We start from the raw sequence: 1,153,433 nt of genomic DNA, 5'->3' as shown, positions 1-1,153,433 counted from the left end.
ATCAAACCACTTCCACGCTTGCAACTTTGACACCTGGCAGCACAAGTGTGACACAAGTAAAATCATCTTCAACACCACTGGTGACAACTTCAGAGTCACTCAAGACATCTTCATCACCAGTCACTTCATCTCCAATTACTCAAACTTCAGCCCCATTTTCTTCAAGTCAGGTGACCCAAAGTGAAAGTTTGCCAACAGTCAGCACCACTTCATTCCCACTTTCAGAAACTTCCTCAGCAGTGGGGTCAAGCTCATTACCAGCCACTTCAACTTTGCCAACAATCACAAGTTCACCACAAAGCACTGCAACTTCAGCACCTGTCACTGAGACCTTGGCAACAACAGAGACAACTTCAGTGCAACCGACTACATCAGCGTTAGTCAGTGAGACTTCGTCTCCGCATCAAACCACTTCCACGCTTGCAACTTTGACACCTGGCAGCACAAGTGTGACACAAGTAAAATCATCTTCAACACCACTGGTGACAACTTCAGAGTCACTCAAGACATCTTCATCACCAGTCACTTCATCTCCAATTACTCAAACTTCAGCCCCATTTTCTTCAAGTCAGGTGACCCAAAGTGAAAGTTTGCCAACAGTCAGCACCACTTCATTCCCACTTTCAGAAACTTCCTCAGCAGTGGGGTCAAGCTCATTACCAGCCACTTCAACTTTGCCAACAATCACAAGTTCACCACAAAGCACTGCAACTTCAGCACCTGTCACTGAGACCTTGGCAACAACAGAGACAACTTCAGTGCAACCGACTACATCAGCGTTAGTCAGTGAGACTTCGTCTCCGCATCAAACCACTTCCACGCTTGCAACTTTGACACCTGGCAGCACAAGTGTGACACAAGTAAAATCATCTTCAACACCACTGGTAGCAACTTCAGAGTCACTCAAGACATCTTCATCACCAGTCACTTCATCTCCAATAACTCAAACTTCAGCCCCACTTTCTTCAAGTCAGGTAACCCTTACTGAAAGTTTGCCAACAGTCAGCACCACTTCATTCCCACTTTCAGAAACTTCCTCAGCAGTGGGGTCAAGCTCATTACCAGCCACTTCAACTTTGCCAACAATCACAAGTTCACCACAAAGCACTGCAACTTCAGCACCTGTCACTGAGACCTTGGCAACAACAGAGACAACTTCAGTGCAACCGACTACATCAGCGTTAGTCAGTGAGACTTCGTCTCCGCATCAAACCACTTCCACGCTTGCAACTTTGACACCTGGCAGCACAAGTGTGACACAAGTAAAATCATCTTCAACACCACTGGTGACAACTTCAGAGTCACTCAAGACATCTTCATCACCAGTCACTTCATCTCCAATAACTCAAACTTCAGCCCCACTTTCTTCAAGTCAGGTAACCCAAAGTGAAAGTTTGCCAACAGTCAGCACCACTTCATTCCCACTTTCAGAAACTTCCTCAGCAGTGGGGTCAAGCTCATTACCAGCCACTTCAACTTTGCCAACAATCACAAGTTCACCACAAAGCACTGCAACTTCAGCACCTGTCACTGAGACCTTGGCAACAACAGAGACAACTTCAGTGCAACCGACTACATCAGCGTTAGTCAGTGAGACTTCGTCTCCGCATCAAACCACTTCCACGCTTGCAACTTTGACACCTGGCAGCACAAGTGTGACACAAGTAAAATCATCTTCAACACCACTGGTGACAACTTCAGAGTCACTCAAGACATCTTCATCACCAGTCACTTCATCTCCAATAACTCAAACTTCAGCCCCATTTTCTTCAAGTCAGGTGACCCAAAGTGAAAGTTTGCCAACAGTCAGCACCACTTCATTCCCACTTTCAGAAACTTCCTCAGCAGTGGGGTCAAGCTCATTACCAGCCACTTCAACTGTGCCAACAATCACAAGTTCACCACAAAGCACTGCAACTTCAGCACCTGTCACTGAGACCTTGGCAACAACAGAGACAACTTCAGTGCAACCGACTACATCAGCGTTAGTCAGTGAGACTTCGTCTCCGCATCAAACCACTTCCACGCTTGCAACTTTGACACCTGGCAGCACAAGTGTGACACAAGTAAAATCATCTTCAACACCACTGGTGACAACTTCAAAGTCACTCAAGACATCTTCATCACCAGTCACTTCATCTCCAATAACTCAAACTTCAGCCCCACTTTCTTCAAGTCAGGTAACCCTTACTGAAAGTTTGCCAACAGTCAGCACCACTTCATTCCCACTTTCAGAAACTTCCTCAGCAGTGGGGTCAAGCTCATTACCAGCCACTTCAACTTTGCCAACAATCACAAGTTCACCACAAAGCACTGCAACTTCAGCACCTGTCACTGAGACCTTGGCAACAACAGAGACAACTTCAGTGCAACCGACTACATCAGCGTTAGTCAGTGAGACTTCGTCTCCGCATCAAACCACTTCCACGCTTGCAACTTTGACACCTGGCAGCACAAGTGTGACACAAGTAAAATCATCTTCAACACCACTGGTGACAACTTCAAAGTCACTCAAGACATCTTCATCACCAGTCACTTCATCTCCAATAACTCAAACTTCAGCCCCACTTTCTTCAAGTCAGGTAACCCTTACTGAAAGTTTGCCAACAGTCAGCACCACTTCATTCCCACTTTCAGAAACTTCCTCAGCAGTGGGGTCAAGCTCATTACCAGCCACTTCAACTTTGCCAACAATCACAAGTTCACCACAAAGCACTGCAACTTCAGCACCTGTCACTGAGACCTTGGCAACAACAGAGACAACTTCAGTGCAACCGACTACATCAGCGTTAGTCAGTGAGACTTCGTCTCCGCATCAAACCACTTCCACGCTTGCAACTTTGACACCTGACAGCACAAGTGTGACACAAGTAAAATCATCTTCAACACCACTGGTGACAACTTCAGAGTCACTCAAGACATCTTCGTCACCAGTCACTTCATCTCCAATAACTCAAACTTCAGCCCCACTTTCTTCAAGTCAGGTGACCCAAAGTGAAAGTTTGCCAACAGTCAGCACCACTTCATTCCCACTTTCAGAAACTTCCTCAGCAGTGGGGTCAAGCTCATTACCAGCCACTTCAACTGTGCCAACAATCACAAGTTCACCACAAAGCACTGCAACTTCAGCACCTGTCACTGAGACCTTGGCAACAACAGAGACAACTTCAGTGCAACCGACTACATCAGCGTTAGTCAGTGAGACTTCGTCTCCGCATCAAACCACTTCCACGCTTGCAACTTTGACACCTGGCAGCACAAGTGTGACACAAGTAAAGTCATCTTCAACACCACTGGTGACAACTTCAGAGTCACTCAAGACATCTTCATCACCAGTCACTTCATCTCCAATAACTCAAACTTCAGCCCCACTTTCTTCAAGTCAGGTAACCCAAAGTGAAAGTTTGCCAACAGTCAGCACCACTTCATTCCCACTTTCAGAAACTTCCTCAGCAGTGGGGTCAAGCTCATTACCAGCCACTTCAACTGTGCCAACAATCACAAGTTCACCACAAAGCACTGCAACTTCAGCACCTGTCACTGAGACCTTGGCAACAACAGAGACAACTTCAGTGCAACCGACTACATCAGCGTTAGTCAGTGAGACTTCGTCTCCGCATCAAACCACTTCCACGCTTGCAACTTTGACACCTGGCAGCACAAGTGTGACACAAGTAAAATCATCTTCAACACCACTGGTAGCAACTTCAGAGTCACTCAAGACATCTTCATCACCAGTCACTTCATCTCCAATAACTCAAACTTCAACCCCACTTTCTTCAAGTCAGGTAACCCTTACTGAAAGTTTGCCAACAGTCAGCACCACTTCATTCCCACTTTCAGAAACTTCCTCAGCAGTGGGGTCAAGCTCATTACCAGCCACTTCAACTTTGCCAACAATCACAAGTTCACCACAAAGCACTGCAACTTCAGCACCTGTCACTGAGACCTTGGCAACAACAGAGACAACTTCAGTGCAACCGACTACATCAGCGTTAGTCAGTGAGACTTCGTCTCCGCATCAAACCACTTCCACGCTTGCAACTTTGACATCTGACAGCACAAGTGTGACACAAGTAAAATCATCTTCAACACCACTGGTGACAACTTCAGAGTCACTCAAGACATCTTCGTCACCAGTCACTTCATCTCCAATAACTCAAACTTCAGCCCCACTTTCTTCAAGTCAGGTGACCCAAAGTGAAAGTTTGCCAACAGTCAGCACCACTTCATTCCCACTTTCAGAAACTTCCTCAGCAGTGGGGTCAAGCTCATTACCAGCCACTTCAACTTTGCCAACAATCACAAGTTCACCACAAAGCACTGCAACTTCAGCACCTGTCACTGAGACCTTGGCAACAACAGAGACAACTTCAGTGCAACCGACTACATCAGCGTTAGTCAGTGAGACTTCGTCTCCGCATCAAACCACTTCCACGCTTGCAACTTTGACACCTGGCAGCACAAGTGTGACACAAGTAAAGTCATCTTCAACACCACTGGTGACAACTTCAGAGTCACTCAAGACATCTTCATCACCAGTCACTTCATCTCCAATAACTCAAACTTCAGCCCCACTTTCTTCAAGTCAGGTAACCCAAAGTGAAAGTTTGCCAACAGTCAGCACCACTTCATTCCCACTTTCAGAAACTTCCTCAGCAGTGGGGTCAAGCTCATTACCAGCCACTTCAACTGTGCCAACAATCACAAGTTCACCACAAAGCACTGCAACTTCAGCACCTGTCACTGAGACCTTGGCAACAACAGAGACAACTTCAGTGCAACCGACTACATCAGCGTTAGTCAGTGAGACTTCGTCTCCGCATCAAACCACTTCCACGCTTGCAACTTTGACACCTGGCAGCACAAGTGTGACACAAGTAAAATCATCTTCAACACCACTGGTAGCAACTTCAGAGTCACTCAAGACATCTTCATCACCAGTCACTTCATCTCCAATAACTCAAACTTCAACCCCACTTTCTTCAAGTCAGGTAACCCTTACTGAAAGTTTGCCAACAGTCAGCACCACTTCATTCCCACTTTCAGAAACTTCCTCAGCAGTGGGGTCAAGCTCATTACCAGCCACTTCAACTTTGCCAACAATCACAAGTTCACCACAAAGCACTGCAACTTCAGCACCTGTCACTGAGACCTTGGCAACAACAGAGACAACTTCAGTGCAACCGACTACATCAGCGTTAGTCAGTGAGACTTCGTCTCCGCATCAAACCACTTCCACGCTTGCAACTTTGACACCTGGCAGCACAAGTGTGACACAAGTAAAGTCATCTTCAACACCACTGGTGACAACTTCAGAGTCACTCAAGACATCTTCATCACCAGTCACTTCATCTCCAATAACTCAAACTTCAGCCCCACTTTCTTCAAGTCAGGTAACCCAAAGTGAAAGTTTGCCAACAGTCAGCACCACTTCATTCCCACTTTCAGAAACTTCCTCAGCAGTGGGGTCAAGCTCATTACCAGCCACTTCAACTGTGCCAACAATCACAAGTTCACCACAAAGCACTGCAACTTCAGCACCTGTCACTGAGACCTTGGCAACAACAGAGACAACTTCAGTGCAACCGACTACATCAGCGTTAGTCAGTGAGACTTCGTCTCCGCATCAAACCACTTCCACGCTTGCAACTTTGACACCTGGCAGCACAAGTGTGACACAAGTAAAATCATCTTCAACACCACTGGTAGCAACTTCAGAGTCACTCAAGACATCTTCATCACCAGTCACTTCATCTCCAATAACTCAAACTTCAACCCCACTTTCTTCAAGTCAGGTAACCCTTACTGAAAGTTTGCCAACAGTCAGCACCACTTCATTCCCACTTTCAGAAACTTCCTCAGCAGTGGGGTCAAGCTCATTACCAGCCACTTCAACTTTGCCAACAATCACAAGTTCACCACAAAGCACTGCAACTTCAGCACCTGTCACTGAGACCTTGGCAACAACAGAGACAACTTCAGTGCAACCGACTACATCAGCGTTAGTCAGTGAGACTTCGTCTCCGCATCAAACCACTTCCACGCTTGCAACTTTGACACCTGACAGCACAAGTGTGACACAAGTAAAATCATCTTCAACACCACTGGTGACAACTTCAGAGTCACTCAAGACATCTTCGTCACCAGTCACTTCATCTCCAATAACTCAAACTTCAGCCCCACTTTCTTCAAGTCAGGTAACCCAAAGTGAAAGTTTGCCAACAGTCAGCACCACTTCATTCCCACTTTCAGAAACTTCCTCAGCAGTGGGGTCAAGCTCATTACCAGCCACTTCAACTTTGCCAACAATCACAAGTTCACCACAAAGCACTGCAACTTCAGCACCTGTCACTGAGACCTTGGCAACAACAGAGACAACTTCAGTGCAACCGACTACATCAGCGTTAGTCAGTGAGACTTCGTCTCCGCATCAAACCACTTCCACGCTTGCAACTTTGACACCTGGCAGCACAAGTGTGACACAAGTAAAATCATCTTCAACACCACTGGTGACAACTTCAGAGTCACTCAAGACATCTTCATCACCAGTCACTTCATCTCCAATAACTCAAACTTCAGCCCCACTTTCTTCAAGTCAGGTAACCCAAAGTGAACGTTTGCCAACAGTCAGCACCACTTCATTCCCACTTTCAGAAACTTCCTCAGCAGTGGGGTCAAGCTCATTACCAGCCACTTCAACTGTGCCAACAATCACAAGTTCACCACAAAGCACTGCAACTTCAGCACCTGTCACTGAGACCTTGGCAACAACAGAGACAACTTCAGTGCAACCGACTACATCAGCGTTAGTCAGTGAGACTTCGTCTCCGCATCAAACCACTTCCACGCTTGCAACTTTGACACCTGGCAGCACAAGTGTGACACAAGTAAAATCATCTTCAACACCACTGGTAGCAACTTCAGAGTCACTCAAGACATCTTCATCACCAGTCACTTCATCTCCAATTACTCAAACTTCAGCCCCATTTTCTTCAAGTCAGGTGACCCAAAGTGAAAGTTTGCCAACAGTCAGCACCACTTCATTCCCACTTTCAGAAACTTCCTCAGCAGTGGGGTCAAGCTCATTACCAGCCACTTCAACTTTGCCAACAATCACAAGTTCACCACAAAGCACTGCAACTTCAGCACCTGTCACTGAGACCTTGGCAACAACAGAGACAACTTCAGTGCAACCGACTACATCAGCGTTAGTCAGTGAGACTTCGTCTCCGCATCAAACCACTTCCACGCTTGCAACTTTGACACCTGGCAGCACAAGTGTGACACAAGTAAAATCATCTTCAACACCACTGGTAGCAACTTCAGAGTCACTCAAGACATCTTCATCACCAGTCACTTCATCTCCAATAACTCAAACTTCAGCCCCACTTTCTTCAAGTCAGGTAACCCTTACTGAAAGTTTGCCAACAGTCAGCACCACTTCATTCCCACTTTCAGAAACTTCCTCAGCAGTGGGGTCAAGCTCATTACCAGCCACTTCAACTTTGCCAACAATCACAAGTTCACCACAAAGCACTGCAACTTCAGCACCTGTCACTGAGACCTTGGCAACAACAGAGACAACTTCAGTGCAACCGACTACATCAGCGTTAGTCAGTGAGACTTCGTCTCCGCATCAAACCACTTCCACGCTTGCAACTTTGACACCTGGCAGCACAAGTGTGACACAAGTAAAATCATCTTCAACACCACTGGTGGCAACTTCAGAGTCACTCAAGACATCTTCATCACCAGTCACTTCATCTCCAATAACTCAAACTTCAACCCCACTTTCTTCAAGTCAGGTAACCCTTACTGAAAGTTTGCCAACAGTCAGCACCACTTCATTCCCACTTTCAGAAACTTCCTCAGCAGTGGGGTCAAGCTCATTACCAGCCACTTCAACTTTGCCAACAATCACAAGTTCACCACAAAGCACTGCAACTTCAGCACCTGTCACTGAGACCTTGGCAACAACAGAGACAACTTCAGTGCAACCGACTACATCAGCGTTAGTCAGTGAGACTTCGTCTCCGCATCAAACCACTTCCACGCTTGCAACTTTGACACCTGGCAGCACAAGTGTGACACAAGTAAAGTCATCTTCAACACCACTGGTGACAACTTCAGAGTCACTCAAGACATCTTCATCACCAGTCACTTCATCTCCAATAACTCAAACTTCAGCCCCACTTTCTTCAAGTCAGGTAACTCAAAGTGAAAGTTTGCCAACAGTCAGCACCACTTCATTCCCACTTTCAGAAACTTCCTCAGCAGTGGGGTCAAGCTCATTACCAGCCACTTCAACTGTGCCAACAATCACAAGTTCACCACAAAGCACTGCAACTTCAGCACCTGTCACTGAGACCTTGGCAACAACAGAGACAACTTCAGTGCAACCGACTACATCAGCGTTAGTCAGTGAGACTTCGTCTCCGCATCAAACCACTTCCACGCTTGCAACTTTGACACCTGGCAGCACAAGTGTGACACAAGTAAAATCATCTTCAACACCACTGGTGACAACTTCAGAGTCACTCAAGACATCTTCATCACCAGTCACTTCATCTCCAATAACTCAAACTTCAGCCCCACTTTCTTCAAGTCAGGTAACCCAAAGTGAAAGTTTGCCAACAGTCAGCACCACTTCATTCCCACTTTCAGAAACTTCCTCAGCAGTGGGGTCAAGCTCATTACCAGCCACTTCAACTTTGCCAACAATCACAAGTTCACCACAAAGCACTGCAACTTCAGCACCTGTCACTGAGACCTTGGCAACAACAGAGACAACTTCAGTGCAACCGACTACATCAGCGTTAGTCAGTGAGACTTCGTCTCCGCATCAAACCACTTCCACGCTTGCAACTTTGACACCTGGCAGCACAAGTGTGACACAAGTAAAATCATCTTCAACACCACTGGTGACAACTTCAGAGTCACTCAAGACATCTTCATCACCAGTCACTTCATCTCCAATAACTCAAACTTCAGCCCCATTTTCTTCAAGTCAGGTGACCCAAAGTGAAAGTTTGCCAACAGTCAGCACCACTTCATTCCCACTTTCAGAAACTTCCTCAGCAGTGGGGTCAAGCTCATTACCAGCCACTTCAACTTTGCCAACAATCACAAGTTCACCACAAAGCACTGCAACTTCAGCACCTGTCACTGAGACCTTGGCAACAACAGAGACAACTTCAGTGCAACCGACTACATCAGCGTTAGTCAGTGAGACTTCGTCTCCGCATCAAACCACTTCCACGCTTGCAACTTTGACACCTGGCAGCACAAGTGTGACACAAGTAAAATCATCTTCAACACCACTGATGACAACTTCAAAGTCACTCAAGACATCTTCATCACCAGTCACTTCATCTCCAATAACTCAAACTTCAGCCCCACTTTCTTCAAGTCAGGTAACCCTTACTGAAAGTTTGCCAACAGTCAGCACCACTTCATTCCCACTTTCAGAAACTTCCTCAGCAGTGGGGTCAAGCTCATTACCAGCCACTTCAACTGTGCCAACAATCACAAGTTCACCACAAAGCACTGCAACTTCAGCACCTGTCACTGAGACCTTGGCAACAACAGAGACAACTTCAGTGCAACCGACTACATCAGCGTTAGTCAGTGAGACTTTGTCTCCGCATCAAACCACTTCCACGCTTGCAACTTTGACACCTGGCAGCACAAGTGTGACACAAGTAAAATCATCTTCAACACCACTGGTAGCAACTTCAGAGTCACTCAAGACATCTTCATCACCAGTCACTTCATCTCCAATAACTCAAACTTCAGCCCCACTTTCTTCAAGTCAGGTAACCCTTACTGAAAGTTTGCCAACAGTCAGCACCACTTCATTCCCACTTTCAGAAACTTCCTCAGCAGTGGGGTCAAGCTCATTACCAGCCACTTCAACTTTGCCAACAATCACAAGTTCACCACAAAGCACTGCAACTTCAGCACCTGTCACTGAGACCTTGGCAACAACAGAGACAACTTCAGTGCAACCGACTACATCAGCGTTAGTCAGTGAGACTTCGTCTCCGCATCAAACCACATCCACGCTTGCAACTTTGACACCTGGCAGCACAAGTGTGACACAAGTAAAATCATCTTCAACACCACTGGTGACAACTTCAGAGTCACTCAAGACATCTTCATCACCAGTCACTTCATCTCCAATAACTCAAACTTCAGCCCCACTTTCTTCAAGTCAGGTAACCCAAAGTGAAAGTTTGCCAACAGTCAGCACCACTTCATTCCCACTTTCAGAAACTTCCTCAGCAGTGGGGTCAAGCTCATTACCAGCCACTTCAACTTTGCCAACAATCACAAGTTCACCACAAAGCACTGCAACTTCAGCACCTGTCACTGAGACCTTGGCAACAACAGAGACAACTTCAGTGCAACCGACTACATCAGCGTTAGTCAGTGAGACTTCGTCTCCGCATCAAACCACTTCCACGCTTGCAACTTTGACACCTGGCAGCACAAGTGTGACACAAGTAAAATCATCTTCAACACCACTGGTAGCAACTTCAGAGTCACTCAAGACATCTTCATCACCAGTCACTTCATCTCCAATAACTCAAACTTCAGCCCCACTTTCTTCAAGTCAGGTAACCCTTACTGAAAGTTTGCCAACAGTCAGCACCACTTCATTCCCACTTTCAGAAACTTCCTCAGCAGTGGGGTCAAGCTCATTACCAGCCACTTCAACTTTGCCAACAATCACAAGTTCACCACAAAGCACTGCAACTTCAGCACCTGTCACTGAGACCTTGGCAACAACAGAGACAACTTCAGTGCAACCGACTACATCAGCGTTAGTCAGTGAGACTTCGTCTCCGCATCAAACCACTTCCACGCTTGCAACTTTGACACCTGGCAGCACAAGTGTGACACAAGTAAAATCATCTTCAACACCACTGGTGACAACTTCAGAGTCACTCAAGACATCTTCATCACCAGTCACTTCATCTCCAATAACTCAAACTTCAACCCCACTTTCTTCAAGTCAGGTAACCCTTACTGAAAGTTTGCCAACAGTCAGCACCACTTCATTCCCACTTTCAGAAACTTCCTCAGCAGTGGGGTCAAGCTCATTACCAGCCACTTCAACTTTGCCAACAATCACAAGTTCACCACAAAGCACTGCAACTTCAGCACCTGTCACTGAGACCTTGGCAACAACAGAGACAACTTCAGTGCAACCGACTACATCAGCGTTAGTCAGTGAGACTTCGTCTCCGCATCAAACCACTTCCACGCTTGCAACTTTGACACCTGGCAGCACAAGTGTGACACAAGTAAAATCATCTTCAACACCACTGGTGACAACTTCAAAGTCACTCAAGACATCTTCATCACCAGTCACTTCATCTCCAATAACTCAAACTTCAGCCCCACTTTCTTCAAGTCAGGTAACCCTTACTGAAAGTTTGCCAACAGTCAGCACCACTTCATTCCCACTTTCAGAAACTTCCTCAGCAGTGGGGTCAAGCTCATTACCAGCCACTTCAACTGTGCCAACAATCACAAGTTCACCACAAAGCACTGCAACTTCAGCACCTGTCACTGAGACCTTGGCAACAACAGAGACAACTTCAGTGCAACCGACTACATCAGCGTTAGTCAGTGAGACTTCGTCTCCGCATCAAACCACTTCCACGCTTACAACTTTGACACCTGGCAGCACAAGTGTGACACAAGTAAAATCATCTTCAACACCACTGGTAGCAACTTCAGAGTCACTCAAGACATCTTCATCACCAGTCACTTCATCTCCAATAACTCAAACTTCAGCCCCACTTTCTTCAAGTCAGGTAACCCTTACTGAAAGTTTGCCAACAGTCAGCACCACTTCATTCCCACTTTCAGAAACTTCCTCAGCAGTGGGGTCAAGCTCATTACCAGCCACTTCAACTTTGCCAACAATCACAAGTTCACCACAAAGCACTGCAACTTCAGCACCTGTCACTGAGACCTTGGCAACAACAGAGACAACTTCAGTGCAACCGACTACATCAGCGTTAGTCAGTGAGACTTCGTCTCCGCATCAAACCACATCCACGCTTGCAACTTTGACACCTGGCAGCACAAGTGTGACACAAGTAAAATCATCTTCAACACCACTGGTGACAACTTCAGAGTCACTCAAGACATCTTCATCACCAGTCACTTCATCTCCAATAACTCAAACTTCAGCCCCACTTTCTTCAAGTCAGGTAACCCAAAGTGAAAGTTTGCCAACAGTCAGCACCACTTCATTCCCACTTTCAGAAACTTCCTCAGCAGTGGGGTCAAGCTCATTACCAGCCACTTCAACTTTGCCAACAATCACAAGTTCACCACAAAGCACTGCAACTTCAGCACCTGTCACTGAGACCTTGGCAACAACAGAGACAACTTCAGTGCAACCGACTACATCAGCGTTAGTCAGTGAGACTTCGTCTCCGCATCAAACCACTTCCACGCTTGCAACTTTGACACCTGGCAGCACAAGTGTGACACAAGTAAAATCATCTTCAACACCACTGGTGACAACTTCAGAGTCACTCAAGACATCTTCATCACCAGTCACTTCATCTCCAATAACTCAAACTTCAGCCCCACTTTCTTCAAGTCAGGTAACCCAAAGTGAAAGTTTGCCAACAGTCAGCACCACTTCATTCCCACTTTCAGAAACTTCCTCAGCAGTGGGGTCAAGCTCATTACCAGCCACTTCAACTTTGCCAACAATCACAAGTTCACCACAAAGCACTGCAACTTCAGCACCTGTCACTGAGACCTTGGCAACAACAGAGACAACTTCAGTGCAACCGACTACATCAGCGTTAGTCAGTGAGACTTCGTCTCCGCATCAAACCACTTCCACGCTTGCAACTTTGACACCTGGCAGCACAAGTGTGACACAAGTAAAATCATCTTCAACACCACTGGTAGCAACTTCAGAGTCACTCAAGACATCTTCATCACCAGTCACTTCATCTCCAATAACTCAAACTTCAGCCCCACTTTCTTCAAGTCAGGTAACCCTTACTGAAAGTTTGCCAACAGTCAGCACCACTTCATTCCCACTTTCAGAAACTTCCTCAGCAGTGGGGTCAAGCTCATTACCAGCCACTTCAACTTTGCCAGCAATCACAAGTTCACCACAAAGCACTGCAACTTCAGCACCTGTCACTGAGACCTTGGCAACAACAGAGACAACTTCAGTGCAACCGACTACATCAGCGTTAGTCAGTGAGACTTCGTCTCCGCATCAAACCACTTCCACGCTTGCAACTTTGACACCTGGCAGCACAAGTGTGACACAAGTAAAATCATCTTCAACACCACTGGTAGCAACTTCAGAGTCACTCAAGACATCTTCATCACCAGTCACTTCATCTCCAATAACTCAAACTTCAGCCCCACTTTCTTCAAGTCAGGTAACCCTTACTGAAAGTTTGCCAACAGTCAGCACCACTTCATTCCCACTTTCAGAAACTTCCTCAGCAGTGGGGTCAAGCTCATTACCAGCCACTTCAACTTTGCCAGCAATCACAAGTTCACCACAAAGCACTGCAACTTCAGCACCTGTCACTGAGACCTTGGCAACAACAGAGACAACTTCAGTGCAACCAACTACATCAGCGTTAGTCAGTGAGACTTCGTCTCCGCATCAAACCACTTCCACGCTTGCAACTTTGACACCTGGCAGCACAAGTGTGACACAAGTAAAATCATCTTCAACACCACTGGTGACAACTTCAGAGTCACTCAAGACATCTTCGTCACCAGTCACTTCATCTCCAATAACTCAAACTTCAGCCCCACTTTCTTCAAGTCAGGTAACCCAAAGTGAAAGTTTGCCAACAGTCAGCACCACTTCATTCCCACTTTCAGAAACTTCCTCAGCAGTGGGGTCAAGCTCATTACCAGCCACTTCAACTTTGCCAACAATCACAAGTTCACCACAAAGCACTGCAACTTCAGCACCTGTCACTGAGACCTTGGCAACAACAGAGACAACTTCAGTGCAACCGACTACATCAGCGTTAGTCAGTGAGACTTCGTCTCCGCATCAAACCACTTCCACGCTTGCAACTTTGACACCTGGCAGCACAAGTGTGACACAAGTAAAATCATCTTCAACACCACTGGTGACAACTTCAGAGTCACTCAAGACATCTTCATCACCAGTCACTTCATCTCCAATAACTCAAACTTCAGCCCCACTTTCTTCAAGTCAGGTAACCCAAAGTGAAAGTTTGCCAACAGTCAGCACCACTTCATTCCCACTTTCAGAAACTTCCTCAGCAGTGGGGTCAAGCTCATTACCAGCCACTTCAACTTTGCCAACAATCACAAGTTCACCACAAAGCACTGCAACTTCAGCACCTGTCACTGAGACCTTGGCAACAACAGAGACAACTTCAGTGCAACTGACTACATCAGCGTTAGTCAGTGAGACTTCGTCTCCGCATCAAACCACTTCCACGCTTGCAACTTTGACACCTGGCAGCACAAGTGTGACACAAGTAAAATCATCTTCAACGCCACTGGTGACAAATTCAAAGTCACTCAAGACATCTTCATCACCAGTCACTTCATCTCCAATAACTCAAACTTCAGCCCCACTTTCTTCAAGTCAGGTAACCCTTACTGAAAGTTTGCCAACAGTCAGCACCACTTCATTCCCACTTTCAGAAACTTCCTCAGCAGTGGGGTCAAGCTCATTACCAGCCACTTCAACTTTGCCAACAATCACAAGTTCACCACAAAGCACTGCAACTTCAGCACCTGTCACTGAGACCTTGGCAACAACAGAGACAACTTCAGTGCAACCGACTACATCAGCGTTAGTCAGTGAGACTTCGTCTCCGCATCAAATCACTTCCACGCTTGCAACTTTGACACCTGGCAGCACAAGTGTGACACAAGTAAAATCATCTTCAACACCACTGGTGACAACTTCAGAGTCACTCAAGACATCTTCATCACCAGTCACTTCATCTCCAATAACTCAAACTTCAGCCCCACTTTCTTCAAGTCAGGTAACCCTTACTGAAAGTTTGCCAACAGTCAGCACCACTTCATTCCCACTTTCAGAAACTTCCTCAGCAGTGGGGTCAAGCTCATTACCAGCCACTTCAACTTTGCCAACAATCACAAGTTCACCACAAAGCACTGCAACTTCAGCACCTGTCACTGAGACCTTGGCAACAACAGAGACAACTTCAGTGCAACCGACTACATCAGCGTTAGTCAGTGAGACTTCGTCTCCGCATCAAACCACTTCCACGCTTGCAACTTTGACACCTGGCAGCACAAGTGTGACACAAGTAAAATCATCTTCAACACCACTGGTGACAACTTCAAAGTCACTCAAGACATCTTCATCACCAGTCACTTCATCTCCAATAACTCAAACTTCAGCCCCACTTTCTTCAAGTCAGGTAACCCTTACTGAAAGTTTGCCAACAGTCAGCACCACTTCATTCCCACTTTCAGAAACTTCCTCAGCAGTGGGGTCAAGCTCATTACCAGCCACTTCAACTTTGCCAACAATCACAAGTTCACCACAAAGCACTGCAACTTCAGAACCTGTCACTGAGACCTTGGCAACAACAGAGACAACTTCAGTGCAACCGACTACATCAGCGTTAGTCAGTGAGACTTCGTCTCCGCATCAAACCACTTCCACGCTTGCAACTTTGACACCTGGCAGCACAAGTGTGACACAAGTAAAATCATCTTCAACACCACTGGTGACAACTTCAGAGTCACTCAAGACATCTTCATCACCAGTCACTTCATCTCCAATTGCTCAAACTTCAGGCCCATTTTCTTCAAGTCAGGTAACCCTTACTGAAAGTTTGCCAACAGTCAGCACCACTTCATTCCCACTTTCAGAAACTTCCTCAGCAGTGGGGTCAAGCTCATTACCAGCCACTTCAACTTTGCCAACAATCACAAGTTCACCACAAAGCACTGCAACTTCAGAACCTGTCACTGAGACCTTGGCAACAACAGAGACAACTTCAGTGCAACCGACTACATCAGCGTTAGTCAGTGAGACTTCGTCTCCGCATCAAACCACTTCCACGCTTGCAACTTTGACACCTGGCAGCACAAGTGTGACACAAGTAAAATCATCTTCAACACCACTGGTGACAACTTCAAAGTCACTCAAGACATCTTCATCACCAGTCACTTCATCTCCAATAACTCAAACTTCAGCCCCACTTTCTTCAAGTCAGGTAACCCTTACTGAAAGTTTGCCAACAGTCAGCACCACTTCATTCCCACTTTCAGAAACTTCCTCAGCAGTGGGGTCAAGCTCATTACCAGCCACTTCAACTTTGCCAACAATCACAAGTTCACCACAAAGCACTGCAACTTCAGCACCTGTCACTGAGACCTTGGCAACAACAGAGACAACTTCAGTGCAACCGACTACATCAGCGTTAGTCAGTGAGACTTCGTCTCCGCATCAAACCACTTCCACGCTTGCAACTTTGACACCTGGCAGCACAAGTGTGACACAAGTAAAATCATCTTCAACACCACTGGTGACAACTTCAGAGTCACTCAAGACATCTTCATCACCAGTCACTTCATCTCCAATAACTCAAACTTCAGCCCCATTTTCTTCAAGTCAGGTGACCCAAAGTGAAAGTTTGCCAACAGTCAGCACCACTTCATTCCCACTTTCAGAAACTTCCTCAGCAGTGGGGTCAAGCTCATTACCAGCCACTTCAACTTTGCCAACAATCACAAGTTCACCACAAAGCACTGCAACTTCAGCACCTGTCACTGAGACCTTGGCAACAACAGAGACAACTTCAGTGCAACCGACTACATCAGCGTTAGTCAGTGAGACTTCGTCTCTGCATCAAACCACTTCCACGCTTGCAACTTTGACACCTGGCAGCACAAGTGTGACACAAGTAAAATCATCTTCAACACCACTGGTGACAACTTCAGAGTCACTCAAGACATCTTCATCACCAGTCACTTCATCTCCAATAACTCAAACTTCAACCCCACTTTCTTCAAGTCAGGTAACCCAAAGTGAAAGTTTGCCAACAGTCAGCACCACTTCATTCCCACTTTCAGAAACTTCCTCAGCAGTGGGGTCAAGCTCATTACCAGCCACTTCAACTTTGCCAACAATCACAAGTTCACCACAAAGCACTGCAACTTCAGCACCTGTCACTGAGACCTTGGCAACAACAGAGACAACTTCAGTGCAACCGACTACATCAGCGTTAGTCAGTGAGACTTCGTCTCCGCATCAAACCACTTCCACGCTTGCAACTTTGACACCTGGCAGCACAAGTGTGACACAAGTAAAATCATCTTCAACACCACTGGTGGCAACTTCAGAGTCACTCAAGACATCTTCATCACCAGTCACTTCATCTCCAATAACTCAAACTTCAACCCCACTTTCTTCAAGTCAGGTAACCCTTACTGAAAGTTTGCCAACAGTCAGCACCACTTCATTCCCACTTTCAGAAACTTCCTCAGCAGTGGGGTCAAGCTCATTACCAGCCACTTCAACTTTGCCAACAATCACAAGTTCACCACAAAGCACTGCAACTTCAGCACCTGTCACTGAGACCTTGGCAACAACAGAGACAACTTCAGTGCAACCGACTACATCAGCGTTAGTCAGTGAGACTTCGTCTCCGCATCAAACCACTTCCACGCTTGCAACTTTGACACCTGGCAGCACAAGTGTGACACAAGTAAAGTCATCTTCAACACCACTGGTGACAACTTCAGAGTCACTCAAGACATCTTCATCACCAGTCACTTCATCTCCAATAACTCAAACTTCAGCCCCACTTTCTTCAAGTCAGGTAACTCAAAGTGAAAGTTTGCCAACAGTCAGCACCACTTCATTCCCACTTTCAGAAACTTCCTCAGCAGTGGGGTCAAGCTCATTACCAGCCACTTCAACTGTGCCAACAATCACAAGTTCACCACAAAGCACTGCAACTTCAGCACCTGTCACTGAGACCTTGGCAACAACAGAGACAACTTCAGTGCAACCGACTACATCAGCGTTAGTCAGTGAGACTTCGTCTCCGCATCAAACCACTTCCACGCTTGCAACTTTGACACCTGGCAGCACAAGTGTGAGACAAGTAAAATCATCTTCAACACCACTGGTGACAACTTCAGAGTCACTCAAGACATCTTCATCACCAGTCACTTCATCTCCAATAACTCAAACTTCAGCCCCACTTTCTTCAAGTCAGGTAACCCAAAGTGAAAGTTTGCCAACAGTCAGCACCACTTCATTCCCACTTTCAGAAACTTCCTCAGCAGTGGGGTCAAGCTCATTACCAGCCACTTCAACTTTGCCAACAATCACAAGTTCACCACAAAGCACTGCAACTTCAGCACCTGTCACTGAGACCTTGGCAACAACAGAGACAACTTCAGTGCAACCGACTACATCAGCGTTAGTCAGTGAGACTTCGTCTCCGCATCAAACCACTTCCACGCTTGCAACTTTGACACCTGGCAGCACAAGTGTGACACAAGTAAAATCATCTTCAACACCACTGGTGACAACTTCAGAGTCACTCAAGACATCTTCATCACCAGTCACTTCATCTCCAATAACTCAAACTTCAGCCCCATTTTCTTCAAGTCAGGTGACCCAAAGTGAAAGTTTGCCAACAGTCAGCACCACTTCATTCCCACTTTCAGAAACTTCCTCAGCAGTGGGGTCAAGCTCATTACCAGCCACTTCAACTTTGCCAACAATCACAAGTTCACCACAAAGCACTGCAACTTCAGCACCTGTCACTGAGACCTTGGCAACAACAGAGACAACTTCAGTGCAACCGACTACATCAGCGTTAGTCAGTGAGACTTCGTCTCCGCATCAAACCACTTCCACGCTTGCAACTTTGACACCTGGCAGCACAAGTGTGACACAAGTAAAATCATCTTCAACACCACTGATGACAACTTCAAAGTCACTCAAGACATCTTCATCACCAGTCACTTCATCTCCAATAACTCAAACTTCAGCCCCACTTTCTTCAAGTCAGGTAACCCTTACTGAAAGTTTGCCAACAGTCAGCACCACTTCATTCCCACTTTCAGAAACTTCCTCAGCAGTGGGGTCAAGCTCATTACCAGCCACTTCAACTGTGCCAACAATCACAAGTTCACCACAAAGCACTGCAACTTCAGCACCTGTCACTGAGACCTTGGCAACAACAGAGACAACTTCAGTGCAACCGACTACATCAGCGTTAGTCAGTGAGACTTTGTCTCCGCATCAAACCACTTCCACGCTTGCAACTTTGACACCTGGCAGCACAAGTGTGACACAAGTAAAATCATCTTCAACACCACTGGTAGCAACTTCAGAGTCACTCAAGACATCTTCATCACCAGTCACTTCATCTCCAATAACTCAAACTTCAGCCCCACTTTCTTCAAGTCAGGTAACCCTTACTGAAAGTTTGCCAACAGTCAGCACCACTTCATTCCCACTTTCAGAAACTTCCTCAGCAGTGGGGTCAAGCTCATTACCAGCCACTTCAACTTTGCCAACAATCACAAGTTCACCACAAAGCACTGCAACTTCAGCACCTGTCACTGAGACCTTGGCAACAACAGAGACAACTTCAGTGCAACCGACTACATCAGCGTTAGTCAGTGAGACTTCGTCTCCGCATCAAACCACATCCACGCTTGCAACTTTGACACCTGGCAGCACAAGTGTGACACAAGTAAAATCATCTTCAACACCACTGGTAGCAACTTCAGAGTCACTCAAGACATCTTCATCACCAGTCACTTCATCTCCAATAACTCAAACTTCAGCCCCACTTTCTTCAAGTCAGGTAACCCTTACTGAAAGTTTGCCAACAGTCAGCACCACTTCATTCCCACTTTCAGAAACTTCCTCAGCAGTGGGGTCAAGCTCATTACCAGCCACTTCAACTTTGCCAACAATCACAAGTTCACCACAAAGCACTGCAACTTCAGCACCTGTCACTGAGACCTTGGCAACAACAGAGACAACTTCAGTGCAACCGACTACATCAGCGTTAGTCAGTGAGACTTCGTCTCCGCATCAAACCACTTCCACGCTTGCAACTTTGACACCTGGCAGCACAAGTGTGACACAAGTAAAATCATCTTCAACACCACTGGTGACAACTTCAGAGTCACTCAAGACATCTTCATCACCAGTCACTTCATCTCCAATAACTCAAACTTCAACCCCACTTTCTTCAAGTCAGGTAACCCTTACTGAAAGTTTGCCAACAGTCAGCACCACTTCATTCCCACTTTCAGAAACTTCCTCAGCAGTGGGGTCAAGCTCATTACCAGCCACTTCAACTTTGCCAACAATCACAAGTTCACCACAAAGCACTGCAACTTCAGCACCTGTCACTGAGACCTTGGCAACAACAGAGACAACTTCAGTGCAACCGACTACATCAGCGTTAGTCAGTGAGACTTCGTCTCCGCATCAAACCACTTCCACGCTTGCAACTTTGACACCTGGCAGCACAAGTGTGACACAAGTAAAATCATCTTCAACACCACTGGTGACAACTTCAAAGTCACTCAAGACATCTTCATCACCAGTCACTTCATCTCCAATAACTCAAACTTCAGCCCCACTTTCTTCAAGTCAGGTAACCCTTACTGAAAGTTTGCCAACAGTCAGCACCACTTCATTCCCACTTTCAGAAACTTCCTCAGCAGTGGGGTCAAGCTCATTACCAGCCACTTCAACTGTGCCAACAATCACAAGTTCACCACAAAGCACTGCAACTTCAGCACCTGTCACTGAGACCTTGGCAACAACAGAGACAACTTCAGTGCAACCGACTACATCAGCGTTAGTCAGTGAGACTTCGTCTCCGCATCAAACCACTTCCACGCTTACAACTTTGACACCTGGCAGCACAAGTGTGACACAAGTAAAATCATCTTCAACACCACTGGTAGCAACTTCAGAGTCACTCAAGACATCTTCATCACCAGTCACTTCATCTCCAATAACTCAAACTTCAGCCCCACTTTCTTCAAGTCAGGTAACCCTTACTGAAAGTTTGCCAACAGTCAGCACCACTTCATTCCCACTTTCAGAAACTTCCTCAGCAGTGGGGTCAAGCTCATTACCAGCCACTTCAACTTTGCCAACAATCACAAGTTCACCACAAAGCACTGCAACTTCAGCACCTGTCACTGAGACCTTGGCAACAACAGAGACAACTTCAGTGCAACCGACTACATCAGCGTTAGTCAGTGAGACTTCGTCTCCGCATCAAACCACATCCACGCTTGCAACTTTGACACCTGGCAGCACAAGTGTGACACAAGTAAAATCATCTTCAACACCACTGGTGACAACTTCAGAGTCACTCAAGACATCTTCATCACCAGTCACTTCATCTCCAATAACTCAAACTTCAGCCCCACTTTCTTCAAGTCAGGTAACCCAAAGTGAAAGTTTGCCAACAGTCAGCACCACTTCATTCCCACTTTCAGAAACTTCCTCAGCAGTGGGGTCAAGCTCATTACCAGCCACTTCAACTTTGCCAACAATCACAAGTTCACCACAAAGCACTGCAACTTCAGCACCTGTCACTGAGACCTTGGCAACAACAGAGACAACTTCAGTGCAACCGACTACATCAGCGTTAGTCAGTGAGACTTCGTCTCCGCATCAAACCACTTCCACGCTTGCAACTTTGACACCTGGCAGCACAAGTGTGACACAAGTAAAATCATCTTCAACACCACTGGTGACAACTTCAGAGTCACTCAAGACATCTTCATCACCAGTCACTTCATCTCCAATAACTCAAACTTCAGCCCCACTTTCTTCAAGTCAGGTAACCCAAAGTGAAAGTTTGCCAACAGTCAGCACCACTTCATTCCCACTTTCAGAAACTTCCTCAGCAGTGGGGTCAAGCTCATTACCAGCCACTTCAACTTTGCCAACAATCACAAGTTCACCACAAAGCACTGCAACTTCAGCACCTGTCACTGAGACCTTGGCAACAACAGAGACAACTTCAGTGCAACCGACTACATCAGCGTTAGTCAGTGAGACTTCGTCTCCGCATCAAACCACTTCCACGCTTGCAACTTTGACACCTGGCAGCACAAGTGTGACACAAGTAAAATCATCTTCAACACCACTGGTAGCAACTTCAGAGTCACTCAAGACATCTTCATCACCAGTCACTTCATCTCCAATAACTCAAACTTCAGCCCCACTTTCTTCAAGTCAGGTAACCCTTACTGAAAGTTTGCCAACAGTCAGCACCACTTCATTCCCACTTTCAGAAACTTCCTCAGCAGTGGGGTCAAGCTCATTACCAGCCACTTCAACTTTGCCAGCAATCACAAGTTCACCACAAAGCACTGCAACTTCAGCACCTGTCACTGAGACCTTGGCAACAACAGAGACAACTTCAGTGCAACCGACTACATCAGCGTTAGTCAGTGAGACTTCGTCTCCGCATCAAACCACTTCCACGCTTGCAACTTTGACACCTGGCAGCACAAGTGTGACACAAGTAAAATCATCTTCAACACCACTGGTAGCAACTTCAGAGTCACTCAAGACATCTTCATCACCAGTCACTTCATCTCCAATAACTCAAACTTCAGCCCCACTTTCTTCAAGTCAGGTAACCCTTACTGAAAGTTTGCCAACAGTCAGCACCACTTCATTCCCACTTTCAGAAACTTCCTCAGCAGTGGGGTCAAGCTCATTACCAGCCACTTCAACTTTGCCAGCAATCACAAGTTCACCACAAAGCACTGCAACTTCAGCACCTGTCACTGAGACCTTGGCAACAACAGAGACAACTTCAGTGCAACCAACTACATCAGCGTTAGTCAGTGAGACTTCGTCTCCGCATCAAACCACTTCCACGCTTGCAACTTTGACACCTGGCAGCACAAGTGTGACACAAGTAAAATCATCTTCAACACCACTGGTGACAACTTCAGAGTCACTCAAGACATCTTCGTCACCAGTCACTTCATCTCCAATAACTCAAACTTCAGCCCCACTTTCTTCAAGTCAGGTAACCCAAAGTGAAAGTTTGCCAACAGTCAGCACCACTTCATTCCCACTTTCAGAAACTTCCTCAGCAGTGGGGTCAAGCTCATTACCAGCCACTTCAACTTTGCCAACAATCACAAGTTCACCACAAAGCACTGCAACTTCAGCACCTGTCACTGAGACCTTGGCAACAACAGAGACAACTTCAGTGCAACCGACTACATCAGCGTTAGTCAGTGAGACTTCGTCTCCGCATCAAACCACTTCCACGCTTGCAACTTTGACACCTGGCAGCACAAGTGTGACACAAGTAAAATCATCTTCAACACCACTGGTGACAACTTCAGAGTCACTCAAGACATCTTCATCACCAGTCACTTCATCTCCAATAACTCAAACTTCAGCCCCACTTTCTTCAAGTCAGGTAACCCAAAGTGAAAGTTTGCCAACAGTCAGCACCACTTCATTCCCACTTTCAGAAACTTCCTCAGCAGTGGGGTCAAGCTCATTACCAGCCACTTCAACTTTGCCAACAATCACAAGTTCACCACAAAGCACTGCAACTTCAGCACCTGTCACTGAGACCTTGGCAACAACAGAGACAACTTCAGTGCAACTGACTACATCAGCGTTAGTCAGTGAGACTTCGTCTCCGCATCAAACCACTTCCACGCTTGCAACTTTGACACCTGGCAGCACAAGTGTGACACAAGTAAAATCATCTTCAACGCCACTGGTGACAAATTCAAAGTCACTCAAGACATCTTCATCACCAGTCACTTCATCTCCAATAACTCAAACTTCAGCCCCACTTTCTTCAAGTCAGGTAACCCTTACTGAAAGTTTGCCAACAGTCAGCACCACTTCATTCCCACTTTCAGAAACTTCCTCAGCAGTGGGGTCAAGCTCATTACCAGCCACTTCAACTTTGCCAACAATCACAAGTTCACCACAAAGCACTGCAACTTCAGCACCTGTCACTGAGACCTTGGCAACAACAGAGACAACTTCAGTGCAACCGACTACATCAGCGTTAGTCAGTGAGACTTCGTCTCCGCATCAAATCACTTCCACGCTTGCAACTTTGACACCTGGCAGCACAAGTGTGACACAAGTAAAATCATCTTCAACACCACTGGTGACAACTTCAGAGTCACTCAAGACATCTTCATCACCAGTCACTTCATCTCCAATAACTCAAACTTCAGCCCCACTTTCTTCAAGTCAGGTAACCCTTACTGAAAGTTTGCCAACAGTCAGCACCACTTCATTCCCACTTTCAGAAACTTCCTCAGCAGTGGGGTCAAGCTCATTACCAGCCACTTCAACTTTGCCAACAATCACAAGTTCACCACAAAGCACTGCAACTTCAGCACCTGTCACTGAGACCTTGGCAACAACAGAGACAACTTCAGTGCAACCGACTACATCAGCGTTAGTCAGTGAGACTTCGTCTCCGCATCAAACCACTTCCACGCTTGCAACTTTGACACCTGGCAGCACAAGTGTGACACAAGTAAAATCATCTTCAACACCACTGGTGACAACTTCAAAGTCACTCAAGACATCTTCATCACCAGTCACTTCATCTCCAATAACTCAAACTTCAGCCCCACTTTCTTCAAGTCAGGTAACCCTTACTGAAAGTTTGCCAACAGTCAGCACCACTTCATTCCCACTTTCAGAAACTTCCTCAGCAGTGGGGTCAAGCTCATTACCAGCCACTTCAACTTTGCCAACAATCACAAGTTCACCACAAAGCACTGCAACTTCAGCACCTGTCACTGAGACCTTGGCAACAACAGAGACAACTTCAGTGCAACCGACTACATCAGCGTTAGTCAGTGAGACTTCGTCTCCGCATCAAACCACTTCCACGCTTGCAACTTTGACACCTGGCAGCACAAGTGTGACACAAGTAAAATCATCTTCAACACCACTGGTGACAACTTCAGAGTCACTCAAGACATCTTCATCACCAGTCACTTCATCTCCAATTGCTCAAACTTCAGGCCCATTTTCTTCAAGTCAGGTAACCCTTACTGAAAGTTTGCCAACAGTCAGCACCACTTCATTCCCACTTTCAGAAACTTCCTCAGCAGTGGGGTCAAGCTCATTACCAGCCACTTCAACTTTGCCAACAATCACAAGTTCACCACAAAGCACTGCAACTTCAGAACCTGTCACTGAGACCTTGGCAACAACAGAGACAACTTCAGTGCAACCGACTACATCAGCGTTAGTCAGTGAGACTTCGTCTCCGCATCAAACCACTTCCACGCTTGCAACTTTGACACCTGGCAGCACAAGTGTGACACAAGTAAAATCATCTTCAACACCACTGGTGACAACTTCAAAGTCACTCAAGACATCTTCATCACCAGTCACTTCATCTCCAATAACTCAAACTTCAGCCCCACTTTCTTCAAGTCAGGTAACCCTTACTGAAAGTTTGCCAACAGTCAGCACCACTTCATTCCCACTTTCAGAAACTTCCTCAGCAGTGGGGTCAAGCTCATTACCAGCCACTTCAACTTTGCCAACAATCACAAGTTCACCACAAAGCACTGCAACTTCAGCACCTGTCACTGAGACCTTGGCAACAACAGAGACAACTTCAGTGCAACCGACTACATCAGCGTTAGTCAGTGAGACTTCGTCTCCGCATCAAACCACTTCCACGCTTGCAACTTTGACACCTGGCAGCACAAGTGTGACACAAGTGAAATCATCTTCAACACCACTGGTGACAACTTCAGAGTCACTCAAGACATCTTCATCACCAGTCACTTCATCTCCAATAACTCAAACTTCAGCCCCATTTTCTTCAAGTCAGGTGACCCAAAGTGAAAGTTTGCCAACAGTCAGCACCACTTCATTCCCACTTTCAGAAACTTCCTCAGCAGTGGGGTCAAGCTCATTACCAGCCACTTCAACTTTGCCAACAATCACAAGTTCACCACAAAGCACTGCAACTTCAGCACCTGTCACTGAGACCTTGGCAACAACAGAGACAACTTCAGTGCAACCGACTACATCAGCGTTAGTCAGTGAGACTTCGTCTCTGCATCAAACCACTTCCACGCTTGCAACTTTGACACCTGGCAGCACAAGTGTGACACAAGTAAAATCATCTTCAACACCACTGGTGACAACTTCAGAGTCACTCAAGACATCTTCATCACCAGTCACTTCATCTCCAATAACTCAAACTTCAACCCCACTTTCTTCAAGTCAGGTAACCCAAAGTGAAAGTTTGCCAACAGTCAGCACCACTTCATTCCCACTTTCAGAAACTTCCTCAGCAGTGGGGTCAAGCTCATTACCAGCCACTTCAACTTTGCCAACAATCACAAGTTCACCACAAAGCACTGCAACTTCAGCACCTGTCACTGAGACCTTGGCAACAACAGAGACAACTTCAGTGCAACCGACTACATCAGCGTTAGTCAGTGAGACTTCGTCTCCGCATCAAACCACTTCCACGCTTGCAACTTTGACACCTGGCAGCACAAGTGTGACACAAGTAAAATCATCTTCAACACCACTGGTGGCAACTTCAGAGTCACTCAAGACATCTTCATCACCAGTCACTTCATCTCCAATAACTCAAACTTCAACCCCACTTTCTTCAAGTCAGGTAACCCTTACTGAAAGTTTGCCAACAGTCAGCACCACTTCATTCCCACTTTCAGAAACTTCCTCAGCAGTGGGGTCAAGCTCATTACCAGCCACTTCAACTTTGCCAACAATCACAAGTTCACCACAAAGCACTGCAACTTCAGCACCTGTCACTGAGACCTTGGCAACAACAGAGACAACTTCAGTGCAACCGACTACATCAGCGTTAGTCAGTGAGACTTCGTCTCCGCATCAAACCACTTCCACGCTTGCAACTTTGACACCTGGCAGCACAAGTGTGACACAAGTAAAGTCATCTTCAACACCACTGGTGACAACTTCAGAGTCACTCAAGACATCTTCATCACCAGTCACTTCATCTCCAATAACTCAAACTTCAGCCCCACTTTCTTCAAGTCAGGTAACTCAAAGTGAAAGTTTGCCAACAGTCAGCACCACTTCATTCCCACTTTCAGAAACTTCCTCAGCAGTGGGGTCAAGCTCATTACCAGCCACTTCAACTGTGCCAACAATCACAAGTTCACCACAAAGCACTGCAACTTCAGCACCTGTCACTGAGACCTTGGCAACAACAGAGACAACTTCAGTGCAACCGACTACATCAGCGTTAGTCAGTGAGACTTCGTCTCCGCATCAAACCACTTCCACGCTTGCAACTTTGACACCTGGCAGCACAAGTGTGAGACAAGTAAAATCATCTTCAACACCACTGGTGACAACTTCAGAGTCACTCAAGACATCTTCATCACCAGTCACTTCATCTCCAATAACTCAAACTTCAGCCCCACTTTCTTCAAGTCAGGTAACCCAAAGTGAAAGTTTGCCAACAGTCAGCACCACTTCATTCCCACTTTCAGAAACTTCCTCAGCAGTGGGGTCAAGCTCATTACCAGCCACTTCAACTTTGCCAACAATCACAAGTTCACCACAAAGCACTGCAACTTCAGCACCTGTCACTGAGACCTTGGCAACAACAGAGACAACTTCAGTGCAACCGACTACATCAGCGTTAGTCAGTGAGACTTCGTCTCCGCATCAAACCACTTCCACGCTTGCAACTTTGACACCTGGCAGCACAAGTGTGACACAAGTAAAATCATCTTCAACACCACTGGTGACAACTTCAGAGTCACTCAAGACATCTTCATCACCAGTCACTTCATCTCCAATAACTCAAACTTCAGCCCCATTTTCTTCAAGTCAGGTGACCCAAAGTGAAAGTTTGCCAACAGTCAGCACCACTTCATTCCCACTTTCAGAAACTTCCTCAGCAGTGGGGTCAAGCTCATTACCAGCCACTTCAACTTTGCCAACAATCACAAGTTCACCACAAAGCACTGCAACTTCAGCACCTGTCACTGAGACCTTGGCAACAACAGAGACAACTTCAGTGCAACCGACTACATCAGCGTTAGTCAGTGAGACTTCGTCTCCGCATCAAACCACTTCCACGCTTGCAACTTTGACACCTGGCAGCACAAGTGTGACACAAGTAAAATCATCTTCAACACCACTGATGACAACTTCAAAGTCACTCAAGACATCTTCATCACCAGTCACTTCATCTCCAATAACTCAAACTTCAGCCCCACTTTCTTCAAGTCAGGTAACCCTTACTGAAAGTTTGCCAACAGTCAGCACCACTTCATTCCCACTTTCAGAAACTTCCTCAGCAGTGGGGTCAAGCTCATTACCAGCCACTTCAACTGTGCCAACAATCACAAGTTCACCACAAAGCACTGCAACTTCAGCACCTGTCACTGAGACCTTGGCAACAACAGAGACAACTTCAGTGCAACCGACTACATCAGCGTTAGTCAGTGAGACTTTGTCTCCGCATCAAACCACTTCCACGCTTGCAACTTTGACACCTGGCAGCACAAGTGTGACACAAGTAAAATCATCTTCAACACCACTGGTAGCAACTTCAGAGTCACTCAAGACATCTTCATCACCAGTCACTTCATCTCCAATAACTCAAACTTCAGCCCCACTTTCTTCAAGTCAGGTAACCCTTACTGAAAGTTTGCCAACAGTCAGCACCACTTCATTCCCACTTTCAGAAACTTCCTCAGCAGTGGGGTCAAGCTCATTACCAGCCACTTCAACTTTGCCAACAATCACAAGTTCACCACAAAGCACTGCAACTTCAGCACCTGTCACTGAGACCTTGGCAACAACAGAGACAACTTCAGTGCAACCGACTACATCAGCGTTAGTCAGTGAGACTTCGTCTCCGCATCAAACCACATCCACGCTTGCAACTTTGACACCTGGCAGCACAAGTGTGACACAAGTAAAATCATCTTCAACACCACTGGTGACAACTTCAGAGTCACTCAAGACATCTTCATCACCAGTCACTTCATCTCCAATAACTCAAACTTCAGCCCCACTTTCTTCAAGTCAGGTAACCCAAAGTGAAAGTTTGCCAACAGTCAGCACCACTTCATTCCCACTTTCAGAAACTTCCTCAGCAGTGGGGTCAAGCTCATTACCAGCCACTTCAACTTTGCCAACAATCACAAGTTCACCACAAAGCACTGCAACTTCAGCACCTGTCACTGAGACCTTGGCAACAACAGAGACAACTTCAGTGCAACCGACTACATCAGCGTTAGTCAGTGAGACTTCGTCTCCGCATCAAACCACTTCCACGCTTGCAACTTTGACACCTGGCAGCACAAGTGTGACACAAGTAAAATCATCTTCAACACCACTGGTAGCAACTTCAGAGTCACTCAAGACATCTTCATCACCAGTCACTTCATCTCCAATAACTCAAACTTCAGCCCCACTTTCTTCAAGTCAGGTAACCCTTACTGAAAGTTTGCCAACAGTCAGCACCACTTCATTCCCACTTTCAGAAACTTCCTCAGCAGTGGGGTCAAGCTCATTACCAGCCACTTCAACTTTGCCAACAATCACAAGTTCACCACAAAGCACTGCAACTTCAGCACCTGTCACTGAGACCTTGGCAACAACAGAGACAACTTCAGTGCAACCGACTACATCAGCGTTAGTCAGTGAGACTTCGTCTCCGCATCAAACCACTTCCACGCTTGCAACTTTGACACCTGGCAGCACAAGTGTGACACAAGTAAAATCATCTTCAACACCACTGGTGACAACTTCAGAGTCACTCAAGACATCTTCATCACCAGTCACTTCATCTCCAATAACTCAAACTTCAACCCCACTTTCTTCAAGTCAGGTAACCCTTACTGAAAGTTTGCCAACAGTCAGCACCACTTCATTCCCACTTTCAGAAACTTCCTCAGCAGTGGGGTCAAGCTCATTACCAGCCACTTCAACTTTGCCAACAATCACAAGTTCACCACAAAGCACTGCAACTTCAGCACCTGTCACTGAGACCTTGGCAACAACAGAGACAACTTCAGTGCAACCGACTACATCAGCGTTAGTCAGTGAGACTTCGTCTCCGCATCAAACCACTTCCACGCTTGCAACTTTGACACCTGGCAGCACAAGTGTGACACAAGTAAAATCATCTTCAACACCACTGGTGACAACTTCAAAGTCACTCAAGACATCTTCATCACCAGTCACTTCATCTCCAATAACTCAAACTTCAGCCCCACTTTCTTCAAGTCAGGTAACTCAAAGTGAAAGTTTGCCAACAGTCAGCACCACTTCATTCCCACTTTCAGAAACTTCCTCAGCAGTGGGGTCAAGCTCATTACCAGCCACTTCAACTGTGCCAACAATCACAAGTTCACCACAAAGCACTGCAACTTCAGCACCTGTCACTGAGACCTTGGCAACAACAGAGACAACTTCAGTGCAACCGACTACATCAGCGTTAGTCAGTGAGACTTCGTCTCCGCATCAAACCACTTCCACGCTTACAACTTTGACACCTGGCAGCACAAGTGTGACACAAGTAAAATCATCTTCAACACCACTGGTAGCAACTTCAGAGTCACTCAAGACATCTTCATCACCAGTCACTTCATCTCCAATAACTCAAACTTCAGCCCCACTTTCTTCAAGTCAGGTAACCCTTACTGAAAGTTTGCCAACAGTCAGCACCACTTCATTCCCACTTTCAGAAACTTCCTCAGCAGTGGGGTCAAGCTCATTACCAGCCACTTCAACTTTGCCAACAATCACAAGTTCACCACAAAGCACTGCAACTTCAGCACCTGTCACTGAGACCTTGGCAACAACAGAGACAACTTCAGTGCAACCGACTACATCAGCGTTAGTCAGTGAGACTTCGTCTCCGCATCAAACCACATCCACGCTTGCAACTTTGACACCTGGCAGCACAAGTGTGACACAAGTAAAATCATCTTCAACACCACTGGTGACAACTTCAGAGTCACTCAAGACATCTTCATCACCAGTCACTTCATCTCCAATAACTCAAACTTCAGCCCCACTTTCTTCAAGTCAGGTAACCCAAAGTGAAAGTTTGCCAACAGTCAGCACCACTTCATTCCCACTTTCAGAAACTTCCTCAGCAGTGGGGTCAAGCTCATTACCAGCCACTTCAACTTTGCCAACAATCACAAGTTCACCACAAAGCACTGCAACTTCAGCACCTGTCACTGAGACCTTGGCAACAACAGAGACAACTTCAGTGCAACCGACTACATCAGCGTTAGTCAGTGAGACTTCGTCTCCGCATCAAACCACTTCCACGCTTGCAACTTTGACACCTGGCAGCACAAGTGTGACACAAGTAAAATCATCTTCAACACCACTGGTGACAACTTCAGAGTCACTCAAGACATCTTCATCACCAGTCACTTCATCTCCAATAACTCAAACTTCAGCCCCACTTTCTTCAAGTCAGGTAACCCAAAGTGAAAGTTTGCCAACAGTCAGCACCACTTCATTCCCACTTTCAGAAACTTCCTCAGCAGTGGGGTCAAGCTCATTACCAGCCACTTCAACTTTGCCAACAATCACAAGTTCACCACAAAGCACTGCAACTTCAGCACCTGTCACTGAGACCTTGGCAACAACAGAGACAACTTCAGTGCAACCGACTACATCAGCGTTAGTCAGTGAGACTTCGTCTCCGCATCAAACCACTTCCACGCTTGCAACTTTGACACCTGGCAGCACAAGTGTGACACAAGTAAAATCATCTTCAACACCACTGGTAGCAACTTCAGAGTCACTCAAGACATCTTCATCACCAGTCACTTCATCTCCAATAACTCAAACTTCAGCCCCACTTTCTTCAAGTCAGGTAACCCTTACTGAAAGTTTGCCAACAGTCAGCACCACTTCATTCCCACTTTCAGAAACTTCCTCAGCAGTGGGGTCAAGCTCATTACCAGCCACTTCAACTTTGCCAGCAATCACAAGTTCACCACAAAGCACTGCAACTTCAGCACCTGTCACTGAGACCTTGGCAACAACAGAGACAACTTCAGTGCAACCGACTACATCAGCGTTAGTCAGTGAGACTTCGTCTCCGCATCAAACCACTTCCACGCTTGCAACTTTGACACCTGGCAGCACAAGTGTGACACAAGTAAAATCATCTTCAACACCACTGGTAGCAACTTCAGAGTCACTCAAGACATCTTCATCACCAGTCACTTCATCTCCAATAACTCAAACTTCAGCCCCACTTTCTTCAAGTCAGGTAACCCTTACTGAAAGTTTGCCAACAGTCAGCACCACTTCATTCCCACTTTCAGAAACTTCCTCAGCAGTGGGGTCAAGCTCATTACCAGCCACTTCAACTTTGCCAGCAATCACAAGTTCACCACAAAGCACTGCAACTTCAGCACCTGTCACTGAGACCTTGGCAACAACAGAGACAACTTCAGTGCAACCAACTACATCAGCGTTAGTCAGTGAGACTTCGTCTCCGCATCAAACCACTTCCACGCTTGCAACTTTGACACCTGGCAGCACAAGTGTGACACAAGTAAAATCATCTTCAACACCACTGGTGACAACTTCAGAGTCACTCAAGACATCTTCGTCACCAGTCACTTCATCTCCAATAACTCAAACTTCAGCCCCACTTTCTTCAAGTCAGGTAACCCAAAGTGAAAGTTTGCCAACAGTCAGCACCACTTCATTCCCACTTTCAGAAACTTCCTCAGCAGTGGGGTCAAGCTCATTACCAGCCACTTCAACTTTGCCAACAATCACAAGTTCACCACAAAGCACTGCAACTTCAGCACCTGTCACTGAGACCTTGGCAACAACAGAGACAACTTCAGTGCAACCGACTACATCAGCGTTAGTCAGTGAGACTTCGTCTCCGCATCAAACCACTTCCACGCTTGCAACTTTGACACCTGGCAGCACAAGTGTGACACAAGTAAAATCATCTTCAACACCACTGGTGACAACTTCAGAGTCACTCAAGACATCTTCATCACCAGTCACTTCATCTCCAATAACTCAAACTTCAGCCCCACTTTCTTCAAGTCAGGTAACCCAAAGTGAAAGTTTGCCAACAGTCAGCACCACTTCATTCCCACTTTCAGAAACTTCCTCAGCAGTGGGGTCAAGCTCATTACCAGCCACTTCAACTTTGCCAACAATCACAAGTTCACCACAAAGCACTGCAACTTCAGCACCTGTCACTGAGACCTTGGCAACAACAGAGACAACTTCAGTGCAACTGACTACATCAGCGTTAGTCAGTGAGACTTCGTCTCCGCATCAAACCACTTCCACGCTTGCAACTTTGACACCTGGCAGCACAAGTGTGACACAAGTAAAATCATCTTCAACGCCACTGGTGACAAATTCAAAGTCACTCAAGACATCTTCATCACCAGTCACTTCATCTCCAATAACTCAAACTTCAGCCCCACTTTCTTCAAGTCAGGTAACCCTTACTGAAAGTTTGCCAACAGTCAGCACCACTTCATTCCCACTTTCAGAAACTTCCTCAGCAGTGGGGTCAAGCTCATTACCAGCCACTTCAACTTTGCCAACAATCACAAGTTCACCACAAAGCACTGCAACTTCAGCACCTGTCACTGAGACCTTGGCAACAACAGAGACAACTTCAGTGCAACCGACTACATCAGCGTTAGTCAGTGAGACTTCGTCTCCGCATCAAATCACTTCCACGCTTGCAACTTTGACACCTGGCAGCACAAGTGTGACACAAGTAAAATCATCTTCAACACCACTGGTGACAACTTCAGAGTCACTCAAGACATCTTCATCACCAGTCACTTCATCTCCAATAACTCAAACTTCAGCCCCACTTTCTTCAAGTCAGGTAACCCTTACTGAAAGTTTGCCAACAGTCAGCACCACTTCATTCCCACTTTCAGAAACTTCCTCAGCAGTGGGGTCAAGCTCATTACCAGCCACTTCAACTTTGCCAACAATCACAAGTTCACCACAAAGCACTGCAACTTCAGCACCTGTCACTGAGACCTTGGCAACAACAGAGACAACTTCAGTGCAACCGACTACATCAGCGTTAGTCAGTGAGACTTCGTCTCCGCATCAAACCACTTCCACGCTTGCAACTTTGACACCTGGCAGCACAAGTGTGACACAAGTAAAATCATCTTCAACACCACTGGTGACAACTTCAGAGTCACTCAAGACATCTTCATCACCAGTCACTTCATCTCCAATAACTCAAACTTCAGCCCCACTTTCTTCAAGTCAGGTAACCCAAAGTGAAAGTTTGCCAACAGTCAGCACCACTTCATTCCCACTTTCAGAAACTTCCTCAGCAGTGGGGTCAAGCTCATTACCAGCCACTTCAACTTTGCCAACAATCACAAGTTCACCACAAAGCACTGCAACTTCAGCACCTGTCACTGAGACCTTGGCAACAACAGAGACAACTTCAGTGCAACCGACTACATCAGCGTTAGTCAGTGAGACTTCGTCTCCGCATCAAACCACTTCCACGCTTGCAACTTTGACACCTGGCAGCACAAGTGTGACACAAGTAAAATCATCTTCAACACCACTGGTAGCAACTTCAGAGTCACTCAAGACATCTTCATCACCAGTCACTTCATCTCCAATAACTCAAACTTCAGCCCCACTTTCTTCAAGTCAGGTAACCCTTACTGAAAGTTTGCCAACAGTCAGCACCACTTCATTCCCACTTTCAGAAACTTCCTCAGCAGTGGGGTCAAGCTCATTACCAGCCACTTCAACTTTGCCAGCAATCACAAGTTCACCACAAAGCACTGCAACTTCAGCACCTGTCACTGAGACCTTGGCAACAACAGAGACAACTTCAGTGCAACCGACTACATCAGCGTTAGTCAGTGAGACTTCGTCTCCGCATCAAACCACTTCCACGCTTGCAACTTTGACACCTGGCAGCACAAGTGTGACACAAGTAAAATCATCTTCAACACCACTGGTAGCAACTTCAGAGTCACTCAAGACATCTTCATCACCAGTCACTTCATCTCCAATAACTCAAACTTCAGCCCCACTTTCTTCAAGTCAGGTAACCCTTACTGAAAGTTTGCCAACAGTCAGCACCACTTCATTCCCACTTTCAGAAACTTCCTCAGCAGTGGGGTCAAGCTCATTACCAGCCACTTCAACTTTGCCAGCAATCACAAGTTCACCACAAAGCACTGCAACTTCAGCACCTGTCACTGAGACCTTGGCAACAACAGAGACAACTTCAGTGCAACCAACTACATCAGCGTTAGTCAGTGAGACTTCGTCTCCGCATCAAACCACTTCCACGCTTGCAACTTTGACACCTGGCAGCACAAGTGTGACACAAGTAAAATCATCTTCAACACCACTGGTGACAACTTCAGAGTCACTCAAGACATCTTCGTCACCAGTCACTTCATCTCCAATAACTCAAACTTCAGCCCCACTTTCTTCAAGTCAGGTAACCCAAAGTGAAAGTTTGCCAACAGTCAGCACCACTTCATTCCCACTTTCAGAAACTTCCTCAGCAGTGGGGTCAAGCTCATTACCAGCCACTTCAACTTTGCCAACAATCACAAGTTCACCACAAAGCACTGCAACTTCAGCACCTGTCACTGAGACCTTGGCAACAACAGAGACAACTTCAGTGCAACCGACTACATCAGCGTTAGTCAGTGAGACTTCGTCTCCGCATCAAACCACTTCCACGCTTGCAACTTTGACACCTGGCAGCACAAGTGTGACACAAGTAAAATCATCTTCAACACCACTGGTGACAACTTCAGAGTCACTCAAGACATCTTCATCACCAGTCACTTCATCTCCAATAACTCAAACTTCAGCCCCACTTTCTTCAAGTCAGGTAACCCAAAGTGAAAGTTTGCCAACAGTCAGCACCACTTCATTCCCACTTTCAGAAACTTCCTCAGCAGTGGGGTCAAGCTCATTACCAGCCACTTCAACTTTGCCAACAATCACAAGTTCACCACAAAGCACTGCAACTTCAGCACCTGTCACTGAGACCTTGGCAACAACAGAGACAACTTCAGTGCAACCGACTACATCAGCGTTAGTCAGTGAGACTTCGTCTCCGCATCAAACCACTTCCACGCTTGCAACTTTGACACCTGGCAGCACAAGTGTGACACAAGTAAAATCATCTTCAACGCCACTGGTGACAAATTCAAAGTCACTCAAGACATCTTCATCACCAGTCACTTCATCTCCAATAACTCAAACTTCAGCCCCACTTTCTTCAAGTCAGGTAACCCTTACTGAAAGTTTGCCAACAGTCAGCACCACTTCATTCCCACTTTCAGAAACTTCCTCAGCAGTGGGGTCAAGCTCATTACCAGCCACTTCAACTTTGCCAACAATCACAAGTTCACCACAAAGCACTGCAACTTCAGCACCTGTCACTGAGACCTTGGCAACAACAGAGACAACTTCAGTGCAACCGACTACATCAGCGTTAGTCAGTGAGACTTCGTCTCCGCATCAAATCACTTCCACGCTTGCAACTTTGACACCTGGCAGCACAAGTGTGACACAAGTAAAATCATCTTCAACACCACTGGTGACAACTTCAGAGTCACTCAAGACATCTTCATCACCAGTCACTTCATCTCCAATAACTCAAACTTCAGCCCCACTTTCTTCAAGTCAGGTAACCCAAAGTGAAAGTTTGCCAACAGTCAGCACCACTTCATTCCCACTTTCAGAAACTTCCTCAGCAGTGGGGTCAAGCTCATTACCAGCCACTTCAACTTTGCCAACAATCACAAGTTCACCACAAAGCACTGCAACTTCAGCACCTGTCACTGAGACCTTGGCAACAACAGAGACAACTTCAGTGCAACCGACTACATCAGCGTTAGTCAGTGAGACTTCGTCTCCGCATCAAACCACTTCCACGCTTGCAACTTTGACACCTGGCAGCACAAGTGTGACACAAGTAAAATCATCTTCAACACCACTGGTGACAACTTCAGAGTCACTCAAGACATCTTCATCACCAGTCACTTCATCTCCAATAACTCAAACTTCAGCCCCACTTTCTTCAAGTCAGGTAACCCAAAGTGAAAGTTTGCCAACAGTCAGCACCACTTCATTCCCACTTTCAGAAACTTCCTCAGCAGTGGGGTCAAGCTCATTACCAGCCACTTCAACTTTGCCAACAATCACAAGTTCACCACAAAGCACTGCAACTTCAGCACCTGTCACTGAGACCTTGGCAACAACAGAGACAACTTCAGTGCAACCGACTACATCAGCGTTAGTCAGTGAGACTTCGTCTCCGCATCAAACCACTTCCACGCTTGCAACTTTGACACCTGGCAGCACAAGTGTGACACAAGTAAAATCATCTTCAACACCACTGGTGACAACTTCAGAGTCACTCAAGACATCTTCATCACCAGTCACTTCATCTCCAATAACTCAAACTTCAGCCCCACTTTCTTCAAGTCAGGTAACCCTTACTGAAAGTTTGCCAACAGTCAGCACCACCTCATTCCCACTTTCAGAAACTTCCTCAGCAGTGGGGTCAAGCTCATTACCAGCCACTTCAACCTTGCCAACAATCACAAGTTCACCACAAAGCACTGCAACTTCAGCACCTGTCACTGAGACCTTGGCAACAACAGAGACAACTTCAGTGCAACCGACTACATCAGCGTTAGTCAGTGAGACTTCGTCTCCGCATCAAACCACATCCACGCTTGCAACTTTGACACCTGGCAGCACAAGTGTGACACAAGTAAAATCATCTTCAACACCACTGGTGACAACTTCAGAGTCACTCAAGACATCTTCATCACCAGTCACTTCATCTCCAATAACTCAAACTTCAGCCCCACTTTCTTCAAGTCAGGTAACCCAAAGTGAAAGTTTGCCAACAGTCAGCACCACTTCATTCCCACTTTCAGAAACTTCCTCAGCAGTGGGGTCAAGCTCATTACCAGCCACTTCAACTTTGCCAACAATCACAAGTTCACCACAAAGCACTGCAACTTCAGCACCTGTCACTGAGACCTTGGCAACAACAGAGACAACTTCAGTGCAACCGACTACATCAGCGTTAGTCAGTGAGACTTCGTCTCCGCATCAAACCACTTCCACGCTTGCAACTTTGACACCTGGCAGCACAAGTGTGACACAAGTAAAATCATCTTCAACACCACTGGTGACAACTTCAGAGTCACTCAAGACATCTTCATCACCAGTCACTTCATCTCCAATAACTCAAACTTCAGCCCCATTTTCTTCAAGTCAGGTGACCCAAAGTGAAAGTTTGCCAACAGTCAGCACCACTTCATTCCCACTTTCAGAAACTTCCTCAGCAGTGGGGTCAAGCTCATTACCAGCCACTTCAACTTTGCCAACAATCACAAGTTCACCACAAAGCACTGCAACTTCAGCACCTGTCACTGAGACCTTGGCAACAACAGAAACAACTTCAGTGCAACCGACTACATCAGTGTTAGTCAGTGAGACTTCGTCTCCGCATCAAACCACTTCCACGCTTGCAACTTTGACACCTGGCAGCACAAGTGTGACACAAGTAAAATCATCTTCAACACCACTGGTGACAACTTCAGAGTCACTCAAGACATCTTCGTCACCAGTCACTTCATCTCCAATAACTCAAACTTCAGCCCCACTTTCTTCAAGTCAGGTAACCCTTACTGAAAGTTTGCCAACAGTCAGCACCACTTCATTCCCACTTTCAGAAACTTCCTCAGCAGTGGGGTCAAGCTCATTACCAGCCACTTCAACTGTGCCAACAATCACAAGTTCACCACAAAGCACTGCAACTTCAGCACCTTTCACTGAGACCTTGGCAACAACAGAGACAACTTCAGTGCAACCGACTACATCAGCGTTAGTCAGTGAGACTTCGTCTCCGCATCAAACCACTTCCACGCTTGCAACTTTGACACCTGGCAGCACAAGTGTGACACAAGTAAAATCATCTTCAACACCACTGGTGACAACTTCAGAGTCACTCAAGACATCTTCATCACCAGTCACTTCATCTCCAATAACTCAAACTTCAGCCCCACTTTCTTCAAGTCAGGTAATCCAAAGTGAAAGTTTGCCAACAGTCAGCACCACTTCATTCCCACTTTCAGAAACTTCCTCAGCAGTGGGGTCAAGCTCATTACCAGCCACTTCAACTTTGCCAACAATCACAAGTTCACCACAAAGCACTGCAACTTCAGCACCTGTCACTGAGACCTTGGCAACAACAGAGACAACTTCAGTGCAACCGACTACATCAGCGTTAGTCAGTGAGACTTCGTCTCCGCATCAAACCACTTCCACGCTTGCAACTTTGACACCTGGCAGCACAAGTGTGACACAAGTAAAATCATCTTCAACACCACTGGTGACAACTTCAGAGTCACTCAAGACATCTTCATCACCAGTCACTTCATCTCCAATAACTCAAACTTCAGCCCCATTTTCTTCAAGTCAGGTGACCCAAAGTGAAAGTTTGCCAACAGTCAGCACCACTTCATTCCCACTTTCAGAAACTTCCTCAGCAGTGGGGTCAAGCTCATTACCAGCCACTTCAACTTTGCCAACAATCACAAGTTCACCACAAAGCACTGCAACTTCAGCACCTGTCACTGAGACCTTGGCAACAACAGAGACAACTTCAGTGCAACCGACTACATCAGCATTAGTCAGTGAGACTTCGTCTCCGCATCAAACCACTTCCACGCTTGCAACTTTGACACCTGGCAGCACAAGTGTGACACAAGTAAAGTCATCTTCAACACCACTGGTGACAACTTCAGAGTCACTCAAGACATCTTCATCACCAGTCACTTCATCTCCAATAACTCAAACTTCAGCCCCACTTTCTTCAAGTCAGGTAACCCTTACTGAAAGTTTGCCAACAGTCAGCACCACTTCATTCCCACTTTCAGAAACTTCCTCAGCAGTGGGGTCAAGCTCATTACCAGCCACTTCAACTTTGCCAACAATCACAAGTTCACCACAAAGCACTGCAACTTCAGCACCTGTCACTGAGACCTTGGCAACAACAGAAACGACTTCAGTGCAACCGACTACATCAGTGTTAGTCAGTGAGACTTCGTCTCCGCATCAAACCACTTCCACGCTTGCAACTTTGACACCTGGCAGCACAAGTGTGACACAAGTAAAATCATCTTCAACACCACTGGTGACAACTTCAGAGTCACTCAAGACATCTTCATCACCAGTCACTTCATCTCCAATAACTCAAACTTCAGCCCCACTTTCTTCAAGTCAGGTAATCCAAAGTGAAAGTTTGCCAACAGTCAGCACCACTTCATTCCCACTTTCAGAAACTTCCTCAGCAGTGGGGTCAAGCTCATTACCAGCCACTTCAACTGTGCCAACAATCACAAGTTCACCACAAAGCACTGCAACTTCAGCACCTTTCACTGAGACCTTGGCAACAACAGAGACAACTTCAGTGCAACCGACTACATCAGCGTTAGTCAGTGAGACTTCGTCTCCGCATCAAACCACTTCCACGCTTGCAACTTTGACACCTGGCAGCACAAGTGTGACACAAGTAAAATCATCTTCAACACCACTGGTGACAACTTCAAAGTCACTCAAGACATCTTCATCACCAGTCACTTCATTTCCAATAACTCAAACTTCAGCCCCACTTTCTTCAAGTCAGGTAACCCAAAGTGAAAGTTTGCCAACAGTCAGCACCACTTCATTCCCACTTTCAGAAACTTCCTCAGCAGTGGGGTCAAGCTCATTACCAGCCACTTCAACTTTGCCAACAATCACAAGTTCACCACAAAGCACTGCAACTTCAGCACCTGTCACTGAGACCTTGGCAACAACAGAGACAACTTCAGTGCAACCGACTACATCAGCGTTAGTAAGTGAGACTTCGTCTCCGCATCAAACCACTTCCACGCTTGCAACTTTGACACCTGGCAGCACAAGTGTGACACAGGGAAAATCATCTTCAACACCACTGGTAACAACTTCAGAGTCACTCAAGACATCTTCATCACCAGTCACTTCATCTCCAATAACTCAAACTTCAGCCCCACTTTCTTCAAGTCAGGTAACCCAAAGTGAAAGTTTGCCAACAGTCAGCACCACTTCATTCCCACTTTCAGAAACTTCCTCAGCAGTGGGGTCAAGCTCATTACCAGCCACTTCAACTGTGCCAACAATCACAAGTTCACCACAAAGCACTGCAACTTCAGCACCTGTCACTGAGACCTTGGCAACAACAGAGACAACTTCAGTGCAACCGACTACATCAGCGTTAGTCAGTGAGACTTCGTCTCAGCATCAAACCACTTCCACGCTTGCAACTTTGACACCTGGCAGCACAAGTGTGACACAAGTAAAATCATCTTCAACACCACTGGTGACAACTTCAAAGTCACTCAAGACATCTTCATCACCAGTCACTTCATCTCCAATAACTCAAACTTCAACCCCACTTTCTTCAAGTCAGGTAACCCTTACTGAAAGTTTGCCAACAGTCAGCACCACTTCATTCCCACTTTCAGAAACTTCCTCAGCAGTGGGGTCAAGCTCATTACCAGCCACTTCAACTTTGCCAACAATCACAAGTTCACCACAAAGCACTGCAACTTCAGCACCTGTCACTGAGACCTTGGCAACAACAGAGACAACTTCAGTGCAACCGACTACATCAGCGTTAGTCAGTGAGACTTCGTCTCCGCATCAAACCACTTCCACGCTTGCAACTTTGACACCTGGCAGCACAAGCGTGACACAAGTAAAATCATCTTCAACACCACTGGTGACAACTTCAGAGTCACTCAAGACATCTTCATCACCAGTCACTTCATCTCCAATAACTCAAACTTCAGCCCCACTTTCTTCAAGTCAGGTAACCCAAAGTGAAAGTTTGCCAACAGTCAGCACCACTTCATTCCCACTTTCAGAAACTTCCTCAGCAGTGGGGTCAAGCTCATTACCAGCCACTTCAACTGTGCCAACAATCACAAGTTCACCACAAAGCACTGCAACTTCAGCACCTGTCACTGAGACCTTGGCAACAACAGAGACAACTTCAGTGCAACCGATTACATCAGCGTTAGTCAGTGAGACTTCGTCTCCGCATCAAACCACTTCCACACTTGCAACTTTGACACCTGGCAGCACAAGTGTGACACAAGTAAAATCATCTTCAACACCACTGGTGACAACTTCAGAGTCACTCAAGACATCTTCATCACCAGTCACTTCATCTCCAATAACTCAAACTTCAGCCCCACTTTCTTCAAGTCAGGTAATCCAAAGTGAAAGTTTGCCAACAGTCAGCACCACTTCATTCCCACTTTCAGAAACTTCCTCAGCAGTGGGGTCAAGCTCATTACCAGCCACTTCAACTGTGCCAACAATCACAAGTTCACCACAAAGCACTGCAACTTCAGCACCTGTCACTGAGAACTTGGAAACAACAGAGACAACTTCAGTGCAACCGACTACATCAGCGTTAGTCAGTGAGACTTCGTCTCCGCATCAAACCACTTCCACGCTTGCAACTCTGACACCTGGCAGCACAAGTGTGACACAAGTAAAATCATCTTCAACACCACTGGTGACAACTTCAGAGTCACTCAAGACATCTTCATCACCAGTCACTTCATCTCCAATAACTCAAACTTCAGCCCCACTTTCTTCAAGTCAGGTAACCCTTACTGAAAGTTTGCCAACAGTCAGCACCACTTCATTCCCACTTTCAGAAACTTCCTCAGCAGTGGGGTCAAGCTCATTACCAGCCACTTCAACTGTGCCAACAATCACAAGTTCACCACAACACAGTGCAACTTCAGCACCTGTCACCGAGACCTTGGCAACAACAGAGACAACTTCAGTGCAACCGACTACATCAGTGTTAGTCAGTGAGACTTCGTCTCCGCATCAAACCACTTCCACGCTTGCAACTTTGACACCTGGCAGCACAAGTGTGACACAAGTAAAATCATCTTCAACACCACTGGTGACAACTTCAGAGTCACTCAAGACATCTTCATCACCAGTCACTTCATCTCCAATAACTCAAACTTCAGCCCCACTTTCTTCAAGTCAGGTAACCCAAAGTGAAAGTTTGCCAACAGTCAGCACCACTTCATTCCCACTTTCAGAAACTTCCTCAGCAGTGGGGTCAAGCTCATTACCAGCCACTTCAACTGTGCCAACAATCACAAGTTCACCACAAAGCACTGCAACTTCAGCACCTGTCACTGAGACCTTGGCAACAACAGAGACAACTTCAGTGCAACTGACTACATCAGCGTTAGTCAGTGAGACTTCGTCTCCGCATCAAACCACTTCCACGCTTGCAACTTTGACACCTGGCAGCACAAGTGTGACACAAGTGAAATCATCTTCAACACCACTGGTAGCAACTTCAGAGTCACTCAAGACATCTTCATCACCAGTCACTTCATCTCCAATAACTCAAACTTCAGCCCCACTTTCTTCAAGTCAGGTAACCCTTACTGAAAGTTTGCCAACAGTCAGCACCACTTCATTCCCACTTTCAGAAACTTCCTCAGCAGTGGGGTCAAGCTCATTACCAGCCACTTCAACTGTGCCAACAATCACAAGTTCACCACAACACAATGCAACTTCAGCACCTGTCACCGAGACCTTGGCAACAACAGAGACAACTTCAGTGCAACCGACTACATCAGCGTTAGTCAGTGAGACTTCGTCTCCGCATCAAATCACTTCCACGCTTGCAACTTTGACACCTGGCAGCACAAGTGTGACACAAGTAAAATCATCTTCAACACCACTGGTAGCAACTTCAGAATCACTCAAGACATCTTCATCACCAGTCACTTCATCTCCAATAACTCAAACTTCAACCCCACTTTCTTCAAGTCAGGTAACCCTTACTAAAATGTTGCCAACAGTCAGCACCACTTCATTCCCACTTTCAGAAACTTCCTCAGCAGTGGGGTCAAGCTCATTACCAGCCACTTCAACTGTGACAGTAATCACAAGTTCACCACAAAGCACTGCAACTTCAGCACCTGTCACTGAGACCTTGGCAACAACAGAGACAACTTCAGTGCAACCGACTACATCAGCGTTAGTCAGTGAGACTTCGTCTCCGCATCAAACCACTTCCACGCTTGCAACTTTGACACCTGGCAGCACAAGTGTGACACAAGTAAAATCATCTTCAACACCACTGGTAGCAACTTCAGAGTCACTCAAGACATCTTCATCACCAGTCACTTCATCTCCAATAACTCAAACTTCAGCCCCACTTTCTTCAAGTCAGGTAACCCAAAGTGAAAGTTTGCCAACAGTCAGCACCACTTCATTCCCACTTTCAGAAACTTCCTCAGCAGTGGGGTCAAGCTCATTACCAGCCACTTCAACTTTGCCAACAATCACAAGTTCACCACAACACAGTGCAACTTCAGTACCTGTCACTGAGACCTTGGCAACAACAGAGACAACTTCAGTGCAACCGACTACATCAGCGTTAGTCAGTGAGACTTCGTCTCCGCATCAAACCACTTCCACGCTAGCTACTTTGACACCTGTCAGCACAAGTGTGACACAAGTAAAATCATCTTCAACACCACTGGTAGCAACTTCAGAGTCACTCAAGACATCTTCATCACCAGTCACTTCATCTCCAATAACTCAAACTTCAGCCCCACTTTCTTCAAGTCAGGTAACCCAAAGTGAAAGTTTGCCAACAGTCAGCACCACTTCATTCCCACTTTCAGAAACTTCCTCAGCACTGGGGTCAAGCTCATTACCAGCCACTTCAACTGTGCCAACAATCACAAGTTCACCACAAAGCACTGCAACTTCAGCACCTGTCACTGAGACCTTGGCAACAACAGAGACAACTTCAGTGCAACCGACTACATCAGCGTTAGTCAGTGAGACTTCGTCTCCGCATCAAACCACTTCCACGCTTGCAACTTTGACACCTGGCAGCACAAGTGTGACACAAGTGAAATCATCTTCAACACCACTGGTAGCAACTTCAGAGTCACTCAAGACATCTTCATCACCAGTCACTTCATCTCCAATAACTCAAACTTCAGCCCCACTTTCTTCAAGTCAGGTAACCCTTACTGAAAGTTTGCCAACAGTCAGCACCACTTCATTCCCACTTTCAGAAACTTCCTCAGCAGTGGGGTCAAGCTCATTACCAGCCACTTCAACTGTGACAGTAATCACAAGTTCACCACAAAGCACTGCAACTTCAGCACCTGTCACTGAGACCTTGGCAACAACAGAGACAACTTCAGTTCAACCGTCCACATTAGTGTTAGTCAGTGAGACTTTGTCTCCGCATCAAACCACTTCCACGCTTGCAACTTTGACACCTGGCAGCACAAGTGTGACACAAGTAAAATCATCTTCAACATCACTGGTAGCAACTTCAGAGTCACTCAAGACATCTTCATCACCAGTCACTTCATCTCCAATAACTCAAACTTCAGCCCCACTTTCTTCAAGTCAGGTGACCCAAAGTGAAAGTTTGCCAACAGTCAGCACCATTTCATTCCCACTTTCAGAAACTTCCTCAGCAGTGGGGTCAAGCTCATTACCAGCCACTTCAACTGTGACAGTAATCACAAGTTCACCACAAAGCACTGCAACTTCAGCACCTGTCACTGAGACCTTGGCAACAACAGAGACAACTTCAGTGCAACCGACTACATCAGCTTTAGTCAGTGAGACTTCGTCTCCGCATCAAACCACTTCCACGCTTACAACTTTGACACCTGGCAGCACAAGTGTGACACAAGTAAAATCATCTTCAACACCACTGGTAGCAACTTCAGAGTCACTCAAGACATCTTCATCACCAGTCACTTCATCTCCAATAACTCAAACTTCAGCCCCACTTTCTTCAAGTCAGGTAACCCAAAGTGAAAGTTTGTCAACAGTCAGCACCACTTCATTCCCACTTTCAGAAACTTCCTCAGCAGTGGGGTCAAGCTCACTACCAGCCACTTCAATTTTGCCAATCGTTAACAGTTTACTACAAAGCACTGCAACTTCAGCACCTGTCACTGAGACCTTGGCAACAACAGAGACAACTTCAGTGCAACCGACTACATCAGCGTTAGTCAGTGAGACTTCGTCTCTGCATCAAACCACTTCCACGCTTACAACTTTGACACCTGTCAGCAAAAGTGTGACACAAGTAAAATCATCTTCAACACCACTGGTAGCAACTTCAGAATCACTCAAGACATCTCCAATGGCAATAATGACAACTTTACTCCCAATGAATGCAACACTATCTGTCAGTGAGACTTTATCATCCATTGCTTCCACTGATGTTCCATCATCTCCTCCTGTGCCTGGAACATCTGCTGCACGAACAACTAAAAGTTCTGCTTTGGAAATTATTACAACAGGTGCGACACTACAGAAACCAAAGTTGAAGTTGGGATTCAAAGTTTTTGAAAATTTTACAGAAGAACTTCTAAACAAATCCTCACCACAATTCAAGAGTTTCTCCAACAGAGTAACTACAGCTGTAAGTATACTGAGTGTTGTGTCATTTAAGAAATTTGACTTAAGATCACAGTTTAATTTCTTACCTAGGGTGACCACACCAGGAATTAATTCATACGTTTAACATTGTCCTGAACATATTAAGTTTCCTATTTTCCAGGATCACTTTGAAACTATCATTTTTGTGGTAACTTTTTTTTTTTCATTCACAGCTGGATGAACTCTATACAAAGGAATATGGTGCACTCTTCAATCGATCTGTTGTGAAATCTTTGAGGTACACAGTGTTGCTCTTTTTTTTTACACTTTCAAAAGCATATTTCAGAAGTACTCTGAGATACTATTCTGAAAAGCTCCGCGAAAGCCTGTTATCATGGCGTGCCTCTGTTTGTTTTTACGTTTTAATCTTTGCTTTCTACTGCAGTTATAGAGTACGTTAAAATTTTATTTCAGTACAATGTTCACATGCCCATGTGCATATTCAAAGTATTTTATTTCACTCCTTTGCATACTAGTTTTGAAGTGATCCCTTCTTACCCCCTCACTGATTCAGAGATGCCAGCCAAAATCCAATTTTCTTACTGGCCAAGTTCAGCCAAGGCTTCAGCATTGTTCATTAGTCATTTGAAGGGTTACTCACAGTTGTTGTGTCCAGTACCAAAATTGACCAATAACCCGTGGTTTACAGTGATTCTAGATCAGCGAAGTGGCAGAGTAATAAAATGGTTAAAACATATACCTGGCAATCTTTTATAAAATAAACACACAGCAACAAAAATGCAATAAGTTATTGATAAAAAAAAACATTCTTCCACCAAGCAGTTTTCTTTTGTGACATTTTTCAGAATTCTTGCCAAGCAACACACAGACGCAGTTCAAAGTGCTGGCTGCTTTACAAAGCTGTGGCATCATGGGGCCAGAGAACTTTACCCCCATGGGCTGTAGTATACCTAAAGTACAGAGAAAGAAAGAAAAAGTTTTCACTATTTTGCAGTCTGTTGGAACCACATATTTATCTACCACTGGCAATTTTTATTCTCACTTATCCTGTTGTCACTGAATTTGTGATGCGGTCACAACTGTGTGTTTAAAGAGAAATTTAAAATTGCTCTGAATGTGGCTCAGTCAACCATAATTGAGAACGGGAAATATTTGTTTTATAATGTACTCTGTATTGTGAGGAGGAGGAGGAATACTTATAGCAAACAATGACTTTTTCACTGTACATATGGGCACATGAGTAATGTACTAAAATAGTTTGGAAAATTTAGACTATCCTTGAAATGACCCTCGGTTTTAAAGCAAATTGCATTCCATTTGTTTGATATAATTTTGGTTACATATTATCAAAATTAACAATTAAAAAAAAATATAGAAATGACAACAATTACTAAAACAATATTTCCTCTTGCAGTCGAGGCTCCATTGTGGTAGATGCTGAACTGATATTCAATAATGTCAGCTCAGTGCCAACAACAAGTTCTGTGGAAGCAGCTCTGATACAGGAGTATAACAACAATACCAACTTCTCTCTTCCACTGAATACATCAACCATTGTTGCAACAAGTAAGAGTTGTTTTCCTAGTTACATGGAATCCATTGTGACCCAACTGCTGCAACAGTCTTATTGTATTTTATCACTGTCTTTTATCATTACAGGTGTTAGCACCCTGACAACATCAACCACAACCCTTCCTACTACAGCTGTTCCGACCACTGCTCCCCGTTCTGCAGCTGCCTCTACTGCAGTTGCTCCCACTGCTGCACCTGCTCCCAGTATAGCAGCTGTCTCCACTGATGTTACAGTCACTTCAGCTGCAGAGACTACAACCACTGCATCAACAAACCCACCTTCATCCAGTGAGGGAACCCTGTGTCTTCAGTTTAGTCTCAACCAAACATTTACAGCAGATCTCTCCAACTCCTCCTCCACAGCATATAAGAATTTGTCTGCGACAGCTGTCTCAGAGGTAAGAAGGCAATGTTTTGTATATAGCAGACATTTTAAAGCAAAAAGAAGCATACTCATCTCAGATATTAAAAGTGAAACCAAATTTTTATTTTTCAGAGAAGTAGTCTGTGGAAATGTTTAGACCAAAAAGCACCTTCCACAATAAATATTTTATCAATTCATGTCACCCATCATGTCAATACAACAAAACAAACAGATGCAGCAATGTCTTTACCTATCCACAAGCACTAAAAAATTAAAAATTAAATTCATTAAACTCAAAGGTGTCCATGCTTGAACCTAACATGAACAGATGGATAAGTCTCTGGGCTTTGCCATTCAGCCAAGTTGCCTCATTGCTGCTTATAACAATAATGACATTTAACTAACAGCTAAATTCTCTTTTAGGTCAACAGAGTTTGTCAGAAGGTCTATCCATCAACCTTCAATCGCTCAATTTTCAACACGTTCACGTAAGACAAACCTTCTAACACTTTACTATTTTTTGTTTGGGTATTGGCTACTATTGATCAAGTTCTTATTTCAGAGTGCTGCTTTTTCTCCCTGTCATTGTAGGAGGGGATCAGTGGTTGTTGACATGACTCTTGTCTTCAAAGATAAGTCCTCACTCCCAACAGTCATCAGCGCGACGTCACAACTCAGTGCTGGACTTACCTGCAGCTCCACATCTCTTAATATTGTACCAGGCAGCGTCATTGTCTGTAAGTGGTTCATATCATTCTATTCTAGATGTAGTATGAACTATGCAACTGCCTTAAGTAATGTTAATGAATCTGTTCAAATTAAATGACATGTTAATATGTGGTGTTATGTCGTTAACGGTAAAGATTGGACTACATGGAACGCCATATAATTGCTTGTGTTGATGAGACAGTGTGATCTGACTCATAAACCCAGAATCATTAAGACCTATCACAAATTAAATTTGGTTAAAAGTTGCTGATAAGGTCATAATAAATAGACATTGTAAGATTTGTGTGATCTCACTGGCTGCCTGTAGTGATTCTGTTTCAATATCTATGCCTGAGGGAGAAAACATCACAGAACACTTGCAGTTAGTAAGTGTCATATCTTAGAGTCAGTGTAGTGTGTTCCATTTGTAAAAATGAAAGTATGTCTGCTCTGCAAGATGAGCAAGTGATGGACATCAGTAAGTACTATTTTAAAGATTATATCAGGATTGATTAAAAAAAAAAAAAAACGTGATTGTTGCAGTAGCCCAGGATACTTTTTCTCTTTTCACCTGCTAATGCAATTGTTTTACTAATATTTCAGGTACATCAACATCAAGTAGTCCTCCTCATCCTACAGTGCTCTCACTGGCAGTCTTGTCACTTACACTGCTGATTATGGCACAGATGCTGACGGATTCATAGCGGGATCCAAACATTGTCGATAACTGGATAAATAGCTTTTGCAGTGTGATTAAGTGGAGCAAGACAAGACGCACACTTGCAAAAGCAATTGACAGATACTGTGCCATTAGATAAAAACATATGCACTTGAGAACTTTTATTGCATTTACTTTTATTTCGACATTTAATGTCGAGATACCTTTTCAAATAATTTTGTCTTGCCGTTTTATTTAACTGTGAATTGAATTGTACTTAAAATGTACTTAATTTTTACCCTGTATTTTTAAAAGTATTTTGTGATACAATGTGACGACGACATGTTTTAACACAGTTAATGTAATGACAGTTACAGCATTGTTTTGTCTTACATTCTGTATGGAATTTGTTATTATGTAAATGTTAATGTAAAATAATTATTGTCTTACCTGCAACACATCCATTTACTATTGTAAAGGACATATTGTCATTTATTTTTTTATTGTTGTTTTTTGGGTTTGGTTTTTTTTTTGGGGGGGGGGGGGTGTTTCTTTTGTATTTGTTTTTCTAAATGACTTCATGGATTACGGCTGCACTGTACAATTTTGATCACAATAATCTATTGATCATTGAAATGAACGATCAACTGATGGTATTGTAAAGTGCACAGTTACTCAATGATTCTTATTTAGCTATCAGCTTTTAAATTTAGCTGGAGGTTGTTTTATGCATGTGCTAACTAACAATACAAACAATAAAGATAAATATTTAATTCAAAAATGTGTCTTTTAATGAAGTTTTCTGCTGATACAACACAATGTTTAACAGAAATCGGGTCCTGTCATGGACAACATAAGTTGCTAGAGCAACAATAAATCAGTCAATGAGTTTGCAGCATGAAACTATAGAAGATACAGTTGCGTGACGGGGCATGTGTTGTCGTATGTTTATGTGACAGAATGGAATCGTTGCCCTTCTCTCTCCCTCCTCAGTACCTGCAGGCCAGGTGAGGCTCAGGAATGGCCTGCGCCCTGATTGCTGGGCGGGGCTGGCAGAACTATTATCGGGGCAGATGCCTGCTGCTCAGCACTCTCGTCTCTTCCTGGATCCTGCCCTGCGTTCCAATACCCATACTACCATACTATTTAGTATGCCAGAAAAAGAATTAGTGTGTCCCAATACATAGTATGTCAGATGCAGTATGCCAAAAGTACCAGGATGTTCTACTACATCCGGTCACATTTCGCAGTATGCATGTCAGCATGCTTCTTTGGCCATTCTGACCCACAATCCTTTGCGCAGCGGAAGTTACGTCACACTGAGCTGCGTGTACAACCAACTCCCACACTTCCTTTCATACATGGTTTATTTAATTTGAGATACTAAGACACTACATATTAGGACTGCAATGATCTGATTATATACTGTCACATATCATACAGTTTTGCAAGAACACGGTTACAACATTCAACTTTACTGTGATTACAGTATAATCAATGTTAGGGTTCAACTATGACTACAATATAGAAGATTCTACCAGTACAGGCAGTGGTGTAAGTGTGGTATAAATAATGAATGAATATGACTAAATATGAATACACTATGGGCCAGGTATGAGCAGTATAGACTAGTAAATATATGAATAGTAAAAGTCAAACACATATTAAGTAATGTAGTAAGAATGTGCAAGTCACACTACAAATAAAAGTAATGTGAATGTAAGGCTGCCTCACGTGCAGACAGAATATAGTACCAGCAGCTGCATAGCTGTAAATATATTTAACAACAAACATCTGCCAGCAACAGAGAGTTGTGTGTGAAGGGGTTAATATGCCTACTGGTGACTAGTTCAATAGACAGGTCACTAATAATAGGCTTGGGACTGTTTATTAGAAACAACAACATACATGACGACATAACAGCAACAGAGCTCTCCGGCACCTCCGACAGTATGCACGACTCTGGCGAGCTCGACGAGAGGAGATTTGCTGCATCTCCGAAGTACAACAACATAAAATATTCAAATGTGGCGCTACGGACGGCGGCGGAAGTGAGCAAGAGGGTCGGAATTCAGGGAGCGATGTGATGGCGGATGTAGTGTGTCCCAATAGTATGCATACTGCATGCACACTGCATACTACACTACATACTTTTTAAGGGCAGCTGCAGTACATACTAAAAGTATATAGCAGAAGTATGCGATTTGGAACGCAGGGCTGGTGTTTTTGTTTGGCGTGGTCCGCAGTTTGGCCTATGCGACGTGGCTTTGCTTGTCTTTGTGTGTGGCCATTATAACCGTTCTGCCCCTCTGCCTTGTGGCGTGGCGTGTGGGCTGAAGTTGTCCTCATCATGCAGATTCACTTCTGGAGGTAGGCCGGCTTATCTTCAAATTTTCCGGCAGCTTTCATCTCATCCACAGCTTAATGTAACTCCTTATGGTCTCTTAACCGTGAACCGTGGCTCACTCTCTGTCATCCTCCTCACTTTTGAGGAAGCTGTGCCTCTGAGCTCCGGTATGTATATGCTCGTTTTAATTATTTTAATGCATGTTTCACTGCGGGCATATTCATAAGTTTGATTTGGGGTCTGTGTGTGTGTGCTTTGCAGGTGCGCCTTTGCCCGAGTGCGCACCGCAGAGCGGCGCGTCCGACACTGCAGCTCTCTTAGCCCTGAGGGCTTTGTTTCGGGCCTCCGCCTGCAACCTCACAGCCTCCGGCGGTTTGTCTCCGGACCCGCCTCCACAGGCTTTCACTGCGCCTTTCAATGAATGTTAACCTGCAACTAAGTTCCTGCTGTGTGGGTCCACACTATCATGTGTTAAGCCCCGCGGCCCGGTCCGCGTGCGCCACACTGATGCATCCAATTACATAATGTACTGGCATGTGTTTTCTTTTCCTTAAAATTATTTGTTTCTAATTATGATGCTTTTTTGCTTGCTTTGGTTTGTTCATTTCTAAAGATTTGTTTTGCCTGAGTATTTCCATTCTTGTTTCTTTTGATTCTATTTCCTTAGACATTTTGTTTCTTTGGATCAACTGTGGGTTGTGTTGGACAATACTATTGCTGTATTAAGTTGGGTTTTTGCATCGTTAAGGTGGATGGGATGTTTTCCTGTAGCAAACTAGTGAGTGTATTGGTGTGTATTTAATCCAAAAATGTTTATTGTTGGACTTATCCCTTTAAAAAAAAGATGTTAAATAAAATTCTGTTGTATTTGTATAAAATTTCATGTCTGCGTCAGGGTGTTTGTTCGAACCTGTGCCCCTTATAAATAATTTCCTGGGTTTGAAATTTTGCCTAGCTGTGGTAAAACAGAGGAAATTACACTTCCTAATATCCTGTTAGACACTGATGCATATTGTAGTCAGTGTTTAATCCTCCAAATCATGGCTTTTACCATTAAGCAAACTAGCAAGAGACAAGTCTTCTTCATCCAGAGAGCTAACCAGCCTCCTCTTCAGATGCTCCAGCATAACTGATGCCAGGCAGTAAGATTTATGAAAGTATTGCCACTGCAGGCACTGCATCATTGGGCAGTGACTCACATCGTTGATGTCACCAACTAATAATTAAATTTGTTGCCATCTTATTTAGAGATAGATTTTTGTCAACTTTCTAGATTTTCTGTTGCACTATTTAGCTCACAGCTGAACTGCTGCTCCCCGTAACTTTGAGTCAAGTTTGTCATCTCTGGGATGGCTCTTCTGCCAATTGTTGCTGTCTGGGCAAACTAAGGGACCTTTTATAATGAGAAGGAGGAAGTGCTGAAAGAGACATGGAATAAACTTAAAGACACATGAAATCACAGAGAGATGCGCAGCTACTACAAACAGATGCAGAATAACAAAAATAGGCCTAACTAAAATTAGGTTTGTGTGTCTTGTGCCTATGTAGGAGAGGTGGTGGGGCCTCCTTCATGTCTGTGCCCAGGGGCACATTGTCTCATAATCCGCCCATGGTTGTGACAACAAAGTTAAAACTTTGCCATTTTTTTTTAAGCTCGTCGCCATCATTGTTGTGTAGCGGTCACTTGGGTAATCTGTGTTTCTCATGTTTCATGAGATGAGGGAAATGGGTCCATCTAGCATATCGGACTGTAGAATACACACTGTCCACATTTCACTCAGCTGCTCTGCTGAGGAGCAACCATAAATTGTCTTTCATACACCTGACTTAAATACATACCACCTTTTATTGAACATCATTCACAGGAAACTTTCAACCCTTTGCTTTGGAGAAGGATTGAGTTGTTGAGATTTTATGTTAACGTGTTAGAACAAGACCTGAACAAATGTTTATTAGAAGTTAAACACAGTGACTAAATCAGATTAACGGGGACGAAGAAAGTCTGAGTACAGTAATGCAACAAATACTAATTACATTTAAAACCCAGTTATAACTGAATTGATGTAAAAAGAAACACATAGTTAAATGAGAGTAAAGATAATTAAAAAACAAATTAATTTGATTCCCACTGTACAAATCTTGTTCTTTCTATACTGTTTTTTTTTTTGTTTTTTTTTTGTTTTTTGCACTGTGACCATATTGAGCTATGTAATTAACTCTCATCATTAATGATAACGACATAATTGGAGGGAGGCTATCACTGTTTTAACCCTAAGCCACAGTTTCATATCTTGGTCTAATTAAACATTTGTCAGTGATCCTGTCACTGGCTCCTCTAAAGCACACCCCTTTACACAGAATCATTTTGAATACCAAGAAAATTTACATTTGTGGTTCCTCTTTCCATCATCCTTTATTGTCACTGTAGCATAGTTATGCCATTTAAACAAATAGGTGTCTGCTGTTTATTACGACAGGTCAGTATTTCATAAAATCCAAATATTTGAAATAGACCCAAGGGCATTTCCATTACTCAATAGTGTTTAAAGCATCTCTTCGAGTGTCCCTCATGTACAGTCAGCCTCAGGGATGGGTGCATTTCAATTAGTGACATTTTGATCTCCTGATATGTTTGGACACTGTAATGAAGCAAAACAAGTCCTGCCAGTTAACAAAAATCCAAACTTTGGCTCTCTCACAGCGATCTTTTCACTTGTTGCTTGTTACTGAAGAAGGATAGTTGTCTGTGTTGGTTGTGTCAACTTGTTAATAATTCTGGGAACATCAGATGAGTTACGGAGGCTAAATGTTGCACAGCAGCGTCTTCTGGCGTGTGGTTTTATAACGGCAAAAAAACTGATCTTACTTTACTGGAAAAAGAAAGAGGTGCCCTCCTTCAAGCACTGGTTGACTGACTTGACAGACACCTTACATTTGGAAAGAATTAGATTTATTCTGAAAGATAAATTGAAGGACTTTCATAAAATTTGGCGACCTTTGGTCTCTCATCTCAAAAGAGAATCTAACTGAGACTCTAGTTTAAATGCACTCCTAGGGAGGGTTGGGTGGGTGGGGGCCTGGGGGGGGGTATGCTCTATTGTTGTTTATTTTTGTTGTTGTTGGTTTTTGCTTGGATGATGGTTTTGTTTGCTTATAATTTGCTACTTGTCTCACTTGTCATGTTTGTCAGGGATTGTGTTTGTGGAATTATTATTATTTTTTTTTTATTTTATTTTATTCTGTTTCTGTAAAAAAAACAAAAACAGGAAACGTAACTGTCGATTGTCAATTTCACTGTTTATTGATTGGTTTCCCAATAAACATATTTGAAAGAGGTTGTGTCAACTTCTAACATCCATTAACGTGGGTGTTTTTCAATTTTGCAGCAGAGTTAAATTTTTACTCCACTAAGGTAAAATGTAAATGTTCAGCACATACTGGCATTGCTCTTTAATGCTGTGTTTACTTTATTTCTCAAGTTGCTGCATTATGCCATGTGTTGGTAAATAATTTAACATGCCACCTTGTGCAAGAATCCCTGAATCCCTGGTTCACATGTTCGTAGTTCATGTTCTTCATGTGTTGTTGTAAATGCTTTCTCGAGGTAGTAAAATAATGGGACCATAATCCCGTCAGCTGGGATTTTACAAAAGAGATAATGAGTAGGAGATATGATTGGAGAAATGACTAAGTGGAAGGTGAGTGTTAACACTGACAAATATGTTCAGGTTTCTGAGTGTCTGAATGAGAGTGATTCGTATATTAGCCATATTTCATGCAGAGTCCAGTTCTCCCAGTCACCCTTTCACTTGTTGATTTTTACTGAAGACAGCCAGCTTTGAGTTCAGCTTTTGTCAACTTGTGACATCCATTAAATAACACACAACTGATGGTATTTTTTTCAACTTTGCTGCAGAGTTAAATTTTTACTTTACTGAGGTAAGAGAATGAAAATATTCAGCCCATCTGGCACTGGTCTTCAGTGCTTTGTTTAATTTACCTTATTATACGTCATCAACTTTCAACCAGTATCACTTCAGTTTGTATTTCTCATTCAGAGCATAATCAATCTAAGTGACCAGAAAAAATAGGAAAATGCACAGCAACACAATGGCTTTCTAATATGTTACTGATATGTCATATTTTGTTAACACTTGGGTTTGTGTGTTGACTCAGTTATTTGGTCCATTTTAACACTGTACTTTGTGATGGTACTGTTCTGCGCTGTGTTGAACTGAAGGTGTTTCTCTTATCCACTTCATTTATTTAAGTTCATAGAGTATTATTTCTCCTACCTCTTTTTCTTTCTGCCATTTTTCCTCTGCATAAGAAACTCTTAAACCTTTTGGGAGCCATTCACCCTAAAAATCCCTCTCTACCCTGCTTTTCTGTTTACCTTAGGACCACCTTAGAGCTTTATGAACAATTTTTATCATTACCAGTACAGTGTTATACTGGTAATGTCAGGGGAACTTCTTAGAAAAAGTCATAATTCTGAAAATGTTTCTTAGAAGTTTGTAACTCGGAGCAACTCTTTGTACTAGGAAACTTTGTGAATATGCCCCCCCTGTTTTACTAGTGATTGAGTTCAAATAAACACAAGCAATTTGTGCTCTAGAGAAAGGATCAGCACTCAGTGAATAACCTCCTAAGCCCTATGATAAGCTATTATGGCAAGGCTTAACTATACAGACCAGTGAGCAATGATAACTAACCTGCTTTGGGGTCATCAGGTGGGAACCTCCTTTCACCAGTGTTTCGTCTAGTTGGTCCCACGACACCTCCAGGAGACTAGACACTGATCTCTGGCGTCCCAGAGACACTCCCCTAATGCCAGCTCTCACTGCTCCCTGCACCAACCCAATAACCTCCTTTCCCTCACATTACACATGGCTTTCTCAGCCAAAACAGCACCGCCACCTTCAACAAACCCAGGCTCCATTTATACGAGCTCCAGGCAGTGACCGTGCCGATACTACCTTTCCTAGCACATTCACCATACCCTATTTCACACACTACCTACATATCAGAAAAGTATCAGGGTGAGGGTTAAAACTCTCCCAAAGTTTGAACCACATGGTCTGCTCAGCAGCTTCAGGATGCATTCATTGGTCAGTTGAAAATGTCGTGATGCTTCATGAAAGGTCCTTTATTTCCTAAGCTGTGCCACTTGTAAAGTACTCAGTAATACTGTTTTATCAAAGGACATTTCTAATGTGATTTTTAATATCAAGTTGGTCATATCATTAGAGAACCAAATCTGTACTGGCCTGTATTATTTTGCATTATAGGCCTATGTGCCACTTGAGCAACACCCATGTATATAATTTTGGGATGGTTTTGAATTCATGTTTGTACTTATTGTATCATTAGTGAATGGCATTTCCATTAAATGACTGAACTGCAAAATGTGTAAAACTGGTGAAATGGGGACAGCAGGTCCAATTCATTCCTGTTGAGATATTACCTTGGAGCTGCTATGAGGTAACACTGTAGCGTGTGATTGTTTCCAGTAGATTGATCTTGAGATGAAATCAGTTTTTTTCCAAGGTAAAACTAATTTATAATGACTTCCCTATGTATTGTCCTTTTACAGGGAAAAGACACGGAGGACATGGAACCTCTGATATTCATTCTCCTGTTTGCAGGTATTTGTTGAAGTGTATGCTTTTGAGGGTGTTGAGGAGAGAGGAGAAGGAGGGAGAAGGTGTAGAATTGTAATATTCAGTACTTACAAAAATAACCTTTCTGTTTTTTTGCAGGACTGTTGGAGTCAACATCAGTTACAGCACAAAACACGACTAACACAACAACAGGTAATAAATACTGAAGCCCTAACAGGCAAGATCTAAAATTATTTGAATAGTTTTTTTTGTTTGTTTGTTTTTTGTTTTTAGTTTCTGTACATATCATAGCATTGCTTAATTTCACAGGTAACTGATATTTAGTCAATAAATACATTTGATAAATATGTATTCACAAACATATACCATGTACAGTTACAGCAAAGGGAAATATCACAATATTTAATGTAATTTAATGTTGCAGCCTCGATATCTGTCAGCACAAGTGTGACACAACTAACATCATCTTCGACATGACTCGTAGCAACTTCACAGTCAGTCAAGACATCTTCATCTTTAGTCAGATCATCTTTATCTCCAATAACTCAAACTTCACTCCCACTTTCTTCAAGTCAAGTACCCTGAACTGAAAGTTTGCCAACAGTCAGCACCACTTCATTCCCACTTTCAGAAACCTCCCCAGCAGTGGGGTCAAGCATTGCAACTTCAGCACCTGTCACTGAGACCTTGCCAACAGTCAACACGGCTTCAGTTCAACAGACTACATCAGCGTTAGTCAGTGAGACTTCATCTCTGGATCAGTCAGCTACAACACTTGCAGCTTCAAAACCTCAAACTTCACCCAGACTTGCTTCAAGTCAGGTACCCTTGACTGAAGGTTTGCCATCAGTCAGCACCACTTCATTCCCACTTTCAGAAACGTCCCCACCAGTGGGGTCAAGCTCATTACCGGCTGCTTCAGCTTTGCCAATAATCACAGGTTCACCACAAAGCGTTGCAACTTCAGCACCTGTCACTGAGACCTTGGCAACAGTCAACACGGCTTCAGGGCAACAGATGACATCAGTGCAAGTCAGTAAGACGTCATTGCCAGATCAATCCACTTCAACAGCTGCAGCTTCAATGCTTGTGAGCACAACTGTGACACAAGAAATATCATTTTCAACACAACTGGGAACAACTGATCATGATATTCCTTCAACTTCACATGTGCAAGGATCGTCTGCAGCACCAACAACTAAATCTGCTGTGGAAGTAATTACAGCAGCTGCCACATCATCAGCACCAAAAGTCACCCTAGGATTCAAATTACTGGAAAATTTCACACAAGAACTTCTGAATCAATCTTCACCAGGCTTCAAGAGTGTCTCCAACAGAGTAACTACAGCTGTAAATATATATGTTTTCTTATATAAGACATTTATGTTAATATCAAAATTACTTCTAGTTTGTTTTCTAAGTTTGAAATAGAAACTACAACTACAATGTCTCACTTTGACATGCCATATACCTAGTATGATCATACTAGGACTAGACTTATTTTATACCTTTATTTAGTCATAAAGATTTTAAGGTACATCATTTCTTCCTTTTATTAGAATTATTTCAATAGTATCTGGATTTTTATTTCAACTTTTTCTTTTCTTTTCTTTTTTTCTTACAGTTGGATGAGGTCTATACAAAGGAATTTGGTGCACTCTTTAATCGATCCGTTGTCAAATCTTTCAGGTATACAATGATGCACTCTAATTTACACTTTTAAAAGCATTTTAATCATTTGTCATATCAGCTGGTTGGACATATTTTATTGATATTCTGAGGTTGTTTTGCTGAAAAGCCACACCAAAGCCTGATATAGACGTGTGACACTGTTTTGGTTTATTTGTTTGTTTTTTTCTGTACCGCACTTAAAGGGTAGGTTCAAATTTTTAAGTTGATTTCATTACAATATTCACATTCTCATATGCCAGTTTAGAATATCATTGGTCCTCTGCATACTATCTTTGAAGTTATCCACTCTTATCCCCACTCTGATCTTAGAGATGCCCACCAAAATCCACAGTTTTCATTCTGCAACACACAGACGCAGTTGAAAGTGTTGGCTGCTTTACAAAGCTGTGGCATGGGGCCAGATAACTTTACCCCCATGGGCTCTAGTATACCTAAAATTAGGAGAAAGGAAGAAAAGTTTCTTTATTTTGTAGCCACATAATTATCTACCACTGGTAACGAGCTGTTGTCACTTGACATCAGTATAATTTTTGTTACAGTGCAGCCAATTTGCTTGCTAGGCTATACAGTAACCAAATTGGTAACCCTTTACATGAATAGTCCACCTACAGATAGTTTATAGAATGTTTGTAACATTTAAACGTACTACTAGCTGGGATTCAACAATTCATCTGTCTCCCTTTATTCTGCAGATGTTTAACAGATTATCTCCTGAGTATATCTGACAATGAATGAACATACCTACATATTCTCAGAATACTTTAGTTAAACTATTCTCAACCTATGTGGCGTACGTTAAGTGAGTACTTCAAATTCAACTTGATTATTATGAGAATTTGTAGCTAATTGTCCCATATAGGCTACTCTATAGATAAACATCTATAGACAAAATCAAACAGCTTAGTTGTTGAATCATATTAAGTCATTGAAATATTACTATAAACCATCTGTAGATACTCTATCCAAATGAAGTGTTACCCAGAAACAATATCGCCAGCAAGCTGGAGAAACGTGAACATGATAGACTTCAATTAAAAACATGCAAGCCAGATAAAGTTACACCATTAACTTACCACAGATCATTGGTGTACTTTGTCAGTTTTGGATGGAGATAAAAGGCCGGTGGATTGGGTGGCAGCAATGCCAAGTATTTTTAAACAGCAGGCCACAGTGGGTTCCCTTGCTGCTGGAACATACATCTTTGGGGTTTTTTTCTTTTTGCATTCATTGAATGACAGTGTTTCACTTCTGATTTTTTTTGTCCTGGCAGATGATAAATCATTTGGGCTCCAGCTGGCAAATGACCTCTGTATCCCATACGGCAATAGGCGACTTACTGGCACAGTAATACTGACACTGTAATGCAGTCACAGCTGTGTATTTATAGTTATTTAAAACTGCTTCTGACATTGCCAAGCCAATCATAATGAGGACAGGAACCATCCATTTTATAATGTGGAGTTTTCTAATATAGAGTTTTCTGGCAGAGCTGTAATGGAGGAATAGAATCATAACGAGCAAGCTTTGTTCTGAAAAGACTAGATTTGGAAAGTACCACATTGACTTGGATAACTCATATTGTTGACACGTCTTTAATTATCTAGCTAACTTTAAAATGTAGTTTTGGGCTGAGGAAGGACTCTGCATTAGTGTGACCCCATCTGCATTGAGTCACACCAGAAAGAGATAAGAAATGCAGACTGGAAGCAGTATTTTTTTCACTGCACATATGAGCATACGAGTAATGTACCATATAGATATAACGCAATTCTAATCTATACTTGAAATGATCTTTGATTATACGGAAAATTGCTTTTCATCTCTTTGATATTGTGGTCACATATTATCACAATTAACAATGAAAACAAAAACAACAGTAACCAAACAATGTTTAATCTTGCAGTCGAGGCTCCATTGTGGTAGATGCTGAACTGATATTCAATAACGCCAGCTCAGTGCCAACAACAAGTTCTGTGGAAGCAGCTCTGGTGCAGGCAGTGTCCAACACTTCCAACTTCTCTCTTCCACTGAATACGTCAACCATTGTTGCAACAAGTAAGAGTTGTTTTCCTAGTTACATGGAATCCATTGTGACCCAACTGCTGCAACAGTCTTATTGTATTTCATCACTGTCTTTTATCATTACAGGTGTTAGCACCCCGACATCTTCACCCACAATTTTTCCTACTACAGCTGTTCCGACCACTGCTCCCCGTTCTGCAGCTGCCTCTACTGCAGTTGCTCCCACTGCTACACCTGATCCCAATACAGCAGCTGCCTCTACTGCAGTTGCTCCCACTGCTACACCTGATCCCAATACAGTTGCTCCCACTGCTACACCTGCTCCCAATACAGCAGCTGCCTCTACTGCAGTTGCTCCCACTGCTACACCTGATCCCAATACAGTTGCTCCCACTGCTACACCTGCTCCCAATACAGCAGCTGCCTCTACTGCAGTTGCTCCCACTGCTACACCTGATCCCAATACAGTTGCTCCCACTGCTACACCTGCTCCCAATACAGCAGCTGCCTCTACTGCAGTTGCTCCCACTGCTACATCTGCTCCCAATACAGCAGCTGCCTCCACTGATGTTGCAGTCACTTCAGCTGCAGAAACCACCACCACCACTCTATCAACAAACCCACCTTCATCTAGTGAGGGAACCCTGGGTCTTCAGTTTATTCTCAACCAAACATTTACATCAGATCTCTCCAACTCCTCCTCCACAGCATTTAAGAATTTGTCTGCAACAGTGGTCTCAGAGGTAAGAAGGCAATGTTCTGTATTTAGGAGACATTTTTCAGCAAAAATAAGCAAACTTATTTCTTTTTATGAGATCATCATACTTACATCTTATTTATTTATTATTAAAAGTGAGAAAAAATTTACTTTTAAAATGGGTAGTCCCTGGAAATGTGTAGACCAAAAAGTACTATCCAGAATAAATGCATTATCAACTCAGGTCACTTGTCATGACAGTGCAACAAAAAGCAGTTGCAGCAGTTACTCATAAGATGCTACTGTAACAGCCCAAGTATAACACCAGTAGTTTTGCTACAGTATGTATGCATGCACAGAAAAACTATCCACAACCACTATAAAAGTTAGGTTTCCCTTAAATTCAAAGGTGTCCATGCTTGAACATAACATGAACAGATGGATACATCCCTGGGCTTTGCTTTATTGCCAAGTTACCCCATTGCTGCTTCTAACTAATGACATTTAACTAACAGCTAAATTCTTTTTTAGGTCAACAAAGTTTGTCAGAACGTCTTTCCGTCGAGCTTCAGTCGCTCTATTGTCAACAATTTCACATAAGACAAACCTTCTAACACTTATTATTTTTTGTTGGGGTACTGTCTGCTATTGATCAAGTTCCTATTTCAGAGTGCTTCTCTTTCTCCCTGTCATTGTAGGAGGGGATCAGTGGTTACTGACATGACTTTTGTCTTCAAAGATAAGTCCTCAGTTCCAGCAGCAAGCAACGCGAAGTCACAACTCAGTGCTGGACTTAGCAGCTCTGCATCGTTTAATATTGTACCAGGCAGCATTACTGCCCATAAGTTTTTCATATCATTCAATTCTCACTGTAGTACACAATATAAAGATTACAAAGAGGGTGCCTTAAATCAACATAATAGATATCACTAATAAGGTCATAGCATATACAAAAGATTTGTGTGATCTTATTGGCTGCCTTTAGTGACTATGTTTCACCAAGTATGCCAGAGAGAAAAACAACACTAATACACTTCAATTTATTTTTCAATTTATTTTTATAAAGCCCAATATCACAAATCACAATTTGCCTCACAGGGCTTTACAGCATCCCTCTCTCCTTAGGACCCTCACAGCGGATAAGGAAAAACTCCCCCCAGAAAAACCCTTTAAAGCCCAACTTGCAGGTTGGAGACCATGGTGAATAAATGTGCAGGGAAATGATGTAGAAACTCAATTAAAACAAAAACAAAAACATATACACACTACAGTGATTTCTGGGGTCGTTTTTGTGAGTGAATTTTGCTTCCACATCTAAAAACCCACTAATCGGAAGTGACATAGCATAAGGTAGTCCGGCCGAGGTTGATTGAGTGTAACATTAATAAACATGGATCCCAGTATTAGTTTTGAGACTGAAGAGGTTGAAAATGTACATTCATGTGCATACGACAGCCCACAGGCTTATAATTATGAGCCTGCTAGGTGTCCAAGAGACCAGGAACAGATCAGGGTTAGGAGAAATAACAGCCACAGGAGAGAAATAGAGCTGTGGTGTAAGGAGAACCAGTGGAGAACTGGGTAGGTGTCTTGGTGAGTGACCAGCGTTAGCTAACGACAGCTAACGATGTCTAACGCTGTGTTCACATCACAACATTAAGTTTGCCATCACATATTAGGTTATAACAAAGCTACCAATAGTTCTGCCAGTATTAGATAACTAATGCTACTTACCCATAACAGAAACTAATGCGCAAATATCAGCTTGTATCAGACGTATCTTGCTATGCGTGTTATAACTCCACATTACGGTGTATTGACGTCCGCAGGGGAGAGAGGGAAAGAGAGAGAGATACGAAGATTTCCTGATAATGTTTTGTATGATAGGTGCTTGTGTGGGAACTGCCAGCTCATGTCCTCAGCTGTGGAGAGTATGTGCTGCAGGGAGGTAGATGCCTTCTGGGCTCTGGTGGAGAATCTGACCAGACATAACATGCCTCACACTGCCCATCAACCCTCACGCCGCCCGCACCTGTCTCAAACACGGAGGCCTCCCTCTCCGCGGAGAGGGAGACCAGAGCCTCGGGGGTATGTGCGAGGGTGGGCGGGCTCCGCCAGGAACATAATCCTCCTCATATGTGTATAATAACAGTAGAAGTATGACTAATGATAACAGCAGCAGCAGGAGGCACCTGGCAGGACCACGGCAGCAGCACAACCACATGTCACACTATGCAGGCACCGCTGTGATAGAAGTTAACCTGCGAGACAGTGGAGCACAAAGGCTCCGGAGAAGAGGCCAAGTTAGTGATATGCAGTACGACCGAGTTATCAAGATGCAGTAACAGGACATGAGAGAGAGAAAGAGAGAAGGAGAGAAGATGCCCGGTGTATTATACTCGTGGCTAGAAAGTGTCTAGCCACATCATAAAAAAAGTGTCAAGCCACATCATGGACGTTAATGATCCTCCAGAAAACAAAGCCAGTGGGAACTGCCATTAAAAATACTGTGTGTAACTTTGTAATTGTTTATGATTGCCAACAGGTGAACGAATTGTAAGGTAATAAAAATACAGACCTTCCCCAACTTTCTTGGTTGCCTATAACAGCCAATAGAGGGACCTCTATGTAAAGAACTTGGGAAAAAGGTTTCTAGGAAAATCCAAAGCATATGATAAACCTGAACTAAGAAAACCTTTTCTGTCAGAAAGCCCACTAGGCAAACTTCTCTCCACCACACTGCTATAGTGTGCAATACTAACTAACGTTACCCAAGAAAGTGACATCATTAAATGACTGGCACCCACCACAGAGTCCACACTTGTTTTGGCAACTGGGAGACTGACCTTCATTTACCTCTTAGGTTTGCGCTTGTTTAATTTAAGCTGTTATAGCTGCTGACTGAAGATTTGTCTCCAGAGCTGCCGTCCATGCTTTCCAAGGTGGTAAAGCTAAGCTAGTTAGTATCATGGAGCCAACAGTCCATATGAAAAAGAAGAACACACAGATAGTAACGTTATTCTAAATGACTGTAATTTATTTTCCAGTATGCTATCAATATGATGCAGGTCAATGATGGTCAGTCACTTGTTGTCATAGCTATGGAGGATACTGAATGAGAGAGGTCTCCCTAAAATCATGGACTTTCTGAAAGTTACATACAGAACTTTTATGATGTGTCATAGAAAACAAATAGATGTTTTCGTCTTAAAGATTTTTTTAGCATTAATAAGAAAGTGTTGAAAATTATTTATTTCTCTTGACGAGACGTAGTTTGACAACATAAATTAATTCAAATGAATTATATAGATATGGCTTTTGTTTGTTGAGTTTACTTGTGGCAGCCTTTGAACCCATTATGCTACTTTTTAAGAAAGTTTTATGTTAATATAATAAGTGTCAATCTGTTTGCCGATTTGAAGGATTGCATCAACTAATCCAACTGCTTTACTAATTATTTTCAGAGTCATCAACATCGAGTAGTCCTCCTCATCGTACAGTGCTCTCACTGGCAGTCTTGTCCCTCACACTGCTGGCTATGGCAAACATGCTGACAGATTTCTAGTGGGGATCCAAAGACTGTCACTGACTGGATAAGTAGCTTTTGCTGTGTTATCAATAGTGTCTATTTAGAGAACGGTTTCTTACAATTTTATTCAACAGTGATTTGAAATGTATTTAAAATGTAATACATTTTTATAATTCATATTTATAACTAATTTTTTGTTTAACACAGTTAATGTAATGACAGCTAAAGCATGGTTTTATGTTACATTTTCTATGGAATTTGTTAATGTCATGCAAAAATATTTATGGTCTTGAATTCAACAAAAGCATCTTTTTTTTTTAATTGTTGTATTTTTCTTTCACCACATGTTTTTTTGACCACATGGTTTAGCTCTATGTATGCAACTAATGACTATTTTGATGATTGAACAGTCTTGATTTTTGAAACAAATAATCTACCATTTTGATTGTGAACTGCACAGTTACTCAATGACATTTATGTAGCTATCAGCTTTTAAATTTAGCCTGAGGTTGTTTTATGCTTGTGCTTATCAGCATTAAAGATGAATTCTTCATTTATATTTACGTCTTTTAATTAACTTTACTGCGGATTCAGAGGAATGTTCAACTGAAACCAACAATCAAGCAAGCAAATCAGTTTGTGACATGAAATTATATAAGGTACAATTTCCTGACCCGAGGTACATTGGTATTGAAAGAGTGGAATATCCACGAAGGGGGGGGATCGGACCAGACTACTACAACAAAGGGAAGCATTCTGGATCCATAAATTAAAGACACTCCAACCCCATGGGATGAATTTGGACTTTGATATTAGACCATTTTTGTAAATAATACATATGTATATATTTTTTCTTTTTATAAATGTTTTTTATAAATGTTTTTTCATAAATGTATTAATTGAATCTGTGAAAAACATGTTAAAATGCATCTTTGATTGATTGAGAAATAATATTATTCCTATATGTATTTTGTAGGTCTCCAGATAGCCTCACTCTTATTGGAGGACATGCTATAAAAAGAGGGACTGCCCTTTACTCTGTAACCTGATGAAGCCTCCTACGTGAGGCGAAACATTGCTTATTTGTTTGGTGTGGGAATAAAGCACGGGAGCAGCAATACATCATGTGTGACAAATCTTGATTTCTTAAGTTTTCCCTTTGATGTCAGCACCGATTGAAGTAAGTTCATTCAGAGGATGTGCATTCTTTATATTTGTTTCACTGTCGCCTCACAGCAAGAGGGTTGCCAGTTCGATCCCGGGTGTGGGAGCCCTTCTGTGCGGAGTTTGCATGTTCTCCCCGTGTCAGCGTGGGTTCTCTTCGGGCACTCCGGCTTCCTCCCACAGTCCAAAGACATGCAGATTGGGGACTAGGTTAATTGATAACCCTAAATTGTCCGTAGGTGTGAATGTGAGCGTGAGTGGTTGTCTGTCTCTATGTGTCAGCCCTGCAATAGTCTGGCGACCTATCCAGGGTGTACCCTGCCTCTCGCCCGATGTCAGCTGGGATAGGCTCCAGCCCCCCTGCGACCCTCAAGAGGATGAAGTGGTTAGAAGATGAATGAATTTCCTGACCTCTCACGTCACTGGTTTTGTTTGTTTATTTGGATCTCTTTTAGCCCACTTGGGCTATTCTTCCAAGAGTCCATAGCATAAAAACATTACAAAATAAACACAATACAGTATAACTGAAACACAATACAATATAGAACAGACACAAACCAAAAAACATACATACAACACATGGATGGTATTATACACACACAACAAAGCCTATACAGATAATATTACATAGAAGCTATACCCTCAATCACAGTCATACAGTTACAATAAAACTTCAAATACTCCTTAAAAAATACCCCTAATGTTTTGTTTAAAATATTTTTCTGGTAAATTCCTAATGAGATCAGGTAAACCATTCCATAACTTCACAACACGAAAACAAAACATCCTTTTACCAGTTATAAGCCTAGTCCTGGGTAAAACATAATCACTTGTGCTAGCTGCTCTTGTGCTGACTAAATGTCTGTCTTTCACCTGCTGGAACCTGCTTATCAACAGTCTTGGCTTCTTTTTAACATGTAAGTTATGAAATAATTGAAGAACATTTCTAGCTATTATGTCCCTGATATACGACCACTCTAGTATTTTGTATCGCTCTTCAATAGGAGTATCATTTGGAAATCTAAGAATAATTCTTGCAGCCTTATTTTGTGCAGCTTGGAGTCTACTTATTTCTCCCACTCCAGCATTACCCCAAACCACAGCACAATAATTCACCTGACTCGCAATTAAAGCGTGGGTCACTTGTCTTAATATTTTTGTGGATAAATATTTGGCTATTCTACCAACCATAACAGCAGTCTGAACCAGTTTCTTACATAGATTACACAGATGACTATCAAGTTGAACACCTAACAGTCTAGTCTCATCTATTTGTTCGATCATTGTACCATTTGTCATGAGCTGTAAACAGGGCAGTGTTTGCTTGTTCCTCACAGAACCTATAAGCATTACTTTTGTTTTCTTTATATTCAGTACGAGTTTGTTCATATCAACCCAGTCCTTAATCGTCTCTAGATCTTGCTGCAGTGATGTCTGTATGTCTGCACATGAATACCCCAGTACATACACAGTAGTATCATCCGCAAAAATTGTCATTTTTGATCGGACTAGAGCATATGAAATATCATTTGTATACAGCAGATAAAGGAGAGGCCCAAGACAACTGCCTTGAGGCACGCCACACTGTATATTCAGAGGAAAAGAATAAGATCCATTTATAAAAAACGATTGTGTTCTCTCAAATAAATAAGCATGAATCCAGTCAAGAGCGGTTTGTTGGAACACATAATGAAGGAGCTTTTTCAATAATATTCTATGATCTACCAAATCAAATGCTGCACTAAAATCCAAAAATAGTACACCAACATATTTTCGTCTCGTCTCGTCTCGTCTCGTCTCATCGTCCTCCGCTTATCAGGGTCCAGGTCGCAGGGGCAGCAGCCTCAGCAAAGAAGCCCAGACAGTCCTCTCCCCAGCCACCTCTGTCAGCTCTTCCGAGGGAACCCCGAGGCGTTCCCAGGCCAGCCGGGCGATGTAATCCCTCCAGCGTGTCCTGGGGCGGCCCCGAGGTCTCCTCCCGGTTGGACATGCCTGAAATGCCTCCCAAGAGAGGCGTCCGGGAGGCATCCTTACCAGATGCCCAAACCACCTCAACTGGCTCCTCTCGCTGTGGAGGAGCAGCGGCTCTACTCCGAGTCCCTCCCGGATGTCCGAGCTCCTCACCCTATCTCTAAGGCTGAGCCCAGCCACCCTGCGGAGGAAACTCATTTCGGCCGCTTGTACTCGCGACCAACATATTTTCCCAAATCAATTTGTTCTAGCCATTGATCAGTCATCTCAATGAGAGCAGTCGCCGTGGAATGGTCCTTACGGTATACATTGATTGGCAGAGAATAAATCATTAGTTTCCATATATGACCAAATCTGAGCACTGATTATGCTTTCCAGTATTTTACTCAGTGCAGGTAAAAGACTAATGGGCCGACTGTTCTCAGGTGAGAGAGGTTCTTTACTATTCTTTGGAATTGGACATAGCTTAGCTTCCTTCCACACTCTACGTTAGTGACCAGTGTCAATTGACCAATTATACAAATACCTCAAGGGGGCAGCAATCTGAGGTGCAGCATACCTCAATAACCTGTTGTCCATTAAATCATAACCTGCAGCTTTCCCATCAGGAAGTGACTCTAGCAATTTCATAACCTCCTCAGTTGTTACAGAGGATAGGGAAAATGAGCACATTTTATTTAACATGATATTGTTATCAATCAGATCATTGAGAGTTTCTTTAGAACTGGAAGAATCAATCATTTTTCTTAGTCTGTTAATTTTGTTTTCAAAATAAGCAGCATAATGATTGGCAATATCAACAGGCTTTGTAATCACTCTTCCATTCTCCTCAACAAATGATGGATACTGTGCAACATTTGTTCCCAACAATCCTCTGACTGTATTCCATGTTTTTTTAGTCATTTCCACACCCCATGAACGCTTTTTTATAAAAAGAGGCCTTCTTACTGCGATTTAATTTCAATGCATAGTTGCGTAATTTTCTATAGATCTGCTGCTCAGATTCTAAATTTGATTTTAAAAATGTAGCTTTTGCCTCATTTCTTTCCATAAATGCTTTGTTAAGTTCATCATCTATCCATGGAGCAGAACAAGCCTTAACAGTCTGTTTCCTAACTGGAGTATGCCGGTTCATCACTTCAGTTAAAAGTTCAGTAAAACATTCAGGCATGATCTAAATTATCATCTAAATATATTAATTCCCAGGGACATGCAGCTAAATCCCTCTTAAATTCCTCACAATTAAATCTTTTAAAACTTCTCTTTACTATTATTCTAGGTGGTCTCTTTGGAATCTTAAATATAGAAAAATTACATTTAAATTTAAATTTATAAAAAAAACACTTCCTTATTGTCATTAGTTGCATTATCTAGACTAGTAGATAAGTCATCTAAATAGTTCACATTTGAGCAAGGGGGTCGATATGCACATCCAATTATTAGAGGTTTTTGATAAGGTAGATGTATCTGTACCCATACAGCCTCAAGGTGATTCATTGTTAGATCATCTCTCTTTTTAAAAGGCTGATGAGTTTGAATATACATTGCCACACCTCCACCATTCTGATTCCTATCCTTTCTTATAAAATTATACCCATCCACATGGACTTGTCCATCAGTGATAGAACTGTCTAGATGTGACTCAGTAATAACTAGAACATGAATATCATTGATTTTCAACATGTCACAAATCTCATTCATTTTATTTGGTAAACTACAAACATTTATGTGTGCAATATGTAATCCCTTCTTAGATAGTTTTAAATTCACAGAACCAATTTGAATCATTGAATGTGCCATAGTTTAAAGACCTGCATCAGATATCCATTCACATCAGAATAACCAGGGAGTTGTTTTGGAGTCACGATACAGTTGATTATTTATGTACAATTTGTCTTTCACTAAAGTGACATGATCATTTCGAAGTCTGTGTTCTTTCATTATGGGATAGAGTACCTTCCTCCTGTTGATGACTTCATGGGGAAATTGGTCATTTACTCCAAACTTTGTGCCTTTAAGTTGTTTTCCTCGACTTTTCACAAGCTCCTTATGTTTAAAATGTTCAAAATTGGCAACAATGGCTCTTGGTCTGTCTTTCAATACTTTACCCATTCTGTGGACTCGGGAGAAGGTCACATCATCAGTCATGAAGGTCTTCACAACAGTTTCACAATCAACACTGTCCTCCTCAGCAATTCCTGAGAAAACCAAGTTGTTCCTCATAGAACTATACTGTTGATCAAGCAGGGTTTCTGACAGGCGCTTGTTCTCCTTTTCAAGCACGTTCACCCTACTCTCCATATCCTGCACAGATTTCTTGAGGTTCCTATTGTCACTCAGCAGTTCATCAATTTGCCACTGACTGTATTCAAGGCTAGCTTTAAGTTGATTCAAGTCTTTCATCATGACCTCCAACACATTCAGTTTAGCAAGTCTATCATTAATTGATTTCAGGAGCCCGATCTCAACCTCCTTGACCCCATCAGCTTCATCCTCATCACTTAATTCTTCTTCAGAGCGTGGTCTTTTAGGAGTTGATTTGGTGGCATCAACTGCAACAGCTTGCCACTTTTTCTTAGCCTTCTTCTTCTTCTCTCCATTAAGATTACTTGGTGAGCTTGCTTGTGGCATTTCCATCTGGGCAAGTTGATATTTCTCCTCAGTAAATTGCTCAAGGGATTCAATTGTTTTAGTTGAATCCAGCCTGTCACAGCAAGGAGTATTCACAGGTCTTGCTCAGGACTAGGCCTGACTAGGCCTCACCACACACCATCAGCCCAGGCTTCATGCAATCGATCAAAAATCTCCAAGTGCAAAACTCATCCACGGCAACTGGTCTTCTGAGCGAACTGTACAACTTCTAAAAAATGGTTTGACTTAATATTAACAAAAAAAATCCTTAAAATATTCACCAAAATACAAAACAATGCAGAGAGCTCACAAGCCTGGTGGCGGGCATTATAGTTTATTTACATATCTTGACCTCAACAAGATGTTAAATTTACGATAATTATGTCCCCAAAAATATATATAGAACTTTAACTTAAGTGTTGACTAAACTAGAAATCAGCTTAAAATATCAGTGCTAAAAGTGTTTTGACCATGGGTCCCCATCAGAACATGAAAAGAGTTTCAACAGCCAGTCACTTACATCACTTTCAAGGTTATGACATAACTCAGCACAGGTGTACAGGAGACCCCACCCTAAAGGAGTGTCAATTGTCATAGCCACTAAGGGGAAGTAGAGAGACAGAAGACGGAGTCCCAGGCTTAGTAACTTGAGCAATACGCAGTCTAGTATACAGCAGATATTTTGAGTTTTGCACCACAAAATAGTGAGATTGCATCATTGGCTGGTTGATCCCTTTTGTCCACAGTGGATTAGAAATGCTTAGGTTTAAAGTGTATATAACAATATTGCTGAGGAGTCAGAACATATCAGCATATATTAAAACCACTATGATTTTCAAAAAGTGATTTTTGAAATGCCTACCAGGCATTTTTGTTTGCTAAAATCTAAAAATACAGAAACATGCACCAGTATTTCATGGATTTTCAACTGGCTGTTAATATTTGCTCCGACTCACCTTTGATTCTATTGTACTTTTACACCACAACTTTGAAATGACAAAAGGTCACAAATGAGGAATTTGAACAGTGTATGTGGACACACATTGCTCGTCAGGGTGTGGTTGCTCTATAGGCACTTAAATGCATTTGTCATGTGAAGAATAAGATTGTCAGCAAAGGTTTTCTGACATGTACAGTACAGGCCAAAAGTTTGGACACACCTTCTCATTCAATGCGTTTTCTTTATTTTCATGACTATTTACATTGTAGATTCTCACTGAAGGCATCAAAACTATGAATGAACACATGTGGAGTTATGTACTTAACAAAAAAAGGTGAAATAACTGAAAACATGTTTTATATTCTAGTTTCTTCAAAATAGCCACCCTTTACTCTGATTACTGCTTTGCACACTCTTGGCATTCTCTCCATGAGCTTCAAGAGGTAGTCACCTGAAATGGTTTCCACTTCACAGGTGTGTCTTATCAGGGTTAATTAGTGGAATTTCTTGCTTTATCAATGGGGTTGGGACCATCAGTTGTGTTGTGCAGAAGTCAGGTTAATACACAGCCGACAGCCCTATTGGACAACTGTTAAAATTCATATTATGGCAAGAACCAATCAGCTAACTAAAGAAAAACGAGTGGCCATCATTACTTTAAGAAATGAAGGTCAGTCAGTCCAGAAAATTGTAAAACCTTTAAATGTGTCCCCAAGTGGAGTCGCAAAAACCATCAAGCGCTACAACGAAACTGGCACACATGAGGACCGACCCAGGAAAGGAAGACCAAGAGTCACCTCTGCTTCTGAGGATAAGTTCATCCGAGTCACCAGCCTCAGAAATGGCAAGTTAACAGCAGCTCAGATCAGAGACCAGATGAATGCCACACAGAGTTCTAGCAGCAGACCCATCTCTAGAACAACTGTTAAGAGGAGACTGCGCCAATCAGGCCTTCATGGTCAAATAGCTGCTAGCAAACCACTGCTAAGGAGAGGCAACAAGCAGAAGAGATTTGTTTGGGCCAAGAAACACAAGGAATGGACATTAGACCAGTGGAAATCTGTGCTTTGGTCTGATGAGTCCAAATTTGAGATCTTTGGTTCCAACCGCCGTGTCTTTGTGAGACGCAGAAAAGGTGAACGGATGGATTCCACATGCCTGGTTCCCACTGTGAAGCATGGAGGAGGAGGTGTGATGGTGTGGGGGTGTTTTGCTGGTGACACTGTTGGGGATTTATTCAAAATTGAAGGCACACTGAACCAGCATGGCTACCACAGCATCCTGCAGCGACATGCCATCCCATCCGGTTTGCGTTTAGTTGGACGATCATTTATTTTTCAACAGGACAATGACCCCAAACACACCTCCAGGCTGTGTAAGGGCTATTTGACCAAGAAGGAGAGTGATGGAGTGCTGCGGCAGATGACCTGGCCTCCACAGTCACCGGACCTGAACCCAATCGAGATGGTTTGGGGTGAGCTGGACCGCAGAGTGAAGGCAAAGGGGCCAACAAGTGCTAAACACCTCTGGGAACTCCTTCAAGACTGTTGGAAAACCATTTCAGGTGACTACCTCTTGAAGCTCATGGAGAGAATGCCAAGAGTGTGCAAAGCAGTAATCAGAGCAAAGGGTGGCTATTTTGAAGAAACTAGAATATAAAACATGTTTTCAGTTATTTCACCTTTTTTTGTTAAGTACATAACTCCACATGTGTTCATTCATAGTTTTGATGCCTTCAGTGAGAATCTACAATGTAAATAGTTATGAAAATAAAGAAAACGCATTGAATGAGAAGGTGTGTCCAAACTTTTGGCCTGTACTGTAATTAAATGAATATATCCCCTGTAGAGGCAATAGCTTCATTTAATAAATACATATTAATATTTAATACAAGAAAACAAAAATTTAATAAAATAAAAAGTGCAGTATAACATTTTATTAACATTTCATAAGTTATCAGTTTTGGAGAGGCTTGTACTATATATGTCTGATGTAAATTAACATAAAACCTTGCTCACACAGTATGCCTGCCACTATTTTATTTTCCTTGTCTAGACACCCAAAGAATCGTTATCTAAGTCTAATTTGACCAGTTCCTCATTATGTTACAGATGGGCTGCTGCTGGGTTTGTAATTACTGAGCTTACAGAAGAAAAAGAGAGAAAAATTCATGAGGAAAAATTCCCGTAGGTGTATTATATACCCAGAATGTTGAAAAGCCCCTGAGGCCATTAAGCTGTTCTCGCAACCCAAACTCGTCTCTCCAGAATGTTGGTAAACCTGATTCAGTGAAGGGGTGTCATTAATTCTTGTACTTTTTTAAAGCTGCCAAACTGTGAGCAAGGGTTTATGTAAGGTGTCACAGCCATACGGGCATAAAACGTTTGGAAAAATGGGGCAACCTATGGCAAGCCGTTTTAACATTTAATAGCTAGACTGGATATTCATTACTGATATCTGCAACATAATTTTGCCTAGTAAAAACTCTTATTCAAGATATCTGTAATTAGATTTTGACTGGTCAAAACTCTAATTTAAGATATCTGTAATTCAGTTTTGACTAGTAAGATTCAAACTACTTTTGCCATTCATGTGTATGGGGTTTGTCATTATAGATATCTCCAATGTAGTTGCGGATATCTGCAATTCTTATTGCGGATATCTGCAACTGAATTGGAGATATCTCTAATTCCAGTTTGAGATATCTACAATTTAATTTTGATTAGTCATAATTCAAGTTCAAGATATCTTTAATTATCATCAGTTGAAGATATCTACATGGTCCTTTCTAGATATCTTGAATGAAGTTTCAGATAGTCAGAATGAAGCTGTAGATATTATGACTATTCAAAATTAAATTGTAGATATCTCAAACTGGAATTAGAGAGATCTCCAATTCAGTTGCAGATATCCGCAATAAGAATTGCAGATATCCGCAACTACATTGGAGATATCTATAATGAGACACCCCATACACATGAATGGCAAAAGTAGTTTGAATCTTACTAGTCAAAACTGAATTACAGATATCTGTAACTGTAGTTTTGACTAGTCAGAATGACGTTATAGATATCTTCAATTAAAATTCATACTAGTCACGATGACATTACGACTAGTCAAAATGGTGTTGTTGATATCTATAATGTTAATTCCGGATAGTCAAACTGAGCGATTAAATGGTAAAATGGCTTGCCATAGGCAACCAGGGTCTTCCCTTGTGTTCTCATCCTGTTGTTATTCAGTTACCTCTACGTTGTAATGAGGTGGCATTAAGAACATCTCCATTTACCTGTCGCTTTCAGAACAGAGGCTTCTCTGTTTGTGCTACACATCAATTTTGCAATCTGGGAAAAGATAGTGTCACTGGTTGTAACTGCTTGTTTGACCACATTTTAACTGTGTTACAACTGACACTAAAGCAGACCAACCTTGTCTGGGTTGTCATAGGCTTGATGAGCTTGAGCAGAGTCCAGATAGATCACATTACATTTACCCTTGCATTTGTGCACATCCCTTTAGAGTTAAATCTATTGATGGTCGTTCGGTCTGTAGTTCCTTAATAATGAGTTATTAAGGAACTACAGACTATTTTCATGCTGTCTATTTTTTTGGCACACTATCTTCCCAGCAACGTAAAGAAGAGGTATATTTTAATCATAATAAAACATAACAATGCTACACTTTATAACCGAAAAGCCTACTTGGTTAGTTTTTATATCACGCATTATGTTGGCCCAGGTTACATTAAGTAATATTGTTAATATTTTATATCAGTACTAACATTTTATTCCAGAGCAATATCCCTAATTAATCAAATAGGAAGAATAAATGGAATGAATAGCAAAAAGCAGCAATTAAACTTTCAATTTCAATAACTGTCAACAATATCTGTCACTAAATATTGGATTTAAACAGATTTTATCACCCTTTGTCTTCTTTTTGTTTAACACATCTATTACACCTTTATTAACATGTGTTTCATTGTAATCATTTATTGCCGGTTTTTATGGGTTCATCCTATACCTGTGTGATGCATGTGTCTGTCATCCTATACAATGGCTCTTCACAAAGAGAAAAAAGCTAAAGATTTGTTCGCTATTGGCTGTCAGAGGTTTAACAATGTCGCTGAACCTGCTCGCTGTCAGTGGCACGTACATAACACCCTTCTAACAGGAACAACACATCCCACATGCTGGAATTATGCTCGGAAGTCCTCATGTTAACGTGACATTTTGGTATTCCAGAAAAAATACTGCCAACATCCTCCTTCAAACTAAAGTGGCTATACCATCTGTGTGATGAAATCATACCCAACTACCGTCTACCCCAGCTGCCTCTTTTATACGGCAGTACTTGTGAATTAATTAAATCATATATTTTGCACATATGGTTTCTTTTCTGACGTGGCACAAGAAAACAAAGGCAGCCTATATTTATTTTTTAGACACAGGCAAAATCAATCCTCTGGACATTACGCACTCTCTGGTCTATAGTGTGTCTGTGATAAAGCAGGGACAGGAACGTGGTACTACACTGTGCCAAGGTGAATTGGTCTATTTGTCCTTCAAGAACTGTCTTCAGAAGTCTGCCTTCTACTTCACCTCCTCCACTAGGAACAAAGGAAAAAGGCCAAATGCAGTAAGTTGGTCTCATTGTGTTTTAATACAACCTACCTTTCAATGTGAACACACATCACCATATCACATCACCATGAGTCAGCAGCAGTCTGAATTCTGCAGCTACTGTTCTGCTGAATAAACATGTGAAGTGTCTTTCTATCAAAGCATTTTTCAGCTTCATTACACCCATGTCTCCTGATCTGTTCCCCTTTCATTTTCAGTGCATCGAATTCAAACAGAGGTGTCCAGAAAGACATTTTCAGCTGGGAAGGAGGGCCCAGAACATCATTGGTATCCATCCACCAAGCAGCAGTGAGACGGGTTCCCTGCAAGGAGCCCAAAGGATACTGAAAGACTATACTCACTACAGCAACAGCCTGTTCACCCTGCTGCTGTCTGCTGAGTGATACAGAAGTCTGTTGCCATACCACCAGACTACAGTGGTCATATTGGTCCACTGAAAATTTCTATGGGTGACGCATCAAAACTAAAAGCCAAAACTGAATTGACGAGTTCATGGTGAGTTAAGGCATTGCATATTGATATTAGCTTTGTTTCTTGTATTACAGTTAGTGTATGCACATCAGATAATTATTAACACTGAGGGTGCTTTCACACCTGCCCTGTTTGGTTCGGTTCAATCAAACTCAAGTTCATTTGCCCCATTAGTGTGGTTCGTTTGAGCAGGTGTCACACTCGAGTGCTCACCCAAACAACCAGACTGAGACCAAGGTGGTGTCGGTCCGGTTGCAAATGAACTCTGGTGCTATTCGTTTATGATGAGAGCATGTTCTGACCTCGATCAGATTGTATGGTTTGACTAAAATGAACAATGCAAGCAATATAGTACACAATGACCAGCGCTAAAATCAACCCATAAGTTGTCTCACCATTCTGACATTAGAAAGTGTACTTTTCTTCAACGTTTTGTTCACTTCCTGGATTTTTCCTGCATCGATATTCGACCAGTCAAGAGCAGCTTTCCCACACAAGGCATTTGATCTGGTCTGCTTGTAAATGCTGCTGTGAGAACACAAACCAGCTCTAGGTAATTATGTAATTAGTCCCTGATTCGGACCAAAGCAAGTGAACTCTAGGTCGGAAAGCACCCCAATACCAATGAAGTTAACATTTTGAGCTCCAAAATAATCATTTTTTAATATGTTATGTATTTGTATACATGTGTTAAGCAACGGACGACACTGATTGAAAGAAACAAAACATTTATTGGGAGTAAGCCTTTTCAACTTTAGGAGAGACTCCTAGGTACCCATAAAACCCTTTTCCATTCAGATATCTTGAGTGAAAGTTCAAGGGACCCCTTTCAAAATGGCCATGCAAGTTGTTCCCTCACCAAAATTACAGACAAGCTATGCCAAGATGTACAAGATACCACTACCACCTAGCTTAAAAAATGTACGAGCCACAGCCTCTTGCATGGAATGTGGAGAGTGGGATGGAGGCCAGCAATTGTATCAGGCGTGGCCATTTCCCTCTCCGGGCCCCCCCTTGGGGCTGCCTGTGCCAGAATATGCAGGAGCTTCTTTTCTCTGGCTGGGGGACTATTCAACTCCACCCCATCCTCCACACTCCACCATAAAAATAGTTTATTTGGTTTTGTGTTTTTGGTCTTTCTTGTGTAGCATAAAAGGACTAGAGCTGCATTTTGTTGCGTGACCATGTTGACAGTAAATTAACCTTTTATCTGAATCTCTGCATTGAATATGTGAATATATGTATGTATATTAATAAGTGCCCTGGTGGTCATTTAGAACTTATTGGTCCTTTAATACGGCAGTACAATTTCTCCAGATCGAGCTGCATTTAATGTTTTCAGTTCAAGACCTCCGGTAGGTGTTTGGTTTGCTGTCAGGTTGTATTGACACCTTAGGCTGTGGCTCATGCAGGTTAAACAGGATTCAGTTATCACTTCGTCATCTTTGCAGAAATGTGTCACGAGGGAAAGTAAAACCAGATAATTTTGCAAAACGGAGAAGGACCTTGAGTGAAGCTTATTTTGTAAAACTACTTTTCCAATAATTATCTTCAAGCTAAAAACACAATACAATTGTTTACTGTTTTTAGTCAGATTATTAAACTTTGTACCTTTACAGTCATAAGCACTTAAATTGATAGGCTGTCAACAAGGTATCTTTGGCCCTGTTTCCACCAAACACTTTCAGTATGGTACCTTTGGAACCAAAAGTAACCCTTCAGACATGGTACCTAGACCCTAGGTCTGCTTAGCGTTTCCACTGCAAACTCTTAAATGTGGGCGGTGTTGTTGTCACTCACTGCTCTGTCCAGCACAAAGAGGGAAGTCTGTACCTCATTTATCATCCACAGAACAGGGCTCATGCCGACATTTTCAGAACAAAATAGAACAGGCTGCAGTGAGAATCTCTCTCCATGGGATATTTAAAAATAGCGGGTTTGTGCATTTAGTCCTTCTCAGGCAAGCTCTGGGGTTTAGTGTTGCTGGAGCCCACAGGAACAACACTCTGCAATGTTTTTTTTCCCTCAGAGTGAGTTCCACTCATTACTAAAAGTGCATGTCATCTGAGATAATAAAAACTTCAGTAATGGTCAAAGTTGTCACATGAAATTTAAGGTGTGCTGATGGATTCACGTCGTCAACTCATGCATCGAGTAACATTACAAGTAAACGTTCCACAGCTGCTGCAAGAGGCAGCAAAACATCCTTTCATTCTATAGTTACAGTTTACTAATAAAACTCTCCACAGTATGAACAGTGGTTACATGAGCCTCAAAACCAGTCGCAACGCAGCCCTGAGCAGAGTGACTGTCTACTATTGACCAATCAACAGACTGCAGTGTTCACAGCTCTACCTTTTAACCCAGATCTGTGTGCTAGGTACCCCAACAGAGGGGAGACCAAAAATGGGGACAGTATGGAACGGTTCCATTGGTACCATCCACAACTTTTCACAGTATAAATGGAAAAAAGCGTACTGAACTGAACTGAACTGAACTGTATTCTAATGCTTGGTGGAAATGGGGCTTTTGTTGACTGATCGAGAGTCAGGTACCCTAACCAGAGGTTCCCAAACTGGGAAGAGGGACCCCTAATTAACAACACCAAACCATCGTTGATTAACTATTATTATTAAGTTACAAGTTCTGAAAAAAAAAGCCTTCATATAAAAAGATGTGTAACGGTGAACTGTTGGGGGCTACTAGCTAAATGCAGATTATCTTGGGCACAGAATTAATTGGGCTGATAGTGTTTTTTTACATGATGAGAATGGTGTGTTTTTAAAACAAACTATACACAATGCCCACTGGTATCCAAAGCAAGAACCCTAAACATAGCAAGCCACTAAAGGATAAGCAGTGTGGGCAGTGCATGCTCAATTTGCCGTAGATGGTGAGGGTTGTGTACAGAGGCTGTTTCGCCTTCTCCTAAAATAAATGGATGTTTGGATTTTTTGTTGAGATTGTTTAGAAAGAGTGTTTATTTGTCACATTTAGATGACCAATCAAGAACAGGGATGGATACTGAACAGGCGGGTCACGTACCTCTTCAGCCTGACCTTCGGCTGCAAAGTGTCACTCAAAGTAACAAGTACCTTTCAGGAAGAGACTCAAAATAACCACAAAGAGATTCAAAGAACCCTAAAAGAGACACAAAATAAAGACGAAAATGGAAAAAACAACCACAAAGAGAGTCAAAACAACAAAAGAGGCAAAATCACCACAAAGTAGACACACAAAGTCTGTGCGTTTTGCTCCTATGTGGGAGAGGTGGTTAGGCCTTTTGCATATATTCGCCCAGGGGCCCATTGTCTCATTGTCTTCACATGCCTAAGAGGAGAAAAGGAGGAAATTATCTTCTATTAACTCAAAGTTCTTGTCTTATTTGCTTGTTGTGTCATCTTTGCTGGTTAGCTGGCCAAAACTAAGTCTAAAATCAGGAATCTCCTTGACCATACACCTGTTTGCATCCCTGAGAATAATGCCCAACAACATTGCTCAAAAAGTTGCTCTGTGTATCATCAGTCTAACAGTTGTATTCGTGAGTCAAAATGAATGAAGGCTGTGCAATATTAGACAAAACTGACAATGCGACGACGATTTTGTATACTATGATATGTATTGCAATATACAGTGTATTGCAATAACTTGAATAGCTCTATTTGGAAAGAAGTCATCATTTGGGATTTGGAAAGGCTGTATTTGCATGACTTCATAACCTAAAGTATGAACCAGCAAAATAAGTCTGGCATATTGCCTTTGACTAATATTATACTGATATGATGAACTTATACTGCAAGTCTCACAGTGTGACTATTGCACAAGAACACATTGCGATGGCGATGCTCTAATGATATTGTGCAGCCCTAAACTGAATTGAATTCTATGGTTCATTGTAGAAAAATAACCAGTTTTTGGATTGGATTTGCAGTATGACCCATTTTTGCACTGGAGTGACCCCCATCAAGTTGTTGGAAGTAACTAAGTAACTTCTACTTTAAGTACATTTTAAACTAAGTACTTTTTACTTTTACTTGAGTAGATTTTTAGATGGGTAACTTTACTTGTACTTAAGCAGAATTTCATCAAAGTAAAGGTACTTTTACTTGAGTAGAATTTTTCAGTACTGTCAGTCAGAGCCAAGTGCTGCAGCAGACACTGCCTTGTATTTACTTTAGCCATTCAAAAGTGTAATCTTAACAATGTTTCAAAATCTCTCCGTAAACTCTCGTCCTTTTGTCATCGTTTACGTCATGGCATGTGTGACAGTGTGTCGAAACCATTTCAGACACCTTTGCAATTAGCATAGTCTGGGGACCCGTGTCTAAAATTAGTTGTGTTTACGTAGGTCTGCTTTTGTGATGAGTTAAAAATTGTATATGTGGACGGTATGTTTGCGTCAAATGGATAAAAGACTTGGGCATACATAGTAATGACAGAATGTGTTTTATAACTGACAATTAGACAAGTAGCCTTCCTGACTGAGCTTTACGACTGTTGATGTGCTCTGCTGATCATTTATGGTAATGATGCAGATTGGTTTTGGAGGTTTATCAAAAGTAATTGTTTTCACACAGTAATGTTTGCATTATTACAAACAAGTCACCATTGTAAGACTTAATGACACAGTTGAGTTCTGGCACCAGAGGCTGAGACCACATTGTGACACCTTATAGATGCTTGACATTGCAAGAATGCCTTCTTTACTCAGTGTATTGGTATTTACATCTCTCAATCCTCCGACCTTACCCACTAGCCCCCCCCCCCCACACACACACCTTTACACTGTGTCTGAGTGGAAATGGAAATAACAGAGCAGAACAAGTCCTGCAAGTCATGTCACTGGTTTGGAAAACTGTCCGTCTCACAAAACCCCCACTCACTGACAAGTCTTCATTTTCATCCTCACATCTTCAGGGAGACTGGTGCCTTCTTAGCGGCAGCTTGTACCATTCCTTGAACAGTTGCTGTGAATACAATATACAATATATTGTTGCACAGTTGCACTTGGGACTCCACCGCGGTAAGAAAGTAAATATTTATATTGACGTTGCTGTGTAAAACTGAACGTATTTAATTTCAACCACAGGAAATTAGTTTTCTGCACCTCTTTTTGTGACTAAATTGATTTCTCAGATTTTCAATGAATAATTTCCATCTGGGCTCAGAGAGGAATTCTGATTCACAGTCTATGCTTTTCCTTTAATATTTGTGTTGCTTTTAAATCACACATTTTATATCAACTCCTACTGTTCGGACACGCCTTTGACTTCCATTGTATCTTGATAAGAAAACATGCTGTTGAACAAAGCGTTAATAAAAGTAATGCATATGCGTATTATACTGAAGGCTGTAACAGTTATATTCTTAACACTGATGGATTGTAATGCTTGGCTTGTCATGGTGTGGCTGCTCAGTGGGCACCTTAGTGCTCTGTTGGCTCGATACAATGAATATGATGGGCAGAAGTTCTTGTGCTGTTGCAGCTACATAATCTAATCACAATTTCAATTAAATTAACCCTTGTAAAGACACCTGCTTTATTTAACAAATATGTATTTACAACTAATTGGAGAAAACTGATTAAGTATAGATATTTATTCTGATACAAATTACTTCAAATATACACATTCAGTTTACAACAGACACTCAAATCTCAAACTGAAAGGATGATACAGTCATAATTTTAGCATTATCAGATGACAGTAAAAGGTTGAAATCTTGACATTGCAGAGTCAGAGTCTAGATCACAATCCAGCTGAGACAAGATCATTTTCCTGATGAATGAATCTTGGCCATTATTTGTAATGTCAATCTCACAAATCAGGTGTTTGACAAACACCTGACGGGCTCTTCTCTCTGATTTCAAGCTGATTTTTATATAAAAAGTAGTAATTTTCTGTTTATATGGGTAAGCTGCTGACAGAGCTTATATACTGAACCGTTAACAGTTCATGCAGACTGTAGAACATAAATCTTCATCTTTGGATATTACCTGTGGAGTCCCACATGGGTCAGTTTTAGGCCAACATTGTTTGTTTGTTTTGCACATTAATGACACATGTAAAGCATCAGACATTAAAATTCATGTTATTTGTGGATGGTTTGATATTTTCTGCTCTGGGGACAATTTGCAGCAGCTTCTAGAGGTGGTCACATCAGAGTTAAATAAATTAAATAAGTGGTTTGACTCAAACAAATTATGATTAAATCTGAGCAAAACCAAATTAATGCTGTTTGGAAGTCAAAAAATGAACACACAAGCATTTCATAAGATTGAAAATGTCATCATTGAAAGTATGTAGTAGTATATGAAAAAAAATGTCTTGGTGTGATAACAGACCACAGAATCTGCTGGAAACCACATATGGCATATGTAGGAACAAAGTTGACAAGGGGTGTTGCCGTTATGGGCAAAGCCAGACACATACTGGATTGCAAAGCATTGTATACTCTGTACTGTTCTCTTATATTGCTGTGTTTAACTTATTGTATTGAGGTATGAGGAAACACCTACAAAACCAGCCTACAGCCATACTGAAACAAAAGAGCCATGAGAATTTTACACAATGTTGGACATCAGGAACACACTGATCATCTGTTTTTGCGTTCACAAGAACTGGATTTCAAAACGGTTCAAGTCATGTACAAAGCAAGAAATAACTTGCATCGTACAAAAAATGCTCTTGGACAGAGAGGGAGGATATAACTTAGGAGGTAGATTAAATTTGAAACGTTGTTTTTGCACCACTCTGAAAAGTGTGTGTATATCGATTTGTGGGGTGACTGTGGAACACACTGGGTGAAGAAGTAAAGATATCGGTTTAAAGAGAGGTACAAAGACAGCATTAGAGGGAATGTAAAGCACACTCAGGAAGTTGCTGTTGTCAGTATTCTCAATTCATATTTTCCTATTTGTTTTATACACTGGGTAATATTGGATATCAGATATTAAGAAGTACAGTGGTGTAAATGTGTAGTTGAACGATGGTGAGAGTGTATTTCTGTGATAGTTTGATTAGTGATGGATTAGTAAAGTTTGGGTCTGGAGGTAGGGCTAGACAAGCATGTTGCTTCTTTCTACTACTTTTCGGACATGAAATGTTAATTTATGTTTGTCATTGTAAGTCTGTGCATGATTTATTGATTGTCTCTGTTGTGTAGGGTTTTTTTCCACAATATTCTTTTTTTTAAATGTTTGAAATAAATAAATAAATCAAATCAAGCTAATAAGTGCCTGTGAGAGCAACACTAACCGCTCTTAGCATAGTCTAGCTTTGACAAGCCAATTTGAGAATTGTCATCAGAATATTATTTTTAATTTCTAAATTCTTCAGTAGTCTGAGGTCTAACAATGTCTGGAATCTTGAACAGCCCCCAGGGCGTAACTCTGTCTGGCAAAGTGAGATATAACAACGTCACTCAAACTTGTCTCTCCAGAATGTTGACATATCCGATTTTGCATGTTTCACACTCAGTATGTGTTGAGAGTGCATCTAATCTCTTTTAAGCATCTGCTAAATCATGGGGATGAGTTTGTCAAAGAGTCATTGTCATGCAAAGGAGGAGGATGGAAAACCAGAGTGATTTCGTCAAAAGCGCTCTTGCTCTGCTTTTACATTTGAGTTGCTATATCGTAGGCATAGGCCACTCCTTGCTAAACCTAATGCAGCCTCCTAAAACAGCCCTGCAATAAATTCCACGTTCATAATGGTTATAACATTCAGTTCTTCTTGAACCTGTTTTATAGTGCGGTTGATTCAACTCTGTAATCATTTTTGGAGGCTGTACTTTGTGGTGCTGTTGAACTGTATTATTCTTACACTAAGAAATGTTTCAGATATTTAGTACCCTCAATGATACATATGTGGTGGAAAAAATATAACAAATACCCGTTATTGCTGCAATGCAGTACAACAGCACCACAAACTACAACTCGCCTCTGGGTTGAAATATTTCTCTCTAATTCAGTTACTATTAAAACTAATCATCATAACCGTCATAGAGGTAAGACTTATTGCAGAGTTGTTTTAATAGACTGCATCAGTTAAAAGCTAGGTGTACCTAATATACTGGCGACAGGGTGTATATTAGAATCACATCAGTGTGCATTTGTTCTGCATGATAAAATGTATTTAAAATGTATTTATAGTGACTTCTTGATGTTTCACAGACACCTGAAAACAGGAGGATGGATCCTCTTATATTCCTTCTCCTATTAGCAGGTATTGTTTGGGATTGGGGAGATCAAGAGAGACCACAATACTTAAAGATATTATTGAGAATTGAAATGAATTTAAGTCTGCCCATTGTGACATTTTTCTTTCTACAGGACTAGTAGGAACAACATCAGCAACGACCACAAATGCAACAACAGGTAAAATTTTGATACTACTGTACTTTCTTTCAACACAATACTGACAAGTGGGAAAACGTTATTGTGGAGAATACACTAAAATCAGTGTATTCATATGGTGCCATGTAACCTGCAACGTCTGAGTTATCTATAGTGGCATGTCATCAATTATAGCAGGGGGAGTTACCAATTTTGTCAGAACCAAACCAACTACTTTAATTATTGAATATTTCATACTAATTTTGATTATCAGGATGTGGAGATTGAGGGGGCAAAATTGTTTAGGCTGATGAGTAACAGCTACTGAAAATAATTCATAATTCATACATTATGTCAATATTACATTGTAGTACATATATTTAAAACAATTTTTGCCTATTAGTACAGAATATTATATTGTTTGCAGTGCTTCAATATTAAGGTAGTAAGTATAACATTTTATAGTAAATGCTACTATAGTCATATATATATATATATATATATATATATATATATATATAAAATTGTCAAATCACAGAAAATGAAACTCAACTTTTCTGGGTAAATTCCATTCTACATCTCCACCAGCCAGCACAACTTCATCACCATTCCATGCAACATCATTGCAAATGAACATCTCAACACAAAATACAGTCTCATCACAAGTAAATTCAACATCACCAACAATCAGCGCAACATCAGCAGTTATCACAACCTCACCACCACTCAACATGACCTCAGGATCAGTCAATGCAACTTCACAAGCAAAGACCACAACCACTCCTGAGGGAAATGCAACATCACCACCTCTCAACATGACCTCATCACCAGTTCATGCAACCTCAACACCGGTCAATGCAACCTCACCACCACTCAACATGACCTCACCAGTCAGCATGACATCACCACAAGTTAATGTGACAACATCACCAGCATTCAACGTGACCTCATCACCATTCCATGCAACCTCAACACAAGTCCACACCTCACCAGCAGTTAACATGACCTCACCACTGGTCAATATGACCTCACTGACAGTCAGTGCAACCTCACCATCAGTAAACATGACCTCAGCACTAGTCAATGCAACCTCACAATCAGTCTATGCAACCTCAACACTGATCAATGTAACCTCACTGTCAGTCAACATGACTACACAAATCGTTCATACGACCTCAACACTTGTCATGACAACCTCACCATCAGTAAACATCACCTCACCACTCATCAATGCAACCTCGCCTTCCACCTATATGACATCACCGACAGTTAGTGCAACCTCACCAACAGTCTCAGTGACCTCACCATCAGTCAATGCAACCTCACCAACAGTCCCAGTGACCTCACCATCAGTCTATGCAACCTCACAGCCAGTAAATTTAACATCACCAGTCAACATGACCTCATCACCAGTCCATGCAACCTCAACACCAGTCAATGCAACCTCACCACCACTCCACATGACCTCACCAGTCAGCATGACATCACCACAAGTTAATATGACAACATCACCAGCACTCAACGTGACCTCATCACCAGTCCATGCAACCTCAGCACAAGTCCACACCTCACCAGCAGTCAATATGGCCTCACTGACAGTCAGTGCAGCCTCACCATCAGTAAACATGACCTCAGCACTAGTCAATGCAACCTCACAATCAGTCTATGCAACCTCAACACCGGTCAATGTAACCTCACTGTCAGTCAACATGACTACACAAATCGTTCATACGACCTCAACATTTGTCATGACAACCTCACCATCAGTAAACATCACCTCACCACTCATCAATGCAACCTCGCCCTCCACCTATATGACATCACGGACAGTTAGTGCAACCTCACCAACAGTCCCAGTGACCTCACCATCAGTAAATGCAACCTCACCACTGGTCAATATGACCTCACCGACAGTCAGTGCAACCTCACCATCAGTCTATGCAACCTCACAGCCAGTAAATTTAACATCACCAGTCAACATGACCTCATCACCAGTCCATGCAACCTCAACACCAGTCAATGCAACCTCACCACCACTCCACATGACCTCACCAGTCAGCATGACATCACCACAAGTTAATATGACAACATCACCAGCACTCAACGTGACCTCATCACCAGTCCATGCAACCTCAACACAAGTCCACACCTTACCAGCAGTCAATATGGCCTCACTGACAGTCAGTGCAGCCTCACCATCAGTAAACATGACCTCAGCACTAGTCAATGCAACCTCACAATCAGTCTATGCAACCTCAACACCGGTCAATGTAACCTCACTGTCAGTCAAAATGACTACACAAATAGTTCATACGACCTCAACATTTGTCATGACAACCTCACCATCAGTAAACATCACCTCACCACTCATCAATGCAACCTCGCCTTCCACCTATATGACATCACGGACAGTTAGTGCAACCTCACCAACAGTCCCAGTGACCTCACCATCAGTAAATGCAACCTCACCACTGGTCAATATGACCTCACCGACAGTCAGTGCAACCTCACCATCAGTCTATGCAACCTCACAGCCAGTAAATTTAACATCACCAGTCAACATGACCTCATCATCAGTCCATGCAACCTCAACACCAGTCAATGCAACCTCACCACCACTCCACATGACCTCACCAGTCAGCATGACATCACCACAAGTTAATATGACAACATCACCAGCACTCAACGTGACCTCATCACCAGTCCATGCAACCTCAACACAAGTCCACACCTCACCAGCAGTCAATATGGCCTCACTGACAGTCAGTGCAGCCTCACCATCAGTAAACATGACCTCAGCACTAGTCAATGCAACCTCACAATCAGTCTATGCACCCTCAACACCGGTCAATGTAACCTCACTGTCAGTCAACATGACTACACAAATCGTTCATACGACCTCAACATTTGTCATGACAACCTCACCATCAGTAAACATCACCTCACCACTCATCAATGCAACCTCGCCCTCCACCTATATGACATCACGGACAGTTAGTGCAACCTCACCAACAGTCCCAGTGACCTCACCATCAGTAAATGCAACCTCACCACTGGTCAATATGACCTCACCGACAGTCAGTGCAACCTCACCATCAGTCTATGCAACCTCACAGCCAGTAAATTTAACATCACCAGTCAACATAACCTCAACACCAGTCGGTGTAACCTCACCATCAATAAATGTGACCTCACCACTCGTAAATGCAACCTCACCATCAGTCCCAGTGACCTCACCAACAGTCACTGCAACCTCACCATCAAACCATACAACATCACCGACAGTCAGTACAACGTCACCACTGGTCAATATGACCTCACCGACAGTCAGTGCAACGTCACCACTGGTTAATATGACCTCACCATCAGTCAATATGACCTCACCGACAGCCAGTGCAACCTCTCTATCAGTAAACTTGACCTCAGCACTAGTCAATGCAACCTCACCATCAGTCAACATGACCACACAAATCGTTTATAGGACCTCAACACTCTTCATTACAACCTCACCAACAGTAAACATGACCTCACTATCAGTCAATGCTACCTCACCATCAACCCATACGACATCACTGACAGTCAATGCAACCTCACCGACAGTCAGTGCAACCTCTCTATCAGTAAACATGACATCAGCACTTGTCAATGTACCTTCACCATCAGTCTATACAACCTCACAACCAGTCAATTTAACATCACCACCAGTCAACATGACTTCACCACCAGTCAATGCAACCTCACCATCAACCTATATGACATCACGGACAGTCAGTGCAATCTCTCTATCAGTAAACATGACATCAGCACTAGTCAATGCAACCTCACCATCACTCTATGCAACCTCACAACCAGTCAATTTAACATCACCACCAGTCAACATGACCTCACCACCAGTCACTGCAACCTCACCATCAACCCATATGACATCACCGACAGTCAGTGCAACCTCATCACTGGTCGATATGACCTTACCAACAGTCATTGCAACCTCACCATCAGTACACATGACCTCACAATCAGTCTACACAACCTCAACACCAGTCAATGTAACCTCACCATCAGTCAACATGACCACACAAATTGTTTATACAACCTCAGCACTCGTCATTACAACCTCACCATCAGTAAACATCACCTCACCACTCATCAGTGTAACCTCACCATCAATAAGCATGACCTCACCCCTCATCAGTGCTACCTCACCATCAGTACATATGACCTCACCATCAGTCAATGCAACTACAACAGTCAATGACGCCTCACCAATAGTCAATATAACATCACGGCTAGTCCATACGACCTCACCACCGGTCAGTGTGACCTCGCAATCAGCTAATGGAACTTCAGCAGGAGTCAGTACGACATCATCAGTTGTTTTCATGACCTCAACACCAGTCAATATAACCTCACAACCAGTCCACATGACCTCACAACTAGTCAACATGACCTCAGAATCAGTCAGTGCAACCTCACCACTCATCCACATGACTTCACCAGTCAACATGACATCACCATCAGGTAATTTAACCTCACCACCAGTCCACTATCAGTCATTTTGACCATACCATCAGTTAAGGCAACCTCAGCAGCCATCAATATGACAGCTGCACCAGTCCACATTACCTTATCAGCAGGTGACATGACCTCAACGCCTGTCAGTTCAACCTAAACCTTCAAGGATTGGACTGCAGAAGGCATAGATCGAAGATATATTGAAAATATTAAAAAATTGTGTCGACACTACCAAATACAAGTTCTGTGGCTGAAACTATGGTGGCTGCTGTTTCAAGCTTAAACTTTACCCTCAGTGTTAACACGACATCTATTACTGCAATGAGTCAGACGTCATGACATTTCCAGATACTGAATTATGTAAATGATAACTGCAGTCAGATTCTGAATATATAATGACAAGAATATATTTAAAAGATAAAACAATAACTTTTTTTATATATTGTTACCAGCCAACATGACCTCACCACCAATCAATGCAACCTCACCACCAGCCAACGTGACCTCGCCACCAATCAATGCAACCTCACCACCAGCCAACATGACCTCGCCACCAATCAATGCAACCTCACCACCAGCCAACATGACCTCGCCACCAATCAATGCAACCTCACCACCAGCCAACATGACCTCGCCACCAATCAATGCAACCTCACCACCAGCCAACATGACCTCACCACCAATCAATGCAACCTCACCACCAGCCAACATGACCTCACCACCAATCAATGCAACCTCACCACCAGCCAATATGACCTCACCACCAATCAATGCAACCTCACCACCAATCAACATGACCTCAGCACCACTAACCTCAATGCCTTTCACAGGTAATGTACCCTATTTACAATCAGTACATCATTTTATTTTTATTGAAATCATGCCAACATCACCACCAGTCAATTAAAGGTAATTTGATGGCTTAAATGACAAGTGCACAAAAAACCACAGCAACAATTTTGTCTTTATGGCACTACTAGAATGTTATTCTATATTTATTGTAATACAGCTCATCTTGCTCTCATCTCATAAGTTTTACAAATGAATATATATACTTCATTTCTAGGTAATGCAAGCTCTACACCTGTAACTGTAACATCAGGACCACCAGCAAACACAACTACTGGCACTCCACCTGCGACCCCAACAGCTGTAACAACCACAGAGCCAAAAATTCAGTTGGAATTTAAGTTGCAGCAAAATTTTACGCAACAACTTACAAACAAATCCTCACCAGAATACCAAGCATTAGCAAACACAGTGACAGCAGCGGTGAGTTCATATGTATTATTTTAGCTTTTTCATCTTTTCATGATCAAATTCCAAATAGTGCATGATACGTTTAGATGGCAATATATCTCAGTATATTCACTCATGTGTATTTTGAAATGTTATATTTTATCAATATATAACTCATTCACAGCTGGACAATGTCTACTCAGCACAGTATGGAACAAGCTTCAATCGAACTGTCATCAAAAACTTTAGGTATAAATAATTGCTCATTTTCACGTTTTATATTTTTGTTTAAATTGGTTCAAGGTACTGATTTTTTTCCATTTTCTAATGATGGGAGCAGAAAGGAATGTTGTACTTTCTTTATGTTTGCTTGTTATCATATGACTTATCAGTCATACTTGTCATGGAGCCTTTGTGAAATAACTGTGGTCATGGTAGTCAAATAAGTCTACAACATTAATTTATGACTTTACAAAAATGTTTGTGTTCCAGTCCAGGATCTGTTGTGGCAGATGTTGAGCTGATATTCAATGATGTGTCAACACTACCAAATGCAAGTTCTGTGGCTGAGACCATGGTGACTGCTGCTTCAAGCTCAAACTTTTCCCTCTCGGTTGACACAACATCTATTACTGCAACTGGTAAGACATCATGTCATTTCCAGATATTGAAATTTCTAAATTACTATTGCAAGCACAAACTCAATATGTGAGAGTTGAAAGATAAAAAATAAACTGATTGATAATTGTTGTTTTCAGCTGTTGTGGCACCAACTGAAGCCCCAGCCACTTCAACACCACCAATCAACATGACCTCATCACCAATCAACATGACCTCACCACCAATCAATGCAACCTCACCACCAGCCAACATGACCTCACCACCAATCAATGCAACCTCACCACCAATCAACATGACCTCACCACCACTCAATGTAACCTCACCACCAGCCAACATGACCTCGCCACCACTCAATGCAACCTCACCACCAGCCAACATGACCTCGCCACCAATCAACATGACCTCACCACCAATTAATGCAACCTCACCACCAGCCAACATGACCTCGCCACCAATCAATGCAACCTCACCACCAATCAACATGACCTCACCACCAGTCAATGTAACCTCACCACCAGCCAACATGACCTCGCCACCACTCAATGCAACCTCACCACCAGCCAACATGACCTCGCCACCACTCAATGCAACCTCACCACCAGCCAACATGACCTCGCCACCAATCAATGCAACCTCACCACCTGCCAACATGACCTCACCACCACTCAATGCAACGTCACCACCAGCCAACATGACCTCACCACCAATAAATGCAACCTCACCACCAGCCAACATGACCTCATCACCAATCAATGCAACCTCACCACCAATCAACATGACCTCACCACCACTCAACATGACCTCACCACCAGTCACCTCAATGCCTGTGTCAGGTAATACAGCCTGTTTTACAATCAATTCATCATTTTGTTTTATCTCAATCATGCCATCACCACTAGTTAATTAAAGATCATTTTCTGGCCAAAATAACAAGTGCACAAATCGTAGCAACAACTTTGTCTTTATGGCACTACTAGCACTGAATGCATTTTCTATATATGTTATAACGCAGCTTATCTTGCTCTAATCTCTTACTTATTACAACCAAACATTCACCTCATTTCTAGGAAATGCAAGCTCTCCATCTGTAACTGTAACCTCGGCACCACCAGGAGTCACAACTACTGGTGTTCCAGCTACGACCCCAACAGCTGTCACAACCACAGAGCCAAAAGTTCAGCTGGAATTTAAGTTGCAGCAAAATTTTACGCAACAACTTACAAACAAATCCTCACCAGAATACCAAGCATTAGCAAACACAGTGACAGCAGCGGTGAGTTCATATGTATTATTTTTGCTTTTTCATCTTTTCATAAACAAATTCCAAATAGTGCATGATACGTTTAGATGACAATATATCTCAGTATATTCACTCATGTGTATTTTGAAATGTTATAATTTATTAAAATATAACTCATTCACAGCTGGACAATGTCTACTCAGCACAGTATGGAACAAGCTTCAATCGAACTGTCATCAAAAACTTTAGGTATAAATAATTGCTCACTTTTACATTTTCAAATTTTGTTTAAATTGGTTCAAGGTACTGATTTTTTTATTTGCTAATGATGGGAGCAGAAAGGAATGTTGTACTTTCTTTATGTTTGTTTGTTATCATATGACTTATCAGTCATACTTGTCATGGAGCCTTCATTAAATAACTGTGGTCATGGTAGCCAAATAAGACTACAGCATTAATATATGACTTTACAAAAATGTTTGTGTTCCAGTCCAGGATCTGTTGTGGCAGATGTTGAGCTGATATTCAATGATGTGTCAACACTACCAAATGCCAGTTCTGTGGCTGAGACCATGGTGACTGCTGCTTCAAGCTCAAACTTTTCCCTCTCTGTTGACACAACATCTATTACTGCAACTGGTAAGACATCATGTCATTTCCAGATATTGAAATTTCTAAAGTACTATCGCAAGCACAAACCCAATATGTGAGAGTTGAAAGATAAAAAATAACTCGATTGATAATTGTTGTTTTCAGCTGTTGTGGCACCAACTGAAGCCCCAGCCACTTCAACACCACCAATCAACATGACCTCACCACCACTCAATGCAACCTCACCACCAGCCAATATGACCTCGCCACCAATCAATGCAACCTCACCACCAGCCAACATGACCTCGCCACCAATCAATGCAACCTCACCACCTGCCAACATGACCTCACCACCAGTCAATGCAACCTCACCACCAGCCAACATGACCTCACCACCAATAAATGCAACCTCACCACCAGCCAACATGACCTTGCCACCAATCAATGCAACTTCACCACCAATCAACATGACCTCACCACCACTCAACATGACCTCACGACCAGTCACCTCAATGCCTGTGTCAGGTAATACAACCTGTTTTACAATCAATACATCATTTTGTTTTATCTCAATCATGCCAACATTACCACGAGTTAATTAAAGATCATTTTCTTGCCAAAATAACAAGTGCACAAATCATAGCAACAACTTTGTCTTTATGGCACTACTAGCATTGAATACATTTTCTATATATGTTATAACGCAGCTTATCTTGCTCTAATCTCTTACTTATTACAACCAAACATTCACCTCATTTCTAGGAAATGCAAGCTCTCCACCTGTAACTGTAACCTCGGCACCACCAGGCGTCACAACTATTGGTGTTCCAGCTACGACCCCAACAGCTGTCACAACCACAGAGCCAAAAGTTCAGCTGGAATTTAAGTTGCAGCAAAATTTTACGCAACAACTTACAAACAAATCCTCACCAGAATACCAAGCATTAGCAAACACAGTGACAGCAGCGGTGAGTTCATATGTATTATTTTTGCTTTTTCATCTTTTCATGATCAAATTCCAAATAGTGCATGATACGTTTAGATGACAATATATCTCAGTATATTCACTCATGTGTATTTTGAAATGTTATATTTTATTAAAATATAACTCATTCACAGCTGGACAATGTCTACTCAGCACAGTATGGAACAAGCTTCAATCGAACTGTCATCAAAAACTTTAGGTATAAATAATTGCTCATTTTTACATTTTCAAATTTTGTTTAAATTGGTTCAAGGTACTGATTTTTTTTATTTGCTAATGATGGGAGCAGAAAGGAATGTTGTACTTTCTTTATGTTTGTTTGTTATCATATGACTTATCAGTCATACTTATCATGGAGCCTTCATTAAATAACTGTGGTCATGGTAGCCAAATAAGACTACAGCATTAATTTATGACTTTACAAAAATGTTTGTGTTCCAGTCCAGGATCTGTTGTGGCAGATGTTGAGCTGATATTCAATGATGTGTCAACACTACCAAATGCCAGTTCTGTGGCTGAGACCATGGTGACTGCTGCTTCAAGCTCAAACTTTTCCCTCTCTGTTGACACAACATCTATTACTGCAACTGGTAAGACATCATGTCATTTCCAGATATTGAAATTTCTAAAGTACTATTGCAAGCACAAACCCAATATGTGAGAGTTGAAAGATAAAAAATAACTCGATTGATAATTGTTGTTTTCAGCTGTTGTGGCACCAACTGAAGCCCCAGCCACTTCAACACCACCAATCAACATGACCTCACCACCACTCAATGCAACCTCACCACCAGCCAATATGACCTCGCCACCAATCAATGCAACCTCACCACCAGCCAACATGACCTCGCCACCAATCAATGCAACCTCACCACCTGCCAACATGACCTCACCACCAGTCAATGCAACCTCACCACCAGCCAACATGACCTCACCACCAATAAATGCAACCTCACCACCAGCCAACATGACCTTGCCACCAATCAATGCAACCTCACCACCAATCAACATGACCTCACCACCACTCAACATGACCTCACGACCAGTCACCTCAATGCCTGTGTCAGGTAATACAACCTGTTTTACAATCAATACATCATTTTGTTTTATCTCAATCATGCCAACATTACCACGAGTTAATTAAAGATCATTTTCTTGCCAAAATAACAAGTGCACAAATCATAGCAACAACTTTGTCTTTATGGCACTACTAGCATTGAATACATTTTCTATATATGTTATAACGCAGCTTATCTTGCTCTAATCTCTTACTTATTACAACCAAACATTCACCTCATTTCTAGGAAATGCAAGCTCTCCACCTGTAACTGTAACCTCGGCACCACCAGGCGTCACAACTATTGGTGTTCCAGCTACGACCCCAACAGCTGTCACAACCACAGAGCCAAAAGTTCAGCTGGAATTTAAGTTGCAGCAAAATTTTACGCAACAACTTACAAACAAATCCTCACCAGAATACCAAGCATTAGCAAACACAGTGACAGCAGCGGTGAGTTCATATGTATTATTTTTGCTTTTTCATCTTTTCATGATCAAATTCCAAATAGTGCATGATACGTTTAGATGACAATATATCTCAGTATATTCACTCATGTGTATTTTGAAATGTTATATTTTATTAAAATATAACTCATTCACAGCTGGACAATGTCTACTCAGCACAGTATGGAACAAGCTTCAATCGAACTGTCATCAAAAACTTTAGGTATAAATAATTGCTCATTTTTACATTTTCAAATTTTGTTTAAATTGGTTCAAGGTACTGATTTTTTTTATTTGCTAATGATGGGAGCAGAAAGGAATGTTGTACTTTCTTTATGTTTGTTTGTTATCATATGACTTATCAGTCATACTTATCATGGAGCCTTCATTAAATAACTGTGGTCATGGTAGCCAAATAAGACTACAGCATTAATTTATGACTTTACAAAAATGTTTGTGTTCCAGTCCAGGATCTGTTGTGGCAGATGTTGAGCTGATATTCAATGATGTGTCAACACTACCAAATGCCAGTTCTGTGGCTGAGACCATGGTGACTGCTGCTTCAAGCTCAAACTTTTCCCTCTCTGTTGACACAACATCTATTACTGCAACTGGTAAGACATCATGTCATTTCCAGATATTGAAATTTCTAAATTACTATTGCAAGCACAAACTCAATATGTGAGAGTTGAAAGATAAAAAATAACTTGATTGATAATTGTTGTTTTCAGCTGTTGTGGCACCAACTGAAGCCCCAGCCACTTCAACACCACCAATCAACATGACCTCATCACCAATCAACATGACCTCATCACCAGTCAACATGACCTCACCACCAATCAACATGACCTCACCACCAGCCAACATGACCTCACCACCAATCAATGCAACCTCACCACCAGGTAATATGACCTCACCACCAATCAATGCAACCTCACCACCAGCCAACATGACCTCACCACCAATCAATGCAACCTCACCACCAGCCAACATGACCTCACCACCACTCAATGCAACCTCACCACCAGCCAACATGACCTCGCCATCACTCAGTGCAACCTCACCACCAGCCAACATGACCTCACCACCACTCAATGCAACCTCACCACCACCGAATATGACCTCACCACCAATCAATGCAACTTCACCACCAGCCAACATGACCTCACCATTAGTTACCATTACACCTTTGCCAGGTAATACCACCTGTTCTACAATCAATACATCATTTATTTTCAATACAATCATGACGACTAGCATTGAATGCAATTTCTGTATTTGTTGTGATGCAGCTTATCTTGCTCTAATCTCATAAACATTCACTTCATTTCTAGGTAATGCAAGCTCTCCACCTGTAACTGTCACATCAGCACCACCTGGACTCACAACAATTGGTGCTCCAGCTACGACCCCAACAGTCACAACCACAGAGCCAAAAGTCAAGTTGGGATTTAAGCTGCAGCAAAATTTTACGCAACAACTTACAAACACATCCTCACCAGAATACCAAGCATTAGCAAACACAGTGACAGCAGCGGTAAGTTGATATATATTCAGATTTTATATTTTTCAAATCTTTTCACAATCATATTCTGGATAGTGCATGAAAAGTTTAGACGACAATATATCTTGATATATCGACTTTCTTGCCTCATATGTGTTTTGAATTTTTTTTATTTTTTTAAAATATAACTTTCACAGCTGGACAATATCTATTCAGCACAGTATGGAACAAGCTTCAATCGAACTGTCATCAAAAGCTTCAGGTATAAAACATTGCTCAGTTGTAAGTTTAAAAAGTTTTTTCTATTGTTTTTTTTTGGTAAATAAAGTTCTAGTGGTTAGGATTTAGGGGATATATTGGCAGACATGGAAAAAACTGTATGTTTTCTGTAGTGTAAAACCACCTAAAAATAACAATCATGTTTTTGTTGCCTTAGAATGAGCCATTTTATCTACATAATTAGTCCAGAGTGCATGAAATTGCAACACCATGTTTCTACAGTAGCATAGGAAGGACAGGTCAAACACTGTTTCTATATATGGCCATTAGTGGCCATATCTAAGGATATTTTGGTTCCCAGTAAAAACCTCCTGAACAATGAACACTGAAGGAATTTCAACCAGGAGAAGTTTCAGCTGGTTGCAATCTAAATCCCCCTAAATATTACACACTGGACCTTTAATGGAAACAGAAAGGGATGTTGTACTTCATTTTTACATATCTGTTATCATACAGCTCATCAGTCATACTCGTCATGGGGCCGTAGTTAAACAATAATGGGTATGACAAGCAAATAAGTCTACAGTATCAAAATATGACTGCAATTTTTTTTCTGTTACAGTCCAGGATCTGTTGTGGTAGATGCTGAGCTGATATTCAATAATGTGACTACACTACCAAATGCCAGTTCTGTGACTGAGACCATGGTGACTGCTGCTTCAAGCTCAAACTTTTCCCTCAGTGTCAACACATCATCTATTACTGCAACTGGTAAGACATCATGTCATTTCCAAATATTGAATTCTTCAAAAGGTTTCTGCAAGAGCATATATGATGGCAAGAAAATGTTCAACAGACAAAACAATTTAATAATAATAATTTAATAATTGTTGTTTTCAGTTGTTTTAGCACCAACTCAAGCCCCAGCCACAGTTGCACCTTCAACGCCGCTAGCCAACATGACCTCAGTCCAACCAGTCTCTACAATGTCACCACCAGGTAGTGCCAAGTCTCCTATACTCAATATATAAACAATGTTTTCAGAGGTAATATAATGTCGGCACCAAGCCATGTATTATTCCTAAACTTTTCCAATTTGTGACTAGTAATATTTGATATATTTCTAGGCAATGCAACCTCCCCACCCATAAATGGAACATCAGCACAGCCAGTTATCACAACTGGTACTTTGCTTATAACAACAGCTGCCCCAGCAGCAGACTCAAAGATCATGTTGGGATTTAAGTTGCAGCAAGCCTTTACAGCAGAGCTTGCAAACAAATCCTCTCCAGAGTTCAAGGATTTAGAAAACAAAGTAAAAACAACAGTAAGTATTTGATGTTTGTTAATTTCCTTCAAAACATCATGCTAATTAAAACATAGAATGAATGTGAATCAACATATCAACATATGTGCATACACAGAAGGCAGAAACGATGGGCTCTGCAGCCATACTTTGGCAAACGTTTGCCTGTCTCTCTCATCCGTCATCCTTATTTCTTCTATTTTACTTTAACAATTTGTCTTTTTTTTTTTCTTCAGCTTGATCATGTCTACAGCAACAGATATGGAAGCGATTTCCTTCGATCTATTATCAACTCTTTCAGGTATTTGACATGACTATTTAACATTTGAACAAGAAAATAATTTGTCTTATTAAAGCTGTGTGCATGGAAAGTTCACAGATTTAAGTTTTTCTTCAAACCTTTGCTCATATATAATTCTGACAGTATAAAATGTCTGCGGTGCATATTAACAATCGTTTCTCTAACAGTCAAGGTTCAGTCGTGGTAGACTCTGAGCTGATATTTAAAAACGCCAGCTCAGTGCCAGAACCAAGTGCTGTGGCAAATGTTCTGGTGGAGGCAGTATCCAACAGTTCCAACTTCTCCCTGCCAGTGAATACATCAAGCATTGCTGCGACAAGTAAGAGTTGTTTTACATGTTTTGTTTTGTCCTTATTAGCCAGTCCTTTCTCCTAAAAATTGTGTGTGTAAATTACTACATTGTTTTCTGTTTCTGTTGTGGTTTATAGTCTTTAAATGGCTATCAGAAATAATTCATGATTATCAAAAATTAGTATTAATCACATTACATATATGTAATTTATTCGATTATATATAATATATGATAAGTAAAACCATAATTACCATATCAATAGTGAAGACTGAGAATTTTGGCACAGTAGAGGTTGGCATGATTCGCTTTTGTATTTACTACTGCACACAAAGCTCCTGCAAATGCTACAACAATTTGAATTTTGTCTTTACAGGAATTAGCACATCAACCGCTGAACCTACATCTGTTTCGGCTATGCCTATTACCTCAGCTGCTGCCAATGTCACAGCTTCTCCAACCCAAGCTCCTAATGCTACGGCCGGACCCTCTGCAGCTCCCAATGCTACGGCCGGACCCTCTGCAGCTCCTAATGGTACAGCCGGACCCTCTGCAGCTCCCAATGTTACAGCCGGACCCTCTGCAGCTCCCAATGCTACAGCCGGACCTTCCACAGCTGCAACAGCTCCAACTGCTGCTCCCAATGCAACAGCCGCTACCGATGCCGCACCAACTACTTCATCAACAGATCCTCCTTCATCCACTGAGGGAACTCTAGGCCTTATTTTTAGTCTCAGCCAAAATTTTACATCAGATCTTGCAAATTCATCCTCAACAGCATTTCAGACTTTAGCTGCAAAAGTTGTCCAAGAGGTAAGATGACATAAAAGTAGCTTTTTTTTCCTCCAAAAAATTCAACTGTTAAACATCAACACAATTACCTTTGCAAAGCAGCAATAGCTAATGTTTCTGTTTGAATAACTCCTTTTATTCCTTAATTTTCCCACTGTTTCGATAGTAGAGTCTGGCAGGTCTTCTTTAATCTCGCCAACATATTATGTATGCAGAATATAATGTAAAAGATGGATACAGCCTCAAAACCAAACCGAGAAGTTGTACAATTGTTGTAAGCCATTCATTTGCAAATCTCAGTACTGTTGTCTTTCAGCTAAACAAAGTCGGTAAAAGTCTGTATGGATCATCTTTCAGTCGCTCCTTGGTTAACGCATTCAGGTATGGGTAAATTTTAATCACAGGCTTGTATTTTTCTGAACATTTTCCAGTCACTTCCTTTTAAAAAGTGTTGCTTTCTCTCTTTGTCATTGTAGAAGTGGATCAGTGGTTGCCGACACGACCCTTGTGTTCAAGGATAAGAGCTCAGTTCCTTCAGCAAGCAATGCAACTTCACAATTAAGCAGTGCACTTAGAAGCAACTCCAGCTCTCTGAATGTCATAGCAGGCAGTGTTAATGCGAGTAAGTAATTGGAGTTTTAAAAATCCAACATAATCAGTTCATCAGTCTATGTAGGTTAAGTTATTGTTAAGGTGTCATATTAACTGATAATTCATTGGTATTGGTACAGCTTCCTCTTCCTCTGCTGCTGCTTCCACCGCTGCACCTACTGTTACATCTGCCCCGACTGCAGCTCCTAACGCAACAGCTGCCCCCACTGCAGCCCCGACAGCAGCTCCCAATGTTACAGCAGCTCCAACTGCAGCTCCTAATGCTACAGCTGCCCCCACTGCAGCCCCGACAGCAGCTCCCAATGTTACAGCAGCTCCAACTGCAGCTCCTAATGCTACAGCTGCCCCGACTGTAGCTCCAACTGCAGCTCCTAATGTTACAGCAGCTCCAACTGCAGCTCCTAATGCTACAGCTGCCCCTACCGCAGCTCCAACTGCAGCTCCTAATGCTACAGCCGCCCCGACAGCAGCTCCAACTGCAGCTCCTAATGCTACAGCCGCCCCGACAGCAGCTCCAACTGCAGCTCCTAATGCTACAGCCGCCCCGACTGCAGCTCCAACTGCAGCTCCAACTGCTACAGAGGCTCCAGCTGCTGCTACTAATGCTACAGCTGCTACCACAACTGCATCGACAGATTCTCCATCATCCAGCGAGGGAACCCTTGGCCTTAAATTTAGTCTCAACCAAACTTTTACATCAGATCTCTCCAACTCATCCTCAACAGCATTCAAGACTTTGGCTGCAAAGGTGGTCAAAGAGGTAAGATGTGTATGCAGTACTGTAATATTATTGTGTTGCAAATAAATTGAGATTGCGCTTTGTAACAATACGGGAACTTGTGCATTTGTGGTGAGTATTTTGTTGTGTTTTTTTATTTAAACTGACGGTAATGTCTTTCAGATTAACAACATATCCTCAGGTCTCTATGGATCATCTTTCAGTCGCTCCATTGTTAACGCATTTACGTAAGGCTAAATTTCCCTCATAATAATCTAAAAATTATGTCACTGGCTTGCTTTTGCTACATTAAATTTAACGTTCACTTCCTTTTAAAAAATATGTTGCTTTCTGACCTTGTCGCTGTAGGAGTGGATCCGTGAACGTCGACATGACCCTTGTGTTCAAAGATAAGAACTCAGTTCCTTCAGCAAGCAACGCAACCTCACAATACAGCAGTGCGCTCACGAGCAGCTCCTCCCTGAACGTCATATCGGGCAGCATCTCTGCAGGTAAGGTGGAGACTTAAAAGTCAGACTTCATGAATTTAAAGTGTGATGAGGGTTGACAGTTGGGGTGTCGCTTCCCTTTTAGCCTGTATTTTGAACTGGGAAGTTATTGTCAGTCTACAGAATTTTACTGACTACAATCTCTGCTTTTTTCCGATATTTCAGAGTCAACGTCAACGTCAAGCAGTCCTCCTCACCCCACAGTGGTTTCATTGGCAGTTTTTTCATTAACACTGCTGGCACTGGCACAGATACTGACAGACTTATAACCGGCACCCAAGGCAGATGCGCTGACTCGGCCAGTAGCTCTTACTTTGCTATCAGTGGTGGTAAAAAGCAGTGTACCAACTGACCAAAAACAAAAGACATAAGTGTGCATAATGAAATTTACTGTGTCATGTGGTAAAAAGACGTGTACTGTGTGTCAAAGATTAGGACAGTTTTTCAGTATTTTCCACATTTGATGTTAAAGTACAGTCACTTGTGTTTCACTTCCATTTTATTTAAAGAACTAATCATTAACTTTGTAATTTAAAAATACCATACTTGATTTTTTTCTTTTTTTTCTCCTTTTTTTGACAGACGGCATTCAATTTTTTTGTTTTGTAAATTCTTCTTTATATGCTACTTTTCATTGTTAACATTTAAAAATGCAAATAAATAGAGAATATTGCAAATATTTATTTCCAATTAAAAGCACTGTACAATTTAACAGGACTTTTGAATGAATGAATGAATGGAGTGCAGTCAACGCAACGTGGTGCAAAACGCCACAGGTGTGGAGGTGACATGAACTACATCTGAGACCAACCATTAGTTCATTTTGAACATATTAAGTCACACAGTAAAGACAATCTTTTCCTTTACTTGACCACATAGTGTAGGAAAAAATGCTGGCATTGAACATTCAAATAAGTTGCCACTGCGCATAACTTTGGGTTTAGCAGAATCATCCAGAATCAAGTGAATACAGTGGCAAGTTGATTGCTGATTGAAAGTTTGAAAATGTCCAGGTACCATCAAAAAATTTGGAAAGATTATTGTTTATAATTGAACTCTGGTTCTTCCTGTACTTTTTTGAGAAGGGGAATAAAATGTGTATCTTTGTTAACTGAAGTATTTTATTCTTCTTTTTTTTCATTTTGCCTCTCTCTGTATTTTTAAAATATGATATTAAGTCAAGTCAAGTCAAATTTATTAATAAAGCACATTTAAAATCAACACAAGTTGACCAAAGTGCTGTGCAGTTAAAAAATGAATAAAAGAGATACAAGAGGAGTAAAATAATAAACAGCAACCAACATAGATCAAGGCACAAAAAACACAAATGCAACATCAGGAGGATTCAAAAGCTTTTGTAAAAAGGAATGTTTTTAGCCTTGATTTAAAAGAGTCGATGGAGGGGGCAGGTCTGACAGAGGGGGGAATGCTGTTCCAGAGTCTGGGGGCTGCGACCGCAAAGGCACGGTCACCCCTGAGTTTAAAATAAGTGCGTGGAACAGTTAAAAGCCCTAGGTCAGCTGACCTGAGGAGTCTGAAGGTGGAGTAAGGGGTTAAACGTTCTGTCATGTAGGAGGGGGCCACTCCATTCAGGGCTTTGTATATGAATAAAAGAAGCTTAAAATCAATACAGTACTGCACTGGCAGCCAGTGGAGAGAGGCTAGGACAGGGGTGATGTGGTCTCTCTTTCAGGTACCTGTCAAAAGTCTGGCTGCAGCGTTTTGTACTAGTTGTAAACGGGAGAGAGATGACTGATATGGATGGCTTTTTCTAGGTCCTTGAAAGTGAGGAATGGTTTGATTTTTGCGATGGTGCGAAGTTGGAAAAAACTGGCTTTGACTACAGAGTTGACCTGTTTATCAAACTTGAGTGCAAAATCGAAAATGATACCGAGGTTTTTGACATGACGTTTGATAAGAGTGGACAAGTTGCCAAGACTGTTGCATATCAGGTTGATGTTGTCAGAGGGGCCAAAGAGAATGATTTCGGATTTAGCTTCGTTTAGTTGAAGAAGTTTACTGCCATCCAGGACTTTATTTCATTGGTTCATTGGTTAGCAAAATTGTAAATTTGATCACTTAAAATTAATGGTGGCAAGGATATGCTATCTCACCTATGATGACTGATCTGAACAATTCCAAACATTTTGTTAACTTCTGTTTTTTGATTCATGACATTGGCAGTTCTACCTGATCCTGAGCATCACATCATCAGACAACGATAGTAAATCAATGCCCACATTAGAGAAGAGTAACTGTCAACAATTTTCTATACCAATAACACACTCAGCTTTACAAAAAAAGTCCTTACAATCATTTACTTAGGACTTGTGTTTTAAAGGTCTTTGCTATTATTTGTTATTAGACTCTTGCACTACTTTCTAACCTTGCATCTATGCATTGCTCGTGCTATAATGTGTCTTTATGAACGATGACATCACATAGCAAAGCTCTCACCATTCTTGCACATTCTTGCACAGTAAACTTTTGATTACAGTCTCTTGACCTGAAAACATAAAACTGTCTTGCTGATGTTTGGCCTGTAACTGCATTATCAGATGTCTTAGCAATAGTGACCACAGGCTGTGTGTGAGATACAGAGAACAATAACAAGTTTAATACCATCCATGGACATGTCAAAACAAACAAGCTCAGAGATACAGGGTTGAAAATTTGAAGTGGGTTTTTATGTGTTTTTTTTTTTTTTTTTAAAGTTGAGAAAAAGAAAAACAGCAAACGTGAACTGTATTATCTCAGAATTGTTTCAAAATGCTCCGATAAAAAATACAAATGATTAATAGCAATGTATTATCCAGTTGTTGCTATTGACAGCATCTTGTCATAAATGTACATGCAATGACCCACCAGAAGAGGGCTGCATTGCCTCGAGGATCATCCAAACCTGCGCCTGTGTGCACAGCGTTCATCCCTAAAATGTTTTATTTACAGCCTTGTGTGCTCGTCAAGATTACACAGTCCTCACATCACCCCTGGCCATGGCCGTGACTTGACATGACATGAATTTATTTATTTATTTTTTTTTTAATAGCCAGAGAGAACAATTCTAAATAGAAAAAAAACATGAATCAGTGACAAGAACATTAAAAAGAAAGGCAAAATAAATTATTTTAATTTATTTGGCTCGCAGAAACACTACTGTGTTGGGTTTCTTTGTGTTCCCTGTCATGCGAAGACACATTCCTATTATTTTCTTGTCCTTTCAGTGGATAAAGACACATAGACTCCATAGACCATCTTAATGGCTTTTAAAAAATACACAGTAGTTTACTGATTGATGTTAATCACCCGGAAACACAGAGTGTAATACAAAGAAGCTTTTTCTCTTGATGAAATGCTGAAACAATCATCTGCTCGTACTACAGAATGAAGATGAAAACATTTTGTGTTTTGAGTCTTGATATTTTTAATACTTCTAACTTCTACTTAAGACTGGGCTTACAAAAGACACTGCATATGGGAACTAAGCACAATTAAGTCGAGAGAGGGAAACAAATCTAATTTAATCCGCATTAAATTAAAAACAAAGAAACAAAAAAACAAAAGATTTTTCTTTTCAATCAGTCAGAAATTAACCAACGACAACTCCTAAATTCCCACTATGTCTGCCAGAAATGTATAGAGGTATAGTACTTTAATCAGTATTAAACTGTTTATAATGAAATGTGTGATCAGATTGGTCACTTTATTTGCCCTTTAATGCAACAAAGCCCGGGAATCAACCCCTGCCCACTCTTCTTTCTGAGACAAAAGAACAGATGTGCAGCCAGTCTACCCTGTCTGTAAGGCACACTTGCATTACACATATGAATGACTGGTCTGAAAAACACTAGCTATTGAGCCAATGTGCCTTTTATTGCACCCTTCATTAAAAATCCCCCCATGTTTAATTAGAACACATCCGCCACACTTGAGATACGTCTGTCACTGGCTGAGGCCCAAAGTATTCAAGCTTGGCAGGATTGACTGTGCTCTGCTGCACACTGAAACGCATGAAAGAGATGATGAGAGCTGTTTTAGGGGTATTATGAAAGTGAAGTTGCACTCATTCAAAACTCATTTAAAGTGAGAAATCCGATGAGCATCCATGCTGTCTTATAGAAAGAGAAAATGTTGCTGTAAGTCTTCTTTTCTTCCCTCAGTATTATCAGCATCATTACTTTTTTGTTTGTTTGTTTTTGTTTTGTTTCTTCCCAACCTTTTTCTTATAAGTTTCATCATGCAAAATATCAAACCAAAACAAATGATACGCAACAGTTTTGCATGTAATTTCTGTCTTGGATAGAAATCACAGCATTTATGTGACTCACAACTCATTTTCTATTACTACTTTCTGTCTGTGTCAACTGCTGCTTCATGCCACCTTATTGTCTTCCAAAAATACATCCACCATATTTCACATATCGAAACACCTCCTTTTTAAAATGTGTCCAACACAGTGATGCAGACAACAATTCCAGTACAGAAAAATTTCATGTGTGCAATGCAGATAGTGTATCCCCTGTGGATAGCTTTAGGCACAGGCCCAGGGGCCCACAGTGTCAGGGCCTGGCCTGGCCTTGACCTGCAAAATGTCATTTAAATTTGCATGTACTAACCAGGAAGAAACTCAAAACGACCACAAGAGACACAAAGGCGCTGCAAAGAGACCAAAACAACAACTACAAAAATGGCCAAAACAACCACAAAGAGACACACATGAGTACAAAGAGACAAAAATAACCACAAGGCGACACAGAATGACAACACAGCTACACAAGAAGACAAAAAAGACACAAGTACACAACAAGAAAAATTACCTCAGTAAGGGACAAAGTTATCTCAAATGGAGATGAGTGGCACAACAAAGACAAAAAACAGCCACAAAACAACTACAAAGAGACACCGAACAACCAAAAACATCACAAAATTACCTTAAAGAGACACAAACAACCACAAGGAGACACAGAATGAATACAAAGCAACACAAGACAACCAAAATAGACACAAAGTTACATCAGAGACACAAAATGACCAAAAAAAGGCAGAAATTAACTCAAAAAGACAAAAAAAAATACCTCAGTAAAAGACAAGGTTACCTCAAACAGAGCGAGATGGCAACATAAATACAAAATCTAACCACAAAACAACTACAAAGAGACATGGAACAACCAAAAACGTCACAAAATTACCTTAAAGAGACACAAACAACCACAACGCGATACAAAACAATTCCAAAGAGACACAGAATAAATACACAGCAACACAAGACAACCAAAAATGACACAAAATTACATCAAAGAGACAAAAAACGACCAAAAAAGATACAAATTAAAGGACAACTTCGGTATTTTTCAACCTGGGCTCTATTTCCCCATGTGTATGTGTGCGTATGATTCATGGGTACCACTCGTTCTAAAATTGGTTCAGTATTGAGGCGCAAAACGAGCTAAAACGGTAACGGGGGCAAATGCGTCCCGTATAAAAGTGCTTTTTTTCGCCACTGACCGGTTCAGATCGCCAGTGCTATCTCTGTAAATAGCATATGGTAGCAGCCCTGGGGCAGTGGTGAGTGTGAATGAGTGGAGTCAGCTGTTAGTCAGTGTTGGAGCAGAAAGGCGGAAGTTGTCCCCGCTTGGTAATGTAAATGAGTATGTGTGTGTGAAGTGTGTGTTACGCTAGAAGAGTCAGAGGACGGAGTCTTTTATGTGCTACCCCCTGGAGTGTTACCGGAGTTTTTGGAGTGCTCAAATAAATGGGCCTTTTTCCCAAACGCAAGAACAGGATGTCGCGCTACACCCCGTACAGCTTTCATAGGCTGCCTTTGTCGGACGGCGAGATGCTGAAGTTGTGGCTAGTTGTGCTACAAATGGATGCTAACACTCCTGTCCAGACACTGCGCCTTGCAGACCATCGGGTCTGCAGTGCTCACTTCTCCCAAGATGACTACTGCCAGCCGAAGAAGAGAAGTGTCCAATCCTGAAACACCTCTTCCTCAAGAAAACGGCTGTCCCACGAGTAGAGAGAGCTACAGACACAGTGGAGCAAAGCTCGTGACATCACACAGCCCAGAGGTAAGGGAAAGGCTAAGTTAGTGTGCTATTTACAGAGATAGCACTGGCGATCTGAACCGGTCAGTGGCGAAAAAACACACACTTCATACACACATACTCATTTACAATACCGAGCGGGGACAACTTCCGCCTTTCTGCTCCAACACTGACTGACAGCTGACTCCACTCATTCACACTCACCACTGCCCCAGGGCCGCTACAATATGCTATTTACAGAGATAGCACTGGTGATCTGAACCGGTCAGTGGCGAAAAAAAGCACTTTTATACGGGACGCATTTGCCCCCATTACCGTTTTTTGCTCGTTTCACGGCTCAATACTGAACCAATTTTAGAACGAGTGGTACCCATGAATCATACGCACACATACACATGGGGAAATAGAGCCCAGGTGGAAAAATACCGAAGTTGTCCTTTAACTCACAGAGACAAAGAAATACCTCAGTAGGAGACAAAGTTACCATAAAGGGAGCCAAATGGCAACACAAAGACAAAAACTAACAACAAAACAACTACAAATAGACATAAAACTACCAAAAACATCACAAAGTTACCTTAAAGAGACACAAACAATCACAACGCCACACAGAACAATTACAAGGAGACAGAATGAATACATAGCAACACAAGACAACCAAAAAAGACACAAAATTACACCAAAGAGACACAAAACGACCAGAAAAGACACAAATTAACTAAAAGAGCCAAAAACATTACTGAAGTAAGAGACAAGGTTACCTCAAATGGAGCCGAATGGCAACACAAAGACAAAAACTAACCACAAAACAACTACAAAGAGACAAAAAAAACAACCAAAAAGGACACACATTAACTCAAAGACACTAAGAAATACCTCAGTAGGAGACAAAGTTACCTCGAAGGGAGATGGATGGCACAATAAAGACCAAAAACTACCACAAAATAACTACAAAGAGACATGGAACAACAGAAAACATATCAAAAGTACCTTAAAGAGATACAAACTACCACAAGGAGACACAGAATGAATACACAGCAACACAAGACAACCAAAAAAGACACAAATTAACTCAAAGAGACAAAAAAATTACCTCATTAAGAGACAAGGTTACCTCAAACAGACATCACAAAATTATGTTAGAGAGATACAAGCAACTACAAAAAGACACAAAATGAATACAGAGGAACACAAGACAACCAAAAAGACACAAAATCCCCCCCAGAGAGACACAAAACAACCAATTAGGCAAAAGATGAACAGAAAGAGACAAAAGCATGAAAAGATGCATAACATCTACAAAGAGGTGCAACACCAACACAAAGTCTGTGTGTCTTCCTCCAATTTAGGAGAGATGGTGGGGCACTTTGCATATCTGTGCCCAGCAGGGACCCATTGTCTTCTAATCTGCTCATGCTTCCAAGGTGCATGCAGATGGTAGGGAGATGCTCTAAAGGATGATGTGATGCAGCTCTGGGCAAGAGTCTTTTTAAAGAGCTGGTCCTCACTGTGTGTGAAGGATCAGAGTTTCCTGACTTTCTGAGTTAGACTGATTATAAACATGCTTGGTATAGTTATTATAATTAATCCTAAAATGTCTAAATCAGATGTAATCCATCTCCATCTCGTCAACGATTGACATTGCCATCCATCAAGCCGCACTGAAAGTATGCCGAGAAAATCCAAAGTGCACTGGCACATCCGGAAACATTTAGGGTTTGCACTTATTTTTATGGAGAAAAGGAATTGTGTGTTTTAGTGATTAGTTCATAATGATCAAGTTTATGAATTTATAGATAGTCTTAATTACTGTCTTTATAGTATTGGGAATGATTTCTCACAGATCACTGTACAAATACACACATTTATGTGTACAGATAGAAATCTGCCCCTACTCAGCGTACCACAATAAGAATTCAAATGTCAGTGGTTTGAATTGAGTTGGCAGGGGAGTTGGCAGCAGACTGTATTTTGTTACTGTGATTATTGTTGCATGTGTTCATTACAGCCCACTTCCCAGCACTCCCATCCCTCTCGTCTCTGTGTAAAAGGTTCAGTATGATACAGACATGAGGACAGACGATCATCTCTCTTCTTCACAGGTGAGTGTCACTGTTTGCAAGGTTTTCTGGCAGTGCTTGATGTGAAGTAGTACATTAAACAAGTATTTGCTTTTAAACTGAGTTCAGTAGACCTTGTTAGAGATGTTAACATCTGACTGAGCTGCTCTTCAGAGGATCAGATGGAAAGATGCAGGATCCTGCTGAGTGTGTGAGACTTTAAATGTTGCTTTTTCAGTGTTGTAGTTACTGTATCTTCTCAATATATGACATATCAGTGTGTACATCAGCATCATTAGTGTCGTTTTCTGCAGTATTTCTGCACAGCAAATGATTTAACCAAAACTAATAGATTGTCATTATCTTTAAACAGTATATGATAAGATAGTTATATTATTACCAGGCACATAGGCAACATTTTGTATCCTCTAAATCACAGTTTTTTAAGCTTGACAGTAAGACATTATGCAACGTTTTAGCACTAATATTGCTCTAATCGTTGTCTAATGACAGAGTAAATCACCCCACTGACATTAAGTACAGGATTTTGTGGATAATGGCAGAGGGGAGGTGCTGCGCAACATTATACAACTGAAAGATGGATGTTTCTGACTTAAACAGAAAGATTAGAAGGATGAAAGAGAACACTGTGGTGTGCAGTAGATGGGCTGTGGAGATGACTGCCGAAGTGTTCTCTACACCCCTGAAGATGGAAACAGCAGAGTCAAGGGCTTTTTCGCCCATATATATATGTATATGATTGACTGAATGATTTTTATGTTTGTGTCATGCACACTTACATGTGCCCAAGACACTGTTACAACGATGTTGCAGTAACAATCCAAAGTACACGAGTACTCTGCCTTCTATCCCAGGCCTGGCAAAGAAATTCAGCCACAAAAAAGGGTTCCCTTTCTTCAACAAAACTCAATTTTTTCAATGATCCTTAACTAAAAGAAATCAACATAGGTAGAGGTAATTTTACAAGAAAGTAGATTCCTTATGGCTTCATGTACAGGACAGTAAAACAAGAAGAAAGCTAAATTACACAACAAACAATTCTGTCCTCTGTGGTGGTGTTAAACCTTCTAGTCTTTAACACTAATGGTAACATTCCTGAGCGCAACTGTGCACACAGGGATCTTTTTCTTTTGTTTAGATTATACTTCACATAAGGTTCCCCAATGTAGCAATTCTATATGAGACAATATCAATTCACTATAGACCCTGTCACACCCATCAAACCTGGATGGGGGTGCTATAGGGCCTATGGTGAATTCATATCATTACAATTATTTATTTATTACTCATAATGATGTGTTGGTTCAACTCAACAAGTCTACAAGCCAAACAAAGAACCTACATTTTCACTTGGCATCATTTCCCCATCACCAGCGCATGGTCCCTGTGGTGTTCATTAAAATCCATTCCAAGTCAGCTGGAACATCTGCTCCCTGTTCACACCACTGGCACTGGAAATTTAATATTATTACATTACAGTCATGTGTGTTCTGCTGTGTGATATACTGTAAATTGCAATGAGTGAATCCAGAGATGTAAAGGAAAGCACACTTGTGAAAGTAAACAAATTACTAATATTCTTACAGAACTAGTCCATAGGCCTACCCATTGAGTGCACAGTTGCCCACATACAGTTTCACATGGAGTGTTTGGGATACAGGTCATAGGAAATTGCAGATTAAATAGTCAACTGAACCCATTAAGAAGAGCAATGTATTCAGACAGAGTTTTTGTGAATTTGACAGTACGATTACAGCCACAGCGATCTGTTGCAATTTAGCCATTTTTCTGTTGTTATAGCGCCACCCAGTTGCCAATTAGAGTTAAATTTCTCCAGTCACCTTGAGGCGTCCTGTTCTACATATCTACCAAGTTTAGTAAAAATCAATATGGCGGTTAGGCCTAGATAAGAAATTAGCTCTCTAGCGCCCCCATTTTGTTTGATGGGGTCAATAATGGAGGGGTCCCCTCAGATTATGTGTGGTCATATGCCTACAAAGTTGCGTGGTGATCGGTGAAACCCTTGAGATGTTATACACATTTATGTGATGAGCCCGCCCTCCGCAATATTCATTGCCTTATAGAAGCTCAGTTTTAGTAAGTTTTCCAACTTTTGCCAAGAGGGAACTTTAGATATTGGTCCCTAGATTATGTTCACCGAGTTTCATGCAGATCGGTCAAACTTCCTAGGAAGAGATCGATTTTAAGTGTTTTTCAAAAAATTCAAAATGGCGGAAAATCTATATAACCGGAAGTTATGGGTTCTTGAGGCAAATTTGTTCCTCATGAGGAGAGGCATCCCTGTGCAAGGTTTCATGTCTCTACGACATAGGGGGCATGAGATATGCCCATTCAAAGTTTGCAATTCCAATCGGTTGCTATAGCGCCCCACTTTGGCCAATTGATGTAATATTGCTTCATTTGCATCCTCCCATGACCCTCTACCACTGTGCCAAATTTCACATGGATTGACCAAGTCAGTGAGGAGAAAAACGTGGAACACACACACAGACAGAGTTTTCATCATTATATAGTAAGATATAGTAAGATACCAAAGATGTTTGTGATAAGTGTAACATGCAGGGTCCAAATTCCTAAATATCTCTACAGGAAGATGTGATTGTGTGTGTAAGCATTTAAAACATCTGACACTTCAGAGTATTTCTTGGTTTAGAAGTGATAATATATCATTCCCCTCATTATATCAACATACGTGTTAATGAAAAGAACATCTGGTTCTGCTCTCCACTCCAAGCAAAGAGATGGCATTCTAGATAAGGCATCTACAACCAGAACAAGGGCTTTTCACCTACAGTCTCGTGTGTTTCCTATGTTGAACTTAAGTTTACAGCTTAGAGATTAAATGAGAAGTTGCCATGGAGCAGTAACTGGGTCAAAACAAACAGAATTCTGGGTGGTTTGTCAATTTTTTCACTGTTAATGTACCATAGAGGAGTGGAGGCAAACTGCCCCGAAACGCCTCACTTACTGCAAAGTCAGACCACTCATTACTTACAACTGTATCTGTGTGTTTTGACAGGCTTGATTAGACCATGGATAACATCAGCGTGGGATTGCTCGGAGATGCGAACACATCTCTTCAGATTGAGCTCCAGTCCTGTGATACACTGAGGAGCCAGGCCTCTCGTGTTTTCCTGTATGCCTTCCTCTCCGTTGGCATCATCTGCACAGTAGTTGGCAACTTCCTTGTGGTCTTATCCATCGCCTACTTTAAGCAGTTGCAGTCACCCACGAATTCCTTCGTCATGTCCCTGGCAGTGGCTGACTGTCTCGTTGGCCTGGTGGTGATGCCGTATAGTATGATTCGGACCATAGAGGGATGCTGGTATTTTGGTGTCCTTTTTTGCAAGCTGCACTCTAGCCTAGATGTTATGCTCTGCACCGCCTCCATATTCCACCTCAGCTGCATCGCCTTTGATCGCTACTACGCTGTCTGCAACCCGCTAGTTTATTCTTTAAAGATGTCCCGAAATCGAGTAGCTCTTCTTATTGTTGTATGTTGGGCTGTTCCCATGCTCATTTCCTTTGGCCCCATAATGCTAGATCTCCATATTGCCGGTGTGGACATCCTGCTCCCGGACGATGTATGCGTGTTCTTGGTCAATCGAATATACGCTGTCATGGCTTCCTTGGTTGCCTTTTATTTGCCGATGGCTATCATGCTAATAGCCTACTGGAAGATCTTCAAAGCTGCCAAACGGCAGGCCAGGCAGATCAGCGCCATGGAAAGCCAGATGGCTGCTGGAGTGGGCAAAGACTCAAGCAAGAAAAAGAGACACCGAAACACTATGAGGAGGGAGAGGAAGGCAGCGAAAATTCTAGGTATCATCATGGGAGTTTTCCTAATTTTCTGGATGCCCTTCTTTACTGTCAACATTGTGGACCCGTTCATTGAGTACAGCACAGAGGTGGTTGTCTGGGATATATTTCTGTGGCTGGGATATATCAACTCATCTCTAAATCCCTTCTTGTATGGTTTCTTTAACCGTTCCTTCCGTAGGGCATTCCTCATGTTCATGGGCTGCAGGGTATGCCTGCCTGGATCCTCCCCCGGGATGGAGCTATCGCACACTCGAAAAGAAGCAAATTAACGTGCAGATCAACCAAGAAATAAAGATAGTATCTGTATATTGTAATTTTTTTAGGGATACAAAGATCAGTGAACAGTAAGGGCTGCATTTTTTGTGAATCAGTGGCACTATTCAGAGTGCCAACCACACTTTTCTTTTGTCAAAATCATGGAAAAAGAGGAAATTTTAGTGATATAGGACTGTCACCTCTTACCTCTCTTCCTTCAGTGTAAAGGTAGCATGCTCTGTCGCACAAATTTTTGATTTTGTGACAGAAAAAGATTCTGGTTTGACTCTGTCACTAATGCTTTTTCCAGTTCTACTTTTAAGTAAATTAGCTTTTGATTATGTCCATGTGTTGCTCTCGCCTTTGAAGAACAGTCACCCAATGTAGGAAATGTGTCAGTGATATTTGATGAAAATTCAGCCAGAAACTTTCTGTGCACATCAGGAATAATTTACCAAGATGGCCATCTACCCGTCAGTCACAGTGTATCCTATGTCTACGTCTTGCATATGGATGGCTCCATCTTGAAGTAGAATCACTCAAATGATGGCCACGTGTTTAAAGCTACAATCAAGATTGTGGTATGTTCATTTTGAAAATATTTTCCTTGAGAAACCTCTTTTCAGTAATGAGGGAAGCTTAAAATGGATTCAAGAGGATGTCAGAACAGATAGGACTCAGAAATTGCTACAGCTGAAAATGATTTGTTTCTTTCGATCTACATACCACTGAAGAGGAGGATCAAAGTAGCCTGCATCTAAATGACAGATAACAACTTTTTATGGGAGAGAAAACAATTCTCAAGACTTGAAAAGGGCAAAGGAAGATGTGCAAAGCGAGACTTGAAGAGGCCACGTTAAAGGGGGGGATGAAGTGTCGGGATGACACAACAGAGACTTCATCTCAGGTGAAAACTTTATTGACATTTGTAATTCTGCTGTTCTGTAGGACTTGGACTCATTCCAATCCAAAGTCGATCTAATAAATTGACAGAATTTTAGTATTTATAACTTAACCTGGCTGTGTCACAGATATTTATGATGATACATGTAATCAGACATTTAATAACCAATCAAAGGGATGATTAATAATGTGTGTCATTGACCGTTCTTTCCATGCCTTAATGCTATTACTAAAAAATGTATCACATGATTTGAAATTCTTTCAGATGGATCAAAAACCACAGAGCGGGAACTCTTCGGGGTTACTGCTGCAGGACACTACAAACACCCTGATGAAACCTGCAGAATAAAGTGAAGGTGCACAAGTTTGGAGGTAAGTGTTTAAGACATCAAATAAAATGAGAGGCAAAGCACTAATTCAACTGTGCCTGCCATATTTACATTTGCAATCTGTGTAATTTTACTGTCAGGTCTGCTGGTTTCACAAGTTACATAACCACCGCCTGAGACTGTCCTCTGTGTCTTTTGCAAGTGAAGGCGGAGCAGTAATGGGTGCAGTTGTTGAACAGGCTGCGTACAGCAGGGCCAATGGAAAAATGTAAATTCTGCTTATAAGCGTGACAGCTTACTTCATTAAAAATCAAAGGCTAGCCACTTTTTATACCAAATCAAATATGCATAAAATCAACTCGATCCACCGAGAAAATTACAAGGTATCATCAAAGTGTGTCAGTTATTGTATACAGTGGTAAATCAGAGCTAATACAAACAGTACTGTGCCCCTGTAAATTACATTTCCATGGATGTTTCAAGCAACTTGTACTTCTGGCAAAACCTCAGTGATTAATATCACGTCTGGTATTATGACAGCTGTTGGCCAGTTGCTGATATGAGCCGAAATGTTGCATACTCGAAAAAATGAGCAGTGCAGCCGCAGTTCTCTGCCTTCTGTGATTTGGTGTTGAAATAGCCTTTTGCACTCTCAAAAAACAACTCATGCGTTCATAAACTAATTAATAACTCAAATTTAAATATAAATACTTGGCCACCTTCAATGTGCTCATGTCAGATTTAGCTCGAATTATAATAATTTAAGTGGCAACCATCCAAATGTGGTCATTGAGGTGGAAATAAGGTGAAATTACAAAACTAATAAGCAGAGCTTAGTGGCAAAGCTTCCCTCGTGAAATACCTCTCAGGGCTGAAAATGAGACTGATTATTAGGAGTGGAATTAATACTTATAAAGCCCAAAACATTCTGCAGATCTGAGATGGTGAAAATGAAATTACTATTAAAATCAATCGTATTTTACTCTAATTTCAAAATTCAATGCAAGTTAATAGTTTGTGGCATGACAATGACTAGACCATTTAGTATGAACTATCTTTTTTAGCTTTTCAGTACAATCTCTGTGTTGTTGAATCGAAGATGAGGTAGGTATAATCAGCAGAAGACAAATAATTAGTACTTTATAGCAAGACTAGAATATTATTGTGATTGTTGTAATAAACAGGGGTCAATATGTAATCAAAAGGTTGGATTACTTTTCTGAGTCTGTGGGTATAAAACAGAATATGAAATTAGGTTGTGTTTTGATTGTTCTTATAAAATGATTGCTGTCTGAGACGGGACAGACTGATTTCAGGAGTCTCAGCACACTTTAGCCACACTAAAAATAACAGAAAGCAATATTAGACCTCAAGCTGTTCTGACAAAATAAGCAGGTGGTGGATAATTGAAAGCATGTGTGTGTATATATGTGTGTGAGAGCTCCAGGGCTGCTTTGATTATATCACAACAATTTAGAATAAAATAAAATAAAATGCACTATTCCTTCATTTTTATAGACAGCATAATAACCGATTGTTTATTCTGAATAAATATATAATTTTTGGTTGGGATTTCAAAATCTTGTTGTTAAATAACTACAAATTACATCTGCAATATTTAATCACTAATGTGTTTACACTGTATTAGACTTAAAAGAATACAAAATGACCATTTGTAAATCAACTAGTCATGCTGTGTTACCTTGAATTTGTTAAGAATACTTTGTTTTTCTTGTCTGCCTCCATGGAAAACCACAAACATATTGATTTACTGATCGATTGGGGACCACATTTAATATCAAATCTATATCAAAAAACATACATCCTTTTACAAATTCTCACACAACTAATGCAGTATAATCCAAGTCTCATTTATCCAACTGTACACTCAGCACTTCCCAAATACATGCAATTTTTCTCAAAGGAATAATATTGGAGTCTGGCTTTGAACACAGCATAGATAAGTTTCACTTTTAGTTCAGTTTTAAATAGTATGGTTTTAGCAAAATGCATGTGTCCCCAGTCAGTCGATCTGTTAGTCAATATGTTTGTTGTTTTTATCTGAAGCATGCAAGAAAAGCATAGTTTTCTCCTTGAATTCAAGGTCGCATGACTAACTGATATACAAATGGTCATTTCGTGGGTGGAGGGTTCCTTTAAATGCTCATCACACTGTGAATTGATTTTACAAACTTGAACAAATGTTCTGAATCTTTTACTTTCAAAATGTCGCTCCTCTAATCTTATCTCCAAAGTGTTGATTATGTTGTGGCATAATGATACACAATGCTTCCTGTATGATGGCACAAAAGGCCTTAAATTAATGCAACATTTAATAGGTCAAAATATCCAACACATTCTCACTCTGACCTCATCACATATTGATGTTTGGTCATGGACTTTCCATGTCAACATATGAAAGTAACCCGGGTGTGTTGGTTGTTGATGTTCTGGGACACTGTATCAACGTTTGCCTTGTACATGCACTGTGTCTTTTCAAAATAAACACACTACGTCACTAATTTTTTCCCTTCAACAACAAACACACGTAGTTAGCTTTAGGCAACAAAAGCACGTGGTTGGGTTCAGGAAAAAGTTGTTGGACCCATCCTCCACCCCTCCCACTCACCCTATTCGAACATTTCACCCTATTAATCTTCATTGTTGTCCTGCTGCATTGCCCCCTGATGCAAGCAGGGCACCGTTAAAGGGATAGTGCACCCAAAAATGAAAATTCAGCCATTATCTACTCACCCATATGCTGATGGAGGCTCAGGTGAAGTTTTAGAGTCCTGACATCACTTGCGGAGATCCCAGGAGAGAGGAGGTAGCAACACAACTCCACCTAATGGAGGCTTACGGAACCCCAGAATCAAACGTTCAAAAACACATAATTGAAACCACAAAATATCTCCATACTGCTCGTCCGTAGTGATCCAAGTGTCCTGAAGCTCCGACATCAAGGTTGTTTGGAAAAACGTCACATGTGTGCGCTTGCACGAGACCATGAGACATGGGCACCGTGTTCATGTGTGTTCATGTGCTTTCGCTGGTCTTGCACGAAAACACGTGAACACACATGAACGCGGTGTACACAGAAGCAGTTAGAGCTGCAGGCTACAATGAGGCTAAAAACAGAGTTCAAATGACGTTTTTCCAAACAACTTTTTATGTCGGGGCTTCAGGACACGTGGATCACTACGGACGAGCAGTATGGAGATATTTTGTGGTTTCAATTATGTGTTTTTGGACGTTTGAATCTGGGGCACCGTAAGCCTCCATTAGGTGGAGTTGTGTTGCTACCCCCTCTCCCCTTGGATCTCTGCAAGTGTTGTGAGGACTCTAAAACTTCACCTGAGCCTCCCTCGGCATATGGGTGAGTAGATAATGGCTGAATTTTCATTTTTTGGGTGCACTATCCCTTTAAAAATAATCAGCCGCTTATCATGCTGATGTTTGCTGACTTTGTTTGTCGGTGTCTGATGTTAGGAGCCCTTGACCAAGAACTGGTTTTCGACAACTTTGGAGTGAGACCAGGTTGAAATATCCCACACAAACTATGAATTCATTAATTAGAGCACCTGGTGTGGAAATCTAAAATATAAATGTATTTAAAAAATAAAGGTAGCACATTTAGCATTTTTCAGGACATTTTAGAAACAGTTTGGTGGAGGGCTAATACATATCTGTCTGTGTTTTGATTCACATCGTGGCACATAAGATTAAATAATTGGGGACACGGCAGCATTAATAATGATGAATGCACAGGAGATGCAATGTTGTGCAGTGCTTGTAAATCATCAGTATGCAGTGACATTTTGGAGTGAAAAATGTTCATCCCCTTTCAAGTTTTACTCAGTTCTTCTGCTCACTTTGTAGTATTGTTCAGTAACATATTCACACATTCCAGTGCTGAGTTTTCAATGTTGAAATGAGGCCAATAACAGGAAGTAACCTGTTTATTGGTGTTGATAGAGCTGGGATCTCTTGGGATCTTTCTCTCTTACTATCTATCTATCTATCTATCTATCTATCTATCTTTTAGTATTATTATTATTTGTTTAAGTTTAAGTTTATTTACTTTTATTAATCCCCCTGAGGAGAAATTCAATGTGAATGAGCTCTGTGGACATCTGTTTGGTCCTTTAGGCAACACTGGAGTTGCACAAACATAAAGGCAGACCAATTGTGGCTAAAATGCCTAAAAGGTTTAGCTTAAAGGCTAAAACAGCAGCCAACCTAACCCCAGGCTATTTTAGATAGAACTAATGGCTGTGTTTCCATGGTGACGTGCCTTCACATCTGCTTTGAACTGATGAAAAAGAAGGAAACGTGACTCATTTTAGGGTTTCACATTGCTGCGAGGTGAGGAAAGTTTTTGGAAGTCCTAGCAACTCCTTGAAAGTATATATCATGTTCTGCTATTGCCTCACTTTTCCTTGTAATTTGTCATCTAATCTTGCGAGGCACAGATACCCAGGGCCCAGAATGCACAGTCATACTCAAGATAGTCAAGGACCAGACAGCTCAGTGGTGCAAATGATGAATTTAGATGTTTATCTGCAGTCTGTTTATTAGCTCTAAGCCATAGTCACAGTCTATCTTTGTTAAACTAGCACCAGTGCCATCAGTGCACAATTAGGAGTCAAGGATGTGGCTGCCTCTTTGGCGAGCTCTATTGTTTTGTGAAAACTGTTCAAACTGTGAAAGTGTAACAACACATTGCAATGGGAACCGAATAATTTTATCACTCGCGTTAGAAAATAGCTTTGATGGAGTTTTGTTGCTGCTTGAAGTCTGTTTTCTTTGTGAGGGACAGAAGGGTGAGTGAGGACAAATGGAAAAGTGTTTCAAAAGCCATACCCATAACAAAAAGCTGTGTCATTTTATTTTGTTTTGTATATTTCCATACATATATTTCTAGTATTTGTGTCTGGATTTTGAGACTATATCAAATATAATTGCAATAATTGGTGCTCTTAGCTTACACTGTCAGCAGTATGTTTTTGCCTTCTGTTTTCTGTTTATTTTCATCATTGTCTTTCTCTTCATGCACATTGTTCGTATATTAGTTTCTGGTCATGATTGCAAATGAAAAAACTACAAATTCAGCTGCTTGACTTTCCCCTTGGTCATGAAAACATTTAAACATGGCACAACGAGGCTAATAACAGGAAGCAATTGAGATGTATTAGTCTTGATAGAGTCTCCCTCTTTTTCTGTTTCTCTACATCTGCCTGCAGCTCCAGCCTCATGTAAGGGTGTCCTTTTGTCACCTTCTTTGCATTCCTAAAATCTGTCAGCAGATGCTCACTAACCTTTTGACTTTGGTTGACACGTGCAGATATTGATTTATTTCCATCAATTTCATTGACTATTAACTGAAAAAGTACATGTCAAATACATATTTCCCAAAGATCGTTTATGTCATTTTGGGGTGGTTCTCATCACACTGATGCATGTTGTATTCACTTCATCTGACAAGTTTTAATCAGTTACTTGATGCTATTAAAAGTGGGTGTGATGTCATGACTGATATCTGTGTTTGCCTCGCGAGCGTTTGACTTGAGTTGGGCAGGTGTATGGGCAGGACCAACAGACTGCGTATAAGAAGTGGACGTACCCTCTGCTCTGAAAAGTGAAGCAAATGTGGTGGTACCTTAAACCTACATTCTTTCTAATGGCCAGCAGGAGCGACTCCACTTGTTTCAAGTCATCTCATATACAGCATGATGTTCATTTTGTAAATTCAGTCAGGAACACTTTAGTCAAAGAAAACTCTATTTCCATTTGCAGTTTTATTATTTGGCAGTATGGCTCTGTTCTGGGGCCTCTCTGCCTTTCAACGAGCCTACGGCAAAAGGCGGAGAGAGCTCACCTCTCCGCCCTTCTGCGTGCCTATGTGGAAATCCTTAAGGCAGAGAGAGCACACTTCTCTGCCCTTCCATATGCATACGGGGAAAGTCTGAGGCAGAGAGCGCAAACCTCCCTGCCCTTCCATGCGCCTACATGGAAAGCCTAAGGCAGGGGAAGCAGCACCAAAGACCCCCCGGGAACAGAACAGAAAGAACAGAAATGACATTGCTAAGTCAGACACAGCATGAAAAGGAGGAGCTGGGTTGGAGGCAGGTTGCAAAATGGCTTGCAGAGGAAGCAGCGACAGTAGGCAAGCCAAAGCAGCTTAAATAGGGCGCCCTGAATGAGATTCACCAATTAGTTTGCATAAAAAGGAATCATGTGATCTATCAGTTGATTGGGCTGCTTGAGAACTAACACCATGCTCAACATATGGTCCCATTTAGAGTGAAATAGACCATAAAGCAGGGAATGCCTTTGGATGTGGCTACCTTGTGATTGACACATCACTCCCATGGCGGTGTCCTCAGGTTCTTAGTTAGATCATCCCCTAGCTCCTCTACAACTCCAAGCTCTCATACAAATATGGGCGTTTCTGGCTCCAAAAAACACAAGGCCGTGATGACCAAAATGCCAAACTTAAGGTCTCCAGATGCAATGGGTGATGTCAAGTTGTTCTGCTACGCAGGACCTCAATACCACTTCTACCACAATGACTGTTCACCCCCTGGCTTAATTCCTGGTACAGTAGGAGGTAGTGGATGTGTTGTCTATTTTCTAACATACAGTCTATGGTTCATCTGTCCATCCACCTATCCATCCCAGTCTCATGAGCGTGATATCTCAGGAACGCCTCAATGTTTCAAAGTTGGCACGAACGTCCACTTGGACTTAAAGATCAAGTGATTAGAATTTGGTGTTCAAAAGTCAAAGGTCACCGTTACCTCACAAAACACCTTTTGGGCAATAACTCAAGAATTAATATGCTAATTATGACAAGATTCCTCACAAATGTCTAATAGGATAAAATGTTATATCCAAAAGTTCAAATGTCAAATTCACTGTGACATCACGTGTTCGGCAAAAGGACTTTTCTGGCCATTATTCAACACCATATCTCAGAACCACAAGGGCAGACGTTTGATCAGATACTGAAGACACTAATGCCCATCTTGAAAAAAAAAATACACCTATTATTTTTTATTAAATTCCTTCAATGTCTTGACTGGCAGTGTCTGCAACTTGATTATTTGGCAGAGGCATACTGTACTATCACGAGGTGGTAATTGTATTTATTATAAATAATTAATATAACAAGGGGAACTTTAACTGAAAAAAAAGTTATTGGCTGAACTTGTTTTCTCTCATTTTTATTTCTCTTTTCATCTTACATCTTTCTTTCAACATAACATCAGAAAATACAAAAAACAACAGCGTGTTCATTTCACATTAGCACTCACTTGTCAACGCAAATTACAGTTAGGCAGGCCAAGTAGCCACGTGGGTTTTATTCAAACAAATGTACATATCAATGTCAAGTTAAGTTATAAATCCGACAGTTAGAATAAATACTGTGCAGCATCTTTATTCTTAACCGGCCTCTTATCTTTACAATGCCTTGTCAAAACAGAAGAACTGCAAATACCATTATTAATTCTGACAGATGACATCTGATTAAATCCAGACATTCTGACAATGATAAAAATTGCACTTTTTCTGTTAGAGTTTTTAAAAATATCTGTTTGGATCCTTTACATTTGTATGTAATGTCATGTTTAATATCAAAGAAAGCAATCACCAGTCATCACAAAGTGTCAGCTGATTTGTTGAGGAAAGATTGTCCGATGTACAATTTAAAGAAACAAGCAGTAACAACAAGGCTTGTGTTAAATGTCTTGCAGAGAGTGTGGGCGCCTGTCTGTGGGCTATGTTGATGCCGAATGCTTCCAAGAGACAGCAGTCAAAGTAAGTCCAAGAATTTGGCTACTTCTGTGTCCACTTCCAAAAAGTGGCTCTGAGCAGCTCACAAGACGTTTCATCTAAATAAACACGATGGGAAAGAGGGATTGAGATAAAGTGTTAGTCCTGTTTGTGCTGGGATCAAGCCATCATTCTCAGTCCACAGCTTTAATCAAGCTTTGATTCTCAGATGTATCTTGAACACAAAATTATGTCCTATCACAGTCGTTCTTGCATGTTGGTCCAACGTGGCCCTTTGAAAATAAATAAAACATTCTCTGGTGGCCATCTAAATGTCAGTCTCTTTCAGGCCGTAACAGTCTGCCAGATCGTAGAACTGATAACTGCTCTGCTCACAGGAGTTGTAAATCCCCATAGAGACTGTGTCCACTATATCAATCCGGCCTACTGAAGGTGTGGTTCCTTTTCCCGGCCCTCCCTTGATTTTATTTGACAGATTGTTCACTTTCTCTTTGAGCTGGAAGGAAGATTTTTGCAGCGGTGGAAACAGACTCCATCTCTTGAAACTCAGTGAGCGCCCTTTCCTCTTGTGTAACAAAGAGCTGCCACAGGATTCGTGCACGGAATAGCCGGGCTTACAGTCTCCCCTCTGATCCCTTGTCATTCCCTTGACAGCTGTCCGCCACCTCTGGTCATAGAAGCGACGCAGGACTCTCTTTCTTTGGTGGCACTGGCACCTGAAGAGCCGAGTGAACGCCCTCTGGAACTCTTTGCTGGAGCAGGGGTAGATCATGGGGTTGATGCAGCTGTTGAAGTAGCCCAGCCAGAAGATCACCTTAAACACAGTTTCGGATGGCTTCAGTGCTGGGAAGAAGGCACCTAGAAGGAGATGGAGCCATATGGAAGATATGTGAGTAAACATAAAGTACATACAAGTATAGTAGATTGCTTTCATTGTTCTATTAAAAAAAATCAAGAACATTTTCACAAAATATATTTTTTAATAGAATTTCTACAATCTTGTACATACTAAATGCTAAATATCAGATCATGATTGTTATGAACACGATGCTTCAGATCATTTTGTCAAGCCGGACTTTAATCAGGTCCAAATATTGGAATAATTGAATTTTTCTATCAATGAGCCTTTTTTTTATGAAAAATTCAAGAAAGCATTGTCAAAATGAACCTGAATCCGAAACAAACAATGCATTAGGGCATATCTACAGCTGCTTATGCCACACATAAGCATTTTTCATCCCTGTGACAGGACATAATTCACAGCATTATTGTTGCGGTGATTTATTGTGCAGCAGTCGCTGTTTGGTTGTGTTTATTAATGGAAACAGAGGAGGTTCTGACATTTTGTTGACTTTTATTAATGGGGACAGATAGTTGCAGAGCATGCTTCAACCACAAGCCTCAGTGCACCCAACTCTTTTCATTATGCTTTTGCTTAATATATGTGGTAATCAGACACAAGTATTTGATTTTTCTTCTAAAATGACTTCAATTGATGCACACTCTGAGGGGAGAAGATAGAAAATACACCTTGTCTTATGAGGTATTTGTATGAGTCAGCACAGAGGCAGTATAGCTGTAACTGATTCAACACGAAATGCACGTTCACTGCCTTGGCTTGTGCAAAGGTCTAATCAAACCATGTCTTTGTCATTAGTGTGAGTATGATTGAAAATCCTGCATGGACAACTTTAGCTTCCCATTATCAGCTATTTTTTTGAGTCGATGGAGCATTAAAATTGAACAGCTAAGACTTTTTTCTGGGACATTTGTTGCCTAAAGGCATTTTAAAACATTTGGTTTGAGGCCTTTTAATGTTGTTACATATTACAGTACAGAAGAGTAATTCACCATTAATTAGAGCATAAGTTTTGAGTTGAACGGTCAGTTTGCTTACTGCTTATTATCAACCCCAAGCCCAAGCTGCTCAGTGGCGCCCCCAGAAACTTTTCATAGGGGTGCCCACATGGGGCCACTGAAAAACTTGGGGTCGCACACCAAAACCGAAAGCTATAACTGAATTTCAGGAATTTTGTTATGCTGTTTTAGTAGTCTTTGGCTAGTCTTTGGCTAGTTGAAAACTATGTCAATACAGATAGTTCAGGAATCACATACTGATATACTTTAGCCTCTTATTTTGCAGTTAATATTGATAAGTATCTGGTGTACAATTAACATTTGAGTTCCACAACAATCCTGTTTTAATATGCAATGTATCTGTACTTTGGGCAATTCATTGTTCTTCAAATAGGCTGGTTGTTCTTTTCTTTAAAAAAACAAAAACAAAAACAAAAACAAATATACAGCTTTAATTTGAGTACACTGATTTTGGGAACAAAACATTTATTGGGAACAAGCCTTCTCATGTTTTGAGGAGACCTGTGGGTATCCATGGAACCCAAGGGACCCCTCTGAAGATGTCTATGCCAGATTTTCTCTCGCCAAAATGTAGCCTAAATTTAAAGGGTTACTTAGCCCTCTTCCCAACAAGCTATGCTAACATGGGTGATACCAATGGATGCCTTAGATCATCTAGATTCACAAGATACCACCATAGTTGTGCTAGCTTAAAAACTAAGGACACCACAACCTCTTAAAGACAGTAATGTTGGCCTCCAATTATTTTTTTGTGAGGGGAGGAGGGCAGCAGTTGCACCACGGGGGCCATGACACCCCCGGCCCCGACTTGGGTGCACCACTGAAGCAGCTTTGCTCATTTTTATTATACTCGCTGTGGTAATTTGGTACGACATGCAATGACATGCTGTTTTTCATGGAATGCTCTCTTTTCCTATTGCTTTCTAGTTGTGCTGTCTCCCTGGGCTTGGATTTAACACAGCTGTTGACCCTGGACACAGACGCAACATGTCTCAGCGCTAATGTCAAGTCTGCCCTGCCTGGGCCCACAAGTCCATTTTCATTTCACTTCTACTGTGGAACTCTACAAAATGGCTCGCATGTGATTTTCAAAGTAATGGTTTCTTGCTGTTTTGACATCAGCTACCAACGGCATACTGTGCGCTTGATTGTACTATTTACTCAGAGACAACAGCTGCATAATAAAACAGAGTTCTCACTCTTATTTGTTCCTTTTGTCTGCAGTATGAACAGTATTCTGATTGCAGCAGCTGCGACACGGCTCTTACTCTGCTTTCATTTCTTTTAAAAGCCTGGCTTGAGATGAACAAAGTGAACCTAGGAGGTGAATTTCTTCATTGACTCTTCTCACTGAGATGACATCACATTCAAGGCAGACAGCACGTAATTCACTATGACCCACAATATCAGTATCTTTTAGTTTTTTGTTTTGTTTTGTTTTGTTTTAGATAAAATTATCTTTCTGTCTGATGTCTGAAAGATGATTGCTATTCTAAATCTTTTTTTGAGGATGGTTCACATTGACTCATAACCTAGTACATGAATGAATGCTTTGAATACATATTGAAGCCCTTCAAGGAGTCCGGGGACCTGTCCAATATCTCACAGAAAATTTTGTGATGTCTCTTTTTTTGTGATCAGACAGAATCCTGATCAGTCCTCAGTCAGTCTTTTGACATATTTATACTTCAAGTGAAGGTAACCTTTGATGGCTTTTTAAAACTCAACCTCAACATATGGCCACTAAGGACAAAGCTACAGTTCAGAGAATACTTGTATCGCTATGGATTTAAAGTAGGTAGGTTGTCAAAGTTAATAATGTTAACACAAATTCCTTTTTATGCCACTAGTTCCTTGATGCATGATTCACGCACGTATCTTCTGTAATTATTACCCTTGGCCCATCCCATAGTTTGGGAAATCAGGAAGTGATGCAGCAGGATCATTGTGGATAGCAAGCAGAAACAATCCTCCATGAGCAGAAATGGATAAAGAAAGGGGTCTTTTGGATGGCAAGTTCAGCATCACAGCTCTGCCACATGATTCTCTTGGCAAGACCAAAGTTATTGCATTTAGTGTTGATATGAATTACCACCAGAGTACACCGAACTCCTTAAAAAAACAGGGGATGTTTAGTTAACCTTGTAAAGTTGGACACTACACTGTGTTGATAGGCCTATCACTAAGTAATGTTACATTCAGGTCAGTATCTGTTGTTGCTTGTTGGGCTTGAGTTTGCCATGATCTGCTTTCAGCATGTTTTTTGAGTATGCAGTACCTTCGAGGTTATTCTGGAGAATATTGTGGACAGTGTTTCTTATTGTTTTAGAATGATGCAATAATAATAAACATAAAGCTAGCATATTGTCCACTCACGTGTTAATAAGAGTGTCAAAAACTTGTAAAACATCCCTTTAAGGTACATTTAGAACAGATTTAAAAAATGACTAATTTGCGATTAAACACGAGTTAACTATGGACAACCATGCAATTAATCGCAATTAAATATTTTAATCAATTGACAGCCCTAATTTATAGTAATCAATATGGGTCAAATGACATATTGTAGTGGTTATAGTAGCCATATTGACATTTGTATTAGCAGAAACTATAAATATATTAGACTATTCTTGAATTACAAGGCTGATAATATTCTATTATTTTGTTCTTGTCAACAAATTCTATGAAAAGACCAAAACCGACTATAAATAAGTGTCTCAATGTTCTCCACCCTAAGCCCAAAATGTTCCTGCTGGAGACACAAATATTTACAAACTGATCATGATATACTTTGATTATTTTTAAAGGCAGAACTGTTTCCTATAACAGCTGGTTTCTTGAGAGTTTCTTGCCAAAATTACTCCAACAGGAGTAAACAGCGTATTTGTTGGGGACTAATTCAGAACGGTGTGCTCAAAATAAACCACAGTGCTCACGTGCATCATAATAAAGGGACATGTCACCCAGTGCAACATGTGGTCTAGCAGGCTTTGGCTACACAGGCTAAAACACGTTAGTGAGATCAATTATTAGCCTTTTCGGATTTTCTTTACACATTAAGTTCTTCATAGACAAATATAATGCACCCACAAATGTAAACTGTGTGGGCACATAAAAATCAAGGTAATAATTTCAATCAATGTAAGCATAACCACTGTAACAATATTAATGGCGATTTTAGTCTTAGTACACACATTTTTCTTGTAGACACTAATTCTCTACTCATACATTCACTGTAAATCAGTGTCCCCTTCATCAGACTAAGTGTATTACTTTAATATTTCTGAAAATAGTGCACAATATACCCCTAAAACAAACAGAAACTGTAATAATTAGAGGCTTGAAACATGCATGAATGTGTGGTTTTATAGTGGTTGGGTTAATGTCAGCAGCAAATAAAGAAAAACCAGACATTTTTAACACTGTAGGGTAACTGATACAATAAAGTTACCTCTATATTATCTGTGTGATATGGTTTCAATTGATATTTTTCTCTGACAGACAGCATTCGAAGTCATTCTGAAAGTCTGTTTCTCCTTATTCCATCAGTTTCTTGTATTCATAAGCCTGGTGCACTAATGTAGGCAAATCGTGTTAGAGCACTCTCTGGAGCTTCAGATGAGTCAGACTACTCCGTCTAGATTTGCATCATCACAGAGAAAGGACCTGATTGGCACAAGAGGTGCTAAAAGTACATGTCTGCCTCTCAGCAAAAGGTTACTCATTAACGATGTGTCTCAACAACATCAATCTGTCTGACTGACCAAGTATGGGTATGCAGGGTTTGCAATCGTATGTTGTGGCTATTCCACTCTCATCAGTCAGTCAGTCATTTAGAAAACAAACAACAAACCCCCTCGAGGGATGAATCCATAAAACGCGGCAACACTTTATTGATCCCTATGGGGACTATGTGCTTTAAACTACTTCCTCTAGGGTGGTCAATGTTCGGCTCAGATTGCAGAGCAGCAGGTCTGTGGGGATTCTGCAGGACAGATGGTTTCCAGTAAAGACCTTAAATTCCTAGTTCCGAGATTTAGGCTTTAACAATCACATTAAGAAACTATGGTTCAGTTTGGACTATGAAGTTGTTCTTGGTGGATTGACTCTTATTATGATGCAAATTAGAAACCTCTACCATCTACCAGGAATTATGAATTTAAAACAACCTATGGTATTACCAAACCTACTTCTCTAAGGTAATTACTCCTTTTGGCAGAGCCCCTTTTGATTTCTCTTTTGAATACTGATTTTTCGGAGTGCCACTCTGAGTCATGGGCTTTTTCAGATTTAAGATCCTGGGTGATGTTTCCGAAGAGCTGGCTGTATAACACAATCACAAAGCCATCATGCGATAATGGTAATGAAAATGATATGTGAGAGACTGTTTATCAAAATCAGCTCCGAAGACATTTTTTGGGTGAAGATTGGCCTCAATAAATGTTGCAGTAATATGGTAATGTGTGTAAAGTGATGATGTATTTGCACCAACATTTAAAACTCATTCGTGCCTTTATTAATTTTCAATTATAAGAGGAATATCTATCCACCTTGGACGTCTGGATACAAATAATCCAACATGAATAATCTTGCCCTTTTCACTCCCATTGAGTGAATCAAGTGATTACCAGCTCCCATTTCATTTCTCGCAACCTCTCTCTCCCTGCAGGCTTTGCTATAATAATTTGACTCAATAAATCTGGAGGTGCAGCAAAACTGGGAGTGCGGTAAGTGCTGTACTTGGTAAGATACTGGCCATTTGTTCATTATGTCTCTCACAATCAATTATGTGAAATGTATGCTAAATTAAAATTCATGAGGCCACCATACAGTGTGTGTGCGTGTGTTGACGTAAATACTATTACTTTCTGTAAGTGCAGCTTTGTATGCATATTGCATGCTTCAGTTTGACTTATGTATAATTCATAATGACTTACACTGGTCATCGCCACTGAAGGGCCTTTTCAAACCATTTCCATCCTAACTTCCATGTCTAATCCTTTCGATGCTGTTGTCAGTTTAAAAGCTGTTATTAACGTCAGACCTACATTTTAAGTGTTCAGTGTGAATAATTTCAGATTCTCAAGACTTCCAGGCAGAATTTAAAGTCCTACTATTGTTGTGAACTTACCCTGCTGCAAATACAGACTATGAAACAAAACCCTTAACACACAAATCTCTTTACATCATTTATGTGAGACTCATACCAAAACAGGTAGTCTACTGGAAATGGTACTTGGAACGAGCTGTGATGGTGACAAGATGCTGGGAGCATTTACTGTAGTTTTAGAGTGCTCATTAGTGAAGAATGTCAGTCTATTATGAGTGTTTTTTCAACAGGTGAAAAAAAAATAGGCTCCCAGAAATATTACAGGCATGAAAACGAGCCACATTAACAGGTCACGTTGCAGATTTGACCTCTTCTGACTAAGATATTGGTTTTTATAATCTAAGAATCTTAGTTTTGATGACTTTCTGGCATCGTTCTTTGGATAAATAAACAGAGGAATGGAATCCAGTGTATGCAATGTTCTGTTTTCTGTTATGTGAGAAGGGGGTGGGTTTCATTTTGACATTTAGGGGGACACATATGGGGTTTGGGGGTCATCTGTATGGACATTTGGAGCATTAAGCACTTAATTTCCTGCATTCTGGTGACTTATTAAGCACAAATTTCTGCCTTTTATGCATCAATTTGTAGTGTAAATGTTTCAAACTTTGCCAATGCCACTGTCTTGTTTTTATTAGAGGGGACAAATGCACATTTTCTAAATAATAAGGTCTGCATCCCCCCTGTGCCCCCCCTGGAATCCACACCTGTGGTTATACCTGAATATTGCTCTGCATGTTTTGCAGTTTGATGGTGTGAGTTTTCTCACACTGTTTGGTTTAATATTGTTAGCCAGTGTGTTGCACTGAAATCTACTCGGCTCTCAGGAGGAGCTGCAGGCTGAAAAGTTGAATCACTCAAGTGACGCAAATGCATTTATTACCCATATTAAACTTAATTAGCTGTAAAACATATCAGTGCAAGCGATTCAATCAGTCGAGGTGATGAATCATACATTCAAGTAGGTCATTTGAGGCGCTATAACGTGCTAGAAATTGAAACAAGGGAGCATATATGAAACTATAACATCCCTTTTCTGTGCGTCTGTTGTGAAAAAGTGTAATAAGCGCACTGGGGCGCGTTTACGCTGTGCCACGGGAGACAGAAATATAAAGTTTTAAGACATACCCATTGGCAGAAAGAAGAAAAAAGGCAGCCAACACAAGATGAACATTCCCACGACGATGGCGAGGGTTTTAGCAGCCTTTTTCTCCCTGGAGAACTTCATCAGCCGCACAGAGAGCGAACTTCGAAACGGGTGGTTTTTGTTGTTTTTCGAGCTGCTCGGACGCGCGTCCTCCAGCACGCTGCGACAGTGTATCCGGAGGACCACCTCCATCGACTTGTTCCTCTCTCTTTTAACACCCGCTTCTAAGCTTTTAGTAGTCCTGCGGGCCACCACGTAGACCCGAAAATACATGATGAGAATGACGAGGAGCGGGAGGTAGAAAGAGAAGAGAGAGGAGAAGAGCGCGTAGCCCGGCTCCTCTGTGATGCTGCAGATTCTGTCGTCCACCGGCGGCGGTTCCTTCCATCCGAGCAGCGGTCCGACAGAGATCACCGTGGATGACACCCAAACCAGCACTAGAATAGCCACCGCTTTCCTCTCTGTCATAATAGTTGGGTATTTCAGACAGTGTTTTACACCTATGTACCTGTCGATGGAGATGATGCAGAGGCTGAGGATGGATGCGGTGCAGCAGAGCACATCCACCGCTGCCCAGATGTTACAGAAAACCCGGCCAAACACCCAGCATCCCAGAACCTCCAGAGATGCAGAGAAAGGCAGCACTATAATGCTCAGCAGCAGGTCTGCCATGGCCAGGTTGACGATGAAGAAGTTTGTGACGGTCTGCAAATGTTTATTGCACACCACAGACAGGATAACCAAAATGTTGCCAACGATTGCCACCAGAATGAAAACGGAGAGAAAGATCCCGACCCCGACAACCTGTGAGTCCAGTGTGAAGTTCGGGCATGTGGTGATGCTGTCGTTTGATAATATTTGGTCCAGGACTGATCCGTTGAATGCCTCAGCAAAATAGATCCCATAGTTGCTTTCGTTCCTCAAGTTAGAGTCTGTCATTTTTGAAACGCCATAAAGCTTAGCAAGTTTAGAGTAAGTTTACCAAAGAAAGCAATGTATCTGGCATCGTTTCATCTCAGTCTCTCCTCGTCTGGTCGAGCAGATAATATTTAGAAAACCTAAAGAAGAAAGAAAAGTCCATATTACAACCAGCAAATGCATGCATAATCATGAAGCTGCTGAATGAGGAAAAAAAGATAGAAAGAAACACTCCAAAAACAGTTTTGATTCTGGAGAATGTAAAAGCATCATTAAGACAATTTTAAAATAACAAAAAATCAAATACATTTAGAGGCATTTCCATGCATGTCTTCCTTGCCATGGTTTTCCACTGGTGGCATCCTTTGTAACAACTCCCCGATCAGAGTCAGAGCTGGTACAGCAGGTCTGAACCTACAGCTCCACCCACACGTCACACATTTACTGTTGCGTTCACAGACTCCACAACACAGCGTCACTTTAAATCCGGTCACGAATTCTACACGACACACTGACTGGAACTGAACAGCCTCATTGTGGCTCTTAATCTCACTTGTTTATAGGCTAGATGTCTAAGATTTTTGCATCTACGCACCTAATAGTCTAATAATGGCCTCATGGAAAACTACATGAGTCAACCTCTCATCCATCTCTACAGAGATAAGAGGGAGCAGCAGCATTAGTCAGATCATCTAAACAGCCACTGGGCACCAGCAAGCCAGCTCGGACCACTGGAATGAAAAACTAGGTGCCTCCAGGCGAAGCTGTGAAGTTCTCCAGTGACACAGCAGCTGCCCTCCTCAGGCCGTGTGTGCATAGCTTCGGACAGGCCTGCACAAACCACCGATGAGCCTGGAGGAGAGGAAAGGTCAAGAGGCAGGGTCACAGAGCGGACAAACAATCCCTGCATGGGAAAGCATCAGCCCAGTGTGAATAACGTACAGCCCCATCTTGTAATATACAGGCTTTGATGGACCTAAACATGTATTGGCAACTGAAGTCTTAACTTAATAGCCATTTACAAAAGCTGGCTTTGAACAAAAAGCATGAAGTAAAGAACCTTGGTGTTATCTTTGATCATGACCTGTGTTTTGAAGTCCAAATAAGAAAACATCACCTAAAATGTATTTTTTCATGTTAGAAACACTGCCCGTGTGCAACCTCTTTTATCTGAAGAAGACACAGACAAACCTGTTTGTGCTTTTATCTCCAGCAGACTTGACTACTGTAATGTCTTGTTCTCAGGCCTCTCAAAGAAATCTTTAAAAGAAAAAAAAACACATGATCCAAAATGCAGCAGCACGTCTCACCAAGACAGAACATCAAGAACATATCACACATTCTCACTCCGACCTCCTCCCAAATTGAGGCTTGGTTATGTCCACATACCACACGCAAGGGACCCTGGTTGCATTGGTTGTTGACGTTCTGGGACACTGTGTAAAGTTCTGCCTGTTAAATGCATTGTCTTCTTTCAAAATACACTTCTGTTTTCACAGGAAATTTAATGTTTACATACAGTCTCTTTCAAAATAAAGGCATTATGTTGGTACAACAAATCGAATTGATGTTTTTTTCCTTCAACAACAAACACACATGGTTAGGTTTAGGCAACATAAACATAGTTGGGTTTAGGCAACACAAACATTTGGTTAGGTTTAGGCAACACAAACATGTGGTTAGGTTTAGGCAACAAAAACTTGGTTGGGTTTAGGCAACAAAAATGTGACTGGGTTTAGGCAACAAAACTGTGGTTAGGTTTAGGCAACATAAACATAGTTGGGTTTAGGCAACACAAACATTTGGTTAGGTTTAGGCAACAAAAACACATAGTTAGGTTTAGGCAACGCAAACATGTGGTTGGGTTTAGGCAACAAAAACATTTGGTTAAGTTTAGGCAACAAAAACATGGTTGGGTTTTGGCAATAAAACCGTGGCTGGGTTTAGGCAACAAAAACATTTGGTTAGGTTTAGGCAACAAAAACGTGGTTGGCTTTAGGCAACAAAAACATGTGGCTGGGTTTAGGCAACACAAACATTTGGTTAGGTTTAGGCAACAAAAACATTTGGTTAGGTTTAGGCAACAAAAACACGTGGTTGGGTTTAGGCAACACAAACATTTGGTTAGGTTTAGGCAACAAAAACGTGGCTAGGTTTAGGCAACAAAAACATTTGGTTAGGTTCAGGCAACAAAAACACGTGGTTGGGTTTAGGCAACACAAACATTTGGTTAGGTTTAGGCAACAAAAACACATGGTTGGGTTTCGGCAACAAAAACAGGACTTGACTTTATAATCTTACGGGATGCGATCACCACTCTCTCGGGGGGAAATCAGTGTTTATTGAGTTCTCACCCGCTCCAGTCAGACATTCACCACCTTAACTTTCATCCTTGTCCTGCCACTTTTCACCCTGATGCCGCCAGGCACCTTTAAACTATAACAGCAACTGGCTGCGTATCATGCCGATGTTTAAGAGAACCTTTTTTCATTGGTTTCTGACACTGCAAGTCGCTGCGCAAGCACCAGATTTCAGAATGAGACCGGGCTCTCCTGTTCATTTCAGAATTCATTCTAAAATTGTGCCTTTAGATTTTAAGTCTCTCAACGGACTGGCTCCTGACTATTTATCTGATATGTTGGTCAAATACAATCCCTCCAGATTCCTAAGATCATCCACCCCTGGTCTACTAATTGTCCCCAGAGTATAATTGTAAAGTATGGTGATGCTGTTTTCTGTGTCATTGGACCTCATCTCTGGAACAGCCTTCCAGAGGACGTCAGACTCTCTGAATCAGAAGACAGCTTCAAACGAAATCTTAAAATCTATCTTTTTAGACTTGCATTTTGGTAGCTTTTATCTAATTAATTGGTATCAAACCTAATTTGTGTTTTTATTGTGTATGTGTGTGTGTGCCATCTTTTATGTGTATTTTCTCATTTAATTATGTAAATCACTTTGAGTTGCACTTGCTGTATGAACTGTGCTGTACAAATAAGGTTATTTTTTACTATTATTAAAAGAAGTGAATTTAGATTTTAAATTTGCAGAAGACTTGATTTTATTTTCTGCAGAGACTGGAAGACCGTTGCAAACATTATGTCGATTGCTCCCTGCTGATTGTGGTTTGCACGTTGTCTCTTCTTATTTGATTTGGAAGGAACTGATGTAATTACCTGAGGCTGAGTGTACAAATTGCAGTTTATTGCAAATTCATTTGCAAACTATTCAACCTGTAAAATGAGCTACAGTAGTAATGAGCAGCATTGACAGATAGCCAAATAGGGTTTATTTAAAGGCGTGGCAAGTAACTGATTTCAGCAGTAAAGCAATTCAAACTACTCTACATAAAACATCAAAAATATTGAGACAAAGGGCAAAAGAAACACGTTATAAAAGGACATTTAAATACAATTAAAAACAGTCATGAAACAGCAAGAAAATAGAAAATAATAAGCTAAAATAGAAAAAAATACATGAATAAAAGTTACAGTGCAGTGTAAGAAATGAATAAATATTTGATTATTACAAGGCAGCAGCAAACAGAAAAGTTTTCAGCTTTGATTAAAAAAGAAAAAGCAAGACTGCTGGGAGTTTTCTGGGAGTTTGTTCCAGATATACAGCACGTAAAAACTGAATGCTGCTTCTCCATGTTTAGTTTCGACACTTCGACACAAAGCAGACATGTCCCAGATGAACTGAGAGGTCAGGTCGGTTCATAATATGGCAGAAAATCCAAAATATATTTTGGCCCTAAATCATTTAATTCTTAATAAACCAACAGTTGTACTTATTTCAGAATCAACCCTCTGACAGACAGGCCGCTAGTATAAAGACCTCAAAAGTGGAGTGATATGATTCACGCTCAAGCAGCAGCATTCTGAATCTGCAGCTGTCTGACTGATCTTTTAGACAGACCCTAAAGACACCGTTACAGCAGTTGAATCTACTAAAGATAAATGCAGTTTTTCCAAATCCTGCTGAGACAGAGGCCAGGATTTGAAGACATATACGTACTTCAGTGAAACTACAGTGGTTTTTAATATCAATGCACAAAACAGCAGAGCACCACAGAGCCGGCCAACTAAGGTCCATGTTTACACCAGAGGGTGTCTCACAAAAGTTCTGTTACCTCTTTTGCATTTGTTGCTCTCCATCTGAATCTTCTTATTAAATTTGGTGCTGAAAATTAGGCTAAAAGTTTAGATCCATATTAGAGATATATTCAGCAGGATGTGTGTCAGAGCAGTTCATTAGGCTCTAATGCTGATTATACCAGAAAAGGAAATTACTGGAGGGATGAAGAATGGAGGCAGTGTTGCTATTCTTGGATCAAATAAGTGCAGCAAAAAATGTAAAATTTGGCCTGAGAATGTCAATATTGGATCATATCCCAAAACTCTGGATGATGTTCAGTGCCAGTTTTTTTTTATCTTGCTTACCGCAATATGTGTGAATGGCATACTGACCGCCCATGAAGCTAGCCACCCTGTTTGGCTGCAAAGCACACAAGATATTAGATATTAGCAAACCTGGTGTAATATACAGTACAGTCAGAGCTCTGGCTGTGGGTAGCAGCACTTCTGCTTCAAGTCACGCCGAGTCTGCTCAGCTGTCAGAGCACATCCTCATTATTGGATTTATAAAAAAAAGCTATAACCTCATCCAGCACACCTGCTCCTCTGTGTGAGAGGGCTAAATCTGCAGTCATGGGCCACAACATACAGGAGAGGGTCTTTGATAGCAAAGAGCATGAGCCTGTGAAAAACAAGTATGCCTCAGATGATGTATGGGTTGGATTGTAGTTAAAGGTCACTAATGGTAGGTTACAGTATGGCAGTGGTAATGTTCTTCATTAGAGTGTTTAATCATTTAACTGATCCTTCTACTGACTGATTATTTTCTGAATTTATAACGTCAGCCAAGCAGCAGCCTCCAGGGCTGCAAAGTAAAGCCGGGGCGGAGGTGCCAAAAACTGTAGCTCCTTAAATGGCACTTGAGACTGGCTCCAGAAACAAGTCAATCCCAGTGGACCCCCATGTTAAAATGCCCAGCTTTACGGCAGAAGTAAACATATTTACAGCCTGGTACAAAACAAGGTTTTGGTTTCTATAGCTAACTTTTCTGTTCATAACAACTGTGCGTGGGGTGATTTTTTTTCTAACTCCCCCGTTTTAATGTTAATTAAGACTTTAAATTAGGCATAATTAGGAACATGGCAGCTTTGAGTCCGTCTGCGAGGCATCACCAGTGTATATGAGTCAGATCGACCCATCACTCCTCCACAGCTCCACCCTCTCATCCAAATGTGCTCACTTCTGACTCCAAAAAAACAAGATTGCAATGGCCAGAAAAACAAACATCCATTGCAGTCTATGACTTAAACTTCCATTAACTGATTTTTGTGGCCACCTGGGGGCAGCAGAAACAAGCTGTTAACACAATACTTATATACCCATCATGTACATATTACCTGCAGATTCAGCTGATGATTGACCCTTCGCTAAGTCCCGCCCCTGGACGCAGACTGGCCAATCACAACGTAGCATCAGCCGGCTCAGACCAGATTCCTACAACAACACAGCTGTGCTCCATTGACTCTAATGCAATCGTTTCAGATTTCCTTCATTTTCAGGCTGGTTTTGTGGATTTGGAGCTAAATGTTGTGCCTGGGGCACGTCGTGTATTAATGATACTCGTTACCTGGAGAGGTTGGAAAAAGATATATGTTTCTTCCCTGTTCCAAAACCAAAATCAAACCCTGAAAAGTGTAGGGTTAGCTAGCTAGCTAAAAAGACCGACCCTGCTGTACAGGAACCAGTGAAGGGAAGCAGGGAAACTTTGCTCATATTCAACCAGCTCTGTGTCATCACATTGTGCGCAGTTTAAAGTTGTTTGACTTCCCCTCGGAGATCCCTGCCCCTCCGGCGGTGGAAGTCTGGGTGCTGGCAGCAGCATGGGGGTGAAGCCAAACACCATTCATCCTTCAAACACAGACTGTAGACCCCTCTGTCTGCTTCTCTCTGGAATCACTGTTTCATTTTCCCAAAATATGATAATATTTCTTCAGGGAGTGCAGTTAGTTACTGTGTGGGCTCCATGCTTACTCCAACAGCTTGTCGGACCATCACAAAGGGGCGGGGCTTAGCGAAAGGTCTGTTCTTTGTACGGTCATCAAGTGGAGCTTTTCACATTGTGATTTCATATATTCAGTTACAGCCACTTGAATTCTGACTCTCTGCTTTAAGGTGTTTTAATGGTGTTCAAGTCCATGTTGGACTAACTGTGTTGCCCTTTCTACATATTCACCAACTTGATGGTTTGTGTTTCACTTGCTGAAGACCAGACTAAAGGCAAAAAGCTTCCAAAACAAGCAATATCTTACCCATTACACAGAAAAGTGCACATTACACAGAAAAGTGCTCCACTGTTAATCTGATGTTGACCTGTAGCCTACAAATTAAAGATTAAAGTCAGCACTTTAACCTCAGAGCCATTGTTCAGTTTCATATCGACTGTGCTGAGGACCAAAATAACAAACCACTTAGTGCACCCTTGAGGTCCTTTTCCCTTTTTTTGTGTGGCTGCTCAGCCTAGCAGAATGCATGAGACTGACTGACTTACACAGACTGTTGAAATGCTCATATTGAGCTCTCGTGGTTACTCAGCGTATCTTACAAATGGGCTCATTTTGGCAACATAAAGCTTCCTCCCACAGTCCAAAGACATGCAGGTTAGGTTAATTGGTGACCCTAAATTGCCCCTGGGTGTCAATGTGAGCATGAATGGCTGTCTGTCTTTACGTGTCAGCCCTGTGATAGTCTGGCTACCTGTCTAGTTTGTACCCCGCCTCTCGCCCAATGTCAGCTGGGATAGGCTCCAGCCCCTCCTACAACCCCTAACAGGATAAACGGTTATGGGAAATGAATGAAATGAATGTGCAGTGCTGCTGCAGTAATGATGAGAGCAGTCTCGCCACTCCATGCAGTTAAACTTCTCTGTGATCTTCACTTGTGTGCTATCACAAAAGAAAAAAAGCCTGTATCTCAACAACCTGCTCTTCAGCTGTACTCAACTCACCCCAGAGGTTTTTGACCTCCATCAAAATGTCTGGTATTTCCTGTGATAATGTACTCTGGTGATGTACGTTCTCAGCCTTTATCCCTACATTTTCCTGAATAAGCTATTTCATCTGAAGTCATCTGTCATAGAGTCTGTCGTCAATGTGTTAAGAGTAAAAATATTTTTGAGGGATTTAGCTGATTCTGCGTGTGGCTTCAAATGTTTGAAATGATGTTGCAGGCTGACAAAGAGGAGAGGGAGGGGCATTCTGTTGCCTACGCATATTTCAGGTTCCATTTGTTATGGTGCTAACCCAGATATTTGCACATTTACACATCACACACACACACACACACAACTCAAACACACACTCTCTCTGTCTCTCCCTCTCTCCCCTCAGACTCTCAGTATGGTAATCTGCCCTAGACTTTGACTGTGTGCCATCTTATCAGTCCTCCGCAGAGCGCTGGGATTTAGTCGGCCACGAGTCATGTCGTGTTTAGATATCACTTCATACATGACTGTTCAAAAGCTCAAAAGAAAAAGGTCAAAGGGTCAGGAGTTTCTCATACTGCTTCTCGGTTTGCCACATTTTCTACTCAGGAAGACATTTGGCCAGCATGGGCTGCACTGCATTTTGGTTTTATTTGTGAAAATTCTGTGGGTGTCCTTGTATAACATGGCAAGCACCTTTTTGCTGCAAATTGAAGCCTCTTTGCTTCATGGTCAAACTCAAGTCTCACGGCAAAGCAGCAGCGCATCACATACCTCTCATCCTCTCTGCATTCAAAAGTGTTGATTTACACCTTGTAACTGTGCTCCAAAGAGCTCTCTTATCAGACGGCGGAAATTAGTTGCATTCACTGCTTTGTTTTAACAGTGTGGAGATGGATGCGTTTATCACACTTTACCAACGCTTAATTAATGCCATTACAGAGAGGCACCTATCTCCAGGTGAAGGACCTGTGTCGTTATAACATTACCAGTTTTTATCATAAGAATGTTTTCCTCTGTGGCTTTGACGGCGCAGCGATTTCCATTTTTGCTTTCATCATTGCAAGCGAGGTCTCGCATATTTATTTAAAGATGAGAGCACCAAAAGTTGTACATCTGATTCAAAATCTGATTCATACAGTTTTTATTTTAATCTTTAGGACAATTACGTGTTTCTGAAATCTTTCCATCATGCACAATTCTGGATACTTTCAGTGATTTCATGAATTTTGACTTGTGGGCCAGATTAGTAAAGGATATGTGAATTTTTGTGACTTAAAACTCTGGAGTTAAAGGGCAACTTCAGTATTTTTCAACCTGGACCCTAATTTCCCATGTTTTTTTTTTTTTTTTTTGTTTAAGTGACTCATGGGGACAACAAGTTTTTAAATTGGTCCAGTTTTGAGTGGGACTGCTGCAGACGGCAGTGGCGAAACAGGCTGCAATGTAGTCAATTGGGGCAATTTACATTTAAATTTACATCCATTAAAAGTGCTCATATTGGCTCAAAATATTATATTAATAGTCTGACAACATTATGGAAATGATCAGTACAGAGGCAGACCTTTTTGTGAAAGAGTAAGATCATTTTTGTTTAACCAGAAACAGCCCCAAAATTTCTACCATCAAACCAACCACACTCCATTTAAAAAAAAAAAATTGTAGTTTTATCATTGTAAAACATGCTTCATTCAGAGTCGATAGAAGCAAAATAAAACTCACAAAAGCCATCTTGGTGTGTCTACTTCACAGTTACAAAAATCACCAACTCTTGTTTGGTTGATATAAACCCTTCATTTACCTAGTTAGATGTGAAAATACACTGGCTCTGCACATGCTTAAACTGCTGTTTAGTTAAATGGAGTTTGGTGGGTTTGGTGATAGCGATTTTGGAGCTGTTTCTGTTCAAACAAAGAGGATCTTACTCTTTTATAAATAGGTCTATCTCTGGAGGGATCTTTTCCATAGTGTTGTCAGACACTTAGAATAACAATCTGAGCCTGTCAGTGGCAAAAACAAGTTTTATTGGCTGTAAATAGACAGTGCTTAATTGCCCCAGTTGGTGGCACTGTAGCCTGTTTTGAGGCTGTGTGTTGCAGCTGTCTTGGTCAATACTGAAACAGTTTCTAAAATTGTTCACACTAGTCACTTAGATAAAAAAAAAAAGGGAAAATAGGATCTAGGTTAAAAAATACTCAAGTTACCCTTTAAGATGTTTAAAAACGAACTAATCGCCATAGGTGAATGTTACCATTGAATGTTTTTGCACACCATGGGTATGTAACATTTGTAGGTTGTGCAGCAGATATGTTGACACTTAACGTTTCTTTACCTTTGATTAGAAAAAGATCATGTCTTTGGCTTAAAATACTCAGTTTTGGTGCCACAATCACGTCTGGAAAAGCTGCCAATACCTTGCTAAAAAAAAAAACATTTGCTTTTGTTGTTTGCTGGTCTCAAACAGTGGTCTGCAGAGGTCTGCAGGTTGGCAGCCGTCCCACCGGTGTCACGCCATCTAACATCCCCTCCACCTGCCGATGACAAAGTCAGCTCATATACATGTAGTATTCACAACTACATTGCTTTAGAAACATCGATATAAGTAAAAAACATACAAATATAACATATCTGTGTTTTGCAGAAACATACAATGCCAACATTTTCTTCTGTTGACTGGACTCTTGAAAACAACAGTGTCAAATAAGGACACAGTTATTGGGGCAGCAGTGGAATGCAAATGGTATTATGATTGTCAGTTTGTATTGGCATATTATGAGATTATTCTGTTTGTTTAAGAGTGCTAGAAGCCACGGCACTGGACCTGAGAGAGACCAGAGTACCAGCACGCACACAGGGGAGAATCTGAAGCACTTGGAATGATAAGCTTTGAAAAATTAGCAGTGAGCTACACTGATACACAGATATTCTCTCATTCTCAGGCCAAACTGGGGAGGACTGTTATGAACATGTGGAAGTACAAATAGTCAGAATTATTTTTACAAATTAACATCAAGGCACATGCCAATTGCTCTGCTTGGTTGGTAGGTTTGGAGTCATTCTGATGATTCCTGTTCAGACATTTTAGTATATAAAAGACGCTGACAGGGACTTAGCACAATAAGGGATTAGACCCAAGTTATTTCATTATAAAAAAAAGCGAGAGAGATTGGGAATATATTGTATATAGCATCTGAAACGTGTATTTCAGTACACATCTACAAAAAGCATCAATACTAAACATACAGTACAGGCCAAAAGTTTGGACACACCTTCTCATTCAATGCGTTTTCTTTATTTTCATGACTATTTACATTGTAGATTCTCACTGAAGGCATCAAAACTATGAATGAACACATGTGGAGTTATGTACTTAACAAAAAAAGGTGAAATAACTGAAAACATGTTTTATATTCTAGTTTCTTCAAAATAGCCACCCTTTGCTCTGATTACTGCTTTGCACACTCTTGGCATTCTCTCCATGAGCTTCAAGAGGTAGTCACCTGAAATGGTTTTCACTTCACAGGTGTGCCTTATCAGGGTTAATTAGTGGAATTTCTTGCTTTATCAATGGGGTTGGGACCATCAGTTGTGTTGTGCAGAAGTCAGGTTAATACACAGCCGACAGCCCTATTGGACAACTGTTAAAATTCATATTATGGCAAGAACCAATCAGCTAACTAAAGAAAAACCAGTGGCCATCATTACTTTAAGAAATGAAGGTCAGTCAGTCCGGAAAATTGCAAAAACTTTAAATGTGTCCCCAAGTGGAGTCGCAAAAACCATCAAGCGCTACAACGAAACTGGCACACATGAGGACCGACCCAGGAAAGGAAGACCAAGAGTCACCTCTGCTTCTGAGGATAAGTTCATCCCAGTCACCAGCCTCAGAAATGGCAAGTTAACAGCAGCTCAGATCAGAGACCAGATGAATGCCACACAGAGTTCTAGCAGCAGACCCATCTCTAGAACAACTGTTAAGAGGAGACTGCGCGAATCAGGCCTTCATGGTCAAATAGCTGCTAGGAAACCACTGCTAAGGAGAGGCAACAAGCAGAAGAGATTTGTTTGGGCCAAGAAACACAAGGAATGGACATTAGACCAGTGGAAATCTGTGCTTTGGTCTGATGAGTCCAAATTTGAGATCTTTGGTTCCAACCGCCGTGTCTTTGTGAGACGCAGAAAAGGTGAACGGATGGATTCCACATGCCTGGTTCCCACTGTGAAGCATGGAGGAGGAGGTGTGATGGTGTGGGGGTGTTTTGCTGGTGACACTGTTGGGGATTTATTCAAAATTGAAGGCACACTGAACCAGCATGGCTACCACAGCATCCTGCAGCGACATGCCATCCCATCCGGTTTGCGTTTAGTTGAACGATCATTTATTTTTCAACAGGACAATGACCCCAAACACACCTCCAGGCTGTGTAAGGGCTATTTGACCAAGAAGGAGAGTGATGGAGTGCTGCGGCAGATGACCTGGCCTCCACAGTGACCGGACTTGAACCCAGTCGAGATGGTTTGGGGTGAGCTGGACCGCAGAGTGAAGGCAAAGGGGCCAACAAGTGCTAAACACCTCTGGGAACTCCTTCAAGACTGTTGGAAACCATTTCAGGTGACTACCTCTTGAAGCTCATTGAGAGAATGCCAAGAGTGTGCAAAGCAGTAATCAGAGCAAAGGGTGGCTATTTTGAAGAAACTAGAATATAAAACATGTTTTCAGTTATTTCACCTTTTTTTTGTTAAGTACATAACTCCACATGTGTTCATTCATAGTTTTGATGCCTTCAGTGAGAATCTACAATGTAAATAGTCATGAAAATAAAGAAAACGCATTGAATGAGAAGGTGTGTCCAAACTTTTGGCCTGTACTGTATGTAACACTGCAGGCCTGAGGGAGCAGAGTAGCACCTTCTCCAAATGTGTTCACTGTATGTGGCCGCAAAGACAGAGCAGTACTAGTGCAATACAGAGCTTTAGATGAATGAGCCACATCCAAAAGAAACATAGCATTTTTCCTGAAGGCCTCTGGTGTTTAGAACAAATCTCCACATCACCTATTGTTGCTCAGACAAGGGTTGTGTGGAACCCCAGGAAGTCAGTACCTGCTGGCAGTCTGTCTCTCATAGATGGTCCAGGTTTGGATTGTAAGCATGCCAGGATGCTTCTTCTGCGCATCGCTGGCCTGAAAGCAAGCTCAATGATGGGAAAAAAATGACCTGTGGCTCAGGTGTGCGAAGGAATCCCCGAATTGCTCCCAACTGGCAGTCCAGAACTTTAAATGGCAACCATCAGTGTGTATGTGGGACATTAGAGGCAGTACTATTTACATGACTGATACAATGCAACAGGTGTATGTGTGTGTGTGGTAGATCATAGATCATCACCATCTGCTCTACACACATACGCTACTGTCAGCGGTATCTCTCTCCTGAAGAGCAGACTGGACAGTCAGAGATGCACAGGTGGGACACCATCTGTTTGCTGGAAACCGTCCATGTAATTATATAAATCTATCTGCTCAAACAATACAGGAAGAGGTAGTGAGGCAAAATGGCAAGGGAACAACAGGAAATTTGCAGCACCAGCTTAGCAACTAACTGCCATGAGCGGTGAACACGAGTCCCGTGAGTGTTTTGTTGTGTTGGTTTTAAGACAGAATAACTTGCGGGCGTGAGGGAAACAGTGCTGTCAGGCACTGCTCAGCAAAGAGTCATTTGAAATGTTGATTTATGTTTTCTTGTTAAAGTTTGCTTTGGTGTCTTGTTGACAGCCTGATACACCGACGGCAATGTGAGCTCTCTTTGCATTGTAATATGTTTCTGGAAAATCTCAGATTGCACTGCAGTTTGTAAAAAATGATTCTGATTTTTCCTAAAAGAATATTTTGCACAGTTACATGCCCATATTTTTGAAGGCCAGGTAAGTTTGTATTTTCCCTTTGGGCGTTTAAAGGCCTGATGTGTAGGTTTTAGTGGCATCTAGTGGTGAGATTGCAGAGCTGAAATTTCAAGCAAATGCAATGCAAAAACGTGAATGGGCCTATCAAGAGCCAGTGTTAGATTTGTTCGTTCTGGGCTACTGTAGAAACATCACGGTGGACTCCATGGGGGAGGACCCACTGAATATGTAGATATACACGGCTCATTCTTAGGTAACAAAAACACAAAGATTCCTACATGGTCCAGTCATATAGGTTTTGATTCATTTTGACAAGGCGTAGCTCCTAATGAAGTTTCACGTTTTTTTTGTTTTTTTTTTGTTAGTTTGTTTGTTTTTCTGCGACTAAGCGACCATTGAAATCTTGCAGACTAATGACCTTTCTGGTCGACTAACATTCGGTCTACTATTAGGGGGTAGCCCTATTATAGCCTACACTTATAAAAATGTAGTTGTTTAAAACTAGATGCAATTTCCGCCAATAGATGCCCCTAAATTCTACACACTGGGCCTTTAATATGCGCCCCGGGGGTATTGCTAATTGAGTGAGACTATGCAAATAATCTAATGTCAAGGTCAGGTTAACAGTCTAGTTGTCTTGAAACTCATTCTGGTTTGAAGTTTTCCCGGGATACGGTGACTCACAAGAGTCTGACGGAATAAAAACTTGCCAAGAATTGCAAATGTCATATTTTCAAAAATGGCTATCCACTTGGAAATCATGACATATAGGAACACAGTTAAAGGTATAACGAAAGGACACTCCCATGCCCTTTGACCAGCAGTCTTATTACTGGGTCCAAAAGAAACAGTTGAATTACATGCTGTGCTCTCTCTGGCTGAGTGGATAAATATGGAGAATGTTTTTAATCGGTCAAGAGATATAGATGAAAGTTGAACATTCCTCTTTGCCCGTTTTTAATTTAGGTTCTGCAAATAATGAAAAGGCGGAGGAGCATAAGAGGCTCAAATCCAGTGAGAAGAAAACACCAACATAAAGTTACATATGCAGTGATCACACATGAGGGTTTAGAGGAAAGAAAGTCTTCTGGTGTAACATCAGAAACATGACGTAGCCCTCTCTTTTACATTCAGCATGATTTTTCTTCCTGCTCACAGAACTCTGCAATAAAAAAAAAAAAAACTGAAACAGCACTATGGAGTTCCCTCAAACACCAAGATACCAAGGTATGAGATTTGCTATCTAGATTAAATCAGTGCTCGCTGCCTCACAGGTGATGTAGTCCTCGAATTTTGGTATTTGGAGACATGCAGTGAATCTGTACACTCTGTAAATTACAGTTCAGGGAATGTGTTGGTGATTCACAGCAGCCTGAAACTTTTATCAAATCAGGGAGCACAGGTTATAAATAACTCTAACTGCCCCTGTGAGGCGTTTACTGCCCGACCAGCACATCCATTGTAATGTAGTATAATGTGGTTGTAAGCACAAAACAAGAAGTTTATTGAAGTAATAAATTTAAAACGAAGATGATAATAGTCATTTGTTGACATGCTTCTGTGCATGCATTAACAAAGCATGAATACTAAAAGTCTACTTTATATGTAAATGGGCTATTTTTCCAATTAGGGGGTGTTTAGTATGATAATAAATTAACTCTTATAAGAGAACATCATGATGTCAGGCAACAAAAAGATCGGTACTTAGACATCATAATCAATCCTGGGAATTTTTCTGTAGCTGTCATTTATAATAACATTTTATAGAATAAACCATCAGAAGATTTATCCACTTGTCTTTTTTTTCAATTGAATAACTGCAACAGCAGCAGGATGAGCATATATCATTCCAAAAGGTTCCCATCAGGTATTTCTTATGTGGGACCACACATTATGGGGTCACCATGAGTGCAACATGCTTTACAGTTAAGAGAGATCGTTGTGATTCAAAGTAAATCAGCATTAGACTCCTCGTTTTAATTCATCTGTGCAGTTAAAACGGCTATAAATCAGTATTCTGCACATCTTCTCACAGCAGGCTGCATGTGTCCTCTCCTATAAGGGGATCCTGTTTCATAACTGCAGCAGAGATCAAGCCTGTCTGGGTGTGTAACATGAAGAGGTTACAGCACTGATGCTGTAAGGAACAGCTTAAATAAGAAGAAAATTACACTGAGAAAAAAATGTTCCCCTCAAGTGGGGGTTTAAGCCCTTTTAACACTGCATTTGAGCTGTTTGGGATCTCATATGGTTTTTAAATTTACCCTAGATATTTTGTATGTGATAACAGCTGTGAGGACTCAGAGGCAGGACACAGAGACAAGGCAGGTAAGATTCTGCAACAGGCAAAACAGGTTTCCAACAGATAAGCTGGATCAAACTGGTCTAAAAGAGGAGAAGACCGAAACTGAGAGCAGGCAGGGGTCATGACAAGCAGGCGCAGACAAAGGCTGGAATGCTCAGGCTGAATCATAACGGATGATCTGTCAAAGCGGGTGAGCTGGTAGGCTAAATATACCAATGAGTGATTAGGAAGGGGTGGAGGTGACAGATACATTTACTCCCATTATTAAAATAAAGTCTTTTTTTGAGTGTGTGCTCAGCACATTATACTTAAAAGAAGAAGAAACGAAGTGGGCTGCCTATGCAGAAGCAAGATGCAAAACCTTTTGAAATTGATGCAACATGACCAGAGATGACAGAGGAAAACTACAACTACCACAATGCAATCTGCCACACCTGACCAATAAACAGCAACAGAATGAGTGGTGTTGTCATTGTGTTTAGGTGTTCTTATATTTCCACATGTTACTGTGTATCTTTTATGTGGTTTATTGTGTGGTTGTTTGGCTGTGACTTTTTGTGTGCTGCTGTCTTGGCCAGCTCTTCCTTGTAAAAGAGACTGTTGATCTCAATGGAACTAACCTTGTTAAATGTGGGTTAAATAAATAAAATATGTTTCTCAATACATATTAGGCAACAAATAGACAACGCAGTAACAGAATCTGCCTCATTTTACAATTTGATCTCAGTATTTTCAGCCTCTGTTTTTACAATACAGGACAAAGTATGACACTTTATGGCTAGAAACTCTCGTATTACAGCCAAACAGTGCACTAAAATATGTTTCTGAAGACATTTTAGGCAAGAAATAGGCAATGCAGTGGCAGAATATTGGTTTATATTTGATCAGCACTGCCTAGTTTTACTGTTCAATCTGAGTTTCAATCTGAGAAAGAAGAGGCAGGTTTCTCTCCCCCAGTCTGATTCAGTAGTACAATATATAGTTCAAGGAAGTGAATTTGCAAATCCTATGATAGCAAAGGAATGGTCTGCCCTACTCTGCCACTGATTGGCTTACCCTGACATTCTCATCTTAGGGGCTGTCCACACCAACACGGGTATTTAAAAAACTCTTTGGTCACGGTTTGGCCTTTCATCCACACATAACCGCAGTTTTGGGCCCCTGTGACTGGAGTTATTTGTAACCGGAGTCCAGGGTGAAGAGATTGTTGTTTTTCCGGTAATGACGTTTTACTGCCTTCTGATTGGCTACAATGGCCTTACAGTTAGGAGTTATATCGCCACCTACTGCTTTGGCATGTGTATTACATTACTTGATAGTGGAATTTGCGGTGTCATGTGGACGGAGGTATTTTTATTACACCGCTCATATGGATGCAGATTTTTTAAAAACTGGAGGCCAAAAAAGTTCGGTTTTAAAAAATACCCGTGCTCGTGTGGACTAGGCCCTAGAGATCCCAGATCTACTGTGCGTTCCAACATCCATACTACCATACTATATAGTATGCCAGAAAAAGATTTAGTATGTCCCGATACTTAGTATGTCAAATGCAGTATGCCAAAAATACCACAATGTTCTACTACATCTAGTTGGATTTTGCATTATGCAAGCCAGCATGCTATTCTGACACTGGAAGATATGTCACATCGACTGAGCCGCAGACAGATGACAACTCATTGACTCATTGACTCATAGCTGATTGACAGCTGTCAGAAGTCACAATGACGAATGACAGCGCATTCAAGTAACTGATGACCAGTCGAACAGTAATAAAAATATTAACTGTTTAAGTGAATAATCAACAAAAGGACATAACAATTTAAAAATAACAATGACAGATAACTGCAGATGTACTTTCACTGTCGCAAATATAATATGTTCGAATCTAGAAGTTAAAGTTAAACTGCACACAGTGCAAAGTAACAACAGCAGAGCAGAATTGATCTCCGTTTCTGGCAAGCTCAGTAAGTGGCGTTTGTTTTATTTCCATGGTAACGAATATGACAGCAAAAGGGTCAAAGTTCAGAGCGTAATGTTATGAGACAATAGTATGTCCTGATAGTGTTCTTACTGCATGCGAAAGTACATAACCCTCGGTTCTGGTCAGATGGAGGGAAGTTTACCACAGCTCATTTGCACACTACTGTGCTACAAAGCTAGTTGAAAATCCGCAAAGTATCCCTTTAAGTATTTTTTATCATGCATCAAGCATGCTTAGCCACATTGTGAGTGTGTGAGAGACAGGTGAGACAGGAGCCATATCACCACCCGCCAAGGACGATAAGTGGCCCAAATCAAACACACCCACGATTTGCCAACAGTCAGGTGCGTGCTGGGTGAAGCTAAAATACTACATTTGCTAAATCTGTGGCAGCTGGGGCTCCGGAGGTAAAGCTGCCATCTACCTGGTCCTTGCAGTCCTCATGTCAAAATGTGTGACAAGATACTAAAAACCAAAATTGTTCCTGATATGTGCCATCAGTGTGTGAGAGCATGTGAATGCTTAACTGATGAGCAGGTGGAAGCTTGTATGGTAGTCTCAGCTGCGATATGTGTGTGAATGGTGCCTGTAGGGAAAGTGCTTTGAGTGGTCATTAATACTAGCAAAGGTCTGTATAAATGTGGTCCAATAATCATCTATTTAATATGCTCATGTTGTTTCAGGGCCTTATAAATGTGCTTTGGATCTTCTAGCCCCAGGAATAAGGAGGAGGACTTTCTGCTGTTTTGGATAAGAATCCCTGTGGTAACTGTGACTGCAGAGCCTCGTCCAGCTCAAAATGTTTGAAAACTTAAGGAGTGCAGTGTGATGCTTTGAGAATAAATGAGCAGAGAAGCTGAACCTGGAGCAGTCTGTTGAGGACTTTGCGGTGCATGAGACTCACAGAATGATGGTAAGAAGGGTGAGTGCAACAACACACTTACTTTGAGTCGCTGTACAGAGGAGAGAGTTTACAATCACTGTACTGCCTAGAAACTCAGCATTGTATATGTTGCACTAACATCCATAAACTGCTCTCTTTTTGCCTGAAAGGAATATTTTGGTCTTTTTTAACTGGGGCAGTATGAGGTACTTATCTAAAAGACAGGACCAGCATCCTAGAATCTCAGCTATGCATCACTATGGATTAAGGTTAACAGCCAAATGTATTTTAGACACTTAAAAAAGGCCTACCAAAAAAAAATCAATCATCGCTTCACCTTACCCTCAAGCACCCCTGTCCTCTGGCATTTCATTTTCTCAACCAAATAACTTCTATAGTCCTACTCAAAAACGGCCAACTGTGCCGTGCACTGTAGTACGCCACAGGTCAGCTGTACAGATCAGAAACTGCTGTTGCACAGTCTGACTGAAACAAAACTTCTCTTTTCTAAAGATTTTTAAGATGGTGCGTGCTTGCTGTTCAAACCAAGAAATGAAAACAACTGTGGCTGGCTACACTGATTATAGACATCAACACCCCACCTGCAAGACTGAGGCAGTTTGGCGTTTGCAGTGAACCAAAGAGCATCACTGTACCCAACCATCAGGTAAAATTACACTAAATACCTACAAATAAATGAACTGACTTGCCAAACAACCATTGAAATGTGGAGCACCTGCATCCACTGATTCAGAAAGATCCTGTGGTTGTGTTGTAACCACGTCTAGGCAGCAGTAGCTCTCTTGGTCCATGAGCATGCATTTAGAGTTCACAGTTAGATTCTGCTCTGTTTCCCCTCTTCCTCTTTTTCAGCCCATTTAGTCCCCCCCCCACATACACACACACACAAAAGTTCTTCTCTATACTCTGGTTCTCTTTTTATCTTCTTGTATATGTTATCTCTTCCATTAACCACTGAAAGTCTGACCCGTACAGCTACAGGTGGGCATTCTTGTGTAGGAATGCACAAGTCATGTGGTACTGCCAAAGGGAAGGGCTTCCTGACAGCAAGGTAAAGCGGTGAAAATATTGTAAATATAGCATCCACTCAGACTGATTTTCTTTCTTTCTTTTTTTCTGATAGGCTAAAATATGTTATGCCGTCAATCCTAATCCACAGCAATGCTGAGCTTCAGGGATGCTAGTTCCATCTGTCTCTGCAAACAGGGAGCATGCTGACCGCCATCTACTGAATGTAATACACAAACTATTGATAAGTATCTCATACAGCCCACTTCTGAAAAACCCAAACCATCCCTTTAATGCGTACGTTTGCTGCTATTGAGTTTATATTGTTTATAAATCTCCATGTTGTGTGCCTTGTCAATGTTTTATTTAGCTTTTGCACCCGCCGTGGTGTCCATAGCTTTTTTGTGTTGTATTGTTAATCATTTTTGTGTAAATGTCTGAATTTTACCTTTCTTTTTGGTTTATACTAGTAAGGCTATAAAGAGGGAGGCTTTTTTATGTATAATAACCTCCGCCAAGGAGGTTATGTTTTCGCCGGCGTTGGTCTGTTTGTCTGTTTGTTTGTCTGCAAAAAAACTCAAAAAGTTCTGAACGGATTTTGATGAAATTTTCAGGAAAGGTTGATAATGGGACAAGGAACAGATGATAAAATAAAAAATAAATTTTGGTGGTGATCGGTTGAAGCGAAGTGGATAAAATAATAAAATGGCGGGAAACCCAAGCTACTTGGCGGAGGTCTGCACTCTCCGAGTGCTTTTCTAGTTGAGGAAAAGTTATATTTGGGGTGGCTATGGCTCAGAGGTAGAGCGGGTCATTGGATCCACGGCTCCTCCAGTTGGCATGTCGGAGTATCCTCGGGCAAGATACTGAACCCCAAATTGCTCCCGGTGGCTGTTCCATCAGTGTGTGAGAAAGGTTACTGAGTAGCAGGTGGCACCATGTGTGGTAGCCTCGGCCAGCAGTGAGTGAATGTGTGTGTGAATAGGTGAATGTGACATGGTGTAAAAGCATTTTGAGTGGTTGGAAGACTAGAAAGGTGCTATACAGGTGCCATGAATTTACCATTTGTATGCAAAGGCTGCAAAGTGCTGTCAATAGGAAAGGAATTTAGCCTTCTGTTAGTTTGGTTTGTGTTTATGTTGACACATTAATGCACTTTATTTTGTAGCCTGAAGTTGGTCTTTACCATTATCATCGTCATGTAGTCTGACACACTCTTGGCCACCCTAAGAAAAAAAATCAATTCCAAATGACCGAAACATTCTCACTCAGACCTCGTCACATATTGACGTTTGGTCACGTCCAAATAAGACACACAAGGTACCCTGGGTGTGTTGGTTGTTGATGTTCTGGGACACGGTGTAAAGTTCTGCCTGTTACACGCATTGTCTTCTTTCAAAATACACTTCTGTTTTCACAAGAAATTTACCGTTTACATACAGTCTCTTTCAAAACAAACCCACTACACTGGAACAACACCATGAATTGACTTTATTTGTCCTTCAACAACAAACACACGTGATTGGGTTTAGGAAAAAAGAACAGGATTTGGTTTTATAATCTTACAGGACGTGAACACCAAAGTCGGTGTTTGTTGGGCCCATCCAACACCCCTCCCGCCTGCCTCACTTGGACTTTCGCCACCTTGATTTCCATTCTTGTCCCGCAACATTCCCTCTGATGCTGCCAAGCACTTTTAAACTGTAACAGCGTGTATCCTGCCAACATTAAAGGATGGATCTCTCATTGGTGTCTGACGCCACAAGTCACTGCCCTCACTTCGATTTTGGAGTGAGACCGGGTTGAAATGGCACTCTCAACAGGAAGACCCTAAAAACAAAACAGTGTGTCTATCAGATGTTATTTTCATGTAACATCACATCACTACAAAACTCTCATTACAAAAAATGGTAATCTCCCAGGAAAGGGCCCCACAGACAGGAATCTCCCATGTAAACATGCGGACGCAAACACAGAGACAGAGGGGCGGGGGGAGTACTTAACTCCTCACCGCCTGAATGTCTTCAATGTATGGACAAAATACAATGTCAACAACAACATGCATGTTTTCTCATGCATGACTCATCATTGGTTTCGTGGGATTAAAAAAGGATCATTATCAGCGTTCAAACCAACCAATGAGAAGGATGGGGTCGTAAACATCAGTGTGAGCTTTTCAAAATGTTCATTTTTTGAAACCTGAAGCTGCAGGACGAGAATGAAGATCAATCCATACAAAAGTCAGCAAAAGTGTTTTCAGGCGATTCATCAAAGACAGAATAGAGTCTGATAATTAGACGGTCCTATTGTCTCGGTGTCGCTGTCGAAAAAGAAGCCTTCATACTGCACATTTTTACAGCTAAGACCTTGGGATGACGATCAGTGTTTGTTTGATGGATCTCAGGGGCTTAACAACGCTGAGGTGGGTCCGAGGTTTGAAAATATAGCCAGGAGGAAGGACGTGCAATGATTTGAAAACAAACCAAAGAGAATGCTGAAATTAATTTGTGGACCGACAACTGTAGTTTCGAAAGAGGATGAGTCATTACCAGTCGCACTCAGAATGAGGTGCTTAATATTCATGCTTTGTTATTGCTGCTTTGTCTTCACATTAAAGCAAACTACCATTAAGTAAGGTTAAGAGGATAATCCAAATACAGCTAAAACAAAAATGACACAGCATTTCCTTTAAATGAAACACACAGGCATGAATTTACTGTAAGTAAAACAAAGCACTCAACACTTTTATCTGCCTGTTTGTTCTGCTGGCCTCTGTCCGACACTGTGTAAATCCCACTTAATTACGAGCCACAGACTGAGTTTACTGAAGCGTCTCTCCTGAGATCTGCTCTGTGTACTCTGAGTGTCCTCCAAAACACAGGGACCCCAGCGCCTTTCTCACGCTACATGCACTTTGTTGAGTGTGTGTTTGTGTGTGTGTATGTGGACAGATGAAATCAACACTATCCCCTCTAGAATACTGTTAAACATAACACACACTCATATCCTCTTGGCCTGTATTTAGTGTGGTGTAAATATCATTTGATTGCTCACCATGGACCCATTTACCATGACAACTCTTCATCGTTTGTGTGGTGTGGTGTGTGTGTGTGTGTGTGTGTGTCTGTGTGTGTGTGTGTGTTTGAGAGAAACAGAGAGAGTCTGTTGAAGACAGTACAGTATGGGGAATCTTTGCAGAATTTTTTCTAACACCGTCTCCTACTTACATCCACTCTGCATGATGATCTAATCACCACCTCCATAATTAGAATTCATGCTTCCTACCTACAGTAAGTACACACACACACAGTCATGTTGCCCGGGGTTGCACCTTCTCCTCAACGCAGCAAGGAATTCCTTTAAGACTATTTGATTTGGAAAGTTTTCAATCAAGTGACACAGCTCACTTAATATGAACCCAGATTTATCCGTCTTCTGGGAAACTGTGTTTTTCATTCTTCCAGTCATCATTCTAGATTGAAAATTGCTCCATCTTGCTTCGTCTACCGTAAATGGTGGACATGGATTTCCCCATTTCGAGTGCACCAGTATGAAAACAAATAAACGTTTGGTTCACCAGTGCTGATATGTGCATCAGATATTTCCTGAACTGTTTTGTTGCAAAGCTCACACTGCTTGAACTACGTCTGGCATCTTTGTTGTCAGTGATGACGGTGCCTTTGCGTCATAGGTGGCAGCAGCGTTGGTTTGATAATGAATTATATTACAGAAAAGGGCATAGATGTAATTTCTGCCTCAGCGCTGACCTCGTGTTATTCCTGTCTCAGCACTGACCTCTGTCATTACGATCAACAAATTATAACAGACCATTTTCCTCTGTGTCCCTCTATTCCAGTAACAAGCAAGACTTGCAAATTCAAACAGAAATAGTGGCAATTTTTATGATGTTATAGCTAGTGTTACCTCTTTGGCATATTTTAAAGATACAAATAAACGTTTTATTCATTATTGATTAGTTTGCTGATTATTTTCATGATCTTGATGAATAGTTTAGTCTATGAAATGTCAAAAGCAGTGATAAAATTCCTATCGTACTTTACCAGAATCAAGGTGACATCTTGAAGTGTACTTCGATGTCCAACCAACAGTCCAAAATCCAAAAATATACATTTCACAGTGACATAGATGAGCAGGGGGCATTCACATTTGAGGAGCTGAAACTATTTATTTATTTATGCTTAAAAATTATTTGTCCAGTGAAGGGATTATCAAATAGTTGCTGCTATAAGCCAACATAACTATAATAAGCCATAGACTATGTAAAAGAGTTGGCCATAGCCTCTGAGGCCAATGTGGAGGTGCCTTAAACCTGCGTTCTTTCTAATGGCCTGCAGGGGGTGACTCACCTGTTACAAAAATGAGTCCGACCATATACAAGCCTATAAGAAAATGACTACTTCTCTCTTGTTTTATTAACTCAGTGAATACTTTTCAAATGAGTTTATGGTCTCAGTCGCTAGTTTCAAGTCCTCTTCAATACAGCATGATATCCATTTTGTAAATGATGTTTCCATTTAAAATAAAATACACAAGAAAACAGGGTATGCTTTGAGGTATGGCTACCTTTTGATTAAAAATTTGCAACCACGGCAACCTGTCAATCAGGATAGAGGTGTAGCAGGCGCATATCCATGGCACTGTGTATATTTGAATGGCAGTGAACGTGTTTTTGGGTGTTGTGCATGCTTTTGTCTTGGACCTTTGAAAATGACCCTTTCAAAATGTGTTTTAAGTTCATGAAGGTTACAGTAACAGTTTGCTTGCCTGAAAATGTCTCGTTTAGCATTTGGTTGGAGGATTTAAAAGACTCCAAGGAGTTGGCTGTTCTGTTTCAAGCTAGGTGGTGCAGTGGTTAGCATTGTCTCCTCACAGCAAGAGGTTTCCTAGTTCGAACCAGGGGTTGGGGGTTCAATTCCCGGGGTGGAGGAGCCCTTCTGTGCGGAGTTTGCATGTTCTCCCTGTGTCAGCGTGGGTTTTCTCCGGGTACTCCAGCTTCCTCCCACAGTCCAAAGACATGCAGGTTAATTGGTGACTCTAAATTGCCCGTAGGTGTGAATGTGAGTGTGAATGTTTGTCTGTCTCTATGTGTCAGCCCTGTGATATCTTGCTCAATATCAGCTGGGATAGACTCCAGCCTCCTGCGAACCCCACCAGGATAAGCGGTTACGAAAATTAATGAGTAAATGAATGTTTTACGCTAGCCAAAATTAGCATCCCAATAAATATCACATGCTAGCATTAGCTGAAAAAAGATCCATCCCTCGCTCCTCCCCAGCTCCACCCTGTCATCCAAATATGGACAGCCAAAACTATATATATTCTGTTTCAGAGTGCAAAAGCAAGCCACGTCTTCTGGAGGCTGATGGTATGTTCAGGATGAGTGGATACTCAACAAACAACAAAAATAATGCTTCAGCAATTTTTGCACTTCATATATTATTTATAAAACACCAAAATCTGCAGGGCAGGTGTGCTGTGAGCTGCTTACTGTCTTGCACTCATTGATTCAACATCTACCCCATATTGTGTCTCGGGAAAGCAGAAATACCATACGGAATTTAAAGCAGAGAGCTCAGAAAGGAGGGTGTTTGGTGATGCAAGACACACAAGAGAGAAAATACAGAACCAAATAAACGTGCAAAGTTGATGGTTGACTGTGTCAGCAGTAAAGACTACAAGAAGTGTGTACAGTATATTCATATCAAAGCTGCCAAATAACACTGAAAATACCAAAGAACTTAGTCTTCTATCTCATGCTCTACAAATAATAAAAAGAAAGTCTCCTAAAAGAAACATTTTGTAATGCTTTGACAGAGACCTTTGCACACTGTTAGAATAATTTCTGATCACCTGCAAAGCACCCAAGCACAAAACCCAACAGATGAGTTAAGCTGCATGGGAAATGATTTACCTTTGTGCCACTCAGGTGCCACGTCTGACACTTATTTACATATAACATTTAGAACTTGCCCATTGTCCTGTCATCGTGGTCGTACCGCTAGCAGGGCTGGTTGCTATGGCAACAGCAGCTTGACATTTCTCATCTAGTTTAGGACATTTATGTTATTATGGTTAACATGATAATATTTATCACATAGTTCCCCATGGACAGTTTAAGAACCTTAAGGAGCTCTGTGACACATTTGCTACAACAGGTGGCTTTTTATCATGGACTGTGCACAATAATTTGCATAGCTACTGTGACGTCACCCATTGGTTTGTGGACTGCTGTTTTGGAGCCTTGAGTTTTGCATTTCGCCCATTGCCATCTCAGTTTTTTGAAGCCAGAGGTGACCATATTTGGATGAGAGGTTGGGGAGGTTAGGGACATTGGGCGACGAGTCCCTTCCACTTGCTCCGGTCCCTGGCAACCCTCCTTGCACCATGCCAGCTGACACCCATCTTGCTTAGGTCTTCCTTAAACGTCTGTCTCCACGTCTTCTTTGGCCTCCCCCTCTTCCTCTTGCTGCCCTCAGGCACCCAGTCCATTGCCACACTCGCTGGTCTCTCACTTGGCAGTCGGAGTACGTGTCCAGCCATTCTTCTTCTCCTGTCAGAGACCATGTCAGACAGTAGAGCCACCCCTGCCCCTCTCATCACCTCATCATTGGTGAAATGGTCTCGCCATGAGATCCCCAAGATGGTTCTGAGGCATCGTTGGTGGAAGACATCCAACATGTTGGTAATGCTGGCAGTCCTCATCAACGTCTTGCCGGCGTAGGTCACCGTTGGAATGACCACTGACATATACAGGCGTAGCTTGATGGCCGTAGTGATAGCTTTGGACGAGCACACATTGCAAAGCCGTTGGAACACTCCTGCAGCTTTGCCGATTGTGGTGGAGTAAGGGGTGAATCTGACTCATAGGCTGTAGTGACACCTCACAGACCGTCTGTCACTCAAGCTGCCTCATCCTTAAATATGTATAACTTCAAGCCTTAGAACAATGTAAATGGGTGAGTTATATAGAAATTCATCCCTCGTAGAGTTGTCACGAGATGCTGAATCTCAAATTGCTCCCAATGGCTGTTCTATCAGTGTGTGAGAGCATGTGAATGGTTACTGAGTAGGAGGTGGCACCATGTATGGTTGCCTCGGCCACCAGTGTGTGACTGTGTGTGTGTGAATGGGTGAATGTAGAGTAAAAGCGCTTTGAGTGGTCAGGAGACTAGAAAAGTGATATACAAGTGCAGTCTACTTACTGTAGCTTTTGACACTTTCATGTCATTTTTCAGCTTGTTTTTTAGCTTGAATGGCAAAAGCACTGGCATTTACAAGTCAACCAACTTTCTGCTGCCCTGAATTTTAAAACATGATTCTTTTTATTATTATGTTTATGCGTACAGTGACATTTCATTCTATGGCATACTGTTACTACACCACTGTTGCCAGCACAGTCAGGGGAGGAATGTATTGTTTTGACAGATCTGGTGGCAAAATAAGTAACATAACTGCAGCTAGTTGGTTATTTTGTATTGTGTATTTCATATTTACTCCCAGCCAGTAGCATTAACAGGAGCTATGCAGCTCAGCTGGGTGTGTGTAGTTGGTCATGCCGTAAGGGGGGAAGAACAAATTTCAAAAACTTGACAAATGACACTGAAGCATTACAAAAACAGAGAGGACCCAGGGAAAGACAGGGCAAAAAATCAATACAGTGTGGAAAAGGCTGAGGGAAGGCATCTGGGCGGAAACCAACTGCGATTGATGTCCAAAAGTTGAGAAGAACATTGAGGTGATAAAGAAAGCATTTTGTACTGTCACAAAACAGAAACACCTCCTGAATAATGTTCAGTTGGTTTATAGAAATGTATACGCATCATAATAATACCAGCAATTCTGTTAGACATTTGAATACACAAAGAGGTGGGAGTTGCTCGTCAAAGCTTGTTGTCTACAAACCCAGATTGACCTAAAACCCAAAGTAATATTTTTAAAAGAAGTAGCAGAGAATTATTTAAACCCAATCAGTTTGTAAAGACTTTACAATAAAAGTAATCTGTGGCAACATGTCAGTCTAGTGGTCTTAGGTGCATTGGGTAAGCGTGTGCATGCATATTTCTTCCCAGTTTAAATTGGTCAGTTTGTCCTGTGGAATCAAGAAAACGTTAAGCCTCAAGCCATATAGAACGACATGAACATGAATTCCATCATGCCAACATGTCTCTGAAGCTTATGGAAATGTCGATGGGTAAATCTGCACAGAGTCAGAGTTCATACCAAGCAAATCTTACGCTCCTCAGCTGCAACTCCTCAACTCCTCCTGATAATTTTTGTGTAAATAACAATTGCCAGAACAGCTGAAGAGCCACCTCTTTCATATGCCATTCAAACTCAGTCAGCAGTTTGGATGAAATAGGTTGTATTCTCTCATGCAGAAAACTTGCAAACTGAAATAGTCTCACAGCAGGGCATATTTCTTCACTCTGAACCCTTGCTTTTTAAAAACAAATAACTGGTCAGTGTGTTCACACAGACACAGCTAACAAAGGAGAAAGAAGGAGGACTATCTAATTCATTACATATGCAGCTAATTGTTATCACACAAGCGAGATCAGCAAGGGCAGGAAGGTAACACTTAGCTTACTGTATATCACTCTAGTTTGACTGACACACAGATGAGCCTCAGAGGAATTACCACATCTCTCATGCTTTGGATTTGGATAATCCTCTGCAACGCACAAGAAAAATGATGCAGCTGCTCTCCTCTGTTTGCCTCCAGCTTATGTTTATGAATGCATGCTGTAATCAGGGTGCAAACTACAGGGGAGCCAGGGGGAGCCTTGCTCCACTTAGATATGACCTCCCCTAAAAACATCATTTGTGAAATTTTAGGGGCCTCTAAAATATTGACAATATGCTATTTTTGCCATGCATTTCTATTTTTGTGTATCTTCGTCATCGCAGATGATGAGTTAAAGTAGGCTATTATTTATGTATGATTCATCCATGACGGTGATTCACCACTAATTCACTCTAATCAAGGTTACCGACATGTATGCCTGCCGTCACCATCGAATGTGGCAGCACAATATCATAAACTTCACTCACTTTGACTGGAAATTCAGACAACCTTTATTTAGTCCCACTCAGTCTGTGTGCCAAATTGCCATTATTCATTTCTCTGTTTTGTTGGCAGAATACTGATAAGGAACAAGACAACATAAATAATTCATGCTCATATATTTTGTGTTTAAAGGCTGGTTTACTTTTTGGCCTGCCTATCTGTGTCTTATTTGTGTCAATTAACTATGACATAGTCAATCACTCTGCAGAGTGTGATGCCCCACTCATAGATCAAATATTGACTATAGAGTGATGCTACTTCCAAAGGAGCTGATTCTTGGGAGGCACTTTTTAACCAGTTTCAATCCAAAACTCTGAACAAAAACAAACATTCTCTGACCTCGGCACATATTGAAGTTTGGTCATGGACCCTCCACGTCAAGCTACAACGTGCAAGGTACGAAGGTGGATGCGTTGGTTGTTGACATTATGGGACACCGTCAAACTATGCAGCTTCCATCTCAAAAACCGAGATGCAGGAAAAGAACTGTGTGTCTCATGGGATGGTCACAAACTTTCCAATCACTCCCACCCTGTGTACCTCGGAGTCACACTCAACAAGACACTCTCCTTCAAGCTCCACCTCCAGAACACCAAAGCCAAGGTCAACACCCGCAACAACATTCTGCGCAAACTGGTGAACTCAAAGTGGGGTGCTGACCCATCTACTGTCCGCACAACCGCCTTAGCCTTCTGCTTTTCCACAGCAGAACATGCCTGCTCAAGCTGGAGTCGATTCCACCACACCAGACTGGTCGACACAGCCCTTAATGACACTTGCCGGATCATCACAGGATGCATAAAGTCAACCCCTGTCCCATGCCTCTATGCCCTAGCTGGCATTGCACATCAGGCGATCCATCATCGCTCAAGATGAGCGGAGAGCACAGGAGGAAGACACAAGGCACCCCCTGCACGGACACACAGCACCCCCACCCAGACTGAAATCCAGATCCAGCTTCCTGCAAACAGTCACACCTCTCCAGACATCCAAGGAATCCGCAAGGACCAACATCTGGTAAGATGAATGGTTCAGACTCAACACCCGAGCCCAAGAATGGACGGAGAGAGGAATCACACCGACTGAATGCCTCGCCAGTGGGCACAACCTCCCATGGCCAACCTGGAAGACCCTCAACAGACTACGTGTGGAGCAGGGGAGGTGCAAACCACTGATGAAAGAATGGAAATATCACACAGAGGACAAATGCAGCTGTGGAGCAGTACAGACCATGTTCCACCAACTGGAATGTGACGATGCCTCCCAGTGCAGCCCCCAAGACCTGGCTAAACCGACCCCATTAGCTGTGACCTGCGCTACATACTGGCAAAATGACAAGGACCCGAAGAAGAAGAAGGGACACCGTGTCAAGTTCTGCCTGTCACGTAGTCTCTTTCAACGCAACAATGCAAATTAACTTTTGTTTTCCTCCAACAACTATGGTATGTGATTGGGTTTAGGCAACAAAAACACGTGGTTAGGTTTAGAAAAAAAGAACAGGCTTTGGCTTTATAATCTTATGGGACACCACTCTCCCGAGTTAAAGTTGGTGCCAGCATTCGTAGCAGCATTCTCGTGAGAGCCCAATTTGAATTTGCTCAGCGAGTCACTCTGGCAGTCAGTAATGCTGCTCATTACCTATGCCCATGAAACCAAGCTGCACCAGTCACATCGGTGTATCTGATATAGGTGGGCCAGAGGCGAGCTAAACAGATGATGACAGCGCTGCGACGACGAAGTCCGGAATCAGTCAGTAAACATTGCAAGATGGCTACGGATGAACACCAGTGGTTTGAAACAGCTTTGGCCGCTACAATGAACGAGTTAGACTTGGCTTTTTCTCTAAAAGAGGAACAGAAGATGGCACCCGAGTCTTTCCTTTGCAAGGACGTTTTTGCTGTTTTGCCGACCGGATATGGCAAGAGTCTAATCTACCAGTTAGCTCCGCTGGTAGCTAAGCGTATACGTCACCCTGTGTATTGTTCTGATTGGTCGTAGTGTTATCCAATTGTGTGATATTTGCAAATGCATGCTTGGTGCCGCCCCTCGAGTTGGGCCATTTTCATTACTCATGGCCAGACCCTAAATCTTTCTAGATTTGGGTCTGGATTTCCAGGCTAGGGGGATAGGGGGACGTAGCTAAAATCATCATACTTGCTGTCACGTATTGCAGATGTCAGTAGAGCTAAGGGTGGCATGGGTTACCATGGCTACAGTTCTCTAATCATCAAGGAGGCTCCCAGGGAGTGACATGGTAACAGCAGCTCAGTGCCTCAGAAATACATACTAATGTTTGTTCACACAGAAGCATGTTGAACGATAGCACACTTTTTGGGGATGCGGTGCAGAGTTTGCAATTTTGGATGCAGCGTGAATGAAACTGCTGTGTGTCAGTAGAGGTTGCTACTGGCAACAGCATTGTTGAGTAGGCAGCCTGGAGAGCTATTTTTCTCGACCTGGCCCAAACTCAAATGACCTTGTTTTGTTATGATTTTTCTTTCATCTACAAAGCAGGGCATTATGTTATTAATCTTGGCTTTCAATCAGGTTGAAAGACAGGAGAGAGCATCCTACAAGCATAAAGCCATTAACCTGAATTTACTCAGGATGTCGCTGTAATTATAGGAAGAACAATTTCTAATTGGTCTTTAATTAGTGGCGAGGAGACAGGGAGTTAGACAGATGTCGCTCAGCCTTCTAGTGTTTAGAAGCTTTAATCATGACTGACAGGCTTGTCTGATTATTTCACAAGTCCATCGTCAAGCCATAAACTATAGATGTGCTGTGGAGAGTGGAATGATTTATTTACAGTAATACTCTAAATTTGAGCATAGAAATATATCTGTGCTTTTTGAACCTGTGGGTGGACAGGTGTATGTTGTCATTACATGATTAAATCTCTGCTCAGTCACCGCAGACTGCCTGTTTGGTTCTGGTGATTTGTGGTAATTACTGAAAATAATTTCTCTCTCCAAACTCCATAGCTGACTGGGGAAGACTGACAGGTGTGGGAACCCAGGGCAGTTGTGTGATTCGAAGTGTATCCACTAAGCTTTTATATCTGCCCATTTTCTGTAAGGTTAGACCTCAGACACTGTTCCAAACTGAGGTGCATGCTCAGAAAACCAATGTAAAAACAGACTGATGGGCACATTGCTTAAGGATAATATTGTTTGTAAAAACTTTAAACAGATACTGTTATTACAAATTACAAATTATTACAATCTTTTTAATTAGGTGTTTAAAGATAAGGTTGCAGTCATTACAGGGTGGAGTGGGCATTGTAAAAAAGGAATGTTTTTAGCTTTGACTTAAAAGTGGTCAGAGTCATCATCTGGGGGGTTATTCCAGGTTTGTGCTGCATGATAACAAAATGTTACTTCACCATGTTTTGTTCTGACTCTTGGGATGGTCAAGAGGCCTGGCCCAGATGTCCTCGGGGTCCTAGGAGGTTCATATGTCACAAGCATCTCAGAGATATATTTGTGCACTGAGCTACAGAGTGATTTTGTTGCCGAACAGCTTGTTTTGAAAGTCCTACTGACAGACCACTGCAGTAATCCAATCTACTGGAAATAGAGGCGGAAGGAAGGAAATAAGGTCTTGCTTTGACATTATTCCTCTGACTCTAGCGATGTTTTTTAAATGGTATTAGGCAGATGACGTTATGGTTTTGATGTGGCTGTGAAAAACTCCTTGGATAACACCAAGCTTTCTTGTGTGACTCTTAGTTGTAAGAGACAGGGATCCGAGGTGAGAGTGGACACTCTGGCTTTCTTTATGTGACCCAAAGAGAACTATGTTGGTCTTATTACTGTTGAGGTGGAGAAGTTTTTGACACATCCAGTCATTTATTGGCTCACCTGATGAAAGTGATATGTATATTTGAGTGTCATCTGCATAATTATGGTAGGCTACGTCATTATTTTGTATGATTTGGCCCAATGGAGGCATATAGAGATTAAGCAAGAGGGGTCCCAAAATGTATCCCTGTGGGACCCCACATGTCACAACCATCTGCTCTGACGTAGGGCCCTTAAACATGCTGCATCTTTAACCATGTGGAAAATTTGAGGTCAGCTACTGGGCTCTACTTTTGTGCCTTTTCTGTGCCAGCTTTCAAGAGTGTGGTGGCAGGTTGTGTCTGAGGTTGCCAAGCAACCTTAACAAGCATCATATAGCCTATTTACCTGAAATCCTGAGTGCAAAGCTGATCTTCTTCCAGGGGCTGTTTATAAGTTTGTATGCCCATCATCCGTGGGACAGATGAAAACATCTGGCAGCCCTGCACTGGAATGATCAACTTTTCCATACTTACCACAGACTGATATTTACGTAAGAAGGGAAAGATATCTTTCGGCTGTGATTGGTCGTTCCTCATCACATGATATGTGGTGCGCATTGCTGCAGTCCAAAAGTTGAACTTAGTTTTCTTGGGGCGCAGCAGTCGCACCCTGAAAAATAGGTACTTAGGAATGCGTTCGTGCCACAATGGTGTTGCTCTGGCTTTTGAGTACACACCTCGTGTGTCTACATTGAAAACAATGAATTTGTTACCAATCAAGACAAAGTACTTCCTTTCACAAAGATATGACTTGAACCATTTAAGGACAGTTCCAGAGAGTCATGCTAGCATGCTTATCCACACAGATTCTGATCACCTTTATCAGGTTTATAAATGTTATCTTAATTAATTGCCTAGCATTAATTTGTGACAAATAAAAAGTCCTTGATTAAAAACGAATGACAATGGAAAGTTATGTTAGTATGAGGGACCATATGCAACTGTGACAGTAAATCCAGCAAAGCAATAATATAAGTTTAGATATGTTTAGCCACATTTTACAGGAAAGGACTTTTTTTAATAGTAAACACATAAATTTATAGTAAAACGATTAATCTCATCTCAACGCTTTCCAACTTCCCTACTGTCTTGTGTCTCTCGGCTTCAATTGTTTCATTTGTTTCTCCAAAAATAATAAAGCTTTAAAAACACTTCACAAATATATTTGATTTATGAAAGATTAAATAATTTACTAAAACATCTGGGCACTGTAGTTTTCTAGCAAACATTACAAAAGGAGTAAAAAGTGCATCTGTTGGGGACTTTTTTCAGCTGCAGATTGATACACATTTGGTGCTCCAGTGAGTGTTTACAGCAGCAAGTCACTGTATGAGGTGTTGCACTACAGCTCCCATGTTCATCATAATGTCACCCAGTGCAATGTTGCGGCTCATTAATGATCATCAGCCTTATCCTTTACCAAATATTATACCTCCCGGTATACACATAATGTGCGAATGATGGGATTCTGTTTGTGTTTCGTTCATCAAAACTTCCATCTTTGCGTTTTTAGAATTTGATCTTGAACAGTTTAATATTGTGACATGTTTATTTGAGCAAAACTTGTTTGATATCTTCTCATTACCACAAGCATGTGCTGTGGATTGGTCCACAGGGAAGCATTTCTCATCAAATCAGTTAATTCTTTTTGTTTAGCTGTGATTCCCCGCTTCCCACTTGCAGTATGGGAAATCACGGCTCCACTCTTTTTGTTCTCTCCGGCCATTTGCTTTTATCTGCTGTGTAACATTTACAATAACAAACACACTAATTAGCCACTGTAACCTCAGCCCACAGAGGAAGAAGAAAGCCTCTGTGGTCGCTGTATCTTGGCCTCAAGTGTTCACACAGCTCGGTTCACATAACCTCAGTTTCGTCTAGAGGAACTTGTGTTTTTCTTTCATCTATAGCCGCGTGTGGCTGCTGCTCTGAGCAGTTATCTATGTTTTTGTATGTTTTTGGCGTTGAGCATTTTGTCATGAGATATCTCAGCAAAGTGGGGAGAGTAATTTTTTTCCCTGAGTTGGCAGGTCTATTAACCATCAGCTGGTGCACTGTTAATGTCTGTAGCAAATTGCACCTTTCCATTACAATATCCATACATCTTTAGATGAGGCGAGTTGCACAGAGGATGAAGGAACATCTGTCTCATTGGTTCAGGGACTCTCTTGACTTAAATCCTTTTCAATTTACTGCAGACCTGTAGTCCACAGCAGAATAAAATTACAGGATTGCATATGCTGCAAGGCAGACCGACTCCATCTGCTGCTAAATCGTGACAGGTAATTGACGATTGTAGCATCATGCCTCCTGTCCGCAAGCAATTCTGTGTGCGAGTGTGTGTGTGCAAGCTGTCAAGATTTTTCAGCGTTATACTTAAGTGGTAAAGACAAATCAGTCAAAGTGTACCTAAAAATAGCACAGGTCATTCATTGAAATTCCACATGGCTCTGCTCCAACTTTAATGGACATGTAGCAGAGAATATATCTACTGAGACATTTCATTTCTGCATCAGAGACAATAATGAATGAAACAGCACTTTGTATAATAAGGTGTCCTCAGTCAGTCAAGTACAGAGATATGGCTAAAATATACACGCACTGAAAACAATAAACTTTCAATTTCCTCAGTGCTCCTGTTGAATAATGAGATGCTTGTTAAAAAGAAAAGAAAACATTTGGCTGACTTGTAATTGCTTTGATTGAGGCTGAACTGTGATTGAATCTGTTGTTGAGGAGCCAGCTGAGACTGTGTTGGGCTATATGAGATGGAAGGGACAGGAGTTTGCACAGAGTGGTGGTTTGTGGAGGTAATAAACACACAAATCTATGAAATTGTTTTGTTTTTTTTTCTCTTTTTTAGAAAACAGGAACCAGTTCAGACTCAAGCACTCTGTGACAAGATGAACATGGCCACTCTGAAAAGGTGGAAAATAAATTTTGGGTGAGAGTGCAGAGAGACAGAGTGAAAGAGATATGGAGGTGGCATTGTTTGACAGTGACATATTTGTTTGTTGTTCCAATTTATTCGTCTTCTCTTTACTTTTGTCCTTCATGCCATGGAGCTTGAGGCAGGATAAAACACAAATGTTGTAATATTCAGTTATAAGTTGTAAGTTATCTTCAGGTCAGACCCCCGAGGAAGGTAACATATTGTATTGCTACCTTTATGGGCACAGGCAGAGCCCTCTGACAGATTTTGTAAGCTGGTCCACTCATATATGTGTTAACCAGGAAAGACCCACCAATCCCTCATTATAGACTGATTAAATGGCTGTTATATTTCTAAGGCCCTGTGTCCACCAAAGTCCTTTTTCCCAGCTGAAAATACCAGGTCCTCCTCAGGAAACGCCCAGCTTGAAGCACTTGTGACTCTTTGGTTGCGTCTGGTTGCTATAATATGGAATATCCGTGGAAGTAAAAATGACAAGGTTAGGTAAGGAGCATATTTCTTGCCATTGTTGTTTTTCAGAACTTGTGCATCCCAGCCAACATTTGTATGTCAGCCCCATGTGGGTAGTAAATGAGCTGAAAAATGGGCCTTATGTGGGATTGTCCATGGGTTCCATAATGGCCCCATGCCAATTGCCCATATGGGTGATCTACTCAAGTGGGCCCAAGATAAGGTGCCCATTTTGGGCCCATACCTACTTGGTGCCTAGGTAGACCTAGCATAACCCATGTGGGGCCCACTTGGGTAAACTCACCCATGTGGGCAATTGGCATGGGACCATTATTGAACCCATGGACAATCCAATATAGGGCCCATTTTTAAAGCTCATTTACTAACCACATGGGTCCCACATACAAATGTTGACTGGGATGTAAGATGCAACAGTTGGTCTCTGTGGTATTTGTCCCATCTCAGCTGTGATTGGACAGCTGGTTAGAAAAGTGACAGTGAGTAGCACTGCATTTTACACAATGTTGAACATTTTTGACATATTTTGTCATATGGATTACTGCAAATATATTATGTTGATCTGTTCTGTACAACATCTATTGCATGTCTGTCCGTCCTAGAAGAGGGATCCCTCCTTAGTTGCTCTTCCTGAGGTTTCTACCATTTTTCCCGTTAACGTTTTTTTGGGGGGGAGTTTTTCCTTATCCACTGTGAGGGTCCTAAGGACAGAGGGATGTCGTATGCTGTAAAGCCCTCTGAGGCTAATTGTGATTTGTGATATTGGGCTTTATAAACAAAATTTATTTATTGATTGCTTTGGTGGACATGGCATTTAACACTGTTTTATGGTGAATTTGTCACATATTCATGTGATTCTAAAAGCTTGGCAACATAGTTACTATACCCGCAGGGCCATTTGGCCGATAAGCTAATTTTGCATTCGTAGTATATGGGATGGACGATAGAGATGGAGAAACAGTGGGGAATGGAAGATTGCATACATCTTCCACTGTGAGCCTTGTGAACCTTCACGTCAATGGACAACTAATGACAGTTGGGTAATTAGTTGGCCGTGTGAGGGTCAAAAAATACTGTGCACTGATGATATTGCATTTTTCCATTATGTTTGGGTTTAACTAGCTTGAACAACAAACTTTGGCAAAGCTAGAATTTATGTTTGTATGTTACTAAACTGCTTTCTTCCTTATGTTGCTGACTGGATTATGCTTAGGTAAGTGGTGGGGAACTTGACACCAGAACCTCTGGTTCACGTCCAGACTCCTGTCTTAAGTTTTGGGCAACAAAAGCACTTTGGCTAAGGTTAGGAAAATATTGTGCTTTTAGCTAAATTGTAATAAAATACATACTTTAAAAAAAATGCCATAGTCACTACCAGTGAAACTGTATTGCAAGATTGCCATTTTGGCAGAAAACAACACAAATACCTTGTCGGTGAACATTTTGCTGATAGCTACAGTATCAACAGGGTTTCCTGCATGTTCATTTATTTGTAGGAGTCGGTCACGATAATATCTGCTGCCTGCTGGGCCATGAATTAGGAGCACTGTTGGAATATATATGCACTCTGGGCGCAGACGGAGCAGCAGAATGGCAGGCGCAGTACAACTGAAACTTAACTGTTCATTATGCTTGATCTAAAAGTTTCCTTTCACTCACTCTGCAGCAGCTGCTCCTCTTATTTATCGATCTGATCAGCTGTGATTGGACTGATCAATTACCCATACCTGCAAGTCTAAACTCCTCCCAACTCAACTGCTGCTGAGGGAAAAAATGCACTTGTGAAAAGTTCTGCTGCCTGTGCCCTGTGCACGGACCTCTAAATTTAGAGTTGGGACACGGTATGATACAAGGGGACAAACACACATACACTCACAAACCCCAAAATCCTGTGGGAAACACTGATTAACAATTTTGCAAATTGCCAGTTACATTAATTAGCAACATTTCCTCATTAGGTTAAAAGAAAACATAATTTGCTTGGCATTACTTTTCCCTCAAGACGTATTTGCTGTTTCAAATTAGTTATATAAAAACATCATTTATATTAGCTGGATTAGCACAGCCAGAGCTATCGGAAAAACCTGATTTCCCAGTTGACATTACAGCTTTGATTTTGATGTTAATATATTCACAAGTTGGGTAACTGTAGTAACTTTAACATTAAGCAGCCAGAAACATGCTGGTGCTCGTCGATAGTTTGTGGAAAATAAGTTAATAGAGGTGTGGAAAATAAGTTAATAGAGGTGTATCTAAGAGATGTTTGTACGATTGACTCATGTCTCTTACCTCTCTGCAAACAGCTTCTCTGACAGACTGGAGTTATATATAGGTGGCTGGTGCAACACAATTAATAAACTATGATGGCCTCTTCTGTTTTAACTCTCTGGCTTTTTGTTAAAGGTCAGCACTTTTCAGGAGGTTTGCTATAATTGGTCAGTGGTGCAAAGTTACTTGTCAGAGTTCACCAAAATTGAACTCAGTTTGAAAAGATTCAGAAAGGTTTAGTTCTCCCCAGCAAGCAAATCTGCTGGTGGTACAAAATTTAGCAGTATTTCAGATGCTGGTGTGACTGTGTAGGACTGGGTGTTCTTTTTTTTTTTTTTTTTTTAAAGATATGTTTTTGGGCATTTTTGCCTTTAATGTATAGGACAGCCAAGTGTGAAAGGGGGACAGAGAGAGAGGGGATGACATGAAGCAAAGGGCTAGAGGCTGGACTCGAACCCGGGCCGCTGCGGCAGCAGCCTTGTACATGGGGCGCCTGCTCTACCACTAAGCCAGCGACGCCCCAGGACTGGGTGTTCTGACTTTGACTTTGAGAGTGTAGTTCGTTCTTGTTTCATTCTTAATTTAAAGCTTCTTAACAGTCTGCACCCGTTGCATCTCTTACATTTTTTTTCCTGTGTGAATTATTTTCTTTTTCCCATTGCCAGCTTAACATATTAACTTATTGTTTTTTAATGTGGAGCCCTCTGATATTGTTGCTGTGACACCACAGTGGATATCACGTACCGCTGCTGCTGCTGCAGGTGAAGTTTAAATAAATGATGTGAAAATATCGATTGATATTCCATGAACTTCTTTGCTTCGGGGACACTTCAGTACACTTCAGCCTTACATCTATGCCAATGAAGAATAAAGAACACAATGAAACTCTGCCTTTTTTTCCTCTCTTGCACTCGAAATGCAGGTGAAATACAGCCTTGGGTTTTAAAGTCTATATATTTTTTAAACAATCATAAAGTTGTAACAACTGTTTTTAAATTGGTCTGTTGGCATCTGACAAGTTACGCTTTATCAGAATCTTGAAATAAGCTGTTTTTGTCTCCCTGCTGATGTTGCCATATTTATGCAGTTATTAATGCAGAAGGTGTGTCAATGTGCCCTTCAGTGTGTCCTCTTTTGCTGAGGTAAGCACCTGCAGAGGAAACAAAATTAACACAGTGTCATTGACTCAAAACTGCCAGATTTGCTCAAATACCGTTGAGAGTTCAGCAATATAACGAGGAGAAGGTGAACAAATTTTGCTGGCTTAGTGTGTCCTCTTTATGCAAGCCTTCTAATGGCCACAAAGAAACTTCTTTATTGCTGAATTACGAAAGTTGTAATGTCAAAGAACTCATCTCTCAAATACAGACAGAACTTGTTTAAACCCATTGTTTTGTCTTCTTGAGTTTAGTAGGTGCACTTTGCTCATGGACCCCCTTTTGCCTTCAGAGCTGCCGTAAGTCTTCGTGGCATAGATTCAACAAGTTGCTGGAAACATTCCTCTGATATTTTGGTCCATATTGACATGGTAGCATCACACAGTTGCTGCAGATTTGTCGGCTGCACGTCCATGATGTGAATCTCCCGTTCCACCACGTCCCAAAGGTGCTCTATTGGACTGAGATCTGGTGACTGTGGAGGCCATTGGAGTACAGTGAACTCATTGTCATGCTCAAGAAACCAGTTTGAGATGATTTGAGCTTTGTGACATGGTGCGTTATCCTGCTGGAAGTAGCCATCAGAAGATGTGTACACTGTGGTCATAAAGGGATGGACACGGTCAGCAACAATACTCAGGTAGGCTGTGGTGTTTAAACCATGCTCAGTTGGTACTAAGGGGCCCAAAGTGTGCCAAGAAAATATCCCCCACACCATTACACCACCACCACCAGCCTGAACCGTTGATACAACAGTTCAGGCTGGTGGTTTACACCAAATTCTAACTCTACCATCTGAATGTTGCAGCAGAAATACATCCTTCCAATCTTCTATTGTCCAGTTTTGGTGAGCCTGTGTGAACTGTAGCCTCAGTTTCCTGTTGTTAGCTGACAGGAGTGGCACCCGGTGTGGTCTTCTGCTGCTGTAGCCCATCTGCTTCAAGGTTCAGAGATGGTCTTCTGTAGACCTTGGTTAGAACAAGTGGTTATTTGAGTTACTGTTTTGTTTCTATCATCTTGAACCAGTCTGGCCATTCTCCTCTGACCTCTGGCATCAACAAGGAATTTTCACCCAGAGAACTGCCACTCACTGGGTATTTTTAATCCCAGTAGATCAGCGGTTTCTGAAATAGTCAGACCAGCCCGTCTGGCACCAACAACCATGCCACGTTCAAAGTCTCTAAAATCACCTTTCTTCTCCATTCTGATGCTCAGTTTGAACTTCAGCAGGTCGTCTTCACCATCTCTACATGCTTAAATGCATGGAGTTGCTGCCACGTGTTTAGCTGAGTAGCTTTTTGCATTAACGAGCAGTTGAACAGGTTCTTGTTAAGCACTTTTTAAACTTGTCTAATTTGAAAATTGCTTTATGAAACGTTTATTTGCTCATTGTATCTTTTTATATTTTCCCCTTCAGACATTACAATCATGAACTTCTGCATCTAAAGAATATGAGTGACCTTAAGCAAACTTTTGGGGGGTTTAGCTTGTAGAACTGAAAAGACTGCACACTCTTTGCCACACACTGCTATGTTTTCTCACTGAAAAAGACATTGCAAAGTGAACGTATGTGTCTTTTGAACAGGCTTGACTACACATTTCCCTGTTTTCGCTGCTTTTCACTGACTTCCTGTAATTGTATTTCATTCCCCCGGATGACCTCCATTTCCGAGAGGTCAGCACAAACAAGGGTCTGTTGTATCATGCCTTGATTAGTACATTCGTCTTATTGGCAGACTACGTGCTCTTTGTTATACCAGTTCACTTTGACTGGTGTGTGTGAGCCACATGTGTGGGTATTATGATGCGCTGCCAGCAGTGATTAGTGCTGTGCAAGAAGAGGATACGGTTCAGATAAGGTCCACAGCAGCAGCGAGTGAGCCGCAGGGTCAGGCAGCTCTGTGGAGAGTCAGGAACTCACCAAAGAGAATAGTTTCATGTTGATTTTCATCATCTCAGATAAATGCAGTCTGAATTTGCAGAAGAGCCAAGGAGAACATTAGTCTGAAATGCTGAATATATTAACTGTCACGTCAACAGTCGTAGTTGTCAGTAAATCCAGGAAGCATTTGTTTGCAAATAAGAGCAAAGTTCCTCAGATTCAGGTGACTGAGGCGATGGATGCCTCCCACTGGAAACAGGAGAGCGAGGTTTCCAGGGCCTGAGCCTCTGTGAAATCAATGTGTTTCCTCACAGATGCTGTGCATTTAAGAATGTTCCAGTGGATCTTACAGAGTTGCAAATTGTTTCAGCTACTAGTACCATCTTTATAGTTTCGGTTAAAAAAAAAATCACAGCTCATTTTCTTAATAATTTGCCATTAAATAAATCTCTATCTCTGTTCACATGAATAAATTGTAACCTGCAGCAGGATCAGTGTCACACGTACTCCTCGATGTTATAAACTGTAGGCTATACAGCAAGAGCACAATAAAGTATAATGGTAGAGTACATGCAGAACCTGTGGCGATTTGATTTGTTTGTTTGTAAGAATCGCCTTTACTCCAGTTCAACATCTGGCACATGGCTAAACACACTGAAGGAAACCACTGAGGCAGTTTGTCCGATCCATCTGTAGTTAGAGTGATACGTGAAGCATGAAACAACCTCCCTATGTGCTTCATTTAGCCACCCCACATGTTCTGTTTCTCCTCTCCGTCATGCAGACATGGATTACAAGAGAAACATAAAGCCTTGAGCTTTTCTCTATCCCTCTACACAACTAAAGGAATCTTACACAAAGCTCCCACCAAGTCCTGGATACACTAGCAGGCAGACCTGCAGGCAGGCACACACTAAGAGAAACAAGAGAGCAGCATGACACCCGTTAGCTCTCCTGTGCTGTCCAGCAGCCAAATGTGAGTTTAAGCATTAGCTTTTAACCGTTATCATTAGGACTTTGTTCATACTGTGCAGAGCAGTTATGCAGATGATGGCGATAAAATTGTTACGAACAAGAATATCAACTGCAAAAAGTATGATGCACTCTTAAATCTAACTTAGTTTAATAGAATATAGTGCAAATTAAGTCTGAAATCATTTACCTCAAGAAACTATCAAGTTTAAAAATTATCATATTTGCTTTAACAGTCCAGCACCCAATCTGAATGCTTCATGTAAATGTTTGGAAAAGACAGTTGACTTCTACTTAGTACAAATAATAGTACTGTACTTTTTTTTTTCAACCCAGTCGCACACAAAGTCGTCGAAAAGCGGCGTTAGGTCAGTGACTTCGTGCATCAGAAAAAAGCTGTTTTTTAAAGCCAAACGAGAGAGACTATATGCAACCTGAACATTTCCTGTAAAAGTGCAAATGTATTTTAACACCAGACAATGCATGTAAAAGGCAGAAGTTGAGACGTCAGTTTGTCAGTAAAGGGTAGGTGTGCTCTTCCATGTATGTAATCTGAGACTATATTATGGAATTAAACTGCAGCCAGGGAAGGAAATTAGCACCCGACACCAGCCAAGTGGGGCTGAAATTGGCCTGTAACACATGAATATGATGAATCTACCAGCCACATTGGCAAGTAAGGAAAGGGGGGCGCGCAACTGAATTGTTCTGTCTAAAGACTGCTTGACAGTTGTGGAGATAAGGAGATTGGCTTTTGTTTCTTTGTTCCATGTCCCAGGTGATCAGCACATGTGGTGATGAATATGAGTTAGCTTGTTGGATGTGTTTCCCTAAAACAGCAGAGCAATGCTGGCATACCGTCCTCAATCTCTTCTACCAACTCCTTCTGGTGTTGTTGGGATCCCACAGGCCGGACTTCCAGCTACACTGTTTCATTTGTGTTCACCACAGTGTGTCTGACTTGCATGCCAAACTGCTTGTAGTGCTAACCTCAGCATATGTTGCTAATGACGTACTGCTGAAAGTTTCCAGGCAGAACTTGAGCTTATGGTTCCACATCACGTGCATCAATCTACATGCCAACCCTGCCATCCAGCACCTGGACAACATCCGACCCAGGCAGACGGATTTCGTGGAGGGGAGGAGGGGTCAGGCATTAACACTGTCGGAATCTGATTCAGATTTTCAGATATGGGAAAAATAGGTATTAGTTTTTTATTCAAACTTTACACAAAAGTTAGTAACCAACCCTGGTAAAAAAAAAAAAAAAAAGAAAGAAAAATGAGTGGCTGGTAGAATTTACAATCCACCAGCCGAAGTAAAAGTTAATTTCCAACACTGACTGCACCATTTGTTCCTTGTTTCCCTGCAATGATCCTACAGGTGAAGAGCAGAGAATTGCTGATGAATATCTTTTTTTTCGGCACTTGCAACACCATATAGATCAATACCTTCATAAACAAAACAAACAATATAAAGAAGGGAGAAAATTACAGTGGGAGGTGATAGGAGCACCAGGGTTCAGAATCATCCTGTTCCACTCGAAGCATGTTAAACACATTAATCTCTTGGCTGCCCTCTCCTTCAGTTGTGGGAAAATTCCTTGGATGTCATTAGGGGAAGCTTCCTCCTTCCGGCCGCACACAGAAAGTGTCAGGACACTTGACTGAAATCCCCTAAAGTTTCAACCACCATGTTTAGACAGGCGTCTTAGGAAAGTGTTGCCCAACAAGAGATGAACCTACAGTAAAGACTGTTTCTCAGTCCAGTTATACCAGTCTGAACAACTTTTTATCAGTGTTTCTACAGCTGTCAATCTTTCCATTATTTGCATCTGCTGTTCAAGGAGGGCAGACTAATGAAGGACCCAGTGTGACAATAAATTTACAAGTGCTTTTTATTTTATCTAAAGCTCCTCTCAACAGGATGCCAGTGCTTTCCAAAAATACACATGACGAAGTTTAATTGCAAAAACTGGTTTGTTAAGGTTAGGGAAAGATGGCAGACAACATTAAATGGGAATAAATGAGTGACGAGAATATGCTCTAGAGTCAAAACATTTTCATGCTCTGTCTTTGTCTGATTTGTCAACACCTCCAGTGGACTTGCCAAGCTTGTGGTGGGACACCATATTGACTGGCCACACACAAAAATCCATATCCTGCTGTTGTGGCCTTGTTAGTAGCAGTGAGTGACGAAATGAAATGTGAAGATTCATCGATGTCACCATGGACTATGATTTTCCATCTGCAGTGTGTGGAAGATATAAAACAATAGTAATGGAATTCAGCAATAGTTTCCACAAACAAACATTAATTGGCTTTTGCTTTGTATTGACACGTCTGTATACCACACTGTGTCATCACAACAAACTTATACTCATTGAACCACTCACTAAAGTCAAGCGACAATCTAGGGCTGAAAAACAAAGCCAACGCTGAGGTGCCAAAACCTGCAGTTCCTCGAATGGCCACTTGAGGCTGGCTCTCATAGAGAGTCAACCCCCATAGACACCTCTGTAGAAATGGCCAACTTCACAGCAGAAATTAACATGTTTACAGCCTGGTACAAAAAAAGTGGGGGGTTTTGGTCTCTATGACAACATTATAACTCACCTGTTTACGTTTTATCGAGGCTTAAGTTACGTAAGGACTTGACCGCATTGAGTGACAGGCTGTCTGTAGATAGTGTCCCCCGCAACATTCAAGACTGCTTTATTTTCTCCTATCAGAAAATTAGTCTTGGACATTAAAGCTACCGTAAAACTGGATGACATGGCAAATAATATTATCAGGCTGATGTTTTTGTATATTGATACTTACCACAATATATAATTTGATAGGGTTTATTAGTTAAACTATAGAATTTAGTTTGTTTAACATAGAAACTCAACTAAACTCAAAACCAAATGGATGCTGTTCACCAAGGCTACTCATACTGGATCTTTCAATATTCATTCTGCAAATGGCTCATCCATAGAGAGAACCGAACAGTGTAAATACCTTGGTATCTGGCTGGATGACAATTTTAATTTTAAGCACCATATTGAAATTCTGACTGCCAAATTGAGGACAATGCTTGGCTCTCTGGACAGAAATAACAACAATTTTCCTTTTATACAGTAGAATTATAGAAACTGTATTTTTGTCTGTTTTGGATTATGGGGATGTTATATACGGACAAGCTGCTACCTCTACACTGAAATCACTGGATGTTTTCTACCACTAAGCCCTAAGGTTCATTACAGGTGATTCTTACAGCACCCATCACTGCTGCCTTTGCCAAAAGGTTGGCTCGTCACATTTGGCTGTGAGGCGGAAACAACATTGGTATTTGTTCATTTATATATCATCCCTTTTACACTTTAGCATATGATCCAACACATTCTCACTCAATCACTCCGACCTCGTCACGTATTGGCGTTTGGTCAAAGACTTTCTACGTCCATATACAATTCACAAGGTACCCTGGGTGCGTTGGTTGGTAACATTCTGGGACACCATGTCAAGTTTTGCCTGTTCCATGCATTGTCTTCTTTCAAGATACACTTTGTTTTTACAGAAAATTTAACATTTACATACAGTCTCTTTCAAAATAAATACACTACATCAGTACAACAGTGCAAATTAATGTTTTTTTCCCTTTAACTACAAACACTCGGTTGGATTTAGGCAACACAAACGTGGTTAGGTTTGGGAAAAAAGAACAGGGTTTGCCTTTAGAATCTTACGGGATGCAAACAAATCTATAAGGGTAACCGGCCGTGTATCATACCGACGTTAAAGGATGCCTTTTTTCGTTGGTTTCTGACACTGCAAGTCACTGTCCAAGCACCAGATTTTGACGACTTCAGAGTGAGACTTTTAGTGATCATTTATTGCTATTAGGGATGTCCCGATCCAGCTTTTTCACTTCCATTTTTCCATGCAGTCCAATCCGATGCCGATGTACGTTTTTTGCTAATATCAGCGTCCGATACCGATCTGAATATCGGATCGGGACATCCCTAATTGCTATTGCTGTTTGTTGTTTTGTATGATTTCATTTCTGCTTTAATTGATATGCATGATGGTTCTTTGTTAGCTTAGTGATTGTTTTTAATGTCTTTGTTCGTGCTTGACATCACTGAAACTGAGAGTCCCTCAGTTGATTTCCCAAGTCTTAAATAAAGGTGAATGAATATTAAATAGAATAACACAAACAGTAAGTGTGCAAACATGGCTCCGTTTACATTATGTTTTGTAAGAAAGGAATATATTGAACAACAATTAAATGTAAACATTTAACTTTGCAAACATGTTTTATCTGCCTTAATAAAACAAAACAAGTTAGCTTGCCTTGCAACATAAAGAAATAATGGTGAGGTCACTGGGATGGTACCTGTTTAAGATGTTCATACTAGCAGTCATCAGACTTTATAGAACCTTAGTTGCATCCATAACCTTCAATTTGTTGTGTTTCCTGTCAGATGGCACTTACTGATGCCATATTGGCAAACATCTGAATCTGCACTTTTTTGCTTTTGTTTTCCAGGTAATTGATGAGGTTTTAGCTGTTTTTAAGGGCTTCCTCAGCTTTGGAGGATAACGCCAGCTCAGCACTTTCAGCACTTTAGCATAATGAGCTTCTTGAATGTGTAAAATAAACTGGGTGTTTATTAAGAGGAGGCAGCAACTGCGGGCAGAGTGACCAAAGATGTCACATCTGAATTTGTGTTTTGCTCTTTCAACACGTGTTTGATAAATTGGTCATACTGTCGCCATTTTGTTGCACTGATGCTGTCTGTGACCCCAGTAAAATAAATCCTCAACTCAGTTTCCATAAATATAGACTCAGATAATGTCTGAATCACTCTGACCTGCTGGGTCCTGCTTTTCTGGAATGGCTGATACCACCTGATGATGAATGGGTTAACAGACATCTGTCTGAGCTTCCTGAGAGGGATGTGTGGCTGCAGAGTATTACGAGCAGAGCCAAAGTATACAAACAACAGTCTGTCACAGGCCTCTGGGTTTTCAAGGTGTTGCGCAATAAAGTGTATTATGGTTGGCACTGCATCATCAGCGCCATGGTTGTCTTTGTAGGAAGACTGATAAGAATCTAGCCCTCCATTTATGTTTGACTTCAGCTTCCACAGCATTATTTTTTCCAGACACTTCATTACAATCGATGTCAGGGCTTCAGGTCTATAGTCATTTTCCTGAGGAACAGGCTTTTTGGAAGAGGAGTGATAATTGCGTTTTTCCAGAGAGATGGAGCTCTATGTGAATTAACAGACCTTTGAGAGACAGAGACCGAGGTTGGTGTAACCTCCTCTGCACATGTCCTTAAAAGAGGAGCTGAGATATCATCAAGCCCTGTTACCTTGTTGGTGTTTATTAGTTTAAAAAGTCAAACATTTTTATGATTTTAAAGACACTGTCATGTTATAAATTGAAATCATGTGATCAAACCCAGTGTAGAAGTTGTTCAAATCGTTTGCTGTAGTAATGTCATCTGCTGTGAACAGTGGTTTTCTGGTGGGAGTCATATTTGTAATAGATTTCATAGTTTCTCAGTCAGATCCATGCGTCTCTCCTCCACAGCTCCGTCCTCTTGTTACAGTCACTTCTGGCTCCAAAAATCCAAGATGGCGACAGCCGAAATTCAGATTCGGACAAGATTATTAATCCCACCAGGGACAATTTTTTTTAAACAGCTTGCCTTGCACACATACTAACATACGGTAACATGTAGACAATAAATAAAAATAGGAAATAAAAAATATGCCAAGGACTTCAGTGGAAAACAGGAATCTGTAAATAAATTAAAAAGTAAATAAACTTATTGAACCAAAAAATATATATATTTACAAAGAATTTAAAAGACGAGTGCAGAGGGAATAAAAGATTTTGAATAACAGTTAGTTTTACAAGCAGGTAAGTTGTAACAACGCCTCGATGCCATGTCCAGAAGAAGCTAAAATAGTTATGGCTTTCTGAAAGATTTGTTGAATGCAAAAACTGATCAACAATGCCAAACTCAAGGCTTCAAAACAGGACTCCGCAAACCAACTGGTGACGCCACATAATGGTGGCTATGCCCATTATTTTTGCACTGTGGGACTAAAATAGGAAAAATGGCATCCAGAGGAATACTATCACAACTGTTCCACATGCATTTCAGTCAGGAGAGACAGAAGAGTGAAGTAAAGATAATATTTAATACAGAATATGAGTGAACAGATTAACAGATGATTTGTGCTAATTAAGATTTTACAGAAGTCTTTGGCACCTGGACACCAGAGGGAGATATTTTGTGATCGAGGGACTTTGATAAATCCCCATAGAGTCCTGACACTCGTGGTGGTGGCTGATGACTCTGAGGCTGATGGATGGTGAGGCATATGAGGCTGATGAATCCAGAACGACTAGGTGGTGGTGGGGAGGCGGAGGGTGCACATGACAGCAGCAAGAAAGAACCATATTTAAAATGAGGAGCAGTAAGATGCTAGGCTGACAGAGAAGGAGCTAGTGAATCAGCTGATGACTCAACTGACCTACCCAGACAATGACAAATGAGAAAGTGAGTGAGCATACGTGCAAGGAATGAATAGCAGGGTGAGAAAGAAACTTACAACCTGAGTACGAAAAGTACTGTCTTACTGACTGAACTTTTGCTAGTGCTTTATTTAAACAATTAAGTGACAGGAAGTTTCATCGGTTACAGCTTACATTTGAGAGGTAAAACTGGATTTAATTGTTGGTTCTACATCACTGGTTCCCAATCTGGGGGTCATGACCCCACTAGGGGTTGCATTTCATTATTTGCTGTGAAGAAACCTCAGTTAAGTTGTTATTTTTTTTAATTTAGATTATTATTATAGATATTATTTACTTCTTACAAGATAAGGGCAGACTTAACTTGTAATGAGATAAGATCTGATTACAAGCTATATTCACAGAGCCTTCAGTCTCTGCTAAACAGCCTCGCCGAATTCTTGTAAAAACAACATTACAGAGACTTGTATAAACAGTTCCTAGAAATATCAGTAAAAACTTATCTCTGATGATATCCACAAGAAATATCCCGCTTAAAACTCATCCAAATCGCTTGTTTTGAATAAACTTCCTGCTGTTATTGCATTCACAGTTTGCTTTAATTGAACAGTTTATCAGCTGTTCTGTACTCTTACTGTTAGGCAATGAACATAATATGAAATTTCCATAAAAATGTCAGGGGTTATTTGTTCACTCAATGATACAAAATGGGTCCCTGAAGGAAAAAGGTTAGAAAGCATGGGTCTAAATCAAAAATGCATAATCCTAGCAAATCTTCAGCAAAGCCCTGATGTCAAGAGATTAGGTCTAATTAGCAAATGAAGAAAAAGAGCAATTAAATTACAAAGAAAAAACACACCGAAAATGCCAATTGAATTAAGCAGGGGTGAGCAGGACCTTAAAAAGCTAATTACAGTTCCACTCCATATACGGCAGTTTCAATCCCCTGTTTTTGCACCTGGAGCACTGCTGTGATTGGACCACCTAACCTGCTTTTGCTAATATTAGAAAGAACATTTTTTGAGATTACATAACGTACATCACACAGGCCCAAAAACGTTTACCCTGCCGATCTTGCCGTTAATGTGCTCGGTGCTGCCAATTCTCATAGCAGCAGTGTTAAATTCTCCTTATGGTGGGAATTCACACCCCATTCATTTCAATAACAAAGGTGACATGAAGCATTTGTCTCCTGTTGTTGTAAGTGTGTCCTGCCTCATTTGTGTCCCATAAAGTTCCATGTGGTTGAACTCTGACTCGTGGAAAGGTGAGACTCACCATTTCTCAGCCAATTTGAGAGAGAGAATGGGATTGACTTCTTGTTTAGGAGGTAATGATGGTTTCTGTTCACTGGTGTTTTTATACCGTCGCTGCAGGATCAGAGAACAAAAGCAGCAGAATCAGAGGGATGCTTCACGGCTGGCAGTGAGTGCAAAGACAGTAATGAAGATAATAAAGTAGTAAAAAAAGATGCATTTATTTTCATCTTGAGGAAATAAAATGAAAGCTGCCTGTTTACTGTGCCCAAGTACATTTTGTCCAGCCAGTGTTGGTGTGCCGTACCAAGATTCCTGTACAGAAAAACAGCTATTACAAACAGCTATTATAAACAGAGTGAAAAAGGAGATAATTTACACTCAGGTTTGACATGAAGTGGGGAAGAAAGACTTTGTAAAACTAGTTTTACCCTAACATACTGATACCGAACAGAGGGTGAGGAAAGATAGTGCTCTTAAGGTTAGAAAATATGGGAGCAAATAAGTTTAATCCAAAGGAGACAAACACCTTCTCTTTTTCCAATCAGCCTTTTTAAGACAATGTTAAGGGTGCAGACGGGTTGATGCAGGCTACATCCTTGCTTTGCTCTCTTTTTAAAAAGTTTTGCTTTTGCTCATAGTTATCATAGTGATCATACTACTGCTACCAGACAGCAGTAAGTGATTAAGAAGCACCAGTGAAACAATTTTGCTCCATTACAATCATTTTTTGATGCCAAATAAGGCTTTAAGTTCTGTCTTGTTTTCACTGTCTCATTTCTCTGCTGCATGACTCAGAAATGTCTCGCCATAAAATGTACTGAAGTATAGGTTTTCGCCTCTTGCCATGATATTCCATACATCTGCGGTTCACGATTTCCATCCTACACAAATGTTGAGACAAGGCTACTCTTTGCAAAGCTGGCTTTAGAGCCTGATATTAATTAATAATGAGTTAATCACACAGTCAACATGGTCTTTGTTGAAAGAGCTGCCACAGGAGTTAACACAGAGCGGACCATTAGGCCCCTATCTGATTACAGCAAATCACCAAGGCAACCAAGCGCTGTTGTGGTCTGATCCCGCCAAGACCCTCTGTGCCGCTGAACAGCACAAACACAGGGCACTTGAATTGGCCGATCATGAGAGGTTTCAGATGGTTCAAATTTTCTTTTAAACGAGAGAAAAATAGCAGAATACGCTACAACACGAGCCAGGATACACAAGAAAGAAACTAAACCGTAATGTGACAGCAAATCCTCTGCTTGAGGGATTTTTTAATTGCTACACAGAGATCTGGAGGTTATTCCTGGAACCAGTCCCCCTGAAGAAAAGTAGTGCTCCAAATAAAGAGCCAGAATGCCTCTGCTGGTGTAGGGTAAAAAAAAAAAAAGCCACGGGCAAATTAGAGCGAGCGAGAATTATCATTTCATGTAAGTTTTTCATGAATTTTATCAAACTGTTTGTGTCCTAAATCAAGATAATTACCTGCCACAGCTTCACTTGCTAATCATCAAGCATCCTGTTAGGAAAGTAAATCATCATTTCTTCTACTTAGAGTAGGTTTTAATTTCACAAATTGTATTGTTAGGGCAGCAAATCACCTCAAACAAGGTGCAAAACAAAAACAAAAGGCGTCATATGCTGTATTGTCATGGGCATGTAAATGTAACCTTCAATGACCGTTTTACTCTGACATCAATGTCCAAGCAAACAGGGGCATGCAAAACAAGTTATACCCATGTATAAACTACATTTCTATAATTTAATATAGACGTCCATGACCCTTCTCGGGCTCATGACGCTGACCACATCCACAACATTTGTGTTTTGTCCTGCAGGACTCATGGTAATGCTCCATCTCTGCAGCGGTCTGCTCTGAGAAAATGCAATAACCGTGAAATTAAACTATTCTTTATTTGCTAGGAACCCCCCCGAGACCCTGTCTGAGACTTGCACTTGACAATCTGCAATATGAGAATCCTGATGGGCAGTCAGCTTCTCAGGCAGATCATGAGTGGACTGTACGGGCTGCATCGAGTTTTGAAAGCTATTCATTAAGGCGCAGAGTTTAGCCGGTTTAAAGTTAGATTAAGAGGTGCCGTGTGTCTGTGTATGTTCAGCCAACTTTGTCTAACATTTGTAAAACTTTTCATCTTTTTCCATCTGACATAATTATTGGTTTTGAACAGGGCCAAAATAACTATATCGTATCATGTCACTGGTCATCACTTAAATTTCATTATCTTACTGCAATATTACACAGCCTACGGTACTTAAGGCAACATCATCAAATCACCACAAGTGATGCTCTGTTATATAACAAAGTGTCTTTGCCAAGCACAGCATTCTTTTAGATTGCTTGGGCAGCATGAAATATTTACTGTTATTTTAAGAAATTCAATCTCAGAAATGTCTGAGAAAAAAGCAGCAAGGCATTCAGAATGTCTTCTAGTTATGTGGAGCCATTGATGGCTATACTGATATGAGAAGCAAATAACGATTTTGACTGGCATTAAACATGAGAGGCAGTTTAAAAAAAAAAACAGAGATATTGTGTTTTTTTATTCCATGCATTATTCCACTAATTTGTCCCAGTGGTCAGTTGCAAAAAAAATATCCTGAAGCCACAGCCTGCAGCAGCAACAGGAGGAGCAGTTTGGAAATAACTGTCAAATCCGCCTGTGTAGTATCCGCGGTTTGCAAACCACAAACCACATTAGATCCCATGATTAAGATAAAGTATCATGTTAGCTTGACTGTTAGGATTCTTAGTCTTCCAGGTCATGATCTTAAGTGCTATATCGTAGGCAACTAGACTTGCTTGAGTTTCTTGAAGACGTTTCGCCTCTCATCCAAGAAGCCTCTTCAGTTCTAACAGACTGGTGCAGAGTCGCAGGGTTTAAACGCTGTGTGGATATGAACCCTTACAGAGTGGTTAAGGTCACATGTGAGTCGTTGACCCACCCAGTCATCATGTGTGTCGTCAGGGTAAGATAGGTCCAGGTGTGAATGGCTGTTGAGTCGTCTGGGGAGGGATCTCAGGGCTGCATTGCAGGTGGCTGATAAGTGGTGTCATAGGCCTCCTCCTCTGTTTAACGATGGTCGCCCCAGTTTGACATAAATGGCTTCTTTCACGTCTCTTTCAAACCATCTGTGTTCTCTGGCCAAGATGTGCACATTACTGTCCTCGAAGGAATAATATAAATGGACAGCCACGTCTTGACCTGACGAGCTGGCTCTTCTGCTGTGCCGTGCGCTCGTGGAGTGGTTGTTATTTCACCAGTGTATAAATCTGTGCATTCCTGCCTGCACTGAACTGCAGCTGCAGTTCAAAGCATTAGAACTGAAGAGGCCTCTTGGATGAGAAGCACAATGTCCTCAAGACACTCAAGCAATTTCAGTTGCCTACAATACAGCACTTAAGATTGTGTTAGCTTTCTCCAAGAAAATTCAAGGGTTGCCAACATTGTTTAACTTGTGTGAATTTTTAAAAGATTCTAATGCAAGTCAACACACCAGCATTTATTTATTGTGTTAAATGGTAATGATTCCTGGGAAAATTATGATAATGGGGATGACCGTTTCTTCAAAGTCAATTTCTTAATGAGCAAAACACTCTCTGTGATGGAAGGGGCATTGTGATAAAACATGTAGTAAGATACACAACAAGAAATTTGAATGAACTTTAGTTTGTAGATACTGCACTTTGCCTTTTCAGTAGCATTTTATTTGTTTAATTCTGGGTTCACACTACATGATATCAGCCTGATTCTAGCCCAACCTAGCGTCATACGGTGTCGGCATGGATCGTGAACGACAGTGATTGTCATATGCGATAATCCATCATTTCATCTCTTGTAGTGTGTCATAGTAGACAACAACCGACGCCACTTCTGGGATGCCTCACAATGTCCCAAGAGAAAGTCTAGCATGTTTGATTTTCTCCCATCACAGCCGTCACTTTGACCAATAGGAACACAGAGCGATCTGCTGCCGTGGACAACTGTATGTCAACAAACCCCAGCCTTTTTGATATTTCCTCTGGGGACGTTGACACACAGACTAAAAAATGATGGCATGAAACAGCAGAGGCACTTCAGCAACCCATTGAATTCTGACATTAGCATCAGGCTTAGCAAACAATGTTATTTCCAAATAATGGAGGAAATAAGGTATAATTAAACTGAAAAGTAGTGGCGGGGCTTTTACTCGCCACAACTGCAGAGGGTACCAGCTTCATTTGAAACAGACCTCTGTATTGTTCTATTTTCACCGCTCCCATTTGCCTTGATAAAGTTAATGCATCACGCTGTCATTTCAAACCCAACACTTCCTGTAGCTGTTTAAAATTAAAAGCCCCTCTCATAGTTTCGGGTAATAGAATCCCTTAATTTTCTAAACACGCTTTTATTGTGACACATTTGCAGGAACTTCTTGTGGAGGATTCAGTGACTCACATAATTTGCATGTGGTACTTCAAATGTAGCTTCTGCCATCTGGTGGCGCTTTTCACGTTACTACAGTAACATTTCGGCTGGCACATGAACAGACACAGTGACTGAAATAATAGTAATAATAATAAAAATCAGACAAGAATAACCTGATGACATCACGCACCTTGGTGCAAGGTCATCCAATGGCAAAGTGTAGTGTCTGCATTTTTGGGGTCAAAGGTCACATCAATGGTCATGGTTTCTATCCATGAAAAATCCTTCCTAAGACAGTATTACATGAATATATTACCACTAATCTACCCACAACATGTTTGGCTTGCTGGTGTAAAAACTTTAAAGGCATTTTTCTTCATTTCAGTGTTTGCGTAGTTACTGCACTTTGCCTTTGTAAAGCAGTAAGGGCTGAGCTACCGCTGCCCTGGAGCCTTGGACAACTTTTTTTTCAAACATGTAGCAGTCCCTAATGAGACCTGTAATACATAACAAAATGTGTTTACAGCCTGTTAACAAAAATCGATGGAGTTTCCATTTAAATTATGCCAGCACAGAGTGGGTTTGAATTTGACTTTCTGCTGAAGCAGAAGAAGACAGAGTGAAAACTCTACACTGCAGGGCTGGGAGTGTAGTGAAACAAAAGATTATATTAGATGCTTAAACTTGATTCTGCTCATGGTAGGTCATTTAACTTGATGCCCACTGGGGCTTCATTTATGAGCAGCTGAAAATAATTCATGAGCAGAAGAAAAATGAACTGTGAATGATCCAAATACTCTGAGAATGAACATTTGAGAACCTGTTATCAGCTTGAATTGATAAAGAGGTGAATTGTAATTTCAGGTTGACTTAGTGTGTTGATTTCTGTAATAAATCCCTCGTTTGGCACCGGGGACAGAACTGTGTGGAGCAACTGTGGGGCAGATTGATCAGTGCAACCTTTAGCAAATCCCTTCGTCACTATTTAGGAGTGCTCTGCAGTGCAAGGTGGTTATTAAGCTGTGAATTATTAAATGTACTGTCTGCTGATATAGAGGAACCAGCAAAGCTCTTCCTAGAAGCATTTTCTTTTCAAGTTCCCGTCTGTGCAATATTATTCTGAGATAAACGGTTTTCAAAGCAAAACTTGCTTCTGTTTTTATCTTATGGTAATAAATATACCAACATATATCTGCTCACAGCTGTTCACTTTTAATTGTTCACTGGGGCTCTTTTATTTGTACCTGTTTTCAAACTCATTAATCCTAACAGATAAGGAACAATGACTAGCCAGCTCACTCAGTGTTGAAGTCCATACTATAGGCAGGCAGTCCAAAATGCATCCAAGACACTCTGACTGTAGTTAAAAAACCTTTATTAATACATGGATAAACTAACATATTTTGGCTAGAGAGTCTTCATCAGGGTGTAAAATGCACTTGAAACAGGTTTGCAATTTAAAAGCTCATGTGAGGGTCATGTGACACAGGTTACATGATATATTGATGTAGCCCTACTAGACAAAAAATCACATTGATAGAAATGAAAATAAATGTGTACATTAAATAATTAACATATTTACAACAACGACAACAACAACAACAGTGAAGTAAAATAAAATTGTTATATATTGTGAGAGCCCTGTCACTGCCCAATCTGTCACTTGGGCAGTGACTTGCGGTGGCAGAAACCAATGAAAATAGGCGTCCGTTAACATCAGCATGATAAGTGGTCGGTTGCCGTTATAGTTTCACAGCGCACAGCGGCGTCGGGGGAAACATAGTGGGACAATGACAAAATTTAAGGCGGCAAAAGTCCAAGTAGGGCGGGTGGGAGGTGTGATGGATGGGTCCAACAAACACAGACTTTTACCCGGTAGAGCAGTGTCCCATGAGGTTATAAAACCAAACCCTGTTCTTTTGTCCTAAACCTAACCGCCTGTTTTTGTTACCTAAATTCAACCATGTGCGTTAGTTGTTGAAAGAAAAAAAAAAGTCAATTCACAGTGTTGTACCGATGTAGTGCATTTATTTTGAAAGAGACTTGTGTGATGTATCATATCCACATTGAGTTTGTGCTTGTCGTATGAAATGTGCTATATAAATAAAGCTGACTTCACTTGACTCAATGATACATGTAAAAAAAAAAGAAAAAAAAGACAAATAGGCAATAATATGAGAAATCAGACATACATAATAATGATGGTACACCTGAAAAAGAAAAAACTGCACAGGATTTTTAATGACAGTCAGAGTGCCTTGGATTCATTTTTGACTTCCTCCCTGTACAATAGACTTTTACACTGAGTGAGCTGTCCAGTTGTTTTTTATCTTTAAGTGACTCTATGGCCTCTAGTTTCCTGGCACGGTGCAGGGTAGCGAACCCCGCGCAGAGCTAGTTTCGAGCAGCGCAACCCGAGGCGCGCTCAGTTTGGTAGTTTGGCAGACCGAGGTGTGCTGAGATGGGTGCGGCGGCGCAGCAGGGGGGATGTCGACAGATCCAGCTTGGCGCAGTGACAGTTTCGTGTCAAAAGGCTTTGCCGAAGATGCGCTAAAAGCTCGTCAGCTGAAACCAGGTCTACTGTCAGCGCAGGCGGAGCGCAGCCGGTGTAAGTGGAAGTTTGGCTGACCGGCGGACAGTGCGCACACGTCACCAAAACCTCACAGGCAGGTTTCCAGGATATCAGGCACATTAACGATGCAATAAATACCCAAAAAAACACTATTCAATGCAACTATCTGCAGTCAGCACATAAATGTATCTCTATATCGACTGTCCCGTCACATCTGATGTCAGATCAAAGGGGATTGGCACCGTTTGGCACGTTTGGCACGCGTAATGGAAACCCAACCTGATTTGATTAACACAGCTGCAAACTAATGAGTTCACATCCCTCTCAGCCAACCACAAACAGCCACAGCATCAGATAGGGAGTATATATTCAGCATCTGTCATCTTAGAAAAGTCAAAAGAAAAGAAACAGAGTGAGACTGCGAGAGAGAAAGAGAGCACGTGCACGAGAGAAACACAACATTGATTTACAATTGTGGTGACCTCCTCCCAGGCTACCTTTGCATCAGGCTCGCAGTTCCGTATATTCGGACACTGCGAGCTTGGACCTCCCGGACCAAAACATCAGTTTCCTCCTGGGAGAAGTTTGGCCGTCTGACGCTGCTGCTCTCTTCTGCCATGGTGAATTGAGTAAACTCTCATTACACCTTCACGCGGCGCATTTAAGGGCGAGGAGAGGGGCTCATTTGATTGGTGTGATGTGTGTAAAACTCACTCCACGCCTTCTCTCCTCCCTCTTTCCGACTTGTGCAGGTATGAGGGACGGAGGTGGGAAAGAGGAGTAGCTGCGCCAGGCGCACGGTATGCCAAACTTGTAAAATCCGCCTGGCCACACCCAGTTGCGCCTCCGCCTCGCCCAGTCTGCGAAACTAGAGGCCAGAGCCCAGTGCAGCACTCCCTGTTTTTCCTCATTAATCCAAACACTTTGGGAAGGACAAACACAAAAAGACTAAAACTCTCTTCTTTCCAAAACCCGCTGATGCATTTTCTACATTGCATGGATCTTCAGCAAATTCTCAGCTGGTTTTCTGGTTATTCTCCCGGATACCTTGATTTAAGTCCAGGCTGGTAACCGTTTTAAGGGTCCCATGAAAGCAGAAACCCTCCATCACACTAATCAGTTTCACAAACACACAGTGAAAAAATGTTCTTGTCCATATGATGCTTGTTAACACAAATACACAGAGCTAATTTTCAACATCTGGATGATATCAGATGGGATCATTCCAAAACATTTTCCGCTCCGCTTTTGACGGGTGGCTCTGTTCCCCGTGCATGAAATCAAATCAGTGATTAGTGTGACACTGAAGACAAAGTGTGTGCTTTTAGCTATTGCACCTGGCTGTAAATCAACAATTATTCTCCAAACACTAAAATCAAACACAAAGATGTTTTGCTATCGCTATAAATTAGACGTTGCTAAAGCTTGGAAAATATTGTGATGCACAGTGATGGCTGGATTGTTTCGTCCAGAAATAGAGTCGAATTTAGCTTTGGTAGCATGTCCTCATGTTCCTTATTCATGTTCTAATCGTATTAGTGTTGGCTTTACTTTGTTGATGGATCATAATGTCTGGCATTTATGCTTTTATGTTGGTTAAAAAGAATCTCCCTATTTCCACAGGCACATTACAGTAATTGCTGTCTAATGCACTTCGTTTGTTTGTTTGTTTTTGGAGTTTTTTTTGGCCTTTTTAAAATATGGATAACTATACCTAAAATATACATATATCTTCAACTTTCCAGACAGCACACACTCCTCCATGCTGGAAAAAAAAATCTCTCTAAGAACTCAGTTCAGGCCCTATTCAGAGCAAACCAAGCGCTGCCAAGCCATCTCGATCATTACTGCCATTATTCCCATCACAGTCCGCTGCCCAGTTGCTTCGCCGAGCAGCATTTCAATCAGGATTCCTTTACTGTGTTCAGTTGCTTCAGCGGGCTCTATTGGAAAGTCTGCAGCCAGACAGTGGCAGATAGAGAGTGGCATTTTCACAGACGTGAGTTATGCAAGACTTAGTGTGACCCTACTGTGAAAGCAGGGCCATAAGTCACTGTGTATGTCAGGTTGGAGGTTGAGGCGTCTACACCTGACTGATGATGGGGTCTGGGCGGCAGGGAGATGAAAGAGATGGATTCAAGGAAGATGGAGGTTTCTTGGAGAAGAGATGAGCGAGATGTAATAACGCTGTCGGATGGGTAGAATCATAAACAGGGAATGAGGAGAGGTCACCGTGCGGCTTCTCATCTGAAGTGAAACAGGAGCCTTCCTCTGTAACTCCTCTCAGCGTGCTGAGTTGGATTTTGTAGTTACTCTATTTGGTACTTCCATATTTTGTGTTTTTCAAAAACCTCATTTTCAACAGCAAGTACATTTTGATGGAAACATAATAATAACCTGATCATATTTTCCACAGTAGTAATATAATCTCAAAACAGTGTGCAGCATTTTGCTACATTTAAAGTGGTGTGATATGGTTTGGAACCACCTTTAAGTAGTTTTGTGGGTGTGTCAGATGTGTTACCCAATCAGCAGCAACCTGTAAGTGGACCAAAATCTAGTAGATCTTTAGTATTTGACACTTGCTGACTCCCACCCCAACACAGACTGGCCAATCATAACGTAGCATCGGGCCAGTTCAGACCAGGGTCCGACAACAACACAGCTGTGCTCCATTGACTCTAATGCAATTGTTTCAGATTTCCTTCATTTTCAGGCTGGTTTTGTGGATTTGGAGCTAAATGTTGTGCCTGGGGCACGTTGTGTATTAATGATACTCGTTACCTGGAGAGGTTGGAAAAAGATATACGCTTCTTCCCTGTTCCAAAACCAAAATCAAACCCTGGAAAGTGTAGGGTTAGCTAGCTAGCTACTGAAGATATAGCCTACTGAATGTATACACATGCTGCTTTTGCTTTTTAATGATTATAACAGTGAAACAAAGACCAACCCTGCTGTACAGGAACCAGTGAAGGGAAGCAGGGAAACTTTGCTCATATTCAACCGACTCTGTGTCATCACAGTGTGTGCAGAAGAATGTTGAATCTGCACACACTGTGATGCCACACAGCTGGTTCAATATCAGCAAAGTTTCCCTTTATATTCATTGTCTTGTGTGGCGATCAGCAGTGATGTGGTGGTTCACTTTTACACTGTGATCTGTAGCCTATAGTTCGGCTTTAGCTTCTAACTATCTTTGTCTTTTTAACCTGTTGTTTTTAACCTGCTGCTGAGTCAGTTTGACATCCTGGATATATCCTTCAAACACAGACTGTAGACCCCTCTGTCTGCTTCTCTCTGCAATCAGTAGTTCATTCTTCCAAAAATATGATAATATTTCTTCACGGAGTGCAGTTAGTTACTGTGTGGGCTCCATGCTTGACTAGCTTGACAAAGGGAGTTAGTGGGGCTTAGCGAGAGGTCAGTTGTAAATACAATATTTGTTTTATTTGTTGTTTCCTGTGCCAATAAAGCCATTTTAAATTGAAATGAATTAAACCTTGTATTAAAAGGCAGTGGGCTTGCATAACACAACAGGGTGTTCAACGTGTTGTTGTTTCTGGTTAAATAAATGTTTTGCTACATTTTGTCAGCCCAGACCTCCCGAAATATTGGCCATCGGACCCAGAGGCTAATCATCATCAGACGGATTCCAAGACTGATAAACATTTAAGTGAAACTGCAGTCTCTCTCTAACCTTGCCTGGATCTAAACCCTGGACTCCGATGTCATAGTCCTGCACTTTGTAAGCCTGCCTCCACCCCGACCACCTCCCCACTGCTCTGGTGCTGTTCATAAACATAGCATTTCATTCACTCAGAAAACGTTGCCTCTGAACATAATCCAGCCAGCAAATATGTTTTTCACCCCAAGGTAATTGGGAAAACAATTTAGTCCAACATAAATGGAAACTCTGGGAGACAGAGTTGTGTTGTGACAGGCTGGGGAGGCTGGGTGGTTTAACACTCCACAAGCTTGTATGCAGACCTTTGAATTCAGATTATTTTGTTTCAGCAGCAGGCTGGTTTTAAAATGTGTCTCAAAAGGGACCTGGATTTAGAATAACTGAGAAAGTGTTGCTTCCTCTACGGGCGCTGTGTCTCAGTGGGTGTTCCATATGGTACCTATTATTTTACTGTATATAATTCACTGATTTTTCTATTTGGCAAGTACTGATACAATCAATACAAGTGTACAGTATACACAATGCATGCTCACCCAAACACCTCCTCCTCAATAACTTTTATGTGAAGACAGTGAAAATTTCTCACATCACAGTCTATAGATTGTCCTAATTTAACATGACATAATTTCTGAAGAGACTTCATCAAAGGCTGCTGTAGCACACTGATTTTTCCGTAGCACTCTTTTATTGATGTCAGCTCTTTTGAGGTGGCAGCAAAATGTCGGTGACAGCTGTCACCAAGCCGCTGCCATGAAAATACATTTTCTGGACAGAGGCTATTTTTTATAGTGTGTTGATGAGGCCTGCCGAGTTGCACTCTCTTAATCCAGCTGGGATCTTTTACAAAGAAGTGTCAAAAAAGATAAAAGCTTGTGTCTCCTGTATCACCACGTAGGCCCCCAACACACAGAAGGTGCACCGCACAACAACAACAACAACAACAAAAAAAGCTTGCTGTGCCTTTTTATTGTTGCCAGGCAACCATGGACTCACCTCCTTAATCTAACTTCCTTGTGTAATCAGTCTACCCTTTATTTATTTATTTTAGTTAGTAGTTTAGACAGTAATCAGTATCTAGTTCCTAAAATGTTCAGGCAGAAGGTACTTGCTGTAGCTCTGGTTGAGGGTGAGAGGCTGTCAGCAAATATTTTATTGGGCACAGAGAAACGGAGATCTGTGTGGGTACATTGGACCCTAAAAAAGAGGGTGGATCATGGGGAGTACCACCAGCTGGTCCAGGAGCTTCGCGTTGTCGATGGCCGTTTCCAGGCATATTTTAGGATGACTCAGGGGAAGTTTGACAATCTGCTGTCTCTAGCTCTGGGTATGCAGCAACTGCTACCACCAGTTTCTCCTCCATTGTTTACCAACTGTAAACTTGTTGTTGTGACCACCACAGAAGGCCCGCCTCTCAAATAATCCGATTGGACAATTGAAAAAAATATGACTAAAAAAGAGATGGTGTGGAGCGTTTTTCTGTTTTTTCAAACAGCAAAAACACCAGGTGCCTAGAGGACAGAAACGTGAGGTGCATCGAAACACAAAAAACCATGAGCAAAAAGCTTTAATCTCATTAAAAACAATTGCAAAAGGCACCTCCAGCTGCTGAAACACTTTCTGTGTGATCAGGGCCTTACACTCCTCAGGCCTATATCCTTAAGAGCACCATTCTAAAACACTAGGCTAATTTGGCCAGCATTTTAAGGATCCTTCCCTCATTGTCTTTATGGCCATGTTTACACGAAAACGATCCACTGAAAACAGAATCGTTTCTCATTTTCGTTTTGAAAAAAGTTCCACGTTTAGATGACGACATTTTGATTACAGTCGCCGTGCACACAGATCCGCAAAAATGACCACAAACGCTGCAGTATACATGCCAGGCCAGTAGTTGGCGGTGTGATGCTTACACTTCCTTCTACAGAGCGGCAATGTATAAACAAACAAAATGGCAACCGAATGAACGTTTGTCATTGTTGCTACAGTAAATCTACACTATGATGGGGAAGCGTTGATAAATTCAACAGGGTGAGCAGCACAAGCAGAGCTCTGGAGTCCGCCATTGTTGTTGTGATGGTCGACTTTCTCACGCATGCCTAGTGACTGGAACCGTAATGCGCATGTGCGAAAAGTCTCCGTTTCCAGAGGAACTGCATATTGCAAGTTTACATGACAACGGAGAAGGTGCCATTTCCAAAAAATTGCACTCTGGAACCTGTTTTCAAAACGTTGCATTTTAAGATAAGATAAGATAAGATAAGATACACCTTAATTGATCCCACAGTTGAGAAATTCCAGTGTTACAGCAGTTAAGGGGAAAGAGTCAGATTCAAGATTTCAAAATTTAAAAACGTAAAACAAACAAAGTGAATATTGTATGTGCAAAGAAACAACAACAACATGGGGGACAGTTATGCTTATTATGGTGTCCATAAGGTGTTCACAGTGTCCCTAAAGTGTCCATGGTGCAGTTTACTGTGAGCAGTGCTGGTTATGTAGCCTGACAGCAGCAGGCAGGAAGGACCTGCGATAGCGTTCCTTCACACACTTTGGGTGAATCAGTCTATCGCTGAAGGAGCTCTCCAGAGCTTTTATCTCCTCCTGCAGAGGATGGGAGTCATTAGTCCTCAGAGATGACAGCTTGGCTGTCATCCTCCTTTCTCCCACCACCTGCACAGAGTCCAGAGAGCATCCCAGGACAGAGCTGGCCTTCTTGATCAGCTTGTCCAGTCTCTTCCTATCTGCAGCCGAGACGCTGCTGCCCCAGCAGACCACTCCGTAAAAGATGGCTGATGCCACCACAGTGTCAAAGAAGGTCTTCAGGAGCGCCCCCTGCACTCCAAAAGACCTGAGCTGCCTCAGCAGGTAGAGTCTGCTTTGGCCTTTCTTGTTCAGGCACCCAAAACGCTGCAGTCATGTAAATGATCGGCCGAAACGCAACTAAAGTTTACCGTTTTTAGTTGAAATCCTTGTCATATAAACGGGGCCTTAAAAGAGGTCCTAATTTACACAATAAGCTGGTGAGGACCAACTTTAAGGTAGACCCAAAACCTTTTAGCTCCTTTAAAAGATGGGAATTATCCATCTGGCAATTGTGCCCAGTGTCACAACACATGGAAAACTCCTGTTTTCAGACATCTATGATCAGGCAAAAGCTTTCCTGTTGAGGGTTTATCACAAGCAGCAGATAGAATGTCATTTATGTACTAAAATGCCCATGTGATAAGATTTATAAAACTGCACGTGTTAAAACAAAGGATTTGTGGGCACAAGAGCTCGATCAGATGCAACGATGCAAACTATCCTGTTCCCCGTCATCTCCCCTCTACGATTCCAGGGCATTAAACTGCCAAGAGGGGGAGGTATAGAGAGAGAGATATGCCAAAGAGAGCTTTTCTGGATTGACACTTCAGATGCACTTCAGCCTACAGACCTTAATGAGGATTTTGATATGAGTGTTTTGCTGTAATCCAAGATGTTTCTCTTTTTTCTGTTAGAATTTGGGTTCTATGATTTTTGATGGCTCTCACCTGATACCCTCTCATAACCCTGTGTTCTTTTTGTGTTTTGAGATGGTGTTTTATAGATTTGGAGATCTCTGGTTAATGATGGATCATGATAGTCCTCTCAAAGCCCCATTTACTGTGTGATGAAAATGTGTTTTGATACTGCTATAAGGTGCTCTGTGATTTTATACATGGTCTTCTGTATTCAATGTGTTCCCTTGTTTTGTATTCTGACAAAGACAAGACAAGTACGGCTTCTACTTGTATGCCTCTCGGTTTGCCACTACAACTCCCAGGAGGTGGAGCTCCTACCACCAGGGTTGTGCACAGGTGTGTTGCATACAGCCAAGATTAGACTGAGAGTGGTTACTATTTCCAGCCTGTCCATTGTTGCGTAATGTATGCTCTGATGAAGGTTTAATAGACTGAAGGCTCAACAATGAAGCCAAACACTGCGTAGATGTAAATGTGCAGAAATCCATCTCTATCAGTCGGTGTCAGATGTCACAGATTCTTCAGAAATAAGGACAAAACAACTTGGGTATGTGTGTCACCAGTGGTAAGTGTGACAGAATATGTGATGTTTGTTTCTAATTTGGATGATTTAAGGCTTTAGTTTTCTCTCCTTAGAGTTAGAGAGAGTTGTGCCCTCGGACTCGATGGTATTTGTTTTGCCAGTTATCTTTGCAATGAAAAACCCTTTTTTAAATATAATATAGCATTTTTCTAATCTCGCTCCCCAGAGTGCACCTTACCAGATGAATCTCCTGCATTATTACAGCCCTTATTATATGTTTAGATAATTTCATTCCTCGCCAGCAGCTTTGTGTGATCAGTTGAATGTATGCTTACCTGAATGTAGATAAAAGGTGCCCTTGCCCTTATCTCCTGGCCCTCTTCTCTCGATATTACCCTGAGTTTCCACCTACCATTACGGCGTAATGTGTGCGATTGTGTAATGCATTGCTAAATGTTTGCAGAAAATGGCTGCAATTTTCACCGTCAAATTACCTGTTCTTTCTGTGGAAGATGTGACTTGCCAAGATGTGCGATTTAAACGGTTGATAAAACTGTCTTTTCACACATTCCCACAAATGGAGACCCACGGCGAGTTGTTAATTTCTTCAAACTCTTGGACGTCTTGTGTTTCAGAAACACAGCTGGCTATTAAGAAAAGCTCATAGAAAGTATTATGCCGCTGATCATTTTTGTATAAAAGTGTGCTTTAAGATATTAGAGCATTTAGACTGCAATTAAGTACAGTGGAGTGGAACAGTCTCATAACATTTCTGTGTTTACCCTCAGGATCCTGACAATCATTAATGCAAATTAATGCATCAAATAATAATTCTTCAAGCGGCATGAGTCCATCTTTGTGAAATGCGTGTCTCGAAGGTCTGCCTAAGTGAGAACAGACTCCTGACAATGTGTTATTCGGAAGATTGGGGATATTCAAGCCTACGCATAAGTCTATCAAATAAAATCAATCATGTGTAACCAGCAGGCTGGTAAAGTTTGAGTTTGTTAAGCCCTCTCCAGTTTAGTATTACACATAGCCGATCAGATATTTTCAGTCCCACCATAAATAAATTCCTTGTGTAACTTCTGATCTTCCAATGTGCTTTCTGTCTGCTCGTGGAGATACCGCATAAATGTCTTATCTCAAAAGAAGCTTCAAACAGCTAAGATTGCCACTGCTGCATTGCCTGGGTTTAAATTTTTTAATGCCAGGTCTCGCTCAACATTTATTGATTTAGTATTAAATCTCATTTTATCTGATTTTTGCTTGGTTTCTTATTTCACGGCCTTTTGAGTGTTTTATTTGGTGCTTTATTGTGTTTTATTATTGAATGTTGTTCTCAAGTTGCTTCGAGTTTTTTGTTTGTTATATTTGTAAAAGACTATTTTGAGAATCTTTGAACATGTTCTTAAAGCCACAGTGTGTAAGAATTTCTCCCATCTAGTGTTGAGATCGTATATTGCATTCAAACGGATAGCACACTCTAGCGCCTCACTGTTTCAAATGCGTATTGCAACAACAGTAGCCGCTGTGTACCAAAAAGCTATGATAACATTGATGAAACCATGTCATCCGATACTTCATGGAGTATTCATTCAGGCTCCTACACAGATACACGCGATGAGAATTGACAAACCCCCTCCTCACTGTGCTGGCTGTGTTTACAACGTAGGACTGTTGGGGCGGGTGTAAATCGAAACAAACCAATCAGGTCTTGTCTTTTGACAACTGACAAGTGGCTCAACCTCACACACCTCATCCCTCTCCTCACAACAATGGAGCGCCACTGTTAGCTGTTAGCGGCGCTTAGCTGTGATTGAATTACCTTTCTCCTTCAGCAGCTCTGTCCACCTGGGAAAGGCTACCGTGATGTTGACCTTCATTTTTTGAATTCGCCGGTCACATTGCCTTTTTGATTCCCTTTTGCGCTTTCTTGGCGATGCGGATTCTGTCTCCAGTGATGCTGCATATGCATGATCCTGCATTATCCTGAAAGAGTGAGACTTTGTTATGCTGCAGTAGTGCCGGGGTAGCGAAGCGCCTCTTGCTCCTTCTTCTTCTTTCATGTATCATCAGATGGCCAACTCCATGTCGTGCAACCACGCCCTTGTCTCCGGTCCTAAGTTGAAGAGGCCAGATTCTGAGGGTGGGCTGTATAGGGGCCAGCTGGTGATTATGTGCTCGGCAGTCTGTTCAGACTCGCCACACTCGCATGCCGCACTGTCTAATAGGCCACACTTCTTCAGAGATGACTTGAAGCGGCCGACCCCAGCTGGCCTCTTGCTGCTATCCTTCTGCTTCTCAGTCACGCAGCGCTGGCCTGGCTCTCATCGAAAACGCCGCCGGTGGTGCTGTATGTCCCTCGCTGGCGGATGTATTCTCAAGAAGGCAAAACGTTATGGAACCCCCCAGATGTCTTATCCGCACAATGTACAAACAAATCCGAAATTCTCCTTTTGACGAGAATAAGTCAGATTATTGGTGGAGGTAATAATACACCAATGATGACATATTTATGAATGCAGACATCAATTTTTGCCGATAAACAACTGAAAATGTTACACAATGTCGCTTTAAAATAGTGGCAACAGCTGTTTTATTGCAGGGGTTGAAGAAGCAAGTTTGTCTTTTATTTTGCATGCTTTTACTTTAAGTGGGTCTTTTATGCCACTTGCCTGAGGTCTCTCCTTAGTTTGTAGTTGGCTGTAGTCCATCTCTGAGGTTGATCTTAATAGTTCCTCCATTTTTAAAGATCAATTTTAATGTATTACTTTTTGTACAGGAATCTGTATTGGGGTAATTTCCTACATCTTGGAGTCACAACCTTTTGTTTGATGGGGGGAAGATTCCTGTATTGGTAAATCTGTTTTTATGAGGGGCAATCTCCTTTATGAGTGCAGCTGCTGGGTGCAAACTGGGATCACAGCTTCAGTGGTGTCAAAGTCTGTACATTCTGAAGGCTGGCAGGGAACACTTGGGTCTTCTCTCCATGCTGCATGCATTAAAGAGATTTGATTCCTCACACCGAGTTCGTCACTTCTTCAGAGAGGAGAATTTCCTGCACAGTTTGTAGTTATATATGGTTGCTCTATGTTCCAGACATTAATGTTTTAAAACATTTTTAATCCTGTTAACCTTTACATACCTTTATTGGTTTCACATAAATTATATTGTAACTCCTTAATCCACATCTCTGGTTTTAATTGTTGACTTGCTTTCTATTGAGGAAACGCCGGGTTTTGAGACTGAGAAATAATAAAAGGGAGTTAGAACCAAAATTTCGGGTCATACTGTTTAGATGAAAGCTTAAAGGCTTTGTCGATATGTGATTTGTAATGACTTTAGCCTATAGGCTTTTTCTGGCCCCGATACACCAATGCATTCTCATCCCAACTCATACGTATACCGGCGCTTTGTCAGTGGACCTAAACATCAAAATATGACGCACTGGTCGCTTCCTCTGTCAGTTTTAGATCGTCTGGGACGGGGTGTCAATTTATGGTCCTCAAATGCATTGTCTTTTAAAACAGTCTTCACAGGAATTGTACAGTTTCTGCTGGTTACATGCGTGTGGTCTTTTTTAAGATAAATTTACAGCATGGGGAAAACACCTCATTTTTATGTTTATGGCAACAAAAGCAGATGGTTAGTTTATAAAAAAAACTGGCTTAGCTGAAAATAAGTATGCTTGTTAGGTCATATAACATCACGTGACGTACGTCATGTGACATGTCACTGCTGTAGCATGCTACACATTCTAAGACACTACTTTCTTATTGAAATAACATTGATTTTTGGTTTCACACTGAACAGCAAGCTCCCAGGTCAAAGTCTGGAGTGTGTCTGACCCATCCACCACCACCACCACCCCTTCCTCTTACCCTATACGGATTTTGTTGCTCTTTATGGTAGTTCTGAGAGTAGTTTTCACAATGCAGCGAAAGGTGCTTTTGTGCATTGTTGCCTAACACAGATGCTGACCCAAGTGCTGGTATTTGACAAGTTCAGTTGTTACCAGCTGCGTCAACAACTGCCAGCACCCGGTGTGTAACATACAGTCATGAAAGGTGCCTTTGTGTGTCAGCATCTGATGCAGAGTTCAGTGAGTTGGATGTTACAATGGGCTGGTTACACATATCATTACAACAATACAGGATACTTTTAAACATACAGGCACACTGACCTTGCATGACACTTGACTGGAAAAGAAGTAGCTACTTTTACCATAAATAAAATTAGTCCTGGCACAGCGAATTTAAGGCCTACAAGTGAAAGCAAACACGACAGAATCTTCTTAATAAAAAGTGCCTCTTGTAGAAAAAGTGCACACAGCCTCTTTTTTCCTTATCATTGCATGGTTTTATACTATTTCCCTCCTAGAGAAGGAAATGGGCCTATTACTCTCCTTCCAGTACTTTGAATCTTGACTTGAATGGAGTTAGTGCCGTTCTCGTGCACATGTGCAGGTGCCTGGAACAGTACAGATTACCTGAAATCTGTCTTTGAATCAGTGTTTTTTTCAAACATCTGTGGTTTCAAAACCAGCTTTTCATGGAGATCTGAAAACACATTCTTGAAGCCGAGCTAAATCCAGCAACCTTTTACAGCGATATGTCTTAATTGAATAAAGATTATTGCTTGAAACGTCTGACTCATTTTGAAAAGGAGATTATAGAGTGAGTCTTGGTGGAGCCTTCCCGTCATACCTTTCAATAATCCGTCTTTATTCAGCCTGAAAAGGGAGTCAAGTCATATTCATCAGGTCACTATGAACCTGAACATGTTACAGAAGCGGGAGTATATTAGTGCACATTATATCTAAGTAATATAATTTCAAACTTTAAAATACAAGACATTTCCGTAAGGAGCTGCACAATTGAAACCCTTGATGAAAGGAGAATCCTCTTGGCCCACTGTCCTACAGCTAATCAGAAATACACTTTCCTTTTCTGTGGGTGTTTGCATTAATTAAAAGGCAAAGTGTTACCCCTGTGGACTCTCCTCAGCTTTAATCACAATATGCCTTCAATGACATATACAGTGTAGGTGTTTGCAGCTTATCTGCCATATTATTTGCATGTACCCTCTATATTCCTCCCACACGTCAACATGTCTTATGTTTTCGGAGGTCGAGTACAAGAGATTTTCGCAGGCTTACCACATCCTGCACTGTTATGGTCTGACAGTGACGATTTCTAAATGAGCAACAGACATACACAGAGTGCACTCAGTGTAGTTGGCTGTGACATTGCTATTCAGCAGGGGACCATGTCTAAAATAGACTCTTATGCCATTCTGCATGGCATTTAAATATTTTTGCATGGTGGTATAATAACGTGGACCTCTTGAATCCCTACCTATTTCAGTCGATGTCAAGTTCACTTGTTTGCTCCTGTAGCAGCATCTGACAGCATCAGCGAGCGGGATCCGTGCCTGCTAACTGACAGGTGAAGGGTGTTTTACATTAGCCCGCGGGGCGTGTGTGTATATGCATGACCACATGTTGTGTATGTCTTTGCCACATGCTATTTCTAATACTCCTCTGTTCTCCTCCTCCTCACTGTTGACAATAAAAGTAAACTGTCTCATTAGAGCAAATCTGCATTTTAAATTAACAGTAATTTACAGGCTTTATGTTCATCTGAAGAGCAGTCAGCCCGCACGCAGATATGTTTCAATAGAAACGTTGTCTAATGATATATAATTAACATATTCACCACCTGACCCAACTGGTTTATATTAACCGCAAAAAATGCAGACCACATCTGTTTAAAATACATGTATAGAACAGAGGAGCGCTGTTCATTTGCTTTGTGCTTTGATATCTTGGCTCGTATGTATCCATACATTTATATTTGATCCATGGAGCTTAAAGCCGCTGGTGCTAATCGTCATGATAACACTCTACACTGTGTCACAAGGTCTTGTGACAACCCAGTCACCAGAATAAATGTTGGTATGGTATGTTTCTGCCAGGGCTGCCCCCGCATGATTGACCAAACGGTAAAGGTCATTAGTCAGCAAGATTTAATCGGTCGCTTAGTCGCAGGAAAAAAACAAAAAAAAAATAAAACTTGAAACTCTATTAGGAGCTGTACCTTGTTAAAATAAATCAAAACCTGTATGAGTGGACCATGTGGGAATTGAATCTGAAAGGACAGACACAGAAAGAGGCCACACTCAGTAGTCAGACAGGAGTCAGGTTAATTTCCAGGGCTGGTACCTGCGGTTATTCCACAGGCTAGTTAATAACATGTCGGGCAGGAAATCCAAAGCGTGGGATCTTTTTGAGAAGGTGAAGGACGAACCCAAGGTAAAATGTAAACTCATCTTCATTGGTCGACTACAAACATGACGTATCATCTGAAACATGGAAGAAGCTACATGCCCATTAGCCACTTAGCACAATCATTACCGCTTTGCCGACAGCGTCATTAACAGGCGGCTCGCTCACTGTGTGACGTGCACTTGTAGATAAAATATAGGTCTATATTAATGAAGGTTCATTAGTACGGTTTTGTATTTCTCTGTAATGTAGCACAGTGTTAACAATGTTACTGATACTATTCTTTCTCACACCTTCAACTCAAACCATTGTGTTGCCCCGCCGAAAATATATCATTTAATAATTGAATTAACATCGTAAACATGCAGGCGACTTAACATGTGGTTAGTGTAGGCGCAAAAACGTGGTTATGGTCAGGAAACAATCATGTTTTGGCTTAAAATACCCAGTTTTGGGGCACTATCTCACCTGGAAACATGGTGAGGTCTCTGTAAAAAACAGTCGCTTTTTGTGGAACAATCCCAAAGTGATGTCCTGGGGAGGGGAATTCTCTTTAATGGCACTGTCCCAGCAGAAGATGCAGCAATACCAACAACCATTTTGTCGCTTGTTGGTCTCACACAGTATCCTGCAGCTTGGCATGCATCTCACCTATAGGTGCCCTAGAGAGACTGACATACAGACTGGTCCAATACTTAAGAAACACACCTATATTCACAGCTAACACACACTTAACTAGTGAGTGACATAATTGTGGTGCCTGACATGCCTCATGGGACACTTCATGTTAGCTTTACCTCAACCAGTGTTTTAATCTACAGTAGCAGTAGGATCAGGTTTAAGAAAAAACATTAAGGGTAGCAATCATTAAGAAACACACACACACACACACACACACACACACACACAAAGGTCCACTGTGGAGATTATGCTGCTTAATTTTGGCAAAGCCTCCACCTTCTTCCAACGTGACGCATTTTCTTTTTGACCACCAACAGTGTGGGACAGACCATCATGGACATACAGTATCAGTTTCATGGACAACTGTTTGTAAACTACATAACGTTACATTAAACCAACACTAACTTTTGGTTTCACACAGGACACCAGCTGCAGTCTCTTGGGTGAAAGTCCTGTTTTGTTTGACCCATCCACCTCCCCTCCCTTCCACCCTACACAGACTTGTACGTTCTTTATACTACCTCAGTTGCTCTTTGCGTCAAGTACTGCTGCAGAAATCAGTTCTGGCAACTTATGATGTTCTGACTGGGAAGGTTAATTGCGTTTGTGGCGCTCAGCTGGGTGAAGCCTCACTGCACAGTGGTGTGCAGTCACATATACTTCTGTGTGTCTATTTTCTGTTGGTTTGCTTTGATCATCTTCGTTTGAGGTGACACTGTGAATGTGAGATAACTGCTGCTGTCTCTTGTTTTGTTGATGTTGTGGATTATTCATGATGTGACAAGTTAATTTCTTGTCTTGTTTTGCATTTTGTGTGGACCCCAGGAAGGGTGTTGTTACAGCAGCGGCAACTAACAGAATAATAAATGAATAAAAATTAAATAAAGATTCTGTGCCATCAACTATCCCAGTGACAACATCAGTTCATATACTTTGTTACTTCACAATTGTTGATGACATGTATGAAATGCACAAATGTAACATGGTTTGCAGAAATGTGAAATTCTTCAGTAGCTCGTGAAAGGGAGATGGCAGAAAAATGAAATCATGAGAGGTTTAGGATTTACTGTTTTAATGCAGCTTGAGGGTAAGACGTTGTGTTGTGCACAATGTTGTCATCTATTTTGATTATAGCTGAAAGTCCAATTTCGCTGGGTAATTAAATTGCTCTTCATGTTCTGCTGTAAAACCACGGCTTTTTAATTTGTTTGCTTTACTGTACTGCAACATGATTACACAGTGTCAAAGATAAAAAACAAACAAAAAAACATGCTGCATTTTGGATTTTGTTAACTTCATTGACTCCCATCACAACACAACAAACCCAGTGGAAATACATATCTACATTTCTCCCACCTCAACCCGTCCTTATTTGTTATATGCCTGAAGTATTTGGGCTATTCATTGGTATTTATAATCAAATTGCACTCAATGACTCTTCAACTTTTATATTATAACAGGGAAATATGAGCGTGAGGCCCTTGTTCCGTAATATGCGCAATAAATGTGTGTGTTTTGCATTCATGCTGAAAATTTCACAGTCCCCTGCCAGTACGAGCCTCCAACGCGCTCCTCTCCAGCTCATAAGAGCTTCCTCCATTACCAGCTCACAGTCCACTCGTGTGAATGATGCTGATCAGCAATTAGCAGCGATACAGAGGGAAGCGACTATCTTCATCACTGCTGACCTTCTCATACTCACAAACACACACATGCAAACTATAAACAGGCTGAGAGGGGAAGGCGCGAGGAGGCAAAGGCAGCTTAAGAGACAAAGTGGAAAGGAAATGAAATCACTGATGAGACAGATGACGAGAAACACATGCAAAGCAGAGGATATGAAGGGGCACGGACATGTGAATTCAAGACATTTATTAAGAAAGTCAAATTATAAATGTTTCTAAAATCTGGCATTGCACAGAGCTCAGGGTAGAAACGTAGAGAGACTTGTGTGCTCTTGATCCTGCTGAATGAAGTTCTTTGTGCATTTTACACAAGTGCAGGGCGATATATGAAGCACTGACTGTGTTTTTCTAAATTGTAACACTAATTCTGTGCAGAGCGAGATTAGCATCTATAATGTTACGACAGGAGGTGTTTTTTTCCGCCTTTTGTTCCTGTGTTTTTGACCTTTGGCATTCTTATTAAGTCATTATTTAAGGCAAATGTTTCTGGTTGCTTGCTTTGGCGAGTGTTTAATTTCACTCCATTTCTCCTACCTGTCTTTCTGCGTGGATATCAGACTGGAGGTGAAAACTCTGGGAAAAAAATACCATTAGGTTGAAATGTGTCACTGCGCAGCCAGGCAGGGATTGTGAGTCGAGCGTTAGTGAGAAGGGGGGGGTGTATCTGAGGTTTATGACTCATACCAATGATTACATGGCGTTGCTATGTAATGATGGAATGTGTTGAGGTATGTGTGTGTGTGTGTGTGTGTGTGTGTGTGTGTGTGTGTGAAGGGGTCCAGAGGAGCCACTTGATACCAACAGAAAACACAAAAGGACCACAGCTTATCTCTCCTGTCTGCTACTTGAATTACGAGTGTTTCTCTAACGTCCTTTTCAGAACAGTCACGTGCGTGATCAGTGATGGGACAAAGAAGCCCAAACAAGTCCCTTGTCTTAATTGTCATAACAATGGGGAATTGTCACGCTGTTGTGTAATCGAAAACAGACGTATTTAAACGTGAGATAAACATGATTGGCTGCATTAAGGCCCTGTCACACCAAGCCGTTGGTGAATGTTTTGCCATTGGTGAGCGTCTGTCGTCCTCGTCTTTGCAGTGCGTCCCACACAGGCAAAGACACCCTCGCCAGCCCTTGTTAGCTTTTTTTTTTTCAGCAGATTTAGCATGTTGAATTGGCGTCGGAGACAAGGGACCCCATCAGTGAATGAAATCACTCTGAATGGCAGTTCAGTTCAGTGCACAAGAGAAATGTAAGTGAGGAAAGTAAACAAAGGTCTACAGTCAAGAGGGAGTGAGATCCAAACCAACTTGTTATCTAGTGTTAGATTATTTTTCTTTAGCTATTGAGCTCATTAGCAGAAATGTTTCGTGATGGTTTGTGTTGGATGGATTGTTCACTGGCACATGGTAAATCTGCTCTTTTAGCATTGGATTGTATTGTTAGTCCAACAGCTGACTTGTACCCTTTATCCATTGTCATTCTTGGCCGTGCCGAGTAAGGCCATAGGGCACCAATTTGCATTTCCTTTGTCGGTTTAGATGCGCCCTGCCACACTGAGCCACACCAGAGATGGACCTTCACAGGATAAGGTCCAAAAGCTGGGCCACCCGCCCTCAAGTGAATAGCAATGACGTCTCACCGACCGCAGCCAACCCCCAACGACCCCCCTTCTCCTCCTCAAATAAGCTTGAGTGCTGCGAGACTCTACTCACCTCTGTCTGCAAAAGCACATGCAACAAAAATAACAGGGGACTTTAGCCGTTGATCAACTTTCTGCTTTCAAATGCCATCACACAAGACAAGCCATCATCAGTTTAAGGACGCATTCACACTGGCACAATTTAGTCTGCTTTAAACGAACCCTGGTCAGCTTCCATGGATGGTCTGGTTTGTTCATTCAAACTCTGGTGTGGACCAAACGAGCGAACCTTGGTCCGCTTGAAAACTGGGGGTCTCAGTTCACTTGCAAGTGAACCCTGGTGCAATTCGATTACAGTGAGTAATGCAAACGGACGATCCAGCGAACCAAAGAGAGGAAGTGACTTAGAGCACAGTGCATTTTGGGTAGAAGAAATAAAAAAGCCAACAGCGCAAATTGGGAGAAGCAGAGGTAAAAAAAAGAAAAAAGATGGAAAGTGTCGTGGGCAGACGTGGAGTAGTGAGGAGGTGCAGGTGCTTATGTATATATGGTCAGAGGACTATTGCTCCACTGTTTTTGTGGTGACCAAGCTGGCTGAAGGGGATGGATTTCCGTTTTCGTTCCTGGCCAATCGATGAGCCGGGTTTTCTTCTTCCTCATGCTTTTCTGCTTCCTGGTCAGTGGTCGTTTCGGGTAATACCGTCCCCAGACGAGCAGCTGTGTGACCTTGTTCAGGAGGTCTGCTCCGCTTTAAAAAAGCGCAGTGTGAAGTGACCTGAACCAAATGAAGGTGTGAAATATTTCGGCAGTCCCCCACGCCAGCCCATGACTGTCGAAAAGGGGTGTTGGTTTATTAAGGCCTCTATACTATATAGTAGTCACCAAACAGGATCTTAAACTTGATTAAACAGATTAATAAAACTGTAATCTTCAGCATCTCTGAACTGGTGAATGCAGTCTCGACATTGCATCTACTGTAGGTTTTTTGTCTTACTTGTAACACTAAAAATTGTGCCCCAGAGTCACACAAGTCACTGATCAGAACATAATGGGCCTAACCCTGGTCTTGCTAAAAATCATCCCCCTGATTTCAGCTTTGTCCAGGAAGAAAAGAACTTCTCCAATAATTACACATTTTTGGTATTTTCAGTCTTTTTGCTTTATCCATTGAGTGCTCCATGCTTTCTTCTCCTTCTGCCTCTATTCATCCCCCTGCAGCTCAGTTGTTTTGCTGCCCTCAGCTCTGGAGTCAGAGCAAGGTCAGTCCAAAAGAAAAAAAAACAAAACTCTGTGGTCCTGTCTACACCTATACAGATCGTTTTAAAAATGTATATATTCCCGCCACCATTTAAGAAAAAAAATCTGTCAACACAAATTTTATTTTACAATATATCTCTGTACACACTATAATGTAAAAACTACTCCAAATGTTACCCAACATTAGCTGTTTAAGGGCCTGTGACCACCTGTCAACATTAATGTTAGCTTTGTTGCTAACACAATGCTACATTAACAGAGGGCTGATGATAAAGTTAACAACAAGCTATAAAGGTACAGTACAGTGATAAAAGTACATCACTCACCAACAATGTCCAGTGCCCACCATGTAATCTGCTCCCACAAATGGGCTTTTCTGTCATTTCTGTGACAGTAGCCTTGCTAAAATAGCGGCAGTGACATCACCAGCAGCTCTCTGAAAAGTTCAAAGACTTTCAACCAGATGTGCGCCCAGAGCAGCCGCACAAAAAAAAGCTGGAGCGCTCTGAAAAAAGACGCTGGGCACAGTGCTTTTTCTCTAGATAGCCACATGTGGGTGCAAATTCTCTGTCCACACTGGGAACAATTGAAAAAAGACACCAGTGCTGAGAAAAAAACACACACAGGCCCTAACGCAGTCTCCCCTCATTACAGAGGTGGTAAAGTGTACAGGCTACCTTTTTCAAAACATCTACTGCGAATGTCATCACTGTTGATTCCCCTTTAGTATAAGGACAGAGGAGCTTACTCAAATTGAGGCAAAGACCTTCCTTCCATATCTCATTGAGAACAATCCCACTCTCAAAACTGTCCCGCCAGTTGCTGGTTCAACCGGGCCTGATCCAAAAGTGCTGTTTCCGGTGGCAACAATGCCTCCATTCATCTGTGGTGCAGCAATACAAAGTTTAAGAGTGCTTCCAGACCTAGAGTTTTCTTGCTTTGGTCTGAATCAGGGACTAATTTTGTTACAAAGTTGCGTAATTTCCTAGAGTTGGTTCGTGTTCTCACGGCAGCATTTACAAGCAGCCAGATCAAATGCCCTGCACAAGAAAGCTGCTCTTGATTGGTCAGAATTTTCATGCGGAGAAGATCCAGAAAGTAAACAAAACGTTGAAGAAGAGTACACTTGCAAGATAAATGTGACACTTTCTAATGTCACAATGGAGGGACAACTACGCAGGTTGATTTTAGCGCTGGTCATCGTGGACTATATTGCTGTCATGGTTCATTTTAGTCAAACCATACAGTTTGAAAACGAGGCGCGGCTCCAACTAGAAAACAATGTTTTGATGCATTGGATGTGCTGAATGTGCATATTAAGGCAGTACAGGAGGAGGTGCACATTAATAATCCTCCAGGACTGTAACATGCTCATGTTTAACCCAAACAATGTGTCATGTGACTGCAGTTGGTTCAAATCAAGGTTGGAACACGTTCTCACCACAAACGAACCGCACCAGAGTTCGTTTGTAACCAGACCGAGACCACCTCTTCAAGACTGTCTTGGTCTGGTTGTTCTGGTGCTCACCCGAGTGTGATTGCTGTGTTCACACCTGCCCAAACGAACCGCACTTAGGGGGCAAACAAACTTGAGTTCAATTGAAGCGAACCAAACAGGGCAGGTGTGAAAGCACCCTAATTGTAAAGTAGTCATTAGTGCAAGCATTTGGGATGAAACGTAAACAAAGCGGTAACTTGCCAGCAAGTGACAGCAGTGACATGTGCAAGTTCAAGAGATGATGTCATTGTTTCCTAAACGCTGCATTTTACACTTTCACACTGATAAACACTAGATAAAAATCTCCTTGGAAGGCGTTTAGTGACCTAAAACTCTGTTTGCATGTGGACGAGAGGCCAAAACATGGCAGAAAATATCTGTTTTCAAAACTACTAAATATGTGTAGATAAGGCCTGTCATACTAGAAAACATTGTCAGGAGCAGGCGGTGAAAGAGACACTGTAAATGGAGAAACATATTGCCATTGTGTTCTCCTCACATGTATACTAATTAATCAGTGAGTGAGACTAATTACAGTAAACAGTTAGTGCTAATTGATCTTTATGGTTGTTTAATGGTGTGCTTTATCAGTGCGTTTTGACATTTCTGTGGATACCGCTGTTTAAAGGCCCTTTTACTGTTAGTCAACAGTATGATATTGGATGTGGATCCATGGATGGATGATTTGAGAGGATTGCTGAAGCTTTGTGGTTGATTACTATGCCAGTCTTACTAAGGAAGACAACACTTTAAGGGTTTCCTCCAGTTTGTTTAGCTATTGAAGCTAACGTTAGCTAATGTGCCACAAACTCCGAGTTACGGAGAAAACCAATATTCCTATATTAATACCTCCACAATTTCTGATTAGGTGGACATGATAACCCTTAATACACATAATGTTATTCATCCCTACGACAGGAAATACTTTTTCCCTAACCTGATATGAAGTGTGCGCATTTTTGATGATCGCCTCCTTCCAGTCCTTTCGTCTTACCTCATTTAACCATAGTTGTCGCCGCTGTTGCTGACGGGCAGTGGCAGCTAGTATGAGATAAAATTTAAGTTTTGATCCATGACTCCTTCTATTCTGGCTCCCAAAAACACAAGATGACATTTTAAGACCCTACAGCCCTGATGTGGCGAGTCATGTTTTGCCTCCAGCACATAAAATGATGTCATTGTGACGTCGGCCCCTCAAAGGGTCTGTTTGAGTCACTTGTTGCATAAAAACGGAGTGAAATGAAAAATGCATGTTCCTAGTTCTGTCCTGTGTTTGATAACTCAACTTGGATTCAGAGTGTATACTTAAATGCATTGTGTGTGTGTGTGTCATAGCCTCTGCTACAACAAAACTTTGTTAACATATCCAAAATATAAAGTTGAGATATAATTTATTCATCATTCCCTTATCTTCCTCCTGATATAGACAGGTGAGTGGTGGTTGGACCGTCCTCTTCAGCTCCATATCTCTCTCTTATCTGATTATCACTCTGTATTCACAGAGCCACGTCCACGTTTGAGCAGTCCAAACAAATCTGAAGGATCTGATTTAAATTCCTCTGGAAACAAAGCCTTGCCCACATATTCGGTTTCATTGGGAAACACGTCACACAACGAGTACAAAGAGCTCTAACTTCTGTCTCGCTGTGATGTTAATGCTTCACGATGGACAAGTTGATAACTTTATAGCAACAAAGTAGGCCAGGACTGCAAACAGTGTGTACGTGCACAAGTGTAATTAATAACTTCGCAGGACCTGTGAGCCTGCATGCAAGCAGCCATCGATGTCTTGAGTTCCCCAAGTAAAACAGTCAAACCTGCCCATGTTACTTGTAAAAGTTGTGAGACATAGATCAAACCCATCATGACAGGGGCTCTCCACGAAGACACATGTGCCTATGTCCATTTGAAAGGTTAATGTATAATTTATATTCCTATAACACTGATGAGATGAGTAGCATGTCATCAGCTTGGATGAATTGTTAAGTGAAGGGGAACGACCCTGAAAGTAGTCTCTGCCGAGGAACCTACAAGAAAAGACGAAGGAGAGGAAAACTTGATTTAATCAGCACCTGAGAGGAAACCACCCTATGCATCCTGTTCTTTTAATATCTCACCTCTGATGTGAGCTCCCTGTGTTTCTGTCCTCCCACTTTTCAGTTAATCAGATGTGAATTATTAAATGTGCAGAACACAAGCTGTGTTTTATACACCAAAAATAGCACTGCGTCGCGTTCAAATCAGAGACAGGATGTGTCAGGGCGGTAACATTAAGCAGCAAATGTAGTTGCAGAATCTAATAAATGGAAAAAGCCTTTCTTGTTGTGAATTTACGGCGATGTGATTCACTCCGGTCTTTGAAGCATGAAGACTGCCAAAGCTTCGCCATGTCCTTCCCCTACATTGACCTTCATCAATGCATTGTCTGCAGGCTGTAATGTACTGCTCTCAGACATGGCTTAAAAGCTGTGTTGTTGTTATTGAAGTTCTAGTTGGTCAGAAACTGTTTTTAAAATGACCTCACTGAATCTGCTGCTGTCATGTGAGTCAATATGAGAGTCAAACCTCTACCAGAAACAGATTGTTGTTGCACTGATTACGTTTACACGTGCAAAATATTCCAATTTTTGCCCTTATTACCAAAAAGTAATATTTTTCCTGTTTCCATGCAGCCATGCATACTCATATTAATGTGCCCTAACATGTCATTTATCACATCAAAATATGGGAAGGTCAAACTGTCTGACCTGTACGACTGTGCAAACACAGGCCCCCCTTTCCATTCCTTCCTCCACCTTATTGAAAAGGTCAGCGTTGTGACTGGGCTGGGCAATATAACCACTGTGTACAATATATCGATATAATTTCAAACAAGACATAAACTTAGACAACACCATTTATATCGACATCGGGTCAAGTTGCGTTACATGAAGCATACCAGTGTTCCTCTCTCCTCTCTCACACTCTCCGCACGGCTCCGCCCCACTCACTCACTCACAAGTTCTCCATCAACACTCAGAGACACAGAGCTGCTCCTCTGTTTAATCTGTCTGTTAATTTGTCTACAGTGCAACATTAGTCTATATGTTGCACATGCTTCGCTAGATCAGTCTGTGAGATGAATGAAATTACCGCAGCAGCACATGTGCAGTACAATGCTGTGCTACATGTGCGGGAGACAGAGCTGCTTGATTGTGTGTGAGGTGGATCAGAGCAACATCTTCTTGGTAGTTGTAGTCAGTTTTGAGACATGGAGACAGCGCCTGGATGCCAGTGACAGACACAGATATTTCATATACAAGACGTGTATAACGCCGACAAAGTGTTTCTCGCTCCCTCCCTCCCTCCCTCCCTCGGCCTCTCTGTTGATGCTCTGTGCATAAATAAGATTAATAGCCTAAATAAACAAAAATATTTAAATCATTTCCCAGCACTCGACTCATTTGAAAGGCCAACAGATGGAAAACGACTTAATAACTCCCCCACAAAGATTTTTAATTGTTTTAAACTACAATGGATTTAGACCTACTTGAGACTTCTATACTCATGTTATAGTTCTGTGTCCTGTGATGCAAACCTTTAAACCTCTGGAGCTCCAGTGCTGTGTGCTAAGACATCAATGTACAGCCCTGCTATTTATTTTATATCATTTTTCATCTCCATGTTGTGCAGCAGTATATTTTCAAACAGGAGAAAAATTTGATTTTGATCACAGTCTGTTTTATTAAGGAGAAGTCTGGTATTTTGCATTTTGAGCCCCATTTCTGGGTTGTTTATGATGACGAACACCACTGACCACTAGGTGAGTTTCATGAGTTGAAAACAAATGTTTATGGTGGTGTTAGGGCAGGTTCACACATGGCCATAGACAGCAGTGTTAAGCCAGGCAGGGTAAAGCCACATTCTCTGAAAATGAGCAATTGTCACTATTTTGGTCTTAGTCACTCTATTTCATCACAAACAACCCAGAAATGGGGCTCAAAGTGCAAAATACCAGACTTCTCCTTTAAAGTGCGTCACCTCAAATGTGGATTTGACTTGCAACTGAACATGTAGCCCCTTTCATAGAAAATCCCGAGATATATATCATGTATCTACATTTGTCTGCATCCAAAAACCTGTCGATATCCAAGTCTGTCATAATGTTTAAAAGTAGGTGTGTTTCTTCTTCCAGCCAGAAATGAGCTTTTCTTTTGGACATGCATCTCTTCCACAGCCTTGCAAACTGTTGACTAGTTGGTTTGTGTACAATGTATCCATGACAACGCAAAGGGCTGACTGTAAACAGGCAGGAGGCCATGTGTTGCAAACTGAATGTGCTGTATACTTGTGCAAAGGATGCTTCTGAATCCCAAACAATGTCATTTTCATCGGAAAATGCTACATTTAGAAAAAGGGTCAAGTTTGGAATATGTAAACAGAATAAACTGTTTACATGACCCATATCAGAGTCAGAGCATTGCATAGAAGTGGAATATTACTGTGCATATAAACATATTCAGTGGTGTTTCTCTCTGAAAATACATCTTTCTCTTTTAACTCCTCAGGTTTTTTTAATGCCTCATGTTTGCTTACTGCCTGTGCCTCAGATACAGTCTCAGCGTGCTGGTGGGTTTTTTGTCTGCCCACTAATTTACGTGTCTTCCCCTCTCAGTGGCTTGTGTACTGTCTCAGCCACTCATACAGAAAGCCCCAAGGGACCCAGTAAGTTCGGAGGCTAAGTCAAAGCTTATGGGAACTAATCTTTACCAATGCATTCTCTTCCTCTCAGATCACCACGCATCTCAGTGCGGGGTCATCTCCAGTGTCCTGTGCTGAGATCTGATGTTTATGAGAAATGCAGTCAGTAGCTCTGCTAAATGATGATACTGATGTTTGACAGGAAAGGAAAACAAAATGCAATTAGTTTATTTTTTTCTTTTTAAAAACAAATGAGGATAATATGATATACAGAAGTGAAACAAAAACAAAATATAAAAATTCACTTATTAAATAAAAATGACATAAAATGATTTCCCAATACATTGAATCTAAAATCAAACTACTTTTATTTGTGTTTTGCGTGACTGGACACACTCACTTTTTTTCAACAATCTGTTTAAGTTTTCAACATTATACAAAAAGAAAAGAACATAAAGAATACAAAATGTATGTCTTTAAAATAAATACAAAAAATAAATAAATAAATAGGAACACAAACAGCCAAAAAAACAGTATTAATAATAATCATATTAAATGAAAAAGAAAAAGGCAAAGAAATATAATAATTTACACTGGAGATGACACTGATACAAGTCCCTCATTGCATACTGTGTATTACATTTACTTTGTATACAGCAAGCTTAAGTAAGTTTTAATGCAGAGGTCGTGATTATGCTTCCTCCGTTATGTCCAACATACAACATAAATCTTTGCCCCTAAGATTTCTTATAAATGGGCCCCAGATACATTGAAACCATTCTGTTTATCTTTGATTGTGTATGTAATTTTTTTCCAAAGAAAAACACACAGACGTTTCCTTAAGTCAGCGCCCCACACTTGGTCTCTGGGTGCTTTTCCATGTTAATGCTTATACATCTTTTTGCTTGCAGAAGGCACGCGTCTGTAAATATGTGTTCACTGCGTTTTATTTTATGTCCCTTTGGATAAATGCCAAGAACAACAAAATTTAGGATTTCCAGTTAATTGAACTGATAACATCTCCTGCACTAACTGTCGAACATCTATCCAAAATTCCATAATCTTTGGGCAACGCCATACACAATGGAAAAATGTTCCTTTCCCTTTACCACAACTGTTACACCTGTACGGGATTTGGAGGTTGAAAGTGTTGAGTTTTTCTGGAGTAATATACACCCTCATTATTATTGCAGGAGTTTCAATCATGCGTTGACACACTGACCTTTCGTCACAAAGCTTTATAAATATCTAAATTTATCAATATTTGGGTCAGAATCTGTATTGAAAAACAATTTCCATTTTCAGTGAAACATTTAAGTCTCAGATGTTTTTTGTTTCACTGTTATTGAACTTTATTTAATCAGATAGCCATGTTTGGATTGATATATCTTTTTCAAGAAGATATCATCATCATCATCAGGCCACCACACAACCAGCATACAAAAACAACATACAGTATGTAAGGCCAATTAACCACAGTTGACAAAATTAAATTAAAATTAAATTAAAAAAAAATAAATAGATAAATTAATTAAATTAAATAAGATTAAATTAAATTAATCTTATTCTTGAGTACGAGTAAATTAAATTAAATTAAATTTTAAAAAAAGCATTAGATAACAGGGCTTTAAAGTCTCCAAGAGTGGAAAAATAAGAGTGTAGCTTGAGGGCAGTTTGCAGTTTTAAAGGTGTAAACACTTTAAAGTAGTTCTGAGTATTTTATCATATAGTGTACTATAGCTACATGATTTAAATAATGGATGATTGAGGCATATATGTCTTACATAGAATGGATTAATATGATTGGTTTTGGAACCTAAACGTATCCAATATGAGCCCCTTAGAGTTGTATTTGCAGTAACAAGTCCACTGTAACTACTTTATACTTCACGACTCAAATTTACAACATCTGCCTATTGATAAAAGCTGTCCCAACCACCCCAACAGAAGCTTTAAATCAACCTCGTCACAGGACTGAGAGTTTCAAATCATCTTTATTTGCAGGGTCATTTATCTCCTAAATTGGCTCATCAAGCAGCTGTGCAGCCAGCGCACTTAATTTTTCCTGCACCTCTCTTGCTCTTTCCTCTGATTTATATTTGATGATCTCATATTGATGCACTGTTTGTTCTGTGAGCTGTGAATGAAATTGTGTCTAATGTCTAATGTTTTATGGCCCCGAAAAACACCTGATGTCCAACACACTTCAACCAAATATGGTTTAGAGAGAGACTGAGCAGAATTAAACAAGCAAGGAGTGACTTTATGTGAGCACTCGAGTGTCAACTGATGTTTTCAGCCTGGCTGTAACTGGATTATTCCTGTGCTTAATTTCAACCACTAGGGGGCAGAAAAGCAACAACGCACACTGAAAGACATGCAGATATCTTTCAACAAATGTTGGTTAGCAGCTAACAAGTTTTTGCCATCTGATAAATGTTGGTACATTATTCACTCTTTAGCTCTGTTTTGGTCTCCACCAACTGTTCATGAAACTTCATCAGTAACAGTCTCCACTAGCTACTGGGAGGGCAGTGTAGAATGGGTTGATCAGAGGTTTTTACGGGTTTTAGCTACTTGCTGAGCTTCACAATGGCAGGTGAAAATCATAAATGCAACTTTTGTAAAGCCTAAACAATGAACCAAAAGTCCATTAATGTGGTACATGGTACTGTGTTGATATGAAAAAGTGATTTCCCAGCTGGCACACAACCGACCCTCATCAATGAAATGTGGCTGAAATTATGTCAGTTGTTATTTAAACATTGAAACGACATTGAAACAACACCGAAACAACGTTTAATTCTGATGGTTGTAAAAAGGTTAACAAAATTCTCATAAATCAACCTTGAAACAATTTTAAACAAGGTCTAAAATTTATGAAACAACATTGTGAAATCAAAGTTGATTAATCTTTCAAAATCAAAACATAATTCAACAGTGATTCAGCCATGGTGTATGACATTCAACAGTGAACAAACATTAGGTTACCAGCTGATTTCATTTGTCACAAATTAATACTCTTAAAGTCTTTATATGATAAAAAAAAGTAAAAGTAAATTGGCAATTTCATGGTCTAAATTAATCAGAATCAGAATCAGAATCAGAAATACTTTATTGATCCCCGAGGGGAAATTATTTATGTTACAGGTGCTCCTTGCAAGACAGGAAAGATACATGAAAATATAAGAAATTTAAACAATAGTATTAACAAATATATAGTTAAATAAACAGGAATTATTAACAAACATAAACGTAAATTATATATGTATATATATATATATATATATATATATATATATATATATACATACATATATATATATTGTAAACAAAATTTACACAAACAGAATATATACAGTCAGGGTGAACGGGGTTATTGCACAAGTTAAATTAAGTTATTGCAGTGTGTTTGAATTCTGCCATAAGGTGAAAAAGATTATACATTCATGAGTAACAATCAATTTAAAAATGAATTTAAAAATCCATTAAATGTTGACAAGGGGCTTAAAGACTAAAAATCAATTATAAAACATTGTCAATTTAATTACTGTTGGCTTTGTTAAGCTAAGAAAAGTATTATCAGTGATCAGCCAAGTAGTCTTGATCTGCCACCCTGAGATTGTTTGCTTCTGTCTCCACCCTCTCTCCTGTGGGGAAATGTGGTATTTTCCCCATTTAACTCTGAGAAAATCTCCGTGGTGAGTATTTCTCACAGTTTTTCAGTTATGTGTGGAGAATTTTACACTGGGACCGTGGTTGCAATAATTTGCTGACATGCTTGAATGTTAAAAGAGTGACAGTGTAACATTTTTAGGAAGGTACAGTTCAGTTTGTCAGGTGCCACCCACAACTGTGGTGCATGCAGCGGCCATTTTTGTGTTCCCCATGTGAGTAAATGTTCTCATTCAGAAAACACTACTCCATCACTATTATGAAGAAGTATTGATCACAGTTTCCCAGGTATGCTGTCAGTCACTTTGACAGGGTTGCAGTAATTTGTTAAGTGACAACAAAGTGACAATGTAACATTTTTAGTCCGTTACATTTAAGTAACAATTGCAATTGTGGTCAATTGTAGCTGTCATTTTGTGTCAATTTACACGTACACATATGCTAAAATATTTTGCATAGTTATCGTATATCGTCAATGAATGAAATTTGAATGAAAAATATGAATGTACAGCTCACAACAACTAAACAAGAGACAGTCCTTCACTTTTTTGTTTGATAGTATCAACAATTTGATTTACAATCCATCAGCAGCACAATTAGCATGTTTACTATATTTTGTGATTGTCTCTGCCACCCTGTAAGTCCCACTGAACCTCATTTAAACTTTTAAACTCTATATGGAAAAAAAGACACAGCTCTAAATGCCCTTTTAATTCTGCTCATCAAATATAAACCAAGATTCTGTTACTGTATTGCCTATCTCTTGACTAAGTTGTGTTTAGAAACATATTTTAGTGCACTGTATGACTGTAATATGAGAGTTTGTAAACAGGAAGTAAGCGCCATACTGTTTCCTGTATTGTAAGAAACTGGGATCAAATGGTAAAATTACGTAGTGCTGATAAAATATGAAGCAAGATTCTGTCACTGCTTTGCATATTTTTGTCTCGGATGTTTTCAGAAACATATTTTAGCGCACTGTTTGGCTGTGATAAGAGATCGATTTTTTGCCTCTTGAACAAAATCGAATTTCTCAGCACTTTCCCTCTGGTCGTGCATGGTTTTCTGTGGTCATGCAGCACCAATGTCAAAAGAATTTGCATCTTTCTACTGTGTAGACAGACCCGTTTTATGAAAAGACCATCTTTCCAGCACGAAAATACTTATTTTAATACTGCACATTTTCCTGTAGCTATGTTTATTTTGTACTGTTTTTGTAATTACAAATATATTTGGGTAAACGTGTCCTGTGAGGAAACAGAACACTGGTTGTTGTGATTGTTTCTCCCCCTTTTTTTAAGGGCGTAAAAAAACTTGTATTGACCTTCCTTGTGAACTATTTTGGAAAATCAGTGGCATTTGTGCTGTTTCATGCTTTAGGCTTTGATTCAGTCTTCCAAAATTTCAACACATTGTAAAACCACAACAATTTACTGCTGAGGTTGGCAATAATTATGTCAGCAAAGACTTCAGAGGCAGAGTTTATTACAGCAGTCTGACAGATTCAACCTTTAAGTCTAGATAAGTCTGTGTATATTCTTCTATCGACTGACACAGAATAAAAAGCTTGCTCTGTCAAAGCAGCATGTAACACCTGCACCCAAAGGAACCTCTCTTGCTCAAAACACCTCAAACAAGAGCTCAGTATCACAGCAACTTTATCAAAGTTGCATTCCTTGTTTCTCCCTTCCACTCTTCTCATAATAGTCCTGCACTGCAGCAACTTCTGTCATAACTTTTAAAGCTCTTCTCTGATAGTAAATCATAATGTTTCTCCTGAACATTAATACTGAGTTTCACGGTACACAAGACAAAAAAGGTCATTTAAATTATTGTCTTTAACGTTGAACAAATTGCTGTATTTATTACGGCAAACCGTCACAATGAGCGCCAACAGATTTGTTGTAAGAAGATTAAAGTCCCACCTGTGCTGTACGTGTACACAGCCTTTGTCTCCGCAGAGGTTGACACAAATTAAAATGCATGACTGACTGCAATCAGCCTGTAATTTACAACAGGGTTTGTTGATATCCGGTAATGATCAATTGTGAATGCAAAGCGTGGTGTTTCAGATTGCAGCAGCGATTATTAATTCATGTCAACAGGTGGAAAGCAAAACTGTAGCTTGAAACGGTTTAGAAAAATCTAGTTTAGTGCCTTTAGATAACAGCCGGATAGTGGTTCTAATAACCAATCAAAGCTGATTTGTCCTTAAAGAATATGTCAATCAGTGAATCACAGCGAACACAGCAGACAGAAAAGGCTGTTTTTAGACGTCACCCGTCTGGAATTGGTTGGACGGCTCGGTGTGGTGAGCAGAAAATCTATTTTGAGCTCAAATCCCCTCACAAAAAAAAAAAACCCCAACAACAACACACACCCACAAAGAAAAGGGACTAATAAGGCTGCCAAAAGGCCATAAGCCAAGAAAAGTCATTACTGCACCAGTACCTGTTGATAACAAGCTCTCCCTTGAGCTCCCGATTTCTCATCCATCCTGACTCTGACTGTCACGGCTTGTGTAAACACTTTTCTCCAGAGGCTGATCCATGAAAGTGGCATGGCATTGATTAAGAAGCACAAAGAATGTCTAATGCACATTTACGTTTGAAAAATGTGCTTTTGTCTGCGAATATTCAAGTGCCTTTTTTCCTAAGTCAAAACCAAATATACTCTGCTGTAATTCTAAAGTAACCCAACATCTGCTGGCTCACATTAAAGGAGGTGATGCCATATTGAATGAATCCTTCCAGTCTTTTTGCTGCTGTGTGTTTACTAATGTTCTAATACAACAGCCAAGTCACCTGAGGAAAACGTTTGCATTGTACATTTCTTCAAACTACGAATACATTGCATTTCCACATTTCATATGTATCGTATCAGTGTTTGTAAAGTATATAACCCATAATGTAATAATAAATATATAATCTGACTATGTGATTGGCAGGTGGAGTGGATGATGGATGGTGTGTCACCTAGGTGAGATGCCTGCCAAGTTGCAGAGCACTGTTGACACCAACAAACAAACAAACATTTTTTTTAGGGACCTGTTGCTGTTTTTCAAGCCGCTTGTTAGGCATGAAAAGTGGTTGTTTTTTGCAGAGTCAACATTGCTTTCCCTGCTGGGATTGTGCACCCCGAAGCAGTTATTTCAAGTCAAAACATGATCTTTTCTCAACCAGAACTAAGTGGTTTCCATACCTAAACTGAACCACGTGTAAACCACATCCATCCATCCATTTTCAACCGCTTATCTGAAGCCGGGTTGCAGGGCAGCTGGCTAAGCAAAGTATTGCAGATATCCTTCTCCCCAGCAGCACTTTCCAGCTCCTCCTGGAGGACCCCGAGGCGTTCCCAGGCAAGACAAGACATGTAATCCCTCCATCATGTTCTGGATCTGCCCCAGGGCCCTACTACCAGTTGGACATATCTGGAACACCTCTAACGTCGCCCAGGAGGCATCCTGATCAGATGCCCGAACCACCGCAACTGACTCTTTCTTTGACGCAAAGGAGCAGCGGCTCTACTCTGAGCTCCCTGCGGACATCTGAGCTCCTTACCCTATCTCTAAGGCTGAGCCCAGCCACGCCAATGAGGAAACTCATTGTATCTGCGACCTCATTCTTTCGGTCTCTACCCAGAGCTCATGACCATAGGTGAGGGTTGGGATGTAGATGGATCAGTAAATCCAAAGCTCTGCCTTCTGACTGAGTTTTCTCTTCACCATGCTGGTCTGGCACAGCGGCTGCATCACTGCCGATCCATCTCACACATTCTGCCCGCACTTATCAATGAAACCCCAAGGTACTTACTCCCTCGCTTGGGGCAGTAACGCAATCCCAAACCAGAAGGGGCGATCCACTGTTTTCCGGCCAATAACCATGGCCTCAGACTTGGAGGTGCTGACTCTCATCTGGGTATGAGTTATGGGGTGTTAACCACAGCATTATTGAAAAATAAGAGTGTCAGTGTGTTCTCCACATAATAATGTCCAAACATATCGTGTCTTTGGTTTGCAAAAACTTGCAATACCAACATTTTTTCTGGCGACTGTGTTAAAGACAATCCTCCCACAGCGTCTCTTTTACCTTCTCTCTCAATTTCTCCTCTTCTCTAAGCATTGCAGATTTTTTTTTTGTATCAAGAGTCTTGACAGCATTTTTGGTCTTGATTGAGTGTTGTTTGTGAGATTATGGCACCTGTCTGGGTGGATGGATGGTTCATTAGAGGGATATTTAGTCATCAACATGATGCCACAGATGGCAGTGTTCAACACTTAGGGGCATACTGATAATTCTGAGGCTGCATTAAAACATGAAACTCAATTAAACTATCATTATGCAGCTGACCCAGCTAAAAATATCATAGCAGGCTAAAGTGAATTAATTATAATCAGATTTATAGCCACGCTTTGCCTGGGATCTTTACACTGGCGGAGGAAAATAAAGCCACAATCAAAGCCCCTTTTCAGCTCACCCTGTGCTCCACTGGCTCCGATGTATTTTCTCTGAGTCTGATTTATAAAAAGCTGAAAAGGTGGTTTTTTATTGACTCATCTCAGAAGTACAGAAATAAGTCAGTTTTTTGTGTTTAGATGGAAAAATAACACTGCCAGAAGCTGCTGCGCTGCACAGAAATACCGTGAAGAGGTCAGTCATCTCCAGACTCTGTTGGTCAGCACAAGTATTCATAGCGTCAGATTTATTTGTTGCAACCTGGATGTTCTCCACAAGTATGTTGATTTTGCATATTTTCATCTTATTCCACTTTTATCTTGCTTGTTTGCACAATCCTCACGTGATTACTGTATATACCCGTACCATTTTGCCTGACTCTTCCTCATAATGCTGCAAGATTGTTTAGGAAATGTTCATGAAAAGTGAAAACACAAGGAGAGGGAGAGGTTCACATAATCTCCTTATCTGCTCTGCGTTCAGCCAGCCTAATGATATATCTCATACATCATCTTACTACTGTCTGTTCTGCTTCAGGTTTTCAAATGTTATCTTTTCAATCAAAGTCATTGTCTGCCCGGAGGCTTTACAACTGCAGAATCCATTCAGCTCAGAATCAAACACCTCAGAAAAGAGATCCATGATAAATGGAACTAAGTAAAGGTTAGTCAGGATATTATGTTCATCGTGAAAAATGTCAAGAGGAAACGCTGACATTTTCAATCTGCTAAAATGTGCCCGTGCTTTGATCAAACTGTTGGTGGTTGTGACACTGTTTGTGTTGCCTTCATATGCTGTATGTAGGCAAATCTGCTGTTCCAGTATTTAACAGTAAATGGTACAGTCTCATAACCCTAAGTGATGCACTTCAATAAGGCAAAGCCAAGAACTATGACATTCCTACACACACACTCACGGACTGGTGTTTTCAAAACTCTGCCTCATTAGACCTCTAGTCAGGTTGAAGCTAGGCTGATCTATGCTGCAAAGTACGTGGTGTCACCAAAGCTCCATTAAATAATGTTGTTCATACTGATTTTCATGATTGAAATAAAATAAAATGTAAGAAAATTGTAACATGTACTCACTCCCAACTTGTCAGATACTGCAGCTTGGGCAGTGGCCCTACGCTTCAAACTATGATGCTCTAGGCCAGTGGTTATCAACCAGATGTCTAAGGACCCCTAGGGCAATGAACGTTTTGTCTTGGACTTTCCACATAGACATATGACGTGCAAGGTACCTTGGGTGGGTTGGTTGTTGACGTTCGGGGACATCATGTCAACTTCAGCCTGTTACGTGCATTGTCTGTTATCAAAATACACTTCCATTTTCACAGGAAATGTACAGTTTGCGTACAGTCTCTTTCAAAATAAACGCACTACGCTGGTACAACACCGTGAACTGATGTTTTTTTTTTTTTCCTTCAACCACACACATACGTAGTTGGGTTTTGGCAACGAAAGCAAGTGATTGGGTTTGGGAAAAAACATTCTTAGAACCCATCGGCTGTATTCGGCGTCTGACTTCCGGCAGATGGCGATACAGCCTCTGGGGGCAGACCCCTGATTTTTTGGCATTCTGGTTTGATTTGTGCAGAGGAGGCGAATTTCCGTTTCCGACTTCTGTTTATATATAAGTAAATATGCTGATCCATTGCGATGGATTCAGAGTTTGCAGTGACGCCAATTATGTTCTGCCTCGTTAGTTCACCGCACGGAGCGTTTAACCTGGCAACAACTGCAGCCGGCTCAAACGTGATTGGTCAATATCACGCGGACTACAAACAGCCTACAACTGGAAACCAGGGCTCTTCCGCTCTTCTTCCGGAGGCAAGATCTCCGGGGTTTGCCTACAGACTCTACATTCACTGAATGTAGAGTCTGTATATAGAGACTAGGTAAAGAAGAACAGGGTTTGGCACTACAGTCTTAGGGTAAGCAAACACCGGCCTCCTGGGTGAAAGTCAGTGGTTGTTGGGCCCATCGACCACCCCTCCCACCCATCTTACTCGGACTTCCGCCCTCTTAACTTACGTTATCCTCCATCCGCCATCCTCCATTAAACAATTACAGAGACCAACTACATGCCATGACGACGTGAAAGGACACCTTTTTTGTTGGTGTCTGACGCCAGAAGTCACTGACCAAGTGCTGGTTTTCCACAACTTCAGAGTGAGACTGAGTTGCCTTGAGGGAGTTCCAGGGGGTCCCCAGCATATGGAAAATGTTTATTTTCACTATTTAATTCACTAGAGTAGTGAGTCTAATGTGAGTAAGAGTAATACAGGGGTAACTGCTCATATGTTTCACTTTCTTCATGGTTCTCTCCTCAACTATAGGAGACAACTGCACTGCAAACTTATATTGTCATGTACCATATACCCCAGTATAATTTCAGGAGGGAATGAAGGTACGAAAAATTTGATATAGCCCAATCAAGTCTGGTCTTAAACATATCTAATGACCAAATCTTTTCAGGTGGAGGGCCTTGAAGTGAAATTTTGTCAAATGTGTGTCTCTGACCCAATATGTATAAATTTAGGGGTCTCAAACACGAACTAGCTCTAGGCAATATGCAACTTTGTAACAAAATTAGTCCATGATTGGACCAAAGCAAGTGGTCTGAAAGCATCCTGGTCTGTACTGTCTCGCTCTTTCTACTATGTTGCTGCTGCGAACAGGTCTACATTGGAAATATTTGAAAGCCTGGTGCCTCTCATACGGATGTTGCAAGGTGTCTTGTGCACCTTCTGGGGCAAAAACTGTGGCTGCCTAAGGATGGGAAAAATTTTTGGCCTGATCGACCAACCATTCAGCTGACAGAGCGAGCAATAGAGCTGCTGGTTGGAGCTAATAATAAAAATGTCCAATCCCATTTTCCCAGAGCCCAAGGCGATACCTTCAAATGTCTCATTTTGTCTGATATACAGTCAAAAAACCCAAAGACATTCAGTTCACTCTCTAAGAAAAACTGAACATTTTCACAGGCGAGAAGCTGCAACAAGATTATTTTGACATATTTCTTAAAAATGACTCAGTCTATTATTTTTATTAGATCTAAAAAGTAATAAATTCTGTTCTGAGACCTGTATGATACCCTCACTCCCATTCAGTGCATCAGATGTTCATCTTTGGGTTATTATCTGGAAAACAGAATGTAGATTTAAATACGTCTGTAGCAGACAATACCTTTTAACAACTCTTTCTCAAGGGAACAAAAAATATTAATTTCCAAACTGACGAAAAAATGTCATTATAAATCACGTACGGCTCTGAATTCAAACAGAGAGGTTATAAATTATTAATATGGTTCTGTGTTGTTTACTAAAGGTCATTTGAATGTGTCTGTATTCTGTTGCTCAGGGAAGTTCAGGGATAATGGCGTCATTCATTCATATTCTGTCTGTGTTTTTGTTATTTCAGGTTCACTAAAAGGCTCATTTTCACTGGAGATTTTTCTGTCGTCTCACTCAAGTGGTTATTCTCCTGCTGAGCTCCGTTCTGCTCGTCCATGAAGAGTCATTCTTCATTCAGTGTACTTCACTTGTCCTTATTCTCCTTTCCTGACTCTTTATAACCTTCTCGAGGTTATATCTGCAGTGTCCAGTCTCATTGTCTCATTCTCATTGAATGAAACTATCACGTATCATTCCAGTTTAAGTAGTAAAAATATTATATTTGTTTTGTATTTACATCTTCTGCACTTCTGTATGACTGGTAGTGACCCAGCTATTTTATTTATTGAACTATCGAGTCAAAGGCCATATTTTAACAGTCAATGGGGCACGGTTTAAATTTAGGGCGTGTCTAGCTCTACTTTTCTCAGTTAAATGGTGCATAATCTAGGTGCAAAATAAGGTGCAAGGGGCAAAGGAGTCTTATTTTGTCCCTTGATTTAGGTGTGTTTTTGGTGTAACATGAATTCAACCCCTAAGAGTGTTATCTTCCATTCCCGTCAAAAGCCACGTGCACCTGCACTTTTTGCTTTTGATATTTACATGACCAGCTTGACAAACTGGAGAAGGTTGTCTGCTGAGAGTATTGCAGTAAGAGCAGTCATGTCACGATGTCAAGCTCAGCTCACATCCCAGCTACATCAGCTGATCTCAAATAGCCCAGTCAACTGATGGATCAGCTGCTTGATGGGAGGGGGTCAGCTGATAGATCACATGATTCCTTTCTATGCATCCAATTGGCGTATCTCATTCAGAGTGCCCTATTTAAACTGCTCTGGCCTGCCTACTGTTGCTGCTTCCTCTGCAAGCTGCTTTGCAACCTGCCTCCACCCCAGCTCCTCCTTTTCATGCTGTCTGACTCATCAATGTCATTTCTGTTTGTCATTGATGCTGCTCTGTTCTGTTCCCGGGCGTCTTTGCTGCTGCTCTCCCTGGCTTAGGCTTTCCATGTAGGCGCATGGAAGGGCAGGGAAGTTTGCTCTCTCTACCCAAGGCTTTCCACATGGGCACACAGAAGGACAGAGTGGTGTGCTCTCTCTGCCTTAGGCTTTCCATATAGGCATGTGAAAGAGGCTTTCTGTGTAGGCACAAGGAAAGCTAGAGAGGCCCCAGAACAGAGCCATACTGCCAAATATAATACTGCAAATGGAAATGAAGTTTTCTTTGACTGAAGTGGTCCTGACACTCACTTTTAGCTTCTGAAATAATCAATGACGCTACGCTGCTACTCCTCCAGCAGTCTATCCAAGAATCCCAGTGTGTGTAACAAGCAAACTGTTGTGAACCCACCTATGTAGGCCCATCTTACCATCTAAATAAGGTGCCCTTCATTTCGCAGGAAAATACTGCGTCATTTAGACCAGTTTTGTTGGTCAGTAGTGCTCCCTGCTGCCTCAAAATAGCAATGCACCAAAAATGCACCTAACCACACTTCATTTTAAGACATACATGCCCATAGGTGCACAGATGGGCACAACTCACACATTGGTGGTGCTGGCTGTGAAAATGATAACTGGATGGTCTTAAAACTAGCATGACAGTTGTGCCGCACTGTATGCAGTATGTTAATGACCAAAAGTTCTCTTGTTTTAATCTCCAGCTGCAAGGCTGTGTTGAGACAGGACGAGGTCATTATGTAATATGTAATAACCCCCTTTAATTAATTAGGACCAGGGACAAACTGCAGATGAATAATAGCCCTGGACTTTTGACTCTGACTGTTTAACCTCCATCCTCCCCTAATTAGTCATGAGACTGAAGACTGAAAACACATTTCCATATATGTTGTGCAAAAAAATAAGGTATGTTGGTCCAAATGTGCATTTTTCTATGGTACACTTACTCACAATTTACAGTTATTGATGTAGAGGATAAGGGAGTTGCATACAGAACATACGGTATGAGGACAGGCTTTGATTATACATTAGATTCCTAACGTCACCCATCAAACCTAAACTGAACGATGTCTTTCATTAATGTTACAATGAGTGTACAAAGTTGTAAGTTTTAATAATATCCTCCTGAGACCCAAACTTTTGTTTGGTATGCATTTTTAATTTCTCCTAGCTATTTGGGATCAGTAGGACCCAGATGATAATAAAGTCCCAATGTCCTCAAACGAGACAACAATAAAGTCCCAATGTCCTTGAACAGAGACAACAATAAAGTCCCAGTGTCCTCAAACGAGACAATAAAGTCCCAATGTCCTCGAAAAGACACAACAATAAAGTCCCAATGTCCTCGAAAAAGAGACAACAATAAAGTCCAAATGTCCTCAAATGAAACGACAATAAAGTCCCAATGTCCTTGAAAAGAGACAACGATAAAGTCCCAATGTCCTCGAAAAGAAACAACAATGAAGTCCCAATGTCCTTGAAAAGAAACAACAATAAAGTCCCAATGTCCTCGAAAAAGAGACAACAATAAAGTCCCAATGTCCTCAAACGAGACGATAATAAAGTCCCAATGTCCTCGAAAAGAGACAACAATAAAGTCCCAATGTCCTCGAAATGAGACAACGATAAAGTCCCAATGTCTTCAAACGAGACAACAATAAAGTTCCAATGTCCTCAAAAAGAGACAACAATAAAGTCCCAATGTCCTCAAATGAGGATGTCGGGATTGGCTGCAGACTGACTTGGCAGAGATGGCCACCATCTTGTTTTTACATGAATTAGTGTATTGTGATCTTATTACCACTAGATGACAAAAAAAGTGTCCACAAATAAGGACAACAGGTCAGTTAAGTTAGTAATTAAGTATAAGGGCAAGTAAACCCAAAATGTGATGTCCTCATATGAGGACACAGGGTCTCAGGAGGGTAATACCAACAAGTCATCACACCTTAAAACAACAAAATGTGTTATTTATCTATGACTTCCAAAATTACTGACACAACTCTGGCCCTAATTATGTGTGCAGTTCTGCAGTAAGACACTTTGACTACTGGAAGCAAAAACACTATTGGATAAAACATAACAAAATCAAGGATAGTAAATGCAACTTAGAAAAAGAAGATACCATAAACAAGAATAAAGGCATGGAAACTAAAGATGAGTTTGTACAATAACCAGGAAACTGTATTCATGATGCTACGACTGTTACAAAAATGAATTAAAAAATTAAGAACAGCTAAATATGTATAGTCTCATGTGCTAAATAGAAAAATAGACAGATTCTACCTTGAATTTAAGCAACAAACATTTAATTTTACCGACCACTTTTTCACCTTTGTTCTCAAAAAAAAGGAGTTATTTCTTACTGCCAGCAGCTCTGTTTCTGCAATCAACTGCAACAGGTGAAAACACTGCTAACTCCACCAGACCATCATATAAAAGGGCACTAAACACACTCCAACTTTCTTCTCGGCTTTCCAACCACCTGAGCGGTTCTCTCCTACTCCTCACCTTTCCTTTCCTCTTTTCTCTTCTGTCCCCTTGAAGGCCCTCCATTAGTTTTACTTAATGCATCTGTGTCAAATGGCAAATCAATACTAAAACGGCCCGGGATCACAGGATACTCTTCGTCTTTGTGCTGCTCACCTCCCTCCTTTTTAGGGCCATCTGTATTAATTAGTGTAAGCTACGGCTGCAGCTTGTATTGCAAAATGAAGAGTGGTGCAGACATGTAATGATTTATAATGGAAAAACAATGTCTGGTTTGTGTTGTCAATGAGCAAAAAGTATTTGTACTCATTTTCAGTCAAGTGTATGATTGCTGTGTTTATGTAGGGAGGCATTCATTTAATCTTTTTCACTGTGAAAATTAGCTCTTTGCTATGGAGTCAATTCAACAAATCTTTCTAAAACCTAAAAGCCTAAAGGGATGAAGTAGTTGTTGTTTCACTTTGAATTAGACAGATGAGTTTTTATTAATTTACTTTTTCAATGAATTGCACTGGGGGGGCAGCGGAAGTTTGAAATCACAAACCCTTATTTGGGTGAACTGACCCTTTAATCTCCCATTTTTAGCTTTGATTTGTGTCCGTATGCCCTAATGTTTCTCTAGCTCTTACATCTTTTATCATCACTCTCTTTAAAAGGTGTCTCCACTGCAAATCTTGCTTTTGACCCAAAGTGAATCTCAAACTGTAGGTGAAGAATGAATCATGCAGGAAGAGAGATGAGATGCAGAAAGAGAAGCAAAAGGGTAAATGCACCGGAAATGAGATGCACAAGGGTTTTCGAGGTTGTCTGGCGCACTGAAGAGTGTGTGATGTCAGAGGTGATGTAAGCTCATGATTTCCTTTTGCAGGACAAAGTTACACACATCATTGACTATGTCTACATGCACAAAATATTGCATTTCTTTGCCCTTATTCTGAAAGACAATACTCCTAAACTATTTACATGGATAATGAAATTGAATAGCCACTGATATTTGCTCTAATGTGACTGACACTGGACGAGAGGCAGAGTACACCCTGGACAGGTCACCAGACTATCACAGGGCTGACACATAGAAACAGACACACCTACAGGTGTTATAGGCACCAATTAACCTGCATGTCTTTGGACTGTGGGAGGAAGCTGGAGTACCCTGAGAAAACCCACACTGACACGGGGAGAACATGCAAATTCCACACAGACAGGCTCCCCCACCCTGGGTTCAAACCCTCCACCCTGGATTCGAACAGTGAACCCTCTTGCTATGAGGTGACAATACTAATCACTGCACCACCGTGCCTTATATGCATCATGCTTCTTTTCATCAAACTTTTTATTTTTTTTTTCAAAGTTCTCTACTTGTAGTGGACTTGTTTGACCGTGCAAACACAGCCTCCCTCTTTCATTCCTTTTGCCACCCTCTTGAAAAGGTATGAGCTTTTCTTTCGGGCCTGTATCTCGGCACCAGCACTGCAATCTACTGGATAGACATTTGGGTACAACGCATCCATGACAACACATAGAGCCAACCGTAAACGGGAACTGCCCATTGGTTCGACAGCCCATTGGTTCGACATCCTATTGTTCCAACCATATTAAACCCATTGTTCCGAAGTCCGTTCCAAAATCATCATGACGCCCTGTGGTTAAGGTCTGGTTAGGTTTAGGCTCAAAAACCACTTGGTTAGGGTCAGGAAAAGATCATGGTGTGGGTTAAAATGAAAAAGAAAGTGACAAACACATAAGCCGTGAGTCTTCTCCGCCTCAAGCCGGTCGCGGCGCACCATACGCCCGCCGCGAGCCGTTCAGCACCGTGGACAGTTGGACTAATGGGATGTCGAACCAATGGGCTGTCGAACCAATGACATGGATCCCCGTAAACAGGCAAGAGACCGTGTGTCACAAACTACGGTAAAAACCCTGATTGAGACACATATTCTGAATGCATTACATGTCCAAAGAACACTCCTGAAACCCAAATAACAGCAGCACGTCCCACATGTCTTAACTGGAAAATGCTACTTTTGGAAAAAGGCCTAATTCAGAATATCCAAACATACTTTGCTGTTCCCATGAATATTATCATATTCAGAATAATAGTGGGATATTGCTCTACATGTAAATGTCGCATTCCTCGACCAACATTGCAATCAACCAATCACAGCCCTCTGACATCATCAGCGTGCTGCTCTTGTGCTTCTTTCAAAATTGTTTTGTGCTTCTTCAGAGCTAAGCTAGTTTTCCAAAATGAAGTTAGTAAAGTTGAACAAAATTAGGACCATTAGACAAAAACCTTATACGCTACTGCAGGGTTAGTGAATTAGCTTGCTAAGTAGGTTGGCTATGCTAACAAGTAAGCTGGCCAATTCACCTTATTTTTCATGGAAACACGGACACAAAACAGAACGCAGCCAGCTTCCGTTTTTTTGTGCGATACTTCCGGTCCAGCACTCTTGACCACTGTGTAAATGGGAATCGCCTTGTTGTTTACCTGGTTGAGTTTATATATATATATCTATATACATATATATATATATATATATATATATATATATATATACAGTACAGGCCAAAAGTTTGGACACACCTTCTCATTCAATGCGTTTTCTTTATTTTCATGACTATTTACATTGTAGATTCTCACTGAAGGCATCAAAACTATGAATGAACACATGTGGAGTTATGTACTTAACAGAAAAAGGTGAAATAACTGAAAACATGTTTTATATTCTAGTTTCTTCAAAACAGCCACCCTTTGCTCTGATTACTGCTTTGCACACTCTTAGCATTCTCTCGATGAGCTTCAAGAGGTAGTCACCTGAAATGGTTTTCCAACAGTCTTGAAGGAGTTCCCAGAGGTGTTTAGCACTTGTTGGCCCCTTTGCCTTCACTCTGCGGTCCAGCTCACCCCAAACCATCTCGATTGGGTTCAGGTCCGGTGACTGTGGAGGCCAGGTCATCTGCCGCAGCACTCCATCACTCTCCTTCTTGGTCAAATAGCCCTTACACAGCCTGGAGGTGTGTTTGGGGTCATTGTCCTGTTGAAAAATAAATGATGGTCCAACTAAACGCAAACCGGATGGGATGGCATGTCGCTGCAGGATGCTGTGGTAGCCATGCTGGTTCAGTGTGCCTTCAATTTTGAATAAATCCCCAACAGTGTCACCAGCAAAACACCCCCACACCATCACACCTCCTCCTCCATGCTTCACAGTGGGAACCAGGCATGTGGAATCCATCCGTTCACCTTTTCTGCGTCTCACAAAGACACGGCGGTTGGAACCAAAGATCTCAAATTTGGACTCATCAGACCAAAGCACAGATTTCCACTGGTCTAATGTCCATTCCTTGTGTTTCTTGGCCCAAACAAATCTCTTCTGCTTGTTGCCTCTCCTTAGCAGTGGTTTCCTAGCAGCTATTTGACCATGAAGGCCTGATTCGCGCAGTCTCCTCTTAACAGTTGTTCTAGAGATGGGTCTGCTGCTAGAACTCTGTGTGGCATTCATCTGGTCTCTGATCTGAGCTGCTGTTAACTTGCCATTTCTGAGGCTGGTGACTCGGATGAACTTATCCTCAGAAGCAGAGGTGACTCTTGGTCTTCCTTTCCTGGGTCGGTCCTCGTGTGCCAGTTTCGTTGTAGCGCTTGATGGTTTTTGCGACTCCACTTGGGGACGCATTTAAAGTTTTTGCAATTTTCTGGACTGACTGACCTTCATTTCTTAAAGTAATGATGGCCACTCGTTTTTCTTTAGTTAGTTGATTGGTTCTTGCCATAATATGAATTTTAACAGTTGTTAACGGCTGTGTATTAACCTGACTTCTGCACAACACAACTGATGGTCCCAACCCCATTGATAAAGCAGGAAATTCCACTAATTAACCCTGATAAGGCACACCTGTGAAGTGGAAACCATTTCAGGTGACTACCTCTTGAAGCTCATCGAGAGAATGCCAAGAGTGTGCAAAGCAGTAATCAAAGCAAAGGGTGGCTATTTTGAAGAAACTAGAATATAAAACATGTTTTCAGTTATTTCACCTTGTTTTGTTAAGTACATAACTCCACATGTGTTCATTCATAGTTTTGATGCCTTCAGTGAGAATCTACAATGTAAATAGTCATGAAAATAAAGAAAACGCATTGAATGAGAAGGTGTGTCCAAACTTTTGGCCTGTACTGTATATCACATTTTTCACATCACTATATCACCCTTTAGACTAATCTGATGTTTGTAAAGTCTATAAACACAATGATTGAACAAACATTACTATTTCTGTGTGCACGTTTAGTAATTAACATGGTTATCGTAGATTAGCCGGGCTAACCATTAGCTGTTAGCAGATGTCTTAGTTACAACATGATTGAGCTAACTGGAGTAGTTTCATGTCATATCTGACAACGGGAGGCTTTTAACAGATGACGTCCTGATGTTAGCTTTGCTGCTAGTGTTAGCTGTCCCTGTCAGCTGATGCTTTCTAGATGTTGTGATTTCCCAAAACTTAATAAATACCACACATAGCAACACAAAACTGCTTTGCTAGCTCAATCAGGTTGTAACGGCTGGATGGTTGATGCGTACATGCTGATTCGGGTGCTATCAGAGCCAATCCGCGCATCACTATGGCTTAATAATCAACTCAGTCAATAAAAACAACCCGTCCTGTGTTAGGAATGTATGTTGCTGACAGACAGAAAGAAAGAAAGAAAGAAAGAAAGAAAAGAAAAAAAAGATAGAAAAGCAGCGGGATATATTAATCATTTTACTGTTGAGAAGGTCGATGAAAAGCTTAAATTACAAGCCAAAATTTACAGGTAAACAGTGTACGCTTATGAACTGCATCTCGTTGCCGTCACCATCAGAGACAACAAGTTAAAGTGCCACTAAAGTTCAGATTTTTGGCTCAGAATATGAGAAAAGGATAACGGCCTTTTTACCATCTTTATCTCTGCAATTACAGATAAATTAATAAAGCTAAGCTCGAGAAGTTAACGTTAGCTTAACTAGAGCCCTTTGGTCAACAGTTAACAATGATGTATGATCACCAAAGTACAAAACTAGAACAAAATAGGCTAATGAACTCCCAGCAAATAAAGTGACATGATGAACAACGCAGCTAGGAGCTAACGTTAGGCTAACTTTAGCTAATGTTAGCTAGAGATGTTAAAGATAACTTTATATTTCCTTCCAGCAAAGTGACAATATGTTGCCTCAAACACAATGTTGACTTCCCTTAGAACAGATGTAGACATCATTGTTAATCTTATTCACGTTGAGTTGATGTTGTGGTCTAAGTTACCACATAACTTTATCCAAAGGAGACACTTTTCACGGTTGAGATGTGGTTTAGGAAAGGATAAAAAATACACCCCATAGCCCAGCCTCTCAGGATACCTTGTGTCGGAGTTGCATGTATCCCATGCATACCGTTTGACCATTTTTAAACTTCAAATCTCCGAAAAAGCTCATAAAATCGAACAAAACTGACTTTCTGTAATGCATTTCAATGAACGTGTATTGGAATGGCTATACGCACTGTGATTGGCTTGTCGCGTTTGAGGGCGGGACTTAGCCATGGGTCAGTTGTAGACCCCACCATGTAAATGTCATGTAAATCATCAAATAATTGTCTGACAAAACGTACTTTCTGTTGCCAGTAGATGGCACAATCACCATGACACCTAATGTGCATGTAGATGGCTTTGGGCCTGGAGCCTCATAAAAGATGTGAAGTTTGGGGCAGATTGGACCATATATGCTAGAGTTACAAACCCTGTCCTGTTTGGTGGCAAAACATGGAATTTTAACATCACGCCACGGTCACACGGTTTGACGAAAACTCAACAACTCAAGCAACTTTTGATGTCAAAGGTCTTAAGATGGTACAGACAAAATTTGAAGTCAATCGGATCAAGTCTGTAGGAGGAGTTTGTTAAAGTACCACCCCTGGAAATGGCCAAAAAAAATGCATTAAAACATTAAATTAAAAATGGCTTACTTCCTGTTGAGGTTGGGACATGGCTCCAAGAGGCTTTTCTTTTGTACATCTTGGGATGTTACATATGCCTACCAATTATCATACTTCTAGGCAAAACGTACTGCGGGGGCTGCTTCATTGAAATTTTATAGGGAGCTCTACTGAACCTCCTTGGCGCATCAAAGAGAAAAAATATATAAGATAACACGTTTTAGGAATTGTGATGTGTGTACCAAGTTTTGTTAGTTTTCAAGCATCCCTTGCCCCTTTCAAACAACTTCCTGTTTCATGGCGAATAATGCGATGTCACAGCAATGGTATTTGATGAAAACTCTAAAGCCTAATTTCTGAGTATCATGAAGGTCTTAGGACTTTTCTGAACAAATTTGAGGTGGCTCTGATAAACCTGCTAGAAGGAGGACAGTGAAATATAAAAATTGTCATTTCCTTTTGCCAGTAGGTGGCGCTATGATAGTGATTCAAAATTCCTCTGTAGATACGTTTAGGCTGTGACTGTCATCATATGTGGGGAAATTTTGAAAAGATATGACCATGTGGAATCGAGTTAGAACAACTTTTGGTGTCATGTCAAAACATTGAAATTTGCTGCGCTGCCACGGTGACACCTTTTGACAAAAACTCGACATGTGTTTTCTGGAGTTGGAGAGGGCTTACGACCGCGTCCCTCGGAGGGTCTTGTGGGGGGCACTGCAGGACCACAGGGTACTGGGTTTGCTGCTAGGAGCCATCCGATCCCTGTATGACCAAAGTGAGAGCTGTGTCCGCATACTTGGCGTAAAGTCAAACATGTTCTTGGTGGGCATTGGCCTCCACCAGGGTTGTCCCTTGTTACCAATTATGCTTGTGGTATTCATGGACTGCTTTTTGCAGATGGATGATGTGGTTCTGTTGGCTTCATCACACCATCTTCTGACAGGTGTGATGGACTCTTCAGTGCACATATCACATCATCACAGCAAGTAAAAAAAAAATCCTGCATGTTCTCTTTAATATTCCAGCCAACTGGGAAAACATCAGCATGGAGTAGAGGGAGGGAGAGAAATGTGGCAAGGCTGCGTTGAGAGACATGTGAAAGCAAGATAGTAAGACAAAGACACATGATGGGGTATAACAGTAGAAAAGCAGTATGTGCTCATGCCGACGTATTACGTCCCTCGCCGCATGTGTGTTCTGTTGTGGGTGTGTAAATTGGGGTTCAGTACAGGTGGGCACTAAATAAATTACTGATCAGGTGCACATGCAGGTGATCCATAAAATGTCCTGTATTTACCCACAGTACCCAGAGAAATGAAGACTTGTCATTGCAACAACCAAACTTATAACAAATGCCTTTCATGAGGGCCAGGGTCCGACGTTAAGGTTTTTTCCTACTTGCCCTGCCGAGCAAGTACTTCTCAAATCTACTTGCCCCATCTAAATTCTTACTTGCCCTGCCTAAGAGGTTCTTTTTCTGGCTGTGTGGTGCATATTTTCGCTCATGACTTATATCTTACGTCAGCAGAGACGCTCAGCTAATGGAGGCAGCAGCACATAAAAAAGCAGCACACTGCAGCTGGCCCCTCCGAGGACAGAAACAGGAGAGGAAATACACGATTACAGGCCTGGAGTTAAGATATTTTTAGGGCAAGGCCACTTTGGCCTTTGATAAATACAAATTTATTGGGGCATCACGGCCGAAATGTGGGGCACCAAGGCCAAAACCAATGGTGCAATAACAATATGTGTTAACTACATTGAATGAAGACAAAACAATATATGTGTTGAAAAACAGTACTGAGTTTATTAAAACTGGGTGTGCATGACTGGGGATATATCTCGTTTCTTGTTTTGATTCATGACCCTTATTTTTTAAGTCTTTGAAATCTCTTTATTATTTTGTTATCTCCTAGTTATTAAGAAATTATTATAAGAAGATTCTTTATTATCCTTTCTCACCACATTACATACATTGAAATGAAATTTGACCTCTGCATTTGACCCATCTTACTGTATACACTGGGAGCAGTGGGCAGCTGCAGTGCAGCGTCCGGGGACCAACTCCAGTTCTTTTGCCAATGCCAGTGGTCAGGGTCACTGACAGGAGTATTCACCTAACATAGCCTACATATCTTTAATTATATAATTATTTATATGTCTCTCTGTATATTTTTACATAAATCCCCAATATTTAATTTGCCTTTAAAAAAATCCTCTTTGACAATGTTTATTGTATTGTATTATATGTATTAATTCTCTACAGGATCTTGTATGTTCTTTAATGTGTGTTCAATTTATTAAAAGAAAAAAACAAAAAAAAAAACGTTTTGGTGAGCCCTCTTCCTCAGAGAGGATCTTTGCCTCCCAATTTGTTCCTGGCGACAGAGCAGAGTGAACCATCTTTCTTCTCAGAGGATCTTTGTCCCATGAGAGCAGGCAGCATGCTCTCCGTGTCTGCGTTTAAAACAACTTTCGCTGGTGATTTGACAGTCACTAGAACCACATTATGACCCTTTGTAAAAGTTTCTGTGTGGTACCCGTGTTGTACATGAGCTAACGTTAGCGGGTAAGGACTGAGAGGCTGTCCGGTATGTGTGTGTGCCCGAGTCAGTGCTGTTTGCCCGATCGGGCATGTCTGCGCAGGGTCTGCTGGCCCGCCGTCTGTTTTTACTTGCCCCGGGCATTCGGGCAACCGTTAATGTCGGACCCTGAGGGCATTGCACTCTCAGTTCATTCTGCTACAGGAAACAAATCCAGGTATCTGTTTGCATTTGAATGTAACCCAGTAGAAAACAGTTACTATTGTTGTTCCCCTTAAAATATTATTTTTTATTTAATTAACCCTCTTTAGTTATTATTCTGTCAGTAATATTAATTTCGCACACTCTCAATTCTCATTTGTTGTATTATATAGATGGTTCGTGAGAGAAAGTAGCCCCACCCTCTTCTCGCGAGAGTTACAGTGCGGAGGGAGAATGCAGAGTAGTGCGGCACGGAGTCAGAGCTACAGAGTCAGAGCAGCGATACGATCAGAGGGAAATCACGGAAGAGAAAGTCAATAAGAAGTCACGAAAACAGCGGTTGTTAACTCACTTATCAACACAGGATAACCCGTGAAAGTGTACCTACCTGCAGCAGAGAGGTGGTCGAGGATCTGTGGGTTATTATTTTCGGCAGAGACTTGGTGAGTCGCTCGAGCTAACTAGCGCTAGCACATGTTAACTGTAGTAGCCACATCGTGATTCAGCTCGTGAGATGGCAGAAGACTTGTTGATACATGAACGTGACCTGCCGCTACTGTTTACTGTGTGTTTTAAGAGTTAAAACTGCATATTTTGCTCTGATAATCTGATGAAACAAATGAGGTGTGCTATTTATTTTCCTGTGTATTCGCTTTGAGATGCACTGTTAGGGTGTGTGTCTTGTTAAATGCTGCTAAACATGTTCATATATCACAGAGGCAGAAACTCTGAAGCCCTGAATTGATATTCTGATGTGTGTTAAAGGTGCATTTTGCTAAATTTCAGTTCATAATTCAATGTTGTGAATTTAATGTGTGAAATGGTTAAAAAGGGATTAAAATGAACCATATTTCATGTGGGAAAATGAGCTAAAATGATCATAATTCATGGTTAAATAGCTAAAATAATTCATGTTGATCAAAAATGATTAAAAATGTGTGAAAATACTCACCTTAAGAAAAAAAGAAAGAACTGTACAACATAAAAAAAAAAATCATTTAATCACTATTGTGTTCCAGTAGTGTGTTGAGATTTATGTATTGAATATGGCCATAAGAGAAGTTTGATGATTCTGTGTAGTGATAGCCCTGTCTTTATACAGGCTAGGTTTTGAGACCCTATAGAAACCTTAAGAGGTGGATCTGGATTCTCCTGGTTGAGGGAGATGGCGAGCCAGTGAAGATTTTCCTTGCCAACGGAGTAGGGAACCAGCACCTGAGCCGGAAGAGGACATCCAACCCCTTCTTCACCTTAACTGATAGTGTCTGTGGTAGGACCACCACACACACTCTTGATGTGTGACCCCTGACTCTTTGAACTTTCCCTTGACTTGACATACACACAAAGCGCGCTGACTAACAACGACAAAACCTTAAAGGGACATTCAAGGAACAATTAAAGGAACATTCAAGGAACAATTAAAGGAACATTCAAGGAACCATTAAAGGAGCGTTACTGTTCCAATGGGACACTTTTATTTGGTTTTGTACTGAAAAAGAAAAACTGTGAACCACTGAGTGATCAGATGCCATTGCACTGAATTTTGTTTATTCTATTTTATTTTATTTTCCATACTGTTAATATAGTTGACTGCTTCCAACATACCGTGTGGCTCCATTTAGTTATTGTGTCTGTCAATTCCTCTTTAAACCCTCCTCCACGAACCTAGTCTCTGGTCCAAACTCTGAAGTAACTGGTGGGTTACATGAAGAAAATAATCACTAAAATAAAACAAGGCTCTTGCCTCAGGGCACCATCAGCCACAGCACAAAGGAAACAATGGTACTCTCTTTGAAGTAACACCACCTTCAGCTTCACTGACATGTCACATCAGCACAATAAAAACCTTGGTGACTCTGTTAGACACAATTATACTGTGGGATACAGACTTCTGCACCTCTCCTTGTATATACTATACATACAAGTTGCCTCAGAGAAGTGTCTCTGTACAATCTCTTAATACGTACAGATGGAGTCATTGTAGAGATTTTGCAGCTGCACATAATTTCTAAACCACTGCAGTGTTTCTGCTTCACCTCAGTTAGATATCATCAGGAAAATATCAGGTTTTGTTCTCTTTTCAGTCACAAGATGGTTCACTGCAGCAAACTGAGTTCTGAGTTGAAATCTGATCACCAGTCCTTCTAGGATTTATGGGCTGTTTTTGTGATTGCTGTGGCCTGAAATCCCTGATTTCATGGCAGATTTTCAAAAAATTGTAATGCATATAGCAATGTTTATAGGTGTTTTTTTTCCTGACATACAAGTGAAAAAGTACTTATTAAAAACATAATAACTGCTGGGAAACATTAGCCAAGTTAGCCCTCTCACTGTGTGTGTGAGTCCCAGGCACAGAGATCCTTTCTGCTCATTGCATAGTCTCCTTTTAAAATAAACTGGGTTTGGTCTGGGTTAAAATAAGTACATTTGTTACATGACTTAACTAAATTACATATTAGATGTATGTTTATATGACATATGTCACTTGACACGTACGTCATGTGACTATAACTAGTTTCCATCCATAAATCCATTTTCATCCACTTATCCAGGGCCGGGTCGCAGGGGCAGCAGGCCGAGCAAAGCACCCCAGACATCCCTCTCCCCGGCAATGCTTCCCAGCTCATGTTCTGGGTCTGCCCCGGGGCCTCCTACCAGTGGGATGTGCCCGGGACACCTCCAGCAGAAGGCGCCCAGGAGGCATCCTAGTCAGATGCCCGAACCACCTCAACTGACCCCTTTCGACGCGAAGGAGCAGCGGCTCTACTCCGAGCTCCCTCAGGATGTCTGAGCTCCTCACCCTATCTCTAAGGTTGAGCCCAGCCACCCCACGGAGGAATGTCATTTCCACCACTTGTATCTGTGATCTCATTCTTTCGGTCACTACCCAGAGCTCATGACCATAGGTGAGGGTTGGGATGTAGCTGGACCAGTAAATTGAAAGCTTTGCTTTCCGGCTCAGCTCCGTCTTCACCATGACGGACTGGCGCAGCGCCCGCATCACTGCAGAAGCCGCACCAACCCGCCGATCCATCTCACGCTCCATTCTACCCTCACTCGTGAACAAGACCCCAAGATACTTGAACTCCCTTGCTTGGTAAGACCTCGGCATAATCTCTTGGGGGTACCTCATTTTGATCATGTTTTACATTGTAAAGTAAATATTAAGTGGCTGTTTGACTGTGTTTTATCCCCAACATAATGCTGCTTTCACACACATAAATGTCTTCTCATCTATATCATGTTCTGTTAAATAATTAAGCCTATTTAAACTAGCACAGACTTCTACTCAGCCAACAGAAAGAAGGCAAATGCCCGTAAAATGGGTGATGGCCCAGCACCGCCACCGCCAGGGCGAGGCACACTTTTCTGACTGCCCTGCATACAGTTGCCTTACTCAAGTGCTCAGCATCTTCGACATTGTACAAAAAACGTCCATTTGCAAAGAAACACAGCACAACACACAATATCTGCTGGGATGTGAGAGCATGACTACGATTGGTAATGTTGCAAATGTAAGGACGGATTAGGTTGTGTATGTAGACGATGGACTGTGATGTGAAACAGTACAGCTCAAAAAGATAATTGTGTGGAAATGCTAGAACATCTATGCGCGGTCTGATAACCATCTCCCGATGAATATTTAATTCTCTGTGCAGTAATGCTGCACCTTCATCCACAGGATCGTTATCAAAAGGACATGCCATGTTAGTGAAAAAAGTCGCCACCTACTGTGCCTAATAGACTTCTAATATACTGACTCTGATTTTTTTAAATGATTTTTTTTAAACTCGAGGTTCATTGAGAGAAACCTGGTCCCGATCAGGTTAGGTTCATAGAGTCTGTTACTAAGGTAACTGACCGAGAGCTTAAGTTACCTCTCTCTCTGAAACAGGCTAGAGTTACCCCTCTTTCTCTGGGTTGAGTTACCTCCCTTTTTGAAACGGAAAACTTTCCGTTTCCCTCATTTCAGGGTTAACAGACTCTGAGTTTTCACTAAACCTGCTTTGTGAAACAGACCCCAGGTCATCACCTCCATGAGTCAATACAATTTGAGTCAGTAGCACAATCACATCATCACAGTGTAGCAGGGAAAAAAAACAGTGCATGCCCTGAATGGTAAAGCATCATATATTTAATTATTTATGTGTTCATTTATAATAAATAATGAATTTATTTATTTATTTATTTATTATGAATGGTAATAAATAATATAAATAATGAAGGGTAATGTTCATGTCAATAAAGAACACTGAAATTTAAGAAATATGAATGGAATCCTGGAATTCTAAACATCAAAGCGAAGTGGAATGTGACATCATGTGACACGGAATGGAACACATGTAATTTTGCTTTGTGACATCACAGTACAATGGCCTGAAAGTTTGTAAATAGGAGCCCTGAACATAGATGTTTAGCTCCTGACAGTTGTGGGTCCCATCTTTGTGAGGACACAATCGTCATTATGCAGGCCACTGTCTTAAGTAAGGCAAGAGACCTGAAACCAAGTCCACCACCTCCCAGACCTACGAAGGAGGCTTTGACTTCAAGAGGACAGACACGTGTAAGGCGACTCCGACTCCCCACTGGGGCTGTGGGGACCACAGATACAGAGGGATCTTTACTCAAATGTAGCAATATGCGAGTGTTGGCCCTCAAACAGGGAGATGAATGTCACCTACTGCAGATTAGTGACGAAGACGACAGTGAGGTTGATCCTCAGTTAATCCGTCCCCCCCCTATTTCCACAGACAGGGAACCTGCAGGACGACGTTGTTTCCCTGTTGAGACGGATGTATCATTGCCTATATATGGCAATGCACAAGCTAGGGCCCTTAAACGGCACATAGAATGCAACCCACTGCAGCTCGGTGACGAAAACGTTAGTGAGGTTGATTTTCAGCGAATCCCTCTCCCCCCTATTTCCACTGAGAGGGAACCTGCAGGACGACGTTGTTTCCCTGTTGAGACAGATGTGTCATTGCCTGAATATGGCATTACTCAAGCTAGGGCCCTCAGACGTTACATTGAACGCAACCCACTTCAGCTAGGTGACGAAGACAACAGTGAGGTTGATTTTCAGCGAATCCCTCTCCCCCCTATTTCCACTGAGAGGGAACCTGCAGGACGACGTTGTTTCCCTGTTGAGACAGATGTGTCATTGCCTACACATGGCATTACTCAAGCTAGGGCCCTCAGATGTTACATTGAACGCAACCCACTGCAGCTAGGTGACGAAGATGACAGTAAGGTTGGTCCTCAGTTAACCCCCCCCCCTCCAATTTCCATAAAGAGGGAACCTGCAGGACGACGTTGTTTCCCTGTTGCGACGGATATAGTGTTGCCTAAATATGGCAATGCCAAGGCCAGGGCCCTCAGACGTTACATTGAACGCAACCCACTGCAGCTAGGTGACAAAGACGACAGTGAGGTTGGTCCTCAGTTAATCCGTCTCCCCCCGATTTCCACAGAGAGGGAACCTGCAGGAGGACGTAGTTTCCCTGTTGAGATGGATGTATCATTGTCTATATATGCCAATGCTCAAGCTAGGGCCCTAAACCAGCACATAGAATGCAACCCACTGCAGCTAGGTGACGAAGATGACAGTGAGGTTGATCCTCAGTCAACCCCCCCCCCTCCAATTTCCACAGAGAGGAAACCTGCAGGAATACGTTGTTTCCCTATTGACACAGATGTATTGTTGCCTAAATATGGCAATACCAAGGCCAGGGCCCTCAGACGTTACATTGAACAGAACCCACTACAGCTCAGTTGGACTTGAAGGGGAACAAGCAAATTCTGATTTGTTATTTCCATGGCCGTGGAAAATCTTATCAGTATTTGTGAACATGAGCTACTCTCTCAAAACCAGCAACCAGAGAATTTTCAGTGGTGAGCACTGATGTCTCTGGGACCCACTGAGCAAGCAACGTCTGTGGACGTCCAAGTCTAGTTGACGTGATATCAACTAGACTTGGACGTCCACAGACGTTGCTTGCTCAGTGGGGAGGTTCTGGTTCTGTGAGGACTTCATGTTTTCCCATGTGTGGTTTTCTCCGGGTGCTCCGGTTTCTCCCACAGATCATAATATAAGATTCGGCTAATTTGGAAAAAATAAAATAAAAACAATCAAAACTATATAATGTATGTTTTAAGAGTTTTATTTAGCACTGCATGAACTAGCCCATATTAAATCACACACATATTGCCATGTTTAAATATGAGGTGTGCTCGTCAATCTACCGCAATGCCTAAAAGTGGACAGACTCTCTTCTGAACTTTTGGGTTACTTGAATGATGGAGACATTAACGCACCATATCATTTTCAAGTAGAGGCCAGCATTAATACTGCAGTTAAATCACTTTTTTTGAAGTAGAAAAACTACATTCGTTTGAAATGTAGAGCTACACTAGGTGGTGGATATGGTCGTACATTTCTCATCAGATTTCTGCCTTCAAGGTTGCTGTATATGATTGCGTGCTGCATTTAGGAACTGTAGCACAATGTAGCAATTTCAGTATACAAAGGAGACCACAGTTCACATCGCACATGCAAACTAATCCGAAAGTTACGAAACCACAGTGTTTCTTATTTTCAGGTCATTATACAACAATATAAACATAGTTATGAATATTTCATACCATTTCTGCCAATAGATGACCCTAAATCCTACAGAATGGGCCATTTATATCTATATAACCAGCAAGTTAGTTTCTTTTTTTTGTGCTAGTGTCACAAGCAGCACAACCATTACAACCACTTTACTTCCCATTACTTTAAACAAAAACATTAATCTAACCTTAAACATTACTCTAGAGCGTGTGCAAGCACCTAGGCACTGGCACCCTGTTGTGCCAATAGTCATGGTAAAGTTCCCCCTCAAGCGAAGCATACGATTATAGTTACAAACAAAAATTAAAAGCTGCAAGCAGCGATGGACGGGCCCTTGCACCTTTGCGCAACGTGGAGGTGCTGGCAGGATGCTGATTGGTGCGACAGTTCATGTCTGTGAAAGTCAGACTGCACGCAAGAGTGAGATAGCATATCCTCCATGGAGTGTGGGTGCTGGAATCACCTATTTCACATTTTTTACTACTCCCTGTTTCCACTATGTGACTTCAATTGACCTATGGCTAAGCCACGCCCCTCTTCACTCACTCGGACAAACTATCAACATTCAGTGACCGACGCTATGGCGGTTGTCACAGTACACGGCATTTTGCAGGAGGCACTTGATGATTTTGGGGGACATAATGGGGGGACATTTCATTCAGAAGTAACCAAAAGGGCCTAAACTACGCATTGACATACCACCGCCATACCGCGGTGATATGTCACTCTGTCACCGCTGTGAGCAAAAATACATACCATCACAGCCCTAGTGACAAATGCATGCGTCTGCATACACATGCATTAATATCTCTACATCCACTGGATTAAAATGGAGGTGTTGTCTTTTATTTACCTGTTGCCATGGTGAATCGTGGAATCAGAGCTCCATTGATGATGGCTTTTAATTGTCGGCTTAACTTAGAGTGAACCTACTCAGAGTCGACTGAACTAACTCAAATCAGCTGTTCTGAAACTGGTAACCCAGAGTTTCCCATCTTGTGGTAACTCAACTCAGAGTTCAGGGTTAGACTCAGAGTTTGTTGAACCTCCTTTCTGAAACGGGCCCCAGGTGAGATGAAAATAAAGCTCTTGAATCTTTTTAAGCCATCATTACTCACCCATGAGAAGCAAAATTTGTCCCTTAAAAAAATCATCCTGCCAGCACACCCAGTATATTTTTAACCTTGTAATGTTTGAAAGCTGGACTTATGAACTAACTAGCAGAGTAGGTTAGACCACCCAAATGTGTTTTTTATTTCACAATACCTCCATTACTTCACATGACCACCACTATTACCTCCTCGATAAGATGTACTCATGTAGGAATCGATTATTGGCCTGACCGATTATACCGATATCCGGCATTATCAGTTATCAGTATCGGTGTTTCATTTTACCGATCACTAATAAAAATTAATTAATTAACAAGTGTAATTTTCTGAAGCTGTTTCTTGTAACATTAGAGATGAGGGAAATGTCTGTAATAGATTTAAAACAAAAGAACTGTATCCAAGGACTTATTTTTTGAATATTAAAGTATTCTGAAGTTTTTTTTGTCTGCTTGAATTGTATTTTAAAATCAACAGATTTTCATCTTTTGTGTTGATGATTCAAGCAAGGGAGTTTCATGCGCCATCTGCCAAGTCACCGAGCAATACATGTGCAGAAAATGAAAGCAATTTTTACTTTTAAAACAAGATATATTCAAAATAAACACTCACAGTGCTATACCTAAACTTCACATCCAATGTAACGGGGCCTGTCAATGGGAACTGTCAATGATGAATTGTTTTACAAAGTTACAGGAATGATGATTGTAGCAACACTGTTAATGTAATTTGTTACAGTTTTACAATGATTGAAGACTGACCGACAGGAAAGGCTTTAGGCAGCATGGATTTATCTCACATGTTGGGTAGTAAGATGTATGACACATAATTGTAATAATCTGAATATTGAATGTAGTTCATATTGTCATGATGGAGATGCTATCAAATACTTCCTGTGATTGTTGAGTGGGCTATACTATAAAACTAATTCAGATATTAATGTTTAAGAGTAAGAAAATGGAGGCAGTAGTATGTGTTGTCAAGTAATTAAAATAAATGTATTTACTTCCCTTGAATAAGTCGTTGACATTGCTAGCCTAATTTCTGTTTCACTTCTCTTGTATTTCAGTTATTTTGGATTTAGAAAAAAAAAAGTAATAACTACAAGGACCATGAGTACTGGCTGCATAAATATCTACAAAGTAATTGGCAAAAATGGTAATCCAGCAACACCATGCTGGTTCACCAGCATCACACCAGCATCAGACCAGCATAGACCAGCATAATTTCTATGCTGGTCCATGCTGGGTTTTTCAGCAGGGTATTTATTTCTCACAGTTGAGCACACGTTTGGCTGGCATGCAGAGGCACCGTCTGTGTGTCTGTGTGTCGAGGGTGCGAGCAGCAGCTTCACCTGCTCAGGTAGAGAGGCTGTGTAGCCCGGCAAGGCCGGTTCTACGCAGGGGCAAGAGGGGGCAATGCCCCCTTAAACTAATGTCTTGCCCCCTCAAATCAAATCCGCCGAAAAAGGCACAAAACTGAAAAGTTTTCTCATCTGTCTCCACTCCACTCCGTGCTGTGTGCCGGCTGTGCGTGATCTACTGTCTGCAGTCAGCAGAGACCCTCCCCCCAGTACACACCCAATCACTATTTAGTATGCAAATGAGCCAAGATGTATCGGCGTCAGGTTTCTCAGTCTCAGTGAGGCAGAATACAGCAGTGAAGTGAAGCTCCGTTAAACTCGTCGTAGCATCTCGTGTCGTGAGATACTTAATATGTAGTTAACAACAAAGAGTGAGCCTGTCAGTGCGAACGTTTCTTCAATCACACAAGCACAGCGAGAGATGAGTGCCTGCTGCATCATGTCACATACTGAGGACAAATGCCCTGTGTGTGCCAGACCCCTACATAAAGCCCCGCCCAGCCTCTAGTTCTGCACGCTGTTTTTTGATAATCACAGCTTTTTTTTTTTTTTTTACAAAGCTTTTATTAACTTTTCACTCCTGCAGCTTTCAGCAGCTCAAAGGAGAGTAGAGTGAAGAGATATCTGTTAAATTGCTCACAAAAAAATACAAAAAACAACAGAAAATGACAAAAAACAAAACAAAACAAAACGAAAAAATATAAAATGTTCTGCTATAGTCTATATCTGTTGTGTTTGTTAGTTCTGTTAGTTGGAGAAGTATTTTTTTTATAAGACTAGCTTTGGTAAATACTGGCTATAGTGAGGTTATTGTAATTATTAGGTTAAAATTTATTTCATATGCCTAGATGCCTAATGGCCCTCCAATAAGATAAATGTTAAGATGTTGGTTGTGCCTGGATGAAGGATATTTTTATTTTATTTTTTCTTAATTTTTATTTTATTTTTTGTTTATTTTATTTTTCAGTTTTCCTTCCTGAGGGATTGTCACCTTATTGTGGTCAGGGGGTTTGTGTGCCTCAGTGACCCTAAGAGCTATACCAGCAGGAGCTTAGTCTTCAGGTGGGACACCCAAGTTGGACAGGTCTTAGGGTAGAGGCCTGACAAAGTGCAATCCATTTCTTTAGGTTGGGGGTTGGACACACAGCTAACAACAACCCAATTCCATGTAGAAAACACTGTTATCAACAACAAAAGAAGCGGTGAGCACATTTGAGACCACAGTGCTTTGACACCCTCTATAGGGCACTCACACAGCGTCCCCACATCCTGCGAGTGAGTGAGTGAGTGAGTGAGTGAGTGACCTTTTTTGTCAGCTCTACCTATGGCGAAAATGTGCTGGAGCATGATGCCCCCTTCACATTTATGACTGCCCCCTCATATGTGCCTGCCTAGAACCGGGCTTGTAGCCCGGTGTGTTTTTTTGCTGATTCGGTTCTGCAGGTTCTCTGCTGTTACACTGGAGACGGGGATCAAGCAGTTTGTCTCACTCGGGATAGATTGTGCTTTTTTGGTTCATAGTTTTTGATTAATGTGCAATTTATTCGCGTTTAGAGGGAATTATTTCAGTTACCGGATAACGGAAACATGGGCACAGTTATCTATATAAAATATACAGACAAACTAACTAACTAACTAACTGATTGACTAACATAAACAATTAAAAACTGAAAACAAATAGCTTGCACCATTAACTCTGGTAAGGGAAAGCATGAGAAGTTGATCACTATTTACTTCTGTGTTTGAAAATAAGGTGGATAGACTAGGATATTAGCAAGTTAGCTTGCTAACTAGGTAGGCTAAGCTAACTAGTAAGCTTGCCAATAGGCTAAAGTGTCGTTCACTAACATTAAGAGTGAGGATAATGTCATTTTGAAATTGCCTGGACACATTTTCCCTCCTTTTTCATTGGCTATTTAAAACTATTTTTATTTGACAGTGTGGTCCTGGATCGACAAAAGCACTGCTATCTCGCACAAAACACAAACAAAAAATAGGATGGAAAATGTGTTAATCACAGATGTTTGCAACTGAAAAATGATATTATCCATACTAGTGAACAGTATTCTCGCCTATTGGCAAGCTTACTTGTTAGTCACTACACCTAATGTTACATCTGTGGCAGGCACTTCATCACAGGTTAGTTGGCTAACGTTAGCTAGCTAGCTAAAGTCAGTTAATCTCAACAATAACATGATATTCAAAGCCAAGATGTTAATTCTAATGAATGTTTAAGTAATGAATCAACAGGACATGAATTGAATGAATGAATTGACAGGGTCATTCGTCCACACAGAGGCTGGCAGCTGAAAAGGGCGCACACCTCCTATCATTTTCACTTTCTCGTCGTACCGAAGGCGATCAGGACCTCTTAATCTCTCTCTGTAGCATGTAGCCTGACTGGCCATTTCATCCAAAGGGGAAAAACTCATCTGATTTGTTTTTATTTACATTTTATGTGTGAGGAGCTCTGCTGTCATTCAAAATCCCATGTTTCTATCGCCTGTGACATCAACGGTGCACAACCTGTTGTATTTTGTTGTAGTCCCGCTGAAGTCATGTATATTCTAGCCTATTTGCAAGCTTACTCATTAGCATAGCCAACCTAGTTAGCAAGCTAACTCACTAAGGTTTTTGTTTAATGTTAGTGACAATTTTGTTCCATTTTACTAACTTCATTTTGGAAAACTAGCTTAGCTCTGAAGGAGCACAAAACAATGTTAAAAGAAGCACAGATGCAGCACACTGATGATGTCAGAGGGCTGTGATTGGTTGATTGCAATGCTGGTCCAAGAATGGGATGTAGGTACGTGTCCTACTTGGCAGAATCACGTTGTGCATGTATTATTAGAGAGATCCTGGTAATCTGATTTAATTCTCACTACATGTCACTTTCTTATTGTAAGAGTCTGAATGATATTCCAATCCTTTGTATTTTCTTTCCTTGTAAACCTCATCTGAATCTTATTACAGCATATTGGTAACATGAATTAAAATCACCTCAATAACACATACAAACCCAGTGGTTCAATATGTGTTTTATCCAACAAATTAACAATGTAAAATATGAATCTGTAGCATGTTCCACATAGATGTTCTTAATGTGTTCTTAACACGTGGCCAAAAGTAAATGGATACCTTTGTCTTGTACTTTTGGTCCGGGGCTGTTTTTCATGGTTAGACTGGACCGGGAAATTGTTTTCTTTGGTGTGAAAGAACTCAACTGGCCCGCACATTGAACACTGACTTGGAGCCAGGCCTTATCGCTTCCACATCAATGCCCAGCCTCACTAATGCTCTTGTGGCTGAATGGGAACAGATCCCTGCAGCCAGGTTCCATCAATTTGTGGAAAGTCTCTCCATAAGAGTGGAGGCTGTTAAAGCAGTATATTAATAGCCCTGGTTTTGGAATGAGATGTTCAGCACTCACATTTGGGTGTAATGTTTGGATGTCCACACACCACGTAGGTACTTTATGTGCAAGTCATCTAAAAGTGAGTGTATAAACGAGTGTGATCAGGAGTGTAGTTGATTTTTTTGCTTCGGTTTTGGGCCTAAAACAAAACTTTTAAACCTTGACTAATGGCACATGTGCATGTCAGAATCTGACCTGAAAGCAAATGAATGCAAAATGGATTTGACATACACCACAGTGGGCATAAAATTTCAAGCCTGCTATGCATAATCAAGCTGAGATGAGTTTTAGTGAACAGCTGAGCTCTCACGACGTGAGATGCAAATCATCCAGGCACACTGATCAGTCTCTGAATCCTTGCTGATGGCACCCAAAATAAATATTAAACTGCCAATCCTGAACTCAATCTATATGCTCTTGGAAAAATGGGACATTGATAGCAGCATTAATGGATCAAAAATAATGTGTCTCTTTTATTACTGTTGTCACGAGAGTTTAAAATCTTGCAAGAATTTGACAGCTGTGATTGAGAAGTTTTCTGCTACAAAACAAAGACAGCAGCCTGAGCAAAAGGGGGGACTGTCAGACTGACGTGAGCTCTGCTGCAAAAGCTGTCGGTTCTGACATTTCTTTTTGCTTGTTTTACCTTTCAAGTTAACTTCAGTACTTCGGTAGTGTTGTATTACCATGTAATTAGCTCCCTGTTTCCTCACAGACATCGAGATGGAGGAGAAAATCATTTCTTCCATGATTAACTTTTCAAAGTTGCACTTTGAAACCAGGCCCAAAGGAGAACGCATCACTTGTGTGTTGGCATTTTGTAAGTAAGCTGGATTTTCTGGTTAATATCTCATGTTTAAGGGCTTTTAACCGTGTAGCAACACTCCCACACTAACAATGTTGTTTTTCCAGAGTGATATTGATCGTAGAAAACCCCCTCTGGACATTTGCATCAGTTTCCTCTTCTTTTAATCATGTGCCCATGTTGTGTTTGGCTGTAAAGCAACAACTGACATGCACGAACGCAAGCAATGACACAGTCGGTCAAAAAGAAGCTCTCACTCAAAAGCTGCAGTCTACACCGAGACAAATTGCTCCTATGGTGACACACTGCCAATAACTGTAATGGAAGTATTTTACACTTGCTTCAGTGAAGCCAGACTCAGTCTATAAATCTACTGTTGGAAACAGTGTGACAAACTTTAACGTGTAGCCAAATTTTAGAGGTGTTTTGACTGCTTCCTTCTGGGCTTCTTGTGCAGGCGCAGTGTGAAACTGATGACTCAGTAAGCGCTCAGCTCTGGTGAGTGACCTGTGCTCAAGTCTCATCCAGGATTCAATACTGCCTGTCTAGGTGCGTGATGCTCTTCAATGATTCATCATCAGGTGTCCAATACCTCCATACTCAATACATGGCTCAGAACGAGCTGCACATAGGAAAAAGATGTGTTGCATTATTCACACATGGGGAAATTAAAGGAACACTTCGCCTGCAAAATAACAATTTGTATATCAATTATTCACAATGTGTTACCTTGAATCTGTGAAATAAACTTTGTTTTTCTCACATGCCTCCACGGTGAATAGAAAATTCAAAAAAGAAGTAAACAAAAAGTAAACAGGGACTGTCTTTAAAAACAGCAAAACTGCATCAGAAAAATCTCACACAACTCGTACAGTTTAATCCAAGTCACATTTTTCCAGTCGTATTCTGTTTTTCCCCAAACATCCATTTCCGTTAAAACATTACAATAAGGTTGTCAGACAATTAATTTTTAAAATTACAATTAATCATTGAAGCTATTATTAATATATAATATATTATTAAATTTTTATTCTCTGTTCTCAGAACATGCTTTTATTGTTTGTATCGAGGGTACGTACAGAGTTTGGCAAGTGAGCATTGATGTATGCAGCTTCTTATACTGTGGAATCTTCTGCAGAAGGACTTAAAGTTGCACTCTTTGGTTCCTCTCGGCCGTTTCAAAGAACTGCTGCAGGATTTTTGTTTGCAGTCTTCTATATGCCAGTGTCACGGTGTGTCTTAGATGGTCCTTGTAATCATGTGTAGTTGCCCTTTTTTGCATTTTTTTGGTTCCCTTTTAGTATTTATTAACATACTTTTTGGCTTTTCTTTGTGGTAATCTTATTTTTATTCTATATTTTTGTTCAGTGTTGTGTGTAATTTATGTTGCTGCCTGTCTTGGCCAGGACACTTGAAAAAGAGTTTTTTTTTTTCTGGTTAAATAAAATAGAAAATAAAAAAACTTTTAAATTGCAGGTTTTAAATTCCGTAATTTTGCATTTCAAAACAGTTTTAAAGTCCATATTAACAAACTAAAGCGATTCGTACCAGAGTGTTTTGATTGGGAATCAGATGTATGCAAAGAAATTTACTTTGTGATCTTGATTTTTAGATTTCTTTCTTTCAGATCAGTGCTGCACTGCTGCAACAGTGTGGTCCAAGAGACAGAATAGTAGCACGCCTCTGAGACCCACATACTATGGACCCAGTTTTGTCTTTTTTGGGACGGCAGGACAGGGGAACTTTTGGGGGAGATAGCAGGTCAACAGTATATGCTACATAGAAATGGTATATCACCTGAAAGCTGGAAACCTTAAGATTAATTTTATTAGATTCTGTGTTTCAAATTTTTCTAGTCATAAATCTGCATACAAAAAAAGGTGCATAGTATGTGCCCAAAACTGTGTTGGACTAACATAGAGCGGACATGTCTGTAAAGGGGAGACTTGTGAGGACCCACAGAACCTATTTTCATTCAGGTATCTTGAGGTGAGAGGTCACGAAAAAGGCGATGCTGTTTGGTTTTTGATCCCTTTCTGAAATTTAGTCTAACTTTGGCGTTATTTAGCCCCCTACCTGAGAAGCTGGCATAAAGTGGTGGGCACCTCTGGATGCCTTAGGTTTCTAGTTTCATATGATACCAGTATCATCACTCAACCTTTAAAGCTCAGCCATGTATAGCCTCTGAAAGACAGGCAGTGGTGAAAATAGCAGCATGCAGTTTTTAAAAAAAAAACTGGTTAATGCTAACAGCCCTACGTTACATTTTAAAACACATCAGTACAAAAGGTCTCATGCTCAGCCGAGTAGATGCGTGGGCACAAACGTGTTTGAACTCTGCTCAAGTGGGGCTCATACGCATGTTCAGGCTCAGGCATGCTATTTCTAGACAGAAGTGTTTAGTATTGGAAGCACTGAGCATATGACTGGATAATGAGGCGTAGGTTATACTGAGTTGCATCAGAGTTTGTAGACAGGATGTAGTTTGCTGTTATTAGGTGTGGTCCCCTTTGACTTCAATTAATGAAGAATGTTCACCTGTTTGGATCCTCTGTTTCCAATTTCCTTTCCAGTTATCTTCACAATTTAAAGATAACACAAGATGAGTCATTGATATACTAGACTCACAAGTCAGTCTTTAGACGCTTTGCTTAACTAAAGACTGATGACTTTCTCCCTGATTTTGTGTTTAGATGGGCAGATACAATTTCAGAGTTTAAAAAAAACTCCCTACGTTGCAGAACCAATAGTAAATCTGCAGGGCGGTCCTTCGGTGGCTCGCTGAACTCTTGTGCTCGTAAACATAGTCCCACTAGAAACACGTGTAGCGGTACAAAATGGCTCAGCCGTGCTCGCAGAAAACGCCATCAAAGTTAGTGGGTGTTTGTCGCGTTTGCGGCGACACATTCTCGCCAACTAAAAGAAACAAACATAATCTTTTACAAGGCCATGACTCATCCGTCCGGCCGGACTATAGAGGGAGTCGCCTTGTTGTTTACAAATACTTCCGGGTAGAAAACCAGCAGAGCTTTTAGCTAAATATATAGCCTATATATCACATTTTTTCACATCACTGTATCACCGTTTGGACTAATCTGATGTTTGTAAAGTCTATAAACACAATGATTGAACAAACATTACTATTTCTGTGTGCACGTTTAGCTGGGCTAACCATTAGCTGTTAGCCCTGTTAGCCGTTAGCAGTGTCTGTAATAGGTAATAACTCATTAAACGGTCCGTGAAAAAAATATCTTTTCCAGCGGATATCTTAGTTACAACATGATTGAGCTAGCAAAGCAGTTTTGTGTTGCTATGTGTGGTATTTATTCAGTTTTGGGAAATCACAATGTCTAGAAAGCATCAGTGGCTGCAGCTGACAGGGACAGCTAACACTAGCAGCAAAGCTAACATCAGGACGTCATCTGTTAAAAGCCTCCCGTTGTTGGATACGACATGAAACTACTCCAGTTAGCTCAATCATGTTGTAACTAAGACATCCGCTGGAAAAAAAATATTTTCTTCATGGATGAGCATGCGTTTGATAAAACGGAGTTAAATCTCTCGGCATCCATTTTCAAGCTCTCTGTGTGTTTGTTTCCTTGCGGACGAGAAAAGGAGGAGCGCACATTTCCGAGAAGGTGTGTCCTTTTCAAAAATGCAAGAGGCGTTGCTTTGTTGGCAGCCATTTTCGCCGGTTCTTGTTGTAGGTATCACAAAAAGAACATTTCTGATACCTTAGAGGTAGCTAGCCAAGCATAGTTTCAAGTCCTTTAAAATATCTGTTGCTAAAACTTCCTATCTTCCCCATACAATTGATGTTAATTGGAGCAGTCCCACAATGAGTTCGTGGTTAATCATGATTGCACTAATTTTTGATGTATGATATCATATTCCGTGAGCTCATTTTAACAATCTACCAGAGCATATTTTTTTTGTTATGTGAAGGAAGTTTTGTGTTAGTCATACAAAATGCAGTTCTTTTGGCAATTAAAATCTGCTCAGTGCTCGCTGATGACTGCCCTGCGGGATATGAAGATAGCTCCTCTGCAGTTCACATGGAATATTAATTCTGACAATAACGTCTGGAATGAGACCAAAATGACTATTGTGAATTGATTGTGAATTTAATCATATCCAGCATCATCTCAGATCTGATGCTTTTGAGGGAGCTTATTCTTGAATGAGATTCTGTTTTTGAGGCATTTGGCATGAGGAGAGGAGAAGTATGAAAATCAACTCTCATAATTTTTCATTTTTCCAGCGAGTATCAAGCACATAAGCTCCTGGATAGCATCCATGTTGTAATTCAAGTGTAACATGTTTGGACTACATAGTGTGTGTGTGTGTGTGTGTGTGTGTGTGTGTGTGTGCAGACACCAGTTAAGTATGAGAGGAATAATGGTTAGGGTGCTGCTACTGGGAGCCACAACAATAACAATGGTACAATGGTGCTATATTTCCACCAGCCTCAAGCAAAGCAGAGACGTAAGTGTGCCCACAGGAGGCACTTTTATTCAAGTGATAGTCATAATCTACATTCCTTTTTGTTTTAACAGCAAGACGCCAACAGTTTGCTTTACACAGTGTTTCACTTTATGCTAGAAGCGCAACGTATGCTCATACAATGGTTCGTGTTTTGTCTAACAAATTGGTGCCCCATGAATGATGTCACATTCTTAAAGTTACATAGGTTAGGTTGAGGCGAGTAAAGTTATAGGTTTGGTTTAGGAAAAGAAACATAGTGATAACGTATCTTAAAACAACTCATGGTTTACAAAGTTTCACACAGCTCAGAACGCCGGTCTCCTGGGGGAAAGGCCCGTGTTGTTTGACCCATTCATCAACCCAGCGAGCCTCCTTACATGGACTTTCGGTCTGTGTTACTACTTAATTATGTACTGCTGTCGGTGCAATGGTCATGTGATTGTAGCCTTTTCTGATGAGGTGGGTTATACAGAAATTACTGGCTCATGATTACGTGGGTTATACACTAATTGTGGCGCATTACTTTTTGCAGGTATGAACTGTGCACGAGAGCGGGCTTAAAAATGTTCTCGCTGACGGAACTTGATCTCATTTGGTTCCAGAGAGCACTGTGATACAGGATACACAGGCTCAATCAATGGCTGATGTAATGTTTTAGATTGTCCTTGTGATTTACTGTCATGTTTTACTTTGATTAATGAGAGGCCGTCCTGACCGTTTCTGGCTGGAGATTGCTGTTAATGTAGCTCATTTCTTCTGTTGTTTTTTTGTAGCCTTAGGGCAAAACCATCCTTAGTTAAATTTGAAGAGGAAACACAGACTTGTTTTTTTTACCTGCTTCTTCTATTTGGTGATGATTTGATGCTTCTATTATCCCCGATGCTTTTCAGTCACAGAATTGACAGAACGAACTTGTTTGCCCTCAGTTGAGTTTACTTTCAATTATCTGTGAAAGACTAGTTCCCAAAATCACTTCTGCGCTGTCCTATTTTGAACACTGGTTGGTTATAACAAACATCAGGGGCTCACTTTTGTGTTCCCCCGTTGTCTGATGGGAGCTGCTGCTGGGTCTGAGGAGATCATAAGGATTCGACATTCTTGGCATATGATGTCTGTCTAGCCTTGGCAGGGTGAGGGCTGTTTTGAAAAATGTCAACAGTGTGTGCCTTCCCTAGGGAGCTGGATTATGTTATCACAACATAAAGTAACATCTGTGTATATCTAACCCTGTATCTAACCATCGGGGTATGCTAGGAACACGCATATACAAGCGACTTGCAATCATGATTTACACTGACTGGGAGCATTTATTGTCGGCGCAGGATGGTGATGGATGTCTTAAATGCTCCAATTAAACATCAAACGTGCATGTTTGCCTAATACTTCAAGTCAGTGCTGATAATATTTCACTATGAACACAGTTTTTGTGCTCTTAACCAAGAGGTTTCAGGTGCCAGATGTAACCATTAATCATGCTTTAGTTGCTACGAGATGTTGTTGTAAAGTGGAAAATTGAACATTTTGTTCAGAATGAACTCACGTGCAAAACAAGACAGTGGGTCTACAGCATACACTGTAAAAAATAATGGACATCCATCACCCATCAGTTTGTAGAGTCCCGTTTTGAGGCCTCAAGTATAACACATTCTCAGTGCAACCTCGTTACATATCAGCGTTTGGTTATGGACCTTCCACGTCCCCCCCCCCAAGTAACGCATGTGGTTGGGTTTAGGCAACAAAAACACGTAGTTGGGTTTAGGAAAAAAGAAAAGGGTTTGGCTTTATAATCTTACGAAATGTGAACACCGCTCTCCAGGTTGAAAGTCGGTGTTTGTTGGACCCATCTGCCACCCCTCCCACTCGCCCTACATGGACTTTCACCACCTTAACTTTTGTTCTTGTCCCACCATGTGTCCCCCAGATGCCACCAAGCGTGGTTAAACTATCACGGCGACCAGCCTTGTATTGTACCGACGTTAGAGGACAGCTTTTTTCATCAGTGTCTGACGCCACAAGTCACTGCCCAAGCACTGGATTTTGACCACTTTGGAGCGAGACTGGGCTCTCAATTTTAGCATTTTGGGCTGAATATCCGACTCCTTATAGGAACTGCACAACCAAATGAACAAGACCAAGGGCGACAAAAATGTTACAGTTAACTGTTAGGAACTGGAAACATACTAAGAAGAGCAACAGCTACCGCATGCCTGTACTAGTGGTTCCCAAGTGATCCAGCCACAGGGTCCAGATTTCTCCTTAGTCATCAGTTTAAGGTCCACAAAGTCTAATATATTAGACATCAAGCCAGTTTGCTGTCTCTGTTAAGTTGCTGTCTTCTATTCACTCACTCTGCAACAGGAAACAGCACTTCAAAATAGAAGCTTGTGCTGGAAGTTAATGCAACTTTAAAAATAAAGTGTGTTTTTTCAGCTATAGAAACCAAAAAATGTTTTGTACCAGGTTGTAACAATGTTTATTTCTGCTGTAATGTTTGGCATGTTACCATGGTGTCTGTGGGGATTGACTCGCTCTTGGAGCTAGCCTCAAGTGGCAAAGTAGGGGAACTGTAGCTTTTGGCACTTCCACGATGGTTTTATTTTTCAGCCCAGAGGTTGTGTCTGGGTGTCTAGTCACGCTCACAGCTCTGTGTAGCTTTACTTTGCAACGGTGGTTAAGCTTAATGCTAAGGTAAACAATGTTACATGCTCACAGAGGCAGTGTTAACATGCAGAAGTTTAGCCAGTATAAGGTTTATCATGTTCACTACCCAAGTTTTGTGTTTCACACTAAACTGCCAATGTCAAACTTAGGGTAGCATTAAAAAAGAGGCCAGGAGATCATCAGAGTCATTGGGATTCATCCTGTGTGAATGTGTGAAAATGTCTGTATCAGATTCTGTGTCTATCCATTGTGTAGATATTGAGATATTACACCAGATAAGTGAAAGATTTGAAATGCTGGTAGTGTTAGATAAAAAGTCAGGATCATTAGAGTGAGTCAGATTCCTCCACTGGGGCCATGAGTGTCTGTACAAAATTTCAAAGCAATCCATCTAAAGTTGTTGAGATATTTCAGGCTGGACAAAAGTGCTGGACTGACAGTGAACATAGTGCAGCCATGTACGTGCTGATTGAATCTGCCAAATCTTCACCGTGGTGTGAAAGTTTTCATTTTCGTTTCCTTTCAGCACCTTATCATACTGCGTTGATAAAAATGGTTCCCACACATGATTACATTTCCTCAAAAACATTTTTGCTTTTCTGATGCAAAATAGTTTGAATTTAAGAATTATTAATCAAGCTACAAACAGTGTTTATTTGCTGATTTCTCTTTATGTCATGAATCATACAGGGTAACTGAGATACCGTACATACGAGGAATGTGCGGGAACATTAGTGGGAAAAAAACATTTGCTAATGAAAGGTGGCACTTAAAGTCCAGAGCAAAAATCTCAGAGGGCCACTTATTAACACTCTGTCAGTTCCAGCAATTAAGATGGAGTCTGACTGCCAGTGATAAGGACACAGGCTGCAAAGCATCTGTCCAGTTTTCTTTTTGTCAAGTGGGTGAATACATAGCAAGAGAAAATGAAAATAAAAGAAAAATGAAGATAGAACGGAGGAAACTTATTACAAAACGTGAAAAAATACTTTAAGAACAGGTACAATATCCTCCTGAGACCCGAACTTTTGTTTGGTATGCATTTTTAATTTCTCCTAGCTATTTGGGATCGATAGGACCTGATAAGTGTACAAAAGTAAACACTGTCAATTTTTATTTACTTGTATTGTATATTTTATATATACTTACTTACTTATTATATACTAATTCAATTTTTTCACTCCGTTGTCATTAACACACAGGTCCGAAATACACACATGCACAAACAGGACCTATACATGCACAAAATGGAGAGATGTCAGAGTGAGGGGGCTGCCTTGGTCAGGCGCCCCGAGCAGTTGGGGGTTCAGTGCCTTGCTCAAGGGCACCCCGGCAGTGCCCAGGAGGTGAACTGGCACCTATGGACTGAGCTACTGCAGCCCCACAACAAAAATTGAAGTTTTTCTGCACTTCAAGTCTTCAATGATAATTAAGTTCCAGTGTCCTCAAACAAGACAGTAATAAAGTAGTAAAGGTTTTGGACCTTGTTCACTTTGGTGTTGGGATCGGCTGCAGACTGACTTGGTAGAGATGGCTGCCATCTTGTTTTTACATGATTGAGTGAATTGTGCGCATACTACCACTAGATGACACAAAAAAGTGTCCACAAACAAGGACAACAGGTCTAAGGGTGCTTTCAGAGCTAGAGTTGTCTTGCTTTGGTCCTAATCAGGGACTAATTTTGTTAGAAAGTTGCATAATGGCCTAGAGTTGGTTCGTGTTCTCACGGCAGCATTTACAAGTGGACCAGATCAGATGCCTGCTCTTGATTGGTCAGAATTTCCATGTGGGTAAAATCCAGGAAGTAAACAAAATGTTGAAGAAGAGTACACTTGCAAGATAAATGTGACACTTTCTAATATCACAATGGAAGGACAACTACGCAGGTTGATTTTAGCGCTGGTCATTGTGGACTATATTGCTGTCATTGTTCATTTTAGTCAAACCATACAGTTTGAAAACGAGGCGCGGCTCCAACTAGAAAACAATGTTTTGATGCATTGGATGTGCTGAATGTGCATATTAAGGCAGTACAGGAAGAGGTGCACATTAATAATCCTCCAGGACTGTAACATGCTCACGTTTAACCCAAACAATGTGTCATGTGACTGCAGTTGGTTCAGATCCAGGTTGGAACACGTTCTCACCACAAATGAACCGCACCAGAGTTTGTTTGTAACTGGACCGAGACCACCTCTACAATAAGGTCTCGGCCCGGTTGATTTGGTGTGCACCAGAGTGTGATTGCTGTGTTCACACCTGCCCAAACAAACCATACTTAGGGGGCAAACAAACTTAACTTTGATTGAACCGAACCACTAGGGCAGGTGTGAAAGCACCCTAAGTTAAGTCTTAAGCCTGATTTATGGTCCTGCGGCGTACCTACGACGTACCTACGTCGTTGGCGTGACGCCGTCATGAACCCTTCGAAATTCTCCGTCACTCCATTTCGTCGTGGTGCAATTCACCGCCAGAGCAATAGGAGGCTGCGTTCCTTTCCTGAATGGTTATCATCGTCTCTAGTTGATTCTTTGTTCAGCTTCCGGCTTTTCCGGTCACAGAGAAATGAACGCGGAGCACGGACAGACGGCTCCGTCTGTATCCGTATCCGTATTGAACGTTGAGCATAAATGGGCCTTAAAACTGCAACATCTACATCACAACAGAAGATGTTTAAAGATAGCGGGGATGGCGCAATCTGGAAATACGAAACCGGAAATGCGTTGCTACCAAGCAAACCAGTCACAGCCGTCTCGGTCTGCGCTGGGTCTGCGTCGCCTCGACGTGTAGTTACATTTTTGGGGAGGTGCACGTCAGGGTACACCGGGGGCTACGGCGAGCCTTCTGCGTAGCCACGTACCCTACGACGTAGCAACGTCGTTGATTTAACGCAGGACCATAAATCAGGCTTTAGGAGGATATATTTGAATAGAAATTAAAAGAGTAGTGCAGTTTTTTTTAGAAGTAGTAGTTTGTTAAAAATGCACAAAACTGTTCAATGAATGAGCAGAGGTTCCCTGTGCAAAGTATAAAAGTATAAAAAGAATGCAGTGTACATTGTACAGAGATTTAGTCCCAGAGATGTGCGTTGACGAACAAGGCGAACCAAGAACTTTAAATAGCTGTTACAAATATGTGTATTTCAATCAAGAAAGACTGAAATTGACAAGATCAAACTGCACAGCTGTATGGCTCCATCTGGTTTTTACACCCTTTTTGCTGCTTTCAAGAGAATAACTGATAATTTGATCAAATAAGCAAGTACAATTTCAGCTGTGTTACAGAGTGCAAAAGAAGTTATCCGGAGGCAGTTCTGTTCCCCCTACTTTACCTTCTTCTCTCACTTGATTACTACATTTATATCAAATTTGAATTTATTTTTCCTCAGGAGTCATGTATGTGTTCAGAGGATAGATGTAACGTCAGAATCTCCAGGAGTCTTGATCTTCCAAAGTGCACTTGTTTGTCTGCTGTGACACAAAAATGAAACACTGGGTCACAAAGAATGTCACAGCAGCTGTCTTCATCTGTCATTGTTTTGTTTATGTTGTATGACAACATAATACGACAGAGGGAAAAGTCGACTGACATGAGATAACACATTGCCAAATCCAAAGATCGATGCACGTTTCATAATTGTTTCCCTTCCCATATCCACTCATTTGTCATCACCTACTGGTGTTTGGTAAAGCTCTCCTGCCCCCTGGTGTAATATGTAATGATACAATCATTTATAGTCTGTCACGCTCAGCTTCAACAAAGTCACCACTCAGGTGATTAATTACTGATTATAAATTACTCTCTAAGTCCAAGGCAACACCAAATCAATTTGAGACTAAGTCAAGAGCAAAACCATTGATGTTTGCAATAGAGACCAATTTGAGATCAATAACTTACTGGAACGCTACAGCCCCTTCATGTAACACCTGCACACTGTTGAAATCAGCAAAATGTTTTATGCCATCAGCAACATTTTGCATGTAATAAACATAGATTAAACAGGAGAGTTAGACAGTAGGATATGGGTTTGCCTTTAAGGCACTGGTTATGAGATAAATGAATCAGAATTAATTTCACAATCACTGCACATCACTCACTGTTTTCAGGGAATGAAGAGGCCGGTAAATGTCCTGTCAGGTAACACTCAACAATGAAGAAGTTTGTGATTATAGCCTACCACCTAGTGGCCATGTTGTATAACTACACACCAGTCTGCAGAGTGTATTGGAATGAGTGTCATTATGGGGCTCATGATAAAAGAGTACACATCTTGTTACAGTTACAGTGCAATGCTCTGCTGGGAAACCTTGGGTCCTGGCATTCATGCGGATGCTACTTGACGCACTCCACCCACCTGAACACTGTTGCAGATCAAGTAAACAATGTCCTCAAATGAAGTTTCTTTTAGCAGTTACACATCATTTGAGCATCATGCCTTTGTTTTTAGCAGTTACACGTCATTTGAGGATCATGCCTTTATTTTTAGCAGCCCTCCTATCCTTTGCATAACGGTTTACAGACCACCCCAGTACCCCACTTCTTTTATCAGTGATTTCTCTGAATTATTATCAATCATTCACTCCACCTACAACAGGATTTTAATAACTGGTGATTTTAATCTACACATTGACAACACCTCGGACCCAGTATCCAGAGAATTTTTAAACCTCTTAAACTGTTTAGATTTTAAACAACATATCACGCAGCCGACCCACAGCAGAGGGCACACCCTGGACCTGGTCATAACCTATGGCCTGTCCGTGGGTGTGTCCTCTGTTGTGGATCTGGCTGTGTCCGACCACTTTTGTGTGTTTTTTAACATCACTAGTTTTAACCAACAGGAGGCCCCGGTGAGAACAGTGAGGAAAAGCTACCTAACTTCTGAAGTGGCTGCAAATTTTATCCAGATTTTACAGAGCACTCCTGCTGAAATTTTACCTGCACCCTGTGATTTTATTGTGGACAATTTTAACAACAAACTCAAGTCAACGCTGGACTCAGTGGCTCCACTTTTAATCAAAACAATTAGAACAAAACCTACACCCCCATGGAGAAATCAGGAAATCAAACAACTGAAAAGATACTGCAGGAGTGCTGAGAGAAGGTGGAGAAAATCAAACCTAACAGTCCACTACGAAATATTACGTCAACATCTACAATAACGCAGTCAAACAGGCAAGAATTTCCCACTTCAACAAACTAATCTCTGACAATAAAAACAATCCCAAATTCCTCTTCTCCACAATTGATATTTTAACAAACAGTAATTTTAACAGATCACCTAAGACAACAACCAATGCCCTTTGTGAGGACTTTGCAGACCACTTCAGAAGTAAAATCAGTGACATCAGATCCAGTCTCTTATCACAACAGATTTTAACTGTCGACACACCTGGATCATTACTTTTACCTGAGGAAACACTGGAGAGTTTTGCCCTGGTTGATGCGAGGACACTTGGTCGAGTTTTCTCCCAAGTAAAGCCCATAACCTGCCTTTTAGACCCAATTCCCACCCCATTTTTTAAAACATTTTATGGATTCTTTGAGGAACAGCTACTGTACATGGTGAATTGCTCTCTTCAGACAGGTGTCTTCCTGGCCTCCTTTAAAACGGCGGTGGTGGGGCCTCTTCTGAAGAAGAACAATTTAGACCCCAACATTCTTAATAATTATCGACCTGTATCCAACTTATCATTTTTAAGCAAAATTTTAGAAAAACTGGTTTTTAACCAAGTAAATGATTTTTTAAATACAAATAACACTTTAGAGAAGTATCAGTCTGGTTTTAGGATGAACCACAGTACCGAGACAGCCCTTTTAAAGATTTTAAACGACATCAGGTGCAATTTTGATAACCATAAACTCACAGTCTTGGTACTACTGGATCTAACCGCCGCCTTCGATACAGTAGACCATCACATTTTATTAAATAGACTGAGGCACCTGGTCGGCCTCTCTGGTACTGTTTTTAACTGGTTCGTCTCTTACCTTACTGATCGACACTTCTTTTTAAGTATGGATACATGTTCCTCAGGAACCCATGAGTTAAAGTGTGGGGTCCCCCAGGGGTCAATTTTAGGCCCAACTCTTTTTAATCTCTACATGCTTCCTCTGGGGGACGTCATCAGGAGGCACGGCATCGGCTTTCATAGTTATGCTGATGATACGCAACTGTACATCGCTATGTCTCCTGATGACACAGGGCCAACTGATGCCTTTTTTAACTGCATTTTAGATATAAAGTCATGGATGGCAGCGAATTTCCTGCAGCTCAACCAGGACAAAACAGAGGTTTTAGTCATTGGTCCTGAAGGCCAGAGAGAGAAACTTTTACCAAAACTACAGGATTTTAAACCAACACAATCTGTAAAAAATCTGGGTGTGATTTTTGACTCTGAGCTCTGTTTTATTCCACATATTAAAAACATAACAAAGGCAGGTTTCTACCACCTTAAGAATATAGCCAGAGTCCGCCTGTTTCTTTCTCAGGCCAGCACAGAGGTGCTGATGCATGCTTTTATCTCCTGTAGGTTAGATTATTGTAATGCCCTGCTCTCTGGTCTTCCCAAAAAGAGTATCTCAAATCTACAATTATTACAGAATTCAGCTGCACGAGTGCTGACGAGGACCAGAGGGCAGGAGCACATTACACCAGTTTTAAAATTGCTGCATTGGCCCCCTCGATTTTAAGGTTCTTTTATTAGTTTTTAAATGTCTTAACGGTCTTGGGCCTTCTTATTTATCTGACCTGCTTTTACCATATCAACCCTCGCGGACCCTGAGGTCCTCCGGCACCGGCCTTTTAACCATACCACAAGTTAGGACTAAAACACACGGGGAGGCGGCATTTAATTATTATGGCCCCCGATTGTGGAACAGCCTGCCGGTGAACCTCAGAGCTGCAGAGACTGTTGATGTTTTTAAAAAGAGGCTCAAGACTCATCTTTTTAATCAGGCTTTTAACTGATCTCTTTATTTATCTATTTTAAATTCCTCTTATAACCGATTTATCCATCTATTATCTATTTTTTATTTATTTTTTATATTCTTACCCTTTTTACATTCTTATCTCATTTAACCTTTATCTTTTGTTATTTTAGTTAGCCTATAGGTTTTAGTTTTGATGCATTTTATGTCTCTGTTTTAGATCATTCTTACCTAGCTACTAACTCAATTTTACGAGCTAAATAGCTTTTTGTTGGGTGGGAGGGTTGGGTTTCTCTTTTCTTTTTGTTTTCTGTTTGCATCTTTGTTGTTTTTAACCTCTGTGAGGCACTTTGTGTTACTGTTGTATGAAAAGTGCCATATAAATAAAGTTGATTTGATTTGATTTGATTTAAACCCCCTCATGGCAATGACACTGGCCGATGGCAGTGGCCCCCAAGCAGGACAATGCACCATGCCACACCACAAAAACTGCTCAGGGATGACCCAAGGAACAGGACAAAGAGCTCAAGGCATTAACTTGGCCTTCAAATACCCCAGATCCTAATCTGATCGAACATTTGAGTGACTTGCTGGTACCCCAGAGGTACCCCGGATCCACGGTTGGTGCTCCTTGGACCAGATTTGACTCTGACCTTTCAAGGCACAGACACAGGATCTCTGGAGGGTTTCCTTTTGGTGTCTGGCATCAGGGCGTTACTTTCAGATCTTTTGAGTCCCGTGGGTTGTGATGTGAAGTACCAGAACATCTTACAGATGTTTGATCAGATCTGGATCCAATGAATTTGGAGGCCAGGTCGATGCCTTGATCTCTTTGTCTCGTTCCTTGGACCATTCCTGAGCCATTTTTGTGGCGTATTGTCCTGCTGGGGGGCCGCTGTTACTGATAAGGGGTGTACCTGGTCTGCACTGGTGCAAAGGTGGGGGGAGCGTATCAGGTGGCATCCACATAAATGTCAGAGCCTAAGGTTTCCCAATAGAACAAGCTGATCAATGTTGTTCACGTCACCTGTCAGTGGTTTTAATGTTTTGGCTGATCGGTGTATATTCCTCCTCATATACAGTCCTGTGCACATAAACATCTTGTTCATCTGTATTGCAGTGAGTTTAAACATATCAATTAAATACATACTTGGAACAGTTAACTTCACACAACTTGTTGGTGTCAAAAAGAAAAATTCAAGGATGTTGTCAGCTCTTGTATAAAGAACATTTTGAATTAACTGCTTTCCAGCTATTTTTGCATATCACTGTTACCTCTGTGAGGTGTCTAGACTCCACTGATACAATTAAAGGACCATAATTGAAATTGGTTTATAATGTCCCATCTTCCTTTCATTAAAATTTACGCAGGAAATGGAAGAAATTAATTGACATCAGGAAAGGAGAAGTGTGCCTTTGTGAGGTGACCTTGTTTTAGGACACAGAGTGCGTAAGCCTCCTGATGTTGACCAGGGATAAACTTTTTTACAGTAACTCACACTGACAGCTGTCAAATACTTGTATTCATTAAAATCATTACGTAAAGATAGTTGTCTTTTCGTATTGTACGATACAAATGCAAAATAGAGGGACAGTTTCCTCTTGTCTGTGGTGCTGATTATCAGTCAAGATTATTTTGGTGTGAGTTGCCGAGTGTTGAAGATATCAGCTGTAGAGATGTCTGCCTTCTCTCAAATATAACGGAGCTCCATGGCATTCAGCTTGTGTTGCTCAAAATGCCAAAAAAAAAATACATTTGAAAAACTGTCTCTTGCCAGAAATCATGACCTGATTATTCAAGATAATCCACAGACTTTGTTGTCAGCCTTTCTATGTAGGTGTTGTCTTCTTTCTACCAAACTACACCCACCAACTGTATCAGTGGGCAGAGTGAAGTGTGTAGCTACTGCTAGGTCACCTCACCGAGGAGGATGCCATAAATTTTTCTGTCTTGCGCTTTCATGAACAAGAGCATCTTGTCCATGAGTAGATGCCACTTCCAACACAAAACCTGTGGACTATATTGAGTAGCTGGGTCATGATTTCAGGAAAGAGTTTTTCAAATTTTCAAATCTATTTTAATAAAGGTAAAAGGACAAATATGCGTTTTTGATTTTGGGGTGTACTGTCCCTTTAAGCAGACTGAGCCTGTAAGATATTTTATGTATGTATAGTTTGGTATTAATCTGCTCCTCAGCTTTATTCTGCGGCTTGCTGTCACTCTCTTCAAACACATGCCTACACTACACTGCTTCAGGTACTCAAACAACAATCGTGAAACCAAATTAAAGTGAAGCCCCCAGCACCAAGTTTATAGACTCTTACACAGACACGTTTTTCCCATCTTTATCTCTCAAACACTCATTATTAATGAGGCTCTTGTAAAGTAAGTGATTTGGCTGTTAATCTCAGGGCAGTCAGGAGGTTTGTAACATTCAGTCTAGTTGTAAAACCCAACGTCCTGCTTTACAGAGGAGGAGCTTTATCAGTTAGAACAAGTTGAGATCAATTTTGAGATCGTTCACAGTGGTGTTAAAATTGTCTTTTGACTTCACAAAACATGTTTAAGTATGCTCACATAAAACCCCAAATATATATTAGAATATTGCCGAAAATGTTGCCTCTTCTCACACACATATAATGCTCCTCTACTCTGTCCGATCTGGGTTTAGGTTTGACTATCATAGAGTGCTACCTGAGAAAAACAATCAAAAACAAACGATTTGTCGCTGATGTGTTTGTATTTCCTGTCTTCCTGTTTGATAGATATTACAAACTCTCGTCATTATTGCATGTATTTTGTAAAACATGAAATAAAATTAACTTTATTGCATCTCTAAATCTCTCTAAATTCAGATTTTACAGTCATATTTTGCCATCATCACATGAAAAAAAGGATTTTCTGACCATAACAATATGGCTTGTCATGTAAATTCTTTCTCTTAAGAATTGTTTTTCTCATCATAATTGTTTCATTACTTCTTCTAAGACACATGCCATGTAATTACTATGACACATTACTAAAGAACGTGTTTATTTCCTGGATGCTGCTGCAGACCACTTCACTTTCAATCAATGACGCTACTTGAAAATCCCACATTTGGTTTTCCACTGCACCACATGAGCCTCTGAGAGTTGACACGCTGTTGTGTCACTAGGCTGGTTGTGGCTCAGAGGTAGAGAGGATCATCCACTAATTTGAAGATCAGCGATTCGATCCCCGGCTGCTCCAGTCTGCATGTCGAAGTATCCTTAGGCAAGATACTGAACCCCAAATTGCCTCCGATGGCTGTTCCATTGCTGTGTGAGTGCATGTGAATGCTTACTGAGTAGCAGGTGGCACCATGTGGTAGCCTTGGTCACCAGTGTGTGACTGGGACATAGTTTATAAGCACTGTGAGTGGTCAGAAGACTAGAAAGGTGCTACACAAGGGCAGTTCATTTACCATGCAGTCTAATTACTGCAACATATGTCATGGTTTCTGCTGCTGTTTCAGCATTAGGGGAACAGACAATAGCAACATTCTCGCACTATAATTAATTAATAATAGTTTCACTGGGTCAACTGTTTGTAGTTATTTTCTCAAGGATCACAAAGCTGAGGTTAGTCAAAGGTAAAGGTGAATTTTAAATGTATTTCTAAGTCTGTTTTTTTCAGGTCCGCTGTGTAACATTGTCACATCTTTCAGTGGCTCTGTGTCATAAAGTGATTCATACAGCACAGACTGAATCACAGTGTTTGTTTACAGCCACCTGTGTGTCACTTACATAATATGAAACGGTGCTAAATAAACACTGCCCCATTTAGTCAGTTACGTGTTAGTTAGTTAGTTAGTTAGTTAGTTGTCTTCCACCCAATATCAGCTTAAGTGTATGCTATATTTAGAATATTTGCACCACTTTACCTTAATGTCAGACAGCCCTTTCTGACAGGGAACTGAAGCTGTTGTCTCTAAACCACCAGACTCCACTGACAAAAACAGTAACAGGGAGCTGCTGGTCAAACGCCGCCTCTGTTGGTTAGCGCATAAGGTAGAATGGAGAAAATATTCCAAATGTAGCATATACTTAAACTGACACTGATTTTTTTAGGTGGATTTTTTTAGGTGGTGACAATACAGTGTTCTCTGGCCCCTCTCTTAATATTTAAGTTCCATCTAAAACATTCAGATCCCAAATCTGTATACAAATAATTATACTAAAAAGGGGACTTTCATAGTCAAAATTTTCCCCCTTTGGCATTGACCACTACTTTGTTTCTAATAAGTACCCTGTCTTCAGATCTCCTCTTGTAGAAGTTTGTCTGTATCTCCATGTTTTATAAAGTCATTCAGTGGTTTCCATATTCCCTCGTACATACTTAATTTATTTTCAAGGTATATGTTATTTTCTCCAATGCCATACATTGTGCCATGTTCTTGATCCAAGTACTGTTGCTACAGTTATTTTCTTCCAGCTAAGAGCTATAGTTCGTTTTGCCTGCGGTATAGCAAAGTCAATAAATTTGTATTCTTTAGTTCTTAAAGAGATTGTTGTTGGATATATATGTGCAGCAATATCATTTTTGAGTCTAATGGGATATTCATGGGCAGAATAATCATAATTTTATTAAACACCTTTTTTCCAGGACTTTTTAATATTTTCACATTGCCGGATAAAGTGTATGAATGTTCCCTGAGCATTTAAAATGTGTCAGGTATACTGCTGTTATATTTATTCAATGCTACAGGTGGTTCCATATCATCCAGTTATATTGAAGTAACCTTAGAGTTGTGTTAGCGGTTTGTGTTTGAGCGTCCTGACAGGCTACGTTCCACTCATTTTGAAATGTCCACTCTCCTTGGATGCAGTTTAGATGTTTAAGTCTCTTTAGAACCAGATGTAAGCCAGCTGTATATTAACCAAATTAGACTACTGCTGCGACAGTCTTTAATTATGATTTCCTCCAAAGATGAAAGTGATTTATATTCTACCAGTATTTAGAGTCCAGACATTAATAGTTTCTGTGACTGTGGACACTGATAGAAGACATAATCAGGCCCAAACTTTTGCCAAACTACAAAACATTTCCATCAATGCCATTTCTGAAGGCAGTATACTTTGTTTAAATAATGTCTTCACCCACAGGTTGCTGAGGAGAGGGTTAAATTCTACCACCAGCATGAAAGTTATTGTGATTTTTCGACAGGATTGGTGCCAGCCTGTTGAGGCTTTCTTTCTCTGCCGGCACTCTGTATGTTTAAGAAGTAAAATCTCTATTAAAACATAATAATAGCAAGCATTAAATAAACAAACACCATCCGTCCACTCTTTGATTGCAGAGCTTTTTTTTCTTAACTTTTCACACATCAAACTTCACATAAATAACAGTGAATCAGCAGGTTTCCAACAGCCAGATATAGTTTAGAAATGAATTACACTGGATCCTTATTATCAGGACAACACTATGATGACAAAGAGGCCAGTCAGGGACAAACTGTGGGAACTGTGGACAACAGAAGGGAGCTTTTCTCCTGGGCTGTGAGAATATGTATGCAGCTTCCCTACGGGCCCAAACAGATGCTTGGAGGCAAATGACAGCCATTTTCAAAGGTTACCTCTTCATGTGCCAGACAAACTACACCCTTCTGGAGTCAAAGTGATGTTGTTACTAAAAAAAAAACCACACAGACACATCAGTCAGGACTGAAACAAATTACAGGCTGTTTCAGACAGCTCCCATCACTGCTGTCACACTTCTGTTATATTGAGTTGTTTGTAATGGCAGGTTGCTGCTGTAATAGCCTGATACACCATTATTTACATTTATTCTAACATAACTGGAAAATTTAATTGGATTTTTGATATAGTGGAATTTTAATAAATACATCTGTACAGACACTGGATTGTTAGATTGTTTCATTGCACTCAATGACTTATGGAGAAGAGATGTGACTGAATTAAAGTTGATATTTCCTCCCACTCCTTTTAATGAGTAAATCTAATGATAAACTGACAATTGCTCTTCATTATTCTACTGCTTTCTTTCTGTCTGCTGACATTTTTGGGTTTTTATTGGCAGTTGGGTTGCGTTAAAACAAAGGCCAGCATGGACCCTTTTACTATTAGTAAACTTTATGACATTTTTTGGTGGGCGGGGCTTAGCTGGAGACAAAACAATTCTCCACAGACGTTAGCTAACGCTAGCTAGCAAGTTCTGTTGGCTTGTTTTAGACAATGAAGGAAGATGATACAAGTGGTGTTTTCGGAAATACTCATTCTGAGTGTCGGAGTGCACTTTGGCACAAACTGGATTGTTTGTAAATTCCAAGTGCTGACAGAATGTACCGTGTGGTTATCCACAGCTCCGCATTCTCAGAGTGATAGAGAACACTCTGGACACTCTGTCTGGGGAGACTGAGCAGCAGAGCACCAAGCGGAGTGAATATGTGATTAACTTAACCGTTCGTTAATTCATGTAGAAGTATAACGCTCCGTTTCTTCGACCAACAGGGTAGAGCTTAGATCAGGCCCAAAAAAAAATCCAGCCCGACCCCACCCTAGCCTGTGCATGTTCTGTCCGAGCCCGGCCGGCCCGGCCCTTTAACTGTAATTATGAGCCCAAGCCCGGTTTAAACCCAACATTTTTGAAAGGATACGAACGTGGACATTGAAGGCTGACTCTTGTCTTTCTTTCCATGGCAAGAAAGACTCTTACTGAGAGTGTCAAGGTCCCTGTCTTTTTGCTGTCATATTCCAGCATCGTGGTATGTGACAGCCCCACCCCCCAGCCCATGGGTTGGGTCGGGTCCGGGTCGGGTTAGGGCAGAGAATCTAAGCTCTACAACAGGGCTCTCATTTTAGTGTAGCGCGTCAGACTGAATTTACGAACGCACCATGTCAGGTCACTCACTCTCTGAGGCCGCGAGTGTTACTTGAATAAGCAAACACTGACCAACAGGACCATACTGGCCGACCTGTATGCTCTCACTCAGTGGATGGATGATATAACAGGACAGCTGAAAGTGGGGTGACCGGCTTTGTGGTTGATCACTATGCCAATCTTACACGTTAGCTAATGCGCTAAAAAAGTTACTTTTAATGTAAAAATCCAATATTCCTCTTAATACCTCCCCAATTTCTGATTATGTGGACATAATAACCCTTAATACACATAACGTTATTCACCCTACCACAGTAAATACTTTTTCCCTAATCTGATATGATCGCCTCCTTCCAGTTCTTTTATCTTATCACATTTAACCATAGTTGTCTTCTTTGCTTTTGTTGATGGGCAGTGGCAGCTGGTATGTGATCAAATTTAGGCTTTGAGCTATGATTTCTTCTATTCTAGCAACCAATAACACAACAAGACAACATTTTAAGACTCCTATGTAGCCTACTGTCCTGTGGTGGAGAGTTGTATTTTGCCTCCAGCTCACAAACAGACGTCGCTGTGACGTCGGCCCTAAAAGAGTCTATTACCTTTGTAGAAAAGGTGACATGCGCCACCACTGATACCAAAAATATCCAAAAAACAGGACAGTCTCCTCCTTCATTTGACCTGGGGCCACTGCTTAAAGCAATCTAAATGATAACCAGTAATACCATAAGAGATTTTAACTCCACTGTAAAAGAAACGTGTCACATCAGTTGCATCACTTCTCCTTTTTAGATCTCCAAAGAGGAAAACATGCCTAAGTGCTTGCAGGCAGCGATAACAAATAACACCAGAGAGTCTCTTGATATTTTAAACAACGCGAACTCTCTCTCTGTGCGTGTGTAAAAGACAGCGAGCGTGTGTGTGTGTGTGTGTGGAGAGCAGATAGGATTGGCTCGTTCCTCCCACAAGGCTGTGCATGGCCACTGCTGCTCTTTACTGATACACTTCAGTTTCTCTGATCACATTCCATGTCCCTATCCGTACACACATCCCAGGCCAACATCAGCATTTTCAAATGCGCTTTTCCTATGGACTTGGGTTATTTGCAGCATTGCAGCACATCTCTCGAATTCAAACCACAGAGATTTTGCATTTTTCCTGCATTATCTGGAGGATGTGCGCGTCGATGAGCTGCAGTGACAAATGAAGGACAGAAAGCGCTGATGGAGGGAAACTACTGAAGACCCAAAGTTGTTGCACTCTTACTATTGTCTGACTAACAAGATACAGGGGATCTGATCCTGCAGTTAACTTTTTTTTCTGGGTTAATACTTCACTGAGAGGATGTCTACAATTATAACTCCACCACTGGACCTAATTCAAATAGCTAATGAGCTAGAGGATTAGCAGCGAGGTTCATGCTAATGGAGAAGTCATTTCACTCTGAGACAGTTAGAAACCTCTCCAGGTGGAATTAGCCTATCTTCCCAGGCTCTTTTGAAATCCGCTTACGTGTATTAAGCTAACGATCCAAATACAGAAATAATTTTCAATCACTTCAAAACAACACACCGTGAAACAGTTTTCCCTCTCACAGATTCATCCCTCGTAGCTTGTAGCACATTAAACTCTTTAAATTCTGCACTTCTTACACTTGTGATGTAAAGTGGATGGACAACACAGCATCTAAGTGCTACATGTGAGACCAAAATCAAATCAAGGGAGCTGAAATTCAGACATCAGTGCAGGAAGGGGAGTGCTCAGGGGCCTGCAGCTCCCCCTGCTGGCCAGAAAGAAACACTATTAACAGCACATCTATTTAGCAATCAACAACACAACAAACCAAAACAGGCAAACAAGACAAAACAAGAACAAAACAAAATACAACACACACAAAAAACAACTTACAAAAAGCAGCTTGCACACTTTAAGTTCCTGTACCCTGTTCTTCTATGTCACTATTACAGTCTGATCATCCATTTTCATATTTGATCAATGCCTTATTTTTAAACTTTTGTTTAAACCTACTTGATGTTCTACATGTTTTCAGTTCCTCACCAAAACTGTTCCATAAACTCACTCCTTTAACTGAGATACAGTGCAGCGTTTCATGAAACAAGTGTCTGCCTGTAAAGTTCAGAATTGACTTTAAGGTTCTCCTGTTTGTTTACAAAGCCCTTAATGGTCTGGCCCCATCCTCCATCACAGAAATGTGCCCAAGTGCTGTGTCTGCACCCAAACTGTGGAACGCATCCCCCTCCCAATCACAAGTCCAGGCTCAAAACCTACTGTTATTCATTAGCGTTTGAGTCACCCTGCTGTGGTTTTCCCTAACACGTGCCGGAGTGTGTTGTGTCTCTAAATGTGTGAGCTGTGTACCTGACAGTCATGTCGCCTCTTATGTATGCATTTTCAGCATTTATTCCTTTTGTACAGCACTTTGGTCAGTGTGAGTTGTTCTTAAATGTGCTTCATAGATAAAGTTGAGTTGAGTTGAGCTGTCTATGCAGTAGAAAGCTACTTTTACAGTTCAATTTGAGTTTGGTCTGTATTAAAGAGTGAGAGCACGAGAGAGACAGAAAGGTGCCTCTTTCCCAATCCATTTCTCTAGTCTTCATGTTAGTGGAGGTGGAGGGTGTACAACAATGAGGAAGTACAATCTGTAGTTCGAGCAGCAGACGTAGACGTAGACGTAGAGTTTCACACCATCCTGAAGATTTTAGCTGGCAAATGAGTCAGGAGATCTTGGTGCTCGCAAGATGGAGGGAATTTTCTTATAGTTCATTTACACATTTTGCACATACTGCTATGATACAAAGCTGATAGAAAGTGGGCAAAGTATCCCTTTCAATTCATCCATTAATTCATTTTCGGCATTTTTCCTGTGGGAGGGTCACGGGGGGGTTTGACCCTATCCCAGCTGACACAGGGCAAAAGGCGGGGTACACCCTAGACAGGCTGCTGGATGATCACAGGACTGACACATAGAGACAGACAACCATTCACACTCACATTCACACCTACGGCCAATTTAGAGTCACCAATTAACCTGCATGTCTTTGGACTGTGGGAGGAAGCTGGAGTAAATGCAAACTTCACACAGAAGGGCTCCCCCACCCCAGAATTCGAACCCCCCCACCCTGGGCTCAAACCAGGAACCCTCTTGCTGTGAGGCGACAATGCTAACTACCTTTCAGTAATCTCAGATAAAAGGTAATTTTAATAATTTTATTTTAAATGCTTGAGAATACATTATAGTGCAGTCAAGAATGTGAAAAATGTAAATTTGAAGGATATATGTGGTATTCCACCTAAGTATCCTGATGTGGCAGTTTACTTCCACATGGACTTGATGAAGAACGAAATATTACCCCTTTTCCCACCAAAATTAGCACATGTACAGGGGGCTTTTTAAACACAGGAAAACCGGAAACTGCCCATTGGTTCGACAGTCCATTGGTTCGACATCCCATTGTTCCGACCATATTAAACTCATTGTTCCGAAGTCCGTTCCGAAATCATCATGATGCCCTGTGGTTAAGGTCTGGTTAGGTTTAGGCACAAAAACCACTTGGTTAGGGTCAGGAAAAGACCATGGTGTGGGTTAAAATGAAAAAGAAAGTGACAAACACATAAGCCGTGAGCCTGCTCCGCCTCAAGCCGGTCGCGGCGCACCATACGCCCGCCACAAGCCGTTCAGCACCGTGGACAGTCAGACTAATGGGATGTCGAACCAATGACATGGACCCGGAAAACCCGCTGAAAATAGGCGATTGTAACCTTTCACGTTGCCTTAAAAAGCCAGATGTTAGTGGGGTTTTTTGCGCAGGGGGAATGTTATTGTAAGAGATTCATACATTTTATTTTGGCTTAATAAACTTCAGATTTTGATGAGCAATATAGCTATGAATTGGACCCCAAGATGGTGCCGATATGAAACAGTGAAGAACGACAGGGATACAGATGATAGTATGATTACTGAATGATGTAATTATTCTGTAGGATTCTTTGTACACATACTTAAAACCTGTATAACTGTTAAGTGTCTTCTCACTCACCACTCGAATTTGCCTCGAATGAAGGCCCAAACACTTGTCTTTGATGCAGCATAATGTTTGAAAAAAAGATTCTTTCAATAGTCCTACATTTCCATTATTATCAAACATCGAAGGCCACCAGCTCCAGCATAGATCTGCTGGGGTTGAGAAGTTTGTTGTTTTTTCATCAGAATCAGAGATCTCATTGAAAACTCAAGGAGCTGACAGCTGCTGGTATTGTTGCAAACCAAACTCTTTCACTCTTTTTTTAAAATGCATTTATTCAAGACACTTTGTTCATGATTATGAAGAAGCCATGGCACAGCTGCCATGATCCCAGACTTGTGTCTTTGTCGTCTTGTTCCTACCATCAATTCAACCTCCTCCACCAACTAAAAACCAGTAAGCCAGTCCATTAGCTGCGATTAATGAACAGCTCCACACTTATTAACTCCTGTTGAGCTAATTGGTGACAAGCCCACACCAAACCACACTGCAACAACAAAAGAAGAATACAATAGCACACACCACAGGCTCTGCCTCTCTGTGTCTGCTTTTGCTAATCAGATGTGGTTCTTGTGTTTTTTCCTCATTTGCTGAGACAGTATGGGATATAGAAGTGTAGCAATTTGTGTGAGAAGGTGCGTTTATGCAATAATTAATGTAACATTGAAGTTACAGGAATTCCACCATCCAGTTGCTCTCCCTTACTTGATGTCTCTATTGTTATTTGAGGCTAAAACCTATCCCAGCACAGTTTGTTCTCATGCACTGCTCATATGTATTCCTATGAAATGTAATCCACCACAATTTGTGTATAACCCTTATAATTTTGAGCCAGTAATGGACAAGGATTCGATCTTGTAACAAATGTGCTGATGATAGTAAAAAAGTAAGTAGTAGTATCGGTTGTGGTGGTGGATGGGTCAAACAAACACAGGACTTTCCCCCAGGAGAGAGTGCTTTCACACCTGCCTTGTTTGGTTTGGTTCAGTCAAACTCAAGTTTGTTAGCCCCCTAAGTGTGGTTCATTTCAGCAAGTGTGAACATAGCAATCGCACTCGGGTGCACACCAAAACAACTGGACCAAGACCTTCTTGAAGAAGTTATCTTGGTCTAGTTACAAACGAACTCTGCTGCGGTTTGTTTGTGGTGAGAACGTGTTCCAACCTCAATCTGAACCAACTGCAGTCACATTAAATGTTGTTTGGGTCAAACAAGCATGAGCAAGTTAAAATCCCAGAGGATTATTAATGTGCACCTCCTCCTGCACTGCCTTATTATGTAAATTCGGAGCATCCAATGCATCAAAACATTGTTTTCTAGTTGGAGCCGCGCCTCGTTTTCAAACTGTATGGTTTGCCTAAAATGAACAATGACAGCAATATAGTCCACGATGAGCAGCGCTAAAACCAACCTGCGTAGTTGTCCCTCCATTGTGACATTAGAAAGTGTCACATTTATCTTCCAACTGTACTCTTCCTTCCATTTTGTTTACTTCCTGGATTTCCCGCATGGAAATTTTGACCAATCAAGAGCAGCATTTGATCTGGTCCACTTGTAAATGCTCCTGTGAGAACACGAACCAACTCTAGGCAATTATACAACTTTGTGACAAAATTAGTCCCTGATTCGGACCAAAGCAAGACAACTCAAGGTCTGAAAGCATCCTTAGTTATTTTGAGGTACATCATCACCATGTTTCTTTTCCTAAACCTAACCTACATAACTTTATGTTAAATACATAAGGTTGCCTTCAATACATAGCGTTATCATATCATCATACGTTGCCCCAACCAGGTCTCACTCCCAACTCGCCAAATATTGATCCTTGGTCAGTGGCCCTCAGCATCAGATACCAAGGCCCCCTTTAGCGGCAGTGTGAGTCACATCGGACGCTCTAATCAATTACTGTAGTATAGAGATGACAAAGTCTGCATAGGGTGGGCAGGTGGGATGGCACATGGATGGGTCAAACAAGCTGCAGACTTTCATCCGGGAGACCACTGTTCATTTTTACATTACATTAGCAAGAAACATACTGATTTTAAGCCAAACTATTAGTTTCCTAAACATGAGAGTAAACATGAAAACAAAATTCTTTACTTATGTTTTAAGTTTATTTTGAAAACCCGACTGCATTTTGAAAAAGACAATGCATATAATTAAAATTGACACCCTCTCCCTGAGCGTCCGAAAACAATGCAGGAGCGGTACCTAGTGCTTCAAATGTAGTTTAATGTTTAGGGTCACTGACTAGGCATCGTTATTTGACGAGTTGGGAGTGAGCATGTGTTGGTTGCCCAACATGCAATGGGTGAAAAGCAGGGACACACCCAAGGCGCAGATGTCTTTAATTGTTGTCATTATCTTCTCACCCCCATTGTCAAAACCTGTTTGTAATTTACCTAAAGTTAGTCACCTGCTGCTGCTTTATTCCCATTCTTATCAAAAACAACAACTTTGTGGTCAGGAACATAACTCTATAGCATACAAACACACCAAATAGCTCTCGCAGCGTTATTACACCATGCAATTTCCTTTTAATATTGACATTCAAACTCCGACTTGTGAGGTTTGCTTGTAGTGTAGCCTATAGTTGATATCCTTCAATTTATATGCAAATCCATGAAAAGCACATACCAAAACAATCCACAATAGACCACCTTATTGGTGACATTTTGGTTTCCACAGTGACCCGTCTTCAAGCAATAATTAGACAAAACATCCCTGTGTCTGTGCATATCTCCCTCCAACATACAGGGTGACAACATCACCATGACAACAGGACAAGGTGGCATTCAACAAGCTCAGAAAATTGCCCTGGACACGCATAGGTTTTCCCCTCAGCTGCTCAGGTATTTCTTCTGCAAATGGTTTTGCGTGAGGGTGGCTTCATTATGGGAATACTAATGACATGCATGTGTTCAGACAGTAGTTCACTGTCACTGCAGACCCAAGACTTGTGAAGTGATAATTATAAAGGGTTTCACATCTTTTCTCACCTTGTGTTGATGCTGAGCGATGTGATGGTGCTATAGAGGGGGCAGCTGCTGTGTCTTGTCTCCACTGTGCCTCACACATAGGGAGGTAGACAGAAACCACCCGAGGGCACAGATGACAAGTCCACATTTTCAGGATGTAAACTGAGGTAAATTGAATGATATGGCAATAACAACCAGCAAAAGATGATATTGGATAGTTTATGAATAACAGTATTCCAGCTTATGGAAACACATTTGAGCAAGTGCTTATTTGTTTTTGCTTGTAAAATCTCTTGTCCGCTTTCATGCCAGTGTTTTTGATCTGTTACCATTATTTTAAATTTTCTTCAGGCTATTTGGTTGTCTTCCTTAAGAGGCAACAAAGACAGTTTTTGCAGGCACTTTAGTCAGGAGAGCCAAAATCAGTGCTTTTCAGAAACACTGGTTTTTGACAAACTGAGGACATCATTTGGCAGCAATCACAAACATCTCTGGGTTTCTAATTCTCTTCTCAGTTTCTAACCCCAGACACGCATACGCACAGACACACAATTGTTAATTCCCCCTCACCTGTCTCTCTTTCCATGGTTTATTTATTTTATATGCTCACAGGAATTTCCTGGCCAGACCGGGGAAATATGTAAATAATTGAGGATTAGTGGAGTGGATTGTCTTGCTGAGGCGTGGAAAGGTCTCTCAAAGTGGAGCATTATGTCATGCATACTGTTTTTTTACGTGCTCCTTTGAGAGCACAGCCATTTTTGGACCAGAAGAACTTATTTCATAGTTCTGAGTAGACCCATTTTTGTTGTGTCAGCACTGTAAGAACTCGGAATGATTGAGTTTTAAGATTGCCATTTTTAAGGGATTTTTTTTTAGCTCCTTTTTCATAGTAGGTGATCTCTGAGCACAAGAGGAACAATGAGTAATGTAAGTGTGCGGTGACTAGTCCAGATTGAAATGTAAGTTGATTGGTCAAACAAAACCAATGCAGCACTCGCAATAATAATTTTTTTTCTCGTTACGAAAAAACAGAAGAAGACACTGAGAAAAAGACTGACAGTGAAGTCGAGGCTATACTGCAAATATACGCGACAGTAGAACTACAATGCAATTTTGACTTGTTCAAGCAAAAGTGATGTTGCCTTATGAAATGCTGGCTAGCTTACTGTATGTCACTTTACATTATGTCCTATTGGCGGTGCTAATGAAAACAGAAAAAAAGCCCTTGAAGGTATGTAGTTCTCAGGGAGGCCCCCAGTGGGCGGTTCCTTTCGTGGAGTTTCCAGAAATGCAAAAGCAGCTATGCGTCCACACCGCAGGAACTAGGAATAAGCAGGGTACTTAGAATGCAGTTTGAGAGAATTTTTTTAGCTCCTATTGTAGAGTAGGTCTCCCAGGATAGGAGGAACCATGAGAAACCTGTTAGCTGTGTAAACAGCAGGGAACAGACACCACATATAAAACAGCTCATAACGAAATAAATGGAAGAAAACATGGACAAATGGACCATCTGTGAAGTCCAGGCTTCACTGAGCATATATATGCAAGGGAGGAAATCCGATGCAATTTTGACTCATCAAAGCAAAATATGAGAATCTTGGATCCCTGGCTCCTTCAGTCCACATGTCAAGTATCCTAGGCAAGATACTGAACCCCAAATTGCTCCTGATAGCTGTTTTATCTGTGTGTGAGTGCATGTGAATGGTTACTGAGTAGCGGGTGGCACCATGTATGGTAGCCTTAGCAATCAGTGTGTGTGAATTAGGGCTGTCCCCAAATATTTGGATATTCAAATATTCGTTTCTATGGGTAGGTATTCGTTATGAAAATTTGGTATTCGATATTCGTTTTTTTATTTACTTTTTTTTTAACATATTTTTTGGTGCTAAATGTTGTCTTTCTGTTGTTGGTAAATGTAGGTCATCAATAAAAATCAAAACGTTTAAATTGTATTGTTAAAAATGTGAAAACATAGTATAGCCTACCAATGGAGCTTGTGCGCACAGCACGCTTGAGCGCATCCGTCTGAGGCTGTGGATCAATGCCAAGTTTTACCACTTTATCACTATTCCCTCTAACTTGTAGCTGTTTTTTCGTTATCTTTTGAATTTAATATGAATTATGGAACCGTTTTTGTCGACGTTTGTTTCCCCTGTTTTGTACAATAAATTATTGTTTAAAGTTTCAACAAGTTTCTTTTGGAGTGCGTGACACAAGTGTGTTTTGAAAACGACTACGGACTGTCACCTGCTCAACACATCAGTACCTTCGGACGCCATGACAGTAATAGCCAATAATGTCAAAATATCATTTACAGACCGATTTAACAGACGATTACTGCTGCCTGACCTGCAGGTCCATTTGCGGGTCCAGCGGGTTATGGGTCGGCCTGTGCATCACTACTCAGCTGAGTCTATAATGTGACATGTAATGTAAAGGTGCTTTGAGTGGTCAGAAGACTAGAAAAGTGCGATGCACGTACAGTCCATTTACCAAACATACTTGCATATCTTTCAGATATGTTGTTTTGTTATTTACCTCATGTTTTGAACATGTTCTCTTTGTCCATTAATTAATCATTAATTAGTGCGTCTTAGGTCTCATTCTGCACCACTTACATCACTACTCACTCTACATTTACTGTAAGATCATGCAAACGTGCTAAGTAGCACATCTTAATAGGTAGCACAAATCGACAGAACACCAGCTTACACAACTTCAGTGTATCTATTTGTGGTGCAAATGCAAAGAGAATAAAAGCCATTGAGGGTTTATAGTTGCCAGTTCCTTTAAGGGAGCCCCCCAGAACTGATTGCTTTGTTTTTTCACACAAGGCTACTGTGCTCTAAACATGGCCTGGTAAACCATGAAATCTCTAACTACCCCCCACATCCAGTATTTTGTGTGGCCAGACCCCATCCTTTGTTTCCTGCTTATTAATGACAGGTGCAGAAGCTGTAATGGACACAACAGATGGCACATTAAATCCACTTCACTCTGAGCCAGCATGATGTGTAGCAGGTAGCCACAAGGACGAGGAGAAGCAAATTAAGAGGGAACAAGTGAATAGGAAGACATGCCACAGGGAGGACAGATGTGATGTGGCAAGACAAAGTTCTTACAGTACTTCATCACTACACAGAGTTGTACACTGGCAATAATTGCAGCTCTGTCAGTGTTTTATGTACTCAGTACTGTAGAGAAGTCTTGAACAGTGCATCCCGGCTAATTGCTTGTAAGTCTCCGGGATACTTAAATTGTACAGAGCAGCAGCAGCCAGCTGTCTTGACACAGTCACTTTCAGCCAACATCTATGTATTACATTATCATCCATTTGGACAACAGTTTCTTTTTGCTCTCAACAAACTGTTTGTCAGGCACCCAGACAAAATGCTGTGTGTCAGTTAGCTGTAATGCGGCAATTTTAGCTGCCAACATTTTAATGGTAAAACTGATTCTTACTAATGCTTTCTCTGTTGGACTAAATAAGCCCTTGAGTTGTATAAGCAGTACCGGATAGGTCAAGAAGCTGTGTACTCTTCAGCTTTCTTTTATTTCTTTCAGCAGGTCTGGTTGATTTTATAGCTCATTTTTCTTGTCTCCAATAAACAAATGATTCATGCATGTGGGTGGAAGAGCTGTCGAAACTCATTCATTTTTATATTCTTTATTCTCAGGCTCATTTTTTTGTTATTTTCACAAAGATGAATCAAATTAGCTGGTCTTCAATCAATTCAGTGCTGTTGCATCACCCAATAGAATCAAGATCATAATCATCCAAATGCCCACGCTACAAATATGCAGTTTATTCAGGACAAGAGAATAAACAAGATGTACTGCAGTTATGGATTAAAGTTTTATATATTATTTATGGTGAATATCGTGACATGATGCTATTCTTGTATTGAGGTGTACTTTTGGGTCCCAAAATAACACACCATTTCTTTCTTAAAGGGAAATTTCGGTTTATTTCAATCCGTCTCCTATCGACGGGTTGAAATAAACCGAAATTTCCCTTTAAGTTAATATTGTTATTGAGAGCAATACCTGAATAAACAGTTTGGTTTCTATTCAAAAGTAGAGCAAGTTATCCAAATTTTCATAAAACTGGCAAATGCAAATCCATGTACTCTTCCATCCACCATGTCATGTGATTACTGGGAGTTGGTTCATGAGATTGAACAGTAGACAGCACTAATTCTCAAGTCAGGTGCCATTAGAGGAGATCGCAATGAGATGACGTTACTCTAACGAGCGCCAGTCAATCCTCGAACAAAGTAAAACAATGGATGTATGATAACGGAGAGCACAATTGGCAATGGAAATAGCTGGTTTTGAATAACTAATATTACAGCTATGTGTCGTTGGAAGAGTTCTGGTAGCAGCCCTGTGTGCACACAATAAGAGAAGAAAGTTCACAGTGACCTAAGCAATGACAGGTCATCATGACTTTATGCCATCAAAAATGTGTATAAAGGGGTGGATGGAAATACATCTGATACATCTTTAGGCCAAAGATTCGGAATGAGACTAAACCATTTAAGAATGTTGCAGAGAAAAGTTCCAACAGTGTGAACTGGCCAGTCTGAGCTCAACTCAAGCCAGCTGATGGTGTCACCTGCAACTCCACTGGTCAAATCAACCATGGCTGGTTTTAGAACGTAAAACATGTCACCTGTTTCAACAGCCAATTAGCTTGTAGTCAAGTCCGCTGGTGAAGTCAAAATGACCGCAGATGGCGTGTTTGCTTACTGTGGCAGGTGCTCCATTCCAGCTGAGCCCAATTTCCGTCGTCACCGTGTGCCAGTGTGGAACGAAAGGTCACTGCTGCTGCTTGTTGTGTGTGCATTTTTTATATTATTATGGCATATTTATTATGAATACAGTCCATCTGATGCTCATTTTGTTTATGTTTTTTGTTTTTTCATCACTACTACAAATGCAGTTGTAGCCAGTATCTCACTATCACTATCCTCATTCATACTTTAAGAAGCTACAAATTATATTCAGCCACAAAATAAGCCTGAAAAGCTGGAAATCAGAACGGAAGTACAGAGAGTTGTTGCATAGCAATGATACACCATCTCAGCCTTTTGCATTGGCGTGAACCAGCAGGTTTTTAGAACGTTGCAGAATGGCGCATAACAAGTAGCTGCTTGTTTCAACTCATATTATTGTGAATCTTTGGTCTGAACTGGGCTTTACATCTTTCTTAAGCTCTTTTTTTCACCCACACAAAGAGTGGACATACAGTACAAAAAACTATACGACAGTATTTCTTAAAGAACCTTAAAACATCTAGATGTTGTACCTGGGCGTCAAGTGTATTGACTTGTATTGGTATAGTCTAAATTAGTTGCTTTAACAAAAATGTCTTAAAATTTTGCTTATTGTTTTCTAAAAACACATCTAAAGAAACTACATATTTTCACTTTATTCCCATACACATATACAAGGGGAAGTTTTTTTTAAGGCTATACTGGATCATATGTGTGTTTGGTTAGCTATTGAACTAACAACAAATTGCTAAGGCACATCAAGATGACACACTTCATCTCTACATCAAACCAATAGTCCAGAAAACATACCTAATGGTTGAAGGGAGACACACTGCAGCACTTCGAGGTCCTTTGAGGGACACATCAGCTGATCAGGAACATATTCATCACTTTATGCTCTGCTACATCCAACCAATCTTTTCCCATACTGGGAGTTGAACTCTGGCCACCTGGATGAAAACATTTTGACCAGTGGACCATGTGGGACGACAGAGATGAGGTACTGAGTTCCCCTTGTCCTAATCAACAAAACAGGTCATTTGTCATTGCTTTCTAAAATCACCCATGCGAGCATTTTCTGAATTGGAGTCAGTTCCTTTCAGACAGCATAATCATTACAAAAATAATTCATATGAGTGTTTTCTCATCTGCCACGTCTATAATTAGGGGTTCAATTAAGTAAGGGTAACTAACAATAAACACATTCGGTGTAAGAAATAAATGCTTTAGCTTCAAATAGATAGATTCAGACTACCTCCAGAGGAAAAGTTTTGATATGTGCTTTTGGACTGCTCTTAAATATCTGTAATCTTCCTCTCTCTCTGCAACACTGAGTCATGGCGGGTTGCCTCCACTGTTCTGTTTCAGTGGGGAATAATAGTTCATTCTTGATTTACAGCTTCGGGTATCCTGCCAGCAATCGCATACAACAGCTTTCTCTGGGAGATAACGGAGGCCATTGTTTTACCAACACTAAGTTGACCACTCAACTCTTACCCACGCGGCCAAAATGGCTGAAAAAAATGGAAGCATGTTCATCCTCTGAAACCCTGTTGTAAGACAAATACATGGGAGTATTATGCTGTTTTCACATGGATTCAGGCAGCTGGTAGACAGCAAACCAGATGTCATTTTAGTGCACGAGAGCAGGATGGTAAAATTGGATGAAACTGGCATGGATATGGGCAACAGTCACAGTAGACAGCATTGCCATCCAAAGTTAAAAAAACTATATGGACTTTTTGCAGTTCTCCATGTTGGATTTTACAACCAGATGTTATGCAGCTCCTTCACACAAGGAGAAAACATCGGCAATATGAACAATGAGAAGAAATAATAGACACAAAATATATTTTATTCCATTCATTGTCAGCAATAGAACATCTCCATAGCAACATATCGTCATATGTGTCTCGTTTTGCCCATAGACTGTATAAAGTAATGGATGTAGCTACCATGAGGTCACCCGATGGTTTGTGGACTCCCATTTTGAAGTCTTGAGTTCAGCATTTGGGACATCGCCATTAGGGATAAGCAAGTACACCATTATCTGTATCTGTGTCTGAATCTGTTCAACCAACTAAATTATCTGTATCTGTAATCAGAATGGGCAGGGTTTAGATCAGAAGTGGGTAGTGTTGGGCCTAATCAGAAGTTGTTATTTTAAGCTTGAACTTTATATAGATCAATCAGAAGTTGTAATATTTATTACCTAAGAGAAAAGTAATGACAGAATAACCTTTAAATTGAGCTTCAGATCATTTTTTAATTCAAATGAGGATTTTCCTTTCCACATTCGACTTGTTTGATGCTCATACTTACCCTGGAAATCCAGAGTTCTCGCGAGAGCACAATTTGAATTTGCTCAGCGAGTCACTCTGGCAATCAGTAATGATACTCATTACCTATACCCATGAAACCAAGCTGCACCAGTCACATCGGTGTATCTGATATAGGCGGGCCAGAGGCGAGCTAAACAGATGACGACAGCGCTGCGACGATGAAGTCCGGAATCAGTCAGTAAACATTGCAAGATGGCTACAGATGAACACCAGTTGTTTGAAACAGCTTTGGCTGCTACAATGAACGAGTTAGACTTGGCTTTTTCTCTAAAAGAGGAACAGAAGACGGCGCCCGAGTCTTTCCTTTGCAAGAAGGACGTTTTGCTGTTTTGCCGACCAGATACGGCAAGAGTCTAATCTACCAGTTAGCTCTGCTGGTAGCTAAGTGTATTGTTCTGATTGGTCGTAGTGTTGCGTGCAGTGATATTTACAAATGCATGCTTGGTGCCGCCCCTCAAGTTGGGCCATTTTCATTACTCATGGCCAGACCCTAAATGTTTCTAGATTTGGGTCTGGATTTCCAGGCTAGCTCATACTTGCAACAAGTACATTACCTGTATCGAGTATTTGTTTCATCCAAGGATCAACCCTAATTGCCATTGTTTTGGAGCCAGGAGTGATTGCATTTGGACGAGAGGGTGGAGCTATGGGGGAGCAAGATGTAGATGTGACTTATTGACTCAAGAGGCCATTAGGGAAACTGCAGTTTTTGGCACTTCCACCTTGGCTTCATTTTTCAGCCCATGAGGTTGCCTCTCAGTGTTGCCATGCTGCCATTATGTCGCACTATTTGTTTTCCCGTGCGGTCCAGAAGGTGTTGTCTATCTGCCATCTGCCGTCTGCCTAATTCCATGTGAATGCTAACTGTTAAACTGACTGAGTGATGCTTGTTCTGCTTTTCAGTAACTTCTTACTCAAACTTTTGCATTGAGGTAAACGGTATTCTGTATTTTATTGTTACCCTGTAGCCTGTATCGCAGTGGGATAAGGAGTGATGTTTGGTTGCACAGGGTAAATGGTTTTGCCTTTGTGTAATCCAACTTTTTATAGCACATGCAACATGTCTTCCTGCCATTGCTCTAAAATCATCTTCTACTTTCACGATATTCAACATGGTAACGCATCCACTCTTTCCTTTTACTTTTCCTCCATCAGCTTTTCAATTTGTTTTTTATTTTCGCTGCACATCATCATCCTGGAATTTTATTCTCGATTTACTTTGCATTTTGATTGTTTTCAGAATCGTCCAATCATGCAAACGTTCTTCTCTGAAGTCACGGTTGTTTGTTCACCTCCACAGGCTAGATATGGCTGTAGCTAGAGGCTAAAGTACTAAGGATCTTTTGCTTTCTGATTGTCTTTAAAATGGATACCTGTCAGAACTAAGATTTGCAGATGATACGGTTATATAAAGATGTGGTCCGCTCCTTCACAGCTCTTCTCCCAAGAGCTCTCTTTAAAACTTGTTAGAAAGATAGATAGACAAACTTACCACCTACCATCGTTTCTTCCATCATTCCTTCCTTCCTTACCTCCTTACTTGTCTGGAAGATAGAGGGAATCATAAACAGGTTTTGTCTGCAGTTTTTGTGCAATTGGAAAGAAAATGCATCTATCACAGGGCGCGTTAGTTCCCCAGTAATATTTCAAACTCTTCAGCCCTGGCTGTTTCTCCGAGACAGTGATCAAGAGTTCTGCCATTCAGCGTTGCTGCAGAGTAATCCGTCTGCATTTGTGTAGAACTGTATTGTTGCGAGAGAAAAAGACATTAAGGTGGGAAATTTATCTTTCTGAGAAATCTCTTCCTCCGTTTACACTGATGAAAGCAAGAAAAACATAAAACTTTACCTTGTTCCCATCTGTGTTATCAAGCGGAGGTACTGTTTTTCATTTCTGAGACTTTCCACATAAAAATATAAAGAATGACGGATTCAAGGAGTTTTTTTTTTTTACTTCTGTTCTGTGCTCATTAACAAATACATTTTACAATCTCAGGGAGCAAATGCATCTTCCTGCAAAGGAATTTATTCTTCTTATATAGTAACAGCACTGCAGTATTCTTTTGCAATGGAAGCACAGTGGCCCTCTGGTTAGCAGTTAAACTGTCTGGAGGTTCAATATAAACCAGCGATGCTGCACTCTGGGCAAAGCATTCACTTTGAGACCTCCCTGGAGATCTGTTTATAAATGGATGAGAGTCATTGAACAGGACTTTGTAACAGTGTATATTTCAGATCAAGTGACAGTACACACACCATAAAACAGCCAGTACTCAAGGCTGCGTGGCCTCTAATCTAGAGTGACTGTCTGCTGGCGTAGTCTTTGTCCCTCAGCTTTTATTTGCCTCTGGCTTTATTAGCTAGTGCAGCAAACACTTAAGCAATACAAGCACAGTATGAGATGCTTGACATTTAATCAGTTTAAGGAGTGAAGGTGATCTAGTTTCCATGGCAAACATAATGGAAATATGCAAGACTGAGACTCAGTTTCAGTTAATTGATTGGTTATGTTGCATCTTATCTCTTATCACATCTTATCTTATTATCTAGCTTGTGCTCAAGGATTAATATCTATCATTCCATTAAATGCAGACTTTAACTCTTCATTATCAAAAGCATACCTTGAAACTCTGATAGCATTGTGTGTTCCTATTCAAAAGCTGAACTAAATAAAAATATAGAAGTTATACAAGAATAAAAATACTAGAATCATACAAGTACTGCAGAGTGATGGTGGAATGCAAACATGTTTTAAGGGGCAAGGGGTGATTTTGGTTTTTGTTACCCTGAACTCTGCATAAACCAGCCAAAAAAAATGAATAATAAAATAAAGTAAAGTAAAATAAAAGGCACCTTTTAACGTCTTTATGAGATGCAACTGGCTTTAAACTAACTCCAGTGCAAAACCTATATATGGCAACAATTGAGAGAAACTGAGAGGAACTGACATAGTATAGAGATTCAGAAAGTCCACCTTGGTTGGGAGGAAGGGAAAGTGTATGGAACAAAACTGGACTTTCATCTAGGAGATCACTGTTGAACCCAGTTCCCACCAAGCAGAACAGTTCAGTTCAGTGCGCTCTTTTTCCGTTTCCACTGTGAAACGTTGTGGATGTTACCAATCGAACCGTTCCATACTGTCCCCACTTTTGGTCCCCCCTCTGTTGGGGTACCTAGCACACAGATCTGGTACTAAAAGGTGGAGCTGTGAACACTGCAATCCGTTGATTGGTCAGTAGTCAACGGTCACTCTGCTCAGGGCAAGGTGGAACATTGCTTGTGATGTTACTCAATACATGAGTTGACGACATGAATCAATCAACACACCTTAAATTTCACTGTCTCAACTTTGACCATTACTTTAGTTTTTATATGACATACACTTTTAGTAATGAGTGGATCTTCAAGGGTTTATATATATTAGCTTCGACCAGATTATGTGGAAAGCATGTATTCTAATCCTTGGAGAAAAAAAAGCATTGCAGAACATCTTTCCTGTGGGCTTCGGCAACACTAAACCCCTGCGCTTGCCTGAGAAGGACTAAATGCACAAACCCGCTACTTTTAAATATCCCATCAAGAGAGACTCTCACTGCAGCCTGATCTATTTTGTTCTGAAAATGCTGGCAACCCTGTTCAGTGGACGACACAATTGACGTAACATAATCGTTGGGCGCTGACATCACTCACGTGACATATTTACATCACGGTAACTAACGTAACAAAACATGCTCATTTTAACCCAAAACATCTTTTTTTTGTTCTAAAACTAACTAAGTAGTTTTGTTCTCTAAATCTAACCACAACCATTTCAAAATATTAACCCACATGGTATATTGTGTTTCAGCTGTGAGTTACATATACCCCTTTTCCACTATATTAGCTCAGGTTTTTAAACTGGTTCCATTCAGGACTCTCAGAACATTGGTGCTATCTAGAAAACCAGATCTCGTTTCCACCGGTTTTGATCTGTTGATGTGTCAACAACAGGGGGCGTTGCACAAAGCACAATGGAAGTAAACAGCTGTAGCGAGATGGTGGATTGTTTTGATAACCTGTGAGCTTTTTGTGTTGTAACAGCATGGACCAAATATTAATAAGACCGCTGCATGCTCTTTTGTTCCTATGATTTCTCACTTAAATTCTCCATTGTTGCCTTCTCCATCCTCTCTTCCCAACCTGTGGGATATGACGTACCCACTGTTGTTGGCACTTCAAGTCAGGTTGCAAACCCAGCTGGAAAGCAGCTTTATGGGTTTTGAACCAATTTATTTTTGCCCTAAACCTGTTCCATGTTGTTGGAGAAGGGGTAATAGATGTGCTAAACGCTGTCCAGTGTGTTGCTCTTCGATGCTGGGAAGTGTGGCAAAGTGTCCGTACTTGATGACCTGGAAATGAGAATCAACAATCAGCTCTCTTTCTCCAGAATTACACACTGCTCCTTTAACTGTTTTTCTAGGTAGCTTTATGAGCCCAAGATTCACTTTGCAAGCCAAATGACTTCTATAAATCAAGATTATGAAGTCAGGAAGCAAATCTTCTTGCCATATTGTTGCAAATGCAGCGGCAAAGACAAATGATGACCAGCGCAGCATCATCAATTGAGGTTAGCTGTCTCCCGGAGGGTGCTTGTTGTCTTGAACTACTGTCACAGCGGCAAGTTGTCAACGCCAAGTGAATGCATCTGCCACTCATTTCAGCCATCCAGGAGCCCTGGGTGAAGTCAGTTGTGACTGATGCTTACAGTGAATACCACTGGAAGCTTTTATTGTGACTTCAAGTATAGTGTAATCTACTTAAGCGAAAGTGAAAGGAAGGTGGAGAACACAATGTCAAGCTGATAATGAATCCTGCTTTTATTTATAGTACCCATGTTCTAAGTGTTGGTCTTTATATTGTTGAACTATTGTCAAGTTTCAGATATATGTGTAATATGTATATATGTAACATACTTACATTTTATTTATTTCCCTTTACTCTATTTACTCTATTTTTATTCCATCATTTAGACCTTAATTTGAGAGACAAAGTAATTTTATAACAATCTACTCATGTTACAGCTGTCTATCCTCCAATGGAAAGCTCACTGTAAGCTTTTTAATGACAACAGCTGTCACAGAAAAACGAAGTATAAATAAAACATTAAAATTAGATTGTGTTATTTTCATGGGAGCTCATATTTCACAATATTTCCTGAAGTTGTTGCACATTATTTTTCTTCCTATCAAGTGCAATTCTCAGTTTCATTTTTAAAGTAAACATAATTTTGTCTTGCATTATCTTTTTCAATGGCCCTCCTGCTGTGTGGAGAACAGTACATATAGACTGCAATCATGTAATACAATCATCCTCTCAGCGGGGGTGCTTTCACCCTCTGTAGAGCCACATTATTGCCGCACACACTCCATTAGTGTATCTAAGTCCTTTGTATTGTGGTGGAATAACTCTCTTTTTATGCAGTGTGTGTTGGGTTAACAAAAGTGTTTCAAAAGCTTTTTTTTTAATCTGTGCTGATCATTTTGTAATCAGACTTAAATACACTTTGCACAGTCTTTATCAGTTAAGAATATCAAAATGATCAGTTCATCAACGAATGTAAGAATGAATATTTTTCAAAGCCTGCGTAGAAGATGGTTTGTTTCATTGCAGTCGTCTTGGTGGTTTATTGAACAGGAACTTCCAAAGAGCAGATGATTACAGACATAAGTGAACATGTACTTTTAGTGAATACACATCGGACAGTGGCGCTGGCAGGATTATATTTCATAGTACGCACAAGAACCTCCCGCCCACTTGTAGGGTACCTTTAACACATAGGTTCCCACACATGCACATATGTAGTCTACTCAGTGAGTGAGCAAGAGATTAACATTAGGTCCTTTCGAGATGAGCCAGGCTTGCACAGATTCGATCACTGCCGATCGCCGCACAATGCATGCTGTATAGTTTTGTGTCTGACTTCATCCGAACTTACTCCACATGACAGTTCATGTAAAGCATTTTAATAAATCACTCTATCATAATTAAAACCATTGGAGACTAAGAACAAACTGATACAGTCAGATGATATTTTAATAAATCAACATCTTACCTAACAGGATGTGAGTGTGTCTGTGACTTCCTGTACGGACTGAAGGCTGCTGGAGACTGTCCGGAAAGTGTCCAACTTCAACGCAGCTTTTTGTCACCGCCCTCTGCTGCAGCCGCCTGCTCTCATCGGCTTTCCAGGCGAGGCGCAGTTCATCTCGAACGAGCCTATTAACATTACCGACACAACACCACCATAAAACTTTGAGTAGTCTACCACATGCATTGCAAAGACGAGCCAACAGACCTGACGACAACAGCCAGCAAAATAATAGCATACAATATAATACTGAATATAACCCAGAGAGATGTGCAGGCATTTTGCAGCAGCACACAGCATAGCACGAAGCCCAAACCAAGCTGCTACAATAAACAATAAATAGGCCAGATGAGAAAATTTATCAGTATACCTGCCTATTTAAAGTTTATTCTGCGTCTCCCTGTTGCATCAAACTCCTACAGAACAGCCTCCGCATCAATTCCAATATCATGATGGATCATGTAACGCAGAGTCGGGTAAAGGTTCGCATCAAAAAATTCCTCTGGAATTTGTGTTGCTTCCCACATATTTCATTAGATGGGGCTACCCACCCTCTGGGAGGCTTGAATGGACTGTAATGCTTTTAATTTTACAGAGTTAGGTGCCCATTTGAGTTCATCAGCCTTCACATGGCCGATGAGATGCTGAGATACCACATACTGAGGATATTAGCTCCTGAGACAAAACATTGAAGCATTCTGAGCTTGCACAGCAGTCACTGATGAGGGTAGCTGCAGCGGTAGATTCCTCCCAGGGCTCATCGCTTTGCAAAGCGAGTTGATCCTGGACATGTAGCTGGCTGCTAGCCTCTGTCGTTGTTACGTTAATGCTAGCAGCAGTAACGTTAGCAGACTCGGTGCTCTTACTGCTGCTCTCTGCATGTTCTTTGCTGCTGAGGCTTGTTCACTTTCTTATTTTAAAAGCCTCAAAAATGCTCTGTAGTTTTCGTTTGCTCATTTCTAACTACTTTTGCTCACGAACACACAAGATAAGTAACGCAATGCTAGCATCATAATTGAGCGCCAGAAATGTTAATCATACGCTGACCTCTGGCCCGTGGCATGTGCACTAATCATTGGCATCCAGTGGATGTACACAGCCAAAAAATGCATTTCAGGCACGTTCATCTGTAAAAAAAAAGGACCCATAACAAGATCTACTGCTTTTGTCACAATTTTATTTTCAAGATAGGTTCATAAATCATTGAAAAAAATGTACACACCACACATCATGCCACTGATATCATAGATAATGCCAACACATAGTATACACACTGAAAATCAAAACAATTTAACATCATATTTAAATGAATTCATCTTGTAGTTTTGGCAGAGTAGCGTATAGTGGAGCAATATTGAACTGGAAAACGCACAGTGTATGTGGGCGGGCTATGTCAGTATGATGGAGGGATTGTAGTCGATATATAAGCGAGGCACATTTGTACCCTTTGATATCTTGATGTAAATGAATTGGACAGTGCTTGTGTACTGCTGTGTATTGATGGAATGGCCATCAATTCTGGCTTTCCTCCTATTTCAGGGCTTCCACAAGGAAAATTAGCTGCATTTCCTGGAATAAAGCCAGAGAAGTAATTACAACACCCCCCTAAGGCCTTGTTGGTACATTTACTCAAAGTACTGTAGAGTGAATTTTATGTGTGAGAAGTAAAAACCTCTCTGGAAATAAACCTGCCCCCCCTAGAAAATCAACATTTGCAATGGCTTGTTTCTAGTTTGAATGTACAGTTGCATCCTCCCAACACATACGCAGGAAGTATGAATAATTGATGCCTCTTTGTCTGTTACTGTTCCCTTTTCCTTTTTTCCCCCTCATTCAATGCACTCTGCAATCTCCTCTTGTTTCTGACAGCTGTGAGGAACGGAGGTGGTCTGTGCTGTGGTTGTTCTTGTCTTCCTTATGAAAGGTCACAACGTTTTCGAGCACAAAGTGCAGCTCATCTTCTTCAGCGGATGCTGGGGCTTTTTTTCTCCACTTCTTTGGAGGGATTTTCTGTCTGTGAAAGATCCAGATGACATCATCATGCAGCTTTTCAAGGAGCTGGAGCGATGACAAACATGAGTCATTCATGCAATAAAAGCTGTGCATGTGTGTGTGTGTGTGTGTGTGTATCTGCAAATGGGATCATGAGGCGGGGAGGACTTTTACTGAAGGTGATGATTAGTCCTCAGTTTCCAGCTTTCACTGACCTTTTGCACCATGGTGTTTCTTACACTGTTCTTCAAATCTGTTCCTCATGCGTAAAGGAGTGATAGCTGTGAAGAAAGTGATCAGTTTGGTGGTGAGAGAGAACAACAGACTGATGCAGTGACTTCAGTTCAGTCAGCATAAAAATAACTGTGAAATACAATAAAACAGAATAAGACAACTGCCAACAGGATTTTTTATCAACCATTTCTCACCTCAGCCCAGCTGCCATTAGACAACGTTAACATTGTACATGTATGCCAGCAACAGAAACAGCTGTACATTTATGTAACATATCAGCTTTTTTACAGTAACGTAGTACATGAGCTGACTTTGTCATGGCGAGGTAGAGGGGATGGTGGACGGCATGACTCAGCTGCCAAGCTACAGACCACTGTTGGAGACCAGCAAATAACAAAACTGTTGGGTTTTTTTTAGCTAGTCATTGCTGTGTTTTCAGCAGCTTTTTAAGCATTGAACATGGGTGTTTTTTCCACCGGGGATGTTGCCTGGAAAAGGGGTTGGTGTTTTTACCAAGACCTTGTGGCGTTTCCAGCCTGGTTTGTGCCACCAAAAGGGTGACCATATTTTGATTTCCAAAAAAGAGGACACTCGGCCGGCCACGACATAGCCTTCTTAAATGATACTCGCAGTTTAGTCAAAGATGCCTTATCATTTTAATATATTTAAAATTTATATGTATGGAAAATTCAGTTATATTACAAAATAATATCTCTCAAAGACAGAAATTCAGATAGGCCCCAATAGGGGACACATACACACACTAGAGTGTGGCGATCCGAGCCCGATGGTACCCGACGGGTCGGGCCGGGTTTGGTCAAAAATGTAGTTATAAATTGTATTCGGGCTCGGGTCGGATTCGGTCAGCTTTCAGTGAAAATGTAGTGTAAAAATAAATAAAATCCTATTGTCTGCCCTGTTTATTGCTTGGGCACTGTTATTTACGTGACAACACCTGAACATAACACACACAGACACACATTGGCTGTTTGTTTCTACCTCTCTCCTCTCTGGAAGTCTCGGACCTCCAGCCGCCCGCCTCCGCCTTGATTAAACGCTGAAAATAAAATAAAAGAGGGAGACAGGTTTTTCCTATTTTATCTTATTTTGTTTTATTTCTCCCTCTCCTCTCGTTGGAAGCGTGGGACCTCCCGTCTCCCGCTCCCGTCTCAAACACGGAGGTCTCCCTCTCCGCTGAGCACGCCCGACCCGTTAAATAGCCTGTAACCGTAACAACTGTGTGACACAAACTCAGTGCTTTGGTCATTAAATAATGTCGGGCTCGGTTCAGGTTCGGACAGAAATATGTGGCCCGTGCCGCACTCTAACACACACACACACACACACACGAAAAACTGGACATTATCATCAGTTTATAAAACCCCCCGGACGCCCCGGACGGGACATGAAAAGTGGACATGTCCGGGCAAAAGAGGACGTTTGGTCAGCCTAGCCTAAACCATTATTTTAAGCCCAAACATGATTTTTTTCCAACCATTTCAAAGTGTTTTAACTTCCATTTAGAAAAGGGGTGTCAAACATACAGCCCATGGGTCAGAACTGGCCCACCACAGGATCTTAAGTGGCCCTTCGGATGACAGTATGGAAAAAATGATCCCACGATTTTCTTGACCCCCAGTTCTATCAGTTTTCTATATCCCATCATAATATTTTCACAGACCTTTCTTTGATACTTGATGTTATAGCTTGTCCAAGTATAAACATCACATATGTCCTGAAAATAAAAATACAGCGGATCTGAAAAAAATGTAACAGCCACCTAACTAATGGTTGAAACTATAAACCAGCACAAAAATGATAGTTACCAATGTAAGCCATCATGTTCTGAGCAGACACATTATAAACACTGTGACTTTGTATCAGTACAAAGTCACATTTGCATTCTGGAGCATATAGGCCCAACAGAAAACTTTAAACTACTAAATAAACAGACGACGACGGAGCAGTCAAGTGGTGTGCTCGCAGTTATAGTTGCAAACTATAAAATGCATTGCTGGAAAGTTAATAAGAAATAATTTCATTTAATTAGAGGTCTAATATAATGCTGCTGCTGACAGCTGTCATGTCACTCATGCTTATCATATCTGTTTGCAGTGCTGTATGTGGCCCCGAACTAAAATTAGTTCGACACCCCTAATTAAGATTACTTGAAAAGGTGTTCAGAATATTGCGCACAGCAGTGAGTGTATTTTGTATTAACAGGCACTTTTCGTTCACAAGAGTTTACAGATGTGCTAACGCTGGAAACAAAAAAAGCTAAAATAAGCTGGAAATTTCCCCTGGTGTTCAGAGACACTATTTCTTCAGATAGGATGTGCAAAGTACCCTGGGTGTGTTGGTTGCTGACGTTCTGGGACGCCATGTCAAGTTCTGCCTGTTACATGCATTGTCTTCTTTCAAGATACACTCGCACTACATCAGTACAGCAACGCAAACTGCCTTTTGTTTTTCCTCCAACAACTAACAGACATGGCTTGGTTTAGGCAACAAAAACACATGGTTAGGTTTCAGGAAAAAGAACAGGGTTTCAAAGTCAGTGTTTACTTTCACCGCCTTAACTTTTGTACTTGTCCCGCTGCACTTCTGCCTGACACCGCCAAACTCCATTAAATTATAGCAGCGACCGACCACGTATCATCACGACGTTAAAGGATAGCTTTCTTTGTCAGTGTCTGACGCCCAAAGCAACTGAAATACCTTGTCAGTGACTATTTTTCTGATGCATTCAGTATTAACATTTTTGCGACTAGGTATGTTAATGAGCAACATTTTCTCTTTATGTCAATCGAAAATGTAATTTGTTCGGAATTATGTTTCCCTCAAAATTTATTGCAGTTTCAAATTAGTTGTATATAAACTTAATTTCTAGGACACTGAAGAGATTACAGATGTGCCACAGCTGGAAACAGAAATGGTAAAATGAGCTGGGACTGTCCCCTGAAGGCTGCATGCCAGTGTGGAACGACCATTGTGGTGCCACAAATTGACCTCCCGTCAGCTTGTTTGGCCTGAAGATAAGACATGCTTGAATCCAGTGTATGAAGGTTGCTTTCATATTTAAAAGTTAAACCATGTTCATGTCATGAAATGCTTTGATTTGCACATTATATCTCCAAAATAATGTCTTTGAGAAGCCACAAGAACATTTTATCTTAAAATTCAGAGTATATTCTCGTATAAATCCTAGCAGATGGCATTACTAGGTTCTCGGAGGGCTGTGTTTGGGATGCAAGCCTCAGATTCACAAACGCGCAGACAGAATGACAGGCAGATGCTGCCTCATTCTCATATTAAATCCCATTGTAATGTGTGCATCTCTGGGAGATGCCACACAAGCTTATCTGGTCAGCACACTCCTAACAACCTGGGTTGCTAACAAAGCAAGCCGCCGGGTGATGCAGAAAGGGCAACATGATCACAAATATGCCATCTCTTCCCTGAGTGCATAATAATCCACAGTACGTTTCACAAACATAACTGCATTTTTTTACTGGAGTGGAAACTGGCCCTTCAAGCATTTTATTAGATTGGTGGAGACGGATTGTAAAGTTAAAAAAAAAAAAAAAAAAAAAAAAAATCCGACATTATTATACTTTCAGCCCTAGAAGAGACGAATAAATGCACGTTCACAGGCAACCATCTTGTCCTTGAGTGTGCTGACCTTCCACAGCGGCAGCAACACAAGAGAGAAAAATCTATCACAGATACATTGCTTTCTAGTGCGGCTATAGCATCATTGTCAGCAGCCGAGCGGTAACATCAGCAGTGAGGAAAGGTAATGTGTTGTTGCAGTAAGGATTCCACTTACTCATGATCCACAGACCTGAGAACATTTACTGTGAATTCACACACACTCCAAGGGATAAAAGGAAGCCATTAAACTGTATCCAACAATATATCATGTCTGACAGTTGTCTAAATGATTAATCTCATCTCATGTATTAAATCATGAACAATCTTTAATTCATGACTCAGGATGCTACAGAGGCCGTCAGCAAAAAATAGAGTACATTATGTTGAACTGCTAAGGAACACTTTCTCATGTAATCTGTCAGTGGGGTGGGGGAAAAAAGAACCAATGTACAATTAAATGACCGAACTAGCAGATCAGGCCGTGCCTCAGGTTAACAAGGCAACAAGGTGAGACAAAACACATTCAACTCCCGAAGAATCCCCCTGTTTTAATGCCCCTGATTGAAAGCACGGAGGCAATTGTGAGCATAGTCTCACTAAAATCATCATGTAAAGTGGGGTGCTCATTTAAATGTAATCACTCTCGCTCTTGTGCTCTGCATTTGAAACGCAACCTGACACACAACTGTGCGGAGAAACTTTTAGATGTCTTATCAGATTGTCACATTGAACGAGATTTTTTATTTATTTTTTTCCCCACGTTTAAGATCTATTTGGAGAGAGGGCGAACAGTTTCAATAATAACCCAGACCTAACGATACATTTGTGTTGATGTGAGCATAATGATAACGCGCAGGATGAAGAGAATGGATTCAGAGGAAACGATGTGATGATTGCTACTGTGATTACATCTTACTGGATGAGAAGATGTGACCGAGACCCTCCCTGGATTAAAATCGGCAGTAGGAAAACTTGTCTCCACTGATAATAATGTCAAAAGGCACGTCCTGGCCCTGATTCACTGATTACAAACTGCCCTAAGGATACGGATAATGAGTAAGAGTTCAAATGGAATAAAATCACCCTAATGTGGACATACATTCTACGAAGAGCTGCGGTGGCTGTGACTGGTCTTGACAACACATTTTGCAAGCATTTTTCTTTTTACATTTTTTACTGCAGTTTAACTCAATCTCAAATTAAATGACTCTGGCCTTATCATTGAGAGATTCATTGTGTGTTTGCAGCAATATTGAAAAGTTTGATGGGTCATGTCCATCTTTTCAAAGGCAGTATGCAGGATCACATCTCTTCTCTCATCACCATCTTTCCCTTCCTATCACAGACCTATTTTTTGTCTTTATTAGGAAGGACAGGGTATATGTAGGGGGCAAATAGCAGGTCAAAACTAAATGCCACATGAAAGTGGTATACATCATCTGAAAGAGGGAAACCAGAAGATAAATTTGGGATGCAGCTCAGCACGGTGTGTCAAAGCATTCTACTCATAAATCTGTAGTGAACGCTGTGTTTTGGTTAGACACCTTTTCAAACTTTTAAAGTGTGGTGTTTGAAGGGGCTTAAAGCATTATAATGGGAGTATATGATGGCCATTCCCATGCTCAATCGTATCACAAGTAGTTGCAGTAATTTTAGGGCCGATACAGTTTGGTACACAAATTTGTTGCCAAATTTAAGCATTGTTTTTACCAATCCAGAATCCAGAAAGAAAGGTCAAATATCCCTCCAAAATATGACATGAAGGGTGCTTTCACACCTGTCCTGTTTGGTTCGGTTCAATCAAACTCAAGTTAAACCACGTAATCGGCAAGGATAAACTCTTGTGACCAATGTGCTTACGAGAGTTAAGAAGTAAGTAGCAGTATGAAGACAGAAAGTCCACATGAGATAGGATGGGGGATGGATGGGTCAACCAAACACAGGACTTGGTGCTTGAAATTATATGAAGAAAAGTAAACTTTCAGGGTGCTTTCACACCTGCCCTGTTAGGTTTGGTTCAATTGACCTCAAGTTTGTTTGCCCCCTAAGTGCGGTTCGTTTGGGCAGGTGTGAACACAGCAATTGCACTCGGGTTCACAACCAAACAACCGGACCGAGACCTTCTTGAAGAGGTGGTCTCAGTCTGGTTACATAGAACTCTGTGGTGAATTTGTGGTGAGAACGTGTTCGGACCTCGATCCAAACCAACTGCAGTCACATGACACATTGTTTGGGTTAAACATGAGCATGTTACAGTCCTGGAGGATTATTAATGTGCACCTCCTCCTGTACTGCCTTAATATGCACATTCAGCACATCCAATGCATCAAAACATTGTTTTCGAGTTGGAGCCGCGCCTCGTTTTCAAACTGTATGCTTTGACTAAAATGAACAATGACAGCAATATAGTCCACGATGAGCAGCGCTAAAATCAACCTGCGTAGTTGTCCCTCCATTGTGACATTAGAAAGTGTCACATTTATCTTGCAAGTGTACTCTTCTTCCCTTTTTCCCCGGAAATTCCGACCAATCAAGAGCAGCTTTCTTGCACAAGGCATCTGGTCCACTTGTAAATGCTGGCGTGAGAACACGAACAAACTCTAGGCAATTGTGCAACTTTTTACCAAAATTTGTCTCTTATTCAGACCAAAGGAAGTGAACTCTAGGTCTGAAAGCACCCGAAGACACCAGGACATTGACGAACACTGTGGAAAAATCCATGGTGTGATTTGGTATCAAAAATGTTGACATTTAGAGATTTCTGTAAGAGTTGCATTTTTTTCTAGCGATTAGATGTTGAACACTTCTGTTCTGGAAACTGCTGAGCAACCTCCTTATTGTCACTATACTTATGAAAGCCATCCATCCTCTGAATGCCCAATGTCTCTAGTTTGTGACTTTAAGGTTTCACAAGGGTGTGATTATCCCAGAGGTCACAATAGGCCATTTTATACAGTGATGTCTAATTCAAAAACTGGTCTTTCTGCAAGAAAGAGCCACTATAAAAGCTAATATCATCACACATGAATAAAACTGGGCTCATTGAATCCACAAGAGTCTCAGTTTTCCTTTCATACCCAATTTTTGCAATTCCAAGACTGTTAAGGGACCCCAATATGCAGAAATATTCAAATGTAATAGGCGAAAATAACACATTGGACTGCATGTGAAAAATGGCATGGCTGTTGCCCACAACTGCATGGGATTATCATAAAGTGGGCATATCTGTTAGAGGAGGGTGGGGGTGTTATTGACTAGATTTAAAAGAGCCAAATCAGCCCGCTACTGCATTTGAAAGACAGTAATGTTGGCCAAGGACACTGCCATCCTGGCGGGGCGAAAGAGAGTAAGCTGCCTTCATAAGACAAGTTTTGCTTAAGAAACTGGTTGTGTTGAATAGTTTTCTCGTAGCTTGGACATTCTTCTGATTTATCGTACCAAGTAGCATTTATGATCTTCAGGGTGAAACCTTAAACTCTTTCCCTAAGTGTTAATAGTTTTAGTTGCAAGGCCATTCATATTGACTCAGCCCATGACCATTCTGGCATTTGAAAATAAAATGGCTCTTGACTGCTGTTTTCAACAGATGTGAATGACTCTTATGTCACAATGGAAGGATTAAACGAAACAGAGCTATTCCTCTCGAGATATTAACCCACAATGACAGTTTTCAAAATCTGCAGCCCCAGCCCTTCTGTGCTGTCCTCTGCATTCTCATCTCTTTGAATCACAGGATAAAGTGTGAGGCTTTAGAAGCCAAGAGCCTGCAAAACTTTATTATTCATCCCCAAAGTACAGCGGGCCTGGGTGTAGTGATGACCTCATTATGTTAAGAGAGCAGTAGAAGCCAGTCCAGGGACATTTTCTGATTGCAGTCCCTGGAGTGCTTCTCCTCTGGGTGGAGGGGAGGGCCCAGCTGGACACTGTGGAGGAATGTGACTCTGTGTTCGACACAGATGAGGTTTTATGTAAGCCATGTGTTTGGACTGCACTTGTTACTTGGGTATGTGGGTGCATACATAGATGCACACATATACGGCACCCTTGTGTTGTACATGCACAATGGACGAATAGCGGTACGCTGAAATCTCAGAGGAAATCTGCGACTTTGGGCAGTGCGGCTTTACAAGCAAAAAGGAGCTTATCGTCTCGTACTGCATTATGCTGCCTGCCTTGTTCTAAATATAATAAAGTAGTTGACAACTCCTCAAACTCAAAGATAGGTTTATTCCCAGTGTAACTTTGCTCCAGATGCATCAGGGCAGTGAACCAGATAGTGAAAGGCTGGGATACACTGTGTGACAACTCACTACAGTAACCCCATAGTCACGGTCCCCTAACTGACAAATGAATAATGGCTTGCTAACATGTTGTGCTGGATTGCTGCCATGCACAAAAACACAAGCAGATGGGAGACAATGGGCTGCTGTTCCTGCGCTTTACCGCGCCCAAGACAAAGAAGTCGGGACAGAAAGAGAAAATATGGGACTAAAAACAACGCTCACAACTGGCCATAACGATGTTCACTCACCAATGAATAATTCACCATCACCATAACTGATCATCAAGCTGTGGTTCTCCACCTTAAAACCTCCCCACTTCTCTCATGCCTTTGCCTTGAACTGTAGATAGTGTTTTAATATTGTTAATGTGACCGTTTTCCTAAAAGCTTGCTAATGTTCAGCAAGAGTTCATCTGCCACAGCTGCATAGCATCAAAGGTCCATCTAATTCAGCAGTATCTTACTGACCTAATATGTTGGCTGGAAGTCTGTGTAATCCAATTTCCTTGGAAGACATAACTTCTCCGAGGCTTTCAGTGATTACCTGCTCATTTCAGACTCTGTAATTGTCCTCAAGTTCAGCAGAGCATGCTTGAAAATAACTTGGTGCGTCTCCCCTTCTAAGCCTGTCCTGTGAGCTGACATGTTGATTAATGAGTAATTAATATGGCTCTCTACCCAAATTAAATGCTTTGAGAAAAATATAAATAGGTGGTTAGCTCTATATGGTTTGATTGGGTAGTTATAATAAGGATAGAGCTGATGATTATGCACAGAAAGAGAGACATTCATCATGTCATCATGAGTCGTGGAATAATTACAAAACTGCCTCATATTTGTACAAAATAATTTCAACCATTTTTAGAAGCAGCCCTCTTTATCATGCTAAATGGCAATAATTGAATGTAATTCAGTTTAATCCAGTAGGGCTTGCAAAATGCTTCAAGGTCCCATGTTACGCTCATTTTCAGGTTCATGTTTTATATCCATATCTTCCTCATTCTGTCAGCCTGAATACGCCTGTATTCAACCTCCGTCTGAGACTGTAGACTGTACTGTATGAATAATGGACGTAGCTACCGTGACATCACCCAATGATTTGTGGACGGCACTTTGAAGCCCTGATTGTGGGATTTTAGCTATTTGGACGAAAGGCTGGAGCTGTGGAGTAGTGAGGGGTAGATCTGACCCAAAGACTGGAGCGAGGCCTCACAGACAGCCTGTCAAACAAAAGGCCCCGCCCTTTAATATGCATAGCTTTGGGGCTTGATAAAATATAAATGGGTGAGTTATAAAAAACATATACACCCTCCTCACAGTTGTCATGAATGTTCAACCCGATCTCGTTCCGAAGTCGTCGAATACAAGCACTTGGACAGTAATGTCCGGTGTCAGACACTGATGAAAAAAGCTGTCTTGTCAAGTTGGCATGGTACACGACCGGCCACTGGTATTGTGTAACAGCGCCCAACCAATGCTTTTGTTGCCTAAACCCAGTGCTTAATTTGAGCCGGAATGTACTGGAGCGCATACCAGGATCTTTTCAGAAAGGGCCCTGGTGCGTTCCGGAACTAATTTGCATGGGTCTAGAATTTTTCACATCTAATAACTACATACAGTATTGGCTGATGTCACTAGTGTTGCAGGGTGGAGGACCGTAGTACTACAGTGCCTCACGTACCACTACTGTGGGATAAGTTCAAAGTCCAATCCCCAGAGGGTGAGTGTCCATGCGCCGTCCAATAACGGCGCACGCTGGCCACCTGGCACTCAGTATGCTGCTGTAGTGGTTTGTTTTCCAGACATGTGAGTATCTTTGAGCAGTGAAAGTTATTATTTATTTCTTTTTACTTGTCAGCAGTGATTTGTTTTCCACAGAGCTCTACGTGCGAGCATTTTACTTGCATTTGTGACTAGCCTACGGCGGCTCTGCGGCGCAAGATAACGGCTTACCGGTGACAGAGAAGTCCGACTCCAGGTCCAGTAGCCTAATTTCCTCTTTCGTTGGCGTCATGACTGCCCAGTAGCACCTGGACAACCGAGCCATGGCGGCACACAGGTATGTAGCGTGTCAGAGGAGAAACAAGCCATTCACATTTCTCTCTTTGTGGCAGGTAACAGCCCACAAACCTCACCGCACTTTAGGGACTGTTCTCTACTCAGGGGAGGAGGGTGGCTGGTTGATTTGTATTTTATTTTGATCCCCCCTATGTTAATCACTTATTGATGCTGTTTTTGAAGTATGAATAAGTCAATAAGTAATTTATTCCATTGAAATATCATTGATGTGTTATAGGAAAGTGATTTATCTTTTTATAAATGACAAAAAGCACATCTGCCTCATTTTTGCTGTGGTATCGTGATACTACTCAGAACCGTGATACGTTCACTGGTATCGTACCGTGGGTCCCAATTTTGGTACCGTGACAACACTAGATGTCACAATCATTCCTTTCGGAGTTGCGCAGTGAGGTGGCTCGGGTGCCGCTTAAAAAAGTGTTCCCCCACTCCCAAAAGTGGGGGAACACTTTTTTAAGCGGCAGCTGCTCTCTCAGAGGCCCAAAGTGTTCCCCTACTTCTAATTTTACAAATTAAGCACTGCCTAAACCTAACCAAGTGTGTGTGTTGTTGAATGAAAAAAATGTCAATTCGCAGTGTTCTACTGATGTAGTGTGCCCAAGCATCGATATGTGACGAGGCCGGAGTGAGAGTGTGTTGGAATCTTGAAATTAGCTATCGTGACCAAAACAATTTTTGTACCGGGCTGTGAACATGTTTATTTCTGCTCTAAAGTTGGACATTTTCACATGGAATTTCCAGCTTCCAAGGTTGCCACTTGTCTGAGATGCTCCATTTTTGTCTCTTCAAGACTCTGAATCATGGATATGCACTGAATGTTGTATGCAGCTCCTTTAAGGTGGAGCAGGAGATCAACAGGTGGATTGCCATCTGTGGTCACACACTGCACTTAAGTTGTAGTTGAGCCTAAAGGCAAAGTTCAGGATTAAACCGAGCAATCTATGTGCCAAACATTGCTTGTGGCCATTAGCTCTAGGCAGTGGGGCAGCCGAGATGAGTTACCTTGAATCTGGGCTCACCCTGAGGGACAGAGTGAAGTGCTCAGATAAAGAGCTCAGCATTGAGCTGCCCCTCCTTTCCATTACATCTAAAAAAGGACCCAGTTGAGGATGTTCAGGCATCTGATTAGGATGCCTCCTGACAGCCTCCCTGTGGACAAAAATCGGAGCACATCCAACTGGAAGAAGTCCCCAGGGAAAAGCGAGGGCAAGCAGGTTGGACTACATGAAATCTGGGCTGGGAAAGCCTTGAGGTCCCCCAGGCTGGAGGACTATGAGAAGGATACCTGTTTGCATAGCCTCTTGATGCAACCCAGACCCAGATGAACGGTAGAGAACTGAGGGATGGATGGGCATATTCAACAAACATAATCTGTGATGTTACTGAGGAAGTTTCGGACTGTGATTGTATCAAGCACTTCTGCTGAGATGAACTTTCTCACAGATCCAAAAAGTGTATCAACAGCCAGATGGGGGGGAGGAAAGTTGTGCTCGGGTGCTAGTGAAAGCTGCAGCTACATATGATCGCATTCATGTCACAGCCTGTTTGGCTGAGAGAGAAAAGCCCCATATTGATGTGCTAAATGATGCCAAAAAACCCAGACCAGCTGAAGGCTACAAAACAAATATATATTCTGTCCTTAATCTAACACCACTCTAATGTTTTTTAAGGGTAATTAGCAAGTCTGTGGTCAGCAGCGAAAGGGGCACTAATGACTAATTTTTCTTCCTCACACTGAGTTTTAGTCATGTACACTTGTTTTCAGCTTTATTAGCTATGATGTGTTTTACAAGAGTAGCCAGGAAAAAGCAGACATGTTTATGTTCATATGTGCAAGACCCTGCTGTACTCTGCAGCTGTTTGAGGAGGAATTGTTTAATATTGGTCTGGTTGGTCATACATTGTCTCACATAACAGCAGCTGTGTGTTTCTTTAGCATAACTTTATTAGTTGGTTGTGTTAAAGCAGTTATAGTATAAATATCTTGGTCTAAGTGATATACAGAATTTAAAAACTGGGCTTTATGGTAGCCATTAAAGTGCATAATGAGGCATCTCGATGTGTTTTATGTTTTCATGGAGAGTAAGAGTTATTCCCTTTAGTATCCTTGTTTTTGTATTCAAAATGATGTCCAAAAATACATTTTTATACTTTTATTGTGTTTCTCACTGAGCAGAAGAAGGAGGAACTTCAATAACCTTCATGCTCACCTCAGATTTTTAGTTTTGCCCCTTTGTAGCTATAGATTCATTTCAAAATACTTGTTCATGCGTATAGAGCCCTCCACGGTCAGGCACCTGAATGCATCAGTGATCTCCTCCATCCCTTTATCCTCAGTAGGCCTCTTAGGACACCTGACCTGGACCTACTCGCTGTCCCCCACTCCAGACTCAAAACCAAAGGTGATGTGTCTGTGAAGTAATGGCTCAAACACTATTAGGGCGGGTCCAGCCCTCCTGATGTTTTCTGCTACCTTTTTTTCCCTTATTATTTCCTGCTAGCCTGTACCTTGGGCCGTCACAAGCTCATAACGAGCACCTGAGCAACCCCAACTCAGGGCTGTTTGGTCTCAGGGGGCCCAAAGCTCCTTATCTGGGACATATTTCTGGCAAAATGATGTAAATGCAAATATCATAGCACTACGGTGGCATAAATAGTCATACAAGTATGAAATTTGGCAAGCTGTATCCTGACACAAAGGGGAAAGTAGCAAAATAAGATGCTGGGGCTTGCTGCCATTTCAACATTTCAAACACAAAATCCTCCCACAAAAAAAAAAAAAAAAAAAAAAATGACTGTCCGTTAGACAAAGTTTCATCAAAAATGATTATTTTTCATCAATTTATGTTTAATATCACTGTATCACGTGTACACAGAAAACTTACCGAGCTGATAAGCTTCAGTTTGAGCCCAAGTCGACCTTTCTATCTTGAAAATTACCCTTGCTTTGCTCCAAATTTGTCACTATACCTCAAATCAGAGAAAACAGAATTTTCAGTCACCAGCAATGTTTTCTTTCCAGCAATGGAATGAAGTATTGAGTTCTCCAGCGTTTTATGATAGAAATGTACAGAATGGGTGCCCAATATTTGAAATGAATTTGAAAATTAGCATAATTAGCATTGACTAGCATAATCACCTCTATAGATTATATAGCTTTCTCAACAACTGCTTGTCAGATTTGGACAGTATTGGAGTGGTTTTGGGGGTTACTGAGGATGCTGAATCCATTTCTTACATTTTCAGAAATTCAAAATAGGGTTTAAACCAGATGTAGCCATATTTCACCTCCAGGGGGGCTGATTTTGATTATTTTAAATGGATTTAGAAGTTTAAGAGGACGCTAAGTTGACTGGATTGGACAGATAAATATGGACTAAAGAAAAAAGGGAACTCTCTTCTTTCAGGTTTATGGTCTGCACTCTCCTTAGAAACTTTTAAAATAAAACTGAGAACCCATTATTTCAAAATGGCCTTTGTCCCACTTGATACTGCCTAGTGCTTGTTCCTTGGTGTGTTTCTTTTTGGGTCCTCAGTAGCCTGTATTTGCTCTATGTGTTACAGTATGGTCTTTTACTTTCTTTTTATTGCTTTGTTTTTATTGTTATGTTGCCTTTGTTTTTATTGACTGCATATTTTATTGATTGTTTCATTGTATTTTGTGAGGCACCTTGTGAATTGTATTTCTGTGAAAGGTGCTATATCAAATAAATGCATTATTAATGTTATCATACAGCCTTATTTCACAGAAGACATTGTCTTAAAAGGTCAAAAGTCAAAATGTCTACTGTGACAAAAAGGCCTGTGGAAGAAACTTTCTCTTGCTGACACTGTCTTTTTCATAGCCTACAGTATATTGACCCTCAAGATTTTATGTATGTTTCTTGTTCAGGAACATTTTTGAAATAATGAAATGCAATCCAGTTGGAGACGTCATCATGCTACTATTATTCAAACTCTGCGGCACACTGACACATGGTGCTTGCTATGTTTCACTATAATGGAGCTATTATTGGGTGTTGGTCCTGTGCAGACAAAGCCACTGTCAGTTAGATATGTAGACACAATGTAAACACTTCTATTGCATTAAGTGACAAATATTTGGTTTGGTTATCTAAATTATTTAATGTCTTTGTGAAATATTTTGTGTGAAATAGGAAATACATAAAATTTGGAAGAGATTAAAAAACCTTGCTGCATGCATTTGTAACAAAAAGAATTCAGTGATTTACTGGTTAGATAGGCTATTTTGTGATTTGTTAAACTAATCAGTCTGTTGCAATATCAGTGATTGACTGAATGAATTCATTAAAGGTCCAGTGTGTAGGATTTCAGGTGATATTTTGGCAGAAATAGAATATAAAAAGCATTTTTATTTAGTGTTTATTCACCTGAAAATAAGAATCATTGTGTTTTCATTCCAGAGCTAGTCTGCAACACCAAGGGTCAACACACCTGGGTCGCCACCCCTGCCTGCTGCCTGCAACATTGAACAAAAATACAGAATAAAAAATGTCAAACTCTAAAACAAGCGATATAAAACACAAAATAAGAGTACTACAAAGAAAAGCCCAAAAGTATGTTAATACGTACTAGAAATGAACCATAAAAATGCAGAAAATGGCGGCAACACATGATTACAAAGACCATCTAAGACACACTGACATTGGCATATAGAGGATTGTGTACGAAAGTCCTGCAGCAGTGCTTTGAAACAGCTGAGAGGCACCAGTGAGTGCAACTTTAAGTCCTTGATTTGTATTTTTCAGATTCATATTTCCAAGAATGTTAGCAATTGGCTCCTAAATTATAATATATACAACACAGTTAAAAACAAGATAATACAAATACAAAATAACACCACGCACACAGCACTTTTAACGCACAAAACTGCTCCATCTCAGCCTGGCACATCAAATTATTTTTCTCTGTCCTCCTCACATTTAAAGACCACACTCTTTTCAGTTATGTACAGCACTCCTACAGTGCTTCTGTAAAATTCATATGCGTGCTTCTAAATGCATAAACACAGCAAAGCCATTCGTTATATGAGTATTACTACAGCTGGGATCAACACGCACCCTCCCCAGAATATGTCAAAGCTCAGAAATCCTCCCCACAATGTGCTCACTGGCAGGGCGCATCCTCACACAGGGAACCACGCATGCGTCAACCGCGGCGGCTCTCCTGATTTGACAACCCTGGAACCTACCACACAGCCCACTATATCGCAAGGCTCTCCGCTCCTAGCGCACCATCATCTGCACCTGCCTCCCCCGTTGTTGTGGTCGGAGCGCTGGGAGGGGTCATTATTTCGCAGGCAGCCGTAGGAGGAGGAGGCATTTCCGAGACACCGACAGAAGCGTGTAGCCTCAGATTCAGCACCACTAGATTGAGGAAAGCGTCCGGATTGAGTCGATTCTCACTCCTCACCGTGGGTTATCTGAACAGGAGGACACCATTTTTTTGGGAATACTCAGTGAAACCAGGCGCTTTTACACACTTTGTGGACGTGCAAGAGGTGTCATCTCCAACGGTGAAAGGTGCGTAGCGTCAGTTAATTGGATGCTGTGGTTTGTCAACTGGGTGATGATTTTTCCCCCCTTTGCTAGCAGCTTGGTAGCATTACACTTGCTGCACTGACTGACCCGCTGTGTTGCTAACATTAGCTTAGGCGAGGTCCAGCTTTTCATTCAGCATTGTGGAGGCTGGCGGTGTAAATAAATCCCCGCACAGGGATGCTTTACTCCTCACATGCTCCCGTGGCGTGTAGGTGCTGAGCTGGGCTAGCCTTGGTTAGCTTAAATCACAGTATCGCCCACTCTGCTAATGTGTCTTTCCCGCACCCCGAGCACTGCTATCCAGTGAGCCCAGTGCTGAAAGCCTGCTCCGACTCATCTGTGCGAGCCTGTCGGGGAGACACAAGCTAGGCTATGCTAGTGGAGAGGCTAAGCTAACTGACACCGGCCACTTTTATGCTAGTAAAACAGCGGTCCCACATCTGCATTCACGGCTGTTTAATTGCTCTGAGGCTGGATAGTAATTCTTTAATATCTCCCCCCCAACAAAACCCGCTTATCTTCATCCTCTTCGTCTTCTCTTCACTGTCTTTGTGTGATAATTTTGCCTCTTTGTTTAACTGACATTCGCACGCGCGCTCCATATAATAAACTCATCACCCGTTAGCTGCCGCGTGAATGACAAGTTGTAGGCTCATGATATTATGGAAATGATTTTAAATTCTTTGTCGCGCCTCCGTGCTTGACTCAAGGGGTTTGAAGTAGCGGAGCACACAGCCTTGCCCTCACTCACTCTGCGAGTAACGGTACTTTACAGTCAAGTCTCTGTTTCCTTTAACAATGGCAACAATTAGTTGAAGAGACCCGGCAGGGCGTTGCAATGTTCAGGGTCAGCTGTGCCTCAGTGTAATGCTATATATAGCCTATATGATAATGCACATGCAGAGCTGATGAAGTATATGTTCAGTCAGTGGTAAATACCTCCTCTCTGCCTTGTATGTTGCACACTGCAGTGAACTGCTGCCTTCTGATTGTGGTGTTTGTGTGATCACCAGTAGAGTTGGTAGGTGTGTTGTGTAGGGCTTGTTTGCATGCACCCTCTCTGCATTCAGCAGCACAGTGCAGCAGCAGTGACACCAAAGCTTTTGTGACCCACTGTGGTGTGCCACATTCTCTTCCTGTAACTGGAGATATGGGGTCTCAGATGCCTCCAGGGGTCACATAGTGGCTGGATTTAGCATGTGAACTTTTGATTGGCATGGAGGCGTGCTCCGACTCACTGTCAGGGCGGTGTGGGTCCCTATCTTTGGCTGCTCCCCATGAAGTATGTTTACCATGTCATTTAATCAGCTGGGAGAAGGGACAGACCGCAAAGGCTGAGGCAAAACGAATCTAATAATTCAGTATGTTTTAGTGAAAATGTCTTTGAGAAGAAGGAAAGAAATATAATACTGGTGAGAAAAACTTCGGTCATGGACATTGGGTTAAGGGTGTTATGAGACATTTACAATTGGAGCAAATCTGTTGTTTTATTAAAGGATCAACTGAACACTTCTTTACCACCTGGCAACCATTTTTAACTTTAGCGGCAAGTATGGAAGCTGAAAAATCGTAATGAAACATGCTATACTCCCTTACTTATGTCACACAAGTTAATTAATTTGTCATCATTTTTCCATTTTTTAAATTTTTTTAGAAAAAAAAAAAAACCCTCCTGTATTTGCTTTCCTTTGACTGGTCTGGCTTTCTCTGTTTGTCCCTGGGTTGATGGGTGGGTGGGGTTGTGTTTTTGTCCTTACTGGTTCTGTGTTTGTTTATTAACACTCATTGTATCTTTATTGAATTACCAATGAAAATACCTTCTTTAAAAAAGAAAAAAAAGTTCAGTCAAGGGCTGTAACTAATTAATATTTTCATGTTCTTATTAATTTGTCAGTGTTGTGCATCGGTGGCTTAGTGGATAGAGCAGGCGTCCCATGTACAAGGCTGTTGCCGCAGCGGCCCGGGTTCGACTCCAACCTGTGGCCCTTTGCTGCATGTCACTCCGTCTCTCTCTCTCTCTCCCCCTTTCATGCTTGACTGTCCTACCAATTAAAGGCTGAAATGCCCCCAAAAACATATCTTAAAAAAAAGGTCAGTTTTGCTGATGATTAATTGATTTATCGACTAGTTGTCAACTTTTAAATTAATCAGCAACTAGTCTGATAATGAATTAATCGATTTAAGTTAATTTTTAAAGAAAAAAAGTCAAAACATCTATGATTTTGTGACAAAATAAGATATTTCAGGATGAACTCTTGGGCTCTGGAAACACTGATTGATCATTTTTCACCATTTTCTGACATTTCGTAGACCAAACAACTAATCGATTAATCAAGGAAATAACTGACAGATTCATCCACAATGAAAATAACTGTTAGTCGCAGCCCTTGTCCTGGCTAAAATTGTCAAAAAACAGTGACTCATGCCCGACACTGTTTACCAGAGCCCAAGAGACATCTTTAAATTAAAAAAAAGGTATATTAATGTCACGATAATTTTTAAAAAGTAGAAGCAGAAAATCCTCACATTTGAGAAGGTGGGACAAGCTTTTGTTCGGCATTTCTGCTTGTAAAATGACACTGAACAATTCATTCATTATCAAAACAGTTGTCAATTAACTTTCTGATGATCAGTTTCAGCCCCAGTTCAATCTGCCCCTTAATTAGTTACTCACATTGCATTTTGAGATTTCTCACCCTATGAGTGGCAGAGCAGTATAATGACTTATAAAACTTGTAGTTGCAGTAATTGTGTTTAACAAGAACTAAACTCCTGAATGTATCTTTAAATGAATATTGACTCGAGGCAGAGGAGGCGAGAGTTGTGATTCTGGGCTGCCAAGCATGGACAGACTCTTCTCTGCCCTTTGGGAAATAACTGCATATGTGTATCACTTACTAACCATCTGCTTAAGACCATTTTCTTATGCGAGGCTTATTTGTTTAACCTTTGGGATATTTTTTTCTGTCATTTTACAGTACACTACATCCATATTCTGGAATTATGCTGCTACACCGGATTGTTAACCATTGTTAAGCATGCTTTAATAATCAAGATGACATTTTATAATTGCTGCTTTCTTATTGCTTTTGTCCTCTGGGCCAACTTAAGAGCTTGTGTTGATTTTGGAGAGAAAAACACGTATCGAGAGGTAACATATTTGACAAAGCTGGTGTCAAAATGTCGAAAAACCTCATTGAGCAGAATCAGTGTAGTTTTTCCTGAAAGATTATATGTGATTAACTGAATGCTTTGGCTTAGTTACTTTATGCCATTCGCAGTATAAAGCCTGGTCCTGTTACTGGGGATAAGGAAAAGCCATAATTTATGGGTGAGACTTTGCAATCAATGGGAGTCCGGAGTGCATTGTGTTCTCGGTCTCCCGGGAGAGGAAGCGATATTGGCTGAACACCATGGAACCCCCTGTTGTTGTACTGAAGCAGAGCTTTAAGGTAGCCATGGTACCCCCGTGTACTGGAACAGCATTGCCTCCCCTCTCAGGCCTTCTCTCACTTCAGCTGCTGCACAAATGTTTGATGCTGTTTAAGAGATGAGAGATGAGGCAATAGAAAAAACACAGGACAATCAATAGTTGTAGCGCTCTTGTCTTCCACATCAATTTTAACTCTCCTAACCCCAGGGTTTGTGTTGCCCGATGTTGCAGTGTGGATCTGCATTCAACTGACAGCAAACACTCTCATCAGGTTTTTGGCTTAGTGTGAATTTCCTCATCTTAAAGGCAACACATTGTTGGTTGTTGGGGACAGTTGATGAATTTGCCTATTCAACAGCATGTGATGTGGGCTTATGTTAGACGCTAGATTCATCTGCTGTTTCCTTAACTTTTTATATGACGTTATCCCACACTGGACTATAAAAGAGGAAAAAAAGGAAAGAGCACTTTACTGTTTCAGGGGGGACAATAAAGTAGATGATCCAGCAGTGCCTGAAAGTATCGTGTCAGCAGCAGCTTGGTGCAGCAAGAAAGAACGAGGTTATTCTCTTAAGTTCCTTTTCATGTCTATTAGTCTGCCGAAGACCACACCCACAACGCCCGGGAAAAGAGCTGTTGCAGTGAAAGTTTATATTGTTACAGCCTCGCTTTATTCTCTATAGGACTATCATTAAAAAAAAAAATCAACCCGTCCTTCTACTACACTGTGGGTGAATAACATTTAATCAAGAAACTGCTCACAAAGCATTGCAATTCATCAGAAGTTAGACTGATATTTTGTCAGTGTCTTGAAGCCAATAGAATTTAAATAAATGAAAAGTGCAAAAGTATCTGCACCCTTTGTGTCATCACAACAGTGTGTGGAAATATTTAATCAAAATTTAATATCTCATGCAGCTCAGATCTTATATTCAGGTTGGAGCTAAATTTTTAAAAGCACTTCAAGATTGTAGGAGTCTTGCCCTACAAATGAATCTGGCTAACAGATGCGCACAGATTTAAATGTTTGAGGTTGATTCAAAACAGTGTGACTTCAAGTGGTTTTTCAGGTCTTAAAGTTTCAAAGAAGATGCTCCTCTTATATATGCTGCACTGATTTGACATGTGTGTTGTATTTTTTCATGCAGCTAGTCATCTACATTGCAGTTTCTTGTGGTCAGTTAATATGATATGACTTTGCCTGCAGCAATGTAGCTTCTATGGGCTGATTTGCAGCATTGACCTTTTAGGGTTTGAGCGTCAGCAAATACCTCTTAACGAGGTAGTTAATTTCATGTGATGATTATAGATAAATTGAGTGACACTCTTTGTGACCAGCTGGTAAACCAAACCATAGATTTGCACTGTGCTACACAGTTATTCAATTTTATTTCTACCAGGCATAAGCCTGGAGGGGAGGTCGCATTTGGTTGTGTGTGCATGTGTGAGTATGTTTATCTGTCTTTCAGCAGCTAATCTCATAATCTACTGGACCAATTAGTGTAATATTTTGTGTGCACATTTATAACTGCATACTCAAGGACTACTCGTAGTTGTGGTGATTTGCAGTTGTTGAAAAACCTATTTTATTGACTGTTTTATTTCGTCACTGACTCCTCATTTCTCTTAACCAGCCACAAGGTAGGGGCCACAAGTTTTCCTGACATTGGCTAGGCTAAAAACAACAAGCCTAACCGTCTGTTGAAGGCCACATTTTTGCCTTTGTTGTGTTTCAAAATCTGACATTTAAAGAAAAGTTTTGTCCTGTTTTAACCCAGAGCATCTACAGATGATGTGGCATTAGCTTAGGTTAGCATTGTTGCCTCACAGCAAGAGGGTTCCTGGTTTGAACCCAGAGCGGAGTTTGCATGTTCTACCCGTGTCAGTGTGGGTTTTCTGTGGGTACTTCGGCTTCCTCCCACAGTCCAAAGACATGCAGGTTAATTGATGACTAAATTTTCCGTAGGTGTGAATGGTTGTCTGTCTCTATGTGTCAGCCCTGTGATAGTCTGACCTGTCCAGGATGTACCCTGCCTCTCGCCCAATGTCAGCTGGGATAGGCTCCAGCCCCACCGTGACCTCTAACAGGATAAGCGGTTAAGGAAAATGAATGAATGAATCTGCAGATTAATACCTGACCTGATATGTTACGATACAGTAAAGCTGGGCACAATGTAAGTTGAATAAATGGATTGTTTTTCGTATCTTTCCTGCCATCTTGACTGTAAGGGAGCCGGGAGGGACAATACCACTGGGCGCAGCTGCACCACGTTCCAGCTGCCATGGCTGTGACCCGGTTTTGTTCCATCTGCTGCACATTTGATCTGCTCTGTGCAACGTGCTGTGGCTCCGTCAAAAATATACAGGGTGCATATTTTTCATAGCTTCTGGAATGCTTATGAAATGCACTGTGAGACATTTGCTGAATAGTTTGAGTGGCCATGATCAGTCCGGGCGGCTGCTTGGCCCCCTAGTGGAGATCTGCACTCTACTGAGTGCACTTTTCTATTAAAGACTGTTTAACTGATGTGAATTCATTTAGAAAATCTACAGCAAGGGTTGTAGTCAATGTTTCTGCACAACAAGCCCTTAATTGCTTGTCAAATCCATCCAGTTTCTTTAACCAGCCTCTTCTTTAAGCTAACAAGTGTCTCATCCATTGTATAATAGAAATCATTTTTTTTACGCAGTATCATTAAGTGGCTTTGTTAGGTTGAATTTGTTGTTGGTGACAACACGTTTTTGTAAAATTGTGTTTTTGTGGCGTGAAAATTGTATTCTTTGCATTTCTATGCATATCTGATATTTAGTTTCGTCATTAAATATTTTCCTGCAGGGAGTGTTTCAGAAGCTAGCTGTTCAAATGTTTCTATTCCTAATTTAAAAAGTGACATTTTAATGATAGATAAGGCAGTCTGTTTCACTGCAGAGTGCAACTCAGGTCTGTTTAGGTGCTGGTGAAGTTCTCCCCCGTCAGGCATGTCCCCCCTATATCCCAGGTTCTTTGTTACCACGGTTAAAGCAGATACTAGTTATACAGATACAGATACTAGTAAAAGGTTTCGAAGGTCTATGGTATGGTCAGGTTAGGCAACTCAATCTACTTGGTTAAAGCTTTGGCTAACTGAAGGTATAGGGTTTTAGGTCAACAAGATGGTATTGTACTATCAGATTGTACACTTTGGTTGATATGTTAAAGGTTTGGACATTATTGGAGCTTTTTTTAAGGAGACATACAGTCGGATCTTGAGAGCATAGACTCCTTGGAACATGCAGTAGATATGCCCACTTATTGACAATTGGTGTCTATTTGACCAATTGTTGGATTTGGACTAGCAATGCATGGAAAACAAGCAGCTCTCTTTACACAATTAAAGCTGTTGTTTGATAACAGCTTTAATTAAGATGTGAAATTACCTGTGATAAGGTTCTGGTCGTATCAGTGGAAACGGAGCAAAAGGAGCTCACATCTCCTACGAATGGAGAGAGGAAAAGATTCTCAGTGAGCAGACAGCACCTTTTCTCATTGAGATGTTGTAACTGGAGTGTGATGCCAAGCTGCTGCCAAGATTTTTCACTACTGTTTTAATGATTCTCCCACTGCCTCCCACAGATGTCACAATCTCTGGGGGGAAATTATTGATTTTGACAAGACTGAATTGTTAATAGTATTTTTCCTTTGTTGGTCGGTGGCCCCATTGGTTCAGAGGGTATGAAGTGACAATAAAGCCTTTGTTCAGGCAGAACCACCTCAGCTAATTCTCTGAATCTATCCATCTGGGGTGGATCATTTCATCACCTTTATAGCTGGCTACGTTTTGCTTTAAGAATTCATGTTATACATGAGGACTAGCATGCCTTGAACTCTGAGCATCAAAGAGTGTCTTTTTAAGGTTGGAGCTGCATGTCCAAGTCACTTTGAACCTGGTAGCTATGCTAAGACATGGATACACTTCAGGGCATGTTGACTTGACTGTCCAGTATAACTTAACTTTGTCATTTGAAACTGTGATTATGCTGACTACAGTTATTTTTTTTGATGAACACCAAATTACCCCTAATATAAGAGTTATTAAGTAGTCTCTTAAAGCTGTACATACTATTGTATTTTCAGTGACACAGCTTGTTCCTGCAGTATGTTTATATTTATATTTGTGTGTCACATGATCTACACCGCTGTAAGCGTTTCTACTTATGCAGTGGTGTGTCTGTGTCACTCTGCAGTTACACCTCCAAAACACTAGTCGACGGCAGGGTTTCTGTAAAAGTGCTGTAATGTTTACTTCAATAATTAAATCACACATTAAAGATGGCTTAATAGCAACAACTTCAAACACAAGTACACAAATCAGCTTCACTATAACTCGCAGCATTCACAGACAAAACACTTGTTGTTTGTTGGACACATTTTCCCCACAAATACAACATGCTAATATTTTTAGCACAAGCCTATGGCATTTTACATTGTATAAATTAGCCTAGTGGCTAGCGGGATTTTCCTCTACTTATATGAAGCCAGGGACAACAGCAACATTTAACAAACGTAACATTGCAAAATGTGGTTTCATTACAACTCACAAGGTTCACCGACAAAACAACTGTCTCACACTAAATGCACTTTCCAAACAAATTTAACATGCTAACATTATTAGCACAAGCCTATGGCATTTTACATTGTGTAAATTAGCCTGGCAACTAGCCAAGATTTCCTCTACTCACATGAAGCTCAGATAAATCACACACAAGACTTAAAATGCTATTTTGTGGAGGTTTTATTGTCTTCACAATTTGTTGTTTCTTATGTGTGATATGAAAGTGAATAGAAGCTTTGTTTCCACTGAAGGAAATGGTTTCAGCTTAGAAAAATAGACAGGAGGTCTGCGTCACCGCAAAGTGGAGTTACATGTCTAGAGAGGTGCAAGTCAGGCTTGGGCATAGGGTATGGTATCGATTCGATGTAGCAGTATAAATCCCGCTTTAGAGTGCCTGTCACATCTGTAGTTTGGTTCATATGGTGCAGACCAAGGGGAAAAAAACATACATTATTGCATTTTAGTTTTGGTCCAGTTTCTGTTTATACTGAGTTTTTACAAACGAACCAAGAGGAGAAAAATGAAGTTATACTGCCTGACAGGTAATTAGTTGATTGGACAGTTTTGGCGATTGTCTTCCTGCTTCATCAGGACCCGTGTGGGGAAATCATTTTCTGGTGACTGACAGAAGTTTACAGTACTGAAGTGCTTCTGATGTGCACATATATTCTTTAGCGTCACAAAGAGCTCATGTAGGAATAACTGATTAGAAGCATTCTTGATATTATTAGTCTGCAAACCAGCCACATCCTCTAAATAATAACTAACAGGTAGAGACAGGAAAAAAAGGAGGCGCCTCGCAGAGTAATGACTGGGGGCTTATTACTGTGGGATGGCTGTCACACACTTTTTAATGCACTCAATGAACTGACAGAGTACACAGAGTCAAATAGAAGCACAGCAGTTTTAGCAGCTTTTGACCCATTAATTAGCGAAATTACCTGTGCCGCTGAGCATACGTGTTACCCTGGTTACCGAGAGATTTGCTGAAATAGGTTATAGAGATGGCCTTATACTGAAAGATTTCACTAGTAGTTTAGCTTTTGAGATCATGCTAAAAATCGATCCTCTATCATATAATTCTGTGGTTGGTCAGTTTGCTTTCACACTACAAACGGACAGCACCAGCAGTCCAACACCCACCTTTTATGGTGCTCCCTGTTTGGTTATTCAGTCCACACCAGGGTTTGATTAACTTTCACACCAGCGTAAATGAACCGTAGTAACCAGGCAAACTGACCTGAGTTCGTTTTAACCAGATCAGACAGGTTAGGTGTGACAGCATCCCTGAGCAACACATCCTGCTTCCTGTTCAGTTATTGCAATTTACATTAACTTGTTTTCCTTTATAAAAGCAGCCGTATTTCTCTCCATTGATTGTGATATAATATTTGTCCCTGTCTTCATCTCAGCTCACTGCGAAACGCAATTATTTTTTTTACCTGTTAAGACATTAATGAAGTTACAAGGAGAAACAAGCGTGGGTGCAGCCAGCAATGGATTTAAACTCGTCAAGGCCGTATTGCACATAAACTAGTTTCTGTCAGTGTCAACAGCGAGGAGATAAGTCTCACTTCCATGGAAACAGGCATCCGGTGACTTTTGTAGATGTAGCACGTCGGCATCAATGAACAGGCACTAACAATGCCGTTTGGTGAACTGTGCCTAATATGTGTGCAAACATCCAGTGTTGTTCACACTTGCAGGATCTATGAGAGGTCAGGTTAACACACTGCTGCTACTAGAACATTCTGTGTGTGCTGCTGCTGCTGCATCTCTGTCCTTTTGTTGTGTCACCCTATTGTTTTGATTCTATCAGAAACAAATCTGGGCAGAGAGCCTTGCTAGAGGCCATTCAAGTGTCTCATCCTCTCAGTTTTTCTGTCCTTCTGAGGCCTCACTTGTCTCTCACATACTCCCTATCCACCCCCACCACGGGCTACATCTGGGACCAGTGTGGGCCCCAAGTGTTAGGCCAGCTCCTCCCCCACACTGTGTGTGCTCTGTCTTGGTGCATTAACTTTTCTATTGTTAGGTGACTGCTTTTCTTCACTCCTCTTACAGGAAATCTATATGCTGACCAGGGGCGATTCTAGGATTTGACGTCTAGGGCTTAGCCTGTAAGCTTGAAGTAGGAGGCTAGGGACATTTTCTTTTTTTCAAAAGTTAAATACATACGTTTAATGCAATTTGAAATGAACCTCTTAACTCCAGATGAGATAGATCTTTTCTATAAATAAACCAAAAACTGGGGTGTTAAAGGCTTAGAATGTGCTAGCTGCTTACAGATTTCTCCCAGAAATGCCTGACGGTGCAATGAGCGCATACATTTTTCAGTGTCTTCCCCACTTTCTCAGAAATTATCCACATATGTTTATGTGCTTTGCTTCCTCTCTGTCTTTACATCTCCTCCATGGTAGCATTAACCCCCTATTAACCCTAGTTTTGTTCTGGTTCCAGCACCTAATTTTGAATGATTCAGAGCATTTAGACCAAAATTAATTGGTTTGAAACCCTGAAAAGTTGATTCTCTGCTGGAAACAAAATATAGCAGGTTGTCCTTGACCTGAAATGCGAACCGTGATGACATCAGTGGGCTTGTCGTAATGTACAGGTTGGAAAGAGAGAATAGAGAAGGCATGAGAGAATTCGGTTTCATATAAATAAGATTGTAAATAAGATATTAAATTCCATCGATATGCTGTTTTCTCTGTGGGAGGGGTGTTGTCTTATTTTAACCACTCTTAGTGACTGACAAATTTGCAGTTCCAGTTTCATAGTCAAGCTGTGGTATCTGATGCGAGGAGATAAAAATTTCCATGTCAACTGAGGAAATGAGCCAATATGAGAGGTGTTATTTCTGTAAGTCAGCTTTGATCTCATCCATGCTTGTTGCCATTTTTGTGGAAATAATTAGTTTTTTCTAACCTGAGAAGCAGCTGTCCATGTCATACATGTTGGTCTGTATTTTTATATCTGTCGTAGAACAAATATATGTAAGAAGATGGATTAGTTTTGTTCAGTCTTGAGCTGAAATTGCTGTTATTGGTTTTGACTTGTGTGTTGTGTGTGTCATAGCTTGACCAACCCCCACACACTGCCAACACACACAGCCTGTATAATGTCCACTACTACAAGGGCAGTGCTAGATATATTCAGGGCATGAGGACAGAAAAAATGACCCTAGCAAGGCCAGTCATGCATGTTGAACATCAATTTAGACATTTAAGGAATGCAGTTTCTCATTTTTGCTTCCTTACTTGGTAAATATTGCTTCTGTAGCTGCAGCAGTGTAAAATCAGAAGTGCAAGATTGCATATATGTACATTCTTTATAATTAATTAAAAATACTCATGTCTTGTGTGGGATTACAAATCAGTATTTAGCCTTCAGTCACTTATTTTCAAATATCTGTGTTAAAACCTTTAATAGATTAATCACTGATTAATAATATCCCAAAATGTGAATACTTAAGTCAACACTACAGCGTTCTATTAAAAAGTGTATTCCATTAGAAAAACTGAACTTTGACACCCACAAATCTGAAAACATACACTCTAACCACAGCTTTTTTAAATATAATTATACTAAATGTGTTACACACAATTAAATGAAACCACCAACGTCCATTGTAAGACTTCTGCAATGAAATGGATCAGCAACCTTCACAAAAAAAAGGTGATATTTCCTGTAATGATGCATAGAAAAACTCAAGGAAGCTCTTCCATTGTATAATAAATAATAAGGCCATTTAAAAAACTGAACAGATTATATCACACCCCGTCACAGCTATATAAAATGTGGTGCTGCTAAAGGAACACTGCCCCATCTGTTGTGCACTGAAAATCTTTGGTCACACCAGGTGTGTAGTGCTATTTGTTTAGGGGCCAGTTAGGCTTGGGAGGTATGTAGTTTTATCATAGCTTCCTGAAATTTCACCAGAGGTTACGGTACTTGACGGTATGAGTGTGCAATGCTACATACATATAACATACTACATACAAAGAATGGCCTGTATTTAAAATGCTATTGAAATTACTGACTACCCTGGTATAGCGTAATACTGTGATACCACCCAAGCCTAGTGCTGGCGGGCACCGATGATGCGCATGTGGCTTGTTTCAAAGACTATGTAACCACTGTTCCTATGGTGGCAAGTTTACATACATTAGTCAACAGTAACTGACTACACCTTCAAATGTTAGACAGACTTTCATTATGTTGAGAATATTATGCAGCAGTCAGCCAAACATCTAGCTAAGTAGTATAAGGCAATACCATAGATGTAGTAGGTTGTTATTAGTGTGGCATTAAACAATATAGGCAAACGTAAACAAAGTAGTTTGTGTTTTGAATGAGTTACTTACTTGTGCTGAGCAAATGGAGCTTCATTTGAAACATCCATTCTGAGTAAAAATCAAGCTCATTTAACACTAGGGGTGTGAGGATTCACCAAATCCACGGTTCGGCTAGACCTCATTTTTTAACCATGGTTTGGTTCATATCTTGTTGTTTTTTTGTGGGAGGGCAGCCTGGCCTGAACCTGGTGGCTGGGCTTAATCGGCCTCGGGCAGAGAATCAGAGCTTAAACCTGAATGTTCGTGGGGAGTCTGCAGTCTCATGGTTATTAGCAGCCATTCTGAAAGTAGGATTGTAACTAACAATTATTTTCACTGTCGACTAATCTGTCAATTATTTCTTCAACTATTCGACTAAAAACTTTATTGAAAAATGCGTTAAAATGTTGAAAATTTCGGTCTGTTTCACCCAAACCCCCAAAATTATGTCATCTAATGTCTTGTTTCCTACTCACGCCAAAGGGTTTTAGTTCACCGTCATGGGAGAGTGTGTAAAGCTGCCAATATTTGAACGTAAGAAACTGCAAGAGTATTTTGGGGGACTTTTATAGTACTGTTCTATGAAAAATGACTCAAACTGATTAGTCGACTACTAAAATAGTCACCGATTATTTTAATAGTCATCGTGGCAGCCCAATCTGAAAACTCCATCTTATGACTTTGTGAAATCTAAACAGGCAGAGATCGTGGACATTTGTATCATGGATTTGGTCTCAGTTTGGGAACCGCTTCACCCCTATCTAACAGGCTAGAGTATGAAAATGTAGCTTAGCAAGCTTTCATTTCCTGCAGCTGTTGCGGATGCAGCACGAGCTTTAGCAGGCTGGCTTTGTAATGTTTCTTTACAAAGGTATCACATATAAAGAAACTGCCAGGGAAGTGATACATATTTCATATACAGCTAGCTAGCTATAGACTGAAAAAAAAAAATTTAATTCTCCGTGCCGCCTTCAGGCTACCCTCAGCTACCAGCTTTTAAGTTTGGATGTGTACTTGCATGTCACTTGATGCATGAAAAGATGTCATGAATCAGTCAACACACCTTAAAAGTCAATACGACAACTTCAGCAATTTGTTTTTATTGGCTCTCTTGCATGACATTGGCTTTAGTAATAATTGACTCTTAGAGTGCTTAAAAATATATATGAATTTCAACTGGAATATGCGAACTGTGAATCTTCTATTTCCTCACTGGGAGAAAAAAAGTGGTGAAGCATGGTTCCAGTATAATCTGGCAGCACTACACCTATGATTCCTGCTAATACAGCCAATCCACTCACACCACAATCATGTATGCTGGGGGACTTGCATAACTATCCTCAAGTATCCTCAACGACAGTAGGCTAATCATGAAAAAATGGAACTCGGAAAGAATGGATCAGTGAAGCAATAGAAATGATTAAGTTGGTTAAAGGTAGCTCTCACACTGCAAAATAATGAGACAGAATATGCTAAAACATGGGAACCAGTGGCAAAGTACTTATAGTCACTATAAAAGGAGAGAAAGGGGAAAAAAGTACAGAAAAAGCAAATACTATCTTTTAACAATTGTATTTATTTGTTTTATTTTTCTTAATTTTCAGATTTAAACACATGATTATTGTCTTCTTTTTCTGTCAGTGTTGGTCTGCAGTATTAACACTGCATGATACCGGTGCTGTAAGATGAACGTACAATGAAAATTGAAGGAAAGTAACAACGTTTATGACTGATACTGTTTGAGGTGCATTGTTAAAGGGTTAGTTTAGGTTTATATGATGATTTTGTGGGGACTTGAAGAGGCAGGACTCACTTGTATTTGGATTAATTGTCAGAATTGTATATCTTTCTATTTGTCTGTATTTTGTGAGTCAATGATAAAGGAGAAAAAAGGAGTGCTATAAGTCACTGACAATACAATAAGGATTTATCAATAATGTAATCATCCCAGTGTAACAAATGGTAATCCTTTAGCTATTAAAAAAAGACTTGTGTTCCCTCTTTCAAATCAAAGCCGAGCATTGTCTGCTGTATTGGCAGCAGGGCTGCAGAGCTACGTCAGATGACTCATTGTCCCATTCAGACCGATGGCAAGCGCATTATCATCTTGTCACAACATTTGTGTGAAATGGCTCTTAAAGAGCTCCGACAAAGTGCAAGACTACAACAACAGTAAACAAAACAAAACAAACAAACATAAACAAAACAGTTGAGGCTGCCAGAGGTCAGAACGGATAGTTTTCAAATTTAAGCTGACGAACACATGCTGAATTGGTGTTTGGAAAGGAGCGCTTTGAGTGATGGGAAAAACAAAGTCTTGCCTGCAAGGCGGAATAACAAATTGATTCATTAGTGAAACTCAGTTAGATGCGGTTGTTTTCACAGTATGGATGGACATCACTGTATGTGGTGGATTTTGTTCAGATAACAAAAATGTAGATTTCACATGATTGAAGGTGTCCTGCTGAGTTTTCCTTTAAACACAGTCATGTTTGTTTTTAGTATTTCTCACCAAAACCCACAGTGTGTATCCTTGAACGCCATCTTTATATATTTGCAAAGCTTATTTCTGAAATACTTTGAAATCCTGCATTGTTTACATCCTTGTGTACTTGCTAGCAGTCTTCATCTTTGCCTCTTTTGGTGCATTGCTACATTTGTCTGGATGTTTCTGCCATTAAGTGTTGATCAGCAAAACCAACAATGATTACCTTTTCTGAAAATGCTGTTTTTATGATTTCATGGAACAAATAAATTGATTGATTGAGCACTGCTGTTGTACGTAATTTAACTTTAAGGTTATGACTGCATACATTGTAGATTCCAACATATTTTTGACAGGGGTTACATCTGCATTTCTCTGTCATTGTTATTTTCATAGCTATGTCCCTTTGTTGTGGGTAATCGCTCTGATTATTTTGTTCATCAACAATTAATATTCCTATTATTACTATTCGACTGTTCATCAGTTACTTGAATGCATTGTCATCTGTCATTGCGGCTTCTGAGAGCTGTCAATCAGCTGTCAATCAGTTGTCAACAAGTTGTCAAGATGTCATCTGTTTGTAACTCAGTGAATGTGACAAATTGTCCACTGTGGAGAGAATTGTGGGCCTGAACAGCCAAAAAAGGATGCTGGCTTGCATACTGCAAAATACGAACGGATGTAGTTGAACAGTGGTTCTCATCTGGTAGGGTGTGGTCCAAAAGTGGGTCACGGTTTCATTCTAATCGGACTGTGACTTGCGAACGTATCGAGTTTGCAAAGACACTTTATTTTGAAGTACAGTGAAGTTTTGGCACAGAGCTTTTATTTTTAAGTGCAGTTTCCTGCTGGAATGAGTGACTAATGGACAGCTACTGAACAGATGCAGCAAACTAGGTAGACGACATGGCCAAACACAAGTATGACACTGGGTATATTAAACTGTGTGGACCTTGAACTAATGACTAAAGAGAAATCTGGACCCTGTGGCTGGATCAGTTGGGAACCACTGTAGTAGAACATACTGGTATTTTGGTGTACTGCATTTGATATACTATGTAGTGGGACATTCAAAATCTTTTTCTGGCATGCTATATAGTATGGTGCTATTGGTACTGAAACGCACAGAGAGTGGATGAGTTGTCGAGAGGTGGTTCTCAACATGGAGATGGCCAGGCTAGCAGCTAATGGTGCTAACTCCTCAATAGCACTGAACAGCGGCAACAGTGCTGACTGAGCTAACAGTGCTAACCAGGGGGAACCAGAGGGTGGTCGCTACACTTCCATGACAATGCCATCCCACTTTAGAAGTATGGCTAGATAAGTGCAGCACGCCATATTGGTAGCGATGAGCTAGCCAGTAGGATTCCCATGTGTGCACGGCAAGACCAACTTACCACAACAAACCACAGTGAAGTTCGGATTATAACAGACACATAAGAAGTGTGACCTCATTCTCTGCTCGGGATGCCATTACTCGAATATATCTTTACGTAGCAAATAATGGTTTGCTGCTATATTAATGCTCTGAATGGTGCATTCAAAGCCTTTAACAACCAGCTCCTGCTCCTAATCACTGAAAAATAAATAAGTAAGAGAACATTTGTCGAGATTCCTGTGAGGTTGTGAAGCCGGTCATGCTCAAGTAATTAACACAATTGTTTTAATTCTGATCGGTGTGGCACAAACGCACAGGAAATCAGTCGTCTCCTCTGCTTTAGCCATTTTAATTGACACAGATACGTTGCTGTATAGATGCAGTAAAAGAGGGATTTGCCTTTAACAGCCCCCCAAAGGGAAGTTTGTACGATATTTGCTCTAACAGTGCATAGTAATGCATTTAAGAACTCATCCTGGGAATTAGTTGGGATGTACCCAAGTGTCCACCATATGCTTCGACTGCAACATCTAACCAGATCGGTCCACCAGGTATACGCTCATCTTCTGCTTTGAGACTGTCATTTTTTGGCATTCACATAGTTTATGTCTGAACTTTATTTAGTTTATGTAGCCTTTCACACCCACAGCTGTGTTTGTTCGTATACTGTGGGAACTCAGAACTTCGACTGATGAACATAAACCTTTATAATGACAAAAGTTTGATATTTCCTTTTAAAGGTGATGATGTTTAATCATTATTGAGTCTTTTTGTGTTTGATTTCAAAATGGTTTTATATTTAATTATTTTAGATATTGTCCCCATTTATTTTTTTTTTAACATTTGAAGCTTCTATTTAAGTTTTCGAATGAAGCTTTGAATGTCTGTTGTTATTTTTTTTTTAGATGTCATCACCCTCAAAATACAATAGTTGTTTGTTTGGCCACAGTCAAAATGTTGCTTTTGGAAAGCTAACCTTCAACAAATATGGACTGCAGGAGAATATTTTGTTAGATAAAGACATGTTGTGAATTTTACAATTACGATTACATTCATTTATTTATATGTTGTTTTTTTTGAGAAATGTTGATCTTCGCACTGCATACTCTGGGGTTATTGGAAATATTTGGACCATACAAGTTGGAAGCAATCCTACACAGCCACTGCTGGAATTTAATTCTACAAAAAGCATCATATTATTTAATATAAGTGCCGCCTCATCTTTATCTGCAACTCTGCAGAAACACTGGGTTCAAACAGAATGAATAGACATGCCAAAAAAGAAAGAAAGAAAGCCGTGCAGCATTTGAAATTCAATGTAGAATTCAAATGTCAACGTTATGAATGAAGCTTCAGCTATTCGGGCCAGCCCTATTCCAGACACAAAGCCTGATAGCTGTATGTCATACTCAACTCAGGCCTAGTGTTTACATTAAGAATGAACGATAAGTTTTGTTGGGCTTTATCTGTAGGATGAAGGAGAGTAGGACCAGTTTATAAAAGTAAAGCACGTACTTTGACAGACACTGGCTTGCAGGAACAGCACTGTATTCCAAACTTGTACAAGGTGTCCCAATATAGCATTTTTATGGACGCATTCCAGCCAGTCAGGGCAGGTGTTTTAAAAAGACGTGGTTTTAGAGTGTTTATTCAACTCTGCAGTGTGTGCATTATGTTTTTTAAAGAAGGTTTTTTGAATTCCTAAGAGAACACGACTGCTTTGAGAATTTCACAGGTTGTGCTCCACTTTGATCAGCCTATTTTGGCCGCCCTGAGAACATGGCTCTGGAGAACAGCGATATGACAGGTTGAGCCTTGACTTCTGCTTTTAGAGACTTCCCCCTCTGCTCCACGCAAGTGTGTGTATGCGCTTAACTCCGCTCTGAATCTGGGTCATTGCAGTGTCGGCATATTAACTTTCCATAATGACAAATGACAGGGATTGTAGTCACGAAGTTAGTGTCATATGGTAAAGAAGCTCTGATGCCCATTTTATGCTTTGCAAGCAGAGTTTAAACTTTTGAATATTTTTATCTGTGACAAATATGCGTGTATTTGCAAAACTCCAGGGCTAAGAATATTCCGGGAGGAAGAGGTCTGTCTTTGAAAAGCCACAGTGTATACCACATGAAAGACAGCGTCATGTCATATTGTACTCAGACAAAACATCGGCTTAACGTACTCTAACTTCAGTCCATCTGCTGCCATATTTTGTGGCAAAATTCTGCTCACATCTTTGTCTATAAAGTGATTTAACATTGAATTAAAATATTTGATTTTCCATTTGAGTGTTAAAATGTTAGCAATGTCTCACCCTCAAGGACTGTCTCTTTGTGCTCCGAATGTCTGGGATTTCTATAAACATCCTGTCCATGTTTTTGTGAAGAACTATTCAGTCTATGCATAACCTGGGGCCTGAGCGCCACAAGATTTTCTATACTTTAGACCTTAAAATTATGTGATTCTACTGAGTTTGATTACAGAAAATTCTATATTCTAACCTTAATGTTACTGTCTTCTGTTATGCATTGTTGCATAAATGTTGCATTATTGCTACATGTAAATAAACAATATAGTATAATACTAATCCCTCCCGGTTTAGCACTTGATTTGACCTTATTTCTCTGCTCCCTGAGTGCTTATCATGTATTAACCTCATTTGTTAATACATTCATGGCAGTGAAGTTAATCCATGTCAACACTGACTCAAAGAGAGGAGTCGTGATTTTGATTTTGCTTTCAAGACCACCAGATGAGGTATCAGTAAAAAGACAGCCACCCCAAAGGAGCAAATTGAAATAATACTCTACCGCTTAATGAACTCTGAAAATGCAGTTGATCTACGTGAGATATATGTGTGAATAAATCATGAGAGTATAAACCTGGAATGAGAGCGATTAGTTGGATTGTAAACACAACATTAAAAGTTTGCCCCTCCTTCCCGGCTCAGCGGCTCCTCTCGGATGCGTGCTTATGATCTGGCACCTGGCCGCTATGTTTTTGCACATCCACCTGCATGCTGTTATTGGCTGGGGGCTACACATCACTGCCCAGAGGTTGATGCCCAGAAACTTCTCGAACACAGCAAGATAGGAAAGTACAAGCACAGGGCAGAACCTCTGCAGATATAGACACTGCCACACACTTCTAGTGGGGCATAAGTGATGATTGAGAGGAATTGTTTTTGTATCAGTCTATCAGGACTGCCCCTGACTAAGAATTTTCCTAGTCGACCAATAGTCGTCATTTAGGGCCATTAGTTGACTAGTTGCCGCATGTTAATGATATTGATTTAAATATTAAACTATATATTTTGGGCGGGGCAACACAATGGATTGAGTTGAAGGTGTGAGAAAGAATAGTATCAGTAACATTGTTAACACTGTGCTACATTACAGAGAAATACAAACCGTACTAATGAACCCTCATTAATATAGGCCTATATTTTATCTACAAGTGCACGTCACACACTGAGCGAGCCGCCTGTTAATGACGCTGTCGGCAAAGCAGTAATGATTGTGCTAAGTGGCTAATGGGCATGTAGCTACTTCCATGTTTCAGATGATACGTCATGTTTGTAGTCGACCAATGAAGATGAGTTTACATATCACCTTGGGTTCGTCCTTCACCTTCTCAAAATGATCCCACACTTTGGATTTCCTGCCCGACATGTTATTAACTAGCCTGTGGAATAACTGCAGGTACCAGTAAATGAACGTGACTCAACTTCCTGTGTCTGTCCTTTCAAATTAAATTGCCCCATGGTCTAGTCATATGGGTTTTGATTTATTTTGACAAGGCACTGCTCCTAATAGAGATTGACGTTTGTTTTTTTGTTTTGTTTTTTTGCAACTAAGCAGCCAACAAAATGTTGACGGCTAATGAACTCTCTGGTCAACTAATGTTTGGTAGACCATCAAGGGGCAACCCTAGAATCTGTTCACTGTTTTTAGGACAATCCGTCTGACTTTGCCTTTAACTCATATGACTAAATGTGAATGTCTTAGCTATGCATGAGTGACATTTTCCTCTGTTGATTCACTGATTTTACATATTGAGAGGCTGCATATAATTCAACAGACAGATATGGATCTAGAGCTCCATCAAAACACACAGACAATCGTGCTGATTGGAGGATGTGAGGGCTGTCACTATTCAAAAAGTCAAGTTCGAACAAATCTGATCTAATGACCAGTCTCCACAGAGAGGGTTATTAGTAGTGCTTTTGATGTGAACCAACACACTTCCATTTTTTTAAATGTATCAATCCACACAACCGCCTACGTTATTTTACACTTCAAGTCTATTTTTGTCCCATTTCATGTAATGCAGTCTGCACCGACAGCTGTTTAAATCATACCTTGCTGTATATGTGTTTTGAACTTTATTAATCGTATCTACACTGACAAATCAAGGCTCACAGTCTGTCTGTGAGGTTGCCTGTTTCACTACAGGCAGACTCTCCTCACTTACTACTTTGGTCTGGAAAAAAAAATCAATGAATCAATACATAAAAACACTGTTTATTTCTTCCCATGGAGTCGACACAAAAACCATTTTAGTTCAGTAAATTTCTGCCTTGAGCTGGGTGAAGGCAGGTTAGCCAGACGCTGTCCACTCGGCTCTGCAGAAGCTGCTGCTGACAGACGGCTCATGTGATGGTGTCGTACATTGTGTCTGAAGTAGGCATTCAGATGAGGTTGTAAAATTAAATTTACTTATCTGATCCACACAGTTTTGCTTGCTACTACATGGTGGTGCTGTTACTTTAGATCTACAGCAAAAACAAATGACCCGTCCGCCATGAAATTTCTACCAAATATCATTACAACAGGATTTTTTGTATATATCTAGCAACTAACAACCTGCGGGACTACAAAGATAACTTCCTTGTCAGACACATTAATGGCTCTATACTTGGTGGCATTTGAATCCTGAGGTGTAAAAATCCATCCTTTCATTTCTATTGACTTGTCCTTTTCTCGGCTGTGGGGGAGCTGGAGCCTATCCCAGCATGCAGTGGGTGAGAGGCAAGCAACAGCCTGAACAGGTCACCAATCTGCCAGGGTTAAAATGCGCAGAAAGCCACATGCACTACAGTATATAGTAAAGCTCGGAAAGTTCAGAGTTTCTGGTTCACCTCACCTGCATGTGGGAGGACGCAAAAGTTGAAGTGGTTTTCACTGTTGTGTACATTAATGAAAGCTTGTTGCACAGGAGCTTGTCTGCTGACCTTTAAGGGTGTGTGTGTATGTGACTTCCTCTCAGAGACTGTAAGTATAGTAATGCAGCAGATGGAGTAGGGGCAGAGGGCAGTCTGCATGATGCTTCTCCACTGGAAGAGCATTTGATTGGGTGCTTTGGCATAGATGGAGGGAAGGCTGCGGGGATTTGGACAACCCTGTCTCATTTCGAAGTTGTCGAAAAGCGTCAGTGACTTCTGGCGTCAGACATTAACAAACATCCTTTCATGTCGGCATGATATGGGCTGGCCGCCTGTAAACATTTAAAGGCGCCCATCAACGTCAGGGGGAAACACAGCAGGACAAAAACGAAAGTTAAGGCGGCGGGTAACCATGGACTTTCACTTCCAATAGATTGTAAAGCCAAACCCTGTAGTTTTTTTCTAAAACCACGTACTTTTGTTGCCGAAATCAACCATGTGTGTGTTGGCTAAACATAACTGTGTGTTTATTGTTGAAGGAAAATAACATCAATTCACAGTGTTGTGCCGACGTATTGAGTTTATTTTGAAAGAGAGAAGAAAGAAACTGTACATTTCCTTTGAATTCCTGTGTATTTTGAAAGAAGACAACGCACATAACAGGCTGAAGTTAACACAGCATTCCAGAACATCAATAACCAACGCACCCAGGGTACCTTGCACGTCATATTTTGACGTGGAAAGTCCATGACCAAACGTCGAAATGTGACGAGGTTGGAGTGAGAATGTGTTGTTGGATGTGAAATTACACCAAGGGTGTTTTCTTCAGTCTTTACATAATTGAATGTACATATTTTATTTGTACATACAGTACAGGCCAAAAGTTTGGACACACCTTCTCATTCAATGCGTTTTCTTTATTTTCATGACTATTTACATTGTAGATTCTCACTGAAGGCATCAAAACTTTGAATGAACACATGTGGAGTTATGTACTTAACAAAAAAAGGTGAAATAACTGAAAACATGTTTTATATTCTAGTTTCTTCAAAATAGCCACCCTTTGCTCTGATTACTGCTTTGCACACTCTTGGCATTCTCTCCATGAGCTTCAAGAGGTAGTCACCTGAAATGGTTTTCCAACAGTCTTGAAGGAGTTCCCAGAGGTGTTTAGCACTTGTTGGCCCCTTTGCCTTCACTCTGCGGTCCAGCTCACCCCAAACCATCTGGATTGGGTTCAGGTCCGGTGACTGTGGAGGCCAGGTCATCTGCCGCAGCACTCCATCACTCTCCTTCTTGGTCAAATAGCCCTTACACAGCCTGGAGGTGTGTTTGGGGTCATTGTCCTGTTGAAAAATAAATGATCGTCCAACTAAACGCAAACCGGATGGGATGGCATGTCGCTGCAGGATGCTGTGGTAGCCATGCTGGTTCAGTGTGCCTTCAATTTTGAATAAATCCCCAACAGTGTCACCAGCAAAACACCCCCACACCATCACACCTCCTCCTCCATGCTTCACAGTGGGAACCAGGCATGTGGAATCCATCCGTTCACCTTTTCTGCGTCTCACAAAGACACGGCGGTTGGAACCAAAGATCTCAAATTTGGACTCATCAGACCAAAGCACAGATTTCCACTGGTCTAATGTCCATTCCTTGTGTTTCTTGGCCCAAACAAATCTCTTCTGCTTGTTGCCTCTCCTTAGCAGTGGTTTCCTAGCAGCTATTTGACCATGAAGGCCTGATTCGCGCAGTCTCCTCTTAACAGTTGTTCTAGAGATGGGTCTGCTGCTAGAACTCTGTGTGGCATTCATCTGGTCTCTGATCTGAGCTGCTGTTAACTTGTGATTTCTGAGGCTGGTGACTCGGATGAACTTATCTTCAGAAGCAGAGGTGACTCTTGGTCTTCCTTTCCTGGGTCGGTCCTCATGTGTGCCAGTTTCGCTGTAGCGCTTGATGGTTTTTGCGACTCCACTTGGGGACACATTTAAAGTTTTTGCAATTTTCTGGACTGACTGACCTTCATTTCTTAAAGTAATGATGGCCACTGGTTTTTCTTTAGTTAGCTGATTGGTTCTTGCCATAATATGAATTTTAACAGTTGTCCAATAGGGCTGTCGGCTGTGTATTAACCTGACTTCTGCACAACACAACTGATGGTCCCAACCCCATTGATAAAGCAAGAAATTCCACTAATTAACCCTGATAAGGCACACCTGTGAAGTGGAAACCATTTCAGGTGACTACCTCTTGAAGCTCATGGAGAGAATGCCAAGAGTGTGCAAAGCAGTAATCAGAGCAAAGGGTGGCTATTTTGAAGAAACTAGAATATAAAACATGTTTTCAGTTATTTCACCTTTTTTTGTTAAGTACATAACTCCACATGTGTTCATTCATAGTTTTGATGCCTTCAGTGAGAATCTACAATGTAAATAGTCATGAAAATAAAGAAAACGCATTGAATGAGAAGGTGTGTCCAAACTTTTGGCCTGTACTGTATATACTGTCCCAGTTAATTTAAACACAATTGAAGACACCGCAGTGTGAAATGTTTGAAATGAATACAACATACTCATGGCAAAAATCAGTTAAAGGCAGGTAGTATGACTAATGATATTTTTCTAACAATCAGGCAGTCAGTAATCATGTGTAATGTATAACTGAGAGCAGTAGTTCAGCAACAACATCAAAACCAGAGGCACCGCACGTGGCGATAACAGCAGGGGCTTTCTGTTTGTGTTAGTCGGGCCAACAGTGTTGAATAGTACTCGTCATTGCCATCTGTTTTCTTTGGTACTGCCAATAGACCGCAGGCTTTATGACAGGTGCTCAATCAATACAGACACACAAACACAGCTCTGAGTCAGCAGATTCTGTCTTGAATGCCAGCACTGTGTTTACCTGATTTGTTGAGATGCACTGATCATTCTGCCGTAGCTTTTTTTAGTGAGGTATCTTAAACACTGAGGAAGAACAACAGAGGGCTGTGAGATTGTTTTATTTACCTCCATTCAGACCATCAGTCACAATCATTCTCACATTCAATGAATGATAAGAGCTGAAATACAATCAGAAATTTTGTTATATTGTTATCATCTGAATCACTATGTGGGGAATAAATGTTTAGATTGTAGATTTAGACTTCTTAGATGTCTTTTATTTTTCAATATTCATGGCAGGCAGACTCTAATCCAGCTTCTGGATCACTGGTTCCAGGCAGAAAGGTTCCTTGTGGTCTTAAAAAGCCCTTCTCCTTCTTTCACTAGGAGATTTTGGATTTGCACTCAGCAGAGTTCACACAAGGGTGCAGCGTGTGCCAAGAAGTTAACCCTGCTGTACCACTCAACCATAGCCATAACTTTTCTCTAGCTGCAGTGTAGAAACAGCCCTTCCTAGGAAGTCGTCTGTTCTTCATTTCCTACTGTCAGAGTATTCGTGTGGTTTAATGGTGCTTTATTTTTTGTCCCTCAGGTGTGCAGGGTGTATCATTTGATTTTACATTAATTAAAGTGTCACTAAGTAAATTAATCTGTACCTGACAAGATTAAATCCATGAGTGGGTGGTGTTCACTGTAGTCTGAATGGACATCTTAATAGACTGTCAGAGGCCTTATCTACAGCTTGTCGTTGGTGCAGTTGAATTTGGCTCGGCCAGTTTTTAAACAAGATCCTCAGTTTAAGATATCAGCATCAAAATCTAGTGTTCAGTTTCAGGATGTTCATATTGGATGTTGCTAATGGGAGAGGCTTTTTTTGGCTAATGCCTTTTATGTCTTACTTCTCTGGTAACTTAGAAGGATACAGTTCAGAAGTCCAGTGGTGTGATTAGTCTTAAAGGGTAACATCACCTAAGTTAAGAATTCCAATAAGCTATTTCTATGGTGTAGCAAAGTTCAATCAATGTTTGTGGACATGAGCTATTCTCTCTCAAAGCCAGAAACCGCACAAAAAAAATCCAGTAACACTTGCCAATATCCACCTTTTGTATTTAATGGGAAAGGTTACAATCGGCATTCACTCTTGGGACACATGACTCTGCAGTAGTCACGGATCTTTATCAGCTCCAGCTCCAATTGGCTTCGTTCGGCAGTGATGGGAATACAGCAACTGGGTCGATGCACTAATTTTAGCCCCTTTGCCGGCACGGCAAGTAGTGCTTGAATGTCGTTCAGAGTTAGCTGGCACCAAGTTTGAAAGAGAGACTGAATAAGTTATTAGATATTAAGAAGTAATAATGAAAACATTTTCACTGGCCTCCATGCTGCTTTGTACTCTTTACTACCCTGTTTTCGGCCCTGTCCGTAAAGTTGGACATAACCATCTTATACTCATAGAACTGTTTGTATGATATCTTACGAATTAGCGCCCCATGAATGACGTTGCATCCTTAAGGTACAATTATAAAATTAACGTTTACAAACTTAGTAGGTTGGGTTTAAGCAAGTAAAGTTACTGGGGTTAGGTTTTAGAAAAAAAACATGGTGAGGATGTACCTTCAAATAACTACTACTAATATATAATATAAATACTTCACTCAAAGTTGAAATGGTTCGGAACACGCAACTCCCGAGGGAAGTCCCGGGGGAAAGTCCAGGTTTTTGTGACACATCCACCACCCCAACCTGCCTCCTTATGGGACCGATCGTGACTCTTCCCTTGTTTACTCCTGTCAGCGCATTGGTCACGTGATTGCAACTTTTCAAAAGTAGGTGGGATAAGTATAAATTAGAGTGCATTACTTGCACGCAGTATTTGAGAACAGCCTGGAACTAGGACAGCAGTCTTATCACCTAAATTTAACCAGGTTTTCTGGCGTCTAAAAACCTGCATACACACACCAATTTTGGTTTGAAAAGGGTATAAATCTCCAATTTTTGATGACATAGGGTATGTATTCTGGAGCTGCTCCATAGACAATGAATGGGAGCTTGATTTTGTGGACCCATAGAATGTGTTTTTTCTTTTTAATGTCCAATGGATCTTCATTGTATTGTAGTGTTCTCAGTTCTAAAATAGAAAATGTACTCATACACTCAAAACATTCCCCGGGTGCTCTCAATTACAAGGTCTCAAAAGCCTTTTCTAATATGCTTTGTTTGCTCTCTTGTTTACCGCAGTGAAGTATTACAATTGATTAAGTAAAAATATTATAAAGCAATCATGACATTTTTAAATTTCACCTTAAAACCATTGCTTGTCTTGGTGGATTAGAAAAACATGTAAATCCCACCCTGGTCGCCCCGTCCACACAAACACACAACATGCATTCTGAACCCACACACACACACACACACGCACACACACACACACACACACACACAGAGCTTGGTTAACACCTGGTCGACTGAGGTAATTACTTTACATCTGTTAGCAGTTGTCTCTCTGCCATGTCATCAGCATTATTTCAGAGAAGAGCTGACACAAGCAGAACCTGAGGTAATAATATTGTTTAATGGGCAATAAAAAACAAACAGTATCAAGAAGACCCTACATTAGGTGACAAATGAGCTGACTTACAGGAAATGGCAGCATGTGGCGAGCTCGCTACAGATGCCATTGTTACCACCCCTACATTGTTGCCACCCCCGCATTCTGATAATAAAACATGTCATTCAGTCAGCAGTGACAGGATGTTAAATGCTTGTCCTGGTGCTTTCAGCTTCTGTGCACACAAACCCTCGTCTTTTCAGCTCTGACTCACTTTCTCTTGCCCACATTCACAGTTTAATTCTTGTAATGGATATTTGGCTAAAATTAGATGAAAAGAGAGTTTTGAAGAAGCAGAATCAAAGTTAGCGAAAGCAATCACAGCAATAAGAATTATGCATCAAAAAGTTTGTTAATATATTTCCCTTCTCAACTCTAGCAATGACTTGCTTACACTCCATCACAGCTGTGCAAAATTCAACACCAGTATTAGGTTAGAGGGCGCAGATCAGCAATGCAGCTTTAAAGTTGCTAATTCAGGAAAAGGTGTGTGAAGCCAGAAATGTGATACACTGAGAGAATTGTGTGTTTCTACACAGAAGGTTCTGTGGTTTGTCAGCACTTAGGTTATTGTTTTGCTAATTTATGTCTACTTTTGTATTTTGCTTCAGTGTTCAGTTTGTTTGTTTGCTAATCCAAATTCAAGGTAAATGTGCCAAAGTTTGTTGGAGAGCTACGATGGACTCACATATTCATGACTATTAAGGGTGATGGTTGATAGTCTTGGAAGATTAGCCAATGGCTAAAAGAGATCCAAATCAAATCAATCAAATCAAATTAAGGGTGTATTAAGGGTGCTTTCACAACTAACCAAATAAACTTAGGTTCATTTGGACCCTGGTGTAGACCAAACAACCAAATCAAGAATGCCTGAAGGTTGGTCTCGGTCTGCTTCCAAGCAAACTCTGGTGCGGTTTGTTTATGCTGTGAAGGCAAATTAACCCACCACCAGGATTTTATGATAGCAGATATGTGATTTTAGCATGATTTCAAAAACTACTCATAAATCCATTCATGGTAAGGATGCACAATATTAGATTTTTTTTTTTGCTGATATCCGATATGCCGATATATAACAACTTATTTGGCTGATAACTGATGCTGATATAGTCACTTTTTCACCAGCTAATTTTAGTGACCATCAAGTCTCTTCTGTAGACTCCACGGCGCTGGACCGTTATGGTGAAGAGGGAGCTGAGCCAAAGGCAAACTTTTGATTTACTGGTCCAACCCTCACCTATGATCATGAGCTCAGGGTAGTGACTGGGGTGGCTTGGCTCAACCCTAGAGCTAGAGTAAGTAGCATCCGAAGGGAGCTCAGAGTAGAGCAGCTGCTCCTTTGCATTGGAAGAGGTCAGTTGAGGTGGTCCGAGCATCTGATCAGGATGCCTCCTGGGCACCTCCCGTTGGAGGTGTTCCTGGCATGTCCAACTGGTAGGAGGCACCGGGGCATACCCAGAACATGCTGGAGGGATTACATATCTCGTCTGGCCTGGGAACACCTCGGGGTCCCCCAGGAAGAGCTGAAAAGGTTGCTGGGGAGAGGGATGTCTGGGGTGGTTGGCCTGCTGCCCCGCGACCCGGCCCTGGATAAGCGGATGAAAATGGATGGATGGATGTTAGCGGATTCTGAATTTTATTTTAGAGCCAATATCAGCAAATATGGATGGTGTGCTGATATTATCGTGCATCCCTAATTGTGGAATCTTGTGAAATCATGAAATCTGAGATCTTATACTTGATATTTACAAAGGCTTTATATAATTTATGCTAATGCTTTGGCAACCGTGGTAACATCCACATCAGTACAGCCATTTTCCTTGACTTAAAAGCTGTTAAAACTGCCACGTACTTGACTCTGTGTACTTTCTACTTGAAGGCCTGAATCATTACTGTACAAGATGCCTCCTTTTCATCCTGTGTCCACCTATGATTCATTTAATATAGCGTGTGTTTGATTTGTAGTCCAATAATACTAGTAATGCTTATAATTTGTCATTTCTTCGTGAGCTCTTTGTGACACCAAAGAACATCAATAAACACATCAGAAGCATTAAAGTGCTCCAGAAAGTCACCAGAATTCAATTTCCCCACGTGGGTCCTGATGATGCACACATTAGCCCAGTCAAAATACTTAAGTTATTGACTTATTAAGGTTAGGAAAAACGATCATGTCCACATGTCCAATTGTGCCCTGTGTTTATATGTGTGTTTGTTAACATAATAATGTCACCAGCAGGGTTTTCTCTACCCTTATATGACTTGGACCAGTGCCTAAGTGTTTTTTTCACAGCACCTCAGCCAAATGAACAGGAAAAAATATGCTGAGACACGATTTACTGTCATTGAATTAAAAAAGGATGGAATAAAAATTCATTACCCTTTGAAAGGATGTATTATTATGCTATTATATCATCATTATACCAGTGTCCAGTCAACCAGTTACCTGTCAGTCTGTCTCCTCTTGGTTCATTTAATAAGTCAGTGTGAACAGGAACCGGACAAAAACTTAAGTGCATCAATGTGTCATTTCCCCCCCCTTGGTCAGGACTAAATGAATCAAACTACAGGTGTGAGAGAAAGCGCCATAAGATTGCCAATTTAGAGTCTCTAATTAACCTAACCAACAGTATATGGCTGTAGGCTGTGGGGCAAAACTGAAGCAAGTGAAGTGAAGCCACTAAAATGAGGGCGGGATGTGGACGTTTCACAAAAACCTGCAGTGCTAACCACTCAGCATCTGGGCTGCCCATCTGTGTGGTTATCCCATTACAATACTTTTGCAAGCAAGAATTCACATACGCATTAAAATCATGGCCTTCATCAAGCTGTTTTTATTTTATATGCATATTTTAGTTGCTCTTGTCTTATGATGGTTACGCTTTACTGGATAAGGTCTGATATCATACTATCATAGTGTCGTCATCATGCCAGATTGTCCTTACCTTTTTTTGAATTGTATGTACAGACTCAGAGCCTATAAATCAATTTGCAGTTGATTAATTGATCATTTATTTGTCACATGGAATTACACAAGATACAACTCCAGTGAATGCAATCCTGTCAGCTTCTTCAGCTTGTTCTTTTTTTGCCTCTTCTTACATCATAGGCTGCCTCTTTATAATTGTCCATGTTTTCAGACTGGCTGCAGTGTGTGTGTTTATGGCAGCCCATATGGTTCTGGTAATCCGTTTCAAATCTGTTTTTGGTTGTGGGGTAATTTAACTGTAATTTTGGTACAGTTGCTTCTGTTGTTTTACAAATTTAATCCACCACAGACTTGGTGAATTCATTGATGTCGTTGGTGACGTCGGTGGTGGTGGGGGTGGTTTAGGGGTTTGCGAGTATTGTCCTTGATGAAGTTTTATGGGATTTTTTTGTCAGCTACATGACATAACAGTTTTTGCAAGTATTGAGGACGTAAAGCAGTGAGATATGATTATTTATTCGTCACCAGTGGTTCTCAAATGTTGCAAATCTAGGTGTGCTGTTGGATTTTTTGATAACCACACATTATTATTGCAATATTCAACTGGGCCTATGCCAAAGGTTATGAATGGATTTTTAATTTAATTTTACTTCAGTATGTTGTGTGTACCCATTTCCTAATGAAGAGGCAAACTCTCCCTAAAAATTTAATTTAATTTAATTTAAAAAAGCAATCACAGGAAACCTATTTGTTGCTGTTTGCACAAGGGAATTATAACACATCACATTATCTTACATTATTTCCCGTTTAAATGGATGTGTTATTGGTGCTTTCATGGTATTTTAAAAAGTTTAGAATTAATTCTTGAATCTTTGTGGTAATAAATATTTCACGAGTAAAAGCTGGTTGTCAATTGTTATTTGATATTAGCAAATAAAAACAAACATGTCATGATAAGAGTGATAACATACGTTATAGTCTATTGTGCACAGATACAGGTGTACCTTGAGATTTTGTTTGAAAACCACTGTTCTACACAATTATACTATTTTTTGTCTTGCAGTTTTTATTGTTTAACATGGCATTGATCCCACTTTTTTTTCATTTATTCTATTAACAGTAAATAGAGAAAAGTTCACCAACACATCTCGAATGAGCAGAAATGATTAATGAACAGACAACAGAAGTATTATTTACACCAACACACAAAACAAAAACCTAATGAACAACAAAGCTTCAATTTGGCGAGCGTTCCTTGCCAAACTCAGCAGGAGCAGTATCTGTGGGCTAGAGATGAATTGAGCAGTGACAACACTGCCTTCCAGCATGCACTGAAACAAATAGCACAACAGCAGCAATTGGTGATTTAAGTCGCAGAATTTAAGTCCAAGGTAACTTTTGAGGCCGCAGGTAACTATGTTGTCGAATAAGGTCTGAATCAGATGACATAATGTAGTGATGCACATTGTTACAGTAACCACAGTGTAAAATGATTCCACACTGTGTTAGGTTTGCACTGCGTTCATTATGAGCACTGATTGTGTGTAATTAGTTTGGTAATATGCAGAAGCCATGAGCGCAACCAGCCAGAAAGAGTTATTGCTGGACTCAAGTTTTCCTTTTTCTCACTTTATTTCAAAACTGCTTGAATGTTTGTCTATATATCAGTGTCTAGTGGAGAGGACTAGAATATTTATGCGAGTGCTTGTGCCGTGCTTCAGAATAAATCTTAAAAACTAGCAGATGGCCCATTTTCCTCCCTGCATATTGTGTTATTCTTAACCGTCTGAAACTTCACCATCTTTTCCCAAAAGCCTGTCCTGGGGCAGAAGGGAATGTTAGATTAATTCAGAATATAAGAGTTGCTTGCTTGTATCTGTACACTGTAAAAATAGGCATAGATACATTTATGAACTCACAGTACATGTACATGTATAAAACATATATTTTCTCAAGAAAACACACCGTCGCTTTTTAAAAAATGCTCTGAACTTGCCTTATCTGTGTTTGAATTTTTATTTTTCTCACAGTAAATGAATCATTTTCTATTCCTCTCCGTCTTGTTTTGCTCTGATCGTTCGTCAGTCACACACATACACACATTTCTACGCAGCAGATGGCGGGACATCTCACAAATTACAACAACTGAAATCTGACTCATGCTCTTCACCAAAAACATGTTTGTTGAACAAAACAGATCTGAGAGGGAGAGATTTTATCCCTCCTCGGAAACAGGCTCACGCTGTGGTGTGGGAATACCTTGGAATTTGTATAAAGGACAGATTTCAGATCACTGAGATTGTGGGGGGAATGTGGAGGAAGGAAGATAACCGAACTCACAAGTAATCTGAACACCTTGCCAGTATGCATCGCTGTATAGGATGGTGATAATGGATTTGTGTCAGATTACTGGGAAGTCTTTCCTTCTCTTAGTCTTGTGGATGTGCTTTTACTTCTTCCAGTATTGTCTGTTAAGAACGCGAGGCCAACTCATCAGAGCTGTTCACAGCAGCTCACAGTCTGGTTGTGTTGATTTGTCACCTTTGGACAAAAGTGAATGAAAGATATGGTGCCCTCAGCAGAACAGTTTAACAGTTAAAGTGAACTTTAACTACACCCTCAAATTGTGCTTGAATGACTGCAGAAGGTGTCTCATGGCTAAGTAGGGGGTTAGAGGACATGGGAAAGACTGACTGCCCACGCTCAGTGTAGCACGGACATTGATGTAGAGCTGGTGGTCAGAGGTAATGGCCATGAGAAGCTACTGTCACTCTCCGTTTCTCTGCTGGAAAGACAGGAAGTCTGGTGGAGCTTTACAGCTACTAGAAGCAAATTTAGGGTCCTTTGAGAACGTTACTGTGTGGGTACCTTTGGTGTCGTTGGGCTTACAGCTCGACTACAACAGGGCTTTCCTTTGTGTGTTTTTTAAAGATATTTTTTGCCTTTATTGGAAAGGACAGATACAGGTTTGGATTCCAGGGTTGGAATTGAACCTGCAGCAGCTGCGACAAGGACATTGCCTTTTGTACATGGGGCACCTGCTGTACCAGGTGCGCTCTTGGATGCTCCCAAAGTATGTTTTTTAACTCTAAATACAGCACCGATTATTGGTAGGCCCATGTGTTCTGTTCACTGCCACTGATAAACAAATTTTGTTCATGTACGCCATCATTTTTCAACACATTCTCACTCCCATCTCATAAAATTCGTGCAACTCTGCTCTAGGTACCTCGCCAGCGTCAGTTTTCGATGCTCAGGAACAGCATGTAGATTTACGCTCCTTCAATGCATTGCGTCTTTTCAAATTAATCTTCCGTTTTCACAGGAAAGGTACAGTTTCAGCTTGTTAAATAGGTATGTCTCTTTCAAAGTACACTTCAAACACTGGTAAAAAAAAAAACAAAAAAACTTTGTTTTTAAGTTTACTTTCCTGTGACATAAGTCTTGTATGAAATGCGACATATGTCACTAGTGTAGTATGCCACACATACAGGCACAATATGTTGTTATTGAAACGTATTGATTGACTTTGAATTGATTGGTTTTACATGAGACATGAACACTGTTCTCCCAGGGGAAAGTCCAGAGTTTGTTTGACCTATTCATCTCCCATTCAACCATTGCGGAATTTCTCACTCTCTATACCACAGCAGTTACTCTGAGCATCAAAAAATGCTGCCGCCTGGTGCATCTCATACTGCTTCTAAAGAGTTCCTTGGTGTGTTGATACCTGATTTCGAAGGCCACTGACCAAGTTTTACATTTTTTCACCTGTGTTTATCAGTCTTGCGATAACAGCATACATATTAGACCTCAGAGACTTCCATAGTTTGTCAGGGAGGAGTCAGAGAGTTCTGTAGAGCCAAACGTTCAAATACAAGCAGCATTTGAAAAATTTGACCAAAAAGGCATTTTTTTTCTAAATACAACATAAATTTGTTTGGAAAAATATCTGTACTAACATCATATGCCATATAGAATCTATGTGTGTATGCGTTCAAAAACAACAAAAAGTTTTGTATGCAGTTTCTCTTTCGTTCTCTTTAACCATAACACACTTAAGGCCAAAACACACCGGTGCCGTAAGACGCACGTCAAAACAGCCGCCCCCATCATTTTCTATTTACAAACCCACACCAGCGGCGGCTCGACGCGCGTCGACGTGCTGTGCCGTGGCACTTTACGCTATTGTCCTGTTTTTCCAGCATCGCTGCCCTTGAAAAAGCGCTATTTTGTACTTCCCAGCTCCCAAAGTAGCAGTAACAACGTACCGTCATTGTCTAGTTGTCGTGGTCGTCCTGCGTTGTGTGTTTTCTTCTTGCGCCCTGTCTTCTTCCTCGTCTTTTGTTCTAATTGGCGGTTGGCAACCAGTACCGCCACCTCGCGGACTGAAGTGTGCAATAGAAATCTGGTTGACGCCCCGCAGCGCGACCCTTTTTGTGTGTGTTGGGGGCGGCACATTGACTCACGTCAATGACGCCGCCGTCATATGACGCCACTGGTGTGTTTTGGCCTTTAAAGTCTAATATTCTATACACATAACAGTCTACAACACAGTGTGTCAGTGTTTAATACACTTGTGTTGCACTTGTAACTCATTTGTTTGTTTAATAGTAACTTAAACTATTCCATTGAACCACTAGGGGAGTTATTTACAAGGTGGACGTGCTGTACCATTCAATGATACATGGAAGACATTCTTTTCAAATGTATCCCAGAAATGTTTCCCCATCTATCGTTCTGTATCACCACATTTGTTGTTAAACAGTGCAGCTGAATGCGCTGAATAATGACATTATAAATGACAGTCTCTTTGACAGATGACAGTCTCTCAGCTGTTCTCGCTCTGGCCTCCTGAGAGACTCCCTCATGTAGAAACATCTTTGACTGAGTCTTTCTTTGCTTCCCTGCTTTTATTCTGCTTTATCAGAAACCCTGTTGTTGCAGGGTTTTGAAGATTTAGGGTTTTTTTTTTTTGTAGTGTGGCCTCATTACAAATGCAGTGCACATGGCATTGAAGTTATGCAGAGTAACCAAATATCTTGCATTTTTACAATTATGATACGCAAGTGTGAAGAGCATTCATTGACAGGGTTGTGACATTTACAGAGATCTCCACCAACAATAAACTACATCACCAGTCACCAGAACATTCACCGCCACTGGCAGTGATATAATAGTATTGTGCACTGTGAAATGCATGCTCTGCTTTCAGTCTGCTATCTTTCAGTTGAGCCTTCTTTGTAATGATGATAGCATTTGTATTTGAATCAGATCAAAATTCTACTCCAGTAGCTGTAACACTAGGTCATCAGAAAAAAAAAAAAATCTCCTCATGGTCCCAGCTACCTGAACAGAACTGGGTATATCTGGCTTTTCCTTTTATGCTCTGCAAGTTTGGAATGAGCTGTAAGGCACACTAAACTTTCAAACTTTACCCTCTCCTGACATGATTTGAAAGTATTTTGAAATCAGTTTTTACAGAACAATGATATTGCCTTTTGCCAATGCCATTTTTAACTTTATTTTTTCCAAGATGTGAGATACTATTGTGACATGTAACCAAGGTTAATAACTAACAACACACAAAGCAAAATGAATAAAGAAAGCACAAGTAAAGGAAAAACAAAACAAACACATTCAGTCGCAAACCCTCAACAAGGTAGCAAATATTATATTAGAAATGATAAAAGGTGACCAAATACAAACATATACTATCCAAACCCCTCACCCCCAAGTCCATACAATTCAATCCATCTATACTTCTAAGTTCATATTATTCACAGTATTTACTTGTATTCTGGTCAGGGTGGAGAAGCCTCTGAAGCTGCATCTTACATGAAGGCTACCCAGTGTTTGACTTGCTCCTGAAACCTTGCACCTCTTAGCCTTCACAAGTGCATCAATATTAGATGTACAAAGTCATCCAGTGGGTTGGATTTGACCCTTTGGTGGGCCAGTTCTAGCCACAGGCTGCATGTTGGACACTCCTATGCCAGACCATCATTATAGAGAAGCATTATTAGCATAATGGTGCCAAAAGAATTGTTTTGTTCGACCAACAGTAAATACATTTAGTTTACAATAATATTAAACTGGGAAAAGAGGCAAATCCTTAATTTTAGGCACCCAAAAGCATTTAGAATTTTTACCATGAAAGTGGCATAAAGATCAGTTATCAAAATAATTGAGGATTAATTTTTTTTCTGATCAACTAGATAAATACACTCGCTGGCCACTTTGTAAGGTACACCTTGCTGGTACTGTGTTGGACCCCTTTAGCCTTCAGAATTGCCTTAACTCTTCATGGCATAGATTCAACAAGTTGCTGGAAACAGTCCTCAGAGATTTTGGTCCATATTGACATGATAGCATCACACAGTTGCTGCAGATTTGTCGGCTGCTCATCCATGATGTGAATCTCGCGTTCCACCACATCCCAAAGGTGCTCTATTGGACTGAGATCTGGTGACTGTGGAGGCCATTGGAGTACAGTGAACTCATTGTCATGCTCAAGAAACCAGTTTGAGATGATTTGAGCTTTGTGACATGGTGCGTTATCCTGCTGGAAGTAGCCATCAGAAGATGTGTAGACTGTGGTCATAAAGGGATGGACATGGTCAGGAACAATACTCAGGTAGGCTGTGGTGTTTAAACCATGCTCAGTTGGTACTAAGGGGCCCAAAGTGTGCCAAGAAAATCTCCCCCACACCATTACACCACCACCACCAGCCTGAACCGTTGATACAAGGCAGGATGGATCCATGCTTTCATGTTGTTTACACCAAATTCTGACCCTACCATCTGAATGTGGCAGCAGAAATCCAGACTCATCAGACCAGGCAACATTTCTCCAATATTTTATTGTCCAGTTTTGGTGAGCCTGTGTGAATTGTAGCCTCAGATTCATGTGCTTAGCTGAAAGAGGTGGCAACTGATGTGGTCTTCTGCTGCTGTAGCCCATCTGCTTCAAAGTTTGACGTGTTGTTGGCCCAGAGATGGTCTGTAACAAGTGGTTATTTAATAATTTCTCTTTTTTGGACCTTCCTCTGTAAACCTTAGAGATGGTTGTGCGTGAAAATCCCACTAGATCAGCAGTTTCTGAAATACTCAGACCAGCCTACCTGGCACCAACAACCATGCCGTGTTCAAAGTCACTTAAATCACCTTTCTTCCTCATTCTGATGCTCAGTTTGAACTTCAGCAGGTGGTATTGACCATGTCTACATGCCTAAATGCATTGAGTTGTTGCCACGTGATTGGCTGATTGGCTGATTAGCTATTTGCACTAACGAGCTTGACCAGGTGTACCTAATAAAGTGGCTGGTGAGAATAAATCGACTAACTGCAGCATAGCATTTTCAGGTCTTTTAATGACATTTTTAATCAATGACAAGAGGCATTATTTGCATGATACAGTTATGTTTTTCCCAACCACAATGTCCTTTAAATTAGTGCAGGCAGTAACAGTTTGTTTCAAGCTTCAAACATTTACGGTTTAGTCATAACTGACACACACCCACTGCAGCTTATCACTTGCTTCAAATATCTTCACAAACCGCCTTACGGTGCTGCCGTTTTTTCATCAGTGGCATGTTCCTCTGCCCGGAGAATTTGTATCCCTTCTGCCTATTTTCACTCTGTGTACCATCTCTTCAGGGAAACCTTTAGTATCATAAAGGAAAGCTGCCAAACTGAACTTCAAAAAGAGCTGCTGTCTTAGGCACCATTTATTCCCAGTTACTACCTAACCAGCTGGCTGCTAAAGTAAGGTACCTGAAATTGACTTCACCAAGACTGCTACTGTAGAGGAAGACTCACAACTTTTCTGGTCTTTCTGAGCAGCAAAATGATGCAGTCTATTGTGAAATTGCAACAATAAGTTCCAAAATGACAAAAAAATGTCATTTTCTCTGAGAAACTCGACATAAATTGTACACACACTGGCTCTCAGAGTGCATCTTGTTTTTTTGGAAAGAGGCCACAACTTTCACATTTCATCAGCAAATGTGAAATCAGCTGTAAGGAAGAGAATTTTTTTGCATACTTTTCTTTGTAAATATGTTTTGCCCCACATTCAGCGGTTGTAGCACTAATATAAGCTTGTTGATTCACAACTTGCAATGGGTGAATGTTTTCTAGCTCCATTGTGCAAGTTTTCAGTTTTCACCACAAGTAAATTAAGACTGTAATGCTGTATTCAACACTCCTCTCCACCCTAGTATGTGTAATTTTGAAAATGTCAGAACAGAGAAATTATATGCATCATTCCCTCAGGTTCTGTCAAACGGCCGCGCATGATAGATTGATAAATTGACGGACGCACAAAGCCTGATTCATTGTCCCTGTCCAGATTTCCTTGCGGGGACAAAAATGTAATGGCACCAGCATAAGTGAAAGCATGACATGTTTTTGAATCTAAAGGTCCGTGCTTTTCTGAGAGAACTATAATGTCTGGTTTGTGGTTTCATCAGTAGTGCCAGGTTGCCAGATTTCCTCCTGTTCATCCATCTTTAACCCACTGTGTGTCGTATTAGAGGCCTCTGGCCCAGATCTGTCATTCTTATTCACATTCTTTATTCCCTTCTGCCTCATTGACATTGGCAGTAGACTGAGCCAGTCCCAGCTGGCTCATTCTGAAATTGCTTACTGTAGAAACACATCCCCACAGTAAAACAGATTGCTACCCCCATGCCAGCTGTTCAACCATCACACTCACCTAATATAACCCCATTGAGCTTAAGGGTTTTAAAAAGTGTAATGAGAAAATATTCCAAGTTAAAGAGCAGATTGTCAAAAGGACTGTACAATTGAGACACATATTGCGGAGCTGAGTGGCATCTCAGGAGTGCATCATTTCACTTATGTGACTTGTGGTTTCGCTGTTTTCTACAGCACAGAGATGTGGCCCTTAAGACGATTGTCAGATTAGCTGAATGAGTTGAACTTCAGGTTAATTTTATCTCCAACTTTTCTTCTGTTAAACTTTGCTTTTGCCTCCTTTACTGTTCCCCTAATTTGGACACTCCCATAGTAAAACACTACAGCACAATGCAATGTTTGCACCTGAATGACTTAAAGTAAATCAGCAATGTGGCTAAGTCTATGCCAAAAGCCCACTGAATGACATCAGGCTGAATTTACTGTAGCTGCACCCAATAAGTTTCAGCTTTGGAGAGATACATTGCAATGGTGGAGTTAATTAAGAAAGTTAATTACAGAAAATTAAAGGTTAGAGACCGGTTGTTAATTTGTGGTTTTCAGGAATTGTTGACTGTGCTTTGTTTTATTTGATGTGCAGAGCCGAGATTTGCTGCTGACTGTCCACAAAAAACCTTGTTGTCGAGCCAGTAGTTTCTGTCTGGGCTTCATTGTATTTTGTGGAATTGCTGACAAGTCTGTGAGGGTTGAGCATTGGCACAAACCTCATAATAAAATAATGATTGGTTAAATGTGATTTTTGACGTCAGGTAGTCCATTTCAATACAGGTTATGTGGTTATTGAAAAAAAACTTATGACACAAAGGCTATTTACCTTCTGAGACAGATGGGATTGCCAGAGTGCACTATTTTTACAGCCACAGAGTGGTTTATCGTGTTTATCCCATGGCCAAATTTGGGACAACACAGTTTTAAAATGGATATTTCATGTTGACACTTTGCCTCATATGCTGGGCCTCGATATAGCCTGAAATTTATGATGAGTCATTTGTAGGCTGTTAGGCCCAAGCACTGGCACCCCATAAGGGTGCGTACTCCTTAATGTCATCGCACCCAGTAAGTGTGTACCTGCACATGCCTATAAAACCGTCAATACTATTGCATAGTGACTGCTGATAACATTGTGTCTAAAGACCTTTACATATCAGGGGTGCGACAAAAAAACTACATCATAATATGAAATACTTCCATCCATCCATTTTCATCCGCTTATCCGGGGCCGGGCATCACTGTTGCGATGTTATGACGTGACGTCCGTTCAGTCAGACAACTCACGTTTAAATGTTTATTTCAACAGCAGAACATAGTCAGAGTTTGGCGTCTAGACTCTGGCCTCATCGCTCCCTGCGGATATATTTTTACATGAGATACTGGGGAGTGATGATTAAATATTTCCCACCTTTAGCCGGAGCCTGCAGGTGGATGCTGGGGTGGATGTGGGGCTGAAAGAGCGAGCAGCAGCACTGATGCAGGGCAGCAGCGGCACTGACAAGGCAAAGAGAGAGCTGGGAAGATTTTGCAGCTTAAATACACCGCCAGATTGGGAGGGTGTGTTTCGTGGATGACATATGGGGAGTGATGTATGACATGTGTGTATGAATCAGTGCAGCTCGAGTTGACTGCCTGAACTATCTTGCAGGCGTCGCTCCATTTATGCACAATGTGATTGGTTGATTCCTTTATTCCCAGTGCAAAGCTCAGAAAAATGGACTTTGTTCTGAAAACGGAAAAAAACAATCTGTCACTTTTTCACTGAGTAATATTTGGGTTCTGTGTAAAGAACATAGAGTTGACATACGGAAGACCAGAGGCATTAAAAGGTGAACATCCTAAATGATCTTTCCTGGTCATCTTACAGCTCCTCTTTACAGAAGTGCCTGTAGTGATACAGTAGGAAACTCAGGAGAGCTGACCTGGACAAATTCCTGCTGGTGAATCAGTGCATTTGAGAAAACATACAGTACAGTTGGTTAGCGAGACTGCACATTTGGGACACAACTACCACCTATGGAAGAGTTCTACAATACAGTGCTGCCCTAGAAGGCTTCGGCCATCTATAAAAACCCAACCCATTCTAAACCACTTGTTATCTGCAGTATGTGCTGTCTTATCAACTTGTCAGCTTTCGAGGAACACCTATTCCTGCAGACTTACATTCAATAACAGCTTTTGTTGTCAAGAGCCATTACACAGCTGAACAAACTTTGTGAACACCTCCAGCCACACTGTTCTCTTGGGCATATGTAATGTGCAATGTGAACTGTCACAGAGCTTATATGTTTTATCGAGCCAGAAGCTTTTCGCAATGAAACATTTTTCTAACCATTGATCTGCTTTCCTCCCAACAGAGACCATGACGACCGCCACCTCCCCCATCCTGTTGAAATGGGACCCCAAGAGTCTTGAAATCCGCACCCTGACTGTGGAGAGGCTCCTGGAGCCCCTGGTCACACAGGTACTTGTTAGCTCATGTGATGCATTGAAGTTTGAAAGATAACTGGAGCCGAGTTCTTCTCAAATGGGTTGACATCTTTTGATATACAAAGTAACACTAGACGAGACATCCAAGTATATTTTCTGATACTCTTAAAGGTTTGTTCATAAGCAGTAAGTCCTCTCAAGTCTGATGATGTCAGTTGTGACAGACCTCTGAACACAAGACACTTGTTATAGTTCACAGTGACAGTAAAATGGATTATGTTCTGGTCGCACTTTTGCTGGATCACTTGTTACAAAGATGTTAAACTCTACTGGGTCCCTGCCAAAGACTTTGGCTCATCGCCACTGACTTTGTTTGGCTTCTTTAGCTGAACAGATTGCTGCACATGACTTTGGTCACCTTGGCTTATGTGACTAAGTCTGTCTAGGGTTGGATGTTGTTTAGATTTTGCAGGTTCAAATTCAGGGCAGCGTGGCGCGGCGATGCAGTGGTTAGCACACAGCAGGAGGGTTCTGGGATCGAACTCTCCAGCCGGCTGGGGCCCTTGCAGTTTGGTTATTCTTCCCATGTCAGTATGGGGTTTTTTGGGACTCTGTGGCTTCCTCCCAAAGTCCAAAGACATGCAGGTTAGGTTAAATTGTGACTTGAAAGTACCTATAGGTGCTGAATGTGAGCGTGAATTGTTGTCTGTCTCTGTAGCTTGAACATCTGGCTTTTGAATTTGATGGTAAAGGTCACAACTGTCATCCACTCCTTGGCTGACAGTGACTGAAATACGACCCCTAGGAGGATGTGCTATTTTTAGCGCCTTTGCCAGTTTGATACAGTGACCACCAGTCACAAAATTCCGTCCTTCCCAGCCCAAGATTCGTCCCAAATTTAGTCTGCACTGAGTTTGGGAGTGAAACTGAATGAATAAGATATTAAAAAAACAAATTAACCACTATTAAATTTTCACTGGCTTCCTTGCTGCTTTGTACTGTTTACTAACCTGTTGCCACCAGCCTGCCCGTAACATCGAACTTGGTTCCCCAAAAAGGCATACTTGTCTACTGCAGAGCTGTGTACACATCTTTGGTACACAACAGGAAATCAGTCTGTCGCTTTATTTTAACGGGTTTCCCTGTGTTTAAAACACCCGCATGACACATGCTAATGTTGGTGGACTGAGGTTATATGTGTCGGCCTTGTAATAGTCTGGCAACGTGGCCAGGATGTACCTTGCCTCTTGACCCTGCCGTGACTTTGAGTAGGATAAGTTGAAGATAGCAGATACAGATAATGTATGGTTTGAGGTTCAGATTCAGATGTGTATCTGGTACCTGGCCTGAATCTTTCTGAATCCTAGTGCAGAATATTATTAGAGTAAAAACAAAAAAAGAAAACATTGTAAGTAGCTTCTTCAGGGTTCGGCTTTTATGAAAGAGTCTTCACCTGACTCAGAGCATGTAAAATGTTTATGAGGTCTGGGATTATGGTCAGTCATGGAGTAGCTTACAAAGCAGTATGTACATCTTCCAAAGCACAGCTTTGGTTTTTAAATTGATTAATGTTCTCACCAGCACCTGAATGTACCATCAGCTGCACTACACTGCGGCAGTTACTGAATATAAAGCCCAACTTTGTCAAAAATTAAATACGATATGCTCTTTACGGTGATAATTAAACCTATCCCAAGCAATGTTAAATCTTTACCAGCCACAACAATGCGTCACGGCTGGTATTCTTTCAGTTTTTGAGTCTGTGTGTGTCATCATGGCAAAATGTGGTCCTGTTGACACCTATTGTGGTGGGAACTATCACAGATCACAGTTTACTCTCACAGTATTTTGGTCAGGTGTTAATGTGTCTGTGTGTCTGTGGACAGATTTTGTCGATATGATAGCATTGCAACTGTTCAAGATGCAGTCATGGAACTTCACAGGTTGGGAGTTGAGATTGGGGAGTTGAGTTGGGACCAGAAGTAGGAAGGAAGGAATTAGGGAAGGGGCAGTTTCCCCCCTTCTCACTTGACCCCGTGTCTCACGAAACTCAACAGGTGTGTTAGTTAAGATCACAATGAAAGCCCAGGTTGAAGATGGGTGTGGTAGAGGCAAAGGCACTGGAACTAGGGGGGTAGAAAGTAGGGAAGGGAGCATTTTCCCTCCACTTTGCATCCCTGTCCCACATTAGTCACGCAGCACTGTATTGTGGCTGCAGTGATCCCATCACAAGATGGCCTCTAGTTTCAACTTCATTATAATACTGTGTTGAAATGAAAAGAAAAGAAGGTCCACCTGAATGACACTGCAGGAAAACAGGCACATTCAGAAATCTAAAAACCTTTGGTACGCTTTGGGAAATAAATAAACTATTTGCATGGTAATATATGAACAGACAGACAACACTGCAATTTCCTGAGGTTTTCAGAAATCCCACTACAAAATCAAGCAGACTTATTCACAGTAGTCACAAAATGAGCGCAGATTCCAGGTGGGACTGTACCTATTTATTCGAGGAAGACATCCCTGGCAACTCTCCCGTTTCTTTAGGATGTCTTCATAAAGCTGCTTCATTGCAGGTAATGGCTGACCCACTGACAGTGGTGGTTATTAGATTTGGAAAGGCTAGATTTACACCCAGCCTGGGACTCAGAACACAGCCTGTTTACTCCTCGGTCCCCTAGAGAATGTATTGTGAGTATTGATTGTAGACTTTTCGCCAGCTTTACCTGTTACAGCAGCAATACACAGCCGTTTTATCTCCCATTGTCAACTTTTTATGTTTGTTTTCTTTTGGAGACAATGGATTATTATAGTGCCTCCGTTTATCTGATCTTACACACAAAACTCCTCATATACCCACTTGTTTCGTAACCACTCTATTTGACGCGGAAGTGAGACTAAGTAATCGTTTTTTAACTCACAGGGAAAGCCCACAGTCCTAAACAAGTAACACCAAATGAAATTTAAAGACCAACAGAACAGAATAGTTGGTAGAAGTTTATCAAATAGAGTAACACGTCGGGGCACCCACTAGCTCACCTAGGAGAGCGGACTCCCTATTTACAAAGGCTTTCTCCTTGTCACAGCAGCCATGGATTCCAACCTGAGGCCCTTTGCTGCATGTCGTCCCTCCTCTCTTTCTTTCTTTCACTCTGGATCTGTCCTGTCTAATACAGGCAAAAACACAGAAATAGAGCAACACATGAATGCTGCATAATTTGTTTTTTTCAAACATATCCCACTGTAATACGTGGATAGCTGAGACACCTCAGTAAACAACAAAATACAAAAAGCTGTTGTGCAGTTATACATGAAATGAGATGTATGCTGTTTTCGAAATAAGAGGTGAAAATGCTGAACTCAACAATGCAAATTCTTGCAGTGCAAACATAAACAGGAATTGATCTCATTCTTGTGAAATATAATGTGTTTGCAGGCTTTCCGCAGCATAGCCCATGCTTCTTTTTAAACAGATGTGTAAAGATACCTCCACTTAGAGGTCGAGCAGAGTGATAAGGCAAGTCTTTTGAGTCATACAGCTCTAAGTAAAAGTACTAATTGTTTGTGTGAAGTCCAAGATGAGTTGCAGCTCTTTTTGATATCGTCAAGTCATGTTGAAATTGACCCTTCACTAAGTCACGCCCCTGGATGCAGACTCGCCAATCGTAACTTAGCATCAGGCTGGCTCAGACCAGGGTCTGACAATAACACAGCTGTGCTCCATTGACTCTAATGCAGTCATTTCAGATTTCCTTCATTTTTAGGCTGGTTTTGTGGATTTGGAGCTTAATGTTGTGCCTGGGGCACGTCGTGTATTAATGATACTCGTTACCTGGAGAGGTTGGAAAAAGATATACGTTTCAAAATCAGACCCTAAAAAGTGTAGGGTTAGCTAGCTAGCTACTGAAGATATAGCCTACTGAATGTATACACATGCTGCTTTTGCTTTTTAATGATTATAACCTGCCTGTCCAGCGGTGGAGGTCCATGTCCTGGCAGCGGCACGGGGGCGAAGCCAAACGCCGTTCATCTGCACACACTGTGATGCCACACAGCTGGTTCAATATCAGTGAAGTTTCCCTTTCTATTCACTGTCTTCTGTGGCGATCAGCAGTGATGTGGTGGTTCACTTTTACACTGTGATCTGTAGCCTATAGTTCGGCTTTAGCTTCTAACTATCTTTGTCTTTTTAACCTGTTGTTGCTGCTGAGTCAGTTTGACATCCTGGATATATCCTTCAAACACAGACTGTAGACCCCTCTGTCTGCTTCTCTCTGGAGTCACTGTTTCATTTTTCCAAAAGTTTCTTCAGGGAGTGTAGTTAGTTACAGTGTGGGCTCCATGCTTACTCCGACAGCTTGTGGGGCCATGACATAGGGGCGGGGCTTAGGGAAAGGTCAGTTGTGAATCCTGTGACTTACTAAGGTTTGGATCATATGACTGAAGTCCAAGCCTCTCACTGAATTTTCTTTTTGCTTTTGTTGGTGACACTGACAAATCTGTTATACCACAGAGATGCAGGCTTTGGGGATGATGATGATCATTATATCAAACATAGTTTGAGTGAAAGAGCTGTTCACCCTTCGAATAGGATCTGTACAGACATGCATCACTTGTCGTATCCACTAAAAAAAGCACAGAACATGGCAGCGTTTGGTGATGACATGTAACATCCTTTGCAAATCCTGACCATCAAGGAGCAACCTTATCCCCTAGAAATTACATTTGTATAGTTTTAAATTGTTTTTATAATAACATTGTGGTGAGAGCGTAATCGCTGCCTTTATTTTGTTCAGAGACAACATTTCTTTGAGTTATAAAACGCTATGTTCGTGTACCACGCTGGCTTTGCAGGCAGGTGGTCAGAGTGGATGGTGGATATAAATTGCAGGACTGTGATACTTGAATACCAGGTTTGTGTCCAGACTCCTGTCTTAGGTTTAGCCAACAAAAGTACTTTGATTAAGGTACAGATATTGATTTCGGTTACATGTTAACAGAAAAGGTAACAATAAAAAAGAATATGCTGCTGTCTCTTTGAGTGGATGATGTATCGCAAAGATTGCCTATTTAAGCAGACAACAAATTAAATACATTGTCAGTGAACATTTTAGTGAAACATTCAGTATCAGCATTTGTGCAGTGGACTAGGTTTGTTAATTATCAACATTTCCTTGTCATGGTAATAGCAAACTTAATTTGCGCAGGAAAAAAAAGTATTTGCTGTTTCAGATGAGTTGTTTTAAAGTTTCTTTTCTCGGAGACAGTGCTGCCTCGAAGCCATAATTGCACCAGACTTGCTTGCTTGATTTTTTTTGATTGCTCGATATTTCCTGAAACAGCTCATTTTGTGCCCAGACAAAGTTGAGTTCATGGCAAATCACCAAAATACCAATAAGAGCACATCAAGAGATGGCTGAATCAGAGCAGACGTCGAGAATGTGTTTCCCTCCTTATTCATTTTATAGGATTTCTGAGCTTGAGTTATTGCCGGCCATCCGTCTCCTCATCCCTGCCTGTATAACTTTATGGGTTTTGGGCTTATTTGCTGTAATTGGATTACATAAAAACTTCCAGTGAACCACCATTACTGTTTGCTTGGAAGAAAACCCAGACGTGCATCTTTTCAATTAGCATCATCATCCTAGTTTGAATAGCACTGGCATCGAATATATGAATAAACTCTTATAAAATATATACTCTAATTTTAGGCAGTATATAAAATCAAACCCAGTTAGTTTCCATTCAGATGCGCATTGTGCACAGTCTGTCAGCCACATCCTGTGTTTGCTCTCATGAGTGGTCATTAAAGTGACAGGTAGGTAATTGCTTAATGGTAGAAAGGCTGATGAGCTTCCTCTCTTGACACATAGTGATCATTATTAATTCCTTTCTATAGCGATGCCCAACTGCCCTTACAGCAAATTATGTGTCTGACTACCAAACTGTTTTCATTTCCAAAATGACGCGTCTTCCTTTTGACATCTTAATTTCTGTTTATTGGAACCCATTTCGCTGTTTTTGCAGCAGTGATCCCTGGATCTTTTCAGACAGCTTCATTCGGAGTGTGTGAACTCCCAACACAATGCTTATTGATTTAGCCAAAAGAGAAAGAATTCAGATGCAGGTCTTTTGTCAGACAGGTCTAGAAATAATATACATCTTATCCTTTCAGCTCCATGATCTAGTGGAGTTTTGCAGGCAGTTTGCCGACTGAGATTTCAACCGAGAAATGTTGTGGTATTCGTCTTATATAACTACTTTTAAATAAATGATCTGTAACTTTATTCTCTCCCTCCATCTGACTGTTACCTCTCTGAATTGATGGATATCAGGATTAAAAATGATTCATCATCTACTCCGCCGCACAGTAACCGTAAAATTCTGCAACAAAGATGATATTGCGGCAAAATGCATTCGCTGCACACCTATGGGAATAAGCACAACAGCCAGCTATAGTAGTTCATCTTTACTGCGATTGCATTGGAAGTGTGGAGCATTTTCGGATATGAACGAGACACTGTGATTGTTTTTCCTGTCAATTTGGATGATTCAGTGTTTTTGGATGGAATAAAAGGTTGCCTCAGGAGGATAGACAAACAGGCTCGCCCTGACATTGCTTGAGATAGCAGGCTCATTTATCATGACCAAACCTCTCTCACCCCTGCCGGAGTACTGGCCAAGTCCATAGCTAATAACACTGAGGGGCTTACTTTATCACAGCATATGAAGGCAGCATGCCTCTGATATAGTAAACATTTTTATACTGCAGGCGGTAGCAATATATTTTGAAAGAATTATAGCGAGGTAGCCTTGAGAGGCAGGTGGGGAAAAAAACAGGTACTAGAAGTTGGGCTGTTTTCATTTACTACAGTGGAGACTTTATGTATGTTGGTATGGAAATGTGGAGGCACTGAACAGGAACCAGTTGGTCATAATGGTAAACATGGTTATAAAAGTGGAAATGCTTTGACGTAACCACAAAAATGATGACAGAACTTTGGCGCTGGGGAAACTTTTGCTTTAACTAGCTTCACTCACAGGCAGGCAGTGGATGCTCTCATGCAGTGTCGGCTCTTGAGGTCTTCCTGTATGTTTATATTATTATGAGACTTTGAAATGAACTTTGGACATTAACATTCAGGATTTAACTTTGCAAGACACTGTTGTGTCGAGTAGAGTTGGGCTGGTGTGAAGATTTTCAGACTGGTTTAATATTAAACCAAACAGCAGACCAGTACACTGAATTTTACCAGTTTTCCCATTTGACTCAGCAGCCGCTCCTGAGTGAAACAAAATGACACTGTGTCCTAAGAGAAAACTAGCGTCTGACTATCTTGTAGCATTTGCCTATCATTGGTCGACTACAAACATGACGTATCATCTGAAACATGGAAGTAGCTACATGCCCATTAGCCACTTAGCACAATCATTACTGCTTTGCCGACAGCGTCATTAACAGGCGGCTCGCTCAGTGTGTGACGTGCACTTGTAGATAAAATATAGGCCTATATTAATGAAGGTTCATTAGTACGGTTTGTATTTCTCTGTAATGTAGCACAGTGTTAACAATGTTACTGATACTATTCTTTCTCACACCTTCAACTCAAACCATTGTGTTGCCCCGCCCAAAATATATTATTTAATAATTACATTAATATCCTAAACATGTGGGCGACTAGTCAACTAATGGCCCTAAATGATGACTGTTGTTGGACTAGGAAAATTCTTAGTTGGGGGCAGCCCTAGTAATTGCTTCAAGGATGGGTGAGTGGCCTACTTGCTATCTTCCTACTTTTGCAATGCTACTTTTTTTAATAGAAAACACATTTTTTTCTTTTTAAATTGTGATATTTATTGGAAATTACACACACTATAGCCAACAACAAGTAGCCAGTCAGCTGCCAGCGCGTTTTGGTGTTTGTAGTGAAATAAGCAGGTTTCATATTGATAAATCCTCATTTCAACTTAACAAATCAACCATTTTCCATTGCGGCACTTTCAAAGCAAGCAAAAGATATAAACAGAAACACAACGTCCCTCTAAAATTCAGTTAAAAGTGGTGCTTACAGCTAGTTAGGACACCTCTTTTGTTGGCTCGAAATCCAGTTCTCAAAAATGTTTCATTTCAATGCTTGAAAAACATTAACATTTAACATTTAACATTTAACATTAACATTTAAGTAAACAAACACAGCATGCTCAGCCTCTCCCACCTCTTGCCTAAACTGGCCTTCGCTTGTCAGTAAATTGCACATGGCCTGTCAGACACTAGAGGTTCCATTAGTTCGCCTACAAACATAATATTATGTTTATCAGGTTGTCATATTGCTTATTACAAATGCAATATGAGTGGGGTTTAGGACTGGGACACCGTTAGCACAGGTTGCTAATGTAGGTTATTTTTTGACAAATGCAGGTTCAGCCAGTTTGCATAAAATCAAACCGTTTTAACCTCTTGCACCAGACGCGATTGGCAAAAGCAGAAACCAACTCAACCTTAGACAATGGTCAGGTATTAATGTTTACCCATGGTGTTGATTTTTAAAAATTGAACATTTCAGGATATACTATTCTTTGTGAAAGGAGAAAACAGTTGGTCTTTGATCTTTTGTTTCAACATTTCTGACAGATTAATTTCTGCCGATCCAGTGAAATGTAATACCAACATTTGGGTGATAATTGATATATATTTCTGGAATAAACAGAAAAAAACTGTATATATGCACTTGTGTAGAGAACAGGGCAAGGAGTCTTGTTTAGTGAACAAAAACTCTAAGCTATCAAATAAATAAGTTCATTGTATCAAATTAGTTACTTTGCACAGATATTTTTTTGGGGGGGCTGCAGTGCAGGCTTATATTGGCTGTATGTCAGTGTATTGTACTGACAGATACTATTTAAAAAAAAAAGAAAAAAAAAAGGGCCCTGCCATTCGATGTGTCTTGTCCTGCTGAAACGGTAGATTTTCATTTCTGGTAAATACAAGTTTGCTGATCCCGGAATTCACATCAGGCTCACATCATGTAGTCTGTCTCCTGTAATCGTTTCACAGCAGGATCTACTAATGAGGTAAAAACTCTCCGACCCAAATATACGGGTGAGAGGTGTAGAGAGGTTCCTCAAAGCATACATTTCTTCTGTCAAACACTATTTCATCAGAGAAAAGACTGTTTCTCTTCACCTCTGCCTCTTTTTCTCACTCTCTTTCACATACACACATTGAATCTATTTTAATATCCTCATTGGTTTTCATGTTTATTTAGTCTTTGCTTCCACTTCTTGCTCACCCATTTCATTTCATCTTAGCTTGCTTTATGCACAGAAATAATGTTTTGTTTATCTGTGCTTGCTTTGCGCTATTTTTTTGTGTGTATGCTTATTGTGCTTCCCTTTCGAGGAACAACCGATGAGGACGACTCTAAATATTCCATTTACAAAAAATGGAGGCAGTCAGCAGAATTTTTTAACAAACTACTTTTGTATATTCTATTAAACTCTGTCCATCGGTTTTTTGTTAACTAAGAAGCAGCTACGGCTGTTTGGTGCTTTCGATGAATACACTACAGTAATACACACATTTGCTGTTAAATTAATACACTTTAACAAACAAATTCTACTTTAAAACTGTGGGAAAATATGACTGTGACTTGCTGTGATTAAAAGATGATTAAAAATGGTAATCCTGTAGACAGTTATAGTTGAAATTGAACATTCAGTTGTTACATTTCCCCCGACTGTTCAACCCAGAAGAGATAAAATTAGCCAGTATTACTTTTAAGAAAAGCAAAGATTAGAGAAAGAAAACTGAATACAGATTTGTGTAGCAGAACGTTTTTCTTCCTTCTTCCTACCCTATTTATCATTTCACAAACCCTCAGATTAGGGATGACAATATATATCTGGCCAATACATTATTGGCTGATAATGGGACATTTTTGTAAACATGCGTATTCCGATAATTTAAATTATAGCCGATAAATAGCGCCGATAATACGAAGCCAGACTGCTTTCATTAACTTAAAAATGGCAGCTTCAACACAACCGACACAGTGGGAGGCAATATAAGTACCATTAAACTTGGTTTGGTAGCCACCAATAAACACAAACAAAAAGAACAAGTGCAGCACGCCGTCCAGAAGGCAAAACATGTCGCGGTGTGGAGGTCTTTCACAGTTCCAGGGGATGACAGCAGGATTGCTTCAAGGGTCTGATCTCTGACCGCCCGACACAGCACTGAATGACCATATCCAGAGTGTTAGCACGAGCTAATTAGCAGCAGTGGCTCCTATCCAACACCAAGCTTTTAAAAGGCTCAACTCTGTTGTTAAACTTATTAATAACCGCTAGACATGTGATGCTACAGTTAGTGGTTATTTGTATCTTTACCTCTCCGGCTCTGTGTGTGAGACACAGCTCCATGTTTGTCTGAGTTGAGTGTTAATGTGTGAGGTTAATCAATAGCGCATCGCTATTCTACTTGGTAGTTGTAGGCTAGTCTATGGTGGGACGGTGAGACGGCGCCTGGGTGTGTTTATGAAAATGCAGCATGTCGATAGAAACATTTCAAACACCAGATGTAATGCAGACCTGCCGATGAGTCCGCTCTGCAGTGTAATTTATACACTTTACTGATACACCAGAGAATTACACAGTAACACTAGGCTCCATCATTTCCCTCTCTTACCATTAACTATAAATTTAATACTGCTTAAAAGTAATTTTACTTTCACGTCCTTGTATTATGTTCATCCTTTGAGTAGTGTTATCTGGGGGCAGGGGTGTTGAGGATAGTCCTAATGTCGGCAGGTATGAAGAGTCACAACTGCTCTTTGTTCTTGTTGTGTTAGCAGTTTGATTTGGTTCAGTCAGAGCTATGGAATATTAAATCATCCATTTTTTCTCACTTCATCTTAGGCTTTTCTTACCCTCAGATGTACATAAACTACAGGTTATACACTTCTTTTTAAAATACAAAAATGGGAGATTATTGGTTATTGTATTGGTTATTGGCCATGAGAAGCAGGTAATTATCGGTTATGTGTATCGGTTGAAAAGATCGGTTCATCCCTACCTCAGATTTATATTGTGACCCTTTGGAGGGACCCGACGGCTATACTGGAAACCATCACTGTATATTAAGTACTTAAAACTAGCTCCACCCTTATAATAATATATCAGTCACAGTGGCATTTCTACTGCAGAATTAGTACTTTCACTTTTGCCACTATACATAAATTTTAATCATATTTAGTAGTATAATTATATAATATTAAACTTAGTAATATGATATTAATAGTACTTTTACTTATATGGGATTTAAATGCAGGGCTTTTACTTGTTATGCAGTATTTTTACATTGTTGTTTTAATTTCTGTAAGTAAACACTACCTCTTTCACCACTCATCTGCCTTAAATGTATCTCCTATTGGCCCCTAATGCAAGTAAGCCACAGTACAAGATTCAGTACAAGACTATTTTGCTTTCCTGTTCTCTGAGCCAGTCTTGGCTGGAGGTAATGGCTGCAAACACTGTCATTTTCTGTCATAAAACACTCGTCACTCTTAACAATTATTGTCTGCCACTCTGCTTTTAAATTGTAGATGTCTTTTATTCAGCGTAAGTCTGCAGTCTGAATTTGTAGTATATCGTCTAATTACTGTCAAAGGTCCTTTTGCTTGGAGGCTGTTGTTTAATTATTATGCGGTTGGATGCAGTAGCTAAGGTGGTCTTTTGCAAAGTTAGTCTTTGAAGTGAGTTCTTGTTATTGTGATGTGCATACCAATTTGATTGGTGCGAGAGATTATAATTGATGCTTGAAAAAAAAAAAAGTCTTCCCTAGTTTTGAATTAAGCTGAAGAGATGAAGACTCTAGCCACACTTTGTTTTACATCTTATGTGTTCCAAGTGCACTGTCTATAACAATCATCAAATTTAGCTGCACTGAAGTTGGTAGATTCACAATTTGTTTTCTTACTGCATTTATGTCATGATTAATCAGCATGACATACCTGGTAGACCCAACAGAAAGCTCTGTCAGCTCTGACAGGGTTAAAACATGACATGAGTACCACAACAAAGTGGATTTACCCCCTGATCCCTCCGCCCTAATTCCGCCTCTTGGATGGGATTTCCACCACTGGGATGTTTGGTTGTTGACATTTCATTCTGCCTCCATGTGCTGCAGGGAAGAGCCTCTCTGCTGCACTGTTTGTCCAGTTTGCTGGACCAAAGAGAGCCATCAAATCATTTCCTAGTTATGGTTTCTATGTTCACAGGCCTCTGTTTCCCATGGTTGATTTTGATATTCTAACATGGATTCATTCATGGTGAGTACTCATGCCAACCTCATTAGTGCAGCTTTTTTCTCTTAATGAATGTTCAGTGTCAGAGGTCATTCCTTCATGTATTAGCTCTGTATATTAACAGAGCTGGAAGATGGTCTGTGTGACATGCACAGCTGATTCTGGTCCAGTGCTGTATGAATAGGAGCTGTATTACTGTATGTATAATTAGGTTGGGTCAGTGTAAAAATTTTCAAACCGGTTTGATATCAAGAGCCAGACTGAACCGGTATACCGAATTTTACAAGGTGTTGCACTTGACTCAAACACTCCCACGTCGAACATAATGACACTGTGTTCCAACAACAAAGTGCGTCTGACTATGGCGTTGCATCACATAACATTGAAGCTCTCTGCTCACATTGAATCCTTCAAATATGCACTTCTGTTGCTTCATGTAAAGAAAGCAGGAAGTATCAGCTGTGCGCAGGAGATCATACTAAACATGTAACTACCGTAAAACTTCAATTAAAAGCCTAGTCCCAATTAAACGCCCAGTCCCTTTTAATAGCCTGGTGTAGCTACACATTTTGACAAGTATCGGCCCGTCTCAATTAGATGCCTGGAGTCACATTTATTAAATTTATTAAACAGTGTGTAGGATCCATACTGAAAATGTATGTACAGACAAAAGCCAAAATTGGCATGCACCAAAAAATATTTGACAACTTCTACAATCAGGCTTCCACCTCACCATCTGCATCACCAATTTTCCATCTCCAAAATGTTCATAGGCATGGGTCAGAGTTTTTTGTAGATCACAACTTATGCGTGGGAAGTGGTGTACGCCTCTTTCAGGCCTTGTTTTGTGCGTATGCAGTGTTTAGAAATTAGATGCCTGGTCTGGTTGCCAAGCTTAATTTTTACAGAAGTTCTTTGGATAAATAAAACCAGACTGTTGACTGCCCACTTGAGCTAACATTAGTCAGCTGTTTAGATTGCACATATAAATGTTTAAACTTTTGTAAATATGGAGATGCTACACATTGTTAGTTAGGTTGATTTCATTTTACTAAAAAACCATGAGCACCAGACAAGACCTTAATTCATTCAGATTTATCTGTGTGGCCCTTGAAGTCAGATAATGTGTCTATTACAATTACCCAGAAATTTATTTATGTTCCATTAGTCCGTCAGAGTCCACCAATCAAAAGAATCAAAAGTGTTTTTCAGAAAAATGAATCCAAGTTGCATGTATTGTTTTAACAGGGTAAAGTGGTGATGTGTCGGTATGCTGGGTGCTGTAATCCTCGGGTGCAGACAAACAAGTGTCGTAACATCAGCAGTTTTGTGTAAAGGAATTAAAGGCCTGTCACATATAGAAGCCTGTTGAGCTTAGTGATTTAAGCAAATAATAGCCTAGGCTACTAATTAAAGTTTTACAGTACTTAAAAGATGTATGAGTACCCTACTTGTTTTCTTCCTATGTTTGTAATGTTACTTTGTAAACAGAGAATACCTTTTATATTGTGATATTTATTGCAAAATACATACAATAGCTTGTTATTAACAATGGTCATTTACCGTATCAGGAACTTTAAGCTCCCTTATGATCTTCCTTAAGCCAGTTACAACGTGAAATTGGGAGGTTTCATTCAGAAAACACCTTTCATCATCCATTGTGGTGCTTTCAAGGGGAGCAACAGATTTAGGAACATGGCGTCCAATGAAAGTTCAGAATTAGCTCAAAATGACATCACCCGCAGCCAGTTAGGACACCTCTTTTATTGGCTTCAATTCCAAAATGTTGCCATACTGGTGCAGTTTTGGTTTTAATAGAGAATAACTCCCATGTCTCATCTCGTCACCCCAAAAAAAACACATGAACTTCCGAGTAAACCAACACGTGTGCTGCTCATTCTCCCTCCCACCTCTACTAAATCATGATCTCCTTTATGTTGCCATGCTCGGCTCACAGACTGTCAGACACTAGTGGCTCCCCTAGTCCGTCTATAAACAAACATAATATTATGTTAATCACGTTGTCATATTGCTTATTACTAATGCAGTAAAAGTTGGATTTAGCACTGTGACGCTGTTGGCACAGGTTGATGATGCAGACTACTTTTTAATTTGCCACAAGTGTCTAAATGACAAATGCAAGTTCAGGCCGGTTTGCATTAAATCAAACTGGTTTAGGCTGGTATACTGGACCAGACAAGACCGGCCAAAACCTGAAATGAACTTAAATGTATATGCTGATAATTGTGCAGCTGCTTTGGCGTTTGGTTCCCTTTTATTTTTACATGAGTAAAAGCAAACGCCGTCTTGTTAATAAAGGCCTTTTGGAGCAAGTTGTGCTCTGAGGGCAGACAAGAACTCAGAATGAAAGAGTAACACTGGCGAATAGAGTGAATTAAGAAACAACATGAGTGAGGCGCTGTCTGTGTTACTGCTTGTCTATATTCACATGAATCATTGATTAGCTGTGTTTGAGAGACACAGCAAAACGGTATTGTTGTGGATATATCCTTATTTTTGGGGGTTTTCTTGGTTATTACGCTGGAATCTTTTTCCTTGGCATATCGGCGTATTGACTTCAAAGCCTGGTAATGGGCTAGCAGGGCACCTGAAGGGCAGAGTTGGCTGTCAGCAGTGGATGCTTTAACCCCCTTTGTTTTTGTATATCATCCAAGCCCAATGTTTGGCTCCCAGTGCTGGTTGGCACCTGACACACATACACACACACATGCTCTAGTCAAGGGGCTTAACATAAAGGGAGGGGAGACGATGGCGGCAAGGGGATTAAGGCTTCATGCTGCATCACTGTCATAATCCATTAAGCTAGCGGAAAAGGAGGAAGCCTGGACCTCAAACAGACACTTTTTGGAGGCAAGAAGGGATGCTATACTTCTCCTCATAGTTTTTATTGAAACCTTGGAACAGACACTCTAAAAGGTTGGAGAGTAGTCATAATTTTTTAGGAATAGGACGATTTAGGGAAAAACAAGATAACTTGTGATTTTGTTTAATTACTTTGGCTCATTTCAGAAACAACCTTTATAGCATGCATGCATATTCTGATGTTAAAAAGTCTTGCCTGCACTGAAGAAAGGTCTAGTTCGTCTTCATTTTTGAAAGCTAAGTACTGAAAAAGAAGGGGAAAAGCTCACTGGATTTGAAGATGTGAAGTCCTCCACTCTTTGTACTCTTTTCTATCCCTTGTTTGAATTTGGATGACAGTATTTCTAAGAGGCTTTGAACCCTGTAAGAGGCGGTGATGTTCAAAGGCAGTCTGGAACCCCTGCTTCTTGGCATGCAACTCATCGGACACTTGCCATGTTACAGGAAGCAGTCTTTAATTTAAGATGGAAAAGGGAAACAGGGGGATGAATTGGACAGCTGGAAAAACAGTGACATCTTGACCAGGCCAAAATGTGGCGTAATGATAATTTTAAGTGGGTTATTAATATGTTATTAAAACTTTCCAAGAATTTTCTGTGATAATGTTTTGGTTTGATTTGATGTTCAAAGGGTTGGATTTTTTATCTCAAGTTTTTAACCAAGATTGCAATCATGAAAATCCACCCTAAAACAGTATAGGATTAATCTAATTATTGGTGATAAACTTAAATCTAAGTTAATTTAACATGCAGGCCCCATGAATAAAACTAGATGTTGCTCTCTTCTATCTTTGGTATCATTATGTCACACACCGGACGCATTTGGTCCCCTGTTTATTTGCCTCAGTTGATCCTCCTGCCTTGTGTGATATCGTGACATTACTGTAGCTCAGTTCTTAGTTGTCTCACACTCCTGCTCCCCTGGAAATGTTTAGCCCATATCTTTTTAGGCCTCCACAATGAAACATTTAAGATATTTTTGCTTTGTGGTGAATTCTCATAATCATGAATGCATGCAACACTGGCTTTTTGATATGCACCTCATGGGCATGAAATCCAAATAAGGACTCCTGTAGCTTCTTGCCAGTTTTCATGCTTATTTTTTCTCAACTTTGGCTAGAAGGATCTTAACATTTAAATATATATTTATATTATGACTTCAAGAAAAGGAAATCCATATATTTCATCCTCTCGTGGTTATATGGAATGAGCAAATGGTGTACGCATGGGTATTGTCTAGACCTCAAAGCAAACTTGCACTTTGGACAACCCGGTCTTACTTCGAAGTCGTCGAAATCCGGCACTTGGACAGTGATACTGACTAAAAAAAGCCGTCCTTTAAGGTCGGCATGATACGCGGTCAGTCACTGTTATAGTTTAACGGTGCTCAGTGGTGTCAGGGGGAAATGCAGCAGGACAAGAACGAAAGTTAAGGCGTCGAAAGTCCGAGTAGGGCGGGCGGGAGTGGTGGTGGATGGGTCCAATAAACACCAACCTGAAAGAGCTGTGTTTGTGTTTTTTAACCATGTGTTTTTGTTACCTTAACCCAACCAAGTGCATTTGTTGTTGGAGGGAAAAAAAATGTCAATTTGCGTTGTTGTACTGACATATTGGGCTCTAGTTTCCCGGCACAGCGCAGGGTGGCGAACCCCGCGCAGAGCTAGTTTCGAGCAGGGCAACCCAAGGCGCGCTCAGTTTGGTAGTTTGGCAGGCCGAGGTGTGCTGAGATGGGTGTGGCGGCGCAGCAGGGGGAGGTGTCGACAGATCCAGCTTGGCGCAGTGACAGTTTCGTGCCAAAAGGCTTCGCCGAAGGTGCGCTAAAAGCTCACCAGCTGAAACCAGGTCTACTGTCAGCGCAGGCGGAGCACAGCCGGTGTAAGCCGAAGTTTGGCTGACTGGCGGACAGTGCGCACACGTCACCAAAACCTCACAGGCAGGTTTCCAGAATATCAGGCACACAATGCAATAAATAGCCACAAAACCACTATTCAATGCAACTATCTGCAATCAGCACATAAATGTATCTCTATATCGACTGTCCCGTCACATCTGATGTCAGATCAAAGGGGATTGGCACCGTTTGGCACGCGTAATGGAAACCCAACCTGATTTGATTAACACAGCTGCAAACTACTGAGTTCACATCCCTCTCAGCCAACCACAAACAGCCACAGCATCAGATAGGGAGTATATATTCAGCATCTGTCATCTTAGAAAAGTCAAAAGAAAAGAAACAGAGTGAGGCTGCGAGAGAGAAAGAGAGAGAGTGCGCGCATGCACGAGAGAAACGCAACATTGATTTACAATTGTGGTGACCTCCTCCCAGGCTACCTTTGCATCATCAGCCAATGGAGGTCTGCTCACAGTTCCGTATATTTGGACACTGCGAGCTTGCACCTCCCGGACCAAAACATCAGTTTCCTGTTTGGCTGTCTGAAGGCCTATTTCCACCAGATGCGTGTTGGTTGCGTCTACGCTCCGGCACGGCAGCGGAGCCGATAGGATTCAATTCTAGTCAATGTGTGTGTTTCCATCGGCTGCGGCTGTGCTGCGTTCCGGCTCCGTCTCAGCTCCGGCACTCCGGAGCCCTCCGCAACAGATACGCAGGACTTCTATTTTTGCCGGACGCCGGAGCACAACGCAGCAATTCAGCACAGAGCAGATCGTGCGGGGCAGGAAGTCGTGCACAGAAACACAATAAAACATCCGGTTAATTTTCAAAATAAAATACACAGTGTTCACGCGGATCATATTTCCCTGCACTACACCTTGAAAACTACATAATGGGCAGAGGCAGGCCTGAAGTCAACAGGTCAGAGGTTTTCAGACGTCATTTCACCCCGCGAACACCATAGACGAGGAGATATTCATCATGGCAGTGCACCAAGATGTCTTCCGGCGGAGCTGCACCGCTCCGCACAGCAAACGCAGCCGGTGGGTATTGACGGACGGCGGAGCACGCAGCGGATAACCAGTGCTGCCGTTCCGCAACGGACACGCATCCAGTGGAAATCCGGCGTGACGCTGCTGTTCTCTTCTGCCATGGCAAATTGAGTAAACTCTCATTACACCTTCACGCCGCACATTTAAGGGCGAGGAGAGGGGCTCATTTGATTGGTGTGATGTGTGTAAAACCCACTCCACGCCTTCTCTCCTCCCTCTTTCCGACTTGCGCAGGTAGGAAGGACGGAGGTGAGAAAGAGGAGTAGCTGCACCAGGCGCACGATGTGCCAAACTTGCAAAGTCCGCCTGGCCACACCCAGTTGGCGAAGCGCAGGTGAGCTGCGCCTCCGCTGCGCCCGGTCTGCGAAACTAGAGGCCATTTATTGTTGTTGTTTTATGGTTGTTTTTTATTGTGGTTGTTTATTTTGGAAGAGACTGTATGTAACAGGTAGAACTTGACATGGTGTCCCAGAACGTAAACAACCAGTGGACTTAGAGTACCTTTCACGTCGTATCTGGACGTGACGAGGTCGGAGTGAGAATGTGTTACTTTGGAGGTCTCAACTGTTCTCAGGCTCCTGTTAGCATGTTACTGAAAATCAATACTGTGTTGTTTCTATTCAAATCAATACTTGAGCTCTTGAAGTCACAAGCAGACAAATACAATGCAGCCACTTTATTGCACATACCTTTCTCTCTGTCTTTATCCGTTATTCTCTCATCCTGTTTCTCTTCATTGCACATCATATTGGGGCAGTGTCGTCCTTCTTACTCTTCACTCTATCAACCAGCAGTCTCAATCACACGGTGCATTTTAACTGATGTCCCGAGAAAGGTGATGATAGCAGGTAATATTTTATTTTTTACACAGTAGTATGATAAGGATGACAGCTGTGTCATTATGCAGAGTGCCCCATGTTAGCTTCTGTCTTCTCATTACCTCTGCCAGTGCCTTGGGGTCAGCAGTGGATGTTGTGAAACACACTTTCATCTGTCTTCGGGCTGTATCTTCTGACACCTTGCTAAGTCAGCATATGGCTTGCCCCAGGGTTCTGAACAGCAGCCATGCACAGATGCTGGTTGTCCGCTCTCTTTCTCTCTCCTTCTCTCTCTGCTTCTCATCCATAGTAAATACACGATCAGATTGCTTTAGAAACACAAGCCTTCTGATTTTAGCACTATTTCCACAAGCAAAAGCTCAACTAGCCGTTCTGCTGCCTGGTAAAAAACAATCCTAACCTCATGTTATTTTTGTTGTTATTGTTAATAATGGCAACTGAAGGACCTGTACTGGAAATATATTTTGATGGTGGACTAAGCTGCTAATTGTCTCTGGTGTCAGACCAGCAATAAGACACTTTTTAAGTTTTTCCATGACTAATTGATTTCATATAAATTCCAATGTAAATGTTGATAAAATTTTACATTTAACACAAGCTTACTAATAAGACTAGCAGCAGACATTTTGACTCGTTACATTACAAAAAAGCTCATGTGTTAACATGAACAATGACTTTTCAAGTGGGGTCTCATTCATAAAACACTGCGTGGGATCCATACTAAAAATGTACGTAAGCCAGAAATTGTGTGCGCCAAAAAAATATTCAACAGATTCTACAATCAGTTGGCAATATCTCGTCCCCAAAATGTTCATGAGCATGGGTCAACGTGTCTCCTATCAGTCTCCTATCCCCTCCAGTTGCCTTATAAATGAACATTTCCCTTAATAATATAATTAAATTAACAGTATAGGTCTTTGTTTCTGTAACATCCCTCAACATCGCGGAGCAGAGATCTAGCTCCAGGTCAAGTCTGTTTTTATTGAAAACAGCATTTGCATGGGGAGTGGCGTACACCTCTTTAGGCCTTGTAATGTGTGTACACACTGTTTATACTAAACACTTTGAAAAAGTGAATAAAAAGCAGAAAATAATTGGTGGGTAAGCGAGTAAAAAGAGCTTTTTTAAAAAGTGATTATCCTTTTTGACACTCTTGTCTTTGTAAAATGTTGCTTTTTATTCACTGCATCACTTTTTGCTTTATTTAATTAATGTGTTTGATGAAAGAGAAGCAACAATTAAGCAATGATTTATTACAAACAGAAATTATTATACAGTTAATGGTTTTTATAAATGTCAAAGAGGTCCAAGGAAGGTATGATCTACAATGACTGCCCTGTGCAGTGAATGCAATGGCTCAGAGCAATGACCATTTTATGGAAATGGTGTGACCACGATAAAGTGGCAACTTTAAACTTAGGTTATTGCCAACTTTTGGGACAAAGGGAAAGTATACATATGTACTTGTGCTTAGTCAGCTGAGTGAATTTGATTGTGGTCTTAAAACCAACTGCATCTTTTATGAGAGCAGCCGTGGGAAGTTGAAGAAAACCATGTTGCTATCACGTCATGTCATTTTTTAAAATGAAATTTTGCTGCACAATGAATTGCCTTGGTTTGTACAGTCCTCACATCTGAAGCTGCATGATTACAGTACTTTCCAAGATTGGGGAACACTAGAGTTAGAACAGCTCTCCATATATGATGTGATTGGGACATCAAGGCTGAAGAACAAAAACCATTTTGCTTCTTTTGTTTTAAAGACAAAGCAAAATCCCGCACACTGCCACATTTTAAAACCCTCACAGACTAAACTTTAAGAAACAAAAGCGTTCTTTTGTCTTTTTACTTTGACAAGAGTTTTCAGCTGCTTGAAGTACAAACGTGCACATTATTCGAGGAAGATTAAAATGTATAGATTAATTACCCGTATCCTCATAAACCGTTTTTGTTGTTTTAAAATTTGCTAAATTTAATTCAATTACAGCGATCAAGAAAAGTTTATACATCCTCTTACTCATTATTTTGTTCACTTCATCTCTCTGCAGCTGGCCGCTCTCAAGGCTGCAGTTTTCATTGTATTTCTTCTGATATAGTTTACCATGTCACAAGCACTTCCTCCACAGGAAGAAAAACTGTATTTAAAATTTTTATTTATGAGGGAAACAGAGAGAGAAAAAAGGGGAAAAGACAGGGACAGAGAGTCAGTGTGTCTATATTCATTATTGAATAGCGTCTGTCTGTGCCTGAGAGCTGTGGGAGCAGCAGAGGAGAATCCAAGGTCAGCACCGTATGCCGTAATATCTGGTAATCTGTTAACCAGGACACAAGGATAGATTTGCTCACTGCCAACCCCCATAAAGTTTTGCCTTATCAGATATTTTGTAAACCAACACAAACATACACTTACTGTATAGTGCCATGCACGGATAAGACAGCCTCTGCTGTGAAGATGCTGAGAAGATCTACGGGTGAAATATAACTAGATCCATTTGGGCTCTTCAAAGGACTCTGACAGCGAGCCAGCAGGAGGTCTTGCCTCCCCTGTTCTGTCGTGTGTGTGTAAGAGCGAGACAGAGAGGAGGGAGATGAAAGAGAAAGACGCGGACAGATAATCTGAGATTCTGATTCTCTGCATATTTGGCTGCGAGCGAGATCAGCACAGATGTAATCAAAATGAGGCTGAATAGTCAGAAATGAGTTTGTTGTGTCTTAATTCATTCTGTTATAAGTATGTACGCTTTTAAAATATTCTCTGTGTTACTGTCTTCCATGCAGCCGTCTTCTTCCCCTGTGACCTATAAACTGGGGTTAATTTGACGAACGCTGTCTTAATATTTTAAGGCACAGAAAATGCCACAAAACAAGCCCGTTGCCATGAATAATTCACTTGCCAAGCTCAGCTGCTAAACTACTTTAGTCTACGGCGCTCCTTCCATTTTTGCCTCCCTTTGCTGAGTTTTGTATTTATTTAGAGGCAGATTTAGTGTTCACTAGGAAACTTTCTCCATGGCTCCCTGTTGTGCATCGTTTGGTAATTCTGTAGGAAGTTGCATCACTTTGGTTGCATAAGACTGAACCCCACTAATTACTTGAGGTTTTTTTTTGTGGTAAATATTTCATCCTTTCACTGTGTGAACTAAATTATTAAGAATAACCCTGAAAATCTAATTATATTAATTTGAGCTGATATAGTGTGTACACAAGTCAGTCATGGTGCTTGGGCTCTTGAACTTGTACGGACGGATTATTCTACAAACATTCCTCCATGAGGGATTGTCAACCCTGAAGCAACATTTAACTTGTGCTTTTCTAATGACTTTATGGAGTCAAAGTTTTGACAACAATTAACTGGCTGTCTTATACCACATGTGCTCTCCTCTGGTCATTTTTTAAATCTTCCATCTTTACCTCAGACCCTGCACAAGAAAATCAATTATTTTCCAACCGTTTGCTGCTGAACACAATCTGAATATTCTGCTTCCAGCAGTTTGTTTGAGCTGAACTTTCTGTTGCTAGTAGAAACCTACTGCTTTCACACTTTCAGAGCAGGTGCAGTTCAACTGACTTTGGTAGATCGAGGCTGTGTACAAAATCACTCCCTTTTTATCACACAGTGCGCCATATTCACTGTCCGCCATTTTATGTGAGTGCCCTCAAAAATTCCAGAATGGAGTAGTAGTGTCCAGGGCATGTACACTACTTTCTGCTAAAAATCTTACAATGCAATGCTTCACATTTTACAGATGCAAAAATTACTTTTGAGCAGCTCCACCCCTGTCAGAGATGACACAAAATGATCATGAATAATAAGCAGGGGTGGGAGATATGGCCCTAAAATAATATGACAATATTTCAGGGTATTTTTGCAATAAGGATATTCTTGGTGATATGACAAAATAATTATGAAAATGTTATTATTAATTCAAGAACATAGATGTGCAACAAAATAAGTGATACAGTTTTACATGGTCATGGTTTGCCTTTAAATATTCAGTAAAAACTAAACAAAGATTATTTCTCATTTCTTTAGTTTGTGAATAACAACAGTAACTCAGAGTGAGATTCAGATTCTGTATACAATATTAATAGTTCATAAAAATAAAATCTACCACAGATTACACTTTTAAACAGCTCCCAAATACAAAAAATGTCCCCTGGGATTTATATCTGTATAAATCAACAGGTGATTTCCTTCTTTTAGTAAAATCCTAAATGATTGAGTTGTTTTTTTTCCCACCTGGACCTTTATGCTCTGCCATTTCTCCTCTAATCATCACGCTGTAACCTGTGACAGGCTGTTACAATACCACAACTATAGCCATGAGTGCCATGTAGGTTTACATTACCAAAGGTTTATGACAAAATCACCTGACAAAACAGACTCCCGCGTGCGAACGGTGAGATAGGAGTGAGAGTCGCTGTGCTGCTGCCAGAGGAGCCGCTGAATGAGTTCCCTCTGAGCGGTAACTCACTAAAAGAGTCTGAGAAGTCTGGGGCTGTTCATAAAACATTCAGGACGCCACAGTTTATTCCACACTACTGAAGCTGCTGCTCTTTCTAGAACCATCGCAGAGTCTGTAATAATTTTGCTTTCAGCCATGCTTGCTGTTGCTATGACATCAGTATGTCAACAGGTTGAAATATCTCGAGTATCAAGATATGAATTTTTCACATCATATTAAAAATTAAACTGGTATTATCATGAATGAGATGATAAAGCCCACTCCGAATATTAAGTTTGCAAAATCTTAATTTACTGCTCATTATCGAGTTAAACAGTGAGTGTCTGTAATACAGGAAGTAGTGGATGAGTAAACAAGGGAATGATTTTGAACACAGTTCCAGTCATTTGCCACAACTGTGACCAAGCAAATATTGACAAGTAACTTTTGTCTATCAGTTATTTAAGAATTTGTGCTATCGAAGGTCAAGTTCACTGCAGCATTACTTTAGACCAGTGTTGTAGCAAGACCACCTAAATTGAGCCCAAGACATGACCAAGACCAGAGTGTATTGAGGCAGAGACAAGACCAAGACTTTGAGTGGTCCAAGACTAAGACCAAGGCATAGTACGACTGAGTCAAGACCAAGACCAGACCAGTGCAATTCCCACACTGCATTACACACTTGAAATAAAATGTGAAACATATAAACCATAGGCAATCTTAAAATTGATCTCAAGAATGAATCAACCCCATAAAAACTCCCACAGAAAGCTAATGAAGATTCCTCTTCATGCACCTGTTTTACTGCCACATTTATATGATATATGTGTGTATTTATAAATGTACCATGAGAAATGTCTTGAAAATAAATAAAATAATCACAAGGTATTACAGAGATTGATTTTAAGTGAGGGGATTATCCTTTGTTTTTATGAGCAAACAGATACAAACAAACACTGAGAAGCTGATATCAACTTAACCATCTATATTCAGCACCCATTTTGCAGAGGTAATTTAGTGACATCACTATCATTGTGATGGTGGCAGTTGAGTCCTCTTTGTCTGAGACCGAGACAAGACTGAGTAAAAATGCAGTCGATTCCAAGACAAAGCTGAGACTCTCAAAAAGTGGTTGTGAGACCAATACCAATCTCGAGTAGTGCAACTCTGCTTCAGACAGTCAGAAGTGTGTTGGTCAGCAGGGGCCTGCTGTCCTCTCAGCTTCACAGGAGCTGCTGCTGACAGAGCTCTGTGGACAGAGATGCTGAATGCAGGTTGGAGTCAGTGTGGATTGAAAACTGTTATCTCCATGCCAATGATAAGCCCTGTTTCCATCAAGCAGTACGGTATGGTTCAGGTCAGTTCAGTCTGTTTCCACTGTGAAAAGTTGTGGATGGTACCAATCAGTCTGTTGATTGGTCAATAGTAAACGGTCACTCTGCTCAGGGCTGAGTTGTGGCTGGTTTTGAGGATTATGTAACCACTGTTCATACCCTGGAGAATTTTACATGTATTAGTAAACTGTAACTATGAAATAAAAGAATGTTTTGCTGGCCCTTGCAGCAGCTAGTGTCTGATAAAAGAGACTCACTTAAGCCTGTTCTGTTTTGTTCTGAAAATGTTGGCATGCAACCTTGTTTTGTGGACAATAAATGAGGTGCAGATTGATAAAGGAGGAAATACAGTGAGTGCTGGACAAAGCAGTGAGTGACAACAACCCCACCCACATGAAAGAGTACTGTTTGTGGTGGAAACGCTAGGGTCTAGGTACCATGTCTGAAGGGTTACTTTTAGTTCCAAAGGTACCATACCGGAAGTGTTTGGTGGAGACAAGGCTATAGTAACACTCCCAATCAGATTGCACAACAACATGACGTTGTCCCTGACATAGCAACATTGTATAGGTGTGCAACATTTCTCAAGGTCAGATAAAGGCACAGGTTTGTTTTGGGAGGTTGTAATTGTCGGACAAATATGGATGAATTCCTAAATGTGAAAGGCTTGTGGAGCTGTGGAGTGGGAATGAAGGTTACAGTGAGAGTGTGTGTTGCAGTGATCCCATGCCGAGGATGCCAGCAGAGCTGTAACTCCCTTGATTAGTTTACAGGAGGTGGCCTGCTGCACTGGAAGCAGAGAGGTTATGCGTACTGTACTGTAGGTAGACATGTCCTCTGTTGCCACTCCCGTATCATCTCATCCAGACCTTATTGTTATATTCTCACACTTTCCTTGAAGTCCTATTTTCTGTGGATTGCTGCACTGATTTCCCTGCCACTCAGACTGGCGACCATATCTCACACTTGAAGCCATTTCAGAATGAGATTTGAGAAAGCTTTTATGTGGTCTGTCTTTGAAGTAAACAGCGCTTCAGATGCCATGTATTCTGCCATTTGTTGTGAAGATTATGTGTGAAACCTCAAGGCACGTCATGCAAAAATTAAGCCCAAGTCAAATGAGGACTCATGTGGCAATGGCACTTTTAAACACAAACATTCAGTAATTTCTTCTAATTATATTTCAAGTGAAGGTAGGAAATTTCAGAGTTAAAAAGGATGTGTTGTTGGTGAAACGTCTTAATTGGCCAGTGTTGCACATTGATTTCAAAACACACTCTCTTGTGCTGCTGTTTTCCTTAGATTAGTTCCCCAAGGACTAATCGTTGACTCTTTTTTTTCCACACACACTAGATGGATGGTATTTTTAGGTATTTCCAGGCAACCAAACAAGTTGTTTTCTGCACAGAGAACAATGTGCTTCAGCCGATATGTGGATCCAGAGTTGGGCTCCCCGCATCCGTTTGTGGAAGCTGTGTGATAATTTCAAAATGGGTGCAAAATCGCTCTCACGTCAGGTGGTTTACAGCACGTCCACCTGAAATAACTAATTGACACACTCTGCGTAGATCAAGTGTGTATCAAAAAGTGTCCTGTCATGCCTCAAAAATGAATTTAGTAAGCTCCGTGATAGCGAAAAGATATCTGTGGTGAGAATGATAATGAAGGAGTGGGAGGATCAAACAGAGTATAGGAACATGGGCTAAGAGGGTTACTAATGAGGAAATATTATGGGTAGACTGAAAGTCTATTGCACTCTCAAAGCAGAATGAATGAATGCTGCTCTCAGAAGTTCACCTTGTAAAATGTGTTAATCATTAATGCGGATAACGCCATTGATTCCACTTCCTCTGCTTTTTAACTGATCCATGTTTTCTCGCCGCTATTTGTTGCACTGCACAAGTGTTCATAACATAAAACGAGCAACGTGAGACCTTTTTGTGATGTGAAAAATTGGTGGAAATGCAGTCAGGATATCGATATAAAATGCTCAACAAAAGTTCAACAAAGCTGCAGGAAGTTAGATCAACCTGACAATTGAATAAAAATCTATTCAAGTAGGACAGGTAAACAAAAAAAAAAAAAAAAAAAAAAAAAGCCGTGTTTTATTATTCATCAGGTTCCCTTCTTATTCATCACTGAATGGCACAGTTCCTCTCTCAGCTTTAAAACTAAGCATGTTTCCGGGAGGTTTTATGAGGATATGGATGCCAGCGAGCATGCCGCATGGTTAAGAATATCAGAGCTTGACACCCCTGCAATGTGACACTTCCTGCTAAAACCCGTCCTCTTTGCCACCCAAAAACCCATTCTGCTACCAACCTTAATGCTTGCTAATCCTCACTGCTTTGCACTTCAGTACTTGTTAACTTCCAAGATATTTGAAATAATAGAAAAGTGAGCACGACCTTCGGAGTAAAAAAAATTTAAGATGGGTTTTTATAGGCAGGGCTGTGGTGTTGTGGAAGGCAAAAATATGTGTGCATAGACAGTATGTTTGCATATTTTCCCTTCCATGAAAATTTGCAATGCATGTTTGTGTGTATTCTCTTCATTTGAATGTTTATCTGCCTGTTATATAGAGTGGTGTGTTTTGTTTCCACTGTGTGAGCACCCGTGGTGTAACATGGCCTGGAGCCATCACAGCAGCCACCTTGTGCAAACTATATATATTCTATATTGTCCCCCTCACAGCTTGCTGATTGATTTGCCCACTTGGAGAAACGAAGAGGTCCCCTCTTGCTTTTGTCCCCTGAGCTTTTGCACACATTATGCACTTTACACATGGGTATAAACGGCCTCATCAATTATTTAACAGGGAAGGTTATGTATATCGCTAACTGTAAGGATTGTGCCAAAGGTTAACAGAATCTCTCAGGAGCTGTGTATGGGTGTGCATGATGATGCCTGTGTGCAGTTGGCTACACGTGCACACACATGCACATGCCCTTCCCCTAATGTTCAGCAGTTAAAGTGCATCACTCATCCGTTGGATGCTAGTTTCAGAGGCTGAAGGCGGAAAATTGAATGGCTACGCAGAGCCACAGGGATTTACTACTGAGTGGACAGTCCACTGGCCGGTGCTCTGGAGAGGAAAGGCCGCATGGCATTTAATACTATTGATCAGCAATAAAATGGGAGGGCAAGGCACAACAACTCCTTAGGCCTGGAGGAAAGGTTAGCCTCACCACTGCCGCAGAATAATCCTTTACAGTATGAATTACCTGTTAACTGTTTCCTATCTGAGACATGTGATGATAGGAATGCTTTGATATCTCATTGCGTCCAAGAAAAAAAAGTCATTCACTCAGTCAACATCATCTTATTCTGTCAAGGGCTGATCTTTATTTATCAGAGGAGGGAGATGGTTTGGGTGTGACTTAGTTTTTTTTTAATTTTTCATTTTTTATCTTGACCCTCCTTGCAGCTACAAATACATATTCACATGTAGGTATTGGAGCAAATGCAACGGGTAAACAACATGGGAGTGAGAGTTAAATGGTATATGGTAATGGACTGTACTTATATAGCACCTTCATAGTCTTACAGTCACTTAAAGTGCTTTTACATGTCACATTCACCCATTCACACACACATTCACACCCTGGTGGCTGAGGCTATCATATATGGTGCCACTTGCTACTCAGTAACGGTTCACACGCTCTCACACACCCATAGAACAGCCACTGGGAGCAATTTGGGGTTCAGTATCTTGCCCAAGGATGCCTCGACATGCGGACTGGAGAAGCCAGGGATCAAGCTGCCGATCATCCGATTAGTGGACGACCCGCTCTACCTCTGGCCCAATATTACCAGTTAATATTATTACGATTTTTATCCCATTTATTACCAAAACAAACAGTATTTATTCAGCAAGATGCAAATCCTCCTTACAAATCGCATCACACAATATGTGTGCTTCAGTAGAATATGAGTGCATGACAGCCACCCGTCCTACCACACATAACTAACAAAATTTAATAAGCCTACACATCACACACACTCCCACATGCACACACACGCATGCATCACAGCGTGCACACAGCCAGCATTAGCAACATGTGCATAATTACTGTTTTCCCAAATAAACTGTACACAACAGTGGCAGCAGCAGTCAGAGTAAGAGCCGTAACATGGCACAGCGGACGCTGAAGATGAAATCCTGGAGTTGAAAAAAGTCTTGGTTTTTCACTGTCATGCATGCAGAAGCGTTAGCTTAAATGTTTTTGACAGGTTGGTGCAAAGGGTTTATTTATGGTAATATTTTAAATAAGTCATGCAGAATAAAGTGATTTTGATTCAAAAAAAAAAATCAGTATTTTAAGTTTAGCTTTGGTCATGTTTCCTGGCAGGTGTGTTCATCGCCCATGCTGCGTTCAGGACTGTCAGAAATGTTACAATTGGACAATTTCTGATTTTACAGTTTCTGATTGTGATTTAGGTGATTTTGTTAAAGAAAACATGCCTTTCAAACCTGCCAGCGGGATTTAGGGTTCCGATTATATTTAAAATAAATACAACTGTTTAAAGTTTTATGTTTCTCCCATAAGCCAAAAATAAAAAACACAAGTCCCTCCCTAGTGCTTAAAAAATTCATCTCTATTCAGTCGGCCATTGAAATCCGGTGATGACTACCACATTTTTACGCTGAGTTCTTTGATGGCTGAACAGCCAAAAAATTATTGGACATGCCTTCCTCTTTTATATCACCGGCCCCGCCCCCCACCCCTCATAAATAACGAACAGTCCCTAAATTAAGAGGGGCTTAGAGTGGTCCAACTCTACACTGGTTTTCCAGCACATGTCCATTTAGATAAATACACTGAAATCTGTATGCAAAGGCTGCCGTAACAACTTGATGTGTGTTTTTGTTTGAGATTAGCTTTGTTCATTATCATTCCAGCACAACATTCTAGTGCTCAATGATGTGCAAATATTTGTCATCCAATCAGCAGTGAGCTTCCATATCTGAGTTGCGGCGCAGCATCCTGCATACTTGAGCAGGATTTAAAAGCTGGGGCTAAATCAATGAATTCTGGCAGAGGCAGGGCTGTTGATGACGAAGGTGTGAGAAATAAATGGAGTTGGACATGGTTGGGTTGAGGATGGGAAGCTGCTAAAAACATGGTGCCACAGACCAGATGAATCCCGCTAAGCTTTTTTCTCCGCTGTGTGTGTTTGAAGAATTTACAGTAGGGAGTGTTAGTTCAGAATGAGTCAAATGTCTGATGACAGACGGCATAAACAGGGCACAAGCTAGCTGTAATTTCTCTAATGAGCTCAACAAACAAAGTGTTGCTAATGGAAATACAAGCCAAACTATGTAGATGTGATTTTTGCCTCTTCCTTTGCTAGATTATCTGCCTCCTCCCACCCAAATCGCCTTGAGAATCCTGTGCAAATGTGCTCCCGTGTCTGCTTGGGTATGGCTCAGCAGTTTTTCGTGAATTTGTTCTCATTGCGCATCTGTGGTCCTGCGTCTTTCTTGCCCAGTGACCGTGTCTTGATGTGTCTCTGTGGTCATTGCAGTGTGTGTGTGTGTATATCTCCTTTCTTGCACAATCAATCTTTGGGAACATTTGGAAATGTTCCTAGGGGAGAGAACTGACCCAGCAATCCCTCCTGTGATCCACATTCACAGTAATCAGCTGTCCACATGTGTTAAGTGCAATATTTGCCATGTCAGTATGAGCCCAGACACATTTATTTATAGTTGGAAGCATGACAAGTGCCAGTTGTTATAGATTTTTTGTTTGTAATGATTAAAACCGTATTTGGTACTGTCGGCTTAATCTCTACGAATCCCTGCACTCAAGCCCTGAGTACAATTTACTGTATGTAACTTGAATGTTATTAAATATTGCCAATATTCAGGTTAGTTGCAGCGCTGCCCATACTGTCATCTTTCAACATTATTCCACATCAAGAGCAGCAGTGCAACTGTAACCCAGCGTGTGCAGATGCATATGACTGTCGATTTGCCCGAATGCAGAAATATGCGTGCACGCTCTTTTCATCAGGTTTGAAAAGCTGTGCATGCTCATCATTCGGTTTTGTACATCCCACTCATCGTATGATTGTGTGCACATGCATGAGGCTGACTTCCACTTCCACAGTTCGTCACAGATGAATGCAGAAACATCCTTAATCAACTGTTTGCATATGAATGCCTATGTCTGCTCCACCAGTGTCTCAGTGAAAAGCCCTCCAACGGCGCCGGTGTGGCCGTCCTTACCCAAGGCCATTACACACGAGTGCACTATTGTGGCATAAGAAGCGTTGGAAATTAATTGATCACACAAACTGCATCTCATTCATCATCATCAAAGAGGTAATCAACAAGTATTTTGATTGTAGCATTAATATCAGAGAAGAGTTGTAACTGTTGAAGTTTTAAAGTGCATTACTATGATAATTTAATACGGACGCCAAAAGTATCATCATCGTTTGACTTTGATTTGGTCTCTTATCTTGTACTGTGTTTTAGGGCTGGGCGATACAACGACTAAGTACAATATATCAATATATTTTCAAGCAAGATAGAGATTTAGACAGTACCGTTTATGTCAGTATAGGTTCAAGTTGAGTTACGTAACGCATACCAGTGTTCATCTCTCCTTACTCACACTTTTCGCACAGCTCTGCCCCACTCACTCACTCACTCACTCACTCACTCACTCACTCACTCACTCACTCACAAGTTCTCCAGCAACACTCAGAGAGACACAGAGCTGCTCCGCTGTTTAATCTGTCTGTTAATTAGTCTGCAGTGAGACATCGGGGTATATGTTGCACGTGCTATGTTAAATCAGTCTGTGAGATGAATGAAATGACCGCAGTAGCACTCGTACAATACTATGGGCCTTCTCCACTCTCACTTTTTGCCATGCCGAGTAAAGGCATGTCAGTCCATGGGCCGGGTGGGTAGAGTCCCCCATGATGCGGGCCACACTGCTCCTGAGCCTGCTGGTGTAAATGTCCTCAATGGAAGGAAGGCTGCTGCGGGTGATTTTCTGGGCAGTTTTCACCACCCCCTGCAGCACCTTCCTGTCAGCAGCAGAGCAGTTCCCGTACCAGGTGGTGATGGAGAAGGTGAGTGTACTCTCCACCACACACCTGTAGAAAGCTGCCAGCACTGAGGAATTGAGGCCAGCCAGCCTCAGCCTGCTGAGAAAATAAAGGCGTTAGTTGGTCTTCTTTAAGATGTTGGAGGTGTTAATGGTCCACTTCAAGTCCCTGGAAATGTGGACTCCAAGGTTCTTGAAGCTGTGAATCATTTCCACCGCAGTGGGGAGTGGGTGTGGCTTCCCCTCCTAAAATCCACGACCAGCTCCTTTGTCTTCCCCACATTGAGGCAGAGGTTATTCTTTCCACACCAGGCAACCAGATCTTCCACCTCCTGCCGGTATGACGACTCGTCATTGTGGGATATCAGTCCCCCTGCTGCTGTGTCGTCTGCAAATTTCACAATATAGTTGCCTGGGTGTGTGGCTGAGCAGTCATATGTGAATAGCACGTACAGCAAGGTTCTCAGGATGCATCCTTGGGGGGAGCCGGTGTTGAGAATGATGCGGGAGGACAAGATGCCGTGGATCTTTTCTGTCTGTGGCCGGTGTGTCAAAAAGTCCAGGACCCAGTTGCAAAGGGAATGTGTTTGTCCGAGCAGCAGTAGTTTGCTGGCAAGAGTCTCCTGAGCGATCTATTGAACGCAGAGCTGAAGTCCAGAAAAAGCAACCTGACATAGGAATCCCCACTCTCCAGCACTCTTACCTGCCCTGCTGTTTGATAGAAAAAACACATGCAACAAAAATAACGGGGGACTTTAGCCACAAGGTCCAGCTGAACATGTAGCCCATTCTGTAGAAAATACTGAGATATATATCGTGCATCACCATTCAGCCTGAAAATACCACGATATGAATTTTTGCCCAGTCCTACTGTGTTTGCCTTGTACTTTCACATTGAACTCTTGCTCTAGAAAACCTTGTGTACGCCTGGAATGCAATACGTGTGCAATTTATTTTTAAGTACCAATTACGATGTTGGAAATGGAGATAACATAAGCATGTTTTTTATGCATACTCATTGTGTTTACATCGGCCCCCCTTGGAGAGCCACGGTATGTAATATAGCATGTTAGGGAGGCTCCATTTACTGATAATGCTGTGTAGGACCCCATGTGGTCCAGCACATAATAACTTAATGAGCCAAACTGTTTAGTGTGTCTCTTTTTACCCTCAAGTATTCACAGAGACATTTCAATTCTCCCCTCATCAGTCAGCACACATCCAGGCGAGAGACTCCCTCTTTAGTTGGCTAAGAATTAAATATTTTATAGTGTTGCATCATATGGGAAGACATTTCCTAATCCCTCTGCTTCAACTGCCTTTTTCCATCCCATCATGTATGTGCAGTCATGTCATTATAAATCTGCTGATCACACTGCTATGTTTCAGTCCTCATGCTATCATAAAGGTTCTGCCTGCCAGCTGATATTTTTATATGCTTAGTGAAAGCCAATTGTATAATTGGCTTAAGTAATAGAAACAAGTCAGTCTGCTCATTCCCACGAGTCACTGCCTTCAGTCACATTAGCACATACCATTTCACATGTGACCAGATAGCGCTGATGTACACTCTCATAAAAGGTGTGACACTCGTTTAAAGCTGCTGTCCTTTCCTTTTTGCCTTTAAACATCGCCAGGTGGTGATAATGGAACTCAGAGAATTTAATACTCCACCTAATATCAAAGAGCTCTCATTAGTGCTCAGCCTCAGATGTGTAATATAGCTCTATATGGGTTTTACTATATATGACCGTGGACTACATATTAAAGCTTGGGGTGTGTGAGCGGTCGTGCTAAGCCTTGGAGATGACATAACTCGTGGCTGTATAGAAGTAACCCCGGTGTGGTCTTGCATAAAACCAGAGCAGTGCTGCTAATACACACGATAAATGGGCTTGCCCAGGGCCAATTACCAGCTGGCAGAAAAGGGCAAGGCTGCCTTTCCTAGACACAGAATTTATTTTGTTTCGTATTAGGCCACATTTGGATGCACTAGGCAAACATTACTGTGGCCCACTTCATTTCTTTTCGCAAACTACTTTTGTTTTCACCTCTTTCCCCAAGGGATCCATTTGATTAGTCCGTGTTTTTTGCTTGCAATAGGTATTGAAGGATTCAGACTTTTTTATATGTTAAAGTCATGACATGCACACCATAGCTTTATGACACCATTTTTCATGTGGCGACATGGTGCTATATTAGGCCCTGTGGCTATATAAGAGAACAGGTTGGATCCTATACTGCCCTCCCCTTTATAAGCTACATGTGCAGGCGGGAATGAGTAATGGACATATGTTAAGGGTCACGCTGATGATTTAGGTAACATTGTAAATATGTCACATAATCTTGATTAAATCTTGCAACCTGTTTAAAAAAGTGCAATAGTAAGTCTACTCCAATAGAGATGTCCTAAAATTGGTTTTCTTTAAATCCCTTCCAGGCCCTTTTATTACTAAGCCCATCCCATTTGTATGTTATTTATTTATTCATCTATTCAAATTCTCTTTTTCAAACTGATCAGGAAACAGCATTTATCTATATAAAACAATTTTAAAAAGACTGAAAAATGAAACTCACATGTAGTAGTAGTTTCCCTGATATGCGCTAAACGATTGGCGCTGCTGCCGCCATATATAATTCTCCCCATAACCAATTAAATCACTATCTTTACTTTGAGCAGCCAGCAGTGTGGATGAGCAAGGATTATAAATTGAACACCCCCAGATAAGGGTGCTCCTAACAACTGGCCACTGATTGTAAACGGCGGATATTTGTTCTGAGTAGTTTTAAGGCCTGTTAAGGACCAAGCAGTGATGCAACAGTAACACAGGAGTTGCTGACATAATTGTAGGTTTTTATTTACTCAAAAAATGCATGAAAAATTACAAACCAAGAACTGAACAACTAGGCCTATAGAAGAGGTCGACATAACATAACTATACTCAATATAATCACTAAACAAGGTGTGAGTTGAACAAACTGACTCGTCAAAACGACACATGAAGGAGCATATACTGTATAGTGGCTTGGCCAAACAAAATAATACACAAGGGGCAACTACAACTAAATAGCTACAAATCAAAACTATCTAAACCCAAATCCCCCCCATGACATGACAACACATGGTTTGGTCCAATGTGTTGACTCCAGGATTTAAGATCCTCAGCCCTCAGCCATGCCTTTTGCTCCACCAGGAAGGGACCTCCTCAAACGATCAAGGTAACTCAAAGACAAACAAACCGATGATTAATATAAAGCAATCTGCCTATGTAACCCTACAGTTCCAGAATGTGTACACTAAAATAAAGCAATGTAAGGCTGACAGCCAAAACCATCTGTGTGGTGTAAATTGTACAGGTATGGTTGACCATAAATGAAAGTAACCTGTGTGTGTAACAAACTAATCAGTTTAAAGAGTATGAATTGGGAAAACATTACCATGTGTGGCTATGACCATCACAAGACCAATCAGATGATGCCAACCACACAAGACAATTTCACTAGATGCCACTAGAGCTTCACAAGTCTGGCGGTTCTGACAAACTGTAGCTCACACTGAATATTCACTGTTACATTCGTGGTTTACTGCTAACCTGACGTCCAGCTCTTCTGTCGGTCCCGACAGCCCCACATACACACACAAACACACACACACACACACACACACACAACACACACACAACACTTCTGTAGAGGATAGGGGATAGAGGATACACTACAATGACACCTGGGGAAGTTGTAACCATTTTTGGCTTTGTGTCATTACTTAAAAACCTCTTAAACTAGTTGGATACAATTTTTATGTAGGTAACTTGTATCTGTGTTCTACGTGTTAACAATCATCAGTAGGGATGCACGATAATATCAGCACTTCATTGGTATATAATGGCTTTAAAATGAAATATGGGTAAAGGCCATTATGCTGATAGTATCAGTAAGTCATTAGTTTGGCCAATATTGGCTTCAAAATGAACCGTCAAAATCGGTCAACAGGCTTTCTCTTTTCTTGCACAATGAATGAATATTACATACCTTGAAAAGTATTGTATTTCATGGCTCCATCTGCTGGTGGGCCATCATGATAAGAGTTTGCATGCATAATATGATGTTAATGCCATTACAGAAGAAACTTGATGATCACTAAAATTAGGTAGGGAAACAAAGTGGATATATGCAAATTTGTATCGGTTATCTGTCAGATGAGTTACATATCGGCATATCCGATAGCGGATAAAATCCAATATCATGCATCCCTAATCATCAGTTTTTTTTTAAAGCAGTGTTAGAGTCACAATATTGATTGAGATACTAGATTTCAAATATTACATCTACCCCCACCCAGGAGCGATTCTAACAGCATATAAGGTATGGGAAGCATTGTATTACCTGAATTCGAAATGTACAGCTGTGTACAGATGTGTGATTAAAGCCCTTATTGTGTCAGCTGTGTGCTTTATACCAAATAAAACAGAGGCACTCCAGCATCGCTGCTGGAAAAAAAAGATCTTTGGGGAAACACTGCATGTAGTAAGACGTTACAAACTCATACACCTGACACATGATTGTGTTTCTAAGTTTGTGAATGTGTGTGTCTGTGTGTGTCTGTATGTTGGGGGTATTGCTATGATCTTAAAAAACATACTCATTACTTATATTGTTGCAGGCTTACATCATGTTGCAGCATTCTTTCCCTGTTTTCCTGATAGGCTGAGTACCTACTTGATGGCTGTCAGTGCTGAGCATGCTCCAAAAGTTAAACAGCCAGGCTATTTGTCATATGCTGTGTCTCTGTGAAAGTGACAGTGATTAAACTTGGATGCCTCAGCAACCACAGTAAAAAGCTGTAGCGTCTAAGGACCTCGAAATGTAACGTCACTCAGCCTGAAACAAAAGCACTGTCTCTCCTCCTCGCAATGTTTGTCCCTCCCAGGGATGTTTGTTAAATCTGATTTCCACGCTTCATCTAATCAGTGTAAACTCTGTTGCCCATTTGTGTAGGTCCTTCAAAATTAGTTCTCTATGCTTCAGGAAGTACACAGCAGTCTGTTCACTCAGCTCGCTTGTATTTCCTTTCAACTCATCCGACTTCAAAAAGTAATTTAAGCTGAAGTATTACCATACAGTATGCCAGGGCTGACAAGATCATATAAAGGCTCAAGAAAAATATAGTTAAATTGGAAGATACAAAGGTAACACTACTGCAGAGGTGTGTGATGTTATGTTCACTGTTGGCTGACAGCACCTTTCAGCTAAAAAAAAAGCTAAATCATCAGAGCCCACATTTTAGGAGCATTGCTATTATTCTTCAATATGTCAAAGGGACCAGCCTCAAAAATGATGACTGCACAGATTTACACAAAATGCACTGACAAAGAGGAACAATGGTCAGTAGTTGAAACCATATAGTTAGGTGATGATGTGCTAATGTGTGTTCTGCTACACATTTAAACAGTTCTGCTCAAAGCACTTATAGCTATTTCTGTCCTAGCGATCTGGTCTCACTCCCAACTCATCAAATACTCATGCTTGGTCAATGGCTCAGACACCAACAAACAAAGGTACTCTCGAGCAGTGGTATAAGATGCCCTCGGCGGTGACATTTGTTGACTTTTGGGTTAACTACTGACGTAAAAAGAGGGAAGCCTGCATAGGGCAGCTGGGAGGGGAGTTGGATGGGTCAAACAAACTCAGGACTTTCAGCCAGGAGCCCTCTGTTCATTTCCAAAAGTCAATTAAGTTTCTTTAATGACAGCAAACTGTGCTAGTACCTGTAACATACTATGCTTGTGATGTTTGTCACTTTATTAGGTACACCTTGCTAGTACCGGGTTGGACCCCCTTTTGCCTTCAGAGCTGCTTTAATTCATCGTGGCATAGATTCTGGAAACATTCCTCAGAGATGTTGGTCCATATTGACATGATAGCATCACACAGTTGCTGCAGATTTGTCGGCTGCACATCCATGATGTGAATCTCCTGTTCCACCACGTCCCAAAGGTGCTCTACTGGATTGAGATCTGGGGACTGTGGAGGCCATTGGAGTACAGTGAACTCATTGTCATGTTCAAGAAACCAGTTTGAGATGATTTGAGCTTTGTGACACGATGCGTTATCCTGCTGGAATCACGCCTTTCTATCATCTTTAACCAGTCTGGCCATTCTCCTCTGACCTCTGGCATCAATAAGGCATTTTTGCCCAGAGAACTGCCACTCACTGGATATTTTCTCTTTTGCAGACCATCCTCTGTAAACCCTAGAGATGGTTGAGCATTAAAATCCCAGTAGATCAGAAGTTTCTGAAAAACTCAGACCATCCTGTCTGGCACCAACAACCATATAACGTTCAAATCACCTTTCTTTCCCATTCTGATGCTCGGTTTGAACTTCAGCAGGTTGTCTTGACCATGTCTACATGCCTAAATGCATTGGGTTGCTGCCACATAATTGGCTGATTAGCTATTCGTGTTAACAAGCAGATGTTACATACTGCATTAGTTATTTTTAGCCATACCGTGATGTTTCTTTTTTCCTAAACCTAACCATGTTCTTTTGTTGCCTAAACCTAAGAAAATGTACATTTCCTTGGAAAATGAAAAGATACGATTCATGTAATAAGTGTTAATGGACACACTGTCCTCCAGCGCCCAAAACTGACACAGGAGGGGTACCTAGTACATCAGATTTTGACCTGACATTGACTAAGAGCCAGTATCTGTTGAGTTGACAGTGAGAATGTGTTGCTCTTAGCGGCTTCTTCGCTAATGCCACTGTTGCTCACACACTAGTCAGTTCTGCTAGCAACCCTAGCTCAGCAGTTAGCTTAGCAGTTAGCAATGGCTTCTGTCTCTCGCTCTTGGTCTTCTTCTCTCTGGTGCTCAGTGTATTAAATGTTTATCTGTTCCTCTGCCACCTTTAATGGTACTGGTACATGTGTTCAATGTAGTTCATTTGTCGTGTTGGAGGTGAGGCTTAGAGAACTGGAAGCACAGCTTTGCACCATGGGAACTCTATTCCAGCTCTGTGTCACAGCGGGACAAGCACAGGTATAAGTGCTAAAATTAAATGGTAGCTTCAGCCTCAGGGTCCTGGCATTGTGCATGCTGGCTCACTGTCACACACAGAACATAGCCATACTTAATGTTATTAGTAACACCTGTGCTTTTCCAGCCATGACAAACCAAAATATCTGCTGTGTCAAAGGCTTCTATCAGTTTGAAACTGCTTTAAAACTTTATTTATCATGAAGTGTTCATGCTATATTCTCCATCCGCTGTGGGTCCTTTAAGCTCATTCTGAGGATATGCAAGCAGGCATCTGTGTGCAGACACAGCAAGATACATTCATAAAAATAGCACAGTTAAATCTGTATGAAGGTAAATAAATTGAATCAGCCTGAGTGCCCCGCTGTGATGTTATTGTGGGCATAATTAAATATACATCAAGCCTTTTTTAAGTCACTGTTGCAGAACAAAATGTCAACAAGCTTTGACTTGACTGAGTCAGTCCCCGTGGAAAGCTACATGGCACATGCAGTAGCCTTATCTCTGTGTATTCCACAGCCCAGCCCTGTGTTAATAAATAAATGAGCATTTGAAGTACAGATGAATCATGCAAGCACATAACTCAGTATATTCTCATCTTCTGTTCCATGGAAGAGGCATAGTGTGGATATAGAAAATTAAAGGTCTCATTAACTTTGAGGCTCAAACAAGATGAAAGAGAAATCTTTACACTTGACCACTAATCTCTAAGCTAACATATCTGAAGACGATAGAGGCTGCATCAGACAGTACCCTGCAGTTTGCAGTGTTTGCCCACAATTCCTCTTTTTGACATTGTTTAATGTAATTACTCTATCTGCCACAAAAGTACAGCCAGATAAACTCTGGGGCTGTAGAGAATTGAATTAACCCCTGAACTCTCTCAAAGGACATAAAATTGATCCCTTTTTATTTTAAAAATCATCCACTATCTAATCTTATAATTCAAGAACAGTCACATGTTCGGTAATACGGTTACACATCTAGTGAGCTGATGGACACAGAGCCCATAACGTCAAGCAACTGAAAACAGTAACGTGGTCGAATGACTTATCTCTCATCCCTATTCCTACAGACATATTTACTGTGTCGCCTCTAATCCACAGTGTCTGTTGCCAGCTGTTGGCAGTGGATCTACAGTGTAACGGTATGGGTAGCCAACTAATGGATGTCATTAGACCCAATTATTGCTCTGCTTGATTGAAAAAAAGGCTAAAGGATATAATGCCATTTTAAAGGACCCGGTGCACTGCAAACACTGTTTCCACATGATGTTACTGCCACCATGCACAGTGCCAAACAAATTAAATTATGTTTTCATTAACACCGCGATGAAGTCGGATGCCTTCCACGGCCTCCCCAGTCTCCTCTTTTAAACAATGAACCTTAATGGGACTTTATGAAGCACAACGTGATCATCGATGAAAACATATCAAACACCCAAACACACGCAGATCATTTAAACGCATTTAAGATCCGCAGTGCATTTAAGCTCTTCTGCAGACATGCTGTGTAATCTACTCCTTGTGAGGCTGCTTTGTGTAAAACTGTGTTTAATTTTCTGTGCCTTTCTTCTCTTTGACTGGCTACCCAGTGCTTGTTGAAAACAGTGTTATGACTTTATAGCAAGAGTAAAGCAAGTGTTCTGATTAATGAAAATAATGCACCATGTTAAGCTGGAGAAGGCCATTAATGTAGCTTCTCTGCTGCTTTGTATTTAAGGGCACTTTGTTGTGTGTTAGTTTGCCTAACATGAAAACATAAGAAAGATTGTTTTTTTTAGCATTGGGCCGGCTCAGACCAGGGTCCGACAACAACACAGCTGTGCTCCATTGACTCTAATGCAGCACGTCATGTATTAATGATACCTTTTCCCCGGAGAGGTTGGAAAAAGATATACATTTCTTCCCTGTTCCAAAACCAAAATCAGACACTGAAAAGTGTAGGGTTAGCTAGCTAGCTACTGAAGATATAGCCTACTGAATGTATACACATGCTGCTTTTGCTTTTTAATGATTATAACAGTGAAACAAAGACTGACCCTGCTGTACAGGAACCAGTGAAGGGAAGCAGGGAAACTTTGCTGATATTCAACCAGCTGTGTGTCATTGCAGTGTGCGCAGATGAACGTTGTTTGACTTCCCCTGGAGATCCCCACCATCTGGGGCCGGAGGTCTGGGTGCTGGCAGCGGCAGGGGGCCGAAGCCAAACACGGTTCATCTGCACACACTGTGATGCCACACAGCTGGTTCATTATCAGTGAAATTTCCCTTTCTATTCATTGTCTTCTGTGGCGATCAGCAGTGATGTGGTGGTTCACTTTTACACTGTGATCTGTAGCCTATAGTTCGTCTTTAGCTTCTAACTATCTTTGTCTTTCTAACCTGTTGCTGCTGATTCAGTCTGGCATCCTGGATATATTCCAAAATATGATAATATTTCGTCAGGGAGTGCAGTTAGTTACAGTGTGGGCTCCATGTTTACTTCAACAGCTTGTCAGACCATTGCAAAGGGGCGGGGCTTAACAAAAGGTCAGTTAGCCATTCACATATCGTAAAACCATACTAAAACTTGCCCACTGACTTAGGTAAGTGGCTTTAAAATCCTTCACTGCAGAAGGATGTTCTTTTCATAAAACTGGATTGTCTATGCAATAGAAAGATGCTTTTGACATTGGTGCTACATCACCAGAGAAAACAGAGGTCAAGGGCTTTTGCTTAAGATGTAGAAAATCCACAACTACTACAGTGCACTGCGCCATACGGGACCAATAAACGCTCCTGGGTAGGGTGAGCTTGTCTGTTTTGAATCAGGAATCAATATGGCTGCCGGCTGGTAACAAACAATGTCGAATTACAGTTAAAGAGTAAGCTAAAATACGTTTCTGACAGCATTTAATACTTATCTCAATATTTCCAGTCTCCAGTTTTGCAATACAGCAAACAGTATAGTGCTGCTTTCTTTTGATAAATTCTTGTATTACAGCCAAGCAGTGCATTAAAATATGTTTGTGAAGGCATTTTAGGCGAGAAATGGGCAATGCAGTGACAGACAGAATCTTGGTTTATATTTGATCAGCAGTGCAGAGTTTTTCATTTTGATCCGAGTTTGGTCAGGTCAGAGCGAGACAGAGGGACAGCTCTCTCCTTTGATCCACTTCTATACTCTTTGTATCCATAGTGGTGGGCATAGGACAATGTGGAAGTAAATTTGTACTGTAGTTCAAGCAGCAGCCCGAGAGCCAGTGAAAATCCGCCTTGTGCTGGAAGAGGAGCAGGGAGATCTCGGCGCTGGTAAGATGGAGGGAAGTTTACCATAGTTCATTAACACATACTACCCACTTTGTTATGATACAGAGCTGGTTGAATATCAGCAGAGTATCCGTTAAACTGTTGACCAGTTGCCTTTATCTGTGTTGTCCTGATGTATGATTTCAAAAGACACCTGACAGCCAATCAGAAATGAATATTTCCTTTCCTCATCACTGGGTTTATCGCAAATCCAAGACCCTGCTACAAGCTAGAAAAGACTGTTCTGGGACTTAGCATAATGATATGTTAATCAGGCGTATGGAACTGGCTATTGTAATGCAGTAATGCAGAGCCTACAAAGACGCAAATCATATTTCTGCATCACTGCCTGCTACAGTATTGCATCTAGCCGGACACAATAGAGTGCTGTTGATTTACCTGCCGAACAACAATCAGAGAAATTCTCAGCGCGGTCCGTGAGGTGGAACTTGAAAGAATAGGGAGTCTGTTTGTCTCAGTGCATCTACGCTTTCATGTGGGCAGCCAGCGTCTGAGTGCTTGTGTGTCTGCTTGTGGGGTGGAGGGAGTGTGTGTGTGTGTGTGTGTGTGTGTGTGCAGGTTTCGTGTGTGCTTTCATGTGTAAATATAATGATGAGTTATTGATTCCACAAAGTTAGATTGAAATAAACACACCGCTGCACTTCATAATGAGCAGTCGTTCAGCCGTGTGAGGTGATGTTGAGCGGATGAGCTGATGGTAAACAGATGTATCAAAGTTAGTCGTTGGGGCGGCTTTGAATACAGATTCTTAAAATAATAATGTCATTAAATTATGAATTGCTTTTTAGGCAAAAAAAAAATGCTTTAAAATGACTGGAAAGGTTAACTTGGACTTATATCAGCCTTACTATTTCTGGATCCATCCTAAGCGGGGGCATACATCATTAAAGTTTTTATTCCAGTCTCGAAGCCCTTAAGTAATGCAGCCTAGACAGGACATAACTTTGCTCTTAGCAGCTTTTTCAGAGAGAAAGCCTCTGATATATTCCACAAACTAATCATATCACCCCATTGTGAAGGTTCGGCTGCTGTCAGACTGATACTCCTACAGCAAAATCTGACTGGAGTGTGTAATGAGCAGTTCTGTCCATGTGCTTCCTCGCCAGCTCCAGACAGACATGTGCCGTCGTGTTCAGCAAAGGTGTCACCAGTGTACAGGGGGTGGAAATAATTCCACCCTTTAATGAATTATTGACAGGCAGCAACGATTGCTGCTTTTCCGTCGCCTGTCCTGTAGGCTGAGTGAGTTTAGTGTATTGCTTGTTTCATAGCTTCCTGTTAATTACTTTCAAAGTACCCTTTCAGATGAGGTGATCACTTTTGGTTTGATGATAATGACACTTTCATTATAGCTCAGTATAACTGATATGGGTAGTTTGAAAGCTTCTTCTTCTCACATTATTTTTGTTGAAGAAGCCAAAACTAAACACTTTATCAGTGCGTGTCCTGATTATCTTCAAGTACTGAGCAGATATTTCACAACCCCGAGGCTTGCATGTTCTTGAGAGTACTTTGTGATTGCTGATTAGGTAAAAGCTTTCAGTGACATTGTCTATTCCATGTAATTCTGTGACTTCTTTCAGCAGGAAGATTGCTTGTATGAAATGTTTTCTTGTGAGGCTTACAACATCAATATCATGAAGTAACACATTGTGTTTGTATGTCTCTGTACTGTATGTCATCTTCTTGACTGAATGTCTGCCGTGTTAAGAAATCAATAGTTCTGCATTCCAACAGTGAAAAGCTTCTTGACTGTACTAGAAGCTGTCTTAATGGAAAGTATCTTATTACATTTCTCCTACAAAACATACTCCTCCAAAAGGCTGACTGTACCAATACAATTAGATCAAGGGCTCATTTTGTAGGATTCAGTAACACATCATCTTATTGATTCTGTGCAGTGTAGCCTATCCAAAAGAGCTGAGATCAAAGGAATTGTTGCCTGAGGCTCATTTCGGTTACATTTTTCTTACGCTGAGAAGGATGGCTTGATGGACTGGCTGTACTGTACAGCACTCCTACTTAGGCAGAGGGATAAGTATTTTGTCTTAGTGAGCCCTGTCTAAGATGAGGCGATGTACCTGATTGATGCTATGTAAAACTGAACATGTTTCTGTTGCTGTAATAGCATTTGTAATGGATTGCCTCATTATAGTTGTGGAAGCCCATATTATGGATTTAGACATGACTATTTGTCATTGTAGTTTGAAGCTTTTTTCCAAAGTTGTTTCATTATATAGTCACACAACCAGGACAAAATATACTCCTATTATTATTATGGGTGTAAATCACCAGCTTCATCATGTTACTACATTATATTGATTCTTTGATACGATATTTGCCAATATTACAAAGTCTTCCACAATGCGATTTCAAGTTGATTCGATTTAGGGGCCTGCAATCACTATGAAACGGTATTATCTGCCCATTTAACACAATCTGTTACAGAAGAAGGTGCCGCCCCTTTCCTGTTTGCTTTTGGCCATTAAGAATAAAAACAGCACAAGTAATGTAAGTAACTGTAATGGCTTAAGTGCAGTGAATTCAACTCTAAACGGACTCCACTTAAGGTCTACCTGGCTTAAAACCCTGAAGGCAAACTTCTCCCAACAGTCATGAAAGATGAACTAATGATAATATCATTTATAAGTATCAAAATCAGCTCAATAATAACTTTCACGGTTCAGGGACAAAACAACTCTTTTTCTGCTAGTGACCCATTTTTAAGCGTGTTTACGTTACATAAATTAGCCTAGCGGCTAGCAGACTTTTCCCTCTACTTATAGCTCAACAGCTTACATGTAACCTCATTATTTTTCTCACTCACCAGTGGTTTAAGTCACTGCATCACCTGACAGAACAGTACGGTTGAGTTGCTGTTGTTGCTGTAGTGAGAAGTTAGCAGGATGAGATGCCCGTCCAAGGAGGTAACGTTACGTTGTGTTTTATCTCATAACAGCATTGTTTACATACGCCATGTGCTCTGTCTGTTGACCTTTATTTTCTCCGAAATCCAAAATATTTCAAAGCTGCTGATTTATTCCCTTATTCTATTTTTTTTTTTGCTTCTAGTATCAGTGGTTGATCTTCACAATTGCAATGTGGCATAACCTCCAAAGCCAGGACCTCAGTGACGCCATTAGAAATGCATAAAAGCTGCATGTTGTTACCATTGTCGATATGGTTTACATACTGTTAATGTTACTATACTAACAGTAATGACCTCTTGTCTTTCCCAGGTGACTACCTTGGTGAACACCAGCAACAAAGGGCCATCCAGTAAGAAGAAGGGGCGCTCCAAGAAGGCCCATGTCTTGGCAGTGTCTGTTGAGCAAGCTACCCAGAACTTTCTGGAGAAGGGTGAGCAGATTGCCAAAGACAGCCAGGACCTCAAGGAGGAGCTCATTGCTGCTGTGGAGGATGTTCGTAAGCAAGGTGAGCCAGTTGAATGTTCTCATGCAGACTTATGCTTGTGTTTTTACAGCTGTTGTGTCATATCCTTGCTATAATGTTGGTCAGATAACTGTCAGTGCAAAGTTAACTTGTACATTCAGACATCTAGTGATTCCTCCTTGCCCTCAGCAATATTATATTATTACATTTTCCTTCATAGACCAATATTTGACTCATATACTCGAGCTATAGTACAGTGGTGATGTGTGACTCTGGGTTGTTTCTAAACTTTCGAGAGCATCATCCATCATCAGTTCAGGGTTGACCACTTGCAGTCAGTCCCCTCGGGTTGGAGTCACAGCGGTCCTTCTGGAACCATGTCCGTTGGCCTTGTTTTCTGTCTAACTTTTTTTTCTTTTTGCTTGTTTTATAAATAACTTATAAAAGGACACAATTCTAAAACTTTTCTATGTAACATGAAATCAAAAATGCAAGTGTATGTCTTAAAGGCAAAATGAATAGAATTTGTCTGTTGCCGTTGGTTAACGTAACATTCAAAGCTGGCCCCTCTTTCCCAGCTCAGCGGCTCCTCTTGCTTATGATCTGGCACCTGGTCACTACATTGTGATAGAGTCCCGCCCTCACACCCTGCGTGCTGTTATTGGCTGGGAACTACACACCACTGCCAAAACGTTGACGCCCAGAAACTTCCCAAACACGGCAAGATAAGAGAATACAAACTAAAGCTGCCCCCTAATTGTCAACCAAATGTTAATCAACCAGAGAGGTCATTCGTCGGCAAGATTTCATTAGTTGCTTAGTCACAGAAAAAAAAAACAAATCCAAAGTGTGGGATCATTTTGAGAAGGTGAAGGACGAACCCAAGGTGATATGTAAACTCATCTTCATTGGTCGACTACAAACATGACGTATCATCTGAAACATGGAAGTAGCTACATGCCCATTAGCCACTTAGCACAATCATTACTGCTTTGCCGACAGCGTCATTAACAGGCGGCTCGCTCAGTGTGTGACGTGCACTTGTAGATAAAATATAGGCCTATATTAATGAAGGTTCATTAGTACGGTTTTGTATTTCTCTGTAATGTAGCACAGTGTTAACAATGTTACTGACGCTATTCTTTCTCACACCTTCAACTCAAACCACTCGACTAATGGCCCGAAATGACGACTATTCTATACTATCAACTTGGGAAATTTTAGTCAGGAGCAGCCCTTATACAAACAGAGGGCCTCTGCAGTTCAGACATGGGCCAAGGACGAACCCATTAAATTTTGAAGCAGATCTGAATCATGGGACAGATACATAAATCATTTTTAATTTTCCAGTATATAACATTCATAGTCTGGGCCTCACCTCAGACGTTGCAGGCAAACATGTGCAGTACAGGCCAAAAGTTTGGACACACCTTCTCATTCAATGCGTTTTCTTTATTTTCATGACTATTTACATTGTAGATTCTCACTGAAGGCATCAAAACTATGAATGAACACATGTGGAGTTATGTACTTAACAAAAAAAGGTGAAATAACTGAAAACATGTTTTATATTCTAGTTTCTTCAAAATAGCCACCCTTTGCTCTGATTACTGCTTTGCACACTCTTGGCATTCTCTCCATGAGCTTCAAGAGGTAGTCACCTGAAATGGTTTCCAACAGTCTTGAAGGAGTTCCCAGAGGTGTTTAGCACTTGTTGGCCCCTTTGCCTTCACTTTGCGGTCTAGCTCACCCCAAACCATCTCGACTGGGTTCAGGTCCGGTGACTGTGGAGGCCAGGTCATCTGCCGCAGCACTCCATCACTCTCCTTCTTGGTCAAACAGCCCTTACACAGCCTGGAAGTGTGTTTGGGGTCATTGTCCTGTTGAAAAATAAATGATGGTCCAACTAAACGCAAACCGGATGGGATGGCATGTCGCTGCAGGATGCTGTGGTAGCCATGCTGGTTCAGTGTGCCTTCAATTTTGAATAAATCCCCAACAGTGTCACCAGCAAAACACCCCCACACCATCACACCTCCTCCTCCATGCTTCACAGTGGGAACCAGGCATGTGGAATCCATCCGTTCACCTTTTCTGCGTCTCACAAAGACACGGCGGTTGGAACCAAAGATCTCAAATTTGGACTCATCAGACCAAAGCACAGATTTCCACTGGTCTAATGTCCATTCCTTGTGTTTCTTGGCCCAAACAAATCTCTTCTGCTTGTTGCCTCTCCTTAGCAGTGGTTTCCTAGCAGCTATTTGACCATGAAGGCCTGATTGGCGCAGTCTCCTCTTAACAGTTGTTCTAGAGATGGGTCTGCTGCTAGAACTCTGTGTGGCATTCATCTGGTCTCTGATCTGAGCTGCTGTTAACTTGCGATTTCTGAGGCTGGTGACTCGGATGAACTTATCCTCAGAAGCAGAGGTGACTCTTGGTCTTCCTTTCCTGGGTCGGTCCTCATGTGTGCCAGTTTCGTTGTAGCGCTTGATGGTTTTTGCGACTCCACTTGGGGACACATTTAAAGTTTTTGCAATTTTCCGGACTGACTGACCTTCATTTCTTAAAGTAATGATGGCCACTGGTTTTTCTTTAGTTAGCTGATTGGTTCTTGCCATAATATGAATTTTAACAGTTGTCCAATAGGGCTGTCGGCTGTGTATTAACCTGACTTCTGCACAGCACAACTGATGGTCCCAACCCCATTGATAAAGCAAGAAATTCCACTAATTAACCCTGATAAGGCACACCTGTGAAGTGGAAACCATTTCAGGTGACTACCTCTTGAAGCTCATGGAGAGAATGCCAAGAGTGTGCAAAGCAGTAATCAGAGTAAAGGGTGGCTATTTTGAAGAAACTAGAATATAAAACATGTTTTCAGTTATTTCACCTTTTTTTGTTAAGTACATAACTCCACATGTGTTCATTCATAGTTTTGATGCCTTCAGTGAGAATCTACAATGTAAATAGTCATGAAAATAAAGAAAACGCATTGAATGAGAAGGTGTGTCCAAACTTTTGGCCTGTACTGTAGGTGGCTGAACACAAAACGTGATGGCTAGCAATGCAGTGCTAACAACAGTAACAGAGGCAGAGTTCACGGACGCCCGGACCAGATAGTGCACAGTGCAAAGCACAGTGATGGCAATTAGCGAGCCAATGGGGACATGAACATGATTTCTTTATGTTATTAATGTTCTGAGTGCCATATATTGCTCCTTTAATATTGTGAGATAGAGCATTTGGCCTTGGCGAAGGTCTGCGCTCTCCAAGTGCCTCTCGTTTTTTTACGAGTCTTGGAAAATCCTACTCATTCTGCCTTTAAATTACTTTTATGCACTTAAATGGCAGCACAGAAAAGTCTAGTCTAAATGGGTAACTTGATGTAGAGACATATGCAAACAACTGACACCTCTCTCTGATTTTTAAAAGGACTACATTTTCGAAATTTTAATGCTTGCAGTTGTGAGATCAAGTTGTCAGTGCAATGTGCAGTCACTTTTATTGCTGAACAAAAGTCACACAGAGAGGAAGGGACTGCGAGATATGTATGAGGTTAACAGGGTAGACACAAAAGCATCAACACCTTTATGTAACTCACTAAAACAACCCAGTAAGAGAAAGAGCTTTTGTGTTTTGCACTGGATTGCAATAATAATGCTCTTCACTGTCCTCACTGCCCATTCAGTATGTGTACAGGGAAGGCAAAACATCATTTAAACAAGAAACAAAGTACCACGCTGAAGTGGTAATGTAAACTCAGGCTTCACCTGTAACTATAAAATCCTTGCCCATTGAAAAAACAAAGACTTTCATGTACGAAAGACAAAAGAATCTTGGTCGTGATGATGTTAATAGATGCTTCATGTTGAGGTATTCAGTTACTACAGCTTCAGAGTACCTTCCTGACTACTACATTTGGCAATGTGGAACATACTGAACATGGAATTATGCAGATTCTACAGATATTATTGAGCGGATCTCAACTCAGCATCATTTCCAGCTGAAATGATTAGCACTGCTGGCACTGTTTTCTGTGAAAGAGCTGTGGTGCCAATGTTTTTTTTTTTTTGAAGCTTTGAAGGCTATACATAGGAAGAGTGATTGCTATAAGTGTAATGCTTGGAGAACGTATCACGTCAAATGTCTGAAGCTGTGTACTTTAGACAGATGTAGAGTTAAGAGTGGCAAGGCAAGTCCATTAAATATAACAGATTAGTAGCCATTAGTTTGGGGTTTACTTTATACGCGCAGCTTCATGAATGTAATGAGCCTATTTCTGGAGTTGTTTACCCTAAAGTCATGCATCGTTAAAGCTTCGACTGTCTGTGATGGCGGGGGAGCCTCGCTGAGTTTTTATAGAAACCCATTCTCATTAGCGACAATTTGGGGATTTCAGTAACACCAAAACTCCTGCGTCGACAGAACTCTTTACTTCAACAAATCACGCTCAATCTTTCAGGGAGCTCTCGCTCAGACGGGGCAATGTCACAGTTTCCAAAGTTTCTTTTCTGTGCTGAGAACAAGTCAGTGAGCCTTTCTGTGAATCAGATGTTTGTCCCCAGAATGGAATTGGATTCCCTGTTCAATAACTATATCAGCAGAAAGAGCAAATGGAGCTCGGCGTACAGTATGTTGTGTTGGGAGCCGTACTCCTCATCCTGCACTGTCAGCTCCACTTGGCCACTGCTGCTGTTGAACACTGACTTGAATGCGTTGGCACTCAGCTCTTTTGAGGCGTGAAATAGACTGTTGCCATACAGGTCATCACCACAGCTGACATCAAATAGGACAAGATCAATCTTCCTACCTGTTTGACATGCGATCCAAAACCAAAGGACGGCTGTGTTAAAAAGTTTATGAAAGACATTCGGTATCTTTAAGGGCATGTTTTGAACTAATGTAGCACATTTATTGTGTTTGTGTTGTTTGTGCTCATGAATAAAAGCACTGCCCTTTCTGATTCTTTTGATGGCATAGCTCTGCCCTTTAAAAAAAGGCAATGAATCAAACTCAGTACCTGCCTTTCCCAGGAAAAAACTTTGGCTGACCAACACTAGAATAGAAGATAAAAGTTAATGCTCCACATCTCTTAACCTTTTACCGCCATTATGAAAAGACGGGCATGCTCAAAAGCCCTTTAGCACAGAATCTGGCTGCTGATGGGACACTCTCTTTATTCTCCCTTCACACACTTTTATGCTAGGTTGGATATAATTACATGTCAGGGGGAACTCTTTTATGTTAATAACATTGGAAATATGGTGTCTGAAATCCGCAATGTTGACTGTACTCAGCAAATTTTAGCAGAATATTTCATTTTTACAAGACCTTTAGCAGCAGCTAGAGGTGTCATCGGCCTCGTTGAGGTCACTGCAAATTGTAAAACACCCTTAAATCTGTCATTGCCTCATCTGACCCGAGTCACAGTGACCTCATCATCTCACACCCCTTTATCTTGTCATGATTAAATTATAGATGCTGATTTCAGACCACAGAGTGGTTCATTAATCAGGCCCTTTGTACTGTCACTCTTCACTAGCTCATCACTGGGCCAGACAGACTTGTGGCACTCGCAACAGTCTGTGTTTGAGTGCAACCTGTGCATTTTCTCTGATTAGTTTTTTTTGTCTGGCTGCTTACACTGTAGACGTAACATCACCACAGGACAAACAGTTTTATTTGCTCACTATTTTTAATTTATGCCAAGAGCTGGCACTCGTACCCCAATGAAGCCAAGATAGCTGAAAATGTTTGGTGAATAAAGCATGGTGTGCTGGAGAAGAGTTGTTTTAATTTTGAGACTTGGCACTGCAAGTGTTGACCTGCTGCCACTTTGCTACTGATCCTGCAGGAAGTCTTAAGCAACATTAATTAAAAAATAGCCCATTTTCTTTCCAGTGGGTACTTGGGCAAGCATAAAAATTATATTTTAATGGTAAATAAACACTGAAGAACCTCATTGTTGCTGCTTTAAACAAAGAAACTGTATTAAAACATTAACTCAGCATTATTATGCAGTTTGTCTTCATTGTTAGAGCTCTGAGAGACGAGTTTTGCCCAGATACACGGATGAGATGATTCTCCCTGGAATGTTACTTGATCTATGTTGAAAAGGGTGAAGGGAGGTCATAAATAAACCACTTTGCAGCACATTATGTAGAGGAACAGCTCACCAGTTGTGATGATTTAAGGCTTCTAGGTTACGAGCTCATTGATTCTCTGCATGTGTGGGTTTGGGCAAACTTGGGCTTCTTTGAAGTGAAATTCGGATCTATTTCCCAACAAACAACACAGATTTATAAGCTCTGAATTGGATGAAGGAAGTTAGTGGTGGGTCTTAAATGGGTTATGTACAGTGCAGACACAGATTCAAGGAACAATCAGTCATCTTGGTGTATTTATACCACAGCAGTAGCTCACTTTATCTTCAACTGCTGTTAAACAATGTATACATAAGAAAGGGGTGTACGGAATGCACACACAAATACACACACTCACACAGATGATAATATATTGTCCACTTTCATTGTAAACTAAAACCACTCTCTTCCACTTACTGTTTTCTCCCTTCCCTGTTGCAGGCGAGACAATGCGCATTGCCTCGTCAGAGTTTGCCGATGACCCGTGTTCCTCCGTGAAACGTGGCACCATGGTGAGGGCCGCCCGCGCCCTGCTCTCTGCTGTCACCCGCCTGCTCATCCTCGCCGACATGGCTGATGTCATGAGGCTGCTGGCTCACCTTAAAATTGTAAGTGCAGTCATCACCTTGTTTTAACCCTCTGAGACACACAACACACCCATGTTTGTCTTAACTTTAGGGGTGATAGCATGTCAACAGTCAGCATCATCTGAAAGCTGAGAGCCTGAAGGGTAATTTGAGATGCAGTTCAGCACAGTTTGTCAAGTTTTCTGCCTATGAATATGTAATATACGTTGTGTTTTGGTCAGGCACCTATTCAGACTTTAAGAGTTTGGAGTGTATAGGGGCTTAGAACATTATTATGGAAATATATGCTAGCCATTCTCATGTTCATTTATGTCTTATAAGTTGCTGAAGCAGTTTTTGGGCTAATACCATTTGTTACACACAATATACCCTTTGCTAAGTCCAGCCCCAAAGCGCAGAGTTGCCAGTCATTACGAAACACTGGGACGGTTCAGACCAGGGTCTGGCAAAAACACAGCTATGCTCCATTGACTCTAATGCAGTCGTTTCAGATTTCCTTCATTTTCAGGCTGGTTTTGTGGATTTGGAGCTAAATGTTGTGCCTGGGGCACGTCGTGTATTAATGATACTCGTTACCTGGAGAGGTTGGAAAAAGATATACGTTTCTTCCCTGTTCCAAAACCAAAATCAGACCCTGAAAAGTGTAGGGTTAGCTAGCTAGCTACTGAAGATATAGCCTACTGAATGTATACACATGCTCTTGCTTTTATAATGATTATAACAGTGGAAAAAAAAGACCGACCCTGCTGTACAGGAACCAGTGAAGGGAAGCAGGGAAACTTTGCTGATTTTCAACCAGCTGTGTGTCATCGCAATGTGTGCAGATGAACGTTGTTTGACTTCCTTAGGAGCTCCTTGCCCATCTGCCAGTGGAGGTCTGGCGGTTGGCGGCACGGGGGCAAAGCCAAACCCCATTCATCTGCACACACTGCGATGCCACACAGCTGGTTCAATATCAGCAAAGTTTCCCTTTATATTCATTGTGTTCTGTGGCGATCAGCAGTGATGTGGTGGTTCACTTTTACACTGTGATCTGTAGCCTATAGTTCAGCTTTAGCTTCTAACTATCTTTGTCTTTTTAACCTGTTGTTGCTGCTGAGTCAGTTTGACATCCTGGATATATCCTTCAAACACTGTAGACTGTAGACCCCTCTGTCTGCTTCTCTCTGGAATCACTGTTTCATTATTCCAAAAATTTGATTATGTTTCTTCAGGGAGTGCAGTTAGTTACAGTGTAGGCTCCATGTTTACTCCGACAGCTTGTTGGACCACACAAAGGGATGGGGAATGGATTAGTGAAAGGTCAATTGGTGCTAAATTTAAGTGTTTTTTAACCTCTCAAGAACTGATAAAAAAATGTCAAAATACCTCCCAAATATCACATTAATACAACAAGACCTTGAGGAACACCAGAGAAAAACCATGCTGTGTTTTGGTATCCAAAACATTTGACATTTAGAGATTTCTGTACGAACTGGATTTTTTTAGCAATTGGAAAGCAAGCACTTCTGCTGAGAATCTCCCCTACTGTCAATACACTTATGAAAGCCATCCATCCTCTGAATGCCTGAGGTTTCTAGTTTGTGACTGTAAAGTTTCATGAGGCTATGATAACCTCAGAGGTCACAATAGGTCATTATATAAAGTTATGGTCTCACTACGATAATGAGTAGCATAAAGTGGGTATGTTTGAAAGCAGAGATTCGTGGGTATCCATAAAACCCATTTTCATTCTGACATGTTGAGGTGAGAGGTCAAGGTAGCACTGTGAAAATGGCCATGCCAGTTTTTCCTCAGCCACCTACAACCTCAGAAAGACAGTAATGTCAGCTGGGATCGTCCCGCGGGTCTCTTAAGCAGATATGATGTTTTCCGCCAAAGAACAAAGCGTACTTCCTGAGCAGTAGTTCAACAATGTGACTCTGTGACCTCATGGTGTTGTGCATATTGCTTATGTGTGTTAGATTTAACATAAGTCAAGTTACAAAGTCAAGGACTCATATCAGTATCGCTAACATTCCTTGAAAAGACAGATTCCCCAAATCTTTTTGTAAGTGATAGCATCAAGTGAACAGTAAGTCAGATGTTAAAGTAAAGACATCCCGGTGTTGTACAGTCCACTGAAGCAATGTATGCTTTTATCGCAACCTCTGAACATATTAGCATATAGATGAGGCGTGGAGGAGTATCCTGAGAACACACATCTGATTGTACTATATTAATATCATACCATAGTGCCCTGGTGTGATTAACTGCACATACCCGTCCCACTCACTGACTGCAGAGTGATTTCTAGAACGAAGGTTTCTTAGTCCTGTTTTGTGAAAATGGCTCGGGGCTTTTGAAAAGAGAAGTTAATACAGAGTGCTAGAAATAATGATATGCAATTGGTATAATCTGAAACCAACTCAGGCCTTCATGCGCCTTCATTCACTCACTTTGTCCCTCTCTCACAAACACACACACTCACACTCAGAGCCTTTTTTTCCAAGCCTCAGTCTTGAGGCCCACAGAGGGGCTTAACTCTAGCCAGTATAAGCCCTGCCATCAAAGGCCACTTAAAAGTTATCTCTCTCTCTTCTCTCTTTTCCATTACATCTTGTGCGTCACTTTCATTAGGGATAGAAAAGAGTTTAGAATCAGAATGTACCAGCAAAAAGGATGGAGATTGCTGGAGTGAGACCCATTAAAATTGCACAACTAAATGGTTATTGTCTTTTTAAACCCGGTTGCAATTACACAGTGTTCCATTAATGTTTTAATGTATGTTGTAACATTTATGGCTTAAAGTTGATTCCTGAATTAAACTACATAGATCAATGTATGCTAGTTTTCATTTGCATCTACAGAGTGTTTGAAAGATCCTATATATACTGTATATGTGTGTGTCACAGGTGGAGGAGGCCCTGGAGGGAGTAAAGAATGCAACCAATGAGCAGGACCTGGCCAACCGCTTCAAGGAGTTTGGGAAAGAGATGGTGAAGCTTAACTATGTTGCAGCTCGCAGACAGCAGGTAACTGGAAGCCCCCCTGTCTCCCACTCTGTCTTTCTCAGAGAAAATAAACCACTTCAGACGTGTGTGTGTCACATTCAGGTACAGGGGGTCCCCATAGGAGGAAGCTCCGACAAGTGTCTGCACTCTGGCTCTCTGTGCCTCGGCAAGTCCTCGACTTCATATGTAGGTTGTAAGTGCAGAGGAGAATACTGGTAAACACCTACAGATAATTGGTGTGATAATGTATGGGAACACTAGTGGCTCAAACTCAGACCAAAACCTGATTCCATTTATAATCTGGCCCCTTCCCCTTTGTTTTCGAGGACCGCTTTGCTTCTCAAAGCAGCGTTCTATGGGTAGTCGTCGAACTCTTCCCCTATGGAATGGGATAATCCCTCAAGACCCTGATACATCATCAACAGCCGCCAATGGCAATAACGGTATCATCACAATGACATTTGCCATTTATGTGTTGGACACAGAAAAGCATGGATGCCTGCAATTTGGCTGGAGCCTATGCCACCTGACATTAGGCGAGAGGCAGGGTTCACCCTGGACAGGTCGTCAAACTATCACAGGGCTGACACATAGAGACAGACAACCATTCATGCTCACATTCACGCCTATGGTCAATTTAGAGTCACCAATTAACCTGCATGTCTTTGGACTGTGGGAGGAAGCCGGAGTACCCAGAGAAAACCCACGCTGACACAGGGGGAACATGCAAACTCTGCAACGAAGGGCTCCCCCACTCCAGGGTTCAAACTTTCCACCAGACACCCTCATGTTGTGAGGCAATATTGCTAACCAGTGCACCACCATGCCATGGTTATTGTCATTTTTAAATCTTTATTAACAAAGAAAATACATTTGTGGGTTCTTTTTGTCACTTGTGCAGCTATCTTACTGATGATTTCTCATAACACTCAGTTATGTGTGCCTTTGGAAAGCCTCCCTTTATATGGCCATAAAGCCCTAACACTTGACCTTTTCCCTCTACCCCAACAAAAATCGGACACCTTACCCCTAAGTGTGAATGTGCAAAGCAGAGGGGTTAAAGGCTAACTGGTAGGGACAAGGGGTGTATTGGGATTAGATCCAAGTTTTAACAGATCTAACGAAGAAGCATCTGATCAGGATGCCCCCTGGGTGCCTTCTGTTAGAGGTGTTCCGGGCACGTCCCACTGGTAGGAGGCCCTGGGGTTGACCCATGACACGCTGAAGGGATTACATATCTCATCTGGCCTGGGAGCGCCTTGGGGTCCCCTCAGGAGGAGCTGGAAAGCATCACTGGAGAGAGGGTTTTCTGGGATGCTTTGCTTGCCCTGCTGCCCCCATGACCCGGCCCCGGATACCCGCATGAAAATGGATGGATGGATAATTGAGAAGCACGTGTGTTAAAAAAATTAATGTAGTCACAGTCTTACTTGTGCAGAGAGAATCCTTACTGACATATAACAGGAGCTATTTGGTGGCTCATTCTGACAAAATATTGGCCCGCATCATAATGATATGCAGTGTTATCTGCTTTGCATTGTCTCTTTAAGGCTAGCTTCCATAGAAACACAAACACACTGCCACTATGATGTGATTAAACAAGATGAAACATTTTCCTGTAGGGGAAATTTGGTTACTGTAGCAGAAAAGGAGCCTATTTTCAATCAATTATTGTACTAATAGTTGTGGGATTATGTAAACGGCACTGACAGTTCCAACACATTCAAAGCAGACATTATGACGTGATCAGACATTACGAGTGGTTTCTTTAATATACTGTATATTGGTATTTTATAGCTTTACTTACAGCTGATAGGCAGTAAAAGTGAACTTTATGGCATTTTTTCAAATCGTAAATGGTATTGCCTGTTACTGTATATGTTCAGTGTGAGCTGAAATGCACAGTAAGTAATGTATGCTAGGAATTCCTTTCTTCCTTTTTTTCTTTTTTTTTTTTTAGCAGCGTTTAAAAAGACCTGCTCATATTACTGCAAATCAGCAAATTATCCACAGGAGTACTTATTTTTCCCAGGAGGACAACACATGAAAGTGTTAGAATATCTAACATGGCCCCCAGTGTGACAAAAAGCTTTTAGACGATTTTTCCTACAAGTGTCATGTTGGCAAGCATCCACCCCGTTGAACTGTCCCAAAGCAAAACACTGAGCTGAATACCATCCAGCTCCAGGGTTGCTGATCTGCTGACGCTGCCCTAACTTTGTGTTCTTGGAACAATACCAATTCGTCAGATGGGATGTGAACTTATGTTTTGACTGGAAGATTCTTGAACTGGTATCAGTTTGTGCTCTGTTGTGAAGGAATAATGCCATCGATATTTCTTGTCTTTTCTTTTCAGCCCCTGACAAAATATGGAAAAACATTTTGTGAAATACACTCTTTTGCTGTTACATGTACACTCACCGGCCACTTTATTAGGTACACCTGGTCAACTGCTTATTAACGCAAATAGCTAATCAGCCAATCACGTGACAGCAACTCAATGCATTTAGGCATGTAGACATGGTCAAGACAATCTGCTGAAGATCAAACCGAGCTTTAAAATGAGGAAGAAAGGTGATTTAATTGACTTTGAATGTGGCATGGTTGTTGGTGCCAGACAGGCTGGTCTGAGTATTTCAGAACCTGCTGATCTACTGGGATTTTCATGCACAACCATCTCTATGGTTTACAGAGGATGATCAGATGTTGATGCCAGAAGTCAGAGGAGAATGGCCAGACTGGTTCAAGATGATAGAAAGGCAACAGTAACTCAAATAACCACTCGTTACAACCAAGGTATGCAGAAGACCATCTCTGGACGAACAACATGTCGAACCTTGAAGCAGATGGGCTACAGCAGCAGAAGACCACACCAGGTGCCACTCCTGTCAGCTCACAGAAATTTGACAATAGAAGATTGGAGAAATGTTGCCTGGTCTGATGAGTCTGGATTTCTGCTGCCACATTCAGATGGTAGGGTCAGAATTTGGTGTAAACAACATGAAAGCATGGATCCATCCTGCCTTGTATCAACGGTTCAGGCTGGTGGTGGTGGTGTAATGGTGTGGGGGAGATTTTCTTGGCACACTTTGGGCCCCTTAGTACCAACTGAGCATGGTTTAAACACCACAGCCTACCTGAGTATTGTTGCTGACCGTGTCCATCCCTTTATGACCACAGTGTACCCATCTTCTGATGGCTACTTCCAGCAGGATAACGCACCATGTCACAAAGCTCAAATCATCTCAAACTGGTTTCTTGAACATGACAATGAGTTCACTGTACTCCAATGGCCTCCACAGTCACCAGATCTCAATCCAGTAGAGCACCTTTGGGATGCGGTGGAACGGGAGATTCACATCATGGACGTGTAGCTGACAAATCTGCAGCAACTGTGTGATGCTACCATGTCAATATGGACCAACATCTCTGAGGAATGCTTCCAGCACCTTGTTGAATCTATACCACAAAGAATTAAGTCAGCGCTGAAGGCAAAAGGGGTCCAACCTTGTGCTTGCCAGGTGTACCTAATAAAGTGGCCACTAAGTGTATTTTATAGGATATTTCTAATTCTTAAACATGCATTGGCAGTTCATAAAGGAATGAGGGGTTATTAGTGCTAACTTGAGAACCTTTGTCACTTCCTCAGGAACTGAAAGACCCCCAGTGTCGAGATGAGATGGCAGCTGCCCGCGGGGCCCTGAAGAAAAACGCCACCATGCTGTACACGGCCTCACAGGCCTTCCTGCGCCACCCAGATGTGGCGGCCACACGTGCCAACCGAGACTACGTGTTCAAGCAGGTCCAGGAGGCCATAGGAGGCATTTCCAGTGCTGCACAGGCCACCTCGCCCACTGATGAGAAGCACGGCCATGCCGGCATTGGAGAACTGGCTGCTGCCCTCAATGAATTCGATGTAAGTCAACAAGCATTCTTTCTTCTTCTAAATACGACACTTAGCACATACATACTCAGACTCTGCTATATCCCAACTTGAGTGCACATTTGAGGCAATTCTCTGTTGAACACAGCTAGATTGCTGCTTTGTCTTGAAGCTCACAGAAACCTATGAATACAGACGCTGCTTGTTTTTCGCGACTTTATTAAGACACGCTGCTGCATGTGCACATTATAGCACCCTGTAGTTAAACACAACAGTGAGAGAACTATAGCTTTGTGTACACTAGATGCATAAATATGATCTGACATTTCCAGGTCTGATATATAAGATGGCTAAATCACCTGTCATTTTATTTTCCGCCTATAAAGTCACACACATAATTCAGGTTATATGGAACCCTGCCTTCATGACTTTATTCCAACTGTCACTCTAATGTGATTTGTCGTGTGTGCAAGTTAGTATTTCCACAATCTACTAAGACGCATTCATTAAACATTATTAGAAATACTGCACGGTGCATTAGGAGGAGTTCTTACCTGCACCACTTTGTGAAGGGTGCCAGTGTTGCTGTATGTACATGAGCTTCCTCACTGACACGTTTAATATCTGGATTAACATTCGTTTTCATTGTCACAAAAACATATTCACGTATCACTTATTAATCTCCGTCTCTGTATCTCTGAAACACACACACTCATCTGTGCTCAAAACTGAGTGTTCTACTTCAACATGATTTGCTGCTACCATCTAGTGGTTGTGCACTGATGGTGAACTATTGGTGTGTTCAAAGCTGGGAGCTTTTTGTCAGTGAGGTGATCATGTCTCTACAGGTCAGGACACAGAGGTGGTTTGGGTATTGGAGAGTGATCTGGAGTACTTTGATTTTCATTACAAACATGCTGATTAAAAGGTGTTGTGAATGCAAAAATGTCTCGTAGGATAAAAAAACCCAGAGGCCACTTAGGAACAGGCCTAAGAGCTGAACTTTCAGGTTGAAAAGTAGTACTTTCATTTATGTATTAAATTTTACCATTGATAATTTACGCTTCCGCCGTTGTCATGCTTGATGAGACCCTGACTTCATTTGCATATATATCTAGATGTAAGACATTTACCTGGCATATAGGGAGCAACTTTAAATGAATGCTGCACATTTCCCTTTCGAGAGTCTCATCAGCATACAACGATCTACTTCACCCTGATAATGTTTTAAGTCATACACACACAGTATGGGAGTTCTTATACCTTGATATTATCTTGATACTAGTGTCTCAACAAAAGAAATCCCAGAGGGTGATTTTACTTCGGCCCCATCACAGATACTATGGATCCTAAGGTTGTCTCTTCTGGCTCAACCCTCCTGTTCCATTAACCTGTCTGCCGCTATAGTAACTCCAACAGTGTGTCTTCAAGGACTTGTGTTCCCTCCTCCACCTCCGTAACTCTTTTTTTGTCTTCATCAATCCTCTTCTTTGTTGTGGTTATTTGGTCTTTAATTTCCCTTAGCATCTTGCCGTTTTCTTGGCAAAAATCTCCCAGTTTCCGAAGAATCACATCCAGGGTTGCCATGCTTTTCTCAGCACTTTGCTTCTCTGTGGCTAGCTGGCTAGGGCTAGCACTACTCTCATCCACAGGTGGTTCATCCACTGAATGTTGTCCGGTTTCTTTTCCCAAGGACTGGCTTCTTCTGCTCACTCCTCGGCCTATCCTATGTCCCTACTATAACTTTGTTTGACTAAAAGTTCATTAAAGTCAAATTATAGTAGATGATACTAGTTTTTAATGTCCTTTAAATTTGTAATGCTGGGACGTATTGTTTTGGACAACACATTTACCCTTGGTTACTGATAAAGAAACCTTGAACCTTGATTGTAGATAGTTTCAGAGATACAACACATACTATAGCATTTTCAGGACATTTCCCTTTCTGGCTACAAAATAAGGCTTCTAACCAACATGAGCAGCTAGTTTGTTCACTGTATCATTAATTTAAGCAACTTAACACTTTATATTGGACAGTGTGATTTGTTTAGTGTACTTCATGCTTTACCAGTCACCTCAGCCCTGATGAATATAACTTTCTGAATGTTAAATCTTTTTACAGCCCCAGAGTCCTATATTGTATCATTATAAAGGCTTCCCACTGCACCTCAGTGATATTTAGGTTCATAGCACTTTCAGTACTGTGCACTGTCCCCACTAGCCTTGGCAGCAGAATCAGTCGTACTAGCAAGACTTTTTCCACTAAATCTTATGACTTGCTACACACTGCATCTGCCTCTTTTCCTCACCAGGATCAATAGTTATATCTTTCTCTAAATCATCTAACCTGGATTTGTCTGCAGAATCAGATTGGCTGTTTGTTACAAACTCAGCACAAGCTGCTTACTTGAGCACAGCTGTACCTCACCCAAATGCATGACAGTAGTAGAATATAAAAGGTTTTGCAGTTTTGCTCCTTTATATTGCTGCTTGATGCCGATATTACTGAACTGCCACGGAGTCTTCAGGAAGATACTTATAAGATGTGTATTTTTAGAGGAACAAACCTATTACAAGACCTAGGGTGTTTACCTGATAAGTGGACATAGGTATATAATGTTACGCACATTCTTAGTTTCAAAACAGTCTTGATTTTCAGGACCAGAATTGGATTTGATGAATTAACACATACTGTAAAGATGTTCTGTTTAATTACAGGAGTGTTCTAGTAGCCTGAATTTGGATGACAGAGCGCACACAACAATAGATAAGTTGTGTAAAGTCCAACAAAATGTGAAAACTCTTAAGTACACTGAAGTACAAATTTAAAGAAGTTATTCTCTAAATCAGTGGTTCCCAACTGGTCCAGTCCCAGGGTCCAGATTTCTCCTTAGTCATTAGTTCAAGGTCCACTTTAATACTTAAGCGTCATACTTGCGTTTGGAAATAACGTGGAGCTAATTTGCTTTCTCTTTGTCACTCAGTCTATAGCAGAAAATGGCACTACGAAATAAAAGCTCCATGTCGGAAATTCGCTGTACTTAAAAATAGAGTATGTTTTTTACCAATTTGACACGTTTGCGAGTCACTTGCGGTCCATTCAGAACGCACCCACTGCCCACTTTTGGATCGCGACCCACTAGTTTGGAACCACCATTCTAAATGATATGAGATTAACTGCACTAAATGTTTAGATTGCATCTGTAATTAGAGATGGAAGAGGAGTTTGTCATTGAAGTCATTTGGTTTTGGATCGGACTAACCAGTTTTGCATAGCCAGCCCTATCTCCACAGCGCTGTATCAGCACTAACTAACCATTGATTGTGTTAATTTTGGGGTGATTATGCACTCCAGTAATCAATCAATAAATCGATCAGTTTTATGTATAAAGCTCAATATCACGAACCACAATTTGCCTCACAGGGCTTTACAGCATACGACATCACTCTGTCCTTAGGACCCTCGCAGCGGATAAGGAAAAACTCCCCAAAAAACCCTGTAACAAGGAAAAAATGGTAGAAACCTCAGGAAGAGCAACTGAGGAGGGATCCCTCTTCCAGGACGGACAGACGTGCAATAGATGTCCTACAGAAAAGATCACCATGATAAACAATAATCCGTATGACACAATAAGACAGAAAGAGAGACAGAGATCAATCAATAATCAATCAATAAGACATGTATCAAACAGTCAAAATACATAACCTACTTTTACACACGTTTTTAAAGATATTTGTACCCATATATTTTATTAACATACAGTAAGCTTGATGATTTAGTTTTATAGTTAAAGCATTTTATTTAGAGGGGTGTCAGTTTGCACAGATTATGAGTAAATACAGGCTATACAAATAAATAAATTATTAGTAAATATACAAATGCAACATAGATAATTAGTGCACTGAGAAAACTGATAGACTGTTCTCTTTTAGAATATATGAAAATGAAAATAAAAAACACAATAGAAAAAAAAGAGTTGGAAAAAAAAAAGAAAATGACAAAGTCATCCTTGAGCTGATGTGAGGTTGTCAAATGTCGCTGGAATATTAAAAACAATAGTTTGTGGTTCAGGTTCAATTCTTGAATCAAGACCGCCTGAAATTGTCTGAAAAATGTTGCACCAGTGCTTCTAAATCTTAGGAAAGGTTATATAACAATGTGTTGGAGTCACTTTGTTAGATTGACACTTGTCGCACAGAGAAGAAACAGATGATTTAGTTTTAACCATGATCAGAGTACTTATTCACTTTGACATAAACCTCGGCAGTTTCTTCTTCTTTGGCCATCCATTTGTGTCTTTCCCCTTTCTCATTGTGTTCATCATGCTCTTAAAAACTATAATGCTCTGTTTTTTTTATACCAGGATGAACAGTCTGTAAAAAATGTGATATATTTCACAGTGGTGTTGATGTTTTCTGTCTACAAGGTTTCCTAGTTTACAGTATGTGGGTGACCCCTTGTGGTGATGTTTGGAAAGAGCAGGTAGTTTCTATTTTTGACCTAATGCTGCTGCTGTGAGGAGAAATATCAAACCAGTTGAGTGCAACAGACTCTGGTATATTAGATTAACAACTAAAAGCCATCTAGCAATGTGGGCTCAGACGCTTTGAGAACAACTCAGTGCTAGTTTCTTCTGAACCTGTTCTTCTGAGCGAGGCCGTGGCCTGTAGTAATCACATCGACTCTGTTTTTATGTAAAACAGTACAGCTTTTTAGAAAAGCAAAAGACCTGCATAATTTGATTCTATTCGGCAGACAGGCAGCAGTTAAATGAGACAAATTGCCCTTTGCTTAGCCCTCTGTGCTTGCCTGAAGCTGGTGCATGTTTAATTCCTAACTTACCACAGAGACAGGGTATGGTCAGATCCTCTCTGAATAGTAATGACCTGATATACTGAGCTGTGAGGCATGGTACTTGCAGGAGTTTGTGCGTCTGCACGGCTGTGTATGGGCTACACATGCACTTTTGCAAGATGCTGTATCTGGTGCATATAATTTGGGATGTGTATGTTATTGTATTGCAACAATTCCATGGGAGCAGCTACACACTGCTTCCAGATAATCTCAGACTTTCACTTTCTTTTTTTGTTTCCATAAAGACAAACCAACAAGAACTCACATGTACGGTGGCTTTGTTCTAGTAATTGAGTTTCTGTGGATGCTGCAGAGTTGGATGATTGCGTTTATCTGTTTTGGGGTGCTGCTCCTTGTCCTTAGTCAGCTTTGATCTGTTACTCATTCTTTGACTGCGCTGCAGTGGTTAGATTCATGGATGGCAGACCTAAATACAGACTCAGACTCGCACAGCCTCTCCAGGCAAGAAAAGCTCTGAATATTGAAGCTGGATTCAGTTTTTGGTTGATATTTTTTGCCTAACAAGCTGTTGTATGACGGTGCTCGTTTCATTAATAGGCATGAGTGAGTGAATATAGACAAGTTGTTCTCTCTGCCAAACAGATGTCATCGTTTTAAATATTGGTTTTGACTCCTTTATTTTCTATTCTGTCACCAGTCTTCCTTGCAGTCTCTTTCACTGAGACATCACAGGACATTTAGTCACACAAAAATACAGGAGCGTCTCTCTCAGCGATCACAATAATTTATATCTGTCTCACACTCACCGAGGAATGAATAATCCTGATCACACTGTAAACAAGTATTCCTTTTTGGTAGACTGAAAAAAAGAACACAGAGTACCTTTCATCTCCTCTATCTCACTGCCAAGAATGTGCAATCATCTGTAAAAGCACAACACCACGCCCAAATCTGCGAGAATATAGATCGCCTGCTATGTGGATTCTTTTCCATCTTTAATTAGGGAGGAAAAAACATCCTGAGGACTGTGTGTATGTTGTTGAAGGGAGATTCTGGCCACGGAAATGAAAATGGCAAGGATGCTGAGCACATTGCCTCAACTGCTCCTGAACATGTACAGTCCGTGACACTAAAGGTTAGACAAGATGTTTAAATGCAGGGCACAGACACGGGTCTATAGCTGGAGCAAAAGGGCAGCTTATGAATAAGACAAGAAAGGGGGGATGACCTCATCTGTACTTTTTTTTTCACTGACATCCAAAATTAGTTTGAAATGAGTCAATTTAGGACACTGAGGTACAAGATCTATTAAGAGAGAAAAGGGAGGTCAGCATCAGTTCAAATCCACTCAATTTCATTGTCGTTTGGCATATAACTAAGAGGCGACATCAACCGCCCCCCCTCCACCTTTTACCTTTGAGAGTTCCTCATCAAATATATTGCAAGGGTTTCAGAATGCTGTGTACATGCTTGGAAAGTTTAGCCTCTGAAAATGTAAAAATATAATATGATTTAGTATTTCAATTTTTTCCAGTATTTGTAAAAAAAAAAATATGGGAACACAGCCTAAATTAAGAGTCCCAATAGGTTATTTCCATGGCCTAGGAAACTTCCATTAAATCAAACTTGTGATGTCATCAAGTATAAAGTCTGGGGCTATATAGACAGTTGCTGCATCCGAATTTCTATACTAACATGTTCTGCTAAAACAGATGTGATATTTTTTATTGTGTCCAAAACCTTAGTACTAAACCAACAGTGTGTGAAATGCATACTATTGTCAGTGACATATTACAGTATCCAATCAGTAGACACTACGCTGACATAAATATCCCACATTACAATGCAGTAAGACAATGTTCATAACAGTTGATGGCGGACACCTAACGCTGTGACATCAACAGACATTTATTCATTCATTCATTTTCCGTTATTGCTTATCCTGTTAGGGGTCGCAGGGGCTGGAGCCTATCCCAGCTGACATTAGGCGAGAGGCAGGGTACACCCTGGACAGGTCGCCAGACTATCACAGGGCTGACACATAGAGACAGACAACCATTCACACTCACATTCACACCTACGGACAATTTAGAGTCACCAATTAACCTGCATGTCTTTGGACTGTGGGAGGAAGCTGGAGTACCTGGAGAAAACCCACGCTGACACGGGGAGAACATGCAAACTCTGCACAGAAGGGCTCCCCCACCCTGGAGCCCTCTTGCTGTGAGGCGGCAATGCTAACCACGTCATCACCGTTCCGCTGGACAACAGACAGATAGATCATATTATGTGACAAGACTTAAAACATACGTGACAAGCTGATGATAACAACAGACTCCTAAAAAAACCTTGAAATTTGTCAAGGATTAAAATCATGTGGCAAACTCTGAGGCTGAAAAAGGAAGCCAATGCTAAAGTTCCAAAACCTGCAGTTCATCAATTGGCCACTAGAGGCTGGCTTTGAAAGAGAGTCAGTACTCCTAGACCCCCAGGTTAAAATGCCCAACTTTACAGCAGAAACAAATATGTTTTAAGCCTGGTACAAAAACAGTTGTGGTCTTTTTAGCTAATTTCAACATTTATGTCACTATTCAGGGGGACATTTTTTAATAACTCATCTATTTACATTTTATTAAGGCCCAAAGTTACACATATTTAAGGGCAGGGCTGCTTATGAGTGACAGGCTGTCTGTGAGGTTTTGCTACAGTCTTTGAGTCAGTGCCACCCTTCACTTATTAACAGCTCCACCCTCTCCTCCAAATATGGTCACTTCTGGCTCTTAAAAACCAAACTGGCAACAGCCGAAATATCAAACTCAAGGCTTTGAGTGGAACACGCTACATACAGAATCAGGGAAGCTAGCTCGCTAAATATTTTTCAAAGAAAGCTAAAAACATGGCTGTTCACTTTAGCCTTTAACTAGCTCTGACTTTCTTCATACAGGTCTGAAATTCTTTCTATTTACGCTTCACGATGCTGCAATTCTTTTAGAATCTTTTATGATTTATAGTTTTACAACTCTATAATTAATAATAATCTTTATGAATCAGGTAATCCATGTTTTTAACAGTTTAAAATGTGCTTTTATATTGAATTGCCTTGTCTGTTTTATGTCCATTATGTCCATTTCCATGTGAAGCTCTCAGTGCTTATACTGCCCTTATTATGAAACACTTTGTGCTGTATGAAAGGTGCCACATAAATTAAGTTTATTATTATTATTTAAAACGGCAGTCCACAAACCAATGGGTGATATCACAGTAGCTACATCCATTCATTTATGCAGCCTATGATTAAAATACACAAAAAAGCATAAGGGCTCATTTCCATTGTTGCACAACAAGATGGCCGATTGGATACCAAAGTGTCGAGCAAGAATGAAACATTCAGCATTTATATACATTTGAATTGATGGTAGAGCTGAGGTTGGCAGTAGTTACCATGGTTATACATCTCCAACTGGCAAGGAGGCTCTCAGGATGTGACGAGGTAATTATAGCTCAGGGTGTCTAAAAAGATACATACTACTGTTTATTCACACAGAAATACGTTCATGTTCGCACACATAATGAGCATGTAGTGCATAGCATGCAATTTGGACTCTTAAAATGAATAGGAGGCTGATTTTGTGGGGCCACAATGGGTTTGTTTTCTTTTTTGATACCAAAATGAGCTTCATTGTATTGTAGTGTTCTCAGATCTGAAACAGAAAATGTAACCACATGCTCAGAACATTCCCCCAGGTGCTCTTAGTGTCACCTATAATATCTTTCCCAATTTATTGTCTATGGAGCAGCTGCAGACTTTATACTCTGACAACAAAAATTTGAGTTTCACCGCTCTTGATTTTAGATTTGGGAGAGAGTTGTTCATGTTTACCCATATTTTTGGACTGTCTAAGACCATAACATGTATGAATTTTGAGAATGGGTGTAGTTCCCATCACATAGTCACTAATATTTGACTTTAATATCAACAGTTAATTTGCTGTGGAAGCGTCAGTCGTCTCAAGGGGTGAAATATGACAAAATGAGGCACCCATTCCTCTAAACACTGATTCACCTATGAAATATAATTAAATATTATTAAGTTAAGTATTATTTTTCATTGAAATAATAAAGTGGTGCTGTTATGAAAAGATCTTCAAACAATAAATATTGCAAACAATATTTAAAGACAGCTTCATCTGTTAAAAAAAAAAACACTCAGTGTGAAGTGACTCATCACAGTGAGTCACCTAAGGACAGCGAGGTTGACATTTGGTTCACTTGTTACTTGAGCACTTTGTTGACTAATAAAATCTTCCTGCACTAATGTACCTCTCTTTGTTGATAACATGAATTATGCCTATAATGGCCGGGGTGTATTAGCATGCCATCCGACTCTAGTGCCTTTTCACCCCAGCACCATGCTGGATTGGATTGATTCAGTCATTGCGGTAACAGTTGACAGCGAGGGATTTAACACAACAGTCCTGAAACAGTTTTATTATTGAGGTCACGGTCAGGTTTTTGGTAAAAGCGGTGCAGAATTTGAGGATGGCCACCTTTAAATTCGCTATGCAGGAAAAGCCCTGTCATGTTGGAATGAAAGTCTTTATTTGGGGATCTGAGCTCAGTGGGAGGACAGATGGAGTCAGGGCCCTACGGGTATGTGGGTAAAGACACACTATAGCACACACAGGCGTAGATTTTTAGGTCACAGCACACATACTCAGTGTGGCAATTCCATTAGATTTTAAAGGACACAAAAATATGCCAGAGCAGTGAATTCATTTTGGGAAATTTTGGAATGCATAAGATGTTTTATAATGCAGGGGATGTGCGTGCCTCGTGTGAGTTGTTCAGACTGCATGTACATGTAGAAAGATCTGTTTCCAAAGAGGCTGGTCGCTATCTGTGAGCATTTACATGCAGGCCGGAAACAGACGGACTATAACTCTCTCTACCTCACCTCGTAACAGCTATGCACATTTTAATATGCAAAAAAACACTCTTGTTCTCCCCGTCATACTCCCGCTTTGACTCTTGTATAGTCAAAAGCACGAAGCACCTGATACAGCCTTTAAAAATTGACTGTTGGTCTCTCCTGCTCACTCACACTTACTTGAAGTGCCGCACATAAAGACGTCAGCTTGTCAGCTGCAGCAAAGTAAGTACTTCTCATAGACATTTTTTTTTCCACTATGAAGAAATACAAGATACACTATGACTCAGGTAATGTAACAGAGCTAGGAAAATCCTGCCAGTACAAGTATGAGTTATCGAAGGTCTTTCCCTTTATTCCTCCACCGCTGCTGCCTTCGATTAGATGAGCCAAGAAAAGTGGGGAGAAGATGGTGTCTTTTAACATAATTGTGATTGCATCAAAATGATTACCCAGTCCTCAGCGCTCCTTCTCCTCGCTCAACCAGCAAATTAGATTTGCCTCTTTCTGAGCAGGGATGGACGTTTTTTCGAATTATTATGTCAAATTTGGCCCGGCGCGGTGTCCTTTGTGTGTCACATCTGCTTTGGTTGGATCAATGCAAACAGGTGGTCAAAGGTGCACCTGTACAAATGCATAATCCTCAGACTCAGAAGCACACGGTGATGTTCACGCCGTGACCAGCAGATGGCAGTGTTTAATTACTTTCATCACTTGTCCATCCTCGCCCTCTCTTTATCCCCCCCACCCTCTCTCTAGCTTTTCCATTTTTATCCTTTTTCCTGCAAGTCCTTAGAAACAGAGATTTTCAGTCTGGCTCATTCTCTGTTCAGAGCAGGAGCCTGCTTCACCTTGTATAGTTGTGTGCCATTAATGAGATGGAAGCTATCCTCTAATGCCGTGATGGTCTGATGCATGATCCTTGAATCGAGCTTTGTCAAAGAGAATTCGGTATCACCCCGTACAGCCTTACCAGTTTGACCCCTCGGCCCACATCCGCTGGATATTAACGCTTTCCTGTCCCCCACGCAGCGGCAGAGAGAGAGGACGGCACAGTTAGCAGACCTGTGCTGCACATTTCCCCAGCCTTGTTGTGTCATCACAGCTCTTGTACACCTACGACTATCTGACATAAAAACACAGTGAATGGTGCTCGGTTGATGTTCGTGTACTGTACACACACACACACACACACACACACACGTTTCATTCACACACAGTGCAGACATGCATACACCGGCAGAGCATAGCTTTGAGCCTGCGGCAGAGATCCAAGTCGCACTGGATCATTTTTACCACGGTTTTTGTTTCCATCTGCTTGTCCTCTACCTCTTTCTTCTTTTTCAGGGGGTTATTTACACAGCATCTTTCTCACTCCCCCTCACCTCTCTGCCTTCTTTCTCCCTCTCTGTCTCCCTCTCCCTCCCTTTCTCACTTTGTTCTCATTGTCTGATGTGTCTTGAACCAACAGAGGTGTTTGAAATACTAGCGTGCTTACATGCATACTCTGAGCCCGTTTGGTAGCAGCGTCGCATTTTCATGCAAAACTCCCCTCTATATATTGCAGGGCCTGTAGTCACTGCACAAGCATATGCCGGTCCTCTCTCTGCATACATTATAGGCTAACTATAACCGGATTTACTTGCTAGCTCAGGGAAAGTGTGCATGACAGCCAGTCCTTTGAATCTCACTGTGGCGAGCGTCGCTTCCAAGTGTAAGTCGCTTTCCCGAATGCTGCATGCGTTCATCTGTGCAGTGACAGGTAATTGACCACGTTCATGTTTATGGGATGACGCACTGAGACGCGCCTTGAATTACAGCCCACTTGGGAATTCCAGTAAACATCATAGACATCAGACCAGTGCGGAGAAGCTGATCATTCTGTTTTTTTTTCTTGTGCAATATGTCTGTATATGAAGATAGACTTCAGCTTCTCTTTTTGGGAGTTTGTTTTCATTCTTCCCCTGCCAACCAGATGGATTTCTTTCTCTGGTGGTATGAGCAACAAGCACGATAGATGGGCTCTTCATTGTTAGTGTGTGCGCAGTGGCTGTCCAGCGATGACCTTTTCCCGTGCTCCGTTTGTGTATGAGACGCCGCCGAGCCGACCTCAGAGAAACAGTGGCTGGAGAGCAACCCCTGCTCTAATGTATGTAGATGTATTCCTAACTGAGGGATAGCTTTCTTGGTAATTGCTATATCAATCTGTGCACTCCTATCCTTGCTGTCTCATTTCAGACTCCCTCTTATTTCTCTCCCGCTTTCCCTCTCCCTCAGACACACACGCAGAGTCTGCCGCTTTTCTCCCCCCCGCATTGTCCCTCCTTCCCCCCCGATTTCTCTCTCTCCTTGACTCACATTGATTTGGCGCTTGAGCATGTGGGTGTTCAACACCTTCCTGTGTTGCCTGTGAGAAACTGGCAGAGAGGAAAGAGTCTATCCTGATCATCGCACCTACCAATACTTGCCGGGGAAGGTCAGACACAAACATGCACAGATGCACAGTCATGTGCAGATGCGCGCGGACCCCAAGCATTAATAACGGCATCGAACACAATGCCAAGTGGCAGCGTTATTGACAAGAACCCCGTTGTGTTCAATAAAACTCCACTCCCTCCGTCATTTTCACCTTGGCCGAGCCATGTGTTAGCCCAGAGGTACACCTCTAAATTACGACATCCTCTGCCTGCCGATTGAAACACTGCCTCATTCTCCATGGACAGATGCACCTGTCAAGAGAAATATGAATAGAGGAACTAAGCTGAAGTAATGGGACATGACCAGGGAGATAGAGAGGTATTGGTTTGTTTGTTGCTGTACAGTAATTAGCCACTGCCTGTCTTGTCTTGATGGCAATAAGGCATGAAAGAGAAGCAGGAGAGTGGGATGGGTCATTGGTAAACAGAGATCCATACTAGTTACAGTCAGAGCTTATAGCCTTGGGTCCGTTGTGACCAGCCTTCTCCACTTTCCTGTTTTCCCCATAAAACTCTGCAGCTTTCTGGAATTACTCAGCTCTTCTTGTTTATCTCCAGTTATAGATTAAGTCTTGTTAGATTAGACTGACTGATGTTCTGCCAAGGCACTCTGGCAGTTTACATTTACATGTCTTGATGATGCACACAACACAGTGAGAGTACTTTAGGACATTTATCATAATACATCAGATGGCTTATCGTAACAATACATCCTCAAGTATCCCCAGACTTTCAGCGCTGGCTTTAATTTATCTCTGTTAGTATTGCTTATTATAAGCAAAATTCACACTGTTTTTCTTGGCCCACATTCTCAGTTCGAAGGAAAGAAATGATTAACGGGGTGTTAGTATATTCTTCCGCTCTCTCCATATATAGACAGCCACCCTAAATTAAATGGTAACAACAACCAGCGTGAATCGCCTCGCTGCATCTTCCGACCTCTCTCAGCATAAAACTCTTGGTGGTTGATTTCTGAGTAGGTGCAGCAAATTACTTTTTTTTTTTCCTTTTTTTTTTTTTTTTAAAGGTATCTTGCCTTCCATTCAAGGTCTTCTCTGTAGGAGCCCCACCTGCCAGCTTGCCCACTCAGCTCTGTTCAATCTCATTGATGCGGGGGCATGCTGGCTTTTGCACATACAGGACATGTGCTGTATGCAACCACACACAGACACACAGGGCCATTTGTACTGTCCAGTTTTGCCCACAAGAAAGGCGAAGGTGTAGAATGAATTGTCCTCTGGTCAAATTTGTCTCATATCATACCGGTAAATGCGCAAACAGAGAAGCAAGGCTCCGAGGCAGTATCTTTGCTTAAGGCCACCCCAACTGTCCTTGCCAGCGACACAATGCTACAGTACTTTGCAAAAGGTTCTGATGACTTTCTGAAATGCACTATTTCCTCCCACACATTTTCTCTTGCACTATCTCTGAACAATAATACGGGCATGTGCACACATACACACAAGCGCAGAGTCCTGTTATGGAGGCTAGCTTTTCTGCAAAGGGATATATCTGGCAGGGAACTCCTAGTGGATTTGAGACAAACCCTAACCAAAAGATTATAAATGAGCCGCTTGTCTGATTTTCAGTCTCCATGTTGCTATGCTAAGCTCCCTACCTCAAAGTCTGACTGTATAGAAATGCAAAGTAGTTTCTTTTCTCTAGACACAATTCTACAGACACTCAGTGGTGTAAACATTTTAGAGAACCTAAAAAAGATATCCTCTACAGACTTTAGCTACCAGTTTTTCCCTGTGATTTACATATCCATATGTACTGCATTGAGCATTGGACGATGAAACTCTACAGCATACATGTAGCAACCTTTTTAATTATGCTTAGTGGTATCCAGCAAGCATTAATTTACACAAGGCATTTTTTTTTTTTTTTTAATAGACCGATAAGCCTGAGGCGTAGAGTGGGTGTACAGTCTGTTAGGGGACGGATGAGTCCTCAACAGCCCGGACTGGAGATAGTGGCGTTGCTTTAGGGATTTACCAGACACACATTCAGGCAATTTAATTCACAGGAGTTTAGAGCAGTAATGCTGCAATTCAGAGTTGGCTGACTTAAGTTACCTGCTTAAGTTCTGCAGATATGTCAGGAGATATACAGGAAAGCTAATCATAGTCAGCTAAGAGCCACAAAGGGGATACTGATTTGGGGTGACAGATCCAGGCAAAAATATTAAAATTTGTACTGTGTTATGTTAAAGGGGCTCTGTGTGATATTCCGAGTGTTGAGCCCTGTTTCCACTGAGCAGTATGGTACAGTACAGCTCAGTTCGGTACGCTTTTTTTCCATTTCCTCTGTGAAAAGTTGTGGATGGTACCAATAGAACCGTTCCACACTGTCACCATTTTTGGTCCCCCCTCTGTTGGGGTACCTAGCACACAGATCTGGTACTAAAAGGTGGAGCTTTGAACACTGCAGTCTGTTGATTGGTCAATAGCAGACGGTCACTCTGCTCAGGGCTGAGTTGTGGCTAGTTTTGATGCTTATATAACCACTGTACATACTGTGGAGAGTTTTCCATATGTATGTAGACTGTAACTATACAATGAGAGGATGTTTTGCCTCTTGCAGCAGCTGTAGTCTAAGAATTTGCTGGGCCTACTGCCGACAACTTTTAAGGTGGAACGTTTACTTGTTATGTTGCTCAGTATATGAGTTAATGACGTGAATCCATCAGCACACCTTAAATTTCAATGTGACAACTTTGACCATTACTTTAGATTTTATCATCTCTCTTGGATGACTCGCACTTTTAGTAATGAGTGGATTTTCAAACATTTAAAAAGCTAAAAAAAATTGTTTATGTGAACTGCATATATACCAATCCTCACTCGGAGAAAAGAAAGCGTCGCCGAGCGTTTTTCCTGTGGGCTCCGGCAACACTAAACCCCTGCGCTTGCCTGAGAAGGACTAAATGCGCAAACCCGCAATTTTCAAACATCCCTTTAAGATAGACTCTCACTCCTGTTCTGTTTTGTTCTGGACATGTTGGCGTGCAGCCCTGTTCTGTGGACAATAAACAAGGTGCAGACTAATAAAGGAGGAAATACAGCGAGTGCTAGATGGAGCAGTGAGTGACAATAACCCCGCCCACATTTAAGGGTGCTGTTAGCGGTGGAAACGTTAGGGTCTAGGTATCATGTCTGAAGGGTTACTTTTGGTTCCAAATGTAACGTGGCTTTTGAGTTGTCTGGACACAGTTCTCACCTTAGAAGTGACTGAGCCAGCGGCTAGCAGCTAACAGTGCTAACTTCTGCTAACTGCATGCCTGGCTGGACTGGCTTACCACAAGAACCCCCAAAGAATCTTAGATTACAACACACAAAGAGGTTGCATGACATCATTCTCTATTTAATATGCCATTTTCCCACAATATCTTTATAGAGCAAATTGTGGTTTGCGTCAGTAATAATGCTCTGAATGTTGCATTCAGACTGTTTAAAAGAGTCAGTTTTTGCTAAACTAAAGAATAGATAAATAGATATTTAGAGTAGCTGCTTTTATTAAAAGACAGTAAAGTTCAGTTCTCTTCACTGGAGTTCAAGCTGAAGCAGCCAAAGGGAATACTATCTTTGAATTAATAACACACCATCAATTGAATGCTACTGTTCTTCAGCAGCATTTTGTTCCCCTGATTCATTGGGCTGATATTTCTTTTTTTTTTCTTTTCACCTCAACTTTAAGCAATCATGAACAAAATACTCAAGCAGCTCATCTTGGATTCTGATAGGCAAGGGAAACCAACCAACAGCCAAGCCTGCATGTTTGAATAGTGCAGCACTTAGAAACTCTCTAATTTCCCCCTGTGGCTTCCAGAACGGAAGAGATGCCCCATATCCCTGATCTATGTTTGGAAGAAGCACTAATGCACCAGTGAAGTTGCTTAGATGAGTGTAGCTTTGTTGACAGGCCAATTTAGCTGTCATTTTGAGATAATGGAGTGTTCTGTGGCAGTAAGTACATCCGCACAGAGCGATGATCCAGAACCAGCTCTCCCAGCTCTTCACCGAAGCCAGTTCCTCTCCACTCTGGTTCTTTTTAAGTTTTCCAACTCTGAAAAAAAAAGACAGAGAAATTTTGAGACTGAAAGTTGGTCCTAGTTATATGAATGTGAGAGCATTTTTTAAAGCAGTCTGCTTCATCAGATATAAACAAAAGTAAAAACACGAACTTCCCTGAAGGACAAGGAGGTGCTCCCATTAACAGCACGTCAAGTTAAGTTCTCATTAAACGGGTGTTTTGATAATCTCAAGGTTTAACACGGTGGGTTCAGGAGGTATTTTTCTTTTCAGCTTGTGAGTTGAAAAGAAAATGCTCCATGAGTGATAACTAGCATAGACTCAGATGATGCTCGTCTCTCATCAGCATAGCTTTCATTGTCAAGTCTTCCTTTTGCTGCAATGAAATTGACTGCTCTCTTTTATGCTCTTGCTTTGCCGGCATTACGCCTTCATCTTGTTAGTTCCACATCTTTTGCCTTTATCCCTTTTCCGGTCTTTTAAATCTTATAATGGTGCCTACTAAAGCATCTGCAGTATGTACATCGCCATTGTGTGCAGTTGTTCTTTCGCTTTCAGCCTCAATGGCACCCAGTAGCAAATGCGTCTTGGCTGAAGGTTGTGAGCTTCTTCTGTATCTTGCAAAAGCTGCGGCAGTTAAATGAGAAACTTTTGAAAATGATTCTGTCTCCCTTGCCAAGACCACTGGCTGCCTGTTCCTCATCCCCATTGCCTCTCCACACAGAGGTAAATACCCAGTTGCCTATTCGCTAGTGGATGCTCTGCTGATACATCCCTTCTTGTTTAGCAAATCATGTGAAACCCAAACAAATGATTGAACATCAAACAAATGACTGTACACCCTGAGTTAAAGACCATGATGTAATCTGCCTGTGTGAGAACAGTGTGCTGTTTCGCTTATCTAAAGTGTTTCATGCTTTGCAAATAAGGAAGTGAGTGATGAAGAAAATATTACTTGCAATTCTTCTGCCAGCCTTGTTCTTTTCAGCCTCCTTTGCATCAACCTCTCAACTCTTTTAAATGCCAGTTCAGTGGGATGTCTTGGTCTTTCAGTCTGGTAGTACAAATGACGTGGCCGTGTTTCGTGCTGTGCTGCTGCCTGTCTACTGTTTTAACATTTGTTCCTCACTGTTCCATCAAAGTTCATTTAATCTGCAAAGGCAGCTGACAGTTCTTCTAAAATTAACATTTGGGAATCGCATAAAGAGCCATGAAAACAAAGTTTTAAGACTGAGCCAGAGTTAGAAGATTGATTTTAATTCTTTGCCTGTGGGCAGATGTGAAAGGTGCCCCGTGGAGTTTTTTTTATAACAAACAAGTTATGTTTACTCCCATTGTTCCTTGCTAAAATGCATTTTGTGTGAGGTCTAACAAATATGTTGAATGCATTCCTCATAAAATATTTGCAAACCTGATGTTTCATTTTAAATCTTGCATTGCTTATATCCATGTTTACTGTGTAGCATTCTTCTTCTTCCCTGCCTTTCCCGGTGCCTTGCTGTGTTGCTCGGTGCATTAAAGCAACCTCTAAATCAGCCAAGTGTCTCATGTCAACCATGAAACATCCTCATGTGTATGCACGGGAAAACTAAATAGGTACCCACTCATAAAGACGCTGCTGCATACTGCTACTACAGGTCAGAACTCCACAGGACACCTTGAAAGGCCGACTGAACATGGCATTTGTCATGGAATTCACATGGTTAATTCAGTATCACAGAAAAAGGAACAACAACAACACCAAGCACTGGACATAACTTATACAGTGCAAAACACATAAAGAGGAAAAACAGAGTAAGAGTAAAGTTGGATACACTGTTGGTATGGTAAAGTTCAATTCAGCAAAGGAGTGTAGGAGATGCAGTGAAGAAAGAGAGGCAGAGGGGTAACACAATCATGCATTTTTGATCTGTTGTCTTCAGTCTGATCTGTCAGTCATCGCTCTCGACTGTATCAAGCAGGAGTTCTTTGATGTGAAGAATGCGGGCCGTGTAAAGGCAGATGAACAAATACTTGTATATTAATATTATTTTTATCATTTCTTTGCATCCCACATAGCATTACAAGATACATTATCTTCTGGCAGTTGACTTTTATCCACCAAAGAAAGAAATGGCACTATATATGTAAGTACGCTTTAGTTATCTTTACAGAGGTGGGAAAATATTATATGACAAGGTTTGCCACTGAGTCAGGAGCCCAAATCATCAACAAAATGACATCAGTAGTTATAACCTAAACCCAGTTGTGAATGAGTTACTTATGAGAATAGGCTGAGTACAAAGGGTAGGTATTACAAGCTTGAGCTTTCGCCTACACATTTTGGCTGCATAGTTTTTGATTTCCTTTTATTCTTTCCTTTTAACTTAATGCCTTGTTATTTGTTTTTTTATGATGTGCAATCCTTTTGAAAAATTGTTGACTAGGACCAAAATAAATAACTGCTACTGATGGAAAATGGGCTAATGAGTCCACATCATTCGCAAACAGTTGGGTCTTTTTTATATCCGTTGCTTTCGTTACCAACAGAAAGGGACACCATACCTACAGCATGATTGATTTTTATTTGTGTCATGCACACTTACATGTGCCCAACCCTCATGGGTTTACACGACACAGTTACGATGATGTTGCAGCATTCTCTGAACCCATCGGCTGTATTCAGCGTCTGACTTCCAGCAGACGGCGATACAGCCTGTGGGGGTAGACCCCCGATTTTTTGGCATTCCAGTTTGATTTGGGCGGAGGAGGCAAATTTCCGTTTCTGACTTCCTTTTATATATAAGTAAATATGCTGAACCATTGCGATGGATTCAGAGTTTGCAGGGACGCCAATTATGTTCCGCCTCGTTAGTTCACCGCACGGACCGTTTAACCTGGCAACAACTGCTGCCGGCGCAAACGTGATTGGTCAATATCACGCAGACTACAAACAGCCTACAACCAGAAACCAGGGCTCTTCTGCTCTTCTTCTGGAGGCAAGATCTCCGGGGTTTGCCTACAGACTCTACATTCACTGAATGTAGAGTCTGTATATAGAGACTAATGTTGCAGTAACAATCCAAAGTACATATAATTTAACTACTCAGTCCAGAAACTGAATTCTGCCTTCTATCCAAGGTCTGGCAAATAAATTCAGCCACAAAAAAGGTTCCCTTTCTGAAACAAAACTCAATTCTTTAATGATCATCTAACCAAAAGAAATCAATATAAACAGGACCTGAACCTCATCCTCATTCACCTAAATTACACAACAAACAAATTATGTCCTCCTCCTATGTGGTGTTAAACCGTCCAGTCTCTGAGGCTGATGGTAACGTTCCTGGGCGCAACTGTGCACACAGAGATCTTTGTCTTTTGTTTAGATTATACTTCACATATGGATTCTACACTCTAGAAATTCCCTGTTCTGAAAAATAAATGATGAATTGTTCAAGTAAAATGGGGATTTCAACTTGTTACCCCAGGGATGACAGCAGGAGGTGTCCCAATTGCAAATCTTTTTAGTGAGTCTCTGATCCGACATTGTCACAAGTCTATTCCAAAGCTGAAGCATTTGACATTTATGCCTGATGTTTGGAGGTTCCCATCCCATATCTCCACTAATGGCTACAACTGAAGTAAATTTATGGACACCCAGGAAAGATCCAGTTGCTCTATAATGCACTGTGTTACAACTAGCTTATTTCTTAAAGGAACACCTCACCCACAAAATGACCATTTGTATATCAGTTAGTCATGCCGAGGTACCTTGAACTTGTGAAGAAAACATTGTTATTCTTGCATGCCTCCACAGAAAAACACACACATTGGTTTATTGATTGATTAGGGACCACGTTTAACAACAGCAAAGCTATATCAAACTTTTTCATAAACTCCCACACAACTCCTACAGTATAATTCAAGTCTCATTTATCCAGTCGTATGCTCATTACTTTCCAGACATATGCATTTCTGCCCAAACTTTACAATTTAAACTGAACAGAAAGTGAAACTTATTAAGGTCTGTTCAAAGACAGCAAAATTTCATGTGGGTTTGGGAAGTACTGAGTATACGACTGGATAAATGAGACTTGGATTATACTGCACAAGTTGTGTAAACAGATGTTTGTATAGTTTTTGCTGTTGTTGTGGTCCTCAGTCAATCAGTCAATTAATATGTTTGCCGTTGTCCATTGAGGTGTGCAAGAAAACCAGCTTTCCTTATGAATTTAAGGTAACAAGGCATGACTAATTGATAAACAAATGGTCATTTTGTGGGTGAAGTATTCTTTTATCATCACTTGAGTAAAGAGCAAACAAACCTTAAGTACAAACAACACTCAAAGTTTATGCAGCATGCCCCATATAGTATTATTTTAATAGTATTTCATTAATGTTGTGGCCATTAAAGCTAGAGTTCAGCGTCATATTGTACTCATCACCACAAACACTCCTCTGCAAACAGTTTCCAAAGGTGCAGAGGGAATTCAGGCCTTAAAAACAACCTTCCTGCTGTTCCTTTTTGGACTGTCTGCATGACTTCTCCTTGTGCTAGACCTCTCAGTTGGACTGACTATGGGTCACATCCCACAGTTTATAATAAACACAACAGAGCCAGACATTCAGGTCAGCCTGCAGGAAGACACAAAGGACAGCTTGAATAGATTTTAGAGGTAAAGACACCTTTTTATAATCCCTAACCCTTTTAATACGGCTACGGATAGCTCGGTTAAGGTTGGACTCGATTACAATCTGTCTGAGGATTGCACTTCTTCTTTTTTTTTATTTAGCTGGACTCTGTTAGTGTGTTTTTTCCCAGCAAAGTAATTGGGTGTTCTACAATGACAAGGATGAGTACAATGTTACACTGACCTATAGCTACATGGACCAACACTACAACAATAAAACCCAAGTTGGGAAAATATCGAATCTTCCTTTTGCCTTTTATTCGGCATATACAGTAGAGCCACGTCCTCGAGATTTTTTTTTCTTTGTAGAGGGAATGCTTTTGTGAAGTCCCAGAAGCCATTGTATGGAGTGCTGATTTTGAGAACAGCTGATTTGGAAAAAAAAGAGAAAGAGTGAAGGGGGCTGGGTCACTGGGAGGGACAGAGGCACTGTCTAGCAGAATGATTTCTATTGAAGAGGTGGCAGTGAGTGAGGTTTGGGGTTATCGTTATGCCAGACTAGAATTTTAAAAAGCAGAAAATGAAATGAGAACTGTATTCATATTCAAATTGAGACAAGTCCCCATGTGCCTGCACAGTTTTCAATTATGGGGGATATGTATATTTATGTCTGCTCCAAAGGAAACCGGACAGGGCCGCTCGATGCTTTTGTAAGGCTGAGCATCTCAAGTATGTGGCGTGTTATTCTGCTGACAGTCTGAGGGCTGTATTTGTATTGTTGGGCAGTCAGATGCAGATTACTTACATAAAAAATATATATGATACATACATATAGCGATGCATCGGCACCAATACAGGCTAGTACATACAATATATTAAATAAATTGCTCATTATCCTATCCAATAATTTGATTTATTTCACACCATGAGCAGAAAAAATGAGATATTTTGCCCATGCACAGGAGCAGAATGTGATGAATAAACCACGGAGCAAGACACTCATAGATACAAACCTGTCTGCCCAAGAATCAGGCAGCATTTGAAAATGATTTTGTCTGTTCTCAACTGTGTTCTTTCTCTCGCTGCCAGCCCACCAGGAAAAGTTCTAGTACTCCAGATAGTCTTCCGCCCCGAGGCGTGCTAGTAAAAACCTTCAGCCCTGACCCTCTAACATGACTGTGTCAAAGCTTGCTCTCCCACTTCTGTTCTTTCCTGTGTTACTCAGCTTCTCATCAGTGTGAATAACTGCATGTTTATCTCTTTCAGAAGCAAAACAAATGCAAAACAAATCAAAAACACATCAGAATAAATCTGATTTACTATTTAACATATTCTATAATAAGAAAGCCATTCAAGTGGTCGTCACTGGAACAGATTTCTAACACTTCAATAGATGGTTTCAATATTTATATTCACAAATACAAATACATATAATATGGCAAAGCATTTTGTAGTACATATTTAGGGTTTGTATTGTTAAAGATCATTCGTAAGCCCAGCTCAGACCAAAGATATGCAACAAAACAATTTTACCTTGCAACAACGCACAGTGTGCCAGTCTGTAACATCCTGAAAACCTGCCACTTTTACACCAATGTGACTCAGCAAGATTATGTGTCACCTCCATAACACTGACTCTATACACTACCGTTCTAGCTTCCAGCTTTTCAACCTTATATGGTAGCTGAATTTTATTTTTAGCTTCTTAAAGTAGGGGTCATAGTGAGATATTTGCCCTAGGTTATTTCTAGTAGTGGTGAAACAGCGAACACATCAACAAAACAACCTGAGCTTCAGATGGATCATACTTATACAATGATTTAGATAACCTGCAACGATTATTTAGTCAATGAGTATTTGTGTCAGTGACATGCTCACATACAGCAGGCACCAGTGGCAACCCGCCGTCCGATATTGACAGACCCTGAGGACAGTGACTGACATATGCATCAACAGCTGCAGGGATGAGACGGACTTGGTGGGAACGGAGGGCTGTTGTCAGAGAATGCAAACATGCAGCAAGCAAACACAGTTTATAACTACCTAGGCCTGCTGACTATGCTACAAGACGATTAGCTTTTAAAACAGGTGACCTTCTTTACGCTCTTAAACCAGCTGCTGGCGACACCATTTACCAGCTTGAGTCGAGCTGAGATGGGCCAGTTCACACCACTGCACCATTTTTCTGGGACATTTTAAACCAGTTTAATCTCATTCCAAATCTTTGGTCTGAGCTGTGCTTAGATATGGAGTCAGTTGAGAATCTGGAGACTGTCTCCACTGAGCCCTCTGCGTCTGTCCTCACGGTGTATCGCTGCTGCTTCTCGCTGTATGTGCTTACAGTATGCCTCCTTGCACATACACATTCTATCGATTAATAAGTTGGCACTGCTTATTTATATTATTATGGTGTATTTATTACAAATTCAGTCCATCTAGTGTTTGTTTTGTTTACGTTTTTCGCCGTTTCATCACTACTACAAATGCAGCTGTAGCCAGTATCTCACTATCACCATCCTCATTCATACCTTAAGAAGCTACAAATTATATTTAGCCACAAAATAAGCCTGAAAAGCTGGAAATCAGAACGTGAGTACAGACAGTTGTTGCATAGCGATGATACACCATCTCACCTAGTTGCATTGGTGTGAACCGGCAGGTTTTTAGAACGTTGCAGAACGACGCATTGCAAGTCGTTGCTTGTTTCACCTCGTCGCGAATCTTTGGTCTTAACTGGGCTTTAGCGAGTAATGACGAGTAATGTGTAAATGGGTTGCTAGGAAACATTGGTGGCACAGTCAAATCAAAAGCATTTCAGTTAAAAGTCTTCCCAGTTTTATCACTGAGGAGAAACTTAACACTCCCTGCAAATTTTGTTTTTGCTGACCTGTGGTTTCACGTCTCATCTTGCTGCGTTGAAGCACAGGTGTACTCCAGGACCCTGTGAAAATACTGTGTCGTGTTGTAACAGGTGCAACGCAGCACATTTCTTACCACACTCAACATTGCTTTTTAGCCTGGTGTGAAGGTAATCATCACACATCGATTCAAATGCGTCACTTTAGGTATGACAAACATAATAACACCGTTCTAAATGGGTTTATTAGGTGACTGGTTTTGTCCCATGGTTCAGTCACCTGGCAGTTATTTCTGTGTCAATATTTAACTAGTTTGTGTGATGTGCTTTTGATTCAGCGATGCCTCAACCTCCACTCAGTAAGACTTACTTAATAACCAGCACCTGACCTCGAGGGACCTCTATTGCCAGTGATCTGACAAACATTTCTCTCTCATGCCCTCAGTGTCTAAGATATATACACAGAAATAAATCAATCTTTGATGTCTCATCCCATAAATGTCCATCAGTATTATACAGCTGTGCTGCAGCAGCTGCACAGAATGCATAAGCCCTTGTTACTGTGCGTCTGCAATGTGTGATAGCACAACAGGAGATATACGGTGTCATGGCAACACCTCTTGTGTGTGCCTGCTGTGTGCAACGTAATTTCCCCTGGTCACCATAGACATTCAGACACCTTGCAGTATTGTGAGCAGTCTTAATCTTCATTTAGACACAGGGGCATCAGTCTGACTCACTGAAACAGAGCGAATGAGAGGGTCGACTCGAGCTCCTGCTGAGTAATTAGTGAAGTCCTTTCCTCTCCAACCCTTTTCTCCTCCGTTAGCCCCATAGAGCAAAGGGAAGGACAAAGAAACATAAATTTAAATGTTAATTGCATCTTTATATCCCTGTAATTTCTAATTACCCTAACGTTTTCATACCTGCAGTAAACAGTGGTTAATAAATGGGGATTAGCATGTGAGCCACGATGGCAATAATTACCAACCAAACCTCTGTGGCATATGTCTCTTTTAAGTTCTTTTTTTTTTAATACCACAGAGATAATTTGGCATGTTGCTATTACTGTAGAAGTGAAGAGGTAGTTAGTTTGTAGTCCTTGATAAATGGGGTCTCCTTGAGTTTTCTTGACGTGTTCCTATAATTTTGCTATTACTTTCTGCAGTCGCAACAGCTCCACTGGCTCTTATGGCCGCAGCCAGGAATAAACTGCCATGTCATCCACTATCTGTAAGCACCTATATAAGTGCATCACCAGAGTGCAAGGCTTCAGCATCTGCCTGTTACGAGCGTTGTGTTCAGCTGGAGGCGGGGGAGACATTACACCCCACATCCCCCTATTCTCCGAGATCATGCAATCCCCTCTAATGCTCCCCTCATTATGGTGTAGACAGTCACAGCCTGGAGTTAAAACCAGCACAGAGAAGCCCGCCGGCTGATGGGGTAATGTCACGTTAGTGGACAACGGCATGTGTGTAATATAAAGATATATGGAAGGATCGTTGTGGGGACACGCCACTTTATATGTAGTCTTAATGTGCCACCCAGGTGCTCTTTTGCGTGTGGGTTTGAGCTGGTGGAGAAAAAGATCTGTCACACCTGAAGAGGAGATAACAGAAAATGAAATATTACATTATCTTTTTTTTCTTTTTCCCGCCCGTCTCACTGTGAAGGTAGTAGGTGGCTGGCAGGTATGGCATTATCAGTACTTTCACTTACTGACATTTTGGCCCCGGTTAAAGTGTGAAGGCCAATGTCACAGGTATTTAGAGATTGGTTCTGAGAGCGAGGAGGAGATTTCAGTCTGTAACAAGATCTTATGGGTAACACAGACTTCACTAAACCTGGGCTAGAGGTCAGTTAATCGCCTCTTCTCCTCGAGCGCTGTTGCAGAATCTCAGAGGACTGATTGATGTGCACTTGTTGTCCTTGTGCTTCATTGCTTTTGGTTTTGTTCACTGTTGTTAGAAGGCAAACATAATCACTGCTACTTCCAACAATGAGGGGGATTGGGATTGGTACAGATGTCTCAGTGAATTGCCGTTGTGCCTTTTGTCTTCTTTGAGTCATCTATTAATTACCTGCTTTGGTAAATTTCTGAAGTCTTTCTCTGCCTTTACAACTTGATCAACTTTAAACAAAACAAAAGCAAAACTTCAGTATCTACATCAGAATGAAAAACAGTGAGATCTAAATGTTTCTGTCCTTTGAAAAATCTAAAATAAGCTTACATAATGAGTATAACAAAATATTTGTGTTCACAGAGAAACTCAGGTAAACGCCTGTAAGGCATTTTTGCTCTAATAAAATGCAAATAAACTTTTATACAGCATTTAAACATAATAAAAATTATGTTTAATTCCCATTGTTTCCTTTTATAGGAGTGCACTGCCAATTAAACCCAGTGAATTTCAAATGTTGGTAAATGGTCAACAAATAGAAAGTACTCCTGCTGTATTGGTTATTGAACAGGGGAACTTTGGCTTAATTAGTCGAGCATTTATGAGTTATGTAATCAGCCCTTAAAGGGATAGTTTTCTGATTTTCAGCCAACTCTGTATCAAAACAAGATTGGTTGTATGTGGAAATTAACGGTTTTGAACTTTCCTCCATCTTACCAGTGCCCAGATCGTCCTTTTTACGTCTCAGCCGGCTCTTGGGCTGTTGTTCAAACTACAGATTGTACTTCCACATTTTAGTATGCCTGCCACTATGGAAATAGTGAGTATAGAAGTGGATCAAGAGAGAGACCCGTACCTGTCTTTCAAACTCATATCAAAAAGTAGGCCTGTTTAAACAATACTAACAATTTGAATTAATTTTTATGAAAAACGCTTTTGATTCCTATGATCCGAGGACCCTTATGGACTAAAGAAGAAAATGAATAACTTACAGGGTAATTGAGGAATGGACACATAACAACAACCCGGTTTTATACATCCGAAGACCCTCTATTAAAAAATGAACTGCTTGGCACAAGACCAGGCCTTTAATTGAGACAGGCCTTTATTTGTCAAAATGCGTGGACACACCAGGGACAAGGCTTTTAATTGATGTTTTAAGGTATAAACCAAGATTACTGTGTTGCCTGTTTCTCGCATAAATGTTTTCAGAAACATATTTTAGCTAACCATTTTACTGTAATTCATGATGGTTTGTCACTTGCCAGCTGTCGTATTGTTTCCTGTGGGAAAACAGACAAGTCCACGTTACGTTCCTCACCAGCGGGAGAGTTTATTGGTCCAGTGTGGCGCAATGCATGCTGAGAGTTGTAGGTTTTCTACCTCTTGAGCAATAGCAAATCACAGCCCTTTTCCCCATGTTCTCTAGTCATGTGACACTAAGTATTTGTGTCTGTCTATTGCACAGACAGCCTAGTTTCACTTAAAGACAGTCTTTCCAGCAGGGTCCATGTCATTGGTCCGACAGCCATTGGTTCGTCATCCCATTAGTCCAACTGTCCGCGGTGCTGAACAGCTCGCGGCGGGCGTATGGTGCGCCGCAACCGGCTTGAGGCGGAGCAGGCTCAGGGCTTATGTGTTTGTCACTTTCTTTTTCATTTTAACCCACACCATGATCTTTTCCTGACCCTAACCAAGTGGTTTTTGTACCTGAACCTAACCAGACCTTAACCACAGGGCATCATGATGATTTCGGAACGGACTTCGGAACAATGAGTTTAATATGGTTGGAACAATGGGATGTCAGACCAATGGGCAGTTCCCTTTCCAGCATTGCCATCAATAATCATGTATTTAAATGTGTCCCCCACATCGCCAGACATCGATGTTGTTCCTATTTTTGTGATGTTTTTTTTCGAGAAATGTGTTGTTGTTTCCTGTAACTTCCCAAGACGTCATTATTTCCTTATTAACCGCACTCCCAGGTATAGTGGAACAGACTGACTTCCAGCAACATCGATTCCACCTATCTCCCGAACACATCAAATGAGATTTGTGAGGGAGATGGCAGGTGTGCCTTTGCTGATGACCCCCAGTACGTGTCCTCTTTTAAACAACTGGACACATGCTGTCAAATGACCATCTGTAGGACTTGCTCCTGCTTGTTTGGTACCTGCAGGATCATAACAACACTGCTGATTGCCATTAGATGGGCTCATTAAGTAAAGCACACTGAAACCTGCATACCGCTAAGTGAACTCAGTGACCTTGTGACCGTTTGCAGTTTGACTGTCAACGCTGTTTCTGGCTGTTTTGACATTATACCGTGATCCTTAATTAATTAAGTAGTTTGTAAATGACATTTTAATAAGTTAAGTATTTTAAAGATCTTTGGCATTGACCCGGTGTTTAATCAGTGTGAATGGGGGTAAGGTCCTATAAATTTCAGCCATTTCAGAGATCCCCCTAGGGAGCCATATATAAGTCTTTGACAAAGGTGGCGGTGATGATGGAGGGTGAAAATGACATACATTTAAATGTCAGCAAAGATATTCAACAGGTGATGTAGTTAAATGCCCCTCGGCAGGATGATATCGCAGGTTGACAGACAGCCTCATGAACATAAACCTGCGAGTTCATTGGATAATAACCAAAAAGCTCAGACCGGGTGTGAGTAGGAAATTAGAATAATTGTCTTGCTGCTTGAACTTGCACTAAAAGCTTCATATAACATGCAGTTTGCTCGCTGGTCTTAATGGCTTCAACTCTGGAGTGGGGGTGGGAGGGCTTAAGAGCAATTTGTCATGTTGAAGTAGAGGTGAGTGTTGTTTCTCAAAATGTAATGCTTAATTTAATAAAACAAAAAAAGTTTTTTCGAGTAAATATGCGTGGCAGGAAACCAAAGACCATCCTGTTATAAATCTTCAATATATCACAGCTGACATTTTAAACGAAATGCTTATTTTTTTGTGGAGTGTTATTGAGATCAAAGGGTCAAAGGAAAACTTCCAATATCCCCGTGCCATCACCTGATACAGTGAAATATTGGAGGCTGTCTAGTGTGTCGTGCCAGGCCCTGTTTCCTACCCAAAACCACCCCCACCCAACGCTCCCCTGCAGCTTACTGTGTGTCCACGCTGACAATCTAATGCCAGAGAGACTGGGCACTGCTCCAACTACCATTACCTGGGCAGGCAAGGAGCCTTGTTGGCCTTATTATGCTACTGTACCGTATGATTTATGACTCTGTCTATGTGCATCTGCTACATTAATAAACATCCGGGCACACACTCATAATTTAACCTGCACAGTTTTGAATACAAGTAATATGATACCTTCAGTATCATGAGCATTGCTGCCGAGGATCACATTAGTTTAGAGTACATCGTCTCGCTGATTGCCTTTTCAGGTCCCATGTGCTACTCATCATAAAGTACAACCATTTATTTGTTCAAAGACGGCTGACCTTCAGTCGGTACTTAAGTGTGCCGGGGAAGAGAAAAAAACAAAAGAACAAAACAGCAGCTTTTGTCTGACTCTTTCATGATACAGAGGTTGTCATGGTTACAAAGCGTTGATACAGACAACGGATGGAGTCACTTTCTTAGCCCTGTTTCCAGACATGACATGGCAGATATGTCTGAGCCAGGCGAGAGGGAACAACAACAACAACAACAAAAAGTCATGCTCTCCTGCTGCGAGTTGGGTCGTCATTTTGTCTCTCATCAATGTCTCACTTCTTGAGCAAACGTATCAAAAAACAGAAAAGCAATGAGATGTCAAGCAGCGCAAACCTAGGGGGACGAGGGGGATGAGACAGGCATAGTGTTACCGACAAGGGAGTGTTGACGTCTCGAATGATATAAACATTCAAACAACGTGCATTTGATTATGAGTTTGAGGCATATTTTGAGGGAGCAATGCCCACAGAGAACTAAATTTGTTGATGTTATGTAAAATGTTGATTATACTGAAAGTTGTTATTTCTTTTCCCCCTAATCAAGTTGATTATATGCAGAACCTTGATGTCTCCCCTTAGGTGTAACCTACACGAGACAGGTCACAGGCAAGCTTGACATAATCAAACCAGCAGGATATATGTTCAATCATTAATCAAGATGTCCTGACCACTGGGATTTGTCTCACTTCTGGCTGTGTGCGTCAAGGCGCTTCATTTGCAATGGAAAACTATTCAGTATGTTTTGCGCGGCTGCTCCTTTTTTCTGTAGATCTGTTCAGCTTTTTTCTACTTTTCCCCTCTCTTTCACCTCATTTCCAAATAAACAACACCCCTCCAAAATATTCATATACTGTATAATTCCTCAAACACAGCGAAGACATCTGGAGAATAGAGTCGGATTGTTGACTGAATATGTCCCTGTTTGCAGTTGGGATGGCTTTTGTATTTGTTCAAAGTGCAGTTCTAATTAACATGTGTACAGTAATTCCAGTCTTGTTTATGTTTCAACTAAGCTTCAGCAAGCATGTGTCTACGCACATGTTTTATGGGAGATAGTTGTAGGCCTTTATTATGAAAATGTATTCAAACCCAACCAAGTGAGCTCAATGGGGCATGCACTCACTATTTTAGGAATGGTACGCCTTTAGCTCGATATCCTGCTGGTTACACAATTTTACCAATTCATGTGTCTTTTTACTTTCTCTGCTCCAATTCTCCCTCTTTTTCTTTTCTTGATCAATTATTTAAGAATGCTTTAATGTGATATTTGAGTGATATTTTTACCCTTCAGAGGACATGCTATATTTCATAGCATCGTATGCTTACTACACAACATGCAGCTGCAACAAAAAGGACAATACCACTTAACTTAATAATTCATACGGTCCTCTAGTGGCTGGAAGACAATTACAGTCATGAGCATCTTTTTCAAGAGGAAAGCTTCATATTTTCTAGGAGCTGCTGCACTGTCTACCAACGAACAGCTAGGAAGAGAATACTTTTGTGGTATCTGGGCTCATATTTTTACACCCCAATGAACTTTTGCTCATGTTAGTTCTCTTAAATTATCTAGAATTAAATAATTTAAACAACAAACTTAAGTCAATGTGACATCATTGCCAGATCTGTAATTTGAGTTACTTTAGTCTGTTGTCATTCCCAGATCATCAAATACAGACACAGTGTCATGCCCCTCGATGTGTGACATTGAAGCCAAAGGCATCTTTTGGCATCTCTCTAAAATGCACCAGGCTTTCAGCTAAGTCCACTGTGAACCGATACTTGACGCTGGCATCAACTGACCCAGTTCGGACCAAAGATTCGCAATGAGACGAGCTGAAACAGGCAACTACCGTAAAACTTGGTGTATAAGTTGCACTTTTTTCCTCTTTTTTTTCTTCTAAAAAGTTTGGTGCGGGTTATAGACCGGTGCGACCTATAGACCAAGGTAAATGCTGACATATGTAATTTGACCCACAAGATGCCGCTACGTTAGGCTGACCAAACGTCCTCTTTTGCCCGGACATGTCCACTTTTCATGTCCCGTCCGGGGCATCCGGGGGGTTTTTATAAACTGATGATAATGTCCGGTTTTCCGTGTGTTTGTGTGTGTGTGTGTGTGTGTGTGTGTGTGTGTGTTAGAGTGCGGCAGGGGCAGCATATTTCTGTCTGAACCCGAACCGAGCCCGACATTATTTAATGACCAAAGCACTGAGTTTGTGTCACACAGTGGTTACAGGCCATTTAACAGGCCGGGCGTGCGCCGTGGGTGCTCAGCTGCGGAGAGGGAGACCTCCGTGTTTGAGACAGGAGGTCCGATGCTTCTAGCCAGAGGAGAGGGAGAAATAAAACAAAATAAGATAAAATAGGAAAAACCTGTCTCCCTCTTTTATTTTATTTTCAGCGTTTAATCAAGGCGGAGGCGGGCGGCTGGAGGTCTGAGACTTCCAGCGAGGAAAGAGGTAGAAACAAACAGCCAATGTGTGTCTGTGTGTGTTATGTTCAGGTGTTGTCACGTAAATAACAGTGCCCAAGCAATAAACAGGACAGATAATAGGATTTTATTTATTTTTACACTACATTTTCACTGAAAGCTGACCGATGTTGTTATACTGTAATTTTATTTCCTGAAGAGGTTGTTTGGAAATTGCAATCTGAAAAGTAACCAAAGCTGCTTAAGAGGTTATTGTGTTTTGAATGTGTTTCAAATTAAAAATAAAGGGAAACAGTGTAGGAATAACTTGTATAACGTTTTTATTAACAAATAGTAATATAAAACCTTGTTTTCCCTGTTTGAAACCTTAAAAAATAGACTGCGACTTATATGCCAGTGCAATTTATATTCCGAGTTTTACGGTACTTGCAATACGCTGTTCTGCAATGTTTTAAAAACCTGCTGGTTCGCACCAATGCAACTGGATGAGCTGGTGTATCATCTCTGTGCAACAACTCTCTGTACGTCCGTTCTGATTTCCAGCTTTTCAGGTTGATTTTGTGGCTGAGTATAATTTGTAGCTTCTTAAAAAATGGATGAGGATACTGATAGTGAGATACTGGCTACAGCTTTTGCTGCATTTGCAGCAGTAGTGATGAAACAATGAAAAACATAAACAAAACTAGCACCAGATGGACTGTATTCATAATATAAATAATCAGTGTCAATTAGTCAGTCAATGGAAAATGTGTGTGTGTGTGTGTGTGTGTGTGTGTGTGTGTGTGTGTGTGAGGGGGCATAAGCACAAACAGCGAGCATCAACAGTGACCCAACGTCCGACACTGGCACACCGTAAGGACAGAAACAGAGGGCTCGGCGGGGACGGAGCACCTGTTGCAGCATGTGAACACACCATTTGAGGTCACTGTGACTTGACCAGTGGGCTTCAGTACAAGCTGGATCGGCTGTCGCAACAGTTGACATGCTTTGTGTTGTAAAACCAGCCGCCGGCGATTTGACCAGCTGAGTTGCAGATGACACCATCAGCCGGCTGGAGTCGAGCTCAGACCGGCTAGTTCACATCGCTGCAGCCTTACTCTTCAACGTTCTAAAAAGGTTTCGACTCATTGCAAATCTATGGTCTGAACTGGGCGTGAGGAGCAAGAAAATCCACAGGACGGGAGGTGGATGGGTAAAACATAACTGAACTTTTACCCAGGAGACTGTTTGTGTCACATGTAAAACCAAAATTCATTGTTGTTTTGATGTAACGTTACGTCAACGCAAGGTCCTAATGTGACATGTTTAGGTCAGGTTATTTAACAAACATACTTATTTTAACCCAGTACGTGATCTTTTTTTCTTAACCTCGCAAAGTAGTTTTGTTGGCTAAACTTAATTGTGCTTGTTTTACAACATTAACCATGTACATCACATCACAAAGATACGCTAAAGGGTGACCTCTGCATTGCCGTGAGACACTAAGGGGCGTGACAGAGCGTCAGTATTTGACGACCTGGGAATGAGAACATTGTGACTTCTTGCGATACAATTTTTAAATATTGTTTTACAAGATCAATAAAATCCCAACAATTTGTTATGTTACTGTTACAAATCAGCGTCAGACTACTGCTGCTGTCAAACATTTACCACATCAGATAGTAGTTTATGTTTAGTTGTAATATTCTCTTTGGAAGCAGTATTGTCATGAGTTTGCTATATTCGATGGGCATGGCTAAACTATCTAATAGTTGTACTTTGGTACTCTTTCTGTATTTTTTGTTTCGATCTTTGAACTGCACAGTTTAACAAAGGAAAAAGCTAAGTAAGGGTAATGCATTGTGACCAATACAGTGGACTCCAGCACAAGACGCTGTTGGTAGCTAATCTGGGGTTGAGTTGCCTCCAATTTTTGCACCACTATGTCTGATTACACTTATTATGGCTTTTTTTTTTTTTTTTTTTTGATTGAACAAAATTACACACGGCTTGGCGGCCAAACAATTTGTGGTCTTATTATACTAATTAACCAAACATTTATTTTTCCACATTGCGAGTCAAAAAAGCAATTTGAGACGGACAATGCTCTCCTTGAGGAAATGTGAAAGTGCTGAAACATGAATTTGTGGTTTTGTTGTTTTCTCACTGTAACTGTTGATCCATTAGGCTTACTGAAAGTACTTTTCACCATCCACGTGCTAAAATGTACCTTTTACTTACCCCCCTCTATAGTATTTTATGAAACATTCAGCACGGTTTCAGGATCAGATGTATTGACGTCTATTTACTCAGATGTCCTACTGTTTTTACGTATAAAAGATTCAGCGCTACCCAGTTTAGCTTACTTTACAGTATAAAGACATGGTAAAAGCTCAAGCTTGAAATATTTAGTATGCTCCAGGAGGTCTACCTGGTGAATTAAGAAATGGATGGATGGATTGCCATAGGTTAGGATACATGTGCATATATTACTTTTTTTCATCTTTCGAGGTTATGGTACCTTACTAAGACTAAAGGCCGATAAGCCAAGTTCCATATGACTGTCCCAAAGGAAATTTGGTTTGCAGGGAGTTGTATTATACTCAGGTCACAGGAACACACTTATAATATCAAGATAAGTTTATGTTATTGACCGGCCCAGATCCTGATTGTCATGGCGATGTTTTTTTTTAAAGTGGCAAAGTATTTGTTGGTAGAAGACATCCATAAACAAGCCACACCATAGTCATCGCTGCAAACTTGGCTTTTGGCAAAATTGGCTTCTTTGAATGAAAGTTTGGCACCTTCTTGATTTGTATACATAGTAAATAGACTGCATTTCTTGCACTCTCCTAGTCTTGGCGACGACTCAAAGTGCTTGACACTACAGGCACCATTCACCCCATTCACTCACGCATAGTGGTGACCATGGCTACCATACAAGCTGCCAAAGATGCAAAGGGTTTTTTATTCACAGTCCACTCTCTGCCCGGCCAGACACATTGCACTTAAGGCAGGACCCTGCTTGACCTCATGTTTGTATAAAAAACATTTTTATTTGCTGTAACTTGAAATGTTGCTGGGGTCAACGTACCGTAATAGGTGTTAAAGTCTTGCCTATTTTGTAATAGTTAAAAGCACTAAGGAATTTGGCTGAATCAAGCTTTCAAATCAAAGCAGACTGATGCGAGCGAATTTTGAGAAAAATCTGTTGTTTTTTTTTACTTGCAGTGTAAATTTTGTTCGAAAAATATCACCTGTATTAACATCATACGCCCAAGTATGTAGTTTCTTTACAGCTACTTTGTTTGTTCCAGTGGCAGTTGTGACTCAATGAAAGCAGTACATTCAGTCCTTTTCTTATAATTGTCACCTTTTTTCCTCTCAGTTTGCAGGCCTGGTATTAAAGCACACATGTACACTCATTTCCTGGTGTGTACTGCAGCTCTGCAGCTCTGATTTCAAAATGTGGAGCAGAGATTTGTGGAAAAATCCACACACAATGTATCACTGCTTGGAGCTTCGCCTACATTCTCACTGATGCACAGCTGGCCAATTGCTGCGAGGGTAACTTTTGGATTGTTGGTTTTGAAGGTTAGAAAAATTGGGCAACAGATGCCCACCCCTCCATTTGAGGACAAAGCTGTCGAGGTGCAGGGAGCTGAATTGCTGCAGGCGAACAGTGGTGTAGCAGTGAGGATGCAGGGCTCGGCATTGGTGTATGCAAATAGAGTGAATGCCAAATGCCTGTTTGGACCTACTCGTGTTAGAGATAGAACATGATTGGACAAGTGTGAAACTTAGACGACTTCTGGGCCTGCCTTAACTTCTGGAAGGCTCCATCCAGCAGAAACACTGATGGGATAGCGTGAGGATGTTACTGTGTGTGCCAAGATTTAATGTCATCAGTCACACCATCACAAACGTTAGTAAACTCACATGCATACATTCATTGGTAGAGTTAGCTTTTTTTCTCATCTCTAATTGATGAGTAGTTTTAAAGTGACTAAACTAATTCGCTGTTATTTACCACAGCCACACAAACTGGCCTTTTCAAAGCTGTTTAAGTCGCCTTCCGCTGTGTGACAATAGAAGGCCAAAGCCTAACCCTGAGTCAGGCACTCTTCATTAAGGTTAATCAATCAGAGAGCGGGTTATGACTAATGCCCCTTCTGGGCCAGTGTGGGCAGAGCTTTGTCAAACAGCGTATTAGTCACAACCAAAAAGCCCTTGAACCCTGGATCGGGGCCACCAGAGGCGATACAGTGGTTCGTTCAAGACTTTGTTGAACTACCCTCTTAGACAAAATAGTTGTCATCAAATATTGGGAGGTCCTGGAAGGCGTGTTTGACATAGGATGATGTGACATGTGCCCTGTCTCACTGGTTGATGCCCTAAAGTGGGGTCAAACTAATAACCTCACCCTTTGTGGGGCAAACATAAGGTTGCCTGTGGCTCTGATACACTGTCAAAATCAACATTCACATTGAATTACAGGCTTGAAGCGTGACCTAGAAATGAGGAAGGGAAAAAAAGTTAACTCTTTCATGAGCCTGCAGGTAAGATCTGTTAACTGCTCTGTGCATACAACCTAGCTTAAAACTACAGTACATCTTTTCCCGAACCCTCCACACTCCAATATAAAGATAAGTTAGCAGGTGAAACGTGCCAACAAATGGCCGTTTTTTGTTTTTTTTTTGTACCATAATCATTTTGTTGGAGTACATTTCAGGTGGCTGCACAGGGCATTAATAAAAAGCAAAGAGTACATTTGACCTGGCACTATGCTAATATAAATTTACTCTTTTCTTCAAGGAATTGAATGGAACGTTTTAAGATTTTGACATGCCGCATTGAAAGGCTTCAAAATTCAGTGTCAGCAAGTATGCTCTGCTGAATTATCCTGGAACACTACAGCAAATCCCCATTCACCAGCCACAGCGCTCAGAAGCTGACTCTGCTCTGTGAACTTCCAGAGAAGGGGAAGAAGTGGAAATAAAAATTCATGATATAAATTTGTCAAATATCATTTTAGTCTTGCAGCACGGAATATCCTGTTTGTAAAGAGCATTTATGAATGAATGATGTACGGAGGAAGAATTCGCTGTAAAGGGCCACAGTATATTGAAACAGAAGGTTGTCGTCGAGTGTATTCGTTGTATAGGAGAGCTTTTGAATTTGATTGTGGCATCATTCACTGTGTGCACTTGTCAGGGGTACTTCTCACTAACGCAGGCTAATTTAGGCCTTTAAAGCAAACAACAAAATAATCAATCAAAAATGAGGTTCAAACATAACAAAAGTCCCCAAAAAATGTGAAGCACTTTGACGAAACCGACACTATGAGTCACATTAGTGAGCTTCTTGGAGGATGACTTGAGCCTTTGCCAATTACTCTGAAAACCTCTCAGCCTTTGTCAACCCGACATTTGCTACTCTTTCAACTCTGCCTATTCCCAGCTCCCAGTGATAATTGCAACCTGACATCCTGTGTGGAATAACAATTGGGTAAAGGATGTTCTCAGTTTCCCTTCATGTTCTTTTCTTCTTCGCATCTTTCCACGTTGAGGCTCCGCAGTGTATTGAGCTTTGTTGTTTTCCTTTTTCGCCTTCTTATAGCTCTAATTTCTCATATAGAAGTCATAAGGATAGCCATTTCACAACAAGGGAAGATGAGGAACAGGATCTTTTTTTGTCTGTTTCAAAGCGGATCAGCTTAATGGAAACTACCCAGTGGGGTTTTTTTTGTGCAGCCGTTCTGTGCATTTTCACATAATTCAGGTATTTTTGTGTCTTATATGGAGATGTTTTGCCTTCCCCGAAAGGTTCTTGTGTTTATGACATCCATATATTATAGTTAGAATTTAGCATTTAAGAAGGAAGAAGGCAATTAGCAACGAAAGAAGAAATGACCCAGAAATTAAGCAAGAAATTACTAAAAATAGAAAATTAAAAACAAGAAAATTTTTTTTTAAAAGAAACTTTAAGACAAACAAAGAAAGAAATGGCCTGGAAAAAGTGCTTAAGAGTTATAATAATTATATCACATGATTTTAAAATGTATACTAATTTTTAATTCTAAATATAGTTTTTCCTTTGCTTTTTTCTTTTTTCCCTATTTTCTTTTAAACATATTTTTTGCAATTTGTGGGACATTTCTTACTAAGTTTTTTCATCACCATATTTTTGAAGAAAAGTGGTGTCGCTCTAGGTTTCAAAGGGTTAATTATGACACACTATTTCATTATTTGATCTATTGGATTATAAGAAAACTATCCTGTTACACTGAAAAACAATGGCATTTATGAGAAAAGGAACATGATGATAAGCAGTTGTTGCCATTTAAAAAGAAAACTTGACCACAGTCTAATTAAATTGTCTTTTCTTATTTCTTATTTTCTTTTCTTATTTCTTATTTGCTCTGTTGAAGACACTTGAACATGCAGATTGCATTGAGTGATGTAAATGGAACTGATGTCTCACTGTTAGTAAGTTGTTTATTTGATAATGGAAATGGACCGGATGCTCTATATCAGAGTGTGATACTAGTGAGAGCGAATGTCAAAGCTGTTTTTCCTACAAAAATACATTACTTAGAACTAAGATTTCTTTGGTCTCCGTATCAAAGTCAGTTGATAAGATCGCTATGGATTTCACCTCTTCCGGTACAGAGATAATCTGAGCCACTAAGCATTAAAGTGGAAGCAGCTAGTCTTGTCTCATCTATAGGGGTGGGAATCACAGAGTAACTTGCAACACAATACAATGACGATACGATGCCCATGATGATGATGATGATGATGATGATGATATCACAAAAACAGTTGACCAGGATATAAGACGACGTCTGTGTAACTGAAGAAGACAAAAATACCGCTAAAAAGACAAAAATCAGGAATTATGTACAATGAATTGTTGTGTCATTTTCACAGAATTTGACGACTGAGATGAAACAATGTACAAAAAGTGTGGTCCGACAGAAAGGGGAGTCTTAGTTTGGTTCCTCTTTAGCACACACGCAGGGTGATGACGAATCTGGTTATGCGTGTTTGCTGTGTAACCTGTGTACTTTACTGTCATGAGACAGTTCTTGCATTTTGCCTAGTCTTTATAGATTTTGTTTGCCCAATCTGTGTTGTATAAACCAAAGTGGGCCCAGACTCTTAAACTGAAAGATGATTGTACCTTTCTGATTTGTTTTCCCCTTATCCTGTCCACCCAACCCGATCTCACTCCGAAGCTGTCGAAATATGGTGCTTGGGCAGTAACTTGAGGCATCAGACACCGACAAAAAAGCAGTCCTTTAATGTCAGCATGATACGTGGGCAGTTGCTGTTAGTTTAACGGCACCTGGTGAGGTTGGGGGGAATGTGGCGGCACGAGATCAAAAATATAGGGGCAAAAGTCTGAGTAGGGTGGGAAGGAGGGGTGGCGGATGGGTCTAACAAACACCAGCCTTCACCCGGTAAAAAGGCGTTCGCGTCCCGGGAGATTCTAAAGCCAAACCCTGTTCTTTTTTCCTAAACCCAACCACCAGAGGGGGTGGCTTACGACACTACTTATCCCCCACCTACAATGCAGTCCTGGGATCCCTCCCCAGATGACTTCACACCCATTCACCCCTGGTCCCACCTGACCCTAACGACTCACATGGTGGCCAGGTGGGTCAATGACTCACATTGTTACCTTAAAGACTCTGAAACTAAGAGCTCACATGACCCCCCTCTGCAAGGGTTCCCACCCACACAGGGTTTATAGCCTGCAACTTTGTACCAGTCATTTAGAAGAAGCTTCTTGGATGAGAGGCGAAACGTCTTCAAGAAACACAAGCAAGTCCAGTTGCCTACGATATAGCACTTAGGATTACCATGACCTGGATGACTGAGAATCTTCACCAATAAATCCAACCATGTATGTTTGTTGTTGAAGGGAAAAAACGTGTTGTACCAACATAGTGTCTTAAAGAGACAGTATGTAAATGGTAAATTTCACGTCAAAACGGAAGTACATTTTGTCAATACATGTAACAGGCAGAACTTGCCATGACGTCCAAGAAGGTCAACAACCCACGCACCCAGGGTACCTTTCACGTCATATCAGGACATGGAAAGTCCATGACCAAATGTCAATATGTGACAAGGTTGGAGTGAGAATTTGTTGGTCCACCATCCCCCCATCTCCTGCATTAGTTAATATCCCTTCACTTTACCCTCATTCATTTGATAAGCGCCACCATGAGGAGTCATGAAGTAGTGATGTTTAGTCAGATTGGCAGGGGAAGCTCATTTAGAGCACCTGCATGTTTTAAAAAAACAAAATAATCTTAAGTGCCATCGTATCTAACATACCGCTATAGGATAGAAAACCTTAATGTCATTGTACAAAGAATATGCAAAGAGATTAGGAGTGCTGCATCTGATCAGGTGCCAACTAGTCAATAAAACAAGCAAGTAAAAAAATAAAATAAACAGACAACATAATCATTTATAAAATCGGAAATAGATAGTGTGAAAATTTGCTTGTTTTAAGCTGTTGTACATGTAAAATAAATAGTGGCTTGCACTTAATAAATGGCGTATTGAAGTGAGAAGTAGTGGATTGCAACAGGAAGTAATACAACATATTTTCATATCAATATTTTGCTGCTTGCTTTACCTTTATTCAACACCTGTAGAAGTATAATGTAAAAACATTAAAGATGTTGTTTTAGGAGCAGGTGGGAAGAAAGACACATAAATCAACCACTCACTGATGTATTGATCATTGCAACACTGAATTTAAAATATATGGTTGTGTTCGCTAATGTTGGCGTAGGTGGGCTTTAAGACAAAAATTGAATCAATAATCACTTTGTCTAAATGACTCCATTCCTGCTGTACCATGACGCAGAAATTACTGTAAAGGTTTCTATAAAATATAAACTAGAGGTGATGAATGGATTTTAATGTGAGTACACACACTAGAAATGTATCACCATTTATAGCCGACATTAAAGCTACACGTGGCGTATTGTTTTAAGCTTCTGAGATGATATCCTCGAGGAAATTAACAGGTACAAGAACTTTGTTAAAACTCGGTGTAAATAATGTCATGAGTTTATAAGGTTATTGGGGATCTCGCTCGTTAGAGGCCAGCTCATCAGATTCCTTTTCTTTTATGCTGAACCACTATTGACTGTCTTTATCTCAGACTTTTTTCCTGTTCTATATTTATCTCTTCCTTCCTTTTTGCATTTCTTTTCTGCGTTTTCTCGGATATCTCTCCCTCCGATCTTGCTGTTTTTATTTAATTTCTGTAGCCCCAAACTCTCTCTTCCTTTTTCTTTTTTCTCCTCTTTTTTCTAACTGCAAAATCTTGTATCTACTGCTCTTTCCTGCCAGCTGTGGATGAAAAGTAGGTTATGCTTGGTGCTTGCTCTCTCTTACCTTACATGTTATTATGCATCATTTGACAGTCTGTCATCCTGCCTCAGGACTAGACTGGCTGAGGAGAGACCAAACACTGCACCTTTGCTCCGTACTATTACCCAACGCTCGCAGAACTCGTCATGTATGCCGCTGAGCCACGTCTCCTCTGTTATCTCTGAATGTTTAGTTTATTTACAGCGTAGATGACACTAAAATGCAACTTTGGTCGAGCCGGGTGCTGGAGCTAAAGAAGCTTTTTATTTAATTGGTTGTGTTGAACCCTAAGAAAGAAAGACTAAGCTGGAATTGCTATTAGGTAAATGTTCCCCTGTGAATAGGTGGGATGGGGATATGATAAAACACTGCTGTAAATTGCAAAGCACATGTTGTTGTTCTGCTTCATGAATTTGTGTCTCTATTCACTGATCCGTGGGTATTCCTATCTCTCCGAACTGTGCAAAACAAGATGAGTCAACATTAAAATTAATGGCTTTATTACCACATTATTGACATTACTGAGAGGTGTAGGAATATAAATACATATGTGTTGAGTTAAGTCCTATTGTTCTCTATGCAGTACTACATCGGTTAGAATCATATAATCATATGTACAAAGACATTTGCCTCGAGGTGAGGTGAGAATCTGAGTGAAAAGAGACAATAGGAGCTACTGTAACAAATTATTCATACAAAGAAATGCTGCTACCTTCCACCACCTCCTGCCTTTTATTCCCTGTGTCTAGGGTTGCAGGGGTATACCGTTTTCAAGGTATACCATGGCATGAAAGTCAATCGTTATCATACCATATACATTTGCCTGTCAGCCAAAAAGTACCCCTTCGTTTTCACTCCTTTGAGGAACATTGTACCTGATATTGGTAATGGTAATTGTGTAATACTGTACACCCTGATGATATTTTCTGATACAGTTATCATACTATAAAAAGTCTCATTCCATTGCTACCCTACTTGTGTTTTGTCCCCGTGGGTAATGTTACTTGATTAACATTTTGCACAGAATGCAAGGTCACCATACCTTGCTAGGGCTGTGAATCTCTAGTTTCATCATGAAATCAATTATTTGGAAAACTATACCATATATGCCGATATAAAGTCTGCCATGATAGGACTTTGATTCAATTCAAGATCAAGATCAAGAATAATTTGTCATGGGCCCTACACCCATACAATAAACAACATAGTACTTTGATAAATCAACATTATACCCAACATAGCAATAAGAAACACAAAAAGATAAATAACACCATATGCTAAAAATACCTCTACAAAAATGCAAATCAACAAATGATAATCCAGTGCCAGGTCTGGCTTTATCTGATATTATTTAATTCAGTTTATGAGCCTGCAATCAATATGAAACAATATCATATGCCCATGACATTAACACACGTCGGTAATGGAGGAAGCTGCCACCTCTTTCCTTTTTTTTTGCTTTTGGTGGATAAAAACAACACATAAATAATTGTATAGAATTGTAACTGTGTAAGTTCAGTACAGTTTACTTTGACTACCGTAACACACACAAACAGCAAGCAATGTTTCATTTCAACCCAAACAATTATGTTTTTCCTCAAACTTGTCCTAAAATGTCTCCCAGTAGCCATAAAACATGGATTAACAACAATATCATTTGAAAGGAGTATGAAATTTGGCTCAATAAATTTAAATCTGCTCTGCTACAGATGAGTATGCCTTTCTGTTTTTTTTTTTTTGTTTTGTTTTTTTTAACTAGTGCGTCCTATTCACTGTCAAGGACAGGCCGGAAAGCAGGTTAGTAAACAGCAGAAAGCAGCATGGAGACCAGTGAAAATGGTGCAGTGGTTTCTTCTTTTTCATATCCTTTACTTATTCAGTCTCTCTTTCAAACTCACTGCCATCTACATTTTTTAAACGATGTGCGAGCACTGCTTGGATGGAGTCGGAAGGTATTTTGTGGTAGCATGTCATTCCGTCACACCAGCAAAGGGTTTAAATTAGCATGTCCACCGGGTCATTGTATTTCCATCACTATCGATTTGTCTCAGGAGTCAGTGCCAATTATAACCTTTCCCATTTAATACAATAGCCAGAGCCTCTGGAACCCAAGTCCTTGAGAGGGGTTGGACTCTCTCCTTTGCTGGAGTTGCTCCGGGTGAGAGGCGGAGGGCCGGGGTGGGCTTTCTGATAGCCCCCAGACTCTCTGCCTGTACGTTGGGGTTTACCCCAGTGGACGAAAGGGTTGCGTCCCTGCGCCTTCGGGTCGGGGAACGGGTCCTGACTGTTGTCTGCGCTTATGCGCCGCACAGCAGTTCAGAGTACCCGCCCTTTTTGGAGTCCCTGGGACGGGTGCTGGACAGGGCCTGACCGGGGACTCCATTGTTCTGCTGGGGGACTTCAACGCTCACGTGGGCAATGACAGAAGAAGGAGGCCTACAGGGCATGGTTGGTCTGTGGGTCTCCAGAAGCAGCTGACAGGTACCGGCGGGCCAAGCGGAGCGCAGCAGCGGCAGTTGCGGAGGCAAAAACTCGGGCGTGGGAGGAGTTCGGTGAGGCCATGGAGAAAGACTTTCGATCGGCTCCAAAGAGGTTCTGGCAAACCGTCCGGCGCCTCAGGGGGGGCAAGGCGGCAACTTGCTCACACTGTTTACAGTGGGGGCGGGGAGCTGCTGATGTCAACTGGGGACATTGTCGGGTGGTGGAAGGAATACTTTGAGGAGCTCCTCAATCCCACCAGCACGTATTCCAGTGAGGAAACAGAGCCGGGGGTCTTGGGGGCGGGTCGTCCAATTTCGGGGGCAGAAGTCGCCGAGGTAGTGAAGGAACTGCGCGGCGGCGGGGCCCCGGGGGTGGACGAGATTCGCCCTGGATATCTCAAGGCTCTGGATGTTGTAGGGCTGTCCTGGCTGACACGCCTCTGCAACATTGCGTGGACATCGGGGGCAGTGCCTCTGGAGTGGCAGACCGGGGTGGTGGTCCCCATCTTCAAGAAAGGGGACCAGAGGGTGTGTTCCAACTATAGGGGGATCACACTCCTCAGCCTACCCGGTAAGGTCTATGCCAGGGTGCTGGAGAAGAGGGTCCGGTCGATAGTTGAACCTCGGATTGAGGAGGAGCAATGTGGTTTTCGTCCTGGACGCGGAACCGTGGACCAGCTCTTTACCTTCGCCAGGGTGCTGGAGGGGGCATGGGAGTTCGCCCAACCAGTCCAGTGTTTTGTGGATTTGGAGAAGGCTTACGACCGTGTCCCCAGGGGCATCCTGTGGGGGGTGCTCCAGGAGTATGGGGTTGGTGGCCCTTTGCTAAGGGCCATCCAGTCCCTTTACCGAAGGAGCACGAGTCTGGTTCGCGTGGCTGGCAGTAAGTCGGACCTGTTCCCGGTGAGGGTTGGACTCCGCCAGGGCTGCCCTTTGTCACCGGTTCTGTTCATAACTTTCATGGACAGAATTTCTAGGCGCAGCCGAGGGGTGGAGGGTGTCAGGTTTGGTGACAGGAGGATCTCGTCCCTGCTATTTGCGGATGACGTGGTCCTCCTAGCTCCATCGAACAGTGACCTCCAGCTCTCGCTGGGACGGTTCGCAGCCGAGTGTGAAGCGGCTGGGATGAGAATCAGCACCTCCAAGTCTGAGGCCATGGTCCTCAGCCGGAAAAGGGTGGATTGCCCACTCCTGGTTGGGGGGGGGGGGGGGGGGGATTTACCAGTCGATCTACGTTCCAACCCTCACCTAGGGTGAGGAGCTCGGACATCTGGGAGGGACTCGGAGTAGAGCCGCTGCTCCTCCACATTGAGAGGAGCCAGTTGAGGTGGTTCGGGCATCTGGTAAGGATGCCTCCCGGACGCCTCCGGCTGGCCTGGGAGCGCCTCGGGGTTCCCTCGGAAGAGCTGACGGAGGTGGCTGGGGAGAGGAGTGTCTGGGCTTCTTTGCTGAGGCTGCTGCCCCTGCGACCCGGACCCGGATAAGCGGAGGACGATGAGACGAGACGAGACGAGACGAGACAATAGCCAGATGTCAGCGGGTGTCTGTGGGATTTTTTGTGCAGTGGGATTGCATAAATTAGACTAGTGACTTTTCCTCTACCCTTAGTTTAATAGGTTACATGTATTATTTATACTTTTTCTTACTCACCTTTGGTTTACATCACTGCATCTTCCGACAGAACAGCACGGTTGAATTTCAGGCTAATTTTAGCTTAACATTGTTGATACAAAGCAGCTAATGGTACCACAGCGAGAAGTTCGAAGAGTTAGATGTCCAAACAGGCACATATGTTTTAATGGTGTTTTTTACTCATTGAAAGTGAATGTTATGTATTTTCTCTGAAATCCACTGCTGATTTATTCCTGAATAAAAGTTATGCCTTTCGTCTTTTTTTGTCTGCTTACTATTATCTGCCTGAGACACAGAACTTCAAAATGAAGGTGCTTCCTAAAGAAGATGATATGAATCAATGTTTTCACTTTGCATCGACGATACCTGTACCTATGTTACAAAGAAAAATCATTAGCACTGCGCTTCCACCCTGTCAATGTCAGCTGTTGCTCATTTGCAGAACACATCCTAAAAGGCACCGACTGCATTTATCCTCACAGCTGAAAACCAATGGCCGTATGTTTTTCTAAAAGCTATATGCACAATGCTTTCTGAATTCTGAAACATCTCCCATCTCCTCCACAGCGTGAGGCAGAGTGTTGATTTGAGCTAAAAAGTGCAGCATGGCCTTGCCTCCTAACACCGTCATGTCACAGACTGTTGTGAGGGCCACATTTGAATAGGTCCTGCAGAGATCATATAAAACCATCTAACAGTATAGGGTGTGTGTATTAACTTAGTGCTCTGGAGTGTGGAGTACAATTTTAAATATATTATCCCCAATTCAAGCTACACAATGTTCAACCTTTTTTATGCACCCCTGGTTTTGCCTGTCCTCATTGCAGCTGATTGTTGTTGTGGTGTTTCAGCCTCATTCAGCTCAACAATTAGCATACATCTTAATAAATTTGTAAACAAACCTTAGTGAATATTCAACTCCTGTTTTCGAAGTTATTAAAACCCTGTGGAAGCATTTTATGTTCTTTAAGCGAGTGTAACTCTGTTATAGAATAATGTGCACGTCTGAGATGGATGTTTGTATTTTTAATTAGAATTTGAAGATTGGGGGGAAAAGTGATTTAGTTGTGTGTTTTTAACAAGGAGGTGCTTTTTAGTTTGACTTCCATTTTCTCCTTGAAGGGATTTATTATTACAAAACACATCCCTTTAGAGGGAGAGGGATGCAGCTTGAAATGTCTCACTCAATCTTTCAAAGCTCTCTTTTTTAAAGCAAAAGTCTGAGATGGTTCCAAACCTCAATAATAACCGATACCGTGTTTGTTTTTATCACTCGTGTAATCACTGGGTTTCATTCTGTATCAAAATCTTGTCTATTTTTCTCCTTATGCTTCATACCTGCCTTTGAATTAAAACTTAATTATTTATGCACAAAGAGGAACATTGCCCTACTTTTCTGGTACGCTCGTTAAAGCCTTTAACTAGTTCACCAGCTGGTTAGCAGCCTCCTGGCGTGTTTTTTTATGTGGTCAGCTGATAGTGCTGTTGATCTGTTATCAGAAATACCCCCTCCAGACAAATGCTGCTGTCTTGTGTCATTGGGATACTGTAACTCTTGTTTAAAGTCTATGATGAAGTCTGAATTGCAGCCCATCACAGTGTCCCATTAACGTCCTCTCTGCTTTATCCCAGATGGGCCTGTATCACTGTCCTGACCTTCTACTCATCTTTTTGCCCTACAGAACAAGATCATCCTGGACCCTCTGACATTCAGCGAGGCTCGTTTCCGGCCCTCTCTGGAGGAGCGCTTGGAGAGCATCATCAGTGGTGCCGCACTAATGGCCGACTCCTCGTGCACACGCGACGACCGCCGCGAACGCATCGTGGCCGAGTGCAACGCCGTTCGACAGGCCCTTCAAGACCTGTTGAGCGAGTACATGAACAATGTAAGTCTCTTTCTGGTGATTTGATACTCATTAGCTAACTGCGACTACACACATGCTCATGTGTGCATTTCATTTTAACACACATTCATAGTTAGACAGATTCACATGCTGCTGATCTCCTTTGATTTTTCAATTCTGACACTTCTCTCTCTGCCAACACATCCACTGGTCAGATCTTTTCTTTCTTTTTTTTTTTTTTTTTGTGCGTGTGGAAATGTAGAGCCTTTTGCCACTTTATCTCATGTGATATTTTTTCTCTCTTGATACTTTCACCTGCCATCAACCAGCAAGTGTTAGACCTAAAGCAAGCCTTCTAATTGAGCTAAATCAGCCTCACTCAACCAAAGTTCTGCCATTTGTTTGACATATGGGGCTGTATTTTTATAGGTAGTGCAGACACCATGTTCCATTGGTAATTTTCTAACCTGGAATTGTTCTTTGCCGATGCTTTGGGTATTTTTGCTCTTGGAGTAATGTGACAGGTGCAAAGGTGGGAGGAGATGTGACAGTGGAAGCAAAAGTGTTCGTGAAACACAGCTTTTTAAAGTGCTGAGAATAGATGTCGGAGGACAAGGGCTAGTTTTATGAATTTTCATGACATTACTTACACTTTTGGTGTGGTACCTTTGGAACCCCAAGTAACCTTAAGACATGGTACCTAGACCCTCGATCTGCTTAGCGTTTCCACCACAAACAGTACTCTTTAATGTGGGCGGGGTTGTTGTCACTCACTGCTCCGTCCAGCACTCACTGTATTTCCTCCTTTATCACATCTGCACCTCGTTTATTGTCCACAGAACGAGGTTGCACGCCGATATTTTCGGAACAAAACAGAACAGGCTGCAGTGAGAGTCATGTACAGGTCGGATGCGGTTAGGATTGAGGCAAAGCGGTCATCATTAGGGCTCGTACTAGCCAATCTCTGATATTCTTGGAGACAAGTGGTAATGGTGGATGAATTGGTCAAGTACAGGACTTTCACACAGTAGACTGGGGTTTGAGTGCGATGTATGCCGAAGTTGGCTTATTATTTTTAGACTTAGTTGACTTATTATTTTCAGTTTTGGTAAATGGTAAATGGACCTGCACTTGTATAGGGCCTTCCTAGTCATCTGACCACTCAAAGCGCTTTTTACACTACAAGTCACATTCACCCATTCACACACACATTCACACACTGGTGGCCGAGGCTAGCATACAAGGTGCCACCTGCTACTCAGTTTTTAACACACTCACACACTGATGGAACAGCCATCGGAAGCAATTTGGGGTTCAGTATCTTGCTCAAGGATACTTCAACATGCGGACTGGAGGAGCCGGGGATGGAACCGCCAATCTTGCAATTAGTGGACAACCTGCTCTATCTGTATAGGATGTATAAAACTCCCAAATGTCCACTGTGTAGTGACACTTCAGCAAAATAGCTAAACAGACCCGTTTGCATTAACGCCATATTTTGATGTTGCTAGGATGCCCAGGATTATTCACTTGGGTGTAAATAGCCACATTGGCTACAGACACCTGGTTGCTAATAGCATCTGCCAAAGAATAATGCTTAATAACATATAACAATCACTATTTTGATGATTTGTGTGTTATTATAGCCATTTTTACACAATTCAACATCATTTATCATTTTAGCATAACTAAAGGCAGTGAGGAAAAACAAAAATGTGCCACATAACACTTGGAAAACATGACACAAGAGGACTTTCAATACCTTCACAAATGTAAATTCAGGTTAAAAGGGCATATATTGGTGCAATATTTGTAATGTCATATGTTTGCATGTTACGACTCTAAACCTCCTGGGCAGTGCTAGTATTTTCCTCCTGCACCACTGTGATTGGCACAGCTGTTTAAAGGTTATGTGACTCGCCAAGACAATGATTAATCATCACACACATCCAATTTATATTCTTCTTCAACAGAGCCTTTTTGTGCATACTGAGCTGTGAGCTGTGTCTACATAAGCGAAAATAGGAAATGCACTTGGGTACACTGTCACTGACCTTGCACACATGACTTTGTTCTTTGTGCCGGACTTTGCGATTGTGCCATTTAACGGGAGCTCTAAGATTTCTGGAACGTTCAATGTCAAATCTATTAAATGTCTGATCTCCTTTTATCATCTTAAAACAGCTCAGTCCTGCATTTTGGTTGCAGAGAAAACAGTTGGCAGGATACCTAAAGTATATCCTCTAAAACACATCCACGTTCATCTATCACGTGTCTGCACGTACACATCATGGCACACATGCATTTTAGCTGTACCTGGACAAAACATGTGATTGTAATATAAATGTTACAGGATATAGATTAGCATATTCAAAGGTTCACAGCTAGCAAACTCATTAAAATGAACTAAGTGGATTACATTATGCCAATTAACTGATTAATGACAATGAATCGAAAAAATGGTCATACAGCGTAACCTTAGCTTCAGACATGCATGCAAACTAATCATAGCTGCTGAGTAAATGACATACATGACAAGAAAGAGCTCACTCTGGTTTCATTAAGACACAAAGAAAGAAAAGGGTAGATGGAAACGTGGAGAACTCCCTCTTAAATCTCTTTACTTGAAGAAATGGCACTGGAGGGATTATATTGCACTGATATTGTACCTTATATGATTGCAAATGGGACAAATAAAATTGATTGATTGATAAAGATGAAGCTATTATTTTCTTGCTGAATGGGAGCTTGGCAGGCGTCTCCCATTAATACTATATTTGTGAGAGTAACAGCAGCAGTGGGGACGAAAGCAACTACATATTTGTATTTATCTGGTACATAACAGTTTAGCCAACATGAGATTGGATGGAATTAAAACTTAGACATCCATTTCTCTTTTGCCAGCTTCTCAAGGAAACTGGTAATGTAAAGTTAACACCGAGATACAATCAACATGGCAGCCTTTCAGGTGCCCTAAACAGAGCCATACATCACTGAAAAGGCAGCGCCTATATCTTCCACCGTGGGGGAACTTACTAGGCCAGCCTGAATTCTTAGATAACCCCTAATGGGCCTCGACTGTTGGTGAGTTATTGCAGTGTTCAAAATGACTGTAATGTCCGCATGTGTTCGACTAAACTGAAACTCTGAGTCCACATTGGTTTTTGTAGCCTGAGGTGGTGTATCCAGCTGTGGAGGAAGTCACAGAGGAGATGTTAATACCTTAGTGTTGCTGCTGGTGGTAAATGAAGGATTAACAGTCTTCTAATATGTTTTCTTCAAAAACATGTTATCCCGTCCTCTTTTTTTGGCTCTTTTGTGTTAGTTTTCTCAACCATTGCATGGGCCTAAAATGACAATCGCAGGATTTTTAAAGTGAACTGGTGATCTGAGGTGGGCAACAGGGCTGCTGCTGTGTCAAAGAGGGAAGCAGAGTGTTTGTGAGGGATTGGATTTCTCCTTATGAAGGAAGGAGCACTCCAGCACCTCACTCAACACTGTAAAAATCTAGGCCAGCCTGAAAGCAGCTCTCAAAGAAGCTGTTTTTAATACAAAGTCAATATTCCAAACAGCCTAACATATACCATGATATTTAACCCCACATTATTTTATGTACTTTGAGTTTTGTTCAATGACTAAAATGAAATCTTAACGATAATCCATTGGAGTTCCTGCATGTGCGACCTGCTGTAGCTGTGCACTGACGGTCGATTCAAACGTGTATTATGTGTCATTTGTGGCCATTGAGAAATTGGCAAGCCGGCTGTCTATTGATCCTTACAGTATCAGTTCTCCTGCTGGCAAAAGGCCCTATGTAATACTCTATAATCCTCGACCTGATTGTATATATATGTTGTGGCATCTGGGCTCATGAAGTAGCCTAGAAACAATGGGGGGCTATTAGATAAAGGTCCTTATTAGATAAAAGATCCTCTCTGGTTGTAATAGAATATTAACAGTGCAACAGCTACAGTAGTTCTACACTCTGCATGCATGTGTGTGTCAATGCTGGTGGTGTGGCCTCCATTTGTTGTCAAAGCTGTGCTTGTTGGGTGTTTTTTTTGTTTGTATTTTTTGTTTTCGGGGTTTACCCTCCTGCTGTGTTACACGCTTGATCTCAGATTTTACAGCTTAGTGTCAAAGGGTGTCAGGATGCTCTGCTTTTAGAATCATTTTAATATTTAGGAAATAATCATTAATGTCTTTTCTTTTTCTTTCCTTGTTTAACTTGGAAAACTGGCACAAAACACTTTAAGTTAAGATTGTCCTTAAAGTCCTAGTTAAGATTTCCTCATAATAAAATCGGTCGCACGAAACACCCTTAAGTCTTCTCCTTACGGTGGAATTCCACTGGATGCGTGTCCATTGCGGAACGGCTGTGCTGGTTATCCACTGCGTGCTCCGCTATCTGTCAACACCCACCGGCTGCATTTGCTGTGCGGAGAGGTGCAGCTCCGCCGGACAGTGGGAGTCATGAGGACCCACGAGATCTTGCTAACTAATCGATATAAAAAGGTGTAGTTTCTATAAACAGAACCACAAAACCAGAGCAGTAGGAAGACATCTCGGTGCACCTCCATGATTAACATCTCCTTGTCCATGGTGTCAACAGGGTGAAATGACATCTGAAAACCTCTGACCTGTTGACTTTAGGCCTGCCTCTGCCCATTATGTCGTTTTCAAGGTGTAGTGCAGGGAAATATGATCTGCAGTGAACACTGTGTATTTTATTTTGAAAATTAAGTGGATGTTTTATTTTGTTTCTGTGCACAACTTCCTGCCCCGCACGATCCGCTCTGTGCTGAATTGCTGTGTTGTGCTCCGGCATCCGGCAAAAATAGAAGTCCTGCGTATCTGTTGCGGAGGGCTCCGGAGCCAGAACGCAGCACAACCACAGCCGGTGGAAGCACACACATTGACTAGAACTGAAATGTATCGGCTCCGCTGCCGTGCCGGAAGGCAGACGCAACCAACACGCATCTGGTGGAATTTGGGGGTTAAGGTTTCTGGAAGATATTCACTTAAAAGTATTTAGGGTTTTCTCCTTGTCTTGGTCTTGTACTTAAAGGCGCTGTATGTAAGAATGTGGCCAAAACGGTTACTGCACTCAAATTCAAAATACTGCCGCAAGTCGTGTCCGCTCCCCCTCTCCTACAGATTCGAGGTTGCTGGACAGCGGCACGCTGGAGACTGATTTGTTTGCCCACGGGCAGCTGCCGTGGCAGGGCCGTGATCTTCGGTTTTCCAGCGGACCGTTCGAGCAAGTCAATCAATCAATCAATTCAATCAATCAATCAATCAATCAATTTTATTTATAAAGCCCAATATCACAAATCACAATTTGCCTCACAGGGCTTTACAGCATACGACATCCCTCTGTCCTTAAGACCCTCACAGCGGATAAGGAAAAACTCCCCAAAAAAAACCCCTTTAACGGGGAAAAAAAAAAACGGTAGAAACCTCAGGAAGAGCAACTGAGGAGGGATCCCTCTTCCAGGACGGACAGACGTGCAATAGATGTCGTACAGAACAGATCAGCATAATAAATTAACAGTAATCCATATGACACAATGAGACAGAGAGAGAGAGAGAGAGAGAGAGAGAGAGAGAGATGCAGGTAATGACAGTAGCTTACAACAACATTAATGAAAGTAATAATATTATAGTTATAGTTCTGGCTACTGTGGTACAATATGTTGAAAGTATGTATTAGTATCAGACAGTATACTTGTGTGACAATAGTCATATGTGTATAATAACAGTAGAAGTATGACTAATGACTAATGATGGCAGCAGCAGCAGGAGGCATCTGGCAGGACCACGGCAGCAGCACAACCACACACGTCACACTGTCCAGGCACCGCTGCGGTATGAGTTATTCTGAGAGACAGTGGAGCACAAAGGCTCCGGAGAAGAAGCCGAGTTAGTGACATCCAGAATGGCCGAGTTAGCAAGATGCAGTAATAGGATGAGAGTGAGAGAGAGAGAGAGAGAGAGAGAGAGAGAGAGAGAGAGAGAGAGAGAGAGAGAGAGAGGAGAGAGAGGGAGCCCGGTGTATTATAGGGGGTCCTCCGGCAGACTAGGCCTAAGTCAGCCTAACTAGGGGCTGGTACAGGGCAAGCCTGAGCCAGCCCTAACTATAAGCTTTATCAAAGAGGAAAGTCTTAAGTCTAGTCTTAAATGTGGAGACGGTGTCTGCCTCCCGGACCGTAACAGGAAGATGATTCCACAGGAGAGGAGCCTGATAGCTGAAGGCTCTGGCTCCTGATCTGCTTTTGGAGACTTTAGGGACCACGAGTAACCCTGCGTTCTCAGAGCGCAGTGTTCTGGTGGGATAATATGGCACTATGAGCTCTCTAAGATATGACGGAGCTTGACCATTTAGAGCTTTATAAGTTAACAGTAGGATTTTAAATTCAATTCTGGATTTTACAGGGAGCCAGTGCAGAGAAGCTAAAACAGGAGAAATATGATCTCGTTTCTTAGTTCCTGTTAGTACACGTGCTGCTGCATTCTGAATTAGCTGGAGAGTTTTTAAGGACTTACTAGAGCTACCTGATAATAGAGAGTTACAGTAATCCAGCCTTGAGGTAACAAAAGCGTGGACCAATTTTTCTGCATCTTTTCGGGTCAGGATAGGCCTAATTTTCGCAATATTACGCAGATGAAAAAATGCAGTCCGTGAGGTTTGCTTTAAATGAGAATTAAAAGACAAATCTTGATCAAATATTACTCCGAGGTTTCTTACGGTAGTGCTAGAGGCCAGAGCAATGCCATCTAGAGAAACTATGTCATCAGATAAAGAGTCTCTGAGTTGTTTGGGGCCAAGAACAATAACTTCAGTTTTGTCTGAATTTAACATCAGGAAATTGGTGCTCATCCAATTTTTTATGTCTTTAAGGCAGTTATGGAGTTTAGTTAATTGATTACTTTCTTCTGGCTTCATCGATAAATACAACTGTGTATCATCCGCATAACAATGGAAGTTTATAGAGTGATTTCTAATGATGTTACCTAAAGGAAGCATATATAGAGTAAATAGGATTGGTCCGAGCACAGAACCTTGCGGAACTCCAAAACAAACTTTGGTACGTAAGGATGATTCATTACGAACGTCAACAAATTGAAAACGATCAGATAAATAAGATTTAAACCAGCTTAGTGCTGAACCTTTTAGGCCAATTAAGTGATCCAGTCTCTGCAGTAGAATTTGATGGTCAATTGTGTCAAACGCCGCACTAAGATCTAATAAAACAAGAACAGAGACGAGTCCTTTGTCTGAAGCAATCAGAAGGTCATTTGTAATTTTAACTAGAGCTGTCTCAGTGCTATGATGCACTCTAAATCCTGACTGAAATTCCTCAAATAAATTATTATCCTGGAGAAAATCACACAGCTGGTCTGCGACTACTTTCTCAAGGATCTTTGACATAAAGGGAAGATTAGATATTGGTCTATAGTTGGCTAACACCTCTGGATCCAGGGTGGGCTTTTTTAGGAGAGGTTTAATTACAGCTACCTTAAAAGACTGTGGTACATAGCCTGTTAATAGGGATATATTGATCATATCTAATATATGAGTGTTAACTAAAGGAAAGACCTCCTTAAGTAGCCTAGTTGGGATGGGGTCTAAGAGACACGTTGATGATTTAGATGAAGAAATCACTGCGGTCAATTCTTGAAGAGAAATTGGGGAGAAGCAATCTAAATATATATTAGATTCTACAGCTGTGTTTGAGGTTAGATAGGTAGGCCTACCATCCGAGGGCAGGAGGTCATGAATTTTGCCTCTAATAGTTAGAATTTTGTCATTAAAAAAGCTCATAAAATCATTACTGCTAAGGGCTAAAGGAATACAAGGCTCAATAGAGCTTTGACTCTCAGTCAGCCTGGCTACAGTGCTGAAAAGAAACCTGGGGTTGTTCTTGTTTTCTTCTATTAATGCTGAGTAATAGTTTGCTCTGGCATTGCGGAGGCCCCTCTTATAAGTTTTGAGACTGTCTGTCCAGATTAAACGAGATTCTTCCAGTTTGGTTAATCGCCAATTCCTTTCAAATTTTCGCGATATTTGTTTTAACCTACGGGTTTGAGAGTTATACCAAGGAGCAAACTTTCTTTGCTTTGTTAACTTCTTTTTAAGAGGAGCTACAGAGTCGAGCGTTGTTCGCAGCGAGCCTACGGCGCTATCAACAAAATGATCAATTTGGGAGAGGTTAAAGTCGGCACGGGAAACCTCTGTTACTGAAGGTATTGGTATTGAATTTAACGACGAAGTAATCTTTTCCTTAAATTTTGTGACAGCACTATCTGATAAACATCTAGTATAGTAACTGTTGCTAAGTGGCGTGTAATCGAGTAAAAAGAAATCAAAAGTAATCAGATAATGATCTGATAGCAAGGGATTCTGTGGAAAGACTTTTAGGTTATCAATTTCAATTCCATACGTCAGAACTAGATCGAGGGTATGGTTAAAACAGTGAGTGGGTTCATGTACACCCTGACTGAAGCCAATGGAGTCTATTAATGAGATAAACGCGGTAGCCAGGGAGTCATTATCAACGTCGACATGAATGTTAAAATCGCCTACAATAATAACTTTATCTGATTTAAGAACTAAACTGGATAAAAACTCTGAGAATTCAGATACAAATTCAGAATACGGGCCAGGAGCACGGTACACTATAACAAATAAAAGTGGCTGCGAGGTTTTCCAGGTCGGATGTAAAACACTAAGAACGAGGCTTTCAAATGAATTATAATCTAGTTTAGGTTTAGGGCTGATTAACAGACTAGAGTTAAAAATGGCTGCAACTCCCCCTCCTCGGCCGCTGCCTCGAGGAATGTGGGTATTATTATGACTGGGAGGAGTGGACTCATTTAGACTAACATATTCATCTTGACACAGCCAGGTTTCAGTGAGACTGAGTAAATCAATATGATTATCTGATATTAATTCGTTTACTAACACTGCAAGTCCGGCTTCTCTGCTGCTAACGCTGCTGCCGGGATACAGCTGAGGAGGAGCCGGCTGCTAATGCTATGTACCGGGACACTGCTAATGCTGCTTGCCGTGCTGCTGTAGCTCAGTCGTAACTGTAACTGATGCTGAGACTCCACTGACTGCTTGACTGGTAGACGGTGGTGGGTGGCGCAACAGGCCAAAACACAAATTCAAAACATAAACATGATTTGCAGACTGTAAAAATTTTTTTTAAATGCAAATATTCTGGCTGTACTATTGTTGTCAGTGAGATCAGTATGTTATATGAACATTATTCCTTAGTCTCTGTGACATATTAGGAGGATTTTACGACTATTTGCTTTAGATTTCTTACATAAAGCTCCTTTAAGGAATTCCTAGACCGTTGCACAAAAGACCTTTGCAACCAAAGCAAGGTAAAATCTTAACTCAAACATGACTGAGCCAAGCTCATTGTTCAGAATATGATGTGCTCACTCCTGTGAGATGCCTGTCTGCTACTTGAGGTGTTAACAGTTGGCGATCTTGCATAGTCCAGGGCAAGGTCAAGGTTTTCTTTGGTGGTGGCAGTTGATGGTCTCCCCGACCTCGGCTCATCTTCAACACTCTCCCTGCCACCCTTGAATTCTTGCACCCAGCGTTTGACTGTGGCATATGAAGGAGCATTTTCATGTAAAGTATTGAGCATATCTTGGTGGATTTCGGATGGGGACTTTTCTGGGTTAGGCCCAGAATTTTTCAGTCACCCCCCGTATGTTGATAAATGAAAAAAACTAACACACCTTGAGAAGAGTGTTCTGCAACCAGGAGAACCCAATAGATACGATTGATTGTACAATTTAGATTTGACTGAACTGATTTTTGTGCAATTGCTTTCTACAATTCTGTTTTCTGGTATTTGGGGATCAAATTAACTTTGTAGGATGTGCTTTCTGTGATTGCATTCCTCCAGAAGTATAATCTTTTCCTCTTCTGACCAATATGGTTTTCTTGTCCTCTTTTCATAAGCAATTTTTTTTCACTATCTAATTATGAGACAACTTCTTGAGACGATAAGCAAACAAACAATCTCCGTGGAAACTTTCACGGCTGTAAAATCTCTCAACGCAGTACATCAGTTAACGTTTTTCCTTACCAAAGGAAACCTTTTAAGGGATTCTGTGCAACTGTGCATGTCATACTTAAGGAGAAAACTTGAGGTGTTTTGTGCAACCTGTCCCTGACTTTTTAGTTACGATTATAGTTATTGTATTGTCAGTGGCAGCCCAGTAGGTGAAATATCTAGTTTTATGGTTGATTGATGGGATCAGTCTGCAGAATCATTGAAGACATATAAAAACGATTTTTTTATTAAATGTTAAGAGAAGAGGTTGCCGCAGCTCAGTGATGTGCATCAACTATAGGTATGCTCTTTCATTCAGAAAAAGAGCACAGCCATCGTTTGGTTAGAGTACGACGTCAAAGCCACAGAGATCTTCTCCTTTTAAGTACTCTTGAAAAAACTAAAGTCATGTGTGTGTTTATGAACACTCAGATGCCCTTTCCCCCTCTTAAGGCACGGCAGCTTTTTGCTAAAGTAATTGTGCTTTGCTTCATTAGGCCCATGAGTTGTGTTTTAGAGGCTACAGCTGGGAGATTGCTGACAGCCCCTGGCTGTCCTAGCAAAGAACAGAGAGTAAATCACGGAGACACAAAGAACAAAATGCTTCCACTTCTCAGCTCAGCATCCCCAATGAGGGTAAATCAACAACCAAGAGTGAATTTGGAGGATATCGTTATCAAGCCCGCTCATAAAGTGTATTATTCAATAAATAATATAGATGCTTAAAATAGCTGTAAATCTCTTGTTAAGGCTAACCCAGTCTGAAAAACAGGAGAAGCTACTGTATATGACCTCGACTCAGATGTTAGATAGCAGTGCCTTTGATCACTGCCCCAGCACAACAGAACAACACACTATTTCTTTTCTTTCTGAGAAACTTAGATTTATTCCTTCAACAGAGGCATTTTAGATCTTCTCAAACAGTCTGTTTGAGGGATGAGTCAGAGGCACATGTAAGCCATGGTATGCATTTCTGTGACCCAGGCTGACATTTTGCTTTATGTGGTTTTACTGCAGTCCAAAATATATTTAAAGAAAAGACAAAGAAAAAGTAAAAACAAAACATCTTAAGTGCAGTGGCTCTGTGGTTCAGGCACTATGGGATCTGTGAATCATCTCATTACTGCAGTGCCATGTAACAGACTTTGCGCTCACACTTTATAGTTCAATTCAAATATTAGACTTTGCTGACAGCTAAATGGTGGAAGGAAATCAACCACTTTAAAAGTTCACTGTTAAAAAAAATTAAGGGAACTCTTAATGGTCACACAAGCACAAGTGATTGTGAATCAGTTTCACCTGCTTTGGTGCAAATGAAAGTGGCAACAGGTGCAATGGAGAGGCAAAACCAAGATGACCTCCAAAAAGGGAATGGTTTTGCATGTGGTAGCCACAGACAGTTGCTCTCTCCTTATCCTTCCTGACTTATTCTTCTCTAGTTTTGTGTTCTGCTAGTGTCGTTGTCACTACTGGCAGCATGAGGTGGTAACTGCAGCCCAGTCAGGTTGCACAGGTAGTCCAGTTCCTCCAGGATGGCACATTTATATATGTGGTCGCAAGAAGGTTTGCCGTGTCTCCTACCACAGTCTCAAGAGCATGGAGGAGATACCAGGAGACTGGCTGTTAAACAAGAAGAGCTGGACAGGGCCAAAGAAGGGCATCAGCCCGACAGCAGGACCTGTATCTACTTCTTTGTGCTAGGAGGAACAGGAGGAGCACTGCCAGAGCTCTACAAAATGACCTCCAGCAGGCTACTGGTTTGCATGTTTCTGACCAAACTGTCGGAAATAGACTCCATAAGGGTGGCATGAGAGCCTGACGTCTTCTAGTGGGGCCTGTGCTCACAGCCCAAGCAGCTCAATTGGCATTCCCCAACCAACACTAGAATTGGCAGGTCCACCATTGGCGCCCCGTCCTCTTCACAGATGAGAGCAGGTTCACACTGACCACATGTGACAGGCGTGACAGAGTCTGGAGACACTGTGGTGAATGTGATGCCGTCTGTGACATCAACCAGCATGGCCAGTTTGGCGGTGGGTCAGCGATCGTCTGCGGAGGCATATCCTTGAAGGTTCGCACAGACCTCCATGTCATAGCCAATGGTACCCTGACTGCTGTTAGGTACCAGGATGAAATCATTAGAGCGATTTTCAGACCTTATGCTTGTACAGTCAGCCCTGGGTTCCTCCTAGTGAAGAACAATGCCCGGCCTCATGTGGCCAGAGTGTGTAGGCAGTTCCTGGATGATGAAGGCACTGATGCCATTGACTGGCCCTCTCGTTACCCTGACCTAAATCCAATTGAGCACCTATGGGACGTTATGTATCAGTGGATCTGATGTGGAAAGTACCACCAGAGAATGTCCAGGAGATCACTAATGATCCATGTGTGGGAGGAGATCCCCCAGGACACCATCCACTGACTCATCAAGAGCATTTTTACTTTAATTTTCGGTGAGATTTTGAATCCAATCCTCAATGGGTTGATGATTTTATTTCCATTGACCATTGTTATGTCGTTTTGTTCTCAACAAATATACATCAGTAGAGAATTTCAACTTGAATAATTCGTTCAAGATATCTAAGCATTACATTTGCATAGTGTTTGATTGTAGGTAACCATAGTTATATTAAGGATGCTAATGCTAATTGTAACCTTGATAATAATATGCACACTGCCCATTACACACTGGTTACAGGAAGTAGTAACAAGAATAAGGGTCAGGTCTGAACTCAATTAGACATCCTTGCAAAAGTACAAATATAGCCACCGAGGAGCCACCATAGATTATGGATAATGAACAAGACTTGGTCAATGATTCCCACTGCAGAGGACAGAAATAGTCACCCACTCAATGTGAAATGTATTATTCAAAAATATTGTCTATCACTGAAACATCCAGAGACATATTTCCCCCTAGCTAAATGTTGCCAGCCGCCACTCTGACAAAGTTGCTCCTGGCTGTACAGCAAAAGTCCTTTTGTTCAAAGTTTACTGAAGTAATGTAAACATCCACTTGCCTTTATGTTTCCTCCTCCTTCATTCAGCCACACTCACCCCCTCCTCCTTCCCCCCGCCCTGCACACAAATTTTTATAGGAAGCTTGAACCACAGCACAAGGTTAATCAATGTGGTAGCTGGCAATAAATTAGGTTCAAGTGACAGGAGAATGTCCATACCTGTCTCAGCTGCTGGTGATCTGTGATTGGTGACAGCAGGCCCGGCTCCCTGGCTGGTGCTGAATCATCAGGAGCAGCTGATTTAGTTACGGCAGCTCCGACAGGGCCAATCTATCAATTGATCTGGGGAGTAATGCATTACCAGCTTGGGTCAAGGGAGCCTGGGCAGAATATAGCCATAGCCAGAAACCACAGCAGGTGAAAGGGGGCAACTCGGCGGGACTGCGAGCAGCAGAGAGAAGGATTTAGGGAATGTGATAGTGAGCGCACTAATCTCACTGTTAGCTTGATGTGGCACATAAAACTAAACAGGGGTTGCGAAGTAAGATGATCATTAGGGAGAGACTGATGGCCTTCTTGCTCACACAGCTCCCATGGGAGTTGTCTCTCAGAATGCTCAATCAACAATCGGTGTGACTGATCACATACTGTAAAATGCTTGTGCCGTCCACATTGGAGCATATCTTCTTAACCTGCCATTGTCCTAAGAGTGGAAGTGAGGACAGAGAATAAAATGGAGACATACTGTAGTGAGGGCAGACAGAGCTGCTGAGCATTGAGCATTGACAGGTGCAGGGAAGGGAAGGTGCTGGCAGTGATCAATAGTGAGCCCTTGGGCTAAAGGCCATTATATACTTATATATAAAAGAACTGCTGCTTGGACAGTCTGAGAGCAGTGAAATTCCCTCTCCTGGTAGTTGAATAGGTAGGTAGGGGGTAACCTAGGGATGGGAATTGATAGGATTTTATCGATATCAATGCCATTATCGATTCTGCTTATCGATCCGATTCTTTATCGATTCCCTTATCGATTCCTCCTGTGAATTAATGATATTACCTCCTGTTGTTTGTAACCCAATACATCTGCTTTCAGAACGTTTTATTATGAACCTTAAAGCCATGGTCTAGTTTAGAAAGATGATGAGAAAGATTTGAAAAAAAGCATCCCCAGCCTGAGTGTGTCAACATCACGCAGCTAGTGCAGCTAACTTAGGTGAGGCAGCTAACGCAGCTAGCCCAGCATATTATAACAACAAATAGCGTGCAAATCAACTCAACTGCCCTCATCTTACCACCCTTGGTGTTCCCATGAAACAACAACAGCGCCCCGCCCGCCGTCCACCTGGAGCGGGGATGCGCCGAAGCTCCACAGTGGGCTAGCAGCTCCAGGGAGGCTAACAACAGCGTGAAGTGAAGCTACGGCTTTGACCGCTTCTGTCTCTCCACCATTACGTCTTCTTTGTTGTTGAACGGGCTGCTGACTGACGAGCATAGATTCGGAGTAATGAAAAGAATCGATAAGGGAATCGTTAAGCATAAAGGCTAATGATGTCGATGAATTGGACCAGTTGGAACCGGTTCTTAACAGGAACCGGTTCTCGATTCCCATCCCTAGGGTAACCCACTGTATTTTTATGCCTCTATACCGACGACAGCCAAAGCCAGAGGGATTATGTTTTCAGGTTGTCTGTCCATCTCATTTTACCAAACGCAGTATCTCAGAAATGCCTTGAGGAAATTTCCTCAAATTCGGCATCAACATCTACTTGGACTCAGTGATGAACTGATTAGAGTTTGTTGGTAAAAATTTAAAGGTCACTGTGACTTCTCAAAACATGTTTTTGGCCATAATTAATTTAACGTAGAAGTGAATCCCCAGGACCCATAGGTGTTCATTTGAGCAGGTCCCTCACAAAAAAATTGTGTTTTTTGAATTATTGTAGTGTTAAACTTGTGTTTGATGTGATTCTTGTAGGAGCCATGAATTAATTTTAAAAGGAATGAATGTTGAAAGATTAATAAGTTTTGTGATGGTTTATATATATTATATATATATATTAGTTTATAGTTTTTGTTTAGTGTTTTGGGATATTATTATTCTTTTTTTTGTGATTGGGGTTATTGGGAGAGTCAGGTCACATGGGTATGAGCAGTGACACTTATGATTTGTATTAGCATCTCATCCTTACCTGTGTGCTTTGTTTTGGTTGGAGAGAGGTTGAGTGGGTTGCTGAATTTTTTGTTGACTGCACTTTTCTTTGTTGGCTGCGATCATTTTAATTATAAGTTTGTGCACGTTATACTAAGTTGTTTGAGGAATAAGTTGTCTCTTAATGAATGTAACTATTGTACTACTGTAATTTAACGGATCTCAGTGAATCTTTTTATGGCGTGTCACACAAGTTACCCAGGCCCAGCCTCAGCCTCTCAGCAACTTTTAGTTTGTTTCCTGCAGTCGCTACAATTCTAATCATGGTAACATTCATGTAAGCTGAAAATGTATCTGAAAATTAAACAAATAAAATCCAAAATTTGAAAACTTTATTTATAAAAACATCGACTGTATCTTTATACAGTCTGTGTGCAAAACATTTTATAAGTGTCACACCTTTAGTTGAGTTTAGGGGGCACCAAAGTTGTCTACTCAGTATCAAGTTAATTAAATGTGATATATGATTGTAATATTTGATAATCCCACAAAATAGAAAATTCTATGTATAATCCATAAAATTTCAAAAAGGTATTTAATGATTCAACATTGGAGAAATATGTTTATTTATGTTCTCCTTTTACTTATTGAAACTAAGAACAAAACAGGATCTGGTCCTGCACGAGCTATATGACATATAGGTTAAAAAAAAGCAGCTGTTGGCATCCCCTGGGCAGTATAACATCATTGGATCATCATTGACATGAGTCAGTATAGTATGGATCAGTAGCATAATCGCATTATCAAAATGTAGCATTATCAGGGGAAAGAAAAACATGGTGCATGTCCTGGACAGTAAAGCAGCATCATTTACATGAGTGAATACAGCATCAGCTGTCACAGCAGATGTTACGATGGAAGATTACAGGATAGGTGAATTCGGATACATTTTATGAACTAAAAAATATAAGGTTATTGTCTACCGGTAGTTTCTTGGGACCTCCGTGCTGCAGCCGCCCTGCCACCTTTGCCAGGAAATGGCAAGAAAGTGCCAGATTTGTGCAGAGCAAAAACACCAGCACATCACAGTGATACGAACGACGAAAACACAAGTTTCTCTAAAACTAGAAGCGTCACACAACACTGCTGTTTCAACACAGATTTATTGTTTATAATGTAGCCTTGGAGAAAATAATGTGCTGTATCCCCTGGACGCGATGATAGTGAGTTTGCTGTGCCCTTTCAGATTTTAATGTGTCAGGGACGCAGGACGTGTACCTAGCAACATTACTGAACAAATGTCTAATAGGATGATGAAGTGATGGCATTTTATATCCAAAAGGTCAAAGATCAGCTTCACTGTGATGTTGTATGTTCAGCAGAAACACTTTTCAGACCATCATTCAACGTCATAACTCAGGAACAGAGGGGAAGACATTTGGTTGGACACTGACCTGGTGACACTAATCTTGGGTGACCATCCTGAAACTGTGCTGATTGTACAGATCCTTTGTGCTGTCGGGTTGGAGATGTGTGTGATGCATCCGTGTTTTAGAATTTGTAGCTTCTTTGCAGCAACATCCATATCCCAAGCAGTGTTTTTTTGTCATGGCTACATATTAGTCTAGAAAGTCATGAATGTAAACTGCAACTTGAACAGGGCACAGAGGCATACAACCACAAGGTGGTGATTCTAGTTTTTAATGCAACCCATGATCCAGCTGCTGTGACCACTTTCCGTCTGTGTTCACTAATGAATTGCAGCAATGGAGTGGTGGTTTGCTTTGCTGCACTTTCAAGATACTATCTACTGTTGACACAAAGGAAAGTTTTGAAGAAGAGAAAATATTAATGAACCCCTAAAAAGCTATTTTGATTTTTTTGTTTAGCACAAGTCAAGATATTATCTGCATGTATGAACACTTAATGAATGCGGCCCTGTGGCTGTATAAAACTCCTCTTCCCTGAGACAATCTCGTCTCAGATTGGAAGCGTCAGTCTGGCAAAGTAAACCGTATAGAGTCAGCAGTTGCCCACACCGTCTCTCCTCATTGCCTAAACCCCCACACGATGAGTTTGTATCTAACAAAACCCGACACTGCCGAGGAGGTACCACCACAAAACACAGAGTGAGCCTGCTACAGGTTTGAGTCATTGCTGTGTTTACAGTGCGACATGATCTCAGTGTCACTAAAGCCTGAATTTGAAGAAGCTGAACAAAACAGAGCTGATCGATACTTCTCATGTCCCCTAGCTCCTCTGTTGTGCTCTACTGTCCATCACCCTGAGCTGGCTGAAGGGCACAGCTGTAACAGATGCAAGGAAGCTGAATTTACCATGACAGGGTTTTCTAACGCTAATTGGCTGTGTGGGGGGCATCAGAAATGACGGCACTGATAGGTTCTGTCACAGGAGACTAGGTATTTACCGCAGGTCACAATTTCAGTCCATGGCTTTCATGTTTGGGTCTCGTCTGTTGCCTGTGTCTTTGTCAAGTGATAGGTATGATAAAAATATTCTTAATCTAAAGTAACTGTGCTAAAATACAACACAATACAATAACACAGCAGTAGTTTGGTGTAACTGTAGCCTAGAGACAGTGCAGTGTTTGAATAATACAACCCAATTGCCAGATGAAATGTTGGCACTGCATGTTTCTGCAAACTACAGATCACGCAACTTGACCCTACATCGACATAATAGGTGTTGTCTGAATTTATATCTTGCTTGAAAATATATCAGTATATCGTACATGGTCGTTATATCCCTCAGCCCTACGTTAAAACTTTGTCGATGCCAAGCAGCACTGTGGTTAATGTGTGATTCGGTTTAGGCACAAAAATCACTTGGTTATTACAGAGAAAAGATCATGTTTTGGCTTAAAGTACCCATTTTTTGTGGCACCATCCCAGCAGGAAATGCAGTAAAAAACACATGGTTGTTGTGGCTTAAAAGCTGCTGGAAACACAGCCATGACCTGCTAAAAAACATCTGGTTTTGTTGTCTGTTGGTATCAAACAGTAGTCTGCAATTTGGCACGTGTCTCGCCTTGGCGTCATGCCATCCCCGGCTCCTCCAGTCCGCATGTCAGCGTATCCTTGGGTAAGATACTGAACCCCAAATTGCTCCCAATGGCCGTTCCATGTGAGAGTGCCTGTGAATGGTTACTGAGTAGCAGGTGGCACCATGTATGGTAGCCTTGGCCACCAGTGTGTGGCTGTGTGTGTGAATGGGTGAATGTGACATGTGTAAAAAAGCACTTTGAGTGGTTTTACAAATGCAGTCCATTTATATGATACATATGAAACCTAGTAGTTTTAATTTACCAACGTGCTGATAAAGCTTATTAACAGTATTAAAGATAGTCATTTGCTTCTTTTTTCCATCATTTGGCCAGTCTAACAAAATGGTAGATGTCAACAGTGTCTGGGTGAAGACTGCAGGGAACTGGGCCACTTTTCCATCTGTTTTTTCTTCTTCTTCTTTTTTTTTCATTACCAACCCTAGCCAGCTGACGACATGGCCGTTCTGCCCTATTTTGTCATGTTGTTCTCAGTGGTTTCCTAGAATTCAGACACTGCGATGTCTAAGTCTCTGATAAGGCTCTTGTCGCTCCAAAAAAAAAAAAAAAAAAAAAGAACACCTCACCTCAGCACTTAAAGGTCTGGCAGTCACAAGCTAACACACAAGGTAGAAGAAGGAGAAGGATGGGTTTTTGGTTTTGGTTCCTTTTTCAGTCACATTCCTCTAGTTTATTTTCCTGAGCATGTACTGAGTCTGTACTGAGTTTAAGTTTCTCCTAGTGCTCATTTCTCAGCGTTCATATCACTTTTTATGGTGCTGCAAACACACTGTAACTGAATGACTTAGCAGACTCTAAATTAGAGGTGAAGTTATAGCAGAAATATAATGTTTATTAATGCTCCATAATCAAACAGCAGGGCTTCCGCATAAATAAGAGTGTTATGTCTATCTTTTAAGTTAATGGTAGTCTGCAGGACGTATGATTGGTCTTTTTGTTATCCTGTTTATTACCTTTGCAAGCCAATTCACACGTGTGCATTTGAGCGTCTGAACCCTACGCAGCAGCCGACATTCCGCAATTTGGTTTTGACGTTTACACACATTAATGCTTCATGTTTTATACATATGAAAGGGCATTCAGATATGATAACAAATTAGGCTTAATGTGTGTGTGTGAAAGAATACAATTTAGTTTCATCACAAAGCAAACAGTCTGCATGATAAATCCTATTGTTTAACCAACATATTGTTTTCTCTGAGATGTTCCTGTCACACACACTTTCCTCAGCCCCAAATTATTCCTTTTAGTTGATCACACTGTAACAGAAAAATTAAAATACATTTCCATCATCTGAAGTTTAAAGACATGGCACACGCTTCAAACTTTTGACATTAATTAACAGCACATCAATGCTCAGTGATAGCTGGAGATAAATTAAGTTTATCAAATCGTATTAAAAATGTTATTATTAAAGACAGCACCGCAGGGTTTGGGGTATCACCAATGCACAGTACACCGCACACCAGTTGAGATGTGTGCAGTGAGGATTCACTCATGCCATGAGACAAGGAAACCCACCAGTACCCACAGCTATAGAGCTGACCTGCCATTACCCGTGCGTGCCCACTACTTTGTTGCCTGCTGCATCTTGCTGCTCTCACTCTCCCTTTCTATTCCTCGCTTGTTGCTTTCTCTTTCTCTCTCCCCCTCTTTTATTTTCAGTCAGGTAGTTGGTTACATGAGTGTTGTTTAAATGCAAATAGCATTGAACGAAATTCTCATCAATAATTTGTGTGTTGCCTCCATTTGAGGTCCTCGCTAGTACACCCTAGAGGTTTGTTTATTATTCTAAGAGAGGCACAAGACTTCCTTGTTACAGCCATGCAAATGTTGCCACATGATAGTAATTTGGGTATAAGGCTGGAGTTAATCAAAATCTTCCTCTAATGATTTGTGAGCAAATTTGCAGCACCTCCCCTCTCTTTGTAGTTATTCCCTTTGTTTATTCCTCTCTTCTTTTTTTTCCAATTGTCCTCACATCATGGTCCCTCCAGACTCAGCACTTACACCCCGTTAAGTGTCCCAGGCCCAGCAATAAATCATTGGTTCCCCACAGCGTCCCATGCCCTCCCTCCCATCTGTCAACACCTAATGCGCCACACGACAAGCTGCAATCCACTGTGCACCAACAAACCACTCACTTTGAACAACGTACCTTTCTCAGCCATTGAAGGCTGGCTCAAAGACACAGCCCCTGAAGGGGATTGACCAGAAGGCCCAGGTAAAAACTGTAAGTCTATTTAAGGCCCTCTGGAGACTCAAAGGACTCCTTTATTCCCACCACTTCAGTCTGAGAGCGAGTTGGAGACAACTGAAGCAGCTGACCCACAGTGAATGTCCTCTACTGCGATAGCAAGGCCACCTGCCTGCTAGTAGACTGGGGCTCAAAGAGGCTCCCTGCTGTGGAACATTCGCCAAAAAAAACCTTAAGGTTTGAGAAAGATCTTCTTTCTTATTCTGTAACTTTGCTAAGCTCCAGCCCCTTTCATGTGTGAGGCCATGTATGTATGCAGATGTATTTTCAAAGCCTTTGAACAAGACAATTGTCGCATCTTACCCATAATGCAACAACCTAACTCCCAACCTACCCCTCACACCTACCACTCTACTCATATCTAGCGCACTTTAAACAAAAAACTGAGCTTGAGCTTCACAGATAGCAGCTATTGAACATTGGTTATGTTAAATTGCATTGCACTTTATCTGCCAAAGACAAATAATTGTGTCAGGGCCATGAGCAGCCTCTGTGTAATCCTGTACAAACACAAATCAAGTTTGGTTCCAGTCCACTAAAATAAATAATTCAAGGATATTCATGACAATAAACATCCATGTTGCTGACATGCAGTCATACACTTTTGTGACACTATTGCAATAGAAACTTTTGTTTCTATTTGATGATTCATGATGATACTAAATCACGTCAGGGGAAGTTTATAACTACATAAAGTTGTCATTAAAGAAGTATTTTACCATTGGAAAGATGGTCTTTTGCTAAAGATGGTCTATGCAGCACATTAATACTTTTGAATTGGTGCTATATGACCAGAAAAAAACAAGAAGAAGGACTGTGGCATTCGCTTTTGCCCAAGAGGTAGAAAACCTTGACATGGTGGCTGGTAAGAAAAGATCTTGTAATACAGTTAAATGGTAAGCTAAAATATGTTTCTGAAAACATTTGAGGTGACTCAGTAACAGAATCTTGGTTTATATTTCATCAGCACTGCAAAGTTTTACTCTTTGATCTCAGTTTTTTCAGCCTGATGTCCACTTCCTGTTCACAAACTCTGGATATTACAGCTAAACAAGGCACTAAAATATATTTCTAAAGATTATTTTAGGCAAGAAATAAGCAGTGCAGTCACATAATCTTGGTATATGTTTGATCATCACTGCCTAGTTGTACCATTTGATCTGTTTGGTGAAAGTTTGAGAGAGCAAGAGTGGTGGGTCTGTCTATTGAGCCATTTTTATACTCTTTGTGTCCATGGCAGCAGTGTACACTCTGAAAGAATGATTCATGGGGTTTAATGCTTAAAATAAGGAAGTTTTCAGTATAAAAAAAACTTATTTAAAGAATTCTGTCAAAATCAAAAACAGTTTTTGACAATTTTGGGTAGCATGGAATGAAAATAAGTAGGTTAGAATATCTTAAATAAAAGAATTTGACCACTAAATATCACCACAACTGTTGCATAACTATTAAGTTGGTTCAACTTAATTAAGCTTTTCAAAGTCAGAGCATATCATGTTGGTTGTACTAACTGAATGGAGTTCGCCAGTTTATAAAAGACTCATAGGACTGACTCAATAATGGCAGAGTTGGAACAACCTAAAAGGATGCATCAAATTGTTACCTTAATTTTTGGAGTTGAACCAATGGATTCTTTTTTAGAGTGATAAGTGGCAGGCAATACAGAAATGCAAAAGTACAGCCTGCAGTTCAAGCAACAGCCCAAGAGCCAGTGAAGCTCCACCAGATGATGCGTTTTGTGTTTTGCTTTGAGGGAAACAAAAAGATTGAGACCATGTTTAGCAGGACGGAAGTTCACCACAGTTCATTCATACACATACGACCCACAATGTTATGATACAAAGCTGGTTGAAAATTGGCGAAGTACCCTTGGAAGTAAAAGGATGTGTCTCTCAAAGACAAAGTAGTGTAAGCAGCTCTTGATTTTTTTTGGCCATGCATTTGTGTTGCAAACCTCCCACTCCACTCGATCCCACAGGGCGCTATTTTGTTGAGCTTCAGAGACAGTGCTGGCCATCGGAATAAACTTAAGTTAAGAATGAACTGTCATATTTCCAAAACACTCTTACAATGATTTTTTGATGTAGGGCAATTATCCTGTTTAAATATTTATGTTAGAAATGCTATTGCCCAAGAACGTATCTGCAGTAATGCTCAGATACACTGTTCACTGCGTTTTGTATACAGAGTCTAATGTCTGCCAAAAAGTATTTATTCTGCTATTCACTGTGCTCTTTCTAAAAAGGCCACATTAAGAATGGAGGGTGAGAGACACAATGTCCATGGTCTTTAAATAATTTGGAGATCAATTCTGCAAAGGTCACTTTTAAAGTATTATTTTTTAAAAATCAAATCAAAAACACAATTTCAGTTGTATTATAACTACAACGTCTGTAAAAAGTGGTTCAACATTTACCTCAATTTAATCAGGACATCTACTGTAGTTACCCTTCAATGCTTATCATCAGTTTCGATAATGATGTTTTCCACAGTGGCCTCAGCTTCCTGTTTGGAGCTGACAGGAGCAGGAACTGACATGGTCTTCTGCTGCTACAGCCCATCAGCTCTGACAGGCTGTGTACAAAGAAACTACACACCACTGTTGCACTATGTTGCTCTCAGTGTGACACGTGTGGCATTTCTTCTAGCTTGAATGAGCCTTGTTAATACGCCTCTGACCTCTGTCGTTTACTTATTTTGGCACACAGACCTGCCAAAGGAGCTAATTTATTTTCAATTAGTTTGCATAACATATAGCGCTCTCATGTCTAATTTACATCAGGATACGTGCGCGGTGCAGTACCATGAACAACCATGATCAAAGCTTGTGATGCAGGAAAGGTGGGGCTGGTTTTACATATAACAGGAATGGGAGGGTGAAACATGTTACTTGATGATTGATGAGGTTTGAACTTGCCCAAACTGCAGCAAGCACTTGTCGCCTGCCGCTCGTAATTTAATCAAGTCACTGTGGCTGCTTATACATGCAACATTCTTCCTTAAGAATATTGTAATTTCGTTCTCTGACATTTTTTAGACTATTATCACACAACAAGTCACAAACTCTGACTAAAGGCCTTTGCACACAAAAAAAAAGACCCAATACGAGACAAAATGAAAAGACACATTTGTTTCCTTGCTTCTCTGCACTGACCCACTGGACCTCCCTCTCCATTATCACTCTCTCCCTCTGTCTGCGTGCTGTCTCCAACCTCTATTACATCTTCTTCCTCATCATCATTACCAACCACCAGTATTACTATCTGACCTGTTGAAAGAAGGCTGCCCAAGTCATGAAATGATACTCGGCACCCCGTTCCTCTCTCTTGTTGTATGTGTCATGCAGGTTAAGCCACATTTCTTTATTGCTTCTTGGTCAAACTCCCCTCTCCAGGCTTTAGAAAACTTTTAGTTTAGAAAACTTTAACAACGGATTAAACTTTCAGTCGGTGTGCTAACGTGATTGACACAAAGGGAGGTGGTATTTATTTTTTAATGTGCTACAATTTCAGACGAAAAATATGGACTTGATGTGCCGTGGCCCTAAGACTGGACCTACCTTTGATGGCCTCACAATAAAACCCTTCCAGTAGTTCACCAATGAAAGGCTTTTAATGACAAGCAGCTGCAGAAATTGTTCACTTTGCATAAGTGGCACCCTAACAGCCGCAGCCATCATCCATGCTACTGCAAGCTGTTTCCTGATTGTTGATGGGGTTTAGTGGGTACTTGGTCGTTATTACCGGGTGGTCCACCAACTAATCTCTGTGGTAGGCAAAACATTGAACAGAATGCTAATGATACCAGAAATCAGTGTTTTTGAATATAACTGGCACATTTGCAGTTAACACCGCTCTCTCTGAGTTCTGTTAGGACCTATGCTGAGACAGAAACAGTGGCGTGCACCTGAATAGAAAAAGAGAGGCACCTTGAGCATGCACAGGTTTTGGGATAGTGCAAAGTTTAGAGCTCATGTTTCCCCTGAAGTTATCATTAACTTACCAGAGCGGCACTTGGCTAACCGGAAAGGTCTAAGGGCTTACCAGAGGTACACTTACGGTGCACCTGGGCCGTCTAGATGGACATTTGAGTGACAGTTAGGCTGACCACAGAGGCACTTGGGCTGACCACAGAGGTACTTGGGCTGACCACAGAGGTACTTAAGAAGTACCTGGGCCAACCAGACAAGCTACTAAAGGATGCCCAGGTTGAATACAGGGGCTGTTGGGCCAACCAGCGGGACACTCAGGAGATCCTGTGCCTGACCAGAGAGGCAACTGGGGCAAATGTAAAATCACTTGGGGAGTGCTCCAGCCAACCAGATTGACATTGAAGGCACTGGGGCCAACCGGACTGGCACTTGGGCTGTCCCAGTTCCATTTAAATTAGTCAGCTCACATGTTTCTTTGGTGTTTTTGTTTCACCAAAAACTAAGAATTCAAGGTTTTTATAGGGCACAGACATACATTTTTAATATGCTGAGCAAAAATCGGCCTGCCTATCCCTCTCCACATCATTGGCTAGAAATACTGGTGAGCACTTTTTAGGAGCAAAGGGTCTGCCCTTTAACTCCCTCACCATCTGTACTGGATAAAGTTTTTCTCGGACTGATCAGAGCAATCGAATCTGGCATGGTTTTGCAGCGTTTGTCAAAATCTTGCCAAATGGAATCCCAAAGCTGTGATAATCACAATCTGCAAGAAAAACCTCACTGACCAAAAGGTCACATGGACTTAATCATTAAGTCTATAACGTCCAGCTTACATCAATTATTGTTTGGATCCTCACACCCTATAACATAGTCTATTATATCCCCTAAGTCTGTGAAGTGATCTGTGTAACACCTCCTCATGCATTTGATAACAACAACCCCCAAGATGCAGCTCTTGTTTAGTCTGTGTTCTTACCAATTGTTCAGGCGGTAGCTATAATATCAGCTCAAGAATGCAGCCTGCCATACTCTCGATTCCAATTATGCTTTGCCGCGGCTGGAGAAGAAACAGAATCCTCTGTAGGCGGATGCAAGCAACTATCACATTGCTGTCTGAACGCCCTCATGTCACCATCTCCGATTGAGGTGATCGGATAAATGAGACTTTAATTGGGTTCTTAGGCTAAGTCATATTAGGAGATGAGATAGAATTATCCAGGAACATATTAATGTAATAAAAAGCTCTCAGATCTGGAAGCTCTATTGCATTAGAAAACTGCCAGCCCTTCTCCTCTCTTCAACCTCCCTCCAATGCCAATACCCCTCAAGGGCTTGCTGCTTTGAGCAGCGCTAACATGATTGACATTGATAGCTGGATCAAACTATAGAATCAACCCTAATATCATTAAGTGGGCAGACATGGAAGCAAAGACCTGGGCTCTAACTGTATTAGCCGCTACATATGTTAGGGTTATGGATGCAGGAGGCTAAATGCATTGGGAAATCAAGCATGCAAGCCACAATTTGCCCGTGTGTGTATGACCTTTGTGCCTTTGGATGTGCGCTGGGGAGTATGTATGCAAATGCAAGTTTGTGCAAATGTGGGCCTATGTAAAGTGACTCTTGTTGGTGTTTGCTTACTTTCTACATCGATGGGACATTATTTCCAGCCCCAGTGTCCTGTTGCAGAGGAGACACTTTCTCATTTTACGTAAATAAACTGAGACCAGCACATGTCCCTCCATCTGCCAACAGCTGTTTCTGAGGAAAACGGGATTAGTTATACAAGTTATCCACATGTAGCAGTGAGCAGTAATGCAGTCTATTCTAATAAGTGGATGCTATTCCACTAACTAGGATACTACACTGCCAAATGCTTTGGTATTACTGAGCACAACAGATTAAATAGCTTCTAGTCATCCTCTGCTTGCCAGGTCACACATTGTCCTGTTTGTTCCAGGAAACTGTTCCACCTCTGTGCAGTGGTGGGTAGACTATTGAAAATCTATACTGAAGTAAAAGCACAATTACTCACATAAAAAAAAATGCCTCTAGTAAAAGGGAAAATTAGCATTTGAGAAACCTGTTTAGGTAAAAGTACAAAAAGTTTCCGGTGAATAACTTTTTCAACGAACAAGTAACTTTCTGGTTTAATATTTTTTAAGAGTGTGGGCCAGTGCAGTGCATTTGCTACTTTGTGTAGGTCTACACGTTATTGGAGGCCAGCTGTTAAGTATCATGTACAATTATTTGTTTGTTTCCATTTATTTTGCAACCAGTGAAATAAGCTGACAGCTGCATCTGTGGCATTGTGATTGCAAAAAGCTTGATCAGACAGTAAATGTAGCAACACCTGATGTCATATGAGCACAACTGAAGATTTGCAGTGAAGTGTCCAGGCTGCTTTCATTCACTTTTTAAACATTAGTGGTGGAAATTATGTTCATCTGTGCAAATTTGCTGCGATGACTGGTAACATAATGGGCGCACTCGCAATTCGGAGCGCTGTTGGAATACGGCAGCCTGCTGTTCATTTATTCAGGTCACCACACTCTTGGAGCTGCAGAGCGCCAAGAGCAGTGAATGCGTTTAATTTCACTGTTCGTTAATTCATAAAGAAATTGAATGTTGTCTTTCTAAGAACAGCAGAGCTCTCATTTTAGTGTAGGGCATCAGATTGGATTGACGAACGCATGGATTGATTGATCTACCAGTTGTAATGAAGCCATAAATGGCAAATTTAGCAAAGTAAAAAGTAGATTACTGGCTCAAAAAAGAGACTTGAGTAAAGAGTAGGAGTACAGTTTTTTTTTTTTTTAAAAAATACTGTTTTACTCATGTGCATTACTTGTAATTTGCTACCACATACCCCTGCCTCTGTGTTCGTGGTTCGGCTTGTAAGGCCAAGCTGTCAACCAAGGAGCATTTTTTTTGATACTTCTGATTTTATCATCCTCAAGATGGAAAAACAAGAAAATACTAATAGTCTGCATCAATCTAAACACAGAATGTAGAATGTGTAATATTTATACATCAACTTTTAACAAGCTTGTGGAGGAGTGACTTCATAAACCACAGTCTCTGCCCATCACTCACAATATTCTAGTTTGCAAGGGATACTGTCTCAACAGCGAGTCGTCTATTTCACTTTTAAACAATGTTTTTAAAACCGAATTAATTTAAACTATGTTTGTGATTGAGCTGAACATATTGTTCTATGTAGCTAACAGCTTTATTTCCCTGTGAAGGTGTCCCACAGCTCACCACTTTGCTTCTGCTTTGCGGTATGCTGATCAAATAAGTTTTATTTTTTTAACTGCTCTGTCAGGGCTGACATCCCACAACACTCACCACATTTAGAGCACATCATTGATTTGGAAAAACAATGCCTTGTTTGATGAAACCACTGTAAAATAATAGTCAATTTAAATTGTTCTCTTAATGTTATTTTTCCGTCCTCGCGCTATGAAGTAGGTGGAAATTACAGGAAAATTGTAACATTAAAAGCAAATGATTGGTTTGTTTACATATCAGGTAGGCTGTGATTATGGAGCTCTGCTGTGCCCTGTTTAGATGCACAATTATCATTAGAAAGGTTAGGATTTTAAGGACGGCAAATTATAGGATGACCTATAAAAAAGGGCAGGGTTTCATCTTCACTCTTCAGTTATTTGTTTCCTGTTTTTTCATACCCTAACCCTATGTTCTGTAAACTAAATTTGTTAACTATTGTGAAATTTAATCAACATAACAATTTCTGACCCAGAGGCCAATGCACAGGGAAGCACAGAAATCAGCATGTGGCCTGGCTCATTTAAGGTTTTCTTGCATGGCTTCCGTTTTCTCTCTCTTTCTTTCCTATCTTCCTTTGGACTTATCTTTCTTTCTGTCTTCACAGTCACATCCCTTTACCCTCGCTCTCGGCCCTCCTCTCTGTGATTGAGCAGTTGTGTGAAATGTAGCGGTGCCCCGATACAAAGCTTTGCCCCTTCTCATGCGAAACAGCCGACTGCCCTCTGCGGCGTTTATATTTCAGACGTTTATATTGAGTTTCTGTTCTACTGTCTGCTTTTGATGATGTGTACAAGTCTTGAGATGCCTCCAAATTCCAGAATAATTTTGCCTCTATCTTTCTATCTTTTAAGCTTTTCTTTTTGTCCAGATCAAAGCAACAGATACTCTGAAACAATGAAAATGGGTAGAAGTGATCCTTGCAACATAAATGTCTTTCTTTCTCTCTTATTGTTTGCTGTCATAAGGAGCAGGGCACAAGTGGTGTTAGCTGCTCGCATTTCGTCATTACTGTTTCGACAGCGCTGATCAATTATACTGGTCTGAACTGGGTTCTGTGTAGCCCACTGAAGGAGCCGTGGAAGAGTAACGATGAATGAGTGGGAGAGGAGCAAGACGAGAGAAAGCATGGGTGCAATAGATTATAGGTAGAGGAGGATGACACGCAGGCTTGGAAGTGAGATGAAATGTATGGTAAAATAAATGACTTGTGAGTAAGGTCAAAATACAAAGGCAGAGAAAGGAATGTTTGCTCTGAGTGGAAATGAGCAGAGGATGAGGCTCTATACTTCAGCTTTAATCGTAAGAAAAACTTGCTGAAAAATTGCTGATAGTATTTGCAGTTATTAGGAGGGTGTAACGGTGCTTTCACACCACCCTGTTTGGTTCGGTTCAGTCAAACTCAAATTGGTTTGCCCCCTAAGTGAAGGTGTGAGTACAGCAATCGCACCAAAACAGCCGGACCGAAACCTTCTTGAAGAGGTGGTCTCGGTCTGGTTACAAACAAATTATGGTGCGTTTGTGGTGAGAAAGTGTTCCAACCTCGATCTGAACCAACTGCAGTCACATGACATATTGTTTGGGTTAAACATGAGCATGTTACAGTCCTGGAGGATTATTAATGTGCACCTCCTCCTGTACTGCCTTAATATGCACATTCAGCACATCCAATGCATCAAAACATTGTTTTCTACTTGGAGCCGCGCCTTGTTTTCAAACTGTATGGTTTGACTAAAATGAACAATGACAGCAATATAGTCCACGATGAGCAGCGCTAAAATCAACCTGCGTAGTTGTCCCTCCATTGTGACATTAGAAAGTGTCACATTTATCTTGCAAGTGTACTCTTCTTCAACGTTTTGTTTACTTCCTGGATTTTTCCTGCATGGAAATTCTGACCAATCAAGAGCAACTTTCTCATGCAAGGCATTTGATCTGGTCCGCTTGTAAATGCTGCCGTGAGAACACGAACCAACTCTAGGCAATTAAACAACTTTGAACAGAATTAGTCCCTGATTTGGACCAAAGCAAGACAACTCTAGGTCTGAAAGCACCCTAAGAAGAAAATAAACCAAAATTTTGGTGCAGGCTGAAGAGTTCTCAATGGCTCTTTCACAATCTAATCAAACCTTAATCTCAATCCATCTGCATTGACTAGTGGAGCAGTGGCTCCCAACTGGTTGGTCTTGGGTCCATTCTTGATGGACTGCAAGTGACTCGCCAACATACAAGTCTGTAAAAGATACACTTTATTTTTGAGTACAGCGAAATTCTGGCACAGGGCGATTGTTTTAAAGTGTAGTGTCCTGCTATAGATTTAGTGACTAACTGACAGCTACTCAGCAGAGGCAGCAAACTAGCTTGACAATATGGCCAAGCACATGTATAACGCGGACTATATGAAACCATGTGGACCTTGAACTAATGACTAAGGAGAAATCTGGACCCCGTGGCTAAACCGGTTGGGAACCACTAATCTACAGCACTGCATCACTAATGTACGTTAGTATCGAAAGGCTTTTAAAATGTTTTCCAAATGATTTGGCCTATTAAGACCTAATGAAATGTTCTCTTTAATTATTTTTATTAAGTGATTACTAATGAGTTTAAAGTTACCCCATGACTTCATAACGTTTACGGAGAAGCAGACAAACAGACGGAGCATGTATCATATTGATTCTTTGCCTCCCTCTCCTTTTTATTATATTGTTACTCTGCAGCAGAGTCAAATTTCATTACACCCTCTGGATCCATATAACAGCACAAACTCATCTTGGTGTCACTAATAAAGTGATTACTTAGACAGAGAAAGGGTCTGAAATGCTTTTTCATGGCTTCTGGGTGATAATTCCCTGAAGTATTGGGAAAATATGAGTGACTATAGTGTCAGGGAAGAATGAGAGGGGTGGGGGGGGTTGCTGTTTGAGCAGGCTTTATAGCTCACTGACCTTTTAAAGAAATAGATTGTTGTTCTGTTAAAGCATATACTCTATACACCCAGTTCTTGCCTGTTCTTTTATAATGCATTATTGATTTTTGTTAGCTTTATTACTCCATTTAAAGGCCAGAAAAAGCACTTGCATTTATATCTCTAGGAAAAGATGGGCATGGAAAATGAGTTATTTTCTGTTGTATCAACTGTCTATGATTTACTATGCATTCTGAAGTTCATTAAGAACAGAACTCGGCATGAATCAACGCTGACTGGTAACAAATTGACTTTGATTTTTTGCTGCCACTGAGTTAGGATGCTTTGAAATGTGCCTTTGGTAGATTTCGAACAACACAAGTTTCCTCTGGCTTATTAACTTGTCATTGCTTATTTATGCGTATTTATGTCTTTTCCTTAAACAGGTTTATCATGTTATAGTTTATTTTTCTTTAACATTTACCACAGTCCCTTGTTTTGAACAGATCTTAGAGGCATAGTGTGCACTAGTTTACCCGCTCTGCTGTAGTCTTCTCGTTTGATTGTTGCTGCAAATGGATTCTCCAGAGTGCCCTCCCACACACACACACACACACACACACACACACACACAGTCTCATACTCATACACAGAACTGATTGATTCCTGTGCTTTATGTTGCTTTTAAGAAGTTATTTATAAATTAAAATCATTCCTACAGTAATGTTGCCTGCTTAAAGCCTCTCACCAATCAAAAGCTCCCCACCCACCATCATTTGAAAATCTCCACAGAGACCCATTATTTTGTTTAAGTGTATGCAGCAACAGATAGTCTGAAAATGCAGGAATGTGCCTCTTTTCAAAAGGAGAAACCTGAACTTAACATATTAATAGAAATGGCACGTAAACAGAAATTAAATAATGTTTAAATTTCAAGGAAAGCGCGAGTTCAACATGAATAAAACATGATTGCAATTTTATATTCTTTCTTCTATATACTTTTCATTTTCAGGTAGAATGTGTAATACATTACAGACAAGAAAACCCTATTTGGGAAACTGGATTTTCATAGTGGTTTGTAATCAGTGTTTTGTCCTAATTTGTCAAAACAAAGAAAATCATTAGCTTTCTAGCTCGTTTGATATATAGCATATAGGTATATAGGAATCTCAGTTGACCTCTCGCTAAGCCCCGCCCCTTTGAGATGTTCCAACAAGCTGTCGGAGTAAGCATGGAGCCCACACTGTAACTAACTGCATTCCATGGAGAAATGTTATCATATTTTTGGAAAAATGAAACAGTGACTCCAGAGAGAAGCAGACAGAGGGGTCTACAGTCTGTGTTTGAAGGATATATCCAGGATGTCAAACTGACTCAGCAGCAACAACAGGTTAAAAAGACAAAGATAGTTAGAAGCTAAAGCCGAACTATAGGCTACAGATCACAGTGTAAAAGTGAACCACCACATCACTGCTGATCGCCACAGAAGACAATGAATATAAAGGGAAACTTTGCTGATATTGAACCAGCTGTGTGGCATCACAGTGTGTGCAGATGAACAGTGTTTGGGCTCCAGCGGCGCGGGGGTGTCAGGTGACGTCCATCTGCGCACACAGCTGGTTGAATATCAGCAAAGTTTCCCTGCTTCCCTTCACTGGTTCCTGTACAGCAGGGTCGGTCTTTGTTTCACTGTTATAATCATTAAAAAGCAAAAGTAGCATGTGTATACATTCAGTAGGCTATATCTTCAGTAGCTAGCTAGCTAACCCTACACTTTTCAGGGTCTGATTTTGGTTCAGGAACAGGGAAGAAACATATATCTTTTTCCAACCTCTCCAGGTAACGAGTATTATTAATACACGAAACGACTGCATTAGAGTCAGTGGAGCACAGCTGTGTTGTTGTTGGACACTGGTCTGAGCTGGCCTGATGCAACGTTAGCATTGGCCAGTCTGTGTCCGGGGGCGTGACTTACTGTAGCGAAGGGTCAGTGAATATATTAGTACTCCAATTTATCATCAAAGTTTTCCAGTGAAGCTGAGGCTACTTGATGATAACAACAAGATAGTGTCTACCCACAGTGACCCACATTAACCCACATTAAAATTGTATCCTTCTTAATTTTCAAACTCTCTTATATTTAAGATAATTTGATTTCAGGCTACCATCAGGCCCTCTAGAGCTTTGGTTCAGTAGATGCAGTGATCTATTGCATGCAGTATCTCACATTTGAAGCACATTAAGCATAATTTTTTATCCAGTACAATATTAGCACAAGCCTCACACCATGCAGGTATATTGCTGACCTTGCATGTTTTGTTGCATGTTTGTTTGGGAGTTACATGTCAGTGAGCTTGGTGCTATGAGGTGTTGGTATTTTGGTAAAAAATTGGGTCTTTGAAAAATGAGGCCCCTGTTACGTGGATGTCTATTCTCAGCACAACACCAAAGCATGCAAGTTCTAGATCCGTGTGTAGGACCCGCCTGTATGCACAGGAAAGTTGGTATTAATCAAACATATATAACGTATGCACACCTGTATGCAATGAACAATGATAAATTCTACTTCTTCTACAACCATCTGCTTGTGCAAAAACAAGTCTCATTTGCATAAGGAAACGCCCTCAATTTGCCATACATGGTAAACAACAGCCTTTAAAAAAAAAAGAAAAAAAGACCTAGTAGACTGAATGTAGGACAACCTCTGAAAAAAAATGAGCAACTGAGAAAGAAAAGGAAGACAGTCTTGAAAAAATAATAAGGTTGAGGCACTGCTAAATCTGGTTCACATGAAATAAAATGGATTTATATACTGTAAAAATAAACAAACAAAAAAGACAAGACAGGGGAGCAGGTGAGAAACACCGTCAGCACAGTGGTTCTAAAAATATGCACGTGGACAAACGAGGAAATTGATGAGTCTGGTTTTACATGTTGCATGCACTCAGCTGAAGTGAGTAAACAGCTTGACTATATGTTGTCCAACCAGTGGAGACATTCAGTATGACAAACAATCCAAGTTTTAACCTTGGGATCTTTTTATAGTCCAGTCAGTCTAAGTCAAAAATGGGCCCAAATAGCAATAGTAATGTTTCATAGTTGGTGTTAATACCCTCCTGCATCATATATCAAAGGTATACCTTCATGGATTTAGTCCAACCTTGTTTTTTCAAGGTCAAAAGCAAAGTTTCAACATTTTACAGTTACATGATCTGGCTGAACTTATGTTAATATCGGAGGGTCTATGTACACCTATCTAATATATTTGGTATCTTCTAAGTTTTCGGGGTCAGTCTTTTCAATAAAACAATTTTTAAGAGGATTTTTAAGAGGATGATTTGAGGTACTGCTACCCAAAACCCCATTTTTTTTGCCAAATCTTCCACTTACAGTTTGTGCCACATGGGTGTATCCGCATGTTATCTGGATATAAGCTGTATATATATTTCACATCTTTAACATCATCATTCGTTTTAAGTTTTAGAGTTATGTAGATGATTGTAGTGCAGGGGAGGTGAAGCGTTCAGTTGATGTGGGGATACAGAGTGTGTGTTCAGTTAGCAACTATTCTACCCTTTTCGGTAACACTTTACTTGAAGGTATCTACATAAGGGTGACATGACACTGTCATAACTATGACATGACACTGTCATGAACCTGTCATGAACATTATGTACATGTCATAAATGTTTATGACTGCTGTCATTAAGTGTCATTTGTTTTTTGTAATGACAAGTTGACATTGTTTGGGTTATCTTGATTATGACAACTTGACATTAATCAAGTTGACATTACGAGAAGTTGTCTTTGTCATGACAAGTTGACATTAAAAAAATTTGGGATGTCCTTATAATGACAACTTGACATTAACATAAATACAACTTCTGGTAATGTCATCCTGGTTAATGTCAAGTTGTCATTATAAGGACATCCCAAACAAATTTAATGTCAACTTGTCATGACAAAGACAACTTCTGGTAATGTCACTTTGATTAATGTCAAGTTGTTATAATCAAGATAACCCAAACAATGTCAACTTGTCATTACAAAAACTGAATGTCACTTAATGACAGCAGTCATAAACGTTTATGACATGTACATAATGTTCATGACAGGTACATGACTGTGTCATGTCATAGTTATGACAATGTCATGTCACTCTTATGTAGATACCTTCAAGTAAAGTGTTACCCTCTATTCTATTTAACTATTCTATTAGCATCTTTACTCTTATTGTCGGGGACATTGTAGATGGAATGGGATAGGAAACACATACTGTGTAATAGTGTAAACTTCTATTTGTTATGGTCAAAAACATTATGAGAAATGGGTGGCGATTGTGTTTTATGGGCCCAGGTCAGACTTTTCACAAACTGGTACCACCCAAGGTGGCAAATTCTAGTTTATTATTATGAAAAACTCGTTATCTCTAGATGATATTTCAACAACATAACCCTCCCCAAGTGGCAGCTTAGTCACAGAGATCAACCTTCAATGGCACCAACAGTTAAACCAAAAAATTAAAAAGCCAAGGCCTGTTTCAAGTTTGGTCTTATTAAAGGTCTAATGTGCTGATATGCTTCATGGTTTTCATAGACGAACAAATTTGCATGTGCAGATAATCGAATGATAATATACTCCATGACCTAATTTTACTGACTTTGTCTGGATTCAAAAAAAGGTCATTTTGGGGTAAGTTTACCACCTAACTGCACATATGCATTCAAAACAGGTCATATCTAATGGCTATATGTGAAAGAACATGCTAAAATGCTAATGTTTAGACATAAATTATATGAAAGTATCATGTTCAGAAGCAGGGATATACACTTCTTTGTGTGGTGCTGTGACATAATGGCCCCAAATTTCAAGCCCTGAATTTACCTTGATCCACTAAGTATGTAATGGTGTACTTTTGATATGTTTTTGGGGTGTCCCAAGAGATCACAAAAAACTTTGAATGATTACAAGCGCAGTTTTCCCTGGGTCAAACCACAGACTGACTAGACAACTAGGCCACTTCAGAAACTTGCACCATACATGGCGCTAACATGACGTTTTCATCATACACATTTCAGTTGCAGTTCTCAGGGATACATGATGTATTTTATCACGAGGCACTGGCTTTGACTGTAGTCTGGCTTAATGGGAGGCCTTATAAATCGTTCAAAGAGGTAATGTCCTATCTCTCTCCATCTGTCGCTGCTTTTAAGTAGAGGAATACTGCAGCGACTAAGTCCATTCTGGACAATTACACAGGCCAGGACTTGGACTGAAGCTTCAATGGCAGGAAATCAAAAGTGAACCAAGCACTTTTTATTGATTCATTTTATTCTCAAATTAATAGAAAAATATAAACAAACCACCAAAACACAGCCATGTGCCTCTGTAGCACGTATAAAACTGTGCTGGCCCCCAAGTGAACCGTGCTGGCGCGTGGCCGAAGCAAGTTGCCGGCCCCTGCCCTACAGCCAGGATACAATTTGGCACCGTGTTCTGGCATTAAAAAAACGCACTTATTGGCCTGATTGGGTCTGATAGGCACACTTTGTAAAGCCATAACTGCTTCACCTTGGGTCTACTTTTAATTAAATTTAATGTCTGTGTGCAAATCGTGGGGGGATGTGTGTTATTCGTTTTTCCAAAACTGTGCAAGACCCACAGTAGCTTTTACGTGTTCTTTTTTTCCTCCCCGCAGTTTGCCTTATCTCATGTTAAGCATAGTAACAAGTCCTTCTTTTTCTCTTTCCCTCCACCTGATGCTGTTTTTCAAGTGCATTCCTATCCTCAGAGAATACTGAAATGGTGATGACCTAATTTGCATGAGAGGATTTGTAAAATGGGGCCAGAACTGGAGTCTTCTGCCTGTGTTAATCTTTTAGTGTGTGGTAATGCTGCCCTTAGTCGATTCTGACCTGTGACTGCACCTTCTTATTTTTCCTCTTTCCCCATCCTTTGAGCCATAAATCTATACAAACACAAGCATGACATAGAGAGAAAACAATACACTAAAATAAACTCACAGAGAATGACTCAAGCCTTGTGGTGTTAGAGGGGGTTGCTCTTACAATTATTAACTGCAACTAGGACAACAAAATGCCCTATTTTGAATATGATCCTGTGCTAATATAAAATAAAAAGACATAGACACTAATAATTTAAAACTTAGCCCGAACACTAAGACACAGCTGCAGCTCCAGCTTGGAATGAGACAGCTGAGAGAGTAGGGAAAAATAGCCAAAAAGTTTTCATTATGCAGCTGTATCACATCTTCCTCTGCTGAACATTTATGAGACCGTTTGCAGTTATTCAGCTCAGCATAATCATTCGGGTAGAATCTCATTTTTTGGGACCATGAAGCTCTTAGAGATGGATAGACAGACAGAAAAAACAGACACAACTTTGATTTTGGGTTTGGAGGTTTCCCTTGCAGTTGGATGAACTTGTGTGTAGCACAGATTATAAAATATGTTTTTATTTTACTGTATTATTTAAATATCTTTAACCCACTGGAAACATTTTTAAAGCTATTAATATATGACTGTTTGGACTTGCAAAGTTGGGTGGTTCTTAAACTACCTTGGTTTTTGTGTCCCTGTCAGACATAAGAAAAACATAATTACATTGCTTATTCTTTTGTTTTCTCACGTTCACTTGACACCAAAAGGAACATACAAATATTAAATGATAGATAAGTTGTTTTTCATGATATAAAAAGTGTCCTTTTATGTGTGGTTTGTGCTATATCTCCTTTGTCCCCGAGCCAGTTTTTAGACGTTTAAACCTGCTTGATTTTCAGTTTAAAAGAAATCTAATATTAACTTCAAATACAAATGGCAGATAAATACCCATTTTAATGGAATGTATCATGTGTTGTTAGATATATTAGCACTGTGTTCCTTTTTTCATAAAAAGAAAACCTGTCCCTTGGGGTTTCAATCATTTCCACCACACTGTACAAAATATAAAATCAATCAGTTTTCTTTCTTTCGTTTTTCTTTCATTTTTCTTTCCTTTTTTAAAAGTGTGTTTACTTGGTGACCACAGCAATCGTCAGGTCACAGGAGAGCATGTAGAAATTGAGGTCAACTTTTGTGATTTCAAAAAGCAAAAAGCATGTGCACATGAAAATGAAAAAATGTGAAAAGTCTTTGGCGATTAGACCCCATTGAGATGGTATGATTTAAGGAGAGTGATAAATATGTTGTCGAATAGGGAACCTCCCCGGGGTCTAGACGTTGGTTGTGGTAGAGGTGGTGAAGATGAGATGAGATGTGGAGAAGATGGAGAAGTGCCGATGATCTGGATGAGCAGAGGAATGGGTCTTTGTTGTGCTCGTCCTGGACTCTGGATACGATGGGTGGGGGTGAACAGGGCGGAGGAGGGTGCTACAGTTCTGCCTAAAATGACAGCTGACAGCAGCAGAGGAGAGAGCAGATTGAAAATTTTGCAGTAGAATCCTGATAGGCTGATAAAGATCATGGTTAAGTTTGAATGGATAACTAGAAGAGTGAACACCCATAGTCAGCTGATTAGAGGAAGCAGTGTGAATGGATGAGCACAAAGAAAGTCTTCTTGATTGAACTTGCGCTGAGCTTCATGTTTATTGGCTGTCATTTCCAGAAAGCTCATATCTCCGTTGAATGTGCAAATAATGAGAAAAACAACATTTTATATTGTGTATTTTGTGTATATTTAATGCCAACGCTAAAAAAGACATGGCATGGCATTGGCATTTCCATCTCTTTTATTGTGATGGGAAAGACACATGGTCATGGAAATGACAGTGCTAATGTTTAAAATATTGTGTAATTTCTCTTAAACATGTGTTAGATTTTCTAAAACTTTCCAGACCAAAATGGACCACAGTTGAGAAATGACGCAGTTATACATGACCTATAACATCTCTAAAATGATGACATTTGCCTACACATGTGGAGGATGTCTGGCACTGTGTTATTCTTCAGGTTGAACATTCGCATGAGCTCACCCCCCCCACTTCCTCTGCCCACACAGATACATACATACACTCACACACAAAGACTAAGGCAAAGCGCATGCAGAGACCATTAAGACACATATATAAAGATATTCACTCTCTGCCCACCTACATCATACTTTTCATTTCTCCCACTCCCCTGAACAACCTTTAACCACTCCCCTTTACGCTTCGCCATGAATGCGCCGCATAACCAAGTGTAATCATGTGTGATCAACATAAATGGAGCATGTGAAAATTCACACCAGTGGAAATCAGCCCGAGGACGTGTGTTGTTTGCAGTGAAACCAGAGCTGTCAGATAGTTTAACCTTACAAGTGCCTTGGCTCGCAGCACAGTGAAACTCAAGAAACAGTCTGAGGCACAGCTCCGAATGGCAGCGAGCTTGGCCCTAAGTAGGACAAGAGAACTCTCCAGGCTGGTGTTGAAATTGAAACAGTCCCTCCAGGAATTTTCAAATTTGCAACCATGGGATTTTTTTTTCCCTCAATTCACACTTAATCACAAATATTGCAGGGTTTTGCAGTTTTTTAATAAATCAACACAGTTTCTGCTTAAGTTTGTTGCATTATTTAGTAAACAGTTTTCACAAACCGTTGCAATTGCAGCACAATCAATAGTGTATCTAGAGATCCATCATTGAATGTGGAATCATATCCAACGTTCTCATATTTATCATGTTTATCCCCCTATATGTGCCTTGGAGAATTTTCTCTTCCACAAGATACTGTGTGACCAGTTAGGATACATTGACGGTTACAGTTAAAACATCATGCTTTGATGTGTCAGGCAGAATGGGTCAGCTGTTACTAACAGACCTTGTTAAATGACTGAGTTTGCACAGCACACGGTACAGCTGTTGAAATTAAAGGTTATTCATTTTTTATTGGTGGGGCACACGCTCAAAATTATAAGCTAATTTCTTGGAGATTTTCACCACAGTGACAATTATAAAACCACACGTATCCCATTAACTGCTCGTCCACAAACACCTAGGTCAGGAGTCAGCAACCTTTACTATCAAAAGAGCCATTTTTGGACAAACATCAACAACAAAATCTGTCTGAAGCTGCAAAAATGAAGGTAGCACAGTCTATAAAGTCTTTATTACTCAAAGGTCTAAATGGGCATTTGTTAGCATGTTTTACCTCAAGGTAACTACTCTGCAGTGAGCTACTTATGATTATTTGATAATTATATTTTGCAGCTTTGTCGGAGAAGGCCAACAAATCTGTCCATGCAATGTTAAATTATTTATTTTCCTATAAGACTTTTCCGCCTTTGGATTTGGACTTCATAACTAGGCGAGCTAGAGAGACCCAAGACGAGCCACTGCTACAGAGGTTCTGCAAAATGTAGTGAAAAAGGCGCCCAGCCATAGATGAGTGATGCACATTTTAGTTGACGAAATTTTAAAACATTGTTTTTACCTGGCATATAAGTTACACATTTATACAGCTGAAGAATGTAAGAATCACTTTAGGCCTATGACACTGAAAAATGAAAATTAAAATGTTGAAAAGTAATAACTATTTACTTTTATATATTTTTTTGTCAAAGCCACATGGAGCCCATAGAGAGCGGCTGAAGAGCCACATGTGGCTCTGGAGCCACAGGTTGCCTACTTCTGACCTAGGTACATGATTGGTTGATGTCAATTCCAAAATAATTACATGAAACACATGTCAGTTAAAGCTGAGTGCAGGGTTCATTTTTCATCCATATTCAACGCGATTATGGTTAATTTTACAATACCATCTTCAGCCCAGTCGCTAACAACAAATGTTGGCATTATACATGTCTGCAAACCATGGATACATTATGTTTGTTCATTTCCTACACATTATATCAGCATTTCTAAAGCCATGAATATTAGCTGACTTTGTCATCTGGAGGCAGTGGTGATGGTGGATGGTGCGACTCAGCTGCCAAACAGGCCACTGTTGGAGACCGACAAACAACTAAACATGGTGTTGTTTGGTGAGCCATCATTGCGTTTCTGGCTGTGATTGTGCCACCAAAACAGGATATTTTAAGCCAATAAATGATCTTCTCCTAACCATAATGAACATAAGCACAGCACTGTTCATTATGTAACCGCGTATCCTGTTGGGGGTCGTGGGGATGCTGGAGCCTATCCCAGCTGGCACTGGGCAAGAGGCGGGGCACACCCTGGACAGGTTGCCAGACTATCACAGGGCTGACACATAGAGACAGACAACCATTCATTCTCACAGTCACATCTACGATCTACGGGTGATTTAGAGTCACCAATTAACCTAACGTGCATGTCTTTGGACTGTGGGAGGAAGCTGGAGTGCCATGAGAAAACCCACACAGAAGGGCTCCCCTTCCTGGTTTGAACCCTCTTTCTGTGGGGCGATGATGCTAACCACTGCACCATTTTGCTGCCGTCACATAAATTTCAGTGTATCTGCAGCATAATAATGTAGAAATGTTACATATCTGTGGTTTGCAGAAACATACAGTGCCAACATCTGCTTTCAAAAACCTGACTGTGCAGCGTGTAATTTTTCAAAAGCATGTTCATGCCTCCCCATCCCCTCTGCATGTCTTGGCGCAAAGATGTGGTAAAAGTAGCATAACTCATATTGGAAGAGAGGCCTTTCTAGGATATATTTTTGGTCAATTTATCTCTGTCACGATGATGTATTCCTCTCACACAGTGAGCTGTAACTGTTCTCGCACTTCTTGCAATGGTTGCTCTCATACCCTCACAGAGCAAAGCCCCACAACTACAACTGCTGCTGGCAGCACTCGAGCTTCTGTGTTTTAGCCTTTTCTTCCCTCGTCTGCTGCAAACTTGACTGACGTGTATCAGTGAAACATTAGGTCTGTGCTGTATACATTCAAGTTTCAATGCAGTATGCAGCTCTACTTCCTAGTATTGCTGAAAATTTGATGTTTTGGGTTTTAGTGTAGTTTTTAAGTTTAGTTTAGAAGACATGTCAGAAGCACCCACCCTTGTTTCAATCACCCCTGGAACTGGTCCATGCCTCTAGCCAAGAAATAGAAACCCGACAGTCATATCTACTTATTCCATCATAATATGTACTCTTTAATTTGCTTTTTACTGCTGCTGCACATTTTCAACTCAACCAGCATGTTTGGGAAGTTCATGAAGTATTTGCCAGTGGAAGAAACTTTGCTTCTCAGGTGATGGTGTCTGTTCACAGTGCAACAGCGATGCTGCAGTGACACACTGCAAAAGAAAGAGACCACAAAAGATAAGAGAACAGAAAGAAGGTCATCAATAAGATATTTTACCGTGATTTACCAAAAAAACCTTGACATATTTCTTGATATTTTCTACAAGAGATGATTCCAATAAAGAACAAGGTCAGCTGTCCTTTCTTTACATCGACGCTTCAAGTGTGTGAATGCGCTATTTTGCACCTCCAGGAAATTGAAAATTTCTCTGTGTATTGTGCTCATAATCGCTTTGTACATTTTTCCCTCGTGTAGCGGAGATAGATCGGTGCAGGATGTAGAGCAGGCGTTGTTTCCCCCAGGAGAGTGCTAGTGCCTCTTGTTTCACACAGCATAAGCATAAAACTTATGTTTTGTTACATCTTTCTACATGGCTCCAAGTGCGTGGAGGAAGAATTTACATAGCTAGCAATGTATATGTTGTCTTTGTTGTATGGCTGCAGTGGTTCGACCTTTTGTACAGTGTGTGATTTGACTTCTAAATCAGCTTTATGAAGGTAATTTTGCGAAGTAAATATAGTATACATGTCACCAGGTGAATGTGGCTCAACAGACTTAATCACACACAACACACAGAGCAGTTTTTCAGTCGTGATACAAATAATAATGAAAGCTGTGCTGTTTCTTTGTAGTGTATTTACAGTAGAAACAGCAGGGTATATTCAGCGAGCAGATCGAGAAGGGTGATTTCAGTCTGACAAAAATTACAAACCAGGTGTTTGATTTGCCAGCAGTCTTAAGAATTTGTAATCCAAATGGGCACATTGAAGCACCAGGAGATTGTTTACCCCACAAGGCGTGACTGAAAAGTCCTGACAAGTGTCGTCTCAGAGTTTTGCATTTGGATAGTTTGTCTTGTGAGCTATGAGAAAAAAAACCCTCTGAATCCAAGCTCAGCGTTTTATGCAGTTTTACACCGTTGTTCACTCCAGCTTTTATGATAATTACTCCAAAAGAATCTTCATGATGCAGCAATGCTTTGTCAAGCTCTTTTCTTTCAGCAAGTCTCAGTGAGATCAAGATATCTCTTGCAAGAGAGACCTGAGAACAAATTACTTACAATATATACAAGATCACAACTGAGACAGTGCAGTCACAAAAAAACAGTAGCCACACACACAATAATTACAGTGTATTAAAAAAAAACATGAGAAACAATGAAGTCTCTCAGAAGAATGTGTCTAAAACTTTAAATTGCAGTGCCATTTATTTCAGTTGGAAGGTACACAGTATGTGTGACCACTCTTTTCAATTCAAGGATGGAACAAGGACCTATTAAAGTAAGCCTACGCTGTGATGTGGTGTCATTTTTATGGCGCTGAATTCAACTAAGGATGATAAATATCTTGGCAGCTTGGAGAGAAAAGCCTTGTAAATGAAAACACTGTTGTGTAGGTGCCTTCTAGACAATAATGACTGCAACATCCAACTTGAGTGATGAATGGAATAGCACTTAAAGGAATACTTCACCCACAAAATGATCATTTGTGTATAAGGAGAACCCAAAAAAGGCAAACATGCTTCATGAAGTGAGTGTCAGGGTCTGCTTTTAACAGCAGCAAAACTATATTAAGGCAGCCGTTCATAAACTGTTACACAACTGGTGCAGTATAATCCAGCTCTTATTTATCCTATGACTAGTGCAGCCTATGCTCAAGCAGAGCTTAAACATATGTGTTTGTGCAGGCACGCTACTTGTGTGTGTTTAAGCTGTTTGTACTGATGTGTTTTAAATTGTAACATCTTAGGGTGAACAAGCAGGGTGGAGGGTACATACATCTAGAAACCTTTTACAGGTACTGGACAAAAAAATCAATCTAAGGGTGCTTTCAGACCTAGAGTTGTCTTGCCTTAGTCGCATCAAGGACTAATATTGTAATAAAGCTGCGTAATTGCCTAGAACTGGTTCATGTTCTCACGGCAGCATTTACAAGATCATTTACCAGGTCAAATGCCTTGTGCAAGAAAGCTGCGCGTGATTGGTCAGATTGGTCAGGAAGTAAACAAAACGTTGAAGAAGAGTACACTTGCAAGATAAATGTGACACTTTCTAATGTCACATTGGAGGGACAACTATGCAGGTTGATTTTAGCGCTGCTCATCGTGGACTATATTGCTGTCATTGTTCATTTTAGTCAAACCATACAGTTTGAAAACGAGGCGCGGCTCCAACTAGAAAACAATGTTTTGATGCACTGGATGTGCTGAATGTGCATATTAAGGCAGTACAGGAGGAGGTGCACATTAATAATCCTCCAGGACTGTAACATGCTCATGTTTAACCCAAACAATGTGTCATGTGACTGCAGATGGTTCAGATTGAGGTAGGAACATGTTTTCACCACAAACAAACCGCACCAGAGTTCTTTTGTAACCGGACTGAGACCACCTCTTCAAGAAGGTCTTGGTCCGGTTGCTGTGTTCACACCTGCCCAAATGAACTGCACTTAGAGGGCAAGCGAACTTGAGTTCCATTGAACCGAACCAAACAGGGTAGGTGTGAAAGCACCCTAAGGCAACAATCAGACAAGAGATCTGCACATTAAAAGCAGCAATTTTAATTATGCAATGCTCTGATCAAACAAATGATCTTTGTCTGGCATTATCAAATCCAAAAGCACTGAGCATGCAACTGGATAAATGAGTTGTGTGAGAGTTTACAAATGGATGTTTTGACATAGTTTTGCTGCTGTTAATCCCAGACCCTGATTACTTTAATTCATATTTGCCTTTTTTGGAATCTCTGTTCGCCATGGAGACATGCAAGCAAGTTTTCTTCAAGAATTCATGAGTAATTGATACACAAATGGTCATTTTGCTGGTGAAATATGGAAAAGTGGAAAAAACATTCAAATTAAGTCTGAAAAATGAGCAGGACCCTGGACAACAGGCGTTTCTATGCATATGTATCGTCAGTGTAGTGTTTGATATCATCTTTGAAAGTTCAAGCTCAAGAATTTAAATTAAGCTTACTGCACAGGATGTTTTCAGCCAGCGTACGGTGCTTATCTTTCAACAAAATATGAGACACAGTAGACTAAATGCCTCCAACCTTTTGCGGAGCTTGTTCACAAGCCTTAGTTAACAGTTTAATGTGAGCCTTGCAAATGGAGGGCAAATTATCAGCGCATTTTATTCAGGATACACCTACAGAGGAGTCACACTTACATTACAATAATTACAAAAATCCAAAAAGAGCTCTCTTGGTTTACATTGCACATAAATCCAGTTTCCTCACTTAATGCTGTTATCATGCTTTTTTTTCTCTCTTCTCTCTCTTTCTGTACCCATGCAGTGATACCAACATGCCACCGCTAAGGCAGATACAGTGGGACATAAATTATTCTGCCCTGTAGGCATGCAGCTCCGGAGTTACAGTGCATATGGAGTAGATAGGATTAAGTGAACCCTGTAAGGGGACAAGTTTGCTTTGTGTGTATTTACATATGATAGTGCTGTATTTTACATATGAACCTTTTTACCTTGAAAAACAGATTAGTGAAATATAAAGGATAGCTCACCAAAGATGATGTTTTTGTTTGCATGGTTTTTATTTCTCTCCCAGTTTCACATTGACATGGCATATGTAAAATTAATCTGCATTTCAGATACGCTTGCATATTACAAGGGAGCCATGGTGGCTCAATGGTGAGCACTCAGTGGTTAGCACTGGTTCTGGGTTTGTCATTTGTTATTCAGGAAGCAGTGCGGCAGTCACATAGTACAGCAAAATGAAACGGTGTGTCAGATTTAAAGGTGTTGGATGAGTGTACAGACTCAACACTGATGGCCGTGGTTTGCATATCTGTATCAAGCTGACTGTATAGTATTTTTTTTATCTAACCATTATTAAAATTGCTTTTACAAATTGGGTTTTGTTAGCCGATGAGCATAGCTAAAATTAACAAACAGAAAAACATCAACATTCTTATATTTTTTCTTTCTGAAAAAGCCCATAAAATGGTTTCTGATGACTCATCGTGCACTCAGGGACATTTCTAATAGGGAATGAGTTGTTGGGTAACTAGGTAGCCACACTAGTCATATAAAGCTGCACTGCTATTTTTGGATGGTCGTAGCTAAAGTAGGATTTATTCTTGTTGATGGTGGAGTTTTTGTGAAGTGCTGTAAAGTTTAGTTTACTCAAAACACATCCCAAACACACATTTAATCATGGTTTAAATGTGACCATGGCAAACACAAGTACACAAATCAGCTTCACAATAACTCACAGTTGTCTTTGCTGGACACATTTTCCCCACAAATACAACATGCTAATGTTTTTAGCACAATCCTATGGCATTTTACATTGTAGAAATTAGCCGAGTGGCTAGTGGACTTTTCTTATGCTCATATGAAGCCAGGGACAACAGCAACATTTAACAAAGGTAACGTTACAAAATTAGGTTCCATTACAACTCACAAGGTTCACCACCAAAACACCTGTCTTATACTAAACACATTTTCCAAACAAATACAACATGCTAACGTTACTAGCACATACCTATGGCATTTTACATTGTATAAATTAGCCTAGCAATGACTTCAGATTTCCTCTGCTTATATGAAGCCAGGATAAATCACACAGAAGACTGAAATGCTATTTTATGGAGGCTTTATTGTCTTTGCAATTAATTGTTTCTTATCAGTGAAATTGAAGTAAATAAAAGCTTTGTTTCCACTGAGGGGAAATGGTTTCAGCTTACAAAAATAGACAGGAAGTCTGCGTCATTGCGACGTGGAGTTTCTTTTCTGGGGAGGTGCACGTCAGAATACAGCGTAGAATTACAGTGTTAATTTGACAAAGAAGTAGAAATCCTGCATAAGAGAGCAATTTGAAGAGAGATAGGAACAGATGTGTTTGGATATCAGTGGGCAAAAACCTCCTCCTGATTTAAGTGTAAGGGAGGTGTGTGTGGAGCCAACAGTCTGCTCAGCAGCGGACATTATTGTAGTTCCATATCTGGCTAAACTTTAAGCCCGCCCAGTTTTTAGCGGTCTAATCCAATGCGAACGATGCAATTTAAATCCTTCTTGTAACTGCACACCACTAAAATATTCTGTTTCATTGGAAAATACAGTACAAAAACAACGCTCCAACTTACCTTTCATTGAGACTTCAAGTTGCCATCAACAGATACTGTAGGAACAAACTTTACGTAAACACTGGCAGGGTTTTTGTTGTAGATTTATACAATGTGCACTTTATGTCTGACAAGGTGCATAAAAGTTGCATATGAATATAATTCATTGCAGATGCAGTTACTAACACAGTTAAACTAGAAATTCAATTGCTCAGCTTCACACAAACACACACACACACACACACACACACACGCACACACACACACACATCATTTATAGTTGGAATATTGTAGTTTATTTGCAATATATTTTATTCTATCCACCCCTGTGCATTGTTCTAACAGCACATCAAGCTTATTTAACATTTGCATGTGACAGCTATTGCCATGATAATAATACTTATGCCAATTTCAGACTGTGGGTTTATTGTCCCATTGGTATATTTGTCCAGTCTGTCTTGAATGTTCCTAATTGTGCCTTGAGTGTCATTCATAGGATGTTGACATCATCAGACTTGAGTGCATTATTTTTATCCTAAACAGCTCTTATTGTTTTCCCCATTTGATGCGTGAGCCTGGAGCTCACTGCTCTGTTTCGCTGTAGGACTTGTCACTGAGAATAGACCAGAGTCTTGGGCAACCCAAAGAGCCTTCAGCCAAACAAGGGCCACGGGTAAACAGGCAGAGCGAGGAGTGAGTGAGGGAGCGGGAGAGGAGCAAAGACATGAAACAAGGGGCAGCAGGAGAGGGACAGACAGAGGGGTCAGGGAGAAGCTGCAATTCTCGTGACCTACCTTGGGGTTAGTGCAGCGAGAGAAGAGATCTAATTAATGGCTTTAAGAGGGCCGTTCTCATAGAAACTCCCTGTGGGTTATTACTCACCTCAAGGCTGTAGCCTTCTCAGAGATAGCCTGTGCCCACACGTGGCCCTCAGACACAGTCACACATGCAAGCCTCATCAAAAGTCTCTTTTGCTTATCTCATTAATTACAGCGCTAGCTTCATTAGCAATATGAGGCATCAAATGCAAGCAATTGTGAAGTGAAGCATTGTTGTTATTTCTTAAATTAAAATTGTGCTTATTCGCTGTGGGGTGGAATGAATAAGTCTCACACTCTTAATTGTGGAAAGCACGCACAGTTAAACAATATTCTATCAATAAGCATGACACTAGCTACAGCAGGATGTGGAGGCTTCCCCTGGGCATTCAGAAAAATACTTTTTCATCTATTAATGGAGATGCGTGATGCTATGTAGCAGCTTAAAAATAACCATCTAAACAATGCGGGGAAAGTTGGATATCTTTAGCTCCCTTGCTTTTTTTTTGCCAATCAGCTGGTTATTGAGAGCTTCTCTCATAGAGATTAGTCAACACAAATGACAAGTGAACATCTCCCCTCCTGGCTGCTTGTACAGCCAAGGGAATTTGCTAGGCAATGCTTTGTTTTTTACCGACAAGTCTCATTTCCGGTTTGCAGCGCATCTATGAAAATTTCAGCACTCATTATAAACTCTGAAAAGTCAACAAGAAGGAAGAAGCAAGCAGAGACGTCGAGGTTTGTTAAAGTTCCACGTTGACAAAAGTAGTGATAGGGAAAATAACGAATCAGTCATGTTGTGATTACTGGTGCATGCATGTAAACAAATAGAATTGTGGGCTCTTTCACATCAACTGGCAGGAGATAAAGCTTTCACAGGCGCTGTCTGTCTGTCAACTGCTCAATAGGTTTACACAATGGAAAATTAACCTCCCTCCAAAATTTTTAGTCTTGCAGTATCAGTTGGCTGAATGTTCCTCACTATTGTGTTTAATTACCTCATAATGTCAAAAAAAGATCAGTGATTCTTACCAGTTCAGTTGTTTGGTCAAAGCACTCTGGCCTCTAGTTTAAAGGAGGTAAATTGGCAAAGCATTCTGGCGAGTGGTTTCACTCAAGTGCAGGGCTTGACAGATCTTAAAACAACCGGAAAAATACAGGTAAAACATTATTAGAGCAGGTAATGCCATCCAGGTACAAGCCAGCTTGGCTAAATCGAACTTTCATTGTACTATAAAGGCACGTATGAAGTGCTAGATCGTGTATGCAAGGATAATGACATTGTGTCCAAAGCCCCGTTTCCACCAAACACTTTCAGTATGGTACCTTTGGAACCAAAAGTAACCCTTCAGATATGGCACCTAGACCATAGTGTTTCAACTGGGAACAGTACTCTTTCATATGGGCGGGGTTGTTGTCACTCACTGCTACGTTCAGCACTCACTGCATTTCCTCCTTTATCAGTCTGCACCTTGTTTATTGTCCACAGAATGAGGTTGCACATGAGGTTGTTACATGAGCCTCAAAACCAGCCACAACTCAGCCCTGAGCAGATCGACCGTCCTCTATTGACCAATCAACGGACTGCAGTGTTCACAGCTCCACCTTTTAGTACCAGATCTGTGTGCTAGGTACCCCAACAGAGGGGAGACCAAAAATGGGGACAGTGTGGAACGGTCCCATTGGTACCATCCACAACTTTTCACAGTGGAAACGGAAAAAAAAACATACCGAACTGAACTGCCATTTCAATACACATGTACAGTTCATACACATGTGCAACATTGTGTGACGTGACATATGCTCATATCTGACCTTTTTACAGCTGTGCCAGTCACCGTGAAGCGTGACAAAAATGGCTCATTAAAGGAAGAAGACCGAACAGGCTTTTCTTGGAAAATAATCTTTAGCGCCGAAGGTTCAGAAAGGCACAGGGCAAGATTCAGCACCCGAGCCAAATGCAGCCACTCTAATGTGCTTGTATGTCAAATTTATGTTTGAGAGTGTTTTCAGAAAAAAAGATCCATCCCGTGCAGTCTCCATAACAGAAGAAAATCAAACCATTAAAAGTGCAAAGAAAAAACATATTAGTGTGTTTTACTCAACTCAGTGCAGAGCTAATGTGATGTAATGATGAGGCATGCATGATTCAATGCTTCAGAAACACGCAGCACATCCCGCAAGTCCAGACTTCTGGATAATATTATTGGGGGCAATGACCCATCCTGCCCAGTACAGACTTCCCTAATCACAAGATAAAATTGTATTTTGATGTGTACTAATTGAAGAATTCAATCAAAGTAAGAGAGGCAAACTCACCACGAATTAAAGGGGGTTACTTATATCGGCTCTGTGTTTGTGTGCTTCTACGAACTAAAGCCATTACAGTTGTGTAACTGCTTTTGAACCAGTGTGTGGTCTTATAGTAGATAAGCACTTGCAAGTTCAATTGCATGTCAAAACAAACACAAAAACTCCTAAATTGCTCTGCGCCATCAGGTCTGCATAAACATACACCCAGCTGTGCCACTTAACATCACTCTGCCAACTGAGAACAAGGAAACGGTGATAGCGTCGGCGATAAAATAGACTGTGTGGTTGATATTAAGAGCTCAAGATTAAACTCAACACTGTTTTGAATTAAATCTTTAGTACGAAATTCTCATTACAATAAGAAAGATGGTATATTTATTGATTTAAATATACTGAAATGTATACTGGAGGTTTTATGAAAGTACGTACATGCATAATTGTAAAATGACTGCAATGGAGTGTGGTCGGAAACTTATGTTGGAGATTAGTGCGGCCAAAAGAGTGTCAGGAAGAGGGTGAGTTTGTTCCTTTTTTGTACTGAACAGAAAAACAGAAACAGCTGGATAAGTATCTGTCTGCAGGTCAGACTTAATCCCCTCCAGCAAGTAAGACATTTGGACACACTTGGTATGTGTGTGTGTGTGTGTGTGTGTGTGTGTGGGTGTGTGTGTGTGTGTGTGTGTGGGTGTGTGTGTCTGTGGGTGTGTTCGTGTGTGTGCGGCACACTGTGTATATGACATACAAGGCGAAATAATGTAATGGATTAGTGCTCTAATGGAGTGATGACACGGGAAAAACAGAACTGTTTGTTGTTTTGACATCACTAGCATTTTAAGATGCAGCCAGTATCTTGCAATACAATCAGCAGGAAGATGATTACCAGAATACAATGTCATTCACACCGTGACCTCTGGCCTCGAAGTAAATCTGCATTAATGAGTGGATTTACCTGCTTGATGACTTCAGAGCTGTCAGCTGAGTGACGAGTCCTGTAATAAACATTCCTTCATTCGGTTTTTCAGACACATACTCATATACTCTGCTAAGTGTTGGAAGCACTTGGTTTTGCGACCACAGGGAGATTTTCTTAAGACTCTGATTGGGTCTCTGACCCTGTACCTCATCCGGAACAAGACACCAGATGATGTTTTCCAGTAATTAAGATTGCAAGTGCATTGTGGGTGGAGCGTTCTCAGGCATCCCTGGCTCTGGGAGTAATTCTTTCCAAATTTTTCTCATAGTATTATTTGATTCGCAGTTGAATTACTTTTATGACTCATCAGTAAAACAACTGCATCAGAAAAAATCTGGTTCTTTGATCAAAACTCGACGGTACAAGCCTGTGTACATAGAAACTTTTAGTTAACATGACCTCCAAGGTGCATTTCGCCAAGAAATATCTCATCCACAGAGCTTTAAATTATGTTATGTGCGGAAGCAAAATATTGAGCTCTTGAGAAAACTGATTTAAAATCCTCAGTTTACTTTTGATTTCTTGGTCAGTTTTGAATTATGTCAGCAACCACTGCACCGTCTGTTATTCCCAGCTGGAACACCAAAGCATTTTCAATTGACCCTTGGCTAACTCCTGCCCCTGGAAGCAGACTGGCCAATCATAGTATAGCATCAGGCCGACTCAGACCAGGGTCAGACAACAACACAGCTGTGCTTCATTGACTCTGATGTTATCATCTTAGATTTCCTTCATTTTCAGGCTGGTTTTGTGGATTTGGAGCTAAATGTGCCTGGGGCACGTCGTGTATTAATGATACTCGTTACCTGGAGAGGTTGGAAAAAGATATACGTTTCTTCCCTGTTCCAAAACCAAAATCAAACCCTGGAAAGTGTAGGGTTAGCTAGCTAGCTACTGAAGATATAGCCTACTGAATGTATACACATGCTGCTTTTGCTTTTTAATGATTATAACAGTGAAACAAAGACCGACCCTGCTGTACAGGAACCAGTGAAGGGAAGCAGGGAAACTTTGCTGATTTTCAACCAGCTCTGTGTCATCACAGTGTGTGCAAAAAACACCATTCATCTGTACACGCTGTGATGTCACACAGCTGGTTCAATATCAGCAAAGTTTCCCTTTATATTCATTGTCTTGTGTGGTGATCAGCAGTGATGTGGTGGTTCACTTTTACACTGTGATCTGTAGCCTATAGTTCGGCTTTAGCTTCTAACTTTCTTTGTCTTTTTAACCTGTTGTTGCTGTATGTGAAAGACAAAGTTGAGATAATTGAATGATTGCTGAAACCTGTAGTCATAATATCGAGGGCTGTGCATTATCTAGGAGAGTCCCACGTTTCTAAAAACAACAACAAACTAAAAGTACTAAGGCTTTAAGCCTATAATAAAATTCTCTCTTTAGTTGCCAAGCTCTCTCTGCAACACAAGGGCTGGTACTCAACGCTCTTGTTTCTAAATGCAATTTACATTACAAGTGTCTATCGTTTAACCTAGACACAACTTTCTGTAGAGTCAGAGCCACTGCTCTCCTTTCAATTTAGGATATATTTAATGTCTGCAGTACCTCAAATTATCCATATGCTGCTTCCATCTTCATCTGCAAAAACAGTTTGATCATAAAACATGAATTAATGAAAATTATAGCTTTCATTTTTATGTAAGCAGTTATATAATAATAACATATGTACGTGAAGAAGCAGTTGAATGTCCAAGTCATGATCCAATCACTGTTTTTACCTTTTTGAGAAGACAGTTTAGTGTAGAGCAGTGAAGTAAGAGGGACTGAGAGTGGTCTGTCAGTGTTGATCTGAGGTCACGCCAAGTTATTAACCCCTCCGCTTGAATCACTCTGTCACAGGTAAACAGCCAGGAGTAAATAATCGCACTCTGCTTGCCCTCTCCTCACCTCTGACCAATTGACATCTCCTTGGACAAACATCCAGCTGATTTTTTTTTCTCCTAACATCACACATAGGTATTGTTCCAAAATAATACACAGCCACGAGGTTGTGCCATGGAAGTCCCGTGGGCTGTTTGTCTACAGGGCGCGCATCCATAAATCGCATCCTTTCTATTACAGTTCCTGTCCGTACAGCATCTGACATCCTAACCAAGGGCTCTCTGGAGACACCTTCAAACAGTGATTTATCATGAAATATGGATACAGCTGAAACAATAAATCAGAGTTATGATGTGCGTTGTTTAATAGATCTTGAAGGGAATGGGGAGACTGATGTCATTCTTCCATTTAAAACCACTAACCTTGTAAAAAATTAATGAATATCAACGTTGTCAGTTTCTTTAAAAAATACTGTAATGTTCAAGTTGCTGTTTTTTTTTTTTTTTTCATGCATTGACTTTACTCATCATCTTAAGTTAATGGTATTAGCAAGGACACGTAACATTTAAGTGGAAATAGACAAGATTTTTGCTTTAACTTTTCATTTTGAAGTTAATGTTGATTGCTCATTGTAGTGGCTTTAAAATAATGACACCATCGTCATTTCGATTGATTCCCTATAAGCCTCGCTTCCACTATGCAATTCTGTCTGCCACTGGGTACGATGGGAAGCTCAATTTACAGCACAAAGGACGTGCATGAATCATTGTGCATCAGAAACAGGATGAGGATAGCACTGTCTTTCCTGGTAGCTATCGGTAGCTATCCCAGGCCAAGCATTCCAAAATGCAGGTGCTACGGCTGCAAAAGCTCAAACGACATATGTCTTGAGAAGAGTGCGAGGTATAGACAGCATCAAACACTTAAATTCCTCCATTCTGGTGAATTTTTGACTATAGAACAGGTCTACACACACAAAGACACGTGCGCACAAAGACACAGGTGAGCACACTAGCGCATAGCTTTGGCCGCATTTTCCTGACCGAGCCCGGTCCGAGCCTGACGCAGCCTGTTACCTGACATAGTTACTGTTATGGACAGTGTGTAAATGACCATCAAAAGACTGAAGTTACGCACAGTCAAACACGGCGTTACACACACTCAATTGGAGCGGAGCCTGTGCTGCCTTCAGGTGTTGTCAAGTAAATAACAAATTCCAGCACTTGAATAGGCCATAGCACATGCCGCCCCCCCAAAGCTGTAAACCTAGGGGAAACACTGAGTTACCAAAGAGAATCAGTATAAGCCCTTCGCAGTCACTATCCCAAGTAGTGGAAAAGGCGGACAACCAAAGCAACTAGAAAACCAAATGCATTGTGTCCTGTGTTGCTGGTCGTTCCTAGGCTCTGAGGAAAATGGAAAGTGGCGTGGTTGTGTTTGTGACAGGACCCCAACAATAACTCCCAGGTTGTCAGATACCAATGCTGCAGGTTGCTGATTCAGTCCAATCACCAACCCAAAGCATCGGTATTTGATGACCTATGACCTTGAGACTCAGCAATAAACTTTCTCTCTCCAGAGTTACATACAGCACCTTTGAATGTGTTAGTTAGAGGTCATTCTTATCCAAAGCCCCTGAGAATATCGTCCATTTTTTACCAGAGTAGTTGATCTGTAATGACCTTTCTAACAGAGTGGACAAACATATTGAAAGAAAAAATAATGATTTGAATGTTTAAGTATTCTAGCAGTGCACTAATATAGATTCAAAGCTCTGTAGACAGTCAAGTTTCAGTGTAATCAGAGGACGTTTGGCTGCTTTTCTTTTCTCTATAGCTGTTGCTTTTGTCTCGTGATTTCCTTTAGATGGTGCTGTTGTTCATCTCACACCTACCTGCTGAATGTTACATGCCGTTGTGTGACATCTGAGCCAAAAGCTTAAACGTCAGGAGCAGCTGTGGGTAAAGTGGGAGTGGAATTACCATAGCCTTCATAAAGTCTGTGTTCTGGCTGTCATGTCCCCTTTTTTCTGGCAGAACTGTCATCGCAAACAGGCAGAGGAGCTTTAACTCTGCTAAGGCTCTGCTGGCTCTAAGCACTGAAGTTGCTATTGCTTTACGAAGCTGAATTCAGAATCTGTTTTTGTGTGTATGCGTGTGCTTGTTTGTGTGGAGGAGCGGGGTCTCAGGCCTCCACTGTATTGTAAAGCAATCAGTGATTCAGATGCAAGCATACATAATAGATGTATTGACTCCCTGGCAGTAAAGAAGCTATGAAATGAAAGACAGTGATTGAAGAAAGGAAACACCTGAAATGAAGCCATGAAAACGGATGTCTCATGTTTGAATCATGACAAACTGAGAGAGCCTGCACACTTTTATTGTTTGTGGTAAAAACAGTCAGGAATAAACAAAACTCCACACAAAACTCTGTATTAAAAGCAAGCGAGCGAGAAGTAGCTGTAATATGAGACTTATTGATTCTCCATATTGACTTTAAAGCAAAGCCTGAAGTGATGAATGCTTGACAAGAAAATGTGAATATAGAAAAAAGGAGTGGCGGAGAGAGGATCTCATTCCACCCAGATCTAGAGCCATATTCCCTTTGATTTCACTGCGCTGTCTGCTAAATGGAACACTGACAGCAGAGAGTGAGGAGAGAAGCGAGAGGGGAGGGTGGTGCCGTGACTGCGCAGTGCAAATGCAGTGCAGTTGCTATATAACTGATAAACAGCGCCATCCCAATTGTGCTCACTGAAGCAGGGCGAGGATAACTGGATCATAACCAGATGATCTGGCTCCGTTACAAATGATCCACCCTCATTTGGAGCCACAGAGGCCCGGCCAAAATGGCTCCTTAGCTTTTGAGCGGTGTCTCACATCTTCCCTCTTTCCTTCCAATTATTATGTTAATTGATGCATGGGCTGCTTAATACTTCAGACATGCTGTGAAAACACTGATGCCCAGTGTTCTAGGGTAGGAATAACAATTTAAATAGAAATCAGTGGAGACAATTTTTGCTCTGCCTGAGCAGGATCATGATAAGTTCTTGTTAACACCTGTGTGGCCCCATAAACGGCACATAATTTCCCCCATGGGATCTCCTGATCTTATAGGTCATAGTAGGAGTAAAGCCTGTGAATTCACTTACATTAAAGCGGTCACTGGGTTCATATATGATGTCAAAACTTACATTAACTGTATGTTTATTCATGATCAAGTACTATCGACTTACAACAAGGGGTGGGAAAATGAATATTTATGAATATATACACATAAATTAGCGCTATTGGACATTCAGACAGACGTTATAGTAGGACATAAAAGCTTACTTCAATACTGTGAGGAGTTATTACAGGTCTGTGTTTCTGACAGCTAAGAAGTTACAGCTTTTTCACACCATATTGAGTTTATATCATTTGTTTTGGTTTGATTCTTGTTTGTTTCATAGTTATACGTGTCTGATAATTACTGGATACAGAAAGAAATGGCTTTTTTATTATGACAATGTTTCTTTGTTAGAGGTTTATTGCTCCTTTATTTGCCCAGACAGATATGAACCTGCTTAAAGCTGACACAATTATTCTATAATGGATAAATAAATTGACAGGAAATTGATCTGCTATTAATATCGTTTGTTTGTATCAGTTACTTTGAAAGCTAAAAATACCATGTTTTTGCTGGTTCCAACAAACATGATGATTTGATTATTTTCTTTTTCATTTATAATAATAAACTCAATACATCTTTGGGGTTTGGACTACTGTAAAACTTCAATTACTTGCCAGAGCTGTTATTGGCTTAAATCACTGAAATCAATGGGCCTATATTTGGGACAGGCCTTTAATTCTTTTCAAACAAAACTGTTGCTCAGCAAAGATCGGGAAATCAAACCGGTATGAATGTTACTTCTTTAAAAATGAGGCTTCAGATAATATATCAATTATGAGTCATTTAATTGATCTAGCTCCACAGATAGCACATCAGAGAGAGCATGAGTTGCGGTACTGAAGGATTACGACACCTGGCATACCGACACAACACTTTATCCTGTTAAAACACATTGGATTATTTTTATGAAAAATGCTTTTGATTCTTTTGATCTGAGGACCCTTACGGACTAAAGGAATATGAATAACTCACAGGGTAACCGAGGAATGGACACATAATTTGAGGTAGCCAACAACCTGCTTTTATACATCCGAAGAACTTCTATTAAAAAAATTAACTGCTTTGCGACCAGGGGTTTAAATGAGACAGGCGTTTATTTGTCAGAATGTTTAGCTACACTGGGCTAGTGAAAGGGACTGGGCCTTTAATGGGGACTAGACTTTTAATTTAGGTTTTATGATATTATACCTGTTTTCCATGAACATTTTGCATAGAAAATAACAAAATAGGTGATAGACTACTTTCCTGTTTCCTAGTTTGTTTGTTTCTTTTTAAATGGTCTCTCATGCCAACAGGCTCCATTGTTCTAAAACTGGGCCAAGTCAGTGACCCTGACCTGGGGAACCCACTGGTTGTCTGATTGGTACTGGTTGGGAATAGTTAAAATTGTGTATTATTCTCTGGCACAAGAATTTCCTTCGGGATAAATAAAGTTTTATTGAATTGAATTGCAGTTACTTATTCAGTCTCTCTTTCAAACTCATTGCCGACTATTTTTGAACGATGTTCGATCGCTGCTTGGATGAAGGCAGGTGGTGTTTTGTGGTGGCCTCTCATTACATGACGCCAGAAAGGGGGTAAAAATTAGGGCGTTCACGCAGGTACTGCAGAGTCATTTGTCCCAGGACTGATTGTCAATTGTAACCTTTCCCATTAAATGTAATAGCCAGATGTTAGCCGGTGCTAGTAGTTGGATAAAACAGAGTTTAAAGATGTCACCTTGGGCTCTTGGAAACTGTACTGGGCATTTTTCTTCCACTATTTTGTGAGATTTGTAAAAGAAATTATTCATCGGTTAATCAAGAAAGTAACTGGCAGATTAATAGGTGATGAAAATATCTAATTGCAGCCATAGATGCACTTACACTCATGTCCTCTGTTTTGCACACACACACACACACACACAAACACAAACACACACACACACACAGATGCATTTATACCGAGGATGTGGCTCTTTTCTTGAGCCCACTTTAATTTCTTCCCTTTCACTTCTGTCATTATTGCTGCATTTTTTCATGTGTCTTTTTGTCATTTTGATTACACTCTCATTTTCTTATTCCAGGTCAGGTCACCGCTACTAAAATCAGTTGTCTTTATTAGACCATCATAAACAGCGAGATTGTCACGGAGGGCTTGTCACTGTCTGCTTGAGAAATCATGGCTTTATTTCTTAATCAGCACCCTGCTGCTGAAAAAGTTTCACATTTTGCCATTTTTCAAATCAGTCTCCAGGGGCTAACAATGGACGCGGTAATGAATAGATGCATTGTACGGTTGATTATTTGGACAGTTTTATCGAGTTAAATAAGACAAGTTATACAACTAGGCAGTGTTGAAATCTATTAGATATTCCACAGGACAGAGAACGGTACTCCTGATAGGCTTTGCACTAAAAAAAAAAAAGGCCACAGCTGCTGCCCCACCTGTCTCTTGTTAGCACTCAAAAGGTTAGGCATATTGAAAGTGTGACCCTCTTCTCTAAACATGTCTCTGCATTTTGACCTTTTTGCTATAAAACAGCAATCATACATCACAGACCCAGAGAGGCTCCCAGCGTTACAGTTAGAATCCATTGTGTGTTACAATGAGAGCTGTGAGAAATGTAATTGTGTGGGATTGCAGTGGTGGGAGTTGTCTGCAACCACCCAGTGTTACTCCTCTGTGTCGCACACAGTGGGGGACATTTTTAATCCCTCCTGGTCACTTTATGAAAGATGTGATTACCTGTCATCAGCAATCATGAATGACTCCGGAATAAAGGAAACAGATGGGTGGACTGTTCATTCATCCCCAGACATGAGCCGGGGAGGCAGAGATACTACGAAACAAAGGCAGATGATATTTTGCTTTGTTGGTGTCGTTAATGCAGCACTGTGCCCCCCTCTCCCCCCTCCTCCTCTGTTTCTTCCTCTAGGACATATCACATATATTGCAAAATCTGAGAGTAAAGCCACAGTAATGCTGTAGGAAGATGTACCCAGCTTTCACAGCGGGGCTCATACCTTTGAGCACTGCTCTTTAAATGTATTCTCATTTATAGTCAATGAATTTTGAGTCATAATATGAAGCTGTTGGAGACATTTTGATCTGGCATTTGTAGGCATATCAGGCTTTGAACTTTGAAAGACTGTAAATGGTACGTCTTTTTTAATCTTCTGCCGTATAATTTAGAGGAGATATCCAGTAATTTAAGAGAAGGATTAAATTAAACTGTAAATAAAGCAGCACACGTACAGGTACCAAATCAGTAAATATGTACATTTGCCAAATGTTGCAAAATATGCCTAAACTGTGATGGATAATGGTAATCATTACAAATTTGTAAGCTAAAAGTTGCTCATTAGAGCTTGGTTGATGAGCCATGGAGCCTTCTTGTGTGTGATAAGGCCCTCATGTGATCATGTGATCTCTCTAAACATAGTGATTCCTTGATGTTTATATGAATAATAACATTAATGATAATAATATTGACTTTATTAAGGACACAGAGAGAGGTCTGTAGCGTACCACATAAAAACAAGAGACAAGACAAAGACAAGAAATACCCAACACTACGCTATGTAAGTTCATATAAAAAGGCATAATTCAATAATATGTAAGGCCCCACAGTATATTATGCATGCACAGTAATGGAATTAGGTTTAATACTGTATATTTATATTTATTTTTATTTAATGCAGATCCTATTAACAAACATATATGATCTGCACTGATATTGATCTTGGATATCAGTTTGTAACATCTGTTGGAGTAATTAAAGCAACTTTAGGTAGGAAGTTACTGTTAAAGTTTGGCAACCCAAACTTTGGTACAGGTTTTTTGCCTCCGAGGGCTTTACGGCATCCAACATCCATTTGTCCTTTGGACCCTCACAGTGGATAAGGAAGAACATATTTATTCATATAATAAATATGAATAAAAATACATGGATATGCTGTAATAAAAAAAAAATAAATAAATGAGTGTCTGTTTACACCCAGGTGAAAATAGTCACACTGCAGCATTTCAGCTATTTACACCCATCCTTGCGACACGTTATTATGGATCCCACTGTGATTGACTAGAACTCGTCACATCAATGTGTGGAGGTCAAAGGTGGTTAGGGTTAGGGCAAAGAGGTCATGGTCTGAGCTATTACTAGCCAATCTCAGATATTTGCTGAGGATTTGCAAAGGATAATTTGGTTAGTTTATGAGAAAACACTTGCACATGTACTGCCAAAAAGTCAGGTGACGTAGTATAACGAGTGACACAGTCTACAGAGGGAGTATGATGTGGTGTATGAATGGGTCTAGCACAGGACTTTCACACAGAAGACCAGGGGTACCACGTGGGTCAAAGTTTGCTTGTTAATTAAGACTTAGTTGACTTTTTATTTCATTATTTTTAAGATGTATAAGATAAGAGGTAAGGTAAGATAATCCTTTATTTGTCCCACAGCAGGGAAATGTGCAACATCACAGCAGCAAAGGGATAGTGAAAAATAGATGGAGGTATAGATATTGCACAGTTTAACAATACTGATATTGCAGCTGAGTGATTGATTGTAAGCAGTAAAAAAAAAAAGCAAGATATAAAGCTGATGAGTGTACACTGTGTACTTAAACTTTAGCAGAATAGCCAATTAGACCTGTTCGTATTAACGTCATATTTCGACATTGTTAGGACACCCTGGAAAATGCACTCCAGTAATAGCATGGTTGGCTATGGACACCTGGGTGTTATCTGCCTAAATAGACATCACCCATCAAAAGAAAACAGATTGCAGTCACGACTTTGGCGGCTTACCTTGAGTTGTATGTGACTGTTTGTGCTGAGAACATTGACATAATTTGCAAAGTTGCTAATTTTTTTTTTTTTTTTTTGCTTTTTTCTGTCTCCTCTCTTCCACATGTGCTGTTTGACATGGACTCTGTACTCACCTTAACAGGTAAGTGTCTTTTTCAGTTATCTATCTGCTTCTCCATCCATTCACCTCTTTCTGTCTGTAGAGGCAGTGTGCCAATATATATTGACTTTGGTTTTGTGTAATGCACGACTAAGTAGTAAGTAAGTGCACATAAAACTCAGCTAGTGGGTGTTAATTCCTCTTCCCTAAAGTCTTTATCAGAAATTTTAATTCCTGAATGTTTTCTTTTAACAAGCATGTGCATTTACCGTGTGATGTTTGTGAACCAGCATTATAACCAGACGCTCAGTATTAAACAAAAATGTCTGCCAAGTTGATTACACAGCTTCTTCAATCTAAATTCTTCTCTCAGAGATGTTGATTCCACGGGCTGGAAGCAACTCATACACGGCACCAATTTCCACTGGGAATGCCTCGTTTTCTACAAAAAAACGTCTGCCTTCAGAATCATTTGAAAGATGCTGTAATAACACAACATTTTTAAACACATGGGGGCCTTAACCAATATGACCCAAATGCTGTTGAATCCTGCAGCAAGGCAGCATCTTGGGTTATTTTCTTGAGAAGTTTTGTTTCGTTTTTTGAAGAATTATTTAGGGGGAATGGAGAAATGTAGTAGCCTCTAAATTTAAAAGCCACTGTATCTTCAAGTGCCGAAGCTCCATTTTTTTTTTTTTTTTTTTTTTGTTTTCAATAGAGCTTGAGGGCTCAGCCTCACAGCTGAGCTCATCATCTTTCTGCAGCCCTAGGAGATGCAAAGGGGTTTCTTTTGATTCTCTTTATTTAGCTGCATACAAGATGCAAAATAAAGAGGGACAAAAAGTAGGAAGGGATTTTACAAAAGAAAATAATTTTACAAAAAAACAGCATTCCTGCTTCTTGTGCGGTTCTTTTCCTCACAAACATCCCCAGTCTTTTCACCCTTTATTTACTTATTTATTTTTAATTATACAACATTCATGACACGAGCGCGTGTCCCATCAATAACCCTGACAACAGCGGGAAAATCTAAATGATGTTTTGTTGGCAAAGTGAACATGCATTACAACAATGATGGCATGATTGCAGCACTTCATTGTGAGAAATCTCAACACATCTCTCATGATAATGCCTTTACTCAGTTACTCAGTCCAGTGCTGCTTAGCATTTGGAAAACGTTTCTTCGGCTACTGCTCCTCGCAGTCATTTCCTCCTCCGCTTAGGATACTTTTAAACTACATAAAAAGCTCCTCCCTAATTCCAGCAGTCCTTCACTTTAAGCTGTAAACGGAGGACTTGTTTAACATTAAAGACAAGACACCACACACAGGCAAATGTTTAAGTGTTGCAGTCAGACAGGATTACAAAGTACTTAAGGAACTGTCTTAAAAGAATGCACTGCTGTTATTTTAAATGTTGCTGAATCTTGAATATTGCCTTTGTTTTGAAAGCTAAATCTAAACAACTGCACCCATTGGCCCAGACAAACCCATTTGTCCTCATAAAGTGAGGCTCTCCTGTCATCATCATCTTATGAGCACCCAGTTTCTGCCACCTCGGCTGCATTCAAGCCACAAGCTAATATTTTAGCATGTTAACACTAACAGTGGGAATGTTACTTTGTAGCTGTTTCACTAATTTGCAAACACTTCACAATTACAACAACCAGAAGCGGCAATTTCTGTCATTAAAATGTGTTCACTGAAACACTAACCATCACTGTATTAATGATACTAACTATCTGTTGTTAGCAGCTTTATTGGACACATTTGGGCAGCCGTGAAAAGTGGGACAGCAGACTGCACACTGAGTCTTTTCTCCTTTACACAAGGGTTTTGGCTACACCGTCAAAACCCATTCCCAAGTGGAGCTGTAGCCCCGAGTTGAACTTGCACTAGAGAGTTACAGACTTTGGGTAAGAAGTCATATAAAGACTGAACCAAGGACTGAGGTTAGTCAGAGTTTTGTAAGGAAAAAAAAAAGATGTATTCAGAGCCCTGGATTTTAATAACATGGTAGATGCTAATGTAGAGAGATAGGGAGAAAAAAAACCTGGTTTTAGGTAAGACAGCTCTCTCTGGTACAGCCTAATGTTTATGGCTTGTTTAATGAGAGGTGCAGCAGTCAGGCTTCATGATCAATGCTTTGCTGTGCATCAGGCCATGTAGAGTTTGAATGTCATGCTTGGTGCTTGGTCGCAGCTGCCAGTTGTAAATGAGATTTGACAAAGGAGGCACACTAATGGTTTTAGATGGAAAATACAGCTTTTCGTGATTATTTTCAGGGGAAACATGCGTGAGTATGGTAGAAAGAGGTCCTGTGATGTGCGTAGAGTATGTTGTTTGGTCCCCTTTGATATTTCACTGTGGCTGATCAAATGTTACTTATCATGACGACACATAAAAGAAAATGCATACTGGTATTTAGAAGAAGTGCTTTGCAGTAATATAATACTACCTTGTTTTTGCAGTAGGAACATACTCATATAGCCACATGTCCAAGGCACACCAATGGGAAAGTCAAAATCTCAAGGCACACCTGTATTTATATCTGTGCACAATAGCTTCTATAACATGTGTTATCACTCTTATCACAACATAAGACAATAGAAATTAGAAAAAATAAAATGGGTAGCTTTTTTCTCTCTTTTCTTTCGGTGGTAGGGCGTCTTCGCTGGTGCTTTGTTTTAACTTGCTCCGTACAATAAATAGATCCATTGGCCCACTCAAGGTTTTCCCCTTTCAAAAGTTATCATCCCTCACACCGGCTGCCAATCAGGGCTTTTGATGTGTCACACACTTGAATTTCCCACGTGTGAATGGCGACGAATAGGTTACCCATGAAGGTTTTTTAAATTAAACAAAATTAAATTAATTTTTTTAGCTAGAGTTTGCATCTTTATTAGGAATTCGGTACGCACAAAATTAATTCATAACTTTTGTGTATAGGCCCAGCTGAATACTGCAACAATAATGTGCAGTTATCACAAAATCCCATGGCACACCTGGATTGGCATCATGGCACACCATTTGAGAACCAATGACACAGACCACTAGTCCTGAGGCTGAGTTATTACTTTCTGGATGGATTTTTAAATTCTCCTTGGTATTTGGGATCAGTAGGGCCGGATAAGTATAAAAAACTAATAATTGTCCCAATGTCATCAAATGAGACAATAATAAAGTCCCAGTGTCCTCAAATGAGACAACAATAAGATAAACAAGTTTCAACCATTAAATGTGATCAGGTTCTGGACCTTGTCCACTTTTGTGTCAGGATTGGCTGCAGACTGACTTGTCAGAGATGGCTGCCATCTTGTTTTTACATGGATTAGTGTATTGTGCTCCTACTACCACTGGAAGGCACAAAAAAGCGTCCACAAATGAGGATAACAGGTCCTAGTTAAGTTGAATGAAGTGTAAGATCAAGTAAACCCAAAATGTGACAGGGTCCCAGGTTGAGTTCAGTGATTTAAGCAAATAATAGCCTGGGCTATTAATTGAAGTTTTACGGTAATTCATACGTTTTGTTACAGTGCACTGCAGTAACATTTTGCATATATAATTGATATAAAAGTTTCCTTCTCCAGGGTTCGGATTAGGTCAAAATTTGGCTGACACAGTCTGAAATTATGCACCATATATTCAGTGTTGTTGAATTACTCTTCTGTTAAATACAAACATTAGAAGACGGGCAGTTTGGACCAGTTAAAACAGATGAATTACAGTCAGTGCGTTGACAGTTAATGTCTCCTCTCAAACATCTAATATACACTGGGAGTCATCTGATATTCTCCTCATGAAAGATCATTTCAGAGTCAATGCTGTGAATTGGTGAGTCAAAGTTGTGAGACTATCATGAATCCCATTTGGTTACTTATTGTTTAGACACTCCATCACAATCCTTACAGGGATTTTGAATAGCTTATCCTGCCTCTATTATATTCAGTGGATATCAGTCTCCCATGCTGGGGCCAAGTCTAAAGTAAAGAAATATACAGCCTGCCAGAGCCTATCAGACTATAGATTCAATCGAAAGAGGGGCCCTGAATGGTATCCCTGTAGATTTTAGGTAGCTATTTCTTTTTTCTACGGAGGGGGTCCCAGAGGGGTGGTGTATATTGAGTTTGTTTTGAAAGCGATGCTTCCATTAGATGGGAGTCAGTCATCTGGCTCAGTGCTAACACTGGCAGAATGCCTGATTCAGCATGGCTCTCTGGGCAAGTGTGATGGAACACTGCACCATTCAAAAAGGACTTGAGCATCAAATCATCCAAAACTGAGAATGAATGAATGAATATGGATACATGCATTTAACTCAGCAGAAATGAATCTTACACGCAGGCAAGATAATTATTATAAATCATCACTTTATCTTGAATGTGGCGCATTAAGGTTATTAGTTAGCGTTTCCCTTTTGTGCTTTTAGTTACACAGTAGATTATGTAGTTATATGTGCTCTGTATCTGCATTGATCTCTGTGGGCATAACTAGCACCTCCTCTCCACTAGTCTGTGCTGTAGAAGAGGAATGAGGTCTGAGGTGTGTTCCAGCTGTCTGTCTCTGTTTGATATAACAATCAGTGTGCATGATGTGCTGTTCGAGCCAGGGAATAAACACATTAATAAACATTATGCCATAATAACACATTCAAAGGTGCTTATTGCTTTGAGCCAGGTTCTAATTAAAATCACTTTTTGTCAGTGTTTTGCATCCATTATTGAGAATTTCTGACCTTGTTTGTCAACTGACAGCCAGTCACTCTGCTGATGAATTTATGCGTCATAAAAACAGATTAAACCGTGCTCTTTGTGTTGTTGATTTTGTATTGCATATATAATGGATTAGTTAAACTGAATGGAGTCCTCATGATCTCTTATGGCCCATCTGAGCGGGCTGGCCATTCAGCCAGAGCCCTCTCTTTGCAAAGTCGGTTCAGACCAAATTGGTTTATTATGCCAAATGCAAGCGTATTCAATGCAGTCCTTGTAACTTCAATAGATTATATGTGACCCAGAATAGTTGGCTTATGCAAAATGTGGCTCCACATTCACAAAAGATATGAAAACAAATTACGGGACTGAAGTGCTGTTATTGAAGCAAACAAGTGAATGGATGAATGAATTATTAATGAATGCAGATCTGGACCTTGATGACCACCCAGAGTGAAAGCACTGAGGGTGCACAGCTCCGTGACCACGTCGGCTATGAGTCGTGGTCAAGGTCTGCACCGTAATTCACAAGAGCTACCTCTACAACCTTCTCCCTTAATTCCTCTCTTCACAAAAAAAGGCCCCACTGTAAATTTGGCACTTTCTGAGTCAGCACAAAAGCAAAGCCATGAAACAAAAATGGGAACACTCCTCTTCACACCACAACCTTTCCCACCAGCTCTACGATGCCCAGAGATTTGTCTTCTATCAGATGTCTGTAATAGGTGCAATAACATAAAAAGATGAACAATATAAATTTCAATTATGAGCCTTTCAGAGATCACAAGCTGCACAGTGAAGCAGACACCATTGTGCCATACAGCACACTGTGTTTTGTCTGATAAACAATGGACAAATCATCTCTCTATCTATTGCATCTTATCTTTCTACTATATCTATCTGCCTGGCTGCCTATTTCTCTGCAGTCAATGCCATAGTGTTGTCTCTTGTTGTGGGGACAAAGAGAGCATGGGCACAATCTCCGGGCAATTGACAGTTACTCACCAGTGTACATTTATAATCATTTCAGATAGTTGCCTCTCAGTTCATTATTAATATTACTCCATTCACTTTAATTGAAGGGGTGGAGAAGACTTTAATTGATTGCTAACCCCAGGAGGTCCACCTGTTACTGTAGTGAGTTATAAATAGAGGAAAAGAGAAATATTAGAGAATACTGGAAGCTGCAGTAAAAGCCATATTTTTATTTACTACTTTCTTTATTTTCTACTTTTATTTCATATTAAATATTGCAATATTTCAGCTGTTTCTCCTCTAATCGTCGCGCTGTAACCTGTGACAAGCTGTTATGATACCATAGTTATCACACATTCACATATAAGTAGCTCTTCGTCGAGGTTTTATCACTTGATGACGCCAACTCCCGTGTCCTAACAGCGAGAGTGGAGAGGTAGAGACACTGTGCTGCTGACAGAGGAGCCGCTTAATGAGTTCCCTCTGAGTGGTAACTTGCTTAAAGAGTCTGAGAAGTCCGGGCTGTTCATGAAACATTCAGGACGCCACAGTTTATTCTACACTACTGAAGCTGCTCCTCTTTTTGGAACCACCGCGGAGTCTGTAATAATATCGCTTTCAGCCATGCTTGTTGTTGTCATGGGTAACAGTATGACATCAGTATGTCAACAAGCTGAAATATCGCGAGTATTAGGATATGAATGTTTCACATGATATCAAAAATTATACCGGTATTGTCATGAACAAGATGATATGACACACCCCTAGTGTAAAGTTAAATAGAAAGGTTTGTTCAGACAGAAAGTAAAGTGGTTGATCTCCTTGCGTCATTTGCACGTGTTTGACCACTGAACTGTTTGCAACTTGTGTTGATCAACCCATTTTCATTCCGAGATTTTTAAACACAGACGATTTGTCATGGCCCTCAGCGTCATCTAGTGGGGGCAAAGTTGCAAGTTTGGCACACCGTGCGCGCTGGTGCAGCTACTCCTCCTTCCCACCTCCGTCCCTCCTACCTGCGCAAGTTGGAAAGAGGGAGGAGAGAAGGCTGGAGTGGGTTTTACACACATCACACCAATCAAATGAGCCCCTCTCCTCGCCCTTAAATGTGCCGCGCGAAGGCGTAATGAGAGTTTACTCAATTCGCCATGGCAGAAGAGAGCAACAGTGTCAGACGGCCAAACTCCTCCCAGGAGGAAACTGATGTTTTGGTCCGGGAGGTCCAAGCTCGCAGTGTCCGAATATACAGAACTGTGAGCAGACCTCCACGGGCTGATGATGCAAAGGTAGCCTGGGAGGAGGTCACCACAATTGTAAATCAATGTTGCGTTTCTCTCGTGCGCACGTGCTCTCTCTTTCTCTCTCGCAGTCTCACTCTGTTTCTTTTCTTTTGGCTTTTCTAAGATGACAGATGCTGAATATATACTCCCCATATATGTATACCTCGGTCTGCCAAACTACCAAACTGAGCGTGCCTCGGGTTGCGCTGCTCGAAACTAGCTCTGCGCGGGGTTCGCCACCCTGCGCCACCCTGCGCTGCGCCGGGGAACTAGAGCCCTTGGTTTCGCATGGGACATAAACTGCAGTCTCTTGGGTGAAAGTCCAGTTTTGTTTAACCCATCCACCTCCCCTCCTCCATTCTACTTGGACTTTCTCGCATTTGATATGACGCCAGTTGCTCTTGGCTTCCAGTATAGCTGCGGATGGTTTTACAGTGAAGTTACTTGAAAGCCTGGCGCATCTCATAAAGATGCTTAAGGGTTCTTTGGTGTGGATATCACACACTGAGGAGCGTGACAGTATTTGACACCCTGGGAATAAGAAGGGGCTGTGTTAATTCACGCCAGAAAGCCAATGTACCAACTTTTCTCACGTTAGCTGTAAGCTATAGCTAGCAACGGGCACACTCTGTGTGTGTGAGAGTATTTCTCTGGCAGCTCAGCCTCAGACTGAACTCAGAAATCTTTGTTATTTTTCCCCCAGTCTGTCTCCTTTTCCCTCTCATCTCTATACGTTGAAACAGATTCACAAAGACTCGGGATACACAGAAATGTTTCACTCAAGTTGAAACTTCACACTTAACCATGCCTTTCCATTGACATGTTTTAATCTTCGCCTTGCATTGAGAGCAAAAATGAAAATGTATGAAATGGTATAAGAATATTTTATGTTATGTATATTTTTGTAATGCCAGGGCAAAATGGTAATTCTGACTTTACAAACATCTCCCATAAAAGGTCATATTTTTGTGTCAAATCTACGTTTTATGAATTAGATCAATTTTCACTCTACATAACTGGGTTCAGTATTCATGTTGTTCATCCGTCTCTTCTTATTAATCTTAATACTGTAAAGTAGGACACAGTTTTGTATCTCTGTCTTTCATTGCGGTGACTCATAAGCAGAGTTACAGAACATTTGTAATGCTAGTTATGCTTTAAAGCCATGATATTATATGCATAAATTAACCTTTTTTCTTCAATGAACTGTAATGCAAAAGAGAAAGTGTAGGTGGGCTGCCTGAGTCGACACTATGATACATACTGTCTCTTCTATGAGAATATCAGTGTTTTCCAATTCTTGCCGTGACCACCTTTTTTGCCCAATCTATAATTAAACTTAAACTTAAAAGCCAAGTGCTTTGCAAATGACCCGAGGGTGATGCTGACTTTTTGTTGCACTTTAAGTAGGCATTTATTAATACATAGCCATGTTTTCACAGTTTTCAAAACACATTTTTATAAAAGACTTTTAACTTCAAGGCACACTTTCCCCCTAAAAGGCTTAGGGATAAAGAAAGGCATCATGCTTATTGCATGAGAGCCACTTCTTGTTTAATTAGGGAACTTGCCTTTATTTATTTACAAGGCTTTCAAGGGAGCATTTTCTGCAGTACATGATTTCCTCTGGAAGTGATCTGTAATTAAAAAAATGTATCACACCTTTTAGTGTAAAATTATAAAGAGCAGCTGAGGTCCCCCCCACTAACTAGAAGTGCGGTTAAAACACTCTAAATTCACGCCAGCTTCAGGGATCTGTGACGGAAAGGATAGGTTTAGAGCTTACAAATCTGTATTCCTCCTCATCTACCTGGGTCTTCAGGACATTTCAGTTGTTAAATTCTCTCCATCTAATTGCAGGTCCCTGTGGGGGATTCCTTTTAGTTCACCTAAAATTAGATGAGCTTAAAAAAAAGGAAGACTCTTACAAGTTATTTGGGCGCTTTCTCACCTTGTTAGAAGACAGACAAAGGGAGCGGAGCAAATTGTAAGGTAGGTGAGTCAGAGGCTCACACACAGAGATTGATGAATGTTAAAAGTCGGGCACCTCTTACTGCTTTTTCCTGAAATGGTTTTGAGAAAATTTTGTTTAAAAAAACTTGAAGCTGCTGTCGAAGAAAAGCCTTAAAATCCTCCTTTATGTCTTCCCTTCGGCTGCCTGAGAGATTCTGTCCGTGTCGCCATTTCAGACAGCTAGACATGTTAATAGATTGATACTGTACTGATACTTTCCAAATATCAATTACAACTACTGAAAAAAGGACTCCAAACCCAAAGACTTGCAGAATACGGTGAAAATCTCTGTGCCTTAGCGAACGATATCCAACAGAGAAAAAGAACAAGTGTTTGGATATAGAAGTAAAATAGAGAGATAGACTGACATTTACCAAAATAAATATGGTCTCAAACTAGTTTGTTTCTAACTACTGCTGATTACTGTATTCTATGATCGTGATGCACTTTGAAACCTTTAAAAAATCATTTTTGTTCATGCATAGGGCACACACATGCAGCAGGACAAGAACAAGACAGGCATCATATTGCAGCCTCTCTCTTATTTATATCCTCCTGAGAGCCGGACTTTTGTTTGGTATGCATTTTTTATTTCTCCAAGCTATTTGGGATCAGTAGAACCTGAGAAGTATAAAAAAACTAAACACTGTCAATGATAATAAAGTCCCACTGTCCTCAAATGAGAAAACAATAAAGTACAGATGTCCTCAAATGAGTACTTCCTAATTAACAGTGTATCTGCAGCTAATCTAGCAAACTAGTGGACCAGTCAGCCTCATATGATCTGTGCACATGTATGACTGTATGCTTGAGAGTATCTCGTGGTTGCGGTGATTCACAGTTGTTGAAAAACCTGGTTTATTGATTGTTTAATACAGTCTTTGTCAGAGTTCGAAAGGTTCGAGTTAGGCACGTTACAAGATGAATTAGTCCCTGTTTTTGTTAGCCTCTCTGCCATCTTGACTGTAAAGGCCAAAAACACACAGGAGGCAAAAACAGTGCATCAAAAAATATGGCCCTAATATACAACCCCACACCGGCAGCAGCTAGATGCGCGTCCCATGGCACTTTATGCCACTGTCTTACTTCCTGCCTTGCCGCCCTGGAATTAAATGCATTTCCCCCCCACTCATCCTCTACTCATCAGCTCCCGTAGCAGCTCTTTTTCTCTGCTCCTATGGCAGCTCTACTCCTCTCCTGACTATTAAAGTAAAGAGAACTCTTGACTTCTCAGCTGAGAAGTAAAGTTTAATTGGCTCCTTGTCATTGGCCGGACAGCCCATTGGTCCGACGTCCCATTAGTCTGACGGCCCATTGTTCCGATATGTGATTATACTAGGCTATACTGTATTTGTGTACCAAGGAGGATCAGCAAACGCAACAAAAGTAGGCTACTGGTCGAGATACAAGTGTCATAGAGACAAGAGAATGAAACACCATAACCTCCTGTTATTAACTCTAGGGTCGGGGTTGTGTGGGGAGCTCTCTGCGGTGCTGAACGGCTCCCGGCGGCTCTGCAACCGGCTCTGGGTCAGCTGGGAAAGGCTTGAGACGAAGCAGAGGATGGGAACTTCGGAACAATGGCTTTAATATGGTCGGAACAATGGGATGTCGGAATAACGGGCTGTCGGACCAATGGGCAGACCCCAGTTTAATTTTTGGTTCTCCACACATGATTTTCAGCTAACGCAGTGGTGGAGTGAAATACAAATCTTTCAGTAAAAGTAGTAATAACTTTAGTTGACTGTTAACCAGCAGCAGGGCAACGCGTCAGGTGTGTGCTAGGGGCGCTGTTGTACTGCTGTGTTTTCAGCTTAAGAGAGCTTGGGTGTACAGTTCCACCAGGTGCATCTCTACCTCCGCACTAGTGCAACTTGCTTTTGTTTCAACCACCACATGGCATCAAACCACACTGGGAAGCATATCGTTTTGACTGCCAAATGTTGATTTGTTTATCTTTAGTTGGTCATTTTTCCTTAGTGTTTGTGCTTCTACCATAAGTAAGTTAGTGGGCAGTTAAGTAGTTTATTTTGTTGTCTGTTTTAGTTGTGTTTATTGTTGTTATTTGCTACTTTGTTGTGATGTAGCCTACAGGCAATGTTACTAACGTTCAAAGTCCAGTTATGAATATATGGATCAAAGATTTCTGACTGCATTTTAGTTATTAAAAATACATTAAATCCTCAGAATTGTATCTGTATTTCACATACAGAGCCTGTTAGCAGGAAAACTTGACCTGCTCTATGCAACTTGCTGTGGCTCCGTCAAAAATACATGAGGCGTGTACTTTTATACTCTTACAAAAAAATATCTGGAGTGGCAGTGATCAGCTCGAGCAGCCGCCTGGTGGAAATCTGCACTCCAGCGAGTGCACTTTTCTAGTTTGTAAGTTAGTCCAGTATTCATTTGACTTTGAAGGCATTGACCATTCAGCAGAAGCTGTTTTGTTTTAAACATGAACAAGGAATAAATACAGTGAATATGTGGACGACTTCTGACAAATTAAGTCATTTAAGGTGAGACAGTTGGTACCCCTCTGTGTGGCCCTGAGGTAAACATTATGTACATCACGTCAAGTTCGGTGCTTAGGTACATAAATCTTTGCATCCATTTGCATAACTGTGCAGCAGTTATCTTTGCACCGCAATATGATGGCTTGTTTCTTTAGGTGACAGTGGAAAATAACCACCCGCAACAATTTGATCAGCCTGTAAAAGCCTTTTCATATAAATTGATCTTCCTATGAATGGATCATTTTTGTCAGTTTGCAACTCACTGAATTCATACACCATATGCAGTCCTTTTATTCTCGTGTTTTCACTGTGCTTTGCAAAACCACGGCTGGAAATGCAGCTGATGTTTGTTGTTCTCAAACAGTGGTCTGCCCAAAGTTTCCATCTGAAACATGTTGTATTTAAACTTATTTTAAGACCTTATCCTAAAACTGTCCCTTAGAAAGTGTTAGAGTGTGACTTTTGTTTTTGGTTGCATTCCCAAAGGGGAAAAACATCACAACACAGGAGGAAGCAAAAAAAGATTGTATTATTTTTATCATATGAATGGTCAAGCTTGAGTAATGACTGTTACACTAACCTTAAAGATGTGTTTTTCAAACAACACTCCGGTTAAGTCAAAAAACACTCAGGTTCTGTAAAGTATCTGAAAACAATGCGCTTTGAAAGTTAATCTGGATTTAACACTCTTAGCTTGTATGTGTTTTTTCCTTCTTCTTTGAGATCAAGCTGTTCTTTTATACTTGTTTATTTATCTTTTGAGTCTCTACTCCCTTCAGCACCTCTATCATCTTACCTGCACCTGTGTATGTGACAATCACGCAGGCAGTGTATGACACTTTTTGCCTTATCAATCAGAAACATTAATGTTGTTCAGTCAAAGGAGTGTCGCGAGAATTATTTATTCTTGGTCCAGAAGTTATTGTTTCATATTCCAAGGCAAACTGTCCAAACGTGTCCGCATGGTGAAGTATGATTCTGACACCTAATAGGATTTTATGATAATTTCTTCTTATTTTTCAATCTGTGATTGAAATTACTTTCAGACTGTTGGTTGGCGTCCAGCTAGAATCACAGGTATTCATATTTGATACCAGTGTCGCCTCTACCTAATAACAGCATTTGCCGCAAACGCCACGAGTGACATTTCATTAACAAATACATGTTTACAGCAGGTGACAAGAGACAACAGGAGCATATTGTAAATGTGCAGAATATTATATATCAACATGCCCTGCCATCGAGGAAAGGCTCCACTTTAGAGGTTTGTGATGCATAACACACTCAGTGGCAGATCCTCAGTGGGAGTGTGGGTTCAACAAACTGATGTAGGAATAACACACCGATCATAAGTGGCTAATAAGAGAGTTTCACACAGAGGCGATGTCCAAACAGAATCTGCAGTGATGGTCCAAAAGCACGTCTCAGGAGATCTTATTTTAAGATATGAGAGCACGACCCTATTCCCAGAATAAATGTTGACATAGTACATTTCTGCAAACCATGGACATGTAACCTTTGTACATTGTTATGTAGGAAATATGTTGAAACTTGATATTTCTACAGGACTGTGGTTAATGTGGTTATGTTTAGGCATGAAAATCACTTGGTTAGGGTTTGGAAAAGATCCGGTTTTGGCTTTAAATACCTGGATTGGTGCCAAAACCACAGCTGAAAATGCAGCTGATGTCTTGTTTGTTGTTCTCAAACAGTGGTCTGCAGCTTGGCAGCCTTCTCGCCTAGGTGTCATTGCCTTTGACCATCCCCTCCGCCTCCCACTGACAAAGTCAGTTCATCTGCATGTAATCAGAACTACTTCACTATTGAAACTTTGAAATGACCTCTCTAGCTTACCAGCTCTGAACCGTAGTTGGGAACACACTGGCTTATTATTAAATTAGCTTGCCTTGTTATAAGCTGGGAACTAGCTTCTAATGGTCCATACCACTCCGCAGAAAGAAAGGACCTCAAGGTGTTCGGACGCCGTTCACTAACAATGGCTTTGTTGCAGTCTTCACCACAAAGCAATAAACATGGCCTTCACATGAGGTTGAACAGTAGCCCTGAGCTTATCCAGACACTGAATTCTACCGCTATCATCACACTTTGCCGCCTGCCGTCTTCACCATTACACCCAGAGAGAGAGCTGCTTCCCTCCACATACACAAAGCACATGTCACAACCTCACACAGGTTATTCACAAGGCCACCACCCTTAAAGGCGAAATACGGTGAGCCGGTAACAAACTGTAACATGTGCGTTCATGGTTTGCAGAAATATGCAATGCCAACATTTTGTTCTTGTGAATGGGTTGGAAAGCAGAGCAAGAATACCAAGGTAAAACACCAAAGGGAGGTCAAAATGTTGAAGCACCGCTATGAAAGAACATCTTTAAAATCAATCTCCAAACAGGTTTGAGAGGATGTTCTTATACAAATAGTAATATTTCACATGACTTTCACACAAAAAAATACCTTACACAGGGCTTAGAAGCGGACTCTTTCTCCCTCACAGAGAAATTTGTTTGTAAGTTTCGCTTTTGCCTTCCACTTTCTCCAGTGCTGCTCGCACTGTTCTGACTGATAGAAGAAGATATACTTTGTTAATCCCTTGATTTTTTTTTCAATCTGTTGTCATATACACACAGGCACGAGATACACTCACATGCACAAATCGGACCTATACATGCATTAAATGAAGAGATGTCAGAGTGAGGGGGCTGCCCATGGACAGGCACCCTGAGCAGTTGGGCCAAGAGGGTGAACTGGCACCTCTCCAGCCACCAGTCCACGCTCCATATCTGGTCCAGATGGAGACTTGGGCCGGTGACCCTCTGGTTCCCAACCCAAGTCCCTATGGACTGAGCTACTGCCGCCCCAGAGCAGTGCGCATCAAGATGAGTAATGTTAATGTTAGTGGAAACACCAAAGAGATTTCGCCATATGTGTTTCAACCACAGTTAGACCCAGACTAATCTGAGGAGTCTGTTTTGCACCAAATTGGCAACCAGCAGAGGTATCAGAATGCTAAGTGTTGTTAGCATCTTTTGTTTATGTTGTTTCTTGGTTTGTTAGCTTGTAGGCTAAGTAGCAGTAGCTGGCACCAAGTTAGAGTTTGTGAACCACAGAATAATATCTACAACAATGGGGTTTTTGGTAGATAGTGGAAGAAAGCTCCAGGGTCCAGTTTACACCCCAGAACTGCACACTCTACCGTGTTTGCTGCCAAAACGTACACAGTGTCAGTGTAAACTCTCAATCTGCGCTTGAGATTTCAGGCTACTCTACAGGTGTTGTGTCAAAACACTGCTCCTCGTCAATATGTTTTTCTTGTATCAGACAGCGATTGGCTTTCATATTAGTGACGTACCTAAGCTAGGTTGCCTGGCGTGTGTTTGAAGTGCACAAATATCGGTCCCCTTAGTAGAGGAATGTGAAAACACCTCTTTCATGACAAACCTTGCACAGGTACAACTCACTATAGTCAGTACCTTAAATTTTAGCAGACATAAACATGAGAATATGCAATTTTGAGTTTAAAATTTGTTTTTTTAAGAAGTAACATGTATGCATGTTGACAGGAAAGCTCTTCTTTGATTTGTAATTCTAAACTTCAGCCATGTCGATAGGAGATATTTGGTCTTATTGCATGTAGCCAATAAGGACCTTCCCTGGCTAATACATGCAAATAAGTTCATCTTAAAATGTACTGTGTTTAACATCTTTTCAATTATGGTAACATTTGGGTACTTTTCATGTCAGTTAATGCAGTCTGGCAGCTCTATGGAAGAAAGCGTTTTTGGTATTCAAGATACACAAGTTGAATTAATGATCAGAGCTTGCATATTAAAACCTTGTTTCACCCTACTTTTGCTGCATCCATCAAAGCCATCTGTATAAATGAAGCCTCTATACATAGCCCTTGATGGTTCGTACATTATCGATTCAAAGATTCCTTGATTCCAGAAATTCCTCTTTCCTATCATTCACAGAACAAAGTAAAACTCCATGTTTCATTCTTAATGAAACACACTGGGCTCAGTTACTGGCCCTTGCCTCGGTAATACATCATGTTAACTGGAGAATGAAGGAAGAATAATGGTTATGCCTGTTGCTGCCACAAATCTGGGGATTCATCAGTGAAAGCCAAGATGAATGGGTTGCTCCACCTGACTTCAAATTTCGCTGTGACGGAGACACTTTTATCCACTGGCCTTCTGTTAAAATGAGAGCTGCTTTGTATTTTTAACTCATCCCTGCAAGCCATGTGCAACCTAACAAAAACTGGTTAAAGCCAATGTGATGCACCGATGGTTTACTTACATAAAGTTCTTAAAGTGTGTCAGGAAATATGCAGAAAATCTATTTTTTTAATTTCAATTTAATTTTATTTATAAAGCCCAATATCACAAATCACAATTTGCCTCACAGGGCTTTACAGCATACGACATCCCTCTGTCCTTAAGACCCTCACAGCGGATAAGGAAAAACTCCCCAAAAAAAACCCCTTTAACGGGGAAAAAAAAAAACGGTAGAAACCTCAGGAAGAGCAACTGAGGAGGGATCCCTCTTCCAGGACGGACAGACGTGCAATAGATGTCGTACAGAACATTACTATTCACATCCACACTCGAGTTAAGCAGGTGCTTAACTCAAGTATCAGTTGTTCATGTCCTTTGGTAATCTTTTTGTTTATTTGGCTAGGCAAGGGTATGTTTATAGACACCTTTAATCTTCATGATGTTTTTCACGTACCTAACATGAATAATGACGTCTGCATGAAACAACATGTGCTTTACATATGTCCTTGTCCAAATAGCAGGGTTCTCTCAGGTCCTTGAATTCCCTTGAACGTTTGTATATTTGAGAAAAATAACTGTCCTCAAAAATATACGTGTCATTGAAAATGCTTGAAGTACGTGTTTTTTGCAAGAATAGAAACTTTCTGTCTCTGTCACACGACTTACAATATATTGTTCTGTTGCTGTGTTTGAGAAGGCGAGAGTCTGACATCACTGTATTACAGCACATTTGACAAGCCTTCACAAATCCGAGCCTCTCTCCCTTTTTAATTGTTGTCTGTGAGCTTCTGTAAAGTCTGCTACTTCTCATTATAAACATTCTCAGTGTTGTAACAGTAATTAACCTGGATCCGTGTCTCAAACTGTGCCGTGTTTGAAAGCACTTGAAAAGTCCTTGAATTTGATGTTTAAAAAGGTGTGGGCACCGTGAGATATTAGCTGCAGTTGTCAAATTAGATTCAATAAATGCCGGTGGCATCTTTTTAATGCACAAATTCCACTATTTTGTAATTTATGTGGGGGGTATATTGTTTAGTCTTCATGTAGGTAAGCATCAACTACCAAGCCACTGGTGGTGTTAGACTAACATAGTATATGAGCAATAGATCTGTATTAAAATAATTGACGTAGCTACTGTAACGTCACCCAATGGTCTGTGAACTCTCATTTTGAAGCCTCGAGTTTGGCACTTTGGCCGTCACCATCTTGGTTTTTTGGAGCCAGAAGGGACCAAATTTGGATGAGAGGGCGAGGGGTGGATTTGACTCAAAGATAGTTGTGACGCCTTGCTGTCACTCAAAGCGGACCCTCTATTATCATGCTTAACTTTAAGCCTTAATAAAATGCTTATAGCGCTTTATAATGATATCAATATGCATAAATATTTATTGTGCTTCATTACCGTAATTATAACACTGGGTAGGGAGCCCTTCTGTGCAAAGTTTGCATGTTCCCCCTGTGTCAGCATGGGTTTTCTCCAGGTTCTTCAGGCGACTCAAAATTGTCCGTAAGTGTGAATGTGAGTGTGAATGGTTGTCTGTCTCTATGTGTCAGCCCTGTGATAGTCTGGTGACCTGTCAAGGGTGTACCCCACCTCTCACCCAGTGTCAGCTGGGATTAGTCTGGGGCAGTTAGTGGCTGTTTTGGTAAGGAAACGGAACCAGGGCGAGTAAGACAGGATCCGGAATTCGATGGATGCGCCTTTCCGTCAAAATAAAAGCACCAAGCTAATAAAAATGCGGTGAAACTTTTAATTAAAAGAATATAATTTACAAGAAAATTGCCCAAGAAATGCCCCAAGCCATTAAGTTAATCGATTTTCTTACACCCCTCATCACCCCAAATCGATGGTGCGCCAGAATTTAAAGTTTTACTTTGCTGAACACTTTTACTCTGGTGAATTTGGTGAATTCTGCATCCGCTCTCTAGACCGGAACCAGAATCCAGACAAAATTCAGAGTGAATAAAAACCAGGCTCTGACGCGAGGCTAGCTGGGATAGGCTCCAGCCTCCACGTGACCCTTAACAGGATAAGCGGTTACAGAAAATGAATAAATGTAAAAATAATGGGTGTAGCTATTGGGTCATCACCCTTTGGTTCTGTGGACCTCTGTTTTGAATCCTCAAGTTCTGCATTACAACCGTTGCCATCTAGTTTTCTTGGAGCCAGAAGTGACCATATTTTGTGAGATGTTAGAGCTGTGGAGGAATGAAGGGTGGGTCTGACTAAGAAGCTGAGGACACTCAAAGCAGTCCGCCCTTGATTATGTGTGACTTTAAGCGCTCATAAATTTTAAATGGATGAGTTCTATGAAAATATATAAGCTGTGAAGTTGGTCATTTTATCATGAGGATCTATGAGGACTGACTGGGTTTTGGTGCCTGCCTCAAGTGGCCATTGGAGGCACTGCAGTCTTCCGTACTTCCACGTTGGCTTAATTTTTTCGCCCCAGAGGTTGCACTTGAGTTGAGCCTATTAAGTACATTTCAGCTTTATAACTGATGTCATCAGAGGCCCTAACAGAAGACAGGTCTGGGCCTTATTAACATTGAAGTGGTTATAAATATGTTGTTTTAAATTTAAACCCTGATGAAACAGAGGGTGTTTTTATCAGCTGTCAAACACCTTGCTGTCACAAGATGTGGTGCGGCACTGTCGCACGTTGTGTGTTAAAATGTCTATAAGAAGCAGTGCTGTCACACCGATCTGCCCGACATGATTTACTGTTGAAACTATGGCCTTCACAATATTAGTCTCGGTGAACACCTCACTGTCACACTCTTTGAATAAATGAATATCGCTTTAACATTGGTATTAAATAGTTATATTTTGCAGGTTTGGTGATTATTAAGTCTTTCAGTACGGTAGGAGACACACTGTAGTTATTTTGTGTGTACAGAGTCTGTATTCTTCAGTCCATGTGTCAGATTCTTTCACTTCCTCTGATGTTTTAAGCCATGACTAAGCTTTTACTCTGCTTTTACAGTGTTTTGCATATTATGAGAAAGAAAGAGACAGAGAGGTCTTGATGTGGCTTTAATCTTGCCTTTGCAACCAATTTCACAAAGATCACTTTTACATGCTTATTCTCTGAAAATCAAAACGACTGTCACACTCCTTTCTTTTCCTCTCCTTGACTTCACGCTCGTGTTCATTGCAATTAAGACGAGAGCACTCAGGCGTATAGATGAGGGGCCTAAATATTTAATTAATAGGATGGTACATATACACACTTTGGGTGCATGCTGATGAGTTTGTTTATTAAATACCGCAGTTTAATTTGGAGAGTTGAAAGGCCTCGTTTGGATTTGAATTAACGGTGCAAGACATGGCAAAAAAAAAAAAGAACTGTAAGAATGATTTCTTTTTTTCTTCCTTTTAGTATTTAGATGACATTTTAGAAAGGACAGTTTTGTTTTAAGGAGCGCACTGTCATTTGCTTGCTGTAAAATATGAATGCATAGGATTTCAGGAGTCTAAGAATAATTGATGTTATCTCCTGACATGCAATGAAGTCACCGCACGTCTCCTTAATGTCATCAAATCTTGTATTCAACAACAAGCAGCCCAGTTGAGCCTGCACCACAGGAGTTAGCCTGACTGAAGGCACTAACAGCACACAAAGAAATATTAAAAATCATAATCACGTGCATTTTTATTAGGCTATTGTAAGTCTACACAGCAAAACCATCAACCTCAAGGTATCTTTTTGCCTGAGGGGGAACATAAATGAAAGTACAAGAAAGCAATTGATGAAAATGATGCCCACAAAGAGGCAGCAATAGTTTTGAAGTGCAAAAAAAAAACAGACAAAAAGTTGTGACATTATTGATAGTTTGGGGTTTCTTCTTGTTTTTTTATTCCCCAACAATAAAGGTGATATTACACTGTGTTACTTGCTGTGACACCAGGATTTGCTCATAGACAGCAATCAATGTGGAGTGTTCCAGAGCTGAAAACCCTGCAAATAAACACAATAAGACAGGCTGATGCACACTGATGGGATTACTCTGTCGCCATGGTGAACATGGCCTTGTTAGATCTGACCTTCTCTTTGACCAGAACAAAGGCCTTTACACAGATAGATTATAATACATGGCTGTGTGCTACTTAGTTTTGAGCATGTCATTGTATTTTCAGCAATTTCCCAGAAAGTTATAATGCTTTAGAGTTTGAGACATGTTATTCACTAGTTTCATAATAATCTTATATCGATTCTTTGGACAACAATATGATATTTGCTGATATGACAAAGTATGCTCTGATACAATATCTATTTGATTCAATTTAGTGGCCTGTGTTCATCCATTTAATACAATTAGTAGATGCTGCCACACTTTTCTTTTTTGCTTATGGCTGTAAAAGAAAAACACATGAGTAACTGTAACCAGTTGAGTGCAGTAAAATGTACTTTAATTGACTCCAGTAACCAGGGGTGTGGATTCACGCAACATGATGGGACTCGGGTCACAAATTTGATGATTTTAGGCTTGGAAAAATCAAAAAGAGACTTGCAACTTAACATAGACTTTAATGCCAATGACTCGTGACTTCACTTGGACTTTAGCCTTTTAAAAAACCCTTGGTATCTTCCCCTAAGCCCAAAGATTAAAATGTAGCCTATGTTATTTAAAAATTCTGCCACAGATCAAATAATTTCCTAAATCAGCTAACATTAACGCTTTTTTCCCCAGCAAGTTGACACTTTGAAGGAATCCGACAGCATCCAGTTGAAGTCGCAGTAGTGAACCATCATGAATTAACATTATGTTACTGAGCACCAGTTGGGAAAAAAAGTGATACTAAAGATTATTTTGTTCACCGACAAAAACAGTGCATTGGCCAACTGAGAACCAACTGTAGTATGCAAAACTTGTGGGTCAAAAATTGCATCAATTTAACTTAAAAAAATATATTGTTTTAGTATTTTAATAAAATGATGAAATCCCAAAGATTTTAACAAATAACTCCACATTTTTTCTATATTATTACTCTGCTATTAAAATGGCATTACATTTGTTAAAGAGCACATTATGACTCAAAATTCAAAGTTTAGGACATGGGACTTGAAATGGGACTTGTTGGCCTTGGCTTGGGACTTGCAAATCGATGACTTGGTCCCACCTCTGCCACTAACACGCATAAAAAACGATAACATTTAACAAAAGTATAAAATTTGATTCAGTAATAACTTTCAAGGTTCATAGACAAAAAATTGTTTATTTGTTAGTCGCCATTATTAGCTTAAGTCTATTTACATTGCATAAATTAGCCTCGCAGCTAATGGACAAATGACAAGTATTATTTATACTTTTTCTAAGTGACCGTGGGTTCATGTCAGTCCTGACAGAACAGTACAGTTGAATTTCAGCCATGAACATGCACATTTTTTTCAGCTTAACATTGTTGAAACAGAGCAGCTAATGTTGCCGTAGCGAAAGCCACAGGTTAGTGGAGTGAGTATTCTTTTCTGAAATATTATTGGTTGCATATGGCTTGTGCTTAGTCTGTTGACCCATCTTTCTCCCCCAAATTAAAAAGATATTGCTGCTGATTTATTCCCAAGAGGGGTAGAGGGGAGTACATTTTTTGGGCTGCTTTCCATTATGTGCCTCGCGTTGTTTGACGGCGACACAGATGTGCGATGGGAATTTCGTGATTTAGATCAATGTTTTTACTTTGCATCAATGATATTGGATTGTTGAGCAATGAATCAGGACATCAACCCTGATCAATGGATTGTAACACCCCTATTTGACACTGGAGATGGTGGAGGTCCTTGTGGTCAAATTAAATGCAGCCTGATTTTTTCCTGGAAGCCCAAACAGCCCCAAGATGAAATTATTTATTTTGTGAGGTAACCAAAGATTAAGTTTTTGAAACAATAGCAATGTGTGATCAGATGGCAGGAATTGTGCTCCTGTGGTAAAGACAGTAAAGTAAGTAAATATGGCCACTGTCTATCCACAGTGAGACTGTGTGGATAGTTAGATGCTCTATTTATGTCTACTGCAATCACGTCTCCCTCTTCTCTTACATTAAAAGTATGGAAAGCTTCAAGTAGAGGTCAGCTCAGAAACCTGTACTTTAGACAGCCTACGGTCTTGCTCATGTGTGGGTTTCTTTGTTCAGTATGCATATTTGTTCAAGAGTTCTCAGGAAGCTACTGCTGTCTTTTTTTTCCTAATTTTAACAAATCTGGTGGATTTGACTCCCTGAATTTGCCATAGAGGTGAACAAGAGTGTGAGTTGTTATTTCTGCCCTTCATGAGTTTGACTGGTCACCTATCCAGATAGTTTTGCTGCCTCCAGTACAATGTACCTAATGCCCAAGACTAACAGTACACACATTTGTGATTTGCACATAAACGTTGAGATTTAAACCCACGCTCAGTTCACCCTGAGTGTATCTTGATCAATTTTCAGTTACAGGCAATGAAGAAAAAAAAAAGACAGTGCACCGCTCTGCAGCAGAGGCATTATCTCTACAGCCTCACAGTAAAATGACATGGATGGAGATCATGAAGCAGGTGAATCCTGCAGAGAACTGTGTTCTCACGAAGTTGAAAGAAAGCAGTTTGATTTAGAACTTTTCACTTAAAAGCAAGGTTGCAGCCAAGAAAAAGACCGCCAAGGCCCCAGGAGGAGGCTGCCAGTATGCTCTCCCACACCAAGCACATCGGTGCTCTCATTAAAGATGTGTCGTCTCTGGCATCATTCTAGATGGGAGCACGAACATCATGCCCAGCAATTTATTGGCAGATAATTGGTAGGCAGTGTCTCTGGAGTCCATATTATTTTGGACTGCAGGATTTTGGTCTCGTGAAAATTCTGCAATTACAGAATACACAGAACATTCACAAGTCATTAATTGAAATGTCATTTATATATATACGTGTGTCTCTTTTTGTATCAGTGAAGCCGATTCTAAATGTTCAAGGGTTTTCTCTCTGTTCAGTCTGAAATTGCCTGGGTGAAGATGTTATGATGACATTATAGGAGGCCGACAGTAGATGAGGTTATATTATTAATAATCTTTCCCGCTAATGGAATATCACACTTTGTCTGAGCATAGCCTGTAATGCTTAATGACTGGGACTAAGGTTTACTGAGAGGAAAAGTAAACATAGCCACTGATGCTGTGTGGTTCATGTTTGGGTTAAGAGTGTAATTATGTCTGAGATTAAAGTTTAAAGAAGTAGAGATGAAACTTCAGTAAGCTCGCTAAGTAAAGGCCCCTATGGTCCATTAAGACATCAATGGCTGCCACTCCTGATTTTTGAGTTTTTAAAAGCTCCATTACATTAAGGGATACTTTTTGATATGATCATTAAAACAAATGAGTCCATAAGATGAAAGGGTGGGTAATACTACTGATCCCAATGAAATTCGACAACGAACTCCGCAGTTCTACATAACTCTGATTTTAAAACATTAACGAGGACCTATTATTGTCATTTTGTATTTAAGGCTTCTACTAGAACATGTTTACATGCTTTAATGGCCAATAAACAATATTTTCATGAGACTGTGCTCACCCTCTGTCTGAGAAGGCTCCATGTAGCGACTGGTCAGCTTTTTCGGGTCTTCCATATCTCAGCATTTTTGTACCGTCATTGCAGCTGAGGAAATGACTGTAATGGAGAACTGTGGCAATTTCCACTGTAAAAAAAATCAACAATAAAAGCTATTAAACACAACCAGACATGCTCCAGCAGGAATAAAATCTGTAGTTGAGGAGAAATTAACAACATTTGCAACCAAGAATACATGTTTCCCTGACTTAACCATGTAGCTACAGTACAGGCCAAAAGTTTGGACACACCTTCTCATTCAATGCGTTTATTATATTTATTTTCATGACTATTTACAATGTAGATTCTCACTGAAGGCATCAAAACTATGAATGAACACATGTGGAGTTATGTACTTAACAAAAAAAGGTGAAATAACTGAAAACATGTTTTATATTCTAGTTTCTTCAAAATAGCCACCCTTTGCTCTGATTACTGCTTTGCACACTCTTGGCATTCTCTCCATGAGCTTCAAGAGGTAGTCACCTGAAATGGTTTCCACTTCACAGGTGTGCCTTATCAGGGTTAATTAGTGGAATTTCTTGCTTTATCAATGGGGTTGGGACCATCAGTTGTGTTGTGCAGAAGTCAGGTTAATACACAGCCGACAGCCCTATTGGACAACTGTTAAAATTCATATTATGGCAAGAACCAATCAGCTAACTAAAGAAAAACCAGTGGCCATCATTACTTTAAGAAATGAAGGTCAGTCAGTCCGGAAAATTGCAAAAACTTTAAATGTGTCCCCAAGTGGAGTCGCAAAAACCATCAAGCGCTACAACGAAACTGGCACACATGAGGACCGACCCAGGAAAGGAAGACCAAGAGTCACCTCTGCTTCTGAGGATAAGTTCATCCGAGTCACCAGCCTCAGAAATCGCAAGTTAACAGCAGCTCAGATCAGAGACCAGATGAATGCCACACAGAGTTCTAGCAGCAGACCCATCTCTAGAACAACTGTTAAGAGGAGACTGCGCCAATCAGGCCTTCATGGTCAAATAGCTGCTAGGAAACCACTGCTAAGGAGAGGCAACAAGCAGAAGAGATTTGTTTGGGCCAAGAAACACAAGGAATGGACATTAGACCAGTGGAAATCTGTGCTTTGGTCTGATGAGTCCAAATTTGAGATCTTTGGTTCCAACCGCCGTGTCTTTGTGAGACGCAGAAAAGGTGAACGGATGGATTCCACATGCCTGGTTCCCACTGTGAAGCATGGAGGAGGAGGTGTGATGGTGTGGGGGTGTTTTGCTGGTGACACTGTTGGGGATTTATTCAAAATTGAAGGCACACTGAACCAACATGGCTACCACAGCATCCTGCAGCGACATGCCATCCCATCCGGTTTGCGTTTAGTTGGACCATCATTTATTTTTCAACAGGACAATGACCCCAAACACACCTCCAGGCTGTGTAAGGGCTATTTGACCAAGAAGGAGAGTGATGGAGTGCTGCGGCAGATGACCTGGCCTCCACAGTCACCGGACCTGAACCCAATCGAGATAGTTTGGGGTGAGCTGGACCGCAGAGTGAAGGCAAAGGGGCCAACAAGTGCTAAACACCTCTGGGAACTCCTTCAAGACTGTTGGAAAACCATTTCAGGTGACTACCTCTTGAAGCTCATCGAGAGAATGCCAAGAGTGTGCAAAACAGTAATCAGAGCAAAGGGTGGCTATTTTGAAGAAACTAGAATATAAAACATGTTTTCAGTTATTTCACCTTTTTTTGTTAAGTACATAACTCCACATGTGTTCATTCATAGTTTTGATGCCTTCAGTGAGAATCTACAATGTAAATAGTCATGAAAATAAAGAAAACGCATTGAATGAGAAGGTGTGTCCAAATTTTTGGCCTGTACTGTACATGTATGTTAGCGGTGTACCTGAAGCTGGGGAATGACTGTAACAGAAAATAGCAGCACGTCTTATCATGAAAGATCATTAATAAAAGCTTAGAAACACAACCAGACATGTTCCAGCGGGAATATGTTCCAAAATGGGGAGAATTTAACAACATCGGCAACCAAGATTACATGTTTCGCTGATGTTAGCATGTAGCTACATGCACATGTAGTGTACTTGCAGCTGGGAATGACTGTAACAGAGAATAGTTGCACTTTTTATCATTAAAAATCACCAATAAAATCTTCTTAACACAATCAGACACATTCCAGCAGGAGTAAAATCTGTAGTTGGGGAGAAATGAACAATATTTGCAACCAAGAATACATGTTTTGCTGACTCTAACATGTAGCTACATGCATGTTAGTGGTATACTTGCAGCTGGGGAATGACTGTATCAGAGAATATTGGCAGTTTTTACCATGAAAAATCACCAATAAGAACTCCTAAAGACAACCAGACGTGTTCCAGCAGAAATATGATCCGAAATCAGGAAGAATTTAACAACGTCTACATCCAAGATAACATGTTTAGCTGATGTTAGCATGTAGCTACATGCACGATTAGTGTACTTGCAGCTGGGGAATGACTGTAACAGAGAACGGGGGCTATTTTTACCATGAAAGGTCATTAACCCTATGGGCCCGAACGACGCATATTGCGTCCAAATTCACACCTGTTATTCTCTATTGATTTTCTCCGCGACCGTGCGTCACAGCGAGAAGCCATATCACGTGAAACAGCGGAATTGTAGTCCAATGTTTTCATAGCGAAAAAAAAAAGAGAAAATTAGACTAAAATTATGTATAACAGAGCTTTCATATAGCTTTGCGCACACATTACTCTTAGATGGATTACCCGCGAATGCAGCATCGCACAGAAATACCACGCATATCACATGAAAGCACAGGAGCAGAGCTTTCCAGGGATACCACACACATCACTGTGCTGTCATCCCATCACGCTGTAAATCCAGATTAATTGTCTACAAAACAAAAACCTGACGAATTTCTTTACAGTCCATTATACAGATCTTGTTATCAGTCACTTCATATAGTGAGGAATATCGTATCTTACCACGTCTTAGGCTTGCGTGTGTTTCTCCCTGTCTATCCACATTTGTAGTCCAGCTTTCAAGATGCAAATATCTCCATATTGTCCAGTTGACACTCCATCAAACTTTGTATGACAAGACCAGCCACTTCACCTTTGCGCACCCAGACAGCTGCAGCCTAATTATGCATGCATGACAGGGCCGTAGTCACCATATACATTGAGGGGGACATGTGTCCCCCCCCAATGCCCAAAATGCCCCCCCAATATATAACTGAAACTGAAAAACAACAACAAACTTTGTTTACTGCAAACAAAGTGGCAAATATTATCTTGGAGGACATCATTGCACTTGGTTGGCTATTTTTCTATGATCTTAGATGTAAATATTGCATGTTTCTTTCAGATAAAACAGATTTTTGACTTGTGAATGAGTCAATGGAATTTCTTGCAATAATGAAAAAAATACTGGCAATCATGTCCGCCTGGCACAAACCACATGTTTTGGACAACTGTGAAGTGACAGAATGTCCCAGCATCATGGTTCTCATATTGCCAGATTCCAGAGAGTCTCCCCTCTTCATATATGGCAGAATATGTCATTTTCTATCTTGCTATGGTGAGATACATGTCAAAATGTAAGAATTTAATCACACAGATTTGTTTTTTTTATTGATAGAAAAATTAATATAAAATACAGGCACATAGAAGGACATGAAATGATGGCAAATCTAGTTAGCCCAGATTGTCCTAAAAAAACAAGATAGAGCATGTGTATGTAGCCTTTATAATGAATGTGATATGAGCTTAAAATTAAAGGCAGTAAAAATACCCCAAAAATGCCTAGGGCATAGGGTTAATGAAGTGTTCCTAAACACAACAAGATATCTTCCAGTAGGAATCCGATCTGAAATCTGGAAGAATTTAACAACATTGGCAACCAAGATCAAATGTTTTGCTGATGTTAGCATGTAGCTACATGCATGTCTAGTGTGCTTGCAGCTGGGAACTACTGTAACAGAGAATAGCGGCACTTTTTGCCATAAAAAAAAAAAAAAAAAAATCACCAATAAAAACTCCTAAACAGGACCGAACATCTTCCAGCAGGAATATAATCCAAAATCGGGTAGAATTTAACAACATCGACATCCAAGATTACATGTTTCACTGATGTTATGATGTAGCTACATGTACATCTATTGTACTTGCAGCCAGGTAATGACTCACAGAGAATAGCGGCACTTGTTACAACTGGGCATGATCTAGAATCGGAATTTACATCTGCAATCAAGATTACATGCATCCCTAATATTAGCACGTGGCTTACTTTAGCAGTGTAGGCAACGTAATGTAAATGCTTGCAGTAACATGCCTGGAGCAGATAACCATATAAAGAAATCTGGCACACTATGATGTCATACTGTAGCCAGAGTAGAATTTAAAAACATTGGAAATGCAGTCTCAGAACATTAGGAAAGCAAGCAGATTTAACATGGATAGCATTTGCTTGAACACAATATATAGAACACAAAATACAGAAAAGCCTACTAGGTCCCCTTCAAAAGAAACCACATCATTTTCACTTGGACTGGTCATTTTTCAGGAGGGTGCCTTTTTCAGAGTACGTCTGTTCACATCAACTTTAAAAACACACATTTCATTGATATGTTTTTTAAATCAATATTTGTTTTAACCTTTTTTATTTCAAAAGCCCTGAGCTCAAAATGCCTCCTCCCTGCTCAATCAACTGGGTGTTTTTCCTCAACACCCAACCCTTAGCATAAATTGCTTTGCAGCAGTGATTGATTCAATGTAGACCATCAGATATGCTCTGTTTCCACACAGTGCTGATCTGCTGAACAGTCACTTGTGTTAAGCAGGATACAGCAAATTGGGAGATTGAAACAAGCAGTCTGCCTTCATGCACGTTTGTTATTTTCTTCCTCCTCCACCGTTTCTGATTTGTCAGTTTATGCCTTTTGTGGCCTTTTGGTCCGATTGACAACCAAGCATGTTGTAAGCTTTTGTCTTTTCTTGTCCTAAGTAGAGTAATAAGGACTCACAATCTTGTAGTAATTATGCAAGATTAAATTAATTTTGGTAATTTGACACCTCTAAATTATTTAGCATTTTAGGTTCATTTTCTCCTTTTTTGAAATTGTGACCTGGAGGTTCATTTTCTGATTCTGTGGGTCAGCGAAGTGATATGTGATGGCTGCAGGTTATTTCAGTACAACATTCATGTCATTTCTACTAAGCAGCTGCACCACCTGACTTGTCACTTCTTCACAGAATTAGCAAGAGATGCTTGGTTTCTTGTTGCTGAGGCAACCGGTCTAAGACAATACAGCAAGCTATAGTCTTTTCTTTCTTTCTTATTTTCTTTCTTTTCTTTTACCGTTTCACTTTGCACTGGGGTCAAACAGAAGATTGTATCAGCATGCTGCATGGCACAGAGGATTTGGACACTATTTGATTCGGGAGACCGCTAGGATCAATTTCAACCTGGCCGGCTCACTGCTTGGGTAGCCTCTGTGGCTGCCAGTTCAGGGCTCTGACCTGGATTACAATGCTCAATCAATGAGACTCAGGAATTTTACCCAAAGCAAGCAAGAGATAGAAACTCAGTCCTTCGGCATACACGCCCATGCTTTCTCATGCTCTCATCTGACTCATTTTTCATCCTCACTTTCTAATTTCAAATATATATTCCTCCAAGGGTGTTTGTCTAATTCCCCCTGTGATATGTGACGGCGGAAGTGCACATACATCAGTGTGCACATATTGCGGAGGAACGGATGTGGATTTCCATATTGTCTTTATGGCGGTTTGGGATTTGTCCAGAGTTGATAACAAGTCTCAGTAGGGCTGCATTAACAGTAGCAACAGGGAGCAGTTGAAATCCTCAGACTATATGTCAGTATGACAGACTTTGTTGTTTTGCCCATCAAGTGGTCCATTACCAGAGATAATAGTGTTTTTAAGCTTAATTTTGCAAAACACAGTAATGTTGCATTTGTCTTCCTCTCTCCTTATGTTCTGCTGTGCATCCTGATTACCTCCATTGGTTCATCCTAGGTAAGTCAATGTATACTTTCTATCTATCTATGTCTGTCTGTCTATTGATCTATCATCTGGGCAGTAATACGAGGTTGATACAAGTGGATTTGATAACATCTCTTGTTATCTTGGACCATGGGGTTATTGATTTCAGTTTATATCAATTTGATTACAGATACATGTTTCAGTAATTTTGCTTGGATATGAATGAGGTTTTCAGGGAGCTGATGCTGCAAATTGTACAAGGATCCCTTTACACAGATACATTATTAGAAATATTACTGATTACATTAATAGTGTACTTTGCAGGTTTGTCCTCATGTACACCTGTACAAAGGTATTTTCTCTCAATCATCACTTATTACCCAGGAGAAGTGAGTGGCAGCGTATTTATCTGCAAAGACGTTCCTTGGCACAGCACATAGGTGGTGTTAGGACTTTATAAAGCAGGTAGTGACTAGGTGCCAGACCATTAGCAACACCTATCTAATTGGAAGTTTCGAAAATCGTGGAGACAGCCCAGTAAAAGAAAGCAAATATATCAAACGAGACTGAATCTTGGATTGGCTTTTGCTGGAGATTCTGTTTAGAAAGAGTACCCAACAACTCCTGCATGGTATACCTTTAAGAATTGACCCCAAAGCAGTTTTAATCAACATGAGCACACTACAGCAGTCAACACAATAGTTCAGCTCTATACAGATTCTACAGTCAGTGAGTATTGAGTGGCCAGAAAAAAAGCCCAAGTACTTTCTTTAGTCCAGAGTTATGGTATGCATCATGCGGACTCATGTATGTCATGTATGTTACTTTTAGTTGGTGTGTCCGACTTAAAGGTGCATTACTTTCTCCAGTGGAGTTTGTTTTGGATGGGATGTGTCTGCAGATTGTGTACCTGGCTGTTGTCCCATTGATAGTTTCAGAGATTTGAGGTAGTTCAACAATATTTTACCTCAATATTGCACATCTTACACATGGCTTTGCTTTTGTCCAGCTTTTCAGTGTCTTTGTAGTTTTTAAATCCGAACTGCAACTAGACATCTGCCTCTCGGCTTAGTAAAGGAGTTCCTGGCATATTTTGATTCAGCTGAGGTTTGCTGGTCTGTCACGTGGCCAGAGTGTCTCATTGCACGAAAAAACCAAAGGCTGGCCATCAGAGACTAACTGGGTGAATGCTTCACGCATCCAAAAACGAAAAGGCATTTATTAAAAGATCAGCTTTGGGATTTTATGAATTCATATCAGATCATTCAGATGAAGATTGATTTAAATTGGAAAATTTATTTTTTTTAGGCCGAATCTTTGTATTTTATCTTTGTTAACTTCTTCTTCAAGTGTGGAATAGGATAGATTCCCTGCAGCATAAGGAAAGGATATATAGAAGTGACTAATGTGGTAGTAACATCACTAAAATGGCTTTGATAGTTAATTGATTTGATGGTAGTGTAGCAATTCATTCATTAGTTCTGTACTTTTAATCTGCAGTTTGGCAAATACAATTACCTTGTAAAAGTTGGCACAGTGGAAGTTTCCCCCCAAAGAAATCCAGATTATATTCATTATACTGCAGACCATTACAGACAGAAACATTCCTAGTCTAATTTGCTATTATGGCAAACACAGTTGCCCTTGGCATAATAGCTCCATTCAAATCAGCTGTCCTGCCCAATCAGGAAGTTATAATTGGTAAGGCAAAGGCAAACCCCAGCAGTGTGATTACAGTAAAAGGACCCCGGTGAAACTGTTATTCAGGGTTATCTGCATGCAAATGTGACAACATACTGGACGACTGGAGTATGTCCAAATGCTAGGTGTAGCAGAAATAGCGACAAGCTTAACTAGCAGTTCAGGCTGCAATGTGGAAGCCAGTGAACAGTGGTTAGCAACAGCAGTAACATCTCTTACAGAGTGAGTACGGTGGTGTGAGTGTATGCTGATTGATTAGCAGTGGTAGATCGTATTGTTCCCTATAGAGCTAAACCCCTTTACGACAGTCATAGGCTGGCTTGGCTTGGCTTGGGCCGTCAGCCCAGCACAGAATGGAAAAAATTCAGGAAATGCTGAGTTTTCAAGCAGCAACTTCTAATGCAGCTGATAGCGAACATGAAATACTAAAATAAAGCAGATATCTAATGTCAAAACAGGACGCAGGAGAGAAACTGAACTCCAAACCACAGAGATTCAGTTAGAAGCTACAAAAGTACTGAGAGATGAACATGCAGAGACTTTTAAAAATGCCTTTCACTCTGGTCTCCTGCAGACAGAGGTGAGTAGAGTCTTGTAACACATGCTTGTTCAGGGGGCAGGGTTGTCGGGGTTCGGCTGCGGTCAACGAGACATAAACACTACCCGCTTAAGGGTGGACGGCCCAGCTTTTGGACATACTCCTTGGAAGGTCCATCGTCTAAATTGACAATGGAAACACAAATTGGCGTGGCATGGCTTTACTCGCCATGGCCAACATTGACAATGGAAAAAAGGTAGTAGTGTGCACCAATATTGTAGTCTAAATTCTAACTTTGGGTGACATTATTAAAATTAAGTGACTCATATTTAGAGTTAGATAGACCAGTTTAACATATCAGACATGATATTGTGACTTTCCTATTTATGGCAACATTGTAGACAGCTACTCTTTATAAAACTGCTGTCAAAAATATCTTTATAGGTGATGATTTCTGTTCAACAAAAGTGTTGTTTATTTTGGTTACAAGGACTGAAGTTCTTCTGCAGAAGGTACTCTTCAAATGTAACCTGCCAAAATAAAACAAACATTTGGTTATATAAATGATACTAAATTCAGACCCTGAGTAAAAACCTCCCCTCTAACAGACATTGCAGTTGTTATATGCTACACTGAACATACACACTACATCATGCATTCTCATGTTAACATACTAAGGAGTGTCAACAGTGTCAGTGTAAGACTGCACTGTAGTGTGCCACATTATATTCCACTGCTGCCACACTATCATGAGCATTGTAAGCCCTGCCACTCACACATTGGGTCTGTGTAAAAGATCAGAGGGTTCAGGTAGTGTCGAGTGCCTGTGGATGGATGGGTGCTTTGAGGCAGACAGCCATGCTTTATGGCTTCTTGGTTTTGGAGTGGCAGTGCCAGAGTCGAGTGTGTCGACACAACAATGATCGCTCAAAGCTGCTGATGCAACCCTTGACAGCAAGACACGGTTGCTTTTGTGGACATGTGCACATGTATACGCACAACACAAGGACTAAAAAAAACCCCACCTTGTCAATAGCCGACTAATATCAACCATGTGAAGTCAGGGGAAATTAATGAATGAATAAAATGAAAGGAAAAAGGGAACTATAGTCAGTGCCAAAGAATGATGAATGTATAATACGCACACAAACACAGACAAGCACGCATAAAGCCAGACGAAGACAGAGTCAGAGAGATTTTGTCATTTTCCAATCCCATCCAGGAACCGACTAAAAAAAGCACTTCGAAGGCAGCCGACGCTCAGAGTGTAGCAGGTGCTTTCTTATACTCTTAAACTTTCCCATCACATATCTCTTCTCTTTAAATAGGACGAGGAGAAAGAAAGCAACAGAAGGAGAGGGAGGTTCAAGGACAGAAAGGGGAAATGTGATTGATCTAAAGGGAGATGTGTCTGGCCAGGCTCTCAACTATACCCTCCCCACCAACCCTGTTACAGCCCATAGATCCAGCCGTCCTACCTAAGTCAGGGTGATGGAGGACCTTGTCTGCCTCTGTGCTGCAATGAGAAAAGAGAGGGGGAGAGTGCAATTGTACAGGCAGTTCTGGACAAGTCTGGGAGTGGGCCGATGCAGACAGTAACCTAACACAGTTGAGGTTTCAGGGCCAGGTTTAATAATATCAGGGTTTTACTTATTAGAACACATTACACAGATTGGTGCTGTAAGTGCAAATATAGTTAAAGTAAGAAATAGTTTCCCAAGTTATTAAAATATGTCTGCCATGAAGGGCAGTATATGTAACTGAAAATGTTGCCCATAATTAAGGCTGTAGCCAACAGGTACTTTCATTGTTGATTAATCTGGTGGTTATTTTCTTGACTGATTGATTAATTGTTCCCTACAAAAAGAAATTTGTGAAAAATGGTGTTCCCCAAAGCTCAAGACGATGTCCTCAAATTTCTGGTTTTGTCCACAATCCAAAGATATTCAGTTTACTGTCATAGACCCTTGAACGCTTCAACGGTTTCCTCCAGTTTGTTTTGCTATCAAAGCTAACGTTAGCTAATGCGCTAAAAAGTTAGCTTTACAGAGAAATCCAATATTCCTTTAAATACTTCTCCAATTTCTGATTCGGTGGACATGATAACCCTTAATACACATAACGTTATTCATCCCTACAACAGTAAATACTTTTCCCCTAACCTGATATGAAGTGTGCGCCGCGCATGCAGTATTTCTGATGATTGCGTCCGTCCAGTCCTTTCATCTTATCACATTTAACCATAGTTGTCTTTGTTTCTGTTGACGGGCAGTGGCGGCTGCTATGTGATAAAATTTAAGGTTTGAGCCATGACTCCTTCTATTCTGGCTCCCAGTAACACAACAAGATGACATTTTAAGACTCCTATGTAGCCTACAGCCCTGTGGTGGCGAGTCTTGCCTCCAGCAAATAAAAATATGTGGTTGTGACTTCGGTCCTAAAAGGGTCTATAAAAGAATAAAGAAACCAGAAAATATTTAGATTTAAGAAGCTGTAATCAAAGAAATTTGACTTTCCTTTCTTAAAATAATTCACAAAACAATTTTCAAATGAGTTGGCAATTAATTTGATAGTCGACAACTAATCACCTAGTAAAGGTCTAATAAGTAACTTTTTTCAAACAAGCTTTAATAACACAAATATCTCTGAAACTCAGTTGAAAAACTGAATTTATTTGTGTGTTGTTTTAGCAGTTGAAGTCATTATTTTAAGTTGGTCAACAACTTTTTTCATGAATACTCTTTATACATGTCACTTTTTTAATATCCAATATCTCAATGTATGTGTGTATTACATATATTTATATACACATTAATCTTCAAAGCAGTAAGACTAATAATCATGTTGTCATTGCATCGTTTAATGAACCAGTACAAAGTTCATTTTCAATTTGTAGCCCAGTGACACCAATCACAAATTGCCTCAGAGGCCTTTGAAACACAAAACCTCCTGTCCTTTGACCATCCCCAGTAGAAGCCCTGTTACAGGGAAGCAAATGGAGGAAACCTCAGGAAGAGCAGGTGATTCTTTCCCAGGACAGACAGATGTTTAATAGACATCATGTATTAAGATTCCTGAAATCTGCCTTGAAATTCGCAACCCTGCTCCATCGACACTGAGGTAGTCAACTAAGCTCGCCAATCCATTTTTTATTTTTCTGGCAGCTGAAATACACAAAATATGGCCTAAATGGTCTGCCCTCCCACCACAAGCCATACATCCTGGGGATTCAAGCAGAATCATTTACTGCCAGAGCAAGGGCGGATGTAGCTATGAGTGGGGGTGGATGAGCAGGGTTGCGAGAATGTGCTCCTGGGCTGCAATGGGGGATGTGACTTAACTCATTTAGCTCCTCTCTCAGAATGAATTTGGCCATTTTGCTCTTCATGGGGTTAAGACTCCATTGTGGTGTCGAAGACGCCCCTGAGTGACTTTGTAAGTGGAGTGCTTTACTCTCCGAGTGATTAGCAGGAGAAGGTGCTCAGAGGTTTCAAGGCTGCCAGCTGACACAAAGGGACAGAGGAGGTGACCAAAAGAGATGGCATGCTGGCAGAGAGGTAATAATTAGGCAAGTACAAAAAGTGAATGGATGAATGACATTCTTGAAAGTGAAGAAGGTCGGGGGAGGAGTAGTTTTTGAGAGGAGGTTCCTTGCTGGTGGATGATGGAGGAGAAGGGCACCTCCTTGTTGGGGCGGGAGGGTTTGATCTAGCCCTGGAACCACTCCAGTGTGCCTTCTGGCCGTCCCTGAGGGAAGCAGGTACTCTGAAAGCTCCTGGCCAACCTGTGGACAACCTTGGCATCAGTAATGAGCCTGGTGGGCCTGAACTTCTGCAGCAGACTGTAACCCAGGCAACAGGCTAGCCACCACATGCTCTCTGAGATTGTTTACAAAATGACAAGTGGCTTAGGTGGGAGCCTGCAGCTAAATCAGATGTGTTGGCCTCAGCTCAACTGACAGGGGCTTTATAACATAAAGGTGCCTTTATTTTTCACCCATTTGTATTTTTTTATGCTGGATTCTTTGGTGCGTTTAAAGCAAAACATTCAGAAATCATAAATCACATCAAGGGGAGTCTAAGCTCCTTGTGTTTCTTGCTCCCCCTTGGCCTTTTTGTCTTTGCTTATTGCTGTTTTGTTCTTTTCTGTAGCCCTAAAAGGAGCCATTATTGCATGCCTATAACTCCTCCAGTAATCAGATTTGATGGACAGTTTTAATCACCAACTGCTGAGCAGACAAAGTCAAACATACTATTGGCCGTGGATTCCAAAGTGCGGTAGATTAGATTTGGCTGTGCTGTGCAATACCAACACTGGAAGTAACTAAGAGCTATTTACTAAAGCAGTGGTTACCAACTGGTGGATCGCAGTCCAAAAGTGGATCCTGGGTCCATTCTGAATGGACCGTAAGTGACTCGCAAATGTGTCAAATTTGGGGAAAAAAAAAAAAAAAAACTACACAAACACACTTCATTTTAAAGTACAGTTAATTTTCCTGCAGTGGAGTGACTAACAAACATCTACTTGACAGAGACAGCAAACTAGCTTGACAACATGGCCAAATGCAATTATGATGTTGTATTAAACTGTGTGGACCTTGAACTAATCCATGGCTGGACCAGTTGGACACCACTCTGCTAAAGGAATGTGCTTAAAAGTCCAGTGTCTAAGATTTAGGGGGATTTACTGGCATCTAGCAGTGAAGATTGCAGATTGCAACCAGTTTAAACACTCTTGGGTTAGATTTCCCTAAGTGTTAATTTTTTAGGAGGTTTTTACCTGGAGCTGAATCCACAGAGGTATCTTCCTCTCCAAAACAAACAGACACTGTGATTTAAACCAGTGAAACAATGAATAAAGCAGTTTCAAGATACAAATCATTATTTTTCCATCACTGTTTGCTCATGGCAGAAGTACATGCAGGCCGCTAACCTAGTCTCTGTTAATCTGTGCTCACATTTTGTCTCTGATCATTTAAGATCCAGACGTTCAGAGGGTTTTTACCAGGCGCCGAATTCTCAGCCAAGGTCTCTTCCTTTCCAAAATAAATGGAATTGAATATTTAAACCAGTAAAAACACTGAATAAAGCAGGATTACTGATGCTCTGATCATGAAGGGGCTGCTAACTATGGTGGCTGATGCGAATTAGCAGTTGTAGAATCACAGCAATGCAACTTCGCTTCTCTGTAGCTGAGGACCTGCTCGCTATGTAGATATAAACATTTTTATAAGGTAATGAAAGCACAGTGATTCCTATTTTCAGGTGATTATTCACTAAAGAAACATACTCATTATATTGTAATACATTCCTGCAAATATATCCCCCGAAATCCAGCACACTGGACCTTTAAGCTCAGTAATACTTTACAGCAGTGAGCTTTGCTGTCTGCAACTGCAAGATAACTAGCTTGCATCTCCTGACGTGCAAAAACACCTCAAGGATCGCTCCTTAAACCGCTGCACCAATTAACTATAGCAGGATTATTAAGTTACACAACCATGCAGGCCCATCTAGGTAAGTAATGTTACCTGGATACGTTAGGTTCATTATTATGCCAGTGTTACCTTTAACCATGTCACTCACTGAGCTGGCTGAGGTTGGGAGCTCTTAAATTTATGCCACACACATTTCAAACACGTCATTCATCTTGATGTGTTGCTGGTCTTTAAAGCAACTGCCTTTGCGCATGTTGAGTCACCGTTCACAATGTCTGAGCTTCCTTCTGGAGGAGAGGGCTTGTTGTTTTTCATGTCATGCCCACCACATGTTGGCTAGACAGCTAATTACCAGTCAGGATCACACTGACACATACAAAAACACACACATGCACTCTAATTCTCTCCCTCCTTCCTGAGGAACAACAGAGGAACTTATAACACGATGAGTCAAGAGAAGAAAAAAGTAAATAAAATGAGGAGTGCATTTGCAAAGAGCACCGGTGCCCCTGTTAATAAATGTCAGTCCCAGTCTCTCGAAGAACAGTTGTATTGCTGAGTCATGTGTACTTGTGTGTACAGCGGAATCAGGTGCTTATCAAACAATGTTATATTTTGTAACCTGACCAAATACAGTCTAATTTTCTATAGAAGAAATATAACAAGCGGAATTCACTCATTCATAATAGATGACAAACTCTGGGTTCTCTCACACCAGCCCATGTGGTGAAACACATCCTGTGACACAAAATATCACAAATTGATGTGTTTTGTATACTTGAAATTGTGCCACAATTATGCCACAAGCTGGTGGACATTTTGTACTGTAGTAGGTGTAGTGGCAAGTGCAGGCTTGCAAGAATTAGCTCCACTGCGTCCAGCTGTCCAGAAAAAAGACAGATATTTTCAAAAGTCTGCACATAAAAACATAGAGTCATGGGCATATATGTCAGGAGTAAAGTCTTACTCAATGGAAAGATGTGAAGGAGTGGCTGGCTGTTCGAATTAATAGTTTGAGATAGCTTCGTTGTTAATGGAGAAGTAAAACATCTGGTGCTGCCAAATTAGCAGTTTCAACCGAAATAATACTTGCTGTCAATCAGTAGTCTGAATATGCTGTAGCTGTGCATTGTTTCACTATGTTTATCAGGTCGTAATTGTTTCTGTTGACTGTTTAACAAGACTGAAGTGAAGAGGCAGGTATGACAAGAGAGTAATGTCAGATAGGTCACAGCTGGCGTCTGCTTCCATGCGGTTTGCTAACTTCAATTTTATAGCTGCTTTTTCATTATTTAGCTGTACTGCAGTGTTAGGCCAGACATGTCCAGGCTTACCAAGGAAGTCGTACCACTCGATTATACACCCTGGTGGCAGAACACATCAGCACCTTGGTCATGTTGTGAACCAAAATGTGCTGGTAGGGTGTAGAATTGGTGTGCAGTGATGATCAGCACTCACTGGTCTGTCTGAGGACGGGGAGGGAGAGCTGTGTTTCCACTGGAAGGTAGCTGGGGGAAAGTGAGGAATAGCTTCACTCTGACTCTTAACTCAGAGTACTTTCCAGTCTTACACAGCCTCGGTGATCGGGTGATGAAGCTTTCTAAAAATATACACCTTCCCGGTGCTAACGAGCTATGAGTGATGTTTCTGGCATCGACACAGAAAGAGGTATTTAACAGCAGACATGTTGCTAATTTGCACAGGTCCCTGCTGGTTCCAATAGCTGCAGGGCATCCTATCTTGTAGTATACACATCTCATCTGCCCATGCATAATGACGACTGCAGAGTTGCCAAAGAAAACAATGATATCTGTGAAGTTAAGTGACATGGGCAGGGATATTCACCAAAATTTCCATTGTCTGTTGCTTTACATTTTAATTTACTTAAACAAGTATTTTACTGCTAGTAGATGGTCATAGGCAGCACTGGGCTATCTGTGCAGTGGACCGATGCAAATACTTCTGAAACTGGTGAGACGTGACCAGAGAAAACAGAGGACTGTGGCATTCAGTTTTGCTCAAGAGGTAGAAAACCTACAACTGCCAGAATGCACTGCACCGCAGTGGACCAATAAACGCTCTGGCTGGTGGGTGACTTAATGCAAGTTGGTTTTGGCCAGCTCGTCCAAAAACAAGAGGGAGGCTGGCTGGTACAATCTCATATTAAGTGAGATTTATAGTTGTGCATCGACTCTGCAGAGCCTACGCTGTGGCCAACACCATTGTGAGCATTTATACTTGTGTGGTGGTGTGTCTGTATTACTCTCCAGTTACGCCTCCAAAACACTAATCGGCGACAGGGTTTCTGTGAAGTGCTGTAAAGTTTAGTTGATTCAAAACACAAAACCAACAAAACAACTGTCTTATGCTAAACACGCTTTCCAAACAAATATAACATGCTAACGTTATTAGCACAAGTCTGTGGCATTTTACATTGTATAAATTAGCCTAGCGACTAGTGGAATTTTCCTCTTCTCATATGAAGCCAGGGAAAACAGCAACATTTAACAAAGGTAACATTACAAAATTCAACTCTATCACAACTCACAAGGTTCACGGACAAAACAACTGTCTCATACTAAACATGTTTTCCAAACAAATATAACATGCTAACGTTATTAGCACAAGCCTATGGCATTTTACATTGTATAAATTAGCCTAGCATTGAGCAGAGGTTTCCTCTACTCATATTAAGTCAGGATAAATCACACACAGGACTTAAAACGCTATTTTTCGGAGGCTTCATTGCCTTCAAAATATATTGTTTCTTATCCGTGAAATCAAAGTAAATGCAAACTTTGTTTCCACTGAGGAAAATGACATGAATATAGACAGGTCTGTGTCACTGCAGCACGTAGTTACATTTCTGGGGAGGTGCACATCAGGCTACATTGTAAAGTACAGCGTAGACTTTATGTTGACACAGAGCCTACGCCAAAGGTACGGCGTCAATATGACACAGAAGTATAAATCCTGCTTAACAGTTAAACAGTAAGCTGAAATATGTAATGATGCGACTCTCTGACTTTGTGTCCTTGGTGGCAGTGGGTGCACACAAATGAGGAAGTACAATCTGTAGTTCGAGCAACGGCCCTGGAGCCAGCCAGACATCTGGTGGCTGGTAAGCCATAGGGAAGTTTACCATAGTTCATTTGCATATTGTACCCATTTTGTTATGATACAAAGCTGGTGGAAAATGGTGGAAAATCTTCAAGTATCCCTTGAAGAGATTAAAATGCTGCCTTTGGTTGGAAATGTTTTTTGAGTGAATGAGGTGCTACAGTTTTGTACTGATTAGAGCTGCGGGGAGGTGGTTTGGACGGATGGTGGGCGTACAAAGCACAGGAACGTGACATCGGTCCATCCTGAGTCCCATCTGTGGTTTGATGGAACAAATGGTTCAGGTTAGAAAAAGATTGTGGTTTTGGTTGACTGTTAATAAACACATCTCGTCTTGTGCCTCGAGTCACTGTGGACTTTTTCTGTTATGAAATCGCGACAGTTATCTTTCCCTGACCTTCACCAAAAAGCTATGGGTGCCTAAACACCCATAAAAAAAGTTTGATAATGCTGTAGTGGTTATTGTATCGCAAGGCGGGATATTTTGGCAGAAAACGAATGAATGTTTTCAAAGAACATTTTACTGCAACAACATTTTTGTAACTTGCCAGATATGGTAATGAACAACATTTAATTCGGCCGGGCATTATGTTTTTCAAAACACTGGTCTGTACATAAACATAATTTTTAAGAGACAGGGTTGTTACTGTACATGAGCCACTAAAACTGAAATTCAGAGCCGCTGCCCACTGCCAAGGAAAAAGCAGCTCCTTTTTCTTTTTGTTTTAACAACTTGTAAAGTCTGCAGGGGGTGAGTGTTACTCATTCTGAGAAGTATGGGTGGAGTGGTGGCTTAAGCCACAGGACATCACAAAAAACTCTGTGGGTGTTTTATTCATTAAGTTATTTATTCAAACTGCAGTGTGACAGATACATGTACGTTTTTGATTATTTGAAGTAGTGTTAAAAACATTTCTAAGGTTCACACAGGCACTATATTTGGTTTGTACTGTCACAGTTTCTACATGTTCTTGTCTAGATAGAGTCTAGAACAGGACAAGCTTGTCCAGCTTTTTACACTATTGTTAAAGGGATGGTTCGGATTTTTTGAAGTGGGATTGCATGAAGTTCCTATCTATAGTCTGTGTATTACTTATAAATGTCAGTTGGCAAGGACTACCAACACAGAAGCTAAGCATTGCACTGCTGTTAATGGGGGTTAGCAGCAAAATGTATTTCAGCCACTTAAAAAAGACCCACCCAAAACCATCAATATCAGTTCAAGTGGGTGATATCTTGAAAATATTTTCACTACTTTAGCTTGACGTCAGACAGCCCTCTCCTTCGGCCCATTCAGTCTTCCTCTGCAAAAGTTCTTCTGTAGACTCTGGTTCATAACGGCATCTGGTCATTGCTGTCTAAGTTGCTAGTTTTTTTATTTCCATGTATTTTTTGTCACCTCTATAAATCGTTGAAAATCTGACCCAAATAGCTGTCCTGCGGTATAATACAGTGTGCGGCACAGTTGTGCTTATAGGAATGCAGAAGTAGGAAGAAGGAGGTTCGGTTTTGAAATCATAGTTCCAAAGGACAGGGTTGTCTGACGGCAAGGTGAAGCGCTCAAATATTGTCAGTTTAGCATCCAATAAGGCTGATATTGATTTCTTTTCTTTTTTTGTTGGCTGTTTAATAGATGGTTAAAATACATTTTGCTGCTAACCCCCATCCACAGCGGTACATTGGTTAACTTCTGTGTTGGAACTCCTGCCTGCTTCTCCAAACTGGGCAAGCGGAGAACGCCACGTACTGAAGTAGATACACTGACTGTCAATGAGTATCTCATACAGCCCCACTCAACTCGGTCTCACTTGGAAGTTGTCGAAATCCAGCGGTTGGGCAGTGACTTCCGGCGTCAGATACTGTTGAAAAAAGCCATCCTTTCACATCGGTATGATTCACAGCTGGTCGCAACAACCATAGACCTTCACCTGGGAGGGTAGTGTTCACTTCCCGTACTATTGTAGAGCCAAAGCCTGTTCATTCTTCCGAAACCCAACCACGTGTGTGTTGGCAAATCATAACCATGTGTGTTTGTTGTTTAAGGAAAAAAGCGTTAATTTGCGGTATTGTACTATTTCCTTAGTACCATTGAATTCAAGAGCAAATGACATTCATTGTCAGGCCCACTTGGAATAAGAACCAAAACAAGTTCTTGTGCATGTCTCATGCATCCAAGGTTATTTCTCCATTAACCCTGCTGTAATGAAAGAAAGAAATGGTTTTGTCTCGTCTTTCAACTCTGTAGATATAAACTTCATTGTCTCTGAATTCAAATCAACTCAGTTACTTTATCTGACCTCATCTCATTTTATTTCACCATCATATATGTTGTATAATCTTAGGACACAGTAACCCACAATCTTCCACTGCCACCTGATATATTATTTCCCTTTTGAGAGGGAAGTGGGTCCAAAGAGCAATCTGGATGGGCAGATTGTGGAGCTCGGGTGGTTCAAATTGGCATAGCACCCCTCTTCACCTCCCCCACCCCTCCCATCCAACCATCCCCCGCAACACTGCCAGATTCTCCCTTCGAGCTTTCTCAAGCTCACTGAATTGTTAGCCTGAGGCTTCAGAGCAAACCCCGATTCAGGAGGCTTTTGTCAACGCAACACACCCATGAATATGAATATCATTATCTGCTGACATCAGGACACAAGGCAGATTAAAACACGATTATCCGGCTTGTTGTTATTGTTTCAGGCAAGAGATTTAAACTAAAAATTTGAAGATGTGAGAGCTGAAATAATTTACATCCAGCTGTGCTGTTTGTTTACATGTCTCGGGGTATCATGGGCCTAGTTAGAATTTGTGTACATGAGTTGTTTTTGAATCTCAGTAATTGCCACCCTCCTCCTCTGTGTTTATGACTGCAGTGTTAAAATAATGACAAGAGGGCATATCTGAATTTTTGGACAAAACTAGGATTTATATGCTTGTGATGAAAAACCTTAATGCAAAACCGATGGCACAGACTTTTAAGAAATGTTTATGTTATGTAACCCGCATAACCATGGCTCTCTGATACTGCATAGCACGATGCTATAATCTGAAAATTATACCCAAAGGTTTAGATGTGGATCATTTGGATGCAGGTCCCACTTTTTTTGTTTACGAACTGGTCGGACTATCAGTTTTCCCTCTCGCTTTGCCTCTTTGTTACTGTTTTCTTTCTCAACTTTGTCATGCCCGCCATCAGGTCCGTCACAGACAGGCAGGTGACAAAGATAATCTCGGAGCCTTTGACAGGGTGTCACATCGTAGGCAAAGCCCTTTAAACACGGCCCGTCCAAGTTAATGGCACACTCTGAAGGGAGAAAATGGATAGCCTGAGAGACAGAGGGGCTGTGTTGACAGCCCCAAAGCACGAGGACACACATGAGCCGTCATGTGTTTCTAACTCGGGTTGTTCTGACATGGGGCACAGCAGGTATCTCAGATATCGCTCTCCTGACAGCTGCAAAGACACAAAGGCTTTCATGCTCATTTCCTAAAAACCCCCGCCTTGCAAAAAAAAAAAAAAAAAAAAAGAGTGATGATTACTGTTACTTCTGCCGTAAGACAAGACAAGTGCAGCCAAGACGCAGTGTGAAGCCTTTGTGGTGTTTCCGCCAATCAATTGTAGGTATCGAACTGGAGTAACTGTTAAATACATACCGAGTATTTTGTCAAAACATCATATTTTGTCTTTTATGTGACACTGTAACATTTTCAGATGAAACCTACAATGTGCATGTGTATGCATGCATGCGTATGCGCGTGCATATTCTCACAAACAGCTGTGATACCCCCCACAGCCCCGCCAATTTCCATACCTCTATACAGTGGAACAAGTGGGTGCAAAGTGCTGTGACTCTACCCCTCAGGCATTCTATTTATTTGTTTATTTGTCTACATTCATTCTCCTGTTCCTGGCAGGGGCTGGGGAGGGTAATTACTGGTGTGGAACAGCAGGAGAAGAAGCCAATTTAAGTGTGGGCACCACTGAGGTGTGAGGCCAGCCCCGTGAGGCTCCGGCTCCTCACCTGTTCCATTTAGGCTTGGAAGAGAAGAGAGGCCACTGGGGCTAGCCACAGTATGGGATTAGACACAGCATTTGGACACACACGCACTCTCTATCTCGCCGTCTCTCCCTCTCCAAATCAATAAATAATAACATGGGGACAAAAATGTTCCATCTAACAATATATTTGAGTGAGAAGATATTTTTTATTGTCCCATAAAGAAAGCTGAGAGTTATTAGCCCACCATGCAACCAGAAAATCCAGATCATTACATTTGTTAGGGTAAAAAAAAATATCTGAGACTGAATAGTATTTGAAATCTATCTCAGCTTGTTACCTGTTTTTTTTTTCTGCAATGCCGAGCATCATAACAGCTTAAAAGCTTAACACACCAAACCACACATCACAAGTGACAATAATAGCTTCACTCTTTTAAATAGACAGGGATATGGAGAATAGGTATTGTGCGAGAGAAAGAAAAGACAGAGATTAATACAAACTTAGAGTATGATAACGGGATTTAGAAGAGAAAAAAGTTGTACACACCTGTGACGACCTTCCTCAGAGGCTCAGGGCAAGGTCATGGAAATTGTGAGTTTCTCTAAGTCCCTCCAGAGGGACAGGTGCGAAACTGGAAAAACTGATTCTCCTACCATGATCGCTCCATTCCAACACCCACTGTGAAACCCAATCACCTTCCTTCCACTTTTTTTTTTTCCATACCACCCGAAAACTCTTAGGCTGCTGTAAGACATTTTCAGAGCCCACTGCAAGAAACAACTGAAGTAAAAGGATCTCTATAAAAAAAAGAAATAGATAACATCTTGTTCTAAATGTTCAATTTTCAAACATTAACCCTCTAGACACAAATAGCATCTTTTTTTTTTTTTTGACACACTACACATATTAAAAATGTATTTCAAATAAAAGAATCGCCCCCTCATTCGCAGAGCCCAGGAGAGGCAATCCAACAGGCATGTCAGCACCTAGCCTGTAGCCAAGAAACATTTTGCAGGGGCATCATGCAACATCTTTAAAGGCTACAGATAGGCCCAGTGTTAAGTAACTGCAGCTACCTACATTCCCAACTGTATACTGCCATGTTCACATATCCTAAAGCATCATCCCCCAAAATGACTGATGCATAAAAAAAGAGTTTAATCATTTATTTATGTGTACTGTCACACTGTAAGTCGTGCTCACAGAAGATACACTCAGAGACACGACCACAAAGGAAACACTATATTTAATGAGGTTAGCATAAGACAGGCATAACACTTTCATAACGATTTCAGTCTCTTTGAGTTCAAAGCCGACACTGCTCTCAGTCGACATTGGCCAAAGGCACATTATCCCGTCACAAACATCACAAACAACGACCATACGCTCACCAGTGCATTTTACTTTTCTTTTATCAACAGTTTCACAAATTCCCCTAATCTGCCAAATCCAGCAAACGCCCTGTTCCACAGAGGATTAGTTTGATGAGTATTTACAAGTACATAGCCTATAGCTAAGTTCATATTCAAGGGAGTGACACTTCATGAGGACAGCATGCATGAACAACTAAAATGCATTTATATAAAATAGACTTGTAGGACTCAGTACAGTATGTTTGCCACAGGGCAACACAAGGCATCACCTAGGGTCCCTAGAATGGATGTAGTCATATGTTATACATGAGAGTTCTGTCTTTATGCAACAGTGTCTCCTAGACATTATGTTTAGATTGTACCAAGTTGTTATCATAAAGATGTTGCTGAGATAACATAATGGCTGCATGGATTATATTCAGAGAAAATGATTTTAGTTTAATGAAACACCAGATTTTTGTTTTGCATGATATTCACACGGTGATAGTGTGAGTGGATGGTAGGCGTTCAGACAAGTGCAGGACTGTGACACCAGAATCCCGTGTTTGTGTCCAAACTTTTGTCGTAGGTCAACTAAAGCATTTTGGTCAACGTGAGGGAAAGATCATGATTTTGGTTCAATTCTAATGCCAAATAAGTTAATTAGCAATGTTTGTTTATGACGTAATGCAGAGTGAATTATGTTTGCTATTAACGTTTCCCCTCTAACATGTGTTCTGTTTCAAAGTTGTCGTACATGATTATTAGAGATTTTATGTCTAGGAGATGTATCCCATTTTCTGTAGTATTTATGTTTACATATTTTATTTTAGTTTGATTTGATAAATAGAAACAATAGAATAAAAACTTTGATTTGCTTTGGAAAATAATGTAAGTATGTCATTTATAGTACATAATGGTGACACATTAAGTCTTTCATCTCAGTGGTTCTGAAGCCTCCATGCAACAAGTAAATATTTTAAACAAGTTTGGCTACAACAATCATTACAGCAGTAATCAAATTTCTTTCAAACGGGAGAAAGAATTACATGATTTTTTTATGCCTCTACGCTGGCGATAGTCATGGTAAGAGGCATTATGTTTTCGAGTTGTCCTAACGTACAGTACAGGCCAAAAGTTTGGACACACCTTCTCATTCAATGCGTTTTCTTTATTTTCATGACTATTTACATTGTAGATTCTCACTGAAGGCATCAAAACTATGAATGAACACATGTGGAGTTATGTACTTAACAAAAAAAGGTGAAATAACTGAAAACATGTTTTATATTCTAGTTTCTTCAAAATAGCCACCCTTTGCTCTGATTACTGCTTTGCACACTCTTGGCATTCTCTCCATGAGCTTCAAGAGGTAGTCACCTGAAATGGTTTTCCAACAGTCTTGAAGGAGTTCCCAGAGGTGTTTAGCACTTGTTGGCCCCTTTGCCTTCACTCTGCGGTCCAGCTCACCCCAAACCATCTCGATTGGGTTCAGGTCCGGTGACTGTGGAGGCCAGGTCATCTGTCGCAGCACTCCATCACTCTCCTTCTTGGTCAAATAGCCCTTACACAGCCTGGAGGTGTGTTTGGGGTCATTGTCCTGTTGAAAAATAAATGATGGTCCAACTAAACGCAAACCGGATGGGATGGCATGTCGCTGCAGGATGCTGTGGTAGCCATGCTGGTTCAGTGTGCCTTCAATTTTGAATAAATCCCCAACAGTGTCACCAGCAAAACACCCCCACACCATCACACCTCCTCCTCCATGCTTCACAGTGGGAACCAGGCATGTGGAATCCATCCGTTCACCTTTTCTGCGTCTCACAAAGACACGGCGGTTGGAACCAAAGATCTCAAATTTGGACTCATCAGACCAAAGCACAGATTTCCACTGGTCTAATGTCCATTCCTTGTGTTTCTTGGCCCAAACAAATCTCTTCTGCTTGTTGCCTCTCCTTAGCAGTGGTTTCCTAGCAGCTATTTGACCATGAAGGCCTGATTGGCGCAGTCTCCTCTTAATAGTTGTTCTAGAGATGGGTCTGCTGCTAGAACTCTGTGTGGCATTCATCTGGTCTCTGATCTGAGCTGCTGTTAACTTGCGATTTCTGAGGCTGGTGACTCGGATGAACTTATCCTCAGAAGCAGAGGTGACTCTTGGTCTTCCTTTCCTGGGTCGGTCCTCATGTATGCCAGTTTCGTTGTAGCGCTTGATGGTTTTTGCGACTCCACTTGGGGACACATTTAAAGTTTTTGCAATTTTCCGGACTGACTGACCTTCATTTCTTAAAGTAATGATGGCCATGTTGGCTGTGTATTAACCTGACTTCTGCACAACACAACTGATGGTCCCAACCCCATTGATAAAGCAAGAAATTCCACTAATTAACCCTGATAAGGCACACCTGTGAAGTGGAAACCATTTCAGGTGACTACCTCTTGAAGCTCATGGAGAGAATGCCAAGAGTGTGCAAAGCAGTAATCAGAGCAAAGGGTGGCTATTTTGAAGAAACTAGAATATAAAACATGTTTTCAGTTATTTCACCTTTTTTTGTTAAGTACATAACTCCACATGTGTTCATTCATAGTTTTGATGCCTTCAGTGAGAATCTACAATGTAAATAGTCATGAAAATAAAGAAAACGCATTGAATGAGAAGGTGTGTCCAAACTTTTGGCCTGTACTGTACGTCCTTCTGTCCCATTCTTGTGAATGAGATATCTCAAGAATGCTTCAGGGAATTTCTTCAAATTTGGCACAAACTGCCATTTGGACTCAACAATGGACTGATTAGTTTTTGGTGGTCACAGGTCAAAGATCTCGGCCTTTGTGACCATGTCTGTTTCATTCTCGTAAACGTGATATCTTAAGAAAACCTTGAGGGGATTTTTTCAAATGTGGAAAAACGTTCGCTTGGGCTCAGCAAAAAACTGATTAGATTTTGGTGGTCCCAGGTCAGGGTCATTGTTACCTTGCATCCATCTTATTCTTGTCCACGCAGTATTTCAAGACAGCCCCGAGAGAGTCTGTCTCAAAGTTGACACAAATGTCCGCTTGGACTCAAGAATGAACTAATTAGAATTTGGTGGTCAAAGGTCAAGGTCATTGTGACCTCACAAAGCATGTTTGTGGCGGTAACTCAAGATTTCATATGCTCATTATGACAAAATGAGAAAAATGAAGTGATGACATTTTATATAATAACAATAATAATAGTAACTTTATTTGTAGAGCATTTTTCGAGCTGAAAGCACAAAGTGTTTTCCAAGGTGAAGAAAATACAAAAGCGATACTAAAAAAACACAAGCATATACATACTTATGGAGTATGCGTGTATGTGTGTGCGTATTGATATATGCATGTATGTATTTTTATATATGTATATTTTTTTTACTCCTGCACTGTAAAGCACTTTGGCTGACCGTGACAGGTATTTAAATGTGCTATATAAATAAAAGTGAACTTGAAGTGATACACCTCCACCACCATATACACTTATAAAGTCTATCCACTGTCAGGACAGGCCTTTCTGTAAAAGTAAGTTTTCAGACGGGATTTAAAGACGTGATCAGAGTCAGCTGATCTGATGCTCAGTGGGAGGCTGTTCCAAAGCCGAGGAGCAAGAACTGAAAAGGCTCGATCACTCTTTGATTTTAACTTGGGCTCTGGAACAGTGAGAAGACCCAGACTGGCAGACCTGAGGGGCCTGTTTGGACAGTAAGGTGTGAGACGCTCTGTTATATACTCCGGTGACAGAACGTTGAGAGCCTTTTATGTGATGAAAAGTACTTTGTAGTACTTGGATTCTAAAAGAGACTGGAAGCCAACATAGGGAAGCCAAAAAGGTGTGATGTGTGAGGAATGGTTCTGGTTTTGAACGACTGATCGTCGCTTCACTCTGACATCATAACGTTCTACAAAAACACTTTTCTAACCATGATTCAGCATCATATCTCAGGAACACAGGGGGATACATTTGGTCAGATATTGACTTGGTGACTATTCTTGGGTGCCCACCTTGAAACGGTGTTCATTGTATAGATCGTCTATGCTGCCGGTGGGAAGATGTGTGTGAAGCATCCATGCTTCCACGGACATGGTTGTAAACTGTAAGTGAAGCTTCATTAGTTCACAGAGGCATACAACAGCAAAGCGGTAATTCTATTTTTTTGTACCAATGTAACCACAATGCTATTTATGATGGGATCTCCAAGGCAGCTTTATTTGTGTAGCACATTTCATTCTCTAGGGCGATTCAAAGTGCTTTACAGAACAATAAAACATAAAACTTAATAAAGGTTACTGATTTACAATGAAAGGGGAAAGAGAAAAGATATAAAAGATAAAATTAATTACTATTATTATATACATGCATACAGTACATATGGTATAATACTGTTCATTCATTTCAATGTACTGGGAAAAATAACTTAGTAAGCGTTTTTTTTTTAGGTTTGCAACATTCTTGTAAGCATTTACATAAAGCTTCAGTTCACTGATTTTGTAACGACTCAGACGTTAGATATCCATTGGAAATCATTATGTTTGCAGTTTACGGACACAGCCAGGCCCCATCTCTGTCTCTCCCTGTCTCTGTTTCACTCACACATGCGCACACACACACACACACACACACACACACACACACACACAGGCATGCAAACAACCATATGGCCATCGGGCCATATGTAAGCTGTTCCATACAGCCTCCTCCATGCTCCAGTGGTCCTGAATTGGACGATCTTTCTCTGTTTTTCCTTTCCTTCCACCTCAGTGTGGATGACACTCCAACTAGTACTGTCCAAGGTCTGCTGAGTGCTGACTTAGCTAACTGCTGTTGTTGTTTATACCTTATCTTCACAGCACTCATCTAAGGTCAGCTTTATCTTCTGTATTTAAGAGTTGCCTGAGGCCATGTGCAAGTGTGCACGTGCAGTAAAGGCTCCTTCGGTAATTCCAGCCTGTCATACGTCGTGTTTTGAGGCTGAAGAAATTACCAGCTTTGACGATGGCATCTATAGAACACAGTCTGACTAAATCAAAAGTCAGTCCTCATTAACAGCTCGTAAATGAACTGTTTTCAGGTTTTTACACTCGTGTCTGCGAAAAATGTCGCACAATTTGTCAAAGTTACACGTGCTAGACAGGCCGGCATAGTTTAGACTCCTGTCTTGATTGAAATTGACTCTCCTCCTTTCCCTGCCTACACCAATAGTTCTGCTTAAACTGCAGTAATATATTGGTGTGTCATGATAATCGCATTACATTTGACTACCAAATGGCCTCAGAGCCTGCACTCATCCATATTCTCTGATACCCTAAAAGTGACATTAATCAATCAGCTGATCCATACTCAACCATTCTCTGTAAAGCTTTGCCTCATTCATCTCTGTCTCCTATCTGTGTCTGTCTCAAATCTTTCCCTCTCCCTTTCTCACTCAAATCCTCTCCTTTGCCTCGTCTTTTGTTTTCTCCCCTTATTCTCTGTTATATCCACCTTACCATCGGTGTTCATGTGGGGTCCTGTGTTTAGGCTTTATGCCTCCTTTTCAGATTTTTCTGATGCCATACAATGTTAGATCCACCCGGGACTACTCCTCAAACCTTTTCCTGCTTTTTGTTTTTATCTCTTGATGTGCATGTTTGTTCCTTTCCCCAAATCTGAAATGCCAACTTGCACCACTGTCATGGAGGTTTTCCTCCTTTTTTCCCCCTGCCTTTCATCTTCGCTTGCTGCAGCGATAATAGGAGCAACCAGGGGACATCTCTTACCATATGTATATGCTCACGCTGATATGGATTGTTGTTTTTGAATAGCAAGATCCACCATCTCACTGTCCCCAGACACTGTGCCTATAGATCTATTTTATTTGAAACTTTTCTGCAACCCTTGGCTATCTCCAGTCATCACCCACAGCAGTGTTTGTGGTTTTTATAGCCACTCTGTGTTGATAAGTAAATTCTGTTGGATGTAATTAGATTCCCATCACTGTCTCCTTCCCTCTGGCTAATTTTAGAAAACATGCCAGGAAACTAGCAACAAGATTTCATGTAAAGCCTCCAACAAATGTGCAAAATTAAGTGTTACTCATTGTACCTTGTGTTAAGGAGAATGTTATGTTTGCCCCTGAATAATCTGAACTATTGGAGAGCTAAAAAAAATGCATCCTACTTTTAAAGACTTGTAGTTTCTCAAGATGTTTGCATTGAATCTTGGATTTTGGCAGCAAACTAGTGACATTTGTGCCATAGAAAGCACAAACCCACACATACAGAGATGTCAAGATAGAGAAAATATCTTTGGATGTGATCATATCCACTGACAGCTTTCAACTCAGACTTCTTCAGCCAAATGATCTCATTTTACACTTTGCCTGATATGTTATTTCAACTTATTGCAACATCTACTTAAGACATCACTCTATATCATCTCTATAATTGAAGCTACCTCTCTTTATCCTTCTTGGGCAGGGTACTGAAACTTTAAGGAGCGCAGATGGCCCCGGTTCAATGACTAACACAGCAAAATTGAAGTAGAACTTATTCAGTGAAACATATGTACAAAAAATAGCAGCAGACTTTAGTAACACATTAAAGGACACCATCTCTTTTATAAAAAGATAAAAGGCCTCTGCATTGGTTCAAAACACACCTTGTCATCCAGCACTGTACCCAGTTGTTAGAGGTTGTCTTTGTACTACTATTTCTTTAGTGAAACTCCTCCAAAAGGCAACCATCAGCACAATATGACTCATGTGATATGCACTGCAACAGGCATTAGTGAAGAAAATATTGAAAATCAATGTTTAGTCAAGGGTGGTATGGTGTGATGCGACACAGCAAACTATTGGCCTTCCTTGTAATAATGTGAAGCTCAGAAGCCCCAGACTAACCTATGCAAATCCCTATGCACTACTATATTATACTGTAACAGCTGTTTTTTCTTTGCACTATGTTTATATTAATATTTCTATTGCCCTTTTGAGCCATGACACATAGACCTAAGTAATTCTTGTTGCTGCTTGCAGATATACTGCTCCTAGCTACTTTGTGTAGTCTGTTGAACCAAGAGACTTGGATTTATTTGTCTTTATTGAAGTGTTGAGCGTATGCACTATTGTTAATACCTCAGTATACATATAGAATATTTCAAGGGGTGACATTTTGGGCAAAAAAAAAAAAAAAAAAAGGAAATGAAAGCTCTTTAGGGTACTTATGAATTTTAAACCAATCCAGAGTTATAAATCAACTACCAAAAGACTCAACACTGAAAGCACCAAACTATTTAGGGCCAAAAAGTGCACTTACTCACTACCAAGTTTTTTTTTTTTTTCAATAACTGTCAAAGTAGCAAGAAATTTGTGCTCTAGAGAAAGGATCAGTGCTCAGTGAATAACCTCCTAAGCCCTATGATAAGCTATTATGGCAAGGCTTAACTATACAGACCAAAGGTCCCATGACACCTCCAGGAGGCTAGACAGTGATCTCTGGCATCCCAGAGACACTCCCCTAATGCCAGGTCTCACTGATCCCTGCACCAACCCAACAACCTTCTTTCCCTCACATTACGCATGGCTTTCTAAGCCCAACCAGCATGGCCACCTTCAACAAACCCAGCCTCCGTTTATGCGAGCTCCAGGTAGCGACCGTGCCGATACTACCTTTCCTAGCACATTCACCATACTGTTTCACACACTACATAGCATAACTCCAATATAAGCTAAAGTTAAAGGAGATAGAGAAGACAAACTCACAGGATCAGGATCAGCAAACACACTCACCTTGCAGCATGGTCTCAAAACAAAAGGGATTCAAATAGGCCACTCCCACACTTAAATAACCTTCCTCTTCCTAGATTTTCTCCTGAGAGGACTGATTGGTGGATCTCTCCACCTGATCTCAAGGAGTTATGTACCGTGCTTAGTAGGTCCCCCTGCTGGCCCCCAACTGACATTATTCCTCCTCATCCAAATCCACTGACTAGATCTAGCTGCTTCATCTGAGACTGAATCACAAAGTTTACACTAACTTCCAAGTAGCAAAAAAATCACATTGTGTACATGAAATAAAATGTCTCTGATCCAAAGCTGCCTCAATAGGTTAGTTTTTTAGCCACATAAAAAAGTCCCACCTAAAAAGCCAATATCATTTAACTGTACATTATATTTTTTTAAGTGGGTCTTTTTAAGTGGCTGAAATACATGTTGCTGCGGCCCCCATCTACAACAGTTTTAATTTTAAAGATTAAAATCAAGTCAGGAACAAAAATATGGTAGTTTATAGTTTTGTCCTGTAAAGTTGGTCAAACACCACTTATGCCCCGCTGGTTCTCCCCGCTCGATTTGCTCTATAGGTATATATAATACATAATATGGAGATATACATATTGCATTGGAACACTCTGCTAAGGCCAAATCTAAAAAAACATTCTCCACATTTTCTGACATTCAGCTTAAAGAAGGCGAGATTCACACTTAAATAAACTTGATAATCTCTAAAGAAAACCATCTGTGCTTCTATCTGAGCAAAGGAGGGAGAATACAGGATGAGGGTGGAAGGGTTGAGTCAGAGGAGGTGCAGAAATGATGAAGAAAGGGATTCTGTAGATCTAACCAGCGGATAGAAAGATGCTGAGAGAGGTATTAGGAAGAAGGTGTGAACTAGTGACTAAAAGGTGGAGACAGAGAGAAAGAAACTGAGGAGTGATGCTGCAGACTGCTTGCTGGTGAATCTCTCTTCCTCCCGACCTCTTTAATCATTTCTTCTCTAGTGGAACTGGCCTTGGGCCCTACGTGATGCTACTCACCTTTACTCAAACAGGTCAGTCAGACAGACGGCCCAGCGTTGATGAAAGCTAAGCTCAAGGAATCGCTGAAAGACACCAAAATCAGCATTCACAGCACATAGAAGTAAGGGGGGGAAGGAGGGGGAAAAAACAATTTCTTGTGACCTGTCATCTTGCTATCATCGAAAGACATGCTAATGAAGTTGTGTTCCGTCAGCAGATGTTGTCACTTCCAATATTTTCCTAGTCAACCGAAAGTTCCTTTCATGGTGTTTGTTACATTTATTTGGTGAGAATAGCATCCAGCATGTGTTTTGATTTCTTTTTTATGCTCCATTTCACGGTTACAAACACATGTTTGAAGCTGCCACAATGATTTTAGGCAGTGTCACCCTGCTGTTTTTTTTTTTTTTTCTGCGTGACACTTCACTTGACACATAGAGCCTCTCTGTTTCAAATCTTTCTTTATGAAATTGCAACAAGGCAAGGAAGAGCAAGAATTGCACAGACGCACTGTCAGCTAGAATTCAGGGAAAAAAGACTGAATTATGTGTGTGAAAGGGTGTAGGGTAGGGATGTAAAAGCCCTACTTAAAAGGATGGTAGACAGCAGGTCTTGGAGTTGTGAAGTTGAGAGGAAAAAGAAAGCATCTTTCTGTTGATTCCATTCTCTTTGTTTATCTTTTCAAGCCGTCAAAAGATTTTTACACTCTCCACATGTCATCTTGAGGGAGCAAAATAACAAGGAATTCTTGCCACAAAGAGTCAGCAGTTCCCAGGCTCACAGTAGGTCACACACTAATCAAAGCAAGCCAGCAGAAAGTCCTGTTAGGACCAAACCCATAAATGAAGCAATAGTACTGTCGGTCTCCGTGGGCTTACAAACCAGCTGTTTCGGATCCCACTGTGGATGCATGCTCTTCACAGAGATCCCCTTTACTTTCCCAAATGATTTATTTGATCATTAGTAGCATTACTGAGTCATTTGTCCTCTTTGGGACATATTTTCTGGAGCAGCATGCCAAACATACAATACACTTAAACTTCAGGACCATGCCTGCCACCAGTTGAGTGACCGATATGCTAAGAACGTGCATTTCGATCAAATCAAAAGCATTTATCTAATTAGAAGAGATAGGCATTGATACGACACCACACTTAAAGTTACATAATTTGTCATTGAACTAGAAACTGAAATACCAGAGAAATGAATACATATATAAATGAATTAAGTAATTAAACATTTACCTAATTATAAATTATACAGGATTGCAGTCTGTCTTTGATTATGCTTCCTTTTACCTCACCTACACTTGTGTTTGCCTTTATTCCTACATCACTGTTGATGATATACTGTTAGTATGAGTATTGCATTAGTTAAATGATAAATAGTGTGCAGGGAATAAGCCATTAAGGAGTAAATGAGCTGAGAAAGGAGTAAATACAGGAATGTATTCTTGAAGCAAGATGCTGTCTTTCCACAAGGAACGTGTCTGCTTTCTTTCTCAATTCCACCTTTCAACAAGTGGCCAATGTGCCCACTCTAATTCTCCCTTTTACACTGGATAAATTATGCAGGACCACCACTGCTCCATCCAGCTTAGTCTTGGCAAGGTGCTGGAAACATCAAGAAGTCCAAACTGGTCGAAAAGATTTCCACACACTTACATCTGTGCAGTGTTTCATTTTATTCTTGAGCTCTGATTTATTAAACCTTAATCGAAGCCACTCTTGTCTCACTCTGAAGTTGTCAAAATCCAGCGATTGGTCAGTGACTTCTGGCGTCAGACACCAACAAAAAAAGCCGTCCTTTCACATCATATGCGCCAGTTGCCATTATTGTTTAACGGTATTTGGCAGCATCAGGGGGCAACGCGGCAGGACATCAATCAAAGTTTAGATGGTGGAAGTTCAAGTAGGGTGGGTTGGAACAGTGTTGGATGGGTCTAACAACCACCAACTTCTACCTGAGAGGCCAATGTTAGCTTCCTGCAAGATTTTAAAGCCAAACCCTGTTCTTTTTTCCCAAACCCAACCACGTGCGTTTGTTGGCTTGTTGCACCAACGTAGTGCGTTTATTTTAAGAGACTGTAAGCAAACTGTACATTTCCTGTAAAAATGGAAGTGTAATTTGAAAACAGACAATGTGTGTAACAGGCAGAAGTTCACATGGTGTCCCAGAACGTCAACAACCAACGCACCCAGGGTACCTTGCATGTTGTATCTCCACATGGAGAGTCCATGACCAAACGTTGATATGTGGTGAGGTCAGAGTGAGAATGTGTTGTCAGACCATACACGTAAAGAGCTAAATCCATTTTGCATTATTGCTGCAATGATACTTTTGTGTTGTTCTTACGTTATTTTTAGTACATCTGTTTGTTCGTCAGAAATGAAACCCTTTATTTGAAGACATTTTTTGGCCATTTATTCCTTTATTTAGAAAGAGCAGCTCAGGATAGACAGGAAAGGGGTGAAAGAGAGGGGATAGCATGCACCTCAACTTGGACTGCTGCTAACAGCTCAGCCTACATGGGACGCACGCTCAACCAGGCTGGCACCCTAAAGAAACCTTTTACAGCAGTTAACTATTTGCCTAATGTCTTAGTTTGATTGTTTCATTAGTGGAAATTAGTAGCAAATAGATGGGCTGTCGGCCTCTTTGTTCATTCGTCTGTTTGGTCACTTACTCTAGAACAATTGCAAACAAAGTATTTGGTAGTGTTTTTAGATTTACACTGATATGAACTATCCCGACTGACAGACTTATGTCTTCTGTCCCAGTATTATCAAGATGTCTGCATTGTCCTTAAACCAGGGGACTTATCTCTGGTTCTATATGTATCAGAGATTAATCCCAAGACACTACAAACAGACAGTGCAGACAATGGCATTGCTGTGCTGTGAGGTGGAAATGAACAAGACAGTTTAAGTCAAATCATTCTGCCTCCATTGATGTTTTCGTTGTAATGTTACATTATAAAAGTTCCAAAAATCTTGTGTTTTATTCCTGTCTGAAAATTGTCCTGTATCCCATTATTAATGACAACAAAATGGTAACACAAGAAGGCCATGTCTATAATGCATTATAGGAATGCTTATAATGCATTATGACCTGCTTATAGCTCTTTATAATGATAGTTATATGCATAAATATTTAAAGTGCTCAATGACAATAATCATAAAGCTATACATGTCATAGTTGTAAAACATTATAATAATTTTATAAGCATTATAATGTGATTATAAGTAACTAAGGCAGGGGTAGACAGCTCTTTAGCCCCTCTCCAGTGGCTCCCTGTAGCTTTGACAGAAAATCATACGGAGATGAATAATTGTTTTTGTTTTTTTTTTAAATTTTCATTTTCATATTCAAACTAAAATGTACGTCATACGCCTGGCCTGGTGCCTTTTCCACTAAAAACATCTATAGCAATGGCTACAGTACTCTTGAGTCTGCCTAGGTGTGGATTCCAAATCCAAAAAGCATAACGTCTCAGGGGAAAAAGAGAATTTAATTGTGTGTGTGTGTGTGTGTAATAGTTTGCTTTCATTGGCAACACTGCAAAGTTAAGATACCAGATAATCAAAAAGAGCCCACTGCAGAATAGCCACCTTGTGTTTAAACATATTAATGAATGCTCATTTAGATCTATTAGTAATGCTTAAGTGTAAAAAGTTTCTTTTTACCAGACAATGAGTTTTTAAGGAGATGTAGTTTACCTTGACATGTTTCGACTGTTACTTCAGTCTTCTTCCGAGTAATGCTGATTCTAAATTCTAAATTCGACTGAAAAGACTGTGTTGCTTTTAAGACTGTGTTGCTTTTATTATGTTCAAATATGTTTTGCAGTTCCAGACAGATATTTTTTATTCTTTTTTGGCCAAAAATTGCTCTTTTGTTCGTAAAGGTTGTCGACCCTGCTTCAAGGGTCATTGGGGCTTTCAGGGAAGTAATGAAATTCCTGAAGTGTAGACAGATACATTATAAGCTGGTTATAAGCATAGACTGGAAAAATAATGGATGCAGCTATGGTGACATCACCCTTTGGTTTTGTGGACCTCTCTTTTGAAGCCTCACGGTCCGCATTACGACCATTGCCATCTTTTTTTTTGTTTTTTTTTTTTTGTTTTTTTTTTTTTGTTTTTTTGGAGCCAGAAGTGACCATATTTTGTGAGAGGTTGGAACTGCAGAGGAGCGAGGGGTGGGTCTGACTGAGATGCTGAGGACACTATCAGCAGACAGCCTGTCACTTAAAGCGGCCCGTCCTTAATTATGTGTGACTTTAAGCAACAAGAAAACGTAAACGGGTGAGTTCTATAAAAATTCAGGCCACATACAGTTGTCACGAAGCGGGGACTTAGCTATCGAGACCAAAACTGTTTCATGTACCAGGCTGTTAACATGTTAATTTCTGCTGTAAAGTTGGGCATTTTAACATGGGAGTCTGTGACGATTGACTCGCTTCTGGAGCTAGCCTCAAGTGGCCGTTCAAAGAACTGCAGTTTTTCGCACTTCTGTGTTGGCTTCATTTTTCATCTGCAAAGGTTGCCACTTGGTTATGAGTGACTCTAAGCGGTCATTGTTTGTTTGAAATAAAATGAAATAGTTATCAGTAAATCTCTGCAAGAACAACACACAAAACGGTACAAAATTAATTTGTTTAATTAATCGTAGAATTTGCATACTCCAATTTTTACCTTATCAGAACTATTTTCTGTTAAGACCTGTTAAATACAGCAACAAGTAAAGTAGAAATTGTTTCGGGTTGTTATCTATAATTTGACCTGATTGAGTTTTGGGGGAAACATTACGTTGCATTAGTGAAATGTAAATGTTTTTCGTACAACAGTCTTGCACAAAATGCTGGTGAGTGACCGGCAATTATGATACCTGACATCATAAGTCATTATAAAATGCCTTATAATGTGGTATGACTATTGTCCTAATAATTGTAACACATAAGAGAGTGTTAATGATGCACTGTAGATGTGGGCGTCATGGAAAGTGTTACCAACTACCATAGCATCTAAATGTGATCAGTAATGGGGACAGTGTGGGTGTATATGTACCTGCTTCACAGTGGATCTTACAGAACAGTTCATGTCAATCTGATTCTGTCCTCAAATTGCAACAAACATATTTTTGTATCAAATAACATGGTAAGCTCCACATATAGCAGGCATGCTTGGGACAGCTCCTATTAATAATTGCATAGTTACCCTATGTGATTCAGAGATAAAGGGTGTCTAATCATTTTTCGCATTATGCTAATACCATGCAGCACATTATGGGAGAGTGATAAAATTCCTGGTAAGCCTTGCTAATCCGCCCTAGTGCTAAAATAATGATTGCTTTTTGTCTGCTGTTGAGAAAGTGGTCCACACCATGTGGGTCATGCGCCGCCTGAAAATGCTTCATTATAATACCTCTCTCTCTCTCTCTCTCTCTCTCTCTCTCTCTCTCTCTCTCTCTCTCTCTCTCTCTCTCTCTCTCTCTCTCTCTGCATCTTGCAACAGAGCCTATTTGCCACTATATGTGAGCCCTGGGCATTTCTATTAACAAACGGTGTACGGACAGATGTGTGCATGTGCACATGCGAATGTGCACACACAAACACAATTGCTGCTTGTCTTCTCTCTCGCAGATGCATCCTCCCCCTTCGCCTGTGACACCGTTGTTGTTAACTTTTCACAGAGAGATCTGCAGGAGCATAAAAAGAGCATGAGAAGTACATGCAGGAGAGCAGATTTAACAGTTCTCATATGGTTATTTGCTTGTCTGCCAGTAGACAGAATACTGCAGCAAGTAATAATACTTGACAGGGACCCAGGGGCTTGTGTCCTGCTGCAACCCACCACCACCACCGCCACCATGGCTGCTGTTTTTGTTGGCTTGATTGTGTTACTCAAAGAATTGCTGCTGCACTATTGCTCATTTAATGCATACATTTACCAGATATTTATACTCACATGCTTTTGGCCCTTCTGTATGCAAAGACAATGTAGAAAGGAGAGATGTCTCTCTGTGTTGCTGTAGCTTTAAATGCGGTTAAAGCACCCTCATAAAGCCCCTAGAACCTCTCAAGCTCGATAAGACTCGGTTTGGAGGCTACTGTGTGAGTAAGCAGGCTAGCAGAATACAAAGTTCCAGTTGTAGCACTTGAAAATCCATGTGTGCTTTTGCCACAGTGGCTCATGTCCATAGACGCTGGATCATGGCTGACAGAGCTTAGAGAGTGAGGCGGTTTGTTCTGCGCAGTACTACCAGATATTTCTGCTTTTTATTTAAATTTTGAGATCATTAATTGATGATATGGTGATATTTGTTAGGATTATATTTAGTAATGCTGCCAAAATGGTTTAAGTTAAGATGTGGTTGTTGGTGAGTAACAATGATCGACAAATAGTGACACGAGAGTCTGCAGCTTCAAGTGAGATAAAAGACTGGCATAAACGCCGATCTTTACTGATAAATAACATCAAAGGATTGTTGTTCTGAAAGAAACGCGAGGATATAATCTTAATGTAAATTGCCCCCTACATGAGATCAAAGCACTGCAGTTTCAAAAGAAATGAGGGGGGTATAATGTGAATTAGTCCCTGTGTACAAATCTGTTCTTCTGTGTGGGGGCAGTAAATACATTTTGACTTGTCATTATACTTTCCCTTCATGAACGCAGCCCACATTATGCATTCCCTGCTCCAACTAAATGCATAATTAAAAATAAGCATCTCTCTGCATTTCAAACAATCTCTCTCCCTCTCATTTCCACAACCAGGCAAAAAAAAAAAAGGAGCAGCCTCGGTGTACGTTAACCACTGCAGTGTTGTGCAGCAGCGTCGTGCACAGATGGATGTGTGTTGCTTTGATAAACATTAGACCGCACGCCATCGATTGCTCTTTACTCTGATTTGATGTGTGTGATGGCTGAGCTGCAGCTAGCTGTGAGGGGGCTGCGCCACGGGCCGAAACCACAGACATCAGCAGGAATGGAGGCCCAGCAGAGAAACAGGAAGGAACGAGGAAATGGAGGACACTTGCCAACTGAGAGGGCTAAGGGGGCAGACTGTTTAACAGGAGAATGGATGGGCTGGCGGTGTGAGGAGCGTGGGGGTGCAGCAGTTGGAACAAATCCTTTGATGCAGCAGCACATCGTTAAATGTTTGTTAAATCCTTGAATGAGGTTGGATCCATAAGAATGGACGGATATAAAATATTCGATCAGAGGCAGAAACATTTACAGTACAGCGCCGAGCGGTGACTAAGTAGAAATAGGGAAACAACCGAGCCAGACTTTGTGGATTGAAGAAAGAAGAGCAGAATTGCCTCAGCTGCTGGTCGTCTGCCATTCATCAGCTCCCTGCCAGCTGCTAGGTTGGCATGCTCCAGGGGCAAGAGGCAGAGATATGTGTTTGTCGGGTGGAGGAGGGGGGTTGTCATCACTGGTCATTGCAGCCTTTCTAACCACAGACATCAACAAACCTCCTGACGATGTGTTCTTAAAATGAAAGCCCGTAAGTAGGGAGGCTATAGCTTGAAATTGGCCATGTGTCCACAGTCCTTCTGTAATTAAGCAGGCTTTTGTGATAGTCTTCACTCTACCCTGACGAAAGATTACTTTTCTTTTAATCATAGTTGCTCCAGCAGGACCCCTCGGAGGGCTCTGGAGATGGAGATGTAGAGTGCCATTAAACTGAGGAGCTAAATTAGAGGTTTCAGTGGGCCTGAAAATTCAAGCATTCGCTTAACTGTCCCATGTGTGATGAAGCCTGAGCCCAGCTAGACCTTAATTATCCTTCACATACTCGTGGTGGTGCACTAAAAATCTGATTGACAAAAATTAACATGTATTTTGTTTCATCTCTCCCACACCTGACTCTAGAGGACTGGGGGAAAAAGGTTTAGAACAAATCCACAAAGTGAAAACTGTAGCTCGTCTCCCATTTTCAGTTCAGTGTTAATTGTTGTTCAATTTTAGGAAATAAAAACATATTCAGTCGAGCCTCATGTTTTTCCAACTTTAATCACATTTGGCTGCCTTAAAAACTGTGTACGATACAGAGCTTGGATTATTTTTCATTGAAGCTTGCCAGTTTCTCAGTTCCTGTTTGCTGCCCAATGAATAGCTGAATTTGCTGCTCAAAGGCACCATTTTAAGACATTTAAAGGACACAACAGTGATGGTAACAATCTCTGTTCAAGAACAGTAGTCCTGGAGTGTGGCTGTTTTTGTCCATCATAAAGCATTATGTATAGAATTTAGCTTGCCAGCTATTTCCTGCAATTACAGGCTCAGCTAGCTGCAGCATTAGCCATGTACATACCAAATAAGTCTTCGTCATGGGGTAAATTAAAGTACGAACTTTGTGATTTTAAGTGAATGTAACATGTTATACAATCTGAAAGCGGCCTCACTTAGAGCTTCCCATCAGGTCACAGTGGCCTTTGACTTGATATAAAAGACTTTTTCCTCTTTTCATAATGGAGGTATCTGAGGACGTATGGGTCTGCCTTAGAAGAAGTCAGTTACAGTACTTTGACTTTGAAGTGATTTTTCTTTTTATGTATATTGCATGGCGTTGCTGTTGAAGTCGTCACTGGAAACTTTCCCAGGACTTTCAGATGGGTCAAATGGGTTTCTGAGCAAGACATCACAATATTTCACAGCTTGTATTGATGCAGAAAAAAAACACAAGGTTCATTTGAAGACTCTGAAAGAGTGAACGGCTGATTAAAGGTTTTAATATTTGCCAGAAGACCATTAGAAAGGCCTTAGATTTGAACCAAGGGGTTGAGATAGACATGTACTGTACATTATACATGGAGGGACATCCTGTTCATTAATAATAATCAACCAATCAATCATTTATTTGACAACTTAAGTGTGATCCTGTCAGCTCCTTTAACTTGTGTACTGTCTTCTTACGTTGTTGGCTGCTGCTATATAATTGTCCGTGTTCCCGGATGGTTGTGGTAATCCATGGTTTCTGGTTGTGGAATGATTTAACTGTCCACACATCCTGACCCAAACAAGATGGCCCTCTCTGAGTGGCACATAGCAGTGATCCAAAGCAGGAACATGACAGTCCTTATTCACCGTGAAGCATATCCTTCCTCTTTTTCTCTCACCAGAGTCCTCTGCTCAGTCAGATCGGCATATAAAAAAACAGCCTTCTTGTTGAATGGGCTGCCCAGGATTTAGCCAAATTTCAGTGAATCAAATGACTAAACTGATGCAGCATGGAGGTGGTCTAGTTAAGTGGTTCCCAACTGGTCCAGCCACTGGTCCAGGTCTACACAGTTAAGTACATTCGTTCAGCATCATACATGCCGTCAAGCTAGTTTGCTGTCTCTGTTAGGTAGCTGCCCATTAGTCACTCTCTCTAAAACAGGAAAGGGCACTTCAAATTAAAAGCTCTGTACCGGAAAATTCACTGTACTTCAAAATAAAGTCACTTGCACTCCAATCAGAATGGATCCCTGACCCACTTTTGGACCGCAATTCTCTAGTTGGGAGTAACTGGTCTAGTTTATTTTCCAACGCCTAGCAGGTGGTGCCATCTTCTCCATCTGTCTTTGATGTTTACTGATGTTTACATTTGAAACCCTTGTCCTGGCTAGCTAGCAGCTAGCTAGCCGAAATCAGCAGAAGGAAGAAGGAGAGTTTAGTTACTGGTAAGTTGATGTTCTCATCCCGAAAGCACCACCAAGACTTGAGAAACACAAGAACCCAAATTTAGCCCAAATTTTAGGTAGATAGATAGATAGATAGATAAATAGAAACTTTTATTTAGAGATAACAGACATACTCATTCACGTGCCCATACAAATACTTGGAGAGGGGGAACAGACCAGACCAGCTGAACATCTTTAGGACAGGGACAACGTGGCCACAGTGCATGGGATAAGGTCCTAGTGCAAAACCTGTTTTAAAACTTAATGGCTTGTGCAACAGATAAAAACTTTTTAGTGAACAGAGGAGGACAATATCGTCGTCCAGATGGCAATTGTTTAAATAAGGAGGCAAGGGGGTGCCCTGGTCACCCAATGTTTGCCTTTGTCATCACTTTGTCTCTGTATATGGTTCTGATACTTAGTGGACTAATTCTAATAGTTTACTGGTGGATGTAACAGTCTTTTTCTGACAGTCTGTAGCATTACCAAACCAGCAGACAATGCAGAAGGATAAAACCCTTTCAATGAAAGCACATAAAATATCTGAGCATTTTGTTGTGGGCATGAAAAGATACATTTTTTGAAAGTACATCCTTTGTTGTGTCTTAGTGCTTATGACGTCAGTCCACAGGTCCCACTTAAGTTTATGGTCAAGCACAATGCCAAAATACTTGTAAACGGTAACAGTCTGTATTGGCTCCCCATTGATAAAACAAGTACAATAATGACTCTATTTAGGGCGCAAAGAAAGGTACAGAGTGTGCTGAATAAAAACAGACAATACTAAATAACAGTAAGTACACTGCAATACATATGCATCTTCATATCAAAGAGACAGAAATCAGCAAACTGCACCCACTCACAAACCAGAGCGCCAGTGGCTCCACCATCTAACAGACAGCCTGCACATATATCGGTACATAAGATTTCATATTATGACAGAGCAGAAGGACCCATGGATGAATTAAGCACAGCTGGATGCCAAGTTTAAAGGTGACACCTCATTCATTTCCGTGAATTTGCTTACTGGGTGCATAGGCTGAAAAAGTCTCTGCTGGCTTCCTCATGCTTCCACATTTTTTGGTCCCAAAGAGCATGTGCACAGAGTCCGTCTCCTGCCAAGCCGGTTGAGAGCATGCTCGCCTGAGACTTCCGCTGGCCAAGCCGGCTGCTTCCTGTTGGCTCCTCTGACACGTGAATGAGATAAAATAAATGAATCATATGAATTACATATTCAGATAATAAAAAGAGCCATTTTGAAGGGTTTGTGACACTCAGAAAAATGGATTCGCCGTTTTACTGCCCCCTCCTTTTCCAATGATGAAAAAAAAAGCTTTTTGGGCCAGTGATGAATGTGAAGTTGCAATATCCCATGCGGCAGCACGCCAAAATCGCTTCACAGCCCAGCTCCGTTCCTGCGGGCTTGGAAGCACCCACACTCCTCGTCAGTAAACATGCTTTCTTTCCTCTGACTGTCTGTCTGCCCTGGTGGCGAGGAGAACAGTTGGGGCAAGGGTAATCAGAGTTTAATGAACTCTCACCAGGGAGCAGCATGGCTGCCATCAGCATATATATGCCCTCACCTCGCAGCCAGAAGATGCAAGATAGTGGATGTAATTTATTGTAAAGAGACAGCAGTCACTGGTGGATATTCACTTTGAATTATTTCTGTTTTAGCTGCGCTTGCGTTTGTCATTGTTAGCATTTTAAGATAGATACATATAGAGTGAGGGAGATAGCGATTCTGTGTGAGTCCCTGCACATGTGAATGTGTGTGTAAGCATAGGCAGGTGCAGGATTCCTGCCTACCTTATTTACATCGGGGACTTGTAGTATTTTAGTTCCCGTCAGTGTGTCTGAGCTGAGTTGACAGTCCAGTTTATCTTCCTTTTGGCATTATTTATCTGTGATTCAGTGGTGACTTTGTGCAAAACAATACAGCAGTTGATATGATGAGACACTTATCCCTCCACTCGTGCCCCTCCCCTGCTACGGACAAATACTCACAGAGAATGAAATCTCAAACAGGGCCGCAACGGAACAGGAAAGGCAAAAAAACATAATTAGAAAAACAATTTGTCTCTTCCTATTTTCCTCTCTGTCTCTCTTAGTCTATCTGTCTGTCTTCCTGTCTCTTTCTCCTTCTCTCTCTCTCATCATCTAATAACTCTAAAATCAAATTGCATTACGCTCCACTTTACTGGTCATTTGGTACCTTCAGGACTGCTCTTCCGCTGGCCAAAGGAGAAAATGGCTAATGACCCATGATGTATTAATTGAATCATTCCTCTCTGGCCAAATCATTCTGACAATGTGACCACTAAATTCCGTAATTGCTCAGAATGGCACCCTTAATTCTTCTGAGTGTTACTGGTGCTTCTAGGTGGCTGGGTGAGGGCAGGGGGTGCAGCTCTGTGCTGACTTTTTTGGACTGCAGGCTCTTGTTTTTACATTGACAAAGAACTAATGTACTCTATGTGTATATACATGATAAATGTCAGCACATATGTTTTAACATAGTATAATGTAGTACTGTTGAGTGAAATATTCCATTATGTCATTTGTCACCATCTATGTGTGCCTCATTGCAAGGACATGAATCACTTATGCATGCAATGTGCAAATAATGTATGTGTTGAGCATATGTGCACATGTATCATAAAATAAGTATATCAAAGTCGTGTTAACAGCTTTGGTGTCACTTTTTTTACTTTGGTGGCACTGCTGCCTCTGAGTTTCAGCTACAGGCTCCAGCACAAAAATATATTTTCATGGATTTAAGTGAGTGGATAACAATTCAGATTAATTTTTACTGCCCCACAAGGGAAATTTAATTTGGAGACGGTATTTCATGTAAGCACACAACAGTCATTAAAGCCCCTGAAACCTGGTTTTAAATCGTTTTTTTAATTGATAACATTAAATATGACTAAATATGAAAAAAGTTGAAGTACTGAAACAATCTGTGTTTTGGTTTCAGTGCTTTCTCTTCTTGCTGCAGTGACGTACATGTGTAACCCTCGACACTGTGACATGTGTTGGGTGTGGTTCCAGTGTCAATCACACCCAGCCGCACCCATTGGCGATGCCACCAGTGGTCAGAGGCAACACAGACTTTGAACCAGAGAGGGCAGTGAAACACTGCTCACTCTCTAAGGGCTGTCTAGCTTTGATCAGATTTGATTGACAGCAGCCTGGAAGCATGAGTAAAAAAACACAAAAACACAACTGTCATCAGATTTTGACTCAAATATTGCTCAGTTATTGGCACACTGACGTATGTGAGAGCACCTTTTCTCCAGCGGACACCTGTCCACTTCAAAGCAGCAAGAAGAGCGAAGGCAAAACCGCAATTTTGTGCAAAATAACCATAACTGTTGTTACTCAAACAGAGGATGTTTATGTAGCATCCATGACTCAGAGTAGGCAGTTAGTTTAGATAATGATCTGAGAGCCTTAAAACACAAATGTTGATGTGAAGGCTACTCACTTCAAAAACAGCTTCTGATCAACTTTATAAAGTTATTTTGATTCTGATTTTGAAACTGCAATGGTAAATGTGTTGAAGGAACTGGAATGTATATTTGCTTTAAAAGCAGAACAAACAGCTGCACTGAAAGCTTTTATTGAAAAAAAGGATGTGTTTGCCTTCCTTCCTAGTTTAATCCACCAACTGGCTCCAGGATCAGGAAAAAGATGGGACTCAGTGAAAACCCAGTGGCTATTGTTGTTTCTCCACTAGTTGCTCTTATGGAGGAGCAGCTCAGGGAAGCGACCAAGCTGGGAATCACAGCCATGCAATTCGGAGTCCCTAGTGAGGAGTAAATCTGCAAAGACAGCAGCACTCTTTCCCAGACATCATCACAGCTCATCTCTGCTGCACTTGCTGGTCTGTTAACAGTGGCGTTGTGCTAGCCTACGTCACACGTTTCTTTACTCTGATTGGTTTTCCGTCTTTCCAATTCCGTGAAGGGGCACTTTGAGTGACAGCCGTTGATACCGCCCCTCGGGAATAGAGGAAATGTACACTCCGCGTCCAGACCTAGTTGCGTTTTGCGAATTGGGTCTGGCAACGCCAGGCTAGGAGACACCAGCAATATGCTGAAACATTATACACTACATGAGCTTAAATTCTAGGAATGCAATGTATCTGACACTCTACCTCACAGCTGTCCATGTGAGCAGCACGTCCATTACAAGGGTTCATATCCTATGTTAAAATAACATTTGCACCTCCCCACCTTTTTTTTTGACTGTACAAAGACAAATCTGCTGTACAAATATTCTCTCATTTCACCTACACTCTGTTCAGAATCACAGAAAATAAAGCGCTGATGCTTTAACTTGTGTAGACCTGTTTCCACACAAGAAATTGATCTGTAATCGACAAGGGAATCCATAACCAAACCAATGAGCAGAACTGATCATGACAATGATATCAATTCCCATCCCTAACAATAAATAACTGATCTGTCTTGTATTTATGTTAAGTAAATTCACCAGAGATATTTAGGATGAAGTGAAGTCAGTCACGTTTAGATGAAGAACTACTTCAGTTACAAAGTTTGTCCGTTCTACATGTGCCTATATGTTTAACATATACTTTATATCGCAGTAACTGGCTGCTATATTTTTACAGTTTCTGTATCTCAGCCTGCTGTGTTGTGTAGTTTCCATAGTTTCTCAGAGTTTGAGAGTGTTTACCTGTATACGGGTGTGAGTGGGTGTCTGATAGCCCTGTGGTGAACTGGTGACAAAACTATTTATGCCTCCCATATATAAGCACAAACAGTATGTGCTAAAGTAGCATGTGAACTCCTATGGAGCCAGGCAAGTGTCATGGAGAAAAGTAATAATATGTGCTCTGAAATTAAACATTTCTGCTCTCAGTTTATCTTTGATTTTAACCGTAAAGCCACACCTTAATGGAAAATATACCTCAGCTGTATAGGTTAACATCAACGGGCCTTTTTTTTTTCCAAATTCCATCTCCGAGATTGTTCCATAAAGATTGCAGAGAGTGTGAAAGCCGCAGTGTTTGAGGCTCTGGTTTGAGGAGACACACACACACACACACACACACACACACACACACAGACAGATGTCTCCAAAATCACCAAACATCTCTTTCGCTCTGCTGAGTCGATGTTAACATGTCACTGAATAATATGTTTGTTATTAATTATTAAATACCTGTAGCCATCACACAGCAGCAGGAACAACAAGTGCCTTTTGCAAATTAAGAATGGGCATTTTTAAGCGCATGGCACAGCAACTGTAACTTCATTAATTATTCATAAGGAGCAGTACGAAACTGTTGCGATGGGGAGGGGGGCTCAATCTAATATTTCATCATTCTATAAATTAAAAAAAAGCAAGAATGCCAGACCCTCCTGAGCCTTATGAATATTTTTAGGACCCTCACCTTGATGGAATTCCCTCCACTCTCCATCTCCATATAATACATAATAATACGTAATAATAATATGTAATAATAAAGACCCTCTAAATAAACAGTTATCACCAAATGACGGAGCCACACTCAGGCTCCATCTCTGTGGCTGCTGAAGGGCTTTAGCACTGCAACATTTTTCACAGTGCACCCAAATTACAAATAATAGCCTAAAACTAGCCATATATTAGATCACATAATGTCGCCTGATATGCGTGAAATCAGATATCTGGCTGTCCTTCATAAATTAAAGCCAATTGCATGATACATATTTGGAAGCCCGGCCCTGCTGGAGACGTTTCATCCAGACAGCTGCTCCAAAAGAGCATACAGTTAAATGTCAAAACACACATTAATACTGTCAGTGCATTGAAGTTCGGTGCTTGCTGATGTGCAGGAGAGAGGGAGAGAAAGCTGTGTGTGGCATCAGTTTTTTACTTTGTTGACGCACAGCCGAGTTGGCTTTTATGCTCAGTGACATGACCAGTTGTTACACTGTAACCCAATGAGCAAAATAGGTGCTGTTTTTTTGTCACTCTCTGGATTCAAAACAATATAGATAATAAATTAGATCAGATGATATTATAGCCTAATACAGCATGACATCAGATGCCTAAATTCCCATCATACTTGTATTTCATTGACATAATGCCTGAATTGTATGGCCATGCTTGTTGGAGACTTGAAGTTAAGTAGGGTGCAGGTACTGAGTGTAATGCTTGTCAAATTCAAAGACATCAGGACTAAGGTGACCAAGGTCAAGTGGAGTCCCAGCGCAGCACAATAATTAGGGAACATAAAAACTTCCTTAAACCATGCTGTTTTGAAGGACAAATATTGTCAGCCATTGCAACCAGAGAAGAAAAGTTGACAGCACCCAGTGGTCCAATGACATTATTCTGCTAATAAGTAATTTAATTTAATTTTAATTTTATATACTTTATTAATCCCCGAGAAGAAATTCAATTTTTCACTGTTTGTCAATTACACACAGAGTAGCTATGTGTTTCTGTTTGTTTTAGACCGTGACCAACATATAACGTTCTATGACCAACATATAATGTTAGCAAGTGCGTATTAGCTACATTAGCATCTTCAGCGTATCCCACATGAAGAAGAAAGCAAAAACATTCGCCATTTTGGCAGCAAGCAAGCTATGACCTGGAGGTATGAAATCAGGAGGAACAGAGGATTTCATTAGTCAAATATATATATTTCCGCAGGCGAAAATCAGCTGAAATCAAGAGCCAAATTTTTTTGCCCTACATAAACGTATGCAAGCATTCATAAGAACCCACAAAATCAGTTTTCACAAATTTCTGTGCAAATTTGTGATTTTTATTGAACCGTTTAAACCCTAGGTGGCACCAGTCTGCGCTGAGTTTGCATGTTCTCCCTGCGTCAGCGTGGGTTCTCTCTGGGTACTCCGGCTTCCTCCCACAAAGACATGCAGGTTAATTGGTGACTCTAAATTGGCCGTAGGTGTGAATATGATTGTGCATGGCTGTCTGTCTCTGTCAGATAGTCTGGGTGAAAGGTGCTCTCACATACATCAGTGTGCCTGGATGTGTCCAGGGTGTACCCCGCCTCTCACCCAATGTCAGCTGGGATAGGCTCCAGCCCCCCCGCAACCCCTAACAGGATAAGTGGTGAAAGAACGAATGAATGTTAAAACTTTAAGTATCACATGTTGCCAACTTGTTTATCCAATCAGTGAAATAAAACATGTTGACCGTGGGTATTCGTTTGGAAGTAGACATAATGAGCCCTGCATGCTTGTTTACTTGAGTCCATGGGCAGCTCCCTCTGAGCCTCCAGCACCTGCCCCAACACACCTGGTTAACAAGCCTGTACAACCAGGTTATGCACTAATTATATCAGACAACTCATCTGATGCAAAATCATCAGATCTAATTTACATCAAGTTTTACTATTTGAAATGAGGGGATGGGGCAAAGTATTTTAGTGCCCAAGGCCCTCAGAAGCCTCAGCAGGTGGCTGAGTCCTGGCTGAGATTAACACAAAGGAAAGCTGCATGTTAAATATATTTTTAGATTAATTTATCCCAAAATGTGTGTGTGTGTGCTCCATCAAACACCTTTCCCATCAGCAGCAACACTCACAGGATATTGGACTGTGACTGTAAATGATATAGTCATCATTCACACCTGCAGGCATCACATGCCTGGCACTTTCCCACCACAACGATATAAAAGGATTTTTCCTGTTTACAAATAGTGAAATTAAATTTGTTTAAGACTTGCATGTGAAAAGGGAAAAAATAGAGCTGATTTTAAATTGCTGGAAAGCTGTGAGCTATTTTCGAGACGATATTGACCCACTTATCTCCATTATCTTTTTATTTTCCACCTCAGGTTAATGTGGCTTTATCTGCCTGCGGGCTCCTGGATAACAATCCTACAATGAGCTAAAAACTTAACTGATGTTATATCATGTTCAGTTGTAATAAAGGTTAAAGACTGTCAGTAGATCACCAGTCTGTTGTGGCGTCCTGCTTTGCAGGAGGATCATTTATTAACGGTGCTTCATCACTGCCTAAGGTGCTGTTCCTGGGACCCTATGTATAGGTCATGATTCTTGCAGTCTTTATGGTCAGCCCAGTCACCAGAAGAAAATTGTCAGCATTGTACAATTCTGCAAACTACAGATTTGTGACAGTTGCACATTTCATATGTATCATATCAGCATTTCTAAAGTGGTGTAAATCTGATGACATTATGAGCTGACTTTGTCATCAGAACATGGAGGGGATGGTGGATTGCATAACATACAGGTGAGACGGCTGCCACTCTGCAGACCACGACAAACTACTGACTGACACCAACAACAAAACTACATGTTTTAAAGAGAGACATCGGCAGCGTTTCCAGTGGTGAATATGCCACCAAAACTGGCTGCCAAGCTGCAGACCACTGTTTGAGACCAATAAACACAACACCAGTTGTTTTATAGCAAGACATTGGCAGCATTTCCAGTGGTGAGTGTGCCACCAAAGATGGGTGTTTTAAGTCAAAACATGTTATTTTCCCTAACCATAAGTGTTTTATGTGGCTAAACCTCACCTATAGACACTACCTTTAGACGCTTTGCTTAACTAAAGACTGATGACTTTCTCCCTGATTTTGTGTTTAGATGGGCGGATACAATTTCAGAGTTTAAAAAAACTCCCTACGTTGCAGAACCAATAGTAAATCTGCAGGGCGGTCCTTTGGTGGCTCGCTGAACTCTTGTGCTTGTAAACATGGTCCCACTAGAAACACATGTAGCGGTACAAAATGGCTCAGCCATGCTCGCAGAAAACGGCGTCAAAGTTAGTGGATGTTTGTCGCGTTTGCGGCGACACATTCTTACCAACTAAAAGAAACAAACATAATCTTTTACAAGGCCATGATTCATCCATCCGGCCGGACTATAGAGGGAATCGCCTTGTTGTTTACAAGGCGATTCCCTCTATAGTCTATAGTCCGGGTAGAAAACCAGCAGAGCTATATATATATAACTTATATATATATATATATATATATATATATATATATATATCACATTTTTCACATCACTGTATCACCGTTTAGACTAATCCGATGTTTGTAAAGTCTATCAACACAATGATTGAACAAACATTACTATTTCTGTGTGCACGTTTAGCTGGGCTAACCGTTAGCTGTTAGCCCTGTTAGCCGTTAGTGGTGTCTGTAATAGGTAATAACTCGTTAAACGGTCCGTGAAAAAAATATCTTTTCCAGCGGATATCTTAGTTACAACATGATTGAGCTAGCAAAGCAGTTTTGTGTTGCTATGTGTGGTATTTATTCAGTTTTGGGAAATCACAATGTCTAGAAAGCATCAGTGGCTGCAGCTGACAGGGACAGCTAACAGCAGCAGCAAAGCTAACATCAGGACGTCATCTGTTAAAAGCCTCCCGTTGTCGGATACGACATGAAACTACTCCAGTTAGCTCAATCATATTGTAACTAAGACATCCGCTGGAAAAAAAATATTTTTTTTACGGATGAGCACACGTTTCATAAAATGGAGTTAAATCTCTCGGCATCCATTTTCAAGCTCTCTGTGTGTTTGTTTCCTTGCAGACGAGAAAAGAAGGAGCACACATTTCCGAGTAGGCATGTCCTTTTCAAAAATGCAAGAGGCGTTGCTTTGTTGCCGGCCGTTTTCGCCGGTGTGTTAAACACACTTTAGAAAGGAGTGTCCCCAGACTATCAGAAGGCGGAGATCTCTGATTGTCTGGTGGCGAGACTAATCCCACCATACGTTAACCACAGTGTTGTTGACATGTGAAGATGCTTAAAGGTTCAACATATTTGTGACAAAATAACATACACATTTACATATCCATGTTTTGCAGAAACATACAATGCCAGCATTTACTCTGGCATTTGAGTTGCGATGGCTGACAATATTTACAGTATTTAATACAGTCTCTGTCTGGATGCGTTTTTGTTGTGGATTGACAAAAATGGAACACGGCAACACGGACAATTCGCACCCAGCCCGGTCCAGAAAATTCACATGTGGATGTTCCGTATGTCTGTACCCTATTTTTTGCATTGCACTGGTTAGAAACGGCTTTCATTCAGTGACATGTGGACATAAAGGATAAGATTTATTCATCTAACAGACTCAGACTCTGTGAAATTGTCGAGCTTCAAAAAGAGGCTGAACTCAACATACATGAAAGGTGAAGTGATTTAGTGAGAGGTCTGTGTGAGCGCTCCTGCCAGCTGAGGAAAGAAATAGCAGCTTTTGTCTGTCAGCTGGAATGTGGATTAAAACTTTAGGACATTGACCTGTGTGATGGGGTAGCAGTTAACCTATACAGCTGTTGTATATTTTTCATTAAGGAGTGGCTTTGTTACTTTGTTTGGGTGGTGAGAGACTGAAAGACAGAGCTTGAAAGAGGCAAATTAGTTTTGTTTTTTTTTGTTGTTTCCCAATGACACCTCCTGGGCTCTGTAGACTCCTGTTAGGTATCAGTGCATATATAACGCAGGACAGTTTGTCCTTTCTTATTGCTGGCACTGCAATTCGCATTTGATGGGGTTTTAAAAGCTTAACATGGAAGCCTGGCACCCTTAGTGTTTATTTACATGTTAAGTTAAAAGTTTTCGAGGCAACGGTATCTGTTGTGTGTTGTGTTAGAGATGTGTATTGGGAGGTTGGTGGGGAGGGTGAGGGGGCATGTTGGGAGCAGGCCAGTGAGCTGTCTATCTTTTGTCAGCCACAAAGGCTGTGGGCCATAAATCACTATCAGAGACAGAAGTGAATGATGTATTCATTCCACACACACAAGTCATTCCCGTGCTTCAGGGCTAAAATGTTAACAAGTATGATTCTGTATTCAAGTCAGTGGATGCAAATGACAGGCTGCAAAAGAAGGACAAAGATATGGTACTTGGAATAAATATTCCAATGCGGCACAAACTCCAAAAACAAACCTCAAATAACTGTAGTGAAGCTAGGAGGCCCTCAGAGTGCATATCTCCACCAAGGCCACACAATCATCTTAATTGGTTATTTTAATACTGGAAAACGGTTTGAATTTCTGAAGCCTCTTTCACACATAGTTCCCTGTAAATTACTGGGATGACTTCTCAGGCACTGCTAGTGATTGTCACTATTCACACATGCACTACATTCACACGTCATTCACACGTCATGGCAATGCCTGAATATAATGGGCAAGAGATAGTCCACCAGATGGCAATAATGCAACACTTACGCATGCCAACTGCCATAAAACCCAACAGAAGAAGAAGATTGGGCAAGGCTGGATTTACACATAAATGACCGAAGACGCCTCGTGTTTTTTTTTGAAACAATGCAAGTGAGGAATGAGGAAAAGTTTGTTCTTGTAATGTATTTAATCGTTAAGCATATTATTGCGAGGCAGGTAATGTGTTTGTGATCTATTGAATCAGAAACACACATTCAGATGTGTCAGTGGAGTGTTTTGATCAGTTCACTTACTCGACATGAATGTGTTTTTCATCAGATGGACATAACCCTCTACTTTTGCTTGACCCTGCAATGTTACTGCCTTCATTCACACCATAGCCATACCAGCATTTTCCATAGGTCTTAAGATAAGAACTGACGGTATAGATTTCCCTGAATATCAATCCCTGCACCCATTCACACATGACTGCATGCACATGGGTGTAGATTTTAGGGAGGACACGGGATACGTCCTCAATAGAACGTGCATTTGTCCCCCCCAATGAAAACATGAAAGCAGCAGAGGACTTTTATTTTGATGAAATTAAAGACATTGCCATCTTTAATTGATGCAAAAAAATTGATGCATAAGAATTCACCAGAATGCAAAATTTCCTGGGAGTGGACCCCCAACCCCAGTTTCATATGTGCCTGTGATACCTGTGATGACATCATTTGAGTTATTTTCTCAGGAAGACGTTACACAACTATCTCCACAGGCTGAAATTCCTCGTGACAAGTTTGCAGATCCTTGGTTGTAAAGTATGTAGAAAGCACCTTCAAAGGATTAGCATGGGTTTGTATGAGGTACTTATCCATAGTCAGTCTATTACCTACGGTAAATGGCATTCAGCACGCCCCTAGTTTGGAGAAGCAGGCAAGAGTATCGTCACAGTAGCTAAGCAATGTACTGCTGTGGATGGCAGCAGCAGAAAAACGCATTTTAGCCAATATCAATATTAATAGTGCACACTATATGAAGACTGGTAGGGGGCCCTGGGGTAGACCCAGAACACACTAGGGGGATTATATATCTCATCTGACCTGGGAATGCCTGGGAAGCTGGAAAGTATCACTACGGAGAGGGACATTCAGAGTACTCTGCTCATCCTGTTGCGTCCACGACCTGGACCCAGATAAGCAAATGAAAACAGATGGATGGTCATATTAAGAATATTCTAAGAATACTCTACCTTGCTGCAGTCAGCCCTTTTTGACGTAGAAATCATATATGCCGTCAGGTCTCCATCGATGCTGTCATCATGGTCACAATCAGCTCCTGTGTTCAGCTGTGGTAAATAATTGTTTTTCTCACTGGAGTCTGGCTTTGAAGAGATATAATGGCTTCAGTTCCTTGTCTGAAAGAGCCGTCTGAAGGCAAGATCATGTATTAAAACATTATAAATAAAGCCTACACCTTAAAGGGCCAGTGTGTAATATTTGGCATTTATTGTCAATCTAAATCTGAATCTGAATATTTTACCCATTAATATGTTTATACAAGTGTATAATCGCTATAAAATAAAATTTGTTTGGTTTTCGTAGCCTTATAATTATGCTTTTATATATATATATATATTGCAAGGGCCTTGCTTTAGAGAGGTCGCCATCTTGCGCCGCCATGTATGTACGGCAGACCGAGTGGACAATCCAGCCAGCCAGAGAACGTGTTTCACGTGTATAAATGAACCAACAAAGACAGCAGAAGGAAGAAAGAAGGAGGAGGAAACAGCAGAGAGTGCTAGTAGTTCGTCGATAGAGAGTAGTGAAAAGTGTTTTTAGTTATAAAGTTTGCGAATGGACCACACTTACCATGCAACAGGAGAGAATGAACCCGAACCGTCATCTGCGAGGAAAAGAAGACGCAACTTCACTCCTTGTGATGCACTCTCTGCGGCGCTTTTCCTCCTGATGATATATCTCCCCAACGATGATAGCACCGAATCCCATTCTGTGCAGCAAAATGGAAGCGGAGGAGTCAGCCTCTCTTCTCGCCCGCTCAGCATCAAACACATGGAGTTCCTCATCTGTATGCTCCGGCTCAAACAGGTATGGCTCTGGGTCTGTGTCCGCTACAAGAAACTCTTCAAAATCGCGTTCAAAGTCGTCCATTGCAGCTACTATAGTCCGGAGATATTGCTAGGCTAAATAAACAGCTGAGCTCTGTTTACAGGCTACGCTGTCAGTCAGTGTGCGGGCTGGAGATTGGTGGAGCAGAGAGGGGAGGGGGTACCCGCTTGGGATGGTAAACAAGAATGTGTGTATGGAGTGTGTGTGTTACGCTAGAAGAGTCAGAGTTTGGGACGGAGTCTTTTACCCCCTGGAGTGTTACTGGAGTTTCTGGAGTGCTTAAATAAACTGGCCTTTTTCCCGAACGCTACTCTGGTCTCCTGCTCGTGAGTGATTCATTACAATATCGTAACATGGTTTAGATTTCTAAATAGACATTCACCTCATAGCTAGATAGACCTACTCCTGAAAAACTTGTGTCTGCGCAAGGCTTTTTGTCCCTACGGGGCCACCGTCATTTACCAGACGGGAGGGGTGAGCGAGTGAGCCCTGCAATCTAGAATTTGACCACTGATGTCACTGTTTCCAACGGTTTTCAACCCATTTTACACACTGGCCCTTTAATTGATATTGACTTCTTTAGATGCTGCTGCCTCCGTTCACAGCAGCACATGCTTAGCTTCCATGGCGGTATGTTTGCATGCTTCTCCAAACTGGCAGCATACCAACCGCTATGTTCTTAAGTTAATAGACTGACTATGAATAAGTACCTCATACAGCTATACCTAGACCATCCCCTAAGAACAATGGTTGGACTAATTATAAGAGTAAAATTAAAAAGACAAATCACTGGAGCTTTCCATATGAGTTGGTCTTAAAGTGGTTTTCCTATTAACATATGGTATGCAATGTCGTTACTGCAACATGACTGATAGCTGAGGTGTGTGAGTGCTCATACTGTAAATGAGTGCCCTCAAGGATCTAAACAATCAAACGTTGTGCAACATGTACAAGGTGTTCACGGACATTGATCAAAGAGCACTCAACACTAGATGCTGTAGACCCTAAACAATAGCATTGATTTTTTTTTTCCTTCCAGCATGACCTCTTTGTTCTGTCCATACATTCCAGTACGTTCACAGCATAAAAACAAAATGTGCTGTGGTTAACTCAACAATGAAAACTTAATTGATTGTGTTAATTCATCAAAGGCGGCGAGTAAACTAAAGTGAAGCCAGCATGTATAGGGTATTAAATGTAATAAAATAGGTGTGTGAGATATGAGGAATTAAATTGTATTGTATTTTTAAGTTATAACTGCGTGCACTTCAATATCCTCTGTTCTAAATTATGCTCTCACTTAGCTTGTGTTGTGAGTCATCAGACCTCTTTTATATTCTTGGTCTATTTATTTTTGAACAAGGTTAGATTGCACTTAGTAATGAAACACACCACCCACCCTGACAATTAATGGCTGGGGATTCAATGGGTGGGAACCAATAAAAGTTTATGGACTTGTACATGTTGCAGAGGCTGGTTAGTGGCTCTTGTTGGAAACAAGGCCCCATATAGTTTAACGAGCTCATTATAACACAAGCATCAGGTATTAGCTTGTGTCATATCTTGTCTCTCATAGACATGGGCCTTAGAAGATATAGACACTTCAGTCGGGCAGGTTGCACTCACGCAGAGATGGGCAGCTGTTTTATTAATAAAGAGCTTTAGACTGAAATTGTGTCTGTGCAGTGGGTTATAGTAATAGGATATCCAAATTATGCTTATTGTGGCTTATTGGATCATAATTGTGTGAACATCTGTTGCATCATGTTCAATAGCCTCACATATAACTGCCGACAACAGTTAAAGCTCGTGTTTTCCTTTGGTTTGTCATTTTTGGACTATGTCTGTTTGATATAGCTTTAAGAAAAAAAGGTAGAACAAATAATGTTAAAAGAGTTTAAAGCGTAGTTTGACAATATGGAGAATATTTGCTTTCTTGCTATGAGTGAAATTAAAAGACCAAAACCACTCTGCAACCAAAAATATGACGCTACCACAAGCAGACAGCTCCATTATAAGGTAACAAAATCTGCCTACCAGCCACTCTAAGGATCACAATCTAACATGTGTTGGCTTGGCTTGACTTGGTTTGACTTGGTGTGTCATCTCAGCACAGCAGGGATTTGCATCTCAATGACAATAGGGCCGAGGGTTTGAAGGTGTGTCTTTAACTTCTGGCGTTTACCTTAAGTTGATGACATCTAAAAACAGAGGGCTGATCCGTGGCTAGAAGTCCTCCTTTACTTTGCTGCAAGTGCCAAAATGCCAAAATCGAAAAGTCCGACAGGAAGTTACCGTGCCCAGACATGAAGTAGTGGAATATAACCTCCTGTAAAACCACAACTTTGTGTTTTTATATGGGCTACATACACACAAAAATTATGTTAACTAGAAAAGTGCACTTAGTAGAGTGCAGATCTCTGCCTGATGACCTCATTCTGGTTTCTACGCAGCTGCCCAAGGTGTCTCAGAAGCCTATTAAAATACACACCGGAGCTGTGGCATGTTGTAAAGAGCAGGTTGAGTTGTCCTGCTAATCAGCACTGTATGTGAAATACAGATACAAAATAATTGTGAGCATGAATGTATCTTCAATAACTGAAACACAGCCTCAAATTTTTGATCGATGTTGTTCATAACTGGACTTTGAACGGTGTTAACTTTGTCTTTAGGCTACAGCACAACAAAGTGGGAAATAACAGCAACAAGCACAATTGAAATAGACAAAAAACAAACCATTTAACTGCCTACTTATGGTAGGAGCATAAATATTATGAATAAATGACCAGATCAACAAAATCTGTAAGTCTACAATTGACTTATCTATTTCCTATATTGGTGGATCATAACATATCAGGTATGGATCTTATCTGCAGATGCTCTGATCCAAAATGGGACCAATCTATGGATGTCAGTTTTTCAGCCATGATGAAGGCCAAAAAGTGGCCTGCAGGAGACAGTAAGGCGTGTTGTTTTTAGCTGAGCCAATATCCGGAAAACTTGGAGTCAATGCTGGTATAAAAAAGTCAATAAAACATTTTTTTTGACAATTGAGAATCACTGCAACCATGAGAGGTCCTTGAGCATACAGTCATACATTTGCACAAAAAATGTTAGGCTGATGGGTCCAGCAGTTTGTGAGATTAGCAGGAAACAGATTGATACACACACACACACACACACACACACAACCAAACACATGATCCCCTCCAGGCTTAAGGAAGAGGTAATTAGAGAACATCAGAGGTGTTGGTACTGTAGGTGGATTTTGCTACCTTTAGAAAGAGCCAGGGTTGCTCTGTCTGTCTGTTCTTGGTCTTAAAGCTAAGCTAATCATATACCGGCTGTAGCTTCATATTTACCATAGAGACATGAGGGTAGTTTCTTCTTATCTAAGTCTCTGCAAGAAAATGAATCAAGGTATTTCTGAAAATGTGAAACTATTTCTTTGTGTGCACCGCTTAGCCTCTAATGGCACCATCATCATTTTGTCCATATCCGTGCAGGCAGATTTTGTTTAGAGTCAGAAATACTTTTGATGCAGATGTAAATGGCTTGTTGTTGTTCCTTGATTATACAGGAGCACGGACCTCACAGAGGCCTTAATAAATGAAAACAACAGATAACATTTGCTAAGGTACATTATGTTTGCAGGATGTTTTACAGCTTTCTCAGAGGGTACCATGGTTTATTGCCTCAGACTTGAGATACCATGCAGCTTGGGCTAAATATGGCTGTGCAAATCATTGCTATGCATCGTGGGATGCTAGTTTTTCATCCTCTCCCTCACTTCTGTCTCTCTTTTCCTCTCCCTCTCATGTATTCTTTCCTTTTTTTCTGTTTCTTCCTCTCACAGACACACACATACACACATTCTCTCAGTCTCTCATGTGACTGGATGAGTCTGACTGGTCTGACTCTACTGTAAGTCCAGCCGTCCATTTAGAGCCAAAGCTGCCCATGAATTGCAGTCCCCATCTGTATTTATTTATGCACTTGTTTAGACTTTAATTAGTCAACTGGAGAGCACTGCCAAACCCCCAACCCCCCAGGCAACGAGGCACAAAACTTGAACAACTCTCTACAATTCCCCAAGGATGCTGACATGTTAAATTGCAAAAGCTGGTGGGTGCCTAATGGTGGGGTCCTTTCAAGATGTAAAAGCCGCTATGCAATGGATGAGAGACTTGGGATATTTTTTTAAGACACGGGTGAGTGTGCAGCTTAAACGTGCCCCGAGAGGTTACGGGGTCGATTTGGTCTTCCACTCTCCAGTCGTCCAACATTCTCTTAAACGCGATGGTTGCTCTGACAGCGCCTGTGTTTGTGAGTGTGTTTTGTGGGTTTGTGAAATTGTTTTCCTGATGACAGACAGGGAGATGCTAACACTAACATCACAGCCCATCCCCATAAAATCTCACAGACTTTGATTGATGGCCCTTTTGGTTTGTGGGTTTGCTCAGATGGGCCTCCATCTGTCTCAGGATCCTTGTTGCCTGCACAGTGATCCTCAAAGGATGGTGATACAACAATTATCATTTGTTAATGTCAGATTTTTTTTTTTCAACTTTCTTTTCTAGCTTCACACTCTCAATCACTCTTTTTGCTAAAAAAAAATCCACTTCAGTATTTATGTATTGGTGTTATGTTGGCTAAGGTCATTGGCATTCATTCATTCACTTAGTTTTTTTTTCTCTCATCTTCATTAGTAACACTGATCTGGTACCATGACTCACAGCCCCTCTCGAGCTCATTTCATTGTAGCACATAAATACCATCAGCGAGCTTTGTTCATTTGTCCAAAGAGCCCAAGCTTTACTCCTTGAACAGGGTCTAGACAGACAGAACTCCCTGTGCCATAGCAGGTCATGTTATCAGACTAATAGCCATGGATCTATGGGGATTTGGTTAGAGGCTCTTCTGTCCTTTCCATCAATCACTCATAAGTAAGCTGTGAGATATTACCCCTTCACAGTAGAAGCATTTTCCTACATGTTAAATACTGGATGTCATTGACTGTAAGGTCAGGCACAGGGCACAGTGTTCTATTCAAGGTCCAGTCTGTAGGATTTAGGGGCATCTATTGGCAGGAATGGTATATAATATCCATAACTATTTTTTCATTAGGTTATAATCAGCTGACAGTAAGAATTGTTGTGTTTTCATTACCTTAAAATTAGTCTTTTATATCTACAGATGGAGTGGGTCCTTTCCCACAGAGTCCGCCTAGTTGTTTCCACAGTAGCCCGTATCAGACAAACCAAACACTGGCTCTAGATAGGGCCATTCGGGTTTTCGCGTGAGTCCACTGAAGACGGATTTATACTTGTGTGTCAGCTCTATGCAGAGCCTACGCCATAGCCTTTGCCGTTGTGTCATTTATATTTGTGCAGTGGTGTGTTCTTGTCACTCTGCAGTTACACCCCTGGTTACACTGGTCAGGTTTCTGTGAAGTGCTGTAAAGATTAGTTGATTCAAAACACACCTAAAACGCACATTTAACATGGCTTAATAGTGACAGTTTCAAACACAAGTACACAAATCAGCTTTACTATAACTTGCAGCATTCACAGACAAGGCACTTGTCTTTTGTATGACACATTTTCCTCACAAATACAACATGCTAATGTTTTTAGCACAAGCCTATGGCATTTCACATTGTATGAATTAGCCTAGCTGCTAGCAGACTTTTCCTCTTCTCATATGAAGCCCGGGACAAAAGAAACATTTAACAAAGGTAATGTTACAAAATTTAGCTCATCATAACTCACAAGGTTCATCGACAAAACAACTGTCTAATACTAAACACGTTTTTCAAACACATATAACATGCTAATGTTATTAGCACAAGCCTATGGCATTTCACATTGTATAGATTAGCCCAGCAAATAGCTGAGATTTCCTCTGCTCCTAGGAAGCCAGAATAAATCACACACAAGACTTTAAATGCTATTTTGTGGAGGCTTTATTGTCTTCACAATTAATTGTTTCATAATTTTGAAATAAAAGTAAGTAATATCTTTGTTTCCACTGAGGGAAATTGTTTCAACATACAAAATTAGACAGGAAGTCTGTGTCGCCGCAACGCGTAGTTACATATTTGAGGAGGTGCATGTCAAGCTATGGCGTCGGTTCAACACAGAAGTATTAATTTCATTTTAGTTCTTCTACACGCTTGGCGCACGGGAGAAAATGCAGTTCTGTAACCTCATTGCTAGATGTCGCTAAATACACCGGACCTTTAACACAGAAATACCAGCAAATACGTGTTTCCAAACGCAAAGCCAGAATTCCCCCTTGAAGATGGTTAAGATCGACTGTATAAGCTTCATTAAAAACATTCTTGTTTTATTGAAGATATAAGCTGTTAGGATATGGATAACCAGTTGTCTCCTGTTATCAAATATTTTTGTGGACAGCTCTTTGATAAGAGGCCAAAGCCACTGCTAACTAGTGTAAAAACCAACACTCCAAAATATTAAAATATGGAACTATAGTGATTCATGACTTGTTAAACTCCATCACATTCACCAACTGTCTGCTTAAAGTCTGGATAAGTCTCCCTCCACTGAATGCCTCTCTCACAGAACAGCTTTAATGATCAGATGATCAAACAACCATATTTACATTTCTTTCACACAGCCAGTAAAAGTGCCAAGCAGAATGACATCACAGTTGCTGTTAATAATCCTCCCTCCCTCCCTCCCTCCCTCCCTCCCTCACGACAGTAGCCCAGTAGCACTTGTTGCATATCCAAATCCAATGGTGTTATTTTTGCCATTGCTTACACTGCGGACATACGGAAGTGTGATGCATCCAAAAATTAATCCTCTGAAAGCTTTTCACTGAGAGCTGAGAGAACTGATGTTGTCAATTTTCCGTGTTTGCTCTGTGAGCTCATTGCATGGTGCTAACACAGGCACCAGTGCTCGGTATATGCCGTTGTCTAGACACTCCTTGAGTCCCACTCAGGCCAGCAACACAGGCACAGAGCTGTGGGCTGTGTCTGACTGACATTTAAGTGGTTACTTTAAGTATCTTATTATCTTTTTTTCATTGTCTGATTAGCATTGCTAAAGACAGCCAGTCAAGTCATTTGTAAATGAATATCTTTTTCCTCCTCCCTCTATGGCCACACACAGGGTTTTAGAAATACTGTGAAATACTGAATCACACTGCAATCTGTAAATACATATGTGGCTAGAATCATCGACCGCAAAACATAAAAATGAGTGCTAACAATGTTAATGAAGTGTTCAAGTTAAGGGAAATTCACACCACAAACACCACTGAAATATAATGAACACCCCTCTCACCCTCTGTATTCACTGCCTGTCCCTTTCTCTGTGACTTATTTAATTGGAAGTACCCTCTTTATTTTCTTTCTGTTTGCATAATTTTGGTCTCGAATTATAGAAATGTGTCTCAAACAGTAGTGTGCACAAACATTAAATAAATTTATACCATTACACATTATTATTATTATTATACTAAAATTATTCTAGGTGTTTGGGTTGTTGTTAAACTGAGGCTATAGAGCGGTGAGTTAGCATTTTAGCACTCTGGTTAACTCTGGTTAAGTCAATGGGATTTTGGTTAGATGCCTGAAATAAGCTTGGTTAACACAAGCTTAAGAAACTTTCACATTTTGTTCTATGACATAAAACACATACATAAAACTCCACCCTGATCATAAAAGAGGTGCTCATTTGTGAAGATTATCCTGCTGAACAAAATGTGTTACTAACATAAACTTTTGTTTGCCACTATATTAATCCAAAATGCAGTGGAAAAATCCCATTGGCTTTTTGTCGAGGGAACCTGGGCGACGCTAACTTCTGGGCTGGCCTATAAATAAACCTCATCCCTGCAGCACTCTGTAGGTTCCAATGTAGCTAATAAAGAACATACTTAATACCAGTGACCCAGTTTGAATTGGATCAGGTCAGTTTTTGTTTGTGTTGAACAACACAGGGACGTAATGCTGTTCCTAACCTTGGCACAGTGGGCAGTACCTATTCTTCTACTCTCGTCTCCATATCTTGTCTGCACATCTGCCCTTTCTCTTTCATCTTCCCTTTCCCTTTTGATTTGATTGACAGTCTTGCCATCGTTTGTCCGTCTCAACAAAGAAAGTACACCAAGGGTCAGTTGACATCAATATGTAGATGATACGAGGACACTCTTTAGTTAAAGGAGCTATATGTAAGAAATCTAAAGCAAATAGTCATAAAATCCTCCTAATATGTCACAGAGACTAAGGAATAATGTTCATATAACATACTGATCTCACCGACAACAATAGTACAGCCAGAATATTTGCATTTAAAAAAAAATTTTACAGTCCACAAATCATGTTTATGTTTTGAATTTGTGTTGTGGCCTGTTGCGCCACCCACCGCCGTCTACCAGTCACGCAGTCAGTAGAGTCTCAGCATCAGTTACAGTTACGACTGAGCTACAGCAGCACGGCAAGCAGCATTAGCAGTGTCCCGGTACATAGCATTAGCAGCCGGCTCCTCCTCAGCTGTATCCCGGCAGCAGCGTTAGCAGCAGAGAAGCCGGACTTGCTCGAACGGTCCGCTGGAAAACCGAAGATCACGGACGCGGCGATGCGGCCCTGCCATGGCAGCCGCCCGTGGGCAAACAAATCAGTCTCCAGCGTGCCACTGTCCAGCAACCTCGAATCTGTAGGGGAGGGGGGGCGGACACGACTCACGGCAGTATTTTGAATTTGAGTGCAGTAACCGTTTTGACCACATTCTTACATACAACAGTATATAGGGGTGAAAGTGAAACTAACAAGCTGGTCACCATGATGGATGGCCACTGTTCACTGTGGTGCAACTGCACAGGAACTGTTAGTCAGATGATGTCTGACTAGTTAAGTTCTCTAGTTACCTGTATCACACTTCACATGGATTCAGCTGCACGTTGACGCCACAGTCAAAGAACAACAGCTCTGAGTTAAGATCATCTACTTCACCACACACCCACCCACTGAATGATCAGATGACTCATTCAGTGATCTTGGCATTATTCATTATTTACTTTATTATTTCACGACTTTGTTATGTACTGTGCACCACAAAGAAAATACAGAGGCTGGACCTAAGTGACCACAGTGGTGGGCACAGCCATGCTTTCCTCCCCTCCTCTCCTCACCTGTCAATACTGATCTCAGTTACACATTTTATTCTAGGTTGTTAGTGGACCATAGATGTTTTAACAGGAACAATGCAGAGCTACTTAGCTGCACCAGAGTTAGCTATAACCTCATTTTCTTCTGTAGTCCCTAGGCAGGAAACAGAGAATAATGTCTCTGCTTAAAGACAAAGAAAGGTATTATATAAAAAACACAATTACAAAATAGAACATCTTCATGACACGGCGGCTTCAGCAGTAACAACAGCAACAATAAGACTACAACATTAAGATATAACAAGATTTCATAATATGAGATCAAGTTTTTGAGTTCATGTGGGTACATGCTTGGGTTGATTTTAGCCACGATTTCATTTTACATTTAAAACCAACCAAGCTGTTGCACCGTCTTATCTCACTTGGTACTGAGTTCCAATAGTTTGTAGCTCTAACAGAGAAGACCTAGATCAGCACAGATCTAAGTCTAGGTACTGCACAGTGGCCTCTGTTGGTTGTCCTAGATGTCCTCCCATTGTCTGAGCACAGGGATGTGCTGTATACCGTTCAATGTCCAATATCAGGTCAGCATCATCCTCGAAAGCATTGTGTTAGACAAGAGGTGTAAGGTTGTGATATTGTATGAAACCTGCCCACCTGACACCTAGCCAACCCATTTACCCCACTGCACCACGGTTGTACCTATGTGCTGTTGTCCTCGACTGAGAACTGATCAGAAATGTGATGCAGCGCTTTGTATTATAGACAGCTTTGTCTTCAAAGCCAGTAAAGAAAGTGGGTCCTGCATCATGTTCTCAAGCAGCTCTATCAGCTATGAATGATGCATGTGTATACAGGCTTATTGAATAAACTCGAGCTCAAAGTGGATAACATTCCACTGCACTGCAGACTGTATAACTGTGCTATGGATGTGAGGGATGAAGATAACGGATCTGTCTCTTTGTTTCACTGTTCTGTATTTATCTTGCGCTTCATGCATTTCTACACTTAACCCAAACCTGCTTCCATGCATAAACTCCTGCAGGTGACTGTGTTAATGTTAGGCATGTGCAGCAAGAAAAAAAGACCTCTGGCTTCACTTTTGCCCTTTTTCGGCAGGTCCTTAAGGCCCAGTGTGTGGGTGAGGCTGTCAGGAGCTGTTACCTTCTGCAGAAATTATGCCTATGAAAGTTTGATGGGGGGTTCACATAACATAGATTGTTTTGGTCAGTGCTTCCCCACTGCCGTCTACACTGAGCTGGAGAGAGATGCATATCTGCGTGCATGTTTGTGTGTGCTGGTGACATGCCGCAAACATCTCTATCCGTAGTCCATTGCTGTTTTATTTAACTTGCATGCACCGAGGAGCAACTGAGACATCCCTGTGATCACTCGCTGTTCATATATGGAAACATGCGAACCAGCATTGAGAGGTCGAGGGACAGATGTTGAGAAGTGACAGTGTTAACTAGAGCTTCATGTAAGTGTAGCATGAAGTGTGTCATCATCCTCATGCACATGACAGCTTTACTATACAGCCAGTTTGAGCAGCAATACACAGCACAGGTGAACATGTTTTTATAATGACAGCACCATACTAGCTCTGCACTAATGGCTATGTTAGTATACACTGATATGTATGACAAATGAGGTCACATTCAGTGAAACGTAATACATACAATGCTGAATGTCCATGGGTTCTTCTTTGGGATGGTAAGAAGAGATAAAGCTGGTATTAAATGAACTTGTCCTCTATCAACTTTAATGGGAAAACACGAGAAGTATGTTGATGTTGTCTAGGGCCCCTGTGAACTTGTGCATGCGAGAAGGGCACCACATAGACCCTCAGTGCTGCGGGAATCGCTGTCAAGAGCGCCCATGGCCTAGATGATGAATCGTTCCTTTAACTGTGACCGATGCCGCCCGTTTTCCTCAAACAATGGTCCAGTGTTGGAGCGAGACCGAGATGTTGACTGCATAATGGCAAGTGATGTATTATATGTTGGAAGGCAGCAGGGAACATGCTGTTTTTCACCCATCCTCTGTGACATCTATGCTGAGGTCAAGATCATGAGAACGTAGCCCAAATGGTAGCTTTTGGAATAAGGCCCGGGGCGACAGACTGCAGTTGACCCAGTAGGTCAGTAATTCCCTCTTTAGTGAATGGATGCATTTAGCCTCACTGTCCCAAACTATTGCTGGTTTTGTTCTCAAGTCAGGCATGATAGATACACACACTGATACAGTGTGTGGACAGCTCCATTCAAACTTGCAATATGAATTTATGCCTCCTCAGAATAAACAATTGGGTTGCTATTTCCCTTCCAGTTTTAATTTGTTGAAAAGTTCTCTGTTTGAGGAGAAAAACATCTTCAAATTGAACTTGCTGTGAACTGTTCGTACTTATGTTTTCTCCATAACACAGGCAATCTAATCCGTCTAACCCATTTCTCTATTTTTTCTTTTTTTTTTTCTTTTTTTTTTTTTAACAAAGTATTATAAGTATTTGTTATGGCATTGTTATATTTGGCAAATTATTTGTTCCTTATTTACAAATTATTTGTTCCTTATTTACAAATGGTTTGAGGTGTCCTATTCTCAGAGCATTAATAAAGCAGCAAACTACTATTTGCTATGTAATTATGAAGAGAAATGGCATCCTGAGCAGAGAATAAAGTCATGCTACCTCAGTGTGTTGCAATACGAGCCTATCTGCTCTTTGCTGTAGTAGGCGGGCTGACTGGGAGGGCATGTTTGTGCATGTGAGTCCCTATGTGTATATTCCGAAGGCGGTTACTTCTGATAACACCATCCTTATCCACGATGCGTAACAGCCAAAATACATGGGACATGGACATGGCGCAACATGTCTGCCACAGAATGCCTGCAGCAGAGCGTATCATCAGCTAAAGCTGCTACTAGGGCTGCCCCCCTAATAGTCGACGAAACGTTCATCAACCAGAAAGGATATTAGTTGGCAAGATTTCATTTGTCATTTAGTCGCAGGGAAAAAAAAAAAAATCTATTAGGATCTTGTCAAAATAAATCAAAACCTATATGTCTGGATCATGTGGGAATTTCATATGAAAGGACAGACACAGGAAGTGGCCACGCTCAGCAGTCAGACAGGAGTCACGTTAGTTTCCAGGGCTGGTACCTGCGATTATTCCACAGACTAGTTAATAACATGTCGGGCAGGAAATCCAAAGTGTGGGATCTTTTTGAGAAGGTGAAGGACAAACCCAAGGTGATATGTAAACTCATCTTCATTAGTCGACTACAAACATGACGTATCATCTGAAACATGGAAGTAGCCACATGCCCATTAGCCACTTAGCACAATCATTACTGCTTTGCCAACAGTGTCATTAACAGGCAGCTCACTCAGTGTGAGACGTGCACTTGTAGATAAAATACAGGCCTATATTAATGAAGGTTCATTAGTACGGTTTTGTATTTCTCTGTAATGTAGCACAGTGTTAACAATGTTACTGATACTATTCTTTTTCACACCTTCAACTCAAACCATTGTGTTGCCCCGCCCAAAATATATCATTTAATAATTCAAATAATATAATAAACATGCTGGCTACTAGTCGACTAATGGCCCTAAATGACAACTATTGGTCAACTAGGAAAATTCTTAGTCTGTGGCAGTCCTACCTGCTATACTGACCACAGAAGCCATGCTTGCCAGTGCAAGCACTGCATAGTACTGTTGCTGTTGGTAGAACTGTTTGCGCTGGTAGCAATATTAGCTGCTAGCCGCCAGCTTAGCAACGTCCATGTTGAGAGCTATGTGCAGACAATCCTGGCTCTGACCCGAAATCACAGATTTAAAGTTAATGTTGCACAGAGCTCCTTTAATTTAGTATAAGAGTTAAATGAGATTCATTGCATTATTTACTGCCCTGGTGAGTAATAAACAATGTTGGAAGTTAATTAGTAATAAATTAGTCTATAGTTCACCACTGATAACAATAATTATATAGTAAACAATGATTTTGTTACGATAAAGTTTAAATAACCCACTAAATTAGACTAGTTTTGTCCCAAGTAGTCATAACAAAACTGTAGTTAACATATCATTTATAATTTGTATGTACAATGCATTTTATCATATTCTATGAAAGGCTATCACATTGCTGGTCCTAAGTCCTCTCTGACATCCCATATTATGGCAAAATAATTATCCACAGCTGTGGATCTTATCAATATGAACCCCGCTTGAAATTAAATGGCAAAAATGAGCCAGTGCCACACCCAGACCAGACCCATGAACAGCTTGTCCTTTTTACAGACTTTTCCATCCCTTTTCCCTGGCCTGCGCTTTTTCATTACAGCAAAAGAGGACAGGATATTAGTCTTCCTCAAGGGCCAGGGAGCGAACTGTTAGTCACAGAGCTGAGGAGTGTTGGCTATAAGGAGATGATATGGAGCAGGGGAGCCACGTAGCTCAGGGTGGGGTTGGGGGTGTTGGGTGAGTAACACTGAGCTGTAGTCGGATCTGAAAATGAGGCTCAGTATGCTTCACTGTTAAAGGATTTACATAAGAAAAGATATGAGGAAAGAATGTTACTTATATTTCAGTGGATAGACCACTTTTTAGCCAATGATATGACACGGGTTCAGCACAATTCTGCCAAGTGAGGCTTAAGATGTTTTTGGCTCATATGGTAGATCATAACATTCGGTCACCACAACCACCAGGTCATTTAACTGAACTACACTAAAGGAGAACTATTTGTGTTCTAAGATATTAACTCAGGAATAACAAATTTGTTTCTGCTGTACACACTGAAAATTGCTAAAACCACAATAAGTTGTTGAATTTGTCCTGTTTTATTAAACCATTGAATGCAGAGAAAACCATCACATTTTTCTAGTGAACCATTGCCAACACAGGGCTGAGGCAATTTAATATTCAATTCATTCATTGTCTTCTATATGTGTCGTAAAATGACCTATTATGACATATTATCATTGTTTTATTCGTATGTAAAACATAAGTGCGTCAAAGGATTTAAATTTACAGAAAAAATGAAGGTCCTCATCCTAATTATCATTGATTTATTTTTGTGCAAGTTTTGGAAGTCATTATAATGAAATAAGGTGGTAATGACTATACACTAAAATACCTCACATGATGGCACTTAAATGAAATGTTTCTTATTACCTTTTCAATTAAGGCCATAACACAGATGCCATTCGTCCAATCAACCAAATTAGTGACACTGTTTTTAATTAACAATATGCACCAAACACAGCATTTCTCCATCTAACATTAATACCTCTGTAAACTTACATACAAGACAATACATGAGAAAACTGCCAGTCAGTATCATAGACCATCACCCAGTGGCTTGTGGACGTCCGTTGTAAACCCTTGAGTCTGGCATTCAGGCAGTTGCCATCTTGGATTTCTGGACCCAGAAGTGGCTATGGCTGAATCCAAATGTCCACCCTCTGGACTTGCAGATTGAGCCCTTGCAGACTTCAGTCTTACGTAGTGTGACGCATTTACCATCATCATGTAAAGTATGAAAGGGCAGAGAGTGCAAGTGGATGATAGACAGCCCTGGAGACTGTTTTACTCGTTGCTGTGGAAACGTTCAGCTATTGCTGCTGTCATATACATACGTCATATAGATTTCTGAACGATGCCTACACATATGTCCATGCAGATAACAAGATATAAATCCTATGTACAGTATAACCTTTTTGTGACTGTACAAAAATGTAGGCTATTAACACATCTCTATATAACGCATAGGCTACAAGCATTCAAAATCAGGAATGTGTGTAAATAAGGACAGGACTATAATTCAATAAATTGGGCATTATTAGAAACCTTAGAAATCTTCCTTTGTGTTTTTTTTGTTGCCATTTTTTATTAGCCTATTACACTGCATAGCCTGATCGGCAGCAATATTAAAATGTGTTTTCACTCCCTCTACAGCCTGTACTTATACATATCTCTGTATTATGTACAATTCATGTAACATTTTAATAGACCTAACATCAATAACTATTTTACAAATTCATAAGTTTTCTTTTTTCAGCAAATGAAAAAAACACAACATCACATCTGTATTGCAATGATTTGTGTGTTATTAAATCAGTGAAGTCTGCTGAAGTCTGCACCCCAAGTGGACACTATGGGAGTCTGCAGAGAGTCCATTTGAGGCCCCTTGTGGACTGGATGGATTGTGGATTTGGGCAGACGTAAGCACTTCCAGACTTCCCGGGAACACGTCCCCAAAGTCTGCGAGCCTGCAAGTGCAGTGATGTCCAGACATTTAGATTCAGCCTATATTTGGAAGACAGGGAGGATCTGTAGAGGAGTGAGGGTGGATCTGACTCATAGGCTGTGGTAATACTTTGCAAACACAATGCTCTTCCATACCTAAATGACACAATACGTCTATTGCCACTGACTTCCAAAACTACATCTGTGACCATCCCCAAAACATTCCTTTCCCAACAGTTGCCATTTTTAAGACATCTTTAATGTTATGATATGGTCGCCATTACATTATAAGACACCATCTACTGGGTTAAAGTCCTGTGTTTGTTTGACCCATCCATCAACCCCTCCTGCCCACCCTATAGGGACCTTTTTCCATCTTTATACAACAGTAAACGCATTTTGTATTACGTCACATCACTTTCTCCCATTCTTAATGGGTCATACAAGCTGCGTGTGTAGTTGAGCTTTATGGATGTTTTTGCTGAGAGCAGCCTGTGTGAATAAGCAATGGTGAGGGCATTCAGGGAAACGTCTATGTACACAACTTCCTATTAACTTATGACTAAAATAACCTAGCTTTACTGGAGTGTCATTGAGAGGGAGGAGTGGATTATTAAAACACATAATGGTTTAGCTACCTGGAAATCTTGTCTTGTATCTGTCATTGAGGCATCGGTAAAATTTGTGGCTCAATCCCTGACTGAATATTGTTTTTCACCAGAGAGAGTAATGTGTTAATGTGTGTGCTTTCCATTCAGCGGGGCCGGCTGTTTATCCTTTTGTCCAATTGCATGTGGGATTTTGTGTGTGTGTATGTGCTCTGTGGGGGATGGTGGACAACCTAAAAAAACGAAAGCAGCCAGGTTGACCTAAATCAGGAGAGGTGATAACTCAGACAGATAGCTGGAGATTACCCAGGGATCAAGAGGCTCAGTGGCCTCTCAAACAACAATGACTGGAGAGCATATCCCTTCTCACCGCCCCCTACAGAGACCCTTATGGCTGGTGTGAACCAACACATGCGTGCCAGTATTCTCCATAAAAGAGATTTGCCACATGGTTCTGTAGTTGTTGCCTAAATGGACAAATGAGCATCATGATATTGCTTAAGAGACAAAACACCACCATAAGCTCATTTTGTGACTATAAGATGCTTTTGTTGTTGTTTTTTAATGGCCAGATACAGTACTTATCCGTCCTTTTAATGCTGTAGAATTATAGGATTTGTGGCATAGCAGCAGAGCCTGAAAGAGCGATTTTTTTTTTCCAACAATCATTTAGTAAATGATTACAGCTATTGAATTACAGCTCAGTTTAATGAAATGGCTTTTGTGATTTGATTTTGAGTCATGTGTGTCCATGAGGCCAGGAGTCTGTGTGGTTGTGTGACTGCAGGGGTGCACGTGTTCCAACGAGACGGCCTAACCATTAATTCATGATTGATTGATGAGTCTCCTACACTGTGGCCAATAACAAGCCCATCTTCTCTCAGTATATCTGCGAGTGTGGGATGTGTCGGTGCGTGGGCTTGTGAAAGAGGGGCAAGAGAGGTTGCTCGCTGATTACTTTGTGCTTTGCTTCATCCAAGGAAATAAAACCATTTGTTCAGGATATTTAGATACGTCTTTTCCATCCTCGGTGCCCTCACCTTTACTGCCAGAAAGACAGGATTTTTTTTAATAGGGTGAAAGCTGGGTGAATGCATAAAAACCTATAAAAAATACAATAAAAACAACAGGATTTGACTTCAGCAACCCAACATGGAGCTTTATGTCTCTAAAAGGAAATAATGCCACAGCATCTCTTGTTCTAAAAAACAGATTATCTCATAATCACCTATTGTAATTTAATTACTTTAACAGCATATATACAGCTGTACAACCGTGGATGTCTTTAGTGCCAATCTTAAATACATTTGAGAATGGAGCAGGGGGATGTTTGGTGTGGGTCCATGCTTGAATGTACAGTAAATTGTGAGGGGGGGAGGTAGCTTGCTCTCGGCGATGCTTGTTCCGGAGACCATCTGGTTGTATTGGATTTTGGCATCGTTGACTCTCTGTCCTCCAAACCTTTAACTCCCTTTCAGTCTCTATTGTTCCCTCCATCTCATGTTACAAGGTTACAATTACAGTTTCGTTATTAACCTGCATAATGTGTTGTTTATTGTAGCTTATTAAAACTCACGGGCGCAAGAAAGAATTAGGCGTATAAATGTCTTCGTTAAATTAGGAGTAAAAAATTAATTGAGAAATGAAAACAGCAGCAGTGACTTATAATAATATCAGCTCGTTTTTTGTTGTGCTTGAAATCACAGAAAAGAGGTGATTCTGTGTGTTATCGGTCCTGTAGCGTCTACTAAATATTTTAAACATAGCAAGATATGTAGCTACGGCTCTATGGATTCTCCATTATCATCATATGTCTGTGCATTAAAGCATCTGAAACGTGTCAGTTCAGAGAGGGAGAGAGATAGAGGAAGACCGGAGCTACTACAGAATCTGACAAAGCTTGACAGAGCCGTGAGTATGAAAGTGTATTGACAACAGAAGATCTGAAAGAGCACAAAGCGAATTCGAGCGCGGCTCAGTCTGCAAGTCAACCTTTGAGAGTGCACAGGCATGGATTTGCAATATATACAGGTGGTGCATCTGAAAAATGGTGGCCATGCGAAACACAGAATAGACTGTGAAACACTCAGCCTCTTCCTAAATGTATAGGAGCTGAAAAAGTCTTGTAGAGGGATACAAATCAAAGAAACTCCTGCTCAAATGGGAGTTTTTTTTAAAGGGGAGCCAAATGGATGTTTTGCTTTAAAGGCTTCCTAATAGAGTATATTCATGTGGAATTTGTCAGATTGTAATGTGTTATTTTCATGAACGTTTTTCCTCTAGCTTTTATTGTTTGACAAGTGCATTAAAGAAAATTCAATATATTTGACAACCTTTAAACGTGTTGGCTCAGATTAATTCAAATACAGATGCACACTCGGTACTACCACACTGGATACTGACCCCAAGGTCAGAAAATTGTATTATACATATTTATTCGCCCTTGTGAGTAGCTGACACATTTACAGCGTTGGCTGATTTAAAGGGATATGTTTATGAACAAAAAGACTATTGTGTAACCAGATCTTGCAAGGACAGTTCACACTAAAATCTAAAATACACATTTTTCCTCTAACCTGCAGTGCTGTTTATTAGTCTAAATCGTTTTGGTGTGAGTTGCAGAGTGCTGGAGATATCGACCGTAGAAATGTCTGCCTCCTCTCCAGTTTGATGTAACTAGAGGGCTCTTGGCTTGTGGTGCTCAAAGTGCCAGAAAAATACATTTGAGAAGAAGTCAAAAGCAATGTCTCTTTCTAGAAATCATGACCCGTTTATTCAAGATAATCTAGGAATTGTAAGAACTATTTCTTTCACAACCTGCAAGCAGAATCACTGCGCAAAAGGAAGCGTGCATCTACTCATGGACGAGAGACTCATTACAGTGCGAGATATAAACATAATGGTGCCCTCCTCGGCTGAGCTGTAATGTTGGCGAGCTCAGTGGTGCCAGGTGAGCTGGCAGTAGAGGTATGCTTCTTCCTGCATGATGATACAGTTGGTGGGTGTAGTTTGGTAGAAAGAAAAAAGGTCCTTCGTAAAAGTTCTCTCAGCAAGGTCTTTGGGTTATCTTAACTAACTGGGTCATGATTTCTGGGAAGAGACATTACTGCTCGGTTTTTCAGGTGTATCTTTTTGTCGTTTTGTGCACCACAAGCTGAGTGCTGTCTCATTCCATTATATTCAAGAGAAGGTAGACATCTCTATGGCCAAGTCACGAGCCTCTCGTCCATGAGTAGATGCACATTTCCTTCTGCTCGGTGATATGATGTGTGGGTGTAGAAAGAAAGAAGTTCATACATGAAACTGCTCACATCAAGGTCTGGTCTGGTGATTATCTTGAGTAACCAGGTTGTGATTTTTGGAAAGAGACATTACTGTTGAGTTTTTCAAATGTATTTTTTTTTTTTTTTTTTTTTTTTTTTTTTTGTTTGGTGCTTTGAGCACCACAAGCCAAGTGCTGTATCATTCTATTATATTCAAGAGCCGGCAGACATTCAAGGCAACACTCTGCAACTCACACCATGACAATATAGATTGACAAAAAGCACTACATGTAAGAGGAAAAATGTGTGTTCTTGATTTGGGGGTGAACTGTCCCTTCAAGAGCTGGTTGTAGTCTTTTTATTTATAAACATCTGAGATATTAGATTTTTATATTGGGTGAGGTATGTTTGCAGTCGTTCATTGCTTCTGTAGATTCAGCAATTAAATTGGAAATTCAGCTGAGGTGTTGTCTGCTCGCTGCACTTTTTGCTTGGATTCATTTTTGAAAACTGATCTTATTTTGCACTTCTGGTCGATTAAATAACACTCAACATTAAAAGCACAACTCTTGACTTTTTTAGCTCCTGCAGAGTCTTTGTTAAACTTTTTTTCCTTGAGGCTTATACAGTACAGGCCAAAAGTTTGGACACACCTTCTCATTCAATGCGTTTTCTTTATTTTCATGACTATTTACATTGTAGATTCTCACTGAAGGCATCAAAACTATGAATGAACACATGTGGAGTTATGTACTTAACAAAAAAAGGTGAAATAACTGAAAACATGTTTTATATTCTAGTTTCTTCAAAATAGCCACCCTTTGCTCTGATTACTGCTTTGCACACTCTTGGCATTCTCTCCATGAGCTTCAAGAGGTAGTCACCTGAAATGGTTTTCCAACAGTCTTGAAGGAGTTCCCAGAGGTGTTTAGCACTTGTTGGCCCCTTTGCCTTCACTCTGCGGTCCAGCTCACCCCAAACCATCTCGATTGGGTTCAGGTCCGGTGACTGTGGAGGCCAGGTCATCTGCCGCAGCACTCCATCACTCTCCTTCTTGGTCAAATAGCCCTTACACAGCCTGGAGGTGTGTTTGGGGTCATTGTCCTGTTGAAAAATAAATGATCGTCCAACTAAACGCAAACCGGATGGGATGGCATGTCGCTGCAGGATGCTGTGGTAGCCATGCTGGTTCAGTGTGCCTTCAATTTTGAATAAATCCCCAACAGTGTCACCAGCAAAACACCCCCACACCATCACACCTCCTCCTCCATGCTTCACAGTGGGAACCAGGCATGTGGAATCCATCCGTTCACCTTTTCTACGTCTCACAAAGACACGGCGGTTGGAACCAAAGATCTCAAATTTGGACTCATCAGACCAAAGCACAGATTTCCACTGGTCTAATGTCCATTCCTTGTGTTTCTTGGCCCAAACAAATCTCTTCTGCTTGTTGCCTCTCCTTAGCAGTGGTTTCCTAGCAGCTATTTGACCATGAAGGCCTGATTGGCGCAGTCTCCTCTTAACAGTTGTTCTAGAGATGGGTCTGCTGCTAGAACTCTGTGTGGCATTCATCTGGTCTCTGATCTGAGCTGCTGTTAACTTGCCATTTCTGAGGCTGGTGACTCGGATGAACTTATCCTCAGAAGCAGAGGTGACTCTTGGTCTTCCTTTCCTGGGTCGGTCCTCATGTGTGCCAGTTTCGTTGTAGCGCTTGATGGTTTTTGCGACTCCACTTGGGGACACATTTAAAGTTTTTGCAATTTTCCGGACTGACTGACCTTCATTTCTTAAAGTAATGATGGCCACTGGTTTTTCTTTAGTTAGCTGATTGGTTCTTGCCATAATATGAATTTTAACAGTTGTCCAATAGGGCTGTCGGCTGTGTATTAACCTGACTTCTGCACAACACAACTGATGGTCCCAACCCCATTGATAAAGCAAGAAATTCCACTAATTAACCCTGATAAGGCACACCTGTGAAGTGGAAACCATTTCAGGTGACTACCTCTTGAAGCTCATGGAGAGAATGCCAAGAGTGTGCAAAGCAGTAATCAGAGCAAAGGGTGGCTATTTTGAAGAAACTAGAATATAAAACATGTTTTCAGTTATTTCACCTTTTTTTGTTAAGTACATAACTCCACATGTGTTCATTCATAGTTTTGATGCCTTCAGTGAGAATCTACAATGTAAATAGTCATGAAAATAAAGAAAACGCATTGAATGAGAAGGTGTGTCCAAACTTTTGGCCTGTACTGTATATTACTGTAGCTTGTTCTATTCTGCTTTATGACAAACGGAGAGCTGTTGGTAGATACTTAATGGTATGTGTTTGAAGGTTCTTGCCATTTTTTTTTTCCTTAAATCCAAAATTGAAAATATTCATAGGTTTGCAGGCATGGGATGCTCAAAACTTCAAACAATTAAAAAGCACCATATGGCAGTTTTAAAAAAGTTACTGAAATGTCACAAAACTGATGTTATGGATCTATTTTTTCCTCTCCCTCTGTCATACTTCCACATACGATTGCACACACATGCAAGGCCAAACACAAAGCAAAGACTGGACCACATACTTTCTCATCAAACATCCTCCCATTGTCATTGCAGACCCATGGGTTTCATTAGTGCCAGCTTTAAAACAACAACTCTCATTCCCACTCCCACACTCTAGTCCCAAATGCTTTCAATGGAGGAGGAAACAACACTTGCCTGAAGGGTACGTGCATATGAAATTCCACAAAAAAACTAGAGTGATTTATATTCTGTGCTCTCATTTGACTGGCTCAGGAGAAACATGATGTAACTTCATCAGGTCTGCTGTTAATTTACCTTTCGTTGCCTTTCTAATGAATAGTTACATTGATTAGATTTATGGTTACATGTGTGCTTATCACAGGTAAGATTACAAATTTGCAATCAAAGCCAACTTGAGGACCAAACCCATTCATTTCATGCTGAACATTCAGGGTCTGACTGAAATTAAAGACCTCTGTCGCTGCAGTGAGCAGCCAAAGCAGGTGATCACACCGGACGCCTTTTTGGCAGTGAACGCTGCCTTTTGTAAATGTTTTTACTGGATCTGAGGGGTTTTGTATGCTGCTTATGCACCCAGGGCGTCTCGCTTTTATCCACCCGACACACCTTGCATGTTTTTTTCAGAAATGCCCTGAGCATCCCAAGTTGAAAAGTGTTCAACTGTGTAGAGAGAGAAAAAAATAGCCTACGTCACCACAGCTTCTTTTCCCTCTGCTGTCTAATCAAATGGCAACAGAGGTGATGCTTTATTCTGGTTCTCTTTTTTTTCTCCACATCACAGTTGTAAAGAGGGAGAGTGAAAAAAAAAAACAGATAGTGTTGGTTGTTTCTGCCCACTGTCTCACCCTGAAGGAAAAATCACAATAATTGGCATCGGTTTTGCAGCGTCGTGACTGAAATGCTATGTTTTTTTCTCCCCCTCTACAATTAGAATTACATTAACTGATATAATAGCAAAATAGTGGACAGCAGTTGACTCTGTGGTTGCTTAGCAACAATATAAGGACGCTTCCAGGGTCCCTGCTGGTGCAGGTTTCTCAAACTAAAGGCAGAGCAGAGCACCTACTGTTTCACTGTAGAGCCAGGACAGCACATCCAGAGTTATTACAGTGTACTGTCCATATACAGTAACTCTCCGTAGGTGCTGCTGGTTATTTTGCAGGTTGCATATTTGTAACCAAAGCCTGACCAACAAGACGTTGTTAAAAAGGAGAAATGAAGTATGTAGAGATGGGGAATTCACCAAAATATGTTGTGTGAAAATATGTTGTGAATTCTTTAATATGCACATGGAGACAGTTCAGGGTTGTTGTGTTTTTCGTATGAGCATACCTGTTTGCACTTCAGACTTTGTGCTGCATGTTGAGAGTTTCCAGCAAGCCTTCAGGGACAGCATATCTAGAGCGATCAGACATTTTACCATTGGACAGGGGAGGAAGAGCCGGATCCAGGAATCCCAGCCCAGGAGGCTGACTTATTCAGTATTCTGCTGATGTTTGATCCTGACCTTACTGTTGCATGTCCTTGGTGCATGCGGAGCGCAGCAAATGCCTTTTTGGGGGATTGCATGCTCCAGCCCATTTTAATGTGCCTTTTCATTCTCCGCACACCATCACTAAGCCCCGCAGCAGGGGCTCAGAGCAACCATTTTGATTATGAGAATGATTGAATTAATGCTGCTGAAGTTGACACTTAATGGATTATGGTGGTCAGAATTGTTAAAACACATGAGGCAGATCTGTGTAAAGACATCCTAAAGCCCTTTATTTATCGCACTCGCAGGGAATAGGTTTTAAAAGTCTAACCCTGCTAATCTTGTGCAAAGTCTAACCTATTAAAAAATAAGGTCTAACACATACAAACAACAAGCATTAGTCCAATCATAAGGTACTGGATGTAATACATAAAGAGTACCTTCTCTGGATTGACTCCAATCTGTCGGCGGCACACTGCTGTAGAAAAGCTATCAGTATGAAATCACTGTGGTTTTCTTGTGATAGAAACTGATATGAATTATTACTGCAGCAAAATATCGGCAAATAATACATTTTCTACTGTCAGCATTTAATTAAGCGGATCTCGCTCTAGCATGTAAGCACTATGTGTCTGTTTATAATAGGTAAATTAATTACCCACAGTGAGTGGAATAGCTTTTCTTTCAAGCTGTTTTTTTTTATACAGTAAGCAAAGATTGTTAAGCTCCTTTGTTGTTAGTTATTTTCTGACCATTGCCTTTCCTTTCAACACAAAGGCTGTGGCGTCCACCACTGTTTTCTGTTTCACTGAGCACTCACCACCCTCTACTCCCTGCTTTGAACACTGCAATGTTCCATAACCTATGCTGTAACTGTTACAGGCAGAGTAACCACAGACCCGCATGCTTTTCACTGTTGTTTTCACATAGAGAAATACCCAAAGCTGCAATTTGTTCGATATCTATCTCTTTTCATTTCCTTAAACTTGGGTTTCTTGTTGCCTGCCTTTGTATTTTTCGCTTTAGATGTCACTCAACGCTGTCACAGGAAGTTTCTTTGGTTGATACGCTATACATGTACTGTATGTGTTTGTGTGCAGTTTGAGCAGGTTGAGACAGGTAATATGGGACTTTATGTTTTACTGTGAGTGTTACTTTAGAACTTATGTGTCTCGTATATATTTAGGAACAAAATATGTTGCAAAGTGAAATACTTAAGAAACTTTGGACCTCCAGTTGACCTTTCACTAAGCCCCGCCCCTTTATGATGGTCCGACAAGCTGTTGGAGTAAGCATGGAGCCCACACTGTAACTAACTGCACTCCCTGAAGAAATATTATCATATTTTTGGAAAACTGAAACAGTGATTCCAGAGAGAAGCAGACAGAGGGGTCTACAGTCTGTGTTTGAAGGATATATCCAGGATGTCAAACTGACTCAGCAGCAACAACAGGTTAAAAAGACAAAGATAGTTAGAAGCTAAAGCCGAACTATAGGCTACAGATCACAGTGTAAAAGTGAACCACCACATCACTGCTGATCGCCACACAAGACAATGAATATAAAGGGAGACGTTGCTGATATTGAACCTCCACCATTGGACGGGCAGGGATCTCAAGAGGAAGTCAAACAATATTCATCTGCGCACAATGTGATGACACACAGCTGGTTGAATATCAGCAAAGTTTCCCTGCTTCCCTTCACTGGTTCCTGTAAAGCAGGGTTGGTCTTTTTTTCACTGTTATAATCATTAAAAAGAAAAAGCAGCACGTGTATACATTCAGTAGGCTATATCTTCAGTAGCTAGCTAGCTAACCCTACACTTTTCAGGGTTTTGTTGTGGCTCTGGAACAGGGAAGAAATGTTACATAACGAGTATCATTAATACACGACGTGCCCCAGGCACAACATTTAGCTCCAAATCCACAAAACCATCCTGAAAATAAAGGAAATCTGAAACGACTGCATTAGAGTCAATGGAGCACAGCTGTGTTGTTGTCGGACCCTGGTCTGCGTGGCCCAATGCTACATTATGATTGGCCAGTCTGTGTCTGGGAGCGGGACGCAGCGAAGGGGCCAATTTTATCAAGAACCCCTACCTCACTCCCATGATGGTCAGGTACAATGGGACAGTCATGTTTGTTTTTAAATGGTTAAATCCATTTATCAGTTCAATTATTCCATTAAATTTTTAATTGAACCCAACCATTTATTTTTTTAATTGCCCATCTTCTCTGCCATGTTTCTCCTGTTCTTCTCCTTATTGGTGCCATATTGTCTACAATAGACGTGTGTGTGATGGCTAATTCTGGACTATTGTGGCTGACATGGTCTCTCAGACCAATCAAAAGCACATTTGTAGTAACAATACAATAACATGTTTGGCTGCTATATATAGAGCCAAAAATGTAAAACCTTACTTGTCCCATTTTACATAATGTCCCATGATGCCTGACTTCACCCATCTTATTTCCTCCCCTTCTCTGCACCCCACTGGCAACCTCAACTTTGCGCAGTTAATGAATGACAGTGAAGACAAAAAAAGATAGGCACATTTCTCTTCAAATCACACCTATTTTCCTCTTTAATGATACGACGTGAATTGTTCTCATTTGTCATTAATATATGTGCTGAGAAACTGGAGCCAATTGAAATTTGTAACACATTAACTAAAAGCAATATCACTGTCACAAAACATTAGCTTCAGTGATCTGATTGTAAATGTATTTTGTTCAAAAAGTTATTAGGTTCATTTTCAAAAGTTATTGGGTTCATTTTCCAAGATAATCAGGAGAGCCTGCTTGTGTGCTGGGGGGACTCTCCAATCCAAAGCAGCCAAGAGGAAACGTAATGGCATATTGACTGAAATGCAGCCTTATATCTCAAGTTTGACATTCACCGTAAATTTACCCTATATTCCACTTCATTTCATCTTAAACTACCGTCCACTGAGTGGCAACAATGCCAAAACAGATGTGAATTTATACGCTGAATTTAACAGTGATTGATTCTGTATGCATTTTTTACCAGTAGAAAAAGGGAAAAGCTCTCATTTATACAGGTCTATCCAGTCAGCTCTTATTATTTTTACCTATTTCCCAGTGAAACTTCCAAAGGCAAACACTCATAAATGCAGAGTATAAATGATGAGTACATGTACACATGTCAAACTGTTACCTACAAGTATGTTTGAGTGTAAGGGTACAAGGGAGAGCATAGATCGTAGCGCATTTATGGTGTGTTAAAAATAATGAACTGTCAGACCTTTAATAGATACTGTTAAACTCTGGAGAGACAAGTTTCATATATTTAAAAATATGCATTCCTGGATAGTGATTATGTCTCATGTTGGCAATATGGCATATGATATATATCCATGCAGTTTACACATTTACAGATGGTGATTGACGTTGTGGGCAGATTCCTAGAATACCTTATGACTAGTAATTCAGGAGCTGTTTTCAATGTCACACTTTATTTCAAGATATTCTGATAGAATTATCGATATGATATGTGCTGATGGCCGTATGAATCCTTGAAGGCTCACTCATCTCATTGTGTGTGTGTGTAGAATAGAAAGCAGTACAACACTACCGCACGTTTGTTTGGGGGTTTTTTCCTCACTGAATAGTTACCTCTCATTCACCTCCAATAGAAAGATCTAAAAGGATAAAGTTGCATAAAATGGTAATAGTCAAGTGATATTCTTGTAAATGTTCTCAGTGATTTTCCATCACTGTGCAAGCATTCAGGCACTTCGGAGGTCATCAATGCTTAGAGGCACCCCAAAATCAGAAATGCATATTTTTCCTCTTACCTGTCATGCTATTTATCAGTCTAGATCATTTTGGCTTGAGCTGCTGAGTGTCGGAGATGTCGGCTGTAGAGATGTCTGCCTTCTCTTGAATATAATGGAACTAGATGGCACTCAGCGTGGGATGCTTTAAGTGCCAAGAAAAATAATTTGAAAAACTCAACAGCACTGTCTCTTCAGAAATCATGACCTTGCCACTCAAGATAACCCACAGACCTTGTTGTGAGCCGTTTCATGTTGGAACTATTTTCTGTCTACCAAATTACAATCACCAATCTTTTCACATCGAAGAAAGAAGCATGCATTTACTCATGAATGAGAGGCTCAAGATGTAAACATTGATGGTCAACCCGGTCTCACTCTGAAGTCATTGAAACCCAGCACTTGGGCAGTGACTTGCAGCATCAGATGCTGATGAAAAAAGCTGTCCTTTAACATTGACATGATATGGGGCCAGTCGCGGTCATAGTTTAACGGCACTTGGCGGCATTGGGGGAAATGCGGCAGGAAAGGAATGAAAGGTAAGGTGGCGAAAGTCACTGGACTTTCACCCAGGAGAGCGGTGTTTGTGTCCCCTAAGATTATAAAGCCAAACCCTGTTCTTTTTTCCTAAACCTAACCACATGCTTTAGTTGTTGGAGAAAATAAACATCAATTTGCGTTGCTGTACTGACGTAGTGTGTTTATTTTAAAAGAGACTGTATGTAAATGGTACCTTTCACATTGTATCTGGACGTGGAAAGTCCATGACCAAAGGTAGATGTGTGACGGATGTCGGAGTGAGAATGTGTTGTTATGGTGTCTCTTCGGCTGAGCTGTGACGTAAGCTAGCTCAGTGATGCTAGGTGAGCTAGCAGTAGGTACACACCTTCTTTTGCACAGCAATATGGTGGACAGGTGCACTTTAGTAGAAAGAAAATAGTTCCCACTCAAAAACTGCTTTCAGCAAGGTCTGTGGATTATCTTCAGTAACCAGGTCATGATCTCTGGAGAAAGACATTGCTGTTGAGTTTCTCAAATGTATTTTTGGCACCACAAGCTGAGGGCCAACTCGTTCCATGGTGTTTGAGAAAAGGCAGACGCTTCCACAGCCGATATCTCCATCACTTGACAACTAGCATGAAAATGATGTAGACTGATAAATAGCACCACAGGTAGGAAGAAAAATATGTCATTTTGATTTTGGGGTGAAGTGTCCCTTTACAAAGATCACATAGCTCAAAGTCTACAGCCTACTCTATGTCTACTAATACAGATTATCAAATAAATTTCTCTGTGGAGGAGTAAACACTTCATGTGTCCAGTGGCAGGAGGCAGTGCTAACCACTGGTGCTTCTCTTTTACAGTTTGTGTGAAGCAGTAACAGCAATCATGCGATCAGGCCCAAACATCCGTACAACACTGTTAGATTGCACAGAAGCATTAGGGTGTTATAAAGTTATATAGACTTGTAGTGTGGTGCTGCATGGTTGGCAGAGTGGGATGCCAGTGTCACCGTCAGCTCTTTGTCAGCACAGTCCCCCAATAAAGGGTCATCTTTCTGCTCCTTCTCCTTTCACTGTAGACAATGATGGCTGTCGCGAGTTAGACATTAAATGCGCCATCAGTTTAACTGTGGTTCTGCAGGCTCTCCGGTCTATGCAATGCAAACACGCCATCGACTCTGCCATAGGCTGTCTAATCCAATGGCAATCTGTTGCACTCTTAAACTGTCTGCGAGTTAAAAGTGTGTCATCTCTAACTGAGTAAATGCGTCTTTATGGTTGAGCATAAGGATATTTTAGTCAATCTGTTCTGGTGTCAGGAAAAGTATAAATTTTAACAAGCCTTTTCTTTTCTCTCTGTCTCTCTTTTGGCTTTCTTTGTGGATCCATTGGTCTTCTGCCCTGCAATTAATATGACAGGTAAGTCCATCTTTTTGTATTTATTTTGAAGCCTCTGAGCTGGATTAGCTCATATGCACCGACTGTCAGAGTGCAAATGTTTACAAAAATTGCATCTTAAGTACTTGCTGCACCAGGGATACATTTTAAAACAATGGTTTTGTAAACAGTGAACACATTCACTTTGCTTAGCTGACACTTGGAGAATGGGGCAATTCCATTTATGCAGCCAATCTCATTGGCTACTGGAGAGATGCCAATCTGCCCTCACAGATAGGGAAGAGAGAGGGAGCAAGAAGAGTGGGTAGAATAGCATTTATTCATCCTGACACTGATCAGATAAATGGGAAATGATAAATGCTGTCTATTTTTACTTTGCTTAACCCGTGTTAACTTTTTATTCAAAAAGAAGCTCCTACAGTCTTGCAGTGCCGTACCTTTGAAACCCTTAATCAAAGTATTGTTTGAGATTCATTTTTATTTGAGGTGATCTGACTATGAATAATGAAACATGATGCAGTTGTCCTAATGACTCATTTAGCATAAATGGTGAATAAGTTGAGCTGCTGTCTCTCTGCTGGGTAAAGGAGTACACAGTCTTTAACAAAGAAGACAAAAAAGGAATTGTTTTCAAACAGTCTCCAGTAAGCATTTTTTATTCATTTTCCCTTTGTTTGTTTGAGTTCTTTCAGAAGCTGCTGGTGCCCACATCTTACTCAGTAAATGTCCATTCAGGGCTGCTTAATTTATAGTTGTTGGAAAGGCCATGATGTCACCTGAATGGCAATGTGGCTGATATTTAAGTCTGAGGTGCAAGACCTGTGAGGCTCCATAATGTTATTCATAAAGATATGTGGTGTTTGTTTTCCTACTTTGAGATGTCATAGTCTTTTTACAGCCACCTGGGAAATAAATAGATCAGTACATTTTCCCTTTGATTTAATATTGATCAACACAAAATACAGATACACAGAATATTGGTCTACACTGGCATAAAATGAGTCAAATTTTTCCTTAGTTTTAATTAAACACATTTTCTTTGACAATATAATTTCATTGGTAGCTTTGTAAATTTTATATAGGGTTGGACCGGCTGTCAGCCATAGACCACTAAGCCTAAGGGTGCTTTCAGACCTAGAGTTGTCTTGCTTTGGTCCGAATCAGGGACTAATTTTGTTACAAAGTTGTATAATTGCCTAGAGTTGGTTCGTGTTCTCACGGCAGCATTTACAAGCGGACCAGATCAAATGCCTTGCCTGAGAAAGCTGCCCTTGGCTGGTCAGAATTTCCATGTGGGAAAAATCCAGGAAGTAAACAAAACGTTGAAGAAGAGTACTCTTGCAAGATAAATGTGACACTTTCTAATGTCACAATGGAGGGACAACTGTGCAGGTTGATTTTAGTGCTGGTCATCGTGGACTATATTGCTGTCATTGTTCATTTTAGTCAGTCCTTTTTAGTCCTCTTGAAGAGGCGGTCTCGATGGTCTAGTTGTTTGGTGTGCATCCAAGTGCGATTGCTGTGTTCACAACTGCCCAGATGAACTGCACTTAGGGGGCAAATGAATTTGAGTTTGATTAAAGTGAACCAAACACAGCAAGAGTGACAGCACCCTAAGACAAAACATCATCGGCGCAGGTTTGTGGTGGTGCTAACTGCATCTAATGCATACTTAAAAAAATCACAATTCGGATTAGTCTATCAGATGTACCTCAGGCTGCAAAATGGGCTGAGTGGTACCTTTTTTGTAGCAATATCTCCACTATTGTCAAGATTTGCCACTGTCACTGATTGATATCTGCTCACATCCAATGGGCTGACTGCCTTTTTTTTTCTTTTGCAGTGTTTGGAATAAGTTATTAATGACTTTCAGAAACATTGCGTGCAATAGTCCACCTTCCACCTTCACGTCCCTACGATCTCTCACTCTCTCAAACGTAAACACACATGCAGTCGTGCTTTGTCTTTGTCTCAGTTTCGATAATTTTACTACTATAATGCATAAAGTTAGGAGGTGGGTCAGGTTTGTGTGTAAAATTTTTTACGGCTTGGCTCTCATAAAGGGTCCCCACTGAGTAATTTTTGATGTTTTACTGTGGACATCCTCATATACCAATTCTGTAGACATCCCCCAATCCAATCCTAATTTAAAGTTACACATATATTTAAAATGTAGATGGATGTAGTTTGATACATTGAGGAGTTTCACTATCTGGACACACTCATTTATGGAATTTATTTCTAATGTTTCCAACATCTTCAATCCCCAAAATTCTGCTTCACTCTGTTGCTGGTTAGTGCTGCAACAAATATTTCCTTAAACATATACAAAAAGTACTGTTTCATCATTGAAATTATTTATTGCTTCTGCATATCATAGCCTTCTATACAGCACACATTCAGTTGCAGAAACCTCAACCATGCATTATTATTGATTGCTTCATCCTTGTGTGGGTGCTGGAGTACAGTATGTGTTAGACACATATCTTTAGGCATCTAATTTGTAGAGCTATTGACACATGAGGAATAGAACTGGATTGGAAAATATATCAAACATGCATGAACCTGCGAGATCTGAGGCGAAAAAATTTCAGCCCCAGTGATGTTGGATTTGTTTTATATCTCATTAATTGTACTGGGATCTATCTGTAAAGGTATTAATAACATAATGCAGGAATAGAAAATCCTGACTCCTGTCCTGGATAAGTCTTTGTAGTTCAGCCACCGTAATACTCTGAATAATAGGCGCTGACCCACATCTGCTCATATACGGGTAACATGGAGCCCCAGATGCAGGCCCAGCTGTTGCCATGTATTATCTCACTGACTGACCCTGATGTTTAATGTTAAATGCAAGACAAAACACTATCATGGGCCAATCCAGCCTAGTGATAGCAAGAAAGTTTAAGGAGCTGTTTGTAACATTCAGAGCATGAATATAGCAGTAAACCACTCTTTACTATGTAAAGACTGGACAGAGAAGGAAGTCACACTACCTCTGTGTGTGTGTTGAATCCAAGTTGTGTTGTGGTAGACGGTCCGGCCACACGTGCATATTGTGCATGTGAGTCCCTGTAAGTGTGTCCCACTGGCTAGCTAATTCCAGCCACTCTGCACTGTTATCATGTGGAGGTTACTGCTGATATTGGGACGCCACCATCACAGAGGCATAGCCCCCACCCTCTGGTTCATCCTCGGGTTAACAATGTTAGCTCTATTAGCACTGTTGCTGTTGTTGCACTTATGGATCTGTTGTCATTTAGTATGTTTCTGGAGTTAGCACCGTGAGCTGCTGGCCACTGGCTCAGTCACTTCCACGTGTCCAGACAACCTCAATCAGACTGTGAATCATGGATATGCTGTGAATGACACATACGTCTCCCTTAACTACAAAATACACCCCAATGATAATAATAATCCAACTAAAATGAAAGTCGTTTGTCTGTTGCTCTGTCTGACCTTCATTTTTCTCAACAATCGTTCATCATCCAATGGACTTCACTTGTCTGATTTGTTGCTGAGGACCCAGGGAAGTGCAGTGTCGAGTGCAAGCTTTTGAGTTCTACAGGACATATGTATTAGAAGTGCATTGTGTGCTCACTGTGTAGTGTACTGACAGGGGACCCCTATTAACTGTCACACTACCAAACAGCATGCTGGGTACAGCTCAATCTCTGTTGCTTGCTTCAATGCATTTAAGAACAGATGAAAAAAAAAAGAGAGACTGGAAATGTTGCATTGTAGCAAACTCAAAAATGTCAAGCATCAGCAGTGTAACTTAAGGAATATACAATACACCATTTAGCTTTCTTTCGACTAACTCAAATGTAAACCCATCTGCTTCATTGTTAGACATTTAAAGCTACAGGTGTAGTATAAAGTGCGAGAAGTCTGCTGAGGGGAGGTGGATTGACCCAACTAGCACAGGACTCTGACCCAGGAGACTAGTGTTTGCGTCCCTTGTGAAACTAATAGCTGATGTTAAGTCACATAAATTGTAGTGTTGGGCAGTTACAAATTTAACAGCATTTCTCTGTAGCGTGGTGGTAGCGTCACTTCTTTCTGAGTCAAATAGCTTTTTAATAGCGAAGTTGATTAATTGACCAAGTAGCGCGGTAGCGTCCACGGAAATTACAAGCTCTTTTTTTTTCCCAGGAAAAGCTTTGAAATGCAGCAGACTTTTTTTCTGCGGAGGTCTGGATTAAAGTAAGGATAATAAAACTGAGGACAAGTAATGTGACTGATGCCAGCGCCACACCGAGGCATGTAGATAAGGGAAGCACTTCCACATGACATCACATGCTAATCCTTAAGTTTAGTCTGCTTGCTGCTTTTGCTATTGGCTTTTCTTGGCAAGATCCACCCTACTCTGCCTCTAATTGGCTATATTGCACTTGTTGACAGGTGTTTTACATGTCTTGCCCATAGACTGTATATATTTAGTAGATTTGCAGTGGACACTAGAGAAATAGACACATCAAGGGCCGAGAAAAGAGCTAGAGAGAGACAGAGAACAGTATTAAGAAGGAAGCGAGGAGACAGAGAGTGACATACTGTTGTCACATATTATTTGCAGGACATGTTCATGTTCTAATGTCCCAGAAAAAGAGAAGTTTTAATTTAGGTCTGTTATTATCATTCTTTATACTACTGTCTTTTATTTATAATGGTTTTATTGACTGAAAAATATATTATGGAGTCCTGTTCTTGAATTACTGGCAGAGCCAGATTGTCGACTGAAAGAGGCCAAGACAGAGAAATGCATTAAGCAGGAAGAGGAGAGCGAAAGGGAGAGAGCAATAGGCTGACTGATGATGTCATGTTCTTGGAGGACATGTTCAAATGTCACAAAATCCTCCAAAAAAGAAGAAAGTTGTTATTTAAGTCAGTTATTTTATAGTGAACAGTTCAACTGAACATGCATTGCCTGCCTATTTGTTTGGCTGACAGTTTTTCTGATCAGCTGAAAGTAGCTTTGCACCTAGCGAGCTACTTTTGCCATTTTTCGTAGCTTAGCTTGCTACATTTCTCTGGGGATAGCTTCAATGTAGTGAAACTTCATTTTGATGCAGAGTAACTATTAGCTTAGCTCACTACATTTTCCAAGTAGCTTGCCCAACACTGGTGAGTTGTTCCTCACTGGTAAGTCAGTTGTTAGTCAGGTGAGTGAAGTTGTAGTGTGTTGTTTTGTAGCCTAAACGTAACCGCGACCCTCTGCGTCAAAATACAACACAACAGGCATCCCTATAATGACACCGAGGGCTTCTTTCAGAGTCTGACAAGTAGGGATGAGATCATGTTGCATAGCAGGTGTTTTAGTCAGGATAATAATAATAATTATAATAATAACAATAATATAATGTAATGGCCACCAGTCCTCCCTCAGCCTTTGACTCACTGTAATGAATATTCAGCTGCCCACCTTGCCCCTGTTCTCTAACCAGATTCACCTTCCGCAGTGGCCACCGCTGTTCTACCTACAGTACCATATGTAGGTAAGAATAATGACGCTTCAGTCATTATTATTAATTCAGTGTTGCTTGAGGATGTTGCATGTAAATGAAGCAGAAGGCGTAGAGAGCTATAGGTTGCCTGGAGAGTTAGCTTGAGTAATGAATGTGTAGTGCCCTGTTGGGCCTGTGTCTGTTTTAGTAAAGTTATTATTTTGACAGTTTGTTCAGTTTTTATAAGGGGAGGTTTGGGACTAAACCCTGAGCTTCCTGTAGTTAATTATATTCAAAAGGCGATCTCGCTCTATAATGTGTTAGATGAATTTCCATTTTCTGCCGTATTTTAATTAATCGCCAGCTTGCATGATGTAGGTTAGGGTAAACACCAGGGTTTGTTAGTGGCTATAGCTGATTTCAGTGCAGTAATATCACATTTATAACGACAGCAGCAGTGTTTGGAGGGAGGGAGAGAAGGGATCGTACAACGAGAGGAAAAAATGGTATGTCAGAGGTTTTGGATTCGAAGATAATGTTGATGATGATTAGAATATTGATCCTGATAACCCACCTGTTATAAAAGAAGCAGTGGAAAGCCACCCACTCATTGTCATTAGTCATCAGCAGCTCCTTACAGCCTACTGCAGTACGTGCTGCCACCCATGATTTAGCTCTCCATCCAGTTATGAGGGGGTGTTAAGCGTTTATTATGCAGCACAGTCCTAGTCCCAATGATATGGCAGAATGTTGCCCGATCGATACCCCTCACAGGAAGCCAGGTTAATTTATTTTTTAAGGATTTGTTTGCATCTCTAAGGCCCCCCCCCACCCCCCCCACCCTCCTACCCCCCCTCCCTTGCTGCAGGTTGTGATGCAAGCTATTTCCCGGAGATCTGCAGAGTGATGTTTTGTCACTGACACCACTGCACAGGCACAGGCACTGTACATGCAGGCACACTAGCATAAAGATGCATATACCATTTTTAGCTTCTGTGTTCCGCTGTTGTTTCATGTTATACAAAACCAGTGATGCAGTTTTCTTATGCTGTTTGCTGTTTCGACAAGGCTGGTTGTGAGTGCTTGCTGATTGATTGTGCAGCTAAGTTCATTGGGATCTCAGCTAGCAGCTGCCTGTACAGTTTGAGTCTGCAGGGTCTCTCCTTTGTTAGTGTTTGACCTTTAGATCTGACCCACGCCTCATGTACAGAATGCCCCACTTTTTGCTCACCACACCTGCTCTGAATTTTCTCATTTCATTGTTGTGACCTTTTACTCTTTGTGTCAGTAACTCCACCTTTATATCCATCTCTCTTTTGTGTCTTCTCATCTTGGCATTGCACTCAATATAACAGTATAGTCCTAGACATTATGTGATTTCCAGGTGTGTTTGGCTTATTGACAACCACACATGTGCACAAACGTAAACACATGCGCACACATTCACCACATGCTCAGTATTGTTTCGCATAAGCTACAACCCAATGCCTCAGACCTTTTAGCATGTGCATTACCCCTGTATATCCTCTGGCTGGGAAACAGCTGCGGCTCCGCAAAGTACACAACAAATGTCACGTTTTCCTGCCCAACTGCTCGTGAAAGAGGAGGAATCTCACATTTCTTTCTGAACTGTGATCTAATTTGTCATGAGATAGACGCAAATCAGCATGTCAAACACTTATCATCCTCTAAATCAATTCTGGATTTACATATAAATAAAACATATCATCCTCATCCATTAGTTTGCGCTTGAAAATGTGAGGGAGAGATGAATACATTTGTTATCACTATGATCATTTTGGTTACCACTCATCTGTATTGATTTTCACTGAGCATCATCAGTCAAGGCATTTATAATGGATGCTGTCTGTGAGCACATATCTCCCCTCAGGGAATTATCACCCCAGACTCAGGTCAAGCAGAGATTTGATCTATTGTCAGTTAGATGAATTGATGTTTTTCTCTACCTTTACTGTGTTTATGGGCACAGAGAGGGAGGGAAGAAGGTAAAGGTGAATAGGGATAGAGATAAGTCCAAAGTAGTTTAAAGTCAGCCCTCAGGACTCAAAGCTTTTAAAATATTCAGAGCCATTCTCCATCACCTTTTGCCCCGGTTGCTTGTTCAAGAAAGGAGTGAAATGAAATCAATAGCGGTGCCAGCGCTGGCCTCTATACCAGGCATCATCTAATATTTATACAAATGAAGCTTCACAACCTCAAATTTACCCAGCAGTTGCATGTTTAAGGGACTGTGAAGGACTCGAAGGGGGTTGAGAATTTAGAAAGGATGTGGAGATGAGAGGGTAAAATAAATCTGTGTCCCCATCATGGTGCCCCGACGTGCATACCGCAGTCATTTGCATTCACATGATAAGGCAGTGTATGATTTACAGCTATGTTGAGTCTTAAAGTGGGACGCCCTTGGTACCATAAATAAGAAATGGATCATAAATCCCACGTGGCAACTTTAAGCTATTATCACTCCCAAAAATGTCTGCTCTAAAAAATAACCACAAAGTTTAGTGCTTTTGTGACGTGAGCCCTACATGCAGTGCAGATTATTACCTGTAACTGAGTAATTCCCCAGAGATAATCAAACCTGTTAATGGCTAAAATCATAAAAATACATTGTGGGTATACTGCACACACTGCACCTTTATTTCTCATCCTACATGGGCCACTCACTCGGACCTTGGTTGTGATGTTAGGGTCCCTTTCCTGTCACACACTGCTGAGGTCAGCTTTAAGATCATTCAATGCCATTTGGCGTGGATATGTGTCAACAATAAGTCCTTGAACATGATTGTGAGCTAAACCCATGTACAAATATGCAGACACACGCTATTGTTTTTAAAACTGATCCTGATTCCACGTTGAAAGTGAAAATTTGAAGGAACCTTTTTAGCTCATTGTTTAAAATTAGATTCACCCCATGTATATATGTCATATAAAATGAAATGCATGTTCACTAGTACTTACATTTATTAAGGAATGGAATACGAAAATAGTTTCAGTTTTGTGCATTCAAATGTAAAACACTGAATTTCCAGCATATCCTTCATATTTATAAGGACAACTAATATGTGGTGGGATATTACCTGAGTGAAATCCCATTAGCTGTTGGAGGAAGAGAAGGTAATTTGATATATATATACCTCCTGGCTTACTTTATCAGCACTTCCAGGAGTTGACCCATCTTGTGATTTCAAGAATTAACACACATTTAATCAATTATTTTTGAGAGCTCTCAGTTTTGTCCAATCCCTGCAATATTTCCACAAAAATTGTCCATTTTACCAATCACTGCCATTTTAAATGAAAATATTTAATTTCAGAACCACTCATAATGAGCCATGGTCAAATGAGATTAATTCCTCAGCCTCAGCAAAAATAAAACTTGACACATTATTGCCCGAGGGACATACAGTACGCAAGTCCCACAGACACCATCTCTGCCCCTATAAGAACCATTTCTTACCTGTTTTTCTGACCCTTTGTTGTTTCAAAGAACACCAGGACACCAACTGCACTCACAGTGCTGTTGATACGTTTGAAGGTAACTTTTTGCTCTTATTGGAACTAATTATGTAATGATTGTCAGTGAGTTCTTAAAACATTTTTATTCCTGCTGACTTACAAGTTGTAAACATTATCTTAATTTATCGCAAAATAACACAAAAAAAAAATGATGCAAATTGATGCACTGAATTTTTTTCCAGAAAAGCCGCTGCAAATTCAGTATACTGATGTTGCCCCCGCTGTGGAGGTTTGCAGAGTATGGTGCACAATAGGTAAAATGCAGCCACAGTATGAGAATATGCACACTAGAGAGCAGTCTGTTCCCTCTTTCTGCAGTCGTTGTGATCCTCCATCTCCCTCTCACTCCCTCCCTCCCGCCCGCCCCCCCCACTTCTCACACAACATACTGTTCATGTCAAAGGACCCAGGAAACACAACATCTGTCAGTGCACTAATTTACACAATGAACACCAGAGGAAGAAGGATATATATACACCTCAAAATGGCCTTGTATTCAACAAACATTTTACATCACATGAAAACACAGTGAAGAATATTGTATGTGCAAATCTTCCTTTAAGCTGCTGGATAATTTCTTCAACGCTTCTGATACATTTGGAAATTGTATTTTGTCTTAAGTATGCATGGGTTTGATGATTGTTGCCTTTAGTGTGCTTGATTCGGTGAAAGGAGGCATTGCTCCTCTGTGAAAGCCAAAGAGTGAGAGGCAATGAGAGGCATAGCTTTAGATCTTTGACACTCTGCTTTCTTTACTTGGATGGTACACAAGTAGTGATGTAATAATATGGTAATATGCTAGCCGACTGAAATGTAATAGATCATTTGAATCTATTCTCAGATAGGCATTTGGAAGGGGGAAAGAAACTACACTGATAGCGAGCCAACACAGTTAATGATAAAACAACAAATATGAGAGTTAAAACAGAGAAGAGATCTAAAATTCAGACCATGGATTTTACATTGGAGATGAGATGCAGATATCCCTCTGACCCCCCCCCCCCCCCCCCCCCATTTTTCTGTATTTCTTTTTTTTTTGGTTCGACACACTGCAGAGACATGGCTCTCCAGTCCACGAGCGCAAAGACTGCGTCTATTGTCATTCATCCTTTCTGACAGGCTTCTCACGTACAAATGAGTTTACTGTGAATAGCAATTCATTTATTTAAACATTTTTTGTAGTTTACAAAAGAAATAGATTATCTTGTATCATTTTTTGTCCACACTTGCACTTTTTCTTTTAACATATTTTACACAGACTTTTATTTTTACATTTTTAATCCAACTTAAACATTTTTTTTTAATATTTTAAATGCTTGTCAAATATTGTGTTTACCATGATACAAATGGTTTGATTTTTTTTCTTTTTTTTCTTCTTTTGTGTGTCCCCAGTTTCTTTTTAAACAATAATTAAATGTCCTGAAGTAGAAAGACACATTAAAGCTCAAATATCCACCCATGAGAGAAAAGCCTCAGTGCCCACAACGTATTCCTTTCTGTGTTTCTGCAGAACATCAACAGGTCCAAGAGTCAGGTGCCCATTATGCCCTGTGGCCTCGAATCAGCAGTAGATAGCAGTAGCAGTAAATCCACTGCGAAATAGTCAGCCGCATAAAGCACACTCCTTCCATATCACAGTGAGACGCTGTGTAAAAAGTGTCCAAAAAAAATCCCTTTATTCCTTCTGTCCCGCAATATTCCCCTCCCCAGTGCATCCAAAAAAGGGATTTACGGTATATCCAGATAATCACAGGTAAAGACGTACTCACAAAGCAGGGTCACACCTCACATTCCCGAGAAGGTTGCTGTTGGCAAGTGCAAGAGCCATATTCATTGATGATTACCAGAGCTCCCTCAATGTGGTTGGGTTTATAGTCAACATAGTACTCCGGTGTAGAAATTGCAGCCATCTGCTGCATGCTTTGCTTTTGCTTCTGCTTACGGCGCTGACTGCTGAAGCACTGCCTCAGTTGTCTTATTCCGGCTGGAAAGCACTTCCATGCCACATACAGCATGAGCACAATGATGAGAAAGGAAAAGATGAGTGCCATGGTGCCAGTCACCACCTTGTGGATTTGCATGGTGCTTTCCAGGTCATCATGGCCCACCGTGACAGTGAAAGAACTGGTGACCACCTCGCTACCCTCACCCTCGTAAGGGTTAGGAGTAAATGGGCCCAGGAAAACAGAGCCACCCTGGGCCAGATCCCTTGTCGAGGCGTACAGGCCTGCTGTAGTTACCTCCATTGGGGGATCCTCACATAGCTGAAAAGCGTAGACAGCATCCAACACATCCTCGCCCTGTGCAGTGTCGGGGCTTGAACACTGCAGGGAATTGTCACGCTGGCCTCGGAAGGCACTCAGCCAAGAGGCCAAGGCACACACGTTGCGACTGCACTCCCAGTCATTCCCTGCCAGGGTTATGCTGTCCAGAGATGACCACGAATCCAGGATGCGCTGGTCCACAGAGGTCAACCGATTGGTGTCTAGCATCAGCACCTTGAGGTTGGGTGCGCTCTCAAAAACATGTGGCTCTATGTATTCGATTTCATTGGCTGACAGGTCAATCTTCTCTAAAAAACGCCATGTCCAGTCCAGTGTATTGACAACAACAGTGGCACGATTGTTGTGCATGTACAGAGTACGTAAAGAGATGAGGCGAGGAAAGTGGGCTAGGTTGACTTTAACCAGCTCATTGTGCTCAAGATGCAACTCAGTCAACTTGAAGAGGCCAGCGAAGGAGTTTCGTGCCAGGCTCTGCAGTTGGTTGTATCCCAAGTCCAAAAACTGCATGCTCCGGCAGTCTTGAAAAATCCGCACTGGCACAAATTTGAGAGCATTGTAGCGCAAATGCAAATTGGTGAGCTTTCTAAGGCCGTGGAACAGGTCAGGCTCTAGTGCCTGCAGCCTGTTGTACGAGAGGTCCAGGATACGCAGGTTTGGGAGGGGCCTAAAGGTACCATTTGGCAGACTCTCAATCCGGTTGCTGCTGAGGTCTAACTCTTTGACCCGTCTCAGCCGGTCAAATGCGCCCTCCTCTACAATGTCAATGTTGTTGTGATCTAGGTAGAGCCAGGTGAGCTGTGACAGACCAACCAGTTGGCCTTCACGCAGCTCGGTCAAGTTGTTCTCTCTCATGGACAGGCCCATGGCGCTGCTCAGATTGCGGGGAATGTCTGTGAGGTTGAGCCCCTCGCAGTACAGCAGCTTGCTGTCGCAGCGGCACAGCCTTGGACAAACCCCCTCCACCAAGGGAACCGTTCTTAAAAAAATTCCCAATAAACACAGTATCAACCCAGGGGGCTTCTTCAGTGGCCACTTTAAGTACAGTCCAATTAGAAGGAAATCCATTAGCATAAATATCCAGGGATGTCTCTGAGAAAATGTCCATTGAACCACTCTGGATATTGTTTTCTGCACCTATCACATCATATTTATCACATCATATTTAGTCCATACAATAAGCTGTTTTGTCCCCTTTTTGTATTTTAGCTGTAGACAACGGTATTATATTTCTTTGTCAACCAAGGGAATCCTTGTCGAAAATGCAAAAGGATAAAGGGCAAGTCTCTCTGCTTATGTTAGAAATCAAGCAGTGGGTGGAGAGTAGAGGGGATGAAAAAAATAAAATTGTCCTCATTGATCGATCTTATTTGAAAAGATTCCTACTCACCCCTATCCAAAAGCTGACAATCTCCATTCAGCGTCTCGCTTTGTGCCCCAACACTAATTATGTGCGAATCTAAAAAAGACCCCACTGTGGTACAAATTCTCCCCCCCTCCCTTCTCTCTTTTCAGTGGACACCAGATCCTTGGCAGGCTTACAATGTCTTAGTTCTCCTCAAGTGAAAGAGCCAGAAAGAGAAGGAATCCAAGTAGCTTTCAGCTAGATGGTAGGAAGTGCAAGTTCCCCTGTCTGCATGCATGAGCTCTGTCTCTTTTGCTCCTCCGCAGTCCTCTGCTGCAATGATCAGAGGGAAGAAGAGACAACCAGAGAAAGAGGAAAAAAAAAAGACCAAGGAAAAAAAGCTTTTTAAATATCTGTCTTGCTCTTTTCTCCTCCCCTTTCCTGCTTAAGTTACAGCAGATCTGTCAACACATATTATCGTCCATCTCTGGAAGCAATCACTGACTTGTAAGGTTTAAATCCATTCAAGCGGGTAATCATGCTTTCAGTGACGGACGCAAGGAAGAGAAAAAAAAAAACCAGGATTTAAAGAGGTGAACCCTGTTCACTGTTGTCTTGTGTAACAGTATTCCTTGTCATCTCAGTGGCTCATCTCGGTTAAGAAGCCGCTCGCATCCCCCCGGTGGCTCGCAGTTTTCGTTCACTCCCTTGCTCTCTGGGTGTTTTCTCAGCCAGCTGGAAGAGGCTGCTGAAGGCTGGTGCTGGTAGGCAGGCAGGGGCGGTAAATGTGGGAAGCAAAGGAGCGCGCAATCCCTTGCAGCAGAGCAGTACACTGACAGCGCATGCAGAAGCACCTTCTGTTCACTGAGTGTCGTAAGCCACTCACAATTCAGAGTGCTCGCTCTCTTTCCCTCACTCTCCCCTGCTCTCTTTCCCTTGATCGCTCACTCACTTTTTCATGCTGCCTCCCCTCCTCTTCCTCTCTCTTCCTCTCTCTCTCTCCTCTCCCCTCCTCGCTTTTCTCTTGCTGTGTTTTTCTCTGTGCCTGAGACATTTACATATTCAGAATGGGCTGGGCTTAAACCAGGAGCTTTAATGAAACCCCCCCACCCTCCTCTCCTTTCCTCTCTCCCTATCTCTCTCCCTCCCTCCTTCCATCCCTCCCTCCTTCACTGACTGTAATGAATTGGGCCATATAATGTCTGCCTCCTTTGACGTTGCTGTGAGAAAGCAGTTTTCTGATTTCAGAGTTGAAAAATAACATTCATCCAATGAACAAAAGAGTGTCCTTTATTAGTACCTACCGTAACACAGAGAGCCATTTGCATGTATATTAACAATCAAACGAGTCCACGTATAGAAGAACAAAAAAAGGACGAAATGATATCATGACAATTCACCATATTCTCTGATTCATATTCTCCAAGATCACAGCTATACCCACACAACACAAAAAGTAATTAATCTCAGTAATGACGATCCGATTTAAATGTACTCATCGTCCTATGATTTCAAATATGACTTTGTGTAATGAATCAATCACATTGTTTAGCCTTGCCAGCCATAAAGAATATAGTGAGTCAAGTATGACATCCTTCATCTGATCAAACTGTCCTGTAGCCAGCCATTCTGTGTCATTGGCAATTATGGCAAGGCGATCCATTCTGAATACAGATGTAATTGCTTGCCACATAATATTAGCATTAGGCTATAACATAAATATTCTTCTCGGAAGGTCCGCTCTCGCCTTGCTCCGCATTTCTCTGGAATCACTCCTAGCCTTGTCATCATTCTGCCATTAATTTTCAAAGACAATGAGCTGTGACAGCGCCTTACATTCCTCATATCGGCCAATTTTCTTACCATCTGATCTTTTTTTTCCTCCTCTCTCTCTGAGGTCATTGCAGTTTTACTGACAGTTGCCATATTTCTGACATGAAGCCTTCTTGCTCATTTTTAAGGTGAATTTAGAATCGACAAAATTAGTACGATTCTGGCAAATGAATATGGAATATGAAACTCTTTTGACGATATTTCTAAACACTACAACACACCACCTAATCAAATTTATACATATCTAAAAATAAGTTATTAGAAAAGTAAGCAGAGAAAAGACTTAAAGGATATATGTGGTACAGATGTTCACTGAAATTCACAAAACTACCAGTTCCGAACATTGGAGAGAATTTGCTTGGAAAATAAACATGAGATACTTCTTGACCCCAGAGATTATTTTAAAATATGAGAGATCATGCTGGAAGAACTGTGGAGAAGATCATGCTAACTACTTATATATTATCTATTCGTGTCAAGTATTAAATACATGCTGGTTGAAAGTGTTTACAGCGATGGAAGATATTTTCAAAAAACCTCTGTATTTAAAAGCAGCTCTTTTGCAGAAGAGTTGTTTGTTTTCCCTCCTTGAAAAATTAGAGTTGACATTTTCTAACATCTGCATCGGGGTTACTTCTGCCAGGGAACCTCATCTAGTTTTATTTAGTAAATATAATAATAATGACAACAACAATTCGCGTTATTTATAGAGGTCTTTTCAAGACACTCAGAGATGTTTTACACGACAGGTTAAATAAAAGATCCTGATGCATCATTGCCATTACTTTGTTACTGGGGTCTTGTAAAACTACAGGGCTAAACTGAGTAAAGGCAGAAGCACAGGTGGTTTGTGCCATGTTTCCACAGATGTTTACCATGTCACTGTGTCTGTTCATGTGTTCCGCTTTGGCAGGCAATTGCTGTAATGTTGTTGTTTGTGTTGGAGCTAGTATGGCATAAGTGTTTGCTGTAGAATTGCTGGCTAACCGAGACAGGGCTTTCCACAAGTTCTGCCTTATTTTACTGTGTAACCATATGTTAGTTAGGCTCCACTCTTCAGCCATGTGTGAATGTAAGGGTGTTTTCACATGTAGTCGTTTTTAAACAAACCGAACACAGTCCTCTGACTGCACCAAAAAGTGGACCAACAGAAAAGGGACTCAGTTCTTTTTGTGTTCACATTGTCAGTTTGTTTGAAAGAGGACTCAGTTCTCTTTCTGGTCAACTTCAATTCTGATGGGGTCTCAATCCTCTTCCTGTTCACACTAAAGCCTAAACATAATATATATTGATAGTTTTGTTTTTACTTTGACGTGACACTGCAGTACAGTTATGAAGCCCCTCAATTTCAGAAGAACTTAAAATCGGAGGAAAACCTTAGTGTTTCTGTGCTGTAGACGGTTGACGTTTCACGTATTCTACATACCACGTCTGGAAACGTACTGTATCTTAAATGGATCAAACTACTCCTCATCCTGCGTCCTTGCAAGTGTTACAGGCCGACGTGGTTTCATCTGTTTTTTCAAGCATCCCAGTGCAACAGCATGTGATCTAGAGGGTTAAATACAATGGCAAAGAGCAAAGCGAACCTGGAGCGCTTTGTGTTCACAAGGCATAGCTTAAGTGAACCGCACCATGGACTAGAAGCAAACCGAACGCAGACCACCTTGTTCGGTTCACTTCAGAGGGGTCTGAGTTCTCTTTGAGTGTTCACACAAAAATGCTGAGTCACCACTCTGAGTCCGTTTAGAGGGCTGAAAAGGACCAAGTGTGAAAAAATGCTAAGAGTCAAATACAGCAACTGCTAATTTGGAAGAGTTAGCTTCAGAGTTAGGGATGAGCAGGAACGCTATTATTTGTATCTGTCCAACGAACTAAATTATGTGTTTCCATACTTGGAACAGACGGGGTTTAAAAAAGTAGTGGGTGGGGTTAAGATGGGACATAAACTGCATGTTGTTATTTTAAGGTCTGAAATTGTTGTGGGTTGATCAGAAGCAAGAGGTTTCCTGGTTTGAACCTGGGGTTGTGGGTTCAAACCCTCGCAGAGGGAGCCCTTCTGTGCAGAGTTTGCATGTTCTCCCTTGTGTCAGTGTGGGTTTTCTCCGGGTACTCCGGCTTCCTCCCACCATCCAAAGACATGCAGGTTAATTGGTGACTCTAAATTACCTGTAGGTGTGAATGTGAGCGTGAATGGTTGTCTGTCTCTATGAGTCAGCCCTGTGATAGTCTGGTGACCTGTTCAGGGTCGCCAAATGTCAGCTGGGATAGGCTCCAGCCCCGCACAACCCCAATAGGATAAGTGGTTACAGAAAATGAATGAATGATCAGAAGTTGCTAGATTTATTATTTATCAGAAAATTATTTATGGAACTGCGTAAAAATTGATTCTTGATAACTCTTGAGTAAGAGAACTATCAAGCTACCCAAATACGATTTTTCCTTCATCATGAGAACAGATATTGACACATTTTACTCAACTGATACTTGTGCTTGTTAAAAGTACATCATCCTTACTGGAAACTTGCTTCATCTGAGTATTTGGTTCAACCTTATTCAGAGTACCACATAGAAATGTAGGTGGTTTTAGGTGCATCTCATCAAAACAAAGTCCCCACCCAGTGGTATGACTCAGTACTGCAACACCACCACAGGCCTTTTGGACTGTTACACTACCAATATTTTAATCTGTTTATCCAGCTGAGCTTTGCTGAAATAAATGAATCAGTGGCTGAGATTTGGTGTAGATATTTGTTGTTGATGTATTCTAATCATTGAATACATGTACAGATATCTTTGTGGATTATATAAGCAAGTATTGCCAAGCAGGTTCACACATGTCAATGTATCGCCAAGTGCTTTCATTTACAGCACATCAGAAATGTTTCCATGGGATGTAAATAGATATAATGGCATCTCAAGGTACTTTGTTCGTATAACAAACAAATATCTATAAATATTCTCTTCGTCTGTACATTTTATCTTTTCTTAACATTTCCCTTTTATTCTTTGTTAACTTCTTTATCTGGCATCAGTTTCACAAGTTTATACATAAATCAAATCTGTTTTGGGGAAAAATATTTATTATTAAAAAAAAGAAATAACCAAAAAAAATAGAGCATCTGCCGTCATGTTTTGGGGGAAAACAGATTTCCTGGCTGCTTGGAGTGAACATGGGCTAGCTTGGAAATGAGGTGGGAGTTTGGCTCTCAGTTTGATTACAATAATTATACCAAGGAACCACAATTACCTAACAGCCCTGTACTTTGTTCTGACCCTGTCTGGCACTTGACAGCTTAATCTAGAATACTGCATCCACCACCAGGGACTTCACAATACTCTACAAAAAAGTTACTTAACATTTATGTTACAGTCAGAGAGCTGACAGTTCTTGCACTCATGTTACTCTCAGTTGAAACCATTTTTTTTCTCGTAAATGTGGCTCAGATTTATTTTTTTAGCCTCCGTTTCATACCCTGTTATCATTTTTAGTAAGAAAACTCATCTGCAGTTCTTGGACAAGTCAAACCTCTAACATTAATGCAAGCTTCAATGGATAGACATGAACATTTTTAATTACAGATTTTACTTCAAACCATGCTATCTTCAGATTCCACCATGATCACTGAAATACTCGGTGAAGGTTTGACAGCGACAGAGATATATTGAGCACCAAAGGGAAAGAAAGAAAGAGTGTCCTTCACATGATCTGGACATCTTGAAGTTGGAATCATCTCTGCTTCCCCTTTGCTATATTCCCTCTTAGCTGTAATGGATGACTATACCATCAGCTAATGACTTGGTGCACTATAATGACTTGACACAGCGAACAGGAGATGAGAGTATCCAGACCATCAGTTTTAAGACTTTAAGAGCTTTGGCTCTCTGCTCTGGAGTTAAGGTCAGCACAAGTGTGAGCGAAAAGTGTGTGTCTGTGTATGTGTGGGTGAAACACACACCGACACACTCACATGAACACAGTCATATAAACAGATACAGCAGTATCACAGATTGATGGCTGATAAGGATATGGATTTTTTTTTAATGAATAACCTTTGAGTAACCTTCATTTTTTGTCTGTTAGCATACATCATCCTTAAGTGTAAGGTTTATGTTTAGATGTAATGCATCATCTTTTATATGTAATGATAATAATAATAAAAAAAAAGATGTCAACAACATCATCCAGGATCTTTTTCACTTTGAGTAAGTAGCTGTGGCTTTGATAGTGAAATGGAAGAAAGGGCTGTTTTTTGTTTTTGTTTTTTTAAATAAAGCAGTTCGCACCTAAAAATTATTTTGAACTTCCGACTGATCACATGACTCTGAATTATGTTTTTGATTTAAGAGTATTTCATGTTACATTCTGACTCTTTGTGTCTAATTACAATCAGGGGAAGCGTAAAGATTTCAATCTGTACATTGTGACGCTGAAAACTCACGTCCAAGATGTGGCTGCATATGGCGAAGTGCAGGGTGTGAGAGTCCTGTGAGTCCAACCCATGAACACACCTCCCAGCCATGGAAAAATGTAATTAGTAGCAAGTGAGAAATTTGGAAATAAGAATGTTTCAGTTAAGTCAAGTCAAGTATATCTGAGGAAAAATTAAAATGCTTGTTGTTGGTGCAACAATCTCAGAACCCATCTTTTATTCTGACAACAATAAGCCTCTAAGGGCAACAGCTAATATTACAGGAGAGCTTGGTTTGGCCAGCTGTTATCCGGGCAAAGACTTCCACTTTACGTGCCAGTAGTTTCACCTAATCTAGATAAACAGATCTCTGCTTACGAATTAGGGCTCTGTATCATTCCAAGCAGTGGTTTCCAACTGGTATGTTGCTAACGTATCTTCTTTGTAAAAACACACTTTATTTTTAAGTACAGTGAATTTTCAGTACAGAGCTTTTACTTTGAAGTGCTGTTTATTGCTGTAGAGTGAGAAACAAACAGCTACTTAACAGAGACAGCAAACTAGCTTGAGACATGGCCCAACGCAAGTATGACACCCAAAATATATAACTGTGTGGACCTTGAACTAATGACTAAGGAGAAATCTGGACCCTGTGGCCGAACCAGTTGGGAACCACTGGTTTAAAGAATTGCAATACCAGTACCAATACCTTCACCCTTAAAGTGATACCGATATCAATAGAGTACTTCATTTGATACCCTTTTTTCCCTTACCTCATTCGATACCCATCATGTGAATAGAAGCACTCAGGTACATAAAATGCCAACAGACAACATAGGTGTGCAGTATAGCCATACTTACATTTTGGTGGCATCTCAGCATGCTGAACTGCTAACCCTGTCCAATACATTGTGTTCTCCACACCACAGACTGTGTGGGTTGTAGCAAAGACAGTGGATAAACCAAGACGGTCCACTGCGAGTCAGTTACCTGTATCAGTGTCACGTGGGGTTTGCGACCACCACGCCCCTTTAGGAGACTAACAGCAGGTCCTGAGTCCATTGACTTCAGTGGGAGAAATGAACGTGATTACAGATTATGGCCGATTCTTTCGCCCCATAGTCAGGAAGCAAATATTGGACCCATTTATCACAAGCCACATATCTTCAGAACATTCTGACACCAAAATGGCAAATTTCAGACGGACAAATCAGGAGAAAATTTACTTGGTTCAAGACCTGTCTCTGTCTCAACAACACACTCTCACGAGATCTGGCAACAGATATCTCCTCTCTGGTGCTGAAATCAGTGCAGTTTCACCAAAGATACTGGATTAAAAAAATATTTTTTCCAGCGGATATCTTAGTTACAACATGACTGAGCTAGCAAAGCAGTATTGTGTTGCTATGTGTGGTATTTATTCAGTTTTGGGAAATCACGCATAGGCGTCATTTAGGTATGGCGAGGTATGACAGCTGCCATACCTTGGAATCGGAAGAAAAAAAAGAGAGAGGTTGTGTAGTCATCTTATTCGAGGCGCACTGGCTGGTTGTTTTCATTGTATTGCACTTAAATAGGTCAGTAATATGCTCATCAGTGAATATGAGTGTTACTGAATCAAATTGTTCACCACTTTGCTCCTCAGCGAGTTATGAGTTATGTGAGTTATCTGTGTGTTGTAAAAGCATTTTGCTCTGCTGCTGTAGATAGCCTGTCTAAATGATGTCTTGAAGCCTGTCTGATTGTATGTGGGGTTTTTTTTTCTTCATGTTGGCATGTTAAGCTTGTATTTTCGGTCACTGGAGACACTCCAATAAATTCGCCTATACAGTATTGTACCAAATTGGCCTTTGTTTTACTGTGTTTCATACACCGGACCCCTTGGTTATCTTCTAGAAATGAGCTTGTAATTAATTTATTTTCTTTATTTTCTGTGAAGTTAAACACATGACTAATGACAATTAAATGTCTGCTCGCTGTCCGTGGTGCTGAATGTGCCGAAATAGGTCCCATGTTTTCACTGCTCTCACCAAGTCGTGCATTACATGCAGACATGAGGTATTATGAATGTGAGAAACAGCTTCATGTCCTTTGAAACAGTTTTCAATAGCATAGTATGTACTTCTGACAGGTCAAAGACCAAAGTGAAGATTTATATAAGTTCATATTTTTGAAACTCCATCATCAGTAGCTCTGTGACGTCATGTCATATTGCCATACCTTAGCTTTTGCTGAAACGACGCCCCTGAAATCACGATGTCTAGAAAGCATCAGTGGCTGCAGCTGACAGGGACAGCTAAGAGCAGCAGCAAAGCTAACATCAGGACGTCATCTGTTAAAAGCCTCCCGTTGTCGGATACGACATGAAACTACTCCAGTTAGCTCAATCATGTTCTAACATGACATCCGCTGGAAAAAATTTTTTTTTCACGGACAGTTTATTTAGTTATTTATTTAGCTTACGGCCAGTAAGGGTACGCACATGTTGAGAGAAGCGAGGTTGGGGATACTCGTCTTTGATTGGCGGTTCTCCATCGTCTTTGATTGGGGTACGGGGGACAACGCCTACTTAGGAGACCGGAAATGTATACCATTTCATACAATGGGAGTATATTGTAGGTGGGCCATCTTGTAGTAATCCAGTATCTTTGGTTGTAGCTGCTGTGGTAGTGGGCCAATCACAAGTCACATGAAATCGTAGTATGCTTACAGTGATTGGCTGTGTGCAAAACCAAACAAGAAGTCATATTTTGCTAGGTCTGGGTCCAAAAATGTTAGAATGCCAGTATTGTTTGACTGGAGAATATTACTTGGTACTGGGTTATTTTGGTCGATACCTTAAAGGTATGGAGTACAGATACCTGGCCCTGATATGAAAGCAGATGCATTGTTAAAAAAAGCTGTTTTAAAGCTACATTGGATGATATGATAGAAGACTGCCGATGGGTTCCGGAGTTGCGATGTAGCCAATGCCTTCCACCTCTTTTGATTTAACCTGCCACTAAAACTTGACTGGTCAATACTATTTGGGCTACAAATGGAAACCGGAATGCTTCCGATAGATAAGAAGTGTGATGACAAGAACATGATCCCCTGCTTTCCATCTGAGCACTGCTTTACCTGTTTGAGGAAAGAGAACACCCTCAACACGTTGTCCTACATGTGTCTGACTTTCAGACAACTGCCACGGGTGAAATTTCATTTTGCAACAATGCAGTTTTGCACGTCCTAGTTTCTTTCAAGTATGTTGTTGCTGTTGTGGTGTGTAATCAAGCCTGCAAAATTTAAATGGATTTCCAATCTATAAAGGATGATTTCATGTCCTTATAATTATGTGATCATTTTATTTGATAGTCTTGGATAGTTTTTATGATAAAATGGTTAGAGGCTGTGGTGTATTGTCAGCAGACTGAATGGATTCAAGGGATCAAATAAGACTCAAAATTATCAGCATCTATGATTACAGGCCCATTATTTAAATCATTTATCGAATCAGAGGACGCCTGACTGTGCAAGCCCAACAAAACAAGGCAGATGATGACTAATTGGCCCGCTGCAGAGATAATGTTGATGGGCAGCTGGGAAAGGATGGTGGTGGGGGTCGGTGCAGACACTTACGCCATAGAGCGGTTGTCAGCGGTGCGGTGAGGAAACAGCAAGAGATGATTCTGCATCTGCAATTGAGTGCGACCTCCAGCAGATGGAGGTTTCTCTGGGTTTAAGAGGGTCACGAGCAGACAGAGCGTTAACACTGAGCTTATTCATTTCAGTTTTAGTGCTTATTTTTTATCCTTGTCGGTACTTTAGATGACATAATCCCATTATATAATCAGCAACTGAGGATGAACTGAGGAACAGAGGAAATGTACTCAAAGATAAATTGCGATAGCCGCGGGCATTTCTAATTATCACCATCACAGTCTTATCTCAGATATATATCAACTAAATCAGAAGTGTGAAGACAGTAACCCAGTGAAGGTCTGTGTTAGTATAGGGTTTCCTGCACAGTATGCAAGAAAGATCTCCATCGTCCGTTGATTTCACGGAGTTCATACTGACTGCAACTGAGGTTAACCAAACATACAATCATGACATTCACTGGAGCATGTGACAGGGGGAACATGGCTGTCACTATGGGTTACAACTCCTTGAAGCATGTTTTATGTGGTACAAAGTTTGCTTCAGTAGGCACAGTTGAATGGACAAACAGAAAAATCAATATAGCGCCACCCCATGTTTAAGGTCTGAGAGGTTAGTGAAAGTTTAGGATGATGTATGGATTGAGGGTGTATAGAACAAGATGGAAGGCAAGACTGGTGATGTGAACATCTGCATATATACTGTAGATATCTAGAAAGAAAAACAACAAGAATCTGTCTAAAAACGTCCAAAGTGGGTAAAGTAAAAAAGAGCGTGTTTCATCTGTGGTAGGAAATCAACTGTGTACCAATAAATCTGGGGGTGGCTTTTGGAAGCAGCATGATCTTAAATCACCTCTAGTTTTATGTTTTTCTCCCACCACAGAAATATCGTTCTGCTCAGTGCAAATTGGACAGTCATGATAAACCATTTTTCAACTTTCTTTATTTATTTATTTCTTTTTTTACAAGCCCCCACAACATGTTTAAAACTTTAACTAAATGTTTGTGCTGTGTCTCTAAACCCCTGCTGATTTTTTGTTAAATGCCATCCTTTAAATCTAAGACATCTAGAGCTGTTTATGTGCCTCTTCACCTTCATCAGTGCTATGTTTTCATTTTAAGTTTGAGCAGTGAAACTTTTAGTTTGGGCTGGATGAAAGACATCGCCGCTTCAAAAGTTCCAATAAAGCAATGGTGACTGGCATTGGCAAAGAATCCAACAATTGCTGTGTCCAAGTTGCTACTGCATAGCATTGAGTTGTCCTCTGCTTTCTGTTTTCTAAGTGACTGACATAATCAAAAACAAACAGATACAAATAATACAGATGTTACAAGTCCATTTTTTCCTTCCTGACATCGGCTGATACCTGAACTTGCATATCAGCCGACACTAAGTACCAATCCAATACCGTTGAGTTAAAAAAAATAAAAATCAACAGCTTTATACTTCTAACCATGTTTTGATCTGAATTAATTGCAATCATTATCATATGGCTTGGCTAGTTAGTTAAACACTGAACTGGTGGGACTTTGTAAAATATCACAAAATTGCTCATATTTTACCAACGGCTAATGTTACACCATTTACTGGAAAGCAGTTCTTCTTTGCTGCTCTAAAACAGTAGAGTTGCCAGTAGCTGCATAGTGCAGCTTACTGTTTTGACTACTGTTTAAAAGCTCCAAGAAAACTGCCATTTTATCTGAATGTGAAACTATAACCTTTATGAATAAATAACGTGGTACTGAGTCAGTGCTTTTTGTGCCCAAGGCACACTAGAGGGCAAGCCAAAATCTCACACCTGTATCTATATCTGCTAACAATAGCTTCTATAATGTGTGTTATCACTCTTATCACAACATAAGACAATCAAAATAGGTTTACAACACTGACAGTAAGTGTTGTCTTTAAACTCAGTTCTTATGAAATATACATTTACAATTTTTAAATCATTACATTCACACATTGGGCTCTAGTTTCGCAGACCGGGCGAGGTGGGTGCACAGCGCACCTGCACTTCGCCAACTGGGTGTGGCCAGGCGGATTTTGCAAGTTTGGCACACCGTGCGCCTGGCGCAGCTACTCCTCTTTCCCACCTCCGTCCCTCCTACCTGTGCAAGTCAGAAAGAGGGAGGAGAGAAGGCGTGGAGTGGGTTTTACACAGCCGATTCACATCACACCAATCAAATGAGCCCCTCTCCTCACCCTTAAATGCGCCACGTGAAGGCGTAATGAGAGTTTACTCAATTCGCCATGGCGGAAGAGAGCAGCAGCGTCAGACGGCCAAACTTCTCCCAGGAGGAAACTGATGTTTTGGTCCGGGAGGTCCAAGCTCTTTTGACTTTTTTAAGATGACAGATGCTGAATATATACTCCCTATCTGATGCTGTGGCTGTTTGTGGTTGGCTGAGAGGGATGTGAACTCATTAGTTTGCAACTGTGTTAATCAAATCAGGTTGGGTTTCCATTACGCGTGCCAAACGTGCCAAACGGTGCCAATCCCCTTTGATCTGACATCAGATGTGACGGGACAGTCGATACAGAGATACATTTATGTGCTGATTGCAGATAGTTGCATTGAATAGTGTTATTTTGGGTATTTATTGCATTGCTAATGTGCCTGACATTCTGGAAACCTGCCTGTGAGATTTTGGTGACGTGTGCGCACTGTCCGCCGGTCAGCCCAACTTCGGCTTACACCGGCTGCGCTCCCCCTGTGCTGACAGTAGACCTGGTTTCAGCTGGCGAGCTTTTAGCGCACCTTTGGCGAAGCCTTTTGGCACGAAACTGTCACTGCGCCAAGCTGGATCTGTCGACACCTCCCACTGCTGCGCCGCCACACCCATCTCAGCGCACCTCGGTCTGCCAAACCTCGGTCTGCCCAGTTGAATAATAATGCGGTTATCACAAAATCCCACAGCACACCTAGACTGGCGTCATGGCACACCATTTGAGAACCATTTTCGGCAGCATTTGAGGAATATCCGATGCTGGTGTAGGAACAACACTACATTTTAGGATATATGTTGCATAAGTTGTGTCAGAGTATGTAGTTTTTACCAGAGGTAAAAGTAAAGGGGGAAATAGAACTGGGGTAAATAATAGTTTATTTGTCCAGTATTCTTTTTTCTAAAAACCCATAATTCTCCTTTAAAAGTCATATTTTATTTTAATCAAGATTCTGTAGACCAGGGTCTTTTTTATTGTGATCATGCGTCCATGAAGCCTTTCGCTCATGTTCTATAACCGTCTTACTTCAAGGTTTGATGAACTGCGTGCACTTTCAGGAACGCTCCCTTCCATTCCACAGTTGCACTAAGCTGCTCGGTGCACTCATGGCCTCCCTGTTGCCTTGTACATGTTGTCCTTCTCTTTCACCGACATGCTGTTGTGCCCACAGAACTGCTCCGAACTCTTTTTTGTTTGTTGCGGCGTTCTCTGTAAATTCCACACACCGTTGTGTTCAAACATTCCAGGTGGGTGGCTGCATCCGAGATGCTGAAGCCTCCATGTCTGGCAGACATTCAGTCCAATTGTAATGGTAGGTTAAAGAGTAACTGTGCCTCTTGACCCTGTCTCCTCTGAGCTGCAGTGACATTATCTATTTGAAGGACCTGGCTTGTTGCATTGAGTGTTATGTGTTCCTTATAACGTACTGTAATTACTGAGTATATGTCTGTATATGTGCACATTGTCGAGTAGACAAAGATGTATAAATGCAATACCCAAAAGACATACCTATATGTGGTGTACCTTTGCTTAGAGAGGATGTGTCAGTACTTGTGACACTGTTGAAAAGAGTGAATTTGAGAAGCCTATGCATGGATTTATAACTGATCATAATACATAAAATGTAACTGCCACTCACATGTGGTTAACATATAGAAAAAAAGGTTGAAAGGAGAAATCAGTAGATAGATGAGAGCTTTGCCTCCACCACGGCAGTCCCATACAACATTGATTACATCATTAATGCTGATGCTGCAAGAGTTAATTTTGATCTCAAGACCCCAAGATATTTGAACTCCTTTGCTCTCAGCTTGCTGCACCAGTCTCTGTAACCAGTTTTACAGTATTTGGACATACACCAACTGCAGTACATGCCCATCGCCCCCATCATCGTTTTGCCTCTTTTGATCAATTAGTTCAATTATAAACTTAACGTGTCTGCTCAGATTTCACTCATCACATGACGAGAATTGACTGACAAGACAATGGTGGAGAATTTGGTATCAAAGCAAAAGCGCATACTTGACAATATTTAGTTAATTCTCCCTCTTGTTTCATTGCTCCCTGCAATATTTCAAACTAATCCGCTGTCAGCAAATGCTAAAAATGACCAGGGTCTTGTATTCTAAATGGATTGTTGATGAACACATGCTATTTCCTGACTACTTCATAATTAAAGTCAACTTGTGTTTCCCCAGTTCAGGAGAGACACTATCAGAAACAGAAATACTTAATTGATCTTCATGGGGATGTGATGATTCGTTACAGTTACTCCCATGTAAGGAAAAGAAAATAATAATAAGTTAGAATAAGAGTATGAAATAAAAGTATGTAAATATAAAGCAATAAATAAAATAAAGTAGAAATGAAATGTGCATTAAAATAAAATAAAAAGTGCATTAAGCGACCGTGTTTAACACTGGTACTTAAGATATAAAAATTTAAATATTAAAACTAAATGTATATTGTCACTGTGCAGAGGCCGTAAGTGGGGAAACTTAACTAAGATATATACGTCAGTAGAATAAAACAACAGTATAGAATTAGAGTAGCATAAGAAATATGTACAGTTATGTGCATTGTATGTTAAATAGATATGTACCTTCAAGAGATGAGAAATATTGCACAGTTGAATAATTGCACCCAAACTACATGTGAATAGAGAAAAAAAATGTAACCAGTAGATATCAACATGGAACTTCACTAGCTGATTACTTACGTCAACACAGTAATTTTTTGTATCACAGGTTTAATGGTTGAATAAGCACATGAGGCATTATCTAATTACATATGTGCTTTTTGCATACATTTTCAGAACAGAAATCTGGAATAATTCAAAAACTGATATGTGTATTTTGGACATTTGCTTTCCAGTAGTCTGGAAGAAGACGTGTTATACGAGCAAAATACCCCCCAGAATCTCAAAATTAATGATGTTTTCACCTGTAGATGCCTTTAATGTGAGGCTGCAGCAGTAGAAAATGTTCAGTTTGCATTAGCAGTAACTTAATACAGTCCTGATGGAACCTGGAACAGCTTGCATTTTGGAGTCAGGGAAAGATGGATGAAAGTTGGGCAATTGAGGTGAAATCAAAGAACTGCTATCAATAGGGATGGGTAGCAACATATGCAGATGGTAGAGGGTTATTGCTTGACATTTGTGGAGGAACAGCATGATCGGTTTGTGCCCAAATGGCATGTTGTGTTTCTTGACCTGCATAGTTACTGCCATAAGAATTCCATCCGTAATGGCTGAGGTCATATGTATTCATGGACTCATCGTATTAACAGAGAGGGATAGTTGTTTGAGATAGATGTACCTCACAAATATGTTTTCTTGTAAAACGTTTAGTTTAAACAGAGGAGGTGGCCTACGACACCACTTATCACCCACTTACAATGCAGTCTTGGGATCCCTCCCCAGACAACTTAGCACCCATTCTCACTTGGACCCATCTAACCCTAACGACACACAAGATGGGCGGGTGGGTCAACAACTCACGTGACCTCAACGACTCTGAAAGGGTTCACATCCATGCAGAGTTTAAAGCCTGTGGCTCTGCACCAGTCTGAACTGAAGAAGCCTCTTGGATGAGAGCCAGAACGTCCTAAAGAAACTCAAGCAAGTCCAGTTGCTTACGATATAGCACTTATGATTACCATGACCTGGATGAATGAGAATCTCCAACAACATGTCCGGTGTAATCGGTAACGCTGCAGTGTTGTCACAAGTTTATTAACCGGTGGGAAAATTTCCTCACAGCAGCATCCCCACTTAACTAGCAACCTACAGAAGGCAATGCATGTCCACCATATCAACAACACAAAAGAGAGATGAGATCTTGACGTCACAAAAACCATAGAATTTCCACTTCGTCTGACTCTTAAATACAGCTGTCTTTGGAAATTAGTTTTGCCCTATATCAATGATTTGTATTCAACACTTATTAGGAATAGTTTGAATAATAATAATTGACATAGACACTTTATTTGATAAGCTCACAAAAAGAAATATAGTAGAACCAGTAATTATGTGTCGGATTGTGAAGAGACTCACCAGTAGAAGAGCAATTTTGTGTGTGTAAAAGAGAGAATTAATATGAGTCCAAATCGCTTCCAGCTATGTCCAAAGCGAGGTGTTCCCTGTTGAGAGAGAGGGAGGCAGTGATTTTTGCCATGTCACTACAGACAGCAGTCACACTCAGTGTTAGACATGCTTTTATACAGAAACAAGATCAGAATTCTTCACCCGCCACCACGGCTGGTAGCTACCTGCCACAGCCAGTTTTCCAGCCCAGATCTGGCGGGCTGTTGTGTGGGGGTTTTCCATAAACAGTATTTAATTGAATTACGTGTTTTAACATTTTTTCTTAGTGTGTTTCTTTATGCATTTGTGTTCTGGCTCTAATGTTTTGGCTTCAGAGGCTGCATCAAGCAGCGCCTGTGACTCGGCTCTGTCTGCCAAAGGAACTTTGTTCTGCTGTCAGATGACGCAGAAATCCCACTGAGAGCCACCAAGCCCATTTTCAAAACCCAGCTCTCTGGAGCAGCATGCCCCCACTTTTGATAGCCCTGACTACCCTGGCCTATTGCCTCATCCAGAGCCAAACAAGCCTCTACATTCTTCATGTGTCCACTAGCCTCTCTCATGTTGGGATGAAGCAGGGCAGAATGCAGCGAGCGGAGGAGTCTCTGATGCAAAAAGCTGAAACACTTGTAAATTTGGACTGAAAATTACTTGTGCCTTTATCCTTAGTGTCCTTACTGCAAGGTAAGGTAAGAACCCGAGCTTAGAACTCTGAATAAAACTCTATCAGAGAGCAGTAGTACAAAGGACAGGTGAACCTTGTATTATAAGAAGGGCCTTGTGTTTCACATGTGACGTATTATGTCACACATCCTGAGCCTTGAATTGAAATGAGTTGAACTGTGTTACACACACAACAAAAACTCTGTTAGTGATTATGTCCGAGAAACTGTTTTTGCTTTCCTTCAGGCTTCATTGCTTTCTCCTCTTTAATGTCTGGATTCAGCCAGTAATTCTGCACACAAGTCTGCAACACTCTTTCAATCAGCCATAAATAGTATATAAAATGGCCTCCTGATTTTGATCAACTAGTGATTTTTATGTAAATGTGCTTGCTATTACTCTCCCTGTGAGGTAAGACATATACATGGATTACTATGCAGAAAATGCCCAGGCTTATTCCAGCAACTGTTCAAAAGGGATTTTGAAAAACAAAACAAAACAAAAAAAACCTTCATTGCCCCAAATGACCATTTCTATATCAGTTAGTTACCCCATGTTACATTGAATTCTTGAAGAGAACTTTTTCTTGCATGCCTCTATTGAAAGACGGATCCAAAACAATTTGGTCCCACTCCAAAGTCATTGAAATCTGGCACTTGGGCAGTGACTTCCGGCATCAGACACAAACAAAAAAAGCTCTCCTTTAACGTTGGCATGATACACGCCCTTTCGCCGTTATAGTTAAATGGTGGCTGGCAGCGTCAGGGGGAAACATGGCAGGACAAGAATGAAAGTTATGGCAAGGGTGGGCAGGACGGGTGGTGGATGGGTCCAACAAACACCAACTTTCACGCAGGAGAGTGGTATGGTAAGATTATAAAGCCAAACCCTGTTCTTTCTTCTAAAACCTAACCATGTGCTTTTGTGTGTCGAAAAATGCTACCTTCCATTTCGTTTCATAATCCTGCCAAAGCGTGTGTCTGTGCACAGATATCTGACACCAAGGGCCACTGACCGAGCTCGATCTCACTCTGAAGTCGTCGATAAAAGCCATCCTTTCATGTCGGCATGATAGTTTAAGGGTGCTCTGCAGCATCAGGAGGAAACGTGGAGGGACAAGAACTTAAGTTAAGGCAGCGAAAGTGTGAGTAGGGCAGGCGGGAGTGGTGGTGAATGGGTCCAACAAACACGACTTTCATCTGGGACAGCTGTGTTTGTGTCCCGTAAGATTATAAAGCCAAACCCTGTTTTTTTCCTAAACCTAACCACGTGTTTTTGTTGCCTAAACTCAACCACATGTGTTTGTTGTTGAAGGAAAAAAAGTCAAATTCGCAGTGTTGCACCAACATAGTGCCATAATTTTGAAAGGGACTATATGTAAACGGTAAATTTCCTGTGAAAATGCAAGTGTATTTTGAAAGACGACAATGCATGTAACAGGCAGAACATGACATGACGTCCTAGAACATCAAAAACCAACGCACCCAGGGTACCTTGCACATTGTTTCTGGATGTAGAAGGTCCATGATCAAATGTCGATATGTGACGAGGTTGGAGTGAGAATGTGTTGTCCAAAAACAGAGAAAGATTTTTCATCAATTGATTAACAACAGGAAAACTGTATATAAACATCGGTTTACAAACTCTCACACAATTTGTGTGGTGTTGTGCCTCAACAGTTCTTTCGTGTCATTGTGTGACTTTGGCTAATCCAAACTAACCCTTATTGGATTCTTTGTTGACTGTGGAGGCATTTGAGAAACACAAACTTTTCTTCACAAATTCAGTGTACGACGTGATGGGTAATTAATATTCAACAGGCGGTGGTGTACACTGGAGCTCTTTTTCTCTTTTTATGATGTCTCACCTTGATAGTCATAATTAGTAGCACAATGTCCGAAAAACAGGATGACAGTGAGATTCATTACATACGCTGCGGGGGGCGACCCAGCTCTTCCTAATATGTCATCTAACTTTGGAGTGAACCTAATGACACGTTCATCATTTCACATGTTAGACTGACCTAAAAACAAACACACAACATATACATGTATTTCAGACAGATATAAGGCAGATATAAGACGTACAGTATGACTGCTCATTGCTTTTAGAAGATGATAACTAGTAAGTAAGCCATGTTGTTACATATGTCTCATATGTATTTCTGAGCATCTGTTAACAGTTGTCTCAATTATGACCTCATAATTATCCCACAACTGTTGTGCTATAAAACACAAGTTGCATCATAATATTTTAAATTTGGCCCATGATGGCTCCACCTAATTTCACTTGCTTTTATTTACCCATTGGTTTGATAATTTAGGAGATGTCATAAAGCACTGAAGACATAATCATCATTAGTATGTCACTGCCACATTGATTTAAATTGTCGGACCTGTTTGTTGTCAAAACACTATGCAACCTACCAGCTCCAGATTTCAATCACCAGCAGCATTTTTGATTAACCCATGGAGGCCTACAGTTATGAAATTGCAACGCCTATTTAAACTATCTCCAAGTACCCATTCCTCACTGAAGGTTGACTGACATGACATATCCCAGCACCCCAGACTCTAAACTGGATCATTCCAAAATTTTTGGCACAAAAATAGTGATACTGTGAGACATAAGACACCCCACATTCCAAGGTCAAACAACACAGCTCGCTCTGTTTGACCAATTTAAACAATTTTCCAAGAAAGTATTTGACCTGTAGTATTTGTTCTCCTTTATTCTAAAGATGTTTCAAAAAATAAACTTAAATAATTATCTTAAAGAAGTGTAATATGCATGCTTTGGAAAGATTTGTTTGAATGTTGCAAAGAGGCACACAGAATGTCCCGTCATTGAGTCATGATATCACTTACACTCAAGTTATAGAGGACTGATATGATAAAATTCCAATTATGCAAGGTCAAAAAAGTTCCACTAACAAGTAATTTCCTTACAGTCTTTTAATAGTGTGGAAATGCACTATTGCATGGATTACAATTGAATTTTTTAATAGTCAAATTAATGTGCTTTTTTATTGTGTTGCAACTGGGGCTGTACATATGCCATGTCTTTAACTGCCTGGAAAATGCAAGGTCAGGTGTTTGGCGCTACTCTGGTGGCTTATTTTGTGCCAGCTTCCAAGAGCGTGGTGGCAGGTTGCGTCTGAGGTTGCTAAGCAACAAGGCAACAAGGCCTACAAGTGTGTAGGCCTATCATGCATGGGGCAGATGTAAAGGTCTGGGTAGCCCTGCACTAACATGATCAACTTTTCCATGTTTATCACAGACTGATATTTAAAGAAGAAGGGAAAGATACCTGTCGGCTGTGATTGGTTGTTGCTCATCACATGACATGCTGTGTGCGCTGCTGCGTTGCAAAAGTTGAACGAGGGTTATCTCAGGGCGCAGCCATCGCACCCTGAAAAACAGGCACAGTGTCGCTCTAGCAGTGCTGTTTGAACGTGCCTGCTGCGCATCTACATTAAAGTAAAAGTAAAAAAAAAAAAAAAGTAAAAATAAAAAAAACAATGCATTTGAGGGTGCAAATAATGTCAATGAAATGTATTTCTAAGATTCATATTTTAATTTTAAAAATCATCAAGCTCCATAATCCATGGATTTTGTTAAATTTAAAAGGGTGATATTCATAAGTGCTAAATACTTTTGCAACATTTTCACCAAATCCTCCAAAAAATAAACCAAAAAAAAAAAAAAAAACATAATTATTTTCTGGTGGCTTTCTTAAAACATTTTAACAGTTTAAATCTACATCAATAATATAAATGTTTGGGTGTTAGAGGGTTATACTTATATACTTAAACAATTAAATATGTTGGATTGTAAGAAATTATAATTAATGTTATCAGATTAATCAGAAAGAGATCTAATATTGGCATATCATGAGTTTTTTTCACCCAGATGTAATGCACTGTCATAGACCGTGCCAGTCTTAATAGTGGTGTTCTCATTTTGCACAATGACATGTCAGATGATGTACGATGCCACTCACACCAGGAAAGCAGCCACCATGTATGATATCATCATGCCCCATTATAGGCCTTCTTCACTGCAGACATTTTTGACATGTCACAGAAGGAAAAGCACAGGTGTAAATAATTAATTTAATGATGGCAGAATTCCATTTAGCTGCCTCAGTTTTAGGGGTCCTGTTATCGTGCATGCTGGCTCGCTGTCACACAGTCACGCCTTACCAACATTTATGTTAGTAACACCTGTGCTTTTACTTCCATGTCAGATTGTCTGCAGTAAAAAGCTCTATTGTAAGGTCTTTTTGACATTTATTTTAGTTGTCTAGAATTTGTAGCGGTTCATTATGACAAACATATGAGTTTGTGACTGAAGTTAAGTAGGAAAAGGCTGCGTTTAGCATAAAGCAAATAAAACCAGTTCAGACTGGTATATTTTTCTTGACCTTTATGATTAGAAGTCTGTGAAAAAGAGATGTAGGGTGTGAAGATTTGATCTAAAATACTGTTATTACCTCTCATTATAATTCATTGCTTTACCATTAGGGTCTCAGCATGTCAAAAAAAAACGTGTGGGAGGGTCACCAGCAAATTCTCACGTCGCCTTGACTTTTATGAATCCCAGCTCTTGCATGGAGAATGTGTGTGCAATGTTTATAAATGAGATCCCTCTACAAATATTATGAGAAACCACAGAATGCCTCATCCTCTCTTCATACGCACAAACACATCTGATAAACATCCTCAGACGTTTTTCTTCCAAAGGCTCGAGGTGCGGGGTACTCTTTTGTACCAGTAAGGTGTTATTCCTCCCAGCTCGTCAAACTAGCAAAGCAGTGTAAACACAGAACCATGTGCCCTGAGCGCGGTGTCTGCCCGACGAGGAGCTGCACTCAGAGATCGAAAATGCAGTCTGAGTTGTTTCAGAGTAAAATAGGCTTGTTGTGTTGAAGGAATGTGTCACCCGGTGTAACAGTATGGCTCTTTCATGTGTTTTTAATGGCTTCTGGGTGACAGTTCGGTGGCACAGAGGCACACGCTGAGGCATATCAGGCTCTGGCTACACAGACAATATTTTGTCGGATAATTTAATTGCTTGTGTAAGTCTCTTGAGGGGAATGTTTCATTATAATGATAAATATGAAATAATGCAGCTGTTTCCTTTAGTGCTTTAAGGCTTTGCTTTACCACACACTGCATAGAAAGCAACCAGGGTCACATTGGAGAAAGACTCTATTTAAGTGGGATTCAGTTGTTAGTTTAATGTCTATAGCACTTGATAAAATAACACTGACATTAGTGGTTAATCACTGTGTTCAGGCACTCAAGAATGTGAGAGTATTTGTGTTTGTGGGGCTGGGTGCACATGCGTATGCTTCCATGTTACATCAGTATGTTATGGTACTTGGTATTTCCTGCCAACACAGACAATGTACCGACCTCATTCTTTACTCCACTGCAAAAATAGACTAAACATTTACACCACATATGAAAGCAAAATCATTCATAAACCTTCCAGCGAAAGGGAAATAAATGCTCAAGTAAGTGGAAACTAAAGGAAAATGTAAGGCTGTGCTACGCTGCTGCTAACTGTTGCCTGTGGGCTGCATTCAGTCCAGGTAGCATCTAATGTAATTGTCTCTCAGATCAATTTGTCATGTCTGCACACAGTAACAGGACGCCACAAAAACTGTGCCGTAACACAGTAGATATCAACCTTTTAGAGCCTGTGAATAATTTATCGCAAATGTTATTTTAAGTCCGTTACAAATGTAGAACACAACTATCTTTTCTCTTTATCTCAGCACGGCGCGCAAATGTTTGGCACACCTAGAACTCAGCACAAAAGAGGGATGTCCTTTGTGTTCACAGAGGGAATCCCCTCAACACCTCTTTATAATGACTTGAGGGGGTTGTTAAAGTTGTACTTTATTAATCCCCATGGGGTGCTCAGCTCCAGTCCTGAGGCCAGTGTCTTGGTCAAGGGCAATGAAAAGGATAATTCCTGTTACCTAATGTGCATGTGTCCATTGGTGTGTGATGAAACTAGGCTACCTTTACGAAGCCTTATGTGAATAAATGGAGGACATCCTGGCTCCACTGAGCCACTGTGCAGAAGAAGTTTCCGGGTATGTTTTGTTCTTTAAGCTTTTCATTTACAGGTCACAGTATTAATGAAAAACAAAGAAATATGTAGTGCACATATACTACGCAGATTGTTTTGCTGCCAAGTTGGAATTGAGCTTTGGAATTTACATCCCGGTGTGATGCCCTGAGGATATTTCAGTGCCTAGTGTGTCATAGCAGTTGGCAGCTGGTGTTTGTTTACATATGGAGCAAATGACACCAGGGCTGTTTTTGGATACAGTTCGCAATAAATTTCTGTCTGCAAATATGCATAGTATACAACCTGGGACAGGCTGACAAAAGGATGGAGCAACATTACTTTTAAAATTGCAAGGAACAAGGGAAGATGATAAAGTTAACATGCAGTAGTTTGAAGACGGATGTCAACTGAAGCATACGAAAATGAATGCACCAAAATTCGTACATACCTTATGTCATCATTAGCCAGTGATTTGTGTATGACCCATGTATGTTGGAAGACTGCGATCACATGAGCAGTGTGCTGATGGGAGTAAAGAAGGAAATTGTCTCGAAAGGAGATGAGTTGGGGTGGTGGATGGGTCAAAAAACACAGGACTTTTCCCAGGAGACTGTTTGGAAGCGTTCTTTATTAACAATAAGAAGAAGAAGGAGAGGAAGAAGAAAATGTATTTGATTTATTTTTTGTATTTTATTTGTAATTAAGGATGGGACAAAGGCCATCTTGAAAAGACTGGTCTTCAGTTGTTTTTTTAAGGTTTCTAAGGGGACCGTAAACCTAGTGGAAGAGAGCTCCATAGTGTTGGAGCCACTACTACAAGGGCAAAATCACCCTTTGTTTTCAGTCTGGAGCTGGGGACAGCCTGTACACAGATGTAGGAGATCACTGATGTATTCAGGTGTCTGACCGTGCAGGGCTCTTTTCACGTTAGAACAAGTACGTATCTTGAAGTGAATCCTGAACCTGATGGGAATCCAGTGTAAAGAAACGAAAATGGGAATGATGTGGGTTGACCTGTTGGACCTGGTTAACAGCCTAGCATCAGTGCTCTGGATTATTTGAAGACGGTTCAGAGACGATTTGTTCAGACAATCTATCATACAAACCATTGTATGATGATGATGCATTGTCCGAAGTGTCTGAAAGTAGACACTAGACACTGCTCTTCTTTTGTTTCAAATACATGGGCCAGACATGGCCGTCAAGGAGGCTGGGGGCGTCTGGCACTGTGTTGTTCTTAGAGCACCTCCTCTTTTTGCATTCTTGGTATGGGATGGAGATAAAGTAACGATGGTTGAGCATGTTCAATCAAAGGTCCGTAGGTGTAAAGCAGAAAGCTCTCCACAATAAGGATGTGAGTCTTCTCCTCCTTATGATCAGACTTTGGGACGATCTCAGTATCCACGATGTTATTGATGCCATGAGACTTCTCGAACTTCACCGGGGTGTCCAACCTTGCAGCATAGATTGTACTCATCACGGCGTCCATGTCCAGAGCAGTGATGACATTGTGATGCTTAAAGCCATCTAGAAAGCTACTGGACATAGTAGAAAATACATTGTTTGTTTCTTTACTTATTTGCACATAAAAAAGGAGCAAATTATAGATTCAGTACAAATCACTCTATATAGAGAGCGGGTTAGAGAATGTGCAGGTGAGGTCGGAAACCCGAGGCAGGCTTATAAATTGACCCCACCCTGACCTTGTTTAGTCAAGGAAAATGAATAATGTACACCTTATGGGGTAAAGGGTAACTAAATAATAAATAAAATAAGGTTAAATAAGAGAGGCAGTCGTCTTACAAGTAATGGAAGTGCTTATCTGCTTTGTCCTGGCAGGTAAGCCAAGTTTCGAGAGGCTGACTGTTTCTGTTGATATTTGTGTTGTATTTTATTACAGCTAATCAACTTAAATAGTTGTTGGCATTATTTATTTCTTCATCCCCTTGGCAATCCCCCAATTATATCCTTACATGCTGCACAGTCAACATTAATAATAATGTCAATAATAGCAATGATCTTAATTTACAGAGCACTTTGTTAGATAGCTAAATTAAACAGATAAGTCAAAAAATTACCAGGTAAATGATAGGAAATAATTGCACATATATGAAACAGAAAGTTCTCATCATAAATGTTAACAAGAATCTTCACTATGAATTTAAATCCACAAGATTAATTCAGTGGTAATGATTTGAAAACTGTGCACTGCGTATAAAAAAGTGTTCATACCCTGCTCTGCCTCCTGGGGGTCGTGAGAGAAAGTGCCACCTGTTAGTGTCCCACACTGTCTCCAATTTACTGTGACCATCACATTAAACCAGCCACCTTCTTTAGCTCTGCACTGGCTGAAGCTGCACCCAAAATAAGTCTCAGTATAAATGCGCCCATACAAGTATCATGTGATTCATATCATGACATACTCTTTATGGGCACAGACGCAATGTACAGATTACTAGATCCCAGTAAGTATGGCAGATCTGTACGATGTGATAGTACACGATGACGCATCCCCAAGCTCTGCACAGTAGAAGTAAAAAAAAAAAAAAAAAAAACTACAATTGTTATCACATCATAAGGCCACTGGATTCAGAACTGCACCCTTGATTAAAATGCAGAGTACTGTCCCTGGCAGCAGACAATGGCAGCTAAATCCTCTGACAAGAGAAAAATTCTCAGCCTCACTTCCTCTCTGCCGTCTTTGTGCTCGTGTGTGTCTCTGTGTGTATTTTCCTCAGTGTATAACTGCTTAGAAATGTTTTTGCATGATTTACTCTCTCCACCCCAGTAATTTCAAACCTAGAAATCTAGAGCCCACTCAAAATCACCCTTTGTTTACAAAGTCATGAACTTGTTGACAAACTGCAGAGCCCCCAACACTGTGGGTGGTGCCTCGTTGGAAATTATATGTAGCTGAGGAGCCTTCAATTCAGGGCTGGGGTATATTCTGCAGCTACTGTATGATGTCATACCGACCTTGATGAAATACCAAAACCATAACTGAACATTATCTGTATTTTTTTTCTCCAAAACTGCACTATATCAATGTTCAGTCTGGCTATATGGACACATTCGTTATGTGCGTTCTTTAGAGGTTGCTTTATACTTTCAGTCTTTTTAACCTGAGTGACAAAGCAGTCGCTACATCATCTATCGGCATCAGTCTATTTAAGTTGCTCAGAAAAGGCACTAGGAATCGACATTATTCATCATGTCATTCTTCTATCAGCTACTGTCTGGTGCAGCTGCCCACCTGCACCAGAGCCTTGTCGACCAGATGGGCCATGCATAATTAAGACAATAACCCTCAGCAGAGACCTGACCCTGTCACAGCATTGAAAATAAGGCTGGCCAGCCCAGGGGCACACTTCACCCTCCTTGTGATGCCTACAAGTTCCTGCTATGCTGCTCACGCACCAACCTAACTGTTATTGCCAGAGCAATAGTGGTATCACAGTGGCCAAGGTTTGCCAAACATGTCGCTTCATTTTCGTTCAAAGTCTATAAAAAATGTGTGCGCATGTCCTTCTGGCTTCAATTGTATTTGCCGTTATTTGTGTATTTACTTTTCTAAATGGAAAATCTCACATTTACTTACAATAAAAATATATATTTATGTTCTTTTGACATTCAGTAACTCTCAGTTTCATTATTTCTCAGAGCCTCCTTCTTTGCTTTGAGAACACTGACACTATTTTCAAAGGCTTTCAAGGACCATATACTTACGCAGTGATGTGTACACCTTTACAATGTAATGCAATCCTAACAACACCTCAAAGTGCCACTGCTAACCTCATTACAAACATAGATTAATATACAAAGGCCTTCACACAGGTATTTCAGACGTTCAAGGTACTATTGACCTATTGCATAGACTGTTCATCCGACTGTGTACACCCAGTGCAAATGTGTTACACCTGCACAGCAGTGTGAATTCAAACAAGACCGCCAACCCATATGATCACATAGGTTGTATATACCTGCCCTCTTAATTAACCCAGTCTCTTAGCTGATATGTTTGTATATTTCTGAACTGCGTTCTTAATTACATTGTTATGGCAATGTAATCATGGTCTGGATTATGTCCAGAGACAACATCTCTTTCCGGAAATGAAACGCTACATTCATGCACCACGTAGGCTTCAGAAGGAGGTCATCAGGAGGGTAGTGGGCACACAAAGTGAAGGAACTTGACACCAGAGCCTTGGGCTCATGTATAGACACCTGTCTTAGGTTTAGACAACAAAAGCACTTTGGTTAAGGTCAGGAAAGGTCGTTATTTCTTTTTTATATTTATCACTATAAATGTTAGTTTAAAAAGTGGAGTAAAAGTAACAAAGTAGTCACTACTGTTTTGCAAGATTGCTTACTTTGGTGGAAAACAACTGAAATATGTTGTCAGTGACCATTTCGCTGATACATTCAGTATCAACATTTTCTTAACTTGCCAGGTTTGTTAATTAGCAACATTTCCTCATTATGTTAAAAGAATATGTAATGTGGTCAACATTACATTTCCTTCAAATATATTTTGTTTATAAACATAAATTCCAGGAGACAGGGCTGTCTGGACACAACCAGCAGGAGCATTTCCTCAATTAGCGACGCTATCCGTAGGAGGACAAAATGGCTTGTATATGACCATTTGCTGTCATGTTGTTAACATTGTGAAACCGTCACAGTTGCACCAAAACTGTATAGGTAGGTTAAGGCAACAAAATGTCTTGGTTCGGATTAGAAAAAAGATCATGGTTTGGCAACAATTATTTTTTTGTTTTCACTCAAACATCCCTCGATCTGAGCGGCACTTTATCACTCTAAGCAAGGTTTATACTTGTGCATCAGCTCCATGCAGAGCCTACGCAGTAGCCTACGCATGTGGCCTAAGCTATTATGAGCATTTATACTTATATATGGTGTGTCTGTGTCACTCTGCAGTTACACCTCCAATACACTTATTGGCGTTGGGGTTTCTGTTAGCTGCTGTAAAGTTTAGTTGATTTTAAAACACACATTAAACACACATTGAACATGGCTAAATAGCAACAATTTCAAAGACAAGTACTCATATGACGCCAGGGACAGCAACATTTAGCAAATGTTAAAAATCTAGTTTCATTACAAAACACAAGGTTCAATGACAAAACAATTGTCTCATACTAAACATATTTTCCGAACAACAATAACATGCTAACTTTATTAGCACAAGCTTATGGCATTTTACATTGTATAAATTAGCCTAGCGACAAGCAGACTTTAACTCTGCTCATATGAAGCCAGGATAAATCACACACAAGTTTTTAAAATGCTATTTTTATGGAGGCTTTATTGTCTTCATAAGTTATTGTTTCATATTTGTGAAATTAAAGTAAATAAAAGCTTTGTTTCCACTCAGGGAAATGGTTTCAGCTTACAAAAATCGCAGGAGGTCTGCGTCGACGTGACATGAAGTTACATTTCTGCGCCATAGGTACAGCGTCGATTGGATGCAGAAGTATAAATCCCACTTTATGCTTCGCTGCCTGATTTCCTCCTGTGCTCCCAAAATGTTTGCCACGGCCATAGGGGGCACCGTATAACAAAAAACAAAAACATGAGTCGTAATTTCTACTTCTACTAAAACAACGTCTCTGGTCATATTTTAGGGGATGACAGTCTCTTGAATTCATAGCACATAAAGGTTGATTTTTTTTATATAGGTCTTGAAATATATTATTTAGCAACTGAACAGCAATTCAACTCTTCATTAAACAAACATATCCCAGAAATAGAGATGCTCATGTTCTCTATGGAGCCAAACTAATGACAAATGTCTCTGGTGAATTTCAATAACCATAGCAGATCTTTTGCTGTTTCCTCATTGTCATGTAGCCTATGAACATTTTGCAGCACCAGGTATCCCTTCTAATAGGCCAAGAGTTGCCAAACACATAAATTAGGGTCTGTGGTATGTAAATAAGGAACTGGTGCAGCATGTCCTTGTTTCCACAGCTGAATCAATTTATCAGTCTGTGATCAAATCAGTGCTCATTTAGATGCTGTGCGACAGTTTAATAAATCAGATGTAGAGAGGTTCATATGTCTCTCCTAGTGCTTGAATCTGTGCTGTTTCCAAGACGGTTTGATGAATGACAGCCAATATTTTCAAGGGTGATGTCTACATGTCATTTCCTGAAAATACTGCTTGGACTCAAACAGCAGTGACCATTGTAGGAATACATTTTATAAGTCAGCTTAAGGAAGAGAATAGATGTCCTTTGAAAAGACATCAATCCCCAAACACCCACCATGACAGTAAGTCCTATCCCCTAATCCATCCTCACGCAGTGCACTTACATCATGTCCAGATATTCTGTGGCTTTACTGTTCCTTATTCCTCATAACTAATAGCAGCAACAACTCTGTTAGTGGCTTGTGCTGGTGCGTGGCTGGACTGATAAAGCCCACATGAAAGGATAGTGGGAGACATAATCATTTCACCAGTTCAGCCAGCTCCAGCAGTCTTTGAAGTCGTTGCACCCTGGATCATTACAGCAAGGGAACACACTGTTGTCTAGCTCCGTACAGTATATCTGTGTTGTTTGTGAGCACAGCGTCTGTCTCTACGGTGGGCTCAGGCAGTAGGTATGCTAGCGTTATCATGCTATCATTAACATGTTTTTATTTGATCCAGTGCTGGCTACATTTTGCTGTCAGACTTAAGGCCATTTTTCTTCCTTTCCCTAAACCACCCTAATCCCTGATTAGTGCTACCTACACACAGCAACCCACCCAGAAGAGCGGCTTGAGTCATCATTATCCCGGTTTACAAAAACACGCATATCATTCTTTATAGCCCTCACTGTCCCTGGCAACCACCACCTTCACACTGATAGCAGTGGGCTGGCAGCTCCAGTGAATGGTCACATTATTGATATAATTTGAATCTATTCATTTGTCTGTGCGTGCAGTGAACTATGTGGAACCTCTGTGTGTGATGGAATTTGACCAAACTGCGTCACCGTCTGAAGAACTTGTTTTCTCATCAGTCATTTCAGGTTTCTAGAGCCACCTTGTAATACACAGTGAAGTTAAGAGGTCACATAGAGAGGGGTGGTTTTGAGACAATCAGGCAAGCAGGGATGGAGTGTGAGGCAATTGTAAAGGTGGATAATGTCTAGACACGACAAGTCGGTCTGCTCCCTTCTTTGTCTGCCTCTGCACATTTTCACAGTTCATACTTTTACATAGAGCCTTTTTACACCTGGTATTAACATGCATCTTGGATGATCGGCTCAAAGTCTGTCTGTTCTCACCTCCAGTGACCACTTGTGATGAGATCTCTCTAGTGGGAGGTTTGTCATGCTTTATGCACACTTACAGTCGTTAATATTCAAAACAGGGAACATTTTATTTCATTGTAGTGCACATTGATCACCTAACCCACTTCTTGCCACTCTCACTCTCTTTCTTCCTCATTTATCATAAGATAAGCACACCCCCGCGGTCCCTTCAGGAGACAGTTGGTGAGACTCAACCGACACGCACACACAGTGACAGGGCTAACTGTTAGCATTGAAAGGCTAATATTATTATTCTAAATAGCTCATGGTGAATTTTTAAAAAATAATCTAGAACATGAGTGGAACATTCATTCATTCATTTTTGGTAACTGCTTATCCTGTTAGGGGTAGCGGGTGTGCTGGAACCTATCTCAGCTGACAATGGGCGAAGGGCGGGGTACACCCTGAACAGTCCGTCAGATACAGGGCTGACACATAGAAACAACCACTCACGCTCACACTCACACCTACGGACTATTAAGAGTCACCAATTAACCTGCATGTCTTCGGACTGTGGGAGGAGGCTGGACAACAATGCTAACCACTGCACCACTGTGCTGCCCCGGCTGGAACATATGTATAATAAATTGCACTGTATGTACATTGCACAGTCTAGTTTAAACACAATGTTGCTTTCATCTTGAACAACTATTGGCAAGCCCTGCTGTTGCACTTCTGAACTTGAACACAACATATTGCTACTTCGCCCACAATGATTGATTACTTGTCAATAAAAACATTTCCTTCAGTAAACATGGTGGAGGACCTAAAAAAGGATTTGTTATATGTGGGCGAGGCAGTAAGCTACTTTAATGCCAAATGTTAAACTGTTGTGTAGTAACCGTGATAGATAGAAATTGGATTTTCTATGGCAAATGGGCATTGCTGGTCTAGGAACACTGACCTTCTTGCTGTGTAACTGTTTGCAATCTATGCATTTGCTATCTTTTGGCCCATGACTCCGTATATTTTTCAATAAATGGCCCACAGCCAAAAGTTTGTCCACCCCTGGTTTAACTGCTGCTGCTGTATTAGCTCATGCTAACCGGGTACACGTTGAACTAACTGTGTAGCAGCCGAGAGGAGAGTGGCTCTGGAGACCTTCCTTCAATGCTGCAAGTTTGCTTACGGGGGAGGGGATGTTGAGAGGGATGTCAGCTGAGTAGGCGGTCCGACAATGTGGCCCAGGTCACATTAGTGTACCCACAACTAAAAAAAATATGGCGCAGACCCCCTCTGAATGTGGTCTGAGTGATGAGATCTCAAGACACATTGAGAACACATTGGGTGCATTCACACCTGTACTCAGAGCTGTCCACTTGTGATCAGATCACCCCAGCTGCATGTTAATACCAGGCGTAAACAGGGCTTTAGATTAATACATGGAATTTGTGTCTTTGTCCTCATAGTGTTATTTGCAGAAAATTTATATTTTGATCGGAGTGCATATAGAAGTGATCATGGGATTGCCCCAAATTTGAGTCTTTTCTTACACCGCTGTATGCCACATGAATGCTTGCGGAAGTATTTTATTAGGTGATATATCTTCTTTCTTGTAACTCTTACAGGTATGCTGTCTTAGAGCATAACATTTGACATACATCTGTAAAGACTTGACAGGCACAGTGTTATAAGCAGATATGGGTTAGGCACTGTGAGGATATACATAGTTGAGAGAATCTGGAGCAGACATCCTTTTAATAGCAAAGTACGTGAGTATTCGACCCTTGCAGTCAACACTAATATCTATTGTGTGTCAATTTTCTCCTTCACGGAAATCCCATAATTCGTAACACGTCATTGTTTGGTCTGATCCTCTACAGAGCGTCAGAGGATGATGCAATGCAGGAAAGAGAAAATGATGATGAAATGGGATTATGTCTCCTGGTATTAAGAACAGGTCCTTGAATTGGATTGACCTAGTCCCTGTTTCAGGTGTTCTAGCCGATCTCTTGCATTTGACTTGCATTGACGTTTCGCTCGTTTTCAAAAAACAAGCACACATACCCACAGAAAGCCACGTCATGTTGGCATGTGTAGGCATGTGTGTTTGTGTGTGTGTATGATAAATTGACTTTTTTTAAAGCTCTGCAGTGAAACAAAAGTACATCAATGATACTCAAACCTTCTTCTCACCCCATTGACTCGCTTTTTTTCTCTTCACCACCGTTCTGCTCTCACAGATATCACACCACTCTCTTATTCTCTCACCCTCTCTAACCTATTCTCAGCCTCTCCCTCCCTTGATTCTCTCCTCTCCTGCTGCCCTTCCTTCAGTCCCTCCCTCGCAAACTACTTGCTATTCAGTTCAGGGAGGCTGCAGGCAGCATTGCTCTAGCTCCCCATACTGCTGCTGCAGGACTAGACTTTTTTATCCCCTGCTCTCTCTCTTTCTGTCTGATAACCAGACATTTCCCCTCACTCCTTTTCTTATTCTCCTGAAATTATGCACCTAAAACCTTGGCTTACAGCCCAACACACTTTATATTTAACCCTTCCCTTTCTCTTCATGCTGCTATTCTTAAACCCCTGCATCGCTGCGTGACGTCCCGTTGCGTGTAACTATGTTCGATGGTATTTTTCAGGAACGCATGAACTGACTGAGGATCAGTAAACCAAACCAATTTTTTCCCCCTTTGAGATATTTTACATCGTACATTCAAGGCTGGCATTTTCAAACCATTCTTACTCTTATGATGACTTTTGTCTCAGCCTTAAATGTGTAGCAGGAAAGTGTCTTTTCAAGTAGGCCAACCTTATTTTTTAGACAAGTTCAGTATCTTCACACACACTGGGTACATCTTCCAGAGATGCCTTGAGTATGTTGTGGAGCCCTCAAACATCCTTGTTATATTCCAGTGCTACCTCTAAGTTTCTGTCTGTGTTCGCTCAGTTGCTGGCATGCCTTTATTTTTCAGGCTGTTTTGGGATAGCTTCCTCCTACTGTAAAAACAGAAATACGGAGCTTGATAGTTTACAGCCTTCTGATGCCATTGTATTGACTCTGACTTAGGGAGATGGATAATAAAGTCTTTACGGTGTCTGTAACCTCCCTCTAAGTGAAAAAGGCTGTTGAAGGTCTGCATTTTCTTCTGTCTGAGAATTCAAACGGTAGATTATTCAATTACAGACACATTCAACATTACTACGAGTAATCTCTGCAACATTTGGATCCCTATTTGAACTATCTATAGCGCATCATCTAAAGCAGTAAATCCCAGCTGGTCCAGCTACAGGGTCCAGATTTTTCCTTAGTCAATACTTCAAGGTCCACACAGTTGAATATATTTACCACCATACTTGTGATTTGCCATGTTATTGAGCTAGTTTGCTGTCTCTGTTAGTAGCTATCCGTCCATAACTTACTCTACAGGAGGAAACAGCACTTTAAAATGAAGCCTCTGTGCCAGACAATCACTGTACTTCAAAATAAAGTGTGCTTTTTACAAACTTGCCATGTTATGTCACTTGCTGGGATCCATTTTTGGACTAGAACCCACCAGTTGGGAATCACTGGTCTAAAGTGCATGGTGTAAGTGCATTTAGGGTGTACTCAACTCCGGTTTTCACAGTTGAACGACACATAATCTGGATGCAAAGTAAGGTGCAAGAGGCAGAGGGGTTGTATTTAGTCCCTTAATTAATCATAGGTGTGTTTTGGGCGTGTGTGTCATCTCACAATTGCCTTGAAGAGCCAGGTCCTCCTGCTCCTAATTGATATTTTCCTCACTAATGATATATTATTCCACCCACCCGCAACCCATCCGTATGTCCCTGTGTGTGACTGGACGCATGTTGTGAACCCCTCCTTTGTAGGCGTATCTGACTATTAGAATAATGCGCCCTTTAAATAGCAAAGAAATACTGTGCCATTCTGACTGTAGACCAGAGTTTGGTTGGCGCAATTGGCTGAATTGCTTCCTGCTGTCTTAAAATAGCAATAGGCCAACCATACACCTGACCACACCTCCTTTTGAGACTTTCACACCAATGGCCGAACAGATAGGCACGAGTGCATACTTACACAACATGAGCATTGGCCATGAAAATGACAATGGCATCAGCCTAAAACCAGCAATGATAGTTTAGCTGTACTGTGCACTAGGGGTGTAAATCACCAGTTTCATCACGATATGACATTTTATTGATTTTTTTGAAAATGATACAATATTTGCTGATATCACAAAGTCTGCAACAATACAATTTGATCCGATGCAATTCAGGGGTCTGCACAGATCTGCATGAAATATTATTATATGCCTTCAACTTCAAGACTATCTGGCTTAAAGTCCTGAAGGCAAACTTCTCCCAACAGCCATAAAACATGGTTTAATAAAAATTTAATTTAACAAAAGTATCAAACTCAGCTCAGTAATAACTGTCAAGGTTCAAAGACAACAAAATTGTTGTTTTGCAAGTGACCCATTATTGCGTCCAGGCAGGTAACATTACATCGTGTTCTATCTCATAACAGTATTGCTTTCATATACCTTGTGGTTTGTCTGTTGCTCCCTTTTTTCTCTGAAATCTAAAATATTTCCTGCTGATTTATTCCCAAGAAAATTCATCTTCGTCTTTCTCTTGTCTGCTTGCCATCTGCCTGTCACTGTTTGACAGTGACACAGACTTTCAAAATAAAAGCATATCCTAAAGGTAACGATATGGATCAATGTTTTTTCTTTGCTTCGAACACATTGACTTGTTGATCATTTAATCAATGTATCGATCCAGATCGATGGATCGTTGCACCCCTACTGTGCACCAGGTGTAAGATGTGCTGTCCCCAAAATATAACTTCCTATGGTATTCCAGTTAAAAATATAAAATCATAGACTTCTTGAAAGCGATCTGATTATGGCAATCAAACAAAGGGCACAGTAAGAAGAAAGACACGCAGCTAGATGTCCTTTGCTCTGTGTCTGTCTTTGTTTCTGTTTGTTTTTTGTCAGTTCCTGCCACTGCCTCTGTCACTGCTGCAGCTTCTGTTTCGTGCCTCCTCTCTCTGCCCTTGCTGTTTCCCTTTATTTATGTCCAGTTAGATTTTTATTTGTGCACTTATCACTGTTATATAAACACCTATCTTACCCAGTTTGCATGAAGCCATCAGTAAATATCTAAATAAAGGTCCGCTGGATAATTTAGATTCGCTCCAGCCTTCAGCCAAAGTCTGATGTTAACGTTATGTTAACATATGCAGGATTGATGGGCATCCCCGTGTCCTTGTGGTCTGAGCTGCGGACCATTGCAGTGTCCCCAGTTGGATTCTGGTTTGGGACTTTTGCTGCATGTCATCCTCATTGCTCTCTTCATGTCTCCTGTCATTCCCTGCTGTCATCTCATATGAATGCAAATATGTCCCCAAAAAAGGCAGGTTTGGAAACTATCCTGTCTTATCAGCTCTAGTGCATTCAGTCTTTAGTCTCCAAAACCCTACACTGTATGTACACAAGTTTATCGTTTAGTCCTAATTTTTATGACTGAGGATTGTTGTTATTGTGTTACATCAGTCAACCAATTAACCATGTATCCATGCACACAGTGTGTTAATCCTTCATTCTGTGTTTACCCCATCCTAAACAAACTGCTCATTTCGTACTTACGATGTGCTTGATGATAAGCCAGATGCTTCCTCTCATCCACAGCCTGCTTGACCACAGATGCTAATAGCCAGTGACAGGCCCTCAGTCTAAACATGAGCCAGTGTAATGAGAGGAGTAAGCAAACGGCATCAGCCATTAAACATAAGAGAGCTTGTGCCAGGAGGCACTCCGGCTCCTCCTCGGGCAGCGCCGTTCTAGGCTGCATTAACTCTAACTTACAGGAAACTGCCAGGCTCAAACAGCACCGTTACAGATACCATGGGCAACCATGTGAGAGGAGAGGAGACATGAAGCCCTCGTATAAGCAGCACATGGGGGGTTGGCAGTTCACTGGCTGTCCTGAGGCTCCACACAGGAGCTCTGGGTACTCATTCATTCTCCCACTGCAGAATTTAAGGTTTGAGACTGTGTGTGTGTGTGTGTGTGTGTGTGTGTATACAGGTGCCTTTAATATTTCTAATAAATTATGAAATACTCATTTAACATTCATTGTTGTAATGTATATGGTCAGTTAAAAGAATATTGACCTGATAGAACATTGTTTGCTTATACATAGCATGATAAAATACACCTTATTAAATCATTAATCCTTGAAAAATGGACCTCCTGCGGTTGGCTGCAGGAGGTCCATAGGGTCATTGTCTGCATGATCCTGTTTGAATAAGATATAATAGCTAAAGCCTTCTTTTTTCTTTTTTTGGCAGCAGAAAGCTGAGGCTTCTGTCCCCACTGTCATGTCATGACCTTATATTACCTTACCTTACCTTACTTGCTGTGCAATTGTGGTATTTTGCCGTAATTACACCAGAATTTCCCTGTAATAGCTGCAGGAGGTCATTGTTAGCATAATCCTGGATATATGTCAATTTAAAATAAAAACCATAATAGTGAGAGCATTCATACTTCATGCAGCAAAAAGGTGAAAAGTCTTCCCTGTCATCAAGTCATTATCTTATGTTACCTTACATGAATGCGGTGCAATTTAAGTATTTTGCCCTAAATACTTACGCCAGGGCCACACTGGACGCAGAAGCGCTGTGAATAACAGTTAAAACCACAAACCAGTGATTTGTGGTAATCCTGTTAAAAAAAAAGTCTGCTTTGCTCATAATGAAATAGGCTGGATGAGCACTCTGCGTGCCCTCCTCAGAATTGTAACTGATGTGTATAATTTGTGAAACATAAAGGATAATGAGTTGCATGTGGTGTACCAGGAGTCCCAAGGACAAGGATTGAGAGCCACCGCCTTAGGTCATTATCACTTTCATTAAACCTCATTAATAAAAAAGAGTCTGGTGTTCAGACCTATATGCATGCCTTTGAAGACATTACATAAACAGTATGTGTCTCATCTGTTAATCAGTGCCTACAACAAGATTTTTCCACATGACTGACTCCACTAACTTTTCATCCCTTATTATTTCACTGTAAACAGCTGCATGAAAAAAACAAAAACAAACAAACAAAAAAAAAAAACAGTTTTCGACAGCTACAAAAATAGCCGAAGCACGTGAAGCCCCTTGAGGCGAGATGTAAAAATAATGTGTCTGGTCAATGTCATCCAAAATCTTGTGTACAGTGCAAGGCTGCACACCAATCTGCAGCTCCTACATGCAGTGTAACACAAATAAAGGTCAAGCTATGTCTGCACCCCGGCTGTTTTCCTGCCTGATCAGTTTTGTGATCTGTGTCGAGGGAGGTGAAGGTGCAACAAGTGCAGATAATCAAACATTTTTATTATCAACTTCTTTTCATATGATAAACTTTTATGTAACATTGACTGTAAATATATTGTACAAGTCATATAGATGGGTAGAATCTAGTGCTGCCCCCGACTAAGAATTTTCCTTGTCGACCAATAGTCGTCATTTAGGGCCATTAGTCGACTAGTCGCATGTTTACGATATTAATGTAATTATTAAATGATATATTTTGGGCGGGGCAACACAATGGTTTGAGTTGAAGGTGTGAGAAAGAATAGTATCAGTAACATTGTTAACACTGTGCTACATTACAGAGAAATACAAAACCGTACTAATGAACCTTCATTAATATAGGCCTATATTTTATCTACAAGTGCACGTCACACACTGAGCGAGCTGCCTGTTAATGACGCTGTCGGCTAATGGGCATGTAGCTACTTCCATGTTTCAGATGATACGTCATGTTTGTAGTCGACCAATGAAGATGAGTTTACATATCACCTTGGGTTCGTCCTTCACCTTCTCAAAATGATCCCACACTTTGGATTTCCTGCCCGACATGTTATTAACTAGCCTGTGGAATAACCGCAGGTACCAGACCTGGAAATTAGGGGCCGTACACATGCTGCGCCCTTAACCGCCTGGAGAACACGAGGTCGGTACCGGGTGCAAATTTTGTGCCTTTTTTTGTGCCAGCATTTAAGAGCGTGGCTGCAGCAGGTTGCTTGTTAAGCAAGAATTGTATAGCCTATTTACCTGAAATCCTGAATGCAGAGCTGATCTTCTTCCAGGCGCTGTTTATAAGTGTGGAGGCCTATTGTCCGTGGGACAGATGTAAAGCTCTGGGTAGCCCTGCACTAACATGATCAACTTTTCCGTATTTATCAGACTGAATATTTACGCAAGAAGGGAAAGATATCTCTCGGCTGTGATTGGTTTGTAACATGACTCCTGTCTGACTGCTGAGTGTGGCCTCTTCCTGTGTCTGTCCTTTCAAATTAAATTCCCACATGGTTCAGTCATATAGGTTTTGATTTATTTTGACAAGGTGCAGCTCATGTTGCTGTTTTTCTGCGATTAAGCAACCAATAAAATCTTGCCGACTAATGACCTTTCAGGTCGACTAACATTTGGTTGACTATTAGGGGCAGCCATAGTAGACTCATTTTATTCTTTCATTTCAGTGATTGGTGGGAGCCCAAATTATACTGGAGCTAAATTTTCTTTTAGTTATTAAGTTATTTAGGTAGTCTCAAAGCTCAAAGCTTCTCTGGGACAGGATTTCAGATGTACAGCTTAACAGATACATCATATATAAGTAAATTAAATTATAGAAAAAGCAGTAAGGGCTACTAGTCGATGTTCAGTCTGCATGTCGTCTCCATGTCTCAGGTTTCCTCCTGCTGTTTTCTCCCTCACTGAGTGAGAGAGTGAACTGGAGACTCTACATTGCCCGTAGATCTAAATGTGATTGCGAATGGCTGTCTGTCTTCATGTGTTACCCCTGTGATAAACTGGCGACCTGTCCAGGCTGGCTGTACGCCCAACGTGAGCTGGGATGGGCTCCATCCCTTCACAACCCTGCACAGGATCAGCGGGTATAGAAAATAGATGGATGGAAAAATGACATCTAATCTTTCCACGTGCGGTCCCCTAAGAACAATGTTCAGCTAACTAACCTGTTTCACTTAGAAACACACAAACAAGTTCTGTAAATGACATGTCTGTGCTTATTTGCTTCAGCATTGCATTGTGCACTAGCTGTATATCTATTATTTTCCCAGAGGGTTATAATGGCTGTAATGAGATTATGATATGGCATCTATTTCTGTACCATGTTGCTCTGTCATCTCATTTAGTCAAAGGGGGAAAGAAACAATTCTAATTGGAGCCACTCATCTGGAAGTATTTTTTCCAGCTGCAGGCATTGTAGCGTGTTTTCTTTTTCAGTATCCTGTAATCAAACTAGCTGATAGCCACCGCTGCACCTCTTTAAGTTCCACTTAATGAGAACAAGTCAAATTGGCCCATCTATGGCACTACAGCTGAGGGAGCACAACTTATCTTAATGAGGATCTAGCTACCCATTATCAGCTGGTAACCCGACCAACATGTTACCACTATTATCAACCCCCACCCCGGGGCTCGCACATACACAAACACTTTCTCACCCGCTCGTTATCAGCTTGCCTTCTCCTTTAAGCCCGCTGCAGACAGTGTAACCACATTGGACAGTAATTGTACCTCTCGCTCCTGCCTAATTGAATTGACAAGGAGCCGGAATTGATGTCATTTAACACATTGATCTTTGGAGACAATGAGACAGAATGCCTCATGCCCCCCCCCAACACCTCCCCACCCCCGTTTTTCCTCCCACCTGTCTTCTATTTTCTTCCCTCTGATTCATCTGCCCATTCCTTTGATTTGCCATGTTATTGCCTATGAATTACCAGATCCATTCCTCACTTCTTTCGCCATCCCTCCGTTTCAGCGTTTTCTCGCTATTGTCATTTTTTTATTGCATTAGTTTCAAGGGAGGTACAGAGACGCAGTGATAAAAACAGAATTTAGTCCAATTAAAGACTGAATGCAGTCGCATTTTCCTTTTAATGCGTCAGAAATATATTGATCGCCTGCATTTTCATTAAGTCTGTTCTTTTCGTTGATGGCAGGAATAAAAGCTTTGGACATTTATTCACATAATGCTCACAAATACCATAAAAATAAACACAGACAACAGTCTGGATCAAGAAATCAAAGAACTACAAGGTTAAACAAATTGTCTTCCAGTACAGCTATAAAACAGTCATTCATTTTTTGTAACTGCTTATCCTGTTACTGGGGGTGCTGGAGTCTATCCCAGCTGACATTGAGCGAAACCCTGGACAGGTCACTGGACTATCACAGGGCTGTAGGGCTGCTAACGATTATTTTCATTGTCGACTAATCTGTCGATTATTTCTTCGATTAGTCGACTAATCATTTCATCGAAAAATGTGTTAAAATTTTGAAAAACTTCGGTCTGTCGCACCCAAACCCCAAAATTACGTCATCTAATGTCTTGTTTCATACTCACGCCGAAGGGTTTTAGTTCACTGTCACGGGAGAGTGTGTAAAGCTGCCAATATCTGAAAGTAAGAAGCTGCAGTGAGAGTATTTTGGGGTACTTTTATAGTACTGTTCTATGAAAAATGACTCAAACCGATTAGTCGACTACTAAAATAGTCACCAATTATTTTAATAGTCGATTAGTCATCAATTAGTCGACTAATCGTGGCAGCCCTACAGGGCTGACACAAAGAGACAGACGCTCACGCTCACATTCACATGTACTGGCAATTAAGAGTCACCACTTAACCTAACCTACATGTCTCTGGGCTGTGGGAGGAAGCCGGAGTACCTGGAGAAAGCCCATGCTGACACAGGGAGAACATGCAAACACCGCAACCCTGTTGCTGTGAGGCGACAATGCTAAGCGCTGCACCACCGTGCCACCCACTATAAAACATTCAGCTACAAAAACAGATAATACACCTGTTTATTTACTGTCACTGAAACAATACTTAAAGGGGAAATACGCCCATTTTCAAAAATCATACATGTACATGGTATTCCTATGGTCTAAGGCAGTCAGAGAATATCAGTAAACATGAACAACTCAAAGTGCTAAAACTCAAATTTGTGATGTCATCAAGAATAAAGTCTGGAGCTGCTTCATAGACAATGAATTGGAAAAGATTTTGTAAACAAACCTGAGAGCACCCAGGAGAATGTTCTGAGTTTGTTTCTAAGCCTTTATTTTAAGCCTTTATTTTAACAGGGAGGTCCATTGAGAGCAAGCTCTCTTTTTCAAGGACGCCCTGCATTGAGCACAATTCAAAATACAGGTCACAACACATCAATGCAATACAAGAGTACATAAGTGTAAAGTGCCAAATATAATTGTAAACCAGACTAAGAATTAGTCTACGATTAAGAAGTTAAAAAAAAAAAAAAACAAACTGACAGCACTACAATAAGACTTTTCTCATTCAAAAGACATCTTGTAAGAGTGACTAACTTTGCTCAGAATATGTGAATCATCTGCTTTCTCTCTTTAGAAAACATCAACTTTTATTAATTTCCAATGTGAACACACACCAGACTTGTGTATTCATGTAAAAATTGTACATCTCGCTCATGACCTGCCGAGCGTTTTTCAGAACTCTTTAAAGTCTTCCTCAGACATTTACTCATATTCCACAAGACACTCTAAGGACCTTTATCGTCCATATCGTTGGACTTCTCTTAATCAATATTCATTGAACTAAAGAGGACCATCTCTTTGGAACAACCCTCTTCCATCTCTACAATCATCATTGACATTATCATCAACAACAAATAATCTGTTTCTACAAAACCTGGCTCCAGCAGCTCCGGATTTTACACCCAATGATATCACAAGCTTGAGACTTACCTCTCTGGTTTCTGGCTCTGAGAGTGTAGCTCATGTTCACAAATATCGATTGAACTCTCCACAGCCATGGAAATAACATATTGGAATTCTCAGTCTTGGTGGTGTTCCCCTTTAAATTTGAGCCCTAGCTCTCACTTTACATTTCAAAATAAAATAGAGAACCAACATACCTGAAGCCAAGCGCCATGTTTTTCTGCACATTATGCAGCTGCTACTGTATGTCTTATTCCACCATTACAGGGTCTGAAATGCAGTGAAGCAGATTGCGCAGCAGTGCACCACTGAATTACACAACTTACTTTGGGAGGGCCTGAGAGAGCGAGCACGCTCAGGGCCCTCAGCCGTTCCACCAGCATGCACCGTCCACCAGCCGTCTCCTGAGCGGGCAAGAATAACTCCACACGCTACTGCCTCCATTACCCCGCACACTAGATGCTTATTTTCAGGCACCCTCCTCTATCTTCCTCTCCCCAACTGAGAATGAATGAGTGCACACCGGGGGGTGGAAAATAATGGATGGGGACAGTTGGGAACATTGTCTGCAAAACACCACGGGGACTTGTGTTTACCAGACAAAACCGAACATGCACATTCCATTATGTGGCAGTCAAAAACTAAGCAATCAATGTTTCTGTATGGGAGACAATTGAATCAACAGGCAACTGTGTTGTCAAGCTTTTAATGGCTGTGAATTTGAGAGCGGAATTGCCTGCACATACGGGGCACACCTGGATGGGAACGGAGGGAAGTCAAATAGTTTCCCAGATAAACACCATAGACACACAAATTCAATAACGTGACTCGCTTTGTCTTCCTCACTTTGTTTCTTTCCCTCTCACACACATATCCAGTACCACAGTTTGGGCAGACCCGGGCTGAATATGAGCCTGATGCATTGACTAACCTATGATTCATCATCGTGGACTTCCTTGTATATAAAGTTTGTGATGGGGGATTCATGCGTAGTGCTTTTAATTGGGTGCTTTATGTTTTGCAGGAAACCCAACATGAGCAATACATTTTTTATGGCATGCTGAAGGAGTTTTGACATATCAAAGCAGAAGAGTAATTACAGTATAAGAGGAAGCATATTTTTAGTAATGGTAGCCCTCTTGACTTACTGTAACTGTCATGCATGCTGCATTGATCTTAATGATACAAGATTATACACAGCACTGTGCTAGATATAAGAAAATAAACTTACCAATTACTACTACTCGGTTGTCGATAGGAGGTCAGAATAACAGGTGATGGGTTTTTTCCCTGTGGACTGACATCCCTGTGCTGTTTTAATCTCCTTAAGTCAGATTAAAGAGTTCAGAGTTTTGAGAAATAAAACAGCTGGGATTTCAGATTCCAGAAAATGAAAAAAAAACAAACAAAAAAAACACCAATTTTGTTTCAGCAGTGTGTCTTTTTAATGAGAGTTTGCTTGTGTCATGAGCAGCCTGACCATTTTCTCTTTCTTGCAGTTCAATTAAGGCTGTCAGTTATACACAAAATCGTGTGAATATATTTGAAGTGTCCTCGGAAAAGGTTCAAGTTAAGCCCTCTTTTTATTTTTGGTGGTGAGCATCGTCAATCCTATGCGTCCCTCTGGTGCCTTAATGACACATTAGGCTCTTTAGGCAGCACAGTGACTAATGTTGTCATGTCCTCTGCTTTGGCATAGAAGAGCTTGTCTGTGCTTGCACATCAAAGTGAGAGTGCCTGTATGAGTGTGTGGCACATAATGGAAGGCAACTGAATGCTATCCTCATTTCCTCTCCTCCTCTACGTCAATCAGCAATTCTTTAAAAGATATTTTGTGTATGTTTCAGAATATGACTTTCAAATATAACAACACCAAATGCATGCAGTACAGTAGTGGGGTTAATGTCAGGTGGGTTTTCCTTTTCATGGAATCTCAAACATATTGTTCACATTATGAAAAACAGTTTTCTTCCTTTCAGTTTGGTGCATTGCTCCTCAAAGAAATGACTGCACTGTGTGATTGCTATTAGAAGAGGGGGTGACTAACTGTAGTATGAGCTGGGAGACAAATGACTCATTCCTAATGTTTAACATCCATATGAGAGAAAACTCGTGCTATATGAGCCTTAGACAAGGGCAAGCCAGCAATACATTAGCCCGAAAAGGGAATCATATCTGTTTTTATGGCTACAGGCTCTTTTCATTGAGCAGCACTTTAACGTCAGTGACCTTGCACACATGTGAATTCCCCACAGCGAGCACACCCACACTGAGACGCATGTTGGGCTCGAAGTGTGACAAATCTAAAATGAAGAAATTGCTGAAAGATTGCGGTTGTTTGTCCTCAAGTTGGCGTCTCCTTGAATGTCAAGTCTTTTGTAAGTCAGGAGAAGAGAAAGTGGATTTGGACTACTTGTTTTTAACTTCCAGAAGTGGTGCCAGCTCACTGACAGTTACATCACAAGTAGACTAAAGTTCTTTGCTACAGCCTCACGTACTTCCCCAGCCAAATACAACCTCAAAGAAAGAGCTCAGGTAGTCAATGTCACCATGTTGTGGGTCTGAGTTTACAGTAGCAGCTCAGCCTCCCCGCTGCTGCTGCTGCTGCTGCTCGCTCTCTGTTTGATAGGAGACATATTCAGGACTAATGTGGAAGCAGCAGTTTTACAACCTGATAGTGACCAAGGTGTTGAGAGTGACAATCAATTTTAACCTTGGTGTGAGTTTACTATGAGGTGGGCGTTTGATGGGGTCTCATTTAGTTCTTCGTGACACTCAGATACAAGGCGCTCTGCTCCACTCAATTATCAAAAGAGCAGGACAATAGTGCAGCAACAGAGAGATAAGCAACCACATTTTGTGTCTCATTAAACAGGATAATGACTAAATAGCTCCTTTACTTAAAGCCCTGTTGTCCTGTGGTCACTTTGCCTCAAAGAAATCCTTATTTGAGGATTCAGCAGGCGTGGATAAATGGGAATACATGACACCAGGTGTGTGTTTTTCTGCAAAGGCTGATGATCATTTTTGGACGTTCGCCTTCGTGCTATGCGGGGCAGAACTGTCAGATGGTTGCCTGGCAACGACACAACTAGTTTTGTATGCTGGTATTGCTTTGACAGGAGATCACCGTGTCTTACAATCTGTTGATCATCCTGCTAACCATTTTTTTTTCTTCTTCTTCTTCTCTGCAAACCCAAAAAAAAATATTTTAATAAAAGAAGCCACATCTGCCTTGAAGATATTAAATCAGCAGATTTGATTGCTTGTCTTTTTGTGTTAACTTGTCAAAATGAAGCAGAGCATTTGCATACATGATTTGCACCATCCAGAAACAACCTCCTCTTTATTAAAAAGGATCAATTGTGTATTTATATGTAGCTCAGGTTTCAAAAGGGAGAGACGAGCCACGCCTTTTCATTTGTCAGCTGTCAAAATAAAAGGACAGAATAATTAACATGAATGATTGTTTATAGACCTTTAATTCGAGCTGTGGTGGTATTTGACTTCGTGCAGTAGCTGATTGAGAGCACCTGAGGGAGGGTTATCAGCATAGCAGTAAATGTAGCCCATTCTTCACTTCTAAGATGGAGCACAGTCTTTAGCTGTGTCCCATTTCCCCACACCTCTTTCCACTTCTAATATTGCTGTTGTTATCCATTCATTTTACTCTTTTACTCTACTTATTGTAGCCTTACACCAAACTATTTTTCAAGCAATTTTACCTCTGTTGGTGCGCGTTCCCATGATCTCAATTGTTTGGAGTACTACGGTGATAAAACTGCCCATCTGTCTTAGGTCTTTTTCTCCTCTTGAAGTTCAGATGAAATCAAACATGTTAACGCTGTCTTAAGTTTTTGGTCTTGGCTCACGCAAATACTGAAGTTCAATGACATTAACATTGTCAACAACCAATAGCTCCAGCACCAAACAGGAAGCAGCAAGCTGGGTAGATAGTAAACAAGGAGGGGCTCTGTGGCGGCAAAAGAACAAGCTTTGGTTCTCTTGTACTGTGGAAAATTAGGAGAAACTGGTGACGCTTTGGGGTGAAAAGAGTCCCATGTTTAATGAGCTGGGTCTCACTCTGAAGTTCTCAAAAATCCGGGTCCATGTCATTGGTTCGACAGCCCATTGGTTCGACATCCCATTAGTCCCACTGTCCGCGGTGCTGAACGGCTCGCGGCGGGCGTATGGTGCGCCGCGACCGGCTTGAGGCGGAGCAAGCTCACGGCTTATGAGTTTGTCACTTTCTTTTTCATTTTAACCCACACCATGGTCTTTTCCTAACCCTAACCAAGTGGTTTTTGTGCCTAAACCTAACCAGACCTTAACCACAGGGCATCATGATGATTTCGGAACGGACTTTGGAACAATGAGTTTAATATGGTCGGAACAATGGGATGTCGAACCAATGGGCTGTCGAACCAATGGGCAGTTCCCAAAAATCCAGCACTTGGGCAGTGACTTGGTCAGTCACTGATGACAAAACTGATGACAAAAGCCGTCCTTTAATGTACGCGTCCTACACAGTCAGTCACACTTATAGTTTAAGGCGTTACCCTGTTCTTTTTTCCTCAACTCAACCATGTGCTTTTGTTGCCTAAACACAACCATATGCGTTAGTTGTTGGAAATAAAAAGTCAGTTTGCAGTGTTGTACTGATGTAGTGCGTTTATTGTGAAAGAGACTGTATGTAAATGGTAAATTTCCTGTGGAAACGGAAGTGTATTTTGAAAGAAGACAATAATTGTAACAGGCAGAACCTGACACAGTGTCCCAGAACATCAACAACCAACACACCCAGGGTACCTTTCACATTGTGTCTGGACGTAGAAAGTCCATGACCAAACATCGATATGTGACGAGGTCGGAGTGAGAATGTGTTGGTTTAATTTGGCGTTCATCTGATCCAACATATGGAACGTATTTTAGTGACAAATCTTAATTTTTAAAAAAGTTAATCTCTTATTCCCACAATCTCCTCCAGCTAAAGCAGTACGGCTAACCAACGGAGGCTGTTAGCGAGTTGACTTGACAAAATTCCAAATGTAAAGTTTGTACACAATACAGTTTGTTCTTATGGATCATAGTGATGCCGAATTGGTAAGAATGAGTCGATATATGGCGCCTTTCATCTTGTGTTTCCAGAGCAATGTGTTTCTGCAGACACATACGAAATTGTTATTATGTTGAATTTCTGAGAGGGATGGAAAATAATCTCAAAATTAATCTCGCTGTACTCTTGCAAATGTGACTCTGCAAGAATGCCAGTCTCTGCAAATCTTGTAGTGTGTGACCAAAAGCTCACAGGGTGTCAGACTTTTGTCTTTTAAACATATTTTCAAAGAATTTTTCAAGGTCTTCTAGTGTATGGAGGCATTAGCCTGTAAAGAAGCAAAGGGTTTGATCCCAAAAAATTAACATACTGTAAAATAAACATTTAATTTCGTAGTAATCAATGCAGCCCAAATTCCACAAGCAAGCAGCCAGTTTACTGCAGTCATTCAAAGCTCTGTCTTGTTCTGACAGAAACAGAGACTATAATACCCAGAGTCCCTAAGGATAAATTAGGGAACATCCTTATCATGCTGGGGCAACTTATTAAGTGTTGTGCAGATATCTGTTAAATAAATTAATGACAAAACTTTTCATTTATCTCAGTAAAACTTAACCTTTATTCACATACAGTGCATTCTGTACAGCACCATTAGAATTTTACCACTTCCCACTGCCTGAGACACACATATGCATTTCTCTAGAGGGATCAGAGTGCTGGATCATTTATATGTGTCCTGGAGCAGAAATGGTTCACTCCAAGACACTGACAGCATCTTTCTAACCTTCGGGCCAAGCTGCCATCCCGAGCTAGATAGTAAAAGTCAAAATCTAATAACTGGAGTAGTATAAATCACCCCACTCTTCTCCATGGTTTCTGAGCAAAAACAGTAGAGCTTGTAAGTGGTAAATGGGGCGCCCAGGTGGCGTAGCGGAGAGCGGAGCCTCTTTCTTGGCCGGGTGTTTCAATGAGCACAATTGGCAATATTTCTGTATGAAAGACGGCACGAGATCCTGTCCTAGTTTCTGTGCATTAACCGGAGAGTAGGGGAATCTGGAAAAGCGAGAAGCTCCGTGCTGCTCTCCCCGTGGACCTCCCCCCTGTCAGGTGAAAAAGAAGCAGTTGGTGACTCTGTGTGTGTGTCAGGTGGAGCACATGGTAGTCTACACTCTCCTAAAGTCACCAGTAGGAGTTGGCAGCGGCAGGAAGTGCTGCACACAGGGGAATTGGCGACAACTTAATTGATACTTGCCAGATAGGGTGGTTGCTAGGTAACATACCAAAATGTTTGAGTCATGTTTTCACTGACTCCGGTCTAATCATGAAACGCTTGTAATGTCAACACATGTTCTGTGACAGAGTGTATTTTCGGAATTGGCAGTCGACGCTAAATATGCTGCATACCCTTTGGTTCGGTTGCTTCAAGGGGGAAATGTACACTGTGAAATATGTAGTGCACTTTTGGAAGACTGTAATGAATTGTACTATAACTGTGTTAATGTGGTGTTTGTATGCTTTCTTTCACAGACTGGCAGGAAAGAGAAAGGTGACCCGTTGAACTCAGCCATTGATAAGATGACCAAAAAGACCAGGGACCTGCGCAGACAGGTGAGTGCATTTTTCACGCTACTTCTCAACATCTCAGTGTTATGTTGTTGTTTTGTCTGTCTCTTAATACTCTCCTACGCTGCCTGTGGCACTCAGCCATGAGCCCATTCTTTTCATACTAAGCACCTGAATCTTTAAAAACTGGTCATATATTCATTCACTTTTTTAAAAGGCTAAATGATGTCTTAAACAGCTGGACACTGTAGCTTCTGACAAATGTCTCTCAAACCAGAGTAAGTAGTGTATTTGTCTGGGCCTATTTTCAGCAGATTCTGTGCTGTAATTGGTATTTAGAAAAATAAGTAGGGTATATGTGAATCTGATCAAATTAAAACCACAGTGCCCATGTTCATCTTAATTAGAGAACATGTTAGACACAGTGACACCGCCCTGATACAATTACAGGCCCCCCTTGGTGAAACTAATTGGGGAACAATATCACTGTCTTTAAGAGGCTGTGGCATGCTCAATTTTAGCTAGTGGTATCTTGTTAAAGTAGACAGCCTGAGGCATCCATTGATACTAACCATGTTGGCATAGCTTGTCAGGAAGTGGGTTAAATATGCTCCAAATTTAGGCTTGATTTTGGTGAGGGAATGACTGGCATGGCCATTTTTAAAGGGGCCTCTTACACTTTCAACGTTCTACGGGCACCCAGGCGTCTCCCCTAAACTTCAGATGGCTTGTTCCCAGTAAATATTTTGTTCCATACAATCAATGCACTCCTTTAGATTAAAACTGTATATTTGACTTTTTTAGGAAAAGGACAACCAGGCTATAGAGACAGAGCGCAACATGTCATAATCTGAAAGCCACGCCCCCAAAGGGGAAACGAGGCCCGCTTTCCCCTCACACTTTACCCCTCCGTTTCCAGCCTGTTGAGTTTTCCCTAAGTCCAAATGCCGAAAAGTTGCTGTGTGGTGGGCTGCACGGCCAATAAAAACCCAGAGCTTAGCTTTTATCAGCTGCCGAGCAGGAAAAACAGAACCTCGTAGAAGACAAAAGTGGATACAGGCAATAAAACGTGAGGCTTCAACAGGGAAGAAATTGTGAGATCCTGACACTCGGTATGCCTATGTGTGCAGCAAACACTTTGTCAAACCCTCCAAATGTATTTTTTAGAGTAACAGTTAACTGTCTGTATGTATGTTAAGCTAAAGCACTGACAGTATGAATGCAACTTCTGTTATAATTGGGCCCAGCGCTCCGCGATTCAAGCAGTCCAGTCTGCTCTAGGACTTCTATCAATTTATCAGCATGTAGAGGCATGTCTCAAAACAACAACGTGTGCTGGTAGTAGGAGCAGGCTGATGGCTGAGCATGCCGAAATGCTCATCTTCTTAAAAAAGAATCTCCACATCATGTTTTTTCCAAGACAAGCAAGGTAAGGAGAAGGGACACTGAGGTAGACCGGCAATATTAAGCTTATCAATATACCGTTGCCTCTCTGGTAGGCATAGCGTGCTAAAATAATCCTTTGCCATCTTATTATTAGCTAATTATTAGCTAGCTATAGCTAGTCATTTTAGCTAGCTAGCTAGCAATTCAGTCGTGGAGACTTGAAGGTGCGGCTGCGGAGGCAGAATGACAGCGAACGAGCAAAGAAGCGGAGGGGAAAGCGGGCCTCATTTCCCTTTTGGGGGTGTGGCTTTCAGATTATGACGCGTTACACTCTGTCTCTATTTGAAGAGCAATGAATCCCCTAACTCATATATACATATACATATATATATGTATATGTACATATATATATATATATATATATATATATATATATATATATATGTGTGTGTGTGTGTGTGTGTGTATATGTATGTGTGTATATATATATATATATATATATTTATACAACAGTTAGTTCCGGCCCTGCAATCTGATTGGTCGAGAGACATTAAAACCGTGAGTACAACATCACGGTTATTTCACTGTGTATGTATCACTCCGCCTCACAGCTGATTGCAATCAACAATCAAATCAAAACTGATGGTTAGTCTCAGTTAGGTCAGCAGTTGCGTTGTAGGCTAATTAATTCATCGACTGTCAAACAGCCAAAAATATGGATTTATTTCCTAAAATAAGTTTTGAATCGAACTATGAATTTATCAGAGGAAGATGAGGGAGAGGAGAAGCTGAATCCATCTGAGCACACATCCAGGTTTGTCAGTGTTTCATCAGCGGAGCTCAATGACTTGGAGAAAAGCAACATGCTGTCAGATCAGAAGGCAGAGTCGGCTGTGCCTGTGAAGCGACAGTCCACCATGCAGTCATCAGAGACTTATTTCACCGGCTGCACAATGGAAACGTGCAGATAAATGTGTATAAAGAGTAAGTGCCTGGCGCACCATGTCTGCGTTACATAGCAACGGTGACAGCGGAGTCCTGAGGGAACTATTTTTGTTGGTGGAAGACAAATAAAATGCTTAAATTATCTATTTTGTCCTCATTTTTCAACATTTCTTAATCAGCCTTGCTTATTTGACTGTTGAACTGTTGTATAAAAGCAATATCATACTCGAGCTCATCACAACCGAATCACAGCCGTGACGATATCACAGTACAACATCACTCCCTCTTGTGTGATATTGCTTAAATATATATATATATATATATATATATATATATATATATATATATATATATATATATATATATATATATATATACATATATATATACATATATAGGAAAAAAAACACATTAAAACAGGATTGTACCGTAAAGCTTCAGTTAGTAGCCTGGGCTATTATTTACCTACGTCAACGGTCCTATATTTGGGGCAGGAGACTATATGGGTCAGGCCTTTAATTCCTTTCACACAACACTGTTGGTCGGTAAAGATTGTGATAAAGCATTAAATTCTTCATTTTAACCAGTATGAATATTACTTATAAAAAAGTTAGGCCAGGACAGCGCAACAGAGAGAGAGTTACAGCACCTGGCATACCAACACAACACCGCTGTATCCTGTTAAAACAATACGCACAACTTCGATTAATTTTTATGAAAACCCTTTTGTTTCTTTTGATCTGTGCACCCTTACAGGCTAAAGAAATATGAATAACTTACAAGATAATTGAGGACTGCACACATTATTTGAGGTAGCCAACAACCCAGTTTTGTACATCCAAAGAACGTCTACAAAACAAAATGAACTGCTTGGCAACCAGACCAAGCCTCTAATTGAGACAGGCCTTTATTTGTCAAAATGTGTAACCCTACCTGGCGAGTAAAGGGGACTAGGCTTTTGATTGAAGTTTTATAGTATGGATGTGATTCCTTAGCTCTCCACATTGACATAGTTTTCATCTAGTCTATATACTTCAACAGCATAATCAAAATCCTGAAATCCAGTTGTGGCTTTTGGTTTTGGTGTGCCACCCCAAAATTTCAGTGGCCCCATCTGACATCCCCTACAAAATATTTCTGGGGGCAACACAGGTCTCACAGTGGAATATTGTTGCTCACTGAGACACGGCTGAGCCTCACTGCCAAAAAAAAGCTTGATACTCCATGCTTATGAAGGATCACAGGGGGCCAGGTACAGGTCACTAGTAACAGGGTATCAGAAATGTGCAGTAAAATTATTTTCCAAATTACCCTCCATTAGTGATGAATAAGTAGGCGATTCATGCTGCGATATGTGACTTCAGAACTCAAAAACAATATTGATTAATTTTTCATCGTCTTTGAGGACAAATTTAATCTTGCTTTCCACTGTTGGATCTTGCAGAGTATGAAAAAAATGTCGGCACCATCCTTGCAAAAACAAAAAAAAGGGGACACTTAATGAGCACTCACAAAGTGTGTGTTGATGTAATACAATAATTCAAGCGTGCTCCTGAGGTACTCCTTCAGTTCTAATAAATTAAAACTGAAATTTTCATGACTTGTACCACACATCTTTTAGTAAAGATTGGAGTGTATCTGAGCAGGCATCTTGCCCCAGAAAAAAAGCAAACCTATTCATAAACCATCACGACATGAGTTGTGTTCCCTGAATACTGTTTCAGTCCCAGACAACCCTTTCCTGTCATGCAGTGCAGGATATTTTTTGTGTGCTGGAGAGACACTCAGGCAAAATTGACAAAAGCAACTACCTTCACAGAGTCACTGCGGTTGTGTCCTCTCTGACCTCTTAAGACCAGGGGATCATTCCAGATGGGAGGCTATAAGTCACCCTCCCGTTGGGCATTTGGTGGGGCTGCCTGACAGGCTGGCAGGCGGTACTCACTCTGACAGGATGTTCTATTGACTCAGGGTTCGGCTTGACAGAATGGGCGGTCTGTTTGAGCTTCGAATTTAGATGGGAGGGCAAACTCGTAGCCCACATGCAGGCATTACATAGAGCTGTGATACTGTAATTACAAGTTTAGCAAGTCAGTGGCGCCGTGTAGAGACACAAGACCTTCCTGAGGGGAGGAGCACAATTGCGCGTCTGAGCATTTCAGTCTCCACCGTCTCCATTGTGAAAAGGGGGGATCAAATAGTACAGCAGACAAGCACACATGACAGACAGCATTTGTGAAATGGGAGCAGGTAAGACTCAACAAGCCTTGTGACAACGCCGCTCAGAGAAATGCGGCACTGTTTTTTAATTTATTTATTTTTTTATTCCCTTTCATGCTGTTGTGTACATACAAGACAATGCTAAGCTGTCTTGTTATCCAGGGCGAATTCTGTAGATGTCAGGCATGTCGTTCCCACCCCCCATTTTGTTTTCTTAATAAATGTAAATTTCAGCAACACTCCCCAGTGTGGTGAAGACAATGTAGCGTTTTTGCATCATGCAAATGTTGATTACAAACATGATATTGAAGTTTGTTTTCTATCCAAAGCAGATAAATGAAGGATGCGCAAGCAAGTGCAGACCTCCTTGACTCAAAAATTACAGCCTGGCAACCTGTTGTTATTCCTGTCTCCCTCCACGGTGATTACGCAGTTGCTCTTTATTTACAATAGATATTAATCATCTGCATTTCCTGACAAGAGACCTCAATCAACACTGAAGTGTGTATTCAAGCCATGTCCCAGCCAGGTTTTGGTGAGATTTACCTGATAGCAAATATGTAATTTACCCATATTTCTTTTGCAGTTTCATGTGAATGTGAACAAAGACACACACACACACACACACACACACACACACACAATGTGAAAAATGTAAAACAAATAGGAAAAACAAAACTGTAGTCTTCACCCTGGGCTCCCTGATGGCTTGACCTTGCCCCTCAGCCGGCCAGCACATGAAATTTGCATATCTTACATATCTTATTAGTTTTAAAGTCCAGAGATAAATGCAGATTTTTTTTTTTTTTGCAACTCTCAGTGTAGGGAGGTTTTTTTAGTCTGTCTTTGCCAAGGACTAAAGACAATGGGCTGACAATATATGAACTAAACAAGTGCTTCCCAATTGGTGGGTCGCGGTCCAAAAGTGGGTCTCGGATCCATTCTTAATGGACCACAAGTGGCTTGGAAATGTGTCAAGTTTGTAAAAAAAAAAGGCACTTTATTTTGAAGTACAGTGAATTTCCAGTATAGAGCTTTCATTTTGAAGTGCTGTTCCCTGCTGTAGAGTGAGGGAGTGGCGGACAGCTACTTAACAGAGACAGCAAACTAGCACAATGACATGGCCAAACACAAACGCTGTGTGGACCTTGAACTAGTTCAGGAGAAATCTGGATCCCGTGGCTGAACCAGTTGGGAACCACTGAACTCAACCAAAACTCTGCACTCTTACAGTGATAGAAACTGAATATGGTATGGAGAATTTTGTGTATATAATTTGTCTAAAAAGGAGAGATCACCATGTGCACATCTGAGATCTGGGGTGGTATTCACCAAGGTTCGTTGTGCAAAGAGTTTCTCCTATTGACAAAAATCTAAGAACATTATGACATTTTCTATAAATTTCCCCTAAAAGTCAAGACTAAGTAAAAAATAAAAGTATTTCACAATGCATCTTAGCCCTTAAAAGAGCTTTAGTTAGTAGGGAGGAAGACTTTAAAGAGGCTTAAAAACCTTTGCACACTGAGTCAATTTTTTTCATCCAAAATTGTTGCACGTCAAAAAAATAAATACCACCTCACGTTGTGTTAATCATGTTTCCGCACTGAGTCCGAAACTTTCCTCTGTCATTAAAATTTTCAGAACAGGTTCGATTTTCTGGGATTTTTGCATCCATCAGAAGCCTTTAGAGACGTTTGACCAAGAATCAGTGAAGAAAATGTGACGGTGGGACACATCCGCGACAAGACAGAAGAACGGGGCGCACAGAATCATTTCATAACTCAGATACCTCACTTTTAACAGGTCAGATAGTAATATTCAGGTGGATGGTGATGATGGTGATGGGGATGTGGACTGCGCTCAGAATTTTGAGACAGAGAGGGAGGACAGCTCCGCCCCTTCACGCAGCCGCAGTACCAAATACAAGACAGGGAGGGAGTGGTGACAGCTAGATAGGTAACTCCAGTGGAGAGAGGCACAAGGAGGAAATGTGTCTTTTCATTTTGTCACATATTGTGAATTTTCGCACCAAATACAACAATAAAACTTAGCAGAATCGATGTGCAAGGTTTCTGTGTTTAACAAGTTTCTTAAGCAGAGGAGAAAACAGCAGAAAGACAAAAAGAGGAGGAGAAATATCCTCCAGATGCTGAATGACAGTGAGTTTATAAAATGCTACAGATTAAATTGCACAGGGATAATGTCTGTGATCGATCTCATTAAGAGATGCGCCCACAACTCTCACCCAATGCAGTAACGATACAACACCAGAAATAAAGTGATCACAGCACTAAGATATTTGGCAACTGGAAAAATGAACAGTGCAGCAGTGATGACTTGAGTCTGTCTCACTCCTCCATCAGCAGAGTGATCGTACTAACAATGAGAACACTTTCACAGTCTCATATTGTGATGAGGTTCATTTCTTTTCCGCTGAATGTCCACACCTTGCAGGCTCACGAAAGGGCAACCAATCACATCTGTTAAAAGAGAGTGTCATACCAAGCAACAAGGTCAATCACACCTCCTCACTAAGGTAAAAGTTTCTGTCGCTTCATTGCTCAGAGGATTTTCCTGAATCACACCTAAGCTAGGACTCCTTGCTAGAGTTTTTTGGGCTAAGTTAGGAACTCTTTGAGAGTTCTTTCCGAATGTTTGTGAGGGTGGTTTTTACCTATGACAGTTGAAACTGAACAGTATGTTCATTTAGAAGAAGAAAAGCTGTCTGTCTGATCTGTCCAATGTACTGTCTAAATATTATAGAAGATGGGCTCCATTTTGTTTTTACTGTCCTTTTTATTGTGCACTGTGCAATACTTTGTTTCGTGAGATAAAAATAGATATTGATTTTGTAAATATGGAAGATGCATTAAGACCAAGATGGCTGTTCACATATGAAATATATAAATTGGCCAGTTATCTGGACAAAGACTCGGAGAAGAGGTAAAAAGCAATCTGTCAAGATGATCTCTAGACATTTAGTGGTTTTCTCACAATAGACCATTAAGGCCCTGATCACAGAGAACATGTTTTGCAACCTGCAAAATGCAAGACACGCTACATTGCCTTTTTTTTTTTAACTTAATGCCAGTAGTAAAAAAAACAAAAAAACAATTGCTGCACCTTTTTATTGTTGCCAAGCAACTGACCGTAATATCTACAGGGTTCCTACGCAAGTATGGAAAGTATGGAAAAGTATGGAAATAAATTTGATCAATTTCCAGGTATTAAAAAGTATGGAAAATGAGAAATAAAGTATGGAAAAATATTTATGTTTCCAGACTATTACCATTATTCTAAAATACTGTTTTCTAAAATAGAAAATTAGGTATTTCCAAAAATAATTTAATCAATCCGGATCGTGTTTTATGCCGGGCCAAGCACAGTTTGTGTGAGAGCAAACGTCTCAGAAAACATACCGCCCCTTTTACCTGATTGACAAGTGGTATGTCCAGTCCGCTGCCCCATGACCCTCCTCCAGCCCCCCAGGTATCAAGTTTCACTCCAACACTGCACCTTCGACAAGAAGACGAGTTTCACGTGGTTCACAATGGGTAGATGCAAGTTTTTGGATGGATGGCTTGACAATGCTGTATATAAATATTGGTTGGCCAAGGATTCCTAGTTCACACACAGAGCTAGATGCAAGCTTTGTGTGAAATCGTTTGACATCGCCAACATGGGGGAGGAGGCGATTCTGAGCCACATGAAAGGAAAAACACACCGACATCTCGTTACTGCATCACTTGCACCCAGAGTCCCAACTTTTTTGCCTCAGCCCAGACATTGAACTTACCTGAGTTTTTATTTGCATGCCATTATCGTACTTGGCTACAATCGCCTATTAAGAATAATTAAATATGATGTGAAATATAATACACTGATATATTTACTCAGATGTCGCATATTCTTTTAAAAAAAAACGCAGTCAAGTCTGGAAATTAGGGTATGGAAAAGTATGGAATTTTGAAATTCCAAATGTGTAGGAACCCTTTATCTAGTTCCTAAAATGTTCAGGCAGAGGGTACTTGTTCTAGCTCTGGTTGAGGGTGAGAGGCTGTCAGTAAATAGTTTGCTGGCCACAGGGAAACGGAGATCTGTGTGGGTACATTAGAGCCTAATATAGAGGGTGGATCATGGCGAGTACCACCAGTTGGTCCAGGAGCTTCTCCTCCATGATGGCTGTTTCCAGGCATATTTTAGGATGACTCAGGGGCAGTTTGACAACTTGCTGTCCATAGCTCTGGGTATCCAGCAACTGCTACCACCAGTTTCCCCCTCCATTGTTCACCAACTGTAAACCCTTGTTGTCGTGACCACCACAGAAGGCCCGCCTCTCAAATAATCCGATTGGTCAATGGGGAAAAAGATGACTTGGGGCACTTTTCCGCTCTGAGTTAAAGTTTTTCAACTGAAGGAGTTCAGAGCGCTCCGGCAAAAACACCAGGTGCCTAGAGCGCAGAAACACGAGGTGCGTTGCAACACCAAAACCGCGGGCTAAAAACTTCTCATTAAATACAATTACAAAAAGGCGCCACCAGCTGCTAATATGCTTTCTGTGTGATCAGGGCCTTAGGATATTGTTTTATTTTGTGTTTCTTTTCTTGTGGAATTTTGAAAAATAATGGGGCCCATGTGGGATGGGCCAAATGATTTGGCACGACACAAAAATAAAAAATTGAAAATATGAATGAATGTTCTTGCCAGCCAAAAAATAAACATCCATATTATCTGATTATTAAAACTAAACTTTATGCACTTTTTATCCCCTGAAAACCAAGACAACATGCACTGGTTTGTCTTAATCTAAAACTTCATCTCAATAAGTCAGTGCCCCTTATGCCTTACCAGCCTTTTAACAGCAGATGAGCCTCTGCTTTCCTGCTGTACGTCTGGTGCTGGCAGCAGTGGAGTTTCATTCATACTGACCTTCTGGTACAGGATGTAGCCAGAAATGATAGTGACAGTGATCATTTCTGCTCTGTGCATTGTTATTATAATGATAAAATACTAATATTGTGACTTTCAAAACACAAGATAAGGACATTTCAAGATAGGACATACGTGAGATATAATATTTTGAAGTAATTATTCAGTCATTTATAGAGGCAATAACCAAGTGCCTCCATGCTCTCCATTACAAAGAAAATATATTGTATTTGTGAATGATATGGACAACAGGAAGAACATTTGGAAAGCAATAAGACACCTAAGATCCAATGGTGTCAGAACAGAGCACTCAGCTAAATTCCAGTATGCTGCATCACTGAAGAGTGTAACCTTTCTTTTGCTGGTTTTAAAGGCAAGATTTTTTTGATATTCTAAAGAAATTTATTTAATTATCTTTCACGCTTCTGAAGCAGCCAAAAATGTTATCTGCGCGGCTTCTTGAATTGTATCGCACATTAATGCAGTTTAAAGGTGAAAGACGAAATGAAAGTGAAATGAAAGAGTTTAATAATTCTGATTTACTAATGTTAATCCATTATACTGTTGTTGGCCTGATATAGATAGTGATAATAATGTCTTCTCTAATTTAATATCGCCTTTTTTGATAATAAATCAATTGCTTTTATATATTCATGCATGCATAGCTTGGATGTCATTGAAAATGTGATGAGGGCGAGGACTTAAAAGGAAAACTGTCTGTGCTGTTTTGATGCTACTCAGGACATTAGATGTGGTGTAGGTGTAGAGATGGAGGGGAGGCGGGTGGGCTTGCAGCAACCTTAGCTTTTATGCAGGAGTTCGCCTACAGACACAGAATGTTTACATTTGCCTTTGTATTAACTGCAACCACTTTTGATCTTTCCTTAACCTTAAAAAGACTTTTAGCTGCGGAACCTTAAACATTATTTTTGCAGACTTGCTTAGAGGAGGAATGCTTGGAGGGATAGCGTATTTTGAGACTGTGTTGTGGTGACTAGTGCAGGCATTAAAGGCCAAACATTTGAACTTTAAAAGTCCCTAACTCCTACACTTTAAATGCAAAGTACCTGTACTGAAATCAAGCTTGCACAAACCACAGCTCCTCACAAAATGCTTATTATCCTGAACTGTTGTCCTTAAACAACTCACCTGCTGGTGAAGAGCCCCTGAGCCGTGCATAGTATTGAGTATTCTTATCCACGTTTGTTAAGCATTTACATGCAAATTTTCAGTGTGCCAGTGGATGAGTGGTTGAGCCGATAAAGCCCCATTACAGAGCAAAGCTCGTGCTCCTATAAAACTGTGAGTTTTAATGCTAAGTCATTGTTTTTAGTCAATTTAATCAATTTAATTCAAGTTAAACTTTAAATCAAATGAGCTTTAACCTTATTTTCTCATAAAAAAAAATTGATATGCCGGGTGAGTTGTCCTGACAGATCACAGGAATAAATTGTCAAGACAAGCTAATGAGTGATCCTGTAGCTCAGTAATTAGCCCACCAACTCAAGCTTGAAAATTAGCAATCCAAACTGGCAGTTGTTTAGGATAGTGGCCATTTTTAAAGTTCAGCTTATTCATAGACATAACAAATCAGGAATGTGCATGTGCATTTACTTGCATGTAAAACAAAAACCAACAATATTTTGTCTCAGCCACAGCTGATGTCATTTTTGAGCCTGAAATATGCAACAGCATGTTTCAAGATGAGGTCTTATTTTCTGACTAAGGGGGCTTTCATATAAGGGATCCAAGCTGAATATGAGTACACTTTACTCCAAAGTCCAGTTTTCTTGATTAGTGTGAACATTGTGTACCGTACCGCACAGTATCCTGATCCATGCCTGAGTCCGCTTGAAAAGGTGGTCTCAAATATAGTTTATGTGTACTCTTGTATGGTACGAATGTGGTGTGGCCACCATCTGTACCGAAAGATGGAATTGGATTGGTATTCAGTAAGAGTATTTAACCTGCTATGAAACAGTCTCAATTCAATACTGACACCTCTATATCAGATAGCAGTGCAGCTGGAGGCTGAGCCCTCTGAGCCCGACAGCAGCAGCTCTTTCTCTGGCCAGGAGTAGAGCTTTGCCTCGCTGCTCTGCTAGTCCCCACTGATGACAATCCCTGGGGCAGTAGTGTCCATCTTTGGCACCCTTTTCTCCACTATAGCACAACAAAAGCCATGTTTCCACCAAACACTTTCAGGATAGATTGGAACCAAAAATTACCCTTCAGACGTGGCACCTAGACCTTTGGTCTGTGTAACGTTTCCACCACATACAGCACTCTTTGTTTGACACCTTCAGCTGTTTTCTCGTTCTTTTCACAAGCCCTGTTAGTTTTGGACTTGGACATAGTTTCACAGTGTTGTGTCAAAAGCTGTGAATGATAGAGACAGAATTTGAAGGGGAGAGTCTTTAAATTGTGAGAAGTCAGAGTGGAGCCTTGTGAAATACTGGCTACTCCACAGCTTGCCAGTCACGCCCTAGTGCAAACAGTGCTCTTAAATGTGGGCTGGGTTGTTATCATAGCGCCGCCCAGCACTCGCTGTATTTCCTCTTGAAGAGCGAAACAGAGGGAAGTTTGGCAATTGTACTGGGGCATGGTATGAATTAATCGTACCTATATGAAAATGCCATTATTTTAAAGATCCTTTGGTAACAAACCCAACACTCTTTCCTGGAGTCAACCCAGACTGTGGTTTCTCCCTTGACTGTACTTCAGCATTATCAACTCTTCAGGTCTATCATCCTTGACTGGGCTTAACCAAGTCAGTCTGTTCATGAAGCCTACATCACTGTTCCAAATTAGTTAAGTTAATGCATTTGAATAAATCCCCTGCTTACTTAATGCATAAGTAATTTTCTCCATTGTTAATGAACAAGTATTGAGAGTAGCTGCCTCTTATGCTTGAGTGCTTGTGCATCTGATCATGAGACCATCCTGAAATTTGGTTAGTCACATAGGCCACCACTCTGCATTTTACATGAATGTCAGCAGTAGTTGCATTTCAAAACAGGCCAACGACATAAAAGCATGATCCTTCTCTTTGTAGAAATAAAGTGCTGTTCAAGTTAGAGGTCTTTGAAATGTGGAAAGCAGTGGTTGTTTAGGTAAGGACTCTTAGAGTGGAGGCTCAGTTGGGCTTTCTAAAATACAAGAACATGGAGTGGTTGGTTCAGTTTCACAATAACAGAGAATTGGTGCAAAATGTGTACGTACTCAACAGATATAATGCCTCTATTTAAAAAATAGTTACAGCACAGCCACGTCAGACATGAGTATGCTTTAGCTTTTGGCCCCTTTTGAGAGTTACGCACTGAGAATGAGCAGATAAAGAACAAGCACTACAACCTGAGCATATTTTTATTTTTATACATTTAGACATTCTCTTTGCTTTTAAAACCATGACTATAATCAACAGTGCAAGTGCAACTAAGAAGGAGACTTTTTCACTGTGAACATAAAATAAAAAGATGGCAGCTTGAATGCTAAAATCAAGGCATACTTCTTAAAATGGAAATTTCTTTCCTCCCTTTAATCAGTATTCACTAGGTAACCAACCCAACAAAGTTGTTGGAAATGAGCCATGTGTTCTACCCCCTGTCATCCTGTCTGTAATGAATGCATCTGTCAAGTCATCTCTCTGGGCTGTATTTTGACTGATGGCTGATTCCAGGATTCCCTATAGCACAACTGCCTCACATATTTTTTTTTATCTCTCTTTCTCTCCCTCTCTTTTTGCTTTGGGATGTTGAAATCATTTCCATGTCTGCCATTAGTTTGTTGATTAGTACAGCTGTTTCTAATCGTTGAGGGTTATCATGTTAAGGAGGAACAGCTGCCAAGGAACTTGTCAGCTGTTTAGTAACTCTTTGTTTGGACAAACAGTTCAAGAATATTTGTGAATCCTCTCTGTTTTTTCCTGCAAAATGTTTGGAGGCTTTGCTGTAATGGTTCACTCTTACAGCTCTCATCAACATCAATTCCAGATGCAGTTGTTTAGGAGCACACAATTAGTATGGAAGGTATTTCCCTAAGTAATTTGCATTTTGAGACATGACTCAAAATAAATGATAATGTTGCTTTTTATCTGTAATATTTTATCTGTCTTTTAAGGTGATGATATGTCAGTGCTGTTTCAATGCCTTATTTCAACTGCTAAAATATCAGTTAATACATACATGTCGATATAACTTAAACACAATTATAACTGCAACCATACTCACAAGTATCCAGTATTTGAGACGCTGCTTTGACTGCATAGCATTGCAAACTACCAATTACACACACACACACACACACACACACACACACACACACACACACGCACACACACACAGTTTGTTTATTGGATTTTCAAGTAGAACAACATTTACAGGATGATTGCACTTGTAAATTGTTTGGCAAAAATATATGAAAATACAACATTAACAGAAACAATACAACATACACTGCTCAAAAAATTACGGGAACTCTTAATAGTCACAGTATAACACCGAGTCAGTTAAACTTCAGGGATATCAATCTGTCTATTTAGGAAGCACAAGTGATTGTGAATAAGTTTCACCTGCTTTGGTGCAAATTAAAGTGACAGCAGGTGCAAAAGAGAGGCAAAAGCAAGACAACCCCAAAAGGAAATGGTTTTCCATGAGGTGGTCACACACAGTTGCTCTCTCCTTATCCTTCCTGACTGATTTTTCTCTAGTTTTGAGTTCTGCTATTGTCTTTGTCACTACTGGCAGTATGAGGCAGTACCTGCAGCCCAGTCAGGTTGCCCACCTCCATGTCATAGCCATCGGTACCCTGACTTTTGTTAGGTACCGGGATTAAACCCTCACAGAGACTGTGAGACCTTACACTGGTGCAGTGGGCCCTGGGTTCCTCCAGGTGAAGGACAATGCCCAGCCTCATGTGGCCAGAGTGTGTAGGCAGTTCTGTATGATGAAGGTATTGGTGCCATAACTGGCCCTCTCGTTCCCCTGACCTATATCCAATTAAGCACCTATGGGACGCTTTGTATCGTGCATCCAATGCCACCAAGTGCTGCCACTGACTGTCCAGATGCTCACTGATGCTCTGATCCAGGTATGGTATGAGATCCCCCATGACACCATTCACCAACTCATCAGGAGCATGAACAGACATTACCTGGAGTGCATACAGGTACACGGGGGCCATACACACTACAGAGTCACATTATGAGTTGCCGTAATAGAATTCACACAAGTTGGATCACATTTATTTTTTTACTTTGATTTTTGCTGGGATTTTGAATCCAGCCCTCAATGGGTTGATTTTTGTTCCGGTTGACCGTTGTTTCATCCTTTTGTTCTCAACAATGTACAAAACGATTTAGTCCAGTAAGTGGCCCAGCTTGCTGAGTCCAAACTGCATCATCACAGACTAAGCTTGCCCACACAACCCTGTTCCCGGACAGAATGTTGATATGTGAAGATTCTGCAAACCCCAGACTGCATTCAATGACAGCGTTTGTTCTTGTCATGAGTTCCAGCCAATTTTGTGTTCATCAAGACAAGCTCAAGTTTCACAGTTCCACTAAATTATACACACATTAGAAGTTCCAAATGTGCGTGTTATTTTATAATTACTTAGGTTAATGGTTAGAAGAGCAACATTACATTTTTTAACGCAGGATGTGTGCCATGGCAGAAAAAAAAGGTTGGGGGGACACTTTCCTAATGGTTTGACCACTCAGTAAGAACGCAGCAGCCCTGAAGGTTGAGAAGGGTGTCTCACTGATAAATCACTACCCAGTGAATGCTCTGCTACCTCTATTGGCGTTAAACAGTCCGATAATCCCTGGCTTTTGTCCTGAGGTAAGCATGGCTGCCAGGGTCCTGCCTGCCACCACAAACACTGATTGGGTTTGCACATGTTCTTACATGTGATTGTAGTCAGTGGAAACTTGTCACTTATGATTCAGTGTAAGGTAGACAGTCAATTACATGCTTTGATCAGATTACCAGGATCCCACCTTCATTCAAAAAACCGCGGTAGATGAAGATGATCAACAGTCTTGTCATGAACCAGTTCCCCTTTGGGTACATAAGCACTTCAATGTTTGAGCACCCTTTATGCTCCCTTGTCTTGTTTCTAAAACTGGATTCGCCTGGCCAGTGTTTTATTTTGCAGGACACATTCAATGAAGGCTCTGAGATGAGGTATCTAATGTGTTTGTCCTCAGACTGTTGATGATCAGTCAGCCCCTCTTCCCCCCTTTCATTTCTCCACTCTCCTCTTACTAATCATCTTCCCATGCTCCCTGATGGATATCATATATGAGAGCTATTACTTAATTTTTGATTTGCTCGGGCTGTTTCCCCTCAGCCGTGACTCAGGCCGTTTATGCTGTGATTGCTCTTGACATTTTAATAAGAAACTTTCCTGTGCTGACCCCAAGGTACCCACCGCTATGTGTTCTGAATCACAAGTGAAACATAACAGAAACCAAAGTGCAACTGTAAACATTCAGAAATCCAACACAGTGTTGTTTCCTTTCATTTTCAAATTCATGGTATTCAACCTTTGCATGTGCTAGGGTCACTGAATTGTTACCAAGTCATGTTGTCTCTTAATGCCTGATAATTCTATATACTTTCAATCATTTGTTACTGAGTTATACAGTGAGCATCAGGGATGTTCTCAACTGTGTCTCTCATGCATCTGTTTTTGTTAGTGAGCAGGTGTCTAATCCCACAAAATACAAACATTTCCCCCATTAAAAAGCAAATGCGCCAAATTAATGCTAATCTCATCTTTGAAGATCACACAGCCCTCCCACTTATCAGCGAGCAACACAAATATTCGTCTGTCAGGTTTTGCTATGCATATGCATCATCTTAATTATTTCACAGAGCTTCTTGTTAGCCACTTCAGTATCAGGTGGGACTCGCTGTCGTTAATGCTAGCTATTTCCCCTCTTTGGGTGGATAGAGTAAAGAGATGTACAGGATGAGAGGCATGATGGAGGGATAAGTGGGGGTGTGATTATACTATTTTCCATTAGGGAACTCATATTCATTCATTCACTCACTCACTCACAGATAGCCTGCTATCTGTTGCCTAATTGAGTCTGGATCATTCAAATACCTCTGCAATACTGCTAAACATTTAGGGTGCAATGTAACATTGATGGTATAAGCGTATGGATGCCCAAACAAAGTATGCAGACATCTGAGCATTACATCCTTATTTAATTGTTGGAACATCTCATTGTGAAACTATATGCGTTAATATGCTACTGGAATAGCCTCCAGTCTTCTTGGGAGGCTTTCCACAAGATTTTGCAAGATTCTGCAGGGATTTTCTTCCATTCAGCCACAGCATGGTAAGGTTTGGCACTGGCAGTGTGAAAAGGCCTGGCTCACAATTGATCTTCCAATTCCCCTTAGGTCGGGCTGAGGTTGAGGTCAGGGCTATGTCCAGCCAAGAGTCAAACACCAAACTTAGAAAATCATTTCGTTATGCATGAAAGTTCAGTTTTGACCTTGGAAAAAGTAGCTTTCAACAGGGTCTCATGCAGGGGTGGGAAGTAGTTAAGTACATGTGGTTTGATTGCTAGTTTAACTACAATTTGCAGTAGTTTAGTGGCAGTTTAACCACCTTTAAATCTCAGTAGCTTTTTTTGTATTAAACTACATTGGGTAATGTAGTTAAGTGCAAACTACATAGTCATAGTATTCTCATGAAATTTTGTGCTGTACAAGATGGTACAGTGCTACAGCTCATTGGCCACTGTTGTCTTTTATTGACAATCACCTGCTACATGACTAAAATCACCTCTGATTTGCTACCAAGATGTCTGCAATGGAAACCTATGAATTTCCTTAAAAATTTACCATTTTCAGGATTCCATCCCACCATAGACTCACAAGTCAGTCTTTAGACGCTTTGCTTAACTAAAGACTGATGTCTTTCTCCCTGATTTTGTGTTTAGATGGGCGGATACAATTTCAGAGTTTAAAAAAACTCCCTACGTTGCAGAACCAATAGTAAATCTGCAGGGCGGTCCTTCGGTGGCTCGCTGAACTCTTGTGCTTGTAAACATGGTTCCACTAGAAACACGTGTAGCGGTACAAAATGGCTCAGCCGCGCTCACAGAGAACGCCGTCAAAGTTAGCGAATGTTTGTCGCGTTTGCGGCGAAACATTCTCACCAACTAACAGAAACAAACATAATCTTTTACAAGGCCATGACTCATCCGTCCGGCCGGACTATAGAGGGAATCGCCTTGTTGTTTACAAATACTTCCGGGTAGAAAACCAGCAGAGCTTGTTTGTAAAGTCTATACACACAATGATTGAACAAACATTACTATTTCTGTGTGCACGTTTAGCTGGGCTAACCGTTAGCTGTTTGCCCTGTTAGCCGTTAGCAGTGTCTGTAATAGGTAATAACTCATTAAACGATCCGTGAAAAAAATATCTTTTCCAGCGGATATCTTAGTTACAACATGATTGTGGTATTTATTCAGTTTTGGGAAATCACAATGTCTAGAAAGCATCAGTGGCTGCAGCTGACAGGGACAGCTAACACTAGCAGCAAAGCTAACATCAGGACGTCATCTGTTAAAAGCCTCCCGTTGTCGGATACGACATGAAACTACTCCAGTTAGCTCAATCATGTTGTAACTAAGACATCCGCTGGAAAAATATTTTCTTCACGGATGAGCACACGTTTGATAAAACGGAGTTAAATCTCTCGGCATCCATTTTCAAGCTCTCCATGTGTTTGTTTCCTTGCGGACGAGAAAAGGGGGAGCGCACATTTCCGAGAAGGCGTGTCCTTTTCACAAATGCAAGAGGCGTTGCTTTGTTGCCGGCCGTTTTCGCCGGTGTGTTAAACACACTTTAGAAAGGAGTGTCCCCAGACTATCAGAAGGCGGAGATCTCTGATAGCCTGGTGGCGAGACTAATCCCACCATAGCTCCCTATCTTCTTCTTAAAGCACATCCCTGAGCTGCCTAGGTGAGGTCTGGCCTACCATAGTCCCTAAATCAACACCTGCACCCTACCCAGTGTCAGTTCAGTTGTACCTTTGTGTAACATAATGAGATCTCAGATTCAGATTGTGATTGTTTCCTCTGATGTAGTTTGGATGTAGTTGAACTTAATTTTGAGAACAGTTAAGATATAGCTAAAATACTTTCCATACTTTGGAAAACTACAGTTTTAATGTAATTTCATCAACACTGGTCTAATGAACCTCGATGTATGCACTTTGGCATTGGCATTTTGAAACCAGGAAGTTGACACCAATTCCAAACCAGATTGTTAGCACAGTGGGAAGCATACTATTGTCTTAAATGTCACTGTATCTTGTAACATTAAGATTTATTGCTTTGAATTGAAAGCCGACTGAGAGCTCAGTGAGCTCTCCACCATCCCTCATCGTCACCACCCAGGCATATGATCAGGGCTTGGTCTCCAACCTGCTGACAATTATGTAATTCACGCAGGTATACAGCTCCAGGTCTGCCACTCGGCACTCCAGGAGGGCCATCCTCTTATTTTTCTCAGCATTTTGTCCTCTCAAATCAAGTACATTATAATTTTCTGCAGCTTAGAGACAGTTGCAGTTTCTCCTGACGTAAAGTCGAGTCATTTCTTTCACTTCTCAACTTACTCGTCCATACATCCATAGTTGCACAGTACTTCCTCCGTGGCATTTTGTGTAATTGTGCAATGTATGCACAACATACGTGGCAAGGTAGTAAAAGTTACAGCAGCCACCACAGCCAGTTTGACCCCCAAGGCTAGGCTGACTAGCCAAGATAGCTGTACTGCCCAAAAGCATCATTTTTCAGGTCCGTGTTCTAGAGTGGTTCGAGGCGATGTTCAAGCCAGATATATCTCAGCTGTAGTCCAAAATCCAAAATCAGTTGTCTTTAGTGAACATACTATCAAAAGCCAAGAACAAGAGGCACAAAAACACAGCTACAGCAACAGATACAGCAACACAAATCCGAAATGGGACATTGCTGCTTTTCCAGCCGCTTGAATAATTAAGTGAAATGAAGTGGCCTAGCCAAAATCATCCAAACAACCCAATGTGTCCGCATACTTTTGCCCATTGTGTGTGTCCTATTATCTCTGTATCTGCCTGTCGGTGTGTCTATCATTACAGCAGGCTTGGCTCACCGCTATGTTTCAGTTGTAATATGTCTTTTCTTCGTGCTGCCAATACCATTTTTGGAAAAAATAAAAAATATGGCCACAATACCAGCACCCACAATATTTCTCAAAAAGCCTCAAACATTAATATGTAAAACAAAAACCTGATGCATTCAGAGCTTGGAAACCATTGTGGCACTGCACGACTGGGGAGAAAAATAGCTGCCCCACTAACTTATAATGAGCAGAGCCTTCGCTATCTATTGGAATTCCAGGTCTATTTCCTTTAAGTGTTAGTGAAATACAGAGGGAGTGTTAGAGGAGAGACGGCGGGGGTGGAGCATGGAGGAGGGTGAGATCTGAAAGATTGAAGATGGATTTCTGTGGGAGTGGTGTGTGGGCATTAGAATGCTGATGGTGCAGGAGAGGCTCTGACTTGGGAAATCACTCGTCTGCATCATTTCACCACTCAAACCTACCGTCATAATCAGTTTCACTGTTGGGCATTCATGAGTATCCTGAGGCCTAGCGCTCTCTTACACTTACCCTATGCATATGTGCTTGCACGTGCTGTCAGCTAGTGATGACAACAATAACAACATGTAATTTACAGGAATCTTTCTACTTAGTAGACATCCAAATATTAGGCGATTTTTATCTGTTTTTGGTCTTGATTGACTAGGTCTTTTAACATTGGATTCAAATCAGTTCATGTCTGACTCAGAAATAATGCACAGCCTTTGAAAGCCATTTTAACAGAGATCAGGACACACTGAACAGAGAGAGGATCATTTTATGACTCAGCTGGCTTTCATACCTTAGTGATCTGCGTCACAACCAGAAATGGTGGAATGCCACAAATATCAGCTACTGTATCCTGATCCTAATCTTTTTCGATGTAATAGAAGTCTGACGTTGTCTGTCAATCAGATATAAATACATTTGCTACCCTAGTCAGTTTAAATGTACGTATTTGGACTGATAGGACGAGCCCTATACCAGCTAGTCCCTGCATTTTGGTACTTTCTGTTCTGGCTTCTAGTCTACCATTTTTCAGATTTTTCATACACACCATTGTCGAAGTCTCCATTGAACATTCACTCCCAACTCATGAAATATTGACACTGGGTTGGTGACTAAATGTCAAACTCTGACACTCGAAGTACCCTCCAGCGTCAGTTTTGGACATTCAGGGACAGTGTGTCAATTTTTGCTCATTACAAGCATTGTGTCTTTTTAAAATAACATCCATTTTCACAGAAAACATATGACTTTCCACTCATTAAATGCATACACTCTCTTTTCAGAATAAACTAAGAATGGTTTGGGCAACAAAAGAACATGGTTAGGTAAAAAAAAACATCATGGTTTTGCTTAACATAGTACATTTGTTGCTAATATAATATCTCATTACATATGTCACGTGTGTCGCCAGCACACTACATTGTTACCAAAATAACTCAATTGGCCTTTGGTTTCACACGGGAAATCAAATAGTGGTTTAACAGGTAAAAGTCCTGAGTTTGTTGGACTGATCCACCTCCCCTCCCATCCACTATTTACAGATTTTCTCACTCTTTTACTCACAGCAATTACTCAAAGCGTCAAAAAATGCTGCCTTCCATTTCGTTTCATACTCCTGCCAAAGGGTGTATCTGTGCACCGGTATCTGACACCAAGGGCCACTGACCCTTCAAAGTCATCGAAATCCGGCGCCTGGTCAATGACTTGACGTCAGACACTGATGAAAAAAGCCGTCCTTTCATGTCGGCATGATAGTTTAACGGTGCTCTGCAGCATCAGGGGGAAATGTGGCGGGACAAGAACTCAAGTTAAGGCAGCGAAAGTGTGAGTAGGGCAGGCGGGAGTGGTGGTGAATGGGTCCAACAAACACCGACTTTCACCAGGGAGAGTGGCGTTTGTGTCCCGTAAGATTATAAAGTCAAACCCTGTTTTTTTTCCTAAACCCAATCACGTGCACAGTCAATTTGTGTTGTTGGACCGATGTAGTGCGTTTACTTTGAAAGAGACTGTATGTTAACGTTAAATTCATGTGCAAATGGACGTGTATTTTGAAAGAAGACAATGCGTGTAACAGGCAGAACTTGAAACGGCGTTCCAGAATGTCAACAACCAACGCACCCAGGGTACCTTTCACATCGTATCTGGACATGGAAAGTCCATGAGCAAACATCAAGGTCGAAGTGAGAATGTTGACTGACCATGGGTCTGTATTTGATGAACTGGGGATGAGACCGGGTTGCTCTATCACCAAGTGCTCAATCCTACTGATGGAAAAATACAAGATCAAAACATGTTTGTGTTCCAGTTCCACCCATTTCTGTTTTAGTGTGCAGGAAATTAATGTACTCTTAGAAAATGTGACAGACATCAGTAGCACTGCATTGTTTATTATCTCCCTGATCTTAGACCCACATTTTTGTGTTAAAATTTAACTGCTGAGACAATTACTCACAGCTATTCCATTTTGTTTGTGCAATTTAATATGCATATTTACACCTTTGAGTATACTTAACTTTGTCACTTTGCCAATGTGAACACTCCACTCTCAAAATCTGGTAAGAATTAAGTAGTAATTTATGACACAGTGATAGGTTGCGGAAGAGGCTATTAATTTTCCACTTGCAGAATGCAGCTCAACAATGCCCCCCTCCAATCCACTCCATTATTTCAGTTGCTGCAGTGAGATCATTGGTGAAGTAATCACAGCTAAGGCCTACACACAACCCACATCTTCTTCTTCACCTTTCCCAGAACGATAGACGATGTGTTCTGTCACACCTTTATCCAGTGCAGCAACAGCACTAACATAGTGTGAAGATAGTTCTGGCAACGCAAGATTTTTATCACCCCTGATTCCCCACCCTTCGCACCAGGTGTCAGGATAGCAAGGTTACACAATTGCACTGATGCAAGTCTGTTCTCTGCTGAGTGAAAAAGATGCAATATTCACAATTCAGAAAGTGTCAAAGTTTATCAGCCTTTGAGAAAAACCTGACGTTTTGGTTTTGCATTGAATCTCACTACACATCTCATCAAATCAGTGATGTAGGATTTCTGGATAAAGCAGTGCTTACAGAGAGTGTGGGCTTCAGGTTGTTTACAACATTTGCAGACCTGTCATGTCCACTAGACTGGCCAAATCTATTCTCTTTCCAGAGGCAATAGTGATGGATTATCTGCCCTTAGGAAGGCATAATTCACTATTGTTCTCCTCCACTCTGTGGACTGGCAATCAAGTTTGTAATTGCTGCAGGTTATTTAAGTGGGATTGACTTACATGTGATTTTTTTCTTTTTTTTTTTCCTGTTAAATGAATTTTTCCCTTGTCAGTCACAGCTATGAGCCTCCTTTCTCCCTAACTGCTTAAAAATTTTTAATTCAGGAATATGGTCACAGTGTTTGCTCTACATCTAATTATAGAAGATGGCTTGAAAAGTCAAACAAATCTCTGTCATCCATGTTGTTAATTAAACGGTGTTTCACTTTAATGTCATCATTTGAATGTGTGAGGAAGGGATAACTGAGATTTTTGTGTGGTGTGCATACAATTTATGCTGTTTTAGTTTGTACAGACCTTAATTGTGTTACTGAATCGGTGAATCTTGCAATCCTGGTGATGGTGATGTGTTAAAGAAATTGTAGTAAAGTGGGAATATCAGCAAAAACACACTAAGCAGTGGCGGCAAGGTGCTGGTTGCTGGAATAATTCCTTTGTCCTTGTTCTTTGTCTTGTTTTTTCTCCTTTTTTTGAATGGTTTTGCCTTTTCATTTTCTCTTACTCTAGTGCTGTCAACGTACACTCCACTACCGTACCCATCAGTGCTCTAGCATGTTCCGACTGTGATAATTACTCAATGATGAAGAAATTAAGGCGAACTGCATTGCCAGGACTACAGGTGGTACATCTACTTTAGACCAACCACTAGAATTAGATCTTTGGATCATTTTTACCGTATGTGTGATTTATTTTTTGAATGTCAAAAAAAAATAAAAATAAATGTGAGGGTGGAGTGCAGCTTTGATGCCCTGTCCTCTGGGTGGCAGCGTTGGCAGCCACCTGTATTGTCTGTAGGAAGATCAGCAAGTGGGTGGGAAGAAATTATTATTAAACAGTAACATAGTTCAACATGTCACAGGAGTCACAGGACTCTATTTTCTGATTGGCTGCGGGTATTCCCTGGCCGAAATTTGCTGCCAAAAGTTAAACTAATGAATGAATGACTTTATTTCCAACCAAAAAATAATAAGAAACAAACAAGACAAAGATAACAGTGTCCAAAAAAGTCTAGGTCGAAGTGAAACTATATGTCCCTACCCCTTTATAACATTTCCTCTTTTAACTCATATATTTTTTCAACAAATTCCCAAATTTATTCCAACATTCTCCCTGCATAAGTGTGGGTTTTCTGGGTACTCCAGCTTCCTCCCACAATCCAAAGACACGCATGTCAGGTTAATTGATTACTCTAAATTGCCCGTAGGTGTGATGTGAGCATGAATGGTTGTCTGTCTCTATGTGTCAGCCCTGTGATAGTCTGGCGACCTGTCCAGAGTGTACCCCGCCTCCCGCCCAATGTCATGAAAATGAATGAATGAATACAACTATCCCCTGTCTATTTACCACCCAATTAAATAAATAAGTAACAAACCCAGTTTAATTACAGTCCAAGTACCACCCAGTGTTAAAAAATAAATATGCACTGCCCTAACACAACCTTTCCTCATCTATATATCTGCCAAAAATATCTTTTTTCTAGTTTTTAAATTGCTGTATATTTGTGCTTTGTTTCAACTCACCACGCAGCCCATTCCACATGTCCACCCCATACGCTGAAATACACAGATTCCTCTTAGTTGTATGAACACATTGTTTTTTAAAGCTAAATTCTCCTCTTAAATTATAACCCCCCTTCCTGTCACAAAACATTTTTTGAATGTTCCCCGGAAGTGAATTATTTTTTGCTTTAAACATGATTATTGCAGTTTAAACTTGAACTATGCACGGCTTTTAGTTCGGCCACACTTCAACCGCAGCTCGCTGAGCTTGGAGTGGCTACTACAGCTTTTTTATAGGCATTGCAGTGCTTTGACTGGTACCACTAATTACTATTACTAATACTAATGTTTCTACTCTGCAATTATTGTTATGTTACTCTTAAAATTAGAATAAGACAGCAATAACAATATTAAAACAGAATATTAAACTTGAATTAATTGTGTTAATAATTATAAACAGGGTTTAGTCCAAATTAATAATGATGGAGGCTTTGAGACCTTAAGTTGCCTCATAAGAATGGGGATGCTGCATGTGCGAGAATCCACCTTTTGAGCCTGTATTGCATTCGTGTCTGTCTCACTGCTGGTCTCATGTGACTAACCCCCTCTTTGTGTAAGATAAAGGACTTGTCTGTTGTGTTTTCTATACTGTTCCCTCTGGCATCTCATCACATATCCCAGTGAGGAGCATCAGGGTCCATTTACTGTCTTATAAAACAACCAGTCCCCTGCCAGTTTGGTTCAAAACGATTCCATAAACAAAGATATAAGTCTCAAAGTCTGCCCCAGTAAAAGGCCTTATGGGAAAAATGACACCTTACAAGCAATTTACACTCCTACCCGTTGAGAGTTCTCTTCTTTTTTGCTCTCCCTCATTCCCTGCCTCTCTCTCTGCGCCGTCCTTTCACCCTATTATGTTACTACATCATATTCATCACAATGCTAAGTGATTTGTGATCATTGCCAAATGTAATACAGTGAAGTCATCTGCAATATTATTAACAATGTGACCTCTTCCCCATCTCTCTCCTTCTGTGTTCCAGTTGAGAAAGGCAGTGATGGACCACATCTCAGACTCTTTCCTGGAGACCAACGTCCCTCTGTTGGTGCTCATTGAAGCGGCTAAGAGTGGAAACGAGAAGGAGGTCAAGGAGTACGCCCAGGTGTTCCGTGAACATGCTAACAAGCTGGTGGAGGTCAGTCATGCATTATACATGGGGGCACATGCATATACCCACGTAGAGCTATTCTTATCTTCCACTTTAGAACTTAAAAATAGTTATGCGCAAATAAATGAGCAATGCAGGTAAGGCCACCATGATGTTGCCAAGAATTAAGATTAAAGGCACAAAGAAGTGTTTCTCTCTCACTGAGCAGTACAAACTGTCCTCATTAAATAGGAAGACAGAAAATACAGTCATTACTGCATGTCTAAAGCGTAGATGTAGCGTACCTAAGTGTAATATAGGTAGGGAAAAAAAAAGTGTTTTTTTTAATTATCTGATAGCAGTTAGAGAAACAACAACTGAACATGCCCACTGGATAATTTAAAAAAAGCAAACAAATTAGTAGCACTGAAAAGCAGATGTGTGGTTTCGAGTCATGTGACTTGGACTTGTCACAAGTTTGCTGACTTTAGACTTAATAAAGACTCAGCTTGGACTTTAACACCAGTGACACTGGACTTCAATTGGACTTAAGCCTTTTGACTGAAAGGTACCTGCCCCATGCCCAAAGATTTGGTTCACATACAAAAAAATATGCAGTGGACAACAATAATTGAATTGCGGTATACACGAGGAATGGGCAATATGGCCCTAAAATAATATCACAATGTTTCAGGGTATTTTTACGGAAATGATATTCTTGACGATATGACACATTAGTAAAAAAAAAAATATATATATACAGTACAGGCCAAAAGTTTGGACACGCCTTCTCATTCAATGCGTTTTCTTTATTTTCATGACTATTTACATTGTAGATTCTCACTGAAGGCATCAAAACTATGAATGAACACATGTGGAGTTATGTACTTAACAAAAAAAGGTGAAATAACTGAAAACATGTTTTATATTCTAGTTTCTTCAAAATAGCCACCCTTTGCTCTCATTACTGCTTTGCACACTCTTGGCATTCTCTCCATGAGCTTCAAGAGGTAGTCACCTGAAATGGTTTCCACTTCACAGGTGTGCCTTATCAGGGTTAATTAGTGGAATTTCTTGCTTTATCAATGGGGTTGGGACCATCAGTTGTGTTGTGCAGAAGTCAGGTTAATACACAGCCAACAGCCCTATTGGACAACTGTTAAAATTCATATTATGGCAAGAACCAATCAGCTAACTAAAGAAAAACGAGTGGCCATCATTACTTTAAGAAATGAAGGTCAGTCAGTCCGGAAAATTGCAAAAACTTTAAATGTGTCCCCAAGTGGAGTCGCAAAAACCATCAAGCGCCACAACGAAACTGGCACACATGAGGACCGGCCCAGGAAAGGAAGACCAAGAGTCACCTCTGCTTCTGAGGATAAGTTCATCCAAGTCACCAGCCTCAGAAATCGCAAGTTAACAGCAGCTCAGATCAGAGACCAGATGAATGCCACACAGAGTTCTAGCAGCAGACCCATCTCTAGAACAACTGTTAAGAGGAGACTGCGCAAATCAGGCCTTCATGGTCAAATAGCTGCTAGGAAACCACTGCTAAGGAGAGGCAACAAGCAGAAGAGATTTGTTTGGGCCAAGAAACACAAGGAATGGACATTAGACCAGTGGAAATCTGTGCTTTGGTCTGATGAGTCCAAATTTGAGATCTTTGGTTCCAACCGCCGTGTCTTTGTGAGACGCAGAAAAGGTGAACGGATGGATTCCACATGCCTGGTTCCCACTGTGAAGCATGGAGGAGGAGGTGTGATGGTGTGGGGGTGTTTTGCTGGTGACACTGTTGGGGATTTATTCAAAATTGAAGGCACACTGAACCAGCATGGCTACCACAGCATCCTGCAGCGACATGCCATCCCATCCGGTTTGCGTTTAGTTGGACGATCATTTATTTTTCAACAGGACAATGACCCCAAACACACCTCCAGGCTGTGTAAGGGCTATTTGACCAAGAAGGAGAGTGATGGAGTGCTGCGGCAGATGACCTGGCCTCCACAGTCACCGGACCTGAACCCAATCGAGATGGTTTGGGGTGAGCTGGACCGCAGAGTGAAGGCAAAGGGGCCAACAAGTGCTAAACACCTCTGGGAACTCCTTCAAGACTGTTGGAAAACCATTTCAGGTGACTACCTCTTGAAGCTCATGGAGAGAATGCCAAGAGTGTGCAAAGCAGTAATCAGAGCAAAGGGTGGCTATTTTGAAGAAACTAGAATATAAAACATGTTTTCAGTTATTTCACCTTTTTTTGTTAAGTACATAACTCCACATGTGTTCATTCATAGTTTTGATGCCTTCAGTGAGAATCTACAATGTAAATAGTCATGAAAATAAAGAAAACGCATTGAATGAGAAGGTGTGTCCAAACTTTTGGCCTGTACTGTATATATATATATATATATATATATATATATATAATTATTATTAGTATTATTATTATTATTATTATATATGTATATGTATATATATTATTAATTTAAAAAAAATAGAATTGCAACAAAATAAGTGATAAAAATAGTTTTACAGCTTGCCTTCAATATTCAGTAAAAACTAAAAAATGATCTCTCATTTCTTTAGTTTGTGAACAACAGCAGTAACATATTAATAGTTCAACAAAATAAAATCTACCACAAATTACCCATTTAAACAGCTCCTAAATACAAAAAAATGTACTCTGGGATCTATATATACATATATATATATATATATATATATATATATATATATATATATATACATATATAGAAATCAACAGGTGATTTCCTTCTTTTAGCAAAATCCTAAATGATTGAGTTGTTTTTTCCACCTGGACCTTTATGCTCTGTCATTTCTCCTCTAATCATCACGCTGTAACCTGTGACAGGCTGTTATGATACCAGAACTAAAGTCTGGGGCTGTTCATAAAACATTCAGGGCACCACAGTTTATTCCACACTACTGAAGCTGCTCCTCTTTTTTGGAACCACCACGGAGTCGGTAATAATTCCACTTTCAGCCATGCTTGTTGTTGCCGTGGGTAGCAGTATGATGTCAATATGTCAACGAGTCGAAATATTGCTGGTATCACAAAATGAATTTTTCATATGATATTAAAAATTAGATCGGTATTATCGTGAACAAGATGATATGGCGCACCCGTTGTATGCAGAATGTGCCTGTCAAAGATTACAGACGACAAACAACTTCCAACTTATGCTCAGCTAATGTTAGCTTAAAAGGTAAGGCACATTTTAAGAATGTTGTTTTAACAAATAATTACAAATTTAAAAGGCATTCATGATTTTTGTAAATTTAATATTGGCATTTCATTGATTAGCACATTATGCCTATTGTGACTTGTGAAACGATGACATGGTCAAATCTCTGCTCTAAATCAGAAATGAAGAAATGTAATTAAAATAATCTGTCAATTAACACTAGACAAAATCTCTTACATCTTACACACACACACACACACACACACACCCACACACAGAGTAGAATTGTGCACTGATCTTGTAAGCACATTCTTCCTTTCACTGGTTGAATGCCATACAAATAGCTCTTCTCCCAGACAGTGGTGGAAATGTTATTAAATTATTTGCAATGTGGTAACTTAGCAGAATGGAGGTACATCTCGCTTCTAAACGTGCTCTTCATCTTAACTGCGTGTGCCAACGTTTGTGGCTGAAATCACACTGCAAACCACAACTTCAAGCTTCAACCGTCATTGACTTTTATTTTAATTTTAGAAATAACATGCTCGGTGTGCAGCTTGGCGTGCAGAGCTCAGCCACTTCGTGTAATGTTGCAGAGAAAAATAGACCTGTCTCCTTTTTTTCCCCCTACTGTATTTCATTGTGGTGATGCAAACAGCCAATCACAGCTCAGCTCTGATTTAGACAGTACTGGATAACAGATGAATTTCTGACTTGCTGATTCATTACATACATTTCAGACTAAATTGTGTACATATACATCACTTGACAGTAATGTTCTGTTGCTATGAATATACATTTAAAAGAATATTTCTGTGCAGCTGAAATGTCTCACACAATAAAATGCTCCATTAGAGGCACACGTGTACATAAATGTGTGCCTGCCTTTCACTGCAACACTTCTTTAAAGGTAGATTTCTTTTTCAGGCTATATGTACCTCTGCTTGTTGCAGGTGGTTATTGTTTACCTGTGTGAGGCTACAGGCTCTGAGGGTCTGTTCACAAACAGATCTACTGTTGTCTCTTTTGGCGTGGTTTGCAGCATACCTGTAAGGAGATGCTATGAATAAGTCTGATCCCTACTTTATAAGCATTTACTCATATGAAGGCAGATTTAATCTTTAAAAAAGCCCACAGTCAAAGATAGGATCCTGCAGCAAGAGTAAGTTACACATCATGTAACTGCCACATGCTGCAGGCACACTGACGCTGCCAATAGGACAGGTCGATAAGGCAAAAGGTGTCACTCAGCTTTGTTACATATTGAATTTTTTTCCTCTTTGTCTAACCACTATCTGTGTGTGTCTCCATGTTTTTCTTCCTTTTGCTTAAACCTGAAATTATAATCTACATGTTCACGTGCCAATTAGTGTTTTATTTTTACTCAAGTTGCTAAGATGTCACAAGATGCAACATCAGTCCTCATTATTTTCTGATATTTTCTCCTTTATCATGTTTTGAGATGTAATAAAATATATTTTCCAGCTTCCACATTTGAAGCCAACTTTGTGACATAATGTCAAGAAAATGTATCTATTTACAGATAAAATCATTAATTAATGAAGCAGAAACAGTGAGGCACACGACGAGACCAAAGTCAAAGAAATAAACAACATATGACAATGTGGTTCTGCTACCCTGAAAGTTCAGCTTAGTTCAAAGCATCCAGGTTTCTTGGAGTCTGTGCGTATGGTTGTGGACACAGTTCCTCTGGGGAACTTGATAGTCCTGTTGGTTAACTTTGGCTCACATAATTACAGAGAATCCTTGAGGGGGTGATTGGGAGGAACGGCCTTGCAGATCAAAGCCTGAGTGGTGTTTTGTTACCGGACATCTGTGCTTATCGTGCCAAATCATTTACTCCATCCTGACGGAGGATGGGGACATGCAAGTTTGGATGGCAAAGGAAACCCCCGAACACCAATGCAACTGGGCTGGACAGTCACAAAAAAGGTTCACAGGCTGAGATCAATGCAAACAATATCAATTTATTTAGGACATGTGTGCACAAAAAGAAGGGTGCAAAGTGCAAAAAATTATTTTAAAAAGTGAATAAAAACTGCAGCAAACATTTCAGTCCTTGACTTTCATCAGTCCTTTCTTTCTGTGCATGGATGTCCTAAATAAATTGACATTTTTTTGCATTGACCTCAGCCTGTGAACCTTTTTTGTGTCCAGCCCAGTTGCATTGGTGTGCGGGGGTCTCCTCTGCAATCCTTTCTTGGTTGCCCATTGTACCAATACATCTAAAACTTTTTGTTGCCCTAAGTAGGCGCAGTGTCACAGCAGCCCTATGACATGCAATTCAGCCTATCCAGTCTACACGTGTTTCCTGCACCTAAAGAGGGCTTATGACTGCAGTGCTTGTGGTGTCTTGGTCAGGTACTGTGGAAATACATGGTGTCAGGACTGTTGCCAGGATCCATCTTGTCCTTGTATAACCAAATTGACTGAAGACTATCTCAGCCAGTGCTTTGCAAACAAACCATGATTTATAGGCATATGTTCATCTTTGCAAACTGTGAAAAGACGATATGAAGGACCAACCAAATCACCAAAAAAAAAGTATGCTTGTTGCATTATATGTTTCTGCAAACCACAGACATGTTTTGTATGCTATGTAGCGGATATGTTGGATGAGATATGTTCTGGGTCTGCCCTGGTGCCTCCTACCAGTCTGAAGTGCCCAAAACACCTCCAATAGGAGGCACCCAGGAGGCATCCTGACCAGATGCCCAAACCACCTCAACCGACCCCTTTTGAAGTGAAGGAGCAGTGGCTCTACTCTGAGCTCTCTTCAAAAATCGCCATCTTAACACGGTGGAGGGGTTTACCTGTCCTTGTGAACCTGGGAGCTGTGTAGTCCGGGGCTAGTGAACCTGGAGCGGGTCTTCCAAGGCAAAGTGGCCCCAGGGAGGGGCCAGATTAAGAGCTATTCAAGAAATAATAGGAATATTCAGACTTTGAGCATCTCGGCCAGTATGGGGACACCTAGACACTAGATCTAGGGCTTCCAGGGCTTGAGGGGGCTCCCCAGCGAGCATCTGGTGGCCGGTCCTTGGGCTATGGGGCTCGGTCGGGCTCAGTCGGAATAAGTATTTGGGAGCCATCACCCAATTTGCCCACCACCTACAGGGACAGGAATCGGGGCTCGGTGCATTGCGTGCCAGGCAGCAGGCAGGGGCGGGGCCCCAGCCATGCTGATCCCTGATGTCATGGACTGACTCCAGGGAAAAGATCATGCTTTGGCTTAAAATACCCTGTTTTGGGGGTACAGTCTCAGCGGGAGATGAAGCAATGTCTCTGTAAGATACCAACTGCTTTTAGTGGCACTATCCATGGTGGAATAAAATAGGTTGCTAAAAACATGCACATCGCTAAAACACAACTGGTTTTATTGTTTGTTGATCTCGAACAGTGGACTGCAGTGGTCTGCCGCTTGGCAGGCATCTCACCTAGAAGTCACGCCATCTACCATCCCTTCCACCTCCAGGTGACAGAGTCAGCTCATATATTGTGTCACTTTAGAAATGCTGATATGATTCATATCAAACATGCAAATGTAACATAGTCATGGTTTGTAGGAACATACAGTTTAAACATTTTCTCCAGGCAAATAAGCTGGAGGAGGAGATGTTGTGTTGCTCAGGTTAGCTTTGTACTCTTTACAGCTTTTATTCAAAGAGATGACACATTGTGTTAAGGTTTATACTTGAACTATCTCACATGAGGAGTTTATTTCTTGCTCGTCCCTTCCTGCAATGGGGTAGATGGAAAAGTGCTGTGATAAATTCCTCTGCCCTTCAGTGGGCGTTGCCTTTTGTTCTCATGGCTCTTTGAAAGGAGCCTTTAGAACCCTTTATGTGGGTCCCTCTTAACATACTGTCACTTAAAACAGCACTGCTGCTTCCTTTGACATCAGCCAGAGAGTGAGTGATTTGTGTGCCCTTTCAGTTGGCCCCAGCTGTTTGCTGATGAGGGAGGATCTGACTGATGCCACACTTAAAATCTGTCCTTTGCAACCAACAATGTTAAAACTTTGTTTAGCCCAAGGACATCTCAGGCACTTTCTATTATTCTGATGAAGGAAAAAAGGGGGAGGAAATGGCACATTGCTTCTGTCCTGTGCATTTTTTTGTGGTTTGTTATGTAAAGCATGTGGCAACAGTGAGGTACACAGCAGTTGTTCAAGCAGGGACTAGCTTATTGGCTGTGCAGTAGCTTATCGCAAGCTTGTGTGCTGGCAGACATTAACGCCTGTGCAGCTATTTGTGCGCAATTGCGGTGCGAAGCATTTCATTTATTTAAAGAAGGCAATTGATGTGTGTGCATTAATATTCAGCGTAGTGGGGGAAATTGGGATAAACACTACCCATGTTCACAAAAATGTTACTTAAATGGAATATGGTGCATAATCATTCCATTTGCTCATTTGCATATTTGTCTGCACTTTAGTGGGTGCATTCTCTCAGCTTTGTTCATCACAAGGGGACCATTTGTAGCAGCAAATGTGTGGCAACAAAATTGAAATCTGTTCTTCAAAAGTGGTGGGTGAAAATGGTTTGAGAAAAAAAAATTACACAGCATGACAGCATTGATAGCCTTTTTTTAAAGGTATGAGTGGCAATGATCTCTGCAGGGTTGTTACTTACACTCTGTCCTTTCAGTGGATTTTACAGTGAACCTGAACTTGAGGAATACGAGTTTCAAGGTGTTGGGGTACCACAGAGACTGTCTCAGAGTCAATCAGGGCTGGTAGACCCATGTTAACAGGATGTTAAATTCCCTTGGTCCCCTCACGCCTCTCTGGCTCACATGTTGGATGGTGGTTCACTTTTAGCTGAAGTGGTAACATGGCATATTAACGTCAGTGTCAAGGAAGGGGTTGAGCTGAACTGGTTTCATTCACTAAGCTGATAGAGGTCTATAGATTTATGAAGCATGTTTCAAATACAATAAACTCTTTGGTCAAAGGCAGAGAATGTAAATGAGCACTTGTTGGTTGACAAATCAATGATGACTTATCAGAAGACATATTGCTGGCCATTCCCTTAAGTAGTTCCCTTAACCCCCTGCAGGGTTAAAGAAACACTTCATACCCAAAATGACCATTTGTAGACAATTACTCAGCCCATGTTTTGTTGGATTTGTGAATATGTTCAGTACATCCTAAACAGACAGCCTTTTCAGATTGGGAAAACAGGAGTAAAACTTGATCCATGCTCTCTTCAAACCCAAACTCCATTGACGAAACATTAATTTTACCTTGCTGAACATGAGAGCTGTTGGACTACCATTGCCTTGATCAGTTAATTTGTGTTGTTGTGTGACTTTGGTGTTTTAAGTGGTAAGTTTGCATTCACCAAAGTCACAAAATAAAACAACACTACTGTCACTGCAAACACAACCTTCTGCACTTGACACTTTTAGCCAGGCTAAAGGTAAGGTGTGGACCTACGTCTTGCCTTGCTGTCCCAGCTCCGATCCAACCGCCACTTAGTCAGCTCGCTCTCCATGGTCCAACACTGCTTAGCTTCAGCACTCTATTGACAGTTCATTTGGAGACATTAAAACACGCGGACAATAACTGCAAACAAAACTTCATAGGAAAAGTAGGAAACTCCCCGATTTGTCTTCCTTGTGGCACTCAGAAACATCTCTCATCAACTGCAGTCCTACACCTGGTCTGAATCGTTGCTCTTACTTACTTTGGCATGCCCCCTTTCAAACTAACACAGGCTCTACACCCACGTAAGCTCAACCCACTTAGTCTGACAGCCATGCAGGACACTACCGATCAAGGCAGTGGTAACCCAGCAGCTCCGAGGTTCAGAGGGTAAAGTAATGTTTTTCAATGGAGTCTGGCTTTGAAGTGAGCATGGATAAGTTTTACTTTTAGTTTTAGTCGGAAAGCGCTGTCTGTTTTGGAACTACTAAGCAAACAACTGGATAAATGAGACTTGAATTATACTGCATGAGTTGTGTGAGAGTTTGTGAACTGATGTTTTGACTAAGTTTTGCTTTTGTTAAGCGCAGCCCCCAACTGAATTTAATTTGATAAAACAAAGTTTTCACATAATACAGGGTGAGTAATTGTTGTGCAAATGGTCATTTGGGAGGGGGTGAAATATCCCTTCAAATATGTTCATCACACTGCAACTGGCAGAGCAGCACATGCATACGAATTTCCGATTCATGAGATGATGAGGTGCTTTGTCAATAAAGTCCTATTAGAGATCTCCAGCTGCGATCACAGAGCCAGGGTCATAGTTTCTTTTTTGAACAAGTGATGGAAATTAGTAATCAGTCTGTTTGGACATGAGCTAAGCGGTCGTACATTAAAAGTAAATTCTTTGAAACAAAGTTGTCAAAGGAGCTTGTGGAAACTCTGTCACTCAGGGGGTCATCTCATTACAGTGTTTTATACTCGAATACTGTAGAATCACAAAGGAGGTGTTGAGTGAGATGTTTACATCTTAAATGTTGTTTTGATTCATGCAAATACAGGACTGAGAAGTACACCAGGTGTTATGTGTAGCACTATTTGTACTAAAAAAAGGTGGGTCATGGTGTGATTCCTCTGCATGAATGAATACTTGATAACTCCAGCACATACTGTCCATCCTTCCCCCTGAAATTACAACTATGTTTCCTCATTACTGTTCCAGCCAAGGATTATCAAACCACGTATTGGCAAATATAGAGCAAAAGCTATAATGAGGTGCAGTGCAGAATTTTATCCTTTCGTCGGGGTGAGAATGCACATTACTGGACCTTGCTAGCTGAAACGCTAATACGCTCAAGGCTATCCTATATACTTGGCAATATCATTGTCATTGCTGTCATCATCATTATTCGCGCCATCACAGACACAGTCATCATAACCGCCACCATCACAATCCTCTAATATATTAGTCTAATTAACACCCTGATCAATGTCACTGCAGTCATCTCCCCCTGATGTCAGGGAGGAGCTGTCTTAAGCCATTAGCCTGGAGTTTGGACATGATCAGGAGTGTCAAAGTAAAAAGTGCCCCCCTCGTCATGTCCGCTTTGTTTTCATTTGATTTCCTTCCATTTGGCTCTGCGGTGTACAATATCTCTATTTTCTCCACCATTGTTCTCCGCTCACCTCAGTGACGAGCCAAGTTCACCCCGAGGGCTCTCCTAATCACATCACACTCATTACACCATCTTGACCAGCGACAGGAAACCACTAATTATTAAGCTGGGTATATCATTGGCTTAAAGACGTGTAATGGATCTGTGAAATTTAATGGAATGAGGCTGCGATAGTCAGGGAAATCTCCTCTATGACTCCAGAATTAGATTTGTGCATTAGTATTGGTCATGTCTTCTTGTTTAGCTCTGTATTTATAGAAAAAGTTGCACACTCATCATGTATGCTGCCTATGCGTGTAGTCACCTATAACCTTTACAGACACATTTACACCCACACACATTAACACACATGCTGTTTTTTTTATTTAATCCTGCTGTACAAGATGACATTTTGGCAGACAGACAAAAAGCTCTTGTACTGCTCTTATAATGCCTGTATGATATGCCTTCTGACGATCTATATGTCTTTGGAATTGTGATGTTTTAACTGAACTCCACACAGTGGTTGGATTATTTCAGCTCTCTGTATAATAATATCTATATTTGTAGAGGGAGAATCAGTAAGAAGTGGGGGGTATGTTGTACAGACAGAGAATTGGAGAGCTAGTTATTCCTCAGTGTTTGAGAGGTAAATTGTGAGTATCCTCGTATCATTGGTCTATTAACTCAGGATTTTACAAATTAATTTCCAAGGCTAACTTTAATGAGAAGTACCCAATCCTAACCCATCACCGATCCAAGCGTTTTCCAGTTTGAAAGACACAACAGCAAGCGCCCCTTTTTATTAGTGTTTCTGAGTGGTAGTTGATATAAATGTTAAACGGAAAGTTTTTAAATGTTTACTAGACTATGCACCATCATTTAAACCATCAGTCTGTGTTCTCAGTATTTCATTTTTGACATTAACTGAGTAATACTCTTGTAAGGCTTCGGTGTTTAGGCTCCCGAAAACTTCCATTTTCCCTTTAACAGTCATAACTTCTATATAGCCTCTATTTTATTGAATCATATATTCCCCATTTTTTAAAGTGTAGCCCAGATCATTTGGCTGAGAAGTATCACAGCAATTATTAATATTTCAAGTCAACTGCTCAATTCTGGCTTCTATTAATGGAGATATTATTCCTTTTCCCAAGACGGAAGTGAAATCATCATCTAAAATTCTGTTTAAATGATTTGCTACAGCAATATTTTAGGTACAGCATTACTTTCAATTAAACTTTGAATATCCTGGTCCATTAACATCCTCCATTATTGAGGTATTCAAATGCTCTTGTGTTGGAGATATACTCTTATTGCTAAGTCAAAGCTGCCACTATATAACCCATGTCTTCTCATGTAATGGTTCCCACATCTCTTCTCCTTCCTGCTGATCAGCTAAAAGCTTTAAAGTTTACAAAATCAGGAGAGTAAGCGTAAGAGTCCAGACTTCTCATCCAGCATAATGCACCTTTTTTTATCGCACTCCATTTAACTGTCACCATGTGCTAATATCGCTAAGGGAGTAGAGTACACAGCCCCTTGAGCATTACACAACACAAGTACATGCACACAAATAAGTGACAGTGCTGCTTATACGCTGCTGTTTATCACCTCTGGTAATTCGCCAATTGGATTCTTAGACTGGAGACATTTATTGTATTCTTGGGATCAATTTTGGGAAGGAATATACAATACAATCAATATAGTAGTACACTACTCCAAATAAAAGTTCAAATACAAAACTGTGGTTTAAAAAAACAAAAACTTACTACTCTACAGCCATTACTGCTCCTTCTACTATATCTGTATGTCTGTTAATGTGGACAACTCTTGTCAATTCTTCATTTTAAAGAATGTTAAAATAAACTCAGTCTGCCCCAGATGTTCTTATGCTGTGTTCACACCACAAGCAACGATGTAAGGGTGTGACCAGCGTCATTATCACTGAGTCACAGTGAAAGTGTTGTTTAAGCGCTTGTTAACACAATATGCCATCATGGACTCGAATGCTTCTGCTTCTTAAAACTCAACCCAGCATCATTGTAAGTTTGTATTTGGTCAAAAAGACATCTCTGTTTTTCATCAATGTCTGATTCCCATTTTAAAATCACATTTTCCCACCCCATTGCATCCCTGTGTGCACCGCAGTGCATATAAAGCTAGCGTAGCATTAGTCTGAGTGGGCGGAAGTTCGCTGCATAGATCAGCCTCTCACTGGGCGGAACGAGCCACCCGCTGAAGTCCCGCCCTACCACCTTCGGTTGTGTAGCAGTTTTCAACCATTTTCAACACGTCCTTTACTAACTTTGGCGGTGTTTGATCTTGCGGGGATGTAGCCATTTTTCTGCCATGGTTCGTGTCCTGTAGGTGATATTTTTGTGGGCGTGTTACACCAAAACCTGTTTCCCCCCGGGAATATTTTTGCAAGCGCACCGTTGCTGTGGCACCGCCCAGAACGACTGTGATTGGTTGAAAGAAATACAAGCAGCCAGGGCGTTTTTTTTCTCCAATCTTAAAGTGAGAGTCGGCCCAGCCAGACCTTTCTTTTCTTGAGAAAGGTCTGGTGAGCGAGACTAGCATAGCATCAGCTAAGATGTTGACAAATCACTGCGTCATTGGAACGCTGACAAAAGTTGAGGCCGGCTCAACTTTGATTTGCCAATACATCATATACTCATGCATAGTCAGTGGCCGTTAGTGTCAGATACCGACTCATTGAGGCACCGTTTAGCAACAGTTTGAGACGCACCAGGAAGCAACATTGTTTGACACCCTGAGCAGCTCCTGTAGTATAATAAGCAAGAGAGTCCGCATAGGGTCGGTGGGAGGGGAGTTGGATGGGTCAAAACTCTGGACTTCTTCCTGAGAGACTGTTGTTTGTCTTTTGTTTGAAACCAAAATTCAGTCGACTTATTTCAATAACAACATAGTGTGCTACTATGTCTAGCATACTACACTAGCAATGTATGACGTTACGTTATGTTGGTAACACACTGGCTTATTTTAAGCCAAACTATGATGTTTTTTTCTAAACATAACCATGTGCTTTTGTTGCCAAGTTTTTACCAAAGTTCTTAGTTAATTTTGAAATAAACTGTATGCATTTAACGAGCAGAAACTGTTCATTTCCTGTGAAAACACACTGCCCCTGGGCATCCAAAACGGACACTGTAAGGGTACCTGGAGCGTCATACATTGACCTGTAGAGGCCACTGACCAAGCTTCGATATTTGACGAGTTGGGTGTGAGAATGCGTCATATTTGTTGCGCATCACACCTGCAAAAAGTGTCGGGCGTCAGTTTGTTGCTTCTGGTCAACGACTTCCATTGAAAATGACTTGTAGCCTGTTGCTGTGTCACTACTTGTGTGAACACAGCATTATTTGAATACATATGTTTAATTACAACACAGATCTGATAATAGAGAAGCCTTTGGCACGGCACGCGTTCACGGACAGGGATATACCAAAATCTGAAAGTACTGAACAATAATTTCAGCAGTATACAGCGTCTGTCCCATGTCATTCAGATTCTTGTGTCATCAGGTCATCAGACAAGAGTCAGACAAAGTATGTGTGCTCCCTGGGGGTATCAACAAGGTCGACCTCTTATCTTCTGGACAGGCAGGAGCCTTTTAATAAAAAACATGCTAAGTGCGAGGGACAGGTCATTGTACATGTCAATGCACAAAGCAAACATTCCTTTGAGACACAGACTCAAACATTTCTTTATGGTCAAAAGCTCCTTCACATCTGTATGTACTTGTTATCTTTTTCTTTCTCCTTAAACACCATTCAGTATGTGCGCATTATCACCATTGATCAGTTTTACTTCCTTATATCTGCCTCTTACATTGATGCTGCAAGCTGAGCTCTTCATTCAAATTAGAGCTGTCCACATGGATATACTGTTGTTAATTTAAACGCCAGATGAATATCCGATCTTCCAAAGTTACCATGGTTCCATTTTATTGCCGCTGCGGTGAGAATGTACACGTGCCAGCAGTTCTTGGGCCTCTAAAGGACGTCATGCTCCATCACTATTCTAATGTCAGAATGAGGTTTTCCTCTGACCTTGACTCCATCTCCAAGCGCTTCTCTTTGACAGCTGTGGTGTTATGAAGGACACCTTTATATCTGCCTTATCTCTAACAGGGCTCTATCTCTGCAATGCTTTCTGCGATCAAGCGCAGAATTGCACAAGTCTTTATTGTACATGTGTGCAATCTTCTCTCCTCTATTGTTGCTCTTTGCAAGCTGCATTGTATGTTATTTGTTTTATGTTGAACCCCCCCCATTTAGTGCTCTTGTATTGCATTTGCATTCATTGTGATTTCGTCACTGCGTTACTTTGCAGTCTTTAATTTACAGCAAATGTAGTATTTCCTGTTTCAGGAATGCAGTACATTGTGTCCATGGTCATGGAGCGTCCTCCATATATAGCTACATTAAGCTAGGTTGTTCACTTTACCTTCATCAGTTCATTAGCTTTTCCTACTTTGGATTTACAGCAGTGACCTTACTGTGGACATGAGCAGAGTCAAGGGGAAAGACATACCTCCAGTGATTATGCATAATCAATACGGAGTTGAATGTAACCAATACTGAATTGGCCTTCAGGGCTCAGCGACATGAGACAGACTGCAGCAGTAAATATTATTCTGGGGGCCACTGCATTAAGCACTTTACTGGACAGTTAACTGGAAAGAGGATGGATCGCTGTTGGAACCGGTCTATTTGTGATGACCCGAACCTTTAGGCCAACATTAATCCTCTCTTTTCATACAAAGTTATTAGCCTCAGAGGAAATCTGCCTGTGGAAGGTGTAGCCACTGAGGTGCATAGAAAGATACATCAAACCCCACCTAATCCACCTTAGGTTTGCCCTTTTCAGAGTTATTTTTAGGTGAGGCTCACGGCCAAAAAAATGTCAGACAGAAAAGAATGGTAATAATACTCAAACGTTGTCTCACTACAACAGATTTCTGTCATCGAGACTCTAGCAACAAAGCCTGCTTCATAAAGCACTCAATCCCCCAATTTTATACACTTTCATTTTCCTTTTTGAGTATTCTAAGCACTCAACTTTATTAAATGGTATGGAGTACAGAAATTGGTACATAACAAACAATGGAACGGGTCAAAACCATGTTTCTTATCTGATCTACACATAATTAAACAGGGAAATGTTGGTTAGTCAGCAGTTCTTTGGCTTGAGTTGAGGTGTTATATTGTACTGCTGCCACACAAAGAACTCTTTAAGCCCCTTTATGGTTCTTCAGATTTTCTCTACTGGTTCTTTCCCCAGTGAACTTACTAACCTAAGATGAAGAACAAGTAGGGAACATTTTAAGCCCCTGTGTTTTCTACTGGTGCTTCAGCTTAGTTTAGTTTATTGGGGAAAGAACAAAAACAGAACATTAAAATAGCCTACGAACTAGAGCTGCCCCCGTCTAAGAAATTTAGGGCCATTAGTCGACGAGTTGCCTGCATGTTTACGATATTAATTTAAATATTAAGTGATATATTTTGGGCGGGGCAACACAATGGTTTGAGTTGAAGGTATGAGAAAGAATAGTATCAGTAACATTGTTAACACTGTGCTACATTACAGAGAAATACAAAACCGTACTAATGAACCTTCATTAATATAGGCCTATATTTTATCTACAAGTGCACATCACACACAGAGCGAGCCGCCTGTTAATGACGCTGTGGGCAAAGCAGTAATGATTGTGCTAAGTGGCTAATGGGCATGTAGCTACTTCCATGTTTCAGATGATACGTCATGCTTGTAGTCGACCAATGAAGATGAGTTTACATATCACCTTGGGTTCGTCCTTCACCTTCTCAAAGTGATTCCACACTTTGGATTTCCTGCCCGACATGTTATTAACTAGCCTGTGGAATAACCGCAGCCCTGTAAACTAGGACCCGTACACATACCACGTCTTTAACCGCCTGGAAAACGCGAGGACGGGTGCTGGGTGCTACTTTTGTGTCTTTTCTGTGCCAGGTTTCAAGAGGACAGTGGTAGGTTGTGTCTGAGGTTGCCTCTTCCTGTGTCTGTCCTTTGAAATTAAATTCCACCATTGTCCAGTCATACAGGATTTGATTTTTTTTGATAAGGCACAGCTCCTAATAGAGTTTCACACTTGTTTTATTTATATATACATACTCGGGCGTACCATTAGCGGAGCCGACTCCGGAGCCGAGGAATGTCCGCAGTCATTCAGGCTTTCATAGTCGAGCGCACTTCTGCTTTGTAGTTTCCTGTAAAAATGTCCGTGTAAAATCCCCGCGATGTGAAAAATACATGCCGAGCAGTCACTGGTGCGCGGAGCAGAGTCCGTGCGGTCGTAAAATCTGAGCTTTGTGCGCACAGGGCTTGCGGATGTCGCTTTCAGTCCGCGGAGTCTGTTCCGCGTACGTTCAGAGGCAGCGGTTGCATTCCGTACACAAGCACACAGAGAGAGAGAGAGAGGGATAAAACACACGACTTGTCGACTCCTCCCGGGGGGTGTCGACTTGTGCCACTGACATTGACTTGTGCCACTGACGTCGACAAATTCTGTTAATGCCCTAATAAATATATATATATATATATATATATATATATATATATATATATATATATATATATATATTTTATTTTATTTTTATTTTTTTTCTGCAACTAAAGGACCAATGAACTTTTGCCGACTTATGACCTTTCTGGTTGACTAACTTACTTAGGGAGCTGCCCTGCTACGAACAATGTATTTCCAGAAGATAACACGTTAATGCAGTGGCTCTCAACTTTTTTGCATGAAGTTTTAAAAGGTAATGTAGTGTGTTTCTGGGTTAGCCTTTAGTACAGGATCTGGATCTTTTAAGCCAACACTTCGTATTGTTATTCCAAGTATTATTCATAATCATTTATGAGTTAAAGTGTCATGTAGAAGCATATTGACTCATCCATGGTATTGTCTAGCATCATTCAAAGGCCCCCAGTCTAATAATAATGATAATAATAATAATTATTTAGTTGTATATGGCACCTTTGATGGTTCAATATAGCACTATTTGACAAACATCCTTTGTAGCAGTTTTCAGAGATGGGTGCCATTAAAGCACCAAACAGGTTCCCCATTATTACGAGCCAAATAACCCTTTGTAGGCACTACTTTTGTTTAGAGTCTACCCATATTGCTAATGCAACATGTTTATACAGTATATCTATGCTTTTTAATTCTACTGAGTTTGAAAAAGTCTTGTAAATATAGCTGTAATACAATAAACTATTGTTGTGGTGTACTGTATGTCTGCGGGGCTTCTTCTGGGCTTTCATTTTGCTTAAAAAGAAATAGTTTTTAATGGTTTTAGAGCACTCACAGTTTCAACTGACTGTCTGTGTTTTTCCTTTTTGAGGTCACCTCTGAGTGCTTCAAGCTGAAATCAGCTCAGTGTTTGAGAGAGACTCTGCTCATCAGTGTTGCTTTACATGCACTGTCCAGTCACACTAGAGAAGATGAGAGTTAATGCTATTGTTTACCATAAAGGAAATGGAGGAAAAACTCACATTACCACAACAAAGAGAGAAAGGCTGTTTGATGGGATCACAATGAGTGGACACTGAATCTGCTTTGTACTGTTTTATAGGAAAAGTTATTTTTTTTTTCACTCCTGTATATCCCTATGGTACCTCTTGAGTGTTTTGATGCTTGTTCCTTATGTCTCTTGGCACTTTTCTGCCCATCAAAGATGCCTAGTGGACTAACATCTGAGTTTCTAACACATTGCAGGGCATGTCAGAGCAGAAAGTGTACAGTCAACTCAGTCCATTAGAATTCAGAGACAGAATTGTGAGGAGGCATTGCTCTGGGACTAGTACAAAAAGGGTTTTTAAAATATAGGGTGTAACAAAAGCACAGTAGGCTCCATCATTAGGAAAAAGAAAAAAGTCATGTCAAGACTTGTGATGATTGAACCAAAATGGGCAAGAGGGCCCTTGGTCAATGACTAAGGTCAAGAGAGTATAATACGCTGACAATATCCCTGATATCCCCAGAGAGCAGGTGCCATTCTTATATCACTCGGGAGTTCTTTGGCTGTGACAAGAAATCTTTCTGTACAGTAAAGCTTTCATAAAATATGGGCTGTCTGAGGTCAGATGAAAATGGACAAAAAATGAAGACCATCATGTTAATCGCTGACCTACTCAAAGGTTGTATTTAACTGCATACTGAACTCATGGATTCAACTGATGTTATTTTGCGTCCTGTATCATTAAGAGCCATGCAGTGAGATACAGTGGTGACAAGATACAGTTATTACTTCACATCAGAGGTTAAACTGTGAGCCTGTTCGCACATTTACGTCTTCTGTAATTAGATCACAAATGGACAGCACCAAATACGAGCGTAAACGACCACCAAGATGAATTGTGATCAAATTATTCAACCCACAAGGTGGTGTGGGACTCATTTTACCACAAATCTTTTGTTGTGTAAACATTATTGCATTCTTCTATGTCCCAGGCAAGGATACGTCCTCGGTGCATAATGGTAATGCTCTATGAACTGGTCATTTTACAACAAGTTGGACATAGTGTTGCGTTACCATCCATTGTTTTGCCCTGTGGAAAGAGACGTGTTGAATTCTGCAGACAGCAATATCTCCATGGATGTATGTAGAGAACTGGATACAAAGGTGGAAGTCGGGCCTTGTTTATTCTTATGTAAGTTGCTAAGTGGCACATGAAGCCAACAAAGCTTCATTCCCATGGTATGAAATTACATAGGTCTTCCACATCTTGGGGCCCATAGAGCAAGTGCACTAGAGGCTTACGGCGGCTGATGTTGTAACATAAAAAAGACTTAAGAAAAGAATATATAGTGTACGTGACCTGGCATAAACTTATTACCCTGACGTGACATAAGCTCAATGATCCAGCTTTGATTCAGGCCAAATTATGTAAGGAGAAGCAATTTTTCTAGGAGCTGGTTTGTCTGAATAATGGGAAAACAATAGTTTAAGTAGCAGGAAACACCTTTAATGTGTACAACTGATACTGATTGTTTGTCGGACACTATAAATTTACTAATTTGTTGACTTTCTTGCGAGTAAACCCTCAAATGTGCAACTCAGTGTCTGAGACTTGTCTTGTCTATGTGACAACATATTTTGGCATTGTCGGCAGGATTCGAACCTGCGCGGGAAACCCTAGTGGATTTCCACTGAGTGAGATACTGAGATACTGATACTGAGCGGCCAAATTCCGGTTCAGTGCTCTGCTACGACCGATAGGTTGAAATCCTCATAGTGAAACAAGTCATTTTACGTGGGTTCGGACACTTGAAAAAATATCCATTGATTTACAGACTTCTCTTCCACAGTGTAAGTCAATGGGAATAAAGTCTTTTTTGGCCTCTTTATAGTATGTGACCCGGGCAGTGTACTTTCACTGGTGGTAATTTATTTCAAGACCCAGCACTGTTCCTTGGGCTTGGATATCTCCAGCTGCACTGACACAACCACCTATTGAGCGTGCTAGCGAGCAGCTAGAGAGTGTGTGGACATAATAACAGTATGCAGGGTTGGTTTACCTTCTGGTGTAAGTAACATAGGCAGTCTTGAAATCTGAACACAAGTGGTCAGCAGGAGGCAGAGGATAGACACACGCTTGAACAGCGATGTGTTTTGGCTGTCCACTTGTGTTCAGATCACCCAAATGCATGCTAGTACCAGGTAAAGACGGGCCCTGTGAGGCGTGCAGAAGAGTTTAGAGGAAGAGAAATGAGGCAAAGAGACTGCATGAGGTGAAAGGGACAGCTGCCTGCTGGTGTTATAACAACAACAGGAAGTCATCTTATTGTAGTGGGGCTCGCTGATTTTGCCCACTTACCAACCTGGTCAACAGTAGAAGTTTCAGCAGCAGCTGTGACACACAGCTCATGGAGGCAATTAAGGTGCTTGAAGTAGCAAAATGTAGTGATTTTTGATACCAAGAGCATCTCAGCCTGAAACTACAGGAGCCAAAGCAAAACACTGAAAATATGACAAACAGTAACTTGAGCTGATTTCACTTGGACTGGCTCAAGTGACTCACTACACCATCAGTTTGTAATTGGTACAGAAGTGCAAGGTAATGATTGCATGTGACCTGCACAACAAACTCAGACCAAGGGTTTTTAAGGGGAGAGTTGTTTTAAGGTGAACTTAAGGGCAACTTGGGCCTCGTAATAAGTTGCAACGGTGGGAAAAGCTCATGCCGTTGTATAAATATACAAATACATCATTAATCCATCAATTCTCTTTCTATTTCCTCAAAATTTCTCAGATTACAAGTTGAATGTGTTGAAAACAAAAGAATATGCAACTTGTTCGACAACCTGTGCACAAAACTTTTGTAATTCCAAACTGCCAACATATGTAGAGATAACATTTTTGCATTCACAATAAAATGCAAAGAGAGAGTTAAATGTATTGTATTGAAATGGAAAAACAAATGGAAATGGAAAAAGAAAAATCAACATAATCAGTTTAACATCTAAAAAGAGAACACAAATGTTGCTCTTCAAGTTAGCCTACAAATTTCCCCACCTTGAAAGCCAAAGGCAAGTTGCTATTTTTCAGCCAAACACAAAACTGTAGGCAGATTTGTCTTTATCAATTACATATTAAAACGATGTCAAAGGGAGCAGGAGAAAGTTTACCGGGCCAAACAGATTCACTCATGAGTGCTAAACATTTGCTAAACCTGCTAGGACTGGCAATATTATGAGGAAAACAAACTCAATCGATCCGTCAGCTGATGTCAGAAATCTTCCCCTTCAGCAGTCATTACTGACAGCAGTGTATTAAGGGTGGCCTTAACGTGATGAAACCTTGATGTACGGTAATCTGATCGATACTGCTACAGGTCACAACCAGTAAGTCCTAGTCAATGGGAGATTCCCACTGCAAGGTAGCACCTATTTAAGCAATCTGTAATCAGGTATTTTTCTCCAGTGTCCTATTCAGCAATGCTGCGTTACACTGTAAAAAAAGATTTTGAAGGGTAAATAAAACCCATGCATATCATTTTAATTTAATTAAGTATATTAGTCAGCAAGTAAAATAATTGATAATGGGTAAATTATGTCTACTTTACCTATTTCTTAACAGTAACAGCTGCAACATAAAAAATCATCCCTGGACTGCTGGAGCGTGTTGAGCTGCATTCAAACAACGTATCCTTCTCTTGGAAACTAATCAGTTGAGCATAGTGTGGTCACTTGGTCAATTAAAACTGATATGATCAGTTTAATCCCTAAGTGGCAAGGTGGTACAGTGGTTAGCACTGTCACTTCTCAGCTGGAGAATTCTGGGTTTGAATCCATTGGCCATCTGGGGCCAAGAGTTGATATCATCACTCTTTCTAAGTTTCTTTCTATTTGTGTAATATATTGAAAATCGTTAGGTATTCTTTGCCTAATAAGTTTTAGTGTGTCATAGCTGTTAAATGTAGGTTCTCTTTACTCAAGACATGAGATGAAGTCTACTCAAACAAACAAAGTGCAAGTGATACCGCACATATACTAAGCAGATTCCATAGGTTTGTTCAACAACATAGAGTAATAACATCAACAGCGTTTGAAGTGGTCTCCTATAAACCTCGCTTTCATCTTGTAGTTCTATCTGCCATCAGGTACAATCTCCTAGGAAAACGAAGGCTCGATTTAAACCACAAAGGAAGTACGTCAATCATTGTGCAACCAAAACAGGACAAGGACAGCTCTTTTGTTCTCCTTGGTAGCTATAGGTAGCTGTCCCCAGTGCCATAAAGTGTCAGTGTAAGTTAGCATTAATGGTGGATGGTGGGTGGAACAATCGAAGAAAGTAAACTGTGGTAGCTGCTAGGCTCTAAGGAAAACAGAAAGTGATCCAGTTGCCCTGGCAACAGCAGCGCAAACAATAATACCAATGGGAAACGCTTGTGGTTTCTCAAACCAATAGTTCCTAACCTTTCTGGCTTGTGCAGCCTTTATCACATGATTTTAATGTTCAAGTGTCCGAGCTCACAGAAGTAAAGCTTTTGAAATTACCATAGGAGAAAAAGACTAAAAATGTATGTACTTTTTTTGTGGCACAACCTTCTTTTTTCTCATTTCCCACCTCAATAATTGTTTCATGATGCCCCAGATTTATCATATGACCTTTTAGAAGAGACTCATAGTTTGGAAACCACTGGATTAGATAAAGTTGTTCCACCTCAGTCAGCTACAAAAAATTGCACACACATTGTTGCATCGGTATAATATTCTAATGTTGATAGTACTTCTGTACTTTGACTTGAATGCAGAACTTTTACTTATAATGGAGAATATTTACATGAATATATTGGCGCTTACACTTAAGTAGGATCTCAGTACCTGACACCATTAGTATCCCACATTGCTTGTGAGGTTTCAGTATTACATTACAGTGTACACTAAGTGCCTTCCTGCTTGTGATCTTAAAAGGTAATGTAAATTCAATATAGCCACAAATAGCAGCATGAATTGTCCTTCTGCAGGGGGTTGCAAGATGACACTGTATGTTTTATTGTGGCCCCTTCAAATATTGGATAACCGTCACCAATTGATATTCGAACAGCAGTTTTATACCAGCAAAATTCAGTACAAAAAAAACCCCTCATCTTAAAAAAAAAAAAACATGCATACTGTACGTGCATAATTTGTGGAACTGTTATTCTAATTATATACACTGACATTTGGCTTTTATTTTCCTCTTGGCTTCTTTGTTAATTCCCCTGTGAGTCAGTCAATGTGTCTCGGAGGCGAATTGGTCATCAGCCCTTTTTCTGAAGAATTACAGCTGTGCCCTAGGATGCAATCAACCAATCTTTTAACCTCAAGCTGACATTTATATTCTCTGTGTTACATCTTCACTGTCCCTAAAAGGGGAAAAGAGAGATAAACAAATGGAAATTACACCGGCATCAAGAATGTATTCACAAAAGACTGCCCCCGACCGTCCCCTGCAGGCTTAGGGGAGTCAACTCAAGGGCCCATTATCTCTAACAGAATGCATGCATTGGTGGCAATGTTTGTGTGACACATTTTACCAAACCTTGCCCAAACAAATTGCCGTGGAGATAAGCTTAGCTTTGAGACAAAAACGTCAGCAGCCCTGCTAAGAGCTGGGAAAGCTTCTGTAAAGGTGTTACTCGACAAGGAGCGGAGGAATTCCTGTCATGTTATTCAGATATGACACTAAGTGGATTACACGAGATTAAGTGCGACAAAAAGAGAACGCAAAAGAGGAATAAGACTTGACATTGCACCATGCTTCTGTGAACATAGACTTCCTATGGTAATATGATATATAGCCCAGCATAAATCCTTAATTATGTCATGTGCCCATGGGGGCTTAGTCATATCACTTTTGATGTCCCATAATGCCTTTTTGCCTCTGATTCATGTATCATCTTCATTTCTCCAGCATGTGAACAATACAGCGTTCCAAGGTGCAGGATGTATTCAGACACGTCCCATTTCGTCTCTAATGTAGAGACTGTACGTAAAACCGATTTTATCTCATTAGTCACGAGATGATTAATGTTCAGTATGCGTTTGGAGGACAAAATCATTTCTGAATATCTGGTAAAGAAATGATTAGATGCTGACCTTGAACTTGATGCCATGTTGTCGAACGATTCAGAACATTATATTAAACTTGCACTATTGTGTTTGACCTGTATTATAGATTAATCAATGGGGAAAGTGCTGCAAACAATACCTCGCAACTAGGCAATGCAGCCATTTTGTAGTTGTGCTCTTACCTGATTAGAATAGCATGGAAAACGTGGGTGTGTGTTTGAGCACACATCTTTAAAGAACATCACATTGGACACAATTATATGCACTATTTGTTTTCTTGTTCATACTTCAATCAAATACGAACCTCGGTTTGCTATTGATTCTGTAAAGGGCATATACGTTATCTCTGAGCTCAATGATTCAGTATGTTTCCTTCATAATTGATCTCATCTAATCTTGATATATCAAAAGTAATAATTATGATAAGCCCTGGGTGTGTGCCCTTCCTCATATAGATCACTTCCTATTTTCAGTTCTTGCAGCATAGCGGGGGAGCAGGAAATGCAGACTCTCAGATGGGAATGTGAAGCAGGCTGTCACAGGAGTTATTACCCATAATGCCAAAACCTTCTGTTCTGCTCTGTTCTGATCTGTTCTTGCATGCTATGAAGCCTCAATTAATGTCTGTCTTTATTTATTCTCAGTTAAGAACACAGAACGCATTAGAGCACTCTAACCTTCTCACATAAGCATCCAGTGAACATACAGATACTCTCAGCCCCTTAGTGATATCATATTCCACCTTACTGTGTGAACATTGAGATATTTGTCTAAAAGGTTTCTGAAGCTCTGATGTGAAGAGGCAGCGTACTTAGAACGGAGTAGTGCCCAGATGCTTTGCCTCTTAGTGGATGAGGACATGCAAAGCTTGTGGGTACTTTCTTTTTTGTCACTGACGTTAGGTTTTGCCAAAGTCAGAAATGTTAAGGTCCTAAATGTTTAAACTCCTACATGCTTTAAACCTTTGAAACCTGGGCAAAGTGGCTTGATTTCTTTCAAAAACATGGGAAGAAGGTGAGGAGAAACTGAGGAAGAAATTGCCCCCAAAAATAGCAGGAAATCTAGAAAAAAAAAATGCCAAAAAATGATTTCAAAAATAGCAAAAACAAAATTAAAAAACAAAATCAAACAAGGCAATGACCTCAAAAAGTACTTAAAAATAATGGCAAATTTATAACATAATCTTAAATATATATTTATGATATTTATAAATACAGTTTTTTGCACATTTTTTCCAGCTTTTTAAAAAAATAATTTACAAATCTACTTACTTCTTGCAGTTTGCAGAACATTTCTTTCTTGAAAGAAATCAAACCAACTTGCTCAGGAGTTAAATACTTTTGAAGGACATCTGAACGCAGCAGGTTTCAAAGGGATAAACAAACTGCTTATATGTACAGTTTCCGTCCCAATAGCCAGAATAAATGTCTGCATTGTACACTGATATGCAGCGGATATGGTGAAACTACATTTTAACAACACTGGGGTTAACGTGTGGTTAGGTTCAGACACAAAATTAACTTGGTTATTATTTGGAAAAGATCATGTTTTGGCTTTGTTGTTGTTGCTGACACAATCCTGGCAGAAAACATAATGACTTTTTGGTGGAGAAAAAAAATGCTTTTTTTTTTTAACTGTTCCCACAGCAAACACAGCAATGGGTCACTACAAAGTACCCACCTTTGGTCGCCAAAAAGCCTCTGGAAACACAGTGATGACTTGCTAAAAATCAGCTGGTTATATTGTTTGTTTGACTCAAACATTAGTCAGCAGCTTGGCAGGTGTCTCGCCTAGGTGACACAGCATCCACTATCCCCTCCATCTCCTGATGACACAGTCAGTTTATAGACTACGTCAGGTTCAAATGTAAATTATCCATTGTTTGCAAAAATGTACAATGCCAACATTTTCTTCTTGGTGGGACTGAACATTTGATAACATACTCACAAAGATAGCAGCAGTGAGTGTATGAGGCAGGCTTGTGGGTCACCAATTCAGTATTTAGTAGTGTGTCATTTGCAAATGCAAGACGCATTATTGCGCCCCACCTATAAAATGATCAGGACAATTTAAAAAAATCTGCCTACTTACCTGAACACCCATGTCTAATTTCAATTTTATGAGCCAGAATGGGCACGGATAAAGGTCTATTCACATGAAATGGATCAGCAGACAACCTGCAATACCATGTACCCACAGAACAGGCCATAATTTTCAATTCTCTCTTCTCTCTTTTTCATTGATGGAGAGACCTTCGCTAGCCATCTTTTGTCTATTAAAATTTATCATCCATAGAGCTACTGTAATGGACGGCGAGGAGAGCACATAGAAATCTCTGGCAGCTTATTTCAAAGTGAAAATTGACTCTTTGTACCCACTGATGGATATTTCTAAAGAGAGATCTTAAACTCAATGCTGAGAAGGCCCAGCCCAAAGATAGATAAATGAAAGCTCTGGCCAACAAAATAAAACATTCTCCAAAAATGGAAATCATTTAGCCCACTGTGTCAAATAACATCTTCATTTCCAATAACTTTTGCTTGAAAAAAAAAATAAGAGTGCTTCAGAAGAAATTCCAAATGATTTCCTTTTCAAATTGGAGCATTCCTCCACAAGAGGCCTGCCCAAATCCATATTATTAGTCCTATAGATTTGACCACGAGTGTAGCGGTGATTCTCTGAAAGCTTAGATTGATTGGGGATATTGACTACTCTTCCAGTTCCTCACTCAACCTGTTCACCGTCAGCATTGCTAATTCACCAAACCAGGGGTGTAACTCTTTTCCTGTGGCTCATCAATTCAACGACCTCTTTATAAAAGGGTAAATTAAACCACGTTCCACAGCCATTTTACCTCACCGACAGCAGGTTAATGGCTCATCAAGAGTCTGTTCTCTCTCCTGAAACTGATCTTCTCATTCTCGTGCCCGCTCGTCCTTATAGGGCTCTATTGATGACATTGTGCTGTGAGTGTGTGTGTTAGAGAGCACGCATCCGCTAGTTTGCATACTCACACATCTTTTTGTACTTTTGTATGCACTTGCATAGAAAAAATTTTAAATTTAGAGTAACACGATGCCAGCTGGCAAGCTGGCAAGCTGACACGCGTGGTTGTGGTGTATGGTTGAAGTCAGAGAAAGATGGAGGAAAAGAGAGACCTTAGAGAGTGAAGAGCCACAAACAAAGGAGTCAGTTTTCTGGGCTTCATCATCACTGAGCTGTCCAGTGGTGGCTGTGGGAGGTGTGGGATTATCAGAGGTTGGTGCAGCAATAATGAAGGACGTCTCCCAGAAGACACAAACTGGCCATAGGCTTCTGATAGACCAGGGGAATTGGTTCCAGCACACCGGTGCAACAGATTAGAAGAAAATAGAGATCACTGCATCCTGCAAGTCACAGCCAAGACTGTGCTGTTGCTTAGATTGCTGCACACGGCTTAAAACAACTTTCAATTTGTGAGTTATGAGGGTAACTCAGGGGGAATTTAAGGGCAAATACTTCCATGTATGGCATACCACTTAAGGTCCCATATTGTTAAGGTTTTTTTAAACCCAGTTTCAGAATCTGCAACATTCATTTTACTTAAGAAAACAGGAGCTTGTTGACTTTGCCGTTTTATGCCTAAACATTCCCTCTATGGCTGTGAGTACATCTAGGGCTGGATGCACATAAAAACAATGCTTATGCCTTTCCTCAAACTAGTATTTATAAAGGCAGAATGTGTGCACCTCACTCAGTGTTCAACCACAGGCATACACACAGTTCTAGCTGAGATACCTGTGGTTGAAATGATAAGGAGGATATTTAATATGGGTTTGGAGACAGTTGTTTTTAGGTTGTTTGCCGATTCCGCTGATTGTGTTATTATATTTGCAGACTGCACAACGCTCTGTAAAATGTTAATCAAAGGCGCATCTCTACAGTTAATTCAAGATCATTTATAAGTGATGAATTTCATCATTATTCTTATTTTATTTCTGTGGTTAATTTTATCCTGTGAAGCACTTTGTGAAGTAGGATCCAACACGAGTGCTATAAATGAATCATTGATCATCCTTCTAACGTTTGATAATTATGATTGAGGTTTTATTGCAATGCGGTTTACGTCCATTGGTACGGATGCTACAGATATCCACAGCCATGCGTAATGACAGCTGTTCTGGCACTATTGTGGAGCCTTGCTGATGCAACACAGTCGGTGTAATTGCACCGTCTGTATTGTATTTCTCATCGACAGGTCTAATGAGCAGGCATGAGTAGCGATATACAAACATATTTACATATTTGTTTAACACCGTTTTTACGTTTCCATTTCTGGTGAACTTGGTGAGGAAATGGGGTGCATTCACCCAGCCCCACAATGATCGAGATTTATCAGACAAAATCATTCTTATGCATCCTTTTATAAATGAAAATAATGTGTGCATACATTAGTCATGAATCTACAGAGTTTTATGTATCTTGCCCCAGGTCTAAATCTTTCTTATAATTTTGGAACACATGGTAGATAGACAGTTGTGATTTAATTTAGTGAATTGGAAATTTGTAGCTATTTCATGTTAATAGCTTATATTATATACAGAGAAAAGATGTTTGAACACAGAAACATATCAACAGATTGTCTACACTGAAATGTTATTATGTTGGCTTATATTGTGCAGGCAACATCTATTGCACATCTGTCCATCCAGCGAGAGGGGCCCGTCCTCAGTTGGGGGTTTATCTGAGGAGGGATTTTTTCCGAGATAAAGGTTTTATGGGGGAGTATTTCGTCATCCGCTCTTAGTGTCCAAGGACAGAGGGTGTCGTATGTTGCAAAGCCCTCTGAGGCAGATTGCAATTTGTGATATTGTGCTATAAAAAAAAAAAAAAGAAAAAAAAAGAATGGAAACTATTTATTTCAGGTATATTTTGCCAATCCTGATTTCACATGACTGACAGCGTTCCCACAACTCCTCGAAATCTTGAAAGTTTGTCAATTTGAGAGGCAAATTATCAAGACGCTGAATGTTTTTGAAAATACACATAAAGAGAAATAGGTCATTAAAAGTGCCTGAAATTATATATTTTGAGGAAGAACAGAAATTGAAGTTCTTTTGATTCTGAGTCTGCCGTCACTGTTGCACAGCACAACTGAGACGTGCTCCCACATACAAGCCTCTGTCTCTTTTAATTGTTGCCTGTGAGCTTCTGTAAAGCCTGCTAGTTCTCATTAGAAAAATCCTCAGTGTTGTAGCAGTAATTAACCTGGATCTGTATCTCAAACTATGCCTTGTTGGCTCCTCGGATGTGAAGGAATTGGGCCTGGAAAATTCTCAGAAGTCACTGAAGTTGATGTTTAAGAAGGTGATTAAACCCTGGAAAATAAAATCTCAGCAACTGTGTCCCGTAACAACTATCAGTATCTTAAAATGAATAGTGTGTTTATGTAAAAATCAGCATGCATAATGTAAGAAAAAGGTGTTAAGGTTAAAAACACAGCATTCTGAACACTTCCTACACTACAGCCCAGTGGTCGAATCACCGCTTCCAGCTATAATTGTTTACCATCTTCTCTCTGATTCCAAAAGCCAACGTTAGCTGCTGCCAGACTTTCTCAGCTCTTGGAAATAGTTTCTCCTGTCAAAACACCCAACTTGCCCTGTGTAGGCATTGATTTGATATCATCCAGGTGCATCGGAGTGAGCAAAATTGTCGATTCCTGTTTAGAAACACTGATGTAAGGGACTGGGTGCAGTCTCTGTAGACATATCTTTGATTTTTAACTACAAGCTACTGTAGCCGCTCTGCCGTTTTATTAATTATGCCTTAAAAAAAGCAACCAAACACATCAATGGCTGCCGGATTTTTAACAAAAAATTTTAAGATACCATTTGCCAGCCCCTGTATGTTTCACTGTATACATTTAATTATTACTGTTTGCCTCAGTCCTGGTATTTAAAACTAGAACAATGCTTCTCTGTGATGCGACTGCAGAAAAATGTACCGCTCAACTCCTACCAGGCAGGATTGCATATGCGGAAGTGAAAGAAATCTCAAAGGAGCTGCTCCACAGCCCCTTCTCCCCTTCCCTGAGGTGGAAAGCCCTAGTTTGAGTGTTCACTTACATCATCAAAGGCCCCCTCTGTCTCATGTAATATTAACATGTGCTAAATCAGTGGCAAACAGCAGCAGCAATGTTTACACAGCATTAGCACAGGCTTGCAAAGCCACATAGAGAGGGGCTGTCTTTGTGTTCAAAGATTAGGGGGCTGTGACACCCATGGGAGGCGACGAGATTATAGTATATATGGGTTCGCTGTTTTACAAGGTGCAATTTAGGCACAATGCATCTGTCCTCCACTGGAGCAGCTTTGCAGAATATTCTACAAATTGTCTCTGATTTTAAACTAAGTAGCGTCACAGTCGGAGGACTATTTTCCTAATGTTTGCACTTATTTGTTCTTTTATGGTTCTCTTGGCATCATTTTGTGACACAAATGCTATCTATGGAAAACCCCATACTGTGTGTGACACTTAAAAATGACAAAAACAATACATTTATTTCATGAAAAGCCCATGAGAGGGACAGGTAGACACTGTGTGGGTGATCGGGAGGGGACAGGGTGAGACATTCATCTGTAAGCTGTTTGACTTTTTGACACAGGCTTAAATCTAATAATCAGAAAGCTTTCGAGGGGAAGTGGGCTGTCACCGTGAAGTCAAATCTGCTGGAAATTAAGTCCATTAATCACATAGTGCTTGATTTAGTCCTTTTCTCTGCACACCTCTGAATTATGTCTGTGTGGAGGAGTAAGAGAGAATGGGGGCTTCAGTTGGAAAGAAGGTTTGGTGGTGCAGAAGAAAAGCCATCAATTCTCATTATGGAAAATAGATCATCTCTCCTAATTAGAGCCACGGCTTTTTGCCACAGTACAAATGCAGAATAACGCAAGCTAGCAATGGCAGGCACCACCCACAGCTGATTAATTAGGTGAGAGAATAAAAACCTACCAGGACCCTGTGATTTTGCCCCAGATAGCTTATTAAAGGTAAAGCACAATATATTGCAGGTTAGATCCTCCGGGAGAATATATGTGGAAGTATAATCATTACCAACACCTCCATGATGTGCTTCTTATGAAACATGACTGCCCCTACGTTAACTAAATTTGCCTCACAGTGTGTCGCTTAATAAGTGTGAAAGGAGCAACAACTGTAACTTGCGCCTCGCTTTATTCAGTGGCATAATGAAAGAAATAGAGATAGAAAATTGCTATGGAAGGAAATCAAGAAAAACAAAAAATATCGCATTAAAGTTATATCAGATAAATATGAATGTATGAGTCTCGGAAATCTCTGGTGAAGTCTGTGCTCTGCATGTCAAGTGACCTCACACTGGGCCTCATGCAGCAACATCCTCATACATTTCTCCTGTGTTTTCTCTTAAATTTATGTTAAGAGGAAAAAATAAGAGAAGTTAAGTCTTGGTGTGTTCTTACATACCAAATCTGCTCACGTTAAATCCCACTTGATCATGAGTAACCTATCAGCACAGGTAACACCCTCTTTACACTCTATAAGGGCAGGTGTTGTGCCATGTGCAAAGACTCTGGCACATGCCCAAGAACTGGAGAGATGACACCAAAAAGGTTGCAAGAGGAAGGAACACTTCAGCAGCAGTGAAATCAACATAGTGTTAAATTTAAACAAAGGTAGATTGTGATTTTCCAGAACATCTGTACTGGTGTTACAAGAAAATCAACACCCAGCAATGGCAAAACATTTGTGATGCTGTAAATGCCGTGTCAGCAGCAGGGGTGGAGGACATATTTAGATCCTTTAGTAAAAGTACAAATACCTCACTGTAAAGCATATTCTGTTACGAGTAAAAGTCCTGCATTAAAATTGTTATTTAAGTTAAATTATGTAAGGACAATCAGCAAAATGTATTTGAATATTAAAAGTAAAAGTATGTGAGGACACTCAGGACATATATTTGAGTTTTAAAATTAAAAGGTTTTCAATGCAGAACGTTTTAAATACATTTCACAAATCAAAATAAATCAAAAATAATTAGAAGAATTAAAAAGAAAAGCAGCAGTTTCTCATATTTGAGAATCTGGAACCATGACATGTTTTTGTATGAAAAATGTATTAAAAGATTGTTAAAATAGTTGCCAATTAATTTTCTAATTAATCCAGTAATCATTTCAGCTGCACTTATGAAAGTGTTAATTTGTAAAGTTGTTAGCAACTAAAGTTATCACATATTTGTAGAGGAGTAAAAGGTAAAATATTTCCCTCTGAAGCATAATGGCATGAGATTAGAAAGTAATGTAAAAGTACATCATGTTTGTACTCATGTACAGTACAGTGCTGTACAGTAATCTACTTAAGTTATAAAATGTACTTAATTTGTAAAGTAACTTGTAAGTAGGGTTATTAAATATTTGTACTGGAGTAAAAAGTATAATATTTCCCTCTAAGGTGTGGTGGAGTAAAAGTAGAAAGTGGCATGAGATTAAAATATTCAAGTAGAGTAGAAGTACCTCAAATTTGTACTCAAGTATAATACTTAAGTAAATGCACTTAGTTACATTCCAGCATTGATCAGCAGTAATTGGGATCAATGGACCAAGTATAGTAGTATTTCCCAGCCAACATTTCTATGTGGGGCCAATGTAGGTAGTAAATGGTCTAAAAAGGGCCCTATATGGGATTGTCCATGGGTTCCATAATGGCTCCAAATGTCAGTTGCCCACATGGTTTGGTTTAATCAAGTGGGCCCAACATAGTTTTTGGTAGGGGTACTTAGGTATTAAGTGGGTATGGGCCCAAAATGGGCTTCTTATCTGGGGCCCACTTGGGTAAACTCACCCATGCGGGCAATTGACATAGGGCCAGTGGTGACCCTGTGGATAATCTCACATAGGGCCCATTTTTCTGTCCATTTACGACCCATATGGGCCTCACATACAAATGTTGGCTGGGTTTTATAGCTCACAGATTTAATAATCCAACCATAATTATTCTGAAACTAAATTTGATTATGGCATGTGTTCTTTTATGTTCTTCAGATTTAATGAATGAATGACTTTATTTTGAGCAAAATAAAAGCAAAACAAACAAAACATCAACAGACATGCTCAGAAAGCACATGAAGGAGTATACACTTACATAATCTTACCCCCTTCTCAGTATTCATGTTTCTTTTAATAAGGAGATTGTCAACAACTATCCCAACCTTATTTACAACCATTAATACAGATAAAAAAACAATAGCCTTAGATATTACATATACAAACCCTACCTCAACCAAGCCCAGATAAATAGATAAACCAACCCATCAGCATCACCCCTCTTCATCTGCATACCTCCTATATACACTGTGTCTGTACATCTTTTTAAAGTACGCTATAGTTGTGCTTCCCTTTAACTTCATTCCATACATCCAGCACACACCCAGAAATACACAGACTTTTCAAGGTTGTACGAACACAATGTGTTTTTAGATTTAATTTTCCTCTTACTCTTACTTGTCACAAAACATTTTTTGAATATTGCCCATAAGTAGCTTATTTCTTGTTTTGTACATTATCTGTACTGTTTTAAATTTAACTTTTTTTTAAGTCCCCACATTTCAATGCATGTTACTTTAAAAACAGTGTGTTCGTGTGCTCCCTATATCCAACGTTATGTACAATGCTCATGGCTTTATTTGTAATATGTGTAATGTATATGAATTGCTCCTCTAGGTGTTGTGTTTCCTTGTGTTGAACGATTTGTGGACTGTGAAAACAAGATGTTTTTTCTTGTCTTTCTAAGAGTGCTGTTAACCACTTTTAAAATTTCCTTTTACCGAAAAGCAAAAACATAAGAAAACATCAGTGAATTCCAGGAATTAATGGGTACTAACAAAATAAGAACAAATCACAAATACGAACAAAAACAAGAGGAAATTTGTGAGTGCTGCATCAGACCCAATGTGTCCCAGAGTTCAAGTTAGGATTGAAAAGTGCTTTCCCAATTCCCTTCCTAATCACCATAGCAATTTGAAGATATCAAGTAACACACATTGGCATTTGTTCAATAATCACGAGACAATAGAGTAGATGGGCAGAGAGGGATTTGTTCCTTGTCAAATGTGGAGTGACAGGTTTGGAGAGGAAGGGAATTTTGGCACCAACAGAGAGGCACTGCTCAAGCAAGGAGCACTATAGATAATTGGGATCTTCCTTTTTAGATGATTAAGATGGTGTTACAATTTTTTTTAAAAACGGAGCAGGCAGGAAGGGGGGTCATTAAGGTAAAAAAGTTATCTCCTCATCCTTATGAGGAAATATTCAAAGTACAAGAGGTTCACGTAACAGCGAGTCTTCTTAAAGCTACTCAGCTATAAAGCAGCCTGTGTCATATACATTCAAAATGATTGCACATAAATACAGACGCTGTGACTACACTATACATCCAATATCATCTATAAACAGACACCTTCTCGCCTGTCACATTTGTCCTAGTTTTGCAGTTGACATTCCACCTGCAATTTGTCCCCAGACATTGTGCCTTCATTCATATATTAACCTGCTTTGGGGTCCATGTTCAGTCATATCCTATTTTTGCCTGTGAAATTCATGACCACGGCTCTTAGCATATCCACATGTCCGCTACTGCTGCTGCTTTTTTACTCAAACTAAATAAATAAACCAGGAACATAAATCCAGCCAAGCACAAACAGGACATATACCTAATTTCATTTCCTCTATTCTCTGACCCAATGTAGCCTTATCTCTCTCCTCAGCACTTTTTGTGCTTTGTCTATTTATTTTCGCCTCTCCATTTCCCAGTTTCTCTCAAGACTTTAAGCAAGATAAGTTGTGGTTTGTTTAGCAAAGGTCACAGGTGAAGAGAATATCCTGGATAAGGTGCAACTCAGAGGGAAAACACGGCAGTGCAGCCCGGGCCTAAACGGACTCGTAATGCAAGCAGAACATTACCTCGTGCATAGTCATGAGGCAGGCACGCTCATCACACTATCTTTGATCTGATTCATCGAGTATGCAAATGCATGTGTGCGCACAGAGGCACACAAGGCATGTATCACCCTCCTGCTAGCTGCTCTGATCATCAGACCACACCACCCAGAGTTAGCCACATTAGCTCGCTGCTTCCCGGGATGCATGCAGTAAACACAGTTTATTGGACTATCTAATATTGTTAGTACAAACTGTCCTTTTTTGTGTGCGAGTGCTCTAATATGCATTAATGAGTGCATATAGTATGATGTGATATAGTGTGTGTTGCAAGTGTAATGTGTGTTATTTGGGGTTCATTTGATCCATATGCATTCATTGGTCTGATCTCATTGCATCACAGGCAGCCACAGGGGGGGTCATTTCACATGTTGTACAGAGCTATTCGACTTGGAAATTAAGAGTAACTTGGTGACATGTGAGTGCGTACATCTGGGTGTCATACAGCTGCTTCACACAGATGTGATGTTGGCCGCGGGCTACTGTGTATTCTGCCAAGCTTTAAGGCTACTCAGACTTAGATTCTCTCTCACATACACAACTGCACGACTGCTCGCATACACACCAGTGAAATCATGCACTTGTGTGCAGTGTTGGGCACGTTACTCTCAAAATGTAATACACCACATATTACTAAGTTACTTTACAGTATTATTCTCTGTGTTACTTACAACACTACTGTTGGGTTACTTCCACCAAGGTGACCTCAGAAGAGCGACTGCATTATAAAAGGATGTGGCTCATGTTTCATAGCAGGTCATCCAAGCACAGAGGCTCCAGTTTATTACAGGTCATTTCAAATCCAGTGGTGTGCAGGTGTGTCCGCATTCATGCATCCACACACAGTGGTTACCACTTTATATTGAAACCCTGTGCTTATATTAATAATAAGGTGATGAAATACACCCATGAAATTGCCTAGACCAGTGGTTCCCAACTCCTCCAGCCACAGGATGTATATTTCTCCTTAATCATTAGTTTGTGGTCCCACAGTTTAATACATTCAGTGTCATACGTGTGTTTGGCCAAGTTGTTGAGCTACTCTGTCAAGTAGATGTCGGTTAGTCACTCATTCTACAGCAGAAAATGGCACTTCATGAGAAAAGCCCTGTGGTGGAAAATTTCTGTACTTAAAAATGATGTGTGTGTTTTTTTTTTGTTTTTTTTTTAACAAATGTTTGCAAGCCACTTGCGGTCCATTCAGAATTGGCCTGTGAACCACTGGCCTACACCAAAACAAACAAATGACCCTTGACACAAGGAGGGTCATGCAGAGGACAAATGCTGAGGTTAGCACAACAAATGGAATGGCATGTGAGACAGTCACTATGGCAAGCACAAATTAATACACCGGAGCTAGAAGATACAGCTGTCGGTTCCTGGTGTGCTGGTCAGCTACAGCCTCACCTGAGAGAGAGTTATGCAGAGCAGGACGGTGTGCCAGCATTGCTCTGCTATTGTAGAGGATGTGAATGGAAAAACATCCAATATACTAATGCACATTTGAGAGCATCACCCAGATGTGCCCATCACTGGGATGAGGAAAAAACAGTAGGCCAGCTCTTTATCCCCACTGCTTTCAAGCAGCTTTAGGATTTTGCCCCACATCCTGCTGGTAACAAGCTATATCCTCCTGAGACCCTTTGTCCTTATATGAGGACTTAGCATTTTGGGTTTACTTGACCTTATACTTCATTCTACTTAACTTAGACCTGTTGTCCTTGTTTGTGGACACTTTTTTGTGTCATCTAGTGGTAGTGTAGTTAGTGTAATTTTATCATTTTTTTTCATTGTGAAAACATTGGACTACCGACAAGTGCTTGGTCTTGTCGGAAAGCCACGATTCCGCTGTTTCACGTGATATGCATGGCTTCTCGCTATGACGAACGGTCGTGGAGAAAATCAATAGAGAAGAACAGTCAATCTCCTTACTTTTATTCACTGTTTCCTCCAGTCACGCACGGGTCAGAGGCTGAGCTGCACGAGTCTGCTTTCACCTGCGCGCGCAGTTGCATGCAAAGGATTATGGGGAATGTAGTCACACAGTCATATTACCGGCTCTGTAGGAGAACGCAGCTATGTAACTACCGTGGCATTCCCACGACGGTATCGAGAATTTATTTTATCGCGACACCGCGAAATTCGACATATCGTTACATGCCTAATTAATAATGTTCGTAGTTTAATATGGCAACAAATTTGACCAATTTTAGCAACAGCAACAAGCAGAGTTGCTATTAATTGGGAAGTACTCGTTTGAAGACATTGAGAATTTATTGCTGTGTCATTTGAGGACATCGGGACTAAATTATCATTCACAGTGTTGTTGTTTTTTTTAAACTTATTGGGTCCTTCTGACCCCAGATAGCAAGGAATAATTGAAAATGCATACCAAACAAAAGTTCAGTACTCAGGAGGATGAGTACTGCTAAAACGTAATATATTACTGTAATATATTAGCACTGCTTGTGTGTATTCTTCTTTTCACCAGTATATGTTAGACTCACGTGTACATGAAAGATTTCCACCATCGTCAATCATCATATCCTTATGAATATGTTTTCTAATTGTACCTGTTTTCTTCTCATGTATCTAAGGATGCATACAAATAAGTGTATGCTGTTTGGATTTCAGTGGGCTGGATGGAGTACTAGCAAAAACATAACAATAGTCATTCGCCATTATAAAACCCAAGGTGAAAACCTTGCTTGCACAACAAAAAGTCACCACTGCCTGTATTTCTGTAAAGACACTTTTTATGGCGGAGAGTGCTAGTTGGATACAGGCAGTCACCTCTCAAATGTTGGAGCAGCAAGAAAATATTTGCAAGTTCAAGGTCATCTTATTTTTTATTGTATAGGTTAAAATGGAGCCAGAAGTATAGCCACAATATGTGTTATATATGTATTTAGCCTGTTGTCAGGTAAGATGGAGTGCAGGCAGAAATCAGTGTAACTGAATGTAAAGCTTTAAAATGCACAAAATGTGCACGTACAGATTGACCCGTACATTCAAATATTAGAAATGAAGTGAGGTAGCTAGTGGGTGCATTTTGTAATGTAAAATTATACTGGTTCTACTTCCTCATGGACTTTCACCTCTACAATTAGCAAGATGCACATATTCCACATTTTGATGTATCTGTAAATGTGCCTGCATCTGGTAAAATCAACAGTTGCTGACGTTTAAAAAAAGAAGAAGCAAAGCAACTTAGATTGTAACGGCTTTTTCAGCTCATTATTACTGTACCTGCAATAACAGGCAAATGACACGGCAAGGTAAAAACTTTTAATCCTCCCTTGTCTGTCTTTCAGAATGGCAAATTATGTTTCATTTTGCTCTTTGTTTGGTCAGTAATGAAATACTGTGTCAGCCCCTGCTTTCTCAGTCACCATGGCAACAAACATCCCCCTGGGTAATAAAGCAGAAGAACACTCAATCAAGACTGAGTCATCGAGGTGGGAACATTTTTACCCCAAAACAATGCTGGAATAAGCAAGAAAGTGTTCTAAGTGATCCAGGGGTGTTTCACACCCTTCATTGGGATCCGGGGATTATTTGGGACCACATTTTGTTTCAGAATTAACCCTGCTTTTATGGGCAAAACTTCTTTGAGGATGCCAACTTTGCTTTACTTTCATAATATTAACTTTATCCCAAAAAAGACATTTATATTGATTGATTTTTTCATTAGAACTGCAATTTTAAAGTCTTTAATTACTGGACAGCTTTGAGGTGAGGAAGGACAAAAAGAAAATTTAGATGTGTAAAAGGTTCAGTTAAGGCCCTCAAATACATGTGAATGCAGATGCATACTGATACAGTTTACAGCAAAAGTGTCAAACGTGGCACATGGGCCAGAACCAGCCCACCAAAGGGTCCAATCCGGCCCACTAGATGACTAGACTGAGAGGTGCCAGGTTTCAGTAGCAAGTTAAACAGTGTGTTGCCTCCTTTAAAATTCTGCTTCAGAGGCTTTTTCACCGTGACCAGAATACAGCTCTCTGATATAACAATAAATACTTACTGTGACCATGTTGAAAGATAGTGAACATTGTGCAAAATATTGTCAGCCAGCAGCTTCAGTTCAAAAGTATCTGTATCAGGAAATGTTTGGATAAATGCACATGTAATGACAGTGAGACGCAGACTGACTAAATGTGGAAATACTGAGACGTACTGTTGAAATCGCACTTATTTTTCGTAAGACATCTCAGGCTGTTCATCTGTTTTGTGAGAGGATGGATGTCTACAGAATGTATTTGTAATTCTTTACATACAAAAAAGGTGATGGTACTTAAATTGGGCTGAATGTGGCCCATGAACTTAAATGAGATCAACACCCCTGGTATACGGCATCATTTTATCCATCATCTTACCTTTGATTCTGTTCATCTTTTTTGTTGTATTGTTTTATTTTCAGGACCTTTTTTTGCTTTGCTAGATAGCAACCAGACATAGCATCCCAAAACCCTGAGGACACAAGAAGGCTCCAACTTTTAATTTAAAAAAATGACAAGCTGAAGAGTGGTAGTCTACCTCCTCTCGCACAGTCTACTTTATTCATATTGATCATAAAGAGGGGGGAGGGTGTCTTAGATCAGCTTTACACATTTTCTTTTTTGATCATTTCTCACAGAAGGTTCCAGAGTGTCATTCCCATTACATGTTTCATAATGTAAGCCTCATGAGGCTTTTGTAACATTAAAGGAACGGCACATCAGCTGGACCGTACTGAACTGCATATGAGAGCATTTGTGTGACTCAGAGGCTGAGCTAGGATTGCCTGCACATGGTGCTCAACATGGAGGTGGCTGAGCTAAGACGGCTAACAGCTAACGGCGCTAACAACGGCAACAGTGCTGATTGAGCTAATAGCATCTTTCGCTTTTGCAGTGCCAGTGATAGTAAAATGATACACACATGAGGACTCACATGCATTAACATGCACATGTGGCCAGACCAGCTACCACAACAACAAAACAAGAAGCTCAAAATATGACACACATAGAGGTAGTGTGACTTCACTCTCTGCTCCCATTACTCTACTACATTTTACACAGACAATGGTGGTTTGCTGCTATGCTAATGCTCTGGATGTCAAATATTTCAACCTATAATTTAGGGTGATACAAATAAAGTTTAATTGCCTTGACCCCAGGGGTGAGAGAACCACATACTGTCATTGATAACTTCAGTCAGTGCCGCGGGTTTATGTGGCAAAGTCACCAACTACACCAACTCTTAATGTGGGGACGAATATTTGGCAGTTAGCTTGACTCAGAATGTCACACATTTAGTTAAGAAGCCCTGTCTGCTCTTGTTGTGTGGGAGGCCTGTTTTTTCACACTGACCTCGTGCTATTCTGGGCCAGCAGCTCTGCTATTTGACAGCCAACTTCTGGTCGCTATTTCCCCGAGGTTAGGCTGAAGCAGACATCTCTCCTATGAGATGCCGGGCTAACAAACAGAGCCTGAGCTCCTGTGGACATCAGCAAGCAACACATACACCACAGAGCAGATGGAAGGGGATGTTTCTACTACCTACTCCGCAGGGCTGAACTAAAAGTGCATCATAGCCGTCCAAAGTCCGAATTCAACTTGAGGCAGCGCCACAGCGATGTCACAAGTGCATCTTGTATAACTAGTGATTTGTTCTTCTGTCTAGACTGTAACATTGAATGTTATAACACTGCTGCAAAACAAGATCGTAATTTTATGCATTTGTTCTATAAGAAAAGTGGTAATAATGCACATTTTGTCCCATTCATTTTCTCTGAGATACAGAGTGATTACAGTCAGGGTCGTGACTGTGATCTGAATGGTGTAAACAGCAAGTCAATTTTAAATCTGTATATCCTTTTAAATTTGGAAGATAGATGAAATGTAAAAAAAAAAAAAAGCTACACATTGTTAGTGTGCATTAACTACAGAAATAAAATGTCATCATGTTTCAGTGGAGTTATCAGAGTGCCAAAGTCCAAAGTCAACCTGGTTACTTTGAAAGTGCACCTTTTTTACTGTATTAATGCCATCTGTCTACGTTAAGCTGAATAATTCTTTAAAGATCAATCAAATGATGCCAATGCTGTGCTTACCTTACTTTAGAGTGTTTCAAACAAAGTGACCTGATCCTTTTTTGTTAAACTTCTGTGGCATTAAGTGAGTGCGTGGGCGTTGCTTTTTCTTAATTCACGCTGTTTGTTGATAGCCTTGCATTTTCATGATGCGCGTATAATTACTCTCCTTCAATATAGGACATCATTAATATATTTTCATATTTTACCAGAGCTATTTCAATCAAAAGAGACGAAAATGTGAAAAGTCTTTCGCGATTAGACACCATCAAGATAGTATAATTAAAGGAGGATGATGAATCCATAGTCGAATAGCGAACCCCTCTGGGGTCTAGATGCTGGTGGTGGCAGAGGTGTGAAGAAGATGTGCAGAAGAGTGCTGATGATCTGGATGAGTAGAGGAATGAGCCTTTCTTGAGTTTGTCCTGGACTCTGGAGGTGAACGGGGTGGAGGAGGGCGCAACAGTTCTGCCTAAAAGGTCAGCTGACAGCAGCAGAGGAGAGAGCAAAGTTTGATTGGATAACTAGAAGAGTGAACACCCATAGTCGGCTGATTAGAGGAAGCAGTGGAAGTGGGAGGGAGTGAGTTGTAAATGGATGAGTGCAAAGAAAGTCTTCCTGATTGAACTTACGCTGAGCTTCATTGTTAGTATCTTACTGGATCACCAGTCTCTCCAGTGCTCTGAACTGGAGCTTTTGGGGTCTGCCCCCGACAGAATAGCACTGTCTTAAACATCATGTTATAGATGAAACTCATTCACAACACTATGCACTAACACTATATGTTAGCCAGCTAGCTATAGGTAGCTACGATAGGATTGTTATAGCACAATATAAGGCTACATTGCCCAACATGATGCAAACCTAACAAGCTGCACATTGTTTGGAGGCATATCTGGAGACTTTTATTCACTGGGCATCTCAGTGCTCATAACATTTGTTGTTACTCATTTCCACATCACATGACAGGGGTCGGAGGGCATCGCTTTGTTTCACCTTCTGTTCCACTGGCTTTTTTCTGTTTGTTTATTTTCTCACAATTTGGTCTAACTTTAATGATTATGGTCCACTGGTATTTCTCTTTCACAAAAGCAAAAATAAAACATTATTTTTTTCCTCCAGAGGGGCAGCGCAGCCAAAGAGGGCACATGAGCTGTTGCTCTGACAACTTCAGCACATACTTGTTCATGTTGCTAGTTATAGTAGCAGCAAAGACACGTTTTGGGCTGGAGAGGCTTAGAGCTAGGGTGTTTGGCGTAAATGATAAAGCGAGATTGTGACCAACCTATTGAGATCTGTCACAGTTTTCTTTGGGTTTACATAGCCGGCATGGCTCCTAGATGTTCATTGGCTTTGTAGACAATACAAAAATCACCAATTTATGTGAAGTGGCCCTTTCAGATTTAATCAATTCATTTATTTTGTGTCTGATTTTATGCATGTAACAGATTATGTGTTGAGGGGAATGGTACATTCCTTTCCTCTCTCTGCGTCGACACAGTACACTGACAATCACAGATGCAAGTTCTGGGAAATCTGAGAACTTGTCTCAACACTATTTTGACAGCTTTCTAAATACACTCCATCAAACCCTTTATCAGCACTGGAATGTGACATCCTTCGGTAACCATGGACACCAGTGCAATATAATCTGGCCATTGTTTGCAGCGACTCCGTCTCTCTTTATTTTTTTTCTCCTCCTCCTTTGCTGTCATTGCCCCTGTTGCATTCATGCATAGATGGCATGCTAAGTGAAAGAGGAGCCAATGGGGATGAGCAATGCCTGCTAAGCTGGTCTTAGTCACGGGGCATTGTCATTAGATTAATGGAGCAGAAGGAGCCATCCGTTCTCTCTCCAGAGGGGAGCTTTACTTTTGGTGGGGTGGGGAGAGGAGAAAATGAAGGGGAGGATGTGGCTCTGCCTCAAATGGAGGATGATTTGGCACTTTGCACCGCCCCCCCCTCGGCTCATGCCTCCTGCTGATCTCGTATAACAATCTCCCTCTCAGTGTGGACTCTTGAGAACCTCAGCTCTCTGACATTGTCACTGTGGGGTCCCCAAAAAATACATTCATAACAATACGTGTATTTACTACAGTTTCACTTAACCTGACTTTACCCATACTCTATTGTGCTGCGGTAGTTTTATAGTCCGATTAATATGCTTCATATTACTGTCTCTAATAGATACCAACTTATCCCCTTACCTGTTACTGATTATTACTTGTACTCTAACGTTTCATTAGATAATTACTTTTGTGGAGTGGTAATCACATAGACACTAATTACACGTGCTACTTGTTTATTTGTAATTGCTCCACATATTACTGTGCATCAAAAACAGGTCATTCACTTTTTGTAAAAATTGGTAATAATCATCTGGCTGTTGTAATTACATAATTCCCTGCTGCGATCGCCATTGTCTTTTATACAGCCATTGACTGTTCATTAAGTAGTACGTTCTTTGTAATTACTGTGCTGTCAAATGAAGTGCTGCCCAAATGCTCTTAAAGCACAACTTCACAGCTTTGCCCGCAGCATATAAATTCATATCAACACACTTCATTCAGTTTAGAATTCAGTTCTTGCTCCAGTGAATTAATTCTGGCAAGAGGGGCAGCAATAAAGAGGAAACCTGTGGAGACTAAAGTTGCACAACAGTGTTGGCTGAAGAGATGAGACAACTGTTACCATGGCAAATAATCCAGAAATTCTTTGCTTTACCATTTCCAGCCAATTACCTCAAACCTCTGGCTCATCTGGGTGGCAAAGGTTTTTGGCAGAAGATTTACTCGCAGCTCTGATGAGTAATTCAGCACACAGCAACACATCTGAGTTTAAAAATGTTAGTTGTTGCTATGTCTTTTTATGCGTGTGTGCTACACTTAGGTGTTTTTCTCCGATCACACATCTAAACCTTACTCGACTGCTCAACCTTAACTTGGCAGGGAAAAAAAAAGACATATGTTGTTGTTCCCAATCCATTCACTGAACCAGTGAAATGATATGATTATCTGCCTGGTTGCTCTGTACTTCCAAGTGTTACAATGCCAGGCCTCTGTGTTGCTTGTACATTTTTAAGTGACTGCATTTTAAATGTGCTTAACAATGTAGCAGTAATTTGTGGTGGGGATGAGAGTGTGGTGTTAGGGTCAAGCATTGTCAGCCAAGGTTTAAGTTTAGTGCTTGAATGGAGTGTAATCACGTGTGCTGCTGTGTCTGAGGTCACTACCTTGTTTACTCAGTCAAGCTCCCGCACTCCCTCTGTAAGAGACACTCAGTTTATTGTACTGTAATATTTCAGACATTAATTGAATCATTACATTATGTTCATTATGTCCAAAGGGCATCCATGCATGCATTCAGACCATGGGAGCAAGAGCTAGGTATCATCCAAAATTTGGAGTGTATCCCTCTCGAAAGGTATGTTCAGTACTTTTATTAACCTGAACCCTGTTTTCCCATGATTTCGTTTTGAAGTGGGGCGGCAATGTAAACACTCAAGGCATGTTCGCACTCAGTGTATGTCAACTTAAAGTGCTTGTTTTTGCCACTGACAGGCTCAGATTAATCTAATGCCCAGCTCAGACCAAAGAGTCACAATGAGACAAGTTGAAACAGGCAACTACTTGAGATGCACCGTTCTGCAATGTTCTAAAACCTGCTGGTTCACACCAATGTAACTAGATGAGACTGTGTATCATCTCTATGCAACAACTCTCTGTACTTATCTTCTGATTTCCAGCTTTTCAGGCTTATTTTGTGGCTGAATATAATTTGTAGCTTCTTAAAAATATGAATGAGGATAGTGACAGTGAGATACTGGCTACAACTGCATTTGTAGTAGTGATGACACAGCGAAAAAACAGAAACAAACAAGCATCAGATGGACTGTATTCAGAGTAAATACACCACAATAATATAAATAACCAGGATCAATTAACCAGTCAATGAGAATGTTTGTGTGTGTGTGTGTGTGTGTGTGTGTGTGTGTGTGGGGGGGGGGGGGGGGGGGGGCATAAGCACATACAGCCAGCAGCAGCAGCGACCTACAGTCCAACACCAGCACACAGTGAGGATGGAAACAGAGGGCTCAGTGGGGACGGAGCACCTGTTGCAGCAAGCGACTGTCTGCGGTCATTTTCACTTGACCAGCGGACTACACTACAAGCTGACTGGCTGTAGAAACAGGTGACGAACTTTATGTTGTACCAGCGGAGTTGCAGGTGACACCATCAGACGGCTTGAGCCGAGCTCAGATGGCCAGTTTGCACCGCTGCAACTTTTCTCTGCAGCGCTCTAAAACGTTTTCATCTCGTCGCAAATCTTTGGTCTGTACTGAGCTTAAGTGTCTCACAGCATTATAGAAAGTACCCCTACAGAGTAGACATTTTCTTAAAATTGCGAATGTTTTTGTGTAACGAGAAACAGCTCTGAAATCACCATAGCCCAACACCCCAGACTCCACTCAAACTTAATTCAAAATTGACAGAAACAAAACAGCTTCAAAAAACAACCCCTCTTGTTTAGCTTTCTATCGTTTCCACAGTCACCAGCTCAGATTTGGTTGAAATAAACCCTTAATTCATCGAGTTAGGTTTGAAAATATGCTAAAATTATTGTTTATCTAAATGGAGTCTGGTGGGTTTGGGGCTGTTTATGGTTTAACAAAAAAAAAGTCTGAAGGCCTGTCTCTGTAGGAAATATTTCCACTGCATTGTCAGACACTTAAAATGACAATCTGAGCCCGTCAGTGGCAAAAACAAGCACTTTGCATAAATTTTCACCGCAGCCGGTTTAGCTGCTGCTGGCTGCACTGCTCTCAATTTTCAAGATCGCTGTTCCCATTAGTCACTTTAAAACAGAGTTATGGAAAAATGGGATCCAGGTTGAAAAATACTGAACTTGCCCTTTAAACAAATAATCAAAAGCTCATTCAGTTTTTGTGTCTGTAAAATGCAGCACATTACACTGTGGGATTTTTAGCAGACAGTTTTGTGCATGCCGTTGACACTACTGCTTTTGTTCCATTGTTGGAATCTTGAGGGACACTATGAAGAGAGAGTTTCACACTCTCAATTTGGACACTCAAATAAAATCATGGACAATGAGTAGCAGACAGTGTGCTGCACTACGTGGTGAAAACAACTCAGTCTTGTTTGTGGTGGATAATGTGTTACTGCCCGATTTACAGTCAAGAAAGTGAACTGAAACATTGAAAAAATGCCAAACCAATAACAAAAGAACCATTTTTCTACATTTTCTCGGAATGATGATTGTTTGTCAGAAGATACTTTAGTTCTCGCTTTAGACGACGTAATATGAGAGGAGGAAAAAAAGTGTGTTGTCGGGACTGGCAGAGAGAAAACTCTAAAGACAACTGTGGTGTTGAAATTGAAACAAGTTAGCCGTCCCACTGAGACCAGCGGCAATTAAGGCATATTCACCAATAACGCTATTGGTGTGTTCCCGCTTTGCCACAAAGGAAAGAAGAAAGCAGAAAAATTAATGGAAATTAATTATTTATTGCATCAAGAGTAAACACCGTCCCTTCCCTCAAAGTCTAACTAGTCGAAGTGGAGTTTAAAGTGCTACTTGTCTGTCTCAAGCAGGACGTTAAAGATGTAGGCTGACCACTGATAGGAGACTTTAACCTTTAAACATACGCTGCATTTTAGTCACCTTTTTATAGGGCATCAGGCTATTGACTGACCAGAAGTGTTTAGAAAATTGAGCCATGTCAGGAGGGGTCAACTGAGTTCGATCGGAGCAGCCAGAGAGAAACACATTCTCTCTGGCTGCCAGAAAGACAGGAAGTCCGCTCCCCTGTAAACAACTGTTCACATAGGACAAATATGCAAAGCTGTTATCGCCACCTTTACATGAGCAGTTTTTATTGGATAATAACAGGCCATTGTGGAGCCCTTTGAGGCTATAAATGCGATCAGGATCTGTACATATAAACCTAACACAGTGTCAGTTAGGTTCAGCTGTGAAGCCAAAACAGACAGCCTGATTTTAAGACAAATATCCAATTACGCAGCGCAGCAACAACACCCCTGGGATGGCAGCTGTGAATATGCCCTGATGGTGACTCCCGCAACCTGCCGTCTGTTATACTGTGGAAATAACCTTAAATGCTACAGGCTGGACCCCAGCTGGTCATAAGGCAACATTAAGGCACCCGTATCCCAAAAGTGGTTGATGAGAGCGACATGTTTTAATGAGTTCTTTAGAGCGTTTTCAAGGTGGAAAGTGAAGAGTGGGAGCATTATTTACTGTGGAAATGTCCAGACACTACTCCCCGAGGAGCAATAGGTGCAGCAGCGTTCAGTTCCCAAAGCTTAATTACACCAATCCTAAATTAATTGGACTCACAATTTATAGTTTATCGCTGCTACGTAAGAAAAGCACCCATAACACATTTGGTTCCAGGGTTCACATTAATTGGCAACCCCAGGGCAAAAGTTATGTCTTCCCCTTAATGAAGTAATTAGCTAAAGCCATTGCATCAAAGGCTCGCGCTGATTGCATATTTGATTTTGTCTGGTCACTGGGCCCTTTAGACTTGCTGTGATTTATCCATTATTTCGGCGAATGTCCTCCGCCAAAAAAGTGTGCCAAGACATTACTATTGGAGTTTAAAACACGTCAACGGCCTTTTGTAAAACTGACATCTTTAAAAGATAGATGTGCAGCGCCACTAACACTCCCAGTACAAAAGGTTTGTCTTCATAAAGGCAGTAAAGTGGAAAATGAAATGTTTACAGTGATTTTTTTTTTTTTTTTAAACTAATGCGACCAGAACTCTGCTGTGTGAAGTGACTGGAAAGGAAATTATCTGAAGATAAAACGGCTCATAGAAAAGTTTCTAGATCTCTTTTTTAATCACGTTGTCTTACACGCTCTGCATTTCATCACTGTTTTATCACCTCACGTCTTTGTCACTGTGCAGAAAGAGCAGCTATACTAAATGCACAGTGTACTGCAGCATACTGTATATCACCACCGACATTGTACTTATAAAACTGTTCGAATTTCACTAAGAGCCTCGCTGCACGCTGCATTTTACATGAGGTGTTATTTATTAACACCTAAGGAATAATATTCCAAGATGGAGGAGGACTAATGGCCGTTGTGATGGAGACTATTTTAATTATGCTGTTAATTCTGCTCACAGCCAGTGCTACGCTGGCCTTTCACGTCTTCACACTTTCCTGTTCTCACCTGAGAGAAAATCACACAAGCATTAATTTAAAAGCACAGGAATCAATGTGACATTTTCGTTGGCACATTTAGACTTCCTAAGACAGAAATACACCGGATAGATCAGATCAAGAAGTCTGTCTGATGCATCTGGACTTTCTGAGGGACTCACATGTTGTTTTTACACAGCTTGAATATATATATATATATATATATATATATATAAAAACAAAAACTTTTCTACACACAGAAAAGGAGGTGTGAAATTATGTGATGGTAATAAAATCAATCACATCAGCTATTTTCATCTGCGTCTCTTGATGTCTGACTTTCAGATTTTTTGCATTCACATTCATATTGTTTCTTTTATAAGCAGATGGGAGGATGTAAAGCAGAGTTTTTCTGCCATCTGAGCTGCGCTGTTTACATTTCTCCACCATGCTTCACATGTGTTTGACATAGAATGAGTAATTATTGATTCTTATAAATCATCGTCACCCACTCCCGTTCTCGCTGCTCAGTTTTTTTTTTATTTCATCTCTCTTCACCCATCCCCCAATTTAAAGGTTGAGGCATTAAGGACCGACAACCGCTGACCTTTCTCACTGCGTGCATCTATCATCCAACAGGACTAATCATGCTTTTCTTGTGCCTTAGATAGATGTGAGAAGGCAGAGGGATGTGATGTGGAGAAATGTCAAGGTCTTGCCGTGTTCACATTTTGTCTGAGATTGTACTCTGGTGTTATAGATCCTTTGGATCAACTGAGAATCTAACCCTGTATGAAAGACGCTGCTAATTTTCTAATCTATGAAAGGCCAAATGGAATGAAGGTAATATAGATATCATCTCTTACACGCTCATTAACTAAAGTGTTACATATGGAAGCATCACACCTTGCATGACCTCTGTTGCAGGACAAATCTTGCCTATAACCTGTTGTTCTTGATAATTAATTGTCTATACTTAAAGGGACAGTTCACTTAAAAATCAAAAATACATATTTCTCCTCTTACCCATAGTGCTATTTATCTGTCTCGATTGTTTTGGAGTGAGTCGCAGAGTGTTGCAGATGTCTGCCTTCTCTTGAATATAATGGAACTAGATGGCACTTGGCTTGTGGCGCTAAAAGTAATAATAATAATAATGCATTTTATTTATAGGCATAGATGAAAAACAAGCAGCAATGTATCCACAGATAATAAATTCAAACAGTTTTGTAATATATAATAAATGTTAATAAAATGACCAGACAAATATCAGAATTATTAATATTAAGAATAAAGTCATCACAAGTGTAAGTATCAATATGTGTTACCAACAAATCAGATCGAATATATCAGCTTGAAAAGATGTGTTTCCAGATGGTATTTGAAAGGGAGTCGTTGGATGGCAGAAGAGGATGTGAGAGTACAGGAGGGTGTGTAGATATGAAGGAGTAGCAGAATTTTTAAATCGATGCAAAGTACCAAAGGAATACATTTAAAAAAAACTTAACAGCAACGTCTCTCTCCAGACACCATGACTCGATTGCTCCTGATAATCCACAGACCTTGAAGGGACTATTTTCTTTCCGCCAGAATACATTCGCCAAACGTATCACCACGCATAAGGTAGTGTGTATCTACTGCTAGCTAACCTAGCACTACTGAGCTAGCTAATGTTACCACTCAGCCGAGGAGTAAGCTATAAATGTGTACATCTCACGCTGTCGCAAGCACAAACCTCTCATCCATGACTGGATGCACGCTTCCTGTTGTGCAGTGATACATTTGCAGTTGTAGTTTGGTAGAAAGAAAATAGTCCCTAAATAAAACTGCCAACAAGGTCTGTGGATTATCTTGAGTAACCAGGTCATGATTTCTGGAAAAAGACATCGCTGTTGAGGTTTTCAAATGTATTTTTTTGGTGCTTTGAACACCACAAGCTGAGTGCCATCTATCCATTCATCCGTTTATATCATCTGCTTATATGGGGCCGGATTATGGGGGCAGCAGGCCAAGCAAAGCACCCCTGATGTCCCTATCCCCAGCAATGCTTACCAGCTCCTCCTGGGGGACCCCGAGGCGTTCCCAGGCCAGGTGAGATATGTAATCCCTCCAGCGTGTTCTGGGTCTGCCCCGGGGCCTCCTACCAGTGGGACGTGCCAGGAACACCTCCAACAGAAAGCGCTCAGGAGGCATCCTGATCAGATGCCTGAACCACCTCAACTGACCCCTTTTGACAAAAAGGAGCAGCAGCTCTACTCCGAGCTCCCTCCAGATGTCTGAGCTTCTCAGCCAATCTTTAAAGCTGAGCCCAGCCACCCCACGGAGGAAACTTATTTCAGCTGCTAGGATGCAGACATCTCTATGGCCGATACCTGCAACACACATCAAAGCAATTTAGCTGATAAATAGCTCTACAGGTGAGAGTAAAAACATGTATTTTAATTTAAGGGTGAACTGTCCCTCTAACAACCAGCAGACAGGCCAAATATATCCAACAATATCTTTCACTTGATGGCATTTTGCAGTGAAACATAACACTAACAGCTTGAGCAAGGAAGCAGTTCTGATACTGCAGCTACTGTATCTCACGTCGTGCTGCAGAGTTTAATGTCTTGAAAATGGGCCTGATTTTGGCTGTGTCATTTGGCTTTCACTGGCCACTGAACTGTAAGTTGGGAGAGAGAGAGCAGCAATTGCTGTCTGAGTCTAGGCACTTTGTCATGGGTGCCACACAGTGTAAATCGATGCCGGCGTTTGACAGAAACTACAGAGCACTCAAATCTCACCCTGCCTCAGTAGTTAGACTTCTGTGGGTCTGCTAACAATACACAATGTGGGTCTGTATTGTATTGGCATTTCCTGATAATTATTTGCTGAAAGTGATGACGTGTCGGTTACACACGTGATTTAGACAGCAACCGATGTCGTGGCACCAATAAGTATACCATTCTTTACAGTACAGTGGGTTAAACATTTCAATCCCCTTGAAACCGTTTTTAAATAGCTTCTGTTGCAGAGAGACTGTGGAATGTACAGATAGATTAAAAGAAACAACCCAGAGGTCCATTTTCATAATTATGTTTTGGTGCCAAGCCCGACTGCTTGGCTAGCACTCTTAGAAAGGGAGGGCGGGAGGAAGGGAGAGGGAGAATGCAAAGAGAAATCAATACTTCAGTTGAAACAGCCCGAGCTGCTTTTTGTTTTTAGTTTTCTTTTTTCTTTTTCGGAGGGGAAAGAAGAATGGAGAGGAACTGTGAGAGAGACAGTCTGGCCCCTGTGGCTGCAGCACCAGCTTGAGCAAAAGGCAAAAGATGTTGTAAAATGAACAAACTACTGTACTACCTACCTGGGAGACACAACTTTTTGACTGTGTAGGTGGTACCAACACTCCCTGTGCGAGCGAGTGCTCGTAACAAAATGAAGAGAAATCTGTCTGGCCGGCCTTTGCTCCTCAAGACTGGAGCGCAGCAAAGCAGCAAGACACCAAAGCCAGCAGGAAGTGTGAATAGTTGCCCTCCGCCTGAGGGAAAGTGAGTCAGCCATTTGTTGCCCCCCTCTTCCTTCTCTCTTTAATTCCCTGTCATTCACAGCAGTGGGAACGAGATAATCCAATATCCAGGACTCTAAATTGGAGCTGTAAGATGCTCATCTAGTGCATGTGCAGACACACACACACAAGTACACACACACACAGATACTCATATATATGCTTGTCCCAAGTCAGTTCTGTCCAGCTAGCTTTATGATTTGTTTATATTGCTTTCAATTACCTCTCTGTGTCCCTTGTTGAGCTCAATAAAATTTTATATGGTGGATATTATTCTCTAGGTGCCCATCCTGTCTTCCTATGGCCTTCTGCATTTAGGCATTCAGATCTCAATGTAAATAAATCACGTTTTGAAGCCTCTGCGGATGTGGTCACTGACAGAAACTACTACTCCCTGACATTAAGCACTAGAAAGGGGTGAACAAGCTGCGAACAGACTGCTGCAAACAGATTGCCGGCGTCTTCTTTTGTATTACATCACCACTTTCCTTTCTGCTGGTGTGTGTATGCGCGTCTGCGACCGTGTGCATGCATCTGTACTAGTCTGAACTGTGTTGTCATCCACCCCCGCTGCTGTCTCATGTACGATTCTAACCTCTCCCCACTAGCACTGCTGGTTCACCTCCCTGGCAGCCTGCAGCAAATTATCATATTTATCGAGAAGCCAGCCATGGTATTAGCAGGAATACCCAGTCCTCAGCTGCGGCTCCAGAGAAACGACCACTGTAAATCACACTCTGTCAGCCTCTCATGCAAGCTCAGTCATGGTTGTCAAGGAGACCATGATGTGATTGTGAAGGCTATTCTGTGTTGATTCAAAAATCATATAAACTCAAAAGAAGAGAAAACTGTCACACAGGAGTTTTCTTTTCAAGTCAAGTCAAATCAATTTTACTTACTGTATAAAGCACAATATCACAAATTTGCCTCAAGGGGCTTTTTACAGTCTGTTCAGCATACGACACACTCTGTCCTTAGACCCTCACTTTGGATATGAAAAAACTCCCCTAAAAAAGCCTTGAAAGTCCAGATGAAATGGAAACTGCCTTGTTAACCCTTTTAGATCAGATCCCCAATATGAACATCATGTGTTTATATTTCATAATGTTTCCCATCAAAATTCAATCATGTTCCCACTTGTAAAACATAATCTACAGTGTGCTTAGGTAAGCTACTACCAGCCTATTTAGAGCATTGATATCACAACATCCACCCATCAGTCAATCTGTTAGCAGAGCTAGTTAGCTTGCTAGCAACAGCATGCTACTTCAGTGGGTCTTCGTTTCCCCAAAATACCATTGTTACAGACAACTGGCTGGAATTTATTCAGCTGAGGAAAGTGGTATCTGTGACAGCTCCAGATAATGTGCAAGGCACATTATTAACAGTGGACTGCTTCAGCAGCTAACGTTACATGAAGCATACGCTGGGCTTTGTATTGCTCTCTCCCCCGATGGATACCACAATCCCACTGGCTAACACCTTCGGGGGGTTGCTGTTATGACACACCTCTTGTCAACGGTCAAGCCTTTGTTTTCATTTCCAAAACAATGTGGCTGAGGTCCCATTCATTCATTCATTCATTCATTCATTCATTCATTCAGTCTTTTCTCCCTCCTCCTCTTGATCTAACACTGAGGGAGGTGTGTGTGGAGCCAACAGTCAGCTGCTGGCGCCCAGCTGTGGCTACACTAAACTCTCAACCCGCCAACTTTTAGCGGTCCAATCAAATGTGAAGGAGTTTACTTAAATTCCTCTTGTAATTGTATATTGATCAAATATTCAATTTACAGGAAAATACAGACATACAATATATGCCATGAATAATAGATGCCAGAGTAACCAACACAATAAAACCAACATTAGAAATCTATGTTCTTGTTTTACAGTATATTAATTCTTCATAACTGAAGTCTCTAATAACTGCTAGCAGGGATGAGATATACGAGGAATGACTGCAAAGCTCCAAATGACAGCCTTATTTCACAAACACAAATAAAGAAACATCATTTTAAAGAGATAGAGCGTTTGTTTCTTTTCAGTCAACAGCCAATCAGCTGTTATCAACTGTTGTGTTTTTTATGTTTTTATGGTGTATGCTTCATTTCTTCTATACTATTATTGTAAGGGAATAATACTTGTGCAGCTCCGGAATTCAAGACAAATTTCCCTAAAGGGACAATAAAGTATATTGTATCGTATTGTATCATATCGTATCATATCGTATCGTATCGTATCGTATCGTATCGCATGGGCAGCACAGTAGTGCAGTACTTTGCATTGTTCCTGGTTCAAACCCAGGGTGGGGGGTTTGGGTTCCAGCGTGGAAGAGCCTGTCTGTGCGGAGTTTGCATGTTCCCCCGTGTCAGCGTGGGTTTTCTCCAGGTACTCTAGCTTCCTCCCACAGTCCAAAGACATGCAGGTTAATTGGTGACTCTAAATTGGCCATAGGTGTGAATGTGAGTGTGAATGGTTGTCTGTCTCTATGTGTCAGCCCTGTGATAGTCTGGCGACCTGTCCAGGGTGTACCTTGCCTCTCGCCCAGTCTCATCTGGGATAGGCTCCAGCCCCCCACGACCCCCAACAGGATAAGCGGTTATGGAAAATGAATGTATTGTTTCATATCGCATTCTATCATATCCAGACTCAGACCAGCATGTGCAAGATCTAAAATGCAGTTGGACACAAGACAAAAAAGTCACAAGATATAATATAATGGTAATTAAGTAAACTATTCAAAATTATAAACCTCAATCCCTACCTGCAGTTGCATATTTAAGACTTACTGTGCATTCACACCAAACGCGATGGACGCGACGTCATCGCCCGTAACGCGAGTATCGCGTCGCTTGATCACAAATGTCACCTTTTTGATCATCGCTTCAATCGCAATGACGCAACCCTCCTCCCGCAATTTTCATCACCTCCCGCTATTTTCTCATCAACCATGGCTGAGTTAACTACCATAGCTGCTCTTTATCTGTTGTGGACATCTGATTTGGATCTGAGACCCAAACGCCGCCGTGTCTGGGTTCACAATATCCTCCAGAAATGCACACAGCTGGGTGAATATCATCACCTCCTGCAAGAGCTGCGTCTGGATGACGGTCGTTTCCAGCGGTACTTCAGGCTGACGCTGGCCCAGTTTGAGGACCTGTTGGCCCGTATCGGTGCGAGGATCTCCCGCCTGGACACCAACTACAGGTGCTCCATCCCAGCTGCGGAGCGCCTGTCCATCTGTCTCCGGTTAGTTGCTTATAATTTCTTTATGAATGGTTGGATATCAACGCTGATTGGATGTCGCGGCACAGCGTCACGCGATGTCGCTTGAAAAGTTCAAATTTTTCAACTTCAAGCGACACACGTGATGAGGCGATGGACGCGTCATCGCTTCATCGTGTCGCTCTTATCGCCTGAAACGCATCGCCCGAAGCGACATCGCGTGTCATCGCGTCATTTACATTGATTTTGAATGGAAACTTGTGGCGTTCATCGCGTCCATCGCGTTTGGTGTGAACACACAGTTACACACAGCATATTTTTTTAAAAAGTTCTCATGTTAGTTAATTAAACTGCATTTTTATTTGAGTGAAAATAAAACCTCTGAGAGATGTTCCAAAGTTACATAAGATAAAATATGACATCAAGAGGCTGCTTCATATATTTCCAAGTCACAGAAGCAAGGCATCCAAGATGAGTCGAGATCCTAACATGTAGCCACATGTAATCAATAAAAGACCTTTTAAGGTTTGCAAGTATGGCATCATCAAAGTCATAGTGAGAAAACAGAAGACTGCCAGATTGTTTATGAGGTGAACCTAGAATTTAGATTCGGTCTTGGTGGAGTGGAGCTGTACTGAGCACTGAGGGTTTTGGTGTCCCAGCTACTGTAGGCTCAGGGTTTAACAGTTCAGATCTTTAATTCTTGATGCCTTGATTGTGGTTTGTTTTCAGTGACATGTTGACATGTTTTCTTCTCCCTGAATTTATAGTTTTTCCGGCATTATCAAAATCACTCTTCAGTCAGGATTAAAGAGAATTTCTAAATGTTTGTTTTTCTTGTTTTAAAAAAAACTTTTGGAGCACTTCAGATGCAGCAGACAGTATTGATCATGAAATGAAAAGACCAAAATACAAATGCAAGATCTAACTCCGACCGCATGCATGTCTAAATGAGCGGAAACTGAACACAGCAGCACTCCATTAAAAATGGCACTGTCAAATAGCAAGCTTAATTATCTAACACACTGAGGAGCAGCATTAAACACATTATAGGGTAATTAATGGAAGTCATTTTTCAGTGAAGGGAAGGCATGGCATAGACGTATAATGGGTGTACTACTGAGTGGACTGTCTCATTTCCACTGTACCCTTTGTGCACACACACCTGTGCATGTTCCTATTGTAAAAGGGGATGTGTACAATATCTGTAGCTGACCTGGAAGCAGCTTTGTTAAGGATTCATTGACCGTATGGAATCGGGTCAGTTAACTTCCATGTCGCTATAAAATTCCCTCTGTGGATGTCTTAGCCTGATTGCTTTAAACACCTCACAGTTTCGCGGTGCAGAATGAAAACCCTGGCTGTACATGCAAATTAAAGCATTTTTCTGTTATGTATTTAATTTTAATTTTAATTAGTTCTGTCATCACATTGTAGTTTTATTTAGATTTTGTTCTTTTTTTATTTCAGTCAGCAGATGTTTTTTTTTTAACAGTTTAAGTGCTCATTTTAATTAACAATACAACCACTACCTATAGTGTGTAGTGTACAGTCTATGACCACTTTATTAGGTACATCTGTACAATCTAAAGTATTCAGCTGTTGTACTTGAATACTTTAGATTGTACATCTGTACAATCTAAAGTATTCAAGTACAACAGCTGTCACATATACTACCTTTACAAAGATTATAATTGCCAATTTTTGTTAACCTTTCTTTTTTGTAATTGCCTTTTTTAGGAATATTTAACATATGTAGAGACCGCAAAAGATAAGGTAAAAGGGAAAAAATAAGGTAACACACAACTTGACATTAATCAAAGTGACATTACCAGAAGTTGTCTTTGTCATGACAAGTTGACATTAAATTTGCAATAGCTAGGGGCGTCAGTGGCTTAGTGGTAGAGCAGGCGCCCCATGTACAAGGCTGTTGCCGCAGCGGCCCGGGTTCGTCTCCAGCCTGTGGCCCTTTGCTGCATGTCACTCCCTCTTTCTCCCCCTTTCACACTTGTCTGTCCTATACATTAAAGGCTACAAAGGCCCCAAAAAATATCTTTTTAAAAAAAAAAAAAAATTGCAATAGCTGCAACCAAATTTGCTACTATCATGCCATTAATGGATGAACCATGGTTGTTCTTTCTGGCATAGTTACTTGTGGTATCTAATTGCAGCATGTACATTTTGAGCATTTTTGGTCAAGGACTTTTTGAGTTACTCACAAAAAAATTTGAATCGGTTAGTATAGTGCCACCTATGGACGAATCGTGGGCATTCTTTCTGGTATAGTTACTCATGGTCTCTAGTTGCAGTATGCAAATTTTGAGCATTTTTGATCAAGGACTTTTTGAGTTATTCGCAAAAAGCTTTGTGGACCAGCTGACCAACCAACCGACCGACAGAGTGACCTATAGAGCTGTGGGTCGCTGCTAAAAAGAAAAAGAAAAAAAAGTATTTTCTGTATTTGAAAATACAAAATATATTTATTTTATTTTGATAGATTTTCTGGCACCAGTATTTTGTATTTTATTTTGATACATTTATTTGAGGGGTATTTTGTATTTAAATACATTTTGATGTATTTTTGCCTATCTCTGTGTGTACCCAAATATGGACACATAATTACCCTCATAGTTATGTAAACAATAAAAAAAATTTTTTCCAAGAATTCAACTACATGTTACTATGACCAAGGTCATAGTTAACAGTGGTGTTGATCCGGACTGGATTATAATAAACTAACATTCTTCCCTCCTCTTGTTTGTAAATGGGATGTGGGGAAAAACATTAGAAACACATCTCAGCATAATGCAGCTCCACCAGCGCAATGCAATCTATAATGTCAATATAGACGTATAGTTAAATTAATATCTTTCTGAGTGTCAATAGAACCAGAACATTATTGTCTTTGTAAAGGTAGCATTTACGGCTGAGCTGTTGCATTGGATCTCATTAAATTTCACAGGTGTAGCTGAAAAGGGGCCACAGGGTGTGTATCTGTGGTCGGCTTTGTTGTATTCCTCCATATGATGGAGACATTTTAATGATGCATTTTTATTTTCCCGTTAATAAATGTTGTCTTCTTGTATGTAGGGTTGGGCCATGTAACAGTATATGTGGTGCGACGGTACAAATGTGTCCGTCGGTAGAGATTTGGCAATACAGATTGAACCTTGATAGCTATTCTGAGCTGTGTAGAAAATCAGGCTTGCAGTCTCGTGTGGTCTCGTGATTTGCGGAATTCTTTAGAATCCAGCTCCCTAGTAATGTGACATGATTTGGGAGGACATAGACGAGGAGAGTGAAGTTGTAAATACAGAAGCGTGTAACACTTAAATCTATTGTTCTCAGACGCCTTAAAGGTTTCCATTTGAAAGAATTTTAGTTTTGTAGGTTTGAGTGTTTTGCTTTTAACTCAAGTGTTTGCTCAGCTGAGACAGTTGTTTTCAAAATACAAGAAGACAATTAACAATTTATTGAGGTCCAAGGTTCAGTATATTGTCATTCAAACATTTTAAAAACATGAGGGAACGACATTCATTACCCAGGTCCAGCAGCGTACAGAATAAATAACATTTTAAGATAGACCTATAATAAATAATGAATAACCTAAAAGCATATAATAAAAACAACAAAAAATTAAAAAACAAAGCAGCATGTTAAAGTGCGTAATAGTGCATCAGTAGCTGCAGTCACAGCAGTATAGCGTGCAGAGGACAGACCTTAAGTCAGAGTCTCACAGCCTCTGGGAAGAAGCTGCAATTTCGCCTTGTTGACTGAATTTACAACACATAACTTTATCTTGGTGTATACAGTAAATGTGAAATGAAATTACATTTACTGTGAGAGAAGATTTTGGCCATTATGCCAATCTCCTCCTACTATATGTCTTCCTATTCACATGAACTCAAAGAAAATACAGAAATGTTCCCAACCCACAACTTATTGTTAATCCTCTTGATCTAATGCAAGGGTGAACTCCTGATACTCCGTCTAGTGGGTGAACACTATCTTTTATCTCAAAAGATCTGGGCATTAGGAATAATGAGAGACACTCTTTGTTTCTGTGTGTGTGTGTGCTTGTGGTAGCGACTGCGTCTGTATGCATGGAGTTGATGAGCCGAACCAGAGGGTGTGCGGGGAGGCAGTGTTTGTGGAGGAGTGTAGGATCGTATCCCAGTCAGCCACATATTAGTGGACCTGTCACTTAGTAAACAGTGACTTAAACTCATTTCCATTCTGAGTTAGGAAGTGTAGAGAGAACTCCTAAGTGCATTAGAGTCACTTGCAATTTAGGTCCACTTTGTCTCTCAGGCGAGGGTAGGTGGGGAGATTGGGGGGAAAAAAAAAAAAAAAAAAAAGTAGCAGGGGGAGCAATTAACTGGCAATTGGCAATCAAAGTGACTCAGAAAGCCGTTCCCTAATTTCACATTATGTTTTATCCTCACCTTACGAGAAAAGAAAAGACTGTTGTGTCGCTTTCCAGTATATTCAGCAATATTACGTCTGAGATTTTGCACAAATAAGACTGGTTAAATGATGTTCCCTGTTTATTTGGCTTCCTGTTATCACACACAGGAGAGCATGTGACATGTGTGTCACTCAGTTAGAAAAAGAATGTCAAATTTGTCAGTCTTCAAATTAGTAATTCCTCCAAAATCACAGACTGCTTTCATCTGAACAAGATCCAAGAGCAGAGTAGGCATTACAACCGCTATCATGGCGAACATGCTCGGAAATCTATTACCTTTGTTCTTGTTATACAACACTTTTCTTGTTTAATATGCTGCAAGGTCTGGCGTGCCTTTTGATGTAGTTGCGAGCCCGGTGGGCATTCTTCCTGAGGCAATACGTACTTCACTTCTTAATAGGGATTGATTTTCAAAGGCGTGGTTTATAGTCACACACAGCAGGTCGTTGACTCCCGCTGCTTGATATCCCCTGTAGATATGACCTTCACACAACCTTGACATCTGGTGTAACCTCATGTGATGCACCTTAACCTGTTTCTGTCACCACCCGTCCATGCGTTGTGAGTACAGGCGTCACCGCTGGGAGCCGACAGCTCCTGACTAAAACAAATAGAAGTACTCCAGCGAGGGCGGGCCTGTAATTGTTTCACAGTCTGCATACTGTATTCCCCTGTTACATGTTCTGCACCATCTATGTTGACAGACTGATTTATTTATTTATTGTGAGGGTGTGTGAGTGCATGTCGGAGCTCATGTGTGCACAAGGGGTAGAGGGGCTGGAAAAGAGCAGTGAAATACACTGGTGGGTTTGCGCATTTCAAAGAAAAAAAAAACTTTTATTCCATGTCAATAAAGCCCAACACCATCCCTGCAACAAGTAAACATTCAGATGACAGACTTTTAAAGGAACAGTGTGTAGGATTTAGTGACATCTAGTGGTGAGGAGTGCAGATAGCAACCAGCTGAAACTTCTCCCATGTGCTACTTGTGAACTCCCGGTTAGAATTCCTTAAGTGTACATTGTTCAGGAGGTTTTTAGAGGTCTCTCTCTCTCTCCAAATTTAACAAACCTGGTAATCTAGCTTAGCACTTGCAAATGTGTGCTTGGCTTTTTCTCTGATAACCTAAGATCCAAATGTTAAGGAGGTTTATACCAGGAGCTGAACTATCAGCAGAGGTCTCCTCCTCTCCAAAACAAACAGACCAAGTGTTTCTAAGCCAGCAAAAACACTGAATAGACCAGTTTCACGCCACAAATCAGTGTCTCTCCTATGCTGTCCTGCCAGCCCAGTACTTGCATATGTGTGCCCACCTTTTTTCTCTGATAACTTAAGATCCAGATGTTCAGGAAGTTTTTACCAGGAGTCGAATTATTCAGAGAGGTTCCTTCCTCTCCAAAACAAACAAATTCAGTGATTTAAACCGGTAAAAACACTGCATAAAGCAGTCTCTGGTTACCAATCAATGTTTCTTTAATGCTGTTTGGCCTGTTGACGTCCTGCTTGCCCAGCACTTGCAAATGTGTGCTCACCTTTCTTTTCCGATTACTTAAGATCCAGATGTTAAGAGGGTTTTTACCAGGAGCCGAATTATCAGCAGAGATCTCTTCCTCTCCAAAACAAACAGACCCGGTGTTTTAGTGTTTTAAGCCAGTAAATACACTGCATAAACCAGTTTCATTTACAAATTGCTGTTTTTCCAATGCTGTTCAGCTCGTTTTGGAGGGGCTGCTAACTACAGTGGCCGACAGGACATCTAGAGACGGTGTTCACGTGATCTGTTCTGGGCTACTGTAGAAATATTGTGGCACAACATGGCCGACTCCATGGACAAGGACCTGCTCCCTATGTAGATATGAACAGCTCAATTTAAGGTCACAAAAAGGCAATAATTCTTATTTTCAGGTAATTATACACTAGAGAACATTCTTATTATATATTTCTGCCAATATATCTCCCAAATCCTACACACTGGATCTTTAATAGAACAAAGTGTTTCCGTGTTACATCACAAAATTTTAAATGTCATCATCACTGATTGCTTCTCCCACTCCCAAGCTTCTCCTTTTTAAGTCTGCTTCCCGCATCTTCCTCGGGTGAAGCTGATGTGCCCAGCACCTTGGCTGACACCGCCTCTATTAATCCTTCTGAGAGTTAGTAACTGGAAGGGAGATTTGTGCGGTGTAGCTGCCCCGAAAATGGCTGTAGAAATGGCATGGTTTACGGGGGCGCTGACCGTCCTTAGTGAAGCAAGGAGAGTCTTCTTCTGGCTCAGCCTTGCTGCTCTTTGGCACAGCCGCTCAAGTGTTGGCCCCGTCAAGAACGATCAAAGATATAAAAAATAATCATTTTTAAAAAAAGGGGGGGGGGGGGGAGTAATCTGTCAGAAGTTTTAAGCATTACATAAGGAATAATAGGTATGTAGAACAAAGAAGATTCATGAGATTACATAGAGATAAAGTGATAATATGCATTGTGCACAGCCAGTGCTTTTTAACAGTGAAAAGGGACTGTTAAGGTATTCTTTAATGTATTACCTTCATCAGTGTTTCCTGGCGATAGATTTGAGGTTCTCAGTAACAACCACCAGCATAAAAAAATGGGAAAAAATGACACTGTCAGATCTATTTTCAGTTACTCAGCTCCATTTAGGTGATTTAGATAGCATACATGAGAATGCCCATCTCTCCAACTGCAGTGGAAACCTTCATCAAATTAGAATTGAAGTGATTATCCAGGGCAGAGCAAAAGGACAAAATCGATAGTTCTTTGTTCGAGGCTAAAATGAAGAATGAGCATTCAGCTGGGATCTCTCTCTCTCTATTGCTCCCTTTCTCTCCCTCTCTTACACACACACACACACACACACACAAAACCACACACACACCTCTTTGAATTGCATATTCTGTTCCAACATCCTTGACCGTATCAGCATTAGGCTTGCGTGGTGAAGTCTCAAACCTTCTGTCTTGGTTTTTCACTCCTCTCTTTGGACAAAAAAGCAAAACCTCAAAGGAGAGGCACTTCCTTAGATAATTGCAATTAGTAGTTTTGGCTGGATGTTGCAGCGCTGGCCCTGGCCCAGCTCTCTGTGTTGGGGTAAGAGGCAGTGGGAGTGGGTCTGTCGGGCTTGTTTCCAGCCTCCAGAAAGCCCTCTGCCCCTTAGCCTCACACAGGGCCCAGTGAAGCCTCACACTGGCCGCTGGGCCTGAGCAGAACTAAAGAAAATAAACTACAGTATTAAGACAGAGAAAAGGGGGGGACTTGCTTTCTACAAGTCAGGTACTGCAATTATGCTGTAATTGGAAAAAGAGCTAAATGGAAAAAGTGCTGAACCTTTGTCCTACTTCTTGAAAGCCTGCTATTTTATGGAGACACGATGAATGACAAGGCTTTGTTATTCAAGGAGAATGTCAGTGTGATTTCAGTTTCAGCCCACAAACCTGCACCTAGTTGTACTGGAACAAAATATCACGCCATCAACCTCTTGAAATAGGTCCGTTGCATTTAGGGAAGATCAGACAAGATGGGAGAGTTTACTCGCTAATACAATGGCGAGTGTTCTGTCAGTCTGAAACCAAGAGAAAAACCAAAGCAGGATGCGCTCTCCAGCCGGTGTCCATTAAAGTAAAAGGAAAATATAATTGAATTTCAAACAATACTGGCTTGATTTGGCCACCGTTTTCTTTACAGGGAGTTTTTCTTAGAAACTTAACAGCATCCACTTTAAATTTACTTTGCAAAGACATGGATAAATTTGCAAATATGTTATGACATCATAAAGGTTCTGGGAAATGCTCTGTAATGTAAAACAGTAAATGAATGCAAGGAAGTTGAATTATGCCGGGATGGTCCTTTAAATTATGTTTTGTATGTTTGTCAAACCTTCTGCAAGCAGCCACTCACGTTTATGTGGAACACGGACTCTCAATCACACTCTGTCTCGCTCTCTCCCTCTCTCTCACACACACTTTAAACACATACACACACTGCTTCACATAAAGGACTGCAATCCATCAATGTGCTCATTGCTGTCATGAGTAAAGAGACAGAGCTCTAAGCAAGAGTCCTCTAACACAAATTTGATTTACCTCAATTTGCCTCAAACAGTGACATGTGAGCACTAGAAGTGCTAATACAGACTGGCACCTTTTGCTGCCAACAGGCATGTGTCTGTTTAGCTCAGTTTCAAAGCCGGGGCTCATGCTGCAATCTGATTTACTTAAGGATGGTATTGGATTATATAGAGTTTGAAGTTATGAAAATTAACTGTGAAACGCGGTGATACTGTGGAGAAATGTGATGACTTCACACGGGGATACACCAGGCTGTGTGTTTGTGAGTGTGTGTGCATGTGTGTGTGTCAGAGAGAACCGATAGTGATGTGGTGGTGCTTTCCAATATTGTACACCACCTCTTTTTAAATTATCCAAACAGTCGCCGTTAACCAAACAGTCTGTGTGATATACTGCATACAGATACCAAATCATAAAACCCTCAAATGCCATCAATCAAATATGTTTAGTTTTTAAAAATTGAAAAGTGGACAGGTATATTTTTTAAGATATTAATGCAGCCTGACATACAATTAAATTAAAAAAAAAAGACTGCTGAAAGCTGTCTGCGATAGAGGAGTCACGTTGGCGACATGTTATCAAGAAGCCGTACCTTGATAGAAGGACAGACGTAAATCAAAGTAACGGTTGTTTCATACACAAAAACCATCTGGCACCTTAATTATACAATAAAGCACCTCTTTGCACCACCAAGCCTCGTAATGATTTAGGCATGCTAGTCATGCATCACAGGCACGCTGGAAATGTCAGCCTAATGAGTTAGGCTTTCTGTATACATATTGTGTGAACCTGGCCATTTTGGATATGAATGAATCCAGTTACCTTGCAGCAACTGAGCGCCATATTCCAACCTGTGCTATGTCACTCTGCGGTGTCACAAGCACTCTTGACATACATACCCTGTGCAATGATGTTATTGCAATAATGCGGAGGTCTGTGTTCAATAAGGGGTCTGTACAAATGAGTATCCACGCACTGCATGTCAGACTGACAACATCTATGTTATCCGTGTACAAATGTATTTCCACTAACTGTGCAAATATGAAATTGTCATCTGTGTCAAGTGATCTGATACTATCTCCTGCGATTAATAACATGAGCAGGAGTGGTTTTAGAGTGTTTGAGAGAAAAGAGGCTAAAAAAATTAAGTGGGATTTCTGTGCAGCCTGTATGGACAGGAGAAACAACGGCAACAATGTACAGCCATGGCATTGTTGTTTTAAAGGCCCAAACACATGAAACTAGCATCTAAAAACTAGTGCTGACAAAAGCAGACTGTTGCATTGCCTCACGTCACCTGTGCCTCAGCCAAGAGTTACACTTGAATGCACCACGAAGACTACAACCGACCAAATTGTACGTTTTGCACCTGCATGAAGGCCTTTGCACATTTAGTCCCTTTTTTTATCCATCAGCCGAAAAAATCATTACACACAGCAACCGTGTGCACTGATTCCGATGCATTTTATTGTTCTATTTATCATGAAAATTTGCAATACATGCCAAAATCACCACTCCCTCCCTGTCTTTCATTTGGCACCGCAGCTGCATGAAGGGGCGGAGCCGCCACATTTTCTTCACTAATTCTTGGTCAAACGTCTCTAAAGGCTCTGATGGATGCGAAAAATGCAGAAAATCAAACCTGTTTCAAGAACTTTAACAACAGGTTCGGACTCAAACGTGTGCGAACATGATTAACATGTTAGGTTGTATTTAATTTTAGATAGGCAGCAACTTTGGACGAAAAAAACTGACAGTGTGCAAAGGCCCTGAGAGGTGGTAGTCTGTCGACAGTTGACAGGAGGGATTCAAGATGCTAGCCAGTGAGCGGCTGTGGCTCAGAGGCAGAGCGGTTCGTCCACCAATCGGGAGATAGGCAGTTCAATCCCCAGCTCCTCCAGTCTGCATGTCGAAGCAAGAAACTGAACCCAACATGCTCCCAATAGCTATTCGCTATTCACTATTCGCGTGTTGATACTTAGTAGCAGGTGGCGCCTAGTATGTTAGCCTCGGCCACTAGTGAATGGGTGAATGTGGCTCGTAGTGTAAAATTGCGCTTTGAGTGGTCGAATGACTAGGAAAGGCGCTATATCACATATTTACTGTGGTTCCCAACTGGTGGTTTGTGGTCCAAAAGTGGGTCAAGTGACTTGCGAACATGTCAAGTTTGTTAAAAAAAAAAAAAACACTTTACTTTGAAGTACAGTGAATATCTGGCACAAAACTTTTATTTTGAAGTGTTGTCTCCTGCTGTAGAGTGAGTGAATAACAGACAGCTACTTAACAGAGGCAGCAAACTAGGTCGACAAGTATGACCCTGAATATATTAAACTGTGTGGACCTTGAACCATTGACTACTGACAAATCTGGACCCCTAGGCTGGACCACTTGGGAATCACTGCCCTAGCCAACAACAACACAAACAGTTAAAACAGTTTCCTGCTAAAGAGCTCAACACCAAAAAAATAATCTTATCAGGTTTGTTGTGGTCTCATGCCCTCTTGACCTTAGTTGTTTGTTTGCTGTCCTTACTTCCATTTCTCTTCTTGTTCACTGAGCTGAACTGCCAATCAGAGTGATTTCTCTCACCGAGAAATTGTCAGCTGGCATCTGCTGGCTCCGACGCCATTTCAACTTGCTGAATCAGTCAAAAACGGTCGACAAGGGCCAACTAGTGCCAACAGTGCAGGGTACAAAGCAAAATCTAGGGCGACAGATGTTCACGGATGGCCTGAGAGTGACCGACAGCCAATCATCAGCTTGGTGCATCAGGGCCTTAAAATAAAAATGGGAACCTGTCCTTTTAGGTGTAAAGCCTGCCAGTGTGGGAATGGAAAAACTTTTTTGTGTACATGACCTTTAAGTAAAAAGCACTCAGTTCTAAGCGTCGTGTCCTCTTTTTTTTGCTTGCTTTATTCAGGTGGCCAACCTGGCGTGCTCCATCTCCAACAACGAAGAGGGTGTGAAGTTGGTTCGAATGGCTGCCACCCAAATCGACAGCCTATGTCCACAGGTAAGGACTTCAAAAATACTCTCATCCTGTTGAAAAAAAATAAAAAATAAAAAGCACAAGCACTATAGTCAAAATGTTTTGGTAATTATAAACTCTTCTGAATTTATCTCAAAGAGCTTTTAAAAATTGGATGGTTGGATACGACAGGGAAAGAATTACAGTTGGCAGAATGGGAGGAAGAGCTATGAGTAATGTGTGGGTGGACCTCGTAGTACTGTTTCTCAGGATGCAAGCAAAGGAGGAGGTTGATATCGATCCATTGTTTCCAAGGTTAACGGTAGGCCTCGTTCGCACGGGACCCAACATAGTAATGGAGAAGAGAGATGGAGACGGCGGGCTGAATTTAAGATTCAGGACCTAATGTACGGGCCCCAGTATGCACACCTGCTGAGACCCACTTACTTGGAAAAGTTAGGGAGGAACCGTCTCCTGCTACCTCTTGGCAATGCTCAACACAGACAGATTAAAAAACATAACAGACACAGACTTAGTGGCTGGGGAAGGAGGAACAAAGAGGGGGTGGAACAAAGAGAAATATTTCCATCTGTTCTGGGTAGAGTTAGCCTCGGTCCCTTATCTTCACACATGCAAACACACACACACAGGCAAACACACAACCGCAGCGACTGCCATGTCCAGATCACAGTGTCCCTTCCCTGACATCAGATTCATTTAAGTATAGGTACATCTAATAAGCAAGAAGTGATAAAGAACAGGAAGAGGGAAAAAAAGCCACGTCTGGTTAAAGTACACATGCCAGCTGTCACGGTGGTATGATTAATACTGCCTGTCCTACAAGTCTGTTGATGTCTCAGCAGGATGTTGCTTATCTAAAAAAGAGTACAAGAGCTTAATTTGTCTTTTTTTCTTATTTTCTTCATTTTTAAATCCTGTGACGTGTTGATCTTTTTTGGCCTGAAGCCAAATGTTCTATCTTACACAGATCAAACTCTTGAAGTCAAGATACTTTGTGGGGAAAGATAACCTCGCTCTCTTTAAGCTGGAAGAAATGGCACACCTTTATAATACATCTGTGAGGTTCCTGGGCATTTGTGTTATTTTTCAATACAACATACAGTAAATTACTGAGTCTGGTGATATTTTATATTCCATTAAAAGACCAAAACCAGCTATTCAGAAAGTATTGTCTGTATCACTAAAGCCTGATTTAGCTCATTCCTCTGTGCCATTAACCTCTCCCCTTACCTGTATCTATAAGTTTAGTCATTAAAGGGGAACACCACTTAAATTAACAATTCCAATATGTTATTCCCATGGCCTAAATTCAATCGATATTTGCGAACATGAGCTACTCTCTCTCAAAGACAGAAACCAGAGAAGGTAGTCTCGGTGCTTTCAGACCTAGAGTTCGTTTGCTTTGCTCCAAATCAGGCATTCATTCTGTTATAAAGACCACCTCTTCTAGAAGGTCTTGGTCCGGTTGTTTTGGTGCACACCCAAGTGTGATTGCTGTGTTCACACCTGCCCAAATGAACCACACTTAGGGGGCAAACAAACTTGAGTTTGACTGAACCAAACCAAACAGGGCAGGTGTAAAGCACCCTCAAACTTGTGATGTGATCAAGTATAAAGTCTGGAGCTGCTCAAAGACAATGGGCGTCATTTACTACATTCGCATAGAAACTTTCTCACTCTGCGTATAAAAGAAGTGCATGCACAAACTCACCGTCGTATTCATGACATGTGTACCAGCCAATTTTCTTCTCACCACCATGCCTATGTTAGAGAGTCAGAGTCATTCTAGATTGGCACATGCATGCCCACTATCTGCAATCAGCATACTGCCACGCCCCCATTTCTCTATGCAGGGAAATATGTTTGCCCAGAGGTGTGTCATGGAGAAAGCGGTGGAGTTGATTCTTCAACACACCAAAGTCGAACCATCAGTGAGCGTCTGTGAAAGTGAAGGCAGTCTGAAACAGCCAATAAGCCATTCATCACTCTACTTACACATGTTGACATGTCGGGCCCTTATGCGCTCTCTCCTGAAATCACAGACTGCAGCATCTTCTACCGTCACATATGCCATCTTAACAACTGCTTGGGCATAGATCAGAGTCTTTTATATTCCTTACATGCCTATTAATAGGCTACCAATTACTTAGTTGGCTACGAATAAACATATGCACAATTTCTTTAAATATAAAAACTGGGAGGGGCTTCGGCGGCTTAGTGAATAGAGCAGGCGCCCCATGTACAAGGCTGTTGCCGCAGTGGCCCGGGTTCGAGTCCAGCCTGTGGCCCTTTGCTGCGTGTCATCCCCCCCCCTCCTCTCTCTCTCTCTCTCTCTCTCTCTCTCTCTCTCTCTCTCTCTCTCTCTCCCTCTACCCCTTTCACACTTGGTTGTCCTGTCAATTAAAGGCAAAATGCCCTAAAACTACATATATATATATATATATATATATATATATATATACACTCGGGTTTCATAGTTGATTTTTTTAATTAATAATTTATGAGAATGAAAGGGTGTAAATTTCATAGATATTTATTACATTTGACCGATGCATTAGTGAATTAATGGTTTTTAATACTGTCTATTAAAACCTTTTTACGTAATTAGAGTGTCTTGCATTTAATTAAAAGGTGTGTGTTTTAATTTTCTGAAACAGAGCCGGGCCTTTATCATTTGTGTGTACGCGTGGTCTGGGACAGTTTTTAATGTGTTACAGTGTAGGAACAAATTCAGCTAAAGAAATACTGATGAATCCCAGATTTCTACTAAAATGTTTAGACACACAGATTGAGCACAGTTTAAATGAACTTAAAACTCAAGTAAAATCAGGAAAGGCTCTCTGATAATGTTTTAAGGAGGAACTTTAAAGAGATCACTGACTTGGCCGACCTGATTTCCTCGAGCAGACTGTCCCAGAGCCTCGGGGCCCTGACAGGAAACACCCTGTCCCCTTAAGTTTTCAGTCAGGCCTTTGGAACAGACAAAAGATCTCTGCCTGAGGACCTCAAAGCACATCCTGGTGTCTGTGGTTCTAAGAAATCAGAGATATAGCTCGGAGAGATCATGAAGAGCCTTAAAAATAATCAGTAAAATCTTGAAATCTAAAACATACTGGGAGCCAGTGTAAAGAGGCTAAAACTGGAGTGATGTGATCATGTCTCTTGGTTCTGGTTAAAAGAATGAATGAGGTCCAGTGAATGGGAGACTGATTTTGTAGACCCACAGAGTATTTGTTTTCTTTTTTATACCCAAATGAGCGTTATTCAATTACAGTGTTCTCAGTTCTGAAACAGAAAATGTACCATATACTCAGGACGTTCCTCTGGGTGCTTACAGTGTTATCTTGTTTATGGAGCAGCTCTAGACTTTATACTTGATGACATCACAGATTTGAGTTTTATCACTTTTGCCTCTGAAATTAGGAGAGAGTTGTTCATGTTTACTTATTTTTTTTTGACTGTCCCAAACCATAGGAATAACGTTTGAATTTTGAAAATGAGTGTAGTTTCCCTTTAAGAGGAACATGGACCATGTCATTTTTGAGTCATTCCCACACATGTAGTACTCACTATAGTGGAAGCTGAAAATATTCTCCAACATATGCACTTCTTACTCCTCTTTGAGTAGTGTTTGCCAAAGATTACAGAGCCAAGCTGTTTTATGAAATAAATAAAACTGTATTTTCATCTTCAGTAGTAAGGGATGTGCCTGGAGCTGAGCGCCACAGAGAGGGTCTCAGAGGGCCGAGAGGTTATAGAGACGAACACATGAGTATCTTTGGGAACTGTTGACAACATAGAAAAAGGCCAGACTTCTCCTTTAACTAAAACTTAACCTTGTAACATGTTCACTTTCTCCGTCAGGTTATCAACGCCGCTCTCACTCTGGCCGCCCGCCCCCAAAGCAAGGTCGCCCAGGACAACATGGATGTTTTCAAGGATCAGTGGGAGAAGCAGGTGCGCATCCTGACCGAGGCCGTGGATGACATCACCTCTGTGGACGACTTCCTTTCTGTGTCAGGTATGAGCATGAATTCTTCACTGATTGGCTGATAGAAGAAAAAATATCTACATGTTTGTAATTTCTCTCACAGTCACAGTTTTATTCAGTGACTGAGAGCTTTAAACATCAAGTTGAAGAGGTTTGGATGTGAAAAACAAAACCACTATTTGGATTTTAAAGAAAAGGAAATCACAAAATTTAAAAAACGATAGAGCAAATCAGAGAAAACACAAAGTCAAAGAGCAAAACAACCTGAAAACAAATTGCTGCTTGTTTGCTTGAACTGTGGTTGGTTTCATTTTGTTTGTATTTTGTTTAATACTTTTGGCCCAACATCTCCCATTTATTTTTTATTTTCTCAGGATTTGATAAATTTAGCTCTTGGCTTATGAACCAAAATAAGGAGTTTGTCATCTCACTATTTTACATTGATTCATTCAAGTTCACAAGAGGCATACTTTTGATTTATTGGTAAATATACTGCCAGAAGAAGGTCTGATAGAGAAATGTAATAATTCAGAATCATGTAATATAAAAACAACTCTTTTACTTTCAGGGATAAACATGAATCATTGCTTTCAACTGTCTTTGCATCAATAATGTCAGCACACTAACCATTAATTGAGTCCCCACTTCCATTCATGGTCCTTCTTTCTTTGCCTCTCTTTAGAGAACCACATCCTTGAAGATGTCAACAAATGCGTAATTGCTCTGCAAGAGGGAGACGTGGACACTCTTGACCGAACTGCGGGAGCTATCCGGGGTCGGGCTGCTCGTGTGGTCCACATCATTAACGCTGAGATGGAAAACTACGAACCTGGGGTCTACACTGAGCGTGTCCTGGAGTCCATCAAGCTCCTGTCTGAGACTGGTGAGTGCTCTGTACACAAAGCTGATGTGGCACAAGGAGTCACAGTTCAATGTGTCACTGTGTATTGTGAATACACCTTTCCACTTCACCATTTTACTGTGCTTGCATCAAACACTCTGCTACAGTCCCTTTGGTAAGTTCAGATAATTTCATGAGGAGTAGTGCAACACCCACACACACACAAACAAACACACAGTACTTAAATTAGCTTCTGAGCCTGGTCAGTGACTGAAAAACACACCTTAATTGCCTGGATGCCCAGCGTCCCATAGTTTGGATCAGTGTCTTGGCTCTAACACAAACCTTGGACACCACCTGGTCACTCCTCGGCCACTCCTGCCTCTCATCCATTTTTCATCTGTTATTTATTCTGCCATCACTGTGCAGCTTCTGTGTCACGGCACGTTCCAGGACATCTGAGTTTATCCCTGCGGCAGACCGGACTCGGGGCCAACACGTCTCAATCCCACCTAAAGTGAAGATTAGCTCCCTCCCAAATTTCACTGAATATTTCTTACAGTGTATGGGGGTGTGAGGGCAATGTAGGGAGTAAAGAGTAAACTTTTAGAGTTGTGTTGACTGCTGTGAAATTTAAGTGCTATTTCAGCATAGTATAAACTGGATCGGACCTCTGAGTAAATAATGCTGCAGAGTTTTATGGGATATCAAGTGTGACATAAAGTGTTAACATCCGACACCAAACTGTTAAGCCAAGTTCAGACCAAAGATTCCCGAAGACACGAAACCGTTATAGAACGCTGCAGAGAGAAGTTGCAGCAGTGTGAACTGGCCATCTGAGCTCGACTCAAGCCAGCTGCTGGTGTCACCTGCAACTCCACTGGTCAGATCACCAGCAGCTGGTTTTAGGGCTTAAGGCATGTCACCTGTTTCTATAGCCAATCAGCTTGTAGTGCAGTCAAATGTCAGGTCAAAATGACTGCAGGCGGCGTGTTCGCTTGCTGTGGCAGGTGCTCCGTCCCTGCTGAGCCCAATGTTTCCCTCCTCACGGTGTGCTGGTGTCCGACGGTGCGTCGCTGCTGCTGCCTACTGTATGTGCTTATGTCCCGCGCACATACACACATTATCATTGACTAAGTAATTGGTGCTGGTTATGAATATTATTGTGGCGTATTTATTATGAATACAGTCCATCTGATTCTTGTTTTGTTTCTGTTTTTTTGCCGTGTCATCACCACTACAAATGCAGCTGTAGCCAGTATCTCACTATCACTATCCTCATTCATACTTTCAGAAGCTACAAATTATATTCAGCCACGAAATAAGCCTGAAAAGCTGATATTAGAATGGGAGTACAGAGAGTTGCTGCATAGAGATGATACACCGTCTTATATAGTAGTTGCATTGGTGTTGCATTGTTTTTTAGAATGTTGCAAAACGGCGCATTGCAAGTAGTTGCACCTTTCAACTCATCTTGTCACAAATCTTTGGTCTGAACTGGACTTTAATCTCACAATGACATTGAAACGGCTCGACTCTGTCTTTAAACCCGTTAATAGCTGTTGGGCAGCCTTAGCTTTGTAATGCTAACAGTTAGCCATGTCACTGTGTGTGTGACTGTCACAGACACACCAGTTGTACATTTTCACCCTTTTGCGGTAAAGTTACGGTGATGGGGCAAAATTGTCGCCCAAAATTCACAGTGATTGGCTGAATTCACAAAACCCTGGAAGGACTGGTAATAATTTTGTTGCTAAACAAAGCCAAACTTTGTCACACTGTGAGTTGGTAACACTGTTTAAGGTTGTAAAGCTTCTTCCTTGATCTCTGGTGTTTAATGTAGTAAAATCTGAAGGGAATCTAAACATAATTCAGAGTGTATGAGTTGTCTGGATACAGTTCTCAACATGGAGGTGGCTGAGCCGGGGGCTAGGGGGTAACCGGAGGGTTAGGATGATGCCATCCCAATATCTGCAAAGCAGCAGCAATGGGTTGCCAGTGGGATACACACATGCCCTAACATGCACACATGGTCAGATTAGCTTACCACAAGAAACCACAGAAAAGCTACAAGTACAACACACACGTAGCATGACTTCAATCTCTGCTCAGGACACCATCACTCCACTCTATCTTTACATAGTAAATTAAGGCTTGCTGCTTTATCAATGCTCTGAATGTCACATACACAATCTTTAAAAGCTGAGTAAGTGGGAGAAGGTGTGAGTTTTTGTCAAAGTCAGAGTGCGAGGCTGTAGCTACATTATTTCCTTTAAGCAACACGTAGTGCAGACCTTGTCCGTGACAAACTCAGAAAAGTCTGAGTAGAAAAGACTCATTCATTATTTTTTTTTTAGCACTGGTAATTTTCAGCTTCATATGTGAGAGCAATTTTTGTTCAATAGCATCTTTGTAACACACAGGTGGTTCAGAGATTGGAAAGTCAGTGTTTCTTTTTATGAACTCAGTCTCGTTTAGGGCTTTATGTTAGGAAAGAAGAAAGGGTCCGGGTTCTGTATTTTCCTGAAAAACATCTTTGCTTCATGAAATAGCTCCTCAAATTTCTTAAAAGTAGGCACTAACATGCCTTTAAAAAAAAAAAAATCCCCATTATGAAAGGCAGACAAACAAAAACACAGGATGAAAGGAAAGAAGTAATTTAGAAATTACCTGTCCAAAAGAATCAAATCGGACCATGGTTCCTTTTTTTACACCAGCTGCCTTCTCCTCAGTCTATTTTTTTTTTCATTCTCACCCATCCATCTATCCCTCCCCCGGTTTCTATCTCTCCCATTAGAGCCCATTTAGCAAGGCTCTATATCTATTGTCTTGCTCGTTACTTTCATCCACAGGATAATTGAGGGACACAATCACCATCCCCCCCACGCTAGCTGATAAGTTGCAAGCAGCATTAGGTGAATCACGTGTGTCACGTGTGCGCCCCTCTGCTGATGCCCCGCTCCACCATAATGGACTGCACAGAGTGGTAGTTATATGGTATCTTAAGCACATTCTGTTCTATTATTGCATAATTTAGTTTAATTGATTAGGGTAATTAATTGATGAGGTACAGAGGCAGTATCTCTTGGACATTTAAGGTCAATTTTGTATGACCATAACCCTGTCACACACGAAGACTATTTAATTGTGCTGCTGTTCTATTAATCCTCCATGGAGTATGGAGCTTGTTTCTAGAGTCAGCAACACCCCAGAAGCATTATGTCAGCATTCCTGAGAACAGCATAGGGAGAACTGTTGATGTTGCGGCATCATATTGATTGGCCATTGATTTTTCTTTATCATGTATTCGCGTTTTTGAGAGTTAACATTATAATATAGAAATCTAATGGTCAAAATGGAAAGCGTATTACTTCAATGCTTTATACAAAGCAGAAATGTGAAAGGTTTATTAATTAGACTCTGGATATCCAATATAGATGTAACCCTACTGTATGAGCAGAGGTACAGTAGAAAGCAACATTTACCCATGGATGGATTACAGAACAGGTCTATCAGGCACAGGAGAAGGGCCCCAAAGTGTCAGGGGCCCACCTGGCCTTTACCTGCAAAATTTCACTCAAATTAACATAGAACTAAGAAGAGACTCAAAATGACCACAGAGGATGCTACGGAACTGCAATGAAACACAAAATAGCTCACAAAATGGGCAAAACAACCATGAAGAGGCACAAAACGACTAAAAAGTGATATAAAACTACCACAAGGAGACACAACATGGCTACAAAGACATAAAATAATCTCAATACAACACAAAAGTCCTTCAGAGTGTCCCAAAAGACTACAAGAAGCTCTAAGAGACACAAAACAACCACAAGGAGACACAAAATGCCTACTAAGTGACACAAAACGACCTAAAAAGACATAATATGACCTCAATATAACACAAAATTACTTTAAAGTGATCCAAAAGACTACAGTGAGTCACAAAATGACCAAACAAATACACAAAATTACCTCTAATAGACATACAAGTACCACAAGGAGACACAAAATGACCAAAAAAGACATAAAATGAACTCAGTATGACATAAAATTACTTCAAACTGACCCCAAAGACTACAATGAGTCACAAAATTACCTCTGAGAGACGCAAAACAACCACAATGAGTCACAAAATTACCTCTGAGAGACGCAAAACAATCACAAGGAGACACAAAATGACTACAAAGTGACTCAAAATGACCAACAAAGACAACAAATGACCTCAATATGACACAAACCTACCTTAAAGTGATGCAGAAGACCACAATGAGTCACAAAATAACCAAAAGAAGAAACAAAGTCACCCCTAAGAGATGCAAAACAACCACAAGGAGACACAAAATTAGCAAGAAGAGATGCAAAACACCACAAACATGTCTGTCTTGCTTCTTTGTAGAAGAGACGGTGGAGCCCTTTAGACATCTTTGCCCAGGGGCCCATTGTCTCATAATCCACCTTTGCATTTACCTGAGTACCATTTTAACACCACTTTACTGAAACATTTTTGTATCATGAGACTCTGTACTTTCACTTCACTACATTTAAGAAATTCAGATGTGTTTTTCTCTTCGTGGCTCTTCAGACTTTACAGAATGAGGTTTTACATGAAAAACTCCCTCTGGTATTATATGACTGATTGTTGAAGGTGAAACATCACCAACAGCTGTCTTTATGGATTAGTTCAACCACCTACACGATGAGATTCTGCACTGTACTTTTTTTTTTTTTACTGGAACCTGTGAGAACAGCACTGTTGCCTTCATTAGCATATTTAGTGCTAAGAAACATATGCCACAATATTTTGTTCTCATCCCTAATTGAGGATTTTACTGATGACATTTAACAGTATGAATACATTTTCACTAAAATAAAAATAATAACACACAGTTCTGGTCGATAAGAGAAGGTAATAGTTCCAACAGATGTAGGCATACCGATTTGCGTCATCTATAGGAAAGTAATAGCTTCAGCAAATTCACCCCTTGTGCCCTCAGGAAATGAGTGGTACAGCTGCAGTATTTCTTTTTCACAGTGGCTGTTGGTACGTGTGTATTTGATGTTTTATATTTTATACTGAAACCTGGAAAATGCAAGACTTTTGCTAACTGGAGCAGCTTTCCACTGAGTACTGGGAACCACAGAGTTCACGCTGTTCTCAGTGTTGGTGCCAGATTTTATATGTCCAAAGAAAAAGTGCAGGGGTGTTGGGATGCAGAGGCCAACAGGAAAATGACCAATGTGGGTTGGCTTCTCTCTTTGATACTGAATATTTCAACTACAAACTCTAATGTCAGTGAAATAATTTACACATCTGTTCACCGGAGACTTCAGCAGCCTTGACTTTCTTTGACTGTATGTGGCAAAATTTGTCTTCTACTGTTGGAGGTCTAAGTTGTTGCTACAACTTTGCTCTCTTGTGTTTGGTGCAGGTTTTCATTTGTTCATCTTCCACCAAAAAAAAGTGGAAATCTGCAGCATGCCAATATGAATGAGTTGGTGATTTAGTTACAAGCCAGCTCAAGGCTCGATTTAAACACAGATGCTGCTCTATTCCCCATCAAGACTGATGTCTTGTGTGACTATATCCTGAAATTTCTCTCCAGGCATGTTTCAAACCCCTAAAAGCTTAGTTCTTATGGGGTGCCGTTTGTAAAGTGGCTCACGCTGAAAATAACATCAACATTTTGCCACATTTAGCTTCAAACAATGTTTAAAAAAGTGTTGTGAATTTTTTAACGTCACCTTTTACCACATTTACAGCAATATTTGTTAACTTCGAAATATATTAAATAGTTAAATCTAAATATTAAATGTGGCTCCTAAATGTTAAATCTAAATATTAAATCTAAATGCTAAATCTAAATATAAATATAAATATAAATATAAATGTTAAATCTAAATGCTAAATATAAATATAAATCTAAATGTTAAATCTAAATATTAAATATAAATATAAATCTAAATGTTAAATCTAAATGCTAAATATAAATCTAAATGTTAAATGTTAAATCTAAATGTTCTGGGTGAAACTAAATATTTAGCTAATATGCAAATTCACACTGCCAGTCACCGGAAGTACCAAAATAAAAGCTCGAGATGGTCAGACTGTGTTTATAGAATCAAATAACGAATTATCGGGGGAAATGAACACTTGAACATACATTAGCGTGATAATAACTACCTAAAATAACAAGAAACGTGTTTGGAGAAATTTTATTTGATGTGTACTTTGAGTTGTTAGTGTCCCTTCGGAGGGAATCGCCTTGTTGTTTACAAATACTTCCAGGTATTTGTAGCGGCATTTAGCTACATATATATATATGCATATCTCACATTTTTCACGTCACTATATCACCGTTTAGACTAATCTGGTGTTTGTAAAGTCTATAAACACAATGATTGTACAAACATTACTATCACGTTCTGAAATTAATAACATGGTTATCGTAGATTAGCGGGGCTAACCGTTAGCTGTTAGCCCAGTTAGCGGTGTCTGTAATGACTCATTAACTCTAAACGGTCCGTGAAAAAAAATATTTTTTTCCAACGAATGTCTTAGTTACAACATGATTGAGCTAACTGGAGTAGTTTCATGTTGTATCCGACAACGGGAAGCTTTTAACAGATGACGTCCTGATAGCTTTGCTGCTGCTGCAGCCACTGATGCTTTCTAGACATCGTGATTTCCCAAAACTGAATAAATACCACACATCGCAACACAAAACTGCTTTGCTAGCTCAATCATGTTGTAACTAAGACATCCGCTGGAAAAAAATATTTTTTTCACGGACCGTTTAAGAGTTAATGAGTCATTACAGACACCGCTAACGGGACTAACAGCTAACGGTTGTTAGCTTAGCTTAGGTTGTTAATCCCTCCGAAGGGACACTAACAATTTGAAGTACACGTCAAATAAAATTTCTCCAAACATGTTTCTTGTTATTTTAGGTAGTTATTATCACGCTAATGTATGTTCAAGTGTTCATTTCCCCCAATAAGTTGGTTTTAATTCGTTATTTGATTCTATAAACACAGTCTGACCATCTCAAGCTTTTATTTTGGTACTTCCGGTGACCGGCAGTGTGAATTTGCATATTAGCTAAATATTTAGTTTCACCCAGAACATTTAGATTTAACATTTAGATTTATATTTAGCATTTAGATTTAATATTTAGATTTAACATTTATATTTATATTTATATTTAGCATTTAGATTTAATATTTAGATTTAACATTTATATTTATATTTATATTTAGCATTTAGATTTAACATTTAGATTTAGATTTAACATTTATATTTATATTTATATTTAGATTTAATATTTAGATTTAACATTTAACATTTAGGTGCCACATTTAATATTTAGATTTAACTATTTAATATATTTCGAAGTTAACAAATATTGCTGTAAATGTGGTAAAAGGTGACGTTAAAAAATTCACAACACTTTCTTAAAAATTGTTTTAAGCTAAATGTGGCAAAATGTTGATGTTATTTTCAGCGTGAGACACTTTACAAACGGCACCCCATAAGTTCTGCCTTTTGAAATTACATATTCAGAAGGTTGACCTTTTTTTATCCATTAAAAAAATCTCTTAATGTCTTACAAAGGCTTGGATGTGACTACACCTTTGCCTCATTTAGTATACAGGGATTAATGAATATTTAAGCTCCACCTCCAGCTGCTTGCCTACAGTTCAAATGTACCTGTTATATTAACAAACAGCGAGTAATGTGTTGGTAATGTTAGATAAACCTTGTTCTCGATTGCCAGCTCTGAAAATTTAACGTGAAAGTACCTCTGCTACCAAAGGTTGCATCGGACAACACATTCTCATTACGACCTCGTCACATATCGACGTCTGGTCATGGACTTTCCGCATCCAGATACAACGTGCAAGGTACCCTGGGTGCGTTAACGTTGGGACGTTCTGCCTGTTACATGCATTGTGTTCTTGTGTGTAGTTTCACAGACTTTTGCTGCCTTAACTTTCATTCTTGTCCCACCACGTTTTCCCCTGACGCCGACCAGCCATGTATCATGCCAACGTTAAAGGACGGCTTTTTTTTTAGTTTGTGTCTGGCACTGCAAGTCATTGCCCAAGCACTGGATTTTGACAACTTTGGAATGAGACCTGGTTGCACTGGAATTGTCATATTTAATGTAGAGGGTTGTAAAAATTCTGTCATAATCAATTAATACCCTTCGATTCCATTTTTTTTTCTAGGATAAAACTAAGATATTTAAAGCATTCAGTTTTCATTCCTTAACTTTCAAGTTCAGAGATCACATATTTCTCAGGGCAGGGAGAGAAAAGATGAGTAGAGACATCTACTGTGCAGTCACTTGTCATGTCTACACCACACGAAGCAGATGAATGATTTTTTTCGCGGCATCTTTCCCTTTTTTTACACCTTTTGTAGCAACGGCATCACAATTATTGGGATTCTGAAAGAAACTTAGGACACTCTGTGCTGTTACATTTTGCAATGGTATGTAGCAGTACAGCCTACCAATGTGACAGGTAGAGCCAGGTACACACGAGAACTCAGTGTTCTAATGTGTCAAAATGACCGATGGCCTTCAGATTTTTCCATCATTGTTAAAAAAGATTCGGTCAATCATGAAAAATATTTGGTTAATTTGACCACTTTCTGATACCCCTTGTTTCACCATAGTGTTATGGTATTTGTTCCTGAGGTTTGTGATGTAACAAACCCTGGAAGTCAGAATCTGTGCATGGGTACACTGCAGTTCAAAGGTGAAAATGCTCAGCCATGGTGTTGACTGCCTTTTTCACGCATGATATGTCATGTAGCATATGATGTTGGAAAATAATAATGTTGATTTGTTTATGTATTGTGTTGTATGTTGTAGTTTTTTATGGCCGCAGCATGGGTGTAGAGACCAAGACAAATTGCCTAATTTATGGGACAATAAAATCTTGATCTTGCTATGAAAATGCCATATGGACATCTTAACAGGGCCTCACCTTGAGGAGAGGCAAACATGGCAAAAGGCTTGTTTCCACCGCAGGAACTTCGGGGTAATTTTACGGGGCCGGGGGCCGTTGGTGCGTGTCTCCACCGCAGGAACCACCCCCAAAGGACAGAGTTCCGGAACTTTTACAGGGGCTAAACAAGTCCCTGCCTCGGAGTAGGTACTCAGAACGGACCCGAAAAACTCCTGGGTGGGGCTTGGGGTTTACTTGGTGCTGATTGGATATACTCAAGGCGGGATGTGACGTCAACAGAAAGCGCACTCCTTCCATGTTGATAATCGTCTTTCTTATGTCTGCTTTCTTCTTCTTACTTCTGCTTTGTACTTCTGCTCCTTCTTCTTCTTTGTGTGTTTCTTTGCCGCGTCGCCCCGGTCAAAATGGTTGCTCAACGATTACGTCACATCCAGAGCCCCGTAACTTTACAGGAACCTTCCTCCTACTCTGCCCTCTCAGTGGAGACACGGCGGTTGAGAGGGCCGAGCGAGAGGACGATCTTGTAAAGTTCCTGCACCCCAAATAGTACGGGCCTAAACATTTGCCCCCCCCCCCCCAAAAAAAAAATTGGGAACAGTGACCCCTGATTGTCACTATTAGCGGCACACTTTGCGATTACAACTTTAAACCCCCTTAAACCCTGCATAAAGGCACCAAACAGTGCCATACAATCCCATAAGTAGGGCCCCTTCTAGCTTCCACATGGCAGCTAGACACCATTAGGCAGGACAGTCAGCTTGCTTCCTGTAGCTGTCATACGTCAGGGCCTCAGTAGGCTTATATGAATCTAGGATCCCCACTGCATGTTAACAAGGTTAAAAATGTGATTTTCACTGGAGGGGATCTTTAAGTTAAGGGCTAAGATGGTACAGTCTATACAGAGGCAACAAATAAATAAGTCTCACTGGCTTCATGGCCTCAGGGAGGACTCCTGTCTTAAACATTAACGAGGCCTCGTGTCCTCTCGATCGTAGGTGCTAATTGAGATGTTAAGGCGGGGAACCGGCAACTGTGTTAGACCAGCGTTTCATTGGCTCCATATTTCTCTTTGATAAAGAGCTGTTGTGTTTCCCCTTCCTGTTCCCCTCTTAGTGGTGGTACTTGGAGTTTTTTAGGGGCTCCCATGCACATCTGATCTGGACCATAAAGCACTTATTGATCCTTGTGAACTTTTGCCTCCCTCTCCCCTCAGTCCTCACAGACCTGATGTCTATGGATTTGAACACAGTCAAGGAGAAATCTATAGCTGGGGGAAAGATGATTAAGTGTTGCTGAACAAAGCAAGAGGATATAGGACCACACACTTTTTAGAGGGTACCGAGTCCAATTAACTAGACTCTACCAAGAAATCTATAGCTGTCACCAAGGATTTCACTAAGCGATTTGAGCGGGGGTTTTAGTGGAATTCATTGATGTGGTCCCCTTTTTTCCTTTTTTTCAGTGGTGTGTATGTGTAAAACATTTATCCCGTGCCTGAGTATGTGTGTGTGTGTGTGTCTTTGAGTCGGCTGTTTGTGTTTTTATTTGATTGCCCCTGTGTTTATGCCCTCGGCCACTCATGCCAATCGCAGCCACTTGCCCGTCTTTCTGACAGCTGCCACATCAACACAGGATGCTTATCACGACTACCTGCCCTTTGACCTTGTCTCAATTTGCCCATCCCTCCCTCCCTCATATTGAGTGCGCTCAGATTTACAACCGGGCCAAATACAGGCAGCCAAGGCACACAACTCTTCGGTGTAAAGCTGAGCCATAGATTCCTGACAGACAGTCCACACATGGGCCCGGGATTGAAGCGCGTCCTTGAGAGGGAGAAAAATCAATAGCCTAATGGGAAAGTGGTTATGGCTTCTCTCTCTTTTCCCCTCTCCCTCCCTCTTCCCCGAGACACTTTTCTGCCCACTAACTCCCTGTGTTTAAACTAATCTTCTCCTCAAAAAAAGGGACAAATTTTAAAGTCGATCATTAATGTGGTGCCTGGAGAGGGTAGATTAAAAAAACTGATATATGGCCTAAGTCAGTGTGCCATTTAGAGAAGCACGGTGGCGTTGCTCCTTGTTATTACATCGGGGCACAGTAAATGGGATTTGGCCAGGGTTTTGCAGTGAGTAATAACACACATGCACACACTGCCACCCACATGCCATGCCTGTAAATCAGTGGATCAAGTGCACTAAAAAAGAAGTGCGGCAGAGACTGAGGGAAAGAAGTAAAGACACTTCACAGTGTCTACTTTGAAAGTAATCGCTCTGAGGACCAGACTTTGCAGCTGGCCCGACTAAAAGCAACTCTCCGTAAATATTTAGCATTTATGTCAAAATCTTTAATCAGAGTGCCGTGTTAATGACACCAATGAATCAATCTGAACTCAAGGGGACTGACTGGGTTCGACACTCTTTAAATTTGTACCCGTTGTTATGATGATGGGTAAAGGAGGTTTTAGCCAGAATGGGAAGCAGATGGCAAACTCAAAGCTTGCAAGGAGAGGAGGTAAGGCCTCTTAATCAGTGCATAAATAGGGGTGCGAGTTACAGTGGGAGAGAGTGCTGATGAGGAAATTGCTATGAGAGGAGCAGTGCAGTATGATGAGGTAGGTGAAACATTTAACCAAGGTTAGAGTGTAGGAGAGCAGAGCAGTGAGCAGACAAAGAGCAGGAGGGCTGAAGTCTTCATCCCATAACCTCCAATGTTCTCTCAATTTTTTAGTTTTAATAGCTTAAAATTAGATGTAACCCTTTTTCCCACATGTACTGCATTGGTCCAAAAATAAGACAGTTTTTTGTTGTTATTGTTTTTCCTAGAAATTGATCTGGAACACAGGAGGTCATCTTATCGTCAGGTTGATATCAGTGTTACATATACATACATTGTTTGTTCTGACCAAGAATCACTGAAGCTGTTTTGCTATGAGTGGAACATTAATATAAAAGACATTTTTTAAAACTACGTGTTACACCAAATGTAAAATACTACCAGTCCATTAGGGATGGATACCATTCATATTTTACCCGATACCCATATCAGTGACTTTGATTTAGCACTGGCACTCAACGGTACCTTTTTTGGGACTTTACTTTCTCTGTAATAATACAAATGTAATTTTTGGAGGGGTGATGTAGTCGACTAAATTGCAATTCTACTCCTGTGCTCTTTTCTAATCACTCATAGAGCTGGTCTTCTGTCTCTGTCTGTCTGTCTTCTTGAGTGTGTGTGTCTGCTTGTCTAACAGTTATATTAATACTAAAATAATACAGAAAAGAAAAGACTATCGCTGCAGATCAGTACTGGGGCGATAGTTTTGGCTCAATGGGGAGCAACAGAGCGGCTTCGGGGCACTTCCGCCCTTTTGTCTGAAATTGATCCTGGCCATTGCCAGCCTTGGAGCTCAGTGGCTGGCTTTAAGGCTTTGAAATGCTTTGCGGCACTTCCACCTCTTGTCTAAACCCAGTTTACTCACAGATGCACTCTCAGATACCGAACTTTGCCACCAATGGATGTCATGTGAATTAGTACTTGATAGGACCGACGTAATTTGTTGTTACCCATAACAGTACAGAGATCGGTACCCAACCCTACCGTGCATAGTTGTAAGATAAGACCTAATTGCAGTGGCACCACTAAGGGTTGGCCAGGGGTTGCCACGGCTACCCTAAGACAATCACTGGACCCCCCCCACTGCTTCCTCTTGTGAAGATAATGGGAAATAATTGGAGGCCTCCGTGTGGTGTTTTTAAACCTGAGTCTGCTTTTTTCTGGTAAATGTTTTGTTCCTTACAATCAACATGGTCCTTCAAATTGAATCTGTATATTAGTCTTTTTAAGGAAAAGGCCAGCCAGCCTGTTTGAAGAACAGTGAATCACCTGATGCAAATATTAACAGATACATTATCTACAAGAACAAGATTGTTGAGGAATTTCAAGTGTTGACTGTGCAAGTATAAGTCTTTGCACTACAGTAATAATTGGTCATATTAACTGTAAAATAAACCCCAAAAAATCAGTATAGCCTAACAGTTTTAAACCAGCCTACATGCTACAACAGCACAATATAATTCCTTAATTTCAGTTGTGGCCTTGAATTTTGGTGTCCCAGCCCAAGATTTTCAGTGGCCTCATCTGGTCACAACAATAAAAAAAATTCTGACTGCTTCATTGATCCCCGGGGGGAGCTCACATGTCACAGCAGCAAAGGAATGGTAATGGTACTACATTACTACCAAATGTTATCCTTTATCAATCAAAAGATACCGATGATGTAAGCTATAAAGTATATAATATATGATATGTAGTATATGTTATATATATACATTTTGCAGTACAAATAAATATACATGTTATAAAAATGAAAAAATACAAGAATAACAAAATAATATTAAGTATTTTTGCATTATTTTAATAAATCCCTTTAATTCTGTTTCACTTTATTAGAATTTAACTTTAAGGCTCTCATGAATGAACAATAATTGGCTGCTCAACATGTCATCAAAACATAAGAGTTAAAACTGTGTCCTCCAAAAACAACACAAGTCAAACTCAAAGATAGCAAAGAGACAGGCTATCAGCAGTAAGAAAATTAGATGACAGAGATGAGCTTCCTACATTGTAATGCCATGGACCAGACAAGTGAATGGTGCAAATAATTGCGCGAAAGTGATTTAGTAGTGCACCTCTGCAGCTATGATGTAGTACCATTACCATTCCTTTGGATGTCTGTGAAGATTCTCAGTCATCCAGGTCACGGTAATCATAAGTGCAATATCGTAGCAACTGGTCTTGCTTGTGTTTCTTGAAGGCGTTTCACCTCTCATCCAAGAGGCTTCTTCAGTTCTAACTGGTGCAGAGTTGCAGGCTGTCGACTCTGTTTCTTAGTTTCAGAGTCGTTACAAAGAGCTAACTAACTAAGAGCTCACATGTGACGACTCTGTAAGGGTTCCCACCCACACATAGTTTAAAGCCTGCAACTTTGTACCAGTCAGTTAGAGCTGAAGAAGCCTCTTGGATGAGAAGTGAAACCTCTTCAAGAAACACAAGCAAGATAATAACACAACAAAACAATAATTGGCTGCTCAACATGTCATCAAAACATAAGAGTTAAAACTGTGTCCTCCAAGAACAACACAAGTCAAACTCTTAACAAATCTAATTTTAGATTTGAAGTTGTGCTTGATGATTTAGTTCATGTTTTGTTTGTATAATTGCTTTCGATTGTCCCGCTTGTAACACATTGCCTAAATTGAGCTGTCTTCTTCGTGCAAAATTGAGGTTTTGCCATCAAAAACAGTGCAGTTTGTGGTGTCTGGAGCTCGTTAAACACCTCAGTGGGGCACGCCATCTCTGCTGTGAGGTTTTTAAGCATTCATTGTACTTCCATAACTTCTCACTTAAACTATGCTTAAGCCTAGGGGGTGAAAAAAATCCATTCCTACATGGTCACATTTAATTCCCTTCATCATTTTTCAACTGGAATGAGTGAAATTGCTCCTTACCATCAGCAACTTTGCTCATTAAGAGCTTGGAGAACATTTAAATATTTCTATTTAAAACGCCTTCCCAGCAATTCCCAAAAGCCTATTTTACGCTTCTCCAGTAAGTGGATTAAACTGAATTAAAAATGAAAAGAAAACGGGAGAGACTTTTTTGTAGTGCCTTTTATGTTTGGTGAAATATAGCTTATGTTTTATATCAGACAAATAAGTATACTGCAGATACACCTTTAGTGCAAGCTGGCTAATTGATTTAGTTCACTCTGCATGTAAGAGGGGAAGAAAGTGTGGAGAATGATAATAAAATCACACAGTTGGCTTTCTGGCGGAGGCTCACCAGCCAAGCTGCGATACTTTATTTGTCTCTTTTCCTCTCTTTTTCTTCTCCTATCCATCTGTCCTCATTAGACCTGTCGTCTCCTCTCGAAAAGGGTCTTGTCTTAAATCAGAAATCCACTCTTTATGTATACTTGTTGCAGATTTCTAAGGCAGCAAAGACATCTTTTTCTGACATATCAAAAAAGCAAACCCTTCCTCTCTCTTCATCTCTCTCCCTATCTGAAATCATTTAGATATTTATTGTGGATTCATAGAGAATACCATGTGGGCTTGAAGCACAGTCACAAGTACTGGCGGGGTTACAGGTATTTGTTGTGTTTGAAAAAAACCCTAATAGATAATACAGTATATGAAGGTCGACCTTTTTCTCGCTGATGACAGTCTGTCCAGGTAAACCATAGCTTTTGTTATGATAATTTGTGGGAGGACAGAGTCCAAAAAAAAAAAAAACACATTATTAAACTCTGCATTCAATTATTGTGACTCAACAGGAGATTACGTAGAAAGGTAGCCTGCTAAATATTCAAACATTCAGTCCAGATTCGTGAATATTTAATAATGTCTATTCACATTCAGCACAATTCATTTGAACACACAAAGAGCATAAAGCTCTTCCATCAGGTCTGGCCAATTGATACTGACAACAAAACCAACCATTTTTATGGTCAATAGGGACTTTTCTTTTGTTGCTCGGCTTTTGTTCGGCTGAAAAGACTTTGATGAATTTGTTTCCCTTCACTGCGATTTGACGGCTGAGCTTGCAAGTTAGCGTCCTTGTACTGTAACACTGACGCGTGCAGTGTGCACAGCCATCTTCTCACAGGTTACACACTTACACACACACACGTACGCACACTTCCCCATGCCAAACGCCGGCGTACACATAAACAGATTCATGACAGACAGGCCAATCTTCCTGTTGGATAAGCCGAGGTGAAATAGCTAATTGGCGTGCAACGTGCGAACAGCATATTGCCACTTACACAGAGGTTTAGGGTGACATCCCGCCTCTCCTGAAGTGACTGACGCAGGAGGAGCCTCGCTGCTGTAAAAATCTGAAATGAAAAGGTTGTGATTACGGCCTCGACTACAGAGACTGCACACTAATAATCGTGCTTTCACCATGCCCTTTTCCTTTTTCTAATTGATAAGCTTGCACCCATTCTGACAGATTACTAACACATGTGATACACCTGACTCTCATATCTTCCTTTTGTCCTCCCTATCTACTGCCCTCACCTATTTCTCCCTGCAGTCATGCCCCGCTTTGCTGAACAAGTGGAGGTTGCTATCGAGGCGCTGAGTACGAACCCTCCACAGGCTTTTGAGGAGAATGAGTTCATTGATGCATCCCGTTTGGTCTACGACGGCGTCCGTGACATCAGGAAAGCTGTCCTCATGATAAGGGTACGTCCATTACTTCCTCTAAAAGGAAAACACTCACTGAAATGCCAGTTGAAATACTCAGCATTTAGGAGTTAGACGGAAATGAATGTGTTTGGAAATGCTGACCAAGACCAAGTGCGGTAATTTATATCTGCCTTCCTCCATATATTTAAATAATTTGATTGGGTGTTCTGTGAATGTAGACATCTGAGTAAATTGTTTATGCCCTAATGTTGCTGAATAGTCAGTCAATGAGTCTGGGATTTAGCAAATTTGGCTTAAATTTATGATCTACTTTTAAGCACTCTACAATCACATTAACCCGTATATTATTGTCTTTTTACCCTCTAATTAATTATTTGAAAATACAAAGGGAGAAAGCAAAGAATTTAATCATAAAACCTGTGAGAATAAACTCTCCTGAGTCACTGGATTCATCTCCGTGACTCATGAGACATATTTGTCACAGACACCTCTCCAGTTTTTGCCTCTTCATTGTCATTCCCGCAGCCTCACATCTGTGATACATCACTCACAGAGCAAACTGTACCACAGACTATCACAGATGACAGTAGAGGTTCTTTCACAAAAATATATCCGCCCTCAGGACGAAGACAAACATAATTGAAATCTAAAATTCAATTGAATTCCCATCCGAGATGTCACACCTGTCACATGATCATGTTTTATAAAGCTGGCAGAACATTTTACAGCATGTCATTATAAAAACCCTGCATAACAACATGACACCAGCAGCTCCGCCGCCTCACATACCCGCTCTGATATTACGGTATCTGCATTTTTCACCCGAACTGGCCCTTCCTCTCTTCACCATGTAATTCATTTATTCAACTTTATGCAGGCTGGAAGGTTTCCCAGTGCAGCTCTGGAAAAAATCTAATTATGGAAAATAATTTGATGTTGGTAAATAATGTAAAACAGGCAGCTTTGAACTGCCCGGGACCAGCTGGCTTCATAATCCCATCCAAGTTCAATTACTTTCTGAGGAAACAACTTGGAAGATCCTTGCTTTCTGTTGTCTAACTCCATCATATAGATAGCAAATGTTGGTGCCACATGTAATAGTTTTTTGTGCACATATTTTCAAGCGTCTGTGTTATTTTTCTCCCACTTAAGCCGAGTAATGGCTCCTTTAGAATTTTTACAGCACAGATCTTATGAGTCGTCGATGGATTAAGAAACCAATTCTCCACAGTGTTTAAAAATTGAGGCAGGTCTTGAGAAGAGTGTAAAGTTATAATGAAAGTTCTCAAAAACATAGTTTTGTCCTGGCCTTTATGTACCCACGCAGACTCACACACGCGCGCACACACACACACACACACGGAGCAGAGTGCAATGGAGTAGCAAGTCCTAGATGTAATGGAACATGTATGAAATTGAACAGTGGTTGGAGACTGGCAAGTGTAATATAACCAGTGTTTACTCTCTCCTATTCCCAACAAACTGACCTACAGTCTGTCTCAAGCAGAAAGTTCAACTTTTGCCACAAGTTCAGAGCTAAAGGAGCACTGCATTACAGAAATGCAAGGGGCTGCATTGATGTGGGCATGTTTGTCCATGAAGGCTGCTTTTAATAATAGAACCTCGGGTTTAAAGGCTTATCAGATGCCATAACATTGCACAGTGGTCTATAACACTGTGAGCTTTTACAACAAAAAAGTTATCACAACAACAATAATTTTATCATCTCTTTCAGTGATCATGCAGAGGCCCTAAGAGGCAAGGTGGTGAAAAAGGAATTACAGAACCAGTTTGTTTCTTATGTAGGAGATATTATCTCCTATGTACAGGATGTTGTATCCCATGTGGGAGATAATATCTCCTACATAGAAGATACATAGGATCTCCTTATTCTCCAATGTAAGAGATATTATTAAAAACTTCTGCCTTTCCTCCCATGAGACACAAGGCTAGACTTAATTAGGTTGGTTTGGGAGTGAGAAAGCCGTGCAGAACGAAGCGCTTAGTGCATGATACAAAGAGCATTCAAAGTTCAGCCAAATGCAGCATAAACAAAAGGCTTTAACCCTCTCAATTAACTGACTACAAATGTCCACTGTAAAACATGATGGATCTTTGGTTGAATCCAAATGTCCCCATTTGACCGGACTGTGCAGGCGTGTTCACGGGAAGTCTGGGAGTGCTTAGGGCTGTCTAAATCCACAACTCAGCCAGTCCACAAGGCCTCAAGTGGAGTTTCTGCAGACTTCAGCAGACTTCACTGATATAATAACCTACAATTCACTGCAATACGGACGTGACATTTTGGGGGCTGAAACAGAAACAACGTATGAATGTATGAAATAGTTATTGATATTTAGGGCTATTAAAATGTTACTTGAATTGTGTGGGCCAGAAATGATATTCAACCACATCATGATACAGAGATATGTAAAAGTATAGGCTGTAGAGGGACTGAAAATACATTTGATCATTGCTACCTATCAGGCTGTGCAGTGAAATAGGCTAAAAATTGGCCAAAAACAACATAAGAAGGTCTTTTAATGAAAGTAATACCCAATTTATTGACTTACAGTCCTGTCCTTAATTAGACACATTGCTGTTTTTGAATGTGTGTAGCCTGTATGTTATATAGAGATGTGTTAATACATTTTTGTTTAGTCACAAAAAAGCTATACATGGGATTTGTATCTTATCTGTAGGGACAGATGAGTAGGTGCTATTCATCAACTTATATCACATATATAAATATGACAGCAGCGATAGTTGAACGTTTCGAGGGGCAAAACAGTCTCGAGGCCTGTCTATCAGCCGCTTGGAGTCTCTGCCATCGCAGACTTTACGTGATGACAGTAAATACTTCACGCTACATACAACTGAAGTCTGCGAGGGCTCCGGCTGCAAGTCCAGAGGGTGGACGTTTGGATTCAGCCTTTGAGAGTTCTATGACATGTCATGGCTGCTTGCACGTGGGAGAATTTTTACTTGTAGGCTTTCCTTGTAGGTAACAAAAGATATTTTCACCCTGCTTCTCAGGGCGTCTGTATTATCACAAGGTAAACAGCAGAAAGAAGCAAAGCAATCTACTGCAGTTTGCCGACCCAGCGGCCCCATTGAAATGAACGACCAATCTCACAAAGCTGTTTAACACCTGGTTGTATTATACTGGATTTAGTGATTCAGCTATAAACGTATTCACATGAAAACGCTAAGGGTTGTCAAGTGTGTTTGAACTTGAGACGAGATGCTATTTTTGTATCCCATGGGCATATCAGGTCAGGATAGAGGGAAAAATATATAAGTTGGTGAAATGAAATAGGAATGCAGACACATAACTAGCAAAACACAGCAAAAGTAGCAGTTCTCCGAATGATAGAAATCAAACCATATGCTAAAGAAAATATCATCATGTTCAGTAGAATAGAATCTGTACTTTAAAAAATGAATATGAGCATTATATAAGTACAATAAATGGTGTTCCTGCTGCTGAGGATAAATACAAAGGCTTAAAAAAAAAGCTTAATGAAGCTATGTATGACCACAACGTTGTGCCAATTAATTAATAGGAGCTAAATCTCAGTGGCTATGGAGGCTTTTCCCCATTCTTTTTATACAGTCCTCATCTCATTGAGTCCATTAGAAGATGGGTTTTTTTTTCACAGAGCTGTATCATGTTCTGCGGTGATAGAATATGAGGGCAACGGATCAATGACTGTTGGGAATACTAATAAGATTATTCATCACTATGACTAGCCTATGCTAGCCAGACATTGCCAAAGCAAATCACTAATGCAACTTAGTCTAGAAGCTCTTGGTTAATTTTAGATTCCAAGGGATGGTATCAAAGCTCATAGTCTGAAAATTCCTAGGGACGCAATTGGTAGACCTGCAACCAGTCAGAGCAATGAAATATGTGATTTAGCACTGAGCGATGGACAAATGTAAACAGACAGTGATGGTGTAGCATCGATATGTCTGTGAACGAGTGTTAATGCCTATCCCAGCTGACATTGGCCGAGAGGCAGGGTACACCCTGGACAGGTCACCAGACTGTCACAGGGCTGACACATAGAGACAGACCAACCATTCACACTCACATTCACACCACATTCACGGGCAATTTAAAGTCACCATTTAACCTGCATTTCTTTGGACTGTGGGAGGAAGCTGGAGTACCTGGAGAAAAGCCACGCTATCACAGGGAGAACATGCAAGCTCCCCACATAAGGGCTCCTCCACCCTGGGTTTGAACCAGGAACCCTCTTGCTGTGAGGCGACAGTGCTAACCAGTGCATTATCATTCTGTTTTTGTCATCTTAATTTGGAAATAGTACTACAACAGAAAGTTCCACATCAGCAGTGACCATCTTGGTTGTTGTCAAAATGCCTCGGCGCTCCTCTTTACTAAGATAGGTTAATGCATTCTCATTCCGAAGTCGGCAAATACTGGCGCTTGGGCTGTGACTTTCGCATCAGACACAGGCAAAAAAATCTGTCCTTTCACATTGGCAGTATACATGGCTGGGCACTGTCAGTGTGTTATGGCGTCAGGGGGAAGACAGCCAGATAATAACATCAGTTAAGGGGGCAAAAGTTCGGAGTAGGGCAGGTGGGAGGGGTGATGGATTGGTCCAACAATCACCCACTTCCACCAGGGAGGTCCATGTTAAATGTAAAGCCAAACCCTGTTGTTTTTTCTGGTGTTGTACCAACATGTTACATTTACTGTATCTATTTTAAGAGACTGTATGCCAACTGTACATTTCCTGTAAAAATGGAGGTGTATTTTGAAAAGACACAATGTATGTAACAGACTGACGTGGATACGGTGTCCCAGAACATCAACAACAGACGGCTACATGCACGTCAAGCCAGATTGGCTGGAAATCTGTGTGAATGGGAGGGGGATGGGACATATCTACCAGAATAAATAAAACATGAGCTCACAGATTGGTCTGGTTCTGTGGTTCAGCCTATGCCAGCATACAGTTCATTTAATTCAGTATTGCCATGGTCTACTAGCAACCTGTTTGGTAGATGTCTTGCTTTGTAGTCAGTGTGAGCACTCATCTTGTGTAAGATATTAATTATATCTGTAATATCTCTAATATAATTAATCATCATGAAGAGGCAACATTCTCTCAGCCTATAAATAGAAAACCTCTCAGTGCTCTTCACAAGGACGGCTGTGACAGCTCTGTGAATGCAGCGCTTTTTAAATGTCAGCATCATGTAGGAATGATGACTTTACACATGTACATGTTTGGTCTCATATGCTGCTCTGCAGCAGGTAAGCCATCCAGCGTAGCTTACCATGGTGATATAGTCCCAGCTAGGAGTGAGCCGTCTTCACGAGATCAACAAGCCTGTGCTGAAGTTAGCTGGCTAACCCACTAATCTTAATTAGCGAGACAGTGCTTTGTAGCCAGCAGAGAGGAAATAAAAATGATTATTAATCAGATGCTCATATATGACTCAATTACATTCCAGTGTTTTATTTCATAAGACACCAGAAATTACTTGTGCTTCCATTGCTTTTTCCAATTATTAAGCATTGTGGAGTAATGCTCTGTATTTTCTTCATTACATGATGCTTACAACTCTGCTTTTTTCCCTTTTGAAATAAAATGAGAGGAATAAAATAAGCGCCAAAACTTAAAAAGAATAACATTAAGCAGTTTCATTCACCACGAGGCCCTGTTCAAACATGATACGTCTTCAAAGACACAAAATAAACGTAAGATTATTGTGCAGAGACAGACTGTGCAAACACACATGTACACAGATAAAAGCAATACGGCTGACATTTTGTTACATTTCAGAGGCTTGCTCTTTAAAATGCAGTCCTGCTGTGTGTTTCCTCTTGTTACAAGTGGTGTCTAGTAGTGGATGTGGGAAGTAGTAAAACCAGCCTTGACAGAAACTGTCCACAGATTATTGTCTAATCGTTGAGTCACAGCTTCACACTAAATAGCAATGTTAAAATCTGCTGTAAGATCACAAGAGTGAGTTTTTTGCAATCAACAAATCCTCCAAAAAGCCACAACTACTTTAGTTTCGTCTGGATGTTCTTGCAGGCAAATTTTCTCTGTTGCCATCAGGGCGTCATTTTGCTTTACCTGCTTGTAAAACTAACTGGTAATCAAAATCTTTTATTCCCTCTGCAATTTGTCTTTTCAATTCTCTGTAAATATTTGTTTTTATTGTGTTATTTAATATATTTTAATTTTATATTATTTATAGATTCCTTTATTCCACTGAACTCCTTGGCATATTTTTAAGTTTTGGGTTTTTTTTAATTTATTTATTTTATTACCCATCAATTTATGTGTGTTAATGTTATGTTATAGTATGTGTGCAAGGCAAGCTGTTGCCAGTGAGATTAATTGAATTGCCTGAATCTGAATCTGTACCCATCAATTTCAATATATCAAGGTTGTTTGTGATGAATCAAATAATCTACCAGCCAGTATTGCGTGGCACCTAACATTAGCCACCTAACATCAACATCTAATTTTTCCAGGTTTCCAGTCATAGAATTTGTTCAGGAAAAGTCATGAAATGTTGTGCGTAATGAAATTGTTACCGTAATCTTCACTTGATAACCTTCCACATAATGTAACAAAACAGCATTTTCTCTAATACACTCTAATGTACGTCTATGTGTGATAGTGTTTTGTTTACCATCACGTATGTTTCTTCATTTTTTTTCCTGCATTACATCTCTCCCTCCTTGTATGCCAGCTAGCTGAAATTATGTTTGAGAAGAGCTTGAACCCAGTATATTTGAATGAAAGAAAAATAATAGTGTGACAGTGTGATTAAACACGTAGGTTCATGAATCCCAAAGTTGCAAAACCTATTCTGTGACTGCTAAATTGTACAAAATAAATTGTACTGCATTTCTGAGACGGAGCAATGTTCGTGTTATACATGGTGAATGATTATGGAAATTTTATTATGGGGGTCTAAAAAGTCATTGGAAAGATTTAATATTTTGTCCATGAAAATGTGTGGGAACCATAGCCCTGTTTCCACCGAGCAATACGGTACGGTTCAGTTCATTTGGATACGATTTTTTCTGTTTCCACTGTGAAAAGTTGTGGATGGTACCAATGGAACCATTCCGTTCCCCATTTTTGAGATGACAACATGAATCCATCAGCACACCTTAAATTTCACTTTAACAACTTTGACCATTAATTTAGTTTTTATAGGACATACACTTTTAATAATGAGTGGATCAAACATTTAAAAATATACATCAATTTTGACTGGATTATGTGAACTGCATCTATCCCAATCCTCAAAAAAAAAGTGTAGTTGAGCATCAGTCCTGTGGGCACTGGCAACACTAAACCCCTGAGCTTGCCTGAGAAGGACTAAATGCACAAACCCGCTGTTTTTCAATATCCCATCAAGAGAGACTCTCACCGCAGCCTGTTTTATTTTGTTCTGAAAATGTTGACATTCAGCCTCGTTCTGTGGATAATAAACAAGGAGGAAATACAGTGAGTGCTGGACAGAGCAGTGAGTGACAAAAACCCCGCCCTCATTTAAGGGTACGGTTTGCAGTGGAAACGCTAGGGTCTAGATACCATGTCTGAAGGTTTACTTTTGGTTCCAAAGGTACCATACTGAAAGTGTTTGGAGGAAACGGCTTATGTAAAGAAAAGCATCCCTCTGTAAAAACCTGTCTCTCTCCAGCATAAATATATTCAGTGACCTCCTTTAATTCTCTAAAACTTGATAGCCCTTGTTGGCATACTCGAATTTAACACCATTGAATATGGAGTTGCTGACCGAGGTAATGTGCAAATGGGTCGAGATATTTACCTCTGAAGTACAAACAAGGACTAATTGTTGATATTTATACCTGTACATGTGTTAAAAGGCACTGATAACTGCTATTGTGTTGCTTCTTTCCTGTCAGGTATCTTTCCAAAGCGAATACATTAATGCTGTTAATCAGAAAAATACCTAAAATTCCAAATTTCTGCATTTTCAAAGAGTGCCACTCATTTATAATTCAATTTGACAGAAGACTGTAGGTAAGGAAAGGAGGTATTTTATCCAGAGAATAACGCTAAACATGGCTTTTATGAATAAATAATTGACTCTTTTTATTGTGTGACATCTGTGTCTGTCACATGCTGAGTTTGGTTGTGAGCCAAAACTCCCAATGAGGCACTGTATACCGAAAACAACACAGGAACATATGCTGTCTGTTCCTCTGGATTCCCGCACAATGGGGCATGAAGTCAAAGAAATTTGTCCTTTTGAGCTGTCAATTTAGGAGTAGTGTGAATCTTCTTTTTTCAGTTTCTCCCTGTCTAACTTTGTCTTTGTGTTTCCCGCAGACACCAGAGGAGCTGGAAGATGATTCTGACTTTGAACAGGAGGACTATGATACTCGCAGCAGGACTAGTGTCCAGACTGAAGATGACCAGCTTATTGCCGGACAGAGTGCTCGGGTGAGTGGATGTTCACTTCCCCACTGTGCTGAAACTTCCTGACTGTGCCTTAGTTATGGAACCTAAAAAAAAAAGAATAGAGAAAGAGATGACATGTGTTTGGTTTGTGTAATGGCTGGGCAACGAGCCCAAGTGACTATAAGTGACTGTAGTGTTAATGCTTCAGTCGTAGGCTGAGGAGCAAGTTGAACTGCATCCCACCTCAACACCCACCCCTGTTCCCTGGCCATACTGGAATCGATTCATCCAACTAGTTCCACTTACATAGCATGAAAGTCCATTTAAATGATCCTAACAAGCGGGATTATTTTAAATAAACAGTGTTCGGGGGTGGCAGGTGTAAAATTGCAATCACAAACAAAGAAGTAATTACCAAATTCCCTTCAGATGCCAGACAAAACACAAAATACAGTATAGTGCTGTGCCAAGGCTTCAGTTGCGATCACCAGGGTCTGGGCTTTGTTGCACATTAGCAATTTTTCACTTGGGCCCAGCTTAAAGAACATTAAGAGGGTATCAGTGCTCGCTCCCCTCCAGCAACACAGAGGCTCTAGCGGTGTGTTGCATGTTGAATGGATTGTGGATGACAGGAGTGTGACTTGGCCCGATGCCTTTCCCTATGGCACAGGCCTGTATTATACTGCCTGAGTCTCTACACAGTGTGCACACACAGGGGGTAACGCACAAAGAAGGGAGAAATAAATAAAACCAAAAAGGAATCTTATTGTTCCTAAATGTATGTATTATGCAGCTGTAGCAGTGACTGTGCTGCTTTTTGATAGGAGTTAAAACAAAAAAATAACCAACTTAGAAGTTGGGCACTGCAACCAGTCAAGCTTTTATCTTTAAGGCGAGCACAAAACACTGTACATTAAAGTGAGACCAGCACACTGCTGTAGCTACAAATGCAATACTGGGTAATGATTAAAGGAATATTTCACCCACAAAATGGCTCTTTATAGATCAGTTGGTCACGCTGTGTTACCTTGAATTCATCATGAAAACTTTTTAAGAATTTTTCTTGTCGACCAATAGTCGTCATTTAGGGCCATTAGTCAACTAGTCGCCCACATTTTTACAATATTAATGTAATTATTAAATGATATATTTTGGGCGGGGCAAGACAATGGTTTGAGTTGAAGGTGTGAGAAAGAATAGTATCAGTAACATTGTTAACACTGTGCTACATTACAGAGAAATACAAACCGTACTAATGAACCTTCATTAATATAGGCCTATATTTTATCTACAAGTGCACGTCACACACTGAGCGAGCCGCCTGTTAATGACGCTGCGGGCAAAGCAGTAATGATTGTGATAAGTGGCTAATGGGCATGTAGCTACTTCCATGTTTCAGATGATATGTCATGTTTGTAGTCGACCAATGAAGATGAGTTTACATATCACCTTGTGTTTGTCCTTCACCTTCTCAAAATGATCCCACACTTTGGATTTCCTGCCCGACATGTTATTAACTAGCCTGTGGAATAACTGCAGGTACCAGCCCTGGAAATTAACCTGACTCCTGTCTGGCTACTGAGCGTGGCCTCTTCCTGTGTCTGTCCTTTCAAATTAAAGTCCCACATGGTCCAGTCATATAGGTTTTGATTTATTTTGACAAGGCACAGCTCCTAATAGAGTTTCACTTTTTTTCTGTTTTGTTTTGTTTTTGCCTTGACTAAGCGACCAATGAAATCTTGCCAACTAATGACCTTTCTGGTCGAGTAACGTTTGGTCGACCATAAGGAGGCGGCCACACTTACACACCTTCCCAGAAAACAGCAAACATATTGACTTACTGATCGACTGGGGACCAAGTTTGACAACAGCAAAACTACGCCAAAACATCTTTTTAAAAACTCTCACACAACTCTTGCAGTGTAATACAAGTACTTTCCAAACATGCATTTTCACTGAAAGACCTCAGTATTGGAGTCTGGCTTTGAAGAGAGGGTAGATAAATTTCAATTTCAGTTCAGTTTTGATTAGTATGGTTTCAGCAAAAATTATGTGTTTGAGAAGTACTGATCATAGGACTGGATAAGTGAGACTTGGATTATACTGCACCAGTTGTGTGAGAGAGAAATGGATGTTTTGCTATCATGGTCCCCAGTCAATCAGTAAATCAATACATTTGCCATTTTCCATGGAGGCATGCTAGAAAACAGAATTTACCTTACGAGTTCAAGGTAGTGCAGCACGACAAGCTGATATACAAATGGTTGCTTTATGGGTGAAGTAGTCCTTTGATGCTAAATCATAGTATAAGAGTTATAAAGTCCGTTACACAGCTACATCTTGCCAAAGTTTGTTAGCAAAAGCTAACATTAGCCACCACACCCTTCTGATCATAATAGAACAACCAAGGCTGTAGCAGCAGAGGCTCAGAGTCAGTTGAGCTGAGCAAGTGTGTGTTGCAAAGCTAATGAACTTTGTTAGAGGAAGATCATTTCTTATTTCAGAAGTTACATAGTCTTGCTTTACATTCCATTATCCCTGCTATTACTGATTCTCCTTCAACATTTTAAAAAAGTGGTGGAAAAATGTAGGTTCTCAATGAAATGCCCAATCTTTTTTAAACGTTGGGTCATTTTTCAGTATCATGTACTGTGAGTGCAGCAAATTATTCAAATTAACTGCCCATATATGTATGTTGTTGGTTGCTCCCTGCCAAAATGACACACGAGCTGTGTTAGAGCTGATGCCCAACATTGTGTCTTAGTGCCCTTTGACCTTTGCTTATCAGCCAACTGTAAGGCTAAGCTTTTTTATGGTAGGGCACATGAACTATTGGTTTAAGCTTTGGGAAACTTTGTGGTTTTAGTTAAAAGAAGCATCTGCCAAGTAGTGGTTAGTGAAAGATTGTGTTGAGGGTTAAAATAAATCATGCGTTTCTGTGTGTTTGAAACAAAATATGATAAATTCTACATCCATTTATACTAGTCAAGAAAACCGTATTTGATAAAGTGCCATTTAGGGAAGACTGATTTGATTTTGCAGTACTCTTACGTAATCAAGAATTTAAGTTATATTCCATTTATTTAACTGGTGAACTAAAAGAAAATAAAACATTTCCAAATCTGAAATCCAAGCATGAACAAAAAAGAACAGACCCGAGCTTTGGGTGCACAATAGCTTCTCCAGGATGACTGTGGGGGTCCTGGGTGTGAAGTGCTTTGAGTTTGTTGAATGTATACTCCCACTAAGGCCTCCCGCAGCGTAACATTGCGGGGCCATCTGAGCTTAGACGCACCAGTGCTGCCACACAAGGGAGCTTCACAGTACCAAACTGTTAACTAGTTTTCCTGGCACTCAACTGTGCTTTGAGTGGGCAGCTCTTCTTGGGAACAGTTTGAAGTCTCAGCATGTCCCTTTGTCATAACTTGTTGCTGTAATACAAGTGGTGTAAGGTGTATTTAAGGGTGACATGGCAGAACTTAATGAGTGTTCACGTGCCCGTAATTAGCAAGACATGCACTTGAGCACCGCGTCGAGTAAATGCACGACAACGTATCGCTTAGTGTTATCAAACTTGATTACTTTTTGTGCATTTAGAACACATTATCGTGTACAGCAAACTATACATCTGGCGCACTGACAAAGCCTCTCGCACAGTTAATTGATAGCGCCTGTTTTTCCACTCATAGACACTGTTATGCCCTCAGAGACTAAACATTTACACACGCAGAAGGCAAGCACATCCATAAAAGATGTGTTTGCCGTGAACCGCTGGTGATCTGCCCAGTCGGCCTCAGCCTGTCGTGTCAGGATAAAGCTTGCTGTCCTCTCACGGTCATGCCAAGTGCACACTGGCGTTTCTGTGTTTCTATTCAAACAGACAAGAGGAAGCGTAATCCATTTTCTCCATAGGAGCTGACATGAGCACACTGAGGTTTACAGTCATGATCCCCCCCAAGCCCCTCCAGTGTGCGGGTATCACACGTGGGACACATGCGTAACATCTTTCTCGATCTCAATGTCTCCCTCTTGCTGAGCGTAGAAAGAAATCAAATCAAGTCCAGGGCGCTCCTAGGAGCCTTTGTTCCCAGTGCTTTTTGCCTTGTGTGGTGCTCCACTTGTCACTTCTATTATACTTATGTGTAAAGCTAACTTATTAGAGCAAACATGCATAATGAGAAGGCAGAAAAACACACAGGGGAAGGAGGCCTGTACATAGTGTCTCTTTCTATTAGAACACGCAGACGCAAATTCTCCTTCTGTAACACACACACACACACACACACACACACACACCGCGGATAATGCACAGCGCTCTAAACACAACACACACACACACATACGCACCCAACATCTCTTAGCACAGTGATTGGATAACACTGTTGATAGGTCATCCATAAAATTGAACTCTGAGTGTCTGGGCAGTTTATTTCAAATGAAACAAATTAAAGTCATTTCAAGACGCCGCGCTCGGTGAAGAAACCCGGAAAGCGCTCTAATCCCTGCAGACGTAGCCGAGTCGCAGAGTGTATTGGCACAGCACTCCCTCGGCCGGATTTGCCACTATGTTAAGCTCCCAAGGCCCGCTCCTTGTTGTTATCAGTAAAGTAGGGGAAGGGATTTGGGGATAAGTGAATTCTAGAGAGCAGAGGAGGAGAGAGAGAAAGAGAGGGGGGGCGGGGGGGCTTCACCAAGTGCCTTCCTGCTCCCCTGACGTCCCAATTGGCTCATGTGTTTACCCCTGTGCTGCAGCTTTCCTTTGTGTTCAGAAGCCCCTCTCTCCGTCTCTCCTTCTCTTCCTCCCCGACGCTCTCTCTCTTTTGTCACACCATTTTCAGAGTAAATTTGAATACCAACCAAATCCCTCACTCTCTCTCCCCAACCTCCCTTGATCCCTAATTTTAGAAAAGGAATTTCCAATCCAAATTGTTGAGTTTCAAGAGACTTTTTGCTCCCTTTAACTGTTTGAGGAAGGAGTTCATCTTGGTTTAGTGCGGCTTTTATGTGCAGGAGACGGAGGGAAAACATTGTGATTGCACCTACAGAGATAGCCAAACTGAGAACTACTCCGTGATTCTCAATTTGCATTCTCTATCTGACTCGTTACAATGGCATTTAGCGAAGCCATAACTGTACTTCTCCTCAACGGTGTAACCACCATTTTGACACCAGGGGCATACTGCTCGGTGTAATTATAGAAACAAGTGAATAATTGATGCCTCAACAGTTGGGTGCAGGAAAGAAATGAGCGGCAAAGATATGCAAACGACCGCCCTCGAGTCCGGAGGTCAGAGAGATGTGCCTGGTGGCAAAGTGCACTCACCTGTGTCGCTATTGATTAGGCAGCAATTACTGTACAGCTTTGCCTACATTATGTTTTTGGCTACATTGAACATGAGTGTCTAATCAGCAAAGCATACCCCAGGGAGCTGCTGGCTCCGCAGAACCACAAGCTGAGAACACAAGCACCCCTAAAGTGTCTGGGCTAAAATTGCCTTTTGTGGTCCTCATATTTATTTTTATACATTTTTGCACTGTTATTTAAACTGATTTGAATAAAAAAAGGCTATAGTTGAGATGAACAGCATAAATTTAAAAAGTAATGTGTTATATAAGATAAACTCAAAGAAGCAGTAGGATTACCTCATAAAATGGTTATTAAAAAAAGCCCAGTCGTGCTAATTAACTCAGCCAAAAATGCATACCTAATACCAAAACACCACCATGTTACCCTGACTCCTCAGTTTTGTGTTTTCACATCTATGGTTAGGGTGTCCCGATTCTTGTTGGGAACAGAGAGGTAGGGTGAAGGGTAAGGGCTACATGGCCCTTAAAATAGAGGTTTCTAAGACACTTCAGACAGAGACTTCATTGACAAGATGGCTGCACAAGCAACAAAACAAACCCACAATTGTGTTTTCTTCATTAGTAAGGACTCAAATATTATCAAATAACCATCTGATTATCTTAGATTAAAGGGGGGCACCACCTAAATTTAGAATTCTAAAATATTACCTCCATGGTATAGGAAAGTCTGATCAGTATTTGGTTACATGAGCCACTCTCCCTTAAAGCCAGAAACCAGAGAAATAAACCTCAAACTTGTGATGTGATAGCGTATAAAGTCTTGAGCTGCTCTACAGACAATGAATGGGAGCCTGATTTAGAAGACCAACAGAGTTTTTTTTCTCTTTTAGATACCCAAATTAGCTTTTTTCTATTGTAGTGTTCTCAGCTCTGAAACAGAAAATGTAGTCATATACTCAGAGCATTTCCCAAGGTGCTCTAGCGTCATCTCGAACAGTGGTTCCCAATCTGTGGGTCGCAGTCCAAAAGCAGGCCATGGCTCCATTCTGAAGTGACCGCAAGTGACTCATGAATGTGTCAGATTTTATAAAAAACACACTTTATTTTGATATACAGTGAATTTCTGGCACAGAGCTTACATTTTGAAGTGCCGTTCCCGGCCAGCCACTTGACAGAGACGGCAAACTAGCTCGACAACATGGCCAGACGCAAGCATGTGTGGACCTTGAACAAATGACTAAAGAGGGATCTGGACCCCGTGGCTGCACCAGTTAGGAAGAACTGATCTAAAACGTCTTTCACCCTTCATTGTCTGTGGAGCAGCTCCAGACTTTATGCTGCATGATGTCACAAGTTTTAGCACTCTAGCCTTTGCATTTGGGAGAGTTGGTCATTTTTACTTATACTTTTGGATTGTCTTTGACAATTAGAATAACATGTATGAATTTTGAAAATGGGTGAAGTTCCCCTTTAATTTTGTTTAAATATATTATGGTGCTTTTCTTTATTGCAAATATAACAAAAACTTGCCAGTATGCTCGTGTCCTGGTCTCTAGCTAGCTACTGTTACATTGCTACTGCTGACTGATGCCTGACAGTCCAGCATTTTGACATATTCCTACATCAATTTGATGCCATATGACGCCCAAAATTTAACTACAGTCCAGCAGTGAAGTTGCTGCACTTGTTACCTCTCTTCTAGTATCAGTGCAGACTGGCAGGGTAGGAGCACAGGTTGATTACGTTAGCCTACAGAACACTGCTAGTGGCATAGTCCTGACAACCACAAAAGGATGCCATAGCCCACACGAGAGAATTCAACACAGCAGAAGATGACATATTTGCATTGTCCGGCAACATTCGTGGCATCGGTTTTTGTAAATATCAATGGTGTCTCAGGGTCTTTAAGGGTTTCACAGGGGAATATTTCAACCACTACCCCTTGTAACTCTGTTCCCAGGGGCAGGGTGGCACTCAAAAACAAGCAGCAGGGGTAAAAATGGGCTTGGGCCTTGATTCAGGGATCTGTCTAATAAGTAAATGAACCTCTGGAGTTATATTTGGCGTGTAGACGGGCAGACTTACAGTAGCTGTTTTGTCAGAGATTGAATAAATGTTGGTGCTGGGGCCCCAGAGCCACTGCCTGCTGTGTGCGACCCATAATTCATAGCAACACCTGCAAAGTGAGTACGAGTTTGCCCCGCTGGAATCAGCGGTCTGTTTTAAATTGTTTATTCCTCATTGTGCAGTCTCAATACATATTAACTTTGTATTTGTTTTAAATGTGAGCAGTGTTTTCACCCCACACGTGGTTTAATGGGATTTGCTGCCTCGCTGTTGTTTGTGTGTCTTGGCACCAGCAGCAGAGGAAATCTACACTGGGCTTGAGGGGGCTGGTTTTGCTTGTTTGTTTATGCCGTTCGAGTTCTCTTTTTTTTTCTCAAGCTAACCGCCATCAAAGCTTTGCACCACTCTGCTCACACAGTGATCAGTAGGCCAAAGCTCATGGACACATCTGTTGGCCTCTGATGAGAAAGTTGCGCCACCACGCTTCTCTATTTCCATCTGTAATTTCAGTTTTTTTTTCCTCTCTCTCTCTTTCTTTCATTGTGCCCCCCCCCCCCACCACCACCCCATCTGTTTGGGCTTATTTTGTTTTCGAAGAATTTCAGAAGGACAACTCATCTATATTTTTTGTTTTCAATTCCCTCCTGACACATCTCGCAGGGGACGTGAACAAAGTGACGCACTTTCTCACTGAGCTCACCCCGCACCCCCACACACCAGCTTTGCTGCGAGAGAGGGAATAAGGAAGTGGGAAAAAAAGAGGACAAGGGCGATTATTTCATTAAGAGAATACCAATTCTTGGAGGACAGTCAATAATAGATGAGGTTAAAAAACAATGATGACTTTCCTTTTTTTTTTTACTGTACTCGTTTTCTCCCTCTGCCTCTCGAGTCAATAGAATCGACCTAATGGAAACCAGGTTACTCTTCCTTCCATCTCACCTCCCTGACATAATGTTGAACAAATGCATTATTCATTCTCTGGTCTAAGAAGCGAGGTAATTATACATTTATCTCCCAAATAATACCAGGTCCTTACTGCGCCTGTGACCTTGCCACAAGATTTATGCCATTTTGGACCTGCCCCCAAAGGCCGCTGAGTTAAAAATGAAGGCAAAAATGGATTTGCTCTTTATGGATATAAGATGTCAAGGGGTTTGAAAAGGTCCAGTCATTAAATGTAAAGTTTAGAACTTTATTTTGAAGCGTTTCAGAAGGGCAGGGATAGTCAGACTCCAAACTTGGTGTTTAAGTTTTGTAGGGCGGATTAAAAAGTAGACCGGACGGAAAAAATAGAACAAATGGTGCTACAGTTCTCCCCTTTATGTTCCTCCCTTTATTCTCCTTCTCCTTAACTAATCCTTCCTCTTATTCGCTCCTCTCCTCATTTCCCTATCGTTTTCTCCTCCCTAACCTTATCTCCCTCCTTTACCTAAATTCTTCTCCTCTGTCATTTCCCTCACTCTGAGCAATCCATCCAATTTATTCCGCTCAAATTTACTCCCTAACAACCTCTTCCTTGTCCTCTAATACTTTTGTTTCTTCCATGTTCCCCTGTGGCTCGCAGGCTATCATGGCGCAGCTTCCCCAGGAGGAAAAGGCTAAGATTGCCGAGCAGGTGGAAAGCTTCAGACAGGAGAAGTGCAAGCTAGATGCTGAAGTGGCCAAGTGGGATGACAACGGCAATGACATCATCGTGCTGGCCAAGCAGATGTGTATGATCATGATGGAGATGACAGACTTCACCAGGTAAAAATGACACTTTAAGGCAGCAGAAACACAACTCTGATGCATTATTACACTTTAAAGGAGCAGTGTGTCGCATTGTGTGACATCTAGCAACTGCAACGTGCTGTAACTTCTCCCATGTGCCAAGCCTGAGTTCCTGTTAAGTATTTCTTCAGCATCTATTGTTCAGGAGGTTTTTACTGACAGCCAAATTATCCACAGAGGTCACTTCCTCTCAACAACAAACAGACACGGTGATTAAAACAAGTAAAAACACTGAATAAAGCAATTCCACTTAAAAAAAACTGCAGTTTTTCCGAAGCTGTTCGGCTCATCCCTGAGGGGCTGTTTAACCACAGTGGCCGACACATATATACAAATGGCCCTGTCTAGAGCCAGTGTTTGGTTTGTCCAGTCTAGGCCACAGTAGAAACATGGTGGTGCAACATGGGGGACTCCATGGAGGAGGACACACTCCCTATATAAATATAAACAGCTTATTCCAAGGTGATGAAAGCACAATGATTCTTATTTCCATATAATCACACTAAAGAGAACATTGTTTTTACTTTATGTTCAATTTATGCCAATACATATTCCTAATTCCATACACTGGACCTCTAAGTTTATACGGTTAACTTGTGACAAAATGTTGCCTAAACATCCGGCATGGACACAAACTCCAGAAGGAAATCTGTCTCTTTAGCTGCTAAATGTACCGCTATAATCCGGGCCTGGCACCATAAGAGGTCTTAAATGGGCTCAGCCCCCTCAGTTGTATTTCTGCCCCCTCTGTTTAAGCTTTATGTATCTTTGGAAAACAGTTACAACAACATTATTGGCAGAGAAACGTGCCTATTGCTTAACTGTAGTGTGGCAGTAGTCCTGAAATGGTGCAGAGGAGATCGATACACAGACAAACAGACAGAACATGTCACTCAGTTTGGTTTCTTAGCCTGCTTGCTCTCCAAGGTTGTAAATAGAATTTTTGGCCCTTATTCTGTTTCCCGCTATTGCAGAAATCCACAGACATAAGGGAAACAACGGGGAAGTGAAGGGAGAGTCAGTGACAGAGAGAAAGCTGGAAGCAGCAAATAGCTCTTTCTGTGTGCTTTCTGCTCCTAATTTTGACAGAGAATCATTCATAAATGTAAAAAAATATTTAGGGCTCCGCTAATGCTAAGTTGTTATGTGAGTGCTCTGATTATTAAATGTATTATTTGACTCTGAAACAGTAGCTTATGTTATTGTTATTTAGCCTTTCCTGGGCTATTACATGCTTAAATTAATGCATTTTAGTCATTCATTCATTCCTGTTACAAGCCGCGCAGGGGGCTGGAGCCTATTACTTCTGACATTGGGTGAGAGGCAGGGTACACCCTGGACAGGTCACCAGACTATCACAGGGCTGACACATAGAGACAGACAACCATTTACACTCACATTCACACGGACCATTTTGAGTCACCAGTTAACCTGCATGTCTTTGGACTGTGGGAGGAAGCTGGAGTACCTGGAGAAAACCCACGCTGACACAGGGAGAACATGCACAGATGGGCACCCCCACCCTGGGTTTGAACCAGGGGCCCTCTTGCTGTGAGGCAACAATGCTAACCACTGCACCACCATTTTGATTAGTAACTGTAATTTAATTACATTTTTAAATCTCACTGTAACAGTAACCACCGTGCCACCATAATGCATTTTATTTTATGTAAAAATAAAAAAAAAGGCCCCTTGCACTTTTGAACACCCCCCTCAGTCACTTCATCCTGGACTACTGCAGTTTGTTGCTGGGTCAGTAGGGTACAGAAGGTATCAGGGTCTTAACTGCAGACAGCTGCCTGCTGTATCTGAAAGCAGAATGATGAGTAAAGTTGCTCCATAAAACCAAAACAACTAGCTGGTGAGACATGTCGGGTGATAATCCTCTGTGGGATCATCACTATAAACAACCACTTTCACACACAGGTAGTGTTTTTATCCACTGTTGATATAAAAACATTGGAGCAGCAGGTAAATAAAGTGACAGCAAGCGGGATAGCTGAGAAACAATCTTGCCTTTGCCTGAAAGCTGCAAACTGTTTTGTAAAAGGCAGAGTGACCCAGACAACCTTTATTCTGCTCAGGCGACATAGCGACGCTGCGATTCAAAGATATACTGTAATAGATAATCTGTTTGCATTTAGAGTCTTGTCGCTTATGTTTACTAAAAGCCAACAGCTTTCCTCTCAATCTCCCCCATCTGGGCTCAACATATCAGGGAAATCCCTAATGCCTAACTGATGGTTATCGGCCTCGTGTATGGATTTGTGAACCACTCCACAATTATATTCCATGGAACAAACCAAAAAGAGAAAAAGAGAAATCAGAGCCACGAGTCATTAGTCATGAGTGATTATGGCTGTGGTGCTGTGACTGCACCATTATTACTTGGCATTGACCCCAGTTGCTCAGATTGGCATGAACAAACTGAGTGGAAATTTCAGCTTAGCACCGACTAAAACACACTTATTTAGCCACAGTAACTTTCCCCGTGCTGGCAAATCAAGAAAACAAAACACAGAACAAAGGCTCAGTGGTTGGCCATTATTTCCCTATCCTGGTCTATTTTCTACTGTAAGCGCTCTGAAAAATCTCCTGTTTTGTTGTTAAAAACAAATCTGTTGTCTTTTTGTTTTGATGATGACACATCATTAGGGACAAAGGTACAGTACATCCATTATCTGGGAAATCTTGTATTGTTGGTTGATTGTAATGTCTCACATTGCTCCTGCCAGCCGCAGTAAATTAGCCGCTGCTGTACGAGCTCAGGGGTGATCTCAGTTTTGAAAGGGAAGCTCTGCATGTCCTCTGCCTCTGCAACTCCACCCACATTCCCTTTTCCCTTCTTTCTCTCTCCTTGAATTTTCCCAGAGGCAAAGGCCCCCTGAAGAACTCCTCAGATGTGATCAACGCGGCTAAGAAGATTGCAGAGGCTGGCTCCAGGATGGACAAATTGGCCCGCGCTGTTGCAGATCAGGTAGCTCTGCGTCTGTGTCTGTCACTGTCATTTCTGTCATTATACTTCCCATCATTCTGAAACTGTCTCTCACTGTGTGATAGTGGCTGGCGGCGATGCAAAGTTTTAGATGGAGTAAGTGGGCATGGCCATTGGAAATCTTTAATGTGGGCACTGACAAGCCCAGCTGGAGCAGTGGGCTGTGTTGCTGCATGACTCTATCTCCCAGTGGGGCCAACACTGAGAGAGCAAGACAGCAGAACCAAGTTGTGTCTCTAATATAATTAGCTCCCAACCGAGGTGTTGCATTCATTATCAGATGAGTACCTCTCTAAAACATGCTGACAGACCATTTTCAATATCTAATCAATCAGTGCTGTGCCGAGGGAAGACGGGAGTGAAAAGAAATAGGTGTGTACGCCGTGTATGTGTGCATACAGCAAATGAAGTGGGAGGTATTTCAGAATGCAGCACTCCAGGTAATGCATAATGTTCTTCTCCATTTCATCTGTCTCTAATAAGCAGTGAGAATAAACTTAGGCACAAGACTCACTGATTTATTAAGGCAGCCTGTTGTCATTGTAATTGCAACTGCTGTTAGCTAGCAAACCCTTGGAATAATTATTGTTGGTTTCAGTATCACACGCTGGGCCTCCTTCCAGTGCTGCTTAGCTGAAGAAATGTTGGAGCTCACATCAAAATTCAGAATCACAATCACATCTTTTTCTGAAGTCCTCAGACTCACATGAGGCCTGCACACATGATCGCCAGCAAGGCTGCTGTACCTTTAGTTTCATGAGCCAAATTTCAAACAACTCGCCATATTTAGTGTTTTAAAATGCAGTGGAAATCTTTTCTGTTATGTAAATGAGTATGGACACCCATGCAATATTGATATCTGGAAAGCACTTGATGAGTCATACCTCTGTAAAGGCTGCACAGTCCCCTTTTTTGGCCACTTTTGGGCAGTTCACCAAGCTCTAAACACAACATTGACATATAACACCACCTTATAAAGTTGATATAGCAAACAATGGCTTATTTACACATCCAGCAGATACAGAGCAATGTAAGTCCAATATTCACTCTCCTTTCAGCTGTGTTTGGCCGCCAACTCCTGAGAAAAGAGAAAACTCGGTGACTTTGTCTGTCTGTGGTTTGGTGCCGGTCAGGCAGCGTACACTTGGTTAATCAGAGCCTTTTTTATCTGCAAACAGTGCAATGAGAGCCGTGAGACTGAATGAAAACAGTATAGTTGCAGGCCATAAAGCCAAAACCATTAATGAAAGTTGCTAAAGTCATAGAGTGAATGAAAATAATGGGTGTAGCTACTATGATGTCACTCATTGGTTTGTTGACTCTCGTTTTGCAGCCTTGAGTTTGGCATTTTGGTCTTCGCCATCTTGTTTTTTGGAGTCAGAAGTACAATATTTGGGCAAGAGGGTGTAACTGTAGAGAAGTAAGGGATGAATCTAAGCCCCTTTTTCACTGCCTGTTGAAGGTGCAGATGTCGTGCCATTGTTCTGCCTTGACATTCTTTGTAAAAGGTACAACTGTGGAAGAAGGGGACGGCCTTAAGGTAGTAAAAGTGCCAAATTTACATCTGTGTAAAAGGAACAGCCGGCCAGATGGGACCTTGGACTTGGTCGGTATGAAGTTTTGACAGTGTTATATGTGCACGACCCACTGTGCGGAAATTTAAAAAGCAGCTGAAAGCAGTTAGCAGCTAACTCAAAGTTGCAGGTTGTATAACTAAAACCATTAATGCAAGATGCTTAATTCATTAACCGTATAAAAATAATGGACGTAGTTACTGTGACCCATTGGTTTGTCGACTTCCATTTTGAAGCATCAAGTTTGGCATTTTGTTTGTCGCCATCTTGGTTTTTTTGGAGCCAGAAGAGACCTTATTTGGACGAGACGGTGGATCTGACTTATAGACTGTGGTGAGGCCTGTCAGTCAAGCAGCCCCGCCCTTAATTATGCATAACTTTAAGCCTTAATAAAATCTGAACGGGTGAGTGATATAAAAAAATAACCTCCTGTCTAGTTGTTATCAATGTTAAAATAAGCTATAGAGACCAGAACTGTTTTTTGGACCAGGCTGTAAACATGTTTTTTTCAGCTGTTAAATTTGGCATTTTAACTTGGTGATCTACGGGGTTTGACTGGCTTTTGGAGCCAGCCTCAATTGCAGAGTTTGGATATTCTATAACTATTCAGAAATTTCCGGGATAAAAAACAATATATAGACTCATACAGAAGTAATCCTTCTCAATCATCATTTATGACCCACTAGTGTGCGGTGATGTATTTGTCTCATTTTCTTCTTATTACTGTGTTCATAATGTTTATGAGCGTGTACCCCCACAGCGCTCAGGGGAGGTTGGCGCTTTATAAAGCCCTAGCGACTAGGTGCAAGACTGTAAGCAGCAGGCGTTCAAGAGGCACAGCGTGGAAGAAACGCAAATATAGCGAGGCAAAACAGCAAATGAGAGCAACTCTGGGGTTGCCTTTCCCTTTCTCTGACGTGTGTTAAAACACAATAACTGACAATCCTGCATAGTTTACCTTTAACGCAAGAAACAGAAAATTTTAATTTTCATCTGGATCCAAATTGCTCAAAATTCAGGTGCATTGGCCAGGAAGTTTTTCATTCAGTGTGAAAAATTTGTGAATTTGGACAAAGACCGGGTTCTACATCAGAAAAATGAACACTTATTCCTTTTGAGATTTCCTGCGTACTGAAAAAGACGTTGAAGAAAACTGAAAATAAATAAATAACCTGCATTGCAGTCAGAATAACCCTTAACACAGCATAGAAAAAAGTAAATTTTCAAAGCTTTCATGACTATTTCCTGTGAAGGTATTTCATACTTTAATTTATTATTGAACTTTTTTAATATAATTTCACATTCATTCAGGAGGCGTGATCCTATCCAGGGTGGTGAATGTTCATAATCAAAGGATCATGCAGAGGTTATATTCAGCACATACAAAAGCTCAGGGTGCCGTATACTAGTATAAAATATGAATATTTCTTACACCCTGTGCCTTCTTGTGACAGTTAGCGGCTTCACAACAATGTATGGGCAAGCCTTCTGCTGTTTGCACGGTGCAGATCGCCTGTCAGTTTGAGCGGCCGTAGAGTCTGCTAAGCTTTCAACTGACCAGAAGGCATCTTTAGTCAAAGCTGGCACTGTTCTCCTCATGTGACACCGTCCTGCTCTCCGGAGCATATTGCACTACAGAACAAAGTTTCAGGCCATGAATGCATAAGTCTGTCTGTCATGCGGTAATTACCACAAACAGAGAGAGGAGAAGCAACAGTTTTAATCTGTACGTGCCTTGTTGATAAACATTTATGCATGTTTCCATGTGTGAGAACATTTGTCTCAAGGAAGCAGGTCTCAGTGTGCATCACGGCTTGTGTACGTCGGTTAGGGCTGGGATCTGGGACTGAGATGACAAAGTAAGCATGAACTTGCATTTGTGTGCTTATGTATTCATTTCTTGGCTTGTGGGCTGCCGAGTGATGATCAGTGTTTAACAGGGTTTAGGTGGGAGTGAATCTGTCACATGGCAAATCACTGGCAGAGTCTGTGTCTGAATCAACAGTTGCTGTAATGAAAAGAGCAGGTGGCTTGCCATTTTTAATTCTCACTTAAATGGTTTCTAGACCAGTGTTTACTGAATATTCAAAGCCTTCTGTTACACTTCCAGAGACATCAGAGCTATGTTCAGGAAATAAAGAGAGGCTTGAGGACATTTTCATTTCCAACATGTATTTAGTATAAAAGTGTTTTCATGTGAGGCTTTCGGGGCATCTGCTTGCCATGCCAGTGAGTGCATGGAATGAGTTATTAAAAGTTAAAAAAGCAAAAGTTTGCTTTTATGAAGCATCTTAATGGAATTACACAACAGATAACATCCTTGATTATTTGTCTTTATTCCGCATGAGGAAAACAAGTATTTTGCATTCACACATTATGGTAGGTAACCTGTGTTTGCTGAGAGCACTGTGGCTTGACGGTAAGAATAAAGGCTGCTCCGCTGCTTTCAGACAGGTCCCTTAAGTAGCAAACCTTGTCGCCATGACTCCACATCAGCCCTATTGATGAACACGTGTGAAGCAAAAGGCAATTCTGCGTGGAACGGTGGAAGGACGGCAAGCTCTTTCATAGTCATTTAAGCACAGCGCTTGACGTAGAAAAACCCCTCGAGGCAACTCACCCCATTTCACTCCAGCAATGCCTTTTTTTCTACTCTATTTCTCCCACTCCATTTTCCTTACTCTGTTTCATTCTTTAAGTATGCCTCCTACAGACACAAGCTAGCTGCTGTAGGAAAGGGGGGAGCTGTACAAACATTATGCGCTCCTGTTCTAAGACATGCATCGATCATTAAGTGCTATGAACAGCAATGACTCGTGACTCTATGTATCACTGTGCCTGAGACAGGCAGCTTCTGAATGCAATACCATCTAGCTTTACATTTGACTGTGCAGGCGGAGTTAATGTCTGTACAATCATGTTGTTATGTGAAGGTATTGTAGAGTACAGAGTATTTTTACATTACGTTCTTCAAACAGGAGTCAGTACAGTAATTCTTAAGAAGGTAAGAGTTCAGCTATATCAACTAGTATGTCTAGAATGCCATTATGAGTATATTAAATGGCTGTATTTGTTGTTATGCAGCAACAGAGGAAGTCAGCTGATTTAACATTTCTATACAGAGAAGGAACTGTCTGTGTAGGGAGGTTGGCTAAGGTGGGGGATGGGTCAAACACAGGACTTTCACCCAGAAGACCGGCATTTGTGTCCCTTTTGAAACCAAAAGGCAACACTGACTTATTTTGAAGTCTCCCTCCACTCAAAAATATGTTTTTCCTCTGTTTATGTCCCCTAAAATGTGTGACCTTGACTGTACTGACATGTGTCTATGCAAAGTTTATCACTAAACAGGTGTTTTCGCATTCCTCTCCTGAAGGAAAATATGAGATGTAAACATCTGCCGGGCAAGCTAGCTGAGGTACGTCACTAAAACCAAAGCCAATCGCTGTCTAACATGGGAAACACTTTAGGAAGGGGGAACGGACTTAAACACCATACTGGCAAAGACACCTAAAACCTTCAGCACAGAGCAGACTTGTCAGAGAGTGAGAGTTTGCATTGGCACAGTCAAAGTTTTTTACAGCAAACATGGTAGAGGGAGCAGTTTTTAGATGTAAACCTGATCCTTGAGCTTCCCAAAACCACATCATAGCAAATATGGTATGTTTCATAACCACTAACACTGCGTCAGCCAGTCGGTTCTCAGGCCACTGCCAGTTAGCATACAAGCTAATAAGCTAACAAACAACCTAAATAAAAGATGCTAACCACACTTAGCATTCTGATATGTATGCTATTTGCCAATTTTGGTACAAACAGACTCCCCATCTGTGTCTAGGTCTGACTGAGGCTCAGACATGTATGGCTTAATCTCTATTAAGTTTCCTCTGACACTAATGTTAGCCATCTTCATGTGCACTACTCTTTAACTGGTCAGCCTAGCAAGAGCAGCGCTGGAGTAAACAGAAACTTACTGCGAGCAAATTTCTCACTGAGGGAGAAAGAGTAGATCTGCTTCGAGACCCTTTTCAGAGTTTTTTAAACTATGATGTGGGAAAACCAAGTTAAACAAAATGTTAGTATTAGTTTAAGTATTTCTACATATTTTAAATGATGTCTGAAGAGGGAAGTTAAGTATGCGATTTAAGTGACTAGTGCCACGACGAACACCATGTAACATACTTATTTTAAGCCAAACCGGGATGTTTTCTCTGAACCCAACCACAAAGTCTTTGGGCCCAAACCTAATGACACTGCTCCTGATACCAACAGCCATATCTATGCTTCTGAAAACCACAAATAACACCCATTCAATCAAGTGATGACATTTAAAATGGGTGATTCTTGGGGGATATTTTTAGACATGGATTAATAACATTTGGTGCACTAGTCAGTATTTACAGAAGCAGGATGGTAAATGTGAGGTTGACTCAAAATAAACCACAGCAACCGTTTTTACTGTACTAGAGGAACATGTGGCCCAGTCTAACTGTAGCTTACTGATGTGTTTTTAGTGGCTCTTTAAGTCAGTGGTGGAGTAAGTTATATCAGGATGTGGCCACACAGATAAACTTGTTAGTGAGATCAATTCATTGTTGGTTTTGTTTTTTTAATATGATTTGTCGACAGTAAGAAACATAGTTTGTTTTGTAATGCTGTAATTGCTTTCCCTGGTTTATTTACTCGTCCTTACCTTCAAGAGTACTTTCCTTTTGCATTGCATTCATGTGAACTCTCAGTTCGAGCGTTGAGAAGTGTTGACGGGCTTAAATAACTTAGAAGTGTCAAGTTATTTTTTCTAAATGCTGCTAAACACATGCAAGTTTGACACTAAGTATTCAGACCCACAGGTTTCACTTTAGTCGTCTCAGCGGAAGGTTCTGTCGCATCGAGTACTGAACAACAAGAGCAGAGCTCCTGTCGCCTCCACTCTGACAGCAGTGAAACCAAGTGTGACTGATGTGTAATTAAAAGGCTTCTCCATAAAAAAAAACAAAAACTACAGTTTAACGGGAGCTGACTAGAGAGGAGTCATTACTAACCATCTTCAAAAATTAATGCTGTAGCTGAGTGAAAATCTTGTACCTCTGAATTGTTTCAGGAAGGAAGAAAAACTGACCAAAATACATATTTCAGTTCATTATGGGATGAAGATTTTTTTCTGCTTTAAATCTATTATCATTTCTTATGATATGTCACTGTCTCACCTAATCATGTCTTTAAATTAAAAAAATATTATGAGCATTTCTAAATGAAATGGAACTGTGGGACATTCACAGTCTAAGTAATGTAAACATTTTTGGAACTACAGCTCCCATAATGCTTCAGGGGATGTTGATATAGATTCAGTGGGTAACACATAACATGCAACTTGATCCCCATAGCACATAATATATTTCAATACAATTTGCCAATTGCCATCATTAATAGTACGTAATATGATGATCAGGAGAACTCTGGAGTTCTAAGTTTTTAGTTTCTAAGTGGATTTATTGGATGTTAAATCGTGATGAGAGTAAATGCCAGGGATAATCGGAAAATGCGAGTCACTCTGAGCTAAAAATATGTGTATTATCTGTGTTCAGTTTTGAGTTATGACTCTGAAGCCCCTCTTCCACTGGACAAAAAACCTAATAACATCTGGCTTTTGTCTTTGCGCTGCACTGAGTCAATGGGCTCTAGTTTCGCAGACCGGGCGAGGCGGGGGTGCAGTGCACCTGCACTTCGCCAACTGGGTGTGGCCAGGCGGATTTTGTAAGTTTGGCACACCATGCCCGCTGGCGCAACTACTCCTCTTTCCCACCTCTGTCCCTCCTACCGGCGCAAGTCGGAAAGAGGGAGGAGAGAAGGCGTGGAGTGGGTTTTACACACACCACACCAATCAAATGAGCCCCTCTCCTCGGCCTTAAATGCACTGCGCGAAGGTGTAATGAGAGTTTACTCAATTCGCCATGGCAGAAGAGAGCAACAGCGTCAGACGGCCAAACTCCTCCCAGGAGGAAACTGATGTTTTGGTCCAGGAGGTCTGCTCGCAGTGTCCGAATATACAGAACTGCGAGCAGACCTCCACGGGCTGATGATGCAAAGGTAGCCTGGGAGGAGGTTACCACAATTGTAAATCAATGATGCGTTTCTCTCGTGCGCGCGCTCTCTCTCTCTCTCCCGCAGTCTCACTCTGTTTCTTTTCTTTTGACTTTTCTAAGATGACAGATGCTGAATATATACTCCCTATTGGATGCTGTGGCTGTTTGTGGTTGGCTGAGAGGAATGTGAAGTCATTAGTTTGCAGGCTGTGTTAATCAAATCAGGTTCGGTTTCCATTACGCGTGCCAAATGGTGCCAATCCCCTTTGATCTGACATCAGATGTGACGGGACAGTCGATATAGAGATACATTTATGTGCTGATTGCAGATAGTTGCATTGAATAGTGGTTTTGTGGCTATTTATTGCATTGTGTGCCTGATATTCTGGAAACCTGCCTGTGAGGTTTTGGTGACGTGTGCGCACTGTCCGCCGGTCAGCCAAACTTCGGCTTACACCGGCTGCGCTCCGCCTGCGCTGACAGTAGACCTGGTTTAAGATGGTGAGCTTTTAGCGCACCTTCGGCGAAGCCTTTTGACACGAAACTGTCACTGCGCCAAGCTGGATCTGTCGACACCTCCCACTGCTGCGCCGCCACACCCATCTCAGCGCACCTCGGTCTGCCAAACTACCAAACTGAGCGCGCCTCGGGTTGCGCTGCTTGAAACTAGCTCTGCGCAGGGTTCGCCACCCTGCGCCACCTGCGCTGCGCCGGGAAACTAGAGCCCAATATGTTGCTACAGCAGGGGTGTCAAATATACGGTCCGTGGGCCAGAACCGGCCCGCCAAAGGGTGAAATCCAGCCCACTACATGCTGGCTTCAGGAGCAAGGAAAACAATGCCTTGCCTACATGTAAATTTCTGCTCCAGAGGCTCTGATATATCTATGAATACTTACTGTGACCATGTTGAAAGATATTGAACATTGTGCAAAATATTGTCAATCAGCAGCTTCAACTCAACTCATCTTTATTTATATAGCCCTTTAAAACAGCCACGGCTGAAACAAAGTGCTGTACATAAATAGACAAAGCAACACAGGGACATAAAATAATTAACAGGAAATAAATACTAAAATAATTGTTTATTGTTTTTAAAATAATTTAAAAACAATAAAACAATAAATAAAACAAACCATAAAACACTAAAACAGAAACAGAGTCTCATGCGGAGTTGAAAGCCAAGGAATAAAAATGGGTTTTTAGACGAGCTTCAGTTCAAAAGAATCTGTATCATGAAATGTATGGATAAATGCACATGTAATGACAGTGAGTCTGACTGAATGTGGAAAAACTGAGACATACTACTGAAATTGCACTTATTTTTCTTAAGACATATCAGGCTGTTCATCTGTTTTGTGAAAGGATGAATGTCTTAAGAATGTATTTGCAATTCTTTACACAAAAAAGAAAGATATTGGAGCTGATGGTACTTATAGGTTCTTGTGCAATGGTTTTATTGGACTGACCCATCTGAGATCAAATTGGGCTGTATGTGGCCCATGGATTAAAAAGAGTTTGACACCCCTGCGCTACAGAGTTTGAAAGAGAGACTGAATGAGTAAGAGATATTGGAAAAAGTTACCAGCAGAATATTTTCACTGGGCTCAATGCTGCTCTCCACTGTCAACTAAGATCTACTGGCAATGGGAAAGGAGTCTCTCACCTACTTTTAGTAGGCATTACCACTGTTAAAAAATCTGATATATGCCCTAATTTTGGTGGGAGAACGGTATGAAAGGGAATACAATCTTTAACGGCAAACGTGGCAAATTAAGGTACTGTAAAACCTTCAGCCAAGGGCATAGAACCACCATATATGCACCAATTTGTGCCTTCTCTGCATCGATTTATGATGTAAATGTCTTTAATTTAGTCCAAATAAAGGTCCTCTGTTATTTTCCTGTTTTGACTGGGGGGTTGGGATGAATGCAGATGTTCAAACATTGAGGTGGACATCCCCACTTTGTCCCCCCCAGCCCCACCCCACCCCGAAATCCATTCCTTGAGCTCTGTGTCACAGCCTCTGCAGCAGCTCCAGTTGTTGGCCAAACACCTAACTACTGACTGTTGTTTTCAGAACACCAACGTCCCATTCACCTCACACAGTATCCCCCCCCCCCACCTTCCTAAGTAAACAGTTCGGAGCCACTGAGTTCAAGGTCACCTGTCAATAAAGGCCGTCTCAAACACCTACTATGCCTATGCTATTATTTTCCATTCATAATGCCTCAGAAAAACATAAGAGAAAATAAATATTTCATGTTCTCACACCACACACTGACTGTCCACTGATCTGTATGTTTCAACATGACAGGTTGCAGCAACAGCTTCCAATGTAATGCTAATACGGCAGATTACAGATTCAAATAAAATCATTTTTCAAAAACAACAGGATGTTTGAGAAATTTACATGAACGAGAACACCAGGTCACTTTGGCTGTTCTGCTAGTTAATGGTAATCCATGTTCCCTCTTCTGTTGAGTATCATAACTTGCACTATGCCAGATTGTTGAATATAACAGGAGGAAGAGGGAAAACAAGAACATTAGGTAGACACTTAAATATAATAAGTGGTTTCAGTATGTGCTAGAACACAGTGGTGCTCAGTCTTTGGTGGAGATGCCAGAGTCTGGATGAGCAAATAGAAAGATTACCAGCTTTCCTGAAGTAACTGACAGATGACAGCTTACCATCAGAGGGACTGTAGTTGTCCACTCAGCTAGAAGGCATATTGTGTAACTGTGTGTAACATCCTCTATTTGAATCTGTCAGTATGTCTCTATGTCATCCTCCTCTCCCTCAAACATCCTCTACTACTATACTATTGAATATGCAATGGAGAAGAAATAATATAGAAAAGTGCTGTGATTAAAGAGAAGACGGCCGAAGAGGTGAGGTTGAAAATAAAATAACCGCCTTACTATTTTTTACGCCTTGAATAATTTAGGGAAAGGTCAGTCTCAGCCTGCTTATAAATGCAGCATCAGTGTGAGGTGTGACTTGTGTTTTGACAGACTGCCACACTCTGATAGTGTGTTGCCCTCGTCTCAGCACCGGAGTTCACATCATCTTCCTGAATTATCCATCGGGAGCACGTTTCGTTCGTTTTTGGGCCCAATTATGTGGAAAACAACGGGGAGAAAAAAAATCTCACCTGTTTCTCTGCTGGACTGAACATAAAATATTCCTGAATTGCTGAGAGCAGCACCGAGGTCAGGGGGAGTTTCAGAAAGGCCGAGTAAAGTCAGGCAGTAACCCACAGTTTCCTCACCAGTCTGTAATGGACGCTGTTTTGCTAGGAAGGACAGAGAGAGATAAAGAGAGCTTCAATGGGCCTGGCAAAGTAATGGGCCATACAGTTTATTTACATCAACAGGGAATCTGTGGAAGAAATGGACTATTAGTCAACTGTACAATGGGGAACAATTGTGTCATGTCTGCATCAAACTTGCCTGAGGCAGCAGTGTGTGTGTGTGTGTGTGTGTGTGTGTGTGTGTGTGTGTGTGCCAGCAGTGTGAAGTGCAGTTAGCAGTGATGCTAGCCAGGACTGGCGGTGCAGTGATAATGCCCGGGGAGAAGCTTCCCTCTGCCTCACTGGCTGCTCTATGAGCTAGTTGCTCCATTCTGCATTCAGAGGAAGTTGGATGCTGGTGGCAGCTCGGCTCTTATTTACTGCGTTACTCAAACTCCTCCTCTGATAGTGGCCATAACTATAAATGCAAATATGCCTCGAATTGCTCTTTGCGGTTATATTTGTAGGTTGAAGAAACAAACATTTCATTTCATCTCCAAAGACTCGCCATTTGTGAGGATCAGTGAAGGGCACTTGTGGCCAATCAATAGTATCTGTCTTAGCACGAGAGGCCTTTTCTCACTGAGCACGAGAGAAGATGGGCGGCCATGAAAGCTCCAAGTCCTGGAGGGGGTATATTCATATCACAGCTCGATGTTTAACTTGCCATCCCCCTCTACCCGAGCCCACAAGACAAGGAAATGAGCTGTGCATTTCCCCACACAGTGCCACTGAATGTCCTAGTTAGGACCGTTTAATATTAATGGCGAGAAGAAAGGTGTTGCTACAAAATGATGCTCACAGTGTTTAAGCAGCTGATGCAGTGTTCTTAACCCACTGGGAGCTTAGTGGGCCATAGCTGACTCCTGGAAGGTTTCCAGATGGAATAATAGGGGCAAACTGTGTGATAGTAGGAGACCTGAGGAGGCTGTCCTCGTATTCCCTGTTGGTCCATTTGCTGCACTGTATGATTGGTTTCATCGCAGTTGAAGTAGCACAAAGGCCAGCAGGACCAGGTCAGAACTTCTGGTTTAAAACAAAAAAAAAAAAAAAAAAAAAGAGGGATGAGAAGAAGAAGAGAAAGGACACAGAGAAAGCTTGGCTGCTGGGGAGGCAAGTCTTTATGTGTTTTATGTGTATTATGTTCATTCATTGCTGATTGATCTGTTTTATTCCTGGGCAACACGCTGTGACAAACTGGTTTTATGTGAAATGAATGTGTTTGACACCCTGCAGTGTATCTCAACTTGCCTTTGAAGCTCTGGCTCTCAACAAACCACTGCTAAAGCAAAAAAAAAAAAAAATGTTGAACAACATCCAGGCTCAGTGCACAAAAATGTAATTAGCGACACAGAATGCTGGAACCGTACTGTTTTGGTAAGGATTGTTGCTCTTGGTTCCCCTGCTTTAAAACGCCCAGAACATCAGAGACCGTGATTCCAAAAACAATCCAATTTGGTAAAGAATTCACATCTCAAACCTGTTTGGGGAAAAACATATGCCATTTAGAACCAGATGGTGTTTCTGTAATAAGCAGCTCTAGATTTTGCCAGTAATGCCTGAAATAAGGCCAAGAATATTTTTTCCGCCAAATTCTTTGGCTCTGTGACAAATCCCGTGCCTTGATGACTTCATTTTCTGTCATGATATCATTTTGCATCCTTTCTGTCAGCTAGCCGACTATTGGCCCTTTGTTCAGATGATCCAGGTTTAACCTCAGGCAGAGCAGGGACCTCCTGGATTTCCCAGCATTACAGCATTTCACAGCGTAACGTGGTGAAAATCCAAAACAGTTTGGCCGTGGTCCTCAATTTGAGAAAAAATTAACCAGTGACATGCGAACAGGAAGTGAGATGTCATGACTGTCAATAACTCCTAAATTAAGACATCCTGAAATATTAGAGACTGTGTGGCTCAGTACAAATGGATTACACGTTCGTTATCGTCTCAACCTTGATGGATTATGAAGTCAGACTTATATACAGTACAGGCCAAAAGTTTGGACACACCTTCTCATTCAATGCGTTTTCTTTATTTTCATTACTATTTACATTGTAGATTCTCACTGAAGGCATCAAAACTATGAATGAACACATGTGGAGTTATGTACTTAACAAAAAAAGGTGAAATAACTGAAAACATGTTTTATATTCTAGTTTCTTCAAAATAGCCACCCTTTGCTCTGATTACTGCTTTGCACACTCTTGGCATTCTCTCCATGAGCTTCAAGAGGTAGTCACCTGAAATGGTTTCCACTTCACAGGTGTGCCTTATCAGGGTTAATTAGTGGAATTTCTTGCTTTATCAATGGGGTTGGGACCATCAGTTGTGTTGTGCAGAAGTCAGGTTAATACACAGCCGACAGCCCTATTGGACAACTGTTAAAATTCATATTATGGCAAGAACCAATCAGCTAACTAAAGAAAAACGAGTGGCCATTATTACTTTAAGAAATGAAGGTCAGTCAGTCCGGAAAATTGCAAAAACTTTAAATGTGTCCCCAAGTGGAGTCGCAAAAACCATCAAGCGCTACAACGAAACTGGCACACATGAGGACCGACCCAGGAAAGGAAGACCAAGAGTCACCTCTGCTTCTGAGGATAAGTTCATCCGAGTCACCAGCCTCAGAAATCGCAAGTTAACAGCAGCTCAGATCAGAGACCAGATGAATGCCACACAGAGTTCTAGCAGCAGACCCATCTCTAGAACAACTGTTAAGAGGAGACTGCGCCAATCAGGCCTTCATGGTCAAATAGCTGCTAGGAAACCACTGCTAAGGAGAGGCAACAAGCAGAAGAGATTTGTTTGGGCCAAGAAACACAAGGAATGGACATTAGACCAGTGGAAATCTGTGCTTTGGTCTGATGAGTCCAAATTTGAGATCTTTGGTTCCAACCGCCGTGTCTTTGTGAGACGCAGAAAAGGTGAACGGATGGATTCCACATGCCTGGTTCCCACTGTGAAGCATGGAGGAGGAGGTGTGATGGTGTGGGGGTGTTTTGCTGGTGACACTGTTGGGGATTTATTCAAAATTGAAGGCACACTGAACCAGCATGGCTACCACAGCATCCTGCAGCGACATGCCATCCCATCCGGTTTGTGTTTAGTTGGACAATCATTTATTTTTCAACAGGACAATGACCCCAAACACACCTCCAGGCTGTGTAAGGGCTATTTGACCAAGAAGGAGAGTGATGGAGTGCTGCAGCAGATGACCTGGCCTCCACAGTCACCGGACCTGAACCCAGTCGAGATGGTTTGGGGTGAGCTGGACCGCAGAGTGAAGGCAAAGGGGCCAACAAGTGCTAAACACCTCTGGGAACTCCTTCAAGACTGTTGGAAAACCATTTCAGGTGACTACCTCTTGAAGCTCATGGAGAGAATGCCAAGAGTGTGCAAAGCAGTAATCAGAGCAAAGGTTGGCTATTTTGAAGAAACTAGAATATAAAACATGTTTTCAGTTATTTCACCTTTTTTTGTTAAGTACATAACTCCACATGTGTTCATTCATAGTTTTGATGCCTTCAGTGAGAATCTACAATGTAAATAGTCATGAAAATAAAGAAAACGCATTGAATGAGAAGGTGTGTCCAAACTTTTGGCCTGTACTGTATTTCTTATTTTATTTCTACTTTTCTTTGATATTATATTTGTATTTAAATTAACAAAATAAATCATCAGGTACAAAGCCACTTGCATTAGAGACTCTTTATAACTGACAAAACAACACCATGCAAACCAATAATAATTGAAAAAACAACCATTTGAAAAAAATAGAATAAAAAAATAAATACGACAATTTAAACAAACAAAAAAACACACCAAAAAATGAATAAATAAATGATAGTTATCAAAAGAAAGGACCCAAAGGTCCAAGTGTAGAAGGTCACCAGGGGTAGTTACTGTTATGCAGGGCGACATGATCAAACAACTGTACCACAACATTTCGTAGGGTTTTGGCAGTATCACGGTGCATCACAGCACCTCTTGATGTATCTAGTTTGGGTGTTGTATATTGAATTGCCCATTGAATGCATCACCGCCAGGGGCTCATGGCATGACAGTACACAGGAAGTTCACATCACTTCAGGAAATTAACAACAGTACACTGTTTCATTCGGCACATCGGCCAGCAGTAAGTTACTATACAACTTTTACTCAAAATCTGTTCTATATGGTTTAATAAATTCAATCCATCCTTTCCAACATTTTCACAAAGGGCTGTCTTGAGTCTCAGTTCAAAGGTTAATCTTTCCATAATAAAAATTTCATGCATCACATTAAACCAATCAGTTACAGTGGCTAGTTCTGGATGTAACCAATTTTTCATTATTGCTTTTTTGCAGGCAACCACAATTATTCTGAAATTGTATGCATTGGAGAGGCCAAGGAGCTGTTGTGGTGTCCTTCCCAAATATAGGACCTGAAAACTAAAATCAATCATAATATTTAACCCTTTATTTCCTTTTCTTAACTAACATTTAAACAAGTCCCACTGAGATCAGCAACCTTTACTACAAGGGAGACCAGGCTAAGACAGCAGCATCAAAAGTTAAACACAAGCGACAGTAAGCAGAAGAAAACAGAAGATTAACATTAATGCGTTGAAATATTAAAATACCTGAGTACAGTGTGAGTACGAACCAATCCATTGACCATTCTACTTGCTTATCCTGTTAGGGGTCGTGGGGCAGCTGGAGCCTATCCCAGCTGACATGGACGAGAGGCAGGGTGCACCCTGGACAGGTCGCCAGACTATCACAGGGCTGACACATAGAGACAGACAACCATTCACGCTCACATTCACACCTACGGACAATTTAGAGTCACCAATTAACCTGCATGTCTTTGGACTGTGGGAGGAAGCTGGAGTACATGGAGAGAACCCACAGTGACACAGGGAAAACATACAAGCTCCACACACCTTCGCAGGGGTTCAAATCCCCCATCTCAAGTTTGAACCAGGACCCTCTTGCTGTGAGGCGACAGTGCTTACCACCTTGCTGCCCACTTCTTTGTCCACACTGAAATCCTTAAATACATGATTCTGTTAGGCCCACTTCATGTAAACAAATCAGGTAAATATTAGCCGTGTGCTCAAGATCAGACTAGAGATGTCACCATTTAAGAGATGAATAAGTAGCTTACTTGCTGTTTTCCTGCTTTCTAACATTAATGACTGAAACCACGTTTTATATTGTGATATTTAATGTAATTGACAAACGATATAACCATCACCAAGTAACATTAGCCTAGCTTGTTGTTAGCAAGGGTCAGTTAGCTCACCTGAAGCATTTAGCTCCCTGGCGATCTCTCTGCAGCCAGCCTCCACCTTGTTTAGATTTTTGTAGTGAAAGTAGGTTTTAATCACATAATTTCTCATCTAAGCTTTATGAATCAGCCGCTCCTCATCCCTTGCGAAGCTTTCAAAGCAAGCCACAGATATAAATAGAAACAGGACTCCGACAAAAGTCCAGCTTACAATGGCAGCACTGCGTCACTTGCAGTGATTCAGGACACCTCTTTTGTTGGCTTCAAATCCAAAATGTTGCCATATCGGTGCAGTTTTTGTTCTCTGCTATGTCCTCCCCCGTCAACGAAAAAAACACAAAGTTTGTTGTAAAGAAACACCACATATACAACTCTGCAGCCCCATCTCCTGAAATGCGAACTCTTTAATGTTGCCAACAACCTCCTCTGCTCACAACAGGTCAGACACTAGTTGCTCCATTAGTCCATTTATAAACATAATATTATGTTTGATGTAGACTACTTTTTAATTTGTCTAAACCTTTATAGTGATGAATGCTGCTTTAGCCGGAATGCATACAATCAAACTGGTTTAAGCAAAACTGGAAATCGACCGAACTCTAGTACAGGCTAATAGTACCTTTTTCAATACACCTACTAGAGATCTCATTACCGTTCATTCCCATTCAGTGCATGCGAAAGTACTCCTTCAAGTCCTCATCAAATCCAACCCTTGAAAATGTCCCTCAATACGCATGATTAGATTACTGTTGTTGCTGGCGGACGGTAAACCATGAATGCTGAGATGGACAAAATTACAATGGGCTCAGTGGTTGTTTTCATTTGTCCGTTTTGCATGTATGAAAAATCTGCAATCTTTTTTTTACTCATTTTATTTCCTTTTATCAAGTACAGTTGTACAGTACAATCAGCTTTTCAGACACTTACAGTAGTACAGGCATAAATGCATAAATGTTAAGGGTCTGTCCATGGGTTTTGGCCTTCCATCAATGTCCATATATCCATTATCCATTGTCCATATATCCATTATTTGAAGAGGGAATGGGAGGAAGAGAGAGATAAAGAGAGAGAAAAAATAAATAATAATAAAATAAATAAATAAATAAATAAAAATAAAGATAAAATAAAATAAATAAATACAATTGTTCACATTTAAATGAAAAGAAAAATGGGAGCATCATTCTCCCTTCCACTTGGACCAAACTGGTCAGAGGGAAAGAAAAGAAATAATTGGTGACCATTTAGTCAAGAATACATCTGTTTTTAGCTGTAACCTTGCTGTAATGTTTTCCATGTAGTAAACATCCTTAATCCTCTCCCTCCATTGTGTCACTGTAGGGGGCCGTGGCTTCAGCCAGGAGACCGTGATCATCTTTTTGGCCACTAAAAAGAGAATTCACAGTAATAATATCTGATTATTGCTTTCTAGATTTTCTGGCAATATGCCTAATAGAAAGTAAGATTGTTTTAATGGCACTTCTATATTTAAACATTTGTTTATCTCATTTTGTTTGTCTTGCCAATATCCTGATAGTTTGGGGCAGAATATATGTGTATGGTCTCCCACCAGGCCACAGCCCCTCCAGAAGGCATTTTTAAAAATCTAAAACTGTTTACATGTGGATGAGAGGTCAAAACATAGAGGAAAATACCAGTTCTCAAAATATCTGTGTAAGTGTAGACAGGGCCTTCGTCTTAGTTCATTTTGTGCACTTGGAACAGACAATAGGACCACATCTTGTGATCTCAAACTGTACATTCAGATCTCTGTGCAAACAACGTGCAAATGTACAGTACAGGCCAAAAGTTTGGACACACCTTCTCATTCAATGCGTTTTCTTTATTTTCATGACTATTTACATTGTAGATTCTCACTGAAGGCATCAAAACTATGAATGAACACATGTGGAGTTATGTACTTAACAAAAAAAGGTGAAATAACTGAAAACATGTTTTATATTCTAGTTTCTTCAAAATAGCCACCCTTTGCTCTGATTACTGCTTTGCACACTCTTGGCATTCTCTCCATGAGCTTCAAGAGGTAGTCACCTGAAATGGTTTCCACTTCACAGGTGTGCCTTATCAGGGTTAATTAGTGGAATTTCTTGCTTTATCAATGGGGTTGGGACCATCAGTTGTGTTGTGCAGAAGTCAGGTTAATACACAGCCGACAGCCCTGTTGGACAACTGTTAAAATTCATATTATGGCAAGAACCAATCAGCTAACTAAAGAAAAACGAGTGGCCATCATTACTTTAAGAAATGAAGGTCAGTCAGTCCGGAAAATTGCAAAAACTTTAAATGTGTCCCCAAGTGGAGTCGCAAAAACCATCAAGCGCTACAACGAAACTGGCACACATGAGGACCGACCCAGGAAAGGAAGACCAAGAGTCACCTCTGCTTCTGAGGATAAGTTCATCCGAGTCACCAGCCTCAGAAATCGCAAGTTAACAGCAGCTCAGATCAGAGACCAGATGAATGCCACACAGAGTTCTAGCAGCAGACCCATCTCTAGAACAACTGTTAAGAGGAGACTGCGCCAATCAGGCCTTCATGGTCAAATAGCTGCTAGGAAACCACTGCTAAGGAGAGGCAACAAGCAGAAGGGATTTGTTTGGGCCAAGAAACACAAGGAATGGACATTAGACCAGTGGAGATCTGTGCTTTGGTCTGATGAGTCCAAATTTGAGATCTTTGGTTCCAACCGCCGTGTCTTTGTGAGACGCAGAAAAGGTGAACGGATGGATTCCACATGCCTGGTTCCCACTGTGAAGCATGGAGGAGGAGGTGTGATGGTGTGGGGGTGTTTTGCTGGTGACACTGTTGGGGATTTATTCAAAATTGAAGGCACACTGAACCAGCATGGCTACCACAGCATCCTGCAGCGACATGCCATCCCATCCGGTTTGTGTTTAGTTGGACGATCATTTATTTTTCAACTGGACAATGACCCCAAACACACCTCCAGGCTGTGTAAGGGCTATTTGACCAAGAAGGAGAGTGATGGAGTGCTGCGGCAGATGACCTGGCCTCCACAGTCACCGGACCTGAACCCAATCGAGATGGTTTGGGGTGAGCTGGACCGCAGAGTGAAGGCAAAGGGGCCAACAAATGCTAAACACCTCTGGGAACTCCTTCAAGACTGTTGGAAAACCATTTCAGGTGACTACCTCTTGAAGCTCATGGAGAGAATGCCAAGAGTGTGCAAAGCAGTAATCAGAGCAAAGGGTGGCTATTTTGAAGAAACTAGAATATAAAACATGTTTTCAGTTATTTCACCTTTTTTTGTTAAGTACATAACTCCACATGTGTTCATTCATAGTTTTGATGCCTTCAGTGAGAATCTACAATGTAAATAGTCATGAAAATAAAGAAAACGCATTGAATGAGAAGGTGTGTCCAAACTTTTGGCCTGTACTGTATAATTCAACATAGCGTTAGTTCAGGCAGGACACAATGTCAAGCTCAGCTCACATCCCAGCTACATCAGCTGATGTCAAACAGCCCAATCAACTGATGGAGCAGCTGATTGATGGAAGGGAGTCAGCTGATAGATCACATGATTCCTTTCTATGCAACCAATTGGCGTATCTCATTCAGGGCGCCCTACTTAAACTGCTCTAGCCTGTCTATTGTTGCTGCTTCATCTGCAAGTCACTTTGCAATCTGCCTCCACCCCAGCTCCTCCTTTTCATGCTGTGTTTGACTTATCAATGGCATTTCTGTTTGTCATTGATGCTGCTCTGTTCTGTTCCCGGGGGTCTTTCTGCTCTCCCCGCCTTAGGCTTTCTGTGTAGGCGCATGGAAGGGCAGGGAGGTTTGCTCTCTCTACCTTAAGGTTTTCCACGCAGGTACATGGAAGGGCAGAGAGGTGTATGCCTTCCATGTAGGCGCATGAAAGCGGCTTCCTGCATAGGCCTGAGGAAAAGCAGAGGGGCCCCAGAACAGAGCCATACCTCCAAATATAATACTGCAATTGGAAATAAATTTTTTCTTTGACTAAAGTGTTCCTGACTGAAATTGGAGTTTACCCACAATGTCTTTATAATTCATTTCATTATATTCTTTCATATATTTGACCCAGTGATGATCTATATTATCACTGTTACCGTCCATTTAAATAACTCCTTGGCTGTGTCCACAGTCCCTCATAATTAACTCATCACAGTATTTAACTAGTGCACTATACTTACCTTCCACTATATTATTTGAGTCCCTATGAGTGAATTCTGAATGTGAAATGTACGCTGCTGATGAGTCAAAAGTGTGATGAGTCAAATTATTGACAGGGAAGGAATGAAAGAGCAAACAAAGGAATGATTTCTGATCCAGGACATGACAGTATGTAACATGTTTGACAGCAGTGACCTGTAAATAGGACATGGAGGATAATCCCTTAATGTCATACAAATGGTATGGATTATATGTCCAGATGTGTGTCAGAGGACATTAAGATGTGCTCCAAGCTGTCACCATGAGGACAATCATTGTACTGCAGCAACTGCACAGTAGCCTTAATCTTGCGGATTTTACATTAATAATATTTATGCGACCTTTATTTTTATACTACAGAAGTGGAATATGCACCAAATGGCTGATAGTAAAGTAAATACTAAACGTCAGAGTGATGAGACTTAATACAAATGTCTGCCAAGGCCTTTCAAGTGTGTCAAACCACTCTCAGCTGCTCTGTAAAAGTCAGTGCTCACTTATGGCTATTATTACTATTTTTTCTGTGTTTTGACACTGTGTTTTGTTTGTGCCTCTTTTCTATTCAGTGCCCTGATTCAGCGTGCAAGCAGGATCTGCTGGCCTACCTGCAAAGAATTGCCCTGTACTGTCATCAGCTCAACATTTGCAGCAAGGTGAAAGCTGAGGTTCAGAATCTGGGTGGAGAGCTCATCGTGTCTGGGGTAAGTCCATCCATACAGAGCAGTACACGGCCGGCTCCACTATCACTGATTCTCTAGATAGGCTTTTAGGTTCAAATCACCAGACTTGGTCAATTTAAGCAGATTTTTATGCTCGGCGCTGTGGGTGGGAGAACCTTTTAAGTTCAAGGTCACAACGAAGCTTGCGAGACACGACGGAGGGTCATGCAGAATACGACTGATGCAATTATTTCAGACTGATTACCATCTAATAATACCAGAAAGATGCAGGCTTTTTTTTTTCCATTTGTGTTTTTCATGCCTCATGAACCCTATTATCACTGGTCAAACTAAAATCAGCCAATTATCCCATACCGCTTACATTTCACATTTAACTTAACTAATAAATGTGCTTGATAGTCTCCATTTCAAAGGTTTCATTTTGATTTAAAAAAAATATATATATATATATTATTTTGACCAGAATGATGATAATTCAAGTCTCCTTTCCTTTCCTTTCTTTTAGCAAAATATAACAAATCCACCTGAAAAGGAAACACTTTATCATGTAAAAAGGATTCCATTTCTTCACAAAGCTAATAAATACTCAAATAAAGAGAAAGTTTTTCAATAAATGTTTTCAAGCAGTAGGCAGTTGGAGATGTGAGACAGTTTTCCTTTGAAATTAAACTTTTCTTTAAAGACAGTTTATTGTGTAGCTTCAAAACAATTATGTGGTGACCTGTAATTGGTTCTTAAATGTAATGACTTGTCTGTACTGATCAGTATGTATGCAGGTGTGTGTGTGTGCCTGTGGACATGTATGTTACGTGGTTTGTTTTATGTGCAATTTTTGTTTTTATTGTTATTGTTGTTATTAGCCCTTTATACAGAGAGACTGCGCTATAGAGCCACTTCAAAGTCACGCCCTTACGCCGCCTTTGCATTTTCACACAGAACCAAATGACGGTAAAGTGACCAGTGTCTAATTTTAGAAAGCGTGCTGGCATAGTGGAAACAAAAGAGGCGTGAGATGTACCACAACAGCATTAGCCTCTAGTGTCACACATTAAAAAAAAGAACAATGGCATAACGTAACAATTATTTACCGTTCCTGTTAAATGGACGCCTTTCTTGTTCTTTTGTCAGAAGGTAAGGAGCTCCTAGACCTCATTGTTTTTTCAAAATTGTGGACATTTTCAGCCACTGATATTCTTCTCTGAGTTAGCTGCTAACTGCTATCAGCTACTTTTTAAATCTCCTGACAGTGGGTTGCATGCATAACACGACAAAATGTCACACCCATGCAGCCCATGATCCCGTTCCCGCCGTCCTCATTGCCAATTACATTGTAAAATAAAGAGACTCAAAACACACAGGATTGATCATTTGAGGGTTTACTCGCGAGAAAAGCCAACAAATTAGTATTTAGTGATCATTTATAGTGTCTGACAAACAAGCAGTATCAGTTGACACACCTACAGCTTTCCAATACAAATGAAAAGGTGTTTCCTGTCACTTAAGCTGCTGTTTTCCTGTTATTCAATCATCAGCTCAGAGAACAATTACTTCTCCTCACACCTCAAATTTGGCCAGAAACATGTCGGATCATTTAGCTGAAGTCAAAGTTCTTCCAGTCCAGCCACTACTACACGTAAACAGCATATGAAGGGCTAAATTTTAGTCCTCTTGAACTGAAAAATGGTGACATTAGTTTTAAGACCTTGCTGACCAATAATAGGTAGTTCCCTTCAACGAGGTAAAAACTTCATGTTAGAAATACAAGTCTACCACTTCCTTAAAGAAATGAACCAGTGCAAAGCAGCGTGAATTGCACCAGTCAAACAAAAAGACTGGACACCATCTGGAAATAGGCTCCATAGTGCTTATTTCACTATTGGTAATTTTCGCAATCTTTTGGAGAATGAAAATGACAAAACAGACACACAGCACACCCCAACACAAACATTTCTCTGTTTTCTAGGCTGTTTTCCAGCGATCATTAGCTCGAACAAGCTAAAGATGTTGCCTAGCAACTGTTAGCTTGAACAAGCTTACTTACGGTAATAAAATAAGTGTTACATACTCTGGAGTTTCCCGGCAGGGTCCAATTCTTTCTTTGACTGCTGCAATCTGCAGTGGGCTTTCTTTCTGCCTTTCTTTATTTCTTACATCATGTTTGTACCTTGTTGAAGGGAACAACCTACCTTTGAGCCCTCAAATGTCCAATCCTATGTGTTTTGAGTCTCTTTATTCTACAACACAGCAAGGTCCTAAGACTATTTTCAGCAATTCCTGAAGTGTTTATTTTAGTTCAGGAGGACTGAAGTGCAGCGATTCATATGCTGTTTTTATTCAGTAGTGGCTGGACCTGAAGTCCAGGTGGAACAACACTGTTTAATAGCAACCTAAAGACTCCTTGAAATGGTCACACCCTAGTCACACATGTGATAGAGACTAGATAATCATGTCACATCATTAAGGTGAGCAAAAACAGTCAAGAGGCCTTCCACGAATCAATACCTTTAAACAAACAGTGACAGGAGCTACAGCTGATCAAATTACCCCAAAACCAATGACAACAGTCACTATATTTCATACCAGATTCCAGATTTGCATGTTATTTCTTAGTTGGGCTATATTTAAAAATGTTCAAATGCATAAGTATTGACAACATTTCTAATAGATAAATAGCAAAAGTTAAGATATCAGCTCTAAATGAACATCATGAACAACTTTATCCATAAGCAGAGGTATATTTTAGAAAATATTTCAAGTCATAGTCTGTATTCAGTCCACGAGGTGACAGGGGACTCAGATGGTGGATCAAATACTAATCCCTCCTGGAAAGTAAAACATCTAGATTACCTCCTCTTGGGGGAAGTGTTACCTTCTCAAGCCCTACTTTTAAGTCTACTGCCAGTGATCAGCACATAAGTACAACCCTCTGTGTGCATTGCTTTTCTATATCAGATACTGATATTATCAAACTGATCGGGTATAAAGTATATTTTCATTTAATGTATGTAGCACAAAAGCACACATCACAGCTTTGCCGTAGAGGGCTTTTACATTCTCACCAGCATACAATATCCTTAGACCTCAATTCAGATAAGGAAAAACTCCACAAAACAAACTCTTTAGCAGTCAGGAAATAAAGGAAGAAACCTCAGGAGGAACAACAGAGAGGGGATGCCTCTTCCAAGACAGACAGAAAGGTAGTAGAGTAGACTGATCCACTCAGTGTTAGAGCTGTAGTTGGTAACTTTTATAAAAGATAATGTTTTGTCTAATTTTTTAAAACTGTCACTGTGCTCACACAGCACTAAATGAGACAAAACATCTGTGAAAAAAATCATACCTCTCCGCCTACTCTATTGCCTTGTTGTTGTTGCCTTGTTACAAATCAGAGCTGAGGAGTCTCTAAAGTCCAGTTCAGACTCAAGATTGGCGACAAGACGAGTTGAAACAGGCAACTACTTGCAATGTGCCGTTCTGCAACGTTCTAAAATCTGCCAGTTTACACCAATGCAACTAGATGAGATGGGGTATCATCGCTATGTAACAACTCTGTACTTCTGTTCTGATTTGAAGCTTTCCAGGCTTATTTTGTGTCTGAATATAATTTTTAGCTTCTCCAAATATGAATGAGGATAGTAATAGTGAGATACTGGCTACAGCTGCATTTGTAGTAGTGATGAAACGGCGAAAAACAGAAACAAAACAAGCATCAGCAGCAGTCGAAGACGCGGTCTGCGGCCATTTTGACTGGCTGTAGAAACAGGTGACGTGCTTTACATTCTAAAACCAGCTGCCGGCGATTTAACCAGAAGAGTTGCAGGTGATATCATCAGCCGGCTTGAGTCAAGCTCAGACGGCCAGTTAACACCACTGCAGCTTTTCTCTGCAATGTTCTAAAACGGTTTCGTCTCGTCCCAAATCTTTGGCCTGAACTTGGCTTTATGTAGCTGTCAGTCATGTCACTCCCTGCTCATGAACTGCGGTCAAACTGTCAATCAAGATTCTGTAACTGCATTGCCTATTTCTCACCTCAAATAGTTTCAGAAACATATTTCAGTGTACTGTTTAGCTGTAAAATGAGAAAGTTTGTGACTCGGCTGCCATGTCGGAAACAGTCAAGCTAAAATCTAAGCACCACCCATTAGCCAGAGCAACCCTCTCATTTTATAGCTAAACGGTACACTAAAATATGTCGCTGAAAGCATTTGAGGTGAGAAATAGGCAATGCAGTTACATAATCCTAATTCATACTTGATCAGTGCTGCCTAGTTTGACAGTTTGACCACAGTTCACAAGCCGTAATTGACATGATTGACATCTGCGTTAGAGACTCCTTGGCTCTGATTGGTTGTTTCTTGGTTAGCCATGGTAGATTCTATCAAATCAAGCAGAATGAAGAGGAGGAAGAACATGGCGTTTTTCACAAATTATCTGTCTTGTGTACTTCTTTTGAAATACAGTGATAGTTTCAGCAAATATGACAAAGTTAGTATCATAAAAGTCACCAGCTGTAGCTTAAAATATGTGATTTTCTATCAGGAGAGGAAAAAGTGGAATTGGTGCATTCCTACTGTTTGTTTGTAAAGAACTCACTTATTAACTGCCTTAGTACAATTTCTCCCTCTAATTAAAATCAGACTTGACTTTTATCTCTGCTTTAGACTTCTTTGTATCTTGTGTTGATAGAGTTCCTCATGATTCCTTAGAATTCTATGATAGTGTGTCTCACATGAGATATATGCGAGCCCTGCTGAGATTTTAACCTTTTCATGGTGGCCAGCTGGAGTCCACACTCATTAAAACTAAGCAGTTGACTCGTCTCAGTGTGGGGTAGGAGGAGGCCCACTGGCCGCTGACCCTTAAATGTCAGCCAAACAAAACAGACGGAGACAGAGGTACACCTGACCCCTGCCTCCGCTAATTAAGGACTGCTAAAATAAGATGTCACATAGCGAGGGTCATGATTTTATACTGCTTAATTATCAGTTGAGGCATAGACCTCCTAGGTACCGGATGTAACTAATATGTCTGAATGTTCTTGTTGAGTGCATGGGCATTGTTGCACTTTTTCCTCTTTCCAGACACATTAACTTTTTTTGACTTGACCCTTATTGTTTCTCTCCAACTTTCTTTACCCCCCCTGTAGCTTGATAGTGCCACCTCCCTGATCCAGGCAGCCAAGAACCTAATGAACGCAGTGGTGCTGACAGTAAAGGCATCTTATGTAGCCTCCACCAAGTACCAGAAGGTGTACGGAACAGCAGCCGTTAACTCGCCCGTGGTATCTTGGCGCATGAAGGCCCCCGAGAAGAAGCCTCTGGTAAAAAGGGAGAAGCCCGAGGAGTGCCAGACACGTGTGCGACGAGGCTCCCAGAAGAAACACATCTCCCCCGTCCAGGCCCTCAGCGAATTCAAGGCCATGGACTCCTTCTAAGAGAGAAAAAAATAAATAAGTAAAAGAAGAAAGAAAGAAAGTCATGCTTACCCAAGAAAAACAACAAAACATGACGGAAACAAGTTGAAGAAAAAGTCCCTTTTTACATTGTGTTAACCCACCTCTGTTTGCCCTGTGTGTGCTTGGTGACACCTCAGGAGGACTACAGTACATATTAAACTGCCACACTACGGCTCCTGTGAACACTGTGGGCCTCGCGGCACGCAGGCAGCCAGCACACACCCAACACTATTTATCAATCTTAATGTAGCTTAATATGTGAGAGCCAAAATGTGACACAAACACACATACTTTTGAAAAATATGGGAGTTTAAAAAAAAAAAAAAACACATATCAGAGAAGGAGGAGTGGCATTTTAAAAATTTGTGGCAGTTGATATTCTAGCTATATCTTTAACGTGCTACTGACTGGCTGCTTGTATACACATTTAAACTGTCTGAATGGGATCCTGAATGGTTCAGTAGTGGAGTTATTCTAAAGGGAATATGTCGCTGTTGGTATGCTCCCTCTTGATATATATTTTTTTTTTTCAATTTGAATGTAACCTGTAGTGCTAGGAATAATTTATGTTAAAGAAAAACCCGGAAGTGTCGGCATCCAAGTAGTTTCCTTGTTCCTGATGATTATAATAATAATAATCCATATGGTGTTTTTTTCCAAAGCACACTTATGGTCTATTGTATTGCCTTTTTAAATTCAATTTATTTAATTATTACATCACTAACTATGATGACCTTGATTGGAAGTTGTGTAGCGTATAAATATAGACAGAGAGGTTTGACTAGTTGTGGTTTGCTCAGAGAATAGAAATCCCTGCATACAGTACCTTTATATTCACCCTTCTCTAATAAATCCCTCAACTTGACCCCTCGAGGTTTCACTCGTGTTTTTTATCGTCACATTTTGCAGCACTATGCAGAAGCTACCAATCTGTGAGCGAGCGTTACAGTAGTGATATATTTTATTAATCTTAGGGATCTAATATTATCATTTGAGATTGCACACATAAGACCTGCACATGAGGAGATTCCAGAGGAGAAAAAGAAATCTATTAGAGTTAAAAGCTTACACGAATAGGCATATTGATTCAGGGTCATAGGTCGAGCCCCATTACTTCACTGTGACTTGAGAAAATTGGTCTTAGGTCAGCACTGTTTCTGCTACCTTTGTGATATTTTACCAGGTCCTTCACTCAAACATTCTACCATGCTCGCCCAACTAAAACACAGATTCATTTTAGGGATACGCCAATTGTGAAATTCCTTGTCAACAACAACACCAATGTTTAAAATGACAATGTTTTACCAATACTGATGATTTTTTTGTTGCTGTTTGTTTAGTTTTTGTTATTTATCCTTCCTTGTGGGCCAGGGAAACAAAGAAACCCTCTTTATGGAAAATACTGTTCAAAGTACTTCAGTCCTACATTACATTTTATTAAACAACCATCAATATAACCTTCTCTTACATGAAGAAGAACTTAAAAAGTCTTCAAAAGCCTTTTTAATATGTAAGATATATCACAGTCCCCTCTTTAAAATCTATTTTATATTGCTGTGAAAACGTCAACAACTTTAGTTTCTTGCCAAGAATTTAATTTTACAACATACATTTTACAGGCTGCTCTCATGCACTGTTTGTACAGTGTCCTACAAATCTGTATATATCCCACGTAATACTGAGCCAGTAATTAGTGTAATCATCCACATATTTTGGTACGCTACAATTACATGACCAATGCGCTGACAAGAGGTAAGAAGGAATTGGTCCTGAGGGGTCCTTGTTAGAAGGCAGGTTGGGATGGTGGATGGGTCACAAGAGACCGGACTTAGGGGACGAGTGTTTGGAACCTTGTGAACTTTGAGTCATTATAAGGTACGTGAACAGCATGTTTCTCTTCCTAAACATAACCACAGTAACTTTACGTTAATTAAGTAAATCTATGTGAAGTACTTAAGGTCATTTGTGGGGCATGGTGGTTAGCATTGTTGCCTCACGGCAACATGGTTCCTGGTTCAAACCCAGGGTGTGGGGGTTCAAACTTTGGGTGAGGGAACCTGGCTTTCCTCCAGGTACTCTGGCTTCCTCCCACAGTCCAAAGACATGCAGGTTAATTGGTGACTCTTCCCCATAGGTGTGAATGTGAGTGTGAATGGTTGTCTGTCTCTATGTGTCAGCCCTGTGCTAGTCTGGTAACCAAGGTGTACCCTACCTGTTCCCCAATGTCAGCTGAGATAGGCTCCAGCTCCCCTGCGACCCCCAACAGGATAAGTGGTTAGGGAAATAATGAATGGATGAATCATTTGTAGGATATCGTACAAACTGTTGTATGAGGCTTTGCTTTTTACTGAATAGCAGTCATCATAGAACGTATCATAATGTCTCTCAATCCATTTATCGCTGTTAGTTCTGGCCACCGTCTACTAACAGCTGAAGTTAACTGGCTCCTCTCCTGCTGATTTCAACAAGAATTTGTTGTTCACCATGAAGCATCATTAGGGGAAAACGGGGGGTGTTCCCTGATGCGTCAATAGTACATTTACTGCAAGTTTACATCCCAAAGATGTCCTGGGGAAGACTGCTGTTCATCCAAAACATGTTTTTTATCATCCCTGTGAAGATGGGACAGAATTAGTCTCGAGCCCTGTATTAGCCTGCGCAAAACTGATGTACAGAATGGAAAAACATCAGCCACTGCCATCAGTAAATGTCCTCTTATTTGTCGATAGGCTGATGGCAGTCAATAAGGTGAATATTGGCCGATACCAAAGTTGGCGCGATAACAAGCTTTGTGGCTCTAGGGATTGCAGTGTTGGGCAAGCTGTCTGTGGGACCACCACTGTGGTCCAGACTGATACGTCTCATTAACTATCAGATTGATTGCTTTGAATTTTTGTACAGACATTTATGGTCTGTGTATGAATCCTTTTTATTTAGCACCACCAGCAGGTTTAGAGTTTACACCTATCCAGTGAAATATGTCATCTACCTAAGGGATTTGCATGAAATTTGATACAGACTTTCATGATATATCCTAATAAGTTTGGTGATCACCTGACTCTAACTGTTTTTGGTGTAGTGTCTCAACAGCTGTTGGATGGATTGCCATTACATGCAGTGCACACGCTCAAGCTCCCTTGAAATGATTCTTAAAAACTAAGTTGATTCTGTCCAGCGCCATCAAACATCAGCGTGTTAGCACTGTCATTGTGTGCTATCATGTTGACATTTCACTCAAAGCCAGCTCCTAGCCTTGTTATTATATTTCTTTGAAAATGCAGTTTGTCTGTTAGATGGCCATCCATCTAACGAACAGTTAAAGCTGTATCTGTTGCTCATGGTCTCAAAGTTAAGTGCTGACTCCATGTCAAGGTATATAAGCCAGTATTGACCACTGAAGTCCCTGTCAATCTCTCTTAAGCCCGCTGAGTTGTTGGAGGAAAGAAGAGAGGGATGGGGAAAGAGGAACAGCGGCTAGATAGCCGGGACTCAACAGACACCTGACACATCGCCAGTCAGCAGGGCAAGAAAACCCCAGAATGCTTTGGGCTCTGAATGTAAAAGCTTGAGATCTCTAAAGGCAAGGGAAAATCATTGTGGATAGTACAAATGTGAAGTTTGTATAGCTCCTCTGGTCTTTGGGAAACCACAGAGACCTGACTGCAACCTCCCTTCATGCCGAGTGATTCCAGTGAATTAGTTCATTTTAAGAGACAGTACAATGCATTCCTTTTAGAGAGCGGCTCTATCAAGCCCCTACAGGCACACCCTGCCATTAAAACAGGGAGAGTAAATCAATTGATTGCTTAACACGACCTTGATCCCTCGTGAATCAAATCAAAAGCATCGACAAGCATAATTGTCCCAATAATGGCTCACGGGACACTAGTTTAGATAATTCAGCAGTTTCGACATTGATAATGAATAAGGCCCTTTATGTATCCACATTGTACCGCTAATGGCCATTAAAGGCAACATGCATCAAGCATCCGTGCATCACCAAAGTACCCTGTGTTTAGGAAACAGGGCCCTGGGAGAGGAGTTGTAACACGGTCCAGTTAATGGAGGGATTAATTCCTGACTGTGGTGCTGTCTAACTGGAATAATCCCTGTGTTTATCCATCGCTACCATCCAAATAAAACATGACATGATGGCTGACAGCCTGTTCTCTTTGAAAATTAAAGAGAAATAATTAAAAAGAAATAGTGATGGTAGCAGAAATGCCACTGCAGTGCAGGATATTGGTACTTTGATTTCAGAGATGTCTTCATGGGCTGTGCTGTATTAAAAGGATTAAAACAGAGTTTTAATCGAGTTAAACAAACCTCCCTCCAACTATAAAAACAGACAGAGAGGAAAATGACTTAAAAATCCCAGAGGCAGAGTGGTGATGAACAGCGTACAACCAGCTGCTGCAATATGGTTTTTGGCTTTGGATCTCTGGTGTCAGATGCCCTCTGACACTGAACACACTGGAGACTCTGCCATCTGCACAGATGGACATCAGCGCTGTAAAGGGACCTCTTATATGGCTGCAGTTGTTTCATCATGCAACGCACAAATTTAATCAGGAAAAAGTGGACTCGGATCATCTTTGACCTAATGTCATAGTTAACTTACCTTTTCAAAGGTTAAAGACCAGAGAGGTTGTTAAGTGAATAGAGACATTATGTTTGGAGAGACATCTGCAGTGTCCTTGGCTCTAAATGAGGTTCGGCAAAGGCACAGATTTTCGGTTTTATTTGGATCCCCCATGAGCAAAAATATTTGTGATACAATGCAATAAATATTTTGCAGTGGAGGGATAATTTCAGCTTGAAACCCTTGACACATTACTACTACAAATTCATTGCAGTCAGTAAGGGGGAGATATGAAATTAAACCTCAGGCGTTGCCTTCTTTATTTATCTATACTTTTAGCTCTTTAGATGTTCTTCCAGGAAAGGGTCAAACCTGTTTCTAATTCTAATTTTCTCAAGCAAGCCAACAGCTGGGGCGAGTCCAGAAATTTCATGATCTCTTCTGAATGCTGGGGAAATGCTTTGCAAAAGTCTGGCTAACACACACACACACACACGAACACACACACACCTCCTTTTTCCTGTAATTCTTTTTGCATGCTTCCTTCAGCTCAAACTCAACTCCTTGAATGGTCTGAGGAGGTCAAGTGGCCATGGCATTTCAGTGTGGCTGCCCAGATTCAAACTCCTCTGCCCGACTTATTCTGTGTTTTCAATCTGAAAATTCAGACTGGGAGGATGTAAATGGTTTTTGGAGGTACAGCAAATGATTAAAGCAAAAATGTGATCCTGGTAGACAGTCGATAATCCGTCCGTTCCCCCCACACAATGTCTCAATCTCTCAGAGAGTATAAAAAAGGTCCCACTCACAGCTGAGGAAAGTGTTTAGGCCCGGTCACAGTGACACAGCAATATTCATCCTCACATCTTTGAAAATATTAAAAGAAATTCAGTGACGTGTAGGGATCATGGTGAATTAGCCATGATTACACCAGCCTTCCAAGAACATCCTAGTGCTAGTCAGTCACAATGGCTCCCAGCCTGCTTTCAATCCCATGTTTGATACAGACGCTTTGTCACGCCTCTCGGCTTCTGATACCGACACAAGGCTCCCTTTAGCATCTGTATGAGATGCACTGAGCCCTCAACTAACTCCAATGTATACCCATCTGCAGCAGAAGTAGACACTTTGAGCAACTATTATACATAATGACAAAATCCACATGGAAACAAAATCGAGGGGGCGGTAGGTCGAACGAACCCAGGAATTTCACCCAGGAGACTGTTGTTTGTGTCCCATGCAAAACCAAAACTCAACCTTGACTTGTTTTGACATAATGTAACATAAGTTACATAGCTACATTGGGTAGTTACATCATGTCACATTAGGCATTTGCACCCAGTTACAACCAAGTTAGTGATGTAGACAATAAACATGGCACCACTCAAGGAGGTTAGGATATTGTTAATTCTAAAATCACCATGGATCACTGCAGGAAAAGCATCACCGGGCTGTCATAGGTATGTATCAAACACATCATGAGAGTATGTTTCTCTCATTTCGCCAACACTGCCCCTACTGTTCATGTTAGTATCAAGTCTTGCAGAAGGCTAGCATTGATTTCTGAGGATGTGTACGACCAACGCTCCAAACAGACGCAGGATATGCAAGGAAGCAACGCATCCTTATCCTAACTCCTCAAATACAGCCACTTCTTCACTCGACATTAAAATATGACGTGCTACATACCCTCCTGCATCTGTTTGGAAGTTCTGGGATGACATGTCAGTTTACACTTGTTTCATGCGTTGTCTCTTTTAAAAATACACTCCCATTTTGACTGGAAATGTAGATTTTCTGCTTGTTACATGCATACAGTGTTTTTCAAAAGAAACTTACAACGAAGGTAAAACACCTTGGGGTTTTTTTTTCTTAAGTTTAGGCAACAAAAGCACTGGGTTAGGCTTAGAAGAAACATCATGGCTTGGCTTAAAATAACCATGATTGATACTGACGTCATGTAGCATCACGTGACGTACGTCACTACAGTAGCATGCTACACAGTGTGTATTATACCGCCACAAAACGTGCCCGTGTGTGTTGCTATCGTAAGCCAAGATCACTGACACAGTGGTGGTATTTGACGATTTGGAAATGAGAACGGGCTAAGGGCACACATCATGCGCACATGAACACATAGATAATAGATTTATTCTAAACGTAACCAAGCATAGTTTTGTTGCCTGAACTTGACTGCAAGCAATTCAGAATGCTAACCATGTGTTACAACATGTTTCAGCTCATACAAAAACTAATGGGTACCTTTTGCATTGGTTTCAGACCCTAAGGGGGCATTATTATAAAGAGTCTGTATTTGACAATTTGGGAATGAGAACAGATGTATGTTCTCCTTTCTGTACTGTGCTGTTTACCTGAACCTGGCATTTTGTTGTTAGGATTGCACATAATTTTATTTGTTAAAAGGATATTAAGGGGACAACACTGTTAGGTTCGTCACTGACAGCTGACAGTCAGTGACGAACTAAGCAAGCTAAGCTAGCAAGCTTGTTAGTTTGGTCCACAGTTAATTCAAAAGACGTATTGTAACCTAGACTTCTGTCTCCTAACTGTCTGCAAACCTCTCATCGGGAGTCATTAGTATTCTGACAGAGGAGAGTTGAATAAAAGAAGATAGTTCAACAAAGCTAAACAAGCCAAGATTCCATTGAAATGTTCATCATGTTCAGACCTCAAGTCTGACTCTGAGAAATGAAAAAGCTAATTCTCCAGGTCTTCGGGATCTTGTATGCTTTGTCTTTCTGCTGTAATTGATTTTGTGCTGATTGATGTTCACTATGTAGGCTATATAATTAAAAAAAGTTTCTGTTGTTTTTATTAGATTGACGATGCAGCATATTAAAACACAATGGAAATGACAGACAAACTGCATTATTCTTTTGCTATTTACAAAACAATCAACAGCCACATCTTTATGTGCACACACCATACAGCACCTCAGATTTGCACATTGTGATGTTCTCCTAGCTGACAGAGTCACACTTTAATTTCTGCCCTAATATGGACATATTCATTAAAAATACTTACACCTTTTATTTTTGCATAGAAATCATGCCTTTTCACAAATACTCTGGATTCTTCAGTTTGAGCCTTTCATAGTGTTTTGTTGCTGGTAAGAGCAGGGTGCTGGTGAGTGTCTGCCTGTTCTGCAAAATAACAGATTTCATCAAAGCCACTTCTTGAAAATTCTCTTTCTGCAAAATCTGTGCGACTTGAGTTTGGTTGGGGAAGGGCTGAGTTCATGGCACGTAATGTATTGTTAGGTTGAGGCAACTAAATCAGTGGGTTAAGATGAAGTGTTTTTGTTTTTGTTTTTTTTCTTAAATATTAACTTTAAAGAAACAGTGTGTAGGATTTAGTGGCATCTAGTGGTGAGGACTGCAGACTGCACCCAGCTGAAACATCTCCCATGTGCTAAGCCAACACGTTCTCATCCCAAGTCGTCGCACATCGCCGCTTTGTCAGTGGACTTTCATGTCTACACATTACATGCTAGGTATCCTCCTGCATCTGCTGAGGACATTACAGGATGACATTTCCATGTCCAGATACGGCATGAAAGGTACCCTGGATGCGTTGGTTGTTCATGTTCTGGGATGCCATGTCAACTTCAGCCTGTTAATGTATTGTCTTCTTTCAAAACACACTGCCGTTTTTACAGGAAATTTACTGTTTAAATACAGTCTCTTTAAAAATAAAGACACTACATCAGTACAACAATGCAAATTGACACTTTTTTTTTTCCTCCAACAACTAACGCACGTGGTTGGGTTTAGGAAAAAAGAATAGGGTTTGGCTTTATAATCTTAAGGGATGCGAACACTGCTCTCCCAAGTGAAAGTCGGTGTTTGTTGGATCCATCCACAACCCATCCCATCAGCCCCACCCTGACTTTCGCCGACTTAACTTTTGTCCTTGTAGCTGCGTTTCTCCCGGATGCCCTCAAGTGCTGTTAAACTATATCGGCGACCAGCTGCATATCATGCCAATGTTAAAGGATGGCTTTTTTGTCAGTGTGTGATGCTGGAAGTTCCTGCTGGAGCACTGGATTTTGAAAACTTTGTAGTGAGGACGGGTTGGCTGGGATGTCAACAAAAGCATGTGGTTAGGTTTCGAAAAAAACATTAAGGTTTGGCTCTATATTCATGTGGGAGGCGTACACCAGGCTTTCTGGAGAAATTCCAGGGTTTGTTGGGCCCATCCACCACCCCTCCTGCCCATCCTACTGGGACTTTCCAGCTTCTTTTATTACATTGTCACCAGCAACATTTCAAACCGACGTTGTCCAGCAGCACATCATACCACCCTACATGTGCTATCTAGCCGCATTATGAAGTGACGCCACCTGTCCATGTATCATACTGCCATAACAGGTGCCATCTGGCTGACTAGTGACGTATCATGAGATAGCGAAAGGTTCCCTCCAGCCACATGCCTAACTGACACCATCCAGCAGCTTTGGATCACTGACAAAGCTGCAATATTCCATGACTTCAGAATGAGAACGAGCTGGCTAAGCACAAACTTCCAGTTTGGATTCCTTCAGTGTTCATCGTTCAGGGTCGATACAACCGAAGAAAGCAGTTTCACATTACAAATCAATGTTTATCCAATGCTGTTCGGCTCGTAGCGAAGGGGCCGCTAACTATAGTGGCGGACACAAAAGCACAGGCGGCCCTATTTACAGCTAGTGTTCAGTTTGTCTGTTCTGGGCTATTGTAGAAACATGGCAGTGCAACATTAAAGTTCCACTGATTGTCACACACCTGAGTGTGTGAAATTTGTTCTCCGCATTTGACCCATCCCCTGAGGGAGCGGTGAGCAGCAGCGGTGCCGCGCTCGGGAATCATGTGGTGATCTAACCCCCCAATTCCAACCCCTAATACTGAGTGCCAAGCAGGGTGGCAATGGGTCCCATTTTCATAGTCTTTGGTATGACCCGGCTGGGGATCGAACCCACGACCTCCCAGTCTCAGGGCGGCTCTGTATGTAGACATAAACAGCTCATTCTAAGGTAACAAAAACACTATGATTCTTATTTTCAGTGAATATAGACTAAACATACTTGTTATATATCTGCCATTATATCCCTGTAAAATCTACACACTGGACCTTTAGGTGCTGCATCGTGACAGAAGGCACCTGCAGTCTCCTAAGTAAGTAAGTAAGTAAGTAAGTAAGTAAGTAAGATAATACCTCTGTACATGACCATCCACCACACCAACCTTCACATTCTGATCCCCACTACTTCCCTCATCAGCACAGGACTTAACTTATCCAATATGAATATAATACTCAGGTATACTGTGCTGTGTATACCGTATATAGGCCCAGATACCTGAAAGATAACATCAGATTTCTCGTTATTTTAGAAATACATCCCAAGGTCTTTCATCTTATTAGCATTGTTGTTGCAGACATTTCACCATGATCCAACTACTGTAACACTGCACCACTTTCTTCAAGTCCTCCTACATATCTCCACAGATCCATTCCATAATAAAGGAGATGTCAGAGAAGTGCCGGAAGTTATGTCTGAAATCTGATGTGTCGACAGTGAACAAAAACTTGATTTGCACAAAGCCTCTCAGCCATGTTTAAAAAAGCTGCATATTATCTGATTTTACATTTGGGTCTGGTATGCAAACTAAAGCGAGTCCATAGAGTCTATCGCCAGAGTTCCGAGGCCCTGCAGCACCAGCCTCCAAAAAAGTTTTTATAATGTCCTTGGATATGTTGAACAGCCACAGGAAAAGCACTAGTAGCTGGCTGGTACATGTTCTGTGCACTCTGGATGCTGTCAGAGGATGCTGCTTTGCTCGGGCAGAACCTCCCCAATTACCTTCTCACCTGGATGGCAGTGATGGACAGTCTGCTTGGTGGGGGGAGGGGGGCATGGGCCACAGTGCTGTCTGCAGGTGTAATGAACAGTGTAAGAGTGTGGAAGGGGACCAGGGCCACAGTGTTGTGTTGACCTTTAGAGTGATGGACAGTTTGGGGATGGGGGGGCTGTTATTTTGTCAGTTTCATTCTTGTCAGTGAAGGAGGAGGGTAAGAGATGGGCAGTGTGAGTGAGGGGTACGAAGCCATAAGTGGCGTCCCATTAGGGCTGTGTGTGGAGGTGGGCTGCGATACCTGGCCTTGGGTCTTCCTGTCACACCTTTTAAAAAACAGGTTTAAAGGAGGTTGACAGTTCTGCAACATTAGAGTGCATGTGGGGTGTTTTGGATTGCCCCTTGCAGAGATGGAATGAATAACTTTTTTCACCTGTTTTTTTAATGCAGTATTAAGTTAACATTATTATATGAAGGTGTTCTGACTTACAGATAAATTGTAAAAACGTGGCGGATAAATCTATCTTGGTTCAATCAAAGGTTAAAGAGTCTACTTCCCTTATTTCTGTGTGCACCTTTTTTGAATGACATTTCAATATCTCCCTCTGTTTCAGCATTTAGGCAGTTTATTGTATCACTGATGACTCACAGTAGGAATGAGACGACATACAATTTGCTCTTGGCAGGCATTAGTGGGGGTGGATGGGCAACACATTCTCACTCCGATCTCGTCACATACTGATGTTTGGTCATGGACTTGCGTAGGTGCGTAGGTTGGTGATGTGTTGGGACGCCATGTTAAGTTGTGCCTATTACATGCATTCTTCTCTCAAAATACACTTCCATTTTCAAAGGAAATTTATATACAGTCTCTTTCAAAATAAACACATAACTTGGGTACAACCACGCAAACAACTAATGCACGTTGGGTATAGGCAACAGTAACACATGGTTAGGTTTAGGAAAAAGAACACAGTTTGGCTTTATAATCTTACAGGACACGAACAGCGCTCTCTTGGGTGAAAGTCAGTATTTGTTGGACCCATCCACCACCTCCCACCCATCCAACTCGGACTGCCGCTGCCTTTTGTTCTTGTCCCGCGCCCTCCCTGAATGCTGTTAAAGGGATAGTCCACCCAAAAATGAAAATTTAGCCATTATCTACTGACCCATATGCCGAGGGAGGCTCAGGTTTTAGAGTCCTCACATCCCTTGCGGGGATACAAGGGAGTTAGAGCAGTTAGAGCTACAGGCTACAATGAGGCTAAAAACAGAGTTCAAATGGCGTTTTTCCAAACAACTTTTTATGTCGGTTTAGGGTTAGGGTTAGCCGTAAGCCTCCATTAGGTGGAGTTGTGTTGCTACCCCCTCTCCCCCTGGATCTCCACAAGGGATATGAGGACTCTTAAAACTTCACCTGAGCCTCCCCCGGCATATGGGTGAGCAGATAATGGCTGAATTTTCATTTTTGGGTGCACTATCCCTTTAAATGACAACGGCGATTGGCCGTGTATCATGCTGATGTTAAAGGACTGCTTGTTTCATCAGTGTCTGATGTTATAAGTCACAGCCTAAGTGCTGGATTTCAGTGACTTTGGAGTGCATACAGTCTCTTCTAAAATAAACGCACTACGTCGGTACAACACCACAAACTAATGTTTTTTTTTTTTCCCTTCAGTAATAACTGCAAGTGCTTACATTTTGCCAAAACATGTACATGGTTGGGTCGAGGACAAAAAAGAGTAAAACAGGATTTGGCTTTATAGTCATACAGGAAGCGAACACCAGCCTCACAGGTGAAAGTCAGTGCTTGTTGGACCCATTCACTACCCCTCCCATCCGCCCTGCTTGGACTCCTGCTGCCTTAACTTTCGTTGTTGTCCTACTGCGTTTCCCCCGGGTACCATTAAACAATAATGGCGACCGGCCAACATGAAAGAGCAGCTATTTCATTGGTGACTGATGCCTGAAGTCACAGACCAAGCGCCTGATTTCAATGACTTCAGAGTCAGATCGAGTTGGGATGGGTCTAACAAAAACAAATACCATACTTAGTACAGGAGTGCGGTGATCACTCAGTCATCAGTTGCAGCATTTGTGCCATTCAAAGCTTGGTGTTTTGTAGCAACAGTCACAATCTTTTCCTAATTATAGCCAAAACGTTTTGTTACCTAAATGTAACCGCTAACCCCCTCTAACTGCCGTGTTCATGCCATTTAAAGTTCAGAGATTTTTAGTAACTTCTACAATCTCTGAGGGAGGGGGAAGTTTCCGCCGAAACATGTAAAGGTATGTAATATACTAACATGTCTGAGATAAAAGAACCTAAAGTCGTTATCATAAACTAAAGACATAATGAACACCATTGAACCATAAGTTAGTAGTTTTGTTGCTTAACCCTAACTGCAGACCCCTTTTGCACCAAGATACAACACAAAAGGCTGCCCACAGTGACAATTTAGTATCGCCAGGGCTTCTGCCCAAACGGTCAAACATGATGCATAGATGAGATCACATTTGATTTGACCAGAAACAATGATAAAACACATTCATAATAAGTTGATGGTGGTGAATTTCCATTATCGGGATGATTATGAATATGGTGTCCAGCAGCATCAAGACCCCAGGGCAACCAACAATTAAAGAGACTCTGAATTAATAGGCTGCATATGCATCAACTTCAAAGCAAGCATTGGCATATTTTACATCAAAAGTTATTATGCCATTTCAAAGAGTTCACCAGCCTGTCTTTTTAAGATTGTTTTCTACTAAAGAGGATGTTCAATACAAAGAAATGTGTGTCCTATCTGTCATGCAATAAAAGATAAAGAGATTATAGTATGTTTTAGGAGTTTTAAGCATATTATTATCAGGATGATTTCATGAATCATAATTATTTTGCCGAGGATAATAACGACATGAAATGTTTTTATTGTCATATGCCTAACTCACTCACGCTCTTTGCAATGAGCAGTTTTCAGTGTAACTGTCTCCCCCTGTTATTCCTGGTGAGCCACAGATGTTCATATCAGCAGTAGATCTCCAGGAAACGCAGCAGTAAGCTCAGATCAAAGGTTTGATCAGTGGTTAAGTTTGCCACTTTAATCATCCAAAGTGCATTCACCCCTAAAGTGGAAGGGCACGGGTGTCTTGGCCCAGTTACAGTGACGCCGACTTACACATGTGACCAGTGTCAGATTTGGCAGGAAGTTCTGTTTGAAGAGGACGAGTGGTTTGAGTCTGACTTCGTAGCTAAAGGTAAAACATACTGTAGGTCTAAAATAGAAGTCAGTTTGAGTTTTCAGGCTGCTCCCTGCACTTGCCATCTGTGTCTGATTATTATCAGATATTTCTTGTAAAGTGAACACTGTTTTGACTCAGTAACTCAGTTGGTGTTCTGAGTTTTCAGTTTATATAACATAGTTTTCATCAGCAGATGGAGTCAAGAAAAGCAATCTTTGTCTGCATGTTATTTGGTGGATACAGTGTATGTCCCGTGTGAGACGTGAACCTCCACAGTTGGCCAGTAAAGTAACTGTGGTGTTTGTTTAGAATTTCACACTGACTTTAGGGGTATATGATGCAGGATTGCCGGTTGCTTTTTGAAAACATTCTCCTTAGCAAAAATGAAAATAAAAGCCAACCACAGATTCCCTTTGTTTGGCGTTTTGCCTCGCTATATTTGCGTTTCTTTTTGGCACTGTGTCTCTTGGATCCTTGATGCTTACGGTCTGGCACCCGGTCGCTACCTTTTCATAAAGCTCCAACCTAACCTCAGCACTGTGGGGGTACGTGCTCATAAACAGTCTAAACACAGAAAAATAAGTAAATACAGGCAGTCTCTGCAAAATATACAACACCACACACTTCTACTGGGACATAAGTGATTGAGAGGGATTACTCTGTATGAGTCCATATACTGTTTATCCTAACTAATTTTGTTACAAAGCTGCCTAGAGTTGGTTCGTGTTCTCACGGCAGTATTTACAAGTGGACCAGATCAAATGCCTTGAGTGAGAAAGCAGCTCTTGATTGGTCAGAATTTCCATGTGGGAAAAATCCAGGAAGAAAACAAAACGTTGAAGAAGAGTACACTTGCAAGATAAATGTGACACTTTCTAATGTCACATTGGAGGGACAACTACGCAGGTTGATTTTAGCGCTGCTCATCGTGGACTATATTGCTGTCATTGTTCATTTAAGTCAAACCATACAGTTTGAAAACGAGGCGTGGCTCCAACTAGAAAACAATGTTTTGATGCATTGGATGTGCTGAATGTGCATATTAAGGCAGTACAGGAGGAGGTGCACATTAATAATCCTCCAGGACTGTAACATGCTCATGTTTAACCCAAACAATGTGTCATGTGACTGCAGTTGGTTCAGATTGAGGTTGGTACACTTTCTCACCACGAATGAGCCGCACTAGAGTTTGTTTGTAACCGGACTAGGGATGGGCAAATGATCAAAATTCATTATTCGATCATCAAAAAAATTAACGATCAATTATCGATTAATTGATAAGCGAGTATTTCAAAAGAGAGAAAACAAAAGAGTGCAGTGCAGACTGTCGCCGCAAGAGAGCACAGCTGCCCCAGTTTTGAGCTTCAACCCCCCAGGCCAAAGAGGAAGAATGACGCACATGCGCAGTTCACCCCTGGGTGTTTACAACCGTTGCCAGCCAGAGTTACATGCTTCAGTTTTCAGCAAAACCTCCGTCTTTCAATGGCGTAGTGTTTTCAGAGGCCTCAAGGGAAGCCGCCGAGGCTTTGGAGAGCGATGAGAGCCTCCATCTGTTTATGATTTTTTGCCTGGCATAGGTCCGGCGGGAGTCTCGTAGGCCCGTCAACATGCCGGGCAGGGGGTCTCGTTGGCATGGTGGCTCGCCGGACCTATGCCAGGCATTGTAGGGGAAACACTGCGACTATCGATCAAAATTATTTGTGATCGATCAAAAGCCTTAACAATCAATTATCGATAATCAAAAATTGATGCCCATCCCTAAACCGGACCAAGACCACCTCTTCAAGAAGGTCTCGGTCTGGTTGTTTTGGTGCACACCAGAGTGTGATTGCTGTGTTCACACCTGCCCAAATGAACCGCACTTAGGGGGCAAACAAACTTGAGTTTAATTGAACCTAACCAAACAGGGCAGGTGTGAAAGCACCCTTACATTAAATATCTTATTAAAGGAATAGTTCACTAGTTTGGAAAATCCACACTACTCACCTTTTGCCAAGATTTAGATAAGAAGATTGATAGTACTCTCTTCCCTGTCTGTAATATACCTACAGAATAAAATTAGATAACCTTTGGACAGAGCCAGGCTGTTTCTTGTGTTTGTCATCTGTATGCTAAACTAAGATGGGGCGGCTGTGACTCAGAGGTGAAGCACAGCCATCCACCAATCAGAAGATCTACGGTTGGATCCCTGGCTCCTCCAGTCCACATGTGGAAGTATCCTTGGGCAAGATCCTGGACCCCAAATTGCTCCTGATGGCTGTTCCATTGGTGTGTTAGTGTGAGTGATTGGTTACTGAGTAGCAGGTACCATGTATGGTAGCCTCAGCCACTAGTGTGTGAATGTGTATGTAAATGGGTGAATGTGACATATAGTGTGGAAGCGCTTTGAGTGGTTAGAAGACTAGAAAAGAGCTATACAAGTGCAGTCCATTTAAAATGAGTACACTATATTTAAAGTTAATGTATTGTTGAATGTATTTCATGCACAAAGAAATGTGTTAATTACATTAAATCATTATTAAGAGGCACTATGAGTTGTAGGTGACATGATATTGGGATGTATTTCTGAGCTGTGTGTTCTGTTAAATGTGAAATGTGTTGTCTAAAGTGTCCTGGATCTCAACAAGGTTATTGTGAGGAAATGTTACCATCTGAACTAATGTTATGCTACGCTGTAATAAAAGTTGATGATGTCAGTAGTTTACAGTATACGACTGGTAAGCAGACAACCGATGCAGCTCATTAGTTTTAATTAGCACCACCTCTTCAGTCTTTTAGCCCCAGCTTTACACGTTGTGGACATGTGTGTCAAACTCAAAACCAACCTTTGGCACGACTGGTGAACCAACAGCAAAACAAACAAGAACGGCACCTTTTTTCTCACAAATCTAGCATGCTTTAAGCACCTTTTTTTATACCTTACTTTGGGATTTTCCTGTATTTTTTCAGTCATGAACTACTGTTTCAGTCTGTCAAATACTGCTGCTACAATACTTTGCAATAACAGGGTGTCCTGTGGGGATGTTTCTTAAGTTTAGCCAAGAAGTCATGGTCAAGAAGTCACGGAAAAGAAATCGGTATATTATGATGACCCCTGACGCATTGCACCATTGTCAGGACCAACTTTGTCTTTTCTTATATAACAACTTGTATATCTATCTAGCACATTGTTGAATGTGAAAGTAACAGCTGACAGAGATGATTATTAGGCCCTGTTGGAGGTCCACGCTCTATTGAGCGCTTTCTTCTTTCATTTTGCTTTTCACCAGATGGTACCTTAATGAGCCGAAGCTGTCACTGTTTAAATTACACAGCGCAAGGGATAGAGTGGCAAAGAGTAAAATACCCTTTACAAATTTGAACAAGGTCATAATAAAGTGGTCAGCAGTCGCCCAAAATGGCTGGAGAAACAGCTTGATTTATGCCCGTCTGTAATTGAATGAGGGAAGAGAGAGTGACCTCTACTAAGCCGGAGCGTCGGCCAATCAGAAAGAAAATTGTATCACACAAGAAGGATGTGGAGGAGTTATTTTCATTTCATCACCAACTATTATCATCCCTACAACTATTAACTATATACTATTAACATTAGCTTTAAGAGAGAGTGGACGTGTGAGGAGCTCATCTGCCGGAGTCCATATTTACCCATGGGGAGGGATGTGCTTTTACAGAGGTTAAAATGTGGATAAGAAGTGTTTCACTGATGAAATTTTAAACATTTCTGTGCCAGGTCAGCAGCTTTTTATGGGTTATTCAGCTGTAACAGTAAAACACAGAAACTACTAATATAAATCAAACTGTAATATAAAACCACTTTTAGTGTTTTGTCAAATAATGAGAGTTTTTCCGCTCAGGCAAGGACTCACATGTTGAAAGCCTTTCTGGAGAGTGTTAATGCAGCGTGGGGCTTAAGTGGATGGAATAAGGGGACACTGAATGTCTGTGCCCCTCAAATACAGCAACACATTTCAACAATGAAAAACGGGTACAGAAGCGAGTCTACAGCCACACAATGCCACACAGATGTATGAGCTGAATGCTAACATACACATGCTAACATGCTGATGTCCAGCTGATAGAATGTTCACCACATTTAATCATCCTCAATGTCTTTGCTTACATTTGCTAATTAGCACCATCACAAAGTGCAGCTGAGCCTGATGGGAATCTTGTTTTGTATTTGGGCAGAAACCAAAGTTTGGATCAAGTGGAAATTTGAACTGATGGTGGCCATATAGATGTCTGCACATATTATATGTCAGTCAATCTAATTCGAAGATACTGAGATATTTCACTGGATAAATGGAAACCTTGACCTGCTGGAAGGGCCACTTGAAAAGTCAGGGGATAACTAAAGTTGTTAGGATCCATCTTCTGGGCACCCCAACAGTCTGTTCCATATTTCATGATAATCCACGCAATACTTTCAGATACATCAGTCTGGGACAAAGTGGTGGCCAACAGACTGACTCACATTGACATCCCAAGATGCACCCCACAGGTACAGTCAGGTCCATAATTATTTGGACAATGATACAGTTGTCGTCATTTTGGCTCTGTACACCACCACAATGGGTTTTAAATGAAACAATGAATACCTGCTTAAAGTGCAGACTCTCAGCTTTCATTTAAGGCTTTTTTCAAAAATGTAGTATGAACCGTGTAGGAATTACAACCATTTCTTTACACAGTCCCCCGACTTTAAGGGCTCATAAGTATTTGGACAAACTAACATAATCATCAATTAAACAGTCAGTTTTAATACTTGGTTGCAAATCCTTTACAGTCAATGACTGCCTGAAGTGTTGGACACATAGGCATCATCAGATGCTGGGTTTCTTCCCTGGTGATGCTCTGCCAGCCCTTTACTGTAGCCGTCTGCACTTCCTGCTTGTGTTTTGGGTGTTTTGCCCTCAGTTTTGGCTTCAGCAAGAGAAACACATGCTCAATTGGATTCAGGTCAGATGATATGACTTGGCCATTGCAGAACATTCCACTTCTTTGCCTTAAAAATGACTTTGGTTGCTTTTGCAATATGCTTCAGGTCATTGTCCAACTGCACTGTGAAGCATCGTCCAATGAGTTTTGAAGCATTTGGTTGAATCTGAGCAGATAATGGTGCCCCAAACACTTCAGCTTTCATCCTGCTGCTCTTGTAAGGAGGACAAGACTTCACTAGAATAAATACAAAGGGTTTATCACAAGATGCAAACCATTGGTTAGCCTTAAAAATGGAAGGCCAGATTAGAGTTTGTCAAAAACCATCTAAAAAGCCTGTACAGTTGTGGAACAGCATACTATGGACAGATAAAACAAAGATCAACTACCAGAATGATGGGAAGAGAAGAGAAGGAAGAAGGGAAGGAACTGCTCATGATCCAAAGCACACCACCTCATCAGTGAAGCATGGTGGAGGTACTGTTATGTCATGGCCATGTATGGCTGCCAGTGGAACTGGTTCTCTTGTATTTATTGATGATGTGACTGCTGACAAGAGCATCAGGATGAAAGCTGAAGTGTTTGGGGCACCATTATCTGCTCAGATTCAACCAAATGCTTCAAAACTCATTGGACGATGCTTCACAGTGCAGATGGACATTGACCTGAAGCATATTGCAAAAGCAACCAAAGACATTTTTAAGGCAAAGAAGTGGAATGTTCTGCAATGGCCAAGTCATATCATCTGACCTGAATCCAATTGAACATGCGTTTCTCTTGCTGAAGCCAAAACTGAGGGCAAAACACCCAAAACACAAGCAGGAAGTGCAGACGGCTGCAGTAAAGGGCTGGCAGAGCATCACCAGGGAAGAAACCCAGCATCTGATGATGCCTATGTGTCCACCCCATTGTGGTGGTGTACAGAGCCAAAATGATGATAACTGTATCATTGTCCAAATAATTATGGACCTGACTGTACATGGAACCAGAATTATAATGTAAATGGATTGTTAAATGAAAATAAAAAATATAGAAAATAAAAAATGAAATAAAAAGCTAAAATTCACTTAAAAAAAAAGATTTAACTGAAGAACTTTCTGTCTTTCTTTTTTTTTAAATTCCCCTCTTAAATTTTGGTTGTTCCTACCTTTACGTTGAGTGGGTTAATTGTATGACCTTTATTCAAATTATATAAATATATTTTTAAAATTATTTTACACTACAAAATTTTAGGTTATATATTGCAACACTTTATTCTACAGATCCCCTAAAATCTGTAAGGTGACTGTTATGTCACCAGTCTTTAGTTGCAATAGCCTAAAAGTTTAAAGCCTAAATTAAAAATATATATATATAAATATATATCGCTAACAATTACCCACTCATTTCAAAGGTAGGACCAACCAAAATTAAAGGGTAAGATGAAAAAAAAAAAAATCTTCAGTTACTTTTCTTTTAAGGAAATTTTAGCTTTATATATATATCTATATATATCTATATATCTATCTATCTATATATATATATATAGATAAACAGATAGATAGATATAGATATATATACATATATATATATATTTTTATATTTTTTATTTTTATTTTACAATCCAGTTACAGTATAATTCTGGTTCAGTATACCAGTGGGGTGCATCCCAGAAAAAAATAAAATAAAATAAAAAAATAAATAGAAAATAATAACTATACAGTAACTTCTGCACACAAGATAAAAGATATCAACTTATATTTTCTCAAACTAAAAAATAACTTGTTATCACAACACAGAAAAAAAATATATCACCTTTCAGGACTTTTTATTGTATTGTTCATTTCAAATTATTTTTAATCTTCTTCTATGAAGGTCTTTTGGCTGCATATCTGTATATGAACTTATGTATAAATTAATAAACTCCCTGATTACTCAGTAAGTTGGGGGGAACTCAGCTCGTGCACAGTTGTCCCTTCAGGTGACAATTAACGTGACAGGAAGTGGAAACCGCAATGACACTAAGCTCTTCAACATGGCTAACAAACGTAAAAATAACCGTTAGAAATGTTACCTAACACCTAAAGGCTACACCAACAGTTGGGGGAATATATGCGACATCACCTGAGAAAAATAAATTTGGAGAAAGTCGTGCTGTAAGCGAGGGAAGTCAACTTTAGAGGCAGACATCAATCCGAGCTAATTAAGCTAACACCTGTGCTGCTAACGGTGGTCAGGTGGAGCCCGTCAACCTCCACCTCCTCCTCCTCCCCCCGGCTGTTGGAGAGACGGAGACTCAACGACTTGGTGAGTAAAACTTTATTATATAACCACTGGCGTTACTGTGCATCTGTTGTGCAGTCATTTAAGTTGTAAGTTACTGTTAGTGTCCATGACTTGTTCATTGTGCCGCTGGTGTTAAAGTGCGCAGTGATGGTTAGCTCAGGGCTGTGCTGGGCTTTGTTGTTGCTGCTGCTGGATGTAGTTGTGTATTCAGTCATGTTTGGCCTGGCATTCTGCTTATATCTTGTTTTCCACAGCTTCTTGTGTGTTAACTTTGTTGCCAGTTGTGTTATGCCTGATCTCCACCTCCAAGCTGTTGTTAAAAGTAACTAAGTACTCTATTAAGTACTCAAGAACTGTACTAAGTGCCATTTTGGGGTACTAACACTTGTGTATTTCCATTTTGTGCGACTTAATACTCATATTCCAGGACAACTCAGAGGCAGATATACTGTATTTTTACTTCCGACATGCAGATTCAGATAATAAAAACCATTAGATAATCAACAAATCCATTATAATGCATTACTATAGGTCACATTAGACTTTGTTTATTCCCAGGAGGAACTCACAAGCTACATAGCTGTACATAAATTTAATACAGTTAACCTCAGTTTTACCAGCTGCAGCATTAAAGTGATGTAAACATTATTGCTTCACTGATTACTATTCAATAATATAAATTATGTTGAGTATTGAATTCTACCTTTGGTACCATAAATATATGTCGATGCTAATACTTTTGTACATACTGATGTCAAGTTTCAAATGTAGGATTTTTGAGTTTTTCTACAGTGTGCTGGTACTACTTTTACTTAAAAGTAACTTGTGGAGTTCTATCTATATAACATAAAAAAGTGTTATTAACATTTAGTTTTAGTTAAAAAAATACAAAACAAACTCATTGTGTGTCCTCGGGCTCTAACAAACCTGCTGAATGCCTTTCTGTCCTCATCAAACATTAGCAAAGCTGATTTTCAAAGTATTTTAAATCCAGTATTGTTATATATGTGTGCATGTGCATTTTTGTGTGCATGCGTGCAACAAACTAAACATGGGCCCCATTCGAGAATATAATATTTAAATAAAATACAATTATGTAATTATATTTTCTATAAAATATGAGTTTATACTGTAATATAGAAGTTCACATACTGAACAGCATTATTATCCTTACATCAGGTCTTTGTAGTTACAGTTGTGGTTTATATAGATCACATATATCATTTATCTTTTTTATTTTTTGTAAGAATTTACCTAAAAAAGACATTTGGTTACACATAGTATATTGTAGGGGTGGGAGAAAAAAATCACTACAGCAGTAGCGCAATATTGTATCATCACACAGTGTCAAGTATCCATTTCTTTTTATATAGAAACTATTAATAGGACTATTATAAATTAAACTTTAGGTAGCCATCCATCCATCCATTTTCATCCGCTTATCCGGGGCCGGGTCGCGGGGGCAGCAGGCCAAGCAAAGCACCCCAGACATCCCTCTCCCCGGCAACACTTTCCAGCTCCTCCTGGGGGACCCAGAGGTGTTCCCAGGCCAGATGAGATATGTAATCCCTCCAGCGTGTTCTGGGTCTGCCCCGGGGGCCTCCTACCAGTGGGACGTGCCCGGAACACCTGCGGGAGTTACCCAGGAGGCAACCTGATCAGATGCCCGAGCCACCTCAACTGACCCCTTTCGACGTGAAGGAGCAGCGGCTCTACTCCGAGCTCCCTCCGGATGTCCGAGCTCCTCACCCTATCTCTAAGACTTTAGGTAGCCTATTAGTATAATGTAATCAGCTGCCTTTTCAGTCCACTAGATACATTTTACCTCTGCAAAAAAATGACTGAAGTGAAATGAACAGACTGAAAACTTTATCTTATTAGATAAAACAGATGTTGACAAAGCTTTCCTACATGATTTATAGTCGAATAAAGATAATTAATTGCAATATATCATTAGTTATTTGAAACACCCGATGGTGCGGCTTGGACACATCATCAAGGCTGATCAATACTCAACATATTGCAGCATGTTTTAAATTGCAATAATATTGTATCGTGACTTACTTATCGTGATAAGATTGTATCGTGGATCCTCTGGTGATTCGCTCCCCTAGTTTATTGTAGATCAACACAAAAGGGAAATGGCAAACATAACATCTTTTCTCTGTATGATACCCAGCTCATCGTATCTCTTCACTTTGCCAACCAACTCATCCCAGTGGTAGTATATGAGCAGATTAATTAAAATGTATCATTAAATCCACGCACACAACTTTAAGTATTGTCTGAGCGCAGCAAAGCCTCTGAGGTTTCTTTAGGCATACAATTAGTGTTGTCAAGAGCCCGACTGATACAGTGCTGCATCGCTGGACGAATAATATAATGGACACACTGTTGCTAGATAAAATATCTTCAGTACCTTAACACCACAATATCTTGTCAGTTATTGAATGTTGTCTATGCTCTTTATTACCTGTGTTTCCTGTTTTTCTACAGAAAACAATAAGATGCAGGTGTTTTAATGCACATTCAGCTCATGTTTGATGCATTCATACAGCCGTTAGTATAGGACACACACTTCAGCTTCCTTATGATGCTTTTAGTCTTGTCCACTTGGGTATCTTGTGTCTGTCTCCCTCTTGTTTTTTTTTTCCTTCATAGACCAACTGAGTGCCTGGGTTAATGTCTTTTTAAATATCAATAACATTCAATTAGATACCCTAATGGAAATGCCTGTTTGCTGTAGCCAAGCAGAGACTGACCCTCGCTGAATCTAGGTTGGATGATACACGTTGACCTGCTAAGATCAACCGCCAACACAGGTTTGAAAGGGGTATAACAGGATCTATCCTGACCTAACACTCCATTAACCTTGCTGCTTATTTGAGCCGCGTGCATGTTTTTTAGTCTTTTTTTTTTTTCCTATGGTGAGAGGCAGGTGGAGTAATATCCTAAGGCTTCATATATCATCACATAAAAACAGACCTGTTGTCTCTGATTCCTCCGGTGCTACATTAAAACCAACGTTGGCGGGCCCAAATCTAATTCTCAGTTAGTTTTCACACCATGCTACTGTCACGTTAGCCAGTGCCTCATTCTGTCTAATTGAGTAATGACAACAGCCCAGCACTGTGACACCTCCACTGCAAGGTCAGTCCAAAACGTTGCCAGCTTCACACAGAGAAACTGAGTCAAACCCACTTCTACCACAGAGCGCACAGCGGGAGGGATCCCCAAATCCAATAAATCTAACTGCAGGTACCAAACACACACATGTGCAGGAATACACACACAGATACACTGACTGAGGCGTGTTAGTACAAGCCAGATTCAGAGGGTTATAGTGGCTCCATGGTTGGCATTGTATCATCACAGCGAGAAGCATCTGAATTGATTCACAGCCTTTTTTTTGAGAGCTGTTTGCATCAGCCTGTGTTTGTGCTGCTATTCTCCTGATCCTCTGGATTCAACTTAGATTTCAAAGACACTGAAGTTCACCTTAATGAGAGACTCTTAAGTGGTTTATAGTCATAAAGTGGAATGTCTGTCTGTCTGTGTTTGTCCTTGTGTGGATCTAATTAGGGGTCCATTAGCAGCTTTATGACTAAAACAATGTGCTCGCACCGAGTGACAGAAACATGAATATGCATTTTTTTCCCTCATCAGATTTAGTCAGTTTCTTTAGTGAAACCACCGCTGATTTACACTCCCCTACTTAGCCCTAAATAGATGCAGACCAACCCTGAATCATATCAGTCTGGCAGGAGACCTTTATTGCATGTCATTTCCCATCTCGTTCTCTCCTCATTTCCTCTCATCTGTCTACTATCAATTGTCAATTAAGCCATAACTTTTCCAGGAAACACGCACACACACACAATCCATCAAAAGTTAAGCTTTTTGCAAAAACATCACAGACAGAACTGGTGAAAATTCCTCCTCTGGAGTTCTTGAGAAGTTATGTTTACATCAGTGTTACTCACCAAAATACGTTGTGTTAATTCGTGACGTCAGACAAATATGATGAATGCATTGTATTCTTTTTAAAACATCTGCAAAACAGATGTTTTAAGCATTTTAAATCCTTCATTGTTTACATTCATGAAGAGATACCCGCTTTAAGTATCATTTCATATTGACTATCTGCCGATACTGAGTCCCAATGTGATGCTGATACTCCTGGATGATAGCGCTGCACAGTGCATGCTTCAAGTACATTATTGTTGTTAGGCTCAATCCAGTGTATCTGGTTGACAATTGAATAGCCAACGTATATAGACCCTTTTACTGTTAGTAAACAGTGTGACGTTTTTTTGGTGGGCAGGGCTTAGTTAGTGCTAGCAAGCAATTTCTTTTGGCTCGCTTTAGACAACTGAGGAAGATGATGCGAGTGGTACATTCAGGAATACTCATTTTGAGTTCGATTATCCAGAGCACCGCATTCTCAGAGTGGCAAAGTGCATTCTGGGGGGACGGAGCAGCAGAGCACCAAGCAGAGTTAGTGTGATTAAATTAACCTTAAATTAACCTTTCGTTAATTTATATTGAAATACAACACCCCATTTCTTTGACCAACAGGGCTCTCATTTTAGTGTAGAGTGCCAGACAGAATTACGAACGCACCATGTCAGGTTAGTCACTCTCCGGGGCTGCGAGTGTTACTTGAATAAATAAACACTGACCAATGGGACCAGATTGGCCGAGCCGTATGCTCTCACTCAGTGGATGGATGATTTGACTGGATGGCTGGCTTTGTGGTTGATTACTTTGCAAATCTTACAAAGGAGGATGACACTTGAATGGTAGCTAATGCACTAAAAAGTTAGCGTTATGGAGAAATCCAATATTCCTCTTAGTACCTCCCCAATTTCTGATGAGGTGGACATGATAACCCTCTATACACATAACATTATTCATCCCTACAACAGTAAATATTTTTTCCTAACCTGATATGAAGTGTGAGCTGCACATCAACACTTTTGATGATCACCTCCAACCAGTCCCTTTGTTGTATTATATTTAACTATAGTTGTATGTTTCTGTTGACGGGCAGTGGTGGCTGGTATGTAATAAATTTATGTTTTGAGCCATGACTCCTTCTATTCTGGCTCCCAATAACACAACAAGATGACATTTCAAGACTCCTGTGTAGCCTACAGCCCTGTGCTGGCAATTTGTGTTTTGCTGCCAGCTAATAAAATGGCGTCATTGTGACGTCGGCCCTAAAAGGGTCTATTGAATAGATAAAAGAAATTTGCTGCATCCAGGCTGTTCAGTAGTGTTTTTTCTCCTTTTTAATAACAAGGTATAAACTAACAAAGCCTCTCTTTAATCTTTTTGGCCTTGTCTCTGTGCCAAGGAAATTTCTCTCTACCTTTAGGAGACTATTCTCTAGTGCTGGTTGGTTCATGCAGCCTGTGCCTGCGTTAGCTGAATGAACTGTATTCCATTGAGTGTTTATTCTCATTGTTTATTTTCGGATTACTTTAATAAATTAGTCTTATTGGCTTTTTGCTGGCAGGACTTTTGTTGCACTTGCTGAGGAATGATGAATGTGGTTGTTCTCGACTCTTCAGCACTCAGTGGTCAAACACCATGTCAGAGGATACTGTAATACTGAGCTGAAATGAAACAAATGCTTATAACTTAGCTAAATAATACACATACACAGTCTCTGTGTTTTACTGTCATTTATGGTGTGTCATGCTTCACTGCAGGCGGGGCTTGTTTTTTTGTTCTTTTATGCGCATGGGAGCTCAGCAGAGTGGAGGTGAGATGGACAGAAGAGATGGAAAGGAGAGCTGATGAAGGCTGCAATGCTTTCTGTGCAACTGATATGAAACTGATGTAAAACAAAGAACTGGATCAGGCTCTATGTAGCTTAGGCTTGGGCGGTATCACTGTGGTACAGTATACCAGGGTATTTAGAACTCCTTATGGTGTGATTTTCACTACCGTCAAAAATATAGACACTCATCTTTCCGTTAACCGTATACAACAGAATGCTGGATTGAGGATGCTTTATATGTAGTGCATATGACGTACTACATATACAGTATACCATGGTGAAATTTCAGCAAGGTATGAAGGTATGAAAAAATCGATACCGCCCAAGCCTAATATAGCTCAGTGTAGCCGATCCCGATCAGTCAGAAAATGCCTTGATTGGCCCCCACACCGATCTTTGAGATCTGATCAGGACATACCTCCTTGCAGTGGTCTTCTACCCTGCTTTGGTTAGCGCATGGCTGTGTTTCTTGGCCTGTAACCACCACCTGTAGATCACTAGACTAATGTGAAACCATTAACAAGAATGAGTACCTTCACCTTATCTTACCACACCCAGCTCATTTTAGAAAACCATGTGTATGCAAAGTCCGAGGTAAGGATGGTGGGAAAAAAACATTGATCCACACAAGAACTGTAATTCTTAGCCTCAATTGACAAGTGGCAAAAATCAATTTCTGTACGTGGTATGTTCTTAATAAGGTTATGTTGATGGAGTGCACATGATATCAGCAAAACAAACAGATCAGGTGATTGACGTGCTGACGTATTGCGGTAAGCGAGTTGTGTCATTTCCGGTGTTTCTGTGACAGCGTCTCTATACTGCTCTGGTGAATTCTGCTAGCCTGCTTTCTCACCTCAGTTGCTTTAACGCTGCTTTAACGTCTACTTCAAGTCATAACCCACACTGGTTCTGTTTAAGCACTTATAGCTCTCCTTCTTTCTACGACTTTCTCGCTAATCTCTTAGCTGTTGTTTGCACGCTCTTAGTCTTGTTAGCTACTTTAGCTTAGCCATGGCTTCTCCTTCTCCTGCTCTTTCTTGCCCGGTGTGCCAAATGTTCAGTTATGCCTCTGCCTCCTTTAGCGACAGTGGTAATTGTAATAAGTGTAGCTTATTTGCTGCGTTGGAGGCGAGGCTTAGTGAATTAGAAGCGCGGCTCCGCACCATGGAAAACCATTCAGTAGCTGCGGTAGTTAGCCAGCCCCCTGTAGCCGGTGCGGAGCCACATAGCATAGCCTTAGCCTCAGCTAACTGTCCTCCGGTAACTCCCGTTCAGCCGGGAGGTTGGGTTACGGTTCGCCAGAAGCACAGCTCCAAGCAGAAGCCCACGGCTCACCACCAGCCTGTTCATGTTTCCAACCGCTTTTCCCCACTCAGCGACACACCCGCTGAGGATAAAACTCTGGTTATTGGCAGCTCTATTCTGAGGAACGTGAAGTTAGCAACACCAGCGGCCATAGTCAGATGTATCCCTGGGGCCAGAGCGGGCGACATTGAATCAAATTTAAAACTGCTGGCTAAAGCTAAACGTAGATTCAGTAAGATTGTTATTCACGTCGGCGGCAATGACACCCGGTTACGCCAATCGGAGGTCACTAAAATTAATATTGCCTCGGTGTGTAAATATGCAAAAACGATGTCGGACTCCGTAGTTTTCTCTGGACCCCTCCCAAATCTGACCAGTGATGACATGTTTAGCCGCATGTCATCATTTAACCGCTGGCTGTCCAGGTGGTGTCCAGCAAACGATGTGGGTTTTGTTAATAATTGGCAAACTTTCTGGGGAAAACCTGGTCTTATTAGGAGAGACGGCATTCACCCCACTTTGGATGGAGCTGCTCTCATTTCTAGGAACCTGGCAAATTTTATTAGTAATTTAAATCCCTGACAACCCAGAGTTGAGACCAGGACAGAGAGTTGCAGTCCTAAACGCCTCTCTGAGCTTCTAGTTCAGTTACCCAGCCATAGTTTTCATAGTTTTGTACAAACGGTGTCTGTCCCCCGACCACCTAAATTATTTAAATCTAAAATTAAACAAAGAGGAGTTGTGCATAACAACCTCATAAAAATTAAAACCTCTTCTGTGACAGAAAGACAAAACAGGAGAATTAAATGCGGACTGTTAAATATCAGGTCTCTATCGTCTAAAGCAGTGTTAGTAAACGAATTAATATCAGATAATCATATTGATTTAATCAGTCTCACTGAAACCTGGCTGTGTCAAGATGAATATGTTAATCTAAATGAGTCCACTCCTCCCAGTCATAATAATACCCACATTCCTCGAGGCAGCGGCCGAGGAGGGGGAGTTGCAGCCATTTTTAACTCTAGTCTGTTAATCAGCCCTAAACCTAAACTAGATTATAATTCATTTGAAAGCTTCGTTCTTAGTGTTTTACATCCGACCTGGAAAACCTCACAGCCACTTTTATTTGTTATAGTGTACCGTGCTCCTGGCCCGTATTCTGAATTTGTATCTGAATTCTCAGAGTTTTTATCCAGTTTAGTTCTTAAATCAGATAAAGTTATTATTATAGGCGATTTTAACATTCATGTCGACGTTGATAATGACTCCCTGGCTATCTCATTAATAGACTCCATTGGCTTCAGTCAGGGTGTACATGAACCCACTCACTGTTTTAACCATACCCTCGATCTAGTTCTGACGTATGGAATTGAAATTGATAACCTACAAGTCTTTCCACAGAATCCCTTGCTATCAGATCATTATCTGATTACTTTTGATTTCTTTTTACTCGATTACACGCCACTCAGCAACAGTTACTATACTAGATGTTTATCAGATAGTGCTGTCGCAAAATTTAAGGAAAAGATTACTTCGTCGTTAAATTCAATACCAATACCTTCAGTAACAGAGGTTTCCCGTGCCGACTTTAACCTCTCCCAAATTGATCATTTTGTTGATAGCGCCGTAGGCTTGCTGCGAACAACGCTCGACTCTGTAGCTCCTCTTAAAAAGAAGTTAACAAAGCAAAGAAAGTTTGCTCCTTGGTATAACTCTCAAACCCGTAGGTTAAAACAAATATCGCGAAAATTTGAAAGGAACTGGCGATTAACCAAACTGGAAGAATCTCGTTTAATCTGGACAGACAGTCTCAAAACTTATAAGAGGGGCCTCCGCAATGCCAGAGCAAACTATTACTCAGCATTAATAGAAGAAAACAAGAACAACCCCAGGTTTCTTTTCAGCACTGTAGCCAGGCTGACTGAGAGTCAAAGCTCTATTGAGCCTTGTATTCTTTTAGCCCTTAGCAGTAATGATTTTATGAGCTTTTTTAATGACAAAATTCTAACTATTAGAGGCAAAATTCATGACCTCCTGCCCTCAGATGGTAGGCCTACCTATCTAACCTCAAACACAGCTGTAGAATCTAATATATATTTAGATTGCTTCTCCCCAATTTCTCTTCAAGAATTGACCGCAGTGATTTCTTCATCTAAATCATCAACGTGTCTCTTAGACCCCATCCCAACTAGGCTACTTAAGGAGGTCTTTCCTTTAGTTAACACTCATATATTAGATATGATCAATATATCCCTATTAACAGGCTATGTACCACAGTCTTTTAAGGTAGCTGTAATTAAACCTCTCCTAAAAAAGCCCACCCTGGATCCAGAGGTGTTAGCCAACTATAGACCAATATCTAATCTTCCCTTTATGTCAAAGATCCTTGAGAAAGTAGTCGCAGACCAGTTGTGTGATTTTCTCCAGGATAATAATTTATTTGAGGAATTTCAGTCAGGATTTAGAGTGCATCATAGCACTGAGACAGCTCTAGTTAAAATAACAAATGACCTTCTGATTGCTTCAGACAAAGGACTCATCTCTGTTCTTGTTTTATTAGATCTTAGTGCGGCGTTTGACACAATTGACCATCAAATTCTACTGCAGAGACTGGATCACTTAATTGGCCTAAAAGGTTCAGCACTAAGCTGGTTTAAATCTTATTTATCTGATCGTTTTCAATTTGTTGACGTTCGTAATGAATCATCCTTACGTACCAAAGTTTGTTTTGGAGTTCTGCAAGGTTCTGTGCTCGGACCAATCCTATTTACTCTATATATGCTTCCTTTAGGTAACATCATTAGAAATCACTCTATAAATTTCCATTGTTATGCGGATGATACACAGTTGTATTTATCGATGAAGCCAGAAGAAAGTAATCAATTAACTAAACTCCATAACTGCCTTAAAGACATAAAAAATTGGATGAGCACCAATTTCCTGATGTTAAATTCAGACAAAACTGAAGTTATTGTTCTTGGCCCCAAACAACTCAGAGACTCTTTATCTGATGACATAGTTTCTCTAGATGGCATTGCTCTGGCCTCTAGCACTACCGTAAGAAACCTCGGAGTAATACTTGATCAAGATTTGTCTTTTAATTCTCATTTAAAGCAAACCTCACGGACTGCATTTTTTCATCTGCGTAATATTGCGAAAATTAGGCCTATCCTGACCCGAAAAGATGCAGAAAAATTGGTCCACGCTTTTGTTACCTCAAGGCTGGACTACTGTAACTCTATATTATCAGGTAGCTCTAGTAAGTCCTTAAAAACTCTCCAGCTAATTCAGAATGCAGCAGCACGTGTACTAACAGGAACTAAGAAACGAGATCATATTTCTCCTGTTTTAGCTTCTCTGCACTGGCTCCCTGTAAAATCCAGAATTGAATTTAAAATCCTACTGTTAACTTATAAAGCTCTAAATGGTCAAGCTCCGTCATATCTTAGAGAGCTCATAGTGCCATATTATCCCACCAGAACACTGCGCTCTGAGAACGCAGGGTTACTTGTGGTCCCTAAAGTCTCCAAAAGCAGATCAGGAGCCAGAGCCTTCAGCTATCAGGCTCCTCTCCTGTGGAATCATCTTCCTGTTACGGTCCGGGAGGCAGACACCGTCTCCACATTTAAGACTAGACTTAAGACTTTCCTCTTTGATAAAGCTTATAGTTAGGGCTGGCTCAGGCTTGCCCTGTACCAGCCCCTAGTTAGGCTGACTTAGGCCTAGTCTGCCGGAGGACCCCCTATAATACACCGGGCTCCCTCTCTCTCCCTCTCTCTCTCTCTCTCTCTCTCATCCTATTACTGCATCTTGCTAACTCGGCCATTCTGGATGTCACTAACTCGGCTTCTTCTCCGGAGCCTTTGTGCTCCACTGTCTCTCAGATTAACTCATATCACAGCGGTGCCTGGACAGTGTGACGTGTGTGGTTGTGCTGCTGCTGTGGTCCTGCCAGATGCCTCCTGCTGCTGCTGCCATCATTAGTCATTAGTCATACTTCTACTGTAATTATACACATATGACTATTGTCACACAAGTATACTGTCAGATATTAATACATACTTTCAACATATTGTACCACAGTAGCCAGAACTATAACTATAATATTATTACTTTCATTAATGTTGTTGTAAGCTACTGTCATTACCTGCATCTCTCTCTCTCTCTCTCTCTCTCTCTCTCTCTGTCTCATTGTGTCATATGGATTACTGTTAATTTATTATGCTGATCTGTTCTGTACGACATCTATTGCACGTCTGTCCGTCCTGGAAGAGGGATCCCTCCTCAGTTGCTCTTCCTGAGGTTTCTACCGTTTTTTTCCCCCGTTAAAGGGGTTTTTTTGGGGAGTTTTTCCTTATCCGCTGTGAGGGTCTTAAGGACAGAGGGATGTCGTATGCTGTAAAGCCCTGTGAGGCAAATTGTGATTTGTGATATTGGGCTTTATAAATAAAATTGAATTGAATTGAAAAATTGAATGATATAGTTGTCTTTGTATTTGTGTATGCACACGTATGCTTATAGTCAAAACTGAAAGGAAAAAAGATCAGATTAAAAAAAAAAGACAGAGTCAGTATGTGTCTTTGAAGCACACGGAGGAAATAAAGTCCTGATGAGTAAAAAATGAGTCGAAAGCCTCTCCAGACGATGACGACTGCAGAAACACACCTGGGACTGAATCATCTGTTGAGCAGCCAGGACCTGCTGGTGTCGCAGAGGATGATGAGCTCTAAAACAGTCTGAAAAGTGTCTGAGAAAATCAATTTGACCACTTCCAAGGGCCTGACAGGAGTGTGAGTATGTCACTGATAGACATGCTACATCTACAGTACATTGTGCTTTAATGGGAGTATTTTAGGTCTTACTGTTATGTATCACTATTGGGGTCCTCTCATATTCAGGTATAGGGGTGTGTTCAGAATCACATACTTTCTCTTTATACTCTTAGTAGGTACTGCAGCTGCCTTTAAAAAGTATGTACTATTAGTGTTGCACGGTATACCGGTACTAAAGTAGTACCGCGGTACTAGAGTATTCCAAACGGTACTATACTGCATTTGGAAAATACTGGTACTTTGAAACTGATTCAATTCATTAATTTAATTAATTTATTTTACTCATTTATGCACACAAAGACCTTTCTTGTTCCTATTGGAGCACAGATATTCGCAAGTGGTGTGTATGACAACACCTGTATCAACATTCGCAGCTGGCGCATGTGAAAAAAGACAAAAGAAAGTCTGCCTCGCAAAGGGAGACAACACAAGACAACACAAACTTGGTGGAACATTTGAGTTACCAAACCATGACATCCATACCGAGGTACTTACTGAACCATGATTTTTTTTGGTACCGTTACACCCCTACTATTTATTGTTCTAAAGGTTTGTATCCAAAAGGACTTTTCCTTAGGAAAAGTACCGAAGAGTATCGAAAAGTATCGAAATTCATATTGGTATTGGTACCGAAACAAAGATTTTGGTATCGTGACAACACTATGTACTATTGCAGTTTGTACACAATTGGGACTTACTACTTTCTCATAACGTTAGGCACTGAACTTTAACCCTTGAGCTCGGCTCTTGTGACTTTGCAATGTATATAGTTTAAAGTTATAACTGCACAGAATAAATGCCCAAAAAAATATCTTAAATTAAGAAGGGGCGCTGGTGGCTTAGTGGTAGAAAAGGCGCCCCATGTACAAGGCTGTTGCTGTTGTAGTTATGTCCTTGTTTTGTTCAGTTGAACAATCAATATTTTTATTATTACTGTTTGACTGGTCATCAGTTACTTGAATGCGCTGTCATCCGTCATTGTGACGTCTGACAGCTGTCAGTCGGCTGTCAAGCTATCATCTGTTTGCTGCTTAGTAGATGTGATGTGTCCCCCGCTGCGCATTGTGGGTTGGAATAGCCAGAAAAGCATGCTTGCATGCAGACTGCAGAATCGGACCGGATGTAGCAGAACATTCTGGTATTTTTGGCGCACTGCATTAGACATACTATGTATTGGGACATACTAAATGTTTTTGTGGTATACTATATAGCATGGTAGTATGAGTATTGGAACGCACAGTAGAATTCTTGTCTGTAGGGGAGAATCAACCCTCCATTTAAAAGGTCAGTTATTCAACTTTTTGTCTTTGATAACTAATTAAATTGTTCATTAGTTTAATTTGTTCTTATCTAAGTATTTAAAGTCTTCCATACAGGTTCTCTACCCTCAGCTCAGTACTATTAGGTAGTAGGGCTGGGCGATATAACGACTATATATGATATATCGATACATTTTCAAGCAAGATATCAATTCAGACAACATCGTTCATATCGATATAGGGTCAAGTTACATTACGCGACTCATACCAGTGTGCATCTCTCCTCTGTCACACTCGCACAGCTACGCCCCACTCACTCATTGACAAGCTCTTCAGCAACACTTTTTAGAGCCGTGTAACCATTTCCCTCAGTAGAAACAAAGCTTTTATTTACTTTAATTTCACAAATAAGAAACAATAAATTGCGAAGACAATAAAGCCTCCACAAAATAGCATTTTAAGTCTTGTGTGTGATTTATCCTGGCTTCATATGAGTAGAGGAAATCTCCACTCATCGCTAGGCTAATTTATACAATGTAAAATGCCATTGGCTTGTGCTAATAACTAGGGATGTAACGATACCAGAAACTCACGATATGATGTTATCACGATAAAGAGTCCACGATACGATATGTATCACAATATTTATACAAGGGGAAAAAAAGAGAAAATTTATTGTTAAAAATAGCTATTGTATTCAAAAATAGTGCATGTACACTGTACAGCATGTTATTTTTAACTTGGAAGCGTATCATAAACAAATCAACACACAGTTGAACATGTGCTTTCATTTCCTCCCTATTACTGCTAGGCAGGCAGACATTAAAGTGCCATAACAAAGTCATGTCAATTAAAACTATAGTGACAGAATATGAAAATGGAAACATTCAGTATTTTTTAACCTACTCTGAACAAAAGTAGTGTAGTACTATTACTAGAAAGTCATCTGAATGACGTCAAATTATGAGGATAGAGTAGTCTTAATATTCATCAAATATACAGAACTTAGAACAATCAGACCCTGCAACAACAACAAAATTAACTAATCAGAAATAATGTAAACTCAATAACACACAATCCCTCACTCGCAGATACACAGAGAGACACCGAGAGAGAGAGAGAGAGAGAGGTGGGCAGAGATGTGTGTAAAAGAAAACCAAAATAAATGAAGCCCAGCCATTTCCCTAGAAGTCATAGAAAAACTCAAAAACACGCATTCACTCAGTTTGTTCATGCCAGGTTGACAATCTTGACATCAAGGAGACCCTAACACTTTCTCAGAACAGGAGATGAGGAGAGGAAAGCTCTGGTCCTGCGCTTTCATGTGATATGTGTGGCATTTCTGTGCGACCCTGCATTTGCGAGTAATGCATCCAAAAGTAATGTGTGTGCAAAGCTGTATGAAAGCTTTGTTATACATTATTTTAGTGTAACTTTATCATTTTTTTTCGTTGTGAAAACATTGGACTACCGACAAGTGCGACAAGTCTTGTTGGAAAGCCACGATTCCGCTGTTTCACGTGATATGCGTGGCTTCTCGCTATGACAAACGGTCGCGGAGAAAATCCACAGAGAAGAACAATCTCCTTACTTTTATTTGCTGTTTCCTCCAGTCACGCATGGGTCAGAGTCGGAGGCTGAGCTGCACGAGTCTGCTCTCACCTGCGCGCGCAGTTGCATGCAAAGGATTATGGGGAATGTAGCCGTGCAGTCATATTACCGGCTCTGTAGGAGAACGCAGCTATATAACTACTGTGGCATTCCCACGACGGTATCGAGAATTTATTTTATCGCGACACCGCGAAATTCGACATATCGTTACATGCCTACTAATAACGTTAGCATGTTATATTTGTTTGCAAAATGCGTTAAGTATAAGACAGTTGTTTTGTCGGTGAACCTTGTGAGTTGTGGTAGAGACAATTTTTTTAATGTTGCCTTTGATAAATGTTGGTGTTGTCGCTGGTTTCATATGACTACAAGTAGAGTACACTAGTCGCTAGGCTCATTTATACAATGTAAAATGCCACAGGCTTGTGCTAATAACGTTAGCATGATGTATTTGTGGGGAAAATGTGTCCAGCAAAAGACAAATGTTATGTCTGTGAATGCTGTGAGTTGAAATTGTCGCTATTAAGCTGTGTTTAATATGTGTTTTAGGTGTGTTTTGTGCTTCAGCTAAACTTTAAAGCTCTCCCACCACCGTCTCGTGTTTTTGAGGTGTAACTGTTGTGCAGCTGCATATTTTTATACGGGACTAAAATCCCTGTCTTTGCATTTTATTTTGATCACGGTCTGTTTTTATAAAAGTGCTTGTGACATTTCAAATATGGCTTTGACTTGCAACTGAAAACCTGTCGCCCATTTTGTAGAAAATACCGAGATATCATGTATCACCAGTCAGCCTGTAAATACTGAGATACGAGTTTTTGTCCATATGGCCCAGCCCTATTACGTAGCATAAACTGAAGATATTAAGTAGGAAGAGAAAATGAAGTACACGTCCAAAAGCTTCATACTCCATGTGACTGCTTTGGACTGGACCTCCTGTTAACTTTAAGATCATAAAACACAGTAGGAAATATGTGCAATAACACCGTCTTACTGTTTCTCCATTGATGGTCTCCATGGTAAAGAATCAGAGTGCTCATTTTCTTTAAACCTTGTTCATGCTTTTTATAATTCCATCCCGTTTGCACTTAACAGCACAATGAGGTGTTGTGAGAGCTTGGAGTAGGGCAACAAGGTGCTCCTATAACCATTAAAATGTTCGACTGCCCATTAAATGCATCTGTACCTTTTTGTAAGTAGCTCTATCCATCACTATTATGACTGGTATTTTCTCAGTACATGGTCCTGAGGAGACTGTTGATGCTCAATTTAGGCTGAACACAGAAATATGGTCTACTTAATGCCATGTTTGAGCAATGAAAAAGGAGAAAAAAGAGAAGTAAATGAGAATTCATCGCACATAAATTTAGGGGAACACTGAAACATCTTGAAAATAATGAGGCAGCTGTTTAAATATTGATCTTGACAAAACCTCATACTGTACATATTATCCCTTTATCCCATTTTACACCTTCTACACACACTCAAATGCTGCTTGAGTGAGGTTTGCACAGTATACTGTGTCCGTGTGCCAATGTTATAATTAAAATAATGTCCTACAGACATAGGGTCCTAATTTGATATTGGCACAGATCGAGTACAGAGATGCTGCCTTGGCAAAGTGAGTGTTATAGCGTGTGAAATGTAATGCAGAAGGAAGGTTGTATTTCATCCTTTACAGATTAGAGTATTTCATATTGGCATCACTCCAGTACTTTCCTAAGTGGAAACACAAATCCCATTTACAGACCCTACAATATGCACCTAAAGTTCTCCTTGTCAACTTTAACCCAGCAGGCCCAAAGACAATATGAAATTAAATATATTTTATCAAATTTAAAAACTATTAAAATCAAGTTGAAAATGCTTTTGGAAACTGCTTGACGACAATACAGTGAAGGGTGTGTTTATGACCACTTTAACTTCATTGATTGATGTGTGCAACAAGCAGCATGGCATCCAATAGTGTTATTTGGTGCCTTTATTTGATCGGTAACAGAAGAGGTATGACAGGAAAATAACAGGTGAGAGAGATGAGGATGACATGCAATGAAGATACTCGCCCTAACCCTTAGCAAGGGTGCTCAGAAAATACTAATTTCTATACTCTGAAATAGTACAGAATAATTTGAAGGTTTTAGAAATCGCTTAGCAGCACATTTGTCATCAGTATGTCTTCCAGAGTTCATGCAAAGCTGCATTTTGTCAAGTGTTTCATAACAGAGAGAAAGCACAGGTGTTACATTAGCATTGGCTCCATTCTTTTTAGGTGTCCCAAAAAGACGCCACAGTGAACCAGCATGCACAACACCAGAACCAGAGCAGCTAAATGCTATTCAGAAATCATTATATTTTAAATATTTACACCTGTGCTTGTCTGACTGTGACATGTCAAAATCATTTTTTTAAAACAAAAAGAAAAAATGAAAAGAAAAGAGATTTATCATTTTCACACTGTTTATGTTGAACCCTGTGGATTTGGTAGATTCACCAACATGCTACCCTCTTTGTCGTGCTTTCTAGTCATCCCTCCCCTGTTGCATTATGCATTGACTTCATTTTCTCCTGTGATTGATTATTGATTAGTTAGATCTAGGTTGGCTTTTTTTCTTTTTCTGTGAATTCCTCTGAGACGTGCTCTTGATTTAGGGCTTTGAACATGTGTGGAAAATGTCTCAGATTTGATTCTCTGGTTTAAAATTAGGCATGTCTTGGTTTGTCTTTGACACAGGGCAAAATTAAAAGTTAGGATGAGCTGCTGTAGGGCTGGGCGATATGGCCTAAAAAAAATTTCCTATTTTTTCACAACAAATCCGATTCATGATTTAAATAATTTTTTTTCCTCTCCTACTTACAAAAAAAAAATTGCAGCCTGGTAGCACATACCTGGGGTCCAAAACTTTCAGCGTGTGAATAAACCCCAGCTTTTCCACGGTAGCCTATATATGGGCACCATATCTCTTGCAATATACATTGCGACTGCATCTGTGATCGCTTTCCACTGGACCCCTTTCTTATCATACGGCAGTGTTTCCCTACCATTATACTGGATCACAACAGAAGTCATTTAAGGTTACCTTTCCTATAGAACAGGTCTATACCTTGTCCTTTTATTAAACAAACTAAATAGCCTTATGTTACAGGCTGAGCCTGATGTGTGTGGCTTGTGTGTGTGTGTGTGGAGCTGTGTATGTGTGTAGTTGATGTTGGAGGTATGAGATGTTAGTGCGCCGGGTGTGGTGTGTGACGTCAGACGGATGCGCCCCAGGAAGAAAGTGAGGCATGTGCAATGTTGTTTACATCAAACAGCCACAGTGAAGAAACCTACGCAGTTCTGCATGCTGTTTTTAAGTTATTTCCCTCTATGTAAAAGTCAGACACTGATGAGAGAGGCTGTGCATCATCCCTGCAGTGCTGAAAATAAAGTGCCGTTCTTAATGGGAGCACATAAACAACGGGAATGTTTATGTGTTGTCGCCACCACGAGCTAACGCAAGCTAAAAGAGCTAATGGTCTTCGGAGATCTACTACGGTTCGGGGGTCTGCCAGCTTGGCGTTGGTAACACTTATTTATCTGTTTTACACAACGGCATGTCATTTCTGTCCCTATATGGTGCGCGTTTAAAATCCTCCTCTGCTCTCTGTGTCACGCACGGTGGTATTCGGCCCTGATGCACACACACACACAGACACGGGTGTGCACACAAAAGTGCTGAAGAACTTGTTCCCTTTCTTGAGAACTAGTTCTTCCCCGCTCGCTGCCATGTTGTTTGTGTATTAAGCGCGCGGGTGTGAGCCCACTCTGAACTACGGGAGCCCAGCGGGAAGCGGCAGTGGCGGATTTTAAAGAGAAACTCGATTTTCATTAAAACAAATCGACCTAAACTACAAATTCAAATTAATCGATAAAATCGATTTATCGCCCAGCCCTAAGCTGCTGAAAAGGTCAGGTCGCACACACAGTTTGGTCACAAGTTTAGTTGTAAAAAGTAGAAATTCTTTAATACTTTGATGATCCAACGTGTTTAATATGATAAAATCTTTGTTGATTTAACATTTGAAAGTATGAAAAGTAATGGAGCAATAAATAAACAGATCAAAAGACAAAATGCAAAAAATACTATTTTGTTATAGGACTTTTTTTCCCTTTTTGCCACAGTATTGAAAGAGGTATGGAGTATGTTTATTTATAGTGGTATTATGTTGAAGTTTGAATTTCTACTATTGTGACAACCCTTGTTACAAGCCCACAGTAGCACTTGCATTGCTAAGCCCCATATTGCACACCATGAAAAAAATAAATGCAGTACAATTACAAAACAGTGAAATATATAATTAATGACTTTCTTGTTGTTGTTTATTATTTTGGCAAAGCCTTTGGGAACTGAGACACAGACACCTGGAGCATTCTTCCACATTCACATGTGCTATATTCAGTAATATGTCAGATATCTATATAACCAACGGGCCATTTACATTAGGCATGTTTAAGCTAAGCTGCTCACTCTTTTATGCTCTGAATTTCATTCCCATTATTTTTAATATTCAAACTATGTACAATTTTTAATGCTCAAATTTAGCCTATTATTTACATTGAAAATATACCTATACATTGTAGGCGTATACACCGCCATGGCCACTATACAATCTGTCCACCAGAGGGCATTCCTACATTACCAATTAACATTTGTTACTACCAACTGATAATAGCTTCCTTGCTAAGTAACAATTAAGCTTGGGCACAAAATCAATGACAGTAACTTGTCAGCTTTAATTTTGAATCTCCCATTACTCCTTAAATGGTCAGGAGTGGTCATCTCTGTGGGTGCATTGCTCTCTGCCATTTCTAATGTAATAATGTTGGAGGTTAATGTTAGCACATTGATTGTTTGTGATTTAGGAAACTTTATTGTTCAAAAGTGTGTAGCAAGCAAATTTGCAAAATATTTCATTTTAACATGTGGGCAGGCCAAGGGTGTGCTCATAAATAGTCACTCTGTGTGCCAGAGTGCAGTCTGGCAAAAAGTGGACTGTTTGGAAATTCAGAGGACTGTTGGAATATACTGTTTGGTTATTCAGGGCACCACACTCTCGGAGCAGAAGAGTGTACATTTATTAAAAAAAAAGAAAAGGAACAACAAAAAACCCACACATTTGAACAGGATTTTAACATTTGGTTAGTATTCATATATTTTTTTTGACTATTTGATATATATAACTCCTGAAATTCATTTCAGCAGCCCTATTGCCCGGATATGGCTATGCAAATGAGAAATTATTGCAAAACTGGATTCAGAAATCAGTACAACCTATAATCGCTGAACAAACTTGAAGTTGTGAAATTATCCTCATTCTCTATGGGTTAAAAAGAAGGCAGAAGGCAAAAATAAATTTTAAGCTCATGTTTAAAAACACAAGATGTTTTTAAATCTAAAGTTTAGACAGAAAAGTAAAGCTTTATTTTTTTAGTATTCCTGCTATTATTTGGACAATGTGAGACAGGCATTGAAACATTGAGTATGTGCCTTTACTGTGTTCAGTATGAAAAGGCCAAACAAACTAAATTTTAAATGTGTTTGCTGATGTTACCCTGAATCACACATTTCATTCTCTCAGTAGTAGTAATAGTCATAGCTGTAAAGCAGGCACAGTAGCTGTGAAGTGACATTAGGAAGGGGAAGTAGCCATGCTATTTTCACTATATTACTGGCAGCAGCATTATTAACACCAGTAATACCAGTATTAATAGTACCAAGTTAAGTTATTCATACCGTAGTTGTCACAAGTGGATATTACAAGAAGCAATATTGAAAAGCATTGATAGAAGAACTTCAGTTACCTGGTGTCGGATTTGGTGTCGTGGTGGAGGAAGGACAAACAGAATCAAAAATCTTCACCTGGGGGATTGTTTTATAACCCCATAACACCTGGAGTTCATATCTACACATTTAATGGCATACAAATAAACAGTGAAAGCATGCAAATTGTTTTCATCCATACTTTGTATATTTATTTTTATTTTTTTCACTGAATTTACTTACTTATTTCCAGACTATTATCTGGTAATTTTCCCATAATGGCTTTTTGTCCAAACTGGTTACAACTGATTTGTTTAGTCTGCATTTTCTATTTGATCTCTGCCAATTGTGGTTATAACAGCCTGCTGCAGAGAGCTAAATAAAATCTGTTTTGCACAGAGAGCCCCCCCCCCCACAATCTTATTTTGATGCTATTGTTCTTGGTCCCAGATGTGAAAGTAATGGCTCTTCATCTCAACGACAGGCACTTGGTGGGAATGAGGCTTTTAAGTTTCAAAATGACTTAATGGAAAGCTAAAAGAGGACTAAAATTAAAAAACATGGCATCTAAAGTGAAGCATTTTCTTCATCAAGTCAGCCCCAGGTGCGTCCCTTCCATGGTCACGCATATAAATTGCAATTTCCTCACATCCATATTAACTCCACAGCTGTAGAGAAATGTCTGTATGCTTAGGCAACGCTGCTGTATCTATTTCAAACAGGATTTAGTCACCGTTCGAAGTGCCATCAATGCATTTTGTCCCTGTTTACTTTGAGTCCCCCCTGAGCCTAAAAGTAAATTGTACACAATGCGATGGACAATAACATGCTCAGAAATGTCATATGGTCAGAGAGCAGCCTTTTCATGTGATAACAGGCTCTGGATGGCAGTGGGGTTTTCACACGTGTCTAGCCAAGTGTTTCTGACAGGAGGAGGAATATAAGGCAGCCAGTCGAGCACACCAGCACTAACCACTTCAAAATGGAGCCTTTCATCTCGCCAGCAGTCAGTGAGACATTTCATTCAAAGCTCAAAGGCAGTAGACATTCTGGTGCAGCAGACCAAAGGCCAGAGATGACAATGCTTAAAATCCACAGTTCCCCACATTCCTGTTAATCTCTGTGTTTAAGATCTTAAGTGCCTAATAAATATACTCATATACATATAAATGCATGCATTCTAAGTGTTATCTATATATGTCCATTCATGATTTGAAATATAAAGTGAGTTAGACCTTCAAGAGAGAATTATTTTTGCATGATTTGATCTGATTCAGTACATAAACAGTGCAAGTATTTAGTCTGAATTTTTTAGGATGTTGCCAGGTCCTCCGTGTATTATTGCTGGCATAACACCAAAAGATTTTTCAAGTGATTTCACTGTTGCAGACAATTTCTCCATGCCAGAATAAAGTCATGAGAGTTTGCTAGAGTTGCGGTCCATGCCTGTGATCTTGATTGTTTGGTCTGAGGAATTCAGTTAGAGCTATCTTAAGTTTGTCTTTTTCTCTTCTTCATGGCGACTTCTTCAAGGCGACTGTGGCTCAGAGGTAGAGTGGGTCGTCCACTTATTGGAAGGTCAGAGGTTTGATCCCAAGCTCCACCACTGCGCATGTCTAAGTATGCTTCAGCAAGATGCTGAACCCCCAAATTGCTTCCAATGGCTGTTCCATCTGTGTGTGAGGGCGTATGAATGGTTACTGAGTAGCAGGTGGCACTATGTAAGGTAGCCTCAGCCACCAGTGTGTGACTCTGTGTGAATGGATGAGCGTCACATGTAGTGTAAAAGCTCTTTGAGTGGTTGGAAGACTAGAAAAGTACCACGCAAGTGCAGTCCATTTACCGTGTTCCAGAATAGACAAACATGTACATTTTTAGTCTCTGCACATGCAAATACTGAAGATTGGGAACAACAAATAGGTGCTGTCTCTCCAGCACCAAACAGGAAGCAGCAAACCTGGTAGACAGTAATAAAACGGTCTCAGGTTTCTTGGACTGTGGAAAAGCAGAAGATACTGGTGGAGCTGTGGAGTGAACCAGAGTGCCTCTTTGACTTGTGATCCCATACCACAATAAAGTGAACAAGGAAAAAAAGAAATTGCTGCAGCCCTTGAAATCCTCAGTAAATGTGCCAGATGTTCTAGTTAGCTAACCACTGTCCTGGACATCATGCCTCAGGGCCAGCAATAGCCGTGGCAGTGGGCATTATGTTGGGTTCACATCAGATGAAGCACCCGGATTTGTTAATTGTGGCACAGCCGCCCGTCAACAGACACCTGGCTGTTCACACCAGAAGCCAGAAGCACATTTCTCTGCACAGATCAGCAAGCGATTCTGCTCCATTTAAGTAACATGTAGAGCTCTCTTTCAGACTGCTTGTGTGTGTGTGTGTATGTGTGTGTGTGTGTGTGTGTGTGCGCGTGTGTGTGGCTGTGCTCGTCTCTCTCGCTCTCTGTTTAGACACAACTGACAAGTATGTGGAAGCGTGCAATGTTTATTCTCTCCTGTATCATAGTCAGAACACAGTATCTCAATCAGGCCTTGAGGGAGTTTCCATAAATTTGGTACAAACGTCCACTTGGACTCAAGAATGAACTGATTAGAATTTGGTGGTCAGAGGTCACAGTCACTCTGACCTCACAAAACATGTTTTTGGCCACAACTCGAGAATCAAAAAACACAAAAGTTTTCCATGACTTTCAAAGGAGCCATTCCATTTTTTTATTTTCTTGACAGACTTGCCTGGCGTTTTTTAAACATATCAGATTTAAACTCTTATCCATGTATGATTAGTGTAACAATTTCATTACATACAACAAAATTCCATGACTTGTCTAAAACTTAAATGATTTTTACTATTTCCATGTGATTTCCAGGACTGGAAAATGTGATGAAATGTGTGAAATTACACGACTTTTCCAGGTTTAACGTGACTGCAGACACCTTGCAGAATTCATACGCTAACAAAGTTTCACACCAGTGTCTAATAGGATGAAATGATGACCCATTATCTACTCACCCATATGCCAAGGGAGGCTCAGGTGAAGTTTTAGAGTCCTTACAACACTTGCGGAGATCCCAGGGGGGAGTGGGTTCATGTGCTTTTGCTGAACATGTGGAACAGTACAGAAGGATTGGTTGAATGATTCTCATTCAGACATGAGAAGTAAGATTGGTTGAATTTAGGGTAAGAATACCAGGGTAAACCAATCAGAGGCAGAGTTAGGCGGAGTAGGGTGGGTCATGCCTTCAATATACAAGGAAGAAAACTGTACATTTCTGCTGAGGATTGCTGGCTTTAACAGTCATATATAGGCATGTAACGATATATTAAATTTTGCGGTGTTGCGATAAAATAAATTCTTGATACCGTCGTGGGAATGTCACGGTAGTTATATAGCTGCGTTCTCCTACAGAGCCGGTAATATGACTGTGCAACTACATTCCCCATAATCCTTTGCATGCAACTGCGCACGCAGGTGAGAGCAGACTCGTGCAGCTCAGCCTCTCAGCCTCCGACTCTGACCCGTGTGTGACCGGAGGAAACAGCGAATAAAAGTAAGGAGATTGATTGTTCTTTGTGGATTTTCTCCGCGACCATTCGTCATAGCGACACATATCACGTGAAACAGCGGAATCGTGGCTTTCTGGCAAGACCAAGTCAGTAGTCCAATGTTTTCACAGCGAAAAAAAAATGATAAAGTTACGCTAAAATATTGTATAACAAAGCTTTCATACAGACACATACACACATTGCTTTTGGATGCATTACTCGCGAATGCAGGGTCGCACAGAAATACCACACATATCACATGAAAGCGCAGGACCAGAGCTTTCCTCTCCTCATCTCCTGTTCTGAGAAAGTGTTAGGGTCTCCTTGATGTCAAGATTGTCAACCTGGCATGAACAAACTGAGTGAATGTGTGTTTTTGAGTTTTTCTATGACTTCCAGGGAAATGGCTGGGCTTCATTTATTTTGGTTTTCTTTTACACACATCTCTGCCCGCCTCTCTCTCTCTCTCTCTCTCTCTCTTTCTCTCTCTCTCGGTGTCTCTCTGTGTATCTGCAAGTGAGGGATTGTGTGTTGCAGGGTCTAATTGTTCTAAGTTCTGTATATCTGATGAATATTAAGACTACTCTATCCTCATAATTTGATGTCATTCAGATGACTTTCTAGTAATAGTACTACACTACTTTTGTTCAGAGTAGGTTAAAAAATACTGAATGTTTCCATTTTCATATTCTGTCACTATAGTTTTAATTGACATGACTTTGTTATGGCACTTTAATGTCTGCCTGCCTAGCAGTAATAGGGAGGAAATGAAAGCACATGTTCAACTGTGTGTTGATTTGTTTATGATATGCTTCCAAGTTAAAAATAACATGATGTACAGTGTACATGCACTATTTTTGAATAAAATAGCTATTTTTAACAATAAATTTTCTCTTTTCCCCCCTTGTATAAATATCGTGATAATATCGTATTGTGAGTTTCTGGTATCGTTACATCCCTAGTCATATATAATATAATCATGTAAGATTGAAGCTAGCAGTCTTCAATGGCTAATGGCAAAGGTGACATTAGGGTTAGTTTGCTTGTTTGTGTTAGATAAATCAATAGGGCATCTCTGTTCTACTTGGTAGTGTTAGTCTATCGTGCAATGGTGAAATGGCATCTGGATGCGGAAGACAGATGTGTTTGACCCTTCAAAACCTGGAGCGACATGACTTTTCTTATGCTGCTCTTAGATGCCTTTTGCAAGCATTTAAAGTGGTGTTCAACATAACATTTTCTTCCCCACTGGGCCCCTGGGCCAGTAGTTCAGAGTTTTACTGGCCCCTTGTATATTCTTACTAAAAAAGAGAGAGAGAGAGAGAGAGAGAGAGAATGTCTACAAAACTTCATTTAATTTAACTTCATTTCATTTAACTCCATTATACCTCACCGTAGTGCGTGATGGTATATACAGCAGTCCTCACAGAAGCTGATTTATGATGTCACAGTCTCTGTGTACTCATCCACTTCTTAGATGACCTCACAACAGGTTTACAGAGCTTTAACTTCTGCCTGTATGAGGGAATCAGGTGGACGGTGTTGTAGTCAGAGTGGCCCAGTGCAGCGCAGGGGACGGGGTGATAGGCGTTGTTAACAGTTGTGTAACAGTGATCCAGGATATTCTTCTCTCAGGTTGGACATTTTATAAACTGTTTGTATTTGGGGAGTTCATGGGTGAGGTTACCTTTTTTAAAGTCGCCAAGAACAATAACTAAGGAGTCTGGGTAAGACCGCTCCACACACAGTAGCTATCTGGTCGGCGAGTGTGCGCTTTGCCTCCTGCATGTTGGCCTGCGGTGGGATTTAAACACCGACCAAAATGAATGAAGCAAACTCACGGGGGGAGTACAAAGGTTTGCAGTTAATGAAAAAAAGATTCCAGATCAGGAGAGCAGTGCTACTGGGTCACTGTCAAGTCATTACACCAGCCACTGTTAGTATGAAAACAGATACCTCCAGTTTTGCCGGAGAGTTCCGTGTTACGATCCGCTCTAAAGAGTTTGAAGCCTGCCAGCTGCAGCGCAGAGTCTGGTATCGATCCACACAGCCACGTCTCCGTTAAGCACAAAACTGCAGATGTAGAAAGTCTTCGTTTTTCACCATCAGTAGCTGAAGTTCATCCAGTTTATTGGCCAGCGAACGCACGTTGGAGAGAAATATACCTGGCAGCGGTGTGCGGTGTCCGCGTTGGCGGAGACGCACAAGCGCACTGGCACGTTTCCCCCTCCTCCGGCGTTTCACTGCACAAGCAAAGGTGAGGGCACCTTTGGCCAAAAAGCCCAATAAATCCACTGAAGGCTCGAGAAAAGTGGGATAAAAATCCGCTGGAGTTGTTCTCCTGACAAAAAAAGCCTTACAGCGTAACTGGCCCAAGCGGGCCTGTGACCTGTCAGTCAACTTGCCCGACATACTTTTTGATTGGCCCCGGGCCATGGGGCCATGGCTAATGTCGAACCCTGATTTAAAGCTTTGAACCCCGAGCGAAGCGGTGTCATTTCTGTAAAAAAAAAAAAAAAAAGTGTGTGTGTGTGTGTGTGTGGGGGGGGGGGGGGGGGGAGTGGCAATCTAGGGAAACTGCATTTATTTTTATTATTATTATTATTATTATTATTATTGCATTTTAAAATTAGGTTACAGAATTATTATAATATTCAAGCACTGTTTCGTAGGAATTTCCCTATATATTTGTTTTTGTCTGTTTTACTTTTTTTTTTTGTCTTTCTTACTAATTTCTTGCTTATTTTTTGGTAATCCTCTTTCATTGCTCATTGCTTCTTTCCCCCGTGTTTTTTGAAGACATCAAGCCAATTCGCTCAGGTTTCAAAGGCTTAAGAAAACACAGCCCTGTGACGATACAGCGATTTCATACACCAGACGTTAGCCTACTGTAGCCTTCACAATGCAGACCCACCAAAGTGCATTTTACCCGTGTTGGCCCTCTGTTAAGAGAATCCAGTCTGCAGTGTAGTTAAAACACTTCACTGATAAACCAGAGATTTGTACAGCAGCACTGGGCTTCAGTAAATACAAATGTCAGGATTGGAAAGAAGCACCAGCCAAATGTTGGTAAAATATGCTCCTTCACTCACCAGCCATTAAGTCAATGGTAATCTGTTGAGAGGGTGGTAGGTTTTGGAATACATTAGCCACAGTGGCAGGTGAACAAAGAATAGAAATTTTCATAGAAAATTACTTTTTAAACTTCCCCCAGCACATAATTTAAATAGTCTCAAACTACATTGGACCTACTTGATACTTTAATACTTACTTGCTACAACATTGTGGCCTGTGTTACACAACTTTCAACCTCTGTAGCATCAGTGCTTTGTGCAGAAAATGTTAACACACAGCCCTGCAGTGTTTGCAAAATGACTGAAAACTCTGTGACTCATGACACAGTGTCTTTAGATGTGGAGGGTGTCTTTTCAAAGTCATCAAGTGTATGGTGGCCATAGGAACATCTTCCCACCTACATAAGAGTTCATTTTGCAGTATGGAATGAGATACGCCTGCGGAAAAGCAAATAATCATTTAAGTGGCTCTTGTGTTTTTGTGTGTTTCTACATTGCTCATTGCTGTTGATATCTTCATCTCTTTATTTTTTCACGTTTTGTGGAAAGCAGGCAGAATAAGCCCAAGAATCCATCTGTCGCTACACACGCAGTGTATGGTTTTGTTAAATGATATCTATGGCAAACACACATGTTCTCTCTAATCTAGGAAAAATAAAACTTGAGCATCCCCAGTGTGTCTCAATATTGGGGTTCTGCCTCTGAGAGCAGCAAGTTAAATGTTGGTAGTGGGGCTTCTTTGATTTCCAATTTGGAGTCAAATTGGAAAACATAGAAATTGCCATTGTAGCACAACTTGCTTGGTTACATTTTTCATTTGCGTGTGATTGTTTGTACTCAACAGGGAGCAACACTTGATGTCTACATTTGCATGGTGTACATTTTGCTGAATGTTCTCTCTTTTAGCTATCACTGCAGGCATTTGCCCTATTTCTGTAGATTGTGTTTGAATCATTTCTGTGTAAACTGAGCCATGCTTTCCCTCGGAGAGAAGACTGGTGTCACCAGACAGAGATGGGTTCAAACTAGGGCTGCAGTAGTTTGTATATTTGTACTGGACCTTCACGCTACTGGGGTCATGTTTAGGTGCAGGCAGCTGCGTGCAGAATGCACATAATGCGGAACCACAGTTCACAAGCATGAATTCAGCACAGGAACTTTTACCTGTACACTGTTAGTAACAGGGTCTGAGGTTAGCACAACAATTGATTGGCGAGCGAGTCAGTCACACTATGGTGACTGCAATGCTGCCTGCAAGTTCCTGGTCAGCTTTCATAGCAATGAAGAGAAAGTTGTGTGTAAGATGAGGATGGTGTGATGACGCTGCTGCACCTTTGTAGGGGATATGAGTGGAAAGGCATCTAACATGCCACATTCAACACATTACCCAGATTTGCTGATCACTAGGACTAGAGAAAAAAACAAGCAGACTTAAAAGCAGAAGCATCAAACAATCTCATGAATATTGGCATATTCATTGACATATAGCCAAGGCAGAATTTATTGTAACACTCATCCCAATCCAATGGGGCTGAACGATATGGGAAAATAATCTAATTAACCCTTTGCTAAGTCCTGCCCCTGGACGCAGACTTGCCAATCAGAACGTAGCATCAGGCCGGCTCAGGCCAGGGTCAGACAACAACACAGCTGTGCTCCACTGACTCTAATGCAGTCATTTCAGATTTCCTTCATTTTCAGGCTGGTTTTGTGGATTTGGAGCTAAATGTTGTGTGTGGGGCACGTTGTGTATTAATGATACTTGTTACCTGGAGAGGTTGGAAAAAGATATACGCTTCTTCCCTGTTCCAAAACCAAAATCAGACCCTGAAAAGTTTGCTTTGAAATGATTATAACAGTAAAACAAAGACCGACCCTGCTGTACAGGAACCAGTGAAGGGAAGCAGGGAGACTTTGCTGATATTCAACCAGCTGTGTGACATCACAGTGTGTGCAGATGAACGGTATTTGGCTTCACCCCCGTGCTGCTGCCAGCACCCAGACCTCTGCCTCTGGACGGGCTGGGATATCTGGGGGAAATCAAACAATGTTCGTCTGCACACACTGTGATGCCACACAGCTGGTTCAACATCAGTAAAGTTTCCCTTTATATTCATTGTCTTGTGTGGCGATCAGCAGTGATGTGGTGGTTCACTTTTACACTGTGATCTGTAGCCTATAGTTCGGCTTTAGCTTCTAACTATCTTTGTCTTTTTAACCTGTTGTTGCTGCTGAGTCATATTGACACCGCTAATTAGTTCTGTGCTCTGATCACTAACACCTGTGAATGTGTCTGCCATTGCTCTCCGTCTCTCTCTTGATTGCACTTAAACCCAGCCTTGACAATTTTCAATCAATTTTCAAGCTTGCAAGTGGCATTTTATAAGTTTTCTTCATCTGATCTCATTCACATATGTCACGTGGAGCATAAGGCAGCATTTGTACAAAGGAAGCCCACTGGGCCAGGTGTTTCTGACCCTGTGGCTGGTTAGATTGTGTTGCATTAAAAATTCCTTGCCTTTGAGATTTGAAAACTGTGCTCTGTTACTTCCAAACACCTATTTTAATTGGATTAGTCACCAAGCCCTTATTCACAAGTTTTTTTTGTACTTTCTTTTTGAAGCATAAGAGATGTTTTTTAAACCATGCAGCTATGTAGTGTAGCTTCCTTTAAAGTGGAAGAGGAGAGCTGTTGCCTGATGGATATTCAGTCTTGTCAAATTGCCACAGAAACCACAGAATAAGAAGACCTCTACAGATCTACTGTGCAAATACTGATGATGATTAAAGCACAATTATAGATTCCACAATCCCATTAGGTTGGAGAATAAGCTGTGTGAGGATAAATAAAAAATATCAGTCCAATGTAGTTCTCAAGGATAAAGCAACATTGCATTAAAAGGTTATAAAGAAGCCTTTGAAATCCAGCCTCTTTAATCTATCCACTGGTATTGTGCTCGTTTCCTGCTGTACTGCAGCTCTCCCCCATCCTTCCTTCATTTCTCTGGATGTCTCCAGAGGCCTCCACTTCAGAACAAAAACGACATTAATGAACTCTTTAGCCTGCGCAAATGCTTTCAGGAAGAGCGCAGTACAAAAAAATACCTCTAATGCTTTGTTGTTTCTCTTGATTTTCTAAAACGATCAGAGACAATCCTGAGTCACTAATTGCTGGCAGTGATAGGAACATTTTGACTGTTTTATCCCCACAGAGTTGAGGAAATAGCGAGAGGGAGGCATAGAGAGCAAGATCATTCAGCTTTGACTGTCAGATAGGGAGAATGGCGAGACTTGAATGAGCTTGGGGGCCCGCACTCTGGATTCTCTTTATAGCTCTGCCATCCCATGCAAAAAGGAATTTTGAATGTAGCTCCTACATATTTAATACAAAACTTGTTTCACAGATGTTTCTCCAGACATTTTCTGCCTCATAAAACAGGTCATATTATTTTTTAATAAGCCAACATCTCCTGTTGTTATGAGGATAGGTTATGAAGCCCATCAGCGTTGCTTTGATGTGAACGGTGACAGATAGATGCATAAACTGGAATGACAGGGAGAAGGGGCGCAAACACAGTGCTTACATGCAACTTTGTGTGTGGTAATGCGTGACGTGGATGAGTTAAAGAAAAGTTGAAAAAAACTAATTTGGGTTCTCAGTAGTGTTGGAGCTGAAATATTTAGTGGATTAACTCATTAGTCAATCAGCCGTAACTTAATTTATTTTTAAATCCATTATGCTGTTAAGTTATATTTCAAGCAAAATGCCAAATTAACAAAACAAAGTCGATCTTTGTTGTTTTATTTGTCACATATAATAGCAACATGATTTTTTTTGGCTGTGGTAGGACAAACAAGCATATAGAGACATCACTGGGCATTTTTTCAGATGATTAATTGAAAAATCACCAGATAAACCAATTAAAAAAATAATCCTAATTGCAGCTCTTGTTGTAATCTACAGTATTCTATCTTTAAGAAATCCCATGGTTGGATATTGTATGTACTGTTATCTGCAACAGTTAGCCAGTTAATGGATTACTCTACCAACAGAAAATTAATCATTAATCGGCAACAATTATGATATTGATTTTATCCTTTCAGTATGTTTAGCTGGACTGCAGTAAAGCAGGAACAGTCCTGTGAAGGTGAGAGTGACCTACTGAGGCTGTGTTCGAATTCTCATACTAACATAATATTCATACTTACTATGATGTAAAATTAATGTGGATATTGTGAACATAAGTATGAGACGTGAGTTACTGGACACACGCAATTGCCCCACAATGCATTGCATCCGCTCAGATTGTGCAGCCGCCTGCAATGGTAGTGATATTCTCTTATTATCTCTTCCATGTGTAAGCCTTGAGGGGATCATGCGTTTGGTTGTGTTTGTGCGTGCGTAAGTGTGCATGTTTTAGTGTGTGAGTTTAAGAATGTGTGTATTGGTGTGTCTGCAGCTAATCTCACAAACTACTGAAACCATCAGGCTCATATTTTGTGTGCACATGTATGACTCAAAGGACTCTTGTGATTGTGGTGATACATAATTGTTGAAAACCTGTTTTATTGACTGTTTTACACCGTCACTGACTGCTGACTCCTCACTCCTCTCAACTGACCAAAATGGCTGCAAGTCTTCCGAAAATCATCTTGGCTACTAACAACCTTACCGTCTGTTGCAGGCCACATTTCAGTCTTCGTTGTGGCTCAAAAACTGACGTCCATAGAAAGGTTTGGTCTTGTTTTGAACTGGATTATCTACAGATAATTTCCATACTCGATATGATATGATACACCAAGGTTAGACACGTTAAAAGATGAATTAGTCCCAGCTTTCGTTATCTTCACTGCCATCTTGACCAAGGGAGCCAGCAGGGACAGTTCCATTGTGCGCAGCTGTGCCGGACAGCATCTTATCACACCGGAAGAGTTTCAGGAATGGGGTGTTTAACCTGCACGATTTTGTAGACTTGCAAATTTTGTTGATTTGGTCATCGTGCCTTAATATTTTTGCTTCTACCATAAGGAAGCAGTCTGTGTAGTGTATTTTAATTGTGTGTATTGGTGTTTCCTACTTTGTTGTGTTGCAGCCTACAGCCAAATTTAAAGTGTTAAAAGTTCAGCTATCATTACATGGATGAGAGATTTGTAGCTGTGTTTCAGTCATTAAAAGTACACTTTTGTACCTTGTGGTCTCACTACCCCAAATGGTGCCTCCCTACTAGCGAAGGAATCACCCACCCTACATGCCCTATGACTGGCTAGTGCTCATTGCCTTCGTTGGTTGGATTGGTTAGGGTTAGGCAAGAGGACTGGGATTGGTTAGGGTAAGAATTTCAGGGTAAGGCAATGAGAGGCAGAGTAAGGCGGAGTAACGTGGGCCGTTCCTTTGCTATCCTAGGGTTCGCAAATTCGCTACCTACCTGCCCATTTTCTTGGCTCTTTGTCAGTTCGTCTTCATTTTTTGTTGGAGTTCTGGTACCAGCTTTCCTTTGCCTACCTGCCTTCGTGTACGTGATTTTTGGACTGCAGTGTGTTTTAAAAAAAATTAAAAAAACAACAACAACACATCTTTGAATTCTTCCAGCTGCCTCTTCTGTCGTCTGCATTTGGGTCCAGTCCTTTTACCTGCTTGCCCAGACCTAACAGCTCGTCCCTCATTGTTAGTTGCAGCCCTATTTACAGTATGTAACATTCTGAGAGACAAACTGTAAGTCCTTTAAATTCATTAATGTGGCTGCTACATGTCTCTATCAAGCACAGTGTGATAGAACCCATTCATATCTATGAACCTAAAAAAACACCATAACCAAAAGACAATGCAAACTTGTTCGTCATTTGGGATTGTGAACACAAGCCACTGATGATAATTAGTTTGGGTTAGAGTTGGATTTATCAGTTTCATAACAACTTTGTGTTTGACTATCAAATCAATCAAATTAATATCTGTCAAGTGGGGCCCCAGCACTGAGCGGGCCCTGTCATAGTCAGCCCAGTATTCCCCCAGTAGACACTGCAGTCCGCTCTGTGTATCTAACACTGTTTTCATGTGGTGCATTCATGTGCTGGTGGTGAGTTGACATTGACTGACACCCCAGCTGCAGCTGACATGCTTCTACTGTAACTAGCTCCACATCACTTGGCTATCTTTTGGTCCGTTTGTTTACTGTTATTGAACATGTGTATATAATGTGTAGGCTGGACCTTTCCATGGGGTTATTCCCATGAATGTGTGGGTTTCCTCTGGGTGCTTGGTTTCCTCCCACAGTCCAAAAACATGCAGGTTTGGAGAATTGGAAACATTCAGTAAAAACTGCCTGTGGATGTTGATTTGAGTGTGAATGTGTTAAACCTGTACAGGCTGTACCCTGGCTCCTGCTCAGTGTGTGCTGCAGTAACTGTACATGCTCATGTTAAAGAGTTTATGTAAGATGGATAGATGAATGGACAATATATATATACAGTACAGGCCAAAAGTTTGGACACACCTTCTCATTCAATGCGTTTTCTTTATTTTCATGACTATTTACATTGTAGATTCTCACTGAAGGCATCAAAACTATGAATGAACACATGTGGAGTTATGTACTTAACAAAAAAAGGTGAAATAACTGAAAACATGTTTTATATTCTAGTTTCTTCAAAATAGCCACCCTTTGCTCTGATTACTGCTTTGCACACTCTTGGCATTCTCTCCATGAGCTTCAAGAGGTAGTCACCTGAAATGGTTTCCACCTCACAGGTGTGCCTTATCAGGGTTAATTAGTGGAATTTCTTGCTTTATCAATGGGGTTGGGACCATCAGTTGTGTTGTGCAGAAGTCAGGTTAATACACAGCCGACAGCCCTATTGGACAACTGTTAAAATTCATATTATGGCAAGAACCAATCAGCTAACTAAAGAAAAACGAGTGGCCATCATTACTTTAAGAAATGAAGGTCGGTCAGTCCGGAAAATTGCAAAAACTTTAAATGTGTCCCCAAGTGGAGTCACAAAAACCATCAAGCGCTACAACGAAACTGGCACACATGAGGACCGACCCAGGAAAGGAAGACCAAGAGTCACCTCTGCTTCTGAGGATAAGTTCATCCGAGTCACCAGCCTCAGAAATCGCAAGTTAACAGCAGCTCAGATCAGAGACCAGATGAATGCCACACAGAGTTCTAGCAGCAGACCCATCTCTAGAACAACTGTTAAGAGGAGACTGCGCCAATCAGGCCTTCATGGTCAAATAGCTGCTAGGAAACCACTGCTAAGGAGAGGCAACAAGCAGAAGAGATTTGTTTGGGCCAAGAAACACAAGGAATGGACATTAGACCAGTGGAAATCTGTGCTTTGGTCTGATGAGTCCAAATTTGAGATCTTTGGTTCCAACCGCCGTGTCTTTGTGAGACGCAGAAAAGGTGAACGGATGGATTCCACATGCCTGGTTCCCACTGTGAAGCATGGAGGAGGAGGTGTGATGGTGTGGGGGTGTTTTGCTGGTGACACTGTTGGGGATTTATTCAAAATTGAAGGCACACTGAACCAGCATGGCTACCACAGCATCCTGCAGCGACATGCCATCCCATCCGGTTTGCGTTTAGTTGGACGATCATTTATTTTTCAACAGGACAATGACCCCAAACACACCTCCAGGCTGTGTAAGGGCTATTTGACCAAGAAGGAGAGTGATGGAGTGCTGCGGCAGATGACCTGGCCTCCACAGTCACCGGACCTGAACCCAGTCGAGATGGTTTGGGGTGAGCTGGACCGCAGAGTGAAGGCAAAGGGGCCAACAAGTGCTAAACACCTCTGGGAACTCCTTCAAGACTGTTGGAAAACCATTTCAGGTGACTACCTCTTGAAGCTCATGGAGAGAATGCCAAGAGTGTGCAAAGCAGTAATCAGAGCAAAGGGTGGCTATTTTGAAGAAACTAGAATATAAAACATGTTTTCAGTTATTTCACCTTTTTTTGTTAAGTACATAACTCCACATGTGTTCATTCATAGTTTTGATACCTTCAGTGAGAATCTACAATGTAAATAGTCATGAAAATAAAGAAAACGCATTGAATGAGAAGGTGTGTCCAAACTTTTGGCCTGTACTGTATATATATATATATATATATATTACATATATCAGCTTAACGAGTTCAGAGGCTGGAAAACGTGAGTGGCATGTGAGGCTGCTTTGCAGAATTGACATGATGTGTGGGATTGTGTTTTCTGCAGAGTACACACAACGTCCCATCAGGCATGTTCATGAGCCAGCAATTGCAATGACAAAGAACAAAAACAAAATTGGGTTAATTTGAACTTATTAGCAGAGCCACATATAATCTGCGCCCGCGGAAATCTGATGACATCAGACTAAACGTTTTTCTTGGCACATGGTTAAGTATATTTACTTGGATTCAACTTAATCTTGTTCTCTTGTTGAGACTGGCTTAAGTAATTTTGACTAAAGACTAAATACACTGTATTTATTTTACAGTTTTTAGGTCTAGGCTTATTTAATGCATTCTGAATCTCATATTTTTAAAAAATTCAAAACCCAAACTCACTGAACTCAGTGATTTAATTGCATATATTGACACACTGAATTGCTTGAGGATATTTTTCATAGGAAATGTATACATCCATTTCTAAACCTGTAAATGGCACACAGGAGAGCAGATACATGCAGCTCCAAAGAGGAAAAAAAAAATACGTTGATCGCCTTGTCAAAGCTGCAGTCACGGGTTTCTGGGTCTCTGCTTCACTATTCTATGTATTTAAATCTTAAATCCTGTTATACTGCCCTAAAGACTATTTTCTAGCAATGAATAGGTCTACAATGCACCTTTCTAGTTTTGCACAGTGGCCAGTTTTTTAGTAGGTGGCTATTCCTCTCCCCAAGCTTGGAGAAGCCTTTGAGGAGCACCTTTGAAAGTGTTGGAAGTTTATTATAAGCCTTTTAGCAGAGTGAATTCATGCTGAGCTGTGAAAGTGCTGAAGGAGACCATAACAGGTCTGCCTGTACAGCAGCATCCAGAGCTGAGGAGTAGGTTTGATCGCTCTGAATCGTTTAAACTACTACGCCACATCTTCCCTGTGCATTCTCACCGAGCGAGTCTTCAGGGATGGCGAGGGAAAGAGACGTTACTACAGTTGTCTCGATAATTTCAGAATCTCTTAAAAGTAGCTTGACATTGTCAGAGAACAGATAACAACGTTGCAAAATGTGCGGGATTCATTTGGGGAACTGGAGCTTCCAACACGTTGAGCACTGCACACAAGTCATTAAGACGTAATCATTAAAAATCAATTCCACCAGTATACCACCTTTCTCATATTGTTCTGAACCTCTTTTGCATAACACAGGTCTCACCAGGCTCAAAGCTCAAAAATCCATCTAAATCCTGTCTCCTCCCCTTGCATGAATGAAATTAGCGGGTGAATCTGGTGAAATGAAGACTCTTAACTTTCGCAACTGATCCAGTCAATCTATTCATGGGAAGAGCAGTAAATCCTAATATTTTGTAGAGGATATAATAATGGAGTTAGAATTAGACCATGGAAGATGGAAAGTTGTCATTAGTGAGGATGGGGGTGTGGGGGATTGTGAGTGAGGACCAGCGGGTTTAAAGCAGCTGAGACTTCAAACAGGGAGGTTTCAGCTGGAATATAGTACTGTTCTGTCTGGTATAAAAAACAGTAGAAGTACCCTGCAAATGGGACTGGGCAAGATATCGATATTAGGGCTGGATGATATGGAGAAAAACATCAAATCTCAGTATTTTCAGGCCGAATGGCGGTACACGATATATATCTGTTTTCAGTTGCAAGTCAGAGCCCAGTTGAGATGTCACAAGCACTTTTAGAAAAACAGATTTTTTTTTTTAAAGATATTTTTTGGGGGGCATTTTTGCCTTTAATGCACAGGACAGGTAAGTATGAAAGGGGGGGAGAGAGAGGGGTAATGACATGCAGCAAAGGGCCACGAGCTGGATTCGAACCCGGGCCGCTGTGGTGACAGCCTTGTACATGGGGCACCTGCTCTACCACTAAGCCACCGACGCCCCACAAAAACAGATTTTGATCAAAATAAAAACGTCAGACAGAGTCAAAATACGTCCACTAAAAGTGCATTTTTTTCACACCGATAACGGAAAGGAGAAAGGAACGTCTGTGTTTACCTTTAGCTGGATTCGGACATGTTCCTCTGCCTGCTCCCTCTCTCTCCTCGTCCGGCTCTGCGTCCATGTACGTCCGCATACGTCCGTGTTCTGTGTTCAAATAAATACGGGCGGTCATCAAATTCAAATGGCTCATCCAGATCCAGTTGGTCAAAAACAGTTAAAATTCGGACATGTTTGTTGTGGCAAGTCAAAACACTCACTCAGAGAGTGAAAGTCTGGTTCTGAAATCTCATGTCTCGCGAGATTTGAGTTGTTGCAGGAAGTTACCGCTGGAGTGACCTCACAAACGCGAGGAGTTACTCTGGAGTAGTCATGGCTGAATTTATGCCTGATTTTGACCAACTGGATCTGGATGAGCCATTCGAATTTGATGACCGCCCGTATTTATTTGAACACGGACGTACATGGATGCAGAGCTCATTGAAATTGAAGAGTGGACGAGGAGAGAGAGGGAGCAGTGTTACTTCGGTAGCACATATACTAAAATTGCAACAGGCAGAGGAACATGTCCGCTAAAGGTAAACACAGATGTTCATTTCTCCTTTCTGTTATGTTGTTGGATAATTATACTAACAATCTGAGCCTGTGTGGAAAAAAAAGCACTTTCAGTGGACATATTTTCACGTTGAATGACGCTGTCTGAGTGCCCTATTATTTAATATAGCGTGCGCTCACGGGCTGCAGGCAGGTCAGCCCTAGCTTCGTACTGGAGAAATGTCAAATATTGAACATCCTATCACTCATTTAGACAAAAGTAGATCGGAAAATAGGGCCCAGGTTGATTAATTCCCCTTTAAGTTTTTGCACATAGCACTGGAGCTACAGAGGTTTAAAGGTTTGTAGCACAGGACACAAAACTATAACATGAGTATAAAAGTATCAGGTAGGCCTAAATCCACTTTCTGGTCTTTTCCCATGGCCTTTCAAATTAATCTAGTGCTGGAAAATGATATAAATCTTTTTTTTGTATTTAGGCTGTTGAGCTTATTTATGCCCAGAGCAACAACAGAGAAGCTTTGAGGTGCTTGTACTCGTTTATACAGAGCAGGCCAACTGACTAAAATGCACTGGTGAAGGCACATTGTAGCGGCTCAAGCATATTTACCATATGTTTTAATTTGGTATTTTCTATGATGTACAGTATTATATGAGCGTGGTTGCACAACACTCTATCATTTGTTATTACTTTGGCACCATCCGGATCTGCAGTGGGAGGCTGGCTGAACGCTGTGGGGAGAAGGACTAGCCTTCAATCTGTTTTTGTCCCGTTCCACTAGTTGACACATTCAGGTGATACTGTCTTATTGGAATTTGAAGTGTTTTCACAGATAAACCTGAATTCAGTTGAACAATGTTGGCATACTTTTGAACACAAATCATTGATGACCAGCCAAGCTAATGGGGCTGAGCCAACTAGCACGCTACAACTGACAGAGAGCATTTAGTGCGCTGCCAAAACTTTCCAGGTAAAACTCTCCCTCTATAATAAATGTCTTATACTGAACTGAATGCCATAAACTGAACAGTTTGGGACGAATACAGGTACTTACACCTCTGATATAAAGACAGGGTCAGATAGATATAATTAAATGTAAATTTGAAATCTATTGACAATAAATCTAGCCATCTACATACATTTAAGGTAAAAAAAATGTCTTACTTCATAGATGTGACCTACCCCAGCAAAAATAGACCTTGTATGTTCTGTACAGGTGAAAAAACTGGTGGAGCGCAAAGCATCCAAAGCCTTCCTAAGTAATAAAACTAAATACATTCATGCCAAGTCATGGCACCCTGTGAGAGTGCAGATCTCTGGAAACTGAGTGGCCAGCTCCAGGTGCCTGGCACAACATGCTGTGACCCCTGTCAGGGAAGTCTGGGCTCCTTGTGCGCTATTGACCCCAGCGCTAAAGGGAGAGATTTGATTGGTTCTTGTATTTGAATGTGAAGTGTGCCCCATGCTCAGCTCCAGCTGTAAACTGGAAGAGATGAATGATGTGTGCTGCAGATTCATGAGGCAGTTCCTCTGTAAGTAGCCATCATGATTCAAAGCGGGGATATCCAGCCAGCGTGGACACATCCCCGTCATTATCTGCATAATATGCTGACAAGATTAGAAATCCGAATTTTGTTAAATCCAGCTTGGAGTTGCACCACTGTCCTTCACTCATTGCAGAATTAAATCATGCTGCTGCTCTGACAAACTGGTGCTCTAAAAAACATGTCCCATGCAAGTGTTTTAGCTAATCAGCTGTGATTTCTTTATTTCTGTACACGACACCATTATGATAGGATAAACTGTTTTACATTTGGCACTGAGCCATAATATATAAAAGGGAAAAGCTGTGCTTGCTGCCATGGAGATTTGGATGTAGCCTCTGATGAATTAATCTGCAGTTGTCTGCTGCAGAGCCGTCTGTGCATAAAGATTGGGCAAGGTGCCATGCTACAGTATGTTGCCATGACTGAAATATATAGTTGGATTACTGTCCTTTGAATGGGTCTTATTTTAATTATTCCTTAACCAAAGGCCTCAAAATTTTGGATGAAGCTTTCATTGAGACATCGCCGTGTGAAGGGAAGACAGTATGTTGCCACTGGACCATAAAGGATATTGTTTGCCCAATTCCCCTCCTTAACCCCTGCCCTTGTTTCAGAGCCACCCTCTAAAAATAGATGTGTGAGAGGCAGCAGTTTACAACAAAGGTGTGAAAGGTCATCTGTTTTATTCTTGTGGTGTTTAATGGCAGGTTGCTTCCAGTTTAATGTTGCTGTCCATCTTTATTCTTCAGCTATTCAGAAGTTGTTAGGAGCTGCCCTTGATGCCAGGCTCAGTGGAAGTGAAACGCATCTGTGTAGGGAGATGGGGAGGCCTGAAATGTCATCTCACAGAGTGATTTGTATTGGGGAAACCACTGTGTTTGGCATGAATGGATAATCAAAAGGGGAGAGGTTGAGGATGAAGAAAGACATTACTCTGTCTCTTCCCTATCACCCTCTATCAGATGACCACTAAGAGATAGAGTTTAAAGAAAAAAATATGATTACAAAGGTTGATAAAACTGCAGTTCAAAACTTGGAAAGGGTTCAGTATTTCTTTCTTTTGGAGCTGCTTCAATTACAGTAAGACAGAAACTGGCAAAGACTTTTAGATACAGAACCTTCAAGCTTTCTTATAGTACCAACATTTGAACTGAATCAGCACCCATATCCCAGCACTGTGCGCATCAATAAAACATATGTTCTTATCTTAGATGTTGACAAGTTGACCCTGGACTGGGATAACATTTGTTAAAGTGGTAAGCCATGTACACTAAACACGAAAATGTGTGGACGTCCATTTATGATATCTGAAAATCTTGTTGATGGGCATGTTTTACCAGCCTCTGTTAAGATTTTTTTTAACCTGGCTGCAGAAGTTTGCTCCAGTTTAGTGATGTCAGGCACTGATGTTTGGTGTTGGGGTATGTCTCACAGTCGTCATTCATGTCAAGGTTACCCAGTATATAAATCCCCCTACTGACGATATTGCTCAAAGAAAAGTGATGCACAAAATTGTAATCAAAAAAAGCCAGAGAGTGACACACATAGATGTAAATATTTATGGACTGGAGAAGGATATGAGATCAATAAGCCAGATCTATCAACTGTTGAGGTCATTTTAATTCAATAACAGGTTTATCTGCCCCCAGAAAAAAAGATACAGTCTCGCCATCATTAACTGTGGTGTTTATATTTTGCTTTCTTTATGAAAGTCCCGATAGTTTAGGGTTAAATGCTCATGAGGTAGGAGTTTTGGTCTGGCTGTCCTTTGTGGATGGAGTCAATTAAAGACTTGCAGATTATTGGGGTCCGGGCAGCTAAGCTGCCAGGACACTATTGTAATCCTAGGTATTCTTCTTCTTTCTTCTTTCTTCTTCCGAGGAAATCATACTTCCCATGGGTGAAAACTCACCAAACTTTGCACAAAGGTCCAGTCTCATGCCAGATATCCTCAGCTGTAAACTCAAGCCAATAGTCCTGATGGTGGCGCTACAGCAAGCGTCTAAAGTTCAAAACTTTGAAAATTCATAACAAATCAACCATACGTGCTACAACTTCACAACTTTCATCAAACTGTAGCCTCAATACTGAAGAAACCTTTGTACATTTAAACCTATTAAAATTATGAAGTTCATCACTCTGTTTTTTTCAAAAACTGTAAAACTTCTTTAACCTATTTCCTCCCACAATTTTTGCTCAATTGACACCAAACTTGCTACAGAGCATCTTCAGACTGGCCTACACAAACTACGTTTCTCAGATTTTTGATTTATCAAAATGCATCAGAATGTTTGACTGTAAACGGTACTGTAAACATATACATGCGAGTTCTTGCTAGATAAATCTTCAATGTTCATGAAAAAATGACAAAATTCTAGAGTCATGGTAGATGATGTGTGGCAAATTTCAGAATTTTATCTCAAAAACTGAATTTTTGACAGCATTTTGAATTTTGCTCTAATGTGAACAATTGGAGTCAATGTAAAAATGGCAAATTTAAACATCAGTTTTTCACTTATGGAGCAAATCAATCATTGTTACAAACAAATTACCAACATCTCCAGGCTGTCTAGATGCAATATGTATATTTTCAGATTTTTGTTTCAATAACTGAATTTTTTACAGTAGTTTGAAATCTGCTTTTCCATGCATGGACGGCTGCTAAACCTGCACGTCTGGCTTAGTCAATTTATGAAGCTACACCAGAATTGTCAGTGACTAATTAGTCTCGGAGGTTCTGAGTTCAAGCCTCAGCTGATGCAAAAGGCAGATTGTGTTGCTAAATTCCTAAATGTCTTCCAATTCTTCTGCTTGTTGCTCAGAATTGCCTAAAAATGCCCGGACCCCACCCATCGCTGCGCAGCAGCTATAATCTTGGATGTTGAGTTTTTACAAATCACTTCGTTCACATTCTCTGGCTCTTATTACTGTTTATTTTAAAACCAAAGTGTCGTCAAAAAGGTGAATTTGTATTCTTTTTGCTAATAAGAGCAGCTGAATTTAGGGCTGCATGAATAATTGACTTTTCCCAAAGCCCCGCCCCTTTGTGATGTTCCAACAAGCTGTTGGAGTAAGCATGGAGCCCACACTGTAACTAACTGCACTCCATGGAGAAATATTATCATATTTTTGGAAAAATGAAACAGTGACTCCAGAGAGAAGCAGACAGAGGGGTCTACAGTCTGTGTTTGAAGGATATATCCAGGATGTCAAACTGACTCAGCAGCAACAACTGGTTAAAAAGACAAAGATAGTTAGAAGCTAAAGCCAAACTATAGGCTACAGATCACAGTGTAAAAGTGAACCACCACATCACTGCTGATCGCCACAGAAGACAATGAATATAAAGGGAAACTTTGCTGATATTGAACCAGCTGTGTGGCATCACAGTGTGTGCAGATGAACAGTGTTTGGCTTCACCCCTGTGCCGCTGCCAGCACCTGGACCTCCACCACCAGACAGGCAGGGATCTCCAGGTGAAGTTAAACAATGCTCATCTGTGCACACTGCGATGACACACAGCTGGTTCAATATCAGCAAAGTTTCCCTGCTTCCCTTCACTGGTTCCTGTACAGCAGGGTTGGTCTTTGTTTCACTGTTATAATCATTAAAAAGGAAAAGCAGCATGTGTGTACATTCAGTAGGCTATATCTTCAGTAGCTAGCTAGCTAACCCTACACTTTTCAGGGTTTGATTTTGGTTTTGGAACAGGGAAGAAACGTATATCTTTTTCCAACCTCTCCAGGTAACGAGTATCATTAATACACGACGTGCCCCAGGCACAACATTTAGCTCCAAATCCACAAAACCAGCCTGAAAATGAAGGAAATCTGAAACGACTGCATTAGAGTCAATAGAGCACAGCTGTGTTGTTGTTGTTGGACCCTGGTCTGAGCTGGCCTGATGCTATGTTATGATTAGCCAGTCTGTGTCCGGGGGCGTGACTTAGCAAAGGGTCAATTAGGTACAGGGTCACTGAGGATGGAGCTATGGGGAAGCGAAGGGTGGATCTGACTCATAGACAGTAGCAGCGCCTCGCAGACTGCCTGTTACTCAAGTGGCCCTGCCCTTAAATATGCGAACCTATAAGCCTTCAGTTCCCAGACAGTTGTCACGAATGTTGAAATTTTGTGCATGAGTTGTCATGTTAGAACAGGAAAAGGTCGTCCCACAAGCTTCCTTTAAACATCTGAGAATTCATGTCAAGGATGTTGAGAAAGAGAGAGTGAGACACATGGTCGTTTTCATTACCCCCTGGATCATCCCATCCACAGTACTGAGCACGGACAAGGATTGTGTGGGATGATGGGCAGCTGACCCACTGCTATCTCTCAAGCATCCTTACCTGTCAGAATACTGGTATGTCCTTTTGAGCGCTACTAACAATGCAATCTTTTCTTGAGCTTTCATTAACCTGCAACAAATAAGATATATTTTTTTAGTTACATGTAAACTTTTTATCCACGCTTGGACTTTCACAAAAAGGTTTCAGCTTAAAGGACTAAACTGTATAGGTTTAGAAGAAAGTATAAAGAGTCTCAAGCACAGATGAAGAGCATGCCTCGGTACGCATGTGCTCAGGTACTCTCAGGGTGCGCTACTGTGTGTGTTTTTATCTGGTAACTTATCTTGTTTACAAACTAAAGACATGAGAGATCATTTTTGTTTAGTTTTTACTCATTATTTGAAGGCAAACTGTTGACATGTAAAACTATATCACTTACTCTGTTCCAATTCTATTTTCTTTAATTGACAATAGGGCTGCAACGATTAGTCGACTAATCGATGACTAATCGACTTTTAAAATAATCGGTGACTATGTTAGTCGACTAATCGGTTTGAGTCATTTTTCATAGAGAATTACCATAAAAGTACCCCAAAATACTCTTATTGCAGCTTCTTACGTTCAAATATTGGCAGCTTTACACACTCTCCCATGACGGTGAACCAAAAGAGACAGAGACAGACCGACATTTTTTGACATTTTAACACATTTTTTCGATAAAATGATTAGTCGACTAATGGAAGAAATCAAGAGATTAGTCGACAGTGAAAATAATCATTAGTTGCAGCCCTAATTGGCAGTATATTCTTTTACTAATTTGTCATATTGTCAAGAATATCGTTGTCGCAAAATACCCTGAAATATGGTGATATTATTTTAGGGCCATATTGCCCACCCCTAGTGAGAGAAATAAAAAGTTTTTCTTACAAACAAAGATTGATTCAGTAATGGTCATTTTGTGGGTGAAGTATTCAAACCCTGACCTGTGTAAGCCCCTCGTCATACTCATAAACTACCTCAAAAACACTAAAAAAACATCTGCAACAACAGGATGTTCTATTCTGTCATTGTTCTGTGCATTTCCCTTTGAGGACATGCTGTTTCTTCGGGAGGACAACCTCAGAATATGCATAAATGATGTGGATAACAGAGTACTTATCGTTGGCAATGTTTTTGTTTGATATTGAATCAGCATGACATCTTATGTGTACAGGGTCTTACCGGCTCAGTCAGAAGGGCAGATGACAGCATGTACGGCTCACATGTTGTAGCCTATTGCACTGTTTTAAAAGAGCTTCAAAAGTATGTATTTTTCATATTTTATATTGTGCATGAACTATTTATTTGTTCTAAATACATACATTCCCTATTTTATTTTGACATTTTTGAGAACGTTTGGCTCCGTAATTACCGAGATGATGAAATACACAAAATATATAGCAACCAGTTTCAATTTATTGGAGGTAATGCAAGTCAGCAGCTTCAACCTGCCCTCTTCATTTACCCCCCCTCCAACACACTTCTTTCTTCATCTTTCCTCTTGGTATTTCTACAGGACATGAGTTGTGATTTGAAGGCGTTCATGTGCAATATAACCCTGCCTGACTTGTGCACAGAGGTCATTTCCATCCCATCTGAGGTAGCTCTTGAATTTCTTCCTTGTATTGAGGAGCAAGAGGTTGTCAATCTGCCAGCTCTATACTATATTACCTTACTCCATGTTGAATTTCTCACGGAAAACTTTACGTCAATATAGTACTGAGAGAATGACAGCATGAATCTGAGCAGATACGGGATTTCAATGAATATTTAAATTTTCCTATCTGTAATTTTCCACAGTTGTTTTCTAAATAATGTTGGATGAAAAAGTAGTTTCACAGTGAACTCCTCTATTACCCCCAAATATCGCTTGGGAAACATGGTTTTGTTTCAGCGACTTCAATGATAACATTTCCCCACCAAAATTAGCACATGTATGTATGTGGGATTTTTAAACACGGGATAAAAATATAGGTGAAAATTGGCAATAAACTGCTTCCCATTGCCAGTAAACCAGACCGGTGTTCACAGCTCTGCAACTCTGCCTTTTCTTTCCTGGTGTATCACATTAGACTTCACAGACTGGCCGAAATATGCTTTGGTAAACATTAGAAAGCAGTATGGAAGCTAGTGAAAATGTTGCAGTGGTTACTTCTTTTTTATATCTCTTGAAGAAGGACCACTTCTGAAATCATCCAATTGGACAATGGGTAAAAAGCAGACTTGACATGGGGTGATTTTCTGCTCGGGGTTGAAGTTTTTCAGCTTGAGGATTTCAGAGCGGTCCGGTTAAAACACCAGGTTCCTAGAGCGCAGAAATATGAGGCTCATAGCAATGCAATAACCGTAAGCAAAAAGCTTAATTCTCATTTATAAAAATAGAGTATGGTGAATGTGCTAGGAAAGGTAGTATCAGCACTGCTTCTACCTGGAGCTCGTATAAACGGAGCCTGGGTTTGTTGAAGGTGGCAGTGTTGTTTGGGCTGAGAAAGCCATGTGTAAGTAAGGTAAAGGAGGTTGTTGGGTTGGTGCGTGGAGCAGTGAGACCTGGCATTAGGGGAGTGTCTCTGGGACACCAGAGATCACTGTCTAGCCTCCTGGAAGTGTCGTGGGACCAACTAGACGAAACACTGGTGAAAGGAGGTTCCCACCTGATGACCCCAATATAATAATATAGTTGACAAGCCATGTAGCCCTCCGAGTTAATGCCTATTAACTACACTAACGACGGATTCTAAATGTGCAACAGCATTTTTTTGTCGACAGTAGATATCAAGCAAAAGCCAGAGACTGCCTCCTATTAAGTTGCTGCGAGCTGTAAATTCACCGCTTCTTAGCAGAGGGCAGAACACCACGTTATCTCAGGGCCTGACTGGGCTTCTCTTCCTCCAGGCAGCTGCCTCCATCTCACTCAGCCTCACCCTGGGTCAGGGTCTGCAGCTGCCTGTACCAGAGAGCAGCGTGAAAGCGAGGAGCGTTCACTCTGCAGTTACATCTGGGGACTGAAACATCACCAGAAGTAGAATGCACACTGTCTGACAGCTCACTTGAAGAATCTCAGTCGACTCAGGGGTCTTCTACTGACGAGTCAAATCTTGACTTACAAGGAGCAGCCCCAGTTTTCTTTGCACATATGACAGCATAATGCATACAGGTGGGAATATACTGTAAATGTGAATGCAGGGGCAACAGGCATACAGTAAATGGTAAGGTAAACCCACAGTCCCAGTAATCAATCTAAAATGAATGACAGTAGTGTGAAAGTTGGGCTGGTGGGTGGTGAATAAAAGTTAGTGGTGTTGTAGCAGGCATTTTAAGTCGTAAGTCTCAGGAGCAGTTGTCATTTTTTGGTGGATGGACCATCCGAACGAGGAGAAACCGAAATAGTATAAGCAGAGAAATGAGAAATGTGGATTTTCAAGTATGCAAGATAAGAGATAAGAATGCTGGGAAGGCTATCAAGCCTATGTAGGACTGTATAAGTAAGACAGTAACAAGGAGGCACAGCAGGCACTCATCATGTCCAGGGCCGGCCTGTGGAGAGAGGTCGAGTCAGGTTAGTAGACGTGATGTTAGATGAAGGTCAAGTGTATTGTCGTATACCACTGAACAAGACAGAAACATGGATTAAAAAGGGCGTAGTTAATTACAACTGTTAAACTCACACTGGCCATATTATAAAGGTAACTTTAATTTAGGGTATTTGATTTCATATTTAGAAAATTTAGTAATACATAATTTGTACAAGTAATTTGCAGAGTGTTGTCTCAGACATAAAAAGCTCTTTAGACATTTATGTATTTGTGTGTATGAGCTTTATAATGTTTAATTGACCATTTGTGCAGTTTGAATGTTGTATCCGACAGAAGGCTCATATCTGCAAAATACATTTCCACTATGTCAAATGAGTATTTAAACTGTACTTCTTAAAAGCACAAGTAAAGTTAATAACATCTAATCTGTCTTGATATGAAATAATTAATAGTATTAATGTGCCTGATAATACTGCCTTAAAAAAAAGCAAAATTCACTGAAATAAATGGTTTAACACGCACAAATATGCAACATTCATCTAGCTGCATGACACGTGGCGTTGTGCACCATTCATCATATTGCCATTAAGAGGCTTAAAATCACTGCAATTATGAACCAGACTCCAATATTTTTACTTTATCTTCTCTAGTGTTAGAGATGTCACAAAAACGTGTTCACTGTGTTTATTGAAATCATTTTATGGCTCTCTTTTTTATGTGTGTGTGTGTGTGTGTGTGTGTGTGTGTGTGAGAGAGCGAGAGAGAGGGATTTGGATGTGAAGTGTGCATGCATGCATGTCCACATTTGGACAAAAGGCTCCGTGTATACCCTGCATACTGTATGTTCTGTCTCTTCAGAGGGCTGCAGGCTGTGTGCATCGGTCAAGCTTGAATGCATGGCTCTGCCAGAGTTAGCAACAGACAATGAGCTGAGAGCTGAGGAGGGAAGGCTCTCGGTCTGTCTCCCTGGAGAGCACCTGTGGCTAAGGAGCTTGTTATTGATCTAAGTAGGGGGAGGAATGAGAGACAGAGGGCAAGCCGGGAAGCACCTCTGCCCTATCCTGCCCTTCAGTGTCCCATCGGACCGAGCTGTGAGTCTTTATCAACTCCACAGCCTGCCTAAGTCAAAATAGAAAAACTACCATGGATGAGGAGGTCCAAAGTCCCACAAGGACGAAGATTATGTTCCTGGAGGTCAAATTTAAACAAATCCGAACCAAACTTTTAAACAACATTTTCTCAACAGCATTTTCTCCTAAGAATTATTCTCACATGCAACTATTTTGCAACGCTGAAAAAGATGAATGACTCGTCTAAAAATTATCAGCAGCAATTAAAATAATTGATTCTTCATTCAGGCTCCTCAAATGTGAGGATTTGCTGCTTTTTGATATCCTCAATTGAAAATCTTTCCGTTTTTGGCTGTCGATTGGTCCAAACAAGCAATCTAAAGACACTAAACATTGCCTATTCCTTATTGCATTGATGTGCAAATATGTGCAAATGAATGACACATGAACGTAATTCACAGGGTTTCTTTTAAAACTTGTTTCTGTAGTTCAAGAATAAGGCTCGAGATTGAAATGGAGTAAGAATTTTATGGGCTTTTGTGCATCTTTACTTAGCTGTTGTACAGGTTACTTGACCTGAAGTGCAGAACATCCTGCTGCCAATGCTGCATGAATAATCGTAGTCAGGTTGAAAAATGAACAACAGCATTAACTGAAAGCAAAAGCTAAAAATCAGGATTATCTGATGGAGTGAAACGAGTTCAGGGGAAAAAAAGTTCTACTCCTACTCTTTCACTCTTCTCTTTGCAACAAGTATCTAATGTGTTTTTTTGCAGTAAGGTAGTCTGGTTATACTGTGCTTCACTTCTCAGCTTGTAAACAATGCTAATGCAGCTGTTGTTTTAATACAAGAGCATTTCATCATCACCACCGCCACCCAGCACCCAACTGTAGGCTGTGATTTCCCCTGAGGAGTGGGAGTCCCAGCAGCCACAGATCAGGAGGGGCCACGAGGTGCAGCCTCACACCTAAACACTGCTTTGCGTGCATAACTGGGAACCATTTATTCCCTTGTGCATGTAGCTACATTGATTGTGTATTGAGGTGTGGCTCATTTCTGCAGACACAACAGTACTGGGATTGAACCGACACTGACGGACGAGTGCAGCTGCTGCTGATGTGGTGCTGATGGGATGCTTTTGATATGCGGCTGGTGTAAACAAGGTGTTAGCTGAGGAACGATTTCAGTTGACGTTGGTCGTGACTACTTAGAGAGACACATCAGAGAGTGAGGGGCTTTATATGCTCAGAAAACCAAATTAACCTCCTTTCTTGCCCAAGATGGGTGAAAGAAAGGGAAGCAAGGGTGCAGCAGCAAAACACTCCTTGGGCCTGGGTGAAAATGGCCAAAGCACATGTTGGACAGAGAACATATTGACCTCAGAGTCACAGTGTTGCCAAAGTTTGCAGTGGTCCCCGTACACATCCCTCTGGTAGAGCTGAAATCTATGCAAACATCATAGAGGCTGAGGCGAGCAGCTCTGTGGTAAATTTTTGTGCCACTTCAGCCTACTCTGAACCACCCCTGCCAAATGAAATTGACTCACTCACTATAACCCTTTCTCCTACACGTTATGTTAATATACAACTAATTTAAATGGTAAATGTTTTTAACGAAAATGTAATTCCACCCAGTTTACATATTTTATTAACATAACTGAACAGTAAGAGATTGTAAAATGGAACTGGAAATTCAAACGTCTATATCGAGCATATTTCAAAACATTCCAGCAATATTAGAAAACTTAGAAAATGACTGGTCTTATATATAATATAAACAGTATATTGTGAGTCTAAGGATGTGAATTAGGGCTGCATGAATCTTGATTAGATGAAAATCATGCCTTTTTTCGTAAGATTGAAATCATTAATCTCTTCAGTTCAGTCAAGTCCAATTCAATTCAGTAGAACTTGATGTATCCCAATGGAAATTCTTGTGCCAGAAAATGCTTCAAATGACAGTAACAATAAGTACAGTAATCACTTTTTTAACGATTCACAACCAGCACCGACCAGACCATGTTTTCCCCAGGTCAGGATCACTCACTTGGCCCAGATTTATAACAGTCAAGTATTAAATATGTGGCAAAATAGAAGTGAGATAGAAGATAGAAGTGTTCTCAAGTAGGGCTGGGCGATATGGACAAAAATTCATGTCTCAGTATTCACAGGCTGACAGGTGATGCACGATATATATCTCAGTATTTTGTACGAAATGGGCTACATGTTTTCAGTTGCAAGTCAAAGCCACATTTGAGATCAAAATAAGATGCAAAGATGCGGCAGTTTCAAACACACATACACACAAATCGGCTTCACTAAAACTAGAAGCATTCACAGGTAACGGTAATGTTAAAAACTTTGGTTCCATTACAACTCACAAGGTTCGCAGACAAAACAACTGTCTTATACTAAACATGTTTTCCAAACAAATATAACATGCAAATGTTTTTAGCACAAGTCTATGGCATTTTACATTGTATAAATTAGCCTAGCGAATTTCCTCTGCTCATATGAAGCCAGGATAAATCGCACACAAGACTTAAAATGCTGTTTTCCCTGGGCTTTCTTTATATTTTTTTGTTTCTTATTTGTAAAATAAAAGTAAATAAAAGCTTTGTTTCCACTGAAGGAAATGGGTTCAGCTTATAAAAATAGGAGCTCTGTGATGCAGCAACGTGCAGTTACATTTCTGGGGAGATGCAGTAGTATTGTATATGATTGTACTCCGGGGTTTTTTCGGACCTAATTGTATTGCGGAGTTTTGCACAGCGGCGACCGGATCTTTGCTCTCAAAACACAAAAAAATGTGATGGCACAACAGTCTCCTTCAGTACATTATTCTATGCTTTCTTTTGATTTTCACATTGGCTAGTCATCCTGTTTAATTTGTCTTCTGATTAAATCAGAACCATTGAAACAAGTTGTAGGAAGCCTCTGCAAGTAATTGGTTGCTGGCAGACACTCTGTGCTGCAAGAAAATGGTTAATCAGCAGTGCCGTGCACTGTAGAGCCGATGCGCTGCTGGTTCTGCTGGCCTGAATAGAATATAATGTCTATAGCCTACTGTTGTGTACAGCATTTATAGACTGAGCTGAGTAGTGATGCGCGGGTCAACCCGTGACCCACGGGACCCACGGGACCCGCAAATGGACCTGCAGGTCGGGCAACAGTGATCGTCTGTTAAATCGGTCTGTAAATGATATTTTGACATTATTGGCTATTACTGTCATGGCACCTGAAGACACTGATGCGTTGAGCAGGTGACAGTCCGCGGCCGTTTTCAAAACACACTTGTGTCACGCACTCCAAAAGAAACTTGTTGAAACTTTAAACAATAATTTATTGTACAAAACGGGGGAAACAGACGTTGACAAAAACGGTTCCATAATTCATATTGAATTCAAAAGATAACGAAAAAACAGCTACAAGTTAGAGGGAATAGTGATAAAGTGGTAAAACTTGGCATTGATCCACAGCCTCAGACGGATGCGCTCAAGCGTGCAGTGCGCACAAGCTCAGTTGGTAGGATACTATATTTTCACATTTTTAACAATGCAATTTAAAAGTTTAGATTTTTATTGATGACCTATATTTACCAACAACAGAAAGACAACATTTAGCACCAAAAAATATGTAACAAAAAAAAAAAGTAAATAAAAAACGAATATGGAATACCAAATTTTTCAGAACGAATACCTACCCATAGAAACGAATATTCAAATATCCGAATATCTGGATACAGCCCTACAAACAGCCAGACTGTGTGAGGTGGGTAAAGCCAAAATCATTCTTTGTAATATAATTGTTTTATCAGTACTTATTATCCTGCTTCAGTGAATGACCAGTTCTGACTCAGTGCTCTAATAGAATAACCAGTAAATGATTAACTGCGATATTATATAATGTTACTGCTTTCTGCTTGTAGGGCTAGTACACTGCTCAAAAAATAAAGGGAACACTTAAATCACACATCCCTGATCTCGAAGAATGAAATATTCCAAATGAAAATCTTTATTGATTACATAGTGTAATTTGTTGAGAACAAAATAATGTAAGAACAATCCATGGAAACCAAAATCATTAACTCATTTAGGACTGGATTCAGAATCATACCCAACATTAAAGCGGAAAAATCAGATCACAGGCTGATTCAACTAATGTGAATTTTCTCAGGACAACTCATAATGTGGCTCAGTAGTGTGTGTGGCCTCCACGTGCCTGTTTACATTCCCTACAACGTACAAGTCTGTGGTGGATGCTACGACACATGGTGTCCCAAAGGTGCTCGATTGGATTCAGGTCAGGGGAACGGGCGGGCCAGTCAATAGCATCAATGCCTTCGTCATCCAGGAACTGCTGACACACTCCAGCCACATGAGGCCGGACATTGTCATGCATAAGAAGGAACCCAGGGCCCACTGCACCAGCATATGGTCTGACAATGGGTCTGAGGATCTCATCCCAGTACCTAACAGCAGTCAGGGTACCTCTGGCTAGCACGTGGAGGTCTGTGCGGCCCTCCAAGGATATGCCTCTCAGACCATCACTGACCCACCACCAAACCGGTCATGCTGTAGGATGTTGCAGGCAGCAAAACGTTCTCCATGGTGTCTCCAGACTCTGTCACGTCTGTCACATGTGCTCAGTGTGAACCTGCTCTCATCTTTGAAGAGAACAGGGCACCAGTGGCGAATCTGCCAGTTTCGGTGTTCTGTTGCAAATGTCAATCGGGCTGCTCATTGCCGGGGTGTGAGCACAGGCCTGACTTGTGGACATCGGGCCCTCATGCCACCCTCATGGAGTCTGTTTCTGACAGTTTGGGCAGAAACATGCACACCAGTAGCCCACTGGAGGTAATTTTGGAGGGCTCTGGCAGTGCTCCTCCTGTTCCTCCTCACACCAAGAAGCAGATAGCTGCCCTCTACGGCCCCCTCCATCTCTGGCCTGTCTCCTGGTATCTTCTTCATGCTCTTGACACTGTGCTGGGAGACACAGCAAACCTTCTGGCCACTGCGCATATCGATGTGCCATCCTGGAGTAGCTGTACTACCTGAGCAAATTCTGTGGGCTGCAGATACCACCTCACGATACCACTAGTGGTGAGGGCACTGGAAAAATGCAAAACCAGCCAAGAATCAACCAGAAAGGACGCAGAGAGGGAAATGGTCTGTGGCCACCACTTGCAAAACAATTCCTAATTAGGGGTTGTCTTGGTAATTGCCTCTCCTTTCCACCTGTTGTCCAATTTGCGCAAAAGCAGGTGAGATTGATTCCCAATCAGTATTGCTTCCTAACTGGACAGGCTGATATCCCAGGAGTTTGATTGACTTTGAGATACACTGTGATGATTATGTGTTCCCTTTATTTTTTGAGCAGTGTATATTTTCTAGTCAACTAATTTACTTCCTGTCCAGTGAGATTTACACTCTTTTTACAGGTGCTTACTGGAACTGGTTCAAGACAAATTTTGGGTGGCTAGTTAACAGTAGTTCCCTTATCGAGAGGGCTGGGCTGCCTTATGTAGTGAATTATGCTAGCTGGTTAGCCTGATAGCTGACAGTTCTGTCCTTAGCATCGGCTTGTCCAGATGCTCTCCAAATTGTTTTTATATCCATACAAATGGCGCCTAAGCCATATAATCACAGGGAAACAAATTATGAGCATCCATTCTAAATATGCAACTCTCCAAAGCAAATATGGCAGAATAGTTGTCCCTCTGAAATGAGATTGCCTGAATCGAGATTGTGTTCTTTTAATGATTAAGTTTATTTAAGTTTATTTACTTTATTAATCCCCCTGAGGGGAAATTCAATTTTTTCACTCTTTTGTCATTAACACACAGGTCTGAAAGACACACACACATGCACAAACAGTCCCCCCTGCAGTCCCCCCTGCAGTCCTAATGTAAATGCACAAACACCTGTATATAAATCAAGAGGACACCAGAAAATCTCTGCATGATGATTTTCTTGGTAAATTACAGCAGTGCTGTGGGCTCATTGGTTTGCACCATAGTATTCAGATTGAGGTTGCCTAATCAATCTGACCGCGACGATTTACAACTGCACAGGAATAAAAGCAGAGGATTTGCCACTTGATGTCAAAACAGAAAAAAACCATTGAATGAATTTCGAAATGTTTTCAGCTCCACAAAATTATGTTCAGAGGATTGTTTCAATTTGAAATGACAACTGTTGGGGACCTTGACAAGCCTCAAATTTTAATATTAAAATCTTTAAATTTGCATTTTGCACAGAGTGGAAGCACACAGTGAAAATATATCTGTATGGCATTACAGATAACTGTAGCATGTATGATTCTCTTTGAGTCGCGGTCAGAGTTTATAAATATGAATAGTTGTATGACTGTATACTTCAGCTTGTGCAGCTGCTCTCTAAACAAGCTTTTAATGATCATACTTAATTATTAACTCTGGGTAGGCCAAATATTGCAATTGGTAAGGTCACTCCTTTAAATCCCACACGCCAAAACGCTCTTTAATTAAAGGATCTGTTGGGACTATTCACTCAATACTGCTGTATAAGTACGCCTTACATCTAAGGATACATAAAAGTGTAACAACACTAGCGATGCCTTCGAGGGTGTACAAATGAATGAAAGCTTTTTAAAGATTCAGGATCCAGATCGAAGCCGTTGCTCCTCATTGTTGGATGAATGCATGCGAGGAGTGTGATCAAATTAACCCTGAAAAGGCTTAATTAAAGGCTGAATGCGTTCTGTGTTCTGGTTGTGTTGTATAAAAGGACTTAATTACTTTCACAACTTGAGTCCGTCAGTGTACACAAGTTGATGCCGGTATTTCCAACCTGTGCTGATGTTGATAGTGATTGTGCAATTACTGCACAGGCGACAAATTCTCAGCTACAACTAATGTGTAACACTGGAGTGGATACGGGGGGAAAAAAATACAGTAATAATTGTGTAAGGGGGTAATGTAGCATCAAATTAGCACATTACCAGCATGCAAACTATGGCATTTAACTTTTAAGTTTATTCATAGCTTACCTCACAACAAGAGCGAAACAGAGAGTACAGAAAGAGAGACGAGATGGAAACTGTGAAAAACAAAACAGTCATTGAGGGTAAAATCATTCTGTGTACCAGCTTTGCAGGAAGCTACATACCTGCAGTAAACGCCTGCCCCGGCACTATAGACCACAAAGTATGGTTCAAAGGAAAGCTCTGATAGTGTTGTTTGTTGTGCAGATCCCTGCGCGTTTGTGAACACCTATTTATTTATGTGCATCCAGATTAGCTTTTATTTTACTGAGACCTCTTGCGGAGCGTAATTCTGTCAGGAAATTGTTGAGAATAAATGTATTAGAATTTGAATGAGGGTGTGTGGACTGCTGCCATCCCACTTTGTTGTTCATCATATTAAAGTCTCCTGACCGTGTTGTTTCTATGGGAACGACAAGGTAGAAAGAATCATAGTACAGTCTCAATTTACTACAAGCAGTGGGCTCCATACTAATTTCCATCCGTGCTGTTCACATGCTGACACCCTCCACATTTGCATTTGAACATTATGTTTGCTTTTCTCTTCAGTACATTTTAGAATAATTTTGTTTTTCTATCTCATGCACTTGATTATGTTTATGTCCTGTGATGTTCCCAACTCTGCAAAGGAGCATGCCTCTTGCTTTAAAAGTGCTCTCAACTATTATGATTATTAATAATTAATAATGATTATACAATAATTGTATGCCATATTCAGATCCATCTTAATGTCAGAGGATGCACATGCCCTTCCAATAAGGACAGACATTTAGAGTGTTTCAGCTTTATTAATACTCATAACCTTACCCATTGTTAGGTAAGATGTGCACAACTTATATGTTTATGCTATTAAAAAAATTGGTCCTTGATGGTGTAGTTAGGGGAAGGACTTCATATGTCTGCTGAATGAGACTGAGGTGCCCCAGGTAACCCAAGACCTGATTAAATTTGCTTTAGTCACATACAGTAAAGCCAGAGCTGAAATGAACAGTTGATTATTTCATTAGTGAATGTACAGTTCAGGGTTTCCTACATTTAAAGATGTCACCTTGGGCTCTGGTACACTGTGGTGGGCTTAATTTCACCATTCAGCAGTTTATGGTCTATTGATTGAGTGATTTGTGAAATGAAATCTCTGCACTGGCTACCTATCAAATACAGGATTGATTTTAACGTTATTTGTTTTTAGGGCCATACATGGGCTCTGCCCCTACTTCAACTCTCGACCTCTTAGGGTGCTTTCACACCTGCCCTGTTTGGTTCGGTTCAGTCGAATTCAAGTTCCTTTGCCCGCTAATTGTGGTTCGTTTGGGCAGGTGTGAACACAGCAATCACCCTCAAGTGTTCACCAAATCAACCGTAGCAAGACCCTCTTAAAGAGGTGGTCTTGGTCTGGTTACAGTTGAACTCTGGTGTGGTTCGTTTGTGGTGAGAAAGTGTATCAACCTTGATCCAAACCAACTGCAGTCACATGACACATTGTTTGGGTTAAACATGAGCATGTTACAGTCCTGGAGGATTATTAATGTGAGCTTCCTCCTGTACTGCCTTGACCTCCTGACACCCTGTGTCCTCAGATGAGGACATCACATTTGAATTTACTTGAACTTATACTTAACTTAGACCTGTTGTCCCTCTTTGTGGACACGTTTTGTGCCATCTAGTGGTAGTAAGAGCACAATATACTAATCCATGTATAAACAACATGGTAGCCATCTCTGCCAAGTCAGTCTGCAGCCTATCCCGACACAAAAATGGACAAGGTCCAAAACCTGATCACATTTTATGGTTGAAACTTGTTAATTAATTATTGATAATGTTTGTAGTTTGATATGGCAACAAATTTGACTAATGTTAGCAAACGTAACAAGCTAAGACACTGTTAATTTTAGGAAGTACTCCTTTTAGGACATTGGGACTTTATTATTGTCCTGTTTGAGGACTTACAGTTATCATTGTTTAGTTTTTTATACTTATCAGGTCCTACTGATTCCAAATAACTAGGAATAATTAAAAATGCATACCAAACAAAAGTGCAGGTCTCAGGAGGTTAATGTGCGCATGCAGCACATCCAGTACACCAAAACATTGTTTTCTAGTTGGAGCCGCGCCTCGTTTTCAAACTGTATGGTTTGACTAAAATGAACAATGACAGCAATATAGTCCACGATGAGCAGCGCTAAAATCAACCTGCATAGTTGTCCCTCCATTGTGACATTAGAAAGTGTCACATTTATCTTGCAAGTGTACTCTTCTTCAACGTTTTGTTTACTTCCTGGATTTTTCCCGCATAGAAATTCTGACCAATCAAGAGCAGCTTTCTGGCACAAGGCATTTGATCTGGTCCACTTGTAAATGCTGCCGTGAGAACACGAACCAACTCTAGGCAATTTTACAACTTTTTAACAAAATGAATCCCTGATTCAGACCAAAGCAAGACAACTCTAGGTCTGAAAGCACCCTTAGATCTTCAGAACAATGTCTTTTAGCTGTGGCTGGTGGGTAAGGGAGATAGTGACTTTGTGATTTCTTCTCCAAAGCTCTTGAATATTCTTCCACTCAGTAAAATTCTCCCCGTCGATTGAAACCTTTAAGACAAATGTTAGGATGTACATGTTTTCAATAAACTCTGGTTGTTTTTAGTGGTTTTAATATTTATTTATTTTATAATCGTTTTACATATGTAATTGTTCTCACTGGTGTTATTCTGTTTTATATTTGTGCACATGCAATATTGCCATATATTTACGTGTCATTCTTTTCATTTGTAAACCACTTTGGTTGACTGGTGTTGTTTATGAATGTGCTGTATAAATAAACTTGAAACTTAAAATCTAATTAATAATTTAAATGATTTTCATATACAACCAGCACAAAAACAGACAAACACTCACTCTTTTGCACACATTAAGATAAGAATTCTTGGTTTTGTCAGGACATGTCCTCATTTCATTGAACCTGCCTCAATACCTTTTTTAAGTCCTAAGTGTTCACTTTGTAAAGAGAAAACCTTTTTGGCTTCCACAAAGATCTAGTGCAGAGTACTCGTCAGTTTTTTAAAAGGAAATCTGAAAGCCTTGTGGTGTCAATTGAGCCTTTATAGAAAATTGTGTATTACGTCTAACTCAATTACTCATGAGTTAATGAAACTTTTATCAGTATTTCAACGTGTGCTCTTTGGTCGGTGGGCAACTTTCATTTACTGAAAAGGTAATGAAGCTTGACGTCATGTGTTAACCAAGTAGTTTATTATTTAAGGAAGATAACAAAGTAAAGTATCAACATTAACTTTCCATTATGTTGTTTATTTCAAAGTAGTTCCTCTCCTGTGTTCGTACTGTGCGCCCCGCCAGCTCAGCTGTGTCACCCTGCCTCCATCCACTCACTTGTCACTTGCCCTGTGTGCCCACAGGAGCTGTGCAGTAGGCTCAAGGGATGTGGGGGGAGCATTTGTCACAAAGCACCTGTACAGCTTATTACAACATAACATGCATGGATTTAATCAAATGTGTTCATTCCCACCGCGCAACACTACATAATAATACCCTGGTTACTAATAAGCACATGCATTATAGAGCTTAGTGATATGGGGAAAATCAAATATCACAATATTATTGACTGTATATCTTGATATAGAAGTTGTGACTATATTGTGAGGTTGACAATCAGTGCTTTTACACATATCTACACAATAAGATTTTGGATAAATAGAAGTTATGTGGATGTAATGACTAACTGGATAAAGGCAACAATAGAACAACCAGAACAGTCCGACTAAGATTTTTCCTTGTCGACCAATAGTCGTCATTTAGGGCAATTAGTCGACTAGTTGCCTGCATGTTCACGATATTAATTTAATTATAAATTATGTGGATATTTTGGCGGGTCAACACAATGGTTTGAGTTGAAGGTGTGAGAAAGAAAAGTATCAGTAACATTGTTAACACTGTGCTACATTACAGAGAAATACAAAACCGTACTAATGAACCTTCATTAATATAGGCCTATATTTTATCTACAAGTGCACGTCACACACTGAGCGAGCCGCCTGTTAATGACACTATCAGCAAAGCAGTAATGATTGTGCTAAGTGGCTAATGGGCATGTAGCTACTTCCATGTTTCAGATGATACGTCATGTTTGTAGTCGACCAATGAAGATGAGTTTACATATCACCTTGGGTTCGTCCTTCACCTTCTCAAAATGATCCCACACTTTGGATTTCCTGCCCGACATGTTATTAACTAGCCTGTGCATACTGTATCTACAGTAGTGTTATCAATGTATCTACATATATAAAATCTGAATATTTAAAACGGTTTCAGTACTCATTTTTTGCAATATCAGGACACCTATACCTAGGGATGCACCGAATATTCGGTAACTGAATATATTCGGCCGAATATTGCAAAAAAATACAAATTCGGTATTCGGTGGAATAAGTTAAAAGCAAGGCCGAATAATAGCGGCGTGTTTTGATAACGCAATCAAACAGTGTGCCTTGACGGGCGGAGTAAAATGTCGGCAGTGTGGCGATCCGTCTGTCACAGCACTCGCATTTGCGACTAAAAATAGTTTTGAGCGAGCAAAATAGGCTTAAATCATTCAGCACACTGTGCGAGCAGCCTACAGATTTCAAACAGCAGCAGAAATGAAAGGCAAATCCCACCGATTGTGGGTTGAACGGGGGTCACAGACAGACAGTAATGCATTCCTGTCAATTACGGCGGCCATCGGCTTACCGGGCGACGGAGAAGTCGGCTCCAATAATATCCTCTTCTTGGCGTGTGGACTGCCCAGAAGTACCTGAACAGCCGAGCCAGCCGATCACAGACCGTACGTGATGTGTCAGAGGAGAAACGAGCCATTCACGGCCCACAAACCTCACCACACTTTAGGGACTGTTCGTTACTTATGAAGGGACTTGTCAGGGGAGGAGGGTGGCTGGTTGATTTTTATTTTATTTATTTATTTTGTTTTGATCCCCCCTATGTTCATCACTTATTGATGCTGTTTTTGAAGTATGAATAAGTCAATAAGTAATTTATTCCATTGAAATATCATTGATGTATTATAGAAAAGTGATTTATCTTTTTATAAATGACAAAAGGCACATCTGCCTCATTTTCGCTGTGGTATCGTGATACTACTCAGAACCATGATATTTTCTGGTATCGCACAGTGGGTCCCAATTTTGGTACCGTGACAACACTAATCTGGAGGGGGTTCATCTGCAAAAACTAATGAAAAACTAAACGACATTCGGTATTCGGAACTCGGTATTCGGTCAAGCGCTTAATATTATTCGGCTTCGGCTTCGGCCACAAATTTTCATTTCGGTGCATCCCTACCTATACCAGCTGCACTTCTGGCTCTCTCTTATTGCTCATGTTCACTAGAGTCATTCTGCTCTTCTCTGCTACAAACCAAGAAAAAAAAGTCATTGTTGCCCAGGTATACCCTTGTTAAATTTATCTTTCAATAGAAAAACAAAATTCATGCCCTCAATGTCAATTTTCCCTGTGGTATTGAAAATGGCATTAAGTATTGATGTTCTCAAGGTATTGTGTAGAAGTTAGAAATTCCAGTATTGTGATAACACCAATACACAGTCTCTTTTTATGCCTCTACACCGGCAATAGCCATGGCTGGATGCCTTACATTTTCGGGTTGTCCATCTGTCCCATTCTCATGAACATGATATTTCAAGAATGCCTCTAGGGAATTTCTTCGAATTTGGCACAAATGTCCACATGGACGCAACAGTGAACTGATTAGTTTTTGGCGGTCAAAGGTCATCTTCACTATGACATCATGATTTTCTCCAAAAAAACTTTTTTGGCCATTATTCAACACCGTAGCTCAAGAACAGAAGGGGAGACATTTGGTCAGATACTGAGTTGGTAACATTAATAATGGGTTTGTCCATCTTGTAACTGTGGTGATTGTATAGATCTTATGTGTTGTGACCTGCATATGTTGTAGAATATCAATCAATCATCAATCAATCAATTTTATTTATAAAGCCCAATATCACAAATCACAATTTGCCTCACAGGGCTTTACAGCATACGACATCCCTCTGTCCTTAAGACCCTCACAGCGGATAAGGAAAAACTCCCCAAAAAAACCCCTTTAACGGGGGAAAAAAACGGTAGAAACCTCAGGAAGAGCAACTGAGGAGGGATCCCTCTTCCAGGACGGACAGACGTGCAATAGATGTCGTACAGAACAGATCAGCATAATACATTAACAGTAATCCGTATGACACAATGAGACAGAGAGAGAGACAGAGAGAGTGATGCAGGTAATAACAGTAGCTTACAACAACATTATTGAAAGTAATAATATTATAGTTATAGTTCTGGCCACTGTGGTACAATATGTTGAAAGTATGTATTAATATCTGGCAGTATACATGTGTGACAATAGTCATATGTGTATACTAACAGTAGAAGTATGACTAATGACTAATGATGGCAGCAGCAGCAGGAGGCATCTGGCAGGACCACGGCAGCAGCACAACCACACACGTCACACTGTCCAGGCACCGCTGTGATATGAGTTAATCTGAGAGACAGTGGAGCACAAAGGCTCCGGAGAAGAAGCCGAGTTAGTGACATGCAGGTTTTTGCATCAGCATTCATAGCGTCTATGACTACATCTGAGTCTGGACAGACATGGATTTAAACTCTACCTGCAACTTGACTGGTTCGTGGAGGCATACAGCCCCAAGGAAGTAATACTAGCTTTCAAAGCACATTACTTGTGTGTTTGGAGCCAAACCTTGATTTGGCTGCATCACAGTAATACATTTTTATGCTCCTATGACTATTCAGCATAGATGTTGAATACTGATCTCTTTAGAAAGAAAGAAGAGGGGAAACGTACTTGTTATCCGTCTCTTTGGTCTGTAATCAAACCCTAACCCTTGTATTTGAATGTACAGCTGGCCAGATCTTGAAGTATCTTCCTGCAATCAGAGATTCAAAACATTTTCAGATTTGTCTGGTGGTGTGATTTGCCAAAAGATGCTTGTAGAGTGCATAAGTCAATGGGAAAACTGTGCATTTGAAAACCAAGTGTGATGTTACATGCTATATTTTCTGTGCATTTCAGTCCTTCGTGGCTTTCTTATCCTACAGAGAGCAAATGAGCATTTAGAGGCAAAGTATTTGCGTAATCCTGATGCTTTGAACAGCCCACTCAAGGAGGCTGAATTTTTAGTTGCCAAAATAAAACACTTTAAATGGATGGAAATGAAGTCCTCCAGCAGGCCCTGAGTGCTGATGAGATCCTTGAGAGGGAGAAGGCCAGCAGTTTACATGCATGCACAAGCAAATTAGAATAGGACCTTTCCTCAAAAATAGGTTTATAATACAATCGTGAGTCTTTGTGAGGTTGTGCACTGCTTGAACAATAAAACCTTTTCATGCTGTCTTCTAATTGAGCACAACATGTATGTGAGCTAATATATCTTTCTAGTGGACTGACTTGCACGTCCTTAGCTATGAAAAAGCATTCTGCAATATGTTTATTTTGCAAGTAACACGTTGTTTTTAGTCTTTTGCTTGTCATTTTGCATCTACTTTAAATTCATTCAGGAGAGTGTTAACAAGATCAAGGAAATGTCAGACTGATCAAAGTTTTCCTTAAACTAGATTAGACGCAGAGACAACATGTCTGTGTGCTCAAAGAAATCAAACATACAGCAGGCTACAGAACTAATGCATGCTAATATTTGGCCAGTCTGTTGTCAGCGAGAAGTTAAAGCCACTATGTGTGGGATTTCAAGATGTATGACTTTGGCTTATTCTACCAAGAATGTGCATTTGCACATAATTGATTATGCTTTAGTAAAAAGTGGAGCCAGGTTCTACTTTTTTTTGGCCAGACAAGCCTGTTTTTTATGTTTTATTATAATTTTGCTGTGGTCCTCTGTGTCAGGAGTCAGGACCCCTGCTGTGTCAACACAGTGGTCTTATTGAAGGAATGCTAATGTCGGTCTGAGCACGGCCCCACTCTCCACCCGTTGATTCGACCCGGGGACACAGAGATAAATGGGCTGAAAGTAACACACAGACTGCACCAATTTTGACCAGCGCTGTCTCATTTTTCCACCAGCAAAGTAATTTCAGACCACATAAAAATTCTGCACAAGTGGAGGTGGTAAAAATGCAGTACAACGATGCAAAAGAGAGACATTAACAAGACAAAATAGACGTATAGAAAGTTGATTAGAAGATTCTTGAGTGAGTTAAAGTTTTGAATAAATCAATGACGCATTTGAATAAAAGATCTGAACTTGAAAACCTTTTTTCCCCCCTTTTGAAACATTTTTTCACTTTCAAACCTCGACTTGGGATTCAAAGCATATTTTTTCACAGCCTTGACTTGAGACGCAGGTGTTTACATTCTTCACTTTTACATTGTCCTTTTTGTCTTTTTCATGTTAAAGAAACTAAAAGAACAATCTCAGCCTTTGCAGTTCAGTCATCCAGAGTGCACGCGTGGGTGTTTTAAGCATGTACTGCATACTTCACATGCAACTGAATGTCATTTAAGTCGCCGTCCCTCAACATTTGTGCAGAAATTTCTGAAAAACAGCCTCGACCTGAATGTTGTAAACAGCGATAATCTTGCCTTGAAGGTTAATGGCAGTGATAAATATTTAACCCCCCCCCCCAAAAAAAAATGTTTCTGCTGTGGGAGTTAAAATATGGCAGTATGCACCTTGGATTATTTTCCACGCAGCTGCACATTCTGATCATTAAAAGGAAGGGACGACAGTTCATCCGAGATAAATGCATGTGTTCTGACAGCAATGAACTGCTGAACTGCTGCAATATAATGGTTCATGTCCCGCTGACTGCTGCGGTCCAAAAACATGGCTCGTTTAATGTGTCATAACGTGCATGTGTGGTTGCATTAAAAGAGTGCGTTTAAGTTAAAGGTGTCATGATTAGGGATTTTTTCAGTTTTTAATTTATCATGTCTTAGTCAGAAAACAATGTATGCTCTTCCTAAGTATTACTAATTTCAGAGAACACCAGGTTATTGTTTTGAAATGGTGAATCAGTGCATAGTATATAAATCTATGCCCACTGGGTCTCACTTTCTGCTAAATAATGATAACTGCATTTTTCATTAGCACATGCTCTAAACTGCTAGTAACCTATATTTTTTATTACGGCTGTCAGTCGATTAAAAAAAAACAATCTAATTAAAAACATACTATGTGATTAATTAATCAAAATTAATTGCATTAATACATCATTTTTTGCTGTGAAAGAATTGAAAACTTTCAGTTGAAATGAGTTTTGGCAGATGTGTTGTAATAAAGCTGCTGGATTTTGGGCACAATCGTCCCCCATGCTCTACCACCCAAACTAGTCTGCAGTCCATTTTGTAAGGTGGTTAGTGAGTCAGTCCAAGGTCCCCTTTATACAGCAACGATTTCAACTGAAAATGGTAAACTTTAGTTGCATTTTGGCTGATTGATGAATTTTTTGGGAACGACACCATCTCCGTTGTCATGTAAACTTGCAATATGCTCTTCCTCTGAAAACGGAGACTTTTCGCGCATGCGCATTAAGCTTCCAGTCACTAGGCATGCGTGATAAAGTCGACCATCACAACAACAACAGTGGACTCCTGAGCTCTGTTTGTGCTGCTCACCCTGTTGAATTTATCAACGCTTCCCCATCATAGTGTAGATTTACTGTAGCAACTCCATCTCCTCGTCCGTCCAGACAAACATTCGTGCGGTTGCCATTTTGTTTGTTTATACATCGCCGCTCTGTAGAAGGAAGCGTAAGCGTCACACCGCCAACTACTGGCCTGGCATATATACTGCAGAGTTTTTGGTTATTTTTGCGGGTACGTGTACACGGTGATTGTTATCAAAACGTTGTCGTCTAAACACAGAACTTTTTTCAAAACGAAAATGAGAAACGATTCTGTTTTCAGTGAATCGTTTTTGTGTAAACATGGCCCAGGATGGACTTACTCAGTTTGTGACTTGATGCCTGGTGAAGTGTGGCTTGAGGAGGCTGGCTGCTAGCGCTAGCGTTAGAGGCTGTGCTAGCTCGGACCTCCGATTTCGTTGATAAATGCTTTGCGCTGGGGTGATATTTCAGGCTTCAAGTTCTCCAATGGTGCGAAAATTCCTCACTGCAGAAATTGCGAAAAGCAGTGTTCCATCTAGTGTTTTTTCCAATGTAAACATTTCATTCCATTTAATGAATCGAAATTAACATGTTATTTTGACAGCCGTAATTTTTATACTAATACTGTGTAAAATGACTTTGTGGAGCTGGAGCCTATCCCAGCTGACATTGGACGAGAGGCAGGGTACACACTGAAAAGGTTGCCAGACTATCACAGGGCTGACACTAGGGCTGGGCGATATGACCTAAATCTCATATCCCGATACAGGTCATTTTTATATCCCGATAACGATACCTATCCCAATATAGCACATTTTATAAAAAGTTGTCCCCCCCTTGAGCTTTAAACTCTGCCATGAAGAAGTACAAAAACGTAACTAGGACGAGGGGAGGACATTTCTCCTCGTTTGATAACATTACGATGAGTGGGGCAGCTGACACATTTTAAAAAGACAAGAGAAAAAGAGAGGGATCTTAAAATTTTCCTTTGCCTAATATAAAGATAATATATATAATAATTTATAAGGCTGTCTGCGTCACTGGCTTTGTTTAAGTCTCTCCTAAAAACATACTTCTATTGGAAAGCATATCCTGACTTTACCTGAGCCGTCTGCCTGTTTTATTGGTGTCTTATTGATTTTAATGGCCATTTATTATCTTGATTTTAGCTGTGGTCTTCCTTATTTTATCTTTTACTAGATGACATTTTATGATGTGTTATTTGTTTTATTCTTCTTGTGTTTTATTGTATAGTACTTTGTAACTGTGTTTTGAACACAGTAATATTGCGAAAATTAGGCCTATTCTGACCCAAAAAGATGCACAAAAACTGGTCCACGCTTTCGTTACCTCAGGGCTGGATTACTGTAACTCTCTATTATCAGGTAGCTCTAGTAAGTCCTTAAAAACTCTCCAGCTAATTCAGAATGCAGCAGCATGTGTACTAACAGGAACTAAGAAACAAGATCTCATTTCTCCTGTTTTAGCTTCTCTGCACTGGCTCCCTGTAAAATCCAGAATTGAATTTAAAATCCTACTGTTAACTTATAAAGCTCTAAATGGTCAAGCTCCGTCATATTTTAGAGAGCTCATAGTGCCTTATTATCCCACCAGAACACTGCGCTCTGAGAACGCAGGGTTACTCGTGGTCCCTAAAGTCTCCAAAAGTAGATCAGGAGCCAGAGCCTTCAGCTATCAGGCTCCTCTCCTGTGGAATCATCTTCCTGTTGCGGTCCGGGAGGCAGACACCGTCTCCACATTTAAGACTAGACTTAAGACTTTCCTCTATGATAAAGCTTATAGTTAGGGCTGGCTCAGGCTTGCCCTGTACCAGCCCCTAGTTAGGCTGACTTAGGCCTAGTCTGCCGGAGGACCCCCTATAATACACCGGGCTCCCTCTCTCTCCCTCTCTCTCTGTCTGTCTCTCTCTCTCTCTCTCTCTCCCTCCCTCTCTCTCTCTCTCTCTCTCTCTCTCTCTCTCTCTCGTGTCCTGTTACTGCATCTTGTTAACTCAGCCGTACTGCATGTCACTAACTCGGCTTCTTTTTCGGAGCCTTTGTGCTCCACTGTCTCTCAGGTTAACCTATATCGCAGCGGTACCTGGATAGTGTGACGTGTGTGGTTGTGCTGCTGCCGTGGTCCTGCCAGATGCCTCCTGCTGCTGCTGTTATCATTAGTCATACTTCTACTGTTATTATACACATATGATTATTGTCACACATGTATACTATCAGATATTAATATATACTTTCAACATATTGTACCACAGTAGCAAGAATTATAATTATATTATTACTTTCATTAATGTTGTTGTAAGCTACTGTCATTACCGTCTGTCCTGCATCTCTCTCTCTCTCTCTCTCTCTCTCTGTCTCTGTCTCTCTCTCTGTCTCTCTTTCTGTCTCATTGTGACATATGGATTACTGTTAATTTATCATGTTGATCTGTTCTGTATGACAACTATTGCACGTTATCCCACGTTATCGCGGACTGAGTAACGATGTGCCGAAGTTCACTTTTAACTGTAAACGCTGAAGCTTGTTAACCTCCATTTCACTTGTCGGCTTGATGTGTGTTGATAAGAATTACTGAAAGAAGAACACCTATCGAGATACTAGTGAAAGTCTTTGGTTGACAGTGTGGGAAAAATCCGCCAGCTGACAGCGAGGCTAACACCACTGGCTTGTCTTTAGCATTTTAGCACTGAGGACAAGACAAGCTATGCCCGATGTCACCAGCGCACACAGTCCTGCTGGCCCCACTCACAACCGAGGCCATACCCTGGATCTGATTATTGGAAAGGGACTCAATATTACAATCACCTCAATCAAGGATATCACCATATCATATCATTTTTGTATTTCTTTTGATGCCTCATTTATGCCACAAAAAGTATTAAGGATGCAGACAGTAAAAAAAACGCTATATTGGTGCTGATGCCGCTAAATCTTTCACTGAATCCTTTACCACATCCATGTCCGATCTGGCTCTGTCTGTATCTGTGTCCCCAGATGTCCTGGTAGACAACTTCAATCTGAGAGTGACAAACCTCACTGACAATATTGCACCCCTGAAAATGCACAAGTACTGTTCTCTACCACTGATCGGCTCTTAAATTCATCTGTTTCTACCCACCCAAACTTACTCTCCACTACAAAATATGAGGAATTTGCAACATTTTTTAATAGTGAAATTACCACAATCAGAAAAAATATAAGCTCCTGGAACCTTGGCAAAGATGAATAGAACCTCTGATATGAAAAGAAAACAAGAGACTCTAGAACCCTTGCAGATTCTGTGCATCGGCTCAAGTCCTCCACCTGTTGCCTGGATCCAATTCCGACTAGCTTTTTTAAAACTACTTTTAGCTGTTTAAGCACAGAGGTACTACAGATTGTCCATTGCTATAGACCAATCTCAAATCTCCCTTTTCTTAGCAAGATCCTTGAAAACCTGATAACAAATGACCTATTTGATGTTTTTCAGTCTGGTTTTAGGTATCACCACAGCACAGAAACTGCCCTTATTAAAGTTTTAAATGATCTCCACTTAAACATGGACACTGGCAAGCTCTCAATCCTCATACTCCTAGATCTCAGTGCTGCGTTTGACACTGTCGATCATGGGATCTTACTCGACAGATTGCATAATTGGGTGGGACTTTCTGGTCCTGTCCTAAACTGGCTTACTACCTACCTACAAGACAGGGATTTCTTTGTATCCATCGATAATTATGCATCTGACAAGGTTGCTGTGACCTGTGGGGTTCCACAGGGCTCAATCCTTGGTCCACTCCTGTTTAATTTATACATGCTTCCGCTTGGGCACATTATACAGAAACATAATATACAATACCATAATTATGCAGATGATACACAACTCTATATCTCCCTGTCTTCTGATGATTTGAGCCCTGTGGAAACACTACTCAAATGCATTGATGACATTAATACATGGATGAACCAAAATTTCCTCCAGCTAAACAATGATAAAACAGAAATCATTATCATAGGTCCAAAAGCAAAAAGACAGGAAATCTCAGCCATTCTTCGTTCATCTGTTCTCAAGTGCAAAGAACATGCCAGAAATCTTGGTGTTGTCATCGATGCTGAACTTAACTTTCACTTTCACTTTAACAATGTCACATGATCATCCTTCCATTTGAAAAACATCTCAAAAATCCGAGACTTTCTGACAAATTCAGATGCTGAAAAACTGGTTCACACATTTGTAACAAGCAGATTCGATTATTGCAATAGCCTCTTTTCCGGACTCCCTCAAAAATCTATCAAACGACTGCAACTTAACGTAACTGACCTCCGTCAGCAGCTAACAGCTAACATTAGCTAGCTCTCCTGCTGCTGATATCAACACTGATTTGTTATTTACAATGTAGCATTATCAGAGAAACAGTAGGGTGTGCCCTGTGATGTGTCGTTGGTAACTTGACTGCATCCTTTTTGTCAAAAAGGCTTCCAGGGAAAGATTTCTGTTCAGCCCCAACACAAGGACAAGAAACAGCTCCTTGCACACACACACACACACACACACACACACACACACTTTAAAAGGATATAAAAATAAATGGCAATGACTTTGGGAGAGGCAATTCAAAGAGAACCCTTCCCTTCTTGGACAAACCACACTGTAGGCAGGAAAAAAGGCTCTTTAAAAATGAACAGAAAGTACTAACAACAATTGAACTACATTACGACACTAAGTCCAATTTAGATAAGACTAAGTCCAAAAAGTCCAATACAATAATTCTCCTTTCCTGAACTATGGATGGGTTTTTATTTTATATAAATTACAAAGTTGTCCAAAAAAACAGAGTCAACATTCTTGATGGCAGCTGGAAGTTTATTTCAAATGAAGAGGTCCCACTAAGAAATGTGCTCTATTTACTTCCTGAGATGATGGAGAAGTGCATCTCTTAAGATGTTACAGCACGTAAAAGAACACAGGGAGTTATACAGTTAGCACGGTGTGGCAAGATAATTTGCTATTGTACACAATAGGAGGAGCACTTTAAAATTCAGTCTTCCATCAGTCGGAGGAAATGTTTGGACACTAAGACTGGAACCATTGATGTCTCCTTGTTTGAATTCATGCTGCAAGTGTTTTGAATGAGGTAAAGTTTTTTTATTTTTATTTTTTTCAATAGAATAGTGTTTAAGGAAATTGTAAAAGTTTAGTTTGGAAGTTATAATTCTCTTTTGTGTGCTCTCGTTCTCACTCTTTTTAAAGTCCCATCCCTTGTGTTTTTTTTTTTGTCTGTAGGATGAAGGAGGAAATAGGGAGACATTGTTAACAACTCTCTTCTTACAAATCAAAATGTTTGTAGCATCAAATATCAAAAACTCAAGTCAAGTACCCAAATTTGTCATTGTATGCCTGGTCGAAGGCAAAATATGGCTTCTTGTGTTAAGTAATACTGAAAATTGCCAGAACATTCCTACCAAACCCTTTTTTTTTTGTTAACAAAAGGCACAGAATTTCTCCTAGAAAAGTATTATTTCAATATCAAAACTCAATCTTGGGTATTGTCTTGGCAATAGTAACAACACATTTATACTCCACCTCCCACAACAGAGGATTTTATCAACATGACCCACCCCTACAGTATGCACCAGTGTCCCCACTGTTGAGTTAAAAGCTACACTCAGGAAATGGGACACGTATTCCAATGCACATATGTGCAAGTACATTTTATAAAATGACATAAATACTCAGTCCACACGAAAAATCTAACCCAGTCTCATTCCAAACTTGTCTGCGCATGCTTGTGTCCTTGCCCTTCTGGCACGATGACGTAGTGCACATAGCAACGGGCTGAGATAGAGCAGTCGGACTCGTTGCACTCACCGGTTTCCATTCGCCAAAGCACGGTCTTCTATCTCCCTTCTTCGACCTTCTACCTCTCTTCTCCCCCTAAACAGACAAAGCATTAGCAGAACAAGGTTGTTGTCGTACTGCTGCTTCAAGAATATAAGCAAAACAAGCCTGAAAAAGGCACTGAGAACGGCGTCGCCAAGCATCTTGCTATCCTGAGCGAGGACTACAGTGTCTCCTTCCAGTAAATGTAAACATGCAACATCCGTCCCGACCCCTATCCAATCAGAAACCTTCCCTGCCCCAAACCTTGCACGGACCCGAATGAAGGCAATTAAAAGGCAATTAAACTGATCTCCCGTGTAAACCCTCATTTGGAATGAATATTTCTCATGTAAACTACCTGGAAAGACTTTAATACCGAATGATTTCATTCAGCTTTATTTCATTCTGAATGAGAAGCCATCATGTAACCGCACCTAATGTGTATAAGACACAGCTGACGCTCTAAAGAGTGAGAAGGCCTGCATATGAAGGGTAGGGAGTACATAGATGGGTCCAAGAAAGACCAGACTGTCATCTTGGAGACCAATTTTCATCTCTCATATAAAACCAGAAGTCAATCGAGTTATCTTAATAACATTGCAGTGTGCTGGTTAATGTAGCATACTACGCTAATAACGAATGTGATGTATGTCACATTCATTCATTTATTTTCCATAACTACTATCTTGATTGGGGTCATAGGGGGCTGGAGCCTATACCAGTTTACACTGGGCGAGAGGCGGAGTACACCCTGGACAGGAGGCCAGACTGTTGCAGGGCTGATACATAGAGACAGACAACCATTCACACTCACATTCACACTTACAGCCAGTTTAGAGTCACCAATTAACCTGCATGTCTTTGGACTGGGGGAGGAAGTATACCCTTGCTGTGAGGCAACAATGCTAACCACTGCAACACCGTGCCTCATGTCACATTACTTTATATTACATTTGAAAGAAACATACCTATTTCATGCTAAACCATGTTGTTCTTTTCAAAACCTGACCACATGCTTTTGTTGCCTCAACCCAGGGAAGCAAACCTAAAAACAAACTTTTTCAACTAAGTTCTGACTTTATTTTGAAAAGACGTATACATTTAACGAGCGCAAACTACCTTTCGTGTGAAAAAAGATGTTTATTTTGAAAGGACATAAGGCATGCAACAAGTGTGAATTGACAAGCCATCCCTGAGCATTTGAAACTGATGCTGGAGAAGTACCAGAGTGTCAAATTGTGACACATAGAGCCACTGACCAAGCTGCTGTATTTGATGAGTTGGCAGTGAGAATGTGTTGAGAAAGGACAAGGCGTCATTGTGACATGTTCAGCACCAGCGGGCATGCATGAAATAAGTCCTTGACTTTTTAAATACCTTGTTCATCTGTAGAATAGAAGTAAGGCATGTTTGCATACTGTTTATTCAGTAGGTCATGACAAAGGGATCTGTTAGATACAATACTGAAATAGTATAATGTGAAATTATAATTCTATCAGATAAAACAAACAAATAAATGTTACCTGTTAAACTGTATTATAGGGTCTTTACAGCATGTTTGGCTCTGGTTGTGTTTTTATAGTTCCACTCCCTCAGCCAGCCTCTGTGAGCAGAGTGTGCATCATGTTCAATTGCAGTAACCCGGTGCTCCTTTAACACATCTGTCAGGCTGCTGCCGAGCCTTTCAGGAAAAGAGTCGGCTTGTTGTGAAACATAGAGGGACAAAAATAGAGAATGTCTCAGCTGACAAGTAGCGGAGGTTAAATAGGGTGAAGTTGTATTTCAGAAGTAACTTAAGAAGTTCCAGGGTTCCTTGTCACCTGTCAGACTAACAGGTCTTGGCTCACGGTTATATTTACATGGATGTACTGCCAACGGCATACACGTAGTAAAACATGCCTGCTTTACCGAGCTCCATGTGTGTTCTGATTTGCCTTAACTATTGCTGCTGAAAACAAGTGAAAATAAGAAATTTTGGTGTTTTAATAACATGGCATTTTTGTGTGCTATATTACAGTGCATGAGCTTATTAATTTTGATTTGATTTGAAAGGAAGAGGAATATTACATTGCCTCTTTTTAGGATTGTTTACCAGTGACTCACAAAAAAGTCACTTTAATTAAAGATATAATTCTGCTGTTTTTAGTTCATGTAGTTGGCCAAAGGCACTTGAGAGCTGTTTACAATTTCATACCAATATAATGTATAACCTCAGACCTTCTGCTGTGACTCAGGGATTTTGTTTTTCTTTTGAGGCCACAGCTTGATCAAGCTGTCTGAAAGATTTAAACTACACCAGAGTGTCACATTAAGATCTAATCCTTACCTTGAAATGGTTTTCCTTCATGTTTACCCCATTATCTGCTGCATAGGAAATGCAGCATTTTCCAGTACAAATTAATTAGCTTTAGTTTCAACCCCCTAGTGCTTTTCTTTTTCCTCTTTTCATAAGTGAATGGGCTGTTGTTGGTACTGGTTGTGACATCTTTCAGAGCATTTTCAAATAAATCAAGTGATCCCTGAGACGATAGAGTTACTGTAACTGACTTTTACAAAATAGTGACATGAGTTGGCTTATTCCATTTTTACTTTATACCTCAAAGCAAAATCAGAAACTACAGTATCCAAGGACATCCAGTGACGGACAAATAATTGTAATGATCCTCAAGAGTCTACCAAATATTTTAAAAGATGATATTTCTTTTTAAATTTAATTGTCTTCTAGGGCTGCACAATAGGAGGAAAAATAGGTGATAACGTTGTTGAATATTGTGATAAACATATTAAGGTGTACTCAGTTCTACCTCTATGCTGCTTTCAATATACTTCTGAAAAACAAGCAAATTTTTTATAACATTCTTTTGTTGAACATATAGACCAAATCACAATGGGCCTCATTCACTAATATCTGCGCAGAAATGTTCTTACTCTCCGCATAAAATAAGTACTTGCGCAAAATCACCGTCGGATTCATGACACGTGCGTACCGGCCAATTTTGTTCTCACCACTGTGCGTATGTTAGTAAATCAGAACCATTCTAAATTGACAGGCGCGTGTCCGTGATCTGCAATCAGCATACTACCACGCCCCCATTTCTCCATATAAGGAAACCGCTTGCCTAGAGTTGATTCATGAATGAAGGAAGCAGTTACGCGAGGAGAGAAGTAGTAAATTTCACAGTTTGTTAGAAGTGATGGCGCCGGGTCTTACAGGAATGCCATGGGTCATTGTAAGATTGTGGAGGACACAGCATGCCAGGATGATCTTGCACACCTTCTCAGGGGTATAAAGTAGTTTGCCACCGGCCGTATCTGATCCAAACACATCCAACGGCCCTTAAGCACGCCAAAAGTGCGCTCTACGGCGTGTGTGTGGGCATGTACAGTACAGGCCAAAAGTTTGGACACACCTTCTCATTCAATGCGTTTTCTTTATTTTCATGACTATTTACATTGTAGATTCTCACTGAAGGCATCAAAACTATGAATGAACACATGTGGAGTTATGTACTTAACAAAAAAAGGTGAAATAACTGAAAACATGTTTTATATTCTAGTTTCTTCAAAATAGCCACCCTTTGCTCTGATTACTGCTTTGCACACTCTTGGCATTCTCTCCATGAGCTTCAAGAGGTAGTCACCTGAAATGGTTTCCACTTCACAGGTGTGCCTTATCAGGGTTACGGCGTTTGGCCCTCCAACGCATCTGGGACTTCCAGAGCAGATACAAAGCAGCAATGGTGATTATCTCAGCCATGGTTGAGGAGAGAATGGCGGGCCAGATGTTGTTATCTAGTGAAAATGGGCGGGCTTGCTACTCGCGCGACTGACGCAATAACGCAAATTAACAAAATGGTCCGGTGTCCAAACTCGCGAGCAAATCACAGTCATTGCGTTTGGTGGGAAAACAGCATAAGTCATACCAAAAATTAGAAAAAAAACCCAACAACATTGGGTCACAGGGGGAGCCACAGCGATCGGTCGCATTTTAGCCATTTTTAAGCATTTTTCTGTTGTTATAGTGCCACCCAGTTGCCAATTAGAGTTAAATTCCTCCAGTCACCTTGAGGCGTCCTGTTCTACATATCTACCAAGTTTAGTAAAAATCAATATGGTGGTTAGGCCTAGATAAGAAATTAGCTCTCTAGCGCCCCCATTTTGATTGATCGGGTCAATAATGGAGGGGTCCCCTCAGATTATGTGTGGTCATATGCCTACAAAGTTGCGTGGTGATCGGTGAAACCCTTGAGATGTTATACACATTTATGTGATGAGCCCGCCCTCTGCAATATGCATTGCCTTATAGAAGCTCAGTTTTAGTAAGTTTTTCAATGTTTGCTAAGAGGGAACTTTAGATATTGGTCCCTAGATTATGTTCACCAAGTTTCATGCAGATTGGTCAAACTTCCTAGGAAGAGATTGATTTTAGGTGTTTTTCAAAAAATTCAAAATGGCAGAAAATCTATATAACCGGAAGTTATGGGTTCTTGAGGCAAATTGTTCCTCATGAGGAGAGGCATCTCTGTGCAAAGTTTCATGTCTCTATGACATACGGGGCATGAGATATGCCCATTCAAAGTTTGCAATTCCAATCGGTTGCTATAGCGCCCCCCTTTGGCCAATTGATGTAATATTGCTTCACTTGCATCCTCCCATGACCCTCTACCACTGTGCCAAATTTCACATGGATTGACCAAGTCAGTGAGGAGAAAAACGTGGAACAGACACACTGACAGAGTTTTCGTCATTATATAGTAAGATGACATCTGATTTTAAACAAGAGGATAGCTGTCTGTGATGAAGGTGAGAAAGTGTGATGCATCCAAAATCTTAATAATTGTTGGGTTCTACTTTTGTCAAAGGAAGATAGGTTCTTTTTTCATTTATTCATTTTCAGTCGCTTATCCCGTTGGCGGTCACGGGGGGGCTGGCGCCTATCCCAGCTGACATTGGACAAGAGGCCAGGTACAACCTGGACAGGTCACCAGACTATCACAGGGCTCACATTCACACCTACGGCCAGTTTAGAGACACTGATTAACCTAACCTGCATGTCTCTGGACTGTGGGAGGAAGCTGGGGCACCCAGGGAAAACCCAAGATAACATGAGAACACGCAAACTCCACACAGAAGGGGTCCCCCAGGAACCAGGAAACCTTCTGCTGTGAGGTGACAATGCTAATCACTGCACCACTGTTCTGCCTTTTCCCAAAGGAGGATAGGTGCCAGTCCTTATTTAAAAATACATGATTAAAAGGTCTGTAGTCGGCCCACAGCTTCATTTTTCAGATTCCACACTGCTTTCCAGCTATCAAGCCAATGTTAGTGGCTTGAACCCAATCTACATTTTGCCTGTCCACTGTGTGCCCTGCCTCGCAGTGTGGACAGCTCATATTACCAGCCACATGTAGTGAACCTTGAGGACAAAACACACCAGCGGCCCACAACTCGTTTTATATAAATGCCACTGCAGCTGCAACATCCTCAGAGAAATAGAAAAATGGATAAAGTCTTCCTCTATTAAGTCGGACTGTAAAGTGCTGTATGCTGGCAAGTGTTTGTTAGAGCTTTGTGGATTAAACAGTCTATCCAGCGATGATGGCTGTCAATAAGCTGAATTACCAGTCACTGGAGCCTGTTCTTGGACGGCGCTTTTGTATTTTTTATGTGCCTCTTTGCTCTTGTAATTTAAACAACAGTGTCAGTAGAAGAAAGATTGGAGCAAGGAAGCAAAAGTTTAGCTTTCACATAAATCTGCTGGAGTTATTGATCTTTTAGCAGACAGGTTTTTACACCTCTTACATACCCTAACAATCCACTTTTATCATATTGTTCAGTGATTTGTTTTATGGCCACAGAGAAATTGTTATTGGGGAGTTTTAGCGTGGCCACAAACACATCATCTACACACACTTAAAGACGCAAACACGTACGCAAGTGGGTGCATGCAGCAGCAGTGACACATCTAGCACATGCTCACCCACTCAGACATTCATTTCATTATCACTCATACAGACGTAACCACACACACACAAGTGCACGGTTTAAGTGTGACACAGAGAGTTTAAGAGACAGGCTACATTTATTTATGGTTGCCATTTCTTCTGTCTAGTTGTCTGTAGGCAGAATATGTGGTGGCATGTGGAGGGCTTTAATGCCAGTCTTCACACTAGTCTCTGGTGAGCTCAGCCTACTTCATCTCCGTCTGGTGTGCCAGGATATGTTTACCATGTGTATTTCTTATGCTCAAAGGCTCGCCATTACTCTCTGCCCCCCTTTTTTCTTAACTTCTGTGTCTGTCGGGCTGTTACTTTTTTCTCATGTGATAGGCCGTCATTTGTCTTGATATCGCTTCCTATCTGTCTGGTCTCTTGCAGTAATGTCTTTCAGTCATCACAGTTAAAAGATCTAAACAAACAAGGACAGAGGGTTTGGAGTTTGAACCAGGTGAGCATGGCACATAAAGATCAACTGTCAACCATTACTAAACCCAACCTGAAGCATGGGTTTATAGCTACACTGATTTATTATCAAGACTGGAAGAAAAATTCAATATTTACCCTTCAGTTAAAGTTGGGGAAAGAGGTTTGGTTGAATGTGAATTAAGTAAACTGTCATGTCTTACATTAGAGTTGCTACTTTTTCAATATTTAACCAACAACACAATCCACCCTAAAACTTAACCAACAGCTGTGAATGCTGTAAACATAAAATAGCTGAATCATGCTTACACGGATATTGTATTTCAAGAGTAGACATATGAGAAACATTTTGCTGATGCTTTGATTAGCAACTTTTGTTACTTGGCATATAAGTTAAAACTACAATTGTTAACTTTAATGAAAATAACTTTTTGTCATATTTGCTGACACTTTCATATCCACTAAGTATTATGTGAGACAGAAAACAACAACCACTTACAGGTAGACAACTGGCAGTCGATTGCAGAGATAGGTCAAATTTGCAAACTTGTCAATTTCTGTTGTCGTTTTCAGCTGTAACTTTTTTTTTAAAGATTTTTTTGGGGGGGCTTTTGCCTTTAATGGACAGGACAGTGAAATGGGAAGAGAGAGTGGGGGGACGACATGCAGCAAAGGGTTGCAAGCCAGAGTCAAACTCACAAACGCTGCAGCGAGTAGGGCCGTAACGGTACATGTATTTGTGTCAAACCGTTCGGTACGCGACTTTCGATTCGGCACGACCCTGTACCGAATTATTGGGCGCAGGATATTATTTTATTTTACTTTGTTTTATTTTAATTCTGTTTTTGCGAGCCGAACCATTTAAAATATCTAGTTCCCCGACGGACATAATTGAGTGACAGACCGAGTCCGACTGTAAATCTCTGCTTTCACTTTGTGCAGCGCATTCTCGCATTTTGACAACATGGCAAGTGAGCCTGACGAACCTGAAGACCCACCCGCAAACCTTAAGTCCTCCGTTTGGGAACACTTTGGTTTCAGGGTAAAATACGAAGATGGAAATAAACAAGTTGACAAGACAAAAGCAGTGTGCCGACACTGCAGAACAGCGGTCGGGTATGTACTTGGAAACACGTCTAACATGCTAACGCATCTAAAGCGACACCACCCGAGTTTGAATGTTAACTGGCACGACTAGAAAAAGCAATGTGTTGCAAACTATGATATTGTCGTCGTTTAAAAAGAAAGAGCGTTTCCCTGACCATCGCGGTAAAGAAATAATCAGCGCCACTGGAGTTGAGTAAAATTGTTTAAGCTGCACTTTAGATATAAGCATGTTTTGTTTACTGCACTTTAACTAAGTGGGAAAGGTAAGTAAGTTCCTAGTAAAACTGAATCTGAGCAGGCTTTAAAGCTGAGCAGGCTTTAAAGCTGACCAGCTGCAGTATACTCTTTATTTTAATTGAGTAAAACAGTTTAAGCAGAAATTTATATTTATATTTTTCATTCAAAAAATGTGTTAAAAAAACAGCAGGATTTTATTTTTCACTTTAATATTTCTATTTTCATTCAAACAATGTGAAAAAGCAGGATTTTATATATATTTGTTTCATTCAAAAATTGTGTAAAAAGAGTTAACTGCTGTGGTGGTATGTTTTAATAAGGTTACCAATAAGTAAAAGATATTTAATAGTTATCTATTTTTTTCATTACTGTACCGAAAAAAACCGAACCGTGACTTGTGTGCTGAGGTACGTACCGAACCAAGATTTCTGTGTACCATTACACCCCTAGCGGCGAGGCATTACTTCTATACATGGGACGCCGACACTATCCACTAAGCTACCAATGCCCCTACAGCTGTAACTTTAATGTGTAAAAACATAGTTTGACCCATCTGATGTTTGTACTAGGCTTATTTTATGTTCTTTGTTGTTTTGCTAGTATCTTTGATAAAACAAATCTACTGGCACGGAAGCTAATTAATTAATTTCTGCAAAATGTATTATAACCTTCTTCTTCTTCTTCAAAAAACAATATTGGTGAATATATTTCAATATATTTCCGTGCTTTAACTTGCACACTAAGCCAGGGGTCGGCAACCTGTACTATCAAAAGAGCCATTTTTGGAAAAACAACAACAAAAAAATCTGTCTGGGGCTGCAAAATGTTTGACCTTATCATGAAGGTAGCACAGTCTATAAAGTCTTTAATACTAAAAGGTCTAAATGGTCATACGTTACCATGTTTTACCACAAGGTAACTACTCTGTTGTGAGCTATTTATGATTATTTGGTCATTTAATTTTGCAGCTTTGGTGGACAAGGCCAGCAAATCTGTCCATGCAAGACTTTTCCTCCTTTGGATTTAGACTTTATAGATAGGCTAGCTAGAAGAACTCAAGACTAGCCACTGCAAGGTTCGGCAAAATGTAGGACTAGAGAAAAAGGCACCCCGCCATAGATGTATGGTGCACATTTTAGTTGACTAAATTTTAAAAATTCATTTTTACTTGGGGTATAAGTTACACATTTTTACAACTGAAGAATGTATGAATCACTTAAAGCAGCTGTGCGGAACTTTTTACCATTAATAAAACTGTCCCTAGGTCATATCACTCCCCCTTGAAGATCTCCATATTTATTTGAACCCAACAGCGACAAAAAAGCCTTTCTCTATATGGCTATTTAGCGTAGCCTTGGTCGGGTCGGACACAGCGGAAGTCAGCAAATCAGAATACGGCACCCGGAGGCAGAAGTAAGTCTGCACTCCTGCAGCGGCCCGCAGCCATTAAACCACAGAAGAAGAAGGAGCCGTGTTTACGAGTAGGATTTAAGAAACAGGCTAAATGACATGTAGTAGGGAGTAGTGAATGATTTCGGACACATTGCACACTCTTTTACAGTAGGTGGTGGTATGCACCTGGAAGTTGTTTGCGATCCGCCAATAAATTGAGAGAAGAAGAAGAAGAGACGTGTTTACAGAGAGTGTTCTTCGAGTAAGCGCTACGCAACGGGCATTGCTGAACACATAACAGTTTTACCAGATGTATCTATAAGGACTTGGTTGTATTTTCGATGTCATGGCGGATAAAGAAGGAGCACCATTTAAAAGAAAAAGAACAGAAGAAGGCTAAACGGGACAGTGATAGGGCTCGAGCCCAAACGCGTGTAAACCTCAGTTGGGCATTCACCAAGTGGAGAGAGCTGAGAGATTTGAAAGGTTTTAAAACTGATCCCAAGTTGGCCCTTTTGCTAATCGACAGGTATGTAATTTTTGTTTTTATTTAGAGAATATACCGCAACTTGTTAGACGTTATTTTTACTTCAATATATGACGACACGGAAGTTATAAGCAAGCTAAATTTAACGTTAGCTGATGTGAACCGCTTTTGTCTAGTAACGTTACAACAAACGCCACAAAATTACAGTACAGGTCAAAAGTTTGGACACACCTTCTCATTCAATGCGTTTTCTTTATTTTCATGACTATTTACATTGTAGATTCTCACTGAAGGCATCAAAACTATGAATGAACACATGTGGAGTTATGTACTTAACAAAAAAAGGTGAAATAACTGAAAACATGTTTTATATTCTAGTTTCTTCAAAATAGCCACCCTTTGCTCTGATTACTGCTTTGCACACTCTTGGCATTCTCTCCATGAGCTTCAAGAGGTAGTCACCTGAAATGGTTTTCCAACAGTCTTGAAGGAGTTCCCAGAGGTGTTTAGCACTTGTTGGCCCCTTTGCCTTCACTCTGCGGTCCAGCTCACCCCAAACCATCTCGATTGGGTTCAGGTCCGGTGACCGTGGAGGCCAGGTCATCTGCCGCAGCACTCCATCACTCTCCTTCTTGGTCAAATAGCCCTTACACAGCCTGGAGATGTGTTTGGGGTCATTGTCCTGTTGAAAAATAAATGATCGTCCAACTAAACGCAAACCGGATGGGATGGCATGTCGCTGCAGGATGCTGTGGTAGCCATGCTGGTTCAGTGTGCCTTCAATTTTGAATAAATCCCCAACAGTGTCACCAGCAAAACACCCCCACACCATCACACCTCCTCCTCCATGCTTCACAGTGGGAACCAGGCATGTGGAATCCATCCGTTCACCTTTTCTGCGTCTCACAAAGACACGGCGGTTGGAACCAAAGATCTCAAATTTGGACTCATCAGACCAAAGCACAGATTTCCACTGGTCTAATGTCCATTCCTTGTGTTTCTTGGCCCAAACAAATCTCTTCTGCTTGTTGCCTCTCCTTAGCAGTGGTTTCCTAGCAGCTATTTGACCATGAAGGCCTGATTCGCGCAGTCTCCTCTTAACAGTTGTTCTAGAGATGGGTCTGCTGCTAGAACTCTGTGTGGCATTCATCTGGTCTCTGATCTGAGCTGCTGTTAACTTGCGATTTCTGAGGCTGGTGACTCGGATGAACTTATCCTCAGAAGCAGAGGTGACTCTTGGTCTTCCTTTCCTGGGTCGGTCCTCATGTGTGCCAGTTTCGTTGTAGCGCTTGATGGTTTTTGCGACTCCACTTGGGGACACATTTAAAGTTTTTGCAATTTTCCAGACTGACTGACCTTCATTTCTTAAAGTAATGATGGCCACTCGTTTTTCTTTAGTTAGCTGATTGGTTCTTGCCATAATATGAATTTTAACAGTTGTCCAATAGGGCTGTCGGCTGTGTATTAACCTGACTTCTGCACAACACAACTGATGGTCCCAACCCCATTGATAAAGCAAGAAATTCCACTAATTAACCCTGATAAGGCACACCTGTGAAGTGGAAACCATTTCAGGTGACTACCTCTTGAAGCTCATGGAGAGAATGCCAAGAGTGTGCAAAGCAGTAATCAGAGCAAAGGGTGGCTATTTTGAAGAAACTAGAATATAAAACATGTTTTCAGTTATTTCACCTTTTTTTGTTAAGTACATAACTCCACATGTGTTCATTCATAGTTTTGATGCCTTCAGTGAGAATCTACAATGTAAATGGTCATGAAAATAAAGAAAACGCATTGAATGAGAAGGTGTGTCCAAACTTTTGGCCTGTACTGTATATTGCAGTGTAATTATAGTCGAGCTCTCCGGGTTGGGGGTCTGATCTCAGCCCACGATGTTCCTTGGTACTGGGGTTTGCACTGGCTGAATTCAAGTTTCTACAGCTGCCAGAGGTTTGTCTCCTGAACTGCAGCTTGCTCTCCTCCCAGTGAATAGTCTTCTAGTGGTAAGGTGAGAGACAAAGGGACCATGAAGTGTATAAGCTACCTAGCTAGCTAGTGATTGTTTGATTTGAGGTTTTAGAAACCGAGAGTAAGAGTGGAGCAAGTAGCTAGCAAGTTTACTTCAAAAATGATATGATTTTTTTTCATTGTATTGCCAGTGTACATTTTATTTACCACTTTTTATGCAGTGTAGGATGCTGCTGAAATAAGTTTCTACAAGTGTGTGGTGCAACTTTTACCCAAGGTCTAGTGTTAAAGTAAACAAATATGATAAATTGACTAAAATGATAAATCATATTATCAAATTGCAATATCTAAAAACTGCAGTACAAGTATTGTAGTAAGATTGTATCGGGATAGGCATATCGTCCTAGCCCCAGTGCCACATTGTCGCTGGTATGATAGGGTACAGAATACTGTAAGTTTGAGTATTTTTCCCCTGCTCAATCTTAGCTCTTGATGTCACATGTGACATGTATTGTCAAAATGGTAGGCTTACTAAGCTGTAGCTTCAGCCTACACCTGTTTTGTACTGCAGAAATCTTTGTGTTGTATGACTGTGACTGTAATTGCCTTTCTCATTTATATATAGTTTTATATAAAGTTTCTTGCCTCCATTATTGATTGGAGACTGCAATACATTAGAATAAATTATGGTTGAGGTAGTGCTGCTACTGAGCTTGACATCTTTGGCACTTTTCAAAACAAAGTTACAAAGTCTTCAGAGTAAAATCAGTAAATGGGGAGTAAATAAAATCTGAATCATTAGACATTAAAGAAGATGAAAAAAAGCAAATGTTTCCAACAAATTCCATCAGTTAAGAAAAAGCATTAGATAAAAGTTAGTTTTAAGAGATTTTAAAGAGGATATTGAGTTCATACATAAATGCTTGATTACTAATGTGTCTACATGACCACAAGGTGATTCTGCTGTACAGAGATCCTTTATAGGCTTTGAGTGACAAAGTGCCAATAATGAAATACTCAAGGAAACCCTTTGCACACTATTGTCCCACTATCTTGTCAATCTTTTGCAATCTGCAAAAGAAATGGAAGAAATGATCACACCTCATAAGACAGCTTCTGGAGGACCTCAGAAAAATGATGGCAAAAAGCTTTCTCTTTACATTACGCTGGCAGTAACATCAAGATTTAATTGGCTTTCATTAAAATGGGTCTTGTATAATTTCCTGTTAGCACCAGATAGTAATGTACATTAATTTCCTGCAAAATAACTGCAGAGACTCCACACTATAAAGTTTATTATTATGTATACTGTTGTGAAGTATGCACTAGACACAGAGGCAGATAGTGGATGTCCACTTCCAGGTGTTCACCTTGAGTCTCTCACAGCATGCAGTCTTCTATTTTGCTGCTCTCCACCTGCTGAATGAGCAAAATGTTTCAGACAAATAATACAAATGGAGATACTGAGAGGTTAAATTGGAGAGTAGCGAAGAGTTTGTGTCTGTATGCAGTGGGAGGACATAGTCAGTGCGTAGGCCCTGATTTCCATAGCATGACTCACTGCTGTAGTCTGGAGGGTCAGTAAAAGGTCTGGATGCAAAATTCAATGACTGTGTATGTGACAGAAATCATCCTTTTGTCTGGTGGAGGGCTAGGAGCTGACAGCAAAGCCTATTAGTGCTCCACCAGCCCGCAGGCCTGGGTGTTCGCTTATGAATGTGTGTGTGTGTGTGTGTGTGTGTGTGTGTGTGTGCGAGCATGGTTTTACAGATGCCCGTGATTGTGTGTGGTTAAGATTTGTGTCCCATTATGTTTTAAAATGTGACTAAAAACACGTACCCCACTGTGACAAATGAGGGAGAAACATTTTCTTGTTATGTAAATGTTGTGCTTGTTGGGGACTTTTTTATTTTGAAAAAGCCTTGTTTCTTTAATGGCAGATGATGAAGAATTTCTTAACAGATTGCCCTGGGATAACTCTGCTCTCATTTATATTTTGTAGTCTGCACATTGGTCTTTTAATTGTGTGCCACAGCTTAGAACATTTCACTGATAAATCTTGGTGTAGTTATATCCAACTCACCCAACGTCTCCTCATTCTTTTTATAAGAGTCTTTGAACAGGTTTCGTCTTGTGGGTGTGTGTGGCATATATCTTGGCCTCATCTCCCCTCACCATGAATAGCACAGCATAACCAGCTAACCATCCTCTAGACTGCATGACATCCAACAGCCTGGATTAAAGTGCTGGTTCTCTTTTCACATGGTCTGAAATGAAACAGACATGATATTACATGCTGACAGCAGCGAGCACTTAGCATGTTTTGGCTGTCAGAGTGTTGATGGCTGGAAGCACGAGTACAAGGGGTGCCTCTGGAAATTATGGCCCCATGAAAACAGCTCAACAACTCTGACATATCAAAAATGCTCGCATGTTCCCGAGCTGCCGTCCAGTTATGGATCCTGGGGCTGTGAAGAACAACAGATTTTGTCCAAAAATCATCATGCTCAGCTTTTCTTGATGTACACTGAGGGGTTGTGGTGTACTGCTCACAACTCCTAATTCACATTCATTCGTATTTCACGTTGTGGGCGCACCTCCTGCTGGGGTAGGCATTGGTATGGGGTGCATTGTCAGCAGGATGGCAGGGGAATGCAGGCTCTAGGAATGTTGAAGTGCAGGAGGTGGAGCAGTACCTAAGACTGTATATCAGGGCTGTCCCGAAAACCATTTTTGGGGCTTTAAAGCTTCATTAGTAAGTACTTATGAATATTTGAAGCTTTGACGAAGATATTTGAAGCCATACGATGAGACCCAGGTTTTACTCTAGACTAGGGCTGTCAAAATTGCTCAAAAATGACGTTCGAATATTCCTTCTAAAAATAACTCATAGGTTCAAATCATTCAAATTTTTTTTTTTTTACGCATTATGTCCACAAGAGGGCAAACTAATATAAGGAAACATACTTGTATATGTATTAATACAAGGAAACATACCTACTTGTAGGTATTTTTATTTCAACAAACGTCTTTGAAAACATTTACATACCTACACATTAAAACACACATCTGACCCGTCACACCAGGGCCACACCGCCCGCGGAAGCGCTGCGAATAGCCTCGAAGCGCCAAGAAGCGAAGCCAGTTTCCTTTCGACGTCCATGTTAACCGATTGTGTCATTCACACTGTGGCCGGCTCGCGCCCTGCAGCGATCATTTCGGCGTCTGGCCTATTTTCTGCACAAGCCGCGAGCGGCTGTGTCAAGCAGTGCGTTCAGTGCAGCGGCCTAGGCCAATGCCCACTCGCAAACAGGACAGCTGCGGTGGTGTTTTTTTTTTCTTCACAATCGAATATCAATTTTCACATTCTAAGGTCCATTTTTTTCAAATTTAAATTCGAATTTAGAATATTCGTTGACAGCCCTACTCTAGATGTTTTTTTTTGACGGCCAATTTGTCCATTAATATTCCAGAATTCCATCCATATAGAACAATGACTGAACATATGATTTAAATAGACGTATAACAGCCAGATTTGATAGCAGTGAAACACTTCAAATGAAATACCTTGAAAATAGTCTAAAAGAAGACATGGTCTTGAACAGAGCGACTAATCAGAGGTAAAAGAGGAAAAAGACTCGGTGTGGCAAGCGTCACCATAAATCACCAACCCTGCTGTCTACCGTCTGGCCCATTGTGGAGTAGTGTATCCCCAGTGTGTTCTACGAGGCAACCCACGGTGAGTTGAAGGGCTCCCTGGAGAACTTCATCCATTGGATGACACACAGAGGATGTCACACACAGAGGGATGTCGTATGCTGTAAAGCCCTGTGAGGCAAATTGTGATTTGTGATATTGGGCTTTATAAATAAAATTGAATTATGCGGTCACCTAACTACAGTTAGAGGATGAAGAGGAAGATGGTTACCATTGTGGATTTGGTGTATGCTCTGAAGAGGCAGGGAGCCTCTTTCTAATGCTTGGTCGATGAATAGATCCATCGGTAATTGTACCCTAAAATCTGGTCAGGGTGTATAATGTGCTATTAATAAATTAATTAATTTATTTGACATTATTCCCACCAAACATTTTGGCCTTTGATATTTTTAGCTGCCGGACAACTAAGTGATACCAGCCAAAAAAACCCCCCAAAAGACCCAGCATAAACCGGCTAAACCCTGGATGATCAATCACATTCATACATGCTAATCAACCACTCTGAACCCAATCTGGAAATCCATCGGTTAAAAAAAACAACGGAAGTGCAGGGGCTCGGCGATTGCTCACGCCCTTCACTTCCGGCGGGGCCCCCAGGGAATCGCCGTGTTGTTTACAAATACTTCGGGTAGAAAACCAGCAGAGTTTAGCTATATATCACCGTGTAGATTAATCTGATGTTTGTTAAGTCTATAAACACAATGACTGAACAAACGTTACTATTTCTGTGTGCACGTTTTGTAAATAATAACAATAATAACATCGTAGATTAGCTGGGCTAACCGTTAGCTGTTAACTTTAGCGGTGTCTGTAATAACCATAGACTGTATAAAAATAAGGCAATAACTCAATAAACGATCCATGAATAAAATATCTTTTCCAGCGGATATCTTAGTTACATCATGATTGAGCTAGCAAAGCAGTATTGTGTTGCTATGTGTGGTATTTATTCAATTATGGGAAATCACGATGTCTAGAAAGCAGCAGTGGCTGCAGCTGACAGGGACAGTTAGCAAAGCTAACATCAGGACGTCATCTGTTAAAAGCCTCCCGTTGTCGGATACGACATGAAACTACTCCAGTTAGCTCAATCATGTTGTAACTAAGACATCTGCTGGAAAATTTTTTTTTTTCATGTTGACGAGACGGCGTTTTGGGTGGAGCGGTCGCTATGAACGCGGAGCTTGCTGTTTCTGTAGGTACACATTTCCTGGGGACACCTGCACATCTCGGCCACGCCCCTTCCATTGTGATTGGCTAAAGCGCAGCATCGTTCAAACTTACAGCCCCGCACACAGGGCTGCCAACAGATTACAATGTAAATTGCAGAATCTGTCTTGAGAGGTTACTCCGAACCTGACCCAACTTTGGTAGGACTTAGTGTTGCTGGGTGGGTATGTGAAAGCATGATAGAGAGAGGTGGACTACTGCATGCAGTATATGTAAGTTATTAATAACTTAACTTAATAACTTAAACGCAGCAGGTCGGGCTGCAAAGCAAGCATTTTACTACAGTTGACGAATCGTGAGTAACCTTCCACAATTCATCTCACCTGTTCTTTTTCCTCGATGGACAATTCAGTTGCTTGAAGCGGGAGTCAATGACTATGCTGAGACACCTGCCACCTCCTGCAGTTTCCAGTTTACCGGTGAAAAAAGAAAACAAACAACAAAGCTTATTTGGATGTCATTTACTATGGCAATGGTTGTAGCTTCGAAGCTTCTGGGTCAGCCCTGTATATAAAGATGGACAAAATGACAGCTCCCCAAAAGTAAAGCCAAACCATCTCCATCGCTCCCTGGTGGCTGGCTGCAGTAAAGGTCATACACCCTGCTATCCATGTTAGTGGATGGAACATGGACCAAACCAAAACATCAAAGTACATGTCAAATAATTTTTTCCCAAAGATGTTCTCTGTCATTTTAGGTAGTTCTTATTGCACTTTGTTCAAGTGTTCATTCCTCTGATGAGTTTGGTTTTAATTAGATATTTAATGCTATTAAAAGGGGGTTTGATGTCATGAACGACAGCTGTGTGTTTCAGTCAGTGTGTTTGCAATCAATGATGGTGCTTGTGGGTGGGTTGGACTGGTGTATGGGCTGAGCTCAACACTGCAGCTCCACTTACCGATCACTACAGTGCATACTCTGACATCACCAGCGCAAGATGGCAGTGCCAGAATCAGGGATACTTTGGCTCCATTTTTGTACAGCCGGAGGAATGGGAGACGTGTTGTCCATCTTTATATACAGTCACTGAGTGTTACCAACTAAAATCTAAAATCAAATTCCGCTCTGGGCGGTGTGCTGGCGACTCCCTGGCTGAGCACCACGATGTGGGAGTTCTCCTGGGAGAATTAGAGTGTCATCTTAATGCAAATATGAACAAGGAAGGCTCAGACTGTTGGTGTGCCTATGCACTGAGCATCAATTCAGAGAGCCTGGTCCTCTTAAAGTCTCAGGGGTCCTTGAGAGGATACCACCTATGGACTCTATAGCTCCATAGGAGGACTTAAATGCTCACATGGGCAATGATGGCAAAATCTGGAGAGGTGTGATGGCCTGCCCAAGTTGAGCTTAACTGCATCGTTGTTATTACACTTCTGTGCTTGTCATGTATAGGTCATGTTAAGCATAGGATGTTTCATAAGTGTACTTGGTACTAGAACATGATGCGCCAAAGATTGTTGATTTACTGCTGTTTGAATCAATTTGTGAATCAATGGGAAATTATTCTACAACTACTGTGGTAATCTATTAATTGTAGGTAATTACACTTTGCATTCCCTAGTCCAGCTAGTTGAGGTCTTGCTGCTTTCATTATGTGCTGGCAAAGATAAAACCTTTGGTGTATTGTTGGCCATAACAAAACACGGCAACGACATCACTTTAGGGTTTCACAAAATTGCAACAGGGTGTTTTCATTCTCTAAAAAAAATAGGTTAGTTGCTACACTGGTGTGAAAGTCTAAAGTTTTCTTTTGCCTGCAACTTTTCTTAAAGTTTTCAGGTAACTTATCCACATTTTATAAACATGCTCTCATCTTTTGGGGCTAATTAGATCATTTTTCAGCGAGGCAGACTGTTCTTGTGGGAGGATGTTGTGGACCTTAGTTGGTGCAAAATCATGAGAAAATACATTCACTGTATATTCCAGCTCTGTCAAACATTTGAACAAAGCTGTTCCTGCAACTGTAATGGATATTTTTCACCCTCAAAGCATTGCAAGAATTATATAACAGGTGCTTACTAGAAATTCAGGTGACAAATACTTCTGAATGTTATGTAGTATTGTTAGTTTTCAAAGAGCTGAAGCAGTTTATCTCCTCTTACTTAACTGTGCAGAATAAGTCAATGCTAGGTGAGTGTGCAGCATGTACATACAACATGGTGTATTCACATGTAAAGGCACACCTACACACCCACACTCCTTTTCTTATCCTAATGCATCAGAGGGCCAAATAAAGGATTTGTAGACCTATCGGCTGCCGAAAATTCCAGACAGAAAAGATAAATGAATAGGACAAAGTGTTTCAGGGCGTAACCTTTAGACTAACGAGTGTAAATAACAGGAGAAATATCTCTTCAGAGGTTGGGAATTATTAATGTAAAGACCTGATTATGGCATAACAAGGGCAAAGCTACGCTACTCATATGGGAGCAATAAATTATAATTACCCTACTAATGTGGAAGGGTGGAACAAATCACCACAACAGCCATATACGCTCAAATATTTGAGACAGCGCATGTTCAAAGCTATCACAAGCTGAAAATAGTCTGTGTTTATCATCATATGAATACATTTACCACATCATGTTATAGTTTCACCTCCATGGAACACAGTGAAGCCAGATAAAAACTCTACAGTACATACAGTACAGATAAAAAACATCCAAGCTTTCCTATGAATTTGCGCTGCTTCAAAAGTAGATTAGATGAGATTAGATTAGGTTTAATTAGAGTAGATTGGATTAGATTAACAAATTGCATGGCAAAATGTGATCATGTTCACTTTAATGGCTTGTACACACAGGAGTGTGTTTTGGAAAGCCACGAGGACATGCACTGAGAATACTGTACAGCCTCCTTAAATATTTACCGTACAAACAGCCATGCAGATTTCCAAATGGAAGATTCCTATAGAAAATGTTTTTTGCAGGGCACACGCAAGTTTTTTAGTGTGCCGCAACAACTGAGTAAGCATTCCTGTGAAGTGCAACTTTAATGTGACATTGTAAAGGGAGGGGGGTCTGTGTGAAAGAGGCTAAAAATCTGCTTTCATATTGCTTTTTGTGTAACCCAGAAATAGCCTTTCTCCTGCTGTGAGATCAGCACACATGTCGTGAGCTAAATTGGCAATAAAAAAATAGTATCCACTGCACTGTATATCAAGAGCTTTTCCCCCGATCTGCTATTTTTTAGAAACGACACGACACTGAATACTAATTCATATGGTTTGCCATGCTTGCTTTACAGGCACTGGGGCACTGCAGCGCAAATGGGAACCACTTTTTTCCATCTTTCTGTAGAACTCTGTTGTTAATAAAAAGCTGTCTGAAACGATTATAACTTAACCAGGAAAGCTTGTAACCTGTTTGGATATATTTCTATGAGCCCTTTAAATGTCATGGTTGCATCACACCCGTGGCGCTCATTGCAGCTCTGCGTACAGTATTTCAACTTAAACCATAAAACATGTGGAGGCAATGAAAGCTCAATAGACATTTATTGTTAAAATTACCAGGAAAGGATTTTATTCTGACAAATAAGGACAGATAGTAAAATAGGTTTTATGGGGAAACTAGGTTTCTGCCTTGAAAGTCTGCATACAGATGGTGTGGTGCTACCTTTTTTAACCAAGAGGGAATTGATTTAAATTACAGCAGCTCAGTATCTGTACGAAATATGTCCATGAGGAGGATTCCACACCTCACAATTTACATCCAATGCCCATGTACGAGGTAGCCGGCACTGTAAGTACTATAGGTACAAGGTGAACTGTTACTGTGGAGGACAGGGTGGTGAATGGGGTTGTAGCATGCTCTGCTCTTGTGCAACAGACTGTTAACTGTAACCAGAGTATATCTCTACTTTACCCTTTCTTTATTGTAATCATAATAACTTGCCATCACCATGATGTAGCCTAAATCTGAACTGTACTGTAGTCCCATGCACAGATACAGAGAGTGAGAATTTTGAAAATGTTTGCTTTGGATAATAAAAAACTTCACTAAACCTAATCTTGCTCATTCATGCAAATAGCTAATCAGCCGATCATGTGGCAGCAACTTACTGCATTTAGACATATAGACATGGTCAGGACGACCTGCAGAAGGTCTGCAGAAGACCATCTCTGAACAAACAACACATCAAACCTTGAAGCAGATGGGCTACAGCAGCAGAAAACCACACCTTTTGCCAATACTGTCATCTTAAAACAGTAAACTGAGGCTACAGTTCACACAGGCTCACCAAAATTTGACAACAAGATTGGAAAAATGTTGCCTGGTCTGATGAGTCTGGATTTCTGCTGCCACATTCAGATGGTAGGGTCAGAATTTGGTGTAAACAACATGAAAGCATGGATCCATCCTGCCTTGTATCAACTTTTCAGGCTGCTGGTGGTGTAATGGTGTGGGGGAGATTTTCTTGGCACACTTTGGGCCCATCAATACCAATTGAGCACTGTTGAAATGCCACAGCCTACCTGAGTATTGTTCCTGACCATGTCCATCCCTTTATGACCACAGTGTACACATCTTCTGATGGCTACTTCCAGCAGGATAACGCACCATGTCACAAAGTTCAGATCATCTCAAACTAGTTTCTTGAACATGACAATGAGTTCACTGTACTCCAATGGCCCCCACATTCTCTAGATCTCAATCCAATAGAGACCAATATGTCTATGGACCAAAATCTCTGAGGAATGCTTCCAGTACCTTGTTGAACCTATGCCACCAAGAATAAGGTCAGTTCTGAAGGCAAAAGGGAGCTGGTACTGGCAAGGTGTACCTGAAAATGTGGCTTGTGAGTGAATGTTAAATATTTCAATTTGCTCTATTGTATGTACATAAACCAGATGAAAATGATTAAAAACAGATACCAGTTGGATACAGGTGCAGGAAGATTCAGAGGTCTGGAACCAAACTACAATGTGTCCACTATGTGCTAAAATCGACAAGTGTATATCCAAAGTCCCCCTCTAAAAACATTTTGAAATATGTACAAGATCCTGTGCTATGATTGTCATTTAGTGTACCATCATTTACCCATACAAAGAAATAGTTTTTAAACAATCTCAAAAGGGTCTGGAAGCACATGGATCTGGCTGCCATCCTGCCATCCGCTATGGCTTTGGCTAGGTTTCACATTCCATGTCTCCGGTGCTGGCACAGTGTTAACACTAAGTGGAGATAGGTTTGGGCAATATATTGATATTATATTAATTGATAAAAAGTAGATATCTTAGATTTTGGATAACATTAAACATTGAATTACAATGATGATGATGACATTGCTGCATTACAGTAAAGTGATGTAATCCTCCGAACTTTCCAGACTTTTCTAGCTGTTCGATTATTTGATTATATCAGCCCTAGTGGAGATAGGTCTAGCTATCAGAGACTAGACTCACAAGTCAGTCTTTAAACGCTTTGCTTAACTAAAGACTGATGACTTTCTCCCTGATTTTGTGTTTAGATGGGCAGATACAATTTCAGAGTTTAAGAAAATTCCCTACGTTGCAGAACCAATAGTAAATCCGCAGGGCGGTCCTTCGGTGGCTCGCTGAACTCTTGTGCTCGTAAACATAGTCCCACTAGAAACACGTGTAGCGGTACAAAATGGCTCAAGTAAGTCCTTCATTTCCACAATCTTGTGGACTGAGCACACGTTTGATAAAACGGAGTTAAATCTCTCGGCATCCATTTTCAAGCTTTCTGTGTGTTTGTTTCCTTGCAGATGAGAAAAGGGGGAGTGCACTTTTCCGGGAGGACGTGTCAAAAATGCAAGAGGCGTTGCTTTGTTTCCGGCTGTTTTCGCTGGTGTGTTAAACACACTTTAGAAAGGAGTGTCCCCAGACTATCAGAAGCCGGAGATCTCTGATTGTCTGGTGGCGAGACTAATCGGAGACTAACGCTAGGTCAGTGGTTCCCAACTGGTGGGTCACGGTCAAAAAGTCGTTCGAAGTTATCAAGCTTGCTCTTTATTTTTAAGCAGTGAATTTCCAGTGTGGAGCTTTCATTTTAAAGTGCTGTTTTATACTGTAGCCTGACCTCAACGACATGGCCAAACGCAAGTATGACCCTGAATATATTAAACTCTGTGGACCTTGAACAAATGGCTGAGGAGAAATCTGGACCCCGTGGCTGGTCCAGGTGGGAACCACTGCGCTAGGTTGACTGGTGAGAGATCAGTTCCCATCAAGATGGCTACCATTCGCATTTTAGGAAACAGTGAGAGATTCAGCCATACATGGCTGAGCCTCAGTCAGACCAAGACTCAGATGGGTAGTCTGTTGTGCACCAAATCTGCGACTAGGCTAACTGGTAGTGTGTGACAAATCATCAGTGGTTGTGAAACATACAGTATTTGCTATGATGGGGTTTTTGTAGATAGTGGAAGTAGGCTCCAGGGTCCGGTTTACATTACAAGAACTACGCACTCTGCTGTGTTGACTGTCAAATCTTTCACCACAAGCCTGCTTTGTGCTGGAGGTTTCAGGTTTCTTTGCGAGTTTTGTGTTGAAGTCTGCTCCCATGTCGATATGTGTTTTCCGTATTAGACAGTGATTGGCTTTCATATTAGTGACATATCGAATCTAGCTTTCCCGGTGTACATTTCAATCTCAGATCTTAAGGAGGTGCACAGACACCTCCTTCCCCAATAGAGGAATGTCAAAACACCTCTCTAGTGACAAACTTTGCACAGATACAAGTCAGTGTAGTCACGGTCAAACATTTTAGGGGACAAAAACATAAAAAAAACACATTTTTGAGTGGAAGTGATCTTTAATTCATACAAAAACATGTTTGTCCAACATTATAGCGTACATATGAGAATTTCTTATTATGGTTTTCACTTTAAACGCTTCAGTGACTTTCATGCTGAAGCACTCCACTCGCCTGATTCAGGGATTCAGGCCTGGTAGGAGGTAGCAAAGGGAGGCCAGGAGATCATTTGAAATTCATGAAGGCATCTGTCAGCGGTACGCATGAGATAATTGGTTCAATAATAAAAGAAGAACATGTCACTCCTCGTCAGGTGGCATTGTGAATGCTGTTTCTGTTTGTGTGAACAATAATAAAAACGTTTGATGTTACTACATCAATGTCAAGCCCAGTATTCTCCCCAGGCATTTAGTGATGACACCTTCCCACTTTCATTTATCTTTTAATATTTCTGCAAAGACTTTGGCTGACTGCCACTGATATACAGGGAAATTCACTAAGTTGTTTGACAAATATCTCTCAGTACATGGGCGGCACAGTCACAGAAATCTTACTGAGAAACTTGCATTTGATTGATATGACTGCCGGGTGAATTAAATGGTCAGCTTACCCAAATAGTGTGGTTGGTTTGATATATGAAGGTTTGAGATACATTATACTGATATTCCACAACTGAGGAGATTTGGGTTCTTGGTGATGTGCAAAGCATTAAAAATGACAATTTTAAACTGCCTATTTTAATAGCATTGTTTATTTGCAAACAACACTAAATGTCTGTCCACATCAAGAATGCTAACTATAACAATAACAAACTATAACAATAAATAAAGGGATAGTGCACCCAAAAATGAAAATTCAGCCATTATCTACTCACCCATATGCTGATGGAGGATCAGGTGAAGTTTTAGAGTCCTCACAACACTTGCGAAGATCCAAGGGGAGAGGAGGTAAGTTAGCAACACAACTCCACCTAATGGAGGCTTACGGCGCCCCAGATTCAAAGGTCCAAAAACACATAATTGAAACCACAAAATATCTCCATACTGCTCGTCCGTAGTGATCCAAGTGTCCTGAAGCCCCAGCATAAAAAGTTGTTTGGAAAAACGTCATTTGAACTCTGTTTTTAGCCTCATTGTAGCCTGCAGCTCTGGCTGCTTCTCTGGGCACTTTGTTCACGTGTGTGCGCTTGTGCTAGACCGTGAGACATGGGCACCGCGTTCATGTGTGTTCACATGCTTTCGCTGGTCTCGCGCAAGTGTGCACACTTGAGCGTGGTGCACAGAGAGGCAGTTAGAGCTACAGGCTACAATGAGGCTAAAAACAGAGTTCAAATGACGTTTTTCCAAACAACTCTTTATGTCGGGGCTTCAGGACACGTGGATCACTACGGACGAGCAGTATGGAGATATTTTGTGGTTTCAGTTATGTGTTTTTGGACGTTTGAATCTGGGGCGCCTTAAGCCTCCATTAGCTGGAGTTGTGTTGCTACCCCCTCTCCCCTTGGATCTCCGCAAGTGTTGTGAGGACTCTAAAACTTCACCTGAGCCTCCCTTGGCATGTGGGTGAGTAGATAATGGCTGAATTTTCATTTTTGGGTGCACTATCCCTTTAACTGAAGTGGGTGGCAGAGTCCACTCTACGACTACAATAATAGTGACAGTGGCGAACAATATTTTTGGGATTCACTTTCAGAGTTATTTGATGAACAATAGAAACACTGACAGCCAATTAAAATCCATTCAGATTTAGATGTCACAGCTGGAGTGAACATTGACTTCTCAGCGCCACAGAACATTATTGTTGATCAGTGTGGATGCTCACATCGTTAACGTTGTAGTTTGTTTGACCTCCTGAGACTCTTCATATGAGGACATCACATTTTGGGTTTACTTGACCTTGTACTTCATTCTACTTAACTTAGACCTGTTGTCCTTGTTTGTGGACATTTTTTATGGCTTCTAGTGGAATTAAGACCACAGTACACTGATCCATGTAAAAACAAGATGGCAGCCATCTCTGCCAAGTCACTCTGCAGCTGATCCTGACATAAAAGTGGACAAGGTCCAAAACCTGATCACGTGTTATGGTTCAAACTTGATCATTTATGATAAATAATGTTTGCAGTTTTATATGCCAACAAATTTGACCAATTTTAGTAACAGTAGCAAGTACTCGTTGGAGGACATTGGGACTTATGAATCATTGACAATGTTGAGTTTTTTATACTTATTGGGGCCTACTGATCCCAAATAGTGAGGAAAAATTAAAAATGCGTACCAAACAAAAGTTCAAATCTCAGGAGGTTAAACCAACCTTTATTGTTCTTGGTGTGAGCGGCCCTTAGGAGCCTACACTTCTGCTGGCAGCTCTCTGAGGCTGTTCTTAGGCACAGTCGTGCTCTGAGCTAGATGGTAATGTTAGCATGCTAACGTACAACAAAAATGTTTACATGCTGATGTATTTAGAAATAATGTTTATGATATAAAGATAAAAAACAACGACTGGGCGGCTCACTTAGCTGTTTTAGCATGCTGAAATAACTGCTAATTACCTCAGGACACAGTACAATGGACACACAGTAAAACTTTGCTGGTTGTGCTAAATGAAGTCAGGAGATCACCAAACTCATTAGGGATTTATCCCCTGGGGTTCTCAAATGTCTTGCCCAAATTTTACTGTAATCCATGCGGCTGTTGTCAAGATACATTTGACTAGAAGATGTCAGAGAACTACAAATATCCTGGTTACTTATAACATCCACAGACTGCTCTGTGTGCAGTTTTCATTATGACTCTTTTTTTAAAAGAGAAATTGTCTCAGTGAAATATGCTGACAGTTGTGATGAAAAGTGTTAATAATTCAAGCCACATGCTTCAAAGGGAAACAAACCCACATGGTTGAAGGTTCTCCTATTAAGTAAAGGATATACATATATATATGTGTGTGTGTGTGTGTGTGTGTGTGTGTGTGTACACATATATAAAAAAAATCTTTGTGTGAGGTTAAGCTTTTTTTTTTTTTCTCCCTAAGATGATGAGATAGAATTCATTGTATCAGGGTAAATGTGCTTGAGAACACTGAGTACAGATACACTTGTAACAGTGCTGAGATAGATCTTACATAATGTGACGATGAAGTGCACTATCTTCTCCTCAGGACATTTATACAATCTTCAGAGAAGAGTTTTCTGTGCTTGTGTAATTACATCCAGTATATTTGTGGATACATTGATATGTGTGTGATTTCGCGGAGACAAAGGGAACATATGTAATCGACTTTTTTAAAACTGTAAACCCAAAAGCATGCAGTCTGCTATCACACGTGACAAAGAAAGCATCACACACACACACATTTGAGAGATAAAAATAAGTAGACAAAAAGACTACAATGATCTGTTAGGTATCAGAATAGCTGCAGATTAATTTTCTGTCGAAGATTAGATCAATTGAATACTTATGTTTTACACCCTTGAGTTGTTTGGTTTTCACTGCTCCATAATCTTGGCAGTAGGACTGTCACAATGACCACAGTTTTACAATACTGCTCCACTGACAAGCCAACCCAACCACAGAGGATTGCAAGTGACCACCACTGCTATGTTAATGTTTTTTTCCTCCTTCTTTTCATGGGATAGTCATGTATTTACACTCTGCTACAAACTCCAGCAGCGTGACGAGGGGCTGAGCATCTATTCTGAGCTTAGAGCTGCATATTTGCCATCGCTGTTGCTTTTTATCTTGCCGTCCAATCACATCTACACCACAAGATGTGGTGCAGCAGCTCAGTTCTGCAACATGGGCTCTTGACCCAATGTCTGCTAAGTTATTCAAAAGTGTTTTTAGCTGTCTAGTAGAGGATGTTCTTAACCTCTTACACCCCCATTTTGTGGCAAAAACGCCTAAAATGACATACCCAAATCAAAATGACTGTAGCATCTGAACTGCTCTGACTACATGCATGCATGAGGTCTTGCCAGAAAGAAAACTCCCTGAATTTTGTTGTGAAAGTGTCAGGAACACTCTAGTTGATACAGAGACAGAGTAATGGGCCTCTAAAGTCAGTAAAAAATTGAAGATTGAAGATTGCCTAAAATAAAATAAAAATTGTGTTTCAGGATGAATAACTGTCTGTGGCTTCATCTGAGCAGGCAAATGACACTGTGGGGATGTAGGCAAACTATCAATGAACATTTGTTTCAAATTTGAGGAAAATTGCTCAAAGTATGACCATTCTACAGTGTTTTTTCCATGAAAAGATTCAGGCGGAGCTCCAAATGACAAGAACGCTCACTCGGCTTCAAAACAATACTACCAGTGATCAAACAACACTCAGCCAGCTTCAGACATTGTACCTTATTGAAATCAGGCATGTTTGTGATAGCTGATGTTGTTTTTGACACAGAAACACCATAAAATATCACCAAATAAAGCCATATGAAACGTGAAAGTTATGATCCCACTTTCTAGACGGTATATCTCAGCCAAAAATAGTGGTAGGAGTGAGACTCTTACCTTTTATAAAACAGCTGACGGCTCCGCATAAGATTGCCAGTAATCCTTTAACTTTTCCCGTCGAAAAAACAGCATGACATGACTTGTCACCACTTATCGCGATTTTGGACTTTGTGTGTTTAGGCTGGTCTGGTGCAAAATACATAATAAATAAAAGAAAAACTATGTTATTTTTGACAAGTCGAGAGCTTCCTGAATCCGGCAATACCAAACATCACATGGTTAGGTGACGTATTGCGCCTGTGAGATACCATTTAACAGAGGAGGGAGGGAGCGAGGATGTCAGCGTCCAAGCGAAGTTAGAGAGGTTAAGATAGTTAATGCCTCCCTACATTCTGGTATCCTCCCCTCGTGTTTCAAACATGCTGTTGTAACACCACTGTAAAAAAAAGAATAATCTTGATCCAATTGTTTTTGAGAATTACAGACCAATATCAAACTTCATTTCCATTTGCAGTATTATATTATCTGTTCTGGGGCCTCTCTGCCTTTCCTTGGGCCCATGCAGAAAGCCTCTTCCATGTGCCTTTGTGGAAAGCCTAAAGTCGAATGAGGACACCTCTGCCCTTCCATGCACTTACATGAAAAGCCTTAAGGCAGAGAAAGCAAACCTCCCTGCCCTTCCATGCCCCTACATAGGAAGCCTAAGGCAGGGAGAGCAGCAGCAAAGACCCCCCTAGGAACAGAACAGAGCAGCATCAATGACAAACGGAAATGACAAGTCAGACACAACATAAAAAGGAGGAGCTGGGGTGGAGGCGGGTTGAAAGCGGCTTGCAGAGGAAGCAGCAACAGTAGACAGGCCAGAGCAGTTTAAATAGGGCGCCCTGAATGAGATATGCCAATTGGTTGCATAGAAAGGAATCATGTGATCTATCAGCTGACGCCCTTCCATCAATCAGCTGCTCCATCAGTTGATTGGCTGTTTGACACCAGCTGATGTAGCTGGGATGTGAGCTGAGCTTGACATCGCGTCCTGTCTGAACTAATACTATGCTCAGTTTACAAAACACTACAATCAGAATAAATTAAGATGGTGGTAATGCCACACATCCTGCTGTTGAGTCACCCTTAATCACTGCGGGGGAGATGCCACTGTGCATCTGTGGGGGAAATTCCTTCACTGAGATAGCCCTGGCAGTAGCTTTGCAGATGTCGTCGACACTCTAGGGGGACACTCTCATAGTGATCAGGTTGCATGCCATCCCTCTCCTCTCTAATCTTTTCTTCTCTTGTCACTTTGATTTGTCACGTAAAGGTTAAAAAGTGAAAAAAAAATGCAAATAAACACCATCTCACACCACTTCTAACACAATGGATGACTCACATGTGCACACACAAACATGCTCACACACATACTAAAATCACAGTCTCCTTTTAAGATGCAAATGCCATAAAAATTTCAGCAGCCTTTTTCATAATAATTTCAGCCCACTGTAAATGGGTACAGTAATGAGAGCAGTATGGAAGCCCTCAGTCCTTTGCTTGTGAATCCATCTGATGCATTTTTAATACGTGCCCCACTGTGGCTTTTGCAAGCCACCAGAAGAAGGGATGTTCCAATGACTACACAGTCACAGCATCCTTTATAGCTCATACTGTAAAACTTTTTCATAGCCTGCAACCAGAACTGTAACCTGAAGTCACGATTTCTTCCATTAAAACTCACCAACTTTCTGTCTCTGTATGCTCTATACATGCCTGTAACCTGTGAAAATAACTTGTCAGTGTAATATTATAAACCTGAAATGATACCTGATTATACTGTATGTCCGCAGCTCATATTTCATGGAAGTCTGTGGTACAGTGTAGAGTGTGGAAGGGTGAGAGTGAATGCATAGCGGGATCTCATCATAATGTTTGAGTTTCCAACAAGTAGCATCCAGTGTATCCAGTCTTTGTAGCAAGAATATGAATCATTTTTATAAGGCTGCTTTTGAATATAGTAAGTAGCTATAGAAATGTGCATACAGAGTGGTACACATACAGAGGAGGGAAAACATTTGTACAAGATTTATTACCTTAAGAGCGTATCTGTTGCTCCTGGTGCAGGCTGGATGGCCTACTATTGGTGTGTGTCAGCAGGCCAAGTGTCTTAAAGGTCTATAGAAGAGGAGGAAGAAAAAGGGGTGTTCCATATCAGCTTGTCCACAATAATACTGGTAAAATTTTAATACGATATGAAAAATTCATAACGTGATACTCAGGATATTTCGACTTGTTGACATATTGGTGTCATACTATTACCCTTGCCAACAACAAGCATGGCTGAAAGTGAGAGTATTACCGACTCCACGGCGGTTTCAAAAAGAGGAGCAGCTTCAGTAGTGTGGAATAAACTGTGGCTTCCTGAGTGTTTTGTAAACAGCCCCGGACTTCTCAGACTCTTTTAGTGACTTACCACTCAGGGAACTAGGGCTACCACGATTAGTCGACTAATCGATGACTAATCGACTATTAAACTAATCGGTGACTATTTTAGTAGTCGACTAATCGGTTTGAGTCATTTTTCATAGAACAGTACTATAAAAGTCCCCCAAAATACTCTTACTGCGGCTTCTTACGTTCAGATATTGGCAGCTTTACACACTCTCCCGTGACAGTGAACTAAAACCCTTTGGCGTGAGTATGAAACAAGACATTAGATGACGTAATTTTGGGGTTTGGGCGAGACAGACCGACATTTTTCAACATTTTAACACATTTTTCGATGAAATGATTAGTCGACTAATCGAAGAAATAATTGACAGATTAGTCGACAATGAAAATAACTGTTAGTGGCAGCCCTAGAGGGAACTCATTCAGCGGCTCCTCTGGCAGCAGCACAGCGTCTCTCCCTCTCCTCTGTCGCTGTACGCACACGGGAGTCAGTGTTGCAAAGTGATTAAACCTTTGGTAATGTAAACCTACGTGAAGCTCCGGCTCTACAAAAAACTACATATGTAAATGTACAACAGTTCTGGTAGCAGAAGAGCCTATCACAGGTTACAGTGTGATGATTAGATGGATATTGCAGGGCATAAAGGTCCAGGTGAACTCTTTTCATTTAGGATTTTGCTAAAAAAAAAAGAAGGAAATCACCTGTTGATTTATATATATATATATACAGTACAGGCCAAAAGTTTGGACACACCTTCTCATTCAATGCGTTTTCTTTATTTTCATGACTATTTACATTGTAGATTCTCACTGAAGGCATCAAAACTATGAATGAACACATGTGGAGTTATGTACTTAACAAAAAAAGGTGAAATAACTGAAAACATGTTTTATATTCTAGTTTCTTCAAAATAGCCACCCTTTGCTCTGATTACTGCTTTGCACACTCTTGGCATTCTCTCCATGAGCTTCAAGAGGTAGTCACCTGAAATGGTTTCCACTTCACAGGTGTGCCTTATCAGGGTTAATTAGTGGAATTTCTTGCTTTATCAATGGGGTTGGGACCATCAGTTGTGTTGTGCAGAAGTCAGGTTAATACACAGCCGACAGCCCTATTGGACAACTGTTAAAATTCATATTATGGCAAGAACCAATCAGCTAACTAAAGAAAAACGAGTGGCCATCATTACTTTAAGAAATGAAGGTCAGTCAGTCCGGCAAATTGCAAAAACTTTAAATGTGTCCCCAAGTGGAGTCGCAAAAACCATCAAGCACTACAACGAAACTGGCACACATGAGGACCGACCCAGGAAAGGAAGACCAAGAGTCACCTCTGCTTCTGAGGATAAGTTCATCCGAGTCACCAGCCTCAGAAATCGCAAGTTAACAGCAGCTCAGATCAGAGACCAGATGAATGCCACACAGAGTTCTAGCAGCAGACCCATCTCTAGAACAACTGTTAAGAGGAGACTGCGCGAATCAGGCCTTCATGGTCAAATAGCTGCTAGGAAACCACTGCTAAGGAGAGGCAACAAGCACAAGAGATTTGTTTGGGCCAAGAAACACAAGGAATGGACATTAGACCAGTGGAAATCTGTGTTTTGGTCTGATGAGTCCAAATTTGAGATCTTTGGTTCCAACTGCCGTGTCTTTGTGAGACGCAGAAAAGGTGAACGGATGGATTCCACATGCCTGGTTCCCACTGTGAAGCATGGAGGAGGAGGTGTGATGGTGTGGGGGTGTTTTGCTGGTGACACTGTTGGGGATTTATTCAAAATTGAAGGCACACTGAACCAGCATGGCTACCACAGCATCCTGCAGCGACATGCCATCCCATCCGGTTTGCGTTTAGTTGGACCATCATTTATTTTTCAACAGGACAATGACCCCAAACACACCTCCAGGCTGTGTAAGGGCTATTTGACCAAGAAGGAGAGTGATGGAGTGCTGCGGCAGATGACCTGGCCTCCACAGTCACTGGACCTGAACCCAATCGAGATGGTTTGGGGTGAGCTGGACCGCAGAGTGAAGGCAAAGGGGCCAACAAGTGCTAAACACCTCTGGGAACTCCTTCAAGACTGTTGGAAAACCATTTCAGGTGACTACCTCTTGAAGCTCATGGAGAGAATGCCAAGAGTGTGCAAAGCACTAATCAGAGCAAAAGGTGGCTATTTTGAAGAAACTAGAATATAAAACATGTTTTCAGTTATTTCACCTTTTTTTGTTAAGTACATAACTCCACATGTGTTCATTCATAGTTTTGATGCCTTCAGTGAGAATCTACAATGTAAATAGTCATGAAAATAAAGAAAACGCATTGAATGAGAAGGTGTGTCCAAACTTTTGGCCTGTACTGTATATATATATATATATATATATATATATATATATATATATATATATATAGATTCCATGGTACATTTTTTTATTTTGTTGAACTATAAATATTGTATACAGAATCTGAATCTCACTCTGAGTTACTGTTGTTGTTCACAAACTAAAGAAATGAGAGCTCATTTTTGTTTAGTTTATACTGAATATTTGAAGGTAAACTGTTAGTTTGACATGTAAAACCATACCACTTATTTTGTTGCAATTCTGTTTTCGTATATTGATAATTTTTCACTATCCTCAAAAATATTGTTATCGCAAAAATACCCTGAAATATTGTGATATTATTTTAGGGCCATATCACCCACCCCTACTATACATGTATTTAATGGAGAGATGGTGCTTCCCATGGCCAGGCGCCCTGAGTGGTTGGGGGTTTAGGGCCTTACTCAGGGGTACCCTAGCCTCTATATACAGACTCTACATTCAGTTAATGTAGAGTCTGCAGGCAAACCTCTGAGATCTTGCCTCCGGAAGAAGAGCGCAAGAGCCCTGGTTTCCGGTGCTAGGCTGTTTGTAGTCCGCGTGATGTTGATCAGTCACTTTGAGCCGGCTGCAGTTGTTGCCAGGTTAAACGCTCCGTGCGGTGAACTAACGAGGCAGAACATAATTGGCATCACTGCAAACTCTGAATCCATCGCAATGGTTCAGCATATTTACTTATATGTTAACGGAAGTTGGAAACGGAAATGCGCCTCCTCCGCACAAATCAAACTGGAATGCCAAAAAATCGGGGGTCTGCCCCCAGAGGCTGTATCGCCATCTGCCAGAAGTCAGACGCCGAATACAGCCGATGGGTTCCGAGAATGGGGGTACCCAAGCAGTACAAGTACACAGGAGGTGAACTGGTTACCAGTCCACAATCCATATATGGTCTTGATGGGGACTTGAACCAGCGACCCTCTGGTTTAGAATTAGAATCAGAAATGCTCTCTTTCTCTGAAGGGAAATTGTGATGTTACAGTCCTTTTGATGTGAAGAATAGAGAATCCTAAGAAGTAAGAATAAGTGTATAATATAGAAATATGTAAATATAAAGCAATAAGATTAAACAGAAATTGAAATGTACATTAAAATAAAAAAAATAGAATGTGCATTATGCCACAGTGTTTAACAGTAGTACTTAAGATATAGAAATTTAAAATAGAATTTATATTGTCACTGTGCTGAGGTTGTAAGTGTGAAATTTAACTACAATATAAACATCAGTAGAATAACCAAGAATAGAATAAACATAAGAAATACGTACAGCTATGTGCATGATAAAGTCCTATACTGACAAATATTGTACAGTTGAATAATTGCACAGAATTTGGGTTCCCAACACAAGTCCCTGTGGACTGAGCTGCTGCTGCCCCCATAGAGAAAATATTTTATAACTAACAGTGTTACAGGCTTCATGTTTTAAGGAAATCATTGGTATTCTTTTATCTGAAACTTTGAAATCTGACTTTCTTTGCTTCAGTTTGAGTAAACTATAGTTGTTGTCTGTTTCATAGTTGGAACAGTTGTGTCCTTAAAAGAACTCTTATTATGAAAATAATATTGCCACGATCTGTTTGCCTAAACATTGTCAGCTAAATTTCACATTCACATTTCTCCCTGTAGCTCTCCTGCAGATTTATCAGTTTTCTTATAACGGCCAAACCACAGCATGCAATTGCTCTAATAAGCTCTGTGAGAATTTACCATTTCTGATGATTGTTTACAAACCTTTGTTGATCACTTTTGTGTTTTCTGTCCCCTAAGTTTGTACCAATTGCACAGACATGAAACACGGTGACAAAAGGCCTCCGCATATTGCCTGTAGATCTGGCACAGCTCTTCTTGGAGGAATTTATCTCGTAATGATGCCGTTTTCTCAGGAAGGGCTGTTTGAACCCTCTGCAGACGTCCGGCAATGGAGTTATTTAAGACAGGCGTTCAGAATTGTGACAAATTACAGGAAGAAAAAACAGCATAAAGGGTCTCAGTAAAGTGTGCAGGCACAAGGCGCTGCCAGTAAAGCTTCAGTTCTCCTTGCGTACAGGTCTCTGAAGCTCTACCAGAGAGATGAATATCATTCTTTCAAAAGAAATTACATTGTTAGGTGTTTGATGATGATGATGATGAGGAGCAAAGTCTAAAGTCTCCCACAGGTGTTAAGTTGGGTTGACTCTACATGCACGCACAATTTCTCAGAAAACTGGTAGCAATAACATATGATTGTTACATTATCAGGAAGCACCCCGTCTTTACACATCAAGTAATATTTTGGATATACTTCAAGCAACATTTTTTAATGGGAATGCAGGATAGAAAAAAAACCCTCTTCCAGAACCAGCTGTCCCCTCCCACTAAACAGCTGTCTGGCGTATGATTCATAACATTTTCGTAAGCAGCAAACCTATAGTGACCTGCTATATGTACTAAATGGAAGCATCTGCATTTTGATGTTTCTCCACCGTCTCATCAGGTGTTTTCTTCAATTTGTCACCCGTCTGTATATATGAATTGCATACAGTACACACTTGTAGTGACATCAACCTTGTTTCTGTAGGCGGCATTAAGAGCATTATTATAGCAGCAAACTGGTGATGCAACAATAATAAAATTCGGGGTTGATATTGATGTTAAACATAACAATTTGGCTATTAGCTTCCACTGAATTTGTTGCTGCTGTTGTTGTAAATTTTGTTTTTGTTGTTATTTATTCCCCCTTTAATGTCAGGGAAACAAATACATGTTCATGAAAAAAAATATATATATATTTTGGGCTTTTCGTCTTTATTGGACAGATTAAGTGTGGGAATGACATGTGACAAATAGCCATGGGCTGGAATCAAACCTGTGGCTGCTGCGGCAAGGACAGTGCCTTTGTACATGGGGTGCCTGGTCTACTCACTGAGCTACTGGGCGTCCCACTAAACTGTTTTAAAGTCATTCAGTCCATCATTTCACTTCCTTTGAATAAGCACAAATTAAATCGTACACATTTATGAAACAATCTTTAAAATAACCGTCTTTCACATGAGAAACATCTTTTAAAAAACTGCTCCAAAACCCTTTTTACTTTATATTATAATTTCCTCTCTAATATCTATTTTAAATTGCTGTGAAAACAAATAAATTCTCCTTCAAACAACTCTCTGTTCAGTTTTCTCACCAAAAACTAAATTTTCCAAGATTACATTTGAACACATCATGATAATGTTATAATTTACCTTTGCTCAATATTCATTTTTACTGAATAGAGCATGAATACATCATAATTTAACTCAATCCAGTCTCCATTAGCTGTTAGTTCCAGCCACTAGCTGCTAACTGCTAACAGCCAATTGTTGTACACAGTGTAGCACTATCAGGGAGAGAATATGGTGTGTTTCAATAATGACTTCATTATGAAGTCATCCCAGGGGCGTCCCAGGGGAGCTCTCTGTACATCCCAAGCATGTTCTATTGTCTCCAAGACAAAGGGACACAATTGGTCTTGAACCCTGCTTTTTAGCTTGCGCAAAATTGATGTGACACAACAGAAAAACATTGACCACTGCCGATGGTCGGATATTGGGATGGCTTCTTCGCAGAACTGTAGCCCACCTTCTGGTCCCCCCTTGTTAACACCGTTAGCCTTGTCAGTACTGTTGCTGTTGTTGAGCACTGTCTAAGGGGTTGACACAGTTCGCTGCTAGCCGCCGGCTCAGCCAGCTCTATGTTGAGAACCTTTTCCAGACAGCTCGTACGCTCTCAATTTCACAGAGCCCCGTTCAAGCAACAGACTTGAGGCTAAGTGTCCCAGACACTCCAGATCCAACAATGGCCTCCATCTGTCACAGTGGGGGGTTTCTGAAATAAACCTTGCTGAAGACCTTTTCACAGGTAATCTGAACAGACCTTTGCCATCCCAGTAGTAAAACTGCCAGAATGACACTATCCAAGTGAAAGTTTGGGGTGTGTGCAGCTCTTAGAGAGATGCTCTGAGCAGATAACCGAATTAACAGCAGGACATGAAAACCACCCAGTGACCTCTAGGGTCGTTCCAGCTGTGGCATACTGGACAAAAGAAGACACAAATCAGATAACAGATTCCAATTGCAGCACAGAGGAACACAAGGAGCTGACAATTTTCAGGGTAAAGACTTGCTCTGTAGAGAGACTGAAATATATAATGTCATTATCATTATGTCACATTACTCCTCTGCTGTTTCTTTGTCTTTCTCTGTCTCTGTCTTACATACAAACACACACACCTGGACTGCTATCATCATCCTGGTGATGAAGATAAGACCCTACAAGACCTATGTTATAGATTTGAGTTTGGCATGTCTGACTAAACCCTGTGTTTCCTTCTCTTGTTTTAGTCTAGTTTCAAATTAAGGTGAATTTAGTGTAAAATTATTCAGTAATCAAAGTAACATTATTCTGCAAAATTAATGTGAAGTGGTTTGATTTGAATCACTGTACAAAACAAAATGGTGGCCTTAGAAAGAGCCATGCTTGTTGGGTTATTTACCACATGACAATACTGTTATCTAGTGACCGTGGTCGGTTTGTCCAATTCTGAATGGACCGCAAGTGACTCATAAACGTGTCAAGTTGGGAAAAAACACGCTTTATCTTTAAGTAAAGTGAATTTTTGGCACAGGGATTTTATTTTGAACTACCGTTTACCTACTGTAGAGTGACTGGCTAATGGATGGCTACTTGACAGACAGCAAACTAGCTTGACGACATGGCCGAACGCAAGTATGATGCTCAATATATCAAACTGTGTTGACCTTGAACCAATGACTAAGGACAAATGTGGAACCTGTGGCTGGACCAATTGGGAACCACTGTATTAGACCTTTAGCACGATCCATCTAAGAACTTGTGCTTCCAGTTAGCAATACTGAATATTAAAATTTTGATAGTCGTCAAGTTGTTGGAATCTTATATAACCAACTAATAAGGGATGTTCACTTCAATGTATGTTAAAATCACAATTACCATAGTGATGTGTGAAGTATTTGACTTAAAATACATCACAATTAATGAAAGTGAGAAGCCTCAGAAGCCTTCTAGTAAAAGTTTTTAACTAAGACTAGAATATTTATCAGCATTTCAGCGGGAAGCATCTTCTCCATGCCCCCAAAACTCCACCTGCTGTGACGGTTTATAGAACAGACCAACTCTTTGCCACCGCTTCAGGCTGGTCCTTACTGAGCTCAATAAATGTTTTGATTTTGTAAGTTTTCTCTTAGATGTCTATGTTTAATTGCCTCGCATCAAATATGCACAACCTAATCTTTTCTAAACAAGCCATAGAATACAGCAGTGTTGACTGAAGAAGGCTCCTTTTTGTCCTTCTTTATATCTTGTATCACAAAGCCGTGCGTTTTTCATCATCTTTCCTTTTTGAAGCTTGCCACCCGGCCAGATTCAGTATAAGCCTATTGCCAGCCTACATCTCAGAGCCTCGGATGAGCCACACAAGTGACTATTCCTGCCATGGCTGCTGCCGCTGGCTCAGAAATGAGACCTCTGGGTTGTTGCGCCCTCGGGCCCTCATCCACACGGCAAGCGATTGCCTCCGGATTCACATGGGAGCATCACCAGCAGTAGGGCTTCTTCACAGTGTGGCACTTACAGGCAGACCAGCCTGTATCTCTCTGGCAGCCGTGCCAACGGAGAACACACAGTAGAGTCTGATTGTAGCCGCTGCAGGGTGACGGGAATGCCAACATAGATCATTTTTTTGCCCAATATCTTTACTGACTGCTGTATTGTTGCATTTGAGATATCAGCAGCTATGCATTCGATTGTCAGAGCAATTTAACAATTTTTTTCTGCCAATAAACAAGTGGAGCAAACTAACAAAACCTTAGTGTTACATTAACAGAAGTAATTTAACCAGTGCAATCTGAGCAAAGCTAGCTTCCACATCTATTGATACTAATACTGTAATGCTGGTAGCAAAACATTTAGTACTTGTTTGCTAGCTACCTTGCAGGCTGTTTCCCTACAAGGGCATATACCAGCTTTTGTACAGTTTATATTTTGAAATATGTGTGTTTGAACAGCCACCATGAACCTCCATATGATATAAGGTCGATTCTCTGGGCAATAATACGATTTTTGCCGACATTACAAAGTCTGCCAAGATAAGTTTCCACACGATGTGATCAGGAGCTTGCGATGGACATGAAATGGTATCATATGCCCATTTTACACAGTTGTTTGCAGAAGTAGCTGCCACTCCATTTTTCGTGTGTTTTTGGCCATAAATGATGAATACAACACATAAATAATAGTAAATATTTGCAACTTCTGAAGGGCAGTAGAGTTTATTTAAAATCAACTCTAACACACATAAAACACCACATAATCACATCACATTTGTTATTCCTATAACGGAGAAATTCTGCAACAGAGAAACGCATCAGTAAGATGTAATGAATATGTAAAAAGAGTATAATAAAATCCCCTGCTGCCTTTTTTTCCCCCCTCTCGTCCACTTTTCATGCATATACCCCATCACAAATAATGGCAGAGATAGAATTCAGAGGCCTGAGACACATTTGAAATCAGGAAAATAATCATTCATGATATTGAAAATCTTTTAGAAATCACTAAAATACATTTTCTATAAACGACTATTAACGAGGCAACAGCAAACACACCGGATCAAGTAAAAGGTAAAGAGACACTCCAGCTGCTCAGTGGCAAAAATAACCTCTCTTAATGGACATACAGTGATGATGTTTAATTGCCCCGTGTGCCTCCATTGCAGCTTGTTGTGCAGCTGCTGGCTCCCTCGATATCGGACCAATTTCAAAAATTGTTGTTCACATCAGTCTCTTCGATGAATTTACATGGGAGATAGGGTCCAAGTTGAAAAATGCAGAAGTTATCCTTTAAGCACGTTAACATTGCATAAATTAGCCTAGCAGCTAGTGGACTTTTCCTTTACTCATAGCTTAATCACATGTATTATTCATATTTTTCCTTAGTCTCCCTTGGTTTAAGTTGCTGCATCTCCTGAGAGAACCGCATGGTTGAATTTCAGTTGAATTTCATCCTGCATACAGATTTTTTCAGCCGAACATTGTTGAAAACAAGCAGCTAATGTTGCTGTTGTGACAAGTTAGCGGAGTGAGATGCCCTGCCAGGTAGGTATGTCTTGTTTTATCTCTTTTATCTCTTGTTTATATACGGCATGTGCTTTGTCTGTTGACCGTTATTTTCTCAGAAGTCGAAAATATTTCCGCACTGCTGATTTATTCCTGAGTAAATAACGTTATCCTCATCATCTGGTCTTGGCTGCTTTCCATATGCCTGCTGCCGTTTGACGGTGTGACAGAATTTCAAATAAAAGCGTAAGCTAAAGATGATGATATGAATCGATGGTTTCACTTTGCATCAATGATATTGGATCAATGGAGCGTTGCACCCCTAATGAGCAGGTGCCTCTAAATAACTTTTCATTTTGTGAAGAGCCAGCCATTACAGTGGGCATTCCTTCATTCACTTTCCGTAACCACTTATCCTGTTAGGGGTCATGGCGGGGCTGGAGCCTATCTCAGCTGACATTGGGTGAGAGGCAGGGTACACCCTGGACACGTCACCAGACTATCACAGGGCTGACACATAGAGACAGACAACCATTCACACCTACGGCCAATTTAGAGTCACCAATTAACCTGCATGTGTTTGGGTTGTGGGAGGACGCCGGGGCACATGGAGAAAACCCACGCACAAACTCTGCACAGAGGGGCTCCCCCACCCAGGGGTTTGAACCAGGAACCCTGTTCGTATTGTCCTGCGCAGCAGGAACACCCCGCCACAGCTGTAATCAGACCTTTCTCACATGGCACAAAACCCGAAAGTCAGCTGAACCAGTAACAACCCTTCAAACCAGTGGGCTTAATCCTGCTTTCTTGTAATTAGAGGTGATGTCAAATAAAATTAACTTCCTCAGAGCAGTTGATTTCCCTAGCATCTCTTGTTTTTTTAACTTTAAGAATTTAACCATTCGCTTCACATCGCTATCACTCATGAAGGTTTATCTCTCCATTTAAAATCTTATGTTCTCTCGTCTGAATATTTTTTCACCGTAGACTCATTATCATTGTTTTTTTTTATTCATTATCACGAATCTAAACGTAAATAAATAGAGGTCCCTATATTGAAAAAAGAATTATAGCTTATGATACTGATTAATTTGGTTTATTCATATGTCCTTATAATGAAGGTGGTGCCCCAATTTAATGAGTGCAAGATTTAATTTCGGAAGTAATTATACTGCTACACAGTGCATGTGTAAAACCACACATAAGTTAATGTCTTTTTGCAGAGACACACACACACACACACACACACACCCACACACACCTATACTATACCTCCTTTTCCCTAGTGTTCACAGCTCTGCACTGATGACCCAGGTGTCATAGTGGCAATGTGAGACCTCATCTTAACTGACCTTAATGACTTCTGAATCTTGCCTCGATTACCCACCTTCCTCATCCTCTCCCTCTCCCCTTTTCTTTGTGTCTACCTAGATCTTTCCCCCGTCTCACACGCAACCTATTAGCATAGTGCTATCTTTAACCTACCTCTCTCATTCTTTAATGAAGCAAGGGAATAGGTGAAGCGTATTTAATGAAATCAGAGTGTGACCAGCCCTCCTAAATCATCGGCCCAGGTTAAAGAGCAACTGACTCTTTACACTCGATCATGCAGACTGTAAAGCTGTGCGTTCCTGATGAGTTTGTCATAGTCAAACTAAATGTAGAAATTGCAAGTGAAAGTGTAATTCTTTCATTGTGCGATAAAGATGAGAAAAAAGAAAATAAAACGAAAATAGTGTTCATGCAGCAATCAGCTGAAACAACTGAATCAAAGAGCAATAATAGTTTGGAGTTCCATCTCTTACTTTTTTATGGCCAAATGTTTCAGGGGAAAGAAAGTGAGGTGAGAGACGGATTGTGTTGGGGGGAAATAGAGGAAAGGAATTGAGTCATTTGAGAGACGAGAGTAAGCTGAGCGAGGAAAAGACGAAACGAATGAAGTGACAGGTTGAGCCTGCCTTGTGGAAGAACAGAAACAGTAAAACTGGTGATACAGGATGTATGTGGGCTTAAAGGTGTGTCTGAGTGAACAAATCCATGTCTGTGATAATATTCAGTTTGAGGTGTCAGTAAAATATAGTGTGCATGGAGCAGGTTTGGTTAAAAACACTTATTTTTAGGGTTTAGCCAACAAATACCTGCAAAACACTCAGGAGTCAGATGCATAAAACTCTGTGTAGGTTCATAACTAAAACTCATAGGACATAAATATGCATATGCATTCCTCTCATTGGAATTATGAAGCTTGGTGTATGCCTGGATCTGTTTTATGCATTTCAATTATTGTGGAACTGTGCACATTTGCACAAGCTCCACTCCCATGGTTAGCCATAAACGGACGAAGACACACCCTCAATCAGCTCTTTGCATAAAGTATTGGTCACAGCACAAAGTGACATTGGTTTGTCCATGTGAAATAGGTGGCATGGGAAGCTTGGTGACGTAGTGACTCCTTGTGGGGCTAGAAAGTGAACTGCTATAGCTGGCGAACTGATTGTTAACTCTACTGTCCTAAAACAATCGGAAGGGCACTTGCTAGGGCTGGGTATGAGTACTCGCAATCTTTCAGGTATCAACTAAAATCACCCAGAACCAAGTAGTATCAAAACTTCTCCAAACTAAACCTTTATTTGATCCTTTTGGTCAAAAATGACTATTTTTATGACTTACTCGCAGCCAATCACGGCAACAGTTTGATTTAATGCAACATGTATTTGACCCACTACTGCAGCAGCCATAACCCCCACAGTCTGTTGTGTGGTGAAGTCAAGTATTGGTATCACTTTATGGGTGCTTTCAGACCTAGAGTTGTCTTGCTTTGGTCTGAATCAGGGACTAATTTTGTTACAAAGTTGTATAATAGCCTAGAGTTGGTTCATGTTTTCACGGCAGCATTTACAAGCGGACCAGACCAAATGCCTTGTGTGAGAAAGCTGCTCTTGATTGGTCACTTGCAAGATAAATGTGACACTTCCTAATGTCACAATGGAGGGACAACTACGCAGGTTGATTTTAGCGCTGGTCATCGTGGACTATATTGCTGTCATTGTTCATTTTAGTCAAACCATACAGTTTGAAAACGAGGCGCGGCTCCAACTAGAAAACAATGTTCTGATGCACTGGATGTGCTGAATGTGCATATTAAGGCAGTACAGGAGGAGGCGCACATTAATAATCCTCCAGGACTGTAACATGCTCATGTTTAACCCAAACAATGTGTCATGTGACTGCAGTTGGTTTAGATCGAGGTCGGAACACGTTCTCACCACAAATGAACTGCACCAGAGTTTGTTTGTAACCGGACCAAGACCACCTCTTCAAGAAGGTCTCGGCCCAGTTATTTTGTTTTGAGTGCTATTGCTGTGTTCACACCTGCCCAAATGAACCGCACTTAGGGGGCAAACAAACTTGAGTTTGAACCGTACCAAACAGGGCAGGTGTGAAAGCACCCAGAGGGTACTGGTAGTTGGTACTGGTATTGATATTCAGCCTTAACCTCTGCCAAGGCCAAATGCATAATCTTGCAATGTTAATGAAATTTAAAAATAGTGTGTGTGGATCTGCCCCATGATTCAGATCTACCCTAAAATTTATTGGATTCTCCCTGGCCTTTGCTACACCCTACCAGCAAGTTTTATGAAAATCAGGCCAGTAGTTTTTCTGTAATCAAACTAACAAACAGACAAAAAACCAAACCAAAACAAACCAAAAAACAGAACTGGAGGTAATAAAAAGTTATTAAAAAGGGAAAACAAAGCCCTCAGAGCTCGTTTGATTAGCATGGTCACCAACGAGACGATTGCTTCACACGGTTTATTCAAAAGATGTATGTGTATTGTCAACTCCTGTCTCTTAAATGTAGGCAAACCCCTGCCCTTATGTGGAACATTGTTTACTGCAAACAGAGGAAATCAAATAAAAGGAAATAGAACAATGCAGCTAGTAGATGATGATAGCTTCCTCAAGTCTGTCCCCTCAGAGGTCAGCACCGTCAAGACTTCTTGCCATCGGTTATGAGCAGAAATTCGCATCTTAAAATACACCAAAGCTGACCTCTATACGCAGAACATTTGTGTGGATTAAATAAAAGGGTTCTCCAATTGAAATGTCACGACTGCATCCAAGCCTTATCGATACTTCTGCTGCTCCGCCACTTGTTAGACCTGCCAGTTAAAACAACAGCAAAGAAGGAGTGCAATTTTACTGAAATAAATAAAGGGACTGCAATTTGGCCAATTTGGCTAAGTTGTTTATCAGTGCCAGAGCTGCTTTTACAGCTGTTATATGCGACTGTTACTCATGGCTATGACTATTTGTAGCTCACATAACATTAATTTATCACGTCACATCGTTTTCAATCGTTTTAAGCATCTGAAAGTCAAGAATGTCATTGCCAATAATGACTTAACAGCGTTTCACAATAAAGACTAAAACAAAAGGAACAATGACTCAGGAAAATAACATGCATCCAATATGATTTATAAAATGGATCACACAAAATCAAAAGCGAGTTTAAAAAGGCTGTAAATGTTTCTTTAATGGACATCTTACAAATTGCTCTGTAGACTGCAGAGAAGTAACATAGTAAACAGTATTTTATTTTTCTACTCATTTTTATCTTTTTTTTTTGTCTTGTGCTGTTGATCCTAGAGAACAGCATGTACACATGGTGTTTAGTAATGGTCTTTGTAGGCAGGTTTATGTTTGGGTAATGACGTGTGCATGCTTTTTTTGTGTATGCCTTGTTTATACATCTGGCCCCAGGTGCAGTGTCTGAAGCCATATATTCAATGGCAACAGGATGAAAGCTGTGTCACTGAAAAGAAAGCATGGTCCAAATGCACCACGAACACAAACACACATATACCCACACACAGCCATCCATGTGGTGAGCTGATGACTGATAGTTAAATGCAGTGTTAAGCAAACACAATCACAATTCACACTTTTCACCCAAAACACAGTTCAAATTTATTGCCAAATAAAGCCTGTCTTTGTACCTTCCATAAAACACGTTATTGCATTAGAGCGCTAAGTGTGAATGTTTGGGAAAGGTCACTCGGAAAGTGGGACATGATTGGCGAGTGGTTATTTGCAGTCAGTCATCGTTGTGACGTAAAAATCCATAGGGAAGAAGAGTTGCCTCTCTCTCCCTGGCTGAAATTGACCACCAATCGATGGTCTAGGAAATTGGTCGGTGGTGCAGAGCTATGGGGTGTGGAGCAGGGAGGGGCTGAAAGTGTTTGGTGAAGCATTAGCTAAAGATTATTTATGATCATACATATATTTCTGCTGACACATCAGCAGTTAGGTTCTGGATTACGGGTCTTTCATTATGCGCCAAATGTTTCTGTTTTCTTATTGTAAATGGCAGACTTGGAATTGTATTTCTCGGCAAATGGCTACTCTGTGATTACATACTGGAGTCCAAATGAGGATCATTTACTCATCTACATCGTCCTCTCGTTTGGGCTCAGGTCTGCAAGCCCAAATGTGATGCGCTCTCATTGCCGTTTTCTCATTTTATCTCTTACTTTCCTCCGTCTCACCCCCCTCTCCCTCATTTTTGCTGGCTCCACTGGTCTCATTTCCTTCTTTCATTTGCTCCCTCTTTCTCTTTCTCATTTTCTCTCTTTTCCCAGTACCACAGAGACTTGGAGATGAGCTTATCACTTTCTGCATCACAGGACCAAGCTGTCATGCTGGCTCTGAATAAGCCTCTGTGTGTGTGTGTGTGTGTGTGTGTGGAAAAAGATGTGAGGAGCAGCTTGCCAATGTAGGTAGGCTCTAGAACAATATATTTTTTTTTGTTTGTTTGTTTAGCTTTAAACTAATTTCTGTCTGGAGACATTACTCACATGATACCTCTGATGGGATGCATCCACAGATTTTGACCATTTGCTGCTTTGTTGTTGTGATACACTGGCGACCCGTCCATGGTTTACCCTACCTCCTGCCTAATGTGTGCTGGGATGTGCTCCAGCACTGTGTGACCCTGAACAAAACAAGCAGTTTGGGTAATGGATGCATAGATGAATGGATGTAGTCTAACCAATCAGTGGCAGATGTGTCTTTAACAATCACAAGGAAAGCATTACAGTATATTGCAAACTCATCCCACAGTCAGGAGATGGCAGAAAATGGTACACATCCACCAAAAAGGTTGCCAGAAATAGACGAATAGCTGTAAAGGAAATTCATTTGGTTTGCCTTGTTCACAGCAGGCACCTTCTGTTTGGTTGATTTACTGCTTGATATGCTTTTGTTTGACCAAATTTTCATTGGTTGAAACAATCACTGATGTCATTTTTATAAGGCTGTGTCCTCACCAATTGTTTTTACCAGCTGTAAACGTTTAGCTGGAACTGCCAGAGTCCTTCGGAGGTGCAGCGTTTTGGAGCCACTTGAGTTTCCCCTGGCTGCTATGATATGGTAGATCTGCGGAAGTTAAATTGTCGGTCCAAGGTAGAGTGCTTGCTCTGGCCCTTAATCTGGATGAAGGGGAGGCTGAAACACAGGGAGAGAAGATGGACATGCTGGTCTATGTAGTAGGGCTGCCACTAACGATTATTTTCATTGTCGACTAATCTGTCGATTATTTCTTCGATTAGTCGACTAATAATTTCATTGAAAAATGTGTTAAAATGTTGAAAAATGTCGGTCTGTCTCGCCCAAACCCCAAAATTATGTCATCTAATGTCTTGTTTCATATTCACGCCAAAGGGTTTTAGTTCACTGTCACAGGAGAGTGTGTAAAGCTGCCAATATCTGAAAGTAAGAAGCTGCAGTGAGAGTATTTTGGGTACTTTTATAGTATTTTTCTATGAAAAATGACTCAAACCGATTAGTCGACTACTAAAATAGTCACCGATTATTTTAATAGTCGATTAGTCATCGATTAGTCGACTAATCGTGGTAGCCCTACTATGTAGCTAGCATTATTAAATTGACTACCAGACAAAAAAAGCCACAGTGCACCACTCTGTGCAGAAAAGGCTCTCAGTGCCTGTAACAGTGCTAGCATTCGTAGCATAATGTAAAAGTGCAGCGCAAGTGGTAAAGTGCAGGGTATTTGCAGGTATATGGGGTATACCCACTATTTCCAGAACATCATACCTTCAATGTACGGCATATGACCGTATTTGGAAAAAAAGAAAAACGCAACAGCTGAGCTTCGGTTTATCAATGTAATTGTAGCATGTATGTCATTGTCTAGTCTGCACTGCTGTGTTTCTACTAAGCTCAATTAGATATGTCTTGCTGGGTTTAAATACTTATGATCCATACAATAATTAATAGATAAGAAATAAACGCCCTTCTTGCTGGAGGAACCGATAACGCATGTTGTCGCAGCGCACACCAATACATCAGTGGGCTGGATGGAGACAATGTGTTGAATAAAATTATGTCTGTGTTTGTGGTTGGAAGAAATCATCCCAAAATAAAGTTATATGCAGAAATACTCCCAAACAATGGCAGAGGCTTAAGTGACTTTTTTTCCTTTCTTTTTTTTTTTTACTAGTCCTGTAACGTTATCCCCACCATTCGCAGTCACCATCTTTCTCAGTTCAGCTGTCTGTTCCACCAGTAGAGACTGACCTCTGGTGGTGCGTGCTGTGCAGTACATCACCTCAATACAGCATCTCTGTATCAGTTTGATACAGGAGGTGCGTCTGTCGTGGTGTACCATGTGGTATGATTCCTCACACCATGACCTCCAGCAGGCATTTGGGCCGTTTGCAGCTGAGTGAAGCGGTTGGGATGAGGCAGCAATCTCTAGTTCTCTGCTGGAAACTGGTGGATTGCCCCCTCTGTGTTGGGAGTTACTAGGCCTGTCACGATAACAAATTTTGCTGGGCGATTAATTGCGTCAGAAGTTATTGCGATAAGCCATAATGTTGCATAATATTGTGCTTTTAAGACTATATTTATTATTGTTGTAATTTGGCTGTTCTTTGAACATTTTTTAAACTATTATAATGATAATAAAGGCATATTGATGCAAGTACACCCTTTTAAAGAGAAATAAACATTTATTGAACGAGAATATTTAGGACTGCTAAAAAGAAAATTTAGATATCCGAAATAACACGTAAGAATATTGAAATAAATAAATAAATGCAAAAAAATAGACTCTCAGTCTCTCACTCTCAGGTGTGCAGTTGAGTTGGTCATATTCACTCTTTTTGTTGAACTGGTTTTAGAACAATCCCGGCACACCGGCTTGTCCAAATTACTGGGCTCCCCTCTGTCATTTGGTTTAAATCAAAAACGCTCCCACACAGGGGCCGTGGTGTTTGATTTAGGAACAAGTTCCCTGTCTTTCTCTTAGGCTCAACTCTTTTTTTTTCTCTCTGCCTCGTCTCCCCCTCACAAAGATCGCACTGTGTGTGTGTAGCCCGTAGCCCTGCCTCCCTCACAAAGACAAAGACGCTCGATGACAAGAGCTTTCCCTCTGTTCATTACGCTAATGAACCAACTCACCTGGCTGCAAGATGATGCACGGCAGTGAACGCTCTTGTCGTCCAGTCTCTTTGGTGGAGAGAGACGAGGAAAACAAACACGCATGAATATGGCCGGAAAAGTTACCGTCTCCCTTTTAATTTACCATGCAATTAACTGACTTATCGCATCTCGCGACAGGCCTAGGAGTTACTGTCTCAAGCAAAGAAGTTCAGGTATCTCGGGGTCTTGTTCACAAGTGAGGGTAGAATGGAGCGTGAGATGGATCGGCAGTTTGGCGTGGCGTCTGTGCTGGACCGTCGTGGTGAAGAGGGAGCTGACCTGAAAGGAGAAGCTTTCAAATCACTGGTCCATCTACGTCTCAACTCTCACCAATGGTCATGAGCTTTGGGTAGTGACCCAAAGCATGAGATCGTGGATACAAGCGGCTGAAATGAGTTTCCTCCGTGGGGTGGCTGGGCTCAGCCATAGAGACAGGTAAAGAGCACAAACATCCAGAGGAAACTCAGAGTGGAGCCGCTGCTGCCTTGTGTCGAAAGGGGCCAGTTGAGGTGATCTGGGCAACTGATTAGAATGCCCCCTCGGCGCCTCCCATTCCAGAGGTGTTCAGGCATGTCCCACTGGTAGAAGGCCTTGGGGTAGACCCAGAACACGCCAGAGGGATTACATATCTCAGCTGGCCTGAGAATGCCTTGGGGTCCCTCAGGAGGAGCTGGAAGGTGTTGCTGGGGAGAGGGATGTCCAGGGTGCTTTGCTTGGCCTGCTGCCCCCGCAAACCGGCCTCGGATAAGTAGATGAAAATAGATTGTCCCTTAGGGATATCTAAATACCCTGGTATACTGTGATACCACCCAAGCCTAATACCCACCTCTTCTTCTGGCTGTTTATAGTATACCCACATATTAACCTGAAAGCCATTGGAATATATAGAAAAGTTTACCCACTTCCTCCTTGGTCACCTAACTGTCCACTGTGTCCTACACCCACCTCATCGACTATCACTACACCACTGTGCAGCTCTACCATTTCAAAGAATACAAAAAATCTGCCACCCCCAGGTATACACACCTTGATAATAACACAATGCTGTCAAGAAGAGTTTATTCAGTGCTTTCTGGTCGATTTAGTTAATCTAGAGACTTTTCCCATCTACCAATTGATCACTTGAAGAGCAGGTAGAATTTCAGTTGACCAGGATTATCATTGGTTTACGACAGCCCTAATACAAAGGGCATTTGTAATCAGACATGAGGGGATAAGAGGCCATCAGAGGCCTAAAACAAAGGGAAATAACCTGAGAATTGCTCACTTTCTAAGACCAACACAGTGCCATCACCTCGCAGGAGCAGGATATTTATTTTCAAACATCTCTGACTCAACAAATTGTACCCTTTTCTGTCACCAAATATTTTTCACATTGGGCAAAAACAGAACAATCCTTTTTATTTCAAACAAAGGCAAAACAAAAAATCACAGAGGTCAATAATAGCAATGCCAGAACGTTTTTTCTTCAGATGCCGATACTTAAATTGACCAATACATAGCTCCAGTGCCTTTGCTTTCTTTTCCCCAGATTTAAAAACTGTATAAATCACTGCCTGTAAGCCATTGTAGTAATCTTTATGTGAGGTAGTATGAGGCTGGAGATTGTGGAGGCACTGAAGACTGAGTTGATGACTCACCTTGACTGAATAAATATAACTGATGGCAAAATGTTTATAAACACATTGCAGAATAAACTGTATTTAACATGGATTGGTCACATCACGGTCAATGCTCAATCAATTTAATGACGTCAGTATCTGTGCTGATACTGATCTAGAGTATCGGATCAGTGCATCCCTACTGACACACTTACCCATAATTCTGCGCCTCAAAAAGTATGACTTAGTTCTGCTTAAACTTGTTTGCCAACGCCATTAATGACACATACTGGTTCCTTACTTCGGTCATATGTTGAATGCTTGTAACGGAAGTCTGCTCCATAATTATTAGATCTGTATTTGCAAACATCTTATTCAGCAGTGACACATTTTGTTGATCTCCAGCTGCATGTTTTGATCATTTGAGCATGGCATCTCTGCTTATTGGACCCTATTCAAAGGAAAAAAAATCCTTCTGTGTTTAAACATGGCTAAATTTAATTCAGCTGCAGCAATCAGCTCAGAGCTTCTTCTTACACCATCTCCGAAATGTTTACCCCGTGTTTCAAAAAGGGATCTGCAGACTTTGGGAGCTGACTTCAGCTTCTCCTTCAGTAGCTGGTTTGGGGTTAGAGATGATTCCAGGTCTGTAAAACCTGTAAAAGACATCAAAGACTAAATTAGCGAAATCGATCACACAGCAACGACTGTGAGTAGAAGAAAGCAACAGGAAAAAAATGTGCTTCATCATAACATCTTTAACATCAAGCTTTAATCCTGTGCATTACATATTTCATTTTCTCCTTAGCCTGGGAGCTGGATGAATCTACAACCTCATGTTTTATTTGTTCTGGCAGATTCATCTGCTCCGCGTCCTGTTCAGACAGATTTCTAGCCAACCTGGCCCATGTTGAGCCAATCATAACTGTTTATTTAGTATGGGGTGTTTTATAGCAAAATACCTGATGACGTCATTTTTGGATCGTGCACCCTTGCACTGGTGACATGACAGCAAGCATAAGCTTAGCTCAGTAAAGAGGAGCGCTGTTGAGGCATTTTTGAAAACAACTAAGATGGCTGTAGCTGATCATTAACATCGAGCCTCATTCACCAATATCTTCCTAAGTTTTCCTTTTTTTAAAAAAAAAAAGTCTACGTCAGATTCATGACGTGTTCTTAAACAGCAGAATTGTTCACCACCTGTGTTCCTATGATAATGACATCGTCCTCGTAAGTTTAAAGCACGTGTGAGTTGATCCTAATTAGCATAGGTAAATGCCCTGCAAATCCCCAGAAAAGGGCATGAGACTGCAGGGCTGTGTGCACACACAGGAACTGAAAAGGAAGAAGACAAAGAAGCAGAAGAAGAAGAAAAAGGAAAAAGAAGTTAAGAGAATTAAGTCACAAATCCCCAATTGAAATCTGAAGAGGGTGGGGCACTGGACTCCAAACATTTACAATAACAACAAAACCCCTTCTGTTTTGAAATGGAGGTACTCCTGCAGAGAGTGAGCGCCTAACTGACTATCGTATTTAGTATTTGATTGTATTCACATTGTCACGTTCACTGTCAATACTGTTGTCGCCTTCCCTGTGGTCGTCTTGTCCGTGTGTCACTGTCACCGTCATGGGGATCCCGTATCGTCCCACCATACGTGTTTGCTTCTTCGTCCAAACCGAATTAAGAATGTTGATCAAAACAGGAATTATCAGAGTCTGAGGTCATCAACATCATCATCACTGCACAATATAATCCATTTACAGTTGCCCTTTGCTCAGCACACCGTCACATTTCATTGCATTGACTGGTTGTAGATCTGTCTTATTTTGTCCAGAGGCACTCTGATCTACGGCCATTGATAGCACCCCTTTGAAGTTGAAAACAGAATGAGAGGCTGTTTTCTTCTTGCTCTTTCAACAAACAGGTACAGAGAGTTTCAGCAAGTGTCACTGAATTTAAGGAGCTATACTTTGCATGTCCCTGTTTTAAAGCCAAAGTGGATCTGGTTTTGATCCACAATGCATAGCATTTAGCCAAAGCAGAGCAAGAGCCTCTTGAATGTTTGTTTTTTTTGTCTGCAGCAGTAGCATCAGCTGTCAAAGAAGATTCAAGAGATGACATACGCACTCCTGATGCTGTGAGAGTTAATACTCCAAGGCCATTGTTGCAAACTAAAAAAGACATCTTGATCCTCCACCTTTACATGACTTCCATCTCCTCAAGCACCGTGGAGTGTCTCTCCACCTTTCATGAAGTTTAAGCTGCTACCAGTTGCTGTTTTGGACTAAATCAAATATGTGGGAGCCCTTCGTGCATCTGCAAGACAGTGCATCAGAGCACCTTGCTAAAGAGGTCAGGTCTATACAATGACAAGTGATGCTCAGCGGCATGCGCTCTTGCAGTCCAGCAGGCTGTTGTGGTCGCTCCATGACCAACAGAACCGCAGCTTTACTGAATTTTTGAGCATAACATTTTCTTGTCATTACTGTACACTGAGTTTCTATCATATTTTGAATCATGATACCCGACCAGACAAAATGGTTGGTTGCCTTCTCAAATGAATTTGAGCAAAAGCTTGTCAAGCGATGCCTGTGTTACTGATGGGGCAGAGATGGAAAATGCATCTGTAATCTTTGTATTCTACACCATTTTTTTGACATTAGAGGATAATTTTGAGTTTCCGATGGACTTTGTATAATCTGTTGACATTTGTTGAAAAGAAAACCATTGATAAAGCTACAAGGGATTATTTAGGAAATGGACTGAGCATCACAACTATGAGAAGCTTGCTGAAATTCATAGGCAGTGAAAACAGCGATTTATTATGTAATATGGAAATTACTGCTGTAACTAAGATATATCTTTTAAATTATGTGAACAATTTTCTCTGCAACTTTTCAGTAAAAATAAAAGCCTGCACAGTTATGCATATACGTAAGAGTGGTTAACCTGAAATTAAAATTCATGTCCAAAGCCAGGCTGAACATCAAGAAACTGAGATAAATACTGAACACAAAATATGAAACTCTAAGACCAGCATTTCACTTAATTTGTTTTGCACCAATGCATACATTAAATTGCTTTTGACTCATAAGCAAAAAATAGAAAAAAAAAGCGCTAAGGCTCTGTAAGGTCAGCTCTGTGCACTGCCAGTAGTTTTCTCGTCAGTGTAGACATTAACGATCATGCCTCATTCACTACTTTGATAAAATTGCATAGCAGTAGATTATTGCTTCATTCTTACATTAACAGAGACAGCAGGAATAACCAAACATTTTAATGTATGATATACAGTGTAATAACTGTGGACATAAACTGAACCTAAAGAGACAGACGAGCCTGCTCTCTGTCAGCTCAGCGTCAGTGCACTGCTCTGATGTTCTGCTCTCAAATGAGCGTCTAAAACTGGAGCAGGGTATCATCTGACAGCGGGAGTTACCAACACCATTTGAGAGTGCTATAGATTTGTAAACTGGATGGAGCCACAGGTTATACAAGTATTTTTTTTAATGGCTGCCTCAATGTGATATAAAATCACAAGAGTCTACTGGTCAGTTTAAAGAGCATCTTAACACCTCTCGTCTTTTCTGACCTCCAATGAATTCATTCAGCAGTGATGAAGAAGTGCACTTCAGGATGTGTCAGTACCAAGCAGCAACACACGGAAATTAATAGTGAAACCAACTTGAAAGTGCCAAAACCTGAACTTCTTTGAATGGCCACTTGAGGCTGGCTACAATAGCGAGTCAGTCCCCATAGAGATGGCAATAGACTGAATAAAATACCCAAGAAGGCCCAGTCTGCTGCTGGTCTGCAGCTGTGCACTGTGGAGGAGGTGGTGTCTGACAGAGTACTGTCAAAATTTCACAAGATCATGGACAATACCACCCATCCCCTCCATAAAACACTGGACTCATACAAAAGCACATTCAGCAACAGATTCATTCAGCTCTGCTGTTTGAAGGACCACTACAAAAAAATCATTTTTACCTGCTGCCATACAATTGTACAGCGCCTCCCTATAGCTGTAAATACTCACCCGCCCACCAGATCTCTCACATCTATTTTTTTTTTTTTTTTTAAAGATTATTTTTTGGGCTTTTTTGCTTTTATTGTATAGGACAGAGTGAAAGGGAGTGAGTGACAGAGCGGGGGGTGACATGCAGAAATGGTTGCAAGCCGGAGTCGAACCTGCGACCGCTGCAGCGAGGCATTGCCTCTGTACATGGGGCACCGGCACTATCCACTGCGCTACTGACATCACATCTATTTTTGAACCCATTTCACATGCACTTTTAATATTTTAATTGAGCTTTTATTATAAATCCATTCTCTCTGGCGGCTGCAGGCCTGCAAAGAAATTGACCAATCACAGCCATCTGGTCCGCATGGGAGTTACACCTTGCTCAAATTTGCACTCTCTCTCTCTTACCCTGCATCCAATCCCCTCGCTCCATTTTGACACTCCTCTGCTCCTCGTCCCACCTCGTCCCAACCCCCCTCCGCATTTGAAAGTTAGAGCGGTTTGTAAGGCCCTGAGCGATTCAGCTACACGAGTTTCGATATGGAAAATAAAGAGAGCGACAGCAGCAAGCGGCCTCTGCTTGCCCCACCGGCAAAGGCCGAAAGGAAGCGTAAGTCTGCCTCTGAAAAGGCAGAAACGAAAAGGAAATGTGACAAATTGAGGGCTCAAAGCAGAGTAAACATCGGGTCATCCTTTGACCGATGGAGAAAGCTCCGGCAAGACCTGGGCCTGAAAAGTGATGCTGATACAGCGGAGTTTTTGTTGAACAGGTAATATTTCGTTTTTATTGTGGATGTTGTGACATAGATAACTGTATGCCAATGCTGGCTTTTGACTGTGAAAGCTGCTGTTAGTTTTTTGTGTGGTTAGACGGCGTCGAAACATTTTTTGTCTGCAATATTGTCAACACTTGTGTACTTGTTCGACGGAGACGTTAGCCTTATTTTTAGCATTGTAAGCTAAAATTGCTATCGTGTTTACACATTGTCACATCAGCGTGTTTATGTGTTGTTAGGAGGCTCCGAGGGGAGGGGGACACGAGCTCAGAGGGGAGGGATCATGAAGCACAGAGGGAGGGTGTGTGTGTGTTTGGAGGGGGGAATGCATTTTTCAAATCTTTCTCATCGTCTTTCTAAACGTAGACCTTAGCTTTAATAAGGCTTGCAATTCTGCATAATTAACGGCGTTGCTACTTTGAATGACAGGTGGTTGCCACCTTTTGACAACCTTCTACCATAGCGACAACATTGATTAGATAACCCAATTATGATGTAAGCCCAGAGTGTCGGTGTAGCCATAGCTGTTGCTTTCAGTCCATGTTTTAGGCACTATTGTGGTTGCCTACAAAGTCTTGTTTTGTGTTTGGTTGCACTAAAAAGCCCAAGAAGTTGGATGCTCAGTTTTCCATTAAGTACAATTTGTTGTAAGTACTGTTTTGCACTTGCGAAAATTAGCATTAGCATTTTTTCTAAGCAGGAGCAGCAGCTAAGCAGGCTAGCAGCTTGTGTTTGGGTTATCTTCACCCTGTCATCCAAATATGGTCACTTCTGGCTCCAAATATCCAAGATGGCGATGGTCAAAATGCCCAACTCAAGGCTCCAAAACGGGACTCCACAAACCAGCGGGTGATGTTACATTGGCTATGTCCATTATTTTACACAGTCTATCGCCAGGGCAGTGTCATTGTTGAGTGAGGTGACAGGCACAACAGAGCACCCTTCAAATCACACCCAACCACACCAATCAGTGATACAGGTTGAGACAAATTTAGAAATTAAAATGAAACTTTCATAAATATTTTAAGAGAGTTTGTAAGTGAAATGAGAAATCACTGAATGTACTTTCAGACTGGTACAAACTTAATCTAAAGTTTTAGTTCATCATTGTGGGGGAGCAACATAATGTTAAGTTCAGTTAAAGGATTGCTGAAATATCACTGTGTAATACCTCATCTTGAGTTGTAGACGTCAAATTCTGCCCTGAGGTTCTTGCGTACAGTCTTGTAGTGTTGACTTTAATCAATCAACAAGAGTTTTTCCAAACACAGTTGTTCAGTTTTTCATGATTTAAATGAGTTTAATGCAAATCCATGCCTCAGGGGTGATCTAGTGGTCTGCAATTTACATTTTCTTTGCAGAGCATTACTTTACCTAGTTTAGAGTAATTTTACTTTACTCCTTGGTGCCCCTAGTACCTCTTCCCACTTTGCTACTGTACAACCACAAAGGAAAACAGAAGAACAAAACAAGCTTTATCTTTGAATCTTGATTTGTACCAAATGTTCTGGTGTGAATCCACTCAGTTTTATATTGCAAACATTGGTGTGTTTAATGCCCTGAATACATACTTTGTCAATCAGCCCGTTAAAGGTTGGTTGGTACATAAACACAACACTTAGCAGTTTCAGTGTTTTCACAAGATATTTTTGTTGGTCTTCTTTTCACTCTGATGACAGTTGGTGGACTTTAAACCGCCTCAGTATAGATTGATGAGCACGTTGACACATGCACTTTGGTGACTCATTCTGCTGCCCAGCTGACTTTAAACAAGGACTTCACTGTGTAACACACATAAATGGCTTTTCTTGGCACTGAAAAAGTTTTACAAATATTAAATCGTTATGGTTTGAAAATTCAGGGTAAGAAAATAATTATTTGCTGACCTCTGAGGTCGTCTTCGTACAGTGTTTACTTTAATATTGAAAACAGATACAAGAAAAGTTGTATTGTTTTGTTCAAGATTAAAGCATTAAAGTTATGAAAAGGGTCTCATGACAAATGTTATTCTATCAAGTCTCTGAAGAAATCATATTCCAAGTAGTTGAGGATGTCTGTGTGCCCTTAAGTTAAATGGGCATGATGCCAAACAGTTTTCACCAGTCCCTGCAAAAACTCATGTGATACACAATCAATGATTGGTTCAGATGGATTAGAAGAGAGTTTTTTAAGAGTAACTTAACACTGCAGTCTCTGGTTGAGTTTCAAGCCTGTTTTATCTCTCTGTGATTTGTTGCAACTGTAACCACACCCAACAGTGATGTCACAGAGTCCTGGGAAAGGCTGAAACGATAACTCAAGGAACTGGATCACTGCAAAACATTGATGCAAATTATCAGCATGAAAGTTTCATTTAATGCATGTTACTATATACAGTGCACTGTGTTTCACACAGATGACTGTGGCACAGTGCGCTTGGTTGGTTACATTACAGAAAGAGAGACACAAAATCTTGCGTCTATGCTTATGTCTGTGCTCAAAATAGAAAACACGATTTGATAGAGTGGATTACAAAATGACAAAATACAGAAATAGTGGTGAGGGGTTAAGAGAAGAGACAGGCCAGAGAAAACGACAGAAAGTGTCCAATGTATGGGATCGTTCCAAGCTGAAACAAAAAGAAAAGTCTATGCAGTGCTTATGTTGTAAAACCAAACTAGCTTACTACAATAGCATGACATCAGTACTCAAGCATCTGAACAGAAAGCATCCAGTTCATGGAGCAGACCCAAAAGAAGATAACATTAATGTTAGCATTAATGTTAGCCTCCTTCTGGGCTACCTGAGCCTGGAGCTCCCTACTCATCTGCCATCAGAAGTCAGCCTAATGACGCGAAACCTGTGAGCAGGAAGTTCTGGGCAGCACACAGAGAAGTCAGCCACCATGTATCCAAACCTCCCATATTGCGGAGACATAAAGCTTTTTGAAAATTGGTGCGGTGTCCCTTTGTAGAATGTATATTAATTAGGGGTGGGAATCGCCAGAGGACTCATGATACAATATTATTACGATACTTTGGTCACAATACGGTATTAGTATATACTAAGTATTGCGTTACAATATATTGTGATTTATTACCTTTATTTCCCCAAAGGGAAAGTTTATCAACATCAGTTTTACCTCATAAGATAAAGTTTTCAGTCTGTTCATCTGACTTTAATCATTTTTATTGCAACAAAATGTGATGTAAAGCAGACAGACTGACCAACACAGTCATAAAACCTGTCAGAAATGCTACATACACCTGACAGACTCAACTGTTGGCAGATTTAACGCCCTCTGAGAGGCCAGATTAAGCGCATGAGCAAAACACTGCACATGTAGGTATCCTGCTAACTGAATGGCAATACCCATATTAGAAGTGTTGTCTGTTACAATCACAATTCCCCATATTTGTGCTGTGTTTTGCAGAAGGTCTGCAGTGTTTGTCCCGGTGTGACTTTTGTGTTCTGCTCTAGATTAAAGAACGTGAGACATCAGTCTCCAGTCCTCTGTGAGATAATGTGCTGTTACAGTCACATAAGAATCCACTGACCTTGAAGTCCAGGCGTCACAAGTTAATGCCACCCTTCCTGCTGTACTCAGATTCCTCAACTTCATGCTTCACTTCTCTGTAGAGCTTGGGTACAGCTGTGTGGGTGAAGAAACATCAGGACAAAGTCACATACTTACAGAGTGCAGACGCAGATCTTTGCACATGAAGTAGGTGATGGGCTGCGTTATTTTCTTAGCTCTCTCGGAGTTAGATGGTAGTTTTGTCAAGCGAAGTGTGTCCAGTGTTTGCCGTCACCAGCTGACACAATCTAATACTAGTATAGTGTTTGGTTAGGCTTTCACAAATTGACTGCTGCATTTTTCCCCTGTTTATCTTCTTGAGCAAAACTTTGCAGACTTTGGGACACATCCACAGAAAATATAATGCCGCAGTCAATTTGTGAAAGCTTGAGCTTCATTCATGTTATTATAATGATAGTCACACATACACACACACACACCTACAGTTATCCCCTCACAGTTATGCACAAAATACCCCAAAATCAAATTATCAGGTGCAAGTGGCAACTGGAACCTAATTATTTTGTGCAGTTTAAGCAATGCAATTGTAAATGTTTCTAAAAGGGAAACCAATTAGTTATTTAAGTGACTTATTTTTGCTTATGTATGTTTACTGTTCTTTAAGCAAAAATATTTCTGATCCAATTACTTGATTAATTAGTAAAATACTTGATTAATAAAAAAGATAGCTGCAGCCCCAGTATATCATGTGTTGAGTACGTGTCCAGTCATGTTGCATTATTGTTTTCCTAACTTTATTCCATTTTGTCATGATCACTGTAAAGTTTATAACATGACTCTTGATGCAGCATTTTCTTTAATTAGAACATTTGTGGCGACAGCAGCCACCCAGCCTTATTAAAAGTGCTATTCACCCTTCCCTGTGCAGGATGCTGTGCAACCAGCACTCACTGTGGCACTGGTATTATAATTAGCTTATCATTTGCACTACTGGCCAGCTGGGCAAATCTTCAGTAATCCAGGAGACACTAGCAGAGAATGAATGATTAAATGAGGTACGGTGGGGTGAGAGGTAGCACAATAATGCGGCGAGGTATTATGAGCAGTGTTAGCGGGAGATGTGTATCTCTCTAAGGATGATGAAGTAATATGCTGTATATGGACACTCAGTGTTTATAGGGCCCCCTCCTTTGTTAAGGTGACCATTGACCTTCTGATGTCATTGTTAACACTAATGATGAAATAAACTGATGGTGTCATGGCCTGCATATTTTGGCCACAGTGCCACTGTGACTCAGAAGGCTGCTGAGTCATAGGTTTGAGTCTCTGGAGCTTCAGCCCCCTTCTTAAAGTCCCCCTCCAGACACGCTTTAGAGTATGTAAAAATACTCTACTGTGAATAATGTTTTGTTTAACATGGTTTCCCCACAAAAAGGTATTAAAAAAAACTTTGAAAAGGGGCTAGAGACAAATCTATTCTGTCTCCCTCATTGAGAAATTCTGGATGTGGCCTCCACCTCACCCAGCTCATAGTGGCTGACAGTGTTAGTGCTTGTGAAGCATACAATGTAAGTATGCTCACATTGTTATGATGTAATTATACACCAGGGGTGAAATCAAAGTGTGCAGAAAGATATATTCTGTCCTGGCTGAGATTTTTATGTTATGTGTTGAAAATCTGGTTTCTACTGGAAGTTTCAGGTTACTTTGCTAGTCTGCTTCCTTATTGTCGCACTAAGCGTTACAGATCATCCTTTGTTCCGTCTGCTATTGCTTTCCTTGACCAGCGGTGACCGCTAATTGTCCATGATTCATCCCTGACAGTGTGTTATTCTGGTTTCTGTGTGTTATCTATTGTACTGTATGTTTTTTTCTCTAATGACTACTGTCTGTATCCCAAATTGCCCCCAGGGACATTAAAGTTTTACCTTACCTTACCTCACCTCACCTTACCTTACCTGACCTTATTGTACCTTACCTTACCTTACCGTATTGTGCCTTACCTTACCTTACCTTATTGTACCGTACCTTACCTTACCTTACCATATTGTACCTTACCTTACCTTACCTTATTGTACCGTACCTTATCTTACCTTACCTTACCTTACAGTACCTGTGTTTCCTGCATCAGACAGACATTACTTAAGTTTCAGTTTATTTGCTACATAATAATGTACATATTTAATATATCCGTGCTTTGCTCAAATGTACAATGCCAGTCTTTTTATAGCGATGGGGTTGGGAAGAAAACACAACTGAGCTACTAATTTTGCGTTACAATCTACTTCTTAGTAGGGGTCTGCCATATCATCTCGTTCACAATAATACCAGTATAATTTTTAATATATGAAAAATGTATATCATGATAGTGGTGATATTTCGACTTGTTGACATATTGACGTCATACTGTTACCCACGACAACAACAAGCATGGCTGAAAGTGAAATTCTTACAGACTCCGTGGTGGTTCCAAAAAGAGGAGCAGCGTCAGTAGTGTAGAATAAACTGTGGCGTCCTGAATGTTTTATGAACAGCCCCGGACTTCTCAGACTATTTTAGTGAGTTAGCGCTCAGAGGGAACTCATTCAGCGGCTCCTCTGGCAGCAGCACAGTGTCTCTCCCTCTCCTCTCACTGTGTGCACACGGGAGTCGGTGTTGTCAAGTGATTTTGTCATAGACCTTTGGTAACATAAACCTACGTGATGCTCACAGCTCAACAAAAAACTACGTAAGTGTGTGATAGCTGTGGTATCATAACAGCCTGTCACAGAGCGTGATGATTAGAGGAGAAATGGCAGAGCATAAAGGTCCAGGTGGAAAAAAACAACTCAAATCATTTAGGATTTTACTAAAAGAAAGAAGTCACTCTTTGATTTCTATATATATAGATCCCAGGGTATATTTTTTGTATATGAGAGCTGTTTGAATGTGTAATTTGTGATAGAATTTATGTTGTTGAACTATTAATATTGTATACAGAATCTGTTACTGTTGTTGTTCACAAATTAAAGATATGAGAGATAATTTTTGTTTAGTTTTTACTGAATATTTGAAGCAAACTGTAAAACTATATCACTTATTTTGTTGTAATTCTATGTTCTTTAATTATAAAATATTTTGTTTTACAAATTTGTCATAGCTGCAAGAATATCATTATTACAAAAATACTCTGAAATATTGTGATATTATTTTAGGGCCATATCACCCACCCCTACTTCTTACTCAGAACACTGAACACCAGAAACTTTGGCAATGAAACTACAAAAAAAAAAAAAAAAAACATATTTTATCATACATGACATAAATAGACACATTTGCAGATATTTATCAGTGAATAAAAATTGCACATACACATCAGGCTTACATACAACATTTCCCTCAGTGCATATCTCATCTGTTTCCTCTTGATAATACAAACACTTTTCCATCTGGTTTTTACCAATGCACAACAGGATGTACACAAGGAGCCGGCTAAACTAATACTGTAAGCATAAATACATCAAGCTCTACAGGATTAAGCTGTAAGACTGCATTCACATTATTACTGTTACTATTTACAGTGTATGATCTCATACAGATTGATTCTGTGCTTCCACATTACATTGACAATCAAAGGACACTTAAAGTCAAATTAAATAACAACTACTAGGAATATTTTGTTTCCAGAGGGCAGACACAGGAAGCACAACATTAGTCCAGCAGCCAGGCTCAGAGCTGAAGGCTCAGATACAGCAGTAGGGCAGAATGTGATGGCTCTATTGGGGGAATTTTTATCTTCGTGCAGCTCTACAATGAAGAGACATAATTAAATCAGGGCCCTCACATAAAAATGCTGTAACTAATTAACCAATAAATTATCAGTTGCTGCTCCATAAATCATGATGAGCAGATTTTTTTTTTTATTTCTTATGAGCCATAGGTGAAAGCTGCACAAATGTGCCAGTATAGAACCAAGGCTTTCTGACAGAATGAGTCTTTGTGTTTTTTAACTGAACAACTAGTATGACATTGGGGAAAAGAGTTTCACTTATTTCATGATTTTTTAGTTGCAGATCTGCAGGTCAAAGGTCCAGTGTATTGGGCTTTACGAGGGTATATTGGCAGAAATTGAATATAATATGATAAATGTGTTTTCTTTAGTTTATAATTTGAAAAAAGGAAATGTTTTTGTTACCATAGAATGAGCCGTTTTTATAAGGAGCAGGTCCTCATCCACAGAGTCTGTCATGTTACAACAGCATATCTCTACAGGCAAACCAAATTCTGCCTCTAGATAGGGCCATTAGCATTTTTGCATCGGCCACCATATTTAGCAACACTTTCGTTATGAGCAGCGTCAGAAAAACACTGATTTTTTTAACCTGAAACTGCTTTATTCAGTGTTGTTAATGGTTTCAAATTACCAGGTCTATTTTTTGGAGATAATTAGGCTCCTGGCAATCCCAGGATATTAGAGAAAAAAAGTGAGCACACATTAGCAGTTGCTGGGATAGCCTGAGACAAAAAGCTTCAGAGATACACTTTTTGTAATGTGAGACTGCTTTTTTCGGTGTTTTTACTACCATTTTAATTCCTCTGGTCCGTTTTGGAGAGGAAGACACCTTTGTTGAAAATTCAGCTCATGGTAAAACCCTCCTGAACAATGAACACTAGGGCTTGGTGAAAATAATCGATTCATCTGATTCAAATCGATCTTCATTTGAATGACCTAATATCGATTCGTAAAATCCGACATCAATCTTTTAATATACGCTTTTTCCCATGGATGTGTGATGCTTTAACCCCGTTAATTGAACGAGCCGTGGCACAAAGTTATGAACGACCATAGTATTGAGAAGCTCCAACGTTACCCGCTTTTTTATCTGTACCTGTTAGCTTACTGTTTTTATGTTTTGGTGTAATTTGATTATCATGCCGCAGTTACCATGCAGCGGTGGAGACAGAGAAGTGAAGATAACTTGAGCTGATTCCTTGTAAAATTTACAGCATTAGTTCTCTGAGAATCTCTTTCACATACTAGCAAAAAACTGGCATTGTAATTGAAATATCCCCAATCGAATTGAATCAAATTGGAAATCAAATTGAATCGGAACCTTGTGAATCAACCTTGAGCCGATTCAGGAAATCAGTGGTGATACCCGGCCCTAATAAACCCTGAAGAAATTCTAACTGACAGAAGTTTCAGCTGGTTGCAATCTGTAATCCTCACTGCTAGTTGCCACTGAATCCCCCTAAATCTTATACACTGCTTCTTTAAGGCACAGTTATACGGACCCAACTTTTAAAGGACTTTTAAGTCTGTTAATTGTTAAAAAGTAACACAACACAAATTGCATGTTTTACACAATAACATTGATTTTTTTTTTTTTTTTAATGATTAAGTTGTAAGTAGTATGGTTAAGTAATTACATGTCTGAGCAGCACATTAAACTTTTTATCACTGATTTGTTTTGCCACTTGGAGGCGGCAGGGATAAGTTGGGAATACCATACTGACATATATTCAACAGGCGGGCTTGTTTATTCCATTCTGTTATTTTGTTAGGCAGCCATAAAGATTGTTTATTCCCTTTACACCACAAGTTCCTTTTCTTCTGTGCTGTAAGTTAAAATATTTTTTGATTAAAATATTATAAATTGTCCACTGGTTTCTGGCAGAGAACCAGTGGATTGCTCCCTCTGGGGTTGGAGAGAGTCACTGCCTCAAGTATCTCAGGGACTTGTTCATGAGTGAGGGTAGAATGGAGCGTAAGATGGATCAAAAGGTTTGATGCAGCCTCTGCAGTGATGTGGGCGCCGCGCTGGACTGATATGGTGAAGAGGGAGCTGAGCCGGCAAAGCTTTTGATTTACTGGTCCATTAACGTCCCAACCCTCACCTATGGTCATGAGCTCTGGGTAGTGACCGGAAGAATGAGGTCACGCATAAAAGCGGCCATAATGAGTTTATTCTGTGGGGTGGCTGGGCTCAGCCTTAGACATAGGGTGAGGAGCACGGACATCTGGAGGGAGCTTGGGGTAGAGCCGCTGCTCCTTCGCGTTGAAAGGGTTCAGTTGATGTGGATCAGGCATCTGATCAGGATGCCTCCTGGGCGCCTCCTGCTGGAGGTGTCCCGGGCACGTCCCACTGGTAGAAGGCTCCGGAACAGACCCAGGACACGCTGGAGGCATTACATATCCCATCTGGCCTGGGAATGCCACGGGGTCCCCCAGGAGAGACTGGAAAGCGTTGCTGGGGAGAGGGGCATCTGGAATATTTTGCTCAGCCTGCTGCCCCCGCGACCTAGCTTTGGATAAGTGGTTGAAAATGGATGGTTGAATTATTACTGCCAGTAAATTGATAATTAATTAATCATTCACACCCTTACTCAGTCTCTATGTTTTGTTTTAGAAATGTCTGAATTGACATTTATTGGAAATATATAATGATATGTTCTAGTAACAGGACTGTTCAGATTACTTTATCTCCAGAACAGTCTGTGACTTGATAATGGAATATTAACTGTAACATTGGACGGTGAGTGGGTGAATAAACAAATAATAGCAAAAGAAATATTGATGTAGTGCTCAGTTAAGGTGCTTGTGGTAGCTGCTTATACCTCACACACTCACCATCGTTTACCGCCATCCAAGAAGCATTCTGATAAATGTTGCCCCTTAAAACCACAGCTACCAGTGGAAACAGAACAACCATTTACATGCGCTAGCGGCACGCTCTGAGGCCGTTTATGTAATCTAGGAGTGAATAAATGAGCCTGACATTAAATGATAAATGGATGTTAATGAGTAATCATTGGAGCACAGCAGATATGAAGTCTACATGCACTCAAATGTGACAACCAATATAAGATGCTTACTTCCTGGAGTTCACCCCCCTGCTCCGTGCATCCATAAACAATTAATAATCATCAATTTGAAATGGGCTGCTAAACTAGCAGCAGCCTCAGATAAAGCATTTTATTGCATATTGCAAGTGATGACCGTGTGTTTAATTATGGAACACATAAAGAAATAAATGAAAAATCACATAACTGTATATGACAGGAGGAAAACAGCTTGAAAGCGCTCTCAAGTAATTACCCCCCTCTATGAATTTCCATGCACTGTTGCAGGATTGCAGAACACTGACATTAATGTTTGGTGGCAACAGAAATATCTGATAAAAGACTGGAGTGAGAAGCATGTCACTTTCTTTTTCATTATAGCTTTTTTTCCCGACTCTGTGTTACCTTTGTTGTGTTTTGTTTGTAGATGAAATGGCTTAGATCTTCTTAAAACTGACAGGCACACTGGACAAATTATTCTGTTGCATGCTTTGATCCCCCTCCTGGCCTTCCAAGCCTGGGGGGCTTCAAAGAGGTGCATGAGTGAAAGAAGAAATACTAGCTTACAAGGAGCCCTCTGCATAGCCTCGTCAAGCAGACACAGGTCATATGTCAAGCTTATGTGCTGCAAATAATGAACGTCAGGTTATGATCGTTTCTCACTTAGGTGTCATTTATCATTTTATTTATATAATCAAGGAGCATTGCTTTCATTTCCTTGAGATTTAGAAGAAGATCAGACCACTGTCATGTTGGTGTGCATTGAAGTGAAACTCTGGTCTGAATCAGATGTTTAAAATAACAATTTGTCGTTATTTATTCCCACTTTTGTGCCAGGGACGCAAACAAAATCATTATTATTAAAAAAAATAACAATTTTAAAGTCAGTCAGCCCTTCATTACTCTGTCTTTGAATGAGCACAGTTATACAAATTTATGAAACACCCTCAGTGTAAGATTATTTCAAATGAAAAACCCGCCTTAAAAGTGTGTTTTTACCATATATCATGATGCCCTTTCTAATATGAATACCTATTTAATATTGCTGTGAAACAGCCTTAAACAATTATTCAAGTTCCTCACCAAAATCTAATTTTTACAAGAATTATGATAGTTATAATTTCCCTTCGCCCAACAGTCATTTTTACTAAACAGAGCTTGAATACATCATTATGTGTAACAATGCGACCTCCGTTAGCTGTTAGCTCTGGCCACTGGCTGCTAACAGTTAACGTTAATTAGCTCTCCTTCTGCTCATTTCAACATGGATTTAATATTCGCAGTGTAGCATTATCAGGAAAACAATAGGGTGCATCCCCTGACGTAGTGATTGATAGTGAGCTTACTGCAGCGTTTTCTCCCAGCGGCATCCTGGGAAAGAGCTCAGTTCATCCCAAATGTGTTTTGCGTCATATAGCCTATTTACCTGAAATCCTGAGTACAGAGCTGATCTTCTTCCAGGTGCTGTGTATAAGTGTGTAGACCTATCATCTGTGGGACAGATATAAAGCTCTGGCAGTGCTAAACAGATATTTAGGGAAGAAGAGAAACATACATATTGGCTTTGTTTGGTCGGTCCTGGGGCCTCATTTATAAAAGTGTCGTACGCACAGAAGGCGACGTGTGCCACTTTCTACGCAAACTTTGGGATTGATTATTAGGATGCAAGATTTCATTGGTCGCTTAGTCACAGAAAAGCCAAACAAATATGAAACTCTATAAGGAGCTGCACCTTGTCAAAATAAATCAAAACCTATATGACTGGACCATGTGAGAATTTAATTTGATAGGACAGACACAGGAAGAGGCCATACTCAGCAGTCAAACAGGAGTCAGGTTAATTTCCAGGGCTGGTACCTGCGGTTATTCCACAGGCTAGTTAATAACATGTCGGGCAGGAAATCCAAAGTGTGGGATCATTTTGAGAAGATGAAGGACGAACCCAAGGTGATATGTAAACTCATCTTCATTGGTCGACTACAAACATGACGTATCATCTGAAACATGGAAGTAGCTACATGCCCATTAGCCACTTAGCACAATCATTACTGCTTTGCCCACAGTGTCATTAACAGGCGGCTCGCTCAGTGTGTGACGTGCACTTGTAGATAAAATATAGGCCTATATTAATGAAGGTTCATTAGTACGGTTTGTATTTCTCTGTAATGTAGCACAGTGTTAACAATGTTACTGATACTATTCTTTCTCACACCTTCAACTCAATCCATTGTGTTGCCCCGCCCAAAATATATCATTTAATAATTAAATTAATATCGTAAACATGTGGGTGACTCGTCCGCTAATGGCCATAAATGACGACTATTAGTCGACTAGGAAAACTCTTATTTGGGGTCAGCCCTAGTGTTGTTAGTCATGAAATAGTTTCAGCTCATAAATTCACAGCATTGTCATTTATGCATTTTTAACTTGCAAGTACAGTAAATAAACAAGATATTTGTTCAGTAGTGAGCTTTAGAGATGCTTGTAGGCAGGTTTTTGAACACACACACATGGACGCTCACACACACACACACACACAGGCTAATTGTTTCCGCCTGCTTCTAATCTTTATGCTAAGCTAAGCCAATGTCCCTCCAGTTCTGGCTCCATATTTAATGCACAGCCATGAGAGTGGTATTGATCTTCTCAACTTACTCTTGGCAAGGAAACAAACAAGCCTATGTTTAACAGTAATTAATATGTCATATAAATCTTGGAAGAAAGTGTTAAAGTGCATTTAAAACTAACTATCCCACAATGTCAAACTATTTCTTTTATTTCTACAGCGACAATTAGTATCCAAAGACGTTACAGAGCCCACCTGACTTGCAAAGGTTGTGTAGGTAGAGCTGCTGGTCCTTTGTGTCAGTTTCCTTTGTACACTGTGCTGCATACTGTGCCACTGAATAAGGTCTCACCGCGAGATAATCACATTTAAGAAGTGTGAGAGAAAGGTGTTTTTTCGTCTTTACAGTTTAATTGACTTTTGTGCTCTTATGAGTGGAGAAAACCCGAATTCACATCTCCATGTCCTCAGCAGCGTTCTGAGCCAATGTACAGAGCATATTCGTCCCTTTCGGTCCATGTCTAATCCTCTCCTAATTCTACAGCAGTAATTCTGTATCTGAGCTGAGATGTGATCTTTAAAAGGGAGTGCGAAAAGAGGTTTTCTGCCAAGGCTGAGAGGAAAAAAGTACTTATTTGATAACCTTATTGTAAATGCAATTTCCTGAAAAGGTGGGAAAGCATATTTGTAGCAATATACAATAAAGGAAAAGGGGACACAGGGGCATCAATTCACTGCAGCTTTATGTTTTCTTCTCAACAAGGTTTTCTAGCTATAATTTAATAAGACCTCTGGGGATGGACCAAAGACAGCAACAAATCAGAAACTGGTCAAGCATCAAGTTGAGAAAACATTTTCAGGAAAGCCTATTTTTTTGTTTTCTTGTGTCTTAGATAGGGATGTTCCCGGACGCAGAGACAGTATTTGAAAAAGCACAGATTATAATGCTTAACGTGGATTCATCACATATCACATCACATGGCACCCTTCAGAGTCTCTTTATGACTCAAAGTTGACACAGATTGTAACACGTTATTAATGTTGCTAGATGGTCGTGATTAGGTTTAGGAAACTCAGATGCTCTCAGTGTGAAGTATTGCAGTGGATGGGTTTACGTTGGAGTTAACTGAAAGCCCGCTGTGTCCCTTAAAGAGGCTAAAAGGGGGCCTTTGGCGTCGATATCACACGCTTAGGGGATGGGACAAAGTGTCTACCTGGGGATGAGAATATAGCAGTATTTTTGACCAAATACCTCGGCATGAAGTATCATAATGAAAATGAAAATAAGTCCAGGACTTTATTTTGTCATCCCTGGTGATGTCGTTAATGTCTGTTTACTTTTTTTTTGTACTGCTGGATTTAAATTCTTGTCACATAAACTAAACAAAATTGCAATGATATTGTAGGGTTGACTATCGGTGCTATCAGAGTTTTGATAAATAATTATCAGTAATTCAGATATATTTTCTAAGTAGGTAAAGGCAAACAAAAGAACAGCTACAACTGTTTGATATGTTCAAAAAAAATACACCTCTTCTTCTGTGATGCAGCCTTTACAAAGATAACAAGAAAAGACAACACTTACGATATTACAAAACTTAAAAGACAATATCTAGTCTCATATAAGGATCTCAATATAATCTTAATATATTGCCTAGGCCTAGATTAGAATGGGCTGACTATCCGGGAATAATCAGTTACTGTTTGTATAAATGTTATCCCCCGCAGATTCACTCTTCTTTTGGAATTTCCTTTGTCTGCCTGATTTTCTGCTTTGTTATATTTACATTTTTCATAGCTTGCTCTTGAGTGCATGCTGCTTACGGTCTGGTGCCTGGTTGCTACTTTTTTATAAAACCCCAACCTCACCTGCGTGCTGTGAACAGGTTGGCCTTGAACATAGCAACATCAGAAGAAAATAAGAAAATACAGGCAGAGGGCAGAATCTGTGCACAGACTGCTAGCGGGTCATAAGTTTTCCACTTATCCTTTTAATTGATTTGTCCACAGAGATACAGTACATAGAAACAGATCCCATTTAGTCCATCTTAACATTTCCAAATGTTTGTTTAGCCACACTCGCTGTATTTCGCCTTAAAGGGATAGTACACCCAACAATGAAAAGTCAGCCATTATCTACTCACCCATATGCCAAGGGAGGCTCTGGTAAGAGCTGCAGGCTACAATGAGGCTAAAAACAGAGTTCAGATGACGTTTTTCCAAACAACTTTTTATGTTGGGGCTTCAGGACACTTGGATCATTACAGACGAGTAGTATGGAGATATTTTGTGGTTTCAATTATGTGTTTTTGGATGGTTGAATCTGGGGCGCCGTAAGCCTCCATTAGGTGGAGTTGTGTTGCTACCCCCTCTCCCTTTGGATCTCCACAAGTGTTGTGAGGACTCTAAAACTTCACCTGAGCCTCCATCGGCATATAATATAATATAATGTCTGTATTTTCATTTTTGGGTGCACTATCCCTTTAATCAATGAATATTCAAACTAAAACTCCAGCACAGGTAAAAACTGGTCAAGACTGAGTTTCCTGCAAACTACTGAACCACTTTGTTTCTCTTCTAGGATATCATAGTCCGGGGTAAATAGAAAATGTGCAGTTTTCAATAATAAAAACAAATAAATCGTTCTTGTTGTGCTTTACCTTGTTCTATAGTTTGTATTTTTCCACCTCCCTTTACATTGCTTTTTGAAGTTGTTTCTGGGAGTACCTCAAGTAGGTGGGAAATCTGAATGTATATGAAAAATAAAAATCTTCAGGAAGATAACAAAAGATGAGCAGAGCCTGCAGGAGTAGATGAGTCTAACTTCTATCTAGATTGCGTCATCATCTGTATTGTTGTCTTTTTGTTTCATAGTTTAACCATTTTCCCAGTCTTTTTCAAATTGACCTTCATTCATCTGTATCATGTATGTAAGATGCTCTATCACCTGAATACTGTCGATCTATACATTGTTTTTTTCCAGAAAATCCTGCATTGTATACCTTTAAAATTAGAAACTAGTGTTCACCCCAGTTCATGTGAATCTCATCTTAAAAGTACTGCCAAAAATGTTAACTGTTGTGTACTGGAACTGTCTAATTTTCTTATGGTAGACAGCATTTGGTTTCCATTCAGTAACCGACTTGCAGAGACCTGAAAAGTCAAGGCTACGCACAGTCCACTTTTGTGAATCTGCAACTCACTTGCCAGATAGAGTACTGATGTGACAAATGCCAAGGTTTTTGAATAGTCAATGCCAGTGTTTTTGTTCTTTCCCCAAATCTGTGCATTGCCTTTACAGCACAGTTAAGTTTAGACAAATTCCCCTACTCTCAAACAAATAGATGTGTATTCACACCCGCTGTGGTTGGAAGGCATTCTATTAAAGTTCATAAACACTGCCAGAAGAAGAACACATATTTGGCTCAGTAAATGCAGGACTTTGCAGGATTTTACCACAAAATAACTCCTGGACTGCAGTGGGATCATGGATTGATGGTAACAGTTCAAACATATCTGACAGTGGAATTTCCCTTAAAGCGTTGTCATTGATTATTCACATTGATTATTTTGAGACAAATGCCGGGTGATGCTTATTAAGAACATTATAGAAGCTGTGATGAATATGGCTGCTGGCTGAGTGAGAGGCTCAGCACAAACCCTGATACATCTTCACGCTCTTTTTATTCCTTAAGAATGGTCTGTTTAATTATTTATGGTATAACGTCACCGTGAAGGCGCAGCGCTGTTCGTTTACTTTGCCTCCGGGCACATTACCCTTGTCATGCAGGGTCACTATCATTTGGCTATTTCTTGCTGGGCTCCATGTCTTCTCATCTTTTCTCTGAATATTTTCCTTCCCTCAAGGAGGGACACACTGGCCTTGGAGTAGAAGGGTGCAGCAACATCAGTGCTCTTATGCTGAAATCAGAACGACTGGTCACCAGAATAACACCTCTGTGGAGCAATTAAACATGACAAAGTCGGAATAGTTGAGGAGCATTACAGTTTTTTGACTTTAAACAGCACACCCCTCAATTTATGAACCATACAAATGATATTAGAATGTGGAAGACAACAAATGTATTTGTGTCCAAGTGTCCTCGGGCAAGACACTGAACCCCAAGTTGCTCCTGATGGGAAATGTGTGTGTTTGTGTGTGTGTGAATGAGAAAGAGGGGCAAATTGTAAGGCGCCCAGTCCGTTAAGGTAGAAAAAAGCTATACAAGTGCGGTCCATTTAACATTTCTTTCCTGTATTTTCCCTCAGGGGAACTATAAAGGTGTATCTTATCTTATCTTATATTTGAAAGCACTGCTGCGCTGACTATTTTCAAAAGCAACTTCAAGCATGTTTCCTGATTTACCAGCCACTGTTGGCTTTCATCATGTCAAAGTGGTAATGAAAGGAATATACAACAGCCTACAGTCAATGCTGTTGCTACAAACTTACAACCTTAAAAATAACTGTAAAAAAAAATATTCAATTTAATCGGGTTTATACCACTAAGGTTACTAAGGTGTTACAGTATAGTTAAAACAGACATCTTCAAATGTTACTTTATGACATCAGGCTACAACTAGGGATGTAACAATCCACTGATCTGGATTGATAGATGGATTTAATGATCAGTGATCCCATGCCATTGATGCAAGGTAAAAACCTCAATCAATATCGTTATCTTTAGGGTATGCCTTTATTTTGAAATTTTGTGTCACCGTCAAACAGCGGCAGGCAGATGGCAAGAAGCCAAAAAAAAAAGAAAAAAAAAAGGCAATGAACATAAACTTATTTACTCTGGAGTGAATCAAGAGTGTGGAAATATTTTCAATTTCAAAGAAAATACGGGTCAACAGACAAAAGTCGTGCAGGATGTGATGTAAACAATGTCGCTATGAGACAAAACACAATGTCTTTGCATCTCACTCAGCTAACTTCTGGCAGCAACACAGCAACATTAGCTGCTCCACTTCAACAACATTGGGCTGAAAAAACGTAGATGCAGACTGAAATTTAACTGTGCTGTTCTGTCAAGAGATGCAGTAAATTTAACCAGTGATGAGCGAGAAAAAGTGTAAATAATACATGTAATTTTTTAGGCTATGAGTAGAGGAAAGCTCCACTAGCTGCTAGGCTAATTTATGCAATGTAATGATACAAAAACAGGTCAGCACACCAGAAGACTGCTCCACGTTTCGGGCACCAGCCCTTCATCAGACATGAACAAGATAATATGTATATTATCTTGAATATTATATGTATGGAATGGTGGTTGTCCAACAGATCATGTGATAACACATGGAGCTCTACAGTACAACACACTGCAAAACCCGAACAAAATCACACCACAGGAATACAATACATTTACAAAAAATACTTTTACAAAAAAATACATTTCCAAAAGGCCAACAGTGTCTAGAGTATCACCTCGAATATCACATGACTGAAACATGGGATAAAAAAAACCATCATAATGACATGCAAATTCAAGGTGAAATTGTAGAAGAGGATTTCTATTTTTTATTTTTAAAATAGCTGTCCAGAGACCTGATAATAATAATATCATATTGTGATGGAACCAGTGATTTACACCCCTCGCTATGACATCTAGAGATGCTGTGTGGACTGTGGTCAGTCGAGGAATAACAGAGCAATACCCACAGACTGGAGCAAACTCTCATTTTACAGCTAAACAGTACACTAAAACATGTTTCTAACAACATTTTAAGTGAGAAATAGGCAATGCAGTAATAGCATTTCTGACCAGTGCTGCCTAATTTGACTGTTTGACAGCAGTTCACAAACAGTGACTGACATGACTGACAGCTGCATTGTAGACCCTTCAGATCCGACTGGTTGTTTTTGGTGGTTTCTTGCAGGTGCCATTAGAATATGCTTTCTACAGCATACCTATCTCATGTACTACTGTGTGGACATAGTGACAGTTTCAGCAAATATGACAAAAATGTATTTGTATTAAAGGTTACAGATTTAGCTTAAAGCTTTAAGTTTTCAGTGCCAGTAGAGATGGTTGATAGTGAAGTCAGCATCAAGCAAGTTGAAGAAAGGCTCAGTGAATTTTTAAATAGCACAGCCATTTTCACCACAGACTATTTAGTGAGCTCATCATTTCTCACATTAATAGAATAAATGTAAGTGTGATTACTTCTGCCATTTATAATTGCACGGCAGTAGAGACTTGAGGCTCCTTCCGGTGCATTGTCACACAGGCTAACCCTTTCATCTTCCTTCCCCTGACGTAACTCTTCACCTTTCTCCTACTCCCACACCAGTAATAAGGAAGTAACAAGTTTTCATCAGTAATAAGAACACATCAAATGCAGTTGCTACGTGGGCGATGATAGACCTTTGCACTGATGACCCATGTTTGTTCAAAATCTATAATCTTTTGTTGGTTTGACAGTAAGTGATGAGGAAAGATGGAGCACAGAACATCAGACAGACATAGCCAGGCTTAGGATAATTACAGCACAGCCTATATTGGCCTATAAAGTTGCATTACAGATCATTAAGTGTTATTAACAATTGTTCTAGGAAATAATTTCCTCACAGCACATTTGCAAATTACTGTGGCACTGATATGCAACGCACGACATGGCTCAGTTATGTACAATACACGTGTCAAGTGTTTCACTGTCAACAGGTGAAATACTGAGCTGTAAAGTAGTTTGAAAGCTGGATATTCTTACAATATGGGGGACATTGTTCATACCATGGTGTGAGTGAATGCTTGCTTTTGATTGGCTGATTGGCTGCAGTGTGTTCATTAAACCCTGATACAGGACACCTGTAGTTCTGGAGAACCTGTTTGTTCACCTTTCTGAATTAACACACTGCATACACCACAGTACTAGCCTGTATCTAACATGACTAACCATAACAACAGGTACTCAGTCAAAGCCAGCTCGTACAATTTATTAACTACACTGAGTGCAGTCCTTTGGTATCTCATCCTCTGAACACAACAGGAAGCCTACTGTAACACACAAGTACCCAAGCCCACTGAACATACTGATGCTTTGTATTACATCAGGGATCATCTCACAGCCTATTCGACCTTTGACTCGCAACTTCAGGCTGCGGCTGACAGTAACTACACAAAGCGTGTCTTTTGTTTGGGAAAATCTTGATATTGATTTGGGGATGACATTGCTGGATAGCTAGCTAGTCTTGTTATTAAACATACTGTCAAATGATATTTATGATAATGATATTGTTGTTTGTCACCACAATGTTATTGACTCTAAATCTTGCTAGCAGGGCAATAGCTTTCTGGCTCATAGTCCTATCTAAGGTTCGTCCTAATTACGAATGGAATAGAATAGAATACAATGGGATAGAAAAGAATAGAACGGGATAGGATAGGATAGGATAGGATAAAATAAAAACGAATAGAATAGGATACAATAGGATAAGATAGACTAGAATAGAATGAAAAAGAACGGAATAGATTACAATAGAATAGAATGGAATAGAATAGAATTGAATGGAATGGAATATAATTAAATAAATTACAGTAGTATACAATGGAATGGAATAGAATGAAATAGGATAGAAAAGAATAGAATGAGATAGAATAGAATAGAATAGAATAGAAAGGAATTTGATAGAATAGGATAGAATAAAATGAAACACAATAGAATAGAATAGAGTGGAATTCGATACAATAGAGCAATAGGATGGAATATGATAGAATAGAATACGATAAAATAGAATGGAATAGAATGGGATAGGACAGGATAAGATGGAATAAAAATGGAATAGAACAGATCATGATAGAAAAGAACAGAATAGTCTGGAATGGAATAGAATAGAATAGAATAGGGCATGATAGAATGGAATAGGATAGAATAAAATGGAATAGAATAGATTACAAAAAATAGAATGAAATAGGATTGAATAGAGTGGAATGGAAGGGTATGGAATAGAACGGAATAAGATAGAATAACAGAATAGAATAGGATAGAATAGAATAAAAGTAGAATAGAATAGAATGGAATGAAAAGAATTGAATAGAGTAGAATAGAATACAGTAAATTAGAACAATAGGGTAGAGTAGAATCGAAAGGACGACAGAATACAATAGAATGGAACAGAATAGTATAGAATGGAATAAATAGAGTGAATAAAGAAACATTAAGCACACTGCCACAGTCTATAAGTATTAAGTGCCAAAATAGTGAGCGCCATTTCCATTGCAAAAGAACTTTATGAGATGGTATCAGTTGTTCCAGGTAGATTAACCTTTAGGTGTTGTCAGGGAAATTACAAAATTGTGAAAAACTCAAGATTTTGATTGCAAAACATTATAAAAATATAATGAGTATTTCTTTTTTTTTGGCAAGTCACCATGGTATAAGCAGAATAATGCTCTTTGAGTTGTCCATAACCAAGAATTAATGACCCCCTCGTTGGGATTTATCCCTGACCTATTGTGACACTGCTGAAGTATAATTCCACTTTCAAACATACAGAAGCATATATTTGGTCCTTTAGAAGGCATCTGACAGAAGTAAATAGAACTTCTATAGAATTTCTTGTACAGTGGCACAAAAGTTCCCATCTTCCCAATCAAATGGTATTCAGATATTCAGTATACAGACAGTCTCTGCAAGGAGGAGGAGGGTTAGTCACCACATCCTTCCAGACAGTCTGGGGATTTGAACCATTCAAGCGCTGACAGTGCTGTTTTGAAGTTTAGAATTGAAACATTTCATCTTTGAAAAAATGTCACTTCAACTTCTGTTCCAACAAATGTTTAGACTTTCAAACTCATGCAAGAAAAGCATGTCGGTGATTAAATGACCATCTGCTATTGACAGTGTAAGACCGTCTTTTAATCTCCCCAATTACATTGGTCTTTCTAGTGGTACATTACCACCATCCCCTTTTTACATTACTGTACTCACCAGATATTCTGCATAGGTAATACTGATCTGTTCAAATCAAGCTGCAGTGTAAGTTAAAATCAAGATCATAGCAAGTGGTAAAAATCTACCTGTTTCATCTTTCATTTTGTCGATCATATAATTTCATTCAGTTTATCTGTTTACTGTTTGTCATCATATTATTGCACTGATCTGCAATTTTAATATAATTAGGCCCCCAGTTAGTTTTACCAAAGATGTACTCGATGTAATGAAAAGCACCAATTTCCTCATTCCTTCTTTGAGAAAATCTGCTGTAGTTTTGAAGGACAGAAAACAGACACCATTGAAAGAAAGACAATGTGCAACTCTAGTAGATAGAAACCTTCAACTAATCAGCGGGAGTGAAGGACAGGAGACTCATTGTGACACAAAACCTGTTTGAAGAAAAAAAAAAAAGGAAATTTAAGGTATGATAAAACCTTTCACTGAATCTGTCCCTTATCTTTCTTTGAAGAACTCTCATTTTCCTCCATCCATCACAGAAATGCTGCCATTCTGAAAAATAAACCAACACAACTGCCATTTGAGAAATAACCCATCAAAGATTAAATGAGATTGTTTAGGAGCAACAGGATTAAAGTCAGTATAGGTTATATTAAACAAAGTTACACATGTCGCTGTAAATGATTCGGTCAGTGGTTAGTAACTGACTGTAGACTGGTGACCTCCAAATGGGAAGGTCTTAATTCACAGCAGTGTAAGCAGTAGGGTTGGGTACAAAAGTCGGTGTTTATATGGAACCGGTACCTATACAACTGATACCTACTGGACGATACATGTAACAGGATCATTCATTCGTTCATTTGTTGAGTGTATGTTATTAACAACATGAAAATTCACCCATTATTTACTTACCCTCATGCCGATGGAGGATCAGGTGAAGTTTTAGAGTCCTCACAACACTTGCAGAGATCCAAGGGGAGAGGAGGTAGCAACACAACTCCAGCTAATGGAGGCTTACGGCGCCCCAGATTCAAACGTCCAAAAACACATAATTGAAACCACAAAATATCTCCATACTGCTCGTCCGTAGTGATCCAAGTGTCCTGAAGCCCCGACATAAAAAGTTGTTTGGAAAAACGTCATTTGAACTCTGTTTTTAGCCTCATTGTAGCCTGTAGCTCTAACTGCCTCTCTGAACACCGTGTTCACGTGTGTGCGCTTGCACGAGACATGGGCACCACTTTCATGTGTGTTCACGTGCTGTTTGGTGCAGCCTGGACCCAAATGTTTTTGTTGCCATTTGCGGAGCCTGGGCTGCCTACAGAGGCCGGACTTTCATAGTGTTAATATTATTGTAATGTTAATTTGTTAAGTGTTTTTTATTATATTTTAAAACTGTTAATAGAGTTCATATACCTATTTATTTCTAGGTATTTCTAATTTTCCTCAGAGATAAAAACATCGTTTTTATTATAATTTAAAACTGTTATACAAAATACTCACACACTTCTGAAAGGTGGCTCATTTGTGCCACTTTTCAACCTCCATAAAAAACTTAATTTTTTTTGTTGAGGTATCAGTTCAGGCATGGTTTAAGCACCGGTACCATTTTAAAAGTATCGGTTCGGCACCAGTATCGGAAAAAAACCCAAACGATACCCAACCCTAGTAAGCAGACAACTGTAAGTAGTAGTGACAGTGGGAACCAAAGAGATGACTATAACAAATGTGCAAACTGATATGTATGTGGAGTTACAATTTATATACAGAGAGTCAGCATAGAGAGTCCACTGAACACAGAAGGAGATGTTTTCCAAATCACCACTAAATGTCAGACTGGTTGACATTTTACAAAAAAAGCAATCAGAAAGGAAAGCTTAGTCCAGTTTTTTTTTTTTGAAATCTAGAGCACCTTAGAGCGATAGTTTGGCTATTTTGAAGTGGGGTCATATGAGGTACTTATCAACAGTCAATGCATTAATAATATTAGATAGCAGTCAGCATGCCCTGAGTTTGGAGAAGCAGGCTAGAGTACCGCCACAGGAGCAAAGCAACGTACTGCTGTGGACGGGAGCAGCAGCAAAACTCAAGCCACCTATAAAAGACTGTGTGACTTTGTTGTTTTAAAGGGTGAGTTTGGATTCAGCAAAATCACACGATAACACACACAAGCTAGCAGTAGAGCAACAACTTCTGTGTTCTGCGTTCTACAATGTTCAGCCACAGTTCTGTTGTTTGGATACCAGCATTTTGGCAGTAAACACCATTCAGTATGCAGTTCTTGTAGTTATTTTTGTAGTTTTAGTTAAAAGTATGAGTTATATGTGAGCCATTATATGGTCTAATTTAGGGGTCCACAACCTTTACAATTTAAAGAGCCTTTTATTTTAGGGCTTCCCCTGAAAGTCTGAGATTCAAACTATCAGTTGGAGAACCCTAAGTCGACTGAGTTTGCTTCAAGTCAAACAGCAGTTTTTCTTTTTTGTTTTGTTTTGCAAGTCAATGTGCTGTGCAGTTTACTTCGGGGGATATTTTGGTCGCCAGATTTTGCTTGCAGAGTGAGCGCTCTTCACTTTCATGCTGCTCTTTGGTACAGACAGCTGCAGACACAATGCAGTGGTCAGAGGAAGAGATACTGAGTCCTGTTCAAACTTTAAATTTTCATATTGAATAAAAAAAACCCCGAATCGTCTGATATTCATATTGAACAGCTGAATCTGATTCAACTAGCATAATGCTAAAATCCTTTTGGCTCTGCTTTGGTCTCAAAATACTAAAGGAAAATATGGCTCTTCAGTTGCTAAATGATAAATTTACTAGGTAGTTGCTAACTTTGTCTGTCTGACGCTCAGTGCTGATAGTAGCCTACATCTGCAACCTTTGACGACACTGTCACAACACTAAATCCCACTTGTATCACATGATAAGCAACAGGACAATGAGATTAACATAAAATTCTGTTTGTTTTTAAATGGACTAATGGAGCCACTAGGCCATGTGTAACTTAGTGCCGAGAGGAGGCTGGCAACATGAAGAAGCTCCTTCGTCAAGTGCGACACCTAGTGGCGAAATTTGATATACTTGTCCGGTCTGGTGTTCGGCTTAATATCAAACTGATGTGACATATTTTTTACGCGGCCCCATTTTTATCCTGCTGCAGTTATTACGTCGATGAGAGCAGTAAAAGTTAAGGCCCAAAAAAGCAAAACAATGAGCTGAACGGTTGTTGGTATGCTTCCTAGAGATGAGGTGAACGGCAGAGCTGGGAGCTTTATATCTTTGGCTTTATCCTCTTTCACATTTAAGTAGTAATGTGATCCATTGCTAATATAAAAATACTGATTAAATCAGCTTTAAGGTTATGTGTTTGTCAGATAGGAGAGAAAATAGGGCTTAAAATGCATCGTCAGGTTTTTGATTTTATGTGTCAAAATTAAGCACAAGCCTTGTAGTATCACACTTTGCCAGCTGGTGTATTTACTGAGTTTTTAAATGAATGAGTCAAATAATCGTCAGGCTTCCACACACAATCCTCCACAAGAAAAAAAATCAGCCACCTTTGCTGTTGAGCTCTCACTGATGCAGAGCGTGAACACGTTACAGATCTGAGCTTTAAAGTTTGCAACAGCATGGCAGAATTTATTGATTTCATCCAGCTTATAAAGTTTATTATTGTTTGTGCCAAATTCATAATTGCCAGGCAACAAGCTTTCCTCTCGTCAGTAATTAGGTTATTAATATTTATTTGGTTAGTTATGTCTTATCCATTTTATTGCTTAGCAACAGAATTCAGATCCGGATATAATAACTGGATCAATAGAGCCTTGAAAAGAGTTTTGTTGTTAATTTTTTGCCAGACCGTTCCGTACCTAGAGAGCTGAGAAATATGACAGAAATGAATATTAACACTAAATCCGTGGTGTGAAACATCATATGGAGCCATTTTATACCAGTGAAGGAATGATTCGATTTTTGAACGGAGGTAAAGCCTCTACACCTTTTCATCCATCTCTGCAGAGATTCCCCAGGGTTTTTTCCTTGATGTATTCTCTGAGCTTTTCAAATACACTCATATATGGGTCACTTGATAGTATGATAAATGAGGAAGAGGTGCACCAAGGGACATTAGTGTTGAATCTTGGGAGGCAGTGGGAGTCCCAAAGCAATGTTCGCCGTGGGCTTAGCCCAACTTGCCTCCCCAAGGAAATGTATGACTAATATAGTCTCCAAGTTTGAAAATAATTGTTATCTCTGGGTTCAGCTCACACGGGCACATGCGGTGCTGGATTTTGGAGAGGTGATTCAATACTTAATTGGAAGGGTCTTGAACATTGACATCAGTTTTCTGTGGGTTTCCCTAATGTCACAGCCTTTTTTGCGGATATTGTATACCCTGCAGCAAACTGTTTAATTTATTTCACAGGGTAAAAATGCAATCTCTAATCTAACAAACCAGAACCAAATGATAAAGCCACTTTTTTCTCTCCCTGTCCCAGTTTTTCCTCCCTGTCTCTTTGTGTCTCTCTTTTCCTCCGACCCATTATCCCTCTGTCACTCTATTTTTCACCATCCCTCTCTAAGTATCTCTCCCTGACCCCTCTTCTTTCTCTCTCATTCTCCCAGAGGCCGGTCGTTGCCCTCTTAACACAACGCTTCATTAAAGTAATGCTTAACAACATTGTTTCACTCACTCTTTGCTATAGCCAGGCTTGTGTGTATGTGCACATGTGCACATTGTAGAAAGCCAGGCTGGTTCTGCACCTATTGAGACGGCCAAGACCAAAAGAGAGTCCCTCGAGGCACATTGCATATGCCAGTCCCTTTCAGAGTAGGACCTGAATGCGGTTGCCCAGGAATGTGCTCCAGTTTTAGACTCACTGGTGAAAGTCGGCAGGTTTGGAGAGAAAAAGAACATGTGATGGTTTTATAATTTTTGAAGCTGGTCCCTGGTCTGGCATGGTAATATAATGGACAGGAAGGGAAAGTGTCCCACGGTATTTTCAGTTAAGTTATTAAGAGAGAACACAGCTTCCCTTTCTCCCAATACTACAACTGCTGATAGTGGTAGGTGTAGTGATGAAAAGGCAATTTATTTTTTATTAGTTAATTGATAAATGACCAAAGTGTCCATTGTCAGTGAAAACCATTTATCTGCAATCTGCAGTTTAATATGAAAGATGAAATTAAGCCAGAGCATAAAGTTGATCACTCCGAAAGCACTAAGAAGAGAGATTGTGTTTTGCAGATAAATTTGACCTTGAGCAAAGTCGTTGCATCAAGACCACTTGTACAGTTGATCGCAGAAATAAAAAGGAGACACAGCTAGTTTGTTATTAAACTGAAGTCTCTGCTGATTAGAAAGTACAAAGATTACAGTAAAATCCTAAAAAAGTGTACCTGAAAACCTGTTAATCTGAAAAAGTGCTTTGGACTGGTGAAATATTACAGTTTTACAGAAAAATGTGAAGGCCGAAATGGCCAAAAAATAGAAGTACATTCCTAAGCTTTAGGTTTGATTAAGGTTTTGGTTTATTCTGCACTTGTATTAGTTGCATAGTTTTAGTAAGAAGACTAAAGAAACACCTCATGTACACCTGCTGCTCATAAGCAATTGGTATTAGGCTTGGGTGCTATCTAATTTTTCATACCTTTATACCTTCCTTACCGGGGTAGGCAGCCAGTCGCCAACTGGTGATTGCTACATTCCACAAACGCTCTTACCTTTGTCAGTCAATTACATGAAAACAATATAGTCACAAAAGACAAGAAATGTAATATTCTTACACTTATTTTCCTTATTAAACAGAGAAATACAACCATATATCTTCTGAATTCAAGTTTTTCTCTTTCACTGAACCAAGACTGAAGTTAGCTTAATTGCCTTGTTAACTCATTGTACAATACACTTCATTCAGCCTCACAGAAATGACATAAAAGTTAACCAGGGCTGTACCCACCCCGGAATTATGTCAATTGAATCAGATTTGGCTGTTCAGTATGAACATTCAACTTTTTTTTTTCCATATAAAGTTCTGAATTTTAAATGGGGTTCAGCAGCACGTTCATTCACCTAATGTAGCTAATGGCACTAACGGCTGATCAGAAGTGTGCAATATTTTTTGCCAGTACTAGATATCAAACACAAACCAGAAGACAATGTTACCTCAGCGCCTTACGGTACAAAGCCTCCCTTCCTTTGGCTGCTGCATCACGTCCGCAGATGCTTGTAACGTGAGAGTCAAGAGCGCTCACTCTGCAGCAAAATCTGGGGACCAAAACGTCCCGATAAGTAGACTGCACAGCACACTGACTAGCAAATAAACAAACAAAAAAAACCCTGACTGTTTGTCTTGAAGTAATCTCAGTTGACTGAGGCATCTGATGACTGATGATCTAAATCCTTGACTTTCAAGGGGTAGCCCTAAACTCAACAAAACCTTCTTGTTAGTCGTCTAGTTAGTGCACTGTTCCAACAATCACCAGCTCTATTTTGCTCAAAATAAACCCTTAATTTGCAGAGTTAGATGTGAAAATCTGCTGTTATTCCTGTGATCTGCCGTTGCTGGCTGGCCATTTATCAATCAGTTCAATCAATCAATTTTATTTATAAAGCCCAATATCACAAATCACAATTTGCCTCACAGGGCTTTACAGCATACGACATCCCTCTGTCCTTAAGACCCTCACAGCGGATAAGGAAAAACTCCCCAAAAAAACCCTTTAACGGGGAAAAAAAACGGTAGAAACCTCAGGAAGAGCAACTGAGGAGGGATCCCTCTTCCAGGACGGACAGACGTGCAATAGATGTCGTACAGAACAGATCAGCATAATAAATTAACAGTAATCCATATGACACAATGAGACAGAGAGAGAGAGAGAGAGAGAGAGAGAGAGAGATGCAGGTAATGACAGTAGCTTACAACAACATTAATGAAAGTAATAATATTATAGTTATAGTTCTGGCTACTGTGGTACAATATGTTGAAAGTATGTATTAATATCTGACAGTATACTTGTGTGACAATAGTCATATGTGTATAATAACAGTAGAAGTATGACTAATGACTAATGATGGCAGCAGCAGCAGGAGGCATCTGGCAGGACCACGGCAGCAGCACAACCACACACGTCACACTGTCCAGGCACCGCTGCGGTATGAGTTAATCTGAGAGACAGTGGAGCACAAAGGCTCCGGAGAAGAAGCCAAGTTAGTGACACAGTCCTTACACAGCTTACAGCCCTATAATGTTATCCCCACCTCCCACTACTCAGAGTCGCGGTGTCTGTCAGCTCAGCTGCCTGTTCCACCAGTAGAGACCAGAGGTCAGTACCTCTGGTGGTGCATAATGTTCACTCCACACATTAAGTTTATCAGAAAGTGGAGCACTCATATTTTGATGGTTTTGAAAATCATAAAAACTGGACTTTTAATACTGTGCTATACTGTAATACTGTGATACCGTCCAAGCCTAATTTATATCTGTTTATTTAACCTGGAAAAGGATGTTAAAGCCTTTATTATCTTCAGCTGTTTTGAAATAAAGTGCATTGTTGAAGATTAAACCAGACCACTTTGGCTTGTAAACTCCTACAACAAAGCAGTCCGTAGGTGGGACCCGTGGTCACATTAGAGAGAGATTTCCACTCTACTTTTTAGACCATTTAAATAGCAGATTGAGGCCCAGAGAGGTAAAGTAAGGCCTTAATTGGTATTAAAATGTCTAAAATCAATCTTACAAAAGTCTTAAAAATGTTAAAATACAAAAAGTAGGGTATTATGAAACCTTTTTTTCTTGATGATACATGGCAAAATCTTTTTTTGATAATATACAGAATGAATCTCTCATTAATGCCATGTACATCACTATTTACCACATCTAATCAAAGGACAAATGACTAGCTTTTTTCAAGATAAATCACATAGATACTTTAAAGATTGTTCTGTGTGGTGTTGTTTTAAAATTTTTACTGAACGAAAGACCTCATGTTTTATGTTACAGTAAACATTGGTGCATTATTGTCTCCAACCCTAAGTAAGTGATATCGTTTTGATATCATTTTTTGTTTTTTTTCCCCTTAAATTTTGGTTATTGTAAAATTGGTCTTAAATCTAATTCTGAGTGGCATTAAAATGGTTTTGAAACCCTGATTTAGATGTTTACAACAAGCTGACAGGAGCAGAGGATCATGCACACGTTCTCCCAGTATCTCTGCATCCAGCCTGCAGCTCGTAGGTTTCTGGACTTACAGTGCAACAGCACAGCGTGTGTTACTATAAAGAGAAACTACTAAAAGAAACTGTTTAGTTTTGACATCCTACTTTTGGACGTCAGTGGAGGTGTTGTAATCAGTGCTAACTATTTTGTTTTTGGAATGCTGTACTAAATCTTGTTAGGTGTTTAATCCATAGGGCTACTGCAATCGAATACTATGAAATGCTTTTACTTTCTATGTATAAAGTGACACATAATAAACAGCAGGGGGGTCTGTAAGTTTTTAATCTAGTGTGGATAAAAAATATAAGTCTGGTGCTATATCTTGCAGGCCGGAAAATGTTTCTCCACTGTTAATCATTACCAGCACACACAGTGTGAAAATAAGGTTTAGCTCCAAAAAGAAACATCCGATAGAGTTAACAACTTGAAGGAGCACACAGCTGAAGACACGTCATTTCAAGATCAGCCAGTGTATATTTTTTTTCTCAAATTGGCTGAGCTGCCAATTTTATTAACTGTCAAAATAAATATACAGGCCGCATAACTGGGAGGTGGCACTTTGCATCTAAACCAATTATTGATCTTCTGAGCAAGCTGCTGCAAATTGATTACCTTGATAAGGTGGGATGGCTGTCGTACGGTGAAAACCTTGGTGGGGTAATTCGGCATAAGTGCATCGGAGCAATGCTTTCTCTTGTGTTCTCAGGTTAACAGTTGATTGAACAAGACATCAGAAGCACGACATTGAATCAACATGTCGTCATGTGGCTTTACACAGAGGCTCCATACTGAAACATAACTTTGATGAAGCTCAAAATTAGGATGAAAGATGATAAACTATAGAAAATGAATCTGTAGCCTGAGAAGAGAGAGAATATTCCACTTTGAGAATATTTGTTTTAACTTTATTTGTATTAAAAAAAAATCCATCCAAATCCAAACGTAGATATGTTACTTTACAGTAGGAGGTATACTTCACCCACATAATGACCATGTATATGTCAGTTAGTCATGCTGTGTTGCGTTGAATTTGTGATGAAAACTTGATTTATTGATTGATCGGGGACCACGTTTTTTTTTTATAGAAAGTGCATGTGTTTGGGAAGTGCTGAGCATAAAACTGGATAAATGAGGCTTAGGTTGCACTACACTAGTTGTGTGAAAGTTTGTAAATGGATGTTTTGATGTAGTTTGGCTGTTGTGAAAAGTGGTCTCCAATCAATCAATCAATAAATCAATATGTTCACTGTTTTCCATTGAAGCATGCTGAAAAAATTCAAGATAACATGGCATGAATAATTTAAGGTATACTTTGTAATTTCAGAAAATGGCAGCCTCAGTGTAAATACTTACCAAACACTGAGCTGCTGAGATGAATGTCTCGGCTTGACTTAGAAAAAAGTAAAGTCAGTGGCAGATCCAAAATCCACAAATTATATACTGTGTATATATATATATATATATATATATATATATATATATGTATATATATATCTGTATTTTTCTTCGCTGACTTCAGTATTCGGCAATTATGAGCTAAGTTGTTATATGAAATAATTACAGTTCTGCACTAAAGTAAAGATGAGATTTCAACCCAAAAAGCCTTCCTGATCCTAAAAACACAAATTAAAATTTGACAATTTCCTTTACCCCGCAGGAACTTAACAACTCTGGGATTCTGTGCAATATCAGTGGGAAATTTATGAAACAGTGAAACAATTAGCAGTCCTTGAGTGGAAATAGTACAATTTCGATCTGGTAATTGTTTGAGCCACTTATGAAGCATAAATTCCAAACATTCATTGGTACTAGCTACTCAAAAGTGAGGATTTGATGCTGTCCTGTGATACCAGTGTGAGTTAAATGGATTTTGACTGGACAACAGTAGCAATCAGCAGGTGTTACCTTGGGCTTTGAAAAGTAAGACTGACAAATTATTATTTTTCTTCTATGAAACAAAATCAATTTAAAAATCCTGAAAAGATTAATTGATAATGAAAATATTTACCAGCTGTATCACTTTGTAGGCTGTGCAATTGCCAGTGAATGTGCTCTTATTCTGTTGCCTGATGTCAGGCAGAGATGTCAACCCGTTACACTCAGTTTCCAACTTCAGTCTGACATTGCATCCACTCTTACCAATTTCTGTGGGGGAGAAGGATTCAATTTTCCCAAACCAATCACAAGAGACCCACATTTTCACCTGAATCTAACATCATTTTAAGTCCACACCGATGCATAGCCATGCCAACATACCTGTGTTGCTGGACCTTTAAGAGTGGAGCATAGAGAAGTAAAACAAACTATGATGTCCGGCGATATTGAGAAGACATGTTGATTTAGAGCGGCCTAGATAACGGCATCTGTCTTGTCTATAGCACTCACCGATATTGTAATTACTCCTAGTTGGTTCTGGCACGATGGTGCAGTGGTTAGCATTGTTGCCTCACAGCAAGAGGGTTTCTGGTTTAAATCCCCAGGGTGAAGGGTTCAAACCCTCAGGTGGGGAGCCCTTCCGTGTGGAGAAAGCATGTTCTCCCTGTGTCAGCGTGGGTTTTTCTCCAGGTACTCCGGCTTCCTCCCACAGTCCAAAGACATGCAGGTTAACTGGTGACTCTAAATTGTCCGTAGGTGTGAATGTGAGTGTGAATGGTTGTCTGTCTCTATGTGTCAGCCCTGTGATAGTCTGGCGACCTGTCCAGGGTGTACCCTGCCGTTTACCCAATGTCAGCTGGGATAGGCTCCAGACATGCAACCCCTAACAGGATTAGTGGCTATGGAAAATGAATGAATGAATGGTTCCGGCACACTACTTGACAATGACAACAGACCCCTGCCACTGATTGGCTAATTGAGTCCCCCCGAAGTGCTCATTGGTTGTTTTTTTTTTTTTTTTGACCGAGAATCCCCTGTTTCATTTCACAATGAAGGCAGATTCAAAGGTCTGAACCCAGGCAACGTTCTCTGCATTTCCTCATCTAATCTGCAGTATTCCCATTTTTTGCCACGTATAGACACACTGGATTCAAACATTGTACTCAAATATTAAAAATCTATTTCTTCTGTAAACAGTGCAATATTTTGAATACATCACATTGTTTATCCCCGTTGGTTCCCAACTGATCCAACCACAGAGTCCAGATTTCTCCAAAGTCATTAGGTCAAGGTCCACACAGTTTAATGTATTCAGCATCATACTTTGCATTTGAACATGTCGTCAAGCTGGTTTTCTGTCTCTGTCCAGTAGCTGTCTGTTATTCCCTCACTCTACAGCAGGAAACTGCACTTCAACATAAAAGCTCTGTGCTGGAATTTACTGTGCCTCAAAATAAAGTAGGCTGTGTTCTTTCCAAACTTGACAGGTTCAAGAGTCACTTGCGGTCAATTCAGAATGGACCCGAGACCCACTTTTGGACAGTGACCCACCAGTTGGGAACCACTGGTTTAGCGTGTAGCAAATATGTTTTCATTCCATAGTGATTTATTTTCTGTAGGCCCTGATTTTTTTATTTATATTTTTTATTGTTACTTCTCATGAAACAATCTTGCAACTACTGTACATGCATATACAGCCTCGGATACTTCTATTATATAGATGACCCTAACATAAATGAACTCTCTGGTATTCCCTGTGCAGAATGGTTTATGGTATAGTATATTACATCCATAAGTGCTTTTATTTCCCTCAATGCTGCACATGCTGAAATTGCCTGAGCACATTTCACTCATGCCCCCGCACTCAAGAACATCTGGAAAGATCCTATCATGTATGCATATATATTTGCATAATTGTTAATATACCTCACAGCGTTGCATTAAAATTTAAATTTCTAACCGCAAACAGTGAGCAGAGGGGAGCACTATGCTCAATGGACAAATGCAGGCAGAGGAAAAATGGATACCATTTGCATAGCAGTGAAGTGGCATCAAGGAAAGCTGTAAGGCATTGTTTGCCCAAGAAGTATTTCTCTATGTGAACCCAAGTCTCACCCAGCAGTTAGTGTAGCATAGCACGTGCATGAGGCAGGTATTTGTGCTAAAGGTCTATTTTAACACAGGAGTCAAGCACTAATTAGCTCCTCCACATCAGCATGAACAAATTGTCGAGGAGTGAATGGTTGGGAGTAACACCCTGAGGTTTCCATCATAACAGGTCAAAGCATCCATGTATGCACTTCTGTTTTTTTTTTAGCTTCTCTGTTGCTGTGGAACAATATTCACTTTCATTATCAAACCACATTTTTTTCTCAGTGTCCCTGGTAATAACAAATGGCCCTTTTTCCCAATAAGTTGGTAGCAAGGCAACATATCTCGCTATTTTGAGAAGATGTTCCAAGGACTTTCATTTTCAGTGCCTTCAGGAGATAAAAATGTCCGTCATTTGTACAGCAAAAGCGTCTGTGGTTATTATAGCTTTCATCTGCAGCCCTGCTTTTCATCATAATGCTACTATATTGAACATTAATAGCATTTTAGTCTATAAAGCTGTATAGCACCTGGCTGTGCACATGGGAGGATGTTTGTATCTGTGTGCATGAATGAGAAAAGGAGGAGAAAGTCTAATCTGACTTGGCAGTTCAGTCCAGTGGATGGTCGTCGGTCTGATGGTTATCCATTTTCTAAACTCTTGTATATGCTGCATCTACTTTTTGTGTCTGTCTATGCATTTGTAAGTCACTTCATTAAGACAGATTGAAAATATTTTGAGTCAGCCTTATGTCCATGATAATGATGATCATGAAAAGTGATGCGGTATAATTTGTACATAACCCATGTTATCCTGAACCAGGAGGCTGTGATCATGTGACCTGTGCACTGCAGGCTGTCCTCATGAGGAGAGCGAAGGAATCAGGTCATGTAGTATAAGGAAGAAAAACACATGACTTTAACCCAGGAGACTGAGATTCATGTCCCATGTGAATTAAGTTATTTTAAATATGTATGTAACATCACAATATCAAGTCACATCAAGTCATATTGTTGCGTAATGTGATTCTTTTCCAAAACCCAACGTAACTGGTAGAGACACTAATTTGCAAGATATCATCAATCACTGAAAAAGTCCCATAAACCCTTTTTAATCTACCAGCTCAGAACCAAACAGCCAGATATCTTCCTCAGGGGTTGGTAGAGACCAAAAACAAAGCTAAAAGAAAATGATTACTGGACTTAGATTCACCAAGCGGACAGAAACATGACTCTAAATGAATGATGATATTGCTCTGTACAACTGGATATGGATATTATATATATATATATATATATATATATATATATATGTATATATAAAACTGGACATGTTAAGAGAGAGTGGACAAGTGACAGAAACAAAACAAAAACTTAAATCTTGCTGAATTGCTGTTATCTGTTAAACACTCTGCAGGTTGTCTGGCCTTTCTGGCCCTTTTAGTCTCCCTCTTCCTCTCTGCACATCTCCTCTTTAACATCGATTCAGATATCACAGGGACACTCTCGACTGAGCAACTGAGATTCTTTTCGGGTCTACATAATCAATATGAAGTTTTTAGAGGTGCTTTTAAGCCAAGAGGGAGCATGGATCAGGCAAAGTTATGTAAAAGAATTGAGGATTTGTAAAGTGTTAGAGCTCCAAGGAATTCTGGCTTCATCCAATGGACTGGAGCAATTTTTGATACTTAGTAAAACTCAGCAAATCTGGTTAAACATCATGTTAAATACATCACCTCAATATTGAGGATTTACCTGTGTCGCTAGCTCTGAATCTGGAAGTCTGGATCATTTAGGGCTGACAAGCAGTCTAACCTGTCAGTCGGTGAAACTGAAACATAAATTTGCTTAGCAGCCAAAGTGGAGTTTGACAGCTGCCATGTAGTCCATATTTTAATCCTGGAAACACGTGTAGCTTAAACATTGGTGGATGTGACTTAGTTAGTTGTAGTTTTCTATAATATGGGTAAGAATTTAAACATCATTATTTTAATGTTTAGAATTATAAACATTACCCATCAGTTTGATTTACTGTAAGAAATAAAAGCACATTATAAGTAATAATGATGCATTTTTTTTCAATTTTTGTGCATATTTATCAATTTTTTAACACCAGCTTTCACTCATCCTTAAGACAAAGTCCAGTCAGACACAAGTGTATTTCAGTGAGGAACACTTTAGTCAAAGAAAACTTTATTTTATTTCCATTTGCAGTATTATATTTGGCAGTATGGCTCTGTTCTGGAGCCTCTCTGCCTTTTTAAGGCCTATGCAGATAGCCTAAGGTGGAGAGAACACACCTCTCTGCCCTTCCACCCGCCTATGAGGAAAGCCTGAGGAAGAGACAGCAAACCTCCTTGCCCTTTCATGTACTAGGTGAAAGCCTAAGGCAGAGAGAGCACACATCTCCGCCCTTACATGTGCAAAGAAGGAAAGCCTGAGACAGAGAGAGCAAACCTCCCTGCCCTTCCATGTGCCTACATGGGAAGCCTAAGGCAGGGAGAGCAGCAGCAAAGACCAAGACAAATAATAAATCCTTAATGTATCCTAAAATTGTTAGTAAACACATTCATATATCTTACTCAGTAGATATTTAATTATTACTCATCAATGTCTTTTGAAGTCTGTGACAGGGAAAAAAAAAGTCATGTTCCTTATTTTGATGGTAAATATTTCTCATATAACCATTCTGATTGCAGCTGTGCACAGTTTTGTATTTGTCGTCAATGACTTTTATCTGACTGCCAGTACATTTGCTTTAAAAAAGAATTGTTGATAATAATGACAGACCATACGCCTGAAGAATGACACAAGAGGTCATTTGGAGCGTCATATTAAAATGATTTGCACTCTGAACAAACACTTCTCATGTAGTGCAAAAAAGAAGAAGTTTTTGATGTACTGTACAAACTGTACGGAACGTCTGAAGGCCTTGAGAGCACATGTTTTCATGAGACCAAGAGATGTCTTGCACAAACCATACATCCTGTATGAATGAGGGAGCTGCCTGTTGAATTAAACATTGGGGCTGTGGGTGGCATTAAGGTGGAAAGGTTACTAAGTGCTGCATCCATCTATGTATGGGTTCAGCTCTACAGGGAAAAAATGTTTTGTGTAAGATTCCAAAAAGCAGATGACTTGTAATTACTGCCCCCTCAGTACAGTACTACTCACAATACATTACAAATAAAAACGGAGCTGATGCCAACCTTTAGTACACAAAAGAACCACTGAAGTGCAAGATGTTTATGATGGAGTATTGAGGTCATAACTCTGACTGCTAAGCTTCCTCAGGGGTTGGTAGAGACCAAAAACAAAGCTAAAGGAGGTTGCTATAAAGTTGTTTTCAAGAGAGCACTCCTGTTTACTGTCTCTATAATGTCAAGGTCAAGTGCAATATTATGCTAACAGATCGCAAACTTACAGTATAATGGGCCCAAACTTTGACAATGACATCCAGGTTGTAGGGATTGAACATTTATTATCCTTTATATTCTTTAGTTTCCTTAATTAACCTGAAACTGGCAAATGCAAGTGTCAGATATTTGCAGCTCCAGCCTGTAGCAAGACATATTTATAATGAATTGTTCACTATATCTATTTATTCTTTATTTCCTGATTTATCGTTTACTTGTAGTCTATATAATAGTGACCTCTCATATTTCCCATAGTCCCAGGTGATGTCTTCATCTTGCTTGTTTTATTCAACTATAAGTCTAAAAACAGAAGATATTCGATTTACAATAATACAAAGCAGAAAAACAGCACATTATTAAATTTGAGAAGCTGAAACTGGTAAATTTTGGGCCTGTTTTGCTTGTCAGTTAGCCCTTCCTAAGTCCCGGCAGAAGCTCGGTCAACTTTCCCCTTTGCTGTTATGATTAGACATGCTAGTTGCTAAAATTTGAAGATGGTTAAAAGATGTGGCTGGGAGACTGTCCCAATCATCCTAATCTTCACGGACACGTCATATTATATAGTCATATCTTAGGTTAGCAAATGTTAGTGGAACACTAGCTAATGCATATCTACATCAAGAAGAGTTAGCCCAATGTCAGAAGATCATTGCCAGCCAGAGTTGCTTCCTCCTCCTTTCTGTGGTAATGTTAATGGAAGAGGACGGATAGGATGGCTGCTGATGTATTTTTAAGGTGACATGAATTACTGTTAGCCAGAAAAGATCAAGACTAACAATTTTTTTGTTTATATCATCTCTGTAAGGCTATGAGCTACCCTGAAGTAACTTTCTTTACTTTGCTGATCCCCATCTGGGGAAAAATACCCAGCAGTGCAGGAGCAATGTCACCCTCAGTTGCAATGCAAAGACTATGTGGCTTCTACCTTTATGGTCGAAACCGGAAGCCTCGGTTTGCATTTTGCCACGTCCATAAAAGTTAACATCATGAATATACTGTAGCCTTCCATCACATACTGTGGTCCTTGCTGTCTGCTTCTTGAAGCCAATACCTGACTCCCACAAACTAATACGGCTGTGGCTCAGAGGTAGTGAGGGTGGTCCACCAATCAGAAGATCAGTGGTCGATCACCGGCTCCTCCAGTCTGCATGTCGAAGCATCCTTGAGCAAGATACTGAACCCCAAATGATCCCAGTGATACTTCCATCGGTGTGTGAATGTTAAAAAAACTGAGTATCAGGTGGCACCTTGTATGGTAGCCTCGGCCATCAGTGTATGAATGTGTGTGTGAATGGATTAATGTGACTCGTAGTGTAAAAAGCAATTTGAGTGGTCAATGACTTGAAAGGCACTATAAACATGCAGGTCCATTTACCATTACCATTTGCCACCTAGCAAAACACAACCAGCAACGCCATGACTCTTTTTGTCAGGCTTGTCCAAGCTAGCAACAGTAACAAAGAGGAGCGGGACTTGGGATCAGACAGTTACAGAATCAGAGTCAGAATCAGAAATACTTAATTGATCTCCGAGGGGAAATTATGATTCGTTACCGTTGCTCCGATGTAAAGAATAGATAATTATAAGGAGAAAGAATAAGAGTATGAAAAACGATGCTACTGTGTTTAACACTAGAATTACTTCTCTGTCAATCAATTAATCAACTAATGTGTAAAAAAAAAAAATCCCAAAAGGAAGGGCCGCCACAGGCATAAGATAAATTTAAAAAGCAGAGGAAAACCAGACCAGACTGTAGTTTGAACTGAATCTGTAATACATTTTGCAAAGGAAGTTGTTGACAAATACGAGTCCCATGTTGGAATTTCATGTCATTCCGTTTGCTCTATATCTTGATGTGGATCATGTATCCAGCAGCGTACGCTGTTTTTCGGTGTGGTGCAAAAATGGTACATCTAAAGGCACGTCAAACGTTAAAAAGAGTCAACGTTTGTGCATGACACGTGCAGTCATTTGAAGACAATAAGACAATGTGTTTGCACACAGTTACATGGGAAGATAAAAGTATTTGTTCAGTTTTGATTCTGTAGTCTTGAAGGAAGGGGAAAAAAAAAAAAAAACGAGAGTGCCGGAGACCTCATTCATGATTTGTCTGTCAGGAAAATGTTGCAGAGAATTGCATAACCCTCAGCAGGCAGTTGAGCAAAGATTTGAATTTGATTCATGCATAAAGGCCTTGAAACAGATGACTTTTACTGAGTTGGTTATTCCTGGATGAATAAAAGAAGAAACATTTACGTAACAGTAGCTTAGACACAGCTATATGTTTTGAATTGGTCAAGGTCTGAGGAACAAGGTTTCATTTAAACTAAAGGGTTTGGTGGGAGAAGTAAAGGCTAAGGATCGGTGGGTGCACAATAGTCTCTGCTGCTTGACGTTCAGCTCAAAAGATTCTGAATATTATTTAAATCAACTTACAGTGCTCTTCAAGTCTTACATGTAAATCAATAATGTTAATTAAAAGTAATTTATTTAGCAAATTTAATATGAACTGCTTAAGACAGCTGACATTGTCATAAAAAAGATTATTCTTATGGCTGAAAATTTGCTAGTGATTGTGTGTGTACTGTATGTAACATGGAAAGACTCCATTCTGCTCGTCACCTTTAATTTCACAAGATACAGAGTTGAAGCACGCTAACTTTGAATATCACAGTGCAGAAAATAAGCAACCAGCTCATTGCATTATCCCTTCAGCGTTATTAACATGCTGCAGCACACATGAAGCCTAATTAATAATTAAATCTTTATCTATTTAGCAAAATGCTGTCAGTCAGATGGAGGCAGTATACATTATGCAGATTGGACAGTGCCTTTCAAGGAGAACTAATGTGGCATGGTGAAGTCAGCCGTGATATCTATATATGTTGACATTTTTATTTAGAGGAGAGAAAACTGTAGGTCTGTCGCTCTGTGCCACTGTTTCAGGGGTGACAGGATGATTTCCTTTTGGGGATTTTGTCTCACTTTCAATAATCTTAAAAACAATGCATTAAGTGGGATGGTGCCTTCAACAGCAGACTGTATTTATAGCTCCTAAGACCTGAGAGGGGGATTCAGGAAAGTGATCGTTCTTCCATTGTGGACACCTACAGAAAATAGTTTGCCAGTTGTAAATTCAGAGGTCATTTTGGAAAGGTTAATCTAATTTGGAATCTGGTAGTATGTGCTATTAAAATTAATACCGTTATTCATATTCAAAAAGCCGAGGTAAAGAAATTACTGGAGGGATCAGCGGCCTCGGGTGAAGAAGGCACTGATGTAAGGGAGGAGTTGCATCATACCATTCATTAAAATGAACAGAGCCAAGCGCCTGTCCTCACTATCTTCTCCAGAGACGTATCCAAATATAATTATACCTTTCCGGGTGAAGGGGCCCAGGAGCTCACTGGTGTCTCAGGAAATTGCAGTTGCACACTTTGATTTATTTGACAAAAATCACAGGCCGCCCAGTGGTGCTGTCACATGGACAAGCTGGGTATTAACTCAATAAAACTGCACAAATAAAGAAATTGTGTGCCATGTGTAATGACACAAGAAAAAACTATTGAACATGCTATTGAAATTTATTTAATAGAACCTTTTACTGTTAGTAAACTGTGTGATGTTTTTTGGTGGGCGGGGCTTAGCTGCAGGCAAAACAATTCTCATCGGACATTAGCTAGTGCTAGCTAGCAAGTTCTGTTGGCTTATTTTAGACAATGGAGGAAGATGATGAGAGTGGTGCGTTCAGAAATACTCATTCCCATTGCCAGAGCATACTCTGGAACAAACTGGACCATCTGTAAATTTGGAGGACTGTTGGAATGTACGGTTCAGTTATCCAGTGTCGCACTGTAAGAGTAGCACAACGTACTCTGGGCACTGTCTGTGGAGGTGGAGCAGCAGAGCACCAAGCATAGAAATATAATGCTCTGTTTCTTCAACTAACAGGGCTCTCATTTTAGTGTAGAGCGTCTGACCGAATTTACAAATGCACCATGTCAGGTCGCTCGCTCTCTGGGACCGCAAGTGTTACTTGAATAAGTAAACACTGACCAACGGGACCAGACTGGCCGACCCGTATGCTCTCACTCAGCGGATGGATGATTTGAGGAGGACGTCACTTGAACGGTTTCCTCCAGTTTGTTTTGCTATCAAAGCTAACGTTAGCCAATGCGCTAAAAAGTTAGTGTTGCAGAGAAATCCAATATTCCTCTTAATACCTCCCCAATTTCTGATTCAGTGGACATGATAACCCTTAATACACATAATGTTATTCATCCCTACAACAGGAAATACTTTTCCCTAACCTGATATGAAGTGTGCGCTGCACATGTGAGCATTTTCAATGATTGTCTCTGTCCAGTCCTTTTGTCTTTGTTTTTGTTGATGGGCAGTGGCAGCTGGTATGTGATAAAATTTAAGTTTTGAGCCATGACTCCTATTCTGGCTCCCAATAACACAACAAGATGACATTTAAGACTCCTATGTAGCCTACTGTCCTGTGGTGGAGAATTGTATTTTGCCTCCAGCTAACAAACTGACGTCATTGTGACATCAGCCCTAAAAGGGTCTATACTTAGAGAAGCCTTTGGTTGCGGCACCAGCTTCAAGATGCTTCCTGTGTGAACAAACTAATGTCTCACAGTTCCCAAATACTTGCCAAATGTTTTTTTTTAATACAAGGTGATGTCACTCAGTGGTAAACACGCCCTTGTCCCAACAATTTTGGAACGTGTTGCAGGCATTAAATTCTGATTGAGTGTATATTTACAACAAACAATAAATTGATCAATTTGAACATCAGCAATCTTTTCTCTGTACTGAATCAAATTTAGTAAATGTTGAAAAGGATTTGCCAATCATTGCATTCTGTTATATTTACATTTTTATAGGGTCCCAATTTTTCCGAATCGGGTTTATAACACATACACTTAAAAACCACGTGAATTTCACCTGAAGAGTCCTTTCAAGGTTTTTTAAACTACGCCACACTGGAAGCCTTACAGTCTTCATGTTCATTACAATGGGCTAGAACACATTTGAAATATTTAAAGCCCTTAATTGGCGATGAAATTAACCCTGTGTGAAAAATTCAATTCAGGTAAAATCACCGGCAAAAGTACAATTACTTGCACAGAAAGAGCACTAATGGAATGAAAAAAGACTTCTACAGTGTCATTGTTTAGAGAGACGCTGAGCGTGGCAATACTTTTCTTCACCTGTTATATCTCAGAAATCGCTTGAGGCCTCGCTTGAGTGAGATTAACAGATTACCTACAAGAGTTCTCAAGAGAAGGTGGAGAGCGGGACTTCTTACAGAGCCGAATAAGGTGGCAAAGGTATAATAGTGCTCGTTATAGGTTACTTAGATGCTCATTATGAAGCCAAAGGACTTTTTTTGCACCACACAAAGAGCTCACAAAGATGGAATTACACCAACACTGCATGATTTCACTACTGCTGTCTTGCATTTTTGGAATGAATGGGTTTTGACCCTCTGAGTCATCTGTAATATGCACATTTTTTTTCCCCAGTGGTTCTGGTATAAATATTCTCTCCTCCTCCACATTTACTGTACACAGCACAACACATCCATAACACTGCAAAGACATTCATTTAAGTCCTTACTAAAAGCAACCACAGAAATCAAATAATGGATTGAGAAATGGGGCAAATAAAGGGAAACAGGTGAGGGTAATACAGGAAAATGGCCATTTTTCACCACTCTTTCAATATAAACTGCTAAACCCCAACAGGGTTGTTTTACAGTAACAATATTTATTAAATGCCCCTCTCCTCAAGGGATGTTTCTTGGCAGAAAACAACCATTCTGTACTGCATCAACACAATTTTTATATACATTCACATTCGTTAAGTAAGGCTAAGGCTGTCTGGAAATTGAAATATGTATTACTGCTGTCCGGGGCCTGCTTTGAATGCTCCCAATGAGAACTTTATCAAGAATGTAGAACAAATCAGTGCAAGTCTTGACAGGAACCTACTTTTTATAGAACCCTTTCAATGCTCCTTCAATTGACCTCATGATCAGTTCTTTTTAATTCCCTTTTCATGCTGCTGCTCAGTGAAAATCAGAACAAATGGAAGTGATATGATTGCTCTCTAAATGGCCATTTATAGGATAAAAATGAAGGGACAAAGACCCCTTTACTACTAGCACTGCTGATTATTCTTGGAAGCAAAGGCAATTCTGGCTGTGTAAAGATGTTAGAGACATTACCAGTCTGGGGCCTGGCACAGCAAGGGAGCCGAATAAACACAAAAGTGCTCTTTGCTTGTTTTAACCTCTTGTGCTTTTCTTAAATAGGTCACAGTCATCAATATTCCATTAGTATCCTGTTGAACACAGGAGATCACAGAAACAAAGGATAACTGCAAATCAAATGCCAATTTGAACAGTTTAAATTAATAATGGCATTTTTAACATACATTAATTTTAATTTACGGGGACTACCAATTTATGCACATTCTAATTAATGAATTCTTTTTCATCTTTGTTCATTTGAAGGCGATGAGAACCTCACATTTTGTTGTATCTTAAGGTGTAGACAAGCTTTTGTCCAAGTCAGCTACAACCTTGACATTCACTGTACCTACTTCACAGCAGCGATTATTCACATTCACTTCATTCAAACAGAATTTTCTACTGTACATAGCAGTATGCTATGGTCTGACTGTTGTTAGGACTTTACCACTTTCCTCAGAATTGGCTTATAGTTTACACAAAGCATGCAGCATTCATCGCTTTTATGTTGGTAGCTTTCACTGTAAATTGGCAGTGTCCAATTTGAACTTTTTGACTCATTGGCCAAGAAGACTGGTAAATTAAAAAAGATACCAGCAAAGCCCATTTTCTTCTGGCCAAAATAATAAATTGCCTTTTTGTCACATTTACCATTGTTTCAGTACATTTAGGTATTATGTTGAACAAGACCGCCCCCAAATGAGTTTTTTCCTAGTCGACCAATAGTTGTCATTTAGGGCCATTAGTCGACTAGCTGCCCACATGTTTACAATATTAATTTAATTATTAAATGATATATTTTGGCGGGGCAACACAATGGTTTGAGTTGAAGGTGTGAGAAAGAATAGCATCAGTAACATTGTTAACACTGTGCTACATTACAGAGAAATACAAAACCGTACTAATGAACCTTCATTAATATAGGCCTATATTTTATCTACAAGTGCACGTCACACACTGAGCGAGCCGCCTGTTAATGACGCCGTCGGCTAATGGGCATGTAGCTACTTCCATGTTTCAGATGATACGTCATGTTTGTAGTCGACCAATGAAGATGAGTTTACATATCACCTTGGGTTTGTCCTTCACCTTCTCAAAATGATCCCACACTTTGGATTTCCTGCCCGACATGTTATTAACTAGCCTGTGGAATAACCGCAGGTACCAGCCCTGGAAATTAAAGTCTCTAGTAAATCTTAAAGACTCCTGTCTGACTGCTGAGCATGGCCTCTTCCTGCATTATTAAATTCCCACATGGTCCAGTCATATAGGTTTTGATTTATTTTGACAAGGTGCAGCTCTTAACAGAGTTTTATGTTTACTTGTTTTGTTTGTCTTTTTTTTCCCTTTTTTTCCCCTGCCAATAACTGACCAATGAAATCTTGCAGACTAATGACCTTTCAGGTCGACAAACGTTTGGTTGACTATTAAGGGGGCAGCCCTAATGTTGAATAGCAACTTAAAGAAGAGACTTATCACCACAGCCTCAGCAAGCGAATAAGTTCCCTCTGGTAAGCTGTGATTCAGTTTTTTAAATCAACAGATTTATGTTGAAAATATGGAGTGTATTTAGGTTAGGTTTAGGTCCTAAAATCCCATTTATGGAAATGGTGTGACACATGGACATCTGAGAGCAGCAGAGTGTTCACAGATGGTAGTTGAAAGTTTGAGGGTTTTCTCACAACCCCTCCACAGGCTCCGTGTAAAAGGAAAGTGTTCAATTGACAGTCCCTCACTAAACGCTACATATTTTTACTACATTTCATGTTGCTGCAGCGTGGATAAGGGAAAAAGAAGTTCGAATTGAAACTGAAAGAAATATAGACCATCCAACCTCCTTGTGCTACTTTATATTATCTGTGGTAATGGTTAAGATTTGTATCATCATGGACACTATCTTGGTTTATCAACTTCTTCCATTGTTGCTTGTTGGTTCAGTTTAAATAATCGAAGATGCTTAACTAGCAAGTGAATGCACATGAAAGGTTTTATGGGTTATGGGTTATTGTTTGTTAAATTAACAGAACAACGCATTATGAAGTCCATCTGTACATACAGGGCACCTCATGACCATGCCCCCAGTTACATTTCTCATCTCCTGGTTCCTTATTCTACTTTTCGACCACTTTGATTCTCAGATCTCGGCCTTTTATCCATCCGTGCTGCAACTGCAAAAGAAAAGGCTATTTGTTGTTTTAGCCCCATACACCTGGAATCATATACCCTAACCTATCAGATTTGCTGAATCTTTCACCTGTCATAGATAGCTACTAAAAAGCTACCCTTATAAGCAAGCCTTTCTATAGATGGTCTTGATGTGTTCTAACTTTACTTGTTTTAGTTTCATATGTCGCTCATTATGCTGCTCTTCATATTGTAATATATTTTAATTCATTCATTTGTATTTTTCAAGTGAATGGTAAATGGACTACACTTGTAAAGCGCTTTTCTAGTCTTCCGACTTCTAAAAGAGCTTTAACACTACATATCACATTTACCCATTCTCACACACATTCATACACTGGTGGCTGAGGCTACCGTACACGGTGCCACCTGCTACTCAGTAACCATTCACTCGCACTTACACACCGATAGAACAGCCATTGGGAGCAATTTGGGATTCAGTATTTTGTCCAAGGATACTTCGACATGCGGGTTGGAGGAGCCAGGGATCAAACCACCGATCGATGGGAAAGGTGGTGGATGGTCCCAACAACCACTGACTTACTTGACTTATTGTCATTATTATTGACATATCTCGACATAGAAAGTCCATGACCGAACATTAATATGTGAAGAAGTTGGAGTGAGAATGTGTTGTCATACAAGCTGATGATTTCCAGATTGGAAACAAAAAATCAAGTTTATGTTTGCTCACATTTTTAATTTACATGTACATTCTTTCAGTTTTGTAGACTAACTGCTCTTCAGAGGAGAATAAGTGCCATCGTGCTGCTCATCTCTACATATACAAGGTTAATTTATTATATTTTTCTCTGCGCCCTCCAACAGTATAAAAACTACTGTAAAAAAAAAGAAAAAAGAGTATAATCTGTTTGAAATGATTAAAATAAATACGTCATTGTACTGGTGGCAATGCCAAACACCAGAGCAACCTTGTGGGTGTTTTAGCATTTCATACTAAAATAAATCAATAAAATGAATGTATCCTGTCGTTCAAATGATCCAGTTAATAAATTCAGTTAGTATAGCCTACGCTTACAAACCCTGCATAACCAACTGCATAATCACTTGGCAAAACTAAATATGCACACAGGGAGGCTGCAAACCACAGGCTTCAAAGAGTCAGTGTAGCAGGTGAAAAAACCTCCGCTCTTCCCAGCCTACGTGACATGTCATGTCCGTGTCCCATGTATTCTGGTCATAAAAATATGCTGCAACTAACAGTTACTTTCTCAATCAACCCTTTTATCTGTTTATCTTCAGGAAATGAAAGGGAAAAAAAATAAGCTTAACAAGTTCCCAGAGCCCAGGGTCACATCGTTTTCTTTTGTTCAGCCAACAGTCCAAAGATATTCAGTTTAATAAGCTGGATCGGTTGTCAGTGTATCGCAGGCCTAACACACTTAGGCAGACATTCTTAATTACATGTACACCTACAGGCGGTTTTAACTTTGCCATTTACTGTACCTGTATGTGTTGACTTTCTCACCTAAGATAATTTTGCTCAGGGAATAATTAAACCCTTGGATGTCCGTGGTGAATTTAAAATTTGATTGCTACTCCTTTACATCAAGGTGATTTAGGCATCAGATTATCTCCATGTGGGGGTATACCAGACCTTTCATTTGGGAGACCCCTAACAACATGCTGCATGGTTTAAATATTCTGTCAGGCAAGGAAATGCCTCAGGAAGACAGGGACAGTGGACAGGGAAAAGGAAACCGAGGTTACCCTGTGTGGTCTGGCTGCCACTGTGACAGAGAACATAAATAGCTATTACGAATGGATGTATTAGATGACAAAAGGAACACTGCAGTCATTTTTACACTCAAGCATGACTTACATAATTAAGGTGTGATTTTTACCAAATTTTTCTTGGCAATGTGTCACACCTTGAGATTTGTAACTTTAGACTTCAGAGTATGACTTTGCAGTGAGTCACTTCTCAACAGCAAAGCAACTTTATTTTCTTCTAATCTCATCTTCACCCCGAGGACATTACTCATGCTCTTTTTCATCAAGATTTCCTGGGAAATGAACACTACCAGTTCCTAGAGTCCTATTTACCAAACTCCCTGGGGTGCTCCCACAGTCTCTTGAAAGCTGGGAAGTGGTGCAAATAGGGCCTGTTGAATCAAATGTGAATTTAAGTGTGAGACATACTCGTGCATAAACCAGACAAAGTGACATTTACCAAAACTAAAACTAAAAAAAAAATACAAAGCTCACTCACTGCTTGTTTTACTATGAAAAACACCAGTGATCCCTTAAATCTGACAAACACTGAGAAGATTAATCAAAATTGTTAGGGATGCACCGAAATAAAAATTTGTGGCCAAAGCCGAAGCCAAATAATATTAAGCGCTTGGCCGAATACCGAATACCGTTGTTTAGTTTTTCATTAGTTTTTGCAGATGAACCCCCTCCAGATTAGTGTTGTCACGGTACAAAAATTGGACCCACTGTACGATACCAATGAAAATATCATGGTTCTGAGTAGTATCACAATACCACAGCGAAAATGAGGCAGATGTGCCTTTTGTCATTTATGAAAAGATAAATCACTTTTCTATAATACATCAATGATATTTCAATGGAATAAATTACTTATTGACTTATTCATACTTCAAAAACAGCATCAATAAGTGATGAACATAGGGGGGGTCAAAATAAAATAAATAAATAAAATAAAAATCAACCAGCCACCCTCCTCCCCTGACAAGTCCCTTCATAAGTAAAGAACAGTCCCTAAAGTGTGGTGAGGTTTGTGGGCCATTACTGCCACAAAGAGAGAAATGTGAAAGGCTCGTTTCTCCTCTGACACATCACATACCTGTGTTCGGCTGGCTCAGCTGTTCAGGTACTTCTGGGCAGTCATGACACCAAGAAGAGGACATTATTGGAGCCGACTTCTCTGTTGCCGGTAAGCCGATGGCCGCCGCAATTGACAGGAATACATTATTGTCTGTGTCTGTGTCCCCCGTTCAACCCACAACCTGGTGGGATTCGCCTTTCGTTTCTGCTGGTGGTTGAAATCTGTAGGCTGCTCGCACAGTGTGCTGAATGATTTAAGCCTATTTTACTCGCTCAAAACTATTTTTAGTAGCAAATGCGAGTGCAGTGACGGATGGATCGCCACACTGCCGACATTTTACTCCGCCCGTCACGGCACGCTGTTTGATTGCGTTATCAAAACACGCCACTATTATTCGGCCTTGCTTTTAACTTATTCCACCGAATACCGAATGTGTGTTTTTTTGCAATATTCGGCCGAATATATTCGGTTACCGAATATTCGGTGCATCCCTAAAAATTATATAAAGCTAAAACCACAGGTTGGTGCCAGTGTTGTTGTCAAGACCACCAAAACCGAGACCAAGTCATGACCAAGACCAGAGTGTATCCAGAGGGAGACAAGACAAAGACTTTGAGGGCTTGAGACAAAGTCAAGACTGAAGCAGGGCAAGACCAAGTCAAGACCAGACCAATGCCAGTCCCATGGCGTATGACACACTTGCAATAAAATGTGAATCATTTAAACTAGGCAAACTTCAGACTGATCTGTAGATCCACATTCCACAAAGATTTGTTTTCATTTGTGTTCATCAAGATCTGTTTTTTGATCTACTGGTTCATCTACGTGTGACCGAATGACTGAAAGAATGAGATTGCAGATACAAGCGGACAAAATGAGTTTCCTCCAAAGGGTGGCTGGGTTCAGCCTCAGAGATGGGGTAAGGAGCTCAGACATCCAGTGGGAGCTCGGAGTAGAGCGGCTGCTCATTGGTGTTGAAAGGGGTCTGTTGAGGTGGTTCAGGCATCTGATCAGGATGCCTCCTGGGCGCCTCCTGTTAGAGGTGTCCTGGGCACATTCAACTGGTGTGAGGCCCTGGGGTAGACCCAGAACACGCTGGAGGGATTACACATCTTGTCTGGTCTGGGAACGCCTCGGGATCCCTCAGGAGGAGCTGGAAAATGTTGGTGTGGAGAGGGGCATCTGGAATACTTAGCTCAGCCTGCTGCCCTTTCAACCCGTCTTTGGATAAGTGGTTGAAATTGGAATTGAATAGAAAAAAGATCTGTTATATGCCAGGTTCACACTACACAATATCAGCTCGATTATAGCCTGACACAGCATCGTACGGTGTCGCCTCGGATTGTGAGCGACAATGAGTGTCGTATGCGATAATCCATCGTTTTATCTCGTGTAGTGTGTCATAGTAGACGACAGCTGACGCCACATCTGGGATATCTCAAGACATCCCCATGAAAGACAACCAGGAATGATCTGTGTGGACCAACATGTAGTCTGTCATGCCTGTCGTCCAAGTCACGGCACGATTTTATGACTCAACAATCACCTAATCTGACGTAGTGACTGTCGGAATAGACAAAAATGTAGTGTAGTGTGAACCCGACATTAAAGGAGCTATATGTAAGAAATCTAAAGCAAATAGTCGTAAAATCCCCCTAACATGTCACAGAGACTAAGGAATAATGTTCATATAACATACTGATCTCACCGACAACAATAGTACAGCCAGAATATTCGCATTTATAAAATTTTTTTACGGTCCGCAAATCATGTTTATGTTTTGAATTTGTGTTTTGGCCTGTTGCGCCACCCACCGCCGTCTACCAGTCACGCAGTCAGTAGAGTCTCAGCATCAGTTAAAGTTACGACTGAGCTACAGCAGCACGGCAAGCAGCATTAGCAGTGTCCCGGTACATAGCATTAGCAGTCGGCTCCTCCTAAGCTGTATCCCGGCAGCAGCGTTAGCAGCAGAGAAACCGGACTTGCTCGAACGGTCCACTGGAAAACTGAAGATCAAGGACGCTGTGACGCGGCCCTGCCACGGCAACCGCCCGTGGGCAGACAAATCAGTCTCCAGCGTGCCGCTATCCAGCAACCTCGAATCTGTAGGGGGGGGGACAACTCGCGGCAGTATTTTGAATTTGAGTGCAGTAACGGTTTTGGCCACATTCTTACATACAGCGCCTTTAAGCTGACTGTCATTTCTTAAAAAAAATCACTCAAACTGATTGATCGATCGATCAGCAAATTAGTTGCCAATTAATTTAATAGTTGACAACCAAACAGTTAATTGTTGCAGCTTTAGAGATGACTATGGTTGTTTAAGTTTGTGCATAACTGTGAGTGATGCATTGGGGTTAAGAAGCAGTGCTTAGGATCACTCAGTTGCTTCCAGCTGACCTGAATGCCTCATCAGCTGTAAGTCGGTAGCTCATGTCCTTAACTAGTAGTTAGAGTAGAAATGGAGTAAAACTGTGTGTTGTGTGGTCGTGCTTGTCAAAAAGAGAGACGGTGCGACCAGGACTTGTGGAGTACTTTGTGGTCTGCCTATAAAGTGCAGCATTATTCTTCTTTCAGTCACTGAACCAGACCAGCAAGTGATTTAATGGAAGAAAATTGAGCGAAAAGTACAGAACAAGTCTAATGAAAAAGTTATGATGTAGAGGAGTAAATGTTGAGAAAATATAAGCTGGGGGGAAAATTGAACGTAAAACAGTATGCCTTTTTGGTATCTGTAATAATCTCCACTGGTGCTCTGTGCTGATGTGTCATTACATTTTTGGGGGTGTTAGGGTTGTTTTTAGATTTAGATTTAGTTTTTGATTGATGCATGCTTCGTCTGTCTCGTGCGAATTCATCCCTGGCCTGCCAGACCACAATGAGCAAACTGAAATTGTGGGCTGCCTTTGTCATGCAAAAATTATAAAACCCAATAAATACAGGCATTTTCTCTGAGGGTCATTTGAATGTTTTGTATTCTTGCCTTCCGTTATTAAGAACTAAACTTTGGATTTGCTTACAAGATACATATGGGCATGGATTTAATAGTATTGTTAAGAGAGAGTTCTGATACATTTCCATTTCTGTTCCCCATCTTCAGCATATCTTACCTCCTAAAAGTAGCCAAAGTTCCTAAAGTACCTGGCTTTGTCCTCCTTCTCCTATTTGCACACGTTCAGGGGTGGCTAGATGAGAACCTGAGCTGGAGAGCAGCCAAGCCGTGGCAGACACATTAGACAGTTGTAAGCACAAAGTAAGGTCATGCTCAAACTTAAGTGGCCAAGACTGTGAACCCTCACCCTGCTCACTGGAGAGGTTAATAGGGATTAACAAAGAAGGGCTCTCTTGGGAGACACTGTTGTGTTGCCTGTTTTTAAAGTCGAGCGTGGACTTGACAGCAGGGCCTACTACGGAACAATAGGAAATTGTAGTTCCAGGAGCCATAATTGGTACCAGTTTCTTCTTATCTGGTTGAGAAGTAGAGGCAGAAAAGTGTCTGTTTTTCCATAGCTGCATGTATCAGTTTTCATACTGTGTTAAGCTCTGGTGCAATCAAGTGCGTATCAGTCTTGCCGCAAGTGTGGAGAGATTGATAACAGTGAGATATTGTGGCATGGACCTGTGGCAGTTCGGGCTGGGTCAGCAATCCTCCCCCCCAAGGCTTAGGTAATGAACAGATAGAGTTGCTATCATCACTGCGATGAAAGCAGGACAGTGCCACTACATCAATACAGGATCGTCATTAACAATGCACCATCTCTGAGAGCTGAGAAAGCCTCAGCTGTGAAATTCAGTCTTAAACTATTTGTGACATTTAGGTGAACAAAAAGAAAAACTACTTATCTGCATCCAGACAGATTATATCAGCAAAATGTGTTACTATGAATTTAACATCTGTCAGTATAGAAACTAAAATATTATTTTGAAATTCAAAAAAAGAACATCAATAGCCCGTGGTCCTTTTTTTTAATGTGATGAATGAATGTTTAAAGCTCGGGGTATGAGTTTCATTTTGGTGTCATTGGGTAAAAAGCACGTAATAAACTTTGAACCTATTGTAATTCAAGTGGACTGAGAGAACACTAGACTTCTGTATGTTCTCTTGGCTCTGTTTTCGGGTTTTCGAGAATCTAGGCCAAGATGGGTAACTTTGGCCAATGACAGGTCATTTCAGAGAGAGGGCGGTCCTATTTGCTGTTCTGCAAATACAGGTGTGAATGCAAGTCCCTGTGGTGAAAGCCTGTTTCAATAGCAAAGAATTCTGCAGAGAAAGTTGCTGTTCCGGCATTGTCAACTACTGCATTCAGTGAAAAGCAACCCCAAAAAGTAAGACGAACTTATAAAAAAAGGAGTATAAAAGAGAGTCTGACGTTAAACAAAACACAAGTCAATAGATCATGTCAAGGCGTCTTAGGGTTGCTAGGAAACACCTTTGTTGTGCCACTTAGACTTCCGCTCCAGCCACTATGGCATGAAAACAGCATATGAAAGGCTGAACTTTAGTCCTCCTGAACTGGAACACACACTGTGGGAAATGGCGAAATCAGTTTTCAGGACCTTGCTACTCAATGCTAGGTTGTTTTCTTTGACAAGGTACGAACATGATGTCAGAAAGAAAGTCTACTGATTCCCTAAAGAAACAAACTAGCGCAAAGCGTCAATTGCAGTGATCAAAAGAAAGAACTGGGCGCCATCGAGAAACTCCAGGGTCTGTAGCGCTCGTTTCATTACCAGACTTCTATTTCCGACATCAAGTTTGTACCTTGTCAAAGGGAACAATCTACCATTGAGCAGCAAGATCCTAACACTGTTTTCACCATCTCCCATAATGTGTATTAAAGTTCAAGAGGATCGGGGCGTCGATGGCTTAGTGGTAGAGCAGGCGCCCCATGTACAAGGCTGTTGCCGCAGCACCCCGAGTTCGAGTCCAGCCTGTGGCCCTTTGCTGCATGTCATCCCCTCTCTCTCTCTCCCCCTTTCACACTTAACTGTCCTGTCCATTAAAGCCAAAAGATGCCCAAAAAAAGTATCTTTAAAAAAAAAAAAAACTTCAAGAGGATTAAAGTTTAGGATTTATGTGCTGTTTATGTGCAATGGTGGAATAATGATGTCGTTTTCTAGTATTTGAAAGACACCTTGAAATGGTCTATATCGGCGAAGCGTTTCAGAGATAGAGAGAAAATGCTGCTTTAGCCTTCTGTGAACTGGAACCAAAGGCTCAAGGCTGTGGCCTCATGTTCAAGTGTCTGTAGAACTAGCTAACATTTGCTAACACCTCGAATCACAGTGTGTCTTATACCAAGAGGAGAGTTGCCAACAGCCCTGGAGGCTGACCCCCAATCAGCGGCTGCAGCAAGGCCAATCCAACGGTGCAAAACCCAGTCCCGGGGGACCTGACAGCTCCGAGTTCCCAACGGATCAGCTAATAGGTTAAACCCAACACTGCGGGTGGTTTGCACTTGCTGAATTTGTGCCGCTACAGCTGTTGACTGTAGGTCCGCCCCCTGAGCTGCTGCCAGCTATGGGAAACACAGGGTTACTGTATGAATCATGTGCATATGTGGTCGTCTGGTGGGCGGGGCATAGGGGAGAGGTGTATTTCCTACTTTTTCTCTCCTTTTCCAGATTTCTATCTAATCCAGCTTTAACTTAATTGTGCAAGTACTTACCTACCTACTTAAAGTACCAGGTAATTATGTCGTACTTAGTCCAATTTATTTCCTCTTGACAAGTGACATGTAGTCATAATGGCAGATATTATAACCTCACAACCTAACATAAATTAGGCAAAAATAAACTGTGGAAATATGAGCACATCTGTCAGCAGCATTTACATCAGCTGGTTTGATCCAGGAAGCTTTTTTGGTGCAGTGCTTTTTACACAGTGAAAAATGAATGAACGAGCATTTGTACCATGTTAGGTCTCCTTTAGTGAGTGATCTGCTGCAGCAATGAAGTCATAACTCAATGAAATGAGGATTATGTTAGTACGCTGTGTTACATACCTGCACATAAACTGGAATGTCTACATTTGAAAAATGCAAATATTTGCATTTGGAAAATATGGTTCTTTGAGGCCTGAAACTGTGTGTACCCATAATGCGTGAAAACGTACATGCTATACTCTTGTGTTCCCATCCATTTCACTGGCTCTTTGTTACTCTCCATATGTTTCATGTTGCACTTTTTCTTCTCTTTTCATTCCACTGTTTCATCATCATTTCTGTCACCAGTGATTGGTTTCCTTTCTTCTTCCTCTTTTACCTCTAGTTACCCTTTTTCCTGCACATTCTCAGCACCTCCCTTCAATTTCTTCCCTTCTTTCTCTCCTATTCTCTTGTCTCCGCCCTTCCATCATTTATTTTTTTTGCCTACCTCTCACCTATCACTCCCTTCTCCCTCTTTACTTCATCATTCCATCTTTGTACCGGTGCAGCTGCAGAAATGAGACTTGGCTGTGACTAATCTGCTGGCAAAGCCTCCTAGGGCCCCTTGTGGTGGTGCCTCTTCACAGAGGACACATGTGATTGATTGAACCTGGGGAAAACTTTGTCAGGCTGGCCATCATGACTGGATCTCTTGCCTGATAATAAATTCCCTCCTCCCTCAAGTACTGCGGGGAGACACAAGTGTCATGTGGTGCATTTTCATGACACATGGTGCCCTGGACTGTTACAGTTGATCCACATTCCCAGATTCTGCTTTCCCTTATACCAACAGTCCCACTCTCCTTCAGCTCCTGTGGTTACATGTCCCTGACCCTAAAGCAGCCAGCTCATTTTTGATATGCTGTATGGGTTTGAATGGGATTGGGTGGGAAAGAAAAATTAGGAAATGTGTTTGTGAGCATTTGTTATATTGAATATGGGCATTAGTCTGGCCAAACATGGAAACACCGGATAGGTGTTTGCAAAGTGTCTAAGTATGTAAGCACTCATTCCAATAACCCCTTTCCTGGTGCTGAGCCTAGTGTGCATATCAGATGAGGGCCGGGGAGAGAGAACAGGGGAATTACTTTTATCGGCGAAGTGTCATGACAAATTGATTTTCTCACTTAAATCCCAGACAATGGACAAGACACAGCAGGTTGACTGTTTCTCTCCCTAAATGGCCCATTTTCTCTTTCCTTCACAGATCAACGCCACTGAGTCATTAAGAATTGCGAGGTAGACCCCTGCGCCAAAACCAGAGGGGCTACGGCGCCAACTCTCTCTCCCTCTCTCTTCACCTCTCCCTTCTCCAGCCCACACATGTTCATTTATCAAGTCTGCTACTGATGGTGCTGGAGCACAAGTCCATGTATTCTATCACAGGCTCAGTCACCCATTGAAAAGACTCTGAGGTACGTTTGTCATTGGGCTGCTAGACTCTTAGTGAGGTTAGCACATGAGCCCAAACACACTCACACACACATATAGGATTTACAGCGAAACACTGAAAGTGACACGTGTGGTTATATTGCTAACCAGCAGTAATATTGCTGACTACTGGTGAAATGATGTGCTGGTGAGTCTGCATTTACATATGTGTTACTGCACATACATGATATATTTATGGATTACATAAATCTCATGAGTTTATGGTCTCTGCAGGTAAAGTTAATGATTTACTGAAGTATGTGGAAACTAGCTGCTTCCTTGACTGTAGGAAAAACACTGTCAACAACAGTATAACACTGTAAACTATGTAGAAAATGTTCACTAGTAATGTCAGTAATATGTGATCTTATAAGCTCTAACAAACAAAAGAGACTTCAGTTTGTGGGAAAAATTGAAGCATATAGCTGTTTTGTTTTTGTTTTCTCTTTCTGAGCGTGCGTAAATTTGGTCTCAATTCTGAATTATTTCTCAATAGAACATGCATACTTGTGACTATAAAGGCAACATCATACAACAGCTGATTAGTCAATGAGACATTTAGGGTGCTTTCACACCTGCCCTGTTTGCCCAACTCAAGTTCGTTTGCCCCCTGAGTGCAGTCCGTCTGGATTAAACGAACTCTGGTGCGGTTCGTTTGTGGCAAGAACGTGTTCCAACCTCAATCTGAGCCAACTGCAGTCACATTATGCATTGTTTGTGTGACATGTTTTGTCCTCTAGACTGCGTTCTGCCTAGTTGTTGTTCTTCTTCTCTGTGTTTATTTGCAGTTCACAAACTAAGTTCAAAGGTACCTGTAGCTACCACCTCCCACTGTGTCGGTTGTGTAGATGCTGCCATTGTTAAGTCAATGAAAGCAGTCTGGCTTCATATTATCGGCACTACATATCGGCTATAATTTCAATTATCAGAATAAAACATAATTATAAAAATGGCCCATTATTGGACAATAATTTATTGGCCCGTTATATATCATGCACCCCTACTTATTATTTGAGGGTGAGCTTTACTGTCATTTTTTGTACGACAGTGATCTGGCCAGGACAGAGGTTCTAGCGCCAAGGTCCGTAAGCATCACTAATGCACACCCTCTCGTGTAATAGTGCTTAAATCAAAGTCAAATGTCAGATAAAACCATTGCAAGGTATTATCTAAGTTTTAAACTCTCAAACACTGTACTAATGTGCATTGTCAGGACTTTGTGTGTCTTATTTGATAAGATTTGATCGACAGTGGCCAAGCAATACTGTAAGCACACAAACCACACAACAAATTTGTCATCAAATTTTGATTGACATGTTGCTTAAACCTGATTCACCTTTTTCCAATCGAGTCCTGCAGCTCAGACAGACACAGCACAGACAGAAATCTCTCAGGGGAAATAACCAAAAACTGTTATAAATTTGAATGAAAACTGTGTTCATGAAGGACCCCAGTGCACAAAATAAGAAGCCATTTGAGAAAATAGACAGTGTCACAGTGCAGCTCACTCTGGATGTGTGCGTCATCGCAGGCTGACTAGTCAGGATACGCCACTTATCTATTTCAATTTTCTACATTAACTATCTGGATTGGCGAGCTTGGACTACTTGTATAACTTGTCTGGTGTGTGCGGCATGTGTGCTGCCCTTTTGTCCCCGCACCTGGTGAAAGTGATTAATAGAAATAGCCATGTTCTCCACTTTTCTCCTGGGCTGCTACCCATGGATTGAAACCTACAGTATATTGATATAGTATATTTCCTTCTGTGAGGGCACCGATCTCAAGGCTGAAGCACATGACACGGTGCTTCAAGTTAATAGCATTTTCTTTCAAATTTAATCACCAACTTAGTCTTTAAGCAGAAGTAAAAAGGTGATTTTCAGTGAATTGTGCTTCCAACAAAGGTTTCCAAAAATGTAATGCGATATCCACTGCATAATACAGAATATTTGCTCGGAACAAAACACGTGTTGTGCTTTGCTGCAGGCAAAATGGCATTTACAATGTTGCAGCACATGGGAGGCAGGTCTAAAGGCATCTTTTGGGAAGTCTTTGGAAAAAAACACACTTATATTCCGCCTTTGTAAATCCCCATAATTTGTATGAACAGTATGAGACATTTAACAGTCTCGTGTTAAGTTGCCAAAAAAAATGCTTCTTACATAATCGAAGTTAGTTTTTATGTTAGTGGGAAGGTTTTGTGTATTTTCAAGTAAGTGGTTTTGCAACTGCTGTTACCAAAATGACCTTCAGTCAGTACACTAATCCTAAACTTAATAGCTTGTGGGGTATTAGAGGAGATATAGTGCACAGTAGTTCTCTACTCAGAGGACTGCAGGACCTTTGTGAAAAGAAGATGTTAAGATTTGTAGCTAAAATGAAATGTTAAAACCAGATGCTGTATAAAGAGAGAAATGCAATTTGGAGGAAATTTTACTAACCTGTGTCAAAGTCTTATCACTCACAGGCACAGAGACCTGACTGACTGACCTGAATATGACTCTTGATAACCATGGAAGTAACACAGAAGTTACTGTAATGACTTAACTCCCCACCATCACCATATTCTTTAATACAGTAGTGTTACTTGTATTTTCATCAGACTGTCCAGTACGAGGTTTTGGGGTCTGTATTATAAACTGAACAATTTGGTGAACTGTCCAAGTGCAATTGGAAAATAAAATATACAACTTAAATTGTATTTCATATAATCTAATGTTCGAAGTGCCACTGCCTCAACAAGGCCGCCCACATGAGTAAAGGCCCTGACACACCAAGCCCAAAGGTCAGCTGTCGGTCACTGTTGGGCCGTAGGTGAGTGTCTGTTGCCCTGGTTGGTGCAGTGTCTTGCACTGTTGCCCCTCATCCAGCCCTGTATGCTTTTTTATTTCTTTTGCCAATTCAGCATGTTGAGTCGATGTTGGCGGAGCCCGTCTGTGAATAAAATCACTGACTGGCAGGGCAGCTCAGTGCACAAGAAGAGAAATGGAAGTGAGGCAAGTAAACAACGAGCTAAAGTCAAGAGGGAGTGAGACTAAAACAAAGTTGGTACATGAAATAATGTTGTTTTTCTTTAGCCATTGAGCATTTTGGCATAAATGTTTTGTGATCCTTTGTGTTACTGTTCAACACTGGATTGTGTTGTTAATGTGCTACCTTGCTGGCTAGTGACAAGACGGTCTTCTGGTTTCCCTTTTTTGAGTGATAATTACAGACTACCCCTGTCTACTGTTGTGGAGAGTTATTTTCTCTTATGCAGGCACTGAATGTATGTGCTGGTTGACCATTGGCTATTGTCTTTGCATTGTGTTCATATGCAACTTTTTGGGCAAGACATGGCAGCGTCAGGCAACACAGTAGAGGTTCTTCATCACAGCTAGATCTCTGATGTTGGTTTGGTGTGTCTGGACCCTAATAGGCAACGTGCTGTCTGCACCCCTAAACTAAAACATTCTTCTCCAGTGAGACAGTGGGGAGACACGCTATGGTAAACTAGCTTGTGGCAGCGTGGTTAGTAACACCACTACCAGACCAGAAACAGAACATCCTTCAGTAAACTACAGGTCTGGCACTTGGAGCTACTTTGGTTTGGCTGTGAATTATGAGGGCAATGGCGAGGACGGTATGTTGTATCTGTTATACAACAGAACTGGACGAAGGCAAGGAGCAACACAAACACCAAATCCTAACATTATCCTCAGAGCATTTAGGCAACCATTGCCAACAGAGTCAAACAGACCGAAAGAAATCATTGTGAGGATTGGTGACGTTATATTTATAGTCGCTGGTGTGAGACCGTGCTCTGTTGAGAAAAACAAATGCTTTACAAACATGCTTAATGCATGCATTCACTGAATGTAGAGTCTGTATATAGAGACTACAGTTGTCCTAAATCATCCATTTCTTTCATTTACTGACAAAAACATTGTTTCTCACTCCAATCTGATAGGTGATTTTTTTTCTATAGCACAAATATCTCTTATAATTTCCAACCATTGTTCCATAGAAGGGGGTTCAGTCTTGTACCAAGTCCTTGTTATTGCCTTAAAGAGGACATGAAACAACGGAACAGACACCAGCATAGGAGATGTGTGCATTATTAAGACATACTGACGAAATAAAAAGTCGGAAAAGTCAGCCTATTTTAGAGAAAATCCACTTTTTAAATGCATTTACAATACGTTTTGGGCCGTGCTCAGTGCCATCTTTATTTTACGTCACTGCCTACGTCATCGGAGTGGTTGGTTGGTTTCACGACACTGTGTCTGTAGACGGAGGAAGACGAAGCAGTAGTTTAGGAAATTTACCGAGTGAAAAGATGTCAGAGGACGAAGCCGAAAGATATATTGATCTATCATCAAACCCAGTGGCCTATGCTTTTGAGCCAGTGAAGAGGAGGAGGGTGGAAAGTCACAATTTTACGGAGGAGGCGGCAGCTGCTCTGGACGAGGATGGCAGCCAGGAGAGAGTCGGCAACACTGCATGGTGCATGTGCCAAAATTACTGTCCTAAACTAAAAATGAACCACAACCCATATAAACATCTGGGCCTGAGAGTTTTCACCTAAAACTCATGTTATCCCACACCATACAGTCAGCGGTCATCACAGCTGATGCAGACCGCTAAAGAAACACTACTTACCGTGACTCCACGTTTTCCAAAGCAGTCAGTCAGGAATCCAAACATAATAAAATCCCCATACATCAACTCCAATCCCGTTATCTTCCTCACGGTCATCCTGTTTATTCATCTTGCCATCTCTTGCCATGCATGCACTAAAGTTTTTTCTAGCTAGCTTTTCCTTCACATGGCTCGGCTGCCGAAGAGCCGTCACACGCGTCTAGTGGCAAATTAAAAAACAAATATACATGTGCATATACAGTACAGGCCAAAAGTTTGGACACACCTTCTCATTCAATGCGTTTTCTTTATTTTCATGACTATTTACATTGTAGATTCTCACTGAAGGCATCAAAACTATGAATGAACACATGTGGAGTTATGTACTTAACAAAAAAAGGTGAAATAACTGAAAACATGTTTTATATTCTAGTTTCTTCAAAATAGCCACCCTTTGCTCTGATTACTGCTTTGCACACTCTTGGCATTCTCTCCATGAGCTTCAAGAGGTAGTCACCTGAAATGGTTTTCCAACAGTCTTGAAGGAGTTCCCAGAGGTGTTTAGCACTTGTTGGCCCCTTTGCCTTCACTCTGCGGTCCAGCTCACCCCAAACCATCTCGATTGGGTTCAGGTCCGGTGACTGTGGAGGCCAGGTCATCTGCCGCAGCACTCCATCACTCTCCTTCTTGGTCAAATAGCCCTTACACAGCCTGGAGGTGTGTTTGGGGTCATTGTCCTGTTGAAAAATAAATGATCGTCCGACTAAACGCAAACCGGATGGGATGGCATGTCGCTGCAGGATGCTGTGGTAGCCATGCTGGTTCAGTGTGCCTTCAATTTTGAATAAATCCCCAACAGTGTCACCAGCAAAACACCCCCACACCATCACACCTCCTCCTCCATGCTTCACAGTGGGAACCAGGCATGTGGAATCCATCCGTTCACCTTTTCTGCGTCTCACAAAGACACGGCGGTTGGAACCAAAGATCTCAAATTTGGACTCATCAGACCAAAGCACAGATTTCCACTGGTCTAATGTCCATTCCTTGTGTTTCTTGGCCCAAACAAATCTCTTCTGCTTGTTGCCTCTCCTTAGCAGTGGTTTCCTAGCAGCTATTTGACCATGAAGGCCTGATTGGCGCAGTCGCCTCTTAACAGTTGTTCTAGAGATGGGTCTGCTGCTAGAACTCTGTGTGGCATTCATCTGGTCTCTGATCTGAGCTGCTGTTAACTTGCGATTTCTGAGGCTGGTGACTCGGATGAACTTATCCTCAGAAGCAGAGGTGACTCTTGGTCTTCCTTTCCTGGGTCGGTCCTCATGTGTGCCAGTTTCGTTGTAGCGCTTGATGGTTTTTGCGACTCCACTTGGGGACACATTTAAAGTTTTTGCAATTTTCCGGACTGACTGACCTTCATTTCTTAAAGTAATGATGGCCACTGGTTTTTCTTTAGTTAGCTGATTGGTTCTTGCCATAATATGAATTTTAACAGTTGTCCAATAGGGCTGTCGGCTGTGTATTAACCTGACTTCTGCACAACACAACTGATGGTCCCAACCCCATTGATAAAGCAAGAAATTCCACTAATTAACCCTGATAAGGCACACCTGTGAAGTGGAAACCATTTCAGGTGACTACCTCTTGAAGCTCATGGAGAGAATGCCAAGAGTGTGCAAAGCAGTAATCAGAGCAAAGGGTGGCTATTTTGAAGAAACTAGAATATAAAACATGTTTCCAGTTATTTCACCTTTTTTTGTTAAGTACATAACTCCACATGTGTTCATTCATAGTTTTGATGCCTTCAGTGAGAATCTACAATGTAAATAGTCATGAAAATAAAGAAAATGCATTGAATGAGAAGGTGTGTCCAAACTTTTGGCCTGTACTGTATGTGTTTATGTCTATGTAGTCTATGGATTTGATCATCATGTTTAGTGGAGAGTCAGACCTCTCTTTCTGTCCAGAGACGTGTGTGTATTGTGTTAACAGGTGTGCAGGTGATTCGCTGGACGATCGTGACGTTGCGCCGACTGGATTGGCTGAGCAAGGGGCTCGGCCTTCAGTGTCAACAGCTACTGGATAACAAGTGTGACGTCACCGCTGCCGGGTTGGTGGAGCAAGGGGCTTGGCCTTCATAACGCCTGCCACACGGAAGCCACGGCCCCACTCTCATACATGGCAGCAGCACATTGTATCGTTCTCTGGTTTTGTGATTGATAAGTACTTTGTTGTGTGATCCACGTGTGATTATTTAGCTTGCTTGCTAAATAATTAATTCTTTTGTTAAGACCAGCGCCTTAGGGCCAGCTGAGTTGTTTGTGTATATTGTAAAAAGTCATTGTCACATATTATTGTTTGCACGGAGCGTAGGGGTGAGCTGCTATTTTTGTTATACCTGTTTTCTCCTGCTTTTCGTTAGCCTAGGGAGTAAGGCCTAGTATTGTATTTTTGTTTCTTTTGTTTTTGATAGGGATTAGTTATTTCGCCGGTCGGTAGACAGGTTGCTTTTTGTTTGTTGTTTTGGCCTGGGCTCACCCTGACGTCTTTTGCTCCATTTTGTGTGCAATATTGTACAGTGTGTTTTTGGAGTGTGTAGCAATAAATTGCTCACCTGTACATTTACTCCCGTGTTTCTGTGTGTCCTTATGTTACGCACCCACACCCCTAGACCGGGGCGTAACAGTATATAGAGACTAAGGCAGTATTTACTTGGTCATATCTAACAAAATGGTGGCTGCAACAATATCAGTTAAACTGCAAGAGCCATAACTGTGCCATATCATGTCCGTGCTCACACATTAAAAACAATTATGCAAAGTAGGTGGAGGAGGACTTGGATTATAATGGAGGGTGTTAATGATGTTGATGCCAGCATCGGTGATGTCCACCCACATGCGGACAGGTGGCACAACACTGCACCAGAATCTCACGTGTGCTCACCAATATTCTCTTTTTACTGAAGGGTGTCTGTGTTAAGAAAATGTGAGAAATATGTTAAATATGTGGCTGTCATTTATTTCACCTGCTTCAATACTTCTCTTTGCAACTGAAATTGCATTGCTTGGTTTATTTCTACAACAACATAAAGACAGTGTTTGCTCTGAAAAGCATAACTCTTGTTTTGCTTTAAGAAAAAAAATTAAACTACAAGTGAAAAATGTTTATTTGGCATTTATGGGTTCATAATGATGGCCTATATTGTTGCATTAATCTGTCGTAATACGATCATAGGCTGATGGTCACACTGACCACACACTGATTTAAAATGAATTATAATGTGAACATGCTTTGGCTGCTACCAGTCGGCTCACATCACATGACTTCACCTGTCCTAACCCCACTCACTGTATTTGCATTCAGAGCTACACAGACAACTACTCAGCCACAGTGAGTTGGCGAATGTAATTTGTGTCTTAAATTAGTTGTTTCAACTGCTTGTCACGTTGTATGTATAGTGGCCCTATTGCACTTCATCAGGGAAATCATGCAGCTTAAAGCAGGGGAGGATCGGTCGGTAGCAGAGAGAGTGGTTTTCCCAGCAGGCTGGAGGGTTTGTGTGCCTTCAAGAGCACCTCCTGCTGTTTTGTAGCCCTGTATTAGATGTGTTGTTCTACTTCAATCAACCCGTCTTGGAATTGACGTTTTACTGCCTTGAGCTGCCAGTTGGAAATATCAGAACATGCGTGCTTAAGCAAACTTAGCAATGTAAGTGAAACTCTTCAATGTCACACGATCTAGAATTTAAAATATTATGCTTAGTTACTGCTGCAACGCTTGTCAAGTTTTAATTCAATTCAATTCAGTTTTATTTATAAAGCCCAATATCGCAAATCACAATTTGCCTCAGATGGCTTTACAGCATATGACATCCCTCTGTCCTTTGGACCCTCAAAGCAGATAAGGAAAAACTCCCCAAACATTACACATATACATTTCACAGTCAACGCCTGTAGATTTCTTTTAGCTGTTTCTAATATAACCCTGCGAGTTGGGTTTAAAACTTTGTCTCCAACTGATTTGTTTGGAATGTGAATCCAGCAAAAGGGTGTCAAATATGTATTTGATGGCTACATACATGAAATGCTAATTCAGTGTGTAATGACGCAAAAAAGGCTGAGGCCACATGTACTGGGAAAAAAGTATGCATCGCTTAATGATCCATGAAGAAGACATGAAAATACCGGAGCAGCAGTTTTACCATATTCCTTGGTAATGTTAGTCCATATTATAGTACAGTATTATGATGATGTTTCAATTTTACATTAGAAAAAGGTTTAAGGGATGAGGACCAACCAATCTGTAAGAGGACCACAATACCGTGCTATTGATAAGCCAACCACAGGGTATGGCAAGGGACTGCCACAACTAGAACATTCATGTCTTACATATATATATATATATATATATATATATATATACATATATGTATGTATATATATATGTATGTATATATTTTCATAGGAGCATCGTGTATTTACACTTAGCTAAATGCCAGCAATGTGATAAAGCACCAAGTGTCTATTCTGCACTGAGTGCTGCACGTTTAGGTTTTTTTTTCTGGTTGTTGAGAGTTTGGTTGGGGTAAAACGCTGCAGACGCTCATCACTGTCAGTTTTTACCCAGCCTTCCAATCACAGTGGGGGAGTGGCAAAACAAACAGCCTACCACAAAGATCAACCGCTACAAAGCTTAACAACAACAAAAATTGAGGACAAATTACTGAACCACACAGACCATCGAGTCTGTCCTCTCTTACTGCGTGCTTCAGCCTTCCCTTCGTCCAGAACAAGTACTCTGCCTTTGCCAATGTTTTTACCTCTGCTGTATCAAAGCAACTACATACAACCAAATGTCTCAGCTGAAAACTAGATTTACTACCTGGCAGTTGTATCCCTCCATGAACCACTCTAGTTGCAATTAGTTTACAACTATGTGTGTGAAAACATGGATGCTTCACACCCATCTTCCCCATGACAGCATTGAAGATCTATACAGTCAGCACAGTTTCAAGATTAATGTCACAAATTAAATTTCTGGCCAAATGTTTCACCTTCTGTTCCTGGGTGATGACATCGAGTAAGGGCCAGAAAAGTGTTTTTGCAGAATATTATAATGTCACAGTGATGGTGACCTTTGACTATTTGGATATATAATATCATCTATTAATCATCTGATCCCATTAGATGTTGATGTAACATTTTTAGGGCTGCCCCCGAGTAAGAATTTTCCTAGTCAACCAATAGTTGTCATTTAGGGCCATTAGTCGACTAGTCGCAGCATATTTACAATATAAATTTAATTATTAGATTATATATTTCGGGCGGGGCAACACAATGGTTTGAGTTAAAGGTGTGAGAAAGAATAGTATCAGTAACATTGTTAACACTGCTACATTACAGAGAAATACAAAACCGTACTAATGAACCTTCATTAATATAGGCCTATATTTTATCTACAAGTGCACGTCACATACTGAGCGAGCCGCCTGTTAATGACGCTGTTGGCAAAGCAGTAATGATTGTGCTAAGTGGCTAATGGGCATGTAGCTACGATACGCCATGTTTGCAGTCCATGAATGATAGCCAAATGTTTGCCTGCAGAGTTTACATATCACCTTGAGTTCATCCTTCACCTTCTCAAAATGATCCCACACTTTGGATTTCCTGCCCGACATGTTATTAACTAGCCTATGGAATAATCACAGGTACCAGCCCTGGAAATTAACGTGACTCTGACTAATGAGCATGGCCACTCTCTGTCTCTGTCCTTTCAAATTAAATTCCTATCTGGTCCAGTCAAATAGGTTTTGATTCATTTTGACAAGGTGCAGCTCCTAATAGAGTTTCACTTTTTCTCCCCTGCGACTAAGCAATCATCTTGCTGGCTAATGACCTTTCTGGTCAACTAACATTTGGGCGACAATTAGGGCGAAATTTTGTCTTAATTAGCATGAATTCTTGAGTTATGGTCAAAAGTATGTTTTGTGAGGTCACTGTGACCGTTGACATTCGACCACCAAATTCTTATCAGTTAATTCTTGAGTCCAAATGGATGTTTGTGCCAATTTTAAGGAAATTCCCTCAAGACCTTCTTGAAATACTGGGTTCACAAGAATGAGCCAGATGCAAGGCCACAGTGACCTTGACCTTTGAAAACCAAATTCTAATCGCTTCATCCTCAACTCAAAGTGGACATTTGTGCCACATTTAAATTCCCTCAAAGCATTCTTGAGATTCGTTCACGAGAATGGGACAGACGGACCAACAAACCGAAAACAGATCCCTCCAGCTCAGCTCACTAACATCAACCTACACTCTAATATAACAGTCCAGGGACTGGTGCTACAGTGTAGTTGATGGCATCATTCCTGGATGGAACTTTTCTAATGTAACCTTTAACCTCATATAAAATTGCATCAAGGTTCAGTGAACGATCAAGTGGAACCAATTAAAATCCAACCACCAATTTAGGTCTATACATTTTTAACAGAAACAGATATTACAGCACTTTTCCTTTCCTCCCTGTGACATGCATGGTGTGAGTGCATTTATCTCAGTTACCTACTGTCACAATCATTTGACACTTAGCTTGTTTTATCCCTCATGCAATACAAGTCACTGTATTGCTGTTGTTTTATCCAGTTTAAATTATTTTCATGCTCTTTTAGATTTCATATAGTATCATTTAGAACAATGTATCGACCTGCATCTCAATCCATAGTAACCTGTCATGATCACTGTGCTTGTAGAGCAGCATAGATTCAAAATATGTGATGTACAGTACTGTGACAGGGTTCAACGCTAAGGTTTTTTTTCACTTGCCCGGTCGGGCAAGTTGGTCAGAGATCTACTTGCCCGAAGTCAGTTTTTACTTGCCCTATAAAAATTGTTTAATTTAAGCGGCTATCAAATAACAAAGACTGCAGTTATTTTTATGTTATGTAATCTTTATTCACACTGTATTTATTAATTAAAACAACATATGTCATGTATTGCCCTGCTCTATTCTACTTCAATGCTACTTAGCTCTCTCTCTACTCTACCAGTAGACTACCACATCCTACTGTTGCACAAAATGCACACAGCAGTGTTTCCCCTAGGATGGAGTTGTAGCAGCGGAGGTGAAGCACACGCATGAAAAATAATTTTCACATGCGTGAAACTTTTTGTATGCTTGCAAAGCACAGCCTGCTGGGATGTTTCTATGTATCCACTGGCACCAGAAGGGCTCTTTAGGAATAAGTACATACAGTACATGTGTGCACAGTAATGAGCAGGTGAAATGTCTGTCTGGCTTACATATGAGGTGTCTCAAGATTTAGGAACATACAATTTTATTGAATATAATGAAAGTAAAAAGTCACATGACATGCTGCTGTTTTGTGCTATGACCTATTTAAGTGTTGGAAGTTGTTATTTACGTGACAACGCCTGAACGCAACACAAGCTCAGCATGATTGCCGTGCTGAGCTGCTGTGCGAGCAGCGTGTTTGTCTGTGCGTAACAGCAGTCTGTTGATGGTTATTTACACACTGTCCATTTCAATAACTTTGTCAGCTGACAAACTGCACCGGGCTCAGGTTCAGGTTTGGTCAGGAAAATGCGGCCCGAGCCGCTCTAGCGTGATCACCTGTGTGTGTGGCGGAACTCCGCCGTGCACGATACAAAGAGCAGAGGAGAATTGTTAACGTGTGACCATGTAGAGACAGAAATGACACAATGACATAACACCATAAATAGTATATTGTTATGTTATTATATGAAGCGTCAGTCGCACAAAATAATATCAGTGGGGGCTGTGGGCAGGACATTGTTACACAGCTGTGCTTGTGACTTCAGGCAGAGAGACCGCTGCATCAGAGCAGAAGAGCACGTTTTAAAATACATTTATTTTATCAATTAGCTATTAACTTTTACTATTTTTACCAACTTGCCCGATCAGGCAAGTGAGTTGTTAGTTTACATGCCCGACCTTGAGTTTTACTTGCCCCGGGCAATCGGGCAATCGTTATTGTTGAGCCCTGTGTGATGATTGATTTTGACACAAACATTTACCAAAAGGAAAAGCACTTTTGAGTCAGGTGATGTTCAGATGTGAAATCTGGATTCCATACCGGTACAGCATGGCAGGTAATAACGTGCTGCAATTCTGTTTCCTGGCAGTACATCACTTGTGAACCAATACACCCCTCTAAGACGACGAAACATCCTCCAAGATGTTTCTAAAGAATGCAGCATGCTGAGTTGCTAGATAGCCAACCATTTGGGTACCAGATATGTGTTGGTGACGTACACACACACATAAATAGACACACACAAAATAATGAGCGGTTTTAGGTGCATGACATCTGATTTTAAAGGCCTGAATGTTTTCCTCATATACTGGAGTTTCAGCATTGCATTTACCCCTCTATTCATGTGTCTGGCTGCAGAAAAGCCATCCTACAGAGAGTGAAACTGAGATGACAACCCAATCAAATGTGTTTTCCCCTGCCTCTGATAGCGTCTGCGCCTCATGTTTTTCCAAATACGCCTTGACAAATTTCTTTTATAGATGCATGTGTAGGCCTTTGCTGTGTCGAGGAATTGTCAACATGATTAAACTTGTTCTTCCCTCCAGTGTAGAAGCCAGTTATTGATGTGTAATTTAGAGGTCATGGCTTGTTTCAGTTGCTTTTCTTTATTGCGGCTAAATGTGTGGAACCCAGCGTCCCATGTGTTTGTTGTACAAATGAGACATAATTGGGTTGTTAATACATGTAGGCAGCAGAAGCAAAAGGGACAAATGGCTTCACTGTAGTTGAGTATGGTTTGGGGCCATCTGAGATAAGTTGATAAATATGACTCACTGCCATGACTGTAGGGACGTAATGGTTCACAGAATTCACAGATTACTTCAATATGACAGTGGTGTCACAGTTTGGTACATTTTTGATGAGCAAAAAATACAAATTTTTTAAATGTTTTAATCTATTTAAGCTAACATCATGATCTTTTTTTACTTCAAACAATGACAGATCTGTACCTGAGTGACCCGTCTCCTGGGGTGTCCTCTTAACAGCATGAAACAAAAACAACTTTGTATAAATATAAAATGTAGTACTGTAGTTATAAACAAATACAAACAAAAGACACAGTTTGGTTTCTGAAATGAAAAAGTATTTCCTGGTATTTTTATTTTTTAAATGTACAAACACCAACATTATAATTTAGGCTTTTGTTTTTCTGTGGAAACAGGAATTTTTGCCTGGCTGAAATGGGCTCTTGAAGGAATAGTGTAACGGGGGTAACAACAACCATGCTGGGATAATACACCAATCAGCCAAAACATTGAAACCACTGACAGGCGATGTGAACAATATTGATTATCTTGTTACAGTGCAATGTTCTGTTGGGCAACTTTGGGTTCTGACAATCATGTGGATGCCACCTGACACGCTCCATCCACTTAAACACCAGTGTAGACCAGGCACCCCCCATTATGGCAATGGCACTCCCAAGTAGCAGTGGCCCCCCAGCACGACAGTGTGTCATGCCACACCATAAAAACAGCTCAGGAGTGGCCCAAGGAACGTGACAAAGAGCTCAAGGTCTCAACCTGGCCTCCAAATTCCCCAAATCCCCGTCTGATCAAACCTCTGTGGGATGTACTTGTACCCCACCTCACATTGTACAGGACTCCAAAGATCTGAAGGTAACGCCCTGGTGCCAGACACTATAGGACACCCTCCAGAGGTCCTGTGTTCATGCCTTAACAGGTCAGAACCAAGTCCAGTCCAAGGAGCACCCATCATGGATCTTGGGTACCTCTGGGGTAACAGCACGTCCCTCGAATGTTCAATCAGGTTGGGATTTGGGGTATTTGGAGGTCAGGGTGATGCCTTGAGCTCTTTGTCCTGTTCCTTGGGTCATGCCTGAGCAGTTTTTATGGTGTGGCATGGTGCATCGTCCTGCTGGGCGGCCACGGCCATCTATAAGTGCCGTTGCCATGAGGGGGTTTATTTGGTCTATAACAGTGTCCGGGTGAGTGGAGCACATCAAGTAGCATTTACATGAATGCCAGGACCCAAGGTTTCCCAGCAGAACACTGCACAGTAACAATATGATCAATGTTACTCACTTCACCCGCCATTGGTTTTAATGTTTTGGCTGATCAGTGTATGTGGGAATAGAGAGGCAAACCACACACATACTTTTTGGGAATGTCGAAAGCTACACTAATTCTGGGATATGCAATATCTAATAACTGCAAAGTTATGTACCTTGGAAATATAAATGATTGTGTCACAGGTTATGATAGAAATTTAGCCAATATATTATTGATCGCAAGCTTAAAGAGGACATGAAACACTAAACATAGTTATCATAATTTAAAGAGGGTCTCTCACCCTAAAAAGATAATTTTAGTTTAAACACTGAAAATGAAAGGAATCTCAAAATCCTGTCATTTAAGTTCAGCTGTTAAAACAAAGGGCGGCGCCATGTCTGTTGTGTCGCCGGACGTGATGTCACCGGAGTGGTTGTCAAGCTAGCGATCGCAGTGAAGTGAAGACAGTGGAGCATTTCTGGACTGGGTTGAGCGCCACACTTTTTGACGATGGAGGAAGACGAACTGGAGAGGCCTGTTGAGTCCGTGACAAGCCCCATTGCCTACGCATATGAGCCTATAAGGCGTGGGAATCGAGCAGTGGTACGGGAGGAAGAAGTGGTTGAGCCGGTGATTTGGGGTCAAGGGCGTGTTGGCAACATTACCTGGTGTCAGTGTGGCGATGCCCACTGTGCCAGAGTCCATTTGGTGCCAGGAGGCTGGTCTGGACCATCTTCTCCATGACCACCCCTGCATCACCATGGTGCGCTCATTCAGCATCCTGTGCCGGGAGGTGGACATGTTGGAGGTAGCGATGCTTTCGCTGAGGGATGTCAGAGCTGAGACGCTGCAGCGCCCGTCACCAGCAGGTAAGTCAAGCTAGCTGTAACCGCGGGCGAATGACTCAGTAACCGTATGCAGTAAAGAAAACAAATGCATGCACTACGGTGTTGGCCAGGAATATGAACAATGTTTCCATGTGCTGTTTGTTTACATACAGTTGTTGTCTGACCGAAACGTCTTTGTTTATGTCGTTTCTCCAGTACTAATTGCTAGCTAACCCTTAGCGTTAGCTAGTTGACGCTAACAGCTATTAGCTATCAATGCTGGTACCTAACATTAGTTCGCAGGTTCACATCGCTGACTATGTTACATATTGCTACTGGTGAAGGAGCCAGTTAGATGCGGAACATGTCTGAGAGGCCTGACATAACAATATAATGCCACATGAATGCTTTCTATACGTAGTTTGTTTACATCGTGTTGTGCAGCACGTTATGAAACCAACGTTTGGGAAACCGCTGTCAAAACACCGTGACGCAGACAGTTTGATGTCAGACATTCAGACGGGTTCACCCTCAATAACGTTTGAGTGAGATTAGCAATACACAGTTGACGTATATTCTGGAATCTGAAAGGAATCTTTCAATATTTTGTACTTTGTAGGTGATATAGAATAATACATAGAAGTGGATATAAAGCAAGGCTCAAGTTAACATAAATTACCAAATGGATTTCCACTCTCACACTCTAACAAGTGGACACACATAAAAGAAAAAAGACGCCCTGTTATATCTTTCCTGACAACAAACAACTTGTTTATGATCTTAAAAAATTGAGACAAATCTAACCAATACATTTCTTTTCCATCAGTCTCTTTAGGTTGATTGCCTACAGACAGTTTACCCTCTGGGCCAGGGGCCATTTGGGAAGGAAGAACCGGGTCCCGATTCCAGCCTGTGTGGCCTGGCTTTCCACAGATGTACAGTATGAGTGGTCATTGTTTATGACCTGGTTGGTAAGTATGTCATCTGTCAAAGTGCCTGTGCAAATGTACTGCTTATTGTCTCCCTCTTCCGTATCCTGTTGAAATGGATCGGTCTGGGTGCCGACACTGACTGTTAGGGTGTGCACACTGCCTGTCACCTGCTCTATCTCCTCACTGATGTCAGCCTCTGCGAATTTGCTGCTGGCCACCAGTTGCATGCATGCCTGCCTAACCTGTTAACACAAATGTACACTTTTTAGGTACCCAAATGATGTTATCAGCCTTAACATGAAAGACTTTGTACTTACATCCTGACTACTGATTTATTAAAGAATCATATACCTAAACACTTTTTGTTGTGTTGTTATTCTTTCAATAACCATGCATAGAAAACTATCCAATGTATCCTCTGTTTTGTTTCAGTGATGGTTGGGTGTAATTGGTTTTGGTTCAATGTCCATACCAGTTCTGGCTGTAGTGCTTGTTGAATCAATATAATTATTTGGTGTTTTATTATCATAAGATTAATGTGTGTAAACACTGGGGATGTTTGCTTTGCTTCTGAGGGACATTAAACAAAATTAACAAAATTATAATGTTAATATCACATTTCTTGTAGGAGCCTGGGTATAGAATGTAGCAGCCAGAATCATATGTCATAATGTCACCAGTTCTTTTCCTCACTGACTTATCTTATTTTCTACAGTTCTACTAGTTATTATTCTTTTGTGACTATCAAAAGTATCAGTGTACAGTTATTTCTAATGTCCATGGAGAATCATGCACCTCACTACATTAGCAATGTCCTCCTGATTTGCACTAATGTACAATGTGTTTTTACTAGGTGCTGTAGTAGGTAATAGTTACTAGTACTAGTTTTTAGAGACTGAAGGTATCTGTCATGAAGTGTCTGTTGTGTGTCACTGCAGTTCAGGACCAATACAAAGTTCCAGTGCTATTTGCATAAATATCTACAATGTATGTTCAGTAAAAGGTAAAAGCTAGACTAGAATGAAATGCTGAATAACTGCCAAATGCATCAATATATTATTAGGCCTGCCACCTCTACTGTTCTTGTTGACTATATAGTGTTATGGTAGTGTTGGTTATGACTAAACATTAGCAGTAGCGAGCGGATAGCGCTAACATCGGCCAATCAAAAATGCTAATTTTGTTGTGAGCCAATTCCGGTCCTGTGGTAAACACAACATCAAGTGAGGCCTCAAGTGGTTTGCTGGATGGAGGGTCAACACTTTAGGTTGAAAAAGTAAATTATTGTGCCTTACGTTGTGTCGTGATGGCTCCGACATATACAGTACAGGCCAAAAGTTTGGACACACCTTCTCATTCAATGCGTTTTCTTTATTTTCATGACTATTTACATTGTAGATTCTCACTGAAGGCATCAAAACTATGAATGAACACATGTGGAGTTATGTACTTAACAAAAAAAGGTGAAATAACTGGAAACATGTTTTATATTCTAGTTTCTTCAAAATAGCCACCCTTTGCTCTGATTACTGCTTTGCACACTCTTGGCATTCTCTCCATGAGCTTCAAGAGGTAGTCACCTGAAATGGTTTCCACTTCACAGGTGTGCCTTATCAGGGTTAATTAGTGGAATTTCTTGCTTTATCAATGGGGTTGGGACCATCAGTTGTGTTGTGCAGAAGTCAGGTTAATACACAGCCGACAGCCCTATTGGACAACTGTTAAAATTCATATTATGGCAAGAACCAATCAGCTAACTAAAGAAAAACCAGTGGCCATCATTACTTTAAGAAATGAAGGTCAGTCAGTCCGGAAAATTGCAAAAACTTTAAATGTGTCCCCAAGTGGAGTCGCAAAAACCATCAAGCGCTACAACGAAACTGGCACACATGAGGACCGACCCAGGAAAGGAAGACCAAGAGTCACCTCTGCTTCTGAGGATAAGTTCATCCGAGTCACCAGCCTCAGAAATGGCAAGTTAACAGCAGCTCAGATCAGAGACCAGATGAATGCCACACAGAGTTCTAGCAGCAGACCCATCTCTAGAACAACTGTTAAGAGGCGACTGCGCCAATCAGGCCTTCATGGTCAAATAGCTGCTAGGAAACCACTGCTAAGGAGAGGCAACAAGCAGAAGAGATTTGTTTGGGCCAAGAAACACAAGGAATGGACATTAGACCAGTGGAAATCTGTGCTTTGGTGGTTTGCGTTTAGTTGGACAATCATTTATTTTTCAACAGGACAATGACCCCAAACACACCTCCAGGCTGTGTAAGGGCTATTTGACCAAGAAGGAGAGTGATGGAGTGCTGCAGCATGACCTGGCCTCCACAGTCACCGGACCTGAACCCAGTCGAGATGGTTTGGGGTGAGCTGGACCGCAGAGTGAAGGCAAAGGGGCCAACAAGTGCTAAACACCTCTGGGAACTCCTTCAAGACTGTTGGAAAACCATTTCAGGTGACTACCTCTTGAAGCTCATGGAGAGAATGCCAAGAGTGTGCAAAGCAGTAATCAGAGCAAAGGGTGGCTATTTTGAAGAAACTAGAATATAAAACATGTTTTCAGTTATTTCACCTTTTTTTGTTAAGTACATAACTCCACATGTGTTCATTCATAGTTTTGATGCCTTCAGTGAGAATCTACAATGTAAATAGTCATGAAAATAAAGAAAACGCATTGAATGAGAAGGTGTGTCCAAACTTTTGGCCTGTACTGTACACATAATAAATACACAGGCGGCTGGGGAACGTAACAATACAGACTCTACATTCAGTGAATGTAGAGTCTGTAGGCAAACCCTGGAGATCTTGCCTTCGGAAGAAAAGCGGAAGAGCCCTGGTTTCCGGTTGTAGGCTGTTTGCAGTCCGTGTGATATTGACCAATCACGTTTGAGCCGGCTGCAGTTGTTGCCAGGTTAAACGGTTCGTGTGGTGAACTAACGAGGCGGAACATTATTTGGCGTCACTGCAAACTCTGAATCCATCGCAATGATTCAGCATATTTACTTATATATAAACGGAAGTCAGAAACGGAAATTCGCGGTGCAGACCACTGATGGATTGGGTGGCTTCATGATGGGGCAGGCTATGGGACAGTGGTGTCCTGTAGCCCTCCATGCTGCCCCCCGGCCCATCCTTATCTGTCCTCCAATTTTAAAGCACCACACACACCTACATCTTGGGGGACAGATGTGAACAGGTTCCAGGTGCCTTATGGCTGCACGGGCTGCAGGACAGCAGTGTGCTGTAGCCATCAGCCTTGCCCCCACCTGTCTCCTATGTCCCTCAATTTTAATGCACCACATCACATTTATGGGCACTCACATTCACACTCACGGTGTAGGGTTAATGTTTCACCGTCAGGGATCGGAGAATCATAGTAAGAGGGGGGGTGGTGGGTTTACACACACACTGTAGATACGCATGGCGTGGCTAATGAGGCCCGGCCCTCCTGGGCTGGGGGTTGGAGCCAGGGAGCCCATTTACATCATGGTAGGTGTCGCTGGGTTCCCGGTGTCGGGGGGGGGGGGTCCCGTGGCCCTGTGGCGGGTGGGCTGGGTGGCGCCCTGGGGGCCCTGTGGGTTCCTGCCGGAGTTCTGCCTCCTGACCCCTCTGCCTCCTGACCGCGTCGGGCGGTGGGTGGGCGGGCCCTCCTGCCCCGCCCGTCTGGTTGTGTCTCTGGCTCTCTGGGGGTGCTGGCCATTGTCGCCCTGGGTCCTTGGGCCTGCGTGGTGTCCTGCGGCCTCTGCGGCTCCCTGGGCGTGGGGTCTGGGCGCTCCTGCGGTCTTGGGGTGCCATACCGTCCGCCTTCCCCCGCAGGGCTGGCCCTGGACCCTGGTGATGGTTTTCATAAACACATTGGGAGGGCTCAAATACACACATGCATGTTCGATACTTCAGCTCCGTGACGCATCGCAAAGAACCGATGGGATCACTTAAAAGGGGCCCACTTGCTTCTCGAACCTACCACACTGCGCTGGCAACTCTTCTCCACAATTGGGCTTTCCTCCTCCACCAGGACTCTCACATTTTTGGTGTTAGGTATTACTTTGGTGTATCACAGCCCTCTCTGACTCATATTAGGAAGTTTTTCCAATAAAGGCTGATAGGCTAGTCTCCAGGGAGGGCGGGTGACGGTCACAACCATGCACAGTATGGTATAAAATACTTGACTGCAAGATTAACAGTGTATCAATCTTCATAAGAAGCTTACACCCTTTTGTGGTGCTAAGCTACGAAGACCAATGCAGACAGGTAGGAAAAAAAAAAAAAAGAAAAAAAAAAAAGAAAACGGAAATTCGCCTCCAATCAAACCGGAATGCCAAAAAATCGGGGGTCTGCCCCCAGAGGCTGTATCGCCGTCTGTCGGATGTCAGACGCCGAATACAGTCGATGGGTCCGGAGAATGATACTGTCTTGACTTATTTCTACTCTCCAGATGCGCTTGTTGTACCAGTATTGATTGGTACACTTTTTTTAGTGATAATAATTTCATTTCATTTAATTCATTTATTTAAATATGGGTTTAATAAAAAAAATATTGTTGCTGTTTTGTGATTGCTGATTTGTTTATTTAGTCTTTTTCTGTGACCAACTTACTGCTATTCTGTAGGCCGACACGGAAGTTAGCGCTGATTCCCTCGTCAAAAAGCCTATGGGATTTTTCCATTGGATTTTGGATTATTGTTGAAAATAAGCTCTGTGGCCAACAAAAGTTTATGATCCTTACACGTTTTGTTTAGCGAGATATTCTTAACAAATTTACACCACTTTCATGATTCCTAAATGCAATCGGCAGAAGTAAAAAACTAATGTTTGGTTAGAAACAAACAACAAACTACACTACTGTCGCAGTCTTAACGTTACCACCATAACAAGACTGTAAAGCTGTGTTCGTCACGGCTTGGCATGACGTTCTGTAGCCACTTGTTAGCACCTTCCTTTTTAACGACACATAGAACCTTCAGAGTTCATGAGTGTGGTATTTACTGACATATTTGATGCCATAGAACAAAACTTAAAAGTCTGTATTAACCGCTGGCCTTATTTCAGCGGTCCAACCAAAAACCCATTCAAAAGAATCTATTGACTTTGAGACAAGGGAACAATAACTGGTAAAATGTAAACTCATTTCTGGTTTTTAGGACTCATACTTGGGGCACTCTATGCAACATTCTACATAACTGTTAATTTACCATTGGGCTAACTTTGGTGGTTTGTATTCAACTAATTTTATTTTTTACTAGATCAGATAACATGTTGTAATTCCTGTTGAGACCAGAAGTAGTTATTTCACTGATGATAAATTCTTTTTTTTTTTTTTGTGTGTGGAATGAGCGACAATATAACAAATTTAACAGAAAACTCTTGTTTATGGTTTGTCATCTCTTTTTGATTAGTCACCTCTGTGATTTGGTTGTTTTACCCAGTGCTGTTTTCCCGGCTACCTGCTGTCTTCAACCTTTATTTGAAGTGTGTTTAGCTCATTGAACAGCTGTGCACTTACAAGGGCATCAATCATTCAATCCATGAGCATGGCTATCTGTTGTCTCTTTACTTGTTGCGTGTGCCGCACACTTTATTGGTCCCATGCTGGGGAACCCTGTCATTCATGTGAAGACAATTTACTATTATTTCCCCAGCTGGTGACGCTCACCCTTGAATTATGGGTATCATATTTTCTGTATCTTACCTGAGATGGCACTGTTGCTGAGTGTATAAGTGTTCCTAAGCACATTCAGAAAGGTTTTATTGGGTTTAGACCTTTCTCCAGTGCTGGCACAGTGTGAGATAGGTCTGGCTGAACTCATCATAATGCTGCAGGGAAAAAATGCTCTGGGTTGTTTGTATTTCTTTAAACCAGTCATAGTAGTCTTGGGCAGTGCTGAGCACAGGATGCAGTTACAGTGTCCTTGCAAAATGGTGCTGGGCAGGGACTTATTTTGGTGGAACAATTGCACATGGCTAGCTTGGAAGTTGTTTTGTGTCATGTACAGTGCGGAAATGAAATGAGATAGATCTGGCTATGTGAGACTAGGTTCATGTGGTGATCAGTGAACTTTCTGTTGCTGCTGTCACACAGGTTAGACCCAGCACTGAACCGAGGCATATGTGGTTTCTAGGGGTGTAACGATCCATCAATCTGGATTGATATATCGATTTTAATGATTAAGGATCCAATATCATCTATGAAAAATGAAAACATTGATCTATATCGTCATCTTCAGGATACACTTGTATTTTGAAAGTCTGTGTCATTGTCAGACAGCTGCAGGCAGATGGCAAGCAGGCAAGAATAGATTATGAGGAAAGTGTAATTTACGCCAGAATAAATCAGTAGCATGGAATATTTTCGATTCAGGAGAAAATACAGGTCAAAAGACAAAGCACACATTGTATGTAAACACTGTTGTTACCAGATAAAACATGACGCATCTGCCTGGACAGCATCTCACTATAGCAACATTAGCTGCTCTGTTTCAGAAGTGTTCGGCTGAAAAAACATGCAAGCTGAAATTCAACTGAGCTGTTCTGTCGGGAGATGCAGGGACTTAAACCAACAGTGAGAAACAAAAATAATAACGTTACATGTAATTTGTTAAGCTATGAGAAGAGGAAAAAAAGTCAGCTAGCCGCTAGGCTAATTTATGCAATGCAAGCATGCTTAAGCTAATAATGGGTGACTAGCAAAAAACAATTGTTTTGTCTTTTAACCTTGACAGTTATTACTAAGCTGAATTTGATATTATTGTTAAAGGATCTTGTTGTTAGTCCATGTTTTATGGCTGTTGAGAGAAGTTTGCCTTCAGGGCTTTAAGCCAGATAGCCCTGAAGTTTTTGGTTAAAGATGATAGTTTGGGTTTAAATGAAAATATTTCTTCCATAAAGGACTTTCTGGCAGAAAGCACTGAAACTCAACTTATACCATGTGCTGTTTTATGTGTGGTAGTGGAGTCACTATAAAGTAAACTTTACAGCACTTAAAGAGGCAACAGATAGCATCTTTTCCTAAATATATCATTATGAAAATAATGTGGGTTGCACAGGGTAGTGGCCACAGTAAAATCAGACTATCAGCATTTACATAGGTTACTTAGTGGCTTTGCAATAACCTTTCGCGGAAAAAATCTGCTTTATGGCAGGAAACGCGTCATGTATTGCGAAACTGGTCGGTCAGCCAATCAGGGACTGGAGCTGGTCCTTATGAGGAGTTGGGCATGAGATAGTTGAGTCACGAGCACAATGGCAGACGGACAAAGACAAGTGAAAAACGGCCTAGCAAAAGAAAACGAGCTCCTCTGTCTGAGGAGGCAAAGAAGAGCAAAAGGAGAGTGATAAAAGAAGAGGAAAAACAAGAGTAAACCTCAGTCAGGCGTTCAAGAGATGGAGGGAGCTCCATGACCAAAGAAGCTTCAAACCCATGTCCAGCTAGCTTTCTTTCTAATGGATCAGTAAGTAACACGGCTAAATGTTAGCTAGACGAGAGAGGACTGTACTGTACTGGCTGCTAGTTAACTCCTAGCTGGCCAGAATCGCAAATCGCCGCAACCAGGGACCGGGTAGCGAGTGTTGGTCGGCTGACATCCTCATTGCCATTCTACGGCAGCCCTCGGACAGTGATACCCTCCTCCCTTCATTCTATTCTCTTCTCATGGAGGCAGCTATGGACGGACATCGCCCAGCTAAGTTACGCCCAGCTGTGAACACTGGACTTTGTTTCCCATTCAATTTGAGCTCCAACCAGCCACAGTGTTTCCATACGGTACCATTTATTCTAGAATCGGGACTGTTTACGTGTACATATCGGTATAATTCCACCGTGTCTACTGTTGTTTGTACTGATACTGTGCATATTGGTATAATTTACTGTGAGCTGTTTGTACTGGTACTGTGCATTCTGGTATAATTATTTGCATTACTATTTGTTTTTTCTTCAGATAAATCTGATAATTGTTGCTCGGTCTAGTAGAGTGTCCACACACCTTCTCATTCTACATATACATAGAGGTATACTGGTGGCTTTACAGCCTACATTTTATTTAATTTAGAGAGGCTGATAGAGTCATATTATTGATTATCTCTGATCCCCACGGTCAATTTGGTCATTGCAACAGTGCGACGCAACACCACTGATGTGAGATGGCACCAAGCTAAAAAAAACGAATCGTATCTGTTGCCTCTTTAAGCAGGTACAATTATTTCTATTATTTGTGTGTCGTTTTATCTTTTGTGGCTAAAAGCAAAAAAGAAAGGGGTGACTGCATCTTTTAAAACAGATTGTATTAAATGGGCAGATATTATCGTCTCATATCGATTGCAGGTCCTTAAATCACTTTGAATCCAATCCCTATTGTGGCAGACTTTGTAATACTGGCAAATATTGCATCGTTGTTTAAAGAATCCATATACTGTTGTATTGTGATGAAACTGGTGATTTTTACCCCTAGTGGTTTCCATGTGGACACAGCTGTTTTTATCTAAAATAGGTTGGAAAAATGATAGACAATGGTTGTTGCATTCTTAATTTTAATCTGACACTCTAAACTAAAATGAGAGCACTGTACAATTTCTGTACGTATTAATTAACACTTAAGTTTTGCTTTCACTGCACCTGGTGCCTTTTATTTTCACCCAGTGATACCATCCAACTTCATTACGTAAATAAAATTGGGTTTTGTGTTGCCAGTTTTGTCAGTCAAATCTTAATTATGCAACAGCAGCAAAGCACAACCACTAACAAAGCATGACACTAGATACCCTGTCATCTGTGTTGCAGTTTTGATATGCAGCTTTTCATCTCTGCTCTTGGCTGTGGGCTAGTAGCTAACTGTTTACACTAACTGACATCTTTTGCAGTTTTTGTCATTCTACCGCAGTCCACAGAGCCACAGAGAGGCAGCGTCACAGCAAGCCAGAGGTTGTAATACACATCACGACATGGTGTTCATAGGAATAGGAGGATTAGGCCTTGGAGAGTTGTGGCTTAAAACCACTTCAGACAGATGCAGTGATGCGTTCTTCTGGATCCATTTGGCAGTTTGGCGGGTGTTAATTTCAAGTCCTGTTTGTAAGCATGTTATGGACAAAGGTTTCAGTTTCCGTCCCGCTGAATTCAACGTCCATAGTCTTGTTTTTTTCCCCTCAGAGAGAGACTCTTACACATTTTAAGCTGTGTGTTTGTGTGTTTATGTGTGTGTCCTCTCAGGATCCAAGGCTTTGAAAGTGACAGAGAAGGATAAAACAGATAACCTTTTAATGATAACCTTTTCACAGTGGGGTTTCATTTCTTAATCACTGTAAACACCACATGTCACAGATAGAAATCCCAGCATATCAGATTTTTCCCCCCCTCTGTCTCACTGTGAGAGTGGCTTTAGGTCTGTTCCCCTCCATAGGCTTGTCATGGCTTTGCAGCCTGTAAGCGTGCTCACACTGAGGTCCTCAAGGGGTTCAGTCTGTAATGACCATCCTGTAAAGCAAGGATTCCCATGTAAAGCCGTCCTAGTTTATCACCCGGACCATGTTTCTCCGTGTTCTCCTCTCCCGTCCTCCCAGGTGACCAAGGTATGACATGTGTCAGCGGTGCGTGTTAGTGTTGGGAGATGGAATGGGAAAAGGGCAGGGTTAGCCTTCATTGTATCAGAAGTCAATGATTCACTGGGGTGAGAAGGACATTCTGCAACAGTGAACAGTTCCTTTACAGCTCTCTCTACTGCACACAGTGCTGTCCCTTGCTTAATGCTGTCTGTCCTTTCCACTCAACACCGTTTGTGGTAATGCAAAATATCCTGTACTTCCATGTCTGCTAATTATCATGCACCAAACAGTTCAGTTAGTAGCTATATTTTGAACTTGGAATTGGTACTGAATTTAGTATGTTAAAGTCAAGAAAAAATGTCTTTCTGTTGTGATCCCTCCTACAAAGAAAACACCATTGCAATGCACTGTGTATAGTTCATAAATACACCACTGTTTCCTACAGAATTAGATTCTATGTGCAAAAAAAGTCATAGTATTGCATGTCATCAAAAACTGCAAAAAAAAAGTCACAGTATAGCATGTCGTCAAAAAAAAAAAAAAAAAAAAAATCACAGTATAGCATGTTGAAAAAAATGCGAAAAAAAGGTCAGTATAGCATGTCGAAAACAGTCATAGTATAGCATGTTGAAAAAACCGCAAAAAGTCATGACATAGCATGTCGAATGAAGTCAGTATAGCATGTCGAAAAAACTACAAAAATGATCATAATATAGCATGTCAAAAAAATCTGCAAAAAAGTCATAGTATAGCATGTCGAAAAAACTGCAAAAACCCCCCCCATAGTATAGCATGTCGAAAAAAGTCATAGCATAGCATGTCGAAAAAACTGCGAAAAAAACGTCATAGTATAGCATGTCGAAAAAAGTCATAGTATAGCATGTCAAAAAAAGTCATAGTATAGCACGTCGAAAAAACTGCAAAAAAAAGTCATAGTATAGCATTTCTAAAAATCTAGTAGTTTATGCAAATAACCCTGTTATGTTCCCTGGTCTAAGGGATGGGAGAACTAACAATAACCTGCAACCAGGAGGAAAAGAAAAAAGGCAACTGAGTCTTGTGGTAATAGTTTTATTTGCAGCAACAAAGAAACTCTTCAAGAAATGTTACCTTAAAACTACTTCCTTTAAAATGAAGGAAAAACGTGAACCTTTATCAACAATTGACATTTGAGTGAGGTTTAAATTAATTACCAAACACGCTCTCCCCCCCTTTAACAGCAGAAAAGATCACACACTCTAATGCACTACAAATTGAGTATCTTCAAACTGCAACCAGCACACGCTCCCAAGCTGCTAAACTGTTCATTTCTCCAAGGTTTCTAACCACCACATCCTTGATGAGTGATTAGACATTGTTGTCCTCAAACACTCATTACTGCAAGAAGGGCTGAACCTGAGGTGAGAGACAAACAAACAAAGAACATAGGAAACAGGAGCAAAAAAAGAGCACAGCACATTATAAGTCTAAAAAACTGCATTGTAAAGCATGTCAAAAACTTCTAATAAAGTTACCAAGTATATCGAAAAAACTGCAAAAAAGTATAGCATGTTGAAAAAAGTCGTAAAGGATGTCGGAAAAAGTCATAGTATAGCATGTCGAAAAAACTGCAAAAAAAAAGTCATAGTATAGCATGTCGAAAAAACTGCAAAAAAAAGTCATAGTATAGCATGTCAAAAAAGTCATAGTATAGCATGTCGAAAAAAGTCATAGTATAGCATGTCGAAAAAAAAGTGCAAAAAAGTCACAGTATAGCATGTGATTTTTTTTTTTAAAGTTATAGTACAGCATGTCGAAAAAACTATAAAAATAGTCATAATATAGCATGTCAAAAAGTTATAGTATAGCATGTCGAAAAAACTACAGAAATAGTCATAATATAGCATGTCAAAAAAGTCATAGTATAGCATGTTGAAAAAACTACAAAAAAGTCATAGTATAGCATGTCGAAAAAAGTTATAGTATAGCATATCGAAAAAACTGCAAAAAAGTCATAGTATAGCATGTCGAAAAAAGTCATAGTATAGCATGTCGAAAAAAGTCATAGTATAGCATGTCGAAAAAACTGCAAAAAAAAGTCATAGTATAGCATGTCGAAAAAAGTTATAGTATAGCATGTGGAAAAAACTGCAAAAAAGTAATAGTATAGCATGTCGAAAAAAGTCATAGTATAGCATGTCGAAAAAACTGCAAAAAAAAAGTCATAGTATAGCATGTCGAAAAAAGTTATAGTATAGCATGTGGAAAAAACTGCAAAAAAAGTCATAGTATAGCATGTCAAAAAAGTCATAGTATAGCATGTCGTAAAAAGTCATAGTATAGCATGTTGAAAAAACTGCAAATAAAGTCATAATATAGCATGTCAAAAAAGTCATAGTATAGCATGTCGAAAAAAACTGCAAAAAAGTCACAGTATAGCATGTCGAAAAAAGTCATAGTATAGCATGTCGAAAAAAGTCATAGTATAGCATGTCGAAAAAACTGCAAAAAAGTGATAGTATAGCATGTCGAAAAGTTATAGTATGTAGCATGTCGAAAAAAAAGTGCAAAAAAGTGATAGTATAGCATGTCAAAAAAAGTTATAGTATAGCATGTCAAAAAAACTACAGAAATAGTCATAATATAGCATGTCAAAAAAAAAGTCATAGTATAGCATGTTGAAAAAACTACAAAAAAGTCATAGTATAGCATGTCGAAAAAAGTCATAGTATAGCATGTTGAAAAAACTACAAAAAAGTCATAGTATAGCATGTCGAAAAAAGTTATAGTATAGCATGTCGAAAAAACTGCAAAAAAGTCATAGTATAGCATGTCGAAAAAAGTCATAGTATAGCATGTCGAAAAAAGTTATAGTATAGAATGTCGAAAAAACTGCAAAAAAGTCATAGTATAGCATGTCGAAAAAAGTCATAGTATAGCATGTTGAAAAAACTACAAAAAAGTCATAGTATAGCATGTCGAAAAAAGTTATAGTATAGCATGTCGAAAAAACTGCAAAAAAGTCATAGTATAGCATGTCGAAAAAAGTCATAGTATAGCATGTCGAAAAACTGCAAAAAAGTAATAGTATAGCATGTCGAAAAAAGTCATAGTATAGCATGTCGAAAAAACTGCAAAAAAAAAGTCATAGTATAGCATGTCAAAAAAGTCATAGTATAGCATGTCGAAAAAAGTTATAGTATAGCATGTCGAAAAAACTGCAAAAAAGTCATAGTATAGCATGTCGAAAAAAGTCATAGTATAGCATGTCGAAAAAAGTCATAGTATAGCATGTCGAAAAAAGTCATAGTATAGCATGTCGAAAAAACTGCAAAAAAAGTCATAGTATAGCATGTCAAAAAAGTCATAGTATAGCATGTCGTAAAAAGTCATAGTATAGCATGTTGAAAAAACTGCAAATAAAGTCATAATATAGCATGTCAAAAAAGTCATAGTATAGCATGTCGAAAAAAACTGCAAAAAAGTCACAGTATAGCATGTCGAAAAAAGTCATAGTATAGCATGTCGAAAAAACTGCAAAAAAGTGATAGTATAGCATGTCGAAAAGTTATAGTATATAGCATGTCGAAAAAAAAGTGCAAAAAAGTCATAGTATAGCATGTCAAAAAAACTATAAAAATAGTCATAATATAGCATGTCAAAAAAGTTATAGTATAGCATGTCAAAAAAACTACAGAAATAGTCATAATATAGCATGTCGAAAAAACTGCAAAAAAGTAATAGTATAGCATGTCAAATTTTTTAAAAAAAAGTTATAGTATAGCATGTCGAAAAAACTACAAAAATAGTCATAATATAACATGTCAAAAAAAGTCATAGTATAGCATGTCGAAAAAGCTACAAAAAGTTATAGTATACATGTCGAAAAAAACTGCAAAAACAGTCATAGTATAGTGTGTTGAAAAAAGTGAAAAAAGTCATAGTATAGCATGTTGTACGAGTCAAGATTCTGTTATTGTTCAACAGAAAATAAGAAATTTTGTGACCCGCTGTCAGCTGGATATGCACACAGCCCACCTTTAGGACTTACTCCTTTTACAGCTAAACAGTACACTAAACTTTTTTTCTGAAAATATTTTAGCTGCGAAAAAGGCAAAACAATCACAGAATCTTGATCATATTATATCAGTGCTGCCTAGTTTGATAGCTTGACTGCTGTGCACAAGCAGAGATTGACATGATTGACAGTCGCAGATCATCTTTGTCATGAACTCCTGTGTGGACAAAGTGACGCTTTCAGCCATTTTGACAAATTTATTTCATAAAAGGTACCAACTACAGCTTTAAATTGGGGATTTTTTATTCCTGTCTTAAAACTGTCTGGTTAGTTTACGGCATCTGACGTTGGTCAGTATTTCTCAGAGATACTTGAAATCCCATGTGTACAGCCTCTCTAAAGACAGTCCAAATTCATTTACCAAATATAGCTTTGTCCACTTGTTATATAAATTTAGCTACAATTGCACAATGTCTTTATTCATATTAAAAGAGTTTGAGTTATTCTGCGTCACAGTTATAGGTAAGCTGCGGAAAGATTTGACAAAATGGATGCTGCTTTAATGCCTCGTAGTTCTGGAGTTAGCCAAATTATAAAGTGTTTTATGAACAGCCACATGGGGATACTAGCTTCACCAAATCAGCCTTTCCATGGACCATTACCCAACTTCTCACCACATTTAATTGAAATCTGCTCAGGAGTTTTGGTTATTTTCCTCTTTGTCTCTACAGGAAACTAATAGAGCTGAAACAATAATAAGCAGGCAATCACACATTTCATAATATTAACCTCTGGACAAGAATGAGTTGTAAAAAAAAATAAAAACTGGCTGCCTGTACTATGAAAATCATATTAGGGGTTCATACAGGATGCCTGCTTTGTAATGTCACTGTAAAACAACTTATAAATGATCCTCCCCAGTGCTGGTCTGTTGTGTCCCTTCTCTTGTTTACTCTCTGTGACAAAGCATGTATCCTTCCTTTAAATAAGGGAAGAAACTGAAGTCATTTTGTTTTTAATTGGACTATTTCTACAGTATCTTCCCCTATGGCACTACAATATGGTTAATGGCTCCATAGGTGACTGAAACACTTGGTAAAGGTTGGGGAAAGATAAGTATCATTGTTGATTTTTCTGTAGCAACCCTTCTCCACCCTCAAGGCTTGTGCACGGTCGAGTAGAACAAAATTGTATGTGCTTCTTTATCACATATGGCATCATGATTACATCTTTTCTGCTTCTCGGTAGCTACATTTCCTGTCCAGTGAGAGTGCCATTACACAAAGAAGCCTGCGTATTGTGTCTGAGTGTTCTTGTGTTTTTTGAAGCGGTGCAGCTGTGTGCTTCGGATGATATATAAGTACATATAGTGTGAACTGCTGATCTTATCCTTTCTGGAAAATCTACTTTTTTTTTTATATTTCGAAAAAACAAATGTATTTTAGATTGTGATACGTGTCCATTTGTGCTCTGTGCTCACACAATCTGATGTATTTTTGCACATTCTTGGCACCGTCAGAATCCAACGAAACAACTGCCAGCACTTGGCTGATTTCAGGAGTGCATTTTGTCAGCAGCCTAATAATACATTACTGATCTACATACACAGCAGCAGTTGAGACCAGCGCTCTGCAGCTGGCAGTCTGCTGTGGGACAAACGTGTCAGCCTGCTCCAAATATGACAGCATGAATAAACAAATCACACTCAGCTGACCGCCAGATAAGTGTATCCCTGTATTTTTAAACTTTCAATCGTTGACTGCAGACAAAAATATCCAGCAAAAGAGCAAATAGCTACATAACACCACACGAGCGAGGCAGGAACAAATAGAGCCAAAATGTTATCAATGTCAATTTCTTCCAGGCAGTCGTACACTCCGTAATTTTAGATAGCCAGCAGTATTGGCTGTCACATTGAATTAATGGTGAGAAGAGTTTTGGGTGCTTTGAGGCTACAAAAGGGTTGCAAATCTTTCCTCAGTGCCTTAAATGCAGCAAGAGTTTATCCTCATATTGGGGTGGAAATCAAGAACTGGTTCCAAATTATCTCACCCACTGGAATCATACACCTCTGAGCTTATCAATTCCTTTTGTCAATGTCAATGTGATTTTATGACAGATGCTAATTGCACAACAATGACGTCAAACTCATGCATCTACACTGCTAGAAGCTTGCAACAAGAAGGAGTCATGGTCGTGAGTAAGAAAAGGTCCAAAGTTTGCTTCAGCTCACAAATAAAGATGACAACAGTGCTGCTGTAATGTCTGTAACATGATAATATCAGCTAAGGGTGGAAAGAACAGTGGTATGCTGAAACATTTTTCTATGCAACATGGGCTTTAATTCCAGGGGCCAAATGCTGGTAAAATATGCAAGCAGCTGCTAGATTTGCCTTTTCCCAAGCTAAAGAACCAATGATAGTCTAATGAGTGGCTGGCAGATTTTGGAATTCACCAGCCACAATGGCAGGTGGACAGAAAAGTAAATTTCCTACCTTGACTGATACCTGTGCCTTCTCCACCTCTTGATAGACCTGTCAATGGCAAGAACAACAGAGAAGAAGAGCAATGTCATTGATGATGTCACATTGGCAAAGTCCTCTAATGGTGCCAGCTGTCATTACACACAGCTGTGGATATTTATACCATCTGTACCACTAATTCATTGCATGTTTCTGCAAACCATCATTGTGGTAAAATCTCAGTTATTATGGTGAGTAAACATAGGGTTGTACCTGACTCAAACTGAAAGCAATCAAGTGCCACCCCTAGCACACACCGGACATGTCGCACTGCAGCTTGTTAACAGACGACCATGCAAAGTTATACACACTTTTACTGAAAGATCTGTACCTCTTCCACCTCTGCGTTATATAAAAATCATGTATGGAGAGCCCCTACTTAGACTTGATTTCTCACCACAAGAGCCTATCTCCTGAGCTATGACTCACCAGGCAATACGTTTTTGGCCGTTGTCTTTATAATGACGGGATTGTGGGTTGTCTAGCTCAGGATATTTCTCAACCTCAGCAATGAGTCTCTTGTCATCCAGTGGTTATCATCAGACAGCAACAGAGTTCTCTATATGCATCCATGGTGAGGAGAGGAGTCGAGCTGCCACAGGAGCAGAGAAGAAGAACTTCTACGGGAGCTGGTATGTACAACCAGAGAGTGAGAGAAGTTTTTTCCTACTTACTTATCAAGTACTTCTCAAATCTACTTGCCCCATCTAAATTCTTACTTGACCTGCCTAAGAGGTTTTTTTTCTGGCTGTGTGGTGCATATTTTCACTCATGACTTATATCTTACGTCAGCAGAGACGCTCAGCTAATGGAGGCAGCAGCACATAAAAAAGCAGCACACTGCAACTGGCCCCTCTGAGGACAGAAACAGGAGCAGAAATACACGATTACAGGCATGACAGAATTAAGTCATTTTTAGGGCAAGGCCACTTTGGCCTTTGATAAATACAAACTTATTGGGGCATCACAGCCAATTTATTAAAAGAAAAAAAAACCTTTTGGTGAACCCTGCAGCAAAGTGAATCCTCTTCCTCAGAGAGGATCTTTGCCTCCCAATTTGTTCCTGGCGACAGAGCAGAGTAAACCGTCTTTCTTCTCAGAGGATCTTTGTCCCATGAGAGCAGGCACTCAGCATGCTCTCCGTGTCTGCGTTTAAAACAACTTTCGCTGGTGATTTGACAGTCACTAGAAGCACATTATGACCCTTTGTAAAAGTTTCTGTGTGGTACCTGTGTTGTACATGAGCTAACGTTAGCGGCTAACAAAAGCCAGGGACTGTTAGCCTGAGTGTCAGACTGAAGCTCCCAGAACCTTCAGTCTGACATCGCCTCCATTGAAGGCGATTTACAAGGGGGAGGGAATTTGATTTCTCCCTAACCAATCAGTAGAGATCAACGACTCACCCAGAATCTGACGTCATTAGCGTCCATGCCTCGGGGGTGCCGAAAACAAGCGAGCATTGCCCGTTTAAATGTCTTCGTCGTCGTGCACGCCCAGCTGCATCGCCGTTAAATCCAGTTTAGCAGCTTCCTTAATTTGGTCCTCCATTAATGCGAGCAGTGGCGAAATACCTCGATAGCATCGTTAATGTGGTCTGTAGGATCTGTAGCGGTCGCCATTGTTGCTATCCTCACCAGTTACCCACCGGCGTACAGCTTGACATCAGCGTGGCGCTGATTGGCTAATCGCTAGACCCCCGGCATTCATTGGTCCGTCCATCGTTTGGACGAGATAAATTGCAAATTCATTGCAGTATGCCAGACCAGTAATGCAAGCCTACTCAGTTGAGCTGCTTGACCTGAAGAATGTGTCGACTGATGGGTCTCCAGCTGACGATGCCAATTTCTGACTTTCATGCAGTAGCTCTAATTAGACACCAGAAGGATGATCAATTATTTATTTGTGAAGCTCATACTGAAATTGACTTTGCGTGCCACAATTCAGGATCAAATTAACGTTTGATCCTTTTTAACGTCATTAAAAAAAACTGAATTAAGTTTATAAATGTGCTGTTGATTAACATGTTACAGAATGCTGTGCAGCCTGCAAAAGTAATAACACAATCACAATCTTTTATTGTAAGGCTCCATTTCTCATGTCTTCATATCACCTGCAGCTATCTCAGCTAAAACTGTGCGGACCCCTGCTCTGAAGAACGCGAGGTGCACACATTCTCACCGCACATTTTCCCTTTATGTATACACCAGTTAATGTTGAAGAAGACGGCTCCTGGGATGCTATACATTTGACACTCTACGCATGAGTGCCAATGCTTCTCACCCGAGCAGCACGTCCATTACTGAGGGTAGATAGCCTACTGTACGTTATAATAACATTAGCGCCACACAGGGAGGCTTAGCAGATTTTTCCTTTGGCTAAGAAAACCTAAACGAAAATGAATGCTGTTCTCTCACTTCATCTATTTTAGATGATCACAGGCTGTTGCTACACGGAAAATTGATCAGGAACCAATAACAATGGAGCTGATGAGCAGAATTCAAAATGGCATTCGTCCCATACCTATCCTCATATTTAAGCCATGAAAGGGAACACGTCAATCATATACATTCTACTTTTTGGCACAACATGAAGCCGCAGCTATTGGGTAGCAGCGTGTCTTCTAACAGTAAAATAGCGCCCAGTTGGAAATGTACCAGCTCTCTACCTTGTTTCCTAATACATGCATCCCCTCCTGTGCACAGATGAAATTTCCTGCCTCTAGTGGGTTCTGTACAGTCCAAACACATTACTTTGATTTAAATTGAGGCTATATTTTAAAGTTACATAATACAGATTTCCGGAATCATTTTACAACTGTAGCTGCCAGGAAGTGTGAAAAACAAAGTGAAAATGAAGCAGAAAGTAGATACTGAATAGAAAATAAGCTGCTCCCCAAGATATGTTACATCATTCTGCTCATTTCAGAGGTTTGTATCTGTGCATGTGTGGGCGTGTGTGAAAACGGTGAGCATATACGTGTTAATGTAGCGGCCATCGAGTGACACGCCGCCGTCTCCCTCGAGGGGTTAAAGTGTCATAATCATCCGGCGCCCGTTCAGCTGGCCTTGAGGATGTTAAAAATGAGTGCTCTTGGCAATGGAGGTGACATGAAACTTCTTTAAAAATGATGGGGAAACTTTGATAAGTCCTCAACAGGGACAAGAACTGTCAGGAAGACAGATACCTCAAGTAGAGCAGGGACCTTTCATTAATGTAACACAATCCCTCCACCATCTGTTTAAGCTGACGTCGAGAGGGTTCTTTTGAAGCACTCGTGATCCTCGTGTGTGAACCACCCCACGGCATTGCTTATCATTGACACTCGTAGGACTCGCTCGGTGATTAATCGTGTATCCTTGGTCTGGCAATACATGTACAGTACATGCATATGTTCTTAATTATATCAGGCCTGTGAGTCATTTCTGAAGATGGCTAATTGTGATAAAATAACTGAGCAACTGATTAATACAAGCACATGTCTGTCTGTTTAAATCTGTGTAGCTGTATATTTAAATATCACCACATTTGCCAAGAAGTCCCATCGGGTTTTAAATATTAAGCATGAGCGCCATATTAAACTAAAATCTGAAAAGTGATTAATGTGAGAAAATTACTTTGAATTTACCTAACCTTGTCTTTTGCCCCTTTTTATTGTGTTTTCTTTATTCTACTTCAGAAATGGGTTGAAGAGTGGAGCTTTTTAAAAGTCTAATAATGGAAAACTAACAAAAGCCTGAACTTTGTGTTTTTAGTTTACAAATGATCTAATGATTTTTTTTATTGGTTGGTTGTCAGCCCTTAGACAGTCTGGCAACCTGTCGCCCAGTGTCAGCTGGGATAGGCTGTGGCCCCCCTGCGACCCTAAATAGGACATGCAGTTACAGATAAAGGAGATGGGGGGTGGACCTTAATGGTTCCTTTTGAAGTTTTTGACAGCTAGTTGCGTCATAGTGCTGTTTTTCTGTAAGAGGATTCCTATTTTCTTTGTCTCATGCATACACATGAGGACACACGCAGGCCGGTAGTCTGACTCACTGGATGTAGACTGTGGCTATAGGCCTGCCATTGGCTATTTAGGCTGGCGTTTTCCCTTCTTTCCATTATTTATGCGTTATCGTTTTTAAAATCCTCCTCGCTATGGGAAACAACAACCTTGAGCTAATAACCTACATGCTGAAAATGATAAGTTATGACGAAGATTTGGATCATGCAATATTAAGGCATGTCTACTTTGTTCTTTTGGTGAATTGTTGAGATCTACAACAAATAAAACAATCTGTGAGCCCTGACTCCGTCTCACAGGACACTAGTGCCTGATACTGATCTGTTTTCTAACATGTCCAGTTGGAGTTGATTTGCCATATCTTTTTACCCCTGCAGTAGCATGTGCCAGTGGAAGTGACCCCATCAATGTATGGATTGGTTACAATTTCAACCAGTCCAGTGGGCTACTCAAGAGCTTAAGTATAGTCAGGCTTCACCTCTAGGGCACCAATTATCTTTCTTTTTTTTTCTCTTCTAGTTAGTAAAAACTGAATCACACAGTCGACATAATTTGAGAGAGTTGGCCTGGCTGGTGGGCGCTGCTTTGTTTTGGATCGACTGTTTTCACCATGGCCCCCTGGTGTCAAGTTTTCTAATTTCACAGCTAAACAGTACACTAAAATATGCTTCTGAAAACATCTGAAGAGAGAAGTAGGCAATGCAGTAACAGACATATCGATACATATTTGATCAGCGGTGTGTGGTTTGACAGTTTGACAACAGATCATGAGTAGTGAAAAATCATTAAAAAATGAAACTATACTATCTAGCAGTTGTTCCAAACTGGTGGGTTGTGGTCCAAAAGTGGGTTGTGGGTCCATTCTGAATGGACCGTAAGTGACTTGCAAACATGTTAAGTTTGTAAAAAACACACTTTATTTTTTAAGCACAGTGAATTTCATTCTGGACAAAGCTTTTATTTTGAAGTGCCGTCTCCTGTTGTAGAATGAGTGACTAACGCACAGCTACTTACTTGACAGACACAGCAAACTAGCTCGACAATGTGGCCGACCACAAGTATGAGACTGAATATTTTAAAATGCGTGGACCTTGACCTAATGACTAAGGAAAGATCTGGACCCCATGGCTGCACCAGTTGGAAGGACGGCAGAGGAGATACCCACACACCAATGCAACTGGGCTGGACAGTGCTCACTGACGACAGTCAAGGACTGAAAAGTTTGTTGCTGTTTTTACTCACTTTTTATTATTTTTTGCACTTTGATATTCTTTTGCATTGATCTCAGGCTGTGAACCTTTTTTGTGGCTATCCAGCCCAGTTGCATTGATTAGAGAGAGTATCTCCCTCCCGTCCTTTCTTGGTTGTCCATTGCACCAGTGCTCCCAAGATTAACTTTTTTGTTGCCCAAAGTAGGCGCAGTTTCACAGCAGCCCTAAGACTCTCCAGTTGGGAACCACCGCTATATAGTTTTAAAAGTCTGAGGCCCACCTGCTCTATTTTATATCTTCAAGGTAATGAAAAACATGTTGCCTTGGGCAGTAGTATTTGTGTTGGCCAATTTACATCCATTGTCATGTATTTCATAGGTTTTGGACCACTCTATTCTATTCTATATATTCTACCAAGGTCAGAGTCCGTCTTTCAGAGAAATTTCAAGGATGCATGTGTGTATCCTCAGCGTGTACAAGGCCGTAACTACCATTGAGGACACCGAAGTCATGACCTCGGTATTTTTTCCCGACCTAAATGAATGAATAAAATGAAAATAAAAATAAACCATTTCATTTGTGCGGTGAAAGTACGTGGGAGGACCGATGGAAGGTGATTGAGTGACTCTCTCTTCTCCATAATAACAATTATTTAAAACAGAAAATTCTGGTAGCTTTCATACAGCTTTGCACACACATTATTCTTAGATGGATTACTCACGAATGCAGGGTCACAGAGAAATGCCACACATATCATATGAAAGTGCAGGACCAGAGCTTTCCGAGGAAACCACACACATCATTGTGATGTCATCCCATCACGCTATAAATACAGATCAACTGTCTACAAAATAAAAACCTGACGAATTTCTTTACAATCCATTATACAGATCTTGTTATCAGTCACTTCATATAGTGAGGAATATCATATCTTACCACGTATTAGGCTTGCGTGTGTTTCTCCCTGTTTATCCACATTTGTAGTCTGGCTTTCAAGATGCAAATATCTCCATATTCTCCAGTTGTCACTCCATCAAATTTTTTATGACAAGACCAGCGCACTTCACCTTTGCGCACCCAGACAGCTGCAGCCTAATTATGCATGCATGACAGGGCCGTAGTCACCATATACACTGAGGGGGACACGTGCCCCCCCACCAATGCCCAAAATGTCCCCCCAGTATATAACTGAAACTGAAAAACAACAACAAAAAATGTTCAGGTCAGGCCAAAGAGCAGCACAGAGCACAGAGAAGTAAGTCAAGATCATGTCGACAAGAAAACGTCCAGAATTTTTTTTTACTGCAAAGTGGCAAATATTATCTTGGAGGACATCATTGCACTTGGCTGACTATTTTTCTATGATCTTAGATGTAAATATTGCATGTTTCTTTCAGATAAAACAGATTTTTGACTTGTGAATGAGTCAATGGAATTTCTTGCAATAATGAAAAAATACTGGCAATCATGTCCGCCTGGCACAAACCACATGTTTTGGACAGCTGTGAAGTGACAGAATGTCCCAGCATCATGGTTCTTATAATGCCAGATTCCAGAGAGTCTCCCCTCTTCATATATAGCAGAATATGTCTACTTCCAACTTGCTATGGTGAGATACATGTAAAAATGTAAGAATTTAGTAACACGGATTTGTTTTTTTCATTGATATAAAAATTAATATAACTGACAACTGACAGATGAAGAGAAGTACTTCCTGCTAAAGAATAAGTGGTTCAAACATAATTATAAATACCCACAAACAAAGTTTGGTGAAAGGCAATTACGCTATAGTATGAAGTGGGAAGAGAAACATGATAAGATGGGATTAATCTAATATGATGTGTGTAGTTCTTTATAGATGTAGCCTCTTAATTTGGCTGTCAAAGTGCACCAGACTGAAGGCTTTTGATACATAATTGACAAAAATTTCTGACCCCCCCACATGCACCACGACTAAATGACCTCGGTATTTCAAAAATCCTGCGTACGGCCCTGAGCGTGTATAAAGTACCCACAATTCTTTGTGCATGATTTGCTGGGAGTGAAGACGGGGCCTCTTTGTGGCAGAGCTTGGCAGGATTTTTATCTCTTGCACTCCACCCCCATTTTGTAGTGAAAACGCCTAAAATGACATACCCAATTTAAAATGACTGTAGCCTCTGAACCGCTCTGACTACATGCATGCATGAGGTCTTGCCAGAAAGAAAACTGTCTGAAGTTTCTTGTGAATGTGTCAGAAATACTCTAGGTGATAAAGAGACAGAGTAATGAGCCTCTTAAGTCAGTAAAAAGTTGAAGATTTTGCCTAAATTAAAATAAAAAATGTGTTTCAGGATGAATAACTGTCTGTGGCTTCATCTGACCAGGCAAATGACACTGTGGGACTGTAGGCAAACTATCAATGAACATTTGTTTCAAATTTGAAGAAAATTGCTCAAAGTATGACCATTCTACAGTGTTTTTTCCATGAAAAGATCCAGGCGGGGCTCCAAATGACAAGAGCGTTCACTGGGCTTTCCAACAGTACTATCAGTGATCAAACAACACTCAGCCAGCTTCTAACATTGTACCTTATTGAAATCAGGTGTGACTTTGTGTGTTTAGGCTGCTCTGGTGCAAAATACATAAGAAATAAAAGAAAAACAATGCCATTTTTGAAAAGTCGAGAGCTTCCTGAATCCGGTAATACCAAACATCACATGGTTTGATGACGTAGTGTGCCTGGGAGATACCATTTAACAGAGGAGGGAGGGAGCGCGGACGTGGGCGTCCGAGCAGAGTTAGATAGATTAACAAATGTGTCATGTCTTTGGATTAATATCCCCAGGAGTATATATCATACAAGCATGAAAAAATTTTGACACAAACCTCATAATTTACACTTTCCAATTTGTCCACTGCCGAATGATGAGCTAGTTTTTATATTATTTTAAATTAATTAATTAGAAATATGTTTGCCCTAAAAGTCACGTAACTCTGAAAATACTGCTTACATTTGTTCAAACTGCACAACAGCATTAGAGAGTGCCAAATAATCACAGTACCAGTATTCCACTATAAACCCCTCAGTCTCCAAAGGGTTAAGGATGCACACATGGAGACACTCGCTAGCCTGTTCCAATGTGTGTTCACCAAATGCTAGGAAGGACTCTTGCCTTGCCTCTGTACTAAAGTAGGATCCTTGACTTTGAGAAACACCAACTTTCTCCTTACTGCTACGATCTTATATTGACAACCCTTACAATGTACTGTTTTTTGAGATGATTGTTTTGTTCTCATCCGATGATAAGAAAACTGCAGCATATCACCAGCCTTTAGTGACATCTGTGACACAGGATCAAATGATACCCTATCATATGAGCCCCATATGAGCAACTGAATAATTGACAAAGCAAGGGACGATTTGTCATAAAATTACTTTGCTATTTTATTTTATTTCTGTCTGTGAAGCACTGTGTAACTCTGCTAGTGCTACTGTATTAAAGTTCAGTTTCACTGACTTACTCAGAGTGTACAAAATGTAAAAGTTTTAAAACTGCATTATGTTTTGCAAAGTCATTCCACTTAAAGGCAAATGAACAAAAGGATCCAACGCATCCTGTGCCTCATGCACAGGTCCATAAAACTACAGGTGGGATACAGCTCAGAACGGCATTGGTATTCCAGCTACAACTGTCTGCACTATCACCACTTCTTCCATTTATAAGCCTCCTCCACCACAATTCTTCTGTGTCCAACTGCAAATAAAAATCTCTGGCCAGCACACTACTTGATCAAGATGGTGTTGTACCTTCTCCTCCCCGATCAGTATTCATGGCACAGGGCTTAGACACATTTTCCAAACAAAGCAACTGCAGCAGACAAAAAGCTCCTCCAAAGCAGGCTTTAGAGCTCACTGGAGTAGGCCAGAAGGGGAGCTAATTTTTCATAATCAGTGACAGTTGCACTGATGTCAGAGCTTAAGTAATCATTAAACACAAGCACAACTATCTTAGGAGGCGTCTGACTGAGTGACAAGAGTCTAAAGGGAAGAAGGATGGAGTGGGAGAGAGGAAGCACGAACGCGTGTGACAGGCCAAAAGAGAGAAACGAGAAGCAAAGTGCCGAGCCTCTAATGAGGGACTGTAGACGCTAATTAAATTTGAGTGGAAATCTCAATGTGAAACTTTATTCTAAAGGCATGTCTGATAAAAGACGCCTCTCCTTGAACATGTTGCCTCTTTATTTTCTGTGAGTGGTGGTCAATTAAATTGGTGGTCATGCGTGACTGAGGGAGATGTTCAGTAGTGCAGACAGGCATGCGGACACAATCGTGAGAGATCTGGTGCTTACTGTGATAGGTGTGAAGTGAGTGACCACGCATTGATGGCCAGATTAAGCACTTAATTGAATGTATATAAAAGAGGACAGATTACTAGGAACAGAAAAAGAAATAAAACAAGTTCTTCACTCTTCCCCTAATACTGCTGTTATCTTAACTTGGTGTTCGAGTTGCATTTCAATACATTTTTTCCCAGTGTTCCCAGAGAAAAACCTTTGCTTTACCCAAATATTAGTACTGTAAACGGACTCTAAAGCCTCAGTCATGGTTGCATTTGTCTTAAGCCCATACTGTACGTGAGCATATTAGCCTTGCCTGCCAGACGAGTCTGGCAAGTTGATCAGACTGTGAATCATGTCTGGCCTTTTTCATCCCTTCCTTCTGTTATCTCAGAATTTAAAAGCGTGAATGGAAGATTTTTCACAAAAAAAAAAAAAAAAAAAAAGCTGCAAAAGCATATCTTTTTATCTGAGGAGAAGACGTTGCTGCTGTTTTCCCTAATGGAGTTGGAGAGTTCAGCTGGTATTGAGAAGAAGAAAAAACAGGCAGAGAAGAATAAAGTAATAATCACTGTTGTGTTTTCATCGGTCATGGAAGATGCACAATACACAAAGTGTCACTGCCACCTCAGATATCATCTGTGGATGTCTGTGTTTGTTTGTTTTTTCCCCTCAGAAAAGCCCACAGTCATAACTGATGAATGACTGTTGAAATCTGTGCTCAATTCAATTCTATTTTATCAAGAAAATCAGACTGGGAAGGGTGTTTACATCTTGTCTAACTAGGAAAATATTGCGAATATGTTAAGATATGAAACATGGTATGAAACGACAATGGACAAAGCTACATTGAATATTGTTCTGAATATCTTGGACATTTCAAATTAATACAAAGTGCATTGTTATCTTCATAATACACTGCTCCAACAATTAATGGAACACTTAATTTTCACAGTATAAAGCTGAGAACATATTGGCACTGTCACAGCGTGGTAAGTCAAGTAGCACAAACAGGACGAGTTGCAATTCAATTCAATTCAATTCAATTCAACTTTATCTATAAACCCCAATATCACAAATCACAATTTGCCTCGGAGGGCTATACAGCCTACACATCCCTCTGTCCTTTGGACCCTCACAGTTGCACTGCAGCTTGTTAACAGACGACCACACAATGATATGACTACTTTTACTTCCATCTCACGTTAGCTTAAAATCACGTGCAGAGAGCCCCTAATTAAACTTGATTTCTCACCTGAAGAGCCAGTTTCCAGAGCTTTGACTCACCATGTAATATCTTTTAGGCTTTTGTCTTCATAATGACCAGGTTGTTTAGCTCGGAATGTTTCTCACCCTCAACGAGTCTTTCCTCATCCAGTCTTTGTCACACACACGAGACAGCAACAGCAACAGTTCTCTTTATGCACCCGTGGTAAGGAGAGGAGTCGAGCTGCCACAGGAGCAGACAAGAAGAGCTGCTACGGGAGCTGGTATGTACAAGAAGAATGAGTGGGGGAAAAATATACTTACTTCCGGGGGTGGTGAGGCTGGAAATAGGACAGTGGCATAAATTGTTGCAGGGCGGCGCGTCAAGGAGCTGTGCATCTAGCCACCACCGGTGTGGGGTTGTACATTGAAAATAATAAGGGAGCATTTTTTGACGCAAGATGTTCGCCACTAGTGTGTTCTGGCCTGAAGAGTCTAGAGCCATGCTAGGGGTTCCATTGAGCTGTACCACATACTATACATAGATCAGCATACTCACAGTGACAATGCTACCATGCTTATCTAACAACTAATATAGTTTGAGGATCGCACACATATGTCTGTCAGCAGATAAAAAGTTTTTAATGAAGCCTTACATGCATTTTTAAGGACAAAGTGCTTTCGGCCGTCCGGCCTTCATCAGTTTAATTTTCAAGACTAGCAGTGCATGCACTGATTTAACAGCTGCAGTGGAGTCTGCAGATCAGCTGTGTTCAATCAACAATCACCTGCAGATAGGTGAGTCTGCAGATCAGCTGTGTTCAATTAACAATCACCGATACAGACCCTAGAGTGGCATGTAAGATGGTACATGCTACACACAACATACTGGAAACAAAAGACAATAAACAGACAATCCAATATTACATTCATATGTGCTGAGTTAAAAAAACATGTCTTTCACCAACTCCAACTGTTACTGAAAACATCAGGTATGACTACCGTTCATACATCAGGACAGGTACAAGTTGATTAAATATATAACAGTTGATCACAATTTGGACATACTAAGGTTCCCAACATAGACTCCATGTAACCCGTCTGGGAAACTCTAAATGTCAGATGTAATTTGTATTCATATTTATAGATGTAAGGTTCCTCAGAAAAACCAATCTTCAAAAAATTTATCAGAATTTCCTAAAAAAGATTTCATATTTTTTCAATTTCTTTTAATGACATGGGTGGAGAGAAACATGGAGGCAAGTTTGTGTCAACTGTTACAAAAAAGGGCACATATTGAAATCCTCGTTCATGCCGGATGGAAAAAGAGTTTTTAGTTTGTGGATCCAGGCGCATTCGCATTGTAACAGTCTTTTTTCCTGGTCGCCACCTCTGCGGTTCAACACCAACTTCTCAATGCTGATACATTTGAGATCTTTAACCCTGTGTCCATGTTCACAGAAGTGGCGTGCTACAGGGGATGTCATGTCGGCCCGTTTAATGCTGCTTCTATCTTCATTCAGCCTGATTTTTAATTTGCGGGCTGTCTGACCAATATAGTATTTCCTACATGGGCAAAACAGTAAGTAAATGACATGAGATGTGTTACAGGTAATGAGAGATCTAATGTTATACTCCTTTCCAGGATGCGGATCGTGGAATTTGTCAGTTTTTACCATATTGTCGCACGAAGTGCAAGATCTACAAGGAAAACTACCGCAAATAAATGATGTAGGTCTAGCAGGACAAGAATCAGCCTTCACTAAACGGTCTCTCAAACTAGTGCCTCTTTTGTAGGTGAATAGAGGTGGGTATTGAAACGTGTTATTTAGCGCTCTGTCAGATGATAAAATGTGCCAGTGAATTCAAGACAGTAGATTTGATGACAGAGCTGAAAGGGTTGTATGTAAGGATGTAATTTGTAGAATGTACTTTGTCTTGGTAAATAGCGTTTTCCTTTCAGTTTTGTTTACAGTCTCTAACGCTGAGTGAAGGCATGATTCGGGATAGCCTTTCTGTCTGAACCTGTGAAGCATGTTTTCACTCTGACAGTTGAACTCCTCCTGTGTGTTACAGATGCGTTTCAGTCTGTACAGCTGACTGACGGGTAGGCACTTTTTTAGAGGCAATGGATGGTAACTTTGAAAGTTTAGTAAATTATTCTTGTCAGTAGGTTTTCTGAATATTTTTGTGGTTATTGAATTGTTATTTTTGATTAGTTTTACATCTAAGAAGTTAATGCACTCTAGACTTTTTTCCATTGAAAAAAAAAAAAAAGCTCAAAAGATTCCGCTCATCACCTGACCAAATCAAAAATATGTCGTCTATGAACCTAGAGTAATGTTTGATGTATTGTTTTAACATCTGATTATTGTCAATGAATTCTTCCTCAAATTTTCCCATGAAAAGGCATGCGTAAGCGCATGCAGATGGAGAGCCCATGGCTGAACCGTATTCTTGTTGATAATAATCATTTTCAAAAAGAAATAGGTTTCTGTTCAGGATAAAGTGCATTAATTCTCGGATAAACACATTTGGTGGATTCTGTTCAATGCGTTTGTCTAAGAAGTAGTTCAGAGCTTCAAGACCTCGGTCATACGATATATTAGTATACAGAGCTGAAACTTCAAGTGTAACCAACCAATCGCTGTTGGCGTTATCAATATTCTCTATTCTGGTAAGAAAGTCAGTTGTGTCCTTCACATATGAGGGCAGATCCCGAACTAATGGCTGAATGTGATAGTCCACAAATTTAGACACATTTTCTGTCCAAGAATTTCTGCCATTTCTTTTATTGTCTCACTGTAGTTATTTGTGTTCATTACGGCGATGCCCCCTCCTTTGTCACATGGTTTTATTACAATGTTTCTGTTTTTTGCCAAATCATTCAAAGCTTCTCTCTCAGCATGGGTGAGGTTTTTCCTTTTACTTTTTAACATCTGTCCCTGTTGTTCAAATGCACTTTCTACTTCCTCTTCCACCAGTCTACAAAAAGTATTTATGGAATGATTGCTCACAATGTGCTTTTAGGTTTAAATACCCTTGTTTCCGTAGAATCAGGCATTGTTCTGGACTCTGAGTTTACAAAGAAACCTTTCAATTTGACATTTCTGAAAAATCTGTTCATCTCAATTTTTACAGTGAATGAGTCCATCAACGGTGTCGGCACATATGAGAGTCCCTTTGACAGTACCTGTTTCTGTGTGTCAGTGAGCTCATGGAAAGAGAGGTTGAAGACGAGAGATTCTGCCGGTGATGTTACCATCTCTTGCGTCTGTGGGTCCATCTCCCCCCATCTCCCTCCCCCTAGTCTATGTTGGGAACCTTAGTATGTCCAAATTGTAATCAACTGTTATATATTTAATCAACTTGTACCTGTCCTGATGTATGAACGGTAGTCATACCTGATGTTTTCAGTAACAGTTGGAGTTGGTGAAAGACATGTTTTTTAACTCAGCACATATGAATGTGATATTGGATTGTCTGTTTATTGTCTTTTGTTTCCAATATGTTGTGTGTAGCATGTACCATCTTACATGCCACTCTAGGGTCTGTATCGGTTGATTGTTGATTGAACACAGCTGATCTGCAGACTCCACTGCAGCTGTTAAATCAGTGCATGCACTGCTAGTCTTTTAACTCACACTGATGAAGGCCGGACGGCCGAAAGCACTTTGTCCTTAAAATGCTTGTAAGGCTTCATTAAAAACTTTTTATCTGCTGATCTGTGTGCGATCCTCAAACTATTTTTGTTCTTTCTGGAGATTTATTTGGACTACACACCAGGAGGGTCAGAGCGCAGTGGTAACTTTGAGCGATAATTCTCATTCAGAATGAAATAAATCTGAATGAAATTATTTGGAATTAAAGTTTTTCCAGGGAGTTTACATGAGAAATATTCATTCCGAATGAGGGTTTACACGGGAGATCAGTTTAATTGCCTTTATTTGGGTCCACACAAGGTTTGGGGCAGGGAAGGTTTCTGATTGGATAGGTGGCGGGGCGGATGTTACGCGTTTACCGGAAGAAAACACTGTAGTCCTCGTTCCAGATAACAAGATACCTGACTACGCCGTTCTTAGTGCCTTTTTCGGGCTTGTTTCACTTATATTCTTGAAGCAGCAGTACGACAACAACCTTGTTCTGCTAATGCTTCGTCTGTTGAGGAGGAGAAGGGAGATAGAAGACCGTGCTTTGGCGAATGAAAACTGGTTAGAGTCCGACTGCTCTATCTCAGCCCGCTGCTATGCGCGCTATATACGTCATCGCGCACGAAGGGCAAGGAAACGAGCATGCGCAGAAAGACCAGAATGAACTTAAAGAGGAATGAGTGTATACAAGTGTGAGAAATTCTTTCATTCGGAATTAGAAACGGAATAATCCAGCCACTTACATTGGATTGAATTTTCAATCGCATTGGCCATTTTCATTCCGAATTAGGTGTTTACAAGATCACTTTTAATAGGAATGAACTTTCATTCCGAATGAAGAGGGAATTAAACTGTCAATGTAAACGCACTCACTGTCTACCATGTTCATCTCAGTTTAGTGTGTTGGTATGCCAACATTTGCTTGTTTGCACTGAACAAGAAAAGCCTTTACTGCTGATGGGAATGTCATTAGTTTTGAAGATGTTTGGTCATAAACCAAAAACTGATAATAGCGCTAGATGAAAAGGCGGGATCACCAACGTAATTACAATTTATATAATATGACAGTTTATATGTGATATGTTTTTTGTCGGATCACCAAAGTCGGAGAGATTTATCGTCTTGGAATGAGTCTATGCCAAATTTCATGGCAATCAGTCCAATAGTTGTTGAAATATTTCAGTCTGGATCCAAATGTTGGACCAACTGGCACTGCCTCAGGGCTGTACAGCAGGCACAGCTTAAACATTATTGGGAACATATGATGATTAAAATACAAACAGACTCTCGCATATATTTAAACGTCATCATCTCCTCTTCTTCTTACAATCCATTCACACGCACGCTGAGGATCTATTACACAAAGCTTGAGAGCATCACTTCACATTACTTCTGAAGCTCGACTGTCATAGATATGAATGAATATTTGTAGTGGTTTCGCACTGAGGGAGACAGAAACTTTTACCAGAACATAGAAATTGGAATTTGGAGCAACGGATACGGATGGGGTCTGACACTGTTTTCTTTGGCTGTCTGATATCAGACAACTCATACAGTCAATGGACTGAAGAGATGGTATTCTATTATCTTCACAGCAGTCTGTACCAGACAAGTCATTTGAAATTCCAGTTGTTCAGACAAATTACCATACTACGCTGTCATTTTCTATCTGATAATGCTCTCTAGGACTGGATTATAAAAGAGCATGTACTTCAGCTAAACACCTAAATCAGTGTAAAAAATATCTCGGCAGTAGCAGAATGGAGCAGACCTTCAACTTGGGCTCTGTAAATGAGTGTATTATCAATATGAGCCCCAAGGGCAGAGCCAGATGATGGCCGTATATGTCTTCCTGCCTCTGATCAATTACTTTTCGGGAGACAAACACAATCACTCCTGTCTTTTTCACTTATAAAATCTGGGCACATATTTATCAAACCGATAAAAGAGAAAATTTGGACTTCAGTGAAAGATTAAAGTAAAAATCATTGCCTTGGAGTGACAGAACAAAACATTGTATTTTTTATGATTTGGGAAAGGGTAGTTTTTGCCCACTATTCCTGTTTGACTGGAACATTTGACAGGATGTTGACATCGCTTTTGCTGTTTTTTATTTAAGGGGTGCAAACAGCAAGTACAATGCTGACATTAATTTAGTTTGCAATCACTTTCCATTCATCTTCATTGTCGTCACTTGGCCTTGTGGCACTAAATTGTTGATTTCTTGTTAATGTCATTTATTTTAAGGACTTCAGATAAAATGAAGTTTTAAAACATCACTGATGGTGTTTTGTAGAATAAGACACCACTAACAGTTCCCCTTATACTGTATGTATATAAACATATATAACATTCTACACATATTCATATATGGGCACAAAAGGGACTGACTATATTTGGACAATGTCTAAATGAAAATTGAAATTGTCATTTGAATCTCAGTGGCAACTCTGCCATTTACCGCACTCCCACTTCTTCCTCTGTCTCCAAATGAGAAGTCACATTCAAAATTGTACAACAGGACAGAAAACCAGCAATGACCTTCTCCCTTTAGTGCAATTCATGGTACTGAATTATAGTAATGTTAAAGTATCACCTAAGGTCTCAGCATTTTACGCTAGTTTAGAAAACAGTCAGAAGCAAAACGATATAATGGCAAAATTAAAATGGTAAAAGGAGCTTAATGTGCATATGCCTGAGACACCTGGAGAGAAATAAATCGGAATGTGCGCTCAACAACAGTTTCTCCCTACTGGGGAGAGTATGCATTGAAAATAAAAAACAGTACTTTATAACACCAGAACACCTGCCCAAATATAACTGCAAAATACAGTCAAAGTGCTGGCGGGAGTGTGGTGAATTGTATGCCAATTTTGGTCATATATTTTGGTTTTGTCGATTATTACAAGTGTTTTGGAATCACATACAGAAGGAAATGAATATTATTATGAATTGTGTTATTTATTTGAATGCTGACTTTGTGCCATTAGGCAAAATGACAGAATACAAAATGAAACTGATAAATACTGCTGCGTTTTACAGCAATGAAACAGATAACAAGAAACCGGCTTCAGAAATCATGTCCTTTGATAGATGAGTGGAGAGACACAGTTCCACAAATATATCAGATGGTACTTAACTTATAAAATGAGGGGGAGTTTGAAACTGTTTGAAAAAAGATGGTGTAAGTGGTCAAATTAATATCATATGCAAAATGATTAATGACTAGAAGCTACTGGAATGTTGTTTGTAATGAGTAAGATACATGAAATGAAATGATGGCAATAAAAAGTATTTTTTTTAAAAAAGAACTCGCTATCTCTTCTTTTAAGCAGCAGGGTCAGGGACAAGTAAGGATTATGAATTGAACAACCCTAATAAGAGGTTGGAGGAAGTTTGTGGGCCGATCAGAAGAGCTGACGCAGAACACGCAGAACAATTTCTCTACATGCTGCTACAATAGCTTCACTGGTCTGACGGTTATGACAAACTGTAGCTCACACTGAACATTCACTATAATATTCATGGTTTACTGCTAACTTGACGCCCAGCTCACCTGCCTGTCCCAAGTGCAGATATACTGCCTCTTTCTCCTCGCTTGCCACAAACACACACTGCACTGAAAGCATCTGTAGAGGCTGTAATACAATCTGTCTGACACACAGTTTTCTGACAGTTTACATTTAGCTTTGTTTTGTCCTGTATTTTGCCCACACGACCATCATGACATTTTTACTGTATGTAAACCTTCTCCTTCTCATTTCTCCATTTTGTCTCAGTGACTGGAAAGACAGGTTTAATTAGGGGAGACCTGGGCAATTGACCTTTCGCTAAGCCCCACTCCTTTGTGATGGTCCGTCAATACAGCTGTCAGAGTAAACATGGAGCCCACACTGTAACTAACTGCACTCCCAGAAGAAATATGATCATATTTCTGGAAAACTGAAACAGTGATTCCAGAGAGAAGCAGACAGAGGGGTCTACAGTCTGTGTTTGAAGGATATATCCAGGATGTCAAACTGACTCAGCAGCAACAACAGGTTAAAAAGACAAAGATAGTTAGAAGCTAAAGCCGAACTATAGGCTACAGATCACAGTGTAAAAGTGAACCACCACATCACTGCTGATCGCCACACAAGACAATGAATAGAAAGGGAAACTTGTGCAGATTCAACATTCTTCTGCACACACTGTGATGACACACAGCTGGTTGAATATGAGCAAAGTTTCCCTGCTTCCCTTCACTGGTTCCTGTACAGCAGGGTCGGTCTTTGTTTCACTGTTATAATCATTAAAAAGCAAAAGCAGCATGTGTATACATTCAGTAGGCTATATCTTCAGTAGCTAGCTAGCTAACCCTACACTTTCCAGGGTTTGATTTTGGTTTTGGAACAGGGAAGAAACGTATATCTTTTTCCAACCTCTCCAGGTAACGAGTATCATTAATACACAACGTGCCCCAGACACAACATTTAGCTCCAAATCCACAAAACCAGCCTGAAAATGAAGGAAATCTGATACGACTGCATTAGAGTCAATGGAGCACAGCTGTGTTGTTGTCTGACCCTGGTCTGAGCCGGCCTGATGCTATGTTATGATTGGCCAGTCTGCTTCTGGGGGTGGGACTTAGCAAAGGGTCAATTGTAACAGTTTTGGTTTTGCTGCCATTACTCTAAAACCTGTTGAGCTATATGGATGCAATTTTTATGTACGTAATTTGTATCTGTGTTCTACTTTTTAAAAGTCGTGACTTGTTTTTACAGGCAGTGCTGGAGTCACAATATTGATTCAAACACTAAATGGCAAATGATACATCTGCCTCTGTGCAGGAGCGACTGTAACAGCATATGGTGTATGGGAAGTTTTTTAAAAAAATGTAAATCAACATCTACAACTGTGTACAAATATGTGTACCTTACTTGTGTGCCAAATATCTTCTGCTGTTGCAAAATACAACTGATGCACTTCAACACTCACTGGAAAAAATCCTGAGGGAAACACTGACTATAAACATTACAAAAAATAATGGGGCCAGGTGTAGGGTAAAGCATCGTCTTTGATTGGCAGGTGCCTCTCTGAGCACACATATGATTAACTCTGTGATCACTTGAGAGCTGCTCTTAAAAGCTGCTCTCACACTTCGCTATGCGCTCTGCAGTCAAACCTAACATGTGACCACACAGGCGTTTCCACAGACTTCACTTGAAGCTGATGCTCACTACTACTCACACTGCAAAAATGCAGTCAAACAAAAATGATATGCAATTAGTCTTATTCCAGCACGTTAACCCGTCACATAACACTTCTCTTCGTGCACATTTCAGATGATTTGCGATGTGATATGCAACCATATCTGCTGTAGTTCCTACTACTGCGAAACAGCTGCTTTTTTGCTGATCCAATCAAACACAATTAGTATCTCCAACATAAACACTCTGCTTTCATCTCTCTCCCCGTCTCTCCCTCATACGCACACATTCCCACAATTGCACGATTCCCCCCCTCCCTTTATTAACACCACTTGCCTACAGGGAGCTGGCAAAGTTAAGTGAGCTCTCCATCTGTTAAATTAGGGAGTGTCAAAACTTTTAGCTGCTGAGTGATCCAGAGACATAATCCCATGTCTCCTTGGGTAATGAATTGTACTCATGCTAATTAGCACGCACATGGCCAGCAGTAGCAGTGAGAATGTCCTAATCAAGTAGACTTATGGTTTTGTCATGTCTATGGTTTCTCTCTTGTCTCCGGGGGTGGCTGGACCAACTTTAGCTCGGACCTCTGCTGCTCAGCCCTCCCTAACACACCCTGCTGAAGGTAACTTATTTTATTGGACATAGTGCAGAGCTACATTAAACATTAGCAGAGAGAGGCGGACGGCGAGTGACAATGGTCCCTGGTTGCACTCAGAACAGGGACGTTGCAATTACATGGTTCATATTTTATACTGCTGGAACACTTTGGTTGTGAGTGATTGATTCTCAGACCTTGAGGCAGTCTGTACGGATGATAGAGAATATTCCGGATTAACAATATCAGAGGAGGAAAATACATCTGATGAATAAAAAATGAAGAGACAACAATGCCTATGTTTGTCAACAGCCGTTCAAAAACTGCATTTCTCGTATGGGCACTATCAGTCTGTGCGATAGAGTGATAGAATGGGAGAGTGAGAGTGACACAGAGAAGGAGAAAGTCTTCAAGGGTGAATGGAGCAGAGGCTGTCTGTGTTGCTAAACATTGGCTATAATAGAGGCCAAGGATTAGATGGCAAACTTTATACCGCTGCACCCCCGCACACACACACACACACACACACACACACACATACATTGTATTCCATCAGGGCTTTATCTGGCCTTTTATTTGCCTTTATCGAGCATGGCGGAGGCAGCCCGCTCAGCGTTAACAATGTCGGGCTAAAGTCATTTCACACAACACTACTTGGTCATGTAAGCTGACAACTTTTATATTCCCTTATGTCCTTGGCTCGCTCTGTCGTACGGGCTTATCAGGAGCGGGGAGTGGCGCAACCAGTTGGTTTTCAGCACCAAGACATGCCACAGAATGGGGTAAATTGTGCTAATTTCAAGCCTGGAGGAACCATTACTAGGAGGTGAGCATAACTCATAGTGGCAGACAAAACTGCCTAGAAAGAGGGAGCGCACATTGCTCATGGATCTACTACATGCTGCACTGGGTTTAAGTGTTCAATACTGGCCGTTGGTGTGCATCAAAGCTTTCACATGCAATTTATTCTTTGGTTGGCAAAGGGTGTAAGCATGTCAGTGTGTCTGTGTGTGTGGTGCTTTTGGGTAGGGGGTGTGAGGGGTTCATCTGCACAGTCTTTTAATTAACCTCATGCCCTGTTACTATCCACGCTGCCAGGACTTGGCTGACCTTACACCAATTTATGTTGCAATAAAAGTGACAAGGTTATGGAAATACAGGCTGATGCGGGACGTGACAAAGGGGTTGCTGGACCAACCTTTAACAGGCTGACAGAGGCCATTATCCTTGATGTCAGAAGAAGAGGTGCAAGATGGAGATGCCCCTTGCATTTTATGCTGCTCTGCCTGCTTACAGTAACGAAGAGAGCCACCAGGGAGATGAGCTAATGGGGACAGCCAAACGCCTTCTGTTGACATAAGGTTAACTCATGGAAAAAAGCTTTTGTCATCTCTTATAAGGAGTGAAGGACATTTTAAACGGAACGAAAAAAATCTACAACTCAATGTACTATTAAATTTATGCACTTTGATGTTTGTAATTAACTTAAACTTTTAAGCGGGATGGCAACAAACGCAGTAGTTTTTCTTTTCTTTTCTTTTTTTTTCTTCCCCCCAAATCAGAATATTAATATGGTTTTTAAGTCAGGATGTCAGTGATTAATTGGTTCATTGCCGTTAATAATTTAACCGATTAAAAGGGAGACACCCCAGGTGATTAAGGTAAAAATGTTATCTAATAGATATGACCATTAAACTTTCCCATTTAAGTACTTACAGTGATTATTTTTAATACTGCAAGTTTTCAGAAATGTTGAAAAATGTGCTGATTAAAATATATTGTCAGAACAAAAATCTGAACGTTGGATAAAGCCAGGTTCAGTATTCTTGTTTCAATATTTTGTCAACTTGTTGTTGTGTTGTATTCGAGTCAAAGATTGTTAGAGGGGGAAATTTGGATATCTCTTTTTATCACTCCATTACTCAGAAAATACTAGCCATCAGCATATAGACATGAATAAAACTGTAAAGTCTGGTGTATGTAAGTGCTCCTGATGTTCAGAGTTTTGGCTCAGAGTATAAGAAAAGACTCATTTTGAGAAAAATGGCCTTTAAAGATCAGTTGCTGTGGTATGTGGTTGTGCCACTAGGCAGTGCGTCTTAATCATTTTTATTAAGATTGAGTTACAGGTGTGTTTGATGATCGCCTAAAAGGGCCGCATTAACTGTAAAACAAACGTATCATACATATTGTGCAGAGGCAGCTGCTTGGTTAAAGCAAGCTGAGAGCTAAGTGTCAGACAGCAGCACTATAATTACAAAGGCTTCTAACAAAACTAACACTAAAGTGATGAGCTGTATAGGTGACACTCCTGTACTCTTGAGTATGAATGCTTATTAGCAGTGGCAGTAAATGGACGGATAGAGTCAGACAGAGTTCATCCCTGAGACATCGGACCAGCTGAGAAGCTGGTTTCAAGAGCAACAGTGAACAAAACACTGCTCCCTCATGTCGATCAGGTCTGCAGATTATTTTCTGTAAAACCAGTTGGACTAAAGTACGTGGTGGGGAGATTAAAGGTTATTTACCGGTCGCCAAGGTATCACTTGTTTATTTCTATGAATTCACCTGGGATCCATTGTTTACAATGTAGTATTTTTTTTTTTTTTGGGGGGGGGGGACCTAGCAACATCCCTGCTAATGACTTTTTTTTTACATATTACTTATTGGTTTAATCGAGTAATAATTTGTTCTAGAATTGATTGGAGTCGTTCAGTTTGCTTGTTTTGTAAGACAAACAGTTTGGGATCCAGAAGTATTTGGTTTTCTATCACCAGGGCCCAGTTGTTCAAGAACATTGATCTGGATAAGAATTATCCAGATTTGGAAATCACAGGTTTTACTATCTAGGATCAGCTAATCCATCTTAACTTTGTGCCAGTTTTTCAGAGCAACATTAGATTGGATCACCCTGATCCAGATACAAACTATTCAAATCAAATAAACACAAGAAGTTTGTGCTCTAGAAAAGGATCAGCACTCAGTGACTAACCTCCTAAGCCATATGATAAGCTATTATGGCAAGGCTTAACTATATAGACCAGTGAGCAGTGATAACTAACATGTCTTTGGGGTCATCGGGTGGGAACCTCCTTTCACCAGTGTTTCGTCTAGTTGGTCCCACGACACCTCCAGGAGACTAGACACTGATCTCTGGCGTCCCAGAGACACTCCCCTAATGCCAGGTCTCACTGCTCCCCACACCAACCCAATAACCTCCTTTACCTTACTTACACATGGCTTTCTCAGCCCAAACAGCACTGCCACCTTCAACCAAACCCAGGCTCTGTACATGCGAGCTCCAGGTAGAAGCAGGGCTGATACTACCTTTCCTAGCGTTCACCATACTCTGTTTCACACGCTACATAGCATAACTACAATATAAGCTAAAATTAAAGGAGATAAATAAACTTACAGGATCAGCAAACACACTCACCTTGCAGCATGGTCTCAAACAAAAGGGATTCAAATAGGCCACTCCCACACTTAAATAACCTTCCTCTTCCTGAGAGGAAGTGGATCTCTCCACCTGATCTCAAGGAGTTATGTACCCTGCTTAGTAGTTCCCCCTGCTGGCCCACAACTGACATTATTTCTACGCTTCCAGATCCATTGGCTACACCTAACTGCTTCATCTGACATTTCCCTCACTGTCTTCCTCAAACTCTGTCCCCCAGGAGCAAGACAGCTGATCTTGCTATGAATCCTCTACACCCCACTTCCACTGGACGAATCCTAGTCTTCTATCCTCGCTGCTCAGCTTCTGCCCCTAAGTCTGCATATCTAAGCTTTTTTCTTTCATGGGCTTCTTCCACTGAGTCTTCCCAAGGAACTGTCACCTCAATGAAATGAACTATCCATTGACTCACTGACCACAACATTATGTCAGGCCTCTGCTTGGTACAAACTATTTCCTGGGGAACAACAAGCTTTCCCCCTAAATCTACTTGCATTTCCCAATCATAAGCACCTTCTGGTCGGCCACACCCTTGCCTCTTCACTAACTTATCCCTTCTGTATTTCTCCCCCTCACGGACAAACTGAATTACTAAACTCCTATCACGGACCGCGGAACGCATCTGAACAAGGGGGAGCCATAATTTCAAGTCACACGGAGGGGGTGGGGGGGCATATGCACTGAAACAGACAATATTACTGATGTATTAAATAACATTGTGGAGCACTTTTTTTATTCCGATGCCACACAGTCACATCTACAGTACACGCATGAACACGAACACATGCTTGCTCAGATTAACCCCTCTGATCCCACTCTAACATTCACACACAACAGGCCGAGCCTATTTACACATAAACGCACAAATGAAACTATAGCAAACAACAAAGTACATCCAGTCCACAACCACAACCAAAACTCATCTTGCTGCCTTGAATCTAAATCAACACCATATCATCACAAGTCAGCACTCATATCAGACTGATGTGCAGAGCCGCACACACACACACACACACACACACACACACACCCAACAACAAAACAAGCGCAGCTGTGCAGTTACTGAAAAGTAACCAGAACGCTGAATTTCTGACCATTACTGCCCGCAACCGCAATGTGTATGTCCACTCTCGCCCGCTCCCGCAAAACTCTGAGAATTTATGCCTGCACAATAATAGAGATGCATTGATTTTGTGTCTTCTCCCGTCCTGCAGGAGAAAACACGTCATTTTATAGGCTATTAATAAAGAGATTCATGGGGTTGTTTGTTTCGTTCCCCTGGCCTGCATGTCTTTTGACGCACTGGTCAGGAATAACGCTCCTATTTCGTTGTTTTCATTTAGTTTTTAATGAAATAAAGGCTGTTTCATATTCTATTCTCCTCCTCTGTATTTTATTTAATTTTCTACCTTTATATAATCACGCAGTGATTGAGGTTAAGGCAAGCCCGGCGCCAGGATGAAGTTACTGAAGGGGTGGTTAAAAATTATGAGGGGGCAAAACTTTATTATGCAGCATAGGTTCACACAGTGAGTTATAAAGAGCGCGCAGACGTGCGTAATAGTCGCACGTAATGACAGCTCGTCCCTGGTGAAACACAATAAACTGCACGTCTTCTTTCATGTTTGTCTCATGACAGATGGAGCTGACTGACAGACAGACAGACAGACAGACAGGTGGGGCGAGCGGCAAATTGGTATGAAAGCTGGTTCAGGGCATATTCGTCCATTTATGAATAAATATGGAGTGGAAACGCTCATGCATGTGCACCAAGTTCCTGTGTTGACATCCTGTAGCTAGGCTACATCTTCTTCTTCTTTTTCTTCTTCTTCTACTGTTTAATGGGGACCCAGCGGGACCCGGCGGGACCCAATCCCAATGCAGCCCTCTATGTCAGAGTACAAAAGTTACCCGGGCCATCGCCCGGCTGGCCCCCCGGTTCCGCGGTCTATGACTCCTATCCTTAACACCTTCTGAATTCACCTGTCTTCGTTTCCCTTCAATGCCTGCAGCTAAACATTTCAACACGTGGTTATGTCTCCATGTATATCGGCCTTGTGACAAGCTAACTTTACAGCCTGACAAAATATGCTTTAAGGTTGCGGTACCTGAACACAATGGGCATGATGGGTCCTCATTTACCCACAGTTTTAGGTTCTGGGGGGTCAGTAACACATCGTATGTAGCCCCTACCAGGAATCTAATACGATTCTCCTCCATACTCCACAGGTCCCTCCAACTAAGCTTCCTCTTCTCTACACTTTCCCAATTCAACCACTGTCCCTGTTTAGCCTGGGCCACTACCTTTGCACCCCTTACTATCTCTTCCTGTCTGCGTATCTGTTCTACAACCAGCTTTCTTTTATCTTTGAGACCTGCTGTATTCCATACCGGTTTGCCTGAGCCAAGCCCCAGGCCTCCCCGGCCAAACTGAACATTACCTACAATCTCTGCATGCCTAAGAGCTGCCTCTGCCTCCTGATCTGCTGATCTTGGGTTCCACTTCCTCCCCTTGGTTGGATTTGGAACCACACTCCTAACTACCACGTCCTTACTCCTAGATAACAAGAGCTCGGTCCTGACCTTGGTACATTTAAATTCCTCTGTTAAACTAGATACTGGCAGCTGAAGCGTCCCTTTTCCATACAATGCAACAGTGCTTAGGCACCTAGGAGCGCCCAATCACTTCATAATATAGGAGCTAACCGACCTTTCAGTTCTCTCCACAACGGATATTGGAATTTCATAAATTGACAATGGCCACATTAACCTAGGATTACCAAATACGGGTAGCCAGTGCTCTAAATGAGACTACATATCACACTGTAGACACTGCCAACAAACATCCTGCAATTACCATTTATCGCCATAGGATTATTTTATTTTTATTTTATTTATTTACCCTTTATTTAACCAGAAAGTCCTGTTGAGATTGATTAAGATTGGTGCTGCCAATGAGACCAAAATGGTGATCCTTCAGACTGTAATGTTCAATATAGTTTTGATTCATAGTGACAGTTATTTGGGGGATTATTTTATGGGGACAACATCCTTTTTGACTGTACTGTGCTGAAAGGCAGCCTAATGTCTACTTTATCAACCTGGCTAATAAACAACTTGCAAAAAAATGATGCATAATATGAATAAATGTGATCAATTTAAAAGTTTTATTACATTTTGTTCCTGAAATCCACCCTAAATCCAAGGTATCCGTATCCTACTAAAAAGTTTTGGACAACACATACTGAAGGTTTGATCCAGAGCAAAACCAAGACTGGATTACATGATCTACTGATTTTGGAACTCCAGATTTGATCCAGTCAGACAGCTAAAATCCAATCAGATTACTTCTCAATAACTGGGCCCAGAGGAGCTGAAACTAGTGAATCTTCGTTGGAAAAAATGACAAACAGTTCATCAATTGTCAAAATTGTTGCTGGCTAATTTTCGGACAATCAACTGATTGTTTAGCCCACCTAACTTTCTATACAGTATACACATGTCTTCTTCCACATGTAGAGCCAAGTTTAAAGTGCTGTGCTGGGTTGAGTTTTTATATACAGGACTCAAAATTTAATTTATTCTCCATTTCACGACGCAGCATGTCACTTTCTATGGCTGCCATAAACTATTAGGCTAATAGTATTGGATTTTGTCACTGAGGCAATTCTGCACTTCTCTTTTTCCTTGATATGTCCTTGTTTTATTTCTTCATCATTATTCAATCCTTAATCTGAAATGACATGGGGCACATACAGTGTATGAATCACTTAATAGGGGACCTGCCATAACTGTCTTAAAACCACCATGTTTATCAATTAAATGATAAAAACCAAGGGAGAGCACAATAATCCAATTCAGTTTTGGATTGCTTGTGGCTGAGCAGATTCAGCGGAGGGATGATGCTTGATTGAATATTGTGGGCTTTTTTTCTCTCTGTATTGCTAAATCATTAAAATGTGATATGGGTCCATTCAGCAGCACATAATTATCTTGTCATTCCAGTTAATTAGCATCCTATAAGGACACAGAGCCGACAAGGTACCTGCCCATCAAACAGCAGGGCAGATGACTACATAATAAGATGACTTGAGGGATGCGCACTCGGGTCAAAAGGTAGGTCTCTCTCCCCGTGGAGCTGTGCACAGTAAACCTGGGGTCACGCTGTACTCGAGTGCCGAAGCATACAGATTAACACAACATCCAGGGTTTAGCATTATTCTCTGTACAGCCATAGGTTGAAATATGGGATGAACCTACCATACCTACCAGGTATGACATAACTAATAATGAACACAAAGAGAGAATATACTAGCTGCTGATTATTCTGTAAGGCATCTGTTTTTTCACATGAATGAAAATAGAGTTCGGACTGTATCTGCAAAATAGAGGTTGATATTTTATGCATGAAGACAAATAAAGGTGGTTATTTTTTTAGGACTGTGACTAATAATTATTTTCAATTTGATTTATTCATTTTCTCAAATAACCGATTAAATGATTGGTGAAAAGGTCAGATAAGAAAATAAAAAAATACATTACAAGGATAAAATAAAATCACAGTATTTAATTTAATTTAATTTAGATTTAATTTATTTACTTTTTTATTTATTTAATTGAATTTCATACACTTAATTAGTCCCAGAGGGGAAACTCAATTTTGGAATATCCTAAAAAGCATAAAATAATAAATACTTTACTGAAAAGATATCCCTTGAGATGTAGCATCTTGTTTTCTAGGGTATCCTATAGACACTGATACGCAATTATAAAATATATACAAACAAAAACAGGCGTACATAACAGACAGACTATACAAACACGCAGATAACTGCAGCTCACTCACCCTCAGCCAAGAATACATGACCCGGATGATAAATTAATTACATCGGTTACATCAGCATCAAAAGTAAAGAGCACTTGAAGCAGTTTGCCATTTTTCATTTCATTTTTCAAGTATACACTAATTTAAAGCATGACAGATATACTGACGCAGTGGGAAAAGGGTCATGGAAAAGAAAAAAAAAATATTTTAAATTTTTTGTTGATTGAATAATTTTATTATTTTACAAAAGCTACAGCTTTAAAATATTAAAATTCATTTTTTATATTGCAAAGGCCTAGACCCCTTCTCTCCTTCTAACTCTCGCTCTCAGATTGTGAAAAAGTTGGTTCTTTGCTAACATTCATGTCCTATTAATGCATGTCACTAACTCGGCATGTCACTAACTCGGCTTCTTCTCCAGAGTCTTTGTGCTCCACTGTCTGGCAGGTTCCACAGAATACACCTGGATCATGTGTCGTGGTTACGCTGCTGCTGTGGTCCTGCCTGATGCCTCCTACTGCTGTTATCAGTCATCTGATTATTATTATCACTTACATATGCCATCATGTATTAATATGTACTTATAACATATCTCCTACCAAGATACCATTATTATTATTAGTATTATTATTATTACTAAAATTAGGCAGCACAGTGGTGCAGTGGTTAGCATTGTCACCTCACAGCAAGAGGGTTACTGGTTCAAACCCAGGGTGGGTGTTCTCTCGTGTCAGCGTGGGTTTTCTCCAGGTACTCCGGCTTCCTCCCACAGTCCAAAGACATGCAGGTTAATTGCTGACTCTAAATTGGCTGTAGGTGTGAATGTGAGCGTGAATGTCTGTCTCTATGTAGACTCACAAGGCAGTCTTTAGACGCTTTGCTTAACTAAAGACTGATGACTTTCTCCCTGATTTTGTGTTTAGATGGGCGGATACAATTTCAGAGTTTAAAAAAACTCCCTATGTTGCAGAACCAATAGCAAATCTGCAAGGCGGTCCTTTGGTGGCTCACTGAACTCTTGTGCTCGTAAACATAGTCCCACTAGAAACACATATAGTGGAACAAAATGGCTCAAGTCACTGTAAGTCCTTCATTTCCACAATCTTGTGGACTGAGCACACGTTTGATACAACGGAGTTAAATCTCTCGGCATCCATTTTCAAGCTCTCTGTGTGTTTGTTTCCTTGCGGACGAGAAAAGGGGGAGCGCACATTTCCGGGAGGGCATGTCCTTCTCAAAAAAGCAAGAGGCGCTGCTTTGTTGCTAGCCGTTTTCGAGTGTCCCCAGACTATCAGAAGCCGGAGATCTCTGATTGTCTGGTGGCGAGACTAGTCTCTATGTGTCAGCCCTGTGATAGTCTGGTGACCTGTCCAGGTCCAGACAGGTGTACCCCGCCTCTCGGCCAGTGTCAGCTGGGATAGGCTCCAGACCCCCCTAATCTGCTTTATTTTTAGACACTGGAACTTGGCTTGTAGCATTTATTCACTGATAAATAGCCTAAACTGTACTCACATTGCACTGTTGCATTTAACTTTGTACTCTCTGCTCTAGTTGTTGCAGCCTTACTGGCACGCGTCACCTTCACATGCAGCACTCTCTCTTTCAACCACACAGTACGACACCAAAATCTGCATTATGATTTGGTCCAGTAGGTACTGGTTGAACTGGAAGCTGTGCCATATTGGCACTGGTACCCAACCCTACTGATGACAGCAAACACACAAATAAATAATAGAGTCAGAGACAAACTGCCAGATTCCAGTGTGCTTTGCAGTGTAAATAATCAATTTGTAATTTGGTGATTTTAGTGACTCATGGTCCTCCAGCCAAACAGCAAGACGACACAATGCCAAACACACGAATCGCACACAAAATCAAAACAGAAATACAACACGTATGTGTGCACACAGTCTCACAATCCTGTCAGGCATGTCCTTGAACAAATAAAAAAAACAACAAATCTTAACTTGCAGGTCTTTGATTATAAAATCTTGCTGGTTTGCATCTTCGGTCTCTGCAGACGTGTCTCTTCCCTTTCTGCAGAGTTGTTTTTTTATGTTTTTGTCCTGCTATGTGAATAGCTCCTGGCAATGTTCATTGATCTGACGCACGTTGTGTCTGGATGTTGCTTTGGAGATTGGGCAGGATGAAGCAGCTTATGTAAGCAACAGTTGAAGCCATCAGGGGAAGGAGAGATTTAGCCGCACATCTATGTTAGAGGAGAAGTGATGAGATATTACCAATATCAACACACTCACGTTGTGCTTAAGCACATCCATGGATTCCAGAGCCTGACGGCTGATAGAGATGCTGCTGCAGAATGGTAAATATCACTGCTCTGCATGAACATCTGTTCATTACATTGAAATTGCGACATTACCAGCTGTGGGAATTAACTGGGATCTTATGCCATTATGCCACTAAGCTGGGGGGAAATAGAGACTTTATATATTTTGTGTATTTAAGGCTTTTTTTTTTTTTTTTTTGTGTATATGTGCAGTATAAGGAACGACCGTCTCCACCATCTCCTGAGGGAACTATCCAGATCTTTATCTGCTATATTCTCCACTGTCTTCACCAGCTAGATGCTAACTGTGTCCGTCTGCTGTTTGGTGCTGGACAGGTAGTGTTCAGTGGGTTTGACAGAGCTTTAAATGAATACTGCTGCCTACTGCTGGAAACGAGGCTGATGACAGCAGAGTTGGTGGGCCTGAAAACCAAAACAATGAGCTGAAAGATGGTAAACTCACTGGAGTGGAGAGGAGCTGCAGATGATTTTCTCTAGGTTGTCCACATACTTAACGAGCAATCTCCTCTACAATACACATCATCTTTTATCTATTATTAATACAAAAATATTGATTAGTACAGCCTGAAGGTATAACAAAAAAAGACAAAATCCTTAATATATTGACATATCTCAGTCTAGACTGAAACTATTCAATCCAAGATGCCTGAGGGGTTCTCCAAAGTGTAAAGAAGACCCAGTAAAGCACAGGCGCATGCTTCAGTGAACTGAAGTCTTGCAATCCTTACAGTATCTTGCTAATGTAATGTCTGCAGTCTGTGGATGATGATAAATCAGATGCATTAACCTAGCTCACGGGGCATGTACCACACAGCGACTTTGCAGTCAGGGGTCACCAACAAAGTATTCTACTGCAACACTGCCACTAGGTAAGACCCACACAATGCTGTACCAGAAATGAAGACACTAACAGTGTTACTACCATACTGAATATAGGCCTGTGCCTGAGCCTGAACCTAAATTTGTCATCTGTTTTTTGCTGTGAAAAAAGTCTACAGTAAAAGAAAAAAAATGACTAACATTCCACATTGTAGCTCTTGTAGTGATTCCAATACCAAAACGAATCGATATGATTGGACTCAGTCTACTAAGCTAGCCCTTTCATGTATAGTGGTCACTGCAGTGGACAGCTATTTAAAAGCCATTTTCTTGTACATGCATGTGTTTTGATGCTATAATTGCATTTAAGACACTACAGCAGACCCTAGTGTGTCATGACTTACATTGCACTGTTGTCAGTGCAACATAAATCTCTCAAAACCAAGATGGCCGATGGACTACAAGAAATGTTGTGCAGCTCAGGAATATCTTGCCAATCCTTCTTTAATAGGAGACCCTGGCAGGTAAGTAAAATCTGGAAAAATCAAGCAGCATCTAAGGACTAATACAGTTGTTAAATTTGCCAACTATTCGGGGTGTCGGTAGGGTAGTGGATAGTGCCGGTGCCCCATGTAGAGAGGCATTGCCTCTCCGCAGCGGTTGCAGGTTCGAGTCCGGCCTGCGACCCTTTCCTGCATGTCAGTCCCCTCTCTCTCTCTCTCTCTCTCTCTCTCTGTCTCCCCATTTCACAAACTGTCCTATCCATTAAAGGCAAAAAGCCCACAAAAATAATCTTTAAAAAAGAAAAAAATAATAATTGCCAACTATTGATTATATGTTATAAGGAAACTGCAATTAATCATCTGTCCACTAAACTGGACATCATGCATAGCTGGCTGTATTGAGCATGGGTTTTTTGGATTATTTTTCTGTGTAGATGACCTAACATGACCTCAGCCAGATGATCTGACAAAAACTCTTACTGTGTAGATGGTCTGAAATTGTTCTGACTAAATTTGGTTATGTGAGGTGACGCAATTGTTCTCAGAACTAGTTCTCTGGATAGCATGAAATAACACTCAGAATCGCAGCTGAAGTGATGTTAAGTACCTACATTACCTAGAATGTTTGTTTGTCAGACACTATAAATTGTCATAATGATCCAATTCTTTGGTTTCCTTGCGAGTAAACCCTCAAATGTCCAGTGCTGCCTTTTGAGTCTCTTTATTCCACACAAACAGCTGTAAAAGATTGATTTTGGGTGGTCTCTGGCTTTGAAAGTACTGGCTGGGCTAATGTTTCAGTCCTCAAGGTAACATCAGATTAAAACTGAAGGTAAGAAAGTAAAGAGTTTTTAACTAGATAGCTAGCTACTTACATGAACCTACAGCAATTGACTATTTGTTAATGCCCGCCCCTTTGTGATGGTGCGACAAGCTGTCGGAGTAAGCATGGAGCCCACACTGTAACTAACTGCACTCCCTGAAGAAATATGATCATATTTCTGGAAAACTGAAACAGTGATTCCAGAGAGAAGCAGACAGAGGGGTCTACAGTCTGTGTTTGAAGGATATATCCAGGATGTCAAACTGACTCAGCAGCAACAACAGGTTAAAAAGACAAAGATAGTTAGAAGCTAAAGCCGAACTATAGGCTACAGATCACAGTGTAAAAGTGAACCACCACATCACTGCTGATCGCCACAGAAGACAATGAATATAAAGGGAAACTTTGCTGATACTGAACCAGCTGTGTGGCATCGCAGTGTGTGCAGATGAACGGTGTTTGGCTTCAGCCTCCTGCCGCTGCCAGGACATGGACCTCCGCCGCCACCGGACAGGCGGGGATCTCCAGGAGAAGTCAAACAACGTTCATCTGCACACACTGTGATGACACACAGCTGGTTGAATATCAGCAAAGTTTCCCTGCTTCCCTTCACTGGTTCCTGTAAAGCAGGGTCGGTCTTTTTTATCACTGTTATAATCATTAAAAAGCAAAAGCTTATAAACAAGGAGCGACATTCAGGGTAGCATCAAAGCTGCATGAGAGTGTCAAGTAAACAAAGACAAACAGACTAAATAATATAACAAAGATTTTAGTTTGAGGGGATTATTTCAGTAATTTGAAGCCATCTGAAGTGCAGCTGGTATTCTGCTAACAGTTGGGGTGCTCCGCCCTAACTGACCACAATAACGGTTCCCTTCACTTCCTGTTGCCACAATTCTACAACTTGAATCCAGTAGCCTAATTTTTACAGCTGCTCTGATTTGAGGGCACCGTTTAGTGATTCAAGTCCACAAATGATTAAAAATAACAATAATTACTGAGCAACAATTATCAGAAATTTTGCCCTCCAAACTTGCCAGAAGGAAACAAACGTTTAATTACCAGTGACGATGCTCTCTATCGGCAATGAAAATGCAGAAAACAGAGATAACACAAGGGAGGCACAACGAGGTGGCAAACATATACAATGTGAAACACTTAAGGAGCCCGCTAATGGACAAAATCTAACAAAATCCTTAACAAGGACTGAAGCCTGCAGCATAAAGTGCCCAGAACCACAATAGTCCTTTCAGATGGATGTGATAAAAAACATGTCCATATTTGCAGTTGAATCACTACCTGAGTGATTAAGCTGCACTTAAAACGAGAGACGACTTGGTTTTTATAGCCATGTTACATCACCAACAGGCAAAGGTCACTCTGCAGCAGCTGTTTTGTGGCACATCACATCAGTTTAGAGGTAATTCATTTCAGTAAAGTAGCACAGCTTCAAACAGCAAAGCTCTGAGGACACTGGTGACATTTGGGCGTTTGAAGTGATTTTGTTTTCAGCCCATTGAACAGTATATCTCTTAAAGAAATATTTAAGGAGGTGATTGACATTATTTCCAACCGTGCTATTGTACACTTGGTTTTGACCCGTGCCTTTGTCAGCAGTGGGCACAAAAAGTACATTTAGTCAGCCATTATCTGTCCATTAAATATCAGCTCAGTGACAGTTGGTGCCTCCTCCCTGTCACTCCGTCTGTGCCAGAGCTGGAGGCAAACTTTTTTTTCCCCTTCTCCACAAAAACAAGCAACCTGCAGTCTCTTGAGAAGGTGTTATACGAAGTGTTAGAGCTGTGTAAAAGAGTTTTGTGCCATTGAACGGGGTGGAAGGCAAACCGGGAGAGACAGAGAATCATTTTCTATTTTCAGATGACCACATTAAAAGCCTCCTTTGAAGAAATATGCAGGGAGAAAACTCAGAGCGTATTTGTTCCAAGACCACAAAATTGGTGAATTCCAATTAAATAATGCCCTGGGACATTTGAATATCAGAGTGCTGCAACTCAATGAAAGATAACCTGTTCAAAGCAGCAATGGTAATGAAATAAAAATGAAAATTACTAACAATGAAGTCAACCTTAAAAAATGAATCCAAAACGATTTGGGCATACACAATTTATAGAACATGACGGCATGAAAGTCAGTTAATAAACGGCTCTGCTGCCTACGTGGATTTAAATAGTCAAACAGGGATGGTGTTACAGCAGAGCTAGGGGGTGCTATAGCCTCGTCACAAACCTGCGTAGCCCCAGTTTTATTTTTGAATGAAGAAGAATGTAAAAGTTAGAACCAGCCGTTCTTGTCCCAGTCCGATCCCTGGCTGCTCTATGACCAGGTGTGTGGCTGCATTTTGGCTATTATTATTTTCTTTTCTGAGACTGTGTTCACCATTTCATCTGACAGTAGAAAACAAGTGTCACACACTCTGGCCCTGTATGCATTTCTCTGTTATTCAAATGATGTTTCAGCCCTCAGGCCGTCCTTAAGATCAGTTATCTTGTTGATCTTGAAGAATAAAGAGAAATGCACATAAAGTAAGTGAGCGACACTAGTTTCCTACTTTCAAGTCTACTGTTAGTGATCAGCACCTCACTACAACCCCTGGTGGGTGTAATATCTCTGTATTAGCCATTTCACCTGAAACACCACTGCCAAATTACAACTGTCTGATTATGTTTAGGCTGTGGACGAAATTACACCTCTGCATGTGACTGGCACTTTGTCATTGCTGCATGGTCATTCGTAATAGGCCCATGGCTATTTTGTTGAGTATTCTTTGACCAAATTCAATTTAAACTACTTTTATATCAAATGTGCAGTGTGCCATATCTGCTGGTATTGGGGAAAAAAAAGAACTTCCTTGTAAAGTATCTCTGAAGCAAAGGGGCAGCCTCTGGGGCTGAAAACTTAAGCCGAAGTTAAAGTGCCAAAACTGCTGTTTCACACTTTGAAATAATTAGCATTATCACAATTAATCACAGCCGTAAATGCACCATGCTAATTAACCAAGGTAGCAGCTGGTGTTAGGGTTAGCTCCACCTTCTCATACAAATACATGGTGTTTCTCAAAGTCAAGGATCCTTCCTTGGTAGGATGGGTCCTTCCAAAGATGGATCCTACAGAGGCAAGGCAAGAGTCCTTCCTGGTATCCAGCCACACACGTTGGAACAGGCTAACGTGCTACCAGGTGTGACCCCCAATTTCCACATACTCGGTCTGCGTCACGCTATGCAGTGCCGTGGATCTGGAGCAACCAACAGTGCGTACTCTTGCCTACTGGATGCGTTTCTGGAGCGCCGCACCGTGTAGCGGAGCTGCAAGCTCACACGTGGAAACTGCGGAATCATGTGATAAAAAGCACCATTCACTCCCAAAACTCCTGCAGTTTCACACTAGGTCTTCACCTTTTGGTTTGTATCCTTGTAGAAAGGATGTGCGGTGTCATACAAAATACTATGGTTTTCCACTTCAACTATGAGTTACTCCTCGTCCACCTTTCCTCCAACCCTCGCACTGACTGATGTGATTTTCAAAAAATTGAGAGTTTACAATCCGTAGTCCATGCATTGTGTTGTATTTTGAAATGTACTGTACTGTGCTGTGGGTTCTTTCTTCTCTTTATACCTGCTGAGGATACACACATGCATCCTTAAAAAATCTCTGAAGGAAGACTCAGTCCTTGATTGAATTTTAAGGATCCTTGACATGGGATCAGTTCTTCGCTAAGAATCAATGGCGTAGCTTCCTTGAAATTTAGCCGTTTAAGAATCCTTCCTTGACTTTGACAAACACCAACAGTCACCTCTGGCTCCAAAAATCCAAGATGGCAACAGCCAAAACACCAAACGTGTGGCTTCAAAATGAGAGTCAACACAGCAATAGGTGATGTCACGGTAGCCAACATCCATTATTTTGTACAGTCTTTGCTCTAAAGCCATGGAAGTCGAATATTCTCTTAGCACCCCCGCAGCTACGATGGAATGAAATCCTGGTATTGGTAATGTAGTCAAATATTCTGAATGTCAAAATATCCAACCAAATGTATCATGCTTGCAAATGTAAATGTCTTCACATACAGCATTTCATGTTTTATACATTGTTCTTCTGACAGAAGGCCATGCTCTGATGATTCTACACAAGTGGACCATTTTGATCGTAGTGAGTTATGACATTAAAACTGCATATATAATGGGTTTTCATGCAACTATGTAATGCTTAAACCAAGCTTCTCATGTCCGTGTCCAACTCAGAGTGAAATCCCTTTAAGATATGTTTTCCATAGGGGTAGTTAAACTGATTCATTATGTGTTTGCAGCTAGTTAAGAACCCACAGGGATCAGCTCTTCAGAAATACTGCAACCAACTGAAAACATTGCATCATATCAATATAAGTAGCACGCCATATGGCAGTTAACGACAAGACACTATTACTGTACTGATGCCAGAAGAATATTTGCTTTACCCAAGCCTAATTAGTGTGTCTTTGCAGGACAAACTGTCTTAAGTCTCCCAAAGGGAAAATCTACAGTGATTCTTTGAATTGATGCTGGTATTAAAGGCTCTGCAGCAGAGGGTTGACACTGGAAGAATGACCGTTGGCTTTTCACTGGCTGTTTTGCGCATGTGACCAGATAGAAGGACCTGCTGGCCAATATAATCATGTTACTTAATCACTATATTAACTGAACTACAGTAAAGGTTGTCTGTTCAGTAGCCTTTGGACACCTACAACTTGGTTAAGTCATTTTTTTTCTTCCTAAAGAGGCTTATATAATACATCTCATTTCCTTGTACATAACACATTATAATTAAATGAATAATTTGTCGTGGATTATCATAGTGCTGCTATTAAGGCTGCATGTGGGCCTGCATGAAATATTATTATTACAAAATAAACTATTTAATGAAACATTTTAGTCAAGAGCCTCCGACACTCCTCATTATCAGGGCTGCAACAATAATCTTTTTTTTTATTATTATTATTCAGAAGAAGCACTGACTGAGTTCGACTTTTTTATGTCTATTTTACTGTAGATAGAGGTGAAAGAAAACTACTTGAAACAGTGTTACTCACACAAGCATCATGGCATATTACCTGCCTCTTCTGGAAAACAAATATTTTGGATTTATCATTTGAGTCGTCGAGCTCGGGACTGCGTGTTCAATTGCTGAACAAATTCACAAGCAAACAAGTGTTTTTGATTTTGACAACCGGAGAGCTTACCGCCTTGATTATACCATCTTTTAAACTTTTTTTTTTTTCCCCCCCAAACACAGTAAAACTTTCTATTGTCCCAGTAGCTCTAAAAATTTGCATTCAAAGGGACGTATTCACCCAGTGGGACTTACACTCTTATAAACAATGACAAACTCTTTCATGAATAATACATTTGGTGGGACTGCTTTGAGAATGCTAAAGTTGTGAGAGGACCAGCCCTCCAGTTTTTTAGACTCATTGTATGTTTAAAAAAGCCGAAAATGCTTGAAGACATAATTCTTCACTTAGAGAAAGCTATTGTCATGGAAAAACACCACATCACAGTAAATATTTTAATAAGTTGTGTGCATTTTGCTTCGCTGTATATTTCTCTGCAGCACAGGAAACCAGAGCCAGCAGCTCAGTTTTGTTTGTTTATAAGCGCCCCCTAACTTAATTGCTCCATTAGTTAATTAGTTATTTATCTTTCACCACTTGAAACCCACGTAATCACTCCATAAGGGCTGCCGCTATACGAATCTGTTTTCTTTTTTGATCTGTTGCATTTTGTGAAGGAGAGAGTCACACTGGGAGTGCGAGCGACAGAGACCATACATCCAAATTAACATTAATGAAGTGAGTTATACGACCACGTATGGTGACAAAGGGGCCAGGTCTTAAAAGACGCTCAATATCAAGTGACGGAGGGGAGGTGAAAGGGAGTGTGTATTAACACACAAGGAACTTCCCTGACACATTTTAATTGCTACCTTAACCTCTGGTGTCAGGGCCATTTAGTCACCACAAAGGCATCACATGCAAAAACGGGACGGAAGGGAGGAAAAAAAGAAAAAAAAATCCAAGCTGTGCACTGCATCAACCTCACTTACCCTCCTTAGCCTCTGACACTGTGTTCCCCCATAGTGCTTCGCCAATAAACCACTAAAACTCCCTGAGGGCTCTGGTACACATGACAAGCCAACGCTGCTGTTGTGACCCCTCTCGCTCAGCACTGGTAACTGTGGCTCTTAATTGCCATCTTCTGTCATACTGGTGAACTGTCGACCTGTACGCACAGGCATCACCAGTTGCAGAAAGTACATTATGTAACATAAACTCACTCATGATGCACAATGAAAGGCTCTTTGCTCTGTGGATTACAGCTGAAGAAGAGGTACAACATTGAAATGATGAAAAAAAAAAAAGTAAAAGAAAGAAAAAGTAAACTCAAACATTTTTTTCACTTTTCCACATAAATCAAGATCAAGAAATAAATCTTTACTTAAAGTTTAAGAGCCAAGCACAATACAAGTAAAAGATGCAAAGTCAGAGTCAGTGGATTCTTATGTGACCACAACAGCACATTATCTCACAGAGGACTGGAGACTGCTGTCTCTCATTCTCCAAACTTGGAGCAGTACTGAAAGTCACACCGAAGCAAACATTGCAGACCTCCTGCAAACTGCAGCACAATAATAGGGGATTGTGGTTGTTATTGACAACGCTTCTAATATGGGTGTTGCCATTCAGTTAGCAAGATACCTACATGTGAAGTGTTTCACTCATGTGCTTAATGTGGCCTTACAGAGGGCGTTAAATCAGTCAACAGCTCAGTTTGTCAGGTGTAGGCAACATTTCTGACATTTTATGACTGTGTTGGTCAGTCTGTCTGCTTTGGAAAAATGATAAAAGTCAGATGAACAGACTGAAAACTTTATTTAATGTGGTAAAATTGATGTTGACAAAGTTTTCCTTTGGGGGAAAAAAATTGCAGTTGAGAAAAAAGGCTGGCTATTCCCACCCCTAAAGCTGGTCAGTGATTTTAATCCCATCCAGAGTGCATTTCTTAGATTTCTCACCACCCACCCCAGATGATGCCTCTCTGTAGGTCAGCCTGGAAGTTAGCATTGTCCTGGGTCCCTCAACAAAAAGCCAGTCGGATTTTCCCATTGGATTTTAGATTACTGCAGAAAATAACCTCTGTGGGAAACCAACAGTTTATGACATGTTTTGTTCAACAAGATATATATTTTTTTTTTTTACAAATGAAGACTACTTTGGCAAAAGTATACGGCTACCATTAGGCTATAAATGAACTACATGGCAGCCCCATGACTTCATCATCACCACCACCACCACAGTGAAGCTGTAAAGGTGGTGTTTGGAGGGATGACATTCAACGCTTCCAACAACCTCTGTAGTCACATTTAGCCACTTGTTTGCCACCTCATTTTCTAATTTCAGATTTTATATTGTTGTATTTTCAAGTGTAGAGCAAAACTTGAAAACCTCTAAACCTTACGTTATTTCAGGCATTTAACCAAAAAGTCATGTCCAGGATTTAGGTCTCATTCAAGCACCACTTCATAACCTACTTTTACTTAATTCTGTTTTTTTTGTTTTGTTTTGTTTTTTTTTCGACAAAACCCTCTGGTTCACTTGTAATTGAAGTTGCTCTGCATTTGAAATTTAACACATTTCTACATAAAGCTGCATAAACTTTTACTGAGCATCATCAGCTCAGAGCACAATGTGACAACTAAAGAGGTAGGGAGGGAATTTGCAAACCTGGCAGATCACTTCTTAAAGGGTCTGGGGAGTATTACTGTACTGCACAGGTGCAAAAAAGTTGTGGCAAGAGAGGGAGCTGGTGCCAAATCTGATAAATTGCCTCAGGTAACGCTGGTTAGGTCAGAAGACTATGAGACTGAAAAACAAAATGAAAATCTGGGGGTGTGGAGCTGTACAATTGTGAGGTCTGCAGATCTCTGTAGCCTGCTCCTCATCTCTGCTTGAGGCCAGCTCGAGACTACAGTCGTGACTGCTAGCATGACACTACCAAATCTCCGACCAAACTTTACTATTGAGTTGCATTGTGGGTAATGTAGGTATGAGGGTTTGACAAGGAAGAATACTTGGAATAAATGAGGTGATATTTCTGTTTCTGTTGCATCAGTTTTTAAACTTAAAAAAAAAAAAAAAAAAAAAAAAAACTGTCCATTGCGTGTCTGAAATTGTTGTCAACACATTGTAGTAAAACATCTGTATGTATGATTATCACTGTTTATAATGTGATCTTGTCAAGGTGCCTTCACTGCAGCCTGTCATCTGGCTTTTTAAATTTTGCTCTATTTTTAATCAGTTATGTGAATTAAATCAGTAAGAGAAAAAAAACCCTCAATTTTAGAAGACAATTACCTCTTCAATCTCAAAGCAATCAAGAGACCTGTTCATCATTTCAACATATTCAATTTGTCTTTATGACCAGAAAATAAATAAACCAGAAAAGCAATCTTATAGAAATGCTTCAGGGAAATATTCCAGTGATGTACTTGTCATGTCGTTCCCCTGAGGAAAATCAGTTTTTGACCACACCTAATTAAAACGCTAATCAAACTGAAAATGTGCACAGACATAATCAAAAATGTTTTGGAAGTGCAAATATTGCCATCTCTTAGATGTGGACCGTAATATGCTGTTTGAAACCAAAGTATCCTGACACAGGACTTCAATGTATTCCATATTCATCTGTGTTTGTGGTTAGTCCTGGACAGTTCAGCAGACCATGATATTTCCTTAAACTAAATGTCATGAAGGCATTCAAGCATGAAATGTCAGACTAATTCAGGGCACAAGCACAAAATGTGAGCTCGCAAAGGACTTTGCTCAAACCATACAGAGCAATTCATCAAAGCGAAAAGGTGGACGTAAAAAACAAATGGTCTGCGGACGCAGCTCAAATTGATTTTGCAAAAGAAATTGTGCTTAAAATCTATCTCAATTTCAGTGAAACATTGTCGCTCACTGATTCTTAGAGCTAAATCTATAACTTATGCCATTTTATTATGGGCTTGTGCAACAACATGGAGGACAATCTGTCCTTGAAAGATTGTTATTGACTACATATTTGGCTGAGAATACATTTACAGTAACATCAGCCGTGACTTGGCAGACTTGAACAGACACAGCAAATACTTTGAAATATTTCTATATTTTAGGATACAAGATGATGTAATTAATTAGCATAAAAGGATTATAAGTCAAATATGGGAACTGTGCAAGTGCCTCCAATGACATTCAACTGACAAAGCACCCTTAATGACTGTAGAAATTATGACAGGAGCAAAACAGGAATTTAGGTGATTTTGCTATAGAGCGACAACATCTACACGGGGAGGAAGTCGGATCGCATGGCATTTAACCACGACATTGCTGTTTCAATTCCAGCCAGGCACCTTTGGTACATGTTATACCCCCTCCCAACCCCCGTTTCCTGTCTACCTCTTCACTGTCAAACTGTCCAATAAAAGTGAAAATGCCCCCAAAAATCATACAGCGTTTCCCCTTTATGCATTCAATAGTGATGCAGTAGGGCTGGGTTATATGGACAAAAATTCATATCTGGGTATTTTCAGGCTGACTGGCAATACTCAATATATATCTCAGTATTTGCTACAAAATGGGCGACATGTTTTCAGTTGCAGGTCAAAGCCACATTTGAGATGTCACGAACACTTTAGAAAAACAGACTGTGATCAAAATAAAATGGAAAGGCAGGGTTGTTTTTCCCCTGTCTGAAAATATGCAACTGCACAACATGAAAAATTCTATAAAATAAATAGCAGGGCTGTACATTAATGTTTTGCACACAGTACTGGAGCTACAGAGGTTTAAGGGTTCGCAGCACAGGATACTTAACTATAACATGAGTATAAAGGTATCAAGTAGGCCTAAATCCATTGTAGTTTGGAAAAATTAAAAGTCTGTTTTCCATCTGTTGGCCTTTCAAATGAATCTAGAGCTGGAAAATTATTTGAATATTTAAATTTTTTTTAGGCTGTTAATGTTATTTGAGCACACAAAGCTTAACCAGAGAGGCTGAGGGAGGGAAGGAGTGAGGGACACTTTGTCCGCATTATATACGTCTTGTACATGAAACGTCTGTGTTGTCGCTGCATTTTTCAAACAGATCTGTCACCTGCATCCAGGCACTGTCTCCATGTCACACAACAGACTACAACTGCCAAAAAGAATGGCAACATACTATGATCCACCTCACACACAAACTAGCAGCACAGCGCTGGACTGCACATGTGCTGCGGTCATTTCATTCATCTCACAGACTGATTAGTGAAGCACGTGCAACATACAGACCGATGTCACACTGTAGCCTAATGAACAGACAGATTAAACAGAGGAGTCGCTCTGTGTCTCTGTTAGTGTTGCTGGAAAACTTGTGAATGAGTGAGTGAGTGAGTGAGTGAGTGAGTGGCGCAAAGCTGTGTGGACAATGTGGGAGAGAAGAGATGAACACTGGTATGCGACGTGTAACGCAACTTGACCCTATATTGATATAAACAATTTTTTCTAAATAAGCCTGGGGCTTCAGCCAATTCCTATTTTGGTTACTGACTATGAGAAAATTTGTGTGAAGCAATCTTTGTGCTTCTAGATGTATGTGACCGAAATAAAAATGATTCATTCATTCATTCATTCATTCATTCATTCATATCTTGCTTGAAAATATATCGATATATCGTACATAGTTGTCGCTGCCCTATGATGCAGCGAAATGATTTGCGCCACTGCTACATAAAAGTCTCTTCAAATTAAATGACCAAATTCCTCCAAGCAATTGTCATTATTATTGTTTTGGGGGAGACGAGGCAAACTGCCCAATAAACCTCATGGTGAGTTTTTCTGTTAAGCAGTGGAACTGTCTGGGAGATCTGGATACCGAGCAGGCTTTAGTTTGCCCTAATCTAATCAGCTCATGAGCATCACACCCATTCACAGACTTGTTGGTGTGTTTGGTAATGTTTGATATAACTGTGGATGTATTTTTGCAGGGCAGATTTCCAGGGTTAGTGGAAACCAATAATTCAGTTTTATTTCTATTTTTTTTTTTTTTTTTTTTTATAAATGTCTGTCAATTTTGATTGGTGTCGGTGATGAAAATGGTCTCCATTAAACAGAGCCAGGCCAGAAATCTAAAGTCCTCTGCAGCAAACTCTGCTAAGTGTTCTTTTTATAGATGAACAAAATGACACGAGCATCTTAAATGATTATCCTGAGGTGCTCCAGTCTGTGAAAGGTTGCATGAGTCAATTCACTGCTGTAGTCAGCCTAATGGCACCAAGTGTGCTCACCAAAATTTAAAGGCACATTACCACAATTTGTTTGCAAGCGGAGCACCTCTATATTACCCAAATCTGATTTGTGACTTGCTCTATTTTCACTCACATTAAAAGTAATTTTAAGTTTGTTATACTGGTAGAAAGAGGAGATTCTAAGCTTTCTAATGTTACCACTATTGTTTCTGTACTCCAAATATTAAGCAAAATAAGTCACATGATGTAATGACTATCACCAAGCCATGATTTTGAGAAAAAGGACTTCAGAGTTTGTAGTATAGATGACTGCAAAACAGTGAGTGTGAATGGTTGTCTGTCTCTATGTGTCAGCCCTGCAATAGTCTGGTGACCTGTCCAGGGTGTACCCTTCCTTTCGCCCGATGTCAACTGGGATAGGCTCCAGCCCCCCCGCGACCCTCAAGAGGATGAAGCGGTTAGAAGATGAATGAATGAATGAATGACTGCAAAACAAAGCCCACTGGCTTTCCTAACTGGGAGTGCATGCTGAACTCCAGGGGCTGTGCTGGAGTGAAAAATACACAGGCAGGCTTGGGGACACTTTTTTGGAGCCACTACGGTAACAAATACAAATACATCCATGGTGCAGGAAGACGAGAAATACTGTTGAAAAAATAATGAAGAAACCATGGTCCATTTGACAAAGTTAACATACACATTTAGCAATTGACTTCACATGGCATTACTTTAAGATTCTTTAAATGTGTGGACCCTTATGGACTAAAAGAATACAATTAATTGACCAATGGACACATATTCGAACATCAATATTGCTTCATAGGTAGGGGGTCAGCGCTTCTTTTTTTCCCCCGACATTAGAAAGCCCTGTGCTGGGCTGATGGCCCAAACCAAACCAAACCAAACCAAGCCAAGCCAAGCCAAGCCAAGCCAAGCCAGCCTATGATCTAACCTAGGTAATGGTATGTAGTTTATCCAAATTGACAAACGTTTAAACATTTAACATTAGATTTTGATGCACATTGCATAAAAGTAGCTTAATCAGGGGCAGGTTTTATTATTTTGAAAGCAAAGACTTTTTTTTTTTTTTTTTTTTTTTTCTGTTAATGAAATGAAATGTTCCGGACTCTGCCTTGTTACTTTAAAGTTAGACCTTTCATCCTTCATTTCACTGATACATAGGGAGAGAGAGTGGTGCTGAGACCTGACTGCGGTTGACAAGCGTTCGCGGCTAGCGTGTTATCGTGCCTGTACAAGCTTCAAAACTGTATTTATTGTCAGAATTTGGCAGTAAGAGTTTCATATTCTTAAAACCAACACTTTCTTTTTTAATTTAAAGGACAATTAAAACCCTAAAACGACCAAAAATTTAGAAGTTGCCATTGATTTATCAAGCGATTTGCAAGATTTGTTTTGTTTTATATGGGGTTGTGACACAAACTGGACTGTATCTCATTGTTGGACTAATTGTGGCTATGACAACAGTCCTGCTAATATCTTTTCAATCCCTAACAAACCTCATTATCATTTTCAGCATATCATATAAGCACTAAAATGCTAACATGTTGGGGAATGTATTCTCCTGTCTGAACAGGACTTTGTAATCGCTGTTAAGATAATACTATCTACCATATATTGGTTGCGTCGATGCTGATTAAGAGCTTCAGCCTGTGAGTTTTTAAAACATTGTAAGCTCCACTAATACCTGTGTAAATATCTGTATAATCAGCTGCAACAAGTGAAGCACAACATGGCAGAAGAAGAAACGTGGACTTTGTCAAAATAAATGCAACACAGGTTCATATTCATCATCATTTGTAAATCTGGTGGGATTTAATTCACTATTATTAAATATCCAAGAACACGTAACTTAAATTAACTTAGAAAGCCAATTCCAGCCCTCTCATCAGACATAATTGGAAACAGGGAGAGATTAGGTAAATTCTAATCAAGATTTATTACAGGTGCTGGACTCAAATTAATACTTACTGAAAGAGACAGTGTGGGTCAAATGTAAAGTGACAGTGGACTTTCATTTACCTTGAGCAATTTCACATCTGTGCATCTTTGGCTTCTCTTACACTGCAACTACACTGCTGCACTGAACTTTTGCCACAAAGAGTAATGAAGAGCATTAACAATCATATGTAATTAGCTACTGAATATTCATCAGCCTAAACCACAGCATGCCTCAGGATTTGTAGAACAGTATCAAATATTAATACCTATGTAATGAGTGTAGCAGTTTATAGAAGAGGTGGGATGATGAGAACAGATGTTATTATGAAGTCTGATAAATTGGATAAACACCGGTGTATCAGTTATGGATTATAATGCCCAACGAATAAGCTGGGTTTGTTTGATCACTTACAAAGTTAAGTCCATAAGGTTTTGTTTACTCGTCTCAGGTAGCTGAAAATGGACTGCTGTATACAAGGAAAACAAGGGTACCCACACAATAGGAACACAGCTCCCTTTAATTTCATTAGCCACATTTCAACCAACAATAAAAACAATCAGTATATAAAGAGTGGTTGGGATATTACACTTACTGTCTATTTATATAAAGAGGCTCTGCTTTAAAATTACTTTTTCCTCCTGTTGTCTTGTTAACCTACAGCAGCAGGACCCCTTGTATTTGTTTAATATTGTGCGGCAATCGTCTATTGATTTAGCTAAAGCCTTTGACACTGCCAATCATTCTGTTCTTCTTAGAAGCCTGGGCAACTTAGGGCTTTCTGGTCATCTTTTATGGCCTCACTGGTGTGGTTTTCTAACTTCCTCTCTTATAAGGTGCAACGTGTTAAATCAGAACAACTGAAAGGTGTACCCCAGGGCTCAATCCTTGGCCCAATAGTATTTTATATATATGTACATATAAATGACATTGCTTGCTCATCTGGAGACCTATCTATCTACTTTTACACAGACAACACAGTCCTTTATGCCGCTTGTCCCTCCCCAAGTGCAGTACTTACGTCACTTCAGGAAAGTTTCCTCATGCTCAGTCCCATTTCTTATTTTTACCCCTAACTCTCATTTTCAAATGCCTTACTTTGGTATCTGGCTTGACAGCACTTTGTCCTTGTCACACCATATCAGCAGCTTAGAGTCTAAGGTCAAATCTAAAATGGCTTCTTGTATAGAACATGGCCCACTTTACTAGATTGCTGAAATGACCACCCTTCCTATGTTAGATTACAGTGATGTTATAGCCCCCCAGGCTTTTGGCATTTGGTGCAAACTTCATCAACTTCATCTGCTGCCTACAAGAACCATTTTGCTCACCTTATTCTGTACCGTATTTGGTCAGTTGTCAATTAGGTCTCAAGGCTGCAGCCATAGATTTTTGTCTCTAAGTCAGATTTTAAGGACTCTATTACAGACATTCTCATTGATGCATGCAGCCGATTCCTGACCGGCTGATGTTTCCTAACCTTTGTCTGTCTGCTTCTGTTGTCCCATACATATTTTTGTTTTTTGCTGTTTTGTTTTGCCTGTTTGTCTTATTTGAACTGTGTTTTAAGCAAGGAAGAAGGCCAGTGTCAGGAAGTGGCACAAAGAGGATCCTCCTTTTCTAAGTGACTGGAAAGACATTGTTGAGGAGATATATGACATGGAAAGACTCACTCATTTACTGAAACTCCAAAAATCTAAATTCACAGAAAAATGGACCAAATGGACTGAATGCAAGGCCCACTGCAGAGACACCACCTAAATCTCTTGATGGTCATGGCAAATGTGTTTCAGGTAACTGCTAGGATGAGTACTGTAATGGTCTACATATTTGTAATTTACCTCGGTGACACGGAAAAAGAACTGTGTTTTACCTGTACGTCCATTCATGTGTTTATTTTATTTTATTTTTTTTTGCTTGCAATGAGGATATCTTGATAATGTGATTATGTCACTGCTCATCTTTATACAGTATTAACCTTTATTTCCCATGAGTATGAAACTGAGGAAAACTTGTTGGTCAAAACTTTGCTAATGAAATCAAAAGGAGCTGTGACGCCAGTGTGTGGGGTTTTTGCAAACAAGACAAACTTATTAAAATTATTCTTGAAAATACTGGAATATAGTGTCGTACAAAGATGCAGTGTTCCTTTATTTTGCCGGAAACCAATAAGTGGCGATTTACGGACAAATGAATGACAAAAACAAGTGACTGGAAGGAGGCCAAGCCATATTCCAGCACATCCATCTGTTTCCTGAAACAAATCCATTATGTTTTTAATCTCTTGTTTGTAGAGGCCATCAATTACAATAAAAGAACATAATGCATAAAAACATAAATGTCTCTGAAATGCATATACAAGCAAAAATTATTTTGATCAAGTGGAAATGGTACAAACATAATGCTCCGCCCCTGCTGTCCATTTCAGGATTACATCCTGTCATCATTTCGGTGAGTGCTGATATTTCTCTGTGACGGCATTAATGTCCAACAGCAACAGCCCTGCTGCTCTGATGGCCATTGATCACTGATATTTATGGGGAAAAGTTGCTGAATCAGACAGGGGGCTTATTTTACTGCTACAATTGACCGAAAAATATCAATACCCACAGAGGAACGGAGGCGGACTGAAATGAGTGAAATGATCAAGAGAAGATGTAACTTGTTTTCATTAGGGAGTGGCTGATAACATCAGATGATTAATCACCATCTTCCCTGCTGCTGTAATTCTCTACACGAGCCAGAAGAGATCTGTAGCAACCAACCACAATAAACTATTCTCTCGGGTATAAATCAGCTCCGACTCAGTAGATGTCAAGGAGAGAAAAAAAAAAATGAGAACACGTTTCATGTTTTGGCTGTGACTGATTCACAACCTCACTTTTCCAGATAATATTATGAAATGTCTGTGTTATTTAAAAAAACTGGACCATTTATACAAGCAATGGGCATTTTACTTTTGTTGGTTGAACAAGGGAGAGGGGGAGAAAAAAGGTATCTTTGAAGTTTGCCTTAATCCTTGAAACAAAATGGTTCAGAAAACAACCATCATACATAATGCATAGTGCATTTTTCTCACACGAGTCAAGGTTTTTTTTTATCCTTAGTTCTGCTGGAGGCACATGAAAAAGAGCCTGCACAAAGTAAAAGCTCAGTTTTCCTGTGTTTGTAGTGGACTAGGGCACGCTGCTCTCACTACGGCCGATACACCAGGCTGGCTCGATTTCCCTGGGGATATGAAGGCTGTCATATCATACTGCACTTCCTTTCAACTCTTTCCCGGTTCAGTTTATCGGGTACAAACAAGGTTCAGATCCTCAACGAGAATCCCTGCTTTGTGAGATTCAAAAAACGATGCCTTTAAAGCTACAATAAACATGCTGAAGAGGATGTCTCAGTCTCAGATTTACACTCAAGAGAAGCATCGAGTTCGTGATTCACATGACAGGAGGAATCACTCTGCGGATACTTCTGACTGTGATAAAAGAGCTGGAGAATTAATTAGATATAAAAGAATGTGTGATTAAATGTTATGTCTGACTTTTCAATTAGATTTTGAAGACTGCTTCACTCTAAAGCACCTAACTTAATGTCACCTATCAACCTAAACCCTTAAACACATAGGACCAGGGACCATAATACAGCCCATTTAATTTATTCTTTTTTTTTCCCATTAAGCCTCAAACTATTTTTTGTATTTAAGTTCTGGTGTCAAAAATCCTTTTTTTTCTGATGTTTTTCTATAAAAAGCTGGAGACAAACACAAAGATGAAGAGATCTTTTATTTATTGTACTGTCACATGATGCCGCAGGGCTGGAGGGTTTTGATGACAGTTTCTCTGAAAATGAAGATGCGCCTGAAGCGAATGATGACGATGACTGTAATTTTATGCAAAGTGATCAATCAGATTATTCAGAAACAGAATTGGAGCATGAGTATGACCATGCTAGCTCGGGGGACATGAGCTCGACCAAGACAATGGACCACTGAAGGCAGTTCAGCGCACACAAATGTCAAACTTCAGGAGAGCGACTGTGATTTGCTCTTACTGAGCTGACTGATTTCTGATTAATAAGCGTAACTCTGTATTGTTTTATTCTAACACGAAATTTAATTCTTAACTGAATTCTACATAACCCACATTTTTGGCCAAGAATTATGACAAATAAATGACAGAACATATGTTTGATGGGTTTTTAGTGTTAAACCATACTGCTCAAAACAATTAAGGGAACACTTAGTGGTCACAGTATAACACCAAGTCAGTTAAATTTCAGGGATATCAATCTGTCCATTTAGGAAGCACAAGTGATTGTGAATCAGTTTTACCTGCTTTATTGCAAATGAAAGTAACAACAGGTGCAATGGCAACGCAAGTGAGCAGTTCTGGATAACGAAGGCATTGATGACAAACTAAATCCGACTGAGCCCCTATGGGACGTTATGTATTGTGTGTTCAATGCCAACAAGTACCCCCATGGACTGTCCAGGAGCTCACTAATGCCCTGATCCAGGTCTGAGAGGAGATCCTCCATGACACCATCATCTCATCAGGAGCATGCTACACAAGTCAGCCACTCAGTGACTACTCATAATTGGGCGGCAGTAGCTCAGGCCATAGGGACTTGGGTTGGGAACTGGAGGGTCGCCGGTTCAAGTCCCTGTCCGGACCAAATGCGGAGCATGGACTGGTGGCTGGAGAGGTGCCAGTTCACCTCCTGGGTGCTGCCGGGGTGCCCTTGAGCAAGGCACTGAACCCCCCAGCTGCTCGGGGCGCTTGACCAAGGCAGTCCCCTCACTCTGACATCTCTCCACTTTGTGCATGTATAGGTCCTGTTTGTGCATGTGTGTGTATTTCGGACCTGTGTGTTAATGACAACAGAGTGAAAAAATTGAATTTCCCCTCAGGGGGATTAATAAAGGTTTATAAATTAAAAATAAATAAATAAAATTAAAAATTGCCGTTGCTGAGAGATGAAAAATATTCAGTTTTGGGTAAAACACTGCAGCTGCTCATCACTGTCACTTTTTACCCAGCCATCCAATCACAGTCGAGGAGGGTCAATACGAATACCACAAAGACTAACCATGACATTGCAGAGCAACAATGGAGAAGAAATTAACACTGAACCCGCAGACTGGCAGGTCCGTCCTTTCTCCCAATGTGCTTCAGCCTTCCATTCATCCAGAGCAAGCACTCTACCTTGTGCCGGGGAAGCCTGCTCCGTTCTCCCCGCAGTTAGGGACCGTTCTCCACGGCCAGGCTGTCGGCTGGGTGGAAATAAGTCAAAGTGTGGTGGAGAAGAGGGACCGGGAAAAGCGGCGGACCTCCGAGGAAGCCTGCTCCGTTCTCCCCACAGTTAGGGACCGTTCGCCACGGTACCGCTGCTGGGCAGGGTGGAAATAAGTCCTGCAGAGTTTCAGAGGACCTGGAGAATGTTTTAGGATAGTAATAACATTATATATGATAATCATATTACAAAGATAATATATATAAGATAATAACATTAAAGACAAAATGAAATTGCAATACTTTTTCAAAACTTGATGATTTTACCTTTCTGTACATTTTGTATACAAATTCATTAAATAATTTTGCTTTTAAATGTCTATTTGCATCATGTTTATTACGGAAAACACATTATTTGATCAATTTACATTGTGCCCCTAAAGTTCTTTGTGCGCTCCTTACTTTTTCAACTTAGGAGCACACGTGCTCCTTGGGAAAAAAAAGTTAGCGTCAAGCCCTGCCAAATATTAGCCTTACATTAAAACTAATTTACAAAGGACTAAAATCAGGATGAATTAAGTTACTTGTAAAAACGACAACAACAAAAAGTTGGTAATACGGCATTTTGCACTGTTGGGCCAGTCTTAATCACTGCAGGGGAAAGTCTGGTGAGCAACACTGAATGTAAACACATTTTTCTCCATAGAGCAACTTTAACTGTCTCTAAAGACCTGAGGTGTGTAGAATTTTTTTGACAAAACACTCATAAATTTAAGGGTTAATAAGGCAGTCTTTGACCCTTTCCTCAATCATCACAGATTGTGTAAGTGCAAAAATAGAACAGACTTAAGAACACTATTATTTTTTTAGGTGCAGGTTCAAGAATTACAAATCACTGATTTATAAAAACCTAAGTAACTTCCCACGTCTGCAAGTTTAAGAGTATGCCCTATTTTTGGTGGGAAAATGCCATGCCAAACGAAACAATGCAACAAAATGAATGTTTCCATATTTGCTGACCTTATTGAAGAAAGGAAAGTCCTTTGGTGAAGACCAAGTAATTCATATTTGTGTCAGAAAGAGAGTGTCCATGGCCAGGAAGCTGCTTATTAAAACTCCCCTGTAAATCTAGCATGGACAAGTCCTGGCCTTATTACATCGTGGTTTTAATAAAGCTGTCAATTCTTCAGATTACGCCAGTGACCTCCTTTTATGTAAGCCTTTTTAATGCTCTCCTGGGACCAGTCGGGTTTATAGAGTTGGTGCCAAATCATCATACTTAATCAAACACCTATAGCCTTCCCCTCAATTCTGAATTTATGATGTTTGTAAGTACAATATATCATTCAAGCCTGTTTGAGAGCAAATCACTGCAACAAGAATAGCATCTGTCCATAAGGAAATGTGTCTGAAGGTGTGTTTTTGTTTCTGTGTGTCAGAACTATTTTAAACAAATGGTCGATTGAATGATTTAATTATCGGCTGATACTGTTTTGACAGATTCTGACATGATTCGAATCTCGATCCTTTTAATTCATTCAAATTCTATGTACCATCCACACGCCTTACATGTCAAAAGAAAATGGATTGTCATACAATGTGCATGTCACAACATTCATAATTACGCTCATAACGATTAATATTCTGTCAAACCATAAATCATAATTAACACGGCACGATAAGGACTGGAGTGTGACTTAAAGTTTGTGTCTTTATTTCAGAAAGACGCTGACTTCAATCACAAAAAGAGCTTCTGTGAGAGACGCCCGGCACTATTCAGTGTGATTACAAATCTAATTTAGCACTCCAAAACCAGGGACTCAACTACAATCTATTTTCATCCCCGTGTTATAAAAACAAGCTGTGTTCAAGAACGCCTGCACGCTGCCAGCCAGTCACACATGCACAAACCAGTCTAGTCCTTATTACAAACTACGGAGAACAAATAAATATGTCCACAGAACTGGTGACATGAAACAAACTGGATACCGGGGCTGCAATACACACCAGGGTACATGAGGTGACTTGTTTTTTTTCCCCCCCAGCAGAAGACATGTTTATCAGGAGCCAAACTCAGTCAACCAGGCTACGGGTTTGCAACTGCTGCTACTAATCTACTGCATGTGACAAATGATGTTCTGAATTTATTAAGTTTGCCGGGTGCTGACGGAGCAGGGCTCACTCTGTACTACAGCCACACCGCCTGCATCACAATGTGTGCTTATTGCTACGATGGCTAATCTACATATACTGATCATATTAGTTTGTGTGTGGGCATTTTAGTTACAGCAACACTTTCACTGTGCCTTGTTTAAAGTTTGTTCAGTCTGTTACAGAAAGTCAACTACCAATGCTCGGTCAGTGTAGACATGATCAAGGCCACCGGCTGAAGTTCAAACTGAGCATCAGAATGAGGAAGAAAGGTGATTCAAGTGACTTTGAACGTGGCATGGTTGCTGGTGCCTGACAGGCTGGTCTACCTTACAACCAAGGTCTGCAGAAGACCATCTCTGAACTAACAACACGTCCAACCTTGAAGCAGATGGGCTACAGCAGCAGAAGACCACACCAGGTGCCACTCCTGTCAGCTAACAACAGGAAACTGAGGCTACAATTCACACAGGCTCACCAAAACTGGACAATAGAAGATTGGAAAAATGTTGCCTGGTCTGGTGAGTCTGGATTTCTGCTGCCACATTCAGATGGTAGGGTCAGAATTTGGCGCAAACAACATGAAAGCATGGATCCATCCTGCCTTGTATCAACGGTTCAGGCTGGTGGTGGTGGTGTAATGGTGTGGGGGAGATTTTCTTGGCACACTTTTGGGCCCCTTAGTACCAACTGAGCATTGGTTAAACACCACAACCTACTTGACATAGATTCAACAAGGTGCTTGAATCTATGTCAAGATTCCTGACTGTGTCCATCCCTTTATGACCAGTGTACCCATCTTCTGATGGCTACTTCCAGCAGGATAACGCACCATGTCACAAAGCTCAAATCATCTCAAACTGGTTTCTTGAACATGACAATGAGTTCACTGTACTCCAATGGCCTCCACAGTCACCAGATCTCAATCCAATAGAGCACCTTTATGATGCGGTGGAACAGGAGATTCACATCATGGATGAGCAGCTGACATATCTGCAGCAACTGTGTGATGCTATCATGTCAATATGGACCAAAATCTCTGAGGACTGTTTCCAGCACCTTGTTGAATCTGTGCCACGAAGAATTAGGGCAGTTCTGAAGGCAAAAGGAGTCCGACCCAGTACTAGCAAGGTGTACCTAATAAAGTGGCCCGTGAGTGTATATTGTAAGTAACCCCAACCACAAAGGTGCCACCTACAGGATCTATGTGGTAACTACATACACATATGTAGAAATGGCTCCAGCACTTTGTATTTGACAAGTCGAGAGTGAGACCGTGTCGGTCAGTGCGAGCACTTTTTTCAAGTTCTTGCTCATTTCCTGCAGCTTAATTTACCTGCATTAAGACACGAGACTGATATATAATCTTATTTTAGGCTCATATGGTGAACATGTTGGCAAACATTTGCTCATTCAGACATCCAGCACCAACAGAGATGTTTCCGGCCACCTGAGGAATATAAGCGCTATATCCACTCTCCTTTCAGCTCTTCTATACCAACTCCTGAGGGAAACATCTGGTTCTTTGGCTGCAAAATGCTCGATTGTGTTCATCAGCTGGCCGCTAACTTTGTCGGTCTGCCATTTGGTGCTGGGCAGATTGCATACAGTGGGTTTTTAAAAGTTTTCTTTTTTTAAAACAGTTGTCTGCATCTGGAATAAATGCTGTTGAGAGCAGTGAGAGTAGTGATAGTAAATCAAAACCGTAAAGCTGTGGGCTGTACAACCAAATCAAAATGAGCTAAAAGACACATCAGAGCTGCACAGAGCTGAGATGAACTGCAGCCGGGTGATAATTATCTGAAAGTATCACATTCACTACGAGCGACACCCTTCACATTACACAGTCATTTTATTCATTGTTAATATAAAAGCTACAGCAGCTTTAAAAACAGTGTTTTCACTCATTGGCTGATTTTCTGTATTTCCTACAACTGTGCAGCGGGCGTGCAACTTCTCTAACTGCGTTTTGATTAAGTCATTAGTAAGGCATTTGTGCTTATTACAGAAAGAGGAGAGAAGCAGAAAGGTGATAAAACAGAACAAATATTCCAGGCTAGCATCAGTAAAACAATGTCATAGTTACTGATTTGCGTGTAAACACATGCGTCTCGTGCAAATTACAGGTTTCTGTTGGATTTCTGCCTCTAATAAGCAAGCTCACCAGTGTTTATCATGAAAATGCTTTTTTAATGTCAGCCGAGTTGTCACTTTTTAATGAAGAAGCAGGTGTGGAGGTTATATGTTCTATTGATGATGTCTGTGCTAGTTTGATGTGGAGGAGGACACCAGTCAGAAACTGTTTAGAGCTCCTTATGTGTTTGAAATTATGTGAATATGCTAATAAAAGCTTTAGTGTATTATTATCCATATTGTAAAGCACTTCAAACACTATAGAACTGTCAGTGGTTGTATGTACATTACTACAGTGACATGCAGCAGGGAGCCTTGCTGCAGCCTCACTGCATAATGGGTACGTAGTCATGGTTAATAATTACCAAGTGGATGCTGCAGCTGTTGCTACCTTGTGAGCCCAGAAATATATCACAAGCACAGATACAGATGTTTGGTAACCCATCTTGGGCTATTTTGAGATTTAGAGAGACTCCTTACGACTTTGAAGCAAACAGGAACCTTTCGGGACTTCAAGATTCTTAGAAATAGGTAACTGGAATTGGTTTCTTAATAGATTTAAAAGAAACTGGGATGATTCTGTAGTGTAGCCATTACGGGGAAGAAAAGTCTCTACAACAAGCGATGGCTTTATGATTAACTCTTCCAAGAGAGGAGGCAGGGAATGGAGGGAAAAGTCCTTCAAATAGCAGAGGGAAATAATTTAAGCCCATTTGCCAATTGGAAATGTTGGCATTGTACATTTCTGCTAACCACATTATTATATTTGCATGTTACCTAACATATCAACCATTCTAACGTGATATAGTACATGCGATGACTTTGTCATCAGGAGGTGGAGAGTGGCTGTGTGAGATCTGCCACCTGCAGACCTCTGTTTGAGACTGAATAACAAAACTGTCCGTTTTTTCGCAAATCATCGCTGCGTTTTCAGCGGCTTTCTAGCCAAGAAATGTGTCTGTTTTTAGCAACTTGTCACTGTGTTTCTACCGAAGATGGTGCCACAAAAAGAGATTGTTTTTTACTGAGACATCGCTGCGTTTTCATCTGAATTGTGCCACCAAACCTGGGGTATTTTACACCAAATTTCTTGACCATAACCAAGTGGTTTTGTGCCTGAATTATACCCACAGTGTTGTAGAAACGTTAAGTTTCAACATGTCTCCTACATAACAATGTACAAATGTTACTTCATTTGCAGACAGTGGGCTGCCAATATATACTCCACCTTTTGAGGGAATATCCTGTCAACTGGATATGAGTCTAAAAATACAGAGAGAGACTCATTGGTTTCATCAGCCCTTGGGTTAATTATACTGCTTACCAAATTTAGGGGGAAAAATGCCCTGAACCAACCTCTTCTCATTCTGAAGTCTTCGAAATCTGGCGCTTGGGCAGTGACTTGCGGCATCAGACACCGACAAACAAAGATGTCCTTTTACGTCAGCGGGCGGTCGCTGTTATAGTTTTACAGTGCTCACTGGCTTCAGGGGAAAACATGGCGGGACAAGAACGAAAGTTAAGGCGATAAAAGTCTGAGGGGAGCAGACAGGGATGGTGGATGGGTCAAAGAACCAAAGACTTTTAACCTGGGAGAGCGGTTTTCGTGTCCCATAAGATTATAAAGCCAAACCCTGTTCTTCTTTCCTGAACCCAACCCCCCAAAAAAAGTAAATTCCCGGTGTTGTATCGACATAGTGCATTTATTTTGAAAGAGACTGTATGTAAACAGTAAATTTCCTGTGAAAAATCAAAGTGTATTTTGAAAGAAGACAATGCATGTAACAGGCAGAACTTGACACAGCGTCCCAGAACATAAACAACCAATGCACCCAGGGTACCCTGCAAATCATATCTGGACGTGGAAAGTCCATGATGAAACATTGATATGTGACGAGGTTGGAGCTAGAATGTGTTGCCAGAACATCTAAAAACATGAAAACTAATAAGGCTAATAGGCAAAAACTATATATATTCCTTGACAGTGAAATTCAGATACCCGAATCTGAACAGTTGCTGCAAAGCCATGACAGAAAATTACAACTGGATGACCACTAACAACTTTTGCAAAACAGCAGTCAAAGGTCAAACTTGAATGTTTCAGCCTACAGAGAACAGTGTGGCAGAGCAGCAGATAATTCTGTTTGATAGATGCCCAAAGTCCTGCTCGACTTCCAGGCTAGCTTGTTTCCTACGAGTTTTCCTTACACACTGTACGTTTTTCATTTAGAAGGCTTTTTCATAAATCTAAAGCTGAAACATGATGCTGTCCGATCCTGCTCATATTTTAAGCTAAATGGGTATCTAATACCATACTGACTGAGAAAATGGGAACACCTCATCATTTAACAAAGATTTAACAACTATTACTTTTTTTAGCATCTGACAACCGCAGCTCCCATGTGTCCGACCCCTGTCAAAACCCCATGGGAGCTGAAGCTGCTAATACAGTCATATGACGGCACAGTGCTCTGAAATACATGACATTTTGGGAGACATAGACTAATTGGCAAATTGAAAAATGATCCCTGTCTCTGGTTGGGAAACTAATCTGGCCTTATTAATCGTGTGATTAATGAGACCAACACAGTCACTATCAGGAAAAAGAAAAGGAGATGCTTCAGACTTTTCTCTCATGCTTAGTCAATTAGTAACTAAATTGCCTTTGATTTATCTTCAGCCACAGCAAAGGCAGAAATTAGCTACCCTTGCCTTTTGCAAAGACGGAAATTAATCTCAACAACACCCTAGCTGTCCTGGTTAAAGAAAAAAACAGAAAAAGGTACAGCTTTTTTTAAGAAAGTCACAACTTACAAGTGTACGAGTCGTTCAACAGAAGGTTCACTTCTCAGGTCTTGTCAGGCTTTGTAAACTGTACAGTAGAGATACACTGTCTGATTGACTGGAGACTGGAATTGGTTGATTTTCAGCCTGATTGGCCAACATATAGCTGATTCTGCACCTTCCATTTACATGCAGGCGCCACATGATGGTTCACGTCACAAAGAGCAACACAGACAATAACTGACTATTGGTAGAGCAGCTGCAACCTGTCCTCACGAGTTGAAATCAGTTCGCCATTAGGGATGCGCCAATTGTGAAACTGTGGGCAGATACCAATGTTTGAAATAACGATTTGGCCAATAGCCGATACTGATTTTTTGTTTGTTTGTTTGGTTTTTGTTGTTATTTATTCACCCTTATGTGCCAGGGAAACAAAGAAATCTAAAAAAAAATCTTACAGAAACAGAGTGACCTGTTTTAAAATCACTGTCCTTCATTACACTACACTACTAACATTTTCAAATAACTGTTTCCAAAGACTTATTTTTTCACTATATATCTGATTCCTTCTCTATTATTTATTTTATATTGCTGTGAAAACATTGACAATTTCTCCTTCACATAAGTTTCTTGCCAAAAACTTCATTTTACAAGTTAACATTTGAACAACTCGCGAGAATGTTATAATTTACCTTCGCCCAATACTCATTTTTACTGAGCTTGAAAGCATGAACGCATCATAATGTAATTCAGTGCAACCTCCATCAGCTGTTAGTTCCGGCCACCAGCTGCTAACAGCTAACTTAAACTAGCTCTCCTTCTGCTGATGTCAACACAGCTTTGTTGTTCACATTGTTACATTATCAGGGAAACAATAGGTTGCGTCCTCTGATGCGTCACTTTCCTCACGACGGGGGAAAATCTCTGACCCAAACCTATTTCCTATTGTCCCATTGACAATGGGATGGCATTTGTTTTTGAGCCCTGCTGTTGAGCCTGCGTAAAACTGTCGTGCCATAACAGAAAAACATCGGCCACTGCCATTTGTGACTGCCACCTTATTTGCCGATAGGCTGATGGCAGTCAACAAGGCAAATATTACCTGATGTGTGGCTGGTAAATCAGTGCCTCCTTAATTCCTATGCATGTTGCACATTAGGGATGGGGGAAATTTCCGATTCTTAGATGTATCGCGATTCAGACGTGGACGAATCTGAATCGATTCACAAATGTCCAAATTTCGATTATTTAAATCTGTTAATTAGAATAATACAGAAGGTTCTAAGTAATGCGGAACTAAGAAGCGCGGTACGTGTCATCTCCGGGACACTTTGGGATGCGCACCTGGAGTAGACACGCCGACACACGCACAGAGGAAAACAAACATGGCTGACCGCCACCCACATCGCCATGAGAGCTGAACAGCTTCTTCTAATTTAAAAGCAGATGTGTGGAAATACTTCGGCTTCTACAACGTTGACGGCGAAAGCGAACCGGACAAGAGCCACGTTATATGTAAGCTGTGTCGTGCTAAAATAAAATACTTTGGCAACACAACAAACATGAGAAGCCATGTAACTCGATTCCACCTGACGGAGGAGTCAGGGAGACGGCTGGCTGTTGTTGCTGCGGCAACTAGTGGCGCTACCGACCAGAGAACAATCAAGGAAGCAATTAGAAAGCTGCCACCCTCATCGGAAAAGGCGAGGCGAATTACGAAGGCCATCGTGGCATTTATTGCCAAGGATTTGCGTCCTTATTCTGTCGTGGAAAATCGGTGATTTCGAGCACTGCTGCATACACTGGAGCCCAGATACACCATCCCATCCCGACGCTATTTCACCGACACTCTACCATCAAACCAAAACAGAAGTCATGGCCTCACTGTTGAAGGCAGGCAGGATCGCAGTTACATGTGATGCGTGGACGTCTGTCGCCACCGAATCATTTGTTACTCTAACTACGCATTTTATCTTGTGATTTAAGATACCTGTTGTTACCTTTGGTTCCATACAACGAAGTTGTAACTTTCCAGTTTGCACGCATTTCCATTTATATGTTTAATAAAATATAATGGAAATGAATTCAACTCTTTCTTATTACAAATGCACTGTTTTTAAAAAATTGCAAGTGTTGAATGCTTATTCAGTGAGACAAAAAGAAATGTGTGTTGTGAAAAAGTGCATCAATATACATAAATTAAAGATGCATCCATAATCGTTTTATAATCGAATCGTAGCCCCTGAATTGTAATCGTTATTGCATCGTGAGGTGCCCAAAGATTCCCACCCCTATTGCACATGTTTTTAAAGCAAGCAGACTGGGGTATACAACCCAAATCTATACAAGTGACAGAGTTGATAAGCAGATCAAAAGTGCAGCATAGCAAAGCTAATGCTAACTGTTTCATGTTAGTGGATGGAAGCTTCTTTGTTGCTAGTTAGTCTAGTTATCTTTCTTGCCAAGTAGGGTCCCTTTGATGGATCTGAGAGTTTATTCCATGGCAGCAAAACATTTTAATGCTAGTGATTGAAAGGAAAATAAAATGGTAGCTTTACTTAAGCTGAAAGGAAGCTGTCAATCAAGCATGATCTGATCGTGCCCCCACAATCCAAAGAAATGGTTTGAGCAGCCAAATGAGCTGTTTGCTACTAGTTTTTTTCAATAGTATAATAAGATACTTTTATACCATAATGCTTTTTTCACTGTTTCAAACCAAGTTTTCAGAGGCTTAAAGATAGATAAGTTCCAAATACGTATGTATATGCTGTCAATTATAGTTGTTAGCAAGAAAGAAAGAAAATCAGAATCAGCAGATCAGACTTAAAAAAAATGGGAACTGGAATCAGCAAGGAAAACTGCAATCAGTGCATCTCTACTTAAACCTCTTTAAAAGGTGTAAATGCAACCAAAGACACATGAATGATACACTAGAAACCAGCATTGTTTGTATAATCAGCTGCGTTTGACTACTTATTACAGTTGATTAAAAAGCTATCCATCCATTAATGGTGACTAACCTTGGTAGCCCATGTGTTATTCTCTCAGCCCTACACTAAAACTCGTGCCTGAAGGGCCCACATAGAGGCGTCCCCACATCACATTAGCCTGAGCCCCAGACATTAAATCCCAAGTCTGTCTCCAGCAGTGGGCCCTGCTTTTATTTATCACCCAAAGATGCTGACAAAGATGAGACCAATTTGCCTTGGGAGACTGCACCATGACCTATTACCCTGACAATGCAGCTCTGCAGGTCAAAGGGGCATGCAAATGCACCACACTGACTTTGCAATTATCAGAGAGGGGGATTTAACAGCATATGTGCAATATTTGGGGGTCAGTTCGGCGGAAAATTGTCTCTCCTTCTGAAGAGTCCATGCTAATAAACACAGGTTTAAAGGTGAATGCACCCTTACAGAGAATATTAATGTGAAGCAGAACACTGAATTAGAAAAACAAAAACACACGCTCTTGAAAAGAAAAAGTGCAGCAACCAGAAGTAAAGGAACACACTTTATGCTAATTTTATGAAATTATTGTGCTACTATTTTATAGCACCAAAGAGAGAACAATCAATGACTTGCTAATCCATTACAGCAATTGCAGTCATTTAATGAGGCATTTACAATTAGTGGAATTAGGCAGCAATTACCTTGAAATTCATGGAAAACCTCCACTGTGATGTTGCTGCCATGTTGAGTCACTACATGCTGTGGTGTGAGCAGAACTTTAATTAAAATGTAGATCCAATACTAAAAGCTGAAGTATGAACAATGTGGGAAACCTAAAAATAGACTTAATGCATTTAATGTATTGACAAAAGTTAACCAGCAGACACACACGCACCTTTCAATCATTTTAAATCTGTCCTTCAGAGGCCCTCAGTGATCTTTGTCTCATTACATCTTTGATGTAATCCGGTAGTCAATTCTGGAAGATTATGGAAGCAGCCTTGAAAACACTGACTGTTTCTTGATGCTCCCTCAACACACTAAATTTAATGCAAAATTAACGATCCTGTAACCAAAATCAAGGCTTTCTGAACTCTCTCTTCCCTGAAACACCCAGATTCAGTCTTTCAACTCTGCCACAATCACCCATTTGCTGTTTTATATCCTGTCTATCTGGTCCCAAGCACTTCACAATTCAAGAGTCCTTCTCTCATATCGATTCGTTAGCAGTGCCTGAACCTTGCTGTCAACCTGTGCAGACATTTAGGGGCCAAGGTAACATCTCTATTTTAGATACACAGCAACACCCATTCATTCTGTCGAGGGCTTCTGTCTACCAACCCTGATTAATATTATGTAAATAGCAAGTCACAGAGAAACAACTCCTCCCTTACAGGGTGGTCTGACAGGCACCGTGTGGCACTAACACATGGCCTGAGGCCTGCCTCTTCTAAATTAACACAGGATTTATAATTGTATATAATTTACTTACTAATACTTGATGGGAAAGTTACACCTTAAATAACATGACCAGTATGCTTCTGTGCTGTTTACCACAGGGAGGAGGACACCTATACACTTACAGCAGATTGTGCCCTTGAGGAGGACACCTGAACTATAGACCCTGTTAGGGCAAATGTCACAATGACACCATTTCATTAGCTGGAGGAAAAACACGACTCGCCACCGCTAGAGGCTATATAGGAGTCTTAAAATGTCATCTTGTTGTGTTATTGGGAGCCAAAATAGAAGGATTGCTCAAAACCTAAATCACGTATACCAGCCACCACTGCCCGTCAACAAAAACAAAATATTGTTAAATGTGACAAGACAAAAGGACTGGACGGAGACGATCATTAGAAATGCTTGCATGTGCAGCGCACACTTCATATCAGGTTAGGGAAAAAAGTATTTACGGTTGTAGGGATAAATAACGTCGTGTATTAAGGGTTTTCATGTCTACCTCATCAGAAACTGGGGAGGTATTAAGGGGAATATTGGATTTCTCAGGATCACTTACTTGTTAGCGCATTAGCTAACGTTAGCTTCGATAGCAAAACAAACTGGAGGAAACTGTTCAAGTGTCGTCCTCCTTTGGAAGATTCAAATCCTGTTAAATCATCCATCCCATCCCAGAGAGTGACTAACCTGACATGGTGCGTTCGTTAATTCAGTCTGACGCTCTGCACTAAACTGAGAGCCCTGTTGGTCAAAGAAATGGAGCATTATATTTCTATATGAATTAACAAACAGTTAAGTTAATCACGCATTCACTCCACTCGGGGCTCTGCTAGTGCGTCTCCCCAGACAGAGTGCTGAGAGAGTGCTCTGCCACTCTTACAGTGCGATACTCTGGATAACCAAACAGTACATTCAGACAGTGCCACGAATTTACCCATGGTCAAGTTTGTCCGCTCTGGCACTCGGAATGAGTATTTCTGAACACACCACACATATTATCTTCCTCCACTGTCTAAAACAAGCCAACATAACTTGCTAGCTAGCGCTGGCTAATGTCTGTGGAGAACTGTTTTGCCTCCAGCTAAGCCCCGCCCAACCAAAGACATCATACTGTTTACTAACAGTGAAAGGGTCCATAGATGGACAAATATCAATCACCAGTCTTACGTTTGACGATTAATTCCCATGTAAAACTATTGATAGCAAAGTGTTTGTATGTTTGTCTTTTGGAGCTTGGTTCTGGAAAAAGAAATGTCTCAAGGTAGTGGAGCAAACAAAAGTGCAGGACAGGAATACTGCTAAAAAACACACTAGGACCAGGTGCTAACCACACACAGCTATGCAAATTTTTAGGTTTACATCTTAATGGCATCCATACACTGATTCTGATTTGTATACTGTAGGTTTACGGTTTGAGAGCTAGATTATATCACTCACAGTATATTGAAATTTGACAAACATCAAGTGCCAGCAAATACAAAACTGAATATTAGAAATTATATGTTTTGGAAAAATTGGTGAGGCAGCTCAGGTTAGGAGGCCAAATAACACACACACACACAGATAACTGCATGTGCTGTTTTTGTGCTGCTGTAAGGGATCGACCCCTACGAATCAGGTCCATGGACAAAAATGAGAAAAATCCCCCAAACAAACAGAATCACTACTGCTCCCGTTTAGTCATAAATTATTGACTACTCGCTTTATCTACACTGAAAATAGCTGGAAGACCAAAATGTCTGCTAGGAATTACTGTAGAGATGATTCTCTGTGTGTGGGTATTTTTTCTTTGTTTGTGCTTATGGCATCCATGTAGGGCTGTAACAAGTGCATTTGTGCCAAACCGTCAGGGGTAGATGCACATAGGCTCACACAGAATACGCTGAATGTAGATCGATGCATGTAAAGCAGAAAAATATTTCACAAAGGCGGAGTTTCACCCATAAACTTATAGCTGTCATTTAAGCTTTTACTGTAGCTTTTAGCTGCCTTTAGCAACAGGTGCAGAGGTGTGCACAACAAGCTGATCAGTGAGAGATTCTAGCTCACTATGGCAAGCTCAAATGAAACCCTGAAGCTAGAAGACCTACCTGCAGGTTCCTGGTCAGCTACAACAGCAACAGAGAAAGCATTGTCTATAAGACGAGTAAGGTGTGTTGGCGTTGCTCCACTGCTGTAGGGGATTTGCCTGTAAACACATCCAACATGCTAACGTGCATTCCACATCATCAAGATGTACCAATCGACGAGATGAGGAAGAAAACCAAACCTGGGCCCAACTCCTTATCCCCGCTGATTTCAGGCAGTCATTGGATGCAAAAATAACACAGCAAAAAACAATTACTGCAGCGACTGGTATTTATATAGCTAAGGTGGAACTAATTGTAACAGCACTCCTCCTAATACACAAGTTTTATTTATCATTATTCCATTTATTTAGTATTCCCAAAATGTTAAAGAGATGCTTTTCAGTTTTATAGCCTATTAAACCTGTTGTTGCTTTTTGGGAAAGTGTTTGTTCAGAGTTTGTATGGTAACAGCGGTGTTTAAAATGATCCTTATTTTTATAATGATAGCTGGTGATAGTTCACCAAAGTTGCCAGTGGGCAAAATGTAATCTCAGACCCCAGCAAAAATAATTTAGTGCATCTCTGACACTTGTACTTCTGTGTATGCATCATTATGCATTTGGGTATTTTCTCTGCTGTACCGAACTCACACCGAACCGTGACTGCTGTGTTCTGTTACACCCCTACAACGAAATAAACCAGCACAATTGGCAGTGTGGTCCATTATTGTTGCCAAAACCCACTGAGGAGCAGCTTACAGATGCAAACGTCACAGTGGTTCATAAATGTAACTGTAGCCAAGTGTGTTTCTAAAGAGTATTTCATGAGCCTTTGACTCCACAAAGCCGCTGACAAAATGCCCCACTGGCCCACCATCTTGGCTGGGTGACTCTAAATCACCACTGCTGCCAATCCACTCAGCCTGTTCTGTCCTGTAGGTCATATCAAACATGTTTAAGTTTCATTTGACCTGTTTGAATTGACTTAGATACTAAAAAAGCCAAGTTATGATGATTAGCAGTTGGTATACCTACCTTATAGGTACCTTCATTGCAAGAAGTTGATATGCCACTGTACTAGTGATGGTGCAAGTTAAAGCAGCTAGAACAAGTTTTTTTCTGGTTATGCAATAGTCTAATTAAAATACGGTTTCCTTTATATGACCTACATAAGCAACAAAACCTATGTCATCTCCACTTTCTTCCCATCTTCTAATCAGATCGTTTGAGAGATGGGCCTTCAGTGGTTGTTACAAGTTTACAGTTGGGAAACAATGGAGGAGAAACTGGTGATGCTCTGCACGATCCACCCTCTTTTTTAGGGTCTCATGTACCCACACAGATCTCTGTTTACCTGTGCCCAACAAACTATTTGCTGACAGCCTCTCACTCTCAATCAGAGCTAGCTACTAATTACTGTGAAATAAATAAAATAATAAAAAATTAAATAAATGGTAGACTGATTACACATGAAGGTTAGGGTAAGGAGGTGATGGTGAGGTTGCCTGGCAACAATATAAAGGTGCAGCAAGCATTTCTATTTTTACTAGTGGCATTCAATTAAAAAAAAAAAAAAAAGAAACAAAAAAAAAGGCAGTGCAGTGCACCTCCATTGTCTAGCCTGCAAAATGCTTTCGGTGTGATCAGGGCCTAAGCCAGGTAAAGGAAGCAGGAGGAGTTTTTTCTGCAGAGAATTTTTTTCTTGGCTTTATATTCTGTAATTTTGGCTGATAATGGGAAACAACGAAATACAAAATATTAACCAAAAGAACTGATCGAAGAACAAAAAAACGTACAGAGACAGTGATAGAGCATGGGCTAAAACACAAGTCTTGATTTGTTGGATTTGAAAGGATTCAAAACTGATCCTGAATTGGCTCTCTCCCTCCCAGACAGGTGTGTAATATGTCTATTTTACTTATGAAATACACTGCACGATGTGGTTTTACATCAATATGTTGTTGGCTGAAACAAAGTTTAGCTCATTGTTATGCATCCTGCAAACAGCTGTTTTTAAAAAAGAAAAATTGTGTAAAAAAACAAGGACCCCTACACATGCCGTGATGCCAGCGATGCTGTTGAAACACGTAAAATGTTCCCGAGCGCCTAATTTTCAGCTGCGCCCTTCAATAAACAGAGTTAAATTTTTGGAAAGCAGCAGCACACACCGCATATTATGTAAAGGGAACAACCAATCACGGCCGGCAGATATGTTTTTTTCATCCTTTAAATATCAGTCTGTGATAAATATGGAGAGGAAGTTGATCGTTTCGTTTCGGTGGAGGGCTACCAGGAGCTTTACATCTGTCCTATCGGTCTTACAAAACAACGCCTGAAAGATGATCAGCTTAGATCTTACAATATTCAGTGTTTCTTATTATGCAATAGTCTTTTTATATGAGCACAAAAGTCAGTAATATTTTTGTCTTTACAGCCTATACAAACTCACACATGCACTGTCTTTTGATTCATAATAGTCCCTGGTATTAAGGGACTTTGAATTCTACACATTTTACCTCACTGAATATTTTCTTCACACTGCTCTTGATCTATTGATATTTCATGTGATCAATTAATTAATTAATTATAAACCTCTCATTTAATTCTATTGAATATTTGTCAAAGAACATTGATGTCAGAGTAACTGAAAACAAAACAAAGAGACACTGACTAAGATAAACCCTGAAAGCTGCAGCATTCACACGTAATTGCGACATGTATTACTTAAATAAGGTACCAGGTATAAAACTAATTCACAAGCTGTGAGCTCAGAAAAGCACACTGGCCAAACGTCCTTGAGTGAGCTCTAACATGAACCATCTCCGAGTGGAAAATAGTGGCAAAGGAAAAGAAGTGATTCCACCATGTCTTACATCACATATTGATTACTGTGAGAACAATGGAGTGTGTGACATTGACAGCTCAGTCAAATGAGGCACAAATAAAAGGTTTCATTGTCTCAGTTAATTAAATCTGTGTGCCAGCGGTTAATCTGACGCCACATTTACTGTGGATTGTTTTTGTTTATTTAATTTGATGTTCATTTCAAGTTGTTTGCTTTAATTCTAATTTCCTTTCTCACTACAACAACTCAATCTAATCTTAATCTTAATCTAATCTTGGCAATGAATAAATGGATCGGCAATAATTTCTTAAAGTTAAATGACGACAAAACTGAAATCCTGCTTGTCAGCCCTAAAACAAAAAGAGAAATGCTGTTTAATAATCTGGGGAATTTAACTCCCTGGATTAAATCTTGATGTGATCCTAGATTCAGATCTAAGCTTCAAGTCCCACATCAACAAGGTGAGGAAAACATAATTTTTCCACCTCAGAAACATTGCTAAGGTACAACCACTTCTACATGAAAAAGATGCAGAGAAATTGATTCGTGCCTTTATTTCAAACTGACTTGACTACTGTGACGCACTTTTTACTGGCCTCCCAAAGAACACCTCTGAAAGACTTCAGCTCATTCAGAACACTACAGCTCAGCTATTGACCAGAACAAAGAGGAGAGAGCACATCAGGGCCACCTTAGCTGCTCTGCAGTGACTTCCGGTTACATTTAGAATTGATTTTAAGGTCCTCCTCCGTATATTCAAAGCCCTACATGGGCTGGGACCAAGCTAAATTGCTAACTCCCTTGTTAACTATTTGCCTCCAAGAACACTGCGAACATCTGCTGCTGGTTTACTGGAGGTTCCCAGCAACAGTCAGGATGCAGCCTTTGTCAATTACACCCCAAGGCTATGGAACACACTACATACAGATATCAGGGAAGCTAGTTCGCTAAATATTTGATTCATGATAGTAGAGCGCATGCGCCCGCGCGTGCTGGCTTTTTGTGATTGTAATTTTGGAACTGCGCCCTCTCAAAACATGCTGATTGAGAGAGTTGTACTCGTTTTCCTCACCCTGGAATTACTTATTTCATTCGGACCCGGCACCATTGCGCAACAACTTCATGGCCGCATTGTTTACTCCAGAGATCAGCTGATCGCGCTGAGGCCGGCCGGCTTGGCGGCTGGAACATCGGAGATACCAGCTGAACTGTGGAGGAAAACACACAGAGGATGCAGGGGAGGAAGTAAACAGCGGCGGAAAAAAGCAGGGTTGAGACAACGGAGGCTTATGGAGAAGAGAAGATATAAGCCGTGTCTCCCCTCTCTCATCATGGGCAACGTGAGGTCACTGGCAAATAAGATGGACGAGGTGACAGCGGTCGCCAAAAGTCAGAAGGAGTACCGGGAATGTAGTCTTATGTGCTTCACTGAGACATGGCTTCACCAGGACATTCCCAACACCAACGTCTCCATCAGCGGCTTTCAGACTGTTCGGGCCGACCGGGACTGCACCGAGAGCGGTAAGCGCAAAGGAGGGGGGCTTGCTGTTCTAGTAAATAACCGCTGGTGCAGTCCTGACCATATTTCCATTAAGAAACGTATCTGTTGCCCGGACACTGAACTGTTCGCTGTTGGACTCAGGCCGTATTATTTGCCCAGGGAGTTTTCACATGCCATTATTGTAACTGTTTACATCCCCCCCTCTGCCAACCCGACGTCGGCATGTGATGTCATTCACTCCGCCATAGCCCGCCTGCAGACTAAACACCCGAGTGCCTTCATAGCTATCTCGGGTGACTTCAACCATGTCACCATGGCAACAACATTGCCCACATTCACACAGTATGTGAGCTGTCCTACCAGAGAGGAGAGGACACTGGACTTGCTGTATGCAAACGCCAAAGATGCATACAGCTGCTCCCCCCTCCCCCCTCTGGGTAGGTCAGACCACAGCCTGGTGCACCTCAACCCCTGCTATGTACCACTAGTCAAGAGCCAGCCTGCGACCATGAGGACAGTGAGGAGATGGTCGGAGGAGACTTATGAGACACTGCAGGGCTGTTTTGGGGTGACAGACTGGCAAACACTCTGTGAGCCACATGGGGAGGACATCGACGGGCTCACAGAATGCATCACAGACTACATCAGTTTCTGTGTGGACTCCACTGTCCCAGCCAGGACTGTCCATTGTTATCCAAATAACAAACTGTGGGTACCAAAGGACATCAAAGCCATCCTCAATGCAAAGAAGAGGGCCTTCAGAGCTGGTAACAGGGAGGAGGTGAGAACAATACAGGGGGAGCTGAAGATGAAGATCAGGGAGGCTAAGGAGAGGTACAGGAGAAAGCTGGAGAGGAAACTCCAGCAGAACAATGTGAGAGAGGTCTGGAGTGGAATGAGGACCATCACTGGCTTCAGGACCAACAACCACAGAGGAGTTGAAGGCAGCATGGACAGGGCCAGTGAACTGAATCTGTTTTTTAACAGATTTGACACTGCTGGCCCTGCCCATCCCCCCCCCCGCCCCCCCGACTCTTCTGCTGTCTGTCTTGGTCAACCATCTCCCACTCTGCCCTCCTCCCCCACTCCTCCCTCTCACACCTCAACACCCTCCTGCTTGATCCCCCCTCCTCCTCCTCCTCCTCACACCTCATCCCCCCGTGGTCAGACTGACTGCTCTCTCCATCATGAGGACTACACCCCTCCCCCACGTGTCGTCACCTCCACAATGTGCTTCACTGCTGACCATGTGAGAAGACAGCTGATGAGACTCCACTCAAATAAGGCTGCAGGCCCTGATGGTGTCAGCCCCAAGGTGCTCAAAGCCTGTGCCCCCCAGCTATGTGGAGTACTTCAGCATGTCTTCAACATGAGCCTGAGTCTCCAGAGGGTCCCCTTGCTGTGGAAGACATCCTGCCTTGTTCCTGTGCCAAAGACGTCACGTCCCAGTGGCTCCAAGGACTACAGACCCGTGGCATTGACCTCCCACATCATGAAGACCCTGGAGAGACTCGTCTTGGAGCAGCTCCGGCCCATGGTCAAGCCACTTTTGGACGCCCTCCAGTTCGCCTATCAGCCCCGACTTGGAGTTGAGGACGCCATCATCTACCTGCTCAACCGCGTCTACGCCCATTTGGATAAGCTGGCGAGCACTGTGAGGGTCATGTTTTTTGACTTCTCTAGTGCATTCAACACCATCCGTCCAGCTCTACTGGGTGACAAGCTGACAGCAATGCAGGTGGATGCCCCCCTGGTGTCCTGGATTGTAGACTACTTGACTGGCAGCCCAAGTATGTGCGCTTGCAACGCTGTGTGTCAGACAGAGTGGTAAGCAATACCGGGGCCCCGCAGGGGACTGTCCTCTCTCCCTTCCTCTTCACCCTCTACACCACAGACTTCAGCTATTGCACTGAGACCTGCCATCTTCAGAAGTTTTCTGATGACTCTGCTATAGTTGGATGTATCAGCAAGGGTGATGAGGATGAGTACAGGGCTGTTGTGGATAACTTTGTCACATGGTGTGAGCAGAACCATCTGCAGCTCAACGTGGCAAAGACAAAGGAACTGGCTGTGGATCTGAGGAGGACCAAGACATCGGTGACCCCTGTTTCCATCCAAGGGGTCAGTGTGGACATTGTAGAGGACTATAAGTACCTGGGGGCACACATTGACAGTAAACTGGACTGGGTTAAGAACACTAACGCTCTCTACAGGAAGGGTCAGAGCCGTCTCTATTTTCTGAGGCGACTGAGGTCCTTCAACATCTGCCGGACTATGCTGAGGATTTTCTATGAGTCTGTGGTGGCCAGTGCTATCCTCTATGCTGTTGT

At 40.9% G+C, this 1,153,433-nt stretch overlaps 6 protein-coding genes and 2 long non-coding RNA genes across 9 annotated transcripts; 6 read left to right on the top strand and 2 right to left on the bottom strand.

Moving 5' to 3' along the window:
* The first annotated feature begins 45,224 nt into the window (after positions 1–45,224).
* LOC144462476 (uncharacterized) lies at positions 45,225–50,403 on the top strand. Its single transcript, XM_078166273.1, has 7 exons — positions 45,225–46,625; positions 46,816–46,880; positions 48,018–48,169; positions 48,263–48,573; positions 48,963–49,027; positions 49,131–49,276; positions 49,851–50,403. The coding sequence occupies exons 1-7, from the start codon at positions 46,344–46,346 to the stop codon at positions 49,949–49,951; spliced, it is 1,122 nt and encodes a 373-aa protein (XP_078022399.1). The 5' UTR covers positions 45,225–46,343; the 3' UTR covers positions 49,952–50,403.
* Positions 50,404–82,538: 32,135 nt separating this feature from the next.
* On the top strand, positions 82,539–104,028 carry LOC117255983 (uncharacterized). Of its 2 annotated transcripts, XM_078166271.1 has the most exons (34): positions 82,539–82,659; positions 85,810–85,861; positions 85,969–86,013; positions 90,936–91,313; positions 91,550–91,755; positions 91,907–91,971; positions 92,215–92,363; positions 92,481–93,176; positions 93,411–93,616; positions 93,768–93,832; positions 94,074–94,222; positions 94,340–94,699; positions 94,937–95,142; positions 95,294–95,358; positions 95,601–95,749; positions 95,867–96,226; positions 96,464–96,669; positions 96,821–96,885; positions 97,128–97,276; positions 97,394–97,564; positions 97,997–98,199; positions 98,364–98,428; positions 99,008–99,156; positions 99,286–99,384; positions 99,513–99,712; positions 99,928–99,992; positions 100,160–100,311; positions 100,658–101,094; positions 101,390–101,454; positions 101,550–101,695; positions 101,805–102,445; positions 102,587–102,651; positions 102,773–102,915; positions 103,078–104,028. In XM_078166271.1, exons 2-34 carry the CDS (start codon positions 85,828–85,830, stop codon positions 103,179–103,181), a joined length of 6,258 nt encoding a protein of 2,085 aa, XP_078022397.1. In that variant the 5' UTR covers positions 82,539–82,659; positions 85,810–85,827; the 3' UTR covers positions 103,182–104,028. The 2 variants fall into 2 exon arrangements, with proteins under 2 accessions (XP_078022397.1, XP_078022398.1); XM_078166272.1 differs by lacking the exon at positions 90,936–91,313.
* Positions 104,029–111,209: 7,181 nt separating this feature from the next.
* LOC117256029 (5-hydroxytryptamine receptor 4) lies at positions 111,210–115,242 on the top strand. The gene is made up of 2 exons (XM_033625315.2): positions 111,210–111,228; positions 114,125–115,242. Exons 1-2 carry the CDS (start codon positions 111,210–111,212, stop codon positions 115,150–115,152), a joined length of 1,047 nt encoding a protein of 348 aa, XP_033481206.1. The 3' UTR covers positions 115,153–115,242.
* Positions 115,243–123,592: 8,350 nt separating this feature from the next.
* adra1d (adrenoceptor alpha 1D) lies at positions 123,593–134,609 on the bottom strand. The gene is made up of 3 exons (XM_033623568.2): positions 133,528–134,609; positions 132,284–133,360; positions 123,593–125,025 (listed from the first exon to the last, which is right to left on the bottom strand). The coding sequence occupies exons 2-3, from the start codon at positions 133,239–133,241 to the stop codon at positions 124,475–124,477; spliced, it is 1,509 nt and encodes a 502-aa protein (XP_033479459.1). The 5' UTR covers positions 133,242–133,360; positions 133,528–134,609; the 3' UTR covers positions 123,593–124,474.
* On the top strand, positions 124,058–127,291 carry LOC117255025 (uncharacterized). Its single transcript, XR_004501525.2, has 3 exons — positions 124,058–124,191; positions 124,822–125,056; positions 126,973–127,291. It is a non-coding gene; the product is annotated as an uncharacterized LOC117255025 (long non-coding RNA).
* A 104,441-nt stretch (positions 134,610–239,050) lies between the features above and the next one.
* LOC117255926 (uncharacterized) lies at positions 239,051–240,524 on the top strand. The gene is made up of 2 exons (XR_004501585.2): positions 239,051–239,367; positions 240,027–240,524. It is a non-coding gene; the product is annotated as an uncharacterized LOC117255926 (long non-coding RNA).
* Positions 240,525–310,902: 70,378 nt separating this feature from the next.
* Positions 310,903–847,750, top strand: ctnna2 (catenin (cadherin-associated protein), alpha 2). Its single transcript, XM_033623313.2, has 18 exons — positions 310,903–311,218; positions 352,111–352,217; positions 397,595–397,790; positions 404,333–404,499; positions 407,373–407,492; positions 411,121–411,387; positions 458,048–458,251; positions 686,602–686,682; positions 712,097–712,249; positions 778,650–778,742; positions 782,583–782,739; positions 783,392–783,592; positions 799,628–799,779; positions 808,104–808,217; positions 817,117–817,298; positions 820,194–820,299; positions 841,317–841,451; positions 846,577–847,750. The coding sequence occupies exons 2-18, from the start codon at positions 352,116–352,118 to the stop codon at positions 846,862–846,864; spliced, it is 2,718 nt and encodes a 905-aa protein (XP_033479204.1). The 5' UTR covers positions 310,903–311,218; positions 352,111–352,115; the 3' UTR covers positions 846,865–847,750.
* lrrtm1 (leucine rich repeat transmembrane neuronal 1) lies at positions 635,538–638,893 on the bottom strand. Its single transcript, XM_033623314.2, has one exon. It carries the CDS (start codon positions 637,742–637,744, stop codon positions 636,167–636,169), a length of 1,578 nt encoding a protein of 525 aa, XP_033479205.1. The 5' UTR covers positions 637,745–638,893; the 3' UTR covers positions 635,538–636,166.
* Positions 847,751–1,153,433: the final 305,683 nt, after the last annotated feature.

This window comes from Epinephelus lanceolatus, chromosome 3, assembly GCF_041903045.1.
Source record: "Epinephelus lanceolatus isolate andai-2023 chromosome 3, ASM4190304v1, whole genome shotgun sequence".
In the NCBI taxonomy this organism is placed as follows: Eukaryota; Metazoa; Chordata; class Actinopteri; order Perciformes; family Serranidae; genus Epinephelus; species Epinephelus lanceolatus.
Note: the sequence above shows the minus strand (reverse complement) of the source record. Positions and strands in the feature narration are given on the sequence as shown.

What these genes read in the sequence shown, in the direction of transcription:
- LOC144462476 (XM_078166273.1), top strand. Translation starts at nt 46,344, where the DNA reads ATGGCAATAATGACAACTTTACTCCCAATGAATGCAACACTATCTGTC. An exon ending in CTGCGACAGCTGTCTCAGAG is followed by an intron (nt 48,574 to 48,962) that starts GTAAGAAGGCAA and finishes ATTCTCTTTTAG; the next exon opens with GTCAACAGAGTTTGTCAGAA. An exon ending in TCAATTTTCAACACGTTCAC is followed by an intron (nt 49,028 to 49,130) that starts GTAAGACAAACC and finishes CTGTCATTGTAG; the next exon opens with GAGGGGATCAGTGGTTGTTG.
- LOC117255983 (XM_078166271.1), top strand. Translation starts at nt 85,828, where the DNA reads ATGGATCCTCTTATATTCCTTCTCCTATTAGCAG. An exon ending in GACCACAAATGCAACAACAG is followed by an intron (nt 86,014 to 90,935) that starts GTAAAATTTTGA and finishes TATTGTTACCAG; the next exon opens with CCAACATGACCTCACCACCA. An exon ending in CTCTACAATGTCACCACCAG is followed by an intron (nt 99,385 to 99,512) that starts GTAGTGCCAAGT and finishes ATATATTTCTAG; the next exon opens with GCAATGCAACCTCCCCACCC.
- adra1d (XM_033623568.2), bottom strand. Translation starts at nt 133,241, where the DNA reads ATGACAGACTCTAACTTGAGGAACGAAAGCAACTATGGGATCTATTTT. An exon ending in TTTCTTCTTTCTGCCAATGG is followed by an intron (nt 125,026 to 132,283) that starts GTATGTCTTAAA and finishes ATCTCCTTCTAG; the next exon opens with GTGCCTTCTTCCCAGCACTG.
- ctnna2 (XM_033623313.2), top strand. Translation starts at nt 352,116, where the DNA reads ATGACGACCGCCACCTCCCCCATCCTGTTGAAATGGGACCCCAAGAGT. An exon ending in GGAGGATGTTCGTAAGCAAG is followed by an intron (nt 397,791 to 404,332) that starts GTGAGCCAGTTG and finishes TCCCTGTTGCAG; the next exon opens with GCGAGACAATGCGCATTGCC. An exon ending in CAAGCTCCTGTCTGAGACTG is followed by an intron (nt 783,593 to 799,627) that starts GTGAGTGCTCTG and finishes TTCTCCCTGCAG; the next exon opens with TCATGCCCCGCTTTGCTGAA.
- lrrtm1 (XM_033623314.2), bottom strand. Translation starts at nt 637,744, where the DNA reads ATGCTAATGGATTTCCTTCTAATTGGACTGTACTTAAAGTGGCCACTG.